This window comes from Phyllostomus hastatus, unplaced genomic scaffold, assembly GCF_019186645.2.
Source record: "Phyllostomus hastatus isolate PE091 unplaced genomic scaffold, TTU_PhHast_1.1 phas_scaffold_755, whole genome shotgun sequence".
Taxonomy (NCBI): Eukaryota; Metazoa; Chordata; class Mammalia; order Chiroptera; family Phyllostomidae; genus Phyllostomus; species Phyllostomus hastatus.
In genome coordinates this window covers 1,922,999-3,024,260 of record NW_025334039.1, presented here as the reverse complement: position 1 = coordinate 3,024,260, position 1,101,262 = coordinate 1,922,999, and the positions used below count along the sequence as shown (strand labels likewise).

Genomic DNA, 1,101,262 nt, shown 5'->3' with positions numbered 1-1,101,262 from the left:
GGAGGCGATGGTCGGAGGGCGCTGGACGGTTGCCGGCGGGTGACCGGTCCTGAGACAGCCCGGTGACTCCGCCGCCAACGCCGCGTCAGCGGCCTTGGTCCCGCCCCCGGCTTCTCATTGGAAGAAGCGCTCCCCACGTGACCACCGGCACCTCACGTTTCTGAAGTGTGTTTACTACAGCGGCTCGGACTGGCGAATGTGTTCGCACTTCAGCCACTTCCAGGGGGCGGCAGCCGCTCAATCTCAAAACCCTCGATCCTCGCCCAGACGCTGGGCTCCCTGTCTCTGTCCCTTTCCTCGGCCAACAGGTCGCCCTGGCCTGGAAGGGACCCCAGTGATCACAGGCCCCACGTGAAGAAAGGCATAGCCCCGCCTCCGGGGGCCGTGAGCATCTACCATAGGCTCAGGCTCGCTGAGACCCGGATGAGCACGGGGATGCGGAGAGCTCGCGGGCGCGCGCTCTGCTTGAAAAGGCGCGTGCGCTTTCTCTGCGTTCCAGAGGGAAGTAGGGCGGGGCCGAAGGGCGGGAGCGCGCTCGGGGACTGTACCGGTGGGGTCCGCAAGGCCTGGGGATGGCTTTGTTCTCTCTCCAGGATTCTCCGCAGGTTGCGAGGGCAAAATGGGGTGGACGGAGGAAAGTAGGAGGCTCCACTTCGACGTCGATGCCAAACTACGTGCTTCAATCCAGCTTTGTGCAAAAAACCCTACTTTGGAGTGTATGGTGCCATTCTTCTGGACCTCGAGAGGCTATACCCTTGTACTTGGTCTAGGGAAGAGGGGTTTTTGGCAGGGCGGGAACCAAGCCTTCCTGGACTTACTGTAACTCCTTAATACTAGCGATATATCAACAGCGTGTCAGCTCTAATCTCTTACATTTAGTGCGGCCTTTGCTCATCTTTCCAAGGGCAATGAACTGCAGGCCATTCTGTTCCTTATTCACGTGTTGCCCTTATATTCATTTTACAATTACTGAATGAACCAGACACTGTTCGAAGTGCAGGAGATACAGGAGAGAAGGAAATAGGCTAATGTCTCAGCCCTCTGCGGAGTTCACAGTTTGTACCTCTAAAACTTTACTCTTGCTTATTTTTTCTCTATAAAATGCTCTTCTTTGGAATCTGCTGCTTCCTACAAACACCTTTGCCCTACCTAGTATATTTCTACACGTTACTTTAGACTCAGATAAAGTGCAACTAAATGTGTGAAAATATTCCTTCCCCCAGCTCCTCGGGAGATTTAGGATCTACCTAGCCACCAGGCATGTCTCTGATACATCATTAATCACGGGATATTGTGAAGACTGAATGAAAAGCGCCTGCTTTAACACCAAGCACGAAGTAGGTGCTCAATAATTGTACTTATTACTAAAATAATGTGTCTCTGATTCCCTCTAGAGTGCCTTCTTAAGGACAGGGAGGGGCTTCATCCAGTTCATTTTGCATCAATACCCAACCCAATTAAAAACCTGCTACATAAGCATTCAAATGTTTATTAAATGACTGAATTAGTGGATGCATTTGCCACCAGTGTTTGGCAAGGTTAAAAGGAGGAAGAATATGGCAATCGTTACTGGTTAAACAGTCTATCTAAAATTTATATAAACCGTAGTACCGTACTTGTGAATGTGACCTTATTTGAAAAGATCAAGCTAAGATGAGGTCATCAGGGTGGGCCCTATCCATTGTGACTGAGATCCTTATAGAAAGGGAGAATTTTGCTCTGGCTGGTGTGGCTCTGTGGATTGGGCACCGGCCTGCATACCAAGGGGACCCTGGATCCTTTCCCAGGCAGGGCACAGTGCCTGGGATGTGTGCCCTGTCCCCAGTGGGGGGGTACATGAGGAGCAGCCGTGCATTGATGTTTCGCTCCCCCTCTTTCTTCCTCCCTTCCCCTCTCTCTAGAAATAAATAAAAAATTTTTTTGAAAAAGGGGAAATTTGCACACAGACTCACACACAAGGGAAATGCTCTGTGAAGACTGGAGTAATGCTGGGGGAGCCAGGTGAGTTTCAGAGTTAGTCACCACCCTCCAGATGTTAGTCACCACCCTCAGTGGCATGCAGATTATTTTGAGCTAAAGTCAACAAACCCTGCAGGTTCCAAAGAAACTTCTGACTCCCACCTTCACCACCTAGAAGAATTTAAATCAGGAGCCTGACCTATGATAAGAGTTACCACCAGAAAGGACCTTTAAGTATTTTTATGTCAGGGCAAACTGATACGTAATTACTGAACATGTGCTCTCCTGCAGTGACCTTCTGAAGTCCCAAGGGACATTACCTCATCCCTAGCTCAGAATGTCTTCTGTACCCATGTTCTCTGTCTGTCTCTGAACCTCTCGTGCATGTGGGATCTCTGAGACTCTCATGTGTGTGGGGTTCTCATACATATGTAGGTGTTACATTTGATTATTTTCTCTTCCTAGTCTGTCTTGTGTCTATTTGATTTTTAGGTCAGCCAGATGAACCTTAAGGGCAGAGGAAAGTATTTTCCTACTCCACAGCTGCCGCAAGGCAAGGGACTGTAGAGCAGAACCCGAGAGAGCAGCCTGGAACAGATCCTGTTCCCTAGTGCCTACAGAGGGAGTGGGTCAGACTTCCGGCCTCCCACAGCCAGACAAATTCATGTTGTTCGAAGCCACTCAATTTGGTAGTACTCTCTTACTAGCAAACTAATAACAGTAATATAAATTCAATCATCTAGTGAGCCAACATGTCTGGAAAGTATTCCCTACCCTGGCTTCTGTTGCCACACAGAGGACATCGTGTCCTTTCTCTTGATTTCTTAAGAACATTTTAGATTATATGTATGAAAACTCTTTGTTTATTTACTATAAAGTATTAAACAGCTGTTTTTATCAATGAGGATGAGCCTTGGGTAATTACCACTCTAGGGTTCCATCACCTATGCAGAGGAGGTTGCAGACAGCTGGACCCTCATTTGGACTGCCTCATAATCCAGGGCCTGCTGTACTTTTAAAAATACAGTGTTTCATGTTTGACTTTCTGCAGTTTAAAAGTAAGCAGATTGTGTCTCAAGACACAATTAATTGTTTTCAAGTATCCAAATAAAATATTGGGAGGTGGAGGAGGAGAATATTGATTTGTGTAGAGTGGACTTGTGTTTACAGATTGTTCATTCAATAAAGATGGATTTTATAAAACAGACACCTGTATGTGGGTGTGTGTATAACTTTCATTTACATGTAAAAGTACTAGTTTATTGTAAAAGTGTCAGTATTGTCAAATATGTATTTCTCAAAGACTGAAGGGTTTTTATGGCATATAGATGGTTACTTTAATATATCTTTGTTATGGGGGAGGAGTAATCATTTAATAATAGATGGCTTATTGAACACCTACTATGTGCCAGGTACTTTATATAGTTATTCACTCTCATACTAAGTTTTGGGGGCAGTTTATTTTTATTCAGCAATAATTTATGCCCACTTTGCTGAAGACACTCAAGCTAAGAAATACAAATAAGTAGTAAAATTAGTTGAAAAACCAAAATGATTTCTCAACTAAGCTCTTTCCTCATAATGTGCTACCCCTCTTTGACACCACCACTCCCCTGCTTTTTCTAGGTATTTATTTATAAAAGAGGGAAAGAAGAGATGGGCACATTGTCAGGAATCTCAGGCACTTCTGGTTGGCTTCAACATCATGGTAGAAAAAGTATGAGCCTGGGTTGTATCTCAGCTTGACACTGATTTTCAACTTTTTCTTTATCTCATGGCATGCATAAACTAACTACTAAAATTATGCAGCACACCAAAAATATATTTTTGCTAATCTTATCTAAAAAGTAGGTATAACTTTGATTCATTCACACAGGACAGCTATTATTGTGTTGACTGCTGTTCTTTTTTTATTTGACAGTCTAAGGGAGAAGGGGTCAGTGTCCCTGACTAAATAGTCAGGTGTTGCCATGTTTGAAAAGTTCTTCGGCACACCCATGTTTTTCTTACAGCACACCAGTTGGAAAAAATCCCTGGATTAGTTGATTATCTTTAACAAGTCATCTAGGCTTTCTTGACCTAATTAGTTCACCTATAAAAGGAGGAGATTGAACTAGATGACTTCCAAATTGTCCACGCTATTTTAAAATACTGGGATTTTATGAGTACGGCCCTGCCATGGGCTCAAAACGATCCAAGAAGAGTTCTGTTAAAACATTCTTTTACCTGCCAACAAAGTTGGGAAAGTCAATATCCCTTTGATGTCATGAGCACCCTTGGCAAAAAAATGCATCAGTCTGTAAACTGAAAGTCTGTGTTCTCCCTGGAGCCTGTCTTTGCAGACATGATTTTGGGCATGTGCTTTCAACACACAAATAACGAAGGAGTAGACTGTGTGATCAGCTCATTTAGTCTTGATGTAATATGAATGTGAGGCTGGCAGCCCCCTAGTTGAGGGACCCCCAAAACTAGTCTTTGGGGGATTGAATTTAAATGTGTTAAAGAATCACTGTTTGTTTTTTTAAAGGTAATTTATCATTCTCATGTGAATATAAAATGAATACATGTAAAAGGTTTCACTTGTTAACTAATAAGGGAATCAGTAAGATGTTACAATGGAACAGAAGATTTCAAAGAGCAGTTACATGTATAGGCCGTCGGGAATGTTAAAAATTAATTTGCTTAATATATGCAAAACTGGTTTCTCCTACAGAGCAGTGAGGGGAGGGAAATCAATTGCACTTTCACAGGACAAAAGATATTTGCACATTCATGGACAAGATTCATCTGCATTGCTTTCGATTATCTACAGTTTACAGAGTTGTAAAATAGTCCAAAGGTACAAACAGGCAGAGTATAACTTGGAGGGTGCCCTACACAAGAGCCCCAGTAATCTTTTGTGCCTCTGTTTTAAAGTCATTCACAATTTTTGTCACCTTTTCCACAGAGAAGTCTTCCCATCTGCCCATTCTAAGAAGGGCCCCTATTTTGTCCCTATTTACTCTCATCGTAGCACTGATTATAATATGTATTTTTAGGTGTTTACTTACTTATTACCAGCTGATGTATGCCTGTCTCCACCCCAAATGCAAGCTCCAGGAGGGCAGAGACTGGGACCTGTCCTATTCTTCATTACAACATCAGCACTGTGCTTCGGTGTTAGGTACTCAATAGACTCAATCAGTGTTCTTCTAGAGACCGTGGTAACACCCAATTGATCGCCTGGACACTGTACTACATTCACATGTCAGTTATCAGTGTATTGTCTCTCAGCTCCAAATATACTATCCGTGTCTTCTCTGTGAAAGTATTTAGCCCCTGGAAGGATTTCTCCCTCGCCGCTGGCACCATGTTAAACACTCCCGGTAGGGGGCGCGGGAGGGACACCGCAGGAGGAAGGGGCTTCTTGCCGGCGCTGTTCTTCGTGTTTGGTTTTCTTGCTCCTTCCCTGCTGCCCGAGGCTCTTGCGGTGAAGACACACTGTAGCTCTGGCTTTTATCAAGTTTCTGTGATATGCCTGCTGACGGATTCCTGGGGAGGCTGGAGGCATTCTAGCAGGCAGCTCCCCTGCCTCAGCCCACCTGCATTCTCACCAGGTGTTTCCTTTCCTGTGGCCACCCCCAACCCTGTTCGGCTTTCGGCTTTCGTCTTTCCACCAGCCTTGGCTTCAAGAGTGTATAGCTCCACTCTGGCCCAGGTCAACTTCTTTACCATCCTGTAGCCGCCTCAGACTCCCATGATATCTGAGCCCCCTCTTGGAGATAACCCTGGGCACTCCCCTTCCAAATTTGTCCTTCCTTGGGTACTGCCCCGTGGTTCTGGGGTATTCTTCATGGTTCCCTTTCCTTCTTTATAATTAATCATCCTTTTTATGAAATGTTCCCTGTTGGATTTGCTGTGTGGTTTCCATCTCCTCACTGGATACTGACTGATACAATCCATTAACTGACAGGGTCCACAAAGGTGTGCTTGTGAACAATTTTCTTGCTTGTTCTTAGCCATTTTCTCGCCTATGAGTAGGTAGAAAGTGTAAACAGTTACAAATGTGGCAACTCGACCTTGTGAAATATCAGCCAGCGTTTCTCCCCCCAGATCTTTCTTGTCCTGTGACTGTACCCATTCGGGCCATTGGATGGGAGTCCCCTGTTGCCTCAGAGGGACAGAACTAGAGGACAAAGGTAGTTCAACATTTTTGTTCTAAACTTAAGAGCCTCAATCCAGGTGTAAGTCAGGAAAGATTTGCTGTTCCATACCCCCTCCCCCAAACATGATATGAAAATTCTCTAAGCTGGAGTGGAATATGAGTGCAAGGAAAGTAAGACAGATAAGCATTGGTCTTTTCTAAAATAAGAAGACAGTATCTCACCTGACCCTATTTAGGATTAGCTGCAGATCCCTGGCTAAGCTGAAGGTGTTCTGAGAGGAGTAGAGTCCTGTGTCAATCTCCCGTCTGAAACCTGGAGGCTGACCTTCGTGGAAGTCGCCCTGCCTCTCTCCTGCCGCCCCACCTACGAGGGCTGCTGGCAGACAGAGAGGGACTGTGAAGCCCTGTCACGCCTCCTGCTGGCTAAGAGAATACATGGATTTTTCCAGATGTCCCTTCTTCCTTCGAGGGCTGCAGAAGTTAGCTGAAGGAAAACACCAAAAAGAGAATCCAGGGAGAGAGGGAGGAAGAGAGAGAGTGAGAGAGCAGTCTGCTATCTCTTTTTATAGGGACACTAATTTTATTAGATTAGGGTCCCACCTTCATGACTTCATTTGATTCGAATTACCTTTGTAAAGGCCCTGTTCCAAATACAGTCAGTCGCATTCGAGGTTAGGGCCTCCACACTTGAATCTGGGGGCGGGGCGGGGGAGCGATCATAATTCAGCCCATAACAATGTCTTTTCCTGCTCTCTATAGAGTAAGCCCCATGCTATGAGCTGCATGTTTGTGTCCCCCCAGAATTCGTATGTTGCACTCCTAACCTCCAAAGGTGATGATGGTATTAGCAGGTGAGACCTTTTGGGAGGTACTTAACTCATGCGGATGGAACCCTCAGGAATAAGATTAGTGCTTTATAAAGGAGGCTCCAGGGAGATCCCTGGACTTATCCACCATGAGACAATACAGCAAGAAGTCGGCAGTCTGCAATCCAGAAGAAGCCCTTCACCAGAGCATGACCATGCTGGCACTCTGATCTAGGATTTCCAGCCTCTAGAGCTGTGTGGGATAAATATTTGTTTATAAGCCACCCAATCTATGGTATTTTGTTATAGCAGCCCGAATGAACTAAGACTATGCATTTAATGCATAGTATGCATTAAGTGAATGAATGGATAAATACCCAAAAGACTATTAACAATACCCATATCTACATATCCTGAATATGTGCCAGACACAGAACTACTATTTTAGGCACCATGCTATGTACCTTAAATACATGATTTCAGTTAATTTTTACAACAGGCACATGAGATAAATATTACTATTCCTGTTTCACAGGTAGGAAAACTGGGGCCCAGAATAGTGGAGTCCTCATCATTTACTCTCTGAAGTGGGAACGGCAGGAGATAATCCCAAGCTCTCCCCACTCCAAAGGCTGTAGGTGGCCCAGCATACTAGGCTGCCTTCACTGCACTGACGTGTGGGTGCTTTTGCATAGATGTGACATAAGGACCGTCAGAGCGTGCAGAAAGGCCGAACGGTTCTGGTTCAGGTGAATGTGGGTAGGATTTTTGTGGAAAATAGCACTTGCCCAGGGGAAAAACATTTTTTAATGTAAAGGAATAAAGGGAAGTATTCCAAAGGAGTAGATGATTGTACAACATAAAGGAATATATTTATTTTAAATGTTCATGGAGTGAAGCAAGGTGAGTATACACTGAAAACCCGGTGAAGAGTGACAAAAATCTGCAGAGGTATTTGTGATCACTGCAACACCAGCACAGCCTGTCAGTGTGAAAGGGGGCAGGAATGGGGAAGAAGGGCGGAAGGATGGTGCTGGATTGTGCGCATAGTACTCAGCTCTGCCGATGGGCTTCTAAGGGGCTCGTCTGCAGTGGTGCTCGAGCACTCAGTGAGGAGTAAGCCAGCCACTGCTGGGGTGGTTGTATTGAGACGGCAGCCCTTGGAGAAGGATCTGGGTAGAGAAGTGGACTTAGGAGTTGCTTCATAAGGTAACCAAGGCCAAAAAGGACTGCTAGGAGCTCTCTGAAGAAAATACAAATGACAAGCATTTATGAATTCAAGACAGAAAAAGAACAATGTACTTAAAGGTAGATTTTTAAGTAACAATATTTAGCAGCCAAGACTGAGGCAAGTTGGAATAGGTAGGGTCTCCGGTACATACAGGATGGGGCAAAAGTAGGTGTACAGTTGTATGTGAAACACAAGACCTATTCCTGTACTATTATTTATTGATGATTGCATTACTTTCCATACGAACAACCATAAACCTACTTTTACCCTATCCTGTATATGCTGGTAGGGGAACAGGCACTGCCCAGCCCACTGCTTCCCGGCCCCCACCTCTCAGAATCCCTGGAAGGCAGAGGTGTCTAGGGGTGGTAATACCACCTGGTGGCTAATGCAAGAAGCACAAGCAATTTCACAAGAAACCATAAATACGTTCAGCAAAATCTCTATTCTGCAAAGAGGCACAGTTAAAACAATAAGGCTATAGAAAATATCTGATTGAGACAGACCACTGAAAGTGCAACTTGATAACTATGCCACAAGCAAATAAAAAGAACCTAATAAAATAATAGTGCAACTAAAAAGAAAAGTTTAATCTCTAATAAAGAACTGGGTAATGAAATACAGGGCTTTGCCTTTAAAATGTGAAACTAGCCTGGTGTAAATGAATATAAGAACAGATTGAGGCTACCGATTCATGGAGGCAGAATTCAATAAACAGAGATCAGGTAGAGTTTCACCTTTAAGGCAGAGGACACGGCTAGATCAGGACAAGGGAATAACAGGATGACTCAGGGGTATTCAATACTGGACTGTATTCTCCCGTGGCTTGCTGTGTTCAGCTGTTGTCACTTAGTACAGCAAAGTGGAACAAATTTATGGAACAAATCATTGACTTATAGGGTAAAACTGTGTATGAATCAACACAACTTTTGCCTTTTACTGACATCATTTCTCCATCGACCAATCACATGGAGATAATTTGCATAGAAGAGCTTGTAAGTCATTTTCCATTTCCGACACTCACGGGGATCTTGACCTACTGAGCATTCTGCATCCAATCCCCACCAACCCTCCCCGCCCCACTCCCCTGCTCACATTTTTGCCAGTCTTCAAAATTTAATTCCATCTTAGGCAAGCTCTTTATCGCTCTTATTTAGCTGATAGGAATCTCGGTCCAGAAAGCCAGGTATATAGAGAAAAATGATTTTCTAAAACTCAACTTAATTTCCCACATCATGCTTCAAGTTGGCAGGAAATCCATCTCAGTCCTTCTTGAAGCTTTCTTCTCCCTTTCTGGCAAGGTCATGCGGCCTCATGCAGGTCCCTGCATCTGGGGAGTTCCTGGTCATATGTCCATTGTGGCCTCCATGGAGATGGCTATTGTCTCTCTCACATGGTCTTTTCAGAGCTGGGTGCTCGTATTTGGGCCTCACTTACAGAACGATGGTTTGGTTTTTGCTGCTGGGATCTCCCCCCAACCCCAGCCAAGCAGCCACCTCCCTAGGTCACTGTTCCACTCCTCTGGGGCCTTGTCATCTCCTCGGGGTACTGCCACCAAAAGGCATGTAGGACCCCTGCTCCTCCCTCACTTTTAGAGAACATCTCTCCTCTTTGTCCCTGGTAATCTGAACCCCTCTTTCTTCTGAGATACTTTTTGTAATTACCCTCACACCCTAATCTCCCTCGTACCAATGAAGAATGTTTTAGTTGTAACCAAAAGAAAATACAGCTCATGTAGACCTTAAGAAAATATATCGGCTTAAATGACTGAAAATATAGACCTAAGGCTGATTTCAGGTTGGGATTTATTTGGTTAGCCAACAAAACTGATTGAAATATATCCTTCTGTTCCAGGCCCTGTTCCAAGCACTGTAGATGCAGGGCTGAACAAGGGCTCTCCTGCCCCGAGTTGGACTGCTGTGTGCTACAGAGCCAGCTGTCCCTCTCAAACTCCGCTCAATGACATGCTTGTGAGCAAATGAATGCTTACTGCTGTTTCAAGCCAGCAGGTTTTGGAGTAGTTGGTTACACCACAATGGTAACTGAAATGCTACTTGTGAACCCTACAGAGCTTCTAGCATTTCAATCTTATATTTATGTAAGTGTAAGATTGATTTTAATGAGACACTTTTATCAAAGGTAAGGAAAGGTATCCATTTTTTAAAAAGATCTTATTTATTTATTTTTAAGAGAGAGAGGAAGGGAGGAAGAAAGAGATGGAGAGAAACAGCAATGTGTGGCTGTCTCTTGTGCGCCCCCTACTGGGGACATGGCCTGCAACCCAGGCATGTGCCCTGACTGGGAATTGAACCAGAGACACTCTGGTTCTCAGGCCAGCATTCAATCCTCTAAACCACACCAGCCAGGGTGGAAAGGTATACATTTTGAAATCAGAAAATCACAATACTAACGACAGTAATAATGTCTATACCTATCACCTGCCTATTTCCTTTCAGATCCATACAAGCTCTTTTCTATTCTGCTCTGAATCCTGCTCCTTGGTATTTGGCTTCCAGATAGGTTTGGCCACCCCTCCCAGCCATCGCTATTACTTGTGCCCTAATTTCTGACAGTGGTGACGATTCCTCATTGTCCTACTATCAGCTGGACAGCCCCTGTCTCAGGGATGCCACTTTCTGTGTGGTAACTCCCACTGTGGCTCTGGCTTCCACTGACAGCCTGTCTTCTGGGCTCTGATAAGATTCTTTCATTTGCTCCTGCAGAGCCAGGGTGGTACCCCTCACTGATGTCACTGACCTCTGCGGGGTCCCACCAGCCTGCTTGCCTTCTTAGCTTTACCAGTACTAGTTCCCTTTGTCATTTCCCTTTGTTTGGAAGACTTAAAGTGGTTCCTGCTTTCTTGCTGTACCTTGATGGACACCATCGCTAACATTTACTGGTGTATTCTAGGAATGAGCCTATTCGGAAGCTACTGTCAGCTCAGTCTTCCAGACGAGGCTGCTGAGGCTCAGAGACGAAGCTGCCCGAGATCACGCATGCATGCTCAGTGCTGTTAAGGTCTACAAGAAGTGAAGTGCAATCAGAAATTCCTTTTTTAATTAAACTTTAAATATTATGGAAGACTCAAAGGGGTCTTCTGGGGTGCTGGAAGTACACTGTTATGTGATCTGGGGCTGGTCAGATGAGTGCTCACTGTGAACACTCACTGCGCTGTTCCCGGATTGGGGCTCTTTTCTGTATGTTACACGTCAGTGAAGTATCTGCTCTTGCTCTAGGTATGTGTCAGTTTTGAGTTCTTCCAAAATCTTCGTTGAACTCCTCATTAAATCTGTTTATCTCAAACGCTAAATCTCAAGATACATTATTCCTTCTTTAATTGTGGAGATTAGAGTTCCAGTTTCAATTCAAGTGCACATCATAAGAGGTTTTGTGGAACAGTTGGGTGCCAGACGTGAGCTATGACTAAACATGTGCAGGGGGAGCCCCGAGGGAAAGACCACAACGAGAAGCTGTTACAGCCTGGGTGTGCAGACGGCCCAACAGGACGTTCCTTAGAATATGGAAGCTAATAAAGGAGTAAACCCAAGTGGAGTTGAAAATAAGACCTAAAGGTTAAAAAGGCGGAGGGTGTAATAAAGGCTCTGCATTGGGAGAAAGCCACAGGGAAAAGCTACTGAGGAGTGGACAGAGCAAGGCAGGGAATGGTAGGGGGAGGGAAAAGGCTATAGTCACCTAAAGCAGGCCAGCAAACGGCATTTCAGAAATGAATTTTCTGGTAGAAAAATGTTATCCATGGTTATCATTGGTGCTCAGGTCTACCTGAGAAGAAGTACTAGGGAACAAAATCTACATTCAGGTTCCCTTGGAATATCAAGCTGTCAGTAATACGTTTTTCCATGTGCCAGTGAGACAAGACCCTACTGATTTCCCCACTGCTGCCACGGCCTCACTGGCGGAGGTCGCAGCAAATGCAGGACAGGGTTTGGGAGTGGGGAGGTGGGAGGTACAGAGTACAGGTCCCATGCCCTGGGCCACTGTTCCCATTATGCCTCTCCCCCCAAACACCTGTTTCTTTCTTTCTTTTTTTTCTTTTAAATTTTGTTATTGCTGTTCAGTTACAGTTGTTCCCATTTTCCCCCATTACTCTCCCCTGCCCTGCCCACCCCATCTCCCACATTCAATCCTCCCCCATGTTGCCTTTGTCCATGGGTCCTTTATATATGTTCCTGGACTATCCTTTCCCTTCTTTCCCCTTTTATCCCTCTCTCCCCTCCCCTCTGGTCACTGTCAGTTTGTTCTTTATTTCCATGTCTCTTGTTCTATTTTGCTTGCTTGTTTGTTTTGGTGATTAGGTTCCACTTATAGGCAAGATCATACGGTATTTGTCTTTCACTGTCTGGTTTATTACACTTAGCACAATGCTCTCTGTTTCCAACCATGTTGTTGCAAAGGGTAGGGGTTCCTTCATTCTTTCTGTTGCATAGAATTCCATTGTGTAAATGTACCACAGTTTTTTGATCCAGTCATTTGCTGATGGGCACTTAGGTTGCTTCCAGCACTTGGCTATTGTAAATTGTGCTGCTCTGAATATTGGGGTGCATAGGTTCTTCTGAATTGGTGTTTCAGGCTCCTTAGGGTATAATCCCAGCAATGGAGTAGCTAGGTCAAAAGACAGTTTCATTTTTAGTGTTTTGAGGAAATTCCATACTGTTTTCCACAGTGGCTGCACCAGTCTGCATTCCCGCCAACAGTGCACTAGGGTTCCCTTTTCTCCACAACCTCTCCAGCACTTGTTTGTTGATGTGTTTATGATGGCCATTCTGACCAGTGTGAAGAGGTATCTCATTGTGGTTTTAATTTGCATCTCTCTGATGGCTAGTGATGCTGAGCATCTTTTCATATGTCTCTGGACCCTCTGCATGTCCTCTTTGGAGAGGTGTCTGTTCAGGTCCTTTGCCCATTTTTTTAATTGGATTGTTTGTCTTCCTGGTGTGGAGTCCTGTGAGTTCTTTATATATTTTGGAGATCAAACCCTTGTCCAGGTATCATTGGCAAATATATTTTCCCATACAGTTGGTTCCCTTTTCATTTTGCTGATGTTTTCTTTAGCCATACAGAAGCTTTTTAATATGAAATAGTCCCATGTGTTTATTCTTTCCTTTATGTCCCTTGCTCTAGGGGACATATCAATGAAAATATTGTTGCGTGGAATATCTGAGATTTTCCTGCCTATGTTCTCCTCTAGGGCTTTTATGGTGTCACAACTTATATTTAAGTCTTTTCTTAAATATAAATTTATTTTTTAGCTTATTTTTGTGTACGGTGTCAGTTGGTGGTCAAGTTTCATTGTTTTGCATGTACCTGTCCAGATGTCCCAACACCATCTGTTGAAGAGCCTATTTTTACTCCATTTTGTGCTCCTGCCCCTTTTGTTGAATATTAATTGACCATAGAGACATGGGTTTATTTCTGGGCTCTCTATTCTGTTCCATTGATCTATGTGTCTATGCTTATGGCCGTGCCAGACTGTTTTGATTACAGTAGCCTTGTAATACAGATTGATGTCGGGTATTGTGATCCCTCCTGCTTTGCTTTTCTTTCCCAAAACTGCTGAGGCTATTAGGGGTCATTTACAATTCCATATGAATTTTTGAAATATTTGTTCTATATCTGTGAAATATGTCATTGGTATTTTAATAGGGATTGTGAGTCTATAAATTGCTTTGGGTAGTATGGACATCTAGTGAAATTGAAGCAATAATTAAAAAAAAAAAACTCCTAGCATACAAAAGCCCTTGATCAGATGGTTTCACAGGAGAATTTTGTAAAACATGTAAGAAACAGCTAACTCCTATCCTTCTCAGACTATTCCAAAAAAATCCAAGAAGAGGGAGGACTCCCAAACTCTTTTTATGAGGCCAGCATTAGCCTAACCCCAAAACCAGATAAAGACACAACAAAGAAAAAAACTACGGTACAACATCGCTGATGAACATAGATGCTAAAACCCTCAACAAAATATTGTCAAACCACATCCAGCAATACGTTGAAAAGATGATACACCATGATCAAGTGGGATTCATCCCAGAGATGCAAGGATGATACAATGTTCACAAATCAATGAACGTAACACATCACATAAACAAAAGCAATGACAAAAACCACATGATCCTATCAATAGATGCAGAGAAGCATTTAATAAAGTACAGCACCCATTTGTGATAAAACACTCAGCAAAGTGGGAGCAGAGCGAGCATACCTCAACAAGATAAAGGCCACGTACGAGAAACATTCAGCCAAGCACCTGATTCTTGAAGCCAAGCCAGCTCCTCCCCTCTCCCATCACACACAGATGACCACTGTCTTCCCTTCCCAGCCTGGCTCTCCCCTGCTCCACTCCTCCTTTAAAAAAATGCAACTTCACAGTACTCCTGAGATCCATTCCTTCCTTGAAGCAAACATGTGCCATCACTAAGACTTAACGATTGTGCAAAGAGCAGACAAAGACCAAAATGTGAAAATAACGCCCCGTTCAATCAAGCAGTAAAAAGCTAGTTGAATCTAATTGAAGAGGTGAAGCAACCTGGGGCAATGGGTTGTGGACTCAGACAGGAGCAAAGAATTAGATAATGGTGTGACTTAAACCCAGAAGATGGGTTCAGCAGAACAGGTCATTTCCATTGCAAAAGGTTTGGACTTGAAATACCCAGTTGGAATAAGTGACTAATTTTTAAAAAGACAAATGTGACTATTTTTGGTGCTGGAAAAATAACCCTGGAATTCAAATCCTGCCTTGGGCCAAAAATTTCTGGCAAGAAATCAATGCAACTTGCTGGGATGGGAAAATCAACTCATTTTGGGGACAGGAAAACTATTCTCTCAGTTATAGAGTGTACGTGTATTTTAGCCTTGGGAAGATTTACAATTAAATATAGAAAAGCCTAGAGACCAAATCCACAGTATTAACACTTTTGTATTAAATTTTAGAACAATAATCTCTGTGTCTTTGGTATTCACAGTACTTATAATGTTTAAAATAATTGGGTGTATGAGAATATCGGAGGGATTAGCCTTCTGATTTCAACCTGAAATGTGTAATGGAGTAATTGAGTTTAGATTTATAATTTGTTGCTGAAAGGTGTAAGAGGATTTTATGGTTTGCAAGCAGTATAATATTGGACTGTTTAAGAGATTCATTATATTTATAAATCTAATTTAGTCTGTAAGTACTTGAGAATGTTTTGCTTGTCAGGGTGGGTGATTAATGTGCTTTAGAAAAGAAAACTGAGTATGTTAAACTTATTAATGCAGTTTAAAACATTTAAGGAAAATTTATTTCAACTAAGTTTGTAAACATAACTGGTTAAAGGGAGTTTAGTTTGTTCAACTTGAGAATATTAATCAAAGTCCCCCTGTTAAAATGGACTAGACTTATTAATAGAATAATATAATTTGCATATTAACTTAAAGGCTTAAGGGAAAGTAGGCTTTACATTTTATTTTAAAAAATTGAATGTAAGTTTTAAAATCTCTTCTGTACACGTCACCAAACTTTTACCTCTTTTCTTCCATGGGCATGAAGATAAAAGAGCAACAGTCTCTTCATTCTTTTCCCTGAGAATCCTTACTCTTAGCAAGATGGGTGAACATGAAAAAAGATGGGTACACTTCTGGCTGCAGTGAAACCGCAAGAGTTCAGGAGAAGAAAATCGTGACCCTGGAGAGGGAAGGAGAGTGTCTGGGCCCAGGAGGCTGATTCCCCTGGATCAGCGTTTCCTGCGGGGCCGTGTGTGTATGGGAAACACACACGTGTAGCTGTCTATGCGGAGGGCTCCCTTACATAATGTAACAGTATTGTTCCCCGCAATTCTCAGTTTCAATGTGACTTATTTCAGTTACAGTAGGAATTAAACAGGCTCAGGGAACTGGCCTGGAAACTAACCATTGACAAAGTTGTTTTGGATGGAAACAGAATCCCATAACACTTTAGGACTTTGAAAACAACTGGAATTTTGAAGTCAGATGCTGAGTGTCGCAGATGAGACGAAAGCCACGAATACCTAGTGGGCATATGGTGAATTAGCTGCAAGCGACTTCCCCTGAAAGATAACGATGTATGCTTTGGTGCGTGGCCCCCTTTAGAGGCGTGGGCTCCAGGGTTATGCTGCTGCTCTCGTCATAGCTGTTAAAGGATTAGAACTAATTTTAAAGGTTATTAATGAGTGTGACAAGGTGACACTGTGAAGTACTAACTATAAGTTGTCTCCTCCTCGTCCCTTCCAAAAACTCCTTTGAATTTCTTCATATGTACCAGACAGTTCAGCCCTCAAACGGAACAGTCTGCTTCAACTGCCCCAGATGGAGGAGGCCAGCAGGGTCAACGGAACACAGCATCCCAGTTCTCGGGGTTAGGAAAAAACAAAACAAGTAGACAAAAAACTGAAACACGGTCTCAGGAGTAAGGTTGAAAGATGTGGATAATTTCTGCTGAGCCATTGGCCCTCTGCCCCCTTCCCCAGTTACACAATGATCCCATGGGAAGGGGGCTATGGGCAGAGATAGGAGAAAGTTGGGTAAGAAACCGGAGTATTAACCTCTGCTAGGGTCTCTCAGATTAGCTAAGAATATGTGGGAGGAGGTGTGATCGAACCCCCTAGGTAAACTCAAGGAATTCGAGAAGAGGGAGTGAGCACCTCTCCTCCTGCCTGGACCCCTGGGAGGCAGGGGTCCCACATGGTACTACGGTGCGGTGTTACGTTGCACGTGCAGCTCTCAAGCCCTGGAGAAGTGCCCAATGTGAACTGAGATGTGTTTTAAGTGTAAAACACACCCGATTTTAACATCTTAGTCTAACCAAGAATGTAAACTATCTCACTAATAACTTTACATTGATTGCATGTCAAAATGTTACTCTTTTGGACATACTGGATCAAATAAAATACATTATTGGAATTCATTTCACCTTTAGTCGGGTTATCACAGTCTTAACTAATGTTGATAGTATGTATCCTTGATGTGATGTGATAAAAAATGGCACTTTAGCCCTGGCCGGTGTTGCTCAGTTGATTGGAGCATCATCCCATAAACTGAGAGGTCACAGGTTCTATTCCTGGTCAGGGCACTTGCCTAGGTTGTGGTCCCTGGTTGGGGCACATGTGAGAGGCAACCAATGGGTGTTTCTCTCTCACATCAGTGTTTCTCTTCTTCTCTCTCTCCTTCCCTTTCCCTCTCTCTAAAATCAATAAGCATGTCCTCAGGTGAGGATAAAACAAAAATCACTAAAAAAAATGGTGCTTTACCTCTATGATCTTCTTCACAAATCCCTATAACTCCAATTTAATCACAAGGAAATGCCAGACCAATTCTGGAAGAGGAACATCCTACAGTGTGCCAGGTGAGCAGCCCTCAAAACCCTCAAGGTCATCAAACACAAGGGACGTCTGAGAAACTGTCTCAGCCAACCAGGGCCCGAGGAGACATCACACCTGAGTGTAATGTGGTGTCCTGGGCTGGATTCTGGAACAGGAAAAGGACGTTAGGTAAAAACTAAGGAAACCTGAGTAAACTTTGGATTTTAGTGGATAATAATGTGTTAGTATTGGTTCATTATTTGTAATACGTATACCCTACTAACATCAGCCCTTACTAATAGGGGAAACTGGGTGTGTCTGTGGAGGCATATAGGAACTCTCTGCATTATCTGCTCACTTTTTTCCTGTAAATCTAAAACCGTTCTAAAAAGTGTGCCTATATCAATATACATTAAAAGAAAAGTCGGGAGACAGGTAACGTAATAGAAGCACGATTGAGTTGGGATTGGGCCAGGACTCATGAAAAGCCCTCAAAGGCAGCCAGCAAAATCCTTCTTCTTACCCTGCATAGTAGTAACACAGGTGCTCACCCTATAATAACTCATGGAGAATATACATTTGCTCTGTGAGGTTTTCAGTATTTATGGTCTTATATTTCTGACAATATAAAACTTGAAAACAAATAAACCAAAAATTAACTTCACCTGTTCCTTTTTACTTTTTTTAAAAAAATGTGGCTCTTAGAAAATTTTCAGTTACATCTGTGACTTGCATCGTAGTTTTATTGGAGAGCTCTGCCCTAGAAGTTTCCAAGGTCAAGGTGTTGTTGCATTTTTGCATTTTGCCTTTGCATGAATGTTTCATTCGAGATGCTTGTCAGGCTCTAGAAAGGCAGCGAATCACTAAAATTACAGTGACTTTAAGATTTATTTGTGCCCATTGCCAATAAACACTTGTATATGTTGCTTTCATTGTGTGATACCATTTGGTAGTGACATTGTACAGAGAGCCAAGTTAGTCCCTCTAAGCGTGGGATACCCCTGATCCGTGCCAAAAGAACCTAGCAATTTTAGGACAGACAAAGGAGCTCGGATTGGCGTGCAAGAAAAAACGAGCGCAGTTCCCAATGTCGCCATAAAAGGCTTAGGAATAAGCTGAGAGAGAGTGAGATTACAGAAAAATTCTCAGTGCCAATGAAGGTGTGCAGCAGAAAACAGTATAGCTGCTGCCACCTGGGATGTGGCTGCCGCAGCAGAAGTCAGCCTGGAAGAATGCCCACGCCCAGAGTTCAGCTGAGGTTTATCCTTTTAACTAATGTTAGTGTAGGGTCAAGGACAGCTGCGAATCGGACAGTTCCGTGCTTTGCTGTCAAGCTGTCTGGAATTTAGATCAGTCCTGGGGAAAGGGAATAAAGAAAGAAGGGGAGGAGGTGGAATTAAAAATCAACTGAGTTTAAATCTAAGGTGACTAAGAAAAAATGAAAAACTTTCAGACTAAGATTTCTGCCCTCAGGCAGATTGGGAGCTCAGCTAAAAAATAAAGTTTGGCTATTGAGAAATATGCTTGAGACTTCCTGTCAAGATGGCAGCATAGGCAGACATGGCTCACCTCTTTGCACAACCACAACAATACTACAGCTAAGACAGAGAACAACCATTGCTCAGAACCAACAGAAAATGAGTTGAATGGAAGTCTGACAACTACAGAGTTTAAAAAACCACATCCATTCAGACCGGTAGGAGGGGCGAAGACACAGAAGAGACTGGTACCACATCCACATGTGGACAGCTACGGACCCTGTAGGAACTGCGCCTGCACAGCTGACCCTCCACAGAGGGTGGAGGGTGGTGATGAGTGGTCACAACCAAACCTTGCAGCTAACTGGCCTGGGTAAATCCCTCCCACTGATCTGCCAGCAGCAACCAATACTCAACTACAAGAGGAGGGTATACTCATCCCACACAAAGAATGCACCTCAAGTTCCCAGCTTGTGTGGTAACGGAGGCTGTGCCACTGGACCCTCCAGGATACCCACTACATTAGGCCACACTACCAAGACACAGAATTAAAGCAGATTTACCTAATACATTGCAACAAATACAGGGAGGCTGCCAAAATGAGGAGACGATGAAACATGGCCCAAATGAAAGAACAGATCACAACTCCAGAAAAAGAGCTAAACAGAATGGAGATAAACAATCTATCAGATGCAGAGTTCAAAACACTGGTTATTAGGATGATCAAGGAAGTTAATGAGGACCTCAACAGCATAAAAAAGATCAAGTCAGAAATGAAAGATACACTAATTGAAATAAAGAACAATTTACAAGAAAATGACAGTAGAGTGGATGAAGCCAAGAGTCAACTCAATGATTTGGAACATAAGGAAGCAAAAAACAACCAATCAAAAGAACAAGGAGAAAAGAGTATCCCCCAAAATGAGGATAGTATTAGCAACCTGTGGGGCCACTGTAAGCATTCCAACATTCACTTCATAGGGATGCCAGAAGAGGAAGAAAAAGAGCAAGAAATTGGAAATCTATTTGAAAAAATAATGAAAGAGAACTTCTCTAATTTGGTGAAGGAAATAGACATGCAAGTCCAGGAAGCACAGAGAGTCTCAAATAAGAAGGACCAAAGAGGCCCACTCCAAGACATATCATAATTAAAATGCCAAAGGTTAAAGATAAAGAGATGGGAGAGTGGGTGTAGGAGAAGGGGTGAGAGGTGAGGGGATTAAGAAGTATAAATAGGTAGTCACAGAATAGCCATGAGGATGTAAAGTACAGTATAGGAAAGGAAGTAGCCAAAGAACTTATATGCACGACCTATGGACATGAACAAGGGTGGAGGGATTGCCTGAGGGAGTGGGGGATGCTGGGTGGAAGGGGACAAAGGGGGACAATCAGGATAACTGTAATAGCATAGTCAATAAAATATAATTTTAAAGAAGAAATATGCTTGATATCTGTTTGTTTTTTAAACATCTGAGTTTTGTGACTTAAGAAATTTATACCTAATACATAGGCCAATAAGCCACAGCTTTCTAGTTTATCTAAAAGATATAAAACACTTGTTCCTATTGGTCATGATCACCAAATATACATTTTGTCCAAATACCCAAGGGCCGAGAATTATAATTAGGTTGAAAACTAAATACTATCACCAAAGAGTGAATTTTTGGCTGACAGAAATGTGGTGGATAATTGGAAAAACTGCCTTAATGATACCCCTCCCTGTGTTCCTACTTGTTTAATAGTGAGGATTTTTTGAGGCAATTCTATACAAATAAAAGTTCTGTGCACTATTTAAAGAAGAGGCTATTTTCTCCAGCAGACAAAACTATTTCACCATCACTTTTATTTTTTATTCCTAACGTTTCTACATATACTTGCTGCCTCACACCACCACCTGAAAAAAAAACCTGTTGTTAAATCTTGTCCAGAAATGTGACCATAGACCTATTTAATTGGCTTCCAAGATAACACAATTCCAGCATTTTCATCTGTGACTGGGGTTTGTGGTATGCATACCAATTCTAGCATCTTCCCTGGCCAGAATGATAAGAGCATCTTTACAGGTAAGAAATACTTGCTCTCTTTAGACACTTGTTTTTGGTACTTCTTGGTCAGGTTCTGGCATATGAACCACATTCTCTGCAGACAACCTTTTCAGGTTAGTAAGCCCTGCTATCTTGGTATTTCAGTCTGCAGAGTACTGCATTAAAGGCTTTCTTTTGTTCAGGCTGCCTTTTAAGACGGTAATCGCTGCTATTTCATCTTGTTTGAACATCTTATATAAGTACATGACAAGGCAATTCCAAAGTCCCTCATTGGCCTTTGTGGTTTGCCTCTGCTTGAAGAAAAATGATGAAAGTGGCCTGTTATCTTTCCGTTGATAGTCAGGAATTCTGCTTCATTAGGCTGCATGCTAATTACATTCAGAAAACACAACTGAAGACTTACCGTCCAAGTGGAATAAATAACTAAAAGCCAAATACAGTTGGAGGGGTTATTTTATTTAATGTTATGAATTTGACAATATTAAACAGTTCTACAAAGGTCAGACTTACGGTATAATCTCATCTCTGCTATTCTGCCTTGTGTTAAAATTTTTAAAGCTTGGTTGATTTTAAAAAAGATAGGTTCTTCCTAAAGTTTTCTAGTTAAATCTGTCCATATTTATATATTAGATATTTCTTAATATTTTTTTCTCAACAAAAACAGCTTTCACAGTGCTCATGAATTATCCTGTTTATTTTATTTTATTACATTTATAAGGGTGACATTGGTTAATAAGATTATATAAGTTTCAAGTGTACAATATTGTAATACATCATCTGTATATCGTGTTGTGTGTTTATCACCCAAAGTTTAGTCTCCTTTCATCACCATATACTTGACCCTCTTTACCCTCTCATTAATTATTCTAACATTTTATTCTTACAACTAAAAATATACAGTTGGACTTCAACTGAGTGATAGGAATCCAAAATGCAAAGCACACTAATATGTTGTTGTTGTCATTGTGGCTGTGTTACATCTAAAATGCTTACCTAATTTGAAAACACATATTCAGATATTATAATGACTCTAAATGATATGTCTTATTTTATTATTGATATTATTATGCTGACTAGAGTTCACGGTAACTGTGCAGTTACTCACATATTTATATGAGAAATGACATTAAAGTTTGCATTCTCCTATGCAGCATACCAGAAGGCTTTTGACCTTCCAAAGATCAAAGCCAATGTCAAAAACAGATTTTGGCTAAATATTGTGGCTAAAGCCAAGCTTTGATACAACCCTCATTCCTGGGAAACAGTGACTGAAATGAAGTATGGGCATTTAGGCAAGGAGCAAAGAGTAGCTACCATTGGCAATGGTTGGAAACAACCTCTTGTCCGAACTAAAATGCAATGTAGAGTTAGGCCAGGAATAGGATTTGGTGATCAGGGCCATTGGACATTGCTGCCAACTAAGGGTAAGCTTCACTTAGACATCTCCTTTAGGAAAAGCCTGCTAAATATCACACGATGCCAAGTATTTTCTGTGTGCGGCCTAGATGTCTGCTGGCGTGATGGGCCCAGCTAGTTAGTAGCTAAACCACAACCTGCCCTCACCCCTCTCAGTGACCTTAGCTATTTCCAGAAGACACCCAAACGTGGGACTCACACCTTCCTTCTGTCAGTTGGTGTATGTTTGTGGATACTGTCCATGTAGCTGCTTGGAGAAGTCCTACCATCCAGCATGGATGTGGACAGAACAGTCCAGGCAGAGGCCACAGCATGTGCAGAGGCCCTGAGCCTGGGAGATAGCACGAGAAAGAGGGAGAAGACAGGCTAAGGCCGTTTCAGAGTGAGGACTGTGGACACTTCCTGGAGCTTAAGGGAATTAAAGGAGGCTGTTAAGCAGGGGACTGAGCCGATTTATATTTTAAGAGAAGAGACAGCTCTGGCAGCAGGGAGGAGATTGATTGGACCAGGCAGGAAGACCACTCTAGGCGATTAGTAATGAGGTAGGCAGGAGTAAAGTAGAGAAAAGGGAGCAAATGTGAAAGGTAATGAGAATATGGGACTCCGTCTCTCATCACATAGAACCCTTCAGAGCCAGACGGGGATCATGGGAATTAGGGAGTAGTGATTGGACATGGGGCCTCCTGTGCCAAGTTAATGGACGAGGGCTTTGTAATGCAACCCAGGATCTTTACTGTAATAGGATCAAAGTAAGCTGAGATCTGGGGGTGAGGGGCAGTGGCTGTTAGTGGGGTGAATATCATCCATAGACTGGATCCGAGTAACTTTTGATACTCTAGAACAGTGATTTTCAGCCAGTGGGCTGCAAGAATTTTTAAAATATACGATACCTGACTATTTAGTCAGGGACACTGACCTCTTTTCCCTTAGATTGTCAAATAAAAAAAAAATGACAACGACCAATACAACAATAGTCATCTGGTGCAAATGAATACAAATGATAACTATTTTTTTTGTCAGAGAGGCAAAAATTATATTTTTTGGTATACCACAGCATTTTAGTAATGAGTATATTGGGTCACAAGATCAACAGGTTGGAAATTGCTGCTCTGGGAGAAAAATCAATTCATTTTCCCCCTCTCCATTGTACCAGACCGCCACACCGCTTGTTTCCCCTTCTCTTCAGGTTCCTGCTCAAAGTGGGGAGGAAAACAGTGGGGAAAGCTGGGAGGATGAAAAAATAAACCCAGGCGTCTCTTTCGTTCAGTGCTTTTGGGAAACAAGAAATAGGGGATCAAATCGCTCTTCATGAAAATGTTACTTTTATTATTTCCGCTGTTGTGCGTGTATCATTCATTATATTCCATGTGTTTTCTAAAGACCTTATTTTTTCATTGCTTTCACCGGATACCGAATATGTAAAAACTGGTAACTGTAACGTGCGTGTAAGACTTAAAGAATAACAATACCATGAGCGCCGATGTATTCAACATCTGGATGTAAAATGGACCAGTGTCCTTCCTTGGAGCCACGTCCATTCTGTGTGCCTCCTTTTCCTTCTTCCCAGAGGTAATCACAATCCAAGTCTTATTTCCCGCCTATTTCACTTTATGCTTTTCCACGTATCAATCTCTACTCAAAATATCACTTACTTTTCTGCATTTTTGAACTTTTTGTAAGTGGACTCATGTGGAGTCCAGTCTTCTGGGAGTAATTTCTGTCGCTCCCCTTATGCTTTTGACACACAGCCAAGTTCACTCATCTTCGTCACTGCATAGTATTTCCCTGTAAAGAATAAGCCACAATCTGTCCATTCTCCTAGCAATGGATATGCGTGAATTTCATTTTTTGTTATTATAAGCACTGCTTCTACAAACATTTGTCTTCTGATATGTACTCCATGCACAAGAGTTTCTTTAGGAAATATGCCTGAAAGTGGAAATTTCAGGAAATTCCTGGATCCTAGGGTGTATGCATCCTCCGACTCATTTAATATTAACTTGCTTTCCAAATGGGCAGTGTCTACTTCAGCTTTCAGTAGGAGCATGTATGCGTATCTCTGGTTCCTCACCTCCAGTCAACATTGATATTGTGAGGATTAAACATTTTTTTGCCAATCAGGTGTATGTAAAATATCTCATTTTAGTGTTGATTTGCAGTTCCCTGAATAATGATGGTAGGAATCATTTGGTGTTTACTTGTCATTGTTTTTTTTTTTTTTCTTTTTTCCTCTCTGACATCCCTATTCAAGTCTTTTGCCCATTTAAAATTTGCGTTGTCCTTTCCTTACTGATATTTTGGAATTCTTCACACCTTTCGGATAGTAGTTGTCTGCCACTTGTATGTGTTTTTAATATCTTTTCCCAATAGGCATTTTGCCTTTTTATTTTTCTCATGGTAAGCTGATAAACAGAAATTCTGCATTTTAATGTATTTGAGTTGAATCAACCATTGTCTTTCACGGTTTGTGTCTGTTTGTGTCTTTATTCAGAAAGTTTTTCCTCTTCTGAGGTCTTAAACATATTCTCCTGTTTGTTTCTTAAAAGTCTTATAATTCGCCCTGGCTGGCATAGCTCAATGGATTGAGCTCAGGCTGCGAATCAGGCATCGCAGGTTCGATTCCCAGTCAGGGCACATACCTGGGTTGCAGGCCACGGCCCCCAGCAACCACACATCGATGTTTCTCTCTCTCTCTTTCTCCCTCCCTTTCCTCTCTAAAAAAAAAAAGTTTTATAATTCTCCTTCCTACATTTAAGCCTTTAATCCATCTGGCATTTATTTTTGTGTATGTATGAAGTAGGGGCCGAATTTCATTTTATTTAATACCAATAATCTATAGTCTAGTCCCTCCATTTCTCACTAGCCTATAATTCCAGCCCTTAGATAATTGCTAAGGATGGCTCTGGTCAGCTCCTTCCCTCCCTATAGGTGTGCCACTCCATCCATCAAGAGGAATCGCTTGAATGTGGGCTTGTCTAGATGCTTCTTTTGACAAATAGAGAGAGGTCACCTGGAAGGGAGTTGGATCCCAGCCAACAGGCAGGACAAAGAGCCAGTCATGTGAGAGCATCTTCTGGGATTTTCAGCGGGGCCCCGGGACTGGCTGAATGCAGCTGCTTGGCTGAGTCGAGGTGAGACCGACACAAGAACGGCCTGGTCAATCCACAGCATTGTAGGCAGTCATAAAACTATTGGTGTTTTACGACACAAAGTTTTGGGGTAGTTTGTGACAGAGCAGTAGATAAATAGGTAACTGCTCCATAAAAAATTCAGTTTCCACACGTGTTAGAATCTGTTTCAGGGTTGTTTATTCTCTTTCATTGGTAAGTCTGCAGCAAGAACTCTCTGATAGGGCGAGCACTGCAACCATTCCTCCAAAACACTCTATTTGCTCCATCGCGCTAATTTTGACAAGTAGTATTATTGTTCAGATTCAAATATTTTCCATTCTTTGCTATGATTTCTTTGTTTCATGGCCAAGGTTAAAGATAAGGAGATAAAGGAGAGAGTAACCTGCAAAGGAATTCCCATAAGACTGTGAGCTGATTTCTCAAAAGAAACCTTGCAGGCAAGAAGGGGAGGGGAAGAAGTATTCCAAGTTATGAAAGGCAAGGACCTACATCCAAGATTGCTCTATCCAGCAAAGCTTTCATTTAGAATGGAAGGGCAGATAAAGTGCTTCTCAGACAAAGTCAAGTGAAAGGAATTCATCATCACCAAGCCCTTATTTTATGAAATGTTGAAGGGACTTATCTAAGAAAAAGAAGATCAAAACTATGAACAGTAATATGACAACAAACTCACAACTACCAACAACTGAACCTAAAAAACAAAAACAAAACCAAAACAAACTAAGCAAACAACTAGAACAGGAACAGATTCACAGAAGTGGAGGTCACATGAGGGGTTTTCAGTGGGGAGGGAGAGGAGGGGGAATGGGGGGAAAGGAACAAGGAATAAGAAGCATAATTGGTAGGTACAAAATATACAGAGGGAGGTTAAGAATAGGGTAGGAAATGGAGAAGCCAAAGAACTTATATGTATGACCCATGGACATGAACTAAGGGCAGTGGGTGGGTGGGGGGGGGGGGTTCTGGAGGAGGGGGAATGGCAGAAGGGGAGAAAAGGGAAAAAGTTAGGACAACTGTAATAGCATAATCAATAAAATATACTTAAAAAAGAAGTATATTTTTCAACTTCCAAATGTGTGGGGTTGTTTACTTTAAATTTTTAATTTTTTAATTAATTGCATTATAGTCTGTTATGGTGCTTGCAGACTATTGGGAATTTGTAGAGACTATTTTATGATTAGTACACAAGTCATTTTTCAGAAATTATTCCACAGGGCTTGTAAAGAATACATATTTTCCTGTTCCAGGCTCAATGTACTATATAAATAGAGATTATATCAAGCTTGTTCATGGTTACTTGAATCATCTCTGTCTTCACTGACTTCTGTGTCTCCTTGACGATACACTTCTTTATATGTTTATATTATGTCTAATTTCTTGTCTTGCCCTAGGAAGTTGCGCCTATTCCATGCTGTGCTGCACCTCCCTTCAAGCCTCTGTTGGCCTCCCACTGGGTGACTCTGGATCATGGTGATCTAGTCTGTTCTTGCAAGGTCCTGTGAAATAACAAGCCACCCCCAAATCTCCATGGCTTACAGCCACAAAGATTCACCTATGGCTCATCTTACGTGTTGTTCACTGGCTGGCTCCGCTTCTCCTGCCTTCATCCTGGGACTTAGGTGGGAGGAGGGGCCCCTAGCTGGGATGGGTTGTTCTGTGTCAGAGGGGCGAGAGCCATGCGTAACTACTGGAAACCTCTTAAGAGCTCCGGCTTGGATGAGGCACACTACACCACCACACGCACCTCGTTATGTAAAGCTAACCACTTGGCCGAGCCTGATGTCAGCGGGAAGGGGAGGCGTAATTGCATCACCAGGAGGGAATGCAGAATGATAAGAGCAACAATAGAATCTCCAACACCTGCCTTTTTGTTCTCTTGGAATAGTCACTACATAGAATTTCTGAACGAGATCTTTCGGGAACTAATTCACTGCCCCTTGTCCAGCTGTAACTGTATGATTCATCCAGTTTGAGAGAGCTGAGCAGGAAGATGTTTTACACCTTGGTTACCGATGTTCTTATACCTTTTGCGTGTAGTTCTGTCACACTTCCACCACTAGACTGAAGGTACTTAAGAATCTGCTGAAAACAATGAAAAGGACACATAAACATACATCCCATTTTGCTTACTATTGAAGGAATTTAAAATGAAACTCCTTGAATTTCCTGCACGAACCATAGGACTCTGCTAATTTTGCAATTGCCTATTAACACATCTGTCTACACTGGTCTATACTGTGAGGTCAGGGTGTACCTATTTTGTTCATTATTATGTCCCAGTGACTAGCACAGCACTGGGCATATAATAAATCTCTGATAAAAATGTATAAGATGAATAAACAAACTCAAGTGAAATTAGAATACAAGGCTAGGGTCCCTGATAGAATAAACAAGACCAAATTACTAAAGATAAGCTATTGTCATTAGAATCCTGCAGTCAGATGGAGATAATATTTATACTAAATCAGTGAAGTCTTTGGGGATTGTCTGCTTCTTTTGTGCAAAGTCTCAGGAGCAGCAAAAAGCCTGGGCAAATGGAAGCTAGCTTTCAAGTTGGTGTGAGTGAATCCCCGCCCCCCGCCCTCCTCCCGCCCCACCCCATTCTTTCTTGTTCAAGGATGCACAGCCAGGTAGTGATTATTTCTATTTTGTGTTCTGCCCCTCTGAGAACAGCATTGTGTGAGAGCCTCCTAAAGGTGGAGAGGCTGGATAAATGAATGGGTGCTAGCCACACGAGTGGGTCCTGTCTGGAATGTTCCGTTTGGTAACCCGTCTGCCCTGTATACCCCGAACCGCCAGCAGATGTCCTGCCAGATCTCTGTGGCGAGCCTGCCATCTGCTTTGGGTTGTCAACTGCTTTCCTCACCCAGTGTTTTCCCACATGTGCCGTGCTCCGCACCCTGCAGGGCACACACTCTCTGTCATTTCCCGTGAACCGGGACAGCGATGTGCTTGTTTATTTATTCCTTCAGTAAAGAGTTATGTGCCCACTCTGTGCTCCGTCTGAGACCACAGTGGTGGTGAGCAGAATGAGCCCGCTCTCTGCCCCCTGGAAGAATTCTCCTGGGGAGGACAGTTAATTCAGTGAGTAATTTCCACAGATTAGGATGTGGGTTATGCTGGTCCGAGGGCACAGTACTAGCAGGGCAAGTGAAAGGAAGTGGAACAAATGTGGCTTAAGGAAGCAAGGCTTCTACTGGCTTTAAAAGATGGGCTTTGAAAGACGGCTGAGTTAAGCAGACCAAGAACCACAGAGAGAGTCTGTAATTTACGTTATGCGTATCTTTGTTCTTTTAATGAGAAGAGAGACCAGAGAGTGTTTTGTTAGGCCCATAGATTGTGGGCTACGCTTCCTGGGGTCTAGTCCTCACTGCCATTTACTAGCTATGTGCTAGTGTTTTCATCGGTAATATCAGAACAGTAACTGCACTTACTCCATGGGGTTGTTGTCAGGATTAAACGAACTGATTCATGTAAGTGCCTGGCCTAACGCAAGCTCTCGGTGCGCGTTAGCCCGTACTGTTATTTACTGGAACACTCGGCAACAACCATTGCTCCTCAATCATTTTCCAGATTTGAAAATTCCCTGTGAGTTAGAATGATGGCAACCCAGCGGGCTCCAGCCTGCTACGCGTTCTTCTGAAGCACAGCCACCTTTTGTCGTTGACTGCAAAGCATGTGTCATGTGTCTTTGACTTCAGCACAGGGGAGCGAGGCCAGTTTTCATGGGACAGCGTGAGAGGTACAGCTCCAAGCCGTGTAATATAGCCGTGAGCTGCATAATGTGCGAGAGTCCCCCTTCTCTGTTTCTGCTTCCCCTGGTCTCGGTTACCCTCAGGCAACCATGGTTCAAACACATTAAACAGAACATGGCAGAAATTAACCATTCATAAGTTTTAAGTTGTATGCTGTTCTGAATAGCATGAAAACGTCATGCCATCCAGCTCCTCCCTACCTGGGACGTGAACCACCCCTCTGTGTGGTGTCTGCACGCTGTGCAGGCTCCTGTGGGTTAGTCCCTCAGTAGCCGTTTTGCTTGCCAGCTCCATTGTCTGGGGTATTGCAGTGCTTGTTGTGTTCAAGTAACCCCTATTTTACTGTTACAATGGTTCCATTTTGTTCTTAGTTACTGCCATTAATCTCTTTACCGTGTCCAACGTATCAAGTAAACTTCACCATAGGTTTGTATGCATAGGGAAAAACATAGTATATGCAGGGTTTGGTACTGTCCACGGTTTCAGACATCCACTGTGGGACTTGAACTATATTCCTGTCTCCCCCCACCCCCGGTGAAGAGAGGACTACCATAATGGTTTTTTTTTCCTAATGCCATAAGAGACCCCATAAATAACACAGCCACACTGATGGGAATAGTGTTCTTGAATCTTAAGAAAGCAAATCACAGGCTCATTTCAAAGTTGACACACAGATCTTTGTAGTGTCTTACATTCAATCCTTTTTAATTGCACCTTTTCCTCTCACTTGACAATATAATCCCTTCACTTTCAGGGCTGCCCAGCATCCTAAGTCATGTAACTTTCCTTCACTGTTTAATGAGGATCTTTGTGATCAGATTTTTGGGGAATGCTTTGAAGTTTCTGTTTCATAAAAGGGACACTAAAAAGACGTACAGGACCTAATTAAATGGTCTCAGCTTGCTGCAGAGATTAGAAGCAAAAAAACTGCGAAATACACCAAAAGACAGACAGAAAAAAAAACCCTCTGAAAAAAAAGCACACCTTTTAAATGGCAAATTATGTTTGTTTTCTAAAAGTATACTCTACTCCAGAATACCAGCCAAATACCGAGTTTCATATATTGTACATTTTAGTTCTCCACCTGCCCATCATCCCCTCCTTGTCCATCTTTCTGACTTTCACAGTAGGCCAGGATTTTCTTTACAGCTATTTAAAAAAACAGAAACAAAGCCATAGGTTCTATACTAATTATATGTACATCTGCATACAGATGTACAGAAAACAAATACTATAAAACATTCCTCATGGTTCTCTTTGGGCTCTGGGGTTAAGTGAAGCCTTTGTTTTTGTTCTTACAGTTTTTCTACTTACAATTTTAGTTTTGTAATAAAAATGTGTAGTGTTGGTTTTTTAAGTGGACCTAGAAAATAGTTGTCAGTCCTAAACAATTCCATTTGAATATAATTCACCTATTTTAAAACAAAACAAAGCCACCCTGGCTGGTGTGGCTCAGTGGATTGGGTACTGACCTGTGAACCAAAGGGTTGCTGGTTCGATTCCCAGTCAGGGCATATACCTGGGGCGCAGGCCAGGTCCCCAGTGGGGGGTGCACAAAAGGCAATCACACATTGATGTTTCTCTCCCTCTCTTTCTCCCTCACTTCCCCTCTGTGTAAAAATAAATAAAATAAAATCTTTTTAAAAACCCCAAAACAAAGCCAATCAAAAAAGTTAAAAAGTTAGCTGGTAAAAGGAACACTGGCTTTTATTTAAAAAAACTCCCCAGTTCTAATATGCTTTGCTTGACAAGGGTTAACATATAATATCTACAACTTGCCTTTATACGCTTCCTAAGGGTCTTGCCCTTGGGTGGGTTCATTAGTGAGAACAAGTTAAAATTCTTCTGGAAAAGAGAACTCCACTGCTCAGCAGGTTAGCTGCCCGAAGACGGGCTGCGTTAACTACCTGTCCCCACCCCCCTAGCCAAAGAGTCAATAAAAGATGGTGGAGTGAGACAAGTCATACATTTGACTTCTATTTCCAAAATCACTTCCATCCCGGGCTGACCTCACATCGGCGGTCTGATTTGATTACAAGGTCACTTCCCCACATGTTGTACTCAGCAGTTTGAAAGGTACAATGTGTTGGTTAAAATCTGATCCTCGGGGTATATTCGCTCACTGTACAAGCAGCTCCTCAATTTGACATAATTCAATCCAGTGGGAACCCCACGTACTAAACCTCAGCGGCGGCCCGGCCCTGTTCTCACGGTGCCCGCCCAGCCAGGCCTGGCGCTGCGCTCCGCCGCGCCGTTGGTGCAGAGGCTCTTCTCCCCGGACCTCGTTTCAGCTCCAACCTTTCATAACAATCCACAAGGAAGTCTTTGTGCTTGACGTGTTCTCCTTTATGAGAGCTTCACTGTGGGGGAAAGCACTCAACCTAAAGAGTTGATGGAAAAATGTTTTCTTAGCCTCACAATAGTCATTTTCATAATAATAGCATTACTTCCATTACTCAGAACTTTAAAACCACTTTAAAAGCGACAGATCTCCTTGAGCTGAAAGGCACCAGGTACACTAGGGATTTTATCCAGAAAATGAAGAGACTGGAGCCCAAAGACAACAACTGGACCCGCCCCAACTTGCATGGTGGTTTGTAACGGAACAGGGATGCAAACCTCAGGTCTTCCGATACCAAACCCAATGCCCTGACCACGGCCTCACACTGCCCCTTGAACCCTTACCAGCGTTGGCTGAGGGGTTTGCACGTTTCATGTTATTAATAATGGTCACTAACATATTGAACCGTATCTGGTGCCTGGTGCTGCGTGGCACATTCATGCAACCTTGACAACAGTCTGATGAAGTAGATCCTCTTCTTGCTCCACTTTATAGCTGAGAAAACGGAGTCCCAGAGAGCATAAGCAACTGGCCCAGCCTTTTAAATGCCAATGAGTAAAAGGCAGAACCGGGATCGAAGCGGAGTTCTCTCTGACCTCAGGACCCAAGCTTCTCACTATTCGGTACCACTGCTGGTCTTCTCAGAACCTTCTTTCCTCGGCAAAAGATAGAAAGCCTTTTTCTCTCTGAGCCTAGAGTAGTAGTGGCTTCAAGACAACATTTAACAGGCCGGGGCGGCTGGGCGAGGCCTCGGTCTGGGAGAGACAGGAGTGCGAGGCCCCCGCGGCCCGCCCTCCAGATCCCGGCAGACTAGCACGTCATAAATAACCTCTTACACGGGCCTGGCTGCCAGCTCAAAATGGGCTTTGAGTGTACTTGGTTTGTTTTTAAAGAGAGTGTGAGCTAAAGGCTGTCATTTAAAATTGCCCAGCACCCACGTCACAAGAACAGGTGGGCCAAGATTAAAAACAATATCCACGAGAGGCCGAGCTTACCAAAGCAAACATTTTGGAGTGATTATTTTGCTTTTAGAACAGGGTTACCCTTGAGGCATTTTAAAGCGGCGACCTCCCCTCGCTGCAATTAAAATGTAAATGTCTCTGCTCGAATTTGGTTCACGCTCACGACTTTTCAGGAAAATGCTTATTTTTATTAAGCCATGGATCCATTGCTCTGGAGAGGAGCAAATTAAAGGTTTGGTTTTGTCTTATAACTACTGCAGAAGGTCTGCAAAGCTCCATTTCCGTTTGCTTTATACATGTTGAAGCTGTTATAAAAGTCCCTTTATGAGAGAATTAAAGAAAAATTACCTGACATTCTTTTCTGAATCTTATTAAAACCCCAAACGAAGAACAGATAATAAACCCTTTTGAGAGCCCATTTATCTGCTGTGGAAAAGCTTTTTATCAGTAGGTGGCGCTCTAAGAATGAGTTTACTATACTGTGGGACTGGGCATTCAGGCAAGAAAGCAGCATTCCACCCTTCCTTAGGCATCTTCCTAAAGGAAGCAGCTTTGCTCTGTCCGTTTAGAAGGCCAGTCTTTCCCAGCTATCCAGCTCTGCATCTGCTGTTTGAGATAAGGAAGCCCACGTCGTACCCCGCCTCCCCCGCCCCTACGCACACCCCTGCCCTTTAGAATCACAGACTGGGAAGGCTAGAAAGGACCTCTTAGGTAAAGCCTTAGCTCGCAGCCTCTGGGTCCTGGAATCGCAGGATCTCTAAAGCTTGGAGGATCTGAAATGAAGGACTGAAATGAAGCTGAGCTCTGGAATGAAGAATTGATCCCCCAAGGTCACCCAGCTGGTCTTAGCTCAGCCAGGACAAGAACCCTAGTGGGTCTTCTCCACGTCCAGTGCTCGCCAGCTTATTGGCGATCACCATGGGGAGATGGTGGAGAGTGAAGAGATGCCAGCTGTGTGCACGCTGGCAGAGGCCTGCTCGGGGGAGACACGATGTAGGCAGAGCTCTCCGACCGTGCATGGGGACATTAAACACCTAGGACTGTCTTCCTCGACTCTTTATCCTCAGGGCTGCCACTCTAGCAGGACTTTCTACAAACGTCAGGGCCTGGATCTTTCTGTCCAAGCTCACTTTCTCATTGTCTTAGGTCTGCCAACCCAGCCACCTTTTTTGAGTACTTTCACCCTTCCCTGGGCTGCCTGTATTTGTAGATACAAGCAAATCTCTATGTGCTTGTATGTCTTACTATCTGTGAAAAATAACCCCCTACTTGCTTGTCATTGTTATTCAGGTTTTCTGCCATGTGTAGCAGGTTACAGCCTACAGGGTAGCGAACACCCTAAAATCTCTTTCATGTGCCTTTGTAGTGCATCACTTTCCTCCCTTTCAAGGTGTTATAGTTCAATGAGGACAGAAACTTTCGTACAGGGCCTGGTATATATCAGATGCTCAATAAATATGTTTGAATAATTAAGTCAATAAGTGATTGCTACCTGAGACAGAAATAAATGTTATCTCCTGTTCGTGCTTTACCTGGCTTCATGCTCATCTGCATCCTCTGTGTGTAGGTGAGCAAAGAGAGAGGGCAGGAGTTGTGTACTTCGTGGTCGTGTCAGTCTAACCTGACATTCAGAAACGTACTAGAGATAAATCATCAGGTCCAGGAACTGGTGAGAGGTGAGCGTGCTTTTAGGGTTTTCTGTTTCCCTGGCAATGTTTCTATCCCCTCTCCTCCCTGTCTTTAGCTATCAGTTTCTTGCTTCCTTTTAATTCCAGACTACCTCTAACATCAATTTATCCTTTTGACTTATGTATCTCATATATGCCCCTTTCTTCTTCCTTGTCTCTTCTTATTTCCCTGGACATGCTGCACAGTTCCTCTCCACCTCTGATAGAGTGATTTCTCTGAGGTATAGAGAACTGTTTGCTGCTCTATAATGTACCCAGCTTGTGCCATCCTCGCCACTGATTTCAATTTCCTGGTGTGATTTATCCAGTAATCAGGCCATTGCCCAAAATTGGCTTTGCAGAAAAGCTTAATGCATTTGTCTTACCCCTTCAGGGACTGCTCCTGATGGTCATCCAGAGAAGCTCGGGTCTCCATTCTGCTTATCCGCGGGCCACACCAGCCACAGGAGCAGCCACGTGTTGTGGAATGCCAAATTGAGCTATTAATTCCCAGAGTAACGTGCAATGTGTGGAAGGAGTCTTGTGCTTCTGTCTGCAGGAAGGGCTTCTGCTTCTTCCTCATAATACAGCTTGCTTGTTCTTCGGTGCTGCAGGGGAGGGAACGCTGGGAAACAGGGCAGCCAGGGCAGCCAGAGCCGAGGCTCCTCTCATCGAGATGCTGGTCTTGAGCAAGTCATTGATCCTCTTTGGGCCTCAGTTTCCTGACCCCTGGAGAGTTGAACTCAATGAACCCTAGTATATCCCTCAGCCTCGTAATTTTCAATTTTATAAATAAGAAATGTCAGCGTGCCTTTTAAAAATCAATGTTACAAAGGCAACCCCAATCAAATGTTAGGAAAAAAAAAGCTTCAGACTCTTCCCATAAACATTTGTTATAAAATTAATCATATTCAGTCTCACAGGTCAGGTTCGGAAAAGTAGACCATAAGATTCAGATAACAGGTAACACCCGAACCCAGGGTTCAAGGTTAGATTCACGGCAGGAAGCAAGACCAAAGGGATCAAGTCCCACCAATGACTTGAGTGAGGCAGCGGGCAAAGAGCTTCTAAGAGGTGAAGTGAGTTTTTATGTCTTTCCTTGTTCTGCTGACCCTTACTCTGCTCTCCTTCCTCTTGCCCAACAAATGCAATTTTTATATCGGTTGTTTTTGTTATATAAAAGTTTTTTCATTCTTTGTAGGAAATTTAAAAAATAAGAAAGCATGCATTCTTTCCTTGTTTTTCTCCTATGATTGTATTCAGGTATGTCCGACCTTCCTGGGCTATAGCCATCTAATCGGTAGGTAGCTAAAGATGCTGTGGTCCCAGGCCAACAGGTGAGTGAGCACCTGACACTCTCTACTTCCCGGTTTCTAACAGGGAGTGATGCCTGCAGGTGGAGTAGGCGTGATATCATCGATACGTAACCACCTGACTTGCCACAGGACTTACTATCTACGTGGACTCCATCTGAAGCCAGCAAGAGCTATGGGGACATCATTTGGAACCCAGAAGCTCTGAAGTCTGCAGGCTCGCTTTAAGCCATTGACATGTAACTCACACGTGTTTCCTTTGCTCTCCACCCCTTCTCAGACCCCCTCCTGGATCCTCTCCCAACGAGGAGCTAGTTAGACCCCACATGACCCTTTGACTTCACTTGCATGGAGCTGCCTCATCGTGAAGTAGGGATCCCTTAACTGAAGTGAGGCTCTTGTGATGGTTAATTTCATGTGCCATGGTGCCCGATATTTGGTCAAACATCATTCTGGATGTTTCTGTGAAGGCGTTTTTTGTTTTTTTTTTTTAAAGATTAACCTTTAAATTGGCGGGCTCTAAGTAAAGCAGATTACTCTCCATAGTGTGGGTGGGCCTCATCTAATCCGTCGAAGGCTTTAATAGAATGAAGACCAACCTCACCCCAGTGAGAGGGAATTCTGCCACCAGACAGTCTTCAGTCTCGAACTGCTGCTCTTTCTCGAGTCTCTCTGTGTGTATATACGCACATCCGGTTGCTTCCCCTTCTCTCGAGAACCCTGACTAATACAGGCTTGTGTGGCCAGTCTTGCACATGGAAAGCCCCTAGGCTAACAGAAACAGAAGCCGCCTGGCCTCAAAGTGCAGGTGAAGATCATGGAAGATTACCCTGGGGCAGAGTTTCAAGGCTTGGAGCCAGGACCTTAAGCTTAGATGACCGGACTGGCTGAAGAAGCAGAGTTGTTGCCTTATACAGTCATAGGAGCTCTAGCTGGTGCCATGGCCTGGAGGGTGTAGAAAGCATCGAATCTGTGATTCTGTGCTCCTCTGACCTGGCAGATACTTCACTCTGCCAAGTTTAGGCGCATCTCCCCTCAGAGAGGAGAGGATGGGGACTAAGTCCATTCATTTGTACCCTTGTCCCATCCACACTCTTTGTGCTGCTTCAGGAGTAATCCTAAGGAGAAGGGCTTTTGAACTGAGTCTCAGATGTCTTTTCCCCACACTCTAGAACCCAGAGCCAATGTCGTGGTCTGGCCCAGCATGTGACATGTGGCACATGTCAGTCTTACAGGGACCTGCTATTCTCCTCCGTCAGACTCCAGCTGCTCCTGGCCACTTTGCTCTCTTGATCACAAAAATGCAAACAGGTGGCAGTTTCCAGTTTCCATCTCCTTATTTTACCTGGTTTTTTTTCAACAGGTCTTTGTGTCTCGTACCCATTGCCTTAAATTCACAGACTCCATGTCTTCTTTTCATTCCTGAGCCTGTTTCCTTCTCTACTATGATTGCTTCTTCCTCTGATTAATGCTGTTAATTCAACAGCACAAAATAAAAACAGAAAAATCACCTATGATTCTACTTTTCAGGGGGCTCCTGTTAGTGCATGGGCCAGGGCAACGAGGCGAATGGCAGTGCTCATTTACTGAATTGGAAGCTTGGGGGAAGAGCCAATTTCAAAGATGGGCATGGAGTGTAGGGGAAATTAAGAGTTCTATTTTGGACAAGTTTGAAATGCCTGTTAGATATCCAAGTGCAGAAATAAAGGGAGCAGTTTGATGTAGGAGTCTGGAGGTTAGGGGAGAAATCCAAATTGGAGCTAGAACATAAAAATCATTAGGATGTAGAAGTGTCTATTCAGGTCTTTTGCCCATTTTTTCATTGGATTGTTTGGGGGTTTTTGGTGTAAAGTTGTAAATTTTGGATGTTAACCCCTTATCTGATGTATCAGCAAATATTTTCTCTCATTGAGTCAATTTTCTTTTAATTTTGTTGATGGTTCCCTTTGCTGTGCAAAAACTTTTTAGTTTGATATAGTCTCATGTGTTTATTTTTCCTTTTGTTTCCCCTGCTTTAGGAGATATATAAGAAAAAATATTGCTATGAGCAATGTGCAAGATCTTACTGCCTATGTGTTCTTCTAGGATTTTTATGGTTTCAGGTATAATATTTAAGTCTGGACTCCATTTTGTATTTATTCTTGTGTGTGGTGTAGGGAGGTGGTCTAGGTTAATTTTCCTGAACATATCTGTCCAATTTTTTCAGCACCATTTATTGAATAAACTTTAGTCCATTGTATGTGCTTCCCTCTTCTGTCAAATATTAATGGATTATAAAGGTGTGGGTTTATTTCTGGGCTCTTTATTCTGTTCCATTGATCTATGTGTCTGTTTTTATGCCAATGCCATGCCGTTTTGATTACTATGGACTTATCATATAGTTTGATATTAGGTAGCGTGATTCCTCAAACTTTGTTCTTCTTTCTCAAGATTGCTATTGCTATTTGGGGTCTTTTGTGGTTCCATACAATTTTTTAAAATATTTGGTCTAGAGGACAAACAGGTGGCCAATAGACATATGTAAAGATGCTCAATGTCACTAATCATCAAAGAAATGCAAATTAAAACCACAACGAAATATCACCTCATACCAATCAGAATGGCCATCACCAATAAACCAACAAACAAGTGCTGGTGAGGATGGGGAGAAAGGGGAACCCTTTTTCACTGCTGGTGGGAATGCAGACTGGTGCAGCCACTGTGGAAAGCACTAAGGAGATACCTCAAAAAAATTTAAAATGGAACTGCTTTATGACCCAGTGATTCCACTTCTGGGAATTTACCCAAAGAAACCTGAAACACTAATTCAAAAGAACATAAGCAACCCTATGTTCACTGCAGCATTATTTATAATTACCAATATATGAAAACATACCAAGAACCTATCAGTAGATGAGTGGATAAAACAACTCTGAGACATTTCTACAATGGAATACTACCTGGCCATAAAAAAGAAAATTTTATGATTGGTGACAGCATGGATGGACTTGGAGAACATTATGCTAAGTGAAATAAGCCAGTCAGAGAAAGACAAATACCATATGATCTCACTCACATGTGGAAATCTAAAGAATAAACTGAACTAACAAGCAAAATAGAGACAGACTCATAGACAGAGAGCAGGCTGACAGCTTTTGGGGGTGGACTGGGGGGTGTAGGGATTGAGCAAAAAGCAAGAAGTCATGGTCATGGACAACAATGTGGTGATTGCCATGGGGAAGGGTATATAAGAGGGATAAATGGTAATGGAAAAGTACAGTAAACTTGCTGTTTCATTTTCTACAAAAAAAATCGTTAGGATGTAGATCAAATTTAAAGCCATGGGCAGGATGAAGTCACCCAGTGAGTATAAAAAGAAAAGAGTAGAGACCTGAGGACTGAGTTCCGGGGCACTACAATGTCTAGAAGTGGCGAGAGTAAGGAGGAACCAGCAAAAAATAAGACTAAGCAAGAGTGAACAGGGAGGTAGAACGAGAAAGAGCTGCTAAGTGAAGGGAGAGTTTCAAGAAGATGTAAGCCATCAACTATGTCAAATACTGTTGAGAAGGTCTAGCAAGACGACTGAGAATTAGCCAACAGGACCGTCGTCGGTGACTTGGACAAGAATGATTCTGGTGGAACAGATCCTGACTAGAGGGCCTCCCTCTAATGGAAGAAAGAATGGAAAGAGAGATTGTGACCTTAGATACATCCTTCTAGGACTTTTGTAGAAAAGGGAAGGAAAAGATGGGATGTGGGAAGGAGGAGGGCGTGCCATGTCCAGGGAGGATATCTTTTCAAATGGAAGGTATTACAGAGCCTGTCTGAACATGGGTGGCGACAGTCATGGTACTGGAATCCATTCTCGGTGCACCATAGTTTAGTTAACCAGTCCTGCGTTACAACACATTTTATGTTTCAAACTTTTGCTGTTACCACTAACACTACAATAAATGTTTGTACTAGCACCATTTCAGGTGCTAGTGAAACGCAAGTTGAAAAATAACTGGCAAACTCTGGACTTATTTAAATGATGATCAGTAAAGGAGGTGGGACCTCTCCTGGCCCAGTTTAGGTCAGGAGACCAGTCCTGCTTTCTCCCATCGGTGGTGGCCAGGGGTCTGGGAGGGGTAAGAAGCTGGCATTCAACCATGGAAGAGGGGAGTTTCCATAAAGGTGACTGTGTGGGGTAGTTGCTCTGAACAGGTTTAATGTCCTTCAATAGTGATCATTGTTGGCATTTGTAAATATTTCCAAAGGTTAAAATCCTGAGTAAAATGAGCGGTTCAGAGAATATGAACTTTTGTAAGGCTGTTGCCAAGCTGTTTGCCAATCCTCATTTCTACTGCTGAGTGTTAGAAAATCATTGCACGCCCCTTTCCCATCTTAGTATTGACTGCTGAAGAAAAATTTCTAGTAGCCCTGGCTGGTGTAGCTCTGTGGATTGGGCATGGGTTGCGAAACAAAGGGGCGCTGGTTCGATTCCCAGTCAGGGCACATGCCTGGGTTATGGGCCAGGTCCCCAGTGGGGGGTCACATGAGAGGCAATCACACATTGATGTTTCTCTTTTTCCCTCCCTCCACATCTCTCTACAAATAAATGGATAGAATCTTTTTTTAAAAATTTCAAGCGGAATTTGAAAAGTGGAAAATAGTTTCTCGTTGTTGTTTTAATTTTGTTAAAAAAATTATCAGCAAGCTTGAGCTCAAGCAAAAATGAGCATTAGCCCATGTGCACTTTAATAGTCCAGTAGCTGGGCTGTTCACCATGGGGGAACTCCAGGCGCTGACCCTCACAGCAGCGCTGCAAACGGTGTTTCCAAACAGCCTCAGAGACCCACCTCCTTTTCAGAGCCTTCTGGCTTGAATTCTTGGAAGTTCAATCCACCCACCTCAAAGTCTCAGCAGAGAGGAGAGCCCATGGAGGTGCCCATGGAGCCTGTCCCAAGACACCAGAGAGTCACTTCCAGACTCAGCTCAGGATTTCTTCTGTTTCCTCCATTCACCCCAGTGACTTTTCCCATCAGCTGAGAGAGAACACGTCTGAGGCCACAGAAAGCAGCAGCTGACGGTGGCAATGCAGCATCCTGTCCCCACCCAGTCGCTTCTCCTTTTTCCAAGGTGCTTGTCCGGGTGCCAGCGTGATCCACGGGGCCTCTTCTGCTTCTGAGCACCTCCAGCCCCAGCCCCTGAGCTCCTAACGTGTGAGCCTTGTTCCCAGACTATCCTCGGCGGTGACCGAACTCCTCAAGAGTGAAAAATGAACCTTGATTCCAAAAGAGGGCGAGGAGGAGGGGAAATAAAGTGTCACCTCTAAAATTTCCTCTTCAAGTCTGAGGTGCATGGGACCCGTAGTCACGGAAAACCCTCCTCCCTCTCACCACTCAGCTGCCCAGGGCTGGGGTCCTACGCATCCCCCCCCCCACCCCGCCGGAATGTATTTTGATTCTTTATTGTATTTGATAAGTCGTGTGACCTCTGTGCTACCAAATTTGTAAAATAAGAAAATGGGCATCACTGCCCCTCGGGCATCTTGAATGCCTGCGTGGGTTTCTATAGTGCTTGCGTCTCACAGTGAACAGAGCTTTGGGTAACTAAGTTGTACTTCATGATGTGTTTATTTCCTGTGGTGGGTTAAAAATCAAGGGGCCTCGAAAGAGTTTTAGAAAAATAAATGTCTCTCCTCAATGTTTGTTAGTCATGGGGTGAGACAAACTTGGGTTCACTCAGTTTCTAGCAACATCGGCCTTGGGAAAATCCCTTACCTGCTCTTTGCCTCAGTTTCCTCATCTATAAAATGGGAGCATGAATTTTACCTCTTGAGGTGGTTAAAGTGAATAGACAAAAAAAATGCTTGGCACATAATAAATGCTTAATATAGGTTGGTTATTATTATTATAATAAAAATTATAGTCAGAGCTAAGTCTCTGGCATGAGAATAGACCTCGGTTCACATGTCATGTCTCCTGTTTATTTTAACCTCTCTGTGCCTCAGTTTCTTCATCCATCAAATGGGTAAAATAACAATACCACCTAGCCTACAGGGATATTGTAAGGGTTAAGTGAAATAATATAAGTAAAGTGCGTGGTGCAGAATAAGGGCTCTGTAAACATTAGTTATTTTATTCCTGGTCCTTCACATAGGCCCACCCTAAGGCAAACTCACGCAGCTTTGAAATGTCATCTGAGCCCCAGTGCCTGCCTGCCCGGCTCTGCCGTGAATTCCTTTCCCTTCAAAACCGTCTCCCCTAGGTATTCATCCATGTCACGTTCCTTCCCCACCTCTGATCAAAACTCAGGACAAGCTCAGAGAATAAATTGTATTGTATCTGCAAAGTACGTCTTACTTGAGTGGCAATACAAGGCTCTGGCCACTGTCCCAGGAATTTTAGGCATCAGCAACCAGGTAAGTGTATTTCTCAAGCAGCTGGCTTTTTCAGTGCTCTTACTATTCCAGTGCTTTTGTGGCAGCTCTTGGAGAAGGCCAAACCTGGACAGAATAGTAATTCAGAGTCATATGCATAAGGTGACACAGTTAGGTACTGTGTTCGGCTGCTAATAAAACCAAGTTGGTGTTATTCTCCCACAAATAAGAAGCTGATAAGCAAACGTTTTAGGAAAGGGGCGGTATCTCTGATAGAGCTAGGGAACTGAGTGTACTTTCTGCCCTGGGCATGTTATTTCCATCCTCAAAGTAGGTCCACTGGCCCTGTGTGGTGACTGGAGGTCCAACCAGGACGTCTTTCCAGAAGGTAAGGAGAGGAAGAGCAAAGGTCCAAAGAGAGGCTCCACCCTGCTGCATTAGTCTTCTTTAAGGAGCTTTCCTGAAAGCCCCACCCAAGGTCGGCATGTCCACCTCTCTCGGTACAAGGGGGGATGGGAGAAGTAGACTCTTGCTGAACACATTGCTCTCTGAATAAAACCGGAGTTCTGTTACTGATAAAGAAGACAAGAAAGGACGAGGGGCAGACAGACGCTGTCTCAACCACAGATAACGGGCCTTTGAGACCAGCCGTTTTCTCTATTTTGTTTTGCTTCTCGGGGCTGAGTCGGTGGGCGCGCACTAAGTCACCGGGCACAAAGCCGCGGCTTGCAAAGGATGGCAGTAATGAAGGCGGTGAGAAGTGGTCAGACGCGGGATGTAGTGTAAAAGGAAGGTGACAAGACTGCTGAGGACCTGGCTGCGGGGTGTGAGAAGAAGGCAGGAATGACTCCAGATTTGGTGGCACACCAGCCAAATGGAACAATACGGCACCGTATTTTTGAAGACTGTTGACATATAGATAAATAGGTACGACAACACGCTAAGTGAAAACGGTAGAATTCAAAACAGTGTGTTTCTAATGACTTCAAGTCTGTCCATTGCCAACAAGTGGTAATAGGCTAACATAATAATAATTCTGTGATTTAAAAAATGTAAAAATACATCAGCCTTCCATGCGAGGGTAACATCAGCAAAAGGTTAGCATGCCCTTTTCAGGATTTGGCCATCATGTAACTTCACAGGGTAGCTCTTTTGATCTCGGCGCATAAGAAATGGAACCGCAGAATTTAGACACGAAAAGGCCCTCAAAGATCACCTGGTACAATCCTCTCCTCTTCCAGATGACAGAACTGAAGCCTCTAAATGTTAGAGGTTTCTGGAAGGCCACACCACTAATTACAAGCAGACTTCAGCCTGAAGCGTGGCCTGTGACTGCTGACCCACTAGTCCATGTACATCCTCCCACATTACATTCTTCCCTCCCATCTAATTGTATTTTCTGCCTTTAAAATGATCCTGAAGTGTGTTTCTTATAATTTACTGAACCCTTGTTTCTTGGTGATTTATTCAAAAGCACTACACTCAAACAGACTTCTTTGCATGCAAAGTATACCCTATTTTCAAAGTCAGGAAGATTTGAAATGTCTTTTTTCCTCTGCAGTGCCTTGCACAACATGTGAATCCTAATATTAGACCTTCAAATGCGAAAACTTGGTAAATCCCACATGTGCATAACAAATGCTTACTCCACACTTTTTCGGGGCCTCTGATTTATTCAGCAGGTCAAGTTATTAATAACTCTGTAGTGTTTGGTGAGATAGAGTTACCTGTCATAATAAATTTGAGTCTGGAAGTAAGTCAAGTCAAAAACTAGGAAAGCCCCACAAAACCCACCAAGAGCTTACATTTATTAGATTCTCATCAATGTCACATTCCTATTATTAAGGTTTTTGGGCAAATACTATAGAGGAATTGGAGCGCAAACTCCCAATAATAAGATTGGTTACATATCTTTTAGAGGAATCAGATACTGCAGAGAGAAGTATGACTCTTGAAAAGAATGCAGAACCAAATGCTCATATTACAGGATTTAAGATATTGAGGTGGTACTAGCTAGTAGGAAGAGCTTTGGGCTGGAACTCAGCACACCTAAGTCCTAGCCCCTGTTCTATAACTAGGATGAACTTGGACAGGTTACTTATTCAGTCTCGCATGCCTAGTGCTGACATTCAATTTGCAAATACTTACTGAGCTCTGACTGTCACAGACTACAGCAGACACTCAGTGACCAACTCAATATCCATCTCCTCCTGTGTTCACAGAAGCCTGGTTTTTGAAGGGAGGGAGGTAGTATGCTCAGGTGAAAACTCTCTTTCCCAGCCTCTCTTGCTGCTGGAGATAACCATGTGACACAGTTTTGGCCAATGAAAAAGAAGCATAAGATGGCTGGAAATCTACACGGTGGTCAGAGTTTCCTGGGATGCAGAAAAGATTTGGTTACTTCTTATAAAGGGTTCTGACTCTGGTTGTGCCTGTCACCAGTAAGTTCTATGACAGAGGAGGGGTAGCCTGCTCAGCCTGTGGGGAAAAAGAGAAAACTGGGAAAGAGTATTGGAGGAGTTGATACTTAAACTGGGTCATGAAATATCTCTGGGCTTCTATTTTCTCATTTATAAAACAAGAGGATTGGGCAAGATCCACTATTTATGCCTTAAGTTAAAAAATACACAGCAATTTAAAAAAAATCCTACTTATATACAGAGGAAATTTAAAACAACAAAAGCCACATTCTATGTGGAATAATAAACAGGACACTTGGAGATATATATTCTTATGAGAAATTCAACAATTTCAATGTGCAACGATATCCCACAGCAAGGAATAAACTTTATTGTAAACCCATGACCCTAAAATGTACAGAAGTTATTTCTATTAATTTGTTTTTTGGACCCATTTTTAAAAAATCATTCTTCCAAGCCCTGGCTGGTGTAGCTCAGTGGATTGAGCTCGGGCTGTGAACCAAAGTGTCGCGGGTTCGATTCCCAGTCAGGGTACATGCCTGGGTTGCAGGCCATGACCCCCAGCAACCGCACATTGATGTTTCTCTCTCTCTATCTCCCTCCCTTCCCTCTCTAAAAATAAATAAATAAAATCTTTTAAAAAATCATTCTTCCTTGGGCAAAACTCAAATTGCAAAAATTCCAAGCTAGAAGAATAACAACTTTCCTGTTAATGGAGGTGAGAGGGAGTAGGAGGCAGTGAACCTGACCGTCTGAGAGAAAAGGAGGGGGAATTAACTCGACAACACTGTGACCGAGGAGAATGAACTTAAAAGGCAAATGTAACTTGACTCTCTGCTTCTAGAGATAAGAACTAATTTTGCCTAAAGCTTTATTGTGAACAGAATGTTCACATATCTCTTATCTTACGTGATCCTCACAACACCCCGACAGAGAGGCATTATTAATATCCTTGCTTGGTAGGGAAGATAGCTGATGGGAACTGTCTGAGGTCAGGCATCCTAAGTAATGGTAGATCTCGGACTCAGATACTCCAAACACCGCATTCTTCATGTGATTTCCGGAATTGCAGCAAACTGCAATTTCACACATAACCATAACCACAATCATTTGGATGTCCTTTAACAGCAAAAAACAGTGCAAGTGTTTTTTTTTTTTGGGCAAAACAGTCAAAGAACAAAATCTTGTTGAAGCAACCAGCGGACAAATTTCTACTACAATCTTTTATTCCTTCTGCTGTAATTTGAATCCACGGGTGGGGAATTTGAAAGTGGGATTACAGGAAGTAATTCCAGAGGAAAGGGTCTTCTAGGAGTCAGGACAGAATAACTGCAGTAACAAAAACCCAACCACTCTTAAAATAAAAATGTACACGTCACTTTCACAGTGTGAAGATTTCTGGTCAGGTGACTCTTCTGAGTGGTTTTCATTTCAGTGGTGACTTGGAGGTTAGGGTCTTTCCATGTTGCTACATCACAATCTTAACGCATGACCTCCAAGGTCATTATGAAAGAGAAGTAAGCATGAGCTCACACCACATAAGGACCTTAGACCTACAGATACACATCCATTGACCAGAACTGGTCACCTGACCATGATCTAGAAGAAAGTGAAGCTGGGGAATGTAGTCTATGGCTGGGTGGCTGCTTCCCAGCGCCAAGGCCACATAATGGAAGAGAACCCTGGGTCTTTGACATCACTTGTCTCTGCTCTAGGCTTCAAAGTAATCACACATGTGATTCTTCTCACCCCATTAAAACCTTGAGAGGTATAGGAACATTGTTCCATTGCAGCAACCTAGAAAGAAGGCATTTTGTACTAGGAATGCTTGCAGGATCGAGAATTACACTGTAAGCATTGGCTCAGATATAAGTAATAGGCAAAGGAAACAGAAATAGAGTCAGGGAAATACTGGGAAGATCCTGTGCCTTAAAGAAGCTTTGCTGGTTACTGTCTGGTGCCTACTTGATGTGGTAGTTTCAGAGGCACAGAGTCGCCGAGGCAGGGGCTAGCTATCTTCCATGGATCTCTCAGATTCACTCTCACCCTTTGGTTACAAAGGAACCTTCTGCTCCACTCTCTGCCCTGGGGGCTTCCCTGTCTGTCCTACATTAAAGACCTCCTTTGCCCTCTGGATCCCAGCTGGGTTTAGCCAATGGGAGTTTCTGCAGGAGACTAAAGAGAGGGAGGAGAGAAGTACAGCGATGTCCCCAGCTTTATTCCCATGAGGTAGCCTTGGGTTTACTATGTCCCTCTATTAAAGGTGACTGCTGTTCTCAAGGCTCCCTGCTGCACAGGGCACTCTCTCCTTCCAGGTTCTGGTAATCCTGCTCTCCCCTAAATTGCGTCAATCCTCAGGGCGGTAACAGCTTTTCTGTCACTAGCCCAGGACCATCTCTTGGGGTCCCCCTAGTTCCCACTCACATTTATGTTCCTTTGTAACCAAATTATCCTAATTTGATTTTGCTATTTGTTGCTATTTCTTTCTTTTACATATGCAAATATGGGGTTTTCAGGCCCAAGCAGCAGGCCTATTCTCTGTACAAACTACAAGATTCCTTTTTTATTGTTCTTAGCATTTTAAAGTAATTCTTAGAGCTTCAGTGTCCTGTACCCTGCCCCCCCCACCTCCCCCACCCCCCACCCCCCCACCCCGCACACCACCCCGGCATTACTCCTACAGGGCTTTGCTAGTCTTGGTGCATTCGGTCTTGATTTTGTGTTCTTCCTTCTCTCCTCTTGTCCATGCCCTTTGAAAATCTGAGCTCATCAGCACACTCTCCACCCAGTCACATGTCGCTCATCATTGCTCCCTGGATCTTCTAAAAGAAGAAACTGCTAACAAGGCAAGTGGAAGATTCATCAAATGTTTTGCTTTTTGCAGATTGAGAGTTTTATCAGATCTCAAAAAAAAAAAAGTTGAACTAGGAAGAATCCAGTATGAGAAATGAAACCTTGCTTTGAGAGTTCCTGTGCGACCAGAGAAATCCAGCTACACTGGGTACCTGAATTCAACTGTTCTCTGTCCAGTTCACTTTCTTTCTGATTATTTTAGAAGTCTGTAGTTTATTTTATTTATTTTTTATTTTTTTAAAGTTTTCCTCGCTTCTATCCCAGCTCCAAGCTGGGCCATGTCCTTCTCCCAATTCTTTCAAATCTTTTCCTGCTCTTATCTTATACTCCTTTGATCCTGCCTTCTGAGAAGCAACTTTCTTCTAGGCTTAACAGAAATCCACTCTTCCTTCTCATTTTCCTTTCCCCCCGCCTAACAGAGAATCGGTGTAGAATAGTGGTGAGCAATAGAATGTTTGTGTCAGATAGAACTGAGCTTGAGTCCTGTTTCTGTTGCTTTCTAGACTGAGTGAACTTGGCAAGGTTACTTACCCCAATTTGCAGTTTCTTCACTTGTGAAATGGAGACAATAAAGGTTCCTAGTTTAAAAAACTATTATGAAGATTAAAAGAGAAAATGAAAATGAAAGGTGTAGCACATAGCACTCAATAAACATTGGTCATTTTTGTTGTAACCTTCTGTACCTCACCAGGAGAAAGGGATGTAAATTGGACCTATTGTTCAAAGTGAGACCCAAGTTCTTTATGCCCCTTCCAGGAGATCCCATAAGCATTCTTGTGTGTTCATTGCCAACTGATACCCATCAAATTAGTTCTGATTATTGCTCTAAGGAGAGAATAGTCGCTTAAAATATAGTGTACGAAATCAGACTCAACCAATATCGATGGGGGTACCTTATAAAAATTGGATGTTGTGCTCATAGATTTTCTATCAAAAAGGTTAATGTCACTGCAGAATCAGACACAGGCAGTGAATAACTGTTTTGTGTAAAACCTGTAGACATTGTCAACTCCTTTATTCCTTATTGGGTTGACTTTCAACTGTTCTAATCATCTGACCACAGGCAATCTTTTCTGGAAAGATGGCAATTACAAAAAGCAGCCATACACACATAAAATTGAGATGGAAAATGATCATTTTGAAGTCTCTTGTTCTTCTACTTATAAAAAGAAAAGCACTTACTTTGAATGAATATAGTAATTTCAAAACGCTTTTAATGGTCATTTATTTCTTGATAAAGGCGGGCATTTATGTGGGTTCCATTTACTCTCAATTCTGTTTCCATAGATTTGTACCAGCTCTTTTCTGTCCTCTGGAGACCTGGCCCATTTTTCTGTTTCTACAGTCATTTCAATTTGCATTTTAGCTCTTCATGCCAAGCTTTGTCAGCTGGTTGATAGCTGCAAGTTTATCCATCTTTGATGTTTCTTCTCCTTTTTAAACTCCTCTTACCCTTGCATTATTCCAGGACAGTTTCCTCCCTCCCCCCCTTATCTGAGATATTATTTAACATTTTGACAATTTTGGATGTGGAAAGACCTCTAAAAGTTACCTACTTTGTTAGGAGTGTTTTGGGCTGCAAGTAACAGTATATGCACTAAAGTGGTTCAAATAGTAAAGATGCACATTTTTCATGCCACACTGAGACTGGAAATAAGTTGTCCCAGGGTTGTTTCAAAGGGTCCACAGTTCCACTGGGGACCCTGGTTCTTTCAGTCTTTCCATGCTGGGTATCCAGTGAGTTTGCAATGTCTCCTCTCAAGGTTCTAGACAAGTGGCAACAGCTCCAAGTATCACAGTCTCAAATTTCAGCATCCCAAGAAGAAGGAAATGGGTAGGGCTCAAAGATCCTCCTTCAAGCGTAGCTTTCTCTTTTATCAAAGAGGACATACTTTTTCCAAAGGCATCTAGCACATTTCCCCCTAATCTCATTGGCCACAACCTTACCACAAACTTACCTTTAGACTAACTAGTGTTTTTAAAAAAAAAGAATTACCATTGTTGTCTTAAACCAATTATAATTAAGTAGCCATACTTAATCCCCCAAGAGTGGACACATTGTCACCAGTGAACAACTGGGGTTCCATGAACCAAGAAGAAGGTGAAAGATGGCTGGATAGGCCCCCAGTCGTCTCCATATTTCTCTTCCCACCACCATTTGTGGATGAGGAATTTGGGGTCCACGGAGGTGAAAGGCTTTACTAAAGATCACATACATAGAAACGGTCAAAGCCAAAACCACACCCTTGTTTTTATGTTCTGGAATTAATTTATCCATGCTATGCTCACTAAACGAACCCTTTAACTATAAAAGTTCTGGGGAGGAAATGTAAATTAATGAGGAATCAGGTCAAGGGGGATTTTGTCTGTTTGCCAAATCTCTGACTTTATAGGGTGACAAAGTTGTCATGTCCAAGTCAGTGAGGTTCATTTATTCATTTAGCAAATATTTCCTGCCCTCCTACATTATGTTAGTAATAGTGTTTGGTGCTAGGGATATAGTTCATTTGGATCATTTTTGTAATTTCCTCCTCAAATATGAAATGGAAATTTAGGGGTAGAATCATATAGAAATCATTGCAATTGGGGACAGAGATAACTTACACATTCCTCAAAGCCTGTTTTATTCTCCTCTTCCCAGTCACCTTGGAAGATGACATTTCCCAGCCTCCTTTGCAATTAGGTTGGACCATGTAACTGGCATCTGGCTAATGGGATGTGAGCAGAAGTAATGCATTCCATTTCCAGGCCTGTCTATAAACCCCTTTACATTCTTGACAGGGGTCCCAAGGTTAAAGCAAGGCCATCTCTGCTAGTCATTTTGCCAGTGGTTTGGACTGCCAGACTGTACCTCCTTCATTTTCCCCTTTAGCTTCATATGGTTTAGAAAACTGATTGTTTGGGGGGTAGTCTTGAAATCCCATGGCTTTTTTTAAAAACTCTTTCCCATGGATTCCTTTTCATTAATAGCTTTATCTTGATTCATTTCAGCTTCTTTAAAATGAGGATAGGTTTTACTTTATATAATCTGAAACATAATTCACCTTCTGCATCCAAAGGAGAGAGTCTAGAAACTGACCTTGTCGTGGATGTTCAAGCCAGAGGGAGCAGTGAAGGACATTATGGTTCTCATCAGGAGTCGGGCTTAGTTTACCTTCCAGTCTTGAGATTCCCTGTTTTCAGGTATTTGCCCTATTTCTGTCTCTTGAGCACAGCAACTCGGTGGGGCATGAAAATAAAGCAGAAACAAGTAAGATAAATCTAAGCCTATTAAAATTTTAAGTTCCTCCTCTTTCAAATGGTAATAGGAAACCCAGCGTCACTGGGTTGCTGGAGAGATTAAATAAAAGACAAAATGGTCTCACAATAAGGCCTAACACATACTAAAAGCTTCAAATGATGTTATTTAAATGGACAGAGCCAGGCTGCCTGCCCCCCAGTCCCCGCTCAGCCATTTATGCATCATGCCATTTGGTGTAATTCACTCAGTCTCACGTTCCAATGCTGTCTCAGTCAACGAAATGACAATAATAATACTATCTGCTTCATGAAGTTGGGGTTAAGTACCTCAAAATGTGAGCTATTAGTGTGGCTGTTTTAAGTTCCCTTGGCCTAATTTCATTGCTTTCTCAAATGAGACAGCATGCCACCAAATAGCCAGCAGGACTTGATACAGGCCAAGTGATAATGGCTGTTTTTCATTCTCCATGTTTAAAAAACGTGGGAAGATAATGTCTTCTGTTATTTTACATGCGGTTTATTCTTGCTGTGTCTCAGAACTCTCTGTCCAGTACTTACTATAAACAATAGGTCCAGAATCAATTTTGTATTAAAGTTATATGCCTCCTCTTTGTGTGTGTGTGTGTGTGTGTGTGTGTGTGTGTGTGTTTCATATATTAATGTGAAATGTTCGGTTTTGTGACTTTCACACGTTCTAGTACACAAAAGTGTGAAATCATTTCTAAAATCCATCCAATACTTATATAAATGAAAGCCACAGTCTCAGAAAGGTTGAGAAATACATAAATTATTAGCCTTTGAAAACTTAACGTACCATGAAGTGCTTAGAGTTTTTACTTTTTTTCCATTTCTGCTATAACTTCGAAGTTAGTGTCTCAGTGTTAGCTACTGGCTATATATAAAACATAAGTAAACTTTAGAGACTGAATACTCAATGTCTTAATCAATATGTCATTAAAACACTTGGGAACATTGAAAAGGTAACCAGTGATAACCAGTGATCTGCATAGTGTATGGAAAGATCACCCAACTTCTGGGTCATCCATAGCTGCTTTGAATGGACAATAGAGACCAATTCTACAAGTCTTTGCAATCTGTTCTAATAACACACAATATCAAGCAAACCTGCTGTGCCTTTCATTGAATGTGATCTACGTGGAGGGGAGATTAAAACCAGGGACAGAGAAAAGCAATAGATTGATTCTCACTCCACTTCCTCAGTTTAATAGGAGTGAAGTCCAAGAGGACACAAGAGCAGCAAAGTTAGCGAAAGACCCCCCAGAAGCCAAACAGCCATGAGCCCCGTGTTGCTCTTAGCTCCCTAGGCCAGCAGGCTGGGAGAACACTATCAGCTGTATAACACAACGAGTGTACGTGACCTTGGGAAACTGTGTAAGGCTGTGACTGGATTTGAGACCTGGCTCCATTATCTCCTGGTTGCCTGGCTGTGAGCCCGCTGCTTCACCTTGGCAGCGTCCCGTTTTCCCCATGTGTAACATGGGATACCACTTATTTCTGTGAATAAGTCTGAGAATTATTAAGCATTTTGCAATGGACCTGACACTTAGTCAGTACAAAAAAATGTTTATGATCATTGTTATGTTTTAATTATTAGGTAAGTTATTTTGGTTCTCTGGCACTCAGTTTGCCTCATGAGTCCAAAGGATTATGACCATTTGTACTTATCTGAGGGAACTGGGATACAGTAGATGACCCCCAAAATCACATTCTATTATATATATACATAATATTCATATATGTGTATATTCAGCCTTAATCCTATGTCCTTCTCAAGACATGCAAATAAGAGAGACAGAAGGAGAGAGAGTGTGTGCGCATGTGTATACACACATATATATCATGGCATCAAGTCCCATCCGTGAACACCTGACCACGCTCACTGCCTCTCCTGCTACCACTGTACCAGCCATCGTTGTTTCTGGCCTCGGTTACTGAACCAGCCTCCTAACTGGCTGCCCTGTGTGCATTTCCCTTTCCTGTTGTCTATCCTCCACCCAGCAACCTATGTGGATATCGCACTGTAGCACTCCCTTACTCAAAACTCGCAGATGGCTTCCTATCGCACTGGGAAACAATGAAAGCCAGAGTCTTCCCATACATGATCAAGCCCCTGGCTACCTCTCCAGTGTCTTCCTACCATTCACCCCCTTCTCTCCATCCACATCACGTTTTTCTTCCTCGAACACGCCAAGCACGCTGCTCACTTGGGGCCTTTGTACTTCCTGTCCCCTCTGCCTGGGTGCACTTTCTGTGCCTTTCTCCTTTACCTCATTTGGGTCTCAGGTCTCCTGAGAGATCTTCTAGCCACCTCTTTAAAAATCAGCTCGCTAACCCATCTCTCTTTAGCCCCTTATCCCGCTTTACTTATCTTTTTAGCACTTACTATCCCGAGGCATCCTGTGGCCATTGGTTTCCTGGCTTGCAGCCGTCTTCCTGCGGTGGAATCGAGGCTCCAAGAAGACGGAATTTGGTTCACTGCTGCAGCCCAGCCTCTAACACTGTGCCTGGTCCACCGCGGGCCACAAGCACAGGTGAAGAGCACAGGTTTCGGGGCTGATGGCCCAGGTTTGGAGCTCAGCTTCCCACCTACTAGCTGTGAGATCTTACACAAGGCTCTCAACCTCCTCTCACCTGTACAATTGGGATAATAACAAGCTGGTCGGTACGGGTCTCTTATTTTGAGGATTAAGTTGGTTAACATTTATAAGTGCTTAGAAAAGTACTTAATGGGCGGTAGGTCTATAGAAGTATCTGCTAAATTTTTAAAAATCTTTGAAATGAATAACGACAGAAGGCCTACCTGTCTAGAATCATCTTCTTACCTAGCCTGCCTCAGTGTCTTGAATTCTACCATTATTGATGAATTAATGAATGCATATGTTTTACTGCTTAATGAATACTTACCATATCCGGTTTTTTTGTTGTCTAACATTTTCCCAGTGATATGTCTTATTTGTGTAGGTAGATTGTCAATTGCTGCATGACAGGGATTTTTAATTATATTTTAAGCTTTCATTCTCCTTCTAGCATCTCCTCTCACTCTCCCACACACGCCCCACCCCCGATCCCTGAACCGACACACACAGCACTGATTCTTAAGATGTATCCCTGAAAGTATAGCACTTCGGGGATGGAAGCTTCCTTAGAGCCTAACAAGTCACCAAGTCCTGGTCCGATGCACGAGTCCCTCCATATGGCTGTTGTATGATTCCAGTTACAGGGATCTCAGCTATTTTATTTCCTAACTATTTTACTTTACCACGATTTATCAAGCACTTACTACCAGCCAAGAGCTGCGAGGAGTATTTGATGCACAGTATCTTCTCCGACCCTGACAACCACTCAGCCTATCAGTTTGGACATCATCCCATTTTACAGATGCAGGAACTCCGCAATGGAGCTGGGACGTGAGCCCAGGTACCTGACCGTCTGATGCCCACATGTACTACACTGTCCCTAGAAAAGTCTTCCTTCATATGATTGCTTTACTAGAAGTCTTTTTTGTCTTCATTTAATCTTCCCTATCTACATAAGAGTGTTTATTCCGACCTATCAGTGTACTCCATCGCCGCAAGCCTTAAGGTCGGAGATGAAGTCTTATTCATGTTGGCATCTCCATCACCTAGCAGAGCCCAGCAGGAAATGAGCACCAGCAAATGCCTACTGACCTGTCCTCCATGAAAACGCAAGCAGTACAGGGAGGGGTCTTTGAGGCAGAGGACAGCCCCGGCTGTTTTTCTCCCTACCCTGCCCCTCGGCCAGCCTCCCTCATGCCTTGTCAATGCCACACCGTTCCAAAGTTTTCCAGGATGTGGATTTCTAAGACTAAAGATTGTAAATAATAGTCACAGACACGGATCCTACGTGGCTCTGCACTGGAGTGTGAAAGGTGTTCAGAGCAGCAGCGGGTGGGTGGCCGGGCCGGGAGTGGCGCTGATCTGTGAGGCAGGTGAATTGGAAAGCACGCACACGCAGTGTGCACACATTGACACACACGTATACTTTTTATGTACAGACAGAAACAGAGCAAAAGACTTTGCGCATTTCCCCTGCTCTAACCACAGTATGTTGTTTCAGTTTACTGGGGTGAGTGATTATCCACTCCATAGAAAATTACTATTTTGCTTTTTCCTAAAGGGCGGTTTGTTCTGCAGCAGAGAAGTACAAAAAGGCTAAGTTTCCAAAAGGAGTATTTTTGTCATCTAGCAGAGCAGCAGGGTGCGGAAGGCAGTGCTGGCGTCGGGGGTCCGGCATCCTGTACGTATACGCCTCGCTGCCCCGGACGAGCGGTTGCGCGGGAGACGAGCTCCCTTTCTGAATGCTGGGGTCGTGCCTGGGATAACTTGTTCATCTAGAAAAGAAGTACAAAGCAGTAACTTGTCCTTTCCATGTTCTCCCCTGTAATCTGACCTACTGTAACCCTCGGAAACTGGAAGTGCAGGTTTGGGGTCCGACAGGGCCCAGTTAAGACTCAGCTGGGCTCCTTCCAGAGGAAGGAGCTGGAGATTCAGCCCCTGGGAGCCCACCTTCCCTCCTCTGTGAAACAGGCTGAGTAATTACATCTGCTTCTAGGGTTGCTGTGAGGATTAATGCAGGGATGCCTGTGGACTCGTGTTTGATGCATGGCATGTCCTGGACACGTTAAGAATAGTAGCAATAATAATAATTATCCAAATACCAAAATATTATCAACATACCTAAGTAATGATGAAAAAAAGCAACAATGATCAAATCCATGTTCTGGAAAAAACACAGGAGGCCCCAAGGAGGGGACACAGTCCTTGACCTTGAGGAGGCAGATGTATAAAACATGAAAACAATGAAAGCCAATGTGAGCTGAGTGCCGGCGGTGGGTGGAGAGAGGTGAAGTGAGGACTCAGAGCGGGCAAGAGCCCCTCGGACTGACGTGGCCAATGAGAGGCTTCCCAGAGGGGGTGGCAGAAAAGCTGGGCCTTACCCTGTCTGGTGGCAGACAGGAAGGAGGACGGTGAGGTTTCCAGGAGAGGGTGTAACAGGCTCTCGGAGGTCAGGACACAGGCTGCTTTGATGGAGAAGCGAGTTTTTAATAAAACATAAGTGGGGCAACGGCTTGTCTAGTGTCTTCCTCGGGGAATACAAATCAATAGTCATCGTGCTCTGTGCACAGAAACTTCTGCATCTGACATTTACTTCAGCGAAGAGCTGGCTTTGCACTGGGAACTGGGTTGGAGTGGCTTGGGCAACAAGCTGTTTGCATCCTCTGGGGGCATGTGGGTAACGTGAGGACACAGCCTGAGGGGCTGGGGAGCGGGGCCAGTGAAGGTGTCCACGAGGGCCAATGCCAACTGTCCCACGGGCAGGGCCTCCAGGAACGTGCAGAACTTGACTACAGAGGAAGCGGAAGGTGGTGCTTTTGCTTTGTCTCTTTAATAGGCTTGGTCTGTTACCTGTGGTTTGGATCCCCTACGGTGGGCACCCCGCACCCAGGAGTCCACACGTCCGGAGTTATTCTGTGGAACAGTCACGGGTCTGGGTGCCGAGTCTCATGGCTTGTTGAGATTTTGTAACAGGATAAATTATTTTTTTAAAAAAACGGACACAAGACTAGTAAGTTAGTTAGCATCAATGCCACCCCCCACTCCCTCCCTCTCGCCCCCAGGGAACAAGGCTAACAATAGATCTTTTTTTAAAGATTTTATTTATTTATTTTTTAGATAGGGAAGGGGGGTGGGGAGAGAGAGAGAGAGAGAGAGAGAGAGAGAGAGAGAGAGAGAGACATCAATGTGCAGTTGCTGGGGGCCATGGCCTGCAACCCAGGCATGTGCCCTGACTGGGAATCGAACCTGCGACACTTTGGTTCGCAGCCCATGCTCAATCCACTGAGCTACGCCAGCCAGGGCTACAATAGATTCCTAAAGACCTGCCAGGGAATCTGTGGTGAACAGGGGGGGCTTCGGGACAGGGAAGCGGGGAGTGGTCATCCAAGAATGGGGAGATGGGTGGTGATGGGGTCCCAGAGACCAATGCCCTGAGGAGCACCCGGTCTGGGGCATGGCTGCAGGAGGCCATGTCCCTGTGCCATGGGGACTACTCCTGGGAGAGTATATCTGGGCCCACCTGCGGAGCAGCATGCGTGAGATGGATGGTGAAGACCAGCACTCAGCAGACGCGGCATGAAGAGGCAGCGGTTAGGTCGGTGACCACTAAGGTGCAATGAATCGCCTCCTACCCCAGTTTCCGGTCTCACAAACCCCAGAGTTCATGAATCCTCCAATGGAAAGGTAAAGGGAGGTTTACCCCCGACACACCGATGCTGCATTCCCAACAGGTCTCCCACCAGCCACGAGAAGGTTGAGGAGCTTAGAGCAGATTGTATTTGATTTTGAGACATGAAGAGAATTGTGACTCCTGTACCCTAGGTCTGTGCACTAAATTCTTTGCCCTCTACCCTTCTGAAGTTAGTGTGAGCCACTGGGTAAAGGAGCTAATTGATTTGCTTGCTAGCCCCGCCCCCCCTCCCCCACTGGTTCTCCATGTGGAAGGCGCAGGTTGGCTCAGGAACATCTGTGGCTCACTTGTCAAGAAGGCAGCAGCGTCTTCTAGGTCTCTCACCATGGCCTGAAGGGCGCTGCTGAGCAGGCCCGCCCCCTGAAAGCGGGGACTGCCCAGGAACCAGGCCAGGCGACACGTGAGTGTGGTGTTTGTCCTCACCACACCCAGGTGTCTCAAGGCCTCAAGGCCACGGGGCCACATCACTGGTGCAGAGTTGACCAGACAAATTTCTGAGAACGATTCTGTGGCCCTTGAATCCCTGAACCAGAAAAGGATATAAAATGGGGTCAGAGTGTGCGAGAGAGGATTTGTGGAGAAGCTTCCACGGGCAGGTCCTGTGTCAATGGCACTGTCTTCTCTGTCCCCCCGGGAGGGCAGAGAGGTCACTCCAAGTCACGATGGCCACAACCAATTTTACAACATTTTCATCACCCCAAAGAGAAACCCTGCATCCATGAGCTGTCACTCCATTTCCCCCAAGCCCCAGACCCTAGGCAACTACTCACTTACTTTCTGTTTCTATAGATTTGTGTATTCTCCGCATTGCATATACATGGAATCATACTATATGGTATTTTGTAAGCGGCTTCTCTCACAGAGCATTCTGTCTGTGTCATATAATGAATCAGCACCTCATTCCCTTTTCTTGCCCAGGAATATTCTGTTACATGCATGGACCGTATTTTGTTTATCCATTGATGAACATTTGGGTTGTTTCCACTTTCTGGCTTTTATACGTAATGTTGCTCTGAACATTTGTATACAAGTTTTTGTTCAGGCAGTGTTTTTGTTTCTGCTGGGTTTCCATCTAGGAGTGGAATCGCTGGATCGTATAACTCTGTTTCCTCCCTTTGAGGAACTACCAGATTGCTCACTGGATCACTTTTAAAGGAACGGCGGGAGACAAATAGGAAACTGTGTTTTCATTATGTCACAAGTCGTGCTTGTTCAACTTACCGATTACAGGTGAGCCGAATTCAGTCCCGCCCCACCTCAGGTAACCACCCACAGTGGCCTCAGAGGTCGTGGACTGGGGAGGTCGGGGGTCGGGGGTCGGGGGGAGATAGAGAACAGGCAAACGGGAGCTGAAAGCCCCGGCACAGAGAGGCCGGGTGAGGCGTCAGGAGCGCTCAGAAGCAGGTAAGAAGTGGCTGGGACCCAGAAGTGTCTGAGCCGCTGAGCTAACGGTGTGTGTTTGTCCCCACTCAGTGTTCACTGCCCATGTGCCTATTGCACGGCTACCGTGTGCCAGGGACTGTCTTTAGTGAAATGACGGGCATGCACGCTGTTCTACTCAATCTTCACAAACACGCGAGGCGGCTCTCACCACCCCGTTTTACAACCGAGAAGACTCAGGCTCGGGCGGGTGAGCAGGCTGGGCTCGCAGCACTCTCAGCGGCGGTCTGCCGCCAGGAACCTTGTCAGCCTGGCTCCAGGGCCAGCGCTTCTGACCACTCCACACCGCTCGGCTAGCCTAGACTCCCGGGATTACCTTGCCAGCTCCTGACAGACTAGCTTTGCAAGCCTCCAAAAATCCTTCTGTGGGGGGCGGGGCGGGCTGTTAAAATGGCTCTCAGACTACAACAGTTTTTAGAAAAAGTCGAGCTATGTGGCGTGTGCCAATTTCCATGGTGTAGAATAGATGTCCCTATCACAGCAGATTCCAAAGTACCATCGCATGAACAACCGGCTCACAATATTCCTGAATATTAGTCAACACCTAGCACTTCTCTGCTTTTATCCCTTTGAATCTTACAGATCTTTGCTCTTCGTCTGTCGAGTGTGATGGCCAAAGTTCCAGAGTAACACGCATCCTTGAGGGTTCTGGTTGGCTGAGGGGTTTCACCTGTAATGCTAACTCAACAAATCATCTCGGGGGAAAGGCATGCTTGTGAAACCAGATGTTTCAGGACCCACAGAAATAGAAGCAAAGTCATGTTAAAGACACGCACCAGATTTGTATGCATTTTCCTTTTTTACCTCTAACTAATAGTTAACATAATTTTAGGCTTATTCCAGAAATGGCAGTTAGGAGCCAGCGACTGCATGCTAGAAGTTAAAGATGACTGAAGCCAGACCTTCTTCAATATAGTATTTCTCAAACTGGATTCCGCGTGTTCTAGCAGAATTTTAAAAACATAGTGTGTTTTCCATGGTAAGCTGTAAAACTTTATTAGTTGTAACGATAAAGATCGAACTTCTCTTTGTGTATAAGTCACAGCCATTTAGCACAAACATTTAGGTTCTTCTGGGACATAAATCTCTGTTGGGGGAGGTCGGGATGGTGGTTCCCTTTCAAAGGAATGGGCATGTATACTTCTCATGGATGTGAAATACTGCTCTGTCCCTTAACAGGGGTGTCAGACTCATTTTCACGGGGGGCCGCATCAGCTTCTCAGTTGCCTTCAAAGGGCTGAATGTAATTTTAGGACTGTATAAATGTAACTACTCCTTAACAGTTAAGGGAGAGCTCAGCACTGCCGCCAGGTAGAAACAAGGCGCCAGGCTGGATAAAACAAGGTGGAGGGCTGGATTCGGCCAGCAGGCCTTGTGCTTGCCACCCGTGCCTTAGCATCTGATCGCCTTTTTAAAAAATCACCCTTTCATATTGATTCCAGATTTTTACAGAGTCTTTTCAGCTTTCTTCGGCTTCTTTTGTTTTCCCGTGAACTGGCAGCCAGTGACTGCCCCCAGTCCTCACTCTCTCGGCGACAGATCAGCGAGAGCAGGATAAATGGGCAATCTGTAATCTTCCAGCCAATTTCACGTGGTCCGCCAGAGCAGGATCTGCTGGAATGGTGTTTCCCAGCTGCTAATGACCAGCTTCATTATCACGCCACCCTGAGCTAACATTTTGCCTTGGGCTTATAATGGGAGTTATTAGATTCTAGAAATTTCTCTCTTTGTTCGGTTTCTAAATTCGATCTCCCCAGAATCAGAGAGAATACAAATTCTCCAGAGCTTTGCACGCGACAGGCAAATGTGTGGGTGAAACTAGACCCTACTCCTGACGGACACCGCGGCTCCAGCTCGCTGGGGTGGCATGCTTGGCGTCTTCCGCAGAAAATTAAGTAAATAACACTAACATTCGTTCCCTCCTCTCCTTTCCACTCTTCACTTCCCTCTGTAATGAAACAGTTTAAGCTCAGCACTCTAGCTCTCTCAGGAGGGCAAGAGTGTTTGACAATTTCATTCTCTTGCGACCTTCCGATCAAAAAGCAAAGTCTCTTCTCTCCTTCATTTGCTTACTCCCAAAGTGCTTCTCTTCAAGGGTATTGTATTTCACTGAAGACGCACCTTTCTGAAACAAGATGTCCCGAAATGATAGTTCGAAGATGCAGCCTTTCAAAATGGCAGAAGTGGCACTTTAGACGGAACCCAATCACCCTGTGAGTGGATCCAATCCTGTATTCAACGGAATAATTGTGGCACGGTCACATAGCAGGTTGCTAATGCTGTACATAAAATCATCCGATGAATCAAAATGAGGGTCAAATCTTCCCCAAGTGGTCATTCTTTTGTTCAATGTGTGTGTTCCTTCTTCATAATGAACCCACTAATGGAAGGTTTAAATGGAAACATTCAGGAGCAATTTAGAAATATTGATGGAGTGCCATGTAGGTGCATAGCTGTTACCATCCGCTTATGGTACACAATTCATTCGACTTCAAAACACTCACGGCCTGCAATGCACAAAGCTCTGTGACAGGTGATGTGGGACAGAAAGAGGTGGTCCCTGCCTCAGAGAGTTTATAATTTAGAGTAGAAGAGAAACAAGGAGAGAAATAGCAGGAACACAAGCAATTACCCATGCCATATGGATTCCCTGAATGCCTCTCACAGGCCAGGCACCATGCTAAGATGATCAAGACACAGCAATGAGCCAAGGAAAACGGGTACCTCCCTTAATAAGGGAGCTACCTTCATCCAAGGTCTATTGAGCAATTGCTATATGCCAGCTGCTGCTCTTAGAGCGGTGGGTAGGGGAGTGAGCAAAGTCCTTGCTGTCGTGGAGATTATCTTCTATTGCGGAGAGAAAACAAACAAATGAATATGTAGTTTCAAGTAAATTAAGTTTTATGAAGCATATAGGAAGAGGTAAGTGGATTAAAAGTGATGACATGGGGCTACCCTGGTCAGTGCGTCTCAGTTGGTTGAAGCCTCATCATTGCACCCAGAGGTTGCAGCTTCAGCTTCCGGTCAGGCACATACCCAGGTTGCAAGTGTGAGCCCTGGTCGGGGCATGTACAGAAGGCAAGCAATCGATGTTTCTGTCTCTTTCTCTCTCCCCATTCCACTCTCTCTAAAAGCAATGACAAAAGAAATGTCCCCAGGTGAGAAATTTTTTTTAAAAAGTGACGAAGGGAGCTGTTTAAGATGGGGGATTGGGGACGGGAGACCTTTGAGCAGAGACCCAGTTGTGGGCGAGAAAAAAACCATGCAAACCTCTTTGGCAGAGGGAATGACAAGTATTGTACAAAGGCCCTCGGTCGGGGAAGGAGGAGCTTAGCGTGTCTGTGGGAAAGCCACGAGGCCAGTGTGGCTGGAGGAGAATGAGCGGGGGCGGCGGGGTGGGGAGAGAAGAGTCACAGAGGGAGACAGGGGAGATGGTGTGAGACCTTGAAGGTCACAGTAAGGACTCTAGTTGTTGTTCTAAGTGTGACAGGAAGCCAAATGGGGGTCTCTTGAGCAGGGCGATACTCTTACCTTACTATGATTTTTTTAACTATTCTGGCTACTATGTGGGGCATAGATGGTGTGTGGGGAAGGTAAGGGTGGAAGGCAGGAAGAAGCTAACCATCCCCTAAGTAAGAGAACTCCTTCCACCCGACTGCTATTGAACTGGTGCATCAGCTTCTCCTGTTGTGATGCCGACGGAAACAACGGCTTGTCCTGGGTCTCAAGATCGCTGGCTCGTCTTATACATCTTGGGACTTGTCAGCCTCCATAATCAAGTGAGAGTTTTTGTTCTACTCAAGAACAATTCACTGGATGGGGCCCATCCACATTCGGGAGGACAATCCGCTTTGCTCAGTCCACTGACTTTTTAAGAAACTTATTTACTGACTTGAGAGAGAGAAAGGAAGGGAGAGGGAGAAAGAGGAAGAGATATCGATTTGTCCTGCTTATTATGCATTCATTGGTTGATTCTTGTATGTGCTCTGACTGGGGATCGAGCCTGCCAACTTGGCACATCAGGAGGATGCTCTAACCAGCTGAGCCACCCAGCTAGGACAGTCTACTGATTTAAATGTTAAACTCATGCAGAAGCACCCCCATAGAAGCATGGGGAGTAATGCTGACCAAGTGTCTGGACACCTCATGGCCCAGTCACATGGATGCTCAAAATTAACCATCACACTGCCATGGGGACGCACCCGGTGCTTTTTCCAGCCCCGCCTCTCAATTGCTGTTCTACACCATCTGCGCCCCAGTCAAACTGGGCTCCCAGCTGCTTTCTCATCACGCCCAGCGCTCCCCGTGCCCCTGTCTTGGTGCCAGTCCACTGCCTGATAGTGCCAGTCTCCCTGTCTCCCTCTCCCTTTCTGAGTCCCTCTCCCTCTCTTTTTTTTTCTCTCTCTCTCCCTCTTCACGTAGTAGCCTGTCTGCAATTCGCTGAGAGTGAGTTTTATTCCCCCCTATTTACAGCCTGGCTGTCTGTCTCTCTAAATAATGGCAGAAGATGACCATTGGCTGCTCCCACATTCACAAGTCCTTGGTGCAAGAGATCAGCAAAGACATCATGATGAGCATCCATGCACCACAATTCCAAAGGACAGGGACCATAACGCACCCAGTGAGACAGCTGTCCACCTCTCATCCCATCTGGTATGACCCTTTGGCAGGATCACCGTCCCACATCATTGCCAGGTCCTGTCCCTGTGTGCCAGAAGGGGCAGTCCTCAGAGCACGGAGAGCCGAGGTCGAACAGCCTGTGCCTGGCTGCATCATAACACTGTTTGCTTCCCAGAAGCCTCTCGCTATACTCTTTTCTCTTCCATTAGACTGGGAGCTCCCTTGGGGCTTGTCTCCCTGGCTCCAGCGCCAAGCGTACTGCCTGGCACAGGGTGAGCACCCAGCAAAGACTCCTTGAATGAAGAAGCATTTACGCATTTGCTTTCATACATAAATGATAAGGAAGGCCTCTGTGTTCAAAGCTCTCAATAAAACACTACAAGGCATAGTAAGTAAATAATAATGGCAGTGAGGTCTTGAGGCACATCCTTGGAAAGGGTGTACCTTCATTGAAAGCCTTTTTAAAAAGTGAAACATGCTTGCCTGGAAAGCTACTGAAAGTGGAAACTTTTTTCTTCTAAGGCCCTCACTGTCAGTCATGGGAAGCACATTGATTACATATGACAGGACTGGGGTCAAACCTCATTATGGAAGATGCTGAAAACTTCACTTGGCATTTCCTTTCACATTTTAAAATCAGGACTTTGTTGCATAAGAGGAAGGAAGAAATAAAGAAAGAGAGAAAGAGAGGAAGGAAGGAAGGAAGGAAGGAAGGAAGGAAGGAAGGAAGGAAGGAAGATGGGAAGGAAGGAAGGAAAGAAGGGAGGAAGGGAGGGAGGGAGGGAGGAAGGGAGGGAGGGAGGACCAGTCCACAGATCATGTGACCTGGGAGACAGTCTCCATGTTGGGGCCGCTCACCAACGAACTCCTGGGCTCAGACCTCATTGTCTAAACCTTCCCTGTGCAAACACCCCCCATGGCGAGGTGAGAGTGACCATAGAAGTTACAAATGAATACCAAGTCACTATCATGAGCTAAATTGTGTCCCCCCCCACCAAAGTGTGTATTTTGAAGCCCTAATCCCCAGGACCTCAGCATGTGCTTGTATTTGAAGGTAGGTCTCTAAAGAGAGGTGGTTAAATTAAAATGAGGTGGTTAGGGTGGGCCCTTGAGCCATCTGACTGGTGTGCTTAGGAGAAGAAGAGATCAGGGCACCTAGAGACACAGCAGGGATGTGTGTGGGGTCACAGGGAGAAGGTGGCCATCGCAAACTGAGGAGTGGGTGAGGCCTCTGAAGACACCAACCCTGCCCACGACTTGATCTTGAACTTCCAGTCTCCAGAAGTGAGAATAAACACATTTTTGCTGTTTAAAGCCATTGGGTCTCTGATATTTTGTTATGGCAGCCCTAGCAAACTCATAAAATCCCTTTTTCTGATAGCTCCCCATCTTTTGAAGTATAAAGACTTTTATTTTTTTTGTTTATTATTGTGTATAAACTGACTTCATTGAGCCAGCAGATGAAAGCATAGAAAATGAAAATTCAACTTCGTACCAAGTTTATCAGACATCCCCAGAAAGATAAGCTGAGAAAAAGCACAGGAAATTCAACTCTGTGGCAAGTTTATCAGACATTCCTAGAAAGAAAAGCTGAAAAACCAAGGATTAGGGTCCATCCTAATCCAGGATGACCTTATCTTAACTTGCTTACGTTTGCAAAGATCCTATGTCAAAATAAGGTCCCATTCAGAGGCACCGGGAATCAGGACTTCAGTGCATCTCTTTGAGAGGCACAGTTATACCCATGACAAATGGCTGCACTTGAGGGGAGCTGGCTAGTACTTGCAGAAGCACAGAGAGTCTTCTGGAGAGCTAGTGATGTTCTTGTTTTTGATCTGGGTGCTGGTCACCCTGTGGTTTCAGTTTATGAAAATTCATCCAGCTATTCCTGCACGATAGGTGCACTTTTTTCTTGCAGATGGTACGTTTCAACAACAACAACAACAACAAAAATTGTCAAGTCACCTTTGTTTAGAATTTGCACTTGTTTATTCTTTTGATTTATGTTTCTCTAAAATATTAGGGAAAAGCAAATCTGTCAGTGTCTCAAAAGAAGGCACAAAAAGACTGTAATCAGATATATCACTGTGGGCTTTGATGTCTCCCCTGTATCTGTGATCAAGAAACTGTATAATGAGTAAAAGCTACAATATATCCAATATTTTTCAATTGAATAGATGTTTTTCTTCTTTACGGCAACATCTCTATACATCTGAAAAATATCTGTGCATGAGTGTCTTAGGCATTATACATGTGTTATAGATTATGCTTGCCCGCCGTATGGATTCACAGGCACTGTGCAATAGTTCACGGGCACTCTGGAGTCACAAACTGGGGATCGCCTGTCTACGCCCCTCCAGGGACTAATGTACGGTGGTGGAGAGCATGGAACTTGGAGTCAGACCGTCTGGGTTGAAATCCCAGATTCTGCCATTTTCTTGGTAGAAGAAATCAGTGTTTTTCCACCTGCACATTGGAGTGATAATAACAATATCTAACTCATAGAACTGTCGTGAGTATTGAGACAAATTAATGCACGGAAACTGTAAGTTCCTGTTACACAATGGGGCCAGATGTTGTGTACGTGTTATTATTATTCATCATATCATCAGGGTTTGCTGATCTGTGGTGGTTGCCAGAGTGACGGTCAAGGCTGGTAGGCTCCTGCTCCTGATTGGAGTATAGATATTAGGGGTACACACGATTTGGGGGTGATCTTATCTTCTGGTTGTTGTGAGTGATGCTGCTATGAACATGGGTGTGCAAATATCTGTTCCAGCCCCCGATTTCAGTCCTTTTGTATATATATTCTCAGAAGGGTAATAGCTGGTCACATGACGATTCTGTTTCAGTTTTGAGGAACTGCCATGTGATTTTCCACAGCAGCTGCACTGTTTTGTATTCCTACCAGCAGTGCCCAAGGATCCCAGTTTCCCCACATCTTTGCCAATGTTCGTTGTTTTGTTTTGTTTGTTTTTTCAAATATGAGCTGTGATGGTTAATATCATGTATTAATGTAGCTGGATGATGGTGCCCAGGGAGTTGGGCAGGTGTTATTCTGGGTGTTTCCGTGAGAAGGCTTTGGATGAGAAATAAACGTGAGTTAACACACTTAGAGTGAAACAGATTTCCCTCCATAATGAGGATGGGCCTCGTCCAATCAGGGGAAGGTCTGCCTAGAACAATAACGCCTTCCATCCCCCGAGCAGTGGGAATTCTCCAGCGGGTGGCTTTTGGACTAAAACTGGATGGCTGGCTCTTCCTGGGTCTCCAGCCTGACAGTCTTCGGACTAGAATTGCAGCATCAGCTCTCCTGGGTCCAACCTGCCGGCTCGCCCTGCAGATTTTGGTCCTGCTAAACTCTACAACCATGTTACTCAATTCCTTACAATAAGTAAATGTATAAGCATTTATATATAATAGCTATTTTATACACACATCTATTGATCCTGTTTCTCTGGAGAAACCTAATCAATAGTCATCCTGATGGATGTGAAGGTCTTGTTAATATTTGAATATGTATTCTAAATAAATATATACCCTATATACCGTATATAAAAATTGGTGAGACTTACTGTAAATCAGGTGCTGCCCTGAGACCCTCACATGCCTTAATTCGTGTGGTGTGCACAAAAACCCCCGAGGCAGGCGTTATTACGACCCCCCAGTTTGCACAGAGAGATGCAGAGACCCTGCCTAAGTCATGCAGCTGGTATGTGGCAATGTGAACGCAGCAGTCGGGTTCCAGAACCCTTGCTCTTGCCAAATGATGCTCAGACACCTTCTGTTCCAGGAGCTTCACTTAATTGTCACCCGTTCCCATCACCCGCCCTCTCCCTGAAAGTCCTTCTGAAGTTCTGTTCCCTAACCTCCGTCAAGGCTGGGTGCTGGCAACATTTCCTTTTGTGACACGGCATGATGGGGAGGAACGACGGCGTCTGGTTGTTAGCAGAACCCTGAAACTGTGCTCTTGAGAAATCACATTAGGAGCTGCTTAATCCTTTGCCCTGGAAGGGGAGAAATGAAATCACTGAAAAATGAAAATGATTCCCATAATGTATTTCAGCCAAATAATTAAAGTGCATTCATATTAATTATACCTCAAGACTCTCCTTGCCCTGCTGTGCGGGGCTCTCCTTTTTTGTGGGGTTACGTGAGGACAAGCTTTCTGAGAGAGCGCAGAATTCCATTTCAGGAAAAGCCTCCCAAGGCTGGCTCGGTGGAGATTCCTATCCGAAAGAATCGCCCAGCCAAGCAATTAAGTCACTTTCAGAAGTTACTAACTTCCAGCTAACCTTTGTAGAAGCTGGAGCCACAGTTATAACTCACAGGTTTGATCTTTTTTTTAAAGATCAAACTCCCCCTCCAGGACTAAATACATCCAGCACTTGAAACTTGGAAACTGTGCCAAGCTAGGTCCCTCTCCTCAGAATTGCTGCAAACATTACTTTCACATCTGGTTGACCTTGCCGGGTCCCATCTTTCAAAGGCAAAGCCTGAATAATTTCATCAGAGCTGTTTGCTTTGACCTTGATGCCTTCCCGGGATAACTGTCTTCTGCAACGTGTCTTGGAACCGCGCACTCTCCCAGGTTGTAAAGCTTTGGCTCCTGCTAGATGGTGACTTAGCGAGGCATGCCGCCGGTCAAATCACTTCAAAGACTTGTAAACCCGAGAGCCATCTCAAAGACCATCAAATCAGCCTCAGCTTTACAGATGGGGAAATGGAAGCGCAGGAGGGGTGTGGAAAGACACTGAAGCATTTTAATCAGGAGTGGGCCAACGGGGTTCTGCTGCTGAACTCACCGAGTAAATCTGTGGGTGATACAAAGCAGAGAATCAGAGAGTCCCTTATAGGTTGGGACAATGGGCCCAAACAAGCATGATGCGGTTCAATTAATAATAATAATAATAATAATAATAATAATAATAATAATAATAATAAAGTACTACCTTTAGCTACAGAACCAGCAAGGCTCTCAAATAACAGGGGACAGAGAGCCTGCAGAGACTGTGTTAGCAGATGTTTAAAAACTTAATTAAATTCTAACAATGACACAATCACATGTGTTAATACATGGATGAAGTTTAGAAGGACACACAATTGTTCATGCTAGTTATCTTGGGACAGCAGGACTAGAGGGGAGAGAGGACTACACTCTTTATATGTACTGTATTACTTATTTCACAAGGAGCATTTTATTAATTTTGCAATAATCCAATCTTAACACTTTTCAACTGTAGTGATGAACAAGAACGGAGGCTGAGGGAGAGCATCCCGATGAAGAATGGGAATGTGCTAGACAGTAGGGAATGTCTATTGTCTAGCCCTGGGCATCAAAGGAACGTCAATAAGTTAAAGTCCTACTCAATACCTTCAGGAGGAGAGAAATCAGGTCGGTGGCAGGAGCTGTAAATCAGGTCACCAAGGGGTTTTTTGAGTGAATTTCGCTAACGTCAGACTTTTGAAAGCTCAGCGTGTAAAACAGGGGCTCACCACCTATCTCATTCCAAAGAGCTAGTACGTGGACGTCCATTCACAAAGCATCATAAACAAAGTGTAACTTTCTTAAAAAAGGCATGGGAGGAAGTATTTCCCCTCGCAAAGATTTAGACTACTTTGTGAAGATGAGCTGCTTGTTCTGGAACATATTCAAGGAATGACTGACTGAACCATTTTCAGAGATGCGTATCTGCACTTTTAGGGATAGACTATGGAATGTCTAACGATTCTTACCAGTGTATATTTCTATACCGTTTTTCTGCTGAATTATACCACGAAGGCTCCAAACTGCCAATGAGGTAAAGGAAGGCCAAATTACTTACGGTGATGTTCAAGGCCCTTTAGAATGTTGCTCTGGTCGCCTTTCCTGCAGTTTATCTCCTACTGTCCCCATTGGGTGCCCACTTCCCAGCCGCACTGCCATCCACTTGGCAGGTACCTTCTGGGGTCCTTGCCTTTCCTTTGTTCATGCTGTTCTTTCCTAGGATGTCCTTTTGGCTTTTCTCGACTTAGTAAATGCAATTCATTGTTCAATATGAATGATCAAATATTACCTCACTTTGAGGCTTTCCCACTCTCCCAGAGATTGTTTTTCAAAGCTGACATTCACTACTAGGAATTTGCAGCCATGTGAGTAGCCAGGATCCACTCTGCATGGCTGGTCAGTGCCCACACCCTATGAGAGGTTAAAACCGTGAGACACCCCCCTGGTCACTGTGACACATCTGATACTGGCTCCTGCTTTGTTTTCTGTGCTCCTGTATCTGCTAGCCAACCATGAGCCCCTGGAGGTCAGGACCAAGACCAGTCAAATCCAGATCCCCAGGGCTTAGTAAAAGGCCTGTCACCTTCATCGCTGTCTGGAAATCTGAATTGAATCAATGAATGGAGTTTCAGTGTTTCTGGTTCTGTCCTTACCAGGCAGTTCAATCTTTTAACTTCAGTAGGCAGTGGCCTCCTTCATGCTTAGAGACTTCAGCCGAAATTGGTATCATAAACAAATGCTGTATTTCCTACTGCTTTGGAGGTCTTTGGGAATGTTCTGAGAAGATACCTAGTTGAGATAAACTTTCAGAGAGGCAGGGATACCTATGACCACGATCTTCAGAGGGGAGATTTTAGAGTCTGACTAAGTCTGTTACCCAACTTAAGATTTCAACAATCCAGCTTTGAATTCTAGCTGTGCCAAGTGCTGCCCGTGTCAGTTGAGTGGGTTATTACCGTGTCTAAACCTCAACTTCCTCATCAATAAAAAGGGGGTAAAAGTGGTATCTTCCTTGTAGGGTTATGGGAAGGAGAATTTCCTAAGATTCTGCATAGAAAGCACTAAGCCCAAGGCCTGGCATAACAGTTGGTATTATTACTGCTGAGAGTTCTGGGTTTGGCAGCTGTAACAACAACCCTGGATCCATGAACTACTAATTGCTGTAACTTCCCCTGGCTGCTCACATTGCACGAAGACGTAATTCTAGTGCCTGGTTCCTAAAAGGCGTTATAAGGTGTTGGATGTACTCAAACAGGCATTTTAATGTTTGGAGCATTTTGGATTCCAAAAGGAATGTGTCTTTATATTTATATTTAACCTTTGCTGTTTTTGCCTCAAATCCAGCAACAAATCCACTTGACCCATTTGTGTTAAGCCTTTATATGAGCAGAGCACTGTGGCTTGCACTTACTCAAATCCAAATTAAGGTCTAAATCTGAAAGAAAGAAAGAAAATCACCTTTTCAAAGAGCCAAACTCCATGAGGAGAGAAAGTAGGCCAAATACCTACTGGACAAGCTGTTGGAAGGGATACACCATTTCTTTTAACTTGTGTTACTTTGCTACCGGCACTAAAATAAATCCATTTGTGCCAACACCTATTATTTCCCCACTTCCGAAGAAGGTCAGCACACAAACAATACAGAAGATTCTGGATATGACCTCATAACAACGATCACTTCTCATGAAGCTTAAATTCTGGTTCTGTGTCTTTCTGGCTGTGTGATTTTGCCACATTTCAACCTTTCTGATGTCTAGCTCTTGTTTTCCAATCTCTAAAATGGAGATAATAATGTAACCTTGTCCCTTGATGTGTGACTCAGTTTTCTTTCAAACTTGTATTATTCCAAACAAGAGCGATAATAACATCTACCTCGGTGTGTGAGTGTGTGAAGAATGCCACAGACTTCTGTTTCTGCCCCAAGTTCAGCAGTTTTCCATAAATAGTTTTCAATTTTCTGTTTGCCTTTGGTGAACTTTCAGACCTCTGAAATAATGATTCTTTAACAATTTTGTTCAGTTTTATAGGGGTTTTTTTGGGGGGGGGGTGTAGGCCATAGAATTCTCTTGCCTTTCTCTTCTCTCTGTCCTAGACAGGAGTTCCTCTTGTTAATGCATTGTTAATACTTTGATCCAGAGAGATAAATTGCCCTCCAGAAGATGATGCCAATTGGTAGTACATGAGAGTGCCAACTTTCTTACAGGTTTTGCAGGATTGGATAATAGCATTAAATAAATCTTTCATCATTTACAGGCAAAAATCTTACCACACTATAGGTTTAATTTCAATTTCCCTAATTACTATTACTTCAAGGATCTTACTTGAGAATAGGATGAGATGACGTTACATGTGTTGAAATCCCCTGGATGTAAAAATTCCCATAGACATGCAAGGCATGTATTGCTCTCTTGCAAAACTTAAAGTCTGACCACAAATCAAGATAGTTCCCACAAATCCTTGTGCTCAAGATGCTTGGGAAAAGCCCAGAATGTTCCCTGCCTTATATGTAGAGAACTCAGACTTTAATGCATGTATCAGACTCACTCTTGAGGCATATTGGTGATGATGTTCCAGCAAAGCAAGGTTAAAGTCATGTCCCAGTAAATGCAGGAACTGCAGGATTTGGCAGGAAATTGGAGAAGGAGGGGCAAACCACAAGTTCACCAGACAGCTCGGTGTTTGCAGACCAGTTTGGACATGGATTTAATATCTGAGAGTGTCGAGATGACATTGCTATGACAGTGTCTTAAGAATTTCCAGGAATAATGTATGAATTGCTGAAGTTCATTCAACATTTACTCTGAAGGGAACAGGGAAATAAGGAGGAAAATCCAGCACTGGCCCTTGTGGCTCAGTTGGAGTGTTATCCCAACAATCGAAAGGTCGTGGGTTTGATTTGATGTTTCTCTCCCTCCCTTCCCCTCTCTGTAAGATCAATAAGCATGTCCTTGGATAAGAAAAAAGAAGACGGGAAATCCATGGGAAGTCCATGAAACTCAGGAGACAGGGCATGGATTTCTCTTTCTCTCGTGATACACACTGATTGTAGAAAATACAGAAAATTCAGATACGCGAAAAAGCACAACTTCCACACTTGGTCTCAGTTGAGAGAGAAGGCTGCCAATGAGTCAGAACAGTGGGGCTTGAGCAAAGACGGCAGAGTCACTCTTTAAAGGCCAAGAGGGGAGAAGCTGATGAAAAACGCATCTACAGCTAGATAAGGAGAAGTTCAATACCTGGGAAGACAATCTCAGCAGGAGGGCAAGCATGTAGAACAAAGAACAATGAGAATGGGCCAAGGCAGCACTTCCCAAACCACCTGCGAGATGATGGATCAGTTGTACATTTTCAAACCATCCTCAACTGAGGCTTTTGTGAAACATTACAATATAGGCAAAATGCTTTTGGATGCCACAGCTCTTCTAAATTGCTATAAATTACTCTAAACTTCTGTGTTTATTGCAGACTGATAATAAACTGTTTGAAGACCAGCAGAGGTCCATGGATCCCACACGAGGCAGGACTGAACTGAAATACTTGTCTTGTTGCAGCGACGATTTAGATCTCAATAGGGATAAAGACAGTGGTATGCTAGTAAATGTTTAACAACTGCTTCTAGGGAGGGGGAGCCCTGATCTGCAGCGTTTGACAATTTTCTTTCTGTGAGTACTCCCGTCACCATGGAGTCCAGGCTCCTGAGGTGAAGCCAATGAACGCAGAGTGAGAACAGATGTGCACAAGTTGTCTGCAGCAAATCATTGTAAAAAGAAGCCTGCAAATGAGTCTTAACGCAACTATCATAACAAAAAAAAATAGAATATATAACCTACAAACCAGCAGAAGGAAACTTATCCAATCCAATGGAAAGCAGGAAAAGGAGGCTAAAAAGAAACACTCTTCCTTACATTGGAGTGGTTCTCATTTTATACAACCTGCCCCTTAAGAAAGAAGCCAGGACTCACTTTCCCAGCATCCTCTGCAGCTTAGGTGTAGTGCTCAGCCAATCAGGTATCTTCCCTTTAGACTTCTCTTCAGAAGAGAGCATCACGAGGAATCTGAGTTTAAGCCCTGGTGACAAAGTGGCCAAACCTTGGCAAGTAGCAGCAAGGGGGAACTAGCACCAGTGCCAGACCTCATGAGTGAGAGCTGTAGGGTTGGTGGTGAGTGGTGGCTTCCTTGGAGGAGATCTCAACGTATAGTTTGAGGACTGGCATCCTGACCCTCCCAGAGAGTCTATGACACTCCTAACAGCCCGAATGGAGTCCCTTTCTGCTTAGACTATCAACACTAGATTCTGTTGTTTGCAGCAAAGAACAATGATTGATACAGCACCTATACCTCATCTTTTAAATAACATTTTTGCCCTGGCTGGAGTAGCTCAGTGGATTGAGCTCGGACTGCGAACCAAAGCATCACAGGTTCAATTCCCAGTCAGGGCACATGCCTGGGTTGCAGGCCATGACCCCCAGCAACCGCACATTGATGTTTCTCTCTCTCTCTCTTTCTCCCTCCCTTCCCTCTCTAAAAATAAATAAATAAAATCTTTAAAAAATAATAACATTTTTATTGAGCTATAATGCACATATTATACAACTTATGTATTTAATTGTATAATTCAGTGGTTCTTTTTTATAACTTTTTAAAATTAAATTCACTTTTTAAAAAGATTTTATTTATTTATTTTTAGAGAGGGAAGGGAGGAGAAAGAGAGAGAGAGAGAAACATCAATGTGTGGTTGCTGGGGGTCATTGCCTGCAACCCAAGCATATGCCCTGACTGGGAATCGAACCTGTTACACTTTGGTTCGCAGCCCATGCTCAATTCACTGAGCTACACCAGCCAGGGCTCAGTGGTTCTTACTATACTCACAAAGTACACTAGTCAATTTTATATTTTCATCACCTAAAAAAAGACAATTTGTAACCATTAATAGTTACTCCCAATGCCCCCCCCCCCCACATCCTGTCTCCCTCTAAGCCCCCAAGCCCTGGGCAACCAGCTATTCTCTGTATTTGTCTGTTCTGGACATTTCATATAAATGGAAGCATACATTATATGGGATTTTTTTTGAGACTGTCTTTTTCCACTTAGTTTCAATTTTCAAGGTCATTCCGTGTTGTAGTATGTTTCTGTACATCATCTGTTTTTATTGCTAATATTCCATGATATTAAAATGCCTCATCTTATTCATCCACCAGCTGATGGACATTCTGGTTGTTAATACTATCTTGAATAATGCTGCTATGTACACTTAACGTACAAGGTTTTGGGGGATGTGTGTACGTGTAAATATGTTTTCACTTTTCTTGGATACATGCCTTGGAGTATTGCTAATTTACACCATTTTATGTTTAACTTTGTCAGGAAGTGCTAGGTAGTTTCTGACACAGCTGTACCATTTTACAATCCCTCAGCAGTATATGAGGCTCCCACTTTCTCTACCACCTTGTCAGTACTTGTTATTATTGGTCTTTTCTATCACAGTTCACCCTCGTGGGTATAAAGTGATATCTCACAGTAGTTTTAATTTGCATTTTTAGATGGCTAATGATGCTGAGCATCTTCTCGTGTGCTTATTGACCATTTGTAAATCTTTGGAGAGATGTACATTCAGGTCCTTAACCCATTTTAAAGTGGGCCATTCATCTTTTTATTATTAAGTTATGAAGTTCTTTATATATTCTAGATACAAAGCTCTTATTAAATAAATGATTTGTAAATATTTTCACCCATTCTGTGGGTTGTCTTCTCACTTTCTTGATGCACATCTTGTTTTTTATTGACAAAACAGAGGTCAGTCTTGAATTGAGAACCAGCAAAATCACAAACAGAAGGTGTGTGAGTATTGAGAAAATATCGATGAGGTCAGTTGGAGGTAATAGTAGTTCACTGAGCAAAAAAACTACCATCATTTCATTTTGCTCTTATACCTTTCCTCTCCTTCTGTTGCCTTTTTAATACAAATATCATCTCCTCTTGTTATTAGTATTACCTCCTATAAGAAAGCTGATATCAACTTTCTATAAACCACAATATTCTATAGTAAAGCTGGAATGGGTTATCTTATGGGGTGGTGAGCTTCTCATCACTGTGATATCAACATCAGGCAACTGGACTGACCATCCCAGTTAATGATATTGCAGAGGAGACACTTGAATTGAATTTTTATATGGTTTCAAGATTCTCTTCTATGATTCTAGTCACTCACTCGTTCATCCATCCATTTATTCATTCTTTGTCCAAGAGAAAATTTAAGAGTAATGTAGGAATTTGCAAAATCCCACAAGTGAAAAAAAATTAGGAGAAGTAGAAAAGAGAAAAAAATAAGCCAAGTTAGAGACATCAAATAAAGTCAGGAGTGAGGAAAAGACAAAAGAGCCACGTTGTTCGATGGAAAGCCACACACTTGGCTTCCGGTTCGCGAGCACTCGAGGCCACGAGGGAGACGTGATCAGCTACACAATGTGCAGTGCCCATTGGGTGCAATTCTTTATTCAGGAAACACAAAGCAATGACACCTGAGCCCAGGCCCACAAAAGTCACTCCTTTGTATTACAATATTTCCTTTTCTAGTTCCCCGTGGAGCTTTTAATCCCTTTGCTAAATGCCTTTGCTCTCACGTGGGGCGACACTTAGGCATGCTGATAGCCCTGAAGCTGAGAACTGTGGCCCCGCGACTGAAAAGAAGAAAAACACTTGTTTTCCTTAGAGTCCCAACACTTGCGTCCTCCTTGAATGGGCTTTTCTAATGATGTCTTTGGCACAGTGACTATAAGCACCATTGATGAGCACCCAGGTGCATTACCATCTTGACCTCTAGTCTTCACAATAATCCTAAACCAGATACAGGCATACCTTGTTTTACTGCATTTCGCTTTATTGCACTTCACAGCTGGGGTGTGTGTGTGTGTGTGTGTGTGTGTGTGTGTGTGTTTACAGATTGGAAGGAAGACCCTCCACCAGAAAAAAGACCACGACTGGCTCTATCGTGATACTCGCTTTATTATGTGGTCTGGAACCGAACCTGCGATGTCTCTGAGGTATGCCTGTAGCATTTTCCTGTTTTATGGTTGGGGAAAGAGGCTCAGGGAAAATGGCCTGTTCAAGGTCACAGAGCTGGTAAGCAGCAGAGCCAGGATTGTGAGGGGATGTAGGGGGTGGGGTGTTCAAGAGGTGTAGGTGTGACGTGTGTGTGTATTGTGTGGAGGAGAGGAAGAGAAAAGAAAAAAAAGAGGGTAAAGAAAAAGAAGGAGAATGCTAGAATATGTGTCAGCAAAAGTAAGCTTAAGGAGAACCCAAGAGCGGGAGTGAACGTGAGAAGGAGAACATGCTAGAATGTGTGAGGGAGGAGGGAGAATGAAGCACAGGTGAAAGAACACTTACTGGGGAGAGGTGTGATTTAAGAGCAAACACTCCTTTTTTATCGGCCAGGGGTGGCCAGTCTGTCCCTCCCTCTGTCTGTCTGTTGCTGGCCATGCTGTGTAGGTTGTAGCAATTTCAGATGGCTAGAGGTCACGGTCCCACCCACAAGGAGCTCGTAAGGACAGGGGGACACAGGAGAAAGACCTCAGAGCCCCGGTGCAGGCGGAGAGTCAGAACCAGTAACAGAGGTGGGGAGAAAATCGCTACATGTTCATTTGTTGTGGGATGGGGGATGGGGAGAGAAGAGGACTCTAGTTCAGCACTGACTTTAACAAGAGGGATTGTTAAATACATTATAATAGTCTGTCACATAATGTGCCGCCAGGAATAACAATGTAGATGTGTACTGATTGGCATGAAAAGAGATCCACGATTTACTATGAAGTAGAAAAAAACTCAGCCGGTTGTGAAACAGTATATACAGTGTGATGCAGTTCTATTTTTTTAAAAATTATATATTTAGGTATGTAAAAAATATCTGCAGGCATACACATAGAATTGCTAACAGCAGTTACTTTTCGATGGAGGGATCTTGATTGCCTTATATTCTTTTTTGTGTGCGTGAGCGTGTGTTTCTTTGATAATCAGGAAAATGGGAGAGAGGGACTGTGCAGAGAGTGGGAGGATGTGAACGAGGAAGGGGCAAGCACCTATTTATCAGTCCCGCCTCGGAGGTGCAAAAGGCCCTGCTTGGGAGCCCAGAGTTAACCAGTGACCACCATGGCTGACCATTGGCTACACTGCCATGGCTCCTAGCTCCCTCTCCCTCCACTCCTACCCTCCCTCCTTCCCCACTCACCCCCTACCTCTTGACATTGTGGGACAACCCAGCTGATCCTTGGGAAGGCACCCGCACACCCTGTCCTGAGCTGGGCCCAGCTGGAATGTGCATTTGACCGCCGAGGAGGAGGAGAAGGGAGGAGCGGTGGGATTTCCATTCAGGCTTTCCCCATCCAGTTACCCAGGATGCACAGCTGAGTCACGTTTGGGAACAAGAGCACACACGTGTTCTTCAACTCAGATGCGCTGGGCACACGACTCTGTCCTGCCACATGTAACACCCAGATTGGAAATTCTTGTGGAGGGAACCTAGGGAGCACGTTTTCGGGCAGCTGACTGATGTGATTTATGTTTCTGATGAAGTCTCTTAAAGTTAGGGTCTAGGTCTGAGGTTGGCTCACACTGCCGAGGCCATCTGCCACGTGGGCAGGGGTAGTTCAAAACTCAGCAAGCGTGGGGGCTGGTGTGAGGGACGCTGTGATAAATACCATCTGAGGCTAACACACGTAGGTGGACTTAACAAGGACTGTTCCTGTTCAAGTCCATTCTGGTCAGGCCCATTACTGGACATGCTGCTCCATACTGTGAATTTTAAAAAACTATGCATATCAAACAGAAAAATAAACCCAGCCATTTAAACCACAAGTGCTGACAGCTACTTCTGCTCACAAAAAAGTGGTACAATTTCTCTCTAGAGGAGGTGGCTTTTTGCTTAGCAAAATTCATTTTAATTAGGTGCTCCAGCAAACACCCCTCCCTCTGCCCCTTCCTGCCCTCACCTAGGGGCAGCTGAGAAAGTGACAAGCAAGCAGAGAGAGCTAAACTCTCTGATAGGGAGTGACTAGAAACTTCAGGGTAGGCTGTGAAGAAGGAAAGGACTTCAAAGGGAGTGAAATGGTGGCAGGGAAGAAGCTGTGGAGAAATACGTCTAGAAGGGTCCCAGTGTCCAAGGTGGCTCAAGGACAACCAGAGAAAACAGAGTTTCTTATAGTCAATGGTTTTGTTTTTCTTTGATCCATTCTGAGACTCTGTAGCCCCTTCAATGAACCCATTACGAAGAGCATCGTTCAAGTGACAGAGAGACAGACATTGGGTGGATCAGGATGCCCAGTTGGAGACTCTGACGTGCCACTTTGGGGCTTTATAACTTTGAATAAGTTCCTTGGCTTCCCAAAACCTTAGTTCCTTCACCTGGAAAAGGAAAGTAATGGTGTTTGTGAGGATTCAATGAGATCAGCTGTATAAAGCACTGGGTGCAGAGCTTGGCTCCTAGTAAATGCTCAGTGTCAGTGATGGTGATGATGGAGATGAAGAAGACAACGAGGATGATGATGGGACAAGGATAATACAATAGCTGCAGCTTTGTTATATTGTCTGTCACCTGCCAGTATTTCATATTCATTGGAGAAACCATAGGAAGGAAAACCTAGTTGAACCTCAGACATAGAGGAATCAGAGCAGTGGGTCTCAAAGGGTGGTCCCTGGACCAGCAGTATCAGCAGCACCTGGGAACCTGTTAGAAATGCATGTTCTAAATCCCCACCCCAGATCCACTGAAACAGAAGCTCTGGGCGCGGGCCCAGTGATCACTGTTCTAACAAACCTTCTAGGTGATTCTGATGCACGCTTTAAGTTTGAGAAGTACTGAACTGCTGAACTGCTGTTTTAGTATCTTGTAAGACATGAGCCACGTGCCTGGTGGGTTAACTTTCCTCGTGCTTGTTCAGATGTGGGTACTGTGTAATCATCGTAATTTCACTGCATGTGATTATTCGTAAGTGTACAGTGGAAACAAATTTATTTAGGTGAGAAACATAGTACTTCAGTTTTCTAAAATTCATCTCGCCTTGCTCTGGAGTTCTCATCCTTGGGGATACTCTCTTTCAGTTTACCTCATCCGTTTGCTTCATCAATTAGGAGCTCAGACGTCTGTCATGGGTGTTTTCCTTCCTCCCCCACCCCCACCCCCTTCCTAGGATGGCACCCACGTGGGAGAGGGCGCTGAGGCGGCTTTGTGCCAGTAGAGGAGAGGTCTCTGCACATGCTCCATGTCCTCGCACTGCTCACAGACCTGACTCTGCTTTGAGGCTCTGGGTCCTGGCTGCTCCCGCCTGGTCTTTTGATGTCTCATGCTGGCATCTGCTGTTGGAAGCTGTGGTCCCTGTCTGCAGCTTTCCCAACTGCAGCCTTCTCACTGGGGTCCCACTGCCTAGACCTCCTTGGATCCCAGGATATCAGACAAGAGCCCAACCTGCTTCAAACCAGGAGAGAAATGCCCTCAGTAAGAAAAAACAAAACAGCAATATATCCCATAGATATTCACTTTCCTTCCTCCTTCCTTCCTTCCTTCCTTCCTTCCTTCCTTCCTTCCTTCCTTCCTTCCTTCCTTCCTTCCTTCCTTTTAGTTTAAATGACAACCCCAAATGGAAGACCTCTGTCTTAGAAAGTGAAATTTAATAAAAGCAGATAATACTTTGGGAGGCTGCAGTTGCTATAATTGCTTAAATTTTAATTTAAGATTCTTCCCAAGAACTCAAAGTCTAGGTTATATGACAAGACACATCAGGAATTAAATTCCTTTTTACTTTAGATAGGACAAAATTAAAGTCTCAGTAAATTTGGGTTTTATCAAACCAGACCTTTCCTAATTATTGTAGGCCACAATCTCTCTTTACTACCTTCTAGAATATACACTAAACAGAAAATGTTCCCTTATTTTGCACTTCTTATAAGCAGTGAAACCTTATTATTTCATCTTTCATTTTCTTAAGTCTTGCTTCTTCTCCACATGAGCTGTAAGTAACTAATGGACAAAGATTATAATAATCATAGCTGGCAATAATTTGAGAGGTCACTATATATACCAGGTGTATCAGGCAGGATGGATTATGTTAGGCTGCAATAACAAGTGACCTCAAACTTTTGATGGCTTAACATAACAGAAGTTTTTTTTAAAGATTTATTTATTTATTTTTAGAGAGGGAAGGGAGGGAGAAAGAGAGAGAGAGAGAAACATCAATGTGAGGTCGCTGGGGGCTGTGGCCTGCAACCCAGGCATGTGCCCTGGCTGGGAATCGAACCTGCGATGCTTCGGTTCACAGCCCGCGCTCAACCCACTGAGCTACGCCAGCCAGGGCTAACATAACAAAAATCTTCTTTTCCGTTTGTAGTACTGTTTGTCCACTGGGGTAGCAGGCAGCCTCTGCTCCACATAGACTCTCAGGATCTAGGCTGACAGAGGCTCCATCACGACCCTGTGCTCCCAAGGTCTTCCCAGCAAGAGCCCGGGGCTGTGGCAGATTGCACAGCATCTCCAAGAACTTCTAGCCACAAGTGCCATCTCCACGTGCCTCACATTCCATTAGCCAATGCGAGTCACATGGTCACCCGTAACTTTACATTGAAATGGTACAGCTCTATCCTGTGCCTGGAAGGAGAGCCAGGCATATCTGACAGTGGCAATAGTGATTATACCAGGCATTGTGTTAAGCTTTGACTCATGTTGTCGCCATCCTTACAACTTCATGACGGAGGACCGTGTTAGTCCCGTTTTCTACAGTATGGGAAGCCACGGCCACACAATTTGTAAATGGTAGAAGAGGATTTGAGACCAGATCTGTTGGGTTCCGACAGCTGTGCTTATACCCTGAAGACTCCCCTGCATTTTCAAGAATAATGAGCTCACCCTTACTGAGCTCACAGGCTCCAGGTTTACGTGTTTCATGTGCTTTATCTCCTTCAGTCCTCGCAACAGCCTTGTGAGGCGGCCTCAAGGACTGGCCCCTGCTAAGGGGAGCCGAAGCTTGGAGAGGTTAAGATCTCACAAGGAAATTGATCCTCATCTCATTCCAAAGACTGTTCTCTGCATCTGCACTCTACTGCAGCGCTTCCTAGGATGAATGTCCTTCCTGAGACTCCTGTGGGGTGCCCCTCCAGATGCACCTTACCTTATATTCTCCTGGACCTTATATTCTCCCAGCGAACCTGCTTGTGGGGGGCGGGGCGGGGCGTGGATATCGCCTTCTGGTCCTCACCAGAAGGCGATAGCCACGATCCTGTTGTCAGGCTCACCACTCATTGTTGTCCCACTGTCCCTGGCGTAGCACCCTGCTTCTGGTGGCGAGTCGGCAAATCTAAAACACACAACAAAACCCCAGCCCGCTGCCCTGGCTCACGTGGCTCAGTGGGCAGAACAGCAGCCTGCAGACTGGAAAGTCGCCGGTTGGATTCCCGGTCAGGGCAAATGCCTGGGTTGTCGGTTGGGGGTAAAAATCCATATTTCTCTCCCTCTCTTTCTCCTTCCTTTCCCATCTCTCTAAAAATAATAAAAATCTTTAAAAAAAAAACCCACCTTGCCCACCGCCAGGCCGAATAGAGATGATCATTTCTTTGCCAGTTTGCGGGCACTTGCAGGAAAGGTGAAGAAATGAATACATTCAGCTTCAGGTTCCGGGCAAAATCCCTGACATCGACATTTTTCAGGACTTCAGGCACTAAGGGAGGGGGAAAAGTCAAAAATTATTGCTCAGTGAAATTAACTCTGCATGACAATCATAATTACAGAACTCACGGCTGACCTGAAGCAGAATCTGAAAACATTAAGGTTCTGCAAGTATAGCCTTCTGTGGGTGGCGGAGGGAGCGGGGAGAACAGTGAGGCTGCCCGTGGAGTACAAGGTAGTGGGGCGCGGCCTGCCCACCGCCCAAGCGCTGCACAGGCGTGTCTCTGCACCTAACCACGTCATTGCCAGGTCTGCTTCTGGCTCTGTGTGTCTCAATGGAAGAAGATGAAGAAATCTTCAGGGGAAATCGTCTGTTGGAGGCAGGTATTTGAAAAGTCCCTCTTCAGGTAAAGAACTTTCAGATCTGGCTGTGCCTCAACCCCCACAGTGGCACCTGCAACAGGACTGGAAGTACAGGGACCTGACCATGGCAGGTGCTGTCACCCAGTGCACCGTGCCCGCACCCACTCCAGCCAGGTCACAAAGGTGGAGAAACAAGACTGCGGCCAGCAAGTGCCGCCCATCGGCAGTCAAGGAGTTCCACGACTCCAAGGTTAAGTTCCTCCTGCCTCACCAGGTACTCTGGCGCCTGCACAAGCCATGCTCCACCATCAAGAGGCCTGACACCTTCTTTTAGACGTGGGGCCTCCCTGTCTGCTGGTCTGCCCAAACAAACTCCTTGGGGGGAAAAAGTCTGTGAGTACAGACAGTGAGCCCCCTTCTCCCTCCACACCCCACGTGTAGGCAGCTAGATTCTGAGGCTCTGAACACGGCAAGGGCAGGTCTATCCTGCACAACTGTGCAGGTCAAGCAGAGCGCAGCCTGGGGTGTACCTGCTGTGAGGACGGGTCTCAGACCTGAGTCAGGGACCTGGTTTCTGAGCCAGTCTCTGGCCTCCACCTCTCTAGCTGGTGTGGCTTGGGCACATCTCATAACCTTCCTGGACCTCTCACACATCATGATTTTGTGAGGTGCATCGTACGGAGAACTTACTGATTGTCCCATTTCATGAATACTTTATATGTTCCAAGCCCCATTCTAGGGCTTTAAGTCATGCACATTTCAGAATAACCCTCTGGCTCACGCACCATTATTATCTCACTTCCATGGACAAGGAAACAGGCACAGAGAGGTTAGGTGACTTGTGCAAGGCCACCTAGCTGCTTAATCGTAGGTACAGGATTCAAATGCAGGGAGCCCGGCTCCCCAGCTCATCTTAGCCCTTCTACGCTATTGACTCTATTCTGTGGTAGGAAAGTGAGCATCTAGAATGAACTAGTCCAGTTTACTCAGGGCTGGCCAGCCCCTGGCCATGCTCAGCTCTGGGTGATCTGCTTTGAAGGAGTCACAGACAAACTGGAGGTGATTCAGGAAAGGCGGATCAGTGTGGTAAGGAGACTGAAGCCGTTATCATTAATATACTTATACCCAGTGCCTAGCTGTATAAAGTGCTTTATGTGGATTGTTTTATTTGAGCCTTCATAATGTCCTTATGGAGTAAGTCCTAAAATTATCCCCATTTGATAGAAAAAGAAACTGAGTCACAGAGAGGTTAAATAGCCTGCCCCACACAGCTAATCAGTATCAGGGCCAGAATGAAAACCCTGGCAGTATGAACCCACTGGGCTTTATGCCAGAGTGCTGTGTGCAAATCAGGGGGGCTTGGGGGGAGGGAGAGGACCCTGTTAAAATGCAAACTCTGATTCAGTAGATCTGGAGTGAATTAGAAATTCTCCGTTTCTCTGAGTCCCCAGGTGCTGCTGCTGGGCCGCAGACCACACTCTGAGTGACAAGGCTTTCAGCCACAAGGCTTGACCGTCCCCCAAGTGGGCAGTGATGGGAGGAACCGAGGCGCTTAGCCTCCAGCCAGCTCAGTGGGGTGGAGTGGAAGGATGTCCTGGCTGTCTTCAAATATTTAAGGGACTTCCGTGTGAAAAGCAAATCAGGCTTGACTTACAGAGCCCCAGGGGACACGATGAGACGGACATGTATCTATTTCCAGCCCTGACCTTCTCCCGGAACTTCAGAATTCCATGTCCAACTGCTTGCAGAACCAGCCGCTTGGGCGAGTCCCTCGGGAAAGTCAGACTGGGGATATCCAAGTACACCCGTTGCCTCTCCCAGTCTTCCAAGTCCGTCACCCACATGGGAAACTGGGAACTACCCTAGGCCACGTTCAGTCACCCCAACATCCAATCAGTCATCAAAGCCTGCCCATTTTACCTTCTATTTGTTTTTTTTTATTTTAGATGGAGATAAAATTGACATATTACATTGCATTAGTTTTGGGTGTACAGCATAGTGATTTGATAGATGGATGTATTGTGAAATGATCATCACAATAAGTGTGGTTAACACCCACCATCTCGCATAGTTTGCATTTGTTTTCTTCTGGTGAGAACTTTTAAGATCTACTCTCTTGGCGGCTTTCCAATGTACAGCGCAGTATTGCTAACTATGGTCACCAGGCTATATGTTGATTGCTTCCCAGGATTTATTTATCTTACAACCGGAAGTTTGACCCTTTTGACCCCTATCGCTACTTCCCCCCGCACCTCACAATCTGTTCTCTGTATTTATGAGTGTGGGTTTTTTTCTTCTTTAGATTCCACATGGAAGTGATATCATACAATATGTCTCTCTCTAACTTAGTTCCATTAGCATAATGCCCTTAAGGCTCATTCTACTTTCCATCTTTTAAAAACGTATCTTCCCTTTGTTTCTTGCCTCTATTGTTACTTCAGTCTCTTAGCATTTTTTTTTCCCCCCTGAACTGCTGCTATAGCTTCCACCCTGGTCTCCTGGCCTTCAGTCTGACCTTGACTCCTGTCTCTGCACTGCGCTTGGGCTGCCAGAATAACCTTCCTGGGGCTCACAACTCACCTCAGGTCTCCTCGGTTTCACACTCACCCATGACCTTCATGACAAAACCCAAGCTGCTTAGAACAGCCAAGACCCCCCCCGCACCCAGCTTGGTCTCTGTGGCCCCTCCCTCCTCATTTCCTTCCCTGTCCCGTCTTGCTCACTAAGCTCGTGAACACCCAGTGCTTAGTGTTTTCCTGGACACCCCCCTCGGATTCCTGCTTCCAGGCCTCAGGCAGGCTGGTCCCATTCCTGGGAGGGATCTTCGCCCTCCAGCCCTTACTCATCCGAGCTTCATAGAAGCATATCTCCTCTAGAAAGCCCTTACGGCCCCTTTTTTATTTAGGTTCCCACGTATGTTCATTTTAACTTTTAGCCTAACTACAGTGTCTAATATGCTAGGCCCTAATATGCGAAAATGGTCTGGGGATATGTCTGTCCCTCTCTCTCAGGGGAGAGCAGGAACCGACCATGGTCCACCCACAGGGGCATCCCCGCCATCTTACGCAAGTATTTGCAGACAAAAGGCTGTTCGTTTAAAAGGGACTTGGAGTTATCTCAGACTCTCCTCTCACTTCCACACCCCCATCTAATCCAACAAGTCCTCTTGGCTCCACCTATAAAATACATCCAGGATGCAGCCACTTCTAACCCTTTTGCTGCCTGGATGCTACGGCCACTTCCCACCTTCTTCCCCTCTCCTCCAGCCCCATCGTGTGCTCACACAGCAGCCAGGAGATGCTTTGAAAACATCAGTCAGCTCTCGAGGTCCCTCTGCTCAGAGGCCCCGGCGGTTTGCCATTACGCTGAGAGTAAAAATCCGGAGTCTTCCTCATGGCTCTCAAGTCTTCATGATCTGCCTTTCCGTTCTCCCCTGACCTCACTCCCCTGCCTCTCTCTCCCGAGCTGACCACGCCCCAGCCTTCCTGGTCTTTGGGCTGTTACTCAGGTATGCCAAGCAGGTGTCTGCTTCAGAACTTCGCCCTGATGCTCCTTCACCTGGAATGTTCTTCCCTTAGATATTCACAAGGTGCCCTCTGTCACTTCAATGAGGTCTCAAAGTTCAACTCCCCAGGGTGCCCTTTTTAAAATCGTACTCCCCTCACTCTCAGCTTCTTCCCTTGATTTATCTTCTTCATACTAGTTAGTGCTCTCTGTCTTTACATTCTGTAACATACGGTAACTGTGCATCTGCCCCACTAAGAATCTAAGCTTCTCGGGAATAGGACTCAGTCTTGTTCCCTGTTGCGTCCCAGGGCCTGGAACAATGCATGGGCCAGTGAGTGGGAGCTCCCCGGAGACACGTCTCAGTTCATTAGAAGGAAAGGCTTTGTATCATTGCTGCCTGATGGAAAAAGGGGGCTCTGGAGGGGACCAAGCCCCTGTCATGGAGACACTGAGTTCACAGAAAAGCCAACAGCAACCACTTCATGGGCACGCGTACAGGACGCCGAGAGCGGCTCGGGGGCGAATGAGATGGTCTGCCGTACACCACGAGGTTTCAGTTGTGTTTGGCTTTATGCACCTGCACATGATCCTCAGAAAACCCTGGTGGGAACCCTTGAACTTGACTGAGGGAGACTGGATGCCCAAAACCTCACAGTTACATGCTTTTCACCAGGAAATTTATTTTCCCGTTTTTTCGAGGAAATATGTGATCGTTCAAAAACAACAGCAAGTTGAAGAAGGAAGAAAACAGACACACATAATCCCAGTCAAGATGACCACTATTAATATTGTGGGGTATCATTTTCCTGTTTCATTTTCATGTATTTTTGCTGTTATTTATATAGTTACATATTTTATATACTTATATCAGGGGCCATAACAGGGCAGTAGTCATTTGTTACCTGTGGGTCCGGAATTCCGGAGCGGCTCAGCTCGTGGTGCCGGCCGGGCCGGTTTACGTGGTTGTAGTCGGTCGGCCTGGGGCTCCCGCCAGGCTCCTCTCTGTGGCTTCTGCACGTAGGAAGGAGCCTGGTGTTAGAGCTCGAAGACTCAAGTAGCTGAGACTCCAGAGGCATCTTCCTCCCTCTCCTTGTGGTTTGGCCACAGAGCCTTCCCAGCCTGGGCGTCAGGGACGCGGTAGTATCTCCCCGGTGCTTCAGGATGCCAAAGCCATTTGTCTCCAGACACCCAGGCAGGAGTCTTTTCTGAGCTGGTCTGAGTCTGAGGAGCCCACAGCAGCGCTTCCGTCAGTTATTGGTGGGGGTGGTCACAAAACTCCACTGGGAGAGGGGGGTCAGTGTCACACTGTAAGAAAAGTATCTGTCTGTTCATCCATGCCTCTACCATTCTCCTCTCCCTCTAGAAACCTCGGATGCACCAGTAAGTTACAATCATAAAATACTTCTTCCTATCTTTTAAAAAATTAATTGTAGCATAAGCCTTGCCTCCAGACTTTTAAAACACTCCTAACGTTTTTACTGCCAATATTATTTTGCTCTAATTAATTTTACCTGGTTCTGGACCTATGTTTGGTTTCTACTTTTTTGTCTCCCCAATTATAATGGTGCAATGAATATATTTATTAATTATAAAGCTTTTGCCTCTTTATTTCAAGAATTGGAGATACCAAACTATCCCATGAAATGACCAGTTTAAAGAGTACAGACATAAAAAGTAGGTGTCCCTCTTCTAAATAAGATAGAAGTGTTTCTTTTAATATTCTCCCTACTTGCTACAAAACTGCCTTCCAAAGGTGTCACATCCACCAATTTACATCCCTGCTACAATGCCTGCAAGTGTCTGTCTCACCTAACCTCAGAAAGTACCATTAAGAATTACCACTCAAACCACGTTGTTATTCATTCAATAGGCCAAAAGGTATATTCCCTTACATTTCTTGAATTACTAGTAAGAGTGAGCATGTCTGCTTCTGTTGGACAACCTGCAACATTAAAACAGTCTCTTTAAAAAAAACATCTTGTAATAGAAAACATAAAACATTCAAAAGTAAAGAGAATAGTGGCGGGAACCTTCATGCACCCACCAGCCAGCCTCATAACATCCAACCTGTGGATGGATGGGCTTCATCTGCAACCTGCCTCCCCCGCCTCCCACATTAGATTATTTGTAAGGAAATCCCAGAGATCACATTATTTCTCCATAAATATTTTAGGATGTCTCTAAAAGATAAACGCTTTTACAAAACATAGCCATAAACCCACTGTGACACCTAAAATATTCTTCCGCGTTAAATATAAAAATATGCTTAAATATTAAATATCCAGTCAGTGTTCAACTTTCCCTGCCTTGTCTCATAATTTTTTAAAAATTGGTTTATTTGAAATAGAAGCTGAAGATCTACAAATGGAACTTGCAAACCTGTACCATTTATACGCTACAGAGTTCTCTTACTCTTAGTTTTTTTTGCAATTCATTTTTTGAGGAAAAATGAAATAAACCAGGCCTTGGAATGAAATCAACTTGTCCTGTGGAATTTCTCATCTCCTGGCTTTTATTGAACACATCCCTCTGCTGTTTTTCAGCATGTTCCTCTGTCCCTTGTATTTTCTGTGAATTAGTAACTAGGTCAAAAGAGCCGATCAGGTCTAGGTTCAAGTTTGGCACAAGGCTACACACAGATGGCACTGTGCACTCTCATTAGGAGCCAGGATCAAGTTGTCCCTTTTTGTGATGGTAGCTGCTGCTGGTGACATTGCCTAGAACCACTACATCCTCACATTAAGGCTTTGCAAAATAGTGATTTAAGTATTCCTTCCTCCCCCTTCTTAGCCAGAAAGAGACACTTTTGCTCATCAAGTATTTGGTCACCCTGAGGTATGCGTATATAAAAAGGTAGGTTACGTGCTTGATTCTTCTTCTCCTGCACTCACCAAATTTTGGTATGATGAGTCGGTGTGTGTCAGCATCCTGGGGCTGCCACCGCAAGGGCCACAGATCGGGGGGAGGTTGAAACAACAGAAATCAATTTTCTCGTAATTCTGGAGGCTGGAAGTCCAAGATCTCGGTGTCAGCAGGGTTGGTTTCTTCTGAGGCCCCTGTGCCTGGCTCGTCTTCTCCCTGGGTCCTCACATGCTCCTCCCCCCGTGTGTGTCTGAGTCCTCATGTCTTCTTGGAAGACGTGACTCATATTGGATTAGGATGCACCCCGATGACTTTATTTAACTTTAGTTACCTCTTAGTTACCTCTTGTAAGGCCCTACCTTCAAATACAGTCACATTTGGAGACACTGGGGGTTAGGGTGACAACATGAATTTTCTGGGGACACAATTCAGCCCATAACAATTGGCTCCCTAGGATTCTGCAAAGGTGACAAATGAGGGTTTTTCCCCCTTAGTACTATTATAAACTCATGAATTTTCATATATTTGATGTATACGGTGGGGCAAAAGTAGATGTTTACAGTTTATATGAAGAATAATATGATAGCTAATAAATAATAATACAAGAATAAACTCTGTGTTTCATGTACTCACACTTGTAAGCCTACTTTTCCCCATCCTGTATTTTAATCCATTGTAGTTATTGTTATTGATGCTTCCATGGTCCCATTTTTGGCTATCGGGGAAACCCTTAGAGCTGGCCTCTGAATCCTAATCATGGCCCAATTGTCTTTGATACATTTTTTTTATTTTTTGGCATAACAAAATGTTCCAGGCTCCTCTACATATTTCTTAGATCTAGAGTCAGCCATTTCTCCAAGCAACCTGGTTCTTTGTCATGGGAAATGGCAATTCAGGCCCACAATAGAGGCGCTAGGGAAGCGCAATACTGCTGGATTGGTTAGGAAGTATTCACATTTTTTAAAAAGTAATTTAAAAAATATTGATGGGAGGTGATGAGGTTATACAGTAACCATAAAACTCCAACTCCTAGCAAGGGTGGGAGGCAGGCCCTGCCCTGGCCTTTCCTGGCCGTGTCCTTGATCTCAGGGAACTACGTTTCCTGGGCTCCTTGACCCTACCACTCCCAGGGAGGTCAAAACATGGGAGGTTCTGGTGAGAACCTGGAAGACAGCATGAGGAAGAGGCCAGAGAATTTCTCCCCGTCCTCCCTGCGTTCTGTGGCATCTCCTCCACGGCTCCAGCTCAGGCCCTGCTGTGCTCTCAGCCCCTGCAGCACGGCCTACCGCTGTCCCTCCGGCCTGAAGAATGAGCCACCATCCCCAGTCTCTGAGCTGGGCAGCTGCCTGGTGTCTCAGCTCTATGGCTTCCTCTATCACCTATTCCCTGTTTTAAATTCCTGTTGCTTGAAGGACCCAGAGTGGTTTGTGTTTCCCAGATGGGAGAGTTACGGTCTCACATTAATATCAATAACACTATCAGGTGGGCAATGGAGGAAACAGAGGCAGAGGAAGGTTAAGTAACTTGTTTCTGGGCACATACTTAGTCAATGTGGGAGCCTGGAGGTGAACCCAGATGTCTTTGTCTTCGGCCTGGTTCCTGATGTGCACGATTAGGCAAGACAACCATTGACCCACTCGCTCTGCTTTCAGAAGTCTCTCCTTAGGCTTTACAGCCAGTCCCTAAGCTAAGAAGGGGTATGTCTTTATATTCTGGGGTTATTTCCCTTCTGGGAATTTTCCGGACCATTTTCTCATGAAGCCCCTTTCTTTGGGAACTCATGAATGACTAAAACGTCTGCAGTTCATTTCTGCATTTCCCCGTTCTACTGATTTATTGATAATTTAGAAAGCTTTACTGTCTGATGTACAGATGTATAATGGACCGTTGATTAAGTGCAGGGTTTGTGGTCTCGTCTATAAAACACTGAGTACTGGGCGTTGGAAGGAATGTAACTCCACACAATGAAACTGTTTCTCTGGGGTAGCTAGAGTCGACCAACAATATCTTTTTCTTCTCTTTTTAAAATTTTTATTTATTTTTATAGAGAGGAGAAGGGACAGAGAAAGAGAGGGAAAGAAACATGGATGTGAGTGAGAAACATCGATCGGTTGCCTCTCATATGTGCCCCGACTGGGGACCAAACCCACAACCCAAGCATGTGCCCTGACTGGGAATCCAACCAGCAACCTTTCGATTTGCGGGGACACCCAACCCACTGAGCCACACCGGTCAGGGCCAGCAACAGCTTTTCTAAAACACCATCTGTGATAGCCAAAAAATGCTCATGTTACACAAAAGACACTAAACATTTAGAACAGCTGGCTTTGAGTGGAATGAAAAGTGAGAGAAAGCTTTACAAGGAGGAAAATTAGTATTGTCCCCTAGATCCTGGTGTGGGAAGTGGAACATCAGATTCATCTCACACATGAAATAAAAAATATTAAAAACCCCTATCATCCCAGAAAGACATTAAGCGTGGACACTGATGAACGATTGCTTTGGTTCAGAGAACAGGCTTTTTCCTTACAGTGGATATCATTGTTATTGCCTAAAAGATATTTCCTTTTTTTAAAAGATTTTATTTATTTATTTTTAGAGAGGGCAAGGAGGGAGAGAAAGAGAGAGAAACATCAATGTGCGGTTGCTGGGGGTTATGGCCTGCAACCCAGGCATGTGTCCTGTCTGGGAATCGAACCTGCGATGCTTTGGTTCGCAGCCCGTGCTCAATCCACTGAGCTACAACAGCCAGGGCTGATATTTTTCCTTTTTTTTAATCCCCACCTGAGAATATGTTTTTACTGATTTTAGATAGAGAGTAAGAAACAGAGAGAGAGAGAGAGAGAGAGAGAGAGAGAGAGAGAGAGAGAGAGACATTGATTGGTTGCCACTTGTACACGCCCCTACCAGGGATTGAACCCATAATTTAGGTATGTACCTTGACCAGGAGTAGAACCCACAACCTTTTGGTGTATGGGCTGACACTCCAACCAACTGAGCCACCCAGCCAGGGCAAAGATATTTCACCTTTTTTTTTTTTAAAGATTTTATTTATTTATTTTTAGAGAGGGAAGGGAGGGAGAAAGAGAGAGAGAGAAACATCAATGTGTGGTTTCTGGGGGTTATGGCCTACAACCCAGGCATGTGCCCTGACTGGGAATAGAACCTGCGACACTTTGGTTTGCAGCCCACACTCAATCCACTGAGCTATGCCAGCCAGGCGATATTTCACCTTTTTAATCATGAGTCCATTTTCAGGTTTTGCCAATGAGGGGAGCACTACATTTGGGGCATGCTGGTCATTTAGGACTTGTCTGCGGTGTCACCTTGGCAAGTCCGGTGGAGCCAGGGACAAAACAGGGTTGCTGGTTTTGTGCCTTCTGCCTTTCCAGGTGCCAGCCATGAAAATCACTCCTGTCCAGCACCTTGGATGATCTGAAGGTTGGTTACCTCCTCCCCAGGTCGGTGTTTCTCCTGTAAACAATACTGGAGTGAGATTCTTTAATGAGGACTTTTGAAATAGGATCCAGTGTCAGTGGGATCCTGGAGAGTGTCAGCAGAAAGACACCGCCTCCCCTACATCAAACACTCCTGCTTCCAGTCCCAGGAAACGAGCGAATCCTTGCTTTCCGGTCTTGACGTTTTCCTGAGGTCAAAGTATTCTCTGTCCACAATTGCTCTGAAGCTGGTAGAGCTCAAGGTCACATCCAGGCACTAAGTTTACAGAAACCATTGCTTAGTTTTCATCCTGCACGGTTTTCCCCCCTAACTGCTATTCATGAGTGCAAGGCACTGTAGCCAATTAATTTTAATTTTATACCGAGAGAGCTCACCTGATAAGTCTGCGGATTTTTTTTTTCTGTGGGAATTGCAAAGGACCAAAGCAAAACTAGGTCGAGCCCAAGATAGTCTCATTAAATTCCAAACTTGCCAAACTAGAATCGTGGGGCCAGGCGTGGTGTGCAAGCCTGTGCTTGACTGAGGTATGAGAGGCAGGCTCCCTGCGTTGACCTTTCCTAGTCTCTGCCTCCTTATCAATAATGCAAACAGCAGCCCTCACAGCTCAGAGCAGCCACAGAGCCCAGGACTCCTATGGATCAGGACACACCACTACCGCGGTTTCAGAGAATAAATACGGAGAAGGGGGCCAGCATGTACCCAGAGAGCAAGGCTGCAGCCAGCACCTTGACCAAGGGCCTGGGCCAACCCGGACAAGGGCTAAGGAATAATTTGTGAAGAACAAAAGAGTTATCAGCCTATTTTCGCATTTCACGGCAGGGTGCTGTATCAGTTTTTAGTATGAGGCGAAGAGCTTTGCAACTTAGATCATCAAATTCAGAAAAGAAGGCTCTCCAGTCTTCCAGCTCCCAGCCCCATTACACCCAGAGAACAGGTTCTTTGAAGCCACTGTGATTACCAATAATTGTAACTCTCCCGCTTTCAAGAGACTGATTGAGAAGGAACTGGAATCTTGTAGTCCCAATTCCAGACACCTAGGACGTGGATTCTGATTGGCTCATTGTGACTGACGTGTTCTTAGTTGGCCTCTCCAGCTTTGGGTGGCGACACAGAGACCTCATAGAATATGGATAGGCCCCTGGGGCCCGTCCCTGTGGGTGAGGAGCGAACTAGGATCCTCATGAGCTGAGCAGAACCTGCAAGGAGTACACGCTGTGACTTTCTTTCAAAGAGAGGCTGTAGGTTGCATTTCCTGCTCTTCTTAGAGTAGAAAGTCACTGCTCTAACACGATACCTCCTTTTTTTTTTAAGATTTTTTATTTATTTATTTTTAGAGAGGGGACAGGAGGGAGAAAGAGAGAGAGAGAAACATCAATGTGTGGTTGCCTCTCACGTGGCCCCCACTGGGGACGTGGCCTGCAACCCAGGCATGTGCCCTGACTGGGAATCGAACCTGCGATGCTTTGGTTTGCAGCCCATGCTCAACCCACTGAGCTACACCAGTCAGGGCATACCTCCTTTCTTTAAAGTCTCCACTTTCTCCTTTAATGGTCTTTCGGAATTCGGGACATCTGTTAGACGGACCCATTGCTGAGGATCCCAGCTCCTAGCTTTTGAATTTTGTAATGAGGCTGGACATTCTCTAGGATCAATATTAACTAGATCCGCCGACGTGGTGGTCACGCTAGATGGATTGCCAAGCCACGACGCTTAGTTACGAAGACATGCCAGACATTTTCCATCTTTCATCCTGTGTCGTTGCTGTCTTCTCAGCCCGGGATAGTCTTAAATAATCCAGCTATTGAAATTCTAATCATTATCCCTAAAGGCATAGTTCAAATGTCAGTTTCTTCTGAAGTCTCCCTTGATCTGCCCAAGTTTAGAGTTGCCAGATTTAGCAGGCAAACAATATAGGATACCCAGTGAAATTTAATTGCAGATACACAATGAGTAACTTATAAGTGCTTCTCAAGTATTTCATAGGGCACACATGCCCTATGAAATTGTTTATCTGAAAATAAAATTTAATTGAAATTTAATTAAATGCAATTTAATAAAATTTCATTTAATTTAATTAAAAATGAATTGTTAATTCATTGTTTATCTGAAAATAACATTTAACTGTATTTTTATACGGTAACTCTCCTCTAGTGGGGTTTCAGTAAAACCCCTTCTTGCTGCTAACGTGTTACGTACACTCTTTTTCAGATTTCTTTTATTCTGCCGTGGGTATGTTGGTTGTTTCTGTTTGCTTCTTTCTCACTAAATTATAAGATACTTGAGTAAAAAATTCTTCCTTTAAAAAAAATCTTTTGATTTTAAAAGAGCAGTTTTGGGTTTGCAATAGAATAAAGAGGAAGGAGCAGAGAGGTGTCCCGTGTGCCCCTTCCTCCCACACATACGTGGCCTCCCCCAGTCTCAGCAGCACGCACGAGAATGGTGCACGTTTCACCAAAGAGAAACCTACACTGACGCATCGCGATCATGCGAAGTCAGTAGTCTGTGTCAGGGCTCACTCTCGGTGTTGTATATTCCATGAGTTCGGGCTAATGCATAACGCCGTGTATCCATCATCATGTTCTCACCCAGAGCGCTTTAACTGCCTTAAAAATCATCGGGGTTCCGCCTGTGCATCAGCTTTCCCTCCAGAGCCACTGACCTTTTTATTGTTTTTATAGTTTTGCCTTTTCCAGAATGTCACAGAGTTGGAACCACGCACTGTGGAGCCCACTTGCTTGGCTTCTTTATAGATTGTTAGTATGCACTTAAGGTTCCTTCATGTCTTTTCATGGCTCGGTGGCTCACTTTATTTTAGCGCTGAATACTATTCTATTGTTTGGATGATCCCCAGAGTTAAAAAGGCAAGAATCGGTGTTAGAACAGGAGAAGATGGATGCAGGGAACCGGGGAGTCAGGACAACGAGAATGTGGAGACAGCCGCAGATGAACGGCCCAGCCAAGGGCTCTGCTGGATTCCCTGAGCTCCCTGGCGTCTACTCTGAAGATGGGGGTAGTGGACATTTGCCAATCTCCCTGGCCAGCCGATTGATACCCTTAACATCCTTCCTACATCTGAGAAATTCTCCACTTAACGAATCGTCTCTGTCCCCATCCCTGGGGTAGAAGCCAGAAACTTGCTCTTCCAGCCTCCTCGGTAGCTGGGACACAGTCAACGAGATGAATTTGCTCTGTGTAATGAACTGGAAACGAATGAAGCAGAAAAGCCGTTTCTGGGTAGAGTCCATTCTGTTCAGGATGCGGATGAACACCAAGAGGCGGTAGGGACAGAGTTTCCAGCAGCACCATCGGTGCTCAGTGTGGCTGATGTACACTGAAAGGGCTGTGCCCAGAGCTGGCAGCAGTGGGACTCTGGTAGACTGGGTAACTGTCTCCCCTCTTCACCCTGTCCCTAGAATAGAATCTATACCTCTGGACGTGTGACTTACAATGTCCCCTATGACCATAGACAAAGTCCACATTGACCCATAGACCTTGGACTTGGCTTATGACTTGTTTTGAGCCATGGTGCCTTAGGTCTGTCTAGGCTGAGGATCTGAGAAGCATGGCTAATTTTCATCATCTTCCCAGAGCCTTCACCCTTCCCACGAGGAGAGCATCTGTATCCACGGTCACCTCAGTCTGGGTCCTAGAATGAAGATACTGACACAGACCTGAACCTGACCCAACTCTGGACCCAAATTCTAATTAAGCTCAGCTCAGCCCCACCAAGATGAGCCAAACTACAACGGACCCATGAAGATGAAATAAAATGCTTATTGTTGAGATGGGAGAATCATTTATTATGTGGCATTATCACAGAAGAAATCTGACTAACACAGTACCCCTACTGGAGCGCTTCCCAGGTATGATTTGGGCAGGGCTGATAGTCTGCGATCACATTCTAGAACAACCGTGGAGGTTACCTACCGTCACCCACTATTCTGATTTGATGGGCCCAGTGTCACATGGTTGTCAAATATTTGATGATCATCTCTAGGTTTGGTTGTCCCTGGCGATGTGACTACCCAGCCTGATTCTTCAGCCCTTTTTGAAGACTCTGTCATGTACCTAATATCCTTGAATAAATGACTTTTCTGCATTAAAGAAAGTATGTTTCAATTCACAACTTAAAACCCTGTCTGAAAGCAATGAGAGTGCCAAGGTCAGCGTACTTTGACCTTGGCAGGGGGGTCTCTCGTCTCCCTCAGTGAACACGGTACATTTTCAGATTTGCTTTATGAAAGCATTGCAGCACTTTCTATCTTTGGACTTTGGGTAAAAACATAAACAGCCGGAAAACTCTGTTTCTACATCTTTACACATTTGGCACCAATACTTCAGTCTCTTCTCCTTGGGGCCTCTGGGGCAGGTTTCTTTTCCACTTCAGTGGAATGAAGACTTGGCCGTGACCCAAGAGACCCAGGCTCCAATCCCAGTTGTGCCAATAATCTTCATGACCTTGAGAAAGTGAATTTCCTTCTTCGGGTCTTAGTTTTCCAGTATGCAGAATCCCAAGACACTAACATCTGATCTTCTTTTTGATGCTCATGACCAGAGAAAAAAAGACATGATGGGAACATGTTGTGGAAAGCCACAAGACCTAAATATATGCAAAGCGTATGGCATGCACCTCTGTTTAATATGCAGTTTGGCATTGATTATGTATAAATGTATATTCAACCATATATAACAGTTTGGAAGGAAATGTGGAAAAGTGCTAGTTGTGATTTTTCTCGGGGCTCTGAGATGATGGGGGATTTAAATATTCTTTTTAAAATGCCACCACATTTTCTGTAAGGAACATTTACTATCCTTGTAATGAGAGGATTATTTTTTTAAAAGAAAAGAAAGGCGATAATGTACGATGTTAATGTAGGGGAAGTTCTCTGGAAAGTAATTGGGCTGCAAGTGGGACCTGTTTTCAAGTAAAAGCAAATAGAAGAAAGGGTAGGAAAAATGGGGAGAGAGAACAAGAGAGGGTAGGAAGGGAGTACCCCTTTGCAGTCAGGGCACTGGCCCCCTGTAGGGAGGGAGACGAGGAGAGGAGAGGCATGTGGAACAAGGGTCTCCCTTCTAAGCCCAGGGAGCACCACTGGAATGTGGCACTTTGAGTCACAGACTCATTCATCACCAGTGAAGCCATGACCACCCAATGCTCAGGAAGCCAAGCAGAAACCTGACCCCCACATCAGCCTCTAGGTGAATGCTGTTCCGTCCCCAGCACAGGGCAATAAAGGATCTGATTACACACATCCTCAGGAAATCCTCAGGAAACAATTCGGTGCATGACCCTGGTGAAGAGAGGCCAGACTTTTTCTCTAGGCTGTGACTTTTTTGAGTTTTCTACAGCAATCATCTTCCCAAAAGCTTTCCCCATTGGACATGCAGTGGAGATGGGGGAAACTGAGGCTGTGGGCTGAGGGTGGGCACAGAGGCCACAGGGTTTGGTTGCTCCCTCCTCTCCATCATTACTGTTTCACTATCTCACCCCAATAGGACAATTCTCTGGCTCTGGCAACAACGAGAGAAAGAGGGAGCGGGAGAGAGACATTAGTTATGATCATATGGCTCCCCCAAACCTTTGTGGAGCACAGAGCGTGTTCCAGGGACAGTCAAGGCTGGGGCTATGAGGCAGGGTCCCCAGATTACAGTCTAGTGAGAGGAACAGACAGACACACAGGTTTCCGTACTAACTGGTCGGTTCTTTAAGACAGATAGTTAGTGGTGGTCATTGCTAATATTTATGGAGCATTCAGAATATACCAGGCATGTGCTAGGCTCTTCACGTGGGGTATTTCATTTAAGCTCACACCAACAGTATGAGGTAGGTACTACTATTTTCCCCATGTCACAGATGGGAAAGCTGCAGTTTGGGGAGCTTAACTAACTTGCGGGGGTCACAGAACTTATCAGCAGAGGAGCGAATGTGCGAATCTAACCCACCTGGCTCTAAACCCACCTGCTCAATCCCCCTGCTCTACAGCATAGAGAGGGGAGGCAGAGGAGGAGCAGTCCCACCTACCTGGGAAAAATCACAGAAAGCTTCATGGAGGAGGTGACTCTCAAGCTGGGTCTTAAAGGATGAGCAGGAGTTTGCTTGAGGACAAGGAGGCGGGAAGGGCAGAACATTTTGCGGCAAAGGGCAGAGAAGCAGCTTGGCTTCTGGAAATTCCAAATATTCTGGTACAGCAGGAAGGTAGGGGGCCTGCAGCAAAGGCAGGCTGTGACCGATGAGGAGCCTGTTGAGACACTTGGCTGAGCTACTGCCGCACCTGGTGGCTTCTCTTCAGAATCCTCACCGGCAGGTGAGGATGCCAGCAGGAGGAATGCGAGCCAGCCGCGGCCTCGCAGGACCTGGCGCTCCCAGCTCTGCTGGGGCTCCTTTCCAAGGAGCTGAGTTGGGTCTTTTCCAGGATGTCCCCTGGTGGACCAGCAGCCTATCTGAGTGCCAGATATAGCAACCGTGTTGAAATGTGAGAGAGGAAGTTCTGGCAAGGAAAGACCCGAGGAATCTTTTACCTGAAACACGTGGTGGTCAAGGCCACAGACTTTGCCTACGGAATCATGGACCTGGAGTGTGGCTCCTCCGTTTACTTACTGTGTGTGTGTGACCTTGAGCACGTCACTTAGCTGCTCTGCCCTCACGTGTGCCTTATATACATTTAGGCATCATCATACCTGTTCCTTAGGCTTTTTGTGAAGATTCAATGAAGCAAATCATATCACGTGCTTAGCACAGTGCTTTGCACAAGCACTCAGACTGCGGTGGTCTTATTAAAAAGCAGTACAGCCACTCATTCAACACGCACTAGCGAAGAGCTATTGAGTGTTTTCTAGTGCCTGGTGCTGGATTGTTGCCGTGAACAAGGGCACAGAGCTGCTGATTGCCTGGAGCTTATGTTCTAGGGAGGGAGGCAGACCATAAACAATTTATATGTGTATCACATATGTAAGTACATATGTAATTTCAGATAGTGATGAGTGCCATGTGGACAAGAAAAGGGTAAAGAGTGAAGTGCGTGTGTGTGTGTGTGTGTGTGTGTGCGCACACGCGTGCGCAAATGGGAGCTTTAGATAAGATGATCATCTAAGGTCTCCTACAGGGGCTGATATTTAAGGAAAGGCCTGAACCAAAGAGCTTATCTCATGAAAATGCAGAACAAAAATGGCTCAGGCATAGGACACAGCAAATGTGAAGACCCAGAGGCAGGAAAGCACTTCCCATATTCAAGGCGTAAGAAGAAGCCAGCGCCCTGAACACGGGAAGTGGGGAGGGCGATAGGAGATGAAGGAGGTAATGATGGTAGTAATAACAGCAACCATAATCATTTGCACTGAACGTTTACCCCGGGCTAGATGATTCATGTTTATCTTCACGGTCGCTCTGCAGGGAATGGGCTACTACAGTCCCCATTTTACAGTTGGGAAACTGAGGCTCAGCAAAGCAAAGGGACTTGCCCGAGGTCACACGGCCAGTACTATTCGGGCTGCAGAGCCAGGAATTTGGGCTGAGCAGATGGCTCCAGAAACCGTTCCCAGTCACTGCCTCATTCCACCTTCGCTAAGGCGACACTCAACTGTCCACCCAGCTTAGCGCACAGCGGAGGGATGTGCAAGTGCATGCACGTGAGTGTGTACCCCTGTGCACCTGAGTGTGTGTGCATGCGCGTGGGATCGGAGGCGCAGGGCAGCGATAAATACAGATGTATCTTAGCTCTCGGTTGTGGAAGCAAGTCTAACACACAAGCAAAGACAAGGATTAATTCAAGGCTAAATATATGTATGTGACCAACTGTGCGGCGCGAACCCTAGTGCTTTAGGAACACTTGAGAAGTGGGAATGGTCGAAGGGCGGAGAGGGAGGCAGTGCAGTTTGGTGACGGAAAGGAAGGGCCCCAGACTCACACCCCACCTGCTCCGCTATCAGCAGTGTGATCTGGGGCAGTTCCTTAGCCTCTCTGTGCCGGTTTCCTCATTCGCACATTGGCAACAATGACAACACCCACCTCACAGAGGTGTGGTGAGGATTAATTAAGTGAGTTAATGAACATAAAGCTCTTCGAACACTGCCAAGCAGAAAGTGTTTGCCATTATTAAAATGGGTTTTTTTGACACTTTGGTTCTAGATTTTAAAAATTACTTAACTGATAAAATGCAAATGTTCATTTATAGCCTCTGTATTGATGATTTCTTGATTGATTCCTCCTACTCCTCAATGTTAACAATTTCCATATGTTGAATAGGTGCTCCATCCCCTCCCCGCCACCTGACACCCTTTGGTGTTTCAGTTCCTTGGTGTTTCTTTCCTCCAATGACCTGCCTGCTCCTCCACCCTCTCAGTCACTTCCTCGCACAGCCACATCCTATACCTGCGCTCCATCCCTAACATTTTTTTGTTGTTCGGTTACAGTTGTCCCCATTTCTGTCCCCTCCATTGCTCTCCCTTGCCCCATTCAAGCCCTGCTCCCAAAGACAGTCCCCACACCATTGTCCTCGTCCATGGGTCCTTTGTACGTGTTCCCCTTCTTTTCCCCGTTACCCCCTTTCCCCTTTCTCTCTGGTCACTGTGAGTCTGTTCTTTATTTCCATCTCTCTGGTTCTTTTTTGCTCATTTGTTTGTTTTGTTAATTAGGTTCCACTTATAGGTGAGATCATATGGTATTTGTCTTTCACCTCCTGGTTCATTTCATTTAGCATAATACCTTCTAGTTCCATCCATGCTGGCATGAAAGGTAGGGGTTGCTTCTCTCTTTCTGCTTCGTAGTGTTCTATTGTGTAAATGTACCACAGTTTTTTGATCCACTCATTTACTGATGGGCATTTAAGCTGTTTCCAGCACTAGGCTATTGTAAATAATGCTGCTACGAACATAGAGGTGCATAGATTCTTTTGAATTGGTATTTCAGGATTCTTAGGGTATAATCAGTGGTGGAATCACTGGATCAAAAGGCAGTTCCATTTTCAGTTTTTTGAAGAAATTCCATGCTGTTTTCCACAGTGGCTGCACCAGTCTGCATTCCCACCAACAGTGCACTAGGGTTCCCTTTTCTCCACAGCCTCCCCAGCACTTGTTTGTTGATTTGTTAATAATGGCCATTCTGACCACTTGCCAAGGAGGACATACAGACAGCCCATAGACATATGAGAGGATGTTGAACATCACTAGCCATCAGAGAGATGCACATTAAAACCACAATGAGATACCACTTCACACTGGTCAGAATGGCCTAATATGTTTTTATCCTCATCTGAGGATATTTTTTCATTGCTTTGAGAGAGAGAGGGACAGAGAGAGAGAGTGAACCATCGATATGAGAGAGAAACATCAATTGGTTGTCTTCTTGTTCGTGCCCCAACCAGGGATTGAATCCGCAGCCTGGGTATGTGCCCTGACTAGGAACTGAATACATGACCTTTCAATCTACAAGACGACGCTCCAACGAACTGAGTCACATTAACCAGAACCCCATCCCTAATTTTGACTTCTTGAGTCCACTCTCTAACCACGAAGGTATTTCTCTAAAGAACTCCCACAATACTTTGTCCCCACTGGGACCTCCAGCTTATTGATTCTACCTTGTCACTATCTATGGCCAACCATTATAGTACTATAATATGTACACACACACACACACAACTATATACTGCATATATACCTATATAGTATATAGGCTGTGTATATATTACTACATATGTATGTAGTATACAGTACATATACTCCTGTATATTACACATACTAAATATATAGATATATATAACACACACATATGCTATATATTACATACTATTATATATACTATAAATTACAAGGGTTGTATATAGTACTTATATAATGACTTGGGAATATCCTCAAATCCTTTGTCCCTTCAAGCTCTGTCGTCCTCTCTTGGGAAAACAAAGCCCTGGTTAAATCCAGCCCCACCTACTCTGTGTCCAAAGCTATGCAGCTAAATGTGACTAGAGGAAAATCACACACACTTCCTGCTGGTTTCATTTTAAATTCATGACCACAGACTTCATATGACATCTCCCCAGTGAATTTACTGTCATGTGCAGATGAACTTCTGCTTCTGTCGAAAATCGGTCCCTCTTCCTGCACACAAGGTCTTACCCCCTCGCCAAGGGGCGTCACCTCAGCATTTCTCTCCTCTCTCCTGCATTTCCGCCCCCAGTGAGATCATTCACAAGAGCCTACAAACCTGTATTCTTTCTTCCTTTTTAATAAACCTTTACCTAGCCCCACTGTACTAGTTATTGCTACATAGCAAATTATACCCCAAACTTAGCCGCTTAGGACAAAAAACCCCTTTTCTCTCCAGGTCTCGTGGGTCGGGAACCCCCCAGGAATGGCTTAGTTGGGTGTCTGTGGCTCAAGGTCTCTCGCAGGTGCAGTCAAGGTGTCCAGAAGGGCTTTACTCACCTCCGGGCTCAATGGGGGAATGACCTGCTTCCAGACATGCGTATGCGGCTTTGGGCAGACCCCAGGTGCTTCTTGGCTATTGGCCAGACATTTCTGTTCCTCGCCACGCAGACCTCTCCTAGGGCACTAAACACATGGCAGCAGGCTTCCCTCAGAGCCAGCAAACCGACAGAGGGCCCAGGACAAGCCTTTTCACAGCTTACCATTGAGGTGACATCCCACCGCTTCTGCCGTACTCTTTAGAAGCAAGTCAGTTAAGTCAGCCTAGGAGAAACTGCCCTGTTGGTGGGTAGGTAAAATGGTACAGTCCTTGTGGGAAACAGTGGGATGGTTCCTCAAAAAATTAAAAATAGCAACTCCACTCCTGGAGAGCAAAACAAAAGAACTGAAAGCAGGGACTGCAACACCCATGTTTGAGCATGGGAGTATTTACACCTCCGATATGTATAACGGCATCATTCACAATAGCCAAAAGGTGCAAACAGCCCAGTGTCTGCTGATGCACGAATGGATAAACACAATGCAGACTACACATACAATGGAACATTCATCAGCCTTCAAAAGGAAAGAAATCCTGGTATATGTTACAACCTGGATGAACGTTGAAGACCTGCTAAGTGATTTAAGTCAATCACAAAAGGACAAATATTGTATGATTCCATTTACAGGGGGTACCTAGAATAGTCACATATATAGGGACAGAAAGAAAGTAGAATGGTGGGTGCCAGGGGCCGGGGAAGGGGGGAAGGGGCATCATGTTCAACGGGTGCAGGGTTTCAGTTGAGGAGATGGACAGTTGTGAGGATGGAGAGTGTTGATGGTCGTGCGATAACGCGAATGCACAATAATGTGAGTGTGCTCATGCCACTGAACTGCACACTTAAACTGGTCACATGCTAAATTTTATGTCAAATATATTTTACCACAATTTTTAGAAATGACAGGAGAAAAAGGAGTCAGCCTTCACCCAAGAGAGGGCATGCACATACGAAGACAGAGGCACGAATACCAAAAAACAGCTCAAATGGGTGGGTAGTTAGGACAAGGGTGTACATCCCCAGTGGGGAGAGTGTGCTCCCAACCTGGTGAAAATTGAGCGTGGAGGGAGGACTAGAATATATTTCTTATTTTTCACATATAAAACTCATATACACACAGTACATAAGCAGAGGGGCCCTTGTTTGAGTTATTACATGTCATGGGCAATCTATTAGGAAAAACATTTCAAATGCTTCTTTAGGAAAGGCCATAATAACGCTGGGTTAGGGCATAAAGCTGGACTCTTCCGGCCATGGCGAGGTGCATTTGCGGGAACCCAAAATCAATGGTGAGAATCCCCGACATTGATCTTCCTTCACTGAGTTTGCCAAAGGCTTTCATCGACAGCGGGTGTTCTTAGCTCTAGATCTGTAGACTTTTAAGTGATAGCGGACGGGCTTTGGGTGTAGGCATCTGTGATTCTCCTGCATTGTAGGCACCACGTAGATGCCTTTGTATGAGGATCAGAGAAGCATGGTTGTTAAATCACGGAGTTCCAATCGGATGACCTGGGCTCAAACGCTGACCTTGCTGCTTGCTGTGTGAGTGGGCAAGTTATGCAATATCTTTGAGTTACTATCAGATCCTAGGTTTGCTGTGATGATTAGATAAATAAAGCTTCCAGAATAGTGAATAAAACAGTGACTAGAACAGTGATAGTAAGTGTTTAGCAAGTCACTAGCTAATATTATATATGTTGATATTTCTGGGAAGAGATAGATTCCATAAAATTCTCGAAGGGATTCATGACTACCAAAAGTTTAAGAATCTCAAAAATGCAAGAACTATTGCCATCAGGAACCCACGAAGTACAATGTCACCCTCACCCTGCTCACCCATCTCCTAAGGACCACCGTGTCCTGCTGTTCAGTTAGTGCATCTCCTACCTTAGCCCAGTCACTCAGCGGCTCACACCTGGGTGATTTCAACAGCCCCCTCTCCCAACCCGACTCCCACCACCACGTCATCTCATCCTCCATCCTGCCTTCTTTCAATGATCTGGGATTGCTTTTGTTGGTGGGTTGGTTGGTTGGTTGGTTGGTTGGGTTCTTTCATCTTTAAGTCCTATCCTATCTCTTCTCTATGAAAATCTTTCTGTGGCTCACCATTACCTTTAGAATCAAAACCAAACTCATCTGCATGACATAGTCCATGATGTGGCCCCCTCCACCTCCCCTGATTTAGGGGGGCCCCCTCCTCATGCCAGAGCCCTGCTGTGCTGCCCCCCTCCTGCCTCCATGCCCTTGGAGTGCTCTTCTCTATCTACAATGCCCGTGTCTCTCCGGCTGCAAGTCTGAGCTCAGAGCACGATGTGATATTTCCAGACAGACTTATGTGCTTTCTCTCTACATCCCTTGAATTTTACAACAATTTTTTTTCATTGTCTTTGTGTTTATTTTCTCATTTTGTCTCTCCAGGAGACTGTGGGCTCCATCACAATAGGGATCAGATAGTTTCATCTTTCATCCTTGGGGCCAAGTTCAGTGTCTAGCCCTTGGTATATGATCCATAAATATGTTTTGAATAAGTGAATACATCAAACAATAGATAGATAGAGCTTAGTAACTTGTCCAGGCTCCTATGTTAGTAAATGAAACAGCTAAACCTAGAATCAGTCTATTCAGACTCTTCGATCATGAGGGACATAACACCCCAGGATGGTGTAGCTTAATCAAAAAGAGTGATAGGCTCAAAAGTTGGAAGTCCAATGGGTGGACGGCAGTCCGGGTACGGCTGCGTGCAGTGGGCGTGAGAGCATCAGAATTCTGTCTCTCCCCTCCACCCCTCAGCTCTGCTCTCTTCTCAGCTCCTCATTCTCCCACAGGTTGTCTCCACTCAGGACAGCTTCTATCAACGACAGGCTTAGTGCATTCTTAGAGCTCCACGCTTCTAGGAAAAAATGGAGCAGTTTCCTCTCCTAGCAGCCATGGATCAAATTACTCAGAGGGGTTCTGACTGGCCTGCTTGGGTCTTGTGTTTCATCCCTACCCCCGCCCCCCGCCCCCCCCATTGCACTAATCACTGTAGGGAGATGAGGTGTCATGGTTGGCCCAGCCTGAATCACATGCCCACCCCTGTGGCCAGAGGGCAAGCAAGGCAATGTGACGGACAGTCCAGTGGCGCCAGAAGGGACGGGGTCTGGACAGGGGCAATGGAGAGAATGGTTCTGGATGGACAGAAGCCGAGTATCTTCATTCTGCTCAGTGCTCCCCATTACTCCAAGGAGTCTTTCCAGCCAAAGGCAGGCAGAGAAACACTCGTTTTGTTTGCATGCATTCATTAGGGGAATGGTCATTGTTTCTTTTGGTGATTTTATTTATGTGACTGGTTACAGAGTTTCAGCTCTTTGGGGGGATGATTATGTAACAATTTTATTTCTTCTAATCACTAGTCCCAGCTATACTGTATTAAATCCTTCTTCCCCACTGGGTAGTAGGTCCCTTATCAAGAGGATGATCTGATCCAATCATTTTCTTGACACATCAGACAGCTGAAACTCAGTTTAGTACAGTTTGAAGCCCTTGCTCTGAATCTGCACTCCAAGCTCCCCGCTGCCCCATCCCAGATGAGGGGACTGTGAGCTGCCGCTCCTCCTTGCACTTGGGCATTGCAGGGTGGGAATGGGGGGAGGCGAGAGGGGCATGAGCTGCGTCTCACTCACTGCCTTCCCCTCTGTTTTCTGGGCCTACTCCCTGCAGGATATTGAGAATCAGGGGGAGAGGACATGTGTTACCTGCTGGTGGCGGTGGGGAGATGCCCTTGGTCTTCTCTGCCTGGTGATATGCATGGTTTTCTAGGGACAATACTGAGATTCATTCTGACCCTGCTGCCCCTGCCCCTCCATCTCCTGCTAACAGCCCCTCACCTGCGGGACGTGCCTTCTCTTGGTAGCCTTGGACAACCCACGGCCCTGCCTTTTTCTCTACCCCGCTGCTGCCTGATTTGGGGCCATGGGAATATCTGACCTCCTCTTTCACACTCTCAGATGGCCGTGGGGGACTGGGTGGGGGATGGAGGATGTCCCATTTTCTTCCTGCACACATTATGCATGGTCCCTTGTCTCCACCATCACGGCCTACCCCAGCAAGCCTCTTGAACTTCATATATGCCAGGCAAGAAGCCCCTGGCTGCACACATACTCCCAAATCAGAGCTGCCACTAATTATACACCGCGTCTTGTGCAGACCCTAAAAGAGGACACCATCTGAATGGACAGATTATCAAAAAGTTCCCCTTTCCCATTGCTCCTCAGCCTTACTCACCCCTTCATCTAAGTATCCTAATTCAAAGCAAAAAAAAAAAAATGCACACAGTCTTACACCGTGGCCCTTCCCAAATTCCAAGGGACACATGCCATGTTCTCCCAAGAATGTCCTCCCCCCATGACAGCCAAGGGTTTGCTTACTGACTGTAGTTCCACAAGTATCCAGAGAGGGAGCCAGTCTCCACTTCTTGCCGGCACCCACTCCTCATTTTCTCTGAGCCTCGCCTCCCCTGAATTTGCTCGGACAGCAGATCTCACAGGGTGGTCTATGGACTCCTGGGGGTCTCCAAGACCCTTTGAGAGCATCCCCAAAGTCAAAATTATTTCTATAATAAAATGTTATTTGCCCTTTTCACTGGGTCGACGTCAACACTAATGGTACAAAAATAACGGGTGGCTAAAATGCTGGCACCGTAGCACGAAGGAAGGCCGTGGCAACTGGATGCACTCGTAGTCGCTGGATTCTTCACCACCACACACCCACCAGTGGGAAAAAATCCGGTTTCCCCTAAGAACGTCTGGACGAAGCGGTAAGAATGACGACATTTAGGAAACGGCAACCCTTGAGCGTATCCGTATGGCGTTCTGGTAACACACCGTGTGGCAGGACGGGCAGAACCCGTGGAGCGCCTCTGCTGCATGCCGGAGTGCAGTGTTCGTCTGAAGGAAGGAAACGCTGCTGCACCCCCGCTGCAAGGGGCCCTAGCCACTTCCACGGGACATCACTTTTATCCGAAAGAATGACTGACCCACCCTGGCTGGCGTAGCTCAGTGGATTGAGCACAGGCTGCGAACCAAAGCATCGCAGGTTCGATTCCCAGTCAGGGCACATGCCTGGGTTGCAGGTCATGGCCCCCAGCAACCGCACATTGATGTTTCTCTCTTTCTCCCTCCCTTCCCTCTCTAAAAATAAATTTTAAAAAATCTAAAAAAAAAGAAAAAAGAATGACTGACCTAAACGGTTTCTCTCCCGGACTGGGGTACTTGGCAGCTGTTTTCTTGAATTGTGCAAAGAGAGCCCGCCACTTCCAGAAAAACCGCCAACAGTCTGTTGCCAGTGACAAACTTTGAGTTTTCAAGTAGAAATGGGAATTTTGCATATCTCGCATCTGAAACCATGAGCTTGAAAGCGTCCCATGAAGACTTTTCTGATGGCATTGTGGGGGTGACACCAATCCCCACATTATAACTGGTATCATGAAATGCATTCGTTTGAAAGAGCTGTGTCATTCAGTGAACTACCATTCCCGAATGACTGATCAGTGAATGATGTTACTAAAAAGGGGTAAAAGATCCATTCAGAGTACAAGATTAACCTGTGGATTCAATGCACTTTTAAAAAAAGGTATTACAATCGACATATAACATTATATTACTTTCAGGTGTACAACATAATGATTTGATATACGTATACAGTGAAATAAATGATCACCATAATTGGTTTAGCTAACATTTATCATCAGATATAGTTACAATGTTTTTCTTATGAGAACTTTATTTTTTTTTCAAAATTTTATTTATTTTTTATGGAGAGGGGAAGGGAGGGAGAAAGAAACATCAGTGTGACAGAGAGGCATGGGTCAGTTGCCTCTCGTTGCGTCCCGACATGGAGACTGAACCTGCAACCCAGGTGCGTGCCCTGACCGGGCATTAAACCGCTGAGCTTCTGAAGAATGATACGCAACCAACTGAGCCACGCCAGCCAGGGCATCTTAGGAGAACTTTAAAAATCTACTACTCTTTTAGCAACTTTCGTATATACAATATGATACTAGTAACTATAGGCACCATGATTAAATTTTTTGAGGTGTAATTGGTATATAACATTGCATTTGTTTTAGATATACAACAGAATGATTTGCTATATGTATATATTGAGAAGTGATTAGCACAATAAGTTTTGTTAACATCCATTGCCACACATACTTACAAAATTTTTCTTATGAGGACTTTAAAATCTACTTTTTGGAAACTTTCGAATATACAGTACAGTATTGTCCACGGCAGTCCCCATGTTGTACATTACATCCCTAGAACATATTTGTTGTAAAACTGGAAGTTTGTGTCTTTTGACCACCTTTACCCATTTCACCCACTGGATTTTAAATATGACAAAGTACAAAAAAGATCAATGTGGTCAATGTGGTTTCAGATTCCACAATGAAGAAATAAATTACTACTTGTTGAGTTTTGGTATAATATTAAAGAAGAATATCCATAGTTATATAAAAGTTTATTAAAATATTCCTCTTTTCCAACTGCATACCTGTGTAAAGCCAGATTTTCTTCATATGTGTCAATCAAAGTAACGTAACGTAATAGATTGAATGCAGAAGCAGACATGAAAATCTAGTTGTCTTCCATCAAACTAGACAGCAAAGAGATTTTCAAAAGTGTAAAACAATGCTACTCTTCTCATTAATTTTTTATTGTTGAAAAATGGAGTGGATTTTCATTAAAATGTTATTTATGTTAACATGTAATGGGGTTGTTATTACTATTTCCAAATGAAGTAATAAGTATATAATTTAAAATTGTCATTTCAATTTCTAACACCATGAATATTCATAGATAGAAGTCATATAAACAAAAGCTCTTTAGGGTCAACCATAAATTTTAAGAGTGTAAAGGGGTTTTGAGACTAAAAATCTTGAGAACTGCTGTGCTAGGAAATGCAGAAACACCCCTCTCATCCGGTATCAAAGCAAATGTCTTTGACCCCAAATGCAGGAGGACCCCCTAGGCCTGTGACTAACTCCCTAGAGTAGCTCCTCTCTTCCTGATGCTGAACCAACCCTTCTGCTGCTCCTGGGAAGCCCTGGACGGAAGCCCTGTCTGTCCCAATGTTTTGTGGCTGTATTTAGAAGTTTGGGTATGTGGAACCTTTGTTCAGTCTCAATTATTGTTTTTTTTCTTTTGCAGGCATTAGATATTTTCCCACTTAATATCTTGTGAAATAGTCTTTAATTGTTTGACCATAGTTATTTTTGTTTTGTTTTGGGAGAATAGATTTTCATGTAAATTCAGTATCATTTTAAAATATTGATTACACTTTTGGTCTGATAATGAAGAGAAGTTGGGAGAAAGGGTGGTGTTTTGAAAAGAGCATTAATTTAGAATCACAGCTTTGCCATTTACAGAGTAACTGTGGGCAAATTATCCAACCTTCCTAACCTCATGACCTCATCTGTAAAATTAGGATAAAAATACCTGCCTTACAGGTTGGCTAGAGATAATGTATATAAATCATCTGATACAAAACAGCCAATCAAATGAACTATCATCATCATCATCATCATCATCAACCTAGCACAGAGGCTGGGAAAGAATTTTGCTGGAATCCTCTAGACAAGCAGCCTAAATCTGGGAGGATGCCCTTGCTAGGTTCTTGGTGGACACTCAAGGTTTCTCTCTGAATACTGGGGGACAGCCGGTCCATCGGACAAGATGAATATCTGTTGCCCTCTTCCCCATGCCATCTTGACAAAGAGGAGCGGTTTTCGCCCTGGTTGAAGGGTTATTTTCCCAAAAGAGAGTTTTCTTTTTATCTCTAATTCCCCTTGAGGCAAACACCCTTCTCTGGGGTCTCCCAAATTCCAGACCTCAGTGTAGGCTAGAATAGACCAAAAAAAAAAAAAAAAAGGAAAATACTCACCACTGGATACCATGATTGGCCAAGAGTGGAAAAAAAATAAACAGCTGGATGAATTTTATGAGGTTAAGATTTGCTAAATAAAGAGCTATGTGAAGCTGCAGAGACTGTCCTCTTTAGCATTTATATTTTTTTTAGATGAAGACTCCAGGAGGGATTTTTTATGGAATGATGCGTGAAAATGGTGTGCTTCTTCATGCTGCTAAAATGGAAGCCCTGGGTCTCTCTCACAGCCAAGGGAGGCAGATTAATGAGTTCAGGGGAGGTGGCTGCTGCCTCTCAGCAGCTGGCTCAATTACCTCTCCTGTTCAAGCTGTGCTTTAGACCTTGGAACACGAGCCTGGTGGAATTCTGACCTTGCTGGAGGACTTTGTTCCTTCATTGAGGCTGCCTACTTTTGGCTTGAATATGTCCTTTACTTCTCACAGGTAGGTTTGCTGGAACCATGAGTGTGGAGGAATTGTCCAGTGAGATTTTTTTCAAGAACAAAGGAAGTAAATGAGATCATGAGGATGTTAACAAATGAGAATCCTGGGAAGCAAAACAATTTATCTATTTGAGGAAGGAATGGTAGTGCATCTTATCCTAACAGAGCATTTCAGTGGGAGAGGTGGCTTGTCCAAAGAACTTTGTCAGAAATCATTTAATTAGAGAAACCCACTCAGATTAGCTCAAGTAACACATGGCTTTAATGGAAGGCATTAGGGACACATCGTGGGTTCCAAATGCAAAACAAAGAGCTGAGAATTAACAGGTTTGTAGTTCTAGGCAAAGTGTTGGATTCTAACTCAAGTTGCCTGTGTTCAAATTCTGGGTCTACCACTTACTCTGTATGACTTTGGACTAGCTAGCTGTGTTTCTGTGCATCCGTTTTCTTCTCTGTAAAGTTTGGAAAATGAGAGTACTTATATATTAGAATTCTAATGCAATTTAAATGAGTAGACACATGTAAAGTGTATTGGGTAGTACCTAATGCATACATATTAAATTCTTAGTAAATGTTAGCTATGCAAGATTTCCATAGTAGCTGTCAGATTTCAGACCAACTTTCCCACCAAGAACAACTAGAAAAGCTGGGTGAAATTTTTACAAATCACTCCGAAGATATTGGAAAACTGCCAAGGCGGAGAGGACCTAAGAACCTAAGATCTCAGAGAGAAGGGAAACAAAGAGCAGTGAGTGTGACATTCTGTGCTGCTTCTCTCCCAAGGTGTTTGCTGGCAGACAAGCATTATTTAAGACTGAGAAGCTGAGCGGAAGAGACCGGCAGGTGAAGAGCTGAGCATTACTCCTGGCAGTTTTATGGGTCTGAAGGAGACAAAAATTGGAGCTTAGAGCCTTCCAAAGGAGAGGAGTCATGGTGGTTACTCTGCTCTTTCGGTTGGAACTCTCTGGGGTTATAATACAGGAATATGGATAAACTAGAAATACATCAACCTTCATAAAGGCTGAAGCCTGGTTTTGAATCTGTTCAATCGGCGTTCACAATCTGCCTTCACAAGCTACTTACCAGAAGCAAAAGATATTCCTCTATGGAGGAGGGTATCAACATCCAGAGACTTATATATATATAATATCTGACACTCAATCCAAAATTACCAAACTCACCTGGAGGCAAAACAAATTGTCCAAAAACCCTGAGGGAAAAAAACTCAGACAATACAAAGAAACCAGCAGGAAATAAAAATGCTAGAGTTAATACGGACTTCAAAAGAACTGTCATTAAGGTAATCAAGAAATTAGATGACAGGGTGGTGACCTCCTGCATAGAATAAGAAGCTATTACAGATGACCTAATGAAAATTCTAGAACTTAAAAATACAGTAGCCAAAATAAAAACTCAACATATGGAGTCATCAACAGCTTAAAAAGAGCTGAGAAAAGATTAGTGAACTGAAGAATTTGTCAGAAGAAACCCCCTGGACTGAAGCATGGAAAGATAAAAGAATGTAAAAGATGGAAAGAACTTAAGAAACACATAGGACTGGGTGAAAAATAGAACAAATGAGCTGCTGGAATCATAGACGAGCAAAAGGGACAGAATGGCGGGGGGCGGGGACAATGTATGAAGGGGTACTGGTAGAGGATTCTCTGACACTGATCAAAGACATTGCACCACAGGTTCAAGTTTTATGACCTCCAAGAAGATATAGAAAGGAAACCGTACATAGGCCTATTATAGTAAAACTGCTTGAAATCAAAGATGGACAAATCATCTTAAAAGCAACCAGAGGAAAAAGGCATGTCACTTTTAAGAAGCAACAATAATCTGATAGATGACTCGTCACACAAACAATGGAAGCTCCGCAGTGGAAGAAGACAAGTGAATGACACCTTCAAAGTGATAAAAGGGGAACAGTTGCCACCTAGACTTCTGCACCCGCTGACAATACCTTTAGTGTAAAGGTAAAATAAAGCACTTATAGACAAACAAAAACTGAGAGACTTCATCACCAGCAGCCCTTCACTAAAGAAATGCTACAGGGAGTTCTTTAAGATAAAGGTAAATGACACCACGTGGGAACATGGGAAAACAGGAAAGAATGAAGCTAATGGAAAGCAAAGTATGTGGCTATAACTAAATGAATAGTGAATGCTTCAAACAATAATATTATGTCTTGTGTGCTTAAACAGATTGTAGAATTAAAGTATATGACCATAATAGCACCAAAGCTGGGAGGGTGGTAAATGGAATTAAAGCATTCAAGTTCCTTGGATTGTCCACAAAGATGTAAAATTATTAATTTATACTGGACTTGGTAACTCTGTCTCTGTAGTTATGCTTAGGACAATCACTGAAAGAATAGTATTGATATGTAAAACTATGCTAATGAATAGATGAATAATTAAAAATGCATAATTTATCCAAAGAAAGCAAAAAATTCATTAAAAAAGAACATAGAACAGGTAAAACCAAGAAAACAAATAGTAAAATAACAAAATTAATTGAAATGTATATGTAACTCCATGAAATGCAAAAATACTTAGTACTCTAATTCAAAGCTAAGATTGTCAGCATAGATAAAGAGTAAAATAAAATGGCATTCTGTTTACAACCTACTCAGATGTTATTAGGTGCTGCACACTTCTCTTAGTACAAGCATCTTGCTAACACTAGTGGGGTTTTTTTAAAGATTTTATTTATTTGTTTTTAAAGAAAGGGGAAGTGAAGGAGAAAGAAGGAGAGAAAAACATCAATGTGTGGTTGCCTCTTGCAGGCCCCCAACTGGGGACCTGGCCTGCAACCCAGGCATGTGTCCTGACTGAGAATCAAACCAGTGACTCTTTGGTTTGCAGGCCAGCACTCAATCCACCGAGCCACACCAGCCAAGGTAATTGCTAACACTAGTCTTTAAAGGTACAGTACAAGTCCTATGAAGAACAGTGAAGAGGGAGAGAAGTCAGGATGGCCCAATGCTCCTATTAGATTGAAGAGTTTGGGATTATGGACCTGAACACCAGAAAGGACCTTAATGATCCTTTAGGCCAACATCTCAGAGGAGGTCCAAGCACCCTAGAACTGTATGTAAATGTGTGAGTATACCCAAAAGTTTATTTTTCTAGGGAGATGTCCACACCTTTCATGATAATTTCAGAGGTATCTATGACTCCCCAAATGTCAAAAGCAGAGCTGTCAGTGAAACCTTTTATTTTACAGGTAATAGGTGTATGGCATGGGGAGGTGAAGTAATTCAAGGTCACTCAGGGCTCCATTTAAATTTACTGATTCCTGACAATTCTTTGTATTGCCTCCTAGCAGAACTCATGACCCCAGTTGGAATGGGGTTGGCGGGGGGTTAGGGGGTGATGGTGAAGCTCTGCTTTGCACAGGTTCTCAAAGTTAGCCACCCATTAGGATCTCATGGATCTCTGGTGGGGAAGGTGGTTCCAGCAAGCAGCCAGGCAGGGTTGAGAATCACTGGGTTAGAATATTTAACTAAGAAGGGTTGAGGGATAGGATTTAGTGTGACACCCAGCCCTGTGGGCCTCCTAGCCCCAGCATTCTGTCTATGAGAATATAGAGTTTATACAACAAAGAAGAAGACCTAAATTAAAAAACCAAGTTCTGCTTTATGAATGGGTGATCAGGTGCCCAGTCACCTGCTACCACCCTCACAAATGACTACTTCTAACAGAGCTGGACCCCTGGATTTCAGCTGGGAAAGCCAATTAAGGCTTCCCATCTTACCCCCCTAATAAGATAACACAGATCACAGAGTGCACCCTACTCGGCTTACCTACGTGAGCACAGGTAGAGATATAGGCCCAGAGAGAGGGGAGGATCACTGGGACTGCAGGGCAAGCCTGCCTGGTCTCCATCATACATGTGGGAGCACGTTCTCTTACTTTACCAGTGGTCCAGAAGAGGCAAAGTAGAAGAGGAAGGATGCCTGAATCACTCCCCAGACTCCTCGCTGGTGGCAGGGGAAGGCTAAGAGCATTCTGACTCTTTACAGGAGGGATACAATGGTCTTGAGCATGGCAACCTCGCTCACTAATGACATGTGGCCTACTCAATATATCCAGCTCATCAGATTAGCCATGAGTTTCCCATGAGGTGGGGCCTTGGGGGGCAAAGGTGGGAATTAGAAAAGAAAGCAAGGGCCCTGGCGTGGGAAGGAGGAGAACATCTCACCTCAACTGCAAAGACACAACGACAATACAGAGTGATGACAGATAAGTTCAGGGTCTCCTTGGCTGTAGGAAAGAGCTACTGACCTTCAAGGGACTGAGTTAGTGGCCAGGAACAGCTTTCCTAAGGTGACTTCGAAGCTGAGTCCTGAAGGAAGAATGGAAGTTTTCCACATGGGTGGGGGCGGGAAATGGGTTTGCACCCATGTTATGGCATGGAGGCATGAGTGGTACGGTATTTGAGAGGATTGTCAGAGCTGAGTCTGACTAGAATGTAGATGGCCCAAAGGAAGTGTATTTGGAACAGGTCATTGAAATATAAGAATTGGGCATGTCAACCATTCAATGAATTTTGCCTAGGATAAGTGAATTACTTAGCTGACCCCCAAATTAAGGAAACTTCTCATCTCCCTGGTTTGGAAAGATCTCGCTCATTCTAACTAGCTTCTCTTTAATACTAGAGTTTGGATAGCCTCTCTAAGGACAAGATTGCTTTGAATGTGACTCAGTGAGAGTCACAAATAATAGCGTCTTGACTGTTCATAAATTCTGAATTAATGCATTTTAAATAAGCTCTCTCTGCCCGAACCTTCACAAGAGAATCTCAGAATTACCACGTTATTGGCCTGGCCCATGGCTGAACACGGCATCGTCCCCAGAGAAGGTGTTCCTGGGATCGGCATTGATTCTGCTGCCGACTGACAAGGTCCCTTAGAAAGCAGAAGGTCTTTGGAGCCAGACAGGCCTGGGTTTGAATCCCAGTTTAATTACTTAGCGGAGTGCTGAAGCCGGTCACATTGTCTCTCTTAGTCTTGGACTACACATTGATATTGTGGAAATACTGCTTAATCTCATTCAATTGTTATGAGGATCAATCTGGAGAGAAATCTGTGAACAGGCTGTCCTGGTCAAGGCTCTTTTTATTCTAAGGAACAGTAAGCCACTTAAAGTAGTTCAGCTGCAATTGAGGAACAGGAACTAGAATACAGAAGCCCCAGGGGAGGAACCAAGAACTGGATGGTCAGGAACCAGGAACTGGATTGTCAGAGTCCAGGTACCTGCTCCATCTCCCAGGAGCGCCAGAATCAGTCCTACGGTGTGTCCACCTTTCCCTCTGGGCTATTCTCCCCTTCTTTGCTCTGTGCAGACTGGCTCCTCAGCTCCCTTTCCACCTCTCCCTGTTTCCCCTTCTCTAGACCTTTCTACACCCTAGCCTTCCCGTGGAAAGTCCTGTTCAGTTTTCCTGCGTCCAGTGCCGTGTTTCTGGGAGAAGAACTGAATCTACTGAATTTAAACTGTTTAGTGTCCACCCCTGATCCAGTTATCTGTGACCAGGGTATGACACTGGTCACGCAGTATAAACACAGCCCTAGCTAGCTGGACTCACACCTTCAGCTCCGTATGGTGATGATTCCTGGAGAGAGCGCTGGTGGGAGCGCAGACATCAAAACATATTGGCTACAAATACCGAGCACAGCAAATATTAGCCTCCACCTCTTTCTCCCCTCTTTACTCTATCTAGCTAAGCAGGTTTCTGTGGTGAACCCTGCACAGATTTGTGATTACCTTCAGGTTTTTACTTTTGCTTGGGCTATGCCTTCTACTGAAGGTATCCATCCTACTCCATCCATCTCTCCATCCATACATCCCTTCATTTACCCACCTGTTCATCCACTCGCCTACCCCTCCATCCACCTCTATCTTCCTTTTACCTACCTATCTCCTAGCCACCCTCGCAGGCCCACTTCCCCCAGGAGAGCATCCCTGACGTCTTCAGTCCCTCTTGATTCTCCTCACTTCTGTTGATTCCTTATAGTTTATAACATACCATTTATCATTAAATTATACATTGGCTTGGGTTTTCCTACTGATCACTTTTCAGGTGTCAGTCTTGTCATTTCAACCGGATTATAAATTCATTCAGAACTGAGAGCACCACAGGGCCGAGCACAGAAAGGAACAAAGAGGACGTGTTCAATGAGTGGAGAAAATGACAGCGCAGAGAATAGTCTATATCTGGAAGGGATCTCCAAAACAATTTAGTCTAATCCCCTTGATTTCAGAAAAACTGAGATCAAAACAGAGGAAGGATTTTGGGTTGATTGGATATAAAGAATGAAATGGAGACTAAGTGTTCTATTATTTATGTAACAGAAGCATTCTCTCAAATTATACTATAGAATGGCATTTGAAGAATCACAGTTCGTTCACCCTGAAAGGGAACTTCAAAGTGATCTGGGACGTGCTACTCAGGTATATGGATGAGAAAACTCTTTCCTGAAAGAAGAAAGTGATTTGTCCAAGCTCACGCACATATTTGGTGGCAGAGCCGGGACCAGGGTCCGCATCTCCTGTTCACTCCTCTGATTTTCCCCTGTGCTTACTGTCACCGAGGGCTTGCCTGCGATCTGAGGGATTCCCATTCCCTGCCTTGACCATGCACCTGGCACCACGTGACGGATGAGCACCAGGCTCATTTGCCCTCGCAGCCTGAGATCTGTATTGCTTCCCTGACCCATTCCTTGCATGGTATTCCTTTTTGGCCTCTCCTTCCACCTGTCTGTTTTTAACCTCCGCTCCCTTTGTCATTATTTTTGGCCTGGCCTTGCCCTGCCCTGTGGGCTAAATGCTTGGCCCTGTCTCCTTGGCTCTAACTTGGATTCTGCATTGATTTTAACTCACATTTACTACACAGGTCCTCTGTGAAAGGCTCTGAATCCGAGGGGTTCGGAGATGAAAAGCACTGAGTCCCCACTCAATAACTTCACAATCTGGTGGTGAGAGACATGGGAGCACTGAATTGAGCCCGAAGTGGTGGGAAACTGCCAGTCACAGAAGACTCCCTGGAGGAGGTGTTTCCTGAGATGAGCCACTAAGGACACATAAGAGTCAGCTGCGGAGGCGGTGGGGTGGGGGTCAGTGCATAGACAGGCAGAAGAAATAACATCCGTAAAGGCATAAAATCATGAAAAAACAAGAGGTACAGAAGACATGACAAGCACTTAGATGTTCTCAGAGAATAAAAAGGAGGGTACTGAGTAGTGTGGGATGAGGCTGGAGAGGTGGGCGAACCAGATCAGGAGGCCTTGTCTGCAAGTAAGACCATTGTACTGTTGGGGTTTAGGGAGCTGAACAATGACACCCCTGTTCTCTGCCCAAGTTCCTAATTAATTGAGGAAAAATTAACCCCCAAGGAGTTAGCCAGGTGGAGATAAAAATGTCAGCTTTACTCCTGATGAAACAATAAGCATGGCTTAGATCTGGCCAACCTGCTTGCTAACACCTCCTAGTACTGAACATAATTCCCCACCTGTAAGTTTTTCCTGTAAGGAGAGATCTGCTTAGAGCCAATGAGAACATTTCCTGAGCATCCAAAGAGAGAGAGAGAGAGATGGCACTTGAAAGCATGCTCACCTCCTTGTCTTAAACTCACCAATCATATAAGGTACTCCTCCTCTGGGGAAGAGGGCAGAAATGTTCATTTAATAGTGACCCCTGCACTGGGAAACATAAAATAAGGGGGAAAGAAAGTTCCTACCTAGCACTTACCCACCATTCACTGAGCGCCCACTTACTGCTTGCTGGCATGCAGAATGCTGGAACTGGACAGAATCGGAATCCGGTTGGGAAGACTTTCCAACAGGATGTGTAAAAGGACATGGAAACCTCTACCCTAGAATGTCAGTATTGAAAGAAACTCTAAAACTCACTGAATCTGGTTTTCCATCAGTATTTGAAAGTATCTACAGCCTCTTCTTCCTGGGTATGTCATTGAAAAGAAACTCACCATCTCCCACAGCACAGGCAGAGCAGAAACAATGGCTGGTGCCAGCTCAGACCGGGAGGAGCTCTCTGTGAGGGGATGCTCACGTTCCGCGTTCATTTTCTGTTTTGCTATTGTCCCTGCCTGAATGAGTAGGCACTTGATAGCTATTTACTGAATGATGACGTGAGTAAGTGAATAAAATTATCCCATTCTGTTCTAATATCTGACATTCCCATGGATGTGGGGGTCATGACTTAACTAATCTGTATTGGCCAGAAATCTTTCATTGAAAATAACTTAATTTTCCCTGGCTGGCATAGCTCAGTGGATTGAGTGTGGGCTGTGAACCAAAGTGTCGCAGGTTCGATTCCCAGCCAAGGTACATGCCTGGGTTGCAGGCCATGACACCCAGCAACTGCACATTGATGTCTCTCTCTCTTTCTCTCTCTCCCTCCCTCCCTCCCCTCTCTAAAAATAAATAAATGAAATCTTAAAAAAAAGGAGAAAATAACTTAATTCTCCAGCGTCTCAGGAAACACCTCATCCAGGAAGCTCAATTTAAACTAGGTTAGGGAAAAATTTTAAAGCCCGGGGTGGAGCAGAGATATGGGATATTCGGCCCTGCATAATCAGCGAAATGAATGGGTTGGCTTCCGGGGCATCTGTCACAAGGGGTCTTGAATGCTATTATGTCTCTCCTCTTCCTGTTCCGTGGTCTCTCCTTGTGTGGGCTTTATTCACCCTCTGGCAGGGGAGGGGGCCATCAAATCTACTATTAGAATGAAAGAAGTTGAGCAATGATTGGTTCAACTGAGGTCACGTGCTCATCGTCGAATCAATCACTGTGACCAGAAGAAATCGGCCCTCTTACTGGTCCATCTTATGTGACAGTGGGAGCCCCAGAGGTCAGGGTAAGGAGTGGGACTGGTGGCCTACACCAAGGGGTGGTCCCCAAAAGACAGGAGGAACAGTTATCAGTTGACGATACCAACTACAGAACCCAGCCTCCATTGTCTAAGTGTCTCAGGCAGCTCTTCGAATTCTGAGAGCCCCTTTCTGTCACAAAGACAATGGTTCAGAAAAGAAAAAGCTGGTGAGTGGCTAATTCTTTGCAGGAGTGGAAGTTGGCACAATGCATATTAATAAAGACTCAGGAAATACATGCGGGGGCCTAATTCAAAGGGTTCCAGGCTGAGTGGAGAATGCTGAAGGAAGACAATCAGCCTTCCTTCTGAGTCAGCCTTGGCAAGAAGCTCAAGGCAAATGCCAAAAGGGAAGACAATGAACCTGTTAGTAAGGGCGGAGGAAGATGTGGTGGCTGTCATCTTTCTTTTATTCCCAGAACTCGTCAAGTGCCGGTAAATAATCAGCCATGAGCAGGCAGGGAAGGTGGCTTCTGTGTTTGTACCCGGGCAGGTTCTGAAGCTGTGCAGGTCTTGCTCGAATCATTAATCCTTCCTTTCTCCAAGAAGTCATGAAGCATTCATTAAAGCCCAACTCCCACCCTACCCCTCAAACTGAAGCTTAAGATCTTGAACAATTAACCCAAAGCCATATAGGATGTAACTTTGCTTTTAAGCAAATTATTCACGTATTTGAGGCTAAAACAGTGGTTTTTAATGTGGACAACTTTGCCCCTTCAGCTATCAGCCCCTTCAGAGATTATCCCCAGCTGCAGTGCCGCCTTCCCCAGGTAGCTCAAGGGCAATGACAGATCTGTTTGGAGGGTACAAAGTTCTGGTTGTCTTGACCTATCCTGGTACAGCTATGAAGAGCTAGTCTATGTTCCGTGACCATGTGGTCAGTTAAGGCTGCTGTCGGGCCTCATCGCAGCTCAACCTTGTCCTTCTGCCCAGTCCTGCTTCTTTTCCCTCCCTCCCTGTCATACTCGAGATGTCCCAGGGCACATCCTTGCATGCAAACCTTCTGGTTTCCTGCTTCCCGGGAACCCAACCTGCCACATTCTGTCTAGATCCAGCACCTGCCTTTCTCTCTGATGTCTTGTCTCATGAGTCTCCCTGTCACTGAGTCGGCTTCAGCCACACGGACCTGCTTTGATGCCTCACGGTGTTCTCACTTGCTGTTCCCTTTGTGTGTGAAGCCTTCTCCCCCTCTCCCTTTAGGGCCAGCTGAAATGGCATGAATTTAGAGATGGTTTCCTTGACTATCTCCACCCTGTCCAAATAAAAATGGAATTCCCCTTTGTGCAATGCCTTTTACCACCCTTTGCTTCTCCCCTATGATGCTTAGACCAGTCAGGATGCTTTTGAACAGGACAGTTATAATGTTCTTATAACAGTTAGGTGCAATGACTAGAGCACCTGACTAACAGCAACTTCAATAATAGAGGTTTATGAGTCTCATGCAATAAGAAGTGTAAAGACAGTTCTAGGGTTGGCGTGGTGGCTCATCTGTGAAGTTGGGAGGAGGCAGCAGTGCTCTGTGCCCCTTCCTGAAGTTTCATTTCATGCGAAGGAGGCTCAGTCACTGTGACTCCTCATCTCTTTCTCCCCCTTTATTCTCTCCATCCCTGGGGAAGATGAGTGGCCCATCTGTTTGGTAAAATTGGACAAGCTCCTCTTGGGACTGCTGGTGTGGATATGGTGTGTGACTAGGTACTGAGTCTGTCTAACGTGGAGGACAGACTCACTGGTGGAGAGCCTTGCTGGTTCTCCCATTAAGTTACATCCTCATCCATAGCACTTATGGCAGTAACAAGGATGATATATTTTCCTTCCCCTGTTCCTGCATCATCTGATTTCTCAATTTTTTCAGAACTCACAAGGGGAAAACAGAAGCGACTCATTGGGCTTCTCTAGAAACTCCAACAGATGCTACCAGGAGCCCAGATAAGTTCAATCCACCTGCTCTGCCAGCATTTGTGTGTCAACAATGTGTCCCTTAGTGTCACGAGATGGCTGTCACAGCTGCAAATATCACATTATCACATGACTGTATCCAACCAGGAAGGCTAGGAAGAGACAGAGGGGCTTTTCCCTCATATGGCTTTCTCTTTTATTAGGGAGGAAATATTTCCCAGAGGCCCCCAGTAGACTCTCCCTTACAGCCTATTGGCCAGAACCGGGTCACATGTCCTCCCAGACCAACGACAGGCAGAAGAACATGGAAGTATCGTGACAGTTTAGTCCAACTCGACTAAATTATAGTAAGTCACTTGGAACTGGGGATGTGACTTCCCAAACAAAATCACGATTCTGTTTGCAAAACAAAAAAAACAAAACAAACCCCAAAAAACATAAGGGGTGTGATGTTGTTGGATAGGCAGCTCCTGGTGTTTGCAGCTGTACTAGTGTTCACAATTTGTGGTTGAATATTTCTTGGTTTGATGACTTATTAATGATCGAACTGTCCTTTCCAACTTACGTCCCACAAGGCAAGATGATTGGCTGTGTTGTTCGTGCCTGTACTCTCAGCACCTATCACAGAGCCTTCCTCAGAGTAGGGACTCAATAAATATTCATGAGAATCTGTGAATAAGTACATGCTCAGAATTGCTGGGCACTGCAGTAAATACCAGAAGATATGTCAGACACACTTCTTCTTTTTTTTTTTTTTTTCAAATGATCCATGGTGCAGATGAGGCAAGGCTAACCCATTTAAGTCATTTTCTATCAATGGCAAGGTGCCTCTCTCACTCGGTTTTTCCTAATAATATTAATCAAATGTGTACTATATGCAGACACAATGGTAGGTACAAGGGATGTGAACAACACCCAGACCCTGTCCCTAATGGTGAAGGACTAGTGAGGGAGGTGAATGAGAAAACCACCATGGCCCTGGCTAGTATAGCTCAGTGGATTGAGCATGGGCCTGCAAACCAAAGGGTTGCCGGTTTGATTCCCAGTCAGGGCACATGCCTGGGTTGTGGGCTAGGCCCCTAGTAGGGGGCTGCATGAGAGGCAACCACACATTGATGTTTCTCTCCCTCTCTTTCTCCTTCCCTTCCCCTCTCTCTAAAAATAAATAGTCTTTTAAAAAAAGAAAAAAAGAGAAAAACCATTATGATAAAAATAAGTAGGGAGGCCGAGGGAGCACAGTGGGGGAGGTTTCCTCTTTGCTCCCAGATCCAACCCAGGCTCTGCCACAACATGAGCACTGAAAAAATACTGGCTATGGCCTCTCCCCGCACACGCACATAACTCATCAAACATGTAGGGCGGGCATTGTTGGTTCCACTTTGCATATCAGGAAACTGAGACCCAGAGAGGCTAAATGATCTTCCACAAATCACGAGGGATGAGACCCAGCTCCGCTGAGGGCTTGCTCCTTGTTTCTGCCCCTCACTGCCTCCCTTCCTAGCGAGGTGGCGAGCTGATGTCAGATTCTCACGCTTGGGAATTGTTCTGTGTGTGGCATCCTCACCTGACCCACAGACATCTAAATCCATCTTCTCATGGGTCGCGTGGGCACCAACGTTCAGTTCCCTCCTATCCTTCGGGGAGCAGCCTGCATCAGCGAATCAAAGTAGCACTGGGAGACCAAGATCTAGACGTGCAAGATTTATTTTTCTTCTTCTTCTTTTTTTTTTTAAATGACGGTACGTCCTTTGTATTTCAGTGCTAATTATAATTACTCACTTCCTAGAAAGTGTGCAAACATCACAGCACAGCTGGGAGCCTGCATAATTTAAACATTAATTTAAACATGCTAATTTAACTTCACAATCTGGGATTGTGGGGGTTTCATCAAAGAGCCCTCAGACCTGAGAAGGGGGAAAGGTCTTTTGTTTTATTACCTGCATTTCCTCTCTAGCGTTCTGTGCAGGCCTTTGTGTGGAATTATAAGGTTTCACATGAAATTGGTAACAAATGTCCTCAAAATATTTAAATTACTATTGTGACCTTAAGCTTTTAAAGAGCTCTGTTTTACCAATTCCCAACTGTAATTTTCATAGCTTAATGGGTGTGAATAATTGTTCTCTGACTAAGGTGTATAGGAAATAATATTTTCTTTATTCCTTTTAAATCACCTTCATTACGGCACCAGATCCTTATCCCACTGAAATGTGGGGAATTTAATCTCAAACCCTACTGAGAATTCCTTCGTGTCCCAGGGTCCTACCAGGATCTGGGGGGCTCGAGTGGGCAGGCGCCCTCACTGTCGAAGCCCAAGGGGACCCTTCATGGGTAGGGTTTCTGGGCCATTCGTAGGGTTCGGAGGTTTTCCCAGGGGGGCTCAGCATCTCCCTGCCTGAACAGTCGTCCTCTCTGAAGCTCTGACACCTCAGCACAGGCCCTCAGAGCAGTGCGCGGGGCTCTGCTGCACAGAGACGCCAGGGTCAGCGCCCTCCTCCCTGGTGCACAAGTCTTCCTCTCCCTGAAGTCTCTCCACCAACCTTCTCTTAGGAGGGAGACCAACATTTTCTCATCAAATGGCTGGGACTTGAATAGAAGATCAGAAAAGCTCTCGGCTCCAGGCTCTTCTGCGCTGTAAGCAGACACACAGAGTGCACCGGGCCCCCTGCTTGAACTGCAGGGAGGGAAGGATTTAGGAAGGACAAACATCAACTAATCTCTTAATAGATCATCCTGCCACATGAGTTAATCCTCACCAACCAGTGTTTTTTTTTTAACCCAGAAAGATGATTTTACTAAGAATACCCTCTACACGTATTCAAACAATATTTATTTCACATCACTGATGTACAGCGCAGTGTGCTGGGGACTGCAGACACAGCCATGGGATTGGTTGCATTATTGGTTCCAACTCATCACCCCCCCCCCACCTGAACCCTATGCTGTGTGACTTCACAGTTGCCCCTACTAGAGGCAGAGCATATGTTCTGACCCCATTGAGGTCAGGCTTGGCCAAGTGGCTCCAGAGTTCGTGCTGGAAAGGGCTACACCATCCAAACACTCCATCTTGACTATTGCCCCTCTAGGCACTTTCATAAACATTTCCTAATGGGAGTCTCACAATCATCATATTATTATCCTCATTTTACAGATCAAGAAACTGAGGCTCACAGATATTGAGTGTCTTTAGTCAGTACCTGACTTTTATCCACATGAACTGCTGAATGTATGTATGTAAGCCAAATGTTGTAGGGAGGAACGAGGGGAGGTTTCTTTTCCATTACAAGAACACTGTAGAATTCCTATTCCTGCATCATCTTTGACAACATGCCTCCTTAACTTTGTGCATGTTCTTTCCTTTCGCTCTTCTCCTTCACAAATAAATATGGTTGGCCAGCTCATATCAGCAAGTGTCAAATTGGAGCTAAAAATTTACTGATCTGTCTGCTCCATGCTCTCCCTGTTGGTTCTTAATAGTGTTACATTTCTGAGGGCTATGTTTCTTCGTGTAAATATCAATGTTATCAATTTTTCAATTTTCCACTTATTTTTGTAGAACAGTGAAGGGGAAAATGAAATAAAGTAGCTCACACTCATTAGGCGCCTTACTATTTTGTGCAACACCCATACAAATCGTGCAGGGCTCTCACAATCACCTGTGCGGCGTTATCAAGTATTTTCCTGAAAAGAGAGAAATTCTGTTTGGATTAGGCACGGATGAGAACCCAGTCCTCCACTTAGAAATGTCCATGTCTCGTATTTAAAGGAACTTGCCATGGATGGGAAATTCCACGGAATTTTCTGCCTTCCTACATTTCAAGACTCGTTTCTCTCCCCTGCCCACTCTCTTCTGGTGCCAGTCTCTGTAGGACACTTTGAAAGCACCAAGCAACCTCTAGCCCTGTCCCTTCGGGTCATGATGATGGATGAGTGTCACAGTGGGTTGTGGGAGCCTTCTAGAAGCCATCCCCACTCTAGGCCTCAGGCAATAGTGTAATGATACACACAAGTGACTGTGAACTTCATAATCATCTCACTAGATCCAAACTAAATGGTTCCCCTTAGTCCAGATCCCCAAAATGCCCATGACCATTTTGATGCCACCTGCCACGAGAAAAAGTAGGAGGGAGAGGAAGTATTGTTACAATAACTTCCTTATGCAAATTAAGTATATATATATTTAAATATATGCAATTCCATTGCTAGGGGCCTACCTGGGGCCCTAGAAGAAGCTGTGCCTATGTACCTGTGTGCTGCCGCAACTAAACCAGAGTCATCTGGACCTTATGTCACCAGGAATGGGTGTTGTGGTAGCAGGGGTGGTAAAAGGAATAGGAGTGCTAATAGAAAGAGCACAGGGCTAATGACCTAGCTCAGGGGTCAGCAAACTACGGTGCACGGGCCAAGTCAGGCCCACTGCCTGTTTTTGCAAATAAGGTTTTACTGAAACACAGGTACACTCATTCATTTACGTATTGTCTATGACGGGCTTTGCTCTGCGATAGTGGAGTGAAGTAGTTGCAGCTGGTTCAGCTGGCCCCCAAAGCTGAAAATACCTACTATCTTACCTTTTACCTAAGGAGTTTGGAGAACATTGTGACGGTCTTGAGAAAGAAGAAAATGAGGCAAGAAAAAGCTGCCGCTAGATTCAAACTATTGGGATTTAATTCCAGCTCCATCATTTCCCGACTGTGTGTCTTTGGGCAAGTTTCGGGACCGAGCCTCAAACTCATCATCTGCAAATGGGGATACTCGTTCTATCACCATTTGCTATGAGGATTCAATTCAACCCTGCATGTAAAGTGCTGGCACAGTGCCTAACATAAAGCCAGAGCTCCAGACGTGTCCTGGGCTATTATTAGCTGACAGCCACAAAGATACCAGTGGGTTGGTTAAAATATTGTCGGCTCAGGTAGAAGGATCTTACATGAAGCCCTGGAGATCAATGTCAGTGCTTTGTTCCCCCAAGAGTTCCCCGTGGTTGTGTTCCACTGTGATGCAGCTGGAACAGCCCGGGGCAGGTTTGAGGTGACTATCATCATCCTGTCTCTCTCCACTGATGCACCACTCCATATCACAACCAAAGTCTAGATCATTTTCCCCTTCTTCAAGACTCTCACCACTCTTCCAGAGGCAAGCAGATTCTCTAATGCAACCCTTCATTCACCCCTGTCTTAGGAGGCTTTCTGGGTTTCTAAGGAAACATTTGCTGGGCAGACCCAACAGCTATGCAGTTGCCAGCTTGCCTCTCCTTTCTTTTCTTATTCCAGATCACTCTTCTTCATCCAGTGCAAAACAGGGGACAGGATTGGCAGGAGAAATTTACTCAGTAATAAATCTGTATGAATCAAAATACTTTGGGGTGTAAGTAAAAGAAAGCCCAACTACATTTGGCTTAAGGGATAAGGACATTTATTAGTTTGTTAGCTCTCATAACCCTAAATCCAGACATAGGATTGTTCCAGAGTTGGCTACTCAGGTAGCTCAGAAATATCCAGAAAGGTTTGTTTCTTCCATTGTGTTGGTTCATCCTCTTGGGCTGGCCTCCCTCATGGTCCCAGGATGGCTGCCGCACCTCCAGTCATCACATGCTAATTGCAACATCAAGAACACAGGCAGATTTCCATGAAGCTAATGAAACTTAGCTTCAGGGTCCCTCACTTTCACAGGCCCCTTCAAGGCCTAGCAATGTGCTCAAGTGGCCATATACATTTGTGACATTTTCAAAAATAAGATGTGTATGTTCTTGTTTACATAAAGGAAGTGCTTCAAGTTATATAAGTATTAGGCCCCACAAAATCTGGATCCACCTTGCTCCTAACGTGGAAAAAAAAACTGTCCTACTGTGAGTCCCTTTTCTAAGAACAAAGGAAAACTCCCTGAAAGACCCCCCAACGTCCCACACCACACTGGCCAAAAGGACACTACATGTCATGCTTTCATTGTTACTTGGTGTGTTAGTCTAGGTTCTCTAAGAAGCAGATGCTGAGATAAGATTAAATGTACTAGAAACTTATTAGGGGAAATACCTATGAGCGAGCATGGGAGGGAGCCAGAGGAGACAGGGAGAGCCGACAGACGGCAGGGTGGGTCCAACCCGAGTGAAGGACAGACAGAAGGAAGACTGGGTGAGAGCATCTAACACTGCAGCACAGTCTAAGGAAAGTTCTTCAAGGTCTTTGGTGAGAACTCAAGGCACAGACACCTGTTAGAGTCCTGTATCTCCCGGGAGTCAGCCGGTCTCAGTGTCCCCGCCATACTCTGTCACTGTTTGGGGGCTGCCCATAGGAAGCATGAGTCGTGACCAAAGCAGAGATGGATTTTTGAGCACAGCAGGTAGACCGACGATGTCCGCTCCCTGCAGTCGAGGATCTCAGAGCCACTTCCTCCCATTTCGCAAGGACAATGAGAACACAATAGCTGGCATAAAGCCAGTAAAGATTCATCCCTGGAGCAGGGAAGGGTCCGGCCTGCTCAGGAACTTGGCCACTCAGCACAGGGAGAACAAAGGTGAGGATTCCTCTTAGGGGACCAAAGGCGAAAGCGAGGGACTGTGATGGGAAGGCAACGAGACTGTCTGCCAGCCTCCCCCCTCCCACTCCTCAACACAGCTCTTGCACCAGCAGATGGCCACTGAGTGTGTCCATCCCAGCCAGACCTGGACCAAACGAGGCTGCTCTTTATCGGGAGTCTTCCCTGAGGCCAGGGCCAGTGTACAGTAGAAGTACAGTGAGTGCAGCAGAAGAAAGGAGATCGCCACTTCATTAGTCCTGTCCAAATCTCGGTATTTGGGATGAGCCTCTTCTGAATGTTCTGGTCCCGGGTCTCTTCTGCAGACCACCTCAGCTCGGGGCTAGACTGCTTTTGTTCTTGATCTTTGTGGAGATGTGAGCCTTGATGTCCTGTGTCTGTTCTAATCTGGCTCATTGCAAGTTGCCTATTGAAAATCTCCCTCCCACTGTTTCAATTACATACAAAGATTTTCGTGGTCTGCTTGGCAAATCAGGTGGCAGAACACTTTGGGACCTCCCCTTTGGAGGGGAGGTAGGCGTCATTCATTATGCATGTGGTGTAGCAGCTTGAACAAATCATTTGAGTGACATTGTCATAGTCTCGTCAATGATTTGGGAAGCAAGGAAATATTTTATACACAGGAGCCTGCATTAATTACCATCGTCTCCTAACTGGCCTCCCTGTGTTCACTCTTGCTCCCTTCTCCCTCTTTTCTATTCTCTTCCCAACACCCAGCGCAATTCTGTTAAGATGCAATTCAGATCATGTCACTCCCAGGCTCAAATCCTTCCAATAGCTAAGCAATTACTTCTAGTAAAAAGCCAAAGCCCTTATGCTGACCTACAAGGCCTTGCCTCAGGGTTCTGCGAACTATAGCCCTACAGCCAAATCCAGCTGCCCGCTGGCTGTTTGTGTAAATAAACTTTTGGAACACAGCTGTACCCCTTAGTTTACATAATGTCACTGGCCGCTCTGTTGCAGAGCTGAGCCCTTGCAGCAGAAGCCACGTGGCCTTTGCAGGAAAGCTCGCCCATCCCTGTCCTACGGATCCTCACTCGCCACTGTCACGTTTCCTGCTCCCCTTGGCTCCATCCACACTCAGCTCTTTGCTGTTTCTCTAGCTCAGCCCACATCCTTCCACACTGACCGTGGCGCTGGCTGGTCCCTCAGTGGGAAACCCTCTTCCCCTCAGCATCCTCATGACTTGCTTACTCACTTCCCTCAAGTCTCGACTTGATACTGTCTCACTAGACACTCCCCTGGTCACCCCCATTTAAATTGCAACCCTCCCTCTTCCGACAGCTTCCATCCTCCTCCCCTGGTTTATTTTTCTCCTCTGCACTTTTCACTAACAGGATACATATCTTACTGCTTATCTTGTTGATCCCCTTGACCCTGAAAGTAAGCTCCTTGATGATAGGTATCCTTGTCTTTTTTGCTCTCTGCTATATCCCCAGGGCCTTGAATAGTACCTTGGACGTAGTAGGTACTCAATAAATGTTTTCCCAGTGGACACATATGATGCTACATGCTCAGAATTCCGCTGCACAACACAACACCCAAGCAGTAGAGGCTTATTTGGGCCAGTAGGGTGGCTTCACGGCGCCATTGGAGTCCCTTGGCTCCTGCAGCTGTTCTACCATCTTTGGAGGGTGACTTTCCTTTCCCCATGGCATCCTCACGAGTACAGGATGTCCACTCCACCTTTGGCCTCCCTCCCCTACTCTAGGCGGGTAAAAGAAGGAAGTGCCTGGGAGGAGGAGGTGGTATCTATGTCAGAACAGCAAATCTTTCCCAGAGGCGTCCAGTGTACACGTCTGCTTCCATCTCTTCAGCCAGAACTAAGTCCCCCGGCCACCCCCAGCTGCAGGACAGGTCAGGAAATGTGGTCTTTCAGCAGGACACATTACTGTCCTGCAGGAAATCAAGGTTCTAAGAATAAGGAGAGAGGAGAAATGGATATTGGAGAGGTGACTTACAACATCCGCCACATATGGACTTTGATGTTTTTTTCCCTTGGCTGGCAGAAGTATAAGGAGAAACTGGGAGAACTCCCAGGACTTTGGAAAAGTGCAAAAGGCAGAATTGCTGATTTTTATAGAAAGTCAGTCCAAACCTTCCCTGTAGTTTAGTCTCATAGCTCCTTGAACTTCCCCTGTCACCCCAATTATCATAAGGTTTATGTCATGCTCACCAGTGGTGCTTACTCCTGACTGGTATTTGCAGCATGAGGTACATGCTCAGGAACTCTTTCTATACAAATTCATAAGGGAAGTGAATTCTGGGGAGTGCACGCACACACACATAGGTACCTATATGTATGGGGTTGTCTAAATGCCTGTATTTCACTTATTGCAATGCTTTCTATATGTCACTGTATATAGTCAGTTTTGCCAACAATCTTGGGAAACCAACAGTAGCATCTCCATGTTGTGGTAAGGATTAGAGAAGTCTCCGTTTCAAGGCTCGTGTGCAGCAGCACACAGCTACTAAACGGTAGAAGCAAGACTCAAATCCTAGGTGGCTGATTCCAAAGCCTATGTGCTCCGATCACATTCATTCTTTAAGTCATTCAACAAACCTGTACTTACTGCTTATTATTACTGTTATAATAATCCTATTTCCTGTGTCGAGAAAATACTGCTCAAATCAGGAGACTTAAATTTTTACAAGGGAAGGGTAGTACAAAGAAATTATCTGTATCTTTCTCCTGAACGTTTCTAGGTGAAGAACCCACCCATGTGCCTTCAGTATCACGTAGCTTCTTTTACATTTCTCAATGTTTCATTCGTATGCATATTCTTTGTTTAGTGAGATTGTAAATTATTGGAGATTGGGGAGGAAGTCTTATGCATTATTGAGTTCCAGTCTTAAGCTTGCCTGCAGTTAGGACAATCACAGGCTCAGTAAATTCCTGTTGGGTGAAACAGAATGAGCATCAGGCAAGGCTGGGGGCTGCAAGCAACAGAAACCTGCCCTGAGCGATTTGTGCAGGAAGGGAGTTTACTGGAAGGATAGAGCTCACATAACAACTTCATAACATAGGCAAGAACAAAGAGAGGCTAGATAGAAAAAAAATACAGCCAAAGTCATGGCTGTTTGAACTGCCACCATGGGCACCCATCACTAGGGGCCACTCAGTCTACCAGTGCTGGACACTGAATGCTGATCATCACTGCTGGACTATTGTATCAGTTAGGTCATGCTGCTGTGACAAACAACTGTAACGTCTCAGTGGCTTAACGGACAAAAGTTCATTTCTCATGCCCATTATATTTCTACAATGGTGGGCAGGGTGACTGCTCATCAGAGTCCCTTAAGGTCCCAGGCCACTGGAGGCCTCATGCTTCCATGATCCCACAACCTGAAAAACACGAGGACAATTGCAGGTAACCAACTTAACCAGCCCTGAAAGAGTCTTTCTGAGGCAACACGTGCTACTGCCCTTCACATTCCACTGACCAAAGCAAAGCCCATGGCCATGCCTACTTTCTCCAGGGGTGGGGAAATGCCATTCTGTTAAGCACCCAGAAGGAGAATTTGTGTATATGTGATCAGCTTTGATAACTGTACGAGTCCCAACACCACTTGCTCGCTAGCTTCGTATTTTGCATGACTCATTTAAAATTCAAAATCTGGTGGAATCATCCCACCAGCCAAGGTGAGGTCATGTCCAGGGCTTCATCATGGAGACACATAAGGGAGGGTACACGCTAGTCAGTCAAAGGCTTGTACAAACATGCCAGAATTCTTCCCTGTCTTTTTTTTGGAGAGACTCTGTGCTGCTGATCAATGAAGCCTGCTTCTCCCAAGGTGATGCGTTACGGAAGGGATTCCCAGATGTGGGCTCAACTCTAAGCTCTTCATGGAGATGGTGTCAGACATTTAAAACACGGTGTTTTTTTTTAAAGAATAAATGAATAAAGAAATCATGTCTTATTTATTCTACGCTCTAGAATCTTGCACTCAATACATATTAGTTCTACATGTTTCCTCAAGTGTTTTCCTAAATGAAAAAGCTGTTACTTGGGAGGCCAAATAGATATGGAAAATGCTGGATTCGTTCATCGCTTTTTGTGGTAGGCAGCCTCTAAGCTGGTCAACGATCACACCTCCCGGTCAGCATGCCCTTGGGTCAGACCCTCACCCTGGCTGTAGGTTGGACTTATTGATTCACATCTAACAAATAGAATGACAGAAGTGATGGGATGTCAATTCCAATATTAGGTTATAAAAAGACTGTGGCTTCTATCTTGGGGCCTTTCTCTTGCCCTTTTGTTCAGAGGGAAGCTAGCTGTCATGCTGTGAACTGCCCGTGTGACAAGGAACTGGAGCCTCCAATCAGTAGTCAGCGAGGACCTGAGGTTTACCAGGAAATCTTGAGATGGAAGTAATCTCGAGGTGACTGCACCCCAGCTGACACCCTGATGATAGCCTGTGAGACCCTGAGCTGAGGACCCCCCTTTACCTGTGTCTGGGATTCTTGATCCACAGAAACTGAGATAAAAAGTGTGTTGTTTTAAATCACTAAGTTTGGGGGTGACTCTTTATCAACCATAGATAACTAGAACATTCTTTCATTTATTCAATAAATATCTAATAGCATGATATGAAGCTCTTGGGACTAATTAGCCAGCACAACAGACCTAATTTCTGCCCTTATGGATTTTAAATTAATTTATACAGATTTCTATGTTACAGGAAAAGACAAAATCTTTAATATGCAAATGTTCATCATGCATCTCTAAAAGAATGTGTCTCTAACTTGTAAACTTTTTTGCTTTGCATCTCATAAGGCTAATGTTTTATGGACTATGTGTTGGAAACTTCTCTATTTGTTAAATGAGTAAATGAATTAGAGTTGTCATTTTAAAGGCTTAAGCTCCCCTGCAAAAATATCAGAGTATGCCCCCCTTTGCTCATTATAAACTTAATAGCTATTCTTTTCCTGGACCCCATGCACACTCTCAACTCTTTTACTCTGCACACACTGACTGATTATCTATTGTACTGTAAGGCACTGCAAGCAGTGAACTGTGGCTTGGGCGATGGAGCCGCTCTGTATCTCCCTGAAGTGTGTTTGGAAATCCACTAATCGTTTCGCTTTGTGAGTAATGGTTTCAGTCACAATGTTTGAGCAAAGTGCAAAGGAGGAAAAGAATGGGATTGGCTAATGTTAAAATCAAACCTTTGCTGAAAACAGTAATATGTATTGAAGCAAGCCATTGTCCTCAAGGAGAGGAGACACAATCAGTATTGAAACAGTGCCTGAAACACTTCATCGGACTGTATTTAAAACGTTTAAAGAACTCTTAGAACAAATAAAGCCCTGAAAAGATCTTTCAAACCGAAGTGAATTCTTGGCATGCTTTTCGCTCAACTGCCACTGCTCTCCCCACAGCAGCCTGCTTCAGAGGAGCTCAGGGAAACAGGGCTTTTGTCTTAATTGTCTAATGTGGAACAAGTGTTTCCTATTTTGGATGGAAAGCAGGGAGGAAAAAGGGCACCTTATTTATGAAATAGATTGAAATGGCAATCCTATTCTGTCTTTGATTCCCTGCTCCTTAAGAATGCATGTGTCAGCTACCTGGCTGGGTAACTCGCTTGGATAGCGTGTCACCCCCATACTCCAAGGTTGTGGGTTTGATCCCAGGTCAGGGTGCATACAGAAAGCAACCAATGAATGCATAAATAAGTGGAACAAATTGATCTCTCATCAATAAATAATTTTTTAAAAAATGTTCACATGTCAGCCCTGGCTGGTGCAGCTCAGTGGATTGAGCGTGGGCTGTGAACCAAAGGGTCGCCAGTTGGATTCCCAGTCAGGGTACACGCCTGGGTTGCGGGTCAGGTCCCCAGCGAGGAGTGCATGAAAGGCAACTACACATTGATGTTTCTCTTGCTTTCTTTCTCCCACCCTTTCTCTCTCTTTAAAAATAAATAAGTAAAATCTTTAAAAAATTTTTCACATGTCATTTCCAGATTTAATGGAAAGAGCAAATAGCCCAGGACCCACATTCTCAGCAAACCATGTCCCATATCTAGCCTGGGAAGGCACTGGGGGCCTGGTTTAGAAATAAGGCAGGGCTGGTGCTGGCGAGGGGACAGAGAAATGAGATGGACTGAAGATCTGAAAATAAAATGTGAAGGTAGAAGAGAAAATGAAGGGTGATATTTATTCAACTGAGAGTAGGCTCAACTTTCTAACCTCCCAAACTCAGATGGAAGAACTGACAAATTTAACCAGGAGAAAATAAAAATCTTATGCTAAATAAGTAATAAAGAAAGAAACAAACCAACCAATAAATAAAAAGGAGGAAATGGCAAGCCATGGAGAACTACCTACAATATAGATGACAGAGAAGGAATATTTTTATTTGTTAAGTAGTTCTAAAAAACCAATAATGTAAAGACAAATATCTTAGGATTTACCCCCTCCTCCCCTACAAAAGGCAAATGATGTAAACAGGGAATTCTTATAAGCAGAGATATAGAGGAGAAATATGTGAGCAGAATTCAACTTCAGGGTGATCAGATAAACGCTAGGTACTGTAGCGAGAGGCAACAGCATCATGCTAGCCACTATACTGAGAGAACAGATAATGGCACAGTCTTTGGATGAGCACTACCTGGATGGCTGTTCCCTAGTTCGTGACCTTCGGCACGCTGCTGAAACGCTCTTTACCTCAGTTTCCTCATCTGTAAAATAAAGGCTGTATGGTTGTTGTAAAAGGTAGGGAAGTAGATACGTGTCAAATACTCAGGATAGTACTTGACACATCAGGAGTGGTATACCAACATTGGTTGCTACTATTTATCTTATTAAATTGATAAGCACAAAAAATGGTAACAGCAGACGTGTCAAAGGAGCGAAGACAGGCCCTCTTGTACACTGCGGGTGGGTACAATTGGATCAGTCTTCCGGGATGGCAGTTTAGCCTCATGCATCAGGCTTTTAGAATGTTGCATTGCCTTGGACCAAATTCCACTGTAGGAATTTTTTCCAAGGAAATAAGAAGTCAAGTGTATAAAGAAGTAGCTGTAAAGATCTTTTTCAGAGCTATGTACAGTTATGCAATGCTGAAAGAACCTAAATGCCCAACAATAATAGATTCATTGAACAAATTACTGGACAACCAGTCAGTAGAATTCTATGTCACAATCAGATGATATAAGGAAAAACCACTGTGAAGGACATTTGGGGGGAACAATTGAAATAGGAATTATATTTTAGATAATGTGATTATATCCATGTTATTTTGGGAGTATGATAACGGTCTTACAACTCCTTGTAGGAGAAGGTAGAATACATGTTGAACTGTCATGATTTTGCAGCTTATTTTCAAATGGGTCAGAAAAAAATGAACATATTACACACATACACACACCATGCACACACACAGAAAGCAGATGTTAGCAATGGTGAATCAGAGTAAGGAGCGGGTGGGGTGTTTATTTTTTATCTATCAACTTTTCTGTTTGAAATTTGAAAGATAAACACTCAGAAAAATGTAAAAAACATTGAAGGACAGGCAAAGTGATATATTTTAATGAAAAAGTTTACAAGTTATATAAAATATTATATCATTTTTTGATTAAAAGATTAGGATTAGCTAACCATAACTGGTAAAGTATTTACATGCATTCTCTCTGTAGTAAAACTCTGTAAGGTTATGAGGCATTATGATTTTCTCCACATAAAAAATTAATAGATGGAAACTCAGAAGTTAAAGACTTATCCAAAAACCACACAGCCAGCCTGCGGTACTTAAACATGGGTCCTTTTGACCTCAGGTCCACACTGCTAACTACTACTCTGTTGCACAGGGAAAAGGGCAGAAGGCTGCTGTAGCTTCTGATGGTGATACTTGTTATAGCTAATAAGTATTGATAAAGATGGTAATGGATGTACATTTAAAGATGCAGAACCAAGAGAAAGGCTAGTTCCACAGGGCAGAACAGGAGTTTTTACCCAAGTAGTAACATTTGAGATGGGCTTTGAAGGATGAGTAGGAGTTCAATAGGCAAAGAAAAAAAAAAGACATTCAATGCAGAGGGAAGAGCATGAATGAAGACACACAGTGTATTTAGGAAATTATACTTAGTCTGTAGAGAGTATGGAGGCAGGTAACCAGGGCAGATGGCAGGGGATGCAATTGGACAGAGACCAGAGTCACTCCTTTTTGATGAGGGTGATGGGAGTTTGGAAAAACGACCCAGGCAGCAGAGCAGAGGTGACTCTGGATGGGAAAATGAGACTGGTAGTGGGCAGATCGAGTGAGGGGTTCTGGGAAGCAGTCCCACTAGAAGGTGATGAATGATTTTTCCAGGGTAAGGACAGTGGGAACAAAGAGGTGGACGCAATCAAAGCTTCCTTCTCTGAAAGTCTGCAGCATTACTTTGGGACACTCCATGACAGACGCATGTCTTGAAATATCATCTTATCTTCCGAAACCTGCCCTTTGCTTGCCTGTGCTCATATCCACACCTGCCCTTCTCCTTCTCGGCTTTGTCTACTTTGTGTCACAGAACTGCCTTTCCCAGACTCCCTCACCCTCCAGCTTCTTGATGGGTTTGGCTGACAGGAGGGACTGGTGGAGGGTGGAGGTCCAGAGGGAAGGCAGAAGCTAAGGTTTCTCAGCCTCTCTGTGTCTGCTTCCGGTTGTGTTCCTGGAAACAGCTGTGTCTCATCCATGAGCCCAGCCCCACCAGGGAGCCCTTCCCAACACAGAGCTACCTCTCCATTGTGGTTCTCGATCCTGTCGTATGGCTTGGCTTCTGGACTCTGGTGACACCATCTTCTCCGCATCCCTCCAGCCCTGGAGGTGGCAGAAGCTTCTTGCTGATGCTACTTTCCTGGTTGTCTCCTTCCTGTCCCACGTAGCTCCTCAGCCCTCCCGTCCTCTCTCTACCTGATTCTCTGCATTAGATTCCTTTGGATTGAACCTAGAGTGGTTTCTGTTTCCTGGCTGGATCCCCACCTAGAGAAGTTTGTAATGGACAGAACTGTACCCCTCCATTTTTAGAATTCCGCAGAAGCAGTAGAGCAATTATCATCTTAGTGGGCCATTAGGAAAACCGTGGGTGGACTCTGAGGGCCAGTGAACCCCCAATATTTTATAACAATCTAAACAAGTCATGTTTATGCACATAGACAACTTTTCTAGGGAGAGAGCTGGTGGCTTTGCTGGTTCGTTAAAGGAGGCATGATCCCAGAACATGAAGAATCACTGCTGTGAGGACCCCACTCACCCTGGGATCTGCTCTGAGAGCCACCTTGTATTGACAGGGGCAACGATTCTCTTGCTTAAAAGTTACCTTTTAAAGCTCTTCAAGCTGTGTGACCTAACTGCTCTGCAAATGAGCAAGCTATTATGTTGACTCTGTGATTCTCTCTTTCAGGGAGGAAGTTCAGAAGAAGTGGGCACATACTTCCCTTTCTGATGTGGAGCAAGCTGTAATTTGGGCAGACTCGCTTAGAGTCTTCTACCCAGAAATAGAGTCTTCCACACACAAAGACATTCACGCAGCAAAGGGATCATCCCTGAGCTTCACACACACTGACTATGCACTTAGGAAATAGCTGATATTTGCAAGGGGCTCTCTCAGAAATGCTGCTGTGAAACCTACACAATCTGTTCATTCTTGTGTGCCATCCTTGAACTTCCCCTTTGCTGAAACTCATTGCACTTGCAGCTCTTCCTGATGTCTGTCTTTGGACAAAAAGCTCAACACAAGCAGGACCCAGAAGGAAGACAGAGGCTCCATAGCTCCCCGACCACCACCACTGTGCCCGACCTGTGTATGAAAGTAGCCAATAGTAGTCAGTGTTTACAGGGCTGGCCAGTCTCTGTTCTAAGTGATCTCAGTCCTCACAGGCGACCTATAGGCGTGGTATTATTTCCAATTAAAGATGAAGAGCGAAGGCATGGAGCGGTATGGAGAGCCTCGGAACTTGCTCAGGCTTACATAGCTAGGAAGTAGTAGAACCACACTTCATGCCCAAGTGGTCTTGCTACCCACGCACGGTAGATGGGTGGGGAACGTGAGGAAGCCCCCAACATCTGTGAGTTTGGCTGAATGGGACTGGTTTACATTCTGGTTGTCGGGTCGGTTGCTCTGATTGCTGTTTGGTTTCTAGAATGCGGAAGGACAAAGAATCATACATTAGTATTCTGATGGACAGCTGGGCTTCCAAATAATGGGCAGAAAAGAACTTAATTTTCTTGAAAATAGCTTTCTGGCTCTGGTAAAAACAATACCTGTTTATCATAAAAAGTTCAGAAGTACAAAGAAGAAAATTAAAAATCCTCAGAAAACAAAAGACAATAAAAGACAGCAGGGATAGAACTCGAATCAATAAAACTCATTTAAAAATCACCAGAAATCCAACAAACTGGTTCTAGGTATGATTTTCATCATGCCAGGCCAGTTCACATGCTTGTACAGGCACATCTCAGAGAGAGTGTGGCTTTGCTTCCAGACCACCACACTCAGATGAGGCATGACCCTTTTTTTCTTTTTATTTTGGTGGTGGAGGGTCATGCCTTTCATTTGTAAAAACACACCTGTGAAGTGCAATAAAGCAAAGAGCGATAAATCAAGGCACACCTGTGTATATATTTAGCTCTACGTAAAGCATTTCACATAAATGGGATCACATTATGTGTGCAGTTGCAAAACCTATTTTCAAAAATGTCTTCCCTAATCAATATGTCGTGAAAGTAAAGATTGCCATCATTATCCTTTGCCACCGATGTATGTTCCCTCGTATGAGTTACTATAACTCACTTCATCAGGCCTTAGTGAAAGACCCTGAGGTTGTTTCCCAAAGTCCTATGTTAAAACGTTACCAAGAGCATCCTGTATACTTCTGAAAAATTCACACGGATCGCCATGGATAACATCAGAAGATGCAATTTCTGGGAAATCACAAAGAATGCTGACATTCTGATACATATTGGCAAACTGCCTTCCCAAAAAATCACCTGCATTTGTGCCTCATCACGATGCACACTTGTCTTTTTGATTGACTTTATAAATCTTTGCTAATCTGATAGGCAAAATTACCCCAGTAATTTAATTTCTGGTTTTTGTTTTTCAATTTTTAGTATGTGTCTATGGTGTGTCTGTGTTTCTTAGAGGATAGCACACGTAAAACTTCTAGTTTTAGCCCTGGCTAGCATAGCTCAGTGGATTGAGCGCAGGCTGTGAACCAAAGTGTCCCAGGTTCGATTCCCAGTCAGGGTACATGCCTAGGTTGCAGGCCATGACCCCCAGCAACCGCACATTGATGTTTCTCTCTCTCTCTCTTTCTCCCTCCCTTCCCTCTCTAAAAATTAATAAATAAAATCTTTTAAAAAAAAACTTCTAGTTTTGAAGAAGGGAGTTATTTATGCACAAAGAGGGTCGTCTCAGCATTGCGACAGTAATTTGAAAATAGAAACAACCAATGAGGACTAAGGATGCACCGGTTAATGTATGAACATATGTTGGAATATTTTGCAGCCACAGGAAAAAAATCATATTTTGAATGAATATTTAGTAGTGTGGGGAATGATTATACTATCAAGTTTGAGAAAATTTCTTGAGGAAATAATTAAAATGCAAAATAATTTGCAGAATAATTCCAACTCTTAAGAGATGTATGCTTAGAAGAAAAAAGATGGGAAAAATGAGGAAGACTATTGCAGGAATTTGTAATGTTGACAACTTCTGTGAGCGGGAGTTTCGGTTGATTTAAATTTTCTTCATACTTGGCAGGCACTGAGTTTCCTAATAGTATGGGGCTAATATCTAACATTTGGTTAATGTGTTTATTATCTTCAGTGTTTTCCAGGTCACTCGCACTCGGACTCACTTAACATTATCGTTAATGATTCCTTTTAGTAAACTAAATGGGCATATGCCGTGGTTATTCATAATACTAAGGGACATGCTCATTAGTACTGGCACTGTATTGGGGGCAAGATCCCAGCGTTCAAGGAATGTGCCCTCTGCAAGGTGAGAGAAGGCAGGTGCAGAACATCTGTAGCATGGAAGGGGAGAACACGTCTACCGATGTGCAGAAAAACCTGCTGGGGGGAGGTGGCATTGCAGCCCAGCGTTGAGGCATAAGTTGGATTTTATATGTAACATTTGTCATATTTTCTCCTGACTCTAAGAAATAAGTGTTTGCTGTAGAAAATGTAGATGATGGTAACAGACATTTATAGGCTTATTATCGTGCGTGGGACACACTGTGTTAGGAAATCCTGTATATGAAAAAGTTTCATGTAACCCCTCCCCCAGTTTTTTGCATTCCGAAAGCAGGAAAGGGGAGGACACAAGAGAGTGAGTGAACACTGCGTACATGATCGGAAAACTGGCGGAGGCAGTACGGGAACCCAAGTCGACCCGGTGCCACAGAAGAAAATAAATCCACATTAAGCCCATTGCTTCCCAGTCTCTTCCTTCCCCCAGGCACAAGGAAGGCTTTTGCAGGTCCTGTGGCTGCCTGAACTCTGCCGAGTGCTCGTCACTCAAGCATTAGCAGTACATAGGTGGTAACCGAAGGTACACGAGTGGATGAGCTCATAGGGAAACGAGCAGAGGAGAGAAGGTTCTGAAGAACAGAGAAGGAGACACCTTCGAGGGTCTGGGCTGGGTGAAGAGCAGACAGCATCGAGGAAATCTCCACAGTGGTGATAATCTTGGAGCGGAACCTTAGAGGATGAGCAGTTTGCCAGGCAGAGAAGAGGAAGGCAAGTGTCCTGAGAAAATAGAACATCTGCAAAGGCAGATCCCATACAAGGGACAACGTGGTCACTTGGGAAACCAGCGAGTGATGTCAGTATAGCTAGAGCACAGGGTGTGTGTGTGTGGGGGGGGGGGTGTCTGTGTGTTCATCCACGGGTGTGCAGGTATCTGTGTAGGTCTCTGAGTGTGTCTGTGATTATTCATGGGTGTGCATGTATCTGTGTAAGTGTGTGAGCATATCTGTGTCTGTGTCTTTGTGAGTGCAAATACATATTCAGGAGGCGACAGTGATGATAAAGAGGCTACGGAGAAAGGCAGGATTCAGATCATCAAAGACCATATGTATTAGTTGGGTTTCTAGAGAATATATATATTCTATTGGTTCTGATTCTCTGTAAAAGAAAAACAGGGAAAAAAACAAGCTGGCGGTAGAGTTAGTTCAAGTCCAAAGACCTGCAAATTGGGGAAGCAGATGATGTCGATTCCAGCCCACGGGCTGGAGATAAGATGAGATGTCCAAGTTCAACCAGTGATGGGAAAAACCACGGTGGAGAGGGCAATCTATTTTACTGAGTCCATGGATTCAAATGCTGATCTCCTTTGGAAAGGTCCTCAGAGATTTAGGTAGAATCAATGTTTAAACTGGGCAATTGTGGCCCACTCAAGTTAACACATGAAGTTAGGCATCACAATCCCTTCTAAAAGGTTTGGAATACTATGGAAATGGAGTCTGGGAACAGAGTAAAGACATCAGTGAAGGCCAGCTAGCTAATACAATCTTGATATATCTAGAGGGCAGTGGGGAACCTTAATTTTTTCGGGAGGAGTTACAAGATCAGGACTGCACTTTTGGAAGATTCTTAGACTGGATGGTTTAGAGAAAGAAGGGAGAGAAGGAAACCAGTTCATAAAATATCATATAATAATAGTGAAAGTGAGAGGTGATGAAGAATGCATTAGGATGATACACAGGGCAAGGGTGGTTCACTGATGTGAAGGGAAGGGTGATGGTGGAGATGGGGTGACAGGTGAGAGACATCAAACAATTTACCGGGGAAGTCTATTGTTGAACATTCAAACCAGCAGTTCAAAAGCATGTCCTTTCTTCCTTCATCCCCCCATTTACAACAAATACTTACCAAGGGCCTATGCTTGGGGACTCCCCCTAGTCCAGTGCGCAATCTAGGCCTGTTATCAGGCTGAAACAACCTAATGTTAGGAGGGTCCAGAATTCCACAGTCTGAGAAGGGATGAGGCAGGGCTGGGCTGGGGCTTCAGTCCAAGCACCCAAGCCAGCATTGAGGGATCTGGATCTGGGCTACCTTCCTACAGGAGGGGACTCTTAAGATGAAAATTCTAGTCAGTCAGAGGAAAAGGGTTTCCTACCCCAGGCAGAGACGTTGTTGCGTGGGAGCCGGGGAACCCCTGGTGAAGAAGAGAATGGTTTCCACCCCTGTAGGTGGAGCCAAACAAGACTGCCATTTGACACAAATGCAGCCAAGTCACGCACATGTTTTATCTTTAGTCAAAAAGTAAACTCCCCTCCATGCAAATTTCCACCTGCCTGGAACCACACCCACCAGGACCGCAAAGTGGGACCTGAGCCTTCCCTCCAGCGCCCCGCACCCACCCACCCACCCGACACCCCGCACCAAGGCGTTTGAAGGATGGGCTCAGGACCTTCCTGCCTGCTGAAAGGAACCGAGTTAATGGCCCCTGGAAGCAGGCAGCTGATGTCCAGAGATACGGCCTTGTCCAGCGGTGTCATCGCTCTGGCCCTCAGCTCCTTTGGTTTCTCATTTCCCTCCACACTAGGACAACCTGGGGCTGAAAGAGGGCCGCATTAATTTGTTTGGGTACCCGAGGGTGGGGGAGAAGAGAGGAGAAAAAAACACGCTACGTGTAGGAAAGGAAGTGAAAGTCGAAACGCGGGGGCAGGAAGAGCGACCCCGGGCAGACACCGTATAAAACAGCTAAGGGGAGCATACCTCGGACCGGGGTTGGGGGGGAATCACCTGCTCAACCTGCAACCTCCCGGTTCTAGTACCAAAGCCGGGAGTCTGGGGGGTAGGGACAGCAGCAGGGGAGAAGTATCTGCGTCCCTGTGCTCGCACAAGCCCCCCAATGCACAGGCCGCTGCTCCCCACTTCCTGCAGCCTTGATCACAACCTAGGGGCGTGTGTGAAGGGCGGGGACGCATGCAGCTGAGGAGTTTAAAAAAAAAAAGGTAATTAGCATTCTTTGATCCCATTGGCTCTCCTTGGGTCCTGTTTTACATACGCCCGCCCCTCGGGCTTCCTTAGGTTTGCGGGGTTTGGCAGGGTTTGCAGCCGCCGCGGATGCTGCTGCGCTTCAGTGCGGGGCGGGCGGGCGCCGAGTGAACCCCGGGCGGGGATCCGGGAACCAAGAGCCGGGAGCCGGGAGCCAGCCGCCCGCCGAGCTGCTGCTGCTGCTGCTGCTGCGGCGGCCGCGGCGGCATCTGAGTCTATTTCCGTCCTACGAACACTGTGAGGCGGGATCCCGGTGGCTTGTGCACCCAGCCGGGCCCAGAAAGGAGAGGGTCAGATACTTTTTGTTTTATTTCGCAAAGAAGGGGCAAGTCCCAGCGTGAGCTTCCCTCCCGGCCTGGCCCGCTCCTCAGTGAGCCCCAGCTCCGGCCAGGGCTCTGGAAGATGACTCCGGGGTCTCCCCTGTGCATTCCAGCGGCGGCGGCGGCTCGGGGAGGCAGCCGAAAGTAGTAACACTTTGGTAGTAGCGACTGGTGGAAAAGTGAGCCGAGTCGCCGTGGACTCGGCTCTCCCCGCGCCCGGGCGCCCGCCGCTTCTCGCTGCTCCTTCCCCTCGGCTCTCCGGCGGCCACAGCATGAAGTGGCGCAGAGATGGCAAGAAGAGGTAAGAAGCCCGTAGTGCGAACGCTGGAGGATCTGACGCTGGACTCGGGTTATGGTGGCGCGGCGGACTCGGTGCGCTCCTCCAACTTGTCCCTGTGCTGTTCTGACTCACACCCGGCGTCCCCGTATGGCGGGAGCTGCTGGCCGCCTCTAGCTGACTCCATGCACAGCCGGCACAACAGCTTTGACACCGTCAACACTGCCCTGGTGGAAGACTCCGAGGGGCTGGACTGCGCCGGCCAGCACTGCTCGCGGCTGCTGCCGGACCTCGACGAGGTCCCTTGGACCCTCCAGGAGCTGGAGGCGCTGCTGCTGCGCTCGCGGGATCCCCGGGCAGGCCCGGCGGTCCCCGGCAGCCTGCCTAAAGACGCGCTGGCCAAGCTGTCGATGCTGGTGAGCCGGGCGCTTGTACGCATCGCCAAAGAGGCGCAGCGCCTGAGCCTGCGCTTCGCTAAGTGCACCAAGTACGAGATCCAGAGCGCCATGGAGATCGTGTTATCCTGGGGCCTGGCGGCGCACTGCACGGCGGCCGCGCTGGCCGCACTGTCCCTCTACAATATGAGCAGTGCCGGCGGCGACCGCCTGGGCCGCGGCAAGTCGGCGCGCTGCGGCCTCACCTTCTCTGTGGGCCGCGTGTACCGCTGGATGGTGGACAGCCGCGTGGCGCTGCGCATCCACGAGCACGCCGCCATCTACCTGACAGCCTGCATGGAGAGCCTCTTCCGGGACATCTATGCGCGGGTCGTGGCCTCCGGGCTGCCCCGGAGCTGCAGCGGTCCCAGCTCGGGCTCCAGCTCCGGCCCAGGCCCGGGCTCTGGCCCCAATGCGGTCCCCGCAGCGGATAAGGAGCGGGAGGCACCCGGAGGGGGCGCGGCGAGCGGCGGCGCCTGCAGCGCAGCCAGCAGCGCCAGCGGAGGCAGCAGCTGTTGCGCCCCGCCGGCCTCCACTGCCACGGCCGCTGCAGCCCCTCCGGTCGCCGCCGCCGCCGCCAACCACCACCACCACCACCACCACACGCTCCACGAAGCGCCCAAGTTCACCGTGGAGACACTGGAGCACACGGTCAACAACGACTCTGAGATCTGGGGGCTCCTGCAACCCTACCAGCACCTCATCTGCGGGAAGAACGCCAGCGGTAAGTGGCCATGCGAGTGCCACTCAACACGGCCAACTCTGTTGGCAAGTTTGCCTCGCGTTCCCCTCCCGCGTCTTCCGGCCACCCGCTGCAGTCCCAAGCTTCTGAGGGGACCGCTGAGCTGGAGGTGGCCGGAAACCGCCCGTTCCCTCCAGTGCTCTGGCTCCTAAGGTTCCAAGCCGGAGAGCGCGCGGTCCCGCCCCCAGTGCGGGGCGGGGCGGTGGCTGCCTCCTGCAGGCAGTGGGAAGCACTGAACACGCTTTTGGGAGTGGTGGAGGTGGTGGAAAGGTTTGCGATCATTTGCGTCTGGTACATATTTCTGCCACAGCCCTGTTTTGATGACCTTGAAGGTGCCAAATTCTCAGGTGTACAAGTTTGTCTCCCTGGAATTCACGAGGAGGTGCATTCTTTCCTTTGCTGCCCAGTTCGCGTACTTCCCCGCGCCCTAAGGGGTCACCGTCGGAGTCTGGGTGGAGAGGCCCCGTGACCACAAAGGCAGAACCTTTGAGAGCTCGCTAGTCGTCCAGACAGCAGGGGAGAAGTGTGTGGGGGGAGAAGGTGGAGCGAGAAGACTTAAAGGTCTCAAGTTTTTCCGGGGCAGTTTTTAAGGGTCAGAGTGCACGGCTGGTGGGTGCTGCGCAGTGAACACCCTCCCCCCCCCCACCCCTTTCCAGTTCCGACCTCCCAGTTCTTGACGCTTTTGGTGCCCTGTGGCAGGGAGCTGCAGCGGTTACCATTTGGCTTAAGGAGCGCCGCCGGGGAACCCGTGCAGGATGGGAGTGGGGCGGGGTTCTGGAGGGGGTAGGCAATGTAGGGCGTCGTTTCTAGCAGGTTCTGTCATTCTACCCGCCCCCCTCCCCCGCCCTGTTTTGGAGGAAGGAGCTGGGTGGGACCGAACCTGCCGTTCGGGAGGCGGACGGGGTGGGGCCGGGGGGCTCTGGTTTTCGAAAGCTCGAACTGGCGGCCCTGTCTGTGAAAGCCGGAGCTAGACACTTCAAAGCTTCAATTTTCCACAGGAAATGGTAGAAGCGTAACTGGAGAGTCTGAAAGCGAAATAAAACTTTGTTTTATATTTGGCGGTTTGGCCGGAGGTTGCGTGGTTGGAGCTGAAATGCAGTCTTTTTGGGCAGATTTCATTCATTTTGCTGCCCGTCCGTTTCCCGGGGCTGAAGGAGAGATGGGGCGGGCGCGGCCGGGCCTCTGGGGGTGCCAGCAGCAGCGTGCATATGAGTGTGTGAGTCTCTATGCGCGTGAGCGTGTGCGCGGCAGTGCGTGTGCGTGTGTGTGAAGTGCGCCCGTGAACGCGCGCGGGAGCGAGCAGGCGCACGGGGCGACCCGCTCTAGTAAAAGCCCTTCGGAAACCGACCCTCAGCTTTCAGTCCCTTCACCCGGCTTTGGTCACGGTTATCGTTAGGGGAGGAGAAGGAAGGAGCAAAGAGGGGGAGGAGGGCGGGGTCTTGATCCCTGAGAATCTGCGTGATCTCTTTGCCCGAGCCTTTCCCCCTCTGCAGCCAGTCGAGGGCGCAGTCCTTAACCAGAGGGTATCTTCGAGTCTTCCCGAACCCTACCCCCCCATCCCGAGATATCCTCACCCAGAGGCAAACACCTGGGAAGAAGGCGTTGGTCTTTGTGTGCGCTCCTGTAGAAGGAGGTGGGTACACCTGCACATATCAGGAACTTGGGCTGGACAGAATTATGCCTCGTTTGGAATCCTACCTCCATGAAAAGCTCAGAGGGTCTTAAATTTTCTTCCCACTACGTGTGCCCATCACCCTTGCTTTTAGCTACCCATCACAATGGTTCTTGACTCCTTACTCCCCTCCCCCCAGCCCTTATCCCCTGCTGGAGCTGGCACCTCCTCTTATTTTTCCCCTCAATGTTTCCTTTGGCAGAACAGAGCGGTCCCCTTAGGAGGCTCTAGTTTGGGAATCTGGGCGTCCTGCTCTGCCACTTTCTGCCAATCTCTTCAAGTTACGGCTTTGGGTGGCTCGCTTTCCTTCTCTGGACCCCAGTCTCCTATCTGTGAAATAAGGGGGGAGATCTGTGAGACACCCCCAGGTCCTCCTGCAGTGCCCTGTGTTCGTAGCCTCCATATTTTTTTCAACCTGGTTTTACTTTTATGATCGTTAGTATCTTTTAAAGACAGTGTTTGTGTTTATCCTTTTTGGAGTAAGTATAATTTAAGGAAGGAGAAGCCCACAGCGCTGGTTTTGGGCAGGGTGAGTGTGTGGTGGTTGGGGTTTGCTGTCATCACAGCCTCTACCACTCCGCAGAGCTTAACTCCTGGGTTTCAGGGCCCCACCAGCCATCTCTCAGTATGAGGTACACTCTGGCTTCATTGTGATCTCCTCATCTCTCTTTCTTGGGCTTGTTTAAAAGGGCAGGTCATGGAGGCAGTAGAGTTAAGGAAGGAGCGATAAATTTCTCCCATACCTGAAACAGACATGAAACACACAGCTATTTCTTAAACTATTTTTTTGCATGGCCGTCTTTCTGATCTGCAAACCTTATGAAAGAGCTCATGCCTTCCACGATCAATTTTTTTCCCCTTTGACTCAGTAGATCACTTATCCATTCCTTTGTGAATTCATTTGTTCGGCAATATTGATGGAGCAGTTACTAAATCTAAGGACTGAGGAAGTGGCGAGGTGCAGAGGCGATTAACAACGAACACGTGCATCCAACTCCACTCTCTGTGTTGACCCATCTGACCTTCAGCATTGCCTTAAAACCGTACTGATATTATCCCCATTGTACAAAAGAGGAAACTGAGGCATGGGAAACTTAAGTATCTTGCTTAAGTTTCTTGCTCCTTACTGACAGATGAATTCCCTGTCGTGAAGTCACTCTTCCCCGCTTCATCGCCTACACAATTGAAGAGACCCTTCACAACCCGACATTCTTCCTGTCTCAGTTTATACACCTTTTGTTTCTACCCAACGGAACTGGGCAGCACCAGATTTTACATCTTCACATCCCCTGCCAGGCCTAAGAGAGGGCCCGTAGTACACAGCTGGAGCTTATTATGCCTGTTGAGCTGAGCAGGCTCTGGTGTAATAGTACACGGGGATGTCCTGAAAGCTATGGCTTGTGAGTTTCTTCACGTATCTTTTCAAGTGTTGTCTTCTCTGCCTTGGTTGCCCCTTCTTCCTGCCATCTCTGCACCTGTCCACCCTTCCAGTTTGCTGCCAAGGCCTGAAGAATCATGAAACGAGTCACATGGGACTCAACTCAGAAAATAAAAGATCATTGGCTTTAAGTGAGGGCTTGACCACTCTCAAAAAATCACAGGCATGGGCTGAGGGTGTGAACTTTCTGGTGACTGTTTTACACTTTAAAGCTGTTTTTTTTTAAATGTTGATTTTTAGCCATTTTGAAGAGCTGGGGACCCCAGTGAGTGTTGCTTTTAAATTTTGGTTTAGTTGGTTTTGCTCAAGTTATTGAATAAGTGAGGGATGGACAGAAGTGTTTCCCCATGCTGGTGTGTGTGCTAGTCATTTCGTCTCAAACCCCTTCGGGGCTGGCCAGTTCCCACTCATCCTTGAAGACTTGGCTCTGGAATGATCTTCCTGGCATCTCTGTGAGGCCTTCCTTGGTGAACCCCCTTCCCCACCCACATGCCTGGCTGGCCCTTTCACAGCCCTTTCTCCATTCCTTGACAACCCCGACCCTGTGTTAAGTGTTTCCGTATCATTGGTGGCACCGCCAGTGCAAGCTCGTGTCTTATCTTTGTATCTCCTTCCGCATCACTCAGTACAACACCGAGCACTTTGCAGATGCTGCGTACTGTTTGTTGAATGAATGTAACCAGCCCATCAGATCTGTGGGATTTAACATTTGCCCATCAACATCTGTCTGTAAAGGCTTTTGAAGTCAGACCTCTTGGATTTGAATTTCGAGGCTGCTGTTTTCTAGTTGTGTGTTCTTAGGAGGGTTATCTAACCTCTCTGAGCCCCAGTGTCCTCAGCTGTAAAATGGAAGTCATAATTATGAGGATTAAATGTATACAAGGGTATTACAGTCTGGTGCCTGACACATGGGAGAGACCAAAATGGTGATAGTCGTTTAAATAGTGCAGACACTATTGTATCTCTTCTTTCTGTCTCATCCGGATTAGTTGGTCCCAATGCATTCAGTGGATGGAGCCAGCAGATTTCTAGCTGGATCCCACTTCCCAATAATTCCAGCATCAAGTAATTCAGTGTTCCCATCTCAGGGATATACCCCGTGGGCACACCCCCATTGCCTAAGTTACAAAAAGACTGTTTTGGTCAGAGGAAAGTAGTTCATTTTATTTGTTGTATTTTTTTAAAAGGCATTGTGACTGAAGGGGCACCAGGGAACTTTCTGGGGTGTTAGAAATGCCCCTTATGTTAATACGGGTGTGGGTTCAAATGCATCGCCTTGTAAATTTTAGATAGGTGCATTTCACTGTATTGCAAAATATACCTCAGTTAAAAGAAGACATACAAAAAGAGAAAAGCCATAGGCATCCTTGAATGAAATTTTGTTTTAAATGCAAGAGACTCTGAAGGGAAGACTGGAAGAGGCAGAGTTGGCAGGATAAAAGGGAGAGACCTTCACACGAAGAAAGTTCTAGCCTTGAATTTTGGCTCTGCCACTTTATAAGAAGTGACTTGATTTTTGCTGAATTTGGTTTTCTCATATGTACAGAGAGGATTACCAAAAAAAAAAAAGAGAGAGAGAGAGAGAGACAAAGGAAGAAAATTCAAACCTACCACATAGACTAATTAAAAGTATTAAATCAGATCAAGTATGTGAACACACTTGCCACATAGTAGGTACTGGATAATAATGGCTTCCTTAAGAATAAAAAAGCAGATTATTCAGGCTGCTGATAATAATAATGCTCTGGGGATTGTGAATAGTCTCTTTCATTTCAGGGATCCCCAATCACTTTGTAAACATTAATTAACATAAGCCCTGGTCTCTCCAACCCTTGCTCGGTGGTGGGGTGATTTGGGGGCCTTTAGTTTTACTGTTGCCCCATAGATTCTGATTCTGCATGAAATATCCACTCGGCGGTTTTCCTGCCCCAGACCGTCTGTGCTGTTTTGGGGTGCATCGGCACTGTGATGGACAGAAATGTCTCCACAGAAGCCTTGCTTCTTACACAGAACAGCAAAAGCTATCTCAGGAGCTAGCCGCAGCGGTGTCTGTGCTTACAGAGCACGTTTTTAATTAACTAGCTCAGTGTAAATTAAAACTTGGAATTTGGGTCAGCGGAGGGTTATTTGGTTTTCTATGCAGACTTGCCAGTTCTGTGCTGGGGCCTTTGCAAGTAGGGTCTTTCCTGAAACATAAGACAAAAGGTAACGATAGAATAAAACAATGGGGGACCAACCTGGAGACCTGAGGTCTGGGGTGAGCTTCCTGAAGGCAAATTTGAGTAGGAGGGAGGCCTGTAATTCTGGGTCAGCTGTTGTTTGTGACCTGGAGCCAGGCATGAAACTCACCTGTAAAATGGGTCTGATTATCATCTACTGAGATGTAAATATAAAATAGCAAAGGGCTTCGGAGTTGGACACAGCGTGACTTGAAGTTCCCCTGTCTGTAAAATGAGTATCATAATAACTACAACCTGTATAGTGCTTATTATGTGCCAAGCACTGTCTTAAGAGCTCTGTGTATTATAATCATCACAGTTACATTAGCTATTGTAAAAAAACAACCCCCGAATCTCAGGAGCTTAGTACAATAGAAGGTCATTTCTAACTCAAGTCCGATTGGTGGAGGGATAGAGTGGGAGGAGGCAGGAGGATCATTTAGGTGACAAGACTGAGGGAGAGCTTGCCTTCTTTATTGTCAACACGTGGCCTTCGGGGTCTTCCTCGGACATTCATCCAGCCAACAGGTAGAGGAAGCAGGAGACTGTGGAGAATGAATTATGGGCTAAGTCGTCAAGGGACCTCATCACTTGTGCTCATGTATCATGGGCCCCTGCCATCAAACAGCTGTACGCATCCTTCCTACACACAAAACATGTTTCCCTTTCCCCGAGGGAGGAAACTCATGTTCTGTCTGATCAGTGCTTCCAACTTAAAGGCCAGGATCTTTGGGTAAATCTCTGTCCTACCTGTTGGACTGAGTGTGGCTCCTCATGGTCCAGCGACCCATGAGCCAAGAGAGACATGTTATCTGTCACTTATTGCCATATTGAAGAATAACCTGTTAGGAAAAGGCAATAGTAAAAGACACATAGAAGTCACTGGCTCTTAGTAGTTACGAAACTTGGCGACTCGGGCACTGTGTGCCCTAGAAGTGGGTGGAGTCCCCTGCCCAAGCCAGCCCCCTGTGGGGAAGTTCCTGGTTCGTTGGTCTCCATGCTCCTGGCTCTGCCCTGCGGGAGGTTTTTCTTTACCATTCTTCTTGGCCACACCCAAAGTGGTCTCCTTAAAGCTCTAAATCTTTTGTAACCTAGCTCCTGCCCTTGAACTTTGGAGGCCCAAGTTTTAATACTGTAAGCACAAAAGATTTAAAATCCAGGCGTACGGATTTTGCCAATGCAGCTCTCACAACTTAGAATCTTCGCTATGATGCCTAGTGCGCCAGTCGCTACACCCAAAGTTACTTCCCAGACCTCATTCGGAAGCCTGCGTTATTTCTGTTTCTTAACTCTCTGCCTCTCTTTTCCTCTCAAGTTAATGGCAGCTACCTCGAGGCCATCAGGCTTAGCTGGGAAGCTTCTGCCCTTAGTTTGATATTTCACTCACAAGGCTTCTCCATCGTTTATCTGATTGTTTGAGTTGTCTTCTTCAGCTCTCCACTCTTTCTTTCCAGTTTTATTTGCACACTGGCTAATTGATGTCTGAGTTCCCCTCTTTCCTTAATACCATGCTAAACTCAGCTGGGAAGAATCACCTTACAGGCTCAGCAGGCATGAGTTCTGCCTTCTAGGTTTTCGTAGATTATAGTTTAACCCAAACTATTACCACTGCCTAATGTGGGTCTCCAGTATTCCAGTCTCTAATGTCATGATGCGCTCTCTAACTTCTAAGCCAATGCCCATGTTTCAGGACCCCACTATGGTACCACTTACCTGATTAGTGAGTGTAATGCTAGCTGTTGTTGCAGACAAACCCTACTATCTGAGGGCTGAACACAGCACAAGTTGTTTTCTCACTCATGTTTGAGTCCAGTTGAGAGCAGGGGAGGGAGGCACTCTGTCCCCTTTATCGAGTAGAAGGCTTCAACTAGCATGCCAGAAAACAGACGTTCAGGATTTGACCACTTATTAGCCATGTAAAACCCAGCACGGGCAAGTCACCTAACCTCTCTGTGATTCAGTCTTCCCCTTTGTTCAATAAGAATAATACTAAAACCTAATTTATTGGGCTATTAGGGAGTGCCTGACATGTAGAACTTGCTTCATAAATGTTGACAACGTTGCATTTTATTATATTCATTATGACCTTTTCTACAGGCACTGTGTTAGATGTTAAGCAACGTAATCCTTGCCTTCGTGGAGATTGCAGGCTGGTAGTGCACTATGTTTTTTCGTCAATTAATCGTGCAGATGTAAATTTACCCCTGGGACGGATGCTACAAAGGAAAGATGCATGGGGTTTTAAGAGTCCTTACTGAGGCTCTTGATGTCATCGGGAGAATGGGAAGGCTTCACTCAGGAAGTGAGGCTTGCGTGAGGTCGGAGCATGGCTCATGGGGTTGAAAAGGTGAAAGAGCGCTCCCTGAATGCAAACAGAATGTGCAAAAGGCCTGTGGCAGAAGGGAGCACGGTAAGAAGGAGAGCGGCCAGTGTGGCTACGATGGGAGAAGGCAGTGAGGGGAAATGGCTGGAGCTGGACCTAGCACCTGTCAGATTAAGATGTTTGTCTTTTCCCAAGGACACTGGAGAGCCTTCGAAAGCTTTAAAGGAGTGATGGTGTGATCAGATTTGTGTTCTAGAAAGCTCGTGGTAGGCTGTGGTGTGGAGAGCAGACAGGAAGAGGTGCGTGAACATGGGAAGGCCAGGTAGGGGCTATCACTCCCATCTTACAGCAGAAGCATCTGAGGCTGTGAGACATTTAGTAACTTTCTCCGAGTTGCCAAGACAATAAATGGCAGAATGGGGATTTCAGCTCAAGTCAAATTCTACCTTCTTCCCGCCCATGTCACACCTCATCCCTAGGGAGAATTTGGTTCAGCGCTTACATTTTACAGGTGGCGAAAGCAAGGCCTGAGCACGACACGGCCTGGCCCGCGGTGACACAGCAGAACCGGAGTCAGTGCCCCAGGTTTCTGCATTCTCAGCTCAGCTCCTGTCCACTGTGATTCCTTGCCTCCTGCAAACCAGATCATTCCTGGGAGGCAGAGTGGGGTGAGAGGATGGCTGCCTGTCACAGCAGTTTTGGAGACGAGTTTATGACTGGCTATAACATCTCCGGTTTTACTGTGTATCTCACAGGAAAGGAAACGCTAGTCTGGAAGCGCACGGAGGTCCCCGTTCGCTCATGGCCGAGCCGGTGAAAGTGATTACTGGGAGGATCAGGTGTGCTCAAGGCAGAACCAGACTAGCAGCTCCCCAGGGCCTTGACATCTGAGCGCAAGCCGGAGGGGCAGCTTGGTACCTCAAACTCAGTGCCAGCCTCGGAGAAGGTGGAGGTTGCTTGGACCAACTGGGTTTCTTTTTTTTTGAGGGCAGCCATGGGTCATCGTTTCTCTCTAACCCCAGCTCACAGGACCACCCTGGGGGTCAGCACGTGCCTGAGAAGCATGCAGACACAAGTCACCTCTTCTCTCTCCATTCATTATCAGCAGTATTGGGGAACAGGACAGCTCTTTCCGCCCTCGGCCCCTTGGGGCCTTTTCTGTGCTGACTCGGAAGTCTGGGGCCTAGGCTCACCCTTGGGAGCAGAACTAGGCATGGCTCCCGCATTCATGGAGCTTGCAGGCCTGCGGTGGGTTTACTGTCTTCACAAGTAACCATCCAGATGTTACCCTGCACCCAGGGCCACAGCTCCTGAGGAGGAAGGCTCATGGGGCCACTGAATGAAGCCTCTGTGGACTGTGGGGTGAGGTCCAGCTGTCCCTCCCTGTGCTTCCAGGGACGGCTGTGGTCAGCACCAGGACACCCGACATTTGGGGGACCAGGGCTGATGTTGGGGATCAAGCCTCAAGACTTTCCTTTCCACACTGGAGCTAAGCCAGCAGGGTGGGGGTGAAGGGGGGGGGGGACGTGACCTGCCAGTCTCACTCTGAGTCAGTGTCTCTGGGCTCTGCGTCTGTTCCCCCCTCTTTGGGAGCCTACCCCACCTCTCCTCCTGCTCTCCCTTATGCTGCAGCTGCCATCTTCAGCCCAGATGACGCATCTCCTGAGGCTTCTTATCCACATCGCTGGGGCAGGCTGGTGTGCAGGAGGGCCCAGGTGTGGGTGGGGCCTGGTCTCTCCTCCTCCGCTCCTTACTTCCTATACTTCTCACGACCTGGTCTCGCTCACTGCTCTTGCTGATTCTGCGGCTGGTCCAGGTTTTCCTTTTCCCAGCATGACAGCTGTGGATGAAAGGACCGACCAAGAGCAAGCTGATGATTTCACAGGCCTCATCACGCAGAACCGCTTGGAGCCTACAGGGTGCGGGGCAGTGGAGCAGGAAGGGGTGCAGGAAGGTGCCTGAACCCTCCAGTCAGTGGGAAGCCTTCGGCTCAGGGCGGCAGGGTATACCCGTGCTCTGAGACTTGGGCCGGCCCCTGACTGCTCTGAACCTCAGTTTGCTCATAGAAGAATGGGAAATAATGATGATACCAGGTTCTGGTGTTCTTGGGAGTCCGACGTGTCAAATGAGGTGATACTTTGGAAGACTGTAAAGCCCAATACTTAGTAATGGTAAAGCTAGCATTTTTTGAGTGTTTACTACTGTATTAGAGTTCTCCAGAGAAACCAAGCCTATAGATATATAAATAAGAGGAGATTTGTTACAGGAATTGGCTCATATGGTTATAGAGCCACGAAGTCCCACAAGTTGCCATCTGCAAGCAAGAGAACCAGGAGAACCAGTGGTGTAATTCACTCTCAGTCCTTCAGCCTGGGAACCAGGGGCCCGCTGGTTAAGTCTTGGACCCCGAAGTCCCGAGAACCAGAATTTGCTGGCTGCAAGCTTCCCAGTGGTCTATGCAAAAGATCAGGAGCAGATAATCAATTCGTAGTAGGATGCATGAGACAGAAATAAACAATCCCTGTAGCTTAGGCCTGAACGACATTTCTCAGCAGGGGACTAGAAGCAGTTATTAACTTGCGCTTCACGACCTCACGGCCATGGTTGTTAAGAAAGAACCAGGGGAGCCTCTTCTTGATTTGCAGAGTGTCTCTCTCTCTCCCCTCCTTGCTGCCTGCACCCCCTCCCTCATTCCTTCTGGGGTATCCAGCTGTTGTGGCATGTATGTAAACAGAAGGCCAGAGGTGGGACAGCATGTCAGGGTCCCTCCTGTGTGCTGGAGGAGGGGCTTGGCGTGAGAAGCTGTCTTGGAAGCTTATGTCTATGACAAATGGTCCCTAGAGACAAGATATGAGTTCATTTGAGTGGCAGTGTATAAATGCCCCTCTGGGCAAAGATAAGCAGCCTGTGCACTGTACCTCGAATACGGTCACCGCCAAGCCAGGTGCGAGTCTGGGGAGACAGGAGAGAGCTGGATGGGACCTGCCTGGGCTTAGGAGAGATTGGTACCAGTGCAGTCAGCTAAGGCAGTGCTTGAGCGTTTAAGGACAGAACGGGGCACGAGGACCATTCTAGAACATGCTACATAATCTCAGGCAAGTGATTCAACCTCTCTGGACTTGTTTTTTCATCTGAGAAATCCCAGAAAGGTTTGAGGCTCAAAGGAATTCTCAAATATGAAAGCGATCTATAAGCTGCAAATGTCCTTTGTTTATTCATTCATTCAGTAAATATTTATTGAGAGCCTACTGTGTAGGACGCATGGTTCTGGGCACCTAGCATACATCAGTATGCAAACAGACAAAAATCCTTGCGTTCATAGAACTTGCACTGTAGTGGAGGAAGACACAAAACAGTCAATGTAATATAAGTATAGGATAGGATAAGTATAGGATATTAGAAGGTGATACCCACCATTGAACAAATAAACCAGAGTCGGGGGACCAGGAGGACTGAAGAAGATGTGGTCAGGAATGTCCCACTGAGAAGGTGACACTGGCACAGAGAGGTGAAGGAGGTGAGGGATCTAGCCATCTGAGCATCTGGGGGAAGCGTGTACCAGACAGAGGGAATAGCCAGTGCAAAGGCCCTGAGGCAGAAGGCGCAGAGATGCCACTGTGGTGAAAGCAAGAGAACATCAGGAGAAACCAAGTTGAGTAGATCCTCACAGGCTATTGCAGACTTGCGCTTTTATTCTCAGTGAACTGGGAATTTATTTCAGGGTTTTGAGTAGAGGTTGGCAGGTATGCCTTGTGATTTCAAAGGACCACTTTGGCTGCTGGTGGAAAGTAGGCTCTAAAAAGGTGATGTCAAGGAGACCAGTGTGTGTGTGGGCTCTTAACAATAATCCAGGCAGGAGATGACGGTAGCCTGGACCAGGGCGGGAGCAGTGAGGTGGGCTACGAAGTGTCTGAGTCTGGGCCATAATGAAAAGGAAGAGCCAATAAGATGTGGCTGGCGCACGGGGGGTGTAAAGGAATGAGAGGGGTCGAGCAGGACTCGAGGGCTGTGGTCTGAGCGACTGGAAGGATGGAGGGGCCGTACGCTGGGCTGGGGGTGACTGAGGCAAGAACAGGTTTGTCCGTGGAGGCAAGATCTCAGGTCCAGTTTGGGACAGGCTGAGTGTTCAGGTGCCTTTCAGATGTCCCGGTGGGCCGTCGCTCGGTAGTTGGATAATCATGGCTGGCATTTAGAATGGTTGGAGATACACATTTGGGAGTGGGGAGCTTATGGATGGTTTTTAAAGCCACGGGAGAGGACAAGGTCACTGAGGGAGTGAACGCAGAAGAGACGAGAAGGCCGAGGACGGAGACTTCCTTGGGCCAGGCAGGAAAGGAGGAACAAGAAAAGAGGACTGAGAAGGAATAGCCCGTCTCAAGGGGAACCAGACCTGTCCTACAAGTCAACAGGAGAGTGTACCTGGGAGGAGGAAGGGATCGATTGTGTTGTGTGGCCTGCTAGGCGGTCACTACACTGTGCCCCGAGCTGCAGGGTATTTCCGCCAGCAAACCCTGGGGATGGTTTCCAGCTCAGGGAACAGGCAGCATGCATGTGCTTCAGTGGAAACCACACTAACCAGAGTGAGTCAGAAGGGGTATTTCCCAAGGGGATTGTGGCAGGGGCCCCTGTGGAGGTCAAGTGGGGAGGCCTCCCACCCCTGCCCTACACACACATCACCATAGTTGCCACCCTTTCATCTGTTTTTTTTTTTTTTTTTAATATACTGGACTTGGGCGTAAGATGCATTTGAGAAAAGGATTCTACTGCCAGGTGGAGTTTGAGAAGCACTGGCCAGAATAGCAAGTGCTCTGGCTTTGACATCCTGGGAGGCTCAGGTGTCCCAGGGAGCAGGGACCCTGCAGTGTGTCTGTGCTTTGGCTTTGGCCGTGGAGGCAAACCAGGGGAGTGTCCTGCTGAGGCTCGGAGAAGCACCCAGTGAGGTGGGCTGGGGGTGGGGGAGAGGACAGAAAGGCAAGTGCTGGGTTTGGGACCTTGCAGAGCTGCAGACCCCAAAAGCGATGGGAGGAAGGAAGGACGGGAATGAGAAGGACCATGGTTAGAAAGACGGAACTGGTCGAAAGCAGGGTCCAATGACTAAATGCTCCAAAGTCGAAGAGGACTCCCCTCTCCCTGTCCTCACGATTACTTGCAGTTCTGCTATTTTTTTTTTTCCTGAGGCAAACCTCCTCTTTTTCTCTCCCCTTCAAGGCAGCATCCTCACTCCCAAGTGGCATTTCTGATGCAAGGGAGCAGAGGTGTAACCCATCAAAGTGATCTCCGCACCAAAAATAACTTTTCCAGCCAGACGCTCCCCAGCCTCCCACGCCGAAGTGCTTGCTTCCACCCCGAGAAGTTGGCACGTTGACCTGCGGCTCTCAAAGGTCAGCGCTGTGAAACTGCCTTGCCTCTGAGATCAGGAAATATGTTGGTTTTCCCCCAAAGAAGTGTTGTGGCTAAATCAATTCTACACACACAGAAAGGGTCCATCCTGAATTCCTAAACCCTGACGGAGAAGATGGTGACTGTAGGTCGGATATTTACAGACTTGTGTCGTGTAAACTACCTACTCACCGAGGTGTCTAATCTGGTTGAGGTTATGGGGAGAATTCATAACACGTAGTGTATCGTGCTATATACCCAAGTGTCTGTGGTCAGGCAGCCTGGGTTCACGTCCCCGAGTCATCCCTGGCTGTGCCCCCCTGGGCAAGCGCTTCTTTCTCAGCCTCAGTGCCCCCCGCCCCCCGCCCCGCGCCCTTAAGAGTGCTTACCTCATAGGCTTGTTTGGGGATAAAACGAAATACCGTAACATACAGAAGCACTTAGTATGGCAGCTATTGTTGTTGGGTTTCTTATTCTCCAGGCATCTGAAACCCTCATGACAGCACTCCTCAGGTTATACTGAATAATCCACTCACCTGTTCACCTTTACAAGTCAGGCTACTTCTTATTTATCTTTGTGTCTCTAGAATCACATCTGGCACACAGTTGGCAGCTAAATGTATTTGTTCAGTGAGCGCATATGGCCGTAGACTGTAGACTCCACGTGAACAGGAATATTTGTCTGACTCACTGCCATCTCCCCAACGCTTAGAATACTGCCTGCATGCAGTGGGCACTGCGTAAATATTTGTCGTCTGCAACACGAACCAGGAATCAATGGAACTTCACTAACCAGCAAACCAAGATCCTGGTCCTAACCATTAGCCACCGGCTTGGAGTCTTCCTCTGTATTCCCGAATCCTCAGCCCTGAAAATCTCCCCTTTGCAAAGGCTGGCTCTCTTTGAAGAGCAGAAAAGGAATGACTGCTCACAATTCCTTTATATCCACTTTCTTCCTATGAGCCGGCACCTCGCTCTGATTCAAAGTTTGAAAGCTGTGTCTGTGTAGACTCTGGGATCTGAGAGCCAGGGGAGCAGGCCTGCACGGTTCTCCTGGCCCAGCCCCGTGGCGGCCTGCAGCCTGGGTGTCAGGTGGACTTTGCAAATCAGACACCTGAGAAGTGGGAGGGTGAACGTGTGGGGCGGCTCAGCTCCAGCACACGAGCAGCGGATGAGCTTTTACAAGTAGAAAGAACTCACTTCGTGGCTGGGCCTGGACCACAGCTCCCTGAACCCGCCTGTTGGTGTCCACATGCCACGCTGTCCCGGGAAGGAAGAAACAAGGCTTTGTTCTCTCTCCTTAGTCGTGATTCACACTGGGTTCATTGAGGTCCGCCAGGTGTAAGCATCGGTGCTGAGCACTTTCCCAGTATTCTCTCAGCTTCATCCTGCCACCCCCACCAATGAGAGCAGTGTCGTTAGCTTCACTGCTCTGCCTAGGAAACTGAGTCAGAGACGCTCACAAGCCTCACTGAAGGCCACACAGTGGAGGTGCCGGAGCTGGGGCTCCTCCCCTGGCCACCTGGCGTGTCATCAGCAGGCAGCCCCACTGACCGTGCTGGCTGCTGTGACAGGGTGTATTTGGATCCTTTGAAAATTCCGTAAGCCTTCTGATGACACTAAGACTGTGTCTAGATTGTGCTAGGTCAAGTCCATAGAGGGAGAAATCAGCTCTTAGGTGAAAAATCAGTTGATTCCGATTGGCCGTGCAGAATTGTAAAGATAAATCAACCCTCTGTCCAATCTGCTCCCTTATGGTTCACTGTTTGTGGTTTTGCGGGTCTCTCTCCATCTCTGCTTCTCATCCTTCACTCGGGAAATAGTTCAGCATCTCTAAGTGCCAGGCACTGGCCCAGCGGGGGAGGTACACACCACTGCCAATACCTAGTCTAGCGTCGTGATGGGAAAGACCCGTTTGCTTTTCTCTGGAATGCGTGACACTGATTGATTCAAATTCTTAATCTGAGCTGGTTTAACCCAATGTTCCTACTGACCAACTCAGGTTGGCCCCTCCTTCCCCCTTCCCTCTTCCCCGGGGGATAAACTCACCTGCCAACAGAGCAGAACTGAAGCAAGGGACCATGGGAAGACAGGAGGAGACGTTTACTATTTATCAGGCCACAGTGACTGTAATTTTGAACCCCACAATGCCTTGTTATTTATTATTAATTCTCTAGACCTGCACAGTCTACAAAGCCTCATCGACCATTGTTATTAATATTCTTAACAGCCGTGTGTGGTGGGTGGATGGAAGGAGTTAGTACCCTAACTTTCCCACATGAGGAAGCTGAGAGGGTACCTTGCCTGACGTCACCTAGTAAGCGGCAGCACGGGGCATCTGCTTGACTTTTGGTGCTTCCTGATGTCACTCCTTGCGCATCGTGGGTGCTCACATCTTTTCAGAACCTGGACTGAGTATCTCAGGGGTGGGAAAGGAGTACATGGGACCCCACTGGAGGTTACCCCAGCATTTGGTCCCCCCAGCCTTTGGATGTATATTCTGACCCTCCCCTGCAACCTCTCAGGCCTCAATGGAACCTTGAGTCTGCTGACGCCCCTGCCCTTCCGTCTTCAGCTGTGGGGAAGGAAGAGGCTCCCTGTGGGCCCCTTGAGGGCGTTATTGTATGGGCTTTGGTTGTTGCTGCTTGAAGGTCAAGGAGTCTATGGAACGTCCATTAAGAAAGGAGTGGGGAATGCCCTGGCTGGTGTAGCTCAGTGGATTGAGTGTGGGCCTGTGAATAAAAGGGTTGCCAGTTCGATTCCCAGTCAGGGCACATGCCTGGGTTGTAGGTCAGGTCCCCAGTAGGGGGCGCTCTAGAAGCAACCACACATTGATATTTCTCTCCCTTTCTTTCTCCTTCCCTTCCCCTCTCTCTAAAAATAAATAAATAAAGTCTTAAAAAAAAGAAAGAAAGGAGAGGGGAGGTGAGCTCTGGATCCTGACAGCTCCTGCTGGACTCACAGAACACAGATGGCTCCTTAGCCATCTTCCCATTGGCCCACAAAGAATAGGCCTCCATCGTGGGCTACTGACACCTTCCTCCCCAACCCCTCCCCCCGCCCCGGTGCCTTCACCCATGAGACTCTCTAGAGGCATCTGCAGCCCAACCTAAGCAAGCTGTTTCTTAACACCAGCACTGGAAAACACCCGTGCAGAGGCTCACGGAGCCCCATGCGCCTCAGTTCAGCTGTAAAATCCATTTTGTTCCCGCACAAAAGAGGTCACCCCATGTTGCACTGGGTGTGGGCTGTGTCAAGATGGGCTGTGCCCAGTGGGAGCCAGGCTCCTACCGAGGTTTCTGACCTTTATTGTTTTGAATTTGCCAGAAGTTTTCCGCCACAGACTGTCACAACCAGAAATCCTTACATATTCTGTTCACGGGGTCTCTGTTATGGATCTTAATCACTCATCATGTTTTCTTTAAAGTAAAATGAGTTTTCTGTGCAAGGAGAAGTAGGAGGCTATTGATTGTGCATCGTATATCAAGGAAAGCTTCAGTTTGTTTTCATCTGAAACAAGCTGGGCAAATATTTGTTAACCGCAGCAGCACCTAGGAAGCAGACAACCATGGTGCGTGGTGCGTGGTACATGGCGTGAGCATGCCTACAGTAGCTCAGCAGAATTTTCAGAAATTAGACATTTGCATGGGGGTGGGCAGCCTTTCTGTTTGATATTTTGTGCTCCTGGTGACTGAGTGAATACATCCTGTATATTTGAAAAAAAAAAAAGAAAAAGGAAAAGAAATGAGACATTTTAGGTTGAGTCTCTATAGCTAAAACCGTGTAGACTGTCATGAAGGTAGTTTGAATGTCTTCCTCAGCTCCAGCCTCCCCGTCCTTGGAGGCACCGTCTCGCCCCCGTTAAATTCATATGAAGGCTGGAAAAAGTTGGTGATTGTTTTTGCTGTGTGTGTGCCCTCCCTAACTTTCAGCGGGCCCTGATTTCTCTGCCGTCACCGTGTGTCCTCAGGAGTTCTTGCAAACTGACGCAACTCGAAGGAGCCAAATGCAATAAAGTCGTTACGAATGTTGGAGTCAGCAATTCACCAGGTTGACTTCATGTTATGGGTTTTAGGCACTTAATTGCACAGTAATTAATGATGGCCTTCCAGTTTTCTTCTCGTGCTTTGGAGCTGATCACTTGCACCTTTAAGGCATCGGGTATTCTTGTACACTCGGGAAGACCCAGGAAGAGGCCCCGAGACTGAGTCGCCTCAAGGAAAAATGGTTCCGTGCTTGTGACATCAAGAAACCAAGTCGAGATTGGCCTCAGGAAGGTTCCTCGGCGAGTTTCACTGCCCATCCGAGGCATCATGCACGTGTACACACACGCACTCATGTATACGCTCATGCACGCTCGCCCGTGCTATGCAGTCACCGAGATCATTAGAACCTAGAACCACGGATGGTGCCCAGTGGGGCCTGAATCTGGACCGGAAGTTTGGTTCTGTGGCTGTTTGGGCTCTGCAATGTGGGATGAAACCACAGCTGGTGCCTGTGATGTGGTTCCTTGTTTATGCAGTTCACGGGTCGGTCCTTTTTCTTACAGCTCTATGGAGCACCAGCGTGGCCCTCAGGGGCGACGAGGTGGCCAACGTCCCCATTTTAGAGACAAGGAAAAAAAAACCGAGCAGCGGGCAGAAAAACACCACTCCTGGGAGAGTCCCCAGAGACTTCGCCGCGTGGAGCCCTTTTCCAGCTCAGCCATTTTACGGTCTGCACGTTGCCCCCAGCTGCGTTTTCAAAGACTTGCCAAATGTGTTTGAAAATCAGCAATTTGGTGAAGAACAGCAGAAAGGCAGTGCTGTGTGTCTGTTCTTGGCCAGTCTGGGGGCTGGAGAGAATGTGACGCAGTTGGCGTCCTGGAGGAGGCTGCACCATTCCTCCAACGCAGGATGATGTGACTGAAGACAGACCCCCCCCACCCCGCTCCCCGCCAAGCCCTGCCACAGGCGGCTGGGAACTGTGTGAACAGAGGAGCTGAGGATATCCTGTCACCACACGCCTGAGCTCGGTCATCTGCCATAACTGGGCCACGAGGAGCGGTGGGCGTGGCCCAGGATTGAGTCACTGCGGCTCTGCCACTGCCTTGTTGAAAGCCACCTTGATCCCCTTTCACTCGTGGCTCCATTTAGTAATCAGGTGCTTATGAAGCGCCTACCTGGTGGCAGGTGTTGTGCCAGGAACTGGGGGGTCCAGCGGTGAGCGGTAACAGCGAACCCTGGGAGGCTGTCCAAGAAATGGAAACGCTGACCAAGGTTTACACTTGACCTTGTGACTTGATTACAAGGTAGTTGGGGCTTATAGGGAAGGGCGGGGAGGATTCTGTGGACTTCAGTTCTTCCTCTGTCCGATGAGGGAGGGAGTGGGGTTGTTGATGGCTTTCAGCTTGGTAGTGACCCCTTGGTTTGAAATGCAGGTTTTCTGGGAACCCCAATATATGCAACATGAAGCAACAGGGTTGTTTCCCTCCAAGCAGTATCCCCTTTGTGCACAGAGCACCCTACTGCTGTATGGAACCCAGTTCGAACATCAGACCCTGAGGAGTCTTCCAGGAGCCCACGCTACCCTAGAGTTCTGTGACTTCTTGATGACAAGTGAAGGCCTTTCCATTCCAAGTCACCATGATCTTGTGTCTGGAATCTGAAAGCGTCGTTTGGATTGGGCTAGCATCCTTCTTGCATATGGATGCTTGGTTCACACTCCTTATTTCTCCTTGGGGAGAGGGAGGAGCCTGAATGTGGTAGCTTCCATCCGAGCAGCCCGCCTGCAGGAGGGGAGGGAAGGGATGATGCGTGTAGTTGGCTTACTCTGTCCCTCTGGCTGTCCAGAGTAACCCTCAGCTGTAAGGGCCATGGTGGTGGTACTGTTGACACTGTCATTCCATCTGCCACACTGGCCAGAGCCGCTGAATCCCAGCCCCATTCAGCATGTCCCAGAAGCCTTCAGACCACAGTCAGCCTCCTTGCTGGAGCCTCACCTTAGTCTTGCTCTCCACCCTCTCCTCGCCCCAGTCCATCCCTCCTGACACCCCAGGTCAGCCTTGCTCTGATAGTATCACCTCCCTATTGGCCTCAGGGTCAAGTCCAAGCTCCTCATCTTGGCATCCCCTAGTTGTGCCTCAGTGGGACCTCGGTAGCCTCCCACCTGCCCCTGAACACTCTCATTCCTAATTCTAAGCTTCTGCTCAAGCTATTTGTCCACCTGGAATGGCTCCTTTCCTCCTCCTCTCTCAGCTGCACCTCCCTATATCAAGCCCAGCACCGTTCCTGGGGTGGCCCCGGAGCAAGCAGATTTTCCCTTTGAAATCCCACCCCATTGGCTTGCTGTCTGAAATGCTTCAGCTGTGCATCCTATAGGTCCTTTTGTTGGAAAGCTTTTGCTATGTCTATGATCTGCCTCTCCCATTACACTATAAGCCCTTTGAGGACAGTCTGGATCTTCCAGTGTTTTTTGTCTCTTTTCCTGTTCTGTACTCAGTGAAGATATCACTTGATCAACTCCTCACATTAGAGTACAGACCCATGTATTCAGTTAGAGCATCCTGATTGCTAAAGGTGGCTGGAGGTGAAGGTGCCATTCTTGACAAACACTTGATTTTAATGCACCACTCTGGTGTCAGATTGTATTTGGCAGCCAGTGTCAGAGACCGAACGAACAGTGGTTTCGGCAAGCAGGGAGTTGATTTTCTCCCCTATAACAGTCCAAGGCAGATAGGCAGTCCCAAGTCAGGAATGTGGTTCTACAACATCTGTGCTCCTTTTTCTTTCTGCCTTTCTGTCTTGAGCATGGTTTGCATTCTCAAGGTACCCTCATGGTCCCAACATAGCTACCACAGCGCCAGTCATTTCTTCTACATTTTTAGCAGGATGAAGAATGATGAAGGGTGGGGGAAACGGTGCCTGACAATGGAATCAGCCATTCTTTTAAGGCGCTTCACTGACACCCTATCCAATAATTCTGCTTATATCTCTTTGGCCAACATTTAGCCTGCAAACCACCATTCCTCCAAAGGAGGCTAAGAAATTTAGTTCTTTAGCTGGGTGTATTTTTTTTTCTACCACCACTACCCAATCAGAGTTCGTTTAATAAGGAAGAGGGCAAGAAGCGATATGGATTGGGTTGGCAGCCAGCAGTGCCTGCTGTAGCTGGCTAATGGCACCTGTTGTGTGTCAGATTGAGTAGGTCCCTATCAAAGAAGGCGACGGATTTTTCCAGGCTGTGTTTTGCAGTGTTCTGCCAGTAAATTCTAGGACTTTAGAGGTTGGGTTGCTGCTCCAAGACTTCATCATCAGACACGTGTTTCTTGAGTGACTCACCCTGAGCCCCCAAAGTCACTGAGCTGTAATTGGTCTCATAAAGGAGTGCAGGCCAATGCCCTTGTCATGGCCAGCTCATCCTTTAGCACTGAGGACTGGTCCTGGTGTTCTGGGCAATGAAAGATTTGCTAATGCAAAGGTGGAGCCAGGCCACGCCCTCCGTGTTAAAGTCACTGTCTCCAGTACTTGCTAATGAGCACAGGGTTGATTCCGTGCAACTTGGAGCTTCCACACAGATTCACTTTAATATTTCTACAGGTTTTAGCAAGCTGATTAGATTAAGAAGAGTAAACTCTAATTTTTAAAAAGGATTGATTTACTTTTAAAATCACCCTCATGGGGAAAGGGGCTTGGAGAGAAATTAGCCTTGGATCAGGAAGCACTCCACCTCCTTTTATAAATGAGGTCTGACCTTGTTTATTTCCAGTGGAAGACAATGATTTTCCAGCCCGGTCATGTATCTCCCCTCACCAGTTAGCTTTAGCTGGAACCGCCCTGGCTTTTACCATCGCTCACGAGGTTCTCTCTGCTCATGAGGTCCTCTCTGCTTGGAAGGCCCACTGCCTTTACCCACTTCTGGTACTATTTTCAGGGTATTTAGCATTTAGAGATGAGTGTGAAGTGTCTTGTTTGTGAATTACCATGGACTGTCTCAGGGCTGCACCGTGGGTAGAAGAAAATGAAGGGTGAGCGAGAGGCGCCACCCACAGGGAAGAATGGCCACCCACTGACGTCTCTTCATCTGGAAAGGCTCTGTCGGTCGACACGGACCACCTTCTAAGCATTTGACGAGACGTGACCTCAGGCACTCTTCTCCGTAGTCCCATGAGGCATGAGCTGTCCTTGGCCCCGTCAGACCAGTGAGGTCACATGATTTGTCTAAGGTCCCATCTTCTGTAAATAGCCAAATTGGGGTCATACCTGGGGCTGCCGAGATGGAGTTCATGCTGCTCCCACCTGGCTGCCTGGTACACCTCAAGGGTCCGGTTGAAAATGGCCTGTGCTCTTAAGCAGGGATTTTTACCAGGACCTGGCATGGGTGGCCCTGAGGTCCCTTACAATTCTGAGTTTATGATTTCAGGGAAGATGGAGGATCTGGACTTGGGTGGGGGCTAAACAGAGAGGAATTTGTGGATGCACCCCCACTGAGGGAAGTTGGGGGTCTGTGGGGGAGGCGCCCCAGGCCAGAGGATGGCCTTTGTGGTGGTCCAATGAAAGCATCCTATAGCCAGGCCTCTCTCCTACTGGAGATGTCACAAGACAGGAAGCCCTTCAAATTGCGGCTGCTTCTAATTTTTTTTAAGATTTATTTATTTATTTTTTAGAGAGGGAAGGGAGGGAGAAAGAGAGAGAGAGAGAAACATGAATGTGCGGTTGCTGGGGGCCGTGGCCTGCAACCCAGGCATGTGCCCTGGCTGGGAATCGAACCTGTGACACTGCTTTGCAGCCTGCGCTCAATCCATTAAGCTACGCCAGCCAGGGCTTACTTCTAATTTTTAACTGATAAAAAGTGAATGCAGTTTTTTTACTGGAGACAGAGAGACCTTGGCTCGCCAGGCCCTGCTTCTGAGTGCCTGGGAATAAGTGGCCGAGGCTGCGGGAACACATCTCCATCCTGGTCCTGCGGGGCATGAAGATGTTCATCAGGGCCTCCTGCTACCAGACGCAGACACACGGAATTTCAATGCACTGTGTTTACAGAGACTGTCATAACCAGGACGATTCCTAAAATGTGCCGAGGGTAATCGTACTTTTATTTTACCCCCATAAAAGTCTTTTGTGTAGAGCAGCATATATAATATTCGGCAGATCTCCATAGGAACTCCCCCTGTCCATTTTTCACATGGGCCCAGGTAGTAGCTTCGGCATTTCGGCTTTATTTACTGAAGCAGGCCTCCTACCCTGGGGGAAATCCAGGCAGTCTGAGCCAGTTCAATTTGGCTGAATTTTATTGAGCTGACTATGCTCCTCACGCTATTCCAGGCTAGAAAATATAAAGTTAAATAAGATAGAGTTCCTGCCTTCAAAGATGTTTCAATTAACCATTGCGGCATAACAAACTAACTAAAACTGACTGTGGCTTCAGGTGGTCATTTTTCCCTCGCCCCCCATTCTGTGTATCGGGACCTGGGAAGAGCTTGTCTGGGCGGTTCATCTCTGACGCGTGTTCCCAGGATGGCTGGGGCTGAAGGACCTGCTCCCACCACGGCTTCCTCACTCACGTGTTTGGTGCGGTGATGCTTTTCTGTCCGCCTCTCCCTACCCGGCATCTCACCTCCCGGGCCCTCTCCCATGGCCTGGGCTTCCTGCAGCATGGAGGTCTCAGGGCAACTGTCCATCTTCCAAGAGGCAGAAAGTAGAAGCTTCCCGGTCAGTGAACAGTGACATCTGAAACTGGCACAGCGTCACTTTCACCATTCGCCAGAGTGCTCACAAGGCACAAAGCACAACTCGCTTTCAAGGGCCTAGGAAGAATTCCACTCCTGATGGGGGCGCGGCAAGGTCACATTGCGATGGGAGAGACGGTTGCAGCTGTTTTTGGTAGAATACAATCAGCCACAAGGACATGAGGCTGCGCACTTTAGTAAGTCATAGTTGGGGCAATACCCACAACAAAGAAAGCACCAGACGAAAGAGGAGCCCAGAGGTGGAGTAACAGGCTCTCTAATGGGCTGTGCGTGGGGAGAGGGCTGGAGAGGTCTCCAGGATCCAGAGGCAAGTGAGCTGGGTTTTGAATGAAGACCAGTTTGTGCGTTTCAGGGAGAGAGAACAGCATGCGTGCAGTGGGGGTGGTGGGGTCCTCATGCAGGGTTTGCCCAGAAACAACCCCGAATGTCATTACTGGGACTTAACTTTAGTTGGGTTTGTGTTATATGTCTTATATACATACATGTGTATATATGTATGTATGCACATAAAAATATATACAGTTCCAAAAAACGAAAATGGAACCATCCTCTGGAGGGCAAGCCCCTTTGTAGTTCAGGCTTCCCTACTGGGTAAGTGTGCTAGGAACCCATCTGTAGCAGTGCGCTAGCTGGCGTTGTTGTGAGAGGCTGCGTTCAGCTTCAGTGAGTTTTTTTAAAGACTCTTTCAACGAGTTTGCCCATTTCATGATGGGTGATTTATGAGTGCACCTGCTCACACTGCGCTGAGTGTTCAGCAGTTTTTGTTCAGCAGTTTTTGTTCAGCAGTTTTTGTCCAAAAATGGCATGACCCCTGTGACCCACCCTCCCTATTTACCCAATCTCATCCCGAGCAACATTTTTTTTCTTTCCCCGAATGAAAAGAGTCCTCAAAGGGAAACACTTTGCCTATGTGGAAGAAGTGAAACAAAATACAGCAGAAGCATTAGAAGGCATCAAAACAGACAAGCTCAAAAACTGTTTTCAGTAGTGGGAAGAACATCTCAATAGGTGTGTTGCATCACATGGAGAGTACTTTGAAGGTGACTGAAGTTTAGACATGTAAGAATAACTGTACAATTTTTTATAAATAAATTGCAGTATGTATACATTCTTTCAGACAGAGACCTCCTTTCAGTGTTTCACTCAGCAAATCGTGTATGCCAGACAGGGTGGTAGGTGCCGAGGATGTGGTGGGGAAGAAAACAGAAGTGACAAACGAGAGACTTGTTCATGCAGCTTATGTTCTGTGATGGAGGCCAGCAGTCACCAAGGAATAGTTCAGTGAGTGTGTTGTGATTTCCAGTAGTACTTACTGAGTGATAAGGTAGAGACTGCAGGGCATGCTGTCTTAGATCGGGCCTCCAGGAATGCCTCTCAGGAGGTGACACGTAACAGAAGAGAGGGGTGACCTCAGGCAGAGAGGTCCAGACACAGGGAACAGCCAGGGCATGTGTGCACTAGCTGGGCTTTTATCTTCCACCTTGCACCAGTGTTCTCTCTGCAAACCTGCCTGGTGGCGCCATAGGCTCTCGGAGGTCACGTGGCTAGATGAGGCTGGGACTGAGCCCCTGAGCGGTGCTCTAGTTGCTCTGAGCGGGTTGGAGGTGGTCGGCTTCAGGGCGATGGCTTCTCAGGGTAGTGAGCAGCCTGTTCTCTCTGGATCCTTTGCCTCCGCCCCCCGACACACCACCCCACACTCTTCCTGGCACCAGGAGAATTGTTTCACTCAGGGAGAACCTGGCCTCACCCACAGCATCCGTGCTGTTCCCAGGAAACTGGCCCTTTCCCAAGAGGAGGAATGTGGGGCAGCAGCATCACAGCGAGCAATCCCGATAATAACGGAGTGTGGCCGGGACTCCGGAGACGCAGTGCTGACTCGGGGGGAGGCGCGTAACTGGTTCCCTGGACACTCACCTCCTGCACGTGTGTCTGCCTTTGTTCATTCATTCGCTCTTCATTCATTCATTCATTCATTCCCCAAACACGTACTGAGCCACGTGGATGGAGGCATGGAGAGGTTCCAAGTCAGCAGCTCTAGCAGCTGCTAGCCTCTGAGAGCCTTTGTGTCTTCAACTCTACAATGGGTACAATTCCTATTTTTCAGAGTCGTGAGGATTAGATGAGAAGAAGCCCTGGGCACGGGATTATCAGAGTCAGCAAATAAAAAAAAGACAGGACGCCAATGGAATTTTGGAATATTTTTAGTGTGAGCTGTGTTCCGAATATCACATGCGTCTCTGATGTTCAGTTTTAGCCGTGCATCCTGTATTTTAACTGGCAACCCCACCTGGGGATAAAGACGAGGGGGAAAAACACCTGACCTTGAGGAGCACGTCCTCACGGGAAGACAGGAACGAAGGACGTAATTGTGGAGCAGGGCGATGTGGCTCACGCCAGAGGACAGACAGGGTGCCGCGGAGACACGGACATCCGCCTTCCGGTCTCTTAAGAAGCGCAGAATCACCCTTGCTGATGATAGCTGCATGCCCGTCGGACGCCCCCGCTGACCATGGGGTGGGTACCACGAGAGCACAAAGTGCAACCACGTGAAGTGAGACAGAAGGTTCACGTTTGCTTTCCCATCGAGTAACCTGGGAAGATGAACTTGGTTCTCTTCCCTCTCAAAGCAAAAGGTGATTTTTGTTGACTGGGAAACAGACGATTCATTACTTCTAGACATTTTCCACAGGCCATTTTAAAATCAAATGTAATTAATTTAGAGGGGAAAACATCATTGCACCCGACTGTATGGAACGTGCCTCTCTCAGATAAAATGCTGATTATTCATTACTCTGCTTCTCTGGAGACCCAGATGGAAAGTTGCCATGCGCCACCCAGGCCTCTATTAGGAGACACACAGTTGGGTCTTCCACTCCAAACTAAAATGTGCCCAAAGGGTCCCTTTGGTAAAGCTGCAGGCATTGACCTACTGGGAGAACAGGTGGGGGGTATTTTCTGAAAGGTGAGCTCTGCCACACATCTCGTTGTCTTCTCTCGCGAATGAGTGGCCTGGTGTTGAACAGGGTGCGATCAGCATTACTGGAGCCTTCCTCTCTTTCCCAGACATGGCAGGGGATGTTTCAGATTGAGGGGGTTGTTTCAGTATCATGAAAGCCTAGAGATCCTTTGGAGTTCTCTCAGCTGCTTGCCACCTTCTCTAGAAACAGAGCCCCCTGTGAGGTCTGAGTTTTCCGTTGCACTTCCGGGAGGGTGGGGTGGGAGTCGAAGTGAGGGTTTGTGCAAACGGGGAAAAAGCAGGGCCTGCCTGGGGCTGAGTCGGGGGAAGAGGGAGGGTGCCTCCAGGGTTACGAGAAGCTTTGTTCAGCGGCAAGACCCCCAGCCAATGTTAATTGACGGGTCAGTGCCAGGCACTGTTGCGTTTGTCACACGGAATCTCTTGGATCCTCGTTCCCATCTCGTGCAGTGGGTGTCTGGGTTCCCATTTTACAGACTGGAGACCCGAAGTGTCTGAGTTTCCCGTCCAAGACCACACAGCTGATACATGACCCCTGGCCTTCTGGCTGCAAAACCCTGGAACTGAGCCCCTGTGTTCCACTGCATTTTGCCATCAGACCTTTCTCTAAAGGACAGTTCCACTTGCTCCAGGTATTTCTGTTCTGTCGCCCTGCTGCGAGCATGGAGTATCGGCCAGGCCTCTAATGTCCCCTCCTGACCGGCCACACATGTGTGACTTGAGCAGCATCGTGGGACCTCCCTCAGGAAAATGGTGGCTCAGGCTGAGTTAGTAGGAGTCCTTTCCTGGTCTGAAACCCTCTGTGTCCTACAGATGGCAAGGCATTTTGTTTTTTTCACTCACCTCTTCATTAGTTGACCAATTCACTCAATAAATATCTCCTTCATGCCAAGTATGTGCCCCAGATACGGTGGTGACTCGGCAGCCAGTCCTCCCCTTGCAGAGGTGGGGGTCTAGGGCAGAGACAGCTGAGTAAACACGCTGCCTGGGCACAGGGCGCAGAGAGCTGTTAGCAGGGAGGTGCGGGGTGCCCTGGGGGCAGTGTCTGGGCCGAGGTGGGGTCAGGCGAGGCTGTGGCAAAGGGAGGGACATCTAAGGTGAGAGCTGAAGGGTGTGCAGGAGTTGGCCAGGCTGCAAGGGAACTGTTTGTGCAGGGGGAGGGTGCACATGGACTGCTCCGGGACTAAGAGCTCTGTTGTCTGGACGGAGGATGGGGTACCGCGGGGAGGGAGCAGTCTGGGGCAGGGGATGAGCGTGCAGACGTGGGCAGGGACCACACCATGCAGGACCTCAGTGGTCCCTCGGGGCAGGGTGCTGTGTGTTCTTGGCGCAGACACTGAAGGTCAGGGCTGCCCTGGTGGCTCCCCAGGCGTGTCCTGCACAAGGGTGCCAGCTAAGAGAGCCCCTCCACTCACCAAGCAGTGGTTTCCAGGGCAAGGCCTGTGTCAGCCCGAGGGGGGTGTCTTTTCCTAATTCTTACCCGGGAGCCTTAAGGGGTGATGCTGTCCTCAGTATCAGGTGCAGGGTGGAAAATGGGGGGCGGGGTGGAGGCAGGGACGGATGGTAGCAGCCCCGGGAGGCCACTGGGGTGGAGAGAAGTGAACGGCGTCCAGACGCCGAGCAAGTCCGTGGCCTGTGTGCATCGCCTGCACCTCATCGCCTCCTGTGAGTTAGGTGAGGAGATTCTCTCAGGAGCAGGAATGCCAAATCGTGGAGGAATGCAGCCGAGAAGGTGTTTTGTCCCTAGGCTACTGAGAGAGCCAGAGTTAGGTCTGGTCCCCGGCTGCCTGCCTCAGGCTCAGACATTTGAGTCTACTGTAGGAGGCCCATTAGGGGATGGGTGTGTGGTCCCGGGGCCAGAATAAAGACCGCGAGTCGGGAAAACTCACACCTTCAGCTCCTCCTACGCCGCTTGCCATCCTGCCTGCCGCTCTTCCATGGCACCCTGACCCTCAGACACCTGTGGGCTGCCTGCTAAGGGGCTCTGCGCCCTGCGCCTTCGGGGTTCAGAACCCTAAGACCCGGTCTCAGCTCTCGAGGAGCTCACCAGTGGGGCAGGAGTAAGTGGACAGGCAACTGTGGAAGACTCCCTGAGAGGTGCTCGAGGAATCTTCCAGACTATCAGTGTGTAGGAAGGCAGAGCACAGTAGATATTGACGTGGGGTCTGGGATCAGACAGAACTGGGGGTCCAGTTCTGGCTCTGAAAACATTTCCATTGTCGCAGGTTCGACTCCCAGTCAGGGCACATGCCTAAGTTGCAGGCCATAGCCCTCAGCAACCACACATTGATGTTCCTCTCTCTCTCTCTCTCTCTCTCTCTCTCTCTCTTTCTCCCTCCCTTCCCTCTCTAAAAATAATAAATAAATAAAATCTTTAAAAAAAAAAAGAAATGATACTCCTACGAATCCCTTAAAAAAAAAAAAAACATTTCCCAGCTCTGATCCTGGGCAAGTCACATGACTTCTCTGAGCCTCAGTTTGTCCGCCGGTAGAGTGGGGATAGTAGAGCATAGGCAGTTTGCTTCCAGGATTAAATACTCCGAGGCATATAAAACACGTAGTATAGTAATATCTACTAGAGGGCAAACATTTTGAGTATTGACCAGGATGGGCCGGGTAGATTTTCCTATCTTCAGTATACAGTCTCTGGGTTTTGACCAACACGTGGGGTTGTGTAGCGAACTCCACAAACCTGATGGTTCCACTGCCTCCCCAAAACCCCTCGTCTTACCCCTTGGTTGTCAAACACTCCTCATCCCTTTGTTTTCCCCTGTGGTCATTTATCTCTTAGTTTTTCCAACGCCTTTCTTGAGGTCTAATTCACATACCATACAGTTCACCTATTTTAAGTATGTGTTTCCATGGTTTTTAGCATAGTCACAGAGTTGTACGACCATCACAATCAATTTTAGGGCTCTTCCATCACACCCCCCCCCGCCCCCGCCACAGAGAAACCCTGTTCCCTTTACCGGTCACTGCCATTCCCTCCACCAGTCCCCTCCGCCCCTGCCCCGGGCCCTCACAACCCCTCACCTGAGTCCTGTCTCGATGACGGATGGGCCCCTCTGGACATTCCAGGCAGATGGAATAATACACAGTCTGGTGTCCTGTGACTGGCTTCTCTCGCTGAGAACATCGTCAAGGCTCACCCGTGTCATGGCACCTGGCAACACTTCACCCCTTTTTATTCCCCAGGAACGTTTCAGGGTACGGGTCTCCCACACTTTGTTTATCCCTTTGTCAGGTGATGGACCTTTGGGTTGTTTCCTCCTTTTGGCTAATGTAAACTAAACAATGCTGCTGCGCACGTTGGTGGGCAAATTTCCGTGTGGGCGCCTGTCTTCATATGGACTTGCTGGGTCGTATGGTGACCCCGTGTACATGACCTTCCAAGGAGCTGCCAGTTTTCCAAAGTGGCTGCACCATTTTACAGTCCCACGGGCAGTCAGCATATGAGGGCTCTGATCTCTCTGCCTTCTCACCCACTCTTGTGAGTACCTGTGTGTTTGATGACAGCCCTTTTGGTGGGTGGGAAGTAGCATCTCATGCATACACACTCTTAACCTCTGGCAATTATTGCTTTATTCTTCAACCCTATCATTTGTCTTTTCCGGGATGCAATAGCTGTAATCATACACTCTGTAGCCTTTTGACTTCGCCTTCTTCCATCTACGTAACACACTTGAGATTCACCCACGGTCTCGTGTTCCCCTTTGTGGCTGAGTTGCGTTCCCTTGGACGGATGTACCACCCTCGGAAGCCCAAAGGAATCTAAGGCTAAGTCCCCTCTGTCACCAGGGGCCTTCATGAACCATGGGAGGCCTCTTCCAAGTCTCCCTAGGCTGCCCGTGCTGTAGGAGACCCAGCCTGCTCTTCCTGAAGGCCCCTCTGAGTGGCAGAGCTGAGTCCGAGGTCCGTGCGCTGGAGCCCCTGAGGAGCGGAGACCCCCCAGGACAAGAACTTCTGCGTGCTGGCTCTGATAAGCCAGCCGTGGCAAGAGGCCTCCGGATGTGGGCCAAGGTCCAGTGAGACAGGTGGGGTCTGGCCCGCCGGGACAGCTGCTACTTGAGAGCCCGGGCCTCTGCTGTCTGGCTGTCTCCCCTCTCATCAGGGAGCCCCTACAGCCAACTGGGCTCATGAACAAAGCCCTTTTCTCGTTCCTTATCTGTTTTCATGGCAGGCTTCCAGCTCAGGGCTTGGAGCACTTGCCACCTCCCCCGCCCCCACCCCCCGCCTGCCCAAGCACAGCAGTCCTCCAACTCTCCAGTGCAGGCCACGGAGAATATGATGCAGTGATAAAACAATAATGAATTTGCATCCACTGGGTCCATGGTATACATCAGAAGTCACGAGGTAGACATAATCACTTTAGGCAGGAAGAAATCAGAGTTCTGGGTGGGTAAATAACTCGTTTGAAGTCACCCAACGGGCGAGCAGCAGCGCCGGAACTTGAACCTCACCTGTGCTTTCATCCCCTCCCAGGGTGCCTCACACCCCAGGCGTTTCCACACCACCTTCCTGAGTTCCTTCTCCTCCCTGTGCTTCATTATCTCACATTTCCATTATAATCAGCTTCAGGTTTTTTTGTTGTTCATCAAATACACGTCCAGGGCACAAACACTTGTGCCACACAGGGTCTGATGTCCTGGTTGTGTTTTTTTGTAATATACATCAAAATAAACACATGACTCAAACATGTTCATCCCCGCATCATCTAAAACCAGCTCGTGTCTGCCAGGGATCTGTGGGCCATGCTCTGGGGAAGGCAGCGGCGTGCTGAGCCGAGGTTTGCTTACAGGTCTGGCTTTCCCCCTTGACGGGCAGCTACAAGTAGGCCGTGCCTGTGATTTCATCTCCGCATCCTTGACATCATGTACTGTAACAGACCCATTAGAGGTACTTGCGACATGATGAATGAGTCAATGACAGGGTGAATGGCGTGATAAACGGAAGGTAGGGAATGAGTGGCATTTCCCTCTTCCTTGCAGACGGTTAGAAGGAAGCCTCTCTCCTTGATGTTGATGAGATGGGGAGGCTGGCAGGGAGCTGGGGCCTTGGCGGACAAGAGTGCTTAGGAGCTTTGATGACTGCAGCCGGCGTGGAGATGTTGGGCGGCTGATGTTCTCTGTGTGAAGTCCTTCAGCCCTCTCAGCGCTTGGTTTGTGGATACTGCCGCCGTATTCCACTCCTCCCAGCCGCTTTTATCCCCACTGTGGAAAAATCAGCCTGCCTCTGGCTGTTTCTTCACCCAGCTGAGCTCCCACCCGGGCTGCTGCTTGCTGCGTTTCTTCCTCCTCCAGCTCTCTTCCCAAAGTCTGACCACACTCCAGACTGATTCTGCATCATTCCTCTAGAGGAAAATGCAGCAGCAGCAGCAGCAGGCTCCGCAGCCGTCAAGGCCACAGACCTGCAGTCAGTGTTTGGATGACTCAGCGGATCTGTCTGTGAAGCAGTCATCATTGACTGAGGACCTACTATGTGTCAAGCAGGGGGCTCAGTGCCCCTGAATCCTCTAATACTTCAGAGTCAGATCATCTAGGCATAGGCACGGAAGCCAGAATGTCTGAGTTTAAAAGAAGGAACTCAGCTCAACAGATATTTACTAAAGCCCAACCATGGGGGAGCATATGAACTCAGCCTTGAGAACACGAAGATAATAAGTTCCTGCTCTCAGGAGCTCGGAGGGCCCGGGGAATCTTGTTAAATCATAGCTTGGGGAGTTTGCATGTGCTTTGGGAAATGTTTTGAAATGTCACCATACTCGTGCCCCTAGACAGCCAGCATACAGCAGGCACAGTCCGCAGGCAAACGCCATGCGTGAATTTAACCAACACTGATGTGGCATCTTTTGCAATTTGGCAAATGTAGGCACGCATGCGCTTGTGTGCCCACTAGGGGCTCCCCAGTGGGTGTCCTGGGGGTGGCCTTGGCGTCCTTCAGTGCCCCGGGCAGTCAGAGTTGGGACCTGAAGTGTACTCTCTAGCCCCTGCTCTATTAATTGAAAGGCACTGGGGCTGAGAACATCCTTCCCGTCATGAAGAGATGGTGTGTTCGGAGTGCTGCCTGGTGCCGTGCAGGCTGCATAGCGTTCAGCTCCAAGGGCACCTTCCACTCGGGCTACCCTGTGATTGGCAGCCTCTGAGTCACCCCACGGGGCCCTGAGGGGACAGGTGATGGTGACTGATGTGTCTGTGCCTCTAGAGCCCTTATGTAGCAAAACAACAAAGCCGGCACCCATGTTGTTGATCTCCTCCAACTACTAAAAGAATATGGCGTGTCTGTGAAATCCCTTCCTTCCTTCTTTGCTTGCTTGCTCCCTCCTTCTCCACTCTCTTTCCCTCCTTCCCTTTTTCCTTCTCTCCTCCCCTCTTTGCCTTCCACAAATGCTAAATTGCCTACAATACACCAGCTACCATTCTGGGCGCTATAGCAGTCAGCAAAACAAACACCCCTGCCTTCGTGGAGCCCACGTTCTAGAGGGGGAGACAGAAATGCAGAAAATCAGCTCAGGATGGGGCAAAAGTAGGTCTACAGTTGTTCATATGGAAAATAATACAAGAAGTAATAAACAATGAGACAAGAATAAACTCTTGCATACTCACAACTGTAAGCTCACGCCCCCTGCCCCATGTAATATGTTATGTGGGAAGGGTGCTACAGAGAAAAATAAAGCAGTGAATGGGGACAGTAAGTGTTGGGAGATTGCGACTTTAAAGTTTTTATTTATTTTGATTTTTAGAGAGAGGAAAAGGGATGGAGAGAGGGCGCGAAACATCAGTGTGTGGTTGCTCTTTCACGCCCCGCACTGGGGACCCGGCCAGAAACCCAGGCGTGTGCCCCAACTGGGGATTGAACCTGTAACCCTTTGCTTCACAGGCCCGTACTCAGTCCACTGAGCTATTCCAGCCAGGGCGGGAGATTGTGATTTTAGATGGGGGGACAGGGGAAGCCTCACTGAGTGACACTGTAGTCAAGACCTTCCGAAGGCTTGGGAACGAGCTGTATGGATGGCTGGGAAAGGGCCGCACAGGCAGCAGGGCTAGTCTGCGCCAAGGCCCTGGGGCAGGAATGCGCCTGGCGTATCTGGGGTGGGTTGAGCAAGTGAAAGTGTAGGAAGGAGAGGCGTTCAGGCAAGTAAGAAGGGGTGGGGCCTTGACCTTGGAAGGCTTTTGGAATTCAGTCCTAAATAATGGTTCTCTCGGCATAGCCTCTGAACCGCCCAAGGTCTGCTGAGTCAGAAACTCTGGAGGCGGGGTCCACAGTCGCTGTGTAAACAAGTCCTCTGGGGGGATTCCGATGCCCCCCTCTATAACCGGAGAGCCACCGCTGTTGAACCTCAGGGCCCCTCCTGACCCTCCTGCAGGGTCTGCTGTTCCCTCTGTGGTGGCAGACACAGAAGAGTTGACCTGGTTGACCTGACCTCCTGACCCCAAGAAATGAAACCATCTTGGCAGCTGGGAGTTGACGTTCAGACGAATAAAAGCAGTCGGACGCCGTGCCTGTGCTCCAGCCGAGGCCGGGTGCCCGCGAGGGACAGAAGGTAGGAAGCAGGGACACGTGGCCAGTGCCCGGGAGACGGGACCATTGGCTGTCAGCGCCTGCAAGGCCTCGCAGAGCCTGGGGACACCTGGTCCTGCCCTCACATTGGCCAGAGTAGACTGAGGACTAGAAAGGGACAATGACTGCTAGTCAATATGTGTGGAATTCCCGTGGGCCTTCTGGACTTCTCGGCACCCACCTGCTCCCTTTCAATTGTGCTCATGAGCTTAGAGATTTGTGGCACCCAGAGAATGCTGCTGCTGGAGAGATACAGGGGGTGGTGGTGGCGTAGGTAGCTGTAGGGGATGTTGGCAGTACAGGTGGGTGTAGGTGCACGGGATGTTGGTGGTGTAGGAGCACTTCCGAAAGAGATGAGAGGTGGTTGGAGGAGGGTGAGGAGAAAAAACACCCCTTATCAGGGCCTTTGAGGGTGTGCATCATTTCAGGAGTGGTGAGAGTTGTGTTTGCATGGAACTGACTGATGGGTGAGTGTGAGGGCCAGCTCACAAAGGCCTTGAATGCCGTGCTAAGTATTTGGGACTTGAACCTTTGGCAGTGAAGGCCCCAAAGTCCCAGGTGCCCTCTTCCTGACGGTCATGTCCAGGCTGTTCTGAGCCCCTTACTCAAGTCACCACCTCCCCTACCCAGCTAGGATTGGCTGCCCTGCAAGGGCTCCTAGCTCCCACAGAGCCCTACCCGACTTCTCCCAGATCCATCGGAACAACCAGACTCTCAACTGAGAAGTCAGGGCCATTCTGGACTGAGCACGGTCCTGTTCACCTTTTGGCCCTGCTCCCAAAGTGGGCCAGGCCCCGCTGAAGGCCAGAAGCAGAGATTGAACTCCCCAAAAGCAGTCTCTCCAGCAGCCATTGGGCACCTGGCTTTGTGGAAAATGAAAGATACCTTCTTTCCTTAATTTAAAGTAAATACATGTGTATCAGAGAAAAGCTAGAACATTTATAAAAGCAACAAAAAAATGTACATGAGCCACCATCTAGAGATAACATTGTATTAACAATTTGTGTATCCTTTCCAAACATTTCTATGCATTATTTTCCTTACAAAGCAGAACCATGTCGTACGTGTTCCCTGCACTTGCTTATTTCACTTATCAGCTTACAAACATCTTTACGTGCCATTACTACATATCCTGACAGCATCATTTAAAATGGTCAAATAATGTTCTATCTTATGGGCAATCCCCTAATAGTCGGTGTTTAGGTTGCTTCCCATTTTTCGATTCTATAAGCAGTTCTATAGTAGTGAATTATCCTGTAATAGAACTTTCTCGTGTGATTGATTATATCCTAAGGATAAATTCCTAACCACGGGACTGGTGGGTGCTACCAGACAGTTCATAAAAGGCCTTGAATGCCTGCCAGAGAGATTGCAATGACAGTCCTTGCGGTTGGAGCCGATCCAGTGACCAGCACTTCCGTCCTCTACGCTGGCTCTAGCACAGTGGAAGTAGACACAGGATGTGTCAGACAGAGGGAGATTAAAATATCACTTTTATTGCGAATGAGGACTAGTTTGGAGAACACAGCTGAGATATGCAACCACCATTGGCTTCCTAACACTGGACCCTGCAACTAATCAGGGGTCGGTACCTGCTCGTGGGCAGTGCTGGGAAACGACAGACCTTGTCCTGGAAAACCATGGCAGAGCGGGAGTTTCCCAGAATGCTCGCCTCCTACAGGCCGCTGGTTCTCAGGGAGGATTAGAGGGGGTGCTGAGCTGCACTGGCCCAGCTGGTCCTCCCCAACAACCCACTACCCGGTGAGTCATTCCACCTCCCCTAGAACGTAAGTAAAAGGGTAAAGAAAAGCCAGGAGTTTTATACAAATGTATGCCCCTCCACATGGCAGGGAACAGCAGGAGAGGACAAGAAGTGTCCTCCAAGAACAATGATAAAAACGAGAGCTAATTCGTACTGAGCACTACACTAGGCTTTTGGCCTCCATCTTCTCCTTTGATCCTTCTAACAGTGAAATAGATATTCTGGCCATTCCTGACTTGTCGAGGAGGAAAACGAGGCTTAGAGCCTTCAGTAATGTGTCCCAGACCTCCCGGCTGGCACGTGCAGGAGCTGGGACCGGAACCCAGGCAGCCTCAGTCCACGACCACTCTCCCCAAACCACTACTAATGTGCCTTTCACCGGCAGCCTCGTTTGACCTTTGCTACGTTGACAACCCTTAAACTTGGAAGAGGAGCCAGCGAAGAGCCAGACCTGCCAGCTCGTCAGCGTCCCCAGGTTGAAACGGCATGCCCCTCACAGCGTTCGGGAAGACCTCCTGACCAGCCCTGTCCCCGTGAAATTCATTAAGTGCTTTTGAAAGTGCCACTTAACCCAGCCTCCTAAATTATGATGAGCAGCAGTTTTGATGGACGGCACGCAACACAGAGGACCTTGACAAGTGTCCTCGCTCAAAAGAGGGCTGAGAGAGAGAGACACTCCTGTTCGAGGTGTGAGGTTTTGGTGGTTTTATTTTATCTTAAGGATCTCAGCAACTCATGGGGGATTTGCTTTGATTTAGGGAGAAAACAGTGAATGTTAAATAATTTTTTTTCAGTTGGAAAGAAAACATGTGATTTCTAGGGAGGGTGAGAACCCTGATTGTACTTTTAATTGTGTCAATTGCCCTCTAGGGTAAACTCTAAGGAACTGGATAGAGAAAGAAAAACTTCCGCTTAGAGTTTTTCTTTGAGTGTTTTCCCATCATTCCAGGCAGTTCCCCAAAGAACAGTCACCTCTGTTGTCACACGTTTTCGGTTTTAATGGCCTTACAAACAGAAATCAGGCTTTCTTTTCTTTTTTAAAGCAAGCAGTTTTGGTTTCTTTAATTATACGTTCTTATAATTCTGTAATTCTTTTATTCTTCAAACATTGGCTAAGGTATAGCAAGAAATTTATAGACCTTGATGTTTATACTTTAGTCTGTCTGGTTGGTAGAAATGTGAGTGAGGAAACCAGGATACCAATTAAAAGCATGGATCTGAGCATCTAATTATTGGGGTTCACTGTTGCCTTTACCTTTCACTAGCTGTGCGATCTTTAGCAAGTTCCTTCGCCTCTTGTGCTTTAGGTTCTCATCTGGAAAATGGGGTAATAACCCCCATCACAGAGTTGCTCTGACGGTTCAGGCACTATTAGTCAGGATGGGTTGTGCTGCAGTAACAGACAAGCCCCGAATCTCGGAAGTTCGATGCAACCAAGTTTATTTCTCACTTGTGCGAAGTCCTCGGAGGAGCTGGATGACCGCCCCTGCAGTTTCCTTCCGTGTTTGGGCTCAACACGTTTCCGGCCGCTTTGGTTTTACAACTTCTTCATGTCGATGTGTTTCTGTACTTGCTGCGGTGGAGAAGACGGATTGTGGAGAATTACATATTGGCTCTCAAAGGCTCCGCCAGCAGTGCCACTCATCACTTCTGCTTGCATTTCATTGGCCAAAGCAAACTGCGTGGCCCTGCATAAATTCACGGTGGCAGGAGGGGCCCCGAAGCAGAGGGAAACCAGCCACAGGGGTGAGCAGCGGTATGCCCACCACTACACATGCTGTGGTGCTTAGAACCGTGCACGGCGCACAGCAGGTGTGAAACAAGTGTGAACTGTTGTTGCTGAAGGCTCGCACCTCCAAAATAGAATTTACTTTTTTGTTGAGACAAAATGTAAACATGTCTTTTTCTGAGAAAGGGTTTCCCTTTCTTTTCAGATTTGGCCTAAAGAGCAACTTCCGCAGCACACACACAGAGGCCCTGAGACAGTCCCCTGGGAGGGGGAGGCGGAGGCTGTTTCTCGCTGTCACAGTGGTGGTTCTAGTGCTTCAGACACTGAGTAGGCAGCACACATTTAGGAGGCGGCATTAGCTGTGTTTGAGAACATGGGCTCAGGGCAGATGGTCTTGAGTTTCCATCGCAGAGCCAGCACCTACTAAAATATGAGTGACCTTGACCGGGTGACTTACCCATTCTTAGATTCAGTGACTTCACAGTTAAAATGGTCCTAAGGATGCCTGCCTCACAGGGTGGCTGTGAAAATTCAACAAGATCATAGATGTGAAAGGTCTGCGGTGTTCATTGGTACTTTTTGCCATGGGTGTTGTGCTAGTGATGATAAACAAAATTCCCCGAACCCTCAGCTTGCTCATCTGCAAAGTGGGAATAGTAACACTTATCTTTTAGAGCTTTCTAGATGCTAAATACACAGAGCAAACACCAAAAAAGATTTTTTTTTCTCTTCTGTCCACCGGCCTCATAACTACATCCGATTTTGATCCTGATCCAGGGTAGGAAAGCCATTTGGGACACCTTCAGCTCTTCCCTGCCTCCCAAGCTTGTTGAGGGTTAAATGGGCTGATGTAAACACCTGCCAATGGGCGTCCATCCCCCTCCCCTGTCCTATCATGTCCCCTCCTCGATAGAGTGCTGTTCTTAGTGGGGTGGGGGGGTATGGAGTTCCAGACACCGGGCACATTTCCTGACCTTGAGCTTGGCACTGTACACCTCTCAGCAGCCAACCGCCCGATCCACATGCTGCAGGGACCGGATCCACCGCAAAGTGAAAAGTGAGACTGCACTCAGAAACGGAATTTCACCACCTCCTAAGTAATGTTGGCACCCAAACCTCTCTCACAGTGGGATGAACCAACATTTGGCTCAGGTGCCCGGGGTACCACTCACGGGAGCCAGCGGAGCTGAGTGGGGATAGTGCAACACGAGAACACACCGCAGGTCCCCGATAGCAGTGCGGCCACCAGCTCCTCTCGGGCCACACTCACTCATCTAGAAGGCTCCTGAGAGTGTGCCACCTCGTGTTGGAAGCCCATTCCTCCCCTTCCCAGCCTGATGGCCACGCCTTGCTTTGCGTCCCCACTGAAACCCTCGTCACTTTCTACTGCTGAGCCTGCGGGAAGAGGAGGGTGCTGGCTCCCATGGATGTTGGCAGCCCAGGCATGTTTGTCAAATGAATAATTAAGGGAGGAAATCAGGGGCCTTGAAAACAACTATTTTCCAGAGACGATATCTTACACATGCCTTTTGTACATAATGAGTCTCCTAGAAAGAGGAGTGAATGTTTTCCTCCTCTTCTAATGTCTTGGAAAATAAAAAAGGAAAACCCTACTGCCAGGCAGCTGTGGAAAAGGTTCAGGCTTGGGGGGTGGGGGGAGGGGAAATGCACGGTGATTGATTAGTCATGCCTGTTGGGGAGTGGCCTGGGAGGAGGTAGCACTGAGGCCTGATGGCTGGCTTCTCTCTTAAACCCTTAACTGGCCACCAAATTAGTGAAAATGCAGCTTACACCCTGAAGTATGGCCTTTTTCCAACCTTTAATTGAGATGTTTAGCAAATGTGTTTTACTATTAAAATGCAAATGGGGTGGAAAATAGACTTCATTTTATAATCCATATTGAGTATACATTAGTACTTTATCAACAGAAAAGATGTTTTTAGTGAATGAGAAGGAAAGCAACCCTTTCTCTCCGAGTGACCGATGAGCCCTTCTGGGTAGAGAGGGTTCTGATGGCCACCCGAGGGGCAGGGAGAGGGCCCAGTGCTTGTGCACCGAAGGCCTCCCGTGGGGCTGGGGTAGTGTCCTGGCTAATCCTTGTCCTCAAAGTCAGAGCACCTATGTTTTCCTCCCAACTTCTTATTAATTGAAAAATCTCAAACCTACTGAATGTTGAAGGACTATGCAATAAACAGTGTATATCCTTTGTCCTTACCGTGATTCCCGAACCATTAGCATTTTGTTATATGCGCTCGCTCGCTCTCTCTGCCTCTCTCTCTCTCTCTGCCTCTCTCTCTCTCTCTCTACACACACACGCGCGCATTTCCGTTTTGCTGAATCATATGAAAGTAAGTTTCAGACATCACAACACTTTACCCCAGTCTTCATCCCAAATGCTTCAGCTGCATTTCCTGAGAGCAAAGACATTCTCCTACATAATTATAAGACCGTTATATCACTATCAAGAGATTTGACATTAATACAATAATATCGTGCTTCAGAAGGTTAATATTAATTCCATAATACCATCTATTATTCGGTCCTTATTTAATTTTCCTCATATACCCCAAGAATGACTTTTGTAACTTTTTTTAAAAAAATTTAGACACCAATGTGTTTTATATGATTGCTATATCTCTTTTAATTTAGAACAGCTCCCTGCCTTTTTCTGTTTTCATGACTGACTGTGTTTGAGGAAACACAGACTGTGTGTCTTGTAGAATGTCCCACCTTCTGGATTTGTTTGGCGGTTTCCTCTTGGTTATTGTAAAATGAAACACGTTTGGCAGGAATACCCACAGCAGTTCCTGTGTACTTGTTACCGCGTCCCATCTGGGACACATAACGCCTGCCTGTCCTGCAACTGGAAACACTAAGCTTGATCCCTTGGCTAAAAAGGTGGTGACTGCAAGATCTCACTGTTACAAAGACACATTTTCCCTCTGTAGCTATTAACTAACCTGTGAGTGATCCTCTGAGAGCATGTGAATATCCTGTTCCCCACACAGCCTTTCTCCCAGAAGCCTTAGCGTCCGTGGATGATCCTTACCTGAGTCAGTGGTTACACTGAGGATTGCAAAACGCTGATTTTCTAATTCTATTGTTTCTTCCCCATTGCATTCCGGAAAACGATGGGTTGACTGCTTACGGTCTTTGAGCTTTATCCTACTTATCTATATAAAGAGCATAATATGAGAGTGTTAACACAAGGATTAATCTCGATAATGAATATGAAAGAAGCTTATATCACATGTTTGTTAATTGATGGGAATTACTATTATTTACATTCTCGGGGGGGGGGTTGCCTCAAATAAAATGAATGTATTTATCTAAGTTGGTGGTTTCTAAGAGAAAAGGAATGAGTAAGGAGCACATAAACAATTCCGTTGAGTTCAGCAAATTCATAAGCTCCTGCTGTGTGCCCGACACAGTGCTAGGCGTGGAGATAAGTAGCTCAATGCCCTGGATGGATTCAATGCCAAGGGAGGGAGAAGATGTATAAAACAGAGATCACTGGAAGAAACAGTAATTTGTTCATCAATTAACTAATTGACTCATTTGTTACTTCATTCACTCAATAGACATTTGATGAGGTGCTAGAGATACTAAATCAAATGATCCCTGGTCCCTGCCCCCAAAAGACTTACAGCTTCTTCCTGGGTCTGCCTGAGTCTAAGCCTGGCCTCTTTGCACTGCACCAACACAGAGAAAATGATGGCGAAGAGCCTGTCTGATGAGCTGTCGGGGCTGAGCTGTGTTTGCCTCTGGAGTGTGTTTTGCATAGCTATGACTGGAATGTGGCTAGGTAGTGGAGTTCCAAGCCAGCCTACTCCTGAACCCCACGTCCTCTCAGAACCCAGCAAACTCAGCTGCCAAGGACCGTCCTCTGAGAGCCTTGCCTCACCTCCTGCAGGTGCGGGCCTGAGCAGGACTTGCAGGCTCACCCACTCCGCCATTGCCTTTCTTCTCAGCTGACATCCTATCAGGGGCTGGGACTGCACGGGAGGATGCAGCCCATTGAAGCCCATTGGCTTGGAGTTGGCCACAGGTGGTGCAGTTCCGTCCTTGGCTGTCCAGTTAGGCCACTTGCCGCTCTCTTCCCTCAGACCACAGGGAAATGGATATTTGGCAGTAGTGGCCACGGCTGTAATCTTTGTACCAAGGGGGTGTGGTAACCATGGAGGTGGTGAGGGAAAGCCTGCCTGGGTCAATTCAAACTTGGTGGGGAAAAGAAGAATTTAAAATGCATCTGGAAGTCAACCATGAAATATTCTTTACACCTTTCCCCCTTTCCTTTTCTTACTGGATCTCAAATATAAGAGAAAGTAGAATGACTCATACTTGTAAGGTTTATGGAAGGGTCGTCATCATCAGTGCAGGCTCTCGCTTTAGCTCATAAGTTTTTTCTCTTTATCTGTGATCTCCATCCCCCTATAGGTACCCATCTCAGGTGAGTAACGTAAGCCCTCAATGCATGTCTGTAAAACATGCAGTGTTATTTTGTGTGTGTGTGCGTGTTACTGATTCATAGCAATGATATCATGCCAAGGAGCCTGTCCTCTCCTTGCCATTTTCACTCGTGTTCTCACCATGGTTTTAACATCTATCCACGTCGTTGGCTGTCCATCTAGTTTATTGCTTCTAACAGCTGCATAGTTGTGGCAACCAGGGTAGGCTGAGCTATGCTGCAGTAACAACACCAACATCTTAATGGCTTAAATTAATTAAGGCCGTCCTACCTATACTATAAGGTCACTAGGAGTTTGCTTCACATCTTGCCCAGGCACTTAGGTCGACGCAGCCTCCCCTGTGGCGGGGAGAAGAGAAAGTGGCGAAGCGCTCACTGGCCTCTAACGGCTCTGTGGCAAATGGCACACGAGTCCAGAAGTGGCCTACACGAGTCTCATGGCCATTGCCAACTCCAGAAGGGGTGGGTACTGCAGCCCTACCAGGAATCCAGGAGGAGGAAAACTGGAAATAACTGGGGAATGGTGCTAATGACTACCACATCAAAAGTACTCACTGTATTTTGCATTTATTTATCCATTCTCTAGTGAGAGGCAACTAGTTGATTCCAGTTCCCCACTACCACACACAGTGCTGTCCTGAATATCCTTTTACTTGCCCCCTTAGAGACCTGTGCGAGTATCTCTGGGTTCTGTCCCCCGCAAGCGTGGGTTTGTTGGGTCATAGGGTTCACATCCACTTGGCTTCAATAATCATCAGATTATTTCTAGAGTGTAGCATTTCTAGAATGGCTACACCAATCTAGACTCCCACCAGTGGTGAGAGAGGGTTCCCATTCATTCGTATCTCCTCCAGCATTCGGTCTCACTCAACATTCTAAGTTTGCCAATCCATCGAGTATAATGTGGAATCTCACTGCTAGTGATTTTTAGAATCTCTTCACAAATCTGTTGACTGCGCCAGCATTCCTGTGTTCATCCTGCTGATGTATTGGTCTTTCTTGGGTAACGAGATGCTACTCCCTTGCTGGGTTTCGACAACACAAAGATCTTTTTCTGCTTTGCCACGTCTCTGTTAACTTGGTTCATAGTGTCCTTTGCCGAACAGAAGTCCTTAATTTTGACATAATCAGATGCACCCACTTTTATGCTTTATGGTTTGTGCTTTGGGAATCTCATTAAAGAGATCCTTCCATTCTCTGTACTCACAAAGATGGTCTGTCACACTTTGTCCTGTTAGCTTTGTCGTTTTCACATTTAGGGTTTTCATTCCTTTGGAGCCTGTCTGCCTTTATAAATGACGCATGGGAGAGATCCAAATTCGTGCAGCGAGCCAGTCTCCTCAACATTATTAAGGAATCACTTTTTCTCCGCTGATCTGTGGTGCCGCTTATCTCATAAATCAAGTCCTTTAGTGCACGGGTTTGTTTCTGAGTTTTTCTATCATGAGTTTCTGAAGCTTACCATTCAAAAACTAAAGCTGAAAGAGGGTTCATTTTGGAGAACGTGTACGGTGCATTGTGAGCAGGGGAGCCTTGATGATTTCCCGTAACGGTGGTGAAGCATAACGAAACCAGCAGGAACCCAGGGGGCAGGTGAACCTGCACCCCATCCTGCCTTTACCACTTCCCAGCCACGGGACCTCGAGCAACTTCCTCCGCCCTCCTGGGCCTCCGTTTCTTCATCTGTAAACCAGGGACGATAATATGTGCCCCCTGGGATTGTTGCAAGAGTTGAGTGCTGTAATGTATGTAAGTGTGTGGTGCTCAATTAGTGCTGTGTCCCCTGGGCCCATCATCTCCAGACGAATGACTTCAGTGATGCTCTAAGTTATTTCCCCAGGCCTCACCGACATGCAGCTGAAGGTGGGAACTTGTTACTCCTCATACCCCGAATGTCACTGCCTCTTGTTCCTGCTCTCGGTATTCACCCAGTTATTTCTGGGGAGACCGGGGTGTCTGAAGAGGGCTCACGAAAGCATCCCGTTGGTCTGTCCACGAGCACCTCTATGGGCACCACTGGGGTCTCCACGGAGAACTGCATTGTCCAGCCCCACGAGGCGCAGAGACAGGGGCCACGCACATGGTGGATGCTCAGCTGGAAATGCTGAACAAGCCGTCAGAATGTTGCTCTGGCCTGGCCGTTCCCACACGTGGGCTTCAGAAACATGGAGTATTTCTGCCTGGCTCCCCTCTTCCTCCTGAAGTGAAAATAAAAATGAAACCCAAAAACAAGGTCCCTGAGCCACAGGATTGAGGGAAGCACCGAAGACTTGGCAATCAGGCTATGGGCTGGGCAGCCTGTGCTGCTGGACACAGTTTGGCTTAAAGGCCACACAAGCCTGACTCTGGGAAGGCATGCTATTTTTTTTTTTGCATGGGGTTTTTTTTTTTTGTCTTTCAAAAAAGGGCCTTTTTTATGTTTATTTATTTTTTTGACTTTTGCGATTCACACTTGTGGTCCCTTGGTTGTGGCTCTGTTCTGTTGCCTTCTTTCCTGGGCCTTGGAGATCGGTCAGTCCAGGCGGAAAGGACACGGCAGCTGCCCTTGGCTCAGCACACTGGCCGTCGGGGGAGACCACCTCCTCCCAATATGGCGCCTCCCTGGGGCGTCTCTGGTGGGGATCCACCTGACCCAGCTCCTCTTCCCCGCCTTCTGACTGTGTTTGCTGGCACAGCAAATCCAGAACACTCTCTTCCCCCACCCCCACTGAGTGATATTAATAAAGCAATTTCATTTCTCTCCGGGTTCTGAGACCTGTGCACTCCCTTTGGCTCCCTCCCAGACGGACGAGCAAGCGGGAAGATCATTCTGGAGCTTCGTAGTGTCCGAGTGGCACTCGATCTCCTTTGTGGTGGCTCCTGCCATGACAACAGACTTCTTCAAACAGCCTACGAACGGGCCGTGGGCAGGGTCCCAAAGAAAGGAGGCATGGGAAGCCTGCCCGGTCCCGTTGCTGAAGAGTCTCGTGGAGGCCAGGGCAGCGACGAGAAAACGTCTTCCACTGTCCGTCTGGTCCCTGGAACCTGGAAGGATTTGACTGGCAAGTCCAGTTCTAGGAGGAGATTTACCTGCTCTCCTGCCAGGCTCCCCAAGATGCTTTTCTGTGGAACCTTGGGGGAGAGAAGGTGTAGGCGCCGGGCAGGGACCCCCAGCCCCACCCTGCTTCTCAGCCAGCTCCCTGCTGGTTTTAAGTTGCACTGTCTTGGTTGAGTCTTGTAGTTATTCATTTACTAGCAGAGAATTCCATGTTCTTTCTTTTTTCCTTAAATGCTCCTAGAGTTGAGGAGGTAAATAAATGTACACTCAACATGAAGAAACTGATTTTTTTACTGCTCCTCTGATTTCACTGTAATGGTGTAACGTATTCATTATCTCTTCATTAAATGTGAAAAGGAAGGCTGTGATTCACTCTGAAAACTACATTTTCACTGATTTGGTCTCCACTCAAACTTGGATGTGGAAGATACTTGGTACCTGTCATCTGCAGAGATACTGGGCATCGCTGTACGGGGCAGACACAAGTCACCGAGCACAGCACTTCTTCTTACTGAGCTCATAGGGGACTTCAGAATCCTCCTCAGCACTGTCCTAGGCAACCCCTGGTGATCAGAGTTGGCGTGGGAGACAAAAGCTATCTGCTCTCCTGCCTTTTACATGGCCATCAATTCCTACTCATTGTGCTTTGTTAATTCTCTTCAGTTCGTACTTTGTACCTTATATTCTTAATTAGCTATATATCTTAACTTTTCTACTACCCCGTAAGTTGCTTGAGAAAGAATCTGTGCTTGACTCATGTTTGTATCATCCCAGCTCTGCCCTATGATTATCTTTAAATAACTACTGTCATCAATGAAGAGTATGCCTTTTCACGCAGGCTAAAAGGGCAGTGTTCAAGTTCTATTCTGAATCGGTTCTGGGCCTTGCAGCTCCCACCTCCGAGATACTTATTATACATTCTTTCTCCTGGAATGAATGAAAGCCAACCAACAATGACAAAATAAAAGCTGACAGCACATTTAAACCCATCTCCTGCCTCACACCAGAACAAAGCAGGGACAATTTGTCTCGTATACAATTCATAATCCAGGAAACTGCCTACCCTGAGCCAAAATACCGTTCAGCTTGGCATCTTCCTCAGCTCAGTTCCAGCAAGTGTGTGGCACCCAGAGTTTGCATTCAAGGGCATGACCTGTGTCAGGGAGCGTACCACCTCTGGGGACCACCCAGCTGACTGGATTGTCCTAGTGACCTCCTGACTTCATTTCTGCCCACGTGCTCGGGGCTCGCCGTCAGCCAGCGGCACGGACCCTCTGCTCTGCCTGAGGATGCACGCATGCCCTGCCCGGGGCCGTCGTCCACCACGTCAGGCAGCTACAGACTCACCCCTCACTTCCCTCTGGTCTCTTTTCCGCTGTCCCATTTCGTCCCCTTCCTCCTGTCCCGCTTTATTTCTCTCTTGAACACTTAGTACCCACAGACCTCTACCCGTGGGTTTGTTAGTTGTTTGCCACCTGCCCGCCGCCCCAGGATGCGTGCTCCGGGGACGCTGTCTGGCGCACTCCCAGACCCCCGGAGCTGGATTGCTGCACCTCAGCCCTGCTGAGGATTCCGGCCCCATCATTCTCTACTGCAGGCGCTGTCCTGTGCACTGTAAGATGTTGAGCAGCATCCCTGGCCTCTTCCCAGCAGATGCCATCTGCACCGCCTCTCCTCCAAGCTAGCCCTGGCTGGTGGGGCTCAGTGGCCTGCAAACCAAGGGGTTGCTGGTTCGATTCCCGGTCAGGGCACATGCCTGGGTTGTGGGCCAGGTCCCCAGGGCGGGTCACGTGAGAGGCAACCACACATTGACATTTCTCTCCCTTTCACTTTCCCTTCTTTTCTCTCTAAAAAATAAATAAAAATTAAAAATAAAAAAAGAATGTACTGTTAAATGTCGCCTGGGGGAGGGGCAAGATCACCTCTGGTTGGGAACCCCTGGCCTAGAAACGTTTAACGCAGTCAGTTCAAATGTGTGTGGAGAGAATGACCAACTCAGCATTTAGTCGCACTTGTGCTGTGTACTAGACCCTGTGCAAGGTGGTCTCTCATTTACCGTCACATCTGGGGGCGCAGAGAGCAGCTCCCACCTTGTGGGGGCATGGTAAAGTACAGGAATAATATCCGTAGAGCATCTAAACTGCTTCTGGCCATGTAGTAGTAAGTGCTTAATAAACGGCAGCTGTGACATTATGCAAAGACCCTGACCTGGCCCTGCCCACCCTTCCAGCCCGATGACCCCTTGCCCCTCCATTTTACAGATGAAGACCTGAAATTAAGACAGCCGGAGGAATTTGCCCCAGGTCACGCAGCCGGGGCTGTGCGTCCCGGCTGTGCGCAGGGCGCTCCCTCTCCCTCCAGTCCTTGAGAGAGGGGTGACCTCGAAACTCAGCACCCTTCACAGCCCCCAGCCTGGCGCCCACTTCGTGCTCCTTAAATATTTGTGGAAGAATGGAGTGCACCACCCGAAGAGTGAAAGTCAGACAGGATGAATGCCTGAGTGGAAGAGCCCAGAGAGCCCCCTGGAAGCACAGGAGGGAGACGCTTGTTCCGGCAGTGGGGACGGGCAGCGGACTTACAGCGAGTGCCCTGGACAGCGGCCCAGGGAGCCTGGGGCCCTGCTGCCAGGCTCCCTGTAGGAAGGGACACTGGCCTCCTGTATCTCCTAGTCCGCGTTGTCCACAGGCCGGGGTGGGGGTGGGGGCGGGAGCGGGGAGGGGGGTTGGTCGCAGCTCCGCCTCCCCTCAGCCTGCCTCCCCGCCGCCCTCCGCCCTCCGTCTCATTCATCTGAGCGGACTCTTTTTTCCGCCCGCTGTGTTCCTTTTCCAAACCTGAGGCTTTGAGACCTGCTGGATCTTTCGTCCTTTCTATTTCCTCTCTCTCGCAGCCCCTGTCTGACTTCCCGGCTTCAGAACCGCCCCAGATGCCTAACCTACATTTCCTTCCCCTGCTGCTGGGGCTGCCAGCCCCTCCTGCGGCTGAGAAGGAGTGCTCCCCGGCCCATTGGTGGGGGGGAGGGGGCGCTCTGAGGCCTCGCTCACCTCTGCCCGCTCTTGACCCTCCCACACCGAGCCCCAGACCCAGCTTCACATCCTTGCCCTTTGACGGGGCGGGGGAAGGGGCTGTCCTCAGCACTGCCATTTTCCTGGCGCTTTTCAAAAGGAGCTGTGTGTGTTTTGTCCCCTACAGCCACAGCTCCACCACCCTGCTGGGACAGGGACTCTTGGCTGCCCTGCCTGCAAGGGGCGTTTAATGTACATAAAGTGAGCCACAGGAGAGCACTCGCTTTCCAGGCCCTGTCACCGCGAGATGGACTCACGCTGGAGGCCTCTCGGCTCATGGTCCTGAATGTTCTCGCGCCTTTCCTGCAGGCACCCCCAGCTAGACACGGAGGAGCAGTTTCTGTCCTCGGTGACTGATCTGGTGTCCACACTCACCTGAGAGTCGGGCAGTGTTCTCTCTGGGGCCCTGAGACAATGCTTCAGGACAGCAGAATGCTGGGGAAAGGCTAAGGCTTTTTTTGACCTCCTGGGACCTAGAACTGTTGCCGGTATCTGTTTGCAGGCCTCAAATAAATATCCGATGACTTGGCATTTATGCCACGGACCCTGTGGGGCTAAGAAACAGAAACACGACTGCTGTGGCCTGAAGGAATGTGTTTTCTCCTCTCTCCTGGGTTTGTCATGTGGCTGTGGCTGCCTTCCGTGGAGTGATCACGGCACGCCAGGCACATGTTTTATTCCTCCCCACAACAGCGGAACCAAGATTCTGTAAATGCCCCATTTTGCAGGTGAGGCACTCAGAGATGTAAGGGGCAGGTTCTCCATGGGAGCCCTGGCCTGCCTGACTCTAGAGCCCAGCATCTCAATTAGTGCCCTGTGTTCTTCTGCTCTTTGGTGGGGAAAAGGAGTCCGTGGCCACCCCTGGAGAGTCTCGGACACGGGGATGCACCGGTGAGAACCCCTTCAGGACCAAAGGCCGCTCGTTGCCATTGGGATACTGCTGGTGGAGCCCACGGCTCCCAGCCCTCTTTGGACAGCCATTGCCTCTGAAAAGACCTGGGCCAACACTCAGTGCGCCATTGACCCGGATGCGGGCACGAAAGCCAGGCCCCCACTCACCAAGTCATCCCACTCACCAAGTCACCCCCACTCACCAGGTCATCCCACCTTCTGAGCACCCAGGGGGCTGAGCTCAGGTCTCTGTTGAGACCAAATCACAGCCCAACGTCTCTCCCTCTGCCCGGTCCGGCTTCTCCAATTCCCTGCACGGGGGTTGGGCCCGAGTGTACACCTTTGTGTCTCTCTCTTCGTGCTCCTCTCCGTCTGTCCTTCTGCTTCTCGGAGAACCCCACCTGCCGCATCGACTGTCCTCTGTGTCCCCTCGGAAGTGCCTTGGGTCCTAGAGGGGCGGCGTGGGCTGGTCGAAGACCTGGGACGGTCCATGGGTACTGACGGCCAGGCGGAGGGGGTCCCGCCTCCAGTGCCGGACTTAGTGTGGTCTCCCGTCGAGGGTCTCCGTTCCCCACCGGTGGGATGGAGACCTCTGCTGGGCTGCCGTAAGCTTGTGTCCTAGTCTTCTTGGGGAAATGCTCGTGAGGACTGGATGTCTGGGGGTGAGAAAGGCAGAAATGGGACGGATGACCCTTTTAAGATTTGACGCACAGAGTGCACGGGCAAGGGAGAGACCTCGTTCTGGGCAGGCCGTGGGACGGGGCCAAGTGTAACACACGATTCACTTTCCAGTAGCTCAACGCTCATGTCTGGGTGTTTCGATCACAGCCCTGCCCTGACTCCTTTTCATGCCCTCCTGGTGTCCAGGAGGACCACGACATACAATAGGCGCTCAGGAAGCGTGAGAAGAAGAGAAATGAATCAGCGGGGAGGGACGTGAACGGGAGCCCAGCCAAGGGAGAAAGTGGGGAATATAATCTCATTACAGACTTCGGCCGCTTGGACATTTTTCTAACATTAGTGGAGTGCCCACTCTGTGTGAAGTCAGTGCCAGAGGCTAGAATATCTGATGATTCAGCCGCGGCCGCTGCCCAGAAAACACCGTGACTCAGCCTTGGGAATGTCACTTAATGACTTTCTTTGGCTTGGCTGCATGCAGACATGGTCTGTTAACCTTGCGTCACTGCAAGAGTGGGGCTGATTGACAGCTCCTTGCACCTTCCCCCGCTCTTCTTGCCTTTGCCTCCCCTCACTTAACACATCGGTGAGCGCGACCGGGCCGGCACCTCCCATAGCTATGGCTTATTGAGCGCTTGCCCTGTGTCCAGCCCGGCGCTTAAAGCCATTTACATGCACTATTTTATTTAATCCTTGTGACAACTCTATAAGGTGGGCACTATTCTTCTCCTCCTCCTTTTATGGATGAGGACTGGAGGCTCTGGGAAGATAAGTAATTTGTCTGAGTTCCCACAGAAGCAAGCGGCAGAGCCAGGGCCGTCTGCCAGTGCAGCCCGTTCTCCTGGTGGTTTTCACCTGCAGATGCCCACCTTTCCACTCTTGTCGGCTCCCGTCTTGACACCTTGCCATGTCCCCTCACCCCAGTCCCCTTGGGCTCTCCGGCTCCACCTCCACACACTGGCCCGTCTTCCCACTGGTTCCCCTTTCTCCTCCTGGTCCTGACGGTGCGTGCCCAAACTCACAGCCGCGCTGGCTCCTCCCGCCTCCGGGAATGGGAACGCACCTTCCCTCACTTGTGAAGACGGCTCCTGGCCTTGGCTGCAGGCCCTTGGCTGCAGGCCCTGCCCGGCGGACAGGCATTGAGGTCCTTAGGAGGCTGGAACATGGGAGTCACCTGGATGCTGTCTCCACCTGACGTGAGAGCCACCCCTGCTCTTATGACACAGCGTAGCAGAAGGTGCTGGAAAGAACTGAAGAAGCCTGGTTTCTGCTCCCTGTGGCAGGCAGTATGGGTTGATGGTCGAGCACCAGAGTGATCAAAGTTCATAGTCTGGATTTACCACCTACATGCTGAGTGACCTCGGGCGAGTTACTGAACCTCTCTGAGCCTCTCTGCACAATAGGAATGATAACAGTGCCCTCCCCATAGGTCGCTGGAAGAGTAGATGAGACATTTCCTTGCATTCAAAGCACTGGATGTGCCAGCTGGCGCAGAGAAAGGGCTCTAGAAACGGTCTTTGTTATTAGCTTTGTTCTCAGTATTGGCAGAGAGGCCATAAACGGCATTCCTCGCTCTCACCTCCCTCCATCCCTTCCTCCCTCACCCCCTTTCTTCCTTCCTTAATATTAGTCACCACCTACTATGAGCAAAGTCTTAACACTGGGGCAATGAGAGACAGAGGACAAAGACCAACCCAGGCTTGGGGAGCTTACAGAGCCTTCCAGAAGCGTGAGGGTCAGCAGACCAGGCTGCTGTGAGGCTTGGCTTTCAGTCTGGGCTCCACTCCGGGACAAGCTGATTTCTGGGGGCCGCGGTGCACTCACTCGCACCCACCGTAACCCATCGCCGTGCTGTGTCTGGCCGCAGTCTGCAGGGGAAGCACACACCACCATCCACGTGTCTCGCAGCAGCAGAGCCCCTTGCACCCCAACCCCTTGCAGCCCTGGCACTGCATGATATTGACGTTCATGCATGGGTGACCTGTAAAGGACCTGCCTTAACCCCCGTGCAGAGCCACAGAACGTGTCCTTGGTGCTGGCGGGTGTACCAGCTGCGAACTGAGCGCGGGTACACAGGCCTGGGATTTATGAATGGGTGTCACTGGCCTGCTGTTTTGCATTTTATCACCAAAGATTATGGAAGATTGGGATCTCTTATTTCAGCGAATGCTTTATGGTTTTCATTACTCTCTTGAATCTCCGCATAATTTGCTGGGGTTAGAGAGAGCGCCTTTGTTTCTCTGCGTGCGTTTTTTTCTCCTCCGTGTAAACTAGTAAAAATCAATAAAAGGCCAGCAAATGAGAGGCCTGGCCGAGCTAGAACTTGGCTGCATGTCGCAACACGATGGAGCGGGCCCCTTCTAAGTCAGGGAACGGTGGTGTGGGGCAAGCCGAGTGAACTTGATCTTGGGTCTCCCTGCCTGTGTAGACTCACGCAGGCCCCCAGGGATTTGGACCACACCCTATACTCGCAGAGGGGGAAACGGAGACCAACAATTAGGAAGTGACCTGTCTCAGGCTGACTTACCTGGAGTCTCCTGAACCCCATCCTCTGAGTCATTTGGCAACTTATTTTTAGGTGCCTGCTTTGTGTAATTAGCCGGGGTCAGGGAGTGTCCTTGCTTCTTTGTGCTTTTCCTTTTGAACACTGAAGCCAGATGACGCCCTGCCACAACAGTCTTTAAATCGGGCGTATACGTGAGTGTGCAGGACAGGGCGCGGGGAGGCAAGAAGAACACCCCAGAGCATCTCTTCCTAATAATTTTTTCTCATCCTTTTTGTATTTCTGTATTTTTGTGTGTTCTATAAGGAACTACATAATACAGTAGTAACCCAGCAGCGATTAGGCACGATCTATAATTAAATATGCATTCATATACTGGGAGGCATCCTCAGGAATCAGAGGGGCGTTTGGTCAAAAACAGCAGAGACCACTGGTTCAGCGAGTGCGCAGCCGCCTCGACCACTGTCTGATGTAGCCCCACCGCGTCACTCTCTCCCCTTCCTTTGCCTTTGCCTCCGTCAGTCTCCATGACACTCTATTGTATTTTGGGGGGTTTTGTCTCCCCCACGAGAAAGCTCTGCGTGGTCGGAGACTTTGCTGTGCCTGCTGCCATCTCCCTGTAGGTCTCCGGTAAGGAAGGCTGGGCGTGCCGTGGGGGCGCGCAGTGCATGTTTGCTGAGACCAGCAAATGGGTGTGGGGCCCGTGCAGGCAGGTGAATACGACGCATGCCCACCAGAGCGGACTCCGTCCAGGGTGAGAGCAAGTGCGGGGCGCTAAGAGGACACCTGCAGAGGGCACGCTTGCCCCCAGGCCTTTGGAGAGGCTTCCTAAGCTGGAACCTGAAGGCTAAGAAAGGAATTGGTCAAGAAAGATGAGAGCTCCAGGTGGAGTATGGCAGGGTCAAATAAATGGTGGGGACAAGGCAGGGTTGGGTCTTCCAGAAGGTTCCACGGGGCTGGAACTCAGTGTGAGCATCAGGGAGCGGCAAGAGATGAGGCTAGAAAGGACATTAGGCCTAGTCGCCCGAGCCTTCCTCATTGCTGCAAGGAGTCGGGGCTGTATCTTGAGGGCAGGGAGCACCATCGACAGTGCTGAGGTGTGGAGCCAGAACCCAGCAGCGCGATGGCCTGGATTTGCATCCTGGCTCTGTCATTTGGACAAGTTGTTTAACCCCTTGTGCCCCAGCTCCCTCACCTGTCAAACGTGGATGACGACAGGACTGGCCTCAGCAGGGCGCTGTGAGGAGCTCACGGATGAAAGTCGCAATAACCATCCCTGGCACGGAGGCAGTGCTCAGTGAGTGTTACTTATGAACTGTGCCTCCCACTATTCTCCAGGCTGGGAGTACATCATGACCGCGTCGTACATAAACCACCCTGGTAGGGAGCTTGCATTCTAATTAGAGGAGAACATAATAAATGAATAAATAAACAAGAGCGAATCAGCCAACGATAAGGGAATTCGAGTAGGGATGTATAGGGGTGCCCGGGCTTCCCTCAGGCTGGGCATCTGGGAATGTGACTTATCTGCAGTGAGACTGGGTGTGTTCCAGGGTCCAGAAGAGTCGGTGTGTTTGGGATGTAGTGCTGGGGGACAGACGGGGGCGCGGGGCCAGGACCTGGTCTGTCAAGGGAAGAGGCCCAGGTGGAAAGGCTCTGGAGGGTGTAGGTGGTAATGGGATTTGGCTGTTTTTAAAAAGACCCTTGTGGCTGCTGTGTGGACTTACTGCAGAAAGAGAGGAAAAGACGAGGTGGAGAAAAATACAGGCTTGTCTGTGTCTCCGTTCTGAGTCCCTTTACCTGCCCCTGTTCGATGGCACCTTGGCCTGCCTTTGCTCCCAGTGTCGTCTCCCCGACCCGCATCTTGCTCTGGTAGTCATTCGGACGAAGGTTCAAATGCCTGCCCTGGCATTCTCGCTGGCTCTTGGCTTGGGGGCGAGATCACCCAGCCAGTGAACCAGGCCCCAGAAGCAGGCTCCCCGGGGGGTGGAGTCCTGCTTCCACTCCTGCCTGCCGGCCGCGGGCAAGCTCCTTCACCTTCTGGATTCTAGTTTCCTCCTCTGTGAAACGAGGGAAACAATAGTAACTACCTCACAGAGTTACATGTGAGTTAATATGTATAGAGCACTGGAGATAGGGCCCAGCCCAGAAAATGCGGTCACCAAGTCTCCCCCGTTACTGTCAGTGTTGTTTTCCCACCTGTTCGAGGGGAGAGGCGCCTGCTCCCGGCCGACCTTTGAGAGTCGGCGGTAGGATTAATGAGATAATGATTGCTGACTGTTTGGAGCTTTGCAGAACAAAGGCCCTGCATAAATTCAGACGATTGTTATTGTCATCTGGATGCTTCGCCAGGCGGGGGCCTGGCATACGGCCTGTTGATTTATGGAAATGACATGTCCCTCGTTGATCTGAATTAGTGATAAGCAAATTTCAGACAGTTCAGATAATAACAGCGGTTTCCATCTGCTCTGGGTCTTCCGTTCCGAAAGCTTGTAGAGGGGTGGGTGAGGGGGACCTGCCGGAGAGCCCTCACCCAGGCGTCGTTCTAAACATTCTGCGTCCACCTACCCGCCAGCCAGCGATGAGCACCAGGCCCAGGCTCTGCTGGGCTGTCCCCGTGCAGGCCTGTGCACCCACGGTTCCTACGGGAAAGAGAGGACCGGCTGTGCACCTTGTAGAATCAGCAGTAGCTGACAGTGAACACGCCTGGGGCGCTGGCAGAGCCCTGATCACGTTCCGAAGACTTCCTGGGTGCTGCCATGTGCGATCCTCAATGTCCTGTGAGGCCAAACTCTCTTTTTCAAAAGGTGACACAGAAGAGACTTGCTCAGGGTCATGTCGCTATGGAGGGAGAAGATGGGATTCGAGCACAGACAGCCTGGCTCCTGAGCTAACAACGTCCTTAACCAGCCCGATGCCATTTCTCGCCAGGAGTAAGAGCCCCGCGCCCCCCCGACCCCACACCCCAGTCTCAGACGGTGGACAAACAGGTTGGCTGGGATCCAGTAGCACTGGCCCAAAGTTGAGATCCTGGTGGGGTATCCTTGGTTTTCAAAGTACATCTTGGGAGGAGCCTTAGTCTGAGATTCCTGGAGAAACAACTCTAAGGTTTTTCTGCGGGAGGATGATGGGAGAATGCTCCTGGGACCCACGCAGCGAGGCAGACATGGACAGAGGGAGAGGCTGAGTTGCCGCAGAGGCCTCCGCCGAGGCCACGGGGAGCTCCGGAGCTGGAATGCCCCTCAGAACTGCCCCCAGTTCAGACAAGAGGCCAGGCCTTTGTGCCTCTGCATGGACCAGTCACTAGATGTGGTTTCCCACAGAGAGGTGGACCGGGGGCAAGGCCACCCCTTAGGCCGAGGTTTCCTGGGAAGACACTCAGCAGCTGGGGGCAGGGTGTCTGAACCTGCAAAGGGGATCTTGGGAGCCTCCACTACACAAAGCATTGCTGACTTAGACAGGTTTTGTGTTCTCTAATCCCTGTGGAGTCACTGTGGAGTCAGAAGTCACAACGGGAAACCAAGGCGGTAGTCGGACTTTGTCTCCCAGCCCCTGCCCTGCGTCACCATGTCATGCCACTCTGCCTTCTGCACACCTCGGATCACCCCGCTTCTCCCCGCTGCTGCACTCGGGCTGGGTGGAGCACTGCTCCCTGCACTGGGTTGGGCTCCGAAGCTCACTTGCTGGGTGGTAGGAATAAGCCAGGCCTTTCTGAGGAAGGGTGGGTGTTAACAGGATAAAGTATAAAGCTCTCAGCCCAGAGTTTGGAACAGTTAGAAACTCCACACTAGTTACCTTCCTTCCTTGTTTGAAGGCATGCATTCATTCATCCACTCATTCATTTCATTACTCACTCACTGCACAGCTCTTTCCTGAGTGCCAAGTGTGAGAAGGCGAGGCAAGATGGGCTCTGTCCTCACAGAATTTACCTTCACCTGGGTAGACAGATGACAGATGCGTTAACACATGGGGTGACTTCCAGTGGTGACGGCTGCTGTGAGGAAAACTAAGCAAGGTGTTGGGAGAGGGATTAGAAGGCTCCCAGTAACAAACACGAGCCGGCGATTTGTACACCTCTGCATTCCCCACCGAGAGCAGGGCCAAGTGCAGCCTCCTGGTACGTGACAAATACTAATTATGTGCACGTAACTGAGTGACAGGCTGGCCTGACCGTCGTCGTCAGGGGTGGGAGCCTGTCTTCCTTTCCCACCTGCTAGGGCGCGGTTCCACCAAGCTTCTCCAGAGGTGTGGTACCTGCTGACTCAGCCGTCTCTGCCTGGCAGGACCGAGATGTTCCTTGGAAAACCTCCCACTGTGGTGCTTGCCCGGATACCCTGGAGGTGCCAATTGGGGCAGCTGTGCCGTGATAACAGCTCATGGGGCCCCATGGCTGTGTACACCCTCCCCGCCGCCCTTCCCAAGCCCAGACTCCCGTTGGGCAATCCGGGAATGGGCGTCCTCGACCATTTCCTGCTCCTGGCTGGCCCGGGACGCCCCGTGAGACCAGCCCTGCCCTCCACCCTCCTGCCATCCCCACCAACATGCCCAGCCCACAGCCTGAGCCAGGGTCAGGACAGTCCTGGGACAGGGGACCTCGGGGGTTTGATGAGCCCATGGAATTTTACAAAACCAGGATTTCATCTGAGCTCTGATCCTGGTTCCACTGTGTGGTCCTCTGGGTTTTAGTCTCTCTTCTGTAAAATGAGGGTAAGATGAATACCGTCTGGCCCGCCCCTCGGGGTTGTTTTCTCCTGCCTCAGGGCCTTTGCACAGGCTCTTCCCTTGCTAGGATGCTCTTCCTCACCCTCTTCCCTCTTAACTACTACACTCCATTCCTCTCTTCCATCTCAGTTGGTCCTTATACCTGTCTAACCAGGTCAGTTCCCCGTTATCCACACTCGGAGGGCTACACAGAACTGCATTTCTCACCTCTGTCTCATGATCAGTGGTCAGTGGGCATTTGTTTGTGGGATTCTTGGACCAACGGCCTCCTTGTGTGCCCCACTGAGGGCTGGCATCTCGAGGTCTCCTTGGTGGCCCTGTTTCTTCTGTGTGGTAGAGTGCTTGGCACATTGTAGCTGTCCCATACGTTTTTGTTGCTGAATGACTATGTAAACGAGACCACGTCCATGAGGACCCTTAAAAATGTAGAGCGCCAGACCAAAGGGAGGCTTGTGGTTATCAACGGGGGAGCATCTCAGCTCAGGAATTTGAATGAACTTTCTAGAACGTAAAAAAGCATTTGTCCGGCTCTGTCCCGAGTCAGCCTGTGCCCAGCGAGCTGATGATACTGAGGGACTGTTGGCCCTCGTTGTATACCAGGCAGGTTAGGCATTCCTGAGCCCCTGGCAGATCGGTCTTGCCCGGTCTCTCCCTGCTGCATCATTTTACCGCAGCTGCCGCGCTCAGGAGAGAAGCTTAAGGAAACACGGAGTGCATGTGGGTGCGTGCATGCACCCGAGCACAAGAGGGTGGTGTGGATAAGACAGGCAGCTGCATTCCAGACCCACTCTAGCCATTCATATCCCCACAGCCTGCCCCTCTGGACAGCAGGCTGTCTGTCCCTAGATCAGTCTGTCCCTCAGTCAGTGAGTACTTGTTGAGCAACTACTGTGTGCGAGGTGTCAGGACCCAGTGGTGACAGTACGGGCAGGTTCCTTGCCAGCTTGCTGGTGACTGATCAGTGGGGAAGACAGATGTTAAAGGAATCACCAGATGTAGTAATGATGTGGTAACAAGTGTTCCAGGTTCCGAGAAAGAGGGGGTCGGGGTAGGTGTCTCATTTACAAGTCATTCATTTGTTTGTTCGCCAGTATCTTGAGGCATCCACTCTGTGCCTGGCAGCAGGCCAGGTTAATGAGCTCATTTCCCCCCTGGAGCCTTCCTAGACCACCAGGCCAGAGTGATGACTCTGTCTCCCCAGCAGCCCATGATCCCTGCACCTCCTGTTTGAGACTTGAGAACTTTTTACTTAGTGCCAGTAGCTTCAGTATAGTACTGATATATAAACATGTACAGATTTGAGAGCATTCAACGCATCAGGCCCCGACTAAGTTCTGGGGACACGGCGATGAATAAGACCCTTTCCTGCCCCTCAGCACCTCAGGCAAGAGTTCGTTGCCTTTTTAATGGGTTTGGTCCTTGTGTCACCCGTCATTTGAGGCTTTCTCCTCCCTTCTCCTTTCCTTCCTCTCCCCACCCCCTCCCCCTCTCTGTTGGAGACCTGGCCTGGCTGTCCTTGGCCCTTGAAGGCCCATGCGGGGAACTGGGTGAGTGTCATCTGTGTCGTACTGTAGGGTCTCCCTTGGGTGTTCCCTAACTTCCCAACCATCGCATGCTGCATCGGCCCAGGGCTCTGTGAATAGGTGTCGGGTGCTGTGCACCGCAGCTGGCACACAGTCAGTGCTCAAAGCAGAGGATGGTTGTGGCCGCGTCCATGACAATGGTGCTGGCTGTCGGGAGTGAAGCCGTCCTCGTCGGTCCTCCCGTGGACACGTTAATTCAACAAAGATCGTGTGCGTGTGCTCAGATTTTGTGTTCCTTGGAGAGAAAGCATTGAGAGTTCACTTTTCCCCCCATGTTGGAGTGAATAACATCAAACATCAGAGTTCAACTTGTTTTAATTTCTGTTTTCAAAGAAATACGATGCGTTGCAGTTGAGTACTAACCTTGGTGACTGGGATGGCACCTCTGCATCTTGGAGATCACCAGCCAGCTTTGTTCAAATGTTGGGGGTTAGAAAATGGAGCCACAGGCTAATGAAATTTGCAACAATATTTGCGAAATTTTTAAAATTGAACAGAAACTCTCTGAAGAAGGTTGTCACTAAAACTGTGACCACCCACCTCCTCCAGCCTCGTTCCTATATAGCTAAAACTTAAAAATATTTACATACCAGGCATTTTGCATCTTTTCTCCAATTTGCATTTATAACAACCCTATTATCCCATTTTACAGATAAGAACACTGAGGCATAAACAGCAGTACTCCCCAAAGGTCACAAAATTCATAGATGACGCTGCCCAGATTCACACCAGGCAGACTGACATTGAGCCCACACACCTCCTCACGGGGACATTCTGTGCCCCGACCCTCACCCCGCCACCTACAAGAACCTGTTTAGATTGCAGATTCTGAGACTGGCATGGCAACTCAAACTTCTGGGTTGGGGCTCCTCCCACAGTCCTTCCCAGAGTGAGTATTTTGGTTAGCAACTCCTGTTGCTAACCAGACCTCCCAAAGCATAGTGACTTAAAACAACCACTATCTTAGCTCCCAGAGTTCTGGGTGTTGACTGGGCTCTGCAGGGTGGTTCTTCTGCTCCAGTGATGTCAGCTGGGGCTGCGGTCGGCTGGGGCTGCAGTTGGCCGGGGGCTCCATGGGACAAGCATGTCTAGGATGGCTCACTGTCATGTCTGGTGTCTTTGTTGGCAATGGCTGTAAACCTGAGGCCAGGTGGGGCACCTGATAGTTTGTGTCTGTCTGTCTTCCCTCCTCCCCCGGTAGAGGGCTCCTTCTTCTTCCTGGGGCCCTTCAGTATGCCTCTCCACATGGGCTTTTCAGCACAATAGCTGTCCTCCTTACATGGTGCTTCAGGGCTCCCAAAAGTTCAAAAGAGGAAGCTGCCAAGCCTTATCAGATGGCCAAAGTCACGTCTAGATTCAGTGTGAGAGGAGACTGAACCAGGACATGGCACCGACAACAGCGGTGGCCCATTCGGGGCCACCTTTGGAGACCAGGACCGCGGTGAGGCCAGTCAGTGCTGTGGCAGGGTACTTCTGAGGATGGAGAGAGAGTCCCCAGACTGAGGGCCTCAGGCGGTGCTTCTTGGAGGAAGTAGGTCTTACATTGTGTTAGACCTTAAAAAAATGATTGTGATTTGGATAAAAGTCTGAGTCCTGGGGTGATAATAGCTGAACTTATGTGATGTGTACCACGTGCTACCCAAGACGTTTACAGCTTTATGTGAATTAATTCATTTAACCTTCAAACAACCTGAAGAGCTGGGTGGCATCATTATTGCCACTAGACATCCGAGGAAACTAGTGCACAGAGAGGTGAAGTAACTTGGTCAGGTTTGCACAGCTCGTAAAGTCACGGAGCTGGATTCAAACCCAGGCAGTCCGGCACCCAGTCGAGATCCTAATCACCAGACTTTGTGCCTCTCATAAGGAAGGCTGATGAGAGGCAGGTCTTTGAAGGGGTAGTGTGTGTACCAGTGGACTAAAACACTGAGTGCTTGCAGCATACAAATGAGTGTAACCATAGTTAACACTCAAATAGTGCTGACTAATTCCCTAATAATGCCATTCTCCTTCCTCTGCAAGACTACACTGCATGAGGGCGGGAATCACATCCACCGATGAACCAAGTCCAGCATTGGGTACACAGTCAGCACTTAATACATGTTTACTAAAAAGCTTTGAAGCGAAAAGTGTAGGTTGTGTCGATAGAGAAAAGGTAAACTCTTTTTTAGGGTATCTGAAAGCGTTTCTCTGACTCAGGAAGTCTGCCTCCCTGTAGGAGCCTCGTGACAGGCTCATGGTGGACGGACGGCGGAAAGGCCCGAGGAAGGCGGTGGATGGGGACCTGGAGGCGGTTTGGCTCCTGCAGGGTGCGGTCTTCAGAGCAAGAGCCTCCGGGGAGATGAGGTGCGGGAGGCAGGTGTGCAGGGCTCGCTGGGTCGGTGCCTCTGCGGCAGGCGGCTGATGAGGAAGCCGGTGACTGGCACCTGGGTGACTCAGAAGATGCTTCCTTGAGGGGCCCTGGGGGTGATCGGGCAGCCGCGGGAGCTCCTGCTCTGCAAAAGGCAGTCGTCACCTCGTGTCTTAAAAATAAACCTTCTGTGGTTTTGTAATGAGGTCACAGGAGGAACATTCTGTGCTTTCTAGTAGGAAGGGTGAGCAGGGCAGGGAAGGCGAGCTCTGGGTCTCGTTCGCATGAGGCAGAGGTGCGCTGGGTGGCGGGGGTGCCACCGAGAGCCAGGGAAACGGAAATCTGTGGCATCCAGAGCTTCCCTTTAACTCTCGTGCTGGGCGACAACAGGGGTGTGAACTGAAGCTCCACGTGATGACAGAGCCCTGAGCCCTAGCATTTACAGTAGCTACCCCAGTGACACCGACTGTGGCCAGGTACCACGTGATGCCCTCCACAGAGGTGATGTTATTTAATCTTCAGAATTGCACCTATCATGGTGCCTGGGTCATAGTGCGTTCTCAGCAAATGTTTGTTGAGTGAATAATAAAGCCAAGGCACAGAGAGGTAAATTCACTCTCTCAAGGTTGCACAGCTAGCAGGGTCCAGACCCTGGGCTGCCTGACTTCAAAGCCAGAGTTCTTAACCATTTGCTCCATCCAGCCCTATTGCAAAGAACTCCCACAGTGATGCTTCTTGCAGCCTCACAAATGACCCCCCAAACTGGGGTTCCTCCAGATAATTTGGACATGTCACCTCACATACTTTTACCAGTGGGCATTGGACATGGCCCATATTGGCCCATTTTTTCAGAGAAGGAAACTAAGGCTTAGAGAGGATAATCGGCTTACCCGAGGTCACAGAGTAATAGGTGATGGAGTTCTGGACTCAAACTAAGAATTATAAAAACATTTCATTAGTAAAGTCTGCACGCATTAGCTTAGTACTTCGTCCTGACACCAAAATCTCTGTCCATTTCGGTCTCAGCCGCTCTGGCAGTGGTGAGTGCGGGGGCTGCGTGAAGACCACTTGAGCCCTGACTGGTGTGGCCCAGTGGGTTGGGTGTCCTCCCGCAAACTGAAAGCTCACCAGCTCGTTGCCTGGTCAGGGCACATGCCAGGATTGCAGGCCAGGTCCCGACTGGGTGTGTGCAAGGGGCAACTGATGAATGTTTCTCTCCCTCTCTTCCTCCCTTCCCGTCTCTCTAAAAATTAATAAATGAAATATTTTTTAAGATTTTATTTATTTATTTTTAGAGAGGGAAGGGAGGGAGAAAGAGAGAGAGAGAGAGAGAAACATCAATGTGCGGTTGCTGGGGGCCATGGCCTGCAACCTAGGCACGTGCCCTGACTGGATCAAACTTGCGATGCTTTGGTTTGCAGCCCGAGCTCAATCCACTGAGCTACAACAGCCGGGACTCTAATAAATGAAATCTTTAGGAAGACAAAAAAGACTACTCGAGGCTCCAACGAGGAAACGAAGGCGGACGTGCCTCTGGAGACACTCCAGCGGAACCCAGATGGGCTGTGAGGGCTGTGGGCCACAGAGCCACGCCGTGGGCCTCACCTCCCAGCTCCGTGGCCAGCCGTGTCACTAAACCTCTCCATGCGTCAGTGCTGCTGCTGCGGGATGCTGGTACTTCCTCGTGGGGTTGCTGTGCATGTAAAGCGTTTAGATCCGTGGCTGGCACAGAACAGGCTCTCAGTCAGTGGCAGCTGTCATCACCGCCATCACCATCATCGTCATCACAAACCACACGATGACTCCCCCAGACAGAGGCAGGCCAGGGGCTCCCCCCAGCATGGCCCTGCACTCCAGGGCTCTGACCTGGGCCCTCGTTGTTACCTTTATGCTTTACTCGGTCTCCTCCGGCCTCTCTGTGGAGCTCTGAGCACTGCGCGCCTGCCCCTGCCCGGTGTCTGACAGAGAGGGCCTGTGTGTTTGTGGCTCACCCCCTCCCTGATGCAGTGGCAACTGAAGTGCTCCCGTCGTCCTCACCTGTCAGAGCCCAAACCCTCACCACACATACAGTGAGCTTTATTCTCTGCCTCACTGCCATTGGAGTTACCTGTTTCTTATGCCAGGGATTCTGCCTGAGTTCCCTGCTAACACTGTCTGGAAGTCTCAGCTATTTGCCTGTGGCCTTGACACCCATCCTCCAGTACACACACCTGCTGGGCCCTCGCCTGTGCTGCCTGCACCCCTTGTCCACCTGTGCTGCCTGCACCCCTCGTCCACCTGTGCTGCTTGCACCACTCATCAGTAGCTCTGAATCACTGGGTTGGCCAAACAGTTTGTTGGGTTTTTTTATACGATGGGTCCGGTAGCGCTTAGTAGTCATCTTTACCTTCATTCAAAATGATTTTGTTAGATCGTATGGTGACAGCTGTCATATCAGTGTGCGTGTAAAAAATCTTATCAAAATTGGTGAATTTTTGCGCAGCCATTTTAATATTCAAGATGGAAGAAAAGATGCAGCATTTTTGGCATAGTATGCTTTATCAGTTCAAGAAAGGTAAAAATGCAATCGGAACACACTAAGAAAATCTGCTCAGTGTGTGGAGAAGGTGCTGTGACTGATTGAACGTGTCAACAGTGGTTTGCAGAGTTTCACACTGGAGATACCTTGCTGGACGATGCTCCACGGTTGGGTAGACCAGTTGAAGTTAATAGCGATCGAATGAAGACATTAATTGAGAAAAATCAACATTCTACCACATGGGAGATAGCCAACATACTCAAAGTATCCAGATCAATAATGTTATTGGAGAAAATGAAAAATGTGCCTTTTATTTTACGGAAAAACCTAAATGGACTTTTTGGTCAACCCCATAGTTTTTTTTACAAGTGTTTACTGAGCACCTTCTCTGTGCGCTTTTCGAGGCCAACTGTGTGCCAGCATTTTCCCAAATGTGAGGTGTGCTGTCACCCCGCCTGCCCTCCACTCCGCCATCAACAGTTCTTTCTGGGTACATCTACTGCCTTCCGTGTCAGCTACACCACGCTCCCCAGGTGCTCTGAGAGTGTCACCACACCTGGCCTGGACCAGCCCTGGTCACCTCCCTCCCTGTAGACCTGTCCATCCCCAGCTGTGTCCCTCTTGCTTCCACTGTCCCCCAGGTTCCTATTTTTGCATGAAAGGGAGCTAAGGCGTAGGAAGGAGAAGCAGTTCACGGAAGGCAACACAGAAACCATCTGTGGGGCAAATGGATGGTGACCAGAGACACTCAAGAGAGCAATGCGATGTGCACCAGTGCTGGGCCTGGAGGGATGTTGGAGGTGATAGGACCCAGGACCAGGGCGCTCTCCCACAGCAGGGAGGTTGCCCTGAAGGTGCAGGCTTGGCTGGGGTGAGTGCCTGTGTCCTGTTAGCTCCTGACTCCAGCAGGTCCTCCTGCTGACACCATCCTGCCTAAACCTGGGAGGCCCTGGGCCAAGTGCAACCAGCCCTTGCATTTCAGACCCTCTGCAACCTAACGCCATCTCCCTCTCTCTGACTCTTCTCATGTGCTCTGTATGTTAAAATAATACTTTCCTTATAAGGTCCTTGCGCTGTTCTAATAAGTTAATGCACGTGAAGAATTTAAAACAATGCCTGCAGCCCTGACTGCTGTGGCTTGGTGGGTTGGGCCTTGCCCTGCAAGGTGAAAGCTTACCGGTTCAATCCCTGGTCAGGATACATGCCTGGGTTGCGGGTTCAGTCCCCAGTTAGGGCGCATATGAGAGATAACTGATCCATGGATCTGTCTCACATTGATGTTTCTCTCCCTCTCTTTCCTTCTTCCCTGTCTCTCTAAAAATAAATATGTAAACTCTAAATCTGTCTATATCAATGCTGATGTAGACATAGAGAAGTATGTAGAAAAATGCTTGCAGCCCAGTCTCTCTGGCCCACCTTGTCCCAGCCTCCTGCTTCTTGTATAAGTGTACCCTGAACTTGACCCACCCATGTTTGTAGAGTTAGGCCCACGTTCAAGATCTGTTACTCTTGGGAGTTTGGGCAAGTCCTTTGACTTGACCAAACCTGTGCAATGGAACACCTCTCAGAATGCTGTGAGGAATGAATGAAGTGATACATTAAAAAGGCCCATTCATTCAGCAACAATAGCCTGTGGCCAAACCCTGAGTACAGCTCTGGATCTGCAGCAAAAACCGTGGAAGGTCCCAGGTTCTGCCCTCAGGGGAGGTGGACCCAAAATATACAATGACAGAGATGATTGTTTTCACAGGATGAATTTTATTTGCTTTGGGAATAATGCTCTTTTCAATAATTAAAAATGCAGAGGATATAAAACCACCCACTCGAATTAACAATGGTTAATAATTTCTATTTGCATGATCTTCTCAAATAAAAGACGGAAAAACGTTTTAGCAAAAGCCGAAATCCCTCTTGTGAGCAACCTCCCTGGTCCTCTGTCCTTCCTTATTGGCAACGGTTACCTTGAATTTGGAGCAGCTCTTCCAATCTGTCTTTATAAATTGCTCTTTCTGTGTGTTCATAAGTCATAGATGATCGCTTTGTGTGCTACACTTGCACATATAATCTCAAACGGTGGGCGATACTCCACAACTCAGTGTTTCCCACCCGCATTGTTGTTTTTCTGATACACTCATGCTGAAACCTGGAGTTAGACACTCATTGTGATGGCCGCGTGTTATTTAGTCAGTTCCCAACTTGGCTCTCCCCCAGGCTGCAGGACTCAGGCTAGCGTGCGTCTCTCTCTCTCTCTCTCTCTCTCTCTCTCTCTCTCTCTCTCAGCTCCCATGGCAGGTATTCCTAGAGGTAGAATCGCTGAATCATGGGGTGTGCTCGCTGGCAGCTTGGCTGGCCAGCGCCAACTTGTTCTCCCAAGAGCATGTACCGTACCGGTTTGCTCCAGCAGCATCTGAGAGTTCTTGTTTCTCCACATTCTCACCAGGGCTTGGTGTTGCTAGACTTTTAACATTTTTTGCCAGCCTGCTTGGGTGGGGAATGGCATCTCATCTGCATAACTCTGATCACCAGTGAGTTGAATATTATTAAACATTTACTGAATATTTAGGTCTCCTATTCAGTAAAATCGCTGTTTGGATACATCTTTCTTTTCTGCTGGCTTGCTTGCCTTTTATTTTATTTTGGTGGGAGCCCTTGGTGGATTTTGGGAACTGATTATTTGTTACATATGTGGCGAATGCCTTTTCCTAGCGGATTGCTTATCATTGAGCTTTATTCACTAGGCTTTTAGTCCCGCAGAGGTTTTTCATTTTGTTGTGGTCCAGCTGATAGACCTTTTCTTTTATGATTACAGTTTTCTTGTTTACGATCTAAGATTGTGAAGATACTCTCCTATGTTTCTTTCTTATATGAGGGGCAACCCCCCCAAAAACTTGGAATGTATTAAAATTATGTATTCTTACATGTTTAAACTTTAGTCACCTTCAAAGTGCTCTCCCGTTGATGCAATACGCCATTTTTCCACTGCTCCAAACAGTTTTTGAACTCGTCGATTTTGATGCCTTTTAGTGCTTCTGCCAGTTTTTTGTGTCACCCCTTCCTCATCTGCAAAATGTTTCCCTTGGAGGACTTTTTTCATCTGATAAAACAAAAACACAAAAGTCTTTCGAGGTGAGACCTGGTGAATAGGGAGGGTGGGGCACAGAGGTCATGCTCTTTTTGGTCTAAAACTGCTAAACACTCAGTGTGGCGTGGGCAGGTGTGCTTGTAAATCACCCATCCTGAAATGGGCAAACACGTTGAAACTGTGTTCAAAAAATTTTCGCTGAGCCTGAACGCAGCCTCTCACAGCGACGCCAGCTGGCTCACCCATACAGAAGGGTTCCTAGAACTTTCCCCCTAGCGGGGGAGGCCTGTACTTCAAGGGGCCCGCCCTCCAGAAGATAATTCCAGTTTTGGAGGGTTCCCCCCTCGTAATTTCGAGGTCTGGGTTTCAATTTCACATGTGACTGGTGAATCCATTCAAAACGTATCATTGTGCGTAGCATGAGGCAGGGATCTAATTTAATTGTTTTTCCCCAATACCGTGGTTTGAACAGCACCTTTCCCACCCTGCTGGGCAGCACACACCTAAGAGGACAGACCCGTCTCTGTGGGTCTTTCTCTAGGCTCGCTGGTTTTATCTCTCCATCTACACAGAAGTAATTACCTCATCGCAGTTGTGGCAGATGCTGTAGGCATGCCGTGAAAACACGCAGGGTCGTCATTCCTTTGCTCCCTTCTGTGGCTTTCTTCGCTTTCACCTGCCTCACGGACCTTTTCCTGACTCAGCCTGGCCGCGGGGCGTGACCGGCCTGCCCTTGCACTGGGTTAGGGCTGGGATGAGCACCCACCAGGAAAAGAAAGCCCGACTCATTGAGCAGTGACAGATGCCACCCCACTCGGGGTGGCCCCATGCCGGCAAGGCCCAAGCCGGTCTGCTGCACAATCCCTGTGTTCAGGCATGCCTGTCCTCACGGAGGGAGACTCATTCTCAGAGCGAGTTAACCATGGCCATGGGCCCGGCCCCATGATTAGATAACACAGACATACAACAACACACATTTTTCCCAGGGAAAAACTTGAAAGTCTCGGAGCTCATGGGCAGGCCAGGCAGGCGTCTTCTGGAAGAGGATGTGGGAGGTGCCTTCCCAGGGTGGGTCCTCAGTGGGCCAGGAGCAGAGGCCGTCAGGTGAGAGGCAAGAACGCTGGGTGCCCGGGCCACGTTCCCTGTGCAGCTCGTGCAGCTGCTCCAGGGCAGTGGCCGCGTGACTTCCGCTCCTGGTCTGCGCGTCCCAGGGCGTGGCACCCACGTGCAGTTCTCACGCTGCTCCATCTCACTGTAAAACCCAGGGCACACAGTTTAGGAGACTATTGAGGCCAAGGGGAGCCAGCTGATTGTTTACATTTTACAAAAAGGGTCAAACTCACACGGCATGGGGCATTTCACAGGGATTTCCGTGGAGCTCTGCGCAGTTTACACGGTACAACTGGGCTTCCCGGAACCTTCTAAGAACCAGTACAGTCAGGAAAGTGTTAAGCATGCCGGACTCTGGAGACCAAACCTGCAGTGAGCTCTGTATGACCCTAGATAAGTTACATACAGTCTCATCTTCTGTGTGGTGGGAGCGGGCGGGGAATGAAGTCCAACCTCAGTGCATGAAGTGAGAGCCAGCGTTGCTCTGGACGGATCCCTCACGCTGCCCAGAAAGTGTGATGTGCAGACCAGCCTTCTCAGAACAGGTGCGCCACGGCTAGTCTTCCTCTGTCACTGAAGCAGATCACTGTTTCACGGGTCCAGCACCAGAGGAAGTAGGTGGCGCGTGTGTCTAGGGGACGCGTTTGAAGACCAGTGATCTTTAAATAGAAGCACAGCTGGCTGGGGAGGACTCGTGTGAATATGCCCCGCCCCCCCCACCCGAGCACATTCTCTGAACGCGACTCGTTTCCACCGCACTTAAGCTGACATGTCGTCGGCACGAGGGCAGTTAGGACCACGAAGAAAGGAGCCATGTGGAAACAAGGCCCCCAGATGCTTCCCCAGCAGGGGCACGGCTCCCCACCGCACCCCCATTCATTCCCTGGCCGCCTGTGTCTGTGAACACTGGACTCGCCCATGGGTGGGGGGCTGGGGTGGGACGGGGGAGGAGAGCTTTCTGGCAGCTGGGAGCCCTGGAGGACGCGGCAGACTCGGCACTGCCATCACCACGATGCCATGGACGTGAGCGCTTGGAAAGAGCCAATGGAACCACCTGCCCCCCAAAATGATGACAATAGTCACACTGCTCACGTGACAGCAGCTGACACTGGGTGCCCAGCACAGTGCGAAGTGCTCTCTGGATGGTGACTCATTTGACGGCATGTATGTCACAGACACTCCAGTGTGCCCGTGATCAAGCCACCAGGGGCACTCAGTGACCAGACAGGTCACCGGGCCTCTCTGCTGGAATTTCTGATGGCGGAGATCGGGGCCGGGGCCCCGAAATCTGTGTTCTGAACAAGTTCTCTAGGCAGCCCTGGTATACAGAGCAACGCGGGAGTGCGGAATTAGTGTTTCTCTCTGTCCCCGCGTGTTGGCTGCGATGCCCTGATGAAACTCGTCTGTGTCCACGTGTGTGGCTGTTCCCCTGAGCCGAGACTGTCTGAGCCTGAGTCTCCCCTTCTGTGAGACAGGCATGGACTCTCAAGGGAGTGTGAGAATTCAGTGAGATGCAGCAGTCAACCGTGGCATCCGGTGCGTGGTCAGTGGCCGTGTGGCCGCTGTTATTGTTATGGCTATTATTTACGAGTGGGCAGAGCACGTGGAGGGACTCGCCCCTGCCCTACAGCGGCCCGGCGGAGCGGCCTTTACCCAGCTCACTGCTGGAATCTGCTCACGCTAATCTCCTTTGCCAGTTCTTACATGTAGACCCGGCACCCGGAGGAAAATGGATTGCCAGAGAATTGATTACTCCCTGCGTCTCTCAGCAGCCCTGCTTCAGAAGGCCCTGGACAAATTAAAATGCATTAACTGAGTGTCTCAAGGAGCCCCCCCCCCCCCCGCCGCCATTGGGGACGGCCGGTCCCCTGCCTGCATGTGTCAGGCCGCAGAGCAGGCCGCAGCGCAGGCCACGTTCCCATGCGGGACCGCGCAGCCAGCGCCGGGACTTCTCTCGCGGCCGCGTCCCGGCTCCCATGGAAACCCGGGGCTTGGTTCTGCGTCTGGAGACAAAGGAAGTGGCTGTCTGCGCCGTGCTCACAAGTGGGTTCTCTTTCATGTCCAGTATTTTCTCTGCCTATTGTGGAGGCTCGGCCACAGAAAGCAAAAGCACAAAAAGGCCGAACGGAGAAACAGACCAACAGAGAGGCAGCCGAGGGGAGGCGGTTGCATAACCCAGCAGCCAGGCTGTCTGCGGGCCGTATGACTTATTCAGCCGTCTGTCTTTGTGGGATGTCAGGCTCCATCCTTTCCAGCTGGCTCTCTGCTTCGGCGATTGCATTAACACTCAGTAATTATAGGAAACAGACACCTCTCCGGTCCCCAGCGTTCCCGAGTGGCAGGAGAGGGGACATTCAATACCAGGAATGCCCGGTCGGTCGCCGGCCTGCACACTGGTCCCTGCCCAAGTTCTCGACAGTCTGGGACAAAATGAGACAGAAATAAGAGCTTTCCCAAGATGCAAAATATCTACAGTTTAAAGGCTGGTGCTTGATACTGAGCTGACGTTAAAATGTCCTTGAAAAAAATCCAAAATGATACTACTGATAATAATTAGTGGTTGCCTCTGCCATTTGGTATAACACAAAATTGGTCCCTCATATTGGTTTCTACTTCGGGGAAGAATTCCTGATCCATGAAATCTTCGAGTCTAAGAATCACTGCTTTATAGATGAAGGGATGACATAATAAACAAAATAATCAGGAATAAAAGGAACCTCTTTCCTTTTTAAATCCCATGTACATAGCATGTTAAGCTTTGACCTCTTCTTTTTACACGATAGGTAACAACCGCTGAGGGTTCTTGCTGGCTCCTCCTGCCTTCCTTCCCCATCTTCTGCCTTCCCGGGGCGGGTCCTTGGAAGCCTCCCTGCCCACTGGCCCAACCCTATCTTGAGTCTTAAGACAGCCTTGGTGGAGAGTAAAGAAGTTATTACAATACAGCTACCATTAGCTGCATTTTTACCGTGTGCTGATCACTTGACAGACTTTACTGAATATCCACAACAATACTAGGAGAAGAGTGCTATTACTAATGGTGCCATCCTATTTTATAGATGGGAAAACTGAGGCTCGGAGAGGTCCAATCACTTACTGAAAGCCACAGAGTTTTGAATGGCTGAGCTGGGGTGTGAACCCAGGACCCCAGGTCCACTGAGGCCATGCAGTTAACTACTAACTGTACTGCCTCCCCCTGGGGTAAAGCAGGGCAGGGGTGAAGGGCGGACCTGGATGCAAAGCCCAGCTTTATTTCCTAATGGATTGGCTCTCCACTACTCTGAACCTCCGCTTTCTTATCTGTAAAGTGGTCCTCATAACAGCTGCCCCCCCCCGGGCTGTTTTGAGGAGAGAGTGAGGTGCTGGAAAACCCTCGGGATGCGGGACCTCCCTTTCCTTCTCCTCCCCTGGATGGGAATCCATGGTGCAGCCACAACTGCTGGCCCCCGAATGGCTTCCAGGAACTTCCTCACTGCCATGTCGTCCTGTAAGTTTCTCCCCACAGTGAGTCAGCCCCCAGCTGCAGCATCCCTCCCTCCCTCCCCACATGTTGTTCTGTTACCTTTCTCAGGTCCGGGCCAGCGCCCCAAGCTCTACCCCCAACCCCAGGGTTCTCCGACTGGTGGCAGTGGTGGGGCCTGCCACTGCCCCAACCCTGCCTTACCCCACCCCAGGCCTCCCAGATAGAATTCCTACCCAATGGCATCCCATCCCCTCTGCTCACCCCTAAATGCCTCCACTTCCTGGACCTGCATCCCTGAAGCTGGCCCAGTAGATTGGAAATCTGTGGGGTCTCTCATGCCCCGTTTTGTCTCTTACCCGAGTTATGCTGTTGGGAGGTGGGAAGGGGGTGGTCCCCAGCCATAGCCTGCTTTAGACACAGGTCCTTGTTCTTTCTTCTCCCCCATTTGCTCCCTGTTCCTGAGGGGACCCCCCACATGCCTGGGATGCAGGTTATGTGCCTGCTTGCATGCACGCCATTTAAGGTGACACCTGTAGTGTCCCAGACATCCTCTGTCGATCACATATGTAAGGGAACCTCCTGACTGCCTGTTGGGGGATGGGGGGGGGGCTCATTAACTTCCTTTGGCCAGATGGGCAAAAACCGAAACCTGGCGAGGGCGAGGAGATGTGCGTGTCGCCCATGGCAGATCTGGACTCTTCCCGGTTCTCAGGGTCCCTGTGGCTGGCATGATACAGGCCAGACATGCAGAGGGTTGTGTTACCAAGCTCTGCCTATTTTCAGAATCTGTAAGAAAACTTGGGGGATGGGTGGTATCCCCCAAGCTGCCTCTGCCCGGGGGGTGCCTACCCCTCTCCCGGGGTCTTCTCATCCCTCAGATGAGCCTGCAGATGCCCGCCAGCACCTCCCAGGACAAATAAAGTGAGATCGTACCTGCAAAATGTTCGCCAAGTCAGCTCTTAATACATGTTATTCTCCTTATCCTTGGTTTAAAAAGGAAAAAAAAACCCCCTCTATCGATTCAACAACATTCTTGTGTTTTGTTTTTTTTTTAATAAAAAAAAGTCAGCTCTCGGGGGGCACAGACTGGATGCTCAGAGAGAGCCCTGCGCCAGCACAGATCCCAGGGGTCCGAGGACACACCAGGCCAGGGAGGCACCCTCCAGAGGGCCGCACAGTCACTCAGAACTCCGACGGTGCCCTGAGTGACCCTCCTTTCCCGGCCCCCTCCCCAGATCAGCAGTGCACAGACAGAAGGAACCTGATACAGTGCCTGGGAGGCCTGGGAATGTATGTAGAAAACAAAATCGATGGCAACCAGATTTTATTCTAATCTCCACATCTCATCTGCTGGAAAGAACCTGTTTCCACAGAGACAGCTTTCCATAGCACCTTCACCAGGGGGAGAGGGCCCAGGGAAACCGCAGTTTAGGGGGCTGGCCCCATGGAGACGAGGCCTCTGCTCAGCACAGACAGTGTGGCCGGGCCACCTCCCATTGCTCCTCGGGAGCGCTCCTTGCTGCCGCTGCCTCGTGTCTCTTTAAAATGCATAATCGAGACAGAGCTGCTCAAGATCGCCTTTGAAAGCAACTCCAAGCGTTTCTCGTAGCACCCCGAAAGATGGAGAATTCTGCGAACGCCTTGATGGCTTTGGTCCTCCTGGGCTCCTTCTGGCTTCTAGGAGTAACGCACACCCCGTGTTTCCGCCAGTTTGGGGAGCACTGATGCATGGTGCCGTGGCGCTCGTTAGAGGCAGGTGCTTTCTCACTGTGGCAGGCTGCCCTGATGGATGGCCCAGCCTGTCCCCTGGCGGGGGCAGCCTGGATCGGGGCTCCCTCTCCTCACTCCGTGCCTTATCCATCACTGTGTCAGTTACACTGTTCGTGTACCTGAGCGCGTGGAAACCTCTGAGCCATCCCACAGGGAAGGCACTCTGATGGCTGTTCGTTTTGTAGCCGAGGATAGTAAAGTCTGCTGAGGCTCAGGAGGCCCCCGCCCCAGACCTCGCATCAGTATGAGGTGGCAGATCCCGGATGCAAACCCAGGGTGCTGTGAACCTGGGGCTCCGCTGTTTCGCTGCTACACTCTGCTTCGGTGAGCAGATTTTAGGAGGGGTGTGGGCGACGTGTTGGTTTGATTCGCCAGCTCTAGGAGGTATTGGGTTGGCCAAAAAGTCTGTTACATGTTTTTCCGTAAAATAAAAGGCACATTTTATTTTCACCAATAATTTTACTGATTGGGATATTCTGAGTATGTCGGCTATACCCCCAATACTGGCTTCTAGTAGGTAGAGGCCAGGGGTGCTGCTAAACATTAGCCAATGCGTGAGACAGCCCCACAGCAAATAATTATTCGGCCAAAATGTCAATGCTACCAACAAACCTGTCAAACCACTTTTGACACTTTCGATCAGTCACAGCACCTTCTCCGTATACTACACAAATCTTTTTTTGTGTGTTTCAGTTGCATTTTTATCTTTCTTGAAATAATAAAACCTAATACCATCCTCTTTGTGCTACTATGCTGACAATGTTGTGCATCTTCTTCCATCTTCAATATTAAAATGGCTGCACAAAAGTTCACCAATTTTGATAAGTTTTTTTTTAAATGCATGCTGATATGACAACGGTCACAATACAATCTAACAAAACTGTTTCGAATGAAGTTAAAGACAATTAAGCACTAGTAGAGCCATCCTATGGAAGAAATGTTAACGGGCATTTTGGCCAACCCAATACCTCTGTCTGGGCCAGAGCATACAGTTGACCAGGTTGTGCCCTGCCCAGCCCTAGTGGGTGTCGATCACAAAAGAGTCCATGTGAATGGTGTTCTCTAGGATTGTGCGGTGCCCAGCTGCACAGCCAGAATGTCAGCCCTGGGATTCCAGCTGTTTGCAGCCGCTTGCTCGGTGGGAGGGCTCAAGAGAGCGTGCATTGCCCCATCAGTTCTGGGCTGGACAGCTGGTTCTGCAGCCTTCCATTTGTGTGACTAGGGCAAGTCCCTTCCCCCTTCTGTGATTCAGTTTTCTCATCGATAAAATAGGAAATGATAGCACAGTCGCTCTCCAAGGGCTGGTGTGATCGGTGCTTGAGTTCATCCAGATAGAGTGGTGACTGGGGCACTTCTGGCTCGTGGTCGAACCCCAAGAACGGTGCCTCGTGTTTGCCATTATTTTTACAACCTGCAGAGCTTCGCTTCCCACCGTCCCTTTCACCACCCAACCCTGTCACCCCAGCCCAAGTGGCTTCCCTTTCCCCATACATTCCTCCGCTTTCCCAACTCCTTGCCTCCGCTCATGTTATTCGCCCCACCTGGAATGGCAGCCCTCATTTTTCCTATGTCCAAATTCTACATTCAGGCGCGAGGTCAGGTGCAGCCTCTTCCATGAAGCCTTCCCTGATCTCCTTAGGAGGAAGTCCGGAAGGAGGACTATAATAGCTCACTGCACGTTACGTGTGCCCTCTGACAGTGCTCATGTCACAACCATGCCACCTGTGAAGTGTCTCCCTGACCAGTCTCAGAGCTGGTGGAGGACACACACGACCAGTCGACTAGGCACACCTCTCCGACCCCACAGTGCCTTTGCCCAGGGCCCCGCACAGAGTAGGTCTCCAATACAAGCTTTGTATTTTCAGTCAAATCAGTAGTTTGATGTCCTCTGAGTGGTGACCTAACAACAGGAACTTTGCATATCATGGGCACAAACATAACATCTTTTTGTTTCAAAATATAAACCGCCATCATTTATTTATTTATTTATTTGACCTCATCTTATTTTTCTTTTTCAAAAAAAATGTTAAGTGAACAATTCAGTAACTTTTGTATCCTCCCGAAGCTGTGCAGCCATCACCGTCCAATGCTGGGATGTTGCCATAAGCTCACAGAGAAACCCCAGACTCGTCAGCAGTCAGTCTTCCCCTGCCCCTCCCCGCCACCTCTGGCCACCGCTGATGGGGACTTTCTGTCCCCATGGATTTTCCCGTTCTGGACATCTCCTGTCCTACTGTCCACCATCTTTTGTGTCTGGCTTCTTTCACTCGGCATGATGACTTCAAGGCTCATCCACGTTGTAGCATGTGTGAGGGCTTCATTTGTTTTTACCACCAAATAATATTCCATTGCATGGGTGGGCCCCCCTTTGCTTATCCATCCATTCCTTGATGGGCATTTGGGTTGTTTCGGCTTTTTGACTGTTGTGAACAATGCTGCTGTGGATATTTGTGTGCAAGTGTGTGTGTGTGTGTCTTTTTCTCTTTTTCACGTGGTCCCTGATTCCTCTGTGCATTTAGGCGAATGGTATGGAAGGCGTTGCTGCAGAAAGCCACGAGAAGAACAGAGTTTCTGGCTCGAGACAGGCTCTGTCTGTGCTGGGTACTAGACATCACCTGCCTCCTCTCACCTTCACAGAGCTGTGAGATTCTTCCAGAGGGCAGGTGCCATGTCAAGGACGTGACCTGGTGGGCGGTTTTCAGTCCCACACTCCTGTGACTTCAAAGCCTGTGTTCATGCCACTGTTCGGCTGTGGCTGCCACTTAATGAAAGGTGCCCCTTTCTTCTTCCCAGAGAACTCGTGACTCCCCCACCTGGTTTTCAAAGTGAGATCCACAGACCCTCCCCGGGATCCTACTGGGGGGCTCAGAGGCCCCCGGACACGAGAGCAGCGCCTTTTTATTTGTTCTCTGTATTTGGCTTCTGGAGGAGACTCCGAATAGAGGCTTCTTGTGCTTGTAAATGAACAAATAATTAAGCATGAAAACCCTCCAGAGGAGGTCCTAAGGAGCCCTGGTTCTGACTAGCTGAGTACGATTTGGAGAAGCAGCCCCACTAGGAAGCCTGGGGACAGATGCTGAGGGGCTGCACCGGCGTCGGGGTGGGGGTCCCACGGGGGCCAGCCGTCAGTGGGTTGGGACAGAACACATCTCAGGATGACCATGAGGAGGTCGAGTCGCCAGAGTGGCCACAGTGGACCAAAGCAGCATGTCCCGTGTGCCAGTCATTGGAACAGGTAGCCATGTGGTACCAGAGGCAGTATGGCCTGATAGTTAGGAATCAGGCTGCCCGGGTCTTCTACTTACTATCTATTGACGTGGGCAAGGTGCCTCATCTCTCTGAGCCTCAGCTGTCTTCTCGGTGCCGTGAGGTTGATAGTAGGGCCTGCCCGGGGACTTGTGATGATTGAATACCTGTAAAAAGCACTTGGCACAGCACCCAGCCCGCTGCCAGTGCAGGCTCTTCCTTAAGTGGTGGGACCTCGGCTTTTCACTTCACTTTCCACATCTGTTGAATGGAGACAGCGATGATGACAGCCTACCAGAGTCATTGTGAGGATCGAATAGTAAGTAGTCATTAAGGGGTTGCAATGGTTGCTGCTTTTATTGAATGTGTTTTTCTTTAAGCTGACGCACACTGTCATGCTTTCCTGAAGGCAGTGACCCACCAAGCAGTGGGGGCTGACAAGGGGTCAGTGCTGGCCCTGCCGCCGGGTTGCCCTGCTCAGCGACTGCAGGGGCTGGGACATGCAGACACGTGGAAATCCCCGAGTCTGGACCAGAGCCATGTGGGCACCCGACCCACCAGCTCGTGCCCGGAAGCAAAGCCAGTCCCTGGGGGCCTGTGCTATGAACAGACACACGGCCTGGCATGGATGCCGGCCAAAGAAGCCGGGGATTGGTGCCCTTGGCTTTCACTGCTCCCCCGCCCTCTCAGGGGCCCATTGCCCACAAGTCCCATGAATGAGCTGAGTGACTAGATATCCAGCTGTAGGTCCCTGCCCTGTTCTGGACTAGCTCCCCTACTCAGATATAATGTCTCCACTATCTTTCCTCAGTTTCCCCATCTGTAAAAGAGGGTGTGGTCTGGATGTCCTTGGAAAGTCTCTTCTCTCCCTGCTCTGGCTAGTGTGAGGGGCAGCCTACAGCAGCAGTTGAGTAGAGTCAGACATACTCCTGGGTGCTAGTTCTGGTTTTACCACTCTTTAGCTGGAAACAAGTTACTTTCCCTCTCTGGGGATCAGTCTCCTCCCCTGTGAAAAGGGTTGGCCACGGGGTTGCGATAGTGCCTATCCCACGGGTTGTTGCGAGGGTGTGAGTGTGTATACACACGGAGTGCTCAGGATGGTGCCTGGCTCCAGCCGCGCTCCCCAAACAGAGCTGGTTGCTTGCTGGGCTGCCCCTTAAACATGCCCTGGTTTTCCTGCTTAGTCCCACCACCCCCAGCCTCAGAGTGTCACCGCTGCAAACCCAGGAGCCTCAGCAGCCTCAGGTCAGCTCAGAGTGCCAAGGTGGTCCCAAGCAATCCACAGTCAAGTTCACTGGCATCCCTTCATTCACTCACTGGGTGCTGCTTGGTGAGCACCTGTGATGTTCTGGGCACTGTTCTAGGTGCTGGGGATAGGCTAGCAACCAACACAGGCAGAAATCCCTATTCTTATGGAGTTTACAGTCAAGGGGGGCAAAACAGATACAAAACAAGTAACCAAGTAGAAAATAAGCACAATTCTCCAGGTGTTTCTTGGGTGGCGGGTGGGGGAGCAACCCATAGGTGACTTCCTGCTTCCCACCAGGCCCATTCCAGTTTGAAACTCACCCACCTGTAAAGTCTAAACTCCCCCAGCTCAGCCCCTACTATATTCCTCTGGGAGTTCTGAGTTACCCTCCTCCAATTAGGCCCTCCCTCCAGTATTCTCCATGAGCTCGGGCTCAGGAGTCACACAGGCCTGGCTGGGCTTTGACTCCTGACTCTACCCCTCCCCAGCTGCTTGACCTTGCATAAGTCACTTAACCTTTCCATTCTTGTCTCCTCGTCTTGCAAATAATTTTGCCTACATCCTAAGACTGTCATGAGGATTAAAGGAATTAATAGATGCAAAGCATTTAGGATAATGCTTGCCCCTGTATGGCCCGGGGCAAGTCACTACGAACCTTAGTTTGCTCATCTATAATGAGGACACAAAATAGTACTTAATGCACAGGGGTCCTGGAAGGCTTAAATATGATAGTGTGTGTAAACACTGGGCTTAGCACAGAATTGATGCTCTTCCTCCCTTCCCATACTGACTAATTATTGCTGTGTAACAAATCACTGAAACTCTGTGGCTTCAGACAATAACTGCTTGTAATTGTTTACACATCGCGGACCAGGGGAGACAGCGGAAATATTCTAGGCTTGACTGGGCTGCTGTGCTTTCAACTACACAGGGGCGAGGGTCCTCACTGAGGTTTAGAATCAAATCTACTCCATGTGTGCTCTGTCTTGGGGACATCATGAGAGAGCTGCCCGGGGGACACGCTTGTCGTGGCAATGCAGAAATGCAAGAGCACGAACCTGCAAGGACTCTTAAGGCGGAGGCTGGGACAGTACCGTCCCTTCTGCCTCATTCTGTTGGTAAAAGCAATTGCATGGTCAACCTCAAAGTCAAGGGGTAGAGACAGAGAGTCTGGTCCTTTCATGGAAGGAACTGCAAAGTCCCATGGCAGGGGATGTGAGTAAAGGCAGGAGAGAAGAATCAGGGACATGAATGGGGTCTGCCCGGCCTCCTAAGACCCCCCAGGAAAGGGCCCATGTGAGAACTTCCAGTAAGGGGCAGTGACTTGGGGAGGTCTCCCGTATTTTCAACGGAACCACGGGACGCTAGCCCTGAAATGCTCACTGGATCGCTGCTGCAGGTTGCCCAGGGATGGGGTGTGGGCTCTTCCTCCCAGGGATGTCGGGCAAATACCGAGGGTGGGTGCAGGAAAGCTGGACTGCGAAGCCCTCGAGTGCCTCCCATCCCCCCGTGGAACTTGTCTTTGCAACGAGATAAATAAAACTGTCAGCTGGAAAAAAATGAGGGGCAAGCCGACCAAATATGATAAACGGTCTCTTACTGTGTATTGTGCTCGCCACAATGCAAGCCCAGGCGGATGCTGAAAACATGTGCGGCTTTGTCAGGAGACAGGCGTGCTCTGTGTGGCCGAGATTTTCTGAGAAAGGTAATTTAACTGCAACTCGCAGAAAGGGGAGGAATACAAAGAGTGGTAATTTGGAAATTGTACATCAGGTGCTTTTTAAAAAATTGATATTGTTGGCTATTTTTCTTTTATTAAAACCCTGAGCCCCGCAGACTACTGTCTCATCCTTATCGAGCTCATTCAAGGCGTTATGTTGACATTTCTAATTTGCAAATTTAAGGATCATAGGGAAAGAGTTTAAACACTCGGCACAGCTGGGGAGCTCCTTAACCGTTAGTGACAGGCAGGGCTCGTCTCTGGGAAGGTGGTAGGGAGGGGAGCTGGGCTGGATTTAGGGAGACCTGAAAATAGCTAGCGTTTCCATTTTGCAGATGAGGGCAGTGAGGCCCCGGAAGGTTAAATAATGTGCCCAAGGTCACGTAGCTCCCAAGTAACAAAGCTGGAAATAGAACCAGGGACTCCAGCTTCCCGAGCCTTGCACCCACCCACTGCCTCCCTGACCCTGGGAAAGACCATAGCCTCAGAGTCGGACCGTTTGGGGGTTCAAATTAAAGCGCTGCTGGTTACTGTGGGGCTCTGTGACTTTTTTACTCATTCACCCATTGAGTGAGTGTTAATTGAGGATGTACTATGTGCTGGATGCTATGTGGGTCACCAGAAGCACAGTGGTGAGCAAAACTCAGGCTCCTCCCTCTTCCATTCTGTAGCCCCTCAAAAGTACAGGGGTGCTAGGAGGGAAGTTAACGCTCTAAGGGCATTGGGCCAAGACCAGGACCTGGGGAGTCTGGCAGGCTTCCCCGAGCAAGGGACTGTTGAATGACTCTCTAAAGGAGTCAGCAAGGCTGTGGCTCTCTGTCTTGAAACTCCCAAGCCTGGAACCCAGCCGCCATGCTGTGAGAAAGCCCAGGTCACCTGGAAAGACCACTTGTAGGTGTTGAGGCCAATAGCCCCAGTGCAAAGTGGGGGGATAAAAAAGCCAAAAACTCGAAAATAACCGTTAAAAATAACTAAAAAGCTAGCGATGGTGACCGCATAGCCCTAAACCAAGCACAAGTCCCCTCTAAGTGTGGGGCCCTGAGCCCTGGCACGGGGTACGCGTCCCTGAAGCCACGGGGTACACATCCCTGAAGCCGCCGGCTCTGGCTGAGGTCAAGACGCCTCCCCGCTCAGCCATCGCCTGACTGCAGGGGAGACCCTGGTTCCCAGCCACCACCTTGAACCTAGTGTGCCTCCAGGTCTGTGAGGGTTAAAATAGATAAATAAATGATTTTTTTTAAGTCAGCTAGGTTAAAGAAGGGGGCAGGATGGGTTCTGACCAGAGGAAAAAAAAAGGCAAAAAATGTGCTGGCCCAGATGCTTGTGTGGTGGATTTGAGCAGCTGGAAGTGGGCCTGGGAGTAGGCATGAGAATGGGGCAGAGGGGAGAGTGGCCAGAGACGGGGAGGGAAGGACAGACGGACAGGGGGATTGTGGTCTCGGTCCTGAGAGCAGGGGCCACATGGAGGGCTTGTAGGAGGGGAGAACTCACCTGGGTTGGCATTTCGTAAAGATCCCTCTGGCACTCTGTGGAGGCTAGATGGAGCACCCAGCATGAATGCAATTACCTAGAGGTTGCTGTAGGCGAGGGGCAAAGGCGGTGTGGGCCAGGCGCCTGGCACCGGAGACAGAGCCGAACTGGACAGATGCTGATGATAAAGGATTTACCGTCAAGGATTTGCTGCTGGTGGGTGAGGGCAAAGGTTAGAGGACATCAGGGCTACCAAGCAGCTGACGAATGGAGGGGCTGTTTCCTAAAACTGAGCGAAGAATGGGGCTGGAGGGAGAACACCGTGGGTTTCATTCTAGACCAGCTGAATTTAAGGTGCTTGCGCTAAAAAGAGGTGTTCGTCCAACACCTGGATCTAGCATGTCCGAGAGCAGGATGTGGAATTGGGGAGCTATCGAGGCACAGATGGGAAATGAAGCCTTGAGTGTTGGTGAAAGGACCCGTGTGGTACTGTGCTTCCCAGCACAGCAGGCGCTAGCCGCCCATGGTTCATGAAGTTGAAATTAATTGAAATTAAATAGGATTTAAAATTCAGTGCCTGGGCTGTTCGAGCCACAAGTCAAGTGGTCAGCAGCGACGTGTGTGGCTAGGGGCTCCTGGCGGGCAGTGCCGACAGGGAACGTTCCATCACTCAGACAGTTGTCTCGGGCAGGGCTGCTATCGCGAGAAGGAGAGCCCCGGGTCAGCATTCCTGGGCCTGAGAGAGGACGAGGAGCAGCCGGCCTGGAGAAAGAAGATCCAGGCCCTCCTCGGGTCAGACCTGTCGCCTGCCCGAGCTTTCCTGTTCTCCTGTGTAGACATGAAGACCCACCTCATGGGGGAATATGAGATTTTAATGCTGTGACCTATGTCAGGCACTTAGCACAGTGCCTGGCAGTCCTCAGACTTTGCCTGAGTGCATGGGAGCTGTTCCGTAGGTGCTCCATACAGGGCAGCACCCCCGCCTCTTTGCTCCTCCTTCCTCGCCTTCCTCAGGCAAGTGTGAGGCCTCGGTGAGTCTCCTTAGCCCTCTGGTCCTCACTGTCCCCGCCTTTAGGAGCCTGCGAGCCATCTCTGGTCCCGTGGCCCGTTGGCTCCAGGGCCCCATGGAGCTGTACAGATTTATGCCTCCTCTCACCGTGGCCCTCGGCCCCGCAGCACTGACCAGTTGTGCCCAGAGGGGTGAGTTTTAACAGCACCGATGAGTCGTTGGCATGGTTTATGAACTCCCAAGCCCTGTCTCGCTGTGCACTGGTTCTGGGGGCTGGGAGCGAGTCCCCTTGCTGCCTTCAGCACTGGGGGGCCAGAGACCATAACTCGCTTTGTGCTCCAGTGATTCCGGGGCCCCAGCAACCCTGACTCATCGCAAGAGATGAGCCGTTTCAGTGCTGTTTTGGAATCGTGGGCCTTATTCCAACAATCGATAGTGTTTATAGTGTGGATCTCTATGACTCCACTTTACTGCCACCTTCCACAGCAGACATTTATTGAGCTCCTAATGGATGCCAGACCCTCTGCTGACACTGTACCCCGCCTCTGATTGTATCCCTGCAACAGCCCATGCGCTGCGCCGAATGCAGCTTGCCCCACTGTGCACAAGAGGAAGCGGAAGTTTGGCAAGTTCAAGCAGTATGCTCCCAGCCACACAGAGCTCATGGTCTGAGCTTGGGTCTGGTGCCGGAGTCCACCACGTGCTTGCTGTTGGATACTGTTCCTCCGCCCAAGCAGGACACATCGGTCCTGCAGGGTTGAAAGAGACAGTTAAGGGACTCATTGGTGCTGAGCGTCCTCCAAGTGGCAACGCTTGTGAAATTGCATTCACCAGAGGGACACGGAGGAGTGGGAGGTATGAGCAGGGAACTCAGAGATCCCTTTGCTCTTTTTGCAAACGAGGAAACCGAAGCCCAGAGAGATGACAGCTGAACCAGGCGACACACGGATTAATGACAACACACCCTTCCCGGACCACCTAGCCTGACTCGAAGCCTGATGCTGACCTAGTCCCCCTGCCTAGTTAGGGTGCTCTCGCTGGAGGCAGCATTGTGGGACTGAGGTGGTAGGAGGGTCAGAAATCCCCTGTGTTAGAGAAGCTCTGAATCAAGGAACCTTACCGGCAGCTGCTTGCGCACGCCCCCCACCCTACCTGCCTGGTGCCTGACACGCTGCAAACTCATGGGGTCATCAGGTCATCGGGGGACCTGTTAGCCCTGCAGAGTCCCAGGCCACGGCCCTCGCGCTCCAGATGCAGTATGGCCGGGCTTGCAGCTGGGCGATGGGACTTCTTTAAAGTCCAGAAACTGCTGCCTTAGCCAGCATCCCCCAAAGTGTGTTCCATGGGATGTCATCTCAGTTCCGGGGGGGCATTAATAGGGGCTATGTGAAAAGAAATCTTTCAGGAAAGTATGTTTGGAAACTGGTGAGTTAAAGAGAAATTCCCAGCCCTGGCTGCATGTGGGAAGCTTTGACAACTGCCGTCTGGGCTACGTTCCTGAGTCCCTCTTGAGGGACTCAGGACCAAGAAATAAGTATTTTGTAAATCTCTCCACGTGATTCTAGCATGTGACCAGGTTGAAAGCTGCTAGGTTAGACAAACAGACTTAAAAAAAAAAAACCTCATAGAACTTCCCAGGGCCTTCTCCAGTACACGAAGTACATTCTGAATCTCCAAAAGGGCAAGCAGATTATTTTCTTATTCTGGTGTCCAGGGGCATACAAGAGGAAAGAAGGTCGGGCTGGCAAAGAAAAGCCAGGGTGAGTGTGGAGAGTGTGTATCGGGAAGAGGAGAGAGAGTGTGTGTGCTGTTCCTCCAGCCCAGAATGCCCTTCAACACTGTATTATTAGTTTCCTGTGGCTGCTGTAAGAAATAAATCAGCACAAACTCAGTGGCTTAAAAGAACACACATGGATTGTCTTATAGCTCTGCTGGTCAAAGGCTGAAGAGTCCCCCTGGGATAAAACCAAGGCGTTGGCAGGGCTGTGTTGCTTCTAGAGGCTCTAGTGGAGAACGTGTTTCTTGCCGTCTGCAGCTTTTAAAGGCGCTTGCACTCCCGGGCTTGTGGCCCCTTCCTGCATCTTCAAGGCCAACAGCAGCCCTTCCGGTCCTCCTTACATTGCATCCCTCGGATCTCTGCTTCCACCACCACATCTCTTCCTCTGATTCCAGCCCTTCTGCCTTCCTCTCAGAAGGACTCTCTTGATGACCTTGAACTCACCTGATAATCCAGGATAATCTCCCCATCTCAAGATCCTTAATGTAAGCACATCTTCTGAGTCCTTTTTCCCCTGTGAAGGAACGTATTCACAGGTGCCAGGGATTAGGACCTTCGGGGGGGGGGGGCAATTTATTTTACCTGCCCCACCCACCCTTACTATCAGTTGAATGAGTCCTCCATAGGCATTCCAAATGTCCCCTCCAATGTAAGGCACCCCCTGTGTTTCCCAGAAGGACTCTTGTCCTTTTTCAGGCCATGGCAAGGGGCCTCACTCTGTTAGAGCAGGTACCGCCTGCTGTTCCAGTTCTTGGTACCTGGTCCCGCTCCCCTGGCAGAAAATGAGTCCCTCGGAGGTGGAGTGCTGAGACGTGATCACCTTGTAACTCAGCGTCTTTCAGGGTCAAATATTTGAGGAGCTTGCTGCATTTGTCTTCCCTTCAAGAGTCATCTCAAGTGCCACCTCCCCGCCTGTGCCCTTCTGCGCGCTTTAAAATGAGACTTTATCCTCTTGTGAACCCAGAGCGAACAGCAGCCCGGTGCAGAGCAGGGGCCCGGCGGGGCCTGAAGAGCGGACAGCCTCTTCTAGCCTCTTCTAGCCTCTGATCTGCACGGCAGAGCCGCACCTCACCCAAGCATTCAGACAGACAGTGGTTTTGAACTTGGAATTATCCTTGACACTGCAGACTCCCAGCCGGGGCTGGAGAGGGCTTACTTTCTGAGAGGCAGCTGAGCCCAGGGAACCACAGGTCCTGTTTCCTGTCCCTCACGCACTCTCCGGCATCGGCATGTTGACCAGAACTGTGGCTAAATCTCCCCACCCTATCTAGATAGTTCTTCATTTCTCTCTTTTTCCTTGGATCTCTGGGTGGGAGTAGTTGGATTTGCATAAGGAGGATACGGGTGCCTATGGGAGGAACTACCCGGAACCTCTCTTGGTGCTCCGCTGCCCCAGATTCAGCCGCTTCCCTGCCCCTCAATTCCCAGAGAGCAGATGGCCTGATACTGTGATGCCCTTACAGGGAGCAGGTCGCTGGGATTTAATTAGAAAACTAAGGTACTTTGAGAATGCCCGCTCTTATAGACACATTCGAGGTTCTGGGCGAGCAGGGTCAGTAGGTGACACAGCCCCAAAGCCCACACTCACAGCCCCAAAGCCCACACTCACAGCAAAGCCCAGGTCGGCGGCCCCCACGGAGTGCTGAGTAGCAAGGCCTGCACAGCTGTGGGCGGTGGCCTGCAGGAGGCAGGAGAGATGTTCGTCCTGTGACCTTGCCCTCTCCCAATTCACGTCTCCAGGCACTGACCTGTTCGGTCTCCTTGCAGGCCAGTGGGACATTTAGAATAAAATCCAGATTCTTCTTCATGGTCCAAGAGGCCCTCTGTGGTCTGGCCCCTGCCTGCCTTCCCACACCTTCCTGGGACCTGTCTTCTTATGCTCACTATACTTCTATGTCTCCAGTGGGCAAGACTGATTCCTGTCACAGGACCTTTGCACTTGCTGCTTCTGCTGCCCGATTGTTTTCCCCCCAGATATTCCCACGACCACCTCACTCAGGCCTCAGCTAAAGTGCTCCCTCCTCTAAGAGAACTTCCTGGAGCATTCTCTTTTTGTTGCTTCCTGTATTATTCAGGTCGGCCGACCATAACAAAATGCCACAGACTGAAGTCCACGATCAAGGTTGCGGTTGAGGTGGTTTCAAGTGAGAGCTATCTTCCTGACTTGCAGATAGCTGAGAAAGATAGACAGACAGGAAGTGCTCACTCTCTCTCTCTCTCTCTCTCTCTCTCTCTCTCCTCTCTCTCTCTGTCTCTCTCTCTCTGCCTCTCTCTCTGCCCCTCTCTCTGCCCCTCTCTCTGCCCCTCTCTCTCTGCCCCTCTCTCTCTCTCTCTCTCTCTCTCTCTGCCTCTCTCTCTCTGTGTCTCTCTCTGGTGTCTGTTCTTATAAGGACAGTAACCCTATCAGATCAGGGCCCCATCCTTACGGTCTCTCATGACTTAATTGCTTCGTTAAATGCCCTGTCTACAAGTACAGTCACAGTGGAGTTAGGGCTTCGACATAGGCATTTTGGGGACAGACACACACTCAGTTCATAACTCTCCCCATTGCCACCCCCTTCCCCTGTCTCCATCCTGTTCCCCTTGGCTTCTTAGCTCCTCTGCGTCTTGGCCTCTCACCCATGAAATAAGAAGACCTGCATGCGCAGGATGGTCATGAGAACTGAATGAGTTACTGCACAAGGAATACTTAAGACCGGAGTCTGGCACAGAGGGGGGGCCCAGTAAATGTTGCTTTCATTGTCACCCCCATCATTCTTTTCAGCCCAGACTTGCTAACCCTGACTCCAGGCCCCAGAGAATGCTTTTCTGTACACGTGACAGAACAAGAGTGTTAATGAAGGGACGAGAGTTGGGTGAGGAGTTTGGCAAGGACATTCCTGGCAGAGGGAGCAGCCGGAGCAAAGGAGGCTGGCCACGGGGAGACCCACGCAGGGTTTTCAGCTCGGGGGTTGTGTTCAGGTCTGCACGTTGCGAAGATCACCCTGAAGCATTTCCCGCACATGCGGGTCAAACCCAAGACAAGGGTCCCCATCGCTTCACTGAAATGCTCTTGCAGGCTCTTGCCAGTTTGCTGACCCAGCGGTGGGTCTTCAGGGCGTGTGCTTCTCAACCTTCCTGTTACACTTGATAGATGACCATGCGGTCCCTCCTCACCCTTCCATGTCCTTGGCTTCCCCGGCATGTTACCTGGTCTCCTGGGAGGCAGTGCAGTGTGCTGGAGAGAGCCCTGACCTGGGGCCTGAGCTGGAATCACGGCTCCATCACTATCTCCAAGGTGGGAGTCAGGCCAGTCCTCACCCTCAGAAGCATCTCCGTACCCCTGTGATGAAAAGACCCGCTGGGAGATTGACATGAACTACACAGAAGTCACGTCCCTCCCCCACCGTTTTCTTCTGTCTCCTGCCGTCCGTCTCTCCTCCTGCCCCTAAATATCGGTATTCTCCAGGGGGGGCCGCAGGAACCTGTGCTGTTCGGATCACATGAGCCTTGGTTCCCAGTTTCTCTTGTCTCTCCACCAACTTTCTAAGCTGTTGTGAAAGAGAAGACAGGTCTCAGAGTCCCTTTCCTGAGGGCAAGCCCACTGAAGGTTATTGTCCGAGGTTTACTCTGAGCCTTCCCCCGCCATGTGCGTCTCTCAATATGCTGAGTCTGTGGAGGGAACTTTTGCCTCCAAGAGATGGTGCAAGAATAGGCGAGAAGCACAGTCTACTGAGACGCTTTTTAATTAGCCTCATGCATGGATCGATTTTCTCTTCCTGTTTAAACTTCACATCTCCGTAGTTTTAAAGAAAGTTGCCAATTTCTGTAAATTGCATGCAGTAGAAGAAAAACGAGAGATCTATTGCCAAGTGAGGAGGAGGGGAAAAGAGATTTCCTTTAAACACCCAAAGCACAGGCACCTGTCTGCCGGGACCTTGCTGCGCGGAGGGGTCAGCAATACCGACCGGATAATAAATTGGTGCCACAAGACAGTAACCTTCTGTGTGCTTCTTTAATGAAGAGAAAGAGATTCCACTAAGACTTTCTCAGAATTCCAGGCAGAGGAAAAGCCCACAGAATTCTGCTGCTAAGAGGAGCTTAGCACTGAAGTCATCCAGATGATCTCAACCACCTCTTAACAGCGAGCAGTACGTGCTTATTTATTTTTACGGAACCCCAATATGTAAAACCGAAAGTTGAGCTGCCCCGTGGAAGCAGAGAAGGGCCCCAGAGGGCCCCCTGCCACCCCCACGCAGCCTGAAGGCAAACTAGACTTTAAAAACCATCGATCTCGCCCAGTCTCTTTCTTCACACATGGGAAAACGGATGGAGGAAAGAGGCTGCTAATTGCCCAAGGTCATTCATTACGAGTACACACTTGCTCAGGCTCTCAGTTAATATTTACCGAGCACCTGTGAAGCACGGGCACTGCTCCGGGCCCTGGGCCACGGCAGTGCCCCAGGGAGATGAATCTCTGTCCTCATGGAACCCATGCTGTCGCGGGGAAGACAGGCAGTGCACAAGTGGAAAATAGACAGAACGCCAAGCAGCGGAAGGCGCCACAGAATAAAGTAAGGCAGGGGGGTTAGAGTGTGGAGGGCTATTTTAGATGAGACAAATGGTGGAGGAAGGCCTCAAAAAGAGGAAGTCTGAGCAACAAGAGGGAGGCAAAGAGGGAGCAGGTGCAAAGGTCCTGTGGCAAGCACAGACCTGACACAAGCAAGGACCAGCAAGGAGGCGGCGGCGGCAGCGGCATCGCCAGGGCTGAGAAGGCGTGGAGGAGGGTGATAGGACGTGGGTCAGAGGGAGCTGGCTGTTCTGCGTGGCCTCGAAGGCTGTGATAAAGCCCTGCAGGTGGTGGGAGGCCTTTGGGTTTTATCCAGAGTGTAGTGGGAGCCAGCGAATGGTTTCGAACAGAAGAGTGATGTGGTCGGGGTTAGACTTAAAAAGGCTCCTTCGCTTGCTTGCTCAGTGGAAACAGGCTGAAGAGGGATGAAAAGGGAAACGGTGAAAGCAAGTTGGAAACTTTCACAATACTTTCGGTGAGAGATATTGGTGGCTTGGACCTTGATGGTAGCAGTGTAGGTGATGAGAAGTGGTAAGATGTGGGATAGATTTTTGAAGACACATCCAGCAAGTAGGTTATATGAAGAGGTAACTTCTCACACTTCCTTTGACCAAAAAGCACTATGATGTGTTATAGGAGTCAGGACCCTCTTGTTTGGAAGAGCAGAAATCCAACTCAAACAGGATCACATAACTGAATAGTTTGGCCAAAACGGACTTCAGGTACAGCTCGTTCCAGGAGCACAGCTACTATCTTCAGGATTTAATCATTCTCTCTTTTCATATTTCTGTTTCACTTAATTTCTCACATGGTGGCCCCCAGCAGCTCCAGGTTTACATGAACCTTACAGATAGCAATTGCCATGGGGAAATGGTATTCTTTCATGATTTCACTGAAATTGATGATTCACCTACCTCCAGTCATCTGCATATCTCTGAACCCATCACTCTGTCCAAAGAAACACAATATAGTTATTGGTAACTCCTGTCACGTGCCAGCCTGGAATCAGGCGGTGGTGGCAAGAGAGAAGCATGCTCCCCATGCCCCACCCCAAATAATTGTGCATTACTAGAAGGAGGTAAAATGGATGTTGTGTAGGCAAAAATAACCAATTTACACTATTCAGGCATAATAAGAAAAACATTTTTTTAATAAATGAGAATTTTGCCTCCTCATTTTTCTTGTGTCACCAAATCAGCTTTCCCAGAGACAAAAAAAAAGTCAGTGTAAAAACAAGAACTACAATGTGCTGGATTCCAGATTTCAAAGTGCCTCCCCACACATTTCCCAGCTGCAGAACATGATATCTCCATGCCAAGAAAAGGAACTTGAACCTGAAAAGCTGACAGTCACGTGTTCTCTAGCCACCTGATGAGCCCAGTGAGAGCAGAAAGAAGTAACAATGTTTCCTGCATTCAGAAGCCATAGCACACTGTCTGGAGCTATTGTGTAGGGAGAATGGAGGCTCAGAACAGCAGTGGGGTGGGGTGGGACGGGGTGGGGGCGGGGCGGGAGCGGAGCTGGCTCAGGGAACCGTGGCGGGGCCATTGCACAGAGGCACAGGTTTGTAGCCAGGGATGCCTAATGACCCCTGCACACATCAGGTTTTCTGCTAAAAAGTGTGGCTGAATCACACTGAATTATTCAGATGCAAGTTCATTGACAACCTGATAGCCAAGCCTGGCCCTCAGCAGCCCGGGCTGCTGGGCCTTGAGATTGCAACCTGGACTCATTTACAAACACATTCCGAGAAGACGCTGTTTTGCTTCATTAAGATAATGGCTCCTCCATCGCCTCTCTTGCTTTGAATGGCACCTAATCACAGCCCCGAGTTATTTTTGGGGGGGTAGTTTTGCTCTCCCCTGGGTTTTGTTCGCCTCTGGGGCTGGTTTATTCCTGCCAGTTAAGAAGCTCCCTAAACCCCCAAATTTGTTCATGAAATTGTGAACTCGCCACCGCGGCATCGTCAGCCGGGCCACGTGACACGGGAGGGATCGGCTAATGTCACTGCGTTGAGAGGCCAGAGCGGGCACTTGAGTGGCATAAAAAAACACGCAGCTTTCCCGACTCTCCACCTCAGGGACGTCTCCCTGGTTACCTTATCTGAGGCTGCCTCGTCCTCGCCACCCCGGGGTCTCGTTCAGGTTCAGCAGCATCGCCAGTGCGTTCCGGGGGAACGTTAAGTGTTTACTTGGAAAACACTGTCCTCCCCCCTCCCTGTCCTTTCTCCACTCCCTGCCCATCACGATTGAACATCAAGATGGCAGAATTGCTGCTCTGGGCTACGCCCAGGCCCATATTCCTTCCTTATGAAGAAGTGCTGAGTGGATTTGTGTTTGAGGAGAGGAGTGGGAGCTGCAGGGGAAGACTTGAAAAGGCAACTTTTGCTTAATGGCAAGCTCGGGGGCTCAGGAAATAGCCAGACATAGGTTTGCAATCCCAGCTCTGCTGCTTATTAGCTAGGTGGCCTTGGAGAGGTGGCTTAGCCTCCGTTTTCCTGTCCGTAGAATGGAAACACGCCTGTTCTGCAATGCAGACTCTGGTGAGGAAGAAATGAAGCAAGATCCACGAACCTTTCCCTGCAGCCCAAATACCTCTCCTGGCCTAGCCAATGGCTAGGAACCAGCCAGCCAACGCCGAGGCATCCACCTGGATGCTACGGAAGCCTAGGAGTTCACTCTGCTGCAGTGGGTCGCCCCATCCCCTCTCCGCAAAGCCTCTCCTCCCAGAACTCATCTGAGACCCCTGCCTGTCTGTCACCCTCACATCCCAGGTGGGCGGGCCAAGCCCGTTAGGTTTACCTGCTCATCACCCTTGAGTGTCCCCACAGTTCCTGCCTCAGTGCTGGCCCCACCTCCTCCCAGGAGCCGCCCAGCTGGCCTCCCTGCTTCCGAGGTCCACCCTGCAGCCAGAACATCTTTCCTGAAGTGGGATCTGGTCTTGTCATCCCCTGGTTTGCCGTCCGTGACTCCCGTTGCGTAGACGCAGAGTCCCCTTAGTCTGCTAGTGGGTGCTTTCTACCTCCTAGGCCTCATCTTCCACAGCTCTTTAGCCCTCCAGGTCCCCAGAGGAGGCCCTGCTGTGTCAGGCCTCAGCGCTGTGTTGGCGGCCCCTCCTCCACCAGGCAAGCAGTTCCCCTGTGTCTCCCCAGCCTGCACACGCCGGCTCCTTTGTCAAGATCAGCTCAAGAATCCCCTCCTCTAGTATTCAGCCATAAAGAGGAATGACGGTCTGATACCCGCTGCAACACGCTGACCCTCGAAAACGTCATGCTAAGTGAGGGAATCCTGACACCAAGGTCACGTAGGCCTCTATTGATATGAAATATCCAGAAAAGGTAAATCCACAGAGACCGAAAGCAGACTGGTGGCTGCCCGGGGCTGGCGGGATCGGGGGAAGGAGGCTGCTAGGTGGACCTAAAACTTCCTTCTGAGGTGACGAAAATGTCTGGGGCTACACAGAGGCGGTGGCTATGAAACATTCTGAATGTTCTGAACACCACTGACTAGTTCACTTTAAAATGGTGCATTTAATGGTGTGTGAATTTTACATTAATTAAACAAAAAAGGTTGTGTCTTCTATAAAGACTTTCCGAACCACCAGGTGGAACAGAGCCTTCTTCCCATGGTGACGCCCATGCCCACCTTACGCCGTCTGGATTTTTATTGGGATACCCCTAGGACTCCTGTCTCTCCATGTCTGCCCAACTCCCCCCCCCCCACCCCCCCCCACCCCCGCCTGAGAGCATCCGGCTGGCTGCATCCGGCCTGCATCCTTTATAGCTAGCACAGGGCCGGGCACGCAGTGATGCTCAGGAGGCATTAACCCTCCCACCAACCCTCCCACCGCACCTCGTCTCCCTGGGAGGTCGTAACCTTCCCAGTCCTCGTGTTCTGGAGAAGGGAGGAGCCCTCCGCCTGCTTGGGTTTGTCCGTCCCCCACAGCCTTACTAGATACCTGGTGTTCAACCTTCTGAGGATCTACCCTGCAGCTGCAGAAAACATTTGCATTTCCAGTGCGGGCTTCCCCCGCCCCCCCAGGAGGGGGTTCGCAGAGCTCTGGCCTAGTTGCATAAATGCTGGCATCTCCTTTTCGGCTTCTCTCTCTCTCGGGTGTTTCCTTTTTATTTACTATTCTCTCCAATGTTGTGCCATCAGCACTTCAGAACGGTGCCACGTCCCTCTTGTTGGAGCAGTTTAGACTGATTAAGGACTCACCTGGGGCCACGTAGTGGCCCGCTGGCCCCATTGTGTCTTCGGGCTGAAGGTGGATGGATAGCGGCTTGGAAAGGGAGGGGTGACTCTGGGCTGCAGTGGTGGCTGTGAGCTGGCTGTGAATCAGTGAAGAACCCATCCGGCAGCCTCCCATCCTCAGCAGGACGTGGTCCCCAAATCCACATGCGGGCAGCTTCCAACTGGAGACCCAGCTCGGGCTCCTCGCCTGCTGCAGCAGCGTCTACTCCAGAGCTAGGACCTAGGGTGCCGCTAGCCTCTCTTCCTGCCCACCCCATCCAAATCCTCTCCCGTTCCTCCCCTGGCCACCCAGGCAACAACCAGACCTTGTTCCCTGCACCCCCCGCCCCAGTAGGGTCTCTTGCATATTTTGACCAGGTTGATTTTCTGGATTAGCTCATTGGCACGCACCAGTCTGGCTCAGGGTCAGACTGCAAAGAAGGGCAGCCGTGAAGGAGAGGGAGGGTCAGCATTTCCTCGACCCCAGCAGGTAACGGGGCCAGGACCCCGAGTCTTCCCCGAGTAGCACAGCCTTCCCCCACTCACCACTGTCTGCTAGATCACCCGAACCAGAATCTTGGGCCTGCATTTGTCCCCTCCCTCCCTCCTCTCCCAGCTCTGCCAAGCCCTGGGGTTCTGTCCTTGCAACACCTAACCCGTCCCCTCTGTGGGGCTGTGACACCCTCACGCTTAGGTCACCATCCCCTGGGACCTGGCAGCGGTTCCCTGACTCTCCCGCTCTCTCCCGCTCTCTCCTCAGTTCCATCCATTCGATGTATTGGTCTTCTTGTTGCTGATTTAACAAATGACCACGAGCTTTGTGGATCAAAGCCGCACACATGTATTCTCGAACCGTTCTGGAGGTCAGACGTCCAGAAGGAGTCTGAAGTCCAGGTGTCAGCGGGGCTGGTCCTCCTGGAGAATCTCCAGGGAGAGTCTGTGCCTTGCTTCCTCCGGCTTTTAGGGGCTGCCGGCATGCCTCGGCTGTGGCTGCGTCACTCCACTGTCTGCTTCCTACCTCACGTGGCCTTGTCCCTGACCTCTGGCCTCCCCGCATTTTTTATAAGGACCTGGATAATCCATACGGTCTTCCCATCTGACCATATCTGCAAAGTCCCCTTCGTCATGTAATGTAACCTACTCCCAGGTTCAAGAGATGCAGAGTGGGCCTCCCGCCTGGGGCCACTGTTCAGCCCGCCACAGCCATCTCCCTAAAATACTTACCACGTACTTCTCTCTTTAGAAATCAATGATGGCCTGGCAAGTGTAGCTCAGTGGATTGAGCTTGGGCTGCGAACCAAAGCATCGCAGGTTCGATTCCCAGTCAGGGCACATGCCTGGATTGCAGGCCATGGCCCCCAGCAACCGCACATTGATGTTTCTCTCTCTCTTTCTCCCTCCCTTCCCTCTCTAAAAATAAGTAAATAAAAAAATCTTTAAAAGAAAGAAATCAATGATGGCTCTCAGATCCAAGTCTAGTTCTGACCAACAAAACGGATTAGAGCTTCACCATGTGCCCGGCCTGTCCCCAGCACAGTAGCGCCTTCCCATGAGGGTTGGAATCCTCGGGGGCAGCCTTAACCCACTTGCCCTCCTTGTCTCTGCCTCGTTTTCTTGTGTGTCCCGGGTCCAGCACACGAGGACGTCCTCCCTGCCGGTGGTCCCTGTGCCCACAATGCCCCTCTGGCCCTTCTCTGCCTTTCCAAACCCAGCTCCCCTCGTTGACTCACGCAGCGTCTTGCACCGAGTCTGGCACACAGCAGCTCGCTGGTGCTCAGGGGGTGCTTGGTGAATGGCTGGATGGAGGGTGGAAAGAATGAATAAACATGTGAATGATTCTTTCACTTATTTCCTTCTTGGAAGGCCAGTTTACGGCCTAATCCTCACGGCAACACTACGAGGTGTGGGTGCTGCTGTCCGTCCTCTCTTCTAGATGAGGTAACAGAGGCTGAGAAACGTCATGAGACCTGTTCAGAGTGACGTAGCTGCCGTACCGCTCCATCAGGCCACCAGTCCTGGCATCTCGGGCAGGAGGGAAAGGAGGTCCTGGCAAAGAGGGAGGGAGGGGGTGAGGGCAACCCCCAAAAAGAAGACTTGATGCCATAAGTGAGGTGGAAGAGGCATGGGGCCAAGTCTCTGGCTTAAAGCACAGAGCGTGCTGGACTTCTCTCAGTGCCAGCTGGAAGGCATCACAGCCTCCTTCTCCGCTCTGCTTCTGAGTAGAGTCAACCTGCCCCAGGCTGGGCGGTGCCTATGAGAGAGGGTGGGGCCAGCCACCTAGCAACTCTTGGCCTCCTGGTCCCCTGCCCTTCCTTCAGCCTCAGAGCCCCAGGTTGGGAGCCCTCTCTGTCTTCTTCCTCTGGGTGCTGGAGGACTGCTGTCCATCTGGAAAACTGGTGGACCATACTTCCCAGCCCACACCAGTTGTTACGTTTTAATTCCGCCTGGTCTGTCCTCTACCCTGGGAGGTAGGGAAATGGAGTGTGCGGTGAATCGGAGCTGTCTCATCCGCTCACCTGGGCCACACAGTCCCCCACCCCGAGGGCTGGGCTCTCAGAAGCTCTGGCATTTGTCCTCACCTGCTAGGTTTGAATTGCAAGGTCAGCTCCATGAAAACTGTGGATTTCTTGGAACTCCAAGGATGCTAATGAGAGCATTACACTACACGGGGTGTTTGAGAGATCTGGCCACGGGGTTAGGTTTTCTCCAGGGCTCGGTGCACAAGACAGCCTGTTTCATGGTCGCGTAGATCTGCTTTTATTTCACAGATAATCACAGTCCAAGTCAGCCATAAAGCAGAGAAAGCTGTTAGCTTGTCACTGGCCCATGGAGAGGCTTTGCCATGTCTGGCACTGAGCGCCTCCTGCACACGTGACCTGAGGCACAGGCATGTCTTCACCACGCATGACAGAGAGTGCCTACCGTTCACAAACGTGGTGCCAACCAAATTTGTAAATAGCATGTTTCTTTCCTAATGACTTACTAATCAACGTGAAGAAAAGGTAAACAAAAACACCAAGATGACAGTTTTCATATTTGTGTGGGAGTCTTCCTAGTCTGTTTCCTGGGCTCACACCTATGATTTACAGAAGCAGGTTGTACGACGCGTCGTGTTTGGGACTGTTCCTTCTTCATTGAGCAGTAGATCATGCCTTCTTTCTTGCAGTAAGTGTTGCTCCCCTAAAATAGAGTGTTAAAGTACTCTTTTATATTCAACCCATCTCCTAGGGAAATCATTATTTACCTACTCAGTCCCCTTTTGCTGAACATTGAGGCTTTTTCTCCTTTTGTAGTTTTGTAAATAGCATAGTGATGAAAACCCTTGACCAGAACATCTGTCCATGCATCCCGGATTATTTCCTGAAGACAGATTTCTAGATGTGCAGTGAAGGGGCACAAACATGTGAAAATGGCTTTTGCATTTTATGTCAGTTGTTTTGGTATCACACTGGAAAATGCTGAGTGATTTCTACTGTACCGATGAGGGCCTATGAGTTCCCATTTGGCCACCCTTTCGGCCTCCTAGGCGCGGTCACCACACCTGCATATAACCACGGCTTGGACCTCTTCTTTCTAACACTCGTCTTCCTTCCATCTGCTTGTTCATCCATCCACCTTTGCCTCCGCCTCCAGAGTGATGTTAAGTAATGGTGATGGGTCACTTTTTCTCATGCCTGAATTTAGTGGGAATGTCGCAAATGTTGCACCATTAAATACGATATTGACTATCATTTGGAAAGACATTCCCCAAAACAGTAAGAACATGTCCTGTATTCTTAGTTTTTCAAATCTTAAAGCAGGTTTTGAAATACCTACTGTCCTCTTCGGAGAAAATAATTTGTTTATCTGCTCGGATCAATCGGTGTGATTGAACTGTATTATTTTCCCAGCGTTGAAGTGCATTTTATTGTTTGAATGAACTCTTCTTAGTCAAGACTTAATGATGATGATTTTTAGAAGATACCACTGCACTTGCTTTTTACACTGTGTTAACTTTCTAAAATAAATGAAAAAGCGTCCTGGCTCTCCATACCCAGAAACACTGTACGTATTCACACATGTGAATACGTAAGAAGAGCTTGTGGTCCCTCCGGATGTTTCTAGTCAATGAATCGGGGTCTACGTGACCTGGATGAGTGGCAGGTGGAGCCTGTCAGATGGGTGGGGGCCGTGGTTCCGTGCTGAAAAAATGACTCACTTGATTTGATTTCTGTTCTTGTTCATCGCTGACCAGTGGGTGGCAACCCACAAAGGAAAAACGCTCATTCTGTTCCCTAAACAGGCTTGGCTTAGTCACTTCTGCACTCCTAGGAATTGTGGCACATAGTAGGTGCTTTAAAAAAAGTCAACCCAAAGAGCTGCAAAGTGTGACCTGTTTTTCCTGGTTAACAAGTATGTAAGTCAGGTCCACGCGGCCAGACATATGGAGGTTGTATTACCTCCCTGAACCTGCTTCTCCCTCCCTCCTGTGGCCAGGTGGCACCGAGGTGGGAAGCCCTGCAGGTCGAAGGTCCCCCTGTGCCTTGAGGAAGCAAACAGGGGTCGGGAGAGAAGGAAAGAGCCCTTTTTTTATTGCTTGTGAAAGAAGAATAAAGCATAAGCCAAGTGAGTTAGGAGCTGATTTTTGTGTAAAAGACCCTCTGGTACATTTTGTAACAGCTCTGAGTCACCAGCTCCTGTCCTTTACCCCAGGAAAGCCCTGGCCTTCCTTCGTCATTGAGCACCTACTGTGTTTAAACTGGTCTGTGATGTGCTTCCAGTGGCAGGTATGGGCCGCGTCCTTGAATATTATGGAAGTCCCATTGCCAGCTTCAGGGCTGGGGCAGGAGAGGTGTCTCGTGAGTGATACTGAATGGGTGAATGGATGGGAGTTCACTCTGCTCCAAGCACTGACCAGTGCATACCTGTGCAGGTGTGAACAAAGGACCGTGTGTCTCCAGCTGTTTGCTGGAGGGCCTCCTGCATCAGAATCTCTTGGGGAAGTGACCAAAGTGCAGATCCTGAGCTCCACCCAGATTGTTGCTATCAGAATCTCTTCAGGAGGGGCCCCGGAATGTGCATTTCTAATGAGCTCCCCTGGGGGCTTGGATGCACTCTTCCACGTGAGCCCCCTGCTCTAGGCAATCATTCTTAATCAGATTATGCCGTGAGGAGCTTCCTGTCCGTGGCCCACTCATTAACGGGCACACCTATTTCCCTGCCTCTTCTTCACAGCGGAGCAGGGTTAACACATTCAAGACAAGAAGAGCAATGGAAATTTGTCAGAGGTGACTCTAATGGGTTGAACAAATCATAAAGATGAACTATAATTGGAAATTGTAATTGCTGTTGGGAGAATAGATGAGCACGACCTAGGCAGCCCAGGGCGGCTCTGCAGGGGTCGGGGGGGACAGACGGAAGAACTGGGATGGGAGCGGCCCCCCAGGGAAGGGACGTCCCGTGTGCTGCGTGCCTACTGTGTGTCTCTCCGAGCCTGTGATGCCTGCCGTCTTCTCTGAATTCACCTGACAGCCTTCGTAGGGGAAGTTTCTAACCTCACCTGCTGTTAAGATGGGTTTCCCCCAGAAGCAGACCTTAGGCGAGGGTTTGAGTGAGAGAGAATCATATTGGAGGTGAAAGCGGAGGAGTGGAGACGTGAGTTGAGGGAGGGAAGACCACCAACAAAGGGCATGTTGGCAAGCCAGCTGCCCCCGTGGGTGCCGGAAGCTTATCTCCGCAGGGAAACCGGCAGTCGGCATAGAACGGGTATCGCAGAGTCATCCTACCTGCAGGCTAGGGCAGCTGGGGTATTTGTACAGCGGCTCCCGTCAGCCAGGTGCTCCTTTCACATTGTTAATGCAGACCCAGGAGGCAAATGCTAACTACCGTTCAATGTCCAAGAACCACGTCTGCGTCAGGAGTAAAGGCCACGGGGAACAGGAAAGGGAAAATAATTAAATCTGTCCAGGACAGGGAGCCTAGGGGATGGCAAGTTGACTCTATATTTTTGTTTTTTAATCCTTTTTTTGTTGTTGTTGTTATTCTGTTACCGTTGTCCCAATTCCCCCCCACCCTTGGCCCTCCTCCTCCCATCCCACCCCCCACTCCCACAGTCAGTTCCCACACTGTTGCCCATGCCTGTGGGTCATTCATACATGTTCCCTGTCTAGCCAGGGCTGTCCAACCTTTGGCCTCGCTGCACCGCTCTGAAAGAAGAAGAGTTATATGGGCCACACGTTAAATACATTGTGACATGTCAGCACAAAACAAATCTCATAACGTTTTAAGTAAATTTATGATTTTGTGTTGGGCCGCATTCACAGCCATCCCGGGCTGCTTGCGGCCCATGAGCCACAGGTTGGACACCCCTGGCTAGTCCCTTCCCCTTCTTTCCACCATTATCCCCCTCCCCACTCCCCCTTCCCATCTGGTCGCTGTCAGTCTGTTCCATGTTTCCATGCCTGTGGTTCTATTTCCTTCATTAGTTTATTTTATTCATTAGATTCCTTGTGTAGGTGAGACCCTGCGGTGTTTGTCTTTGCAAGTTGGCTCTTGAGTGTGACCAGCCCTATCCCTGGCAGCCGCCTTGTCCTCCAGGAGTACACTGGCGTGGCCCTAATTTTGGAGCACTTTAGACTTGGCTGAAGTTTCTTTTTTGAAACTATGAACTTCAACGGCTTTCCTGAAACAAACAGACCAAACCCATACTTGCCAGATGTTAATTAAACACAGGCACCTCTGTCCCTGGCCAGGTGGCTGAGTGGGTTGGAGCATCATCCCGTGCACCAGAAGGTTTAGGGTTCGTTACCTGATCAGGGAATGCATGGGAGGCAACCAATTAGTGTTTCTCACACCGATGTTTCTCTCTTTCAAACTCTCTCATTTCCTCTCTCTCTTAAGAAAGTCAGTAAACATACAATATTCTCAGCTGAGGAGTTATATATATATATATATATATAAACATAGGCACCTTTGAATTCTCTTCCAGTGGTTGCTGTGTGCACACCGACCGTTTCCCCTCCTGCTTACACTTGACACTGTGACCCCGTTCCCAGACCCCGACTTCAACCCACATCCTCTGAGAGAAGCGCCGGGCCTCCAAGGGCAGGGGAGCACGCACATGAGAACGCTTTGCGAATAGCACCCTCCGCCAGCCGCTCTCTGTGGCTTCGGGCTTTTTCATTTCTGGTGATACTTAGCACATTCTGAAATCATCTTCTTTGTTCACTCATCGACGTGTCTGTCACCTGCTTCCTGTTCTAGAATAAAAGGACACAAGGACGGAAGCCTTCTCTGCCCTGTGTGGCATCTACCTCCCGTACTCAACACAGGGCCTGGCACACAGTAGGTGCTCAGTCAGTATTAGTGGACGGAGTGGATAAATACGAGTGTGAGGGGTCCTTATCTTCTCCTTCATGTTAATGCAGCTTGCTTAGCCAGCCCACTCTGTGGGGCTTGCGGGTGTTTCCAGCTTTCCCTTATTTTAAATGGCGCCCTCTGTACAGGATGCTTTGTTCTCCCTTTATTATTTCCCCGGGATGCAGTTCCTGAAGTGGAAGGCATAGTCCTCTACTGATGGAAAGTTCTAGAGCTGTGCTGTCCAGCGTGATAGCCATGGGACACGTGTGGCTAGGAAGTACTTGAAACATGGCTGCTGTGCTTATGAAAATTAAATTTTTAACTTTAAAACATTTTTAAATAGTTTAAACTTAACCAGCCACACGTGGGCAGTGCGGGTGGAGACTCTGCAATCTTCCTCTGTGTTTCCAGGGCTGCTTCCTCAGCAATGCCACCTGCCGGTGCCTCTGCACCCACTTCCCAGCCGCGCAGAAGGCCGGGAAAGAGGGGGTAGCTCACGGCCCGTGTCTTCACTCAGGAAACACCTACCGGATCCCCTCCAAGGTGCCCGGGGTGCCGGGAGGAGAGAGTTCAGAAATGACCCTCGACCTCTGCTGTCGTGCAGCTACCTGATGAGTACACACGCTCCTTTCAGGGACCAGGCGACAGGCGCTGAAGGGGCTGAATCGGAGGCTGCTGGCTGGGTGACAGGCCAGGCTCGGGGGTCTGAGTGTGGGCCGCAGTGAGCTCTGGGGGTGCGTCTCCTCCACCACGCGTGTGGTCGCGTGGCCTGCACAAGGACTGGGGGACACTTCTCCGTGAGACAGGCAGCCAGAAATATGGTCACCATATTGGAATTTCTGGAACATTCTGCGGATGTTTCGTGGGCTTCACGCGGTAACGTGTTCAAGACTATGACTTGATTCAGAGCTTCCGGGGGGCTTATCCCGCCTGCCGCCCGGTTCCGGATGCGGCAGTCCTCCAGGGCCTGGAGGACCTGGGGCCTCGTGGGCAGGAAACCCAGGTGTCACACTCACTCGTCTCTGTCTCTGTTTCCCCAGCGTGTGGTAGAAAATCTAATTCTGCTCATTAGCGCACGACTGGCACCCGGCACATAGTAGGTGCTCTGTAACTCTGTGTGGAGTCATTGCTAGAGTGGGTGAGTGAATGAACGGCAGCTGTGTGACTGTGGACCCCTCTCAACCTTCATGGAGGTCTGTGGAGCTGACACCTTTTGGGGTCCTGGTCTCATCGGACAGCCTGATGAAAGCTGTGGCTGCGTTCCCCTCAATAGAGCATGCGCTCCCAGTCCCACAACGTTGTGTATGATTTTGAGGGTCGAAACCCGTCCCTGAGCTCCCAGGGCCCACAGATCCTGCTTGAGAAACTGGGGCTGCAGGTGGCGCTGAGGTCCTCTGGGTGACGTCCTCTGGGGACGGTGTTAGCTCCTGTGTCTGCTGGAACACGCGGGCGCAAACCGGTGGCTTCAAACGGTAGAGATCTGTTCTCTCGCAGTCCTGGGAACAGAAATCCAAAGTCAAGGCGTCAGCGGGACAGTACTCTTCTGAGGTTCTCGGGGAGAATGATTTCTTTTGCCTCTTCCAGCTGCTGGTGGCTGCCAGCGTTCTTCTGCTGGTGGCGACATCACCCCCGTTTCTGCCTCCACGGCCACATTACCTCCCCTCTTCTGTCCATCTCCGATCTCCCTCTGCTTTTCTCGTCATTTGCCATTCTCATGGGATCTGGGGCCCATCCAGATAATCCAGGGTGGTTCCTCATCTCAACATTCGTAACTTAATTACACCTACAGAAAGCCTTGTCCCAAATAAGGATACATGCACAGGTTCTGGGAATTAGGAGGTGGACCTATCTTTTGGGGGTCACCATTCAACCTACCATAGTGGGCATAGGGTTTGTTTGACTTTTCTTGCTGTCTCCCCAGTACTACCCCCAAGCAGCCTTGACCTTGATGGCAATTGCTCAGTCACAACCGCGGGAACTGGTGTGCGTTCTTCCTGTTTCCTCAGGCCCCGGCTGGTCTCTTCTGAGGACACTCTCTCATGGGGGGAGGGCATTCAGAGGTGACCCAGAGACGCGGGCTGGGCCCAGCTCAGCTCGAAGGTCACCCAAACAGGCCCCACAGGCACTGAGTCATTCTCGTGTCCCTGATTCTGCCCTGGGTGACAGGCACTGTGAACACTGTGATGTTATTATTTTCTGGAAACATGAAGGGCGATTGACTGGGGGGTGGTTTCACACAAACCCCCCTTTTCATGCACTGGCAAGCGTGGAGGGGACTGTGTATGAGCCATTCCCCTGAGGATGGAGAGTCATCCGTTTGTACCTTTCCGGGCCACTGCAATAAGATCGACTTTAAAAGTGGTCTTCTATCAACTGTGCAGAAGCCCAGGATGGATTCCGTTAGGCGTGCGTGGTGTTGAACTCAGACTGAACAGTGTCCGAAGAACACTTGAATGGAGCCCTGCCTCTTTTCCAGCTGCCCTGGAGACACATTAGAATATTCTTTACATGACCAACATTTTGCAGGAGATGCAAATATCTTTGCTATGGGAGGCTGTGGGGGACACACCTTCCAACAAATAAAAGGCATCAGCCCTCTGGGAACTATTCTCTCTCTCTCTTTCTCTTTCCAGCCGATATATTGCTGCCATTGTCCCAACCGCCCCCTTGAGTTATTGGACCGTTCACGGTAGCGTCCCCAAAGATGAGACACGACGACACATGAGCACAGGATCCTTCGTAGGAATAATCTTGATGAAAAAATAAGTTCAGGTATCAGAAGGGTGCAGGTGCCTGCCCCTGGAGGCCGTTGCTCTGGGTGAAATAACTTTAAATGCCAAGCAATCACGCCACCTTTCCAAAGATTATTATTTAATATCTGTTCCACAGGAAAAAAAGCGCCACTGCCTGTGTTGATGTCGGGCAATTAGCAAGTGGAAATGTGTTTTGCTTGCATCGGTGTCACCCATTGTATTTTACTCCGGTGGCTGTTAACAGCTGTGGAAGTGTGGCTGACACTTGTCTCTTGAAGAACAAATTGTTTGTTTGTTGCTTGCCCATCAGGACGGTCATCCACACACACGAAGCGCTAATAATTGCGTGTCTTTAATGGTGCTGTACCTTATAGATAATGGCACTTCAAACGTCTATGGTTTTTCTTCTTCCAGGAGTTACCCTTAGCCAGGCATGGCTGGCTTCATAATAGGGTTGGTTGTCTAGGTCTGACATGAGCTGGGTCTGAACTTCGGCTCTGGAGCTGTCCGTAATGTGGAAGGAAGCAAGCATTCGGACCAATTAGCCTCTCATTTCTCAACTTAGGCTGTTACTGGCGGGGAGGCATCTGCAGGCCAGAAGGCTCACCTCTACCTGTCTGTCCAATGCTGGCCAGGATGGTCAGGCTGCCCATTGCCTCTGGTGAGCCCCTTGGTGGGGTGAGCGCCAGTGCACCTTGGGTACCACATGGGTGGGGCTGGAGCCACCAGCGGGTCCCACCTCTCCTCCTCCACTGTCCCTCCCCAGCCCCCCCATCTTTTCTGGACCAGCAAAGAGATGTCCCCTCACTCTCTCTGGCCCCTGATGTTTATCCACACACAGAAATCAGAGTGGGCTTTTTAAAATGTCATTCTGCTGGCATTATTTCCCTGTAGCTCTACCCATCAGTGGCTTCCTGTTGTGCTTAGAATAAAATCTAAATGCCTTCATGGGATGTCTCTGATGGCCTGATATTTAGCTGGCATTCATGGGTGAGGTTATACCTGCTTCAGAAGTCTTGTCTGGCTCATTACCTGAGAACCCACGGTCTCTCCTAATCCAGCAGAAAAGGGTTAACACCTGGCACATTTGGGGTCTCCAGGCCCCTGCTTCAGCGTTGTGCTCAGCGTCCATTCTGCTGCTGGGGAGGCCTGTTCGATATTCTGCCATCACTCAGCTGATAAGTCTATCATCTGACCTCAGCGTCCCCTTCCAGGTTCACACCTTTGCCTCTTCCACGTGGCCGCACGGAGCTCTTTCCATTCCACAGACACCTAAAGCTCACACCTGCTTTCCAGAGAGTTCGCCCATGCTGCTCCCTCCGCCTGGAAGGTGTAGTCTCCGAACCCCGCTCATCCATCCAGCCTCCTTCGAGCTGCTGCGTCTTCAGAGAGGCCTTCCTCGCCTCGCTTTCCAGCCAGGGTCCTCCCTTATGCTCTGTCTCTGCACCTCCTTTATTCCAGTCGCAGAAGTTAGCCCAGCCTTACGATTCTGTTTGTTTGTTCACATGTTTTTTATAAACTCTTCCGCATGAGAACGACTGCTCCCCCAAGGCTGGAACTGTGTCTGTCATGATCGCACTTGAACTTCAGCTCTGCAGAGGGAATGCTGATACCCAGCTGGACCCTAAACCAAGGGCATGCCCTCATAACCTCCTTTAAGTTCTCACAAATTCTTGAAATTCTTGCAAGTTTGTAGTATTTCTCCTGCTTTACAGATGATGAGAAAGAGGCTCCAAGTTGGAAGCGACTCGCCCAAATCATACGGTTGGGCAGTGCCGTGGCGAGGGTGCAGTCTGGGGGCTGCGGACTGGCTAGCTAGTATACCTTCCAGCTTCTGCTTGACCTTGAGCTGGGCGCTGGAGGAAGGGACCGAACCTGCCTCTGCTCCTGTGGGGACGGTGGGTCAGAGGTCCTCAGCCTTTAAGTTCAGGTTCATCCAGACTTGAGACACACCTGCATGTATGGATTCCCTGTCTAACTTATTTCACCTGGCATAATACCCTCTAGGTCCATCCATGTTACCTCTGTCAACAGCAATTGAGAAAAATGTTTAAACATATTTTTTTAAATGCAAAATTCTGCTTTCACTCTAAGAAGTTCTGATTTCAGTAGGTCTGGAATGGGGCCCCTAGAATCAATTGTTTTGAAACACCCCTGGTCTACACACTCATTACTCTTGAGGACAGTGAGGGGTCATTCTATCTTTGCATTTCCAGAGTCCGCCAGGGGGTGCCTTGCTGGTGTTCAGTCAACATCAGCTAAATGGGCAGATAAGGAAATGAATGAGTGAGTGTTTTCATTTTGGATCCCGTTTTTCCAATTAAGCAAGAAATTTTTAAAGTCATTCGGATCCTATTAGAATTTAATAGCGTGTTCGCTCTAACCACTCTCCTCCTTTCTGGGCTATAACCTAATTTGTGTTTGAAAAGTACAGACGACTAGATTTCATTCCTTTTTTTTGCCCATTCAAAGCCAAACATTTGGTGGGCGGGTTGTTGCTTAATTGTGTTGCTAACTGTGAGTGAGGATTGCTTTTGAAGGCTTATTTGATATTATTTATTTTGCCAATTATTCTAATACCTGCTCGCTTTTCTTCACGGGGCTCCAAAATTTTAGGAAACCAAATGGCAAATGAAGAGGTCTGTGGGTTCTTTTCCCCCTCCTGGTTTTTCTTCCTTTCTGTTCCTCTCAGTTAGTAATGGCTCCAGGATAGGTGATGAGGGACTCATAAAAAGCTTAAAGCATGTAAATCCTACCCGAAAATTGTGCTTCCTGGAGGCCCAGGAGAACTCTTAAGTAAAGAGCATGGGGGAGGGAAGGGGCACGTGGCCTGCTCGCCGTCCCGAGACCTTCTCTCCGCCCCTGGCCCAACCTTTGGCTGGGCTGCACGCCATCCAGGATGGCTGTGAATGCGGCCCAACGCGAAATCATAAATTTACTTACAACATTATGAGATGTTTTTCTTTTGTGATTATGTGTTGCAATGTATTTAATGTGTGGCCCAAGAGGACTCTTCTTCCAGTGTGGCGCAGAGACGCCAAAACACGGGACATCCCTAGACACGATTCCCAGGGCCGCCAAAACCACAAAGGAGTGGGATGCGTCGGGCCAGAAGGAGCTGGAGAAAGCAACATGGCGTGACTTGTTCGTTTAGGGTTCTCAAGAGCAAAGGAAAAACTTGAGAAGACCACGCATGTAAGGGGCAGGGTGGAGGGACTAGAGGGACCCAAGCTGCCCCTGGCGGGGGCGTGGGGGGGCGGGGATTGGCAGTCAGGAAGCCACTGCAGGAGTCAGCTTAGGGAGATGTGTGACTGGGAGAACAAGCCACTCACTCATTCACTCATTCATTCATTCATTCACTCACTCACTCACTCACTCATTCATTCAACAACTGTTTATCCAGCCCCTGCTACGTTTTGTTCATTGTTGTAGCCTCAGCACAAACAAAAGGATACAGTCATGAACAAAGCCCCAGCCTTGGTTGAGCTTATATTCCAGTGGGGAAAACAGAAAATCAAGCAATCAATTAAATCATATTCCATATAAGTTCTATGGAGAAAAGCAAGAACAGGGCCAGGCAGAGAGTTGCTGGGGCAGACGAAGTAGCCATTTTAATAGGGCAGTCAGGAAAAGTCCCCTCGGAAAGGTCGCATTTGAGCAAAGACCTTGGTGGTGGTTAGGTTTCTAGGAACCTGACTGCAAGACAGAGAATAGAATCCGTAGAGAATTATTACAAATTTAGTGGCTTAAAATAACATCAGTGCACTGTTTTACAGTTCTGGAGGTCAGACGCCCCAACGTCATCAAGGTGTCAGCTGAGCCGCCTGCCCTCTGCAGGCCTTGGGGAGAACCTACTTCCTTGCCTTTTCTGGTTTCTCAAGACCACCTGCATTCCTTGGCTTGTGGCCCCTTCTTCCATCTCGGAGACCAATGGCGTCACATCTTCAAATCTCCCTCTCTGACCTCCGCTTCCGTCATCTCACCTGTTTCTCTGTCTCTGACGGTTTTGCCTCCCTCTGATAAGGACCCTTATCATTACATTGAACCCACCCAGCTAGTCCAGGATAACCTCCTCATCTCAGGGTCCTTCATTGACCCTCCTGTACAGAGTCCCTTTTGCCAGCTAAGGGAACAGCTTCACAGGTTCCAGCCCCGTCTCTGGGGCTATTTTCCTGCCTTCTGCAGATGGGAAAGTATTCCAGGCAGGAGAAACTGCCTCAGAAAAGACATGGTAAACACAGTACCATGTGAATAAAGAAGAACCAGAGATTTGGGGGCGAGGGGGAGTTGCGGGGAACAGGGAGCTCTTTTAGGTGAGCCGGGTTTCAGGTCTGGGTTTCCTGCATAGGAAGTGCTGGGGGTTAGTCTGGGTAGAAAGGTGGTCCAGGGAACTTGCTCTGAAGTGACCGTGTTCCATAACAAGTGCACTGTATTTATTTGAATGGTGGGTTTATTTGTGGTGGCAGGGGTGGGGGTGGGGGGCAGCGTGGGGATGGGAGGGCCTAACACCATGCAGACTGCGAGGGGAAATGGGCACACCTTTGGTCAAGTTTTATGAACTACAGAGCCTGGAACCCAGTGCTAGAGCATTAACACAGTCAACAAACCACCCACAGACCAGGATTATTCTTCCCCAGTGTCCCCCACCATGTGGCCTGAGAGGCAAAGCCCCAGGGACCATGAGGAGGTCAGAGCAGCTCCTGGGTCCCTCCTGGGATCAGTAGAGCTTTAGCCTGGGCTTCAGAAGCCTCTGTGTCTGCCCCCAGAGTGACACTGATGCCAACGAAATCCTTAATCCCAGAGAAAAGAATTGCCTTCTCTCAAATGGAGTGTCCAGCAGACATGGGGTGCCAGGAAGAGGCTGGACTCAAGTCCTAAAAATTAGTACCCAGGCCCTGGCTGGCATAGCTCAGTGGACTGAGCTCGGGCTGCGAACCAAAGCATTGCAGGTTCGATTCCCAGTCAGGGCACATGCCTGGGTTGCAGGCCACAGCCCTCAGCAACTGCACATTGATGTTTCTCTCTCTCTCTCTTTCTCCCTCCCTTCCCTCTCTAAAAATAAATAAATAAATAAAATCTTAAAAAAAAAATCAGTGCCCAGATTCCAGCTGTCTTGCTGCCCAACTGTGTGGCTCTGGACACGTCACTTAACCTCTCTGAGCCTCAATTTCCTCATCTGGAAGTGTGGATAATAACTTGTACTCTTGGGAGCTGTTGGGGAGATTTAATGATGTAATGCTTTGGAACATGCCTTCCAAATAACAGCTTTATCATTTCTAAAAGACTAGGTGTTTTAAATGCATAATTGAATTCTTTGAAAGGTGCTCATCCACCCCAAATGCCATAGCTCCCTCAGTTAACCAGAACACTCTGTTTTCCGGAGAAGTCTGTTTCTGAACATTATTAGGGAACAGAAAGCATGGTCTCAGGCGTCTGCACCCTGGCAAAGAAGAGGAGATGCAGCTTTTAGGCTGACTCCCTAAGCCCCTCCTAGTTCTTCATCTTGGTACTTGCCTGAGAATCCAGGTATCCCGTAAACCTGCACCCCAAGCCGGTGATGGGGGCAGGGATAGTGGGAGAGTGAGGTATCCCCTCGCCTGCTCACCAGGATGTTTTGAGCAGCTTTGCCACATTTGAAATTCAAATAGCTGCAGCGCTTCCCTGCACTGTATTAACTTCCACAGTTACCAGAGAGAAAGGCTCTTGACATAACTTGCAGGTCCACCCATGTCATGGTTTTGTCCCCATGAATTATGGAGCCTGCCCTGTGTCTCCTTGGCTGAAAAGGGGGAGATCAGAGGCGCCAGGCACAGCCTCTTTGTTAAGGTCTCCTTCAAGATAAAAACATGACTTTGAACTTGATTATGGAGGCCAAGAGAGAACTCGAGGCTTGATTTCTGACCCGCATCCAGGGGGGCCCAGTGATGTTGACCAGGGCAGGCCCCAGGGGTCCCGGTGCTCAACCCTGGCTTGGGATATTGTCCCCTCCTTCCGAACATTCACCAAGGCGCCGATGGCTAAGCGTGGGCGAAGGACTGCCCCATAACCGTCTTAAGTGCACTTGAGAACAACACCGTGAAGGTAAATTCCACATTCCCCATTGCAGAGCTTAGGAGCAAGAATCAGACTGACCTGATGGGAACCCGTCTCCCTGACCAGGCCCATCCCTTACGATAAGCTGTGTGGCTGGCACAGACACTGATCATGTCAGCTTTGGTTTGTTCACCTGCAGTCCTGGGGATCATTTACCGACTTGAGGGGTTGCTGTGAGGAGTAATTGAATGGAGGTGTGTCATTAACTACTGTGGGAACTCCGTGAGCGGCAGTCCTGTGACTGATTTGCCTAAATCCCTCACTCCCTTGGGTTGGGGGGCAGGGGTATCTTTGACCAGTAGTTCCAAGCTCTGCCCCCAGGGGGCGCCTTTCAGAGTCTGCGTTCTAATGCCGACTCCTCTCACGGTCAGTGGCCCCAAGAGAAAAAGGAGAGCAGCTTCCAAAGAAATTAGGAGAGATGGGAACAAAATAACTTAAACTTAAAGCGAAACTCCAAACCAAGCCCAAGGCGAGAACTGCAGAGCACCCACCATCATGTGAGGGCACCTGAGCTGGGGGAGAACCTGCATTTGTTTCATTGTGAGGCCTGAGGACCACACAAAGTGGGATCTTGGTGGCAGTTTCTAAAACGAACGAACGAATGAATGAATGAATGAATGAACAAACCCACTCACCCGAGCAGTATTTAGAGAAAGACAAGGAAGCCCAGTACTGAGAAGAGGCCTGAGAAGCATAAAGGACGACTTGGCTGGAGCCCAGTGACCTGGGGCCACTCTCGGGCTGCCACTTGCCAGCTGTGTGATTTCAGGTGAGGCAGTCATGTGTCTTGAGCCCTCAGGTTTCCCACTTGTAAAATTGCAAGTGGGAGGAGGCAGGCTGGCTCCAGGGCCCTTAGACGCGGCATGCTGGGCTCCAGGACACCCAGGCAGCACGGTGGGGGAGCCCCAGCGGTTGGGTTTCCCTCCCTCCTGGGGGGGGCGGTCTGTGTTGTGGCATGGACGGTCCCCGTTCTCTCTGATGAAGCAGCACTCTTGAAATCTGCCTTGCCCATGTCGGCACCCTGTCTCCAGGGGGCATGTGGGACAAGTAACGAACGGCCTTCCCCAAATGTAGAAATGTACAGCTGCAGGGAACCTCTCTTCCGCTTCTTGTTTCACCGCCCAAATCTTCCTTCCCAGCTCAGGAGGCACTGAGCTCCTGGAGGGTGCACCCGGCCTTCCCCCTCTTTGGAACCCCTCCAAGCACCACACTGCGCTGGCCATGGAGCATCGTAGCATCGGCAATAGTGCAGCGTCTGCACATCCTTAGCCACTTCGCTGTGCTTGTGCACCTGAAAGTGAGGGTGATAAGAGGCCCATTTCTAAAGGAAAGCCGTGAGGTTTAACTGAGATGATAAGTTTAGCACAGCGCCTGGTACGTGGTAGGTGCTCCATACATGTCAATGTCCGTCTTCCCTTAATAGTAAATCAGTGCTGTCCAAATGATTCATGTATGGGCGCTGGAATTCTGAGTCACGAACAGCCTGTGGGGACAGGGAGGGAGTTATCTGAAGCATTTCTTAGGGATCACTTGTCTCTGGTCTGTCTGATTTTTACTGATTCCTTCCTTCCTCTCACCCTTCCCTGCCCTTCCTCCTTCCCACCCTCCCTCTCCCTCCCTCTTTTCTTTTTGTTTGATACTTTCTTCTCTTCCCATAATAGGGCAGAAAGAAAATTAGAATTCCTCCTCTGGGTTACGTTATGTATAATTTGACAAAAAGAGAGAGCTGTGAAATAACTCTAAAGATTCTCAGGTCAAGGAACTCAACATTAGAAATAATGCCCTTTCTCAGGGTGGAAGGGCTCCGTACGGCAGCCCTGAGACACACGGCTGCCATGGACGGCACGTTTTGCTTTGATAGTTCTGAAAGAGGTAACGTTACAGAGAGAAAATATGGCACCGTAGAGGGTGGAATTTTTTTCCTTCTCTCGCTCACGACTTCATCTGCAGTGAGAATGGTGTGCTTTGATGGCTCTGCTCGTCCTCTCTTCCTTGCAAAACACGAGGAGGAAACCTCATTTCTTTTTCAGCTGGATGCTGGGCTTCCAAAGGCGAGCCCGTTTAGAGCATGTTGGAAGGCGGGATTGTCCGTGACACCCGCCACCACCCTCCCGCTGCCTCGAGCCCTGCTGAGAGCCCTTCGATGGCCTGCGTGACATAGATGGATGTGCTCCCTGGAGTCCGTGAATAACTGTCTTCACCTGGCGTCTCCTAAGTCATCCTCTGCACACCCGCCACCATGCACTATCCAAAGCAGATCATGTCTTGCTTTAAATTTTCCATAGGTTTTCCCTTCGAAGTCCAGACCCCTAAGAGTGACTGACGAGGCCTTTGGGGCCTGACACTGCTGCTTCCCAGCCGTCTCCCTCAGTGCTCTTTCTCCACCCACCGCAGTGCTCCGCCCAGATAGCCAGAAACAGGTGCTCTCTCTTGCCTCCCGGCTTTCCACTCATTCATTCATTCATTCAGCAAACAAGTGTTGAGCTGAAGGGATGTATTTGGTGCAGGGGTTAAGAGTGACTCAGACAGATGAGAGCTTACACCTGTCATGGAGCTTACAGCCACCACGGGTGGGTCATGGAGGGGCGATACTTACACATTTAGAGAAAATGTATCAATAAAATAATTATCAATTTTGATAAGTGACGGGTGGGGAAAAAACATGATATGGGAAAATGGAGCAGGGCTGAAATACCTTTAGACAGAGTGGTCAGAGAAGTCTTCCCCGAAGCTGTGACATTTCGTGTTTAGAACCAAAGGAAGATGCAGGACCAACGATGGAACCGCAGGGCAAAAGTGATCCAGGTCTAGGAAACAGCATGTGCAAAGGCCCTGAGGTGGGAAAGAGCTTGCTGTGCTCAGAGAGCTAAAGGAGGTCAGCTGTCCCGATAATCGTGAGCAAGGGGGTGAAGCCTAAGGTGAGACTGGGAGACCAAATCCTGGGGATCAAGGCCAAGGTTAAGAGCTGAGATTTTATACTAAGTGCAATGGGAAGTGACTGGGGGGTCTTTAAACAGCGGTGATGTGACCTCATTTACATTTTAGTCCCCCGGATGAGAGAGAATGAATGGGGCAGGGCGAGAATGGAAGTGGGAAGAGCAGTTAAGGGGCTGTTGGAGCCCCCAGCTGAAAGAGGATGGTGGCGTGGACGAGAGGCACCCATGGGGGTGGAGAGAAATGCACAGACTGGAGCTAAGATCTGAAGATACAATGCAGAGAACTTGCTACTGTTCTGCACACAGTGTATTGGGGAGGGAAGAGTCAGGATGACTCCTGGGCTTCTGACCGTAGAGATTGGGAGGGTGGTGGCACCCTTTACTGAGCTGGAGAAGTACAAGGGCAGGAAGAAGGAGCAGGTTTAAGGGAATCAGGAGTGCAGAGTTCTTGAAGGCAGAGTTCTTGCCTTACTCATTACACATACCTTAGCACTTAGCCCTGAACCTGGACACGCAGGCGCTCATAAATACTTGTTGAATAAACACATACCCAACTCTGTCTGAGCAACTGGGGGTGCAGCTTTGGCCCCCGCTGATGCAGATCTAACCCCGGGATACCCAGAGGATCTGCACTTGAATAGGCCCTGAGCAGGACAGTCTGTATAATCCACAGGGCCCAGTGCAAAATGAGAATGCAGGGCCCCTTGCGAAAGTCGTTAGGAAACTTAAGACGGTGCTGGGCGAGCATTAGACCAAACACAAGGTGCTGGCCTTGCTCCTAAGTAGGAAGCCAAGCTCTTGGGGACAGATGTGGGCTCAGCCAGGGTTTCTGGGATACAGTCTGACGCAGAACTTCCTGTAGAGGCAGCAGAAGGTGCTCAGACGTTGAAGGAGCCCAGAGGGGCCAGCCGCCTGGGTGTGCGTGCGTGTCCTGGGGAACAGTTCAGCCATGCCTCTCCCCTTGATGACGTAGTGTCCTGCCTCTCGGGGGCAGTGGCCACACTGGAGGTGGGAAGGCAGACTGTCATGTTGCTAGTGTCCTTCCTGGGGCAAGAGGAGGGGGTGGTTCCGTTCTCTAAACTCCGGATTCCAAAGGCATGTAGACCCCAGGGCCCACGTGCTGGGCAGGGAGAGGACATATTTTCACTCCTTTCCCTTACTCCCCTTTTCCTCCGGTATTTTCCATCTCTGTTAACTCAGCTTACTTTGAATTACAGTAAATAACAATAACAAATGGCTGCTAATTATTCGGCCTTTGGGTAGGTGTCACCTTATCTGCAGGTGGGTCATATTTAACCTGAGGTCACATAGCTAGTGAACAGCCAAAAAAAAAAAAAAAGCAAGTGAGGGATTTGAACCCCTGTCTGATTCCAAAGCTGGGGCACTGGGCCATACAGCTGGGAGATGAAGCTATACCGCTTTTTAACTGTGTGGTCATAGGCAAGTGTCCTACCCTCCCTGAAGACTCCTACCTCCTTAGGTCTTTGAGATGATGACCTGAGTCCGTCCCCAGCGCCGAGCTCCTGCGTCGCCATGGCGAAGGTTGTTTGGTACCTGTTTTTGCTCCCTGTCCCTCCACTGCTGAAGGACGGGATGCTCGGATCCCCTGCTCACGGGAGAATGGCAATAGGTGGAAAAGACGCACCATCACACCTCCGTGCCTTTGCCCGTGATAGGCCTGGAATGCCCCTTCTCCCTCTCCCAGGAGGAGCCTACAAGGCCCAGATGTGATGGGACTCGGGGGAGGGGAAGGGCGTTGTTTGCCCTACTGGACAGCAAACCCCTGAAAGTGTGGGCACCATCTCATTCACCACTGCTTCCTCTGTGCCTACTACAGTTCTCTGTATGTAGTCAGGTCTGTGTCTGTGAGGTACTGCTGTGTAACAAACAACCCCAATCTCAAAATGACCAACACAATCAGCATTCATTAAGAATCGCACGTCTGAGGGTCAGCCGGATGGTTCTTCCGGTCTCAGCTGGGATTTCTCACGCATCTTCTGAGTGAGCTGTAGGCTGGGGAGTCAGTTCCGCCTCCCGGGCAGGGCTGTCGCACAGGTTTGGGAGGTGGTCCGGAGCCTCCTCTGGGCTCTCCTCCACGGTCTGTCAGCCGGCAGCAGGCTGGCCCAGGCGTGTTCACGTGGCCACACCAGGGCTCTAAGAGGCGGAATGGAACTGGACAAGATTTTCTTCGATCTAGGCTCAGAACTGGGGCACTGCCGTACCCACTGTGTTCTCATGGCCAAATGAAGTCAAGGTCCAGCTCAGAGTCAGCGTGGAAGGTGCTACAGGGGAGTACGGGCCAGAGAGACATGAAAAACGGGAGCCACAGTCCCCATAAATGTCTATGAAGTAGATGACTGTGCGCTGACTGTGTACCGGGGGCCATTCATTCTTTGCCTCCTCTGTTGCTTTAGGCGAATGTTTGTGTCCCCTCCGATTTAGTTGTTGAACAGATGAGGCCTTTGGGAGGTGCCAAGGTCGTGAGAGTGGAGCCCTCATGAATGGCATTAGTGCCCTTATCAAAGGGACCCAACAAACCTCCCTGCCCCTGTGCCACGTAGGGTTGTGGTGAAAAGACGACCATCTGTGAACCAGGCGGGGGTCCTCCCCAGACACTGAATCTGCCAGTGCCTGATCTTGGGCTTTCCAGCCTCCAGGACTGTGAGATTTAAGGGTCTGTAGTTTCGCCCTGAGTGATGTCCTCAGAGGGTTGGGCATCGTCCCACACACAGAAAGGTCCCTGGCTCAATTCCCAGGTTGCAAGCCAGGTCCCCTGCTGGAGGTGTGCAAGAAGCTACCAACTGATATATTTCTTGTACATCGATGTTTTTCTTCCTCTCTTTCTCCCTCCTTTCTCCTCTTTCTAAAAAGAAATAAGTAGATAAATTTCTGTTTTTATATGCATATAAAGCCCAAACAAACAAAGATGAACATATTAACACATTTAATCCTGACAACAACTCCCTGAAGTAGTCACTAAGTTTTACTCTCATTTTAGAGATGAAGAAACTGAAGCACAGAGAGGTTATGTAACTGGCCCAAGGTCACACAGCTAGGAAGTGGTTGAACCTGGGTTTGAACTTGGACAGTTTGGCTTCAGCCACCATGTACGTAGCTGCGAAGGTCGTCCTGAGTGCCTCTCCATAATCTCCCTTCATGGGGTCTGCAACCACTCGTGTTGGCTTGGAAACTCGGACAGGCTGGTGGCTGTGGCTGTTTTTAATGCCAGGGTGTGGAACTTTGAGATATCGCACTCACGGCTCATTTAAATACAAACTGCTCCACAGGTGATTCCAAATTTTAACGCCAACCGTGGAGCCGACTTGCCAAAAGATAGACTTCGAAGCTTTAGTGACTGTCACATGGCCACTTCAAAGACATTGGTTACGCCGAAAGATTTCCTGACACTTCTTATTCATAATGGCGCTGCCGGGTCCCAGGCAGGCTGATCTGTGGCTTTTAATCAACTAATAGATGGGGTCTCCTGGTGCAGATTCCCAGCATTCAATCTTGTTAGAGCAGAAATGATTCTGCAGCTCAGAGCCACCCCAGCTCCCAGCTCAGGGTCAGAGTCCTTCGGGGCCGACAGTGGTAACAGGGCCCTCTTCGGCCGTGAAAAGCAGCGACGTCACCCACGGGCCCTGTAGGCATGGCCTCCGCTGCCTCGCCTCCCGCCCCGTTGCTCCTCCCGTACCTACAGCTTGGCTGAATGTTCACTCCCTGAGAGGCAGTCGGTGCTGTGCAGTTGGAATTCAAAGGCTTTAGAAGGAAATTGTTTGCATTCCTGCTCTGTCCGTGAGCAGCTATGGGACCTCAGGCAGCTTGCTTGGGCCTGCTGAACCTCACTTTCTTCCTCTGTAAAATGGGCATGATAACGTTGTAAAGATTGAAAGGATACATTTACCTTTGTATAAGGTTAGGTGCAAGAACGTGGTAACTGTTCACCACTGCGATCCCCCTTCTCTTCCTCCTCCTTATCATCATCACCATCATCATCATCATCATCCCTGAGGCTGTCTAATCCCCGCCTTCCTCCCGGGTGGGTGAGAAGGGAAGGAATGTGTACTGAGCTCCCACTGTGTGCCAGGCACGGCCGTGCATGTTGCATGCTGGCTCTGCTACTTTCTTTGTCACAATTCGCCATGGGATAAAGGGGTTTTTATCGTGACGTGACAGGTGAAGAGGATGGGGTCAGAAATGTCCAGTGACTTTTGTAAGGCCACTCAGCAAGTAAGGTCACTCAGCAAGTAAGGTTACTCAGCAAGCAGGAGCAGAGCTGGGGCTGGAGGCCAGCCGATGCCAGGCCTGAGGTCTACACCCTGGGCAGTTGCAGCAGGATCAGACCCAGCACAGCAGCCCCATTGATACTGGTTTTGCGGGTCAGGCCGGAATCTGATGGGAGACCGCCAAGGACCCAAGCTTGGCGTAGCCAGGAGGGCTCTTCTCCCTCCCGTGCTGATGGGGAAACTGAAGCCCAGACAGTCAAGGGACTTGTTCCGGAGACTCGCAGACCGCTGGAGTCAGAGCCAAACTTGAACCCCGGATGTCCGAGGGAGCATCTGCGGCCAGGAGGGCTCTGCGGGGCTGGGGAAAGCCCACGAGCACCCTGCTCCGCCTGGACACCTCCCCCGCCCCAGCTCGGAGTTATCTCGCTGACTCTGCGTCTTCCTGTTCCATCCCAAGCTGGAGGGCCAAAGGCTCTGTGAGGCACTCCAGGAGGGACCCTGAGGGGAATTTCTTTCTTTTCTTTTTTTAATCCTCACCCAAGGACATTTTTTTTTATTGCTTTTAGAGGGAGCAGAAGGGAGAGAGAAAATTATCCATGCCAGAGTGAAGCATCGATTGGTTGCCTCCCCAATGTGCCCAAATTGGGGATCAAACCTGCCACCCAGGCATGAGCCCCGACCAGGAATCGAACCCTCAATATTTCGGTTATGGGACGATGCTCACATCAACTGAGCCACCCTGGCCAGGGCACCAGAGGGGAGTTTCTTAAAAGGATTTTCTTAAACTCTCTGCTCTCTATAGTAAGTTGAGTAGGGTGACCCCCCCTCCCAACCCCCAAATTCATGTCCACCCAGAACCTCAGAATGTGAGTTCATTTGGAAAGACGGGCTTTGTAGATGTCATTAGTTAAGAGGATACTGGAGTAGGGTGGGCCTGTGACCCAATATGACCAGTGTCCTTATAAGAACACTGACACAGAGGACAGACACAGGTGGAAAGGCCCCCACGAAGACAGAGGCAGAGACTGGAGTGAGGCAGTCACAAGCCACCAAGCACCAGGGCTGCTGCGACCCACTAGGAGCCGGGAGAGGCCTGGGGCGGGCGCTTGCTCGGAGCCTCCGGAAGGAGCCAACCCTGCGTGTTTGCGACTTCTGGCCTCCAGACTGGGAGACAATAGGCTTCTGTTACGTTAAGCCACCCAGCATGTAGGCATTAGTTATGGCAGCTCTGTTGGTCAAATCTTTGCCTCGTGTGGCTCCTGAAAAGTCAACTTTTCTACTTGAGACTTCTCTTGCGGATTTGCCCTGCAAAAAAAGAAAGACAGTTTTGAGGATGAGGAAGTTACGGAGGTGCAGGGCACTGATAAGCCTGGAGTCAGAAACCGAAACCTCAGAGATTTACTGCAACCCCAAAGGCTCCAGAGAAAGAAGATAAACCCGGCCTGGAGCCGCAAATCTCCAGTGTGGAGTTCCGAGTAATCTAGTGTTCCCCTCTTGGGATGACTCCGAAGGTGGCTGGGCTTGAAGCCTGATGAAGAATAAGTGAAGTGAGCCAGCCGGAACCTGGGCTCCTCTGGAGGGTTGCGTCTGACTGCACATCACGGGTTGAGGCAGGGAAGAAGGTGTCCCCAGGAGCAGATAGTCCGAATGGGGAGAAGGGTCTGAGCCCTTGTTTGGACTTATTTGATTGTTTCCCTTTGGGGTCCCGGAAGAGAATTTTGAGAGTGAAATCAGCTTCAGTTCAGACATCCCTTCGGTGGAAGACAGGGCGGGGCTTTGCAGCCCTGGAGATCTTTGTAAGTTCTGCCCTGACCTTTTCTTTGCAGAAAAATTAAAGTCTTAGTTTCATTAATGCCTTTTTAAAAGGTGAGATTTTGATGTTAGTTTAATATCCGATGAACAGAACTACCATCTTGAGTGCACGTTCAGCCCGCCTGTGATTTCTCTTGTATTCAGAACCGTTTCTGAGGGCTGAGAAAACCTCGAAGCAAGATGTTTTGGGAGAAACAAGAGCTTCCCTGGGAACCAAGGGGTGGGGATTTGGAAGTCAGACAGTCAGCAGATTGGCAAAGCCCTTCTGTGGGCCTGGCACTGTGCCAGGCTTCGTGGACAGTTTGGAATGGTGATGGTGATGATGATGACGATGATGAAGATAATGATGGTGATGGTGTTCATGACGGTGATGATGGTGATGATGTTCATGATGGTGATGACAGTGATGGTGGCGATGATAGTGATCATGATGGTCATTGTGATGGTGATGATGGTGATGGTGTTCATGATGGTGATGGTGATAATGATGGTGATTGTGATGATGGTGATGGTGGTGGTGGTGATATCTACAGTAACCTTTAATGAGCACTGGCTGTGTACCTGCCCTCCCCCCCGCTAAATACTTTGCACACGTGATCTCATTTCCTCTTTACAAGCTCCCTAGGAGACAGGTTCTGTGATGACCCCCACTTTATGCCGGAGATAACTGATGCACAGAGGGGTTAAGTAACTCACCCAGAATCACACAGCCAGTAAGCAACAGACCTGGGGGATTTGAACTAAGACAGACTCAAGAGCCCATAACTCAGCCACAGAAGCTCCGTAGGAGACGAATGCTTGCAATAATGATGATAGCAGCAGCAATAATGATGATACCAGCAGCAATAACAAACATGCTTCTGCTTTGAACCAGGCATGTGCTAGGGGCTTTATAAACATTCCCATTTAATCTCCTCAACAGCCCCACAGGGTGGCAGATAAAGAGCTTTCCATAATGCTACGTTCAGGGCCTCAACCAGCCTCTCTCTTTTTTTTTTTTTTTTGCTTCTAAAGAATGCCCTTCCTGCCTGGGATCAGAAAAATGGGGGTTCTGGTCCTTGCATAGCGACTGTGGGAAGGTCTGCCCCATCTCTGGGCCTCTGTCGTTTCACCTAAAAACAAGGGGAGGCACAGATGACCGCCATGGCTCATCTGGGTCAGCCGAGGGAGGGGGATTCCAGTGTCAAGGGCTGACGGAGCCACTTTGGAGGCCGCTGCAGCCTGGCTCTGCACCTGGCACTGGGGTCCACGGCCTTCGAGTCAGGCGAGCTCAAACTCTGGCCAGATATAGGTTCGCTAGAGGTTGAAATAGAGGAATAGAGGTTGCCAGGAGTTCGAGAACCACAAAACATGTATGTGGTATGTGTGTGTTGTATGTTGCAGTAGTCAGGGGTCTCCCTGAGGAGGTAGTGAGCAAAGGGATTGAACCATCCAGCTATCTGGGCGTTCTGGGTAGAGGAACCGCAGGTGCTAAGACCCTGGGGTCCGGGTAGGTGTGTTTGTTGAAGGGGCAGCAAAGAGGTCAGTGTGTCTGCGGCAGCGATTCTCAACCTGGGGGCATTTCGCCTGCCCAGGGGACGTTTGGCAATATCTGGAAACATGTTGAGATGTCACAACCAGTGAGGGCATTGGTGGTGCTACGGATGTCCAGTGGCTGGAGTCCACGGGTGCTCCTCAACACTCCACAGGTGCACAGGACAGCCCTGCTCCCAACCACACACCAAAGACGGTCTCCAATCCCAAGTGTCAGTCATGCCCAGGTTGAGAAGCCTGGGGGTGTCCAACCCACATGAGGCCCAGGATGGCTATGAATGCGGCCCACCACAAAACTGCGAATTTACTTAAAACCTTTTTTTGCTCATCAGTTTTTGATAGTGTTTGTGTATTAAATATGTGGCCCAGGACAACTCTCCTTCCAGTGTGGCCCAGAGATGCCAAAATGTTGGACACCCCTGGAGAGAGTGAGGTGGTTGGTGGTGGGTGTTAATAATTGAGGTCAGAAAGCTCTAGATCATGAGGACCTTGGGGGCCACAGCAAGGACTGCCACAGCAGTCGTCATGGTGTAGTCGTAGTTATTATCATCACCAGTAGTGGCAGCATATCAAAGTTGTGCATTGTATCGTGCAAACCACAGTATTCTAAAGACTCGATATATTAACTCACTTAAACTCACAACTACCCAGTGAGGTAGGCGCCATTACTACCTACATTATAGGGATGAAGGATCCAAGGCACAAAGGTAAAATGACTTTCCCGGGGCCATATGTTTAACTGGTGAGGCCAGAATCTTACCAGGCACTCAGTCTATCCCTGGAATACAAGTTCACAGGCACTAGGCTCCACTCTGGTTTAGGATCACATGTTTCCATTTCTGTTCCTCCCCTCTTCTGTGAGCCCCTTAATCCCTTTGCATCCCCAGCACCCAACATGGCAGCTGGCCCATAGTAGGGACTCAGTCATGGCTTATCAGATTAGATGCAAGTAGACATGCAGCTCTTAAATTTAAAAACCAATGCAGTCTCATCCTTCTGAAAAGGGTAGGCATCCTTCCTGCTCAGGGGAAGAGGGTCCTGGAGGGCAGACCTCACCCATGATTCCCTGACCTACCTCATCTGCATACTGGGGAGGAGGGAGTCACAAGCAGGACCTCTGCTTCGGGCTCAAACTCACCACTGGTGTTGCTTGATCACCAGGCGGTTCTAGTTGGCACAAGCCTCAGGCACTGGGCTTGCCCACATGATTGAGGGCTGGCTTGTCTCGTCCCTTCCTACCTTACGTGTCCCCAGGCCTGACCTCCATGCCCCCCACCCCCAGAAAACACACAAACACACTCCTCTGGTTTTTTGTGCTCTTTAAGAAATAAATCTCTGCATTTTGCACTGCCTGTCAGGACAGTCTTCATCAGTCATGCATGCATGCATGCATGCATTCAGCAGTCACTCCTGGAACCCTACTATGTACCCAGCTTGGCTGTAGAGACACTGAGGCTGAGGACACTGAGTTGAGCAGAACAGACCAGTGCAGGGAAGATGGACAGGTAGCAACTGCAGTAAGCTGAACCTTTTTACAGTTTTAACTGCTGCCTTCAGAATACCCCAGGGAGGATGCTGCCTGCTTTGGGGAAAGCAAACCTGATGAGCTGCTTATGACAGAAGGTGGGAGCCCGAGGCTCAGGGGGCGGGTGGAAGGGTGTTAGGAAGAGCCTAAGCAAGGGAAACCCTGCTCATTTCCTCTGCAAGGAGGAAGCAGGAGTCTACTGTGTTCCTAAGAGGGCAGTGGGGAGGGGGGGGAGGGGAGGGGAGGGGAGGGGAGGGGAGGAGGGAAGGGGAGGGGGGGGGAGGGAAAGGGAGGGGAGGGGAAGGACCAATGAGATGGTGGGAGGCTTGGGACACCCGGGAAGGGGGGGACCAAGAAATTATCCTGCAGGCACATGTAAGAGCAGGGCCCCGCTTTTCTGTTTGAGGTGGGTTGTATTTCTACAATGTGGACGTCTCCTCTGTTCCACCCCAAACGCAAATGCCCAGCAAAGGCGGCTCTTCTCACCTCTGCTTTGTGGGCTGGGTCCATGGTGGGCGCCAAGGAGGGCTGGTTACTGTGTGAATGAGACAGCTCACAGGAGACAGCCCCCACCCCTGGGGGTCTGCATGCCACTTGAGGGGTCTTTGGACTTCTGAGGGCTGTGGAACTGTGGGTGGGTGCCCGGTCTGTCCACATCCCAGCAGGCGGGGTTCCCCGGCACCTGGCCCCTGCTCAGCGGAAAGTGTTCCTGCAGAGTTAATAAGGAGCTGTGCAGCTCTGGGCGGGGCCCGAGACAGCAATACCATCTGGGTCTCATCGAGGAAGGGGCATCTGAGTGGCTTTGAAGGATGAAGAGGAGTTTGCCAAACACTGAGAGAAGTTGGGGGCACTCAAGGCAGTTGCAACAGCATCTGCAAAAGCCACGGGGAGAGAAAGACCCTGGTGTGTTCAGAAACCGGTGTGGTTGGCTCCTAGGGTGGGAGAGGGAATGTGTGAAAGGCCATAGGAATGCAGAGACATGTTGGGAGCAGAGCCCTCAGGCCTCTGCATCTAGGAAGATCGCTCTTCAGAAGTTACCACATGTGCATCAGGGAGGCCGTGCTGCGTGCCAGGCTGAGAGCCCGGCTCTGGAGCCCGTCTGCCTGGGAGTGAGGCTGCTTCTCCATCACCAGCTTCCCAGCCATGAGTCACTCTTCTCTGCAGAACAGGGCTTCTCACTCCACTATCTGCAACCCCCAAACCCACAGAGCTCTGGAAAACCCAGAGGCTTTGTTTATACACTTGGCCCAAGTTCCTGTGGCAGCTCAACCTGGCCCAAAGGACCTGAGGCTGGCTGTGGTCTCATTCCACCGAGGGTGTCACCCGAGGAATGGCTGCGGACGCGTCCAGGTGATTGATTATGGGCATTGTCCTGGATCCTCCGTGTGGGTTAGCAACGTACGGCATTACCTGCTATTACTAGTCATCTTTCTGGAATTCAGACATCTCACAATGCTGGCCCCGAGCCTTTGGAAAAGTGACTGTGCATCTGTGGAGTGTATTTCACAGGGTTGTTGAAGGGGTTAAAAACCAGTGTGTTCAAGGGCAGCACTCAGAAGAGTGCCAGACAGCACGTGGTAGACACTCAATAAATGGGACCTGCCCATGTTGTAGTTTGATGAGTTATCAAATGCTGAAATCTCTTGGTGCCAGAGTCTCAGCCAGAGCTCACAGTCTGCAGAGTCGGGATGCAGGGAACAGCCAGGTGGGGTAGGGAGGCCACCGACACAGCCAGTCTTGGCTCATCCGGGGGCCCGTGAAAGCAGGCTTTTGTGCTGTGCTGGTCTGGAGACCAGCAGTCACGCCCCTCCTGGCCAGCGCTCCCAGTGGGCATCCTGTGCCCGCAGCAGCAAGCCCAGCCCGGCCTGGCACGCTACAGACAGCCTACAGGTTCCTGGCAGCCAGAGCCGTCTTGTCACCCCACTGTCCTCAGTGCAGCTGGGTCACACGATTATTATTTACTGAGTTGAATCCCAACTATGGACTATCTGCAGAAGGTAACCTGAGAGCTGCTTAGGATGCTGCGTTGGTCCCCAGCCCAAACACGTACACACGTGTACATGCACGTACACACACGTGCACATGCACTCAAAACAAAGCGTGCAAACACACATCAAGTCCCAGCCTATATTTTGATCCACTGAGGGCTCCAAGGAAACCAGTTTCTCAAAGCAACACTCATTTTTTCTCCCGCTGTTCTGTATCAGAGAACAGGACCGTAGGGGAGGACCAGGAGAAAATGCTTTGTTTTACATCAAAGGTTACCCCTCCCTTTGTTTATAAGTTTCCTCTCCCCTTTTCCCTTCCTGGAGCCGCTTAGCTGCCTGCTGTCCACCAGAAACAAAGAGCGGGGGCTGCTGGCTTCAGAGGGCTCCAGATGCGGCCCCCAGGGGTGCCTCCAGATGTGGTCTGCCTGAAGGGCCCGGAAGTGCCCTCCACCCATGTGTGGGAAGAAGAAAGGGAGGCGCCTGCCGAGACCCCTGTCTTTGTCTTGACTTCAAAGGTTCTTGGGCTTTGCTGAAACTCATTGGTGCTTTTCATAACCAGGACATGCCACATCCATCCTTTGCCGTGGTTTTTCACATACATTAGCCCTTCCTGCAGGAGCTGAGGTCAACTGAATTAAAAACGAAACGTGCCCCTCCGAAGGCCGGGCGGCGGGGAGCTGGTGTGGTATTAATCAAGCCAAAAAGGGAAAAGCCGAAGACCAGGCACTCCCAGACAGCCATCAGATCAGGTGGAGCTGGAGCCAGGCAGCCGCGGGGTGTTTATTTTTCACTCCTGCGGGCCTGGCAGGGGACAGGAGCCCCTTCCCCGCATTATGCTGGGGGAGAAGGAAGCTGGCCCGACAGTGACCTCGCCTGTGGGTTGAGCTGAAGGGGGTTCTGGCTTCCAGCAGGGACCACCAGCGCAGGAATGTCAGGCAACCAGGGATGGGAGTGGGAGCCACATGCCTCGGGGGGCTGCAGGCGGGGAAGGGGGCCCCTCGGGATGGGTTTGCAGACCCACGGCGCCTCTGTGTGTTGTCCACTGTGTGGACCTCGCTGGGCTGGAAAGAACCATCTACAAAGATGAGCTGTTTAGAGGCTACGGATTGTGGGCTGCCTACTTGGTGAGGGGGAGAGAATGGTGATGGGTTATTGTTCTATCAGGTTATTCAGCAGGCATTTATTGAGCACCTACTGTGTGTTGGGCACCGTTTTCAGCCAGGGAAATACAGAGAAGAATGAGATGAGGGTCCTGCTTTGCAGACCTTACATTTTGGTGTGGGGGGTGTGGATAATGAGTAAATAAACGCACAAATACTATGCCTTCCAATGTAGATAAGTGCTATGAAAAAATACATCAGCATATGGGGGTCGGAGGGGCGTGGGTGTTCCTCCTGGTACTCTCGCTGTTCTATTTAACAATAATTGAGTGTTTGTTCTGCACCAGACCGTGTTCTGGGAGTCTTAAGACTGTGATTTATAACATTTAACCCTCGCTGACACGTTGAGATCTGAATGTTGTCATTTCTGTCACCCTTGAGCAGTCCAGGCTTGAAGCCATTAGGCCCCGATGACACAGCTAAAATGGGGTCCCTCAGGCGTGAGCAGGGCCATGTGACCTCAGGGGATTTCATCCAGGTCGCGTAACCTTTCCGTGCCTCAACTTCCTCTTCCGTAAAAGGGTGACGATTAGTGGAGGAGTTTTAGGGGTTCAATGAAGAACACCTCTGTTCCCATACCCCCTAAGTTTGGGGCTGATGGAGAGAGAGTCACAAAAGGCAGGCAGGCAAGGGTGGCAGCATCTCCTTTCTGACAGGGAAGGGCTGGGCTGAAGGAGGTGGCTTTCCTGTGGGGGCCACGGTGGGCTGCCCAACCCCGGACCCAGCCCCAGGCAGCTCTGGACAGCCAGAGGCCTCCCTGCAGGCACAGGGTGCCTCTGGAATGTTTTGCATGAAGGGGTTCCGTAAGCAGAATGTGTGCATCCTGTCGGCTGCTGGCTCCCCAGAAAAAGACAAGAAAAGAGGGAGGAAGGGGCTGAAACGGGCCTGCTCAGCTTCTTGCTTAAACTCGTATCAGCTTACCCACCCAGGCAGTATGGACTGGACTCAGGTGCCAGCTTGGTCCTTTGCTACCTATATGACCGTGAACCAGCTGCTCAACCTTTCTGAGACTCAATTTTCTCATCCTTGAAGTGGGAATAACACTGGTACACATCTCATTGGTTCCCATGAGGAGTAAATGGGGTGGCATGGGTCCGTCACGTAGGACAGAGCCTGGCACGTACCGGCGTGAAGAGGGTGAGGCGACATGCCTCCTACTTTCAGGGACGCCCTCTTCTCTGAAGCACAAAGCCAGAGAGAGGAGGTCCCCCACCGGCAGGTAGTCCCCACTCCCCAGGGCGGTTGCAAGGATTCAGCCTGTTAATCTTTGTAACGTGTCAGGCACATAGGAAGTGCTTCTTAAATAATAATAGTTTGAACCCTATGAGATCGCCAATATTCAATTCTTTTTGACCTACAAAAATGGCAGCGTCGTACAGGTCAACCCAATAGTTATCATTTGCATGATTTCTTAGCAAGGCACAGTGGTAGGGGCTCAATAAATGTTCTGTTCCTTTTTCCCAAAGAATCTGGTTGGGGTCCCAGGGGAAAATGAGTTTCCTCCCCCTTCCCCTCCTCTCCAGCGCAGTGCCCTTTGGGCAGCTGGTCGGGAGCCCTGGCCCTGGGCCCTGAGGAGGGCCTGGGCTGGCCACGCCGATCCCCGATGCTCTGGTGCCCGGCAGCAGGTGTGAGAAGTGCAGTCGCCAGAGCCAGCTCGGACAGGGCCCTTGGCAGAACTGGGCACTCCTAATTTATCACTTGGAGCCGAGCGGGCCTCCATCTGTGGAGCTGCCCCTGGGCCTCGTCACTTAACGCGTCTGCTAATTAAAGGCGAGATTAACGACCCTGTCCTGGTGGCACCTCTCCCGGTGCTTGGCTCTGGCTGACAGGGCCTCAGCTGGGAGCGGCCGTCCCTGCCACTTGGAATGGTGGCCAGAGAGGAGGAAACCCCCCGCCCCAACCAAGAAAGGAGACTCAAGGGAAAAAGCACTGAGCCATATGGAAAGCCAGGTTAGCCTGACGCCTCACTGGCCACCTGGGTGAAATGAGATCGTGGTCTAATAGGGGACGGACAGGGAGGGAGGGCGAGATGTGGGCGCCTTGTTCCCATAGGTGCCCCGGCACCTTGGGACAGTTATCGGGAATTGTTGCTGTCGGAACAGATGGGAGGCACCAAGCACGCTGGGCACGAAGGAGGTGTTTCATAAATAATACATTGTTGGATGGCTGGACATGCGGGTGGTTGGTGGGCTGTAAGTACACGGCTTGTGTTTCGTGAGTATCTTTAGCATAAGCTACAACAGCAAACCCTATGTGGTACCTTGAGTCAAGTGTCATTCTAAACATTTATGTGTATTAACTCAATGGATTCTCAAAAGAACGCTGTGGAAGACCATTTCCCCACTTGACAGAGGAGGACACTCAGGCACAGAGAAGTTAAGTAACCAGTGCAAACTCACACAACCAAGAAATATGAGGGGTGATGGAAAGATCACAAGATTTGGGAGCTTTGGAGGGGTTGTCTAGGCAAACTTGATCTTTTCCCCAGGAAAAAAAAAGTTGCTTTCCGTGTCCCTGGAATCTTAAGATTGAGGACAGAAGTGGGGGCGGAGAAAAGAGACCACAGTTGTGGCATCAGTGATACCTAGTAGATACTGAGCCCTAACTGTGTGCTTCATTCCGTACGGAGCCCTCGAGATATTTCATCGCATTTACTGCTTAGAGCGATAGCAGTACTTTCAGGCCGATGTGAGTTTTGTCCCCAGTGTGTGGCTTTTCCAGAGAGGACACACTGCAGATGTTTCTGGAGTCTCTGGGAAGGAGACAGCCGCAGCATTTTCCTCTGCAGCCCACCAGGTTGGGCTGTCAGGTGGGCCGCGGGCTCCCCAGGCTCCGCCATGCTGACACCCACAGCTGAGTGAGCTGTCTGTGTTGCAGTGCCCTTGTCGGTGAACTGGGACTAAGAATGCCTCCCTCACAGCACCGTGAGGCTCATGGCATAGTGGGAGCTCACCCCCGACCTGGGCCTGAAGTTCTGAGCTGCTGGTGTCCTGTCCCTGAGCTTTCTATATGACCACAGATTGGCCCCAGACATTGGGGCTCCCGGACCTTCCTCTTGGACCTGGTTATAACCCCGCCCCCTGGAGTAGATAAGAGTGGGCATAATTTCCCTACTTTTCTTGTTTGTTTTTTTTTAATCCTCACTCAAGGATATGTTTATTGATTTTGGAGGGAGAGAAAGAAAAAGAGGGAAACACTGATGTGAGAAAGAGAAATTGATCAGCTGCCTCCCATATGTACCCCGACCAGGGATTGAACTTGCAGCTTAGGCATGTGCCCTGACTGGGGATCGATCCTGCAACCTTCTGGTGTTCGGGACGATGCTCCAACCAACTGAGCCACCTGACCAGGGCAGTTTTCCTACTTCTCAAATGTAGAAACTGAGGCTCGGGGGATGACTGGAACCCAGGGATCCCAGCCCAGTGTGGTTCCTAGGGCTCTTCAATAGCTCCTGATCATTCCGTCACCAGGAGAGACATTGAAGACCAAAGAGAAAACACTGAGGGGCTCATGTAATAATGTCTGTTTTGACAGAGCCCAGAACACAATCTCTCCACCCAGCCCTCATTATTTCTGCAGGAGAGGTGGATCTGGTCTGGAGAAGTCCAGAGCGGGGCAGTTTCCAAGATAAAGGGCTCTGAGCAGATGCCGGGGATGTGCCTGGATCAACCTTAAAGACCTCAGCAGGCCAAGGGGGCTCTGATGGAAAACTATAAAATGTCAAGGGCGCGGCAGAGCAAACACAGGACAGTAGACATCCAGCCTCACCAGAAGCCAGGACAAATCAAAGCTTTAGAGAAAAAGAAAAAAAACCACAGACTCTGGAGCCAAAATCCCTCAGTTTGAAACCCTGCCCTGCTGTCCACTAGCTGTGTGACCTTAGGCAGTTCATACGGCTTTTCTGTTCTTCACGTTACAACTGTAAAATGGGCTAGCCATTAGAACCTGCCTTGAAGGACTGCTCTGATGATTAAGTGAGGTACTACTAGCAAAGGGCTTATGAGAGTCCTGGTACAAGCATAGTAAGGGTTGCATAAGGGCTGGCTGTTGCTGTTAGTGGGAATGTCAGCTGTCCAGTTCAGCAGATGTTGGGGCTGGCTTCGTGGTGCAAAGACAGGGAAATTCACAGGCTGGGGGTGGGACAAGTCATATGACGAAATTGAACATCTAGAGGTAGTGTTTGGCTGACCCCAGGGTTGTTCCATGGAGTTACTAGAAGCTGGAAATATCAGAGCTGTGACCTTGGCCTTTCAGCATCTCTTAGCACCATCCTCAGAGACATTCCCCACCAGATGATAGATGTCCCTGCTCTGTAGATGACGGGTGACCCTGAGGCCCTGGGAAGCCCAGGGACTTGGGTGAGAGCACAGCAAGCCAGTAGCCGAGCGATGACGGAGGAGTCCTGTGTGGCAGGCTTTTTGGATTCTTTGTGTGAGATTTTTTTTTCCTGGTTGAAACGTAGCAGAAAATGCACACATCAGAAGTGGACTGTTTGGTGTCTTGTCACCACCAGATCACACCTGTGAACTGTTGTCCTGGCTCCTACGACCTAGATCACTTCCACCTACTTGGAGTCACACGGTACGAGTGTGGACTCTTCCGTGTCTGGTCTCTTTTGTTCAATATTATGTTCACTTGATTCACCCGTGTTGCTTTGTGTCGCTGTGTTTTATTGCTTTCGATGGAAAAAACCCACTTTGACTCATTCATTCTACTGTTAGTGGGCATTAATTTGCTTCCCAGTTGTGGCTACCACATATTGTGCTACCATGTGAACATTCTAGAACATGCTTTTGGTGACACTTTGGGTGTATTCCTGGGAATGGCATAGCTGAGTTCTTCTGCACTTGACCTCCAGCATCAGATTCAAGGGGAGCCTCTCGGCCCACATTGATTGGGCATGACTCTGAGCTAAACCCTGCACGAGGCTCCCAGCTGTCCACCGCAGCTGAAGGCCACCTCAGCCCACTGTTCCTCTAATGAGAATGTGACTAGCGAGTCGGGCCCCTGGGACAAAGCAGCATGGAGGTTTATTGACAAGATATTGACACATTTAAGGGAGTCCTCCTCCAAACAGCAGGCCATTTCTGAGTGCTTAAAAGCTGAGGGAACAGAGACACTTGAGCAAAGATTAAGAAATTAGAACGTGTTTTCTGAAATAGCTCAGCTCTGGGCCAAACAGGCTGGGACCATGGACCTGTAGCTGGACCAGTGATGCTGGAAAGGGGAGTGGTCAGCCACAGAGGGAGGCGGGCATTAGAGAGAAATCCGGAAAGGTTAAAGATTAAGATGCCTTTGGCCCTGGAAGGACGGGTAAGGAGCGGGCAGCCAAATACACAGGGAATCAAAAAGAATAATGACCTTCCGCTTGTTACCACATTTTATCAACCGATAGCACTGCGCTTGGTTTCCAGCCTCCCAGGTCTGCAGAGGTCCCTGTGGGATTGAGTGGAACACAGATATCTGGTCTACCACCTTCCACAGAATCATAGTCTCCTGGCCCAGGGCCAGAAGAGCAATATTTTTATGCAAGCCGCAGTAGTGGTTCTAAGTCTAGGTTCCGAGACCACTGTTTTAAGATATCAGTCCCTTTGGCCTACACTGAGCCCCATCAGAAAAGGGCTTAGCTTTTCCAATTCACCACTCACGGCCTCCTTGCTTTCTTCCTCTGTCATCCCTCCTAACACCAAGGTTGCCCTTCACTCTCAGGATGACTTTTCACTGTGCGTCCTGTCTAGCCACAGCCGTAAGTCAGCTCAGCAGTGCACCTCCTGCCCATCTCAGCTCTCTTTGGGCTGTAAGTAACGCCCCTTCGTGTTGACCTTCTTTTTGTACCTTTTAAGAAGAGACAGTATCTCTCCAGGCCGAAGATCGGGAAGCAGTCTTTATAGGCTAAGGAGCTCAGGATGGAAGTCTGATCCACCTTGACCTTTCTCAGCCTCAGTTTCCTCACCTGTAGCCTGGGAATAGTAGGACCTAGATTACACTGTTGTGATTACCAAAGGGTGCGGTGAACATAAGATGCTGAGCATAACTCAGCTGACCAATTGGGTGTCAGAGCAGCAAGGAAGGACTAGAACCCAAGGATGAGTGCAAACCATTTCTGTTGCCTCGTATCCCTGCCCCCAGTCTTGTCCCCTCCAGTCCTTCAGCTCCCAGAGGGATCCTAGTAGAACCCAGATCTGGCCTGGACCCTTCCTGCACTGCAGTCCCAGCAGGGGCAACGGAACTGGGGTGCGTCCTGCAGCGTCTCTGTGCTAGACCCCATAGTCTAGGGACTTTACATGGGTCATTTCATTCCCTCTTCTCAGCTGACTTATGGCAGATGGCATCATCTTTGTTTTTAAAAACAAGGAAACTGAGGCACAAAGAGGTCAGCCACAAAGCTGGGCCTTGCACCATGGCTTCTGACACCAAAGACCGTGTTCTTTCCTTTGTACCAGTTTGTCCTCTGGCCTTCCCCTGGATGCCTCAGCCCCTGTGGATGACATTGGACAGCAGAGAATGCCATGCCAGCCGAAGGTGGCACAATGCCTCAGGGTAGGACTGCCTGGCCAGGGAAACTCTCTCTCTCTCTACGGCTCCCCCGGGACCTGGAGCCCACAGTGTTGGCATCTGAGCTATTGGTCCTTGGTGGCTGGGGATTAAAGTGACAGATCACATTTGTGCAGGATGGGGCAAGAGGTAGACATTCCTCCAACAGCTGGGGCCCTGATTTGCTTATTTCACAGTGTCAAACCACCACTTCCTTCAGTCGTTGGGCTGGGCGAGAGAAAGCAAGACAGGGGCCCCACCAGGTGAGAAGTAGGGCGGAAGGGCTGGCTGGCTGGCTGGCTGGCTGGCTGTCCGGGCTAAGCAGGCTGCCGCAGCCCACGGCCTGCCCCTCCCTGGTGAGGCCTCCTGGGGCACAAGGGAGACGTCAGATGCGAGCTGGGAGCTGCCAAGCTGGGTCGCAACCACCCCCACACCCTTCTTCTACGTTGTGATCTATAGATTTCGGTTTTCTGAAAAGTCACAGAACCTAAACTTGCCAGAGTGGCAGGTAGGCACTTTGGAAATCATCTAATCCTCTAACCCCTCATCTTCAGCTTTCGATATCAGGAGGCCCAGATTCAGTCCTTTGCCTGGAAGCAAAAACTAGACATATCAGACAATCGCTTAGGGTCTCAGTGTTGCCATCTGCAAAGTGGAGATAATAATAGCTCCCACTTCTTAAGCCTCTGGTAAGAATTAAATAAGATAATAAGTGAAAAGCATGAACATGATGCCTCACAGTGACTGCTCAGAAATGAGAGTCGTGGCTCAGTTTTACTGGGAAAGACAGCAGCAGCGTTCACTCACGTGTGTGTTCACTCACTCGGTCACTCTTTCGTCCTGCAGACATTTATTAAGCACAGCTTGAGTGTCAGGTGTGTCCCAGAACATCAGGTGCTATCTCTTGACCTTTGAGACACCCGGCCTGCCTGGGGGAGACGCATGGAGGGGATCCAGACAGGCTTCCCAGGGGAGGCGATGCCTGAGCTACATTCTAGAGTCTCCAAAGAAATCAGTGGAATGTAGAGAGCCAGCACTGAGAGCCAGCTACTGTCCCCTGACACCCAACGGGATTGTGAGCTCCTTGAAGGCGAGGGACATGCATGCACAAGGGAATGAGGACATCTGTAGACGTGGATTTGCTCGCTAACTTGCTTATTTGTGCATGCACAAACACACACATGCACATACTCCTTATGTATATCGTGTCTATATACTCATATCTAATATGATGTTCACATAGTAAGCGTTCAGTACATACTCACCGAACTGAACAAAAGAAAAGCAGCTTTGTTCTCTAGTTGCAGGTCCAGCTTTGGGGAGAAACCTGTGCCCATAGGCCTGCCGGTGCTCTGAGCGGGCTTAGGAGGCGCATTTAAATAGACCTGCATTTAAACAGGTGGGCCTTTGTGCTTAAAAATCGAGGCACTGGTACTCATGCCTTGAAAGATTGCAAAAGGCCACTTCCATCTCTCACCTCTGAGTGAGGTAAGGTCAAGAGAGCCCACGGCCTCTCTCCTACCATTGCCATCAGCACGTGTCTGTGATAGTTCAGTGGGTAGGTCACGGGACATCACTGGGGAAAACAAAGGAATGGAAAGCAGAGTACCCCTCAAGGCTCGATGGCGGGAAAATGGCAATGAAAGCTGTTTCTTCCCGGGGCGGGAAAGTCACATGGGTTCGCAGACACTGGCTCTACAACGTGAGCCTGCCAGGTGCGTAAGCTGAGATGGGAATGATAACCTCTCCGTGAGGATGGGCCTTTGGAGAGAAGGTGCTAGAACGCACTCTTTGTGTTTTCATGTGAAGGCTGCAGGTATATCATCCTGGCATGTGGGTAGGCCTGGGGTTTCTAAAAAAATTCAAGCTCAAAACCGCTTTTATTATACCCTAGTGTATTTCATTCCATGTTATGCATCCACATGTTCCAAAAAAGATTAAAGTTTGCTTTCAAGGTTATATAATATATGGTAAGCTAAACTGAATGTGAACTCAGTGACAGAGATAAAAGGAAAACAAAGGTGAAGACACAAAAAAAGAGCCAGACATGAGATGAATTTAAAAGGGAACGTTTCCCTGATTGGTGTGGCTCCGTGGTTTGGACATCGTCCCACAAACTGAAAGGCCACCGGTTCGATTCCCGGTCAGGGCACATGCCTGGGTTGGGAGCCAGGTCCCCGGTTAGGGGCATGCCTGCAACAGGCAACCAGTTGATGTTTCTTGACCACATCGATGTTTCTCTCCCTCTCTTTATCCCCCCGTTTCCCACTCTCTAAAAATAAGTATTTTCTTAAAATGAGTGAATGCTATGCCTTTCAATGGTGAGCTGGGCTCTGAGCTTCCAGAATGTCTCTATAAAAAGGGAAACCTGGTCACTTACACTGTCCCAGGGACCGTCGAACAAACCTGTTGATCAGGACCAGAAAGTGTGGTTGATACTCAGGGGACTGTCTCCGAGCCCTTTGTGGCGAAAAATGGGTCCCTGGAAAAGTCCTGAGGGAGAATCCAGCCTCGCGTCACCTAGCTCTGTCCCCCGTGGGAATGCTCTGCGTGGGCCCTCCTCAAAGCACACGTCAGAAGGGTACGTGAGGGCCCAGATGCCCACCTCTGCCGCTCCTACCATTATTTGGTTTAACACAGGGATTCTCGTCCCAGAGCTGAAACTATATGAGTTATTTTTAAACTGGTGTTTAATTATAAGCCATACTCTTTTTTTAAGAAGTCAGGATCTTGTTTGAGTTTCAAAGCTGTGACCGTTGGATGGAGAGGGGTTGGAAGGGATGTAGGGCCGGAAGGCCATGGGCCCAGGCCACGTGGTCAGGCCCACGTGGTACTGCAGGACCTCCCATGCCTGGTCTGGTGCAGGCGGTGCTCCTGGTGTTCGTTGAATGAATGGGCTAGGATGTGGTTTGGACAGAAGTTTGATAACAGTGTAAGGAAAATAATTAATCGAGGCACATTAAGACAGTCATCGTGAAAAACTGCTGAATGCTTTTTCATTTTCTGTCTTTTGAAGAGTTTGAGTAAGGACGTGACGCGCTCAGGATGGATTGGATCTCAGATAACAATCCAGTCTCATTCCCCTATGTTTATATGTTTTGTCATGAGTATAGCTGGGGAGTTTGAAAGCCCTCTCATCTCACTTCTCGAAGACAGGACTCTGGTCTCATCAGCAGCAGCAGCAGCAGCAGCTACAGTCTAGGAATCGTTAGTAATAGCCTTGGCTGCCCCAGATTCCTACCTTGTTAGCCTCTGGCCCTCTTCCCCCAAGTGACCTGGGCCCAAACAGCTTCTAGGTTCGTCCTAATGCACATCGAACCAAGAGGAATCTCTGAGCTGCCTGAACCTCCAAAACTTTGAACTTACAGGGGAAATGGGATTTGTTTGAGATCCTTCCTGGAGGTGTTCTTTCTCACCCTCGCCCCCCAACCTCCTCCTCCCTCCTTCTCACGAAGTATTTTAAAATGCTTTGAGGGCCAACAGCTTTGAAAACTGCACATATGTTTACTGGGCCCAGGGAATGGCAGAGGCATCTGGACCCCAGATGTTTTCCAGCCACGCAGAGCAGCAGACGGTCCCAGGTGCTGCTGATGGAGCTCAGACTAAACAGCAGATCACCCCGCATAAAGACACCTTTCAGGTTCCCCTGTGGCCTTTCACCGTGTCTCCTCCTGATCTAGCATGCTCCCTGATGAGCTCCTCAGGGTCTCCTGTCAAGAGACATTACAAACACACGCCGTTAGGGCCCAGGAGTCCAGGACAGTGTAGGGCGGCTCAGGAGCCAGGTGGCCTGGGATGGGATTGAATTCCAGCTCAGCTGCGTGATCTCAGGTGAGGTGTTTGCCCTCTCTGTGTTTCAGCGCTCACCCCTCTGAAAGAAAGCGAATGGTTTCCACCTTGTAGGGCTGTGGTCGGAATTGTAGAGTTAATGCATATAAATAAAGTGCTTAAGACAGTGCCTGAGACATACTCAGCACGAAGTAGATGTTTGCTGTTATTACTCCTAATTTCCTTCTTCTCTGGAGGCCACTGTGGAATTAGAAGTTGGTTCATGTCCTTTAATTGGTTGTTATCAATTCACCATAGCGCTGTGGACAAGTCTTTTGGTCCTAATCTCTCCCCGGGGCCTGATAATGATGGTGATGATAGCACTGAGGCTCACCGAGCACCTCCTCCGTCCCAGGCACCGGGATAAACACTTGACGTATATAGCGTATATACGAGATCCCGTAGCTTGGCTCAGCGCCTGACACAGAGGGTAATGCACACAATAATTCTTGCAAGTGGGCACTGTTATTAGCTCCATTTCTCAGCTGAGAAAGAAGGCTCAGGGAGGAACCGAGCAAACAAGTGGTATCCAGGACTTGATCCAGCACAGTCAGCCTCAGAGCCCGCGTTCTCAACCGCCACCCGGAGGGGAGTCCTTAGATTAGAAGCCGCCGGCATGGGATACTGGCAGAAGGGACGTTGCCCAGTGCGGCAGGAAAGTGGGCAGGAACAGATGTCCTCACCTCCTTCCAGTAGACAGGAGTCACTGGCACACCACCTTCTCCTGGCTCCCCTAGAGCTCCCTTCGATACTTACTCTCATCCACTTTCACCTGGAGGGGATGGAGGAGAGCAGGGGTCCCACGGTGTGGTTTTCTTGGTTCCTGTTCTTCCTGGGAACCAGTGAGCGGTAAGACCCCCTGGCACTGCAGACGCACCCTGCCCCTTTCCAGGCACCCTGCCATGCACCTGTCCCCCAGCCTTTCTCCCTGCAGCCACCTGCCCTTCCCCAGGTAGCCCCTGGCAGCCCCAATTGGCGTCAGATAGAAGCAGAATAAACCTGGTTGTTCTGACTCCAAAAGAGCTTGCCCGGAGCTCTTTCCCGATACAGAGGAGATGGCATTGGTTAGAAGGGTCCAAGTCGCTTCCTTTTAATCCAGCACAAGCCAGGAATATCGAGTGTGCCTCTGCTTGTTAAAGAAACATCCGTAAGTTCTTCCACAGGACTCCGCTGAGCAAAATGACGATAACAATAGCTCCTACTTCTTCAGCCTCCTGTAAGAATTAAATAAAGTAATATGTGAAAAGCATTTAACACAATGCCTGACTCTCAGTGGTTACACACTGTTTTAGGCACTGGGATGGAGAAGGAAACCCAAGAGACCCCCATTCGTGCCTTGGCGGAGTTGACCGTGAACTTACAAGAAGTAGATAGTATCGGGTCAGAAAGACTCCGTGGAGAACATCAGGGTTGGGGGGTTGACAGTACCAGAGAGGGAAGCTGCAGCTTCCGACAGGGAGCCCCAAGCTTCTGAGAAGGTGACATTTGCGTGCACAGCTGAAGGAGGCAAGGTGGGTGATGCTCTAGACTGAGTGGTGAGCCCCTGTCGCAGCCCGAGGGTGGGTTATGGGAGGAGTGTGCTTGCACCTTCAGAGAACAGCCAAGGGGCTGGGAGGGAGAGGGCAGATGAGCCCCGGAGGTGAATGAGCTCCCCTCCCCCCACTCCCACTCAGGCACTGTAAGGACTTCAATCTTTGCCCCAGTGGGACGGGGGCCGTTGGAGGGTTTCCAGCAGAGGGAGGACCTGATGCAACTTAGTTTTTTAAAGATTTTATTTATTTATTTTTAGAGAGGGAAAGGAGAAAGATATATATAGAGAGAGAGAGAAACATCAATGTGTAGTTGCTGGGGGCCATGGCCTGCAACCCAGGCATGTTCCCTGACTAGGAATCAAACCTGCAATGCTTAGGTTTGCAGCCTGCGCTCAATCCACTGAGCTACGCCAGCCAGGGCATGCAACTTATTTTTTGACAGAGCGCCTCTAGCGGCAGCATTGAGAATAGACCCGGATGACGGTGAGGGCAAGACTAGCAGCAGGGGACAGCTCCTGAGGCTACGGCAATAATCCCAGACTTGAGGACCCCAGGACCCATGCTGGCAGCAGTGGGGAGGGGGTATTGAGAAGTGCTTGGATTCTGAGCTTATACTGAAAAAGGAGTCACAGAATTTGCTGACCGATTAGCTGTGTGATGTGAGAGAATGAAGGAGAGCAAAGCTGACTCTAGGGATTGGGGTCCGGGCACAGGAAGAATGGATCGGTGGCTTTCCAAGATGGGGAAGGTGCTGGGAAGGTGCTGGTTTGGAGACAGGGCACAAATCAACAGGTCAGAGTGGAATGTGTTCCGTCTGAAATGCCCTTTGACATTGAGTGGCGATGTGTAGCAGGCATTCACTGCGGGAGGCATGCTCTGGGCTTACAAAAGACCTTCATACCCAATCTCTCCTTTAATGCATAGACAAGCCATAGGCTGGTGGATTATACTATACCCATTTTACAGGTGAGGAGACTGAGGATCACATGGATAAATAACGACCAAAGGTCACAGGAAGCATGTGCAGCAAAGCAGGTCCAGCCCCTCTGATTTCAGATCCATCTCTGCTTTCCTGTCCATCATGCTGCTTCCTGCCGTTTTTCAAGAGATTAAAAAACTGGATGGGGAAATGGACAACCCAAGAATGTTATTGTCATCCCCAGCGAAGGGAGGGGAACCCTGTCTGCACCTCAAGACCAGAGTGTCCCCTTGCTGCTGCTGTGTCCTGGCAGGCCTCGCTGTGGGGGTCAAGGACACAGGTCACCACTCCCAGGTCAGAGTAGCAGGCTGTCTGGCTCACGTGGAAGCTCTTTCTCTAATGCCTCTTTCTTCTGGCTCTCTGCCCTTGGCTTCTTGAGAGGAGAGCTCCTTGGGGGACTCTGGGAATGTCTGTCTGTGTATGTTTTTGCACCCCGTAGGCTGGAACGATGAAAACAGTAGAACGTTTGAACTTGTGAAATGAATAACTCAACCTTGCAAATAAAGCAGCCACTCTCCCAGCCCAAGAGGGATCCCACCTGTAGGGCATATCAAGGAGACCCCTGTTTGCTCCCTTCCTCCTCCTCCTCCTCTTCCTTCTTTCATATTCTCGTGACACACAACATAACTTTCTCTGGAAAACAGTGTTTCCAAGACTGCCCAAAACTAGGGTCAGAAATATTTTTATGAAAAAAAAAGTCTGGGCCCTGGCTGGTGTAGTTCAGTGGATTGAGCCACAGGCCTGTGAACTGAAGTGTCGCTGGTTCAATTCCCCATCAGGGCACATGCCTGGGTTGCAGGCCAGGTCCCCAGTAGGGAACACATGAGGGGCAACCACACACTGATGTTCCTCTCCCTCTCTTTCTCCTTCCCTTCCCCTCCTCTCCGAAAAATAAATAAATAAATTATTTAAAAGAAGGAAAAAGGGAAAAAAGTCTGTATCTGAAAAAAGGACATCATGTATCTATTTTACTCTCTTAAATGTTGAACAGGAAATAATCGCTGATGTTTCTAGCACACCGTGTACCAGACACTGTTCCAAGCATGTTGCATGGCTGATTTGTAACCTTCATAGTAAGTCTATGTAGTACGTAGGTACTTTCATTATCACCATGTGACATATGAGGAAACCAAGGCACAGAGAGGTTAAGTAACTTTCCACAGTCATACAGCTGGTAAATAGGTGAACTCGAGTTTGAACCCAGGAAGTCTGCCTCCAGAGGCCAGTTCATCCACCATTTTGCCATTAGGTGCTGTTGTTATCCCCATTTTACAGATGAGAAGCAAGGACTATTGCGCAGCACAAATTCCATTGTGTTATAATAAGGCCTACCCATGTCTGTCTCCTCCCCATGTTCCCCGGAGGGCAGAAATGCCCCCCTCACCCCACACCCTGGTGCCTGGCGCACAGCAGATGCTCGGGGGCTAAAGGCCAAGGTGGGGTTCACTTCCTCTTCTGGGAACCCCTCAAGGCCAGGGGGGTGACCTCCTTTATCCCCAGACACCCTGTGCCCCGTGCTGCGCCAGCCTCAGAGAAGTGGGCTCTGCAAATGGACCGGGAAGAATGGAATTTTTCTGGGAACAGGAGCCCTTCTTTTTTGGCTCGCCTTTTGTGCTCTTCCTCTCCTCTGTTCCCTCGGCTCATCATTTCTACATGGTGTTGGCTGCCGAGACACAGGCCTCTGCCTCCCAGACGGCCGGCAGGGGAAGGTCAGCCAGCCCTCTGTGCCAGGGACTGTTTAACTTGGCCGGGAGGCATTCCTCGGAGAAGGGAAGGATGTTACCTGCTGCGTGCATTGGCATTTAATCTGGCTCAGCTGCCTGTTCACTGATTGCCTGTAAATTCTACCGGAACCTGGAGATGTCTCAGCAAATATAATCTTACCCCTTTCATTCCGGTGGGGTTGATCTTTGAGGAAACCCATTGATTGACAAAGACCCCGGCTACATTTTTGCAGTTACCACATCACGGTCATGGCCAGAAAGACCCTCAGGGATCATCAGGATCATCTGATCCTGTAGGGGGAAAGGGTAATTTTTTTTAAAGATTTTATTTATTTATTTTTAGGGAGGGGGAGAGAGAGGGGGAGAGGGAGAGAGAGAGAGAGAGAGAGAGAGGGAGGGAGAGAGAGAGAGAGAGAGAGAGAGAGAGAGAGAGAGAGAAACATCAATGTGCGGTTGCTGGGGGTTATGGCCTGCAACCCAGGAATATACCCTGGCTGGGAATCGAACCTGGGACACTTTGGTTCCCAGCCCGTGCTCAATCCACTGAGCTACGCCAGCCAGGAAGGGAAAGGGTAATTTTTTAAAAATCACCAATCGATCACCATCCATTAGTCAATTGACCATCATCAATTACTCAATTCATCACTATCATCTGAGTATTTGAGCAGCGTCCAAAGGGTGAGAACAAGGCGATGGGCATTCAGAGGACAGGGGCCATCTCTGGGTGCCTGGGTCAGGGCGGAAAGGCTTCCTGGAAGAGAAAAGGTTCAAGTCACGCTCTGGGGAGGGATGCCCCCAAGCGGAAGGAAGGGTCGCTGTTGCCTAGTCATACAGTCCACCCGAGTAGGGGGCCTGTGTGGCGGAGGAGTCGACCTGCCTCCGAGACCAAAGCCAAGGGCAGGAGCGGCTCCCAAGGCTCGTGCATTCGTTCTTTTCGCCCAGATGCTCAGCGCCTTTGCCACAGGGCTCACAGCAGCCCCCCAGGTGCTGTGCAGACGAGAGCAGGCCCCCACGCCCCATCTTCATGCCCAGCCCTTCATGCCCAGCCCTTCAGGTCTGCTCGCAGAGTTAACACACAGGAGAGGGCGTGGCCCCTGAAGTGTGCGGTTTTCCTTTCAAAAGCATTCATTCTTTCTTTCACCCACTCATTCGTGTATTCATTCAACACACAGCAGCCAGGCGTTCCCTCTGTGGAAACCCTGATGCTGCAAGGAGCCAGTCCTGCCCCCAGAGCACCGTCCCTGGGTGGGATGGGGGAGTTAACAAGTGATAAATCGCTTCATCCAAGCACGGGGTCCAGGAGTCGGGCTGCTAGCCTGTTGGGATCCAGGGGCTTTCGGGAGATGCTTATAAAAGGAGCCATTCTCCCGGGAGACTTTATAAAATGATGTCTTGGAAGACTTGAATGAGAATTTAGGTTTCGAGAGTGGACAGACTCCCCCCCGCCCTCCACCACTTACCCCTTTCCCTTCATGCTTCATTTTCACCTCTGCGGACTTAAGCCTCCAAATCATCATTTATTGATCAAGCGCCACTTTCTTGTCTGAAAAAGGAGGGTGAGGCTGCCAACCCAGGGGTTTGGCCACAACCCTGGGCGGCCTGTGCCCATCCTTGCTGCATCCTGCAGATGGGGAAGCTGGGGATCAGAGAGACACAAGTGTCCTGCCCACGGTGCCTCCTGTCCCCCCGACCCAGTTCTCCCACCCCCCACCTCCCTGTACCACCGCCTTCGAGAAAGGCAGAGAAAATGACAGGATGGCTTCCACAGGCCCCAAAGCTGGACCCCTCCCCACCATGCTCCAGGACCTCTCCTAACGCCGGTGGCACAGGCGCCACTGTCCACAGTTGCAGAGTAACTCCAGACAAGCCCTCACCTCGTCCACCTCCATGTCCTGTGCCCAGGTGCTCAGACTGCCCCCTGCCTCCCCCACTCCCTCTCCTCATCCTCCCCGGGAGGCACTCCCCTCCCCCACACCCCCAAGCTCTGCCCAGTTCTTCCAGAGGAGGCCAACCAACCACCCTGAGCACAGAGACAGAGGAAGCCGTGCTGTGGTTTAAACTGGCGGGTTATGGGGACAGCCGGGGGGGGGAAAACCTTGTGCCTACTCTCCCCTTATTTATTAGCTCGGCGCCCTCGGGCAATCACTTGTCTTCCTGGAAGATCACCCGGGGCCTCCAGCTGCTGGTGCCGAGGGCACTGAGGGCCCAGAAGGAGCCCTGGGCTAACAGGTGCCACCCAGAGTCTGTGCTCAGTAGGCATTGCTTACACCGAGCTGCTGTTCGGATCAGAATGATGTTAGATAAACAGGAAGCTTGGGAACCCCCAGGGCTGGAGAGATGTGCTAAGCTTCCCCAGGGCCAAGCCCCAGAGAAGAGATTGCTTTGCCGTAATAGAACGTGAGAGGGAAAAGCCGAGCTCCGGCCCGGGAGTCATCTGGGGACTGAGGCAGCTCTCGCGGGGCCTCCCCACTCAGTGTCCCCCGCAGGGAAGGCCCAGAAAGACTGAGAGCAGTGTGGCCTCTCCCTGCCCAGCCTTGACCTCGTCCCTTCGTCCCTCCACCGTCCTGGACTGTCGTGCAGAGGGCAGCCTGGGGAGGAACACGCTAGTGTGCTCCGAGGCCGGGCGTCCCGGATGGGGAGGTCAGCCCGAGAGTGAGGGGAAGCACTCCGGGACGTTGTTTGCCCAGTAAGCAGAGCCTGTGCCCGGCAACAGCGGACCCCAATTGCTAGAACTTTCTCCCAGCCTCAGAGGCCAGCTCCTCCTTCCTACGGAACAAAAAGGGTCTGGTATTTCTTGAGAACTCATATGTACACGTTATGGGCTGAACTGCGTCTTCCCAACCAAAATTCCTAATCCCCATGACTACGGAATGTATCCTTATTTGGAAATAGGTTCATGGCAGATGAAATTCGTTATGATGAGTAGGGGTTGGGCCCCTAATTCAATATGACTGGTATCCTTATTTCTTTTTTAAAAAAGCAGGGGAGGGAGGCACTTGGAGACAGATGCACGCGCGCAGGGAGAACGCGGAGTGAAGATGAAGGAAGAGATGGGGGCGGGGCTTCTCCGCACGGCGGGGTGGGGGAGGGGGGGACACCGGGCACAGCCGGCACTCGGCCAGGAGCTCGGGGAGAGGCCTGGGACAGAGCCTCATCACGGCCCTCAGAAGGAACCAGCCCTGACAGCACTTTGATCTCCGGTGACCATCCTCTAGAGCAGGAGACAATGGGTGTCTGTGATGGAAGCCCCTGGGTTTGTGGTGCTTTGTTACAACCGCCCCGAGAAACGACAACCATGTGTTACCTTCTCGAGCCTCACAACAAGCCTGCCAAGGGAGGTATTGGTACCCCCACTTTACAAACGGAGCAATCGAGGCTCACAGGGGTCAGGTGACTCATCCAAAGCCACACAGTGAGCTAGGAAAGGGGATGCCGTGAGCTCCGTTCGGCTCCCAGCACCCCGGCAGCAGCGCGGGATCCACTCGCGCACTGAATCCTGGGGCTTGGTCAGAAGCACAGGAGACCGCAGAAGCATTGTGAGAGTCCCAGGCAAGCCATGGGCAGCCGGGGATTCTGGGCCTGTAGAACCAATGAGTCCCGCCAAGCCCCAGGGCACGGTGTCTCTCTGATCCCCCCACAACAAGGGTGGGGGTGGGGGGTAGGGGGCCAGGCGTCACCCAGAGGGTAACGAGCAGACATGCGGATGAGGGGTCTGGGAAAGGCAGGGGTGAGGAGCTGGCCAGGCATCAGAGGGAGCCCCTCAGCCAGCTGACCCACAGTGGGGCCTGAGGCTTCACCCAGCCCGGGCTGGATTCCGCTGGGGAGCCCAGCAGCCCTGCCTGTAAGGCTCTACCTTGCAGGTGCCAGGAGCCCGGAGGTCTCCAGAGTGTCCGCCAGAGGCCTGAGTAAATCTGCCTCTGGCTCTCTGTAATGTTCTCCTGTGGGCTTTCGCAGGAGTGGGGCCCCGGCCCCTCCCCCACTGCTCTAGAATACCTGATTATTTCCGGAAGGTGTCCCCCTCCCCCTCACCTCCCCAGGGCTCCAGCTGCCATCCCCAGGCAGCACCTCCCTGTCCTGTTGAGAGCCTTCTCTCCGCGGTGTCCCTCTCCCTCGCCTGTATCCAGCACCGTCAGGGGAGCTCATCCTCTCCTCCAGCAGGGCCCCCAGGGTCATTCTTAATCAAGGCTCGGAAAGATGGCATCGCAGGCCCCCTGGGGCCTGCAACGCGGGACTTTTAAGCTCCATCTTCTGCCGGGGGACCATGGGGGACCCAGGGGAGCTGTCGCTAACAGGGAGATGCAGAGGACGAGAGCAGGCTGCTTGTCACTTTGCAGGCCCCAGGAGAAGGCAGGGGGCGGCCAGGACCTCTCCAAGGGCGTCTGCACTTCCAGGCATCCTCAGGAGTGCCACCCTCCCTTCCCCTGTGACTGAGAAGGGGAGTGGAAAGGAGACAGGCCATGTTTTGCAGGCAGTCGAGCCAAATTGCACTTGGGGTGATTCCATTTTGCCTTAGTCGTTGCCTCCTGCTGAACCAGCCTTGGGAGGAAGCCAAGCCCACTTCTACCGGCTCAACCACGCCGCGGTAGTCCTCTGTGCGTGTGCTCGAGGCTGGCGGCAGCACTGGGACTCGGGGACCCAGCCTGACGGCGGTGGCCTGTGACAGCCAGGTGGTGTGGCCTGTGACAGCCAGGCCAGATGGCGGGAGACCCGCTGAGGGGCCTCCTGGCTGCTCCTGGCCTGAGTGTGTCAAGAATGGGGTGCAGCCATCCCAGGACCTGATATCTGATGGGCACCATAGGGGCACCCGAGAGGCCAGAACTGGCTGCCCCCACTCCCAGGCCCAGCCAGGACCCCACAATCGCCTCTCAGGGGCGCCCCTCCATGAGCGCTGCCTGGACTTCGGGGAAGGCCTTCCTATCTTCAGCTGACACTTGAGGGGTCACGTCCCACCGTCCACTTCCCGCTGGGTAAACCAGGCAGCTGGACCTAACATCGTGTGTTATAAGCTCCCAAGTCCTGGTATCCGAGTTCCATGGCACCTTTGCCCAGGCCACATAGCTCTTCCCGACCTCTGTTTCCTCATCTGCGAATGGGGGTAGTAACAGTAGCTACCTCATACAGTTATTCCGAGGATTGAACGATATCAAACTCAGGGCATTTAGAACGGCACATAGTATCGAATGAACGTTAAGTGTCGGCAGGTGCTGCTGCTGACACCGATGGCGGCTCGGTTCCCACAATGCTGCCACTGTCACCTTGACGCTGTCATTACTGCTGTGACTATTAATGCCATCATTACTACAAGCACCATGTGTGCTGGCACTGTTACCACCACTAGGATAAACACCGCCCCCCAGGATGTGCGTGACAATTATGGGTTTATAAAGCTTTGGCAATGGTAGCGGCTCCCCGCCGAACTTCTGACATGTTGATGCAGTGGTCAGGGTTCCACAGACTCTAGTCTGCCCCCTGCCTTATCTCAGCACAGCCTGCTGCCTGCATTTCCTCCAGGCACGGCCCCTGCACCCCCCTGTCTCCTCCAGCCAGCCGGGCTCCTCCTTCCTTTATTAACTCCCCACCTTTTTAAAAGTACACATCCCTAAAGACTCAGCTCAAATGCCATCTGTTTGATGAAGACTTCCTTGGCTGGGGGGAAATAAAGATGCAAAGTAGGAAATCAGGTTTCATCAGAAGCGGGGATTTTGGTATCAGAGTCAGTCAAGATTCCCAATTAGACACTGAGAACACGTGTCCGGGAGAAGCTGAAATCAGGAATCGGAGGCAACCAGATCTGCCTCTGAGCGGTGCCAGTGAACCCTGCTGAGCACTCTGTAGTGACAAGAAACAGTAGTTAGTGAGCACCTCGTGCATACTGGACAGAATTCAGGTGCGGATACACACACAGCAACCCTGTGTTGTTCCTATCACCCCCCCCCCGCTTCCTGGGTGGGGAAACCGAGGCACAGAACAATTCATTCATTTGGCCAGAAAGTTAATACAGTTCATAAGCATCGAAGGCTGGATTTGAACCCCAGCCGTCTGCCTCCAGAGCTTGTATGCCTACCCACTGCTGTGTCATAGTGTATCCTATCATTGTTTCTGTTTCACTTGCCCTCTCCCATCGTCCCTTCATTCCGTTTTATTTGCCTGTCCCCTTCCCCCCACACCTAGCTGGGATCAAAGTCATCCTCTATTCGCTAATTTACTAGTTCAGCAAAAATTTGTATGCCCACCCCCTGAAGATATAACATATATGAGTATATGGCAAGTAGAACTTAGAATAGCCCCTACCATCACCATCCCCACCATCACCATCCTCATCATCATCGCCACCTTCATCACCATCCTCATCACTGTCTCTGTCCCCTGCACAGTATCCAGCACTAAAGAGGTTTTCAGCGAATATTCTGTTGCATAAGAGATGACAAGGCATTTCTCAAAATCACATTCCCAGGAAGGACGTCTTCTCGGTGTCAGAAAATTGATGCTCTGATTCCCCGAGTCCCCAGAGAAGCCATCTGCCACCCCTCCCCCTCCTCCAAGACAGCAGATGCACCCTTCCTTCCCCAGGACGTGGATCTTGCCCACCTCTCTGATCTTGCTCAACTCTCTGACCCTCGTGGGCAGCAGGGGTTCCCCTGCTCACGCCAGACACAGACCCTGGCCCCGCCCCTTCCCATTCACATCTGGAGGGCCTTGACTCTGAAGCGCATCCCCGAGGCAGAAGACAGTCTCCCAGCAGCAACAGAAATGACAGGAGCCGGGGCCGTGGCGAGAGCAGCGCTGGCTCACGAGGTCACTCCATCAGTGGGCTGCACAGAACGAACGCCCAGGGTGCTTCTGAAAATAATAAATACCGGAGACAGTGATCTGGAGGCAGAGGAGGAGTGTCCAGAAGAACCTAGGAGGAAAGTCACGAAAACCGGCACCCTTGGGTCATCCCTATTTCTGCATTAAATGCTGGGACTTACCCGGAGGGGAACTGGCTATGGCTGCGGGAGGTGTCCTGACTGAACACAGAAGGGCTGTGGTCCTTTCTGAAGGCCCCGGGGGGACAGTCCCTTCCCTTGTGTTTTCCAGCCTCTACAGGTTTTGCGCGCATTCCTGGGCTCCTGGGCCCCTCCCATCGTGAAGACCGCCTACGACCTGCTGAGTCTCACGCCGCATCACCCTGACTCTGACTCTTCTGCCTTCCTCCTCTCTATTCAAGGGGCCTTGTGAGTGCATGGGGCCCCCCTGGCTAGTCCAGGATAATCTCATCTCAAAATCCATTGGTTAGCCAGCTACCTTAATTCCTTCCCCGTTGCCAGGAAATGTAACATAGTCACAGGCTGAGGAGATTAGGATGTGGACACCTTTGAGGACCCTCGCGTCCCCTGCCACAATTTTTGAGAATACAGGATTGGGTTCTGATTCTTTCAAAACTGGTAATCCGCGCCTGGGACTGGACCTGGCTTCCTATTATCCAGGAATGGAGTTAACCGAGGTAGTGTGACCTCAGGAGGGTTGCTTACCCTCTGCGGTGAAGCGTTTGTTTTCTCGTCTCACAGGCAGTGTTTAGCTGTGGGCTTCCATAACGAGGGACTGGGACCTCACGCGCAGGGCCTGGCACGTAGCAGGCACTCGGGAAACGTTTGAGCTGACTACAGGGAGCCGGGTTTAGTAGTGTCTCACCCTTCCCACCTTCTGAGGCCTGTGATTTTATGGCTCGCTGCTTCTAAATAACAGGGCACAAACTTTCAGAATGAATATTCACATCTCTTCAGAAACATCTCCCAGGTTAGAAGCGTGGCATTCACATACAGTAAATGGATGGATGGGCAACTATGAACGGGGCTGTATGTGTGAGTAGCCATACATGTGTGCATGCGTGTGTGTGTGTGTGCGTGCAAACCTCCCATAGTAGGAGTATTCACCTAACTGACAACTGGACTCTCTGAACAAACGTTTTTAATAAATTTGTGTATGAATTCTCCCTGATAGGACAAGGACCGTGTATGGAGCCGGCTGCCGCTGAGGCCTGGCTCTTCTGCACTGAGTCGCTTTGGGGGAGGAAAGACCATTTGGATCCCTCCCCTGAGACTGTGGTTTCCATGCTAAGGAGCTGGCAATGAAGGGTGAGCAGATTTAGGGCTGGCTGGGTTGAATAATTTCAGAGGGCTCTGGGGCATAGGGGTTGGTCCTGGGTTGTCTGGTACCTTGTCCCAAGCGTAGTGGCCTGGAGCTAAGAAGCTGATTAAGGCGGCTCAGGATTGGCTGGTTTGCATCTGAAAGGCACCCTCCCTGGCAAGTTGTTGGCTATTTCTAGAAACTGAGTAACCCAGGACGAGCAGTCCCTACATAGAGTCAGCAAGGCCCAGATGTCAAATCAGCAGAATGCAGAAAAGTGAAATACATGGTGCATACAGTCGAGATGTGCGTGCTGAGCAGCAGGCGGGGAGCGGGGGCAGTGGGAAGGAAGGTGGGGAGGGAAGAAAATGTCCAGAAAGTCCTCTTGGTGGAAGAGGGCCGTAATTTTGTTTTAAAGATTTTATTTATTTATTTTTAGAGAGGGAAGGGGGGAGAGAGAGAGAGAGAGAGAGAGAGAGAGAGAGAAACATCAATGTGCAGTTGCTGGGGGCCATGGCCTGCAACCCAGGCATGTGCCCTGACTGGGAATCGAACCTGCGATGCTTTGGTTCACAGCCCACGCTCAATCCACTGAGCTATGCCAGCCAGGGCTTGAGGGCCATAATTTCTTTTTTTAAAAAGTTGAGAAACATTGAGTTATATCTGGGCTACTTGATAAATTCCTTGAAAGAACTCCCGGAACAGATGCTGGGAGGAAACCTGTCCCAAGAAGCATTCCTTCCCAGGTGCCTATGGCTAGGGCCCCTCTTTGCCAGCAAGGGCTGTGAACTCACTTTGCCGGGGGTCCACGGCCTTGTCCAAGGTGCAGAGCCTTTTAACAGCAGCAGCAAACGAGCATGTAGAGTCCTCTTGTGGTTTATTTGGCTCTGTAATCAGCTGCTGGATTTAGCCTAATGGGATCCTAATGTTTTTTTAAAAGCTAATGTAAGTCATCTTTGTACAGTAAATCCTTACTTAACGCCCTCGATGGGTTCTGTGACTTTAAGCAAAAGGACACATAACAAAACCAATTTTACCATCGGGCTAGTTGATAGAAACAAGAGTGAGGCTGCTACAGCATCTCATCAACATTATGATGAAACAACGTCATTTGAGGACCGGCTGTGCTTCCGATGGATTGTGAAAGCCCTATTAGTTATTTATATCAGCATATACATGCATAGCTGCAAGTGGCAGATTGATGCTTTTATGTACCATTAACATCTACACTACGTCGACAGCAGCATTTAGCTAGCTCTCCAAATGTTAGCCTAATCTCCTCCCCGGCTGTAGACTCATACACCCCTGTCATTGTGTGCGGTCAGCCACAGAGTATTTCAACATATTAAACACCCCGGCGAATAGTTCCCTACTCTATCGTATCAAAAAAGTGATAAGTTATAGTCACCAGGCCGTTTAATTAAAAATAATCAGTCTTTGAGGACTTATAGAATACAATTAAGTGTACTGAACACTAAAGCTTGGTTCAATATGGTTTAATCTTTCTGGGATGATTCAGGATCTTGCAGGCCTTGGGGGCCTTGGTTATGAATATTAATGATCCTCAGGTTCTTACTCTGCAGAAACTCCCCTGGAAAGAGATTTCCAGTTGGAAGCCTGCCAGGTACCTGGGCTGTTCCCGCTGTAGAGGGCATGCTCACCATTACCTGGATATGGTCTCCAGACGTCCTGGGGATGACACATCTGTGAATATTCGTCTTTGGCGTAAAATGCTCCAGCAGCTGATGGGAAATCTCTTCGTTTCTCAGCCCCCTTTTATTTCTCTAACAAGGAGAAATTTTCAATGGGAGTGTTGCTGTGTTCCTAACGCCTTTTCTTAAAATCGACTAACCTATTTGGTCCACCGAGCACTCTCTACTCAGAAGTCATTCAGTAATTTAACCTGTGTTTGTTAAGCAAGTCACAGCAAGACACAGTAGAACTGGAGAGTTGGCAACAGGGAAGGATACGGCTAAATTTGCATTAGGGCACATAATGTATATTCAAATAACGAACCCAGAGTTTTCTTCCATGAACAGCTACCTCCTCACCACCCCTAGCACCACTATCTCCTTCCTTCCCTTTCTAGTGTGATCACCTTCACCGTTTGAACCATTTTCAGAAACGTAATGCTTCAGGATTAAAATTAATCTAGGAAAGAAACAGCTACAAATAGCCTTGACATATCTTTCAAAAATAAAAGGCAAGAACTGATAGAACTGAAAGGAAAAATAGATGAATCCACTCTTAGAGTTGGAGATTCAACACTCAGAAATGGACAGATCCAGCAGACAGGAAATCGGCAAGGACAAGTTCATTCAACAACAGCACCAATCAGTCGGGTATAATGGGCATCTATACACTACTTCATCCAACAACTGTATGTTCCAGGAGAACATACATTTTTCTTAAGCCCACATGGAGTATTCACCAAGACAGGGCATATGCTGGGCCATGAAACACACCTTAACAAATGTAAAAGAACAGAAATATACTGTCTTTTTTTAGACCACAATAGAATTAAGCTAGAAATCAATAGTGGAAAGATAGCTAGAAAATCCAAATACTTGGAGATTAAACAACGCACTTCTACATAACACAGGAGTCAAAGAAGAACTCTCAAGAGAAGTTTTTAAAAATATTTTGAGCTAAATGAAATTGAAAGCACAACTAATCAAAATGTGGGGGGCACAGTAAAAGCAGTGTGTAGAGGGAAATTGATAGCCGTGAATTCATATATTAGAAAAGAAGATCTAATCTGCAATTCTGCCTAGGAAACTAGAAAAACAAGAGCAAAATTAAATCCAAAGTAAGCAGAAGAAAACAAATAATAAAAATTAGAGCAGAAAGCAGTGAAGTTTAAAACAGAAAAATCAATAGAGAAAATTAATGAAACCCAAATCTGTTTGTTTGAAAAGATCAATAAAATCATGTAAGTTGCTAGCCAGTCTAACTAAGAAAAAAATAGAGAGGACACAATCACACATTAGAAATCACAGAGGGGATATCATTACAGATCCCATGATATTAAAATGATAGTAAATGAATACTACAAACAGCTCTGTTTCCCCAAATTGATAACCTAAGTGAAGTGGACCAATTTCTTGAAAGATACAATCTACCCAAATTCACATAAGAAGAAATCTTAATAGGTCTATATCTAGTAAAGAAACTGAATCAACCATTAATAGCCTTTCAGAGCAGAGAGCACCAGGCTTACATGGGTTCATTGGTGAATTCTACCAAACATTTAAGGAAGAAGTTATACTATATTTTCTACTGTCTCTTTCAGAAGCTAGAAGCAGAGAAAATATTCCCTAACTCATTCTATGAGGCCAGCATTATTGTAATACCAAAAATAGACAAATACATTACAAGAAAACTGCAGCCCAATATCTTTCATGAACATAGATGCAAAAATCTTTAACAAAATGTTAGTAAACCTAATCCAATAATTATTAAAACTTATACCCCATTACCAAGTAGGATTTATCCCAAGTATAAAATGCTGGTTCCACATTCAAAAATGGAATAATGTTATCCATCACATCAACCCACCAAAGAAGAAACATTATGTAATTATATCAATAGATGTATAAAAAGCACTTGACAAAATTGAACATCCATTTGTGATTAAAAAAAAAACACACAACTCTTCAGGAAACTAGGAATAGGAGGCACTTCCTCAATTTGATTTTTTTAAATCTACAAAAAAACCTATAGCTAGTATTATACTTAACAGTGAAAAGCTTGAAGCTCTCCCTCTAAAATCAGGTACAAAACAAGGATGTCCCATCTCCTTGTTTTGTACCTTGTTTTGTACCTTGTTTTGTATTCCTTGTAAGCATCATACTGGAAGTCCTTGCACATGCAATAAGACAGGAAAAGGAATGAAAGGTCCACAGACTGGGAAGGAAGAAATAAAACTGTCTTTGTTCACAAATGATGTGATCACCTATGCAGAAAACCCAAAATAACCCATGAAAGACCTGGAACTCATAAGCTATTATAATAAGGTTGCAGGATACAAGATTAATATAAAAAGTTAATTGCTTTTTTATACACCAGCCTTGAAGAAGCGGAATTTGTAATTAAAAACACAATACCATTTACATTAGCATACCCCCAAATTAAATACTTTGGTATAAATCTAACCAAATATGTACAAAATCTATATGAGGAAGTCTGGAAAACCCTGATGAAAGATATCACAGAAGAGCTAAACAAATGGAGAGATATTCCACGGTCAAGAATAGAAGACTCACTATTGTCAAGATGTCAGTTCTTTCCAACTTTATCTATGGATTCAATTCAATCTCAGTCAAAATACCAGCAAGCTATTTTGTAGATGACAAACTGAGTCTAAAGTCTATATGGAGAAGCAAAGGATCAAGAATAACCAACACACTCTTGGAGGAGAAGAAAAAGTTGGGAGCCTGATACTACTCAATTTGAAGACTTACTATAAAGTTACAATAAGACAATGTGGTATTGGCAAAAAGAATAGCTAAACAGATCAAAAGAGTGGAATTGACAGTCCATAAATAGACCCATAAATATAAGCAGCTGATCTTTGACAACAGAGCAAAAGTAATACAAGGGAGCAGAGATAATCCTTTTAACAAATGATGCCAAAACAACTGGACATCCATATTCAAAAAAATCAAATCATTAGTTGCCCTTTAATTGAGTAAAGGATGGCCCATTATATAAGTAGAAGCTTGTATGGATAGATGGATAAATGGATGGTTGGATGGATGGATCGATAAATGAATTTGGATTGCAATTATCCAAGGAAAGATGCATGGCCACTGTGATAGAGAGCAAGACTCTCCATTTTCCAAAAAGCATCCTTCTCAGTATTTTGCCCTGGCCTGTTGACATGTGTTCATTGAAATGTCAGACTGTTCCTTAACTCAGAACACTCGAACATACAGCTTTCCTGTCAGTCACACCCATGGCTGAGTTTCATCACCACTACATGACACTGTGCCCACAGGGGTCACTGCTGTCTAGGGAGTGGGGGAGATGCTTGTCAGGGAATTTACCGGAAGCCAGACAATCTTCAAAGCTGGACCAACCTCTGACATTTCCACAGCTACCCAAGACCTAGGGGAAAACCCAAAATACCATTTCATTTCTGGAAGTTCTGAAATGGGGCCCTGAACCACTTAGGAGGAATCATGGACTGGAGCTGATGTTCACAGGCCCTGCAGGGCCCCAGGCACCCCCACAGCAGAGATGAGGAAAATGGGAAGGTGAGGCTTTCTCTCCTCTTAAGCTCCTAGGAGATGGATGTTGCTCGAGTCTGTCTCTATAGGGAAGTTGCAAGGATACTACAATAAACGCAGAACCCTGGGGGAGAAGGAGGAAGGGCAGAGCAGGTAACCAACTATCTCCTAAGGATGTCTAACAGTGCCCCCTAGTGACAGGGACAGAAAGAGGGAAAGAAGCAGGAACCACCATGGGGCTTGCAGGACAGGCTTTGCATCACAGGTGGAGAGCGAGCGAGCTAGGAAGTCTGCCTAGCAACTCCACCTGCGTGTCCAATGGGTCTCTCAAGCTGAAGGTGACCAAAACTGAACTCTAGATCTCTCCCCCAAGCCCGACCCTCCTACAGCGTTCCCCATTCCAGTAAATGGTAAATCCATGCTTTCAATTGTACAGGTCAAACACCTTGTAGTTACTCTTGGGTCCTCTCTTTTACTTACACCCCACGCCCAATTAGCAACTCCCTTGGCCCTGCACCCTCTTTATACTGAGAATCACTTCTGTCCTGCCCCACCATAACTACTCGGGTTCTGTGCTTGCTCGCCACTGCCTATGGTCTGCTCGCTGCCGGCCCGCTGCAGCGACCCTGCAGGGAGATGGGACCATATGCCTCTGCTCAGAACACTTCCAAGGCTCTCGTTTCACTCATTGTAAGAGCCCAAGTCTGGGGGTGCCATGAGGCTCTCCCCGATCTGCCCCCTCGCCAGCTCTCTGACCTGGTCGCCTACTCCTTTCCCCTCGCTTGCTCTGTTTCTTCCTCCCAAAATCCAAACCCACCTTCCTCGGGGCTTTTACCCCACTGTCCCCTCTGCTGGCCTGCATTTCCCCCCAAGATATCAGCCTGGCCTCACACTCACATCCTTCCAGACTCGCGTTGAACGTCCCCTTCGCGGTGTGACCCGCACCCCCACCCTCCTCTCCTGCTCGGTTTTCTCTTAACTTACCACCCAACCCGCTCCACATTCTCATGATGTGTTTGGAATACACAGGCCAAGATGGCAAGGATTTCCAGGGTTTTGCTACTGGGTCCCCGGTGCCTAGAACTGCGCCTAGCCCTTCCTTAGTGCACGCTCGGCTAATACTCAGAGAAGGAGTGAATGAACAGACTCTTTTGCCCTCTCTCTCTCTGCAGTTTCACACTAGTAGATTTTCTCATTTGCGCCATTGGTGTTAGAGCCACACCACCGCCCCACTGTCTCTGAGTGCTTCGTACCATGCACAGCGCCCTGATAACCGCACGGCTGCTCTCTGCCCTGCTGTCAGGGGGACTGACACTTGCTCCCCATCACTCCTCAGCTGACTGCGAGGGAAACCCGGCCGCCTCGGGCTCCTGTGAGGAGGGCAGCTTGTGGGGTCGCCTTGAGGCACTTCCTCCCTTGTGACCCACCTCTACCCTGCCCTTGCCTTTCTCTGTCTCGGCACCCAGCAGACACCCTGGGGACAATTTTCTCATCTCAGGATCTTCCTCTCTGGACCAAGAGCTTCCTAAGAACAGAGCCTGCTGCTTCTTTGAGTGTGAGGACAATGAGTTGGGTCTCGAAGGATGAACGTAAACTTGCTGGGCTCCCAGTAAAAATGAAAATAACGCAGTATAGAGATAGTGAGCGGCAGGGTGGGGGGGTGAGAAATGGAAATAGTGAATGTAGACCACTCTTTCTAGAATTTTGGCTGTAAAGGGGGAAAGAGAGAGACATAGTACCTGGAAGGTGAAGGTTTAGTTTTTAAGTCCAAATCTTTCTTGGCCCAAAGCCCGAGGTCCGCCGAGGTTCGCCCTGCCTCCCAGCCCAGCTTCTTCGCCCACCTTCCACCCTCTGCTCCTATGCTGCTTGCACCCTCTGCCCCAGCCACTGTCCCACATGCACAGCACATGCCTGTCTTCCTTGGAATGTCCTTCAAGAATGACAATAGCCGCTGCAGCAGTATTTATTGAGCTCTGTGTAGGGGACAAGGTTGACATGTATTAACTCATTTGATCTTCCCGTGGCCCTATGAGGACCATGCCATGACCATTCCCATCTTATCTGCAAGGAAACCGAGGTATAGGGAGGCTAAGTGACATGCCTGCAGTGACACAGCTGGGAAGTAGCACCGCTGCAGTCCAGCCTGAGCATTCACTCGGGTTCCAGAATCCACACTCTCTGAACTCAGCTGTAAGGCACCTGCACCCCTTGGCCCCCCTGCTCCAGTGTAAGCTGCCCTGGGAAGCTTCCCGAAGCTCCCCGGCTGACCTGGGCTCACCCTGCTGTGCTCCCCACCCGGACCCCAAGCACACCTCCACGCCAGCCTTTCTCCCATAGCATTTCAGTGGGTTCTGGGTCCGCCTCTCTGGCCGAGCGGGAGCCTGTGAGGGCAGGAGTGTGTCCTGTTGCCCGTGGTCGGTGCTCTGTGTCTGTGGTCGAAGGAGAGCCACAGCGTCCTCGTGTCCTTTCCAGGTCGGCCCACTCACCCCTCCTGTGTACTTCCGGCTCCGCGTCTGGGCGTGTCATTGAACCGATCTGAACATCCTCCCTCCTCGTGTCTTCTGCCTCTTATTTCTTTTGACGATTTGCTTTCAGACGTCCTGTGAACTTTTTCTTTGAATATAATTCATTCTGAGGGAAGGGCAAGGAACCATGGCCTGCGTTTATCCTAATTGGGGTACGGCATGCCTCTCACAGACAAATGGGTTTGCCCAGCCAGCTCTGAACCTGCTTCCCACTGCCAAGCCTCTCAAGATCGGATGGTTGTGCCAACATTAGGAGAGAAAAAAATTTGATAACTTCCCATCTTGTTTCTTAATAAATTTACCAGTAACAGAGAGCCTTCTGGCATTGTGTTATTATTGAATTCCTAAATCTTTAGCTTCCAAGAACTTCACTTGGATTATTAGCAAGCATTTATCAATCCTCTTTTCTGTCCCAGGTTGTCCATATATATTATCCCATTAGGGCCTCCCAATCTCACTAGGAGGTGGATGGTACGAAGCAATTTATAGAGGGAGAAATGGGGGGCTCAGAGGAGCCAAGTCCAAGCCCCGCGCCACACAGCTGGGAGACGGCAAGGCGGGGACCCAAACGCGGCCGGCTCTGGAGCCTGGAGCCGGTTCCAGGGCTGGTCCGCTGCTCCCCGGCTGCTCCCTTCCCGTTTCTTAAAGCCGGGACTGATGCCAAGACCCTTCCCTTTAAATTGCGGGATAACTGAGCAGAAAACAAGGTGTAGCTTGGCAGGCAGGAATCGGGCAGACTGCTCTTGCAGCCAGCGACAGACGAGGCACAGCCCCAGCCCGTGTGCAGGGCGCCAGGGTGGACGCAGCCTCTTCTTCCTCCGCCGCCATCATCGGAGGGAGGAGGGTGGATGAGTGCTGATGGCTGTCTCGTTCGGTTTTCCCGTGGTGGGTGAATAGCATCCAGGTCCGTCAATAGATGGAGACACAGAGGGAAGCTGAAGGGAGAGAGAGGATGGCAGCGTGCGGTATTTGCCCAGGGACCATCCTAGGTGCACGGGAAGGTGGGCATCTAGCAAGGCAGACTTGCACCCTGATCGCCCCATCAGAGCCAGACAGATGCCGGATGTGGTTGGCCCAGGGGCCCACCCGGAGGAGCAGCTCTCGTGTACCAAGTTCTCCGTGACCTGACCAAAGGGTTGTCCGTCTCCAGTTGCACGAGATTTTAGAAAGAGGATCCTCAAGACTCTCTGAACCCAGGCATTAAATAAACAAAACTGCTCGTTTGTGGGCACAGGGTATTTAGCAGGGTATTCAGTTCTTCCTACAGGCCCGCCGCTTTAATGTATTATCTTGTTTAATCACCACAATAAACCGGTGAAGGAGATATTTTGAGCCCTCTTTGCAGACACAGAAGCTGACTGGGGATCTGGGAGGTTCTTTGTTTGGGCTCCACAGGGGCAGAGACGGGGCTGGAGCTCAGCTCCAGCCAGGCCCCTGGTCATGCCCAACCCACGCTGGCCCACCCAGACCCAGTCAGTCCCGGAGCAGAGAGACCTGGTCGTGGCTGGGAATGTGGACCTCCAAGGCACTGTGTAGTTCATCATCTTTTAGGGCCCACAGACCCCGCTCCTTGAGAATGAACTTTCCCCCTAGACAGATGCGCAGCCCACGCCAGCGTAATAGAATTTCAGGGAGACCATGACCTCTTCCAGCCCATCGTGTACCAGAGCTGATGCTTACTTTCTCTCCAGGGAAATTATTCCCTTTAGGTCTCATCAAAGTCATATTTGACCCTTCTTTCTCCATGTCTTTGAATTTGAGTTGTAATACCCAGGCTGTGGCTGTCCTTGGCTCCAGTAATGGAAATTGATGAGTAGTCCAAAACTGAGGCCTGTGTCTGACACTAAAATATGATGCTGGGACCTTTTTATTGACCTGGTTGATTTTTAGATAAAATAAAAGAAAAAAACCGCTAGTTTGTGTTATCCTCCATGTAGAGTTCTCAGGAGAGGAGGGAGGGAGAAAGGGAGGAAATAAATCCTGGTATATAATCTTTGCATAATAGTTCAATTTAGATTTTCCAAATCTCAGTAATCTAACTTTAAAAGGCTTCTCTGAATAATTATGTTTTCACATTTAAATTTCATAAGCCTCTAAAAGAAGGAGGAATGATCCCAAGGGAAATTGTTTATTCTTATGATAAAGCATAAAATAGTGCAAAGCTTTGTACACATTAACTGATTTCATCTCGGTGAACATATGTTGAGCACCCACTATTTTGCTCAGCGCGTGCAAAATACTTTGGCATACATGCTCTCATTTTATGCCCCCACCCCCAGCAACCCCCGGAGGGAGACAATGAATTCTTGTCGCCTCTATTTCACAGAACAGGAAATGAGATCCAGAGTGGCTCTCTGACCCGCCCAGGGTTAAATGTAGGTGGGCAGTGACAGAGCCAGGGCTGGAACTTCGGCTTTCAGACCCCACATCCCATTTGCCTACGCCTCAACCAATGTGTGAAGCAGCACCTCGGATGCAGGTCTGGGATGAGAACTTGCTGCACCTAGTGCAAGTCCCAAGAAAGCAATGCTGTGCGTACCTGTGTGGGTCCTGTCTCCTATTCATCAGGTAACTTCATCCTTCCTACATGTAGGGCTCGTTCTCCCCTGACCATTCCCTCATCACCAGAAACTTCGGGTCCCTTATCACACTGGGTGACAGTCACCTGGTGCGATCTGCAGTGAGCTCTCCAAGGTAGTAAATGTCTGAGTAAGAGTCAGGGACATCAGGGGCATCAAGGGCATCAGATGAGGGAGGAACTGGCCCGGCATTCTTGCCGCGGGAACGCCTACTTGAGCTGGCCTCTGACCAGATGTGTGGGCTGGTAAACAAACAGGAGGAAGCAAGGATGACTCAGGGTGTCCCCACTCAACAGGAGGATGACTCAGCTGGTACACGGAGGGGGACAGGCAGGAGGCCAACCTTGGATGATGGGGATTTCTGTGAAGGTCTCGTCTTCCCTGAAAGGCTAAGCATTGCCGAAGGGCAGGGATCCCTTCCCATGCAGAGCCTAGCATGGCACCAGATAGCGCCCAGTGAATGGTGATTCTGTATTGTCCAGTTAATGCCAATTTGTGTACTAGCACAGTCCGAGGCGGCTTTCAGACTGCCCGCCCTGACCCATTAGTGGACCACGAAATCACTTTTGATGCTGCAGACAGCGCTTTTTATGAATAAAATAGAAATAAAAAGAAAAAATAGAGGGCACCATGTGATAAGAGTAAGTGTCAGCATTATTTTCCATGAAGTTACTTTTTTCATGGAAAGCATGACAAATGTATGTGTGCGTGCTGGTGGTAGTGGTGGGTGTACTGTGTCATGACATAACATATGTCCTTACTCTTAATCACAGTCACACATGTTTGCACAACAGGGTTAAAAAACAATCTTAGGCCCTGGATGGTGTGGCTCAGTGGACTGAGTGCCGGCCTGGGAACCAAAGGGTCACCAGTTCAATTCCCAGTCAGGGCACATGCCTGGGTTGCAGACCAGGTCCCCAGTCAGGGACCTGTGAGAGGCAACTGCACAGTGGAGTTTCTCTCTCTCTCTTTCCCCCTCCCTTCTCCTCTCTCTAAAAATAAATAACTAAAATCTCTTTGTAAAAAAAAAATCTTAGTAAGAAATCTCCTTGACCAGTTTCCTGATTATAGGAACATTGAAATCGAGTCATCATTTGCATTGTTCATCCTTTTATTCATTATTCACCCAAAAAAAGGTCTTTTATAGTTACCCTTTCCACTGTATCAGCCTGTCGAGTGTGAAGGTGAAACATCCAGGAACCGATGACTGGCTCCGTGTGGCTGTAGCCTCCCATTTGGCAGCAGGGGCTAGAAGAGGTGCCACCTCCGTCTGCCCAACTCCACAGGAGGAACCTCTGTTTGCTGAGCCTTTGTGGTTCCAGCAGGGTGAGGCGTGGACTTGAACTACTGACCTTTGTATTCTGTTTCCCCTCGCCCTGCCTTAAATACTTGAGCACCTGCATACGGATACTATCCTATTGTTCCTAAATGACTTTGTCATGGCCAGTCTCATCTCTTCAGTTCGTTCATAAACTACTTGAATACGTCTTCTCTTTTTTTGCATCTTCAAAATGCCTGACGGGGTTGGGAATACAGCAGGTACTCAATAAGTGCTTTCCACTTATTGACAACTGCTCACTGTCCAGTTCCCTGCTAAGACATGCCTTCATTCCTCCTTTTCTCCCACCATAGAGCGTTCATCATATGGCTTTGTATTATGTGTGTAGCAGTCTGTCTCCTCTGCTTGAACTGTGAGCCCCTTGAGGACAGGCGGTCACAGGTGTGTTCTGCCCGTCACTGTGTCCTCGGCCCCTAGCACAGCACAGTGCCTGCCTTGTTCATTGTATCCTCAGGGATCAGCACTGCATAGGTGTATCTGTTAGCACCGCCATAATGCTGAGTAACAAACAGCCCCACTGTGTCAATGGCATACCAAATGAGCACGTGCTTTGGGGGGCAACTCTAAGCTTCACATTGGCACTGGACTTGTTCTGTGTGTCTCTCACCCTCCTCAGACCAGCAGGCTAGCCAGGGCCTGTTTTCCTCAGGCTGATGGCAGAGGCACAAGAGACCAAGTTCAGCTGCCTATGTGCTCTTCAGCCCTTTAGTTCCATCGTGTTTGTGAACATACCTTTGGCCAGAGTGAGCAGTCAAGCCCAAAGTCAAGGTGCGAGGAAGCGCATTTGTCCTAGGGAGGCTGGGCGGGGAAGGGAACGGTGAACACTTCTGTCTCGCCTGCCAGAGTCAGTGCTGAGGTTCTCGCGGAATGTTCACAGAACGGAACGGAGGAGAAGAGGTTAATTGGATTCCAGGGATTTCCACAGGGACTCTTTACCTTCAGACATGGAGCTCCTCAGAAAAGGCAACAGCCTTATCTAACAGATAACAGCCCAGCCACCCAGACTGAAATTTGTTGGGCTAATCAAGTCCTCGGGGACAGCAGCTGGAGCAAGTGACCACGGCTTCTTCCCCTGAGGCATCGCTGAGCAGCTAGAATCCTGCTTTGTCTTGAGTTCTTCAGAAATGTGCGTACAGACAAATGCCCATGCGTTTGTTAAAATGAGCGGGTCAGGACCTTGAGGAAACGTTTCAAAATGGCTCGACGTTATTCTGAAAGAAGTCTGGAGCCTCAGTTGTCCCGGTGGCTTTGTGGCGCCAACCCCGGTGCGGTGTGAGGCCAGGCGAGGCTGGGCGCCCCTCCTCGGGTTCACTGGGAAGTAACCCCCTGTTTTCCTCTCGCTGTCTCTCCCGCTGACTGCAGGAGTGCTGTGCCTGCCAGACAGCCTGAACCTTCACAGAGACCCGCAGCGGGCGAGCAAGCCGGGAGAGCTGCCCATCTTCAGCCAGTCGGAGTTGAGGACCATCGAGCAGTCGTTGCTGGCCACCCGCGTGGGCAGCATCGCAGAACTGAGTAAGTGGACGCTGGTTCTCCCGCCCTGTCTATTCCCCAGGTGCCCCTGCCCACAGGGCAGTGCTTTGTAACCAGCCACGTGACACCTTTTATTGAACACCCACCGGGTGCGTGCAACAGTGCCATGGTGGCCATGGGCGAGACGAGGGTTCTGCAGGCAGGCAGATCCGGTCAGTTCTCTGACCCTGCCACTGACGGGGGTCAAATTCCTAACCTTTTCTGAGCCTCGGCTTCCTAAAGCAGAGAAAAGAATAGTCCCTGGCTTAGAGCGTAGTTCTGATTCAATGCGCTAATGCCCATAAAGGAGCTGGCCACGAGCCCGGCACACAGTAAGCGCTCTGTAAATGGTGTCTGTTCCCTGGATTTTCACAATGGAATCCCTTTAGAGCATATATTGGATCGCATCTCTCTGCATAGGACCCAGAGGGAAAACCAAAGTTCTCAGAGTTGCTTCCAGGCACCCCCACCACTCAGACATTGTCTTCCGAGGTCCCTATGACCCACTGAGCTGCAGCCACCTGGCCCAGGCTGTTCCTTGAACACAGCAGGCATACCTCAGGACCTTTGCACCGACTGTTCCTGCCCCCTGGACCACTCTTCCTCCGGATAGCCACGTGGCTTGCTCCCTCATGACCTTCAAGCCTCACCCAGATGTGACCTTCTCCATGAGGTTTCCCCTGACCACCCTATTTAATATTATGACCCCCTGAGGACCTTGACCCCCTTCCCTGCTTTACCTTTCTCCCCAGCAGTTACCCTATGGCGTACTCTGTTTTTTGTTGTTGTTGTTTTTTTAAATGATATACAGTTCACCTACTTAAAGTATACAGTTCAATGATTTTTAGTGCATTTATTGAGCTGTGAAACCATAACTGCAGTTTTAAAACACCTTCATTATCCCCCCACACCTGACAACCATGGGCAGTCACCGCCCTTCCCTCAGTCACGCCCTGCATTTTACTCGTTTATTTTTTTTTAAATTCTCTATCCCTCCCTACTATGATATAGTCTCCCAGACAGTAGAGGTGTTTGTTTTGTTCATTGATGTAACCCCAGCACCAAGAATACTGCCTGGCATGTAGTAGGTCCTCAGGAAATATAAAAAGTAGCGGAAAGAGAGAGAGGCGGAGAGATGGGAGGGATTGCCGAGAAGGTGGGGATGCCACAGTCTGATCAGTGATATGTCATGCGTGTGCCCCCCTGACCCAGGTCTGTGTTCTCTGAGCCCAGCCCACCAGAGCAAAGTAAATCCGTGTTAACTTCTGATCCCTTTGGTTGTCAAATGCCTTAGCTGTGTGTTAGTTCCTGACGGGACGAGAGCATTGATCCAGAAACGCTTGGGTCAGGTTCAAGTGTGAGTTGGTGGGAGAGTCTAGAGCATCTTAGCATGCTTCGGGATCCAGAAAGCAGCATGTGCCTCTTCCCATGAGAATTCCCTGTACACGCAGGACGGGCAGGCACCCTCCATTCAGCACACGGCACCCCTGGAAAGCAAAGTACAATAGTAGCTGATGCAAGCCGTAGGGGGTCCCGGTGATCACTAGAGCTGCTTTCCTGCACCTGAATTTTGAAAATTACATCTCCATTCTCATCCAACCCCCTGAAGCCTCAAGATGCCTCCTGTCACAGGGGCTTCCCAGCCCCAGTCAGTCGCGCGATTTTTCTTACACTTTTGGGCACCACGGGCAACCTGATGGGCTCTGCCTCCGAATATTTTTAAGTGCACAAAATACACTGCCTGCATTTACAAAGGAAAGCAATTACACTAAAATTTTCATCTAAATGGTGGTGGAGTATTCTGTGCTTTCTCACGAGCACATTAACAAGAGCGAGCAGCAGCTCGGCTGACCCCATTATTTTGAGGTATGCAAAGATATTTTGAGACATCTGCAACAATTGGGAAGGGATGAGAAAATGTCTGCATTTTAACAGCTCCCCGGAGATTCAGACAGAGAGGGTCAAAACCGTGCCCTTGGGGAAGCATCATTCTAAGAAGAAGAAATGCCAAGACACGCCCAGGACCCTGGAGAGGAGGAAGCTGGCTACAGCGCTGGGTCACGTCTGCACGGGCGTCTCCTGGGTAAAGGCCACCACTCCAGCTGGTCCACACACTCTGTCCCCTGGGGTCTCCAAGGTTTGTCCTGGGATATCTTCATGGCCCCTCCCAGCCGTGTCCAGCACCTGGGCCAGGACCCCGCTTAATTCCAGAGCCTGGTTAAGGAGAAAGGATTTGCTAAACAAACCCGCAGTTCACCTAGGCAGGCAGTCTGCAGGAGCGGCTTGCCGCATAAATTGTTTTTAAGGACAATTTGCTCTGCAAATTAAATATTGTCATTGCGGCTGAATGTTGACTTTCGCATATGAATTGTCGGCACACAAATGGGTGCTGCTAATTAACAATGGGTCTTGTCCCTTCATTAAGCGGGCCCCTTAGAACACATGCGAGGAAGCGCGTTGATAAGCCGCGTGGGCGACTGAAGATAATAAAATTGCCTTCTTTTCTGATCTGACTGTAATTTAGACTGGCTTGTACCGTGGTCTGAATCAATACAGCCTCGCTCTCTCTGTGTACACAGAAGGCTGCTCTCCATATTCAAAGGTTACTCTGCCAGTGTGGATTCTAGACACCGCTGTTTTTCCAGCGAAGACGAGGTGGAGAGAATTTGTTCCTCGCCATCCCTGCTCTTCTGCAAGCAGGCTATCCAGGCTCCAGGGCAGAGCCCCTGACCATGACCTTCTTCATAGCCAGTGATAATAACAGCAGCAGCTGAAGTCATTGAACTAAGGAACTATGAAAAATCTACATGAATCATCTCCACTGTAACCATTATGGTCCACAGTGCTACGGGAACAGAGGCAAGAAGAGGAAAAACAGCTTGTCTAAGATCAACCACACCTGTGAGCTTGAAGCCAGGTCTCCAGGCAGAGCTTTGCCACCTCAACACTAGACGAGACTCCCCCTGGGGGACGCCCAGCAGCTGCTTCTGCATGTTACAAGGGACACGACAGCCCCCCTGTGAGATCAGGGAGTTGCTCAGGTCTGTGTTCCTTCCAACTGAGGATCTGAACTTGGCCCTGTGGGATGCACCGGAGATGCTTTCCTGGAAACTAAATTGGAGATGTGAAAATTCACAAAGGTTAGTCATCAGGCGCCCAGAGGGCACCCCCCACCCCTGCCGGTAGCCGGAGAATTCTCCCTGTAGCCCCTGCCTCTGTCCTCAGAGCATTGTGTCAAAATCCAGAACTGCTGTAATAAGTAGCGACGTCCAGAGCCACCTTTGTCCGGCCTGTTATGGGTCGGGGTAAAAATGCATCCACTAGTTCTGGAGCCCCTGCTGTGTGCCAAATGCTTCAAATACAGTGAAGGTATTGTTGCTCCCATTTCACAGATAAGAAAACTGGGATTTGAAAGGATAAATGCCTGGGCCCCAGGTGGAGTCATCATTTAAACCCAGATTTTTCTTTCTCTACTCTGCTACGCTGTGTCCAGTTCAGCTTTGCGTCCTGAGCACCGAATACATCGTCCGTAGCTTGGGAGATATCTGTTGACTATCACATGGATGAATGGATGACCCACAGCGAACTGATCTGCGGGGGCAGAAAGCTGAAGCAAATGCTACAGAGGAAGGAAACTCTTTATGAAACTTGAGTAAACTAGTACATACTCTGTGGAACTCAATTTCGAACTCCGAGAACCAGAACTGGACCTCTGCCTGTCTAAAACATTTGAAAGAGAAGCTAAATCAGAATACCACGGTGGTCCCCAAACTGACACAGGCACCATGGTGACTCTTTCGCCACAAGCCCCAGGACATTTGCAAGGCTGTGTGCTGAACTTCACAGCTGACTTGGCGTCTGGCAGGCAGTCCAAGTCTGCTTCCCTGAACCAATGAGCAGGTCTGGGGCAATCGGGGCCACCCCCACCCCCACCCCGTCTCTCCAGCAGTCTCTCCGCCAAGACCAGGCAGAAAGCAGAGGCCCTGGGCTTTCTCACTGACTCCGCCGTTGGTCCCGTCCAATCCCGTATTCCGGTCCTCAGGTGTTGCATCCACTCTCCTGCGGGACATCCCAGGCTTGCCCCCAGGCTCCCGATTAACCCCGACTGGACAGCCATCAATTATAGTATAATTGCTTTCTGTTGTTCAACGGCAAAAATGAGGGCTTCATTTTTTAAAAAAAAAAATATGCCTCTTTCTGTTTTCTTTTCACACTTAGCTGTGAACTTGTTGCTCCCACTCAATGAGGCAATCAAAATGGGGCCATTAATTTACAACTGTGTGAAAAAGGGTTTCTGGGTTGTCTCTCCAATGTGCCACCAGGAAAAAAAAAATGAAACCAAACAAAACAGCCCTTATGGCTTGGACAAGAGGTCTCTGTCCGTGTTTGAAATGCAGACGGGCTCTTCAAGACCAGAGACCAGCCACAGCCCCACTGCCTGCAGGCCCAGGGCCATGGGCAGTTTTGAAACCTCACTGCAGGGAAGGAAGTGAAGGGGCCGTCTAAGCTCTGTCTGAGAAGGAAGGAGCCCCACCCCGCCTTTGGGAGGTGTGTCCTTTTGTCCCAGGACAGACAGGAGAGAGGCTGAGTCAGGGATGCACCGGTAGCCTGAGCCTGCGGGGTTAGAGCCGCAAGGACAGCATGTAGATCTACCTGGAGCTCTTCACAGGTGATACAGAAAACACTTTCAGTTTGTAATTGCTATGAATTTTTTTTATTTCTTTACTATTACAATTGTCCCAATCTTCCCCTATTGCCCTCCCCTGCCCCACCCGCCCTGGCCCCCCCATGCCTTCCACAGTCATTCCCCACCCTGTTGTCCGTGTCCCCGGGTCATTCGTGCACGTTCCTTGACTTGTCCCTTCCCCTTCTTTCCCCCCTTGGCTCCCCGCCCCCACCTCTGGTCACTGTCAGTCTGTCCCTTGTTTCCTTGCCTCTGTTTCTGTTTTGCACGTTCGTTTGTTTTGTTCATTAAGTTCTTCTTACAGGTGAGATCATACGGTATTTGTGTTTCGCCGCCTGGCTTATTTCATTTAGGAATTGCTATGAATGTTTTATGCGTACTAGAAAATATTGGTTTTCCATCTGTGGCCCTGATAGGCGGCTTCCTTTTCAAATGAATTTATTTGTGGGAAAGAATGGACCAATTTAAAGAAAACTGTTAAGTAAATAAATTGTACCTGCAGCACAGAGATAGGAGAGAAGTCCCGATGGCGATTCCCACACAGCTGGCGCTGGGGAAACCTGGTTATACGTGGATTCTCACGTAGGTGTCTGGAGCCCGACTCCCGCCGCCCAAACTCAGGGCAGGTAGTTACGAGTGACTGATGGTGTTGGGCTCGTGAAGCTGACAGGCGAAGCGGCAAGCAGCACGTACACGAGGCAGGGTGTAAAGTGTAACTAGTGCTGGCAGAATCCCTGTGCCAAGTTCATCACCCATGGCCAGCCCCGCTCAGAGACATCCTCGGGGCCTCTGGTGCAGGGACTGGGCTGATGAAAGGGATGATGACGGTGGTACTGATGATGATCATGATGATGACGTGGATGGAGATGATGATGGAAAAAATTATGGTGGTAGCGGTGGCCGTCTGCGTCCAGACAGCATGTTTCTAACCACTTACACTACACTGCTCCTTCAGGAACAGGACAGGAGTGAGTCGTGGCCTCTGCCCCTGAGGCTCAGTAGACACGGGGACCATTAACTAACTGGGAAACATGACAGCATTAAACAAATAATACATTAGACTTTAGCGGGTGTTGTGGATATACAGGGGAAGGGGAGATTGATTCAGACTGGGGGCATTCTGGAGGGCTCCGTGGAAGAAGAGGTATTTGAGCACAGCCTCGAAGGTCTCCCGTAGCTGGGAGAATGAAGGAAAGCGCACCCTAAGGTGTGACGGCAGCAAGAACAAACAGCAGGAAACCTGGAAGTGCAGGGCGAGCTGAATGATGCTCGGAGGAGGTGGTCGTCCACCCGAGCCAAAAGGCTCCCCAGTGTCGTAGGGAACAGAGAGGGGCCCCAAACACAGACCCTCCCTGCCCTTGCGTTTTTCTTGTTTTGAGCTTTTTTATGGGCACTCTCAAGAAAAACAGATGGATAAGTGAGTGCACTCCAGGCTGACCCGAGATGGGAGGTTCAGGAAGGCGAACACTGCCTCAGTAAGCTTATTATTCCTGATAATACCAAGTAGCACAGGCCAAAATTCAAAATTCAGAAATTACAGAAAAACTAGATATGAAAGAATATCAACCACAGTCCCACTAGGCAGACAAATCCTCGGTCAACATTTTGATATTTTCCTTCTGGTATTTACTCGGTGCCTCGTTTTTTAATCACATAATCCTAATCACCCTACATAATTTCGAATGTCGGTTTTTTCCCACTTACCATTTTAGCATAAGGATTTTTTTTTCATTTCGTCGCATCTCTATGTAAACATTTTTAATGACTGCTTAAGTTTATGATTTTATCGTGGATGGGCCAGAGTTTATTTAACCACAGTCTTATTTTTAAATATTTGTTTCTTTGTCAAATTTTGGACCCTGTAAATAAGGTTTGGGTGAAAATCCTTGAGCATGAAGATTTTGCTGCATTTTGGATTCTCACTTTGGGACAGAGTCCCAGAAATGGAATTACCGACTCAAGGGTAAAGAACATTTGTTAACACCTTGGCTACATAATACCAAATACCCTTAAGTTGAACTTGAAGTTGGACAAGGCTGCACTGGGCTGTCTGGGAAAAAGGGACTAGGTCAGCGTGGGGTAAAGAGTGCGGGCATGAGGGTCAAACATACCCGGGTTGAAATCTGTCTCTGCTTCCGACTAACCTTGTGCCCTGGAGTCTCCGTTTCCTTGTCTATAAAACGGGATGTCTCAAAGATCTTCAGGCACATCTTTCCTGCAAGTCTTGGCTGCCTGAAGGATCTGAAATCTTACTTCTGTCCACAGGTGACCTGGTGTCCCGAGCGATGCACCACCTGCAGCCCCTCAACGCCAAGCACCATGGTAACGGCACACCCCTGCACCAAAAGCAGGGGGCGCTCTACTGGGAGCCGGAGGCCCTGTACACCCTTTGCTATTTCATGCACTGCCCACAGATGGAGTGGGAAAATCCCAATGTGGAACCTTCCAAAGTCAACCTCCAGGTAGAAAGGTAAGACCGGCCTTTACCTTGTAAAAGAGAGGAGCTCCCCTCTGGCCAGCACCCCCTGTGGTGGCAGGGTGGGTACTGCCTTCATGGAGGTGCAAGAGTAGGGGGCCGGGGGAGGGGGGTGCTGGGGAAGGGGAAAGGATGCTGGGAGCAGAATTGCTCAGCTCACAGAAATTCACCAGAGGGGTCCAGATGGGAACCGTGTGCCCTGAGAGGGCATCTGAGTGAGACCCTGGTGGCATCTGGGAAATGGGATTTCACAGGGCCGGTCTAGTCCCAGGTAGAACGTGGCCTGGGTGAGAAGAGCAGGCCTGCAGATTCTAGAAGGGTGAGGGCCTCGGTAGGACAGGGGAGCTTCCTGGTGAGGGCAGCTCTGCGGATCCCTGCTCCTTGGGTCTTATCTTCATTCCATCCTGGCTGCCCAGGATCTCCCAGGAGCAGGGGGGTTGGACCGTACATTTCTGCTCATCCCAAGTGGGCCACGCAGCGGGGCGGGAGACCAGCTTGCTGGGGACGTAGAATCCTCATGGGAAAGAGGAGAGAAGGAAGGGAGAGCTTCCTGGAAGAAGAAGCTGCCTCTGACCCAGCTTCAGCTGCTCCTTGGCACCATTCCTCTGCTTTCCTGTGCCTCAGCCTCCCCATCTGTCAACCAGTGGCTGAATAAGTGGTTCCCAGGTTCCCCTCCATCTGGAAAGCCCCAGGGTTCTCTGGGGGTGGTTTCATCCTCTCAGAGTCAGGGCCTCAGAAACCACCCTCGGGGGTACTGGCTGCGTGGAGGTGTCCCCTCTTCCCCTGGGGACAGGGCCACAGAGTTTATCTCCCCACAGTGTCTCACCCGTCAGGTCCTTCCTCCACGTGGGCCTCTTTACTTCAGCTACTGTAGTGGTGGCGCCTGTTTATCAGAGCAGCGGTTAAGACAACAGGCTCTGGGCCCCAGACTTCTGGGTTCAAATCCAGGCCCTTCCAGTTCAAAGCCTGGGGGCTTCGGGAAAGGGCCTTAACCTCTGTGTGCCTCAGTTTCTTCATCTGCATGATAGGGCGACTAAGAGTAATTTCTTCCTAGGGCTGTTTGAAGATTAGGTGAGTTGGATGGTGCAGCACAGAGTATACGAATGTTCGCTTTTTATTGTTGTGGGCATTAGCTGCGTGTAGCTGAGCAACTCCATTTGAGCTCAGTGCAGTTTTCCTTCCTCTGTTAAATGTCTTGGAGAAGTAGTTTTGAAATTCTCACTGATGCTCGGTTCCTGCCAAGACGGGTTAGGGCTTCCTTGGGCTCCTTCACAAAACCACGTCTCTTGGCTCCTGGCTCTGGGAAGAAGATGGAGCCTGGAGCCTGGGCCAGGCAGAAGTTGCCTCTTTTTTTTTTCTAAGAGTTCCAAATTAGCGTTAATATTTCAGTCCCATCTGGAGTTGACTTAATCAGGGGATTACTCAGGTCTCCCGTTCTTCAGGCCAAATCACTGGGTGTGCTGTGCCTATGTTCATGTGCCAAACATGCCCGAGATCAGAGACGGCAAAATACCCACGGTCCCTGGGCAGAAATGACCTCGGTCGGACACACTGAGACTCTGCTTTCTGTGAGCACGACTCCTGAGGGCTGAGAGAATGGAAGCCATTGGCCTGTGGGGAGCCTCGGTCTTCGGTCCCCTCCCCCCACCCATTGCCTGTGTTATTGTCACATCTTCTCTGACTCACCCCCTTCACGTCCTCTTCAGTGCCCACTCTCAGCAGATGACCCCCTCTCCTTCTCCAGCAGCCAGACATCGCTGCCTCTGAGCTCTATTCTAGGACGGCCATCTAAGGATTCCAAACTTTCTGGGACCAGTTTTAAAGAGGATGGGCCGTGAGGGAGGGCAGAGTAAAGAGAAGACATCCCAGTATGTGTCGGCGTCATTTATCTCGGTCCTTCCATTCCCCTTTGGTTGAATTTTCAGGCAACAATACGAAACACCAAGCAGAACCTGTCACGTTTGAGTTTCTGTTCACTTTGGTCCTCTGGGAAGAGTATGGATGTAGGAATCAGATGGTCCTCTGGGTCTGGGTTCCACCCCTGCTGCTTCTAGCTCGGAGACCGTGAACAGGTCGTTTTACCTCTTTGAACCTCTCTGTTCCTCTGGGGGGAAATGAGAATGAGACCAGCCTCATGGGACTGGCGTCAACAGTGAATTAGATGCTGTAGCTCAGACATGCAGTGCCATGCCCGGTACCAGGGGATATCCCCTTCCCCCTGCCTCCCCAAAAGTAGCTGGCATGTGCTTTTCTCATTATCGTTCACAAATACCATTGTCATTGTCCCTATAGAAGCCCGTATGTGATTCCTTCTATTCAAAATCTACTTCTTCCCCTGCCCTGACGGAATAGGCAGCAGTGTTTAGCATCCGAAAACACACATTTCTTGCAGAGAAGAAAAAGCCTTTAACTGTTTCAGTCGAGTGTTTACATCAGCTCCATACCCAAACCTCCCTCGGCGAGAAAGTTCCAGCGGGAGATAGAACTCGAACTGAGAGTTGCTTTTCTATCTCCTTCTGTCTTCTTCCCCCACCGCACCCTCCAACAACATTTCCTCGGTTCTTCATTTCCATTCTGGCAGAGTCAAGTAGGGCCGTGGTGCTTATATGGTTCTCTGCAAGCCTAGGGGTCCTTGCAGGAATGGGGGCTGAACATGAGTGTGCTTTTGTTCATGCCCACCAGAAAGCCTGAGAAATATCCGTTGACTGAAATACAGATTGTTTTGTGCCTGAAACTATTTCTCCTTGTCGGAAGAGCCTTTCTTGGCTGGAGCAATTGGCATGGGGCCCACATGCACCATTTCACTCTTTCATGTGGGCACAGCTTTAGAGTTGCTGCATTTGCTTTGGATAGTTTCATTTTTCGCTGTGGGGTTTTGAAGAAACTCAGTGCCAGCATGAAATTTCTGTAATTTAAAATTTTCCAGAACCTTGGCTTCTATGTTTTGAGCTTCTGAAATCTTTCAGGTACCTCAGATATTTTTATTTAAAAAAAAAAAGAAACTTGGATACATTTTGTAAGAGTATGATTAGGATGTATTTATTTTCCAAATTATAATGATACATATAAACACCTTCATTTTAATGGTAGGGACCACGTGAGGCTGCTGTCTTTAAATGGAATCATTGCAAATCTATGACAAGATTTTCTTCCCCTCTATCATGACTGGAAATATCAGTGACTCCTAGATGCATTTGGCCATGGATGATTTCAGTAATTTGATGCCACACAATGAAAAAATAGTAGGATAATAGAAGCATTTTGTTGCCCAAGGTAGCTGGTAACGCATGAGAGGAACAATGATCAGCTTCACCTGGAAGACGAGACCATTAGGTAGTTCTCCTCTACCCCGGTCTCCCTGAAAACAAACCAGAATGTATACGTAGGCAGTAGCAGCTCCCAGTTCTCTTGCAAGAAGAGTTATACAAACAGATATGGCGGACTGTCTACTAGAGATATATCAACTACAAACACAAGTATATCATCACCAGTCAACGATTTGAGGAAAACTAATAGAAGAAACAAAATAGCCTTAACAAATAGAAGAATTGACATTTGAGGAAACCGAGTTAATAAAGCAACCACAGCTCATGTTAGAAGTTAATGGTACCTAAATACATCTTTCAAGACATTCACCCTACTGAAAGATTACCCCAAACACATCATTTCTTAATGCTTTTTTATCTGTGGCCCATGTGACAAGAGATATTCAAATTTTAACCTACCAGTGGACATATCCAACCAGGGTTAGGCAAAATTTCCAGCATTGGAGGTATAACTCTTCCCCATTCTTTTCCATGAAGGAATATATCGCAATCCAAGTGAGCGGAGGTATCCTTGATACAGCAGCCCTACTAGCGGGAATGCTTAGTTGTAAAAGTTGAGCCTACTATGACTGCTTAAAGCAGGGGAAGAAAACTCTCTGGGAGGTCCAGTATAGGCAGAGGTTACCAAATCTTTCTTTCCTTCTTCATGAGAATTGTTTTTAATTTTATTTATTTATTTTTATAGAGAGGGAAGGGAAGGAGAAAGAGGAGGAGAGAAACATTGATGTGTGAGAAATACATCAATCAGTTGCATCACACAAGACCCCATCTGGAAACCTGGCCCTTAATCCAGGCATGTGCGCTGACTGGGAATCGAACCAGCGACCTTTCAGTTCACAGGCTGGTGTTCAATACACTGAGCCATACCAGCCAGGGCCTTTATAAGAACTTGACCTTGGGTTAATTCTCTAACTCCATTCCTCTGGAAACATGTTAAAAATTGCAGTATTTTTTTAAATTTTTATTTATTTTGTTTTCATTTTTTAATTATTGTTCAATTATAGTTGTCCCCATTTTTTCCCCATTACTCTCCCCTGCCCCCCCCTCACATTTAACCCTCCCCCCACCCCTTGGTCCTTGTCCATGGGTGATTTATACATGTTCCTTGACTTGCCCTTCCCCCTTCTTGCCCCTCTGATCACTGTCAGTTTGTTCTTCATTTCCATGCCTCTGTTTCTATTTTGCTCTCTTTTCTATTTTGCCTTTGTTTGTTTTGTTGATTAGGTTCCACTTATAGGTAAGATCATATGCTATTTGTGTCTCTACTTCCTCATCTTTGTAAGGTCAGTGATCACATCGGACACAAAAGTTCCCCCAAATGTCCACCCCAGTGCTAGTGGGTCCTGGAGAAATTTGGAGTCAGTGGATGGATAACAGAGTGAGAGGACCATATATTACGCATCTGTATGTGGGATTCTGTGGGCTGGTCTGACACCTCAACCACCGTATAAATGGTTCTAAGGTGGTGGGGGATTATGTTGAATTCTCAATAATTCACCTAAGAAACAGAGTTTTAAAACATGATCCATTTGTAACTTGACCATTGCTGCAATTTATTTCATCTGGCAAGGATAAAAACACCTCTAATCCCAACAATTTCGAGCTGTAGGTTACAGCCTATTCATGAGCCATTAACTCAGTGCAGTGCAGGCACCGGCCAACTATACCACAGGGTAAATCTGGCCCACTGCCTGTTTTTATAAAGTTTTATTGGAACCTAGCCACATTCATTTGTTTACACATTGTTTGTGGCTGCTTTTGCACTTTTGATTAATTGTGACGAAGATCAACTGGCTCACAAAGCTCAAAACACTATTTGACCCTCTCCGGAAAAATTGGCTGACCCCTGATGTTGTGGGTTGTGGCCTGTATCTTTTAATGAGTTAGAATTGAATTAAATGATAAAATTAGAGTATTTTACATGAGGTAAAATATGTTTCATGAAACTTTTTTTTTGCAGTTATGGTAACTGGCATTGATTACCTTATCCAAGGTCACGTGTTAAAGTTGCAGAACTAGTGTTCGAACTCTTGAAGTTAGACCTTGGTCTTTGCTCGTATTCACTAAGCCATTTCGCTATCAATGGGCTATGGTTTTAAAGAAATGATAATGTTTGAAAGACTTATCCCTAATCCCTAAAAATTTTTAAATAATTTTCCTGAATGTTTTCAGATATGAAACTAAGACACTTATTAAATAAAATGTGACAAGTCCAAAAAATGATAAGGAGGAAATTGTAAATCACCCGACGTCTCTGCATCCAGAAATAAGTACTGGGACCCTATGGGGCATGTCCCTCCAATCTTAGTTTCCTGTGTATATATAATTTTTTGTACATAGTTGGTCTCTATTGTTAAAGAACCTACAAGGCATGGTTTTTCCGTGGACTGCTACGTTATTTGACGTGGGATTTAACACCAAGAGAGATGTGGGAATGGTGGTGTTGAATGTGCCTTAGGTCAGAGGTGATAAAACAGAGGCCTGGTTGGATGAGGGATTTGTCTGCAGTCACAAGCACATTTGCAGTGGATTCGCGGGGCAGTGCCTCAGTGCCTTCGCGCGTGCTTTGCCCTCTTCCTGGAATAGTGTCTCCCTCCTGCCCCATCTTCGGACCACCTCTATTATTTTATCCTTCAAGACTCACCTTAGGCATGAGCTCCTCCAAGACCTCAGGATTCACTAACCGTCCAGCGCCTGGCTCAGTGCATAGCACGGAGTAAGGGCTCAATAAACGTTTGTGGATCCTGCACAGAGCTAGGTCCCAAGCCTGTGTGTTCCCGCCCAGAAGGCCACGTCACCAGCGTCAACCCCGGCAGCCCTCAGCTTGGTTCTGGCTCTCCTCTTCCCTGGCACGAGGCCTCAGTTTCCTCAGCTATAAACAAGAAATAATAACCCTGCTTCATGGAGTCACTTCAATGGCTAGTGAACAAAGTTCCATAAGAGCCACACACGGTCACCAACACATAGCAGTTCCATGCATGGCAAGAATCATTATTTACTCCCTTAATGTAGGTTGACCTCTTCTTAGACACAAGAGATTTTGGTTGGCACTTAGGGTGTGGCAGGCCCTGCTCTACACCCTGTGTGTGTATCAACCAATTCAATCCTCTCATTACCGCTAGGGGTAGGTGACCGCCTTGCTTCTCCCCATTTCACAGAGGAGGAAACTGAGGTGCAGCAAGGTTATGCAGCTTCACAAAGGGGCAGGTCTGTGAGTATGAAAAACATCAAATGAACGCTGGGTGGCTCTAGATTAGAGAGCTCTGTGCTAAGACAACAGAATATGTGCCATGGGTGGGTGGGGGTGGGGCAGGAAGGTGAGAGGGAAAAGAAAGAGCTCCCAAGAGGCACTGGGTGCAGTAACAAACTAGACGGGAAGGGAGGTTGAGAGACTGGCCGAAGCATCGAGACTTTCTCCGTAAGCAGTGAAGAGCCGGGAGAGACTCGAGGAGGGAGGTGAGGAGAGTAGAACAGGGTCTGATACCTCGTGAGCTCTCCCTTAACAGCGGCATAAGGGTGCCCAAAGGAAGGCAGTGGACATTTGATGAGCACCTACTATGTGCCATGTACTATGGAGGCACTGTATTTATAGAGTTTAATCTTTTTTTTAAAGATTTTATTTATTTATTTTTAGAGAGGGAAGGGAGGGAGAAAGAGAGAGAGAGAAACATCCATGTGCGGTTGCTGGGGGTCATGGCCTGCAACCCAGGCATGTACCCTGACTGGGAATCGAACCTGTGACACTTTGGTTTGCAGCCCGAGCTCAATCCACTGAGCTACGCCAGCCAGGGCAGAGTTTAATCTTTATACTAACTTTGGGAGGTAGAAATGCCTTCATCTACAGATGAGACGATTCTAATTGCTACTTAGTAGGAAAAGGCTGTTTGAAAGTTAAGGAACTTCATAGCACATTAATTATTACCTCTGGATATTTTTTTATTCTGGAGCCAGAACGCCTCTGTTAATATCTTAGTTCTAACTTGTATTATCTGTATGACCTTGAACAAGTCACTTAACCATTCTGAACCTCAATTTTCTTATCTGTAAAATGGGAGATATCATAGAACCTACTTCAGAGGGCTGTTATGAAGCTCTTAAATATAGATAAATATACTATATATATATGTATATATGTACACATCACTTAAAATGCAGCACACATTAGGCTGTTTGTAGAAAATGGCCATTGTTAATTATTCTCACTGTCACGGTGCTCATCACCTGGATGTACACTATAGTGGGGTCTCTCAAACTTCAGTGTGCATTGGAATCTCCCGGGATCTCGTTAAAATGCAGATTCTGTTCTGGGTTGGGGCCTGAGAGGTTTCCTTTTTAAGTTACATAAGGGCAAGAAATAAGCTTTTATGGTGACTTTTGTCTCTCTGGTAGAACTTGGCTTGTAGTTGTTGCCTAATAAAGATCTCCCGGGCTTCGGGGGCTGGACTGAGCCTTGCGGGGCCCCTGCTCCTCTCACCTCACGAGGGGCCGGTCCCTCTGCAGTTTGCGACAATGGGTGGATTCCAGGGGTCCGATGTGGCCAGTCCGTGGAACTCTCGGGCTTTGGAGCAGCGGCCACAGGAAGATGCTCAGTATCCAAATATAATAATCATCTTTTGCCTAACGAGGTGGCCAACAGATCTCAGGTAGCTCAGGGACAGCAAATTAGCAACAAGCACGCAGGGGAAAGACGAGGCGGGACGGGACAGGTGTCCTCCCCGGGGAGAGGCAGCAGGGCCCATCCGGAACCTCGCCAGCCGCAGGGCCGGGAGGCACCCCCAGCCTCCGGGGCTTGTCAAACAGCTGAGCCTCAGTTACCAGGAGCCTTCTCCCAGCCCAGGGGCAGAGACTGCCCCTAGCTGTAGGTGACAAACCAGGGCCTCACGTTTAAAAACAGCGCCCCTGCTACCAGGTGGGGCTAGTCTAATCCAAGGCATGTACCGTACGTGTTCATTTCCATAGTCGGGTCTTCTCCACATCCTAGCTCACTGGCTGCCACAGCAGTCTGGTCTGGTCTAACCAGCTTCTCTTTATTTTACGGGGAAAGGAAGGGAATTCTTACCTTTATGACACAAACACTAAGGAACAATCACTGCACCGTCCGGTACAGGAATCACTAGCCACGAGAGGCTGTTTACATTTAAATGAGTTGAAAGGCAATAAAACTAAAGCTTTGGTTTCCCAGTACCACGAGCCCCCTTTCAATGCCCAGTAGCGACATGTGGCTGGGGGCTCCTGTGTGGGACCACACAGACACAGGGTACGTCCGACATCTCGGAAACTTCTATTGGACAGCGCCCAAGTGCCCCCACAGTCCCCGCCATTTAGCAACTGCAGCGTGGCGCCTGCCCCGCGGGGCGCCCCGTCTGCATCCAGAGCAGAGGAGTTCGGTGGTGCCGGGGCTGCACTCACAGTTAAAGAGATGGAGACTCTCCTTGCTGAGTTGCAAATGTATGAAAGGAAAATTTGTCCCGTGGGTGATGATGGGCCTTTGTGCCTTCAGCATTGGGGTTAGGGTGAAGGTTTGGACAAAAAAGAGATACGTAAGCAAAATGCAAATGCCTGCTCATCCTCCCAGACTCAGTGGGCTCCCCACCCCTGCTGGGAAATCTGTGTGTGCACCCCCACCCCCCACCCCCATTCTCCGTGAAGCTTTCGGAATAATTCTAACAACACACGTGCCACCCTGTGCCAGACCGTGTGGCAAGTGCTCTTCCAGATTACCCCACTTCACAGCCACCCTCCGAGACCCTGTCATTTTGCCTGGTTTACAGATGAGGGGAGTAAGGCTTGGAGAAGTTCAAGGACGTGGCCAAGGTCACGCAGCTAAGCTAGTTAAGGGGCTGGGCTGAGCCGAGGCACCGTGATCCCAGAGTCTTTGTCGTCTGTGTCCCATGGGGCCCCAGTCTGTCATCATTTGCTTCCACTGCCAGACTTGGAGCTGCTCGCAGGCAGGGACTGGGCTTTGATCACCGATGGATCGATCCCTCTCCCCGGCAGCCGGCCAGGGCCTGGCACGGAGTGGGTGGGGGTGCGAAGAGCAGTCTGAGTGCATGGCCCGCAGGAGGAGGGAGCAGGAAATGGTATGGGACCAGTTAGAAGGTTTCTTTCTGCGAGAGTCCCAAAGACAGGGGACAGGCGCATGGCCTGACCAAATGCCATCCTCGGGGCCCCCCAGCGAGAGATGCCACCCGCCGGCCCCCTTCCTCTGCTGAGCGGTCCTGAGGACACCCACACGGTCTTCCTTGGATTTCCAGCTCTTTCTCCTTCGCCTGAGACTGGCAGCCCCTTTGCATGCCCTGTGTCTGAGACCTCGGGCACTGCACCTGAATGTTCTGAACATGCAGGGGGGGGGAACTGTAAAGAACATAAGCAAAAATCAGCCCTTGAAAGTGCCCGGTGCTGGCTGAGGGCCGGGAGCCCGAGGCCCTGGGAACAGGGCCCCCGGAAGAAGAGCGGGGCCCTCGCCCTCCCCGCTCAGCCCACTCCCGAACGCCCGCCCCAGGCCCAGTTTCTGCTCTTCTCTCTCCTCTCAGAAACAGTATATTGACAGCTGCCAGCACAGGGCTGGGTTTCACATGTTACAGAAAACAGCCCAGGCAGTAGATCTGGTCATTCGCCCAGTAGGCAGCATCTGAATTGATCTTGCGTTCTTCGCAGAAGGTCTGGCTTCCCAGGAAAGCCCGTGTGTGTCTCATGGAGCCTGCCTGCAGGACTCCTGAGTTTGTGTTGATTTCGTCACATTTCCCCCACTTCCATTTCGGTCTCCTTATGGAGACTGGCTTATAGTACGTACAAGGTGCTGTAAATTCCAATTTTAATATTCTCGTATGTTTCCTAAAGAGTTATAGGTGCTCATTTTTTAAATTATGGAAAATACAAAGAAAAATATAAGAAAGGAAATTTGAATTATCTACAGTTCAGCTACCCAGAGGTAGCCAAAATGATTAGTTGACATATTTCCTTGTCTTTTTTTTTTAAATACAGATAGTGAGGTTTTTTAAAAATAGTTGTTCTGGGTATATATATATATATATATATATATAGAGAGAGAGAGAGAGAGAGAGAGATAATTTACTGTCCTTTAAAATTTCATTTAGTATGAGCATTTTGCTACGAAATATTCATAAGCATCATTTTTAATGACTTCAAAATATCCCATCTTGTGGATGCACCATAATTTGCCTGACACTTCCCAGTTTACTGATCATTTGGGTTGTTTCCAATTCGTGAAATGCTACTCTTTTAAAACAGTCCGCAGTAGCCTGACAAAAACACCTGTGCAGACGGAGCCGCTATGAAAAGGGCAGTTTGTCCGGAGGAGAGCAGCCGAGGGTGTGTTTCACGAGGCCTCTGATGCTAACGTGAGTGAGAAGTTGCAGGCGAGCCCTGGGAGGCTGGCTCACCCAGCCCCACCCCCGGCCATTGCCTTTTCCAGAACGAAATGTTTTGTGGGAAACGTCAGGAGGAGTGGCACCCTCCTGGCCCGCAAGGTCTCCAGCCACGGTCATTATCAAAGTCTCTTGTAGCAAGCACTTCGCCATTTCCAGGGGTCTTCCACACTTACAGTCTCCCTGGATTCTGGAAGTGGGAAGACCAGCCAGGGTTGCTTTTCGTGACTTAAGAAACTGACTATAGAAAAGTCTTGAGATTTTCCCAAAGTCGGGCAGCGAGCGGCCAAATTGAAACCAGAGGGCTGTTCAAGGGACCCCTGGGAATCCCCACCCTCCTTCCTGTATTGCTTCTAGAACGGAGAATAGTCATTACACACCATCAGAAAGCTGGCTTTGAGCTTGCGCTGTGTATGAAGTTCATTGCCTAGGTTCTTGTACACGTGTATAGATTAGGAAGTCTCCACGGTTCCAGCGATCATTTGTTTGTTTGGTGGTCGTATATTTGCATATAATTCTGGATTTAAAATTGCTGCTGTGTTTGCATGCTTTCCCCGGACATAAGAAACATTGCTCAGGAAGGTTTCCCAGGTTCTTTCAAACTGGTGTGTGCATCTGCCGAGATTCGGCCAGTCGGGTTCAGGCTCGCCCAGGAATTGAGGCGGAACGTGTTGCAAGAAGAAGGTGGATATTTTTCCCAAGCTACCGTTCTCACTGAAAAGTTCAAGCTCAGAGGCTGGGGCGCATCCTTGGGCAGCCTTTGTCACAGTGCTCCCCATGCGTTCCTACACCGAATCCCACCCCTCCCACGGCCCCTCCCCAGACCCGACGGCTGCAGAGTGTGGAAAGAACACTTTTGTGAAGAAAAAGGAAACCAGGGAACAGACAAAACCAAAGACCAACTTGTTGAAAAGACTAACACTGACTGCAGCTCTGCAGCCTCCGAATTCCTTCCCGGGAGGCCCTGCCGCTCTGAGGAGCCCAGAGCACTGGGCCAGAACATCTCACTGGCCCGTGTCGCAGTTGGCTTTGCACCATGGGTATCTGTCTTTCCTTCTCGGAGGGCCACTTTGTGCTCCAATCCACCAATCAAAAGTTACGATCCCATGCGTATGCAAGGATAAGTACGGACAAACAGACTTATTGCAACAGATGCCACCCTGGGAAACTGGAAATGCGTGGCCACGCTGAGTTCTCTTGCTAGATAGAACACCAGACCCAGGTTTTAAGTCCCTGTGTCCTCCACCAGACTCAGCACAGACCCTGGCTCCAAGGGGATAATCAATGAACAGTGAACAAGCTAAGTGATCGGGCTGTTCTATGGATGGTCCTCCCTATTCATGCATTTATTGCTTGATCAAGTTCATCTGCCAGAGCGTCTCCCATCCGCAGATCCCTTCAGCTACTCCACACAGAGCTCCTTGAACTTGCTCTGCATTTCCTCACCCCACTTCCTCTGCCTGAGTTCTTCTGAGCCCTTCTCTCTCCACCTTCGAGCTTAGGACAGTGTTTCCCAACACACTCCCACTCCCTTCAACTGCAGCTAGTTTTGACTCATTCTCTCATAGGACTTCCTGCATTCCTTTACCATAAAGCTTTTCAAATAGCTTCTCTTCTCATGCTTTTCACGTTAGGCCCTGAGTTCATTGAAGGCTGAGACTGTTGCCATTTCACCAATGGTAGAAGCTGGCACCTAGCAGATCCTCATTCCTTCCTTCATCCATTCAAAAGATGTTTATACAGCATCTGCCTTGTGCCAGGCAAAATGCTTGTCTTCGTGGAGCCTACATTCTACTAGGGGAAACAGACAAAGACAAACGCACACATAATAAACCATCAGGGGGAAGACAAGTGACGTAAAGAGAGATAAGACTGGGCACTCACACCAGGTGAGAGGGGCTGCTATTTTTGCTCAGGTGGTCAGAGAGGGTTTCCCTAAGGAGAAAGCATTTAAGTGGAGACTGAAAGGAAATGAGGCAGGAAGCCATGCGGATACATATCAGCGGCAAGATCTTGCCAGGCAGAGAGAACAGTAAGTGCAGAGGCCCTGGATAGGAGGCAGCCTTGGCCGTGTAAGGGTCAGAAGGGAGGCCGGTGAGGCTGGAACAGAACGAGTGAGCGTGTTAGATGAAGGAGGTGAAGTCCAAGGTGGGCAGGGTCCGACCTGGCAGAGCCTTTTGGGCTTGTAGTCTATGTGTGATGAGAAGCTCAAATGCTTGTTAAACTGAATTATTTGAATTGAACTGAACTGAATTGGGTTTCACTGCTCTGAAGAGAACGGGGTCTTATCTCAATACAGACTGTGCAATTTTTGAACGATGCCATATCCCGATCTGCCCTTATCACCTCCCAACGGAAAAGCACTAGGAACAGTTTCATTTAGCAATTTCAAAACGTGTTATCATGTGAATGTGCCTGTTCTGGAACTGGACAGCCTAGTACGTTGTTCCAAAAGCCAGTGGCCAGTGGTCCTTTTGCCAGCCCCTCCCACTTGTACCAGTTTCATGGTGGTGGTGGATAGGACACCCAGACTGTACAGCAGTGTGGCCTGACTGGCTGCCCATCGGTTCTGCTTCATGTCTGACTTTCCCAGGGTCGGAAATCTGTGAAGGGTCACTGGGATTCATTCTGGGTCTCGGCCAGGGTCCTGGACCTAACTTGTAACATAGTTGTTACTCAAGCCTGGTTCTCATTGAGTCTTAACCATGTGGAATTCCTACCCTTTATACAACTGAACCACATTTAGCTATTTTTATCACTTAGTTTTTATACAGTTGCTCCAGTGAACCACCACCCAGAGTCAAGTGGGAAACCCACCAGAATTTAAACGAGGCAAATTCACAAGATCCAATCACACATTCATGGATTCACTTAACAAATGTTCATTCACTCAAAGCATCTTTTTGTCAGAAACTTGGAACCTGTTTTATTTTATTTTATTTTTTGAGATATAACTGACATGTAACATTATGTTAGTTGCAGACATACCACCTAACGGTTCAGTTATTCGTGCACATTGTGAAATGACTGAGGCAGTGAGTCTGGCTGACGCCCATCACCTCACATAGTTACAACAATGTTTTTGTCTTGTGATGAGACCGTGTAAGATCCGCTCTCTTCGCCACTTTCAAATGTACAACACAGCACTGTTAACCGCGCTCGCCGTGCTGTGTTCTGCATTCCCTCATTCACACGAAGAACATTCACTGAGAACCTGTGACGTGCCAGGCACACTGCTAAGGGCTGGGGACACAGCAGAGCACAGGAGAAGCCCCCGCCCTCACGAAGCTGACAGTCCCGTGGAGGAGACAGGACAATTTGGGACAGTGACAGAAAATGTCACCTTGAGTCACGACAAGGGCTACCCTGTGCAAGTTTGGGTGATCCAAAGATGAATAATCCGTGCCCCCCCCCGTGGTGTTCTTGGGGTGGCGGTAGAGACACAAATTATAATAATATGTAAATGGTGCTGTGGAATTCTGTGTGCAATGCTCTGCAGGTAGAGGGGAACACATAGCTAACTCTACTGTGGGTATGTGGGGTGGGGGCTCTTGGGAAATATTCCCCAGAGGAGGTGACATCTGATCAGTCTTTTTTTTAATATTTTATTTATTTATTTTTAGAGAGGGAAGGGAGGGAGATAGAGAGAGAGAGAGAGAGAGAGAGAGAGAGAGAGAAACATCAATATGCGGTTGCTGGGGTTTATGGCCTGCAACCCAGGAATGTACCCTGGCTGGGAATCAAACCTGGGACACTTTGGTTCCCAGCCCGCGCTCAATCCACTGAGCTACGCCAGCCAGGGCTTTGATCAGTCTTTAAAAATAAGGAGAACTTAACTGGGTGGAGAGGGGAGAGAGTGGGAGCAGCAGTGGGAGCAAAGGCAGGGAGAGGTGAGCAAACACAAGTGTTCCAGAAGTGGCTGGTCATTGGGTGAGGCTGGAGCCCGTGGGTGCTGCATGCGCATGGGGTGCCTGCAAAAATGAAGATGTGGGTGGAGGCCTGGTGGTAAATGGCCAGGCCAAGCGCTTTGTATCAGATAACCCGATTTACATGCTAGCACACACATCCTGGCGGCGATGTGAAAGGATTGGCAAGAAAAACTAGAATCGGGAAATAATTGTGAACATAATACAATGGCTCTGTCCTACAAAGAGCCCGATAAAGGGGCCAGTCCATTATATTTGGAGTGTTGGGTGGGGAGGGACTCTAAAAGTTGTCTAGTCCAACCACCTGTTGGGTGTTCGAAACTCTTCCTTAACGTCCTCCCCAAGGGTCTGTCCAAGACACCAGCCCTTGAAGCTTCCTTCCCATCCCAGCGTCCAAGAGCCAAGGCTCCTCTGAGGTCTTCCTTAGGAGCTCTGCTCCCAGGAGCTACCACCATGACCCCTTCTTTGGCTCCTTGGTGCTTGCAGAACCAGTCCAGTTCCTAATTCAGATGCAACTTTGCACAGTTTAAAAACAGCTGCAACTTACTGAGTACCTTCTCTGTGCCAGGCAGGCCTACAGGGTACATATTATTCCATTTCCAGATTGGAACCTTGGGCTCATTGGCCAAGTGGCCTGATGAGATTTGCTCACTGACCCATTTAACTGGCAGCAGCAGGATGAAAGCCCAAAGCCGTCTGCCTCCAGAGCCTGCACGCTTGGAAATAGCGATCACTTTCACTGAACAGACATTTATTTAGCACCTACTCTTATGACACCCTCTGTCCTGGGTATCACAGAAGTGGGTAACCTAAGACAAACACGGGGCTCCCCATCCTCGTGTTTGGATGGTGAAGTCAACACCCAAGCATTGTGATAATGTGTACTTGGCTTCGGCTTGCAGCCTGGATATTCCAGGAGAGGAAAGTGATTTATGTTTGGCTCATTGCACGAGCCTGGTTCCTGCTGGTAGCACTGGGTCAAGCCCAATGCCAGAGCCACCCTACAGGGTCCCTGCCTGGGAAAGATCTGTATCCCTGCAGGATTCAAGAGGGGGATGTACCTGGAAAGGTAGAAAGTGTGAGATCGCTGTGTATAATCAGATTTGAGTAAAGCAAAGCTTCAGCTTGGACACGTCCCAGGGCTGAGCAGAGAGGAATCCAGCAAGACTGAAAGGCTGCAAAGCTGGAAGCAAAATGAGAACAGGTGTAGGAAACGGATGGGCCAAGCCACCAGAGCCCAGCCTGAGCATGGCGCATGTGTGCAGGAGCTCCCCCTACAGGCATTTTATGCTACTGCTACCGTTGTGGCTGGGGGAGGACTGAAAGGCAATGGACAGGCCCTGACAAGAGGAGGTTTTTGTTAGCAGGTTTTCCTTCCTAGTTGTGTATTTCTTAATCTGATCTTTACATTAGTAACAACTTAGATTAAATGTGTTAGACGCCTGGTGTACATGAAGATGCCTGAACGTAGATCTTCCATATATTTGCACTTCTGTATCTATGACCTCATTTATCTTCTCAATGGCCCTGTGAAAAAAAGGGCCAATGAGTCCTCACTCTTCAGGTGACAGAGAGACCTAAGGGTGAGGCGACACCTTTGCCTCATCCACTCGCCATGCACCCAGCTTTCATTCAGAATAAGCACCCACACCCCAGCCAAATCTGAACCCCCACCCCACCTGTCTGTCCAAATCTGGACATCCCTCCATCTCGGAGATATACTGCTTCTGCCCTGCAGGGGCTCCCTTCCCTGGAGGAGATTCGCCTTGGCCCCCCTGGGTGGTAAGTACCCTACCTACCCCGGAGCTGGCCCCAGAACTCAGCGCCTTCTCTAGCTGATCTGGACAGAGAGGCTGCAGGAACTCTGCTGAGAGGACTGGGAAGATCGTGGTCGGTTGGTGGGGGACATGCCCTGTCCCCTTTCCACCTCCCCAGATAACCAGCCCTGAACATCTCGCATGTGTAGATGGAGGGGGTGTCCCCGGAGTACTGACCTGTACAAGGGTCCTTTCCTAGGGAGCACTGAAGTCCAGTTTAAAATATAGCCCTTTTGGCTTTTCCTTTTATTAACATTGCATGCTCCCTGCATGGTTTCTGTCTTCTCTCCCTTCCAGATTTAGCAAAATGTAAACCTGGGAACATTTTTTTCTGAGAAGTAAATCTGCTAAGTGGCCGAATGGTTGTTTAGTGTGGGCACCACAACCGCCCCTCCACCCCCGCCCTGGTCTCTTCCTGGATCTTTAAGGCTCTCTGGGGATTTCTCTTTTCTTCCTTCCAGCCTCTGTGTTCTTTCTATTTTTTCCTTTTTTCCTGGGAAATTGTATCCTGTTTTTAACTCCCATCTTTTCAAAGGACACAAGCCCCAATCTACATGGTGACAGTCTCTTTTTTGTTTTATTATCCCAGTTAGGCCTGGGGTTTTCTGACATGTAGGATGCTTATCTATTCATCACGTATATCCAATCTGATTCGGACATGGATTTGATCTAGGGTCTCAGTATCAGTTAGATATAGGAGAAACAAAAAACAAGAATAACAGTGCAAAAAACATGTCATTGACACTGAGACCACTGTACCGGAACATCTCACTTCAGGTTTGTTTTTGCACTTGAGCACAAAATTTAGCTTTGAGTTGCCTAGCCTCCAAGGCAAAAAGGGAAACATGCATTATAAAGCTCTCACTATCAAATGTAATCCCCCTACACATACACACAACGCATATTTTTCTCCAAACAAGTGTTCACAAAAGGGTCATTTCTGACTTGAGCAAGTTGAGTCCAGAACTGATAATCTTCAACCTTTCTGAAGACCTGAATCACCTGGGGAACTTTTAAAAACAACAACCAAGACTAGGGTTCCGTGTAGGAAAATCACTGAACTGTGCTCGGAGCAGACAGGGGCCTTCGGGTCACGTGGTCACATCTGTAAACAGTAGTTTTCATTACATAAATGTGTGCTGGAGGGAGGCTGGGGGGAGTATAGGACTCATCGCCTTTTCCTTCTTAGGCTGATCTTAGAGTTCATATAGCCCAGCCTCCTCACTTTACAGATGAATAACTGAAGCTTCTCAGTGTTCAGTGACTCAATCTGTGTCACACTGGCCTTTGGAGAAGTGACATAATAATGACTAAGCACATGAACTCTGGGTTCTGGCAGACTTGGGATACAACCCCAGCTCTTGGGATACAGTCCGTGTATCCTACGTAAGTTACTGAATCTTGCTGAGCCTCAGTTTGCTCATCTACAATATAAGGGTGATAAAAAAATACCTTCCCAGGATTATTTTTATAATTAAATGAACATATTATTTTATATAAAGCTTTTGCACAAGAGTCTGGAATATTGTAAGCACTCAAAAAAACAGTGGATGCTCTAAAATCCTGAAAATGATGATGATGCTGATGTCATAATAACGCAAAAACTAGGTAAAAACTCAGGTGGCCTAATATCTACTGTGACCCTCTTTCCACCCCCTTTCTGCCAGGATTCTTGTCTGAAGTTATACTGACCGGAAGGACATCATTTAGAACCACACTGTGCAATAGGGCAGGTGCTAACCACCTGTGTGGCTCTGTAAAGCTAAATGAATTCGAATTGAATAGAATTAGAATTGTAGCAACTCAGCTGCATTACCCACATTGTAAGCGCTCGGCAGCCCTAAGTGGCGTGTGGCTGCCGTACGGGACGGCGCAGGTTGAGAACGCCTCCTTCACGGCCGAGAGTGCATTGGCCACTGGAAGCTGCCTTCATGGCTTTTGTTCCCTTGACTTCCTTATATCGATGTTTGTTGTTTATTTGTTTCAAAGCATCATGCTCTCACTTGAAGCTTGAAGAAAAAGTTCTCTGGTCTCTTAAATTCACTGGCAAGTGCGCTGGAGTCCCACAGAGCCTCGATGACACACAGCCCCACGGCCAGTTAGTAGCAGAGCCTCCAATGAAACACGCTTCTGACTCAGAGCGTGAGTCATTCCAGGGTGGCCCCAGGGGCCGGGGTAGTCAGCTAGCTTAAGTCGGTGTTTTGGGAAGTAGGGTTCTGATTGACCAGGGCTGGAGCATGAAGTTAATCTACCCTGTCATACTGCTAGATGCAGGGTAATGTGAGTTTAAAGGGTTGGTTACAAGAGAACTAGAATATCATTTTCTCAAAGCCACAGGCCAGTGGCAGAGATAGCCAAGAAAGCATGGGGAAGCTCCAGACCAGCCAGGACAGCATGGGGAAGCTCCAGACCAGCCAGGACAGCACGGGGAAGCTCTAGACCAGCCAGGACAGCAAGGGGAAGTGCTGGACCAGCCAGGACAGCACAGGGAAGCTCTAGACCAGCCAGGACAGCACAGGGAAGCTCTAGACCAGCCAGAACAGCACGGGGAAGCTCCAGACCAGCCAGGGCAGCATGGGGAAGCTCTAGACCAGCCAGGACAGCATGAGGAAGCTCTAGACCAGCCAGGACAACACAGAGAAGCTCTAGACCAGCCAGGGCAGCACAAGGAAGCTCCAGACCAACCAGGACAACACAGGGAAGCTCTAGACCAGCCAGGGCAGCACGGGGAAGCTCTAGATCAGCCAGGGCAGCACGGGGAAACTCTAGACCATGCTTAGCCTCTCCTTTTTATGCCCTTTATTTGTGTAGCAGAAAGTGATTCTGTGTGGTGTTTTAAAATTGACCTGTTTGTGGAATACTATTCAGCCATGAGACAGAAGGAAATCCTGCCATTTGCAACAGCATGGATGAACCTGAGGGCATCGTGCTAAGGAAGTCTGTCAGACAGAGAAAGACGAGCACTGTGTGATCCCTCTCATATGTGGCATCTGAGAGCTGAACTCAAAGGAGCAGAGAGTAGGATGGTGGTTACCGGGGGCTGGGGTGGGAGAATGGGGAGATGTTGACCAAAGTGTCAAGAAAGCCTCAGCTATAAGAAGCATAAGTTCTGGGGATCTAATGTGCAGCACGGCGACCCTAGTTAAGCTCACTCTGTTGTGCATTGGAAGTTGCAAAGAGAAGAGATCTTAAATGTTCTCCCCACTGAAAGGAAATGGTAACCATGCGAGGTGGTGGAGGTGTTAGCTAGCCCCACTGTGGCAGTTAGTTCATAATATATCCGAGTAGGTGGGTCACATCATCAACTTGTACACCTCACACTCACACAATGCTGTATGTCCGTTATTAGCTCCATAATCCTGGGGGGAAATGGCTAAAATAAAATACAATTGATCTGCTAGTTTTACATTTAAAATATTTCCTCGCAAGAGGACTTTTGCAAAGACAAAGACTTTAAGATATATTTCTGACTTCCAGAGCATCTGCATTGTTATCTTTATTTGTTGGGTTAATGACGACGAGCTCAAAGCCATTGCCAGTCAATATTCACAAGGTCGACGAACAAACTCAACTTCCTTTGACATAGTTTACGCCTATAAATGAACGAACAAGTGATTGTAACAAATATTATAATAAATGTAGTTGCATGGGACCAAATATATCCTCAGGGTTCCAAGTTCACAGTCTTTAGAAAAATCATGATTAAGAGGAAAGGTTTTTCTCTTTTTGTTGTGGCTAAACAGAAAGAAACTTAAATTCATGAGCTTTGGTGACACAATAAAGGGAAAAGACAGATTTCACTTAAATGTCATGGAAACTAATGTGAGCGTCACTTAGACTTAGGTTTGACTATGAGTGGCAGGAAACCCAAATAGCAAGTATTTAAACAGGAAAGAAGTTTATTCTCATGTAGACAGAGTCTGGGAGTAAGAATGCAGAGCAAGTGTGGCCATGTGAGCGATCGTCAGAAACCCAGGTTCTTCTCTGCCATCATCACCATACGCCTTCCACCTCATGGTCCAGTTTGGCTGCTGGAGCACCAGCCCTCGTGTCTGCATTCTTGCCAGCAGAATGGAAGACGACCAGAGATAGTCGGGCCACCTCCTTTGAGTGAGCTTCCTACGACTCCTAGAGGAAACTTTGGTTTATATCATCATAGGAACTAATGTGAGGGAGGCAGAAAATGGATTCTAAGTGGTCATAAGCTCAAATAAAGATTGTGGGGTTTTATCACTAAGGAAAAAGAGGGTAGCACTTACAGAGGGACACCCCACGGTCTCTGACAGAGTATAAAAATGTTCTCTGTTAACTTCCTAAACCAACGATGACAGTGAACCCATCGTTTTACATTCTCAGGTAGTTTTGTAAATGAATTCTTGATGTGTCTTTTCAAAGACTCTCGATTTTGTTTTTCAGCTGCAATGCTAAGGAAAAATTACAGTATTAGGAATTTGCCGTTTGGTTCCAGAAGTTACAAGGCCCTCTGTGAGGCTTCCCTTGTCTCTCTCCAGGGCTGTCTCCTACCAGTCCACTTCTCTCCATTGCTCTCTCCCCCTCCTTCTCAGCTTCAGCCACACCAAGCTGAATTCTTCCGAAGCATTGTGTCCCAACATGCCTCCTGGCCTGCAGCCTCTGCCTGGAAATGACAGAGTGAATAGCCACTAGCCCTGGCTCTGGGTCCTACTGCCCATGTGTTCCCAGTGCTGCTGCTTCTAACTGTGCACCCTGAGGCCAGTTCCATAACCTTTCTGTGCTCGTTTCATTATCCACAGAGTAAAGGTAATAACAATACTTACTGTACGGTTCTTGTCCTTGTCCAATGAGCCAATGAGAGAAAACACTCAGAATCATGCCTAGTATGTAAAGAACCTTCAATAATAGCTCATTTTGTTGAGCACTTACTACGTGCTAGTAAGATTTTGCTGGGTGGCCTGACAGAAGTTCCTCTCACTTAGTCTTCACAACAGCCCTGTCGGGTGGCCTTACTAGCTCTCCTGTTGTACACATGACGAAGCTGAAGCACAGAGAAATTAAGTAACTCGCCCAAGGTCCCACAGCTAGCAAGTGGCGGAGCCCAGCCTCCGGTGCAGAACCCTCTGTCTCCAGGGTGCATGTCCTTTCCCCTACACCAGCACCAGGTTCAAAGGCACGGTATGTTGTTGTTTTTTGGTGTGTGTTTTTTAAAATGCCCTCTGCTTCCTTATGGAGACTTATGATCATCCTCTTGGAGGCAGAGACAGGTCTAGATATCTTGGGAGTTCATCCTTGACCTTTGCCTCTTGGCCTTGATCTGGCCAGGCCCTTCCCTTTCAGGCTTCCTGAGTTGCTGCTCCCAGCCTCTACTGCCCCCTGCGTGTGTATCTTTTGTGCCTAAGTTTTTGCAGCAGCCTCAAGCAGAGCCTGTGGCTTCCCCACTTCTGAGGCCACAGCTCCCCTCCCAGGGCCATTTATATCCTGGGCCCCATCATCATTCCGCCCACTGGAGATTAGGTTCCTACCACAGAGGCCTCTGTACCCCAAGCCAGACCCGTCTGTGGTGCAGCCAGCAGCGTGGTGAGGGGAGGTGCAGGCTGGTCTGCCGACTCCTGAGTGGTGTGTGAGCAAGGACCTTGGGCCTGCCAATCATCCTGCAGCTCAGAGCTAGCCTTCTCTAGACCGGGGAGTCCCAGTCTTGGGTAGGCATCAGAAACCCTGCAGAGAATGGACCAGATACAGATGATACATGTAGTAGGCTGCCTAATGGCCAGCCCCTAAAGGTCCCGGATCCTGATCCCTGCAACCTGTAAACAGTATTTTATATAGAAAAGGGATCCTCATAGATGTGACTCAGTTAAGGGTCTTGTCATAGAAAGACTGTCCTGGATTGTCTGGGTGGGCCCTAAGTCCAATCACAAGAGTCCTTAGAAGAGAGAGGGAGAATTGACACATACAGAAGAAAAAGGATATAAAGCAGAGGGAGAGATCCGAGTGATGTAGCCACCAGCTAGGGACTGCTGGCAGCCACCAAAAGCTGAGAGAGACCAACGGGCAAATAGATGCTACGGAGGAGGCACAGCCTTACTGGCACCTTCAATGTGGACCTCTGGCCTCCAGCACTGTGAGATTTCGAATTTCTGTTGTTTTAAGATACCACATTTGTGGTGATTTGTTACAGCAGCTACAGGGAACTCATACACCCAGCAGATAGGCAGGAACCCAGGAATGTGCATTCTGCCTTGTTCCCCAGGCGATTCTGAGGCTCTTGCCCCCCAAAGGTGGAGACCTAGATGGAGTACCTAGACTGAAACTCCAGAAGAACTGGATTCTTACACCCCAACATCTTGCTCCTCTGATATTAAAAGTTTGAAAGACAGAGGCATGTTGAATGCTTAAATGCTGACGGGAAAGGACAGAGGAGGTGGAGGTTCAGTGATGGGACTGCAGGAGGTGAGTGATGGAGCCACATCCCCAGGGAAGGGCAGGGCAGGCCAGGAAGGTCAAAGGAGGGCGTGGGAAATAGGATGGCAGTTGTTTGCCGACAGGGAGGAGATCGTTGGACCTGCCTGCCCCTCAGATTCCACTTACTACCCTCCAGTGCACAATGTGTGACCCGAAAGCCGGAGAAGTTCCTCTGGTCCGTCACACCCACCTGCTGGCACTATTAGCAGAGATCACCACCTCACTCAGGACCACTTGGTACTCGCAGGGAATTCACATAATCATGCATTAATGGGGCTGACTTTCACACTGCCAGGGACTGGTCCTTCTGGTCCGCAATGGCTTCCTCTTTCCTGAAAGCGTTGACTGTCAGCCCCTATGATGCCCGTTTCACAACTCCCAGGCAGTGTGTCTGCACACTCGGGATGTCAGGAAGTGGTCCTCCGTGTGATCCAGCCCCAAGCCTCTTCCCTGCCCCAGCTGGTGTGTATGCCAGTGAAGGGGTGGAATCAGTGTGGAAAGAGGAGGCTGCATCGCTGCACACAGTTGAGCCCGTGGCACCTATGGCAGGGTGTGCTAGTTAGGGTGCTCCGAGAAACAGAACCAAGAAGGTGTGTGTGTATGACCGTAGCTCAAATCTGAAGGCAGTTTGCTGATAGAGTTCCCTGTTAATATCATTTAAAAAGAAAAAAAAAAAAGAAAAAAAAAACCCTTCACAGCAACATCCAGACTGGTGACAGTAACACATATCTGGTTACTGTCGCCTCACCAAGTTGACACATGAAATTCACCATCACGCGGTACCTATTTTTAACATTTCCATTCCCAGGATGATGCTAAACCCTGTCATGAATACAAAGTACCTAGCCGACAGTGGGATGGGTGCTTAGTTCCAAATGAACTCCCCAAGACTGGAAGATTCTGTTTCAGAAGATTGTTGGGAGACTAAAGGAGAATCAGGTGGGAGGCAGAACCCACCTCCGGTGAAAAAGCTGAAATTACCAGCCACTCGCTGTCCCCGCCTCCCTTGCAGCTTAGCGCAGGCTGTGGACTAGGCTCAGCCCACCCGACATACCGCCCAACTTTAACCAGGAGGTCCAGAAACAAACAGGCTCCGTCTTCCCTTCTGTTGTCTCCTGGGCCTCTGAGCTCTCCTCTAGCTCTCTCACTGCTGGCCTCCCTTTCTTCCCCTTAAACATGATAATAGAATTCATCTTCCTTGGCTTCTGGCTTGAATCGTAACACTCACTACAGCCTGGTGACTCAAAATGTGGTCTATAGAGCAGCAGCGGCATCATTGCCTGGGAGCCTATTAGAAATGCAGAATCTCAGGCTCTGTTCCAGATACACTTGATTAGAATCTGCATTTTTAACAAGATCCCAGGCATTTCATCTGCACATTCACGTCCCCGAAGCACTGACCCAGGACACACCCCTTGTCTCCTCCATTCAGGGCTGTCCACAGGAACCACCCTCCTGGGCAACCCGACCACACTTTGCACAGTAGAGCTGTCACTACAGCAGCACCCAGTATGGCCACCTCTGACCCCCGCCATCCTCCTCACTCTGGTGCCCACAAATACGACGAGATGACAGTGAATATTGCTATAGAAACCAGCACTGGAGATGGTCTCCTATCAATTTTGCTGCTTTTCCTTCACTCCCTGTATCTCTGGAATTATGAGCTTTCTAAACCACGGTAAAACCTCTAAATTCCTCTCGAGCGTTAGAAAGACTCCACAAATAACAAAGATGAAAAGTCAGGGCCACGCGATTTATAAAGTAAAGGCAGAGCAACCGCAGAGCTTTGCCTTGATTTGAAAAGAGATGGCCGGAGTGTCACTCTGTGTAGCAAAGCCCTTCCTCCGCCTGGCGGAGACAAGGGTGGGTGGCGTGGAGAACAACGCTGGTGATGATGATGATGGTGGTGGCAGCAGCTGCCACTCCCTGGCACCTTCTTGGCACCAGGTGCCAGGCTGTGTATGTTATCAGATCCGATTCTTGCAGTAACTGTCTATATTAGTTTTCTGCAGCTGTGTAAAAAAAAAAATTGCACACACACAAAGGCTTAAAACGACACATGTATTACCTTCCAGTCCTGGGAGTCAGGAGTACAGAATCAGTCTCCCGTTGGGTGTCGGCAGGGCTGGCCCCTCCTGGAGGCTCCCGGGGAGGGTCTGTGTCCTTGCTTCTGGGGCCCACGTGCCTTCCTTGGCTCATGACCCCTTTCCTGCATCAGTTCAGCCTCTCCTGTCATCACGCCTTGTACTCCCTCCTGTGACCGTCTTGCCTCCCTCTCCCAAGGACCCCTGGGATTCCGTTGAAGGGCCCACCTGAAACATTCCAAATAGTCTTCTTTTTCTCAAAATCCTTAACTTTATCGCACGTGCCAACTTCATTTTGCCAGGGGAGGTAACAGGCATAGGTCCTAGGGATCAGGATTTGGAGGCCATCATTCAGCCAACCCCACCCTCCGAAGTAGATACTGTTATGAACCCATTTTGCTAGTGAGAGAATGAAGGCATGATGATTGAAATACCTTGTGCAAGGTCGCACAGCTAGCCGGTAGGGCCAGAGTCCAAACTTTGTTCAGTCTCTCTAAAGCCAGAGCTTCTAACCCCTGCGCTGCACAGCCTCCAGATGGCTTTCAATTCATCCACTGTTGTCACCAAGTTAAAGGGAAGGAACCAAAAACCATCAGCGCTCTACAAAGTCTGAGGTTCCAGTCGAAGCTCCCCTACCACAGACTAAAACCTCCAAGGCAAGGCAGGACTTAAATCACATCACAGGTGTATCAGTCTGCCAGGGCTTCCATAGCAAATTAGCACAGCCTGGGTGTCTTGAGCAGGAGATATTCCTCACAGTGCGGGAGGCTGGAAGTCCAAGTTCAAGGTGTCAGCTGGTTTGATTTTTTTGCTGAGGCCACTCTCCTTGGCCCACAGATGGCCGCTCCCCTGCCACCGCTTCCACAGGGGTGCCCCTCTGTGCACACGCACCCCTGGTGTCTCTCTGCGTGTCCTAATCTCCCCTTCCTATAAGGACACCAGTCCCACAGAGTTAGGTCCCACCCTAGTGGCCTCATTCTAATACAGTTACATTCATTCCGAGGGACTGAGTGTTAGGGCTTCAACATACGAACGTGAAGGGGATACAAGTCAGCCTAGATGAACGGGTATTTTCTCTGACCTCGGGAATGAGGCAGTGGTGGCTCCTGCAGTGAATTCCAGGGCCCTGTGGAATTCTTTCATTCATTCATTCATTCTTGGTCCATGCTTTCATTCTCGGTCCATGATCTTTGCCACGGTGTCTCCAACCTCACCTACAATGACCTTGGCATTCCCCTGGCTTTGTGATCCCGTTAGTTTCTTGTGGCAGCTGTGACACATCACCACGAACTTGGTGGGTTAAAGCAACACACACGGATTTTCTTACAGCCCTGGGGGTCAGCAGCCCAAAATCAGATTCAGCGGCCCAAAAATCAAGGTGTTGGCAGGGCTGTTTCCTTTCGGAGGCTCTGAGAAGAGAACCCATTTCCTTGCCTTCTCCAGCTTCTAGAGCTGCCTTCCTTGCACTCCTCGGCTTGTGGCCCCAGCCTCCATCTTCAAAGCCAGCGGCAGAACATCTTGCTTCAAGTGTCGTCTCTGTCCAATCACCCTCTGTTTCTTCTAAGGACCCCTGTGACAGTGTTCAGGCCCCACCTGGATACTCCAGGATAAGCTTCCCTTCTCAAGACCCGTAACCAAATCACACCTGCGGAACCTCTTTCGCCGTCAACAACCGCAGGTTCTGGAGAGCAGGGCCTGGTGGCCTCGGGGGCCGTGACTCCGCCTGCCGCAGTGCCCCTTCCTCACACACATGCTCACCGCCCCGTCTGCCCCGCAGGGACACACAGGATGTGATGCGTGGGAGAGCCTTGATGAGATGCGAAGGCCTTTTCTGCCTCAGGGCCTTTGCACAGTCTGTTACGGCTGCCTGGAACGTCCATCCTTTTACACACACATTATTCGCATATGGCAGATTCCTTCACATCTTAGAGGCTTTGTCAGCTCCTCCAGAGGCCTTCCCACCCCCAATCTGTTTATGGTCTGTCTCAGCGCCCCCACACGGATCGCAGTTTGTGACGGCCTTGTTACGTCTTGGTTTACGTGTTTCTCATCTGTCCCCTTGGGAGACTGCTGACTTTGTGTCCCCATCAGTACCACCGTCACATGCTTCTTCCCCTCCTCCCTGCTCCACGCACTAGACCCCTCCTAAGGTCCCGAGCAGCTGGCGATTTCAATAGAATCAAAGACTTTTGAGGAGGAAGACTTGGAGATACACCCAGGGTCCACCAGCTGTGGCCCACCATCTGATTTTGTGAATGAAGGTTTCCTGGAGCACAGCCACGTTCGTTCATTTACGTTATTTTCTGTGGCTGCTTTCTCTCTGTAATGGCAGAGCTGGGCAGTTGCAGCAGAGACGGTGCGGCCCATCATCCCAACATATTTGCTCTCAAGCCTTTGACAGAAAAGGTTTGCCAACCCCCAAAATAGCCCCTCTGGTCCAAAGCCACCCACTGCACAGACGGAGACACTGAGAGACAAACGTTTACAGACTGGAGCCAGAGTCCTACCGTGGATCCACAGTCAGGGCCGGAATTCATGCTGCCGAATCCCAAACGGCGCTTCTCCCACCCGCACAGGACACCACCCCCCCTAGCACCCAGCCCCTCCCCGCCCACACCCAGATGGTCATCGTCAGCACCAGCTCCATCCACAGGTTTCAGAAAGGCCCCACAGTGTATGTTCTCGGTCTACTTGAATCTGGGCCCAACAGACTTCCTGAGCTGACTTATTCCTTGACCCTGCAAAAAGCCATCTGGGCTGTTTGCTGCCTTCTAGAGCCTGTGGTGCCACCCCACGGACCCTCGCTTCCAGCGCCATCGCACAGACTTCAGGAGCCACTGCCCAGTTTGAGTTGATCGTGCCCCCCACAGCTCGGATCACCCCGGGCCACCCGGTCAGGGGTTATGAAACCCGGCTTGCTCCAGAATGCTCAGAGGAGCTTATAAAGAATGCAGATTCCCAGGCCTGTTGAACCAAAACTCAGGGAGGGTAGGGGGGGTGAAACCAGAGCCTGGACCATTCCCACACACGGCCCTGGTGATTCTGATGCTGAAACGACCTGCAGGACTGCTTCCTTCGGTCGTGAGCTCCTCTCGGTCCCACTCACCACAGACCTCTGCAGGCCAAAGTCCCGAGCCCATGGGGCAAGGTCAACCTGAACAATCTGTAAGGAGAATGCGGTCTTTTTGCCCTCAGCATGCTTTCCCTCCTCCTTAACTCGAGGCCCGAGGATCCTTTCCCATCTCCAGCTCCTCCAAAAGAAACATCATGTCGTACTCCTTTCCCCCTCTGAGTAAACAAGATAAGGAGACTTTTCAATGCGTCGCTGGCAAATAATTCACGAGCTTATAAACTATTGAGGTCAGAGCTACGAGAAGGAGGCAATGTGGAAGGCGAGAATAGGTACATAGAGAATTCCCCAGGAGGCTGGACTCCTAGGGATCAAGGTTTCTTATTCTGAAGCTCACCAGCTGCCTTGGTCAAGGTGCTGTTGTGTAGGCAGCCGAGCCTCGCTCTCCTCTTCGGCATTCATCGGGACCTGGCTGCTTGCCCTAGGCCCGGGCATCCCACGGGAAAGTCGGCAGCCAAGGGCAGGACTGGCAGCTGTAGGCTGTGCTTCGGGGGCCCCCAGGCAAAGGAAAGGCAGGGGAGCAGCAGGGGGCGGGGTGAGGGTGCCTCTGCACAACAACCTGGGCGGGGCGAGCGGGGTTGGGGGCGTGGGGGGGGCAGGCATGCAGTTCTTCCTGAGCACCCGAGCCTGCTTTCGGCAGTGATGGCAACACGGTGTCAGAAATAAGTCCTGCTCACCTGAGACAGTAGAATCCAATTCAATTTCGAGTCAGCGAGTGTTTATTGAGTGCCTAATTCAGTTTAGGTGATGGAGAGAAAGAGGGAGTGCAGGCGCCTGCCTCAGCAGCAGGCTGATTCCAGCAGAAATAGTCTAGGAGTCTGCCCCTCAGCTCCCTGAGTCCACAGGCTCGATTTTTATCCATTTCACCTAGTAAAACACTCGTAAATACCAGTCTGGTTCATGCACAAATATTTATTAAATGCTTAGAGCCTGCCAGCCAGTATCCTGGGGTTGGGGCTGGGGCTGGGGCTGGGGCTGGGTTGGTGAACTAAGTAAGCAGCCCCAGGCCCCTGCTATGCAGTTTCTATTCTAATGGGGCATGTGCAAGGCCGTGGGGTCAGGCCAGTGCAGTGGGGGTCTTCCCTGGGAGGGGCCAGGGGCAGTGGAGTTATCAGGAGAGATGTTGAGGGAGAGGTGGGGTTTGAAGGTTAAGTGGCGTGTAAGTTTTGAAAGGGCTGAAGGCCGTTCAGACGAGGGTCTGAGCTGCGTCAGCAGGACTGAACGTGGCATGGCCTCAAGGGTCCATGGCCAGAGCAGCTGGCCTGGGGTAACAGGGGCATGCTGGGTAACAGTGTGTGCTGGGAAAGTGGCCGAGAGAATGTGGGCATCGCATGGGGTCATGGCGCATGGGCTGTGCGGTCAGGCGACTCGTGTCTGACCCCCAGCTCTTTCGTACTTGCACACCCTCTGATCCCGGGCGTGCTGCTTAGCCTCCACACGCTCCGTCTCCTGATCTAGAACACAGGCGCAATCATAACCAGCAGCACGTAGGGTGGGTCCAAGCATCTAGACAAGATCATGAATGGGATTAATTGAGATGAAATGTAAAAAAAAAAAAAAAGGCTTAATGGTTTAATATTATTACCATTGGATGAATGGCCTGGTCTCTAGGAAAACTGGACCCCGTCACCAAAATCTTGGTGGGAAGCTTATGGCATCTGCACATAGCATGGGTTTGCTGCCTTGTAACCCTATCTGTTTACCGTCCTCTCGCTCCCATGGCAACCGTGCTGGACTGAGTGGCAGCACCCCCGCTGGGATGAGGCAAGACAGGCTTTTGCATGACCTGGCTGCCTTAGGTTTTGTACCCTCGTCGTCCCACTTGCCTCGCCCTAGTCCCAGCCCTGCTGAGTGGTTAGATACCTTCTTGACCTGCACAGTCTGTTTCTCAAAGTGTGGTCCTTGTTCTTCCTAAACCATTGTCATGGGGGCTGCTTATTCAAACTGTATTCCTGACCCTGTGCAATCAACATTTCTGGGGAAAAGGCCGGGAATGTGCATTTTAACACACGCGCGTGCACACGCACACACTCAGTCACACCCCAGGCTATTCCCCAGCCCTCTATCAATACCTCGGAGCAAACACAAGTATAAAATAGATCTCACGGAAGAGAAGGCACCTCAGAACCCTGAGAGAACAGTCACGCCACACAGACTTGGTGACTTCATCGATGTGACGCCCTCTTATTCCAAGAATGAGTGTTTGTTTCCAGGGTGCAGTGTCTGCGGCTCACGCTCTCCAGCCACCCCCCGCCCCCACGCCAGTCTCGTGGGAAGGTTCCAGGGTCTCTCTTTGCCTCTTCACTTCAGAGCACATTTGACAATAGGGGATAAGCTATCGGAAAGGTCTCGGAAATTGGTAACTGAAGATCAAATTAGACCTACAGAGGAAAGTTCATCTACCTAGTAACTTCCTAAAATTTAGATGTGTATAGTAAATTAAAATAAAAGTTCAAAAAAACCCCCACAAAAACCTCAGAGCAGAATTCTTGGAGTGTGGCCCCCAGCCCAGCATTATCAGCATCAGCACCACAATGGTTAGAAATGCAGATCTTTGGCCACCTCCCTGATCTGCTGAGTCCAGCACTCCAGGAGTGGGGCCCAGCAATCTGTATTTTAACAAGCCCTCCGGATCATTTGGATGCCCCTTCAATTCATATGGGGAAGGTTTTAAAAACTACCAGTTAAATCAGAGCCCCTGATAGGACTGAGGTATCAGTCTTGTTGTTCAAAAGCCCCTGCCCCACCCCCACCCCTTAATTCTCATGTGAGGACAGAGTTTATAGTGATCGGTGGAAAAAAATAGGAAGCTGGCGCAGGTGTCCAGCACTTAGAAAGTTATAGCTGAGCCACAGGCCTTGCCTCAAGTTAGTTTTCTCAAGGAGCTGGGCGCCCTGCTGTGATCCCGGGAGCTGCTGAGGACCCGCAGGCTCTCAGAGCTTGGGGGCGGGGGAAGTGGCCCTCCCCCGCCTTGGGCCCGGGCTTCGCTGCTGGCTGTGACTGGCGGCTGCCTGCTGCTGGCTTGGCTCTCTTTCCGCCTTCCCTGGGTGCTAAAGCCCGGTGCTTGGACAGAGCTCAGGGCTGGGAGAGCGCAGAGGGGTGGCGGGGAGCCAGCCGGGGATGGCCAGGGAGAGCAGGCGGACGCCTTAACACTGGGCCCAGAATAGGGAGCCCCACGTACCAACAACCCAGGCACTGGGGGGGGGAGGGGGGGGGGGGAGGTTCCAGACCCAGTGCTTGGTGCTTTAAGTGAGTCATCTCCTTTACGTTCACATGATCTCTGAGGGAGATAATCCTCAGAAGAGTCCCATCTTAGGCTTTCAAAGTCACTTCGTCCCAGGCTTACAGATGAGGAAACTGAGGCCCAGAGACTCGGGAGAGCCTACCCCGAAGTCCCCAGAGCGGTCGGGATGTCTCCAAAGGCTCTCCCACTACTCCGGATTTCAGAGGCAGGGCCTCCGGGGGAAGCGGGGTGGGGGTAGGGAGGTGGGGGGCTGGGGGGTGGGGCCGAGCCGGCAGCCCCCGCAGCCCGAGCCGCCCTAACCTGTCTCCACGTCCCTCCCCCATACAGGCCCTTCCTCGTGCTGCCTCCGCTGATGGAGTGGATCCGGGTGGCCGTGGCGCACGCCGGCCACCGCCGCAGCTTCTCCATGGACAGCGACGACGTCCGCCAGGCGGCCCGGCTGCTGCTGCCGGGCGTGGACTGCGAGCCGCGCCAGCTCAGGTACGGGCGGCGGGCGGGGCGCTGGGAGGGCCGGGCGCCCTTGCGGGGAGATCGCGGGCAGCCCGCGGGGCTCCGACTCACTGCATCCACCCCTCCAACCCGAGTCCTGCAGAGCGGCTTGCTCAAGCGAGCAGATTGCCTCGCTGGGACTGAGACCCGGCTGGTTTACATGACAGACTGCGCTTAACAATAAGCGGGTCCCTCGAGTTCCTGGGGTGGAGGACAGGAACAAGGCTGTGTGGGAATGCTCCGATTCTTGGATTGCAAGATATTGGGTGCCTTGGTTCTGTTGGTGTTCTTCCTATTCTCTCTCTCTCTCTCTCTGTCTCCCCTCCCCCTCTCCTCCTCTCTCCTGCTTTCCTCTCCTTTTCTCTCTCCACAAGAAGTAAATTATGACTTTCCTATAATTCTCTAACAAAGCCTTGCAGAGTAAAATTTCTAGCTGGGTAAGAGCGCACTTCTGCTTTTTCACGTACATGGGGATGGAGTGACTCTCTCTCTCTGCTTCTCAGACCTGTATCCAGGTCTCCCCTCCATCCGGGTGGGAGTTATTTATGGGGCCTCATTTTTGTCCAAAGCAAAAGAAATAAAACAACAGCTCACTCTGCTGAGTCAAAACTGGCTCCAAATGCAGACAGCACAGGAACGCAGCGGGGAGGGTGTGCAGGCTCCCCAGTCCCTGCACTGTTTGCCAGGTGGTCCTTGTCAGCATCTCCAAATCCCCACTGCCCTGCGGATGAGAAACCGTCCTTCCTGTAACGTTCATCGGGCCCAATCCGTGTGGCTAGGCTGGAGAGATTGCCACCCTTCCGGGATCTGACGTGGAGGTGGAGCCTTTGCAATGTAACACAAATAGCCCACCGGAGGCCCAAAGGTGCCCTCAGCCCAAGACCGTGCAGGGTGCTGATGCAAGTCATCGTTGCTCACGTTTATTGAATGCTTACTGTGTGCTGGGCACTGTTCTAAGGGCTTTTACACGGATTAATTATATCTGCTAGTCCCCAAACCCTACCAGGTGCATGCCTGTATGCCCACTGTACAGCTAAGGAACCTCGGGCTCAGGGAGGTTAAGTAGCACACCAGGGGGCGCAGGACTAGTAAGCAGTGGAGCCAGGGTTTGAGTTCAGGCAGCCCAGGCCCCCGGCTCTTCGTTCTAACCTCTGTGCTGTACTGTCCTCAGCTGTCTGTCTAGGCAGTTCCTGGCTGTGCTGCCGTTCCTCACGCCTTGTCATCTAGAATAACAGCAGGTCTCGGAAAAGGCTGAGAAGCACCTATTTATTGAGCCCTTACTATGTGCATGCATCTATTGCAATCAGACAGTTGTATTGGTTACTTGTCTCCTTCAATCCCGGAAGCAGCCTCCTAGGGTTAGTGTAATCTTCCCCTTTTACAGACTAGGAAGCTGTTGGTGGGACCGCTTGTAAGTGGAGGTGCCCGGGATGAGATCCTTGTGGCTCATTATCCAAAGTCCATCCTCTGCCCACCTGACTCTCCTGCCTCCTCTCTCCTGGGTGTGGCGTTTGACCTGCAGGCTCACTTCCCCCACCCTTGCTCATTGCCCCAAGTGCCACCTGGGATGACCCTGAGGCTCCAGCTGTCCCCCTTGCAGCAGGCCTGGGGCTGCCGGGTGGCAAGAAAAGTAAGATGTTTCCTTAGCGCTTGCTGACAAAGTACTCCTTGTTTTTCACGCTCCCAGGAGATGCCATGGCTTAAAGGTTAGGAGGCTGGGCCGCAGAGTCCCATTACCTGGGTTCAAATCCCACTGCTGTGGTTAATTAGCCATACAACCTTGGGCAAGCTAGTTGTCCTCTCTGGACCATAGTTTTCCCACCCATTCATGGGCATAGTAATAGCAGCTCCCCTCCGAGATGGGTGCAAGCAGGAAGTGGGGTCATGAACTTGAAGCACCTACACAGACAATGCCTGAAAGGAGGAAGTGCTCACAACCTGGCCTTGTCAGCTGTCACTGCCCCAAGTCTGTGTCCCTGACGTAAGGAGACAGGCTCCTACCTAGGTGTTGCTTTATATTCTTACAGGCTTTTAACCCTTTCTTATGTAAGCCTCCTAAACAAACACTGTTGCTGTCATCCAGGAAAGTAGTGTTGTCCCATTTCATAGAGGAAGAAATCAAGGCCCAGCAAGATTAGGTAACTCTCCCAACATCCCACAGATCTTGACAGAAATAGGAACCGGATATCAAAACCCAGACATCCAGAGATATAACCAAGTGTTCTGGTCCCCACCCGAGACCTAGACTCAGCCTTCTGGGAAGACCCTGATAGCCCTCTTCCAGATGCTGCCGATCCTTATAATTCCACAGTCTGCACTTGAGCTTCCGGGGCCACTGTTCGTCTCTCTGCCCATCCTCCAACACGGAGCTTCCCTTACATGGTCTGGTGACCAGGTGCGCGTCCTTCTGATAGTCACACCCAGCGGTTCAGTTTCAGCCCTGTCCAGTTCGAGGCTCCGGCGCCGGTGTTCGGGCATGAGTGTGACCCTCGCTCGGGCAAGAGTGCACGCACGCAGAGTCGGGGAATGCGGGAAGTCGGTTCCGTGTCCGTCTCGAGGCTGTTTCTGCTCATTGGTGTCTCAATGCATGACTCCTTTGTCTCCAGAAGGGTGATTTGTGTGCAGGAAACATACTAATTGATTGTTCCAGCTCAATTTCCAAGTTCAGAAATGATTTTTAAAGAGAAAATTAAAATACGGCATTTCATTAGCTTTCCTGACAACTATAAATGTACAAGTTCCATTAACTAGCCTGGATTCAGCACGTGAATGGGTGAATGAGGGTGTTTTTTTTTTTAGATACCTATTTTGTCAGTGGAGGCAACACAGAGATACATCTGTACTTGTACTTTCCAGTCTCATTCAATGTGACGTGAGGTCGGAATTGCTGCCTGCCGTCTGCAGGTAGCAGGATCGAACTAGTTTTATGCACACGGGTATTCTTCTTACTCTGCACCTGGCGCTGACTGTCTTCATGGCGTTATCCCACTTTGCAGAGAGGAAAGCTGAGGCTAACTGAGGCTGTGGAACTTGTCCAAGGTCACACAGCTACTATGAGGCAGGAGAGGCTGAGAATGGAGGTCTGGGCCTGGGGAGGTAAAAAAAAATACAGTCTCCTCGTCTCTTTATGCTGCCAGACATTCAACTTCTTTGAAGTTGCCAGACTGGCTCCTCATGCTGAGCCCGTCAGAGCTGAACTCCTCTTTCTACATAAACAGCCCCAGAAAAGTAGGGGTGGTTTGGCAGTCCAACAAACGCAGGAACTTGGAACTCGGACCGTGGTGTTGGCGGCTAGTGTCCATGACTGTTAGCGCTTATAATTGCCTACCAGCTGGCCGAGGCTTCCTGGTGGGACGCGGCCGGACCGAGCGACCAGAGTCGAGGAGTCCCAGGTCTGACGCCAGTGCTGCCATTGACTTTCAGAGTGACCTTGGTCAAATGCTGTGTGATTTCTGCTTTGCTCTTTCCTCAGCTACAGTAAAGCCTCACCACGGAGATCAGGTTTATTCAAAAGGAATACCATTTGATGCGGCTGCCGTGTGTAAGGGGCGACCCATTCATTCTTCCCTAATTAAGGCATCAGCTCATCTAAACCAGGGAGATTTGGCCTTTTTTTTTCCCCTTTCCTGCCCTTTGGGAGGTAGGGAAGGGGCAATAGAATAAGGGAAAGAACAAATATTACCCTCTTGGCAGGGTTTGTACTTTTAAAAAATTCATTGGTTTAGAAACATTTTAAAAACACAAAGTTGTTTTTCCCATATTTCTAAGAGGCAGTGTTTCTGCTCCAAAGTGAGGCTGTGTTAAAATAATAGTCATAACGGCTCTTCCCAGATCCTATCTTAATGGATAAACGGCACCGACCCACAGGAGTTGGGGTTGTTAGAACCGTGAGCTCCCTCCAAGAAATGGTTCGTGTTTCTGCAGGTGTTTCTTAAATCAAACCAGCTTTGGGGCTGTCCCCGTGGGGATAAGTTTGGGGGAGGTAAGGCACAGTAAGCAATGGGACGGGACTCAGGAGACCTGGGCCATCGCGTCCTTTCCTTCACTCTGTCATTACGTTCATTGAGCGACGACCAAGGGCCACGCCCCACACTGGATGCTGGGACCTGGGTCTGCTGCTCTCTAGAAGGAGACCTTGGGCAAGTCACTCCGGCCCTCACACAGGGCTAGGTTCACCCGCTGTAAAGATGGGGTGACAGCTGCTCTCTGGGAGGAGGAACCTCGGCGTAGCAGGGGGTCCAACCCACAGCCTGCGGTCTGCATGCGGCCCAGGATGGCCGTGAATGTGGCCCAACACAAAATCATACATTTACTTAAAACATTGTGAGATTTGCTTTGCGATGACGTGTCACGATGTATTTCATGTGTGGCCCAAGACAACTCTTCTTCTTCCAGGGTGGCCCAGGGATGCCAAAAGGTTGGACACCCCTGGACTGGACAAGGTCATGTGTGAATGTAATGAATCACATCGCTGTTTGATCTGCTACCTTGAACCCTTCCCCAGGTCTCCTGGGCACCTTTCGAGGTTTTGCAGTTCGTCCAGCGAGGGGTCAGACTGGGTTCTAAGGTCCAGGTTGTGCTACGTGTGTGTACCTGTCCTAAAATTCCGGTTCCTCTTGCATTGCCCTGTAATGACAGCTGAAAGTTTGGGCTTGTTCACCAAGCATGTCCGGGGTGTAATGAACGGCCCACCAGGCCCCGTGCTGGCTGCAGGGAAACCGAGTCAGGGAAGCCCCAGCTGCTGCCCAGAGAGGTCACATGGGAGACAGCCTCGTGCTGTTGGGGTGCTGGCCCTCGTTCCTGTAAACCAGCAATTGTCGACTGGGGTGCTACAAGGATTTCTACAGCATGCAATGCCTGCCCACTTAATCAGGGACACTGACCTCGTCTCCCTTAGATTGTCCAAAAAAATGACAACAGCCAAAACCATAGCCGTCCAGTGTGAACAAGTCAAAATTATACCTGGTGTGTTTTGTTTTGTTTTGGTTTGTTTTTTTTGTCAGATTGGCAAAACATATATTTTTTGGTGTGCTGCAGAATTTTAGTAATTAGTTTACGTGTGCCGTGTCATGAAAAGGGCTGAAAATCGCTGCTCTATAAACAGCCATGGCACTTCAAAAAGAGGATCATCTGAACGAAGGGAACTCCAGCCCTCGGCGTCACAGGGAGAGATGCTCCTCCTGGCCAGGCGGCTCAGTTGGTTGGAGCATTGTCTTGTAAACCAAAAGATTTCGGTGTGATTCCCAGTCAGGGCACGTACCTATGTTTCAGGTTTAGTCGTGGGTCGGGACGCAGACGGGAGGCAACCAATCAATGTTGCTCTCTCTCTCTCAAGTCAATAAACATATCCTCGGGTGAGGATTAAAAAAGAGGGCAAGGTGCTCTACATGCAATCCTTGCCTCCTGTCGATGGAGCCGGTCTCGTTCTGGTCTCAGAGGAGGAGTCGTCCCTGCTGAGAGGCCGCAGACAGCAGCAATAGTGAACAGATACATGAGAAAGAGAATTTTGCAGAGTATGAGCTCTACAACAAAAGTCAACACAGGGTGTGGGGAGGGAGGGAGAGGTCGATGAGGTGTTCGGGGAGCACCTGGGGACCTGGGAGGGGAAGGGACAGCGTCACACTCCTGCTTTGGAGGTATAGGTGGTGTTCTGGCCCCGGGGCTCATGGAAGAGACCGGGGGTGGGTGATGTTGAACCGCATCTCTGCCAGCAATTTCCCTTGGTCACATCCACCTCTATCCCCAAACTCAGACCTGAGGCCTCCCCACTCTCTCCCGCAGGAGGTCACCTGCCAAGGCAGAGCACCTGGGCCTGGCCTGGCTCTGTGGGGCCCTGGAAGGCTCCCGGCCTCCCAGTCGGAACCACTCTGTCCTCTCCCCTTGAGTGCCCTTGTCCTTGGCTGGCTCCAGACAAGTCCCACAGCTCCTCACGGCCTCTCCAGCAGCTGGATGGCCACAGAAGTGCCGCCATGGATGCCACCAGCCCCTTCTTCACCTCCAGCGTAGACATACAGTCCACGCTGCAGGTCCCATGGTGACCCCCCAGGAGCCTAATACTCTGGGACAGCTCCCACCTCCGGCAGGATATAGTCAAAATTCTTGGGGACAGCATGAGAGACCCTCCCGGGCTGAATTCAGCCAAACTTCCAGCCCAGGGCCCGGCCCACAGGCTGAGAGCTGAGCGGCTGAAAACTCCAGGCTCTGGGTCTGCAGTCCTCACGTTCCCTCCAGCACGCTCTCACGCCTTGAGGCCTTCACAGAGGTGGCTCCTTCTGCGGGGACTTGTTTTGCTAATGCCTCCTCCTTCGTCTCCTCTGTTCACCTTCTCTACCAGGTAAATCTGCTTATTCTTCAGGACCCAGGTCGCACGGTCCCTCTTGCACGTCTAGCTCTCCCAGACCCAGATCGTTGTTGCCTTATGTTAGAACATCTACTCGATTTTTTTCAGTAATTATTTCAATCCCTCTGCCTGCCCTCCACACAGTAGGTGCTGGGTACGAGCCTGCAGAGTGCAGGGCTGCCCCCCACAGCTCGGCTCCTGGAGCAGGCTCCGTGGCCTGTCCCTGACACGGTCAGGGGAGGACAGCTGAGCCCCCAAGTGACTGTCCCAGGATCAGGGATAGGGCATTTCCCGTCTTCCAGGAGGCGCTAATGCATTGACATCAGTGTGGGGGCAGCAGGCAGCAGGACTTAGTGGCCAATGGTGGGAGGGTGAGGGAGGGCAGCGGGGAGAGGACATGGGGAGTTCATGTTTTGTGGTTACATGCAATTATGTTACGTGTATATATATGTTAGATGAGGGGGCACTGAATATGTTTCACCACAGTTTTTAAAAACAGCCCTGGCAGGTCACCTACTGAAAAAGATCACACAGAACAGTGTATAAAGTGTCGCCCTGGGTGAAACGTACACACATGTATTTGCTGTCCCTGCCTGGACTGTCTCCGGGAGGGTGGAAGCGACACTGGTAACCAGGGCTGACTCTGAGAGGGGAATGGGCAAGCTGGGTGTATGGGCTCCCCGGGGCTGCTCCGACAAAGCACTGCAGACTGAACGGCTGCACACAGCGGGCCTTTGGTGTCCTACAGTTCTGGGGGCTGGAAGTTCAAATCCAGCAAGCCTCTGGGGGAGGATCCTGCCTGGGCTCTTCCCGCTTCGGGTAGCCCCAGGCATTCCCTAGCCTGTGGTCGGGTCGCTCTGCTCTCTGCCTCCCTCTGCACGCGCCCTGCTTCCCCTGCGTCTCAGCGCAAATCTCCCTCTTCTTAGGAGACACCAGTCGTATTGGATCAGCACCCACCCTAATGACCTCATCTTAATTTGATCACATCTACAAGGACTCCATTTCCAGATAAAGCTGCAGTGTCACTGGTATGGGGGGAGAGCGTTAGGGTTAGGATTTCCACATATCATTTTAGGGGACATAATTCGGTCCATCACACTGGGGGACAGAGGTGGGAGGGGACCTTACTTGAAGGTTGGATTTTGTAGCATGTCCAGGCTATACCTAGTGCCCTTACCGAATTTGTGTGTTGAAAAGTGACTCTGAGGTTTCTGCCCTGGGAGAATGTGTAGCGAGGGATGGTTTTAACAAGGGCAGGACAAGGACAGTGCGGGAGCAGTCATCTCGGGCTCGGCTTTGTTCAGTGCAACGTGCTGTCCCACTCGGTCGTGCGCGGCAGTGAGAGAGCCTGTGTCGGGCTTCTCCGTGGGAACAGAGCTGCCGGGGAAGGGAGTGCTCACCCTCTCGTCTGGTGGAGAGGGAGCAGAGCACCGTGGTGAGGCGTGCAGGCTTCCAGCCCAGCTGCCTGACTTCAAATCCTGGCGTGACCACTCCTTCCCTGTGTGACCTTAGGCAAGTCAGTCACCTCTCTGGGCCTGTTTCTGTGTCTGTAAAATGGGGCGCAATAGTACGCCCATCTCCTAAGGTGGTGAGAAGGGTTCAGTACAATAGTGTAGGTCAACCATTTAGCACCGTGTAGCTGGTAAACCAGGGAGCGCGCCTGCCTTTGCTACTGTGATACACCGTTGTCCCATAGTAAGTGCACGTCATGTATTAGTGATTATTCTTATTCCCTGCCTCCCCTGAACCCCTACCCATGGCCAGAAAGCTCAGCTCCTTCTGGTTGCCAGAAACAGTCGGCTCAGCTTCCTGCGAGGGAGGGAAAAACTCGTGCAGAGGTGAGGTGGAGCACCGTCGGGGATACGGTCTGTAGCCCGGGCTGAGGGCAGGCGTGTCTTGACTCTCCTCCCACTGCTGGTGAGTCACCCGCTCCCCCCACCCCCAACACCTGAGGCAGGAAGAGAATCCCCTGGGGCCGACTGGCTCGGGGACCACTGACCCCATCCCAGTGGCTCTAGAATTCCTCTGGGTGACTCGGGCTTGATATTTTCTCTGAAGTGTGAGATTTTCAAAACCATCACTGGCGAGAGTCCCGAACCTTGTCCAAAGCAGTTGAGTGTCCATCACCAGCTGTACTCAACTACATCTTAAGAGGCATTCGGGGCTGCCTTCCAAGTTAGGGCTTCCGATTCAGGCTGGCAGGTGGAGGGCGTGTCGTGGGTCATACGGGGTTTGGCTTTCAGAGGAGTGGGGACTTTTGGGGGAGGGGCCCACTCTTGAGTCTTAAATTTCTGCCCAAGGTATTTATTTACTCATCTGCAACTTAAATGGGGTCATTAACAGAAGGGAAGGAAGACGTGTAGATGCAAAAATGGCCCCTGGTTGGCAGAGTCTTGTCTCAAGTGAGCAGAGGTTAGGGGGTGTGGAATATTCCAGAAGAAAGAACCACAGTCTGGACTTTATCTCAGCAGTTGGCTTCCTTCTCTTTTTTAGGGCTGGGGCAGAAATGAGTTTCCTTGATCGTGGGGCCTGCCACAGAACTTGGCCCATGGTTGGGGCCTAATAAATATTTGAATGAATGAATGATGCAAAAGGCTATTCCTAAGTGTTTGGTGATGCTGTACGTAAACAGACTGAGACTTTTCCTGGACTAACTCAGATGCAACAAGGCTTCAACAGGGAGACAGAGGCAGGTGAGATTCAGGCGCGGGACTTAGAAGAAAGGCCTTCACTAAATAGGTGTCGGGGGACATGCTGGCAAACAGGTGGCCTTTGAAGTCAGGCATGTGAATGACATTGCGGGGGGCGGGGGGCGGGAGGAGACGGATGAGGAAGCCTCCTCATGAGTTGAAGGAGGAGGGGGCCCAGGGCAGAGAAAAGCCCAAGGAAGGGGAGGTCGCAGAAACCAAGGGAACCAAGGTGGAGAGGGGTCACCAGAAAGAATCAGAGGCTGCCGCACCAGCGGAAGAGAGGAGGACAGAAAGGAGGCCGCCGGGCTTGGGAGAGCCGTCGGCACCCTTGACGGCAGCAGTTCCAGCAGCCTGACGTGGGCGGGAGCCAGATTGCAGGCGACAGACAGTTTGCCAACACTTGGAACTTGTTCTGTGCTTCCAAAGTGTTAAAAGCAAAACAGAAACACTGAGTGCTTACAGCAACACAGAGGCCTACCTCTTCCATGGCATTTGGAGCTCTTCCAAACGAGGGCTTCCAGTTCGAGCTGCCAGGTGGAGGGGACGCCATTTGCCATATGGGGTTGGTGGCTCCCAGGGGAGTGAGCTTTTTGTTTTTTTTGGCACACTCTTAGTCTGTTCAATTTCAGCCCAAAGTGTTTATTTACTCATCTGCCAGCAAACCTCCGAAACTCAGGTTTAAAATATTATTTACACAGGAACATTACCTTCCCTTAGCAATTAAGTCAAGCAGCCAGTGCTTGCTACAAAGCCGTGGGCTCAGTACAAAGCACTGCGTTCACAGCCGTGACAAAGGTGCTTTGGGTAACAGTGAAGGAGTGGGTCCCATCCTTCAAAAAGTCTGTGGTCATCACAGGAGGACTCACCCTCCAGCAGGTCATTAGGTCGCCCTACGGAGGTGGGGACCATCAGACTCGGTGCTCTGCAAAGTCCCTTCGAGCTCTGAAGATTATTTGATTTCGTGGTCTGATGTTAGTTATGCAAATGGAAAACCACATTGACCTGTGGGGGAAACTGAGGCATGTAGCAGGTAACGGAAATAAGTGGAGCTGCAGCTCATGCCCTCTCCTGTATCTTACAAGATGATACCGGGAACTGACAGCCGGAAACCCGCGGGGGGCAGAACTGTCCTGGGTGCTTCCCTGCTCCATTCAGTTGTCATCCAGCCCTTCGAGAGATGTGATTTTGTTTTTATACCTGAGGACATCGGGGCTCCGGGAGGTCAGGAGACCTGTGTATGGTCACACGGAGAATGTGCCCCATCTTGGATTTGAACTCAGTCTGTCTGGCTCCAAAGCCCAAGTTCTAAGTTCTCTCTATGAAAAAAAGTAGCTCCAATCAAAGGATCAACATTGGAAAAGGTGAACGCATCTTCTGAACAAGGCCCCCACGTTCGTCTCGGCAGCTCAGCCCACAGCCTTAGCTTGACCGGGGACTCCGGGTGCACGTCAGCCCCAGCGTCAATCTAGCGTCATCGCCGTTGTCCAGTGCCAGAGGTCCCTGTCAGGACAACGGAGAAATATTCTGAGAAATATATGAAATGGGCTCAACCTCACTCATCATCCTGGAAATGCAGTCAGAACCACGCCCAGAACGTATTTCATACCCATTAGACTGGCAACCACTGTAAAGTCTGGTGATAGCAGATTTGAACAAAGATACAGAACAGCGAGAACTCTTAAACACCACGGGAGGGGATTCTGAATCCTCCCCCAAGGAAACTCAAAATCACCTAAATGTATTCACCAGCCTCTACCCCAGAGAAACTCCTCCGTATGGAAATGAGGACACATGGACAAAGGTGTCCACAGGTGCGCTGTTTGTAATAGCAACAGAAAAAGGAAAGGAAGAGAGACAAGCTGTCTGTCTACAGGAGAAAAGATAAATAAATTATGGTAGGTTCCTACGTGGAATATCAAGTAACAATGAGAATAAATGAACTAGGTCCGCGTGCTATTACACAGCTAAATCCCAGAAAGGTCACATTGTGCAGGGGGGAAAAAGCGAGGCAGGATTTGTGTAGTATGCTAACATTTACATAAAGTTTGCCAACATGTGGGACCGTCCATATCTTGTTAGGAATTTATAAAAGTGGTGAAAAGTATAAAGCATGCCGGGGATGGTGAAGGTCAAACTCAGGAGAGGAGATAATCCCAAGGAGATGGAAGTGTTCGTGGAGTCAGGACGGGTGCCCAGAGCCTTTGCATTGCGATGCTTTGTTTTTCCAGCTGGCTTGGGTGCTGGGCATGGAGGTGGTCCCTGTTGTACTCTGTACTTTCCGTGTGCTTCACATAACTCATTAGCAAAAATGTTATTTAGCTGGTGTTGGCAGCAGCACATTTAGAAGGCCAGTTCTGAGATACTGATAAGCATTACTTAAATAAGTGTTAAGTGGTTCGATAAATTTGGGAAACATTGGCTTAAAGAAAATTAAATAGGCTTTTTAAAAAAATCAGTGCTTTTAACATCCTGTGTTTCTTGTAAATCTCAAAGAGAATGTTATCCTATTTAGATATTTTACCATAGACTGGGGGTGGGGCGGGGTGGTGGTCAGCAAACTGTAACTGCCTACTACCTATTTTTGTAAAGAAGGTTGTACATGTAAGTAGCCACACCCACTGGCTTCATGTCGCTGATGGCTGCTTTCACACTGCAGTGGTAGAGCTGAGTGGCCCTCACAGAGTGGTCACTCTCCTGAGTGACAAGAGCCTGTATGGCCCCACAAAGCCTAAAACATTTACAGAAAAAAATTTGTGAACCTGCTATAGGGCATCTTACGGGACTGGTGTTACTAGGAACGCATTTGGGGTACATAACATGAGAACTTTGCTTTGCACCTCAGGAATTGGCATGTTTATTTGTGACCGTTGTTAAAAAGAACACCATCAGTTCTTTCTAGACTTCCTTTCAAGACAGTGTGTGTCTGTGTTCATCTTTGAATCTCCAGCACCTAGCACAGTAGCCAGCATATACTTAGCGATTCCCGTGTGCTTCACTGAATTGATTGCAACTTCAGAACCATTTGTGCAACGGATTAACTAGGATCTAGATTCATGAGCTCTAATGGACATGCAAAATACCTGTAGCACAGATAAAGCAAGAGTTTAACATTCTCCCTCGTACAACAATCCAGGTATAAGCAGTCCTGGGCTATTATGGCAACTCCAAGTCAGGGACCCGAGCACCTTCCCTCTTGTTGCTCTGCCATTCCTTCAGTGACCCTTCCTCTGCGTGGCCCAACATGGCCGACCCCCACCCCACCCCCCCACCCTCCAGGACTACATCTATCTAGTGCAGGGGTGTCGAACTCATTTTCACGAGGGCCCACATCAACCTCGAAGTTGCCTTCAAAGGGCCGAATGTAATTTTAGGACTGTATAACTGTAACTACTCCTTAACAGTTAAGTGAGAACTCGGTGCTGCCGCCAAGTGAAAACAAGGTGCAGGGCCAGATAAAATAAGGTAGAGGGCCAGATTCGGCCCTTAGACCTTGTGTTTGCCACCTGTGATCTAGTGGGAAGAGGGAAAAGTAGAAGGGCAGGGCGTGCCCCAGAGATTGCATACATAATGTTTGTCATTCCCTATTGGTTAGCATTTAGTCACGTGGTCATGTCTAGCTGCAAGAGAACCTGGGAAATGTAGTCTTTAACTGAGCAGCCATGTACCCAGCTAAAAATTCAGGTCCTACCATACATGAAGAAGATAAATGATTCTGGAGGACAACAACCAGTCTCTGCCGAAAAGGGATATACATTAAGGACTGTGAAAATCAGGGGTGACTCCCTTTTCTAGGGATGGGCCTTACTTTCAACCCTTAAAATAAGCCATGATGCTGAATCCAGAGATGTGTAATACTGCTTCATTATTTTCTACTCAAAATAATATGACAACACATTCAGATATAAACACGCTAGTTTCAGTCTCCTGAGTTTGTAGCCATTGCATTTGAGATCAATCTTTTTTCACATGTTTGAACACACCAAGAATTTCTGTTGTGGGAGAAGATAAACACAGTAGCTTTTGCCACTAACTGGGCATTTACTTATAAGAAGGAGGAAGGTTCCAGGCCCTTTAGTATCTCTCGAGAGGCAGAGAAGATTGGCCGGAGGAAGCTGTGGAATCACCCTTTGTTTACCTTGTCCAAGGACGGTTTAATGAGCTGGCTCTTTTCTGTGCTTTAGTAGCAGCATGAAACAGCAAGTGGGCACAATTTGTGGACAAAGAGTTCTCCTAGGAACTTTGCAAGCATTATATGTTCCATTTGCTGCAATAATACAATTTTTTTTTCCTTAGAAAACTGCATGGAGATCTTGATGTGACTTGCTTCAGCAGCAAAGTCTCAATTTGTTCATCTTTGTGATACCCCGAAGAAAAGGGAAAACATCAGTTGGGGCCCTTGAAACCCACATAAGGGAATTTGGCTTTCTTGGGAAAATATGTTGAGGAGAGAGGGGGATGACAGGGGGAGGGAAAGCCGTGTTTGATTCAGGCCATTTCACAATTTATTTCTGAAGGCTCCATTATACTGGCACACAGACAGAATCCTGTGATGGCAGCTGCTTGACATACAAGAGATGATGCAAAAGAATAGTATTCCCCTCCACCAGGGTTTATTAACCTCTGCACTTTTGACATTGGGGCGAGGGGGCTATCCTGTCCATTGTAGGACGTTTTAGCAGCACCCCTCACCTCTACCTGCTAGACGCCAGTAGCATCTCCCTAGCTGTGACAACCAAAAGTGTCTCCAGACATTGGCAGATGTCCCCTGGGTGACAAGATCACTCCTCGTTTAGAATCACTGTCCTGCACAAACCTAAAGATATCCAGAGACTTGCTAAATGACTTCAGAAGAAGACGTGGATTCTGCTCCGAAGTACCTCTGAGACTCCTCTGACGAGTTGACCCTCCTCAGGCTTCCAGTGTCCTGATCTTAAGAAAGTCAGCAGTTGAGCTGCGTGCTTTCTTTCAGCACTGACGTTCTGGGATTCAGCGAGTCAGAAGCTGTTCCGGGGCACTTGCCTCTGGAATACAACTTAAAGGAAAGCAGACTGCAGAGGAGAGGAGTGGAACCGAGTGGCACAGCAGGCAGGCAGGCGGGAAAGTGGGGGGGCCGGTGTGCCTGCAGAATGAGAAGCAGGCCTTGTTGGCTGCAATGGCAAGAAAGAAGAAATGGTTGAGAGAGGGAACCTTTCCAGAGGGGCACTTGCAAAAGGGCCTTGGATTTGGAACCTATGGTTGGGGATTTACATTTGTTTAGCACGCAGCCCAGGACCTGGCACCTGGTACTTACCCAGGCAGCAGCTGCATGGTATCCTGGCGAACATGGAGGCCTTTGGCAGCACGGAGAGGCAGTGGAGTGGGTGAAGAGCAGAGCTGTAGCTACAGCCTGCTGGTTCAGATCTCAGTTCTGTGGCTTGCAGGCTCTGTGACCTGGGGCAAGTGTCTTAGCCTCTCTGTGCTGTTTCCTCTTCTGAAAGATGAAGATCACTGTTCTAGGGTCCCAGAGAGGATTAGATAAGATCATATATGTAAATAAGCATGTGTGTGTGTGTGCTCAATCACAGATAATGTATAGGTTTTGTGTGTGTGTGTGTGTGTGTGTTTGTATATATGTAAAGTTAGAATTGTTCCTGGCACACGATAAATGCTATTATATGTTCTATTACTATTATTATTAATTATTATTATTAAACCAATAAAATATTTTGAGTAGGGAAGCAAGCACTCTGTTCCTTGCACACTGTTAGACATACAATAGGGGATCCGAATGGCTACTTTTTCCAATTTCCTAATTTCTAGGGAATGTAATCTCAAGCTGGACAGCCACGTGCTCAGCCAAAGCCCCACGAAGGCGGGCGGCTCTGTATCTCTGTGAGGAAGAAGCAGAGGAGGGATGCTGAGGTGTAGTGAGCACCCACTGCTACGCATTTCTTCCCCAGGGGATCCTCTTGGACGTGGTAATAAGTGTCTGTTATGAAATAAAAGCAAAAACAGAGAAGCTAAATGCTGGGTGGAATGGAGTAAGGCAGAAAAACTATTGCATAGGGAAGAGTGGTACCCGAGCACCAGAAAGCATGTGATAAACTCTGAGAATGTCCATGCTTGATTAGCCAGCACACCCATTTAATAGATGAGGGAACTGAGGCTGTCCCTGCAAAATGGGAACTTACCCAAGCTCACAGAGCTCATGGGCGGTACAGCCGTGACGTACAACCCCTGGTCCCGTTCCTGCCTTACCAGTTGCTTTCAGAACTATCCCATAGGCCCCTGTTCTGTAGGGTTTCTCCTTCCCGGCAAGGTCTAGACGTGGCCTCAGAATCCTCCTTAACACCGCACTCCCATCAGCCGTACCAAAGGGTCAGACGTTGCCTGAGATGAGCCCTGTGTTCCACCCCTGGCCTGGGTGTTGTTCAGTGGGGGTGCTGCCTGCCTGTAATGTTTCTCCTGCCGTTCGGGTGGCTCACCTAGGTCCCCATCTTCTAGAAATCCAGCCTATGTCAGCATCACACACCCCACGTTCTCTAGGTTCGTGCCATCCTCAAAGAGTGCCTCCAGCATAGCCAGACAAGATTCCTGTGCTCGTCATGCCTCACTACAGCCTTACCGCATAGGTGCTGCTGTCCCGTTTTATAGACGAGCGAGTGGGAGACTTGCCCAGGGTTACTCTGCGAGGGGCTAGGCCATGCCGGCTTGTGAATGCAGCACCCGTGCATCTTCCTGCCGCCCTTCAGTGAGCTCCTGAGTATCCAGATAAATGAAATCAGCGCTGGTGTCTGCTCCTGGATGTTATAAATCTCACCGGTGTGCCCACAGAGAGATACGGGAGGCTGGCAGCTTGATCCTTAATTACTGTTTTGAGTTAGTGTTGTCCTCTCATTTTTCTCCCCTGAGCATCTGCATTTTCAATTCCAGAGTCTCCTGTGTAGCCAGACAGTTTGCTTAGCATCCTTCTCCATGACAGCCGGGGAGGGTGAGGCCCTGGTCAGGCTCATTCTCTGCTGGGCTCCGGCACCTAAGGCAGGGCCTGGCCTGCAGGTGGCGCTCTCAGGTGGGCGTGAATGCATCTTGGCACTTCCCTTCGCCCCTGAGCCTCTCCGGGGCAGAAACCTCACCCCGTGGGCCTCGCTGCGTCCGCAGTGTGTGGCACGGAGCAGACATTCTATGACCCCGGGGTCTGCGGAGTTGGGCTGGGACGGTGTGGGAACACACACAAACCTAAGCCTCACTGAAGCCTGGACTTGGAGAGGGGACAGCTCTGGGGTGAAATGGAAAGAGGAGGAGCCCAGTGACCTTAGGGCAAGATACTTAACCCCTCTGGGGCTCTGTTTCCTCGTCTGTGAAATGGGAGTGCCGAAACCTGCCTTTCGGGGTTCCTATGAAGGCAAAAAGAAGATGGAGGCACAGGCTCAGGCGCCAGCCTGCCTGGATTGAATGCCAGCACCACCACCTGTGCTCTGCATGACCCTGGGCACGGGACACGACCTCCGTGCCTCGGGTGTTTCACCTGGGAAATGACGAGAACAGGGCCCAGTGCGTGGGGTTCTTTCCAGGCTGAGGTGGGCCACTACGCGGGGGATGCCTGGCACATGGAAAGCTATTGAAAAGTGTCGGGCATTATTATTATTATTATTATTATTAAACTATAGCGTGTTAGGGAAACTGTCAATACTCCTTTGTCTCTGATTATTGCTAACATTTCTATTCTGTTCCAAGGCAACTAACCTGCCCACTAGCCTTGGGAAACCACCTCATGGGGTGCGAGGGCCCAGGCAGCGGAGTAGGCATGCCTTCCTGACTCACGCCACCCCTGCAGCAGCCAAGCACCTCAGCCCGAGTCCTGCAGCGGTGGGCTCTGGCATCTTCCTTGAGAGTAGGGCAAGCGTCCCCCCCACACACACACACCACACAGCCCCCTGGGCTGACCCCAGGCAGCTGTCTCTGAGAGGGGCCTTGGGCATTGCTCTGTCCCAGATTGCCAGCCTGCTGGTGAGACCCGGATGCACGAGAAGAGAAACGCATGGAAAGGGAGGTGAGGAACCCAGGGAGCCACAGCAGAGCTGTCCCAAGGCCCAGCAAGTGACCACCGCAGCGAGGGCTGGGCTCAGACGGGCCAGGCTCCAGAACTGCTGGGGGTGCAAAGAGACCTTCCGGGCACCAGCCATTTGTGTGGTTGGAGGGCGACGGGAGAGAGGGACTTCCAGATGGTCTGATTAAATCCCCGAGCGGAAGACCTACAATTAGAAAATAATGGCACAGGGATAAGTATGCATTTCACGTATTGGGCAACTATTATCGCCCTCTGTGCCGAGTGGTTCGGATGGAGGATCTGCCTTAATCCTCGCACAGAAACGGACCATTGTCAGGCGTGTGTTGCAGATGGGAAACAAGCAGAAGCTTGGAGAGGTTAGGTTACCTTTCCGAGGTGGCAAGTAGGAGCCAGACGGGGATGTGAACTTGGGACTCAGCTTTGCCTGCTGCGCGGTGCCCGGGCCCTGGTGTCACACACGCAGGCCAAGCCTCACTTTCCTGGCCAATAGGACGGGAGTAACAATAACAACAAGAGCCCCTTCAAGAGAGGATCAGGGGAAGTGCTGGAAAGTGAGCGCTCCGCACAGTGCCTGGTACCTGACGAGCCTGCAAAAAACAGTAGCTTTTTTATCACTGATGAGGAAGGTCATGGTATGGGAACTCTTTAGGCCTTTGGGGGTGCAGACTTTGGGGGTGCAGATCCAGAGCCATGCACGAGGAATCCCTTTGAAGCCCAGAAATTGCCAGCACATCACCGAGAGCTGGGCTGTGCACAGTAGTGAGTAGGACAGACTCGGGAGCCAGACCGCCTCTGTTCAAACCCTGACTCCTGCTTACTAACTGTGTGGCAATGAGCAAGTTCATTAACCCCTCTGTGCCCTGTTCCCCTTATCTGTACTATCGGTTAATCATAATAACGCCTTTCTCAGAGGGTTATCGTGAGAATTAAACAAGTTAAGTGAAGTTAATATTTGTAAAAAGCTCATAATATGCTGGGTACACGGTGAGTGCTAAGTATCTGCTGAATAAGTAAAACACGTAATGTCAGTGTTGCTGTTTCCCCTGTGAGGAAAGGAAGTGAGATGAAGGAACCTACACAGCGTTTCCCAGTGAGTGGGGGCCGAGCCGAGGGATGAACCCAGGTGGCCTGCCTGCCGAGGCGGCAGGCTCGCCACAGTCACCTGGGGGCAGTGCGCAGGGAGCCTGGCTGGGCGGGGCCTCCGAACTCTACCTGTTGGACTATTCCAGAAATTGCTTTCATCAAGCGTGACTCCCATTCGCCCTCCCTCCCCAACCCCTGTCATCACTGAGCGTGCTTGCGAAACCCGCTGAGGACCAGGGTCTCCCCACGGGGAAAAGATCCGTCTTTACCCTGGTGGAATGTGTTAGACACGGTGTCTCATCGGAGATCTTAAGAAGTGCTTTTACTTCAATGTTCATGTGTTTTTAATTTTTTTTCTTTTACTCGTTTTACAGAGAGGGGAGGAGAGGGAGAAAGAGGGAGAGAGACAATGATGTGAGAGAGACACAGCAATAGGTTGGTTGCCTCTTGTACGCACCCCACCTGGGGACCGAACCCACAACCCAGGCATGTCGCCGAACCAGTACCTGAACCGGTGACCTTTCATTTTGTGGAACAATACCCAACCAACTGAGCTACACTGGCCAGGGCACTATAATATTCCTTAGTCTCCGTGTCTCTGTATTTGCTTCTTTCAAATAGAGTCTATTCTCTCCAAACAGTGTGCACCTAGCTTTATAATTTATAAAGGTTATGGCATGAAATCTCTGACATGGATGGAGACCTGTGCGCTAAGTTCTGTACTCTTCTAAGCACCGGACGTGGATTATCTCATTTAACCCACACCCACCATCTTGGCAGGAAAGTTTTATGCCGAAACTCATTTTACAGATGGGAGAACTCAGCAACCAAGAGGTTAAGTCACTCGCCCTAAGAAATCACAAAGCCACGAAATAGCAGAGCTGGGGACCAGAGATGCGTGCTCCCAACTTCTATGCTAGCTTTAAAAATGAACCAATGGATAAAATGTGTGTGAAGCCTCGTCAGCTCGCCTTCGCCACTCAGCAGAGTGCATCAAGAGATCAGCAGAGTGCATCAGCCCCCGCCCCCCCGCTGCACCCGCTCCTCCCCCGGGGTCGGCGGGGGAGGGGGGAGGCAACGTGTCCCTCCCTGTGCTCAGGCCCGTGGACCGCCTGGAAGACTTCTTTCTGAAGTCACATTCCTGAACTGGTGGGAGCTTGGAACCAGTCTCAGGGCCGGGGCCGTTGAGAAATCAGAGAAATTGACCACCTCGAGGGCTGACCTCTTCCTTCAATTGATCCGATTTTTTTATGGCATCGCTGAAAGCCACTCAAGGGAAAACCACCGAGGTGATCGCCTTCTGATGAAGCCCCAGGTAGCTGGCTTAATAGATTTCTGCATAAGTAAGTCCTGCACTTAGGACAACACGCTCATTTGTCCAGGCTGCAGGGGACCCGTGGGTCCTCGGTGGCAGATCCTCCAGAGGCTCTCTCTCTGGAGGAGCTCTGAGCTGTGTTTGCAGGAATGCTGCGGGAATGAAGATTTTTCGGAGATCAGTTTTCTAACAAGCCCGGTTGGACACAAAGCCATGGTGTATGGAAAATGTTTCTAACCTGCCTCTCCATTTGCTTCCCTCGGCTGGTAAAGTTCAGTAACGAGGACCGTGACTTACTCTGTATGACCGAGGGACTCTTGATAGACAGCTGTGTCCTGGGGGCCTCAAGAATGAATGGTGGGCAGTGTGTATGGCTCTCCCATCACTTACTGCTGTGTGCTCCCGGCATGAGGACAGGCACTGGAAGGTGCTAACCAGGGGAAGGACACAAGTGGCCTGGACATGGGCGTGGCGAGGGAGAGGAGCTCACCTCCTCCACGTGCACTGGTCCGAGAAGCCCTCCTCTGGACCTGACATTCAAGCTCATACTGGAGGGGTGAGAAGGAGCCAGCCCTGCAGACAGGGCTGCAGACAGGGAAGGGCATTCCAAGGAGAGGGAACAGCAGGTGCTAAGTCCTCAAGGCAGGAAAGATCTTGGCCTGTTGAAGGGACAGTAGAGGGAGGGAGGAAGGGAAGGGCTGGAGGGCAGGGCGGGACCCTCCAGGCCCTGCCTGGGGAGCTGGAGTCTATTCTCCTTACACAGGAAGGCATTGGGAGGTTTTGAGCAGAGGCAGAGCATGGTCCTATCTATATTTTAAGCTTACTCTTCCCTTGTTTAAGAACCCGGTTTGGAAGGCGGGGAGAGTGACAGCAGGAGGGCCAGTTAGGAGGCTATTGCAGTAATCCAGGCTAGAGATGTTGGCGCTCAGAGCCAGGGTCTGGCCGGTGGGAGTGGAGAGAAGTCGAAGGATTTGGAATGGGGCATTTAGGTGGCAAAAGCAACAGCTGATGGAACTGGTAAGGGTGTGAGAGAAAGTCTGGCCTGAGCATCTGAGATTTTGGGGAGGGGACAGTGGTGCCTTTTATGGAGATGGGATGGCTGGGGACAAGTTTGGAGGCAGGGGGGTGGATGTGTTGGTAAAAAGTCCCGTTCTGGACATACTGAGTTTGGAGGTCTGGGAGGCACCGAAGACATGCGCTTGAGTCAGGCAGTCGCCTATGGGGGCGCACCCGCCCACCCACGGAGAAGGGCCAGGTCCTGCTGAGAGGGGCCAGTTGAGCTGGGTGAAACCCTGACCCACTGCCTACCAGCCCGGTGACGTGGGACGTTTCCTCATCTCCGGAATAGGGCTCCTCCTCACACCTGCATTGTGGGCTTGTTGTAAAAAATCATAGGAATTAATACATGGAAAGAGCTGAGATTTCCATAGTGCGTATTCAATAAATGTTAGCTTCCTCTAACAATTTTTATCATCATCATCTTAGCTCCAGTAATTTTCTTGCCATTTGTCTCTTTCTAATTAAAATCAAGGCTCTCTATCTCTGGTAAACACTTCTCCTGACGTCCTGGGAATGATCAGTTCAGCGGTCTGGGAGCTCAGAGAACACAGGGTCAGTCGGGTCTGTGTCTGCCTCCTCCTAGCCCCCTTGCACGGTGCCCACACACAGTAGGTGCTTGGTAACATTTATCTAGTCACATGGAATTCAGGTTGACGCCAGAAAAAAAATGCTTAACCGAGAGAATCGATCAAGCATTGAAGATAGCAGACAGAAAGTAGGACATGGCCAACTCAGTGACAGTGACGATTCGCAGCATCTTTGCTCCCAGGAAGGAGGCTCCTGATTTCACGTCCCCATTGTCTGCCCCAGAAGTTCTAACCTGTCATGCTGAGGCCTAGAGCCCCTCCGTGCGCACCCCCGCCCCCGCACCTGGGGCGCTCTCAGCCTTCCCTGGAGAGTTTTCCAGCAACACTGGGGCCCTCTCTAATCTTGGACTCCAGAGTCCTGGTAAACGAGGGGCCCCTAAACACCTTACTTAGCTCTTCCCTGGGCTCTCATACACGTAGGCCCTGGGAGGCTGACTTGAGGCACAGTTCCTGGAGCATGCACGCAGACTAGACCTCTGTCAACGCCAAGCTCAGGGTTCTCAGGACAGTATCTTCACTGCATCAGCTCCCCCTCGTGGCCAGAAGCAAAAGCCTAGTGTCTCCTATTGAGAGCCTGACATACCCTATCTGCCATGAGTCCCCATTACAGGACAGCCTTGGGCCGAGGCTCCTCTGTCAGCAGAGATGAATGATGTATCAGGAACCCAGTGAAGGGTCAAGTACACACACCTTCCACCCACTTCCTGAGACTCTTTGTGGTTCACCCCTCAGATGTGCTCCCCAGATCCTAGCCTTACTGCTGAGCAGCCGTCTTAGTACCTTAAACCTTCTAGAACAATAGGCCCTATCATTTCCTCCGAGGATAAAACAGAAGGTAATCCTCCCACCCATAAATGTAATCCTTCCGAGCGGGTTCGTCAGAGGCAAGAACAGAGCCAGGGATGCTGAACGCCCAGCTCCCTCCCTCAGCTGCCACCAGCCTGAGTGAGCAGGAGGAGAGGTGGGAAGGGGCCTGGGACACGGCTGACTGCCGCTGGCGCGAGCGTGTGGTTCCCGTTCCTCAGCCTCGGGGCCATGAGCTGGGAAATGGGCACCTGCATGGGCAGAAGTCGGAACCCACGACCTCTGCTCCATCCCAGCTACCACAGTCTTCACTCGGGCCCTTGTCGCTTCTCTTTGTCATCGGAGAGGCTTCTTCCGTCCACTCAGCTAGTCCGTTAGCACTAAAGTGGCTCCAGCCTCTGGGGGTGGCCCCCCCAACCCACCCTCCACTCTCTCCCAGAGTTGGCCATCCCACTGTCCCAGGTCCCTGCCTGCTTAAAGATCTCCCGTTGCGTTTAAGGGTAAAGTCCAGAGCCTTGAAACTTGAGTCAGGTTCCCCTGCAGGTTCTAGCTCGGCTCTCTCTCAGCTCTAGCACTCTGCCTACAAGTGTGGGCTCCAGAAACACTGCAGCCTTCACCGTTACCCTCGCTTCACCTGCCGTGTCCCGGCTCCGTGCTTTTGCTGACCCCAGCCCTGCTCAACCCTTCTGCCCTCTCTCCTCCTATCATCTCCGTTTCTAAGACACAGGTCAGGGGCCACCTCCCCCAGGAAGCCGTCCTGTATCTCCTAGGCTCTATCTGGTGCATGTCTCCAATCCCTCAGTCACTGCAGTCACCACATGGGGTTATTATAGCGGCCAGTGCCTTGCCCTCCCCCTTCCCAGGCCGTGGGACCCAGGGCAGGGACAAGGACATGTTTAGCTGTGTGTCTTCAGCACCAAGAGCAGAGTTTGTGACAAACAGGTGCTCAGTAAAATGCCTGGAGATTTGATTCAGTAAGCAATGGATGTCACTGGGAGACAGAAGTAGCATGCCGTACAAGCAGAGTTTGCGTCACCCTCTGGAGCCCATTGATTTTTCTCTCCACCTTTCCCTGACCTCTCACTGGGACGGGGGCACAGGGTGACACAGTAGATGCCCAGATGGGCTCTCCAGACTGCCACCGCTCGCCCACTGCTTGCTGGCTGTGTGGCCTCCGCCAAGTCCTTTATCTGTGTCTGCTTCCCCACGGTGAAGAGAGAGGTAATACTAGCACTTCATTCTTGGGGTTGTGTGGGACTGAATGAATTAATTCATGTAAAGAGTTTAGCATAGTGCCTAGCCCTTAGTAAACATTCAGTAAGTATTAGCCAGTGCGATGCTTTGCTCAGCACACTGTGGGAACAGAGGTCAGGACAGACCCGCGGCAGTTCTAAAGGACAAAGGGTCAAGACATCCGACTTTAACTGAAGCCCAGGAACAGGCAATGGACGTGAAAAGCAAAGTTTCCTGGTGCTGCCTAACTCTTTGCGGCCTTGCAGGGCAGTCTCTGAGGAAGCTGCTGACCCTCTCTCTCTCCCTTCCTTAGGGCTGACGACTGCTTTTTCGCTTCTCGGAAGCTGGACGCAGTGGCCATCGAAGCCAAGTTTAAGCAGGACCTGGGTTTCCGGATGCTGAACTGTGGGAGGACGGACCTGGTGAAGCAGGCGGTGTCTCTCCTGGGCCCCGATGGGATCAACACCATGAGCGAACAGGTACAGGGTTCTCTGAGTGTCTGAACACACACCCCCACCTTCACCATCAGCCCAGGCCCATGGCTAGATAGAAACAGCAGGCACTGGGCAGAGGCGCCCCCTACTGGTGACATAGGGTGCTTTTTTTTCTTTTTGCCGTTTTTTGTTTTTTTTTTTAGTTTTAGTTTTTAAAATAAAAATACCCTTGTTCATCTTTATAGAAGTTGCACGTGATCGTTGCAGCTGAAGTGGAAAATAGAGAAAAATAGGCCTATTCCAGAAAGTAAATAATGCCATCACCCGGATAACCATCATGTTTATATTTAGTGTGTGTCCTTCACGTTCTTTTTCCAGCATGGTTAAAATTAGTTCTCTGCCGGCCTGTTCCTGCATCACAGAACAAGTCAAGGCAGATTTTCACCAAACTTTCAGGGTATGTTTAAAGAAACACAAGAGGCCTTCTGGGAGACCCTAGGAGGAACCTCAGAGGTAGGCAGCTGTCCCCCAAGCCCCTGACACTGAGGAAAGGCGAAAGGTGTGTGGGTCTGCCTGTCAGGGAGATGCCTTCAGTGTGAGCCCCAGATGGGAAGTCACAAGGGATAGGTGGAGCTGCTTCCCATGTGAGCAGTTCATGCAGCCAGTTCCAGGGGAGGGGTCGCAGCTACTGATTATCTTGAGCTATCCCCCGAGCCCTGATACATACACACAATTTGTACTATCTTTTTTAAAAAATAGGAATTTATTATATCTTGTTTTTAATATTTTATATGAAGATAATTCATACTGTTATTAAATTTTTTTAAGATTCCATTCATTCACTTCCAGAGAGAGGGGAAGGGAGGGAGAAAGACATCAGTGTGTGGTTGCCTTTCCCACACCCCCAACTGGGGACCTGGCCTGCAACCCAGACATGTGCCCTGACTGGGAATAGAACCTGCAATGCTTTGGTTTGCAGCTCGCGCTCAATCCACTGAGCTACGCCAGCCAGGGCTCATTGGGGAAATTCTTAAAAGTGGAAATAGTGGCTCAAAGCCATCAGCCTACCTTAAGGGTTTTGATCTCATATCACTTTTTCAGAAACTTTGTTTCCTTCTCACTCTCCAACTATATATGGGCTCCCTACTTACTGCCTGCTTTTCATTGGACCTTTACTATCTTTCTTTTTTACTTATAAGTGCTCTTTACATATTAGGCACATAATATGACAAATATCCCTTTATTATGATGTGACGAATATGTCTCAATTTATTGCTTACCTTTGAATTTTGTTCGTTTTCAGTGTTAGGTCCTTAATGCTGTGATGATTTTCCTTCGTGATTTCTTTTATTACTTTTATCCCTAGATGTCTTTTAGGGTTTTCAGTTTTGTCTCCATATCTCCAATCAAACTAGAAATGATTTTAGTAGATGGTGCGAGATAAGGCCCTTCGTACTTGAACATCTCCCCCAGTGGCCGCCTTCGTAACACTGTCTGTTGAAAACTCCGTCCCTGCCTTCTGTTGGTTGTGGTGCTTTGTTTGCAATGAGCAGGGGTTACGGGCCAATGCGGAATGTTTGAAAGCCATTCCTCATTCGCTCGCCTTTTGCTTGTAAATGATAACGTCAAAGCAGATGTCCGTGCTGGGGGCGTTATGCCCGGAGGCTCCTGTTTCCCTCGACCCCGACCAGCATCTCAAGCAGAGTGAAGAGGACACTTGTCGTGCTGAGGAGGAGAAATGACAACCGTGTTTGTCAGTTAGGTAGCTTAGGGGCTGATGTTGCAGAATCCAGAAAGTTCCCAAGAGCTGTAAGTTGAAATCAACCATTTGCTTTAGCAGACACTCTTAGGTCTGCTGCACCCTAAGACAGGCAAACAAAACTCCTCCAAGTTAAGCAACAATGCATGCAAAAAAAAAAAAACAATGTACGGTCTCCTCTTGGCCTCCATGTTGCTTTTGAAATATGGAGGATCGTGACCTTATGAGTCATAGGGCCGCTGATTTTATTTTTTTTTAATGCTGGATTTTGACTACAAACATAGCCTCCTCAACAAAAGTAAGATTTTCCATTTGTTATCTTCAAGTGACACAGCCACCTGGTAAACCTTCTCCGTTCTCTGGTTTCTAACTCACCGCAGGGCATGACCCCCCTGATGTACGCCTGCGTCCGTGGGGACGAGGCGATGGTTCAGATGCTGCTGGATGCCGGAGCTGACCTGAATGTGGAGGTGAGGGTGCAGCGGGCCGCAGGGCCCCTTGGCCTGGCAGTCCCCAGGGGAAGGCAAGCCAGGAGAGGGGGGCTTTTTCTCCCGAGAGCTGCTGCCGAGGGCAGGGCGCTCAGTCCAGCAAATCGGTCAGACCGGCTGATGGATCTCCTCCATGCTGAGGCCCCGGCCCCACCAAACTGCAGGGAGCTGCCAGCATGGGTGTTTCACTCGGAAACAACCAACAACGCACCAGCGTTTCATTGGCCCAGTTGTACATGGTCTCTGACTCTACCTGCTGCTCCACTCCCTCTGGGATCAGAGCAGAGAGAGCTCTCTTGAGCCATCGGCCCTTTTCCCTCTGCACAGTGCAAAGCTGCACACTCCCCAGAGCTGAGGCGTAGCTCCCGCTCCCCCACCAAATCCCGATTGGCTCTCCTGGTTGGCTGAGTTGAAGCCACAGGTCTTAACCCTAAGCTTCCTTGAGGCCGTGTGCTATAGCAGAGAGCTCTCCCCGACAGGCTTTAGAATTTGACACTGGGGCTCAAATTCTGTCACTATCCACATCTTAGTGACTTGCTTTTGTGCTTGGGCAAGGGGTTTAACCTTTCTGGGCCTTGGTGTCCCCATCCGCAAAATGGGAGCACGATCACATCCCCCTCAGAGAGTTGTTGGAAGAAACGAACACAGAGAGGACCTAGCATAAGTCTGAGGCTCAGGTGACATCGGCGTCCTCCCTGCCAAGACTTGTAATAGGTGAATCCCACTTTTCTGACCACGTTCTGTGTTAAGACCCACTCTCTCCGGCAGCTGGATATTGGCGGCCTCGGAGATGGGAAGATGGACCATGCTACAGTCCTAACTCAGCATCCCTGGGAGACCTTTTTAGTTCAAAAATGGGTGCTCTTGTAGTGTCAGTACTGTGGATTATTGGGGGGGGCTTTTTTGTTTGGTTTTGGGGGTTTAAGTGAGTTTTATATTCATCTAAGGAAAGCAGGCAATAGACATAGTTTGGGATCCATAACCATTTTTGGTCCCACCGAAAGTCTCAGGTATCAAGGATTTCCCTCCCCCCATTATGTTCCCTCCTAAGAACCGTGCTGACCCTACAAGGGCTCCTCAGCTTTGGGTCCTGGTTGGGTTCTTGGGTCCTCCCTAGCCCACCCCATGGCTCCCAGCCCAAGGCTTCCCCGGCAGGTGATGAGTTGAGTCGACTGCTCTGAATGGAGCAGGCATGGCGGTGACAAGGCCCCAGGAGTATCTGGGAGAAGAACCACATGCGGGCCCGACCCTGCAGGACCCCAGCCTCCAGCGGTGCAACCGCCTCTCTGGTGGCCAGGGCTGTGTTGAGGCCCCCGTAGCAAAAGACCAGCACCAGATTATTTATTCGTGCTGTCTCCAGGGAAGTTTTTTATGCCCCGTTTCCAGAAACCTGAGAGTCTTTGTCAACCGGGAAGCCAGCAGAAGAGTAAAATAGAACAGTGTTGGGGAGCTGTGACTAGACCGTGACATTCCCCCATCAGATGGTGGTGGTCTTCCCTGGCTCAAAAGCTTGAAGCAGACCTCCCCTTGCCTGGGGTTTGCTGCCACCAAGAATGTCCCACAAAGTTGTGGGTGTGATGGCAGAGGCATCTCGCGCTGCCTGACGTCCGAGAGTTCTCAGAACCCCCGCCTTTCCTTGAGCAGAAAGAGGAGACAGGCAGGTGAGCTGGCTCATAGTAGCTGCCATTGCAGCTTCTCCAAGGCACCGTGGAGGTGGTCAGATGAAGTCATCCACTGAATTGCTTTCAGATGAAAAGCGAAGGTGTCCTTACTCTTCACTACCCCTCATCGCCAACACTTCCCAAGGCACCTTCCAGGATGTCCTTTGCACACCTTTAGACCACGTGCCTAGCCCCAGAGAGCTAGGTCAGCTTTGCTCGTCTGAGTATTGTGAAGGTCACATTTTGAAAATAACTTCGATTTGTTTATAGGTTGTCAGTACTCCTCATAAATATCCATCCGTCCACCCCGAGACCCGCCATTGGACGGCTCTGACTTTTGCTGTGTTGCATGGACATATTCCTGTAGTTCAGGTATTAATGTATTTCCCTATCCACATCTGACCTTTAATTTTACCTCTTCCATTATGCAAATCTGTACCTCTCCCAGCATGCATATTTGCTAAGACATTCATATTGGTTAATTGCCATTAAACATAACACATTCATATCCTACGAATGAAACTATTATATGTAATGATCTATACGGCCTGGCTTTAACCAATATGAAATTATCACGCACCCTCCAGCAACCCCACACACAGAGTGGCCGGCCTACGAAGCTGTTCCCAGTTGCTCGGGGGTGGGGCCTGAGCTATGGTTTTGTGGATTGGTCCATTTTATATGTCATAACATGAACATAAAACTCAGCTGGTGTGAGACCTTAGAACCTCTCCATAGGTGTGACCTTGCTGTTTGTGTAGAGCGCTGGTTTCCAACCAGTGGAACGAAGCACCCAAGTCACCAAGGCAACAGTTCCAAAAGACACTTGTTGCTTGGATACCACTTCTTAAGAACCAGATGCAGGGGGATCTAGAACAGGGCCTCCGCACGTGTCTTCCGAAACAGCTCCCCAAGCCTGGGGAGACATCCTCATCCGAGGTCCTTTGAGCATATAAGCGTGTGTTGCTTGCACCTTTTCTGGCTGTGGTAGAGTTGATGTTCAGTGACTGGCCATCCAGAACATCCTAGATCTTGAACATGGTCTTTCCTCCATCAGCAAAGAGAGATAGGCATCCAGGTCCGTGACCACACTTGACCCCATAGTGAGTGATGAGCTCCGGGAACATCAGGAGCTCACATCCTTTTATGTGGTCGAACCTTGGAGAATTAATGCAGAGCAGGGAATAGTGCAGGAGGGACCCCTGGGATTCCACAGGAGTCCGAAGTTGTTTCCTAGGCCATAGGAATCCTGAAGACGGACGCAAAGTCACGTTTCAGGAAGTTGAGCCTGTGATGTGTCCCACTGAGACCTGGCTTCTGCCTGCACAGCGTCACACCCAGTCCACTCCTAATAAAGGAGTCTAAAAAAGGGAGGGGTCCCAGGGTGGCCTGGCAGACACAGATGCCATCTGCTAACATGCAGTGGCATCGCCAGCCTTTAAATCAGAAATAGGACCAGCAGGCGGCCAAGCGTAGCCCAACAGATGCCAAGCCTCCACTCCACTGCAGGTGCACGAGTCATGGAACGCCAAGGAGGCAGCCCCTCCTGGCTGTGCCCTCAGGGAGCCCGTGGCGATGAAGGAAGCAGGCTTCCCCCCGCCCAGCGCACCCCACATCAGCAACAGCACGCTCACTGTGCATAAGATCTGGCACGGACAGAAGCTCGGTTTCTAAGAAGCCCAGATATCTTAGGCAATGCACGGAACTGAGTCCTGCAAAGCAAAACTCACAGTAGAAGCTCACTCTGCTGCTTACCCATTGATCCCACTGGCCAGGAGCCTGGCATTTGCTGGTCTGTCCTCAGAGCTATCCAGGGCACCCTCGCAGGGGCCCTTGCCCTGGCTGGCCCAGGGGGTCTCCAGAATCCTTCAGAACTATTGATTCTGTGGTTCTAAGCAGCCACTTGAGTGCTCTCCGACCCAAAATGGGAGCCTTCCCCTCCTCTGGTTGTATCTCAGTGCTTCCAGAAATGTCCATGTAAAGAGCCCGTGTCTGCGACAGGCTCCCAGGTGACGCTGCTGCTGATCTGTGGACCCCACTTTGAGTAGTCTCAGGTTCTAGAAGCTACCAGAAGGTCCTAGTCCGTCCTCGAGGTACAGTCGCCCTCCCCCTGTGCGCACGGTCACTGACCCGGAGGGAGAGCAGGAACACTGGCCGTGCACTGAGTTCCGCTGGGCTTTCTGACGCCTCCTCACCGTGCGTGTCCTTTAAACGTGTCCACGGCCGTCTTCCTCCACAGCTCCTCCTGGACGCCGGGGCCAAGGTGGAAGGCTCCGTGGAGCACGGCGAGGAGAACTACTCGGAAACGCCCCTGCAGCTCGCAGCCGCCGTAGGTAAGGGTCGCCGATTCCCGCCCTGGCCATGGGTCTCCACCACCCTGGCCTTTGATGTGTCTGTGACTGTGTCTTTGCTTTATTCCCTTATGAAACCCCTTCTCTGGGCTTGCAGGCAATTTTGAGCTGGTTAGTTTGCTGTTGGAGCGTGGTGCGGACCCCCTGATAGGAACCATGTACAGGAATGGAATTTCTACAACCCCCCAGGGTGATATGAACTCTTTCAGCCAGGCCGCAGCCCACGGACACAGGTAGGCTAGGATGGGCCAGAGCCGCAAGGTCCCAAGGGGTGCTTGTTAAACATGCAGATTCCCAGGCCTACCCCAGACCCGCTGCCTCTCTGGGTGTGGGGCCCAGAGGCAGGGCAGGCCCCCAGCCCGGCCAGTGGCCCTCGCCGCCAGCCCTCTGCTGAGAGCTTCCTGCAACACACGTCTGCGCAGACTGGCTCGTTCTGTCCCTTCCCGGCCAGCTCTCCCCGCACAGAGACTCACGCCTGGCCCGTGTGGGTCAGACTCCATCCCCTCTCTGCAGCGAGGGAAGGAGAACCCACCTTAGTAAGTCGCATTGTGCTGACTTCTCACCTACCATTCCTTCAGGATAATCTACCCCGTCGGGTTTGATCACACATCCCCCAAGGAAAGCAGACTCACTGGGGGACTGCAGAGTTCTAGGGCCTTCTAGACATTTCAGGAACACACTTAGCTCCCAGTTGTCCTTGAAGAAGGCCCTCCCCCTAGCTCCCGTCCCACTAGCTGCTCCATCCCCAGAACGTGATGCCCGCCCTCAGCCAGGAGTCTGACACCACCACCCCGGAGTTGGTCCCGTCACAGTCCCTTGTCCCAACTGAGTGGTCCCCTGCCGCATCCCTGCCCTGGCACAGCCCTTCCCTCTCTGAGTGTCTTCCTATCTGGGTTTATGATTGACAGGAATGTGTTCCGCAAACTGCTCGCTCAGCCAGAGAAGGAGAAGAGTGATATCCTGTCCCTGGAGGAGATTCTGGCCGAGGGGACTGACCTGGCGGAGACAGCCCCGCCCCCCCTGTGCGCCAGCCGCAACAGCAAGGCCAAACTGAGAGCCCTGAGAGAGGCCATGTATCACAGCGCTGAGCATGGCTACGTGGATGTCACAATTGACATCAGGAGCATAGGTCAGTCGGGGCACCTTCTGCCACTGGGCACGGCACCACTGCCCGGCCCCAGGTCACACACACACACACACACACACACACATACACACACACCCTGTGTGGGCCCAGGGAACCTCTTGTTTACCGGTTGGAGCACCTCCTTGCTGAGACACCCACCCCGTCCCCACTGACCACCAGCACCCTGCCAGCCCCGAAGCCCCATCCTCAAGACATCTTTCTGTGATTCCCAAACTCTGGACCCTAGAGAGTTAGGGATTTGAATCACCTGGGAGCTTGTCTGAATACACATTGCCAGGCCCTGCACCCAGAAGCTCTGCTGTCGAGGGTCTGGATGGATAAAGGCTGGAAATCTTTATATTTAACAATCATCCCAGGTGGTTCCCAGTGGTTGGGAACTGCTCAAAGCACCCAGATCCATGGAAGCCGAGGCCGGGCGGCGGCTAGGGTGAGGACCTGCCTTCCTTACCGGGGCTCCACCCGCTGAGCTTCAGGGCACACAGCCACTCTCCGGGAAAGTTTGGGGTGGCTCTTCCCTGAGTGAGCCGGCCCCTGGCCATCTCCTCCGTGCCTCTGGGGAACAGGCTAGCCCGGCCGTCCCCAGTCTAGCGGCGTTAGCCCGGCATGAGAACAGCAGGAGCTAGCGTGGGCCTTAAGCACAGGGTGTGGCGGGTCGAGGTAGATGGAGGGCCTGCAGCGGGTCCTCTCGGGGAGTGGCTGTCCCGTGGGTGGGACATTTACGCGGTGGCCCTGTTTAGCATGGCGAGGCAGCCCGAGACTCTGAAAGGTGAGCTCGTTATGCACAGTAGTGATGTGCTAAATCACTTTCTCGCCTGCCTCATCCGGAGAGGGGAGCACAGCTTACCAGCAGCAGTCAGCTGCTGGAGAGCTCAGTATTCCAGGAGGAAGACCCTATGAAGTGCTTGCAGATGCAAACGTTTCGCACAGGGGAACAGCAGCAATACCCTCCGTGTCCTCTTAGGCAGATGTCCGTATCCATCTTAGCCAGAGTAGTAGGTGGTGAAGCTGCCTGGTGAGTTTCACCAGCTCTCCACTCCCCTCTGGGCCCGGATGTGGTGCCCAATCCTGGGCAAGACGCTGCCCCTCCCTGAGCTGCTCCCGCCCCAGAAAGTGGAGGGGATGGAGACACACGAAGTCAGCACTGAGAAGTATGTCATCAGCCTAAGTGGTGTGCATAATAATTCCAATATTCTGCACCATGATTATAGGTTGTAAAAGACAGCCCCTAATAATATGAGTAGCATGAAGAAACGCACACCCTTACTTAAGGGAATTGAATTATGACCTTTAATTTCAACTTCTGCAAGTCTCTGGGGGCGGAGGGGAACAAAAACCAACACTGGCTTTATTCATTGAACATCTGTCTGTCGGTCTCATAATCTGGTAAATGTCCTGGGAAGAGGCCAAGTTTTAGATAAAAACATGCCTGCTCTTTTGGTTGTTCTCTGCCTTGCCCTTCCCACTCCCTTCCCCCACCCCCAGGTGTCCCCTGGACCCTGCACACGTGGCTGGAGTCTCTGCGGATCGCCTTCCAGCAACACCGCAGGCCTCTCATCCAGTGCCTGTTGAAGGAGTTCAAGACCATCCAGGAGGAAGAGTACACGGAGGAGCTCATTACCCAAGGCCTGCCCCTGATGTTTGAGATCTTGAAAGCGAGCAAGGTACGAGGGGTTTAAAGCCATTGGGCCGCCGGCAGAGAGCTAGGCTGGAGGCGCCCCAGCTCGTGGGTCCCTTAGCCCGATCCTACCCTTTGGGCAGATCCCTGTGGTCACGGCCACTGCTGGCTTGTGCACCCCAACTGGCTAAAGCCACACTTGTGCTGTCATTTGTGGGGCAGCTGTTTTGCTGAGCACCTGTTATGTTCCAAGGCGCTTGGGCACGTGGGTCAAGCAGTGAGACATCTTCTGACCCCGGGAATCTGCACGGAAGTTGGTGAGGCCACACCAGCGCGTGTGCCCCACGGGCATCGGAGGTGGTTTGTGAAACAGCGTCAAATTCGGTGGCACAGGCTCTGAGAGGTGTGAGACGGTCAGGGAAGGCGTCGAGGATGTGCTGAGGCTCAGGCAGGCCTGATGGACAGATAGGAATCCAGCCGGAAGAGGGACACCGGCACAACGCCCTAGATGAATGGGCTGTAGGTTCCTGGGAACCAGGCCCTGGGGCGGGGGTGGGGGGCTTTTCAGGTACAGAGGACCCGGTGAGCCCAGTGCTGACCCCTGGAGACTCACCCCTTCCCCACGGGCCCCCTAGTTCCTGCTGACACCTGCATTCACAGCCGCAGGGAAATGGTGCAGCCCCTCCAAAAACCAGTCCAAGCCCTTGGGCTATGGTGGGATCAGTTCTTAAAAATCTCTCTGGGGTCACTTGTTTGGTGATACCACCCAGATACCCAGTACCCACCGGTGGGCCATGTGGCTGTGTGTGTGTGTGTGTGTGTGTGTGTGGAGAACTTTGAGGATGGACAGTGTGGTGTGCTCACCCCCCAGGCAGCCATGGGGTGGAGAGCCCAGGTCAGGGGGAGGGGTGACAGGTGCCCACCACTGTGGCCATGGAACCACCAGAGGGAACCAGTCTGCCTGAGAGGCTTTGAGGAGTTTGGGCACCGACCATCACACACCCCAAGGCTTCTCAGGGGGCCACAGGGGACTGGGCAGCCCAGTGGCTGAGGGCATGGGCCCTGGAGCCAAACTGCAGGGGTTCAAGCCTGGCTCTGCCACTCACTTGCCTTCTGACCTGGCCAAGTTACATAACTTCTCTCTGCCTCAGTTTCCACAGCTGAAAATGGGGACAAAGATTGTATTAACGTCTTAGGCTGGTTGCGAAGATACAATGAGTCAATGCCCTTCACACTGCGTGAGTGCCTTCTAATCCCTATCATAACGATGGCCTCACCGGGGGCGTGGCACCTCCATTATTTCTCGGGCTGTTCTGCTGAAACCATCCCCTCGGCAGGGCAGCGCAGGGCAGCCCAGGCCCCCGGGAGCCCGAGACCACCCCAGGTAGCCGGCTGAGTGCTAGCTCCTCCCCGCAGGAGAACATGGGATCCTCCCAGTTTCTCTCCTGCAGAACCTTGGATAGCCTAAATCACAGAGGCCATTAAATGTTCCCAAACTCGCTGGAACCCTTTTTGTAATGCACCGTCTGGAGACAAAAATGAGGGGTTTTTTTTTAAGGTAAAATATGTAGTTTCTTATTTACCAAATGCCTGGCACTATTCTAAGCACCTAATAGGAATTAACTCATGTAACCCTCACAAGCAACCTTTGAGGTGGATACTGTTCTTAACAAGTGGGGAAACCGAGGCACAGAGAGGGAGACTAACTTGCCCAAGATCACGCAGTTGGTAAGTAGCAGACTGGCCCCCCGCACCAGCCTCTTCCCCCTTTGTCCCAGAACAGGCTTTGGGGGGCTCTGGGGCGCCTCTAAGACAACGGAGCCTGTGAACTCGCAGGGGCAATAGGCCTCTGAACCACGCAGGCAACATGGTTCCCCTGCCCGGCGGGGCCAAAGGGCGGCTGCCCACGAGAGGGAAGAGGGGAGCATGGAGCTGCCTCGGCCGGGCAGCGGTGGCCCCGCAGTGAAGCGGCAGCCTGGGCCTGTCTGCCTTCGGAGCCTGGAGCGCCCGGCCTGGGGTGCAGAGCAAGGCCACGTGGTCTTCCCATTAGCTCCCTTCAGCCCAGCGTCTCAGGCCCCCTGCGGGCTGGGTCTGTGCGTGCTGGCGGCCCGCCACCCGCCGGAATGGGAGCACGTGTGCGGGCCTCCGGTAATGAGCCTCAGCAATTCTATTTAGAGTGAACCCTGCTGGAAGCTTTTCAGAATCAAACGCTCCCTGCCCCTTGCCCCCCAGCTTGAAAATAAAGCAGGCTTTCACCTGAAATTACCTAAGAAACCACGGTGGTGAACAACATTCCTAGTTCTGTTCCCAGGGTCTGGAGTTCTAAATGGTTTGGGGGTTATTGGTTTTTGGGGGGGTGGGTTTTGTGGGATTTTTTTTCTTTCTTTCTTCAGGCTATAGTGGGAATTCCAGAAATTACTGAAGCCGCCTGTGTTTTAAGTAAACCTAATCTATGGGTTTTGTTTTTTTTTTAAGTAAACTTTAGTTTGAAGGTTGATGTACATACAGAAAAGTGCCCAGGTCGTAACTATGGAGTAAGTGAATTTTCACGAGGTGAACCCACCTGGGTGGTGAGCACCCAGACCGAGAAACAGGGCGTGGCCAGCACTGCGCCAGGCCCCTCCTGCCAGACCAAGCCTCCACCCTCCAAGAGCCGCCAGCAGCTCTAACAAGACCAGCTGGGGGCGGGGACAAAGGGAGGGGCCTTTGCCAGGATGTGTGGACCAGGGCCTGCTCCCTGGCAAGGAGCTGCGGCCCAGGGGGACCCAGGAATGAGGCTGGGGCAGCTTCTTCCAGGAAGGGGCAGTCTGTAAGGACAGCTCATGCAAGAGTCCTGTTTGTTCTTATATGGGGCACGGTGGGGTTCAGGGGCAACCCCTACTGGTGGAATGTGGTATAACATCACGTGTACCAGGCATGGGGGGAAAAAAGATGTAATGAATTTTCCTCCTGCTGTGGGAAGTCAGGCATTCCCCAAGCACGGGTGATATTGCTGTGATCAGACCCTGTGGGTTTAGTTTGCTTTTCTTTTTCCAGGCTGTCGAGGTAGAAGCCTAGATTATTGATTTGAAACTTCTCCTTTTCTTTTATGTATGCATTTGATACTCGACATTTTCTTCTCAGCACTACTCTAGCTGTGTCCCACGGTTTTTGATAATGCTTCACTTCCCTTGAAACTTGCTTTCTGGCTTATGGGTTATTTAAAAGTGTGTTATCTGGTTTTGAAGTGTTTGAGGATTTTTCTGTGATCACTCTGTTATTGGTTTCTAGTTTGACTCCATCGAGGTCAGAGAACACATTCTATAGCATATCAATCGTTTTTAAACATTTCAGATTTGTTATATGGCCCAGAATATGGCCTATCTTGGTAGAGATCCATGGGCCCTTGAAAGGATGTACTTCCTGCTCTCGCTGAGCCGAGTGTTCTGCAACCGTGTGGCATCCTGTCGGCTGATGATTACGCTGAGTCCCTCCCTATTCCACAGCTGTTCCGTCCAGTTAGGCTGTCATTGGGGAGAGGGGGGTTAAAGTCTCCAGCTGTGGCTGCTGGATTGGTCTCTTTCCCCTTTTAGCTCCATCAGTTTTTGACTCACGTATTTGCAGCTCTGGTGTTTGGGGGCGTGCACACTTAGGACCACGGCGTCCTCTCGGATTCACCCTTCTGTCGTGTCGTGCCCCACTCGCTTCTGCTAATTTTCTTTGCTCTGAAGTCTCCTTGATCCAGTATTATTAGTACAGCCTCTCCTGCTTTCCTTTGATTAATGTTTGTGTGATATTTTCCCATCCTTTCCTTTTCAACTTGCCTCTATCACTGTATTTGAGGTTTCTTGTAAACAGCATGTAGTCGGGCTGTTTATCCATTCTGCCAATTCTGTCTTTCAATTGGAATTTGTAGACCATGTATATTTAATTTAATTATTGATACTTCAGGGCTTAAGTCTATACCATCTTAGTTTCTGTTTTCTATGTGGTCTTTCTGTCTTTTGTTTCTCTCTTTTCTTTTTCCTGCCTTCCTCTGGACTACTTGAACATTTTTTTTAATTCCATTTTTATTTGTCTGTAATGGTTTGCAGTATATCTCACTGTATAGCATTTTTAGTGGCTGCTTGACGCATTACATTACATATACATAATATTGAAGTGTATATACGTAATGCCAAATGAAGTATGGAAACTTACCTCTTTTTGTGTCCCTCTACCCTCCCCCTTTATGACATGCTGAACCGTCTTTAAGTATGTCATCTGCATGCAGTTAGAACCACATCGCTGTTATGAGTTCTGCATGAACCACCAAACATAATTAGGAAACTCGAGGTGGGGGAAGCCTACTACATCTGTCCGTATTTCTGCTTACTGTGCCCCTCCGTCCTGATGTTCCAAGGTTCCCTCTTTCACCCTTTCCTTTGTGTTTAGAGAACTTCAATCAGCCACTCTTCTAGGGCAGTTCTAGTGCCAAATTCTCTCAGTTTCCCTTCATCCGAGAATGTCTGATCTCCCTTTCACTCCTAAAGGATATTTTCTCTGGTTATTACTTACTTAATATTCTTCTTTAAGCCGTCTTACCTTCCCCTGAACCTATTCAGAAAGGAAACATTATATTACTACCATAAATAGAAGGCCCTCATAATTGCCATACGTAGAAGTACATGTTCAAAATAAATGGGGGATGATTTAAAAGCATTTTAAGTTCATTGTGTGTTCAGTTTCGTCTTGCGCACAAGTCCAAGGGCGTTGACGGACTTGGAGCTAAGCGCCGACCTCCTGGGAATCCTCGAGGGCCATACAGCCTTCCCACCTTTACCTGTTCCAGGTGCGCTCAGCAGAGCGGGCTCACTGCCGGCAGGGGGTCCCCCCGTGGGGACCAATTGATTAAGACGAAGAACTCACCGCCAGTGGCCCTGGAAAGTAACAGTAATTCCACATTCTCATGAGTCTAAGATCAGCCTCTTTTCATCGTTTTGAATGTCTCAGCTTGAAATGGGTCTTAAAAATGGACATGTATGTTTATTAGAGTAAGTTTCTTTTTGTTTTCCTCAAAGCTGCCATGAACTCTATAATATTTTAGAATCTAGAAAAATAGAGATTAATTTGAATTATGGGAAATTGCTGTTTTGGGAGTTCAGCTATGGCCAACTATGGGCCGTCTCCTTGGGTTCCACCCAACAGCACATTGTGATGCGTTATCTTTTGAACCCTCATGGCAACCTCACCAAGCAGGTCATTCTAATCCACTTTGGAAGAGACTGTGGAGGCCCAGAGAAGCTGAGTAACTTTTCCCTAAGGTCACAGAGCTAGTAGGTGAGGAGCCAGGACTGGGACCCAGCCCTGTCGTGTCCCACGGCCCATGTTTTTATCATTGCATAGAACCCCCTGCCTACACTACCTGTAAAGCACCTTGGGACACTCCTAGCACTCCTTTCCAAAGAAAAGAATGTGTTCTGGTATCTTTTTAGGAGAGCAGTGAGGGGTCAGAGAAGGAGAGGAAAGATATCAGCCCCAAAATCCACAACCCAACCTTAGGAGAGCCTCCTGGGGACTGAGGTAGTAAGAATTCTGCTTCTTTACCCTTCAGTTCTGTGCAGCCGCACAGTACCCAGTGCAAAGAGCCCTAGTTCACCCCTGTGCACACCCACAAGGGGCCCAAATGGCAGGTGCCTGGCGGTACCTCTGATTTTAAGGGTGTGTGTTGTCACCCTGGGTCCACCAGACAGTCCCGGATAATCTCCCTCTCTTTAAGATCAACTAGTCGGTAACTTTACTCCTGCCCAGTCCCCTTTGCCCTATAAGGTAACATGTTCACAGGTGGGATTTCTCGTGAGACAGCTGCAGGGATTAGGGCAATTAGGGCGTACAACATCTGGGGCCGTAATTCTGCTTCTTGAACATCCGTGTGCGAGGGAGTCACTTGCAGAGCGTGTGGCTGTGGATCCTGACTCCCTGGCCTCGGATGAGAGTCTGCATTTCCGCCGTCTCCCTGGCGACTCTGCCGCCGTTGGTCCGTGGAGCACACTTGAGTGGCAAAGCGTTAGACCGGACGAAGTGAATTTACAGCCCCCGGCCCAGCTCAGACCCAAGACAGAATTTCAGTCCTTGAAACCCTGTGGTTCCCAAACCGAAGGGAAACTCCGAATCACCAGAAAACGTGTGAAAAGACAGACTGCTGGGCCCCAGCCCCAGCCCCAGCGTTTCTGGGTCCGAAGGTCCGGGGATGGGACTTGAGGGTGGACATTCTAACAGGCTCCCGAGTGGCGCTGAAGGTGCTGGTTTGGGGGCTTCGCTTTGAGAGCCGCTGCATGAAACCAGGAGAGAGGCAGTCACTTTGCTAGTATTACACGAAGGAGCACTCGACGTCCTTGTTTATAAGGCATCATCTTTAAAAGCAGCATCCCTTTTTTTGTTCAATGTGACTGCATCCCCTTAGCACCTGCGTGCATCTGTCAGCAGTGACAAGACGCCTTTGGGGATCTCATCCACGTGCATCAAATGGCTGGATTTTCTTTTCATTTGCCGAGCTGCATCCTTCCGCTCCAGGAGCACCAAGGAGTAGTTTCATGAGTAGCTTGAACCGCTGACATCATGGGTTGTCCCCAAAATAATATTTGTTCTTCTTACAAAAGCAACAGTTGTTTGTTGCAGAAAGTATAGCTAAAACGAAAACACCATAATCCCAGTCAAAGGTAGCTTATTCTCCCTGACCTTTTTCTAGAAATACCTGTCAGTCTAAATGTATGCATATGTAGGGTTTTACTTCCAAAAATACATGCGGCAAACTGTGTCGTAACCTACTTTTAAAATATTTCGTTAATGTCTTTCTGTCCCACTCCCCCTTTCAGCCCTGAGCGTCAACCCCTTCACGCAGTAAAAAAGCATCCAGGTGCTGGGATTGGCGGCTTCCCCGCTGCACACCTGTGGCGGGAGGGAGGCCTGTGACAGCAGTGGGCTCGGGGGGAAGAGGCCAATGCACGGAGGGCGGGGCTCCTTCAGAAGTAGGCTCCTTGGTCCTTGAGCGATCATCGCAGAACTGTCCCCCACCCCCACTGCCACCCTGCCCTTTCTCCTCCCCCCCCCCCGCGAGGAATGATTCAGCTGGGCGCTCCGGATCCGGAAATGCCTCAGCACCAGAATCAAATTCATAAGAAAGCTGGATCAGGACCATTTGTGTCTCGGCAATGGAGACACACAGTCACGGGGTCACAGGGACTTCTGCTGGTATTTTTCAGGGCAGTTAGAGGCTTCCAGAATTTTGCAGCATTGATAAAAGTATGTTTGGGGTCAAAACTTATTTTCCATTCTGTGAGTTACAAAACCTCATTTCCGGTGGCTAGTAAACGACTAGAGTGAGAGAGGATTTAATGACGAGCTTTCCCCCGATGAACCCGCTGGAAATAGACAGTGGGCAAACAGGCACGCAGCCCCAGGGCCGTCCAGGGCCAGCTGGGCGTGTGATGTCCGGGGCGATCTCTCAGAACCTGAGACCCGTCTGTGGGCGTCTCCCCCTGGGGGACCCGTTCCCGGCAACAACTGGCGTGAGGTCGTGTACAGTCCCCAGCAAGGTGAGCTGTTCTCTCTTCCCCGCAGAACGAAGTGATCAGCCAGCAGCTGTGCGTCATCTTCACTCACTGCTACGGGCCCTACCCCATCCCCAAGCTCACGGAGATCAAGCGGAAGCAGACCTCCCGCCTGGGTGAGTGTTTCACCGGCCCCGCCCTGCCAGGGGTGCTGCGTTGTGATTTCGGGACAGGAAAGAAGCAAACTCGGTAAAGAAGGGTGGGGAATATTTGAGAGCACATAGGTACCAGAGTCAGGCAGTTGGAGATCAGGATATCACTTGGATTATGGGATAAAACTGGAGGATATACCTTAGGAGGATGGACAAGGAGACTCTCCAACACCTTCTGCCTCTCATGGAAAGATTATAGGCAGTGACAGCAAGGAGGTCTCTGGAGCCCTGCAGGCAGGTAGATTCCAAAAGCAACCCCAAGTGCCCATCAATAGACAAGCAATCAATGTGGTCGCATTGATTGCAATTATGTGGTCCGTAAGTATGGTGGAATATTACTCAGCCATAAAAAAAGAATGCACTCTTACCATGTGCAACAGGATGGATGAACCTTCGGGTTATTATGCTATGTTAAATAAGTTAATCCTAAAAAGATACATACAGTCTGATTTTACATATATGTGGAATCTAAAGAACAAAATTAACTCAGATGCAGAGAGCAGACTGTTAGTTGCCAGAGGGCAGGGGGCTTGTGGGACTGGGTGAATAAGGTAAACGATTAAAAAGTACAAACTGCGCCCTGACCAGCGTGGCTCAGTCGGTTGGGTCCCATCCAGCAAAGCGAAAGGTCGCCAGTTCGATTCCCAGTCAGGGCACATGCCTGGGTTGTAATTCAGTCCCCAACCGGGGCATGTAGCAGAGGCAACCGATCAGTGTTTCTCTCTCACATCCATGTTTCTCTCCCTTTCTCCCTCCCTTCCCCTCTCTCTAAAAATAAGTTTTTTTAATCTTTTTTAAAATCTTACTTAAACAAAGTACAAACAGGTAGTTACAAATTAGTCACCAGGATCTGAAATGCAGCACCGGGAACACAGTCAGTAATACCGTAATAGCTGCAGGTGGTGCCAGGTGGGCCCCGGAAACACCAGGGGGAGCACTTCGGAGTTTATACGGCCGTCTCACCGCTGTGCTGTGCACCTGAATCTATAACAAAATATTGAGTGTAAAAAAATGGGAAATGTTATGGAAGGAAGAAAAGGAGAGCCTCACATGTAGAAATTTTGTGATTTTTTTAAATGTAATAAAACCAGTATTGGAGGAAAAATAATTTTAAAAACCTGCGCTGTGCGTGGCAGCTGTCCCCCAGGCCTCCCTGAGGGGGACACGCAGAGGACAGTGATGGGCCATCGTGTGCCTCTGGTGGAGCCTTCTGCGGGGAGCTCAGAGGAGAGGGAAACGAGCCCCCCACATACACACACACACTCACATGCATACACACACACACTCACACACACACGTGAGGGGCACCTACCTGAGCTGAGGATCTTGGGTGCTCCAACTCCCGTCAGGGTAGCCGTCTCCGCTTGTATTCTTTCTTCCTGGACACTCGCCCTGAGCCGGCCCCAGCCGAGCCCTCGACCTACCCCAGCTCATGTCACCCTCGGGCCACCCCAGGAGGCGGGAGGACACAGGGAGTCACCCCACGTCACAGCTGAGGAAGCGGGGGCTCTGCCGACCCCGCAGTATCAGTGCAAGTGGCGCTGGGCCCCGAACTACGTTCACCCGAAGCCATAATCACATCGTCCTGGGGTTTCAGCTTCTGGGGTTTTCCAGAAGAAACCTCTCCGTCGGGCACTGATTTCCTTCCGAGGACCCTGAGGCTGCTGCAGCCCAGGTGACCAGCCTGGAAAAAAAGGCAAAGAAATACTTGGCTGCCTTGAATTGAAACCTGAACCCTGAGCCTTCTGTTGCAGGGCCTGTCTCCTTGCTGCCTGAGGAGTTATAAAATATTAAAGGTATTTTAATATGAAAGGAGTCCTCTTCTAATGAAGGTTGGGGACTTTCCCGCTTCCTACTTCCTTTTCCTACAAAGACTGGAAAACACTGGGTAAAGGAAGCATCAGAAAATTCTACTCTTTCGCAAAACCACTCCTTTTCAAACAGGCGAGCCGGTGTGAGGGAAGAGCCTGAACTCATGGAACTATTTGAAAATATTGCACCTTCATTCCCACCAGGAATAAATGGTCAATGTAAATAACACAGTGTTGTTGCTAAATGGGAAACTTCGCAGCAGAGTCCTGTGAGCAAACCAGGATGCACCCGAACCACAAGTATTTCCACCTTGGAGAAAACGGGTGTTAATTAACATATCCTAAGTGCAACAAATTAGGAAGACCAATCAAATTACTAAACTTCAGAGCGTGGAGGCTGCACCCCCCCCCACAAGGGAGCAGCAATCTGACCTCTGGGCGTCCTCCCAGGCACCCTCGTTAGGGTGACTTTTTGCGAGGGCTGTTCTAACGGTGCAGCATAAATTCTGCTTTCCTGTAGCTGTAGGAGAGGAAGGAACTTTTTTTTTTCCTTCTGAACTTGCTGGGATTTCTTTCATCAGCAATTTTAAAGTCCTCGTTTTTATTTTTTTGCCAAGCCTTGGGATTCTGAGGGAGAGAGCAAGAGAAGAAAGGCAGGCCTGAGAGGCATAATATGAAAGAAAAAGGACAGAATATATGTATAATTATGGATACATGGAATATGGAACATGTAGTGTTTTGCATCTGCAGTATAACATGTCAAGCCAGGATAACTAACAGTTGCCAAACAGTGGGTTCTTTCAGGACCCGCTTTAAAGGAAAGTTAGAAGGATCAGTGACAAGGGTCCCAAACTGGCATCTCTATAGGGCCAGGCAGGTCATATATAAATGAGTGAAATGGCCTCAGTGTAAGACAGTAGGGAGTGGCGGGGACTATGGCAAACTGCCGTGTGCATGCCTAATGTGTTTGTGAATACATTGTCCTCCTGCTGTCTCAGTGAATTCTGGGAGAGAATGGTAACAAGAGCTAACGGGAGGAGATATTAGCAATTTGGGGTGCAAGATGGGGATGGTTGGAGGTGGACAGTGGGAGAGAGAGTGAGCAGAGGGAGGCAGGTGTCTGAGAAGAAGGGGGAAGCCGCTGCAGCCTGTTAACTGTCTTTACAGCAAGTGGAAAAGTGGGGTTTTGTCAACTCCAAGGTCTCCCTCTGAACCCTCTCTCCTTCTCTTTACCTGGATAGTTTTACAAATTTGGAGATGGGGCGATGAATAAAAAATTTTGAAGATAGTGGGATTACAGTTGATTTTGACTTTGTATTGCTTTTTTGACATGTTTTACATTAAAGCTTCTTCACGGGAAGAGGTGACAGAGACTGAGGGGGGGTGACCAACCAGCAGCACCCCTGTCTGGGGCAGCAGAGGGGTGGAGGGCTGAGTGAGCAGAATCAGCCAGGAAGCCCAGCTCTGGGTCCAAGTTACAGCAGCGTCCAGGCAAAAAAGGGGGCCTGGGGCTCAAGGTCAGGCAGGATGGGCCCAACAGCTGGCGGGTCATGGCCCCCAGAAATCCAGCGGGTCAGTTCCCTCCTTCAGCGGTCTTGGGGCAGCAGCCTAAACTCGGCTGTAGGAGGAGCCGGGGTTTCATCTGAGGACAAACTTCTAACCCCTGGGGAAGGGCCCATCAACAACAAGCAGATCCCCAGGTGAAGAAGGGGCCCAGGGTCCTCGACAGGCCTCAAGGACAAGCTTCTGAAGCAATGGTCAAGGCATCCTTTCATTCGTCCAAAAAATTCTAGATCAAAAAAGTCTAGGTGCTCAGTTCATTCCAAGGGGCGGTATATGGCAGCCATCCTGCCAAGTGCTTCACATAAATTAACTCATGCAATGCTCACTGCAGCTCTAGGGTGCAGGTGCGGAATGGGTGTTGGCATGCCCATTTTACAGGAAGGAAAACAGAGGCACGGAGTGGTTCAACCACTTGCCCAAGGTCACTAAGGTTTCCGGCCTCAGAGCCCATGTTCTTACTGTACTCTGCCACCTTGCGGTGCTCGGCAGAGGGAAGGAGGCGAGAAGGGCAGGCAAGGCCCTGCCCTCCCAGAGGCGGGCCGGCCGGAGGGAGGGGCAGACAGAGCGGGTGCAGAGTAACAATGAGGCTACAGGGACAATACAGATGTTAAGCAATCTTTGATTTAGAGACTCTAAAGGTCTACCCTGAAAAAATAAAATAAAAATATAAAATAAAATAATAAAATAAAGGCCCACCACCCTGGCTGGCATAACTCAGTGGATTGAGTGTGGGCTGCGAACTGAAGTGTCGCAGGTTCAATTCCCAGTCAGGGCACATGCCTGGGTTGCAGGCCACAGCCCCCAGCAACCGCACGTTGATGTTTCTCTCTCTCCCTCCTTCTCCCTCCCTTCACTCTCTAAAAATAAATAAATAAAAAATAAAGGCCTACCCTGGGATGCTGCAGCCCATGCAAGCTAACAGGGTGAGTGACCTAAGAGGAAGCCCAGCAGAGGTCGAACTGCCTTGCCCTCTCACCTAGGTTGGATGGGCTCAGGAACTGAGCGCGGTGGGCCCTGGCAGGGGCAGAGATGGGCGGGGGCGGGGTGGGAGTGGATATTGTCGCGTAGGCAGAGGACAGGCGGGCACCTTCAGCAGCCCCAGGTCTGAATGGCGGAAATGACGGGCAGATGGGAGAATCCCAGTGCTGAACAATGCAGGCCCTTGAGTCAGAATGTCTGCCTTGAAATCCTAGTTCCTCCGCTTGTCACCCACTGGAGCGAGTCACTGTAACCTCTTTGCCTCGGTTCCCTCAACTGCACACCTGACAGGGGTCCCTGTCCCCCAGGGCTGAATGAGTTTCCATGTGTGAGTGCCAGCTTGCCCAGGGCCAGGCACACTGTGAGTGCCCAGTCGGTGCCAGTTATTATTGGAGACGAGGGCAGGGGGCTGGCTCATGTGCCATTGACCCCGGGAAAGAAAGGCTCGGGTTTGGAATCACCCAGAATGCAGGGGCAAGGGGGCAGCTTTCCTCACCCCGTGCAGGAACACCAGGAAGAGGCAGGAAACCAGGGGGTAACAACATTCTTAGAGGCAAGGTGGGCCGGTGTTTGCGTTTCATGCCTGCAGGTCATCTGAACTCATCAGCGTACGGGCCAGTCTTCTCTGGAGATTGTGCTGCTTTTCTTTTTTAAGATTTTACTTATTTATTTTAGAGGGATGGAAATGGAGGGAGAAAGAGAGGGAGAGAAACATCAATGTGCAAGAGATACATTGATTGGTTGCCTCTCACACGCCCCCAACCGGGGACCTGGCCTGCAACCCAGGCATGTGCCCTGATTGGGAATTGAACCAGCGATCTTTGGGTTCTCAGGCTGGTGCCCAGTCCACTGAGCCACACCAGCCAGGGTGGAAATGCTACTTTTAATTGCAAACAAGCTGTGAAGATTTTCTATGAAAAACTGAATGTCAGTGATTGCAGTGTCCCGCTGATTGATTCCGACTCCCGTGTGGTCACAATCTCACCCATGAGTATCTTATCCCCCAGAATCCAAACCTCACCCTTCTCTCCACTGATGCCACCTCCCTCCCCCTTTTCTCTTCCAGATCCTCACTTCCTCAACAACAAGGAAATGTCTGATGTCACCTTTCTGGTAGAAGGAAGACCATTTTACGCTCACAAAGTACTGTTATTTACAGCCTCTCCAAGGTATGTGCCATCAGTGTGGACAGCAGGAAAGTCACGAGAGTGGCTGTTGCTATGACTCAACTCTGAGGTTCAGTTTTGCCGGTGTTCTCCACTAGACTGGCAGGTAACCTGCACAAAATCGAGGAATCGAGAGCCCAGGGCATTTGTGCACTGTGTTCAGAGCAACATTATCTGCAGCAGCCAGAAGGCAGAAGCAACCCAGGTGTCCGTCAGTGGATGCATGGGTAGACACAGTGTGGTGTATACATGTGTGATTCAGCCTGGAAAAGGAAGGTGATCCTGGCACATGTTATGCCACAAATGAACCTTGGGGACATTAGACAGAGTGAAATAAGCCAGTCACAAGAAAACAAATACTGGACAATTCCATCTACATGCAGTACTAGACCAGTCAGATTCATAGAAAGCAGAACAGTGCTCGCCAAGGGCCTGGGAGGAGGGGGAAAGAAGAGTTAGTTTAAAGGGCATGGAGGGCACATGGTACCTTCCAGAGACGGGCTGCACGACAGTGTGAGTATACTTAACATCACTGCACACTTACAGATGGTGAAGATGGTAAATTTTTATGTTACGTGGGTTTTTTTCGCACGCCATTAAAGAGAAGGAATACAGGGCGGCCACTAGTGTAAACAGCAGCTCCTCTGTGTGGCTTGGGTGTCTGGAACCCTGGGCAGGCAGAGCACATGTGGGGCAAAACTCAGGAGAGCGAGGGTTAGGTTTTCGCTCCCTTGGCCAGGTGCCTCGGGCAGTGAGTGCACAGCCTGAAACCTCACTCGCAGCATCCTTGAAAGGCCTGTTCTCCAAATGCCAGGGAACTCTGGCATAAGCCACCAAAATACACAGGTCCTGAACCTTGCTTTTCCCTGGCTGTGGAGTGCACAACTGTGTAACGCCCTCCTGCAGTCCCGCCACGGCTCCCCTCCTCCTCCTCTCGGTTCGAGATGACCTGGGGCTGACCATGTGGAACCACACTGTCCAAGGACCCGAACAGGATCGGCGAAGCTGGGCAGTGGAGAGAGTGATGCCCAAGGGAGGAGGAGGAGGCGGCGAGCAGGGAGTGAGGAGTCCACCTCCGTCCAGGACGTCTGCTCGGGACTGTGTCTGACCAGCACGCCCTGGGTCCTGACAGCATCCTGGCATCCACCGTGCTCCCCCCAAACCAGATACAAGCCCTACACGTCTGCTTTGCCAGCACAAGGAGAATATGCCGTCCCTTGCCTGGTTCTCAGTTGTGACACTACAGAAGAACCGGACAGATACCGTGCCCATGTTCATGTCTTGGTTTCCACAGCGGTGCTGGGCTGCCCGTGTAGCATGTTAACGTTAGGGGGAACTGGGTGAAAGGTAGACAAGAACTCTGTACTGTCTTTGCAGCTTTTCTCCACACCTCTAAGTACCTCAAAACTAAAAGTTTAATTAAAGAAAAATTGAGCTTATTCCTAAATAAGGAATAAGGAGCGTACAGTTTAGTCGAGGGCAGGAAAGTGCATCGAAACCCCAGGCAGAAGGTCACCAGAGGGAGATCCTCCAGGAGTCGTCAGGTCTTGAGTAAATGCCTACGATGCATCCGACGGGCACTGGTTCCCAGGACGCGGCAGAGGCAGAAAGGGCAGGAGACCCTGCCCTGCGGCAGCAGCGGCTGTGCGGGAGGGGCAGGAGGGGCGGGATTGCTCCACGGACAGCAGAGGGCCACGAAGCCCGAGCTCAGAGAAGACCCCCCGAAAGAGGCCGCCTTTGTGGTGGGCCCTGCGAGACAGAGGGGGTTTTCCGAGGCCTCCATTCTTCCCTAATCACCCGTTTGAGATGTAACACTGTTCTTTAAAGTTGAGCTTGAACTTTACATTGGATTATGGTATCATCCAGGGAGGGAGAGGCTTAGATTAAGAAATCTGTGGATCCCTAGCTGTTGTGGCTCAGTGGATTGGGTGCTGGCCTGTGAACCAAAAGGTCACCGGTTCAGTTCCCAGTCAGGGCACATGCCTGGGTTGTGGGCCAGGTCCCCAGGTAAGGGGGTATGAGAGGCAACCGATCGATGTGTCTCTTGTGCAAGAGGCAACTGATCCAAGTATCTCTCGCACATCAATGTTTTTCTTCCTCTCTTTCTCCCTCCCCCTCTCTAAAATAAGTAAACAAAAATCTTTAAAAAAAACTATCTGTGGAGATGTCATTGCTATGTGTCAGAGGTAGGGGGATAAAAGAGTAAGTTTCTTGCCAGCTGAGAGTGTGTTTGTGAGTCTTTTTCTCTTTTTGTGTTCTCGTTCAGGTTCAAAGCGCTCCTGTCCAGCAAACCGACAAACGACGGCAACTGCATAGAGATCGGCTACGTGAAGTACCCCATCTTTCAGGTGAGCCCCCCTGTGGCCTGGAGCACCAGGTGGCGGGCGCAGGTCCCAGGAGGTTCCCTCTGGTCCTCGGCCTGTGGCTCAGCCCCTGCAACAAATCATCCGTCTCCTGCCCCCTGGGCCCCTCCTCACACTGCTCTTTAACATACATTCATCCCTGCACTGCAAACTGTGCACCTACTATGTGCCTGATACTGTGCTGGGCCCTGGGGACCCAGGGTAAAGGGCACTCATCTCCTGGGGACTCCCAGTCCAGACGGGGTAACTCTGAGTAATTTCTTAATGACAGTGGAATGTGGGGTGTGTGGCAGGGAGCAGGGAGCCCCCGTGCTGTGGGAAACTCCTCTCCGACCAGGGAAACTGGGGTGGCTTCCTGGCTGAGGTGTCAGCGGAAATATTGAAGGCTGGGGAGTTGGCGAGCCATAGCAAGGCTTCGCGCTTCAGAAAGGCGCCTGGGGAGGGGGGACAGGTCACGTCCCAGGTCCGTAGTTCAGCCCGGTGTGAACAGGCACCAGTGGACTTCAGGGAGTCCAATGTCTTCTTAACGTTGATCGGAACTGAACGTACACAGGAAAGGAAGGTGCCGTTGTCAGAGGTCGGATGACATTACCCTGTCTCTTTCCCATGCGGGGAAGTCGGCACCATCAGCGATGGGTCCTGGTTTATGTGGCATCTCTGCAGGGGCACTGCAGCCCTCTCCCCTTCCCCGCCCCTCCCTCTCGCCTGAATCGTAAGGACATTCCTGCAGCGCATAGAAGCCCTCCACCCGCTCCCGCATCAACTTTGCAGCCCAAATAGGGCTCCGAGGCTCACCCAGGGCATGAACCCTGTGGGCAGCTTCCTGCCACCCAGGGGAGCCTGGGGACCCTCCATGCTGTCCTCCCCCCAGCCAGGGTCAGTAAGCCCGCATGGAGGTGCTGGGGACCATATGTACCACCTTCTGAGCAGGGCTTGTTTCCTCCCGTTCCTCCACTTCTGGAAGGACAGCGCTGGAAAGAGGAAACAAGTGGGTAAGACTCACATGCTAAGACGGTTGATGAGACTCTGAGAGACAAGCAGGAGGCCAGGCTAGCCGTGACCAGGGTTACAGGGCAGGGGTCCCGATGTGGACACTGCAGGACAGAGCCACATTCCAGGATTTGAGGGCTACATTCCTGTTCACACAGGCTCCTCCCCCTGTTTAAACTCAGTGTCCCTCGCGTGACCCATCCTCTCTGAGCATCAGTTTCCTCACCTAGCGGGTGGGAAACAGGGTTCCAGGGGCAGGAGCAGCATAAACATGAACAAAGGCGCAGAAGTGGGAAGACCTGTGGTACGTTTGAGGGAAAGTGATGATCAGCCCGTCGGCTGGGTCTTCCAGGGGTGTCGGAAACAGGAACGACACATTGGCACTGCATAGGCTGAGCCCAGTGGAGAGAAGGCAGGCCAGATGCTGGTTCTTCCCTCCACCATTGACTCTGGTCCCCCAGATCCTGCCGTTCGTCCAGAGGGCTGCCAGGGAGACACACCAAGCCCTCACACCAGCCCCTAACGTCTACAATTCCACCATGAGAGGTGTGCTCCTTTGACTGTGCTAAAACTTCAAAATAAGGAATTCTCCCCAAATAATCATAGACAAGGCACTCTCTTCTCTGAGCCCCCCTCGCCCCCCATTTTTAACAAGTTAGTCACCATCACCCCTCCGGCGAGGGGTTCTTGCAGAGATGAGTGAGCAGGACAGCATGAGAAAGCGTTCAGCTTGGCATCTGGTTTGTCATGGCAGTTTTTAAGTCAGTTGTTGTTTCCTAAGGCGTAACTGATAAAGCACCTCCCTGCCAAGCGTAAGTCCCTGGTGAATGGGCCACTTTGCATCAAGCATTGGGGAACAGATGAAAGAGGCCAAGGCCAAGGCCAGCCTGGCAGAGCCATCCCACTGGGTTGGGGGGTAGCAGAGAAGAGGCTGGAGCCCTAAGGTGGGGCTGGGCAGTGGGCACACCCCCATACATACGGGGGCCTGTTTCTCCTTTTCCCAGCCCCTCACCACAGTTTCTACTGAAAGTGGCCACAGCCCTTTCTGGAACGGCGGCAGCTATTGGGTTTCAACGTTCCCATGAAACTGTGGCCCCGCTTTAGGATTAGGAGTGGGGAGAGCGGTGAAGAGACCATAATGCAGCCCCGACTGCCACTGAGGCCCTGGCCTCTGCTCACACGTGGTCGTCTGGATTATTCTCGCCAGCTTGAGAGAGAAGACCACGGAGGCCCAAAGAACGTAACTGATGTGCCCCCTGGTCTTAGTACTGGTTAGTGACAGAGCCAGGATTCGAACCAGCCTGCCTGGTGCCAGAGCCTAGGTACCTGGTTCTGGAATTCTCTTCCTAAATGGCAACAATGCTAAGAACAGCTCCCGTTCCTTGAGCGCTTACTGTGTGCAAGGTTTCAAGCCGGTGGTTCTCCACCCGGGCTGCGTGTTAGAATCACCTGGGGAGCTTTGCAGTGCCCAGCGACCAGGCCACGAATCAGATCAGTTAGATCGGAATCTGGGCTGGGGCCCAGGCATCAGCACTTTGAAGTCTGCCCTCCCCTCCCCCCATCGTCCTGGTGTGCAGGCAAGAGGGACCACCAGTGCTCTGAGTTACAGTGGTTCCCAAACTTGAGCAGGCTTCAAAATACCCAGCAGGCGGTGGGGCGGGGGTGAGGCTTGTTAAAACACAGACAACTCACCAAAATGCAGATTCCTGGCCCTACCCCCAGAATTCCTGGTTCTGTAAGCCTGGGCTATGGCCTGGGGATCTGCATTTCTTACAAGAACCCAGGAGATGCCGATGCTGCCGGTCCAGGGACCCCACTGGGAACCACTGCTGTCCATCACCTCATTCAGCCCTTCCAGCTGCCCCTCCAGGGAGCATTCCCACCTTACAGAGAGGGCGGGGCCTCAGAGAGGTGGAGGGACTGGCCTAAGCTCCTGCCGCTCATTGAGGTGGAGCTGAGGTTCCCACGCAGGCCTGGCTGACCCCCAGGCCCAGGTCTCTTCACTGCCTCCCTGCTGTGGGGACCGGGGCCTTCCCTAAAAGTCAGCCATTAGAGTTTGGAGCCTGAGCGAGATGCTGGAAAATGGCCTGTCCCCAGCCCTCTGAGCACTCGAGAAGGCGGCATGCACTCCCACCATTAGGCCTGGGACCAACAGGGGGGTCCCTGAAAGAAGAACCAGTCTTGCAGCAGGGACTCAGCAGATTCAACAGATTCACAGAACAAGCAACCGTCGTGGGAACGCACAGTCCGAGGAAGTGAGGCCTGTAATTGCTTCAGGCCGGGGAAGGCGTCCTGGCCACAAGAGCCTCAGACTCCTGTAAGGGGCAGGGAGCAGGCCCCGGGGACTTCCCCCCTCTCCCGTGCCCGCCTTCTTCCCCATAAAAGAAGAAAAGCCTCATTTGTGGCTTGAAATAGGCCAAGTCGGGCTGAATCCAACCCAGAAGGAGGCTCCCAGGGGCCTGTTCACTTCACTTCCACGCTGACAGGAGAATTGTAGTTAATGAGGCTGCTTTGAATGCCCTACCTCCAAGGCTGCTTAACATCGCACGTGGGCAAGAGCCAGACGCAGCTGAGGCTGCACCTGGGCGCGGGGCCTCCTCCATAAGGCTGTGCTCGCCATGTGAATCCCTGCTTCGTGCAGGTTGACAGCTGCCAAGAAAAACAACTCCATAACCAGGTCGTTCGGGCTAATGACGGCTCATGGCACCCCCTTGCAGAAAAGGCTTGTGCAGGCCAGAGTCGGAGGTGGCGCGGGGCAGCCCCATTTAAATGCCGTGAGCCCCGAGGTTTCCACTGGGGAGCGGCATTTCAAGTCCTCGGCCCAACCTCGAGTGACTGCAATAACAGGACCCAGAAGTGCTTTGTCAAGGGCTCTCAGGGCTGTTGTTGTCACTGGTTTGGACTTTATTAAAGAAAGGTTCCAGGAGGAGAAATGGATTTTAATGCCGCTTTAAGAGGACTGTGTCCGTGTCGCTGACGCTTTGCTCACTGTGTCCTCTCTTGCAGCTGGTCATGCAGTATCTCTACTACGGTGGCCCAGAGTCCCTTCTCATTAAAAACAACGAGGTAATGGAGGTAAGGAATCTGCCGTGTCATCGGGGCGGGGTGGGACACCTCCACCAACCCAGTCACGGCACATATCAGCAGCAGGTCTGGGGGACCCACATTGGGTTTGTGTTTGGATGCAGGCTTTGGGGCCCTCCCGATGCCTTAGGCCCCCCAAACGGTAGGCTTCTCATCGCTCCCTAGAAGGCTGGGGTGCTCAGTGCGCTAGCCCAACCCCTGCCTGTGACACTGAGTTGTAACCCGCTCTGGGGGGTGGGGTAGAGGAAATCAACTGGAGGAGCTGAGTCTCCGGCACAGCTGGGGCTCAGCAGCAGCCTCAGGAACTGCCCTGAGTGACTTCTCCTGCCTCCTCGTCTGTGAGAGAAGTGTATCACCTGAAAACCTCCCTCGGCTCGCAGCGCTGCCCCTGGCCGGACGCCGAGAGCCGTCACAAAGCTCACCTAGCTTCACTGCCCTTGGCCGGCCCTCCCTCCGCAGCCCCTTGGCTGGCTGCTCCCTGACTCCCATCTGCCCTTGATAGTTCAACCTGTGCCAGGGAACCTGTCTGTCCCTGCTTTTTCCTGTCCAAGGCCAACGTTTCGCCTGCTCCTGCCAAGACATGGAACCCTTGTTGGTTTTCCTACTTCAAACTGGGAGCTTTGATCCAAAAGCCAAAATCACTCCTACCCTGAGCAGAGACAGGACCCCCCTCCCCAACTCAGGTGTCTGAAGTCTAGGGTGCCTGGCTGATCGGAGATGTCAGATACAATCACAAGGCTACCTCACACGGTGGTCGAAGCATCGGCTCCGGGACAGACCGGGTTTAAATCCAGGCTCTGCCTCTTCTGAGCTGTGTGATCTGGGACAAGTTATGTAACCTCTCTGAGACTCAGTTTCCTCACCTGTAAAATGGGGGTGATAGTATCTACCTCATTGGGTTTTCAGGATTTTAAGAGTTCCTGTCTATCAGGTGCTTAGAATAGTGCCCAGCACACAGTGGGTCCCATAAGGGCTGTGCACTCACTGTGTGGCCCCTTTTGTCCTTTTCTTACTCCATGAAAGCTCCCACAGTCACTCCCCTTTCCACCCCCCGAAAGTTAACGCCCTAGTCTCTCTGGACCACCCCTCTGGCACCTCTCCTCTTCCTCAGCACCAGGCCGCAGTCTGAGGGCACGGGCTCTTTTGTAAACACTTTAAAACTTTTTAAATCAAAATAATGAACGTACATTTAGATTGTGTAAATAATGCAGAAGGCGTTTGTCCAAAAAAAAAAGGCAGTTCACTCAGCCAGACACACCACCCGCCCCACCCTTTCCGCAAAGGCAGCCCCTTGGAACTCCTCTTTTGGCTCTTTCTCCCCTCCCCCAAGCCTGTTGCTCTCTCAGTGCCTCTGTTGAGCATCTTCCCCGCAGCCACGTGGTGCTCAGGGCTGGGGTACAGCAGTGATGCAGACGGACAGAGCTCCCTGCCCTCCCAGACTCCGGGGAGGGCGACAGGCATGATGTCATGTCTGGTGTGAGACGGGCTGTGAGGAAGAGAAAGAAAGACAGGGGCCGGGGACAGGCGGTGATGGGGGAGGCACCCTGAGACGAGGTGGTCTGGCAGGCTTCTCTCGAGGAGGCGATATCTGAGCAGAGACCTAGATGGACAGAGGGAGCCAGCCGCGTCCATGTCCAACTTGCTGAATAATATTATTGTAACGCAGGAGCTCCAAGTGGGGGAGCTGCATTTGTGTTTGTGATGTTCCGAAAGCCCCCTCCGCCAGAGGACCAGCAGAGGTGGCCACACCCTTTACAACTCTGTTACCGGGGAGGGCCCGATGGCAGTGGGCGGGGCAGGAGGGACCTCCTCCCACGTCCAGCCATGGCGCTACTCACAGGGTTAGGGAGGGAGCAGCATGTGAGGAGTCTACACTTTTGTGATGAACACAAGAGGCTTGAGACACAGGGGCCTTGAGAGGGCTGGGACGCCCAGATACAGACCCTGTTCCTCGTTCCCGTGGCTGCTGGCCAGGCAGCCACCTGTTCCCTGAGGTCATGGAGGGGCCATGTCCTGAGTCACCCCACAAAGGTCATTCATCAGTGCTGGACAGAACCATTTTTGGCATTTTGCTTGACCTTCAGCTATAATAGATGTGAGGTTGGTTCCCTTACACCCCACCCCACCCCCCATAGAGTCCATCACTGTGTCTCTTTCCTCCAGGGCGACCTCCCTGCTCTAAAGTGACCCACCGACACTATTTCTGGTCCCCTCACCTCAAGACACCACACTATGGAACACGAGGATTTTTATTACCGTCGTTCCTTTCCTCCCACCTCCCAACCTCTAATGGGCTCTTTTTTTTTTTTATGGTTCTTAGCTTGTGTCTGCGGCTAAATTCTTCCAGCTGGAGGCTCTGCAGCGACACTGTGAGATTATCTGTGCAAAAGGCATCAACACAGACAACTGCGTGGATATTTACAACCACGCCAAGGTAACCAACCACTCGGGCTGCCCGAGCTTACACCACGCAGGCGCGTGGGCGAGGGGCCTCCTCCGCAGACAGACCGAGACAGGCAGAGAGCCAACCGCGGGCGTGCTGACCCACAGACACCCAGCCAGAGATCTGCCTCCTGCTCCCTTCATCCCCCCTGTAGAATACAGTGAGAGCGGGAACCCACTCTGTGCTTCCAACGTGCATGGGAAGGGCATCGCAGATTCATTTAGCCCCACCCCCCATCCCATCTCGCCCTGCCCCCTGCGCCCTTCGGTTCTAAGGAGCCCCCAGGGCCAGCCTGTGCTGCTGGCCCAGCTACACCTGGAATAGCAAGGTGCTGAAACAGACGCTGTCAAAGTGTGGGCTCCAACCCTGCACCATCAGCACCATCAAGGGCCTTGTTAGAAATATAACTTCTAGGGCTGCGCCCCAGACCTACAGAATCAAACGCTGGCGAGAGGCCCATGCCCAGGCGCGACACCTGCTTTTCTCGCACTGCTGTTGCCTGCATGGATGCCCCGCAGACTTACCTCGACACTCACCCAACCTCCCTGTGCCTGGGACCTAGCACAGAGCAATTAAGTCAGCCTCTGGGGGTGGAGCCTGGGGAAAGGTGTTTTTCCAAGCTCCCTGGGTGATTCTCAGATGTGAGCGAGGTTGAGAACAGGGGGTCAGGACTGGAGAGATCCACGGACAGAGGGATCAGGCACTCCTGCTCAGAATCACTGGGGAGAGTTTCAGTCTGTGTAGCACCGCCCCCTCCCGTGGCCACAGCGGCGTGCCTGCAGCGGCCCCGGAATCTGTATTTCTCACAGACTCCCAGGACGACTGCTGCGACTTCAGCGCAAAGGCCAGTCCGCACTCCCGCTTTCGGAACCCCTGGTCTTTATCTAGTTCATCTCACAAGTGGGAACCCTGGGACTGGGAGGCTTAAGGAGTCCAGGTGCCGCTTCATTTTGCTTCCTGTGCTCACCACAATGGCGGGGGTGGTGAGGCGGGAAGAGTAAAATTTGCTAGGAAGAAACAATGAAGATCAGAAATTCAATGACAACAAAACACGTTTGTATCACTGGAGCTCAGTACCGTTGCCCCTGACATTCACAACTCTTTGGAGTGATGGCTGACGTGAATAATTCTCTCCTTGCTCACCGCGCCAGATCAGGTTGCGTTTGAGCTGTCTTCCTCTGTCTGAAGCCAGCACTCAGCAGCCCCTTCAAATGTGCAGGCGCCGGTGCTAACAGCCTGGTGGCACCGGCCATCACCTCCGGTCCTCCCCACAGCCCTGTGGAGTGATCGCTGCCGTAGTCCTGTGTCAGAGTAAGGAAGCAGGCAGAGAGAGGTGCAGTAACCTGCTGAAAGCCACACAGCGATTGCTGAGGTTTTTACTGTGGCAAACCAGATGGAACTCACAAAACTCACGTTTTAACCGTTTCTAAGCGTGCGGTTCTGATGCAGCCAGCACCACCACCCGTCTCCAGAGCTCTTCATCTCCCGAACTGCAACTCCGTCCCCACTAAGGAGAGCAGTGTAGACAGTTGGGCCGTTGGCTCAGGGAATCAGCACATGATGTCAGTGAGTTCAAGGGCACAAGCCAGTTAGCTGAGCTAGATTCTGTAGACTGAGCCAGCTCTCCTTACCACAGCCTGGCCTCGTTGTTCACGTGGGTCCCTGGAGATAAGGTATGGAGAATGAGAATAATTCATTTACTCTCACGTATTATGTTGACTCTCAATGTAAATGTATAGTTTACGTTTATCATGACAACTAACGTGGAGTGCTGATTACAACCAGTGTTCTAAACACTCCCATGTATTATCTCATTTAATCTCAACAATGGCCAATTAGGTATTATTACGATCCTATTTTGTGGACAGGAATACTGAGGCTCAGAGAGATTGCATAAATTTCCCAACAGCAGATGGCTGGTGAGTGGCAAAGTCTGGAATAAGAACTCAGGCAGATTCCAGAGCCGCCCTCCCTTAGCTCCTTTCCTGACCTGCCTCCTGAGCCTGATGGAGGACACAGTCCTGCCGGGAATCACATTCCCCTGAATCAGAGGCCACGGGACCCAGCCCTGGGCACATATTCAGAAGGGTGGGACAGCCCCAGCTGGAACCCAGGTCTTCCAGCTCCTTCCGCCGTAACCCTGTTGGCACCGCCTCATCATCAGCTCAGCATTCTGCCCCATAACAACTTAACGTGCATCTCCAGTCTAAAGGATGGAATCGTAGAGCTTTCAGAAGGGCGATTCAGTATCTAAATAAAGCAGCAGGGTGTCATCTCAAGGAGCACGGAACAACCCACTTCTGAGCCTCCGGGTCCTTGTAACAGAGAGACCTACAAGCTTTGAAAACTACAGAGGAGGGCGCCCTGACCTGTGTGGCTCAGTTGGTTGGGTGTCATCCCACAAAGTGAAAGGTTGGCAGTTCGATGCTCAGGGCACATACCTAGGTTGCAGGTTCCATCTCTGGTCTGGGCACGTACAAGAGGCAACTGATTGATGCTTCTCTCCCATGTCGAGGTTTCTCCCCCTCAGCGCTAGAGAGAAGGGCTAAAGGCAGCTGGCCGACCCACGTATCCACATTCGCTTTTGCCCTCAAACATGAATTCCTGCGCCAGGCATGCGTGTGAAGTTAAATTCCTGCCCTCCGATGAATGGCACCTGGCTGCAGGCAGAGCGTCCTAATGGGCTAAGCACAACCTTAAGGGCTTGAATGATCAGGGTTCAGTTCCGGGTTCTGCCCTTAACAAGTTGTGTGCATTTTTGTAAGTCACTCTGTTATCGCCATGTCCTCATCTGTACACTGGAGGCGGTAATAGTACCTGCCTCGAGGAAGTTTGAGAACTAAAGGGCATGATGCATGGGAAATGCCTGACAGGGTGCCTGGCACATCATACGCTCTGATAAATCCTTGCTGTTAGTTTCAGTACTCTGAGAGCTAACCATTCATTCACATATGCAACAAGTACTTACTGAGGGTGTACCGCCTGCCACGCCCTCTGCTTGGGCTCGTCACGGTGAGCCAGGGGGACAGAGTCCCTCCATATGGGTCTAGTCTATCAGGAACCACATCTGTAGATCATTTCTCAACCTCCGCACTGTTAACGGTTCAGTCTGCATAACTCTTCTCTGTGGGGCTGCCCTGTGCATCGTGGGTGTTTAGCAGCACTCCTGGCTTCTACCCATTAGATGCCAGTAGTACCCCCACCACCACCACCACCACCACCCCATTTGTGACAACCAAAAACATACATCTCCAGGCTTTTCCAAATGTCTCCTCGGAAGCAAAATCCCCCCTGCCCTCAAGACACTGGGTAAGTAGGCAGTGCTTCCTCATAGGACTGGTGTGAGAATTAAATGAGTTAATACTTTAAAGACCTTAGAATTGTGCCTTCAGCTCCATCCATGGGCCAGTGATCTGTAGTGTTACAAAGAGACGCAAGCCCCGATGATTGAAACAGCAAGTGCTTACTTCCCATGCGAGTCGACGGGAGGGCTGAAAGGTTCTTCTGGTCTCAGCAGGCCTGGCCTCTGAGGTCAGCTGGCTGGTCAGTCATGGCCGGCTGCACTGACCCTGCTGGACTCTGTCACTGTCAGAGGCTTCAGCTGGGGCAGCCGGGTTGACTCCACCCAGTCTCATGAAGTCACTCACCCCCTACACAGGCAGAGGCGGGGTTCCGAGAGAGAGCTAGGAGGTACACATCGCCACCCGAATCTAGCTCAGCGCTGGTGGCTCTCACTTCTGCCATGTTCTGTTGGCCCGAGCAGGTCCCAAGACCGGGCAGTGGCGAGAGACTCCAGCCCTTTGACAAGAGGGGCCACAAAGTCACATCCCAAGAATGTGAATACAGAAAAGGGTGGGGAATCAGGGTCACTCTTACGGTCGATCTGCCAGAACAGGCGCCCTCCCATACTGTCCGTGGAAGCCGTCAGGGGCATCTCAGACACATAACCATCTCCTGCTTCTTCTCCACTCTCCACAGTTCCTTGGAGTCACAGAGCTCTCGGCGTACTGTGAAGGCTACTTCCTCAAAAACATGATGGTCCTCATCGAAAACGAAGCATTTAAGCAGCTCCTCTATGACAAAAACGGCGAAGGGACGGGCCAGGATGTGCTCCAGGACTTACAGAGGACGTTGGCCATCAGGATTCAGTCAATCCACTTGTCCTCTTCCAAAGGCTCCATCGTATGAAACGCCCGAGGCAGGGAGTGCTCCCCGGGGACGTTCCAGCTCTCCTGCTGCATTGGCTTCACACACACACACCCCAATTTCACCGGGCGCCTGTTTTAGGCGGGGCCACGGAGCTGCCTCTACTGCCTCAGCTTCCCTGGGATAGGCCAATCCGGCTCCCGTGAGTTCCCGTTGAAACACGAAGGACATGCCACTGGTCTGCAGATCGGAGCGCAGCTGGGTCCCGAGCGTGAAGGTCAACGTGGGGCGGCCAAGCAAACCCCATCCGAAAGCACCCCCGGGTAGCCGCGCATCTATTGCCGGGACCACTGTCAAAAGGATGGATTGGGAACTAGAGGTTCTTTGGGTCCCGGGCTGACAGCTGGAAAACCTAACTGCAGAGACTCGTTATTACTCTTGCAGAACCTTAGTAGCTGCAGTTCATCAAGAGTCAACCAGGATCGCATTCCCAATAACGAAGAAATAATTTGACAAATTTTTAGGGGTGGGGAACTTTTTAAAACGTTCATAAGAAGAAACAACCAAAACAGGGCAGCCTTGTAGTTTCAAATATATTTCTAAAAGCGTAACAGTTCGTTTTCAACTGACTCGTGTTTAGGGATCTGTGTTTTGAGATTTTTTTTTTCTTAAAAAACAAAAACAAACACAAAAAAGACAGTAAGCCACAGGTCCACCCTGTATAAACCTGCATCCGACAAGATAGTGCCGATATTCTAGACAAAGTGAAATCATAATCTTGCCTTAGTGGTCATGGTTACACAGAAGAGGTGCACTGCCAATACTTACTCTAACTCAGTAGTTGGAAACCACCTGCATGCTCATTGTGGTTTCGGGGTGACATTAAAGCAGCCCCACATAACAAATCATGCATTTGCATGGGCCCGAACCTGTGAAATGTTAGGTTTGTGCTTCATTTTTTGCCAAGATAAAAAAAAAATAACGCTCCATCCCTTCTTGCTGCGAGTCCACTCGGTGAAATGAACATATCCATTTCCTCTCCTAATTATGAATGATCCTGGGATGCTTTTGCAGAAATGTGTTCCTCGATGATGCTGAATGGGGGCGTGGGTGGGGGGCGGTGTCAGAGAATTTGCTAGTAATCCTGGAGTTTCCTCTGTATTCTCAGAAGATGTTAATAGTTTGTTACTAGCCAGAGAATATGACTATGCTAGATTATTTTTCAAGATGAAGCCTGTATGATAGGATGGATTCTTTCTGTATTCGGAGAGTGTACAGTATAGGGGTATCTATAATGAAAGTTTATAAGGACAGGGTTCCATTTGCTCTGCCATATAGTATAAGCAAAAGAGATTCGTGACGTGCCACAATGCTCCAAATAATTTTTCAGTTGCTGCCTTTTTCCTTGTCCTTTCATTTGAGACATAGATACATGCAATGAAAACTAGGAGAATGACTTGTACCCTCTGGGATGATGGCAAAGTTGCGTTGATAAACCTATTCCCCAGCATGCCTTTGGGAAGCTGTGCACACACCCTAAATCTCCAAGGAGCTGCTGTTCATCCATCCCATTCGCTCCTTGAGCCGCTGTTCGGAGGACCGATGCTGTGCTCTGTTCCGTGGGTGTGACCCACGGAGACCCTGTGGAGACCCCGGGCCACATCTGCCTTCGGTCCCGGTTCTTCTGTGATGCTGATACACGAGGCCTCTCTTCCACCTGGTCATTCGAGAACCTCCTCGGTGAACCTACCCTCCAGTGAGGAAGGAAAAGGACTGCAGAGGCATCCAAGTGACAGGCACACAGCACGTGCGTGACTCGTCACCGTCTCCTGCCTCTGAGACACCCCGTGGATGTTCCCGTAACCGAGACTGACTTCCCTGAGACTGTCCAGTGTCCGCTCAGGGCCTCTGAGCACTGGCCTGTGCGGCGGCAACTCCTGATGGGCTCCTGTTATCGCTTGGTGTGCTTTCTCTGTCATTAAAAGAAATGATTTTCCCAAACCGCACATCCCTTGTATGGACACGTGAGCTCTTTTTAATGTGTTTGGTCTGAGCATAGTTGGTTTATACTCTTATATTGATTATTTAGTTTCAGGTGCACGACACAGTGACTCGATGTTTTTACTCCTTGCAGTGCGATCGCCCCGCTGATTCTAGTCACCGTCTGTCACCGTGTCACTTATCACAGTGTTATTGACGACATTTCCCTTCCCCTCTCTCACCCAACCCTAAGTCCTCCCTTCTGGTCTCTGGTTCTGTGAGTCTCTTTTCTTTTGCTTGTTCATTTTGTTGTGTAAGATCCCACATACAAGTGAGACCTCACGGTGTTTGTCTTTGTCTGACTTATTCCACTTGGCCCAATACCTTCCGGGTCCATCCATGTTGGTGCAAATGGCAAGATTTCATTCTTCTTTTTTTTTATTGCTGTGTAATGTTCCATTGTGTGTGTGCTGTATCTCACAGCTCCATCCATTTATCTGTTGGTGGACACCTGGATGGCTTCTCTGTCTTGGCTATTGTGAATAATGCCGCAATGAACGTGGGGGTGCAAAAATCTTTTTTTTTTTAGATTTTATTTATTTATTTTTAGAGGGGAATGGAGAGAGAAAGAAAGAGAGGAACATCAATGTGTAACAACATGCCCCCTCACATGCCCCCTACTGGGGATCCAGCCTGCAACCCGGGCCTGTGCCCTGATTGGGAATCGAACCAGCAACCCTTCGGTTCGCAGGCCGGCACTCAATCCACTGAGCCACACCAGCCAGGGCAAAGATCTTTTCAAACTAGTATTTTTGTTATCTTCACACAAATACCCAGAAGTGGAATTGCTGGGCCGTACGGTAGATCCATTTTTAGATTTTTGAGGACTCTCCATACTGTTTCCCACAGTCTGCATTCCCACCAACAGTGCACAAGGGTTCTCTTTCTCTCCACATCCTCGCCAGCACGGTGTTTGTTGGGTTATCGGCGATGGCCATTCTGACTGGTGCGAGGCGGTATCTCATTACACTTTGGGTCTGCCTTTCCCTGACGATCAGTGACGTTGAGCGTCTTTTCATGTCTGTTGGCCCCCTGTGTGTCTTCGCTGGAGACACGTCTCTTCATGTCCTCTGCCCACTTTTTGCTACGAGCGAGCTCTTTACCCACCAGTTGGAGCCTCAGGACTTCATTCAGTTAAGAGAGTAGAAAATGTGGCCCCCCAGGAAAACTCGAGGGAAGTGACGGCGGATGGACGGTGGTGCCGCTGACAGCGAGCCACCGCCCGGCCACTCTGTCCGTCAGCAGGTAGCTGAGCAAGCTCTGTTCTCCTGGGTCGGCATTCGCCTCTGGCTGCCACCCTCCGGTTCCCTCTCCATCAGACAGAGGACGCTCAGGGGCCACCACCGGGGCCACCGTCTTGGTGCCTCTGCCTGCTGTGGCTAATTGGCTTGCAGGAGGCGGCCTTCTGGCTGTCATTTCTGTGCCCTGATGCAGCTTTTGAGGGTGGGCAATGGAGAAAAACAAGTTCTTGAGCTGGTGTGCCCCCACCCAGGGCCAGTGTGAGTCGGCGCTGGTGGGTGGTGGCCGTATCCTGGGATGGGAGTTAGGGAGGGGCTAGCAGCTCTCTTCATGGGCGTCATCCTCACTGAGGTCAACCCAAGTGCCCAGCTGGTCTTCTCTGGCTCCTGACCCATCCCGGACCCTCCCCCAGGTCCGCGTGGAGATTTGATTCCCATGGCTTACCCACTCGGGCCAACGGGAAGCCAGGGAAGGCCCAGGCCACCCCCGGAGACCTGGGCCAGTGAGGCCTGGCAGCAGCTGGCGTCACTGCTCTGCAGTCAGAGTCTGTTTCTTCTTCGAGAAGCCACCAAAGCGTCCGGGGCCAGAACTCCCCGTCAGGCCAGGACAACAGATGGTCTATTTCTGACTGTTCAACGCTCTGTGTAGCCTCAGGCTGAGGAATCATTGGATTCATGCCTTTTGGAAAGACCCAGTGTTGGCTCTGCATTGGCCTTTTTCTTGTCTGGCAGGTGGCTTTGTTATTCAGTCCTTAAGGAAGCCTGTAGAGGAGCCCTTAGCACTCGGGGGGGGGACCCTGCCTGCCCCAAAGCTCCCCCCACCCCTTCCCTGTGCGAGGAGAAGCTGGAAGGCGGCTGTGCAGCAGCCAGCTGCAGACACTCAACGGCTCCTGCCGCCCCTGCCCCACAGTGTGCCCCGTGTGTAACTGAGCTTCCGTGTACTACTGTGGTAGAGCATCCTCCCTTCTCTCCAAAAGAAGGGGAATCCTCCGCCTGAGGTGACACCTGGGTGTGAGCTCCAGGCTCGGGCGGAGCCCAGACTGCGTTTTGGCCACCCCGCAAGTAGGGCTCACGTAGGGTGGGATGGAGGCCTCCCAGATCGCCCCCTGCCCCCGAGAGTCTGTGGCTCTGAGGTTCTGTTTCTGCAGCTCACCGTGTTTTTTCCCTGTGAAGGAAGCCCCACACACAGTGTTCTCCAGCTGGGTGGTGTTTTGTCCAGCGTTGTCTTAGCAAGACTTGCCTCACACAGCGTTTTACTAAAATCCCAGGTCATGGGAGCAAAAGGGTAAGAATTCTAGATAATTCTTTGAGAAAATCTCCTATTGTACCAGTCCTGGGGGGGCTCTGCCTTCAAAATCCACCACCCTCTCTAGCTGGAGTCCCAGATGAATGGATGAGGAAGAGGTCACGCTCCACCACTTCTAACTCCCTTTCCAACCCACCCTACACAGACACCCTCCAAGGCCAGCAGACCGTGTCCTGGGCTTCTGGGCTTAAGGGCTCAAGTCAGGGACTTGGGCCCGGAGCAACACTCCAGCTCCATGCGGCCTGGGAGCCTTCACAGTCCAGCCTGACTCGGCCCCAACCAGCTCAGAGACACTAGACAGGTGACTCTACCTGGTTTTTGTCTCCTGTTGTGAGGAGTTGGGTTTAAAAATAACTCATTCCTAGGGTTGTGGGGAGGATTTGAGGAGGTATTTTGCACAGGTCCTGCACCGTTAGTAGCAGGGAAAAAGCCTTACAACCTTCGAAGACTGAGCAGAGGGAAGGAAAATGGACGACTCACACAATGGAAGGAAGGTTAATGATTTTGCCCTTCACTTCTAGAACTTTCTACAGCAACTTCTCGTGGTGGTTTGTGATCCTCTAGGGTTGTGCCGCTTATCCAGGGGAAGTGGGGAAATTCTACTGGGAGAAGTCTATTGCAGTCCTGGTTCCCAGCACAGGGCCTCGCACAAAGTCAGTGATCAAAAACATGTTGTCCATGGAAGCCAAGTTCAACTACATGACCTTTCATGTAAATGCTGTTTCCTAAATTAGAGTTGCAGGCAGTAGCTCTCCCAAACTCCTCATGTACTCAGGAGTGTGCGACACCTCTGTGTGTGACTCCTATGTCATGAGTCTATGGCTCAAAGCTCCCCAAATGACTGAGCAGGTCCCAGACCCCCCTGGAGCCCTGACTTCCAGTTCGGTACTGGGGACTGTGGCCCTTTGGAGAGGAGGGGAGTCGTCACAAATCCCCCAATGAAACAAACTGCTAGATGTCAGCTCCATACAAATCCGGGGTCACTGTCCTCCTCAAGGTAGCTGCGAGGCCCGTGTCCTTTTCTGCCACTTGCGTGTGTGACACTCACCGCTCACCTCTCCGCAGGAAGACCCCCCCTGCCGGACCTTCACGTCACCGCTGGTCCTCCCAGCTGGCCGCTGCCTTGGATCAAGCAGCACATGCCTCCGGACAGAGCCCCTGCGGAAGCTAATATGATGACTATTTTTTCACCCTCTTTAAAAATAACCCAGCAGATTTTAAACTTCCTGCCAGTAGGAAAAAATAGAACTTGGTCCTCGGCAATCACGTCGCACGTGAGTTCCCGCGGCTGATGAGGCAGTCAGATAACAAGTGCCCCGCAAGGGGCCGCATCTCCAAGTTTAGCTCTGAATGTGAAAAGACAATCTGTCGGCGTGAATAGGCAATTAAAAGAGATGCCCTGATATCACTGATATGTTCTTTAGATGTGGCGTTTTAGAGTGAACTCTCTTCCGGATGACTTCAGAATGTTAATGCCATCTCCAACCTCGGGGACGAATTGCTGGACGGAGAGGGGGCGGGTGGTGTCACAGAGAGGCTCTGGGCTGGGCACCAGGTCTCACCTCCGTGCCAGTGGCTGCATGGGCTGCTTGGGCCACGTTGGCCAGGCCTCTTCTCTGTTCTGGACCTGTTTCCTCAACTCTCAATGAGAGTTCCCTGAGCTGATGTTCTGGGTGACAAGACCGGGACATCACACACGCCCCTCACTACATCCATGTATTAGAACATTGTGGTGGCACTATTCCATGTGACGGGGCATTCCGCATTGCATCCAGGAGGGCTTAGGAAAATGGACCCCTTACAACAGGCCCCAGGACATCCTACTATGAGGATGCATCTCACCAAGTGATGGTCTCATGACTCCCGTCTCCTTTTGGTTTGGTTTTGTTCATTTACACTTTGTTTTTAAATAACTGCAGAGTCACAGGAAGTTGCCAAGATAGTACATAGAGGTCCCGTGTATCCTGCACCCAGTTCCCCCCAATGTGCCGTCTGGCACAACATCAAAACCAGGAAAACGACACTGGCATAGCGCATGTGTCTAGTCCGCTCTGTGACATGCGTTGAACCACCACGTTCACCATTCCGTCACAGAGACGTCTCTCACGCTGCCCTCTCACAGCCCTCCTACCCCTTCCCCCCCCCCCATACCGTCCCCAACCCCTGGCATTTTGGCATTTTGAGAATGTCATAGAAATGGAAACATACAGTAGGTGGCTTTATTCACTCAGCACAGTGCCCTTGACATCCACCCAAGGACATTCATTGCATGTATTAAGAATTTGTACTTTGTTATTGCTGCCTCGTATTCCCCAGGGTCCCATGTCCTTTGAACCAAACACATGATGGGCACATCAGGAAGTGTGGCAGGAAGACGGCGTGGCTCTGGCAGCTGCCTCTCGGCTCGCAGCGGCCGGAGAACGATCGCGTCTCCCGAGAGCTGGGCGTGACTTCCCCGTCCCGCAGCACGGGCGTGAGACTGTCCCTGGAGTTAGCCCCACAGGTGGGTGTTGGTGATGGCTTACTGAGGCCCACCGCCCCCACATGGGCTAAATGACCTCTCCTCTCCACAGCAGGATCCTTCTGTGACTGACCAGCCTCCAAACATCTCGTCGGTGGTGTAAGGAAGTGCTTCTCAAACTCACTCCATCTGCCTGTCTCTGGGGGTCTCCTTCCAGGCGGGTTCTGATTCGGCGGGGCTGAGTCCAGCTCGGGATTCTGCATTTCTAATGAGTGTCCAGGTGACGCTGATGCTACTGGTCCAGGGACCCCTCTTTGAGTAGGAAGGGTGTAGAGCATGGGGTCAGATTCATCTCAAATCCGTTCTGCGGCCAGATCAACCTTTGACTTTTGTCCGGTCACCCGGCCTTGCTGGGCTTGCAGCCTCAGGAGCTCCAGGCGGAGGGTTCAGACCATCTCAGCGAAGCCTAAGGAACCACGCACACACAGCCCCAACCTGCCTTTGCTTCTTCCTGCGCTGCCTTTGGTCTAACTCACTTGTATTCGTGTCACGGGTGTTTACTATGCTGACAGAAATAAGGGACTCACTCTCTGCTACAACACTAAGTACCCAGCCTGTCCCCCTCTTCTTTTCCCTTTTTCCTTCAGGGTTGGCAGCAGAAAGTCCTTGTTTATTAAGACTTTCACGAGGCTCCTTGCTGCATCCACAGGGTCCCCTGAGAGCAGCAGGGATGCCCAAGAGGATCGAGAAGGGAACAAGCAAAGACAGCTGTTGCTGCACGTCACTTCAAAGCGCGTTGAGAGTAAAGAGGAGGGGATGAGGCACCTGGCTTGCAGTGGCTGCTGTCTGACCTTGAGACCTGTCAGCTGTGGGCCGTGGGGACAGAGAAAAGTGGCAGGATCTTACCCACAATCCCTCATTACTGTCTCTCCTTGTCAAGGAGATGACCGTGCATTCGGCACTTCAAAGGAATCGCTCTCCTATGTTAAATGTTGTGGTTGGAAGCTCAGGCACTGTTTTCTGTTGGACACGTAATAACAAAGTACCGTAAAGTCTGTTTTTCTAAAAATTCCTAAGACCTGAGGAATAGATCCCTAACCCTGAAAGGTTGAGGGTTTTAGTTCCGTGGCAGTCAGCAGTGTGATGTGGACACTCAGATGGGCCCATTCATCAGGAGGCTGCATTAACAGAAGCATGGTCGCTAGAAGGAGGAGGTGAAGGTTCTGTCTGCACTGCAGAGATCCCTGGTGGGGTTGCACATTCAGTTCAGGGCCCCTGTGAGTCGGAGGTCCTAGTGACAAGCAAGTCTGGCTAAGTTAAGAAGAAAGGGGAGCCCCGGCCAGGTAGCTCAGTCAGTTAGAGCATTGTCCCCATACACCGAGGTGTCAAGTTCAATTCCCAGGCAGGGCACAGGGAAGAATCAGCCAATGGATGCACAAATAAGGAGAACGACAAATCAATGTCTCTCTCTCTCCCCCTCACCTCTCTCTCTCTCTCTAAAATAAATAAATAAGAAGAAAGGGGATTTATTCAAAGATCTTACATGATTCACACAATGGTGGAGGGGGCCAGAGAAACCACCACTTAAATGGAGGCTTGGGGACACAGAAAAGGTCTGCAAAGTCATTGCTGCCACCAAATATTACGAAGGCTGAAATCATAAATGGCAGCTCCGCCATTCCCGGAAGCTTGATTCCCGTCACGGCAACTGCTGCCCGCTGGCATCCAGAGCTCCACCTGCCCCAGAGAGCTCACTGCCTCCTTCCCCACCTGTGCTCTGCAGCGTCTGGATCACGTGACCGTGTCCGAGCTGCAGGGGAGGCTGGGGATCTCAGTTCTCACCACTTCACTGGGGAGATGGGACAAAAGGGATTTCTGCAAACACAGAGTGATGATGGGTAGCCGTGAACGTGACAGATGCCCCCTGCAGTTAATGAAGGTCACAGAGAAACTGCAGCCTCATCAGAAGGCAATAACCAGCAGGTAAAAGAGCAGCTGAGGGAACTGGGATGTTTGGCCCATAGGAGAGAAGACTTGGGTGGCCATCACGGCTGACTTCAAATAGCAGGAGGGGTGTCAGAGATAAGAGGGATTAGCCTCCTCCAGGATGGCTACAGGATTAAAGCTGTTCCCATTATGGGCTCTTCAAGGGTTCAGATTTCACCTAAGTGTAAACAAGAAAGGTTAAAAATCAGAGCAGAGACTTCCAGAGATAGAATGAGCTGCCTGGGGGTAGAGGGATAGTGAGTTCCCCATCACAGGAAGCATTCAAGGAAAGCCACCACTTGACAGAGATTCAAGCAATAAAGGAGGGGAGGGGAGGACCTAAAGGTCCCTTACAACTCAGGAACTTTGTCATTATTAGTTCTCTCCTTCCAATGTTAATTATGTACTTGGCCTCAGAAAACAGATCACTCTGGCTATGTCTTATGCAGAATTTGTAACAACCTCCCAACCTTCATTTTTGCCAGTGCTGCATTTCATTAAAGCCTGGCACCCTATTTATCCTCATCAAGTTAGTGAGGCAGCACATCAATTCATTATTCTTGCTTATCTAATACAGAAGGAAGAGAAATGATCTACAAAACCTCACCAGCTGGGAAGAGAAAAAGCAGCTAGAAGCAATTCGGTCTCTGAAAAATGAAACTGCTTTTTATAAAGGGGAAAAATGGATTTCGGTAGAGCAATCAAGTTAGGGAAGGGACACTTTGTTTTGTTTTTAATATTTTATTGCAGTCTCTTTTTTTTTCAAAGATTTTATTCATTTATTTTTAGAGAGAGGGGAAAGGAGAGAGAAAGAGAGGGAAACATTGATGCCTGTTGCCTTTTGCCCGGCCCCAACTGGGGAGCTGGCCTGCAACCCAGGCACACTCCATGACCGGGAAGCAAACCCGTGACCTTTTGGTTCACAAGCTGACGCTCAATCCACTGAGTCCCACCAGCCAGGGAGGGAGGGGCCATTCTAGAGAGTAGATTGAAAATCTGGGAATCTCTTATGCATTTTTTAAACCAGACTCGACAGAAAAAAACCTGAGTCATGCTTCAGTTTGGCCTCAAGTGCCTGGTGAGTTGCCATCAGCCTCAGTCTCCCCGCCTACAGAATGGGACCATCGCCGCACTAACACAGCAGGTGATGGAGTGGAAACCCTGCAGCCCTGGAGGGAGAGGGGTGGGCTCCATCAAAATGCAGAACACCAGGTCAGGCAAGCAGGGAGGAGGAAGGGAGAAACGAGGCTGCAGCTGATCTTAGCACTGATTGGTTGGATCCACCGGACCCACAGCCGCAGGTCCCCCAAAGCCAGTAATGGCTCTGTCAGCTGTCCGGCCTGGGGCAGCCCAACAGCCCCCTTTCTACAGGTTGGGTTGGAGGCATCATCTACCAGCTTCCAGTGGGAGGGCTCATGACACTCTCTTGACAGGGCCACTCCCTAGAGCCCCTGAGGACCCCAACATTTTTTCATCTCCTGCTCTGAGGTCCCAGGTAGGGAATTTTACCATGTGACTGTCAGCTGATTGTCACATTTCACCCCAGAGGTGACGGGAACAGTGCCTGACTAGCATGCTTCTGGGAGCGGCATCGGAGAGGCTTCTGTGGGACCGAAACACCAGTTTCAGCTCGTGGGACACTGGTGTCATTTCCTTTGGTTCTTCCGTACGATGGCTCCAGTGGTGCTTAGCTGTCTTGAACTTCATTTGAAACAATTTTGTTAGATTGTATTGTGATGGCTCTCCTATCAGTGTGCATTAAAAAAACTTATTAAAATTGGTGAATTTCTGGGTAGCCATTTTAATATTGAAGATACACAACATTTTCAGCATATTATGCTTTATTATTTCAAGAAAGGTAAAAATGCCAGGCTGGCATAGCTCAGTGGATTGAGCATGGGCTGCAAACCAGTGTCGCAGGTTTGATTCCCAGTCAGGGCACACGCCTGGGTTGCAGGCCATGACCCCCAGCAACTGCACATTGATGTTTCTCTCTCTCTCCCTCCCTTCCCTCTCTAAAAATAAATAAATAAAATCTTTTTTAAAAATCTAAGAAAGAAAGAAAGAAAGATAAAAAATGCAACTGAAATGCAAAAAAGATTTGTGCAGTGTGTGGAGCAGGCACTGTGACTGATTGAACGTGTTGAAAGTGGTCTGAGAAGTTCCGTGCTGGAGATCTCTCGCTGGACGACGCTCCACAGTCAGGTTGACCAGTTGAAGTAGACAGTGATCAAATCGAGACATTAATTGAGAACAATCAACATTATACCATGTAGGAGATAGCCAATGTACTCAAAATATCCAAATCAACTAAAGTTATTGGTGAAAATGGAAAATGTGTCTTTTATTTTACGGAAAAAACCACACAGACTTTTTGGCCGACCCAGTACTCTGCATTCCTCTTTTACATCTTCGAGTGCAGAAGCCGGCAGGGAAGGGCAGGGTCAGTGTTAGAGAATGATCAGCTGCCAGACGGAGGACCACCAAGGCTCAATCCCATACACACCCACCATGGGAAGACACCCCGCAATGTCCATGAACACGAAAACCAGGGGAACCCCATGCAGCTTGGACTTGGACATGGCGGCAAGACCTAACATTTATCAAGCATTTATCACTCTGCAGACACCATACCCGGTGCTTTACACGCATGGTCTCAGTCCTCACCATGAATGCTACGTGGTAAGGGCTCGTCGTCCCATTTTACAGACAGGGAAACTGAGGTGCGGACAGCCAGGCTAAACAGCTAGTAAGTGCAGAGCTGGAATGTGGGCTTCCTCTCTGCCCTGCCTCTTTGTTCTAGCGCCTGCTTTAAAGAGAGGCGGGAATGAATAAGATGCCTCTCTCTTCCCCACCGCTTTAAAAAAATGACCATTCTGATAACTATTCAGAAGAGGAAGAAAAAGTTTCATGGGCTTAGACAAAGGTTGCTCAAGTGTACCGGTGGTGAGCTATTACACCAAGGTCAACGTCCTTTGGATGTAGGTCTTTGTTGTGGGCTTCGTTTGAGAAAGGGGTGTTGAGAGGTGTAAGGGTTTAGCTCAGGGGGACCAATATGTAACGAGCACTGACTGTCACTGGGGACAGACATGAGGAAGGTGGGGTCCCTGCGGATGCCCCCCGACATGCAGACACAGCCAGGCCAACTCACGGTGTGAAGTGAGGTGGCCGGAGGTGGGCAGACAGCCCCTCGCCTCTAGGACCTTGCCCACACCTCTTCGGCAGATGGGCCCAAGGTCAGCAATTGCCATGGTCATGCTCAGCAAGGTGGTGGGTCACCCAGGAGACGTGATCAGCCTGTTATGCCTCTGAGCCCACACCTTTCCTGACGCAGATTTTGGCTTTTATGGGGCATGTCCCACTGATCTGGGTCCTCAGCCTTGCTGGTGAATAGGGAACAGCTCCCTAGAGGCTGATTGCCCCCCAACAGCAACCCAAAGATGGGCATCACCTAGCAGAGACACACTCCGGAGAGGCAGCCCCTGACCTCCGACACCTGGGCTCTGTGAGCTCAGGATGCAGGCAGGGAAGCATTAACACAAAGCCAGAAATTGGGAGGTTTGCTTTTTAGTCCCTTGTTAGAGCTGAGAAAGACTTCGAAGACACAACTGGTTCTCGGAGGTTTTTACACGACGTGAGGCGAGGCCAGCCAGCAGGGTCTGTGTGCAGAAGCCTCCTTCATTCCCTCTGAAGGTGAGAAAGGCACGGCCAGTTGGCAGCCCAGTTCCTGCAGCACGGACCAGGCTTCTTATTTTGACCTCCGCCTGGGGGCACGAGGGGTTGGCTTGCTTTCTGTTGCTGTAAAAACAGCTTCGCTTTTAGCTGCACCTTTCAGAAGCAGCCCAAGAACAAACTGATGTCATTCTGTTCTGACATTGATGAGATGCCATGGGAACTTGACTCTGGTTTATATCGATTAGCCTGTGGTAGAACTGGTTTCATTATATGTCATTTCATCGTGGTTCCAAGAACCTACTGATGCCCTTAACTGAAGATTTGCCATCCAGCCTCTCAGAAGGCAAAAGGGTGGAGAAGAGAGCAGAACTGTAGAATGGCTTTAGAGGAGAACATTGAACAGGTGGCCCAGAGCAAGGCCAACCGGTCAGGCTGGAGGCAGACGGATCTGCGTTCACACCCTGGGCTGACCCTTGTCAGCTGTGAGGTGCTGCGCCCCTTCCTCGAGCTAAAGCCACCTTCCTCACTGTGACGTGGTCACGGTGGTCCCCACGTGTCCCGTGAGGCTGTGCTGGGATCTGAGCATTAGCCTAGGGGCGCAAAGGATGCACAGCCGAGTGATGATAAAACTCAAGCTCAGAGAGAGTAAGTAAGTTGCCCGAGGCCACACGGCACACGCTAGTGACAGGACCGTGGACACCTGGTCCAGTGTTCTCTGCACATCAGCTGCTCTAAGTTATTTCATATATTGGACCCCAACTTCTTTCTCAGATTTCCCATTCCAGGGTTTCAGGTAGGTTTCACTCACCTGCAAGGCCATCCTGCCATACTCAGCTGTCCATGCCAAACCCGGTCAAGTGGGAACAAGCAGTTAAGAGAAGCTATTGTTCAAAGCAAATGGGGAGAAAAATGATCAAGTTCCAGGCACAATCCTGCAGTGTCCACTAGATGGAGCCACACTTCAGCATTCACAGGTTCCCTTTTTCTTCCCCCTTGGAGAAGGGCAAGAGTTGGCTCAGAAAGGAGGGATTGAGAAGATTCGTGCATTCACTCACTCATTCATTCACTCATTCAGGAGATAAATATTTGCTGAACCCGTGCTCTGTGCTAGACGTGGTCATACAACAATGAGCACTGTACTTAGAATTTAACTTCTCTGCTTCTGTAATGAATCTCATAGCCATGCAACAACTACCTCCTTCATTCACTCCATCCTTAACAAGGGTCCACAGCTGTCATTCCCTGTTTCTTCCCCAAACATTGATTTGGCACGTGTTCTCCAGGCTCTGGGAATACTCAGGTAGATCAGACAGTCTGGTGAGGGAGACAAGCACCGACCGGTGTGCATACGGGCCGACCTGTGCCTCGGCTGGTGTTTGCCCACGGCTGGTTGGAGGAAGCTGGGACTCATCTTTAGGATCCTTTAAAACAAAACCAAGTCATTCCTCCTTTGGCATCCTGAAGGGGGAGATCAAAAGCTTTGCCCCGCCCATCCTGTCTCTGCTTCTTGTGAACCGATGGATCCATCCCCAGTCCCTTCAGGGATCCCCATTAATGCCCCCTAGGTGGGGCGTGAGGTGGCAGGGAGGAGACTGATTTCACGTCAGCTGGGGCTTTGGGGAAAGCCGTCACTCTACCCCGGGCACACAGTGTTCTGCCTTCCTTTCCAAGAGAGGCTGTGTGGATAGAGAGAGAAGCACACAGCACTGATGCCCGAAGACCCGGCTCTGACCCGCTTCTTGACCCTCATATGACCTGTGGTCATGCTCGAGTCCCTTTCCTGGGTCCTGAGTTTCCTGGGTCTCGGTCTTCTCATCTGCAGCAGATTAAATGTGGCCACAAATCCTTTACAGCCCTCCCATCGGGGGACGGCGTCTTTCCCCACTTCCTTTAACCCCACAGTCAGCCACCCTCCGGGGTGTCCAAACTTTCCGTGTCTCTGGGCCACACTGGAAGAAGACTTGTCTTGGGACACACATTAAATACATTGTGACACGTAATCACAAAAAAAATCTCAATGTTTTAAGTAAATTTGTGATTTTGTGCCGGGCCGTGTTCATAGCCATCCTGAGCCACATGCGGCCCACAGGCCACAGGTTGGACACCCCTGCTGCAGCCCAAATCACCTCGTCTCCCCCCGCCTCCCGAGCCGTTCAGTCAGCCATGTGGTGGCCTCCAGATGGTTCTCCCCACAGTCACTGCGCACCCCCATCAGGTACCCCGCACCGAGGAGATCACATGACATGAAAACGTAAGTCAGAGCATGTCATTTGTCTGCCACCTACCTCCTGGCACAGGGCAGCCTCCCTTCCGTGAACTGCGAGACCCTGCACCATCTGGCTCCCCGCCAGCTGCCTGCCTGTCTCCGCCTTGCTCCTGCTCACCCTGCTCCCGCCTCGTGTCTGGGATTGGCACCCCACTACCACACAGCTGGTCACCTGGAGAGAGACTGGAGCCGAAAACTGGGAAGATCTTGAGTTGGCAAGCCTGTGGGATTGAGGTTTCCCTGCGAGATAAACACTGACGTGTTGCCGGGAAGTGAGGGGGAGAAAGAAAATGACTCCTAGGACTTTGGGAAAGGAGTTTCCCTAAGAGGTGGTGGTGGTTGCGGTGGTGTTGAGGAGAAGGGGGTTGGGAAATGTAGTTTCTGGTGGAAGCTGAGGGGTCGGAGACCTCAGCCGTCACCGCCGCAACTGCACAGTGAAGAGGGTGAGTGAGTTGCCGAGCACGATGCTGCAACCACATTTGCTTGCTCATCTTCGTTTCCCCTGGACTGTACAGCTCTGATCCTCCACTGCCGCGTAAACCCCTCGGCTGGGAAGGACGGTGTCATATTCATCTTTGTAGTTGTTTCCCAAACGGACCTCCACACGGGACGGCAGAGAAAGTGTTTGGTGAATGTCATGAGCACCAGTTCTTGCCAGCCCCCTCCCACCAGCAGCACCCCATTTTCTCCTAGAGAACCTCCCCTTTCCCGTTCTCGCTCACGTGCTCCACGAAAGAACTGACTCCCTCCCTGGCTCCAGAGCTGGACGTGTAGCCCAGACCTGGCCAAGCAAAACGTCACTTTCTCCTGACCCGGTGACTGGTTCAGGAATGGGCGATGGACCATTCAAGACTGGGGGAACAGATGAGACAGACAGGAGTGAGGATAAAGGTAAATGCCTTCATTCGAGGCCACAGCGGTGAGGGAGGGGTCAAATCCCCATGACTTACGTGGTTTAGGCCCCTGGATCCTGCTGCGTCTGCAGCCATTCATGTCTCTGGATTCTTGGGTCATCTAAGCATATTAATCCCATATCTTGCCTAAGGCAATTAGAGTTGGGTAATCTGTCATTTGCATCCAGAAGAGCCCTGACAGATGAAGAAATGAATGAATGACTCTCCCAGAAGAGTGTGCCATTGGGGAAGAATTCTGTGCAAGGATTCCGGACAGTGTCTTGCCACTTACTATTTGATACTGGCCAAATTGCCTAACGTCCTTGGACGTCAGTTTAGAATTCTGACATTATCATTTCGTTCAACAAATATTTATTAGCATTTATGGTGCTGGGCACCATGCTAGGTGTAGGCTCTACCGTGCTAACAAAACACTTCTGGACCCTGATGTGATGTGTGGTCATGCATCAGTCCCGTCCTTTTCCTGGGTCTCGGTCTTCTCATCAGCACCAGGTTAAATATGGCCTCATGGTTTCTGCTCTCATGAAAATGCAAGTGAAGTTCAGTTCCAGAGAAGTCAAGTTTCATTGGGGTACACCTGATTTTGTCACTCTAAAATCTGTTTCTAGCACTTGGTAACTGGTATTTGTTACTATTCTTTCAACTCCTTATCAGCTAATAGTATAGGGTTAACGGGAGGGGGGAAAGAAACAGCCTAGTGTAACGAGGGAGGGCGTCCCACAGACTTCACTTCCTTCCTAGCACTCAAGACCAATCAGAAGTAACGTTTACGAGCCTAATTATACACACGGCACTGAGCCACAGGGTGTAACAAGAGCCTGACAGTGGCCTGCATCCAACCCTCTGGGACCGTTGGCTCTAAGAACAGACAACATGCTACCAACTACATTTTGGGGGGCGCCTCTGACAAAGAGGCTTTTCTGAGTCAAACACGCTCATCAGTATTCCCAAGAATCAGACTACAAAATGGAATTTAAGTTCGATCTCTTTCCATTCTTGTTATGAGGAACTAATAATGCCAATTGCAGGTGGATTTTCATTTTTAAAGGGAATTCAAAGCTTGGGTTGAAGTTGCAGGATGTCAGATAGAAGCCCAGTAAAAGAACGTAAATTTAGCAGGTCCTGAATAACCAGAATCCTACTCCATCCACCTTCTATTACTTTATTCATCCATTTAACAAATCTGTGTCATAGGCATTATCACAGAACAGCAGCTGGCTCACAAGTCATCTGAAGATGGGGACAGTTCCGGAAGCACGTATCTCGAACACGAGCCCACTGTCGCCCACCAGGTGCAGACGCCTGGCTAAGTCCAGCCAGAGGTTCATAAATCAGCCTCTACTACTAACTCAGCTCACGTGCTCTTTTCTAAACATAGCACGGGCTCTTGCCTGTTCCATTTAATATCACCATATAAAAAAAATGACCTCAAAACCTAGTGATTTGGTACCTAATGCCATTGAACTAAACACTTGATTGAAGTGGTAAATTTTATGTTATATATATTTTACCATATTAAAAAAATTATGGAAGGATAAGGAAACTTAATGGTTTGAAACAACCACTTAGCTCACAGATTCAGGGGGGTCAGACTTATGAACAGGGTGCAGTGGGGATGGTTCGTTTCCTTTTTTTTTTTTTATATGTTATTTATTTATTTATTTATTTATTAGAGAGGGAAGGGAGGGAGAAAGAGAGAGCGAGAGAGAAACATCAATGTGCGGTTGCTGGGGGCCATGGCCTGCAACCCAGGCATGTGCCCTGACTGGGAATCGAACCTGCAACACTTTGGTTCACAGCCCGCGCTCAATCCACTGAGCTACGCCAGCCAGGGAATGGTTCATTTCTGCTCCAGTGCCCGGGCCTCAGGAAAACGCGACGGCTGGGAGTGAACCGGTGTCTGGGCACTGAAGTCATCTGAAGGCATGCACTTTCGTTTACACGTCTGGGTTCACTCCAAACCCAGGACTGGCTACTGGAGCAGCCACATCCTCACAGCACAGTGGCCTCAGGATAGTCCAACTTTTTATGTAGCAGCTCCAAGCTCCAAACATGAGTGTGTAAGAAAAAAAAAGAAAAGAAACACCTGCACCCCATTTATGACCTAACGTCAGAAGTATCACTTCTGTCATACTCTAATTTGGTCCAATTAGTCATAAGCCTACCTAAGTTCAAGATCGGTGGGTGGGTAGCATTAGACTCCGTGTTTTGATGGGGAAGTACTAAATCACCTAGTAGAAATACACGTGTGAGGGAAGATATTGTTGCAGCCATTTCTGAAAAGGGGAGTCTGCTATACCACCTTTCTCAATGAACCGAAAGCAAAGAAACCATAGAATCCGTGTAGAGAAACAGCACCAGAAGAGGCCCTCATAAACATAATCTACTTTGCCTAAGAATTAGCAACTCACTCCTGAGATGATTGCCCCTCAGGCTGTAGAGTGTCGAAGGCATTAGACAGGGTGCAGAAAGTTGGCGTTTAGTTACAGTTCTCTCAGTTCCTACCTGTGTGTGTGTGACCTCAGGTAGTAAGGCTTTTTTCACAGGGGACTTAAACTCCCACATCTGTAGTAAAAGGCAAAAGATTTATACGACTTGAAGAGAAACCAGAGTATACCTTCCTCATCTTTAAAATGAGGTAATTCTCCATCATGTTTCATCAGTGTTGTTGTGCGAACCAAGTGAGATATTATATGTGAAGAATTTGTTGCAAAAATGTCTACAAATTGACCCCACAGGTGGACAGCCCACTCTGACAATACAACTGGGAAAGACCACCTCCTGCCAATTTATCACTGTGGCCATTCTCTCCCCACAGCAACCACTCTCCTGTTTTTGCTTGCTTGTCTCAGAGGTAGGAGACACAGATGGAACTGAGAGAGGGCAAAGGACCTACCTGGATGGGGTTACATAGACAAGAGATCAAAACCCTGATCTTTCTGGGATGCTGAGACTTTCCATCCTTGGGCCACTGACGTTTTTAATAGATGCCTTTGACTAGCTGACAAGCATGACACAGATTATAACCAACATCTGGAGTCACCCCATCTGGGTTTATACCTTAGCCACACCACTCACTAGCTGTGTGACCCTAGGGAAGGCAATTAACGTGTCCCCACGTGTAAAATGGGAGTAAGACTTTCCTCGCAGGATTAAGAAGTAACCAAGTTGTCATAAGGCACTTAAAACAGTGCCTCCCACGTTATAGGCACTTTGTGTTTGCTGCTGCTAAGCCACTACTGTACACCTAACCTGTAATAGGTGCTAAATGTCTGAAGGTGAGAAGGTAACGTCCAAGAAAATAAGGAAATGTAACGACAGAAACATCTCTTTGAAATGATAAATTCATCTGAGAAAGCTTTAAACACACACACACAAAATACCATTTATCAGCTTGCTCTACGAAACTGCAGGCAAAATAAACGTCGGAGGAAATCTGCCTCTGACCCCTAAAGCTCCAATTTTATTTACTGCCTCCACGAAGCTCGCAGACACCGTCACAGACCGGACAGTCCTGAAAACCCATGCGTGGCACACCCAAACAGCACTTCGCACGTGGATTCCGCGACCGGTTGCTTCCGCTTCCCACCTTTGTCCCACTCCTTTCCCATCGGCGCCTTCAAATGACGTCAGACGCGCCCGCCGCCGCCGCCGGAAACAGTGTCCGCGCCTGCGCTCCCGGTTTTCGTGCCGGAGCTTGGGGCCCCGAAGGCGGCGAGCGTTCCAGTCCCGCTGGGGCCGAGTCTCTGGGGTGAGGCGTTCCTGAGCCGAGGACCATGAACCGCAGCCGCCAAGTGACGTGCGTGGCCTGGGTCCGCTGCGGCGTGGCCAAAGAGACGCCGGACAAGGTAAGGCCTGGTCGTTCACAGGCCGGGGGAGCGACCTCTTTGAGCGTCCTGGGTTAGCTGGGGAACCCCGACCGGGACACGCGGCGCTGCTCTGGCTGTTTTGACTGGGCGAGGTGGAGTCGGTTTGGGCCTTATTTTCGTGACTAGGGCTGCAGCTCCGAGGACCTGGGGAGTCTGGGACTGCGCCTCTTCAGGGTCCCTTCCTGCGACCCCAGATAAGCCCCACCCCCCAAGTCGCGCACGTTTGGACCTCCTGGGCTGGAAGAGGGCGGGTTGTTGCTCTGAGAAATTGCCGCCGCCCCCGCCCCCCGCGAAAAATGTCTAATTGACAACCCCGCAGCTTAAGCCACACCCCAGTGCGTTTCAGGACAAGGGGAATCGGGATCATTTAGGTGCATCTCCACTTTCCATTCCCTGTGCTCGGCGTTCGGAGGAATAAGCAGGATGAAAGCTATGGTATAGAAAAAGTGGCGTGGAAACTGTTCTGTCCCGAGGCTGGGAGTCAAGTTAGGAATTTCTTGCGGTAATTCAAGTGAGCTGTTGAAGGGGCAGTGAAGATGAGAGGCAAACGTGGCACATGAAAAGAGTGGGTCGGTAGCAGAGATGAAGATCACGTAGGTTGTTCACCGGATACTTACTAGGCGCTTTCTGAGTACCAGGCATTGTCCGGGGCAAGTCCCTGTCTGTATGAAGTTGACCTGTGCGTGTATAATATGTCAATGAGAATAAGTGCTGTAAAAGGAGGGAAGGAAGGCGGAGGGGAGTTGGTATTGAAGAGTGCCGTTTGGTGATTTTTTTCCATGAGCGTAACTGCGCCAGTGATGACAGACAAGAGCGGTGATAGAAGTGTAAGTGGTTCGGAGGTGGAATGAACTGTTATGAGGGATCGGACTAGCAACAATGGATGTAAATTCCTCAGGGCACAGATTGTGTTTGTTTTATTCACCAGTGTCTCTGGTGTTGGGCTCACAGTAGACACTCAGTGCCTAAGTATAGAATAGGGACAGGAAATTATCTCATTAAAAATTATTGAGGGAACTAAAAGATTGTTACTAAAAGGGGCATATAGCCTTTCAAATACTTATTATAACCCCTTGGAGATCTTCAGGAAGTGCTGATGGCTGAGCCCTACTCCCAAGTATTGTGGTCTGGAGTGTAGCCTAAAATTGTTAAAAGATTCCCCGGTGATTCTGATGGGCAGACAAGTTGAGAACCATTGCTTGAAGAGTTTATAGAAAGAAAAGATTGAATTTATATTCTACAAAATGCTAGAAAGGAAAACTCAGGCCATTAAAAGAAATTAGAAAAATAAGTATCGTTTAGTTAAATTTAAGAACTTTGAATATCTGGAACTATTCAACAATGGAGTATCACCCCTTAAGAGGATTTCCATATTGCTAGAGGTGTTTTGCTATAAACTGGGTCATTCGTTCATTCATTCATTCATCAGTTGTCTGCCGTCAAGCATCCCTACCATAAGATGAACACTGAACTGTGTGCTTAGGCACATAAGGACTAGTTGGATTCTGTCTTCAAGGAGCTTACAGGATAGCAGTGATAGGTGTGTTCTAAAAGGTACTGAAGCGTTGATTGTGTGAAGGAGTGCCAGTTTCGAAGCAGAGAATGACTTCAGTTTTCAACAGGATGTCCGAACGGAGAGTATGGGCAGTCAGGAAAGTGGAGCTGGAGTGTACGGCTAGAGAAGGGAAAGTTGAGAGTAATCAGTGCAGAGGTGGTAGTTTTAGCCTTGAGAATGAATGAGCTTTGCAAGGAAATTCCAGCACGGTGAGTGAGTGCTTGCTGGTGGTAACGGGAAAAAGAGCAGGAGACCAAGGCAAGGGAAAATGGAGAAAAGTGACCAAGAAGGAGTCAAAGTAACTGGAAGAAAATGAGGCGGCCGCCAAAGAAGCCAGCTGATACAAATCAGCCTTCCCGAGGAAGACTGGAGAGAATAAGAGTGGCCTGAATGTGGTTTTTGAACACCTGGGGGGTGGGGGGATCTTAATGGCAAGAACCTGTGAAAACTCTAATTATGTTAATTTAGAGAATCTGGACATTTGTTTTTTGCCTGAGTTATATTTTACATTAATTTGCAACTTCTTTTTAATTCAAAGACTTACAGTGAGTTCTTTACCTACATCATAATGAAATCGTTTGCTGTCTTGTAGGTAGAGCTTAGTAAAGAAGAAGTAAAACGTCTCATTGCTGAAGCAAAGGAGAAATTACAGTAAGTGTAGGCGTGTTGATGTCTGTAGTAAAGACCAGATGAAACGCCCGTCTTAAATAAGGGTGACAGAGTGGTCTTGTTGTTGAAGAGTGCCATTGGGTGACTTTCCTTTCCGTCGGCATAGAGAAGAAGGTGGCAGTGAGGAGGAGGAGACAGGAGACCCTTCAGAGGATGGCATGCAGAGTGCGCGTACCCAGGCACGACCAAGGGAGGCCTTGGAGGACGGCGACCGAGAGGGTGACAGGACGCTGGATGAGGACGAGCTGGCCGAGTACGAGCTGGACAGATACGATGAGGAAGGCGGCCCAGGTTAGCCCTTGCTCGCTCGTTCTGGTATTCAATCACAAACTTGGTGCATCTGACCGTGCGTGCTTCTGGGGTTCCCGAGCTTCCCTCTGAGAGTTTGGTGTCCTTTGTGACAGCTACATCGTCTGGCTCAAGGCTTGGGCAGACAGCATGTCTCCTAAATTAGCTTAGAAAATAAGCTCTAACCCACTGACCTAAGGTCTTCAGAGAAATTAGCATTGTATATTATTTTGTTGGAAGTAATGGTTATAATAATCTGTAGTCTATTTTTCCTTCATCTGCAATGAGAGGAATTGCTGTCTCCATTTTACAAAAGAGAAAGTGGAGGCTTAGGAAGCGGAGTGACTGTCCCAGTGTCACACAGCTGGCGGACAGTGGGGTTTGGTTTGAACATCACCTGGCTCTGAAGTCTTCGTTTTAGTACAGGTGCTCCTCAACCTCTGACGGGATTACGTCCCAGTAAACCCATCGTAAATTGAAAAGTATTTTAATTCAAAAATGCACTCAGTGCACCTACCAAACATTGTAACTTCAGCCTAGCTGGTTTCTGGTGAATGCGTATCACTTTTGCGCCATCCATCAGAAAGCTGAAAAATTGTAAGTCACAATCTGAAGTCGGGGTCAGCTGTGCACCTCAGTGGATGCAGAGGATATTTTTTCCCACTGGTCTCCGGATTGTTACTCTCCTGCTAGGACAGGGTGCTGTGGAGTACAGAGAGAGGAAGAGAACCCGACCTGAAGGGGTGGCGGGTGGCGTTAGCAAACGCTCCTTAACACTCTCCGCCCCTGCAGATTACGGCTCCGTCTTCTCTCATAGGGCAGAAATTCCCGTGCCTGTCGCTCATCGGTCCTTGGTCCTTAAAACAGCTTCCCCTGACAATTAAAAGTATCTTCCTTTTCTTGAGTTTTGTGTTACTTGGGGTCAACTCTATGTCACCCTGGCAAAAAGAATGCCATTTTGTGGTAAGTTTAGTGAAAAAGGCATATGATAACCCCTCTTTCAGATTCATAAGGCAAATTAGCATATCAGAGGTTCCGAGAAATCTTGAAATAAAGGAACCCATTTAACTTAGTGAAACCCATCACTTTTCAATTTTATTTGACCAGGGAACTCTTACCTATTCTGTGTTGATGCCATTGTTTTATGGTAATTTCGTTTCCAAGGCCTGAAGGCTGCCTCTCCAGCACTTTTGAATAATGATTAGAGCAAGCTAGAGGTTCTGGGCAGAGTTCAAGTGTCTTCTAAGGGAGTTTCACACTTTGATTTAATTCTTTTACTGGAAGATTATGAATTCCAAGACTATCGGATATGCATTCCAAGGTTAAATATAAATGGTTTTTAAGTGCCTCTTTATAATTATCCAGTATTTCCTTTCCTGACTATGGGCGAACCAGAGTTAACTGTAAAATAGACAGTGGCATCCAACTCTAAAGATGGGATGCCATGGAAAGAATGCTTTTGTCAAAATGACTGTTTGATTCATTTCAGTTTATGAATTCTTATAGATACCGAAACTCTTGGTGAATCGCTCCTGGGTCTTACAGTCTATGGGAGTAATGAGCAAGACCCTTACGTGACCCTGAAAGATACGGTAAATATTCACGTGGTTTTTCTGATTCTTCCCCCTGAGTGTTTGACTGACAAACCCCACTGAGCATCTGCCTGCTTCCGGTCCGTGACTCTTTGTCTCTCCACTTAGGAGCAATATGAACGTGAGGATTTCTTGATTAAACCCAGTGACAACCTCATAGTCTGTGGTAGAGCTGAACAGGACCAATGCAATTTAGAAGTACATGGTAAGTGCAGCACTTTAGCCCTTGCTTAAAGATTCTGGTCCGTTTTAGTGATAGCAAGGTAATAACCGTAATGGTTACTTTCATGAATCGTCAAGCGTCAGATCCTAAATGAGGGAAGCCTCATTTACGCCCGTTGCAGGGTTAAACTCTGCACAGTCTGCAGGCTTCCTGGTTATTGTGCCTGGTCACGTGGAGGCTGGCCCTGTGGTGCCCAACCTTATTTATGGAAATAGGTCTTCAGGAGGGTTCCCATGAGGGTTTTTTAGCTTTCATTTAAACACTTGAGCCATTTTTTTTTTCACTTTCTCCCCTCATTGGAGAAAACCTGGATGTAAACTATACAAAAAATATAAGAACGATACACATTCCCCTCACTGACAGGCAACTTCTCACCCCGGCTTCATGCTCCAGCCTCCCTTCTGGCCGCTTTTTCTTTATGTGGCAAAGGATACGCAGTAGACAGGTTTTCATCCTTTTTTTCACAGCATCATTTCAAATATTTCCCTTTTTGCAGTATATTTTACTTTCTTCATAAAAATTCTACACAGAAGCCTGCGTTCCCGTTTATACAGGAACCACAGCATCTCGGGCGCATCTCAGTTCCCAGGGAACGTTTGCATGAAACTGCAGGTGACGGCTTTGACCCTGAAGTGGGCAGTCATTTGAATTTTTCTTTATTTGAATTTTTAAATCACATTTTAATGGTGATATTAATTAGTCAACACACGTTAACGGAGTGGCTGTCTCCCTGCCCCTCTGTCTCTCCGCACACACCCTCAGACCAGTCCGTCCCCGCCGGGTGCTCCCCTGCCCCAGCCCTCTCCCGCTGCTGCTCCGCCTTAGAGGTGTGGCGCTTCGGCGAGGTCATCTGGCCAAGGCCTGTTATGGGAGCACGGTTTGCAGATTAAAACCTTTCACTTTAATGTTTATTGGCATCTAGGTGATTTTGTCAGTTCCTCTATGAGGTTGAATTTCTCTAACTTCAGACCTTTAAGGCTGCCTGCAGGAAGTCGGACGAATAGGGTGTTTTTGTCCCACAGCCCATTATTTTCTATTTGTAAAATAAAGCAAGCTTCAAATTGCAGGTATTTCAACATGAAGTTATTCTAATTATCTTCGAACTTCTTACATATTTCACATGAAAACACGTTGGTGACATTTTTTTAAAAGACCAATCCTAATTTCAAAGAATTAAAACTATGGCAGTTTGTCATCACTGACTTTATACATTGTCATGTGAGAATTTATTGTGGTCATTCCTTCTAACTTAGTGAGTATCAGAGGGGAGCAGAGACGTTAAAATAAAGCAATTGTATTCCTACTTTCTTCTAAGTTAGGTCATTAAAAATGGATGTTGTCTCAATGTGGTGTGAAGCCCCCAGTTACCCAGCATTCTCTAGTCAATATTTTCAGAATTGCATTCTAAAGTTGATTTCAATGATCCGAGATGGTTAAAGTTGAGATTATTTTAAAGCATCATCACCGTTTTTATTTAAAATGTAGGCTGAATACATTGTAGCTGAGGTTCTTATAGGAGCACAAGCTAATCGCTGTGAATGCTCATCCTCATCCTGAGTGATGTGATAGGACATTACATGGAACCCGTGTGGCTGGTCCCAGGGTCTGTCCCAGGAGCAGAGGTCTGAGGAACTGAAATCTCTATAGCATTAGCACTTCTCCTAACAGAAAGCATGTTTGGGGGAAATTTCTGACTATGTGAGCTCTAGTTAATCAGCGTTTCACTATGTAATTTTTTTAATAGACTTCTTAGTCATTGAGTTTAACAGTGTTTTTGCTTTAAGATTTTATTTCTTTTTAGAATGAAGAAGGGAGGGATAGAAACATCTCTGTGGGTGAGAGACATTGATTGGCCACCTCTCGCACACCCCGAACTGGGATCTGAGCTACACAAGTCAGGCCATAAACTTTTTTTCAATATTAAATAAGTAATTTTGCCAAGCATTTAGATTTCTAAATATGCATATCTCTTTTTAGTCCTCCTGTTTTTTATTCTTCTTAACTTATAACCAGATAAACCTTTAAAAGATAAAATAATTAGAGTCATGCCCTGCTTAGCGGGGGGATAGGTTCTGAGAAGTGCACCGTCAGGCGATTCTGTCGCGCAGGCGGCGCAGAGTGCCCCTCACAGACCTGGGGCCAGCCGGTTGCTCCTCGGCTGCAAGCCTGCACGACGTGGCACTGAACAGAGCAGCACGAGATTAAATCGAGCGCAGGAGGAAAGGATGCGATGAAGCGATGCCGTAAACCAGAAATATATGAGGCTGCTGCCAGGTTAGCAGAGCATACTGTTTCACATCGGAGGTTTGTAGTAAGCAGAAAGAGTAACAATAAAAAGTACCGTAAGTACATAAACCAGTAACGTAGTCATTAAGGTGATCAGGTATTGCACACGGTACATAACTAACATATGCGCTGCTTTTATACGGCTGGCAGTGCAGTCGGTTTGTTTACACCAGCATCGCCACTAACGTGGGAAGCGCACTGCACTGCAGGGTTATGTGCAGCTCCGACGTCCCTAGGTGATGGGAATTCTCCGAACTGCACTTGGATATGTGGTCTGTCGTTGGCTGAAATGCCGTTCTGCGGCGTGTGCCCGTATTCCGTATGGAGACCGCGTCGGTGTTTGTTTTGTGGAAGGGGTGAGCCGGAAGGTGGGACCATGTCAGCCGGTGAGCGTGCAGATGGTGTACCCAGGCAGGTGGCAGTCCTCTGTCAGCGTTCTCGCTCCCAGCTGGGGCGCACCAGGTGACGGCCGTCTGTCAGACACGCAGACATTCTGTCTAGCAGTAACGGCTTGGGAATCTCCTTTCGTGCCGTCAAATATGTTTCCTTTCGAGCATGTGCTGCCTGCAGGTTTAACAGGGAGAGTCTGTTCTTCTGAGTGGGATGTGATTTCTTACTCTGGTGCATTAAAGTCTCTTTTCTCAATCTTTGCAGTTTATAATCAAGAAGAAGATTCTTTTTACGTACACCATGACATACTGCTGTCCGCGTACCCTCTTAGTGTGGAGTGGCTGAATTTTGACCCTAGCCCAGACGATTCTACTGGTAATTGGGAAGCTTAAGATTGCACAATGGTTCCTAGTCCTGTGTGTGTCTCCTAGCCTCATAAGTTGTATGTTCTGTATGAATGTCTTTGGAATTGTTGGTGGTTTATGAAACTGTAGTTACATAATTGCTAAAACGCAATCACATCATTGTTTTGGGCCTGTATGTGTCTGCACTTTCCACAGGCAGAAGAACAGGGCCTGAAAGCATTTTGGGTGCAGAGCTGTGTGGTGGTCTCATAAAAACCCTGTGTGAAATGGCATGGTGTGTCTGAGGTTACCAGCTCGAATTTAGGGGCATGACCCTTTTCAGAAAACCCCAATTAAAACCAAAGTGAGGGGAGAACTGGGTTCTCATGTTAGCCTTTTCAGCCAAAGCTGCATACTGCTGGTCGCTCCGTTAATACGGGTGAAATCTGAGAATCCTCGTAACCTTACGTCCCATTTACAAAGCTTGTTCATGTCCCTGATTGATCACCTCCTCATCCTCACCGCGTGAGCATGGAAGGGCTTTTTGTTTCCCGTAGTTGAGCAAGGACCCTGGGGCCAAGGACTGGGCCCAAGGCCTGGGCCCTTGTCACTCAGACTGTGGCCTGAGAACCCAGCAGCCAGCACTGGCATCGGGGCTGGTTAGAAAGGCAGCCGCGGGCCCCACCCAAGACCTGCTGAGCAGAATCTGCATTTTAACAGCACTCGGGATGGGATGTGTATGCAGCCGAGTTAGAGAAGCCGCTCTGAGCCACTGCTCGGTCCACTCTGCAGTGTCGTGTGCGTGTGCTTCGTCAGGGGTAACTCTATGACAAGTCATGAGCACATCACTTCCTCCTGTAGGGAATTACATTGCTGTGGGCAACATGACCCCCGTTATTGAAGTGTGGGACCTTGATATAGTGGACTCTTTAGAGCCAGTCTTCACGCTGGGAAGTAAGCTATCCAAAAAGAAGAAAAAGAAAGGAAAAAAGGTAAGCAAGTTAATGATATTTCAACTCCAGTGACAAATAAATAAGTGTTCTGGGGTTAGGGGGAGGAGGGACAAGATCACACGCCTTTTCAGTTATACACTTTCGGTGTCTAAGTGAACAGTCCAGATAGTTTAAAAGTGACAGTTTTTAGTTTCAAAGTGCCCATCAAAGGAAAAATTGATTTCTGCATAAAACCTGTTGACACATTATTCATCCTTATATAAAACAATTTACTCTCAGGTATTTCATTTATACTAACTATTCACACTAATATGCTTGAACTTTTAAAAATTTCTGTGTAACCCTGACTATGTTGAATTCCAAATATCCATGTATTAATTCCTCTAGCTTTTAAAAATTATTTTATTTATTTTAGACAGGGGAAGGGAGGGAGAAAAAGAGAGAAACATCAGTGTGTGGTTGCCTCTCGTGTGGCCCCCACTCGGGACCTGGCCTGCAACCCAGGCATGTGCCCTGACTGGGAATCGAACCTGTGATCCTTTGGTTCTCAGCCCGTGCTCAATCCACTGAGCTATGCCAGCCAGGGCTAATTTCTGTAGCTTTTAAACTGGTAAGTTTTGCAGAGGGGAGTTGATTTGTAGAATTATAGCACATCGATTAAGAACAATTGTAGTTTCTTCTTTAAAGAATATTTATTATTGCTCTCTAAAGTAACAGGAAGACAAGATGTTTCCTTTTCTTAGTTTTCAGATTTTCTTAAGATCAGAACAGTAAACCCTGGTCAGGTGGCTCAGTTGGTTGGAACATCATCCCATATACCAAAAGGTTGTGGGTTCGATCCCCAGTTGGGCTGCATACTGAAGGCAACTGATTGACGTTTCTCTCTCTCTCTCTCTCTCTCTCTCTCTTTCTCTCAAAATCAGTAAACATAGTCTCGACTGAGAATTAAAAAAAAAAGAACAGTCATCTTAAGATTCAAAGAATCTTTCAAATTAACATCGTTTGTATTTTGGGGGGAATTTAACACACAAAGTAGTAAAATTAAATGATCATTCCAGAGTTCTTCAGCAGAAGGGCATACCGACGCTGTCCTGGACCTTTCCTGGAATAGGCTGATCAGGTAAAGAGAATGAACACGGGCGGATTTGTCAAGGGCTGTGACCCCTGTGATTTGACCTCATGCCCGCGTTGTGCCTTGCCCGTCTTTGTGTCCGTGTCTGTCTTTCCTCTCCTTCCTCTCCTGCCTCTCCTGCAGCGCACACTCTCGTTGCTTCTGGGTCTTGTGTGAATAATGTTGCTGTTCACGCAGACGTGAACAGCGAGGGTGTACGAGTATGCGTTAGAGTCTCTGCCTTCAGGTCTTTTGAATAAACGTACCCAGAAGTGAAATTGCTGAGTTCTAATTCTGCGTTTACCTTTTTGCAGAGCCACCACACGGTTTTTTGTAGCAGTTGCACCCCTTTCCATTCTGGCATGGGTCCCGTTTCTCCACACTCTTGCTGGCACGTGTTACTTCTGTTTCTGCTCGGTTTCATAGTAGCCGTCCTTATGGTTGAAAAGAAAAGCATCTTTTCAAGTGCTCATTGGCCATTTGTGTATCTTCTTTGGGAAAATGCTGATGAAGTTCTTTGCCCATTTTAAATTGGGTTGTTTGTGTTTTTGTTATTGAGTTGTAGTTTTTAATGTATTCTTAGGTATTAATCCCTTATCAGATTTACATATATTTTCCCCCATTCAGTGGGTTGCCTTTAACTATTGATGGTGTCCTTTGCACAAAATTTTTTAATTTTGATGTAGTCCAATTTATTGCCTGTGCTTTTTGTGTTACATCCAAGAAATTATTGCCAAATTCATTGTCATGGAGCTTTTCCCCCTAGAGTTTTATAGTTTTAGCTCTTAGGTCTTTGGCCCATTTTGAGAGAACTTTTGTATGTGGCATAAAATGAGGGTTCAGCTCCGCTCTTCTGCATGTGGCATCTGCAGAGTCTTTATACCGACCCTTAAACAACAGTCCTCCCCAAAGCCATTTTCCTCACAGCACAGTGGGTTTGAGGGGAAGCCGGAAAGGTGAGCATTAGGGCGAGTACAGCTTACTTGCGGGGTAGGAACAAACTGGATCACCCAAGACACGTTTACCGAGTGTTTTTATGACACTGGGCACTTCATAATTGTATTCCGGGGACCCCAGGGTGCCAGTTTGCCAAAGGATATCCTGCCTTCTTGTTCGTGTTCAGACTTCTTCAGACTTACAGCCATTTGGGGAAAAGGACCTGAGAAAGTTGTTCAGGTTAGTATTTCCCAGACTTAGCTGCAAATCAGAATCTTCTGGGTAACCCTTTAGGGTAGGTCCCTGGGCTCAAATCCCCAAGACTGAGTCAGCAGATCTAGAGCAGGGGCCCAGGACCTGTTGGGGTTTTTTTTCTTTTGTTTTATTTGTAAGCTTCCACCGGTGAGTCTGATGCTGCCGAGCTAAAAGCGGTTGTTAGGGCTTTGTTGGAGTTGGGCCTGGACCTGACTACGTGGCAGATAAACGAGAGATCTAACAGCAAGTGTGCCGTGCTTTTAGGAACCCCCTCTTATTTACAAACCTGAACTGTCACACGAATTACATAGACTCAGTTCTTATAGCAGCTGTTACTTTGAGTAAATGAGAGTTTGTCCTCCATGGACCCTTATCAGTGTTCCAACTGATTCATCAATTCCTTTCCTGGCCTCAGCTCCCTGGCTTCATTCAGACCCTTATCAGCACCGTCCTGCTGCATCTGCACTCACCTCTGACTCCAGTGCCACACATTTCTTTGTTCCTTAACTCTTCTTTCTCAGTTTCGCCCTGGATCCTGCTCTCCCCTTTCCTTACTGAAAAGGTGCAGAGTGCTTTGAAATACTTCCCATGCTGTGGTGCATCGAGTTTGGGATTGCAGTGAGAAATAGCATGTCAGCACTGGTACCTGGGAGGACCTTGGTTTCTGGTAAAATGCTCCCAGGAACAAAGTGCACGTTCTCTGCTAATTCACACTCTTGTTGGAGTGCTCTTCTTGGGGTGTAGTATCCGTAAGTTTTGGGGGTTTTTTAAGTTGTTTATTTTCAAGCTTCGTTTGTTTTTAAGCTTCACGCAATAAGAACTTCAATGTGAGAGGAACCTCAGATGGTTTTTGGAGTGACTTGGGTCGAAAAATGTACCGTGAGATTTCAGCTTTTGCTCTTGGCAGGCATTGTATTAAGTAAACTGGTTATTGGGAATTTAAGCTAACATTTAATCTCTGAAATGCCAAGGCCTTAAAACACTCATCAGGGGCCTGCTGCCTCTCAGTCAGTCCGGCACGTGCAGCCCCCGAGCTGGGTGGGTTGTGTCGTTCTCGTTGGCAGGCGGCGAAGTGGGACTTGTTTTGGAGCCTCACAGCTAGGAAGTGGCAGCACCAAGAATTGATTTCAGGTTTTCTGGTCTTCGTTGTGTTATAAAACTACATTATTAGCACTTGACCCCTAAAAAGTAAGCTACTGAATTTTTCCTATTCATAGCATTTGATGCTTTTTTTTTAAGTTGATATAAATTCTCAGGTCATACAATTCTGTGGTTTTTAGTATATTCACAAAGTTGTGCAACCATCACCACCAGCTAATTCCAGACTTTTATCAATCCAAAAAGCAGTCCACACGCATAACCAGTCACTGCTCATTGTCCCCCCGCCTTGGGTACCACTAGTCTGGCTCCTGTCTCTGTGGATTTGCCTGCTCTGGACGTCGCCTAGAAATGGAATCACACAGGACGTAGGCATCTGTGTCAGGCGTCTGTCACTCAGCATAATGTGTTCAAGGTCCATCCGGGCTGTCGTATGTTGTAGTGCATCTTTTTTTTTTTTTTTTTTTTAGATTTTATTTATTTATGTTTAGAGAGGGAAGGGAGGGAGGGAGAGAGAGAAACATCAATGTGCGGTTGCTGGGGGCCGTGGCCTTCGCAGGCATGTGCCCTGACTGGGAATCGAACCTGCGATGCTTTGGTTCGCAGCCCACGCTCAATCCACTGAGTTACGCCAGCCAGGGCTGTAGTGCATCTTTTTATCGCTGAATGGTGTTCCCTTGTGTGGATATGCCACATTGTGTGTATCTGTTACCAGTTCATGGACATTTAGTTTGGCTTTACTTTTTTCTATTATGAATAATGCTGTTGTGAACATTCATGAACATGTTTTTGCGTGGACATATGTTTCCATTTTCTTGAGTATATGTGTAATTGCTGGGTTATATAGTGTCGTGTCTATGTTGTTTATATTCCCAGTGCTATTCCCACTGCAGTGTAGGAGACTTCCAGTCTTTCTATATCTTGGTAACGCTCCTTATGGTCTTTTTCATTATAGGCATCCTATGAGCAGGAAGTGGTATCCCACTTTTAAGCTTCATTCCCCTAAAGACCAGTGGTGTTGAGCATCTTTTCACATGCTCGTTGGCCATTTTGATGTTCTGTAGAGAAATACCTATTCAGATCCTTTGCCCATCTTCTAATTTGTTTTATTTCTTTCCATTATTTGGTTGAAAATTCTTCACATAGTCTAGATCGGTGATTTTCAACCACTGTGCTGCGACACTGCCACAGTAACTTTTCAGACATGCAGTATCTGACTGTGTAGCCAGGGGCGCCTACCTCTCTTCCCCGAGAGTTTCTTTTCACTCCGTTCCGTTACTCGGAGGCCAGCACCACGTGGTACGATCACCCTGTGGCTTTTCAGGCAGCTTTGAAACCAGAAACTGATTTTGTCCAACTTTGCTCTCCTTTCAAGATTATTTTAGCTATTTTGGATCTCTTGCATTTCCATATGAATTTTAAATCCAGCTTGTCAGTTTTCTGCAAAAATGTCGGCTCGGATTTTGAAAGGGATTGGTTTAATCTGTAGGTCTGTCTGTAGGTGGCAGTGTTTCTGTCTTAACATTGTCTTCTAGTCCACGAACGTGGAATAGCTTCCTGTCAATTTAGATACTCTTTCTTTCATATCTATCTTGTATAGTTTTTGACATGTCTCGAATTTTTTATTAAATTTATTCCAAAGTATTTTTATGCTACTGTAAATGGAATTCTTACATTTAATGCTCTTGACCTTCAAAAGATTGCCTTATTTGTTTCCTCCTTTCTCAGAAATGTGCTGGCAAGTGCATCAGCTGACAACACTGTGATTCTGTGGGACATGTCCTTGGGGAAGCCGGCAGCCAGCCTTGCTGTGCACACAGACAAGGTATGATGAGTTAGTGGGGACAAGGGTTCTGAAAGGTCTAAGAGAAATATCGGTTATTCCAAATAACCCCTGATATTTATAGATGGATTTTTGCGAATTACACAGCACTTCGACATTCTGTCTCCTTGAGTCCTTTACAGAGCCCTGGGTAATGGTTGTAATTGCTCATCTCAAAAGCTGCAAGAACAGGTGTAGAAAGGTGGAGTGACTGGGAACATTGGTGCCTTGTAACACGTGCACAAAGGCTCCTGAAAATGCGCTGTGGGGCTTCGGGAGCACGGGCTGTCGCCTGGACACGGTTGACCTCTCCCCTTGTTTCTCAACACATCAACATTTCAGGCACATAAATACTTCGGTAAACACAATTTGAGGCATGCTGTATTATGTCTTAAGTGTCAGCCTTTATTTAGAAATATGCTTGTCCTTTTGATTATGCAGTTCACCTTTGTTCCTTTAAATAATACCACATTTCAAAGAGAAACATTTAGAAACACACTGCCAAATTGACTCACCAGACAGATCTGTTCATTCATATTTCTTCATTTTAGGTCCAGACTCTTCAGTTTCATCCATTTGAAGCACAGACTCTGATTTCTGGCTCATATGATAAGTAAGAAAGCCTCTCAGGAATTACTGCTACTGTTTTTATCCTCTTGAACTGATTGAGAAAGGATACAATCTCATTGATGCTCAGAAAATGTAGTATTGAGGCACCTGTGTGTTTAAAACTTCAGTAATACTCATTTGTCCTTACCAGTTGTGGTCCTTTCACTCTGCAAGGGAATGTGGTTCTTTCGTAGTAATGTAGTTCATAACTAGCAACTACTTTGATTTTTAGAGGGTTTATAAGTTAACCATGACTGCGAAACAAGCCATCCCAAAATTCAGTGGCTTAAAGTAATAAACTTTTATGTCATGACTCCGCGAGGTTGAGTCAGCCTATTCTGTATTCAGCTGGCAGCTCTGCCGGTCTTGGCTCTTCAGGCCGGGCCGTGGAGACCTGGCGCTCTCCTCATGTGGCGTGTCCTCCTGGGACCAGCGGGCTTGGTCGTGGTGAGGCTGAAGGCTCAAGCAGAGATGCCAAGTCTTCTTCAGACCTAGGCTGAGCGCTAGTACATCTGTGTCTTACTCTCTCGGCCAACACAGATGTCACGGAGTGAGAAGTGAACTCTGCCTTTTACGGGAAGAACTGCCACATCACTGACAGGGGTCACGGACACAGGGAGCGCTGAAGACTCGGTCCCACTAGTCTGCTACAGGGAATTTCCAGACACAGCGTGCTGCTCTACACAGACTGGGTCTGGCAAGTGGGAAAGATAGCTAGTAGAAACAGAGACCTGGTCTTTATTTTGATTCCTTGTCCTTGCAGAGTGGTATGTTCACGTTTTTATTTGGGATTCACGCAAAATTAGGAAAGTATCCATTGGTTCCCCCAGCACAGTACCCTGCTGTGGAGAGTCCGTGCGACCAAGACATGGGTGTCTGGCTCTGAGCACCACTGAGGAAGGGGAGTAGAAACTGTCCTGGCCTTCTGGGGAGACCATTCATCCTGTACGGGGAGGATTCGACCTGGAGAAGGTCAAGGTCACTAGGACATCCAGGGCCACTAGTCCCTTCAAGTGACAGAGTCCACCAATTAGTGAAAGCTCATCTTTTCTACTGTATTTTGGAACCTCAAAGCAGGCTTTAAGTGATTAGACCCTGACTTCATAGTGGTTTATTGCCATGTCATTGAAAATAGACTTAAAACATACGGGAGAATCGGGACTCTTGAAACCCTCCCTCTGCCTGTACGTGCGCAGGTCAGTGGCTTTGTACGATTGCCGGAGTCCAGATGACAGCCACCGCATGTGGCGGTTCAGCGGGCAGATTGAGCGACTGACCTGGAACCACTTCTCACCTTGCCATTTCTTGGTAAGACTGTGCGTACTACCGTGCTGCTCACCCGGGTTACTAGTACTTACTTTCTTTAACCCCATTGTAGAGAGACTCTCTGAAAAGCTTTTTCTGTGTTAATAATGTGAAGCATTTGGATTTTAGGGTTTAAAAAAAAGGTATTTTTCAACAACAGAACAGTGGATCAGCCACAAAAAATAGTAAACATGTAAATGATTTTTCTAATTTCCAACCATTCCAAAGTATGACATATTTTATTTTGATCATTTTATTGGTTTTTTAATACTTAACATGGTTAATATTCTTTTATGTTTAAGTTTTAAGTCCTAGTACTTAAGTGGAAGCCCAGTAATGAGAACACCAGCCCATTCACCTAATCAGCACCGTCTCCCAGATAGGACCGAAGTGTAGGATCTTGCTGTGAATACCCTGGCCGTGTGTGAAATGGCAGTTTTCTCTGTAGTGTCCAGCTATCCCATTGGCACTGCAATCCATGGAGAGATGAAATCCCAGCTTTCATTCAGAAGGGATGAGTAATTAAAGGAATTGTGACACATCTGTGCATTTCCTGATTTTCCTAAAGTAGACGTGTAGTGCTTTGTAAGTGAAGGAAAGAGTTCTTTATGAAAGAGCTTTCTTAAAAGATGGACAACCGCAAAGGGTTCCTGAAATGTAACACTGACTCTGAGCTCTGTGCACAGAGGTGCGTACAGCTCCCAGCTGAGCCACCCTACGCCAGATCAGCAGTGAAGTCCCGGCTGTATTTGAATGTTGCGTTGTACTTTGGCTCTCAACAGTCAGACGGACGTATTTCCTGAGGTTATTTGCTAATAAATGGTCGTCGGTACTCAAATCATAAATATTTGGGGAAATGGGAAAGTGATCAAAATAAAATGGTTTCATCTCAGAGGGTGAGAACTCCTCCCTCTTGTTTTTGTCCCCACCCACAGTCCGGTCTCCAAGACTGCGTTGGGTGTCCTTTTCCCCTCCCTTTTCCCTGGACTGACTGTCGCTCTTGGCCGGTGTGTAGGCTCAAGTCTGTCCCCCATCCTTAACTAAGTCTGGTTTGTTTTTTGTTTTTTGGTTTATTTTTAAGATTTTATCGATTTATTTCTAGACAGGGGAAGGGAGGAAGAAAGAGGGAGAGAAACATCATTGTGTGGTTGCCTCTTGCGTGTCCCCTACTGGGGACCCCTTAGTTTGCAGGCCAGTGCTCAGTTCACTGAGCCACACCAGCCAGGGCCTAACTCTCTCTATCTTGCAAGTGTCACGACCCACTGTAATCTGCTTTTCGATCCTTACCTGGTTAACTGCAGCAAAATATCAGCAGCATTGATCATGTCTTCAGAAGCCCTATTTCCCTGGCTTCCCTGACATTCTTGGTTATTCCCTCTTCCCTCCCTGATTCCTCTGAGCTCATCCTTAGCATGTCCCTCAAGTGGCCATATTCTCCAGGCCTCTGTCCTCAACTCACTGCTCTTTTAATCCTACATTCCCAGGGTGCGCCCCCTCTGTGCTGTCGCCTCTCTAACCCTAGTCCAGACCACTCCCATGGCTTCCCCTCAAAGCCAGCTGCCTGACAGGCTGTCTGCTGAATCAGTCCATGGAAGAGCAAACCCGGCTTTCCCATAAGTAAATTCTTTCCGTCCACATTAACTTGTAATAATAAGCCCCTCTGGTGAGTCAGGTATATGGCTGATTTTCTCTATAATCTGTACTGTTTATCCATTGTTAAAATTCATTGTCATATAGCATGATCTTGCTTATCTTTTACTCTTTCCAGGCCAGTACAGATGATGGCTTTGTATATAATTTGGATGCACGTTCAGATAAGCCAATTTTTACACTTAATGCACACAATGACGAAATCTCCGGTGAGCAAGAACAGTGTTTCTTTCATTTCTATTAAATTATGATGAAGTAAATGTGCATTTCAGAGTCTCTGAACCGATCTTCCTGTAGGTCTTGATCTCAGCAGTCAGATCAAGGGCTGTCTTGTGACCGCGTCGGCAGACAAGTACGTGAAGATCTGGGACATCCTGGGAGACAGGCCAAGTCTGGTTCACTCCAGGGACATGAAAATGGTGAGACCCTCGGGCGTCTTTGTTTCCCGCTTTTGACCCGCCTTGTTTGTCTTTCTGCAGGAGTCGCTGCATTAAATACGGTTTGTTGGGGAAGTTCATTTCGGTCTTAGCCAAATTTGGTGAGGATTTTATGACTTAGGGTAGTTTGAGAGGAAATCAGTTACTGTCTGGTGACTTACACATGCTTGGTAAGAACAAGAGGTGTGGGAGAGGGTTTCTAGGGTGCTGGTGGAGAGGCCACGTTTTTTTACCCTAACACCAGTACCACCCCAGGAAATCTCGACCCGTTAGGACACCATAGCTGTTTGGGTTAGTGTACCACCTCTTTGCATAACTAGTTCTGATCACGCTGAAATCGATGACTATGTAGTGGCAGAAAATTTAGAAATAATGAATGCTTTCCACAAGTATTTATTGCACACCTGGTACATGCCAGGCACTGAGTTACATAAATGAAATTGTGGACGTGGAACACTGTGCAGCTGTTTAAAGTTGAATATAGTGTGTGCATGTACATCTTTGTGGAAAGGTAGGTTAGTAATTTTTATAGTACCATCATTGCTGTAAAAGAATTAAAAATAATTAGCCATTTAGGTTTACTAAGTAATCTGTAAGTAATCTGTAACAGACAGAATGACAGTGGAGATAAGAGACCCGAATGTACTGACGTGCCATACACACACCCTCAGAACAGCCATCAGGTTGAACTTGTCTGGCTTCCTGTTGTAATGTTCTTTCCAACTTGACTGTGAACTACCTCTGCTGGAGGCCTAACAGAGATGCTGGTGAGCTGGTCTCGAGTAACCATTCAGACCACAGGTTCCTGTAGACGGGAGCAGGGATCTACGGTAGGGTTCTCATAAGGATTGAAACCACTGACCCTCTGTCCTCGTCTCTCAGGGAGTTCTCTTCTGTTCTGCCTGCTGTCCTGATTTCCCATTTATTTATGCCTTCGGAGGCCAAAGAGAAGGGCTTCGGGTCTGGGATATAAGCACAGTCTCTTCAGGTAAGAGTCCTACTTTCCTGCTTTTTCTGAACGAGTTCTATAATGCAATGTGTGGCTCAGATACTTTAGGTAGATAGCAAAGTTGGTCTTGCGTTCATCTGTAGAGTGGTTTGCTTAGGAAATAGGATAGGATCAGATGTAATTTGGAAATGTTCACGTTCACAAATGATTTCGTCTTCATACTTTAAATGTAGGTAATTTAAAAGTATGTATTTATGCAAAATTTAAATTTTAAAATTGAAAGGTTTTAATGGGAAGGCTGGAAGGAAATGCAGCATGGTCTCAAAGAATGGGCCTCCCCTTCCCAGCGTGAATAAATCTGCCCTTTTCAACGATTTTCTCCAGAATCTGCTCCCCTCCCTTCTGGGGAGCCTGGCTGCTCACTTATTACGTTGAGGTCTGGTTTGTCCTGTACAATGGAGCCCTGCGATCTGATGCCTGAATCTTCCCTCCCAGGGAGAAAACGAGCCCTAAATCCCAAAGAGCTCTATGTATACATGATAGACAGACAGATAGAAGAAAGAAAATAGGAATCCTCAGGAGTAGAACAATGGAACCATGGAGTCATTGTTTTAACAAATGAGAAATTCGTTATCAAGGTAGATTAGTGCATTCCAGGATAAGGCACAGAATGTACAAAAAAATGTAGACCAATTTAAAACATGATGAAGCTCATTCAGAACATTACCTTGAACTTCTGAGTTGGTTACATACTTTCCCATTAACTGTTAAATAAATTTTCATGAACAAAATTTCTACCCTAGGGTAAAGAAACTTATTGCTCATTTACACATTTTAGTCTTTTTATATTATTGTCTTAATTTTCTGATCTGGTCATTTCTTACCTGTTTGTGTTTTAGTAAATGAAGCATTTGGAAGACGAGAGAGGCTTGTTCTTGGTAATACAAGAAATTCGTCTATTAGTGGCCCTTTTGGGAGCAGGCACTCAGAGACACCCATGGAGTCTTAATGAATATCGTACAGTCTCCAGTTTCGTTTACCTTACCTCTACGTTTTAAAAAGCTGGCCCAGAAACGTTCCGTGCGTAGAGACAGAAACAGAGTTCACTTCCTCCCCCCAGCGCCCCTCTTTGCAGCCGCAGCCGCAGCCGCAGCCGCAGGGAAGCGCGGCCCCTCTCCGTGTTGGTGTCTGTGTTCGTGTCCGAGTGTGCCGTGTGTCGGGCTCCTGTTGCAAGTCTCCTGGGAAGGGGTATTAAAAAGAATCCTTAACTATCGCATCTGTCACAGGCCATGTAAATTTGTAAAATACCCAGCAATTTCTAGAATTTTTAAAAAGAGGAAAATCCTGTAATCATAACAGATGGGTGAACCCAGGCGAGGAAGGACTGCGGTTTGGCCAAGGCCGCACAGCAGGCCACACACAGAGGCGGGGGCCCCAGAGGGTGCACTTTCAAACGGACCGCTGCAGCTAATACTCCTGACTTAGGCGTGTTCTCGGTGCTGCTGTTTGGTAACTGAATTAAAAGTGGCGCTCCAGCTTGTGAACCGAAAGGTCGCTGGTTTGATTCATGGCCAGAGCACATGCCTGGGTTACAGGCCAGATCCTCAGTTGGGGACCTGCAACAGGCAGCCGATCAATGTTTCTCCCCCTCTCTCTCACCCTCTCTCTAAAAATAAATTTTAAACATCTTAAAAAAAAAAGTGGCATGCCTTTTTATTCCCTAGCAAAGCATTCAGTGTTATCAAAGAAAAGACATTCCATGAGTCAGTCCAACAAGAGAATGTAACATAAGTTTTATATACCCCACATAGCACATAAATATATAAGCAAATGTTAATAGACCTATAACACGGACACCAGCCTGCAGTGTCCATGGCGTTATGGATGAAATACAAGACAAATTCACAGGGACTACTGAGTCGTGTGGAGGAAAAGGGACGGCATGGCTACCCTCTCAAGGGGAGGGTGCCTCGGAGTGGCCTGGCCACATTCATGAGGAGAACGTGCCGATCCTTGCCTTAGCTGGGTTTTTTTTGGCTTTTAATTTGCACAGGAATACAGGTAAAGTTCATTAATCATTGTCAGGCAGTAAGGATCAAACAATAGATAACATACAAAGAACTACGAGGGCTCATTCTGAGTCGGTCTATTAGCTAAAGGGCTAAAAAACTTTGGGAAACAAACTCATTTCCTGCTTGGACCTTTATCATTTAACTGAGAGCATTCTTAGCAAAGCAGGTTTCACGGGACTTTATGTATTCTTTCTCAGGCCTGATTACCTGGAGAACCCACTCTTTCCAGCACAGGGCTGCACTGCCCTCTGTCATTGTTTCAGGCTTAAGTCAGGCAGGGCAAGTAAGGCAGCCAAGAGATTAGGAGACTTCTTGCAGACAGACTGAGGACACAGGCTATGTCAAAGCCAAGGGGTGAGGGTCCATCACCCCCATTTGCTATAGCCCCCCAAGTCCTTCCCTGGGGCCTCCATGTGATCGTGCCTGCCTTAAATCATTCCCCCCTTGGGGAATCTTACCTGTCATTGGCTAACTGGTCAAGCATTGGGGGCCAGTTATGGAAAAAGGAGCAGAAGCAGCCCTCCTGCCAGGGAGATAAGCTTTGTCTCCTTAGTGGCTTCTGGTCTGAAGCCCCCTCAGCCTTAGTCATGGGGGGATTACAGCTCCTGAAACCAGGCAGGGTGGCTCCCAACAGACCTAAGGAGAGAAATAGCAATATGATAAGAGAAGGGGACTTCAATACTCCACTTTCACCATTGGCTAGGTCCTTCATGCAGACAAACTGGTGGCCTTAAACAACTCATTAGACCGGGTGGAGTTGACATACAGAACATTCCACCCAAAAGAATGAAATACACGTTCTTCTCAGATACACATGGAAAATTCTCCAGCACAGATCATGTTATACCACAAACAAGTCTTAGTAATTTGTTTTAGCTTTTCTTTTTACCCTCTTGTACCTCCACCTGCCTCCCTCTGACAATCACCATACTGTTGTCTGTGTCTATGAGGTCTGGGGGTGGGTTTTGCTTAATCCATTCACCTTTTTCACCCAACCACCCAACCCCCTCCCCTCTGATGGCTGTTGGTCTTAAGATTGAAAGCATATCAAACATTTCCCAACCATAATAGTATGAAACTAGAAATCATTTCCAAGAAGAAACTAGAATCATTTCCATTGTAAACTGGAAAATTTACAAATATGTGGAGACTAAACAACATGTACTGAACAACCAACTGGTCAAGGAAGACATCAAAAGAGAAAATACCTTCAGACATAAAAATGGAAATAAAACACACCCAAAACTTAACACATGCAGCAAGGGCAGTTCTAAGAGGGGAGTTCATAGCAGTAGCTACCTCAGAAAGCAGTATCTCATCCTACTGTTACACCTCAAAGAACAAGAACAGAACAAAGGAAGCCCAAAGTTAGAAGAAAGGAAATTGAAGACTCCAGTGGAAATAAAATCTAGACTAAAAAGGCAATGGAGAAGACCAGTGAAGCCAAGAGCTGGGTTTTTTAAAAGATAAAATTGACAAATCTTTACTCGGGACTCAAAAATCAAAAACTTTACATCTTACACCACAGAAAGGATTATAATAGAAAAATATGAATTGAGTTATTACTAGTGAGATTGCATCAGGAATCAACCTCTCGCCCTGGCTGGTATGGCTCAGTGGACTGAGTGGACCAAAAGATCACTGGTTTTAACTCCCAGTCAGGGCACATGCCTGGGTTGTAGGCCAGGCGCCCAGCTGGTGTGCAAGAGGCAGCAAATTGATGTTTCTCTTCACACATCGATGCTTCTCGCCCTCTCTCCTTCCTTTCCCCTCTCTCTAAAAATCAGTAAATATTTTTAAACACAACACCAACCACCTCCCAACAAAAGCCCAGGACCATGTGACCTCACAGTGAGTTCTGCCAAACATCTACATAACCAATTCCAAACCTCCTCAAACTCTTGCAAAAAAAAATACGTGGAAATATTTCCAAACTCATTTTATGAGGCCCAGCATTACTATTCCAAATTATGCCAAAATCAGACAAGGGTACCATAAGCAAAGAAAATTACTGGCCAATATTTCTGATGAACATAAGTGTATAAATCCTCAGTGAAGTGTTAGCAAGCCAAATTCAACAATACATTACTAAAGAGATCATAATCCATGAACAAGGTTTATTCCAAAGATGCAACTGTGGTTCAACATCTGGAAATCAATGTGGTACAATATTATCAAAGGATACAAATCATAGGAACATCTCAAAAGATACAGAAAAAATTGACTAAATTCAACACCCACTTTTGATAAAACTCACAACAAAGTGGGTATAGAGGGAACGTACATCAACATAAAGTCCATATAAAGGGTGGGCAAAGGGTTTAACAGTTGTATGTGTGTGAAACAGTTTATTATTGTGTTATTGTTTACTAGTTAATGTGTTTCCATACAAATAACTATAAACCTAAACATACTCAATTGTGAAAAGCTTAAAAGTTGTTTCTTTTCTTCCCCTCTAAGGTCATAACATCCCGCTCTTGGGAGTTTTTATTCAACATAGTATTGGAAGCCCTAGTTAGACCAATTAGATGGGGGAAAGAAGCATTCAAAGCAGAAAGGAAGAAGTAAAACTGTTAACTATTGCAGATGACATACATAGAGAACCCTAAAGATGCCACCAAAAACTGGTGGAACTGAAATTCAGTGAGTGCATGATACAAAGTCATAGAGAAATCCGTTGTATTTCTATATAATAATAATCACCAGAAAGAGAAATTATGAAAGCAGTCCCATTTACGATTGTACCAAATCAAATCCCTAGGGATAAAGTTGACCAATGAGGTGAGAGACCCGTACACTGAAAACTCAAAGACACTGATAAAATGAAGACAAAAGAGAAAGATATTACCTGCTCATGGATTGGAATTAATATTGTTAAAATGTCCATACTACCCAAAGCCATCTACAAATTCAGTGCAGTCCCCATCAAAATTCCAGTGGCATTTTTCACAGATACACACACCAAAAAAACAGCAATCCTAACATTTGTGTGGAACCACAAGAGACCCTGAATAACCAAAGCAGTCTTGAGAAAGAACAAAGCTAGAGGCATCACTCTCCCTGAATTTAAACTATATTGCAAATCTATAGTTATCAAAACAGTATGGTACTAGCACAAAAATAGACATAGATCAGTGGAACAGAATAGAGGCTAGATGTAAATCCACACATTTATGGTCAATTTACAACAAAGGAATCAAGAATATACAATGGGGAAAGGACAGTTTCTTCAATGATGATGTTGGGGAAACTGGACCACTACCTTACACAATACACAAAAAAATAACTTGAGTGGATCAAAGACTTCACCATAAAACCAGAAACTGAAACTCCTGAGGGGTCAGGGGGACAGGTGCTAAGCTTCTTGAATTGGTCTTAGCAATGATTGCTTTGGATTTGACATCAAAAGCACAGACAACAGCAAACACACTGACGGGCACAAAGTAGGTCAGAGAACCAGGGAGTCACCATGACTACATTAAAATAATTTCTTCCCTTGTGTAGCCATAAAGCTGATAACAGTGATAAACCAGATGGAGAGTCTGACCCTGCGGGTTACTGATTTACAACACAGGTTGAATTCACAGCTTTGGCAGACTTCTTAAATAAAACTATTTGGGGAGAAAGAGTACAAACCCTTGAAAAGTGGGATGGTGATCAATGAGAAGAAGCCAAGGACCCCAAACCCCAAAGATCTCCCCCTTCAACAGAAGGAGCCCCTCCCCCACTACCTAGTGAGAATGATTCTCGATACCCTGTCATGACCACCCATGATAAAATTCCAGTTCTCATTTACCACGCTTCCCATGTCTTACCACCTGATCTGATCTAAGACGAAGCCAAACCCTAAGATTCTCCGTAATTCCAAAGTCAAACTGTGGAAAATAAGGCTTACAAATTAACAGAATTGTGAGAATTTCCTAACTCTTGGGTAATATGTGCCAAAAGATTCTGAGGGCGCTACACCAGGTAGACGAAACAGTTTAGGTCAAGCTGAATTTATTGGTATGAGTACATTTCACTGCAAGTGATCACAGGTGTCTAACCCAGTTTCCAGCCCTGGGTGCCAGGTACAATTCTTGTCCCATTCTTTAACAGTAGCTGGATCCTCACTGCCTTAAAACCTAGCCAGGCCAGATAATTAATCAAGATAACTTGATCAGACAGCAGAATCCCCTCAAGCTAGTTTAAGCAAAAGGAATTCATAAAGCAGTAGAGACAGCCCATAGAACCACTTAAAAAGGCTTGAAATGAAGTCTAGGCTGAATGCTGCGAATGACTCCCAATCCTATACCACAGACATGAGCTTGCAAGACAGAGTTGCTGTTCCTATCATCAGGAAGCTACCTGCCAAATCAGAAAGCACCACCCGCAGCCATCAGCTCCAAAACCACATCACACTTGGTACATCCGAGCCTGCGTAATAAACCAAAGCCCAAGCCCCGCTCGTCTCTCTACATAACTCATTTCTGAATCAAACTGTCACCCCAGTGCTTCTGATCAGAAGAACATTGGTTTTGTTTGGAACCTGAGCTCTAAGGAGTCTGGGAAGTGGTTTTTAGTTTTCCAGACTACAGCACAGGACAGCACTATAGAAAGGGACTGACAATCTGGACTGTCTTTGCATACGGCATGTGGACACATACATACAGACAACATGATCAATCAGACAACAAGCTTTTCCACTTAACAAGATGCCTTGTAGATACTTCTGTGTTAACACAGAGATTACCTCCATTTTGATAGCATTGTGTTCGTATGGATGTGCCATAATTCACCACTTTCTTCTGGAAGACACTTAGGTTTCTTCCATTTTCCCTGTACTCCTTCCTCCTTCCACACCTGTGAGAAAGGAATAGGATCCTACACATACCTCCCCCCCCCCCACATTATGTGTGTGCTTCTGGACTTGAAACTGAATTTCCTGATCACAAGCCATTGTTCTTCTTTATATATGTACCTCCCTACGCTACCCCCCTTAAAGTGTAACGTGTTATTTCCCCCAAGAGAATATACGCTGAATGAATGAATCATCCTGCTTTTTTTCTCTTGCCGTGGAACACTATTTGCACTCTGGGAATTTCACACCCAAAGTAGCCTGACACACTTTCTTTTTTCCTACACAGCACGGCCGGATCAGGCATCCTGAAAAAGGCCCTAACAGAATATGTCATCTCTCACGCTTTTTAATAATTTTTTCATAGACAAATGCCAGTTGCCTCTAACCAATGAAGAACAACGACCCATAAAGATGTGTTCTGCTTATAAAGATGCATTTCACAACTTCAGTACAAATACGCAATGTGATGCACCTTAAATAGGGTGTCAGAACAGCAGCATGTAGATTAATGTGGGAGAGAACCCGGGAGGAGAAATACATACATTTTAACAAGTATCCGAAGGCAGCAAATCACCAAATATGAAAGGTAGAAAATCTTAAATTTTCTTAACTTCAGCATCTATAAAATGGGGGTGACACCCACTCTTGTAATGTCCCATAAGGACTAAACAAATGGTAAACAGAAGCATACTACTGCTATTGCAGACAGTATCTGCAAATAAAGGGCACACGTAACCTAGGCCATGTTAGCTGAGAAAGGCAGAAAACTGTCTATTGACCAGTGGTAGGTCATTCAAGAAGTACACTCTCCCCAAGTCGGCACCTGTCTGTTTTAAGTGATTTTTCTCCCCGCATTCTGGCCATAACGATCTTGATCTTCGCCCTGTCCCACAGTCCACCTCCAGCCTGGGCCTCAGCAAGTCCGTAGCAGCACAAAAGGGGGTGGGGTGGGTGGGGAGCGGGTACAGGGGAGCAGAAAACACAAAGACCACACAGCATGCGTCCTGTGAGCTCCCTGGTCCCTCTATATCAGTAAGTTATGTTTTGTCTGAATGGAATAGATTTTCTCTGTGAGCTTTAAAGACTGGCAGCCATGATGAGATCCCAATTTTAGCCAGGCCATGATTAAAGAATCAACGGAACTCGGTGGGCTAGGCAGAGACTGTCCCTTCTGGCTGTGTAACTGTATGCCGATTACAAAAATTACTCGTCTCACAGTTCTGGAGACCCGACATCTGAGATCAGGATGTCAGCAGAGTCGTTTCTCCCGAGGGCTCTCTCCTTGGATTGTAGGCAGCGATCTTCTACACGTCTTCGTGTGGTCTTCCCTCTGCCCTTGTCTGTGTCCGAATTTCCTCTTAGGACACCAGCCATAATGCATTAAGCCAGCCCTAAGAAACTCACTTTTTTTATTTCTTTTCTTGGGATGAGAACATTTTTTTTAAGGTTTTATTTATTTTTAGAGAGAGAAGGGAGGGAGATAGAAACATCAATGTGTGGTTGCTGGGGGTCATGGCCTGCAACCCAGGCATGTACCCTGACTGGGAATCGAACCTGCGACACTTTGGTTCGCAGCCCATGCTCAATCCACTGAGCTATGCCAGCCAGGGCAAGAAACTCATTTTTACCTTAACTTTTTGAAGACCTTACCTCCAAATATGGTCACATTCTGAGGTACCGGGGGTGGGGTGGGGGTAGAACTTTAATATCTGATGGGGGGGCCACCATCCAACCTATAAGAGGTGGTAACTGCTTGTATACCTGCAGATAAGTTGTTTTTGAGTGATGGAGATGTAGCCTGGTGATCAGACACTGGAAGTTGAAGTTGTCATACTCGACGAGGGGCTGACAGCTTACGTTCAACACACAGTTAAACGTGTTTACTAGGAAGTGTGTGCACAAGCCAACAGCCTGAAAAGGCCGAAGACTAGTTCCCGTCACTTCTGTGCCGTCTGATGCACTGAGGGCCTCAGCCTAGCACGCATGCAAGGTTATAAACAACACCCTCTCTTTTAAAGTATATTTTATTGATTATGCTATTAGTTTTCCCAGTTTTGACCCCCTCTTCCCCCCTTCACCCTGTATCACCCCGCCCTCTAGTATTCCCCTGCTTAGTTCATGTCCATGGGTCATACATGTAAGTTCTTTGGCTTCTCCATTTCCTATACTATTCTTAACCTCCCCCTGTCTACTTTGTACCTACCATCTATGCTTCTTCTTCCCTGTACCTTCTCACCCTTCTTCCCCTCCCCCTCCCCACTGAAAACCCTCCATGTGATCTCCATTTCTCTGATTCTGTTCCTGTTCTAGTTGTTTGCTTAGTTTTTGATTTTCTTTAATTTCTTAGATAAGTCCCTTTAACATTTCATATAATAAGGGCTTGGTGATGATGAACTCCTTTAACTTGACCTTATCTGGGAAGCACTTTATCTGCCCTTCCATTCTAAATGATAGCTTTGCTGGATAGAGTCATCTTGGATGTAGGTCCTTGCCTTTCATGACTTGGAATACTTCTTTCCAGCCCCTTTTTGCCTGCAAGATCAGATAGGTTGACTATCTCATCGCTTAGCTCTTTTTCTGGAGCTTTGCTCTGTTCTTTCATTTGGGCCATGGTTCTTTGTCTCAGCGCACCTGTTCTGTTGCAGGGGGCGGGGCCTTAGGTATTCACTGGGGTGGGGCAACCCTCTCTGCTGCAGTGGCGCTGTCTGTGGGGGAAGGGTCAGACAGGGAACAATGTGGCTCACTTGCTCAGCTCTAGTCCCCCTTTCCAAGGGACTCTGTCGTGTGAGACTGGGAATCTCTCCCGCCGTGGCAACCCCCGTGGTAGTTTACAGCTATTTTTGAGTCTAGTTTCCTGTTCAGTCAGGCTGGCCTCGCTCAGGGCAGTCTGCCGCCAGGCCTCGAGTCCTCTCTGCCCACTTTGCTGCCTGGTTCTGTCCCTCCTACTAGTCCAGTGAAATATTTCAACTCCTTGGTTGTCTGAGTCCCACGCAGTATGGTGTTCTGGCACTTCTGGTTGGGTCTTGTTTTTGGATTGGTTGTTATCCTCCTTTCAGTTGTGCGTGGAAGCAAAGGGTTCCCACCTACACCTACACCTTGGCTGGAATTCTAAAGAACACCTCTCTTAAGGAAGGAAACACAAAGGGTACACACACTGACCTACAAGAACAGGACAAACTGGTCTCTAGGCTTTGGCCTTGGAAACTCAAACTATGCCCAGTTTGTACTTGTATCACTAAAATCCAGGGCTTCGTGGGCCGTCTATAGCCATTATTTTTAGAGTAGAAACTTCACTGACCTAAAACTGAAGACTACTGGTTCATGTTTACTGTACATCAAGCACTGTGGTGGCCCTTTCTTTATGCATGTTAACTAACATCAAATGGTGTTATGAAATGGGAACTCCGACTGTTGTCTATTTACAGTCAACAGAGGCGTGGAGGTCACAGAACTTGACCAAGGTTACAAGCCGCTGTGCGTGCAGCAAAGCCCAGCCTGGGGAACAGCCGGCCGGGCCCCCGGGCCCACGCTCACATCCCGCCTCTCAACATGACCGTTTACCCAACAGCAGCAGCAGCAGCAGCAGCAGGCGCGGCCGCCTGCAACAGCCGGAGAAGGCTGAGTGGAATCTTGTCAAAAGGCTAGTTACTGATTTATTCATCTTGTGAGAACTTAGAATGTACCTTTTAAGTCTAAAAGGTGTAAAAGAAAAAAAAAAAGGGACAGTGGTAAAAAAAAATCAGTAAGTTACATTCTCACTTAAAACTATTATCCTCTATTCTGTTTTGTTTTAAACATCAGGTGGGGTAGCATTTACCCCAGCATGAGCTACTGAGATAGAGGGAGAGAGGACACTGCAGTTCCAGTGCCTGGGGGCAGGGCTGGCCTGCCACCAGGACGCCTTTAGTACAAGGGTAGTCAACGTGGAGCTGCCCCCGTCACCTCACTGGTGTCCTGACCTGACAGAGGCTTCATGACCCCGGGACAGCTGCCACCTCTAACTACCAGCACCTTGCCTCCTCTCTCAGCTGCAGACAGGCCACAGTTCTGCCAGAAGGCAGCAGAGCAAAGGCACTTGCCACCTTAGGGAGAGGGCAGGGATGAGCTGGAACACAGGAAGCAGTTTCTCTAAGCACACACACGTCTGAACAGGATCTCAAAGCCACAGTACTTAGGAAATGCTCCCTCCACTTCCAACACGAAAAGAACTCCAGTTGTTCCTGATGTGCTCCTGAAGACCCATTCTTCTCCTTCTTCCCCAAAATGACATTACAAGAGGAATCCTGTATTTTTAAAAAGTTTTTATTTTAATCCTTCCTAGAGGAATACAGGTTTGAATGAAATACATTCATTCTATAAATACATTAGCAGCAAAACCTTCCCACCAGAGTCCTGCTAGTCCAGCACAGAGGTGGTGCCTCGAGAGCTCAGGAGAGCGTGTTCTATCAACCGTCAACTTGAGGACGTCTGCTTCTTGCTGAAAGGAGGGTGTGCCTGTGAAACCAGGTGAAAGACCAGATGGATGCAAGAACTAAGCCGGGACCCTGAAATCACACCCATGTGGTGACCTTAAGAAGCCTTCCACGTTCCAAATCCTTTGGTATCCACACTTAACTGGTTGGCCCCTCACCAGACAACTGGGTAGGACTAACCTTGCAAATACACCAATGTGTCTGGACTTATGTGACATTCTGAGCTGGCAACATTTGATTGTGTCTTGATCCTTTTCAGAGGTGAAGCCAGATATAAAGAATCATTCCCTCCTCCCTTCCATGGGCTGAGATACCGCTTTGCCAGCCGAGTCCACGTGTGCTTGTTGTCAGGAGATGATCCAGCAGGCATTACCTGGCTCTCCAGCTCCCAGTCCCGTTTGTCTAGGGGCTGAAGCTTTACTGGAGACTAAGGAACAAGCAGGTGCCTTGCCCTGGCTTCTGTCAAAGCTAGTTTCTCGAGGCAGTGGCCGGGGCATCTCCCCTTTTCTTCTCTCCATTGTGGCCTACTGCCTGGCTGCTTTTTTATCTGCCCTCCAGGCACCTGCTGAAACTTTGGGAAGCAAGGTCCACCCTAAATTCCCAAGTAGAGATTAAGGCAGGTGGCGCTTTAAACTTGTTAGCTGCAAAGCAGCTTACACTACTGTATTTCAGCCTGCTCTGAGATGAATGTAAGCACAGCCGTCCACGTGAGATAAAACACTAGAACCACAATCAGCAATTGGGACCAAGTTTAGAGCATTACTAAGTCATAGGACTTAGAAGAAAAGGGAATAATGGAGTAATTTAAAATCAGTCTGCTTTGTTTGGGCAGAGGGCAGCTCTGCTCAGGCATAAATGTGCACACAGATTACCATGTAAATGAAGAACAGACCTCCAAAGTCGACACTTTCCTCCCCACACACCACTCAAAAATAGGACACATGCTCTCTTTTCCCCACCTGGGTTAAAGTGTTTTCATTAGGGTATTCCCGTAAGTGCTTCATCCATTCCCACTCGGTCTGCTTGGACCACTGGCTGGAAGGGAACCAGAAACCATTTTATATAAAAACCATTGTAGTGCATGACTGTCACGTGTGTTTTTCCCTTTGCATTTTCTGTCCAAAAACAGTTGGCATCTTCTTTATTTATGTGCCGAGAGAGACTCATCTGCTGCATACACAGCACTGTTCATTCGACAGTCTTCTGTCCCCACAGAGTCTGCCAGTTCTTCCTCCTCTGAGTCCTCCTCCTCTTCCTCCTCTTGTGCTGATGAACTGGAGGTGGGCCCTTTGCAGGTTTTCAGGTGGCGAGTGAGATGGTATTTGGTTAAATAAGCCTTTGTACATTTTTCACACACATAGTCCCGTTTTCCTTCGTGTGAATTAAGATGTTTCTTTAAATGATTTGTTCTCAAGAACAGCTTATCACACTTGGGACACTTGATCTGGCGTTCTCTAAAAAAACACAAGAAGAAACCTTTGATTTGGGGTTACAAATGATGACTGAGGCACACACTTATAATCTCTGGCCTCTGTCAGAGCTCTACCATCTAGAAACAGGTGGCGAACCCAAGGCCAGCGGGCCCAATCCGGCCCTCCTCCTTGTTTTATTCGGCCCAACACCCTGTCTCTGCCCGGCAGCAGCACTGAGCTCCTCCCCCCTAGTTAAGGAGGAGTTACATTTATACAGTTCTAACATTACATCCGGCCCTTTGAAGGCAGCCGCAAGGCTGATGTGGCCCCCGTGAAAATGAGTTTGACACCCCTGGTCTAGAATCATACCTTTCCACATGAGGGATATCATACAGATAAGTCACAAAACATCTGTGCGGTTTAAACAGCATGGACTGATTTTGCCTATTTTGAAATTCTTTGTAAACAGGATCATACTGTATCTTTTTTTTATCTTTTGCTTCTTGCATTCAATATGGCATTTGTGAATTCACTCAAGTTGCTGCAGGTTATCAGTAGTTTCTTCCTTCCCATTGCTGTTTACTACTTTACAAACACACAACTTATCTTTTGTTAATGGATATTTTGGTGGTTTCCAGTTTTTTATTACCACAGGCAAGGCTGCTATCAAAATTTATATACTTGCAAGCCCTGGCTGGCGTAGCTCAGTGGATTGAGCGCAGGCTGGGAACCAGTGTCCCAGGTTCGATTCCCAGCCAGGGTACATTCCTGGGTTGCAGGCCATAACCCCCAGCAACCGCACATTGATGTGTCTCTCTGTCTCTGTTTCTCTCCCCTTCTCCCCCTTCTCCCCCTAAAAATAAATAAATAAAATTTAAAAAAAATTTATATACTTGCGTGTTGGTTTGCATACGAATGAGTTTCTCTAGGGTACATATATACTCAGGAGCAGTAGAGTTAGATCAAAATATATGCACATCTTCAACTCTACCAGATGAGCTAAACCATTTTATAGTTTCACTGTATTAACATACAGGTCCATCAACAGCCGCTGGAGAGTTCCTGTTGCCTACATTCTCACCAACAAGTGGAGGACTCAAATTTGAAAATGTTTGCCAGCTGGCCAGTCTGTAATTGTATCTCACTATGGTGTCAGTGGTAACCCCTACAGCAAAAACTATCCAGCTCAAAATGCCAGTAGCGCCAAGGTTTGAGTAATTCTTACTCAGACATTTGAGAGCTGAAAAGACCTTGGAGAGCACACAGACTAGGAATTTTTTAACTTTTGTTTTTTGAGAGTCTGAACTGTATGTCTTAATGAAAGCCCATTATGTGAAACAGATAAAAGGGAGTTAAAATCCTCGAAGGGGTGGGAAGGTGTGGTGGGAAGTTCTGAGGCCTGGCTGCTGTTAGATTTTCCACCACCTCCTCCCAGCAGGAGATGGCGCTGGCGGGTTCTGGGGAGCTACAGGATGTGGAAACTAAGTCCCTGCCTCATGGAGCTTATGTGCTAGTGGAGAAGCTACACCATAAACAAACTAACAAATACACAGTGTGGTGTCAGATAGTAATAAGTACTATGAAAAAAAATGAAGCCAGGTAAGAGTGACAGAACCCTATTTTAGGTAATTTAGTCAAGGAAGGCCATTCTGAGATGATATTTGCACAGAGACCTGAATGAAGTGAGGGACTGAGACAGTAAGATATCATCCAGGGAAGGAAGTTTCTAGGCAGTGGAGCACAGTACAGAGTCCCGAGACTGAAGAGTGTTTTAGTAGGCTGAAGTAGCTGCAAGGAGAGGGCTGGTGTGGCTAAAGCAGAATGTGAGGAGAAAAGGAATAAAAGATGGATTGGGGGAGGCAGCCAAGTACTTCTCCCACATCAGGCAGGGGCGTCTGGGCTGCGGTGAAGACCTTCCAACCCGGTATGTGAAACGGATACAAGGGAATGCCAGGAAGCCCACAGGAGACTTACCAGTAGCTATGGGCACAATCAGATTTCCGTTTTAAATGGGGTGCTCTGGCCACCACGGGCAGAGGGCAGACTCTGTGTGTGTGTGCATCTGTGCAGGTGTGCTGGGGAAGGGATGAGGTAAGAGAAGTGCAGAAGCAGGAAGGTCAGCTGGGAGACCTTCAAAACACGCTGTTCAAAACACGCTGGTGGTCTGGACTAGGCGAATTAAATGGGAGACTGAATGAAAGAGGACTCCAAGGAGGTGGCTTGAGCCACTGGGATGAATGGTGGTGCCATGTACTGAGCTGGTAAGCACTGGGGAAAGTCAAGTTTGTAGGGATAATATTAAGAGTTGAATTTTAGACATACCAGGTTTGAGTTGCCTAGTGGACATCCAAACCTCAGAAATGCTGAGTCAATGGTTAGATATGTAAGACTGGAAATACAAATTACAAAAATGAAATCCAGGCCCTGGCTGGAAAGCTCAGTTGGTTAGAGTGCCTGATCTGTCAACGCTGCGTTGCGGGTTCAATCCCCAGTCAGGGCACATACAAGAATCAACCAATAAAGACATAAATAAGTGGAACATCAGTAAAAAAATAAATAAATAAAACAAATGGAATCCAAAGCCAGGGGACTAAGGAGGTGACCTAGGGAGTAAGTGTCATTTCTGCTCTCTAGTTCCTCTTTCTCGTGGGAAGGGCAAAGCCAGTTTCTGCCACACGCCTATGCTCCCAGGGGAACACTGTCAGAGAGGAGCCCCTCCCCCTTGCGTCTGGCTTTAGGACTGCAGCTATTTTCTTTCCTAAGCAGATACATAGAATGAATTCCAATACTACTATATCCATGTTGAAATGCCTAAAAGTAAAAATACGAACATCTGAAACGTCTCCAAGGATCTCTCTATATAGGAAGTCTAATGCCTCATTCAACTATATCTTGAGTGAATAGTGTTTCTTTTAGGAATGACTTATACTGGTTCAAACTTCTGACAGTCCCAAAACCTCTTTCTATTCCATGGGAGTTGGGCAAAGAGGCTTCTTATATTTCATAATCCTGACAAAAAGAGTCCAGATCCACATTTAATAGAATTGTTTTCATTGGTCAATACCTGATAAAGCCAATCCCAACCCAAATGGCGAGAAAACAGTTATACAAAATACAAAATAATTTATATGGCATTATGCTGTGCAATGGCTAGAGAAAAAAGTGCAAATTTAGGCCTCACTTGGAAGAACAGAAAGTCAATGTCAAAGAAGAAAATTACTTTATTATACCCCAAACAGTACATATCCAGAATTCTGTGTTCAGAGCACCAAATTTAAAAGCAGGTGGTAAGAGAAAAAGTTGTAGAAATTGGGAACATTTGGCTTGATGAAAACAAGGTTTAAAGGAACTGTGACACAGTGATTGTAAGTATGAAAGGCTGTCAATGCAAAGAAGTATTAAATTTATGTCATTTATATAAATTGGTATTATTCCAAAAGGGCAGATGTAGAATAAATGGATAGAGGCTGATACGAACTTGACTGAAATAAAACTTTCCTTCAAAACTAAATGAATGATGTGATATTCAAGAGAAAAAACGATACAACTAGTTGCCAAAGATACTGTGGAAACAGGTCCTTCCTTTGGATGAACTCAGGAGCGCTCAATCCTGGCTGGACATTAGCGTCACTTGGGAAGCTTTAAAAACAAAAAAACCCTAAGGCCAGGGTCCTATCCCTGACCAGCTAAATCAGGTGAGGCCCTCACACCAACTGTTGTTTCTCACATTCCCTGGGTGATGGTTATGAGCAGTGTTGCGGGTTAAATGCTGTGCCTCCACCTCCAAATGTACTTGTTGAAGGCGTAACCTGCGATGTGGGTGGGCATTCGGAGATGGGGCCCACGAGAGGTAATTAGATTTAGATGAGGCCGTGAAGGTGGGACCCCCACGATGGGATTAGTTTCCTTACATGAGGAACAGATTAGCGTGGGCTCACCGTCTCCACTACGCGAGGACACAGCAAAAGGCAACCACCTGCAAGCCAGGAAGAGGGCCCTCATCAGAAGCCACCCATGCTGACACCCTGACCTCAGATTTGCAGCCTCCAGAAGCGTAAGAAAACAAACTGGTTGCTTACGCCAGCCAGTCTAAGGTATTTTGCTATGGCAGCGTGAGCTGACTAATGTCAGAAGCAAGACTAAGTGATCCCGGAGACAGCTCTTTTAGCTCTAGTACTGTACAATTCTAACTACGTTTGATAGTGTGTCAAATTTCTAAAATTTTACACTAATAATTAAACTACTTAATAGGAGTGTTGCAAAAGGTCACTTGGAGAATTAGAAATGTGGGTCTAGACTCTTTGGATGTTGTAGTGTTCCGGGCTGCAGTGTGATCAGGAATCGGACAAAGGAGCGGATATGAAAGCCAAGTATTTATCTAAACCGGACCGTAAGAATATCGTTTTCATTGAAGATGGATTTCTCAAGAGCACCCCCATAACATAAAAGCTACTATTTTCTCCCTCTTCTGACGCTGAAGGCTCCAAGCCACTAAACCTCTTCTCCCTACAACTCCTGTGGCTAAGGCAGGCTAGGCATTTGGTCACACTGGGGTCCGTGCCATGAACCCCTCCTGAAATGTGGACACCTCCTCTTTCAGTCATCCTGTCACGCAGCCAGAGCGGCCTTTGCAGACAGATGCCTCACCATGGCATCCTCTTCCTTCAAACCCTTCAATGTTCCAAGCAGTCAGTACACTTAACGTCACTCAACTGTACATCTGCAAGTAATAGTACATTTCCTGGGGTTTTTTTTCTCGTAATTAAAAGACAAGCACGCACCACCTCAACACTCAGCAGAGCCCAGTACGTGGGGGGGGAAACTCCTTCGGTGGATCCCCATTATTTGCAGAATAAAACTTCATTTTCTTAGCTGGGTGAAAGGTCCTTCACGGCGTGGCGGCCGCCTCTCCCCACAACTCTCGCAGGCACGCTGCGCCCCGACGGCCAGGTGCCACCTGCTCCCACAGGCCCCCGCGCCTGTGTTTCTAAACAGACCGTTCCCTCTGTCTGGAGTACTATTCCCATCCCTTACCCTTCTCTGCCTCCCTGAGTAATTCTGACTTACCTTCCTTAACACTTAACTCAAACTGCCAGGAACCCTCCCCAGGACAGCCCAGGCTGAGTCCGGCGGCCCTCTGCTAGGGTGTCTCAGAACGCAGCGCTGTACTACCAAGTGCAACGCGGCACGGCGGTTTTACTGCTGTGTTTCTCTCCCTGGACTCTGAGCCCTTTACAGACAGGGGCTGTGACTCTCATCTCTGTACTCCACCCTTTGGCACAATGGCTGGTCACCAAGGAGGTACTTAAGACATTTGTTAAATTAAGTAAATAAGATTTTGTTTTTAAAACATGAATAAAAGTAAACAGAGAGTAAAAGTGAAAAATAAGAAAAACAAAGCAAACAAGCACAGCCTTCCAGAATAAACCCCAAACCCCAGTTTTCTGACCTCTGCTTCGCTAGGTGGGACATGGGAGACATGTGTGAGGGGGCCCAGGCAGGAGACAGAAGACAGGTCAGCCCCTGGGCTCGCCCTGAGGGGCATTCCGGCTGCGGGGTAACTTACTGTGTATGGATGAGCACGTGCTGCTTGAGGTCCTGCCTCCGCATAAACAGCTTGTCACAATAATCACACTTGAGGTTCTTCTCACCCGTGTGGATAACCATGTGCGACTCCAGGTGAGCCTTCTGGGTGAAGGGCTTGTCACACAAAGTACACCTGTAGTTCTTCTGACCTGCACATGAACCCACATCATCACACTGTGAACAAAACCGCCGTGAGCACTCTCAAGACGAAAGGCACACGCGTGAGTGTGTGGCAGAGGCAGGAATAAAACAGAACTGACTGGCAGCTGGAACTTCACTTTCTGGGGCCATCTACCTAGAACCACTCAGAGCCACTGAATGTACTTTCTGCAGCCAGCGCTAGTGAAGTGAGTGGATCTGATCCCCTTCTAGGACTGCTAACATGTATGTACTTTAAAAAATGTTTATAGTAGACATGATATAAAACCTGAAAAAAAAAATCACATAACCCTAGGGGCAAGTCTATAGGTAAACATATTTTTACAACCTAAATTTATAGTTTTCTCTCTTTTTTTAAACATACAACATGACTTCATAAGCCAGGGATGAAGTATAAAATTCTGCTCAGAATGCAGAAGTAAGACTATGCTAAGTCAGGGGGTGGCAAACCTTTTCTCAGAGACAAGTCAGTATTTTAAGCTTTGTGGGCAATATAGACTCTATTGTGACTACTCAGTCTTAATGCGAAAGGATGAAGAAGAATATTACTTTCAAAGACTTGGAGAGCAAATTACCCAGCTGAGAAAACTAAAACTTCATCAGTTATTTTGTGGTAATGTATGGAAAAAAAGGGGCTACGAATACGGAGGTTGGTTTGCGTGCAGTTTAGAAAATGGAAACGCGGAACCAAAGCTCTGACGGTGTTCACTGCGCAGCGCTCAAGGGAGAAAACCTGGCTCTGGCTGGGGAGCAGGCGGAGCTCTGCCGGGAGGCTCAGGCCACTCCCATAGAATCTCCTTCAGTTCAAACAAATGGATCGACTTCCTGGTTACCAACTGCACTTTCCCGGTCACCTGGACACCTGGCAAGTGGAGTGTCCTCAGTGGTAACTCGCTGTGAGGAAGCACAACTGTCCCACCACGTTCCACCATGCTCAGCGTCCTGCGGACAGCCAGCGGGACTGGTTCCTAACATCTCACCTCAGCTCCACCTGCGAGACTATCTCACTGCAAAGCCGTAACTACTGCAGTTTCTCGCTGTTGCAAAACCCCACTTTGGTGGTCCAATGCACTTACCTGTATGTATCTTGAGGTGGGTCCGCAGGTTGCTGGGATCACTAAAAGCCTTGCTGCAGAAATCACACTTGTGGGGCTTCATGCCCATGTGACCCATGAAGTGGACATGGAGTTTGGACGGAGAGATGAAAGCCTGGGGGCACATGGAGCACTTCCACTTCCTTTCTTTGCTGTGGCCGGGCCCGTGGCTGCCGCTGTGGCCCTGGCTAGGAAGGTGGTTATGGATGTGGCTGGTCAGGTGGGCTTTGAATTCTGAATAGGAATTGCATTCCTTGCCACAGTTACAGAGGTGCACATCTGGGTGTTCAGGAACACCTTTAAAAAAAAGGTCACTCCATATGTCTGGATACTTAAATTTTAAAGCTTACTCTTGATATTAATTGTTGCTTACAATTTTTCCCTTCTTGCCCACTATCTATGAAAATAAAATGTCTGTTCGGTGCTCTCTTCTCAGCCTCTCAAATAGTGCCAGGCACACAGGAAGCACTTAGTAAATACTGAACTACAAGACATATTTCCTAGGCAAAAAAAAAAAAATTAAGATTCTGTAGCACATGCAAACTCATGAACATCCCTTGTCATCACGCATCACCATGACACAGTGCACCGAAAAAGCCCATGAAAGCTGAATCCATTCAAGGAGCTTTGCTGTCCTCTATGAACTTCAGTCACAATGGCACTGGCTCAAGAGGCAGCCTCTGGAACTTCAAATTCCCCAAAGCAAAGTCCTAACACAAAAGTTCATGTCATTAAATACCATTTGGTCAGCAACATTCAGCTTGTGAGGAACCTCACAGATTTTAACACTTTTAACAGAGGAGTAAATACCCTGCCTTTATCGACACAAAGGTTATGTGATTTGTTTCCGCTGATACTTAAATCATTACCAAAACTTTACTTTTGGCCCTTGTTTTCACTATACTCGATTCATAACAAACAAGTCTTACATCAGCTTACCAATCTGCTGAGCATAATCCCGGCTGTAATAAAAAAGCAGTTCATTTTCAGGAGGGATATCTTGTGAGGTGCAGAAATAAATTTTTCCATCATGGGGATAAGCCACCAAATTCTGCTCTTCCCGGTTCCTAAGTTATCACATTGAATACATCAAGAATATTAATTTGGAAATATATACTAAACACATCATATCCCAATAGCAAAATCCTCTACGAAAGCTTAGGTATAATTGCTCTGTGCTGTTTTTCTAATTCCATGTCCTACCTATGAGGTATCTGTATATAAACAGAATTCTTTCTTCAGTATATCAGTTTATTGCCCTTTACAGTTAGAAACACTAGAATCTGCTACTGAAAGCAAGAAAAATAAACAAGTCTTTACAAAAAACAGTATGACAGGAGGGTCAGGGGAGAAGTGCTGAGCACACAGTACAATGTACAGATGGTGTATTATGGAACTGTACACCTGAAACCTGTATAATTTTAGTAACAACGTCACCCTAATAAATGTAATAAACATAAAAAATAAAACATTTTAAAAAACAATATGACAGAGACACAGAGCTAGAGAGCTGAACATTAATCACAACTGATGGTCAACAGAATGAGAAGGCGTTCCCCGGAGAATTCAGCGGTAACAGTATCATTCCCTATTGCACTGGTAGCGTGAACAGCTGGGACAAAGGATAGTTTCTTGTGTGTTCATTTATAGTTACCATTAGTTAGCAACACCTATGGGAGGAAAGAAGGTGAAAAGCCTTCGGCCTCGCAGTATGAGCAGACAGCAGTGTAAGTTGTATCCTTCGTCACTTCCCCGTACGTCACGAAGCTTCCTACCAGACAACATCTGACTCATAACAGTTTCTTCCATCCAGGGCTACTCTTACCTGGCTTTGCGCACAAACATCATCCAATTACATTCATTTTCGTCAGTTGTAATGATGCAGAATTCAAGGACACCGTTGTGGTATATCTGCCAACAGAAGGCAATGAACACATCAAATGAGCTGACAAGTGACACAAAATGTTCCTAAATTAAGGCTAGCATTCTCCTGTACTTTGAAGTAGGGACTAGACGTCTGTCATTTCACCAGTCCCCCTACTTCCAGCAGTCGGATAAAGACCATCAGAGATCTACAATTAATGTTCAGTGTATAGACAGGCAGTATTCTTGATTATTCACAGTTTTGCTTGACTGGAAAAAAACAAAAAAACAGTCAACTTGTTTTTATGATTTACATGGCACTGACTGAACTTTGAGGTGAGAGAACCCTCTTTTTGCATTATTTTTCCAGTGAACCTGGCATTCTTCTTTGTTCCCCTTTGGATACCAGAATCAAGGGCCCCGACACCAGTGGCTCCTTACTTTCCAATTATCACAAGATCCACCTTCCCCTCATTTCAATTTTAAAGCATCATTCCCAATCTACTAAAATTCAACATAAACATGTTTACAGGACATGTTATATCAAAACCTTGTGTTTCTAGCCCTCCCTTTAGAAAACTAGAGAAGCAATCTTAGCTTCTAATTCTAGAATTGCTTCCCATGCTAAAACATTTAAGGGATATTTTAGTCAACTATAAAACAAGACTTTGATCATATAAACAAAGCCTATAGCCTCGGCTGTCACAGGTAATTAAAAAGGTAGACTCATTTGATTATCTAACAAAATGGAGATGAAACAGTTCACCCTCTCTACTCAACAGCTGGTGTTTTGCTATGCAATATATGTAGCTTGAATACCAAGAACAGAAAGGATGTAATGTTAAATAAATGACTGACAGTGCACTGTACATGTTGACTTCTACATCACTTAACTACCTCATTAAAACGAAAACACTCAGTAGTCACACCAAAGTTTCATAAACACTGACCTTCCAGACATGGTTAACTGCCTTGTCTGTCCATTCCGCTACTTCCATGGAGTGACTCTGCTGGCCAATGAGAGGCCCAAAGCAAGTCCGCACAGGAATGGTTTCACCAGTCCATACACCTGTCAGTAGAAGGACACCACCTACACAATCAGTGATTTAAACATCTCAGAGGATACAGAAGAGAGAGTAGCTTAACTCATGCAAAGAATCTTATCTCCAGTGAGGCTAAGAAATTCTGATATTCCAGAACTCCTGAGAGGTAGCTAAGTCTTATGGGTATATCCTGTAACTACAGAAAATTTAGTGAACGGATTAAATGGGGCTCAGAAGAAATATGCAGAGTAAGAAGTGGTATCAGAAATTCCTGAACCCCGTTTTATACACAAGGAGCCAAACCATGTCCCTCCAAATATGTTATTTTGGAGTGATTGCATGAAAAGACTAGAGAATATTATTATAATAAAACTATAAAGCAGCCCTGGGTGGTGTGGTTCAGGTGGTTGGAGGTCCCATAAACCAAAAGGTCACAGGTTGAATTCCTGGTCAGGGCACATGCCCAGGCTGTGGGTTCAGTCCCTGGTCGGAGCGTGTACGAGAGGCAACGGATTGATGTTTCCCTCTCACACTGATGTTTCTCTTCCCCTCTCCCTCCCTCCCTTCCCCTCTCTCTAAAATCAATAAACATGTCCTCTGCAACATATATATATAAATATATATATATATATATATATATAAAAAGCAACTGCTACAAAATAAATCAAACTTCTAAAACTGTGCTTAAAGCACTGCTGTATATTATCTAAACTGTTTACTGCTTTCAACTGACGTCATGCCCAAGCTATAGCTGAAAGAACAATGAACTCTGACTCAGACTTTCAAAGAGATGGCACAGTACTTCAAAACCCATGTTAAAAAGTCAAATGCAGGTAAGCACACTCGGGCGGTCTACATTCCTTATTCCTAGGGAGTATTAGACAATGTACAAACATTTGATCTAAAAAGATCTTTTGTTATACATGGTAATCAGTGGTGAATTTTCCATGTTTCTGTAAGAGAAAGAAGTTCAAGGAGTGTATTGTCATGGCCATTGTTCATGGATGACACAGCCAAGAACAGAAGTGGAGTCTTCAAAGACTCAGACCAGGATTCTCTTCTCTATTCAATTCTGACTGTAAGAAAGGGGGACATTTCCAATAAAGTTTTCCACTTGATTTATTCCTATCACCACTGGACAAGAAAAAAATTCCCTAAAAGAATAAATCTAAAGCTATAGATTGACTTCTGGTCAACCAAATAATCGCTGAATTATACACGTCCACTTTTACAACTCGACCTCACAGAGAGAGGAGGGACTGGGTGAGGCCGTACGGTTCCAAGGGTCTTACCAACTTCTGCTCCCACGATTGACTGGCGGAGAACTAGCTGCTTTGGGAGAGAAAGCCTCGCTCTGCTCTCTATGGGAGTGTCAGGAACAAAAGTCACCGGTCCGTGATCAGGGCAGTCTGAGGGATAGGCTCGGTCACAGAGCGTGCACCCTGCAGATGGAAAATGTGAGAAACACAAATGGGTTTACTTCAAGCAGGGTAAATTACCGCCTGCTTTTCTAGGTAAACACTAACTACTAAACTGTAGCCAGTGAGGAGCAAGGTTCTAGTAGAAATACTAGAAATACACTACTCTCTTACACTAAAACATATATCCACTCTTATGTCTCTCTTTAGCAAGATGAGATTTTTTTCCTTTCGATCTTACTCAGTGCGTAACAGAAAGACATAAAAAAATAACACTACATTAGTTCAAGAATCAAACTGAATCATCCCTGGGCACATCCTCCCATGTATTTTAAATTATCTCTAGATTACTTACAATACCTAATACAATGTATTATTTTTAATATCTAATAAACAGGCAGCCACACCACTGTGTCCTCTTTTGCTTCGCTATAAACAGACTGGTCAACCAGATTTTGATGGCAGATTCTTAAGCCAAAAAAAATATTTATGACACCCTGGCTGGCGTAGCTCAGTGGAATGAGCGCGGGCTGGGAACCAGTGTCCCAGGTTCGATTCCTAGCCAGGGTACATTCCTGGGTTGCAGGCCATAACCCCCAGCAACCGCACATTGATGTTTCTCTCTCTCTCTTTCTCTCTCTCTCAAAATAAATAAATAAAATCTTAAAAAAAATATTTACAACCTGCTCTTTGGGACATCAGGTGGAATATATTCTTGCAGCAGACAAATTTGCTTAAAATTCTTACAATCTTTTACATGGCCTTTCTTTCTGCACTGTCAGAGAAGGTGCTTCCTGTGTATACTGCTGTCTGTGCTTACCACCTCACTTCTACAAGCTCCTAAGTGTCCTCCTCCATAAATGTGTTGCTGTATTCTTTTACTTTTCCTCCTCTCTGTAAAGGAGTAGTCTTCGTGACCCTATTAGCCAATGACTGAGTTCACACTTTCCCAATTTGTTCACAGATTAAGTGGAATCTGTAAACCTTAGAACCACAGCCATCCAACTGCCTTTTCTTCAAGCAATTCATTAGAAGTTTCTACTAAATAGAATAAGGTATCAGTAAGCTTTCATATTTAGCCAGACAGTAATAACATATCACTTCAACTGTTGATTGATTAAAAATTTGAATATCAGATTAGAGAATCCCTATCCGTGATAAGAATTGATTCTCAACAAGACGGGAACCACCTCCAAACAGAGGGAATTCAGGTTTCATATAGCAAAAAATGCCCAGAGGTTCCTCCCAACATACAGATGGCCAATAAATCATGTAAAGACATTCAACATCATTAGTCATTAGGAAAATGCGAATCAAAACCACAACGAGGTGCCACTTTCCTTCCACAGGATGGTTACAATGAAACAGAAGGAAAGTACTGATGAAGATGGGGAGAAACTGGAACCCTCCTGACATACCAGAGCTGGAAATACAAACTGGTGAAGCCATGCTGAGAAACTCGGGCAATTCCCCAAAAAGTTAAACACAGAGCCATTTTCTTTTTAGATATACGGATGGGGCAAAAGTAGGTTTAAAGCTGTAAGTACACGAAAGATGGAGTTTATTCTTGTAGTATTTATTATTGCATTATTTCCCACACAAACCATAAACCTTTTGCCACACCCTATAAATCCAAGAGAATGTAAAACATGTTCATACAGAAACTTGTACAGGTTGGGGCAACAGGTTTACAGTTTTGAGTACACAAAAGAGAGTTTATTCTTGCATTATTTATGAATTATTATATTATTCTCCATACAAACAACTATAAACCTATTTTGGCCCTACCCTGTACATAGAAGTTCATAGCAGCATTATTCCTAACAGCCAAAAAGGAGAAACAACCCGAATGTCCATGAATGATAAATAAGATGTGGTATATGCATACAATGGACTCTTCCTCATTCACAGAAAGGAATGAAGTACTGACACCTGCCACAAAATAGATGAGCCATGACAACATTATGCTAAGGAAAAGCCAGACACAGAAAGCCACACGCTGCATGATTCCATTTATATGAAATGTCAGTAAGCAAATCCATGAGGATGGAAAGTAGATCAGTGATTACCTGAGCACTGTGGGAGGAAGGAGGGACTGGGTAATGAGTGATTGCTAATGGGGTTTCTTTGTGGGGTGATAAGCATGTTTGGGGATTAGGTAGTGGTGACGGTTATACAACCTTGTCAATATCCTAAAAACCACTGAACTGTACCCTTTAAAATGTGTATGGTAAATTATATCTCATTTTATAAAAACACATTTAGAAGCAAGAGGTTTTGCTTGCCACTTTAAAAAGGATCAATAGGGCACTGGCTGGTGTGGCTCAGTGGATTGAGCGCTGGCCTGTGAACCAAAGGGTCACTGGTTCAATTCCCAGTCAGGGTACATGCTTGGGCTGAAGGCCATGTCCCCACTAGGGGGTGCACAAGAGGCAACCACACATTGATGCTTCTCCTCCTCCTTTCCCCTCTGTCTAAAAATAAGTATTTTTAAAAAATTAAAAATAAATTAATAAAAAGGATCAATAGGCTACTTTACGCCATCTCTTATCAATTAACGAGCCTGCATTAAATTCCCAGATTAAAATATTTAAAGTTATAAATTTGAGATTGAAAAGATTAATACAAAGGTTTACCCATTGTTTGGCTTCTACAACACCAGAAGTTTCATCCTACTTTTCTGACTCTCCCATTCAGTCTCCTTTAGAAGCTCTTCCTCTGCTGCTGTACCTTACTATCCCCAGCCCTCCTGACATTCCATGCTCTTACTGGATGATCTCACCCCACTTCCATGGCCATGATTAACACCTTCCTGCTGAACATCCCTAAGTATTTCCAGAGAGACAGATCTCTGAGCTCCAGATTCAACTTCTCATCAGACATCTCTTCTGGGTATCTTATGGACACTGTAAAATCAACATGTCTAACACTGAACTCACCATCACTGCTCAAAAAAAAAATCTATTCCTCCTTCACCAACCATTATCCTAAGGCATGGTACCACTATCCACCCAGTTTTCTGTGACAAAAACTAGGGTTTTCTCCTTAACCCTTTCCTCCTCCAGCTTCATTCATTCAAGGTCTGGCGAGTTCTTATAAACATCCTACATCTTCTACTCTAGGCTGGAAAATCATGTTTCACTTAAATTACGGCATCATCTTCCTTACCGACTTGCCTCTAACCAACTAGTTATCCTCACATTACCCCATCCCTCTCTCCTTATAGTCCTTCGTATTCTGGCTCCTACTTCTTTCGGCACATACCCCTCTTCTCACCCCCCGTTTTACGCTCCAGCAATTCTGAACCGTTCACGATTCTTTTAGTTCTAGGCACCCAAGGGAGGCCAACTCCTGATTCTCGACTGCCAACATCTTTCTTGTCCTTCAGGTCTGTGCTAGCATGCACGTTACCTCCCCCTGTAGGTGTCCCTGCCCCTTCATGCCCCTCTCCTCAGGCTCCTTTAGCACCTTGCACTTGACCCCATCTTGCACTTATCACACTGTACTGCAACGGCCTGTTTCCTTGCCTATCCTTCCCACCAGACTACAAGCTCCTTGAAGGCTTGTGCTGTCTCCTGTACACCACTTCCTCTCCAGCACCTAGCACAGAGGCTGGTATATAACATACAATCATGTTTCCCGCATAATGAAGCATGCACTGAAACCAACAAACTGGCTGTTTTTGTACTTTTTGGTTTTGTTTCCCCATAAAAATAAACTTTTACATGCCCAACTATGGTAATTTAGAGGCATTGGGAGCAAAAACAAAGTTGCATTTGTAACCACCTACATTTCTCCATGGGGATAAAAAAGTACTTATGATGTAATAAATTTTGCCTTATGTTGAAAGAGCCTAAGGCAAGTCACACAGGATACCTTACTAAAGTTTATCCCTATAATGAATTCTCTATTACTGAAACCTTCTGAAATACCTTACATATTATTGAGCTCAGCTCATCTGTAAACTACAGAAATGACTATGTCTCCTTACTTTGGGAGGAAGTTGAAAAACCGATGAAATGTCTATGTATCATTTGGCTTACTTCAGGAGAAGGCACATTAATATAAAGGACACTACAAAGGCAAAGAAAAATTACGCAGCCTAGCTACTTTCTATACTCCTTTAACACCTGACTGTGTGACTAAGCCTATTAGGAATGATGGCCCTTTCCACCAATATTTCCAAAAGAAAAAGGCTAAGCACACTCACAAATCGTAAACAAGGTTGCCATATTTTCCTTGTTTGAATTGGAGTCTTCCATTTGCAGTGAAGGTGGTACAAAAGAAAGACTGTCTGAAGATACATCTACATGACCTGTCCCCATAGCAACCTCCTGGGTGATGGAGGAGACAGCCACAGGTTCTAGGCTTAGGCCAACTTCATGGAGGGAAACAGACTCTAGGGAGGCGAGGTTGTGTGAGGTAGAGAGTGCCACGCTTACAGAGTTGGTGCTCATGGCCACGGTGTGGATGGAGTCACTGAGGGCACTGTCAGACATCCCGTTGACCCGACTTGCAATGTGGTCTGTTTCCATGACCACAGGGAGCTCCAGGCCATTCCCATGAATGGGAATCACACCACCGTGTCCCACAGCGTCTGCTGCAAGGTTGTTGCTCACAGAATCCACAGACAGAGGTTCATGACTTCTGGAGCCAGCTGGGATTTGAGCGTGCTCGCCCGCAACACCGTCCATTGTAAGCTCTTCTGCCATTCCATCTGTGGAGATGGGGCTGGTGACCCTAGACACGTTCTCCATGGTGATTGTTGTGTCCAAGGCCACTTCGTGGCCATCACTGGGATGAAGACTCTGGGCGCCATGTGTGTTCACCGAGCGAGAGTCTATTGAAACAATGCCTTGTTCTAATCCAACACTTCCATTGGACTGATAGGGATCTAGTGCTGAAGGGTTATTGGCGATAGATAATGCTGTATTACCATCCACATTTATAGAGTTGGGATGGATGTACTGAGGCGGCGGTCTGTCAGCTAAGTAAGATAAAATGCCTGAGAAAAGGAAAAGATGAGATAACAGAGGCATTTTAGTACACTGTTAAAATAAAGAATTCCAAATGCTAGAAGCTACAAATATAACTAAATTAATCTCCCAGCTACTTCTTTGGTTTACAATATATATATACCTTATAAAGAGCAACATGCATATACCATAGTTCAGTTTTTCCTGTGAAACTAAGAAATCATAAAAAATCAACTATGTTCCTTTGAAGTCACTGGAAATTAATCATTTAAATACTGTCTTTACTGTATATGTGGTTGGCATTCCTGAGTCGTAAGATGTTGAAATTTGCTCTATAAGAGTTAAAAGGTAAAGAATGATTTAAAAGCAGATCTTCTATGTGAAAAATAAAATTTAATTAAATATAACTTAATAAACTATCATAACGCACCGGGCTCTATTCAAAACATGTCCTAATTGTACCTGCTTTATTAAAACAGAAAGAAATATCCACACACTGCGCTTCTGAGGGTGCGGGGGAGCACTGCCTGCTGCGCTGCGAGCAGGAGTGTGCTCTACAGAAACCTCTCTGGAAAGGATACTCATTAAGAACCTCAAAAACATTCCTGCCCTCTTACATAAGAAATTCCACTTATGGTAATATCCCCTAAATGCATTTTGTAAAGATTATACACAAGGATAACGGTAATAAAGAATGGAAAAACCAAACTGTCCAAAAATAAAGGCTGATACAATAAACTATGAAATATCCATTCAATACAATGTAATGCACCATTAAAAAGGACATTATGAAAACTGTGTAGCAACTGGGGAAAATAACTGTAAAAATAGAGAAAAATATTAAGTGAAAAAAGTAAAGACACAATTATATAGGAAATATAGTCTTAATAATAACAACAACAACAAACAGTAAAATCTGTAAACCAAAATAAAAGAAAGGAAATATACCAAAAATATGGATTATAGAACTATGAGTGGTTCCCCCTATCTGCTAAATTATCTGAAAGAGTAAATAATGCTTTTTTTTAGCAGAATAAAAATTCAATAAACTTTATAATAAACATGTTACTGTAGCAGGACATGTGGCTGGCAGGAGTTACAACTGCAGAATTGTAAACACCGACCCACAGAGATGCTGGAGGAGAGGGGAGAAAGCTGTTTACGTGCCATTAGGAATTTAGCTTAGTCAAACTACTGTATTAATAATGTGTTCCCTGTACATTCTAAGAGGCAAAGTACACACATATAAACGGATGGCTTTTCCCCACCTAGGTGTCTGTCTCACTGTGACAAATAAAAGTGTTATTCAAGTCTTTATGCACCGAGGTTGAGTCAGCCCTATTTTTTCTTCTAACTCCCCAAAGAACTATAAAGCTTACCAGGTAGAATGGTTCTGAAGTAACTGCTCTCCAGGTGGGGGTACGGTGGTGGAGGTAGGGTGTAGTTCCTTTCGGGCAGCCCACACATCACCCCTCGATCGCCAATACCCATGGGAAGCATCAGAGACAAAGCAGAAGGCAGAGAGCTCAGGGAGGGACCCAGGTTTGGAATTGCCACTGGCAGGCCTGCGAGAAAATGTTCTTCTCAATTAAAAGGAAATAAGTATTCTGTCTCACCACTATGCTATACGTCTGGAAGTAAAACAAAATAAAATTTTTAAAAAGTAGTTAGGAAGTCTCTCCACAGTCACTGGCTAAACTCGTAGGCTGGTGCATGCGAGCAGAAATTTCACCTAGTAGCCCTTCGCATCCCAGACAGGCACATCCACAAACAGACAGTAAAGTTAGTTCTCAAGTTAGTTTTAAGACGCCGTACTGATCCTCGGTTGTCTACACTGCTCTTTTTTTAAAAGTATATTTATTGATTATGCTATTAGTTTTCCCAATTCCCCCCCTCTGCCCTGCACCCCCTAACCCTCCAGCATTCCCCACCTTAGCTCATGTCCATGGGTTGTACATGTAAGTTCTCTGACTTCTCTGTTTCCTATGCCATTCTTTTCCTCTACCCGTCTATTTTTATGCCTACCAATTATGCTTCTTCTTCCCTGGACCTTTCCCCATTCTTCCCCTCCACCTCTCCACTGAAAACCTTTCATATAATGTCCATTTCTCTGATTCTGTTCCTGTTCTAGTTGTTTGCTTAGTTTTTGTTTTCATTTTTTTAGGTTGTTGTTGATAGTTGTGAGTTTGTTGTCGTTTTACTGTTCATGGTTTTTTATCTTCTTCAATTTCTTAGGTTAGTCCCTTTAACATTTCATATAATAAGGGCTTGGTGATGATGAACTTTAACTTGACCTTATCTGAGAAGCACTTTATCTGCCCTTCCATTCTAAATGATAGCTTTGCTGGATAGAGTAATCTTGGATGTAGGTCCTTGCCTTTCACGACTTGGAATACTTCTTTCCAGATCCTTCTTGCCTGTAAGGTTTCTTTTGAGAAATCAGCTGACAGTCTAATGGGAACTCCTTTGTAGGTAATGTCTCCTTTTCTCTTGCAGCTTTTAAGATTCTCTCATCTTTCATCTTGGGTAACTTAATGATGATGTGCCCTGGTGTGTTCCTCTTTGGGTCCAACTTCTTTGGGACTCTCTGAGCCTCCTGGACTTCCTGGGAAGTCTATTCCCTTTGCCAGATTGGGCAAGTTTTCCTTCGTTATTTCCTTCGTTTGTTCAACTAAGTTTTCAACTTCTTGCTCTTGTTCTTCTCCTTCTGGCACCTCTATAATTCTGATGTTAGAGTGTTTAAAGTTGTCCTAGAGGTTCCTAAGCCTCTCTTCATTTTTTTGAACTCTTGTTTGTTCATTCTGTTCCAGTTGGATGTTTACTTCTTCCTTTTGTTCCACATGGTTGATCTGAGTCCCAGTTTCTTTCACGTCACTGTTGGTTCCCTGTATGTTTGCTTTATTTCACTTTGGGTATCCTTCGTTTGTTCTTTCATTTTGCAACCAAGTTCAATCAGTGCTGTGAGTATTTTGAATATCAATGTTTCGAACTCTGCATCAGATAGGTTGGCAATCTCATCACTTAGCCCTCTTTCTGGAGCTTTGTTCTGTTCTTTCATTTGGGCCATGGTTCTTTGTCTCAGCGCACCTGTTCTGTTGTAGGGGGCGGGGCCTTAGGTATTCACTGGGGTGGGGCAACTCTCTCTGCTGCAGTGGCGCTGTCTGTGGGGGAAGGGTCAGACAGGGAACAATGTGGCTCACTTGCTCAGCTCTAGTCCCCCTTTCCAAGGGACTGTCGTGTGAGACTGGGAATTTCTCCCGCTGTGGCAACCCCTGCGGTAGTTTACAGCTATCTCTTGAGTCTTTAGTTTCCTGTTCAGCCAGCCCTGCCTCATCCCCTGGGTCCACTGCCTTGCCGTGAGTCCTTTCTGCTTGGCTGCCCACCTACCGGTCTCGGTGAATGTTTCTTTAACTCCTTGGTTGTCGCGGTTCCATGCAGTTTGATTTTCTGGCACTTCTGGTTGTTCACTGCTTTTAGATTGGTTGTTATCCCTCTTCTGGTTGTACAAGGAAGTGAAGTGCTTCTACCTACACCTCCATCTTAGTCACAACTCTCCTACATTGCTCTTAAGTACCAAACATTTAACTACAACTAAAAACCTAGCTTAAGTACAATTTAAGTAAACAAATTATACAGATACAAAAATGGGAAGAAAAAATACCAAAGTTCACAGAGGTGGTCTCTGAGTAGTGATATTACAAGGTTTAAAAAAAAGATTTTTTTTTAGTTTACTATAATTTCCATTTCATAGAATGTTTCACTTTTAAAAATTCATAGGTATGCTTCTACTTGGAAAAGAACCTAGTTAGAGTTAGATGCAAAACTGTATACACATACTTTCATATAGTCTTCTGCATGTATGCTGTACTTCATGGTTAAAAAACATAACTGAGATTATATCCACCTTGAAGTATATCTATCTGCAAAGTGTTGAGGTGACTCCAACTGTGCCTAGGTATCATGATGAATACTCACCAATTCAGGCAGTACTGATTTGCATTATATTTGCCAGTGGTAGTATTTGTTAGTAGGCTTTTCCTCCTTAACAAGAGTGTCCACTAAAAGGAAGAATGCCTAAGAGATAATCAAATGAAGTAAAAACTAATAATTTTTTTTAGAAGTTCTTATGAGCCCTGGCTGGTGTAGCTCAGTGGATTGAGCATGGGCTGGGAACCAAAGTGTCCCAGGTTCGATTCCCAGCCAGGGTACATGACTGGGTTGCAGGCCATAACCCCCAGCAACCGCACATTGATGTTTCTCTCCCTCTCTCTATCTCCCTCCCTTCCCTCTCTAAAAATAAATAAAATTTAAAAAAAAAAAGTTCTTATGGACACTTAAAGGAATATAAAGAGGCCATAGTTACGATGAAACTTATTTAACTGCTGCATTTTTGTAATTAAGCAAGTAATTCTCTATAGGGAACTATTTAAACAATTACAGATTTAAATACTCTTAAACATCAACTCCTATTTTGATAAAGTAGGTCCAATATGTCACAGTGCCAAAGATCCTTAAGAACCACTAGCTTACTTGTGTCACAGAAAAAGAAAATTAATCTAGGCAGATAAAAAAGGTTTTAAAAGTATAGTGACAGGGAAAAACGAACCTCTCCCATACTATTATTCTCTCTGATTACTGAGGTTTGTGAGGAGCTCCACACAGGAGCTCCGTCTCTGCTGGCTTCCCTTTGGCCATAATTCTAGGCGTATCTGCAGCTGTCAGTTTCAGATGCAGTAGAAATAAAGTTCAATGTGTCATGCTAAGAACATTTATTAGAGTGACTTTGATTATCCTCTAACCCAGGGAAAGAGTGCTGAGAGTGTGAACCAGACAAATAGGTGATCTGAGATGAAATGCCAAGTCAATGGCAGCTCCACACAAAAGGCCACCAGCTGAAGACAGCTATCAGAAAAAAACAGCTACTCCCATCCACCAGAATCCAATGCTCTACAAAAATGTGTTCTCCCACGGTGCAACCACATGTGAACTGCCATTCAGACCAGCTTGGCTTCTCCCTTCTGCTCCTAAAGAGGCTCTGCCCCCAACTGGGCTCTATTTAGAACTGATAATGCAGTCAAGTGTTGAAATTCAGTCACTGTCCCTTACCACTCACCTGGGGCAGGGATGGCATTGTGAGTAGGCGAGGCAGCCAACCCCAGGTGACTCCCTGAGACAGGCAAGGCATTGCTCACAGAGGATGAAGTCAGCTGCTCCATCCCCACTGGACTCAGGTTCATTTCATTCATCCTAAGAAAGAGCACACATAACTAGTCATGGAAATAGTTGCTTCAGTGACTCTGTTCAAGGTACCGAAGAACCTGAACCTATAGGGGTGGGGAAGAGGGCATTTCATTCTTGTGCTCACAGCACTTCGATGGCTAGTGTCACGTTTTTTCTATTGACAAGGGAACTGGAATTCGAGAGACAGTAAGTCAGTCAATGTCATATATAGTACAAACAGGACTGTGCCCTGTTTCAACCAGGCATGCCTTGTTCTGAACCCTATGCGCACTACCTAAAGCAAAGTTTGCACTCCTAAGAGCACACTGGCAATGAAGCTGGTTTGCTGTGTTGTTTTTTAATCATCCGAGTTTTTTCTTTCACAAGATTTGTTTTCTTTAATTGGCTTATTATTTTAAACTAGGACTTTATAAGCAGTTTGTTTTAATCTACACAAAGAATATTTGCTAGTTCTTTTTGACAGAAGTTAAAGTGATACTTGATCTGAATTAGATTATCAATGGTGTGGAAAAGCACCATATTTTCTCATGGATCAGCATTTTATTAAAATTCTGTGTCAAGATTTTAATTAATTAATATTAATAACATCCTCCACAATCAAGGTTTGTTATGTAAGATTCGCTGGATACTTTAAAAAAATTACTTCATATCTCTCACTTCTTCAAAATAAGGCAGATAAGGAAACTGAGTCTCAAAGAGTGCATGTCATAATCCCCAAATCACACAGCAATTAAGAGGAAGAGCACAGTTTATGCTGCAAAATACTGATAAAAAGTTTTTCAACACATCAACTTTATCAACAAACCATTTTTGGCAGGCAGAAGAATATGAGAATCACATTTTCTATGCAATCCCTGTTGCATTTGCATTAACAATGCCATCAGAATAATACTGATTTGAATAAGATATTTATTAGAGGCTGTTATCAATCAGTATCAGATCCTGTATCAGAATTTACAGACTGTCATTTTAAAAGTACTGTATTTCAAGAAGCTAGCCACCACGCTACCCAAAGGAGGTCACTAATGACCTTCGATCCTTATAGTATCATAGTAATGCATATTCTTCTGTCTGTGCTTACACACAAGGCAAGGATGAGGAGTGGGAGGAGAAATCAAATGAGTCTACATCAGGGCTGTCCAATTCAAGTTCCCCGGGGGCCACATTAGTTTCAAGGTTGCCTTCAAAGGGCCGAATGTAATTTCAGCTCCTTAACAGTGAAGGAGTAGTTACATTTGTACAGCCCTAAAATTATTTTGGCCCTTTGAAGGCAACCACGAGGCTGATGTGGCCCCCGGTGAAAATGAGTTTGACACCCCTGCTCTACACGCTCCGTAGCCATGAACGCAAATCTAAATAGGTTTTTAACTCTGAACAATGGCAGCATCAGCTATCAACCAACCTGAAAATAATAACAGCTAACAGTTATTACTCTCATTCTACAGTGTTAGGCACAGGACAAAGTAATTTACATGTCATTATCTCACCTAATCTTTATTACTACTGTGCGGGAAGTATTATTCTTAATCCCATTTTAGAAATGAGGAAACTGAGACTCAGACACTAAGAAACTTAACTCAAGACTGCATAACAAGTGGCAGAGTGGGGATCTAAATCCAGGTCTGCCTTATTGAATAGAACCAAGCTCTTAACTGAAATTGAAAAAGACAGTTACAATAAAAGAACCATTTCACCTGTTACACAGTTCCAATACATTGGGGCCTATGTTTACATAGTGGGGCATGCTTCAAGGCCTGCACAGACCTGTTTCCTGCATTATTCCATATCCACAGACCTTATATCTCTGGCCAGGTAACTCATAAACTAAGCTCCCAGACATTATTGCTAAAGTACACAAGGCCACCAGAGCAGGCACTCTGAAATGACGGAGACTGCATGAAGCAGTGTAAGCTCATCATATTGGAAAGGCAACTAGAAGCACATGACAGATCAGGTACACCTGATGAAGGACAACACCTTCATAACAGTAATTATGCTATTAAAAATGCAAAAATTCCTTGCAGACTAAAAAAAAAAAAACTACGGCTACCTTAATTTTGAAAGTTTCTGGGCTTGGGTTGGTTTAAAACAGACTTTACCTATAACTTTTTATAGCTACGAAGTTTTTAGTTAAAACTCTACAATCAATGGAGAAGTAAAGTCCTACAAAAAAAATTGGTTACAATAATTTTTTAAAGTATAATTGAAAGTCTGTAGCTTCGAATCCCATTCTTCAAATTCCTGAACATTAATCTGTGTAACTAATCTTGAGATAAAAATCAAAATGGTGTTTCTAGGTTAACTTCTAGGCCTTCTCAAACCAGTTCCAACCAGACTTTAATGTAAAAGGCTCAGCAGATTTCTGCTGCTGTGAGTCACTAAAATGTGATGACTTCAGCAGCCATAGACCGAAGGTAACCAGCATCCCACAGAGAGAAAGCAGATGTCAACGTCAGAAAGGTCCAAACCTGTAAGAATTTTTTATGAGTTTATTTGAGCCAAACCGACAATTATGGGAAGGCAAAACCTGAACGAACTGAGAAAATGCTCTGGAAAATGGCAGTTTTTTACCTTATTTTATACACTACAATCAAAAGTAAGTGGGTCCACGAAATCCACTGGCAATTGATTAGGGAGGTGGGACAAAGCAAAGCGGGGAAACCTTGGGGACTGAACAAAAAAGTAAAATGACAGACACACACTTCCTCTACACGGGTGGGGACAGCATGGTTAACAGTCGACAATGAACACGACAGCAGTAACAATGAGCGAATTCGTGGTCTTCCTCCGGTGCGGTGGCCTGTGCTGCAAGGGGTCCCAATAAAGGTAGGTTATTGTGGAGGCAGAAGCACAACAGCAAGGCTCAATGAAAGCAGAGGTCGACTCTCATCAGGGAAGATTCCAGCATCAGACACGACTGCCCGCCATGACCTGCCTCCAGTCAGAAGGTGTTTAACTCCAGACCCCCCTGCGTGGACACTGCAGGTCTCCAGGTTTGCAAGGCCCTCAAGCAGGCCTCGCCTGAGCTCAGCAGCCACAGATTGTGGCCCCTTTTTGTCCACCCAGAGGACGGCTGCTCCACCCTCAATTTACAATAGGACCCTCGTAAGACTCTCGTCCTAACGTGCAATTCTATCCTAACTACCTTCCTCATATGAGATTCTAGCGAGCAATCTTGGGACAAAGGCACCAAGCACTCTCTTCTTCCCTACTGGTGCCTTACAAAATCATTTCCTTCTACTGCCCTGTGTTTCTAACTGAGGCATGTGTGAACCCTACGCCAGTTGCTTATCTTACAACTTTGCTTAGAGTGACATATAAGCAGCCAAGTGTAACTATTTTGTACTGTACTGACATGGTACCAAAAAGTACCTAACTGGAAGCATTAGCAGTAAGTTTTTAGAATTAAGAACTTAATTTCTCCACCTTACCATCCCAGCCAGAGGGTAACCGGCAAAATTCAAGGTGATGCATGGAGATGAGCTAAAAACACACTTCAGAACCCAGACAATGATATTATTAAACGCTCAAATAAGTCAAAGGCACAGAATAAAGCTGTCAACGCGCCAAACAATCGACGTATGGCTATTTGGAACAACTATTCACAAGTGGAGTAAATTAGGTTGAATCAGAGTATATTCAACCCCACTCCAGTTTGCGGAATTCTTGTTCGCTTTGGTGCACAAATTCACTTGCAAACCGCACCTGTAACCTTCCCAATGGCACCCAACACAAAGGCACTCTAGACTCTGGTGCCAGATGTTTTGCAAAGACGTCATCAGCGCTGAGCCCGGCTCAGGACTTACCTGTGATGCATCTGCTTGGGGCCGAGTGTCAGAGAAAAGAGCACAGGGGGGCCAGGGAACCCGCATCAGGGTTTACGTTCGAGGGTCACGTGCTACCGCATCTTGCCTACAACCGCTGCACAAAAGCGGACACTCGTCCCCGGGGCCTCCCGGGGCCGCCCAACTTCTCCTGAGGGCCGGCGGCCGCGCACTCCGTGGCGAGAGAGGACATGCCGGGGGACACCCGGGGCGTTTCCTCCAGGAGCTTCGGGAGAGGTGCTGCCCAACCTGTGGAGGGGTGGGGGGCGGGACAAGAGCAGTCAGCAAACACGGGGAGAACGCAGCCTCGGCCCCTCGCCCACAGCAGAGCCTCGGCCTGGGGACAACGCCTCCCAGGGCCGCCCACTCGCCAGCCAGCGGGCTGGGGGCCCGCAGGCCGTCCTCGCCCCTCCCCGGGCGGGTCCGCGCGCAGCCCACCTGCCGGCCGTACGCGCGCCCCGCGCACCTGCCCTGCTGCTTTGTTCCTCATCCAGGCAGCGCTCTCCTCGGGACCCTCCCCGCCCGCTCGACCCCCGCGCCCCGGGGGCCGCTCGCCTAACGTTTCCCGCCGGGCCCAGCCCGCAGTCTCCTCCGGGCCGCACCCTCCGAGGCGCGTTTCCGGCTCCTTAGCCACTCTCCGCGCCCGCCGCTCCGCCCCCTTTGCGTGCGCCCCTCCCCGCCGAGGCCAGCGGGCAGCGCCACCGCTCCGCCTCGACCCTCCCCCAGCCGAGTCCCTTCGGCGCTTGCGCACCGCGGGGAGGCGGGACAGAACGGGGCGGGGCGCGTCTCAGTCGGGCAGGTTCCGCTCGAGAGCCCTGCGAGCTACTCAGTTGCTAGGCGACCAGGGCTGACGGGCGTGCAGTCAGTAGGTTCCCCTGAGCCCCCGAAGTACACCAGACTCCGAGTTTCCGTCTTCAAGGCTTACATCTGCTAAGGAAACGTGGGTCCACGCAGGCCCAGAAGATTCGAAATAAGGGACTTAGCACAGAGATGGCAGTGTTACCCACGTAGAATGGGGATTGTATTCCCAATATTTTTCACCATATGCTACCCATGAGGGTTGTCCAATTTCCCTGTTTCAAGTCATAAATGGTGTTCAGGATTTTACACAAATTTCCTTTCCCTTCTCTCTTCGTCCTTCGTTCCCTATTGCATGCCAGGCACTGTGCTAAGCCCCGGGACACTGAGTTGGCTTTAAAGTTAAATGGTTCCAAGTTCATGAAGATTGGACTTTGAAACCCACAGCACAATACCTACCTGATAGCTTCCATACACCAGCAGAATAGCAGCGACCGAGGAGTTATTCCTTTCATTCAGAAAACATTTACTGAATTATATCTCAAACAGAGACATGCAAAATAAGACACAAGTCTTGACCTTCAACAGCTTGCAGTCAGGTGGGGACTGGTGAGTTCTGAGAATTCAGTCTCCGGCAGCAGGGCAGAGGCACGCACAACGTTCTGGACTAGGGCGCGGAGTGGTGTCGACCAACTTACTGTTTCTCTCCCTTTACCTCTCATAAAGAGAAAGCACATTCCACATGAGGGAACTTAATCACTGAACGTTGGTAGGTCACATTGGTTTTGCTTTCTTGTTGACAACAAATAGAAATCTAAATCTTCCCGGCTGCTGTGGCTAAGTGGATTGAGCGTCAGCACTCGATTTCCTGATCAGGGCACAGGCACGTGTTGCTGGGCCAGGTCCCCAGTTGGGGGCGTGCTAGAGGCAAACAATGTGTTTCTCGCATGCATTGCTGTTTCTCTCCTTTTCTTTCTTCCTCCTTCCCCTCTAAAAGTAAATAAGGTCTCTTTTGTTAGAGAGAGAGAAAGGGAGAAGGAGAGAGGAAGAAGAAGAAAAAAAAAGAGAGAGAGAGAGAAGGAGAGGGAGGGAGGGAAGAGGAAAGATCTAAATCAAGAAAGTCACCATATCACAAATAAGTGAGAGTGTTTCCTAAAATGACACTTCAGACCTTCAAACCTAGGGCCAAGGGAATGATGATGTGTCTCATAAAAGGCTGATGAGTTCACTCTGGCTTTCCATGACTATTCTTTTTGAACAATTTTATTAATATCAGAGGTGTATATTAAAATTAGGTCAGATAAACCTAAGAGCTAAAACTATAATATTTATAGTCAAAAATATAGAAGAAAATCTTTGTGAACTTTATAGGATACAAAAACCAGGAACCAAACTTAATTAAAATTAAAAATTTGGTCCTGAAAAGATACTGTCAACAAAATGAAAAGTCAAGCCAGCGACACGGAGAGAATACTTGCAAGACATATCTGGCAAAGGACTTTTATCTGGAACATGTAAAGAACCCTTTAAACTAAAAAAATTAAAAGGCAAACAACCCACTATTTAAAATGGGCCAAATATTTGAATAGCTGCTTCACCAATCAGATATGTGGATGGCAATTAAGCATACAAAAAGATGAGGAACACCATTAGTAATTAGGGAAATGCAAATCAAAACACAAAAAGGTGACATTACATACCTATTAGAATTACCAAAATTAAAAATACCAACCATGTCCCTGGCTGGCATAGCTCAGTGGATTGAGCACGGGCTGCCAACCAAAGTGTTGCAGGTTCAATTTCCAGTCAGGGCACATACCTGGGTTGCAGGCCATGACCCCCAGCAACCGCACATTGATGTTTCTCTCTCTCTCTCTCTCTCTCTCTTTCTCTATTTCCCTCCCTTCTCTCTCTAAAAATAAATAAATAAAATCTTTTTTAAAAATACCAACCATAGCAGGTGTTGGTCCAGATATGAAGCAGCTGGAGCTCTCATACATTGCTGGTGGGAGCACAAAAACACTACAACTATTTTAGAATATAACTTAGCAATTTCTTATACCATGCAGTTCAATAATTACATTCTTAGGTATTTACCTAAGAGAAAATAAAACTATATTACAGACAAATGCTCATAAAAGCTTCATTTGTAATAGACACAAACTGGAAACAATCCAAAAGCCCATCACCCGGTGAATGAATGAACAAACGAATTGTAGAGTATATCCACATATTGGAATACTACAGAAATAAAAAAAGAACAAGCTATTGATATATAGATCAGTCTCAAAAGCATTAAGCTAAGTGAAATAAACCACATACAAAAGATTACATATTATGTGTGCCATGTACATGAAATTGTAGAAAAGGCAAAATTATAGTAAGAGAAAGCGCTAAGTGATTGTCGGGAATTGCAGATGCCTGGGAGGGATGAGACTGCCTGCCAAGGGGCATGAGGGAACCCAGGAACGGTGGGAATTATCTCAATTGTGGTGGTGGTTACACAATTGTATATTTTTATCAGGATGCACAGTACTCTCAAAATGGGTGAGTTTTGTTATATGTAAACATACCTCAGAAAGTCAACTTAAAAAATATGAGGGTCACGAAAAATGGAAGCATCCTAACCCCATTCCCCAAACTACATTAGGTCTACCATTTGCTCTCTCATCGTTCTTGTGTTTATCGTAAGCAATTGTTTACTTTTCTGTCTTGCCAAATAGATTTTAAGTTTTGGGGACAAGATCCATGTCTATCTTATTTAATGCTTTATGACACAGCATAATATCTATCATATACAGGGTGCTCAGTAAATGCAGGCCAAACTGGCATAGTTGTAAGCTATGCTTACTGACTTGCATACCTATTTATTTGGAGATGTATGGCAGATGGATGCCTAAAAGGTGCCGGAGGAGCTGATTTAGGTGACTTACCAGTTTAAAAAGACACCAGGGTGCCAGCAGACAACAAAAACAATGGGAGTACTGACCAATCAAATGAATAGAAATGAACAGTGTTGCTGCTCTTTTAGTATTAAAAACCCAAGTAGTAGGAAGACTGTGGAACAAAGAGGTAGGGTAAACCTTGGAGATAACTGTCAATGAGATAAACCAGATAACAAGCATTAACATTTTTGCTGAGTGGCAAAGACAGATGTAGAGAACAAACTATCTTTAAACGTTATAGCCCCAAGACAAGGACAGGAATGGGTAAATTGGCCTACTTAGGATATCTTTCTTTCAATTGACTCTAATTATGGTTTCAAATCCTGCTTCCGATGGCTCATTTTAAGGAGGGTCTGGAAATAGGACTTTTCATGTGGGTAAACCTGTTCTTTGACATTCTTTGAATTCTCTTCCATAAGCCTGATATTATTATAATTTATTGTATGAGATTCTCACTCATTTCTTTATTTAATATTTGCAGAAAAGGCATTGAAAGGGTAGAGCTTATTCAACAAATATTTGTTAAGTGGTTATTATGTGCCAGGCATTGCTCTAGGCACTGGGGATACAAGAGTGATTAGAAAAAAATACCAGTCCTTGTGGAGCTTACATTATAGTGGAAGAAGATAAATAATAAACAAAGAAATAATTCAAATATAAAATATACCAGATAGCGATAAACACCATGAAAAAATGTGGCAGAGAGGATAGTTAGAAAGTGCTTGGGGGATGGGGGCTGTGATTTCAAGTAGGATAGACAGAGAAGTCCTCATTGAAAAGGTGACATCTGGCCCTGGCTGGCGTAGCTCAGTGGATTGAGCGCGGGCTGTGAACCAAATTGTCGCAGGTTCAATTCCCAGTCAGGGAACATGCCTGGGTTGCAGGCCACGGCCCTCAGCAACCATACATTGATGTTTCTCTCTCTCTCTCTCTCTCTCTCTTTCTCCCTTCCTTCCCTCTCTAAAAATAAATAAATAAAATCTAAAAAAAATAAAAGAAAAGTGACATTTGAACCGAAGGAAGTGAGGGAGTAATCCATGGGGACATCTAGAAGAAGAGTGTTTCAGTCCCAGGGAAGGACAAGGGCAATGGCCCCAGAGAAGGAGAATGGCTGGCATGTCTGAGGAATCACAAGGAGGCTGGTGACACTAAACTGTACTGTCCAATATGGTAGCCTCTAGCCACTAGCCACATGTGGTCACTGAGCCCTAAAATGTGTGTGGTTCAAAGTATGGAACTCTCAGGGTGGAGAGTAAAATAGAGGGATTGTGTTAGCGGCCTCAGTTCTTTACTCTTCCTAGTAACCACGCCCTTTGCAAGGTGACTTTACAGGTCGTCCCAGGAAGAGGTAGAGCCTTTTTCCTCCCCAAGATTCTGAGTTAGCCACACCAGACGTTCTCGAACTCAGCCAAACACAGCCTCCATCACTGCCCCTCCGGCTCACGAACTAAATACATGATTTTTGGATTAAGCTGCTGAGTCTTGGGGTGGTTTGATTGATGGCCATTCTGAGGAGGCCGCCTTCCTTGTCCTGGATACCACCGACTCTCTGCTCTGACCTTGGGAAACTGTTACATGAGTACAGAACATTAAGCATTACGTATTTGGAGCATTATTTCTCCTGGGTTAATGTTGCAAGTCCCTGGGGTAACTCTTCTAAAGGCTGCAGAATAGCTTGTCTTCTCAACAGAGTAGCTGTGGGACTGGAACTGGGATAATCTTGTGTGTTCTGGTAACCTCTTTGGACTTGAAAAGTGGAACAGAGGTGATGTTAAACTAATTCAATTTCTCAGATCTGAAGGAATCATAGTCATTTCGGTGGAGGACCGCCCAAGCTATAACTGCTGAAGGAACCCTGGCTCTGCTCAGGTTTTGGAGTACCCTGCTAGTTGGGACTGAGTGGAATCAGAAACTGGGGGAGCCCTGGATGGTGTGGCCCAGTTGGTTGGAGCATTGTCCGGTAAACCGAAGGGTCATGGGCCCAATTCTCAGTTAGGGCACATGCCTAGGCTATGGGTTTGGTCCCCACGCACTTATACAAGAGGCAACAGGTGGGTGTTTCTCTCTCACATTGGTGTTTTTCTCCCTTTCTGTCTCCCTTCCCCTCTCTCTCTCATCAGTAAGCATGTCCTCGGGTGAGGAAAAGGAAAGGAGGGAGGAAGGGAAAAAAGAAAAAGAGAGGAAGGAAGGAAGGAAGGGAGGGAAATTGGGGGAATGATCTGTAAAATTTAAACAAAGAAATTTGGATGTTGATAACTTTAAATGTTAACCTACAAAGGTAAGGTTTCTTAAACTCTGGGTTTTAATTTATCCCTAGTAATTTAATAATGGGGGGAGTAACTATAAATTTAGGCTACTACTCTATTAATAATTTATTTGATTGTATAACCTCTAGCCAGCTTATATTGGAATCTTCATCAGAGATAGGAAAAGAACCAAGAATGAGTTTTTGGCCTAGGGACCACCAGACTTTGGGGTTAATTTAACTAATGTATTGTTCTGACCTATTTTAGAGATGTTAAGGGACAAAAACTAAACTGCCCATCTATGACTCTGGGATGGCACAGGACAGTAGTAGCCAATGAGGGAAGGTAGAAATTCCAACAGTAAAAGAAATTAAAAAGTAAATGAAAATTTAGCACTAAAGAACATCCATGTGGTTATTAGGATGTGTTTTACCAAGCCTTCAAGGAATAGGTAATTTCCATGTTTTACCAGTGGTTCCAGCGCCTAGAAATAGATGGGAAGCTACTCAATTTATTTTTAAGAGTTTAAAATAATGCTCAAACCCAAAAAGGAGAGCACAAGAATATAAACCTGTGAGCCAGTGTAACTTGAGACTGTAGGAACAAAATCTCTCAATAAAATATTAACAAACTGAATCTAGCAGTGTACTGAAAGAATTATGACTCCATAGGGCTTAATCTCAGGAATGTAAAAAGGCTTAACATTAGCAAAGCTATTATTGTAATGTACTGCAATGATAAAGTGAAGAATAAAATATGTGTGATTGTCTTTAGGGGTGCACTTGATAAAATTTAATAGCCATTCCTGATAATACTCTTAGCAAATGCAGAGTAGAAGAAAATTCCCTTAATCTGATAAAAAATATCTTCTACTTGGTGAAACATTAGAAGCTGTCCCATACAAAAAAAAAAAAAACACCAGGATGCTAGCTATTACTACAATTAGCATTGGATTGAAGATCTTAGGCAGTGAAATTTAATAACAAAAATAAATGAGTTATATTAGCAAGGAAGAAACAAAACTATTGGTATTAGTAGACAATATGATTATAGTTTAAAATGCTGCAAAATCATCTTTCAAAAATAATGATTAGACCTATCTTCAGTGGGATGCTGTTTTATAAGTGTATACCTTTAACAAAGCACGTTGAACTGTATATTTGATATATGTGCATTTAACTGTATGTAGATTTTACCTCAAAAACCACTAGAACTAATAAGAGAGATCACAGAAATGTCTGACTGGATTAAAGATTAACATAAAATAAATCAACAGCTTCGAAGAATGGAAAAATATTCCACTCACAAAAGCAACCATACCTGTGAGACATCTTGAGATAAATATAGCATGAAACATGTAAGATCTACATGAAGAAATCTGTGGAACTTTATTAAAGGGGAAAAATAGATCTGAGTAAATGAGTTCTATGTTCATATAAGAGAGTTCAATGTTTTTTAAAAAGTTAATTCCCACCAAATGAATCTGTGTATTTCACACAATTCCAATTAGAATCCTAAGTTTGTTTGTTTGTTTGTTTGTTTGTTTGTTTCTCCTGGATATTAAAAGAGCAGGTGACATTCTCTGTTCTTCTTTTCCAAATTTGGGCATCCTTGCTCAGTGGCTCTTCCAGGTGAACTGTAGTCAGCCATCCATTCCCCAAGCCCTGAATTTGGTCCTTTCTCTAATTCACACCGAGGTGCCACATGGCCAGGTAAAAGCCTTGTGAAAGCTGTCGTTGGAGAAAGTCACCTTCAATAAGAAAGAAAAGACAAAAACCGTAAGGAAAGAGTGTATTTGACTACACCAAAATTTCACATTTCTATGTGATGAAAGAGACCACCTAGGCAAGGTTAAAATGCAAACAGCGTTTGAGAAGAACAGCAATAAGCAGTACTAAATTGTATCTCAATATGGGCCGTTCACATTTTGCTGTGACGTATATTACCTTTAAAGTAGAATGCAGTGCTGCGGGCAGAGGATTAATAAACGTTCACCCTTCTGCAGGGCAGTTCGACCTTCAGTTTACTTCCTCTTACCTGTCCCTCGGAAGCCTGATAAAGTCAGAATTGTCCACTATTTCCTTGGCCAACAAGCATTACTTATACGAGACCAATTACCTGATTGGTAAATTGCATTTGGACTGGCAACACTGTAATTACCCGATGGGAGAGCATAGCTGTGGGCTTTCCGGAGCGGGAAGACTCTGTAATTGGGCCCTGGTGGGTCGCTGGAAGCCGTGTCTGCGAGGTGGGTACTGGAAACGCTGGCTCCCAGTCGGGGCAGCTGCCGCAGGGATCTGGTGGAAGTCTCCTTTGCTTGCACCCGAGCTGTCACTAGGCTGCAGGCAGGGTAGGAAGGAGCAGCTGTGTGATCGTTACAAGTACTCCCAGGGATGGGGAATGCCTGTTCTGCCCTGCTCCTAAGCTGTTGTCCCTGATCTTTATCCCTCCAAGTGAATCTGGTGCTACATGTGGCCCCTGGTTGTCTTAGCGAATCTCGGTATTTTAGTTGTCCCTAAGAAGACTCCTGGTGGATGTCGCACATGGTGATATAGCTAGTTTACACGGGGGCTACATAGAAACAGACTAATGGGATAGAATTGTGTTTGATAATCAATTTGAGATTTAGTGAACTACACCGCTGGGAAATCGGACTGCTCTCAGAGGTCATACTACTGCGCATGCGTCCCTGTTCCCTCTCGTGACAGCCGCTGCACATTGCAGATACGGGGCCCCAAGACGAGGCACGCCTCGGTGCCGTGAGCCTAGGAAACCCCAGTCTATAACGTGATATCAAGTATTTACAAGTGCGGATCCAAGTGTCTTCACCTCTCCTGTTTCAAGCAGGTGACGAAGGACGGGTCTGAGTTTCAGGGGTGGAAGTTTTCCTTGGCCTTAGAGATACCTTTAAACCGACCGAACCTGATCGTGAGGGACTCGCATTCCCACTTTCACAAGCAGATCCCCACAGGACTGCACAAACGTAGTCCCGGCGTCCTTGGAGGTTCAGCACACCTGTAGATCGATCTAGCCAGTCTCATGCACATGGGACATCTTTAAAGTTGGGGAGTACGTTTGTCTGGTCAAAACCGACTGGAGAATGATTAGGAGTGAGAATCCCCTCTTTTGATCTCTTTTGTCTTAAAGAAGGCAGCCCCCCACCACCACGTTCACAGCGTGTGAGTGAAACAATGCTCCTCACTGGAAAAACCACTTATTTCCAATGCATTTACGCCTTCAAAAAGCGTAAGAAAAACTTTTATCAGCCTTCTTTGTGACCACGTAGATACATCATGGCACTGCCCAGACCCTGCACAAAGACCACCCTGAGTCAGGATGTGACAATTTTAGATTGTGGTGTTAGTGGGGGCAGAGGGGAGGAACTTAGTCTTTCGGTATTTATTCTCTGAGACAAGTTTATAAAGAGCCAGAAAACCTCATCCAAGAGCTTTAAATTATAATAATAAGTCTGTTGCTTTGGGTCAGATCAAGGCTTCCCTTACGTTTTTCTATACCTTCTCTTACTATTTTAAACCCCATTACATTAAAAAAATACAAAAATAATGTGGTTTTTTTGTGATGAGTTAAAGAGTAGAGACATCCATAAGGAAAAATAAACACACCCCATCCCCAACGCCACTCTTTTAAAGTGACCAGTGGCAGAAGTTCACTGTTTGTCTTTCCATTTCACTGTCCGTGCTCACTCAAACATGTGTAAGGAGACACGTGTCATGGAAGCTAGTTCGTCCTGACTTCAATCTGCATGCATCACTCTGCAGTTTGCTCTTTTTCCCTTAACACATTATGGACATCTCTGCAAGTTCTTATGTGTAGATCTAACTTATTATTTTTAATAATATCATAATATCCTAAAAGGATTGATTCTTTTCCTATTGATGGACATTCAGGCTGTTTCCTTTTTTCTTTTAGAAAATCACTGCAAACAATGCTGCGATAGATATTAGTGTACTAGAAATCCATATTGGTGCATTCATTTTGGACAAAACTGTAGGGATCTCTGGGCCAAAGAATACGTGATGGGCAGTATTAATTTCTTTTTCTTTTTTAATTTTATTTATTTATTTTTAGAGAGGGAAGGGAAGGAGAAAGGAGAAGGAGAGAGAGAAATATCAATGTGCGGTTGCTGGGGGCCGTTGGCTGCAACCCAGGCATGTGCCCTGACTGGGAATCGAACCTGCAACACTTTGATTTGCAGCCCGCGCTCAATCCACTGAGCTACGCCAGCCAGGGCTGGGCAGTATTAATTTCAATAATTACATTCCCAAAAGCATGTAGCAGTGTATGCCTCTGCCCCTTCTCCAAATCTTTGCCTGCCCTGGATGTTAGAGACCTTTTTCATTTTGCCGATCTGAGGATGAAACATACCTTCTAACTGTTCTTCCCTTTGCTCCCCACCCCAATCAGTCCATCCTCCACTCTGCAAACAGTGATCTTCTTGTAAAACAAATTTACTACCTCAACTCCCTGCTCAAATACTTCATTTATTTCCTGTCACTCTTAGAATAAAGGTCAGTATCTTTGACACAACAACAAAAAAAAAGCACCTTGTGATATAATCGTCCATCCGCCTCTCTGGTAGGCGTTTCTCCCAACGGGAAGGACTTTCTCCTGATCTAACTCGACTGAGAAATTAAGATGACATTCGCTTGTTTGCTGGAACAAGCCTCATGGAAAGTTATGCCTATAAAAATGCGACTGACATCTGCCTGAAAGGAATAATTATTTCTATTTTATTTGCCTTGATGGAAGTGTTTTTCCAGTTGCTGCGGGCAGAGCACTTAGAGTAAACAGGGAGTACAGGACTTGTCAAAAAAAAAAAAAAAACATGTTAGGGCGACACCTTGGCCCCGGAGGAGTAGGTACAAAGTCTGATCATAAATGCAGGGGGTTTTTGCTTCTCTTGTTTTTAAGTTGGACTTTTCAAGTAGAAGCTGCCTTTAATGTGCTGGTTCGCAGAACAGGAAATCTGATTTTTCGGTGTGATAACACGGTCTTTGACATTAACCAGTACAGTTGGATTTTTAATGACACTTTTATCTTCAAAGCCCTTCACCAACACTGGCGGATTAATTATTCATTTTTTTGGTTGTGTGTTAAAAAGAAAACTCTTCAAAGCCTCATCGTTTCTCCTTGGAATTGGGGCTAGCCACCTTTCAAATGTTGCTTTCCTGCCCCCAAGGGGGAAAATAAATTGCATCTTTTTTTTTGTAAGACAGAATACAATAGAAATATATACTCTTTACACTATGGAAAGATGATGTCCTTATATCCTGGGTGGGATTAGAAGAGGTCGGAAAGCAGTGTTTAAACTGTGTTTACAGTAAGCACTGGGAGATACAACTCTGGCGAAAGGTGTTTGTTCCTCTTCAGTCTTTGGATTCGCTCCTGAAAAGTAGCACAAATACTTAAAGCACCCTGCATGTACCATAACTTGGAATATAATAAGCAGACCCTTACATTTGTTGCAAAAAGTGTATTTCATTCCTGTTCCCTTCAAACAATGCCTAATTGGGTTTTCTAAAGATTTGGTTTTGGAGAAGAAAACTCTCGAGCCTTCCCCAGGGTTGTCCTTGATTTGACACATTTTATAACCACAAGGGAGCAGTCTTTCTTTTGATGAGGTCTTCCCTCCACCTCCCCAGAAATGAAAGAGCAAGTGTAAGTTTGCAAACAATCTAAAAGCCCTTTCCATTAGCTCTGGACGCCGGAAACCACAAAGGGCAGTTCAAGTTTTGATTTTCAAGGAGAAAGCCTCTGGTAAACTTTCGCTCAGCCGCCAGGAGGTCTGTTGGTTCCTGGGAGGAGCTCCTCTGAATCCTTGAAGATTCCTGTGCTCTTGAAGACCCAGATCAGTGGATTACAGTAATTGTAAACCTTAGGTGGCGTCGGAAGATCACTCTGTTTGGTGTGCGCTCACATTTCCAGGCTGGGGGACGGAGCAGAGGAACCCCTTTTGTTATTTTTTGAAAGAAGAAGATCAGAGAGGAAGACGGGGTTTTGAAGTGTGGATTAGCGCTCTTCAATCTTCGCCTAGTACCTCCGTCTGGAACTTTATAAAGAGATCGAGGAGTGCAGTGAATTTACGAAATCATGCAAAGTTTCCTTGAAGCCTGTTCTGGAACGTAGCTTCTGGACCAGAAACTTCTCCCAAAAGAGACCTTCTGCGCCAGGCAGTCTGAATGGACCGTCATCTCCGCTTTGAAGATTTGCAACCTTATTCTCTGTTGACAGACTAACTTCTTGGGTGATCTGTTGGCTTGTCGGGGAAGGATGGAGAAACGGAAACCAGCCGGACTGCTGACCTTGCCGTACCACCTCCACCCGGTGCCCCTGAGCCTGCCAGGGACCCTGTCCCGCCTCCCTCTGAGGGACCCTTTCAGGGTCCCCGTGCATCTGGATGACGCGTGCTGCGCCCGGAGACGACCGTACCTGCCCCTGCCGCTGGACGGCGCCTTCGAGCCCGCCTTCCTCCGCAAGCGCAACGAGCGCGAGCGGCAACGCGTGCGCTGCGTGAATGAAGGGTACGCGCGCCTCCGAGACCATCTGCCGCGGGAGCTGGCGGGCAAGCGCCTCAGCAAGGTGGAGACACTCCGCGCCGCCATCGGCTACATCAAGCACCTCCAGGAGTTGCTGGAGCGCCACGCGCAGGGGCAGGAGGCCCCAGCCGGCCCTCCGTGCAGGCCCGAATGCAACAGCGACGGCGAGTCCAAGGCCTCCTCGGTGCCGTCACCCTGCAGCGAGCCCGAGGAAGGGGGCAGCTAGCGAGCACCGGCACCCCCGCCCTGTCCCGGGCGCCCGTTGCACTGCGCGCCTTTGCAGCCTCGTCTAAGGGTCTTTCTGAAGGTGGTTGCATTTTTAATCTGGTTGTTCCTCCAGGGGGAAAAAAAATCGTAGGAAAAAGAAATTAGTACTTTAAGGGGAAAATGATATTCTGACATTCTGGTTGGATTTTTCCCCTTTTATTGGCTGTGTGCCTGCAATTTAAAGGTGCTTATTAAGGAAACTCTTCTGTACTTCTCCAGTGCAAACTGCACCAGATTCGGAGCACCTCATTCTAAAAACTCAAAGGGCAGTGACAGTGGGAATTTCCCGCCGTCACTGGTGCGTAAATGATATACATAAATACTGAAATAAACCCAACCTTAACCGAAGAAGAACTTTCCAAAAATAAATAAGTAAATGGCAGTTCTTAAGATGAGAGGAATGTTTTCCTGCATTCCTTCCTTTGGGAATTATTTTAGAAATGTAATCGGCACCGCGCATTGGGTCAAGGGGACTCGAAGCTGACACCAGACAACACCTTTATCAGCGCGTGCTGCCAGACCAGTCTGTGCTGCTGACGGAGTACGTGAACCGTGGGTCTAGAGAAGACACAGACATTCTGTATGTGATACATCCTGTTTTATCAAGAAGTGTTTATTTGGAAACTTCATAGAATTTAGCAGGTCAGATGTTAGTGCCAATCATCTTTTTGGAAGAGGATGCAGAGTTGCGTGAACACATTTTTCCTTTCAGTTGTTTTTGTCCACTGGCTTTTTGGTTTTGTTTTGTTTTGTTTTTCCTTTTCCTTGCATCGTCCCTTGTGGTTCTTATTCAATTTTTGGTTAAATTGAAGTGACACTGTGACTTTTTTTTAAAGTAAATGCTTAGATGGTTGAACAGGCGGACTGGGGTTGGTCCGTTCTCAAACGTTCATCACAAGGACAACTTCCAGGTGTACTGGAATTATCTAGCGACATATTGTGGCTTGTTCTAGTCTTTTAAAAATACTTAGCTCTGGTCGGGGCTTTTTTTCTCTGCAAAACAATAATCCAGAAATAAGTTAAAAAACCTGACATATTGTTGTGTTGGTTGAGCCTTGTCCCACAAAGCAAGGGGTCACCGGTTGGGGCCTGGGCCTGGGCTGCAGTTTGTCCAGGTGGGGGTGAGTTAGAGAGGCTCAGCGTTTCTCGCACTGATGCTGCTTCTCTCCCTCTCTTTCTTTCTCCCTTGCCCTCTCTCTCTAAAAATAAGTGAATAAAATCTTAAAAAAAAAACCTGACACAAGAAGTTAAACTTCCTCTCTCTAAAGTTATTTTCCAACATGCTGATCATGCAGGCAGCTTGGGTCCGGGGCTGGGGAGTGGGGTTAGGAAGTACAGAAAGGGGCAAAACTGTCAAGGGCGAGCCCTTTCAGAAATCTGTCTCCCTTCACCCCCACATTGGCCTTATGAGGTCGGTTTTATTACCTGCTTTTTACAGAGGTGTCGATGGAGGAGAGCTAATATTCAGTGAACATCTTTTACATGCCAGGAATTATACTGAGTGGTTTTTAAAAAAAAACATTTGTTCTGTTTAACTTCCATACATCTGTGAAATGAGTGTTACACATACTTTGTGGTTTGGAAAAAAAAATGAAGCCCAAAGATATTACTTGCGTTGCCCCGATTAGTGTTGCTACAATTAGTTGAGCTGAGAGCCAGTCCTGGCTCTCTCTGACCCCAAAGCCCAGGCTTGCTGTCTCTTTTATCATGCCTTCCCTTTCTCCCAGCAAATGTCACTTGACCCGTGGGATGCTGAACCCATGTTAGAAAGTATAGTTACTAATATTTATAACGATGACTATAATGGTATTCTATCGCTTTCAGCTGCGCGGATAAATGATGTGCAATGATTCACAACCAAACTTTCCTCTTTCTTAAGAACAGGGAAAGAGCCTATCGGTTTGAGTGAACAAAATGTAAGAGCCGTTATTCTTACTCGTCACTTAATTGCAGCCTTGCGTTCTCCTGTAATATGTCCATTATGGTCTCCAGGCAGGCTGTTATTCCGTGTGGGGGTTTCCATGGAGCAAGCCTAAGTGAGATACATTTACTAACTAGGAAAAATAAAAGTTGGGGTGGGGGCGGGGGAGAACGCCCATGTTATCCTCCTAGGTGAGTTGGAGGAAATGTTAATTAACCAAGTTGCTAAGAACCTTGAGAGACTGTTTTAGGGGTCTTGGTGGGGCAGTAGTCACACTTTCCATTCCTTTATTCTATTCTCTCTTCCAAAGTAGGAATAGTAATAATAAGAGTGTATTTTCTTTCATCTAGACAGACTATGTGATTACTTTTTAACTGCAGGAAAAAAATAAATACTGTTTATTCATTTACTTCTTTAAAATAAATGTATAAAATCTGTGAACAAATATACTTTGCTGAGATAAGTGACTTATAAAGAGAAGGACAAGGGCAATTTTATTTTATATTTTTTTAAAGAGACCTTTATTTTGGATAAAATGCCTTGAGAGACTTTTAATGTGGTTTTGTTTGAAGCCCTATTGAGAATAAGACAATGATTTTGAGAAACCTTAAAAAAAATAAAATCCCAGCTCAATTATATAACCTTTTTAGAGGGAGAAAAAAATCAAGCAGTTTTTTTGGAACCTTCCTGATGGCTCACAGGAGGAGCACCAACCCAGGAATGAAACCTTTTAAAATGTTCGATCTTCCCTTTTCCTGTGAATGAACGCTAAATGAACCATAGCACCATTTACTGTCAAAAAGAAGAAAATTGGTTCTAGGTACTGTACTTTCACCATAGCATCCTTACCACAGTCATTTTTTGCTGTAAACATTTTCACCACAGAACTAATTGGCCATAAGGCGATTTTGCTGTAAACAAGCTAAAATATAACTGGTTGACACTTTTGGTTTTTGCTTGTTTGGTTTCATTTCCCCATTGACGAATCAACCACGCTCAGCCCTGAGCTTAATGCATTTAAGCCAGTTGTCAGTTTGGTTTCATTTCTCCCAATGGAGTTTCCACAGTGACTCCCATCTCTATGTTACATGTAAATTTCACCTAGGCCTCATCCTGGTCTATTCAGTGTCGAGCAGGTGTGCTGGTGGCCATGCTCTGCCAACAGCATTTCCTCCAGATGAGGATGATTTGCCCCGAGAGCTGGTTTCTTACTCTGAAACCCGCTATGCAGGGAGAAGAGAGTTCAGCCCACATCTCCCACAGAACAAAGCCAAGTGCTTAGGTGCGACCCGCAAAATAAAAATCAGTTATTGGCACACTATTACCATGAATCTACACACGTTTTAATGTATTTAAATATGTTGTAGTTCTCAATAAACTTTTAAATTTTGTTATGCTCTTTTTCATGTCTCCCTTTTACTTTTTGTGATTTTATCCTTTTTATGGCAAAATTGGCTTGTGGCCAGTCAGTTAGGCAGTGAACATGTTTGCAGTAAAAATGCTTGGGGAGATATCCACGGCAAAGATGCTGCAGCGAAAATACCAGACGTGCACAAAATTAATTACCAACAAGCTATGTACAAGCAGTAGAGGGGAGTTCTATGGAAATGATGCATTCATGAAAAGAGACACATTTACATGGCCTTCAAGATCTTCCCTGTTTTGGGGGCCACTCAGCCCAGACATAGCCATTGAAGATAATTTATTGCTTTTCCAGCAGTCCCTGTGGTTCATAACCCTAATTAATTGCTGTGACACCCCAACCCCAGCCCAAGGTATACAAGGAAGGAGGGTTAGTGTCAGGGTGTGGCAGAGTGTGCCCTGGCCTAACTCTGCCACTTAGTGACCTGCTGACATTGGAAGAGCCCTAACTTCTGTGGTCTCGGTTCCCTAGGTTAGGACACATGAAGATTCGGTTGCATCATGTTTTAGGCCTTCCAGCTCGAAAATGCCATTCATCTGACATGTGCAAAGTCAGAGACTGGGGGAAACAAAGGTCAAGAAGACGTGCCCACATGGCCATGGCCACTTCCTGTGCATAATACTGCCGCTCTCTCTTTCTGAAACCTCTTTCCTACCAGAAAGATCCAGTCGCAGAGCGGCAGCTTATTCTTCTAGTTGCTGTCACAATGCCTCATTTTTGAAAAAAACAAGCTCTGTTATTTTTTGTTGAATAGAATTCAAAGAATCCTACAGTCTAGAGGAAACATGGACTGCTTTGCCCCAGCACGAGGAAAAAAGGTGTAAGCGGCATGACTGATGTCCAAAATGAAAAATGCTACGAGGATACAGAGCAGTTTCAAGTGGGTAGAGAACTAGGAGGAGAAGCTTGCGGGGCTGTCACACTGAGGGGTGCACATGGGTGAGAATTGCAGGCAGAGGGTGCACGGGGCACAGAGATGTCTCAAAGCAGGGACTGCGCTCACAGGGTAGAAGCTGAGTAACAGGATGGCCGGATCTAGGGTCTAGATGGCACTGAAGGCCGGGTTAAAAAATCTTGAACTTTATGTTTTAGACAATGGGGAACTGCTGAAAAAACTACCTTTTTGTGTGTTTGGAAAGAGGGTAAACTGTCCAGTCCTGGGGTTGACGACCACTCTAGCAGCAGGCCAGTAGGGTGTTGCAGTAGCTGGGAGAGGAAGTGAAAGCCTGACCCGGGGCTGTGGGAACAGGAAGGAGCGGATGGACTGGGAGACCGCGTGGGAGTAGCACTGAGCGGTCTTGGCAACTCAGAAGACGGGGAAGGCGGGCCAGGAAGAGGGAGACGTTAAAGACAGCTCCAGTAAGTTCCCATCCAATGAAATGGGGAACACAGAAAGAGAAGCAGATTTAAAGGGTCCAAGTCTTGCTTTGGAGGTGCCGGGTTTGAAATACTGATGGGCCCTCCTCTCCATCAACAATTGGAAATGCTAATGTCAAGGTCAGGAAGGAAGTCGAGAACAACTGCAGACTTGACTCATACACATATAGGTAGACACGGGACTGGCTGAGCTCTCCCAGGGAGAAGAGCGATGAGAACAAGAAAGGAGAGCTGGGGCAGGCCCGCTCTGCAGGAGTGCAGAGGAAGAAGTGTCTTCGACGAGGACGAAGAATTTAGAAGGAGAAGCAAGCTGGTATGAGATCCTGGCAATGAAACGTGGATACCATTTTATAAGGAGGGAGTGGGTGACAATATCCTATGAAGCAGATGTGTCAGGGAGTGTGTGTGGGAGGGACCCATTGGACTTAGCCAATAAAAAGTCACTAGAGGCACTTGTCAGAGCATCAAAGGGGTGGGATGAGGAAGCAGAAGTAGGGTGAAGACTGCCCTCTTTTTTTTTTTTGAGATTTTATTTATTTATTTTTAGAGAGGAAAGGGAGGGAGAAAGAGAGAGAGAGAGAAACATCAATGTGAGGTTGCTGGGGGTCATGGCCTGCAACCCAGGTATGTGCCTTGACTGGGAATCGAACCTGTGATGCTTTGGTTCGCAGCCTGCACTCAATCCACTGAGCTACACCAGCCAGGCAAGACTGCCCTTTCAAGATGCTTCATGGTGAATAACAAAAGAGAGCTGAGATGATCTTAGATCATCTTCCCCCTTAGGGAAACCATTTTGGGGAAAAGATAGTATATCACAGATAGTGCTGAGCCTAAGACCTTAGAGGTGAAAGTTCTAGTTGATTCAGAGACTCATAGGTGACAAGGCTTCAAGGAGTCTGAAGTCAAGTGGAGCTGAAGGTCCTAGTAACTGGGGGTGGAGCCACAGTCTCAGGGGAAGACTGAGGTAGGTGCTGAGGTCGGGAAGAAGATGGGGCAGGGTCTGTCACTGGCAGGAAACAGTGATGAAAAGAAGAGGGTTTACCTTTGATACTATTTTGTGTTAGTTTCAGGTGTGCAGCACAGTGGTTACACAGTCATGTACTTTATACAGTGTCTCCCCTCCCATTTCTAGCACCCAGGGGCACCACACACAGTTATTATCACAACTATTCCCTGTGTTTACATCCCCATGACTGTTTTGTAACTACCAGTCTGTACGTCTCCATCCCTTCCCTTTTTTCATCTGTAATTGAAAAAAAATTGAAAACTGAAAAAGTAAGAAAATAAAGAACTTCTACAACTCAACTGCAAAAAAAAAAAAGCTGATTAAAAAATGGGTGAAGGAGCCCTGGCTGGCATAGCTCAGTGGATTGAGCACGGGCTGCGAACCAAAGCATCGCAGGTTCGATTCCCAGTCAGGGCACATGCCTGGGTTGCAGGCCATGGCCCCCAGCAACCACGCATTGATGTTTCTCTCTCTCTCTCTTTCTCCCTCCCTTCCCTCTCTAAAAATAAATAAATAAATAAATAAATAAATAAATAAATAAGAAGCTACCACCCAATTAAGAAAGTGGGTGAAGGAAAAAAAACGAGAAGAAGGCTATATGAACAGTGTGACTGTACGGGCAGGGTTTAGTCTTGTCCCTTCGGTGATGTCTAGTTTCAAAAGTATTAACAGTTTTTAATGACTTGGGTTAAAAAGTTGGCACAAGTCTCCTCTTGTGATGACACAATTTTAAATGATAGTCATGCTTACTTCATATTTTATAGTTTCATGATGATGGGGGAACTCTGGAAAGTTCTCCAGCATTTGTTATATGAAATAATGGTAATAACACAATGCACCTTGCCCAAGAGTCAGGCAAATAATAGATGCTCAATAATTTATTAATTTCCTTTTGTCTGTGGCTTCTGAGGTTAAAAAAATATTCTTCTCGTGTAGAAAAACTTCAACAGAGCATCCAGGGCAGAGTAAGGATCAAGGGCTAGAGAGAAAAAAACCAGTACCTTCTTTTCTTCCCTTTGTGGAATTTCTGGGGACAGCAGGGGAAGCACAGTAAAATAACCTGGGAAAAATGAACGGCATCTGGAAGGGAGTAGAATTGAGACGCTCCCTATTCATCTAGCTCCGGTCTGCCCCTTTGGCCGCAGTTTCTCATCTCTCAGTAGCATACCTCGAACCCCGGACAGCTGGGCTGAACTGTCATTCTCCTGCCCCCAGGTGCTCTCAGCCTGAAGCTGAATTTGAGAGTCCCATCAGACTGGAAAAGCATTTCCTAGGATGAGTCAGCGCTCGCTTCTCAGCTATAAGCAAGCCAACCACGTTGTCAGGTGGTACATATCAAAACACTTCAGAGCTGTTTCTGTCTAGACAAAGATTTTCTTCAAAGCTCCCCAAGTTATCATTGTCATCTGCAAAAATAGATTAAGAAGCCCACTTGTCACCCTGGGAAAGAGACTTTTGATGGAAATGTGGGCCAAATGGCGGAATCCTTCTCTGCAGAGTGATCTCTAAAAAGGCAGGCTCTGCCCCGAGGCCAGGGCTCTCGACCCTTCTCCGTCAGCCATCGCCGACCCTTTCATCCCATCAGGCGGACGGGCTGCTGGGAGAGGGCCTAAAGGTGCTTTATATTTTCTTTCTTGGTCCATGAAGCCACAGAACTATTTCCAGCTCTTTGATTAATACCGCTGAGCTGTGTGCGCGTTTGACGCACGGGCTGTCTGGGTGGCGAGATTGGTTTTTGATCCTTTTGTGGCTATTTAGCTGCGTCCCTTTGTGAAAACCTGTCAGCAGCGCCTTTTCATGTTGGGTATAACTCGCTGTCATGAACCGTGGCCGCAGTGAAACCGCAGATGCTGCAGAAGGAGGTGCCTGCAGACGGTGAAACTCTCCAGACTGGTTTTTGCCTACGGAGCGAGGCTTAGGGCGGGGGGGCGGGGGGGGGGCGGGGGGCGGGGGGGGGGCGGGGGGCGCTCCTGAAGACGCTTCTCACTTCCCTGACGGTGGAAAAGCCTCTGGGGAAGGAGTCCTGTCTCAGAGTCAGAGGGCTGGAAAGCGCCTTGGGAAATGACTCAACCCTGGGGGTGTTGGTGAAACGCAGGATTAAACCATGAATGAAGGGCAGAAGCATCTCTCTGAAAACACCTCTAATGATGGAAATCGTCCACCAGCTAACATTTCCCAAGGGCCCACCAGAAGGCAGGCTGGCCCTTAAATGCATTATTTTCATCTGATTGTCACAGAATTCCTATGAAGTATGTACTGTATTATATTTCACTTCTGTTTTAAAGACGAGGAAACTGAAGCTTAGAGGTGAAGTAATTTATACAGAGAAGTGGCAGCAAACTGTGTTTGGTTGGCCTCCATCCCGCCGTCTGTCCATTCGTCCATTCATCAGTCAGCAAGTATTTACTGCCTGCCTGCAGGGAGTTTAATATTAGGAAGAGAGTGAACGAACAAGCATAAACACATAATGTTGTGGGTGGTAATCATGGCTAAGAAAAATAAAGGCAGGATTTTTGTAATTCAATTACTTTTCACCCTTATTTTTAACTATCTCTTCTTTCACTGTTCTGAAGCAGCCCTGTGCGGATTCAAACGACTGGATAACTTTCGATCCTAACAGCATACGAGTCTGTGAAGACTGACATTAAGTCTGCCCTGTACAAGCTCTGGGGGCCCATGGTGACTATACTCACAGCTCAATACCTGCATAAGAAACACCAACACAAACAAAACCAGGGACAAGTAGAATAAGTGCATTTGGGGTCCTGGCTGTTTACGGGAGCCCCCACAGCCCCCATGTGCATTCACAGGGACCAAGGTTGATTTGGAACATTAGAACACCTCCTGATATGACGCTGGTTTGACATCTGGAGGGAGAGCAAGCGTTCTCTACAGAAGGCCCATGGCGTCAGCTGTCCTTTGACAGAGCAGAAACGACCTGGATTCTGGTCCTGACTTCAGCACCTCCGGGATGTGTTTCCTCGGACAAGTGCCATGGCTGCTCTGAACCTATGTCTTCATCCTTACAAGTAAAGATAGTGGCACCTACTTCATCTCACAGGCTATGGTAAAGGTGAAGTGAGGCTACATCGGGGCAAGATCTCTACAAACTAGAAAGTGCTATCTCACTATTAATCCACGTGCAAAGCAATTCTCTGATGGAAGAGAGGAAGAGCTTTGCAGAGAACCACAACTACTCTATTTATTTATTTATATTTTTAAAAGATTTTATTTATTTATTTTTAGACAAAGGGGAAGGGAGAAAGAGAGGGAGAGGAACACCAATGTGCGGCTGCCTCTCATGTGCCCCCCACTGGAGACCCAGCCCACAACCCAGGCATGTGCCCTGGCCAGGAATCAAATTGGCAACCTCTTGGTTCACAGGCCAGTGCTCAGTCCACTGAGCCGCACCAGCCAGGGCTCCAACTACTTTATTTAGTCTGAGGAAATGTTCTCTTCATAGTCAGTTGATGTTGATTCAATTCTTCAGCATAATGATGGAAATAGTAACATGCTAGGATTCCTAATTTGTGTAACAACCCACTCCAAAACTTACAACCATCATGATTTATTATTTCTCACAATTGAGAAATAATTAGAATTGCTGGATGGTCTAAGGTGGTCTCTCTCCATGTGGTCCTTCATGCTTAAGGTGGTCTGGGCTTCTTTTTTTTTTAAATTATATTTTATTGATCATGCTATTACAGTTGTCCTGATTTGTCCCCCTTTGCCCCCCTCCATCCAGCACCCCCTACTCCCTCAGGCAACCCCCACACCATTGTTCATGTCCATGGGTCATGGGTGTGAGTTCTTTGGCTGCTCCATTTCCTGTACTGTACTCTACGTCCCCCTGGCTATTCAATAACTACCTATCTGTACTTCTTAGTCCTTTCACCTCTTCACCCCTTCTCCCCCACCTCCTCCCATCTGGCAGCCTTCAAAATGTTCTCTGTATCCACAATTCTTTGTTCTTCTTGTTTGCTTAGTCTGTTTTTTTGATTCAATGGTTGATATATATGTATTTTTTGTAATTTTATTGTTCATAGATTTGATCTTCTTTTTCTTAAGTAAATCCCTTTAACATTTCATATGATAATGGTTTGGTGATAATAAATTCCTTTTTTTTTTTTTTTCTTGTCTGGGAAGCACTTTATCTGCCCTTCGATTCTAAATGATTGATATCTTTGCTGGGTAGAGCAATCTTGGCTGCAGGTCCCTGCTTTTCATGACTCCAAATACTTCTTGCCAGTCCCTTCTAGCCTGCAGTTTCTTTTGATAAATCGGCTGACAGTTTTATAAAAACTCCCCTGTAGGTAACTTATTTTCTCTTGCTGTTTTGAAGATTCTCTCTTTATCTTTAATCTGTGGCATTTTAATTATGATGTCTTGGAGTGGGCCTCTTTGCATCCATCTTGTTTGGGACTGTGCTTCCTGCACTTGTATGTCTATTTTCTTCACCACCTTAGAGAGGTTTTCTTTCACTGTTTTTTTCAAATCAATTTCCAATTTCTCGCCCTTTATCTTCTCCTTCTGGTAACCCTATGATGTGAATGTTGGCTTACTTGAAGTTGTCCCAGAGGCTGCTTATACTTTCTTCGTTTTTTTGGATTCTTTTTTCTTTTTGTCCTGATTGGTTATTTTTTGCTTCCCTATGTTCCAAATCATTGATTTGATCCTCAGCTTCATCCACTCTACTGTTGTTTCCCTATAAATTGTTTTTTAATTAGTATATCCTTCATTTCTGACTAATCTTTTTTATGCTGTTGAGGTCCTCACTAAGTTCCTTGAGCATCCTTATAACCAGTGTTTTGAATTCTGCCTGATAGATTGCTTATCTCCATTCTGTTTAGTTCTGTTTCTGGAGTTTTGATCTGTCCTTTCATTTGGGCCATGTTTCTTTGTCTCCTCATTTTGGCAGCCTCCCTGTGTTTGTTTCTATGTATTAGGTAGAGCTGCTTGGACTCTGTGTCTTGGTAGTGTGGCCTAATGAAGTAGGTGTCCTGTAGGGTCCCGTGGCACAGCCTCCCATCACTCAAGCTGGGTACTCAAGGTGCACCCTTTGTGAGGGGTGAGTACACCCTCCTCCGTAGTTGAGACTTCGTTGCTGTTGGCAGATCAATGGGAGGGATTTACCAAGGCCAGTCAGCTGCAAGGACTGGCTGTGACCACTGATGACCAACCTCTGCCCTTCATGGAGGATCAGCTGTGCAGGGACAGGGTGGTGGTGCTCCAATGTGGTCTGTAGCTGTCCACTGGGTGGACTGGCTCTGGGGTTTCCCAGGTGGTGCAGTCAGTTCCCCCTGAGTTTTACCCAGGGCACCCTGCCTGAGCTATAAAGCAATCTGAGATGGCTGCTACTTGTTCCGGGCTTGCAGCTTTCCAGGCAAAGCCACGCTGTGAATCTAAGATGGCTGCTGCTAGTGCCAGGTGTTTCCTGTTTGAGAGGATTTAGGCAGTTGTGAAGCATGAGCCAAGGCAAGCCATTCATAGGGAAAAGCAGCTTGGATGGGTGCATAAGTTGGGTGGGGCAAAGTCTCTGGGGATCTCCAAGGCAGGTCAAACAGTGTTAGCCAGGTTGATGTAGTGTCAGATACGGCACCGGCTTGCTGGCTCTTTGTGGGGTAAGGGTTAGAAAAAGGATAACGGCCTCTGCTTTCCTTGATGCCAGATACTTGTTTCTTCACTTGTGCCTTTCAAGTTGCAACCCTGGTGCTGGAGCTCAGAGGGAGTGAGTCTGAGTAGGTGAGTCCATATGTGGGTTCTTCAAGAGGGACTGCTTGGGGCTCCAGAAGTTTCTTCCACTAACTCAATCCCTGCTGGTTTTTGCAGCCAGCAGTTGTGGGGACAGGAGTCTCCTGGCACTGGGACTCTGGGCTGGGGGTTCTGGTAAGGGGCTGGGACTCCTCACTCCTGAGATATCCCTCCCAAATTTTTATCCACCACATGTGGATGTGGGACCAGCCGTTCTGTGTCTGCACCCCTCCTACCAGTGTGGATGGATGTGGTTTCTTTAATTCCACAGTTGTCCAATTTCCATTCAACTCGATTTTGTAGTTGTCAGACTTCACTCGACTCAATTTCTGACAGTTCTGAGTGATGCTTGTTCTATATTTTAGTTGTAATTTTCACGTGGTTATGCGAACAGGCGAGCCATGTCTGTCTATGCTGTCATCTTGTCTGGAATATCCTTGGGCTTCTTTCAATGATAATCGTAGATCAGCAAGAGGGCAAGAATGGAGGCTTCTAGGCCTTTGGAGGTCAAAGGCTCCAGAGTCACACAGCACTTGCATTCTTTTGGTTAAAGAAAGTCCCAAGGCCAGTGCAGACTGAGGGGAGGAAAAGCTCACCTCTTGATGGGGGAGTTTGCAAAGCCACATTGCAAAGAGGTGTTCAGAACAGGAGAAATTGTTGTGGCCTCTTGGCAAATAACCTACCATAAATACTTTGTATATGAGATTATCATTCTTTTTAAACCATTATCTATTCATAAATCTATTTTTAAAACTGTTTCCAACTTACATTCAAGTTGCCGGAACAGTAGAGGACTCCCATACCACCATTCACCCACACCCCCCAATTGTTTCCATTTTACTGCATTTGCCCACACTGAATAATTAAGCACTAATTATCATTAGTCATTTTCTGACTCTTTAAACATGATGTCCCATTACCCTTAAGCACTCACTTCTTCTAAACAAGGTCCAATGTGGGTTTTTTTTTTGACCACCAGCAAGCAATTCTCAAAATTTTAGTGGTCAATGGCCGGGTGTCTAATATAACTCAGTTCTGACACCACTGATCTGGAGATAGCCTCAGATCCCACAGGTTAGGGGCTCAGTCCGACGAGACTTCGGACACCAATCTGAATCTAGGTTATTAACTGGGCTTTTGACTGAGTGACTCTACATAGAAGGTTCCCATGACCCTTCCTTGAGTCTGATCAATTTGCTAGTGGCTCACCTTCCTTGGGAAACCAGTTTATTTACTAGATTACTGGTTTATTACACAGGATACTGACAATGAATGCACAGCCATGTGAAGAGACATATAGGGGTAGGCCTGGAAGGGTCCCACACATGAGAGCTTTTGTGCCCTAAGTTTGGGGTGTGGGCACAGAGTAGTGTCTGGTTCATTAACCTGGAAACTCACCAAACCTCGTCCTTTTTTTTTTTTTTTAATGGAGGCTTCATTACATAGACACAACTGATTAAATCATTAATCATCGGTGATTGAATTCAATCTCCAGCTCTCCCCTCTAGCCCAGAGGTCAGGGATGGGGCTGAAGGTTCCAACCCTCTAATCACCTGGTTGGTTCTCCTGGCAACCAGCCCCCACCTTTAGGGGCTTTCCAAAAATCACCTCATTAACAAACTCTGGTGTAGTTGAAAGGGGCTTGTAAATAACAAGATTATCTTTGTTCCTCTTACCCTTGGGAAATTCCAAGGGTTTCAGGAACTTTGTGCCAGAAACAGAATGTAGACCAACTATATGTATTTATTATGTAGCCACAGTATGCCACAAGGACACTACCCTGCATAACCACCAGCAAGAAACCCACTTGTCGCATCACTGCTGACCCATCCACAGATTCTACTCACATTTCGCCAAATGGCCCAACAAGGCCGGTTATTCCTCTTTGGTCCAGGATCCTGTCCAGAGTATCTGGTTGTCATGTCTTTCCAGACTCTGGTAGTTGGTGAGCTTTGCCCTGGGTTTTCATTTCCGTGACAGTTTTGAGCATACAGACCTTCATTCTGCAGGGGGACCCTCAACTTGGGCCCATCTGATGTTTGCTGCCAACCAGAGTCGGGCCACACATTCTTGCCAGGAGCCTCTCAGGGATGGTGCTGCGTTCCTCTGCCTTACAGCAGGAGACATGACTTGCCCCACCATTGGTCATGTTAATTGTGATCACTTGGCGTTCGACACTGTTCATTTACTACCTATCTGCAAGGTACAACTTAAATCGCCGCTGCACTTCTCTGTAATAGGTCTCCCTTATAACATTATCTTCTTGGATCAGTGGTGTTTTTGATGTTAGTTTTGGAGCAAGAGCCTTTAAAAATTTTTTTCTTATTGATTTGAGAGAGGAATGGAGAAGGAGGGAGGGAGGGAGGGAGAGAGAGAGAAAGAGAGAGATTTGTTCCACTTACTTATGCATTCATTGGCTGATTCTTGTGTGTACCCTGACCCGGGATCAAACCTGCAACCTTGGCATATCGGGATGATGCTCTAACCAACTGAACTATCCTGCCAGGGCACAAGAGCTTTTAAAATCAGAATCTAACACAGCTTGGCATACTCCAAGGTGCCCGACTGATAATTTAACAGCATCTTCATACTCAACTGATCAAGATGGGCACAAATCATGCTCTTTGGATAACATGAAAACCCCCTATATTCAAGCATTGGAGCAGATGCAGAGAGAGTAAGGACATAAGAAATCAGGACAAAATGGGCTGTGTGAGTTGTGCACAGAGCTGTAAATATCTCTGCAGTATCAATGATGCTGACAAGCAATTTTCAGAAATAGGAAAAAACCTGACGATGAACATGAAGAAACATGAACATGAACATGAAGTGTTAAGCAGAAAAAATAAGAAAAGCTAAAAAACTGTTTAGTCATCTTGTGCCCAAGTTTTCAAAGCGTACATATGAAGATCAAAGTGGGAGTCTCTTAAAATCTGCAAGATTTTATTCAGTATTTAAACCATCACTTCCTTACTGCTCCGGGAAATGTTCCCCAAATCAGAAAACCGGCATTCATATTTTGTCTTGTGGACTGGTTTCCCTGAACGCACGCTGACGGCAGGGACGACACAGCCCATCGCCAGTGCGCGGACGCCAGTGCTCCTGAGAGTGCCACGGACTGGCCGACTTCAGAGGCCTCGCAAAGAGACCGAGGCGTGCACAGCCCTAAGACTCGTCCTCACGCCCGGAAGAGACAGGCGGGGCCTCATCAAAGGGCATGCCCAGCTGTGGGCACGTGCACAGGTGTGGGGCGTTTTTACCGCAGGCAATAAAAGCAGCTGGTTACTTCGGCTTCATCTGAACATTCGTTTTAAAGGTGGCTTTCTGCCTCAACTAGGAAAATAACGTATTTAGAGCAAGTAAAACAATGTCTGTAGCTTTCTCTTTGAACTCAAATTATGAACCATTACTTTCTGTGGTCATTAGCAGGGCCAGCGTCACCGGGAAAGCTTCGTATTTTTAAAGGGAAAGTTTACAAAGCAGAAACGCTTCTGCATAAGCCACTCTTCTCTTTATTCCTCCTCCTCACCCACTCCCCTCACCTCCCTGAAGGGTAACTTTTAAAGCATCTAATAAAGCCCGACACACCTGTTCAAGTCGGTCTGCAGCACTCCTTGTCCTGACATCAGTTCGTTTCAGGGGGGAACCTTGCTTTGAATCAAGTCTCAAATGACCTGTCACCAAGCAAGCCCAGTTAGAGGGGGTCCACACGGACACTCCAGCGTTGCCTCACCTCCAGAGCCTGTTTGTCATTTTTATACGCCCTCCAGCACTCACTGGTAACTTGCGTCTGTAAGTCATCTGTGCACAACAGCCACTGGTCCAAACTGAAGGCATAAGTAATCTATAATTATTGTGTTAAGATTCCCTATTTATTTAAATTGTTTATTTATTGTTTTTAGGAAGAGAGGAAAGGGGAGAGGGAGAGAAAGAAATATCAACTTGCTGTTCCATTTATTTACGAATTCATTGGTGGATTCTTGTATGTGCCATGACTGGGGATTGAACCCACAACCTTGGCATATCAGGACAATGCTCTGACCGACTGAGCTACCTGGCCAGGACCCTAATTTGTTTTTATTCATTGATAACTTTCAAGCTCTACCATCAAAAACATAAGTTACTAAATGCTCACAGTAAAGACATGCTACATCATTTCATATCATACAATTTTCAGAGAAGTCTACTTTTCCCCAGCCTTCCAAATAGCATCTAGAAGATATTCCAATGGTGGGTTTTATTTTAAGTTGAGGGACAAGTTGTAAGAGTACTCTTTAGGGTGAATCTCTGAAAGCACCCTGGGAGAAAACCAGAAAACAGCAACAGTGTCCAAAGGGAGTCAAGTACAAATACTAATTGTTCTAAGCTATAAAATATTAAGCACAAAATGTAAACAACATATTGCAACTTTATTAGATTTTTCTATTTGGCTATTTGGACTCAACAGAGGCCTTAGTAACCTATGACTGTAGCATCTTCGAGATGTCACAGTACACTGACATGAAATCTAATTGGGTGGCATGAGACCAGTGAACCTGTCAACACAGAGCAATTACTTTAAGGTCACAGATGCGGTCATTCCCTGCTTCCGTGATAACCCGATCACCCATGTGAAGATACTCTGCATTATGGGAGGGTTCTCTGCTGCTGCTGTGCAAGTTATTACTCAAGAAAAGTGCCAGGCCAGTTCTAACTGATGACAGACACCAGCTGATGCCATTTAGCCAGTTAAGTCAAAACTCTGCCTTACATTCAGAATGAGGAAAGTAGCGCTAGTCTATGAAAAATTACTTCTCCTCTGCGGTCCCCATTCCTACATTGCCACACACAGACTCTCCTCAATGTGTCCCATCATCCAATCATCTTATGTCCTGACATGGTCCTGCAGGTACTTTCCCCTTCAGGATGGTATTTCGGGTTTTGCTCAGTGAGGGGAAGGGGGAACAGGGTGGATGAAAGGACCAAGTGACAAAAGGAGGGTGGAAGCGTTCTAAAGCCTCATTTAATAGAACGGTCTTCGTGACACCCCTCAGGATGTAAAGAGAGCTTGGTGTAAAGAAGTACGTCCTGATGACTACAGATCTGTGTGACCAGGTAAGGCAGTTTCTTGAACTATCCCCGCCCGCTAACAGATTTCCCTAAAAATCTGTGGGATAACCCAGGAGGAAGCACGTGCACGGCTTTCCCAGTGGGGGCTCCCCCCAGCAGGTAATTTTACAGCCCCGGCTCCCGAGGCCCCAGCCTCCCCGTCAGCCCCTATGCCACGGCAGTTACAGTCCCAGGCTGGAACCTGTCAGGTCTCTGGGTCTTGACGTCTGAAGAGCACTTCAGCCCACTTCCACTGCAGTAGGGGTCACTGGAGGCGGGTGGCCGCAGTCGGGCTCTACCCTTTGATGACAGCGATCGGCCTCAGTTTGATGGCCTTCTTGCTGATTCCAGCATCATGGCAGGTGTTCACCACATCTGTCACGTTCTTATAGGACTCGGGAGCCTGCGGGGGAGGAGTTAAACACTGTGAAAGTCTCCGTAAGCTTCACTTGTAATGAAAGAAATGCACATGAAAACAATACTGAGGTTTTTTTCCCTATCAAAAAATTAAAGATTAGAAAGTTCAGTGTTGGTAAGGGGGCAGTAAGATAAACACTCTCATCTTGTTTTATATATTTTCTGTGTTACTCAGAATGTCCCCAAAGAACACTGATCACTTTTATAACTAAGAAAAGCAGTAGGCATAACTGAATAAAGCACATACACTAATACCCAACTGGAGGGAAATGCACCAAACTATCCTGTTAGTGGTATCTTTAGATGGTGGTGTTACTCGCAATTTTGATTTTCTTTCTTTACAGATTTCTACAGTTGTTGAAATTCCTGGAATTAACATGTATTACCTTCACAAGGAGAAGTTACGACATTCATATATGTGACTAAGACTTATGCATGTACGTATATTTGTGTGTGTGTATTTGTATGTACACACACAAATTCTGTGAATTTCTAGCAAGACCTCCTCCTCTCCTTCCTACCCACACTCACTGGCCACCCCTAGACTGAATCTCACACACACCTTTTGTCTCCATTCACGTCAGCACGCAAGTTCAGACCTCCCAGACGGATTCCCGCACAGCTCTGTACACACCCTTTCTGGCCCATCTCCCCTTCTCTTCTGATTTCTGAGACTTTTTCACTGTGGCCCCTGAAACTCCTTCCCCTGAGCCAAGTGCAAAGTATCCTCTGGCTTCCCTTCTTTAAACACGCCCTTCACCTTTGTGCTCTTGCTGAGATACGGATGTCCCCTGAGGGTGCTCCTTTTGCCTCCAACCTTCTGAAATGGTAGCTGTTTTCTCTCTCAAACTGGGTCATGCAATTAGGCTGAGAAGTGGGACAGGTGTCCTTACACGTCATGGTTCTTTCCAGACCATTCTCCCTCCTTCCTCCCTAAACACTGGCAGTTTTGAATCTTGCAGTACTCATTTATTACCACCTGCTACCTTCTCTCGTTGCAGTCACAGTATCTGCTCCAGTCCGCATCACGCCCCACCATCACGTGAAGACTTCCGGCTCCTGGCTCACTGTCAGTCTCTCCTCCCACAGTTCCGAGTGATTTTCACATCGAGGAAGAGGGTCCCTTCAGCACGTGCTGGCTTCTTAGTTCGCTGATTTCTGCTCCTTCAATGCTTACCTCAGCTATCACTCCCTGGGCCACACCCCGGAACCTGATCATTGGTCATGTCCTTCACTATCTGCGTCAAGCATCCCAGGCTGGTGGTCACAGCCTAGGTTTCCAGCTCCCCCGCCTCGTGCTCCATCCCTGGAACCCTTTAACCCCATGAGAACTACAATCCCTTAGCAACACCTCAACAATCTTGCTTCTTTTTCACTGTGCTGTACTTGCAACCTGCTCTTCTCTCTGCCTGGAAAGCTTAACCACACAGACCAGCCCCTCACTCCCTTCAGCTCTTCACTCACATATCACCTAAGACATCCTATTCCAAACTTCACCCACGCCCAGTCTCTCTGTATCCCCCTCCCATTTTTACTTTGTAGCACTTGTCACCGTCTAATGCACTATACCTACTATTCGCTAATTTTCACAAGGAAGGGATTTATGTTAGCTTTGTTCACTGCAGTATTCCTAGCATCTAAACTGGTACCTAACTACAGCAGATGTTCAATAAGTATTTGCTGAATGAGTGAATGAGGGGAAACATATTGTAAAACATGCAAGAAAAAATATACCAAGTGTTAGCAGTTATCTCTGGTTCTAGATGTTTTCTGTTTTCTTAAAGCTCTTAATTAAACATGGGTTGTTCTTAAAATTTGGGAGGAAATTAATAGTTATTAAAAAATAAGGATGTCATACTCTGATTAAAAAGTAATGCAATAATATTATAACGTGCCAGATTAAAGGAAGGACTACATAGGGGGCATCTGAGATCTTGCTCCCCAGCATGTACTGTCAGTTTGGCTCAAATAAACTCTTATAAAAATTCAAATAAAACAAACAAAAAATTTTAAAAAAACTATAAAAAGGACTATATAAGGTTTGTAAACTATGATTATAACTAGTTTTAGAAAAGCATTTAGGGAAAACAATGGCAATAAGTATCCTAAAATAGGAAGCAATAATTTTCTTAGGGCAGCATGTTTTTTTTGGATGACTGTTTTTCTTTCCTGTTAAACTTTTTAGAAAAGTTATGGTGCTTCTAATTTGAATGTGTACATCTGTGTAAACACATGTATACAGACATATATATAGGCATACAATTATACAATTTAAACAAAATCTTTGGTCTCTTATGAATCAGGCAAAACTGTTTCTCTAAACATCTCCCCATGCTTTTTCAAATTTGCTTTTAAATTAAAATGTTAAGTGCATAGCTGTACAAAAGAAAGGTTAAAACGAGCCAGCTCAAACTATTTTTAAAGAATATGTAGACGGAGACCACGTGAAAGGTAAAAATCATTTTCATGGACCTGGCTTGTAATCAACCTCCAAACAAAAGAGAAGATAGTGATAACTGTATCTGAGGTTATTTAAAAAAGTAATCCTAATCTCTGCTAGCACTACCGAAAACTGCTGCCTCTGTGCACTGGAATAGATCATAAACAGTTTTGTGCTGAACATTTATGAGAAGTTCACCTACCTCTTCCATCACCAGTTTGGGTGAGGCAACACGAATTGCAATTCCCATGTCGGCCAACTTGTCTAAGACATCCTGGAAATCTAGATTACGTCGAGATTTGGCTCGGGACAGCGCACGGCCCTAGGTTAGGAGAGGAATGAACTTGACTTTATAAATCCTGAGCTACAATTCATGTTCAATGCCAGCAAATATTTAAATCCACAGAATTATATGCCCTTTCCCTGACTTCTTCTTTTTACATTAAAAATGGAGTTAAAAGACAATCTTTAACTATTTTATTAACCTTATTATGTGCCTTTTGTTATAAACCTCATCATATCCTTTTGGGAAACAAATTTCCATCTGTACAAAGCATTTAGTATTTAAGATTTAGTTTTGTGTTTCTAATTACTATTGTCACTTCAATAAAAATATATTAACTTTTAATTGTAAACAGTATGTCTGCTATCACAAAAGCTTTATATATTCTTCATGACTTAAAAGAGTTTGTCAAGCTCAGCACCACTGACAGTGTGGACCTGACAATTCTGTGTGGGGACTGTCCTGTACATTGTAGGATATTTAGCAGCACCCCTGCCTCTGCCCATGAGATGCCAGCAGCAAAACTCCCTGCCCCAAATGCGACAATCAAAAATGCCCCCAGACATTGCTTATGTGTGAGACGTCCCACTGGTTTTGATCACTGGGTTAAAATAAAGAGGTGGGAGACAACTGGAAATGAAAAAGAGTCACAGAAAAAAGTAAGATGAGAACACATTTGTGACAGTTTGTGCTATGAGAAGGTACCTAGAAAGTTTCTATTTTCCACTACACCACTAGCTAACCACTCTGATGGCTTAGAACAGGGCTTGGCCAAATCGGTTTGTGAGCCACATCTGGCTTACCACAGCTGTTTCTGGAAATGAAGTTTTATTGGAACACAGCAACACCCATTCATTTATGTACTGTCTAGGGCTGCTTCTGCACCACAAGGGCACAGTGGAATAGCTGCTACCGACGCCGCACGGTCCCATAGCCCTGAGACACTCACTGTCTGGTGCTTCACAGAAAGTGGACCAACCCTTGGCTTAGAGGAGGCCGTATGCTGATAGAGCTGTGCAGCCCATATGCCAGGGCTCCGATCCGCACACAGGGCATATCCCCCAAATCCTGAGTGGGTGCCCCCTGTAAGGAGCAAAGCACACAAATGCCTAGGTCTGCTGCATGAGATAACTCGTGGGGTAAATCTGCAGCAGTTCAAGTTGTATCCGTTACGCTAATGTGACGATTTCTCAGTCTGGACTTTGGGGACTTGGGGAGACATGGTCACTGGCCTGACAATGACCCTTTGGGAGACATACCAGATGACCTCAGTTAGTTGACCAGACGTACACAATACGTGAATAAATTCAGCAGGAAGACAAGTCCCGAACCTCAACTTTGCTAATGTTCAATCAAGTACATTTATCTTTCAAAATGCAAAACAGCAAAACGATGACTAAATTGAAGAGAGCACTTCTAAGTAAGTTTCTGTTTTCCTTACCGCTCCGTGACAGGTCGTTCCAAAGGTCTCAGTCATGCCCTGTTCAGTGCCAGTAAGAACGTAACTGCAGGTTCCCATGGTGCCGCCAATGAGCACTGGTTGTCCGGTGAGCTGATGAGGCGCACAAACCAAACATGTTAAAATTTAGAAAAACATGAGCTCTTCGTGCCTGAGATTTAAATTTCTTCTTGCACTTGAGGATTGTGGGAGAAATCTGAGCATCTAAACGCATTTCTCTCACAACTATATTGACTTTATTTGGCTTCCTGGGTAACTGAGAGGGGAGGGAAGAAGAAGACAATACAAATGTGGACGAGAAAGGCAGCAGAAGGCAGACCGAGTGCAAGAGCAGAGCACATGCTAAGGTGGAGGGTTATTAGGAAGAGCCATCCTGCCTTCTCCAGGTCTCAGTTTCCTCATCTGTGAAATGGGAGCAGGCTAAGGGTCCTTCTAACTCTATCACAGTCAGACAGAGTGAAATGAATGAAACGGACTGAATTTAATCTCAACCCAGTCCTGCAATCATTCAAAGCCTTAAAAAGGTAATCCTAAAGCACAGCAACGGGGGCATGGATGACAGATTTTCTCTCCACCATTGCTGCTTAAAATTCCTGCTTACATTCCTCCATATCTGGAACTCAGTTACGCACCCACGGCCCGAAACTACAAGTGGCTTGGTACCTACCTGGTAATCGACAGCAATGAGGGGGTGGTGCGGAGGGAAGGCGCGGGTGGACCCCTTCCTGTGCACCAACAGGGTCCGCTCCTTCCCGTCCACCACATGCTGTTCCACTTTGGCGATGTTGTGGGAAACATCATAGATGACGTGGAGGTCCAAGTCATCGGGGGTTGTGTTGAAGACCTTGGCGAAAGCCTAAGAAAAAAACCTTAAGTTAACAGCAGCCAGAACCAGCTCTTCAGAACTCAGCTGCTGACGCCAGCCAGTTTGTTCCCGAGGGGAGCGAGGGATGTAAGAGCTCCAAGACAGCGGCAGTGTGAATCTTCTGCTCTTTCAGACCAGAGAAACCCCATTCCACAAATTCTAGCTCTGGTTGAAAAGCTGCTTGGCTGCTCCTGATCCCACCTTTCAGAGCTCTTCCCCCTCAGCCTTCTGAATCTTAGTGAATGGCACTTCTATCCTCTCTGCTGTTCAAGGAAAATTCCAGAACCCATGCTGGCTTCTCTTCTTCCCTCACTCCCCACACCCGATACCCTGCTTATTGATTTTAAGAAGACATCAAAAACTTAGACACTGCCAATATTTTGAATGCTTTTTAAGTATAAATTTCCAAAACCAAATTTTACAGGCTCCGATTTGAAGCACTTAACTTCATCATGAGTAACCTGGAACAGAAGAGCAACTGCCAGTACCTGGCGGGTCAGGAAGGTCATGGAAGAGCGGTTGACCCAGGCGTAGTTCCCCGCCGCGGCCATTCCCTTCAGGTAGTCCTGGCCCTCCGGGGACGAGATCCGCGCACAAGCCAGCTGACGGTCATTGACTATGATCTTGTCTCTCTTCATGGCCTTTTCCATGGCAACCAGGGCGTCTGGAACAAGGGAGCAACAAGGCCAACCAGTCAGCTATCCCTCTGTAATTCAGGTTTACTGCAGAAAGCTAGGCTGTATTTAAACCTATTCTATAAACAACAACTACAACAACCACAACAACAAACCATGGGAAACACAGCTGTCCCTTGGAGGTGTTTCTGAGTTCATCTATTTGCTTAGTCAAGACACATGTACTGAGACTCTCCCCTGTCAGAGCTGTGACACCGCGAAGCGGGCCACACAGACAACACCTGCCCCCCAGGGACGTGCAAGGCAGAGGAGATGTGCACACGCGGTGTGCGCAACATGCTGTCGGTGGCTCCTTTCCAGGCACATGAGTGAGTGAGAAGAGAAGCAGTACAATGCATTTTATTACCACGGTTTTTAAAAGTAAGTTTCAGTGACTTAGTGTAAAAGAGCTGGGCACAAGTTGCTAGATCTTCTGCAAGAAAATCAAATCCATGACAAAATGCAGAGAACACTAGAGCTCTAAAATACTAGTCAGTGCTCACATACTTGCTAGATGAAGTAGTCTAAGGGGTGAGGCTGGCACAAATTACATTCCCATAGAATGAAACATATATATGAGGATGAACTATAACATACAATTTAAAGTTTATAATAATTTCCATGCCTCTATAACTTTTCATATATTCATACATTCTTTCACACATCCTATAAATTATTCAGCATGATCTTCCTCTTATTTCCCTGTTCCCTACTTTTGTTCTTGCTGTCTTCTGGTCATGAGTGTCCTTAGAGTTTTGGTCATAAATGTCCAAACTGCAAACAATACATGTCCATGAAGCCACCTCTGAAATCTTGGTATCTTTTTCCTTTGTCTCTTCTGTAATATTGAATCCATCACTACCTCCTGTCTTATACTCTTGCTTTTTTATTTAAAAAAGATTTTATTTATTTAGAGAGGGGAAAGGGATGGAGAAAAGAAGGAGAGAAACATCAATGTGTAGTTGTCTCTCATACATCCCCCACTGGGGACCTGGCCTGCAACCCAGGCATGTACCCTGACTGGGAATTGAACCAATGACCCTTTGGTTTGCAGGCCAGCACTCAATCCACTGAGCCACACCAGCCAGGGCTATACTCTTGCTTTTTAATGAACATCACATGTCTTTCATGAGACAATGTGACAGCAGAGTCCTTGCCGATTCCATCACTGAATCCACTCTAACACCTAGTCAGTATAAGTATTTAAGACATATTTGCTGAATTAATGTCTACAACATAAACTCCACAACTTAAGGTCCTGCTCTTTCTAGGTCAGATGATAATAGTAAGAATAAAAGAAATAAGGGGAGCCAATATTTATTGAATACTAAGCCTAAGACACTGATGTAAGTATTTTACATATATTATTTCACTTAATCTATTACGGCAACACAACATGGATTAGTTATTATTCCTATTTTTTTCACACAAGGAAGTTAAGGCCCTGTGAAGTGAACTTGAGATCTAGTTAGAAGAACAGGGTAAAAACCTACACAGCGGAGTTCCAGCGCTTTCTTAAATTAAATCTCTGTATGTTCCCCATAAAACATACATTTTAGCACCATGCCAAAAATTAGGGCCAGGATATACCTGTGGCGACTTGGTGGCCCAAGCCTCTGCTTCCGCTGTGGATCATCACACAGACCTGTCCTTTATGGTCGATGCCCATCTTCTTAGCAGCGTACTCATTGAAAATCTCATCCACAACCTGGATTTCTGCGTAGTGGTTCCCTGCTCCCAGGGTCCCCAACTGCAAATATAAGAATGTCTGATGAAAGAGCCTCTATTCTGATTTAAAAAAGAAATCCATTTAAAAGCAAATAAATATAAAACAACCAGTAACAGCAGCAACAAAACAATCACAGAAATAGTGTGTTATGTAACAAACACATTTCTAAGCCTGAGAAATGCTTCATTCATTCAAAGCAATATTCCACACAGCAACAATAATGCGGAGCAGCTCCTGAAGTTTATTTTATCATTATCTGCTTGAGGTAAACACATATTAAGCGCTTCATAAACCAAAACCCATACCATTCAATGGCTCGAAGGACATTTTAAACATGGTTGACAGAAGTGTCAAATTTCAGGGTGAACACCTATGAGTTCAGTGGCACCATCATCCATCACTGCAAGAATATGTCCCTTCACTGGAGCTGCCAGATGACTTAGGGAACCAGAGGATGGCAGTGCTCGAAGGGTTTTTAGAAGCTGCCCAGCTTTAACTACCCCGACTTTCAGGTAAGAAAATGAGGCCCAGACAGGCAAAAAAGAGGCTTGCCCAGGGTCACAGTGATTTAATGGCAAAGCCACCAAAATTAGCTATAAATTTCAAATATCTGATGTATTCTATCTCGTGAACACCATGAACTGACAAGGTATCTCTTTTCACCTAAGACATGAAAAATCTTTCAGCCAAATCTTCGCTTGTCAAAGTATGGACACGTGCAGTTTCAGCACACATTTTAGGCCTTATGACCCTAACTCGGTTTTCTCCCCTTCACTTCTAATTCACGGTGTCTTGTTTTATCTCATGAACATCGGCGAGCTCCTGAGAGCTTTATAAAAGAGTAAGACAGACACATAAACAAACAAATTTGTGCTTGTTTTGATGTACTGTGAAAAAACCTAGGGACATGTATTTGCCACATAGAAGACAGACTTCTGTCCACCAATAGAAACAGAAGCTGAAAAACATGAACACGTCCCCGCTCCGAAGTGCGTGTTACCTGAGGAAGGCCTCTCTTCTTGGCCCTCGCGGAGACCTTGTTGGGGTCGGCCTGCAGCATTCTGCCGTACTCCTCGCAGTGCTCCTTGTCTTCAGCCCAGGCGTAGCCTTCTCTCAGCGACCAGTCCACTCCCATCTCCAAGGCCTCTTCCAGGTCTCTGGGTGAGTAACAAGGTGCCTGTCATTCCACAGTCGGGGGAAATCAAACCCAAGGACGACCACATCTCCCAGGGCAGAGGAAACACTCATTTGCTGCCGCCTGTGTACCAGGCATTGTGCTAGACAGCCCTCGGCAACTCGATAGTTTTGGGGGGAAAGCAGTTACACAAATAATTGCTATATAAGATGGTAAATGACACACTAGAGATGATTATAGCTCTTTCTTGACATTTATATAGTCCTTTATTTGTATTTTTCAAATCTTATTTCTCCGATCCTGAGTTCTATGAGGTGGTAATTAAGCAGCCACAGACAATTTATAACCATAATCGGGTATCACTATCTACCATGAACTTTACCACAGCTACCTGTCTGCTTTAATAATTTATGAAAAGTTACAGTCAAATAATAAAGCTATCTACAATGTCCTCAGGCAATCCAGGTTGAATTTCAAGCTCTATTCTTACCTTCACAGAAGCACTCAGGGCTTTATCGCACCCGCATTCTGACGCTGAGGTGCACATGCACTAAGGAAAAAGCTTTGCTCTTCACCTAAGGTCCAGCCCTCCTCTAAAACACTGCCAGCGGAGACTGCAATGTTCAATGTCCCCGCCCCGCTACAGCCCATTTCAAACATTATGTATTAGGACAAAATTCCTATCTAAAATATTTATAAAGCCTCGACCAGTGTGGCTCCGTTGCTTGGGTGTTATCCCGCAAAGCAAAAGGTCACCAGTTCAATTCCTGGTCAAGGCATATGCCTGGCGGCAGGCTCAGTCCCTGGTCAGGGTACATACGAGAGGCAGCCGATAGATGTTTCTCTTGCACATCAGTGTTTCTCTCCCCTGCCCTCTTCCCTGCTCTCTAAAAATAAATAAATAAACCCTTTAAAAAACAACAAAAATAAAATGAAATAGTTATAAAAATGAGTAGAATTTATTTACATTTCCCAGGTATGCTTTTCAAAGTGGGCTGGACCTCACACTTAAAAGATCAACTCACTACCACTTCCTGAAAAGAGACTGCAGGATGCCCACCTCCCAACTGTCCTGGGTGGGAAGTGAATGTGAGGGTCTGTGGGTGTGGCTTCTCTCACTCCACCTACTGGACACTTGTGCTTACTTGGCATTCATTGGGATGACACCTTTCGACCCCACCCCGACAGGGATGTGGTCAAACATGGCTTGGGCCAGCTGTTCCTTCACGGGCTGGACATCACTCTCGTCTAAATTGGTCCTGAGCAAGCGGACACCGCAGTTGATGTCAAATCCGACGCCACCTGCAAAATACAGGAAAGTTTGTCAAATACTGGGAAAACTAGGGAGTTGAGCATTGTTATCTGTGGCTTCCCACCATTAACACAGGGTTTAAAAGATAGCCATTCTTAAAACAAACAAACAAACAAAAAAAACCCCAAAACCAAAAATCTGTTTTATAGTAGCCAATAAAGTGGTTCTCTGTGGGTAAAGTCTGATGATACCAAAACCATTTAAAGTAACAGACATATTATGTCCACCTTTCTACCTAGACATATTAGGTTTCTAATTTGTTTACCTTTCTCAGATGGATGATTAGATCATTGGCAGTCAGCTCTTCTTCTCTTCTAATTTGTGCATTTAAAGCTATATATTTCTCTCCAAGTATGGCATTAACCGTAACCACAGTTTTTAGACATAAGTATATTTTATTAATGTCAAGTTATTTTGTATTTCCTTTATGGTTTATTTTTGACCCATGGGTTATTTAAACACATACTGCGTAAGGTTTTTAAAAAACAGTTTTGCTGTTGATGATTTCTAACTCAATTGCACTGGGGTGAGAGACTCTCCTCTCTATCAGTGGTTCCAAAGTGTGGCCCCGAGATCCTTTCGAGTCTAAGACTAAATGTAAAATGATGCTAAAATATTATGGGCCTTTTAAACTTACTAAGTGTAGAGTTTCCCAAAGGCTACATGACATGTGCTAACATGTTTGCTCTGATGAATAATGAAATATGCAGTTGTATATTACTGTTTTAATTATGTTTCAGCTTTAATGTCTAGTAAGGTAAACGTCAATAAAAGCCTGTGACATCAACCTTCAAAAAAAATTTAGAGAGTGTAAAGGGGTCTTTAGTCCAAAATTTTTGAGAACTGCCTCTCCAATTTCAATGCACTGAAGTTTGAGAGCTGCTTTCTGGCTCAGTATCTGGTCAATTTTGGTAAATGTTGCGCGCACTTGAAAAAAACGTGTACGGTACTCGACAGTTCTTGGACACGCTGTAATGTGCGTGCACACACAGCCATGCATGTACATGAAGGCCAAGGTGTCAAGATTGTCAATTGGACTGTTCCAACCATCTGTGTCCTTACTGACTGAAATCGGCCATTACCTCGAGAGAAAAACAGCGTTCAGTGTTGGGCGCACATATTTGTACTTTCATTTTTATCTGGATTGCAGCCTCATAAATTCTTACTGCCGTAATAGCTTTCCCATGCTCTCAAAGAGATTTTTATAAAGCATTTTATTCAGCCTCTCTTGTTATTCCCAGCAAGGGATTAGTCTGAAACAACCATGTTCACCGAGGCCAGAGGCAGAACTCTCAAGATGCAATTTATACATTTTCTCCGGACTTTGAAAGCGAAGATATCACTCCTGATGTGAAATACTCTCAGTGAAAGCACCCCACACCAGAAAAGAGGTGCACCGCTGGAAGTGGACAATGACAACGAAAGCAAACACCGAATGCTTCCCATGTGCCCAGCACTGTTCTAGGTATTTTACTTGGCTTAACTCATCATTTGACCCTTGCAATAATGCTCCGATTTGCCCAAGAGGTTTCACTGAGACATAAAGGTCCATACTTTGGCAGGCAAGTGTTTCAGTTTGTTTCGTAGCCATTGTCTGAATAGTGCCTGGCATAGCGTAAGAGCCTACAGAATTCTCAGTAACTATATGCTTTCCTGGAGTTCTAGAGCCTCTGCGTGTCCACAGTGAATTCTCTGGGTAAACGAGGAAAAGAAATAATAGTGTTTGACGAGACAGAGACGCACACACAGGAGGAGGCCAAGCTCCCACTCAGAAAGGTGACGGCGCACTGAGGGAAGCTACACGCCGGACAGCAGCGCGCAGTCACCTTACCCGGGGACACCACTGCTTCGGGGTCGTTCATGTCAAAGGCTGCCATGTTCCCAATAGCGAACCCGTAGCCCGAGTGCACGTCAGGAAGTCCGATAGATCGCTGGAAGAGAATCGGAAAATGACGTTCAGCTTTCTCAGCCCGGCACTCTGCCTGCTGACGCACCCGAGCGTGATTCTCAGAGAGGCTGCAGGCTGGAGTCTTCCCCAAGTCTAGGTCCTAGTTTCATAAAATGTTCTCTGTTGGTGAAGATTAGGTGTAAAAACTCCTAATCATAAAGTTAGTATAGCAGAGAAAAATCCTTCTTACAAAATCTGACCATGAACCAAAGAAACCTTAAACAGAAAAGCCTCAGTATAACATGATCCAGGAGGACCACACACTAACTTGAATGTGTTAGTTTAAACATTTTAAAGACACTGAAGATAGACATCAACAAGTCGTGGCCATATCAGGTTAAAAGGAGAGAAATATCTGATTTATATACCACAGGTCCACAGTGTTTAGGCGATCACAGACAACTGTAATCCATTTAATGGTACGAACACAGTGCACTTTTACATCCGTGGCCAAGAAAGGGATCCTGACCCAGGCAGGAGGAATGCAGGTCAAACGTGCTGAGGGTATATGGAGACACCGAGATACTTGCGAGTTTTTCATGTACGCAAGCCATGTCTTCTTACCCCCTGCCCTCTGCCCCCCGGTGTCCAGCACAGTAACTGGCATGAAGACCTCGAAGAGCCTGTAGAATGGATTCCCTTTAACGTCTCCCTGGAATGGTGGCATCTGGACGCTGGACGGCAGGACGGGCCCACCTGTACCATCCAGTTTTATCTCTAATATCGTCATTACCCTCTACTCAGTCGTGTCCAGAATAACCACACTGTTCTCTCTCCCTCCCCCCAGCCCCAACCCTTAAACGTCTTTCCACTCCTTCTCCAGTCGTCCTCTTCAATGGGGACACGGTGAAAACCACACAGTGGTATGCTCATCCAGGGAAAATGATGTGCAATGACAAAGGACACATTAAAAACTTCTTCAAAGGTTCTCCAACGCTTACAGATTCTGGCCAAAGGCAACCAGAACCTGTGATGTTGTTCAGGCCCAGTTATTTACGTCCCCTGGTTATTTCCTGATGTCCAAAGGTCACTGTCTAAATGATACTTGCTAGCAGTCAGGCATGGCCATTCATCCATTCGACAAACTTTTAGGCTAACAAAATATAAATGTTTACCGCTCTGAACACGGACTCACATGAACAATCCCAGGCAGGGCTGCCACATTGCCGATCTGTTTCATGGCAGGCAGGAAGCCACCAACACCTGAAGACAGAAATTTGACATCAGAAAGAGAGGACACATTTGATTTTTAGTAAGCGTGTTCATACATTTCTAGATTGCATTACACGAAGGGGAGCGACCAGGACTACTGACACAAAGCACAAAAATGTTTGTGATGGACGCGTGAAGGCAGCTTCTTTGGCAGGCGGCGGACGCACAGGAAGGTGGTGAGGGCAACCAGACTAGTGACAGGTATCTGTCAGTGTTCTGTGCAAACGCACTGGGAGGTGTAAAACAACTATTTAACATCATGTTGTCAGTATAAAAAAATGCATGTTTTCATAGTTCATATAATTTATCAAAATAAAATGAATTCTGGTTTTACTCTAAGTGACCAAAAAAGGGCAATGTGTAGTTGGGAAGGCACTGGATTAAGAATCAAGGGACCAGGGGTTCTAGTCCCAGCTCTGTCACTGGGGTGCTGTGTCACTTCAGACAGGTCGGCATACCCTGGCAGGAGGCAGGGGAGATTTAGTTTGTTAATCTAAAAAATAAAGGGTTAAAATTAGATTTCAATGCCACCACTACTACTAGAGCTTTACACATTCACCTGTAAACCCGCTGCAGTCTTGCAGGAGAGGGGGCATAAACGCTCTTCCATCGATGAGATAACCGCAGTGAGGTGAGGCTAATGAGCATAAGGTTAAGAACACTGACTTTGGAGTCAGGTGCTCCAGGATCTGAAACCTGGCTCTGTCACCAAGAAGTTGTGCTACCTTGGGCAGATTAAAATTACTTGACCTCACTGAACCTGGACTTACACATTTTAAAAATGGAGATGGTATCTTCCTCTGAGGCTTACTGTAAGAATTACATGAGGTAATCTGTGTAAAGTCCCTAGTAAAGTGCCCAGCACATAGTAAGTGCACAATAAATGGCAGTTCTTATTATCATCCAAGGTGGTTTCAAAACCAACCAGGCCATCCAGCTCCAAATGGTTTCTGCAAGGTCAGGCAGCTAACAATATAACCATGAATTAGAAATAGTCTTTTTTTTGGTTTCATTTCAAGTCTTGGTCATTTCTTGACATTATTTTTGTATTTGTAATAATAAGTATCTAAGTCACCATTTTTTCCAGGCTAACGGGAAGACACGATACCACATGTGCAATTCTAATGTACTTACCCCCACCTCGACAGGCATTCCTTAATTCCTCAAACATTAATTTTTCCAGGGCATCATTCACATAGAAAACTCCTTCGACCTGGTACCAAAGAAAAGGAACAACCGTGTCTGAGCACACATACACAATGCATGGACACGGGATAGACCACAAAAACTGTACACGGTATTCATTTTCCTTTACTTTGTAAAAACACTTTCACATTACCTTAAACAAACAGAGAACTTCCCATCAAAAGTACAGGATGGGCCCTGTGTGGGTAGCTCAGGTGGTTAGAGCATCATCCCCATACACCAAGACTGCACGTTCGTGTACACAAGAATCAACCAATGAATGCATAAATAAGTGGAACAACAAAGCAATGTTTCTTTCTCTCTCCCTTCTTCTAAAATATAGAAAAAAAAGTACATAATGTTCCCATCCTTATGTACAGTTGCCCTTGAACAACGTGGGGGTTTGAGGTGCTGTCGACCACTCCCACCCAGCCCCCGCCATGCAGTTGAAAATCGGTGTACAACTTCTGACTTTCCCAAAGCTTAACTACGAATAACCTAACTGTTGATTGGAAGCCTTACCCATAACATGAACAGTCGATTAACATGTATTTTGTATGTTACATGTATTAGTACTGTATTCTTACAGGAGAGTAAGCTAGAGAAAAAAAATATTAAGAAAATCATACGAAAGAGAAAATATATTTATTGAAAAAGAATTTGTGTATAAGTGGACCTGCAATTCAAACCTGTGTTGTTCAAGGGTCGACTGTGTATCTTTCTTAAAAGAAGATTTTATTTATATTTAGAGAGAGAGTACGGGAGGGAGAAAGGGAGAGACACGTTGACGTGTGAGCGAAATACCACGTGGCTGCCGCGCGCATGTGCCCCAACCGTGGGCCAGCCCATAACCCTGGCACGTGCCCAGACCCTAAGCTGGGAATGGAACCATTGACCCTTGCGGGGCAATGCCCAACCCACTGAGCCACATCAGTCAGGGCTCAACTATATTTCTTAAAAATGTATTTGAAATGTTCACAATTTTTAAAAAAAAGCCTTACTCAAGGACATGCTTATTGATTTTAGAGAGAGGGGAATGAAGGGAGGGAGGGAAATACCAATGTGAGAGAGAAACAGCGGTTGCCCCGACTGGGACAGAACCCACAACCCTCCAGTTCACGGGACGCTCGAATAGGGCCACCCTGGCCAGGGCCTACAGATTGTTTTGTTTATTCTCTTACTCTCAAAGCCACATTTAAGCATTTAACACGTAAAATTTTTGTATATGTGACAAAGGTCTGCCAATCGCTGTAACTGCCAAAACGCCTCAGTATCCTCACGCTTCTAAAATATCAATGGGTTTTGAAAAAAACAGATGAATCAAAATGTCAAATTCCAAACATAAAAATGCAGTCATCTAACTTCCGTGTACTTCTGTGCTTAAGAAACAGCACATCACACTTCCTTGTGTCCTATGCTGATTTACAAGTCTATGCTTAGGTAAATGGTGAGTAAAAATAATTAAACATGCAGCTATACAGCTGTGTGCTCAGTCCCATAATCTGTATCTTAGAGGATAAAGAAGTTTGATAAAGGAACACACGAAAGGCAATTATGTAACTAACACCAAAGGCCAGAACATTTTTATCATAGATCAAATATTATGAAGGAACTGCCCAGTCAAGGAGAACCAAAGACTAAGCACTTCATCGTCTGGACGAGTCATTTGCTCTAATCAGAAAGATGATTTCTGCATCTTAACCACCGCATGAATAACAGTACTAGTGGATGAACAATGTCCCTCGTACAATTCCCAAAGGGCACATCTACTAGCACCCCAAACATTTACTGAGGACTTATATAACGGGTCAGGCACTGTACTGGGCGCGCAGGGAGATGTAAAGAATATGCAAGATCCTGCTTGAGGGGCTTCCAGTCTAGAACGCAGCCCGGACGAGCCAATTAAGGCCACAGCGAGGCAGGTGCGGTACCAGGAGTGCCCAGTGCTGGGCAGACTCTGGTGAAGAAGTGGTTCAGCAGACTAGGGAGCCAGGGGAGGCCTCACAGGTGGCTCCCTTTTTGTTCAGGTGGCTCACCGAGTCGGCTCTTTAAAGACACGAGGCATCACGGGAAATAGCAGCACTTTTAGGAGCTGAACAAAACGATGACATGAAGATGGGAGGGAGCAAAAAGGAATCTTTAGTGCAGCATGTGGGTCTCAGGAGGGGAATGGAGGCTATGAAGGACAGGATAATTATTAGTGTGAAATTCGTGACTCTCATGAGGATGGGAACACGACTTAAACTTGGCGTGGAGGTCAGTAATGTTTTAAGAGCAGTACGTCAACATTTCAACCGCCCCTTCTCAAGGGCTGGGTGGTGGAAAAGTGGGGTGCAAAGAGTTAAACCGGAACTGCTTAGCGAAGTTGGACTGGCTCTCAGGATTAGCCGCAGTGTGCGCATCCCAGGTCAGGCCAGAACTGCTGCCAGACCATGTGTCCCCGTCTTTCAGATCGTCCTGTCCCCCTGGTTTTTCATTTTCTCCTTCTGCGTCCAGAAAACCACCATACACAGAAACTGGCCACGTGGAAAACAGCACAAAGGAGTCTTTCTAACTGTGGGCTTTTCCTGCGCTAGGTGTCTAACTAGGTGCTTTACTCACTAAGGACACTCTGTCAAGTTTTGATATTGAGTAAAAGGGCGGAGTGGCTACCGAGAACTTTTACCAAGACAGGATCACAAACCTTCCGTGCACTTGGATGGCCCCGTAACGAATTTCAAAAGCCATTTAACACAGGCAGCAAAAAACCTCAGATACCTCATTTCTCTTCTCTAATGGAAGATAAATGGGCAAAAATGCAACGAAGCCTGAGAAGTGCGGGCAGCACCCGCTTCCCAACTCTCTGCTGTCGGACTCGTGGGGTCCGTCCTGTCCGAGCAAGAAGTGAACGGGACGTCGCGTCCCGGCTGAGCTTCTCACTAGGTGGGTAGAGGAAGCTGTGTCACCAACTGTTCCTCAGGGTCCTTCTGTGAGGTGGATATTAAACATAAACACTGCCCTGTGAACTTTCTAGGCTGTTGCGAGGAGCAAAGCCGTTTTATTAAAACCCAGCACGGTGCAGCGAAGGCTAAAAACTTGGTTCAGCGAACTCAGATCTGTAAAGGTCACCTAACGTGGCCAGCGTGACTCAGAAGAATTGAGCTCCAGTCCCAGCAACTCGACCCCGGACTGGCTGCGCCGCCTTGTAAAAGGCAGCTCGCGTCTCTGAAGCTCAGGAATGCAGCGCATCTTACGCAGCGTTTCTGACACTTGTGTGAGAACACGGTTTGCAAATGCTAACTTCATATTTACTTGGAATCCTTACAGATACTCCACTTTACTGGTCCACATGATTTGGGGACCTCTCCAGCAGCATGCCGGGGAGGGTACAGGTTTGGTAGTCCTCAGGCCCAGAGGGAAGGGGGGGGCTGGGGGGTTGTAGGAGGAACTCTGCTGAGGGTTGGGGGCGGCACCAGCCATAGCTGGGGGTCGGGAGGGCGAGGAGGAGGCTGGCGGGTAGCCGGGAGGCACCACGGGCCCCCAGCTGGGAAGGCCCGGCCACCAGGTCCTGCTCCCCCGCCTCACCTGCATGTTGGGCACGAAGCCTTTCTTGATTCTCCAGCAGTTTTTATGGATCTTTTCCAAGAACTGCAGCTCGTCATTGTAGCTGCGACTCATGGCTGCGGCGACCAAGGTACCAACTGCCTGTTCAGCTTTGAAGAGAGATGCCGCGCTGTCCCGTTGCCTGAAGCACCAGCTTCCGGAACTCAGCACGCAGGCGCAGCCGGCTCCTTGGCTGGATGGGCTACGGCAAGTGCCCAGGCTCTAAATGCCTCGGACGACCGACCGCTTTTCCCTCGGATAAGTCAGACTGCCCTCTAGTGTTTAACTTTTTGGATAGTTCACTAGTCGTTCTCTTCTAGGCTAAACTAGCTCAACTAGCTAAATCCAGTAGTTTTTAGTATGATCTCGTTATCTTTTGTTTTGTTTGCTGAATCTGAGTCAGGTTCTGCTGTTTTCATGGATAGATCAGCTTGGAGCTTCACCCCCACCCGTGAGGGGGGAAAGATGTGTGCAGCCGAGAAAGCCCAACGTGTTTATTTTTTAAAATATGTTTCAGTCATTTATTTTTAGAGAGGGAAGGGAGGGAGAAAGAGGGAGAGAGAGAGGGAGAGGGAGAGAGAGAGAGAGAGAGAAACATCAATGTGTGGTTGCTGGGGGCCGTGGCCTGCAACCCAGGCATTTGCCCTGACTGGGAATCGAACCTGCGACACTTTGGTTCGCAGCCCGCGCTCAATCCACTGAGCTACGCCAGCCAGGGCCCAACGTGTTTAAATAAATATCACAACTGAACATTTGTAATGTGTCCGAATGAATCTGTGGATGTGCCTTCAATAACTTTTATGTCATAAAAGACAATCCCGAAGAATGAAACGTGGCAGTTTATCATTTATCCCGACAAACGCTACTGGGGTCAGACGCACGCTCGGCTCCGTAAGGAGCAAAGGTCAGTGCCCGTGCAGAGCCGGGGCTTTCCGGTCCAGCCCGCGGTGGCGACCGAGTGCTCGGCGACCATGCTTCCCTACGCTGTGCCTCTTGTTCAAAGCAGCGAGAGCTCTAAGCGATTTCAGTTTCTAGTCCTACTTTGCGTGAAGAACAGCGACTTTGGACTCAGAAAGACTTGGATTCAGTGTCTATCTCTGCCACATATCGCCTTTGTGTGGTTAACCGCTCTTAACCTTGGTTTTCTCAGCCATAAAATGGGATCGTAACTCTTCCTAGAGAGGCTGTGAAGATTAAATGAGCCGGCTGCCGTGAAGGAGCCGGCACGGGGTCTGGCGCGTGGTTAGTACTCCGATCATTGCCATTGCCGTCTGCCATCCCCCTCACTGGGCTGTAAACCACACACATCCAAAGCTGAGGTTTCTCTTCATTTCTCTTCACCGTCCACACCAGCTTCCCTTTCCTCCTCTTTCCCTCCCGCTTCACCCCATTGATTAGGTGCTCTAACAACACTGATGTCATCACCGACTGTAAGTTCTCTAGGGTCAGTCCTCTGTGCTGCCTTTCATTTAATCGGGGAGGGAAAACACCCTGGAAGTTAAAGTGATACAACTTCCAGAGTTTGCTGTGACCACCCTGTTTCTCCCTGGAAACATCTAAGAGGCAAAAATCAAGTCTTGAAATCTGTACATCATCCTTAACAACACTAAATTCTCTTCCTTCTTTCCTGTCTTACTTTATTAGAAAAAAAAAAAAAAACAAAAAACAAATCCGGGGCAGGACATTTTGCAAATAAAACAAGGTACTTGACATTGATAGAAAACACTTTTAATTAAATACAGGGGACAGTAGCAGTGCATATAAAACACAAAATCCAACAATGTGCAGGGAGGGGAGAACCCTAGAGAGCTGGAGGGGCTGGAGGGCTCTCCGCTGAGGACATCAGTTCAAATCTGTGCTTAAGAGTTCCTCGTGCACCTCATCAGAAGGGCATGCCTCACTCTTGGCCACAGAATCTTACAAACACAGAAACACACAGCACGCATTGAAACAGGAGCACACATTCAAATGCCCATCCCACCACACACACATGGAGACAGGCACACCCTGATTTAACTCTTTAACCGGGTTTGCCTCCCCTTGTCTCTGAGGAGTAGAGAAAGAAAACTTTCAGCCCGAACACTTGACCAGAGCTTTACAACTCCAGCTCGCATTGTCTTCTTCCTCTGGGTGTACAGTAGGTGGGGTCAAGGGCCATTTATGTCCTGGAGTGGACGCCAGGCGATCAGGGGACCGATTTTCCCCTCCACTGTTCATTTATCAGGTTCAGACCTTCCCAACCATAGAATCTGGGTGGCTGTTTTAAAGACGTTTCATATTTCAGGTCAGTGGAAATCAAAAGAAAATGCTGAAAAAGATGCAACAATGAAGATAAGGTTAAACTTTGGGCACCTGCAGCCATAGGAGATGAGTCTTCCTGAGGGGTGAGGGAGAGGTGGCTTCTTCACCAGGTCCCACTGTGTCACATCCTCTCCTCCCCTGTCCCCCCCCTTCCCCGGTCATGCCTTTAGCCACCTGCACAAGCCGCTTCACATCTCTGAGTCTTACTTTCCTCATCTGTAAAATGGGACTGATTACCCCAGCCTTGCACCGGGTCTCGTGAAGCGATGGAAAGGAAGCACAATGCAGTGCGTCTGGTTCTGTGGTATGAATAAATTTGGCTGCAAAGGGAAACTGGACCCGGTTTGATTTTAAAACTCAAGTTTAAATGCTTTACATTATTAATTGCAGGCTTTAATAACCAAATATTTTGTTTATAAAATTCCCTGAGCTGGGAAAAAAAATGAAGCAAAACTAGATAAAATGGAAAATAAGCAACTAGAAAGAGGCTCATTCTGCTATGAGAAGAAATGGGGCAGTTTGGAGAATATTCACATTCTTACCTCAAGGACTTCAATATTTGAATTGACGAATGAGATCTTGTATGGGTTGGGCAGAGGAAATCCTTGCTGCAGTTTTGCTAAAAAGTAAAACAAGATGTAAAATACTTGGGCACGGGAATATAAAGTTTTGGTAACCTTTTGAGCAAGAGACTAACAAGCAGCTTTTAAATAGTTTATCTTCCCATTCTCCCTAGTTCTCTGTTTTCATTTTCTCCGATCTGTCTCTAGCATTTCCCTGCAAGAATGGTTAATTGATCCATGTTGAATAAAAATGCACCTGCTATTATGTGCATTTGGATGGCAGAAAAATGCTGGCACCTTGTCCAATTTATAGTTTGAAAATAACTTAGTGGGTCTGAGAACATTCTGGCCTGTACTACAAAGCGTATTGTAATGAAGTCAGACTCCAGATGCTGCTGTTGTGGACAGTTGTCGTTTCACTGAGACTCTGTCTATCCAGAGGGTGGTCTTGGTATGAGAACCACCGAGAAGCACCGGCTGCTGGTGCGAGTCATGTCATTTCTGGCTGAAGGAGACTCTTCACTGCCTAAGGGGAATGGTTTCAGTCTTTTCAACTCAGCCAGAAATAGCTTGTCTTGCTGAGTCTTCAAGTAGAATTGCTAACAAGGTTTGAACCTAGAATAACTCGTTTTGCAACCTTATGGTTGATGGTACAAACTGCAAATTCTGGCACTGGCCTGGACTCATAACAACACTCTAGAAGTACAAGCTTCAGGGTGGAAAGTCCCCAACAATCCCCAACGTTTAGCCAATGTCAGGGTCACATTGCTTCCCAAGAACCTCTTACCGTTGGCCAGCGGGAGGACGCCAAAGTGGAGGATGGAGGACAGAATATTTTCAAACCTCAAGACCTAAAATGAAAGGGGAAACTAAATCAGTTGCCAAGTCAAGACATTTTTAAGGCACCATGCCCGGGCTGGACCTGCACTTTCGCATACCTTACCAGGACAGAGAGCTCTCGTTAGAGTCTCCCGGCGGAGATACCAATCCCAGCTTCCAGACCGTGGGAGCTGTTTTGTGGGAAACCATGTTACAGAGTTTCCCAATCTTTTTTCCTCCTGGAGGATAGACATTTCTGCTCCCCTCTCCCCTGGATCATGGTGACAATAAATGCAGAGCAACCCCGTGGTGGCAGCAAACATGGCAGCTTAGACACTACCAAGTATAGACGCTGTATATCTCAATTAGTAATCTTTCCTCAATTTGCTGGGAAGCCCAGCCACAGCAGCTCCCTCACATTATATTATGCTCCGCAGTTAATGGCATCACCAGAACGCCCACTTTGTCATTCATAAGCTGTGGCAGTTGTATAATCTTAGCAAGCTTCAGGTATTAAAAATAAGAGGACTACCCTGGCTGGCATAGCTCAGTGGATTGAGCGCGGGCTGCGAACCAAAGCATCGCAGGTTCAATTCCCAGTCAGGGCACATGCCTGGGTTGCAGGCCACGACCCCCAGCAACCGCACATTGATGTTTCTCTCTCTCTCTCTCTTTCTCCCTCCCTTCCCTCTCTAAAAATAAATAAATAAAATATTTTTTTAAAAATAAAAGGACTATGATGAACATTCAATCAATATTTTCTGATTGAAATATGATTGAATTCAATCACTATTTTTTGAGCATTCTCTAGGCTTACAATAATAAGGACCTCTTTGCAACTTAGCAAAGGTGGCTCTGAAGCAGACTTCCTAGGTTTACCTCCAGTTTTTAACACTTTACTGTGCAATGTGGGTAAAGTTCCTTGACCTCCCTGTGCCCCAAGCTCCTCAACTGTCAAGTGAGGGTAACAGTACCAACCTCAGAGGGTGTTGTCAGGGTTACACAAGTTACTATTCCTGGTACACAGCATTGCCATCTTTTTTAGACATGTCATGATTAGTATACTTTGTTGTTGATACTAAGGAGTTTTTCTGGGTCTTCCTGGAAAACTTGGTCTCATCTTGACTCCTCCAGGCTCAGGAAATATTAGTTATGAGACAGTCAGCTGTGCATTCTCACTGACTATAGTCTGTCAACGACCTAATGGCTATGGCACAGAAGTGCTTGTCCACTGTGACCCTACTTGAGAACCACTGCTCCAGAATGTAAGTGCCATGAGGGATGGATGCCAATGAGTGATTGGCTGATCTTCTTGAAGCTTGGGGGTTGGTGGTACCCCGTCACACACTGTACCAGTCTTCCAGTCAGGAGGTCACCAAGCTGGGCCCCCCCAAAAGACGTCTATGCAACCAGCCTTGACCTCATTTTAGGAGGTGGCTGGGAAGCCTTCAAAGAGCAAACTCGATCATGGCCTAATAATTGACATAGAGCCCCACCCTTTGGGAATCTGGCTCTTCAATTTAACTATAGAGGATTATTTTATCCAAAAAGTGAAATCTCCTTGAAAATACCTTTCCCCCAAAACGTTATACAGTGCCTTAACAGTCTTTTGAGTTCTTTTTAAAGTCTTTTGAACAGATAAAAGTACATTGGAGACTTCCTATCTTGTTTAATAGTTAATGGGCTTGTTGGACTAGTAGCTCCATAAAGAATTTTAAAGTTAAAATCTACACTCATGGGAAAAACAAGTACTACTCAGCAGTATAGAAAGCAACCATCCAGCTACTATATAAGAGAACTCTTGTTCTCCCTGCACAAGGAAGTCTGAGGGATCTGATTCCTACCTCGATATTGCTGCGTTTGGACTCTGGCAAAGAGAGGTGGAACCTGAAAACGAAACAAACCAACAGGAAAAGGTTAGGGAGAATATTTTAAAACAACCTTTCTGGTAGAAAGAAACAAAAGGGATAGGGGATTTTTAATTTTTAGCTCAATAAGCTGCTATTTAAAAAAACACCCAAGGGTGCAAAGACACTGTATTCTATTACATCTTTCCGTCCATATTTGCTGCTTAAGAAGCAGAGCAGGACTAACAGAAGGATGGGGCTCCCCAGGGGCATTTGCTCTGTGGGACTTACTGTTGGCAGCCTGGAAGGCGGAACAATCTTAAGAAACAGTTTTCAGTCTACAAGCCATACACTGTGAGGCGCCCAGTCTCATCTGGTCTCTGAAGCTAAGCAGAGTGAGGCCTGGGTCGTGTCTGGCTGGGAGAACATTTTCAGGCCCCCTTGCTCTGAACTCAACCTCATAACTTCTCTGACCCAGGCTGGTTCCTTGTTCATGAACACACCAATGAGGATGGTGAGAGCAGTGACCCTAGATAACGTGTCTTGGTGTAGGAGATTTAGAAACGTTTTAAAATATAATCTTCAGAGTAACTCTGTACTAGATGCAATCATTGTTGCCCCTTTTTCAGATGAGGAAACTGATGATCGGAGAAGAGAATTAAATTACCCAGGTCACAGAGTTAGCAACGGTGGGTCTGGAGGGCAAACCTCGCTCTATTTGACCCTAGACTCTGTGTTCAGTTGAGGTCACAGCTCTGGGAAGACTGTCTCTGTCTCTCTCTGTCTCTCTGTCTCTCTCTCTGTCTCTCTCTCTCTCTCTCTCTCTCACACACACACACACACACACACACACACACAAATCTGCTCAGTCATAACACATAGGTGCCAAAGGTGCCACGGTGCGATCGTTAAAGGCACTGCCAGGGACATGTGAGGGGATGCCTCCCGCTGGCCACACCACCTCTCAGCATGGACAAGGTAGATCAGGTTATAAATTCGACCTACCAGGAGGTGGCCATGATTGGCCACTTCAGGACCACCTGCTATGAGGGGGGGGTTGTCAGGGGTTTCCTGTGAACTGATTATCCATTCCTCCTAAAGCCATCTTACTCCTCTCTCTCTCTCTCTTTATTCTCTAGGCACACTCACCAGATTAGTTTACAAACGGACACGTCTCACTAACCGCAGAGAAACAGGTGGAGCAAGGAGCAAACTGTTCGGAAAAGTATGCAAGTGCAGCTCAGGCCACTAGGTGGCGACCGACTTCAGTCCTTTGACTTCATTCTCTACCAGGCCCCTAACCTGCTACTTGAAGCCTTGACACTAGAAACTAATTTTTATTATAGAACCACAGAGTCCTTGGGGGAGAAACGGAGCTCAAATAGCCCTACTGTGAAGATATATGGAAGTATAGCCTATTTTAAAAAGTTTTGGAGAATATTATCCTGATTGAAAACCAGAGCCAAAGTGCAAACTCTTAAGCGTGGCACAAGGCCCTTCATGATCTGGGTCAGCATAGCAAAGATGACACAATGAAGGTCAAGTGGACCAAAGCACAGGCACTCACAACACCACTCCTCCAACCCCGTGGCCACAGCAGACACTGAAAATCGATCCTGCACTCAATACTCTTTCATAATTGTTTATCTCTTTGCCCTCTGACTGTGCACTCCACGAGGACACAGATGTAGTCTTAACTTTGTATTCCCACAGTGAGTACAGAGCATGGAACGTGAAGACACTTAGTGTTCATTCATTCATTCCTTCATTCATTGGTTCACTGATTTGTCCAGCAGACATTTACTGAATACCTGGAATATGTCAGCCCTGGGGCAGGTGCTGCAGATAGCACTGTGAGTGAAACCAGACACAACCACTGCTGGCGTGTAGCTTACCACCTGGTGGGGAGGCAGGCAGTAATCAAATAACCCCACTGATGAAGGCTTACTTGCAGATTGAGGTAAATGCTGATGGAAAGAAATCCATTCATGGAGGTAAATGAGGAAGGAACCTGATCTTACTGGGTGGGTAGAGGCAGTTTTCCCAAAAAGGGAAATATTTCCATGAGGTAACATACAAAGGATGAGCAGGGTTAAAAAGGTGAAGTAGGGAAGGAAGAAGGAAGGGGTCTGGGCAGAGGCTGCAAGGGCGTCGTGGAGAGAACAGAGGGCCTGGGAGAGAGTGCAGCATGACCATTTATCCTAAGAGCAAGGAAGCTACGGAACGTTTCTAAGAAGGAAGGTAATGTCTGTGTTTTGGAAAGATCACTCTGGTTGTGGTACAGAGGAAAGACTGGCAGGCCAAGAGGTTTTTCCAGGTGTTCATTCCATGCTCAGTATTGTGCCACGTGACGTGCAGAATTTTGTATTTATATGAGGGATGGAGAGAAGCTGCATGTGCAAGAAGCAATCAGAGAACAATGCAAAGCAGTGTGTATTCAGGTGCTCTCTGGTGAGTTTACATACCACTCTGACTTGCTGTAGGGATTCTAAGGTGTGAAAGGTAAAAAAGCCAGCATGGGGTGTGTGTGTGTGAGAGAGAGAGAAAGAGAGAGAGAGAGAGAGACAGGTGGAGGGGGAAATAAAACGCCCTTTGAGAGAAGCGTTCTGTGCACCATCATGTCCCTTAGCACCCAGTATTATAATTGCCTGCCATTCTGAGTGTTTATCTCACCAGGATGTGGATCTGGAAGGTAGAAACCATTGTTCTCTCTACTCTCTGTATCAAGAACAGTGCAGAACACAGACTAGGTGCGTAATAAAATCTCCTTGAGTGGATATATGGGTAAGTGATTAGATAAAGGAGATGGGTGGGGGACTGTTTGTTGGAATTGAGGTCACTTGAGGGCAAGCTAGAACATTTGGAACTGTGGGAAGTAAGGCTGGCTGGATTGAAAGGCAGAACCAGTAAATGGGGGGCCTGAAAACCCCAGGCTGTGGATTTAATCCAACAAGGAGAGCTTTTGAGGGGAGGACTGTGTTGAGCCTATTCCAGTGTTTAAGGATGAGGAAGAGTCCCTCAGAGTTTGAAATTCGTTACCTTCTGTGGTCTGGAAATCCCCACCCCCCAATAAGGGAGAAAGGGAAGAAGTCGCTTCGGGTTTCCTCCTCCCATGGGGCTCCCCACTGTGACGTTTCTCTGTCCCGGCTTCAACAGTGGCTCAGAGGAAGGGTGGAGCCGGAGGTCAACCCAGGTGACAAGTCTGAGCTCTGCTGTCCTGTTCAAAGCACCGTTCCAACAGAAACTGGGTCCTTTCTTCCCGGACCTGTTTTCCTTCCTGGGTTTTTCTCTAGATGGCTCACCTGGGGAAGTGTGTGCCCGCCCAAGCTGTGAGGAGTGGAGCAAGGTGGTGATGCTATCTGCTTGTAGTCAGCGATATTTGCATTTTCGGACGGTGCTGCCTGGGAGGGGTTGTCGGGCCTGTGTTTGTGTGTGTGTGTGTTGATGGTGGTGGGTGGGGTGCAGTTTGGGAGCATCCAGAGCCTCCATCATGGCAATGTCAAAAGAAAAAGATCTAAAATTCTAAATGGTTCAACAGTAACGTATGTTTGATCGCTTCAAGCTTTGCTTGTGATTATGAGAAGAGGGTTAGAATTACGTAATCTCGATGAGGACCAAATAAGGGAAAGTGTCACTTAATCTGGCCTCTGAAATAACCTCAAAATGTCTACAATGGGGGCCAACCTGCACTGGGGTTACCTCCATAGAGAACTGTGTTGGAAACAGAATTCTCTATTGTAGATAGAGCAGTAAGAATCTGGTTTATGGCTTCGAGTGCCAACTCCACAGCTTTAAGACCATCCTGGCTTGACATGTCTCTTGGGACCAATTTTCCCCTCTTACTTGGTCAAAGTAAGAGGTGAGTAAGAGGTAAGAGGTAATAGCAAAGTAAGTTTGATCTTAGAATGGGGAAAGAGAATGAGATACTACTGCGAGAAGTCACAGATCTTTCTCGAGCACTGATGTTGTGCTGGGTATTGTGTTTGTCACACATTATCTCACCTACCCACAGAACAGCTCTACAGAGAGGGGCTCCGTTTTGCTGATGAGGAAACTGATACTTAGGTTAATTAGCTTCCTTCAGGTCCTGCAGTACCAAATGACTGAGGCAGAGTTCAAACTCATGTCTACCTGACCCCAGAGCCTGTGCTCTTAACTAGACCCAAAGAGGTCAAGTTTATTATTTATACTCCCAGCTTTTACTTTCTTTATCCTTCCTTTACTCAGTTCCTCATTAGAACAAGACAGGGGTCATGTCCAGTGCTAGTGCATTCTCTCCTGTCGACACTTGACCCTGAGAAAGATCATGCTGCCTGTTTCAGTTCAGTGAGGCTCCATGTTCGTGGGTTTCTGCTCCTAGGCAGGGGTGTTTATTTTCTAAGTCCTAGGTCTAAGTCTTATTTTCTATGTCGGAGCTTTTCACTCCATCGAAGGTGTGATAATGCTGGAAGTAAACACTCAAGGCTTTGAAAACAGACTCATCCATGTTCAAGTTCTGGCTCAGCTATTCAATAGCTCTGTGACTTGCATAAGTCCTATAACCTCCAGAAACTGAAGTGTGGGCATAGTGATACCTACCCTGGGGCTACTCATTCAACCTGCAGACGTTTACTGAGCACCATGCCAGGCCCCGGAGGTACAGGGTTGTGAGGCTGAAGTGAAATAATATACGTGTGGTGCTTGCCCCAGGACCAGCAGACAGTGCAGTCTCAATAATAAAGAGTGGGACTTCCTGTCATGATGGAGGCATAGGTAAACATAGTTCACCTCCTTGCACAACCACAGAAAAAATATTATACTAAACTACAAAATAACTGTCACCCAGAATCGTCAGAAAATCAAGCTGTATGGAAGTCTGACAACCAAGGAATGAAAGAAGCCACATTCATCCAGACGGGTAGGAAGGGCAGAGATGCGGAGACAGGAGATGCAGAATGGGGAGTCTCACACCCACATGTGGTAGATGAAAATCAGGAGGCACACGTCGGAAGTGAGGGACCCCACACCAGACCACCCAGCCCTGGGTTCCAGTGCCAGAAAGTAAGTCCCCATAACTTCTGGCCGTAAAAATCAGTGTGGGATGGGACAGCAGAAGAAACTGCAGGATTCTCAGGCGCCTCCTCTAAAAGGCCCACAATGGACTTATGCAGACTCACTCACTCTGGGCTCCAGCTTGGGGGCAGCAGCTGGAAGGGCAACAGTAACATGCAGGGGGAAACGGAAGTGTCTTGCATCAGAGCGAGTGCCTCCTGGACAAAACTCCAGAGGCCAGGCAGTGGCCACTGTCCCTTTCCTGAGCCCTTCCCCACAGAGAGCCACAGAACAGCGACACCATATCTGAGACTCTATCCACCTGGTCCACACAAGTAGCCACCACTGTTGCCCACCCCACCCCCACCCCAGCAATTATCTAACCATCCAACTTACTGGTTCACTTTTCTACAATAGGCCACACTACTAAGACAGGGAAACAAAGCAGCTCTACCTAATACAGGGAAACAGACACAGGAAGACGGCCAAAATGAGGAGACAAAAAAATATGGCCCAAATGAAAGAACAGAACAAAACCCCAGATAAAGAACTAAAAAAAATGAAGATAAGCAATCTATCAGATGTAGAGTTCAAAATACTGGTTACCAGGATGCTCAAAGAACTCACTGGGTACTTCAACAGCATAAAAAAGACCCAGGCAGAAATAAAGGTTACACTAAGTGAAATAAAGAAAAATGTACAGGGAATCAATAGTGGAGTAGATGAAGCCAGAAATCAAATCAATGATTTGGAGCATAAGGAAGAAAAAAACAGCCATGGCTGGTATGGCTCAGTGGATTGAGTGCCAGCCTGTGAACCAAAGGGTCACTGGTTCAATTCCCAGTCAGAGCACATGCCTGGGTTGCAGGCCAGGTCCCCAGAAGGGGGTGCATAAGAGGCAACCATGAATTGATGTTTCCTTCTCTTTCTCCCTCCCTTCAAAAATGAATAAATTCCATCTTTAGAAAAAGAAAAGAATGAGAAAAAAAAGAAAAAACATTCAATCAGAACAGCAAAAAGGAAGAAGAATCCAAAAAAATGAGGATAGGGTAAGGATCCTCTGGGACAACTGCAAACGTACCAATGTTTGAATCATTGGGATGCTAGAAGGACAAGGGAAAGGGCAAGAAATTGAAAACTTATTTGAAAAAAGAATGAAAAGAAAACTTCCCTGACTTGGTGAAGGAAATAGACATACAAGTCCAGGAAGCATAGAGAGTACCAGACAAGATGGTAATTAAATGCCAAAGGCTAAAGATAAAGAGAGAATCTTAAAAGCAGAAAGAGAAAAGCAGATAGTTACCTACAAGGGGGTTCCCATAAGACTGTCAGCTGATTTCTCAAAAGAAACTTTGCAGGCTAGAAAGGACGGGCAAGAAATATTCAAAGTGAAGAAAAGCAAGGATCTGCAACCTAGGTTACTCTATCCAGCAAAGCCATCATTTAGAATCAAAGGGCAGAGAAAGTGCTTCCCAGACAAGGTAAAGCTAAAGGAGTTCATCATCACCAAGTCATTATTATGTGAAATGTTAAAGGGACTTATTTAAAAAGAAGATCAAAATGATGGACATTAAAATCACAATAAATACACAACTATCAACAATTGAACCTGAAAAACAAACTAAGCAGAACAGAAACAGAATCATAGATACAGAGATCATTTGGAGGGTTATCAGTTGGGAGGGAGAAGGAGGAGAATGGGGGAAAAGGTGCAGGGATTAAGAAGTACAAATTGGTTGGTACAGAATAGACAGGGGGACATTAAGAACAGTATAGGAAACATGCATGACGCATGTACATGAACTAAGGGGAGGTGCTGGAGGGAATGGGGGTACCGAGTGGAGCGGGGCAAAGGAGGAAACTGGGATGACTGTAACAGCATAATCAATAAGATATATTTTAAAAAAATAAAGAGTGATCATAAATAGTAGAATGAAAGGGGATTTCACTAAGTGCCACCACTGGGCAGGAGACAGGGGAGTGAACTGTTTTCAGAATAGGGGACTGCTGAAATGATTTTGTATGACTGAGCCCCACTCTCCCCTGGCTGAGGCCAGCCCCACATTTTAAATAATAGCCACAGCCAACATTTCTTGAACACATAACATGCACTTTATATGTATTGACTCATGCATTCCTTACAACAACCCCTGAAGTAGGTTTTATTTTATCCTCACTTTAAGAGGAGGAAACACAGGCCCAGAGAGGTTAAGAAACCTGCTCGAGACTCCACAGCTAATGAATCTGGGCTGGGGTCTGAACCAGGCAGTCTGCCTGCAAAGCCTGTGATCTCGTTACCTCTCTGAACTCACCACTCTGGATATGCCTCTGATGGGTGCATCTCATGTCTATGCAGCCCACCCTGGGCAGCTCCAGCAAGAGGCTCCTGCAGGCAGGGGCTGGCCAGAAAGGCCGGGGTGTTCTGGAGATCTGTATGTGGAGACACTGTGTTCCCTGGTTCTTCTCAGGGATGTTTCACTGATCCCCACCCACTTTCCACCTCTACCTGCTGCGTCTCTCTGACATCACTGAAGATGAAACCAGCCCATCCTGAAAAGCAGTGCTTGCTTACAAAGCCCAGGGGTGGAGACACCGGCTGGGGTGGCCTGTGTGGGTGGCGGGGCTACTGTTCTTGCTGCCAAAGGCTCAGGCCGCTCTTTCAGCACTGTCTCCTCTCCTTCGCAAAGTCTTGCCTCTCACTTTGCTTGAAGCTTGAGTGAGGCCTGACTCACTCACCTTGGCCTCAGTCCGCTCACTGCCTGAGGTCTGCTGCAGCACCCTTGCAGGACCCACCCTCAGACTCAATGCAGGCAACCTGTGCAGCTGGGACAGGGCCTCGGCTCAGAAGGGCTCCTGCTTGGTTGAATGCCCTGCTGTCTCCATCTTGAAATTCTATGTAGTTTTTGAACAAGAGGCCTGCACTTTCATTTTGCACTGGGTCTTGCAAATTATGTAGCTGGTCCTGCTCAGATCCCGCTAAGACCTCAGGATGCAGGATGACTCCCCAGCCAAGAATCTAAAGGAGAATCTAAATCCTGACAGTAAACCAGATTGCTGCTCAAGTGCAAATGTCATTTCTACCTGCTTAGGAGCTTGCTGCCCCAATTAGCAGCCCTGCCCCATTCTCCCCATCACTCCAAATGTCCTGCCTGCCTATCAGCCCTTTCCTCTCAGCCTTCAAACAGACGGAGGTCTCACCTGTACTACAGTCCTGCTTGCTGCTCAGGCAAACCGTGTTCCAAGTTCTCTCCTTTCTCTTGCGGCCTAGCTGAGCTGCTGCCAGCCACCTCCTCACCTTCTGTCCTTTCCTCACCTCCTGCTCTCGGGCTCAACCATTCAAACTGCCATCCCAAAGATCAGCCGTCAAGGTTCAGAGTTTCATGAGCTTTGATCTTGCAGCAAAAGGGGCCACATTATGACTTCTGGGGGCCTGAGGCACTTTGGCCTTTGGGAGTCTTTCCTCCATTAAAAAAAGTTACAAATATAAAGATAAGCATAATCCTTGCTGGATTGTATTCATTTTTTAAAATTCTTATTTTAAAATATATTAAAAAACATTTTCATGGATCCCTAAAGTCTTGTGGGCTCTAGGCACTGTGCCTACTGAGCCTAATGGAGAAATAAGTCCTGTTTTACAGGGCTGGGAAAAGTTGAGTAACCCTTCTTGAAATCTTGTGTCTTTGGGAAACCACACTATTTCTTTTTCCTTTTATTGGGTAAACATGGTACAGTTGACTCTTGAACAACACAGTTTTGAACCGTGTGAATCCACTTATATGCAGATTTTGTTAAAAACTACTGCTGGCCCTCTGCATCCATGAATTTCACATCTGTAGATTCGACCAACCAGTGTCCGAACAGTGTTTCTGACCTGTGGTTGAGAATCCGCAGATGCGGCGGGCTGACCACATGTATCGTCCTACATCACTTCATAGAAGGGACTGGAGCATCCTTGGAGTTTGGTATCTGTGGGGTATTCTGGGACCAATCCCCATCAGATACCAAGAGCCAACTGTATCTTGGTATCCCCAAGATACCAAGTTAAGTTTTTGGGTAGTCAAAATTGTAGCAAATTTTTGACTGTGCGGCGTGGGGGAGGGGTGCCAGCACTCCTAACCCCTGTGTTGTTCCAGGCTCAGCTGTAGTTATAAAGACAATGTTAAGGAAAGATGCAACTTGTATAATCTATCTTAACACAACTCTTCATTTGCTACTCACTTCCTTGTCCAGATGGAAGGCTATCTTACAAGGCTGCCTGATGTGTTTATGCTGTTCCACATTTTGCTTGTTCCATGTAATATTACTTTATTGAAACATCTTACATGTTTCTGCCACAGTCCTGATAACCTTCTAGTCGACTGATGGTGGCGGACTTGTTTTCCCCCTCTGCTGGTTTCTTGTTCTCTCTGGACTCTGCCTTCTCTGTCTGTTTCTTCCTATCACAGATTTAATCTGGGCCGTGTCGGACTCACAGCTTCAGCTGTGGGCTCCATAGGGCTGAGGAAAGTGGGCCATGCTTCCAAATGGCCATTCGTGTTCAGTGATCTGTGCACATAACCTGTCAGGCCCTTTCACACTGCGTGACTTGCACTGGCGAGCCCGCCAGGCCATGTGGCATGGGCTTGTGATACTCTCCCTCACAGTAATGGCATCCAAGTGTCAGAGCCTGAAGGTATCTCAGGAGTAATTCAGTCCAACTTCATTATTTTACAGACAAGGAAACTGACACGCAGAGGCTAATAGACTGGGTCATGGTTAAAAAACCAGTGAGCAAGGATTTGAAACTTCATTCCTTGACCTCCAAGTTTCATGCTCTTTCCTCAAGGGCACACTCCCTGAATTTGTTAAGGAGGAATTTTACTTTTAAATTGCTGTACCATTGGAGGTGCATTTATATTACAGAATTATATCTATAATTACTGTGTTGCCCATTTTGGCTTAGTATTGTTGAATGGGAAGAGAAAAGAACAACTTGGCAACACGTTTTCAAGTCCCTACTGTGAAGTTATCTGGACTATGGGCAGGAGAAGTGCTTAAGTGATTTGAGTTCTATCCAATAGCAGCTCTGCTTGGTCTGTTGATGTCCCCTTTGTCTCTCTGGTCTGTTGATTCACTTATGGTGAAATTTCCCAACAGTTAAATCAATTGATCTTACCTGTTCAGAGACAAGGAGCAGACCAGTCTTTGTCCCAAAATAACCAGGCCAACACTGGTGCTAGCAACCTGCAGACCACAAAAGCATTGATTACTAAGAGGAACGAATCTCTCTGGCCAGATGGGCCATAAATATTATTCGCTATAGTGGAAACACAATAAACTTCGCTTTCCCTCTCATTCCAAGAGGTGTTAGAAAGAAATAGCTCTAAAAATACTCTTTTAGGTAAGAAAGCTAACTATAAAGAATTTCTGTTTGAGGATCTTCTTTGAATTATTTTTCTATTTTCTCCTAATCTCTATGTACCACATAGAGATTATATATATACATGTACTATGTACACGTACTGTGTACATGTATATACATGTACTATATATAGACATACACATGTATACATTACATGTACACATACACGTGTGGGGGGTATTTTGCTTAGGTTCATTGTATTAGTCCCCTTTTATCAAATTGCATGTGGCCTTCATCTCTTCAAATAAACTTGAATTCCACCTCAACTTATTTCAAGGAAAAAGAAATCTGGCTATCAACGTAACCGAAGCAGAGGGAAGGGAACACAGGAAGTGGAGAAGGGTACGGATCTGTTTTACGATGTATGGGGGTTGAGCACTGGCCTTCCATGTCTCCCCCCAACCCCCTTCTCAACTCTGTCCTCAGTCCTAACTGACGAATCACTCCCCACCCTTCCGAGCGTTTAGCAGACCGCTGCTGGCCAGTGGTCTGCTACAGGAACAGGAGTGGTACCCCCAGGCCCGTCTGTCCCCCAGACTTACAAAGTCCATGGACACGATGGTTTCAGCAGTTGAGTTCTCAGACTCGGTGAGTATCACAATGGAGGCAGGGATGTCCAGGGTGAAGTTACCTGGCAGTAAACTGACCACAGGAGGCTCCGTGGCCATGATCCGAAACGTGAAGGGCTGGGACAGGATGTAGATGTCTGCGATCTGCCCGTGTTCAGGGGGGAGAAAAAGATCACCGAGATTGGGAGTTGGGAGTTGATGAGGGAGAATCACAAACTTGCGGTGGCTTGTGGTGGTTAAACCTTACATCATGCAGTCAGAATAGAAAAAAGATCTCTAATGAAAACAACAATAACATGCAAAAAACCCATATAACCACAGTGGAGGTTTATGGAAGACACAGTGTGCCAGGCACCAAGTCAGGGCTATCTGTACTGTCTCATTTAATCTTCACAAAATCCCTGCGAGGCAGGTTCTCCCCATTTCACAAAAGGAGAAAGCCAGTCTTAGAGAGGTTAAGTCACCTTTCCATGGTCCCAGGTGAGTAAGTTGCGGAAGTGGGATTCAAATCCAGGTCTGTGTGATACAAGATCCTTGCTCTAAAACCAGGATGCTGTATAAAAACAGCATCTCTCCCTCTCTGTTCTCAGGGGCACACGGGGGCCTTTCAGTACACCGTGTCTGACACTCAGGTGCTCTGGAGGCATTAAGAGTTGCTTTGCTAAAGCCACAACCATAGGCATTATTCCTTCATTCCCATTACAGCTGATTATTTCAAGTGTGGTGGAACTTTGTGGATGGAACAGATGGATGATTTATTTTGTGAACTTAAAATGCCTTTAATAGTAACTTGTTCAGTAAACATTTGTGGATATTCGATTAAAAGAAAGAAGTTCCTTAAGAACGAAAAGATGGACTCAGGCTTGCACTGGAAAGGAATATAAAGAACACACAAGTCTTCCAGAAGTTAATTCCCATGAAACCAAATACACCGCCAAGGAGTCAAATCCTGAGCACTCACCCGGGACAGCATGTTGCCAATGCCTTGAGAGTTTCGAAACAAATGGCTGGAAATCTGGAAAATGAAGAGCATCGTGTCACTGTAAGGTTTTTACTGTGGGTTATTTCTTCAGGGAAAATGTAGTATTCCCTACAATTTTTATGAATTATGATGATGTTGCCCCCACAAAAAAAGGTGTTTGAAGGTGACTTATCATTTTTTAGACCAACCACAGGAAATCTGAGGCCCAGGGAGGGGAAGTGACTTGCACGTGGGCAGTCACACAGGAGTTACCTTCCCTTTTAGTGAGTGACTTCAGTAACTGTATATTCTATATGGATGATCCATGTGTAAATATCTGTGGTGGTTAACAGTATGTTTTCTGTTACTGCCCTCATTTTCCGAGATCACTGAGACACAGGACGCTCAAGGAATTTATTTTCGCAGATGGCTGGTTTTCAAGTTGTGAAGCTAAAAGTGTCTAATTTCAAGCACCGTATGACAGCTGGTGCTGCCAACTTAGCATTTTGAACGCTTGTATAATTAAGCCCTACGGAATGCAAAGATTCGTGAGGGATGCTCGGTAAAAGTTGTTGGTGGACAGGCTGGAAGGACTGTTCTCATCATATGTAAAAGAGAAGGGTGCAGTGGCAACAAGAATCAGTGAGTATCTGTCCTATTACTGGTCATGGCGGATAAATCAGTTGCAGTTGCTGATAGGAGAAATCTTTCTGTTGGCCTAATGTAAGGAATGATAATGGTGGTGATAACCAGCAGCGCCTGTAGGACACTTACTCTGTGCTGGGCATTGGTCTGAGTGCTTTACACATACTCAAACCTCTTTAATGTCCATACCAGCCCTGTGGGTAGAGATTTATTTTTATTCCCATCTTCCAAATGAGGAAATTGGCACAGAAAAGTTAAATAAGTTGAAAGTGCCCAAGGTCATGGGTAATAAGTGATGAAGGGGGCCCTGTTGTTATTTAAGAGGAATCTGCGACAGCCACTTGTAACAAAAAAATGACGTGAGAAAAACTGGAATCCCAATGACTCTCCAACAACTAATAATGTGCATTCCACAACCCTTCATTTGCCGTCCTGATAGGAGTGGCAGTCTGCAAAGCCCAGGAAGAGAAATTATGACATAAAGCCCCCATAATGGGGCACTTGTACTAAGAGTACATGTGGGGGCCGACTGTCATCACCCGTTAACCCTTCTCACCTCTTTTGTGGAGAGAGAGACATTGAAAGCTCCCGCTGTGAAATGGGCAAAGGACGCAGAGTTAAAGAAATACTCGGAGATCCCAATGTAGAGCATGGAGTCGCTGCCTGCTGGGAGCTCAAAAGGCACTGGAGGGAAGGGGGGGTCGGTGAGGTTGTTCAATGGGTAGAACACGCCCTGTGGGGAAAGAGGGAGAGCGGTGTGTCAGGTGAAGGCTCCAAGGTGCCGGACTAAAGAATGTGGACCCTCTCAGGTGAGAATGAGAAAAATTTCAGAAACTCATTCTGGGAAGAAAAAATGATAAGGCCTTCTGGCTTTTTGACCAGTGACTGTGTTTCAGAGCTCTGATGACTTGTTGAGCATACACCTGGGCACGTGGGTGCACTCTGGGTCTAGCCCAGTGAGAAGCTCCTTGCCAGTCCTTTTCTCTGAGAAAGAGAGGCAGATGCGTTTAGTTGGAGGGGACAGCTCTGAATAGTTCCTGAGGTACCAGGTAGAGACTTCAAGCTCTTGGCTTTCAAAATCTGTGATTGCTGAGCAGCTGGGGTATCACAGAAAGACTCAGGAAACCCCCAAATTTGAAATGGTTTAAAGCATTTTTTAAAGCACTCAACAAACAGCTATTGAGTTGAACTGAGTCGAACACAGCACCTTGAACTGCACCTGCACCACTTGCTCCTGAGTGCGTCGTGGGTTTTGGACAGGCAGGGGAAAGCCCGTGGCATTGCTGATGCTGCCCTCGTTTGTTGGTAGTTAGTAAGAAATGGTGGCTGTGCGATATTCAGCTAACCCGAATGACTCTGAGTGACTGAAATATAAGCCAATATGCATTTTTGAAAACAATGATATTAACTTTGGGGCAAAGCTAAACATAAGGGCCATTGACTACTTTTCCAGGATCGGCAAACACCATTTTCGTGTGCTCGTGGCCCCCACAGAGGTCAGTGGCCCTCAGTTAAACTGACTAGTCTGAGAATGACAGAAGCACCAACGTGTACTGTTACTGACATGGTGAGTTCTCATAAGCACAGACCACTCTCCTCGCTGCCTCCTAGCCTCAAACCTACTCCCAGAGGCAAAGACATGGTGTTCCTTTCCTTGGAGCAGACAGACATATCCTGTGTAATCTGAACAATCGTTCAGCAATCGAGAAAATGTTCGAGTCTTTTGAAGGAGCACACCCGTCACGGAATTGCTTGGAGATGGAGACAATTCGAAGAGCATGTAGGTGTATTTCCTCTGCACATAGTATTTGCTCCCCAAATACAGTCTGCCCTCTGTGTCCCGAGGTTCTGCTTCAACAAACCGCAGATGAAAAATATTTTTTTAAAGGAGCTACGTTGTTGCTGATGTGCATTACGCAGTTAGGCCTGTGATGGTTGTGTCTGCACAGAGCATGTACAGTTTTTGAAACAACTATCCACATACTATTTATATTGTGTTAGGTTTTATAAGGAATGTAGGGATGATTTAAAGTACACAGGAGGATGTGCACAGGTTAACGGCAAACGCCATGCCATTTTATATGAGGGACTTGAGCATCCCAGATTTCGGTACTGGGGGGTGTCCTGTAACCAAGCCCTGGAGGATACTGAGGGATAACTGTACTGGCTGTTCATAGCCAGGACGAGGACTCTGGTAACGAGAAGGTTACCTTCAAATTCAGGTCAATGTAGTTCTCAGTAATTTCTGGAGAACTCATCAGGGAATAATCCAGCAAGGTATAGTTGTCGATCTTCATTAAAACTAAATAATAAATAAAGCAAAAAAAATTTACATTCATTAAAAGCATAACATATGATTAATGCATACTTACAACAAATTCTTACATAATTTGATAATTTTTAATTCTCTGTTGTTTTAAATAATAATTACTCTATTCTGTAAGTAACACATGTTCACTATTTATTTATTTACTCATTTAAAGTACAGTTGACATTCGATATCATATTAGTTTCAGGTCCTTCTCACTTTTTAAAACCCGGGAAAAGTAGATAAGTCAAAAGAAGAAAGTAAACACCTTTTTAGATCACATAATCCTGAGAGAAACTTGAGTAAAATTTTGGTGTATACACTTTTAATCTCTCTCTCTCTCTCTCTCACACACACACACACACACACACTTATTTTTTATAAAGGAAATTAGACAAACAAAAGGTATTTGTCAATATTAAGCCATACATATTAGTTTGGTATAATGAGAGACTTTCAAGTTCTATGTTAAAGCCTCTTATGTAGTTAGAACTTATTTACTTTGCCCTGGCTGGCATAGCTCAGTGGATTGAGCGCAGGCTGCGAACCAAAGTGTCGCAGGTTCGATTCCCAGTCAGGGTACATGCCTGGGTTGCAGGCCATGACCCCCAGCAACTGCACATTGATGTTTCTCTCTCTCTTTCTCCCTCCCTTCCCTCTCTGAAAATAAATAAAATCTATAAAAAAAAAAGAACTTATTTACTTTTTACAATGAGCATATATTACTGTTATAATTAGAAATAATTTTTAAAAAGAAATATTGAGAGAGACAGACAGGCAGGAGTAAAATTCACTAAGTTGGAGAGGCCGATGTAATTCTCACGCACAGTGCTACTGATTCGTGTCATTTTCTGTACTATCCTTTTCAGAGCAAAGCAGGAGGCCAGGCAGGGGCCGGGAAACAGTGGGTGTGGCTTGCAGGAAGCATGAACCTCAGCGCCCGACACAGCCTGTCTGTGCACACAGCCTGCCTGTGCTGTGGTGCAGTGCCCGGTGTCCAACCTGGCCTGAGGCGTTGCTTTCCCGACCACCGTGTGCTCTGGTGGGAAGACTTCCTCCCCGGTCTAGAGGAAGGTACCTGAGCACCACAGCTTCCCACCTTGCATGTCATGTTTGGTTTATTCCACAGATGGAGATGAGAAGGAAGAAGAGATGAAGTGATTTGCCAAAATGAGGGAACAATACTACCCTATGCCACCGTGGTTTTAAAAACTGCTTTCGAATTCCCAGTCTCAAGGGATCCATCACCATGCTGGGAGGGAAGTAGGACCCGGCCACATTAAAGGGGAGGGGAGGGAGGCTCCCAGAGGTGGCGAAAGTTGCCAAAGCAAGCTAGGACAGGAGGATGCTCGGCCAGTTCTTTCTTCTCTCCATCTTCTTTCTCTTTCCCTACCTCCCCAATTTATTAATTTTCCTTCCTCCACCTATACCCATTTATCAGTCCGTTTGTCCATCTCTTGTCACCCCTTCATCAATCTAGCATTTATGAACTTCGTGTGGGCTGGTGCTGGGCCTGGTGCTGGAGATACAGAGCTGCGTCAGAGCCTCTGCCCTCATGGAACTCACAGTCTGGTGGGGAGACGGGCATGTAACTGGGAAATGAAGATCCAGTGTAGGAGGGCAGATCTAAACCTGAGCTCTAGATGGTCTGATCACCAACCTGTTCTGACAGAGTCTGCCCCACGTGGGGAAATGGTAACTCCATTCTCCCAACGTTCTAGCTGCTCAGGGTCAAACCTGGGGTTATCCTCAACTCCCCTCACGACCCTCCTTCAGTGTGTCAGCAAACACCACTGTCTCGACTTGCAAGGTATGTTCAGGACCTGAATGTGTCTCCCCATCTTCGTCCCGGCCAGCTGCCATCTTTGCTCATGTGGGTCACTGCGGTAGCCTCTTAAGTGGTCTCCCTGCTTCCACCTTTGGCCCCCAATCCTGTCTATTATCAATAGACAGAAATCAGAGTGATATTGTGAAAATATACGTGACATCATGTGACACTAGCTCAGAACTCTCCAAAGGCTTCTTACAAGAGTGTGACTAAGAGCCGGCCTTTGCAATGACCGACAGAGCCCCGGACATCTGACCATCTGCTTTCTTCCCCCTGACCTCATCTCCTGCTACTACTTCCCCCCGCGCCCCCTCTGCTCTCAGCATGGCCTCCTCACCGCTCCTCCAGCACACCTGGCACGTTCCTGCTTCAGGGCCTGTGAGCGTGCGGTTTCACCTGCCTGGAATGTTCTGTGCCCAGATCAAGGAGTAGCTCACTCCCTACTTCATTCAGGTTGGTACTTTGTGTTACCTGCTCAGTAATCTAAAATGGAAAACTATCTAATATGGACATCCTTGACTATACTCTTTAAAATCAAAACCACTCCCCAGCTCCTTCCTTGCTTTATTTTGCTTATCACTTATCACTAGGATGCCATAGATCTTACTTATCATCTCGCTTGCTGTCTGTCCCCTCCCAATAGTCCCATGAGGTAGGGATTTCAGTTTCCGAGGCTTACTGTTGCATTCCAGCACCAGGAGCAGCACCTGGCCTGGGCCATTGGTGAATGAATGGGTGGAGTGGAAAGAGAGAGATACTTTCAAAGTATCGTGTGAGCATAGAGGAGGCAGAACTTTGGGGTGTGGGCATCAGGTAAGACTTCTTGGAAGAGACTATGCCTGAGCTGAGCCTTAAAAGATAAAGAAGAGTGAACAAGACAAGGAATGGCTGAGGGGTAGGGAGTGGAAGGGACTGTATCCCTCACGGCTTAGCACAGTGTTGGCAGACGGCACCTAATAAATATCTATTAAATGACTAACTGGATGAAGGGGGACAAAGCTCTTCTAGGCAGAGGACAACAGGGGCAAAGGTGAGGGGCGTGAGGGCAGGAGAAGCAGTCTGACTGCTGGAGCAGGAAAGGTGCAAGATGAAGCGGAGAGAGGGAAGTAGGAGCCAGAGCACGTCAGGTGGGGCTGGTAGTCCACATTAAAGCACTTGGACTTGGTCCTGAAGGCAGAGAGGTGCCAGTGGCTGGGTTAGGACCAGGGGATAACCTGGCCCAGATCAGCATTAGTCATCCTGAAGAAGGTGGATTTTGTGCCAGACCTGGGATTAAAGCTTATGAGCGTTTTATTCTCAGACTGCATCTAGTCTCCTGCAGAGAAGCTGGTGGTAGCAGCAGAGACCAGGCCCCACACACAGGCCATGGGTCCCCACCCCTTCCCACGGCTCTGGCTGGCAGGGCGGAAAGCAGACGGAAGAGCCGGAGCTACAGGGTGTGGAAAAGCAAACCTGGAGAACACCAGAGTGGGAAGGTGGGGAGAAAAGCATCAGAAGAGACAGCTCAGGGACTCACCCTCCAGCATGCTGAGATTGGCATTCAGTGCTTCCACCTCACCTATGAGGATGGGACAGAGCTGGCCGTAAAAGGAATTAAAAAAAAATGCAGGTTATTGTATTATACTGGAAACCTCTACTTATGGGCCTAGACCCTGCAAATGAAGGCTAGCAGACACTCTCCCTTTAGTCATAAAGACTTTCCCTTAAATTAGTTGATGCCTATGGGCCTCAAGTTAGTATGCATGGGTGGCAGGTCATTTAATGCTGACTGAACTTCATGGCAGATGGGGCCACACCCAGTGAAAAATGTGACCTTGCCTTTTCCTCCTGTGGCATGACAGGACATGTGTCCCAGTCCATGATGGTGCTGTCACACCCGGGGAACCTGCTGTGCCTTTTCCCTTCTGTCATCAGAACTGTGCTACCAGGAGTGGTTACAGCTGGGGCCTTTACTTCCCTGTTGGGCAGGTTCAACAGCCCATGAGATCAGGCATCTGTTTCGACCAGAACGCCATTTGGAATCAGCAAATTAATATTGAGTCAGGCTCAAGCTCATTTGGAGGAAAAAGGACGAGCACCAACGTCGATGGACCTGCTGTGTGCCAGGCGTGTGCTAAGCACTCAGTGTGGTGATTACTAGCGGAGGCTTGGGAGCTGGGCTGCCGGGCTGAATCCGTTGGGAAGTTACCTGTACTCTCGGTCCTCAGTTCCCTCACCTGCAAAGTGGGGATGCTAACTGCATCTACCTCATCAGGTTATCGTGCGCAGAGGTTGAGGTACTTCGTGTAAAATTTCCCAGCTCATAGTGAGCATTCAGTGTGTGTTAGCTGTTGTTTGAACCCCATTCCACCCTCACCTCGGTGCTGGGAGGTAAGCACTATTGTCACCTATTTACAAATGGGAAAGCTGGAGAAGTTAGGTGAGTGAGTCTCCAGGGGTCACATCACTAGCGTTTGAAACCTGCTCTGGCCCAGCTGGACAGCTGTGTTCTGAGCACTCTTTTCATCCCCAGCGGCTCAGAGGGAATCCCAGAGGCAAAGCCTCTGTGATTTCTAAGTCATATATAAACTCCAGGCAAACTTAACTATTGGCTTCCTCTCAGAGGCCAAGAGCCATGCCTCACTTCTGAACAGAGGAATGATCAAGTGTGAGGGCCTTGAAGGTGGACTCAAAGTCCCTTGGCTAGGGGGCAACCTCATTACACAGGCTGCTCAGTGTTTCTGCATGTTGATTCCCTCACTGATGTTCAGTAAGCACCTACTACTTCCTGCCAAGCACGGAGCTGAGCATGAGGGAGAAGGAGATAGCCAGACACCAGCTGTACCCCTCTTTTCCAGACAGGAGTGTCCCTTCTTCAGCAGTCCTCCTCATCCCTCTCCTCGTCTCCCACAAATTGTGGGTAAAGTGTTCAGGAAGGCTATGGTGAGGACTGTAAGGTGGGCGCACAGACAATCCTGTTTTCCTGTCCTCACACCCCGACTTCCGTTGTAGATCTGGACAGTTGTAGTTTTGGAAGCCATCTTAACTTACACTGTTTCTGTTGGCTGGAAATATCCTTTCTTCCTTCCCAGACCTTACCCATCCAAATCCTACCTACACTTCAAGGCCCAGTCCAAGTCCTGCATCCTCTAAAACTGGCTCCCAGGATGCTTCAGCCTCTGCTTATTTAATTTTCCCATTTCTCTGAACCCCTTCAGTTCGATCTAATTACCATATAAGTATGCACTAAACTCAAGTCCTCACTCAGTCATTATTTCACAAGATTGAGTTTGGTTTTCCTAAAAGGATAATAAGTTTATTACTTTTTTCATACCCCCAACAGACCCTAGCCTAGTGCTGGGCACTCAGTAGGTACAAGATAAATAAATTCTTGTTGATTGCTTGCCCACCCTGTGGCAAGAACTTGAGGAAGGAATGCTGTAGGATGATGTGTGTAAAAAAAAGTGCCTTGGAAGGTGCCTAGCACACAGTAGGTGCTCAGTAAAGGTTTACTAAGAATTAATAAAAGCATGGCAGAACTGCTGCTGATAGCATGTTACTGTGGTGGTGTAACCTCTAAAGACTTACCATTTCATTTAGGTTCTTTAAAATGGGTTTCTCAATGGGCTCGATGAAGGAGTTATACAGGACACTAGGAAAAAAAGGGGGGAAAAGGGCCTTGCTCAGGGACCATACTTACGGTTATAAACCTCCCCTAGGTGCTGCCTGAGAATCCAGCCCCTGACTGCCCACTGCCCACAGGGCACCCTCCCTCACCTGAGCTCTCCAGAAAAGGAGACCCGGGCGTGGCTCACTTGGGCGTGGCACTCTTGGAGCTTCAGGGTTGGGTGACCAACTTCATTTTGGGCCAGGACAAGGATACCGGTGAAGTAGACCCCAGAGAGAAACAGATCAGCTCCTCCTGTGTCTTGGCTGTTGAGAGAAAAAGTGCAAGGTTACCTAGGCCTCAGTAGGGGAGGAGATGTTTCAGTTCTCCAATTACCCACAGACTCTGAGATCGTGGAAGGCAGGACCTTTGTCACCTCTGGATTCCTGGCACCTACTACAGGTAGGAGCAGTAGGTGCTGAGAGAACATTTGCTGAACAAATGAAGTAATGAGTTTGGTGAACGGTGATAGCTTTAGGGACTTTGCAGGTATTTTATCCTGAGCACTCTGCCCAACCCTGCATGTGGTTACACACATATGGAGCACCATTCATATACAATGCTTGTTTAGAGTGAGAACATAGGGGGTAGAGTCGGCCATACCTTATGTAGGAGGGGCGTGGGTGGGGAGGTGACACTTAGATGTAGTCTGTGAACCCCCTGAAGGAGTGGAGTGTGTATTACTCATGTCCATGTCCCCAGGACTTAGCTCAAGGCCTGATGCAAAACGAGCATGCAATGTAAGGCTGATGAGTTCGTGAAGACAAGAATGGATACCTGAACCCATGTTACTTATAGGAGAATACATCACTTCTCTCCAGTCTGTAAGAGTTCTTGGAGTTCTTGAGATGGGAATAAATGGTAAACAGGTTAACAACTCAATAAATGGTTGTTAAATGACCAAGTGGGGGAATGAATGTGTCGTTCTGAGGCACAAACCAAGGCAGACCTAAACATTACACCCAGGATAGCAACTTGCACATAGCGGGTGGTCTGTAAGCATACCCTGAATTTGATCCCTTCTTTCTAAGGAGGGTGCAAACGCCTTTTGCGAAGGAAGAATTTGGCTGAAGGTGACTATCATCCTCCACCCTCCTTGTGAGGTAGGAAGGCTCCCTTTCCCATCAGACGCCCCCACAGACGGCAAAGGGTGTGGAAGGGCCAACTAAGATCACACAGTGACTCACTGGGGGGTCTCAAATGTTGAGCACATGTGCAGTTCTCCAACAGTCTGGGACTTCTAGCCCTTAGGAAACTGTAAAGGACATTTTGATCAGTAGCTGCCTTTAAGGTAAAGATGATTTTCAGCCCCTGCCCCTCTGTCTCCTACAGGAGAGAGATTCTGGTTTAAATCTCTCCTGGAAAAATGTTCTTGGGAAAGGGTGTTAATGGTTGAGGAAAGAAGACTAACAATAAAAATGTCAGTAAATTTATACACTTTGGGTTTTTGCTCCGTTTCCCCCCAGAACAGCAGCCGACTTTTCAGGGAATACTCACAAAAGTGGAGACTTGACTTCCCAGTTTGTGCTGATGTTGGCAGTGCCGTGGTTGGTCAGGGCCTTGATTCCTACCCCCGGCACAAAGGCTAGTGAAGTATTTGGAAATGAAAGGGCATTGATTTTTATGCTGTAAAACAAGAAACAGAGGAGTTAGTGCGACTCCTCTAGCACATCTCTAAGTAAGACAAAATCGGAAATGCAGTTGTAGAAATCCCGCCGGTGACGGTGAATGCCCACAGAGCAAGGAACCTCTGGTCTGCATGGCTGTCCCCGGGCACGGCCTTCTAATTCCCCTCGAACTCTGGGCAGGAAGCCCCCTGTGTCTCACTGACTGGGGAAAAGAACGAGTTTAGAAACAGATTTGTAAAGAATAAAATTTTTTAGTTTCTTTAAGGACAAAAAGCAGTACACTGGCTATCATTATTTTTTCCTCCTGCTTTCCAGTGTTTTTCAATGGAGGGGGACACCAGTGTTTTGGGTGGGACAACTATTTTTTGTAGAGAACTGTTATAAACATTGCAGGATATTAGGCATTTGTGCCAATAAATGTCATTAGTGCCTCTGCCCCCAAATCATTGGGACAGTCAAAAGGGTGTCTTCCTCCTCTTCCCAAACCCCCTCTATGTGGACAGTATCTTCCCTAGTTGAGGGTGTGGACTTGCCCTAGGATTGTCTGAGCTGTCAAACAGGTAACTGGGATGCAGTGGGTCGCATGTCACCCACTTGGGCTGCAGATGGCCACACGCATTATGATAAAGCATTGTTATGAACACTGACTGAGCGATGTACCCCGTGCCGGGCACTGTGGTAAGCAATTCATGAGTCTTAGCTCGTTTGAACCCTCACAATAATCCTATGAGGCTGCTGCTGTTTTTGCAAACCACCATTCAAAGATGAGAAGATAAAAAAACTTGTCACATAGGTAGTAGGCCCAGGTCTGGAACCCTCCTCAATCTGTCCTCAGACTGTGTTCCCATCCACTAAGCTTTGCCACTTTGTGACTGAGCAAAGGGCACCCGACTTGGAGACCAGTTTCGTGCTGGCTGTGCAGCCTTGGGTGAGACACCTAACCTTTTCCAGTGAGTCACTCAGAGGAAGTGTTATAGGTAGGTTACGAAGACAAAATGAGGCCGCCTGTGCGTGATGGTTGCACAGTAGAAAGGCATGGTTATGAGCTAAGATTAGGAAAAAATTAAGACATAAATGTGATGGCTAATAAGAAATGATTACTTGTTATCTCCTCTATTTTGCACCCTTTCCCACTTGCTCTCTGTCACGCATCCTGAGACTCCCCATGGGAAGAGGTATCTTGGATATATTTTCATTTTTATACATATGGGCCTTACCCATTCTTCCTAACTAATGTTACAAAGGGAAGTGAAATTACTACTCCAAAGGGTTAGAGTAGCAGGGAATTATCACTGGTTGATAAAGCATTGTGGTAAATGGTAAAGTACAGAGAACTCCTTATAGAAGCATGATTCTTTGTTATCCTTTAAGACTGAACTCAAGACGCACACAGACATCCTTTCCCTGCGCTTCCTCTGGGGCTTTTGTGGGCAGCTACGGGCAGAGGTTGCCAGTTGCTGCCTGAACATCCGTTTCCCTTTCTTCTTTCCAAACCATTTCTGAATTTGGTCAGGATGACAAGGCGGTCTGATTGGGAAACTAATTTTCCAATCTCCCTTGCTAATAAATGTGGCCATATGCCTAAGGTCTGTCCATTATTGTATAGGTGGAAAATGATTCGAGTGGAACTTCAGGGGGAAAACATCATTGAAGAAGAGACTAACTCAGCTTATAAGAGTCCTTTCATCCTTGCTTTTTCCTCCTTCCAGGGGCCTGAAACATGAATTTGGTGGCTGAGCTGCCATTTGGGATCTTGAGACAACCTCAAGACTAGAATTTCGAGCTGAGGGTGGTGGAGCAGAAAACTATAGGAAGGTGGGATACTGATGAAATTGTGGGGCTTCCATAGGGATCCTCCGCTGTCCCCTTTGAGCCTCTTGTTGGTGAGACAAAAACAAACCTCTGTTACATCTAAGCCATTGTAGTTTGCTGTTATAGTCAACTGAACTTTATTCCTAATTAATACAATATCAAAACTCTGGGCTGGGTGTAATAAGGATCTTAATGAATGTGGTAATTCTATTGTTCTGCCAATGATGTCCTCATGCCGTCTTTATGGATATCAGCTCACACTTGTACAGCAAGCAGTTTCAGTTTCATCAAGTGTCTTTGCATTTGTGACATCACCTGACTTCTACTGTTTCCTGATTTTGACATTTGATTTTGTTGCTATAACATGGCAGAAAAGATGACAGCTGCCACCAGAATTCTTCTTAGGAAGAGAGACTTGTTGGTTGTAAAATTATTTTGAAAAGCATTTAGAGTGTGAAGGAAAGGTCTTTGGTGCCCTGGAGTGGGTGGGACTGCTCTGCCTGAGGCCAATGGGAGACACTTGTGCTGCTCCAGAGGAGGCAAGGTCTGGAGCACAGGAGGGCAGAAGACCGTGTGCCCAGTGACCTCTGAGCCCTTAGCTGACCTTTACTAAGATATGAAGATATTTTTTAATTTTAAAAAATATTTTATTTATTTATTTTTAGAGAGGGAAGGGAGGGAGAAGGAGAGAGAGAGAGAGAAACATCAATGTGCAGTTGCTGGGGGTCATGGCCTGCAAACCCAGGCATGTACCCTGACTGGGAATCGAACCTGCTACACTTTGGTTCACAGCCCGTGCTCAATCCACTGAGCTATGCCAGCCAGGGCAGATATGAAGATATTTGATGAGGGTAGATGTATTTTTGAGACTTTATTTTGAGGTTGAATTCAACTTCTAGGTTTATGGGGATTAGGGTAGCAATGGAATGAATAAGAATTTCCTTTAGAAGCTGAGGGACCAGGTGGCTGCAGTGGACTGCTGTGTTGGATTGGAATTCCCAGTTTAGGAAAGGGTCAAGGGCACAAGGACATGGACTCTGAGAAGATTTGCCAGGTGCCCACAACTAGTGTGCGGCAGAGATACGACCCGAACCCAGGTGTTCAGACCCAAATGCCACACTGTTTGTCGACTTCACGCCCTCTTTTTCCCTTCGGCCATTTATCTGATAAGCCTCTCACCAACGGCTGCTTAACCTCTGCTCTGCAGGCCCTGATGCTACACCAGAACAGGTGGTGGCACATCCACAGCCCTGCGAGCTTAAAGATGAACTTTACTGCTAACAATGATCCGCTCTTTCACTTACTTTGAAAAATTGTAGTTCACATAATCAATCTTCAGAAATTCGAGAGACTCAGACCCTTTTAAATCTGGAATGTTTCTTTCTTTGGCTATTTGCTCAATCATCTCCATCCCGGCTTGAACGCCTGAGGAAGAACCAAAGAAAATGTTTATTGAAAATGCGCAAAGGTGGCAACGGTGTCATATCATGAAACACACAAGTGAAATTTACGGAGTGCGGCGTGCTCTCAGACACTCAGGAAGCAGCAGTCACACCTGGTGGGTATGACTATCATCCCTGCTGCACCCATGGACGCACTGGTTCTCAGAGGGGCTGGTAACATTGCTCGAGACCCCAGGGCTAAGCGCATGAGAGACTTTCATTATTTGGCCTGGGCCAAAGAATACTATCACAGGGCAGCATGATAGAAAAAGAGTGCAGTATTTTATCATTGCCCACATTTTATGGATGAACAAACCGAACCTCAAAGAGGTTAATGCTCACCTAAGTTACCCAGCAAAGAACTGGGGGACCCGATAGTCAAATATGGGCAGTTTGGCTCCAGAATCTATGTCTCCTTGTAGCCAATCTCAGAAAGTAGTCCCCCCCACCCCCGGCCCTAGATTCTTTAAGCTCAGGAATTTCTGGCCCGACATCCATAGACCTCTTTGGGAACTTTTGAACCCCCTGAAATTCTAGTAAAGACTGTGAATGGCTGTACATGTGCACATAGGGGTGGGCAAAAGTAGGTTTACAGTTGTTCGTATGGAAAATAATATAATAATTAATAAATAATAATGCAAACATAAACTCCATGTTTTGTGTACTCAGAACTGTAAACCTACTTTCCAGGGAGAGGATCCACATTTTCATCACATTCTCAAAGGCTCCCAGGACTCCAGAAAGGATAGGAACCACTGCTATTTATTTGGGATACACCTGTCTTGCTGTGGCAGCACCACAGAACATAAAAGAGGAGAAAAAGAGGCCTATTCCATGTTAAAGAGCTTCAGAAAAGTAACTTACAAAGTAATGAAGAGTGATCTTTTCCTTTTAACCTTCTCAAGGAGGAAGCTTGACCTTTACCCCTTACCTTGCAGCCTAAGCTCATTCCCACGCATTCTACCCTGGCTGGAGGTGAAGGAGAGAACATTTTATCCTCTATGACACCATGAATAATGTTACGATGCAGAGATGTAACAGCAGAATGTAAAGATGGAGCGAACCGAAGGCACTATCGGAGAGCTTTGGCTGGAATCCCAACCTTGTCCCTTACTAGCTCGTGTGATCCTGCAAGTCACAAAACCTCTTGATCCCTTTCTTCATCTACACTGGTGTAACATGGGACCTTGGTGAATGTCAACGGATAATGTAGCTCCTCTTAGGCAAAAGTTTACAGGCGAGAAACTGGCCCATATACATTGACTTTGCCATTCCTTTCTTCTATATCATCTGTCTTTGCCCCAATTAAGCCCAAAGAAAACATCAGCCCAACTTTTTTCTCTGCCTGTGCTTCTAATGGGGTGGCTCTCAATCTTTCAGTGTTTCAGACTCCTTTGCACATCAAGTAAATGTACAGAGCCTCCCTCAAGAAAAATGTACAATCATCATCCTCATTAAATTTTGCACACAATTTCAGGGAACTCGAAGCTCCTTTTACAATCAAACCCTTTTTTGAACTCTTAAGTTATGACTTTAATTCCAAATCTCCTTTCCTCTCTACTATAGTGCATTCTCCTTTAGAGCTCTGAGATGTTCACTGTGTGTGTCTGTGTGTGTGAGAGAGAGACAGAGAAAGAGAGAGGGAGGAAGGAGAGGGAGAATGAGAACACATAAATCTGTATCTGTGTTTGGACATGCCTGCTGTTATGGTGGTTATTTTCTAAGCAACATTTTCTTCCCAGCCATCTTAGTAGCTTCCGCATAAGGGACTGGACCACCCAACCGCAGAGTTGTCTCAGTCATGACACAGCTCGGTATGAGGTTCTGGGTTTGGGTTACAGACTGCACCTGGGGGGCTGCAGCCTGGCTTCTGAAAGCATCCAACTTACCATAGTCCAGAGCCCGCTGAGTAGCTCTCGCCTTGATTCCAGGGTATACGGTCTGAGCAGATGAGATGTAGACATTCCAAAGGAGAACACATCCCCAAAGGACTTGGACCATTTTTATACGCATCTGCAATTAACAGACATTTAAGGCTTCTCAATTATTCTTGACTTTCTTATTGGTCAATCCCCCCCAGCATTTCTAGGCTTTCTCATTTTCATTGCTCATTTATGGAACTCACCCCATCTGTCTGTCTGTCCGTCCATCCATCCATCCATCCCTCCCTCCCTCCATCCGGTAATCATTTATTGAACACACCAGAACATGTTCTAGGTGCTGAGGAAGTAAAGATGACCTCTGTGTAGCCTCTGACCTCTGCTTCCCACAGACTAGTGGGCGAACCACATGCACAGACAGATGATTATAACACAACAGCATGATGCAATGCAATACAAACAAGAGTCTTACAATAAATACACTGATTTAGATACGCCTTGAGAAGGATACTAGGGTGGGGGTGAGGAATTCTTGAGTTTTAGAACAAATGAGTCAGTGGTTTAGAAAGGTGGTCTCAGTGAGTCTGCTCAAAGACCCTGGATGACTCTCTTTTGCCTGCCATGGTAGGGTTTAAGCTCTTAGCATGGCGATCAAGGTCTTTCACAATTGGGTCCCAAAATTATTCCAAGCTCCTGTCCTTCCTCTTCTGTTTAAGTGGCACTGTTCTGAGCCGGGCACACTGAACTATGTGCTGTTCCTCAATTTGCCAGTTCCCTTGTGACTGAGGGCTTTTTGTTTAACTCTCCCAATGTAAACACACATTTCTGTCTGCCTGCCTGTCTGTCTCTCTCCTTTCCCCACGCTGCCCCTCTGCCTCTGGACCACAATCCACATTCTGTCTGGTGAACACATCCTCCAGGGCCAGCTTCCATGTCCACTCTGTGAAATCTCCCCTCACCGGGTCATTTTGCCCTGGGCTCATCATTGCACTGTCTCCTCTGTGCTTCCACAGCACTTTGTGCAATACCCATGCTTCCGTTTGAGCGTCTGAAACATCATGAGCTTGTAGGCAGGCTCACCACTTCCACCACTATAGCTCCGATCATCGCACTAACTCAGTATCATTTCATGTGGGTATGCGCAGTCACGTCCTTACTGGTCTCTCAGCTTCCCTTGCCCTCTCCTGGCTGTCCTCTACAACCAGAACAGGCCTTTTAGAATGAAAGTCAGATCTTGTCATCCCCACCCCATAAAAGCCCTTGAGTGGCTCCCTGTCTCACTCAGCACAAAATCCAGAGCCCTTCCACCAACTGCAAGGCCATGCCCCTCTCCGCACCTCTGCCTTCTCATTGACCTCCTTCCTTAACACGTCAGTCTGGCTCACCGGCCCCCAGCCTCACTAGCTGACCTGACCTTTCTTGAACACTCTGAGCAGCTTGTACCCGAGGTCTTTGCGCTGTTGTTCCCTTTGCCTGACACAGTCATCCTCTGTAAAAAATCACATGGCTAGGTTCTCAAATGTTCCCTCAGTGAAGCCTTTCCTACCCACTCTATACAAAGCAAGCACCCCCTCGTCCCTGTGACCCTGACATTCCCTGTGCCCCTCCTCACTTCATTTTTCTTCAGGCACTTAGGATCATCTAGCACAGTTTACAGTTACTTATTTGATTAGTGCCTGTCTCTCCTACTGGGATTTTTAGGCTCCATGGGGAAGAATTTCATCACTTCAGCACCTTGAACAGCGACTGGCACACAGTAGGGAATGGGTAAATGCTGAATGGTTGATTGAATGAATGTCCCTTCCTGGGGACTGTGAAGTGAGCCAGGTTGGCCTTCTGAGTTGCCACAGCACTTGGAGCAGTTCTTGGTCTTAGTAGGCACCACACTGTGTTGTGACTGTCTTTACGTGTCTGTCCCTTCATCACAGGCATTGTCTTACTTTTGTATCTCTAAAGTCTGGTGCAATATCAGTGCATAGTAGGTGCACAAGATAAATCTTAATAAACATCTTGTCTAAGGAGAGGGGCCACATCTTCTTCACTGTTATATTGCTAGTGCTTGGCATACATTAACTGTTTAATGCATATTTGTTGAATTAACGAACTCAGTGAATTAATGTCCATTTTCTTGATGCATGAAGCACGGGTACTATCAACAACAGTGACATGGGTTTCTTTTAATGACAACCATTCACAGGCCTTGTTTATAGTTCTGGGAGTTTATAATCTCTGTAAGATAACCTTGCTACATTTACACATGCCAAAGACCTACGTGAAACAGGTACCCATTGAGTTAACACCCAAACATGAAACAAATCAGAGAAGCATTTCTGGAGGTGGTCAAAAAAGAGAACAGTGTGGGAGCCATGCATTTGGACAGATGGAGGGGTTGGGCAAGGAAGGATTGGAAAGGGGCTGGGACTCAGGAGCAATCTCGATGAAGGAAAGGAGTCATGGTGAGAGGGGTGTGTGTGGGTGGTTGGCCAAGATAAGTTTGATAAAGGGGTTTGTGTGGACTTATGGGTAAGGCCATAGAGCTGGAAATGGGGTGACGTAGACAAAGGGGTGTCCCGGAGGATTAACTTGAAAGGGATAGAGCAGTCTGACCAGAGAAGGGAGTGTCTGAGCAGGGCTGTTGCTAGCCTATCTTGGGCTTTTGTGTGAAATGGAAAAAGGTGCCTTCTGGCTCAGAGCGGGGCCAGCGAAAAGTGTTTCAGGAAAACCGCACACCAGTGTATCCGGTTTGGTGGGGAGAGGAAGGGCTGCCCTCTTCAGCCCTTGGACTGGCATTTTGTCTAGTGCACAAGCTGCCCCATGCATTCAGAGGACCCAAGCTCAGATTAGTGAATGCTGATCTGAGCATTTTGCTGGAGGGCCATGAGGTTGAGAATTAGGGTCTTGACCTGCTTGTTCTGTATGGTGTAAGTCTACCTTCAGAGGTAGACTACCTTCAGGTGTGAGAGGAGGCTGGCTCGGTCAGCCGGCTTATGTTTCCCACCAGATATCCCCGCAGCCCTCTCTGTGCATCCCACTGTCCAGGCGCACTGAGCCCCCAGTTCCTGAACACACGCCGCGTCTCCTGCCTAGTGCCTGTGTTTATGTTGCTCCCCTTCACCTAGGCCTGCGGAAACCCTACACACCCAAGGGTCCATTTCAAACACAGCCTTCTTTCTGAAGCCATTTCTGGCTTCCAAAAACTAATCTCACTTCCTTTCCTCAAGCAAATGATGTATTTACTCATGTGTGTATTTTTGTTTTCTTGATTATTGTCCATCTCTCCTACCAGAATGTAAGCACCACGAGGGCACAGATCTCATCTCATTTGGAGGTCCTAGAGCTCAGCTCAGTGTCTTGGACACAGTGAGTGACTGAAAAGTATTGGTAGAATGAATCAGTGAGTTATTAAATGAAGGAACAGCCCTTACCTCACTCTACATTATCCTTCTTTGCAGAGGTTATTGGAAAGGCATCTATTCACTAGCAGAGCACATGCACCCATGAGGGCAGATGTTGGCCACAGTCCTGGGGCACAGTCCGGAAGGTTAGGTAGTGGATCGTGGGGAGGGCGGAAGTCTTGGAGGAGTGATCAGTGTAGGGTACTGGGGGTGAGTTCAGGACTCAGAGTAGTGACTACTTACTGTTAATACTTAGTTATTTCAATATTTTAACACTGCTATGGCCATATGCATTCAGTGCGATGTTTCAGCCCTGTGGAGTTGGGTTGGGTTATACAGGACAATTCACAGAAAGAAGCTGGGCAGCAAGGCCAAGGGCAGGGCTAAGGAGGGGTGGCTGGAGGATGATCAGGGTAGAGGCAACACAAGGGAAGCACAGAGGAATGACGGTGAGCGCTAAGGGGAAGGAAGGGGCTCAGGTAGGAGGGGAGGTCTCTGGTCAAGCAATGAACGATCTGAGGGCGGGTGGAAATTTGAGGAGTGGGTAAGCAAGTGTGAGCTCTTCCACATTCTGGGAGGTGGGATGGTATTAACTAAGAGCCTATACTCAGAATGGATCCAGGAGCTGGGTCCACCTGGCATCTGAGCTAGGTCTTCCTCGAACTGCTAGTTGAGCTGGGGGTGGTCCAGGGGTCCTGGACAGAGGAATAGTAGAGATGAAGGGGACTATGGGAATAAGGGGAACGCCCCTGAGGCTCTGATTGTAGCTATGCACCAATGGGTATGGAAATATTTCCACATTTTAACAAATGATGAAGTCATCCTAACGTGCAGTCATGCTAACATCTGCAGACAAAGAACTGTAAATGGGCGTGTCGTGCCAAGGCAGGCATATAACAAACTCTCAAAAAAGGAAACCATTTTTCATAGCAGTGGATAGCAATGGGAAAGAACGTTAGGCCAATAAATTTGTACCCACAAGACTACATGCAAAGTAAGGTAGAAATTATATCTCTGCCTCGCACATAGTAGGATCTCAATAAATACGACTAACTGACCAACGGACTGACTTACAGGATCCTGGTTAACGAAGAAAGGTTCTAGAGCACGGTGAAAAAAAGGAGAAAACCAAACCATCATATAAATAGCTCTCCATTTCTACAACAAAAAAGCATGATAAACCAAAGCAGATATATCACTTGCCAGTGGTCTCACAACTGAAATAATACATTTGTATTTCTTTACCATTTACAAAGCTCACACCAATTCTTTCAGGTGGATGTTATCCTACCTCCGTCTTGGACATGTGGACACAGAAGCTTAGAGAATCTGAATGACCTCTCCAAGATTATACACTAAGTCAGGCACCTGGGATTCAAATCTTGCTCTTCTGGCTCCTGCTTTTCATGTTTATAGTTTTTTTTCATTTAATGACTTGATACATGCTAGAATTTTTCATTTTAATTTGGGAATTTTAAATAGGAATTACCTGATGCTCTCTTCTATGTGGAAAAAATCATTAAGCATCTGGAAATTTTCAAGCATCAAGTGCAAATCGCTTTGTATTTTCTTGGGCACAAGTGAGGTTTTAAATTCCCTTCCAGCAGCAAAAAACCTATTTTCCCTTCTTGGTTAAAGAAAATTTCCAAAGTGGTCTACTTTGATGGAGATCCAGGAACTCAAAATTGCATATAGAAATATATATATTTCCTCTAAAAATGTTATGAGTGAATGAAATTCCTGGGCTATAAAGGGATGGCTTGTATATAACTTTCAGTTGAATTGTTTGGTTAGGATGATAATTTATGGGCAGGGGAGGAAAGGAACCTTGTCAGGCAAGGTGATGACTCTTAAAAGGTTAAGTAATTTGGCTGACAAGTAAGGGCATGGTGAGTTGCCTGTTAAAAAGGATCCAAGATGATTTTAAAACCCTGCTGGCCAAGTTACGTATTTTGTTGCTTCTGAGGAATTGCTTCTTTCCAAGATTCAAAGCCTCAGAACTCATTACATTTCCATCTGACGTATGGACAGAATAACACTTCTAAATCAGATGGCCCATGCCTGACCATTCCCGTGACTAGAGATAAGAAAACTCTGGTACAATTGAGAAAACTCCCGAGACGGATCAATTTGCCACTATCGCTCAGAGGGGAGAGCTCTGACAGACCCTGGAAAAATTGATTAAAGAAGTGATGAGTGAATGAAATGTAGCCTTTAAGACAGAGGCAAAAGTTGAAAAATTAAGTTCAATTGGTTTAAAGCCTAGACTTTAAGAATATTCTAACGTAAGAGTGAAGATAAAATGTTTGTAAGAAGTCTAAAGCAACAGGTATGGGACATGGGAAGAAGTGGAGAATATTTCAAGGGATTCAGCCCACACATCTGATTTCATACGAAGATCTGTAATGACAAGCACCTTGAAAATTCACACCAAATCTTCCTTCCCCAAACTGCATACACAACATGGACAAGTTAAAAATTTCTTAAGTGGGAGGGCTGTTTGCTCTGGCAGGATCTTGGTCACTGATGTGATTCAAGACCTGGCTCCAAAGCAGCGAGATCACAGCAGCTCCTTAATCCTCACCACGCCGGCCGAGACACACGTCAGTATTTTCTGCCACTGTGCTGGGTTCCCCATGGAAATGGAAGGGAAAATAAGCCCAGACTCTTGAGCAACCCTCTCAACACAGCTATGATGGTGAAACTGAGAGTATAGTTCCAACCAATTCTCTATTCTTTCTTAGAGCTGTTCACAGTCTTCTCGGTGAGCAAGAGGGACATGAAAAACAAACAAAACAGAGAAACCGAAGCAGACCATGATAACTCAGAATACGTGACAGCTGCCCGCTCAGGGTGTCCTACCAGATCTGGGACGTCTCCGGCAAGAGCGTAATCCCCGTGGGGAGACGGTCTGCTGGCAGAGACCCGCAGCTTGTTCGTGATTCTTACCTCGAGCAGAGGAAGCGTCCAGAGCCAGGGAGCACCTTCGATTCCCTCTGCCTTTGAAGTTGGTGTGTTCTCTACTTGAGCTTTGAACTCAGCTGCGGCAAAGACAGGATAATTAAGTCTGAATCATCTAGTGGTGGATTCCTTTAATGCCTCTGTCAAAATATGATGCATAATTGCTTCACTTCAATTACCCAATGGCATGAATGAACACTACAGGTCTTACCTAGATGAGCAAACAATGCCGCTTAGGCAATAATTACCTCCCTGACACACACACACACACACACACACACACACACACACACACACAGCTCAGGTGAAATTGTTATGGCTACTTTACCAGAAATGATTAAGACTTCCAATGTATTGAAAAAGGTGTTAAATTGTATTGAATTGGAAGAGGAAGAATTTTTCTTTCTGGAATTATAAGCTGGTTCCCCCTGGTCAGGGTGCCTGCGGGGGTTGGCTCCACTACTGCAAAGAATACGCTTTGGACTTTTAGTGAATCAGATTCAGTCTGAGAGTATGAAGCTGGATAACCAGGCTGACCTACTTACCATCCTCGTCTTCCAGGGCGAGACCACAGAAGGCATTTCTAAGTGTCCGCTTCTTGTCTGAAGGTTACTAATGGCTTCCTGTCTCAGCATTTCTTTGAAGCTGGGTGGGTTCATCAACGAGGTATCATGTAACTTGATATCTTTAGATTCTAAACTCCATCCCCCGCTCCCATCCCCCATGTTTTAATCATTGCATTTTCAATGGCCAGGGATCGGATTGCATGAAGTGTCTAATGACTCATGTACAATTTTCTGGGTAAGACAGGGTGACCGGTGGTCCTGGTTTTCCTAGGATGCAGGATCTTCGGCACCAAAACCAGGACAGTCTTAGGAAACCTGAGAGGGTTGGTCACCCCAGTAAGAAAACCAGGCATGTTCATTTGGCATTGTCTGCACTTCTGACAGCCCTATCAGTTTTCTCATCTAGTGCACCTCCAGTTATTTTTACCGACTTAGCCTGAGTTTCCTTAGGGGTAAAATGAAGATAAAAATAGTATCTACCTTAATAAGTTCTGATGGGAAAAAAAAGGTTGGTAACTGTTTTAGTGTGTTTGTTTAGTTAGTCTGTTATAACAAAATACCATAGAATCGTCTAAGCTTAAATTAAGCTAAGCTTATATGCTAAGATCTCATAGCTTAAAAACAACAGAAATTTGTTGCTCGCAGTTCTGGAGACTGGGAAGTGCAAGACCAAGGTGCCAGCATGGTCATGTTTGGATGAGGACCCTCTCCCATGTTCATAGCTGGTGTCTTCTGGCTGTGTCCTCACCTGGTGGACGGACGGAGCTGGGAGTTCTGGGGAACCTCTTTTATAAGGCACTAATCCCATTACGACACAAGGGCCCACCTACTGATATCATCACCTTTGGGGGGTAGGATTTCAGAATATAAATTTGGGGGGGACACAAACAGAGAGTGATAACCTATGAGAACGTGCTCCTAAAATTGTAAAGTGCTGTACAATCTTATTCATTAGTATGTGGCCATTACCAACGGTGGCAGGAGACACTGTAGCCTCTCTCCTCATAGAATCACTTATTGTCAGCCTTCAGAGATTAATCTAGTTATTAAATCAAATATTTATTGAGTGCCTACCAAGGGCAAGCTCCTCTTCAACAAAAAGGACAGAATCCCTGTCCACATGGAGTTTCTGTTCTAACAGATGGAAATATAAAATAAACAACCAACCAAACAAAAGGCGCAGATGTGGCATGTGCTATGAGGGAAACAAGGGGATGCAGTTTGTAGGGTGGCCTTATAATTGGTAGTGCAGTGTAACTGGGGGAGGTGTGCTTATTTTGTTAGGGTGATCTGGGAAGACTGCTCTGAGCGGGGATAATATTTGAGCATTAGAAACCAGGCAGGCAAATCCCTGAAGGGGAAGGTGGAGGGAACAGCAAAACTGGGCCAGTGTGTCTGGAAACAATGGTATTGAACATTTAAATGGTGATACCAGTTGTTCTGGGAAGAGGGTGGCAGGAAATATGAATTTCCAGGTTATCATCCTACAGGTGGAATTATAGCCACAGAAGTGGAGGACACCTGGGGCGGTTTCCCATGGTGCACGTGCGACCCTGGAGGAATGCAGAGTACTTTCAAGTGCTCCACAGGTAACACCTGAAATTGCATCGTGATTATCTTTAGTGCATTAGAAAAAATACAACCAGACATGGAAGAGGATGAATGACATCACACATCATGTGGAAATAAAAATTTCTGTCCTTTCCTCAGATTCTTCCCTGGGTGGCACCTGTTTCCCTTCTCCCTCTATGGTCCTAGGTTTCCTCTTCTTCCACCTCCCCAGAGCAGCTCCTTGGCTCTCCCTTCCCTCCTCCCCCAATTCACCCCCATTCCTTTCCTGTGTCAGAAAGATGTAGATCATGTTCAGCCTCCTATCTGCATTGCATATTCATTAACCAGCTGCACAGGATCTGCTAGACTTAGAAGGAAGTTGAGAACTGTAAAATAATGATTGTAAATATTTCCTGATTAATTTTTCTTTTTTCCACAAAGGACCTGAAAGTCTAACCATATCTTGGTGAAAACCTGAGTCACTGTTGTGTAGGCTGGGACTTTCAGCACAGGATTTGGGGGGAATTCTTGGGGAGCGTGCCCTGCACGAATGAGGGGAGGGAATGTGGAATGTGGGGGTTCTGTCCTGCAGTCTTGGAAGGCTCTTGCTTCACATGGACATGCTCTGCCCGCCTCAAGCCCTTCCTCTGGGGCTCAGAGCCATCATCATCTGCAACGGTGGAGATCACATTTACCGGGAAGCGTGTCTATGAGAATTAAACTAAGTGAGCTAGCACATATTAAGTTTTTCATACAGTGTCAACAAATTACATACATTACTACTTGCATTTCCTCTATTGCAAGCAAATATGAGTTTAATTTTAAACTCATATTTTAAGATATTCTAAACAACTTTTTATTTTTAATAAATGTATGTTTAGTTTTCATATTTTAATTTTTTTATATTTACCTTCTATTTGGAAATTAATAGAAGTTTTCCCTTTATATAGCTTCCCCTTTTCAAACAAATTTATATACAGTTTAAGAAGTGGGCTGATTTATAGGGGAAAAATGAACCCAGCAGTACAGCTCATGAGGGACATACAATAATTTTGGAAAAACGTCTGAAATAAATGGAGTTTAGGAAACTAATATTGAAGAAGAGAGTGCAGCTAGTCTGTTTTATTTCATTTGAAAGGGGCTATAGATTATCAACTAATGTCACCCCAATAAGTTTAATAGAAAAATAAAATAAAATGAAAGGAAGGGGCTATAGAAATCAGCCCATTAGCTTTCCTTTCTGTGCAAGGACTCATTTGGGGGCAAATTTGCCAAATGCATCCCTAAAAACAACAATGGTGAAAGCCAGCAGCGCTGTCTCCAGTTCATTACTTATTTTAGGTGTTCAGATGTAACTGAAAACTTGCTGGGAACTCCTGCTTACCCAGTGTACTCACGATGGTGATCTAGAATCTGAGATTCGTTATTTCACTTGCTAGTCGCTAGCAGCATATCGGCCTCTGCAGGCCAAGGGGCACCTTTAATTACAACTCCAAAAGACAAATCATAATTAACTAGGTAGAATCATTGTTCATTAAAAGAAGATGCCAAGATTCAGTGTTAAGGAACTGAGCATCCCAGCTCTTGGTTTCTAGAACGTCTGGGCCATTCCTGTATAGAAAGAACCTACCTGAACACCAGACTTGCTTTGAACTTTGCAGTCAACTTGCGTTACTCTTTATGGCAGACAGAAGTGGGAGGGGACAAGGATTAGGCATATAGGGACGATGAACCAAATAGGGCAGTCTTAGGAAACGACACTTTGAGCTCTGATCCCTTAATGCCCACCTACCCCAACATTTTGTGTTGACAAATCTGGTTAAAAGGAGCACCTGAAGAGGGACATAAAAGGAAGAGAAAAATAAGAGGTCACATTTATGATTTGTGATGCTCTGGGCACCAGTTATATATGAACTCATGAAATCCCCGCCAAGACTGTATAAGGTGCTAATACCATCTCCATTTTATAGATAGGGAAACTAAGAGGTTAAGTAGTTTGCCGAAGCTTAGGCATCACAGACAGTAAGTTATAGAGGCAGGATTCAGGACCCAGGTAGGTGGGTGTTCTGCTTCTGGAAGTCCAGGCTCTGAACCACTATGCTAAGCTGCCTTTTTAGAAAGGTCACTAAAGGGCAACCCATAGTCCAGGGGATGTGGAAGGTGAGGAGAGAGAGAAGGATGCTGTTGCCAGGCAACACATCCGGTTTTTCAAGCTGCTAATTGAATCTGTGTAATTGCTAGTTTGAAATTGCTAGTTTATTACTGACTAGAGGAAGCTGCCTGGAGTTTATGTGGCTCTTGAAGGAGATAAGTGACCCTACAGTTCACTGCAGAGGGCTGCGGAGGCATCTGGCACAATCGTCCCATCAAGTGGCAGCATCTCCCCCTCTCTTCCAGTTCTGTCCCAGGCCGCACTCTCCTGAGGTCTGTGTGTTGATGTTTCTGGGTGGACACCAGGGACTGACTCAGACCACGGCTCCTGCCACCCACCAGCCACACTCTGGAATGACTTGCGGCAGTGACTCCCTCCTGGTTTTGAAAAATAAGCACACCCACTTAGCTACTCACCTCCACCCTTTATCAGTTATCTACAAGGGAGTCACATTTTATCACCTGCAGTTCAGAGTGAACGCAAATTCATGCTAAATTTTACGTGCATACACATATGAATTTTATGAGAAATGAAGGGTCCATTGCGGAGCTAAGCCAACAAGATAGTGCGACACAACTCTGAAACGTCTGGGACCACCGATGTGAGCCCAGTTCAACACATACGAATTTCTCTGTCGAGAAATTGTTAAAGACATTTTGGGCCAGGTATTCTTTTCATTTTTAACAATAATTTCTTTTTTATTAAACTTTTTCTTTCAGCTACAGTTGACATTCAGTATTGGGCCACATAGTTCTTCGACGCAGGGGGCTAACCTGTGCTTTGTAGGCACAGGTTTGTAGCATCCCTGGCCTCTGCCCCGATGTTAGTAGCACCTCTCTCTCCCACCTGAGTTGTGACAAAAATGTCTCTGGACTGGGGCAAATGTCCCTTGACAGGCCTCAGGTGGGGACCAAGGAGACAACAATGTCTACTAAAGTGTTCTGTCCGGCCTTTGCAGTAGAAAATGGCATTCTTCTTGAGGATCAGACGCTAATATTCTTTATAATATTTTTCCTAATTACTCAGTAAATTTGTGAATACACCCTCTTGGTAAAAAAGTCAAGCAACGCTGGTTTAAAGGTCCCGCTGTGACAACCCCATGCTCCCCCGATGTCATCCTGTCTTCTGTCTGCCTCCTTCTTGTTTGCTTTCAGTGCACAGACTTTAACCATTTCAACGGCTTCTGGAGATTTTTTTTCTCACTCTCATGGTTCTTTCAAATGACATTTACTAAGGCCCATTTAAATTTCTCATCAAGAACAACATCTACATAAGTTATTTGAATTTCTTCTGCACAGGAGATTTGCCTGTTCTCTATGTGTTCAATCATCTGTTTGTATCAGTTTGGACTTATAGATATTTATTTTATACTTTGGCTTATAATCAAAGCCTTCATAATAATTCTATAAATCTAAAACCTCAAAGTCTCTTTATAAGTGTTTAAAAAAGTCCCAAACAACCACAGTTAAGACCACATGGTATAGACCAAAGTGTGGTTTCATGGTAGCATTGCCTGGAAATCTTTAGAAATGCAAATTCGCAAGCCCCTCTCCAGACCTGATAAATGAGAAAGTTTGGAGACGGGACTCAGCAATCCGTGTTTCAAAAAGCTCTCTAGGTAATTCTGACACTAACGTATGAGAAGTTGATAAATAGATAAAAACTCAAATTCAGGAGAATAAATTGGATCTGTATGAAAACACCCAAAGTAAGGCCAACCCAACTTTCTCTGGTAGAGACAGAATGAGGATCTTACTTTTCCAAACAGATATATTAAGAACTCAGAGACAATCACGAATGTATAATTTTAAAGCTTGCTCAACCAGTCCTCACAAAGGACATGGGGGCTGAGGGTTACGGAAGATAGATAAGACCTGCCCTTTCCCATTGAGAAACTCATAATCTAGGGCTGGAGAAAGCCTGGTGTAGAAATCGTTGCACTGTAGTGATGGATAACACTGAGAAGTATGTTCCCAGTGCTCTTGGAACACAAAGGAGACACACATTCTGCTAGGAAGGAGGGAAGGAAAGGTCTTCCAGGTAGAAGGATCGACGTGTACAAAAGCCCAGAGGCATGCAAAGGGATGCCTATCTCCTTGCTCTGTCAGCTGAGAAGTCCGGGAAGCAACAACACTCTGAAAGCAATGAGCACATCTAACACCCAGATCCTGGCTTCTGGTACCATTCTCCAATGGAGGGAACTGGGACTCCTTGGAAAAATGGCTGGTTCCAGGGGTGGGGCAAGGTATATACAAAATGATCCTGCAGCATCTTATAGTGCCAGAAAGTAAGAAAGTACTCACAAAACAGAACAGAACAAATGAATGAAAATCTACAATGTCAAATGGATACAGTAGCCAACTGAGAGATCTCCCAATGGCCAAAGCTGGAACAATTTGAGCAACAAAATAAAGTAGTATTGAGTTATAAGAAAAAGTAAATAAATTCAAAGTGATATAAACAAATGGTTGGGTAAATAGAAAATAGGCAAACATCTTGTGCAGAAGAAATTCTAATAACTTATGTAGATGCTTCACCCCTGAGGAGGTGGAGCATAACCCCCACTCTTTAAGTGGGGGCTGCACATGGTGACTGTTTTCCAATGACTGCAATATAAAAAAAAGAGGAAAAAAGGAGCAAGTTGACAGTGGAGAAGCCAAGTGATCAGGGTTAGCGCCAATGGAGAAGACAGGCTGATAGTATGTAGTGTGGATATGATGTGATGAGAATGGCACTCTACCATAAGGGGTTGTCCTCCCAAAATATCTGACCAGGGATCCTCAAAACTGTCAGGGTCAGAAAATACAAGGAACGTCTGAGAAGCTGTCACAACCAAGAGGAGCCCAAGGAGCCACGACAACTAAATGTAATGTGGTGTCCTAACAAGGACATTAGGTAAAAACTAAGAAAATCTGAATGAAGTATAAACTTTAGTTAGTAAAAATGTATCAATATTTGTTCATTACTGGCAACAAATGTACCATACTAATATAAGATGTTAATAGGAAAAATTGGGTATGTGGTATATAAGCCTTTATAATAATTCTCTAAATCTAGAAACTGTCCTAAAATAAAATACTTACTTTAAAAAAGCCTACAGGGAGCCAATGAATGGGGAGTCCCACAGAAGAGTGACATCATCCCTTTGTAGTATTCTATAAAATGCTACAAAAGAGAAATGTAAATTTTTAAACTCTTTGAAGGCTGCAGTGCCTGTTGCTTGCAGACATTAAGGTGACATCCTGCAAAAGAAAAAAAAAGTTCAAGGAGAGAGATGGCTGAGAGGAGGGGCTTTAACATGCTTATGGACCCCTAAGGTGTTGGAGGAGAGCCCTCCAGATACCTTAAATCCTGGCAGTGCCTTGGGAACAGTTTGGTTCTTTTCTAGACCCTCGTGCACTCCTCTGGTTGGATTCCTTCTGCCATCCTGGGGGGTTACACCCTACTGGGCAAAAGATTGAGATAAAGATACCAGGTGCATTAATTTTCTGTTATTGTTGTAACAAATTCAGCGGCTTAAAACAAAAGGTGTTTGATATTTCACTGGACCTTTATAACACACCAGTCTGATATATTTTTGTTACTTTTTTTCATTTTTACAGATAGGAACTTATCCAGGTTTACATAGTATTTAAGAGGTGGTTGTGGTAGATGGTCTCCAGGGCGACCACATTAGCCTTGCACTGCTTTCTCCAAGAATGTTATTTCAGAAAAAAATAAACAGACATTTGTCCAGGCCACTGTTATTTCAGATCTCTGTTAGAGCAGTTGAAGCTATATCCTAACTAATCTCAGCCTCCAAATACAGTCATTTTCCAAGTTCTATTATTTCTAACTCTGCCCATCCCATTGTCTCCATTCCCACTGCCATTCCACTTATTCCTTTTTTTCTGTTACCAAAAGAACCTCCTAACTGAGCTGGCCTCCAATCCAGTGGTTCTCACGGCAACTTTGCTTCCTAGGGGATATTTGGCAAAGTTCGGAGACACCTTTGTTTCTCACAACGGGGGGAGGCGGGGTTCTACAGGCATTTTATGAATAGAGACCAGGGATGCTGCTAAACATCCAAGTGCAGGGTAGTCCTCCACAAGAAAGACTTAGAGGTCTCAAATGCCAGTAGTGCTGAGGTTGAGGAACCTTGACCTACTATACTCTCCCCCCGCCAATATATCTACCGTAGGATGGTATTTCACATCTGACCCATGCTCCTTCTAGTGTGTCCATCTGCCAGACTCATGGCTTCCTATCATCTTTTAAACAGTCTTCCTGTATTTGGGGAAATTCCAACCAGGTTCTGCCTCCCTGAAAGCAGTCTGGATCCCTAATTCCAATCTCCTTCGCAGCCAGGACTGAGGCATGGGACTTGGACTTCCTCAGTCAGATATGCCCCTGTGAACCTTGGAGGTAGACGTGAGCCAGGTGAGGAAACAGGGTCTCTTGGAAGCTTGGCATTTTGTTGGTGCAGGAGGCTGCACGAGCGTGTGGCTTCTGAAGGAGGCAGCCATTCCCCAGGGGTGACAGCAGTTTCCTCCAGTGCGGTGCGGGGTGGGGTGGCAGCAGCGATCCCAGCCATGGACATTTCCTTGTTGGGCCAGTTCTTCAGCATCGTTCTGAGTGTCATTCCTGGAAGCTTAGCCAGGAGCCGCTTCTCCAGGCCTCCCCCAATTCCCTGAGCTCCCTAGTATCATTTTTTTCAATATTTTAGTGTTGTATATTATTATTATTTTTTTAAAGATTTTATTTATTTTTAGAGAGGGAAGGGAGGGAGAAAGAGAGACAGAGAAACATCAATGTGCGGTTGCTGGGGTCATGGCCTGCAACCCAGGCATGTGCCCTGACTGGGAATCGAACCTGTGACACTTTGGTTCACAGCCCGCGTTCAATCCACTGAGCTACGCCAGCCAGGGCCCTAGTATCATTTTAATATGCTCTTTTTTCCCCCACTTACTCATCCAGAGTCAGCTTCTACTGCTCAGAACAAGGAACCCTGGTAGATAAGGGTGCACCAGACATTCTAGAATGTGTCCCAAATCCTTTGCTTAGCTCAAGGCTATTTTTGATATGGGGATGTACCCACTGTCCCTTACCCTGGCCTGTCCTTTACCCGGGCCCCCTGCCTCAATCCCATCTTGCTTGCTACTAGAGAGCCCTACTGTCACAACAACCCTCCTCTTTGCTCCCTAATCCCCAGGACTTCATCTCCTTCATGGACAAGGTACTTTTTACATTTTACACTAACAGTTGATTCACTCAGCTGTAACCAATGCACCGGAATACGTCTTTTCAATCTGTGGGAGTCCTCAGCACCTAGGTCAGTATCTGACGCAAAGGAGGCGATCGAGGCTGGCTTCCTTCCTGAAGGTCAGGATGTGGACAAACACTGCCACCTAGGGGGAGAAACGTCAATCAACCCTTTCGGTTCCGACAATGCCTATCTATACAAGGATGCGACTTGGATACTCTCTCCCTCCTCTAACGGATAATCATCATCACTATTGTCAGACCCTCTATGGTCGCGCCAGCCTTCCAGATGGCCCCCAAGGATTGCCGTCTATTGACTGGTATTCAGGCCTTTGGGTTCATCCCCCTGCGCTGAAGAACTGTCGGTGTGTGGCTTCTGAGGCTAGGTCCTAAAAAAACACTGTGGCTTCTCTGCTTCCGTCTCTCTGGGGTAACCTGCTCCCAGGGCAGCCAGATGCCGTGTCATGGGGACACTCTCGTGGCCTTATGCGGAGGTCCGTGCAGTGACAAGCTGATGCCTCCTGTCAATAGCCACGCGAGTGGTCCACGTTGGAGGCAGACCTCCGGACAACCGCAGTCTTGGCCTCCATCCTGATTGCCATCTCACGGGAGACCCAGGCAGAACCACCCGGCCAAGTCAGGCCCCAGTTCCGGACCTGTAGAAACTGTGGGGCAACAAACGTTTGTTGTTTAAAGGTGTTAAGCTTTGGGGTGACTGTTATGCGGCAACAGGATACTAACTCACTTTCAGAGCTAAAGCACCGACTGCAGGCTGTTTTACATTTTGCTGAAACGGGAAGAAACTACCGGAGCCTGGGCTCAACCTACGGCTCCTCGGAGCAGACGCCGCTGGAGCTGGGCGCCACGGAGGAACTGAGATAAGGACCAGGCACAGCTGGGCCTTGAGGGGCGGCGGGGCGTGTGGTCTGCCTTTCCCGCTTCAGGGTCGCACTGCCACGACGACTGAGAAACCGCGACACCCTCGCTCCGCGGCAGCCTCGGCGCCTGCGCGGTGGGCTCCTCGCACTCCCAGGCGGCGCCGTGGAGCGCCGAGTCGTCGATCGCAAAGTCCCAGAGCCGCCTGCCTCCGCACGGGCCGTCCGCCGCCGCTCGCGGGGTGGGCTGCAGGGGGCGCCCTCCAGACAGGGCCGCAGTGCCCACGTCCTAGAGACCGGCCGGCAGCTCTGCCAACCTCGCGGGGCCTTCTCCCCGTTACCTCTCAGCACCGCCTTCACTCCCTTCACCCCTCAGCTCCGGTAGTCGCCGCTCCAGGGCCGCCGCCGCTTGAAGTAGTAGCTGTCCGGCCGCACCGTCGTCACCGTCGCTGCCTCTGGGTCCAGGACCCTGGGCCCTGCCGCCACCGCCATGAAGCTGCGAGTGCGGCTTCAGAAGCGGACGTGGCCGCTGGAGGTGCCAGAAGAGGAGCTGACGCTGGGGCAGCTGCGTGCGCACCTGAGCCAGACCCTGCTGCCCACCTGGGGGTACAGGTAGGCGGCTGCGGCGACGGGGCGTCTCGGGGCTCCGGGAAGCGTGGCGGTGGCGCAGGCCCCTCCGTCCCGGGAGGCGGGCGGAGAGCCGGCTTGGCGGGTCCGGCGGCCCTGGGGCTGTGTCACGCACAGGCCGGACGGTAAGCGGGCGCGGGGCCTTGGCTCGCGGAGAGCACGGCCCGGCGTCTTGGGGGCTCCTTTCCTCGCCGGGGTGAGCCGCGCTTCCATTTTTCCAGTAAAGGAATCCAGGGATAGGCCAGCACGCACAATTTCCCGCCCTTTATAATATAAAGTTGGAAATGATGGGTTTGGTTTGGGTTAAAGGTTTCCGGGCGCTCAGGAATGTGGAACTTCACCATCTCCAGCACCGGGGCATTTCAGTGGAAAAGTTTGGAAAGTACTAGAAGGAGGTAGCAATCGCCCTCCCCCCACCCCCGCCCCATTCCGTAAACTTGTAGCGCTGCTGGGCGGCCGCTGCAGTGATCTTAAGGCTTCACTGAGTGTTTACCAGCCGGGCTCCGCGGTGAGCGCCTGGACTTCCCCGCTGCCGTTTTGCAAAGTCCAGCGTGCCGGCGTGCTTCCAGTCATTTTATGTTGCTTTTTGCTAAAACCAAGGTAAACATTGGCCTTGTGATGACTCTGGAGACTTGCAATTGCGGGCAGTGACGTTGAGAAGTAAAGGATCCAAGTCTGTTATTTATGGGGCTGCCGATGAGGCTGCTTTGTTTCCGTTGAGGGTGTCTCCTGGGTACCGCCATCGGGGAGTAGAGGGACAAAAGTTAGGGTGGTCCTCTTCCGGTATGAGTAAGCTAGCAAAGTTGGAATTGGTGCGGAGAAGAGAAAAAGATGTTTGCCGGGGCTTTTTAGGTGAATTCTTAAAAAAACAAAACAAAACCCTAAAACTTAATTAAGTGGTTCCTTTTATGAGACTTTTACAAACTTGCATTTTATTTTTAGGAAATTCAGTAAAAGCGGGCCATAGTATGAACTTCTCACCCTGCCATTTATCAAGTTAAAAGTAAGCCTGATTTCCAAATTAAGACAAAAACAGGAAAGTGAGAAATTGACATAACCCCCTTTAAACATTATATTAAACGACAAGCCTATTATTTCTTGCTGTTAAACCTAAGAGTTTTGCATGCTGACTTCATTACCCCACCACAGGTTTTCAAAGTTAATTTCTCTTTTTTAAGGTATTTTCATCTATATGTGCACATATTTTATTATTATTTTTTAATTAGGTGGGACAGTCTTGAAAGGATGTGAAACCTGACTCCTTGGTTTATCCAAGAGCCCAAGTGAGTTTCCCTTTCAGGTTCGCTTTTGTAGTGAAGGCTGGTTACCTGGAAGGCATGCAAGCCTCAGCTCGTGAAAGTAAATTACATTTTTCTGAATGTATGTTCATTTTATCATAACTAGGCAGTTTCAAAATGTGTCCATATGACATTATTTATAAAGTGTCCTTGCTGAGCAAGTGGGTCTGGGGTTGCCGTAAAATATTTTTTAAAAGGCTCGAAGTTTCTAGGATGGAATTTCCTGCTTAAAAGGTGCCCCCCCAGGCCCCAGCTTCAGAAAACAACTGTTTTTTAAAGCCTCTCCTGGGAAACCTCTATTAGTTTAGAAATAGCTCTTCCCTTTCTCTATAGGGGACGGAAGCTCAACATTTTTGTTAAGCAGATGATTCTCTACCTTTTCTACAAGTAGATATTTGAATGAACACTGTGTTAAAAATAACAACCTTTTGCTTTGACACATGATCCATAAACACTTAGTTCATTTGAGGTGGTTTTCTATTTTTTTTTTCCGTCCGAAGTTGGGGTAGTTTTTCTGGGTAACTGGCAGTTTTCAACATTTATTATTGGAAAGCACTTGAAAACAGAAGCATAGTTACTTATTTTTTATAAGTAGGAGTAGTTTCTGAAACCTTAGCATCAGTAACTTCTCAACCAAAGAAAGACACTCTGAATTGGTAAGAAGAATTGAATTTACGTGAGAAAGAAAAAACATACTGACTTATTCCTGGCACTTTGAAAACACAGCATTGTGAGAAAGAATCAACAGCATGATTCTTCCAAGGACGTCCTTCAACAGCATGATTCTTCCAAGGACGTCCTTCTTTGACTTTTCAAGAAGTTGATGAAGTCAGCATTGCTGGGTGTAAATGTCTCATGAAATGTTCACTACGGTTGTTCATTGTTCCTCACCACGACATGGTGAAATGATGGTGGTCCTTTCCAGGTCAGGTACTCGGTGGTGCAGAAAGGGTGGGAGTTCCTTGCTCCAGGATAATTTGAGCTCTTAGCTTGTTTACCGGTGAGGTTTGGGATTTGTACTGTCTTCCAGGTAAAAGACATCGTTAGTGAGGAAGAAGCTTGTACTTACAGGAGGATGAATTGCATTCAGTTGTCTACATACACTCATCTAACTTTTTGTAACTTTTTGTGATTGTGAATATTCATTTAGGCTGTGGGTCTAGTATTTTGGAACCAACATAAACTGTCCTGTGGGCATTGAATGGGTAGACCTGATTTCAGTCTCATCTTTTCTTTTGATCCCTACCCAAGGACATGCTCAATCATTGATTTTAGAGAATGGGGAAGGGAGGGAGAGGGAGAGAAACATCAATTGCCTCTCATATGCACCCCAGCCAGGGTCTCATATGCATTCAACACCTGCAACCCAAGCATGTGCCCTGATGGGAATCAAACCTGCGACCTTTTGGTTTACGGGACAACGCTCCAACCAACTGAGCCACACTGGCCAGGGCGATTTCAGTCTCATCTTGAACTTCCCAGCTAATGTTGGCTGCATTTATTCCACAAATACTTTTATTTGCCAAGTGCTGCAATTACAGTTTTGAACAACACAGACAAAATACCTGGTCTTATGAAACTTAAATTCCAGTGTCGGGGTTTGGAAAGAGAGACAACCTATAAATAAATATATTTTCAAATAGTGCCGTTACAATAAAGAATAAAACACGAGAATGGAATAGAGGGATGGAGACTGGGTGGAAGGTGACATGTGCCTTGAGACCCGAGTGATGGAAGTCAGTCGCTGGAAGAGCTGGAAGAGCAGATGCAGGGGCCCAAAGGCTGCACTGGAGTTGATCTCTTTGGGGGACAGACAGAAAGCACGTGTGAACCGAGAACAGTCAGTGAGAGGAAGGACGAACCAGGTGCTGAGGTAGGAGAAGCAGGGCGGGGCCAGTTGCTGGGCTTAGAGGCCACGGTAAGGATTCTATTCCAAGTTCAAGGGGAAGCCATTGGAGGATTTTTGGCAGAGGAATGGTGTGATATTATTTATATTTTTAAAAGACTGTATTTCATTGAATCTCATTTGCCGTCACTCTTAAGATACATTATTTTATGTAATACTAAAGGAAAAAATGCTGTCTATTAAGCTGTGTTATGTTATGTTATGGATTTTGAAAAGCAGTCCTGTTTCAAAGATGTCAAAATATAAAAAAGTGTGTGTCTTAGAATTGATGAAAACATGGATTAATGATAGAGAATTGCTGTATCCTATGCCCCCAGCTAGAATTTTAGCCATTAGAAATCTGTAACCTAGGCATTCAGTGATAAGAATGAATAATTTGGTAGTTTTTCCAAAACTTTGGCTCCCTTCTTGTTTTTGTTTTGTTTTCATTGTTTAGTTTGTCTAGGATCATACCATGTACCTTATATATGTTTCAAATGTATTGTTGAGGATAATGGTAATAGGTAGCTCTTACCATCCTTATCCGTCTTTCTTGGCAGTTCCGATACCCGGTTTGCAATTACATTGAACAACAAAGATGCCCTCACTGGAGATGAAGAGACCTTGGCTTCATATGGGATTGTTTCTGGGGACTTGATATGTTTGGTTCTTGAAGATGCCATTCCAGCACCTAACTTGCCTTCATCCACAGATTCAGAGCATTCCTCACTGCAGAGTAACGCCCAGCCCTCTTTGGCTGCCCCCTGCAGTCAGTCCAGCACACAGGATGAAGAGCGGGGTGATTCGTTCCCAGGAGAGGCAGCCCAGTCTGATGCGTGGAGTGATGACAGCATGGTGGGTATCACTGTTAAGACAGGAAGGAGATGGGTAGTTGGTAGCTCATACTGAACCCCTTGGTTGAATTCTGTGCCAGTCAGAATCATTATCATCAGCAGATTGCAGATCATGTTCTTGCAGAAAACAGTTTTTTAAAGTGCTAAATGCTGGGGTCAGTTTTGGGCTGGCATTCTGAAGAACCCAGTTTTTACCTATTTATTTTGTTCAGACATTCTCTCTTTCAGATACATTAGCCCTTGGTGTCTGTGCTTGCCTTTCGTTAAGCTCATGTTCCCAGCTTTGCTTCTCTGGTCTCCACTCATTAAAGCTGTATACTTATGTGGCCCAGTTATTTCCAGATGATTTGCTGGACAGTTATGCCTGGATTTTAAAAATCGTCACCTTGGATTCTATGTGCCAACATGAATTTGAAAATGCGTGCACCAATATTCTCTTCTCAAATCAGCCACCCTTTGCTTGTCATTGGTACTACTGTTTTTCTGAGCTTAAAACCTTGGAGTGATTTTTTAAAAAGATTTTATTTATTTATTTTTAGAGAGAAGGGAAGTGAGAGAGAAAGAGAGGGAGAGAAACATCAGTGTGTGGTTGCTTCTCACGTGCTCCCTGCTGGAGACCTGGCCTGCAACCCAGGCACGTGCGCTGACTGGGAATTGAACTGGTGACCCTTTGGCTCGCAGGCCTGAGTTCAACCTACTGAGCTATACGGGCCAGGGCCCTTGGAATGATTTTTGACTCCTTATACCCAGCCCCTTACCAGGCCCAGCCAGTTTTTCATTTCCTTTCTGTCCCTTTTCCGTTTCCTTTGACCTTTCCTTTCCCTTTTCCTTTCATTTTCCTTTCCTTTTCCCTTCCTGCTTTCAGTTTTGCTCTTCGGTCTACTTTCTTGGTTCATCTCCTTCCTGCAGGTTTTTGATTATGTTGTTCCCTTGCTCTTTAGTCGCTCTGTGTCATAGATATATCTGTGCTCATATTTTTGAATTGAAAAAGACCCAGTATCTCTAGTTCAACCCTGTCATGTACAGAGGAGGAAAATGTCTCTCCTCCTCTACGAATTTCTAAGGCTTCTGGAGAAGTTGCTCGACAACCTTTGTAGGGTGAATTTCTGTTCTTTCCTCCTGTAAACTGTCTTTTCCTGTCAGACCAGCCTCCTTATCACTTTCCCTCTCCCAGCCAACACACTCCTGTGCTTGCCTGTGCACACGACGCACTGCCTGGTGGCCGCTTCATGCCTTGGCTCGTGCTCTGCACCCAGCCTGTGACCCACTGCCCCTCCCCCTCTCCTGCCTGTGTCTCCACCATCCTCCAGGGTCCCGCCAGCCACAACGGATTTCTTTAATTTCTCTGTTATCTTTATTGCCTTGTAAACACCTCATTTAGTATCCTGCCTTTTGATTTATAGGGCATAAGTAATCACTTTTATTACTTAATTTATTAATACCTATACATATAATTTTATTAATTATTTTGTGTGTGTGTATTTATCACTTCAACTTAATTTTTTTGTGGGCTTTAAACATTTATAAGTATTCATCATGCCTATCCTGTCACTAAATATATACATATACTAAAAAAATATTTTTTAGTAGGTTTGTAAATTGTGAAAATCATCAGTGTTCTATGTCCAGGTTTTAGTAATAGTATCCAGAAAGATGAAGCAAGTTAAAAAAAGCTTTTATAAATCTCAAAGTATTTTTATGATTTTTTAAAAGAATTTGTTATGTGTTTTCCGTTTCTGTTTCATGGAGGTAACCTAGGGAATAAGAATACTTAGCACAAATTTAAATTACATTTCTGAACCTTTCTTGCTGACAGACTCATTCAGAGATTCTGGTAGAAGGGCCCATTCCCATTATTTCTGTGTACTATTAAAATTGTCCAGTAAAATGGAACTTTCTATAGTATATATAATAGTTACTTTAGTAGTTTCCTTTTGGAAAATTTTGAGAAATTAATATTGCCTCAAGTTAGTAAATTCTAATAGTGTTTTATTTTGCACTGTAAGACTTGTGTAGGATGACTGTAAAATCTGAGTGTGGAAACTGAGCTTGAGTCTTATAAATAATGCTTTAAGTACGTGAAACAGCAGGGTCTGCTAAATAAGTGTAGAATGGAGCATTAGAAAAGGAAAGTGGATGGTAAAACTTGAAACAATAGGAAAAATTTACTCTTGTAGGTAAGTGGAAATTAATTTTCTTCATTGTATTTGGGAACTCATCTAGTACCTGTTGAGACTTCAGTGGGAAACCAGAGATGACATGGCATCGAACCCTAATATTGCTCTAAACTGCATTTTAGTCACTTATTCCAGTCATTTGTAAAAGATGCGGGACAGATGATCTGTTCAGAGAGGTGGTGCTGAACGTTTCTTTTTCACTTCTCCTGTGTGAAGAGTAAGATAAAGGTTCCTGCCATGTCAGAATGGCTCAGAGAACGTCAGCGGTTCTCACGGAGTGGGGGTAAGGTGTGATAAGCTCACCGGGGGCTCTGATGTGTTCCTCTTACGTCGTCATCAGTTCAGGGCAGCTCTTCGTAATGCTTTGTCCATGTACGTTCTCTCCCCGATAACTGTGGTGCGTGGCCAAGAGTTGGGCATGATAAGTAAGAAGCAAAGAGCCTGCATACGTTATAATTTAGTTAGGTGTTGACTAATTTCTTTCTTTTTTTTTTTAAGATTTTATTTATTTATTTTTAGGGAGGGAGGGGAGAGAGAGAGAGAGAGAGACATCGAGACATCGAGACATCAATGTATCAATGTGCGGTTGCTGGGGGTTATGGCCTGCAACCCAGGAATGTACCCTAGCTGGGAATCGAACCTGGGACACTTTGGTTCCCAGCCTGCGCTCGACTAATTTCTATTTGTTCAAAATATGAGGAGGCCTCCTTTTTTTAGGGAGTGTGAATTGTTGGCCTCTAGGTTTTAACAAGTGAATTTGTATCTTTTTTGTAAGCCACCAGGGCTCGGGTCCTCAGGGATTTTAGAACGCCTCGGGCTCCCCTACATTTTTCCACCCTTTGACTCATGCTATGTAATTTTAATTTCCTCTGCTCCTTCTGTAATGGAAATATGAACTTAAAAAGAAGAAACATGTGCTTTGCATTAAGAGTTGAGCACATGCCTGGGAAACAAACTTTCTGAGCAAAATTAATATAGGTAGTTTAGTCTTACTGAAGCAGCATATTGTGTCCAGAAGCCCTGAATTGGGAGTTTGGCGAGCTTGGTTCACTTGAAATTTGCATTAGCTGGTAACCTTGACTGCTATTTAATGAGTCACAGGGACAGCCAGCATACATAAAGAGGCAACATCATCTGTCTTGCCTATTTTATAGCATTTTTGCATGGTGCACGTGAGAAAACCCCGAAAACAAAAACATCATGAAATCGTAAGACCTTATCCTTCAGCATTTGTTCAACAAGCCTTTATTGAGAACCTGCTATGGCTTAGGTGCTACACTGGGGTTACGGAGAGAGGTGACACGCAGTCTGTCCTTCTAAGCTCGCAGTCATGGCAGGACATGGATGTGTAACTAGGAAATCGCAGCGCAGTGTGACGGAGTGCAGTAATAAGGGCGTTTCAGGCAGAGTGGCAGGCGGTCACCCCTGTTGAAGAGGTGAGGGCTGCTGGAGTGGGGAGGAAGGGGCCGGGGAGAGTGAACCTGATACAGAGGCAGGGATCGGGTGACGGAGGGCCTTGTATGCTAAGGTGTTCAGGAGTTCGGACTTTATTTTGTAGGCCTGCATTTCTCAGTGCGTCCTCTGTGAAAAACTTGTTTCGTGAGATCATAAGTAAGTGCTAACAGGATGCTGAGCGTCGAGGAAGGAGGATAGTGTTTCTTGGTTAAATGCTGTTACTGGGTTTCTCAGGGCTTCACGATGCCATCGATGTGTTTTGTGAGTGAGGAGGGGCAAGGAGGTGGCTGTAGCGTGTAGTGTTTTCCAAACTCACTTCGTCGTCAGCCTCTCTTTTCCTGAGAACATGGAGAGTCCCATTCCAAGGCACAGTTTAGGGAAATGCTGCTGTCTGCCTCAGGGAAGTTGTGGCAGGTTTTTGGTTGGGACAGAGGACCTACTTGGATTCTTAACTGTCAGAAAACTGACTGCAATAGGTGGAATGTGTTGGATGATAAAAAAGTGGCATCGGGGATATTGGGGAGAAATGAGCGTGAGTGCTATTGGAGTAGCAAGGGGCAGGTTTTAGAGATACCTAGGAGGCAGATTCAGGGGAACTTTCGGGTGTGATCAGGTGGGGGGGTGAGAGAAGTCTGGGAAGATTTCCAGGGTTTTGGCATATCGGCCAGAGGTAATGGAGATAAGGAATTTAGGATGGAGCAGGAGGCTGCAGGCTTGTTTATGTAGGAGGGCTCACTTCAAAGCACCCCATTTCTGAACCCAATAACGTGCTTTGGCAGTGAGCACCAATCTCTCAGTTTCCTCTAGGATACAAAATGTCATGTGTAAAAGTCTATTTGGCCCTGGCTGGCGTAGCTCAGTGGATTGAGCGTGGGCTGCGAACCAAAGTGTTGCAGGTTCGATTCCCAGTCAGGGCACATGCCTGGGTTGCAGGCCATGACCCCCAGCAACCGCACATTGATATTTCTCTCTCTCTCTCTCTCCCTCCCTTCCCTCTCTAAAAATAAATAAATAAAATCTTTAAAAAAAGTCTATTTAATGAATTCATTGTTGTGTTATCCTTTTCAGGCAGGGCCTAGTCAGAATGTTGAAGCTGAGTCCACTGAAGATGTTGTGGATATGGAGGAAGGCGCAGGCTTCTGCCCCTCAGAACCCATGCTCTGCAGTGAGTCGGTGGAAGGGCAAGTGCCCCACTCACTGGAGACCCTGTATCAGTCAGCGGGCTGCTCTGGTCCCAGCGATGCCTTGATAGTGTCCGTGCATCTTCTCATGCTGGAGTCGGGCTACATGCCTCAGGTAAGACTGCAAGCGAAGACAGGCCTCTCGCTAGGGCTTAAGTTCCATTGGGAAAGGGGGTGTGTCGGACATACCTCTAGAGTGTCGTGCAGTGTGGATTTGCTGTTAAACGTGGTTGGGTGTTAAACGTAACGTGCTGGACACAGCGATGGCGTAAAACAGGCAGTACATGTTCCCTTCCCTCTTTTCCTTCTTTTTTCTCCTTCATTTGTTTTATCAGTTTTTAATTAATGGTATAGAAGTGATGACAACTCTGGTTAAAAAAAAAGACTCAAGATTATGTCTGATAATATATCATTAAAATGTGGTCTGTGAGTTTGGATTGGGTGTGACTGCACAGGTAGCTCCCTAGGGTACTTTCTATGTTAGTGGCTCTATGAACTACCAGCAGCTTAATAAGGGTCAGTGAGGAAGAGCGACATTGTTCTCATGCTGTAGTTGCTTTCATTCATTCGCTTATTTATTCTTCATTCATTCTCCATTTCATAAGTGTTTGCCAATGTCAGGGGCAGGGCTTTGTCTCTTCTCTCAGGTTGCTTATAGTCCAAGAGGGAGAGAGAGACAAAGATACAAACCATTATACTGTATTGGTTAAAATGTAGGAGGGACGTATATATAGCCAGGATGCCAGAGATTCACAGAGAACGTTTAGAGTAGAGTTTCTTAAACTTGAGTGTGTGTAGAATACCTGGGAATCTTACTAAAATGCACATTCCAATTGAATGCGCCTAGGGTGGAGCCTGAGGCTCTGCATGCTCCCACACAGCAGCAGTGCCACAAGCGGCCCTGTTAGGAGTGACACAGAGTAATTCGGTGATGGTGAACGTCTGTGGCGTGCCACCTGCTGGGCCAGGAGTCAGGGTACAGGGACAGTCTTCTCCCTCGGGGGTCCATAAGTGTGGGAGCTGAAAGAAAAAGGAAATTATGGCGTATTGTGGTAACTAACATAATAGAAATATGAACACAATGTTGGGGGATAAACGAGAGAGGATTACAAACAGGATTTTTTTTGGGAAAAGGCTTCCCAAAGGAAGTGATACTTGAGCTCGAAAAGTGATATAACTTTGGTAAGCAGGAAGTGTCTTTGAAGAAAGAAATGAATCCTTATCTCTGATGTCATTTGATCTATTTGAACAAAAATGTTGATGGAGGATAATATATTGTAACATTTTTCTATAAACATTTCATTAATAGCAATATTAATGATTTGACAAGTTTTATTCAGGGGACTGTATGGAATGCTTATTTCTAGACAAGTTGGGGGCTTCCTGGATTTTTAATCTCTTTGATGGTAATACCTTTCTTCGTCGTTTCCCTTTCACTTCATTCCCCAGGGGACTGAAGCCAAGGCTTTGTCCATGCCGGAGAACTGGAAGTCGGGTGGCGTGTACAAGCTGCAGTACACGCACCCGCTCTGCGAGGGCGGCTCTGCTGCTCTCACCTGTGTGCCCATGGGAAACCTGGTCGTCATCAACGGTAATGGACGGCGCGGTCACCGTCGTTAGTGTTCCCCTCCAGACGTGTTACAGCCGCTGCGCTGATCGGCAGTTATGCTGTAGTTACGCGTCTGGAAGGTGGTAGAATACAGGGCTGATGGTTAGGTCGCAGCCTTCACTCTGGGGCAGCCCTACTCTTGCTGCTTGAACCTTGTAATTTTTTTTGCTCCAGCAGGAGTTGCGATAATAGGAGTGAGATGAGTCGGTTGCATACGGACTCTATGGAGAATATGTTTTTCTTTATGTCTGTGGATGGCTTTTTAATTTTTATTTATTTAACCAAGGCCTCGAACTGACAGATGGTAAGAGGTGAGATTGAGCTGGGCCCCTTTTTATTCAGTTTGGCACTTCTGAACAGTATGGAAACGCACAAAAACACTAGGGCTCTGAGCTCTTAGTGTGTGTATGCTGTATCCTCCCCGCCCCCAAGACAGTCACTCTGAATAGTTTCTCTCCTCGTTCTCTTCTATATGAAGAAATTTCACTGGGATGCAATACATCCCACTTCTGTATTGCATTTTACAAAATGCATTGCCGCCTGCAGGTCCGTACCGACTAGCAGTGGTCTTTGGAACAGTCTCATAACCACACGTTCTGGAGATCCATTTGAGTGACTTGAATCTTTCATTTTTGTTGCATTTTGATTTTTGAGGTTTATCCTTTTAAGGATAAGATGGGAATGACTGCATTTTTCATTTTCCAGTGTAGCTCATCTTTGTATAGCAGAGGCAGCAGGCACTTCGATACGCCTTAGCTCAGTGGGTTTTCAGCACGTTCGTGCTGAGATGGGAGCCAGCAGGAGGCTTAGTAGGACCGCGTCTGCTCTGACACGTCGAGCAGCGGCAGTGTGCTTGTCAGTTTCACGTGCTGGGGTCCTTTGTAAGATTTTGTTTGGAAATGTTTTTTCTGCCGAAATTTATTTTGAAAGCTACTGACATTGCCTTGATCTTTGAAAGGAAATATAGTTCTAGGTTTCCTATTATATAATTTCTATTATTTATTTTACTCACTGGATTCTTTAACATGTTATTTAAAAGTCTCACATTTTCAGCTTTCACAGCTTTGGTGGCATTCCACATTTGTCAGGACGTGACTGTCTGATGGCACAAAGACCTAGCAATGGCTTTTCAGCTGTTCATCTCAATTACAAATGTCACTTTTTGTTGGAAATTCTTTTTTTTCCCCAAGATTTTCATTATTTATTTTTAGGGAGAGGGGAAGGGAGGGAGAAAAAGAGGGAGAGAAACATCAATGTGTGGTTGCCTCTTGCACACTCCCCACCAGGGACCCAGCCCGCAACCCAGGCATGTACCCTGACTGGGAATCAAACTGGTGACCCTTTGGTTTGCAGGCTGGCACTCAGTCCACTGAGCCACACCACTTGGGGCTTAGTTGGGCATTCTTGTACACAGAAGTCAGCAGTTTCTGCCTTTATTTAATCATTCTGCCAGATCATATCATAACTTGCAATGTTGAAGTTACCAAATACTGAATGTGAGGTTGTAATTTTTCCCTCAATTTCTTAAGAAAGCTCTTTAACAACATATATGTAATAACCTCTGTTTACTACTAGTTTCAAGATACTTAAAAGAGAATAGCTGCTAAATGTCTTAGTTTCCGATGTTTCGTTTATTTACCATTCTTGGCACATCCGCTGCTTGCAGACTTGCATGGCAGACAGCCCTTCCAGGCTGGAGTGTTTGAAGAGGAGCAGTGTGCCCTGAAATCTCTCCTTCCCCAAAGACACCCTGCTCAGTGCGCATGTGCACGAGCACATCACTGGCTCTTTCACAGAACGAGATGAAGTGTGCCTGTGTGTGCGCGATTGGAGTCGAATCCTCTGGGGATGTGCAGAATATTGGTCTTTCGGGTCCAGAGAGAGAGATGATGCTGTGAAAACTAGCACGATTCATTTCATAAACAAGGAAGACTCATTGCCAAGGGTTAAATAACATAAATGGAGTTTTTAATGGCATTGGTAGAAATAATGATTTTACTGTGTTAAACTGTCTCCTATTAACCTTGCTGCATGTCTCCCGATTACTAATGAGCTACTGTTGGTGATACTTTTTATATAGCTATTATATAAATGTGCTTACTGTGGTTTTTAAAGGTGATGTTTTGGAGTGACTTAATTCACGTGATGGCAGGTTCACACTTTGGACTTGGCTCTGAGGGAAGGAAATAGGTGTAGAGCAGTTTGTTTTGTGTAATGTGTCCTTTGTACATTGGGGGCAAGGAAGTGCAATAAATGAAGGCATGGATGAAGTGACAAATTTTCGTCTTTCTTGTGCTTATTTACAGCTACACTAAAAATCAACGGTGAGATCAGAAGTGTGAAAAGATTGCAGCTGCTGCCAGAATCTTTTATTTGCAAAGAGGAAGTAGGTAATGTAACCATGATTTAACTTTTGGGATGAAGCTTTGAGAGGTTCATTTTTAAAAAGCTGAAAGGTAATATTAGAAAAACTAAAAGCTTCTGAATGAGCTCAAAGCAAATTCAAGACAGTATCACAGAGTTTCTGTTTCCTGTTTTTCTTAGGGCCTTGGAATGCTGGCTGGTACTTACATTGTCATTATGTAATCACACCAGCATGTAATTGGTTGCACACTATTGATGCTTCAGAATCCCTGAATTAGTTGTTGTGGATTTTTCCAGCACTGTGTTGAACCAGTCTGGGGAGGATCTGTGTTTTGTGGAAACCATACAGTGAAGCTCCATTATTAAAGATGTTTGCTTAAACATATATAAATTTGGTTGCTATTTGATGCAGATTGGAGCTTTACCAAAAGTTGGCATTCTAGGCATGGTTTTGCTTATGTTCTGTAAAATTATTAATAGATGCAAAGAAGACAAGTTTTCCTTTTTGTTTTTTCATTTAAGCCAAAGGACGAGAGGTAGGTGGGTGGCTGACGGCGAAGAGATGGGTGCAGAGGGAAGCGTCGTCTTTAAGTGCTTGTTTTGTGTCTTAGCAGATGTCACTCTGTTTACTTACATAAACTTACGTAGCCTCCTCGTAAACTTATGGGGGTGTTAAAGTCCAGATGGGGAGCGGTGCAGCATCGTGGGGAAAAGGCATTTAAGGCAGTGTCTTTTCAGGGAAGACCACCTAGATCTAGATCCTTGCTTTGAAGACCTAGAAACTTATTTCATTAGTTCCCAGGGGAGGTCAGGCCTTGAGAGACTGACTTATATGAACTGGAACTGATAGGAGAAGAAGACATCAGAATATAGTTGACCTTTGAAAGCACTAGGGTTAGGGGTGCTCTCCCATGCAGTCAAAAATCTGCATGTAACTCTTGACTCCCCCCAAACTCAACTGCATTTGGCCCTTGGCATCCGAGGGAGATTGGTTCCAAGACTCCCCTGTCGATACCAGAACCCATGGTGCTCAGGTCTCTTTTATAAAATGATGTAGAGCAGTGCATACAGTTGGCCCTCTGCTATCCACAGATTCCCAGCTGTGGGCAGAAAACAGTATTTTCTCTCTGCTGTTGGTTGAGTTCAAGGATGCAAAACTGGGAGATATGGAGGACTGAGTGTGTATTCGTTCACAAGAATATGTGTAAGAGTGGACCCATGCACTTCAAACCTGTGTTGTTCAGGGGTCAACTGCACATATTTATAATGGTCTCTGAACATTCACTGCCATACCAGACCAGTGTTTCTTAACCTTTTTGACCTTATGAATCCACCACTGAGCGTCTGTACACATTCCCCATGCCCCCCGTCCACCTCATTCTCTTCCATGAAAATTTAATACCATAGATATGCCGTGTACTTACTTGTATACCGTGGCCCTTTGGAGAGGCACACACCACTGTAATGACTAGGGTTTTATTTTTTGCCCTCGAATAACCAATTTTTGCCCTGTTGGAGGCTATGTTGCCCCTGGTGAGAATGCATGAACTGAACTCATGAATCTGCGAAGATGGTCTTACTGTTAGGACCAGAAATTCCTTGGCTACAGCACTGAATATTCATTTCTATACTGTGGGGAGTAGAACTACTTTACACTCTATAGTAGTAGAGGCTACGCCCATTTCATAATCAGGAAACAGGTCTAGAGGAGGTTATCACTTCAAGGTCACAGGGCTGATAAATGGTGGGATTAGGATTGCAATGGATGTGACTCTTAAGCCTGGCTTTAAAAACAACTTTTATAGGAATGTGGCTCAGATTTATATTCGTTATCTGGTTTCTGTAAAAAGGGAAATGAAAAGGAAGGCGAAAAGGAAATGAAAGGAAGGGAAAAAGTTTAAATACTGTTTTATTGCAAGTTTATGGCCTATATTAATTGAGTATTTTTAATGTAGCAGTTTTTATGTTGGGTAGTAATTTTTACTGTGTCTTATAGTACCTAGTATATACTATGTGTTGTTATTCATCCTTTTATTTATAAGTTTCTAATACTTTCATAGGTCAATGAAGGAAAAATTTTGTTTATAGAAAATCAATTTTCACACTTGAAAAAAGCCATTAAGCCAAATTGATTTTTAAAATATCTTGAAATTTGATTTCAGCTTGAGATTATAGTTCATGTAACACAGATTTAGAGTTTAGCTGCATATTTTTTCATATTCATTATCAGTTGAGTTGTAATGCGTGTTTTTTTTATTATAGATAGTTAGAAGGAATGGGGAGGGAGCGAGCATAAACTGATTGCCTACTGATGTACACTAGGCACTGTGGGTGGAGCTTCGAATTTTAACCACTTTTTGGTGGTGGTGTCTCCTTTAAACAGTTGAGCAAACAGGTGTGGATCAGAGGGTTCAAGGTTATGCACTTGGTAAACATATAGCAAAACCGAAGTGGGAACTTCAGGTGCAGTTTGACAGTGTACATGCTGTAATGTACGTGTGAATCACCTGGGGATTTTATTAAAATGCCAGTTCCCATTAAGTAGGTCTGTGGTGGGTCCCGAGATCCAGTATGTGGAAACGTTTCCCAGACGATGGCAATTCAGGTGATCCGGGGACCGCTTTGGGTGGCTGTTTAGTGGCTGACAAGGGTGCTTTGGAGCCATACTTAGGTTCGTGCCCTGCTCTGCCACTTACTGTGAGGCCTTGGATGGGCTTTCTTGATCTTGTCCTGTTTTTAAAGTGGGAGTAACAGTATTTAACCCTTAGGGAGAACTGCTGATTCTAAAGGATGCTTGAAAAACTGCTTGACGTGGTTCCTTATACATAATCATTGTGTGATAAATAATATTTTATTCTACTAGGATCTAAGCTCCCCAAGAGCAGCTCTCCGTTCTGTCCCCAGGGCCAGACGGACTGGCAGACACCCAGTAACTCTCGGCTGTGTGTGCACGTGTCACACCAGCGTTTCCCACCGAACTGCAGCCTAGGACTGTAGAGGCTGGGAGCAGCCCCGTTAATTTGATACTGTGGGAGTTTTAGCTTTAGGTCTGAGATTTAATTTTCAGAGTCACACACTAGATACTTCCCCTTCAACTGGAGATTTTGGATTATGTTTCTGTAAGCATTATTTATGGAAATCTATTTGCCACTTTGGTTTGGCTGAAGTAGAGGATACCATTTCAAGTTTTTCCACTTGGTTTTGAGTTTTTATTTTTTATTTTAAAAAATATTCTAGGGGGAAATGCAGCCAAGATGTACAAAGATCTCCAGAAACTTTCTCGCCTCTTCAAAGACCAGCTGGTGTACCCTCTTCTGGCTCTCACCCGGCAAGGTGAGCGGCGACGGCGAGGGTCGCAGGTCGAGTGGCTGGGACGGACGGTCAGTTCGTGTGCTGTGCTCCTGGCCCTGCCCTCCTTTCTCCTCCTGGTGCCGTTCTGCACACTTTAGGACGAGGCCTAAATGTTCCTCCCTTCCTTTCTGTGTTGTCACAGCACTTCGCACGTATCTTTACTGCGGTCCCTTGTTCAGTGTGTCATGACTGTGGAGGTGATTTCTCTCCACCTAAGTGTGTGCTTGAAAGGAGGGAGCACGTCGCATTCACTTCTGCATCCTCATGGCTTAGCACGGGTCTGGCCCATAGAACGTTTGAGAGATGCATAAGTAAATGATGTATAGCCTGTAAATTGTGTCTAAGTTTGTTTTTTTTAAACAATATTTATTGGGGCTCTATGCTGGGTACTTTGGATATTTCACATGTGTTCTTACCACATGCTAACAACTTTGAAGCAGGTTTTATTCCCATTTTATAGATGATGAAACTGTATAATTCAGTCAGGTTTATAATTCACTCAAGATCCTTGTTTTAGTCAGCTTTCTCTTACTTGTGCGGGAGCACACACTGCCCTAAGGCCTCAGTGGCTGACAGTGCACACATGCTCACTCAGGTGCGTGCTGTGCGTGGCTCACGTTGACGGAAGGGGCGGCGCTTACCCAGGGCGTGCTCTCCGGGTGGCCCAGCCACCTGCTGCTGCTGAAAGTTCTTGCTCAGCAGCGATGTGCCACGCCACTCACATTTCACTGGGCAAGGCCAGTCCAAGTGGCCAAGCCTGATGGTAGTGGGTGGGAAGTGTAATAGTGCGGTAGAAAATGATTGAGAACCGTAATCTACCACAGTCCTCTGGTTGGTGAATAATTTCAGATCTGTGTAAACAGATGTGTGGTTTTCATTTGCCGTCTCAAGTTGCATGGTGCCAAGGCTGTTATTACCATAGGCTTCTTTAATTGGTGGTGAGGGAAGAGAATAATGTGGATTTTAAAGCCCTTATTGGATTTTGGTTATCTTTGCCAGTGGAGAATAATATCACAAATATTCAAAGGAGCTGATAATGGAAAAATAATTTTCATTTGACTTTGGAATATAATTTTCTTTTCTCGGTATTGCTTCTGAATTTATCTACCCACGGCTTTGTAGCCTGCCCAACAGTAATTGCTAACACCCAGTGCTTATCATGTGCCAAACGTTGTTCTATGCACTTTGTGTGTGTTAACACAGCTAACTCTCCACGTAGTGAGGTGGGTAATACTGTTAACCGTTCTACAGGGAATTGAGTTAGATAGGGTTGAAGTAGCTTGTCCAACGGCACACAGCTGGTGAGTGGCAGCGCTGGGAGCCAGTTATAAAAACCAGTGAATTATCCATTTTCTGTAGTTGAGTAGAGAATTTTTTGTTGCACTGAATATTTATTGCTCGAAATAAGAGAGGCCATTGACTGTCTGCAAGTTGTCAGTTAGTTATTTGATGTGCATTGAAAGGCATTTGTCTTTCCACTCAAACATAAAGGGATCAAGGGGCTTTGAGTTAGTACGAGTAATCTAGTTCACCTGGGGCTAGAGGTTTGTTGTAGATGCCCGTGCTTGGGTACTTGAGACTGCCACCTCACTTGCCACTTCTCTACAAAGGAGCAAGTTGCCACCTGTGAGGTGGAAAGTGTGGGGAAAGCTGGATGCGCTTTACTCAGGGTACTTGTTCTTTTTTCCCTTTTAGCACTGAACCTCCCAGATGTATTTGGGTTGGTAGTCCTTCCGTTGGAGCTGAAGCTGCGGATCTTCCGACTCTTGGATGTTCGTTCTGTCCTGTCCTTGTCTGCAGTTTGTCGTGACCTCTTCATTGCGTCAAATGACCAACTCCTGTGGAGGTGTTTGTATCTGCGGGATTTTCGAGGTGATTTCCATGATGACATGTTAACAAGAAAGGGATCTTTTGTACTGAGGTCTTAATTCTTTTTTTTTTTAATCAAAGGGGAGGGAAGAAGACTTATGTATTTTGTTATTATTGTTCAATCCTCATCTGAAGACACGCTTATTGATTTTAGAGAGAGAGGAGAAGAGAGGGGCAGGAGAGAAATATTGATGTGAGAGAGAAACACTGATCAGTTGCCTCATATGTACCCTGACCAGGGGCCAGACCTGCAGCCTGCGTGTGTGCCCTGACTGAGACTCGAACCCGTGACATTTTGGTTGATGGGATGATGCTCCAACCAACTGAACCACTTGGCCAGGGCCCTTACCAGTGTATTTTTAAACTGTGCTTTGATTCAGGGTGGGTCATGAAATCAATTTAATGGGTCATTCATTGTACAACGGAAAAAGAAAAACCAGCATTTTATAAAATAGGAGTAAACTTACATTTCAGTTATGTAGATATATACTGTGTTATAATGTAAAATAATTGTGGTTCATATGCTATAAATGATAACGTACCACCTTAGGAACTGTAAATATCTATGGGTCGATTTCCTTTCCTTTTAACAAAAATAAGAGTATCATGCGGAGTCTTTTGGATTGTCAAAAAACTTGTTTTTTTCTTTTAAAACTTCAAAATGTCAGAAGTGCAAATGACCTAGTTTTTCTTTTCTTCCTTCTTGATTCCTAAGGTCCTCATTCTTTATTTGTGCCCCTGAATCCAAAGTTTAAAATGTTACTTTGTCCCTGGAGGCAGCAAATGTCATCTCAGAAATTTAAAAAGAAATCACAGTCAAAGTGAAAAGACAAAATGACCAACATATATGAAAGAACCAGTCAGGAAATAAAGCAGGCTATGATAAAAATACTTGTGAAAGGAGCAGAGACTTTTTACTTGTATATTCAAGTTCAGGTTTAAAATGTAATCAGTCTCCATCTCATTTCCAGACTGTGGTCCACAAGCTCATTTGTAAGCTGAGTGGTAGGATTTTATCATGAATTTCCCTGTAGATACAATGTTATGGGACTGGAGCTTTTACAAATTTTTCTTCCATGCCAGCGTAATAGCTTCTAGAGAAGATATCACTGTCTTTTATTCAAACTCTTTATTAGACTTAAAGGAGTTCTTCTTTTCCTCGTTTTACAGATTTTAAGTACATTGAAAATTAGGTCTGGTCATAATTCTGAGTCGAATCATTCAAAACATGGTTGGGAGAAAATCTAACTCAATTATGAAAGAAAACCCGTCAGCCTGACCTCCAGTAACGACCATGGGCTATAACACAGATACACAGAGGCCATCACCCAGTGGAGTGTAGTATGAGACCTGGGGCTGGGAGCAGCTGACACACCGAGGTGGCATTCGGGGGGACGATGCATGTGGGACAACGGTTAGTGCAGGGAGAGAGCAGCCAGGAAGCCCTCGTGTCCCCGTGGGAGTCACTGGGGCGAGCTACCGGGCAGCACAGAGCAGTGATGGCTCCCTCAGTACCAGGAGGGGGTGGAGTCAGGTTCAAGGCAGTACCAACAGTACTGTGTCTGTTAAACCAGTGATTCGTGTTTCTTTTTGTGCTTAATGAGGAACCTTAAATTTCCTTGGGACAGGCAAACCTGCTCTTAATGCTGGATGAATGAAGCATTTTAAACCCTTCTATTTTGTTTTTCCTTTGTAGATGGTACTGCCAGAGTTCGAGACACAGATTGGAAAGAAGTAAGTGTTTTTAAATGTTCATAGAGAAATACCTGCTATGAAATAGTGGATTAGTGCATTAAGGGTGTGTTTTCACTTTATTATGATGTAATGAAATCTGTTATTGCTAATTTTCAGTAAATGGAAATGTTTTCAACATTTATTTTAGATTCAGCCTCCCCTTTTTTTGTAATTACACAGGAAGAAAATCTTAACACAATGATTGCTTCACCTTTACTTAACATAAAACACTCTCCCTTTAGTTGCAAAAAACTTTAAGTGAACTGCTTCTGTGCTGGAGTAGTCTTCAGTAGTTTGGCAAGATAGAATACTACATTGTGAAAAGAACAAGTGATGTGATTTTATTTGCAGATGTCTGCTATAAAAGACATTGATAGGACTGAGGAAAAACTTGGGGATGAAGGACTAGAGAAAAATAAAGTTCAGTGGCAGGATTCAAATATGTACAAAATATTGGGTTGGCTGAAAAGTCTGTTTAGTTTTGTTTGTAAAATAAAGGACACACTTTTCATTTTCACCAATAGCTTTATAGATTTGGATATTTTGAGTATGTTGGCTATCTCCCGCTATCTAGTGGGTAGAGGCCAGGGGTGCTGCTAAACATCTTCCACTGCGTGAGACAGCCCCACAGCAAAGAATTACTTGGCCAAAATGTCAACAGTGCCAAGAAACTTTGCAAAACCGCTTTTGACACATTCCATCAGTCACAGCACCTTCTCTATACACTGCCCAAATTTTTTTGTTTCAGTTGTGTTTTTACCCTTCTTGAAATAATAAAGCATAATATGCTGAAAATTGTGTGTTGTTTCCATCTTCAATATTAAATTGGCTGCACAAAAATTTACCAATTTTGATAAGTCTCTGTAATAAATGCACACTGATATGACAGCTGTCAAAATACAATCTAACAAAATTGTTTCGAATGAGGCTAAAGACAACTAAGCACTACTAGAGTCATCATATGGGAAAGAAACTAAATGAACTTTTTGGCCAACCCAGTATGTCCCATCCTCTAAAACAGGGGTGTCACACTCATTTTCACGGGGGGCCACATCAGCCTCGAGGTTGCCTTCAAAGGGCCGGATGTAATTTCAACTCCTTAACTGTTAAGGAGTAGTTACATTTGTACAGTCCTAAAATTATGTCAGCCCTTTGAAGGCAACTGCAAGGCTGATATGGCCCCCAGTGAAAATGAGTTTGACACCCCTGCTCTAAAATAAGCATCTATTTTTCTGTTCTTGTTTAAATTGAGGTCCATTAGGGACGTAATTTAAGTGAAAAAGAGAATTCAGGGTACAGCCTTTCTCCCCAGTACCTTAACTTTATATGTTGTGGCATGATATTTTCAGCAAATATTTACATTTTCCACTTTTCAAGAAAGGCTGAGTTAAAATTGCGTGTTAGCTGGGGTGCTCTGGATTGCAGCCTTGGAAACACATGTCACTCAGTTGTCCCTCCTTTGGGTTGATTGTTGCTCCAAGGTGGCATGGTGGCTCGTGGCAGTGTGGTCAAAGAGCGGAGTTCATTCCATATTGTATCCAGAGCCGCTGCCCTCCTCACCCACACAGAAACTGGAAAAAGCTCTTTCTGTGCACTGGTTTCTTTGTTTGCCTGGCTAGTGTGGGGGAAGTGTGGGTCTGCGCAATGAAACCACGTTGGAACTTTGGGGAGATGTCCAGTCACTTACCAGAGCTTGTTCTTGGTTTTCTTCAGTTGTACAGGAAGAAGCACAAGCAGAGAAAAGAAGCTCAGAGACGGCGCGCAATGTTCCTGCTGCCGCCACCTCACCCTGATCCTTTCTACCCCAGCCCCTTGCCCCACAGGCCTTTCCCTCCCGGCCCCTTGCCCCCCAGGCCCTTCCCTCCTAGTTCTCTCCTCCCTCCAGGAATTATCGGTGGGGAATACGATGAAAGGCTAATGCTTCCCTATGTCGGAGATCCCATCAATTCACTCATTCCTGGGCCCGGGGAGGCACCCGGCCAGTTCCCCCCACTCAGACCCCGTTTTGACCCCATTGGCCCACTGCCAGGACCTAACCCCATCTTGCCGGGGCGCGGTGGCCCCAACGACAGATTTCCCTTAAGGCCCAGCAGGGGTCGGCCGACGGACAGCCGGCCACCATTCATGTGATGAATTGGTAACCCCACTTCCGGAGCTTGTTTGGTTTTGTTTTCTTAAAACTGCAGATGTCATCTTATTGGGGTGCAGACTTCTAGTGTTTTCTGTGGTAGCGAGAAATGTGGTCACAGAAGCCTTTCAACAGGTACAAGGAGGGACCCAAAAACACCCCAGAATTATCTTCTGGAGGGCGGGCCCCTTGTAGTGCATTCTTCCCCCACAAGGTGTGTGTTCTAGGAACCCGTCTGTATCAGGGTACTACCTGGTGTGAGAGGCTGCGTTGGGCCTCAGTAAATTTTTTTGAAGACTTTCATCACGTTTGCCCATTTCATGGTGGATGATTTAGGAGCACACCTGCCCACACTGCGCTGAGTGTTCAGCAGTTTTTGACCAAAAACAGCATGACCCCCTGCCCCACCCTCCCTATTCACCAGATCTCGCCCCTCGTGACTTTGTTTTTTTGTTTTCCCAAGTGAAAAAGGTCCTCAAAGGGAAATGTTTTGCCAGTGTGGGAGAGGTGAAACAAAAAACAGCAGAAGCACTAAAAGGCATCAAAATTGACGAGTTCAAAGATTGTTTTGAGCAGTGGAAAAAAAATCTCAATAGGTGTATTGATTGCGTGAAATGGAGAGTACTTTGAAGGTGACTGAAGTTTAAACACATGAGAATAAATTCACAATTTTTAATAAATATATTTCATTTTTTTGGTCCCCCTTGTATATTAAAGCTGCAGCGTACTGTGGCCCAAAGGTTACTTGGGAATGGTTGGCTACTGACTTCCCTCCCTGAATTCCCCTCTAGAATGAAGGCTGTCTATTGATAATGTTCTGTACCACATTTTCAAAAAATTTAAGTGTAAATGACGTGGCAGTCTTGACTTTTATTATGGAAAGGTATGCAGTAAATGTTCAGAACAGCTGTACAACATTGGACATTTCAAGATGATCAGAGAACCTTTTCAGTGTCATCAGATTATAGGAGATTTAAAACCTTTTTTCGTGGCACCTTTTCTTCAAAGGAAATCATTTGCAGAGGCCCAGTCTCTAAAACGAAAGAACTAGTTTGGTTGAGCTGGACTGTGGACACCCACCAGCTCATTCCACCTCCCTGGCCCTGCAGCTCTCTCCCAGGCGCTGGGCGGCGCGTCTGGGCGCTGGCAGCACTGCTGGACGCCCAGCGGGCAGCAGGGGCTCTTGTCCTGTATCTGGCTGCTTCTGGAGGTATGATCGTTTTCCCTTGTGTTGTGAACCCTCTGTGCCTAATTTGTCATCGTAAATAGAGGACCTCTTTTAACAACAAAGTGTTAAACTGCCTTGAATGCTGGGCAGGTACTTGTTCTTCAGAGACAGCCTCATATTTGAAGAACATTTATTTTTTAAGATTTAAAATATACAAAGTTCAAAGTTTATTTTCCCTACAAGAAGAAAAAGGCCAAACGGAACTGTCTCACCATACAAACAACTACAGAAACATGCTACAGTGACAAAATCTGAATCACAGCACAGGAATGAAACACTATTAGTATCTGCAGAAAATATTTTCGAATATTGCCAGTGTCTTCCTGCTTTTTAAAAAAAAATCTGTTTTGCATATAAGGAAATGGTTTGGAATGTTGTATGCTGTGAGGATGTTTTGCGTCCTACATACGTGTGAAGGTTTTTCCTTACACAACCCTCTTTCCATCACAGTGGAGAAAATTCATTCAGTGATACGGTTTTCCAGAGGCCATGTCACCCGTAGCAGCTTAACGCAGGAAGGGTTGGAGCTGTTGACATTTTCATGGTATTTGGTAATAACTTCTTAAAAATAGTGTCTGTTAGATGCTGTATTTGGCTTTAATTGGATCCGGGCTGGAAAAGTCACCCTGAAGCTTTGATGGGTCCAACTATATATCTCAGTTCTCCAACATTCCCTCTCCGTGCCTGCGTAACGCTAGGTTGCACTGTGTGTGTGTGTGTGTGTGTGCACGCGGTGAGAGTTGGGGGACCTAGTGATGAGCGGAAGCACCAAATACTAGAAAGCAATGAGTTTTCCAAATCCAGGGTTTTCAAATGGTCCTTGAGAGGCCCCGGAATGGTGCTGATGTCCTGCAGAGACACATGCATTTCCAACCTCACCTCGGACTTCCTGGCCTGTGTTACAGGTCTCAGTTTAGGGTGTGGGCAGGGTGCCAGACGCCTGAACATGCAGTCCCCTCACCATAGTTTATTCTCCAAGCAACTCTCGAGGCTTCACCTCTCGAATAGCTGAATTTATAGTAGAAGCTTGTAAAATCTATGCCGTTTTCATTCCACTGAGGCTGTTGAGCTTGACGTATTGCTGGTGTGTAATGAGAAGAAGTCATGGTTTGGCGATAGCCCGGTGTCTGATTTACCGACGTCACTTTGACACACCGTAATGGGAGCAAGATAGCTTGGAGCGCAGGGCGTGCCTTTTAGTCAGATGCTGGTCTGCGTCGTTGGCTTGTAGTCGTCACAGCTCCCTGTGACCCCCTTGTTTTCCCCTTTCATTTATTTTACTCACAGGAGATTGTTCCCCCTTCCCACCGCCTTTGTCCACAGGTGAAAGACGTGGTTCGGCCTGGCTGGAAACTGACTCATGGGAGGTATCCTCTCCACCTCAGGGTTTTATGATTCTTGATGTAAAAACAGTTGACTCCTGTCCCCTCTCTCTTGCCTGGCTCTAATTCCTGAGATCACTGCTTAGCCTAGTATCTCTGTACTTCTTCCTGCAACAGAGCTGGACACACCTCCCTTTGCCCCCTGCACTCAGGGCCCGGGGTCAAGGTTTGCCTTCCTCGTACCCTGGGCAGTGGCTGCCGAGTCTCAGAGCCTCAGGGAGGCGCCGGACGGGTCCCAGGTCTCCGCTGTGTCTGAGCATGGGGAATGCTCCTTCACCCAGTCCCCAGGTGACCCTAGAGGCTGCGGTTATTGGGAAGCTCTAGGTGGGTCACGTAAAATAAGGATTCAATCTTACGTGTCTCCTGGGATACCCCAGAAGGTTACAGCACTTAAATTTCTGCTTTTCCATAGCAAAACAGGTGAGATATTGAGAAGAAAAAAGGTTAACTTCTGTTGTAGACTCAGCGAAAGACTGGAAAGTGCATACTTGAAATACGCGAGTTTGGAAATGGAAGTTAAAAAGTGGGCGGAGCAATCAGGATAAACATAATGAAAGGTGTTTAAGATTTTAAAGGGTGTGCACACACGTTGTAGAAGGAATCTTTCAGATTGGCTTTCCCTTGAATGAAAGCCTCACGGATTCCCAGGAGCATTTCCCAGCCGTTCTCCTCTCCCCGGCCCGCTGCCCGAGAGCTGCGAGTTCCGGATCTCGGAGTCTGGGGTCTGTCTGCGGGGCTGCACGTCTGTCCGGAAACACAAGGGAGCTTCTGTGCCCTGTGTACTGCTTGGTCTTGACCTGATTCGACCGACTTTTGCCCAACCTTCCTGTTTGTCTCTCACCAGACCAAAAGTTCTGCTTTCTGTGAGGGCAGGGGTGTCAAACTCATTGTCACCAGGGGCCACATCGGCCTCACAGTTGCCTTCAAAGGGCCGAATGTAATTTGAGGACTGTGTAAATGTAACTCCTCCTTAACTGCTAAGCGAGAGCTTGGCACCGCTGCCGCCGGATAGAAACAAGGTGCCGGGTCAAATAAAACATGGTGGAGGGCCTTGTGTTTGCCACTTGTGTATTAAGAGTCTAAATATTAGAGTGACACTCTGAATTTAATCGGTGACTGCTCAGGAGTCAAAGGCAGCCTTGACCTTTGTCAGGCCAGTGGGTGACCAGCCAGCTTGCCGTCTGCGATAAAGACCCTTGGAGGCGTGGAGGTGCTCCGAGTCCCTGCGCTGCTCCTCCTCCGACACGAGTTCATTGCTCCCACCTGCCAGGCGGACCTCGCCAGCCTAAACTGGCTAACCCGCATCCTCGCCCCAGTCCTAAGTGCACAAAACAACGGGAGCCACCAACCTGCTTTTGACATTGAATAAAGCCCAGGAGCGTAGTCTGCGCTCCAGTGGGGGGAGGGGCAGTGCCCAAAGCCCACCGGGTGCCCGCGGAGTGGCCCAGAGGGGCTCTGCCGCTGGAAAGATCCCCTGGGGTCTGGGGTGCAGTGTGTGGTCAGGAAGGGACTCCGGGTCCTGGGGCTTCTCTGCGCAAACCTGGGTATCATCCTGGTCTGCTTGCCCAGCCTCTTCCGGCTGAGGCTGCCAGGGGCACCTGCCCACACCCGCACACGAGGCCCTGCAGGCAGCCCATCTCCATGGGGGCCGTGCTCCGGGTGTGTGTGTGTGTGGGGGGGTATCTCCTGGGCCCCGACTCTGCCTTCTCCCATTCCTTCTCAGACTCAGCTTAGCGTCTGAGACCTCTTTCTCCAGGGAAACAGACTGCCACAGTTTCTTCAGCTGCTTATCTCATTTTACTAGTCTGTGTTGATTAGCTTCTGTCCCTGGGCCAGTGGCATCCTCACGTTGATACTCAAGAGCAATAGAACAGCTTTTTTCCTCAATCTTAACATTTTGTTTCCAGTGTATTCCCACCTACACACGCCCCGACCCCCGCTGTGTGCCAAGTGGTGTGCTCCTTGCTTTCCTTACTCACCTGGCCCGTGCAAGGAGCACCTGCATGGTTTGCCTCCCCCTTGAACACTTCACAGCAGAGTCAGGTGAGAGCTTCCAGCAGGTGGGTCAGGGTCAGGTGCTCAGGGTTGGCTACTACTGTCTGTGTCACCGTGTGTGTGAAGGCCGTCGCCCCTGGAATGCTGAGAGGTAGAACCGAGTGGCCCCGAGCAGGGACTGAGGGTGGGAGGGGATGGCGGGCCGATGAAGAGAACGCTGGGCGTGAGAGGGTGAGCAGCGGGGTGTATTCCAGTGACCCTGGGAAGCCGATTGTACATGAGACTAAACCGCAGGGCCCTTTGATCCTGCTGCTGGGGGGCGGTCCGCGGGAAGCTCTCTCTGGCTGGCTGGTGGGGGTGTCTGTGGAGGCTGCATGTTTAAATCCCCACTCCCTGCGCTGCCCTTGACCACAAAACAAAAGGACCTTTGTCATGTGTCAGCCTTGCCAAGTCAGCTCGGAGGGAAAATGCTCGCCTTTCTTTGGGCCCAAATGGTGGGACACAGCAAAAAATACCCAACAAACGACCTTTTACAATCTCCCCAGAGTGACTCCCCATCACCCCTGCTTCTTGTCCTTTCCCATTTAAAAAATGTCAGTTATTAAACATTTGGAAGGAATGTGCTAACCCGCGTGAGAGAACAGTCTGTTCTTGGGCTCGACATTCACGCTCAGCCGCTGGGAAAATCGGTGCTGGCCGTAAACGCGGCTCCCTCGCGGGTCACCTGTAAGAATCGGCTGTAAGAATCACGGTCCCGTCGTGATAAAGGAGTTTGTGCTGCTGGATTTGCGCTGTCTGGGAGAGAGGAGGTTGAACATTGAGATGGTTTTAGGGACAACAGACAGAATAAAGGAAAATAGGGAAATTCAAGCCGCTTAGTCCTTGTTTAGGGAGCCACGGCTCACTGTCGGAAGGCGTGGCCCCGGCTGCGTGCGTGCACACGGGTGCAGCCCCCCGGCGGAGCGGCTTCGCCCTCCCCCGCCGTCTGGGCTCAGGGCGCATTCCCAACGCTCCGCGACTGACAGAGCTGGAGGCTGGGGTGTTGGGACTCCTTTGGTCTGAGAGGGGCTTGCGCACGGCCGCCGCCCATGCGTAGAGAAGCTGTCTAGCCCGTCATCCCTTTGTCGTGTTTCACACTCTACTTTATTACCGAAGGAGAGGTGGGCGAGACGGACTTCTTCCGAGCTGTCTCTGTTGGAGACTGATGACTGCGTTGGGCACTTGCTGCGTCCTTCAGCTCCTAAAGCGTGTGGGCTTTGTGGTGCTCCGCCCTGGCCTGCGAGTTTCCTCCCGCCCCTTCCTTCAGAATGCAGCTCTAGGCCAAGGTCACTCCCATTTCCTCCTCCCGCTCTCCCTTCCCTGGGCACAGTGAAGGGAAGACGTGCCTCAGTCGCGTGGGGGGCTGTAAAGAGGTGACATGGCTATGTTCTGGGATCCTGGGCTCTACGGGGACCAGGAGGTGGGGCCCGGCACCTACAATGTTCCTAGCACCAGGTGCGTGGTGATTCGGACGGCCCTGCTCCCCGTCTGGTCCTGGAGGCCGCGGTGCGGGGGAGGAGCCCTGGGAAGGGTGTCACCACGACGCCGTCCAGCTCTGCCGTCAACTTGTTTAGCTAAACAGGTTTGGGTTAAACACAGTTAAAGCTGCTGTCTTTACGCAGGAATTCCAAGACTTGAACACGTGATATGTTCTACCGATCTCAAAACAAGAAATATAAACAGTGTTTCCCCAGCATGCTTGGCCACGGGACCCCCTTGGTAACTGAGCAGCCTGCTGGCACCTTGCTGTGCCGTTTGTGAAATGCCAGCCTAGAAGTTGCTGTCCTTGCACTGTCTGATCCTGTGACCACCTGCTCATTCTCGCTGGTTCCTCGTGTGTCCTTAAGTAGCAAACAACATTCCTGGTGGGAATGCAGAGAGAATTCCGGTGGGGTAACAGAGTGGGCGGAGGACCCCCACCCCCACCCCCCACCTAACTCCTTCCCGGGGAAGTTGAGGGCCTCGTCGTCCTCTGGGAACTAGAAACGATCCCTAGAAGGACCTGTGGTCTGCGCTTGGCTGCCCACTCGGGATGTGAGCAGCATCCCCAGAGCTCCCCCTCTGCTTCTGTGGCGTTCTGGAAGGCCCCGCTTGCCACACAGGACCTGGTTTCTTTCTGTTGTCATCAAGATCCCACCGGTGGCCAGGCGTGATGGGGCCCTTCTTGCCTGCCTGGTCTGAGGAGTGGTGTCCGGATGAAATGGATGAACGGTGGGCAGGTGAGAGGTTCCCCCGGCTGAGCCTTCCTCCTTCTGTTTGCAAAACCCTGGCAGTAGGTTACTGCCTCCTGTACGGCTGAAGTCCGACCAGAGTGTCTTCGCTTGATGGGGAAGGGAGGGGGGCAGGGTCTAGAGGGGACCTTTGCCCAAAGGCAAGCAGAGGACGAACTGGAGATGTGGGAACAGCCGCACACAGACGTCTCATGAGCTTATCTGAGGCAGGGAAGCAAGCATGTGGGTGGACGGGACAACGTGGACGACGTGACGCCCGTTGTTAGGGCCCGTCTGGAGGACCCTGGAGGCTCTCAAAGGCCCACCGCTCAGCTGGACAAGCTGGAGTGCCATGGTGAAGGGAGATGGGAACACGTGTAGATACACTCAGCTCCTGGGTCAAAGGCGTTTAGAAAGTGTATTCTCGGACCCTCCATTCTGCTCCCATCAGGAACCGAGGCGGAGAAGGAAGATGAGGCGGGGGGGGGGGGGGAGAGTGTAACAGGGCACCCCCTGGCCCCAGGCTGGACCCCCCTAGTCAGAGAACAGGCTGGCGAAGGACTTCCTCAGGTTGCGGATGGTCTCGGCCTTGGCCTCGTCTTCACTCGGGGGCCCGCGCTGGGAAGCGTCGGACGTGCTGAGGCTGTTGGTCAGGGACTGGGATTTGCTGAAACAGAAAGGCAAGGGAGTTTGGGGGTGACAAGGGCTGGACTCCTGAGGAAATAGTCGTGGGGGGCTTGCCTGGACGCCGGTGGGGGAGCCCGGTCGCCACAAAGATGTTAACAACCAGAAACCAGGCCTCCCGACACTTACCCGATCCTGGGGACGTCGCCCGCACTACCTGACCTGCGCCAGGTTAAGTGCTAAACCAAGGCGGCTGGGAGGGTGGGCGCCATAGGGGCAGTCGGACCCCGCTCTCCCGCCTCTGTGTGCAAGCCCACTTCATAAACTGGGAGGTGCTGCCTCAGCACCAGCTTGCGGGCGCCCCTCCCTTGCTTTCTAGCACGGGGGAGGGGGGGCGCGTAGGAGGCCTGTGTTCTAGACTTCCCTCTGCCATCAGACCCCTCTGGCCGTGGGCAGGTACCTTGCTGCTTGTCAGTAGAAGGTGGGGTCGCCTGACCTGCCCTCAGGCTGCTTCTAGCCCTTTCTCTCCGGGACTCGATTCCCACCTCTTCCTTAAGCCCTTACTGCTGATTCCACCCCTTTTTGGGTTTCGCACGGTGCCTGCTGTTTGACCCGCCGTGTGTGAACTTCTGTCCCAGCCCAGTGCTGGGCGACGGGGCACAGGGGGGAGTGCAACTCAGAGGCCCACAGGCGGGTGGAGGGGACAGACGTAGGAAGGGATGATATGACTGTCTCCAAGTTGGAGAGAGCCACCCGTGGTCTTATCGTCACTACGAAAACTCAAAATCCTATTCAGAACAGGCCACCGTCTACCCCTTGCTCGCTCTGCACAGGGTCCTGTCCATGACTAAGCACAGCGAAGCCATTTGACCGATACCTGCTGACGGGAACCAAAAAATACTGCCTTGGGGCCATTCTGCAGGAGACTTCAGTGTTTCCAGCTCCATCACTACAGGGTCGGTGCCCAGACCTGGCTTACGTCCCAAAGCCCTCGCCTGGCCTGTGAGCAGCTGGGCTGCCACAGGTGCTCGCGGCACCGCACTAACTGTGCGTAACCTCACTTCAATCCTCATAACGGCCCCGTGGGGCAGGTACTGCTGTCCCCATTTTGCAAGTGAGGAAGCAAAGAGAGGTTAGGTAATTTCTCCGAGGTCACGCAGCTTTTCAGTGGTGGAGCTGGAATCCAGCCCAGGCGGTTTGTGGAAGTCTGTGCTTTCCCTCCCTCTGCCACGGTGCCTGCAGGGTCACTCCCAATGGCTGTCAAACCAGAAACACATTCACCCTTTGATCCAGCAATACCATGTCAGGTACTTTCTCCGCAGCTGACCCTGCACACGCAGGAAACAGCGTGTGCTTGAGGTTATCCTTTGCAGCCTTTTTCTTTTTATAAGAGCAAGCCAGATTTCTATTTATGCTGGACTATTTAGATAAATGATAGTACAACTGCATCGTGGACTACTATACAGCTCTGAAACAGACCATTTCGATGAACTGAGCTCCAGGAGATACTGTTAAAGCAAAAATCAAGGAGCAGAGTCCTGTGGATAGTGAATACCACCATTTGGGTCAAGAAGTGATGGGGGGAGAACTTCAGAACATGTCTTTGTATTTGTGGCAGGGGACACAGGAGGGACCCACCCACAGGAGCACCCTTCTGGGACAGGAGTCATGAGAGCATTGGGTGAGAATGAGGTGGGAGTGAGGGGTGTCAGTGCACAGCTTTGACCCAGTTGGTATCTTTCATATTGTTGAGTCATGTGACTGCATCACCCAGGAAAAAAACATGGTTGGCGGGATCCATGGCCTGGGTGTCCTGTATTGAATCCCAGCTCTAACAGTGGGAACCCTGGCAGCTTATTTAATCTCTCTTATTTAATACTGGGTGGGGCGAAAGTAGGTTTACAGGTGTCTGTGTGGAGAATAACCCAGTAATTAATAAATGACAACACGAGAATGGACTCTGTGTCTCCTGCACTCACAACTGTAAACCTGCCTCCGCTCCGCCCTGGGTCGTCTCCCTCTGTGAAGTGGGGGCAGCAGGTATTTCCTCTGGGCTTGTGGGAATAAAATAAAACCCCAACTAGGTGAAGTGGTGAAGTACTTGGCACACAGTAGGTCGATCGCAGATGCTGGTGTAACACTGTGATTATCAATATAGCGTTTGGATGGCTTACAGAAATGAGGGAACAGATCTCTCCTGTCCCCACAGTAACCCATCCTTTTGCAAGGGGACCTTGAAGGCCCTCCCACCAGGAGTCTTATTTCCCTGCCTCTTGAGGCTGGGCTTGGCCGTGAGGCTCGCCTCCACCAGAAGCATGGGACCGGATGGAACGGCATTGTGAAGCTTCAGAGGCCCTGAGGCGCTTCCACTTTTGCCTCCTGGAATGTAATTCTACCACGGGAGGGAGCCGGGCCCTGGAGAGAGCGAGGCCAGCTGCCAGCCAGCACCGACGGCCAGGTGGGGCCTGGGGCCGACTTGGACCCTCCGGCTCCAGCGAAGCTGCCACGTGACTGCCGCATGATGATCCCAGGAGGCAGGGTGGCTAGAGCTAGTAACTGGAAATGCAGGATTAAATCTGAATTTCAGATGGAAAACAAAGACTTTTTTTTTAGTGTAGGTATGGCCCACGCAGTATTTGAGGGCCTACTTATACTCAACATTCTAGTTTATCTGAAATTCACATCTAACTGGGCACCCGGATGTCGTCTGGCAGACAAGGCTACAGGAGACACCTGCAGGAGAACCTCCCAGCTGAGCCCAACCCAGGACAGACCGCTGAGTCGGAAATAACCATGGAAACGGTTGCTCCTTAAGCCTCTTGTTAGGCAGCAAGAGAGACCTTCAGGCCAGGCACATCTACCTGGGGGATCATGGCCAGGCCTGGTCTGTGCTCTCATCTTGCTGGCCCCTACCGGGTTCCATCCTCAAGGCCTCCTTTGCCTGTTTCAAGTCTGGGTGAGGCCTCAGCAGGTCTTACCCTTGTCTCCAGTCCCTGACTCTGAGACATCCCAGCACCGCCTGCACCTCAACCACACCCTCTACCCTTACCGACGCCAAAGCACTTACTTGAGCTGGGGGTGGGATGGTGCTGGCTTCTTGGGCTCCTCCCCCTGCTGAGAGGTACTGCGGCCTTGCACAGGGGGCCGCGGCTGTGCAGGGAGGGTGGCGCCTGGCCTGGAGCCCTGGTTTGGAGAGCCGCCACTGGGTGCCCGAGGCAGCTGTGGAGAACCTGGTGACCTCTGCTGCTGTGGGGATCCGGACTGGGGGCTCAGGGGCTGCTGGCCTTGCGGGGACAGCCTCTGCTGGGAGGGGCTTCCAGATCTTGGGGGCTGAGGAGACTGCGCTTGGCGAGGGCCCCCTACAGGGCAAAAAAATTATTACATTCAATTTTTCCTATAATAATTCTGTGCACAAGTGTTACTTCAAGGATGTTCATTACAGTGTTGTGTGTGTGTGTGTTTTTATAACAGTAAAACACGGAAAATAATACAAATGCCTAACTGATTAGGAACATTAAGATATGTCCATATAATGGAGTATGCTGTGGTCATTGCGCAGGATGTTACAGAATAATATTAAATTACATGGGCTATTGTTGATACATGCTAAATAAATGCTGCCAACGGAAACAAGCAACACACACGGCAGTGCACACAGTTTTATGCACCTTGTCACGTAGTGTGAAGCTATGTGACAAAGAAAGGCCGGGAGGCTCCGCACCAAGGCCAGTGTCTCAAACATGCCTCACGGGGAGATCTCGCCCAAATAAAGATTCTGCTACAGCAGGGCCAGGCTGCTGTTATGGGCTGAGCTCGGGTCCCTCCAAATCCAAATTTTGAAGTCCTAACCTCAATGTGACTGTTTTTGGAGACAGAGGCTTTGAAGGGGGTAATTATTGTTGAATGAGTCACAGCATGGGGCCCTAACCCAATAGCACTGGTGTCCTTCTGAGAGAGAGAGAGAGAGAGAGAGAGAGAGAGAGAGAGAGAGAGAGATGCCCAGGGCAGACACACGCACACGGAGGAAAGGCCATGTAAAGACACAGTGAGAAGGCAGCCATCTGCAAGCTGGAGAGAGAAGTGTCAGCCCTGCCAGCACCTTGACCTTGGACTTCCAGCCTTCCACCTGAGCAAGTACGTCTGTTGCTGAAGCCACTCCGCCTATGGGATTGTTGGGGCAGCCGAGCTGACTGACCGATGCAGGCAGCGTCTGCAATCTGGACTCTAAGCCAGGGGGTGCTGGGTGCGGACTACAAAACTGGTGGGATCGTGGAGGGTTTTAATTCTCCAGCTTTGCTCACTGGTGGTTTCCACACTGAGGATATATCCCTTTTGAAACAATGAAAAGAATGATCCCTTACTTCTGGAAAGCTCTCTGAATTTTTCTAAGCACTTTCAAAAGCAAGGTATTCTTTGCTTTCGACAGAGGCTGGTAGGGAAGATACCATTCTTTTGTATTTTTTAACAGAACACGCCTTTCTTTCAATTGCCTTTTTTTACTCAAAAATTTAGCTTTCTGAGCCTGTGCTTGTGGCTTCAACCCTTCACACCGATTTTCTGCTCCTCACTGAGGATGGCACGCTGGTGCTGCCTTGGGTGCAGTCAGCACGCAGGGGCCGCCGCCCGCCCGCCCACAGGTTTTCTGTTTTCGCCTCATCAGACCATGAGGTCTCACAGCAGGAACGCCACGGAGTCGGCCTGGGCGCATGCTGCACACAGGCTTTGGTGTTTTCCCAAAGTTTTCTTTAAAAAAAATGCTTATTGGTTTTAGAGAGAGAGGAAGGGAGGAGAGAGAGAGAGAAACGTCGATGTGAGAGAGAAACATCGATGTGAGAGAGAAACATCGATGTGAGAGAGAAAGAACCGTGGGCTGCCTCTCGTATGTGCTACACCTGGGGATTGAACCCACAACCTAGGTACATGCCCCGACTGGGAATCGAACCCCCAAGCTTTTGGTGTGTGGATGATGCTCCAAGCCCCTGCGCCACCTGGCCAGGGCAGCTTCCCCAGCCTTCCTGATATAAACATAAACAACTCTATTACTGGGGGTCTGGGACAGCCTAGTGTTGTTGTTAGAGGCTGTACGGCAGGACAGCCCCGATGGCGTGTCAAACACTGGGCCACTCTGAACATCTGTAGACACAAAAGTGTCTACACTTCGGTCGCCAAAGAGATACTATCCTTCTCATCCCACAGAGGCGGGGACTGAGTCCCTCACTGTGGGGTCATAATTGGAAGGAGTAGCCAACAAGACCTCCCAGAAAACATGACTTCCCCCTCTCCCTGCACGGAGCACAGTCACCTGCAAGCAAAGGGGCATCCTAAGCCTGGGGACGTCTCCACTGCCCACAAGCCACTTTGAGTGGCATTGGAAGGCTCCCTGCCGGCAAGGTGCGCTCCCCTCACCCTCCGGTTGAGGCCAGAGGGAGTGCTCCGCGGGCCCCCCTCACCCCCACCCCCGGCTCCCAGGAGAGCGGGCTGCCTGCCCTGTGCTCTCCTCATCATGTGTGGGGAGGTCACTCGAGGGAGGAGACTGAGAGTTATCTCCGTGGCCCTTTTATAATCACAACGTGGCTCCCACTCACTCGAGCCCCATTAGTCTCTACTGAGCACCAGCTGCGTCCCCAGCCTTGGGCGCGCTCACAGCGCTCTGAGGGTTGGGCATTACTAACCCTCCGTGTTCACAAAGAAACCGAGTCCCGGACACACTCTGACTTACACAAGGTGTCACTTCCAGGAAAGGGAAGAGCCAAGATTCAAAACTAGATCTTTTTAACTCCAAAGACCTCTCTGTCTTCCTTCCTCCCTCCCTCCCTCCCTTCCTTTTTTCTTTCTCTCTCTCTTTTTAAAGATAGGGATTTTTAAAAAAGATTTTATTTATTTTTTGGAGAGAAAGGGGAAGGGAGGGAGAAAGAGAGGGAGAGAAACATCGATGTGCAATCAGTTGCCTCTCACACGCCCCCAACTGGGGACCCTGCCGGTAACCCAGGCCTGTGTCCTGACTGGGAGAATCAAACAGGTGACCTTTCAGTTCACAGGCTGGTGCTCAGTCCCCTGAGCCACACCAGCCAGGGCATCTTTCTTCCGTTCTCCCTCCCTTTCTTCCTCTTCCTTGTCTGTCTGTCTGTCTGTCTGTCTGTCTCTCTTTGTTTGCCATAGCACACAGGGCTGGCCTGAGTCCTCACATCTTTCAGTGCATTGAGAAAAGCTGGCTCCCTCTGGTGCACGCAGCTCTGAGCAAGGTGCACGGGGAGGAAGGACATCATCTCAGCCGGTCCCCTTTGCAGTGGGCTCGGCCTGCGCGCCTGGTTGCCCTGACACCACACTGTCCCCAGGAGCCGAGGTCCTGACACTAGCCTTGCCATGAACTTGCTATGTGACTGTGGCTAAGTCACATCTCCCTGGGCTTCTGAGCCCTTCTTTGTAAAGGGAGGTCACTGGGCTAGCCGCCAAACATCCCTCCCGGTCTGGATGTTCCCGTGAGCCCGTCCGACGCTTTGTAAGTCGGACTGAATGGCAGCACCAGTTTAGCAACTGATCGCACGTGGCTTTGATTCATGCTTTTCTCATCCTCTCCCCCTTTCACGACTATGCGCCCCAGGAGACTGGGAGACCCAGTGACCTCAAAACTCAAACACCTACAGGGCCAGTCAGGTACAGAAATAAGTCAAGCAGGCGAGTGTCAGAGAAAGCATGTGATTTTAAAGCTTTTTCCCACTTTGGGTAAAAACAGAGTTCAGAGACCTACTTCTCTGAAGAGGTGCAGTTAACACTGTGTCCCCGCGGCAGTGACACTGGGGAGGCTGACGGTGTGGGGCGGGGTGGGGCGGGGTGGGGGGGAGTCCTCGGCCTGTCTGAGCAGCAGCTGTGACTACATGTCAGGGGAAAGGCTGCAACATTGGAATTCAAGCCCATTGTTTCCGGAACTCTTGCTTTGGCAAAGGAAGCTGCAAATCTACGTGTTTATGTCGAAGCTCCTGATTTTAAAATGTTGGTTTGCTTTTTTGCTAAACCCACTGCAGGTCAAAGAAAACATCTGTTTTCTACTTTTGTCCTAAGTCTCCCCCCCTTCACCCTCACTGATAATATCCTGGAAAATCTGGACACGCCGATTCATTTATTAACTATTTCTTGAGTCCCTATTATACCCCTGGGATGCATCATTAATTTCTTTCAGCTTCTTGGCAAAGCAAACATTTTACTATTTTTGTTCACGCACACACAAAATACATTAACTTAGATAAAATATTTGCACAGGATTGGTGCTAAACAACGATGAGGCTTATTAAAAGAAAATGTCACTTTTACCGAGCTGAAAATACACAGCGAGTTCAAAAACAAGCTAATAATGTGATCTTGTTATTTCGGGAACTCAATGAAAGCATTGTTTTTAAATTAGCCTTGTTATTTTTAATCTGCATGTTAATTCAATGGGCATTTTCTTTAATGATCTTAATTGGTTTTAAATGGGTTGTTTTTCAACTCGCTGAAAGTGTGTTTAGCCTCATGTCCCTTAAAAATAATATCTCTTTATCAGGCATGTCTCTGCCCTGGGCCCGGGAGGAAACCAGAACACAGTAGCCCTCTGTTTGGAAGGGCTCTGTTCAAGTGTGTTTTAAAAAGTAAGTCCCGGGCAGGGTGGGAGAGGACAGGCAGGGCCGAGGCACAGCCAGCAGCCTGGCAGGGCGATGAATGAGTCTCTTCTGCACATTTATAACTGAGAACCTTCCGCCAGCCTGCGGAGCAGTGGGGCTGCGTTCGTTGTGAGGATTGTTAATGATCGTGATGGTTCAAAACAACGTGTGTGCTAGAAACGGTTTGTCAGACGCAAGTTATTCATGGTAAAACTTAACGTAACTGGTTATTAATAGTCAACTGTCCGCGGTAGGAGCGACCCCTACCAAGCGCCACGTCCGCGCCGGACACCTTGCTGACTGCTTCGCCTGGGCTGCCGCAAGGGCAGCTCGCCGTCCACAAGGGAGGCAGCTGCGCCAGCCTCCTGCGCCACTGGGGAAACTGAGGCTCCGGGGAGGGATGTGACTTGCCTAAAGAAGGACTCTTCTCATCTGCCGAAGAAGAATCCTGGTGTGCATTTGCATACAGTTGTGTGAATGATGCGGTTTGGCTTTCTGCTTTTCCAAGACAAGAAAATCAGAGGCCAGAGGGAGGAACAGCGCGTTCTGTCTAAGACCTGCGGGGGAGACGCCCTGTCGCGGCCAAGGCCGCTCTCCCCCAGAAGCAGTGACTCTGTTGCTCTCATGAAAGCCACTCGGGGGCTAGGGGCGACAGTAATGCTTTCTTTGGGGTAGTAGGTTTCACGGCACCCCCGAGAGAGGGCTGCGGGCCGCCTGGCCTGGCTTCTCGAAGCAACACTGCCCTGAACCTCTCTGTGCGGGCACTAGGTCGTGATGAGTGCGCCCAGGGGCTCCGACTGCGCCAGGGAGGGACACGGGGCAGGCTCCTCCCCTTCTCTCCCGGGGTGGCCCACGAGTGGGAACCCCCCAGCACCTGACATCGGGGAGAGGGTCAGTCGGTGGTCTCGATCCCTCTTCATCGGGGCTTCCCTAGTTTTTCCATTCCCTAATAAGTGGTGTCGCGTGAGTAGTAAGGCTGCAAGACTTTTTCTGAGGGACCATTTCAGTCGACGAGGTTCCAGAGAACGTTCTTCTTTGCTTTCTCACTCGGGTTGGTTGGCTCATAAACCTGCAGTCAGGCACCCCCAGTGGCCAGGACACGGGCTTTCTGGAGGGTCTGAGGTGGCACACGAGTGAGCCCGCCCTGTTCTGGTCAGCCTTCCTCGGGCGAAGCCTCGACACCCACCTCGGGTAAAGGGGACACTGCTGACCTTTCCCCTGGAGGGTGACCGGGAGGCTAAACCCACGAGCAAACAGATGGGAAAGTCCCTACTGGGTGCCTAGCACACATTAGGTACTTAACAGATTTTCTTCTGTCTTTCCTGCCTTCTCTCCTGACTTTACAGGGGTGACACACCCCAGACTCACGCACTCTGCATGGACAGTGGGGCCACGGGTCCTGTGGGTGAAGGGTTAATCAAGGTGGGCTTTTCCAGCGTGCCTTCCGGAAGGCACGCATGGACCCCTCTGCCTTTCAACATCCTCGCTGGGTGCGGTCCCCGGGGAGGCTTGTCGGGGGTCCTACCTTGGGTGGGTGGGCGTGGCTGGCCCGGCCCCGGGGACTTAGCTGGTTTGGTCTGCGGAGCCTGGAGCAGGAGAAGCAAAAGGAAACCTGTTGTGATCACAGCCATTTACTTCCAGGGTGGGAGGGCAGGGATGGCAAAGATCTTGTCATCATCACTCAGGTCAGAGGTACCTACAGTGTGCCACGGTAGGTGTGCTGCACAAGGAATTTTTACACACGCGTACGCCCATGTGACCACCCCCAGGTCACGTGGGTGTACGGATCGTTTCCAGGGGAGAAGGCTGCCCTGCCCGCTCCCAGCCAGCACCCCTCCCAGCCAGCACCCCTCGCAGTAAAACCGCTATTCCCAGGTCTGTTACCACAGGTTCAAGTTTTTGTGGGAGAAGCAGGGAGCAGTTTGGACACTTGTTTTTCCAGAAAGCTGGGAGCCGGCAGATTCTTTGGAGAATGACCTGGTAATCCGTGGTGAGGACTGGGGGTGGGGGGGGGGTAGGGGGCTGAGTGGGAGCCTGTTAAGGTTGGCAGACGGGGCACGGAAGACACAATAGTCCCTATTGACCGGGGCCGGGATCACACCAACATGTGCGCACACACTCCCTGCTCCCGGCCCGGCCCGGTGCAGAGGGCACAGAGGGGACAGCTGACTTCTTGTGTTAACCCCCTCTGCCCCCAGAGGCCCACGCCCATTCCGGATGAGGTTTTCCCCCCAGGACGGAGGGACGAAGGGCCCCTCGGAGCTCCCAGACTGCCCGTCAGGAGCAGGGTCTGAAAGCTGTCCCCTCCGCCCGGCCCGCGTCCACACCCCACCCCTTCATCCCCAAGGGGTTCCTTCCTGGGCATGTCTCCTTTGCATGCAGGCGTCCCCCCTTTCCCAGGCAGCTTCCCATTTCTCCTGGCTACAAAGTCTCCTTTGTTTCCGAGGACCTTACCCAAGGCCTCAGGGGCGAGGGCACTGTGCCCCCTGGCATCAGGAATTGGCTCATTTTGGAGACGACGAGGTCGGCTATCAGCTGTCTGTCCTCTTCCACATGCTCTCCAATCAGGGGCATTGAGCTGTCCATCACCTGCGGGAGGGAAATGAAGGCTGGGGGCCACCCTTGCCGGGACAGCGGGCAGGAGAGCTGGTGCAGAGCGCAGAACAGAACTGACCACTAGATGGCGATGTTCTCCACGCAAACACCAGCCGGGCGCCTCCAGCTGGGACTGAGCCCTCTGGAGACATCCAGGTCCCCGCTGTTGCGTCTAGATCAACTCCCTGGATTCAGTTCAATTCAGCCTACGTTCTCTGGACCGCAGAGGCGGGCTGAGGGCCTTCTCTGACCTTTTCTGCTCTTTTCCTCGGGGAGCTGGTCTCTGCCCCCGCTACTCCCACCTTTGGCCCACTGCCCAAGGTCGTGGCTGGTTTCCTGCACTTCCCAAGGTCAAGGCTTGCCACAAAGCCAGAAGCCATGGTGGTGGTGGTGGTGGTGGTGGTGGTAGAGTTTGATTATCTCACACGCACACACGGACTTGGGGTGAATTGACCCAGGGTTCAGAGAGAAGAGAGGGGAGGAGAGGCCGCTTCCCCTGGGGCTCGGGCAGAACACAAGCCTGGAGGGAAACATTCCACAGGGAGTGGGCTGCTGTTTCTCAAAGGCGGCAAAGCACTTACACTGGGAGGGGCCTGAGGGATCCTATTTACCATGCTGCTATTTTTGCAGCTGGGAAAACCGGGGCCCAGAGGTGGGAAGGGACTCGCCCAGAGCCGCGTGGGCCAACCCTGCAGGTGACTCCGCAGGCGGAAGCAGCTGTGGCAGGTCCCCTCTTGAATCCTCCACCCCCCTGTCCAGCCCTCCTCACCCATGGCTCCTCGCCAAACTGACCGTCTCATTTCCTTTCCCCCGAGCTCCTCCAGACTCCCCGGTTCTCTCCCCCACCCGAGTCCCATGCACGCCATTCCCTCAGCTCCCTCTTCCTCTGGAGGATGCTCAGCCAGCCTTCAGGACACCTCTCGCTGGTGCTCCTCTGGGACGCCCTCCCTGACCCAGCCAGCTCTGACAGCCCCTCCCCCTGCACTCCGCCCTGTCCTCACTTCAGTCGCCCCACGGGGCGGGGGGGGCGGGGGGTGGGGAGGGGGAGGGTTTGCCTGCAGCACTACCATCTCCCGTTTACTTGTGTCTGCCCAAGCGGATGCGACCACGAGGCCCTGAAAGTGGGACGGGCCATGTGCTGTTACACAGGTGCGCCCCGGGGCCTCCCCGTGAGCGGAGGAGTGAACAGTCCCTGCGGCAGGTGCAGCCCCTAAGGACTGGGACACTCGTGAGTGCTGTATTTCACGGGGCGCTCGCCAGCCACGTGCCGGGCGCAGCCCTAGGCGCCGGTGTGCACGACCTCGCACAGACCTCAGACCGGCTCTTTGAGGCAGGCACGACTCTGACCCTCATCTCAACGGCGGCGGCAGGGACACGGAGGGCCGGAGATGCGGCCGGTTTGGGGACACACCGCCAGCAAACCGCGGCCCTCCCATCCCTCTCTGTGGTGAAACCTGGGTGCCAGGCTCCGGTTCTGCCACGGGCTTGTCGGGTGGTGCCGGGCAGGTCACCTTCCCTCTGTGGGCCCCTGTTGTGTCACCGCACACACTGCGGGGGGGGGGCAGCAGTGCAGACCCTTCCGGCTGGGACTTTTCGGGGTCCGTGAGTCCAAAGCACCCACTGTGGTCGGGAGGCTGGAAAAGCAGCTCACGGTTGTGAATGCGGAGCCTGACATGGTCCCGAAAACTGTCCTCAGGGTGAGCTCCTCAGGGTCCGAGCCGGGCCCTCGGCACCCCAGGTCCCAGTGCCTGGCACGGGGACAGCCTCCTGGTGGGCGTGGGCCAGGCTGAGCTGTCACTGTCACTGTGGATCCCACACAGGCCCGTCCCTCCTGCCCCCGACCCTGCCCACCTCCTCCTGCTCTGGTTTCTGTTTCCTGCAGTCCCCGTGGTGGAAAGCGGCCACCACGAGCAACCTGAGGTCAGAGCGTTTTGGAATCCCCACGGTGGACACAGCCAAAGGAAGTGGACACTCTGGTCTCCCCAGGGAAGCATTTTTTCCAGTGAGCAATGCCGTTCCCTGGACAGGTCATGGAGGACAAGTTCAAGGGTCTTTCCCCTGAGCATTCCACTGTGAGGATCTTCACAACACATGTCACACGAATGCTGTGTTCTCACCACAGAGGTGGCTGAAGAAAACAGTATTTTTGGATCTCTTCTGCTTTTTTTTTCCAGACGGGGAAAAATACCTTTTATCTTCCTGGTAGCAAATTACCCCCTCCCCCTGCCCTCCCATTTCCCTCGACCCCACCCTAACCCCCAAAGCAAGGGAAATAACTCTAACTTTTTTGAGAGAGAAAAAAAAAAACAATCTGAAGATACCATTTTTTTTCCCTTCTGGAACATTTTTGAAAAGTTGTTTTCTTGTTTTTTAAAGTCCAAACTCACAACGTTTGCTTTTTTTTTTTTTTTTTTTTTGAAAGTTCTTTTATCTCTGACCTGTTTGCAGGGAGCCTGGGCCTCCGAGGACAGATTTTGGTTTCCTAAGGTGAAAGCTGAGGAAACTCATGGGGGGCAGAGCCGGTGCTGGTGCGGGGGAGGGGGAAGGAGGGCAGAGTTGCCCGTCTGGGTGGGCGCTCCAGGAGGTGGTGGGCTGCCACCTGGGACCCCCCGGCCTGGCCGGGCCCTCAGGATCCGGCCTGATGGTGAGGGAGTGAATGAATGAACCACTGCGTGGGGGCCAAACCCGAGTTCCTATCTGGTGGTCCTGGGAGGAGATGCAGAGGCGGGCGGGCCAGGGGGGTCTCAAGAGATGCAGTGCCCCAGGCGGGAGGGCCCAGGGTGCACCCTTGGCCGGAAGCTCCCGGGGCACCTCGGGAAGGAGGGTGCCGCTCCTCTGGGGAGCAGCCTGGCCCTGGTGGGGGGTGAGCGTGCAGGCCGGTGGTTCTTCACCTTATGGCGTCTCCTCCAAGAAGGGCTGCTGGGGGCAGGCAGGTGTGGCGGAGGTCTGGACTCTGGACTCGAGGGGGAGCTGTTTTCCAGAGCAGGACTGAACTTGCGAACAGAGACGCAGCACACCCAGGGGGAGCTTCCTGGCCTTTCTGGGGAGGGTAGAGGGGCTGTGTCCACCCGGGGCGCCCTCCCTGTCACCTCCAAGGGCAACCACTCCCTGAGCAGGGGCGTGAGAACAGCAGCAGGGGTGTGAGAAAGACAGCCACACACCCATGGAGCCACCTGGTCCTGCCGCCCTGCGTGTCCCAGGGGAGTGGAGCAGACATGGGGGACTGGCGGGCCAGCAGGCTGCTGCGGCTGCCCCAGCCACGTGCTTCCCGGCAGGCAGCGGCCCAGCCCCCGGGAGGGGCAGCCGCAGGGCTCGCCCTCACGTGTCTTGGCCTGGTGTCAGCACCGCCGCCTGCCCAGCGGCTGTGGTTTGAGGAGAAGGTGCTTCTGGAGGGTGGGAGTGTGAGTGGGCTGGGAATTGGGGGACAGAAGGGAGAACCCTGAGGCCAGACAGGCATTTTCAGGGGAGAACAGTGGGGAGGCATGGGCTGCAGGGGGCAGGGGGGGGGCGCTGAGGAGCGGAGAGAGACACCGTGGGACCAGGAGAGACAGGAGGAGTCTGGAGGAGAGAGGGGGCTTGTGGGACTGGGGAGGTGCAGAGGGGAAGCTGGTGTGGGGAGCGGACGGCAGGGGCAGGCAGGGGATGGGTGGGGAGGGCCGGAGGAGGGGGCAGGCCTGAGAGCGACTGGGGCGCAGGGGGCTGTGGGAGAGATGCCAGGGCCCACGGTCCCTCGAGCTGCCCCTGGTCAGTTAATTTCTCTGCGTCCTTCCCTCCATTCACATCGCCACGAGCTGTGACCCCTTTCCTGACGGTCAGTGTGCCGCCAGCACAGGGTCACTGTCCTTCCCTGCCAGACTGCACGCCCCCAGCTGTGTCCTGCCCCCATAGTTACCCCCGGGGCTGCCCCCCCCCCCACCCCAGAGCCCCGAGGTGCCCGTTCGCTGAGCGAGCGGACGATGGGAACTCTGCATGGTGACTTTACACAGTCGGACCCCGAGAAAATCTGACAGGCCCAGTGCAGCACAGTCTCGCCAGCCCTTAGCCTGGCGTTCCCGTCTTACCCTCAGGCCCACAGGTCAGGAGATGCTGTCAACCCTCACGTGGGAGCTCTGAAGGCAGCTCGGACCCCTGGGCACAAACGCTTTAGATTCGCCTGAGGGTGGAGGTGGGGGTGGGTGTGAGGGTGGTGGGCGAGAAGCCAGTGGGGGCCGCATGTGCCCAGGCTGCGAGTCCCGCCACAGCTGGCCGTGCTGGGGACCACCCATAGGTTCCTCCCCTCCGGCTCGTCCGCCTGCCTGGGTGGGGGCGGGGCCAGGCCAGAGGACCTCCGCTTCCTCCCTCACCTCGATGATGTAATCTCTGCCGTCCTTGCTGTGGACGGCCTTGACCGCGCAGATGTCCAGGCCGCCGAACATTTCCGAGCAGCTGTCCACCCACAGCCTGTACCTGCAGGGACGGACGGGCAGTGAGTGTGGCCAGGACAGGAGGGAGGGGGCAGCGGGAGAGAGCAGCAGAGACAGAGATGGAGAGACCCACCGAGACGCACGGGGAACTGGCCGGGGGAAAGACTGCGGCGGATGCCCATTCCGAGGCGGAGACAGTGAGGAAGAACAGAGACGTGGCAAGACAGACAGACAGAAGAGACCGAGAGACAGAGAGGCAGGGGGAGAGACAGAGATGGGTGGTGAGACAGAGGGACGGACTGACAGAGAGACTAAAGAGGGAGCCAGGCATGAGAGGGGGGTGATGAGGGAGCAGGACCGGGAGCTGGGAGGGGGAGGGGTCCCACCCCAGCACCTTGCCTGGGCCCCAGGGGTGGGGCGCTTGCCCCGCCCCCATCCGGAGCCATCCCCGACACCCAGCCGCCCCTGCGGCTCTTTTCCCTTGGGAAAGGCCTCAGAAATCCGTCCCGGCCTCCCTCCCAGCCCCAGCGACCAGGCTAGACGAGAGCCTGCAGGGGGACAAAGAGCACATTCTGCCCTGAGCCGGGGCGGGCCTGCGAGGGAGCCCAGCAGGCTGCTCCGGGGCCAGGGGCCTGGCCCTCTGGACCCGCTGCTTTTGTTCCCTTTCCAGCCACTCGAGGGCTGCGAGGCCGGTTTGCTCTGCAGGGGAAGGAGCTCTGCGCCGGACTCTGCCCTGCAACAAGGGGGTGGTTGTGTCTGAGGCGGTTCCCCGGGCTTGCACTTGGCGTGCCCTGTGGTGGCTGGGCTGGGGAGGCACAGGGGCTGGCTCTGTCAGTGTTCTTGCTCCTCGCCCCACTCCGCGGGGTCACGGGGGCCACGCCTGCTCTGAGATCGGCTTGTGTCTCTGAGCCATCGGCCAGAATGAGGAGAGGTCATGGCCCAAGTGCTCTTAGAACAACTCGTTCATCTTCCAAAGCCCACTGAGGCCCAGAGAGGGAGAGCGGCTTGGCCAGGTCACACAGCAAGATGGTCATAGAGCTTGGACCGCCCCGATCTCCTGGCTCCTAGTTCAGTTCTTTCATTCACCTGTAGCCTGTGAGGTCGTAGAAGTAAAAGAAAGGATGGAAACTCATGCCTGTTAACTCCTGCTATGTGCCAGGCATTCTGTGGGGGCTGGCTCCTTGTCTTTCTGACCCCCGCACCAACTCTGTGAGGAAGGTTTGGAGGTTTAACCCATTTTACTGATGAGGAGACTGAGGCTCCGAGAGGTCACTGAGTGGCGGCGCAGGCTCCCAGACCCAGGTCCTGCCTGATCCCACCTCCGAGAGGCCACCCTCCCTCTCAGTCGGGATGTCACGACCTGCTCTCCCTCAGCTCGGGAGACCAGCCGCCTGGGCTCTTGCTGTCAATTCCCTCCACGATGCTGGGTGAGCCTTTCCCTCCTGCGGCCTCGGTTTCCTGGTCTGAGAAATGGGCAGGCCCGGGTCTTGCTGCAGCTTTCTGAGCCACCGTGATTGGTTCAGGGGTGGTCACGTGTGCCAAGTCAAGACTATTGATTGGTGAATAAGGCTTCGGCTGAAAGGATGGGGAACGAGGTTTCTTCCCACTGGACTTGAGCCATCAGGGTACAGGCCTGCAGCCACTGTGGGCCGCCAGGTGAGCGAGTGAGCTGGCCGGACTGAAGCCAGCAGAGAAGAAAGCCGAGCCGAAGCAGGTAGACTGAGTCCTACCTAGCCTGTGGCCTGGAGCCATGCCGCTGGAGTTTTCATCGCCACAAGCCGATAAGTCCCCTCTGGGGCTCAAACCAATCTGATCCGTGTGCTGACACTTGCAACCCACGGAGAGTTCTCAAAGGGGAGGAATGGATGTTGGCCTCTGCTGCGCTCACACAACCTGGGGTGCCATAGGCGCTCAGGTCCCCTCCACGGAGCAGATCTGCCTGGCCCCCGGGCCCGTGCGGGGCGCACCGCAGTTGCAGGCTTGCGGGCGGGATCTGCGGGCATGCAGGGAAGTGCGCGTGCTCGCGTGTGCGCATGCGCACCGCCGACCCCGAGAGCAGGCGACTGGCCCTTCTCCAGGCAACGGTGACTTGCAACAGTACACAGTCCTGAGGGGCCCTCTGCCAGAGCACGCTGCTGCCGCATTCACGATTCCCAGGAAATCGACTTCTCCCTCCTTACACCGAGACGGAACTGAGTCAGAGAGGACTGGACACCCCAATAGCCTTGGTTCCCTGACAAGGATGCTTCCATGCGGCTGTCAGCGCGGGGGTCGGGGTGGGGGGGACACTGGCAAGGACGCCCTGCTCTCTCCCTGCAGCAGCTGGGCAGGGCTGGAAACACCCTTGGATTTGGAGTCAGGAGATCAGGATTCTATTCTCAGCTCTGTCGTTGATCAGCTCTGTGACCCTGGACGAGTCGCTTTCCCCCTCTGGACTTTCTTCTTCCATCTGTAAAATGGGGTTCTTGTGGTACCTGCCCTGCAGGTGGTCATGGGCCATGAGGGAGACCGTGCCTAGGGGAGTGCCCTGTGGTTGGTAAGGCACTGGCCACAGGGCGGGGTGGCATTCCTTGCAAAGTCCTTGTTGTGGTCCTCACCCGCCTCCTACCACAGCTGCTGCTTCTCCCCGGGCCCCTGCTCGGTCCCTTACCTCTCCGTCATCGCCACCTGCTCCAGCATGGCAGAGCCTGTGTTGGCTTTCCAGTTTCCAGAGATGGAGGTTCTCCTGCATCAGAACAAATAACACAGTGAGGGCACTGGGGACACCTGTCACGGCTCTGCTTTCCTTCTTTGCTTTGGCTGCTAGGAGGCTCCGATTCAAATATCTGGCTCTCATTATGACGCCTATTCTTAGGTACACATCCTGTCCTCAGCTTTATTTTTCACGTCGACTGCCTTGTTTCTTGGATCTTAGGTATCTTTTTCAAAGCTACCTTGAAACTGAAAAATTAAGTTTAAAAACCATCGACACGAATGACGCCATCCCTCACGCCTTAGCGGTGTGAGCCCTGGGGACTCTGGCATGTTCTGACGGCCCAAAACATAGGGGAAACAACCCTCGGGGAGGAGCGGTCACTTTCCCATGGGGAAGAGCAGGAGGTCCCGGTTCTCCCCCTCCTCGCAGGTCCCTCGTCTTCTCTGCCAGGCAGCAGCCAGCCCGGCTTCGGGTGCTCTGCTGCCCAAGGCGCTTTCCTGTGTCGGGGCCTCCACACCCCTCTCCCCTTTGCCTGACCCAGGCTTTGTCTCCATCGTTCCCTCCCTAAGTCCCACTCCTCTTTCAGGTTGCCTCTGAAAGGCGACTTCCCGGCAGCCCACCTTCCCCATCAAGTGTAGACCCTCCCACACTCCCCCTACACCGATGTTCAGTCCCGCCACTGCCGCTGCCGTCTGCAATGACTGCTTCAGCGTCTCGTCGTCCCTGAGGGCAGGGGCCACGTCTGACTCGGCCCCGGCGTCCAGTGGGACCCGGCCGGTAGCAGGTGAGTGAGGGGCTGTGGGTGCACACCAGCCACCCCCGGTGGCCGGCACACACTCAGCAAAGACTGACCGAGTGTAAACAAAGCAGAAGAGGTAAGGCCGTTCGTTTCCCGGCCCAGGGCAGGCGTGAGACTGAGATGAAAGGGTGGCTGGGGAGAGGAACTGCTACAAACACATGTTCTCCTAAAAGAGAAGCGACGGCGTGTCTGAGGAGAGCGGAGAATAACGGATGGCGGATTAGGAGAGTCACGACTGCTGAGGGGCATGGATAAGCAGGGACACCGATACGCTTCCTGCCGGTTCAGCTTCATTCGTGTGAGCTCAGCGGAACTCCGTGCAGTTTGGCGAACACTCATGGGCCCCCCTGACATCCGGGGGAATGGTCTGAGGGTGCAGAGGGGACCCCTCCTCAGGCTGCTCTCAAACACCCAAGTCCAGGCATGGTGGCAGTATCTGTCCACGTAGGGAGAGGAGAGCTCGGGGGAAGCACAGAAGCCACCGGCGTCACTTACTGTGACCCCGGAAGGCCGCCGTCGAGATGCGTCTGCGGGGTGAGTGGGGACTGCCACAGCGGGGTCTCCCGGGCGAGCGAGGGTGCACAGTGGTGAGAGTCAGACAGAGGGCGTGTGACCCTCGGTCCAGCGGTTCGTGGCCGTGTCACTGCGGTCAGCATCTCTGACTCTTTACTGTCTCATTGGTAAGATGGGAACTAAAGTACCGTCCTTATAGCGTAATTATGTAGATGAAAGGGAATATTCCCATAAATCTCTTAGCGCAATGGGTGCTCCGACTCTTTCTCGGAGAGTGGAAACGAGAAGGGCAGGCACTGCCATGCCAGGAGCGGCAGGAGCGGCAGGAGCGGCAGGAGCGGCAGGAGCGGCAGGAGCGGCAGGAGCGGCAGGAGCGGGGCCAGACCGCTCTCCCTCCAAGAAGATAAGGAGGGTGAGAGCTGACGTTCACCGAGCGCTTTCTGTGTGCGAGACGCGGTCTCAGGGCTTCGGGAGCCCTGGCTTGTTTCAGCCTCACTGAGCCTAAGGAGACGGACATTATTTTATCATCATCCCCACTTAGTGGCAGAGGCCACCAGCCCGTATCTGCGAAACTCCATGCTCTTCACTCGGACTGTCCCGGGCACAGCCCGTCGCAGGCTTGGGGCGAAGGGCCGGTTGGCCCCGACGCGATGCAGCTGCCAGAATGTATGATGGACTGTAGACCGACAAAAGGAGCGGTCTATGTTGCAAATGTAGGACATTGACCTCCTCATTGAAGGGGGCGGGGCCGGGGGTAGAGAGGAGCCGGCGGAAGGAACGGCGGAAATGCGGGGAGACTGTGGCCGAACACAAAGGGAGCTGTGCGCGAGCCAGCACCGCGGTTGGTAGTGCGTTCCTCGTAGAGCCGAGGGTCCACGGTTCTGCAGCCGCCCACGCACACTGGGATTTTCACAAATGAGGCGGTGGATGGCGGCCGGCGGACGGCGGCAGCCAGGATCTTCCCCGTCGGCCGGGAAGTCCTGGGAAGCTAAAATGAACCATGTGGCTCGAGATGAAAGTCCGAGGCCTCACTATGATCTCGATTTAGCTTTAGACACAGACGATATTGTTAGACAGAAATAATTCCAGATACGCGTGTGTGCACGGGTTAAGGCGCCCACACACCTCTCGCAGGTCTGCGGGCTGAGCAGACCTATGAGGACACTCGGTCGGCGAGGAGCTCAGAGGCCCCAGGGCTGGGCAGCAAGTGGGCGGGAAGGCAGGGAGAGCGGTCAGGGGCGGAGAGGGTGTTCCACCCCAGGTCAGCTGCGAGCCCCCTCCCTCGGGCGCGGGCCAGCGCAGGGGCCAGGAGATGCTGTAACTAATGACAAATGGGAGCTGTCAGGGAAGAAAGGCTGGGCATAAAGAATGGAGCGATGAGGTAATCCTCAAGCAGAGAAACTGGGACAAGGTGTAGTCAATGTCAAGTGGGAACTTGAACAATGAGGAGAGGAGGACCATGGCATCGAGACGGACGGTGGAGGTTTTGGGGGTGCGCTGGACCGCAGCACGAAAACGTTCCCTAACTCTGAGAGGGCAGGGGGGAGGTGGCGTCTGCACCCGAGGGCATCCGAGAGTGGTGACGGGTCTGGGTGGCCCCTGGGTGGAAGAGAGTGACGGGCAGGACAGGGCAGAAGCTCTCCTCAAGGACTGGCTCCGCCCCTTTGGAGGAAGCTGGCCAACGGCCTGCACCCTCTCCTGCTTCCCCGGCGGTCACAGAGTGGACTTGTTACAACAGAGGCTGCACGGCCTGCCAAGCCCCAAGCTGCTCTCCAGCCCTTTACAGAAAAACCTGCTGGCCCCTGGTCCGGGCAATGCAGGGGGCGCAAAAGCAACCCTAGCTCATACCTCGATGGATGTGTAAGGCTGCGACAGACAAAACTTTATTTACAGAAACAGGTGGCAGCTGGACGTGGCCTGTGGGCTGCGGTTTGCTGACCCTGACCTAGAACACAAACTCCAGTGCACACAAGTGCCTGGAGATTTCCAGCCGTCCGCAGCCAGCCATTGCGGTTCTCTGGGATGGAGCCATCCTCACGGCCCGGGCTCCATCAGTGCTTGGCAAACAGGCACTGGCTGGCTCTCCGGGGCCTCATCATTTCAAGTGGGACCAACAACAACAACATTCCAAAGCGAGAGACAGAAGCCTTGGAGCAGATAAGAGGTCTCTAAAGACTGACCCTCCCAGCTCGCCGAGAACGCCCACGCATCCTCACGGCCGAGGCTCCGGTGCGGGTCACCCTGGGCCCGAGCCCCCCTGGGGTGGACGTGTCTGATGTTCTGTCTCTCCTTCCTTCCCCCTTCTCCACGGCACCTCTACTTCCCCTGGGGAACGCCCGGCCCAGGCCCCACGGCGTCTGGCGGCCCTCTGCACTAGAGTCGGGCTAATCAGACTGTGTCCATGAAATCACAGCCTTGACATGAGCCCTGGACGTGCTCAGGGCAGATCCACTTCCCACTCGGGTCGCCATGAGGACGGTCTATTGCTTCTGGCTGCCCTGGGTCCTCAGATTTCTGAAACTGGTAACTGAGTGATTTTGTCTGCTTGCTAGTTTGTTTCGAGCTTCTGAACGTCCGTGGCTTCCTAATAAATCCCCTTTATAAAGCTCGGTCAAGTGAGGCCCCTGTGGTCTCTGTTGCTGGCAGCCAGGGACATCCGACACAATCTCCTAACTGGTCTTATCGGTTCCAGAGAGAGCCCTTTGCAGCCCACGGCCCCAGAGCCACCTTTCTGTCAGTTCAGATCAAATTGTGTCACTTCTCTGCTGGGAACAGAACAGAGGAAAACCTGAAACCTTCAGCAAGGCCTTCAAGGCCTTCCCTGGTTTGTCCCCAAGTTTCTCTCTCGGTCTTGTCTCCTAGGACATGCGTGTTGCATGTACTTGACATTCCCCCCAATGTGCCACGTGACTTTCTTCCCCTGGGCAGACAGCCCTCGTTCGGGTGGACACGAGGGAACATCAGCCCTGCACTGCAGAGACCAGGGAAGCGGTCCGGGACAGAGACAGTGGGGAGACTGGTGCTGTGCTGACGGGGCTCTGCCTGGGGCTCTCCCTCCTCCCTCCCCTCCGCCCCGCCCCCAGCCCCACTGGGACTCACATGTAAGCCTTGTAGTTGGATCCGATTTTCTGGATGCGAATGTCGTACTTGGAGTCGATGAAGGCCTCGGTGGTGGCGTAGGTCTTGGCCATCGCCACCATGCTGGTGATGTCCTGGTAGTCGTGCTGGTTTTCTACTTTGATCTGTGTGGGAGCAGGAGAAGGCGAGTGCCACCCACCCGGTGGCCACCGAGCACCCACCCAGGGCCGGGATCCAGTGCTCCGTACACAGTGACCTGGAGAAGGTCCCCCACCCAGCAGGGGACACGAACCTAGGAAACAGGTCATTCCGCTGCCCGCCTGTAGAAGAGAAAGGGACCACTACTTGGGGAGTCACGGGAATCCTTATAGGAGAGGTGAGGGCTGAACATGGTTTGGAAGAAAAATTGGATTTTCAGATGGACTGCACAGCAGGGGACTCTCCGGAAAGGGCTGAGGAAGGGCAAAGCAGAGAAAGAAGGAGCCGCTTGAAGTGGGGGGACGGGCAATAGGTGCTGACCGGCCGATGGGGCAGGAAGGTGGGGGCCGGCTGGAGGGGGTCATTGGAGAGCAAACTATAGGGCAGAGAACAGTCCTCAGTAGCTCAGTAAGGGGCTCCCTGAAGGCTCTGGACAGCCCCTGAGAGAAGGAGAGGGCTTTACAGTAGAAAGAAGCCCAATTTGTGTTTCAGACAAAATCACAAAACAGTCGTACAGAAGGCTGAACAGAAGGGTGTGGCACGGGGTAGACACCCGTCAGAAAGAAGGGAGTGTGTGAGTGTGTGTGTGTGGTGTGTGTACGTGGAGGGTGTGTGCATGTGGGTTGTGTGTGTGTGAGTTGGTGGGAGAACAAAATCACTCAGTTATCCGTTTCAGAAATATGAGGATCCAGGGCAACCCCAGATGCATAGTTTGTGGTGAATGCACGCGGCGGGTTTGCACGTGTGTGATGTGTGTGATGTGTTGCATGGGTAGCGTGTCGGATGTGATGCTTGTGCATGCAGGCAGTGTGTGTGTGCCCGTGAGTGCACACGCACTGGGCAAGGCTAGCTCTGCTAGGCCAAAGGCCTGGGGGAGAAACTCACACTGTTTACAGGCCTAAGGCCAGGAACACCGAGAGGTGCCCCTGAGGTCAGGGAGAGGTCCCTGGAGAGACTCCAAGGCCAAGTGCAGGGGATGAGGCCAAGGCTCTGACGGCAATTTAAGACAGAGCACAGGCTGACTCTGAGTGGCTACAGACAGCTGGGTGGGCTGTCCCCTACCCTGTCACCCTCACCTGGACCACAGAAGGGGTCTGATGCTCGGCCAGAGGTGGGCCAGAGCCCAGACCCCCTGGAGGGGCCGGGTGGGTGCTGGCAGCCTGTGCGGGAGGCTGTCCTGTCTCCACAACCTCTCCTTCTAGCCCTTTCCTGCCTCCCTCCGAGGCTCAGCATCGCCCTGACAACTCCGTTTCTCCATGATGCTGCCCACTCACGGGTACCCGGCCTCCCGTACTTACAGGGCTTCCTCCCGGCCCCTCTGTGGGACCCAAAACAGGGCTGTGAGGCAGGCAGGGTGGGCATGAAAATGACCATTTAACAGGGAAACTGAGATTTCTGGCCTTGTCCAAGGCCACAGAGCAGCTAAACACAGAGCTGGGAATGCAGACAACGGGCTCCCAAGGCACAGCCGCTGTCTGAAGCATCTCAGCGTGTCTACAAGGCTGCTCTCCCCACCCTGCCCCCCCTCAGACCGCGGACAGCGATGGGGAGACAGGCTCAACAAACCTCTCTTCTTGGCTCTTGGGGAGGCCCTGCCTCTCAGCGGTGACCCCGAGTCCCGCTTTGCAGGGAACTTCAGGGTGACCAGGCAAGACTTCCCTGTTTCCCATTCCTTTCCAAGCCCACCAGCCTTTCTTTGTCCCAGTGCTGGTGACCTTGTGCCCGCTCCCACTCATGGCCCAACCTTCCCTTTGTCCTAGGATGTCTAGGGCTGATGGCTTGCTGTCCCTTCCTCCTCCAGAAATAGGACCCCCTCAGGTTTATCTGAGCAGCTGGTCTCTTTGTTCCAGCCTCCCTAACAGGTAGAAATGGCCAAGTCTCCAAGTCTGGTCAATGAAAATGTAGACACGATGTGAGCAAACTGGGGGTGGTGCCTTGAAGACAAAGGGAATCTTCCCTTTCCCTTTCCCTTCCGGTTCTTCTGCCTGGCTGGGGTGCAGACCGGGTGGTGGGGGCTGGAGATGCCCTCCTGGACCACAGGATGGAAGCCGCACGTTAAGGATGACTGAGTCACGAGACGGAAGGAACCTGGATTCCTAGCATCGCGGAGCCCCCAGTCAACCCTTCCACTACGTATGCTCAGCATCTTACATCAAAGACAAGCACACCTTAACTGGGCGTAAGCCATTGTTACTTTGATCTTTGGTAAAGCAGCCAAACTCTGTTTCTACCATGTATTTCTCGCCTCGGTTCTCAGCCGATTCCTCAACCTTTAGATCCACATGGGCACGGGTCCTCCATTCTCCTCCCGTGGTTCCTGCTTTTCAATACCCCAGTCCCTCACTGCTTCCTCTGTCCCGTCACCCTCATTTCCCACCCACTCCTGAACCCCCTTCTTCAGCTTTCACTCTCCACCCCCGCACTGAAACTGGTTTGGCAAATGCCACCTTTGACCTCCTCATCGGCGAATCTGATAGACCCCTTTGACCCTCGTCCTGCTCTGGTGCTCGGTGGCCTCTGAAACTGGCGAACTTCGTGGAATGCGATTTTCTTCTGGTTCTCTTCCTTTCGTTCCCGGCTGCTGCTTCACCGTCCAGATCGCCTCCACCTCCTCCGACAACCCCTTCAACAGTCACAGCATTTTATCCTCAGCCACCAGTTGGGATCCGGTAGAGAGAGTCAGAGCTAACAAAGTGCAAGGATGTTGGGGGTGGGGGGAGAACTTGCGGTGACGGCTTGTCTAATTCAGTGTTGTCACTGGTGGCTCGGAAAGGACCGGAACTTCCACGCCTGGGTTTCCCAGACAGCACAGCACACAAGGCAGGCTGTCTCAGAGGCGTCTGGTCGCCCACAGCATCCACTCTCTTCTTCCATAGTCTTGAAACGCGCTGCGCTGGGGGTGCAGGACTGCCTGGAATGAGCCGTACACCCCTCCATCACCCTGGCACCCGTGTGTGGCCACAGACCACATTTTGGCCAATAGGATGTGAACTGACATGGGGGCTGAACTTCTAGGTCTTTGCTTCCTCCTTCCCTCTTCCTGCTGCCTGGAGTGTGGGCTGTCTTTGACCTTGCTCCAGAAGAGCATTACTCCAGGAATGAATGAGCTGCAGGATCCAAGGAGCCTGGGTCCTTGGAACCAAGGAGTTTGCACACCAGCCCTGGGCAGCTTTGGGCCAGACCATTATGCGAGAGAGAAAGTCCTGCTTTGTTTCAGCCACCTTAGGCCTTTGTTACAGCTGCTGAACTCTGTCCCCCAAGTGCCAGAGGAGCCCTGAGTCAGTATTTGCTGAGGTGTGATGCATGCGTTCATGTGTCCGCAGTGCAGACAAAAAGAGAGCAGAGAGAGAAGGCAGAAGTGTCGAGGCTGATTTAATTAACTAGTCGATGAAGTAGTGGCCAGTCCATCCTCCCTCTGCAAACGCTTCTCTCCTCTTGTCACTTGGTGTCTGGGGTGGGGGTGCTCAGCCTGTCCTTTCCAGGAGTGAGCATGTAAGTCCGGACTCTCAGACTCTCAGACTCTGGGCTTTTCCAGAACCCCAGCAGAGGGCCTGGCCCAAGGTTCCCAGCAATTCTATGTTCTTTTTTTTTTTTACTTTTTGATATTTATTTATTTATTTTTAGAGAGGGCAGGGAGGGAGAGAGAGAGAGAGAGAGATAGAGAGAGACATCAATGTGCGGTTGCCGGGAGCCATGGCCTGCAACCCAGGCATGTGCCCTGACTGGGAATCGAACCTGTGATGCTTTGGTTCACAGCCTGTGCTCAATCCACTGAGTTATGCCAGCCAGGGCTAATTTTATGTTCTTTTCCTTGCAGAGGGCCTCCAAACTGTATAATGCCGGGCCCTGTAAAACCGACTGCATGCCTGCCCTCACCCATGTCTGTCTCCTGTTAGACTGCGAGCTTCTCCAGGACGGACAGCGTGTCTCCTTCCCAGTGGCGCATTCAGGATGCTCTAAACATGTTGGCTGGGTTGAGTTGAAGGAGATTGGCTACCGATCCGCTCATAGCTTGGGAAGGGGCAAGGGAATAAAAGGAAACATAAGGGAGCTTGGAAAAAGGCAAAGAAAACGTGTCGCAGGAAGACTGAGGTTTCTGAAAATGCTCGGAGTGAATTCTACCACGACCCCTTGAGAATCTGAGGAAGGCAGGGACTCCGGAGAAGGGGACTGGTGGCCTGAAGCCAGGTGGGTGGGTGGGTGCCGGAGGGGACTCTGGCAGGGTCCTCAGGCACAAAGGCTGGGGGTGGTGAGGGAAAGGGTGCTGGGGAGGAGCAGCCACAGGGGTGGTAGGATGGCTGCTGGCCTGGCGAGGGGTCTTGGCATCCGCTTTGATTACTAGCTGGAACCCCCTCCAAGGGGTCCCAGACACAAGCTGACAACAGAATGTCCTAAATAAACTGTGAGTCAAGGTTATGCATGTGTGCCCTGGTGTTGGGACCCCCGTGAAGTCCCAGTGAAGTCCTTGACTCCGAAGACTCACCCACACCCCTGCCTCCCTCTGCCCTTCTCTCCTCTCCTTTCCCCCTTATCTACCTTCACTCTCTCCCCTGTCCCCCCTCATCCTTCCCCTTGCCTTCTTCATGGCCTTCTCTCATCCCTTTCCTCCTACTTTTAAAAATATTTTTTAAAAAAGATTTTATTTATTTATTTTTAGAGAGGGAAGGGAGGGAGGAAGAGGGAGGGAGAGAGAGAGAGAGAGAGGGAGGGAGGGAGGGAGAGAAACATCAATGTGTGGTTGCTGGGGGCTGTGGCCTGCAACCCAGGCATGTACCCTGACTGGGAATCGAACCTGGGACACTTTGGTTCACAGCCTGAGCTCAATCCGCTGAGCTACGCCAGCCAGAGCTCCTTTCCTCCTACTTTTAATGTCATCCCTCTCCTTTCTGTCTCGTCTTCATTTTTCCGTCGTCACTCTTTCTTCTCTCTTCTTTCTCCTTCACCTCCTCCGCTCCCTCTCTCTGCCGGTTTTCCTGGGCTCCCTCTAAGGGTTGCCTTTCTCCTTCTTTCTGCTTTCTATTTCTTCTTCATCCCCCTCCCTCTGACTCTTCCACCTGCTTCCCCTCACTGAGTCCCTGGTCAGTTTCCCACACATTTCCCCTCTCCTGCTTTTTGAGTTGCGTTGCCTCCCTCGTGTGTGTGTGCACGTGTGTGCACGCGTGTGCATGCACAAGTGCACTCCAGCCCGAGGGTGAGCAAGGAGGGCGAGTGGAAGCCGGGAGCGAGAGACATTGGAGACAGGAGTCAGGATGTCGTTCTGAAACTCAATGGGATTCATTCAGAGGTCTCTGGAACATTCAGAATGTTTCAGATTCCAGCCTGGGACGGGAAAGCCATCTTCTATATCCTCGACAGATTGTCCGCTGCTGCTTGAACCCCTCCAATAGCGGGGTGCTCACGACTAGGCCAGGCAGCTCGTTCCACTTCAGAGAACTCATTCTACTGTGGATCACACCGAGAGGGAACGAATGGTCCCAGTTATTGATCACGCAGGGCAAGTCCCCACCCTTTGCCTTGGGTCTGTTCTTCATCCACTTGAAGGGAGACACCCAGGTGTGCCTGCCACTCTCTTCTTTAACCCACCCTAACGAGACCTGACTCCAGACCCTTTACCACCTTCAGATGCGCGCACGAGACAACATCTTAAACCACGTGGGACCTGGAATTACACACCATGCTCTACATGCCGTTTCACCACGGAGACCGGTGACAACTGTCACGGTGCTCTAGCCGGAATACGTCTGCACAGCCCTGTCTCAGGGCCTTTGCACCTGCCGCCCGTCCCCTGCTGACACGGTGCACACCCTCCCTTCATTCTAGTCTCGGCTCCAGCATCACCTTCTCAGAGCTTCTTCTCTGGCTACCGTGTAGGAGGCAACTCTTCCCACCCAGCGCTCCTCATCCCGCTGAGTTTCTCTCTGTAGCACTTCCGTCACTACTTCGCACAGCGATCTATGTGTTTGTTCGTTGTCTTTCCTCCCCGCTGGTCCACCGAACATAAGCTCTGCAGAACACGGTATTTCTAGCACTTACAACAGCACTCAGGGAATAACAGGTTTGTACATTTGCTTAATGGTAAAATAAATACATGTAAGCATCACAGATATGTTTTGAGTGCCCGTTATATCCAGATAATTACTCAGTGTTTTTGCAGGTATGATGCTGGAGGCTGGGGATGCCATAGGGAATGCAAGATTTATGACTGTTATTCCAGGGGGGCTTTGAGCCTATTAAAGATCTTGCCTATTAATGCTGCTGAATGCAATGGCAGCTTTTCTAAGATCCATATGAGACCTTGTCTAAGCTAATATCTCCAGGTCATTTTTAAACACACGATCCCGAGAATCCATGTCTCTCGAAGCTTAGACGCCAGTGATTTTATTCCCAGAGCAGGTTTTCATGTGGGGATAACCGTGAAGCTGTCGTGTTTGCCTCTGCCCTCTCATCTCCCGCTGTTGACTCTGTCGCCAACCTGTTAAGGATCCCTCTCAGCTCGCCCCACACCTGTGATTTTGGTGCACCCTTCCTACACCTAATTCCAGCTCTTTGACCTTATTTAAGTTACTTCTCTGAGCTTGAGTTTCTTTGTCTGTTGCATGTGATGATAACAACTACTTTGCAAAATTATCACGATTTTTAAATGAAATTATAACGAATGTCCAGGGACCTCCTTCACACAGTGTCTTGCACCCAGCAGATGCTCAGTAAAAGTTGGTTCTCTTTATTTGGATAACCATTGAGATTCTTTGCTGACACTGAAACATCAACCACCACTTTTTATTTTTAGAGAGAGAGGAAGGGAGGGAAAAGAGAGGGACAGAAACATCGATATGCCAGAGAAACATCAATTGGCTGCCTCTGGAGTACCCCCAACTGGGGACCTGGCCCACAACCCAGGCATGTGCCCTGACTAGGAATCAAACCTGTGGCCTTTCGGTTTGCAGGCTGGCACTCAATTCACTGAGCCACACCGGCCAGGGGTCAACACTTCTTAACACAGTTAGTTATGCATCCAGCTACAAATCTACCTCCTGTATAATTATCCTAAATAATGAGGAAAAGTTCTACTTTGTAGATGAATTCCAGCTCATAAATGCAGAAGCAGTAAGAGCATTATAACCTCACCCTTCTGCAATAGTCCTCCTAACGCAATAACAGATCTAGGCAATAAGGATCAAGGCCAAGGCCACTGGGAAAGGCTGATGGGGAGCTCCTTAATGCACAGACCAGGCAGACCACCCCTGGACCCACTGATCAGTACTCAGTCTGAAAAGAGAGACAGTCAGACATGACTATGTCTCCATATACTCCAGAGAAACACTCACTACCAGCTAGAAGGTATTCTTGCCAAAACCCAGGACCTGAATCAGATCGAGTGTCTATGTCCGACCCCCAGTGTACAGGAAAATGCAGGCCATACAGAAACACCATGAAGCTGTAATCAGCCAAGTTCAGAACGTAGGAAATTCTGCAGGAAAGGAACCATTTTTTTCTTCCAACGAATAAATGAAAAGAAAAAAAAACCCCAGAGGGAAGGAAACTGTTACAGATCAAAAGAGGCTTGCATCACGCTGACTGAATGGCATAGGAAGCCTTGTTTGGGTCCAACGAGAACAAATCATGAACAGGGGACTACGGAACATGGATTACGTATTTGACGATACCGAAGAATTATTGCTAAGTTTTTGGGTGTAATGATGGTATTTGAATATGTTTAAAAAGTCCTTATGTTTTAGAAATATGCACTGAAATATGCACAGGTGGAACGATGTGATTTTTGGGATTTGTTGCAAAGTAATCTGGTGAGTCACAGAGACGAGCTGGATGTGTGGTTGTCGGGAACTGGGCACGGGGGCACGGGAGTGACCGCCACTGGGCGTGGGGTGGTGGTGATGTCTTGGAATTGTAGAGTGGGGAGGGTTCCATCTTGTGAATATACTAAAAAAAAAAAACCCCACTGTAGTGTACTTTTTAGAAGGGCAAATTTTACAATATGAAAATTCGATGTCATCTTTAAAAAATGAAGAAGTACCTGGGGGTGTTTGAGAGGACGTGGGGAGGGCGTGGAAGGTAAAACTGACCGTCACTGACCAGTGGTTGGGGTTGGGTGATTGTGTACGCAGGGATACGGTTGGCCATTTTCTCTTCTTTTGTGACGCTGGAAAATTTTTACCATCATAAAAGGTTTTCAAAAAAAGGACTAAAGAAGTTAAGACCTTTCATCATCATAAAAGGTTTGAAAAAAAAAGGACTACAAGGGGGGCCATAAAATTGTGTTTAGAGGTTAAAAGTGCATGTGGCAATGTCTGGCCAGGGGTGTGACCCTTTTATGTGTCTGTTTCAGAAAGGAAATTCTGGTCAGTTCTGTGATTCAGTCTTCCTAAGAGGGAAAACAGCCAGGCACCTAAGAAAAAGTTACAACCATTCTTGGAATTAACGTCAGTGTAGTAAAGTTCTGGGCTCTCCTACAGAGGGGAGGGGAGGGGAGGGGAGGGGAGGACGCTGTGCATTGTAACAAGTGCCAGCCGTGCTGTCTGCAGTTCCCCTAATGTCCCTGCACGTAGGCTCCCTCACCCCCTTAAAGCGTGGTCTGAAGAAAGTGGTTTGCAGATGGCCCATAACGTGCAATCCAGCAATCGCTCTGATCTGCTTTTTACAGTTTGCGTTTTATTTGGAAAACTAAAATATATATGTACACATGTCTATGGCAAAAACGTCAAAAGTATAAAAAGGAAATTTAATTTAAAGGTATAAAAGGAGAAGAAATAAGTACCTCTCTTACTCTAAACCCTTGGTGATTCGATTTTTTTGGGGGGTTCTCTTTGGGAAATATTCTGTGAATATAACAATTTAAGAGGAAGTAAGATGGGTCTCCTCCTGTGTGTGATATCTGGTTTTATGTGTCGACCTGGCTGAGCCTGGTGCTCAGATCTTTGATCAAACATTATTCTGGCTGTTTGTGGGAGAGGGTTTTGGATGAGATTGACATTTCAGCTGGCGGACCCCGAGTGCTGCTGGCTACTGTCCAGAACCTGGGTGGGCCTCGTCCGACCGGCCACAGGAGGGACCAGAACACGAGGCCGACCTCTCCCGAACGAGACGGACAGACAGACAGACAGCCTGTGGGCTCCAACTGCAACATCGGCTCCTTCCTGGGTCTTCAGCCTGCCAGCCTACTCTGCAGATTTCAGACTTGGAATTGTGTAAGCCAATACCTTAAAATAAATTTCTCCCTCTCTCTCTATATATACACACTTGGTATTGCTTCTGCCTCTCTGGACAACCTTGACTAACGCTCTGTCTCAGAGCCAAGGCAAGAAGACAAAGACCGATGCCACCTCCCAGAGGAAGCCGTGCCTTAGACCACAGTGGCCACGGGCCAGTGGACTCGCTCACGTTGATATAACAAAGTGGTGTTGGCTGGAGATTAAAGAGGTGGAGATGGTGGTGTCTTTGGAAAAAGTTGTGGCAGCCGACTCCTCCCCTTGATGTGTCAGGTAAGGGCATGTGCAGGACCCTCAGCAAGACTGACAGGGGTTTGAGCAGCGGGGCGGGGCTGGTGCCCTGGGGTTGAATCCCTCTCAGGCCACCTGCAGCCGAGCACCTCAGCCCTTGGGTTACCCAGGCAAAGAGTGTGAGCGCTTCCTCTGGACCACAGTGGGGCTGTGCTGGGGAGGCACCAGCCCGGGGCCATTTAAAATCCTGTGTGGAGGGAGCAGGGGCTGAGGGAGAGAGAGAGGCTGCTGCCTCTACGGTCCAAGCCGCCATCACCCCTCAATGGGCCACTGCAACCATCTCCTTTAAAGATTCTCTTGTCCACGCCAAAAACCTCAGGCTGATTTCCTCAGAATCTCTGGGCCTTGGCCAAGGCATCAGTACTTTGGAAGCTCCCCAGGCAGTTGTGTGCAGCCCGAGCTAAGAAGCACAACCCTGGATCATGTGGATCCTGGTCATCTCTCTTTTCCTCTCAGCCAAACCTGGCCCCGCCGCCGTGCTGTTGTACTTGCTGTTCTTTCTGCTCCAGATGGTTTTCCTGAACACCTTCCTGTGGCCATGTATTTCAGGTCTCAACCCTGAGGACCCCGTAGTGCAGGCTTTTCCAACTGCAGTGGATCTAAGTAGCTATTCTTCCCTGCCCACTCTGGGAAGTCTCTACGGAATGACCCTGGTTTGTTATCATTCCTTTTTCATTACAGTCTTTGACTATGTGAAATTACTGTTCATGTGTGCATTGTGTCTCTCTTCCACTAATGTGGAAACCGACATGACCAGGGACCTCCTGTGTCTTGCTGGAGAGACAGCATAACAGAGTAGCTAAGAATGCAAACTCAAGTCCCAGCTCTCTCACTTACTAGCTGTGTGACTTCGGGGTAGTTGCTTAGCCTCTCTGTGCTCACTTTCCTTATCAGCAAAATGTGGATAACTTGTTGATAGAAAGTATCTACTACATATCCCATGTGGATAACTTGCTGGATTGTTGTTGAACGTGGAATGGTTGTTGAGTATTACATGAGATATTACATATAAATGGTTCAGAAGAACATTTGGCTCATCACAAGCACTTGATGGGTGGTAACTATCATTATTACCATTCCCTCTTATAACCCTAACACCCAGCATAGTGCTTGGCACGCAGTGGGTCCTCGATACGTATCTGCTGAAAGAATGGATGAAGGGGCCAGTGGTGGTGCTAGCCAGGGGAAGGGAGTCTGGGCAGAGGGGAAGGCGGTGCAACGGCCCTGGGGCTGGCGCTGCCTGTTGGAAAGAGGCTCACACACATGAACGGAAACCTGGGCTTTGACACCCTATGGAAGCTGAGGGCCAATAGGGAACCACACTCTTCAATCCAATGTCCCCTTAGAGGTGAACTCGGGAAACGGGGCCAAGATCCTTCCCAGATAATGGTGTGTAATTACTCTCAAGACAGAGACACATGAGCAACCGAAGGAAACCCACTGCCCTACTTCAGTGAAGTCTCCCCCCGTCCGAATCCGTCTCCGTCAAGTTCCTATGGGGGGCCGGGTCTGGAGCGCGCCCCTTCCGCGTGGGATGGCTCAGACAAGTTGTTTTTCTCAAACAGCCGATAAGCGCATGAGGCAATTTACTGAACCGGGTTATTTACGAACGAGCTAAAAGCTGGGAGGCTCTCTACCAACAATAATAGCCGGAGCTTCAGAACACTTGCTCCGTGTTCTCCCTTCCTGGCAAGCATCAGCCGGCAGGGCCAGCTGGAGACGCAGGCCACTCCTAGTTCGAGATAATAAGGCCATAACCTTGCCACACAAATGGAGGCTTGTTTCTCGGTTTTCATCGCAGGAAGATGTGCATCCAGCTCATCCCGAAGTGGCATCTGTTCATCAGAAAACCGGTTCGGTGGGGTGGAGAGGGGCAGGCTGCATCTCTCTGCCTCACCCCCCGCTAGGCTCTCTCCAGCCTCGCAGCTGCTGGGCTCTCAAGCTGTTTGGTTCAGACTCAGCTCCTGAGCTCAGCACCAAAAGCTTTAGGAGAAGCAAGTTGAAAGTTACAAATAACCCAATAACACAGACGTTCCCAAACTTTCTGGGTTCATAGCTCCCATCTCAAGAATTATCTCATGGTGTTCCTTTTGGGCCAAAAGAAATACTGAGCACTTTCATTTACTAAGTAGTTAGAGCTAAATAGCTTGATAAGGATTTATGTCCCAACAACTTGGCAATTATTTAAAAAAAGAACACACACACGATATTTTTTATTTCATTTTAAATAATGACAATTACTGATGGAATGTGTGTGTTTGGCAGGCACTGCACAAATTCTCAAACCTCACACTCGGCGCGGACACCACCCCCCTCACTTCCTATCACGCACGGATTTTCACAGGGTACGTGCTTTGTAACGTAACCAGCACCGCAAACCCAGCGTTGCAAGGGTGCAACGCCCCAGCTTTGAAGGGAGCACATGGCGATCTGATGCTGAAACTGTGAGCTCCCTCGGCCAGTGATTTGCACGTATCTGCCAGGTGCCAAGAACTGCTATTTCTCTGGAAAATTTAAACTATGCCGTGATGCCCCAGGACATCTGCACGCAGGGTTTGGGAACCAGGGGCCCAGTGTTATGGATGACCTTTGACACTCTCCCCTAGCAGTAAATAACAGTAGTCTCTGGGGAACATCCCTGGGAGAAAACCTACCTGATTCTTGTAGGAAACGTACGTCTGAGAAACCCCTGGGGGCAGAGGATCCCATGAACCCGTCTGTAGGTTAAACCAGTCTGTATTTTAGGGACATTAAATGCACATTACACTTGTGAAGAGGGTATAAACTCGATTCAAGACGGATTCACCAGGATCACGTTCTCCGTGCAAAGGGTTAGTTAGGGTCGTCCTTAAACCTATCTGAAATAAAATAAAATGAAATGCTCCAGCGTTGTATTATTATATTTTAAATTTTCTTGAATTTCTTTTTAAAATTTTTTTTTTAGATTTTATTTATTTTTAGAGAGAGAAGGGAGGGAGAAAGAGAGAGAAAGAGAGAGAAACATCAATGTGCGATTGCTGGGGGCCGTGGCCTGCAACCCAGGCATGTGCCCTGACTGGGAATTGAACCTGTGATGCTTTGGTTTGCAGCCTGAGCTCAATCCACTGAGCTGCACCAGCCAGGGCTCCAGCATTGTATTAAACACATAATTACGGCACAGTCTGTGTCACTGCGGAGCTCCATGGGGGAGAGAGACAGATAATTCAGTGGAGGGCATGATGCTACCACAGAGGCCACTGCAGGGCCCGGGGGTGTGCGGGACAGGGACCCTGAGCTATACTACGGGGTGGGGGGACAGGGAAGGTTTCCCAGATGCGGTGCTGGCCTCCACCCCAGCTTTTTTGGTAATGATTATGGAGAGAAGGGTGAATTTAAATCCAAAGCTTCTCTTCCCTTTTAAATTGCAAAATAACGATTCACTGTGGGTCATGTTACAGGCTTTACGTATGTCAGTGTTTTCACACTCATTCTTTCAAGCCATCGTCCCTACTTTTTAGTGAGCACCAACTATGTACCCAGGAGCGGACAACACAATTTACCTATATGAGCTCATCTAATCTTCAAACACAACCATCAGGACTCCCGGCCGTGACATACCCACGGAAGCCCTGTCTCTGTAAAACTGGAAACAATGTGTAAGGGGAACAATTTTTTCAGGCCGAGGAAGTAGTCGGGGCAAGGCTGTGACCCTCAGAGGAGGCAAGTTCAGGGGCTGAGCCCAGTGCTGGCCCGGCCCCTCCCTCGCACCAGTCTGCTCTGGCCCGGGGCCCCGGGCACCTTCTAAACCCCAGCTCCTTCCTGCCTTGGGGCTTCGGCCTATGCTGTTCTCTCTCTCTCTCTGGAAGGGTCTTCCGTCCTGTCCCTTGCACTGTAGCTCATTCTCATTCTCCACATCTTTGCTTAAATGTCACCAGCTCGGCAGTTTTCTCTGATAGCTCCATCATGTTTTTCTCTCTTTTAACAGTCTGTTCTTCTGCCCAGTCCTGAGTACAGTTTATGATGTTGTGTTTGCGTGCTCAGGTATATACTGCCTGCCTCGTCCACGGTTTCTTACCCAGTGCTCAGCATGGGGCCCAGCATGCAGTAGGTGCTTATTAAAGAGCTGCTGAATGAAGGAAGGAAGAAAGGATGAATTAGACTGTCCCTTTCCCTTCCTGGGGGAGGTGGGGGCATGCGGAGTTAGGAGAAATGTGGGGAGAGAGGGGATTCCTCCTCGCCTTTCGCAAAAGTGACCGAAACTCAGAGATCTCACAGGACAGATCGGAGCAATCTCCGTGAAGGGTTCGGGATGGGAAGACAGCACACGTCCGCTCCAAGAATCCACCCAGGGGCCCGGAGAGGGAGATGTTGTCCTCCCCACCTCCCAGTGGGGACTCAGAGACATGAAGGGCTTGTCCAGGGTCACTCAGCTGGTAGGTGGAGCGATGGGGGACTCAGACCCAGGCCTGGTGAGTGCAGACCCTGTGACCTGTCCGTGACCCTGTCCTGCTTAGAAAGCAAAGGGTGGAGGCAACTTTCTCTTCTCATGTTTTTTCTCTTTCCCATCTTTTCCCTTTCCCCACTTATCTTCCCTTTGCAAGCTCTACTGACAGATGGACTTGGCTTTGCTGGCAAAGTGCACACCGCCTGAGAACACAGCGGGGCAGGTGCCCAGTCCCTTCCTGGAAGGACACGGGGAGGGAGGACGGGCTCAGCCAGCTACACTCCACAGCCGAGGCATCCCCCAGCTGACACTGGGGCCCTGATGACTCACTCCTGGGGCCCTGTGGCCACAGCAGCCTGGGTCAGGGGACCCCAGCATGGCTGAGGCCCCGGGCTGACTCACAGGGCAGGCTGCCACCACCAGAATCACCCACCCACCTCTGGCCGGAGAGAAGAGGCTGGGGGCCCTGGGGTGGGGCCCTGGGCTGGGACTGGGCCCTGGGCTGGGACCATGTGACTCATCCTCTGAATAAATAATAATGACGCTTGTAATAACAAGGATGATGGATAATAATAACAGCCACCCTTCATGAGTGCTTTTTATATGCCAGGTGCTGTTCTAACAGCTGTATATTAACTCACTTAGCCTTCATAACAATGAAGTACTTACATAGTAAGTACTATTCTTTCCGCATCTCACACAGGAACAAACTGTGGCCCAGCAAGGTTATATAATTGGCCTCAGGCCTCAGAGCTGGGTATGGAAGTGCTGAGATGGTAACCGAGGTCTTTCTCACTCCAAAGCCCAGCCGTTCATTCGACAAATAATTACGGAGCCTCCACTATAAGCCAGGCACTGTTGTAGGGACCAGGGATACAACGCCAGAGCTGGGTGAGAAGTGAGTAAACGAGTAAACCTATGACACATTAGGTGGAGATGAGTGTTACGGGGGAGATAAACTAGGCGAAGGGGGTGAGGGCTCACTGGAGGTTCGGGTGGAGATGCGATTTCACACAGCCTGTTGGGATCCCCCCTCGTCCGCCGGCATGGAGCAGGAACCCGAGGGCAGTGAAGGGACGAGTCCCAGGCCTGCCCCGGGCGCAGGAGAGCTGGGGCCTGGACTTCAGGTCCACCTGGGACCGCTGGGTGGACTTGACGAGGGGGGAGGAGGCCAGTGCGGATGCAGCCCAGCGGGCCAGGGCCAGAGTGCTGTGGCAGGCCAGAGCCGTGGCCCAGCAGGTCTCAGGGGGCCTCAAAGCCGGTGGGAGGACTCTCGTTTTTACTGCAAATGGCGTGGGGAGCCAGGGAGGGTTTGGGCAGAGGAATGACATGGTCTGACTTGGGGGTTAAAGGGATCCCTTTGCTGTGAGAAACTAAAGCGAGAACTGAAAGGCAGGGAGACCTGTTGGAAACCTAGTTAAATAGCACAGGGGAGAGACACCAGTGGCTGGGCCAGGGGGGTAGATTCTAGAACTAACCTGAAGGCAGAGCTTGAAAGATTTGCCGATGGGGAGGACGTGGGGCACGAAGTAACGTCGGCGTAAACGATAACTCTGGGGCTTTGGTTGAAGCCATTGGAAGGAAGGAACCCCTCTCCATGCTTCCCCTCCCCGGGTGGAAAAGGCTGTGGAAAAGCAGGCTTGGGGGCGGGGACCCAGTGCTCAGTTACGTCCGCTATCAGAGGGCCTGGTGGACACTGGGTCATACAAGTTCAGAAGGGAGGGCTCGCATGGGAATTTAAATTATAGATGGTGCAGAAAGCCACGGAACTGAATGAAATAGCCTATGGAGGGAGAAGAGATGGAGAAGGGGCTAGAGGGTCAAGCCTGGGGGGCTAGAGTTCAGAGGTCAGAGAGGTTAGAGGGCACCAGCAAAGGGGCTGAGAAAGCACAGGCAGGGCGGTAGGAGGAGACACAGTGAGCCAGAGCCTCACCATGACGCCATGGTTTTGGAAATCCAGGGGTGACTTAGGGTCCCCAGAACAATGGGCTTTTTCTGTCCAGGAGAACAGGACTGGGTGGTCATTCAGGGGACACACAAATGCTCAACAGCCCTCTCTTCATCTTTTTTTTAAAATCTTTACCTGAGGATATGTTTACTGATAAGAGAAAGAGAGAGAGAGAGAGAGAGAGAGAGAGAGAGAGAGAGAGACATTGATTAGTTGCCTCCTGTATGCACCCTGACTGGGGATCGAACCCTCACATTGGCACACTCTTGGTGTATGGGACGATGCTCCAACCAACTAAGCCACCTGGCCAGGGTGGCCCTCCTCTCATCCTTAAGGTGAGTCTAGGCCCTTCCTTCCATTCTCTCTCCCTCTTCGTCCCTTCCTTTCTTCCTACCCGACGTCACACTTCCTCTTATGCTCCACACACAGGCCCCCTCTCCTCCAGCGCCATGCTAGGCCCCAGGTTGGATGTAGTTGAGGAAATGGGCAGACCAACAATAACCCACTGACATCACGTAGGACAGGAATCAATGCAGCAAAAGTGTTCCAGAAGCTTAGAGGCCGGGGAGGAATTTCTTTGCTTGTGTGGTTTCCAAGTGCCTTCATGTTCAAGTCTCTCACGTGGCTGTGGAGGGGAACCCGGGGATGCTCAGAGCAGAGTGTCGGGGAAGGACGGGCATGTCACCCCTGGCCTCCAGCTGGGGGTCCCAGCAGAGACGAAGTGAGGCCAAGGCAGATCTTCTAAGATGACTGCTGTCTCCTGCAGTGGAGGCTGGAGCGTGCCACCTGGGTCCTCTGTAAGGACAGAGGCTCTCCTTCTCCCACTGTCTGGTGTTGTGGCAGCTGCAGCTCCCAGCCGGGTTCCTCTCTGGGAGCTGCCTTCCGCTAAGGGGAGCTGCCTCGCCCAGGTTCACACCACATTGCTAGGGCAGGGACCAACTGGTGCAGGAGTTCACCAGCCTGGCCCCCTTGCCATGATTTGGGACAATTTGGAAGGTCCATCTCAGCTCCTTGCAAGATCAGCTGAGGTCCACATTGCAACTGCATCGTGGTTCAACTTCTCCTTCTGCCTAATCCTGCTTTCCTCATTTCCCAAGGTAGCGCCCCCAAGTGCAGACCCCAGTAAACATCCTGCAGCAAGTCTGTGCATCTCAGAACCTACGTCCCACCCGTCCCCCCTTCCTCCAGCCTAACCTAACCCCAATTTTGTTTAGGTACCTACCCTTCCGCACCCAGCGCTGAGCTTCAGGAGAACGGATGCTACCCCTGGCGCAAGAGGTGGATCCTGATGACCCTAAGCCTTTAGAACACAACACTCCTTTCTCAGTGGCTTAGGATGGGATGCCTGAATAAACTGCCCCAGTGAGACGGAAAAGCGCATCCTACTCCATGATGCGTGTGAATAGCGAAAAACGGAGCATATTACCCAGAATGCCACTGGCAGGCCAGCACGGGACAAAGGAAGCTGCCCACAAGTGCAGCGGAGCCCGAGGCCAGCCGGCAGAGATAGAAGGAGCCGAGGACCTCGGTGACTTCACCGAGACACGAATCCCCGAGGCTTCGGAGTGTTTAAGCCAGTCTGGGGCGGAATTTTCCATTACTTGCAGCCAAAACAATCCTGATGCAGGGTGAGTATACTTACTGGCGACTGGCTGCCCAAACCTGCTTCGCTGGCCCCTGGGTGTGTGTGTGTGCAGGAAGGCATCCTTGCCGAGGCTCTTGTCTGAGGCAGAGATTTTTGCTCTATAGCAGGACTTGGAGGCCCCGAGTCCTTTTCTTCAGCAGCAGCAGAGCACCTTTAGTCTGGGAGAAAGCGATTTAGGGGGAATCCCTGTTTCCAAACGCCCGCAGTTTTCTTCACGGGGTAGGTGCAACGCCACTGGCCTGTCCGCCCCTTGTCACTCACGCCTCCCCAGATTGGGTGACATATTTGGATTGGGGGGTTTGGAGGAGAAATGGAACAAGAGCAGTAACCCAGCCCGTCCTCTCGCTTTCTCTTTGGGAGCTGTCTTTCCTGCAACCCCCCTGTAATCTGTTCTGCTGCCCAGACTGTAATTTTCAGGTTAAACGCCCCACATGGGGAAGCCTGAGGCAACCAACACTGCCTGTCGATGGGTAAGTCTGTCTCAATTTGGGGTACAGTACTGAGAAGCCCACTGCACTGCGCTTCTAAGCCACATTCTTTTTTTTTAAAAGATTTTATTTATTTATTTTTAGAGATGGAAGGGAGGGAGAAAGAGAGAGAGAGAGAAACATCAATGTGCGGTTGCTGGGAGCTGTGGCCTGCAACCCAGGCATGTGTCCTGACTGGGAATCGAACCTGCGACACTTTGGTTCGCAGCCCGTGTTCAATCCACTGAGCTACGCCAGCCAGGGCAGCCACATTCTTTAATATCTTTATTTTGCACTAAGGTGATATGTTTGGTTTTTCAAATTTCTACTCTTCCCAGACCCCAGTAAGAAACTGCAACGTGGCCGACCGGTGGGAGAGGCTGACTGTGGAGCAAAGTCAAGCATGAGACGGGCCGGATGGCCTGGAATGCTTCTTGCGGTCCGAGACCCAGCGCTTCTGTTATCTGACAAAGCGAAGTGCCCCAGTTCTGTCAAAGAAACAGCGTTCTTGTCCCCTTACGCTTAATTCTGAAGGGCCTTGCACAATGAATAGCGAAGAATGCCATTAGGAGCGGTTTTATAAAAGTTGCTGTAACTTCCCCTGGCCCAAGGGAGGTTCCCCTTGCGGGAACCTCCCTCCTTTCTCCTGTGACCCCCCGGCTTTGTGGGCTGAAGAGAGGGCAGTAGTCTCCTTGCAGAGCTCATTCAGGTTTGCTTTTTCCTTGCCCAAAGCAATCCTCAGGGAGTATCCCCTTGAGGGTCATCTCACTTGACTTGGAGGGGTATTATTTATTCACTGTGAGATGATCCCAGCCCCCCGGTCTCTGCCTAGCACCCCCTCTGTCTGGGCTTTCATGGGGAGTGCCCCGACCCTGGACCCTGTTGGCTCTGCCTCGCTGTCAGCACATCTCAGCTAAGCGGCTCCACCCTCCTCGCTCACTGGAGGATAAAGGGAGCCTTGGTGCCTCCCAGGCGGGATTGAATTCCAGACCATTCATAATAAAAACACACTAAACCAAGCAAACAAAGCAGATGCTCCCTCAGCCTTGTTTATTATTTCAGCCTCAGCTTGGACATTTCATTGCTTCGGGACGTGTCTGCAGGCCACGCAGGGTCCCTTCTTCCCATTGTCTTGGGGAGGGGGTGGGGGTGGGCATCAGCCTTGGGCTGTTGTGGGAAGGACTCAGGAACAAGCACACATGAGGAGGAGAACACTGACAGCCAGGAGGCCCAGACCCCACTTCCGGCTGGGAGGGGACCTTGCTGGGTGACCTTGCTGGGTGACCTTGGGCCAGGCTTCCCCTCTCTGAACTCTTGGCTTCAAGAATGAGCCCTGCTGGCTTAGGTTATAGATGTGAATGGAGGGCAGCATTAGTCACCTTAGCCAAGACGTGGAAACAACCTACGCGGCCATCCCTGGGTGAATGAATAAAGATGTGATTCAGCCACAGGAGAGGACTCCTTGCCGTTTCTGACAACGTGCGTGGCTCCTGAAGACATTCTGCTGAGTGAAATAAGTCTGACACAGAGAGACAAGTCCTGTGTGACTTCCTCACTGCCACGGGGAATCGGAAGACGTCAGACTCGCCGGGGGCTGGGGAGTGGGAGATGCGGGCAGATGTTAAGGGGTGCAAACACACACAGCCGGAAGTTGAGTGAGCCCCGAAGAGCCAGGGCTCCGTACAGTGACCACAGTTAACAACACGGTACCATGTACTTCAAAGTCGCTCGGAGAGTCGATGTTGAACTTCATCACAAACAAGAAATCATTACGTGATGTGATGGAGGTTTTTAGCTGTGCTATGATGGTGATCACATTGCAATACGTAAGTGCCTCAGATCGACGTATTGTGCCCCTTAAACTCATGCAATGCTATTATATGCATGTATTATATTATTCAATGATATCTCAATTTTTAAAAAAGTAAGTCAAGGTTAAGAGTGTAGTCTCTGAAGGCAGGCCACCTGGCTTTGAACTCTGGAGGTGGTGGGGTGAGGGGGAACTGACTCCGCCCCTCACCTTCCAGCTCCCTCAGCTGTAAAGCGGTCATGAGTACCCAGCTCCGGGCTGCCGGAGATAGGAAGAGTAAGGTACCCCGTGTGCAGTGTCCCCAGGTAGTGCTGGCACGGAGCATGCTTTCGATATCTCCATCACCACCATCATTATGCCTAAGGCGTGCACGGTCTGCGAGAGAAGCAGGCATGTCAGCTGAGAGTGAGCGAGTGCAGGCGGCGGCAGAATCCCGCGAGGCACAGTGTGGGCGCGGAGTCGGGGGGCGGTCACATCCGTGAGGGGGTCGGGAGAAGTTCAGGGAACTCTTGAACTTGAGCTCAGTCTGGTGCTGCTGAGTCTGACCTGGCTGTGGGCGTGCACGGAAGATAACAGAGGGAGGGAACGGCAGAGCAGCCAGGTTCGGCCCGGCACGTTCGGGGTTGGATGCGGCTGCAGCCCTGGGTGTGGGGGCGCCTGCGCTGAGAGAGGACCCCGGAGGATTCGGTGGATCCAGGTGGGTCTTGCAGGCTTTGCCCTCACACAACGCGGAGCACGGTCAGGTTTTAGGCAGAGGAGTGACGAAGCTAGTTCTGGGATCTAGGGTTCTCACTTCAGCAGCCAATGAGGAAAATGGATGGGAGGGGCCCGCCGGGAGGCTGTGATGGCTGCGGCTCAGACCGAAAGGGGGCAGACTGTAGGCAGTGGGAAGAGAAGGGCAGGAAAGCGCAAACTCACAGACACAGGCAACAGCATGGTGATTTGCAGAGAGACAGGGGGTGAGGGGAGGTGGAGAAGGCAAAGGGGGGGTGGTAAGTGGTGACGGAAGGGTACTAGACTTGGGGTGGTGAACGCACAGTGCAATGTACAGGTGATGTCTTATAGAACTGTATACCGGAAACCTACATAATTTTGCTAACCAATGCCACCCTAGTAAACTCAATAAGGTATATTCAGCAAAGAAAAGTTAAAGAAGAAAATGCAGAAAATGCACGTGGTGGATGTGGCGGGGGCAGGGGGCAAAGCATAGACCCGCTGGTGGAATGCCTAACACGCGGCAGCCACCGCCAGGAGCCCTTGACATTGGGACTCCCGAGGAGATGTGACCGAGGAAAAGGAGGCCCAGGGGAGGCCGAGGTACTTAAGGGTCGCAGAGCCGGTGGGCGAAGGGGAAGGGTGCCCGCCCAGCAGTCCGGCCACAGAGCTCCCAGCTGTAGGGGCTGCCGCTGTGCCGCTGTGCAAAACGGCTCACTTCATCGAGTGCCTTCCAAGCACCGGGCATCGTTCTACGTAACCCGCCCAAGGCTACTCAGCTAGTGCATGGCTGAGCTGGGCTTCAAAGCCCAACTGCGACGTTCCTATCACACTCCTTATCACAATGCCGAGCTGCTCAGGGGGTCCCTGTGACCCACGCCGTGCCAAGCGTTCTGAAGAAGCACCAGCTGTCCCGCACACAGAAGGCATTGCTTTGAGCACGGCTTTGGGACCCGGGCTCTACCTGGGCGCCCCAGGGAGATTTCTCAACTTCTCTAAACACCCATTTTCTCATCTGTAAAACGAAGCACGTGATAGCACAGTTCTCACAGTGACTAGGAAGATCTCATGAGAGAGCCATGCAAGCAGTTTGAACAGTGCCCCGCCCAAGCAGCAAAGGTTAGCTGCTCGTCATTGACTGTGAGCCCCTTTACAGATAAGGTATCGAGAGATTCTGTAAAGTCCGATACACGCTGATAGCGTTCACCCTATTGTCTCTACGCTTCTGGCCCCGCTGGCTGTTACCCTTTCCGGCACGGAGGCCTCCCGTGCGTGCGCTCGTCTGGAAGGCGGTTTCAGCAGGGGCCGTGAGGAGCGCGTGTCAGGTTCAGCTACGCTGGACCTAATCGTGCTCACAAGCAGATTCTGCGCGCGATTAAACACGGTATTTAACCCCCGACCCTGGTCTCCCGTGTAGGGAGGGTCTGCAAGCTGCCGCCTTTCCCGCAGGACTCGGGGGTGTCTGCCTGCAGCCAGACAGCGGAGGAGGACGCGCGGGTGGGCCTCCTGCCAGGGAATGGTTAGAGAGACTCCAGGTCTCCCTGGCGCTCTCGTGAAAGATGGAGACAGTAAAGGTCATTGTCAACATTTTTCAGAAACAATAAAGCGATTGTGTGTGTGTGTGTGTGTGTGTGTGTGTGTGTGTTGGGGTGTGACTCCCTGGCGAAGGATGCCACTTCACCCAAGTTAAAGGAGTGCGAATATCGTGCTGAGGTTTGAAAACACAGGGGTGTGTTTCTTCTAATTAAAAAAACCTGAAGTTTAAGTTTAGGGTTGGGGCTGGGCGGCTTCTCTCCCAGGTAGCGCTGCCTTGCAGTGGGGGTGGGGTGGGGGTGGGGTGGGGGTGGGACGGGCTGGTGGGGGAAGCTTAGGAGGGAGGGGAGAGGGCAGGGTGTCAAGGACTCCGTCATGGGTGTGTGGCCTTTAAAGACTCCACATTTATAGAGCGAACAACTCAGAAGCTCCGAGTGTGGAAGTATCTGGTCAACCCTCTCATTTTGCAGCTGAGGCAAGTGACACACTGGGAGGGGCAGGTGAATGGCCCAGGGTTTCTCATCACTCAGGGGCCAAGACTAACTAGCTCCCAGTCTTTTCAGCAGCAGGGGGGCCGCTCCTCTCTCCCAGCGAGCCACAGCGCGTGTGCGTGACACTGCGGCCTGCTGGATGGCCTAGTGGGTGCACAGTGAGCAGGCACCTTTTAACAGGTATTTATCTCAATGTGTATTAGGAAAAATGATCTGGCCCATGAAACTCCTAATTTATGATTGCGATATAAAAATGTCATCTCCGAGTACATTTATTTAGGCAGAGAGAGAGGGAGACTATGAGTGTATGTGAGTTGCTTTAAGAATATGGGGAAAATGGCTGCAGGTGGCTATAGGGCTGTTAGAAATCACGACTGTAGCCCACTTTGTCTTCAGGGTTTCTGGTGCTCTGTTCCCTACCCTCTTGCCACCGTCTTCTTCCTTCTGACCCTCAGTGCCCAGAAGGACCGGAGGGCAGTGGGAATGGCCGGCCCTGGGGTCACCTGTGAGCTGTCCCCACCCCAGGAGGGAGATTCACCCAGTGCTCTGGCTGCTGAGGGCCAGAGCCTTAGGCCTTCTCGCCCCCCTGTTGTCCAGGAAATTCTAAGCACGCCCCTGTGTGTTTCTCCCTCCCAGAGCTGCCTGACCTCTGATGCAGCTCAGTCTCAGATATGAATGGGTTACAGTGGATAAGTATGTCACCAGCAGCCCCTGCCTACAAACCCTGGCCTATGACAACAGTACATTAATAGGTGTTCAAATATCCTCAAGTCATAATGAAAAAATAAAATCAAAAGACTATGAAGCTACGGATTTTGAAAAATGTGTAATGACACGTGTCCACCATCACAGCATCACACTGAATACTTCCACTGCCCTGAAAGTTCTCTGTGCTCTGCCAGTTCCTCCCTCCTCCCCTCTGCCTCCTGCCAACCCCTGGTCTGTCCACTGTGTCCATAGCTGTGCCTTTTCCAGAAGGCCACAGGGTTGGAATCATAGAGTATGTGGCCTTTTCAGATTGCCTTTTTTCACTTAGGAATATATACTTCAGTTTCTGCCATGTCTTTTCAAGGCTTGATCACTCATTGCTTTTTAGCACGGAATGAAAGGCGTGGATTGTAACCCATGTGCCACTCTGGTGGGGGCTGTGGATAATGGGGGAGGCTGTGCCCAGGTCGGGGAAGGGGGCATATGGGAAGTCTCTGTACCTTCTGATCAACTTTGCTGTGAACCTAAAACAGCGGTAAAAAAATAAAGTCTATTAGAAGAACTGTGAAGTGTGGGCTCTACGCTAGGGTTGAAATCAAATAGAAGGGAAGCTCCCCTCCCCCAGTCTTCCTGAGGGCGGGGATCACAGGGAACCATGGGACAGCCGTTCCACATGTACTGGGCGTTTTCTGGAATCGACGCCCCTGGGAAGACGGGGCTTGGTTTTGTTCACCGCTGCAGCCTCAGGGGCCTGAACGCTGCCTGGCGCAGAGCGGGGGCTCAGTGAATATTTGCTTAGTGAACCAGCAAAACATCAGGCCCTGTGCTAGGTCCTGGGGCTCCAACCGTGCTTTCTTCTCTCAGGGTCTAGCCTGGCACCCTGATAAGCTGATGTGGAACGGCAGGGCAGTCAGATGGTGCACAACGAGAGGGCTCTGCTAGGGCCGGAGCTGGCTCAAAGGAGGGCAGGAGGGTAGAGGGCAGAGGGCAGAGGGCAGGAGGGTGGAGGGGAAGAGGGTGGAGGACATGAGGACAGAGGTCAGGAGGGAAGAGGGTAGGAGGGAGAAGGATAGGAGGGCAGGGGTCAGGAGGGCAAAGGGCAGGAGGGCAGAGGGCAGGAGGGCAGAAGGCAGAAGGGTGGAGGGCAGGGGGCAGGAAGGAAGAGGGCAGGAGGGTAGAGGGCAGGAAGTTGGAGGGTGGGGGGCAGATTACAGGAGGGCAGAGGGCAGGAAGGCAGGGGGCAGAGGGCAGAGGGCAGGAAGGCAGAGGGCAGGAGGGCAGATTACAGGAGGGCAGCAGTCACAGTGCTTGAGCAACGCAGAGAAGGTTTTAAAAGGGAGAAGGTACGTCAGCTGGGTTTAGAAGTAGACCCCCCAGGGATAGACACCCCAAGATACGATCTGAGTTCTGTAAGGTACAGACAGGTAGCCTCAGAAGGACACGGCTTAAGGAGGTGTCACCGTGACGGTCCCTGGGGTCACACTCTGGCCATTTCTGACAACACACCCGTCCTGGGGCTGAAGGGCTCCCACTTCTGTGTTTCTGCTCCCCTCTCCCCCGCTCTCCACCGCATTCTAACTGCCCATCCTCGGCTCCAGCCAAAGGTCTCCAGGCCCTGGGGTCCAGCACATTGCTGGTTTTGGGGGGATGGCTTTCAAGGGGGCTCCACCCAGAAACGCCAACTACCTGTGAGGGCCGGAAACAGAGGCGTCCCGGGGCCGACCCCCACTGCCTCACGGGAGACCACTGTTAAATAGCTGGAAACTCTGCGAGCCGGCTCTCCGACCACTGCTAGCTTGAAGCTGTCCCCAGTGGCAGCATTTACATCCCAGAAATCAGCAAACACTACGAATTAGGGCTCCCCCCACCCACAGAGCCAGTCTGCCAGCACACCACTGGCTGGAGGACAGCCTACGCTGACAGGTTTTCAACATTCCATGGAAGGACTTGAAGTGTTGCAACAAACATTTGATGACTGTTTGGTTAACATAAAAGATGTAACAGCTTGATTTTAAGGCATCCGAAAGGCCACACTCAAAAGGGTTGATATCCATTCGCTCGGGCTGCCCCGGCGATTGTTTTGGGTGCCGCTCTCAGAGCCAGGCTTCCCCTCCCATTTGGTTCACCTGGAGAGGGACCTGGGACTGCAGAGCAAGGGGGGCAGCGGCGGCGATTTTCTCCAGCCCGAGCTCTGCGAGGACACAGACAGTGAAGGCACGCGGGTGCCGAGGCTGACGCGGGGCCAAGTTCATCCAAAGACACTCCGTGTTCTCCCGATGGACTGGGTGATGAATGTTGTCAATTACAAGTTATGAAATGAAGTCACAGCTCATAGAATGTTACTTTCTCATCTGCTTTCATTTCAAGTTTCATGTGGGAATTCATCGGGAAGGAGGGTCCTGATGTTCCCTAGTCAACTCGTGATGCAGAAGAGAAAACCGAAGCTTCTCCTTCTAGCTGCCCCCCTCCCCTGGGCTAAGGCTACTTGGCTTCTGGTGGTGCCGTTTTCTGCAAAGGAGAGGGAAGGCAGCAGACCTGGGAGGGAGGAGAGGAATGTTCTAAAAGTTAGGAGTTCTGGCTCCACTCCAGAGTGCCCTTTGCGTTAGGAGCGAGAAATGTGTACAGATTTCGTGATTTCAGCAGGGAACACAATCACCATCGCGGGTGATGCCAAAGCCACCTACCTGTACCACCCCCTGCGCCTGCTCCGGTTTCCCAGATGCGCACCTGCAGGGCCGGCAAGCCTTGGCCCTGCCCAGCTCTCTGACCTCGCCCCCTCCCACCTACCCTGCACTTTCTCTCCCAGTTCCCGGGACTCGCCACGCCCAAGGCTGCCTCAGGGCCTTTGCACTGGTTACTCTCTCTGCCAGGGAATCTTTCTGCAGATCGTCACGCAGCTGCACCCTTCTCGTCGTGTCTGTTGCGTTACCCCCTGCTCACCGAGGCTGCTTCTGCTCACCCAGCCTGAAGCAGCGAGCTTTGCGCAGCCTCGTCACCTCCTAGGACCTCACCCTGTCTCCTGTCCTGCCTGGTTCTGATGGCCCCAGACGATCCTGCAGGCGCCAGTACTCCCCACAGCACAAGCTCCATGAGAGCAGGGACTCTTCAGTCAGATCCGCCACCGTGTCCCCTGCTCTTTGCACATAGTAGGTGTTTGAGAACTGTTTTCTGAATGAATAAGTGAACAGACGGATGCCAAGCATGGCTTCTAGGCATGCTTTTGACATAAGGAAGTGGTTTTCCAGCTGGACTCCCTGGAGTCTTGAGATACCGTGGAGAAACCTCGGGGGCACCTTCTTTGGGGGTGGACTCACGGAAGAGCCCAGTTGGGCGGGACTCTAGGCCTCCCTCAGTTGGAAACCGTTCCTGTGGACCTGGTTTATATAATGAGTGTTTCCGTTGTTCAGTGGACAGAGGCTCAGAGACCACAGCGCGAGGCAGCTCATCGCTGAGGCTGCATCGGGGGGAAGGTTGGGCTCTGTACCTTTGACCGGACACTTGGGAGTGTGTGACTGGGACACAGCAATGCAGAGTAAGCGTCACTATTGAGGGGGGCAAGAAGAGCAGGGCCATGGCAGACCTATCCCCCAGGCCCTGACAGGAGGACGAGGCCTTTGGTGGGGGAGGGGGCCTGATTCTAAGCTTTCTTTCCAGCTGCCTCAGCTCCTCGCCCCTGAGTCACACACACTATGGCTGGGCTGGCTGATGCTTTCTGCTGAGGCCACATGTGAGAAGCCAGCATTTTCCAACCACAACTTTAAACACAATGTTTGCTCCTGCACTCACCAAGAGAGCAAGAGTCTCCTCTCTGCGGCCTCATTAAATGGGATTCTATTTTCGCAGCGCTCCCTTTTAGAAAACATTCCTATTTGCTGTTCCGGGCTCTCGGAGAGACGGCCCGAGAGGCTCTGCTGATAAAATGACTCTGGGCACGATGGAGACGGGGAGATGCTGAAATGAATAGCAGCTTTGTTTATTTGGCACGGGAACAGGAGAGAGGAGCTATAGCGAAAAAAAATAAATAAAGTCCCCCTTCTCTCCACAAGAATAAACCAACTCTGCCTGCGTGGCCAGCAACACAATTTACTTCACAGAACAGAACAAAGGCAAGTGGGCTGAGATTAACTTTTGGGGAAGAAATTTATTTATAAAGTAATTATGGGGTGGGCGTGGGATCAGGCTGCAGAATGGGAAGGATCAAAAGGCATTTGAGATGCCTAATTAGAAAGCCAAAAATAAAAAGCAGCAACAAACCGGGTCTATGTATACACACACTAAGGCATTTATATATACTTCTCTGTATACACAGGACTCCTAAATAGGACTGGTTCCCCTGTCTGCAGACCTGACCTGTGTTTCCTTCCCACAGCGACAAGAAGATAATAGCAATTAATAACACTGCCGTTTTCTGAGCACTCACCGTGTGGCCAGCTTTGTGCGAAGGGGCGTATGCACACCACACGATAGCCGATGTTACACCCTCCCCCTTACTTAGCTTCTCTGAGATTCGGTTTTCCCTTCTGCAAAATGGAGATGATCAGATTATCTGCTGCACGGTGACGGGGCTGCTGTGACAATTAAATGAGACGATGCACATAAAACACAGAGCACAGGGCCTGGCACCTAGTGAGTGCTCAATAAGTGGTGGTGATTATTGTTGCTATTTTCCATGGTACCTCACACTCAAAATGTTAAAAACTGCAATGATCTCTCCCTGCAAGCCCATCCTTCTTGATTTCATATTTTAGTGAATGGAATCATCAGCTCTCAATTTTCTTCTGCCCAACATCCAGTCAGTCCCTAAATTCTTTTGATTCTGCTTCTCTCCTATGTCTTGACAATATCCTTATCGCATCCCTCATTGCCTTGGCGCCTGTCTGGGTTCACACCCTTATTTCTTCTCCGAATGGCTACAGTTTCTTCCTAATGGCTCCTGCAGGCTCTAGGCTCCACCCCCTGGCCCCTCTGCTGCTGCCTCATGAATCCAACCACGCCCATTTTTTCCTTTTGCTTAAAGCTCACCAGTGGGTCTCTCTCTTACTTAGAAGACCAAATCCAAATTCTGGAGTGCAGTGTAAAATGCATCTGTGATCTGGCCTTGACCTTTCCCCATTCTCGTTTACTCTTCCTGGTCTCATGCTCCTTCCTTCCCATGTTGGTGCACAGAGGGGCTTCCCTGGTCCCACGCCTGTCACTCTCTGTCCCCCTGCTCTAGTTCTTCTGTCCTCAGCACCCTTCTCATCACATGACAGATCACAGTTTTGTTCCCTTTTTATCGTCTGCCTCCCCCAGAGGACGCAGGCTCCACGAGGACAGAGACTCGTGGTGTGAAGTGTCACAGCTCCCCTGGTTAGAGCAGTGCTTGGAGCGTAGAATGCACTCATGGAGTATTTCATGAGCAAATGAATGAATAAACGCGCTTCGCTTTCCAGTGAACCAGTACTTTTCAGACTGTGGGTTTGAAATGGGCCATCAGACCGATTTGATGGGTCACAACCGACATTTAAGAAAATAAAATAGGATGCAGCAGATCGTATCGAAACACTTTGCACAGAGAAAGGGCAAGTATTCTTCTTTCAAAGTTATTTCTCTAACTACTGGCCTAATATCTCGGAATCTGGTAACAGGTCACAACGTGTGACTTACTGCGGTTCACTGCACAAATTTTTGGAAAGCATTGCACCGTGCAGAGTACCATGGTGCATATTTTAGGCTTTGAAGGCCATAGTAACTATTCAACTCTGACCTTTTAGTGTGAAAGCAGCTACAGACAATATGTACACATATGAGCAGGGCTGTGTTACAATAAAACTTTATTAACAACACCAGGTCAGGGTCTGGCTTTGACCAGTGCATCTTAGTTTGCCAAATCCTGCACCAGACTGCAGTCTAGACTGGGTCTTCTGTGGGGCAATTCCCTGCATTCAGGAGCCGTGACTTTTTTATCTCTGGAACTTAACCAAGAGTCCTCCATCCCAGGGCCTACCCCACCCCACTCCTTGCACATAATCAATGTTCCTTTGTATTTGCCAAAATATTCAATAAACATTTATGGAGCCTTGTTCTCAGAACAGCTGGGCACCAAATACATCAATGCCTCTCAAATGAATACAATAGCCCTTGGCCTTAAATTCTCAGTAGGCTTTGCCTCTCCTGCAATCTTTCTCGGTGCTGAGACTCAGAGCTCAAAGGATGTCCTCGCCCCGGCTGCCTGGGTCATGTGCTGCCAGAGGTCGGAAGGGGTGGTGGGAAGTGACAGGAATAATGGAGGGCCTGGTGTTCTGTTTAGGGAACTGCCTAATTATCCTGCTTATCGGCTTGCTGGTTCCTTTCCTTTGCTCTTCCCTTTAATAAATCAAACCTCCTTCAGTTGTTATTGAGCTCCTGGGTCACTGATTCTTTCGCCCTCTTATTTATAGAGTGACAGTGTGACCGTGAGATTGAATGGAAGGGAAGGGAGGCACCCGACAAGTGTCAGCTCCGAAAGGCAACACTTGAGCTTCCCAGGCGCCGGCAGGGTGCCAGGTGCCAGGGTGCTGGCCTAGACTGGAGGGGTGGGAGGTGGAGTCCGTGGGTGCAGTTTGTGCACCTAGAGAGCTTACCTCCCAGCAGGGCAGGTTAAGACAGTAAGACGACCCAGAGCGGGGCTCTGCAAACGACGCCCTGAGAGTGAATGCCGGTTTTTGTGGGGCCCATGAGTTAAAAATCATGTTTAAGTGGTTGGAAAAATATAGCAAAAGAGTACTATTCCATGACAAGTGGAAATAATACGTAATTTAGGTTTTGTGTCTGTGAACACAGCTGCACCGGAACAGCCACCCTCGTTCGTTCACGTATTGTCCGAGGGCACGCTTGGAGGAGCACACTTCCAGGAGCTTGTGCCTTCTGACTTCCGGAGCTACCCCGCCTGGCCCATCATCCAGAGCCTCCCGACAGCGCCCTTGGCTGCTGCTCCTGGACCCTTCAGGGTGGCTGGGAGCCCCCAGGCCCTTCTCTTCAGCTGCTCGCAGCCTCCTCCCCGGACCCCACGGAATCCTCTGAATACAACCACCTTCTGCGAGGGAATGTCGGGGCATGAAAGGGCTGGAAGAGCTCTCCCTGCCCCACCGCACCGTCTCCCTCGCATCTCCCCGCCTCCCTCCTGGAGGACTGGGTGTTGTTGCTGGGCGGGTCTCCTGGGGCTGGAGGTCAGCAACTGAGGCAAGACACAGGGTCAGTCCACAGTGTCTCATTTGTCTGCAGGCTTAGTGGAGGGTGCTGGTAATTGTGTTGAAGACGTCTGCCCACCCCGCCCCAAATCACACGCGTATGCACGCACGCACAGGTGCACACGTGCACTCCAAAATGTAATGAGCCCACTGTGTACACCCTTCTCCGGCTTTCCCCCTCAAACAGCCCTGCCGCAGCCACCTGCGGCAGCAATGCCAGCTGCCCCCACATGGAGCTATTTCCAAGAAACCAGACACGCGGCTGCTTCCGTTTCCGGGAAGTGTGGTGGGAGGCTGCCCTGCTCTGTGGCCTCAGTGAGGCAGGTGGCCTCCGCTTGTCTAGGCCATCGCTTCCCTTGCTGGCTGGTCGTAAGAACAGGCTGTGTCTGCACACTTTGGTCAAGGAAGGCCTCAGTGGACACACGGGCTGTGTCCCAAAAAGGCTGGCTGAGCTCTCTGGGGGCCACCCTCCCCTGGCTTGGGTGCCAGGACCAGCAGCAAGAATGTGCAGTCTTCGCAGCATGCAATGTGTGACCTTGTACAAATCATTCTGTCTCCTTGGCCTCTGCTTATCTCATCTGTCCAATGGGTATCATGATACCAACACCCGCCTCAAAGGACTGCTGGGGTTTGAACAGGCTCCCAACGTGGGGGCTGTTTGTAAACTGTGTACGATGGTTTCATGCTGGGGAGAAAGAAAGGGGCTGGTAGTCCAACCGGGAAACCGTGGAGAGCGCTCCCCACCCCACCAGGCGACGTATGCTCTCTCACCCTGCTGAGCGGCTCCCGAGGGGATGACCTCTCCGGCCTCTGTTACACACAGTTCAAGGCTGGGTCAGCAGACATTGTCAGGAAAACAGAGAAAAGAAAAATGAAATCGTACTGCTTTTCCGTGTTTGCCCTTTTCAAAAATATTCTGTTTTTCATGGCGGTGTTGTGTGGTCAGTGCCCCCGAGAGCAGGCAATTTATTCTTCCCAGATGAGTCTGCCAGATGAGTCCTGTCCTTTTTGGCAACACGGGGCTTGCAGGTGGCGGGGCTGCACACTGCCTTGAAAACATAGTGCCAGGGGTGATATTCTTCTTGTTCTTCCTCTCCCTCGCTTGCATGAGTGCTCTCACTCTTGGCTTCCGGCCTGGGGTGAGGTCAGTCCACCAAACCAGGCGTGAAGGTCACGCTGGTCTCCCAAGTATTGACAAGTTTCTTGGGTGGGGCCCTGTGACATTCTTTATAAATCAACTCTCCAGTGAAGTTGGCTAGTTGCCTTATAATGGGAAGACAGGATGCTGCAAGGCATGCCTCAAGGTCACGGGCAGCAGGAAGAAAGGGGCTGAAGGATCTGCTGACCTCGGTTCAAATCCCCTTTCCCGTACTCTGTGACCTTGGGCAAAATAACCCGCGCCAAGTCAGAGGAGATGTCGAGGATGTGCATCCCGGTGCAGGGGTGCTCGGAAATGATTAATACCCTCCTTCTATTCCTTCGTCCATCCCACCTCGTCTGACTGGAGGTATCCTGGAGAAGTCAAGGGATTTGCTTACCGTGCTGGAGAATGGCAGAGCCCAGATCAGAACCCAGGGAAGCCCAAGTCCAAAGCTCATCCTCTTTGCTTCCCAGCCCATCTCACACTTACACGGAGCTTCCTAGTCTTTAATGCACGCTTGCTCGCGAGCCGTTCTGTCATTGGGTGAGGAAGATCAGGCACATTCGATAGACTTGACACACTGCATTTGTGTTTAAGTGCCTTGCCCAGGTGGGTCCTGGTGGCCCCATGGAGCATGGGGGCTGACGGGAGGACCCAGCTTTCTGAAGCCAGACCAGTGCTCTTTCCCGTGAGCCAAGGATGGTACAAGGATGCAGGAACCGGCAGAGAGAGTACCTCCAGTACTTAGCCTTGAACTAAAAGCCAGTGCTAAGAGATCTTAGCCTTCACTCCTTATAAGAAAAACAAATGAACGATCCAGGTGTTGTGCCTCCAATGTGACAATCATCAGGCAAGACAGAGTCCTAAAATGACTGTTTTAGTTTGCTTGTTTGTGCTCAGAATCATGGCATTTTACCATCCAAAGGAAGACAGATCTTTAGGATTTTCTATGGGATGTGTGAGTGACACAGATATCATGAAAAAGGGGGTATGTACAAGGTCAGTGATCGAAAAGAATCTCACAGGCTAATCTGATCAATAATTCCCAACTGGCAGGTCACGGGGGATAGTTACTCCCCAGGCCTATAACCTGGTTAGTAAAAGGTTTCATTAAGCCCTGCCCATTGTCTTGTGTATCTAGGCTGACACACTTCTGAAATGCCGGACCCCTCCAAGGAGAAGGCACCCCTACCCTCAAAGGAGCACATACTCTTTTGAACTAACCTGTCACCTGATCCCCACCTTGCTTTCTCCCACCTTCCTGAGCTCTTCCTTAGTTTCCCTCCTTCATGCCACACATACAGGGTGGGGCATAAGGGTTCTGGCTGTTTGTGTGGAAAAGAACACCATCACCGATAACCTGCAGCACAAGACTAAACCCCGTGTTTTGCATACTCCAACTGCAAACACACTTTCGCCCCACCCTGCACGTAAGACTGCAAAACTGTCCTCTGGAGCCTTTGAGATCTTGCTTCCTGGCGTTGTCCTTAGTCTGGCTCGGGCGTAAGTTAGAGTGCTGTTGTTGGCTGTTAGTTCAATGTTCATGAATCACCAATATTTATCAAATCAAGTGTCTTTAATCAGAAACACAACATAAGGTTCTGTATTGATCAGTTGATGAACGTGTTGTGACCCAAGTCTTGAAGCTCCCTGGAGCTCTAAGAGCAATCATTCTCCAAAACATCCCTTAGGAGCAATCGCCCTTCAAAAGGCACATCCCGGCCTTCTTGCCCTGAGGAGCTCTGGAGAGCACTTTGGCATTCCACTCGGGGAGGATTTTATACAATGAAATCACCAACGGAAAGCACACGAATGTGCTGGTGTGGCACTGAACAGACCGAGGACACGTTTACGGCATGGGAGCTGGAGCCAGAGGGCGGATCATGCCCGGTTCGACCTCAGGAACGCGGCATATCGGGCGACTCGAATGATCTCTTGCTCTGCACACGTCTGCGAGTGGCCATGCATGGCCGTGAGCATCGATTGGAGGGTTCCAAACAAACTTGAGGGAGTAGGTGAATTTGTAAATAAGAAATCCATGTTCTGGAATATCTGAGAAGGGAGCTTAAAATTCTCACTAAGGTGTAAAGGACTGATGGGTCCCCTCCCAGGGGCCCGTTTTTCTCCAGAGAAGCAGAGGCAAACACGAGGACAGCGGTCATCTAAACGGGGTGGCAGGGTAGGTGAGAGGGGACACGGAGGAGGTGGGAGTCGGGGGGGTGGTCAGGGGAGTGGGGACAGGCCCCAGCTGGGCAGGGACCTTGGCCATACCTTCCCTGCAACACCTTGCAGGCTGGAGCCTCTCCCCTGCTCTCCCTTGACTTGGCGTCTGCTGAGTGTTAAACACGCAGTAACTCTCCTCTCTGGCCGTCTCCCAGATGCTGGGGAAGCTTTGATTTCTTAACCGTTCCACCAGGCTCCATTACTCCCTTTGCTCATTTTCTAGTCCTCCCCCTCCATCACCGTGCTATTGGGCCACCTACTCCCACTCAGGAAGCGACTGTGCCAGGAAAGCTCCTTGAGTGAGTCAGCCCAAGAGACAAGAGCAGAGCCCAGGTCTCTGGGAGCTGATGACAGCAGCAGCCCCGGCCAAGAAGGGGTGGGCAAGACCCTTGGGCTGGTGGAAACATCGTGTGTAGGAGCTGCCACCTCAGTCTCCCCGAACAGACTGGCTGTCTGCAGGGGTGACTCACCTCTGTCCTTCGCCACACCAGCTCCTTTTAGAAGGACAACAAACCCTGCGCAGGCAGGGGCAAGCGCTAGGCTACCCGGGTCTGGGTTTATTAAGCTGTGACCATGGATACGCCCTTCCCCTCTCTTAGCTCAGGTGCTGGAGCCAGACTGCCTGACCCCAACTCCACCACTTACCCCGTGCCTCATTTTCCTCATTTGTAAAAAATATGTGTGTGTGTGTGTGTGTGTGTGTGTCACAATAATGCCTGCAACGAGTAAACTCTAGAGAGCATTAGCCTTTATTATTATCATGGTTATTACTATTTTTATTACTGTTCTTATCTTTAAAGGATGGAATGAGGCCAGGTAATCTCGAAGGTCCTTCTTTCCCCTCCTATATTGTTTCTGGAGATGCTCCCCTGCCCCGTGACTTTGGGTGAAACCCTTCTCTTCTCTGGGCCTTGGGTCCTCATATGCTAAGTGAGGGGCTGGGACTCGAACCCTGAGAGTCTGAAGTAAGGATAAGGCAACCCCCAGGGTGGGGTCAGTTCGTTAACACCCCCTCTGCTGGGGATGCTGCTGAGATGAGCAGTCAAGGGACCAGAGTATTTATATTCGTAGTGCATTTTTAAGTGCCCACTCACTGAGCATTTACCATATACCTTCCTAAACCGTGACTGATTTATTCTATCATCATTACAACCCCAAGAGGGAGATTATTGTCTCCAAATTTTAGAGATGAAGAAATTGAGGCCCAGAGATGTTAAGCAATTTGGCTAAGGACACACTACCAGTAAATGGTAAATCCAGATTTAATCCAAAAGACGCGGCTCCAGATTCTGCAAATTTTACCCCCACACTATACTGGCAGTTGGCCTTGACCTTGACTTCTAATCCTATGATGGTCATATAATTTTATGCCATACTTTTCAATAGACTGCTCTTAGTATTGATTAAAACCATAAATTCTCATTCTTTAGATAATGTAGGAATCATCTCCCTGACGTCTTAACCTTCGGGAGGATCAGAGGCCCCTGTGGGTTATGAACCCTTTTCCCCCCACAAAAGACATTCACATCACATACATAGATTTGTCTCGGTTTTAGGGGGCTCACTCATGTCGGGCTAAGTGCTCTTGAAACTTTCCATTAAGTATTCATCTTTGCCAGACTCTGCATCAATGAGAACCTCCTACCCAAAGGGCCGTCATGCCGTTAATGCTCACCTCTGATTGCTAGAAAGCTGCTCCTTCAACACAACGGACAGGCGTTTCACTCTAACTGTGCTCGCAGCTTTGCCTGCTAGATGCTATGCAAAGTAAGTCCAATCTGTCTTTCCATGACAACCCTCCATGTTTCTGAAGATGCTGGTCACACTGTCTCTGGTCCTTCCCGGCCAGATGCCTCTTCCCTTCTGTTCAGTTCTAATTTCCCTGGACATACTCATTTTTCCATGGCTCTCTCAAACACCCAGGACCGATGTACAGCCCAGAGCCCAGTACACTCTTCTGGCCATGGACGGACCAGCGCATGTTCTGGATACCAGATCTCCATTCATTAAGTCCTCCAAAGAGTGAATGACATATTCAAAACCTTATTTGGTTTCAAAATATCACACACACAAAGAATTGCATAGCACAAAAATGACGCTTCCATGGGCAAACATCCACACAGTACCCGAGTCAAGAACTGGACCCTCCCTCTCTTCCCCATGAGCGCGCCTCCTGCCCCCACAGAGATAACGCCGACTTTTTCATGGTAACAACGTTCTTGCATTTAAACAAGTTTTATCACCTAAATATGCATCCCCCTTAACGCTACAGTTTAGTTTCCCTGTTTTTCTGATTTCATAGAAATGGAAGCATATAAATAGGAAGTCTTTTGTACCTGACAGTGGTGTTTGTGAGATTCATACGTGTTACAAATAGTTGTCGTTCATTCACGTTCATTGTGGGACATTTTCCCTTTGTCTGAACACACTGTAATTTGTGTATTTATTCTATTATTAGTGGATGCATGGGCTGCGTCCGGGCTTTGGAGATTATGAACAGGCTGGTATCAACACTGGTGCACACACGCATGCATTTAGGCTGAGAGAAGCTCAGAGAACGTCTGTGTGGCTTCGGCTTAGTGGATACGATCAGGCTGAATTCCAGAGCAGTTGCACCATGTCACACTTTCACTAGCTCTGTGTGTGTGTGTTTCAACTGTTGCACGTCATAGTCAATACTTAGTCTTATTAATCTTTCTAATGTTAACTCTTCTGGTGGTTATCTAGTGGCATTTCATTGTGGTTTCAGTTTGCATTTCCCTAATGAGTGATGAGATTGAGCCCACGTTCATCTATTAGTTTAGAGGTTTTGGCCTCTCCTTCCTCATCTGACTCTCGCTGAACTTGCAGTCAAATGAAATAAAGTCTCTGACAGATGCTGTTGCTGAGTCATGTCTCCCTTATTGGCTCCAGTTGGATTCTGCACCCCCAGAGTGGGGCCAAACATTCTTCACAATGATGACAGCTAATGCTTATTGAGTGCCTACCGTGTTCCAGGCACTGAGCTTGATCTATGTAATGTCTCTTAATCCTCACAAATGGCTTATCAGGTTGATACTGTTATCATCTTCATTTTACTTAAGAAGAAACAAAGGTGGGGAGGCTCAGTAACTTACCTAAAGGTCTCACAACCAATAGGTGGAGCAACCTAGCTTCAGATCAATGCCCTTTGCAACGAAAACATAAGGCCTCCCAAAGATGGAAACATTGGACTACATTTAATTTTTTTTAATGGTTTAAAACTGAATAGTAAAATGAACATGTATGGAGAAAAATAGTCGCAAAGTACGACGAAGGATTAATGTGCTTGGTATGCAAAGGGTGTGTACGAATTAAGAAGAGGACAAGCACCTCAATAAAGAAATGGTCAAAGGCTTCTGAGGCAAACCTGGGGATTTCTGCCCACTTTTTCATGTTCTTTCTCACCCTTACAATGGATAGGAACAAAATTTATGACTCTGAGAAGTTCTGCAATAAAACTCATTTTAACACAGAGTTTTCCAAACCTATAATAATTATAATTCTTTGGAACAGACTTGGAAGCACACTGAACTCTATAACAACCACGGTTTCCTCTGGTTTATAGTCTGACAAAACTTTCAACAAAGCAAAGAGGAAATGAGACTAGTTTTGTTCAGGGATTTTTCAACCTTGACACTACTGCCATTTTGGGCGCATGATTCTCTACTGTGGGGGACTGTCTTAGCCACTGGGGCATGTTAGGCCATGTGCTTGGCCTCTACCCTGCGGATGCCAGATGCCAGTAGGACCCCTCTTGCCCCTGACAACCAAAACTGCCTGCAGACATGGCCAAATGCCTCCTGGGAGGCAGCATCAGCCTCCCCTCATGAGAACCGTTGGTCTAGTCTGACAGATTTCTGAAGCGCTCACCTGTTCCCGGGATCACCTCCTACCTCGGTGCTCTCAGACTGCACAGGGCCTGATTTCTGTGCTTTGTGATACCTGCCATTCTCGTTCAATATGAGAGGGTTATTAGCCCATCTCTTTTCCTCAAGTCTTTGTTTGTTAGAATTCCTTTCATTTCCAGGCACACAGAATCACCCACAGATCCCCTGGCGTGAGCGTTTTTACCATCTTTCCATCCCCTAGGTGGGATTAAGCTCCTCCCTTCAATCTACATTAAAACCCTCTCCCTTCAATCCCCACATGCCCTGCACAACTTTCTACCAGGTCCCCAACACACTTTATACTTAGTTATTTATGTGGCTGTCTCCCCCATTTCCTTGAGAGCAGGGATTGGGTCCTATTCATCCTCTGATCGTGAGCACAGAGTTGGTACCGGTCGATATACATGGACAAAAGAGCACAATATAACTGAGGCAGGGGACGTCAGTGATTTCATCCACAGGGCCCAAGGTGCACTTGCAGGGACACTGTGTTCTTCGACAGCCTCTTTGTCACTTTCCTCCTAAGGATGTGCGCTCTGCCTGACTCCGGGCAGGCAGTATTCCCTCCGACAGAGGCTGGAAGTACCATAAAAGGTACCAATTTTGCTTCCCTCCCTCTCAGCCATGAACATGACATCATCTGCTCAGTCGGCATGTTCAGACCACTCTCGATAGTTTTCTCATTCCGAAGAGAAAGAGAAAAGCCCTTTTCCCTTGCTCTCAGCATTTTTGTAAACCTCCGTTTCTTCCGGTTGATGACATTTCCTGCCCTTGGAGATGTGTCCCCCTTTCTACGCTTTGGGAGTCCCTTTTGGACGCGGGTTTCTCAGACCTCCCCCAGGCCGCCCCCACCCCCAGCCCACCCCCAGCACTGTGTCAGTCTCTCTAAGCGTTTCCTTCTTTTAATTTCCTGTCTGGGATTATTTTACTCTTTAGAAACAGAATATAATTCTTGGGAACCCTCTCGCTTGACCAGAATTGTCCTACATGGGGGCAGTGGGTGGGAAGAAAGGGACAAGTCTGAGAAACATTCATAATGGGCAAGCGATAAAACTGGATGACCATTCGGACCCTGTGGAGGAGGAGAGGCGATGACTCCCAGATTTCTGCTCTAGATACAGTCCCAGGAGGAGGAGGAGGGAGACGAGGAGGGGGAGCAGGCTGTCGGGAAAGGCCATGGCATATACGGGCATGGTCTGGGATGTTTAGAGTCTGAGGTGTCCACGGGAGACGAGGTGGGGGATGTTGAGGAGGGAGCTGGACACCAGAGCCTGATGTTTTGGGTCGGAAACGACTGGGGCTGGCTGTTGGTGTGTGGGTGGCCGCCGAAGACCAGGGCGTAGACGAGCTCTCAGATAGCGTGTGCTGGCGGAACAGACAGTTCGAAACGCAGCAGGAAGAAGGGTCAATGGAGGGAACCGAAGGAGTGGTCAGAGAGAGAGGAGGGGAACTGGGAGAGAAGCATGAATTGGAGTTCACAGGAGAGCGTTTCGGGACAGAAGGGAAGGGACGGGAACAGCTTCAAACGCTATAGAGAGGCCGACTCAGAGGTGGGCTGGAGAGTGCCTGCTGGGTCAGGCGTTACTGGGGTCCACAGGGAGGGGAGCTTCCGTGGAACTGAGGGGTTGCGAGGAGAGGCCACGGGCGACAGACACAGGGATGTATGCACACAGAGGTTTGCTCGTCCATCCGCTCCATCGACAACCTAACGTGCACCCGGGGCCGTCACGGGACACGGTAGCGGGCAAACAGGAAAAACCCCACCGTCGCGGTGTGTACTTTTTAGGGAGATGTCATGTAGAGGGAGGATTTGTTTTAAAGAGGGTTATTAGAATGATCATCATTCCAGAGATGAGGAGGCCAGGAGGACTCAGATGGCAACTGGCTCACGTTCCTGCAAACGTCAGAGCCGGGGTCATGCCCTGGCCTGCCGGGCTCTTTCCATTCTTTGCTGCCTGAGGGGGAGGGAGGTGTAGGTGGGAAGCAATGACGCAGACGGGGTGCAGGTGGTGGGTGTACAAGGAGCAAGGTGCAGGATTATCTGTGGCTGGCGGTGGGGGGTCGCTTTCTCGGAGGGAGGTTTCTATCGGCTCCTTTATCTAGGACCTCGGTGCTGGGTGTTGTGCCTGGGCTCAGGTCCCTCCAGTGGGGAGGCCGGGCACGGAGAGCCATGTGTTCTCATGTGGACCTATTTGTGCCAGAAGTTAGAGAGGTGGCCTGTGGCAACCCCACCCCCTACTCCCCCTCACTCAGGAGCAAATCTCCATTTCCTGTGGAGACCCCGATCCACATGGTTTGAGTGGGACCCAAGACATCTCCATATCCACTTGTCAGGGGTGGCACAGGAACCCAAGCAATGTCCCTCCACGAGGTCAGATATAGAGATGCTGGCAAGAGGCAGGGCCTTCCTCTCCTGCAGTGATCTTGGGGACCAGGGTGGGCCACCCATAGCCACGCTGACTATGGGAAGAAAACACCAAGGAGAGGTGAACAGAGTCAAGAGACAGAGGAGACTGAGTTTGACAATCTCATTTGAGCTCCTGGATCCAACTCTGTCCTAACCTACCAAGAACTATTCCAGATGCCCTGATGGCTTGAACCAGTGAATTCCCGCCCACTCCCCCAACCCCGCCCCACCACCAATTTGAGTTCAGTTTCTGTATGTGCAACTGAGAGAGAATCTGACCAATATGTCAGCTGTGACTGTGTAAAACAATTGATTTACTTTTGCAGAAGCTAACTGACCGCAGGGACCGTCCCCCACAGAGCCAGGTGTATTTGCCACCTTCTAGGTGTTGGCCCTGCAGGTGATAAAGGTATGAGCTACAGCATAGCCACGGAGATGAAGGCAGGTACAAAAGAATTGCCATTTACAAAATGCTTTAGATTCATTGCCCTGAAGCCTCAGTCATAGGAAACAATGAGCCAGCAACTACAGCTTGGCTTGGGCAAGTCCGGACTGAGCCGGAGAGAGGTTTCCATGCTCCAGGAGCTCAGCGGAAGGTAGGCTGGGAAGGAGAGGGAGTGTATTCTGGGCTTCTCTAAAACTGTCCTGGGCAGGGGGGCTAAGGTCAGGGTGGTGGGAGACACAGAGAGAGGGGAACAGATCATCCGGGGAAGCGGTATGAGTATTTATGAGGGTAAGAGCTGCTTCTCATACCTTTCCCATTCCGGCGTGGGCGTGTCCCAGCTTGACCACCACAGGGAAGCGAGGTGCTGTGAGCTGCAAGAGATAAGAGGAAGTCACTCATTGTCATCCCGGAGCACGTCCACCAAGGCTCTGGGCCCTGCCTGTTCTGCAGAAAGACTTAGTCATCTGACATAACCAGAAATCCCTGCAAAAACGCTTTGACAGATGGCCACCCTACTGCGGCTCAAACACCCTCGATGCCAACACTCTTGGCTCCCAAAGAAAGCTCCAGCCCTTCAAACCAGTCTGCCTGGGGCATCCACCAATCTGGAGAGATGGCGGAGGGGAGCAAACGGACCATGGGTTCACCTTTTGGCTTGTGTGACCTCTGAAGCTACTACACGGATCTGTGCCTCAGTTTCTGCATCTGTACAATGGGGCTGATGAGTGTCCATCCCAGAGGGATGCTGCGAGAATTAAATAAGTTACTGCATGTGAAGTGCTTACGTTGCAGGTACTCAGTGAAAGGCAGCTTCTTGATTCCTGTTACAGGTCTGCCTCATGTTATTTCCCCAACAACTTTCAGATATCTGGGAATTCTCATTCTCTCCCCTGAGCACTCTCCAGGCGGCCCCATGAGGCTTCTCAATCACAGGGGCCACGCCCAACACGGGCACAAGCATCCCTCGGTCTCACCATGGAGGGCACTGTGCTGAGTCACTGCCCTGTGTGATCTCCTTTAGAGTCACGCTTGGGAGGGCAGCAGCCTGGCCTGGCTGGTTCTCTGTCGCATCCCCAGCTTTCAGAGCACCGCCTGGCCCAGGATGGGCGTTTGACACGGAATCTGTGCTTTGGTCAGACCTCTGAGCAAGACGTCCAAGGCGTGCACGTCTCTTTTGATGACACAGAGAAGGCAAGTGGGGCTCAAAGATCAGGTGCCTGCCCACACCCACGGTCACTCCACTAGGAAGTGAGGGCACCAGTTCAGACCTGGGCTCTGTGCTTCCTCCTTCATGCTGCTCATCTGTCGTCTGAGATGTGTTTGCTTGGTGTCTAGAGGTATATCTGCAGTTGCTTGAGGGCATAGGTTACCCATTTCGGTTACTCAGTAACACTATCACTCCCCCAGCTTTGATCAGTCCTGGCTGGAATAATCCTGTCCTGCTCTCTAGGCTGCGCAGTTGTCTGTTGTGGTCACTCTGTCCTAGTCGTCCCCTGGCAGTGCTGTCCGTACGGACCCTCTGGCTTCCCAGCACCTAGTCTGACATGGAGAAGCTGCTGCACATGCTAAAGAAGGGTCTGCAAAGGGTCACAAGCCAGCTGATGGACCTTGTCTCATTTTGCCCCTGCACTGGCCCCCTGAGGCAGGCAGGAGAGTTATTTTAAAATTAAATATGTTGGGGTGACATTGGGTAATGAGATTACATAGGCTTCAAGTATCCAATACTATAACACATCATCTGTATATTGTGATGTGTGCTCATGACCCAAAATCTAGTCTCCTAGGGGAGGTAGTTCTATCGTCACTTCACAGACATGACAATGGAGACTGAAGGCAGCTGCTGGGGAGGGGTGAAGCTGGGGCTTAAACTCGGGTCTGTCAGGTTCTAAGCCCGGTGTGAACGGTTTTCTCTTACGTCTAGCATTGTCCTGCAGTAGCTGCTGGGTGAAAACATGTCCCTCTTATCCAGGCTAAAATTGACCATATCCTGGTGTCTACAGTAAACAAGCACATTAAAAAAAAAAGGGCAATATTTGACCTTGATTCCACAAGCAATATGTACACACTATAAAAAGTTTGGAAAATACCAGCCAAGATGGAGGCGTAGGTAGATACACTCTGCCTCCTCGCACAACCAAAAGAAGGACAGCAGTAAATTTAAAAACAAAAAGTAACCAGAACTACCAGAAAATAGAGCTGTGTGGAAGTCCGACAACAAAGATGTTAAAGAAGGAACATTCATCCAGACTGGTAGGGGGGTGGAGATGGGGAGCCAGGGTGGAGAGGACTCGCAGCAAGGCTGGAGGACTGGGTGGGCAAGGTGGCAGCTGGCAGAGTGGGCAGTCCCACATTTGCCTGCAGATAAACCAGGAGGCACAACTAGGGAGCAAGACAGAGTGTGCAACCCAGGGTTCCAGCACAGAGAAATAAAGCCTCAAAACCTCTGACTGAAAAAACCTGTGGGGGTTGAGGCAGCAGAAGAAAGTCGTAGCCTCACCGGAGAGTTCATTGGAGAGACCCACAGGGTTCTAGAATGTACACAAAACCACCCACCTGGGGATCAGCACCAGAAGGGCCCAATTTGCTTGTGGGTAGCAGAGGAAGTGACTGAAAACCGACGATAGTCGAGCAAGCAGCATTGTTCTCTCTCAGACCCCTCCCCTACATACAGCACCACAAAGCAGCAATGTGGGTTTCCCCGCCCTGGCAAATACCTAAGGCTCTGCCCCTTACTATGCAACAGGTGCACAGAGACAAAAAAAATATGGTTCAAATGAAAGAACGGATGAAAGTTCCAGAAAAAATACATCAAAGTGATGAAGAGATAGCCAACCTATCAGATGCAGAGTTCAAAACACTGGTAATTAGGATACTCACAGAAATGGCTGAGTATGGTCACAAAACAGAGGAAAAAATGAAGGCTATAAAAAGCGAAATAAAGGAAAATGAACAGGGAACCAACAGTAAAGAGAAGGAAACCAGGACTCAAATCAATGGTTTGGAGCAGAAGGAAGAAATAAATGTTCAACCAGAACAAAATGAAGAAACAAGAATTAAAAAAAAAAATCAGGAGAGGCTTAGGAACCTCGGGGACAACTGTAAACACTTCAACATCTGAATCATAGGAGTACCAGAAGGAGAAGAGGAAGAGCAGGAAATTGAAAACTTATTTGAAAACATAATGAAGGAGAACTTTCCTAATCTGTCAAAGGAAATAGACTTTTAGGAAGTCTAGGGAACCCAGAGAGTCTCCCAAAAGTTGGACCCAAGGCAGCACACACTGAGGCACATCATAATTACATTATCAGAGATGAAAGATAAAGAGAGAACCTTAAAAGTAGCAAGAGTAAAGGAGACAGTTACCTAAAAGGAGTTCCCATAAGACTATCAGCTGATTTCTCAAAAGAAATCAGTTGACAAGAAGGGGTTGGGAAGAAGTATTCAAAGTCATGAAAAGCAAAGACCTACATCCAAGATTGCTCTATCCAGCAAAGCTACCATTTAGAATGGAAGGGCAGATAAAGTGCTCCCCAGATAGGGTCAAGTTAAAGGAGTTCATCATCACCAAGTCCTTATTCTATGAAATGTTAAAGAGACTTATCTAAGAAAAAGGAGATCAAAAACATGAACAGTAAAATGATAACAAACTCACAACTATCAACAACTGAACCTGAAAAAACAAAAAACAAACTAAGCAAATAACTAGAATAGGAACAGATTCACAGAAATGGAGACCACATGGAGGGTTATCAGTGGGGAGGGGGCGGGAGGAGAATGGGGGAAAAGGTACCAGGAATAAGAAGCGTAATTGGTAGGTACAAAATAGACTGCTGGAGGTTACGAATAGTATAGGCAATGGAGAAGCCAAAGACCATATAACCCACAGACATGAACTAAGGGGCGGGGGGAGGAGGGTGCTGGAGGGAGGGGGGGTGCAGGGTAGAGGGGGATAAAGGGAAGAAAAAAATGGGACAATTATAATAGCATAATCAATAGAATATACTATAAAAACCTAAAAAAATTGTCTGGAAAATAAAATAAGGTGCTATGTAGTTATATATAAGGAAGACAAAACCACCCTCGGATTTTCATAGTTTTGTTGTACTATCTGCTGGTCTTTTTTTTAAAATCTATATTTATGTTTTGATTTATTCTGTACAGCTTTTGGGAGGTATGTCATGTTTGTGAGATTCATGTATGTTGCTATAAGTAGCTCTGATTCATTTTTAACTGCAGCATAGTATTTCATGTTATGAACACATTACACGTTTCCTGCTGACGAACATTTAGGCAATTTTTATTTGTCTAATTATAAACAATACTAGTGTAAACACTCTTAAACATGCTCCCCTATGCCCACATAGGGGAATTGCTCTAGGGCACGTACTCCAGAGCAGAATTGCTGGGTCGGACAATACTCATCTCAGTTTTGCTAGGTATTGCCAAATTGCTCTCCAAAGTGCTCGTACCAGCTTCTGCTTCTCATGAGCAGAGAAAGAGCTCCCAACACTTGAGTTGAAAGACTTATATTTCATCAACCCAAGGGATGTGAAGTGGAATGAATGAGTGCCTTTTCACTAAGCAGCCAGGTGAGGGGAAACAAGTGTTTCCTCTCTTCTCCCAGCAAGGAAATGGGGGTGTCGGACCTCCAGCTGCAAAGGAGCTGAATTCTGTTAATAAAGAGATTGAGCTTGGGGGAGAATCTCAAGCTCCAGAGGAGGACGCAGGGTGCTGGCACCTCGAGTTTGGCTTTACGAGACCCTAAGTGGAGAACCTCGCCATGCTATCCTGGACTTCAGATCTACAAAACTGCAAGATAATAAGGGGGTGCTAAATCTGCTAAATTTGTTAGAGCAGCCCCAGGAAACTAAGACATATGTCCTCCTAGAGACCGTAGCCCAGAGAGTGAAGTGGTCGTTTTCCTGCCACACAACAGCAGAACCCGAGGTCAAAGTCATGTGCTCTGACTCTCAACCAGGCACGCTCTCTCTACCAAGGCACACCTCCCTGGGGACCATGTGAGCCTCTGGGCACAACAAATGCTTTCCCCTCATCATAATGATGAATAAAATATCAAATCAATTCAGGAGGTGCTCATGGAGTGAGGCCTACATGGCTGGCTCTGTGCTTTGTGCTGTGCAGGGCACACGGAAGATTGAGACAAGATAGCCTGTCTTTTTTTTTTTTTTTTTTTTTTAAGATTTCATTGATCTATTTTTACAGAGAGGGGAAGGAAAGGAGAAAGAGAGGGAGAGAAACATTGATGTGTGGTTGCTTCTTGCATGCCCCATGCTGGGGACCTGGCCCACAACTCAGGCATGTGCCCTGATTGGGAATCGAACACGCAACCCTTCGGTTCACAGTCCGGCGCTCAGTCCACTGAGCCACACCAGCCAGGGCAAGACAGTCTGTCTTAAACAGATGGGCTGCACAATGAAAGAGCGGACATGGCAGCTTGGCCGGTAAGTCTGGGGCGGGTGGAATCTTGAGTGGGTTGTGGGTGGGTGCAAGGAGGGCTCAGCATTCCTCAGGGCTGAATGGAACACAGTACTGTAGTTTTCCCAGGATGGGTGTTTAGATTCCTCACAAGCTCTTAGTGAACAAAGACTCATAGGAATGATTTATTTTATGCAACGTCATGAGCTTATCCACAATAAAGCTACTTGGGCCATGACGGCTAAATACAATACATTTGAACTGAGTGCCCTCCTCTAGCATTCTCAAATAAAATGGAAGGGATACACGTGTTACCGTCTGAGGTAGTGAGGGTAGACATTGTTATCTGGGTTTATAGGACACACAGAGTCAATGCAGAAAAATCTGATGATGCACAGTAAGATATTTCAAAGAAAGCATTCTGAAAATTGGCCTGAAGCAATGTATTTTTCTGATAGTAGGGGAAAGTCTCCTTGGTCATTTTTTACTTGGACGCATGGAGAATAGCATTCTTTTTGGAACCGGCTAGCAAAGCTCTGGGTTGGTGCTGGGAGAAGGGAGAGGCAGTCTGGGGCCAGATAACTGGGAGCCTTCAAAGCTACAGGGAAGAGTCGGCGTTGCTTGGATGCGCCTTGGGTGAACAGGCCAGTGTGGGGTCAGGAAAGTGACTGTGCAGCTGTAGGACAAACTGTATTAGGAGAGAGGAAAGGGTCAGAGACCCATCTGGAATTAAAACTAACCCGAAGTATCACTGCTTGGGCCTGGACTAGGGTGGGGACCATGGAGAGAGTGGGGACACTCCCAAGAGTTTTTCTTTTCTTTTTTTTTTTAAGATTTTATTTATTTATTTTTAGAGAGGGAAGGGAGGGAGAAAGAGAGAGAGAAAGAGAAACATCAATGTGCAGTTGCTGGGGGCTGTGGCCTGCAACCCAGGCATGTGCCCTGACTGGGAATCAAACCTGCGATGCTTTGGTTCACGGCTTGCACTCAATCCACTGAGCTACGCCAGCCAGGCTTAAGTGAAACTTTTAAAAAGTGAAGTGACAGTTTTCAGACGGCCCCAGAAATTCAAAATGAGGATTGTCTACAGCCTTATCATCTCATCAGATCCGTGTACGGGTCCACATTCCTCTGTGATCCTCATCTAAATGTCCAATTAGAAAACGAAATGGGATGTTCTGCAATAATCTTAGAGATGGAATTTTATACCTATCCCCTCACTTAACATTACTCATTAAGGTTTTTTTCCTATTTTTGCCACAGTCTTTTTATATTTTTCCTTGCGTCTCTCCCCGACTCCCCAGCCTGGCTGACTGATCTCACCTGCTCATCATGTTTGACCTCTGCAAACACGTTCACACATGTGTGGTTGACGTGGACACTTGTGTTTTCAGAAATGGCTCTTTCCACTTACCGTCGCACCACGCAAACCCCCTCTCCTATATCAATAGGCGCTCTCCTAGCCCAGCAGTTCTAACAGCTGCCCCATATTCCGCAGGGCATGTGCCGTAATTCTCCAGCCATTTTTCTGTCCATGACACTGGTGCGACTGTCCCTCTCTGCCGCTCACTGCAAGCGCGACCCCTACATGTCTGTCCACGTGTCCTCAGAAACTAGTTCTCAGAGGTCAGGCCAAGAGGAAACGCAACACAATCTGAAGACATTCTGGTAGGTTTCTGAAGTCATTTATTAGAGCTCAAGAAAGGACGGTGGGCACCCTGGTATCTGCCGCACATTGGGTGAATCCACGGGCCCTGTCATCGCCCAGGCTAATAACAACGACGTTTATGGAGTGTCCTGTGAGAGCCAGGAGTGGGATACCAGGCACTTTATACAAAGGGGTGGGCAAAAGGAGGTTTACAGTTGTTTGCCTGGAAAACAATAAATACTAATACAAGAATAAACTCTGTTCCTTGTACTCACAAGTGTAAACCACCTTTTGCCCGTCTCCATAGGCTAACCTTCTTCCCATTCCCCACGTGATAGATAACAGATTAGAGGCAAGTCATGAGCCCGAGGCCAGACGGTGAAGGCACGGCGGAGCTTCTCTGCTGCCACCCACGTCTCTTCCCCCCTCCCCACCCGCTTCCCTTCCCAAGCTGTTCAAAGGGGTTGCAAAGGCCGTTCCCGTTTGCGACACGCCAGCCCCTTCCCGAACACAGACAGGTCACGAGGACAAGAAACATCTTGTCGGCTATTTTCTCTCTTCCCTTCCCAACAATAGCTTTATTGGCTCCCCTGCGGATGGCCGGCCCCGCACCAGTTTCTCACAGGCTCCCGGCCCCGCTCACATGCCCCAGGGGCTCCAGAGTTCAGCACTACGCAAGGACTGGAGAGGCCTGACATCCTGTTAGAAAGGGCAGATCAATTTTTGAAACCACAGATCTCCACCCTGATAAGGGCCCCATTCAAGTCTCCCAAGAAGTCCACAGAAGTGGGGGTGGGGCAGTGCTCGTGCTGGGTGTTCTCCTGGGGGCTTGGGGTCAGAGCAACGTGAGCCCAGATCAGCACTGTATCAAAACCTCATCGTCCAGCCGTGGGCTTGGAGAGCTGGGGCCTGAGTGGTCTGGTGCCACGCCGCTTTCCAGTGAAGGAGGCGATTCTCTCTACGTTCATGACTTTCTGGAGGTTTACGTGTGAACAGTGTCTGGTCCTGGCTAAGTGACAGAGAAGGCAAGGCCTGGAAGAGTCTGGAGGAGGAAACCAAGGATGGAAGAAGTCTGGGAAGATTTTGAGGAGGAGCTGGGCCTCTGCTCCATGCCTGTGAGGCTCTCCCTAATCTAGTTCTTGCCGGCCTCTCTGTCTCATCTTGTGTTTCTCCCTCCTCCCCACCCCAACATCTGCCTACTTACGTTCCAACCCTGGGCCTTTCAGCACTTGACTGAAGGGTCCACAGTCCCTCTGGCCACAGAGCCTTTGCACACGCCATCCTCTTTCTCTGAAAGACTTCCTACCACTCCTTTCTCAGACAGTCCCCTCTCATAATGAGGTGTCACTGGAAGTACTCTGTCCCCAGACACTGCTTCCCTGGCCACCGGCCTAACCTAGGCACTTCCTACTTGAAACCTGTATAGTGTCATTAACCAATGTCACCCTGATAAATTTAATACAATAAAATAAAAAAAATAAAGTAGAAAGTTGCTGTTATCTTCTTCATCACACTCTTTGTAGCATTAGCCACCATTTGTAATTATACATTTATTCAGCATTTCCTTTGTGTCTATCTGTCCACTCCCCTGCAGGTGCTCTGATGAAACTAGGTGTTTCGCTGGTCTTGTTTACGCCGTATCTCCAGCCTCCACACAGGCCCGGTGTGCCGTAGACACCGTGTATGCAGGGCATTTGTTGGACGGGTATCAGACACAGCCTCCCGTGTGCAAACAGGTGGAGTCAGAAAGGATGTGGGGACAAGGTGTTCTTAAAGTTGGTTTAAACGGAAGTCTTCCTGGGTGGTCAGTAGGAATTCAGGTGGAAATAGGGGTGTGGCAAGCTTGGGGGACCTCTCTGCCAGGTAGGGGTTTGGGCCATATTTTGAGGGCATTGGGTAGCATTGACGATTTGAGTGCAGAGGGTAGGTGCACACACAGAGGGTTTAGGGAGACCCTTCCGGAGGCTGTGGTAGCAGCAGCTCCTGGCTTTGGAGCCCTTACATTGTACCAGGCATGGTGCTAAGAAGTTGATGTGTATTGCCTCGTTTCAATCTCTTGACATGTCTATGAGGTAGCTCCTGTTTTTATCCATATTTTACATACAAGGAAACTAAGGCCGTAAGAGGTGAAGATTCTTGCATAGGATCACTGAGCAAGAGAGTGGAGGAAGTAGGGTTTGGTCAGAGACCCACCCAGAGCCCCCCCACCCTGCCATCAGAGCCCACCCTGCTGCTTCTGGACGAACATGCTTGCCGCCATCGTGTGCTTCCCACACGCTCAGGACGGTGTCCATTCATTTAATTGGATTCGAGTGGGTGGGTGGAGGCCAGCAGACCCATTGGGGCAAGACTGGCTGCTGTAACAGCCAAGCAGTTCGGAGCCTGGTGGCAGCAGCGTGAGCTTTAGAGCCAGAGGGACTCCCCGCGTTCACATCGAGTTCCAAAACCTACGGTTACGAGCCGCTGGGCAGGCCACTCACCACTCTGCGACTCAATTTCCTCATCCACCAAATGGGAAGGTCACTTGAGAAATCGACATTATAACAGAGGTCAGTTACTAACGGGTCATTGCCACTGGAAAGGCTTAAAACGCGTTCGAGGGTGTGCAAGGCCTGGCACATAGTAGGACGGCCATCCATACTAGTCCCCATTCTCTCACGTGTACGATCTCAGGGAAAGGGTGACCGGCATGGGTCCAGGGCCCGTCGACAAGGCTCAGTCCCTGCTTGGACACGGGAAGGGGAGAGAGGAGGGGAAGGCGGCCTGATAGGATGACCAGGTCGTGAGCAGGATGCGTGCTGACGTCTTTGACAGAAATGGGGCAGCCCGGAGACGGGGTGTGGTGTGGGCCTTTAAAACAGACTCGTTCAAAAGAGAGCACAGAGACATCCTGACGGCTGCTTGATAAACGCTCGTCCTGGCATGCGGTATCTGACAGCAGCTCTTTGGAATTCGAGCATCGCACAGAGCGGCCTTCCCCTCCGAAGGGAGGAGAGGAGACAAGGTGACCTCTGGCGATCCTTTCCCATCCTGTAACGTTGTGACAACCCTAATACCACCTAGGCGACTGAAACATATAAGGAGAAAATGATATCCCTCACCACGGCGTACAGGGCTCTGTGTGATCTGGGCCCTGCCCTTGTCCCCCACCCCATCGTACCTGCGGTCCCCCCTCAACCTCTCCCCCAGCCTGATTGGCTTTCTTTCCGACCCCGACACTAGCTGGGCTCCCTCTGCCTTCAGAACCTGGAGTGCTGCTCCTGCTCGTCCTGCCCTTGCTTCAGACTGCAGTTCCAATGTCACGGGCCCAAGAAGCTGGCTCTCGCCTTCCTGCCTCGGTCCCGCCTGCTCACCTCTGACTCCTTCTTAGCACTCCTGCCATTTGTAAATGTATCCGCGTGGCTGCTGGACAAATGCCTGACCTCCTCACAAGACTGTAAGCTGTGGGTCTGTGTGTGTTGCTTATCACTCAACCCTCAGGCCTCTCCTGAATTACAGACCTGCCTCCTGAACTTGGCCCCCAGGTGGTTCCAGAGGCACCTCCAGCTCAGCATTTCCAGGTGACCCCAGGAATGCCCATCGGAAGTGCTTTCCCCTCTTCCTGTAGCCTGACCTCAGTCAACAGTTCCCGCACCCACCCAGGCACCCAAGACAGAGATCCTGCCTGCCTTCTGCATTCGTGGGTCTGCCCTACACCCAGGGCAGGCTCACAGGAGGGGCCCAGGAATGTGTGCGCGTGAGGCCTGTGGTCTCAGCTCAGGGCAATGCTCTCGGCCCTTGGAGTCCCACCGCTGAGCCCTCTGCATCACCTCCTCCTACGTTAGTGTTTCTTGGAAAAATACCGGTCCCACATTTAGAAAAATTAAACTAAACCTGCCCTACCAAAATACAAACATTCTTTTTCTCTTACATTTCCTGTTTCCCTGAGAAACGGAACAGAAAAAAAAAACAACCCTGATAGGATGGCAATATTTGTCTGCAAATATGCTTTTCTTGTTCCCGCCCGTGTGATGTTTATGGCACGGACGGGCGGGCTCAGCCTGCCAGCCCGTCTCCCACGAGATTCCCCTGGGTGCCCCCTCCTGACTCAGACAACATCCTCAGTGACACAGTGCCTCTGGGAGGGCGTGGACGGCCCACAGTGCCCAACACCACCGTGAACCCCACGGATACATACAGCCACAGATTTCGAACCCCTCAGTTTTCCACTGCAATATTCCGTTCTTTCGAGTCTTATTCCAGCTCCATTTCTAGATGGGGGAAAGTCCCCTTTACAAGTCAGCTGGTTCTGTTATGGGGACTTAGTGTCCCTCTTCTGAGTGACTCCAGAAAAGAACTAAATAATAGTAGCAATACTTAGTAGCCATATATATATATGGACTTCAGTTTACCTTTACACATGTCATCTCTTAAGGTTAAAGTAAATGTCAAATTTTGGTTACAGTCATTCTTGGTGTTGCATAGAAATAATACTGCCTCTTTGGAGCGACGAACAAAGGGAGATACTTCCTCTCTGGTTCACAGAAACTATTTGTGGAATGACGTAGAAGAGGGAGGAAGAGTGAACGCAGGCTTTGAAGCCAGACAGACTTGAGTTTAAATGCTGTTGGTGTCATTTCCTATTGGGGCACCTTTGGGCAAGTTTCTTAACCCCTTGGGGTCTCCGTTGCTTTATCTGCAAATGGGAACAGGCACACCAGCAGTTAAGGTTATCTGGAAGTGTGTATGTCAGATAGGTGTTACATGCAGCTGGATGCTAGCCAGAAATTCCCTGGGGAGCATTTGAATGAACATTCACTTAAAAACATTCTCCAAATCACCACCTGATACAGTTATGGATACTGTTTGTTGTCTTTTTTAAAGCTTTCGCTTTTATACTATGCACTGTAAAAACTGCTTTGTAATTATTTTAAACATTATCATTAAGTTGATGTAATGAATTGATCTGATATTCCTGATACACAGAATGACTATATCCTTATTTTCTAGAGCAGAAATACCATATATTTTGGACCATAAGACACACCTAGGTTTTAGAGGAGGAAAATAGGGAAAAAAATTTTGAAGCAAAAAATGTGGTAAAATATTTAATAACATAAATAACACAATAGTTCACCAATGTCAATGTAAACAGAACTCAACAGTACCATTAACAACCATCATTCCTCCCAAATTTGGCGGGGGTGGGGGGGAGTGCGTCTTGTAGTCCAAAAAATATGGTAGACTCGACTCTAATGATTGAATGCTGCCTGGTTTTTTCCTGGAAATCTTGCATAACCTTTTATTTAACTCAGTGAGATCCGATCTACCAAAGCTGCTGCAACAGTGCCTGACTATTTTTTTTTTAAAACAGCAGCTTTATCGAGGTACAATTCACACACCATAAAATTCACCTTCTTTAAAGTATACAATACAGGGTCGGCGGTGTATTCACAGAGTTGTGCAACTACTACCAAAGGTTCTCACTTCAGAACCTTTTCATCATCCCACACCCATTACTAGCCACTCTCCAGTCATTCCTCCGGTCCCTGGCAGCCAACCGTCTACCTTCTGTCCCCATAGACGTGCATGTTCCAGACATTTCATATAAATGGAATCATACAGAGTGACCTTTCACTTACAATAGCACATGTTTTCCAGGTTCATCCATGTTGCAGCATGTATCAGCACTTGACTCCTTTTTATTGCCCAATACTATTCCATCGTATGGATGGTGCCTGACTTCTAAATACATCTTGGAATGGCCTGGATATGTGTTTCCAGTGATTGCCAACCATGAAGGCAAACGCAGGTCTTAGCAACATGGACTGAGCAGGGATAAGACTTGGGTGATGCCATAGGTCAGAAGTACAATACCCAGCCGGACATCTCACGACTATAATACACAGGTGGCAAACACAAGGCCCATGGGCCGAATCTGGCCCTCCACATTTTTTAATCCGGTCCAGCACCTTCTTTCTACTGGGCAGCAGCACCAACTTCTCACTTAACTGTTAAGGAGCAGTTACATTTATACAGTCCTAAAATTACATTTGGCCCTTTTGAAGGCAACCTCGAGGCTGATGTGGCCCTCAGTGAAAATGAGTTTGACACCCCTGCTAATACTTGGGAGGCAGGGGGGACTGTACTGGCAAACCAGCACTGGCTTGCAGGTACTTGTGTCCTGGGTGTGTCCAACCTTGTTGGCCTCCTTTCCCGCTGTTTGTAGCCCTTAAACACAGAAGATCTGAGCCAGATCCTTAGTCCAATCAGGAGCAAGTGTGATCTCCACTCCTGGCGTATTCCAACTGACTGTACTGTCCCATGAACAAGCTGATAAAGAAAAGGGCTAGCCCTGGCTGGCATAGCTCAGTGGATTGAGTGCGGGCTGTGAACCAAAGTGTCGCAGGTTCAATTCCCAGTCAGGGCACATGCCTGGGTTGCAGGCCATGACCCCCAGCAACCGCACATTGATGTTTCTCTCTCTCTCTCTCTCTCTCCCTCCCTCCCCTCTCTAAAAATAAATAATAAAAATAAAATCGTAAAAAAAAAGAAAAGGGCTAATAAGAATGTTTAAGAGCCAAAGAAGGAAGTATCAGTAAGCACTGCTATTGGGCACCCATGAGAGAGAAAGAGAGAGAAATTAATCTGTGGTTCCCCTCTCCCTTACAAAACCATTGCCCTTATCCTCCTGAAAAATGACCTTAATTTTCCAAATGCTTGTGGCTAACTCTGAAGCTCTTCAGAAAGGAAGCTTTGATGGGTGGGTTTTCTAATCCTACCGATGAAGCTAAAATTGTGATTGCCCTTGACTATTTATTTCCGTCTTTATTTGTTTGTGCTCCACGAGGACAGGGCCCGTATTCGTTTTGTTCACTGTTTGCCCAGCACATAGCAGGCGCTCTATATTTGTAGGTTGAATTTACTGAATGGACATAGAAACACAGAGTGTTGAGAGCTGTGTACATGTGAGGTGCTATTGTTATTAGCACCACCATCATCATTACTATGTAGTGATTGAGTTACTTTTAGAGGTGCCCATTCCCCTCTATTGAACCTTCTGTCACTCCAGGTGATTTGTATTCTCTTAGTGTCCCTGTTCTTATTCAGGCCCATAGGGCACCCACCTTTTCTTTAGCATCTCCTTCCCACAGCCTGCCTGGGCTGAGCACTGGGCTCTACCACTGCTGGGCTGTGTGTCTTTGGGCAAGTTACTTCACTTCTCTGTGCCTTAATATCTGCATTTATCAATGGGGCTAAAAGTCATATGTTGCAATAGGTTGTCTCCAGGTTTACATGAGCTAATAAATGTAAAGCACTTGACAGGGCACATAGGGAGGGCTAGAATCAGGCTGGTGGTTGGTGTTATCAATGTAAACCCAACACTATTCTTGCAGCTGCGGCTCCGTCTCCCTCCTTCCTTGCTCTCAGCTTTCCAAGGTGACACTGGCCAAGAGGAATCTGGGATCCTCTGTTAGAGGCTGGCAGGGGTTTAATGAGTTACCCATGTGGCCATAAAGCTGCAGCAGACAGATGTGTGCTGGCGACAGGGGAGGACATCTGAGACAATGACTCTGAACTTGAAGGAAAAGATGGATGAGGGTCATTCCACATGTTCTGCTGGTAAGGGTGTGGAAGTGGATGCAGCCTAGAGCAAGCTGAGTGACCGACCGACCCATCCTGGGTCATGACACTTGCAAAATGGTGACTTCCTGAGAAACGGAGGCTTCCAAGGAATGCTGGGTGACAAGTTCTGGGGGGAGAAGGGAACACTCCTTTGCACCCAGCTGGGTGGTAGAAGGGGTGCAACAGGGCCCAGTGTCCTGGGGGGAACCCCAGGGTAGGGGGTAGGGTTCCCAGGTTTGTTCTCCTGCATGGAGGAGGCAGAGGTGAGGGTGAGCAGGAGCCCTGGGCCAGCACAGCAGAGGGCTGGTCCATAGCGCCCCACTGCAGCATCAGGGTGAGCCAGGAAATTTCCACCATCTCTCGCACAGAGGAAAACTACCAAGACCCGAACAGACACTGGGGCCTATGCCAAAGGTGCGACCTGCCCCTGGATGCAGGGGCTCCTTTAATGAAGGAGTCATGTGGGCCTCCGGTGACACGGGCCAACGATTATTCAGTGTCTACATGTGGCGAGCTCCATTGCAGCTGAATAGACACATCTCATGTAATCCTCACAAAAGCCCTGTCAGAGTGCGAGTATGATCCCTCACTCACAAATGAGAAAACCAAGACTCAATTAAATATCTTGCCCAGTTTGGCTGAGGCCAGAGTCCACGTTGTAGGACCAGACTGCCTTTCGCACAAGTCCAAGGGGACACAGAGAGAGGACCTAGGCCCTATCCTCAAGGGGCTCACAGGCTAGGGGCAGAAGATACATAAAAAATGATTTTAACTCAACCATTTAAACACTCAAGAGAATTGTGAAGAAAATGCTACAGAAGCAAAGAAGATGAGTGGTCATCTGTGGGAGAGGGAGGTCATTGGAAGAGGTGTCCTGGACAAGGGGTCATTTGCATTGGGTTTTGACGATCAAGCAGGAGTTTGCCAAGCAGAGGAAAGGGTGATCCAGACAGAAGTATCCACAGGGTAAAAGGCATAAAGGTGTGAAAGTTCCTGGAGGGCTCAGGCAACAGGAGGGCCAAAGGCAGGGGTGGAAGGCCAGGAAGGGTGATCCTGGGACAGCAGGGCTGGCCAGGACTTCACGTTTGGGAAGGACCTCAAATCTGGACTCTCTAATGCTCTCTCCACACAGTCGTTGTACTGTGTGTGAGTTGAAAACACTGGGCTGTTCAAGGTACAAACTCAAACCGTACCTCAAATTTGGTTAACTTGTTTTGGAACTTGTAAAAACAAATCTGGAGCCTCAAAAACTGGGCTGTTCGTACCTTTCCTAAATACATATGGGAGTATTTTCAGATGAAAGGGCACAATGTCTTGCATTTGCTCTAAAATAATCCAGGGTGGGGAGGACACGCAGAGGTGACAAGACGGGTGATGGTGAAGGTTCACCATTTTACTCTCTCTGCTTTCTCGAAGGTTTGAAGATTCCCATAATGCAACAGTTTTTTAGAGAGCCCCCCCTTACTCTGAGTGGTCCTGGGGAGCCCCAGGGCGTCCCTCATAGTGAGAGAGAAGGATGAATGAAGGGGGAGGAGGGGACACAGGGCTGAAAAGCAAACTGAAGCCAAACTGTAAAGAGCCTTGTAAACTATTCTGAGAGGTTTGGAATTAGTCCCACGAATGATGGGAAACCCAGTGTGGAATCTTTAGCAGGGAGCTGACACCGTGAGGGTCACATTGGGGAAGGAGTGCTTCTCACTGGTGTCTGGAAGACAGGAGGGGAGGCGTGGACGGGGTCAGGGGGCGGGCCTAGCCCACAGCCTGCAGAAAGCAGCTCAGTCTCTCCTCTGTGCTGTCCCTAGGCTGCACCACCAGAAGGACCCAAGCTGAGATGGGGGCTGGGGGACAGAAACGAAGGATGGATCTGAGCAAGACCTCTTTTATTTTTGTCTTCCCAGCATCACACTCGGTCGTGGTTACTTACCGCAAGAAGCCCTTCCTTACTGCAACATGACAATGAGAATCACTAACTAATGGTCTCCCTGGCTAGGCTAGGTGCAGCCAGGCCATGCCTACCTTCCTCCCTCCCTGTCCCCAGAGCTGGCACCGTGCCTGGCAAGGGTCAACTTGGAGTGACCGGATGAATGCATGGTACAGGGCTGTCTCTGGTCACTAAGTCAAGAGGGACGGGCGGCATCGACTGGGGACCAGATCCATGTGGAGCTCCGCCTATTGCACCCTCATTGTTATTTCCTTGTTTATTTCGCCCAGTAACTCTAAAAGTTCGGTATTACTAGGGCCACTTTGCAGATGGGAAAACTAAGGCTCAGAGAGAGTAAGAAGCACCCCCAAGTTCACCCAGCACGGCACCTGACACATAGTAGCTCCTCTATCAACGTCTGTGGGTTGGACGGGACGGACGTGAAGTCACAGGTCACCACCTCCACCATCTGAGAAGGGCAAGGAGGGTTTGGGTCTCCCCTTAGGAGAAAACGGTTTCCTCTCCATACAAGAGCTTCCAAAAAGGCGGTGGTTTCCCAGCGGGAGGGGGATGGGGAAAAGCAAACCGGGCAGAAGGTCCGTCCATTAATATGTCAGCCCTCGAAACTTATGTCTCCATTTCTCTCTTGGCTCCGGGATGAGGTGCTTCCTCCGTGTCAGATGGATAGCGTTTTCTTCCCCTTCTAAAAAAAGCTGCTAGATGCTTTTAAATTAGGCAAATGAGCAAGGGCAATGTTCATTTTTTTCCTCTTTCATTTGGAAAGTGTGTGGCGCGTCAAAAGGCCGCTGGACGAAATGTTCGGAGGGCGCATAATGCAATGACAGAGGCTGCCAGGTTCCTACATCACTAACCAGACAGGACAGTCTCTGCCCTTGGGACTTAGAGACCCCTGGACCGGCACCCCGGGTCCCCACAAAGTGCAAAGATGGCCAGCAGCCTGAGGTCCCAGCTGGAAAGGATGCCCCTACCTCTAGGAACTGGAAATTCCAAGGGGGCCACAGCTCCTTGAGCTCACCTTTCTGAGAGCTGTCTGGGGAGGTGGGGGGCGAGAAAGTGGGTCCTCTTCTGTAAAACCTCAGGGAGTTAGTCCAGTGCCAATGCTGCCTGTCTGAACTTTGGTTTACTGACGGGTCTAAGTGAAGGACTGCAAAGAATAGAATGGTTCCAACTGCAGGTGTCTACCGGCCGACTCCTCTCCACCAATCCCCTCTCTCTGGAATCTGTGAGCTTTGATATTCAAAGCAGGGTTAGAGGACCAGTAGTGTCATATCATCTGGCCTCTTGTTAGCAATGCAAAATCTTGGGCCCCACCCCAGACCTGCTGCTCAGATGCTGTGGATACGCAGGTGATTTGCGTGCATGCTACAGTGTGACAGTGTTCTCCTTGCCCGCATGATCCTGGCTAAGTCGAGTTACTTCTTGGCTTCAGTTTGTCCATTTATAGAGTGAAAGGCATTGATTTAAATGGCTTCTACATTCAAGGTCCTATAAAGTTCAAAGCTTGTTTAATAAATACCAGCTTTTGATAAAAACAGCATTCCATCCCTGTGCGGAAGTCTCAGGTTCTGAACTGGTCAGATAATCAATGAGCACATGTTCGGGGAAGGTCCCCAGGGTGTTAGGGTGGTGTGGGTGTATAAGTGTGATCAAGCATCCTGCAGTTTCCAGGACAGCCCTGTTTGAAAATTATTGGGTCACATTACCAGCCCTTTGGCAAATCCCACATTTTGGCTGGGAAAATAGAGGCTCCAGCAGCCTTAGACACAGTCCCAACTCACGGTGAATGGCCTGCATTGATGGTCCCAGTTAATGGGACCTGTATCCATGTCCTTTCCAAAGGGACTTTACAGGTCCCTCCAACTCGAAGTGGGATCTGTTTTACCACGCCTTGACTCTGAGATGGGCTTGGGACTTTTTTTTTGGCCAAGACAGTGCAGCAGAAGTGATGTCGGGGTTCTGAGCCTAGTGCCCATCTCGCTTTGCTGTGACGCTGTGTTAAAGGTCGGGTGATGCTGCTCTAGGATGCTGAGGCAGGACAGACCTGTCCTGAGAGCTGGAAAGGCTGGGTCCTGGTTACCTCTGTCTTTGTCTGCCTTTCTTAGGTCAGAAATGAACCAGAAACTCATTCATACTAGGGTGAAAATGACTTTCTCCAATTTTAATCCTTGGTAGGCATTTTTTTTTTAAGGGGATCAATGACTTTGTGAAAAGACGAGCTCTAACATAAAAATATCTTGGCCCGAGGGTCAGCAGGACAGCTTGGGTTTTGTGGCTGCTGCTTGCACATGGCTGTGTGGGTGGCAGTCTGCACTGGGGACCTGGGTGAGAGGGTGAGAAGGGGACTCAGTCCAGTCCATGCTTCACGTGCTGAGCCATGTCCCTTGGGGTGGGGACTGCTTTTCAGCTTGAAGGGAGCACTGCCTTCCCCAAATCGTCCCCCTCCTAGGAGGTGCCTCTTTCCTAATTCACTCCAGGTCTCCATATGTTAATTTCCACTGTAGAGAGCAGGATAAAGGGCCTATGGGGGTAGCCAAGAGGGGTGTGCACCATCTACTGGGGACCGGCTCTGCGTTGAGCACTGCCTGTCGCACTTGCACTTTGATTTCCTGCTCTGTCCTGCCCAGCAACTCCGCAAGTTGGGCATTATTGCGGACACTCTGCAGGCGGGAAAACTGAAGCTCAGAGAGATTAACAAGCACGCCCCGCCACCGCCAAGTTCACCCAGCTGAGAAGTAGAGGAGAAGGCATTCTGACTCTGTTGCGTGTGATCACCCTGATGCCCAGCTGAGACTTGCTGGGATTGAGCGTGGCGACAGACAGGGATGAGCCCTGGACTCACATTCAACTTCACCTGCCTGACCTTGACGTTCGTTCCTCTCCTGCGGAAAGGACGGAGTGAGCTCTGTCAGTACAGGCAGGGGAGGGGGTGGTTCTGAGTCTGCACAACAGGCCTGTTTACTTACAGTTGCACAGCTGGGCTGGATTAGTTCAGCTTCATAAATAGCTTTCGAAAACCAGCGGGCTGGAAGAGTCCAATTTGTCCCGGAGAATGTGCAGAGGCCCCACCCACTCACATCAGCGTCCCCTGCCATGTACCCGTGCCTGACCTCTCTGTGGTGTGGCCCATCTCCATGTCCTTCCCTGGGCCTCAATCAAAAAAACATCTTTTATCATTTCTCCCCACCCCCATCCCCACCTTTGTCCAACCCTTGAAAGGCCAGATTGGAAGAAGAAGCAGAGAAGAGGGAATTCCTTTTAGCTAAGCTGCCTGGATCCCCTTTCTCTTCTCACCTCACTTCCACGAGGCCTGGGTCTGGAGCACACTAGGGGCTGTATCCGGGGCCACCAGGGAAGCCCGAGTCCCTTCATTCCTGAGGGGCGGCTGCGACGGGGCCCTGGGGGCGGCCTCGGAGGAGGGCGGGTGCCATGTGTTTCCTCACAGTCACACTTCGGTTAACATTCCAGGACGCCAGGGCCTGGAGAGGCTCCCAGATCGCAAAGTCTCTGACCCCGGGCTGCACGGGGGCGGTGGACCTCCAGGACCCAGACGCAAAAATGTTCCTTTTGAAAGCCTCCGTGACTTTCCTCTGTGTCTAAGAGAACACTGAGAAGCTTCTCTCCGAATGTTGAGAACATTGGATACTTCTAATTTATCTTGTATTTTCTGTAGAAGGGGAAACTGAGGCCCAGAGAGGAGCAGGGTCATGCCCAAGGTCCATGAAGTGACCAAGCTCAGATCAGAGCCCCTGAGACTAGGTGCTGGGGAGACATGTTTCTTCTTGAACACATTTTCCCAAAGTGGGGCCTTTTCAACAGGGTTCACCTCCCCCAAAGGTTGACCAGATAGCTGTCATCAGTGAGGCGTTAGCAGAAGTGTGAAGGCGAGATCAAGAACCACAGGGAAAAAGTAGGCAGTCAAAGTGTGTCAAAGGACAAAGCCTTTTGACTATATAGCACACCTGTGCACCTGTCAATGGAAATGCTCCCATTACCCCAACCTGCCCGCCTAAGCCCAGCTGGCAAACCTGGCTATGCCCCTGGATCCCTGAAACTCAGGAGTCCCATATCTCAGTTCATTGCTTTTTTCCTCCTTGCCACTCATTCACCTGATATTTATTGATTTCTCAACTCCATACCAGAGGCCAGGGCACTGGAATGCACAAGGTTCCAGCCTTTATGGAACTCATTCACACTGAGAAAACTGGTGACGCCTTCATAATAACAGGAGGGGACTCAGGTCCAGCGTGGGGTGGTACCACTCCGTTGGTGAAAGTCTCTTCCTTGAGCTTTGAGGTGCCCTCTCTTTCCCCAGCTGAGTGTTCACAGAGGAAGAGGGGGCAGTAATGGTCGTTTGGTTCAGATTCGACGTCCTCCATCTCAACAGGGTCTTGAGGTTTCCCCGACGCCAAGGACACTGCAGACTCCCCGCTCATAGCAGATGACGTTGGTGAGCGTGCCAGCCCTCTCCTTCTATGAGGCAACCCTCAGAGGCCTTTGCCAAGACAAAGTGTTTGGCCTCCTGCCTTGAAAGCTGATACTCTTCCGAGTCTGATTATTGCTTATATGAAACACAGGGACAATGACATCATTGCTCCTTCCCCGGCTTGGGGATTTGATGGTCAGCATGAAGTCAGGGTTTGGAACGGTGCCTGTTCTTTGCCAATGTCCACGGAGGTCTGGGGTGGGGGCCCTGGGATGAAGCAAGTCTGTGAGGCTCCACGAGGTCTCCAGAAGCTGAGTGGTGGGGGCGGGCAGTTAACTTTCTAATCTGTTGCTGCCATCTGGGTCTACCCTGGTGTACAGAGGAAGGGCAGTGTTCTGATGGGGGATGAGCTGATATTTAGTGGGTGTGTACCTGCCTGGCTATACTACTTGTTAACATATTGAAATACTTTCATTCCCATTCGTAATCATTTGCTGGGATGCCTTCCTGCCAACCCACCTGCCATGATATCTCTCCCCTGGGCTAACTCCTCCTGACAGTTCCTACCATCTGGCACCTCCGGGGACCTGTCCAGCAAGTAGTCCTCTGCTGGTCGATGCCTGTGCCATACCACAGGCAGAGTGTGGCCACTACGCCTCACAAAGGGATGTGAAAACTTTGGCTGTTCTGTCTGTGGCCAGACACCTGCAGGAAGGCATTGCCATGTGGGTTAGGGCCAGGCCTACCTCTCAGCCTCCCTGCCAAGAGGAACTCCTTTTGGTCACTGTAGGGCCCAGTCCTTGTATGATCAAAGGTTAACATTTCCTTTGCCAGAGGCTGGGAGGCACCTCAGCGGTGTTCTAATCTAGCCTACTCTTTGTACTGGGGAGACCTTGTGGCTCACGAAGAGGGAGTCATTTGTTCAAGTCAGCAAGGTGGCGACTGACCCAAGCCTTCTGATTGTCCTTGAGGTCACGATACTCAAGGTAATATCTCTCTCGTCCAGAGGGGCCTGGTTTTGGGGTGAAAGATCATGATGCTGAAGCAATCAATATCTTCCCTCTAGAGCACAACATTCCCAAGAACAAAAAGCAAGCCAGCGTCACGCAGTGATGAAAGTCTGGGCTAGGGGTGGCAAATCTGAGTGCTCACAGGGACCGATGAGTGACCGAGGCCCGTGGGGAGGTGGCGGTATCATGGCCATGATACCCGAGGTGAGCAAAGGTCTTGGCTCTGCAGACCGTGAAAACATTCCAGACATTCTCCTCCCCCTCACTGGCCCCTTCTTTGCACCCATGACCAGCTCCGTGGAACAACTGACATTTTCTCCAGTGTGCATGGATTTCGGATTTAACCTCAGCAGGGAGCCAGCCGTATCACGTTACTAAGGAAGCCGGCACCTACCTAAGCAGGCGGAGGTTTCTGTTGGCAGTGCGCGGACTGAATGCGGCCCGAGGACTGATTTCGTTGGGCCTGCCCACTGCCGTTGATTTTTTTAAAAATTGAGCAAGTTGCCAACAACAACAAAGTGGGAGATTTTATATGAAAATGTGGATGCGGGGCTTTTCTTGAGTCATTGTTGGGGATCTGTGCCTGTGTTTCTGCAGGCAGCGCCAGCTCATTTTAGTTGGGGCATGCATTCCCCTTTGCTGCCGCCCACCTGCATCTCCTCGGCTGGCTCTGGGCATTTGCTGGCCAAGAGGTATTCGAATGTGCCACCTGTGCTCAGGGTCTTCTTGCTACATGACACTGTCTTGCTTTTGTTTTGTGGGAAGAGAGTGCCCTGGATTGAATCAATAGACCACATCAGCATCCGTGCTCTTTGTCCCCAAGTTCAAGGACAGTCAGTTGACCATCTGGCTGTGATTTCTGAGGTTCCTCCTCCCCTCCGCCTCCCTCCCTGTCTCCCTAGCAGTGCAGAAGACTGAAGTTGAGAAGCTGCCATACTACTAAGAATCTTGGAATTGCCAGCCTGGAAGAGGCTTTGCCGGTCTCCAGCTCGAAGTCCTCACGTCGCACTGTGGGACGCTGAGAGACTCTGAGCGCGAGCCGAGGGACAGGAATCCCGGGGCGGTAAAGCCGAGTCGTTTGATCTTTCCACAGTGTCTAACACAGAGTCAGGATTCAGAACATGTGTTTTGAAATGATGAAAATGTTGACTTCTGCCTAGAACTGACTTGGTAAAGTGGAAAGTAAGGTCCAGCACAGCGGATTGGTTGGTAATACATTCCACGTGAAGGTGCCCTCTCTTCCCCCGGCCTTCCACCACTCCCAGGGGCCCCTGGTCCTTTGCAAGGAGCCCTAGAACGATGCATTTGTGCCCCCATGTAGGCTCTCAGTGTCCATGCAGGGTCTGATGCTAGCTCAAAATTTGGGATGCAGCTCCCCCTTGCTGCCCGTCCCCCTTGCAGGCGTGTTATGGGTGTGGGCGGCGGTAGCCAGCGGGCTGGTGGCTTCCTGCGGCAGCGGCAGGGCTGGGCATCCGAACTGGCACCCGTCACGTTCACCGCAGCATTCTGAACATTTGGGAACACAGGAAGGGCTGCATTTTTTTAAGCTCCCTTTGTTTTCCAGGAGGGTTCGGAGCCCACGGGGAGGAGAAAAACAAAACCAGGAAAACAGTTGACTCGCTTTGCAAACAGTGTGTGCATTGGCTGTGGCTTCTGGAGGTCCTAATGCACCCCTGTCCCTGTCCGCACATGCACACGCCTTGACTTAAAACTTCCTCAGCCATGCAGAGACACAGACACACCCAGAAGCCGAGACTTGTGTTCACGGAGGCACCACCCATACGTAACGACAGAGAGACATCTGCATGAGCAGACAACAGAGGAAACATGTGCATGCCTAGAAACGTGGGGTCCCGATGTACGGAGACACACACCAGATACCCAGACCCATGGACACACAGAGAGACACGCTGGGAAAGTCTGAGCTGGGCATTCTCATAGGAAGATTCACAGGCTGAACATACACACACTCATGGCTTCTTCTCACCCTTGGCTCCCCCTGTACAAACACGGAGGGGAATTTTTACAAGGGGCCAGGGAGCCAGCTGGCCCCTGGGGAACCTCTGCATCTTTCAGGGGGACCCACGGCTCTCGTCCCAGCACGACCCTCAGCCTGCTGCCCGCTTGGCCGTCGCCCTCAGCCCTCTGGAGACAGCGTGGGCAGGCAAGACGATGTTTCAAAAGGCTCCACGCTGCAGAGGGCAAGTCCTTTCACCTCTGCCCTTTTGGTGTTTGTGTTTCTAGCGTGTTCCACTTAGTGTCCTCATTTAATTTACAAGTTTGAATTTTTTCTTTCACAAAATAAACTCTTTACAATTAAGAAGAAATGGGGGAGGAAGATAGGGAGAGGCCCAGAGGGAGGCATTTGGGGGCCGGCGGAAACGGCCGTGTCCTCTGCCCTGCCCCGGGGGTCTCTGCATGTTTCCGAACCGGGCTGATAGAGTGTGGCCCAAAAGGGGCTGAAGAAAGAGGTTTGAAGAGAAGATCTGGGGGTGGGGCAGGGTCTCCACAATTCCTCTGGCAACAAAATGAGAAAGGAAGATGAAAAGTCACTTGAACCTTCGGCGATCAGCTGGGAGATGTCTGACTTCTCTCTCCCGCAACCTGTGCTGTTACTGGTAATGTTTCCTTCAGTGTGTGTTCCATTTTCTTTTCTTTTCTTTTCTTTTTTTTTAAGATGTTATTTATTTATTTTTAGTGAGGGAAGGGGGAGAGAGAGAGAGAGAGAGAGAGAGAGAGAGAGAGAAACATCAATGTGCAGTTGCTGGGGGTCATGGCCTGCAACCCAGGCATGTACTCTGACTGGGAATCGAACCTGGAACACGTTGGTTCTCAGCCCGCGCTCAATCCACTGAGCTACGCCAGCCAGGGCTCCATTTTCTTAATTGAAATGGAAAAGCAGGGGCCTCTTCCTGGCAGAAGAGGCTCCTGTCCCCCTGAGCAGAGGCCCTGGTGAGCTGTGACACAGAGGAGGGTCCACGGAAATCACCTCTCCATCCCCGGGAGGCAACAAGGGGGGCCCAGCTGCCATCTGGGCAACAGATGTAGCGCCAGCAAACTCCAAAGCAAAGTGCAAAGGACTGTTTGCTATCCCCATTGCAGTACATACACACACCACCATTAAAGTGTGTGTGTTGCGTGGCTGGTGATACGCAAGAGGCCGGAAAGGGCACGCCCCCTGGGTCACCTCCTCGGGGTTGCCCGCCCAGGCATTCTCAGGCAGGCCGCAGGACAAGGCGGGGATGTCAGCCGGAGGGAGGATGTTGGCTCGTTTCTCCCACGAGAAGCTAACCTCCCCCTGACGATCAGGCCTCGAACAGCTCCTCCTTCTCACGCTATCTTTTCTGTCATGCACAGGTTTGTGGAAACACTTTCTAAATGTTTTGCTTTACATTTTTGCCAGAGCCCCGCCCTGGGACTCTCTGTTGCAATCATCTTTGCCGAGCTCCCGAGTGTGAGTATCTCTCTGCATGCTCTCCTTCGAAGTTCCTCGAACGGAACCACAGTGGTGCCCAGACCAGGACAGGGGGGCCACCTGTGGGGTGTGGCTAAGAGCAGGCTCCCCGGAGAGGGCCGGGCCTGGATCATCAGGGCCAGGATGAGGGGAAGGAGAGTGAGTCACTTGCCTTGGTCACAGACTTGAAGGGGGTGCCCCAGACTCAGGAATCCAAATAAATATGGCAGTGTTGTATTTTAAAAACATGAAAATCGATGCAAATAAATCCATGATGAACAAAATACTGACATTTTACGTAAAGGCAGGATCTGACCCTCACACTTGCATGATTCTGCCTCACTTGCCCCATCGGAATCCTGGCTCAAATTTGTGGACTTGGGTCCTGGCTTTGCCTCAAATTAGCTCGGCATGCTTATCTTTTTTTTAAAGATTTATTTATTTATTTTTAGAGAGGGAAGGGAGGGAGAGAGAGAGAGAGAGAAACATCAATGTGCGGTTGCTGGGGGCCGTGGCCTGCAATCCTGGCATGTGGCCTGGCTGGGAATCGAACCTGCGACACTTTGGTGTGCAGCCCACACTCTATCCACTGAGCTATGCCAGCCAGGGCTTGGCATGCTTATCTTTTTAAAAAGTTGATGCAGAGTTTACATACAGGAAAAGAAATATTTCTAAAGAGCCCAGTGACAGAATGGTTTACACGCCGTTCTGTGTGTTGTACAGCTGCGTGTGTAAACACACATATATCTCTTGATCAAGATACAGGATGCTTCCAACACTCCAGAAAGTTCCCTCTCAGGACACCCTTTCTTGCTTAAAACCCTTCAATGGGATGTCACTGCTGCCAGGATAAGGATCAGACCCTTGGTCCCGGCTCCATCCCAGGCTGCAGGTGTGCCCGCACCTTTCCGTGGGAAGTCAGATACAGGTGTGTTTCACCTGAACACTCCTGTCTGTCTAGCACAGCACACCGCTGAGCCTGTCGAGGCCAAACCTGACCCTGAGTTCCACAGCCACACTGACCCCAACCCTAATGCCAGTCTGAGCTGGAGGGACACTGAGGACGCCTTCAAGGGCCAGGTGCTGTTGGGAGTGTCAGCATTTGCACCTACTTAGAAATCTTCAGCTCTTTGGGCCCTGACGTCATCTGAGCTCATCTTCTGCACAGCTCTGCGGAAGGCTTACGAATGGGGCTCCTGAAGCTCCTTCAGGGGCGAGGAGAAGAGAATCAGAATCCACCCGGAGTCAAATAACTCACGGATCCTTAGCGCAGGGAGGACCTTTGGAAACCATCCGATGCAACCCTGGGCTTTCAAAGACGGGCAGTCTTGGAGGGGGCTGCATCTTTCCTAAGAGCTCAGTGGGAATTAATTATACCTTTTATTAAACAGCTACTAGGTGCAAGGCATTGATGTGCTTTGTAGTCATCATCTCATTTAATCTTCCCACCCTGCTCTGAGGCGGGCGCCGTGAAGATTTCTGCTTTATTGATGAAGACACTGAGGCCCGGAAAGAATAACTGACCAGCAGCTGGTCGATGGTGGATAGTATTTGCACTGGGAGGCGTCGGACTCCAGCGCCTCCACTCTAAAGCCTGTTTTGATCAAGCCAGAGCTCTCTCATGCCACCAAAGGCAGGAAATGAATAGTCTATGAGTGAGGAATTTGCTTTTGGCTCTTATTTTTACTTCCTACAAAAACAAGTCAGATAGTGAAGGGCCAGGATCTCATCGCCCCTTCTGTTGGTTCACCAGGCGCCAGAGAGACGCTGCATATTGGCAGATGGGGGCTGCTCTGGACAGATAAAGGTGTTACGGCAGCTCTTGGACCGGTGGCTTTGTTGCATAAGGCGGGGGTGTTGGCATGTGTGAGTGAGCGTGCTCCCACATCGCCGGGCACATTGTGAAGCTCTGGCTGTGCCGGCACGGATTGCTGGGACGTGGCAGGATGAGAGGGCGGTTTATCTCCCAGACACTGGAGACTCGAATTGGCAGCTTGAATGTGAGGCCCTGCTCCCCACTGACCAGTACGCTATGGCGGTGGGAGCCCTGGCCTGGGGTTTGGAATCCCGGATCTGACATTCTGCAACTATGCGACCTCGGGCAAATGGCTTTCTCTTTCAGGGTCTCCGGGTCTCTTCCATCTATGATACTGTGTTTGTGAGTGTGTAGTTTTGGGTAAGTTCTAAGTTAATGGGAATGACACCTTCCCTTTGGGGTTTGATTAGATTAAAACATTTTGTTTTAAATCTGAGGACTATTGGAATGGGCCAGATAATCTCCCGCCCTAAGATTGTATGACTGTGAACCTGTAGCGCTGTGCTCCAGGGTTTGGGATCGGAAGCTCACTGGCGGGGCAGAAACCCTCCAGGCATTCGAGAGCTGTTTGGCAAACACCCTCCTGAACCTCTGCTTCCTCAGCTTATTCCTCAGCTTGGCTCAGTGGTTGATTTTATTCCTGGTAGAGAAATACATAAACCAAACCCAGGGCAATCACTGCTTCATTGTGTTCATCTCATCTCTGTTTATGTAATGCACACAGGGTTTGCAAGACCCAGGGATCACCACAGAGGTCTTTGGCGCTTCCCTTAGTTCATTGGGTAGTTCTGGCCAGCACTATCCAGTTTATACAGAGGTCAAGGGTGTTGTTGGCTGTGAGGCTATAACCCTCACGTTCTATCCCAGCTCAGCCCCACAGACGTGTGAGACTTTTGGCAAATTACTTTTTCCATTCTGTGCTCCAGTTTCCTTATCTGTCAAATGGGAGAAATAATAGCACTTGCCCCCTAGGGCTGTTGTGAGGATGAATTGATGTGAGGTCATGTAAAGCACCAGGGGATCCACTGAGGGGCCTCAGGGGCCGCTGTTGGGGCTGAGGGAGGGGCTGCATGGGTGGAACTCCAGCCCCCAGCCCCTTACAGCCTCCGTAAACACAGTTATCCTCGTCAGAGCACTTGGATTCTTCTTGGACTTGGAAAACAAAGTCAGAAGATGTTTTGTGGATGAGCACAGGCCTTCAAGTCAAGAGGCCTTGGTGTGCCCTGCAGCTTAGAGCTGGGCCCACCTGGGCGTTGGCTCCCCTCTCCATTTGCAGCAAGATGGGGGGGCCACGCCGGCCTCTCAGACCGGTGCAAGGGTTACATGTGGTTCCGTGGCATCATCCTCTAGGAGAGAATCCTAAGTAAATTGTGCACAAATGTCAACAAAAGATGGTTACATTACAGACAGGCAGGCAGGGCTGGCCTCCTTCTGTCTTGCGACGTCGAGAGTGGAGCTTCCTGAAAAGTAGTGACTCAATCAAATTCCTCTCCATATCCCCTGCCTAGCACAGTTTGGGCACACAGTAGGTACTCAGCATAGGTTTGTGGGACTGAACTCTGCCTCCCGTCTCCTTCCTTTAATATTTCTTTCCTCCCACCAGCAGTCTTATCTCTTTCTGTAAGCATACTCCCTCAGTTAATGCTCTGAATAATCCTGTATGGTAAGTATTGTTATCTCCATTGTATAAATTAGAAGGTTAAGCTTGGTGGCAAGTCATGTAAGGCCGCAGATGGGGTTAGATAGTGGCAGCGGAGGGGAGGAGGAGGAAGGCACTGTCCATCAGTCCCCCAGAAGCTACCATTGCGAATAAAGGTCTTCTCTCCGGTGCCAGGTGGCAGCTGGCCCGTCAGGTGAGCTGTCAGGGGCCCCGGGGGTGCCTTTTCAGCAGGCTCTGGCTTCGGAGGCGGCTCCCAAATGAACCTGTTCCAGCTGGGATGAGCAGAGAGCTTGCTAGGCCTGCAGACAGACACTCACGCACGCAGACACATGCACAGGAAACCGAGTGAACTGCTGGGCAGATTATTTTTGTTTTTCCCTCACCGCCACCACCCGAGCAATCAATGGCATTCCTTTCCCCCCTAAACAAGCACGTTTGTGTGCAGGAGCCTGCCAGGAAGTGAAGAAATCCCCTTTGGAATAGCACAGGCGGCCTCTCTCCACCTCGGGCCTCCTCCCTCCCTCCCTCCGTTCCTGGGGGAGCTGCGTGGGGCCTTGGGTCCTCAAGGCCCAAGCCTTGAGGACTGCCTCTTCTTTTTCTGGCTGTTCCCAGAAAGTGAGGGAGAAAAGGGGTTCAGGTGCCTGCAATCACGGAGCCTCGGTACCCCCGGGGTCTCACGCACCCCCCAACCCCAGCTTCATTCCTGAGAATAACTTCAAATGTCATGGAGTGAAGGGTTCTGTGGCAGAAAGGACAAGAGGTCACTGTGTTGGGGGAGGGGAGGAGGAGAGGGGTTCCAGTTTGGAGAGAAGATACACAAGGAGCAGCCTCTGGGGAGGCCTCTGAGGTAAATAAAAACAGGTGTTTGGACAGTGACATTCTTGCGTTCAGAACATTTTTCTTACTAAATTAAGAATGCAAGCCCGAGGGGCCCAGTGTCCTTTCTAAAGAGTTAAAAGAGTGCTAGGGACCTAGGGCAGGCGGAAAAATGCCTCCTTATATCTTAAACTTGGCTGCTGTCTTTGCTCTAAAAGTAGCATGTGCTTTCATGATTGCTTAAATGTTTGTGAGGCTGGATGAGATTTCTGAGAAAATCAACCGGTCATGTTTCTCCCTCTGGTTTGCCCTCTCTCTCTGGAGACCCTCCCCCATCTGAGCCCCTGGGCTGTTCTGCGGTCACTGCCCCGGGGCAGGGACGGGACAGCAGAGAGTAGAGAGAAAAGGAAGCACCTCCTGGCTTTGGAGTGTCAAAAGCCTAACTCCATAGGGAAACCGAAACGACCTTTGGCGTAGTAGGCCATGGATCTGGGAGCCATGCGGTGAGTCTGACCACGGGTTCCCACCTGGGAGAGGAGACAGAGAACTCCCCTGCTGGTGCAAGGGGAGATGAGGAGGTAAAACCTTGTAAGTGGATGTTTTGCAGGGAAGGGTGTTGGGGAACGGAACCCTGATTCTGGAGCATGAGCCCCGAGGGGAGGTGGCAAACCCCAAGAAGGTTTTGTGACGTTAGGTGCAGAGGGGACCTGCACGCTATTTTCTGGCAGAACAGTGTCGCTGGGGAGGCAGCAAGAGTCTGGAGAGGAAAGGGCTGCTGCCCGAACCGTCTGGCTGGATGGAGCCTCCCACAGAATTTTCTGTCCTAATGAGGGCTGAGAACAGCAGAAAGGCTCCCGGAGGAACACAGACACAGCAGGGTGACCAGAAAGGGACCACAGGGATGGAATTGATTGATTCCACCTGTGTGGACTGTTAACTGAGGACCAGAGGGCATCTCAACGGACATCTCAATGGATGCCAGCTGGACCGATGGCATGGACACTGACTGTTCCCACCCAATCCCCTGGAACTAACGAAAGACCCCAGACTTTGGCACAACCCTAGGAGGAGGGGAGGGAACCCCCGATTGACTGGGTTTTGTACACGACGGTGCTTGAAATAGGAAATAAATGAAACCCTAGAAACATCCAGTCCCATTTCTTGTAACAGGGTCCTCCTGGGATGGCGGTGGACTCACACGCTTGCTTAGTGTTGGCAGTTTTTGTAACAGTTTACATTTCTGGAGCACTTCTTTTTGGGATAACGGATGCACAGAGACAGCAGAATGTCTTAGAAGAGGCGCTCCAGGAGCACGGCAAAGGCAGCACTGCAGAAGCAGGAAGGCCTTGCGAAGGTCTCCTAGGTGAGGTTGCTCTGGGTGAGGTCTGCTCAGGTCTGAGTAAAGGCCTGCTTTTGAGTGATGGGACTGCCATGGTGGGCAGAGTCTGAGAGACACCCAAACGGCGGGAAGAATGGAGGAGGACAGTGCAGGAAGACAGGGGCAGAACGTAATGTCTCTTCTGCCCTTCTGGTTCTACTTCTTAGGAGTCAGGCTACTGGTGGGCGTTTCAGGCAAAGCAATTGGTGTCAGTGGAGACCCACCGCACTTGTGGGAGGGATTTTTGGTGAGCTCTAGGCACAGATAGAAGTCATGAGGATGAAAGACAAGGGCTAATTCCCCTGAAGCCCTCCTTCCCCAGCCTTGCTCTGCTGGGGAGTCAGGTAAACCTTCCCTGGACTTGAATCAGACTAGGTCTGCATATGCTTGCAGCTGCCACAGGCTTGGGGCTGGTTTGGTCTCCTGTTTTGCCTGTCTAGGTGTTCCGTCTTCTATTTATTCTTTATGCCATGAGAAAACTGGCCTTTGCCCTTGGAAGATGCTATAAAAATGCCCCTCCTCAAGTCTAAGGCCAAGTCCAAGGGGGCGGATTGAAGGACCTTGGAGAAGGCCCATTGGTGGTCCTTTCTCAGAACCTACTGAGGGCTCTTCCTCTAGCGCTGCAGGCAGGAGGCTGGGATGGAGTTCCTGGTGGCTCCTGCAGTGATTCTTGGTGATGCTCAGTTATAGCATCAGATAGACTGAAGCACATGGTGAGAGGTTATTCCATTTTCCAGTAATTTTCAAGCATCCAGATTCCATCAAGAAGAGTCTCGGTTTAGTGCTCTTTAATACTTCTCTGCCTCTGGAGCAAATGCTGTGGTGCTACCCAACAGTCATTGGTTGCTGACACAGTGAGCATGACTTTTATCCTTTTTCCTCACCATGAGTTTTGATGAGCACGATGTGAAACCAAGAGGACCCAGAAATATGGAGGAGAGTTGGAACTAAGGAAATGAATATTTCGTGACCATTTATTCTAGTAAAGTCCATTATTCCTAACTCTTCACCCCTCTCTGTGTCAGTATGTTTTGCCAGGTGACTGTGATTTTTTTCACTAGAGGATGAGTCTACTTCTCCTGTCCTTAATTTTGGACTTGGTCATGTGACTTGCTTTGGCCAGCAAGCGGCCAGTCGACAGGATACCAACAGTGGCTTAAGACGTGCTAGTGCACTCGGACGTGCCCCTCTTGTCCTTCCGTACCTGCCATGCTGACAACACGTCTGGCTAGCTTGCCGGCCAATGTGGAGCCAAGCCCGGCTAGGCCCCGTCTAGATCATCCAATTCCCAGCCCAAACAAGATTAATGGTTATTTTTTAAGCCACTGAGTTTTGGGGCAATTTGTTATGTATCATAATTGTGGCAGTAAACGCTGATGACTCCTACTATGTTCTGGCACAGGTTTTTTTACTTAGGCTATTTAATTGGATCCTCAAACATCCCCATTTCATAATGAGGAAACCGAGACATTGAGAAAGCTCCTTTGGTCTGAGGTCAAAGAGAAAGAAGGAACAGAGCTCGGAGGCAATGCCGTTCTGTCCGATTCCCATGACATCATGGAAGAACGGGGTGGTGGGAGGTGGAACAGAGTGTGACTGGTGTCACAGCTGGGTTTAAGGCTGGTCCCATTAAAAGTCATCCCTGAGACCACTCTAGCCCACATCGTAAATCTAGGCTTGTGACATCACAGGATGACTCAGGCAGGAGGTGGGGTGACAGGGAAGCCCTGGCGAAGGGCTGGTCCGTTCTGAAACCTCAGTCTAAATAGGGACAGGGCGGTAACACGAGTAGACAGGGCTGGGCCACAGAACCGGGTGGTTTGGGTCAAATAATCACTTGAAATGTATTTTGGAAAATATTTTCCCAAGTGTCTCACGGAGCCCCACGGGAATGGGAAATGGATGGGGGAAAGACAAGAGGGGAGGTTGACAAGGGCTGAGGAGGGACTTCTTACCAGCAGGGCCCCGTTGCATAAAACTCAGGGCCATCAGACGTTCCTGGGGGCAAGCTCTTACTCATCCTTTGGAACTCTTCCAGTTCCCCTGCCCTGTGGCCTGTCCCTGTCACAAGGCGGACTCAGTCCCAAATCCCTCCATTCTTCAACGATGACAACAGCCGACATTTATTGTACCGAGCGCCAGACACTGTTCTAAGCGCTTTCCACCTTTATTTACCCTCTCGATCCTCACAGCCCAGAGTGGGAGAGGTCCCTCGTATCCCCCTTTTACAGACAAAGAGAAAACAAAGGCACAGAGTGACGAAGTGAAAGGCTCAAGCTCACATAGCTGTTAAAAGACGGAGCCGGGATTTGAACTCTAGAGGATGCAGTAGTCTGAATCACGATGCTGTGTGTTTATTACCACCTATTGCTACACTGATAGGAGTTTTTTTTTAAATAACAGCTGTTTCCATAGTTCCCCTAAGGGAGGGAAGTTTGTGTGGGGAAAACGCTTTGGTGAGTGCTTGGGATGGAAGGCGAGCCTCCTAAGGGCCTGGGGCAGCTGGGGCCGAGGCCTCCTGGTGGCAGGGACTGCTGTGCTTGGGAAGAGGAGATCCAACTGGAGGCCTTGGTGAAGCGGGGTGGGGGTTGGGGAGTGCAGGTGGGAGGGCGGGGAGGGCTCCTTCCTGGGACCTGACTGAGGAGGCCAGCGAGTCTACTAAACACACCCCGCATGGCGGGGGAGACGGTTGTTTGTGCTGGGAGCAGGGGAAGCCGCCGACCTGTATTTTTTTCTTTGAATGCACATCCAATCTCAAAATATTTAATAAATTTGTAGCCATTGTGCACTTGTGCTTCAGGGAACCATCATATTCTTTTTAAAAGTTAAAAAAAATTTTTTTCAATCACAGTTTATATTCACTATTATGTTGTATTAGTCTCAGGTGCACAGCCTAGTGGTGAGACAGTCATGCACTGTACACAGTGTTTCCCCCCATATGCCCAGGACCCTCCCGGCACCACGCACAGTTATTACCGTGTTCCTGACCACATTCCCTACGCGGTGCTGTACGCCCACGTGACGATTCCGTAACCACTAATCTGGACTTCTCAGTCCCTTCAGCTTCGTCACCCAGTCCCCCAGCGCCCCTCCCCTCCGGCAGCCTGCCCTCGGCCTGTTCTCCGTACCTACGAGTCGGGAAGCAGCCGAACTCGACGCTAGTGTGGATGTGTTGGAGGACGACGGCCATGAGGACACCAGTGCCCCAACAGGTACTGGAAAAGATGAGCACATGACAGATCAGCAAAAAATTCTGGGAGGGCCAAGACATTTTCCTTGGATCCCAAAGGGGTCGGAAGGTCTTCAGCTGACGTCTGGGTGAGGTGTTCTCACCAACGGCATGAACATTTCTGTGTCTGTCCCTGCAGCACCTGCCCCTGGAAGGCAGAGCTGGCACTGCTCACCCACCCTGCCTTCTGAGGGCACGCTCGGCGCTTGCCCTGGGAACTCGGCAGGCCTCCGACTCACAGGCCTTGAGTGAATGGATGAAAAGGCTTTGAACTCAGGGTCACCGGCGCCTGCTCAGACGTATGCCGACTCAGCCGTTCTTAATGTCACATCACACGAAGGTGCCTCGGACAGCTCGGTTTTGTACCGTCTGAAGTCACGGACCTGCCTGCCACGTTCCTGACGTGTCTGTGCTGCCCTCACTGCTGCTGAGTCACACCCGCCTCCGTCTCCTGCTTGTCTCTTAGACTGGGGTTCGAGCGCAGTGCTTCATGGGCCTGGGGCGGACCCTAGAGCGTCGCTCTCGCCTGGGGGTGGTTTTCCCCTCCCGTGGACATTTGGCAGTGCCCAGACATACATTGGTCACAACCAGGGAGATGGCTGCTGGTATCTAGTGGGTAGAGACCAAGGTTGCTTTTAAACACCCTGTGATGCACAGAACAGCCTCTCCGTCTTGGCCAGCTGCCAGACAGAATGCCTAGACTGAGTGGCTGAAGCAGCAGACATTTATCTCTCACAGTCCTGGAGTCTGGGAGGTCCAAGATCAAGGTGCTGGTAGACTCGGGTCTTGGTAAAGGCCTGTTGCTTGCGTGAAGGCAGCCACCTTCTCTGTGTGTGCTCACATGACCTTTTGGAGGTGTGTGAGTGTGGGGAGGGGGAGAGAGAGAGAGGGAAAACCTCTCTCTCTTTCTCTTCTCAAAGGGCATTACTCCTCATCCAAACCTAATTACTTTCCAAAGCCCCCTCTTCCAAACACCATCCCAGTGGAGGCTAGGTCTTCAACATAGGAATTTTGGGAAGGCACAATCATTCAGTCCAGCAACCCCAGAGCACAGAGTTATCCGGTTTAAATTAACAGCACTGAGGCTGAGAGACTGCATGACAGTGTTGTGATTAAAAGCATACTTACTGGAATGTCAAAGAACTGGTTTGAGACCAGACTCTGCCCTTCTAGCAGAGATGAACGTTGCATCTACTGCCTTCAGGGTCATCGAGAGGATCAGATGGGGTCTGCCCAACAACCGGCTCCTGCCCTCTGCCCCCCGGTCTCCACGCCAGCACACTCACTTAACGCAGAGCTTTCAGCCGGGTCTTCCCCGGCCCAGGAACCGAGCTCAGTGGGTTCAGATGCCTCCAGGGCCCTGTTGTTACTCTTTCAGAGGCCAGACCTGGAGAAGCTAGGTTTCTCCCATGAACCATGACACAGTTCTGCTCTCCCATGTCTGGGGTGTGGGCACCTTTGCTGGAAACAAGTAATTGTTTTGCTTTGTCTTATATTCTGGGGAGTTCGTTTGGGGGCATAACATACTTGTGAATGTAAATGATTATAAGAAGCAAGGCACATGAGATGGATATAAAAATCAGGTTTACTAAGGGAAACACATTTTGGGTGGGGCTGGGAGAAGCAGGTGGCTCTATTCTAAGAGGCGGAAGCCCAGGTCACAGACTCGATGCTGTAAAAATTTATTACGCATGGGTGGAATGTGACCAGGAAGTGATGCCAGAGACCACCCCACTTTACACTTGAGAAACTAAGGCCCAAAAGGGAAAAAGAAACTTCCTCAGGGTCACACCCTAGTTCCTGACAGGGAAGGACCCACGCCCAAGGGTCCTGACACCCTTTCCAGACTGGTTCTACCGTCAAGTGCTACCTTTCACTAAAGGGGGGTCATTTAGTCGGATTAGATGTCAGGGAACAGACGATTCCCCCTGATATGGTTTAAGTTCAGCCTTCCCGCTGACCAAGAATTTGATTTTCAGAATCATCATGGAGCTTTAATTGCATTTCGTTTTTTCTTCCTCTGGCCTGGAGGCAATATTGAAGCAATTCCCTCTGCGGGCTCCTCGCTCCATAGTAAACACATGTCTACCATATATACACAGGCACACACATTTGTCATTCCTTCCCAGAACGACTTAATGGTTTCCATGTAACCAATATGTTGCAGCTGTTGGCTTCCTTCAGGCTGAAGTCCTCAGAAAACCATCAGTTATCAAGTTGCCTCCACCACGGCTTTTTCCCAGCCTGATACATCCGCCCCCACTTTTCTTAAAAAAAAAAGGTAAGAAAAAAAGTAAGAAAAAGGTAAGAGAACAAGTTCAGAAAAAAAATATTGGGACCCTGCATCCAATCAAATCCAGAGTTAGCGTCCCTCGCGGAGGGACCGGGCTTATCCTATGCGGTGGAGGAAGCTTCGCATAGGGGACAATTGTGGTTTGCTCATACACAGCAGACAGCTTCCCATCAGGACACACTAGGGCGCACTGGAGCTGAGAGGTCAGGGGTCAAGAGGTCAGGAGGGGGGACATGCGCTTTGGAGAAGACAGTGTGCTGTGTGGCTGTGGCCAGAAAGACTCGACTGCGAGTCTGACCCTGCCGCTTGCGAGCTTTGTGACCTTGAGAAAATTGCTCGACATCTCTGAGCCTCAATTTTGAAGTCTGCAAAGAGCATCTGTGCTCATGGGTTATTGGGGATTAGAGTGAATGCTCAATAATAAAGGTATCTCGTCTTTCCCTCTGTTTCCCGTGCTCTCTGGCCCATAGAACGTAAGAGGTGGGTATGTTCGGTGCACTAGGTACACTGACCTTTCAGGACCTGGCCTTGACTGTCACTTCTTTCAGAGACCGCCTATCTGGACCAGGTGCAAAAGACCTTCCTGTCCTGCCTTAATGCCAGGTCCTGGGACCCACACTGGGAACTCTACTGCCCAGGGTTTCTCCTGCTACGCCCAGGCCTGGAAAATGAGACTGGTCGCAGCAACCAGGTAAGTCAGCCAGGAGCAGCCTGGACCTGCCAGGTTGCCTAAAGCTCCCATTGCCTGTTTCACATCCTCCACCCAGCCTTATCGCCACGCCCCTCTGTCCTGGCTATTATTTTGTCTGGTAAGCACACAGTAAGTGCTCAATCATGATAAGTGCTCGACACATGTTAGTGGCTGAAACCAGGATCATATTTTTGGAAACATAATCATCTGGAATGTCCTCTCACTTGCATTTCCTTGGGGGAGCCTCCCTGCGACTTGCCCGGCCTGTGCTTGTCCCAGGGAGGATAAGGAGCGTGACAGCAGCTCAACTGTACCCAGAACTTACTGTGGGCCAATCTGCACCATGTAACTTAAGCCTCTCAGCAGCCTAGGAAGTGGCTTCTGTTATCTCCCCATTTTATAGATAAGCACACTGAGACTTCCTTAGTCCAGAGTCAAAAAGCAAACATGTGAGAGTGACAGGAGATCAATATTTAACTTCTAATATTCAGAGTAGGAATTTCTGAGTCTGTTAGAAGATCGCAGCATCAAGCCCAAACCCTTAAAACTTATTTCTGCTGTTTCGGACATATGGGGAGCGGCACAGTTTCTGTTGAGAGAGAGAGCGGGTATCTCCTCTGCTGTTTGGGCTGAACCAGGAGGCTGAACACCCGTGGGAGGAAGACCTGACGCCGGAAAGCCCATGCCAGAAAGAATGAAGAATAAAGCTGGCCGTCTCCACCTGGGGGGATTATAGGGGGAGAGAGAGAGAGAGAGAGAGAGAGAGAGAGAGAGAGAGAGAGAGAGAGAGAGAGAGAGAGAGAGAGAGAGAGAGAGAGAAGCAGAGGGACGTGAGAAGCGGGTGGCAATATTATCTATGAGCAGAACTGCCAGCTCAGGGGACCTGTTGAGGAAGCTGGTGAGGAGCATGGGTGGAGGGAGACTTCTGCCCCATTTTCATTCGGGATTCTGGGAAGAGACCCCCTCACAGGTGTCCTGCCCATGCTCTGTGTCAGGCTTAGCCCGTGAGAGCCAGAGCCCGCCCCATGGAGCCACCCTGAACTCTCTTGTGACGTGGAAAGGCACTGGAGGCTTCCATAGTACTTGAGGGGGATTTGCAAGTTAGTGGAGACTCAGGGCGGGGCTCTTGCTAAGGAAGGTTGTGCCATAAGGGCCAAGTGACCCTTCAGCCAGGGGTCTCTTCACATTCTGGCTGCCCAGGCTGGACACTGGTCTTGTCTAGGAAAGACTGCAGGGCAGAGGACAGCACCAGCGAGAGCCGAGTGGGGCTTGGTCAGAACGGGCGGCAGGCCATGCCTTCTGGAGTCCTCCCTGTGCTCCAAGGACAGACCAGCCAGGAGGGGTGCTCAGTGCCACTCGTAAGTCAGACGCCCAGGACAGCAGCAGGCTCAGCAGTCCTTAACACGTGCCAGCCAGACACGGCCGAAGTTCAGACCCACGTCCCCCCCGCCCATGGAGACCAGCCAAGGACCACTATGAGGTCAGGAGACCTGCAGCCTCTCCCCCTTGCCACCCCCAATGCTCCAAAGACACAGCTGGCTTCCATATACTCAGACACCACCTTGGGCAGGAGAAGAGGGGAAGGGCGGACATGGGAAAGACTGAACATTGATCTACAGGGATCAAGTCATCTCAAGGGGACGATCTCACCCAGCTCTGCTGGGAAGTCATGCTTGGGCCAGACTCAGTCCCTAGACTGGAAGGAGACTGTTCAAACCACAAGAGGCCAATATATCATTAACTGGCAAGTGTAAATTTTCCCCACCATCTGTGGGGCGAGGGTGCTTATGAAATTCTAGAAAATAAAGCACTGACATTTTCTTCACACATCCGAGGATAAATATAAGCCTGGCACCCTGGTACATAACTGTTATAACAGGTGCATAATAAACCCTTGTGAGCGAATGGAGGCGAGCATGAATACACAAAGAACGCAGGATTGTTGTAAGACTGTTTCTTAGTTCCTAGTAAATACCTCCATTCCACTTTCCTGAGGGTCTCAGGAGCCAACAAACAAAATACACCCAACCAGAGTACAAGCGATCAGCATCGGAAGACGACCTGCCCTAGAGTGTTAGCCAATCCATAGCATTAGACAGGAGACCAATCGTAACATTAAAGATTAAGCTGCCTATTCAGTAATAGGTAGGTCCTGTGTTGGGGACAGTTTCTGACAACTCCCTCTGATGACACCTAATTTTTAAGTTCGTCACTAAATTTCGGACTTCACTGACAGTCCTCTGTGAGCCCAAGCAACACAGCTCAGTGGGGAAGTAGACGAAAGTGGCAGGGTCTCCTTGGAATTTAGCCCCATGCCCCTGCCAGGCTAAGGTGGGCACCGGGAAGTGGGGAGGTGTATAACAATGAAGGCATAACTCACTTTCCTTGCAGGAGTTTTTATAAAAGGCAGCACAGGAAACATCGAGCTGGACCTTGAAGAATGGGCTACTGTCCATCTCAGGGAGAAGGTAGGAAAGGGCATTGTAGGCATACAGGGAACAGCATGTGCAAAGAGGGATGGAAGCATGAGGAAGGGTGGTGTATTCAGTGATAGTAACACGTGTGTGTTCAGTGACGGCATTTCAGCTCTTTCTATATCTCTTGGATTGCTACATATTCAGTACACTAGCTAGGGTTCCTTATTTCCCTAGAAGCACAGGGTAGCATTAGAGTCCTTGAAAAGGTATTTCAGAAATTCTCAGTTGAGGGCTCCTCTGGCAGGTGTAAGTCAGACTAGTGCCTGCTCTAGGCAAATGTGCAGCCTTGCTTTGTTCCTCGTACAGATGTGGGCGGGCCCTGCCAGGCAGCCGCAGTGGCGAGCCCGTGGACATATCCTCCAGCCTCCCCTCTGAGACTGGCGGTGTGACCTGAGGCAAGTCGCTGTATTTTTCTGGGATGCAGCTGAGAAAAAGAGGCTCTACTAGACAATACAGGCAATATATATTCTTTTCTAGCAAAAAAAAATGTTTGCTGTTTCTACAACTTTACCTTCAAGGGTCTCATTTCATTCCTTTGTTCAACATATACTTGTAGGGCCAGACACTATGGGACACAGTGGTAGGAGACACAGAGACTACTTGCTGTTGTTGTGGCTAAGTTTTTACGTTACTAATTCCATTTAGCCCCCTTGTGCAGAGCACTGATTACCTTCCTCTGGCAGAGGCTCAGAGAGACACAGAGAAGATTTAGATATGGTGCCTGCCATAAAGAGGCTTTCTATTCAAATCTACTTCCTTAAGGGAAGGCCTCACCCAGCTGCACGGGAATAGGCAGACTTCAAAAAAGTGCTCCTTTCCCCTTTCGCCTGTAACCGCAATCAGATGTCAGACCCTGTTTCTTTCAGACATGGCTTCCAGGTCAGCCCGTCTCTGATGAGTGTCCCAGGAGCAGTAGAGTTGTGCAATGGATGCGGCTCAGATGCCCACAAGGTGGTGGCATTCTAGCAATTCCCAAAGTGCTGGGGTCCCTGGGAAACAGTGACCTCTGTTGGCATGGAGGGGAGAGAACGCTTCATCTCTTATAGGGGCTCATCTCTAGTGTGCAGTCCCGGGGGTGGTAGCTGAACAAAGAAAAATGGCACTCAAGCCTGCCTTATTCAACCCAACAAACCTTTCTGAATGCCTTCCCTGAGGTCTTCTGTCCCCAAATCTGTGTTTCCTGATTTCCTCTGGACCCCTCCGCTAGAACACTCGCCATATTGAATTTGTATCATTGATTTATCTGTCTTTCTCTTTCATGCAGCTGGGGCCATGCCCATTTCCTCATGGCATACCTGGGGCCTACACCGAACCTGGCCCAGAGTGAGGATAAAGCTCTTTGTCAGATCAATGAAGCTCATTCTAAGGAAGGGCCTAAAACCAACCTTCATTTGCATGCCATCATCCTGGTGTGGATGGTGGCTCAGGGCATGAACATACTTGTGCTTAAAAATGGAAACCGCAAGATGGGAGACCAAGAGGTGTAATCCAAGACACCATAAGGTGAGTCGTTGGAGGAAGGGCCAGGATCCACTTTACATTTACCTCTGCCCAAAAGATGTCAGCCTTGTCCCCATCAGCCAGAGAATCAAGGTGGAAAACATAGAAAATCCAGATGTGGCTCAGAGTTCTGCCCCTTGGAGAAAACCTTCCACCTCTAACCAGGGAGGACGGTGTGAGTGGTAGTGCCGTAGAGCGGTTCCACCAGTGGGAACAAGCGACTTCTACCTGCTTCTCTGCCACCTTCCATTCAGGTCACTCCACCCTGCCACCTGGCACTTCCAACCTCTGCTGCTGGAGCTCGGCAAAGAGAAAAACAGTCGGAGGCCCACCGAAAGGCCCAGCCTCCTCGCATTCCAGCCCTGGCCAAGCCAGCCGGGGAACAAGTGGAGAGCCCCTCTCGGAGGAAGTGATTCAGAAACCGCGATGGCCTGGCGGCCCGCCGTGACTCACAGCACATCAATGGGGGGATTGTCTGTGGAGGCTGAGAATACCAAAGCTCTTTTCTTTCCTTCCTTTCTCCTTTTATTTTCCTTCTTTTTTGCCCTCCCCTTGGCAGCATTGCGCAACAGGGCTGCCTAGAGACATGTGTTTCTCATCAGTGGCTCCCGCAGCCACTTTGGAGGACTGGGGAGAACATGAGACCGAGAGGGAACAGACTACGAGGGGAACTGAGAGAGTTGAAGGGGGGCCCTCTCTCTCACTGTGACCGAGTCCTATTTACCTTCCCTGTCAACACCGACATCCCCAAAGAACATCTGGAATGGCGGAGGACGGAATTGTGGGTCTGGAAGAAAACTTAGTATATATCTCTTCCATTATCTGTATTCACAGATGAGGAAACTGAGGCCCCAAGAAGGGAAGTGGTTTGCCAAATAGCCCACAGTCAGGTTATAGCTTGCATCTTGCTGCCGCCGCTGCATTTTCCTGTACCCCAAATCAGGAAAGGTCATTTGATAAAGGATGATTTTTTTTCACGAATAGTGAAAAATGAAAAGTCATACTAAGTTCTGCTATGAATCTTATCCCCTTATCTACTGGTCTCGGGCAACTGGTCTATGCGAGGTCGCTCGTGAAATCATTTGCAAGATCTACAGACCTCTGTGCAGGCCTCATCTGATTGGCTATCTCTGCCATGGGTGACACTGGTGCCCACTCGCGTCTGAGCAGCCCCCCTCTGTTCTCCCTTCCTACCTCTCCAGTTTCTCCTTTTCAGCATCCTTTGATCCCCCTGAACCCCACCCTCAAAGGTTTGAGCTGCACAGAAGTCTGTTCTAGGCCTTCTTCTCACTCACAGCCAAGGTCACGGTTTCAGCAACTACCAATTAGCTGATGACTCCCAGATTTTATCTGCAGCCCATCCACCCATCTTTCATATATATATATATGTGTGTGTGTGTGTGGATATATATATTATATATATGATATATCTATATATGTATCTATCTCTATATCTATCTATCAATCAATCTATCTATCCACCTACCTATCTATCTGGCTAGCTAGCTGCCTTCTCAGCCCCTTCTTTGGATGCTCCAAACTAAATTCACCATTTTCCTCCACAGATCTTTGGCTACTTCAATTTTGTTGCCAAGCAACTATAGGACCAGTAGAGTTAGTGTTTCAAAGCACACGCTTTGGAATCTCATAGAGTTGGGCTTGACTCCCAGATAATACCGCTTAACTAGTGATGGGACCTTGGCCAAGTTAGTTAACCTTCCAATTTGCTCATCTGTAAAATGGCCATAATAAAAATACCCGCTTCATAAGGCTGTCATTAAGAGGCAATGAGTTAATAATACAGCATTAGCACAATGCCTGGCACATAGAAAATGCTTGGTAAATGTTCAGCTGTTCTGCATCTCAGCGCCTTCCCCACTTGAGCCCCACTGAATCCTTACCATTTCTAAAAGACAATGGGCCCTTTTAGGACGCCGGGCCATTCTCCTAGGTTAGGATGCTCTTCATGCCCTTCTCTAAGGCAAATTCCTACTCAGCCTTTAGACTGAGTCCAATGGAGTTGCCCGTATAAGAAGTTAGAGGCTTCTTCTTTTGTTCTTATAGAACATTTTGTACCATTGCCATAGCATTGGCTACACCGAGTCCTAATTACGTCCCTTTCCAGCCTCATCTCTCACTGTGCCTCCCCTCACACTCTGCTCCGACTGCCTGAAAGTGCCTGATGGCCACACGCTCACGTATCTTTATTCCTTACCCTTTGTTGCTTGCTCTGCTGGGAAGTCCTTTCTTTTGGGGGCACAATTCCTCTAAGGAGACACTTTCTCTGAGGTTAGTTGTCCTTTCTTTGTGCCTCCATAGTGCCTTCAATGAGTTTCTGTGCTCCATGTTCAATGCCAAATTGTCTGTCTTCTCCGTTAGACTTTATTGTGTCTTATCCATAACGAATTTTTCATGGATCATCTTCTATGTGCTGGCACTTTGCTGGGTATTGAATTGCATGAATAGAAGAATGAATTTTCCATTTCAATGCCTATTCTCTCTCTAGACTGTGACCTTCTTGAGGGGACACTGAAGATGCAGAGTGAATGAATAAAATGAGAGGGGATGGGAACTGGCATGAAAAAAATCCACTAATGGTCATGGGCTAGGCATTGCAGGGGTGTCCAAATTTTGGCATCGCTGGGCTGCACTAGAAGAAGAAGAGTTTGTCTTGGGCCACACATTAAATACATTGTGGCATGTAATCACAAAAAAAGATCTTACAGTGTTTTAAGTAAATTTATGATTTTTGTGTTGGGTCACATACATAGCCACAGGTTGGACACCTCTGTGACTTGTTTTTATAGTGATATTAATTCCACAAGCATTTATTGAGACTCTACTATGTGTCCTGCACTGTGCTGGGTACTGGCACTGGCACTGAGCAAGACACGTCACAGTCTAATGGCAAAGACATACAAGGAAAACCAAGCCTCAGGGGGCAGTGTGACCAGTGCCATCGTGGTGTTTACAGAGCGAGACTGACAGGAGGATCACCTTTCTAGGCATGTGACCTTGGCATTTGTTCAGGGCCTCTCACTCAGAAGGGCTCCATTCTTGGTTGAATTCTCTGCTTGTTGCCATGTTAAAACTCTTAATGATGTCACCCTTGACTTGTGTTTTGTACATGGTGACTGATGGGACAATGGGGCATGCACGTGAGCAGAGGAGCTGTGTGCAGTACGCATGCCCACCATTGTCCCTCATTATCCCATTAACCTATAGCCTCCTTGATGCCCCATGAGGGCAGAATCCCAGTGAATCCGTGATACGTGGGAGTTCAGTGAGACTCATAGCAAGTATGTGGGAAGTGTGTTACACCTATGGTTGGGTAAGCAGAGGGTGCTGACAGCTCTGAGAGGCCATGCTTTCTGTTTGAACCAGAACTTGCTGTAAATGCAAAAAGAAGGCAATGGTGTTCTAAGAAAACTAAACAACCAAGGAACCCTTTCAAAGCCCTTCTTACTAGCTAAGAACTTTTGCTGAAAATGATGACACAGAAGGAAAGGGAAAGGTAAGGCAACTTGTAGTTCCTTCTTCTAGTCCTTTTGACTTATCAGTACGTAACTTATGTTCACACCTCACATCCAAATCCATGGGCAAATCCTAAGCCAAATGTAGAGACTGTTGGTGGAAAGCATGCATATCAAGATACGGAATAAAATAGTGGAGTTAGTTTTGTGCTGCATTTCCACTACTGTGGTGTGTGTGAACTATAAAATATGGATTGTGTAATTTTGTTAATTCTGCATATGAGTTAAATGCTCTTATATTTGCATTTAAAGTTGGCATGGCACAATATAAAAGTAAATGGCACAATTCATTCCAGTAAGTGTCAATTTTATTTATTCACTTTTTTGTACTTAGAATGACAGTAAATAGAAAATAAAAAAGTGCCACGACAAATTGAGAGAGAGAGACCCTGGAAGAAAGGAAAAAATCTTGAAATTTTAGTACTGTAACAGTGCATATGTATGTATGTTTGTGCCATTTTTTTTTATCCTTTGACGTGTTTGAATTTTATAAGAGTATGTATTACTTTTATAATGAGTAATGAGCTAACGTTTGAAAAATCACTTCATAGATGCAAAAATATAAAATATATCTCAAGACTCTAATTCAGTTTTTTTTTCCTAAAAAGCAATCAGTTGTTTAGAAGAGTTAAAAACAAAGTGAGAGAGTTAAGTTATTCAGCTGTTACTGTTTTTAATGAAAAACAAACAAACATATTTTTCAGACTATAAGACACCCCCCACCCTGCAATTTGGGAGGAATCATGGTTGTTAATGCTGCTGTTGAGTTCTGTTTACATTGACATTGGTGAAATATTATGTTATTTATGTTATTAAGTATTTTACCACATTTTTTGCTTAAAAATTTTTTCCTATTTTTCTCCTCTAAAATCTAGATGTGTCTTATGGTCCAAAAAATATGGTAATTGGTTTTCTTTCCCCTCCCTTCCTCCTCCCCCCGCCCCTCCTCCGCCACTTCCTTCTTTCCTTCCTTCCTGTGATTTTGTTGCAGCTGCTGGCATTTCCAGGAGGCAGCAAGTCCCTTCCAGAACTGATATAAAGGGACTGGCTGAGCACGGAGTTGGGCTCATCCAAATATAACGCACAGTACACAAAAATGCCTTAGGTAAGTCTACTTGGGAATGATGGCAGGAAAGGGGAAGAAGTGTGGATTTGCCTTCACATTGTCCCTCTGCCTCCAGGATCTTGCTGCCTGCCCCACACAAGGCCTCAGTGTTCGAATGCTGCTAGGGATCACCCTCATTGGATCCCAAATAGGGCCAAGGACGTGGTGCCCCATGTTTCTAGGAACCGCATCATTGCAAGGACCACTCTTGTATTTCCTATACTCTTAATCCTGGAATGTGCTAGGTACTTAATAAGAACAGTTGGCATTTCTTGAGCTCTTACTAGTATATACCCAATCTGGATTACTTTATGTACCCTCTCAAAAATTCTATAAGGAAGGTATGTAAATCTGTATTTTACAGATAAAAAAAAACTGAGTCATAGACAGATTAAGTAATTTCCCCAGGCCTGTAAATCTGGGATTTGAAATAGGTTTTTAGACTTTGTGGTTAGTCCTTATAACCACTACCCTGCCTCCAAAACCATGTGTCTAATGAATACATGAATGATGAATTTATCAGACCCGTCCTTATGAAAGTCCTGTCAGAAGATATTTCTCTAATAAAAGGCGGGTAGCAGTACTGCAGGGAGGAACTTAGTCGTTCACACTATCAGCTTGTCATGGCTAACGAACCAGCAGACTGGTTATGGTGAGGGGCAAAAATCTTTAGGGAAGAGACAAACTGAACCATGGGGTCTGTCCAGAATTCTCAAACAGATCTATCTGGCACGACCTTCAAGTGGGGTTCATTCCACTCTCCCTGGCTCTGCAAACCACTGGTTTGGAGTCATAAACACTAGATATGTACAGAGAAGGCAGTGGAGAAAGAAGAAGGGGATATTAAAGAACCACTCTCTCCATTTGCAACAGTTAGTGTAATCACTAGAAAGAAGGGAGAACTGTGAAAAGTAAAAAAATGATAACAATGGGCACATTGTTTTCTAATGTCCATTCTTCCCTTCTTCCATAGTTAAAAAACTACTAATATGGAGTTGTACACATGGCTGCCAAGAGTCAAAGCTATGTCCCCCAGGCTCCTTTCAAATTAGATATGGCTATATAACTATGTTTTGACAAGTGAGATTTAAGTGGAAGTGTCATATGACAGCTTCTGAGAGGCTTCCTTAAGCAGGGGCTGACACGTATCATTTCCTCTTCTTCATCCTTTCCTCCTTCCTATTGGCTGAAATGTAGATGCAATGGTAGGGACTGGAGCAGCCATCTTGGACCATGAGGCAGGTATATCAATATCTACAATTTGCAGATAAGGAAACCAAGAACAGAATGAAGGCAATGAGCTGGAAGGAGCTTGAGTCCTTGAGGTCTTTGTGGAGCAGAGTCATCATACTATCCCATCATACTATCCCATGGACTGGCTATTTCTGGGCTTCAGTGCAAAAGAAAATTTAACTTTCATCATATTAAGGCATACTATTTTGGGTCTTCAGCTCATACCAATTCATATACATCATCATTGTTTTTTAGAAGATGTCTAGAATTGATAGAAAAAAAGATTTGTTTATTTCCACATTTGCTTATAACTTATTATATGCTTCTAAATTCTCTTGTTCCTAATCTAGAAATTAGGACTAAATATAGCTCCTTTACTTGCATTGATTTTTATAGTAAAATATATTCAATTGGAAAATAGTGATTTGTAGATGCCAAAAAAGTTAAGGGGGTATCATTACAGTATTATAAGGGGGAAGTGACTCTACTTCAATTAATTAATTTAAGTGCACAAAAGAATGAACTAATTCACAAAATCCTAGAGAAGGTTAAACATTCAAGCTTCAGGAAATTCAGAAGTGAAGCTGGGCCTCACAGAAGCTGTAAACAGGGATTGTCTATCTCTCTCAACCCTGCTGCTCTGAATTTCAGATTCAGTCTTCTAACTTCGTTCAAACTTTCTTCTAACACAAAGGAAGTTTCATACCTATTGCTTTAGCCATTGGCAAGGGATGACTCTCTTTCTCCGTTCTGTTGTTAAAACTCTCAGGGATAAATTCTGATTGGCCCATCGTGGTTCAGCTGCTCTCCCTGGAGACCAATCAGTCATTGCCAGGAAGCACACTGCATGAGAAAACTGCTCCTGCAGAACGTGCATATGTGGATTTTATATAACATGGAGATTGAATTTTATATAGTGAGTGTGTGTTACCTTCATAATGAATGGTGAGATAAAGGTTTGGAGTCATGAGGGAGTGGGGAGCAGAGGGGTACAAGGGGATGAGCACACTTTCTAGAAAAGATGAAGCTAGATAGCACGACCCTTAGATGATCACTACTGAGGTTCAAGAATGACAAGATCACTTCTCTTGGTAAGGGAGCAGAGCATGGTGGACTGGCTGGAGGTCAGGAGACCTGGTTTCTGGTCCCGGTAACATTAACTATTTGGTACATCTCTTCCTTCAGTGATGAGGTTAACTTAGGTTGAAATTGCCTGACTGTTTTTTGAAGTGGTTTTTTTTTCCATTTACAGAGGTTCTTGGAGTATTGGTTAGGGTGCTGGAAAGATCCCTAGTAGATCTTTCCATCCCCTACAAAAACACAGTTCCTGACACCCATGCACACAAATTGGGAACTGTCTGAGGCTTGGAACCTTAAATGCTAGAGAACAGCAGTTGATAGAGAGAAAGGTAATAATATAGAAAGTCCAAACAAATGTCTAGGAGTTTCTACTCTCTTGCTCTTGTTCTCCCATCTGTGTAGCCATCAGCAGGATTTGTCTTTCATTAGTGGTAGAAGACCAAGTACAATCTTAGATGCCTGAGAAGTGGCACTTAGGAAAAAAAGTTCTGTACAAGCCCTAACTACACACAACAAATTGCCCATCTGTGGGCATTAATAGCTTTATCTTTAAATATATGTAGATCAGGAACAAAATTAGGATGTATGGTATTTTTTGGCTTAGGACTATTTTCTTATTTTACTTTACTTTACTATTTTATTTTATTTTATTTTATTTTATTTTATTTTACTTTAGTCATTGTTCCAGTACAGTTTTCTGCCTTTTGTCCCCATTCCAGCCCACCCACCCATCCCTGCCCACCTGCCTCCCACTTCCACCCCCCCCCAGCTTTTGTTCATGTGTCCTTTAAATTTGTTCCTGTAAACCCTTCCCATTCTCCCTTGAAATTCCCTCTTCTCTCCCCTCTGGTCACTGTCAGCCTGTCCTCTATTTAAGTGACTTTGACTATATTTTGCTTGATTGTTTGTTTTGTTGTTTAGGTTCCTGTTAAAGGTGAGATCATATGGTATTTGTCTTTCACTGCCTGGCTTATTTCGCTTAGCATAATGCTTTCCAGCTCCATCCACACTGTTGCAAAGGGTAGGAGCTCCTTCTTTCTTTCTGCTGCATAGACTTCCACTATTTTCTGAAAAACTAGAGAAATGGATGTGTGGGGTTGGAGAGAGTGTGATGGTCTTGGAGGAGGCTGAGCATGGCTTTTCTCAGGTTTAAGTTTTGGGTGAGGGTCTTTTCCTCTCCCCAAGGGCAGCTGTATGTTTTCAGTTTGTCTGTTGTTGGGGCAGGAACAGCCTGGCCATCCTTTGCTGCTCCCCTTGCTCCCTTGCTTCACAGGACTTGATTTTCCTCTGCCTGCTGAGCAGACAGACTCTCCCAAGCACAAAGCCATGCTGTCTTGAGCTGGCACCTTCCTGTGTGGGAACTCAAGCCACTCTCAACAGTCCTTTCTTTCTCTGTGTGGCCTGTGAGCCAGGGAGGTGGCCAGCTGGGTTGTTCCCACATTGAGAAACTGGGTGGGGCCTGGGGAACACTTTGACCTGGGTCAAGGAGCCAGATTTAGGTCTGTCCCTGGGAATTCTATATCATGCGGAAATGGCCAGAGAAAGAGAGCTTTGTGGAGAGGATCCCCTCCTATTAGACCACAGGTGGGTTGGCCACTGACACTGATGTGGGCAGAGAGAAGGGTTGGGCTGTTTTATCAGGGTGTGCACTTGGCTAAGGTGGGGCCTGATCCCCCTTCAAGGGCTCCAGATGGTGTGCAAGTGGGGCTGGGGGGTGGCAGATAATGGACCTCCATGGAGAATCTAATGTGGTTCTCTTCTGGGTGATGTGAAAAAACAAAACAGAAAACCCTTCCCCCTCCTCTTCCAGGGAAGTAGAATAGGTTTGGCAAAACAAAGTTTCTTGGGACTGAGGGTGGGTGGGATGTCCTTTGTCAAGGTGGGGATGGGATCATGCTTTGGATAGCTGATGGGGAAGAGAGAAGAGGGGCTCTCACTATACACAGGATGCTGTATCAGAAAAGGAGAGGGAGGAGCCAGGTCCCAAAGGGAACTCAGCAGTAAGGGTTGAGGGTTACCCACCCATCTTGGCCAAACAGGACCCTCACCATTGTGAGCCTTGATGCAAAGCACTGGCTTTTTTGTCATTGTACATGGACGAAATGATCAAGTCTGTCTTCCATGCTCCAGGCACAATACTCAAGAGATGTCCCCTGACCTCAAGGAGCTCTCTGTCTATTAGGGAAGGCAGATAAGCCCACAGGCAAATGGGATGTGACACCATGATGGGGGAGTGCAGGGTGCTACGGAGCTCCCGGAAGGGGACCACATCAGGACCTGGGGAACCAGGGAGGCTTTCTGGGTGAAGCAATGTTTAAGTTGAGAGTTCAAGAAAGAGTTGGGATTAGTCAGATGAAAAAGGGGTGGGGGGTATTCTAGATAGAAGGCATTGCACCTGCAAAGGCTTAGGAAAGAGAGAAAGATGATGAGCTCTGGGAGCTCCATGTGGCTGAGGATGTTAGCATATGTAAGAAGATGTCACCAGAGAAGAGAGGAAATGATGCCAGAGATGGGCCTGATGCAGGATGTTGCTAAGGAGTTTGGACTTTATCCTAGGAGCAAAGGGAGCCCTGGTGAGTACTAAGCTGAAGAGTGTCATGATCAGACATGAGCTTTGGAAGCTTGCCGTTGCTGCTCTGTGGATGTTGTATTTTTTTAAAAAAGATTTTATTTATTTATTTCTAGAGAGAGGGGAAGGGAGGGAGAAATACAGGGAGAGAAACATCAATGTGTGGTTGCCTCTCCCATGCCCCCTACTGGGGATCTGGCCCATAGCCCAGGCATGTGCCCTGACTGGGAATCAAACCAGTGACCCTTTGGTTCACAGGTCAGTGTTCAGTCCACTGACCACACTAGCTAGGGCTGAATTTGAAGCAGGTAAGGCCAAAGGCAGGAAGGCCATTGATGGAACCCAGGCAAGAGATGGTGAGGACATGAGCTTGGTCAGTGAGAGATGAACACTGAATGAGGGGCAGGCTGGCTGGATGTGGGGGGCGAGGGCGAGGGATAAAGGGGATTCAAAGGTGATGCCAGCATTTTGGTTTAGTAGGGACTGAGATTTCCAAGCTGTGATTTGTACCCTTACAGCTGTGATGAAACCAGTTCTGTGGCCCATCTGTCCCTGAGGAATGGGGTTGGAGTAGGGGGAAGGGGAGGGGCAGGGGAAGGGATGTTCTGATGAAACAGTGGCCCTGAGAAAGACTAGAATATGTTTTGTACATTTATCATCTGTCTCCTCCACTAGAACGTTTGTGCCACAAGTGTAGAGACTTTGTGTTGTTTTGTATTGTGCCTCAGTTTCTAGAATAATACCTGGCATGCAGGAAACTCACGAGAAATATTTGTTGAGTGAAAAGAATGGCAGAAGCTGCAGACACAGGATCAGGAGCTTCGCTAGCACAGTCAATGGAACAGAATGATCACACTCCTTTAAGATGTCACAGAAATGTCATACAATGGCTCTGGTTTCATCACTCCCTTTCACCAAAGGCTGACTACAATGGTGGGAATAACCAGGATGGGGAAAGGAAGGATGGTGGCACTGTCTGCATATAGGAATATATAAAGTACACAGTCTAGAAAATCAGTAAGTAAACACATACAAAAATAACATAATACCTGATTCATTGTCACCATTGGCATCGTTATCATCACTAGTTCTGACCGAGACCTTAACAGGCACCAGGAACCAAACTCAAAGGTGCCTTATGTTCATCATCTCACGTAGTTGTCACAGTAACCCCATGGAGTGGATCCTGTTGTGAACACAGGTGTCTCTGACTCTGAGGCCACCTTCCCCCTATTCCAGGCTCCCAGCATCTCAGGTCAGAAACAAGACACAGTTGAAATGAAGACTACGGGCAGAGCCTCCCTGCATGGTCCCGGGAGGCCCCCAGATTTGTCCGAGTCCAAACAGGCGGGAGAACTCCGCTCTGGCTCTGACCTGGCTGGGCACTCAGAGGACATGGCGTCTTTCTGGCTTGTGTCTTTATCATTCAAATCCAGGTCTTTTCATATAGTTTCCAGACCTGACAAACCACCAAGAAACTTCATCTAATATAACACTTGTTCTCTTTCCAAAACTATCCTCAATTCCAAGTACCCCAGTGGAGGACAGAGCTGGGAGTAGGTGCCTGTGATGGTCCCTGCAGAGATTATGGAGTGGCCACTTAGAGCTGTTGTCCAGCAGCCTCCTCGGTCAGGGTGGTTGAGGCTAGGGTGACTCCAGGGCTGGTCACCTGGGAAGATGGCAGGTGTCTGGTGTGCTGGGCTGACACTGAAGATGCTAGGAACAGTGTGCTTTGTTCAACTCTGCACCACCCCCAGCCCTGGAGTGTTGAATTTCTTCTCTGGTGCCCAAGACACCTTCTACAGAGATGAGTCACTGCTTTGACGGAAGGAGGTTACTATGGAACCCGAGATCGAAGGTGCCATAAATATGAGTATTAAGCTAAACATTGGCTAAGCTAAATGAAAGCTGACAGAGTCACTTGCCTGCTTGTGTTCTGTTTGTTTTCACTGCAGACTTGATGAAAACCTCCCTGAACTGGTGGGTGAAGGGGGAGGTAAGACCACAGACAGGGAGCATATGAGGGGACCAGATTGCCACTTCTGTTCTGGGAGCCCCATGAGTGGCCAGAAGCTGAATCATGGCTCGGGGGTCCTGATTTTGCTATCTGCTGAGGACCATGGTGGGATGTCCTGCAGGAGGAAATATGCACCCCCCCATGACATTCTTCAGCTCTTATCCAAACTGCCATTGTGTGGCCAACCCCTATCCGGTGGTCCAGGACGCACGTAGGCCCCCAGAACTGACTCTGAGGAAGGGATGCTGGAGAGAAAAGGGAAAGGAAAAGGGAAAGCCCCACCTGGATCAATACCTGACAGGTAACTCAGATGATACCAGCCCAAGATCTCCCCTGAGGACTCCTCCTCAACTGCTGCCCCCCATGCGTCCTCATGAAAAGCCACACTGATCCCCCTTCATCAAGCCTTCCATCTTCACAGCACAATGTGCCGGTTTGGAGAGAAGCTCCAGCTGATGCCCACAGTGCTTGTCCATCCAGGTGGGTCATGGGGAACGGAACCCTTCATCTCCACTTGGGCAGGGCTCAAGTGTTTAGAACAAGCTGCGTAGAGGCAATAGGTCCGAGACAGCTTGGCACCTGCAAGACTTATCCGGGCATTTGTCAGGGGAAGGGCAGCTCGTTCTAGGGAGTGTCTCTATCATGAAGCCTGGAGGTGCATGGAAGGGGCCCACTGCTCACACCAATCATAACAGTGTCCATTCTCAAACAGCACCCGTGTGCCAGGCGGAGTGCCGTCGGATCTCATTTCATCCTCCCAACAACCAAACACAGTTGGGGATTATTCTCCCCCTTTACACAGAGGAGAAAACTAAGCCAAGTGGCACAGCTAATACATAAATGACAGAACCACAGTGATTGCGGTTCCAGCCAGTATGGTGTCAAATGCCCAAATTCTGTGCACATTCAGTTCAACAGTATCCATTGGACACACATCTTGTGGCAGGCACTGTGCTAGACTCAGGGGACTCAGAGATGAATGGCATTGTCACAGCCCTCAAGGAGCCTTTAACACACCCCTCAAAATGCCATAGCGGAGATGTGAGCACACACGGACGAGGGGCATAACGGAGGGAGAGCTTACTCTTTCTGGGTAATCAGGGATGCTCTTTTCAGAAGCAGAGATCTTTGAACTCAATAGTCCCCAATCTTTTTGGCACCAGGGACCAGTTTCATGGGGGTAGGGGGAGGAGACAGGAGGTGGAGCTCAGGTGATAATGCCAGCAAAACTTCACTCGCTTGCCTGCCGCTCACCTCCTGCCGTGCGGCCTGGCTCCTAACAGGTCACAGACCAGTGCTGGTGCACGGTTTGCAGACTGGGGACCCCTGCTTGAACTGATTTTAAACAATGAGTGGGAATATGCCAGGGGATAAAGAGCCTTCCAAGTGCACTGGTATGTAGAATATACATTCTAGGATGTGTATTGCACCATTGTTCATAGAAGACTTGGGGGTGCTCATTGGTAAGGGAGTGGCAAAATAAACAGTGGCCCAATTACACAAGGAATACTTTGAAACCATTAAAAGGGATGGTTTTGATGCATATCAACATGACAAAAGATCTGTTGAGTGAAAAGCAAGTTGTGTAAGACTTTTTTTTTTTGATTGTGCATTTGCATGGACATATACATCCATGCATATTGATGTGAATTCAGAGAAAGGGATTCCTTGTAGGAGAGATGGTATGGTCAAAATCAAGGAGATGTAAGTACTACTTTGGGGAACCACCAAGATCTCAGTTCTGCTGGAGCGTCCTAATGAAGCTGAGCCCTCAGAGGGAAGCAGGAGGTTCCAGGGACTGAAAAGTGGGTGTGATCGGAGTGAGGGTTTGATTTGACAATTGGATAAGCATCTTCTGGCACTGGTCTGGGCTGGACAGACTCCAGGCTGGGCTCCAACAAGGACTTGGTGTTGCAATGGTCACAGTCACACAGAGGGGGTCAGAACTGAATTTGGATCTGGAACAGAAGACGGGGTGGTGAAGTAGAAGAAATGTCAGGGAAGTCCAGGCATCTGTGTCCTGGTCCGGTCAAGCACAAACTCACTGGGGGTTCTCAGAGTCTCTTCCCCTCTCTAGACCTTTCCTACTTGTTCCCAACTGTCTCAGAATGTGGGGTGTCGGATCCCACATGACACCCTAGCCACACCCAGCAAGATTCACTAACCATTATCCTGGGCAAAACAAGGAGCTCTAACAACAACATCTGTCTCCACTGCTCCACTGAACATGCTCTTGCTTAGATCATCACACCCTCCTTCACAGAGACACCTTTCACTCTTGACTTGGGTGACAGGACACTCTCTAGGCCACTCTTCTCCCTCGCAGGCCTCTCTTCCTTGGTCTTTCTGGCTGACCTCTCTTTCCTTATCTGAAATCCGAATGCGGCCTGCTCTACGTGTAATTCTGAGCCCTCCATAATCTCCTTAGGGGGCCCCATCGATTCTTTCAGGAGGAGGGACAAAGGATGTTTCTTCTTTATTCCTCTGTTTTCATGAGGAGGAAACTTTCTGGAATGTCCCAAGCCTCTTGCCTCACTCCTTACCCTGCCCTCACGAGATAGAGAGTGCTACTTACTTGGTGAACTTGGGGGGGGTAACAGTCTCCATAGTAGTTTTCTTGGTGCTGATGGCTCTCCTCTGAAATTATCTTGTTTATCTGTTTACATCTTCTGTCTCAAGCTCCATGAAGGCAGGGGGCTAGTCTGTCTTATTCACTGCTTTATCCTCAGCCCCTCAATGCCTGCATGTGGGTGGGCTCATCAAGTGTTCTGTGATTGAATGAATGATCACATGATCCTTGATCCCAATGTCTAGAGGGTCCGTCTTCCTCAGGGTGGTGTTAGCGCTACTTTGTCTAAACCACAGCTCCCTGTGGTTCCTCAGACAGATCTCTTATCCCGGCCAAATCCTCATATGTTTTTCTTGCTTTTCTGTGGCCCTAGTTTACATGTAACCTTCTCTGGGCATCTTATTCATTCTTTATGGCAGAATTATTCACTTTCTTCTTACAACGGTTTAATTCTAGGTAATAGTACAATCGTTTGTTGCTTCCTTGCTTGTCTGACCTACCAGACTGTAAAATGCCTAGGACAGAGGTCATGCTCTACTTTTCTATGTATCTACACCCCCAGCACCTGCCTTAGTGTGTCCTTCAATTCAATATAGATGTATATAGTTGAATGGGAAGGAATTATAGCATTGCTTGCACAGCCTGGCCAGTTGGTTTACCTGCTTTGCTCAACAAAGCCTCTTTAGTTCTCTGTTGAATCCCTGTTCCAGAAGACACTCTTCTCTACTTAACTTACCAGATGAGCTTCATCCTTTTGGATTCAGATTTTCCTGTTTGTTCAGGGCTGTAAATTTCAACGGCTAAGCTACAAGTCCAACCCCCTTCATTATCCTCTCTTACGCTCACGGCATATTTCAAAGTCAACATCTAAAGTCAAGAATCAAAGACTTGCCACATTCATTTTTTCCTCTCTCTTGAGGTTTCTTTCATATATTTAGACAACACTAACATCAAATATCTCAGTTCCAGAAATGTAAACTGGGCAAAATAATTCCTTCTATTTCCCAAAGAACATTAGCTCCGGAAAATGTGGTTTCTCCCCTTCTCCACATGTCTTCTTATGTAAAATCCTACTCATCCTATGGGGCTCAGCACAACGTAATTCTGTCCATGTTTCACTTACCACTTTTGTTCCAATACTCTTAGCAATTATTGAGCACTTACTATATGCCTGGCTTTGCCCTAAATACTTTCACCTACACAGCCTCTAGTCTTCCCAACAACCATGGACATACATATTACCCTATTCACGGCATAAGAAAACCAAGACTCAGGGAGACAAGGTGCTCAAGTACGGTTACCCAGTTAGTACGTGAGCAGCTCTACCTGACTGAGGGGGGAGCTTTCTCCCCTATACCCAGCGGTCACTGCAGCTGGCTCCACCCACCATTCTCAGTGGCACTTCACTTCATTCAACAACAATTATCAAACACTTCCTGTGTGCCAGGAACTGTCTGAAGCACGCAGGATACATTAGTGGATGTAGCAAACACGAGCCCCTGCATTCGTGGAGGTTCTATTCTAGTAGAGGGAGAGGGACAAAAATGATAAGCAGAATAAAAAAGTTACAAAGTACTAGAAAGTAATAAGGGGTATAGAAAAAATAGCAGAGTGAGGGGGATAGAGGGTCCCAGGGGCATGGGGTGGTAAATGCACTTTGAAATACAGTTTTCAAGGAACCACACTGAGATGGTGATGTTTAAGCAAAGACCTGAAAGAGGTAACATGGTTAGTCGTGTGGGATTGGGGAGAGTCTGGGGAACTCAGTGTGGGGAAAGGGCATCCAGGCTGACAGCCAGCCTGTGCAAAGGCTGTGCAGTGGGAGCTCACCCGGCAGGATGGAGGAATGGTAAAAAGGCTCACGCAGCTTGGTGGGCTGAGTGAGGAGAGAGTACAGGAGATGAGGCCACAGAGGTAACAGGGGTCGGGATGGTATAGAGCAGTGGTTCTCAACCAGGGCTGATTTCTACCCCAGGGGATATTTGGCAATGTCTGAGGACATTTTTGGTTGTCACACCTTTGGGTGGGGATGCTGCTGGTGTCTAGTGAATAAAGACCAAATATGCTGCAATACATAGTACACCCCCCCTCCCCCCCATGAAAATAGTTATCCAGCTCCAAATATCAACAGTGTTGAAAGGAGAAATCTGGTGTACAGTTTGGCCTGTGCTGTGAGTGAGATGGGGCACCTTTCAAGGACCCCGAACAGAGGAGTGACACTCACTGATTTATATTTTGAAAGGAGCCACTGGCTGCTGTGTCGAGAACAAACAGACTGTGGGGGAGGGGGATGGGAGGAAGCAGGTAGACCAGCCCGCAGGTTACTGCCTTAACCCAGGCATGAGGTGTGGGTGACTCCTCTCCATCTAGCATGGAAGGCTCTGGAAGACAGGTGGAAAGGGAAGCATCCTCCCTGAGGACCTGGAGGGTTCCAAGCCCTCTCATTCATGATCTCTTTAGACTGTGTCTGCCGTGTCTGACCTTTTCTAGCCCCAATACTTAGACTGAAGTGAAGTTGTTTGAGTAGTTTGACACCCTTGAATGTAAACAAGGCTTTGAGTTGAAACAAGTGTTTTTATTTCATACCTTCTGACCTGTTCTGGGTGGTGCTATTTCTCCAACACAGCAGATGCCTGGGCTTCAGTGAGTACATGCTCTTCTAGAGGTATATAAAGAAGTCTCTTGGCGATGCCCAGGTGGGTCTCCCCCATGGTCCCCTTGTGTTAGGGTTCCATAAATATGTCCTTGAGAGGTGCCTTGATGGGCTTGTTGCATATTCTGTTAAGAATAGATGCTTTCACCGGGCATCTGAAGCCAGGCAGCTGTTGGCATTCTTCCCAGCATACAAGCAAGCCCTTGAAAATGTCTATATTAGGGTCTTCCCTCCAAAGGTGGAACAACCATCCGTACAAGAGCAGACAAGTAGGTGTGAGAGGTATTGCGAGAGAGCAAGAAACTCAGTCAATAAAATTCCTGAGTGGTGACTCATAGCCAAGTGGTGATGAAAAGTTAACTTGTCTCAGTTGAGTAACTGATGACCACATCAGTACTGTGGTCCTGAGGTGCCCATGTTGGGGTGAGGACTGGTGCCGTAGATGTGATCCATGCATCCTTTCTCCATCTTGACTGCTTCCCACATTCCTGGGGTAGGTGATCAGGGTGATAACTCCTCCTCCTCCTTGAAAGCCCCTCCCCTCAAGGCTCCCACAGCCACACTTTTTATCCCACCGGCCCTTACTTACACCACTTCTTCTGTCTACGATGCTTCTATTCATTTCCTAGTGATGCTGGAACAGATTGGGTGGCTTAAAGGAGCAGAAGTGTGTTGTCTCACAGTGCTGGAGGCTGGAATTCTGGAATCCAAGTCTTGTGGGATCACATCGCCTTTGAAATCTATAGGGGCTCCTTCCTAGCTTCTCCCAGCTTCTGGGGCTTTGACAGCAATCTTGGGTGTTCCTTAGCTTGCAGCCGCATCACTCCAGCCTCTGTCTTCATGATCACATGGCATTCCCCTGTGTCTGTCTTCACATGGCCATCTTCTTATAATGTCACAGTCACTTGGATCAGAGGCCCACCCTACTCCAATGTGACCTCATCTTAACTAATTACATGTGCAATGACTGTATTTCCAAATAAGGTCCCATTCTGAGGTACGGGGCGGGGATGGGGGGTGGGGTTAGGTCTTCAACATGTCTTCTTGGGGGAACACAATTCAATCCATAATGATGCCCTTTCCCACTTTCCCCTCATGGTTAGAAGTACATGAGCAAAGCAAGATGGCGCTGCAGACACAGAGGGGACTCTTAGGCTCTCTTGTTCCTGGGGCCCTCACTAAATGGATGGATGTAGATCTCTTCACGTTGTTATTTGGCTTTGGTGGCTCCTATCTGTTCCCACCCAATGTAATCCTAATGGAGCATCAAGCGCGATGGCAGAGTCCCTGAAAAGAATGGTCAGTGAGAATGCGACGTGTGCCTGGGCACAGTGGTGGATCCAGTGGTGGGTGGGTACACAATTCAAGAAGGGACAATCCGAGTCCTTCTGTGAAATTTTGAAATAATGGTGTCAAGAGGGTGAGTCTCTCTATCTTTTGAATACAGATGGGCCGGGCAGAGGCCTTCTTGCCTGCCACCTAGAGACTTATGCAGGGACAAGCAGAGCAGAGAGAGGAGAGAGTGACATACCCTCATGACCTCATTTCAGGCCCTGGGTCCAGCTGTGCCTGAAGCCATTACCCCTGGACCTCTGAGATATAGGAAACAATGAATTTCCTTTTTCTTTATTTTTTAAAAAGATTTCATTTATTAATTTTTAAAGGAGGGAAGGAAGGGAGAAGGAGAGAGAGAGAAACATCAATGTGTGGTTGCCTCTTATGTGCCCACAACTGGGGACCTGGCCTGCAATCAGGCATGTGCCCCGACTGGGAATCAAACCTGAAACCCTTTGGTTCACAGGCCAGTGCTCAACCCACTGAGCCATACCAGCCAGGGCGAATTTCCTTTTTCTTTTATCTCTTTGGAGTTGGGTTTTCTGTTGCTTGCAATGGAAAGAATTTATGAATCCAACTGCTTTCTGCCACCATTAAGCTTTATTTAGAAAGAGCAACCACATCATCATCAAAAGTCAACATTAAGACAAACTCTTCACAGAACAAGGCACCTTCCAAAGCACGTTGGTTTGCTTTAAGGCACTGGATTATAATCCTTTCCTCAAACTCTGAGTCCTCAAGCAGACTATGCCTTTGGCAAGATACCCTTGGCAATTTTTTCCATTTATTGCTATTTATTTAACTCACACTGCTACACATTTATGAAAAAGGGCCCATCGTGAAGTAGAGAGAGCTCTAAATGAGAAGCCGGAATGGGGGTTCAAATTCCCAGCTGTGTGACTGGGAGCAAGTTACTTGGTTTCTCTGAGCTGTAGGTTGTTTTTGTATATACTGTTTTATTGCATCACAGCCAGCCCCTTCGTTTACATATTGTCCACAGCTGCTTTTCTATCACAAAGAGATGCTATGGTCTCGCAAGCAGAAACCTAACATTAAATCAGGGGCATCTGTTTACTATCTGGTCGTTGCCAGAAAAGCATTTGCCAATCCCAGCTCTCAAGCGTTCTATAAAAACAAGGCATGGTTTGTATCGGCAGCAGGGGTTCCTCATGGGTCTCTTTCTTTCCCACCCAGAAAGCTCCTTCAGGGAGTTTTTCTAAAGTGCTAACATCTAGGATTGGCAAGATGTGACGAATGATGAATGATGAAAACAGGAACAAACTTTCTGGAGGGCAAAGCGACGATCCTTTTCAAAAGCCTTAAAAAGACATGATTCCCCTTGACCCCATCATCCCTCTTCTAAGAAGTTGTAAGAAATGATCAGAGTTGAGATGCATCGACAAATTTAAGAAACGATGGTGGGATAACTACCTAAATTATCTAGCATACACGTATTATACACTCAAAGTCTTGTTTCAGTGACTCTTTACTAATATGGAAGGATGACCCTGTTGTGATATTGTGAACAAAGCCCCATAAGGAAATGTTGTGTGTAGTATGACCCCAGTTTCATAAAACAAGGCTAGCAGGAAGCAGACCCATATTTACTGACGATTGTCTTTGGGTGGTGGAATCACAGGAGGCTTTCATGCTGTTAGTTTCATTTTTGGTTTTCTGGTTTTTAATGACCTTTTTAATAAGAAAAAGAATAACGTAGTGAATCATTATTGGTTGAATAAGCTTGGGAGACAGCTAATGATCTGAGCTGCCCTGTCCCATTATCTAGACAAAGGGTGGTCCAGGCAGACCCAGGGTCAGGCAGGGCATGCGCGTGTGGGCGGGGAGAGGTGGGCAGGGGCTGAGGGGCAGAGCCCGCACTCCCCAAAGCACTGACTGTCAGCATGTGGGGATCTGATTCAGACCCAGTGGTGCGGATTTTCTTTCTTTTTGTTCAAGATAAGCCAGAAATCTGAATTGGGATGGGAATTTACCAATGATTAAACTCTGTGTGGGTCGAATAAGACATTCTTGGGGCCTGAATGTAGCCCCAACTTACCCATTTGCATCGCCTGCTTCAAACCACAGGCTGGAATGTCAGTTGCAGGTCATCAGTCCAACTGCTACATTAATTTCGATGCTGTAAAATGACCGATCCAGGGCCACACGACTAAATCTCAGAAGAGCAGCAAAGGGATTCTGCGTCTCCCACTGGCACTGTTTTTGCCATGCCAGTTCTAAACAGGGATGTCCCCACCATCCATGCCCTCCACCAGCTTCCCCATCTCAGAGAACTGGCACCAGCACCCCATGCAGCGCCCAGGCCAGGCCTCAACCTTGGCACTGATCAAGCACGAAGACCCATGACGCCTGCCTCCTAAATAGATCTTGCATCCATCCCGTTGCTCTCCCTCTCCATCGCTCCTGCTGGAGTCCTAGCCCCTGTTACCTCTCACCTGGCCCCACTGCTATAGCTCCCTAACTACTCTCTGATCGTGTCATCCCTCTGCTCAAAACCTTTCCCGGTTTCCAAAATGTGCAAGGCCTCCCTCTTTGACTTATCTTGTACCTCTTGCCCTCTAGTCCCTCTAGCCTGCCATTATCCTCTCCTCCAAAGGACTCTGTCCACACCCTTCCACTCGCCTGGAATTCCTTCTCCATGTCTTCTTCATGCTAATCCCAACTAATCTTCCAATCTCCACAGCCTCAGAACAGTGCTGCCCCATCCTGCATGCTACATAAGTATTAGCTATGGCGATCATCTCCACTCAAATGCCATCTTTTTGAGGGATCTTTCCCAGGGCCAGGTCATTCTGTGATTCACCTTCATAGCACTTGGTGCAGTCATAGTTCAATAACAAACTGCTTTTGTTTCCTATCCGCCACCTCCATGAGACTTCAGGGCACTCCCAGGATAAAGGCTGTGTCCGTCTTGTTCGATTCTTTGCATTCCCAGGGACTGTCAGGGTGCACGGCACTCAGTACGTATGTACGGACTGATGCTGAGTAAACGCTTGCTTACATTTACACACCTGTATCAATCAGAGCATCCAGTGGAGTCTTGAACACTATTTCCACGTTGGCCACTTCACAGATGAGGAAACTAAGGGTCATATAACCCCCCATCCCTCAGTCTTTAGCCTGGCGCCCTATCCCGTGCTTCTGGCTCTGATGGCTGGGTGGATATCTGACTTCTGCTGTTTCCTGGTTCCGAATTGGTACTCACATGTATTTTTGAGGAAGTCTTGTCTAGGGGAATGTCACTTGGTTAGGTTCTAGGGAAAGAGACGTATTTCCCCCTTTCTTAGCTGGCTCTGGGTAGCCTGAAAACTCTTGATCCCCACTGCTGCTTGGGGTGTAACGGCCTGCCTCCAATCCCTTTTAACGATCAGGTTTCTGATAGGAATTTGGAAAACAGCTCCTAAATCACGAGGCTTAGATGGTAGCTATGTCTTATCTCCAAGTCTCTGTGCCTAGTTTTGCAGAAAGATTTTTTATACCTGATCCTCAGGCAGTGCTCCATCTCCCAGGGGTCTCATTCCTCCAAAATTCCCCACCTGGGGGCCATCGAGCCAGGTTTGTTGCCCAATTTGCTCCCTATATGATTTTGACATCCTGCTGCTGAGCTGTATTTACAGTCCTATGAATGTCCTAAGGCTGTGCTCGGCTACCTGGGCTGGTGTTCCGTGACAGGCAGCCTTCGTTGACAGTGGCCTGGGAGTGAGCAAAGCCAGCTTTGAATCCCTACTCTACCTTATGTTAGAAATGGGGCCTTGGATAACTGACCTGATGCCCCAACACTTCATTTCCTTAACTGTAAAATGGGGATAATAATATCTCTTCTAGGGTTAGTGGTAGAAACAAATAATAGGCACTAATTTTTTTTTTACTTTACTTTCCTCCTCTACCTTTTGGTAGGGCTGGGGCATGTGGTGGGAGTGGAGACTATAGAGATGGGCTAGGGAAGGGAGGGTCTGTTCTTAGATTGGCAGCTAAAAGTCCAGTCTAAGGAAGGGGGGAAGGCACTCTCATTGGGTGTTGGTTTGAGTGCCAGTGGGGGGTTGGAAAGTGAATGGCCTCTGGGCGTTAGAGCCAGACAGACTTGGTTTGAATCCCAGCTCTGCACCTAATAGCTGGGTGACTGGGTGACTGAACTGCTGAGTCTGTGTCTCAGTTGCTCATCTATACAACAGGAACAATGAGTCTCATGTCACAGGGCAGCATGACAAACATGATATTACTCTAGAGCTGAAGTGGCCATTTTTTTGGCCATTGGTACAGAAAATAAAATAAATAAATAAATAAATAAATAAATAAATAAATAAATAAATAAAATCAAAGCTGATCTGCAGAGAGAAAAAAGAATAAAGCAGACATGCAATTAAAAAAAAAAAAGAATCTTGTCCTGGCTGGTGTGGCTCAGGGGATTGAGCACCTACCTTTGAACCAAAAGGTGGCCAGTTCAATTCCCAATCAGGGCACATGTACATGTCTGGGTTGTGGGCCAGATCCCCAGTAGGGGGTGAGCAAGAGGCAACCACACACTGATGTTTCCCTCCCTCTCTTTCTCCCTCTCTTTCCCTCATTCTAAAAATAAATAAATAAATTCTTTAAAAAAAAAGAGTTTTGACCAAACAACATAACTTGGTAGGTCCTTGCATTCAGAAACATCCCCTTGCCTGCTCCTGTGGATGGGGGCACTGCAGCCCGCAGGGTGGGGAACCTACTGAACTGGGCGGAAGTACAGCGAGGCCCCAAGAATCCACCCCTGCAGTCCCTCCTCCTGCTGCAGCACAGGGAGATGGCCCACCTCTGCCCTCACCCCCAAAAGGTCCTCTTCCTTCTTTGGCATTCTTTTCAGACATCTGCATGACTTGTCAGTCAGCATGCATTCTGGCCTGGAGGGAAGCAGACCCAAGCCTCCCACACACCCTGTGGGAATACTCATCATCTGTGAAGAGTACGTGCACTCCTCTGCTTCTGTTGCCTCTGCCTGAGCAGCTTGATGTGTATCTCAGAAAAATAACAGTCATTCTTCAAGGCTCAGCTCACATGTCATCTACCGGCAATTTCTAAAGCCTTTTCTAATTCACGGAGGCAAAATTCGTTATTCTCTCCTGTCACTTCTCAAAACCCTTTGTATGTTCTGCCATGACAATAATGTTCATGTTGTATTGTACTTACTTGATATTTAGATTATACTTTAAAATGCAGAAATACACGTTTTCTGTATAAAATGAAGAATAAAATCTCTCTCCCCTTCCAGTTTTTCCAGCACCATCCCCCAAAGTTAATCACTATTAGCAAATTCTTTGGAAGGCTTCCAAAGAAAGTTTCTTTCTTTTTTCTTTTTTTTTCTTTCTTTTGAAAGAGAGAGAGAGAAACATCAATGTGCAGTTGCTGGGGGTCATGGCCTGCAACTCAAGCATGTGCCCTGACTGGGAATCGAAACTGCGATGCTTTGGTTCACAGCCTATGCTCAATCCACCGAGCTACGCCAGCCAGGGCCCAAAGAAAGTTTCTTACACATAGAAACTCCTATGTATAAGTAAGCACCTAGGAGGACTTTGGTATGTGTTATAGTTATTCAATCCAAAATGGGTCACATAAGCTTATTGTTTTTCAACTTGCAATTTTCTCTTATAGGACATCTTTATTTTTGTAGAAAAGCACATTCTGTTTACATTAATGCTCTATTGATATGTTCAGCCTAAAATCTGTCATCTTGTTTTAATTTTTCAAAAAGTAAAATGTTTACTGTGTTTTCTACTTTTTTGCCTGTGGTTCCTTCCTCCTTCCTTCTCCTTATTCTCCTCCTCCTTTTGCTTTTGTCTCTCTTTCTCTCTAATTTCATTTGTGGAGTTTCTTTTTCCCCACTCTCTTCTTCCAGTGATTTGGGAGGTTAATAGACTGTTTCTGGTCCTTGAAGTAGTCACCCTCATAACTTTAAGTGGTTTAGTAAAACATCTAGTTCTTGATTTATCACTTTTATTCCATATTCAGTGCACAAGCTTGCCTCCCTGAAGATGGAGAAATTGGGACATGTCTGTGTCTCCTCACATCTCTTCCTTTGCCATTGTTGCCTGTTAAGTTATTTCTGTTTATGCTGCTGTGGTTTAAAACATTTACATTCTGTTCCATAACCATAATCCCCACAGCTGTTTAGCCTTAGTTCTGTATTTAAATGAATATAATGTTCAGCACCAATGCATGCATTTCATAGTTTTTCCATTCCTAAATTGGTAATTTCAGCGTATCTTTGAGAGGACTAGATCTCCTTATTGAGAAAGTCTCCTACCCTCATACCCTATGAACTAATCAGTGCTATGTGCTGTTTTCTCCGAGTCTGTGTGTTGGTGAATGTCTTTCAGCTATTTTTATGCATGAAAGACAATCAGATTGGCTATGAAATTTGAGAACACACTCATTGCCTTTGACATTGTGGACCCATTGCTGTCATGTCTTTTGGCAGTAATGGATAAAGCTGCAGGCCAGCCTGATTTTTCCTTTAGATCACTTCCTGATTTTACTCTCTGAATATTCTCTGTTAAAGTTCTATGATACATTAAGGATATTCTTTAATTCAGTAGATTCAGATTTTTTTTAGTTCAGAAAAAGTTTTCTTCTATAATATCTTGAATAGTTTTGTGCTCTATTGTTCTGTTCTTTTTTTCAGGAATGCCCAGGATGCATTTCCTTTGTCTTTCATAAACAATTGCTTTCTAGTTTAGTTCATTGTCTTGATTATTTTTCCTTTTCTTTCATTTCTTATCCCTACTTTATATTACTTGCTTGTCAAGGCTAAATCAGCCCACCCCCAGCTGGCCCCAGATTCATAAGCAATTATTTATTGAATAAACAATTACTATTATATACTGAGGTTTGGGGGTTGTTTGTTACACATCATTATTGTTTTGGCCTTGAGCTCTCCAGCACATAGGACTGTGCACCTCTTCACATTCATCAGGAAAAAACTCACATGGTAGATTTTACTGAGATTCTGAGGGAAAGTCTAAAGGGAGTCTGACATAAAGTAATTTCTATGAATTTCCACTTAACATGGTTTCTTTTCTTTGTATCTTTGGCTGAGCTGCTAACAATGGCTTCTCCTTTCCTCTTACTTAACACAGGACACTCTTCTGCCAGCTTATAGCCACTGTGTTCCCCGTGCATTTATTCCCTCCCTAAAACCTCTCACTTTCTTCCATAGAACAATTCTGCCTTGTCCCAGATATTTCAGATTCAAGCACTTGGCAAAGTATTTCTGTTTGTGGGACCCACCCTCCTTAGAAGTCAGTGGTTTATAAATAATAACAATCCTTGTTTGTTTCTCTCCATCACTAGAAAGATTCTTGAGGGCAATGATGATGCATTATTATTGCTCCTTTGTATCTAGCTCCTGGATCATTGAGGCAGTTAGTAAATGGCTTTGGAAATACTCACTATTATTGGAAGAATTTTAGAGTATGCATATCCTTAATACCACTATTTCATGGGAAACTGAGAGCTAACTATAGAGAATAAATATTATCCCCTCTTTATATGGGACATTAGATTTCTGCATGTACTCAGTGACAAAGGATGGGAGAAAGTGGATCATTTGTTTCAAGATGGCAAGGTGACATTGCCTCTATTTTATCCACACAAGGTCATGAGGCCCCAACAGATCATCTAGACCCAAGGTCAGAAAACCAATAAGAAGTCAACTAGAGATGAGTATTTGAATCTATTTTCTCCATTGAACCAGACATTGAGCCTTGGCACTGGACACTCTGAAACTTGGCCTGGCTTCACACCAAGCTTGGCCCAGGGTCTCCAATGGCTCCACTGAGCTTGGCAGGGGACAGAGCTTGACAGAGTTGGCCCATAAAGGCTCCAGGACAACACCCAGACTCAGCAGTGTCCCCACCTCAGAGCACTTGTTTTGGGGGCTTTACCTGACAGAAAGCAGTGCGTAGACAGCCCCTGGCATGTGGGTTGAAGTTGGTCCTGACAACCCAGGGCTGTACGTGGGCTGCTGTCCCTGAGCCAAGGCCTGCTGGGCTCAGTTCAGGAGACAGGCTATTGCCAATGGGCAGGGAGATTTAGCATTCCACCCCTGCTCTTTTAATCCCCTTTGTGCAGGAATGTTCCACTGCAGACAGCGGAGCTTACAGAGACGAGGGGTGGGCCAAAAGGGAGGAGGTGGTAGAGAAAGTTTTGTGGGATTTAGGGTGGTGTGTGTGTGTGTGGGGAAGCTGGCTTAGGTTCCACCATGGACTCACCGTGAGACCTTGGACAAGTCACATCTCCTTTTGGGACCCTGTTTCTTCATCTTCAAAAGATGAGGATAGACTAAAAATGTATGTACGATTCATTTCAGGGTAATGTTTTAAGATTCTAAGAGCTGTTTCAGTTGTGAAACCCAAGGTGGGATTTTTGTTTTCAATCAACAAGTCCTCTCCAGATTTCTATAAGCAAATTTTCAAGAAATGGGATATCTCAGTGGGTTATCTGAGGGATATTCAGTCCTAAGATTTTAAGCACCTTGAGGCAGAGTCCATGACTCATACAACCCAGCAGACAGAATTCTTCTGAATGTCAGAAATATGAGGGCACTTAAAGGTCATCTAGTCCAATCTTCTCAATTTCAGATGGTGAGACTGGAACCGGAGATGGTAAGTTATTTTCTCAACATTGTACAATAAATCTCAGGCCTCAGGGGTCAGGTTCTCTGACCCCTAGAATAACACTCTTTTTAATAATTGAAATTTTCTGCTTGAAATTTTATATAAGGCATCTGAATTTCAAGTGCTTTTAGGTGCTTCAGCTTTTAAAACAAGTTTGGCTTTTCCCTCCTGTGGGCAACTTTCAGGGTTAACTCCAGGACTGATTATGGAGATGGAGACTATGAAGGACTTAGGCTTGTGTGCAATGTGGAAATCCAAACAAAGTGCTCCCGGGGGACCCTAGAGATTTCCCCCAAGCAGTCCAAGCCTTAGACAAGAGCCACCCTGGAAGGGATGTGGCCTGCATAGCTGGCCCCAACTCTAGCTCCACCACAGGACATGAGACCCAGTTGACATGACACAAGCCCTATTGTGAATGAGAGAGTCATGACCTCTGCTGATGACTAACAGGCTAATTTGAAAAGTTTGCCTGCAACCAGAAAAACAAACTAGAGCAATGAAACTCCAGGCAACTTTTTAGAAGGCAATGGTGAGCTCAGACGCATGAAAGGAGGAGTCCTCAACAGTCATTGTTCAGCTCACAAACACTCACTAAACACCTGCCATGTGCAACCAATGTGCCAGGTACTTTGGGGGATAAAGAGAGGGGAAAAAAAGCCAAGTCTGCTCCCTAAAACACCACAATTTAAGAGGATTAGATAAAACACTTATATGGCTAATACTTCTAGCAGTAAGTGAAAAATACCTCATTCATCCCCTGTAGCTTTAAATACTATATAATATTAAGCAGTCCCAGCCCAGATCTCTTTTTTGAGCTCTAGGCCAGACTCTACACAACATTGTTGCTTGAATGTCTCACAGGCAACATAACTTCTGCAAACAGAACTCATGGTCTTCCACCCCCAACTTCCACTGTTCTGATAGAGTAAACGACATTACAATTTACACAGTCGCTTATTCCAGAAATGAGGGTCACCCTTGATAACTACTTCTCCCTCATCAACCCCTCACATTCAGTCAATCACTGAGTCCTGTAAACTCAAAACTATGCCTCAGTTTGTCTCATCTTAACTGCTACTTGCCAACATACTCTCTTACTTCAACAGACTCAGAGTTGGCCATCTAGAATCCACTAATGCTTCTAGTCTATTCTCCACAGAATGAGAAGACTAATTTTTTCCCCAACATACACTTGACTTGGTCACTCTTCTGCTTAAAAAATCTCAGCAGAGACTTTGGATTCCATCTAGGGATGATTTACTGTCATGGGAAATGCACTAGCATCCCAAACAAGTAGAACACTGAGAAAAACGTATACAATGATGTTTTTCAGACATTGGACAACAGTTAGCACAGAACTGTGATCCCTGAGAGAAAAGAGCAAACAAGGTGAGCCTTATGATTGCCCCAGCTTAGTGCTTGGAACCGGTTTCCAGGCTGCAGCACAGAGAAGGGGAAGAAAAACAGAATCTGAGAGTCTCACTGTGTTAAGGAGACAGAGAGTGAAGTTAAGTGATGCTGAGAGAACTAGAATTTGTGGGCATAACACTGAAGAGGTGATAACTGCAGAAAGAGAGAGGGAGGGAGGGGGGAGAGAAAGAGAGAGAGAGAGAGAGAGAGAGAGAGAGGTGCCCAGACATCCCAGACCTTCAGAGGGGTACCCTTGAGGTTTTGACTGAATGCTGATCTAAGCATACATGAGAGGAAACTCCCAGACATTGGGTGAAAACCCTGGAAAGTAGTAGGCCAAACAATTCCCAGGGCTCACAAGGATGAGAATAATATGTATTTCTAACAGCCAGGGCAGAGAAACCTTATAATTCAGAGGCAATGAATAGAGTGTTCAGAAGGGTCACAGCTTAGTAATGAAGCTAAATCAGTTCCCAAAATATAGGCTGATCTGGATATGTCATAAAAAACCTTAAAAGGAATCCCCTAAAAGATAAAACTGACTCAAGTTATTTAACTTCTCACCAGTACGAAATCCAGTGCTCTTGAAATTCACACAATAAAATCTAGAACTCAACATCATAATTCACAATATCTGGCCTCCAATAAAAATTTACCAGATATGCAAAGCAGCAGGAAAAAACCTAAGATAAAAATTAACCAATTCAATTAGATATGGAAATCATAGAGATGGCTGAATTAGTAGACATGTGCTATTAAAGAGCTATTATAAGATATATATATATCTCCAAGGATATAAAGAAAAGCATGAATGTGATGAGGAAATAAATGGAAGATGTAAAAAGGACAAATGTGAAACATATAGAGATGAGAAAATAATATCTGAAATGAAAAAGCATAAAATGGGATTAACAGCAGATTATAATTGCAGAAGAAAAGATTAGTGAATTTAAAGATGTAGCAATAAAACTAATCAATATAAACCACAGAGAGAAAAAGAAAACAAAGAGTGCCTCCGTGGGCCATGGGACAATATCATGGAGTCTACTCTATGTGCAATTAGAGTCTCCAAAAAAGAAATGAATATAGAAAAAAAACATTTTAAAGCAGTATACTGATTTTTCCAAATTTGATGGAAATTTTAAACCTAAGAAGCTCAATAAATCTCAAGTAGAAAAAGCATAAAAGAAATCATACTGAGGAAGTTATAATCAAATTGTAGGAAACCAGTGAAAAAAAGAGGAAATTTTAAAAGCAAGCAGAGGGGAAAAAAAGATACCTTAATACAGAGTGGCAAAGATCAGAATGACAGCAGACTTCTTGACAGAAACCACATAGGCCAGAAGGGAATGGAACAATGTAGTTAAAGTACTGAATCAGAAAATGCTCAAGTTAGGATTCTGTACCCAACAAAAAATCTTTTTTAAAATTAAGGCAAAATGAAGACTTTTAGCCATCAACAAAAGCTGCAGGAATTCATTGCTGACAGATCTGTGCAAAAAAGAAACGTTAAAAGGCAGAAGAAAGAGAGGCAGGGGAAAAGAGGGGGTGACTGAGGGGCCCATGGAAGATCTGAGGAGGGAGACTTAGAAGGAATTAGTCTGCAGCAAAGTGATGTGCATTTCATTGGCTTGCACCCTGTGGTGCTAAGGCTGTCTTTGGCCTCTAACCAGTCATTCTCATCTGCACCCCTGTTTGCTTTTGCCCCTTCTTCCCTGGGCCCTGTCGCTCCCTGGAGGGATAGACACTTCTCCTGACCACTCTGCCTCTCTTCTCCAAGGGACCGTCCTCCTCCTGCTGCCTCCTGCATCACCCCACCCATATTTGAATAATCACTCTCCCTTGAAGATGATCTTCTGTGACTTCTGCTTATTGCTGTTCTCCCGTCATTATTTTTTGAATGTTAATACGAACATATATTATTTCCATAGTAATAATACTACTGATAAAAACTCACAATGGGTAATGAATGAATGAATATGCTCAGTCTCAGATTCTCTCAAATGACATAAACTCAGAAGCCATGAGCGGATGTGGATACGTTTCTTCGCCTCTCCAGGAGCGGTGGGCACTTGCCACACACTGCTCAGGGACTCGGGTCCGTGTAAGTCAGGAAAAACCCAGGCCATACGGAGAAAACTTGAGTCATATCTTTCACCCCCAGACCTCAACTAGGAACCACTAGTGGTTATGAGAAGCATGGGACATAGCGTTCCTTTTCCCACATACCCCTTGTTCAGAAGCTCAGAATCTTCACCCTCTTCCTGTCCATCGTGTGGTCAAGACTTCCCTTTGCTCAAGCTTCTGTGATGAAAGGAAGGCAGGGTGTTAGGTTACTTTTTGGCTCTGCCTCTTATTTGTCCATGTGCATCCAGGTAAGTAAACTAGCTTCCTGGGATGGTGTCCTCTCCTGTGAACTTGGGATAACAGGACCACCTCTTGAGGCTTCTGTGAGGCCCCTATGAGATAACATGATATGACATAGGAGCATTTTCCCTTTCTCCTCTTCCCATCATTTAGCTCCAGTACTGGCGGTTCAGTCTGTTCTCTCTCTGACAATCTCTGGGGACAATGCTCTAAGCCCCGGGCCCCACAGAGGGCTGGTGGGAAGGGGTGTGGACACGCTGTCTCGTTTCCATAAACATCCCTGGGCTGGTCACTTCACCTGCCGAAGCCTCTGTATCTTCATGTATCAAATGGACACAGTTGTGCCTACCTCCCATGGCCACTGTGAGAACTAGGAGGAGCTATGGCTGTGAAGACACTCTATACATGGCCAGTGCTCTGCAACATAGGTGAGAGATGGACGTTTAGAGCCTTAGATGGTCTGCTCAGGATCTTCTTGTCTGGACAGCACAGCTTCATGTTCCTATCTGGGAAGTGGGTTCTCATTGTCCTCGAATGCGAGCCAATTGTGTATAACTGTACATCTAACATCTAATAGTCCAACAGCAGTATCTATTGTTCACAGAGGGTGCGATCTGTGGCAGGCCATGCTGTGCCCAGGTCGGGGGTGGTAAGGGCGGTCAACATGGATGACGAAGAGTATTTATCACTGACCTTGTTTACAAACGTTGATGTGTGGGGGTCATAAAAAGCCGACCGGACTCTAGTCAGCTTTACAATGGTTTTTAAGTGATCTACAGGCAATGCAGCTCCTTTTCACCTGCACCCCAGGCGGACCATTGCCCGACACTGATGGGGTCAGTCTGTGCAGTAGAAATCTTCAGCAAGATTTCTTCATTTAATATTCACACCAACCCTGGGAAGGAGGTATGCTGCTTTTCCTCTGCTTGTTCACTAAGGGAACAGAGGTGCAGCTGAAGACCCTGTCTCAAGGTTCAGGGAAACGCACTTGAAAACCATCTTGGCTGAAGCTTGGATGGTCCCTAGCAAAGCATCATGGAGCAGGGTCCGACCAGGGCCCTACTGGTGTGAAGCAGGAATTGACCTGCGTCACTCACGCTGGCCTCCCTCTCTCCACCTGTACATCCCCCTCTAAGAGTCCTCCATGCAGCCAGGGCGCACACCTTAAAAACCAATACGAAAGACCCAAATGCATGTTTTGTTGGAGGGGAACTCTGGTCCCTGCTCATGCCGTCCTCAAGCAAGCCATTTCCTGGCATGTCCAGCTTTGGCCGAACCACTGCCTCACGCTGCAGGAATCTCACTGCAGATTCCACGGCCCAAAGGAACTGCTCTGGGTGACCGTGCGTAGGCTTGGTGTGGAAGACAGAAGACCCGGGGCCCTGCTGGGCAGCGGCCCCAGCTCCTGTCCTCTGGGAGCAAGCAGAGGTTAAGAGCTGCTGTGGAGCCAAGGTCCAGGGCAGCGGCGCTGTGACCACACTGTGGTTGGGGCCAATAGGCCTTCTGGAAATTTCCCAGCTGTGGCTTTGTTCTGTGCTCTGGGGAAATGGCCGCTTGCAGGCTGTTCCAGGCCGAGAGACAGTCATTTTATGGATAGATCAGGCGCTGAACCTCTCTTGGCCTTCATTTCAATTATTTAGGGTTATTATGGGAATTCTAAGGGATGACTTGAACTGCCTCAACCCGTGAACCAAGAATAGGAACCAACCATTCAACTGGACAAATCCTAAACCAAACCCCGGTGTTAATTTTCTGCAAATGCAACTCAGATGGAATCAACGTTGTTTTTGTTTTTAAACAAGACCAAACCCAAGTGGATCAGTTGAAACCTGAATCAGACCTCTATGTGTTCTAAAATTAATGGGCCAGAACAACATGGGAAAATAAAAACCGATCCGGAATAAAAACACTATTTCATCAGGTTTGTTGGACCAGGATTTTTTTTTATGTCTTTAAAAAAATGGGAAAAAATCCAAATATGGACATAATAATTACTCATTGCAAAACATTCAGCAAAATTAAGACAGTTTAAAGTTGAATATCATCTGTAATTTCACCACTGGCATATTTTCACAACTTTTTTCCCTGTGCTTTCCCCCTTTTTACATGAATGTGACTATTTATGTAATAATAAATATTTAATCACCTCCTTTTAAGAAGGGTACTTCATGGAAAAGTTCCATATTAATATTTAGCCACATCATTATTTTTAATGGTTGCCAAGTATTCATTGGCCATATCCTGGTTTGTTTCACTAATTCTCTGTTGGCAGTTATTTAGGTTACTTCCACTATTTTACTTATACAAATAACGCTTCAATAAATAGCTTTGCCCATGAATATTTGTACCTTGAGCTGATTATTTTGGATAAATTATCAAAGTGTTTGTAAGTCAAAGAATATACATATTTTTTACTTTTCATACATATTTCCAGATTTCCCCCCAGAAACGTCATAACAGTTCTCACTCCCACCATCTGTGGATAGAAATGTTGATTTCCCCATCTGCTGGCTACCAGTGACGTGCCGAAGATGTTTGTCACCCTATCTGTCTTGCCAGAACTACAAAGGGAGCCATCGCGCCCACAATAGTAGAGTGACTAACTGTCCCAGCTTGTCTAAAGACTGAAGAGGGTCCTGGGACATGAGACTTTCAGTTCTGAAACCTGGAAAGTCCCAGGGAAACTGAGATGAGTGGCCGACCCTAAGTCACCACAACCCTCAATAGCCGTGCAGCTGGGAAGTTAGGAGAGCCACGTGAGAGTGTCGCTACAGTTGGTTGGACCAGGAATGAACACCTGGGTGAAGGATAGCTAATACCTGGCATGAAGAGATGATCTGAACCCAAAAGACTCATTCTTTGGGGACTTTGCTTTGGGAATAAGGAAAGTGTATCAGTGGACTAAAGGGGTCAGTCAACTGCATCACCCAAAGGAACATGGGAGAAGAAACCAGTAGTAAGGAAGAGCACTGCTTATGAAAGGCGGAGAGAGGACAGAGTAACTGTTGTGTTGATGGAGAAGCAAGATTTTCCAAGGTTCCTGACCTCCCCAAGGGCTTTCTCGTTCTCCTTCTCTGATTCCTGTGCAACTGTCCTCAGACCAACCACTCATGCCCTCTCCCCCTCGTTAACTCACTATCACTTGAAGGAACCTCAGTTCCTTGTAAGGCAAGAGGCCTGTTCAGCACTCCTGGGTATTGCCCATCATTTTCATCTTGCCAACCAACCTGATGGGCCAAAATGAAGTTATCAAATTTTGTTCAGTGTTTGCATGTATTGAAAAAGACCAAGTTTGAGTGTCTTCTTGGAAATAAACATGCTTCCGGGGTTTAGGCTGTGGGCCAGGGGCAGGTGAAGAGTGAGGTATAGGATCTTCTGATGGGGAGTGTGATGCCTGGTCTTCAGGTTGGCAAGCTGCCTCCTCTTTCCAGCCCTGACGCTGGCCTGGCAACCAACTGTGGTCATGTAGGCTCCTGCCCTGCTTCCTGGTCCTTCAGGCTTTTTCAGCCCAGGCTGACAGCCTCGCCCAGATTACATCCATCTCTGCAGCTGGGCAGGAAGGACTTCACCCTGACCCTCCGATTGAGGTTGCCTCTGAACTTGCTCTTCCCTCTGCCAGGAGCACTCCTTAGTTATCCCACAGCTGGAGGCTTCTTTTCTTTCCTGTTTCTGTTCACATATCAGCTACTCAGAGCAGCCTACCCTGACTGTCTCGTTTGATGTGGCTTCCTCCTCCCTACCTCCCCAGGCACTCTCTGCAACATTACTGATTTATTTTCCACGTAGAACTGTCATAGTATATGATTAACTTTTGTTTGTCCCCACCACCGGATGCAAGATCCTTGGGACTTGTCTACTGTGATATGCTCTCTGCGTTCCCACTGTCTAAGACAATGACTTGCAGGTGAGCAGGCACTAACTGACTAAGCTAATTAATTAACGAAGGGAAGAAGACTCACTGCAGCAAAGGGGGGGGCCCTTATCGTGGTCAACTGGAGGGGGATAATTGATGAGTTACTGAGCTTACAGGACCATGTGACTTGGGGTCCAGATGTATTTCCCAGGACATGGTTGACGTGGTTTGTTAGCTTCAAACCCTCCACTGGCTTCCCACTGCACTTAGAACAACAAGACCTGCAGGGGTTGACCTCTGCTGACCTACCCAAACTTCTCTGCTTCCCTTTGCCCCTTTCTCACTGTGCTTCAGCCCCACTGGTGTCCTCTGAGGTCTTTGAGCCAGCTCTGTCCTGCCCCTCAGCCTTCGAATACATGGTTCCCTCTGCCTGGGATGCCCTGCCTCTTGTGTTACCTGCAGCCCAGGGAAGCTTCCGGTGACCCTCAGGCCAAAGTATCCTCCCCTTGGCTTGGCCTCCATTGCTTCCACCTGCTCACTTCCTTCACACACGTGTCCACTACTTTACTTCCTTATTCCCTGCTTTGGAATTATGTATCTCCCCCCCCACCCCCCTTCCCCATGCATTTTAAACTTCATGAGTGGAGAGAACATCTTTTGGTGGGGTTCTATTACTATACCCCTAAACCTATACCAGAAGTCTGATAAATATACAATGGGTAAATGAATAAATGAGTATTTTGAAATCAAAGCCAGCCACTGCAATAGACCACCTCCGACATTTACATCCAACACCGTAGTATATCAAATGAACTCATTCAGTCCCAGGTAACTTCTGCATTCAAATCATCTTCAAGAATACACTGGAGAGTTATATGCTCAAGACTAAACACTGTAAGCTTTACAGAAAATGGTTTATGGGCTTTGAGCTTTAACCTAAATTGAAATGTTTTCTGCCCCCAATGCTTCGGTGTTCTGCAGGGAGCACCCTCAGGGCCTCGCTGTACTTCTCGTGACTTCGGTGGGCCCCAGCTTATTTTTGAAGATCACCTGGGCCCTGTCTTTGGGACATTTTAAAAATCCTCACCTAAGGATATGATTATCAATGAGAGAGAAAGAGAGAGAGAGAGGGAGTGGGGGCAGGGGGAGAGAGAGAGATAGAAACATCAGTTGGAGACAGAAACAGATCAGTTGCCTCCTGCATGTGCCCCAACTGGGGATCAAAACCACAACCTATGTATTTGCCCTGAACGGGGATTGAACCTGCAACCTTCTGGCGTACAGGATGATGTTCCCACAAAACGTGGGACATGTGGATGCTCCTCACCCAGGTGGGCTGGCCTCCATTCAGACTTGACCGCATACCTCAGCAAACAGATGTTCCACGGGAGCAACCCAAATCTGCCTCACTGTCAAGGGAATCCAGACCACGGAAAGCAGGATGCTGATTGAATCTCCTCGAGGTGACCTTCCCAGTAACCACGTCCTCTGAGGCTAGGAAGGGGAATTCCTCCGAGAGGAACACAGGGAGCACGGGAAGCCTCTGTGGCCGGATTCTTTATGTAGCAGCTCGGGACAACGGTCTCCTGGTGGAGGAGACCATCCTTTCCTGAACGCCCTTAGCTGATAAGGGTAACTTGGTGGAAACGTAGCCAACTCGCAGCTCTCCAAAATGATTTTGGATTTCGGCTGAAATAATCTCTTTTTAAGCAGCAAGGTCTGAAGATCCTTCATGCTAAGTGGGAGCCAAGGGGCCCAGGCTCTAGGCTAATGTTTTCCAGATGACTGCTGTGTGACTCTGGACAGGCCGCTTCCCCTCTGTGGGCCTCAGTTTCCCCATCTGTAAATGCAAGTCAGTCGGCCTGGTCTCTACGGGTCCTTCCGTATCCGTTTTAGTGGTTCTCAATCCTGGCTGCAGGTTAGAAAATGTCTTGTGGAGTGAGTGGACTTCAGACGCTGTGGGTTTGTTTTCTTTTTTTTTAAGTGTTCAGGAGACTCTGAAATCTGGGGTATTCTGGAGTGCCAGCCATGGCTGATGACAAGTAGGAAGACAGGATGTGGACCACCTGAGATTTTTAGTGACTTTTCTGCTATTTCCTAGAACTGTCTCTGGCATCTAGGTGACTACATTCTAAGTAGAGCTCGTGACCTGCTCACTAATTATTTAACAAAGTCTTCTAAAACTGTTACCTAAATCTTGTTGCAAACACCCTCCCATTAAACATAATCTCTGAGTAAGACGGGGTGGTGCTGCCATTTCCCAACTACACAATGTTGGGGAAATTCTTTGATCTTTCGTTTCCTTATTTTTAAAATGTGGGTAATATTTATACCACTTCAAGGGTTGTTGTGAACATTAAATAAATATACATAGAGCACCTTCATGGTGGGCATAGTAGATGCTTAATTAATATAAGTTTCACTCAGTTCCATTTAAAGTATGACAACTTTTTCCAAAGGATGTTTTGTGGGACACTGCTTCCCCCAGGATGATAAAGAAATTCTATTGTCCAATATATTAGGAAAATCCACATGCCATAGACTCTTCTTGAAATGGCATTCAGTTATATACTGGTAAACCAACTCTCTGAAAAAAGTGAAAACGAAACCCTTATCTGTGGCACCTGCTGGTTTCCATGGTATAAATGCTCCCACCACAGCCAGTGTTGAGTTACCAGTGTTGCATCATTGAACATGGTCTGGTGCAGAGACGTGCAGGACTGGCTCTCCTGAGCCAGTTGTTAGTATGTTATAGCTTCTGATCTATCAAAGCTGTGTAGCTTTACTTAGCTCAGTATTTCCCAGATGTAGTAGACAATGGAACCCTCCTTTCTCGTAATACCTCTCGACACCCTATGGAACAGGTGCGCCTGGGAACACACTTTGGGAACTACTGTGAAATAGGTTTTTTTTTTCCCCCTAAAAATTCATCAACATGCCATCATTTAAAAAAGTAGAAGTGTGCTTTGAGCAACTAGGGGCAGTGTGCAGAGAAGAAAAGCCACAGCGTTCTCCTCCAGGAGGAGACACGAGGTGGTTGGTACCCAGGAAAGGACTGGCGAACAACAGCTGAGCGGGAGCTGAGGAATGCACTGAGGCTCCGATGCTCGGTGCCGGGGATGGGAGGCCTGGAGAGGCAGGGAAGCCCTCTGCCAGGAGAGGGTAATGGCCCGAGAGCCCGGAGAGCACAGAAGGTTCTGGGGGAGGTCGGAGGAGAGAAAGGCCGTGGGAAGTGGATGGAGCCTGCACCAAGTCCTGGACAACAGAGTGGGTGCACGGTTGGTCGGGCCGCCCCACCCCATCCAGCTTCCTCCAGGGTCTCACCTCCTCAGTCACCTCCTCCCTCCAGGGGTCCTTCCTGTCCAATCATGCTTGGGCGTGCTTCTCTTTGCTCTATCTGTGTGTATGTGTATCTAACTGTCTGCGATTCAGACGTCTCCCCAGGTAGCCAGGTTCCTTAGTGGAACCTCTGAAGGACTTGAGAGTTTCATTCTCTTCAGTGGGAGAAGGTGCTGGAGCCCCATGTGGATCTAAGCTCCATACTAGAGGAGAGATACCGCGTTCACCCTAGAGCTCCATGCAGAGAGGAGGGTGGCCCTGTCAAGTAATAATAGCTGTAACATGCACATACATAAAATTGACCACTTTAATCATTTCAAGTGTATAGTTCATTGGCATCGAGCACGTTCACATTGTTGTGCAACCATCACCAGCATTCATCTTCAGAGTTTTTACTTCTGCAAACTGAAGCTATCTGCTTATTCATAATGAATTCTCCACTCACCTCTCCTGCTAATACTTATGGACCACAGGTCTTAGGCACTGTTTAAAGAAACTAATATGCATTAATTCATTTGATGCAGATATAACCCTATGAGGTAACTGTCCCCACTTTACCTGGAGATGAAGAAATGGAGGGTAAGTAACCTGCCCAAGGCCATAGAGCTAGCAGCAGCAGAGCCAGCAGTGAGCCCATGATGCAATGCCTTCTGCCCACTTCACAGCCAACATTAGGTGTATCTCAGACTCAACAAGAGGAAAGACCCCCTTTGAGGTCCCTTGAGGCTGCTGGGTGCATGAAGGCTGGAACCCCTCAGCCTTTGGGGGACCAGTGCCTGGCGTCACCCATCCCTCCCATACCAGATGACCAGGCCCCCAGCAGAGATAGGGGTAGCTAGACCACCCCGGGCAGTGAAGGCTGTGCCTGTGGCCGGTGAGGGGGGGCAGTTTCTGCCTCTCTGAGAGCTGTCAGCTAAGAACGTTGAGATGGAGTGGGACCAGGTGTAGCAGCCACAGCCTCTGAGGTGGCTCTTTATTCTGGGGGTGGTGATGGAGGGCAAAGGGTGATGTCAGCCTTGGGCAAGCCGAGGGCTGGGGCCAAAGAAGCAATTGGCAAGACAAGCTCTTGGCAGAGATGGCTTGCTCTGCACTTGAGGACAGCCACCTCTGGGCTGCCTCCAGTGCGCAAGAACAGTCAAGATGGAAAGCGGGGACAGAGGCGAAGGGTTCTTGGCTGGAGACAGATTTGTGGGATCTGAGTGGCAAGGCTCGTCAAACAAACTCCACGGGGGATCTGACTTGGAATGGAAGCCTCGGTCTCAGTTCCTGCATGGAGTCTGGCACGGCCTCACCCCTTTGGTGGCCTCGTCTCAAACCTTGCATGCAAATTTGTGCGTAGCTCTGTAAGTTCAAAACATCTCATATCGAGGCGCTCTGTAGCTATGTTAGTCCCAATCACCTGAAGCCCAGAGAGAGATCTGAGGTGGCTAGCTTGTGTTGTGTCCTTGGCCTTCTTGGAATTAGACTCTTACAAGCTGGCTCAAGGTCACACACCTAGAAGATCCAAGGCTAGAACCCAGGTCTTCCAGGCCAGGTCAACCTAGTGTTATTTTTCCCCTGCATGACGGACAGCATCAGGATGCTCAGTGACCGGCACCAGTGGGCTCACTGAGCAGCTGAGAGGACAGAGGCCCACAGTCCACACTCCACAAACCAGGTCTTGTGGCCTCAAAGCCAGTGGCCTGCCCACTGTGCCATCCCACACCTGGCACCTCGGCAGCCTCCAGAACAAGAAAGCTATTGCTTTTACTAATAGGTGTTGCCCAGCTTGGCCTCCAGGCCTAAAAAGAAAACTCAGCATCGCTGGAAGGCCCACAGCTCAGCAGTCCCCCTCTGCAAGGCCCCTTCCAGCCACCTATGTGGGCTCTGATTTTTGGGCCCCCCCCACGCCCCACCGCAAAACAAGCCCTTTCCTCTGCTGTTGAGACAGCTCCGTGGCCCAGGAGAGAGGGGAAGGAAAAGGCCCCACAGTGCAGACGCTCACATCCAGGTTCTCGGGGGCTTTCCTTTGCCTCCTGTGCTCTCAGAGCTGCGGCCAGAGCCAGAGGGTCTGTTTCTCATTAGTTGTACTTTTGCTGTGCAGTGAAGTGCTCTTTGAACCTGTGGGAGCAGGAAAGCCATTTACACCCCTGAGAGGACAGGGACGCCAGCCTGGCCAGCACATTCCTCCGGTCCCTTTTATCTGCTGGGCGGGGCTCTCAGCCGGGGCTGCTGCTGCCATACCTCGGGGCAGACGGGAGGAGAGGTGTGGGGTGAGCAGGAGAGAGAGGAAGGAGAGGGCTGTGTCCCTCTCTCAACTGTGGTAGGAGAAGCAAACTCCCACTGGGATTGTCTGCCCCCTTTCCCTGTCCCCATCTTCCTCCTGACACCACCTTTGTACTGAGCAACTTCAGTAAGCCTCCAGAAGTCACTCATCTGTGTGTCCCTCCCTGCCTCCCCTTCTCCCTCCCTCCCTTTCAGGGGGAACTTGGGAGTGCAGAGTCAGAACCAGGAGAGTCCTGTGATATAACTTGCCTTCTTCCCCTTTGGTTCATTGATGGAGAATCGGAAGCCCAAAGAGTTAACTTGTTCCAGGTCACACAGTAAATCCACTTGACAAACGTTTATCGAGCGTCGCTTTCAGGGGCCAGGTCCCTGCTCCCCCTCCCACTGGAGGTTCACTGTGGATGCAGAGGTGAAAACGGGTACCTTCCGTCTTAGCCTTCACAGTCATGCTAGTGCTGGGGGCAGATGGCAAACGAGGGGCCAACCAAACAAACACGATAATGTCAGATGATGGTAAATGCTCTAACAAACCCAACGGAGGTAGGTATCTCTCCGAGAGAACTAGCTGGGGAGCAGGGACTGCATTTAAACATGGTAGTTGGCGAAGCCCCTCTGACAAGGTAACTTTGGAATTTAAACCTGAGTGGTGACACAGGGCCAGTCACAGGTCCGTGTGTGCATTCTAGGCAGGAGCAAAGGAGCAGGAAGAGGGAGAGTGCTACAAGGTGGGCGCTAGCCCCCAAAGGGGCCAGCAATCCTGTAAGGAGTTCAGTCACGTAAGGAATTTAATCATGTAAGGGGAGCCATGGGGGGGTTGAAGCAGGGGCTGACACAAAGGGTTTTGTGTTCTCAGAAGCATCCCTCTGGCTCTGACTTAAGGGGGGCAGGGGGCAGGCCGCACACGGGAGGCTGGCCAGAGGCTACTCAGGGTGGAAGGGGAAGTACAAGACGATGGTGGCTCCCGTGACCTGGCCCGTGGTGGTGGTAGCCAGGCGGACAGAGGAAGGCGGAATTAGGAAGCATTTGGGGATAGAGACAAAGAGTGGGAGGGATGGAAGGTTTTGGCCTGAGTATCCTGGGTACAGGGTCATGGCCTGCGCTGAGATGGGGAAGAACAGGAGGAGCAGGTCTAAAGAGTTCTCTCTAGGAGGGTCAAGCTGCAGATGCCACTCAGGTACTCAGGTGGTACCGAGATGGATGGAAGTGGTCAGTTCGTGACCAAGGCTGGCCGTTCAGGTGCCCATACAGGTGCCCGTACACAAATTCACAGTGGGGGTAGGGCTGAGGGTGGGGATGGTAGCAATCCACTCTGACAAGGGGCTCTTAAGAAGGCACTGCCCCCTCTCACTTCCAGACCAGGGAGGGGCCTTTGGAGCTGTCAGGATTCCAACTGGAGTCCCTCCCTGGTAGAAACAGACCTAGACGACAGTGGGGGTGGAGGTAGGGGTTGGTAGAGGATACAGAGATCAGACTTCTGTGGGAATAGTAATAGTAATAGTCATAGTAATAGTAATAATAATAATAATAATAATAATAAAGCCTCTGTTGGGGGACTATGTGTTTTGTTCCTTGTCCATGAATAATCATCATCTCCATTGCTCCACAGTCTCTGGGAGAATAGCAGCCTGGGTCTAATAGCCCCATTGTATAGATGAAGAGACTGGGGTTCCCCAAAATTCTGTGATATCTCCAAGGTCATCCAGATGATGGGGCTAAGACTCAGACCTGCGCCCTCTGAGACCAGTTTGCCTGCCCTCTGTTCAACATTAAGCAGTCTGCCCCCAGGAAGGTCTTATTTTGCAAAAGCTAGCAGGGTGGGCCCACACTGCCAGGGCTCAAATCCCGATTTCGGGTACCGTGGCCATGGGCAAATGAGTCCACCTCACTTCCGTTTCCCATCTATAAAGTGGGGATAGTGAAAGGGCCCACTTTGGAATGTTATTACCAGTGTTCAGAGAATATTTATAAAGTACTTAGAACCGCACTGAAAGTGCTACACATGTGTTGGCTACTGCTGTTGAAATTACCTTCATACAGATGCTTCTCCATTTATGACGGGGGTTTTGTCCCGACAAGCCCATGGTAAGTTGAAAACAGCAGAAACTGAAAATGCATTTGATACAAAACCCAATCAAACATCCTAGCTCAGCCTCACTTACTTTACACTTGTGCAGAACACTTACATCAGCCTATAACTGGGCAAAACTGTCTAACCCAAAGCCTATTTTATAATAAAGCATTGAGTATCTCATATCATTCATTATGGGTATTGCTTTTGCACCATCGCGAGGTTGAAAAATCATAAATCAAACCACCCTAATCAGGGACCGGCGGTGTGCACTGAGCAGTCTCACTCAGAGACCTGGGAGTGCCTGGAGCCTCGGGGGGACCCCCCTCCACCCAGGTAACAGATGGGGACCCTGAGACCCGGAGAAGGGCAGCGAGGCAGCCTCCCAGGCAAGTTGGACCCACGGATGAGGCTGCTAGAAGACCTCTCTCCATGCTTCCTGAAAGGCCCTACCCACCGGCCTAGTCTTCCTCCTGGAGACAGACTTCCAAGCTCTCTGTGCCCTTAATTCATGTGGAATTTCTGCTTGGGGCTGGGCCCTCAGGAGGACCCCCCCACCCCTTTATGAAAATAGGGTGGAGTCATTCGGCAAAACCTCAACCTAATGCTTTTAAGGAACTGGCAGGTTGAAATAGGAAACTGTTCTAAGTAAAAACCACAGAAATAGCACATGTTTGTGGCTGCCCGCGGCTGCCTGCGTCCTCAGCAGGAGGCTCTGGGGAGGGGGAGCTGCTGGCCCTGCCACGTGAAAAGGCCTCGGGAGCCTGGCCCTCCTGCTGCCCGCGGAGGGTGGCCATGTGGCAGCAAATGTCACATCTCCTGGGAATGACATTTTCAGGTCAAAGCAAGGTGAGGTGGTCAGACAGGCCACCAGCACTGGAAACGCAGAAAGCTGCTGTCAGAGCAAAACTGCTCTTTTCCGTGCAAGCCCCTCACGTGGTGTCTGTTGAAATGGAGGCCCAGAGAGGGGAAGCAACTTTCCCAAGTCACCCAGCAGGGAGTGGTGAAGCAGGGAAGAACCCTAGCACCTAAACCCAACGCTCTTGAACAATACCCTGTTGCTGAATAGGGCCCATGCACCCCTTCCAGTACAGGGTAATTGTTCCAGGGCGTAAACATCGGGTCGGAAGACCAGAGTTCAACCTGGGCTCTGCCTTTTCCTGGCTGGGTGATCTTAGGCAAGTTACTTAACTTCTCTGTGCCTCCATAACATTTTTTAAAAAATAAAATGGGGGATAATAAGACTACTTACCTAGCAGGGTTGCTGGGAGGACCCAACATGATAGCCCACGTGAAGCTCTTAGATTGGTGCCTGACACATAGTAAAAACTCATTAAAATTTTTATTTTTTAATGTATTAAATGTCCAGAAAATGTCAGCCATTTGAACCCCCCTCTGTGGGGGAGACAACAGTAAGTTTTGTCATATCGCCAGGAATGCTCCGACAGCAGGAAGTCAGGGTGCCCTGTCTCAGAGGAAGGGCCTGACCTGTGAGCACAGGGACACGGAGGGGCGTGGGCAGGTCAGGCATTTGTGAGACATCTATTAGGTGTGGAGATGAGAACCCAGGTCCAGGGGCCTCTTCCCACTGCAGCACACTTGTTGCTCCCTTTGAAGATGATGCCGGTAGAACACGCTTTGGTTTCCCGGGAGTGGGGACACATTGTATGTACAGAGTCATCTCCATTCTGTCGTCTGCCACCTCCTCTGTCTGACTCGGGCTGGGATGCCATTTGAGGCCATAAATCAGGATCTAACGGTTTCTGGTGAAGTCTGTCACAACATTTAGGTCCTAATCTCTACATGTAAAAACTCAGTGTGGTAGACAAAACAATGGCTGCCCCCAAAGATGTCCACATCCCAATTCCCAGAACCTGAATTTTTGTTCTTACGGCCACAGTGGACTTTGCAGGTGTGATTCCATTAAAGATCTTGAGATGGGAGATGATCCTGCCTGACTGGGTGGGCTCGTGTGACAACAAGGGTCCTCACGAGAGGGAGGCAGGAGAGTCAGAGTCAGAAAAGATGCGGGCACGGAAGGAGAGGCTGGAGCGATGCGATGAAGGGGCCACGAGCCAAGGGATGCAGGTGGCCCCTGGGAGCTGGAAATGATGGGAAAGGGTTCTCTCTTAGAGCCTCCCCACGGAACCAGCCCTGCCAACTGGCCGACCCTCTGCAGACTTCCATCCTCCACGACTGCAAGACAATCAAGTCATGTTGGTTTACGCCACCAAGTTTGTGGTGATTTGTTATGGCAGCCACAGGAAACTCATACATTTAGTCAACGTTTGGCGACGCTGCCTTCATCTGACCTTGGCCATCTCAGCCCTGCCCTTTGTTATGTGTAGTTTGGGCTTATTTTTAGTGCAGACAGGAACAAGGGCTCCAGAGCAGGACACCAGAGGCCCTGCTTGACCCGCCCTGCACCTACTTCCCTTTCTCCTCACTCTTATCCTAGGAGAGGGTGTTGGCAAAAACAGGAATACGCAAGATATGCAACATGAGCTCTCTTACCCATTTTCCTATAAAAGATTCAATAAAGTCTAGGTTTCTCACTATTAGTGGGTTATTAACCCCATATGGACTTTTTGGGGGTACTCAGAAGGGTTCTGAATTCTGTGTCCCTGTTTACCATCAAGTGTCATGCTTGTGAGATGTGGCATTTGTTGTAACATTGCCACGTATGGGCTGCTGTGATAGCAGACTATGTGTGTGATGCAGGACTTTCGGGGAAGGTGGGTGACAGCTGGGCTAACAATACAATGAAGCATTCTGGTTTGGCTGTTGCTGATACAGCTCACAGTTCCCCCCTGCCAACCACATACATCTATATCAGTCTGTATTTTCATATCTGGGAGCTGATGTTTTGCAAGGTAGAGGGGGTTGAGGGAAGACGCATTAAGGAAAACAGAATATGGAAAGGCACAAAATGGTATCTGAGCTTGTCAGGTCCCTGTCTGAACTACATCCTCAAAGGGGAGGAGGCTTAGAGGCAAAACCCAATGGAACAATCTAAGGGTGACTTTGAGACTTGGGTCACACAGCAGAACTAGCCTCTTAGTGGCCTTGTCTGTTACTCTAACCATCCCACAACCTCTTCTCAAAGAAGCACCCAGAGGAACCTTCTAAGGATGTAAATCTGATGAGTTCCCTCCCCTGCTTAAGACCCTCCAATTCTTCCCTTAAACTTGGAGTGAAATTTAAACTCCCTATCATAGCCTCCCCTTACCTACCTCTCCAACATCATCTACCACCAGTTCTCTCTGTCCTGGTGCTCAGGCCACAGCAGCCCTCTCTGTTCCCTGAGCATGCCAGCTCCTTTATGCCTTAGGGCTTTGGCTCCTGTTCTCCCCTTTCCCTGGAAAATCCTGCCCTCTAGACCTTTGCATCTTGGTCGCTCCCAATAATTTGGGTCAGAGCAAACATCACTTTCTCGATCAAGCCATCCTTGACCTTAGAGCTCTGTTTGGGTTTCCTCCAACCAGACATCAACGGGAGACTTGGTGCAGGTGCCTTATTTGCAAGGTGATCTCAGCATACTCGCAAGCAAGAGAGTCAGGGAAGTATAAGAGAGCTGGGCATATTAATAGGGTGTGCTACTGAGTTGGTTATGCCGGTGGGAAACTTCACTCCTGCTGGGTATCATGTAGAACATGCCTCAGAACGGTCCCACCAAGAAAAGGGAAGCAGGAGCATTTACCCACTGGCTCTTTCCCTACTTAGTTGAAGGTTGCCCTGGGGCTGTCCACACTCCTGTGGCACCAGAAGACGCCCTCACCAGGAGAGATGGAGAGATGCAGGTGGGATGGCGTCTGTGTGCCTGGGACCTTGCCATTGCAGGTGCCAGTGAGCTCCACGCTGGGCTGAGGAAATGTGGGGCGGGGCATCACAACGTCTGATATACCATCCTACCCAGTGCGTTTCCACCCAGGCAAATGTCTTTATTTTCCTCCTTTTCTTTTTAAAAAATTTTTATTTATTTTTATTTTTTAATTTTTAAAAAATTGAGCCAATTTTCTTGGCTCACTTATTATTTCTTTTTAATTTTTTAAAAGATTTTATTTATTTTTTAGAGAGGGAAGGGAGGGGGATAGAGAGAGAGACATCAATGTGCGGTTGCTGGGGGTCATGGCCTGCAACCTAGGCATGTACCCTGACTGGGAATCAAACCTGCGACACTTTGGTTTGCAGCCCACGCTCAATCCACTGAGCTACGCCAGCCAGGGCTCATCCTATTTCTTTAGTCTCTCTGAAATTTTCTTGTTTGTTGATTCAGCTACCCATTGTTAATCTGTCTTTCACACCCCAAACTGGAACATCAGCTACACAAGACCAGGGGATTATCAATCTTGTACACCATTGTCTCCCCAGGCCTTTTCCACCAGTGCCTGGTGAGAAGTAGACCATCAGTAAATACTAGATGAATGAATGAATGTGTTGTTTCTAGGTACAAAAGCATGGCATTGATTCCGTGGGGAGGTGACTCCAGGCAGCCATGAGGATGATGAACATAAACAGGGGAAGGGAGAGAGAGCAAGAGAGAAAGAGGTGACTGATACCCACACGTCATTACAGCTGCAGGGAAGGTTTATGGGCAGGTGTCGGGCACCTTTGGGGGACTCTCTGTATGAACTGGGGACTGCACTGATGGGGACTACCATGCGTTTGGGAGCTCCCAAGCCAGCAGTTATACCATTAGTAGGCGTACTGATGTTTGTACAAACACTTCCTCTTTCAATAAATTAAAGTGGCTTCAAGGTTATCCCTATAATGACATCATTCTCACTGGCTCACAGTCCAATCTACTTTCCTGAGAGGGAGATAAGTTGAATTTACAGAACTCACTTGCCCAGCAGGCATGCAAAGCATGATCCATCTTACCGGTGCTGCAGAGGGGCTATGTGTGGAATGTAATTGGAGTCCCTTCCCTTTCGCTCGCTTGGGGAGTGACCTTGGGCTCATTATTGAGCCCAATTGTACCTCTTTAAGCCTCAGTTTCTTCTTTTTTTCATGTGCAAAATGACAGTGGGAAAAACTATCCAATAGGGTTATGGTGAGGATTTAATGAGCTATCAGTATTGCTTAATAGCCTATTCTAAACACGAGCAGCCGTCCATATAGTGAGCACTTTCCATTTTTCTACTACTGATCATGTTGATAATAATGGTGAAGGTTTAGATTGTTCTGGAGGGCAATGTGCTCAGGCTTCACAGCACATCAGCACCTGTAGAGAGCTTGGAAGTTACCTAGTCTAGCACCCTCAAACAGTGGCATTGTCTAAGAAAAGAATAGTCATCATAAAAGGGGCTACCATTCAGAGGGTACTGTGAATATTTTTCAGCCCGCTGGCCCAAGGGAACCTCTTGCAAGGGGGTTGCATCGGGATGTCTTAGGCTGGGACTGTCAAACGTTCGCTTCGACTGACCCTTTGCTCTGACACTTTTGAGACACTTGTTAAACAGCCACCGGGCTGTGCTGCAGCTTCCCACGTGTTCCTGCTTTCGAGGGACAGTGGGATAGACATGCAGACTACAGGGTTCTCTACTTTCAGCCGAGACTCTCCTCGTGCATGCACGGATTGGCATCCTGATCTCCATTCGATTTCCTGCATATCTCGATGGGAGAAGATGACCCGACTATGTCTCTAGGAGTGATCTGGACTAAGTGCTCACTACGTTCTCAGTTTCACTTTTATACAATAACGTTGTGAGTTTGGTTCATGGGCACCCACTCCTGAATGGTGTATCTGTTTGGGATTTGCTGATAAATCTGGGTTTGGTGCCTCCTGACCCACAGAAACCGTGACCTCATAAGTGGGTATTATCTTAAGCTGAGGAAGTTATAGTAATTGACTACCAAATTAGCATAGAAAACTCAAAGCCCTCCTTGTCTTGTTTTGGTGATACAGGTTCTTGATTGAGCAGCTCTCTGACTGCACCTGTGCCCTATCTCTACCTCTGCCTAGCGCACCCTCCCTCCCCTTCGCCTGTAAAACCCTCCCTCATCCTAATGTGTCATCATGTCACTTTCCAGAACAGCCTTTCTTGACCCCCTGGACAGGTATGTCACCTGATACAGGGCCTCACAGCCTCCTGTGCCTTTTTCTTCATAATCATCACAACTGTAATTATTTGCTAACCAGCTTTCTTCCCCGCTGGCCTGTGAACTCCATGATGGCAGGGACCGAGTCTGCATCTGCCTCACCCACCGGGCCATCCCCCGGGCCTCCTGAGGCACGGAGTAGGTGATCATTATCCGTTGAGTGAAAGAATGAATGGAGTGGCAGGCAGGGGAACGAGTCTTGCATTAAGAGTCAGGAACACAGACTTCCTGTCTGACCTCTGCTGTGTGACTCGAAGCCTCTGGGCATTCATGCTTCGGATGACATTTGGAGACTAAGATTCAAGCAATCTGGGTGTTGGAGATATCTCTGCACCCCATTGTACCGGGTGACCTAGAAAAGGTCACTTCCTCTCTCTGGAGTCTCCGGCTGCACAATCTATAAATCTGGGATGCGGCTGCCAGCGCCCTTTCTGGGGCGGTTGATAGAGGACAAGTGAGTAATGCCCAGGAAGTTCTCAGAAAGATACAGCTTCGTAAAAGCCTACGGTCAGGTTTTTAGATTCAGGACGCAACCCCGGCTCTTGGCGTGGCCAGCAGTGAGGTGCAGGCCAGCGGTGAGGTAACTGCCAAGGCTGGGAGCCCTCGCCAGTGAGGGCCATGGCGCGCCGCCCCCTGCCTTGCAGCTGAGCGCCTTTATGTCTAAAGTGGGTGCCGGATCAAGACCGGGCTTGATTAGATGGTGGGGGTTTGCGCACTAAACTCCCTGCACTAAACGATAAAGCCCTTAACAAGCCTTCTAGATGTTTCTAAATATATAACTGAGATACAAGTACCAGAGGCACTGGTAAGAGGCAGTAGACGCTGTATGGTGCGTGTGATATTTAGGGCTAGGGGCTTTGAAGGCAGGCTGCCTAGGTTGGAAAACCGGCTCCAGGTTCAACTGGCTGTTAATGAACAACCTCTCCGGCCCTCAGTTTTCCCATGTGTAAAATGGGAACTAATTACGGTGCTGACTTATATCTGGAATGTACTGAGGGGATTCCTGAGAAATCCAACCAAAGAGGTTAACATCATGCCTGGTACAGAGAAATTGCTTAATACATGTTAGCTGTTACTGTTCTTCTTATTGTTGTTGTTTTGTTTTTATTAATTCCCTGCAGTGCGGCAAGCACTTTCACTTGCTTAACAGTAATGACAAACCTGTTTGGAAAGTACTTTCAAGCACATGATCTTACTTTCTCATTAGACAGTAAGGCGGGGACCTGCTTTGTGATAGCTCCTGCCTGCAGGTCAAGGCTTCATCCCCAGCATGTAGAACAATACCCAGCACATTGCAGCCTTCCAACAACTGCTTGTGGGACTAATGGGACCAAAGGGATCTAAACAAGAACTCTCAAACAGAGGTATTATGGGTGCCACTTTGCAAATGAGGAAGTAGAGTGACCTGCCCACAATCACCACCATTGTGAAGTCAGACTCCAATAGCCTGGCTCCAAATCTGACCCTCTTTCTACTATGTTCTGCTTCCTGGTGACTTCTCACACTCGCCTAGCCCAGCAAGACAGTGTTGGCAGCAGAATGAAGTGGCAAGAGCATGGGCTCTGGAGCCAGAAGGGCAGGTTCAAATCCCAGGAATACCACTTCCCAGCTCTGTGACCGTGATGTCACTCACTCAATCTCTCTGTGCATCCCTCTCTTGTCAGTGAAGTGGGGATTAACAGTTCCTACACATCCTATGGGGTAGATCTTATTGTCTGATTTACAGATGGGGCTGTTCCATACAGGTGGGTCTAATCACCCACCTTTATGGTAAAGAACCACCTATCTTTATGATGAGATCATATGTTTCTTGAAGGAGGGGACCCAGCTTGTTTACTTCACCCAATGTGCTCAGGAACTACAGAGGGGAGCTGTATTTATTGAGTGACTATTAGGTGTCAGGCAAAGTGCTAGGAGCTTTACATACACCGTTTCATTGAATCCTGACACCATTTCTATGAAAGTGTTTCCGTAAGACTTAACGCATTGGACAAAAACAAATGAAACAAAAACCTGAGGTTCAGCTCTAGAGGTGAAGGAAAACGGTCCCCGGCCAGTGATTCAAACCCAGGGCAGTTAAACTTCAGAGGCTGTGCCTTCTCCCACCGCAATGCCTTTCCGTGGGGTCTGCAGCGTTTCACCAAGGGAGGAGGTGAGATCACTGGGAAGAAGCGGCCCTCAGATTTCCAACTCCTTGGAAGGCTAAATCAAAGGCCACCGAAGGAAGCTTGATTTATGGTGGCCACGGCAGCTAAAGCATCAACAGAACTTTATCTGGCCCGACCAGGACACGTGAAGGGGTGGAGCGGAAAGAGGGCAGCCATATTACACAATCAGGATGACGTACAGACCTTTCGGGCCGCAAATGCTTCCCCAGTCCCAAGGGGAATAGCATGAATACCTCATTGTACCCACGGAGGAGGAACGAACAAAGGCTTCTTATCTCTCAGCTTACTATGCCTGGATTGGATTTATCTCTGACATTCTGGGCTCTGCTGATTTCTCTGCTGGCTGTCTGGGCCCAGCGGAGTGGTCCCTGGTAGCTGGCTCTCTGTTGCCACTCAATGTTCAACAAGACCAGTGCCCACGGGAGCTCCACCTTTGCCAGATCTGTGGTCTCCTTGAAGGCCACAGCCTTATACTCTTCACTTCTGTCTTGTCACATGGCACAGTGCTCAGCAGAGTCCAAGCTCAAAGAACGCTGGATCAAAGCCCAGGAGTTTGGCCAAGTACAAATGGCCAAGGTCCATGTGATGTTCTTGAAGTTCTCAGCATGGGTATCTCAGACTGGCTGGCCACCAGAAACTAAGAGTTGAGTTTTAAAGCAGTGGACAATGGCCTTTCTGAAGGCACTCTAGATATGGAGGAATGCTATAGGATCACAGGGTCAAGTTTACTCAGAGCCTGGTTGAGAGAACAGAGATTTACAGCGTACAAACCAAGAACGGACAATTAGTCTAAAGGGCCGGCAGCCAGCATCGAACTGAGCAAAGAGCCAAGACTCTAGCGCAGATGTGATCTGGGCGAGAAAAGGTCCAGAAATAAATGGAGACTGTCTAGAACATTTACTGCCCTGTCTGCGGGTGTAGAGAGAGTTGCCAAATCTGCTGCCTTAACAGTCCTGGGGTGGGCCTGTTGTCAGTGCCAACAGCTTGGAGGCCCCTTCGCACATAGGAGCAATCTGAAAAATCCCTGAAACTTGACTAAGCCAGCGAATGGGATGGCATGGGCACACGCATGGAGAACATATCTTGGGGAGTGCTGCTAGCCTGTGGACCGACAACGCCGTCCAGCCCACCGTCTTCACTGCCCACCTGTATCTCCGCTGGCAGGGGATGGTGCAGAAAGCGGATGGGCAGCTGCTGTTTTGCACAACACACCCCCTGCTGCACCAGCCTTTGCACATGTGACCAGGGGCAGGCATCTGACCTCTGCTCAACCAGGTCGCTCCCCTGGGCACTGGGAGCTGGGGGAAGGAAAGAGAAGTGGACTGATAGACTCACAACTACTCTGTGAGGCTGGCCTGGTCAGGGCAGCCGGGCTTCCTGCTGCCTGGATCTGACGAGCAGAGGAACCCCCGTCTTTAAGGAAGGAGAAGGGCAAGGCTGATGCACCGAGCAGGGCTGAGACTGGGCATAAAGGGAAGGTTTTGACAGTGTTTCCTGTTTCCAGACCATTTCTGGATGTATTGTTGCATTTGGATCCCATGAGTCCCCAGTGTCTTAGGCTGAATCCCTGGTGAAGTTTGCTTGCTAGTAAGGGGTCCCACCTAATACCCCATGCATCCCCTGCATAGAATTTGACTCCCCCTGAAACCCTGTTATATTTTAGGGTTGATATGATCCATTCCACTTCCTTCTGAAGTGCCTACTTGTTCCGGAAGAAGAATTAGGAAAGGCTAAAGCTGCATTCCTGGACTTCTTTGGAGCTAGGGCTCCAGTGTGGTGTCAGTTTCCCTGATCAGGGGCACCTGTGCCAGACCTGGGAGGCAGAAGTGGGGGGAGAGCACACTCCCGCTGCCTCTGTTGTGTACTTCCATGGAACTCAGTAAAGCCACAGGTCCCTGTTTCTGCTCACTTGCTTTGTGTGTGTGTTGAGGGGAAGGTACCAGATAGACCGGCTTCAAGTCCCAGCTCTGCCACTTCTAGCTGTCAGACCTTGGACAAGTTACTTAACCTCTCTATGCCCTAATTTACTGCCCAGCAAAAAGAGGATAATGATGGTATCTATATCGTAGGGCTGTTATAAAGATTAGCTGAGGTGATGCATATCAAGTCCTTAAGGAAGTACCTGGCACAGAGTAAATTCTCAGTTAATGCTACCTGATGTTACTATTACCACTGTTAGTGGTTCACACTGGGAAGATGTTGTAGTGGGTAGGAGATGATTTGCATAAATCACTTAGCCCAGGGTGGATATTATCCCTGTCCCCTGTCCAGATTCCCTTCATATCTAGCCCTGGGTTTCATGGCCTTGGGAGTTCTGATCACCCAAAAGGAGGGGTCTGTCTTATTCCCGACACAGTTGCTAATGGTCAGACAGAGAAGGCCAGACCCTGTGGTGTCACGATCAGCTGACTCCCCTGCCACCTCCCACACTAGCTCCTGCGTGAATCACAGTCAGCAGACCCCAGGGGTCACCAGAACCCCCCACTCGGCAGGGGTGCTGCTGACATTTTCATCCCATTATGAGCTAATATCTGAGGCTCCCACTCATGTCTGGGACCTCGCCTGCATCATTGTCTTGGTTTCTTGACAAAACAGAGGTCCGCAGTGGGCAGAGAGGGAGACCAGGATGTGCACAGATGGGGCAGGGGCCCGGAGGGAGGAGGGCTGAGGAAGGAGTGCTCCTGGCCAGCAGGCCCTATTTGGTGGGCAGAGTGGGGGGCTCTACCTGGCAGGATCTGCAATCCAAGTTAGAACTCCTCTAGCACCAACCTCTCAGTTTTGTTTTGCTAGCTTTCAAATTTCCTTTATTGACATATAACTGGCATGCAATAAAAGCATTCATTTTAAGTGTTCACAGGGCCATGAGTGTTGACAAGTGGGTACACCCATCAGCCATGTGACCACTGTCATAATCAAGATATAGAACACTTCCATCGCCCTCCAGATTCCATCGTGCCCCCTCACAGTGAGACCCCTGATCAGTCAGGGGCCTCTAGAGGAACAGGGTCACCAGGACATGTAGAGACAGAAATAAGAGGAGATTTGTTCTAGGGGTTGGCTCATGCAGTTATGGAAGCAAGAACTCGCACAGCCTTTCGCTTTCAAGCTGGACACCCAGGGAAGCCAGTGCTGTATGTAACTCAGCCTGAGTTGAAGGGTGTGAGCACCGAGGGAGCTGATGGCATAAGCCCCGGTCTGAGCACAAAAGTCTGAGTTCCAGGAACGCTGATGTTCAAGGACACGAGAACATGGATGTTCTAGCCAAGAGAGGAAATGTGCCCTTCCGCCACCCTTTTGTGCTGTCTAGGCTCTCAGTGGATTGGATGTGCCCACTGTGTTGGTGAATGCGCTCTTCCTTACTCAAAGTGCACTTGGACAAGTAACGGAACTTTGAGGGGGTTGTACTAGGTGAATTCGAACTCTGATTGCAGGAGAGCCTTCCAGGTATTGGCCCGTGCTCTGCCCGCCGATTCACGTGCTAATCTTTTCCGGAAACACCCTCACAGACGTACCCAGAGAAAATGTCTTACCAGCCATCTGGACATCCCTTAGCCCAGTCAAGTTAAGACATAAAATTAACCACCCATCCCAGAGATCTTTACTCCACGCCGCAGGCAACCATTTATCTGCTCTCTGCAACTACATTTTAGTTTGGTCTTTCCTAAAGTTCCTTAAAATTGAATTGTATAGGACATAGTTTTGCAAGTGACTTCTTTTGCTCAGTACACACATTTTGAAATTTAACTATATTGTTGCTTGTATCAGTCATTCGCTCCCTTTTGTTGCTGAATAGTATTAATAGCACAGACTACTGCCCACATATGAATAACATTATGCAACATTATTGGATTCATGTTAGACGTATGAATGTTTTATAAAATTTTTCCCTGAGTACTCACAAAAATCTTATAAGGTAGGTGCTATTAATATGCGCTTCTCACGGATGGGGGAATTGAGGTTCTGGAGAGAGTGTAATTATTCCAGAATACACGATGTGTAAAAGTTAGAACAGTATTTGAAGCCACGGCTCCAGAATCTGGATGCTGATGAATCATGCTCTACTGTCCCCCATTTTACTGATAGAGAAACAGAGGCAGGAGTGGAAGCAATCTGATCAGCATTCCTCTCCAACTCAGAGGCAAAATACTTAGTATTTTGAGAACCCAAGGTCCAGATTCCCAACATATCATAAAGCCTCCTTTAAAGGAGTCTCAGAGACACACTGCTGGCCCCTTTCTTACTTGAAGCCTATGTATCCTTCAAAGCCAAGTTCAAATGCTACCCTGTTGCTTATGCACCAAACACATGCTGAGTATCAGTTCAGGGCCAGGTAATGTGCTAGGTCCTGGTCACACCAGCAAGCAAGCAGACACAGCTCTCTGACAATAAAGCAGCGGATCCAAATAACAAGCTCCAGAAGCATAGAAAGGGGAGAAATGCAAACAGCAGCTCAGAGTTTTGTGTGTGCTAAGTTCAACATGTTCAGTGATGTTATAGACCCAAAGAGCCAATATGATCTGAGCTCCAGATTCAACCAATATTTTTCTGGAACAGTCGCCATGCCTCAGCCATGTCCTGTGTATTGTCATAGCCATCACCCAAGCCTCAAAGGCAGGTACTCTCGTATCCCCATTTTGCCAGAGAAAACTAGGCATTAATGGGGCTAAGAAATGTCACCAAGCCATTCCCGTGAATCCTATCTAATCATGGTCCAATTGTTCCCAAATCCTTTTTGAAAAGAAGTGACGGAGCAAATCCGTTCCTACAAAATAGCCAACACTTTCCAACCTCCCTGAAGCCAGGCTTGGCCCTTTAACCAGTTCCGGCCAATGAACTGTGAGCAAATGGGCTGAGGTGTCTCTTCCAGGCAGAGGCAGTTAAGAGCTGATGCATCTTTTTCATCTTTTCCTTCTTTCCTGTTGTGGTGACACAGGAGGCTACATGCTCTAGATGGGGTAGTTTCTGGGTGGGGGGAGGACTGCCTGACCCATATCAGATGTCACATAAGCAAGAAATTAGCCTTCATTGTGGTAAGCCACTGAGATTTTAAGGGTTTGTCTGTTGTAGCAACTGTGCATTAATTATCCTGACTAATACAGTAATACTTACCACAACTACTACCACCTATTTTATGTTTACTTTCCATCTGTCAGGGCCTTGGGGTTTTTCTTACCTTTCTAGCTTACCTACAGGCTTAGGAGATATATGGTCTCCAGTGGGTCCTGTTTGTTAATGACCCAGGAGGGAAAGACCTTCCCTGGGAGGCCGAATTCTCAGGACTAAGTACCGGCAACTCCATTTCCAGAGACAATACAGACAGCGGTGCCGAGAGCCAGCCCAGCCCTGCTGTCTGACACAGTCACAGAGGGAACGGCACGTCTGCACAGCAGACATGGCGGGGGAAGTACTTGGCACTCCTCTGCTTAATCATTGTGTTACTACCTGTGCTCAGGGTCTATGTGATCTACCATGGGACTGGGACAGATGGCAATTCCACAGAAGAAACACAGTTCTTTGGAAGTAAGCAAGAAAATGACAGCTCATTGGAGAGTGACTCCCCACCAGAGTGTCCTCCTAAGTGGGTTAGAGAGTTCAAAGAGTGGGAATGAAAGAGACTCCTAGGATTACTCCCTACAAAAGCCCCTCCACCCACCCTTACTACACAATTCCTTGAAACCAGGGCTCCAGGAGCTAGACATAGATTCAAAATACACACTTGGTCAGCACTGCACCAGTATCCATGGGCTGTTCCCCCTCTAACTCCTAGGCCCACTGATCCCCCTTTACCCTACACCAGAATCTATCTACCATAAAGGGACATGATGGGTAAATATAAATAGATATTGGAAAGATTATTATACACTCCCCTTCTATGAAATGCTTAAGCGATCAGGACCCCCATGGTGTTTATTGCCTAAAAAGTCAGACATCAAAGATGGAAACAAATAATAAAAAATGCATCAACACCAAGGTAGATGGCAGGCAGCCGAACGGACTGAGCAAAATAAAGATTATTACTTGCATAGAAAGACAGGGTTCTGGTGCTGAAGGGAGAAGTGAGAGACAGATACTAGCCACACTGACCATGAAAGCCTTCCGCATGGCCTTTGCCAGTGAGCTGAAACAGTCCTGTGCCCAGCTACGTGCCCAGCTTGCAGCTTTAGAATATATAGGTTAAACTTAAGTTAAGCTTTAAGAAATTAAGGTGTTATATAATGTGGTAAAATGTGTTACTGATTAATTGCAAAGATTAGGAGCTAAAAGCTTGCACACTAATATGCAATAGACAGCTGCTTCCTATTTTCTGCAGAATAAGGATAAAGCAAATATGCCTTAATTTTTTTTATTGCTTTCACATATGCCACATGTACACACCCAACTGTATAAAAATAAAAAACTCAAGAGCCCAAGCAGAGATGCCTGGCTGTTGAGCTTGAAACTGCACCTCTCGTGTCATTTCCTCCACCGACGCCGTCCCTCCATTGGGAATCCTTGGGCCTGCTGGAGCTGGACTCCGGCACAGTGGCAAATGCCTGAATAATGCTGGTCCCATGAGTGTGGGCACTACGGCACTAAGCAGAATCCACACTTACGGTATCCAGGAACAAGAAACACGGGCTCCGATGGGAAAGAGAAACTGAAAGACTTGAATGTCCTGGATGGGAAAGATAACCCCTCAGAGGTGAACTCCCTTCCCCCTTCCCCATGGATACATGTAGAATGCCAGAATGAAGCTCTTACTGTATCACTCTGGATGGGAAGAAAATTATTCCTAGGATCCGGTTTCCCAGAAGAGCAAATTTCATCAGTGTATTCCCTGCCGGCTCCCTCCTACCCCTAGGAGTTAAGCATGCCATCCAGGGCTCCCCATTTATGTTGGAGTTCACAGGTAGGGTTAGGCTCCGGAGGACAGGACACGTGAGCCAGCATTAGTAAATGAGCAGAAGTTTGTCAGCCGGAAAAGGGAAGACAGAGGATTCCAGGAAAGAAAACGCATCAGATAAGGCATGAACCACCAGAGGGCTTGGCGTGCTCAGAAACGGTCAGAAAGCTCAGAGTGGCAGAAACGTTAGGTGGGACAGAGGCCAGGCTGGAGACTTAAGGGGTGACCGCACCGTGTGGGAGGCTGATCCTGGTCCAGGGCAGCCTGTGACCTTGAAGGTAAGTGGGTCTCATCCTGGGCCCAGTTAGGAGCCCACTCTCCTGCAGATTCCAGCCAAACCTTCCAACGGAACCCTTCTTAGATAGTAAAGATGATGCTTTCATCCCCACCTCCTGACACCTTATGCTTCTTCCTTAATTAGTACTGAGTTTTGCCAGGGAAGAGCAATACCAGAGTAGGAGTACCTCAAAGCAGGTACTACTTTCAACCCCATTTCACAGAGGAAGAAACTGAGGCTCACAGCACTAACATTGCCTGAATCTGTTTATGTTCAGGACTGGTATCCAGCTGGTATATGTGGAGTATGGCTGTACCAGCTGTAAAAATATCCGGATACTTCTGTACTGATTGCTATGTAGCTGCTGCCCCTTGAGTATCTTCCTCTCTACTCCTATCCTGTGATCCAAAAGCTACAGGGGCAAACAGTAGGCACAGGAGGGACTTTCTGACCCTGCTCCGAAGCCACAGCTGTCTGGTCAACTCCTGAGCCATGCCAAGTGTTAAATATTCTGAGTGTGACCCCTCTTGACACGTCTGGTGGCTGCCAGAGTTAGAGTCTGAACCCGCGTCCAGTTGGTTCCAATGCCAGTGCTCTTTCCACGCTATGAGCCACTTGTGCCTAGAACAAGTGGGGACAGTCCTCCCACCCCCTGCATGGGGGCCTAGGATTTAGCTTTGCAAGACATGCGTTGAGGAGGACACAAAAGACCTGAAATCTGTCCAGAGGAGCATGAGTGGGCTGAAAGGAGACCTGAAACCATAGCAGGTAAGGAAAGGATGGCAGAACGGGGAAGCGCAGCTTGGAGAGGCCAAGATGTCCAGGGCACCCGAGGGCCGTCACTGTACGTTTGAAGGGCAGGTGTGTGAAGAGGGGTGGAAGCTGCACCAGTGGGTGGAATTACTGGCCAGTTTGGTCTTCACAAGTCCATGAGTAAATGTGTGCTGGACACCTGCTCTGTACAGGTGTTAAGCTAGGCCTGGCCGTGGTGGGGTACCATGTTAAAAATAAACAGGGAGCTGCCGCTAGTGGGGGACACAGATGCGTAAACAGATGATTACAGTGCACAATGAGAGGTGCTGAAGAAGTGCAGAGAACAGAACCCGAAACCCTGAAGCCCTCTGGGGGGCTGGCAAGGCTCCTGGAGAGGAGTTCTGATGCGAGTCTTTGAGAATGTATAGGAGATTGTCCGTCAAAGACGGGAAGAGGGAGGGGAGAGCCGATGCAAGGTCAAGGAATTGTGACGTGGTAGGAAAATTTCAGAAGAGGTAGGACGTGCAGTGCGGCCATCAGATAAAGGTGCAGCTGGAGACAGGTGAGAATTCTGGGCTGTGAGGGAGTCTTCGGCCACAGCCCTGGGGCCGTGGGGAAGAGCAGATGTTAACAGGGAAATGACCCGATCAGAAATGTTTTTGCTGTGACTTGGAGTGAGCTCAGTTCAGGAAGAATGTTCTTTCCACCTAGAGCTGCCCGGAGGTGAGGGGCGTGCCCAAGATGTCAGGAGGCACTCGAGGGCGGATGGGAGGACGGCTTTGAGGGGAAGTGAGTGAGCAGACCCAGGATCCAAACAGGGGTCACAGGACAGGGCCTCGATGGTCTATTCCAGCCCTGGGCTTCTCTGAGAGCCAAAGATCGTGGTCTCACAGGGGCAGGTTAAAGGGATGGAAAGGGAAGACTGGAGGCCCAGTAGGTCATGTAGATAAATGTTTCCTTTGAGCTTTGGGTCATTGTATTTCCAGGTGACTGGGAACAAAGCGGCTCTGGCTGTTTATCCTGAGATCAAGAATAGGTTCTGGATGTCTTCCACCAAAACGCCAGGCAGGTGGGAGAGGAGCAGCGGTGAGGACAATGGGCCGGGACTTACCCAGCAACTGATCTCAGCATTTTAGGCTGGTCCACTCATTCAGTCCACACATGGCCACACATAGTGATATTATTGTCCCTATTTTATTTATTTATTTTTAGACAGAGGGGAAGGGCAGGAGAAAGAGGGGGAGAAACACCAGTGTGTGGCTGCCCCTCGCACACCCGCTACTGAGGACCTGGCTGGCAACCCAGGCATGTGCTCTGACTGGGAATCCAACTGGTGACCTTTTGTTCGAAGGCTGGCATTCAATCCACTGAACCACACCAGCCAGGGCTATTGTCCCTATTTTACAGATGAGCAAACTGAGGCACAAAAAGCTTATGCAACTTGCCGGAAGTGCCAAAGCTGGGATTCAAACCTGAGGATTGTGGCCTCAGACAGAGCCAAGTTTCTTTTTTTTAAAAAAGATTTTATTTATTTATTTTTAGAGAGAGGAGAAGGGAAGGAGAAAGAAAGGGAGAAAAACATCAATGTGTGGTTGCTTCTCATGAGCCACCCCTGGGGACCTGGCCCACAACGCAGGCAGGTGCCCTGCCTGGGAATCAAACCAGCGACCTTTGGGTTTGTGGGCTGGCACTCAATCCACTGAGCCACACCAGCCAGGGCCCAGACCCCGGTTCCTAACCATTGTACCATACTAGTGCGAGCACCCTGCCCTTGTGGGACAGGCTTTTACAAAGTTACTAAGCAGACCGCTCAGCCTTAGTACTTCATTTGCCAATGATAAATCAGCAGGAGACAGTACTGACAATTAAATTTCATTTCTCACAGGGTCTCTCCAAGGAACATCCTCCTCCAGGTCTGTTCCTGACCAGGTTACAGCAAGTGTCCCAAACCAGAGGGTTCCAAACTCCCACTAAGAGCTAAAATGAAGCAAACATGAACGTTGTTTTTTAAGCCTTTCTCGTTTAAAACTTTCCATTCCGCCAGAAAGGATGCTAAAGCACCGGACGCTTGGCCACCCAGGCCAGAACGGCTCTCGGGCCTCTGCCTGGGCTGTCCGAGGGTCGTTCAGAAACTCCCGTAAAGGCAGAGGACCAAAGGGCAGGAAACCTGGCTCAGGTCTAAGCCTCAGTAGTTGCTAGCTCGTGGCTGAGGCAAGGGGAGAAGGGTCAGCCAGGACAGGAAGTGACGTGTAACTGTTACTATGGAAGCTGTTGTTTGGATGCCTACTGTGTGACAAGCAGACACACGCTCTGTGTCACTTTCTAAACCAGGACACAGTGGCTTCCCGAAGAAAAACAATTCATCCCAGGCCCCCCAGGTGAGAGAGCAGGTGAGCTGGGATTTGAACGTAGCTCTGCCTGCGTCTAAAGCCTGTTTTGCCTCCTTGGGCTGGTTTTCTCTTCTGAAATGAGCAGTCTACTCTATCGTCAGCTCTCCCACAGTGCACAGCGCACTTGAAGATGTTCCGGCAGCATGAACAACAAATGCAGCTAACCCTGACAAGTCCCCAGGCCCCTGGAACTGTTTGTTCTAAGCATTTTATAACTATTAACTCATTTAATCCTCACAAGGACCCTCCTTTCATAGAGAAGAAAACAGAAACACGAAGTAACTTACCCAAATAACACAATTCCGTTGTCTATCAAATGATAATGAATGATTACAAGTCGATCCAATCCTTTGGATTAATCAGAGGATTAAATATCCTCTTACAATTATCTGCAATTATCGATCAGTTGATCAATATGAGATAATCAGGACTTTTAAAGCTAGCTATTTCAGTAACCCCCGTATGAGTATAAAGGCATGGTCCCCATGTGGCCTTGGGAAATACCCGAAATTGCTAATGGATTCCTAAGGGCTGGGGAGGGGATGGGCCCATGTCAGAAATCGCAGCGGTCTAAAGCTTAATGTTCCAGCTCTCATTCTGGACATAGTGTCTCACCGCCAGGCAGGACTTAAGGAACGACCCTTGGCTGGCCTCTACAGACAGTGTGGGCCCTCCTGGTGCCGTGCGCCACCTGGTAAGTGGACCCCCTTCTAAGCAGTGGTGGAGCAGGACTGGAGGCAGGGGGGAGGGAGGGAGCATCGGGGAAAAGAGGGACAGAGGGGAGAGGCTGGCTGTGCCGACGTGCTCTGAATGATGTAAGTCTCATGGGTTCCGTGAATTTCACCAGTGTGGTTGCACGTTTAAAAATGAGCAGTGCAGAGATAAACTGCTTTCCCACTGGGGGCTGTGCGCCAGGTGACAAAAAAACGTCTTCAGTTATCCCTCACTGGGGGCTCCACTCAGCACAGATGGGCCTGAAGGACCCCCTGGACTGTCATCCTCTTCCATCCTCCACCCTCTGCTCCTTCTTTCATGGAGACCAGGCAACCTGAGGCACCTGGGAGGAAGCAAGTTGGTCTTCCTGGGGTCCGGGCCTCCTCCTGGGGCTCCCTTTTCCACTTGGTGGCAGCAGGCAGCAGGTGTCATGGGAAATCCAGCTCTGGGTCCACACAGACCTAGGTTCGAATCCCAATTCTGAGCACCTCCAGTTGTGTGATCTCAAGCAAGTAAACTGTTCATAAGATGTACTTGGTCAGCTTGGTGAAGGAATGTTAACGAGGTGACACATTTCATGCTCCCCCAGGCTGTTCCTTGTTCTCATGCCTGTCCGGTGTGCAAATCAGAGAGAAGCTTGTACATGACCACCCACCCCACAGGAGTCAGGGACCAATGAAGCTCAGATGCTATCTCCTCTTCATTTTGATAGAAAACAAACAACTCTATGCACATGTTTATCAGAAGTCCAAGCAAACCTCTTTCTCTCTTCGGAGCCTCACCATTCCCTTCGAAATGTGGAAAGGGATGGCAGACCTAGGAGCTTCCTGAAATCCTGAGTCTGAGAGGCTAGGCACTCCCAGGAGCCCCTGTCCAAGCTGAACTGTAAGAGAAAGTCACCGATGGAAACAGCTGATCTGGACCAGCTGCCCCAGTCTAGCTCATGTCTGCTAACTGAATGCCTCGCACGTTATCCCCAGCACTGAGTCAGCTGCAGAGGGAGCGAAATGCCCTGTGATAACAGCTAAAAGGAGAGCCCTGAACATGGAGGGCTTACCGAGTGCCTATAGGGCTAAGCTCTTCATCCTGTTTGATCTTCAGAATCCAATCCTGCCCTCATTATCCCCGTTTTATAGGTTAAATCATTACCCAAGCACACAGCTAATAAGTAGAGAAGGTCAAACCCCAGCCTGGGTCTAGCTGATCTTCAAGTGCACGCTTTCACCCGATACTCTACGGTGAGGATGAGATGCTGTCAGCAAGCACCATGGCTCACCTTGTCAGTCAGGAGAGAAGATGTCACAGAACCCAGGCTGAGGCTAAGGGCAACAATGATGGCAACGGCATTAACCATAGTAACCATAGGGTGTGGCTATGGCCCAGGCAGTGAGGCAGCCTGGGGGGAGGCCCCACAGCGGCGAAGACCAACAGAAGACCAACAAAGAGCCATAGGGAGCAGGAAGTGGGGGAGCAAGGGGAACTGGGCTTGTCCCGGGACACTTCCTGGAAGGTGGAGGAAGGGACCAGTGTTCATCACCAAGCTCTGTGCTAGGCACCTATGAGCGGTGACTTGCAGGTTCCCATCTGAGAGGTGAGGAATTAAGGGCCAGGGAAGGAAATCCGGTGGTCCAGAGGCATGCTGCTATAGATGGGGGCGGGGGGGGGGCGGAGCTGGGACTGGAATCCAGCTAGTGGGGACAAGGGGCATGTTGGATTTCTGCTCCTCTCCCTCGAAACTGAGTTCCTGACACCCACCTCCCCATCCAGAACAGACGGAGAGTGAGGACTTCGCTTTCCACTAGTGTTAACTCCTGACTCCCCACTCTCTGCCTCTACTCCTCCACTCCCCTTACTCAGGCTGCCTGTGAAGTCACTACCCGCCTCTCCTGAGAAGGGCTCCAGCCTGAGGCCGCACATATGGCGAGCCGGACTCCACCCTTCCTTAAACCAGATGCTTGGGCGCGGAGGGGTTGGGAGGGGGCCTGCTGCTGACTAATGCCTCCTGTCTGTCTCTCCTCCAGAACTCCTCTCTTCTTTCTTGCCAAGGGAATGTGCAGCTTTGGGCAGGGGCCTGATCAGATTTTCCCAGTGGCTTGCCCCTCCCATCGGTCCAGGAACGGGATGTTGGGAACTTAGAGAGGTCTGCAAGGGGCGGCCACTGAGCAACCCTGGGCTAGTCAGCGCAAAGTTATGCGGCACTTCCCAGTACCTGTATGGCTTTTCTGGGAAGGGGCAGGGTGCAGAGAGAGGACAGAGACAGACACACACACATAGAGAAAGTGGTGGGGCAGGGGGAGAGAGAGAGAGAGAGAGAGAGAGAGAAGAGATGAAGGAGAGAATAGAGGAGAGATAGAGAGAAAGAATGGTGGAGACAGAGAGGTAGACAGGAAGTACTGGAGAGAGAGACTGAGAGAGAAACGGAGAAGGAGAGAGAGAGAGCCAGACAGCAAGCTATGAAGAGAGGGTCTAGAAGGACGACTGAGGCAGGAACAAAAAGCAAAACAGACAGACCCAGCCCAGAGACCACACTCCAGCCCTGTGCCAACCAGCAATTCCTGCTCCTTAGAAAGCGATTTTACAAAAGAATGAAAAAAAGGGAGAAAAAAGGAGAAGGCAAGGAAAGTCATACATCCTTAATGTAAAAAAATGGACTTTCAAGTTTGAAGTCAAATGATGATGTTGACTCAGGGCTTCCTAACTTCTGAAATCAGTTTCTCAGTTTCACAATCACATCTTAAAGATTTTGTCCAGGCTCGGTTTCCTTATCTGTAAAATAGTTCAGTGATGGTGACTTCATAGGTTTCCGGGAAGACTGGGAGAGGTGTGATAGCCCTCAAACTGTAAAGTCCAGTGCAAAGATAAGGTTCACTGTGGTAGCCTAAGGGGCAGAAGAAAAGGGAGCTCTAAGAATCCTCCTCTGGACACATTTTAAAGACCAACTGGTGTCTTTTCCTGCAGAGTTGTCTGATAGGAAATGAATGAAAGAAGAAGCAGTGATTTTCACATAAAAGTTGCCTGATATTTCTAGCACACCTAGCTGAGTGAGCTCAGAAAATTACTTTACCTCTCTGGGCTTTTTTGTAATGATTAGCTTGATGAAATAATACTTTAAAGACTTTTCTAGGTTGGTTGGCAAATCTATGACCACTGGCATGAGGAGGTGCTAGTATGGAGAAGGCTTTCACATTTGGACACGACTGGGTGAGGGTCAGCTCCTCTCAGATGTCTTCTCCTCTAGGAAGCCTTCTTGGATTTTCCCAGACCACGTACTGTGACTTCTCTGGGTTCCTAGTCACAGCGCTATCCTGCCCTATTGTGTGTCGTCTTTGTCTGTGATGGGACCATGTCTCCGCTAGACTAGGAACTTCTGAGGGCAGAGACCACCTTGCTCATCCCTGGATGCTCAGTGCCCAGGGCCTGGCACAGAGCAGACACTCAACCAATGCTTGTGAATTCCAATGGGACTGAACTGCCAGCCCACATGCTTTCCCATCGGGCCAGACATTTTCAAGGAGGAAGGGCTGGGGCTATGTCTAGCTGCCGGAGGCTTTGGAAGCAACCTTTGGACAATTTGTGCTGTGCTCCAAATCCTTTCTGGGAGCCAACTGAGATTCCAGGGCTGCCGAATGCCAAAAGGGTGGAAGGGAGGCTAGTTGACTGGGGAGAGCCTGGGTGGGGGACAAGAAAGGGAAACCATCTTAACACAATAGCTAGCATTTCTCTAGAATTGTATGCTTTATATAGTATTTCCACATCCACTATTTTTTTCAAGCCTCATAGGAATCTTAGGAGCTAAGCGGGACAGGTTCCAATATCCCCACTTTTCTTTTTCAGATGAATAGGACAAGTCTGACAGGGGCAGTGACCTGCTGGAGGCCACGCAGTCAGACTGAAGTTGGACCTTCGGACTCCAGGGACAGTGTTCTTTCAAGACTAACAAAAAGGAGGGAGGGAGTATCCATGAGGTCTGGATTATTTTCCCCATTCATTGGTGGCTTAATGAATTGCACGGTATTTCTTAACCCATGCTTATTAAAAATTACTATAATAAACTGAACACTAGTAAAGTACTTCATTCCAAACACAGTAGCAACATTATTCCATTTCATTTAATCTATGACACCATGAGACAGATTCTCTTATTAACTCCATTTTACAGATGAGTAAAGTGAAACTCGTAGAAGAATGAGGAACCAACTCAAGATTATAAAGGCAGTGAGTAGCCTAGATTTGAACACCAAAACTCAGATTCTAGAGCCCGAGCTTGCAATCACCCACCATACTGCTAAGATTAAGTCCTCTGCGCCAAAGCCGAAATCATACTGTGAGTAACCTCCAGCACCTAGAGATGAACTCATGAGCTGTTGTCAGTGGAGAAGCACGTTGTTGGCCTTGTTTCTCTAGATGTGGTGACTGAGCCATCCTGGGCCTGCCCTAGCCACTGAGTCCAGGCCTGGCCAGGGTAAGGGTACACGGCCACAGTTTATAGAGCTGGGACAACACAAAGCTAACAGGTGTGAGGGAGATGCAAACTGAGGCCTTGTTCTCAACAGCCTGAGCCCATCAACAGGTGACAACAAGCCTGGACACTGCCTTGCGTACTGGGTATTGTGGCCCCATGGAAAGAGCTTCCCATTGGGATCAAGTACAGATTGGTTCCAATCCAGCTCTGCAAGTCAGCAGCTGCATGACTTTGGCAAGGTAGCTTACTGAACGTTGGTTTCCTCATTTGTATAAAGCGATAATGTGGGTCTCATATTGTAGGGACTAAACAGAACAACATATCTGAGGTGTCTTAATGCAGTAGCCTGCATACAGTAGATAATAAATCTTCATTTGAGAGAGGATGGCTGAGGATAAGAGCATGGGATTTGGGGGTTGACAGATGCGGTATCAAATGTCGATTGTGCTGGCTATAAGCTGTATAACCTTCAGCAGATGACATCCTTTCTGACCTTTAGTGTTTGTTTTCCATCAATAAAACAAGGCTGATAGCCACTACTTCGAAACAGTTGTGAAAACAAGAACTAATGGGGGCATAATCAGGGTTCAATGAAGAGCATCTAATATAAAGGGTGATAAAGTTGACTCCCACTCTTCCTTTTCTTGGAATGGGACGTGAGAATATTTGTCCATTCATTCATTCATATCCAACATTTAGAGCATGCCTGCTGTGTCCAAACTACAGGCAGTGTCTGGATTCCTATTGCTCTGAATCCCTTCTGCGTAGTGGGGATGAGGTCAGAGTAATAACTGAGTGGTGTAGAAATAATGGGAGGTATAGATCATGCATGTAGTGCCTAGCAGGACCTGGCAATAACTTGACTGTGACTCTGGGTGAGACAGAAGCCACTGGACTGTTTGGAGCCATGGAAGGGAAGACCTGTGTATTTCAGTGTCATTCTTCTTTGTTGAGAATATACAAAGTGGGCAAGTGCAGAAACAACCAAACCCATCAGAAGGTGACTGCCACAGCCAGGTGAGAGCTGGCAGGATTCTGGAAGGATTTTTGACTGTCGGGATTTTAGGATTAGCTGAGGAATTAGATTGTGGGTGAGGAGGGATAGTGAGAGAAGGAGCAACCTAGGCAGCCTCAAAGGTTTGGGGTCAAAGACAGAGATGCCTGAGTTAACTGAAATGGGGAAGGTTGAGGAAGAAGTGAGTTTTGGGGAAAAGAGCAGGAGTTCAGTTTTGGATAGGTGAACTTGAATGCCTATCACATGCCCCAAGGAATTACTGCAATAGGAGGATAATCCTGTTGAGTCTTGGACACATGAGTCTGGAGTTGTGGCCTTTAAAATCATGACACCAGGTGAGATAAAAAAGAGAAATAAAGGCATTTGTGCTGGTAAAGAAGAGAAGAGAAGGGGAGGAGAGAGCACTGAGCCCTGACCCCAGATCCCAGCCAATGTGAAGAGGTAGAGAGGTGACCAGGAATGATCAGAGAAGACTGAGAAGGAACAGACAATGAGGCAAGGGGCAAATGTGATGAGTGTCCAAAGGACACATCAGATAAAGGACCATGAACCAAAATACACAAAGAATTCATACAAGTCAACAATAAGTGAACAAACCACACAATTAAAAAATGGGCCAAAGACCTTAACAGATACTTTACTAAAAAAAGATACACAGATGGCAAATATAAACATACAAAAATATATTCCATATCACGTGTCATCAGGGAAATGCAAATTAAGACAATGAGATTCCATCAGGCCAAGATGGAGGCATAGGTGAATGCACTATGCCTCCTCCCACAAACAAAAGAAGGACAATGACAAATTTAAAAACAAAAAATAACCAGAACTGCCAGAAAATCAAACTATGGAAATCTGACAACCAAGGAGTTAAAGAAGAAACATTCATCCATACCAGTAGGAGGGGTGGAGACGGGCAACTGGGGCGGAGAGGACTCACAGCAAGGCGGTGGCTGGAGGACCAGGACGGGTAAGGCAGTGGTGGCTTGCAGACCAGGAGAGGTGGCAGCTGGTGGAGCAGGCGGTTGCACATTTGAGTGTTCATAAACCAGGCAGAACACCTGGGAACAAGACAGACTGTGCAGCCCAGGATGCCAGTGTGGGGAAATAAAGCCTCATAACCTCTGGCTGAAAAAACTTGTAGGGGTTGTGGCAGTGGGACAAACCCTCAGCCTCACAGAAGAGTTCATTGGAGAGACCCACAGGGTCCTAGAACGTACACAAAACCACTCACCTGGGAATCAGTGCCAGAAGGGCCCAATTTGCCTGTGGGTAACATAGGAAGTGACTTTGAGCAAGAGCCCAGCAAGCAGCATTGTTTTGTTTGGGACCCCACCCCCACATACAGCAGCACAAAGCAGCAATGTGGGTTGCCCCACCCTGGCCCATACCTAAGGCTCTGCCCCTTACTACATAACAGGTGCACCAAGAAAAAAAAATGGCCCAGGTGAAAGAACAGATCAATGCTCCAGAAAAAATACAACTAAGTGACAAAGAGATAGCCAACCTATCAGATGCACAGGTCAAAACACTGGTAATTAGGATGCTTACAGATGGTTGAGTATGGTCGCAAAATAGAGGAAAGAATGAAGGCTATGAAAAATGAATTAAAGGAAAATGCACAGGGAACCAGGACTCAAATCAATGGTTTGGACCAGAAGGAAGAAAAAAACATTTGACCAGAACAGAATGAAGAAACAAAAATTCAAAAATATGAGGAGAGGCTTAGGAACCTGCGGGACAACTTTAAACATTCCAACATTGAATCATAGGGGTTCCATGAGGAAAAGAGGAAGAGCAAGAAATTGAAAACTTGTTTGAAAACATAATGAAGGAGGACTTCCCTAACCTGGTGAAATCCAGGAAGCTCAGAGAGTCCCAAAGAAGCTGGACACACCAAGGCACATCATAATTACATTAGCCAAGATTAAAGATAAGGAGAGAATCTTTAAAGCAGCTAGAGAAAGGGAGAGACTTACCTACAAAGGAGTTCCCATGAGACTATCACCTGATTTCTCAAAAGAAATCTTGCAGGCAAGAAGGGGCTGGAAAGAAGTATTCCAAGTCATGAAAGGCAAGGACCTACATCCAAGATTGCTCTATCTAGCAAAGCTATAGTTTACAATGGAATGACAGATAAAGTGCTTCCCAGATAAGGTCAAGTTAAAGGAGTTCATCATCACCAAGCCCTTATTATATGAAATGTTAAAGGGACTTATTTAAGAAAAACAAGAAGATCAAAAACACGAACAGTAAAATGACAACAAACTCACAACTATCAACAACTGAACCTAAAAAAACAAAAACAACTGCAACAGGAACAGAATCACAGAAATGGAGATCACATGGGGGTTATCAGTGGGGAGCGGGGTGGGGGAGAATGGGGGAAATGGTACAGGGAAGAAGAAGCATAAATAGTAGGTACAAAATAGACAAGGGGAGGTTAAGAATAGTATAGGAAATGGAGAACCCAAAGAACTTCCATGTGGAACCCATGGGCAAGAACTGAAGAGTGGGGGTGGGGGAATGCGGGTGCAAGGTTGGGTATAAGACAGAGGGGAACAAAGGGGGGAAAGTAGGACAATAGCATCATCAATAAAATATATTTTTTAAAAAAGAAACTTAACATGGTTTTTGTATTAAAAAGGAAAAGCTAGGAAGTAAAAAAAAAAAAACAATGAGATGCCACTACACACCTATTAGAATGGCTAAAACCCAGAACAATCACAGCACCAACTGCTGGTGAGAACGAAGAGCAATGGGAACACTCATTCACTGCTGGTGGGAGTGCAAAATGGCACAGCCACTTTGGAAGACAGTTTGGCAGTTTCTTGCAAAACTAAACATACTCTTACCATACGCTAGCAATCATACTCCTTGGTGTTTACCTAAACAGCTGAAAACTTGTGTCCACCCAAAACCCTGCACACAGATAGCAGCTTTATTTATCGTTGCTAAAACTCAGAAGCAATCAAGATGACTCTCAATAGGTGAATGGATACATAAACTGTGGTACCTCCACATGATAGAATATTATCCCGTGCTAGAAAGAAATGAGCTATCAAGCAATGAAAACTCATGGGAGAGTCTTAAGTGTATATTACTAAGTGAAAGAAGCCTGTCTGAAAAGCTACAAATGGTGTGATTCCAACTCTATGACATTCTGGAAAAGGCAAAACACTTTGAAAAGGAGACAGTGAAAAGATCAGTGGTTGCTGGGGAAACGGGGAGGGGAGGGGTGAACAGGCAGAGCAGAGCACAGGGCATCTTTAGGGCAATGAAAATGCTGTGATATTATAATGATAGATATACGTCATTATACATGTGTCCAAACCCATAGAATGTTTAACACCTTAGGGAACCGTAATGTAAACTGTGGGTTCTGGGGGTTACGATGTGCCAGTGCAGGTTCATTCTTGGTAATGAATGTGCCGCTCTGGTGAGTGATGTTGCCCATGGAGGAGACTGCACGTGTGGGGGCAGGACTTACATGGAACATCTTTGTACCTTACCCTCGTGAACCTACAACTGCTCCAAATAGTAGTGTTTAATAAAACATTTTAGCAGGTGCTCAACAAATATTCATTGAATGTACAAGAATGCAGGTGCCCTAGGCACTGGATTTGGTGAATCCTTACTGAGGGGAACTCCAGGAGTATCAGGAAGCCTTTATTATGCACTGGCTGTCTACTAAGTGCCATGCTAGTGCTCTTTATTTTTATTTTTTTTAAAGATTTTATTTATTTATTTTTAGAGAGGGAAGGGAGGGAGAGAGAGAAACATCAATGTGTGGTTGCTGGGGGTCATGGCCTGCAACCCAGGCATGTGCCCTGACTGGGAATCAAACTTGCGACACTTTGGTTCACAGCCCACGCTCAATCCACTGAGCTACACCAGCCAGAACCAGTGCTCTTTAAACACAGGTCCACATCCCCTAGGCAACCTAGAGTTGCCGCTCCGGGGCCACTGACTCAGGTGGAAACAGCCCTTCCCCTCCTTGTCTCAAAGCACTTGTCCTCCTCGCTCCCAACATCGTGCTCAGCCCTGACTCACGTCCTCCACAGGCAGAGCCAGCTCCGACTGAGCTCACCGGGCTACGGCCCCAGGCCCCCCATCTGGTCTCCTCAGCGCAAGGGTGCAGGTCGGAACTACCCATTGGCAGCTCCTTAGCGTTCTCTGTTCCTACATTTTTATGTCTCTAGTGCCTCTCACTCTGCCTCAGAAAATTACAAACACTACTACTACTGCCCCTGCCACTACTACTGCTATTGCCACTACTACCACCACCATCACTATTACTATCACTACTACCATTACTACCACCACCACCATCACTACTACTATCACTATGACTACTCTCACTAGCACTACTACTACTATCACTGCTGCTACTCCTATCAGTACTACCACTCCTACTGCTATCACCGCCACTACTACTAACACCACTACTACTAGTGGCCTTTTATTGAGCATATCCATGGGCCAGCTCTATCCCCTTCCAAGCCTCATCTTGTTTAATCCTCACGACAACTCTCAGACGTGCCCTATTTTCCCTGTCTGACAGATACGCACGCAGTCTGTGCTCTTGCCCAGTGACTTACACTCCGTCTGGAGTCCTGTCTCCTTTGTCAGTCTCTTCTGCACTCAGGAGAGACTCTGACACCCCTGCGGGCAAGGCTGAAGGGCCGGGTGTGGCGGATGGCCCATTTTCCCCTGGGGCGAGCAGGAGCTGGCGTCTCCCACAGAAGGGGTGAGGGAGCAGAGAAATGGAGGGAGGAGAGCCGGAGTCTCAGGACCCGTCAAGGGGGAGCCAAGGACTCTGGGGAAAGCTCTGACCTTGGCCAGAGGCTCTCAGGCTGGGTTCACTGCCGGGAGGAAATCCACATTGTTCGAGGTCAACCTTGACCTTTAAGCAGCCCTAGTCCTGCGGAGGCACCAGGGCCCCTGAGTATGACACGTGTGATGGAGATCCATCAGTAGCACTGTCCCACCCCATCTCAGCTTGAACTCTCCTCTCTTTGCAGCAAACCAGCACTACAGCCTAGTGGGTTGAGGTCAGGGTTCATGGAAGGGTGAAAGGCCGTAGGTCCTGCAGGCCTGTGGGTGCCATGATTTCAAGTCAGGCCGATAGGTGTTTCTTCTCAGTCCTGGGGACCAACCCAGGGGGGTTGGCATCCAGTCACATTCAGACAGTCCCAGTTCCTGACTCAGGCTGTCTCCTGTGGGGCCTCTGGAAGACCCTGACCACCCTGTCATAATGACACATGGGGAGCTTCCCAGGAAGGGTCTTGGCGGGCTTGGCTCCACCGCAGGAAGAGCCCCAGGCACCATCAGACTCTCCTGCAGGGGCTCATGCCTCCTGACCCCACTATGTGCAGAAAACGTCTGAATTTCTGGAATGTAGGGCCCCCAGCACCTTTTCATTCTCATTCTTAGAGACCTCCATGAACCCCATGCTTCACAAGTATCTTTGTTCTTGAGCATGTACTTCACGCGAGACACTTCACACGCACTGCATCCTTCACCCACTCCTCCATTCAGCAAGCAGAGACTCGGGGGTCACCCTGGGACAGGCACTCACAGGCCTGGGCCTTGGGCTTGCAGGAGCAAACAAGAGAGACAGAGTGGCTGCCCTCGTGGAGCTTACCTTCTAGTGAGGAACTATCCCCTTCACAGACAAGAAACTGAAGCTCAGAGAAGATGATGCACCGTCGGCAGCAGAGCACTGATTTGAACACTGGTGCGTCTGACTCCGACTCAGGTCTCACCCCTGTACTTTCCCACAACCACCTGAAGCCCCCGGACTGTGGCAGTGACCCACACCTCTCGGGCTTTGCAGGAGCTGCTCCTCCAGCCTGAAATGCCCTCCTCCCTTCTTCTCCAACCAGCTGATCCCCTTTCTTTCTTCAAGACCCTCCTCAAGCCCGACCTCCTCTAGGAAGGCTTTCCTCACTGGGCTGGGAGAGGTGCCCGCTCCACCTCCCAGACAGCTCAGGTTCGCCTTAGGGATGAAGTTGCTCATGCCCTTCCTTGATCGTTGACCTTCAGTGGATCATTGTGGGCAGCACTGTGTCTCCCCTCAGGTCTGAGCCACCCGTGTCCAATGTGACGCAGGGCCAAGGGCCAAGTGCCTGTCAACTCAACATCCTCATCCTAAGATGGTTCCCCAGGGTTCAGCTGGGCAGAGTTGGCAACAGCACCCCCCTAGAAGAAAGGTTTGATGTCTGTTGAAACAAAGTGGCTTCTAGAAGCGCTGGCCTGAATCATTGCCTGTCGGTGGGAACACAGCTTTCAGAGCTGGCTTGGGTAAGGGGGAGCTGGACTCTAGGGGCCTTCTGCCAAGAGGCCTTTGGGCGAGGCCGTCCTGCAGCGGGTGTCCATGTCTCCTTCCCCTGGCCTCCACCCGGTCGTTCTCCATCCTGGACTAGCAAACCTCCCCAAAGCCAACTGGGCCATCCTCCGCTGCTACGGATGCTACGGGTGAAGAAGCGGGCCCTGAGCAAGGCACACAAGCACCCCGACCTGGCTCCCCTTCCCCTCACTCAGATCCACATTACAAATTCCAGCAAGTTCCCAGACATTCTCTGAAGGTACCACGCGGTGTACACCTTCATGTCTTTGCACCTTCGGCCCATGCTGAAAGGCAAGGTGAGCTTCCATTTACCACCGGCCTACCCCTCTTGCAGCATCTCCAGGCTGAGAAACCACTGTCCTCTGCTTTTCCCAGGAGGAGGGGCCTTGGGCCAGGGCCAGAGAGGACTCCAGAAATTCTCCCTGTCTTAGTCACTGATCTTCCCATGGACCCCGCAGCTGGCCAGAGAAGGACGTGGAAACTCCCCAGCGCAGGGGGACTTCTAACCTCTCTTCTCCGTGTGAGGACAAAGCTGGGACTAGGCTGGACCCCACGTCCTCCCTCCTGAGCCCAGCTCTGACATGGAAAGGAAAGGACAGCAGGGGACAGAGGCTGGGAACTGGGCTGGGGAGCTGGGAGAAGGCGGGGGAGGCTGGAGAAAGGGAACTGAGATGTAACATTTATGAGTTCTGGCACCTTCTGTAGATGCTCTCTGGTTAAACCCCAAATGCTACATAGCCCCACATGTGGGACTATTCTAATTCCCATTTTGCCAAGGCTAAAGCTAAGGCTCAGAGAAATAGCACGACCTGTCCAAGGAGGTATACCCAGGCATGCCTCAAATTGGTTGAATGTTCCTATCACCTCCAGCCCCCGGCCTCCAGACCCACCACACTGGCTGTTCTAGAAGCACAAGGAATCTTGAGAGCCCCTGGAGACTGACCTAGAGTCATGGCATGTTACACCAGAAGACCACCCCATCTGGTCCAAGGGGTTCTCTTTACCATGTGGGAACAAAGACCAGGGAGGTTTGGCCTGGTTTCAGCATCAGGAAGTGGTAGAACCAACGTTTAAGTTCACATCTTTTCACACCAACCTCCATGGCCTTTCCATTCAGTTGTCTACTCTAATGACACACAGATTTCCTGGCCAGAAATCATGCCCCAGGACTATTCCAAATCCTGTAAGCCCAGCTGCCACTCCCTGTCCTCAGCAGAGTGACAGGAAGAGCTCATTCCCCTTCTGCTGCTGGTGACTCTTCACCTGTCGCAGTGGGTCCACCCCCACCTCCTCACACCCAACGCCCCTTTCTACGACAAATATCCTGGAATGCCCCTGGTACCATGTTGCAATGAAGTTTCCAGTTAACTGACGCAAGCAATTTTAAAAAATTAAGCGTAATAGGAGAAATCAAAGAGAAATAAAATACAGAATATGTTTCCATTTATAAGTACCCGTGACGATACCGGAAGACAATGCTTGCGCTCATTCACTGAATCACCATGAGTTCAACAGACTCAGACGATGCGCAATGATTCCGGAGTGGGGTTGCCATTGGCGACACGATCTTTGGAAATAAGTTTTGGTGAGGCTCAAACAAAATAAAGGAGAATTTTCCCTGAATGTACGTGGTATAGTTGCATTTGGTGGTGGTGCGGGGCGGGGGGGAGGTGTATTAAACTGCTCCCAGTTCTAATGCTTTGTGTGCGGATTTAATGTGGAGTTGGGCCCTAGGTTCATACAAATGGGTTTCCCTCTCTCTGGTGTGCAGTGGGATGTCCAAGGTCCTGTGGGGTACGGGGCAGTCCTGCATAGCTAAGGACTGCCCCTAGCTATGCAGGACTGTCCCATACATATCACTGCTCCCTCCCACTAAGTGCCCACGGCGCCCATGACCTGGGATGACAACCCAAGTCTGCCCGCCAGTTTCCAGGCTGCATCCAGAGAGAGAGCACTGCCCCCGTGGAGGACCGCTGATGACGCTATTAAGTTTCACTCAAATTTCATGTCCCAGCCTCTTCAAATCCTTCGAGCCCTGCATTTAGCAGTGGCATCAGATGGGAGAGGCAGCAAGGGACAGGTGCAAAGAGCTCCAGGATTCGTTGGGATCCCAGGTTGCCTTGCTTACTGCTGTATTTTCAGGCCTGCCTGGCACATACGAGGTGCTCAACAAATTTTTGTGAAATGAACTTATTAGCTGTGTGGCCTTCGGAAAAGTATTTAACCTCCTGGACCCTGAATTCCCTCACACCGAAATGATGGGCGCTTGGGAGGGTTAAGTGAGAACAAGTGTGAGAAGACCTGGGATGCACAGTAACGGCAGGTTGACAATGAACATCGTGGTCCCGCTATGATGTGGCTGGGGAGAAATTCTGGACCATGGGAAACAGAAAGAGTGTTTTCCAATCAGCTGCTGACTAGACTACTTGACCTTTTGGAAAGGTGGTTCCTTTCAAACTTGAGATTCAGCAATTGTGAGGTGCTTGCCTAGACAGAGCTGGTGGTGAGGAATGATGTTTCCACTCCTACAGCCTGCTTCTTGCCCACCCGCCACTGGCGAGTGCCTTGCACATTCCTGAGGCCCTCCCTCTTTGACAAGACTCTGCTATCCCAGGAGGGCACTCTCCTTCCAGCCTGCCGTGCTGCCCTGCCATGCAGGTGGCGGAGGGAGAAGAACACTTACTGACCTTCCAGGACCTTTACTGTTCTCTCAAATGGGCCACTCCACCTCTGCCTCCCAGGGGGATGAGGTGGGGAGCAGTATCCCACACGCGTGGAGTTGGGGCTCACAGACAATGAGACACTTGCCCAGGGACTTAGGGTGAGCATGTGACGGGTCAGTGGCTCCCAGAGCTGGCCTTCCTTCCATCACGGCAGGGGAGGTTGACAGAGGGACATGCTGGGCACCCATCGGCACATCCACCCAAGCGCGACCCCAGTCCCCAGGTTCCTGGGACTCACCAGGCACAGAGTGTGGTTCCCCTGCCCCCACCCCCACGGGTTCGGAGAGGCAGGCGAGGAAGGAATGGGAGAGAAGATAGGGGAAATGTGGAAAGGCCCTGAATGCTGGGGATACTGGCGTGGACGGGGATTGAGGCAAAGAAATTCTGAGTGGGACAAAAGAGATGCTCAGTGAGATGATCTAAGAAGACTCTACCCTTGGTGATGGACCAGGCGACTTCAAAACTGGTCAGGAGGCTGCCAGGGGTCTCCCCGAACGTTTTCTCTGTGTTGCACTCCCCTGCTCTTTCACTCCCGCAGGTGGGGGGGCTCCTGGGACACCACTGCCAGCCTCTGGAGCCTGTGGTCCCCTGACTCTCTGCCTTCCATTCTAGCCTTGACTCTGTGCAAGGTGCCATGTGACGCTGGGTCAGTCACAGCCACTGTCCTGGTTTCAGACTTCACGTTGGCAAGATGAGGAGATTGGGCTAGTAGGTTATCAAGAGCTCTGTGTCCTTTTATTTTTATGGGCCAGGAGGAGCCCAGGAAGAAAAGGGACATGAGCAAGAGGCAAGGAGTGACCGAGGGAAGCCATGTGTACAGGTCCCCGAAGGAAGCCCAGCACATTCACAGGATGTCAGGCAACAGGGTCGGGTGGCTTCCGGTTCTGTTCCTACCCCAGAGAGGGGGCAAGGTTGGGCCACCCAGAGGCCTTGGGACACAGCCAGCTTGCCTTGGAGGGCTGACATTCCAGTTTTGAGCACCGCTTAGAGGGGCTGGGTGTGCTTTCCTCTGGAGGGATGAAGAATCGTCCCGGGGAGGCCAGGTACTGCAAATTCCTTTGCTGTTGATAGCAGCTTTGTTTTGGGGTCGGGGGGAGGCTACAGACTTGCTTTTGAGCAAGATTTCCTTCCTCCATTTATTTATTTACTTTGTGTGGAGTGATTCAGAGAAACAACCTCAAAACCAGTCTCCAATGGGAGGCAGGAAGGACCAAACCCTCAAACATCAATGTCCCTGTGAGGGTTTGGCCTGCGGCACTTTCCTTAAAATATAACTGCATCGGGAGATTGTCAGGACTGGGGGTGGGGGAGAGGGAGACCCGAATGTCCTGTGGAGCTCCTGAGGGCCTTGAGGCCTGGAGCGGGGACTCTCAGACGTGCTCCAGGGTCTCCTCCACAGCGAGGGCTTGGAGGAGTGTCTGAGCTTGGCTTCCCCCACCCCTCGGATTCCAGGGGGCACCCTCTTCCCGAAGAAGGAAGGCGTCCGGGGTTTGAACGGCACGATGCAAGAGTCGTGACAGGAGTGACAGGCACAATGGTTGCAGCAGTGGAACACGAACTGGCACCATCTCGCCTGTGCTTGTCTCCCAGCTGTACGACCTTCCACGTCCTGATGCAATGGCTTCGGTTCCTTCGATTCCATGGGAACCACACACACACACACACACACACACACACACACACACACGTCTTTCTGTTTGTTGTAAAGCATCGCAACTGGAAATAGGTCAAGAAGATAAAAGGCTGTGGAGGAAACAGGGCCAGACTGGACACTCAGGAGGCACGGGTGTCATTTCAGCTTTGGAGGGTAAAGCCATGGGGCCTCGCCTAGGGCACTGCCCTAAGGTCACAGAGATCCCATGTGAAGAAAACCCTGTGTCCGTACCTTGGAAGCCAGGGAGGATCTGAGAGGAGAGTTGGCGAGGGGCAGAGCAACGTGGGGCGGCGTCCTTGCTTGATTGTCACATGGACATGGGGTCATGTCCTAGTCCTCCACGCACTGGCTGGATGATCTAGAGCAAGTGAACTTTGTCTCTGAGCCTCAACTTCCCCATCTGTGAAGTGGGGGGAAATAGTAGCCACTCAAGGGGCTGTTGTGATAACTGTGAAAGAATGCTTGGGCAAAGGCTCGGTAACCTAGAAAATGTGAGTCAAATAAGAGACATTATCATTATTCTAAATTCTTAGGAGTGGGGAATATCAGTCCTTAGAGGGATCAAGGTTATATAGTAATAGTTACTGTAGCGACAATAAATATCGACAGTATTTACTGAGTGTCAGACAACAAATGCTTTAAATGTATGAGCTAATTGAAATGTATGAGCTCATTTCATCCTTCTTTAAAGTGTAACACACGAGGTCTGTCTAGAAAAGGTCCAGCCATTGTTAGTATAACGAGAACAGGTTCCACCATGTTGAGGTAACCTGGCAGCCGAGGAGAGTGGGGTGGAATGCACGTGCGTGAACCAGGACAACTTCCCTGGACTAGTCAGGGGGGCGGTAGGCACCACTGAGTGAGCATGTGTACTGGGCAGTGATCACATTCAAAACGACTGAGTAGAGCAACCAATCTGCATCAAATTTTGCATTAAGCTTGAACATTCCTCCACAGAAACTACTCAGATGATTCAGAAGGCCGTAGCTATGGGCAACTGGTGATTGGCCGCTTCCTCATGACAATGCACTCACTCACGCATCATGTGTCACGCATAGCTTTTTGGTGAAACATCAGGTCATCCAGGTGACTCAGCTCCCCTACAGCCCAGATTTAGCACCCTACGATTTCTGACTTTTCCCCAAACTAAAATCACCTTTGAAAGGGAAGAGATGGATTTCAGACCATCAATGAGATTCAGGAAAATACGGCAGGGCAGCTGATGGTGATTGGTAGAACTGTGTGAGGGCCCAAGTTGTCTGCTTTGAAAGGGACTGAGGCATCACTGTCTTGTGTACAATGTTTCTTGTATCTTCTTCAAGAAATATCTCTGTTTGTCATATTATATGGCTGGATGCCTTCTGGATAGACTTCGTATATGCAGTAAATTAACAAAGTGTTCTAATCTTAAGAATACTACTTGATGAATTTTGACATTTGTATATAGGATGTGAACTCATTTAATTTTCATAAGTGCCCAACACTATGTATTCCCAATTTGCAGATGTGGAAACTAAGGCAGAGTGGGACTCAGATCCCGACAGTCTTGTCTGCACCCTGTTCGCGGCACTGCCTTGGGGACCCACACATCAAGAGAGTGGCTGGGAGGGTTCCCGTGAAGACATTGGAAGATTCTGTCCCAGAACCTTTTGTTTTCTGTGAGAACCTTTTATTTCCTCCTCTACATGAGGAAAGCCCTCAGTGGAGGGTAAGAAAATGAATCCGGCTGAAAGGCAAGGCGGAAGGAGAACGAGGCATGGAAAAAGCAAGTTCAAGTGGCAGAGAAGAATGTGAGAGGTGACAGTTGCTGCTGGCGGGCACGCAGGGTTTGTGATACCTGATGCCTCCAAAATGTGGCGTGGAGGACCCAGTTCTTAATCAACTTTCCTGATGAACTGGCAGAGACCAGGACGCAGTGTACCCAGGGCATGGCCCCCTTTCTCTGTAAGGGCTCGCGTCACCACCCTCCACAAGGAGGCGGGCAGAGGCTGGGCTGAGAAAGCAAGGTCGGTGGGGAGGCATGCCACAGAGCCACTGCTGAAGGTGACAAAGGAAGAGGTGACCTGCTCTCAAATGACAAGAAACAGGCGAGGACCAGAGTTGAAGGCAGCCTGGCGTCTGACAGAACCCTGAGCTCAGGGGCAGGAGGCCCAGGTTCTAGTCGTGGCCCTGGCCCTGGCTTCACATAACCTTACTCTCAGACTTGACCTTGGGGAAGCCATGCCTGGTCTCTGGACCTTACTTAGTGCTTCCTTCCAACTGTGCAATTAGAGCCACGGAGGAGATGACACCTGTCTCTTCCGTTTTAAACACAATGCGGTTTCTGCCTCGTGATTAGAGAGCCCAGTGAGTCTCTGCGTTGAGCCAGTCCAGCGGGCCCAGGTTCCTGTGCCGTGTAAATCCTGGACAAAGAGGAATGGCGGGCGTCCACCTGTGTGTCCTCTTTCTCATGCCCACTCCTTCATCCTCCGTCACGGTCACTCTTAAGGTTCTAGGAAAGTTGTGCCCTCCTGACTGATGTGATAAACATCCTCTCCTTATTTGGCCGCAGGAAGTGCTTCCCCACCCCGCCTGCTTTGGTCCTTCCAGGATTCCCGCCCAGCCCTCTCTGTTCGGAGTCCTGCTTCCTGAGGGTCTCTGAGCTGGTGGGGAGACCTGGATTACCACTCCCCCTCGCTGGTTTGAGAGGAGAGTGGGCGAGTACGGACTGTGTGAGCCAGAGGGCTGGAATGAATTCGCCAAGTGAAGGGGAAAGGCGGGGGCTAGGGTCACTTAGAACAAGCCAGATCCTAAAATTAGCTCTGGGAACTGGAATGTTAGGGCTCCAAGGAACCACAGCTGTGAAAAGAAATCACGAGACGAGGGGGGAAAATGCACCCTGCCCCGCACCCACCACAGGCTTAGCTCGCCCACTCCATCTGCCCCTGGGGTCTCCACAGCTTTCAACCCGTCCTCAGAGTCACTCCGGCCAAGTCCACGGGGCTGGCCAGTGGGAATCCCCCTCGCCTCCCTCCGGGCTGTCATGTTCCTCCCTGGCGACCACAGGAAAAGTCGCCTAGGATTCCTGATAGGATGGGGTTTAATTGGAAACAGGAAAGTGGAGGAGAAGTTGGGTCTGGGGCAGAGCGGATAATGAGAAGATGACAGGCCCATTCGGGCGAGAGGGTGACGGCAGCGGAGGAGGGTTACATGGCTGGGAGGGTGCACACATGCAGGAAGGCCCCTGGGACATCTGGACACATGGGAGAGAGCTCCAGCATGCGGACGAGAGGAACCGGCCTGGGAAAGGGCTGAGGAAGGGGAGGGGCAGGAGGGGCCTGGGGTGGCGCACCCCTTTGCACAGCCAAGCAGATGGGTGTTGAATCATACACCACTGAGTGTGCGGTCCTGCATTTCTAAGTGACTGGAGCTCATGCGTCCAATGCGGGCTCCGGGGGAGAATGTCCAGGAGCGGCGAGGGGCCAGGCCTGAGAGGGGCCCCAGGGAGCTGCCTCGTTCGACAGCAGCGTTGTCTGTGCCCAGCACCTCCTGGGCTGGAGGCTCCAGTCCTCCCAGGAGACCCAGAGGCTCCCAGCACTAGGCTTCCTCCTCTGGCTCTTTGTCCAGATGGAAGAGCTTGTGTTTTCAGGGAGTTTTGCTGAAAATCGTGGAAGGTTGAATCTTGGGGATAAGGGGGTTAGTGGGCAGGTATGCAGGGCCCTACAGTTCTGCCACCCACGGGAAGGAGGGCTGGGCCTGGCGGGGGGTACAGCCGTTGTGAAAGCCACGTCGGGGAAGAGACAGAGAGGGCGTGGCATGGGTTGAGCACCTTCTGTGCTTTCCCGGCCCCAGGCTCTGTGCTTGCGGCTTTTCTTGACCCCGTCACCCAGACTGAAAGCTCCAGGAAGAAGAAACGTGGGATGCTTTCTTCACCGAGGAATCCCGGCCCTGGGAACAATGCTTGGAACCCAGGCCCCCCCCCCCACCCCCGCCCGCCCGCAACTACGCGCTGACTGGGTGTGACATTCTCGAAAGCGCTGGGAGGTCCGCACTGGTGTCCTCGTTTACAGAGGAGGAAGCTGCTGCTTAGGAAAGGGGAATCCTTCCCTCAAGCTCCCACAGCGAGTGAGAACCAAGACTGGAATCTTTGCAGCTCAGAGTCTCCCCAGGCCCGGGACAGCCAGCCCCACCCCCATGCAATGCTGTTTCTAAGGCGACCGGATGCTGTCCCGGGGAACCGGTCCCTGCCTTCATGGGGCTTTCCCACTCTTGTCCTGTCACCAAGAGCCAGAGGCCTTGGAGCTTTCCCCCAGGTGCAGGCTCAGTCTAGGGCTCTCGGCCGACCGGTCCTGCAAACCCTTCCTTCAGAGTCTGTGCTAGCTGTCCAACGACGGGTAATGCAGACAGATCCCAGACCAGGGACGTGCCGAGGGGGCTCTGACCCCCAGTTCCCAGATTGAACGTTCATATACTGAAATAAATACTTCACGTATGCAGTTCCGAGAGATCTTTGGGCATCTGTACTTTTCTTTACCTCTCCCCCCACCCTTTCTTTCTTTTCTCCCTCCACCCAATCCTGCGTTCCCCACGTCATAAATGGCAAGTCCTTTTATCTGACCAGCCCCAAGGCCCTGGTGTCATACCCTTAACTTCCCTCTTTTTCTTATACCTCCCACCCAACCCACTGGCAAATTCTGTGAGCCACACCTTCCAAAAAAAAACCCCAGAATGGACCACCTTTCACCGTCTCTGTGGCTGCCCCCTGGTCCAAGTCTCCATCATTTCTCTCCACAATGGCCTCCGTCTGCCCTTTAGTTTTGCCCTTGCCCCCACCAGTCTCTTTCCCCATCTCTCTCTGAACAAAAGCCAGCTTCCTGACCATGGGCTACAAGGTCCCACGTGGTCTCCACTGTCCACCCTCACCCCCTCTCTGACCTCACCTCCTGCCCACCCCCTCGCCCCCTCTGCTCGCTTGCCGCTCCTTAAACACCAAGGAGGCCCCCACCTCAGGGCCTTTGTACGTGATGTTCCCTTGGCCTAAAAACCTTTCTAGATGTCCACAGGGCTCTTGTTTCTGCCTTTGTTCACGTGTCCGCCTAGTCAGAGAGATCTCCCCTCACCCACATACACAATGTAGCAACTGCCTTACTCCTGGGCCTCCCCATTCTCCACCCAATAGCTGTGTGGCCCTGAACCAAAGTTCCTAATGGTCCTATGTCTCAGTTTTCTCCCTGTAAAGCGGCTATAATAAGAGCACTGAGGATGCTGTGAGGGTTAAATGAGTTAATCCATGTAAAGCACATGGAACAGTGCCTGGCATATAGTAGGTGCACAATTAAAGGATTGTTGTTGTTTACTATTGTTTTATGTAACCATCCTGCCCCCCGAATTTGTCCAACACACAGCTGTAAAAATTCTAAACACCGAGTATCTGAGAGAAAACGTTCATGAGCAGGTTTAGTGACAGAAAGACACCAGACGCCGCCTCCTAACTCCCCTCCCAGGCCGGGCTCTCAGCAGCCTACACATTGCCTCTGTTATACAGTAAGCCTCGCCCAGGCTGGTGGGAGTAACACTGGGTGGGGGACGGGCTCCAGGACCCAGTCTGCCGCCTACTACCTGTCTGATGTCAGTTAGGCCTGTTACCTGATCCCTCGGAGCCTCAGTTTCCCTCTTTAAGTGGACATAACAGTTGCCTGTCTCCCTTGCAGGGGAGGGTCACACAACTTTGATGCCCATACTCAGTGTGCATGATTGGCCATTTCAAACCCCCCACCAAAAGGTGAACAATGTCCTTTATTTATTTTCACTCTCGGGGACTGTGCAAAAAGCGCACATTCTGTGTGGAGCAGATTACCTGTAGAATTACCTGCTTGGGTGGTATTCATTTATTCCCACAGCAAAGGTTCATTTCTCACCATATTTGTTCTAGTTTTACCAGCCAACGAGGACGCCCGGAAACGAGCATGTCTCTCTTTCCACGATGAAACTTTGAAAGGGGAGGGAGAGTGCCTGTCTTAGCTGGCTGCTGGGTTGGGGGGGGCCAGATCTGCAGGAGGCTTGGGGAGCAGGGCTGCCCACCTCCAGAAGGCTGGTCATTTGCATGAGGCTCCCTAGGATGCCTGGAGAGTGTCTCGGCCCAGGGAGGACGGGGCAAAGTCCTCCTCGGACATCTGGAAAAGCCATCAGGCCTGAAACATAAGGTGAAGAAAGGGTCCCACTCTGGAAAACAGAACTTGCCTGTTAAAAACCACTTTCATTCTTTCTGTCCCCGAGGACAGCCCTGGGCCAAGGGGCAGATAAAAGCAGGACAAAAAATGTTGCAGATGTTGGTGTTATTTTATTCTATTTCTTTGCAGGGAGAAGTGGGGCAGGGGTGAGGGAGACACAGGCGGCCCTAGGAAGCGTCTAACGGAATGGAGAACCCGGGGCCGGGCCAGAGACAGACGCAGAGGGAGCCGAGGGGCCTGCAGGAGGCAGACTCGGAGGGTGGGAGCTGGCTGGTCTGGGAGCAGCTTCCCTGTCCTTCTGGAACAGGGTCCGCAAACTTCGTCTTTTCTAAAAAGGGCCGTGCGATAGGCCGGAAAATGCCTCCTCCCCCAAACATCCACCTCCTAATCCCTGAAAGCTGTAAATATGATCTTATTTGGAAAAGGGACATTTGCAGATGTGACTATATTAAGGATACTGAGATGAGGAAGTGATCCTGGATTATCTGGGTGGGCCCACAATGTCGCCACGTGCATCCTCATAAACTGGAAGGCAGAGGTAGGTTTGACGTACACACGTGGAAAGGGCCACCTGAGGGTGGACGCAGAGGTTGGAGAGAGGCAGCCACAAGCCGAGGGCCGCTGGCACCCACCGGAAACTGGGTGAGGCAAGGAAGGGGTTCTCCCCTACAGTCTCTGGAGGGAGCACAGCCCTGCCCACAGCTTGGATTTCAGCCCAGGGATACTGATTCTGGACTTCCGACCTCCAGAAATGTGGGAGAATACATTTCTGTGGTTTTAAGCAACGCAGTTTTTGGTCCTTTGTTCTGGCATCCCCGGGAAATGAACGCACCCATTATCTCAGTCAGTCCTCAAAACAACCTACGAGGTAATAAACTACGATCACCTAACATGGGCCAGAGAGTGTTCACTCGATGTTCACAACAGCCCTGTGAGGCAGGCACTGTTGTTGTCCCATTTTGTAGAGGAGGACACTACGGCCCAGGAAGGGATCCGGCTTTCTCAGAGTTACACGGCTGGCTCCTGGTGGAGCTTTGAAAGCAGGGGTCTGGCTCCAAGTCCAATCCTCTGACCCACCTTTAGGACACTCTCTGCCCCACAGCAGGTATTCTTTCTTTCTTTCTTTTTTATCTGTCTATCTAGATATCTATCTACCTATCTATTCGTTGTTTAGAGAGAAGGGAAGAAAGAGAGGGAGAGAAACATTGAGGTGCAAGAGAAATATCGATCAGTTGCCTCTTTCTTGCAACCCAGGAATGTGCCCTGACTGGTAATCGAACCCATAACCTTTCAGTTCGCAGGCTGGCTCTCAGTCCACTGAACCACGCCAGCCAATGCAGCAGGCATTCTTTCTACTGAGCCACGTGGCCTCAAATCTTGGTGAACATCCTCTCTCCTATTCTCTCTGCACTACCCAAGGGGCCTCTGAGATCCCATGGGGATCAGATGGGACGGAGGACATGAAAAGCATTCAGTAAACGTGAAATGGGGTCCCAGGGAGAGGCACAAGAATTCACAATGGGAGCAAGGCTGCCATGACCATCACTCAGAGGTAGGTAGGGGCCCCACTGGCAGAAGCCACCCCTTGCCACTCAGGCACACACAGGAAAGTTCCTAAACCTGTGAGTGCCCATGCATGACCTCACAGCTGTCCCCACCCGGAGCCACACACGGTGTTGACTGTGCAGATGGTCCCTGGACGTCACGGCGTCAGTTCTTCCAGCCTGAACCCAGCTTTGCACCAGCTCGTCGGCACCCCTCCCCATCTGCCTTCCCTGTGGGTTTCCAATGCAGAACCCGCCCCTCCCGGAATCAGAGACTTTCTTTTTCTATAATAACTCCTTCCTTCCACAGAGAGGAGACGGGCTCAGAGATGTTATTCAGTGACCTACCAAGGCTGTGAAGCGAGCGTGTTCTGTCCAGCGTGCCCTTTGCACCCTCGTTGTAGATATCGGGATTCTCAGCAACGCCTTCATTTCAGGCAGCTGGCGACTCTGTCATGTGGGGCGAACCCAAGAAGGGGAGGCTGACACTGGGGCATGGGAGATTTCATTTCATGGCCTAGAGCCAGAGTGGCCCTCCTTTTACCAGTTGTTATCACACAGAAACCAGTTTAGGGAGAAGGGCCCTTGCTTGGTACACAGTTGCTCTCCATGCGTTGGGAAGGCCCCAACCCCAGTGCATTTGCCAGAGCCCCAGATGCCGAGTCCCACCATTCAGCTGTCCGTCATTTCTACATCCATGCACCCCACAGTCAGAGAGCTTACTGAGTTCCTATGCGTCAGGTCCTGTGCTAGTGCTTAGGATAGAAAGAATAAAAGGCAGTTTTTATCCCAAAGGAACTTAGAGATTAATGGGAAAAGAGACCAGAAAACAAATAATTGCTGCTTTTCCGAAACTCACACATTAGCTTTTCACGTGCATGATTTTTGCCATTTTCTTGTAACAATTTACTATAAATATTTACTTAGTATTTTCTTTGAATTGACTCATGTTTTTCTTACTTAAAATGCCAGCTTTGGATTTATACCAAGTAAGAATATCCATGAACATGTGGATTTTATTTGTTAATTAAGGTTTTTTTAAAAAAATACTATATGCCATACTGAAAAGTTAGCTATTAGATAAGAAGCTCCTGGACACGCCACCTAAAACCGGTGAGAAACACTGAATTATTATAAAGGAGCGTGAAACGTGCCACAATCCAGGGCTGCAGGCTGCCGCCCCAGGAGGAAAAGGCTTTTCTCCCATCGGTCCCGGCTGGTCAAGACACTCAGGAGAGCGAACGGACTGATAAGCAGGATCTCAAGGCAGGAAGTTCTATGGCAGGAAGCAGATGGCTCTACGCTGTCACCCTGGGACCTTAGGAGCATTAGCTTTTCAATGTTCACCCATCTGAGGGAGCTGCAAGGCCACTCTCATTTCCGAACTTTCTAGACCAGAACCAGAGGCAAAGGGGATCTCTGAACAGAAGACCACATTCTTCAACCTTTTGTTTAGATCAAGACGTGACAGACGACACTGCCTGAGGGAACATTCCCAAGGGATTACAATGAGGGAGTTCACGTTGAATGGCAGCACCCCCCCGCCCCCCCCCCCCCGCCCGAGAATGCAAGTGAAAAGCAAGCAAAAGGGGATGGCCGTGTTTTAAAGACAATCTTGAACATGTTCTAGTTATTTCTTGAAATTAATAAACTCCAGGGCTTTCACTAATAATAACAAAAATGTATTGGTAACACTCAGTCCCTTCCAAGTCAATGGAGTACACCAGTGTTCTGGGAGGTGCTACCTCCTCATTTCCTTCATCAGTTCACTCCACAAATACTTATTGAGCACCTATTATGATGGCAGGCCTGCGTTAGGCACTGGGGTTACAGTGATGCCCCCAAGCAGACAGAGTCCCCACTTACATACGGCTAGCCAGGGACGCTGATGTTAATCAAATAGTCATCCAAATAAATGTACGATGTGATGCGTGCCATCAAGAGCCAATATACCGAGTTCTGACCTGGTCCTGGAGGTCAGCCAAGGCTGCCCCGAGAGAAGGACAAGTGTGGGCGGCTGTGAATGCAAGACGTGGAATGACTTGAGACTCCTCATCATGTTTCTTTCACGAGCCAGGCCCTGTCTCCTGTAATCCTCACTGCGCCTCTCTGAAGGGGGCGTTATTATTCCCATTTCACAGGAGAGGAACTCCGGGCACAGGAGTGTAATGACTGCCCCAAGGACACACAGCTGGCTAGTGGCAGAGCTGGAAATAAATCCAGGTCTGTGCGACTCTCAGGCCAGGCTTCCCCCCCATCCCCCCAAGACTTACTGCCTTCCCAGGAAATGCGTTAGTAGGAAAAATATGATTACCAGCTGTATGCGCTTTGAAGCTTACAACGGTGATGTCGTCTATATCAACTCCTTTAATCCTTAGTACCAGCGAGGATACGGGTTGGGCAAATACCACTCCATTCTGCAACTGGATAACCAGGGCAGCAAAGCCAAACGTGGCAGAGGGAGCCGGAACAAAGAGCTCCCCTTCACCGTAAGGCTGAGCAAACCTCTGTATTCTGCCTCCAGCAAGACCAAGTGCAGTGCAGGACTGGCGTGCCCTGACTGAGCACCCTGAAGCCTTCTGCCTTGATTTCTGACCCCCTTTGCCTAGCTGCCTGGGTACAAAGGAAGCAGCGGCCAGCTCACAGGTGTGAGGCCCTGCACCTGGCTTGTGCTTTGCTGAACAGGGCTGGAATTTCACGGGCTGCAGCTGGCCCTGGGGGCAATGAGGAGGTGAGTAAGGTGGGTGTCTCGGGAGTGTATCCTGGGGAGTAAAGTTACAGATGGCCAGACGGAGGAGCTGTACGAGGAAACCATGGGGCTGGTTTCCATTTCACACCTCCCCACGCCTTGGCAGTTTTCACCACACAGAATTTTGTAATCCACCAAAAGTAAGCTGCAAATGGGAGGGATTACACCTTTACCTCAACTATTCAGAGTCTGTTACAGACCAAGAGCCTGGGCACTAACATGGCACCAGCTGGTCAGGATCCCGACTCCCCAGTTTACACGCTGTGTAACCTTGGACAAGCTACTGAACTTCCTATTCCTTAGTTTCTTTATCCTCCAAATGGAGGTACTAATGTTAACCACGTCGTTGGGTCGTTATTATGAGGATGCAATGATATAGTGTGGGTGAAACGCTGAGCCCTGCCTGGCATAATAAACACTTGGTAAGAGCTAGCTGCTGTGATCATTATTCGTTTTATTGCTTCTATTTCTTGTTTTCCTTCCTTTCCTCCTCCCTCCCTTTTCCCCTCCCTCCTCTCTCCCTTTCTCCATTCTTCCATCAATTGCTTTTTAACTGTAGAAGGCACTGGAACTACCAAGACCTGCAAGACCCAGTTGCCCAGTCTTGCTTGAGGTCCCATAGCCACAAGGTGGACTAGCTTGGGAGATTCAACTTTTAAGGGCCTTGCTTTCCTCGGGCCTCCCGTCTCTGCCCTCTCGCCGCTGTGGTACCTAGCGTGCTGCCTTGCCGGTGTAACTGCTCAGTCAGTGTGTGAGGGTCTAAGTCTTGGTTAAGGGCAGAAATCTTAGAGCAAGACAATACAGGTTTAGACCTTGGCTCTGCTACTGGGCTGTGCGACCTTGGGCAAGTTACTTACCCTCTATGGTTTTCAGTTTCCCCACCTATCCAATAGGATATGATAACGTCTTTGCCCCACTGGACTGGCCTGAGGCTTAAGGAATTAATAATAATGTACTTACTCGTATATCAGTGCCTGGCATATGGTAAGTGCTACTTGAGTGTTACTTTTTTTTTTTTCGTGGCTCAAGACTTTATTTTCTTATCTTTATTCTTGATTTTTATATTGTATTTTTTCCATTACCATGTAGCCCCTTTTTACTCTCCTGCCCCCTGCAATCACCTCTATGAGTTCTGTTTCCCTTTTGCTCAGTCCCTCCACCCCCTACCCACCCCCCCAATAGCTGTCATCTGCTCTCTATCTGTGAGTCTGTCTTTATTTTGTTTGTGTGTTATTTCTTATTATTGTTATTATTGATGAGCTGAGGTGGGGCCCAGGCACAAGAGCTGCTTAAGGGTTTCCCAGCTCATATTCTGGTGCATTTTTCTTTTTCCTTGGGGCTGCTGTGAGATTCTGGAGCAGAGAGTTAAAGTTCTGATTGGATGTACAGCACAATATGTTTCTCTCCCTCCTTCTTTCATTCTCCTGAAGAATAGCTTTCTTTTTAAACAGAACAAAAGCATCCGCGAAGCGCTCCTTCCCTCACCACGAAGCCTTCCCTCCACGAGTCCTCTCCTTCCTGTTTCCTCCAAGGGTTGGGTTTTGTTCTCCTTCAAAACCATCGCTGAAGGAAGATTCCATAATAAGAAGGAATAAAAATGGGGTTTCAGGTCTTACAGTGCTAACACAAGGAATTTGGCTTCCTTCAGTCTATGGGGCTGGGCCTTGAGGATATTAGGAGTCAGGCCGTTCTCCAGGATCTCATTGAATCCAGCTGAGGACCAGTGGGACCAGAAGCTGTCAAAGCCATTACATGAGTAAGGGAGCTAAAGACAAAGGGAGGCAAGGGGCTTGGTCTCAGTTCACAGCAGAGGCTGACCCTCTGCTATCTGAGTCCTTGGGCTCTCCTCCTCTAGTTGCTGAGCTTCTCCTATGGTCACTAAGGCTCAGCTCCTCCTTTGCATCCTCCAGTGACTGCGGGGAATGCCTGGCCTAGGAGTCCAGGGGACAGTCTGGGGCCTTAAAAAAGGAGTATGAGAGATATTAGACCTGTGGCCTAGATTGAAGAGGCAACAGAGAGTGGCGGGGACTGCGGTGCCCAGGAGCACACTTGCCAGGCCTAACCTAGACAGCTGCTCCTCAGTACCTGGTAGTGATACCCTGGCAATCTGGACTCAGAGCTTCTGAGAGGCCCCACATCTACCACTTTGTAGCTTGTACCCTTTGGTCCTAGTGTCTTTTCAGGGAAACTCAACCTCGTCTTCTCATGACTGGACAGTCCTAGCTAGACGTGAACTCAAGAGACAGACTGCCCGAGTTCCACTCCCAGCAATACTACTCAGCAGCTGTGTCAGCTGGGCATGTTACTTGAACTGTCTGTGTCCTGGTTTCCTTACCTGTAAAACGCAGATGATGACAGTATCTACCTAACGGAGCTGTATGAAGGTTCAGTGAGCTCACATGTGAACAGTTGTCAGTTAAAGCAATATGAGTGCACGTTATTATCATTATTATTATGGTCCTCTTTCCCGTTTCAAGTGCTTTCAACTGTTCTCCATCCTCCCTGGTTTCTGGGGCTTTCAACATCCTGATCAGTCTGACTGGAGGGTGGGCCAGTGTGGCCCCACAGTCCCCTCCTCTTGGTGTTCACAGTTCTCCTCCTGAGTGCAGGCAGGGCCTGTGCCATGCTTCTGACCAACAGAAGGCAGCACAGGTGACAGGGTCTCCGTGATGATGTGCACATGGTCACATTACATAAGACTGCAGTGCTCATCTTGGGAGGGGGCCCTCTCCCCTGCAGGCTCTGAAGAAGCAAGTTGCCATAGACTGATCTGCCTGGGAAGACAGTCGTGCGGCAATGCACCGACGGTGAACTCCAGCCCGTAGCCAGTGAGAAAGCGAGTCCACAGAACACTGAATGCTGCCAATGATCCTATGACCAAGGGAATAAATTCTTCCTCAGGCCCCAGATGAAACTGCAGCTCTGGCCAACACTAGATTTGTGGCCTTGCAGGGCACCCAGCTAAGCCGTGCCTGGACTCCCAGCCCACAGAAACCATGAGATAATAATGTATGTTGTGTTAAGCCACTAGGTGTGCGGAATACTGCCCCATAGCAAGAGATAACTAGTACAGTCAACTAACCACAATGGTAACTCTATCCCCTTCTGCCCTGCTTTGGGAATGCTCGGGCATCTCAGCGGCTGGCCCCAGACAGGAGTCCTGGAGTGGAACGGCGTCCTACAGCAGGCATCGCGGCACCCTGCAGGAGATGCGGCCGTACAGAGCGTCACTGCTTTCCTAAGTGGCGTAGGAGAGCGAGTGCGGGTGTTCACACGAGAGCAGGGCTTGAGCCTGTGCTGCGTTGTGGTGAGGCAGAGGGGTCCCCTGTCCCCTTTGTGCCTGCCCGCTCTCCGAGACAGACACACTCTCTGGCTCAAGGTGTGATCACCTAGTGCAGGTCATACCTACAACTCCTCTCTTTTCCTCCTACTTCTCTTCCCTCTTTGTGTCACTTTTCAAAGACGAGGCAGAAGAAGAAAAAGACCAGGTGGACTCACCCGTTACAGTGGGGGCTGGGAGAGGGCATGAGGGACCACCCGGTACGGCTCTGTGCCCTGGAGGGCTACACGAGACTCCACGGCTCACAAGCAGCGGAGCCAGGTGAGAGCTGCGCCTTCCGACACAGTGCTCTTTCCTCGAATTAAAATGTGCTGTTTTCTTCCTTGTGAGCAAGAAGGGGTCAACACTGTGGTTCCAGGGAGGCAAACGAACTTGCTTCTCTGAACCTCAGTCTCCTCATCTAGCAAATGAGGCTAACAGCACCTACCTCACAGGGAGTGGGGCTGATGGGGTAATAGCTGCAAAGTTGGTAGACAAGCGTGTGCTCCCGTTACTAGGTTCTCATGGGAGGACTCAAACTCTCATGCACCCCACCCGGGGGACGCGTTGCATGAATAAAAACATTCATTGAAAAACCAAACAGTGTTTGACATTTTCCCTGAAGGTATTTTCTCAGATTAAAAGGATCTAGCAGAACGCCCCCATCCCCGGCCCCCGGGTCGCTTGGGTGTCTGTTTCTCATTGCGTTTACAACCCACTGGGGTGATCTGTCTCTGCTCCCCCCGCCCTGTCTGTCTCCACTGCGCAAACGTGAGGGCGGGGACTGCATCTGTCCTGTTTGCAGCCGCATCTCAGTTCCCAGAACAGGGTCACACCCGAGGCAGGTGCTCAATAAACATGGTGAACAAAAGACAGAATCTGTCTTTTTTTCTTAGGAGAATTGACCTTACGAAGGAGAAGAAGAAATCCTAGGAATTCAGACCACTTCCAAGGGACCAAAAATATACAGCCTTCTAGCAAAACACACTCCCAATGACTTCTCATGCACTTTTGGTGCCCCGAGAACACGACAAGCTCTAGACAGGGGGTGTCTCATTTAATGCTCACATCAGCCTTGTGAGGTAGATGCCCCCAATTCGTGGATGCAGACACTGAGGTCCAGAGGAGTGAAATCTTCTGCATAAAAGCACGCAGTAAGAGGCAGGGTTGGGTTTGAATGCAACTCCCATGGGCTGAGCTGCTCCACACAGCAAAAAGCTGGTGGTCGCCTTGTGATTAGGAAACACACACTGAAATATTTAGGGCTGAAGAAGCATCGTGTCTGCAGCTTACTCTTAAACAAGTGTGTGTGTGTGTGTGTGTTTGAGAGAGAGAGACAGAGAGACAGAGAGAGAGAGGGGAAATGAAGGAGGAAAATAAAGTAAATGTAGTAATACGTTAACATTGGGGGAATCTGGATGAAAAGTATCTGGTAATGCTCTGAACTAGTCCTGTATCTTTTCTGTAAGGTGGAGGTACATCAAAAGAAAACATTTCTTAAAAAGCTGCGGGTGGGAAGAGGATGCGGCTCACGTCCTGGCGAGGAAGGACACAGACCCTGCTTGGCTAGGGTGAGGCCTGGAGAGGCGGGCGTGCTGGGGTCAGCTCCGGGGCCAGGAGGCCAGGCCGGGCCGGGCAGGCCGCGTTTATCAGGGAGGCAGCACACGGACACTGACAGGGCAGTCTGCCCACCCTTGAGCACCCCACGGCCTTCAAAAGCCAGCTTTTAAACCCAGCTGCCTGTTCCTGAAGTTACCCCCGGGCAGGCACACACACGGTCAGGGAGAACACCGTTCTCCCCAGGTGTGGTTTCCATTCTAGTGATCCATGCAATACACCAGCCTTCCCGTCTGGGGACAGTACGGGGACACCGTCATGCAGTTGTCCCCTGGGGAAGTGAAAGCAGACGCTCTCTGTACATTCCAAAAGAAAACACACACACACACACACACACACACACACACACGCACGCACACAACCCACCCAGAAACAGTAACTATCTAGTCCAAGTTCACACAAAGAGCTGAACTTGGACTAGAACACCAGTGTCCTGGGTTCCCATCAAGTGCTTACATTCTTATTTCTTGGTACCGCCATCATTATACTACGAAAGGGCTCATATAGCCTTGTGTTCTTGTTCCTTCCCTTGAAATACAGATACTATCTTCCCATGGTTTTCTAGTGTAGCTGTTCATGGGGAAGGGTGTGTATACCCATTCCAAAACACGGGTTTAGGGGCAGACAGACCTCGGTGACATCACTTCTTATGGGATGACCTTGGGCAGATGATTTAACCTCCCTGAGCTGTCAGTTGACTCATCTGGAAGGTGATGACAATGATGGCTATACGTTGGATTGTTGTGGAGATTCATTATCTTGACATATATTTATTAAACACTGACCTAGGTACTGCAGATACAACAGTTAACAAGACAGACCAGGGCCCTGACCTCAAGGAACTACCATTTGATGAAAATCAGAAATAAACAAACAAAAAGATTTTTTTAGATAGTGATAAATACTAAGAGAAAAGGAAGCTGAAGAAAGGTGATGATGGGAGGCATGAGTGACCAGAGATGGTTGTGCTACTCACCTGGGGCAGCTGTCACTGAGAAGGTGACGTCTGAGCTGGGGGCTGAATAACGAGAAGGGATTGGCCATGGCAGGACCTGGGGAAGGATGGGGAGGAGGCGGGGCAGCCCCGAGCAGGGACTGAGCTCGACTCAGAGACAGAATGAACAGGAGGCCAGCAGTGTGGTGGGAACACGGGGAGCTCCAGGGACAGGGGAGGGCACAAGGGCCGTTACAGCGGGGGCAACATCACGCAGGGTATGGAGGCAGAGGCATTTAGGATTTATTTTAAATGCACCAGGAATCCACAGAGAGTTTTGAGCATGAGAGTGATAGGATCTGATTATTTTTCTTGAAATTGGATAATATATGTCACATTATTGGTGCAGGGCCTGGCACAAAGTAGGTATTGGATGAAAGAGAGCTTTATCACTGTTTATCATTCCTAGGCATCACCACGAATCAGTGCAGACTTCCAGAAGGTGGGTGGTCCATGCCGAGCTTGCACCTGCGTGGAACACCTCCATGCACCTGACCAGGGGAGGGGGACAGCAGTGCACGCCACTCCTGACAGCTGTGACTTCCTCCCTCTTCCCCCACCCCCCAAACTACAGCCCAAGGCAAATGCCAGCCACCTCTGCCAGGCCAAGGGGCAGTCAGGGTAGGATCACTGGGCACCTCTCCAGCCCACCCCAGCTCTGGGCCTCCTAGCCGCCTTCACTTTACTGTAAAAATGTAAAGCATTCCAGCCATTTTAATTGCTGGGTGTTGCATAAGTCAGCAATCAGCTCCTACAAAGGAACAACAGACCCAAAAACTGATTTTTCAACACGCCTTCAGCCTCTCCCTCCTGTTTCTCTACGATCAGCCTTCAATCCCTGGCTCCCAGGCCAGGTATGTGCAATCTCTTTCAGAGTTTGTTGATGTGACACCAAGATCTTTTTTTCCCCTGCATACTTGAGGCAGAAGCAGTCTCAAACACCCTCAAGCAGTCTGCAGATTGCTGGCCGTATTCCTACTTAGAACATGCTAGAACTAGCATAGGGGCTCCGTGTTATACACCCCGGGAACTTTGTCTAAAACAGATCTCCGTGTGTGGTGGGTCTATCTGGGCACCAAGTCGGGGGGATTTTAGTCCCTGAAATTCCAAAATGACCTCATTATAAGGTACTCCCAATGCACGAACCTCAGACACCATATTCCAGTAATGCTTAGATGCGGAGGAGAATTCTTAAGTTTGTAACGTGATTACAGAGGCCTCTGGTTTCTGAGTGCTGCTTTCCCAGTAGCTTTCGAACTCTTTCTTCACTAACAGTCGAAACCAACCTAACAGTGTGCTGAGGACCTGCTGTGTGTCAGGCATTGTGCTAAGTGCTCAGAAGAGAAAACTCAATTAGATTTTTGTCAATTTAGCTCACTTTATAAAGAGGAAAATGATGTGGAAACTGGCAGTCCCAGCGGTGGAATGAATATCAAGGCAGAGGCAGTCTCCGATGGGTGACACCCTGCGTGGATGGAAGGAAAGGCCCCTTGCAGATGGTGCCAAATAATAATATTGTCTTCATAATAATATGGACAGTGGCCATTCACTGATGGCTACTCTGTGCCAGGCTTTCTGCGTCATCATGTTCATTTCTCACAAAATCTGTGAGGCTGGCACTAATCCATGCTGTTCCTATTTTACAGATGAGGAAACCAAGACACAGAAAAGTTACTCGTCCAAGGTCACACAGCTAGGAAATGGTGAACTGGTACACATTTAACTAGCTCTCCAGGACCAAACGTCCTGGTTTTGGTTTGCAGCATCTGCCGATTGCTGTAATGTGAGTGCTCTGATCACGGACAATCTTAAGTTCCGGTGTGATGTCACCGAGCGAAGATTTGCTAGCACACCATTGTACAATATTTCCACCACATAGATACAACGGCTGGAAGTGACTGCAAGAGCACAGATAAGAGTATAATGTAATAAAGTAATTAGGAAGTGATGAGTTTTAAGTATCTATTACCCTTGTTTTAAGTATAATTTAATTAATTATGTTTGTATAACTAATGCTTTAATAGTGGCTGCACTTAGCGACTGACTAGCAGATTTTCTGGAGAGGTATCCGTCGGCTCTCACAAGCCACCTTGAGCTGGCTCTAGTGTACCACCCGGGGTTCCGGGGCCTTGCTCTCCGCCCCTCTGGACAAATGAGGTAGCCAGGCGTGAGAAGGAACGGCACTCCAGGCCAGCAGGACAGTGTGCAAAGATCTAAGATGTAGGTATGAGAGAACAGAATAACAGTGTCATTTAGTGTCTGCAAAGTATTTTCCACCAATCTCCGGAATGCAGAGAGGTGGTGAAGAGCACAGAACTGGACGCCGAACTCCGAATTCTGGGTCCACCGCTTCTTTACTGTGTGATCTTGGCCAAATTACTGACCCTCTCTCTGTGCCTCAGCTTTCTTTTCGAAAAACTGGACATGGTGATACAACCCCTACATCACAGAGTTGTGAGAATTAAATAAATTTATACACGTAAAGTACATGGGACCGGGCCTGGCTCACTCAATGTACGCTATTATTTAATCCTGGAAACTACCTCTGTGAATTAGATGTTTGCCTTCAGTTTGAGACAGGCCTAGGTAGAGGAGATGGGACTTGAACAAGCGCCCTGACTCTAGCTTCTGTGCTCATCCCAAGGGCTGGAAATCACACTGACTCCGTTGAATATCCTTCTCCAGGAGGCCTGCTGATGTACTCGCTGCCCTGCCAAGTGCCTCTTCTGATAGGGGCCGTATCTGGTTCCTGTTGTCCCACACCTTGCCCAGTGGGTGCAAGGCATTCTGGGAAGGAAGCCCCACCTGGTGACAGACACTGAACACCTGCCCCTCGAGTCCACGCATTCCCTTTCTCCAGGAGGAGCAGGCTAGCAGGGCGGTTAAGACCGCTCTGGGTTCCAACCCCAGCCCTGCGGCATTCTGGCCATGCACTCTGGGGCGAATGACATAATCTCTCTTTACCTTTGTTTCCAGATCTGAAGAATAAAGGGATGGTGGGGATAATCCCGTCTATCTAACAGCGTTTGCTATGAGGATTAGTCTTGATTAATATATGCAAACCACTCGGAGAAATGCCCAGGATCCAGGAGGCACTCTGTAAGAATGAGCTATTTCTACCAAGTTTTGGTTTTCTTTCCCTCCTCCGTCTCCCCATCCCGTCTTTGGGTATTACTTACATGGTCCAAAGCGATATGGGATTACACTTCTTCTCAGTAAACACGAGTCATAACACCACCTGAGGGCAGGGGCTGGTCTCGTCACCTCTACACCTGTAGGGCCACACCTGGTACACACAGGCCCTCAGCAGGAGCTCACTGAGTGCCAGGCCCTGGGCCAAGGGCCTTATTCGCCACACCTTGTTGGACCCTCGTGAAGATCCTGTAACGTATGACTCTCTCCTGTATTTTACCATTAGACTTCTGAGGCTCCGAGAGGTTGAGAAACTTGTTGAAGGTCACAGGGAAAAAGTGAAGAAGGATCAAACCCCAGATTTACTGACATCACAGGCTTTGGTCCCCCATCACACTCTTGGTCAGTCTGCCTTCCAGAATATTCCACCGGGAAGCTTTGAAAAATCCTAAAATCCAACCCCCTTGGTTTACATCCAAAGAAAGGGGGCTCCTTGATGTACTCAGTCAAGGTCACCCAGCTATTGTGTGTGGCAGGACTGGGACAAAAACCTGGTGTATTATTACCTCAGTCTCCGTCTTGACATTTCAGGAGGAAATGAAGCCATAGACAATAGCTGTTAAAACGTACTGATCAGTATTCTATCAGCTTGCCTCGGGTTTCTGGGCCCCTGCTTTGTAATACAAATGTAATTTTCTTGTGGCATCCACCCAAAGTCTGAGGAAGGAAGGGCAGACCCACACCTCACCTCCAGAAGCTGCCGCCATGTCGTTCCCCTGCCTTTTCCCCACTGCACACCAGACACAGAACAGGGCATGAAGCATCTCGCTCGCCTGACGATCAAGCTCTCTGTGTCTCCCTCCCCCTGCATCTCCCTCCCCTGCTTGGCTGCACCATACAATGATCAAGAGCTCTCGGCACTCTGCGGGACCCCGAAAGACAGAGGAAAATCACCAGCACTTCTGACACCTCAAAGAACCTAAGTGGATGGTGAGTTTGTAGTCTCCAAGAGAGAGAGTGCTGTTTTGGAAAGAGACCTCTGAACCTCAACCACAGCTCTGCCACTTCCTAGCTTGAAAGAAACTGACATGAAATTTAACATCTTTGAATCTCAGTTTTATTTTCTCTCTTTCTCTCTTTTTATGTGTTGACATCTTTTGCCCCCCCCGCCCCCCCACTCCCAAACTTCTGGCAACCACGAATCTGTTCTCTGCATCTATGAGCTTGTTTGTATTTCATTTTTTATGCTTCCACATGTAAGGGAGAACTTATGGCATATGTCTTTTTCTGCCTTGCTTATCTCACTTAGCATAATACTCTTGAGGTCCAACCATGTTGTTGCAAAACTAGCAAGATGTCATTCTTTTTTACAGCTGAATAATATTTCACTGTGTTCCTATACCACAATTTCTTTTATTCATCCATTGAGGGAGACTTGGGCTGTTTCCTTATCTCGGCTAATGTCAACCATGCTGCAATGAACATGGGGATGTGTATGTCTTTTTGAGTTTCTGTTTTTGCCTTGCTTTTCTTGGCTGTAAAATGGGCATATATAGCACCTATCACTTAAGGCTGTGAGCACGGGAGAAACTACTGTGTTGGAAAGCGATCTGTACAGAGCTGGTCCTCAACTAATGTGAGTTCCCCTTCCTTCTTCTTGTCTTAAAAATCCTCCCCAGCTTGTCATCCCAAGGTCAACAAGTGCTCCAGGGGAGAGAGATGACTCCAGCTGAATCCTGAAAGATAAAGGAACCCTGACAGAGGTGATGGAGGGGGGTGGGGGAGATGGTGTTGGCAAGTGGGTTCCAGGCAAAGAGCACAGCGCGCACGAAGCCTCGCAGGCAGGAAACGGACGGCTGGAACATGAAGGGGTGGGAGACGGGAACTAGGACATAGGTCGGGAGAGATGAACAAGGACAGGCCTGCTGTCGCACAGCTTCGGGGGCAGCCACCACATTGTGTTCTCTGCGAACGGTCCCCCTCTTTGGGGCCCTGGGAAGAGCCAGATCACAGAGGGCCTTGCATGCCTTTCTTTGCAGTGCGAGACTTTGTTCAGCAAGCCATGGAGAACAAATGACTCAGTGGGAGCTGAGGACAGCATGGTTTCCGATTTACGGTTGAAAAACTTTCCGGGAGCAGCAGTGCAAAAGTTGGATTTGGTGGAGAAGGACTCTAGCTAGGCAGGGCGACCAATGATGTGACTCCTGAAATGGTCAGGAGAGGGTCTTTGGGGGGCCTGACCCAAGCCAGAAATGGTGGGAATGGGGCAAAGGAGATGGGTGCAGGGAGATGAGTGGAGGGAGAGAATCGACGGGACTTGGTGAACTACGGTGCTGCTGATGGCGACAGGTAACACTGTGGGGGAGGGAGGGGAAAAGACAATGAGTCTGGAGCCTTTGGGGCCTGAAGCAGCCACGGGGCCACCGGGTGCAACTGTCCAGGGGGAAGCTGGATACAGACGGGAGCTCAGCGGGACACTGCTGCCTGCAGTGCCGGCTCCAGCTCCAGCGCACGTGGCACAGTGGGAGGGAGAGCGGAGAGAGCATGGTGTTCGCCAGGGAGAGGGCGCGGGCTAGAAGGGGAGGGAAGGGAGCCGAGGACAGAAAATTGGGAAACACCTACACTTTCGTGACGGGAAGAGCCTAAAGAGTCTGCCAAGGAGACCGAGAAGGTACAGTTGGAGAGGCAGAAAGCGAAAACCCAGAGTGGGTGGTCTTGGCTGCCAAGTTCAAGGAAGGATGTGATCAGTGGCGTCAAAGGCTCTTTGGACCCTCCCTGTAGTCCAGGACAAGTCAATTTCAGCTCCGGCAGGTTCCACAGCAAAGAGTTCAAGTGCTTGGCAGCAACAGGATCTCCAGCCCAGTCTGAAAGGAGACCAACCATCGCTCCATCCCGTTCCCTTCCCAAGCCGTGCGGGCGCCGGGCAGAGACACGCTTATGTGCATCTACCGTGCAAAACAGCATTCAGCCTTTAAAGAAACCACAAAGAAGCTGCTCATTTTTAAAGGAGAAACATATGAACTTCACGGGCATGAGGAAGACATTAAGACACAAGGAGAAGTTCTCCCCCCCACTTCATATTGGCCTTTGCAGAAATGATTGACTGAACACACAGGCATTAGAGCATTTTTTTTTTAAAGCAAGAGCTGGAATAGTAACACTGTTTCGCATCTCCCGGCTGCCCCAGGAAACACAGGGCACAGTGTGTCTGTGCAGTGCATGTGTTTTCTGCCTTAAACTCTCTGGGAGTAGCTGGGGGTGGGAAGAAATGTGAAAACCAAGGGCTCAGGTGAAGTAGCCAGAGACTCTTACTGAGGGGTCTTCCCTCCCAGGCAGGGCCGGGGAGGGGGGGAACTCGGGCAAGGGATGCTCTGCAATTTTACTGCCACAAAATTGGCTCCAGATGGGAGCACGGAAAGGTGTTTACTCCCTGCTGGTGGCAGACACAGAACCTGAAGTACCTACTATCTTAGGTTCCTAATGCCCCAAAGCTGGGCGGCAACCCCACGGAGGGTCCGGCCAGGGCTCATGCAGATGGGTGGACTAGAGTTGTCTGTTGCTTGGGAAAGGCTATTTTGAATGTAATGACTTTCAGATGGACTGCGGGATTGGGGGAAGGCATTGTGGCTAGGGTCCGGAGACGAGAAAGCAGGAGAGAAAAGAGGTGTTCTTCTGTGAGGCAATGGAAACAATACACGTGTTGTCAGCGCCGTCTCCAGGTTTCATTTCCAGAGGCCAGCTCAGGAAGAGCAGGACCGTGGCATCCCCTGCTGTGTTCCCAGCCCCTGCATCCCCGCAGATGCATGATTCACAAGTATTCTCTCTTCCCAAGAGCAGTCTGCCCCCCTCGGGGTGACATGTGGCTAGCCCGAGGGTGGAGAAGGTGGGCAGCTGCGGGCTCCGACGGGATGCTGACTGAGAGCTTTGTGGTTGTTGCAGACGGGAGGGGTTAGCTTCACCCACTCAAAGGCACCCGCACCCCACTGACTAGTGTGGAACTGTATGGCTCCAGCCCTTGCAGTGTGACTGGCTGAGACAGCAGGCTGGGGGAACGGGTGATCTCTGGCTTACAGTGCCCCCTAGCACTGGCCGGAGGGATAGGAGCCAACAAGCTCCACCAGCCCACCTGAATACCGGGAAGGGGCTGGTGGGGCCAATCAGCTCCACTCAGTCAACCCCTTCTTACTGCCTGCTTTGTTACCAGCACTTGGTCCCTGTCCTCAAAGGGCTTACAGTTCAGAGTGGTGTGAAAGAAGGAAGCACAGGTGCTGTGGGGATGGAGACTGGGGAGGGACATTAGAGGAGGCTTCCTGGAGGAGGTGATGTGTACGCTGCAATCTGCACACAGTATAGGAGTGCAACGAATCTTGGAGTAACGTATGGACATGGTAAAAAGCATACTTTCTCATCTCTTAGTGCGTATGACCCAAGAGGCAAACGGACTGCAAAACAAGTAATCACATTGGGGCTGTATCGGACACAAGACCTCAGTCCCGCCTCCGCCTCCGTGTCACAGTCTTCGTTTTCAGGCTCAGTCCTGGAGGAGAGACCACGGTAGGAACTCAATAAGTGTTGATTGACAGATTGACTGGTGCCCATCAGTCTTGGACACGTTCAATTTGCCTCAAACCTGTTGAAATGGCAAGGTCTGTCTTCCTTCCAGTAACACCTTGTTCTTGAGAATGTTCCATGAATTCTTAGACTTTTCCAGCCAAGGGGCATCTTGAAGACCACTGAGCTACATCTTTCAGCCAATAAGACTGGAAACCGACGCCTGGATAGGTGAGGTGACTTATCCACACACACACACACACGTATGTCCTTCTGCAGCAAGTTTTGGGACAAACCTCAGACTTTTTGTTTTTGTTTTTTTTTAACCCAGGTGTCTTTTGTCCCCTTGAAAGTTTTCATGTGTCTCTGCAGAACTATGTTTGGGACATTTCCAAAAGGCGTTCAATAATAACTTGAAACACAAATATAAACACACAAGAAAGGGAAAATATAAACACACAAGAGAGAAACCTCTGAGGAGTCGAGGGCTGTATTCATTCTAATCCACTCATCTTGCCCGGTGGGGCAGAGGTAATGATTATCGTCACAGACAACTATTCGGTTAGTCAGTGCAGGCGGAATTCTTCACATCGGTCACTACGAAGACTCTGAAGTGAACTCATCTATAGACCTGAAATGCGGACCCAGGACTGGGAGGGGCTGGGGTTTCCATGACTACAGAGCAAACAGCCAGGTCATGCGCTGCCGCACAATCTGGGCTCTGCCACTGGTGGACCACAAGACTTGGGGAAACTTCCTTCACCTGTCTGAACCTTATCTTTCCCACTGATGGGAAGAGGATGGGACCTGTAAATGCCTATGAGAAGTTTCCCAGAGATTCCAGCCTTCCGGAACTTGATAGGAAGCGGGTGGGTGCTCACGGGGTCACCTTTCCTGGAAAAGCTCCAGGAAAGGAAATACCAGGTCAGCCTGGTAGGTTTTGAAGACAGGTCAGATACATTTTGAAACTTCTTCCGTTCTTCCAAGGTTTATAAATTTGTCATTGTTCTTAGCAGCCAAGAAAAGATAACGGAGAGCCAGCATCTTCACCCTTACCATTAGCCCCAGTTCACCCCATCTACCTTATAAAGTGGCCCTGGAAGAGCAATTCATACATATTAGGTCCATGGACACTATGCCATCTGGGTGGATGGCTGTGAGGTCTGCTTGCTGGAGGGGCTAACCCTGGCAGAAGGGCTCCCCCGGACAAAGACTCATGGAGATTGCTCACCTTTTCCTTAAGATGAGGACTGAGTTGACCTCACATGGGTGGGCAGAGGGTGTCGCCCCCTCAGGTTAGACACTAGGGGGAACTTCCTGACGGAACAGGAAGATAAACTCCACAGATGCTGTGGGGACCAGTTTAGGATAGGGAGCGAGAGGAGCTCAACCAAAAGACAATTTCACTGCCTTTCAGCTGGAGAAACAACCAGATTACTCTTGTGCTTACATAATTAAGGAGCTGCCACAATCGAATGCTTCTGATGCTTCCTATAAGGAAGCTGCTGCTTCCAGTTTGGCACAAGTTATCTGCCTCATACCCACATTCTGGCGAACCTCCCCTTGGAGAAAGCATTGGCATTTTGGGCAAAACGGTAATGCAAAAAGAAAAAAAGAGAAGAGAGGGCCTCTATCCTATCACGGAAGATGCTTATCCGAAATGGATTTGGTCTAGAAAGGCTTATAAAACCTTCCACATGACTGGCACTGTGCAGGAATAAGCGAAATTCTCAAATCCCACCAAGTATGCCCTCATTCAACCCCGATGCCTGGTGGGGGGGGAGGGGGTTCCTGAGTTCACTTCTCAAGACGCAATGGACTACTGGCCACGTCTACACCCAAGGCTCCTGGGACCCTATTTTGTGCTCTGAAGACTGAAAAGTAGCGTGGCCAAAAATCTCAGGCGTCAGAGTGCTTCTAGTGTGGTCGGGGAAATAACACAACCATACCCCATGAAACAATGAGCAAAGGGCTAGAATAAAACATGCGGAGAGGGGAAGAAGTGTAGGGGTCACAGGCAATAGTTCGGGTTGAGGTGGGGCGGGTCTCAAACGCTAGAAGGGAACAAGGCAGAAAAAAATGTGAAAACTAAACCCCTTTCCTTACAGCTAAGAACGTTAAGGGATGAAAAGGAATTTTAAAAATGTTCTTGGAAATACCATTTCCAATGACATGTTCTGCTCTGTCATCGCACTGTCACTTCTCTGAGGGGCAAAGAAAGGCATTTCTGAGAAAGAGGTTCCACTCGCATTTCTGAGTAGTATTTTCGGGTTGTATTTCCTTTGAAACTTTTCGTATTTCTAAACGGGATGCGCTGACGGAGAAAGGCAGAGAGACACAGGAGTAAAGAGAGCATTGGCACAGCCCCAGCTCGCTGCTGCTCCAGCCCAGAGAGACAAACCTCTCTCCTAAGGTGGAAACGAGGGAAGGGAGTTCCTTCCTGCTCGCCAAGTCGGGGCCTTTGCACTTGCGGTCCTCCCTGAATGGGGTCCTCGCCTCCCAGATTCTCAGGTAGCTGAGCCTTCTTCTCGTTCACGTCCCAGCTTGGACGTCACCTCCTCAGAGAGAATTGGCTCTTCCTACCCCACAAAAAGTCATTTGTAACCCATTACTCGGTTTTGCTTCCTTCAGAACACTATCATCACAGACAATTACCCTGTGTATTCCCACGGGAGCAGTAACTTTGTTGTGCTGACCCCCACATCCAGAACAGCGGTTTTTGAATGACTTCACAATTGACTCTGCAGATCCGACCTTCTATTACAACTAACTCCCAAAGGCAGATGGCTTCCGCACACCCAGGAAAGTCAGGGGTGGAGGTGGCGTGGGGTGGGGGGGGGGTGTGTGTGGAGGGGGTGGTAGGTCTTCTATCTGGTTTCTTCCCTTCTGACTCTGCTCTTTCCAGAGATGGAAAGGTAGTTTTTCTCCTAGTCTTTTAGCCAGATGCAGTCAAGGTCTCTAGGTCCAGCACCACCTCTGACCCGGGGAGGCGCTGGTGCTGGAGTGGGTAGTAGTTCATTCTGGTTTGGGTCAGAGGGGTCCAGAGGGCAGGGTGAACGTGTGGCAAGGGTAGGGGCGAGAGGGGGCCCGCAGGCGGTGCTCCGAGGGCTAGCCCGCCAGCGCGGGTGGGAGGCGCGTCCAATTTACTCACGTGCCCGTAGCTGCATTATTCCCTATAAGGATCCGAACGGTCCCGGGTGGCCCCGCCCTGTCGCCCCTCGCCCCCAACCCCGCCCCCTTTTTGGAGGGCCGATGAGGTAATGCGGCTTCGCGATTGGTCGGAGGGGCGGGGCCCCGAGAGGGGGTGTCAGGGTACCGCGCTATAATTCCCGGGCGCTCCGGAGCGGCGCAGAGCGGACAGCCGGCGGGCTCTCAGACGGCTTCTCCAGCTCCTGCCCCGGCTCCAGCTCCAGCTCGGCCCGGAGAGACCGCCGGCCCGCAGAGTCGTGCGCCAGCGCCGAGGCAGTCTCGCCGCACCCCATCCCGTCCTTCTGGGCTCTCGGAGGGCTGCACGCCCGAGGTCAGAGTTGCCCCGTACAGTCGGGTGGACGAGCTCCGGCTGCAGTAGCCCCTCCGGCGGCGGCGGCGGCGGCGGCGGCGGCGCGCACGGCAACTTTGGAGAAGAGAGCAGTAGCCCCAGCAGCGGCAATGACTCCCTGGCTCGGGCTAGTCGTGCTCCTGAGCATCTGCAGCCTGGGGTATTGGGGCGCCGAGGCGTGCACATGCTCGCCCAGCCACCCCCAGGACGCCTTCTGCAACTCTGACATAGGTAAGCGCACCTCCGGGTGTCCCCGCGGGAGCCCCCGCAGTGCCCAGTCGCGCGCTGCAGCCCGGACTGGGACGCTGCTTGCTGCTCAGGTGGCATGGCGAACCCCGCTCTTCTTTACCTGCCCGGGCTTGGGGCGGGGGCTCTGCCATAGCCGAGGGGGGGATGCCCTGCAGAGAAACCCCACAGTGGCTGAATGAACCCTTTGGAGCCTTTGCTCTCCTTTTAGGGTATGAGGTTCCCATTGGTCCAAATTTACCAATCTGGTAAAATTCCTTTTTCACGGTGGCGGGAGGAAGGGCTGGGGGAAAAGGGGAAAGCGTTCCTAAAACTTGGAATGCCAATCAAACTGCTGGGATGTTGAATAGTTAAAAAAAAAAAAAAAAAGTCGCCAGCCATGTGCACAAAAGTTGCAGGAGAAACTTGAAGTTTTCTGAGTTTGCATCCTCTTCTGTGCCCGAGAAGTTCATTCTTTTCATTGAAACCCAACCCAGACTTAAGTTTCTCAGGCAAGTGCTAATGGAGCTTCTTGGACTGCGCCAAATGTGGGTGGATTTAAGGGGGAAAACGAGAAGGAAGCGGTGGGGTTGACCCTCCCCCGAAGAAACCGTATTTGAGAGTGTTGATAGCATGCAGGCGGCGGCGTGTGTGAGGGATCACTTATCACAGAGCTGTGAGAATTCACAGGAAGGCTGTTTTTTTTTTTTTTTCCTTGAATGTATGTGAGGAGGGGGAGAAGGAGCAGTAGAAAGTAGATCTGTCACCAAAAGAACGAAGACGCCACAGGTCACGCAGCCTGGCCTGGACTCGTGTCTCGGTCAGAGAGACGCCGTATACAAAGCAGAACGAGCTGTCATCGAGGGCCTTGCGAGGGTCGTGGGAGCGCTCGCGTGGGGGCGTTCAGGACACTTGTTTGCATGGCGAGAGGTAGAGTGGCAGCTGGAAAACATCTCTCCTTTCCAGCTCATAAAGCATGCACGTCCAGTGGCCCCTTCTGGGTGTGTGTGTGCGTGCGTGCGTGTGTGTGTGTGTGTGTGTGTCTGGGTGTGTGTGTGTGCAGGCTGGGGTTGGGGTGGGACACAGTCTAGCTGCTCTGCTGAGTCGATTCAGAGGTGAAGAATGGAGTATGTGTGTTTTAAGTGCAGTCATAAAGGGGAAGGAAATTTTCCACTGGGTCCTGGGTGAGGGCCTCCACAAGTGTGCTGCAGGGGAGGAGGGGAGGAGGCAGGAGCCTGGCAGGGGGAGGCGGCTGAGGCTGGGAGGGGTGCTGCTGGTGGGCCTGGCCTAATCCAGGAGAAGCGAGGGAGGGTGGTGGCTGTGGTGACCAGGTCAGTCCAGTTAGCAAACCCAGGTGTTTGTGTGGCCCGGGGTCACCCTTGGTAGAGGTCACCCTTTCCTCTCCAGGGGAAACCAGGCAGGCCCTGGGTTTGGGGATTGCCTAGAAGGATTCTTCTGAGCTGCCTGAGGCCTGGGAAGTCTCCCTTCTCCTCTGACTGGCTGACCCCACCCAAATTCCACTTGGCTGGTCTCTTCTCACCCTGTAGGTACATTCCTCCATGAGCAGGGCTGGGAGGTGCTGGTGCTGGTGGGCTCCGGTCTTGCTCAGTGAGGAACATACCCTGGGGCCAGGAATCTGACAGGTGGAGTCAGAGCGTCCTCTTTTGCTCCACGGTGGCGCTGGTGTGCCCCCTTGGACTCTCTGCTGTGTGGGGAGGGGGAGACCTCATGCCTCCCCCCTGCTCCCGCCCTTGGCTTGTGGGTTCCCACCATGCAAGTCGACCAGGGAGCTGTGGAAGCAGAAGCAAGGAAACCCCACGTCCAAATGGGGGCACTGCCTGACTCTGTTTACTGCGTAGGGTTCCTGCTGTGGGTTTGGGCTGACACAGAAAGTTCCTTGTGATTTCTCTGGATTTATTCAAGAAATACTCCCTGCCCCCCCCACTACCCCGATAAACTGCCCTGAGAAAAGCTAAGTTGCCAGGAAGTACCCCAAGACCAGAACATTGTGATAGCAAAACTAAAAAAGAAACAAACAAAAAAAATCTTCGATACGCTGGCCCCGACCCCAAAAGTGTCCTGCCTCGGTGTGGTGCACTGCACTGGTGGCAGCGATGAGATAATGCTTTTAAAAATGGGAGGTGTGGATGTGGGCTGCTCGCTTGCCCGTTGCGTTGACCTCTGCTGCCTTACAGCACCCCGCTGGCGTCCAGTAGGGGGCTCCCCGTTTTCCTAGTCTCACAGCCTTTCCAGCTTCCCGTCGGGGTAGGAAGACTGCCCGTTCTCTCCCCGAAGGAAACGCCTCGTCACTCCCCATTCCCCTTGGCCCCTATGAACCCACCTATCAACGCTGTAGCTCATTAAAGAGGCACAAGCCAGCCCACCAGCCTTCTCTTCCAGAACCTTCCTGGCTCTTTTCTTTCCCTTTGTGGCCTGGTGCCATGTTGCCGGGCGAAGGGCACGGCATGCTCGGCCGACCCTCTCGAAGGAACCCCCCACCATGGTCTTCCCTCTCCTTTCTCCTCATCCACAGGTGTCTGGTTTTGCCTTTCTCCCCCAGAGCCCTGGGGATTGGCACCGTCTTCTGGGTGAGGAGGAGTTCAAAGGTGTTTCTATGGCAACTCCAGGCCCTGCACCTTAGTGGCGTGTGGAGGAGAAGAGTAAACTACGTGTTGGCTTATAAAGCACACTGTGGGGGAGAGAAAAGGGCTTGGCGGGAGCCATGGTGTCTGTGGCCCCTCCCCCACCCGGCGTGCCCTTGAATCTTCTGACGGAACCTTGACTCTGGAGGAGGGAAGGGAGGGGATTGGGAATGAAGAAGGCAGCCTTGGCCGGGGAGCTCCTGCTTCAGCAGCTCCGTTCTGCTCGGGAAGGGTGGGCAGTGGGTGTGTGTGTGCGTGGGGCGGGGGGGGGGGGGGTGTTTCTGCCCAGGGAGGGCAGCAGAGAGAGAGCTTTGCTTCAGCACACAGAGCCTTGTCTCTGCCCCCCTCCCCTTGCACTGAGGAGTGGGGCTGTGAGGTGGAGGGCTGGGGAGCCTGCCCCCTGACCCCGTGGGGAACTGGGAGAAAGGCTCAGCTGGGAGGCGCACTGCCCGTCCTGGAGGATGGTCCCTGTGTATCTCGGAACTGTTTAGACAGGGACCAGTGCCAGCGGATTCTTTCGGTATCAGATCTGAAGTTGTGTGTTTAGCAAAAGAAGCCATTTTCAAAGACGCCAGATCCATTCCCTCTCACTAGCACATGCACAATGACACCCCACGCTGGGCTTTGTGACTTCAGCAGAAAAAACGGGATCGGACTTCGGAAGGGAGCCAGCCACCTGGGGAGGGGACCTGGGCTGCCCGACATCTTGGGAACCTGGGCGAGAGGAAGGCTGCTCTCTGTGGGCCGAGGGCAGGCACAGCTCTCCGGTGCCTGCTGTGCGCACATGCACTCCGCAGCAACCTGAAGAGTGGCGGTTCTACCCGTGGTTTTTTTTTCAGATGGAAAACACTGAGGCTGAGAGAGGTTGTGCTTGCCCAGGGTCACCCAGCCACTATGTAAGGCTAGATGCCCTGTTAGTCATGCTGTGCTTCAATGACTTTTCAACTTCCGTTTACCCTTGACATTCTAAGTCAGATGCCCCCTCCCAGGACCAAGATGGAATGGACATTGGAAGAATGCTTTTCTTCTTAGTTTGGGAAGCTTTTAAGAATATGAAGATAAACCAAATGGCCAGTGGTTTTCATTAGGCATCATCCTATGGAAAGGAGAACTTATTATATCAGGGTATACATAGGGAAGAAGGAAGGAACATTTCTGGTGTTGTTTGGCTAGTAGAACTGGAAGAGACCCTCAGAGTCACCAAGTTGAAGTAAAAAAAAATACTCTGTCTTACTGAGGCACGGGGAGAGGTAGCTCTATCAGAGCCAAGACATCTCGGGCTTCGGGGCTCTCCCCTTCTGGTGGGGATGAGCTGGGGTGCCCAGGCCGAGGCAGCTGGTCTGTGCAGGTGGCCAGTGGAGCAGATGGCCAAGCAGAGAGAGGGAGTCAGGAGACTGGGTCCCGGCTGGCCGGAGGAGGTGCCCCGCCCACCGTCCTGTGCCCCCTTCACGATCCCTGGACAGATAAGGCTAGAAAACCGGCCAGAGACGTGGCCCGGGTGGAGGGACCTCTGTTGGTTTTGCGGGAACAACAGGAACCATTCAGCTCCACTGCTGAACGGCACATTCCAACAGGTTCACTAGTGAAAAACAACAACAACAACACAATTCTCCATTGCATTTGGTTTCTACCATTGCAGCCAGGGTGGACAAGGAGGCCCCTTCTTCCAGCCTTTGTCACAGTCAGCTCCTGGGTGGCCCGGAGGGAGAGGCCGTGTGGGGTGGCGGGAAGGCCACGGGGGCGGAGCTGGGCTGAAATCCTGCAGGGCTTGTTGGCTGTAGGGGCTCAGCCATCTTCTGGATGCCTTTAACCTTTATTTAGTTTCCTCTTTTATACAAGGGGAATAGTAATTTGTACTACCCCGCCCCTTATTTGTATCCACATTTTAAAGTTGCAAGTATTGTGTGAATACCTTCTATGTCCACATGTGTATCTGTCTGTCAGGAGGTATGTGTCTGAAGCAGATGAAGAGTTTTTCGATTGCTTCCTCTGATGCTAGCTCCTTCTCCAGACCCTTTCCTCACTGTGCATTTACATACATGAGTACACAGAGAAAATCAGAGTGGCCTTCCCCCTTAGGAGCGCGAATAGCAGAACACTAAATAGCGAAATGTAGTCTAATATAGCATTCCACTTTTTTTTCATTGAACAATGTATATTAGAGATAGGTCTCAGTTAACATACATATGGATCCACTTCTTCCTTTTTAGGTACAGTATTCCATAGGGTTATAATTAAAAAAAACAAATTATGAAACAATTACTCTGTGCTAGGCACCATTCTAAATAATGAGCATGCATCAACTCCTTTAATTCTCTCAACAGTCCCGTGAGGCAGGTGCGCTATTATCATCTCCATTTTACAGATGAGGACATTGAGGCTTAGGAAAATCAGGTAAGTTGTTGAAGGTTATAGCAGAGCCTGTATTTAACGCCCCCCCCCAAAATATAGTCAAGTACAATGCTATATACTATATTATATTATGTGTCATATTATACTGTATATTACTGTATGCTATCATATTACTATAATAACATAATACAATGTCCCCATAGGGTTAGGTGTGTATTTATTGAGCCATCCACTCACTGGTAGAGACCTAGGCTTCTAACAGCTTTTCACGCCCACAAGAGCACTGCGACCGCCACGGCACGAGCCTCTCGCTCACAGGTCTAAACACGACTCTATGGCAAACACACAGTTGGAATTATTGGGCACAAGGTGTGTGTGCCTTTAACATTTTAGTAATTCCTGCAAGTTTGCCCTCAAGAGTGGCTGTGTTCTTTCCATATGGAAAACACTATGGAGGGTCCTCACAACATTTAAAATGGAACTGTCTGATGATCCAGTGATTCTACTTCTGGGTGTATTACCAAAACCCCCCGAAACATTAATTTGAAAGAATATATGCCCCCCTCTGTTCATGGCAGTGTTGTTTACAATAGTCAAGATCTGGAAGCAACCCAAGGGTGCCCATCAATAGGCAAACAGATTAAGAAAGCTCTAGTCCAACATACAATGGAATATTACTCAGCCATAAAAAGGAATGAAATCTTCCATTCGCAACAATATGGATGGATGTACTGGGCATTATGCCAAATGAAATAAGCCAGTCAGAGAACGACAAATACCACATGATTTCGCCTCATATGTGGAATCTAAAGGACAAAATGGAGACACACTCATAGATACAGAGAACAAATTGATGGTTTCCAGTGGGGGGTTGGGTTGGGGGAATGGGCGAAAAAGGTGAAGATTAGGAAGTACAAGCTGGTAGTTTCAGAAGTGTCACGGGGATGTAAAGTACAACCTAGAGAATATAGTCAGTAACACTGTAATGACCACGTGGGGTGCCAGGTGGGCACTGGGAATGCTGGGAGGAGCACTGGTGAATTGTATGATTGTCTGACCACTGTACTATATACACCTGAAACCAATTTAAATAATATTAAACGTAAACTGTAATGAAACATTTTTAAAGGTTTTTGGATGTGCAACATGAAGGGACGGAGGAACTATCACAGCCCTATTCTCATGCTTCTTTCAATGGGAAAAGTTTTCTTGACTTTCTAGACTTTTTTTCTTTTTGTGCTGATGCTGTTTTCCCTTTGAAAGGGAGGAAAATCAGGGACACTTAGACCGAGCTGATGGAAGCCTTGTTTGTAGGGAGAGAAGGGTTTACCTGTCAGAGAAGCCGTGGCCCTTGACTCGCTGCAGTTGGAGTAGTTCCCCTGAAGATGGTCTTATTCTTCTGCTCTCATAACAAAAAAACGGGCCTTTCGTTACATTAAGTGGTTTGACTTTGGGGTGTCACATGAACCCGGGTCAAGCATATGTGGCTGTATTTTGAAGACACATACACAAGGTCTTTTTTTGTTTTTGTTTTTGCTTTTTTCCTTTGCCAGCTAAAGGTGTCCCCGAGTTGACTGGCTGTGGCCAGGCCCTTTGCCCCCTTATTCTCCTTGTCATTGTGTTTGGATGGTGTTTGGGAGGGAGTGGCAGATGGCCATGGAGATGGACTTCTATCTGAGCTAACAGTGACACTGGGGTCTCAGCTGAGAGTGACCCTGGGGCTTGTCAGTCATGGTGGCAGCCGGAAAGGCTGGCGTAAGAGAGACCTTCAGTGTCCTGATTCAAACCCCTCAGTGTCATGGCTCTTCATGGCCAGCGTGGCCCTTGCCCACTCTTCACCAGTCCTCTGGTCACTGGCCCTGCCAGCTCCCGCTGTTCGTATTCTCTCTCCAGGTTGGAGCCCCGTGCCACCCCCGTGGTTCTGGACAGCCCTTACTAACTGCTTACTTTCTCCAGGTCTCACTGGGTCCCACTTCCCCGCCTACCCCTGGCATCAGTGCACAACAGGCACGCTTTGCCCAAATTCTAAACATGTTTAAAAACACCATCTTGGGCTAAAACCAAATTCTCCAAAGCTGCATGGGACATCCCCAGAGGGGGTCATTTTGGGCCTGAGCGTAACCTACGGGCTGTGCACCATTCAAAGGGCTGTGTCTAACTCTTCTGAGAGCAGAGGCAGCTTCTATGCTGTCCGAGTTACTCGATAAGTCCAGTCCCACCTTCTGGACATAATACTCCACCATTCCCCTCAGAGGGGAAAAAAACGTGGAGATTTCTAAATGCCACCCCAGCAGGGGAACCACCAAAAATGATAGCTACTTTGCATTAAGGTGCACTTAGTATGCGCCAGGCACTGTATGGAGCTCCTTGCTTGTATAGCAGTCCTCGCCCCCTTGAGGCTAGGCAGGTGAACTTGCTAGTTCAAGATCACGTGGCTAAGAAGCAGGAGTCAGAACCTACACTTGCTGGTCAACCTCCCAAACCTGTCTTCTGAATCAGTCTCTAGCAGAGACCAAGAGCTAGGATTCTTTGGGCTTGGGGAGATGCGCCCCCTTTTGTAGCTTTACCCACATTTGTTTTTTTGACTCCCCGCCGTCGGGGGTCCCCTCTGCAGGCTTCTCTTTGATTTCCCCCCATAGCCAGCCTCCCCCGCCCCTGCCTCCCCCATGCCCCCAGTTTTATTACAGTACGGCCCTGACAAAGCCAGGCCTTCACCCCATTTCCAATCCTTAACCCAGTGCTCTTTCCACTGACTCAGCAGTTCCCAGCCTTTTCAACACCAGGGGCTATTTTTATTTTTTTTTCTCAATGAGGTCCTTGTTTGGAAAAATTATCCATCAACTTCATGTGTTGAGAGTTGATTGTTTTTCCATTAAAAAAATCCGATGTAACTCTATCCATCACCGCTGAGACTAGCCGGTCTAATATTACTCTGACATAATCAGCTAATACACCACTTTCTTGCAACCGAAAGCAGAGAAACCCGGTGTTTTCTCAAGCCTGGGAAGCATTCTCCTGGGTGACTGGATGATTGCAGTGTGCGATTTGGGTTGTCTTACCGAAACGCTGAAAATAGCTCCCGGACTCCTAGCAGATCCCTGTTCTACGTCCCCCTGAGCATGGCTCCGTCGCGTCACGCCAGTTTATCGTCCGTCCTCCTTGCAGTCACGTCCATTGACTACCCTTGACATTGTCCCATGTGCCCACAGTGCTGCGAGTGGGGCTGGCTGAGGTGGCAGGTCACCGATGCGTCCTGGTTGAGGTGCATACCTTTTCAGAGGAGGTGGCGTGGTTGCGGGAATTTATTTACCTGCACTAATCTCTGACAGGCTGGAGCAGGAGGGCACTGATTCTAGGCAGAGGGACTCCCTGAACAGTATTTGACAGGAGGCTGAGACATGTCTGTCTGTGCAGACTGCAGGAAACACAGAGGCCCTGTCGCTCAGTGGCCGACACGCTCGTGTCTGGAGAAGGGGAGGGGACCACGCTGAGCCTCTCCTGATTCGCGCATCAGCCACCTGCCAGGCCGGGATGGTTTGGCTGCCATGACAGGGGCAGCTCATGCTCGTTCTGATTTATGGCCACACAAACCTCGTCACCTAACGGTGGCATTCTCGGCACAGAGAGTAGGGACTTGCAGTGCTCCCAGGCTGTGGCCACCTGGCTTTTTGTGGGGGTGGGGGAGGGAGGGAAGGCCGTACGATTTGGCCTCAGAAAACCCAAGGTAAAGTTCAGCTGGTGGAAAAACAGAGCCCTCGGAAGACAGGGGGTGGGGAGGGCGGAGGGAGAGGGGAAGTCCTGAGCAGGCCAGAGCCGTTCCGGAACTGGAGGCCCGAAATACTGCATGGCAGTTCCCCCTTCCCGCCCCCCGAGTATCTTTGATCCCTCCTGGAATGAGGGCACGGGGCATCGGATGGCTCGGTTGCCTGCAGAGAAGGACTGTTTCATTCAGAAATCTCAGGGCACCTGCAACCCCCAGTTTAGGGCACGGGGAAGGTGAACCTTGCAGCTTGGGCCAGACTTCCTGCAGAAGTAGCATTGGCTTTGTTCCTTGAGGGATCACTGGTATTTGGTTCAAGTGCTTACAGCTCAGGAGTTAGGAGTTCTCCTTTTGACCTAGACTGAGTCACCCTGAATACACTCACAGCCTTTGAGCTTTGGAAACTTAGCAGCTCTTGTGAGCTCTGCTGCTCACAAGCGTGGGCAAGGTCTCCAGCCTCAGTTTCCTCATCTGCAAAATGGGGAGACAACAGCATGTAACACGTTGGGTTGGTGATGAAGTGAAATAACTCACGGACCGTTTCAGCACGGAATCTGCGGCATACTAAAAGCTCAATAAATGCTAGGTTTTAGGAGTGTTGCTATATGGTACGGCAGAGCAGGGATTCTAGCTCTGTTTTCAGTGATGCAAATGCAGTCCCGAGGGGTGATGTGACATTTTTCAGAGTCATGTGCAGAGACCTCAGTCTCAAAAATTACGGTTGATTGACACCTCCCACCCCAAGTTGAATGCTCTTGTCACACCGCCTCCTACAGAACAGAGAAACAAACGACAAAGTTCCCTACTCTATATTTTCATGAGTCTTCACATTTTAGAGTCTTAAGCACAGTCGATCTTATTTGATGACCGCAACATTCCAAGGATGCACACAGGACGATGGAGGTCATGGCTCCCATCAAACGGACGTGATTTGGAGAACTGGTGTGGTTCAGGAGTGTGGCTGCCACACAGCTTGTGCACAGGACTGGGATTGGAACCTGCATCTCTGAGGCCAAGTCCCACACTGTTTTCAAGAGTCAGGTGCTTCCCTTCCCCCTTCAGGCTGCTCCAGCCTGTCTGCCTCTGAGAGGCTCAGGGGGAAGATGCCAGTGTAGCCAATGGGAGGGCCTGGATCGGGGATACTGAACTTTGAGGTCAAACTGTACTCCGCCTACTCTCATCTGCGTCGGGTTTGGAGATGCGCGGTGTACAGCAGTGAGCACTGGCCTGGAGTCACGACACCAAGGTTCTAGTTCTAGGTTACCCCCTGATTCTGGGAGTCACCTTGGTGAGGTCAACTTCCCTGGCTGTCTGTCTCTTACCTATAAAATAGCAGGATTGGCTCTTCGTGCCTCATATGCACTTTTTCCACATGTACTTACAGTAATCGATATTTTCCCCAACGCCTACTATGTATCGAGTGTTTCTGGCTCTCTGTTCCCTTGGGAAGGGATCTCTCATCTAGCTGAGTAATCAAGCACCTAAATCTGTCCACGACACCTTTTAGGGGGTAACTTCTTTAGAAATATGGCCTATTAAGATAAGAGCCAGGATCTTTGTGGTTATAAAAGCGGATGAGGGCTTCAACGGAACAAAACCACTAATGAGCTAACACACTTTATCGGATGACATATTTGACCACCAAACTTCCTGTTGCAGTACTGCTGATTGGCCAGACGGATAGCAGCCTTGCAGACCCAGCCGATGGCTAGAATTAAACACCAAGGTCACTTCAGTGTCTGTCATCGATCACTGGAGGGCTTGGTAAAGGTTCTTGGGAAACCCATTAGCACCTCTACTGAAGCTGGTGGACAGGAGGTGGGACGGAGACTCGGTATTCCGCAAAACAAGGTCTCCCGGACCCACACCCCGTCTACCAGAGCAGTCCCTTGCTCCAGGAGACTCGGCTGATTGCTTGGCTCAAACGTCTGTAGCTGGGAAGGCCTCTCTCGTGAAAGACTGGCTCAGACGAACACCTGTGATTGAGATGCATGTGATCCGATGGAACCTTGTGCACACGAATGAGGAGAGGGTTTGGAAGACCCAGCTCAGACATGTGCCCCTTTGAGCAATCACAATCCACTCCCCTTCCCAGTAGGACAGAGCCCCCCAAAGATCCCATGCCTTCCCGACACTAATGTTTACCAGGAGGACAGAGAGATTGGAAAGGACCCCAGCATCCATATTATTCTCCAGGTGCATTCCTGAGCAGATGGGTACAGCGGGAAAAGGCTGCACGCGAGGAGGGCAGGCATAGTTAGACTGATTTTGATTGACGGCCCATACACTGTGTGTGTGTAACTGGGTCAACATTTAAAAACCAGTTGAATTTCACATTCAACATTTGGATTTCTAGCTCCTGTCTGCCTATGAAACGTATTGGGACATTACTCACTTCTATCAGAAAATACAATGTGTTATATGCTCCTCTAGTCTCTCGAGTTCCCACTTTGGAGGGATAAGGGAGCACTAGAAGTATTTCTTTATTCTTAGACAAACAGTAAAACGGTGGGACAATGTGATGGTGGATAGCGACTCATCTTTGGTTTGGGAATGGGGACAGCAGCAGAGAGTGGTGGGGAGTGTGGCGAACTGGAGAGGCCACACCCTCTCTGCAGCGGCCTGCTGGGATCCAGCTCCATCCATCACAATGTGAGCCCCGTGTGATCAGATGTCCGGTCCCTTAGAATAAGCCAGGAGTCCAAAATTGAAAAGTGAAACCTGGGTTTTAAATGTTAGTACAATTAAAAAGGAACACACACACACACATACATGTATGTGAACCAAACAAAACATACCTCTGGGCTGGGTTCAGCCCTGTGGGTCACCAGTTTTGTGACCTTGAGTCCAGATGACCTCTTGAGTTTCCTTAGGATTGCGGGACCTCTGAAGAGGACCAGCTGCTTTTTCAGGCAAAATCCTGTACCCTGTGCTCAGTGTCTCCAGAGAACACCGCTTCTGTGCTTGTGGCCACACTTCCCACCGTCTCTGGGGTGGTTAAGAGTGCAAGCCCCATAGTCGGACTGCCTAGTTCAATCGCTGGTTTCATTCGTTGCCAGCTGGGTGACCCTGGGCGAGTCAGCCCTTGTGAGCCTCATTTTTCTTCCTGTAAAATGAAGTGTGCCATAGTACTATTCTTAACCTCATGGGGTTGTGGGGGAATTCACCAAGATAGTGGAGTCACTGACTTGGCCCACTGCCTGGCATACAGTAAGGACTTGATAAATGTCAGCCGTTACATTATCATTACTTGGTACCGCCCCCTAGATGGTGAGTGAGCTGGAGTTCTGGGAGTCCTGTCCCGCTCTCCAGCTCATTGGCTGATGCGCAGTAGTGATGCAATACAAGCATCCTGAATGAAGGAGGGCATTTGAGGAGGGCAGCATTGCAGACTTTTCGGGCAATAGTGCACTTGGCTTTGCGTGTGTGTATGCGCGCGCGTGTGTATACGTGAAAGAGAGAGGAGGGGGAAGAAAAATCAGCTTTCACATGTCGGGCACTGACCAGCCCAAGGAGAAAAAGCTGTTTTAAGCTGCTAAGACACCGTGCTCAACAGTGGCAATTGTCTTGGAAATTCAAACGAAAGCCATCGCCCACCCTTTCCTACAGAGAAGACAAGAGGCGGCTTGGGAGCCAGAGTGCAGATGTGACCCTCGGGTGCCGACGAGTGTGCGAACATCATGGGCTGCTTTGTCAGCCTGACAGGTTTTATTTATTCAGGGCTCCTTGGAGCCAGAGGAGATTCCTGGAGGCTCTTAAAATTTAATGCCCCACCTGGATAGTTAACATCTGTGTTTTATTTTGCTTTAAAAAAGTGAACCCTAAATAGTTCAAATTCCTTCTGTCTCCCTTGGAGGAGAGTTGCTCACCGGGTGACGCACAGGCAGGGAGACGGACAGGGTAAGGCGGACAAGCACTGTCCAGGAGGAGTAACACTGCGAGAGGCGGACGTGGGCCCTGTATGCGATTTTAAGTTTTCTCATAGTCACATTTACAACAGAAAAAAGTAGGTAACATGAACCAGATTTGTCCAAAATGCTATCATTTCAGCATGTGATCAATGAGTAAAATTACTAATGGGGTTTAAAAAAATCTTTAAGGTTTGAAATCTAACTTATACTCATAGTACATCTCAGTTTGGACGAGGCCCATTCCAAGTGCTTCATAGCCGCCTGTGGTTCATGGCCACCACATTAATAGGACAGTGCAGGTTGAGATAATATTTGTGGATGCAAGGCATCCTATTTTCCTCCTTCTAGTATTGTCATGCGCTGTGCAGAGATGTCGGGGAGCTGGGGCCTAACAAGGCTTCCAGGCCACTGAGTTGTGCTGCAAGTGAACCTCAGGGAACCACGTGTTGTGACATCGTAGAAGCCACATGACTCCGCTCTCACTTGACAGCAGGGGAAACAGACCCAGAGAGGTGGAGTAGACTGGCCCAAGACATTGAGCTGGAATTAGAATAAAACTAGTAGTGCAATATTTGATACTATTTATGGAGTCATTTTTCTATTCCAAGACCTTGTCATGCATTAGCTCCTTAAACTCTCATAACCACCCAAGGAGAAGGTGGTCTTATTTCTGTTTTGCAGGTAAGGAAATGTAGGCTTAGAGGAATTAAATATTAAAGCAGGGCAATATTTACTGATGGCAGTTCTAACAGCTTCATATACATCCATTAATTCTATTATGTACTAAACCTTCATTTAACAAATTATTATCACCTTCAGTCCACTTTAAAGATGGGAAAACGGAGGCCGAGAGAGGCTAAGGGATTTGCCTGCAATGCAGCTAGTATGTGGAGCCAGCATGTGAGCCCAGGCTACCTGGCTCCAGATTCTGAGCTATTAATCACGAATTAGGCCCAAGGTCACCGAGCCATGCCGTGGCACAGCTGGTGTTTGAGCTGGTACGTCTGTTCCCTGGTCCATGATATTCCTTCGCCGTCCCACTCTGCGGCCTGGAACATGCTCCTTTTTTCTAGCACTCTCTGCCTCACTATGCCGCTGGCGAGGACCAGAACAGATAAGCTCTGGACTCCAGCACATGCCCATGCAAAGCAGGCATACGTCCTCTGGCTTGGCCAATTCCCTGGCTGCCATAAGCCCAGGAAGGCCAAATCCCTGGCCCAGGGGAGGAGGATGGGAAGAACACTTGTCCATTCTGCCTTCCCGGTGGGGCGAGCTCAGGGTACCAGGCTGGAACGTGGCATGCATTTAATTGCATGGGGGTGCAGGCGGGGAGAGGCTGAGAGGATTAACACTCTTTAAATAGACATTAGAAAACTAAGAATAGCCTTGCTGCCTGGAAATTAATGGGTATTCCTGACCGCAGGCCCTCCCACTTAGTAGGTGCTCAATAAACATGGGTGATTTACAGGACTAAACAAATACTGAAAATGGGACATTGGGGAACCCTGAGCCAGTAAGACTCTGTGCTCCGTATAAACAAAAAAGCCCGAACTTCAGACTGAGGTTATTTGCGTCTTCCTCTCCCTGCAGGTTGAAGCCCTTGTTGCGTTTCCTTCTCTACTTCTGCTGTCTTGAGGTCAATGTCTTTATTCTCGGTCAGCAGAGCACCAGGCCAGGGAGACCCATGTTCAGTTTGCTTTCGCCTTATTGTTGGCTTGTTGCCCGCTGCCCCCCGAAGCTAGAAAGATGGGAATTACGTCCTTCTGCGCTGTTACCGCACTTGGTGTTCCCAGAGCTCTCCATAGATCCCAGTCCCTCGGAGCCTTAAGATGGGAACTTCTGAATTTGCCATCAGACCTTGACCCATCCTCTGCTGCCGGGCCCCTGGGTCCGTACTGGAGGCCGCCTCACTGTCTGGCTCCGAAGTGCGGTCGCCTTCCTGGCAGAAGTTCAGCATCCTCAACGCCTGTAATTCATCAGGTGAGCTGGGAGGATAGACTGTGGGAAAGCCTGAAGTCGCCTTTCTCAGGGTGTGATCCTCCGAACACCCTGAAATATTTTTTCAGCCAATAATGCATTTGGGAAAACTGTTTGCTGTCTTCCCTCTTGGAGACACGCAGTGACCATCCGCATAGTAAAGGTTCTGAGAAGCCCTGTTCAGCTCTGTTTAATCGCGTGTTTCCTAAAACATATCTGATCAAGACACTACTTTTTCCCAAGAAGCGGCCATTGAGCCCGCTGGTAAGATGCTGCCCAGGTGAGGATTCTGAAAACCACTTTTGCCCACTCGCCTGCCCTGTGACTACTGTGTAGGGAAGGAGAAAGTAGGAAGTGGCATCTGCCTGGCACGGGGAGGTTGACCATCTGGGCTGCCACCCAGAGTCTGCTGCATCAGTGTGAGTGGGCGCCTTATAGGAGCTGGAAGAAAAGGGGCCAGGGGAGAGAGTGACCTTCAAGGCTGGATTTAGGGACCCATCCCATGGTCACGATTTGTTTTATAATCTCATGTGGCTCCGTTTCAATCTTGTTTATGCCATTAGGGGCTTGATGGAGGGAAAATGTGGCTGGTGTGAAGGTGACGTATTTATGACGTGGAAGTCCAGGGGACAAGTACTGTGGAGAAAAGGTCAAGAGCAGCAGAGGGGACATGCCTGTGTGTGCCCACCTCTGGTCCCCACGTTCTTAGCCTGAGCTCTTACCTCTCTGGCCTATACTTCTCTAAGATGGGCATCTTAATCATTTTATGGACAGCAGCATCTTGGAGAATCTGATGAGAGCTTCACATACAGACTTCTGGAGGTTCAGAGACCTTCCAGAAGGCCACCCATAATCACCCACCCACCTACCCGATTCAGAACACTTGCCTAGAAAATCACTGAGTTGGTGATGTCGTGATAAAACAAAATCAAAAACCAAAAAAAAGAATGATCTAACAATATGAAATTGTCTGCAAGCTCCCTAGCGCAGCTTGAAATTCAGTGGTTGCTTGGAATGTTTTGGTGAACGAATTGCTTGGGGATTCTGTCTCAGTCTACACAAGATTTGAGGTTGCCACCTGGGGTCCCACCTTGTAGGTGGGGGCTCTGGGCAAAGCGAGGACAGACACTGTCAGCCTGTGCAGTACGCACGGCGTGTTCACGTTTGTAGCAGAAGAGCCCTGATGAGCCAGAGTCCTGTGGGGGCAGCGAGCACGGGGGTATAGAAGAAGGGCCAGTGCTTCTGAGGCACAGCGCCCCAGGCCTGGCTCTGCTCCCTTTATCCGAGTGATTCTAGGTGAGTCCCCTCCTTTTTGGGGGGCCCTTAATGCTGTGAGTGAGAACTCCCAGCATGGACCACGGTGACTCTGGTTTTCCAAGTATTGGCATGAGAGAGGGAAAGAGGGGATGCTGCTGGAGGTGGAAGGCCAGGCGCGCTGCCTGGCCCCCCGCTCCTGCACCTGAACCCCAGTCAAAAGCCCTCGTTACTGTGGACAGACTGAGGAAAAGGCTGGGGATAGAACTGCTTCCACCTGGGCCTGGAGAAGGGGCCGTGTCTGGCCAGACAGCAGCAGGTAGGCTCGGAGGAGGCTGGGAGGAATGTGGGCCGGGGAAGAAATCCCTGTCATGGGGCCCTGACGCCACGGGCCAGGCAGGCGGTGGATTCCAAGCCCACGGGGTCACTTGGCCCCCGCCGCTCCTCCTTGCCCCCTCCTTCCTAATTTCCTATTTCCTGCCCCCTTCTCCTCTGACACAGTTATAAATAACTGCCGAGGCTGGCCTGCGGGCCTAAGGATAGGTGAGCCAGAGGAAAGCGAGCTGACGAAGGTGGAGCTGGATCCTGCCACCTGGCCCCCGGGGGGCACGGGGTTTCAGATTGCTCAAGGGAATTTTGTTTTCTCGTTTTTTTCCACTAGAGAGTGAGGCAGTGAAGGAAGAAGTAATCCGGGTTGGCTGGAGGAGGCCTGGCCTCCCCGGGCCTGTGCTGGGTTCTGCCTGTTGGCCAGCTGCAGACCTCCAGGCACGGGGGCTGCAGAGGCTTAGGGAGAAGGCATCTCAGGATACTCCGAGGGCGGGTGCCACGTCCACAGGACCTGTGGCCTCCTCCCCAAGCCCAGTCTGGTCCCGTGAGGGGGGCCAAGCGCAGAAGGCTGTGTTTCAGTTTCCACCTTTTTCTCCCAGTCGTCCGTCAAGACCATCGGGCACGGGCCTCAGCCCCCACCTGGATGTCCCCCTCGCACTGGTAGCTGGTTTGCATGACTCCGTAAACTTCCCATGACTCTGTTTGCTAGGAACACATCCATTCCTTGAACAAAGATTTATTGAGCATCTACTGTGTGAGATGCTTAGGCCACAAAGAAGAATTGGCCATGGATCTGCTCTTTCTTCTCTACAGTTCCAGCTCAGACCATTGGGAACTTGCAGAAAGCACACTCAAGGGACCCCTTTCCCCACCACATCTCTTGTTTTCAAAGGTTGGGAAAACAAAAACGGGGGATTGTGGAGCAGCCCTCTCACTGCCCGACTTCCTGTTCTGCCCAGGGGCCCATGGGAAGTTCCTGTAACCATGGAACTGTACAGTCCACCTGTAACCATGGTGGTTTTCTGCGGTACCTGTCCTACCACACGGCTTCCTCAGACACCCATCAACTTGTTTTTTTTCTTTTTCCTGGAGCATGAGAGCACTGGGACTTTGGAGGTAGTTTTCAGCATGGTGTGCGGTGCAGGCTGCTGACACCTAGGAGGGGTGACATTTTCTGATTCCCATGAAGGTGCGGTAGAGGTGGCTCAGCAAGGGCAGCGGTCAGGCCCCTTGCCTGGTTAGGCCCTCTCCGAGGTTGGCCCTGTGCCCACGGCCATTCTCGTTCCCTTTGGAGATGACCACAGGGGATTGTGCAGTACTCCCTTCTTTCTCCACTGTGTGTGTGTGTGTGTGTGTGTGTGTGTGTGTGAGTGTGACGCTGCTTCGCCTGTCCAGCCATTCTACTGACGCCCCCAGCTCCATGTGGGGAACCAGAAAAGCAGAGGCAGGGGACAACACCTATGAATAAAAACATGGGCACCCAACCCCAGCTTGTTGGAAAGTTTTTTTAGTCCATGGGGATAGTCTTTAGAAGCAGCCTGGCATTTCCCCCTCACTCATGTTGCACTGGAACATCTTGATTCTGTAACATGCCTGGTAAGGGGTGGGCACACAGGCCCCAGAGAATTCAAGGTTTTTAGCATCTCCAGGATCTGGTTACTTCCAGGCGCCAGGAAGCACCTGGGGCTGCGGGGGGTTGGGGGGTGATTTTTGCGTTTGGGATACAAGCATGGTCTGGGGTAGAGGATTGCAGAAGCTCTCTCACACCTATTGGTGATCCAAGTCTAGAGATGTTGCTTCTTGGAAGGAGGAAAGGAAACTTACTGCTTACTTACTGGATGAGAAGTACTGTACGAATGATGTAGAGGCCAAGAAGGTTTTGCCAGACATCGCTAATTAAAATTCTCTCACTGCTTATTTTATGGGTAATAAAAGTTAGGGAGAGACATGTTAATTGGCTTCAAGGTCCCTGAGCCAAGTATGACCAATCTGAGAAACCCAGGTGACTTCATGCTTTTCCACCTCTCAGTCCTACACCAGAGATTTTCATAGTTCTGAGCATGAGGAACCCTTTCCCAGGGCCGGTTGGAAAGACAGTGGATACTGTTAGGGATGGAGAAAAGCATCCAATAGACTTGAGGTTGAATCAGCTCTTCCTTTACTCACAGGTAAGTTTCATTAAAATGTTGCAAAATCTGAGCCTCAGTTTCCCCCACTGCAAATGGGCAAGACCCCGTTTATAATGCAGGGCTGATGCAAAGGTGGGTGAGATACGCCAGCAATGCCGGGGGCTCTCGGCATGTGTTGAACTGAAGATGAAAGCGTGTTCTTTACTTTGCAGTGAGATCTACTCTCTCCCTCCTGCTAATCACTAGGGTGGGTCAGTGTTACACTAATAAAAACAGAAGCCAAAAAAGGTTGGTGTGGCTCTGTGTGAAGGTAGAGTTTATAAAAATGGACATAATAGAGAGACTAAAGACAGGTGAATGGAGGGAGGACGGTGGAGACCTGTCTCCTCTGGTCTTAAAGGCTGGTTCTGAGATGCAAGAAGGAAGGATGTCAGAACAGGCGGACAAACAGAGGCTCAGGGAGGTGAAGCTGTTTCCCTGGGTCACACGGCTGGTTGGGGCGTGGGGCAGGCAGCTTCCAGTGACTGCATTCCTGGGCCAGGCATTTATCGCTATGCTATGGAGCTCCTCTTGTCACCCTGTGCTCCACTCAGAGGAGGGGCACTTCTGGGAGACAAGGGGAGCCTCGTGTGGCCCCTTGCACTCGCCGCCCTACCTGACTGCTTCTGATCACTCCAAGAGCAGCCAGAGCCCCTCCCACTGCTCTTTCCCCAGCTGTCAGCAGCTAGTTTGTTTTTGGAGCTGGTGCCTTTCGTGATTTCCAGATAATGTGCCTGGACTGGTGCGGGGCATCGTGACACCTGCATTCCCATCTGCACGAAGTTGGGTCTGTTACCTTCACGGGTTGCTGATGGGAAAAGTAATTGCCGTGGCCTCTCGGGAGGACACCAAGAATCAAGAGCCTCAATGCTGGGCATACACGTCAACCAGCAGGCTCATTGCCAGAAGTTTAGTCCAAAGAAATAAGCCAGGGGGTCCATAGCTGCATTGTTTATCATTACACTCCCAAAAGGGATTGGTCTACATGTCTAGCATGAGTCGATTACAGGGGGCAAGTGGGTTAGCCATAAATAGCCCTAGGTAATGTCTATCGAATGATGTGGGGATATTCCCATGATGTACCTTTGAGTAACAGTAGCCCGTTTGTTTAAAAAAAAAGATGTGAATACGTAGAGATGCTTAGAGGAAAGTCTGGAAGAAGTCTACCTACCAAACTATCAGCACTAGTTCTGTCTGGTTTGTGGGATTTAGGGTGATTTTAACTTTAACCAGTATTTTCTGGAAAATGAGATTTCCCAGTGGTGACACGTGATTTTGATGATCAGATAAAAGAACAATGGTGGGAAAGAAAGGGCTCGGCAGCTGCCCTGGATCTGGGTCCAGAGCGCCGGACCGACAGCCTCAGGCTGCCTCTTTCCTGGGCGCTCGCATGTGGCTCCTGGGGTGGGGCGGGCTCCCACATCCTGGGGTGGGTTCCTGGCAGCCCCTGTTGCCCATGAGTCCTGCCCCTAAGGACCCGAGCTGATTTCCTGTCTCTGAGGGACCTGCAGTGAGTGGAACCTGTTGGGACTTGCCCCAGGGGTGCAGAAGGGGTGTTCCTGTTGGGGACTATGGGTGGAGTGGGTTTCCTCTGCTTCTCTTCTAAATAGGTGAGCCAGATTTGCACCGGGAGGAGTTGCCAAAGAGTCACCTCTGAGAAACCTGTATGCAGTGGGCCCTTGCTGTCCCAGCCCAGAAATAGCCAGGGTGCAGTGGATTGGCACAGAGCTGGCCGGCCTGGGAGGGGAGCAGTCTGGGACTGGGTGAGCGAACACCAGTGGGAATAGCAATTGGAAGGGAGCAGGGGCTTTGCCAAGAGAAACTTAGGCTGTGGAGGCTGGGCTCTGGACAAGCAGCCCGGTAACCGGCCGCGGCCGGAAGAGACATGGTGGGCTCTCCTGCGGTGGGAGGGGACCTCTGCTCTCAGGCTAAAAGACCTGGGTCGCAATCGTAGTAGAGTTCTCCATCATGCGTGCTGTCTCAGGCGAGTCGCTCTGCTCCAGAGCCCCTATCTCCATGCCTATAAAGTGGGGTGTCCCTACAGTCTTGCCACACGGTGATCGTGGGGGAAGATCTTTGACACCTGTGGATGTTGAAGTAGTGGAGTGGCATCTTAGGGAGTCACCACGTAGGAAGGCCAAGAGTCACGTTTAGGAAGTCAGCCCTCAAATGCCCCCAAAGCACAGTGCCATCGCTCGGACACTCCGTCTCAGGCGGGTCTCCCTGCAGCTTTGGGACGGATCGCTGTTTCTCGGGTGAGCAGCCCCGGAGGGAGCAGCTGGGTTGTTTTGTGTGTGTGTGGGCGGGGCAGGGGGGCACAACGTAAGAAAATCACGTGCTGTATCTGTGAACCCCATCCTCATTCAGGGACTGGCACTGCCTGGGACAGCAGACCCTTGGCTGAAGTTCACTTGGGAATCAGGGCTGGGAGGAACTAGCCAGACGATTTAAAATCGTGTGTGTATATTTATAATAAAACAGACACCAGTGTATGCCGAGCAGAATCACTGAGCTCAGACCGGTCAGAGGCCTGTGCGTCTGGTGCACATCTCCTGCATCCATAGAGAAGGAAGTTACTTTTATCAGTTGCACGGGTTATTGTTATGGCTGTCTTCACAAAAATTACTCTGGTCTGTTTACTCTCCTTTCAACGCCGTCCTTTTGCCTCAGGACCAGTGTTTGAGGCAGGCACCTTTGACGGGGAGCAAAGCGAGAGGAAGGCAGTTGGCATTCACTCTTTGACTCATGGGGACGCTCCCTGCCCGTGCGGCACACTGACGCTGCCCGTGGCAAGCGGAGAGCGTTTATGAGTAGAACGGGGCATGCAGAGGCGGGGAGGGACCTCGTCTGGGGAGGTGGCCTCCACCCACGACTTTATGACGTGAAAGATTGGGCTCCTCTTGACCCTGCCCGTCCTGGGATGTTTACTCAGACCTTGTAGAAACTTTGAAATAGCAGGATGGGCCCAAACAAGGCAGAAAAGGGACAGGATTCAGGCAGATAGGGTTTCTTCCAGGCTTGACCATCAGCTAGCCTCAGTGGGGCAGGAGCAGGGGCTGTGAGTGGGAGGGCGGGGGGAGTGGCACTGAGCTGGGGGACCTGACAAACCATGCCCAGTGCTTCCTTAGTTATGCTCAGTGTGAAACTTAAGTGTCAGCAGAGTAGCTTGACCCATGAGTGGGAAGGGCCTGCTGACTTGGATACAGTCAATATTAAAACGACAGGTTTAGAGAGTGATAAATTCTAGATCCAGGGGAAAAAATCAGGTAAGCATGCAAAGATGTGTGTATATATGTTTGCATATATACGTATACAAACATTTATATAAGTATATGTGCACGTATACACAAACATAAACACAAGGATGTTTATCGCAGAGTTGTTTATAAACATGTCCAACAAGTTGTATATTTATACAATTGAACATACGGCTATTCAAAGGGATGAGGCAGAGCTATAGAAGCTGACCTATTAGGACTGAAAAAAACCAAGATCACCAACAAGGGTATTATTCTATATGATTCTCCTTGGGGGGGCAGAACATATCCACAGGCTTACAGGAGCATGGGGACAAGTCTCGAAGGTCACACGACTATGAAAAAGTTACAACTGGGAGTTCAGGAGTTTATCGTATAGTTTTCTTTTTCTTCACCTCTTTTTTTCTCCCTCCTTTCCTTAAGTAAAGTTGTATTGCTTGTGTAAAAAATAAACGACACAAAGGAAATAAAAAAGCGTGGAGAAAGCTGCAGAAAACATACAGGCAGTGCATGGGCCGGGAGCTGTGGTGGGGGGAAAGAGTCTTCCGTCTCCTTCTGTCAGACTCCGGCTGGGAGGCTGCAGGAAGTTGCAGTGTCCCTACTGTGCAGACGACAGGCAAGGGAGGTCCCAAGAAGTAACACTCGGTTTTTTAAAGAGAACTGTACTCACGACAGTGGGCCCTGCGTATCTGTGGGTTCTGCACCCAAAGATTCAACCCACCTCAATTCAAAATGTTAAGGAAGAAAAACTATGTGTTTGCCGATGTGTTCTATGGAGGTAGGCCTACGGGGGTTGTGTCTGTGCAGAACACGGGCAGACTTTCCCCTTCCTTTCCTAAAGAACCCAGCATAAACAACTATTTACATTGTACGAGGTATTGTAAGTGATCTGGAGATGGTCTAAATACAGTGTACGGGAGGATGTGTGTGGCCGGCGTGGAAATACGATGCCACATTTTGCACAAGGGACTTGAGCATCCATGGACTATGCTGTCGGTGTGGTGTGGGGGTTTCTGGATACCCGTCATCCTGTTAATCGTTCTCTTCTGTGAACTTCCTGCCATGTGAAATAGTTTGGCATTTTAGTGGGGATACGATTGGCGGCGCATTTTCAGATTGCCCAAACATTGACTGAGCATTGGGGGTGCCCACTGTTCAGCCAAAGCCTGTCACCCCGAAGCGTCAGCGAGTGAGAGATGAGTGAGTGAGTGAGTGAAGGACGGCAGCGCTCAGCCGGGCCTTTCCACATCTGCTCGCCCGCCGGCCCCCACGACGGCCCTGAGAGGCTGCTGCCGCTGCCCCTCGCCTACCTCCCCCCGAGGAAATCTGGAGGCTGACCTCCGGCTTCCAAGCCAGAGCTCCAAACCCTAGCAGAAGGCAGGAGGCTGGAACCCATGGAGCTTTTAAGCCCTGCTGCTCTGAGCACTGGGGCTGGGGGTTGGCAGGGAGTGGCATTCTCCCGGGGTCCTGGGGCTTGGGTGACTGTGGTTCCGGCAAGGGGCCATGCTCTGAAAGAAACTAAGTGCACAAATCTCCAGCTCCCTCGCTCTTTCCTTCCCAGTCAGGCCTGAAAGTGAGGCCAAGAGGATGAGCTTCTGCCAGGATCCAGAGAGTGGATCTGCACGGGTGTCAGCTTCTCCACATTGCTGGGTGTTAGCTTACCCCCAGCCGGCACCAGCAGCACGAGCAGAGCCAGGCGTGCCTGGGAGCAGAGCTCCTGGGTTAAATATGTGAGCTCATCTGGGCCTGGACAGCTGCAGAGCGCAGGCAGGGCAGAACCTGCTGCCCAACCCTGTTTCCTTGAAATCCATACAGGGACACCGTTCCAAAGGGCTGGTGCCAGACCTGCAAGCTCCTACTTGTAAAAATGGGTTCAAAACATGTGAGGACCTGTGCCTCCTCCTGCGCCTCTGGACTTTCCTATGTGTCAGCATGAACCTCAGGGTAACCTTACGGTGACCCTGGGAGGTGGGCAGGGAAAGGCGAGGTATGACTATTATTATTAAGGCCTTTGCTTTCACTCCAGCCCCCTCTCCCATCCAGTCTGCAAAAGGCAGCCAGGGTGACCTTTTAAAAATGCCATCCAGATCTTGGCAATGCCCTGCTCAAAGCCTTCCAGTGGCTTCCCAGCTCCTTAGCAAGTTCTACAAGGCTCTGTGGGATCTGGCCTCTCTCCCCTTGCCTTGCTGTGGCCACATTGGGTTTCTAGCTCTTCCTCGAATGCTCCGGGCTCCAAGTCTGTCCCTGTGTCTCAGCCCTTGAAACTGCCGTCCCCTCTCCCTGGAAAGCACGGTCCCCAGATTTTCATTGGCTGACTCCTTTTCGTGGTGAAGGCTGCAACTCGAATGTCGCCTTCCCTGTCTGCCCTTATATCTTAAAATGCTCCCCACACCACCACCTTCTGTATCCCCTAATGTTACATCGGGTATTTGTTTTATTATTTTGTCTGTCCTCCCCATCACTATTTAGCATCGAAAGTGCAGAGACCTCATGTGTCTTGTTCAGTGCTTAGAACATACTTGAAACTCTAATATTTGCTAAGTTCACGAACGGATGCCTTTTGATAGACGAGGAAGTCGAGGCTCAGACAGGTGAAGTGCCTTCCCGCACTGCACTTAACCCGGCGAGGGAGTAGCAGCGCCGCCCTTAGCGCCTGTGCCCCAGCCTGGAGTGGGTGAAACTCGAGAAAGAACGTCCTTACAGCACCACTTAAGGGCAGACGGCCTCCCGGGACAACATTCTTTTTCATCGATGTGAAGCAGCAGGTCTTTCGGAGATTCGGGCCCCGGGAGAGTCTGCCGTCTCCCAGCTGTTGTGCTAGAGAAAGCCTCCGGAGGAGGTCAGCAGTCGGGCCCCGTGCACGGTGGGGCGTGCCGGCGAGGAAGGGCCGGAATTTAAAGAGGTTTTCCTCACCACCCAGATGAGCTTTCTAGACCACAGGCAGGGCAATGCGGATCATAGACTTGGAAGGGCCTTTAGTCAATCTCTTCGCTTCCAGGTTGGGACTATAAGCTCACGATGGGCAGTTTCTTACCCAAGGCTACCCCATGAGTGAGCGGTCCAGGACGCTGGAGCTGAGGTTTCCCAGCTCAGCCAAGGGTACCTGTCTACCCACTGCAGACTCGCCGCCGGGCTGGGCCTGGGAGACAGAGTCCATCCCTCTCCCACATGCATAACTTCCATGTGTTTGGCTCAACAGCACCCTGGCCTGAGCCTTCCCAGATCTGATGCTGGGGCCAGCAGAGGGGAGTGGTATTGGGGCTGAAGGGTCCTCTGGCCGAGCTGGGGGGAGACAACTGCATGAAGGAATTTACACCCTTCCTATGTTATTAGGGGTCCCCGTGATGGGGCAGGGGAGGGCACAGACAAGGATCTCTGTGGCAAAACAAGGACCTCGCTGCCCCAGAGACATCCTTGTGGATTGGAGGAGACCACCGTCTTGCTCCTTATAGTGGACTTGAACTTGGCACAGCTGAAACCGGCATAGTTGCTGCCCTCCAGAGTGCACTAACACTGAAGAAGAGGGGGCAGGGATAAAGAAGGAACTGCTAAATTCAGCTCTGTGCTTCTCAGTAGCACCCGCCCCCCCCCCCCTGCCCACTGCTGACTTCACTCTCAAGCCAGAGAGGCATGAGTTCAGTTGAACATGAAAAGGGGTGCCCTCTTTGATCTGAACCTTCCTTTTTTGACCACACCTGGTACTTCAAAGAATTGCCCCCAGCTTACGGTTCCTGGCGGTGCTGGAAGAGTACCTGTGATTATCACCAAGCAGCGGATGAAGGAAGGAAACATGTGCCCTTAGCCCATCTGGCTCCCAACCGGCACCTCATTATGGCAGAGGCCAGGGTGTGTGAAGACGCCCTCGGCATTTCATCTGCACCCGTGTGTAGGCTTGCTGCTTGACCTGGGGACCAATGGGTGCTAGATGTTACATGTAGCCAGTGTTCCCACCATGGCAGGGCTGCCCACCTCCTGTTTAGTGAAACGGGGCCCCGGTTTCCCTCAGACGCTAACTGGCCTGTGTCTGGCCTTCACTCTACCCTGGTTCCCCCCCAGAATGATGGCTTCTGGCTGTTCCCTCCTCCAGCCAGAACAATGCAGGGCTCTGGCCACTGACCCTGGCCCAAGCAGGCCTGCCAACTCCATGGCTCTCAGCCTTACTTTGCGTATCAGCGCTGGCTTCCCACACCCGCGGCTTCTCTGAGCAAAAATTGGGGGGCTCACCCACACACTCTGATCAGCCATGTTGGCTCAGCCAAACTCCCCCTGGCCTTGGGGAGAAAGGGACCAAGATGTGACCCTGCGGGACTTAATTATTCAGTAGCATGCCCTGCAGTGCTTCCTCTGCCCGTCTCCTGCGCTGCTCTGAGTGTCCACTCCGCTTGGACTGATACCAGTGAACGCCCCCCGCGTCAACCTGACCTGAAATCGCAATGCGCGGACAAGAGTAAGTGGGGCAGCCGACCCTTCAGAGGGGAAGGTTGGCAGCCAGGCTGGGAGCTAGCGCTGCCCCATTGTGGGTCCCAGCGAGGACTCCGCATTTTCTTTTCTGTCTTCCTAGAATTGCTTTGTTCTTTCTCCCGCTGCCCTCTGGCCTCTTGGCTGCCTTGGGAGAGGGGGCCTCTAGTGAAATACTCATTATCACCACTGTTTCTTACACTCAGTGTCTCACTTCACTCTCACAACCACCTTTGGAGGCAGGGACAACTGCCTCTCCGTTTTCAAGGATAGGAGGGGTTCAAGGAGTTGCCTGAGAGTCTACGGCTTGTAGAAGTTGGAGCTGGGATGCAAACCCAAGTCCTCACCCTGTTGACCACTGCACTGTGCACCCCTCTTTCACAGAGAATGTCGCTTTGCTAAACCCTGGCACCGAAGGCCTTTGGTAAGGGTCTTTGACCTTTCTGCCTTTGACCTTATTGGGTCCCCTCAGCACACATCATGCACAGGCCGTTGGGAGCAGATGCGCAGGTTAAAGGAATTCCCGGTGGAAAGCACCAGAGGGGTCTGCAGGGCCCCACACAGCCGTGTGTCCGCCCTCCCGAGGCCTGGAATCCCGCAGCCATTTCCTGTGCCCTGGCCTCGAGAGCCAGTCACATGGACCCAGAGTGTGTTCGCCTTTCACTTCTCAGCGGCCTCTGCTTCTCCCGGTGGATTTTGCAAGGTGTTTCCTGTAGATCTTGCTGACGGCCTTTGCTGGCACGTAGTGAAATCTGCCAAGAATATCACGATCTGCCTGCCTCAGCCTAGACCTGGTTTTGTTTCTGTTTAGCCTTGACAAAAAAACAGCGCCCCCCGCCCCGCCACCAACCCCAATCAGGGGCCTGGGGGCAGGAGGGAGGAGGAGGGAGATGAAGGTAAGAATATTGACAGAGTGGAAAATATTGCATATTCCTTCTGTTCCAAAAATACAAATCTCCTGGGCTGCGAGGCAGCTTGGCTGGGGCTGGGCTGAGGTTGAACTTGGGATCGAGGTGGCAGCTTGCACTTTGCACCTCTGTGCATGCCTTTCAGGGGCGTGCAGCCTGCGGTGGTGGAGGAAGAGCTCCCTCTTGTTTTATGAACAGCTTTCTCCGAGCTCAAGGAGCATTTAAGGTATCCAGGGCCCACGGGGTGGATAGTGCCTCTCCCAGTACCAGAGAACTGGAGAGGGGAGCAGTTTACTTAGAACACTGGAGTGGGCTGGAAAGTCTCCATGTCTGTGGGACCACCGTCTTAGCTACTGTTCACTGAACCCTCAGGGCAGGGGCGGCTGAATTTTAGCTTCAAGGACGTGGCGTATTCTCCACTTGGTACCTGTGAGGATCGATCATGCCATCAGATCACAGTCCCCCTGGGGATGCCATTCTGGGAGTGTTTTTATCACCTCAGATTAATACACAACTGGGGGATGAAACACGGAAGCCCTCTTCCCCACATTCTTAAGAATTCTTCTGTAGGTAGATGTGGGAACACGCAGAGCAGAAGACCGCAGCGGGCGTTAATGTCAGGATGCACCTGCCCCCACCTGACGTGAACATCCAGTGGGTCCACAATAGACTTTAACTATTGAAATGATCTCACGGTTGTTTAAATTTGTGGAAATAAACTCTTTGCTGGTCTGTCAGCCTGGAAAGCAGGAGGTTATTGCAAAAAAAAAAAAAAGGCCGTGGCTCATAAAGACGATAGATTGGTGAGAGCCACTCACATTGTGATGGACCAGGTGGGTTGACTTAGCCAACTCTGTACTTGCTGCTGTCCCCAACTTGGTGACTTCAAGTCACCAAGGCAGACCTTTAAGACAAGGTCAGAGGAGGCCCCCTGAAGCATCCTGATTACTCAAGTTTGATCAGCTTTTCAGAGATGTGATTCGTGACCCAGCAGATGGGGAGAACATGACATCCTGGACCATTACCAAGAAGCAGAAAGCAGAACCCAGGACAAATACCTGAAATAGAAATATAAAGTGAAGGTAAAATAACCTTAGACCTTGAGGTCGTGAGGGACCCTAGAATGCATCCAGTCCAAGCTCTTCATTTTCCAAGGTGAAAAACTGGGGTTCTAAGAGGGAACTGACTTGTCAGATCTCACAGAGCCAGTGAATGGAGGAACTGGAGAGAAAATCTAGCTCCCAGTTTGTGGCCTAGGGTTCTTCCTGCTGCTCCCCTCTGCTCAGTATTTTCTGTGTAATACGACTTCCTTTTCCCCGCCCCACATTCCTTTACTTCCACACCCACATAAGGGCAGCTATTTAATGGAGTAGATAGAGTTATTTATTAGATCGTGTCAAAGTTGAGAGATGGAATCTTTTTGGAAAGCACCAGAGGTCTTGATGGATGGCAGTGAAGTGTGGGACTGCAAGGCCAAACAGTGAAAGGATGCACGGAGGGGAGGGCAAAGTCTCTCTGAACTTCATACACGGAGCAGTAACCCCTGGGAAAATTGCATGTCTCCCCCTCACCCCCCTGCAATACAATTAGCGCAGTAAGGGCCCCCAGTGAGACAGAGAGGATGAGGGGACTGGGAACCACTTCATACATAGGTGGAAGGCCATCAAAATCTATGAAAAATATTTATTCTGGAAATGATTTAGTGAACATGACCATGCCCTTTAACTGTCTTCTTTTGTGTAACCCTAAGATGCCCACTGGCTGGGGGAAGGCCACAGAGGGCAGTATAAAGAAGAATGTTGGTACAGCCAAAAATGGTTCAATGTGCAGCAGGCTGACACAGGTCAGAGCTGTTGCCATACTTGCCAGATTAACCCTGGCATGGGTCTGTAGAAGAAATTCAAAGGCAGTTGAACCTTATGACTGAAATGTAGTCAAAATGTGCTTCTGGAAGGGAGGTATGACCTGGTGATGAGAGGTAATGGCTCCAGAGTCCGGCTGCCTGGATTGGCACCCTGGGTCCACCGCATCCTAGTTAGATAATCTTGGGGAAGTCACTTAAAAAGTCTCTAGAACCCTCAGTTTCTAGGAGATAGGGCTAGACAGCACTTCCTGTATAGGGTCCTGAGGAGGCTTAAATGGGATAATCCATGTAAGGCATTTAGCACTGAAGGTGGTAGTAACTGCTTGATAGATGATAGCACGCAATATTATTGACAGTATTATAATCAGCATTATAATCAATGACAACAATATTCTTATCAATAGGGAAAGTTGGCCCTGGCTGGTGTGGCTCAGTGGATTGAGTGCCGGCCTGTGAACCGAAGGGTCGCCGGTTCAGTTCCTAGTCAGGGCACATGCCTGGGTTGCGGGCCAAGTCCCCAGTAGGGGGCATGCAAGAGGCAACCACACATTGACGTTTCTCTCCCTCTGCCAATAAATAAAATCTCTTTTTAAAAAATAGGGAAAATTGGCCACTGTCCTCAAAGACCATTCCCCTGCTTTTTGTAGCAGTGTCTGGCCAAACATGTCCAATTCTGATACTCTCATTACTTTCTCTCTGAGAGCACCACATTAAGGAAAAATGTGTCCGTCCCTAATTGCTCTGCATTCTTTAAGTCAGGAACACCTATGAGCATTGGTTGGGAGTGTGCTTCAGGGACAACCACAGCCCACCTTTCAGTGTGAGTTTCCCATGGACAGGTAGAGTAAGAAGCCCAGGGTCATGGGAAGTCACTCTTGGAAGCCCTCCACCCTCAGACGTACAGCAGAGGTGATGGGAGGAGGAAGTCTCTTGAGCCGTGGATGCTCTGTGGTATGGGAATTGGCCTCGACAGTGCCTAGCACCCAGCAACAGGGCTAGCTCTCATTAAGCACATGGTCTGTGCAGTAGGCAGATGGCTCTGCTGGGAGAGGTTCTTGCGCTCTAGGTGGTCTACAGACCAGAAAACATGACTCCTTGGACCTGGCCTGGTGCAGGGAGCCTCCTGGCAGCTGAATAGGAACCTACATGAGATGTGGGAACTGCCCGTGGGGTATCCATGGTATGAACACGCAGCGGTCCCAACTGTCCACAGACAACTCTGTTAGGAAGTAACTGGGCAGGGGCTGGGGTGGAGGGGTTTGGATTTTGGGGAGCAAAAGTTGTGACAGGTGGTTTCTCCCTTCGTTATTTTCTGCCCATATAAAAATGCAGTTCACCTTTCCAAGAATGAGGAAACAGGCTTGAAGAGTTCACGTATCTTGCCCAGCTTGGCAGAGTCGGAGGGCTGGGTTCAGGAGTCCATTCTTTAAGACACCCTTAAAAGTGAGCACAGCCAGTGGAGGATTGTCAGGACAGGATGAGGTAGGGCCCTGTGGGATGAGGATCCTGGGCACAGAGAAGCAGTGCCATTATGTGCAGACCCAGATTGTGGGACAGCCCCGAGAAGCCCCCTGTTCAAGCTCCTGCCACCCAGACAACCTGGCATTGGCTTGGATCAGAATGAGCGAATGGGCCTCCTCTGCTTCTCTCCAGCCAGACTCTTCACGGCCCCTTAGCCACGTGACTTCTGACACTCCAGGCTCGGTTTGACCCCTGTGCCCTCGCTCATGCTATTCCTCCTGCCTGAAATATTCCCCTTTTTTTTTCCATGAGCAAAATCCAGCGCATTTTTCTTGGTTAGCTCGGCAGTGGAATTGGCCTTGGAAAACTGAAGCTAGATATGGCAGGTGAAGATGGAGTGGGAGATTCTCAGGAAGCCAAAAATAGGTGCTGAGATAGAAAAGATGTCTTCTTCCACCCAGCAGTTGTTTACCGAGCACCTACTATGTTCCAGGCATTGTGTAAGACTTGGGGGATAGAATGGTGAACAAAACAATACATGATTCCAGCACAACTGTGTGTGTGCATGTGTATGTGTGTGTAGAGGGGATGAGATAGTATTCAAATGGATGCACAAACATATCCACACACGCTGGGGACTACGAGAACTTGTAACAGCCATCCTGTTCTAGTCTGATGTGGGGGCAGGTGGTCAGCAAAGTCTCCCTCTGAGAGGGTGTCCTTTGAATTGAAGTATGAAGGATGAATAGGGGTTCCGGGTAAAGGGGAGCAGAAGAGAGTTCCATGCAGAGGGAACAGCATGTGCCGAGACCCTGAGGCCCTGCACCTGAGCAGAGGTAGACCAGGACTACATATCAGGTGTCCAGAAAAGCTCACTTGTCTCCCCCTTGTCATTCTCCTCGGTCCTGAGGCCTGTGCTCCCTGTGCCCTAACTGTGGGGCCTTAGGCTGATCACTGGACTTCTTATTTTAGGGAGTTAACCCCAGCTCAAAGTTCTCACTATCTGTGGCTTGTAAGAGTCCTTCTCTGACAATTCAGCCTTGGGGATTTTCATTTTCTCTGCATTTCTGATGCCTTTGACTTGTTGGTTGATTATTTCAAATTTTTGAAAATGTCCAGCAGTAGACAGAGGATGAGCTTTGCTGCCAGGTACCTGTGGGTTCGATTCCTAGCTGTGTGACCTCCGGCAAGTTTCTTATCTACCCAGTGGAAATAATGCTATGATCTTGCAAGTTACTTTTAAACATTAGATATTTGTAAGGTGTGTCTGTCTTGGTCGCTGCGTGTTTCTGCCACCCCACATGGTGCCTGGTATGTAGTGGCCACTCAAGTATCTACTGAATGAACAAAAGGCTAAGGCACTGTGGGCTCCATTCAGAAGGTGTTCCAGGGGTAGGTGGTCTTTTTCTTCTTTGACACTGATACCATGTCCCCACCGTACTGTCAGCCAGGGCAGGTTGCTCAACATGACCGGGGAGTGGCTTTCTAATTCTGCCATTACCCACTTTGACCAAAGAGGGCAGCAGTTAGCATTCTCTACTTTTATTTATTTTATTTTTCTTGGCCTCCTTAAAAGGCACTTGGATCTTATCTCCAGCCCTTCCTCAACGCCCTCAGCATTAGCTGTCCCCAGTAACTGTCCCCGGTAACTGTCTCGGGGCTTGCAGATCTGTACTCGGGGCTTGTTTTTCCTCATACCTGTTCCTGGCTGAGTGCCCACTCCCTGGTGCCATGGTTGTGAGCCTGTGGGCAGGTTCTGAATGACCTGGGGCAGGGGGGCACCTGCTTTCCTGCTCCGACCTGTGTCCACTTGGTGCCCACAATCTTCCTGGCCGAAGTTAGGAAGTTAAAGAGAAGAGGGGGAAGTCTTGACTATTTTAAAAGATACCCAAAGTTTAAGTTATAGATGTTCCAGGGTCTTCTTGGCATCTGTTCTGCATAAGCCCCAGAGACAGAACATAGAGAGGACATTGCTGCTTTTTAAAACCACAACGAAGTCTCCTGCCCGTCCCCAGAGCATTGTGGGAACAGATTCACTGTCTGTCTGCAGAGACGCATGCATCTTCAGGTCTGGTGTGCACATGAGGGAGGACCCTGGTCTTAATGGTGATCCCGCCCCTGGACCTAGCCTGAAGTCCTTTGTCTCTCCTAGCACACAAAATCTCCACGAGCAGAAAAATAAAATACTATAGACAGCTCCTCAGATGTTGCCGGCCATTCTTGTCTCACGAAATGACCTGACCCGAAAACTCCGAGTTCTGAGAACCATTCGTCGGGACGGTGTTTGTCTGGGCACGGCTTCAAAGGGGCCGTGGTTGAAGACCAGGCAGCTATTCTAGTGGCCTCTTGTGTGGGGTAGAGTTTCCCATGGGTCCCTGGGGAGGGCTGGAGCACTTGGGGCCGGGGCGCTTGTTCTGAGTCCCCCGCCCCTGTGCGCCTGAAGGACTGCGAGCAGGTCGTGCCTCTGGATCCTGGGTGTGGTAGGGCCTGCACCCTGGGCTCGGGGATGCACTGGAGACGAGCCAGCCAAACGCCCGAGGCAGAACCACTCTCAAAGCTTAAGGGCTTGAGTGGAGGGAGGGTGTGGGCAAGAAGGTAATTCATTAAACCTGACTTTGAAGATCAGAAATGGGATAGGCACTGGAACGGAACCACGGGTGGGTCCGAAGCAAAGCAGGGCAAGCAAAGCGAGGACTTGTTTCTAGGGGTTTCCGGGTGCTTTGGGGTCCTACCCATTTGGGTGAAAGGTGAAGGGTAGGGGCAAAGTGATGTCTTCATCGCTGCCCTCAGAGAGTGGAAACCCACCTGAGAAATGACAGTTGTGTTGTTGGAGCCTGACCCCACCTACAAAGCTGGCCATCCCTGCCTACCTCTCATCTCGCACCGTGCCTGCCCCTGTCCCACGCTCTGCTTGCTGTCTCTCCAGTGGGCTAGGCTCTCCAAACTGCAGGGCTTTGCCTCTGCTCCCTCCTCTCCCTGAATGCCTTTTCGTTCTTTCTCTTGTCTGACTCTTGGTGACTTCTCAGACTCTAGCTATGGCAGAACACCTCCAACCAGCGCCATGCGTCCATAGCAATGCTGGGGCTGGATGCAGGGCTGGCTTACCTGGGGAGTGAGGGCCATCTTAGAAGGGGAGATAGCCTGTCCATGATCTGGGTTTCTCAGGGTAGTAAGGGACTGCCCCCAAATGTTCACCAACCGTGATCAGAGTCGCTGAGGTGTTTGCTCTGCAAAAGGTGGTCAGGAGGGGACTGTTGACGCCCCAAAGCACAGAAATTGCCTGTTGTGACTGGGTGTGTCTGCCGCATGTTCCTGCTGCTCCCAGGACTGTAACCGCCTGTCTTTCTGTCTCACGAGATAGAAATAAACTTCCTGAAGGTAGGGATGTTGTCTGGCTGCTGACTGCTAAATCCCCAAGTCACAGCATAGCATCTGAGGCCTGGAGTCACTCAAACACTTCTCAGTGGTGAATGAATGAAGGAATGAATGAATGAAATCATTCCAAGAACCCGCCATGGGAGGAGGAGTGGGGCGGAGGAGGCTGTGGTGGGGGCTGCACCACCCACTGACCTTTTTCATGATGCTGAGCCTTGGCTTTCCCATCTGTGGGCGGAATGTGGGTGCTTCTCCTCCACAGAGACATGTGAGCTGGGGCTTCCTGTAACAGGACCCTGTGCCTTACCTTTCTTTGAATGTGAATCTTTAGTATTTGGGAATTGGGGTCCCATTTCAGTGCTCCTCACATCACACTGCTGCCTGCCCCTCCTCTTCTTTTCTGGGTGACCCTTAGGAACTAGGACTCCCAAGAGCCCAAACATGAAACCATCTCCGTCTTTATCACACGACCTTTGATTCCTTCTTGTAGCTTTGTTCATTCATTCATTCAACAAACGTTTTGGGAACCCCTGCCGCATTCTAGGTACTGTGCTAGGTGCCAGAAGAGCAGATGTAGCGCCCTCCATCTAGTAACTTGGGCCAGTGAGTCCCAAGGACCTTATCATTCAGGTAGAGCATGTGCACACAGAAAGGAGGCCGAGCAGAAGACAGGAAGAACTAGTGTGGCCTGGGCCAGGCAGAAGGCTTCCTGGAAGAGGTGGCATTTCAGCTGGGGGGGGTGGGTCTTACAAGAAGACAGACATGTGGGGCCGATGCCTGGGGAGCAGGTCATTCTCACCAAGACAAGGGGCATCACAGGACAGGTCAGTGGGGGGGCGCAGTGGGTGTGCCGGAGGCTTCGGGGTGGCGGGCTTGAGGTGGGGCTCCAGCTTCGGAGAGCTGTGTAGGCACCGCTCACTGAGCTCTCGAGCATAATCCTGTGGAGGCCATGACACCAAGGGAGGCTTAGGTAGGGATGTGGGCGGGGTAGTTGCTCCGTTTGTTCCTGGGAGAATGAAGGGGACTACGGGAGGACCATTCTTCCCACTTTCTGAGCTTCAGGGCCTGGACATTTCCCTCCTGACCGCCCTTTGCCAAGCAAACGCCTCAGTGATTCTAGTCACGGTTGGTGAACACTTTGGGGCCGTTGCCTTACTGGCCTCTTAGAAACCCAGGTCGCAGAAACACCACCTCCCTTCTGAGATGGTCCACGCTCCCCGACCGAGTCGGCCCTGAGTCCAAGCACCAGCCAGCTCTGGGACTCCTGCCTCGGGCTGGGCCAAATGATCCGTATCTTTCTCCGCTGTTGGCTTTGGCCCCAGGAAGAAGTTGACGGTGGAGAACTTTAAAAGTGGTTAGACTGGAAATAAAATGTGTTCATCCCAAGTCTAGGCATATGCCTAGGTTGGTGACTCTCAAGACGTGTCTTTTAATAGTTTGGAATTGAGATCATGTCTTAAAACAGGAAAGCAGGAGTGAGGGAGTGATTCTGCCTGTGTTCCTTCTGGAAATCTCAAAGTTACAGGCGACTTGACCTCTCTGGACCTGTGTTCCCTTTGCTCCCCTCTCTGGGCCTCTTCATTCCATTTACAACAGACGTCAGGAGCCCCGCCCCTCCCCGTCCCCGCCCCTGCCCCCCTGAGTGCCCAAGCAGAAACCCACAGGACTTTCAGGGTGTGGGGGGAGCTTGGAGCCCGCACACGCCCCTCCTTCCTCTGTGCCAGGAGGCCCAGCACAGGGCACAGCCAGGACAGCCTGGCCTCGGGGACCCCAAACACAAGGCAGGCCCTGAGAACCAAGAGTCTCTGTGAAGAGAGAGGTTTTAATAGCTTTCCCTGAGATGGAAACTTGGGTTGAAATGATTTGCAGCTCTCCAGATTTCTCCGTGTATGTGTGTGTGTGTGTGTGTGTGTGTGTATGGGTTTATTTTTAGCCACAGGGGTTCATTTCTTGCCAAAAAAGCCCTGCTTAAATAAAACTAAGATTAATATTTTTTTACTGAGCGGAAAGAGTTAGTCAGGACAGGCTTTGAACTGGAGACTCCCTCTCTTGATCGGGAGAGCATCTTAACTGTCTGGCCCCGGCTTTGACATCAACAAAGAGGGCCTTTGAAACGGACAAGAGAGGAGAGCTCTCTGGGGACCAGGGCAGGGCACAGGGAGAGCCTATTTGTGAATTTGTGAGGCTTCTCTGAGGATCGTCCCTTCCTCACGCAGGCTGCTCTGCCCCATGTCCTTCACGCTTCTCCCCCTGCCCTACATGGCCGCCCCCCCATCTTCCGGGGGAGGTGGGGGTCTATCCTCAGAGCCTGGCCATTCCGCCTCACCCCCAGCCGCTTTCCTTAGCCCCTCCCCCAGGTCCGATCCAGGCTTGTCCTTCCTCCGGATTCAGATAAAGCAAACTGAGTCTCTTCCCCAGATCTGCTGTCACCTCCGGGGAGCTCCCGACAATCCTCCCCTCAGACAGACGTCCCCCCTCTTGGTGCCATCCCAGCCCTTTTGTTCTGGCTCAATGTCATGTTGCCATCCTCGAATGTCACTTGCCTGTCTCCTTGCCTGTCTTTCTAAACTCTGAGCTCCCCGGGGCCTCATTTATCTTCCCCTCCCTGTGAGCCTCGCTCAACGCTCGGTGCGTGATTGCCGAACAGATGTCTATGGGAGCCTATGGGCTGGGAACTGCCACGCACCCTTCCAATCGACGGAGGCTCAGAAGCTCTTGAGCGTTTGCCAGACGTTACCCAGGGGAGCTATTTATCTCCCTTTTTTTTTTTCCAAATCCCCCTCCGTGTGTGGCACTTTCAGCTTCATAGTCAGCAAGTACAATGCATATCAGGGGCCTGCTGTGCGCCCACCTGTCTTCTGGTCGCTTGGGCTGTGGCAGTCAGTAACACAAAGAACCTGCCCATTGTCGTGGGGAGAGCCAATCGGTAAACACACAAAGTGGATGGACGATGTGTCCGAGAGCGGTGCGTCCCATGGGGTGTCCCAGTCAGGGCAGCCCGAGCTCAGTTTCGGACGGGCTGAATTTGCTACATCTCATTGAACTTCCAGGTGTACGTGTAGATGAGATGCAGACTCCTGGACATAGGAATTAAGGGCAGGGAAGTTCTGGGTGGGAGGATGCAAAACTGTGGGAGCTGCTGGTTGTGCCGACAGTATGAATGCCATGGGCTGGGTGTGAGTAACAGGAGGACGAGGGGCCACTGCCAACCAGAGTGAGCATGTGGAGGTCATGGTCCGTCTTGACGAGAGCAGCATTGGTGGGGTGTGGTCAGGGGCTTGGGTCACACCCAGAACCCTTTGGTGCGGGTTAACATCACCCCAGTTTATAAACTGGGATAGGGAGTGGCTTGCCCAAGGTCACACAGTGACAGAGCGGTGACGTCATCCGGGTGCTACGTGCTCTGTGCCTGTTCACTGTGGTACATCACGGCCACTTCTCTAGGGGGTTGCTGAGCCGACCTGGTAGCTCCTGAGTCTCTGTACCGGGGCTTGGGGCCATGGTAACACACAGGCTGGGGACCAGAAGGACCCAGGTGGGCAGGCCCCTCAGGCCTCTCTCAGTTCCGGAGGCTCTTTGCTCCAACACGGACATCCTCCAACAGGCAGCGGATAATGGAGGAGGGCTTTGAACAGGGTCTCGGAGGAGGGAGCTAAAGATCGTCAGGGGCCGAGGAAAGACATCCGGCCCCTTGCTGTCTTCCTCCAATGGAAGCCACATGAGAGTGTGTCATCTGTTTAGCTTCAGGGTTACAAAGTGCCTTTTTACATGCACATTGTCTCACCTAATTAATCAGTCTAACCTCAGACTCTAGTGTTGTGAGAAAACGTAGGGTCTTTGGGTTTTGTGGTTTCCAAGTTTTTTTTTTCCTTCCATGAAAGCCTTGTTGGGAGCGTAGCATGTTAAACAGATGATGTTCTGTTACATTACTAATGGTGATTAATTATAGATTCTATTACCCATCAGAGGATGTGTGTGTGAGTGATGGGGAACGGGTGGTGGGGTGGTCAAGGGGATCTGGGGACCACTGGGGGCTTCTCAGGGGATCCTTCCTCCTAGAAACCGTTCCTCCTTTCTGATCTCTAGCAGAGCTGACAGTAGGGTGTGGGGAGGTGCAGACAAATTATGACCTATTTTGCAAATAGCACTAATCCTGTGGAAAGGTTTTTATAGAGTCTACTTTTCTGAGGGACCCACCAATTTTTTCCTTGGAGTGCAAAACTCCAAGGGCAGGTACCTGATCCCTGCCCTCAAGGTATGGAAAAGCCGTATGGGCAACTCATCCCTCGAAGAGCAGGCCTGAGAAGACAGGTGAGCCCATGGTCCAGGCTTTTCCATCCGCCCACATCCTGCCTTCTGGGGCCCCGAACCACCCCCTCCCTGGAGCTGACACTAACAGTGACTTCGGCTTTTGGGGAAATGCATCCTCCCTGCTATACTGGTGTGCCTTACTTCTTCTGGCGTTGGCAAAATCATTCTGCAGGGCCTTTGGAGAGACAGGAAGGAGGCAGTGGGACCACCTTACCCACTAGATGGTCGAAGGTGAATCGACCCCTTGCATCATGGAGAGGCTCTCAACAGGATGCTAAGAGGGGCAGAAGCTGGCCCTAAGTTGGTATACATGAACCTGGTTAAGGGATCCTTGGGTCCAAAAGCAGCCAGACTCGGCCTTTCAGCCCACCAGTGGGTCCAGCCATCAGTTTAGAGGAGAAAAGTCTGGATTTGACTGAAGATGGTTGGATGGGAGGGGGAAGGAAAGGGGAGGAGGTAGGGGACCAGCTCATGGGTGTCTCGTCCCCCTCTGGATATGGTGATGAACAGCAGATGTATAATTTCTGGACACACCAGTAAGCCGCTGAATCCTATTTGCCATTGGATTTGGTTTTTGTTCAAAACTCGTGCTGCTCGTGGTCTATATGACTGTGTATGGAGGTGTGGGCAGGCAGCACACAGTTATATTTCTGGAAGAGATAGGCCGTGTTCCCTTTGTTTGTGCAAGCTCTTAATAGCCCTTCCCCAGAAATTATTGAAGGAAAGGCAAGATAATTTCCTGAGGTATATGTTTAAGTGGGTCCTACATACAGGGTTGGCAAAAGTAGGTTTACAGTTGTTCACGTGGAAAATCACACAACAATAAGTAATGACAAAAGAATAAACTCTGTGTTTGGTATACTCACAACTGTAAACCTACCCTTTGCTCCTCTCTGTATATTTCTGGGTCTGTGTGCCAATGACATAAGCACATGAGCCTGGTCAGATTCTCCTTACATACTTTTTAAGTTTAAAATACTCTTTACTCTGTTTTCTTTTGAGCCCCACTCCCCCGGGAGCCCAGATTCCCTCCCCAGGAGTAGGAGAGGCTCCAAGACTGAGATTCAGGCTGCACCTCAACCCCCTTCTCCGACTAGTGCTCTGCACCTTGGCATGGAGCCCTCTAGCAAGGAGCTTTTAAACGTTGTCTTCCCATTAGACTGCTCTCTGTGGAGGTAGGAAACGGGACTTTGACGTCTCGTTGTCACCCTCCCCAGCGCCCAGCCCGGTTTCCCAGACACCAACCCGGTTCACGCCCATGTTGGTGTAGCCACTGGAGGACACTGGGTAGACAGTGTGGGCCACTCCCCAGCGTGGAGGGGAAGACAGAGAACCAGTGTCAGCCAGCCCATCGGTAGAGCTGGCCTCCAGCCACCACATCAAGGTGGCGGGAATGGCCTGACGTGCTGCCAGCTCCTGGTTTGGAAACTGTCTCCTGTTGCCGGTGGAGCGCCGTGACCTGGCCACACCTGCCCTGTCCACTGTGGCCCCTGGGCCGGCGGATGCCTTGGGACAACGCTTGTTGCCAAAAAGGAAAGTACAAAATAGCACACATGTGAATTTGCAGAGGAGAGACTGAAGCAAATAAAGACATATTAAATTCACAGACCAAACAGGCGGATTTGGAGTTGGCCAGTGATTTTCCTTTGGAAGGACTTTGCGGAGCTATTTAGGAGAGCAGAATGTTATTTAATTTTAGTGCGGTTTTTTTTTTGTAAGGAAAACACTGGTGTGGCCTCTATGCCGGGCCCTCTTGGTCCTTCTGGACCATGGCCATGAGATTTGCTCTGGTCCTGGTTGTCTGCACTTGAGTTGCACGTGGGTGATGGGATGGGACAGGTGTCTGCGGTGAAGCGGGTGCTCCAGGCACTTCTGTGTTGATCAGCTCCCGTGGGCTCCTCCCTCCCTCCCTGGGATTTTGCAAGGCCGAAGTATTTTGATGAACTTGCCTTTCTTCCCATCCTAGGGTGAACCCCAAGGCCCTAGCTTACAGGACATGTTGGAAGCCTGAAGATGCTCCAGGACAGACAGACAGATAACAATAGAAGTCACGGTAGCGGTGGCAATACTAGTGACAGTGATAGAGGGCACTTGGAGCTTAGGTTGGGCCACTCACTGTTCTCAGTGCTTGTACTTTTAACCCGCACAGCAAATGTATGCGGTGTTGGTACAGTCACTCCCATTCAGAGATTAGGAAATCGAGGCACAGAGAGGTTTAGTAACTTCCCTAAGGTCACACAGTGCCAGTGCTGGGATTTGAACCCAGGCAGTCAGGCTCCTGAGCCCAGGCTCTTCAATGCTTTCCATGCTGTGTTTCTGTTCCGCTCGTAATATGTGCCTCACTTGTAAGACCCATGAGGGGCCTTGGGCCAAGATTATCAGAGAGATTTAGGAGGAAAGAACTCTGGGGACACAGGGGTTTGCCTGAGGCCACGGTAATAGTGGAACGCAGACTCACATGTGGCTTCCTGACGGCAAAAACGTACTCCCTTTTCACTGAACTACTCTCAAGATGAAAAGGTTCCAAGCTCAGGCCATTTCAGGGTAAGCGAGGAATTGGCTCGCCGTGTGTGCAGAAGTTTCCAGAAGTACCCAGACTTACGGGACGAGTCTGCTTATGACATGTTATGTCTGAACGCAGTCAAGCCATTTCTGAGCCAGGAAAAGGTAGCTATTTAAAGGACCTTGTGCTATTCCACCCCCTCCCCCCACCCAGGCAAAGCCTCTCATTCCCTGGTTTACCTTCTGCATTCACCAAGCGGGAGAAGAGGGAGCCAAGTGCATTCAGGAAGAATCAATAGGGAAGTCCTGGCAGTTGTGCTTTCTGCCCAACAGTTAAGCTGCTACGACCTGCCCGTGGGAGTGAACACAGAGGAAGGAGTCCCTGGGTCCCTGGGAGGGTGGCTGCCTGCCGAGGGTGCTGCTGTGCAGTGAGACACAGGGGTGCGGGCAGAATCTGGAGGGAGGGAGGCTGGCCTGGGGTCTGGCCAGCCTCTCATTTTTAGAGCAGACTCGGAAACAGCCACTCGCCTCTTCCCAAATTGATCTGCCTCCGCTAAATGGCTGACTTTGCCAATGGGCTCCGTGTTTGGCCACCCCTGGCAAGAAGGTCTGGAGGGGCTGTTAATTCATCGGAGTCCTGACTTTGTGTCTGACTGGGAAAAGTAAGATCCAAGCTCATTTGGGAAGGAACAGGACAGGAGCCAGCTGGGATGGAGGATTGGGTTCCTAGTAAGGAATTACAAAAAACAAAAAAGAGGAGAGTTGATGCATTGAGAAACATGGTGGGACATTGAAAATGGGGAAGGACGACGGAGCTGCTAGAATGGGCAAGTGTGTGTGTGTGTGTGTGTGTGTGTGTGTGCGCGCGCGCGTGTGTGTGCATGTTCAATCTGTACTTCAAAGCATGGCTGCAGTATGTGCAGAATCCACTCCGTTCTGGCCAAGGTCTTAGCATCCAGACCCCCTTGAAGGAGACTCCCTGCCCCCATGGCAGCCCCCCAGCTTTGGTTACTTGTCCTTACTCCTAGATGGTGTTTTTGTTTGGTGGAGCCAATGAATGTAGCTTCTATGCAATTTCTGAATTCTCGGTTCAAGACCTATTTTTCCATGTGCAGGTTTTACAATTATTGGAAGACAGCATCATTTCCACAAAAAGTGGAAAAGACAAAGCTCTGCTTCTTTCCTAATCTCCAAGTCAACCCCTCTCTTTCCTGTGTTCCTGTTGCACGTCGTAAATGCCCCTCTTCTAGCCGTTGTCACGCTGGGTGTAATTGTTTTCGTACTCGCAGTCAGCTAATATTGACTGAGCATATTCCTTCTCCCAGATGCTGTAGTATGAAGTTTCCTAGGATCTTTTGTTTGAGCCTCACTCCAGGTCCCTTATGTGGAGTTACACCCTCTTTACAGATGAGAACACTGAGGCTCAGAGGAAGTGGCTTCACTCTTCTGTCAGTTTCCTCATCTGTGCAACATGGGTGCTAGTACTCCCCTTGTCAGGTGGTTGTGATGAATCAATAAGTGAGATGTACTATTGTGCATAGTAGGTGTGCAATAAATGGGAGCTATTATTCTGGTAACAATGCTTTCATGGTTAGTCCGTTCCATTTTTGGCCATGATGATAATACTGATGACAGTAACATGGGTGTAATGTCCACCACATCCAGGATGCAGTGCCAAGAGTTTCACGTGCATTATCTTGCCTAACCTTTCCATTCAGGAGAGGGGGGCCATTATTGTCCTGGTTTCATTAGGGGAGGAGACTGGGGACCAGAAACAAAGCTACTTGCCCACAGTCATACCAGTAACAGCAGAGCTGGGATTGGAAGAGTTCTGTTGGCTCCCGAGTCCATACTCCCAAGCCTTCCCTGCCTACCACCACACCCTCCCTGAGTGACACTCGACCGCATCCTTTGCTGTAGAGTGCTGGGTGCCCAGCATCCCATTAGGATGCATGGCAACCCCGTAGACATGTCAGGACACAGTGAATTTACACACGCAAAGGAGGAGCCCCAAATGAGGCTGAGGAAGGGGTCCTGGTAGAAAGAGAGTAAGTCTGGGAGACCATGGGAATGTCAGGTGGACCACGGAGGCAGGGCAAGAAGCTCTAGCATGTGAAGTGGATTTGGGATTATGGTGAAACCACAGTCAGGAGACTCCTCCAGGGGTGAATGCAGCCTAGGAATTTCCAGGGCCAGCAGGTTCGAACACTGGAGTCACTACTAGAATGATGACTGCTTTCCCTTCTCCCTCCACTCCTCCCTCCCCACCCCCAGTGTCTCTCATCTGAATTCTTGCTCTGATTCTGTTCGAGTTGGCTCAAAGGGAAGCAAGCAATGCTAGGCACCCGGGGCGGGGTGGGGCTGATGGCCACCCGGAATGCGGTTTCTGATGTGGTTCAGTCCTCTCTAACCTCCGCCCTGTCTCTGTCTTGCCTGTTTCTGCAGTGATCCGGGCCAGAGTGGTGGGGAAGAAGCTGGTGAAGGAGGGGCCCTTTGGCACACTGGTCTACACCATCAAGCAGATGAAGGTGAGTGACAGCAGCCGGCTTCAGAAGCGTCTCTGGGTTTGTTTTGCCAGAAGAGGCCAGGCCGGCGGAGGCCAGGTGGTTTGGAACCAGGATGTGTGTTTGCTCAGTGTCTGAACCCCAGACACAGCCCTTCTGCCCTGCTGGAGAGGGTGTTGCTGAAGCAGCAGAAAGGGATGGGTGGGAAGGGGGCGGGGGGGGGGGAGGATTGGGGGAGGGAGGAGGTGGGAAGAGGGGGTGGTGGCTGCTTCATCCAAGAGCCAGTGCAGGCCGGGTCCCTCAGAGGCAGTTAGGAGGCTGGGTTCTGGAACCGCACGGCAGACAGCCTTGGTACCTGGTAGCTACGAGACCTTGGCCAACTCACTGCTCAGCCATCTCTGAGCCTCAGTCTCCCCATCTGTAAAATGAGGAGGATGGGCTGAGTTGTCTTACGGGCTCTTTGGAGCTCTGATTTTTTTGAGTTTCAACAACGCACAGGTCTTGAGTAGCCACCGAAGTGGCAACTTGGGTTTAACCCCTTGAATCTTTACATTGAACTTGTGCTGATCACAGAAACCTCATCCTGTGATAGGAACTGCACTCTCTTTACCTGTTTTCCCAGCTTTAACTGTCTTCTTGCATCCCAGCTGGTTAGCACCGTTTGCTAATAAGCATATTCATACAACTCAGCACAGTCCTCGGTATCTTTCCACGGTGGAGCACGTTAAGGAAGTCCTCCCCAAGGGAAAGAACAGCAGATTCCAAACCCAGAGAACGTGCTTCCTGGTCTCAGCTCCACTCTAACCAGCTCACTGACCTTGGAATCCCCCCTTTTCCTGGGCCCGGTCCTGCCAACTGTAAACAGCGTGGGGTTGGGCTCGGTGCCCCTCAGAGCCCCGATGGCTGAGGCACTGCAGGATCCTGGGACTCTGGTCATGTTACTTCGAAACAGGAGCTGCTTTAGGTGCTGGGAAGGAATACGGGGGCTTCACCCTATTGAATAATTTGCCAACTGGTCCGTCCCCCACCTTGGTAAATACCTCCCTCTATGCAGCACGCTGTGCCAGGAGCTGTGGAGGCCCCTTGGGAAACGGATTCCTGCCTTTAGGAACTGTAGTCAGGTGGGCAGAGAAGACTCACGGGTGACTAGTCAGAAGTTCAAGATCAGTGCACTCAGGTCCGAGTGATCTGCCAACTCCTTCACTCCTTGCTCGTACTCATATCACCAGCACTGAGGGTGGATGACACAGCCCCGGGGAAGTACCCATCCATCCATCCCAGAGGCAGACCTGCATCCTGAGGTCCTGGGGTTAGATGTACTGAGTTTGTAGAACCTGTTGCTTTGGGGATTCAGTCTTGCAAACAGCCACAGCCTTCTGGTTATGTAATGTCCAGAGTCGGCCCTGGCTGGTTGCCCTTGGCTGCCCAAGCTCAGTCATGAGACCAGCTGATGTCTTTAGACAGCCACGGGGAGAGAACAGTGGGCAGAGGGGGCCCAAGAAGAGCAACAACAACCCGAGAGCCTACTGTGCAACCCCTGGCAGCCAGGGAATGAATGCCAAAGCACATTAGACAAAAGCAGAGGTTTCAGAAACACATTCCCTGCCTGCTCTGGATCAGTCCTTCATATCTGAGATACTCTGTGGCCAGCAGAGAGCTGCAAGGAGAGAGCTGGGAGGCAGCGGTTCCTAGGTTTGCCTAGCTCCCCTCCTTCCTCCGGGGCCTGGGTGCCAGGATGGTCTGATGCCCTTGCTGTGGGCAGAGGGTCCTGTTTCCCCTCAGTGGTGTCAGGCCAGCTCCTGGAGGTTGGGGAGGCAAGGGAATATGTTGAGAGGCCAAATAGTATTTGCTTGTCCATCCGCTTCAGAGCACACACCTCCACTCCCAGGATGCTGGTCTTACACGGTCCACTCGCCATCGGCCACCCAGGTTCATGGACCCAGGGTGCTCGGCATTAGAAAATAAAGTCCCTTGCTTCACTTCTGACAGAGACTCAGAGAGGAACTGATTTACTCAAGAGTCGTGCATTGGATTAAAGGCAGATCTGGTTCCCAGGCTGAGGTGTCAGGATTCCTTCCCGAGCTGTGTGTTCTCTGTGTGACTCCCCAAGTCTCCCTGCCCTCTTGCTTTGATCATCAACCACTATCTGATGCTTTTTATCGACTCTACCCTTCCTTCCAGCCCAATATTGCATAACCCATAGAACTGGGCATTGCCCTTCTATCCGGAGAGGCCCCTGAACTCTGCTGGTCTCCAGTTACCAGTCTGTTACTCAGAGAAGGTGAGGGACCTAGCAGTGGGCAATCAGACCCCTCTCTGTCTCTCCTTCTCGTCCTGTTTGTGCTTAGCACTATACTTGCAGCTGGGGATACAGAGATCGTATGTGTTACAGTGAATAGAAGACTCCAGACAAGTAATATCTGTTGAGCATTTGCTATATTCTGCTAAGTCTTTGCATGGCTCAAACCTCAAACAACCCTATAGAACAGATACACATGATCCTCTATTTTATGGGTGAGGCAACTGAGACTTTGAAGGTCATACACTAGCCGAGATCATGTAGCTAGAAGTGGCAAACCAGGGCCAAACCGTAGACGTTCCCAGCGTGGGAATTACAGAGCAGTGGAATGACAGGCAGACTGATCGTTCCAGCCCACTTTGGGGGCCACCCCTACCCCGTCTGTACCCCGTCCTCCAAGAAACTCAAGGAGGTTAGCTTGCATGGGTGGGTTTGTCATGCAGCAATGTCGTTCTTGATTTGCCATGTCTTGCAAAGGGTATAACAAAAAAAAATCTTTGCAGGAGGGGAGCGGGGGGAGACCAGAGAGGCCAGCCTGCATGATTTTGGCACTGGTCCCTGGGGCGCTTTATTGTAGTGGATTAAAGAGTCTAAACTCAGAGATGGGGGAAGCAAGGGCTTCCTCAGAGCAGGACTGAAGGGACTCGGAGCTAAGCCACACCACCCTGTCTGACCTCTCTCTTCATTCTCAGCCCACCCCCGCAAATACCCTTCTCCCCCAGATGAAGGACAGGCCAAGCCCCTCCCATATGCTAATTCCAGAGCCTCGGATGGCCTCTCAGCACATCCTGAGAGTGCAGAGACCTATGGGTATGGGGTCAGGGGGTGGTGTTAGAATGTGGAGGGAGCTCGCTGCAAACCCAGACTTGGAGATTAGCTGGAGCTGGGCCACCGGGGCTGTGGTACAGAGGCGGCTGCTCTAACCTGTGAGGACCTTATCCCCTGTCAGGACCATGGGAAATCAGTCTGCTTAGCCAAGGGCTATGGTCTGTGCAGTAGAGACATGGTCTTAGGCCAGCTGCACAGGCCAGCACGTGGGGGACATTATGTCCCAGCTGGCCCCACAGGGAGGCCTGCTGGTCATGTGCTGTGCATATCCTGAGTCTGGCAGGACAGATCTGCCAGGCAGTAGGAATGCTTGGCCCCCAGGGACTTCCTTCCTTCAGTGGTTTGTCTAATCAAACGAGCACGAGCAGGGTCCCGCCTTTGAAGCTCCAGCTGGAGGCCCCTCTGACACCCCCCCGCCTCCAGCAGGTCTCTTCCTCCCATTGCCTGTGCCTCTTGAAGGTCTGGGTCTCATTAGCCTTCTGCAGAGACCGAGTCCATTCTCGCGCCCTGCCTCCCCAGCCAGACAACCGTTCTCCGAGAGGAACACCGTGCACTTGGGGTTGCAGTCGAGTCCAAGCTGCGAAACTCTGTTGCTCGGTCTGTAAATGAGTTTGTGATATAAAAGCAGCATCCAGCACAGTGCTCATCTTCTGTAGGCGCGACAAATATTTGACCAATTCCCTCAGACTCTGAAACACCTTATTTGTCCCTTCACTCCAAGGGGAGCTAACTTCTTGGAACTTTGTGTAGATGCCACCAAGATGGGAGGCCCAGGGGCTGGTAGGGTCCAGTGTCAAACCACACACACACACACACACACACACACACACACACACAAGAATATTACTCAGCCTTAAAAAAGAAGGAAATCTTATCCTTTGTGACAACAGGAGGAACCTGGAAGGCACGCTAAGTCAAATAAGCCAGACGCAGAAAGAACCACCGCATGGTCTCACTTTTATGGGGAATCAATCTAAGAGAGTCGACTCTTTCTTAGAAGCAGAGGTGGAATGGCAGTTACTGCGGGCAGGGAGGTGGGGGGAGGGGCAGACTGTGGTCAAAGGGCACAAAGTGTCAGTTACGCAGGATGAATAAATGCTGGCGATCGCATGTACAGCGGGGAGCCGCTCGCTACCAACGCCACGTGGTACGTTGTAAATGCGCTAAGAGAGGAGCACGTCAGTGCTCTGTCACACACAGAAAAGTAGCTATGTGAGGGGACAGATACGTTAACTAGCTCGACTGAGGTCACCACTTCACAACACGCACATATATCTAAACATCACGTTGTGCAGCTGAAGTACATGCCCTTTTTATCTGTCTGTACCTCAGTAAGGCCGGAGGAGAGGAAAGAACAGCTTGCTCACATGTGGAATTCCAAACCAGCTTTAACTATTGGCACTGAGAGAGCAGGAGGCGGGGCAGAGACACGTAGGACCAAACCCTTCCCTGCCCTCAGTAGGGATTTTAATATCACTGTTTTTAAGCTAGCTTTGACGAAATGGTGTATGCTCAGTGCTATTCTAAGTCACTTAATTCTCAAGAGCACCTTACGAAGTAAGTACTTTGCCCCATTTTGCAGATGAAGAAACTGAGTAGCTTTCTAAGTGGCTCACAAATGGTGGAGACTGGGTTCGGACTCTGTCTATAGAGCCCAGGTTCACCGTTAACCCTCCACCACATTGGTTAGAGCAGATTACCTTTAACATCCTTCGAGATTCTGAGATGCTCTGATTCTCCGATTGTCGTGCATTATGAGCCTACTATAACCCTCCTAAATTCGTCAAACCAATCCCAGGTCTCTCTGATGACGGATCTAATGACACTTTAGGATCAATATTTAGGGAACGGTAGGCTTATTATAAAGAAAAGACAACAAAATGAGTAGGATGTACCTTTGTGAAACATGGATCATATTGTTATCTTTAGAGCTGACCCCGCACGGCAGCACTGAATCTGTCAGACGCCATCGCTGGCGATGCATTCCAGCTCTGGCTCCGCGTGCCGGGGCTGGAACTGCTATTAAAATAACGGTTCCTGCAAATTCAAAAGCAGCAGGGACGCCAAGCTGATTTTGACAAGTCAAGTTCCTACTGAGCAGTTGAAGTCACTGGAGTCTAAACAGGAGCTAGTTCTTACCCGCAAAGCAGATAAAGGGGAAAGACCGACACGGAATGAACGGGGCCTCTGGCTCCGACAAACGGGGCCCAAAGGGTCTAGAGCGAGTCCTGAGTTGAACCGTGTGCTGCCGACTCAAGGGTCACGCCCACCAAAGACGAGAAGGTGCTGGGCACAGGACATTTCACTCAATGGCACCCACAGCACAGCGCTCCTAAGCATGGTTCCCGTTAAAGCCGGAGAGGCGCCATCCATCACTGAGGACATGGTGGGGGGCGGGGGATGTGATGCCCCCCTGCTCCCCGCAGCATAATTGAAAACTGAGTGCGGACAGCACTTCTCGCAGCGCCTGGCTGAGTTGCCTCATGCAGCTGTCTCACGGGAGAAGGGGGTTAAGAAGGGAAGCCAGGTAAATGAAAACCATCTGTATGGACGGTTGTACACAATTACAGGAGCGCTCCCCTTAAAAAGGCAGAGGCTCCCAAGTTCTGCCGGCCCAACCGACCTCTTCTGGTGGCAGAGCTCCTAGTGGACCACCTACCCCCGCCAGCCAGTCGCCACTTAAAAGAAGGGGAGGAGAAAAAAATAGCCCATTAGCCCAAACGGGAGGCACTTAGATGAGACACCAATGAGGTGATGTCTGACTTTTTATTAATTGCCATAAGTGAATTAATGACGCATGACAGGAGCTCATGTAGAGCCATTGTCCTATTGGAAACCCTTGGGATAAGCCCAGAGACCACCAGCAGTCCACGGCCTGTGTATTCTGAGCACTGGAGGGATCCTGGGATTGGGCAACACCTTGGTGCCCTCCCTCCCCCCCACTAGCTCACGTAGTTCAACGTTGTCTTGACAGATCCAGACCCATGTGACACTCATGGACTTGACCAGGAGTCACCAAGTGGTTCAGACTCTGTTACGTCATACCAATGGCTGTGGTGCATGCTGATAAAGCAGGCACAGGAGTCATGTGGCATTTGCCTGCATCAGAGGCCCTTGGCCATGAACTTGTGAGGCTGCCGTTGGAGACACCCTAGGGTAATGGTTAAGAGCATGGACTATGGAGCAAATTCCTTTGCTTGGACTCCTGTCTCTGCCATTTACCAACCGTGTGGCCCCAGACAAGCCATTCATTTCCCCGGGCTTCAGGCTCCTCATCTATAAAATGGATATAATAGTTCCTGCCACATAGGGCTGTCATGAGTTTAAATGGGCTAGTATTAGAGCAGAGTTTCTCAGCCTTGGTACTATTAACGTTTGGCTCCACATACTTCTTTGCAGTGGGGACTGTCTCATGCATCACAGGACATTTAGCAGCATCCCTAGCCTCATCCACCAATGCCAGAAGCAACCCCAGTCACCCCACCCACCTGCCAGTTGTGACAAGGAAAAATGTCTCCAGACTTTGCCAAGTGTCTCCTGGGGTGGGGATAAAATTGCCCTCAGTTGAGAGCTGCTGTATCAGATTGTGTTGTAGATTAAATGCCTAAATATCAGCAATTTCATAATTATTGACGTGTTTAATTTAAGAAAATCTAGCAGTTTTGTACGAATCTGTGTGCTTTACCTGTGGTAAGACAACTCAGTGCTTTCATTGGATGGTCAGAAGGAGAAAGGCACGGAGAACCTCGGGCTTGAGTTCGACTTTCCCCCACCAGACAGACATTCTCCCAGAGCCCTCCTGGGTCCCACGGGTACAACAGTACCTGCCTCCCGGGGTTCTTGTGAGGGGAGAGTACGGCGAGGGAATGTAAGTGAGAGTGTTTTTAGACACTGGAGAATGTCTCGGAGATGTCACGAGAATGTGGGCTGGCTGCCTTGTGGGAGCGTAGGTCCCGAGGTGGGGGAAGCAGGTAGGACCCCTTGCACAGCAAGTTCATCTTCGGCTTCCATACAGGTGTTGGGATTCGAGAAAAGTGTGTCTCTAGAGTGTTTTGGGGGGCAGATGTGGAATAGGAGGTGCGATTGGCTGGACAGGACAGTCTCTCTGGGCAGACGCCAGTGACGGCTCACTCGAGGAGACTAGGTGGCCTCACCTGGCATGAAAGACCTGGGGTGGGTAGGCTGGGGACCGGCCCCACGACGGCCACTTCGGGGAGTCAGGTTCCCGTAGACCAAAGGACAGCATGGTGCCTGAGCCCTGAGCCTCCTCTCCCAACATTCCTTCTGCCCGCAGATGTACCGAGGCTTCAGCAGGATGCCCCACGTGCAGTACATCTACACGGAAGCGTCCGAGAGTCTCTGCGGTGTTAAGCTGGAGGTCAACAAGTACCAGTACCTGCTGACAGGTAACGGCCGGCGCTAGCACGTGGGCCAGGGTTTGGCCGAGGTCCGCTGCTCCTTCCTTTCAGAAGCATTGGGGAGTGGTAGACCAGAAGTGCCCCAAGGGTCTGTGCTGTGTGCCCAGTGGATTGTAAGGAGGGTCTAGTGCTGAGTCCAATTCCCACAGCCCGAGGCGGGAGCTTGAGGCTCCTGTGCTGAGGCTGGGTTTCAGTCTTAGCTCCACCACTGACCCCGTGGAGGAGATCTCTGATTTTTACAGTTTCTGGGCGCTTCAGTCAATGAAAAGGGATCTCCAGTACCTGTTCCTCTCCACCTCACAGTCAGCCTATGAGATTTGTCTTTGAATGTCATTGCCCCGCCCCCTTTATGCAGTCCATGTAGGAAAGGCAATAACAAAATCAAAAACCGAGATCAGTGATGTGGGAAGTGAAGAGCTGGCCTCTAATGCCAGCTTCAGTGCCTCATGGGCTGAGAGCTTCTGCAAATCACTCAACCTCTCCAAGTTCATTTTCCCCATCTGGAAAATGGGGAGACATTCTCCCCTATGCCTTTTAAGGTTAACCAAAATCTTAGGACTAACATATGCTTAGCATGGTACCTGGCCGAAGGTGGGTACTCAGTAGGTGTGAATTCTTTCCCTCCTGGCCGGGCTCTGGAAACACACCCCTCCCTGCACTGTCCTCTCTCCCTCTCTAGGCCGCATCTATGATGGGAAGGTGTACATAGGACTGTGCAACTTCGTGGAGCGGTGGGACCAGCTCACCATCTCCCAGCGCAAGGGGCTGAACTATCGGTATCACCTGGGTTGTAACTGCAAGGTAAGCCCTGGGAGAGGAAGGTCAGGGGTGGGAGGTATGGGGTGCTGGCTCACCACCCCAGAAATATCAGCTCTTGCTCTGTTGGACTCTGGGCCCTTCTGCTGGGAAGGGAGTGAGTGTGGGGCCCGGGCAGAGGGGCAGGTCTGAGCAGGGGTGGTGAGGAATGTTGCTCCCAGGCCGAGGAGCAAAGAGGGAGAGAGAAGAATGTCATCTGCTCTAATCTGCTGCCTCCCTGCTGCCCACTGGGCAGCTGCTGGGACACGAGGGCTCTTCAGCGTCCCTGGCCCCTCCCTTGGCTCAAGTTGGTGGCAGGTACAACAGGGTCCTGACACTGGCAGGTCCCGCCAGGTAGTCCCAAGTGTGCTCACTCAAGCAGCTGACTCACCGGTGGCTCCCGCCCCTGGTGAGAGAGCTAGCTCAGGAGCACCGACACCACACGTCACAGAAGGTGACTCTTCAGCGAGGCCCAACTCCTTGGCCCAAGCACAGGGACAGGGCACACGGCCTTCCTGCCGCGGGAAGGAGCTGGGCTGTTTTCTCACACCCACTCAGCGGTTTTTATTACTATTATCCCCATTTTGCAGATGAGGAAATAGAGGCTCAGAGACCTTAAGTAACAAGCTGTAGGTCACACAGCTCCTTAAGTCTGATTTCCAGTGCAGGGCAGCTGTACTCCAAAGTTTATGCTTTACCCTTTCTAATTCCTCAGTTCCCTACTACAGCTGAGATCACTCATCCTTGCTGGTTACCATGTGAGAAGGAAAAGCCCTCTCAAATGTGTAATTCTACCACTTTCTGGCTGTGTGACCTGGCTGTGCGGTTAAGTTACTGAGCCTGTCTGAGCCTCTATTTCCTTATCCGAAAAGGCAGATATATCTGTTAAGAGAATTGAAGGGAATGACAGAGCAGCCCTAAGCAGAAGGTCTGGCACACAGGAGACGCGCAGTCAGTGTCAGCAAGTATCACTTATGTTATTTTCACCAAGGGGCTGGTGTGGCAGGGCTCCCCCTGCACTGGTCCCGGGTTCTGGATCCAGACTCAGGCACGCACCAGGCCGGCCAGGGTCCACCACGGCCGAGTCTCTCAACCGCTGGCTGTTATCTCATTGCAGATCAAGTCCTGCTACTACCTGCCTTGCTTCGTGAGCTCCAACAATGAGTGTCTCTGGACCGACATGCTCTCGAATTTCGGCTCCCCTGGCTACCAGTCCAAACACTACGCCTGCATCCGGCAGAAGGGCGGCTACTGCAGCTGGTACCGAGGATGGGCCCCCCCAGACAAAAGCATCATCAATGCCACAGACCCCTGAGCACCAGCCCCTGCCCCGCCTCACCTCCCTCCCTTCCCGCCGAGCTTCCCTTGGACACTAACTCTTCCCAAATGATGACAATGAAATTAGTGCCTGTTCTCTCGCAAATTTAGCACTTCGAACACTTCAAGTCTGTGCTGTCATATGCAGTTTATTCGGAAACATCCTCCTGGCCCCACCCCGCCCCTTCTTTTTGGTTTTTGACATCACCTATTTCCGCCTGGAAATTTTTGGTGCCATGCCAGAGAGAATGAGGGATGTATTCTCCTCTTCTTCATGGTAACATAATCTATATTTTTTTAGGAAAACAAAAATCAAAAAATTACCCTATTCAGGCATTGTGACACTTACTCCGCTTTCTTCTCCCCCTCCTGCTCATCTCCTGGACCCTCTCCCCTCTGCCTTTCTCCACTTGAGCACATAGAGGACACAGACAACGATGCTGCTGAAAGGCCAGCTGTTTCAGTCAAAGGTAGCAACTGGTAGCAAGGTCTGCAGATCTTCTGCACCAAGGAGGTGCTACTGCATGTCCCAGCCAGACTGTGTGTCTGTGTCTCTCTCGTGCACGAGTGGGAGAGGGAAGGAAGGAACTATAAGAGGTCTGAGATGATGCAGCACACACACACTCCCCCCAGCCCAGCGATGCTTGGGTTGACCAGATGTTTCTGAGTCTGGAGCAAGCAGCCGGACCAGAGTCATAGAACTTTCTTAGTTGGTGAGGACTTAAAACATCTGCCTGAGGTCAGGAGGCAGTTTGCCTGCCTCGTGCAAAAGCTCAGGTGAAAGGCTGAGTTGAAGGTCTTTCTTCTCCCTGACTCCCCCAAGGTTTCCTCCTGGAAAACTCCGTGGTAGATTTGGCCAGGAGCTTGCCCTTCTGTAAATTGGAGAAACACACGCACCGTACACTATCCACAGGTATAGTCAAGTAGACTTGGGTAGAGAATACTATTTCCAAAGTAGTGTTTAGCTCACCTAGGGGGATGTGTTTGTATACACATTTGCATATACCCACACGAGGACATAAGCTGATTTTTTTACAGGACACAGAATTCTGTTCAATGCTGTTAAATACACCAATAGTTTAATCTCTTCTATTTTGTTGTTGTTGCTTGTTTGAAGAAAATCATGACATTCCAAGTTGACTTTTTTTAAAACAAAATTTAATTAAAATTTGAAATTCTGAACACCCTCAGCATTCCTCTAACCGGGGTCTCCTGACCTCTGTCCCTCTCCTTTTCTCCTGCTTCATGTTCGGGGCCTTCATGTAACTGCCTTCCTGGCTGGGCTCAGATGGGGGGCGAGAGTTAGTGTGGGTCAGGGGCCTGGGCACAGGAGGGGAAGCTGCCGAGTGCCATCATGTGTCATGCCAAGGCCAGATGGCCACCTCTCCCGGGTTTGGGGACAGCTTGGTTCTCTTTCTCCAGCTCACTGGTGGGTGAATACCACCTCCTGAGGTCCTTACCTCATGGATTCCAATCGATGGTCACTGGGGAAGCCCGACTCTGCAATCAGCTGGAGGGGTTTTTGGTGTTTTTTTTTGAAATAAAACTATAATATAAATTCTCCAATTAAATAAAATTATTTTAAGTTTTAGTGCTGAAAACGAGATGCTGAGAGTAGGAGATCATGTCTATTTCACAGAATTGGGGATGGTAGGATGGTGACATTTAACACGACTGCTCTCTTTTTTCAGATTATGGATATTTATCCTCTATTAGTATTTGTATCTTCAGTTCATTCCGCTTTAGGAAACAGAGCTGCCAATTTAAACAGGAGACAAAACAGAAGCAGACTATACATTGTAATAATGTCTCGCACGTACACACAAATGCCCAGGCAGGGTGTTTGGCAGAATCCCCGAGCGGGAAGGCGGTGAAGGCATCTGGTTTCCTTGGGACTGATTCCATTCCCTCGTCCCTTTGCCCTTGTGGCCACGACATGTGGCACGAGGGAAACAGGAGGCTTTGCCATCTCCATGGGGCAGTGTGAGCAGGAGCAGCAGAGGTCCGCAGGCCAGTGGCTTTTAAGGGGTAAGCCCTAGACTTGGTGTTTTTAAGATGTTCTTTCAACCTCAAAGTCTTACAAGGTGGCACCCCTAATCCAACCCGTACAAGCGCCCTCCCGTGGTCAGACATCAGCCTCTCCTCCATGGGGCAGCTGACCATTCTCGGTCCCTGGTGGAGTCACCTCCACACACACAGCAGGGACTTGGGGTGAGGCCGGAGCACGAGCCACCTGAAGTTTCCCTGCAGATAAGCTGGTGGAGCCACAGGCCCATCTGCCAGGCCCTGGCGAGGAGAACAGCAGGTCCTCGGCGACGGAGGGTCCTTTGCAAAGCGGTGTTGTCAGAGGGCGGTTTTTGAGCTTTCTATAAGCTATAGCTTTGTTTATTTCACCTGTTCACTTCCTGTATAATTTAAAGTCATTATGTAGCTGAGACACTTCTGTATTTCAATCATATTGTGAACGTTTTATTTTGCTAAATCTTGTGTCATGTGTAGGCTGTAATATGTGTACATTGTGTTTAAGAGAAAAAAAAATTGAAACCCACATGCCACCATTTTCCTGAATCAAATTCTACAGTGGAACGAGGGTAAACACTTCTCTTGTCTGGGCAGCTGGACTGGCGAACTGGGGGAACTACAAGGAGCTAGCACTTGAGACGCCTCCAGCCTCCTCCTGTCAGCATCCCTGTGCTTTCTGGAGCAGGTGGAAGGCTGGTGGGAGAAACCAGCAAGGACATCCACGTTCTTGTGCTGTATCAACTGGCCCCCAGCAGTCTGCTGGTCATTCCCATTCCTTTGCTCCCGTACTCCCTGTGCCCATCCGGTTGGGAAGCCATGATTTCTCCGAAAAATTCCAGGCCATGAGACCTGTAATTCAAGATCTCTTGGCCTCCCCCTGGCCATCTCTTCTGCCTCCGTCTCCAGGAAGCACACACCTAGGCTCTGTTTCTCAGGTCAGTGCTCCATCGGGCAGGGTGGATAGTACTGGGAGACCCACCCAGCCCCAGACCTAAACAGTGGTCAAGCTACAGCCCATGAGCACCATTTCCATGCCACCGTTCTTGAGCACTTCAAGACATAAATGATGTATAGGGGCAGCTGTGTCTCAGAGACACCAAGGGAAATGAGACCCTTCCAGCCCCAGCCCACCATCCTGTGCTTGACGGTGGCCAGTATGGGTTACCCTAAGATGACACCCAAGTGTTTTGCTCCTGGCTGCCTAAAATAAAAATGTCACCAAGACAGTTTTACACAAGAAAAAGACTTTGAAGATCTGATGGCAAAAGCAAAACAAAATGGAGACAAATAGGAGACACAGAGTTCAACAGCCACCTAAATGGCTCTTGAGAGGTATGAGAAGGGGAATAACTTAGAGACCAGGATTCATGCTCTGAGGGGCCTTGTAGACTTTCCTGCACCCCCACCTTCCCCCTTAGCCAGTCTGCTGTCCTGAGACCCAGAAGTGATGGAGAGACACCAACCAGAGGAAACCCTGTCTAGAAGGAATGTATTTGTTGCTAAATTTTGTAGCACTGTTTACAGTTTTCCTCCATGTTATTTATGAATTTTATATTCCGTGAATGTATATTGTCTTGTAATGTTGCATAATGTTCACTTTTTATAGTGTGTCCTTGATTCTAAACAGTAAAGTGGTTTTATTTCTATCACACACCTGCAGTCTCTGGCCTCCTTGTGTCCTGACGGCCGTCGGGGGTGACACAGACCACAGAGGGCCCTGGGAGCTGCTGTGTCCTGCCCGTCCCGCCTCCAGGCCCGTGCACACGCCCCTCACTCACTCACTCCCACAGCTCGGACCCGCCCTGCCCCAGTCCTTTCCCAGGCAGGGGGGACTTCTGGGGAGGCATCTTAGATTTCCTCCAGGATGCTAATCCAGCCCTGACCTTGTTCCCTGATTCTATGGCCAGAGATCTCCGTAGTTCTATGGAACCTGGGTCTTTATCTAATTACCCGTTAGTGGTACAGGTACTCCCAGACTGGAGCCCTGACTTGGCCTTCCCTGTTTTCTCCCCAAGAGGCTCAGCCGAGTGGAAGTGGGAAGGGGAAGGCTGTACACAGTGGTCCTTGATGCCAAATGCCTGCCTGCAGTTCCAAGTGTGGCTCAGCCTAGCCGGGGAATGCCAGGAACTCAGGAGGCCTCCCAACAGATGGCAAAGCCCTCCCAGAGCTTAGGGCTGGCTTGGCACCCTCAGTCGGTTTGGCTGGCTGTAGACCCTTCACCCAGCGTTCATCCCATTGTGCACGATGTTTCCGGGGATAGCTTTGCCCTTACTTTAAACCCATTCTTCGAGCACCTATCGTATGTCAGGCACAGCACACTGTACACATGATTTCATCAAACCTCAACAAACCCAGTGAGGTTGTTCCACTATCATCCATGGTTTTCAGTGATGGAAGCTGAGGCTCATGGAGGTTTATTCACTACCCAAGCTCTACCAGTAGTTAGGCAGAACTAGGACTCAAACTCAGGCTGGTTTGATGATAAACCCTCAGTTTTCTCCAGTGTTCACACTTTGCTGGAATATGCCTGGTTCCACATGCCCTTCTATTCCAGCCAGCACATCCAGGATTCTATGACTCTCACGGGATCAGATATAAGTGAAAGACAATCAATGGAGGGCTACTCCATCCGGTTAGACTGCTCCCACCTGGAGCCTGCACCGTACCCATCAGTGTCTCCAAACAGGACTGTCCAGCTCCGTAGCTGAGCTTGGAATTCTACACACAGGCTACTGTCTCCAGCTAGTATAATCAGAAAACCTATTGACTATCCTGTTTCCAAGGCACGTGTGGGGCTGCAGCCCTGTATTCCCTTGACTGCCTTAAGTAGACCACCAACCATGCAAGCAGGCACGTCACTGGCTGTTTCCAGCTGCCCGGGACACTTCCAACCAGCTTCTAGCTGTGGGATGGAGAGCTCTCCAACCCACTCAGAAAGACAGCAGCCGCTCTCACCCAGCTACCCGCCACATGGCAGGCTATACCACATACTCCAAGGTAAGCTCCAACCACTTCCCAGAGACAACCACAGATATATTCAAAAGTTAGAAATGTGAAGAGGACACACAAGGAAACCCCTTCAACAATCAATGCAAATCAAATATTACTGCTTTTATTCAAATAAGCGTAGAAACCAAGTCTGGCACAGGCTCAAATGAAATAACATCCTACATGTGAAACTTCTTTTACCTTTATGATCAATCAACGTTTGGCTCCAACATGCTAGTGCAAGTTGTCCCCTTGTTGGCTGAAAATTCCCGATGTCCCAAGGAATTCTGCCCACCTTTGTCATTCGTCCCACTGCCTCAGATTTCACCTGGAGAGGTGCCTCTGTCCTTAGCAAAGCCAGGCATTCCCACGAGATGTCGCGATTCTTCCTCAGAGCTTCAGCAGTCAGCGAGAAGCCCCTGAGCCCACCTCCTCCATTCAAATGGACCAAGAACAAAAACACCTGTGTTTGTTCCAGATCATGCCAATAAACAGAGTAAACAAGGGCACTCACCATTGGCTTATGGTTGGGGAAAAACGTTTGCTCCACAAGCGGGAACTTCTCAGGACCCAGGCAATGGAAGATCTTAATGAGCTGAGAAAACTAGGTCAGAAGAGGAGAGAACATTGGTCAACACTTGTTACCTAGAATGGCAGCACCTCCCCCTCGATCCCAGGCCTCGAGCCTCTGACTCTTCTGAGCGGTAGTAGCTACAGCAGCTGACCTCTGCCTCTGGGGGAAAGGCCAGAGCCCTTGGCTGGAGATCCATCCTCTCCATCATCTGGCTGCATCAGCCCCTTCATTCCTGCCAGGCCCACTGAGTTCAGCTCAATGACTTTTAGTGAGCATTTCCTACACCCTCGGCATTTCATACAGGCACAACCTGCTCTTGTTCATGCCATGTCCTCTGCCTGCCATTCCCTTCTTTCTGGAGAGGCATATTGCATAGCAGGTATGACATAGACTCTGGGTTCAAATTTTTGCTCCATAACTTACTATCTGAGTAGCCTGGAAAAGTGCCTTTAGGGGTCTGAGCTTCAGTTTCCTCATTTGCAAGTGGAGAAAACAAGAGATTCAAACTCACAGGATTGTTGTAAGGATTAAATATGCAATGTATTAGAGGGATTTAAGAATATTTAGGGGAACCCTGGCTGGTGTGGCTCAGTGGATTGAGCACTGGCCTATGAACCAAAGCGTTGCCGGTTCGATTCCCAATCAGAGCACATGCCTGGGTTGTGGGTCAGGTCCCCAGTAGGGGGCATGTGAGGGGCAACCACACATTGGTGTCTCTCTCCCTCTTTCTCCCTCCATTCCCCTTTCTCTAAAAATAAATAAATAAAATCTTTAAAAAAATGCCTCAATTTCTGAATATTGACTTTAAAAAAAGATTATTTAGAGGAGTAGAGTGGTGGTATTTTAGGAAAAGCCTCCCTTACAGGTAACATTTAAATGGAGACTCAGATAAATCAAGTGAATGACTGAGACTGAGGGATAGAAGGTCGGGGAACTAAAGTCTTGGGGGTTGCAAAGAGGGCTTCAAGTTCTGGTTTCAGCAGCTCACTAGCTATGTGACTCTGAGTGAGCTCCTGTGTTCTGAAACTGAGCTTCTTTTTCTGTACAATGGAGTAATAAGCCCACTTCACATGTTAACAATAGATTGACAACACAATTTTTGGGCAATTACTAAGCGCTCCATAAATAGTGCCTACTGTTAAAAACAATAATATGATAGAATATTAGTAAGCACAGTACAGTACTGCCTCTTACTACTAATATCATTATAAGATACCACTGTATCATAATATACTGCCATATAATATTCATTAGGCAATAATTACATGAAGGGAACTGGGACCCAAGTTGCTTATCCAGGTGCTTAAAAAAGACTCTTTTCATTTCCGAGGTCTCCACGCTGGGGAGGAGGCCCGTTTCAGGGCTGGGAGGTCCTGCCACTGCCCCCACTTGGTTCCAGGTCAGCCTGGCCCGTCACCTACCACCCAGGGCTTGCTGCAGAAGTTGTAGACGGAGTAGAGGGAGTTGACGGCAGGCAGCCCACCGTACTGGAGGCCGATGACCAGGCTGCGGTAGTCTTCGCCCAGGGCCATGCTGTAGGCGTGCTGGCGCACCAGGATGAAGTCCGGCTTGAAGGATCTGCCAAGAGAGGGGACGACAGCGGTGCTACCAAGCCATGCAGAGCTGAACACCAGGGCATCGGCCGCAGCCCACTGGGGAGAGCACTGGCCCGGCGCGGTCACTGCCCACGGGGAGCCCTCAGTTCAGAAGGGCGATGGGGTGGGGGACGTGTGGATGAGGAGGGTCAGTTCCAAGCATCAAGTCAAATGACTGACAACAACTCTCACTTTCTTGTGTTTCTTTCGTAGGCTGTTTCCTTTGTAAGTGGCAGGGCCGGGTCTGAGTAGCTTTGTGGCTCTGGTTCTCAACCCCCTGCACAGAATGGCTCCCCTCCCGCATATGCCAAGTGCGTCTTGTCCCTTTCAAGGAAACAGCAAGAGCGCGGATGCGATGGCCGAGCACGTGCCGAGGTCCCTCTGGGGACGCAGTCCTGAGTAGTGCTCACCAGCGCCCCGGGTGAGGTCAGGACTGTATATATCCCCGTTTTACAGACGGGAACACCACAGCTCACAGAGGTTATGCATTTCCCCCCGTTACAAAGCCAGGAAGCAGGACAGCCACGTTTGAACTCGGGCCATCTGGGTCCAGGTCCATACACTTTCCCTCCAGTGCAAGGCGCCAGGTGGATCGACACATTGTTTCACTCCTGCTGCCCAGGATCCATCTGTTTCTGGACTCCTCAAAGTCACACGAGAAAGTCAGCCTCACAGTAGGTGGCTCACACTCCGAATGCTATGACCCACTTAGCTCCTCCCGAGTCAGACACTTAGCCTCAAATAAACCGTCTCTTTAAAATAATTCAGAGGTAAATTAAAGTAACTCTCACAGGGAAAGGACTTGCCTCCACGGAAGACACGGTAAAGAATGTGCTACGTGTGCAGATGCTTCTCACATAGCCGTGGGCCTGGGGCCTGCTGTGCACCCCGCGGCCTGCTGTGCACCCCGGGGCCTGGCGCCATGGACCCAGGGGCATAGTAAGTACATGTTGAAGGAGTGATTGATATACATGAACATCACCTCCTTGTCCCCCTGGGAAATGGCAAGCATCTCCCCAGGCAAGGTGTAACTCATCCCCAGGTGGCCAGGTGGACTGTGACACACAGGTATGGCTTACGCTGCACTCATGGAAACAGTCAATCATGTCACTCTGGCTAGGACTGGGGGAGGGACGTGGAGCTGGAATTATTATGCCTATGCCCTTACTGCATTCTTAGAATGGAACCATTTTCCCATGTACTTTACATATGGGGAAACTGAGGCCTGTAGCAAGGCAGTAATGTGCACCAGGTGGTCCTGTAAGGTTACAATGGAGCTGAAAACTCCCTGTCCTCTAGTAACACTGTAGCTGGCATGACACAGCAGCCAGCAGGGCACAGTAACTTGAATGGCACTGCAGCTGGTTTGATGTGCACAGGGTCCTCCCTGACAGTCTAGGGTACGAGGACTTGCCCGGAATGCAGAGAAATTAGTGACTCCAACCAGGTGACCTGTGGCATGCAGTTCCTCCCCCATACCCAGCACCCCGACTTCTCTAGCCATGTCCTTCATGTCACTCAAACCTCTGAGGATGTAGCCCCCAGCTCTTACCAGGCCCTGACAGTGGGCCAAGCACCCTGGTGGGTGGCGGAGACCCAGAGATGAGTGGGACATGGCCCCTTTGTTCAGGAGACCCACAATCCAAGAGAAGCTGGGTGCAATACTAAAGGATAGGAATTTGCTAAGTGGACAAATGAGTAAGCATGTGAAGTAACAGAGGCACGTACAAGGTGCTAAGGTGGCCCCAGCGTGTACTCAACTCTTTCTGGGGAGGTGGGGGTGGATGAGTGTGTACTGGAAGGCGTGGGTCTTGAAAGAAAAGGAGGTCTTGCTGGTATTCCAGGTGGAAGGAACAGCACCTGCTACTGAATGGGTGGACCTTGTACTGGGGGGCGGAGTGGACTGTGCTGGTTTTGTTAAACATGCTTGATACCCACTTTTCTTTTTTTTTTTTTTTTAAACACAGCCCATGATAAAACCCTCTCTAGTCAGAGAACCACCTTCCCCTGGACAGGAACAGGTCCAGGGACTACATCTCTGATCTGAGGGGCCCATCAGAACCCTTCTTGAGTGCGGGGAGAGAGGCGTGGCCAGGTAAGCCACGGTGATCAAGAGCATTTTCTTGCTACATCTGTGACGTGGCCTCATCTGCGACAGAAGTGCCATGAGGAACAAAGACAAGGAGGGAGAATCCCTGAAGCCTGCTGAGGCTGACACCAGTGTCACTTTTATCTTCTGAAGCATCTGAGCTACTAAGCTCCCGTTTTCGCCCACACTAGTTGAATGGGGACTGTTGCTCCCCATCCCCATGGCGCTGACTGATACTGGGAGACAGTGGAAAAATGTACAGTTGTTACATGCAGGAGTGTAAAGTCTGATGAGGTGGCGGCAAGAGATGGGGTTGGGTAAAAAAAAAAAAACAAAGTCCCAACGAGGCTCCCGAATCCCTTCCTGCCCCGTGTCTCCACCGTCCCACGGGGCCCAAGCCCTGTGTCTTTCGTGCCTGGGCAAGAAGGCCTCCTTCAATCCCACACAAGTCGGCACGTCCTGGCTGCGGGCTCTGCCTGGGTTTTCTGGTTCTTTCGGCTTTAGACTTACTATGAGCTATGTTATTTGGGTTTCTGCCCCCAGGTCTTTCTCAGAAGTGGCTTTTGGCACTGGCGAGGAAATCAAGGACAACCCGCAATTAAATGGTGGAGACGGGACAGGTGATGCATTGCTGGGAGATTATTGGGGGCTCCAGGCAGCGTCAGGAGGCGGGGGGCCAAAGGCAGGGTGACTTTTAACCGTCGGAGAGGTGTAATAATTCCCTCCAGTAGGCGGAAGCCCGTGAGGACAAGACAAGATCTTGGCTGGGCTGTGCCTCAGACCTAAGTTAATCAGTAGAGAAGCCTCATTCTTCTTGGCCTCCTTGACTGCTGTTCTGTAACTGTCCCTTGTTCCTCAAGAGCCGAGTGGACAAAGGGAGATGATAATGCTCCTGTTTTGGTCACGTGCTGACCTGTCACACCCAGGCCTGACCCCAGCTCTGCCTGGGAGGGCTCCAGACTGTGTGACATGTGCATCTGACCCACCAGCAGAGAGACTGCAGGTTTCCTCTTCGCTGTCTCCATACTCCTCACAAGCCTTCCCCAAGCCCCTCTACCTCTGCAGATTCAATCTCGGTACGGATCTGGGAAGAGGAGGCTAAGAGAACTGAGTAGACCAGCAAGACCAGGTGTCCCGAGGAAAGGGGAGATCATAGAAACATTCTCTGTGCCCCTGAAGGCTCATGGACCACCGTGCGGCAGCAAGAACAGAACACAGGAGGTGCGCACACTGTGCGGACAGAAGGGTTTGAATGGGCCGTACGAAAGGACTGTGGGTGCAAGAAGTCAGCCCAGGCTGAAACAAAATTAGATGGATCTGGTGGTGAGTGGACAGCAGGATACTATAGTGGGGCCTGTGGGGCCCACAGGCAGCTGCCACCTGTGTGGTGTGGTGACGGTGGGAAAGGGGCCTGGGACGGACATCTGGGCTCTCTGACAAGCCCCGGGGCCCTCTTTATAAAGTACTAGGATGTTCGCAAAACACAGGCTTGAGTTGCTGGAGGAAGTAGCTTCCTTATCTCCCTGTTCTGTCTCAGAATCTCAGTCTGTTTATCGTGGTCTCTTCCTTCCTGTTCGTTCCGGAGAAGGCGTCCTCGCTATTTCCATTCCATTCCTCCATCACCCTGGGGATCCCACATGCTGTGGGTTGACTTGTGTCCTCCAAAAAGATATGTTGAAATCCTCAGCCCTGTTACCTGCGAGTGTGACCTTTGGTCTTCGCAGCCTTAATCAAGTTAAGACGAAGTCATACTGGAGTAGAGCAAACCCTAATCCAATGACTGGTGTATCTATAAGAAGTGGGACATTCGGACACAGACACGCGGAGAGGAAGAGAAGGACACCACGTGATGAAGGAGGTAAAGGACAGACGTGTCTACATGCCAAGGAACACCAAGGACTGCTGGCAACCATGAGGAGCCGGGAAGAGGCAAGAGAGGACCCCTCCCTAGATCCTTTAGAGAGAGCACAGCCCTGCAAACACCCCGATCTCAGACTTCCAGACTCCAGGACTGTAAGAGAAGAAGTTTCAGTTGTTTAAGTCACCCAGCCCGGGGTTCGTCATTGCAGCGGCCTCGGGAGACAAATACACTGCACACCCCCAATCCTTCCTCTTTCTGGCAGCTTTCGGAACCTTCTGGCTTCCTCTGTTGCTGCGTGTACCCTTCCACGGCCCCCTCCCCACTTCCCAAAACAACAAGCCCAACCCTAACAATAAGAAAACCTTAGCTTCAAGGTTGAAAATGAATCGCTAGTTAAGGAATGCCCATGTTTACAGGAAACATTTAACAAGTCAACACACGGATAACCGTGTGAAGATTCGTTGGGAAGCACGTTCACCTAAATGCTAACCGGGTTGTCTCTCAGGGTAGGATGGGAAATGGGTTGTTCTGTTCTTCTTCAGACTTTGTGTTACTGTGTGCATTTAAAAACAAAAAAAGAAAAGAAAAAAGCACAGGGTGTTTTTACCATCAGGAAAAAACAAGGAGGTTATGTTTGTTTTGGAAAAAATGATAAATGTGACAATGATGTACCATCATGGAAAATGCTTACGGGACAATTTCACGGGGCATAAAACAATAGAAAAGAGAATCTGTGTGATGACTCAAACGTTGTAAAAATGATGGTCCTGGAAGGAGAGATGGAAAATTGCTACTTTGTTAAGGTGGTGAGGCTGCAGGTGATTTCTCTTGTTTTGAAAATTTCCATTTCTGTTATAATGTGGTTTGGGGATCCATCAGCGCTTTTGGTTGGCACCCGTACATAAATGATGGGGAAGCAAGTCCCCTCTCCTTGGCCTGGCGGCCACAACCAGCCAATCCTCCGCTTCCTCCCATCGCTGCCCCTCTTGGACCAAGCCGTCCGTGTCAGCTGGCCCCAGTCCCCGTGCTCCCATCTCCACAGACCTCTGCATCTGGCTGCCGGTCCCCCTTTTACCCCAGTGAAAGTGCTCCTAAATGACAAACCCCAAGGCCAAATGGCTTCTGCTACGCCCTCACTTCCCCAGAGCTCCAGTAATAACAGCTAATGTGAGCCTCTATTCTAAGCCCTCTGTACATCTTCAGGCATTTAAACCTGACAACGGTCCTGGAACAGGATGCTGCTGTTATCAGCCCTGTTTTCCAGCAAAGCAAACTGAGGCACAGAGTGGTTAAGGCACTTGCTAAGGTCACACATCTTTTGGTGCTGGAACCACAACACACACCCAGAAACCCGGTGGCTTTAGTAGAAGGGTTTCCCAGGCCCTGCGTTATTGACATTTTGGGGGTGGATAGTTCTTTGTTGTCGGAGGCTGGGTTGGGGGCAGAGAGTTGTCTGGACATTGTAGGACCTTAGGAACACCCCTGGCCTCTCTCTATTAGACATAATAGCACCCCCATGCCCAGCTGTGATGACAAAAATGTCTTGAGACATTGTCAAGAGTCCTCTGGAGGACAAATTCCCCTAGTGAGAACACCTGTTGTGAGCTCCTCTCTCCTCGGTGGCCTCTGTAGCCTGACCTCTGTCCTCCCCACCCAAACTTTTCCTCCTGGCCTCGAAGGTGCCCTCTCCCCTTGTTTCCCAGCTGCTTCTGCCCAGCTCCTCCCTTCTCATGGCTCTCCTCCAGGGCTCAGTGCTGGCTCCCTGCCCTGTGGAATCATCTCCATTTAGTGGGTTCCCCACCTTGTCCTCGTAGGCAATAGTGAAAAATGACTCAACTTTATAGAGTACGTACCAAGGAATCATTTTTTAGGCTTTTAATTATGCTATCTTTAATCCTCACAATGACCCTACGGGGAGGAGAGTCCCAGTGGACTTATTGTCTAGATATTAAGGCACAGAGAAATTAAACACAGGAAGGATGAGGTCCACATGAGACCAGTGCTTCAAGGCCATGTGCAAGGCCACCATGCAACCAGCACCGTCCACCTAGCTGGACATCTCACCATCCTCTCAGACCCACTGTGCCTGGACCCCAAGTCGTCAGCCTCCCCCAGAGTGGGTCTCCTGACTTCTGTTGAAGGGCCTATGGTGTTCCCACAAACCCAGGATCTGTCATCCTGGAGCCATCTGCAATTCTCTCTGACAGCTGTTGGTGAGGAGCCACCGCAGTTGAGAGAGATGTCCAGGATTCGCCCCTACACTTCTCCTGCCTTCTCTTGCTCTGCCCCCCATTGCCTCCTGCCTAGAGCAGCTCAACAGATCCTTAACTCCTAACCCCCCATCCAAGTCCCTCGTCTCATTGCTCTCTGTAGTACAGGGCGGGGCTCAGAAACCAGACTGCTGAGTGTTGAGTGTTAAGTGATTTCCCCGCCCCTACCCCAAGATTCCCAAGCTAAATACCACAGGGCCCTAGCAGGTAACAGCCAGGTGAAGTGGCCAGTCACTTGCAGCAGTTACTCTTCTAACACATACTCTCTTTATTCCCATAGGAAACACAGAGGAATATTCCTAATTTCCACAATGCTCTCGTAGACCTTTCTTTGGAAGTATGAACATCCTACTCTATCTTTTATTTTTCCACTTTCAAGAATGACTTGAGTACAAGAAACATTTTGCTTTTTCAGTAGAAGAGCTCTGTGATCAAGGGCAGAGACCACAGGCCTTTGCAAACAGCAAGAAAGAGCCGTGGGCACTGTGAACTGGAGGAGGGCCTGAGCTCCAGCCATCATGGCCACATAGGAATGAGGTCCCAGGGGGCCCTAATGACTTTGAGGAAAAAAGCCCAAATATGCACATTTATGTAAAATTCTTAATTACTTAAATGCTGACCACTGATCTAAAATCTTTAAATAAATCACTGTGCAGACTCGTAATAAACATAAACAAAGCAGAACTGCTATGGGGAAAATGCCAATGAAATGCAAAGCTGTGCTAAAGGGGGCAGTCGTAACTCGATGCCAACACGTGGTGGCCACATGGAAATACCTGGTCCAGTCTTACTGAATCCTCGCACTTTCAGATGAAGCCAGAAACCTGCCTTTTATACAAAATCTTTCACATAAAACCCCTCCTTTTAAAAAATACTCCACCTTTAGAAAGACAAATGTATAACTATGTGTGGTAATGGATGTTAACTAGACTTACGGTGGTGATCATTTTGCAATACATACAAATGTTGAATCATTATGTTATACATCTGAAACAAATATGTCAATGATATCTCAATAAAAACATTTTAAACAAATATGGGACCACATTGTGTTGGCAAAACACCATGTAAGAATGTGGCCCGTGGCCAGAAAGTGGTCAGTGCATGCTCTTCTCCTTGGGGAGGTCGCTTTGCTGCTACCAGCCTAGTTAGCATTCCGCTCCTGAACTGCCCCTGAAACCCTGCTTTCCTCATGCCACTGTGCTGCTCAGAACCCTCCAGCAGCCTCCACCGACCGCCTACAGAGGTTCCTACTTCTTCCCCTGGCGCTCAGTGCTCCCCGGGAAGTGGCCTGGGCTTCCTCGCAGCTCCAGCTCCTCTGTGCTCCTAAGAAACCCTTCTGCCCAGGTCCACGGGCCTGGCTGCCTCCACCGTCATCTCCAACCACTCACACTGCGCTCTGTCCAGGCCATACCCCAAGCTTAGGAAACGGCCCCTCAACTATCCCCCCAACTCAAACCCCACACCCTCAGTGATTTCTCCCTAGCCCTCAGTGTGTCTTACTCATGTGGAAATCACCCACACCATGTCTCCTGGCAGCCCATAGGTTGTCGGCTTCCACTTAACCACAAGGAGAGGTTGTCTGCTCCTGGGGCAGGGGTCTTCCTTCTCAAGTGTCCTCTGCATCTTCTCCAGAGAGATCTTTGTCCCTCTCCTGAACAAAGGGTTTTGGAGGCTTCCACTGTCTGCAGATCAAAGCCCACATGCTTTAGCATGACACATGGACTCCTGCCCCTGGCATGGTTTTGGTCCACTTCTAGAGTTCTACTGTGGCCCTTCCCCATGATGCACCCTACACTCCAACCACATGGATTGACAGCTATCTCCTAGAGCTGTGACCTGTCTCACCTGTGTAACTCTGTACATACTAGGAAAGGGACAGCAAAGGACCATTCTGATAGAGCACTATGAAAATTAAGGATACTATGTGGCTCTTGCTGGGTCACTCAGTTGGTGAGAGCGTCATCTCCATACACCAAGGTTGTGGGTTTGACCCCTCGCCCGGGCACATAAAAGAATCAACCAATGAAGGCACAAATAAGTGGAACAACAAATTTGTTTCTCTCTCTCTCTCTCTCATCAATAAAAAAATATTGCTATGTGTTAAATATGGAAACAAGGCAAGTCCAGGATGCCCTTGCCCACATGCCTGCTCTTACTGGTCTTTCAATGCTCACTTTTAATATAACTTCCCCTGGAGAATGGGCTGGCATTATTTACTTTCTGGGATAAAGTTGGCCAACACCCATACACACACTTTGAAGACAGTCAAGTTCTCTGTGACAACCAGGGGTTGGTATCTACACCTGAGCTTCTTTTCCTGGGATCTAGCCTGTGCCCAGCACACAGTACATGCTCAGGAGATGCCCATGGAGAGGGAGTGTGCTGTGGCTTCACGTCTCAGGGTCCTGGCCCATATACAGTCAATAACACTTCAACAATGAGCAGGGGGAAAGGATCTGAAGATGCCAAAGAACATGTGGGTGGGAAATACATGGTGTAGCTTTCCCCCAGCTCGGTCCCTGGCTTGCTGTGGGTCTCTGAGAGTACGGCTTTGCCTCTCTGGGCCTTGGGTTTTCCTCAATGACAAAAACAAAGTTCAGCTAAGTGTCCTCTAAGGGCCCTTTCTGGGATGACTGCCTCCAATTCCAGACCTGGAAACAGGACTTTCAACACTGACCTCTCTGTCACATCTGTCCAAGTCCCCTTGTGACTTTCTGTCACACAGCAGTCATTTATAAGAACCATGACTACCCAGAACTGGGCTCGTGCCAAGTGCCAGACGCCCACGAGGGGCTTTTCAAGCCTTATCTTGTCCAGTCCTCTCCCAAAGCCTCTGTGAAGGAGGCCCGTATCTTGAGCTGGGTCCCCTAGAAGCAGAGCCCCAGACAGGTTTCCCAAAGGCTGGGATTCCTGGGGGCAAGTGTGCTCTTGAGGAAAAGCTGTAAGAGGGTGAGGGAAGCAGGGCATGAAGGGGGAGAGGCGTGTAGTCATGGGTCAGTCTAGTCTTGGCCTGATCCACAGGCGGCTCTGGAGCTTAAATAGTTCTACTGAGGTGTCCACCTTGAGGGAAGAGGACTGGGCTTTTGGATCCCCAGTATCAGTCAGTTGCCAGCTCTCCTGATGAGAGGGGGAGGTTGCAGAGGGATGGGTCAAGGATGCAGTTACCATGAGCCCAGGGCTCTGGAGAAGGCTGGAGGGCTAGCTGAAACCATGGCATCACAGTGCTGGGGCATGGGTGCACTGGCTGGCAAAGGGGATGTGAGCGGAGAACAGGACAATACTCTGATTAGCCCATTTGGCAGGTGAGGAAAACCAAGACCTGGACCGATTAAACACGCTCTCAGGGTCATGGAACTATGAAGTATAGAGGTCTGTAGTATTAGATACAAATTGCATTTCCCATAAATGGTCCCCACCCCTGAGGGTCAGGACCTATCTTTCCCAGCACCCAGAATGGGGCCTGCACCCAGGGGGTGCGGAGATGTGCTTGGAATGGCCGGGTCTGTGGGCTGCTGCTCACCAGGGCCGTGGGGCCTCCGGCGGCACGTCTCCGTGGGGCAGAAGGTTTGCCCTCAGCCCCCGGGGGGAACTGGGCAGGCGGGTGCCTGCTCTCCGGCAGCTGCCCGGGCTCCAAGGGCTGTCAGCGGCCTGCTCCACGCCGGGCGGGCCTCCTGCCAGGCTGCCTGCTCGGGGAAGGGGAACATTATTCATCGGGGAGATAAGGCAGCTGATGAGAGATGGGTCTCAGAGCAGCTGTTCCGCAGCAGCGGTGGGGAGGCGGAGGGGCGGGGGAGAGGGGAAAGCCCATTTTGAGATAAAAAATGGTGCTGCTGCTGGGGGATGACGGAAGAACACATTTGGAACCGAGGCTGGGCTTGTACATACTTATGCCCAGGGCCTTCCCCACAGATACCACGCCTGACGAGCCACACATGTGCTGTCAGGTTGACTGCTGAGCAAGGCAGGGGCTCGCTCCTGCTCACTCGGCGGCGACAAATACCCACCTGGCGGGGTGCGCAGTTCTCAGAGCGCAATGACTTGGGGCCCGGGGAGCTAAAAGCTCTGGCTGGGCTACAGCTCTAAGAGATTGATTTCCTGCCTGGGCACCCAGGTGGCAATGACTTCAGGGCGGCTAAACCCTCTTCCTGAGCTCCCCGGGGTCTCCCCTCTTCTCTCAAAGCTAGCCCCTCCTTGATGGAATTTCCCAAGTTGGGGAGCAAGTGTGACTGACGTTTCTGTATTTTATCTTTTGTGGGTTTTTTTTTTTTGCTTGTTTTGTTGAAGGGAGCAAGAGAAGGGGCTCTTGGGTGGGGTTCTTGGACTGTGCCCCAGCTCCTGATGGTCTTCCCTAACGTGCCCCGGCCACCTCTCCAGCCCCCTCCCCTGCCATCGGTCACCTCCCTCTCTGGCCAAACTGGGGGGTTTCCTCAGAAGCCAGGGTCCCTGCCCTGCACCCTGCAGTGGGCATTCCCGTGCGGACCTCCCGACTTGAAGTCTTCCTCAGCAGTCAGAACAGGGAGGGCTGCACAGCGGGGTCTTAAAAAGTACGACGTTATACTTCCCTTTACAGAAACAACCGAACCCCAATCCAGCGGAGTGTTCAGACTTGACACGTTGGGTCATGAACGACAGTTCAGTAACGACAGTTCATGTTTGCAAAGCACAGACTGTGCGTGAGGCACTTCTGTCTTTTTACTTTGATTAATCCGACAATTACCTTTCGAGGTAGGGGTCTGGTTTAAAAAAAAAAAAAAGAGAGGCACAAAGAAGGTAGGTAACCTCTCCAAGACCACACTGCAGAGCCAGACAGCGGGGCCTGGGGCGGGAGCTCTTGCCCACCTCAGTATGTGGGTGTTTGTTATATCACTCTCTGGACTTTCCCTGTGTTTTAAAATAGTTTAGATTTTTTTTTAAAGAATCCGAAGTAAATATGGAAAATGTTAGTATTTGCTAAATTGGTGTGTTCAACTATGTATGTTTAAAATTATTCCAAACTTTGTACATACGAATATTTCAAGAGAAAAAAAAAACAATGGCCTACACGCTGCTCCCCCTCCTCAGAAGCCTTTGGACCCCTGGGACCCCTGGGACCCCTCCGCCCCCTCCGCCCCCTCCGCCCCCTCCGCCCCCTCCGCCCCCTCCGCCCCCTCCGCCCCCTCCGCCCCCTCCGCCCCGTCCTCACTCCTCTCTGCTATGCTTCTGCGCGGCCTCAATGCGCTGCATCCGAGCTGGTGATTTATGTCGGTTTACTTCCCGTTTCCTCCCTCCGGGCTGCGAACTCCACCAGGGGAGGGCTGAGGTTGGGTTTGCGTCTGTGTTTGCAGGGCCCGGCCTGTCGAGGACTCTAGATGCTCCATGAAATTGGTAGACTAACTGGAACTTCTCTGGGGGCCCCCATGGGGGAGGCCTGAGCTGCCGATACGAGGGGGGCCTCGGGCCGCGGAGGGAGCAAATGTGCGTCCTGCCCTCCCTGCTGGAGACATATGGCAATGATTTTTAGGACCATCACCCAGTCAGGGTTTCCAGCATAAATGCTTCCATTCCAGCTATACCTTTCACTGTGCACTTAAGACAGGATCTTGGCTGCTTCCAGCTCAGCTCACACCCATCAGAGAAGCAGAGGCAGGAGCAGCTTTCGAGGAAGCCCTCTGGGTTTTGCCCATTGTGTCTCAAACCCTGACTCTTGCTGGGCTGGCAAATCCCGGACCAACCCTTCACAAGTTGGCTTCCTTGTTTTAGCCCGGGGGGGCTCTCAAGCTTGGCTGCACGCTGGGATCACCTGGGGAGCTCTCAAAACATCCACACCTCGATCTCCCCTCTCTTCCCCACCCTCAAGCATTCTGATGTGATTGGCCCGAGGCTGGGATTTTCAGAAGTTCTCTGGGTGATGGCAACAGACAGCCAAGCTGAGAAATCCTGTTAGGTGATCTTCGCAAAAATGCCTGTTGCCACCAGGTGATGGCTGGTTCTTTCAATGTACAGTTACTGAGCATCTACAGTGTGGCCGGCACTGAGGAAGGAAGGAAGGAGTCCGAGACCTCTGTTCCACGGAGCAGCGAAGTTCAGGGGAGGAGCTGGGAGGCTGGTTTTGGTGTGCACGGATCACACAGCCAGCCCGGGCACCGCGGGGCCTTGCTGCCCTCCTAACTCCGCTGTCAGGTGTCACTCATTGATCACAGGATCACTCCCTGCTGAGTCCATAGTGACGGTCAATAACATGACTGAGGGGCAAAAAGCAAAGTGGTAACTGTATGTACAATACTCAGGTACGTTTCCCCAAGGTTCGGCGGGGCATAGATTTATCTTACCCCTGCTGCGTGGGATTTCATATACTCAGTGCCAGGCCGAGAAACACATCGACAAGTGGCACAAGTCTGGCTGAACCTGGGCAACATCTCTAAGAATTAAAAGCTACTTCTAACACATTCTAACACTGGTGCATGAACGGCCCTTTGAGAACCCCGGGTGGAAGCAAACACAGGCTAAGCATGAGCTCTCTTAATCCTTCCAATAACCCCAGAGATCCATTAGCGGAGGGTTTGGGGCAGGGACTTTGGGCTCAAGCCTTGGTTGGACCACCTAACAGCCACGTGATCCTGGGACATTAGGTAACATTTCCGTGCGTCAGTTCACCCATCTCTGCAAAACTAGGAGGGTCACCATAATATGCACCTCACAGAGCCGCTGCGAGGATGGAATAGGCCAATCCGGATAAAGCGTTGGAGCCAGTGTCTGGCACACAGGGAGCCCTTGATAATGGCAACTACATTAGCGAATGCTGACAGGTAGGTAGCATTTATTCGTGAGCTTTGTCTGACTTTCTATGCATACCATTTTAAAAATTTTCTTGAACACTTTGAAAACAGGCAACTCATGTACATGAGATCACAGGTAGCAGACCTGCTGCAAACCCACCCAAACCTCGATCGATGCCTTCTCCTGAAGAAGTTGACCCTGTCACTGAACCTGTGTGGCAGTTCCAAGAGCGGGTGTCACTGCTTTCCTGCTGCGAAGCTTTTGCCGGCAGCACAGCTTGTTATGGTCCCCCCGTCGCTTATCGTCCTTAGAGGGCCCATCTGCGTGAGAGTTCTGTTTAGGGTCCTGTGTCCTGTTGTGTCACAGCACTCCTGGTCATAAACTTCAGATGTTTTTCAATGACCGTGGACTTCACAGCCCTCTGGATACTGTTCTGACTCTAGTTTTCCCACTAAGCAGCATATCTCAGCAATCCTTTCCTATCGGCACAAGTGGATATGCTTCTTGAATTGTGAATGGCACCTCACTAGGTGGTTCTACCCCAATTTATTCAACCAATACCCTACAGATGGACAGGTAGGTTGTTTCTAACCCTTAGCCATCAACAAACTCTTCTGAGAAGGAAACTCATCTTCGCATTCGCACAACACGTAACATCATTTGCCTGCCACCCATTTTGTAGGCCATGTAGTACATACAAGTGTTTCTAAGAACTGCACCATGGAGTTGGGTGCAAAAAAGAAAAAAAGAGATGTTTGACAGCATCTGCTCCTATCTTCTGTATGCATGATGATTTTGGCTGCAAACAACAGTGATGACTAAATCGATAAATAAAGTGTATTACGTCACCGAGGAAGGAAGACAGTGACAGGGGTGAGCACATCGGAGGCTCAGGGTCATCCTCGGGGACCTAAATGCCTTGTGCCCTTCCGACTCTTGTTCTCAGGGATGGACTTCTGTCCTCCCACTGTCTCTTCATGTCACCTGTGGGCTCCCCTAGGTCCCAGAGCCACTTCCTCACCCCTGTGAGAAAGAGCCCCTTTCCTGAGCAGCGCTGAAGACTTCCCAGAACCCCTGGCAGGCACCTGTCGGACCTCAGTCGTCACAACTGCCCCTCCGGCCCTCTCCTCCACACTCCTGTCTGTGGGAGCAGAATGACCAGGACAGGCTGCAGTCAACCAGGACGCACCCCTGGCATCAGGGAGAGGCTAGTGCTCCCTGGAAGTGTTATGGCCACGACATGCGAGTGAACTCAGGAGTCGGCAGGCAAGAAAGGAGGCAGCAACCGCGTATGCATAGTGCAGCTCTGAAACCTTTATTTTCACGACCATTGTGTGCTGTTCTTTTAAAGAATTGGCTCCTAGTATTCTGTGTCTTAAGAGAAAAATATTGAGTGTATTTATAATGACACATCTGGATACATTGAAAACCACAACAATAATTCTTAAAACCTACTACAAGGCTGTAATGAGGGCCTGGAAGACCTAGGGGTACCAAGAACCCTTGACTCGGAACCAGAAAACACAGCTGGAGACTCTGCCACTTCGGGAGGCCCGGGGAATGTTTCTGTAGCTCTCCAGGCTTCCCCTCCGTGAAAAGTGCAGCTTGGAGGAAAGTCAGATGGCATGCACAAAGGAAGAGCATGGGCCGTGCAGCTCGACCTGACTCTGAAGCCCGGCTCCCTGGTGCCGTGTGACCAGGGGCAAGTTTTGGATCCGTTTCCTCACAGGTTAAATGGTGATTAAAATTTGCACTTCATGGGCCCATGTTTAAAATGTCCTTCACAGAGGTATACTTCGCATGAAATAGACTGTGCCCACTTAACACGTACAGTCTGATGAGCTTTGACAAACGCATGCACCATAACCACCATGCCAGTCAGCACAGATACTTGCATTACCACAGAGGGTGACTGACGCCCCTCCACAGTCAGTCCCCCTGTTCCCTGGGCCCTCAGTGACCCCTGATTTCAGTGACTAAGTGTGAAGCTTTGTCTGTCCCAGAAGTTGTCATGAGTGGAATTCTAAAGTTTGTAGTCTTTCGTGTCCAGCTTCTTTTGTTCCACATCATGCCTTTGAGGTCCATCTGTGGTGTGTATTAGGGAGGATGGAGTGGAAGGCAGCCACGTGACCCTGCCTCCTGGTGCTCATGCCCTCATTTAACCCCCTCCCCTGTGTGTGAGTGGCTCCCGGGACTTGCTTCTAGAATATGGCAAGGGGAACAGGACACCACTCTCAATGATCACTACATTACATTACATTACATTACATTACATATGTTATATACATCCACATCACATACGTCTCTGTCTTGCGAGCAACTCACTCTCTTTCTCCCCTGTTGGCTCGGAGGAAACAAGCTGCCGTGTTGCAAGAGCTCCTTTGGAAAGGGCCATGTGACAACAAACTGTGGGTGCCTCTGGGGGCCGAGGGCAGCTGCCGACAGGCAACTAGCAAAAAGCCCTCGGTCTTACAGCCACAGGAAATGAGTTCTGCCAGCAATTTGAATGAACTTGGAAGTGGTTCCACTGCCAGTCAAACCCCCAGATAAGAACACGCCCTGGATGCCATCTCGACAGCAGTCTGGCAGCAGGTCAGCCAAAGCTCCGTCCAGACTCCTGGTCCATGACACTCCGAGATAACGAATGTAGTTCGCCCTCAAATCACGGTGTTCCGTGTTGTTTCATTCGACATAGTTTCATCACAATGTTGATGAGATGTGGTAGGAACTTAAATCTTGTTTATATTTACGGTAAAACCGGTTTGGTTATACGTTGTTCTGCTTAAAGTCACAGAACCTATCGACGGCGCTAAGTGAGAACTAGCTTGCTGTGCGTGTCGTCTTAAGCTTGTAAGATTGTGGTGATCTGTCACTCACCATAGAAAACTCATGCACATCTCAGTAGTTTGTTCCTTCTCATCACCGAGAAGCATTCCATTCTATTATTGTTTGTCCATTCCCCAGTTGATGGACATCTGGGTGGTCTTCAGTGTGGGGCTATTATGAATGAAGTTGCTATGAAAATTCTCATACAAGTCATTCAGTAGACATGTCTAGTTTCTCTTGAGGAAACTCTAGTAGGAGAATGGTTGGATTATATGGTGTGTGTATATATATATAAGTTTGTAAAAAACTGCCTAACTGATTTTTAAAGGGGTAGTACCATTTCACACGCCCACCAGCAGTATAAGAGAGTGCCAGCTGTTCCACATCCTTGCCAACCATTTTCATTGTCTTTTTAATTTGATATATCATTGTGCTTTTATGTTCATTCTCCTGATTACTAATGATGTTTGCCATCATTTCATGTGCTTACTGGACATTTTTTGTACATCTTCTTTTGTCAAGTGCCTGTTAAATCTTTTTTTAAAAAAAGATTTTATTTATTTATTTTTAGAGAGGGAAGGGAGAGAGAAAGAGAGAGAGAGAGAAACATCAATGTGCAGTTGCTGGGGGTCATGGCCTGCAACCAGGCATGTACCCTGACTGGGAATCGAACCTGAGACACTTTGGTTTGCAGCCTGTGCTCAATCCACTGAGCTATGCCAGCCAGGGCTTAAATCTTAAGATACTGCCATCCCATAGGGTTGTTTTAAGAAGTCAACATGTATGTAATATGATTGGTGCTTAACAGACACTAAATAAAAGAGGACTATTATCACTTACATTATTTTTAAGGTTACTTAAGAGATACAGTATTGTGATTCTATAAAGGGCCCACAAAGTGCACTTTTAACAGTATATTCTAAATCCTTATCCTGAACAAGGGAAGGAGGAGAAAGAACAAGCAGTTAAATGACAGGGGAGATGGAGAAGGAATGCAAGAGCCACCAGGATTCGAGATGGAAGACTTCACTGGCAGGAGGTGTTGCCCAGTTTAGGGATGACCAGGAGACCAGCCTTAGAGATTGAAGGCAAAGCTGGCATTCAGTGGCTTCGTCGTGGGGCCTTAAGCTAGCTGAGTGCCGAGGGCCCTGGCTCAGCCAGACCTGCCATCCAAAAGGGTACCAAACACCTCTATTTAAAGCAGCAGAGATTTCAAGCATTTTGTTGCAATCTGAAGTCTATTAGTGCCTGTGTTGGCCCTGCACTCACCGGGGCAGGGAGGGGCTGGGGGACAGAGCTAAGCATGTGCAAGGGGATGTTATAGGAATCCTGGAACAACCCTCTATCAGAGATGCTAAAATTAGCCCATCTCCCTCCTCGCTGCTCCTCTTGCCCAACTCTAGTTACATACCTTTGCTCCAAGCCGTAGTCCTCAGTTCTAAACACTGTGCCTGGGGGTAGGAGGGCCCCGCAAGGACTGGGTTTCTAAGACTCTGGAGGAAAAGAATGGCAGTGACTGTGCCCCTCAAGCTTCTCAGGGTCTACATTTTCCACACAAAGGAAGAAAAATAATTGTATGGGATTTTTCTGTTAGTAAATGTTACATGTGCTTGTTTAAGGGGAGAAAAATCAAGCAGCATATCAACATGTAAGAAAGAGGGTGAAAGAATGCAGTGGTCCCAGATTCAAGAGACAATGTTTACATTCCAATGTATTTCCTCCCGTAGTTTCAATGTGTAAACACACCTGTAAGTGCATGTATTTCTAAATAAGAGGGAATTATAGTTACATGCCATTTTGTAATTCTTTGTACCATTTCATAGAGATCTTTGCATCTTCATATCAAAACATCTAGACCTTTTTACTGACTACTTAGTGTTCTATACTTGGGGGGCATTTAGATTTTTAAATGACAAATGATTTTTAAATGATCCTTTTCCTATGACAAAGAGTCATAGGAAGAACACCTTTATTAACTACATCTTTTTTGATTTTATGTTTTTCTAACCAAATGTCTTCAGTAGGGAACTTACTGGGCCAAAGGTTATGAACATTTAAATTAATAGTGTCCAGAAAACTTGTTTTAATTTTCACTTTTTTAAAAAGATAGCTATCTCTCTCTTTAAAAATATTTTATTTATTTATTTTTAGAGAGGGAAGGAAGGGAGAGAGAGAGAGAGAGAGAGAGAAACATCAATGTATGGTTGCTGGGGGCCGTGGCCTGCAACCCAGGCATGTGCCCTGACTGGGAATCAAACCTGCGATGCTTTGGTTTGCAGCTCGCACTCAATCCACTGAGCTATGCCAGCCAGGGCTAATCTTCACTTTTACCAACAGTTTATTGGAAGGTAAGCTTCCTGTATGCTCAGTAACATAAAGCCTATCTTTTTGATCATGAAAAAAATCTTTCCTAGTTTCCTTCCTTGTTCCTTCATCATTATTGAGAATTAGCATTATTTTTAAAGCCTATTTTCCACAGGCTATTTCTTCTTTTTAGTGAATTACTTGTTTGTATTTAGTGCTTATTTTCATACTGGGATGTTCATTTATATACTGGAGTAGTGACCCTTTGCCATAGTTTGCATATTTCCTCTAAATTTGTCATTTCTTTGAATAGGCATTTTCCTCCCAAGGGAGCTATGGGGTCGAGGTTACAGAGAGGTCCATGGTGACAGTCAGGAGGCATTGTAGCTTTTCTGGCACGTATTATCCCACTGGTCTGAGATGTATCAGAGCTTCTTGTGCCCCCTGGGGTGGATGCTCGCACAATGGAAATCCATCCTCCTGGTAGTGTGCCTTTTTATCCTGCACAGGATGGGATGCCGGGATCTTCTTTCCCAGACTCCTTTGCAGCTAGGATTCTGACTATAAGCAGATTTGACCCATTGGAAGCACTTGCTGAGTTTCAGAGAGCAGAAGTGAGGTGGAGATCATCTCCCTTTTTGGCTGTTCTCTGCTGGCAGCCAAGTTTCTGGAAGCATGATTATGTGTATCTGTGGTTTCTCCAGGGCTCTCTGCTCTAGCTTAATGTGGTAATCACTTCACAATATACACATATGTCAAAGAGTCAATGGTACACCTTAAATTTGCACAACACTGTTTGTCAGTTATATCTCAATAAAGCTGGAAAGAATGAATAAAGAGGAAGTGGTCTAGGAATTCATTTCTGAGAAGTAAACACTTAGGCTGGCTCATGACAGCCATCCTAACCCTCAGAATCATCTCCTGCCCCATCTCCGACCCCCATCCTTTTGATTAGGAAGTTTCAGGAAGTGTCAATGCTAGTCCTGGCCAGAAAGATGATGAAGGGTTCTTTGTCCTGGGTTATCTAGAGGCTTCAGGAATGCTGGCTTATTGCAGATGGGGATTATCTGGGAGAAACTGCCCATTTCTGGGCTGGAGATGGGGCAGGAGGGAGAATGGCTGAATAGCAAGAACTTAGAAAGGTGAGTTTAAGGAAAAGGGAGAGGGGGAGGTTAGTGAATAAAAGACATGGGGATTTAGACAGAAGCTTGGCAGAAGGTGCAGCGGAGGTATGGCCATGAAGTCTGACAATCTGGAATCTATTCCTGGCTCTTACAAAATAAAAAAGGTAGGTCCTGCTTCCTTCTGAAGGCAGCATGGTGGAATAGAAAGAAATTGGATAGGGGTCAGTCAACGTAGGTTCTAGCTCCATTGTGTCCCTGTGAGGCCATTGCCCAACACTCTGAACCTCAGCTCTTTTTTTTTCTTTTTTTTTTAAGAGTCTGATTCTTTTTTTTAAAGATTTTATTTATTTATTTCTAGAGAGGGAAGGGAAGGAGAAAGAGAGAGAGGGAGAAACATCAATGTGCAGTTGCTGGGGGCCGTGGCCTGCAACCCAGGCATGTGCCCTGACTGGGAATCGAACCTGTGATGCTTTGGTTCACAGCCCGCACTCAATCCGCTGAGCTACGCCATCCAGGGCTTGAACCTCAGCTCTTTCATCTGTATTCGGTAATAATCATGTCTGCCCTGTTTCGCTCTGGAGCTTCCCCACTCACTCCATCCTCAGCCACCTGTTGGGTAGTGACTGGTACCAGTCACAGTGTGGGCACTGGGCTGTGGACGTGAACGAGGCATAGTATTTGCCGTCATGGAGCTCAAGGAGCATGGAAAGAGACTCAGGTATTCCCAGCTACTGCTGACATGATAAAAGAATGGTGGAGATAACAAGGGAACACAGAGGAGGAAGGCTGATGTCAGTCAGGAACAGTTTCCTCAAGGACCTGGCCCTTGAGTGGGACTTAAAAATGGGGAGAGCCTTGACTGGTGTGGCTCCGTGTCTTGAGTATCATCCCACAAACTGACAGGTCGCTGGTTCGATTCCCGGTCAGGGCACATGCCTAGGTTGCAGGCCAGGGCCCCAGTTGGGGGCATGTGAGAGGCAACTGATCAATGTTTTTCTTGCACATTGATGTTTCTCTCTCTTTCTTTTCCCCTCCCTCCTCTTCCCTCTAAAAATAAATAAAATATTTTTTTAAAAAATAGGGAGAGTTGGGCACTAAGTGGAGGAGATTGGAAATTAAGGTGCTCCAGTGAAAGAATGCTGGAAGCTTTGATGGTGCACATGTGGGGAAGAAGCACTTTCACTCCACAGTCCGGGAAACCGACAGGCTCCCACCTCCACACTGTGGATGCTGCCTGCTTGGCCCCGGTTGGCCTTCTGCACCGGGTCTGCTGGGCAAACACAGGCTCCTCCTTTCACACTTGGCTCAGACACCACCTGGTATGCGTAAGGAGAGCCTTCCCTGAGCGCCGCAGGTGAGCCGGCGTCTCTGCCGCGCTCCGCGGTGTCTCCCGCACTCCTCTCTCGCGGCCCTCACTCCCCCAAGGGCACACATTCGTTTCACAAAGCGGCTTTCCACCAGGTTGTGAGATTATCCAGAAGACAGATGACACCTGTATCCTTGTAATATTATTAGAGCCTAATACAGTGGCAGGCAGGTAGTGGGTGCTCAGTAAGTGTCTGTTCAACGGAACAAGACTCGTTCTAGAGCGGGACTGTATCCTGGGGCTCCGGTTACTGGCCTGCTTGCGTGCACTTTATTCTCTGAGGGTCTTCACCCTGTAATCAGTGCTTGTGGGCTGGGAGGTAGAGGGGGGTATGTCACTGCTGGGAAATGGAAATTGAAAGAATTGGGGAACGAAGGCTCCAGGTGCCAAACTGTAGCCCAGAGAACAAAACGGCCTTCTCTTGGACCTCCTACACAAAAAGGAAAGCAGCCAAGGGCCCTATTTCTGACTTTTCTATCACTGATTCTGTGCCCTTGCCCAGGTCGCTAAGATAAACACACTCTTGGCCGGCTAACCCAACAACTCACCTTCTCTTTCGTCTTTCTATTGCTGAGGCCGGAAAGCCAGACATTTAATTTTCCCAACCTCCGTGGTAGGTAGTTTTAGTCCATGAGGCAAACCTGGAAATCTGAGAGGGGCTTCTGGGAAGTTTTTGCTTCCCTTAAAGCAGAAGAATTGGGAGAGGAGAGCCAGCTGGCACAGCGCTTGTTCCTGACCCGAACATGGGCGTGATTCCTCCAACTGCGGCAGCCACGGTGGGGCAACGTGGTGGTCCACTGCATGTGTCTAGCGGACTGGGCCCTGGTGTGCCCAGAGAGCTGGTTCAACACTATTCTGGGCGTTGCTGGACGAGATTAACATTTGCACAAGTGACTGAGTACAGCTGACAGCCCTCCCGAGTGTGAGTGGACGCCATCCAATCTGTTGGGGGCCTGAATAGAATAAAAGGCGGACTAAGAAAGAATTCTTTCTCTCTGCCTCAACATCTTGGAGTTGGAACATCAGCGTTTTCCTTCCTTTGGACTTGACCTTGAACTGGCATTGACACCATCAGCCCTCCTGGGCCTCTAGCTTGATGTCCACAGATTTTGGGCTTCTCAGACTCCATGATCATGTGAATGAATTCCTTATAGTATATCCTATACATAGTATATGACACATCGTAACATATGGTATATGTTATACAATATCTCTATATTTATATCGCTCTTATTGGTTGTTTCCCTGGAGAACCCAGACTAATACAGACATTGAGGTGCTGGGCATGAGAAGAAGAAGCCAGTATGCTCAATATAAAGACCAGAAAGACAAGAAGGGTCTGGACCCTGGACAGCAGATTCTCTCACTGCACCTAATCTGGAATCACCCATACCTAGACTCTTAATTACTCGAGAAAAAGAAGCGTCTTTACTGCCAGTGGTGCTGCGTGGCAGGTTTTCTGTTACACACAGTGAAAGCATTCCTGACGTGCTCCACCACCTCCCATCTCGGAGTCCCAGTTCTCCAGTTACACGCCAGAGTAAGACTGGAGACAGGCAGGGCCTTAGGTGAGGTTCACAAGCATTTCTGGTGCCTCCTGGACACGGAGTGAGGGGATTCCAGGGAGGCACAGTTAGTGCTGAAGTGTGAGGACTCTGAGGCCAGATCACGTGGCTTGAAAGCCCAGCCCCACCGGCCGGGTAGACATCTCACTGGGTCTCTCCACGTGTCAGGTTCCTTGCTTGTAAAGTGAGGACCCTAACAGTACTGTTTAACAGGGCTGTTGGGAGGATTTAATGATGTAATTAATGTAAGACACTCAGAGCAGTCCCTGGCACACAGAAAAACGCTCAGTAAATGCTAGCGACAGCTAAGCATCAGGCACGGGTCAGTCCTTGAGAGTTCAGAGTCTAGGCTGGAAATCAAGAAACACACACATGTACAAATACGACGCTGAAACCTTGAAGATACGCATTCATGTTGAAAAAAAGTTTAAACACTTAACTGCCCTCAAGGAAACTTTAGATAAATCGGTGGAAGACAAAACCATCATAACAGGTTAACAAAAGAAAGGAGAGTATTTTGGAGATAATCTCAGGATTTGATATTAATTGTAATAATATGAGATGGCAAAAGATAATACTTCATAGAATTGGTGGTTGTTGTTATTGTTGTTAAAACATCCTCCTGGATTCAAGCAACTTTGGGAGGAAGGAGCAAACACTGTGAAATTCTCTCCAAACTTGACATGATTTTGACCCTCCCTTTATTTAATAACGAGCAAGATTCTCATTTTACAGATGAGAGACCACAGGCTTATTGTGAGGCTCACGTGAGATGATTCGAGGAAACACACTCTACTTTTTCTAAAATAGTTTTTTTTTTTTAACTGTGTGAGGTTGTCACTGTGGTAGTTCAGAAGTCACCTTCTCCAGTGACATTTGGTGCTCCCACCTGCCCTTCAGTCCCAGGGACAGGGGCCCCTGCACCTCTCCTGAGAGCCCTGTTTGACCCACTTCTCTCTCGGAGGCCTGGGCTGTGGGAACCAGCCCTCAGAGAACTCCTTCTAGCTGTCTTTGGGTCTCCAAGCGGTTCCCGGGGCTGGGTAGGTTATGAAGGTTCTGCTCCCTGCCCCACCCCAGCCAAGCCACCCGCCCAACCACCGAGCACCCCCGTGGCCCCTCAGGAATGTGAGTGCCTGGACCTGGCGCCCGCCACCGTGAGATAAGAGTGGGCCGGCGGCGGGGGACACTGGAGACATTGCTTTCCTCTCCGCGAAGGTCTCAGATTCCTGAAGCACGAATCTCCCTCCAATCACTGAGATCTGACCCCAGGCTTGGGGAGCACGGCTTGCTTATTCAGGAAGGTGCTTCCTGAGCCAGGCTGCCCAGCAGGATGCCGATTCGGGGCTGTCCCTGTCCTGAAAAGGGCTCCTTGCTTTGCTAAAGCAGACCTCTCACTTGGGACATTCTCGAGGTGACACATGGAAGGGGTTCCCAGGATGCCCTGGGAAGGGCAGGGACCGTGAACCTGCGTCCATCTCTCCTCATGCAGAAACAGCAGCGGTGGAGGCAGCCAGACCAGGATCCAAAAGGGTTATGCATGCAGACTCCGGGGCTAGCCTGCCTGGGTTCAATTCCTGACTCAGCCACTTCCTAGCCCTGCCGTCTCAGCCAAGGTACTTCCAGGCTCAGGAGGAGAACAGCGATAGTTACATCACAGAGTTGTTAAGGGAATTTAAGTTAGTTCATTAAAAAAAATGCCTAGCCGTAGTTAGCACAAAGTGAACTTCTGCTATTTTTATTATTTGACCTGCGGTTGTGATCAAGTCTGTAACCCATCTGAGCCTCAGTGTTTTCATCTCTATAGTGGGGATAATAACCCATGCAGAGCCCACTCCCTTTTCTCCCTTTGTTAACACTCTTCACACTTGTAACTACCCCTGTGATGTCTATCCACCTATCTGTGCTGCATCTACTTGCAGCAGAGTTTAGTAGAGTGCCTGGCACATAGTAGGTGCTCAATAAAAGTTCATCGGATGAAGACATGGTACCGTTGTCAGGACTAAATGAAGCAGTGATACAGGCAGTTTGGTCTGACAAAAAAGTATGCTGACTTCAGTGTGTGTGTGTCTGTGTGTGTCTTTGGGAGGAGGAATACGGGCTGTCAAGAAGCCTGGGCTGGTGTCCTCGCTTAGTCCTCACTACCTGCGGGACCACAGGCAGGTAGCTGACCTCCCTGAGTTTCAGTGTCCTACGCTGTAAAATGGATGTAGTGGTGCAGACCTGGTTGGGACCAACCAAGGTAAGTGATGGACCTGGTCCTGTGCCTGGCTCCTAGCAGGAGGCCCACAAACAGCAGCCCCCTCCCCCTACAGACCGAGCCAAACACACAGTAAAAACGATAATAATGAACAGTTATCGAGCACTTACGGTGGGCCAGGCCCTGTGCTACCAGCTTGAGTTGTGTTGTCTGCAGTGCCGTGGTTCTGAAATGGGACTTAAACTCTTCTGTAAGTTGGGGTTGGGGTGGGGAGTCAAGGGCCCCTTTACCTGCACTTTCATGAGACTGAGAAAGTGTCCACTGTCTCTGCCCAAGAAAGAGCCTGTGTGCAGGGAGGGAGCTGGTCTGTGATGGAGATTAGGGGCCCATGACTGCCCTCCAGGAGGCTTTATTCAGGGCAGCTCTGAGTTTAACCAAACAAGCTTTTATTTGGAAAACAGGGCTCTGCTGCTTAAAATAAAAATCAGTTAATTAATTTAAAAGGCTTGGAAACCCCTCCCACGATGGAAAGAATAGGCCTGGCTTCTGGCGCTGGCTCTGACGCTAATCAGCCTGAGACCTCGACCAGAGTTAATTCCCCTCTCCAGCCCTAGTCCCTTTATGGGTAAAGTGCGGAGGTCATAGATACAACAGCGTCTGAGGCCTTTTTCGGCTACAGTATTCTGAGAGAGGGACCCTCTGGTGGCTCTTTCTCCAGGGGAACTTTCCAGTCAAAACCCAGAGACCAGCTCGTGAAGACGGACTTGAGTGGAGAGAGGGTTGAAATGGACTGGACCTGAAGCGGCTACTCCGCACGGGACCATCCGCCTGATCCCTGCCCAGAGCAGGGCCCCCTCCGTCTTTCAGTCCTGACAGAATCTCTCAGGCCCTGGACCTGCCAAGTTCTAGGAAATTCCCTGACAAAATTCCATTCGTCCTTCAAAACCCAGTGCAGATGCCACGGCCATTTGTTCACTCAAAAACTATTCATGAAATACCCATCATGTGCCAGGCGCGCTTCTAAGAGCTATACGGCAAACAGAACCAAATGCGTGCTCTGTAGATTCCGATGCGGACAGCTTTTTCTAAGAAACCAGTCTTCTAAGAAACCAGTCTTCTGCGCAGACGTCTATGATTGTACGGCTGTTTTAAATTACATGTCAGGCTGCCTGTTAGACCGTAAGGTCTAAGAGGGCAACAGCCTTACACAACCCTTACTTCATTTCCAGTTCTGCAGTGGGATGCCTGGCAGACAGCCTGCACTCCAAACATTTGTCCCCCTTGGGGGATACAGAGGCCAGGGAGTATAGACTACCGTCATTACCACCCCATCCCATGCAACTGACTGACACTCATTATCTTTTCTGGGCAAGACTCAATGCCTAACATTTTTCTACTTAGATGCTAACATGGTATATTTGATTATTTGATTAATATCTCCCCCTTGCCCATGACACTGTAAGCTTCACGAGGGCAGGAAATATGTCTGCCTGGTTTACTGATGTAGCAGCAGTGTCCAACAGATGCATTTAGCACACAGTCAGCACTCGCAAATGTCTGCTGAATGGATGGGTGTTAGGGGATGGAGAGGAAAATGCAGGAGATGCAAAATGATGCAAGTTGTAGTCTTTAGTACCAGTGGGTCTGCTTGGGTCCTGGAAGTAGGGCAGGTGCGACTCGTAGGGAAGTAGGGCAAGTTTAGAGGGCACTTACAAACGGGAGGTGGCCTTCTAGTGCGGGTACAAGTACTTGAACGTTGAATAAAGCAGTGCCACAAGTGACAAAGTGCCACATTCCTGGATAGATAAGTGTTGGAAAACACGCTTTGAAGTCAGCGCGATCTGGGTTCAGATGCCAGTTCTGCTGCGTACTAGCTGAGTCCTTGGTGACGCCTGCCCCACCTGAACACTGGTTTCCTCGCTGGGAACACGAGCCCTGGATGAGCAAACGCATGCCAAGCACGTACAGTGTCTGGCTTTTTTGTTGATGCCGCACAAGTGGCAGCTCTTGTTCTTTCCCACTAGGGTGGACCCTCCAGAGTCGGGCCGGATTCCTTAGCCTCGGCGAGCCCTCCCCTGACTGCACGGCGCACAACCCCCCTTCCCTTCTTTAAGCTCCCTTGCACGGACTGGCCAGGGATGCTGCTTTGCCTGTCTAGTTTTTTTTTTTTTGTTACCTAACAAATACTTTAACTTATGATACTTACCATGCACCATATTCTATTCTAAGAGCTGAACAGATTTCAATTCCTTAACCTTCAGAGTAACCCCCTGAGGTTACCATTTTACAGATGAGGGAACGGAGTCCAGGGAGAGTTCAGTGACTTGCCAAGAGCACACTGCTGGGAAGTGGTCCTGCCAGGGATCGAACCTGGGCAATCTAGCTCTAAGTGCTGCATTTCCGAACCCCAGGGCCACACTTCCTGTCTGCCTTACAATGTCCGCCAATCACTCTCTGCACTGGCCCAGCCCGGCCAGCTGGAGCTAACACTGCTGGAGGGAGTGGACAGCCAGACCCCTTCCTCTCAGTATGTGAGGAGAACAGAGCCCCATAATAGTGCAGCCACCCTCTTCGAAGGGGCCCAGAGACCCCTCCAAGCACTGGGAAGCTGCACAGCTTAGTTGGGGAGGAGGGAGCAGGGAGCCGCTCCAACTCTGCTCCAGCGGGAAGGAAATGGAGGCACGTTGGGCTCTTGCTGCCCCAATACATGTGTATTGTTCATGAGTGCAGGGTTTGGTGCTGAAGATAAATTCTGGAGCCATTCACACACAGCTCTGGAGTCCAGGACAGTGCTGGGAGACAAGGGAGGACAAGGGGATGGGTGTGGCCCGCGCAGTCCCAGAGCCCCAGCCTGGCTGAGCTGGGGAAGAACACAGCCCGTGAGGGCTTCTTGGCACGAGAGAGAATCGGGGGGGGACTCAGCAAGAGAGGCGAAAATTGTCCATGACGAGGATAATTTCGGCGGGTGAGGTGGCAAAGTAGGGATTCCAGTGAAGACTGGCCATCACTTCCAAGGCCTAGAGGTGGAGGAAGCAATCTGACATACCTTTTCTCATTCAATCCCTGCAGCCTTTTGGAAAAGAGGGAGCTTTTTTTAGCCCATTTTTCAGATGAGAACATTAAGGCCAAAGAAGTACCTTGCTTGAGTTCACTGTGCTAACGAGTGGTAGAGGTGTTCATTTCAAAGCACATGCACCAGGCTCTAGGGAAGAGGCCTTTATTTATTTATTTATTTATTTATTTTAAAGATTTTATTTATTTATTTTTAGAGAGGGAAGGGAGGAAGAGAGAGAGAGAAACATCAATGTGTGGTTGCTGGGGGCCGTGGCCTGCAACCCAGGCATGTGCCCTGACTGGGAATCGAACCTGCAACACTTTGGTTTGCAGCCCGCGCTCAATCCACTGAGCTATGCCAGCCAGGGCAGAGAGGCCTTTCTAAAACATTCAGATAAAGGGATAATAACTCCAGTGGGCAGGTTTATAGGCCTTGGTTCTAGTAGAGATCTGGTTCCCTCCCTGGCCATGGGAAAGGTACTTGAACCTACGAGCTCCAGTTTCCGCATCTGTGGGCATGCGCTGCAGGGCCACTCCTACTCGGTTGGCACACGGAGCGGGTTTAAATGTGCTTCAAGTTAGAGGCCGCAAACTAGTAGCCTGGATTAAAAACAGCCCTTGGAGGCAAAAGGAGCCAGTGATTTTAGAAATACTCTACAGATGAGGTTCAGAGTGGCTAATCACTTGCCCAAGTTCGTACAGCTAAACTGTGGTTGAACCGAGATTTAAACTATGAAGGCCCGAATTCAGTGTCTGCAGTCTGAAGCAGCAAGTACAGAGGAACAGCAGTTGTCTGGGCGACATTAGGGAGGGGTGGGGACTTCAGTGAACTACCTCGTCCCTTCCCTAACTGAAGGAATGTTCCCGTGATTGACCTTCGGTAAGGGCAGTGAATGTTTTGTGCCCCAATTTTATCCTCTACAAAATTGCCATGATAATTATACCTATCTCACAGGGTTTTCCTGAAGACTAAATTAGTTAATGTGCCTAGCACAGAGTAAACATTGTATAAGTGTAAGCCGTTATTGTTGTTACGATCTGAGCAGTGGCCTTTGTCTTAAACATTCATAATACCCACTTAAATACAGTACGGTGAGCTGAGCGCAGCACTGAAGATCAAGTTCCTGCAGTTTCTCTGGGGCTTCTCCTCCTCATTCTGAGCCACAGTGGGGCTCACAGAGCCGAGGAACCCCGGGCCACAAGCCACAAGCTCAACGCATCAGCAGCAGCTTCCATAGCTGGCTGCAGCAGCCCCTCCGTGAGCTCGTGGTTACCACGGGCCTCCAGGCTGAAAAGAATGTGAGGTGCAATGGGCAGCTTTCCAGGGACCCAAGAAGGGAGGCCTCTTCCTTTCAGGATGTTTCAGGCCCCAGATAAAACCCTTCCTGTGTTCCAGTTCATAGCTGGCAGGGACAATCGGCAATGACGGATTGGGACGGGTGAGTTGTCAAAAAGATGTGTGTGTGAACCAAACGCCAGCTAGCTGAGGCAAAGCACGCATTCAGGAAGCTGGTGGGAAGACCATCAACGGCACAATGGTTTGTTTTGCACCTACTATGTCCTCGGCCCCGGGCCAGGCCTTTAGGAGGTGGCGAAGTGAGTAACAGTAACAGTGTGCCTGCACTTCCTCTCCCCCAACCCGGGGACAGTCATCAGCTCTCTTAATCCTTGGTATGACCCTAAAATGCGAGCAGTCCTCATTTCCTGCATTATAAAATGGGTAATAGAAGAGACTTGTGCAAAGTTTCAAAGTGTAGCAGAGTCTAGAGACTTAGTGTCCTAATTTGTTTCATTGTGCACCTGAGAACCCAGCTGGAACTACATTTCCCATTGGTCTTTGTGGCTGGGTACAGTCCTGTGACTGAGTTCCGGCCTGAGGAATGAATGAAATGCTGGTGATAATGAACTGTGGCTTGCTTGGTCCATAAAACTCTTTCCAAGCAGTCTTCCACACTCTCTTTCTCATCAGCTAACGGATGCCATCGGCCTGCAGAGGATTCTGAGGACCTAGGGATGACGGAGCCACAAGACGGAAGGGGCCTGGCTGAACTCCCGAGTCACCCTGCTGCAGTTCTGCCGCGGGGAACCCTCAGGTGAGTGAGAAACGGACTTCTTCCATGTTAGCCTACCGAGTTCGTTTTTCCACAATAGTCAGCCTACCTAAATATACACAGTAAAACCAGAACGTGCGTTTTAGAGGCATTTGGCCTCTGCATCTGGTCATTTTTTCTACCCTCTTCCAAACAAGCAGACAAATCTTCTTATATTTATAGGGTCTCTGAATTTTACAATGCACTTGGCCAAGTGATGGGATAGTCCCTTCCACACCACCACCCTCTGGGCTGTGACTCTCAACTGCTGTGGGACGCTTTCAAATGGGTCCCAGAGGTCTGGGACAGCCACACCTCTGGCACTCATTAGCTCAGCCATTTTCTACTAGTTCTGGAGAAAATTAAGCCCCAATGTCCAAAGGCATCCCTTGTACGCAATTAATTACCTTCTCTCCTGTCCATCTACAATGGTATGAGTTGTGCATCCTGCCTGGGAGAGCTATGAACACAGTCATTCACATCATTTTCTGTCTTTTGTTGTTCAGATGAGGATCCCCAATTGCAAGCCACTTCCCCGCTCTGAGCCGCAGTTTTCTCGACTATAAAACCACTGGGTACCATCAAGTGAACCTACAGTCTTTCGCCAGCTTTAATTTGCTATCATCTCATTTTAAAAAGCAGTATTTTGGGCCTAACATGGGTCAGACACTTCACTGTTATTTCATTTAGCTGTGAGACAAGAAGGAATGTAAATAAGGTTGTCCCCCCCACCCCAAATAAAAGAGAAACTGACATTCCCCACTATTAGCCATTTCCCACAAAGTCGGTGTTCGATAAACTTTCAGCGGGTGGCAAACCAATGCCACGTATCACGCTAGCTCGTGACATCCACGAGCCCGCAGTCTAGCTGGCAGGCCAAGGACCACGCATGCCAGACCAAGGAACATTCTAGAGAGTGGGGCAGCGTCTGACGGGCCAGGTAGAGGAGCGGGGAGCAGAGGGGAAGAGACGTGCTTATCTCCCCCCAACCCACCTCCAGCCCAGCTCTCGGCCGACACTACTACATGCTGAGCACTTGCTGCTCACCAGGCATTCGCCAGGTGCCGTGCTTTCACACTTCATTTAATTCTCAGGAGCTCTGCCGGGATCGTCTCTTTAAACAAAGAGGTCCCCCAGAGGCACGTGGACATGAAGTCACATATAAGCTCCACACAGGTGGAAGTACCCGAAGCATGGGAGTCTGAAACAGGCCTGCGTGGCTGCAGAGCCAGCTCCCTCCCACCTTGCCCCCCACCCCCTGCCTCCCTCCTTGATGCACAGTTCTGTCCCTAGCTTCCCGAAGAAGAAGAGACGCTGGCATCCTGCCCTTTGATAGTCAACCATCGCAGAGTCGGATCTCCCGGGGAAACAACAGCTTTCAGGGAGCCCCTGGCAGAGCGGTCCTGCGTCCAGCTCAGGGGCGCAGCAGGTGGACATCAGCAGCGGAGCTCTCGGTACACGAGCTGGGAAGTCTCTGAGACAGGAGGGCCTGAGGTTTGCACAGCTGGAGGCCCTGGGGAGAGGCCAGGGAGCGGCCGAGACTAACGGACCCCATCTGGAAGCAGAGCCCCCTCTAGGGAGCCGGGGGGAGGAAAGGAGACAGGAAGGGGCTGGTCTGCTCTTTCTCAGGAAGCAGCAGGCCCGAGACAGGCCCTGTTCCCTGGAAACCAAAGTCCTGGTGTTTCTCAACATGTGCTCCTGGGACCCCCTGCATCACACTCACCTGGCATGTGGAGAAAGGGGATTCTTGGGCCACGAATATCATGAATCCAACTATCTGAGAAGGGGGGACAGGAATCTGCATGTTCGGTAAGCTCATCAGAGAGTCCTGATGCTTGCCAAGGCTTAAGAACTGAAGATCCCACTTCTCTTTCCTTCCCAGTTCTTCCTTAGATGCCCTACTCATTTCCCGTGAACTTTTAAGTACTTCAGATGCATCGACTCATTTAAAATCCTCACAGTGCCCTTATAAATATGAAGCTCACATTACATATAAAGGAACTGAAACACAGAGAGATTAAGGAACTTTAAAAAAATCACACGGTAAGCGGCTGGGCCCGAATATGGACCCAGGTGGTCTGACTCCCAAACCTGAACTCTTAACCCCTATGGCATGCAAACACTGGGGAGGGTTCTACCGACTGCAGCCCCAGGTGGTGTCAGACCCCCTGCCCAAGGGGCTTCCTCCCAGCGTCTGGTAGACACTAACTGGATGTCTGCTGCTGTATGCCAGCAGCCACTCTGAGCTCTGGCCAGGCTGGGACTAGGGCGAGGTGAGTGGAGCACCTTGGGCACAAAATTCGAAGGAGAGATGCCCCTAAATTCAGTAATCAAGATAAATACAACTTTAATGCAATAGCAATAAACAAACCAACAAAGAAAAAAACCAAACAATCCAGCTATGGACCATGGCTAGCCACCTGTTTTTATACATACAGCGTTATTAGAGGAAGATAAAATAAGAAGAATGACATCACCCAGGCCTTACCATCATGGCCCCAAAGGGCAGGTATTAATATCATTACTCTTCACACATACCACTCACCCTCTGGGTAGCTAACGAAGATGCGGGCTGACAACAGGCAAGATGCTATATTTAAAGTGCCCTACAAATATTATTTTATTCCTCCCTATAAGAAAAAAACACACTAGCAACTCCATTTTACAAAGGGTGAAACTAAAACACAGAGAAATTCTATAACTTGTCCAAGGTCAACACAGCCAGTAAAGGGCAGAGCTAGGATCTGAACCCAAGCAGCCTCCCACCAGAGGCCACGGCCTCGACCAGAGGTTAGCAGACTACAGTCTATAGGCCAGTTCTGGCCAAATCCGGCCCACCACCTGTTACTGTAAATAAAGTTGTATTGGCACACAGCTACACTCATTCATTTATGTCTTGTGTATGTTCACTTGCATGCCACAGACAAAGAGCAGAGTGGTCATGACAGAGACCCTCTGGGCTGCAAAGACAAAAATATCTGTTATCTGGCCCCTGACATTAGCCACTGTGGAGTGATCAGCACGACGGCCCACAGCTAGAAGGAAACAGAGATAGGAAATGAACCCAATTGTGTCTCCGAAGATGGTTACTTTTCAATTCTGCCTGGTTAGGAACCCTCCCATGAGTGCCCGTGCCTCCTTATTTCCCAGGGGTCAGTGCGCTGCCTGGCCCACGGAAGGTGCTCCATAAATGTTCCCTGAACGAGTGAATGAATGGATGAGACTTAGCATATTTTGTGGTGGTCAAGTCTAGAGAAACAGTTAGATGAACCCTTCCTGGGAATGTCCAGCCTTTCTGTCACATCCCATACAAGCCAAGGCTCTTGGGGTCTCATTGCTATGCTAACCTGTCCCAATAGCCTAAATTAACTAGTAGGTAGAGAGTGTTCTGAGGACGTCTTTGTACCTACTATACTATGCATCCCAAGTTAGAGTATCTCAGCGGTCTGCATCTAAATCCATAGTCTTAACATCCAGCCTAAACTGCTTTGCCCCTACAGGCCAGGGCCCTCGTCTTAGGACATAGTCACAATCAAAAGAGTATGAATTTGGGCCCTGGCTGGTGTAGCTCAGTGGATTGAGCATGGGCTGCGAACCAAAGTATCGCAGGTTCGATTCCCAGTCAGGGCACATGCCTGGGTTGCAGGCCATGGCCCCCAGCAACCACACATTGATGTTTCTCTCTCTCTCTCTCTCTCTCTCTCTCTCTCTCTCTCTCACCCTCCCTTCCCTCTCTAAAAATAAATAAATAAAATCTTTTCGGGAGTTAGACCAACTGGTTAAATTCTGGCTTCTTCTCACCCATCAGCCCGTGTGACATTGAGCGAGTTCCTTCACCTCTCTGCACCTCAGCTTCCTAACCTATGCCAACAGTTCACTGCAGGGAGAGGACCTACACAAAGCCGCCCTGCCTCAGTGGACGGCTGCAGTTCTTTGTTATGATGAGGGAGACAGTTTAGGAGAGCTGTCTGCTGAAAGACTCCAAATCCATTATGCATGTTTTATCTTTGTGCTCCCAGGATCATGAATAAACAATGTCTTTATCCAGTGTTTAAAAGACACTAATTCCGCTTCAGAATAACCACCCCGTCCCACCCCTGCTGAAATTGGCTAGCTCTGTGCCTGGCCACTGGCCTGAATTTCCAAAGACTGTTGGTTTAGCATTTCTCAAATGTATCCCATTGACACTATGAACCTGTCAGCTGCCCCTCCTCTCTGAGCTCAGGTAGGACTGCCACAGTGAGGATGCAACCGGCAGTGTGAGGCCAGCCTCCAGGACTTGCCTTGGAGAAGTAGGGTGGTGCCAGCCCAGCCTGCCTGGGTCTGGGGCACCTATCAGCACACACAGGAGAGGGCACCCAGGTCAGGCGCAGACACAGGCATGTGCTTGGAGAATGGGAGAAAGTGCACCGGAATGAGAGCATTGGGGAATGTGAGCAAAATATGCTCTCCAGCTGCTACTTGAGGGGAAAAAACAAGGCCTCAAACGAGACTTGGTGAAAAGCCACTGCTCTAGGAATCAGAAAATAGCTCTGCCCCAGCACAATCTCCAGCTCAGGCGCTGTGTATATTTAAGCAAAGTATTTGCCCTCTGTGGCACATTTATTTATACATGCATGGGCTAGGCTGGGCCACATCTTCTTAAACTCTAGTGTGGCAGCAGAGCTCTGTTTCAAACGAAGTTTTACTTGGAATTTTAATATACACGGTAAATAGATGAAAGTGGAACCAATTCCCTGGGTGAAGGCGGTGGGAGGGCCAGGGGCGGCTGGAATCCTTGCCCACTCAGCACCCCAGCTGATCTGAAGGAGACAGGAGCTACCTCTGCGGAACAGGGTTTGAGAACCACGTGACGCGGTAGAGAATCTACAGCATCTCCCAGTGTGCTGGCAGCCTCTGAGCCTGGGATCTGTGGCTGCCGCTGCTAATACCAGGGACAGCTTTTGTTTATTGGGCCCTTTCTCTGGGACCGGCCTTGACTTCTGTATGTGTTACCCTGAGTTAGTAAAGGGCCTGACTCAAGTCCCAGCTTGACCAGGTCAGCAGCTTTGTCACCTTAGGCAGGTGAGTCCGTCTCTGGGCCTCGGATTCTTCATCTGGAAAGCAGATTGCTCAGAGAATTAAAATAATTAATCCCTATAAAGACGCTTAGATCTGTGGCAGGCGCACAGTATGCAACCGATGTTAGCCATTTTTATCATGTTTGCATAAATTATTACAACTAGTCTTTCTAAGCACCATTCTGTTTCACCAGTGAGGGAACTGACGCTCAGAGAGGTACAGTGAGCACCCCTAGGTCACACAGCTGGTAAGTGACAGACTGAGGAGCTGAATCCAGGTTTGCTCAAATGAACAGTCTGTGGTGTTAAACAGCCAGCTGAAATGGCATTGCTCTTGACCCCAGAGGTCAGGGCGTTGGTCCTAGTAATTTGCTTAAGGAGTTCCAAGCCTAAATAAAAGGGTGTAAGTGATGACCACAGTGACTTATACTTCTAGGGGCTCTGGAGTCTAGGCATCTTAGTCAATACAGATCCTAAGGAGAGAGGAAGTGTTGGCTGCCGAAGCCTAAGACTATCTGACGATCTTTTCTCCAAGCCGCATTCTCCAGCCTTTTTCCTACAAGACATCTCTGTGCAAATTAGTAAACGGGCAGGGGCAGCCCCAAGCCAGAGCACAGGTGAGCAGAGAACTGGCTGATGTTCAGCCCCCATTTGGAAGGCCCCTCTGGGCAGTGCATGGGCTGCACCGCCTTATACAGTGACCCTGCTCTCCTCTTGCCTCAGCATTCGGTGGGGAGAAGTGCAGGAAGAGAAAACAATCGGCAGGGCGAGAGACAAAGAGAGGTCTCAGCCTTGCCCCATGCACGTGGGTGCCTTGGAGGAGGGGAAGGAGGAGCGTGGAGGCTGTGCAGTCAGGACGCTGTGAGTGATGGCCCAAAGCAAATGCAAACCACGCAGTCACTTATCCTCTTCACGCTTCCTGCTCTCAGCACGGAGGGCGGTGATAAAGGATGGCTGTATGGCTCTCTCTGGGGAGCTGACTGGGAGCCAAGCCGTCATATGGTGAACAAATGCTGTAATCGCCCAACTGCAGAGTGGCGGCTGCACGTTATTAAAAGGCAACAACCTCTCCCCCCGACCCCTGACGCCCGGACGTGGGTAGCCACCAGCCCACCCACCCAGAAAGCCCCAGCGCCCTGCCACCAACAGAGGCCCAAACACTGGCTCCAGCATTCAGAAGAAGCAGGGGGCGTGGCATAGTTATAAGAACACAGGCTGTAAGTTCAGGCAGAGCTGGATTCAAACAGCAACTCCACCCCTCATGAGTGGTGGGACTTTGAATAAGATACTGACCTTCTCCGAATCTTGATTTCTCATCCACAAACTAGAGCTTCTCGTACTGACCATGCAGGAAGGGGGTAGGAATTAGAAGGACTACATTCAAAGTGCCCAGCACAGTGCCCGAGGCACAGTGCATGCTCACATAGGTTCCTTCACTAATCCAACAATGATTAATTGCAAGTCCACTGAATACCCGGCACGGTGAATATCGTATGAGGGGCTGCGAGTGGTATCTCTGAAGAAGCGACACTTGAGCTGAGATCTGAAGGATGAGCAGGAGTTTTCCGGGTGAAAAAGAGAAGAAAGAATGTTCCGTGCATAGGGAACAGAATGTGTGAGGACCTGTGATAAGAGAGAATGGGCGAAGAGCAAGAACCGAGGAGAAGCTGACGTGGCGGACGCAGAGAGAGGGAGAGGAGGCTGGCAAGGTGCGCGGGGCCGGACCACGGCAGCCACAGTCAGGATTCTGGTCTCTACCCCAAGCGTACAGGGAAAGTATTGAAGAGTTTCAGCAGACGGAATGACAAGATCAAATGAGTGTTTTTAAAAACTCACTCTAAAGAGAGTTCATCTTATATGATTCCAACTCTGTGCCATTCTGGAAAAGGCAAAGCTACGGAGACAGCAAAAGGATCAGTGGTTGGCAAGGGTTGGCGGGAGGTAGGGATGGATATTCAGAGCACAGGGGATTTTTTAAGGCAGTGATACTCCTCTGTATACTATAATGGTGGGTAATTGCCCAAACTCACAGAATGTACACCACCAAGTGTGCACTCGAATGTAAACTACAGACTTTGGATGATAATGTCTCACAGAGTCATCAGTTGTAACAAATGTACCATTCCAGTGGGGGAATCCTTCAGTCTAGTTTCTCCCTGTGCTGTCTTTGGCCACTGGTATGTGGCCAAAGTGCTGCTGTAGAACTTCGAACTCTGGCCTTTGAGATACTGACAACTTCCACCCCTCCTACAACTTGCCCTCTGGAAACCCAGCTGCCACAGAAGAAGTCTGACTGTCCTGAGACCACACTGCTGCGAAGAGGCCCCTTCGCTGTGTGGAGAAAGAGGAACGCCCTAGAAGGGCACGGAAGCACCAGGCCTGAGCACGAGGCCCCCAGCCAAGCCCCCAGCTGAATGCAGCCTGGTGACTCACCCAGCCAACACCGCATGCAGCAGCAGAGCCAGCTAACCGAGCCCTGTCTGAAGTCCTGACCCACAGACTTCAAGCAAATAAACGGACGGCGGTTTTAAGCCACTACGTTTTGGGGCAGTTTATTACACAGCAATTGATAATTGAGACGGGGGGTAATGGCTGAAGCCAGGAGATCAGTCAGGAGGGTCCTGTGGAAATCCAGGGGAGAGAGGAGGGGGATTTGGTCTACGGTAGGAGTGGTGATGAAGACTTAGAAAATGCTGGTAAGAGAAAAAGTTACACACACACACACACACACACACTGTCATCATCAGTAGGAGAAACTTGGGGGTCTGCAGACACCATGTACCCCACTGATGGCAGCACTGGCTCCCTCTCTGAGGCCACCTCTCTCAGTGAAGGGCTGATGGTTCTCAGACACTTGACTGCCATCGGCATGTCCCTTTACGGTAGGTACCCACTATAAAGGGATGCATTCCAGAATGCCAGAAGATAGGCTCAATAGCACAGGCATATTATTTATTGTCAAAATGAAGAAACGTCTGAGAAAAAAATTGTTCAACTTCATATAATAGCTAATGTTTAAACACTACGGCGTAGACTATTAAGTATATCCATACATACGTTTATGTACCAAACCTCGTTTGATTCACTCAACGGTTCTATGAAGTGGGAACCGCCATCCTCATTTACAGATAAGGAAACAGACTCGGAAAGGAACTAATCACTGTTCTATGGTCCCACGGTCAGTGCCTGGTAGGGCTAGACGTTGAACCTCTCTCTTCTCAAGGCAAGTTCAAACTGGCTTTTCTTTGGCTGGTCCAACATTTCCATATTTATGTCAAAACTATGAGGAACAAATTGAAACAATATATTGTTGCGTGTTTTAGTTGTCTGCCTGCCTCTCCTCTTCACAGGCTACTGTGCAGTGGTTTTTAATGAAGTGTAGCAATGACCCCTGAAAGTAGTCTTTGTGCAGTGGTTTTTAAGGTAGGGTCCTTGGACTCCTGGTCTCGGAATCTCACAGCTGAACAGCATGCAGATTCCTGGGCCCCACCCAGGAATCAGACTTGCTGGTCATAAGGCCTAAGCATCTGCACTTTAATAACTAGGGCAGGGAGTGTTTCTAGATCATATGCCTTCATGGAAAAGTTTGAAAGTCACTTAACTGGTGGATCACCAAGCCCTCAGGGAGCAAATGGATGTGCGTCAATGAAGAAAGCGAGTCTAACAATGGTATAGCAAAGCACAATGGGTCAGTCCACCGTGTTGCCTGGGGTAGGGAGGGGACCCTAGACAGTCTCCTCCTCCCTTCCCCCCTCCCCAGGAGGCTCACCCTGGGGAGCCAGGAAAGGAAGGGTGTGCAAGACGAGTCGTGGGAGGGTGAGGAAGGGGCAGAGCGACCATTTAGAGAGCACCCACTGTGTCTCAGGCACCAGCAGACCTTCCCCCCCTTAGTCCTCACAGCAGGCATTATTTCCATGTTACAGCTAAAGAACCTCAGAACTTGTCGAGACACACCAACAAGTGAGGAGGAGAGAGTCAAACCCAGGGGTGTTCCACACCAACACCAGTGTGTCTCCCAGTATCAACCTGTGCCAATCGGGCAGAATGGCAGTGTGATGTCAGATCACGGGAGTGCGACGCCCATTCATCTACTCATCAGCGGTGTCACCTTGGACTAGGCATTATCCTTTTTTGGAAGGGGTACCTTCATTTCTTTCGAAAGGGGATGGGGTTACCTGCCCCTGAGAAGTCCCCAGTATCCACTAGCCTTTTAGTAAAAGGTGATGGCTTCTGCATGAGAAGGCCAGGATGCCGAAGCCAGAACAGTCAAGTGGTCATCAGGGCAGTTTCTCCCACAGTGGATGAGGCGGGTCGGGAGCAAGTCCCGAGGTGGGGGAGGGGGGGAAGGGGAGGGAGGACAGTGAAGCGGGACCCAGCGACGGAGTGGGTCCTCGGAGTGGCTACAGCACGTGGGAATGCGTGTAGGACCGGGCAGGGGCTCTCCGGCGGCCCCACAGATCTCTTCCACCCACTCTGGATTCTGGGACTCAGAAGCCATAGTTTTTTTCCACCAGAGTGCTGCTCCCTCTCCTGGGGGAGTTGGCAGATCTGCTCCTGGCCCGTTGGCTGGAGACGCATGGGCAGCGGCGGAGCCTGGCATTTCTTTAGAGACTCTCACTGTCTCTTTCTTGTGCGGCTCTCTCCCCGTTCCCACGCCCCACCTCAGCAAGTCCCGGCGATCCTGCTTTCTCTAGCCCTGGCGGGGGCAAAGGTCCTGGGCGAAGAGATAGATCGGAGCCTTCCCCCCACAAGGCTGCTCTGCTGGGACCCTCAATGACTCATTGTCCCCTCACGGGGAGAGGGGTGGGGGGCGGTGTGTGGGTCAGCACATCCGTGCCCGGTGCAAGCTCGGGCTGGAGTCCTCTCCATCAGGAGCTCTTTGCAAAGTTGTGGAGTCGTATTCATCCGAAGGGTCCGTGGGTCCTGAATGCTTTCGGCAAAGACTGAGGTATTGTGCCAGGCATTAGGAGGTACAATTTTGAAAAACAGCTCTTAACCTAATCTCCAAGGAAGGCCCAGCCCAGTGTGGGAGGCCTGAGAAGTAAGTAATAATTATTACCGTCCTGAATCAGTCACAATGCAGGAAGAACAATAAGGACACGAACTCATAGTCATCAGCTAAGAGCTGGCTCATTCCTTCATTCACCGAACAGATGGTTATTGAGAACCTGGTGTGTGACAGTGTTTGAGGGGCTGGGAATTCTGTGGGGACAAAGTTACATAAGAGCATATCTGTAATGTATAATGTATCATACATTTTATATATTATTGTATATTATTGTATGTATCTAATCTATATATTATTTAATATGTATTAATGTATGTATCTAGTCCATATAGTTACATAATAGCATATATCTGTCTGTATAATATTGTTATAACATATTAATATATCTATCTAATCTGTCTTCTCTCACTCAATTTTATATCATCTATCTATAGTTTTAGGCAGTGATAAACGCTTTAAAAAATGCATAATTGGGCCTCAAGAGTGAGGACAGTATGGTCTGGCAAGGTCTGTCCGAGGAGGTGACATTTGATCAGAAAGGAAGTGAGAGGAGGGGTGTGGTAACATCTGCACAAGTGTTTCAGGAAGAGGGCGGAGCAAGTACAAAGACTGGCAGCCAGACACACTCTACCTACTTCACACCTATCACTCAGATGTAAGGGCTACCATATTTTGCCGTGTATAAGGTGCACTCATGTTTTTGTGTGCATTATACACAGGGATTACTTTATCTATAGTATGTAATCATTATATCCATGCATAATGCACATCCTTATTTTTCCCTAAGAAATATTTGGGCAAAAAAAAGTGCACGTTATACTCGGCAAAATACGGTACTTGTTCCCACTTCACAGATGGAAAAGCCAAGAGCCACGAAGGTGGAGAGGCTTCTCCTGGGCCTCGAGGCTTGTAGAAGGCAGAGCTGTGGGACCCACCCCGGGCAGTCTGGCCTGCCTCTGTATGTGGGCTCTGGGCCACAAAGCCACACCACCCACCTGGGCACATCCTAGATGCTTGTGAGCACAAAGGTGAGGGACCGAATTCAACTTCAGGGAAGAAAGCAAAGAAGAGGATGTGGAAACTGGATGGACCCTGATGGACACGAGGGGGCCAAGCCAAGGCAGATCTCTGCCTTTCTTCTTTGCCTCTTCTGTGCATGTGCACTCAAAGTCAAGAGAGAGAGAAGCGCCTCTCTCTACTCAGAGAAGCCTTTCCCGCTTGCCCCACTGTCTCAAATACCAGCCACCGTCCATCTCCTCTTTTGCTTCAGCCATTTCTCATGACCTGCCATTAGAATGCATATTTGCTCACTTGTTTGTTGCACGTTTTCTGTAACTTAAATCTCAGCTCCACGAGGGCTATTGTCTATTTTGTCCACTGCTGTATCCTCTGTGCCTGGCCCATACTAATGAATACAAGGAAGGAAAATTGGAAAAAACCCCGTGGGGGTGTAACCATTTAGGAGACTTAAAGAGAGCACTTTTCTTTAAAAAAAAGATTTCATTTACTTATTTTTAGAGAGGGGAGGGAGAGAGAAAGAGACAGAGAGAAACATCAATGTGCAGTTGCTGGGGGCCGTGGCCTGCAACCCAGGCATATGCCCTGACTGGGAATCGAACCTGCAATGCCTTGGTTTGCAGCCCGAGTTCAATCCACTGAGCTATGCCAGCGAGGGCAAGAGTACTTTTCTAAACAGACACAGACCAAGAACTCAGAGCAGGAACTGAGCTTTTTGTAACACTTGCCTGACTATGACTGGCACTCTGAATGCGCTCAACAGATACTTGCTAAATAAATGAATACATGGAATTTGAAACTCCAAGTTCAGAACACTCAGAAGACTGGGCAATAATGTATGAAGTAGAGAGTAAAGGCAAATTACTTTACAGTGCTCTTTGATAGGATGTTTGAGAGGTCCCAGGATAGAGATCAGAAAACTGGAGAGCTGCTCCTGGCTCGGGAGCCTGTCTGTTAGAAGGATTTGAACAGTCAACCTCCTCCCTGCCCCAGGGGCCATAGTTTTCCCATCTGTACAATGGGAATACACAGAAAACTCTAATGGACTCTTTTAACTCGGGACCACTAAGATGTTATAAAATATCCTCTCCTCTGGGACAGGCCCAGATGTTTCTGTCTTGTCCCAAACATCCTCCCTGGAAATCGTAAGTCCGGGGAGAAGTTCTGAGTCTTTGAGTCCTTTCCTCAAGGTCTTGTGTTACTGACGCGTCCTGACTCCCTCTCTTCAACCCTCTCTGCGGTCCGACCATGCAGTGAGCAGGTGCACGCTACCAGCCGCTGTGGTCGGAATGGGGGCCTGTCACTTCGGGGTGCCTAACGCTGGAAACTGAGAGCAGAGCTTGCGTCATTAGGCCGGGCCTCCTTAGCGTCTGCCTCTTGGGTGTTTCTCATTCTCGGTTTCCCCTGTCCTGTATTTTGAATCCCATCTGTCTGTATGGACGAGGCTGCCCTTTTTTCATTGCTCCATTGTAGAGCCAGGCTTGAATGGGAGCCCAGAATGGCCACGGCCATCCACAAAGCATGAATCTTAACATGCCCCGGAATGGCCCCTGCTCTGCTTGCTAAGTAGAATTTTACAACTTTACTGAGAACCTGGCTTTTAAGCTAGCAGTCCAACCCTCAGTTTGGGTGTTTGACAGAAACCAGAGTCAGGGGTGCTATCCATTTAGGTACTGCGATTATTGTGCTAATGACTTCAGTAACGCATATGTGATAGATACTTGACCATTTACAAAGCACTCTTAGAATCTGAATTTGAGCAGAGACTTAAGCTGTTTTGATGGTTTTCTCAGAGAGTTATTCTCTTTTTGTGTCCCTCTGCCCCCACCCACTCTTGTCTGCCTTGCTCTGAGCCCCAGGAGGCTGACCTCTGCGGACAGCATCAGCCTGGCTCTCAGGCTCACTGGTGAGGCCCCAGCAGGAGCCTGGAAGGCAGGAAAGGTTGGTGGTGTGTCTTCCTAGAGCCCACCCTGCTTCCGCGCCATGACTTTGGAGGCAGGTGATTTCCTCCACAACTATGACTTCAACTAAGGGGCTTCCGGTTCAAGTCTGTATGAAACCTATGAGATAAAGTCTAGTAATTCCATTTCTAACTCCTTGCCCCTACACCCCTAGGGATGACAAGGGCTTCCTGCTGTTTGCTGTTGTTAGATACTGGATGTCCTATATTCCCTTAGCCCCACACACTACTCTGTATGTGGTTACTTTGGTAAAATCTGCATTTAAACCACTTGGGAGGGTGAACTCTGTTTTCTGCCTAAGCCCTGTCTGACACAAATCCCAATATTTGGAATGGAGCCTGGAACACAGTAGGCCCTTAGTCAGTGTTTGTGGAATGAATAAACAAACTTCTCGCGTCTAAGATTTCATTTAAACCTTGCAGAAACTATACCAAACATTGGGTTGGCCAAAAACTCCATGTGGTTTCCTTCTGTAAAATAAGACGCATTTTTCATTATCATGAATACCTCTATTGGTTTGGACATTTTGAGTATGTCAGCTATCTCCCATGTGGTATACCATTGATTGTTCTCAATTAATGTCTCAGTTTGATCGCTGTCAACTTCCACTGGTCTGCCCGACTGTGGATCAACACCCAGCAAGAAATCGCCAGCATGAAACTTCAGAAACCACTTTTGATACATTTGATCAGTCAGAGCACCTTCTCTGCACACTGCATGAATCTTTTTCTTTTTTTTGCATTTCAGTTGCATTACCTTTCTTGAAAGATATAATAAAGCATAATATGCCAAATGTGTTGTGTGTGTTCTTCCATCTTCAATATTAACATGGCTACACAAAAATTTGCCAATATTGATTTTTTTAATACACACTGTGACAGTTGTCACAACATAATCTAACAAAACTGTTTCAAATGAAGTTAGAGGCAGCTAAGCACTAACAGGGCCATCTTCCAGAAAAAAACAAAATGAACTCTTTGGCCAACCCGAGAACACTATGGCCTTTTGTAAATAAAGAAATCGAGGTTCAGAGAGGTAGAGTCTCAGGTCTGAGCAGCAGACTTCTGAGACGGAGCCATGTTGACACCCTGAACCCTGGATGAGCTGAGCCACACTCAGCACCCTGGAGAAATCTCTAATTCCGGCTGCTTTCTGTAAAATCTCAGTGTCCACTCCTGTGGGCCTGGGGCAGGCTCAACAGAACCAGATGCCACAGATTGCACAGGGAGGGGTAATTCAAGGAAGAGAATAGCAACATCTCAGGATTTAAAGATACTTGGACATTCACTTGGCATAGAGTCAGACACCTGGTTCAAATGCTGGTGCTATCACTTTCTTCCCCCACCTGCACCCCAGTTTACTGATTTTTATAAGTGACAAATGAAAATGGTCTATATTTAGGATATACAACATATTTTGTTAAGTATTTAAGGTGTACATGTTTTTTTTTTAAAGATTGCTGTTTTAAATGATTTTTTAAAAGATTTTATTTATTTATTTTTAGAGAAAGAAGGGAGGGAGAAAGAGAGAGAGAGAGAGAAACATCAATGTGAGGTAGCTGGGGGCCGTGGCCTGCAATCCAGGCATGTGCCCTGACTGGGAATCGAACCTGCGATGCTTTGGTTCGCAGCCCGTGCTCAATCCACTGAGCTATGCCAGCCAGGGCCAACATGTTTTGATATATGTATAACACTATGAAATGATTACCACAATCAAGTTAATTAGCACATCCATCACCTCACATAGGTAACCTTTTTTTAGTTTAGTTTTCCTCCTGTTATTGCTAGTTTCCTACAACTATGGTTTGAAAAGATACTTGATATGCTTTCAGTCTTAAACTTACTGAGATTTGTTTTGTGCCCTAACATATGGGGACTGTTCTGTGTGCACCTGAGAATGCGTATTCTGCTGCCCTTGGGTGGAAGGGATGTTCTGCTTTGTCTGTTAGGTCCATTTGTACAAAGTGTAGTTCAAGACCAATGTTTCCTTATTGATATTCCATCTGTATGATCTACCTATTGTATTGCTGCCCACTGCTCCTTCCAGATTTGTTAATATTTGCTTTATATATTTAGGTAGTCTGAAGCTTGGTGCATTTATATTTACAATTTTTATATCCTATTGATGAATTGACACCTTTATCGTTATAAATTGTCCTTCATGGTCTCTTGTTACAGTTTTTGACTTGATGTCTATTTTCTCTGGTGTAAGTGTAGCTACCCCTGCTCTCATGTGGTTTATATGTGCAAGGAATATCTCTTTCCCACCTCCACTTTGAGCCTGTGTGTGTCTTTAAACCTAAAGTGGGTGTCTTGTAGGCAGAATACTGTTGGATCTTTTTTTCAACTCCTTCAGCTAAGCAGTGTCTTTTGATTGGCAAAAACGATCCATCTACATTTGAAGTGTGATCAGTAGGTAAGGACTTACTATTGCCATTTGGTGAACTGTTTCCTAGCTAGTGTGCAGTTCCTTTTTCCTTTATTCCTCTCTTGCTGTGTTCCTTTGAGATCTGATGACCTTCTGTGGTGATATGCTTTGAGTCTTTTTTAGTCTAGTGCATCTATTATGCATTTTTGCTTTATGATTACAATGAGGCTTACGTAAGACATCTTATAGTTATAACAACCCAGCTAAGCTGATAAAAAATCTGACCACATATAAAAACTCTATTTTTTTACTTCCCCCTCCCTACAATGTTTTCATATCAAAGTTTACACCTTTTGATATTGTGTATTAATTTAAACATGACTGTAGTTATAGTTATTTTAATACTTTTGTCTTTTAACCTTCATACTAGGGTTAAAAGTGATTTACATACCACTATTATACTATTAGAGTAGTCTTAACCTGACCAAATACTTCCCTTTATCAATGAATTTTATACTTTCATATGTGTTCAGGTTACTAATTAGTGTTCTTTCATTTCAGTAAATTCCCACCATCTAAAAGTCAGAAGCTTGGACCTCTTTAATATTTTTGTACCAAATGGTTGTCATGCTTTTGCATACCACTCATAACGAGGAACCACTGCCTCTTTAAGCAGCTCTGACAATGAAACAGCTCCCCTTCTTAAAGAGGCAGTCCAGGGCAATGGTGCCACACACAGGCTGGAGACCTTGATTCCATTACCCAGTTTATTGGTGCTCCAGCCTCCTTGTCTAGAAAATGTAGATTACAATAGTACATACCGTATAGGGTTGTTGAAAGGATGAAATGAGTCAATACATGTTAAGTGCTTGGAACAGTGCCTAGCACGTAGGAAATGCTATAAAGTGTTTGTTAAATAAATAAAAATGAATGAATTCTGTATGTGCAATTCCAGCTGGCTTAATCAAAAATAAATTTTGGGGCCCTAGCTGGGGTAGCTCAGTGGATTGAGCACTGGCCTGTGAATCAAATGGTCACTGCTTCGATTCCCAGTCAGGGCACATGTGCCTGGGTTGCTGGCCAGGTCCCCAGTAGGGGGTACATGAAAGGCAACCACACACTGATGTTTCTCTCTGTCTCTCCTTTCCTTCTCCTCTCTCTAAAAGTAAATAAATAAAATATTAAAAAAAATAAATTTGGGGGAGGTATAGGGTTAGAAGAAGCTCAGATTTGGAGATGATGCTGGATCTGGGGCCTTGAATATCATCACGTCACTGCCCTTCTCTCCCTCTCTCTCAGCTGTGTTTCTTCGGCCTTGGCTTCGATCTCAGCAGATTGCTCCCTCAAGGAGAGATGGCCATCAGCAGTTCCCTCAAGGAGAGATGGCCATCAGCAGTTCCCCCAAGGAGAGATGGCCATCAGCAGTCCCAGGCATCCATCTGCCAGCTCAGCAGCCCCGGCAGAACACACGTGTCTCTCCTGCAAGAGTGCCGGCAAAGGTTTCACGGTGGATTCTCCTGGGCCTGGCTTGGGTCCCAGTGTGCTATTCTGATTCTAGGGTTGCTCGTGTGCCATCAGCTCTGCACACCACACAGACTGCAAGCTGGAGAGGGGTCCTCCCAGTGAAACACGTGGGTGCTATTCCCAAAAGCAGAAGGAACAGATGCGGGAGAAAGCCAGCCGTGGTGTGCTGTACCACGAATCCTGCCTGGTCACCTTCTCTGAAGGCGCTCCCCGTGAGTAAGACTTTGGAGGATTTAGGGCTTGCTCGTGTTGCACACCTGGAAGTGTTTAAGGTTTTCATGAGAGAATATACTGCAAGTCAAGAGCATTGCTCAAAATTCTTACTTTGGGAGGACACAGGTAGGCCTTGGAATAGCTCCATGCACCTGAGGAAGATTCTAACGACCACCCACCTACAGGACACACTGTGAACCAGACAGCATTCCTAGTCTGTGTGCATGTTCTCACAGGTCTGTATAACCTGTGACGTGCCCATGTAAGATGCCTGGCTGGCACTGCAAGCACCATCCTGGGCCTGGAGAGAATCAGTGTAAACATCCCCATGAACCCCTGAACTGAGGGCTTTGGCTGTGCTCGCACTGCCCTCACAGCCTGGACTCCCCATGGCTGGTCTTCCGCCAGCAGCAGCAGCAGCAGCATGTGGGGGCATGTCCACACCCTTGCGGTTCACATGGAAGCCTGCAGGACCGGCAGCATTGGCTTTATCTGGGAGCTCGTAGGAAGTTCTGCATCCCAGGTCCTCCTTAAAGACGTAGTGGATGAGAACCTGCATTTCCACAGGATCTCTGAGAGGTGTGCGTGCACATGAGAAGCACTGCTGTCTCCGTTTCCTAGCACTGCCATTACCAAGTACCACGGACACGGATGGCCTAGAGCAACAGAAACTTATTCTCCCACAGCTCTAGACGCCCGGAGTCTGCAATCAGGGTGTTGGGAGGATCAGTTTCTTCTGAGAGCGGGGGGACAATCTGTTTCACGTCTGTCTCCTAGCTTCTGGCGACTGAGGGCAATCCTTGGTGTTCCTCGGCTTGTACGTGCAGCACTCCAATCTTCGTCTTCATCCTCGCATGGTACTTTCTCTGTGTCTCTGTCTGAAACTTCCCTCTGCTTTTAAGGACACCAGTTATGTTGGATTAAGGGCCCACTCTACTCCAGTATGACCTCATCTTAACTAATCACATTTGCATGTAAGATCACACGTTGAGGTTCCAGGAGTTAGGACTGTAGTACCTCTTTTGGGAGTGGGGCAGGGGACATAGTTCAACCTGTAACAACTGTCCTTGAAGGCTCCCATTTCTAAGTGCTGAGAGACTAGCTGGTGAGGAAACATCTGGAATGTTTCAGTAGATTTAGTTTTGTAAACGAGTTTATACATTCAGGAAGAAGGTGGCATGTCTACCGTGAGGCTCGGAGTGTCTAGTTTTGCAGGGTGTTTCTTGTGCAGGCAGCACACCCAGCAGGATCCTCAGCCTCACGGCTGACCCAGCCCCAGCCCCAGTGCGGGGCCTGGGTGGGACCAGTCTGGGGAGGTCTTCCATCAGGCTGCCCCTGGGGGTCACCTGGGGAGCTTTTAACACGACTGATGCCCAAACCCTACCCTCAGGGATTCTGGTGTGGTTGGTCTGGCGTACGGCCTGGACAAGAAGATTGCAAACATTTCCCCTGTGATTCTAATCTGCAGGCTAATCTGAGGACTGATGGGATAGCTATCTGGTTTCTACACATTCCACAAGAGGACAATTCAACCCTTTTCCCAGATAGGGAAGTAGGACAAAGTACAAATAATCCCAAATATGCACATACACAGATTCCTAAATTTTGCTGTTCAGGTTTTTTACAGGTCTTATGTGCAAAACGAGGCTGCTGTGGGAAGTAAACAAATATACGTATGTAGCACCATCCTCAAAATCCCCCATGAGGGTGGACTGTTTATTTCTCATCGTAGTTTTGCCAATGTTTGAAGTACATTTTGGGGCATTTTTATCTGGTGCTTATAAATTTAAAATGATCTCTTCTAGGTAAATGAATCCTTTATCAAAATGGATTTATTTATTTTCCCTAGTAATGCTTTTCATCTGGGTGCCTATTTTTTTCTCCTGATAATACAGCTATACTGGCTAGCTTTCTTTTGCTCAATAGTTAATTACATGGTATGTCTATTTTTTTTAATCCTTTCACCTTCAAAATTTCTTATGTTTTAGATGAACTCTAGAATGAAATATAGCTGGATTTTTAAAAATCTACTCTGACAGTCTTGCTGCAGGTGCTCTTTAGAGTATTTAGTCCATTTATAGTTAATGTAATTACTGATCTATATTGGTGGTATAATAAGCATCTAACAATTCACAGGGTACTTTATGCAGGTTGCAATTCTCACAATTGACCATAAGAGGGCAGCTCTTGGGGACTCGTAGGCATTTACGGCCATGAAGGGACAGAGGGAACCCAGACCCTGCTCTCTGGGGTCCCCATCACTGCTTCCGAGGGTGTGTCTCCCTGACAACTGTGGGTATCCTTTGTCAACTTGTATAGAAAAGTTTCAATATTTTCATAACTAGTACTGCTTGCTTTACAAGCCACTCACAATAATAGGGGCTTGCTGATATACGAGGGAGGACCTGCCCCCTAAAAAACAGAATTATCCTCTGGAGGGCAGGCCCCTTGTCTTCCCCAGCTACGTGAGTGTTCTAGGAACCCATCTGTAGCAGTGTACCAGCTGGTGGTGTTGTGAGAGGCTGCGTTCAGCTTCAGTGAGGTTTTTTTTTTTTTGGAGACTCTTTCAACATGTTTGCCCGTTTTATGATGGGTGATTTATGAGTGCCCTGTCCACGCCGTGCTGTTTAACAGTTTTTGACTAAAAAAAAGGCATGACCCCATACCCCACCTCCTCATTTACCCAATCATGCCTCAAAGAGACTTTTTTTTATTTGTTTACTTCCCCTGATGAAAAAAGTCCTCAAAGGGAACCGTTTGCCATTATGGAAGAGGTAAAACAAAAAATGGCAGAAACACTAGAAGGCATCAGAATCGATGAGTTTACAAACTGTTCTGAGCAGGGGAAAAAACATCTAAATAAGTGTATTGCATCAAATGGAGAGTACTTTGACAGTGACTGAAGTTTAAACATATAAGAATAATACACATTTTTATACATAAATTCCATTTTTGGGGGTCCCCCCTCATATCTGGGTTTAAGTCCATCATCTTATTTATAACACTTAGTGTTGTATTTCTCTCCTTTCATGACTTCTTTTATTATTTATTTTCCTCTCTCACATCCTTTAAGTACTACATTCTGTTTCTCTTTTTTCCAGTAATTACCTAGAAATTACATGATTTATTTTGACATTTCAAAGCCTGTTTTCTTTTAATCCTCACCCGGGGATATGTTTATTGATTTTGAGAGATAGAGACAGAGAAGGAGAAACATTGATGTGAGAGAAACATCAATCAGGTACCTCCTGTACTCACCCCAACCAGGGCTTGAACCCACAATGTGTCCTGACTGGGGATCGAACCTGTGACTTTTTGGCATACAGGATGATGCTCCAACCAACTGAACCACCCAGCCAGGGCCAAAACCTCTTTTTAATCAATACACCTTCTTTCTTCCCTGGCAATATGAGAGCCTCAGAACACCGTAATTTACCCCAGCCTCTACTAACTTACTGTTTTAAATTTTAACCCCTCATATATTTGAATCCTTCAGAAGACATTGTTATTTTTATCATTTTTAAAGACAACGTTTATTAACATTTACCACATTCTTTGCTCTTTATTCTTCTTGCTGCTTTAAGTTATTCTGGGATGGTTTTCTTTTCACCCAAAGCATATATTTTACAATTTCCCTTACGGAAGGTCTTCTCTTTGTTGATATTTTTATTTTGCCTTCGTTCATAAGAGATGTTACCCTGAGGATGGAGTTATAGGTTGGCGAGCGTTTTCTTTCGGCCCATAAAGATGTCATTCCACCCCTGCTGCCTGGGAGCCGTCAGCCTGTTAGTCCAATCAACGCCACCTGGTCTTTTTAAAGCCGGCTACTTTTTATTTTCCTTCATCTTTCTGCACTTACACTATTGTGCCTTCATGTCTTGGTGGGGTTTTTTTAAAGATTTTATTTATTTATTTTTTAGAGAGGGAAGGGAGGGAGATAGAGAGAGAGAGAGAAACATCAGTGTGTGGTTGCTGGGGGTCATGGCCTGCAACCCAGGCATGTGCCCTGACTGGGAATCAAATCTGCGATACTTTGGTTCACAGCCCACGCTCAATCCACAGAGCTATGCCAGCCAGGGCGTTTTTTTTTTTTTTTTTTAATTTATTCTCCTTTAAATCTTCTGAGCTTCTGTTTTTGGTGTTTTGATATCTTTCTGAAAGGTGCTGAGCCATCACTTCTTAAAACCCTGCCTCTGCTCTGTTCTCCTGTCACTCTCTGAGGCCCTGGTTAGGTCAGTGTTAGGTCTTCTCGTGAGATCTAACCACCTGGTCTAGAGTTCCAGTCTTTTCCTCTCTGTGTTTAACTCGGGGTAATTTCTTCCGCTCTGCCTTTCACTTTACTAACATGATATTTAATGTGCTGTTGAACACAATACGCCCAATAATTTGGGTTACTGTAGTTTTCACTTTTGGAAGTTCTATTTGTTCTTTTTTTAAAATTGGTTGTGTCACTTTTTATAGTTTCCTAGTGGCTGCAGAAGTCTTCAAACCAGATTTTTTCAACTTAATATGGATGATTTAAAACATTTTTTTATGATTTTATTTATTTTTATTTTTAGAGTGGGAAGGGAGGGAGAAAGAGAGAGAGAGAGAGAGAGAAATATCAATGTGCAGTTGCTGGGGGCTGTGGTCTGCAACCCAGACATGTGCCCTGACTGGGAATCGAACCTACGATGCTTTGGTTTGCAGCCCGCGCTCAACCCATTGATCTATGCCAGCCAGGATAATTTTTTAAAATTTTAAGAATCTGTGCCTGGTAGTTCCAATATCCGAGATATGAGGGTTTCTTTCTGCTGTCTATTGTTCCTGCTTCTTCTCATTCGTGGTGTCCGTGTCTGGTTATCTTTGACTATGTGCTAGCTATCATGCCAAAAAATCACTTGAATAATTATTTGAAGCCCAAGATGAAAGTGCCTTCCTCTACATAACAATGCTTTTATTTCTGGCATGTCTGGGATCACCATAAACCAAGTATAATACTCGGGGTTCCCTGGAAAACCAATAAAATTGCAATTCAAGCTGCAATTACTTGTGATGGTTCATTTACTTGGAATTCACATTCCCTTTGAAGGTGTAGTCCTTTGGGTCTCAGCTCATTGTGGGGAAGGTCTACCATTACATTCTTACCTTGAGTGGCCCTAGGTGTTGATTTCTGTCTTGCTTTCCCTGATAGTCTATCAAAACCAATGTTAAAATTTGCCAGACTTAGCAAATACTCTCAGGAAAAAGTAGCTTCTGTACTCATTTATCTTTTTGGGTTTCCATTTCCCCATCATTCTCTTCCTGGTAATTCTTTGTGGTGCCAACGCTTTGAAGGCTTTACAGATTATTATTATTATTCAAAACTAGTTCTGAAGTTGTTTTCAGTAGAAGAGTTAGTCCAAACAATCGAGTCCACCACTGTTGGAGATAGGAAGCCGTGTCATCTTTATTAGCACAAAGCTGGCACTCAGTAAATGATGGTGGCTGGATTCATTAAATATCACACTATCCCAGACCTATAGTTTTTTTTGCCTGTCTGCATTTACAAAGACTGCTTCCTACTCTTAGAATGCCCATATTCCACCATTTGGCAAGGCTCAGAATAAATGCCACCTCTTCCTCAAAGTTCTTCCTGTTTCCTCTACTTCTCCAAATCTAAAGCCTACTACTTCTCCATCTTAACCCTCATAAGACTTAGCTTATATCATCCCCTGGGTACTTAACTAGACAGAAATCTATTATAATACAAGTATTTATGTCTCCTGTGGATTTCTATTTTCTTGACATTTCTGATTATTTCAATAATTCCCTCACTTCCCCTCCAGCTCAGCCTACACTATAAACAGATATCTTAGAACATATCAAGTCCTGTACTTTTAGGTTTAATGTCCTGGGAGGGGATTTTCCAAACGTTCACTCGGCCATACTGCTAGAATCAGGATATAGCTCATTCTAGTACACCTTTACATTTGTGCTGCACTTTAGAATTAATAGGATGCCCTCACATATGTGCCTCCTACTTCAGTGTTGCCATCATCATGCTGTTGATGAGAATCAGGGGGCAAGAGACTGAGGGACACACCCAAACAGAGCCAAAAAAACCCAGAAATGGAACGCAGTCATTTCTCTCAAGCCCACAGCTCATGCCAGGACAGCTGGTTATGGCCCCATATTATTTGTGCCACTGGTCATTTCTATTGCAATGCCACCTCAAACTCTGGAAGCAGACACTCTACATGTGTAAGCACAGGTAGTTCGGGAGTGAGGCTGCGGGCACTAGACAGAGGGGTTGGCTATGCGAGGTATCCCACTCACACCTTTCTCAGGTGAAGGTTTGCTGCATCTCAGTGCTCCTTACCTCACAACCTTGGTCCCGTTTCTCACAACCTGCATGTCCACCATGCAGCCCCCAGTAACGTAGGCAGCTAGGTTCAACTCGGAGAATTCTGCCTGAAGGAGAAAGCAAAACAAAGGAGGATTTAGTAGATACTCATGATGCAGCAGAGAACTGCTAGCATTTATGGGGGACTTACATGTGCCAAGTACCCATTTATAGCTCACCTGAAACTCGGGAAGCTAGCAATATTATTTATTTCCCTTGTTGAAAGATGGGGAAGCTGAGGTGCAGAGAGGCATGTGATACGTCCAAGGTTACATAGTTCATAGAGGGCAAAGTTGGAATGAAACCCATGTGCCTCTGACTCAAAGGCCCATTTTTTAAACCTCTATTAATTAATTACTATTATCTATTGTATGAGAGTGGAAGAAGCAACTCTAGCTCCAGGACTAGAAGAGGCCAAATGCTGTTCAAAATAACATTTTCTCTAGAATTCTTCAGCTTTGGGCTGTGTTGTGGCATGGCCCCGCAGCTGTGTGACCATTTATCACTATTAATGGAACCCTCCTTAGGTTACCTGCCATCTGTTTCCTTTTTTGGTCATGACCTTTCCCCTCACTCCATCCACATGGTTACAGGAGAAGCACCATGTCTGTGCACTGAAATATTGTTCCCCTGATCACAGCTGATGGTGTGAGCCCCTGACCCAGGGTGGAAAAAAAGATGTCCTTGTACCAGAATTAGAATCTGCTGAGCAGTTCATGATGTTTCTTTCCAGGGGGCTGTATCTGTAAATCACAAACCTGAGTGCAACTAGGGACAATGTTTTCTGCCATCTGGATTGGGGAGGCAGAAAAGGACAGGGTGGTGGGAGAGAGGGTGAAAGACAGAGAGAAGGAAGGGGAAGGGGGAGGGGAGAGAGGGAGGGAGAGAGAGATCGGCCACAGTCCCCATAGACAGGCAGAGGCAAGAGATGGGTAGTACTCTTCATGTGATGTGCCAGCTACCATCTTGCCCTCAGATTTTATGAGATGCCTCTGTATCCTTATAAATTCATTTTTTTGTTTTATTATTTGTTTAAACAAGATTTAGTGGATTTCTGTTGCTTGCATCCATTGCCCTATGGAATACATGCCTCCTAGAAGATCATATGCTCCCTCTGGGTACAGAGACTTGTGTTAGGACCATGTGTGTGTTTCCTAGAGTTGCCATAACAAAGTACCACCACTAGGCAGCTTAAACAGCAGCACTTTCTTTTTCTCGGTTCTGGAGGTTAGAAGTCTAAAATCAAGGTGTCAGTAGGGTTGGCTCTTTCTGAGCGCTGTGAAGGTTTGTTCCAGGCTTATGTCCTTGGCTTGTAGATGACCACTTTCTTCCCATGTTCATTACCTTGCCTTCCCTCTATATGTGTCCATGTATCCAAGTTCCCCTTTTTATAAGGACACAAGTCATACTTGATGAGAACCAGCCACATGGCCTCATTTTAACTTGATTACCTGTGGGGAAAAAAACCCTATCTCCAAATAAGGTCATGTTCTGAGGTATTAGGGGTTAGAACTTCAACATATAAATATCAGGGAGATACAATGCAACCTGTAACCCCTTTCTAGAAAGTGCATAGTTCTAAACCATGCCTTTTACAGTAGATATTGAAAGCTATTTCTTTGGATTTGATGAATAAAAATAACTGCTCACATATGTACTACACTCACTGTATACCAGTTACTATCCTAAGCATGTTATATGTATGTATTCATTTAACCTTCACACTTGCCCAGATTATTAAAAAGAGAGAGAGAGGCAGAGAGAGATGAAATAGCTTTCACAGTGTCACACAGCAAGATGCACAGCCAGGATTTAGACCCAGGCAGTCTGGCTCCAGCCTGTGCTTTTAATTGCTACCCCACTGCCTCTGCTGTTTAGCTGAATAAGCCATTAGGTGGATTACAACTGAGCATTTTAGGGACCTCAAAATAACCCATTGAAAGAGAAAAACAAGTTTATGTTGAAGGAAAATGTCATTCCATGGTGATTTAAATGTATCCCCTCAGAAACATTTAACAGAAATTATGACCAAAGACCTAGCCATCTCCCCAGATGGCCTTAAAGCAAACCAAGAGTGCTTATGTCTCTCATTCTAATTAATAACCTCATTATGCTGTAGTAAGGTGAAAAGCAAAGAGCCCCGTTAATGAGTCCAAGTTAGTAAATAGTGGTAATGACCTAGTTATTAAGTCTAATGCCTTAAAAATGCAGTCCCATCATGTTTAAGATACTTTCTTGGCAAGATGACAAAGAGGCATTAGCAAGAAAAGTTGCTTGTGTTTGTGGAGCAAAAGAAGTCAGCAGAAAGGTGCAACACAGGATAGCTGGGCACCAAGTAGATCAAGAAAAGGGGCGAATCAGAAACTTGTATGATAGAAGTTTTGACTCAAAGGTGGCAAAGACCCGAGGGTTGTCTTACTGACCAAATGCAAAGAAAGATACCTGGATAGAAAACATACTCAGGCTTGGCGTACAAGTGAGAAGTTCATCTTGTTCAGATCGAGTATCTAGAGTTATTGATTTTTGAGTAATTACAGGAGATAAATGCCCGGGTTGTAGGGTAGCGAGCCTCTGTTGGGTCAAACACAGAGAGATGGGGAAGCAAAGGAGATGAGTTAGTACACTCATCTGTGTTAATTTTCTAAAAGCTTCAGCAACCGTGAAAAGAGACACAGGACCCAAGCCACTTTTCCTTCAAGAACAGGATAGAAGCTCAAAGAGCAGCCACTTTTGAAGATTTTCAGAGCTCTCAAAGAAACTATAGTGGGTTGAACTGTATCCTCCCCCAAGTAGGTCCACAGCCTAACTGATGATACCTTCATTGGACCTTCATTGGAAATAGTCTTTGCGGATGTAATTAAGGATCTCAAGATGAACCATCTGGGATTAAGGTGGACCCTAAATTCAATGACAAGTCCTTATAAAAGAGGAAGAAGGGAGAGACCGACCCAGGACAGAAGGCCATGGCTGTGTGGTGACGGAGGAGAGACAGGAGTCACACTGCCATAAGCCAAGGAACTCCAGGACTTCCTAGAATCTGGAAGAGGCAAGGAAGAATTCCCCACCTAGAGCCTTCAGAGGGAGTGCCGACCAGCTGGCTGGCACCTTGATTCCAGACTTCTAGCCTCCAGAACTGTGAGAGGATAAATTTGTGTTGTTTTAAGCCACCAAGTTTGTAGTAATTTGTTATGACAGTCCTAGAAAACGAATACCGTAATTTTGGAAATTAAATGCAATTTCAGTATTGCATGCAAAGGCACCAGAGTTCAAAAAGGCCAATGTGGTTAGGTAAGGCTCCTTTATGTCCTTCACCTAACACACACATAAGCCTGTCCTGAAAACATCCAGTTGTTGTTAATATAACAAGAACGGTTTGCACGACATGGGTGTAACCTGGCAGCCAATGAGAGTGAACTGGAATGAACATGTGTGAACAATGACGACTTCACTGTACTAGTTAGTGGCGGTGGTAGACACCATTGCATGAGCATGTGGACTGTGTGGCCGTCACACTCAAAATGACTGAGTGAGTAGAACACAAATCTGCATCAAATTTTGCATTAAGCTTGAACATTCCTCTGTGGAAACCATTTGGATGATTGAGAAGGCTCTCAGGGACAACGCAATGAGTGCAGCACAAGTAAAAGTGTGGCACAAACACTTCAAAGATGGTTGAGAACCTGTCAAAAGTGATCTATGTTCTGGAAGGCCTGCAACAAGCAGAACACCTGAGAATGTTGCATGTGTATGGGCTGCAATCCACAAAGATCAGTGACTGACAGTGCAAGACCTAGAAGCTGATCTGGGGATTCCAAAAACTAGTGTCTGAGATTTTGACACAGGATCTTGGCATGAAACATGTCATTGGAAAAATTTGTTCCATGGCTTCTGCTACCAGAACAGAAGGCACATTGTGCTGCAGTTGCTAATGACTTGATTCAAACCACTACCAATGAACCAGATTTCCTCAAGAAGGTCATACTTGAAGATGAATCATGGGTCGATGGATATGATCTGGAAATGAAGGCCCAGTTGTCCCAGTGGAAGTTGCTTGGCTCTCTGTGCCTGAAGATAGCACAGCAAAGTCACAGCAAGGTCAAGACCATGTTAACTGTGTTTTTTGATTGGGAAGGTGTTGTCCATCATGAGTATGCTCCTCCAGGCCAAACAATTAATAACGAGTACTACCTCAATGTTCTTCGTGGGTTGAGAAATGGGATATGATGAAATCGGACACAGCTATGGGCAACTGGTGATTGGGAGCTTCATCATGACAACAAGCCCACTCATGCATCATGTCTCATGCAGTTTTTTGGCAGGACATCGAATCACCCAGGCAACTTATAGCCCAGATTTGGTGCCCTGCAACTTCTGGCTTTCTCCCAAACTAGAATCACCTTTGAAATGGAAGAGATTTCAGACCACTGATGAGATTGAAGAAAATGTGACAGGGCAGCTGATAGAGATTCCAACATAGGATTTTACGGAGTGTTTTGCACAGTGGAAGAGAAGCTGGGAGAAATGTGTGAGGTCCTACTTCAAAGTAGTTTGAAGGGGACTGAAGCATCATTGCCCTGTGTACAATGTTTCTTGCATCTTGTATCTTTTTCAATAAATGTCTCTATCTTTCACGTTACATGGTACTTTCTGGACAGACCTTCATATGTTCATATATTTGCACATTCTCTCTCTCTCTCTCTCTCTCTCTCCCCCCTCTCTCTCACATACACACACACACACACACACACACAGTAAAACATCAGCCATTCACTAATATTGTAAAACACCATCATCAGAGGCACTTCAGTTTTCTGTATAACTTAACCTTTGATCTCAAAAACATATAGGCCCCAACTGTTTTCTTATGTGTTAATACTACACATTAAGCATTGTGGTGTGGATAAAAGAACATTCAGAAAGACTATATCAGCTGTAAGCTGGGCAATATATTAGCTGATGAGTTTGATCAAGTTACTAACTGCTTTGAATCTTAGGTTTGACATCTTTAAAATGGAGATAATAATATCAATAATATCTATCTTTAAAAGTTTTAGTAAATTTTCATTTAATGTATATGAAATACCTACTATAGGACTGAAACAAAGAGGGAGGATCTCTCTAAACAGTTGCCATTATTATTTTCAAATTTTTCATTGTCACTGTAAGAGTAAACTGATGTACCAAAAATGGTGTAACAAGAAAAAGAGCAACTTCTTCAAATATGTATAACATAGGTCTTAGGCCCTGTCAGGGTAGCTCAGTTGGTTAGAGCATTAAGAGGATCGTCCTGACACACCAAAGTTGTGGGATCAATCCCTGATCAGGGCACATACAAGAAGCAACCCATGAATGCATAAATAAATGGAACAACAACTTGATGTCTCTCTCTCAAATGAATAAATAAATTAAGCAAATTTTTTAATTGAGGTATAAAATATTAAGGACCTCTGCTTATGGCGACAGTGAATTAATAGGAATTATATTTATACTCTCACCTAAACTAGAAAACCAGACAAGATATATTAAGTAATAGTTTTCAGACAGTGGACAACAGGCATAGCAGGACTATGATTCCTACAAAAAGAAAACTAATGAAACGATCCCTATGATTACTAATGCTGACTGCCAGGAGGTAGTTTTAAGGCAGTAGAACAGCATGGGAGAATGCCAGCAGGCTTGGCAGTCTCACTGAGCTGAGGAGTCAGAGACTAGAATTCAGGGAGGCCAAGGTGGCTAGAATTTGCAGGACAGAATATAGGAAGAGATAGAAATGCACAGAAAAAGGCCTCCAGGGAGATCCGCAAGTCTTTGAGTGCTGATCTGAACATGCATGAAAGGAAAGAACCATCAAAAAACAGTAAATTTAACACTCCAGAACTCACACAGTCTGGGAATAGTTCATGTTCTCCCAAGTAGGATGTAAAGACCTTGTAATATGAGTAGGTCCTCAACATTTAGTAGTGGGTCTAAATCAGCCCTGTACTACAGCGTGCTCTAGATCCAGAATGTTTACTCTGTCCTAGTTTGCTAGGAGCTTTCCCGATTTTAAAAATAAAAGTCCTGCATCTCAGAAACTCAGTCCTAGTTTTTCAATGAAAGTCTCATATCCTGGGAAACTCCTTAGTCCTAGGCACACTGGAATGATTGATCACTCTGTGAAGGTATGTCTTAAGAAAGGTTTAAAATCATGACCTGAAGGTAATGAGTTTATTCCATGACACTTAGCTGTATCACAGTACAACAATGTTTAAAGGAATACAACAAAATCCAGCATCCAACACATAAAATTTATGAAATTCAATCATAAATTACCAGGCATGCAATGAAGTAGGAAAATGTTACCCATAAATAGAAATCAACCAATAAGAACAGACCCGAAAATAAGATACACGATGGGAAGAGCAAAAATGGAAGTTAAGCACCTGGCTGGCGTAGCTCAGTGGATTGAGCATGGGCTGTGAACCAAAGCGTCACAGGTCCCATTCCCAGTCAGGGTACATGCCTGGGTTGCAGGCTATGACCCCCAGCAACTGCACATTGATGTTTCTCTCTCTCTCCCTCCCTCTCTCTCTCTCTCTCTCTCTCTCTCTCCCCCTCCCTCCCTTCCCTCTCTAAAAATAAGTAAATAAATAAATAAATAAAAATGGAAGTTAAAAATTAGGAGGTTAACTAAAACACTATTATAAATATGTTCCACATTCTCAAGAATGTAAAAAACATTGACATAATAGGAGAAAAATGAAAAGTTTTTAAATGAAAAAATTAAACTTCTAGAGATAAAAATATAGTACCTTAAATGGAAAGTGCACTATATGGAATTAACAGTAAGAAGAAGCAATACAAACTATAGTAAACAAAGTCCAGGAACAAAAATACTAAAAACAACAACAAAAAAAACAATACACCTCAGTGAGCTATGGGACAATATCAAACAATCTAATACATGTGTAATTGAAGTCCCAGAAGAAGAGAATGGAACATAAAGAAATATTTAAAGAAAAATGGCCATAATCATGATCATATATGTAAATCCCTTTGGAATATCATTTTCACAGATTGCAGGAATTAAGGCACAGACACCTTTGGGAGGCCACTGGGAAACACCAAAGGCTGCAGAGGAGGGGAGAGAGTAGATATTTAACCACAAATATGTATGCAGCATTTTCTAAGTTCCAGGCTCTGTTATCAGTGCTAGATACAGTTGGAATCATACCCACTAACAAAATCTTTTCTACAGCCCCCTACGTCAGAAGGAGATAGAAGCACCTGTTTATAATTAAACATGTGTCCAGTTCCAAGAAAACACACATGCCTGAACATGTCCACATACACACAGGAACAAGATGGAATGCATTCAGTTTCCTGTAGGGTCTTTCACTGCATTCTCACTAGAACCAGCACCTGGTGAGTTTTGGATGCCAAGCAGATAATATTACTAATGTAATTATTAGTTGCTAATAATTACATTTGCGATGATAATGATGTTGATGTCATAGTAGAAAGTGGTGATTGCAATCATTATTATTCTAATAAATTGAAGGATGCTATTGGGCCCACAGATCAATGGGAAAGAAACGGAAATTGGGACTTGAAACTGAATGACTGGAATGCATGAGAGAAACCAAAAATGTGTGGGTGGGAATGTGGAGGTAGCAGCTATCAACCTTGGCCGTGAAGCCTGACTGAAGGAGGATTTTGACACAAGGAGATGTTGTCCAGAGTTCCTGGAAAAGGCAAGATGCTGGCAGGCAGACCGTTCTGAAATCCAGGGGTAGCTGATAAGATATTGGACATTCCAGTTAGTGAAGACCCATCTGGTCCAAACCGTACCCCTAAATCCTTAGAGTGTGCTCCTTTCCATGGCCTGAAGCCCTCCGTGTATTTTGCAGGAGACAGACAGACTGACACACACAGACACGGAGAGACACTGAGTTGTTGTTAGGAGAAGGTGGGCAGCCTCCAGCACCCCCAGCCCCAGTTTCTAATGCTAGGACAACTTCCAACCCTCTGCCACCCCTTGTTATACCTCACAGAGAGAAACTGCCGAGCAGTGGTCAGGACATCACAGCGCTATTGGGTTGGCTAAAAAGTCCATTTAGTTTATTTCCATAAAATAAAAGACATGTTTCATCTTCACCAACAACTTTATGATTTGGGTATTTTGAGCATGTTGGCTATCTCCCACATGGTAGAACATTGGTTTTTCTCAATTAATGTCTCGATTTGATCACTATCAACTTGAACTGGTCTACCGATCCATGGAGTATTGTCCAATGAGAAATTTCCAGCGTGAAACTTCGCAGACACACTTTTGATCAGTCATAGCACCTTCTCCATATGCTGCATAAATCTTATTGTGTGTTTCAACTGTGATTTTACCTTTTTTGAAATAATAAAACATAATATGCTGAAAATATGTTGTGTGCTTTCTTGCATCTTCAGTATTAAAAAGGCTATTCAAAAATTCATCAATTTTGGTATTTTTTTACATGCACACTGATATGACAGCTGTCACAGTACAACCTAACAAAATTGTTTGAAATGAAGTTAAAAACAACTGAGCACTACTAGAACTATTTTATGGAAAAAAACCAGACTTTCTTAAAAAAGATTTTATTTATTTATTTTTAGAGAGGGAAGGGTAGGAGAAAGAGAGAGAGAGAGAAACATCAACGTGTGGTTGCTGGGGTTCATGGCCTGCAATCCAGGCGTGTGCCCTGACTGGGAATCGAACCTGCGACACTTTGGTTCGCAGCCTGCGCTCAATCCACTGAGCTACACCAGCCAGGGCACAAACAGAGTTTTTAGCTAACCCAATACATTCAACAGTGGGCAGGGGCACTGTTGGGTTGAAAAGCCAGGAGACCACATGTGGTTCTGGCTTCCATGTTCTGCTTCTCTGCCGCTGAGTGTCCGCTGATCTGAGTGGCCACCCTGTTAAGTTCCTCCTGCCTGCCTTGTAGCTCCTCAAATAAGCCAACTCCAGCATGCACTTTTCTCTCTGCCATCTCTCTTCCATGAACTGGCAGCAAAAAACCCTGATTCCCAGAAGGCCCAGACACCCTGCTCTCTCTCTTTATAATTGCATTTGCTGTACCTTGGAACTCTTTAGGAAGAGAAGCCACATATTTAATAAGGAACATCCACAAGTGAGATTTTGGCTTCCAGGAGGCTAAGAGGTGGCAGTGCTTTGACCTGGAGCCTAAACGGAGGGATTCAGGGCAGCTTTAGCAGGGAGCCCTGCACTGGGGGTGGTGGGCCTAGGCCAGCTAACCTTACTGGTATTTCAATTCCCATTTGCAATTCCTCCTTGTGTTTTCAGCTACCTCAGAAACCTGGAACAGGGATGGTGGTGATTGCCCAGGTAGGATTAGAGCATTCCTGAGTCCTCTAGAAAGTTATCATCAAAATTCCACTGTAATCCCTAACAGATTATTAGTCTTGGGAACGAAATTGTGTCATCAACAAATTCCTTTAAAAAAAAATCAGCATTCTGCATGTACTGTGATTTTCTTCACGTAGCTTTCTCAGAGTCCGTAGAGTCTAAAAGAGTCATTAAAAAGATGAACAGCAGTAATAATTTTTAAAAGTTCTAAATATAGAAAACCTAAACCCTACACGGTCTATAAGGTCCCGGATGTTTAGACTCCGATGACCTCCTTGACATCACCTCCCACCATCTCCTTGCACTCCACTTCCGACTCGCTCTGCTGTTGCCCTGCTGGCCTCCTCTCCATTGTGAAACAAGTTCCAGCTGCCAGTACCCCAGCCTCGAAGTGCTTCCTGGAGCTGCAGCATGGCCAGCTCCCTCTTGCTACTCCACACCTCTGCTCCATGACGCCCCCAGAGGCACCTCCCTGCAAAGCAGCTACTGTACTGGATGCCCCATGTTCTTGTTTAATCTTCCCCCATAGTCCTCATCCCTACCTGACATGAATACTTGGTATCCCTCCCAATCAAATATTTAATGTCCATCTTTTTTGCTAGAATGGAAGCATCAGGGGGGCAAGGATTCTGGTTCAGTCACAGCTCTATCCCAGCACCTAAACCCAAGGTGCTTAGTAATATTGAATAAATGATGTCTGCTTTGCAGATGTCAAAGGTGAAGCCCAGGAAGGCAGAATGACTTTGCCCCAAATGATACCTTGGTAATTACGTCAACTTGGACCCAAACCCAGGCGGACACCCTTCACTTTCCAACAGGTAGCTAATTTGAGGTGACTCGTGTTCCAATGTGCAGAGATGGGTCAGCTAACGGGACACCTGGCTGGCCTCTGGCCTCACTTGTGTCTGTGGCTGCCCTCATGTTTATGCCTTCCCAGGTCTTCTCCACGTCACTTTGCAGCGTCTGTCAGCGAAGTCCGTGGGTCCCCGCCCCTCCTGCACTACTGTGCCTCTTTCAACTGCCTCGTTGCTGGCAAACCCCTGGCAGGCAGCCCAAGGCCTGCAGTCAGCAAGAACTGCTTCCTGTAGATTTCCCGGCACAGGCTGTGCTTCTAGCTCCGAGGGCCTGGTGGGCTCAGTGACTTTCCTGGCTGGCATCTCGAGACGGAGGTCTTTTCCAGCTGTTCAGACTCACCTCCCAGACAAAAGAGGCTTTGAGAGTCCGCAGACTCCCTCCGTGGCCCGTTCTTGCTCAGGGGCCACACCTGGCATCTCAGTGCAGGCCCGGGCCCCTGGGTCAGGGTGTGCTGCCCAGAAGAACTGCCCACTCCCCATGCAGAGCACAGGCGACTGGAAGCAGATGCAAAGACACCTTCTGCTCATCAAAAATCATAATATTCCTCTGCGTGTGTGTGCACCCATGTATGCACATGTATGCAGGCAGAGCAGTGAGAGAGAAGGCTATAAAAGCACGTCAAAAATAAATATAAAAACACAGGAAAAAATGAAAGGACAAAGCTTACATTCCTGAATGTTCCAGTCAAGGAATATCCAAAATTAGGCAGTCACCACATTATTTTTTTAAAAAATCAAGAGCAATCATTTGCAGTTTACAAAGTGTTTGGTGCAACATAGTGGTTTTTAGAATCTGACCACATGGGTTTGAGTCTGAGCTCCACCCCTTCCTTGCTGTACCACTTGGGCCAGTTAGTTAGCCTGTCTGTGTCCCAGTCCTCATTTAACGCAGCTGAGAATGGTGTCTTCCTAGGGCGGCTGTGGGCATTAAGTGCATGAATCAATTTAAAAGCCCTTAACAAGGTACAAGGTAAAAATAAATGTGTAAGCAATTTTAGCTATCACAATTATGTTATTCAATTTGATCAGTACAATAATCAGTTGACATGAAGGTAGGTTTGAGTGTCCTCACTGGCCGATGGCAAAGTGAGAAGCAGCCCTGGCTGGTGTGGCTCAGTGGACTGAGCACCAGCCTGTGAACTGAAAGGTCGCTGGTTCGATTCCCAGTCAGGGCACATGCCTGGGTTGTGAGCCAGGTCGCCCAGTTGGGGGCATTCAAGAAGCATGTGATCCAAGTTTCTCTCACACATTGATGTTTCTCTCCCTCTCTTCCCCTCTCTCTAAATGATAAATAAATAAAATCTTAAAAGTGAAGAGCAGAGAGGGCAAATGACTTGGCCAAGAACACAAGGCTACTGAGAACTAGAACTTGAATTCGGGTCTGGGAGACTCTGTATCCATCCATTACTTCATTCACTTAAATTATTATCGAACAGCTACTATGCCCAGGATAGGGACTGATGACACAACAGTGAAAATAACAGACAAAAATCTCTGGTCTGTGAAACTTACCTATGTTGGGGGAGATGGACCATTAACATAAATAATCTCAGGAGAGGAAAAAAGGATCCCTAAGAGGACAGAGTGGCTGGAAGTGAGGTTATGTCAAAGAAGGGGGCCCGGGGGAAGGTGGCACTTGATCCGTGAAATGAACAGAGTGCCAAAGGGGGAGGGCCTTCCAGGCCGGAAGAACAAAGGCCCTGAGGCCAGAGCATGTATACGAAGTGCAAACAACAGCAAGAAAGCCAGTATGGCTGGAGCTAGGCTAGTGAGGGGGTAAGGGGAAGGAGATGAGGTCAGAGAGGGGATGGTGGATAGAATTGTGGTTAAGGATTTTATTTTGATCGAGATGGCAAGATGTCAGCATCCTCACCATCCTCACCACCACCATCATCATCTTCATCATCACCATCACATTTGGCAAAGTAAGAAGTCAGAGAGTCAGATTTGAGAAAAGTCACTAGTAAATGCATCATTCTGATATTTAAGGCATATTTTAATAGACAATTTTGTTCTCCAAAGCATACATGTACATGTTTCAGGGGTCACGGTGAGGTTCTGGTGACTGGCAGTAGGAGGACCCAGGCAAGCCCTGGTTCTGTTCTAACAATCACTCCTTCCTGCCCAGATCCCCAAGATGGGCTGTACCCACAGCAACCGCAACACCTGAGAATCACAGTAAAACCTCCATGTGCTTTCCCTCAGCCGGAGGAAACCGCAAGGGTGGGAAGGCACTTTATCGTGTCCTGAGAAGGGTATTTATGGAAGGAGAGGAGGGGGGAGGAGTTGGAGGAAAGGAAGAAGGAGGAGGAGGAGGGAGGAAGAGAAAAAAGGGGGGAGAGGAAGGGGGTGGGAGGAAGAGGGGACAGGAGGAGGAGCTGTTAAGGGGGACAGAACGGTGGGACACCCACAGCCTCCTCTCTCATCATCTCCAGAGCTTTTATCAGGTTGCAAGACCTAGAAACAATTTTGCTGCTGACAACAATTTTTGCCACCTGTGACACATCAGACACGTGTCCAGAGGTTTTGAAACCACAGCTTAGCTACACAGGAAAGAATGACCGTGACTGTCCCCTTGCAATCTACTTCTCATGGCCGAGCTGGCCTCCACATGTTTCAACATCATTCTGCTGCATGTTCAGGAAACTGTGCTGCTATGATTAAGCGAGCGAGTGTGAAAGTCTCCCCACATGTCTCCAGATGTACCCTGGATTCAGCTGGAGGTCGGGATGTGGAAGCCAAGGCCACTGTTCAGCAGCTGAATGTGAAGGTGGCGGGGGCTGGCGGTCCAGGAGGAGGAGCTGCTCAGGGCGAGAAGAGGCGAGAGATGGAGCCAGTGTGACCCTGCTGAGCATGCTGGGCGGAGATAATGAAGGAGCTTCTGTGGGCCTGATGTAATTTAACTTCTGTAGATGTTTTTTTTCCAAATTGAAAATTGGATGTTATAATGTGATGACAGGAACATCTTATCCATCAAAGCTCGGAGAAATTAAAATGCTCTATCCTGACTTAACATACTTCTGTTTGTGGGTTGTTGTTGTTTTTTTTTTTTTCATTTTAAAGGTTCAAAATCATTGTCCGGGTTGTTGGGATGAAAAAGAGCACCCCACTTTCCCTTTCAACCCACAGGTCCCCACAGCATGGACCTTTTCCTACAGAACTGCCTCCCAGCTGTCTCCCAGTGTCCTACCTCCCCTGCCACTTAATCCAATCTGCACCTCTGAGGGCAGCTCTGCACTCCCAGAAGAGGACCTGCCACTTGCTCCTGCTGGGGCCTCTGGAAACACGGCCGGGTTTGGACTCGAGACAGGGAGGCCCCGCTGTTCTGCTGCAGCTCTGGCTCAGCACTGGCTACTTAGGAAAGACCAGCAGGGTTAGTACTCTGTGTGCTGAATGCTGTGATGGAAAATGAAGAGAAGTGGGAGTGTGACTGAGAAGTGTGCACGGTTGGTGTGTTGCCCTTACAGAGAGAGTGGCCAAGCATCTCTGAGGAGGTGGCATTGGTGCAAAGAGCCTGAACACCGCAAGGGCGAGGGCCATGTGAATGCCTGGGGGGAGGGGCTTCCAGGCAAAGAGAACAGCAAGAGCAAAGGCCCGGAGGCAGCGTGTTCTCTCTTGAGTTTTTCAAGATTTGTTTTCATTGTGATACAATGCACACAACATAAAACTTAGCATTTTAAGCATTTTTAAAAATTTATTTTATTTTTCAACTGAGAAGCATGCTTACATCTTTTTTTAAAATTTTATTTATTTATTTTTAGAGGGAAGGGAGGGAGAAAGAGAGAGAGAAACATCCATGTGCAGTTGCTGGGGGCCGTGGCCTGCAGCCCAGGCATGTGCCCTGACTGGGAATCGAACCTGCGATACTTTGGTTCACAGCCCGTGCTCAATCCACTGAGCTACGCCAGCCAGGATTTTAAGCATTTTTATACATTCAATTCAGTGCATTAAGTACATTCACACTGTTGTGCAACCAACACCACCATCTATCTCCAGAACTTGTTCATGATCTGCCCAAAAAACTTTGTGTCCGTTAAACGTGACCTCCCCCATTCCCTCCAGCCCCTGCAAATACCACTCTGCTTTCTGTCTCCACCAGTTTGACTGCTCTAGGAGCTCGTATCAGTGGGGTCATACAGTGTGTTGGTGAACGCTTGGGTTACTTCTACCTTTTGGCTTTGTGAGTAATGCTGCTATGAACATAGATTTCCAAACATCTGTTCGAGCCCCTCCTTTCAATTCTTTTGCATCTATGTATACCCAAAAATGGAACTATTGGGTCATACAGTAATTCTATGTTTAACTTTTTGGGGAATCCCATACTGGTTTTCACAGTGGCTGCGCCATGTCACATTCCTCCCAGCAGCGCATACGGGTTCCAATTTCTCTCTATTCTCACCAACACTTGTCCTTTGTCACCTGGTTTTCAGGAACAGTGAGAAGCCCGTGTGGCTGGATCGGAGTAGCCAGGAAAGACAGGGGCAGGAAGAAGGCCAGAGAAATCTGACCCTGAAGGGCCCGTAGTCAAGGAAAGGACTCTGGCTATGACTCGGGGTAAGATGGGGAGCCCTTGGGGAGACGTGGGCGTTGGAGGATCCTAATCTCATTTATAACAAGGAAGGTAGTAAGCCTAATGCTTCCAGCTCCGGAAGCACGGGGCCTCCAGGGCTAGCACAGTCCTCCGTTCTCCCAAGCTGCCAAAGGGTTAAGTAAATGCAAACACGGGTAAATGCGGTGAAAGGAGATATTTCCTTCCCTGGCTGACACACCTGATGCAGGAAGCAGGCTCGTGCTCCCTGGGAATGAAAGGCCTGGCCAGACGGGTGCTTCGAGAAGAAAATGAACGTTGCCTGGACACGGGGCGGCTTAGCACTTCCCGTGTTAGTTTCTGAGAGCTACTGAACAGCCGAAGGCCCCATCTGTTTGCAATCTTGTTAAAAGGGCCTCGTGTGCTGGCGCCTATTTAAAATAACGCACACATGGAGTTTCTAAAATGAAGGAGAAAAAAGGCCCATGCTTTCCCTGCCGGCACAGCTTATGTGTTTATTTTGGAGCAGGCTTTGGGAGTTCTGAGACAAGACACAGCTAATTTCTCTTCCCGAGGCTGATTTGCAAGTCCCCATAGGTTTTTGCTCCGAGCGTTTAAGGCAGCTTGGTATGAACTGGTCACCCGTTCAAAAGTCCACTGTGAAATGTCTCCAAATTAGGGCTGGGCTCAGGAAAAGGGGGGAGCCCCAGGGCAACTTTCCTCATCGCAAATAGGCTGTTTTCCCGATTCCTTTTTCTCAATAGGGACTCGTGTTTCTAAAGGCCAAATTTCTCTTCTTAAACGCTCGTTTTCTTCCCAATGGGGCCACAGTAGTTCTACGACAGCATGACCCAGAGAGGGCTCAGAGCCAACCTGAACCTAATCCCCAAATGGGGACCACCACAGGGGTGGTGTCAGGAAAAAAGAACCCCCTGTGGTCATGCATTTGCATGTCAAGAAACAAAGGCAAGCCAGTTTCTTTGTCCACATGCTGGGGAGCGGGCAGGCCATCTGAGCTGCTGAGCCAATGCCATTCTTGACTCACAATGGCCCTTGCATGTCCAGTGCCACAAAGAGCTGTAATGGGTCATGTCTGACCTTGCAGGCTCAGAGAAAACACCTCATAAGTGTAGAACCACATACACAGACAGCCCCACCAGAAATGGTCCTACATGTCTGGGGGCTTCATAAACAGCTTCCTCTAAACCCAGTGCAGGGGAACCGCAAAGGAAAGAAGAGATAGGACAAGCAGGTCAGTGGTGGCCCAGTAGTGACAGCTTCTGTCTTTTTCTGCACCTTCAATCCTGCTTTGACTCTAAGGTCCCAGCTGACACCATTTTCACCTGGTAGTAACAATGCCCAGTGGCGGAGATGACAGTAGTTATCCCAGTAGCACTAACAGTCACCGAAGCAGTGGCTGTAGTCTTTGAAGAAGTAGGAATACAAGTACTGATACTATTAAGAGCATGACTAGTGGTAACAGAACTAGACCTGGCAGCTGTATGAATACCACTGGCAGTTCCACTGGCAACCTACTAATTCTAGTGGAGATATTTATAATTGAATATCATAAATTTCACTTATCTTAGAATTACGACTTACAACAGTTGTTTGAAGCACTTACTACACGCCAGGCACTGTTCTAATGACTTTGCCATGTGCTAACTCCATTAATTCTGACAGTGACCCCATAAGGTTGGTCCTATTATTATTATGGCCTCTTTATAGCCAGGAGTACCAAGGTGTGTGATGAGATTAAATGTATTTTCCCAAGGTCACAGGGCTGGGAGGTGACAGACCAAGCGTGCAAACACAAGCACTGGCTCCAGGGTCCCTACTTCTAACTACGCAGTCAGGCTGCCCCAAACTGTGGTGGAACTCTGGGCCAGGGAAGCAGCAGGATGGAAGCTGTGGTAGGAGGGCTTCTGCAGGGGGTCTAAGGGAGGCCTTGAACACAATTTTTGGAGGTTGAACTGATTCGGGGTCTTCTAGCCATGCGTCAAACCGGTCCTTTTTACCTCTAAATGTGCATGACTATTGCACATTTCTGGTTCTATATAATATTTAGTTGGAAACAAGAGTCCTGTTTTGTAAGACTTAAAAAGCAGCCCTGTGGTGAAGCACTGGAGTTAGACAGGTGTATTACCGTCTTACTTCCTAATTGCTAATGCTCTGACAACTCAGGGCCTGTCGACCCTGGAGGGACTGCCTCTCACAGAGTTAGCCCATTCCTACAGAAAGTGAACAACTCCCATGAAGAGCACCTGTCAAATGTAAGCCAGCAACCCAGACCCTGTGCTCCCTCTCCAGGCCACCACCCCCTGCCCTCTCACCTCAGGGTCAGATACCAGCCAACCAGGGACAGCGAAGGCACCACTAGCCACAGCCTGCCGACAGTACTCAAATTAGCCAATGCTAACCACAATAAAGGCTCTGGCCCTCGTTTACCCACACCCCGCCCCCGCCTCCCTCTGCCTCTTGATTGGCCAGGGTGTTTCCCTGTGTGGGCCCCCAGCGTGGCCTGCCATGCCTCCTGCTTTTAAGGGGACTCTAAGTACAATAAACTTCCTTCCTGACAGCTGTATCCATGCCTGCATGTCTTACCCTACTTGACTAAAACAAACGGTGGGCACTTTTACAACAACAGAGGCTCCGTCCAGCTTTTCGGGATTTCAGCTGGCTCTGGGCCGCAGCTGGGCTACTGGGTACAGAGCCAGGGGCACGCTTCCTGGTGTGGGGTGCGGGGCAAGGGATCACTGAGCATGGGGTGAAGTAGACCCACGTTTCAGTTCCGTTCTTGGAACTTCCTAGAAGTCGGGGAAACGACTCCTAGGAACTCCTGACCCAGTGTCTTTGTAAGAATGAAGTAGAGAGTCCCTGTCCCTGTCCTTGTCCCGAGGCTACTGGGATGACTGAAAGGAGTGCGGAGGTGAAGTTCCCTCAGGTGGTCTGTGAACGCACACCGTCATAAACTGGGTGACCCCCTCCTCCTGTCTGTAGGGTACCAGGGCATCCCTGCACCAAAGGTCTTGGAGTTGTCTCAGTCTGAGACAGCGTCTCTCCACCCTGGCACACTGACACTCTGAGCTGGCTAATCCTTGGTTATGGAGGCTGTGTGGTGTATCACAGGATCTGGGCATCATGCGTGGCCTCTGCTCAAAGAACCAGTGGCATCCCCTTGCTGTGACAGCTGAAAATGTTTCCAGGCATTGCTAAATGTCCCCTGGGGGGCAAAACTGTCCCAGGTGCAAATGATTGATATAGAGAAAGGATGAGTTATTCTATCTATCTATCTATCTATCTATCTATCTATCTATCTATCTCCTTCCAATATGCTCATCAGTTTGCAAGCCCAGATACCACTGTGCAACACCAGGCCTCTAAGAAGCACAACTGGAAGACAGTTGCTGTGGCAGACAGCTCCCGGTTGGAGACTGCCAGAAGAGAGTTCAGAGCTCTGCTGTTGGTGGGTCTTATTCCCATGATGTATTTCCCAACTGAGCTCCTCTGTCCAGGATCCAAACACCTTCTCTGTAATTTACCATCCCTTTCAAGGAGGCTTGTATCAAACCCATAGAAAGTGGGAACTGAAAGTTCCTCTGGGGTCAGCGAGTGGGTTTCATCTTGTGCCAGCCCGGTTGCTGGGTGCGGAATAATGAGGCTGCCCTGAGCTTGGCTGGGAAGCGGGCCTTCACTGAGCAGTGGTGGCTGTCATGGCTGGGGGAGGGCTGGCAGGTAGAAAATGCTCCAAGCATGTATCAGTTCCTTCTTTTATAAATGAGTCAGCCTAGATCCAGGGTCCTCTCTGAATTAATTAAGATGGACCAAATTCTTCCAATGTGATGAATGTAGTAATAGTGCCATTACTACCTCCCCCAGTTCTGCAAATAGCAAAACTAAAGCTTAAAACATTGAGTCCCCGGCCCTCAGTCCCATAGGTAATAAGAGGGAGAGCCAGAGTTTGATCCCACGTTCTTCTGATCCAAGACACAGCTCTGTCCCTCATACCAAAATCTCTCAAAATATCCCTTCTTTCTTCTGAGGCAACAAAATGTTTTCCTCTACACAAATAAAATACTACAGAGTAGTAATGAAAATGAGTGAGAATGAACTGATTTCTTTTCAGAAAACAATGTGGATGGATGGTTGGAAGAACAGACAGATGTTCATAGAAATACCAGTTTTGGAAACCAAGATGCAGACCCTGAGGGGAAAGCTACTATAAACAAGAGACCATCTAAATTAAGCATTTGTTCCTCCAAAGCCTTTTGGGGGACCACGGAGCAGGGAGAGGAGAAGAGAGGTGGTGAGAGAGCCAGGCGGGTGCCTGGATGGGAGGGGCCTGGGGGCTGCCTAAAGGCTTTGGCCGTCATCCCACAGACATCCAGGAGCCTGGACGGGGCGAGCAAAGGGAGCCGGAGGGAGACTAAGGCAGCTGGACAAGAATAAGCAAAGTAAGACAAGTGCTCAAAACTCGGTTCTGTCCATTGAATGTAAAGTTTGGGTTCCTGGCCCTTGGCACCAGCCAGGGGAGGTTCAGCTCTTCTGTTTCCTCTGCTTTTCCTGGCAACAGAGAGGTGGGCCGCTGGTCTCCTCCCCATCTGGACAGGATGCAGGCCCCGAGGTGGGGTGGGTGGGAGGTCATTGGGTACAGAGCCATCTTCAACAGGCGGGGCAGCCACCCGTGAGCCCCCTGAGGGGAGCCTTGGGGCTGTTGGTCAGGGAGCAAAGAAAGGTTCCCGGGGCACAGATACAGGGAGGTCAGAAAACTCAGGTGAGCTGTTCCTGGGTTCCAGAAAAAAATCGATTAAAAAAAAAAACTGTTTTAGGCCAGAGGAAGCAAACTTTTTCCCAGGTCTGGCTGGGCAACAAGTGAGTAGAGGGGGAAATTATGAGCTTTGGAACCGGGAAGACATAGGGCCAACCACAGTTCTGTCACCGACTGTGTAAATATAGATTTTACCTCTTGTGGCTTTGACTTCTTCATCTGGATAATAATGAGACACCTCAGGAGCTGCTGAAGGACTAGCTGTAGCAATATGTAAGAAATATTAGGGTGATGAGGAGCGTGCAGCTAATCTTCAATGGTTAATTTTCCTTCCTTCCTTCCTTTAACATGTACTCAGGACCCCCGAATGGAACCCTGATGCCCCATAATAAGTCCCAGTTCAGCTTCCTGTCTGGCACTGCCCTCTTATCATTGCCAAGTTCTTCCTCTGAGAATGCCCAAAGCTGGACTCGGCAAGCAGGGGATGGGGTGGGGCATAGTTTGGCTCTACTATAACCAGCAGCATGACCTTGGGCAAGAAAGTGCACCATGATGAGCCCCAGTTCTACAGAATGGTGAGAGGCATTCACATCTCGGCTCTGCCACTTGTGAGCTGTGTGGCTTTGGGTAGGACACTTAGCCTCTCTGAGCCTCAGTTGCATCAGTAGTTACGTGGTGGGGTTGTGGTAAGGATTCAGTGAATTTGTACAGATGAACCTTAAACAGTGGCTGGCACACTGTGCTCACACAATGTTAATGTTAAACACTGTGTTACCTGCATTGTAAGTGTTACTTCTTTACCTGTATCATAGTGTCAGACGGGTGCTTTATCTGCGTTTTTTTACTGTGAAACAGGATCTGGGTGGGTCTGGCTACTGGGAAGTTCTTATAGTAGATCCAATATTTTCTCTGGAGCTTATTCATTTTGCCCTACTTCAGGTAAGTTGGATAAATATTGAGCAGAGATTATGTATCTGGGTACTGGGATCATCTACTATGAACCTGAATAGGTGCCCAGTGCTGGTCTACCTACCGCATGCTACTATAACACTGTGTGTGTTTCCTTCACAGATCCCATTGCAGTTTGTAACTGTGTGTATGTGTGTGACAGAGAGAGACAGACCATGTGATTAACATCTGTCCCTCCCATTAGACTTTAAGCTCTATCTGGTCAGGACTATATCTGTCCTTAATCACCATCATAGCCCAAGCACCTAATAATATAGGGTAGGCACTGAATAAATATTTGTAGAATGAATCAAAATACTGTCCATGTTCCCTATGAGCCCAGAGTCTACAGGGAGTGACAGGCAGGTGAAGTCATAATTTCAAGGCAATCTGGTAAGTGTAATGGTAGAAATACGCATGAAGTTTGTGGTTGCATGGATAAGAGGCCCCTTGCCGTGCCTGGGCAGAAGGGGTGGCCAGAGGAAACAGACATAATGCCTGAGCTAAACTTTGAACAGAATTGGCAGCCAACTGTGGAAAAGGATGTTCCAGGAGGAGAGACTGACATAAGTACAGGCGTGGAGGTGTGAATACGGACAGGATTAGGACAGGCGGGGAACCACAGCGGTTTGCTGGGACTACAATCTAGGTAGACAACGGACAGGAGGAGGTAGAAGTGGTGGCGAGGGCTAGCTCACAGGGTACCTCGTGGGCCAAGCTTAAGTCCCATGGACCGAACCTAATGTACAAGCCAGCCCTGTACATGTGAGACAAAATGACCAAGTCCCCAGATTTCACGTGTGCAGGTGATACCTTCCTAGGTAAAATAACACCCGGAGTTAAGACTTTGCATTCCTGCTCTTTCACTTGCACACATGCGGCTTTGGGTAAGCCATATAATCTCTCTTAGCCTTAGCTTCGTCATCTCTTAGTTTTCTCGTCTGGAGGATGGGGGAACTCACAGTACCTACCCTTCACTAGGTGGTGATGAGGATTAAATGAATTAATCCACCGGAAGTGCTGAGCACGTGCCTGGCACTTAGGAAGTGTGTCCTTAGAGACCTGCTATTGCTATCAAACCCTTCTGAGCCCAGGCTGCACAGCTGTCACCTCTATGACAATGCCACGCTAGCAAATGCTCTTGTGTCACCCTCTAAGTTCCCCTAGAGAAGTGGTTCGAGATGGACTCAGCCTGGGCTGAATTCTAAAGTAAGTGGGGCCTTAGAAAAGCTCATGGGCAGAGAGACACTGCAGGTCGTATACACTCATTCTCAGATATCAGCCTCCCTCTCTTTCCCAGGGAAACGCAGCCAGACTGGGCCTGATCCAAAAGGAGCCATTTCAAAGCACAGTCCCGTTGCTGTGTCCGGTTTCGGCCCCGCTCCCCACCTCAGGAGATTCTGGTCAGGGTGGGCTGGGAGATTCCTTAGACAATCTAATAGATTAGTTTCCAGTTTAGCATAACAGCCAGACAGATTTTTGCGGTGAAGTCATCCAAGTCAATTAAAAGGCATTTTTCCCTGCTGTGAGTTCAGAAGTCCCTTTGGTTCATTCCAGCTTTCTGGGATGTTTCATAATAGGTTCCACCCTGGGTTAATTAATAACCCTTGATTCCTACTGAAATGCAAAGGCTGAAATCCTGTGTGTAAGCACATCCGGGCTGGGCTGCTGGCAGGGCTGGGGTGGACTGCGGGGCTCCACTCATTAGGGAGCGGGCCAGATCCCAAATGGTGGGGGGGGGATGACAGCAGAGCTGGCAGCAAACATGAAGAATGGCCAAGCGAAGGCTGATGAAGGTCAGCGCTGGAGAAGCGGCATGAGGAGGTCAGGAGTGGGCAGAGGAGGGAGATCACAAGCAGTCAAAGGAATCACAAGGCCAGAGCGGAGGGAGGTTGGGGGTAAGTTGAAATGAGGGATGTAAAGTGGATCAGGGCAAGTGGCCAGGACTCAGGTGCTACATAGGATGTGGTTGACAGAGGCTTGCTTTTACATGATGGCAGCTCAAACACACCCTGTGGGTCTGGTTCCATCCTCTCTGTTTTAAGGAAAGCGGGTCAGCACTTCTCAGATGCAAGTTACAGGTATGAGAATGAAGCTGAAAGGGCCAAGAACACACATGCGTTCACCTAACAGTTATGAAGGCTTTTCCCTGAACCTCATTGCCCAGCATAATATTCAAGGATAAGGTGCCTGTTCACCCAATCCAAAGCTGAGTTTCCCAGCCTCCAGTCTCCTGCCGCCATTCCTACCTGGGCCATTTTCTAACACCACTCTTAGCACGTACATCTTAAAAATGAAAATATTATCACATGACTCTGTGGCTTACGAAGTGAAATAAGCATGTCCCCACTGGCTCTGGGACACAAGTTCTAGCTGCATGCCTTGCTACATCATGCCCATCCAGAGTAGACTGTTCTCTGCTTCTCCAGCATCGTCTCCTACCACCCGTTCTCATGCACCGTATACTCTGGCCATTTTCTCCACAGGCAACAAGCTGGGATTTATTTTTTTTTAATTTTTAAAAAGATTTTATTTATTTACTTATTTTTAGAGAGGGAAGGGAGGGAGAAAGAGAGAGAGAGATAAACATCAATGTGTGGTTGCTGGGGGTCGTGGCCTGCAACCCAGGCATGTACCCTGACTGGGAATCGAACCTGCGATGCTTGGGTTCACAGCCCGCGCTCAATCCACTGAGCTACACCAGCCAGGGTGCACAAGCTGAGATTTAAAACACACTCTTTGGCTGTGAGGTCCGATGTATATATCTGCTCCTTTCTCGGCCTGACACAGCTAATTCTCTCTCCCCACATCCCCATTTAACATCAGCTTCTCTGTGAAGCCTTTCCTAAGAACATTCTGGAACAAGGTGGATGATCCCTCTCCTGTGCTCCACTACGCTTGGGACACATCTCTATGACAGGCCTCCCCATAGCAGGTCACAGTGACCACCCAACATCTCTCCATCCACCCGAGGAGAGCACTTTGAGTGTGCAGGGCTGTGTCATTAAGGCCAAGTACATAGCAGGTGCTCCATAAGTGTTTCTGGACCAAAAAAGCCGGTTGAGATAAAGACAAGTTTTGTTTCTTTTTATGGCAAATTCCTCAAGAGGTTAGAGAGCTTATTGAGTTCTCCGTTAGAATTTCCACTTAATATCCATGGGCGTCTCGTTTATCTGATACGAATGCGGGCAGGGCAGAGGTTGGTGTAGTGGGGTGGCACTTAGAAAGGGTGGATTGCCGAACAAAACAGACAGAGGCTGAGGAGCTAGGAGCTGGACTTTCCAGTGCAAGAAGATGGACTTGCTTTCGTTCCCAATGCTCCTTTCTTCTCACCGCAGATTAAGGTTGCTAACTGGTGGTACAGCCACACCAGGGAGGATGGCCCCAAAGGATCACCAGCTGCCAGAGCAGCCCTGTTGCACTCAGAATCAGCAAGGTTCATCCAGCCATGGTCTCTATATCCCACACACACACGGCCCTCGCTGCTCAGCGCCCTCCTTGGGCTATCAGCTGTTGCTCAGCACTCCATCCTAGACCAGCCCCCTCCCCAAAGAAGAAAGCCTCTTGCAGGTAAATGAGGAAAACATGGACTTCATGACCGGAGCATTAGATTAGTTTATTTGCTATTAAAACCATCAGAAGGGACTAATGGCTTCTTCAAAGAGGAGAACAAAAGGCAACATTGGCAGGTGGGGAAATGTCTCGGGAAAAACAATGCCATGGGAGACGGGAGCTGTCGGGAGCCAACCAACAGCTGACCTTTGACACAGTCGGGTCAGGTGAGACGCATCTGCACAGCAGAGGCGACTACGGCCGGATCTCCCGTTTATCTCTTCCTGTATGCCTGTCCCTGCTAGCAATAGGTGGTGGGATTTTTGGATACCTGTGTGTTATAACAAAAAATCTGCACGATGCCTCTGATTCTGCGTGAAATGACTTGCTGACCACAGAATAGAGACCCCTAGCAACCCTAATGCTGCCTGCTTCCCCCACCTGGGAAGTTGAGGACAAAATTAAACTATGGGCAAACCAACTGGCAGAACACTGGAGGAAGCTGTTGCTAGGAATGTTTCTTAAGGAGTCACTACTCAAAAGCTTAAGATTTATTAGAGCCAGTACCCCTCCCATACCCTGGACAGTAGTGTAAAGAAGCAAGGAGTTCTTGTAGGAAATAATAATCTCAATACATGGAAATGAATATAAAACATGGCCCCCCAAAGATGTATAAATCAAAAAACCTAGGCAAAAAAACCAGTTACCTGAGACAAATTTAACCTCAATGGATAATAGTTGATTTCTATATATCTACAAATCACCCCTTGCACCCTTTTAATTTAGACCAATCCATAGATTCTTAATAGACACCTAGTTACGAATTGGCACCTGAAAGTTTGTGCCTGTATAGCTTCGTTGGCTAACTGATTAATGACGCTCTTGGTCAAAATAACCTTTGTTTAATATGGTTGGTCTTGGGACCTCCTGTACTTTTCAGTTATTTCTTTGTTTAACATGACTGATCTGTAAAACCTTCTGTATTTTTAGGAATTATGTCTATGGTAACCATTTCTGTTTTAATAATCACACTATGCATTAAATGTTGTATAACCTCCCCTATGAAAATAAAGATTGATTTTTATCGGTGAGTCAGTCGGGCCCCAAAAGCCTGGCTGTCCACCCCACTGGGTGTCTCACTCCAGTCTCTTCGCCTTAGCTGTGCATCCTTCGGGGACCCTGAGACCCCGCCGAGGCTGGACCCCAGCAGGGAGCCTGGGTTCTGCACACTTCGGACTCCTACAGTAATTTGATGTGTTTGCCATGTCTGGTCACTTCCCCTCTCTGAGCCTCTGAGCTGTTAAACAAGGAGGTTGGATCAGATCAGTGGTCCCCAACCTTTTTGGTACCAGGTCCGGTTTCATGGAAGACAATTTTTCCATGAACAACGTGGGGGATACGGTTTTGGGATGATTCAAGTGCATTACATTGACGTTCACCCCCCCGCCACCCAGTTCCTAACAGGCCTGGACTAGTACCAGTCCAGGGACCGAAGGTTGGGGACTCCTGGATTAGATAACCTTCAAGGCCCTGCTCTGGCTCCATCCTTCTGTGACTGTACCATATCACCCGTTCACTCACCCATTCACCAAGAAACACTGAACACCTTGACCTGAACCTGCACTGTCTGCTAGAGAAGAAAAGTCAGAAGTTTACACCAAGTGCCAGTGACTGTTATATGTCCATGGAAAGTATGACTGGACATATGTTAGTAAAAAATACATATTAAAATACACCATGAACTTTTGATATTTCTTATCTTCCCAACTATACAGCAAATGTCTTTAGAATGTGGATTATACCTTTTTCATTTCTGAATAATCCCAGAGACTGACACCTAGAAACTACTTAAGGGAAGTGTGTTCAAGAATGTGAAGGTTACCTTAAAAATAGCTGTAATACTTACTGTGCACATTCTAAATTCTAGTATCTGTGTTGAGTGTTTTAAAGGTGGTATTTTCTTTCAATCTCATAATGCTATAGGTATTTATTATTATTGGGTTGGCCAAAAGTCTGTTATGTTCTTTCTGTAAAATAAAAGACACATTTTTCATTTTCACCAATGACTTTATTGATTTGGATATTTTGAGTATGTCAGCTATTTCCCGCTATTGGCTTCTAGTGGGTAGAGGCCAAGGGTGCTGCTAAACATCTTTCAATGCATGACAGAGCCCCACAGCAAAGAATTATCTGACTGAAATGTCAGTGGTACCAAGAAACTTTGCAAACCACTTTTGACATTTTTGATCAGTCACAGCACCTTCCCCACATGCTGCACAAATCTTTATTTTGTGTTTCAGTTGCATTTTTACCTTTCTTGAAACAGTAAAGCCTAATATGCCAAAATGTCGTGTATTTTCTTCCATCTTCAATATTAAAATGGCTGCACAAAAATTCACCAATTTTAATGTTTTTTAAATGCACAGTGATATGACAGCTGTCACAATACGACCTACGAAAATTGTTTCAAATGAAGTTAAAGACAACTAAGCACTACTAAAGCCATCGTACAGAAAAAATGAACGGACTTTTTAGCCAACCCAATACTACTATTATTTTAATTTTACATGTGAGGAAACTGAGGCACGGAGAAGTGAAATCACTCAGGAAGTGGCAGAGCTGAGATTCAAACCCCAGTGGTCTTGGCTCCAGAGTGTGAGCTATTACACTATTCATGTAGTCTGAGGACACAGTTACACCTACAGACAAACAGTGAGTATTTACTCTCGGGGGGGAAACAGAACAAACAGCATCGTTAACAGCGGACTAGCAGCAATGTGCCAGAAACATTACACACTGAGTAAGAGCCATGCAGAGGAGCTTTTTGCTGAAAGAACGTCTCATAAGAAATTGTAATTTTTCAGTAGATCAAAAGAGCAGAGTGAGATGGAAGAAGACAGTGGAGTTACGGGTTCAAGCAACCTCAGGAAGGGAAAAGAGGCAGAAGCTCGATATAGACAAATTCAAGGCCAACATACACACAGATGGAGCTGCTTGGTTAAGAACCCGACACCTGGAATCAGCTGAACCTGGGCTCAAATTCCAGCTTCCCCACATTCTTACTTGCTGTGGGACCCTGCCTGGGCAATTTATTTAAGCTCTCTGAGCCTCAGTTTCCTCCACAACAGGCATACTGTGTGTGTTAATTGAGCTAATGCATGGGAATCACTTGACACGGCACCTAGCATACAGTAAATGTTCAATAAAAGTTTCCTACCACCACTGTTACTATTGTTTCTCCATTTCTCTATTGGCTTCTTGAAGTAGTGAACCTAAAAATAGATCCAGGATGGCGATAAACCCCCATTAATCAATGCCGTGGTTGAGAGAAACACTTGCTCCTCTAATGAGTTATGTTTCGGCTAATCCACCCTAGTGGCCCACCTGCTTTTTTTTTTTATTCCCCCAGCTGGTTCTTAGATTCAAAAAGAAAAAAGATTCCATGGAGACCTGCACGCTTTTAAAAATAATACAAAACAGAACGTCTGAGGTCAGGGTAAGCCAAGCCAAACAAATAAATCTTGCAGGATTGTGTTAACAAAACAAGGCTTAGTGGATCAGAGCGGGTAGAGTTCTGTCGGACTCAGCCCCGCAGAGAAACGCCAGGCTCTGGTGAATTTCAAACACAAGGAGGTCACGTAGAAAGATCGAGCTATGGAGCGCTTCAGAGTTCAGCATCGGTGCTTGGGCTGTGTCCAGGAGAGCCTTCTGCACAGGATGGGCTCCAGAACCACGGGTCACGGAGAGTCCTAGGGATCTAGACCAGAAGACTCTTACAGATCATCTACACAACCTCAACGGAGGTAATTTGGCCAAGTCTATCAGAATGGTAAATGTCCTCGGAGGTGGACTCTGAGAAGGACATTAGGGAGTGCCCTGGGGGCAGGGAAGGAAGCGGAGGGAGAGGTCAGGCTGCGCTGCCGTCTCAGTCGGAGGCCTCTGCCCATTCGAAAAGGAGCTCTGAAGCTCCAATGGCCGTTCACAATTGTCCCAAATTGGGCTCAAGGGGCTAGGTCTCCATACCCTGTGCCTGCCAGGAAAGAGGTGGGACCTTGGGCGAGGCAGCTCTCCTCACCTGAGTGAGCCACTTCTGAAAGTGGGCTGCCCGTAGAGGGCTGCCTTGTGAGGGGCGAGGGAGCTCCTGCAGCTGAGGGAGAAGCTCTTCCTTCCTCCAGGCGCATCACAACACTCACTACCTGCAGTACTTTCGGAACCAGTCGCTGTATCTCTAGGAGAGATGCTTATGGTGGTTCAGCCCACATGCAGGTAAAACCTGGGTCCAGATCCCTCCTCGGTCCCTCATTTCAAGCAGGGTGTTTAATGTTTCTGAGCCTCAGTTTCTTCACCGCCAAGCGGGGAAGGTCATAGTACCTACCTCAAAGAGGCTGAAATAAGAGCCTGTATGCAAAGCGATTTACCCAATGCACTTGGGTTTTGCTCTTGATGTCTGCAACAATGGCAGAAAAATGTGGTAGACAAGAGGGGGGCTCTGAAGTCAGACTGCCTGGGTTTATAAAAAGGCTTCTGCCTGTTATATGTCGGCAACCTTGGGAGATGCACTTAGGTCCTGTGAGCCTCAGTGTCTGTGGGATGGAGCCCATGCTGGTGCCTGTAACAGCAATAAAAGCTATCAGGCCTTTTTTTGCAAGTACAGTCAAACCTCGGTTCTCGAACATTTCCCATCTCGAACAGGTCGGTTTTCAACCAAGTTGTTCACTGAAAAAATGTCTCAGTTGTCGAACAAAACGTTGGTTTTGGACCTGCCAACACTTCATGCCGATATAGTGGAACTTTCGTTCTCAAACTTAATTTGTTCAATTTGGAATTGAAGAGGTAGAAAAAGAGGGAATGAAAGACATTCCTATTTCACTCATCAAGGAAATGCTTGGGGGATGGGGAGAAACGCAAAGTTTTTTTGAGAAATATCACCCAGACAAAGAAGTAGCAAACTGTGTGGTGAGCTCGTTCAACGACAATGCAGTATTTCACTTCAGGCAAGTGTTAAAACTCAAGCAAAAACAAACATCACTGGATAGGTTTTTAGTGAGGTGGAGGCCCAGGGAGCTTAAGGCAAGTTCTGGTGGAGCTAAGAGACAAGAGAGAAAGAACCCATAAGAATGAGCCACCCGTCATGTTTATGGAGGGCAGCTCCCCTTCCAAACAATAACACCATCCCTCCCTCCTCATCACATTCAGTCACCGACAGCTCTCAACACTAACGGTAAGTTCTAGTGTGTACATAAGTTTTCATTTGTTACCATGCATTTTATTTCCATTTTGTTAAATTTTCATTTGCATGTCATGTCCTCTTTGTTGTTAAGGTATTTATACATTAAATAGTATATTAGACAGGTATTGTACATCAGAAATGTTAAAACAGGAAATCATTTGGGGGTCTGAAATGGATTAATTCAATTTACATTATTTCTAATGAAAACAAAAATGATTCCGTTTTCAAAGAAATCACTTCTTGAGCCCTGGCTGGCATAGTTCAGTGGATTGAGCGCGGGCTGCGAACCAAAGCATCGCAGGTTCGATTCCCAGTCAGGGCACATGCCTGGGTTGCAGGCCACGGTCCCCAGCAACCGCACATTGACGTTTCTCTCTCTCTCTCTCTTTCTCCCTCCCTTCCCTCTCTAAAAATAAATTTAAAATCTTAAAAAGAAAAAGAAATCACTTCTTGAACAGCCTTCTAGAATGAATCAAGCTCGAGAACTGAGGTTCCAGGGTACTCGACAGATGATGGCTATTAGTATTTCAACGACTCAGTCAGGGGGTGAATATTTGCAAAGAGTAGACTGGGTCCTATCAGAAACTTCTCTTTTCCTGGACTCCCTCGCTCCAGATCCTCACAATGACCTTCTGGCTCAGAGATGACCATCCTCTTGCTCCAATCACTCTCTCTGGAAGGCATTCCAGGTTGCTATTACCCCTTACAGTGTGACACTCAGCTGGGTCTCTCGCTAGAGTCTGACCAGCACAGTGTGTGCGTGTGTGCATGCGTGTGGGTGTGTACCACCACCTTCCCGTATTCCAAATGCTGTACTGTGATTATGCAATCTGAAGTTTGGGGGTATGAACGACCATAACCATAGATTATTAAGCGCTTAATCTGCGTGTCAGAAACTATGCTAAGCATACTACGTATACTAACTCACTGAAACTACATGATAACTCTAGTGAGTAGAAATTATATATTTTTTAAGATTTTATTTATTTTAAATGATTATTCTCATGTTGTAGATAAGAAAACAGCAGTTTACAGATGTCATAGGCGTAAGTGGAAGGTCAACACGGCTAAAATACGGTGGAGCTCAGATTCTATCTCTAGTTATCTTACTCTGGAGCCACAGCCTTAACTGTAAATAGAGTCTATACCGCACCACCTCCCACAAATATTAAGAATTTACTCAACTCAAATCTTAGGTCTTTTTTTTTAATATGATTGTAACAAACTAAAGTTTCCCCAATCCTGCTCCTCTTCAGCTACATTTTGAAATTGCACCTTAAATAGCATAACCTCATCCAATCTGATTGCACCACATTTAATCCAGTATATTCCCTCTCCCATTCAGCTTCAAGCCATCGGCAAATGTAATTTGATAAATTGCTGCTAAGAAGGAGGAGTGGAGCAAAGCCAAGGGCAGAGCTCTCCGGCAAGTCGTTAGGCAAATTCCTCTCAAGGTGTATTTCTATCAAGCAGTCATTCCCTAATGGGGGTAATGTTTGACTGTTACCAGTCCACCAAACTGCATGAACGTCCAACCTCCATTTCTCTATCTTATCGATGAGTATTTCTTGAAATATTACATAGTATTTAGGGTCAGTATCTACACCTAAGATTCATTCATTCATTTTAGAAAAGGTTGCCCCAGGAAGAATTGCGGATGGAAGGCAAATGGGTATAAGAAAATATATATATATAAGTATGTGATGGTCTTGAGTGATAGAAATATTTAAGGGGGAAAAATACCACTTCTGCTTCCAGGAGACATTTAAGTTGAGGAAATATATAGGTTGAAGGCAAAAGATGAACAGAACTCCAACCAGCAGCCTTCCCTGGAATCAATACACATCTGTCTAGCCTCATCTGAACCCAGTATCTCACAAGGACAGGGCTCGAAGGGAACCACTGGCATTCGTGCAGAGGAGGACTCGTAGAAGGACTTTTGCCTTTCTCTCCGTGAGCGGGAACAAGGCACTGTTGTGCCTTATGGTTTAGCACCTGTAGTAATACCGAGGAAAGACGGTCCGTGGTCATTTCGGCCCTTTTTATTAGAGAAGAATGAAACCCAAGGCCTGTCTCATTAGCCCTGGTCTCCTAGTCATGCAGAACTGTGAGCCTACTTGATATTAATCCATTCATCAACCTCATCACTAGTCCCACCGAGGGGGGACTTGTACCCTTTGCCTCAAATATAAACAGAGGAGAGCTGGACATGCCAAGCACCCTGGCCAGAACCTCTCACGCCCTCCTAGGACAACCGCTGTGAGGCCCTGCCGAGCCAGCAGGGCATTCTGGGTAATGGAATGCAACACTGTGCAGTTCCCCCACTGGCCTCCTCAGGGTGTCTTGATTTCTGGCTCTGCAAGAGCTGAGGCAAGCAGTTTTTGAAATGGGGGGAAAAGGGTGGAGAGAAGGGGCGGAGGCTTTCTCTAGGCCAACCACAACTAACTCATTCACTCTGTCCAGCAAAACCCAGACAGTGCAATTATCTGGTTAATTTGGCCTTCAGTTGGGAGACAGACTTCCAAAATGTGAGGCCAGCTCAGACTAAACAGTGGCTTCCATCCTGATACTTCTCCCCAAACGCTCGACGATGCATATGAGATTCCTGGGGGCTGCTTGTGGGACCCACCCATCGATCCAGATGGGAAAGAGACAAACAATTCAGACTCTAAAGATGGGGTTTAGGAAGGCATGTCTTCCAGGGAAAAATATCCAGATTATCTGCTAATTGGTCTCCTGGCTCATTTGTCTTCTGGCTTCCAAGGAGGGGGATGGCTGGAAGTCAGGAGGAGTCTAAATTAGCCTATGTTTTCCAGTGCAACTGTAGCCCTCACAGACTGGCCGCGTGTCCCCAGAGCCCCAGGGTGAGTCAGGGCAATTCCCTTGGATGCTCCCGCTCATGGGTGTCGTGCCCATAAGCACGGCCGGGGAGGCGCTGACATAAAAGGGTAAAATTAAAACATGCCCTTGGGGTTTTCACAAATGGAATGAGACCAGGCTAACTAAGCTGACAACGGAGCATTTGCCAGATGGTTTACGGAAAACTCAGATTTTTGAAGGGAGATTAAAAGAGCGGTGATTTATCTCCCTTGGAAGCTGACAAACAGCCTGGAATCTGTGGAATCTATAAGTTATTATTCAGCAAATATTCGCTTCAGTTCTAGTACGTGCCAGGCCCTGTGCTATATAGAGTGAGAGCTAAACAGCAATGGCTTCTACCCTCATGCAAATAATCCTACACCCAAATATGTGGTTGAAAACTCAGACAAGGGCCAGGAAGGAATAGCTGGGGTGCTATGAAAGGGAAAACTCAGGTAACAGCCAGGAACGTAGAGCTGGGGTTACCTGACTGAGATTGGGGTGTGAGGGCTCAGAGAAGGAGTCTTTGAGGAAGGGATTTTTAAGTTAATACTTTTAAGAATCGAATTTGCCTTTTAAGAATGATCCCTCTGGCTTTAGTACACAATATAAATTGGAAGTGGGTGAAGAGATGGAGTTGGAGGCTGCTGACTAGGAAGATTACGGATGAGAGTGGAGGAGGCTGGTTCAACCAAGGATCTGGGCAGTGGGGCTGGAGAGAAGCGGACAGACTAGGAAGCTATGCTATATGGAGTCCACAGGATGCGGCAACTGAATGGGCGTCGTGGCCGAAAGAGAGGGAGGAATCCAGAGGACTGCGAGGTTTCTGGCTAAGGTGGAAGGTAGACAGCGGCACTCTTCGCTGAGAGAGGAAACTTGGGGCAACGAGTAGGTTGGGGTCAGGGGAGCATGACGCGTCCTGTTTTGGAGGCAACCGACCTGGACTTCCCGCCATTCCACACCCTGTACTTCCAGCCTCTTGACCTTGGCTCACCCTGCTTCCCTCCCATATACTCTCCATGTTGCCCCCACTTGTTGACAGCATGCCCGTCCTTCAAGATCCACTTCAGACACCACCCTCTCCTTGAAGCCATTCGACTCCCTCGATTCATGTGGCCTCTGCTGCCCATAGTGGTGAGTGTGGACCTCTCTCTCCTGGGTTCCACCTGTGTGGAGGTTCTGGGAAGACTTACCTTGCCTGCTTCGCTAGACCACAAGCTTTTTGGGACAGAGCCTCTGCTTCTGTATCCTCATTCCCCACGTTAACTAGCTAGCATGCGAGATGTTTGACAAATATTTGTTAAGTGAACAAAAATAACCTGTTCTTTGCCACGGAAGGAAAACCAGTAGACATTGGACAGACTTGAAAGCCACAGGATCGCATTGAAGTGCAAGCTGTAGGTGTTTTAAGATGAAGCCAACTCACATTTGATGCTCAGAAAGGCTTTCTTTTCCTCCAACCCAGCAAGCTCAAGGAGCGCTGAAAATGCCCACCCTTCCACTGTTTTATTGCACTTTTTTGGGTTCATCGTATAGCAGGGACCCTTCCTATCTTATTAACTGTTTGTCTTTGATGAGGATGATGATGATGATGATGATGATGATGATGATAAAAGGGTAACATTTACTAGGTGTTGGTATGTGCCGGGCACTGTTCTAAGTCTTTTTCGCGGACTAACTCAGGTGATCCTCACAGCCACCCCATACAGTTGATGCTGTCATCACCCAATTGTACACATGACGAAAATGAGCTGCAGAGGGCTCAAAGATTACTCCACCAAAGTCACGGTTAGCTGGGATTGGAACCTAGACTCTGGCTCCAGAGCCCATGCTCTGACATGCTAAAGCCAAGCACCCCAACAAGCATTCGCTGAATGAATGGGAGGAGCCCTGGATCTGGAGGCATATTCTGCCCCTGACTTCCTAGGTAGCCTCGGGCAAGTCGTGTTGCTTTCCCCTATAAAATGAGGGAACTGGATGTCGATATTAATGCCAATAATCAGAGCCAATATTCGTGATTCTAATCTCCTTTGAAGTTCTAAATAATTTAATCCCAACAATGACACAAAACAATAATATGAGAGAAAGATGATACAAAGAGATAAAGTCACCTGTTCAATACCCAGAAAAGGAGGGAGCCAGGATTCAAACCCACCGTGCCCCCAGCCCAAGTAGTTCCATGCACGGGGCACCATGGCAGGCACTCAGGGAGGTGGGATAATGGGGCAGATGGGCTTTGGGGCTCCCCACTCCCATTTCCATCAGAGAAGCTCTCCTTGTCTCTATTTTGTAGAATGAGCTCCTACCTGAGATCACCTTTGAAGGAAGGTTCTGCTGCTAACACAAAAAGATGGAAAACCATTGGACTCAATAATTCTGCAACTTAATGAGACTGCCAATCTAAGCCAGAATTGTTCTGGTAATCTTGGTTCATTATAGCCACATAAGATTGGGGGTCAAAGCTGCTCCTGGGAATGGCGTCAGCTGTACAAAAGGTTAGGGTGATGGCGCTAAAGACTCTGCTCCAACCTACCTGCTCCACTCGGATCTCAACCTCTCCATTCGCCTTCTTGCCATGGAAATACTTGGCCCTGTGAAGGAAAGAAGAGATCTCTGAGTGAGGGTGCAGACTGCTTTTCTCTTCTCTCCCTTCTCCCAAAGGTCTTGTTACTCCCTGAGGTGTGTACTCAGATCCATATTCTACCAAACTGCTCATGCCTCCCATTTCCTCTTCATTTCCTCACTATTTATACGTGTCGTGTGGGACAGGGGGAAGAACACTGGATGGGAGGACGGGAGACTCGGGTGCTCGTTCTGCCAAGGTGCTTGACCTTCCTGAGTCTGTGTTATCCTCTCTGAAAGGACAAAATTCATGCCTGCATGATATATACCCCAGGGTTATTTTAAGGATCAGATAAATAAAGGACCCTACATAAATAAATAGTACAAAATTATCTTATTGAGTTACACCCCATATACTTCATAAAGGACTTACTAAATTAAGCTATCCATCTATTTGTTTCTCTATTTGTCCATCTGTCCTGTAAAGTAGACTCTACTTGTTCCTTTGTCCTTCTATCCATTCATCCATCCACCCATCATCCATCCACCCATCATCCATCCATCCATCCATCCATCCTTCCACCATCTTTCCTCCACACCCTGCTTCTGTCTTCCTGTTATCAATAAATGGCATCCCGTCTGCTCATTACTCAAGGCAGAAACATAGACATCATTTTTCTTACCTTTTTCTCTCTCCCTATCCCCACCGGTTCTACATTTTAATTATTTCTCAAGTCCACCCACTTGCCCACTTTTCTTTAAAAGCACCCTAGTCTTGGTCTCCTTCAACTCTCTTCTCATATAGATTCTTTTACCATGCTACTTTTCTCTCATAGCACTTAATACAATTATAATGAGTGAGTGTGCTCAACATCTGTGTCCCACTACACCATAGCACAGTTCCTTGAGGTCAGGAACAATCAACCTTATTCATCTTTCTATTCCCATTAGCTACCAGCGTGCTTTACATGCAGTACGAGCTCAATTAACGCCTGTTGAAAGAGTGAATGATTGAAGAGAGAGATTTTTTTTAAAAAACACTTGTTTTCTGTGCTATAGGCTTTAACATTTCACCTTTCTCATTTAATGCTTACACCCACCACAAAGTAGGCATTTTTATTTCCTATAGACAAGGACACTGAAAACCAGAGAGAAAAAATACTTTGCTTAAGTGACTTGAGTCCTGTCCTTCTAATTCCATATCTATGTTTTTGCTCACCCCTGAAAAACAGCAGTGAATATTTGGGTGCTCCTCCCTCAAAGCAAAAGTAGCAAAAGTTTCCATCTGCTTTTTTAAATTGTTGATGAAACGAATAGTTCTTAGCTACTTGCTGCAATCTGAACACTGTGTTAATAAGCATTTCCAGAAACCTTTTCTGGAGCAGAGACAGCTCTTTGATCCCAATACCCATCTTCTTCTTTTCCTACAGCAAGAGAGTTTACAGACTGGCACCCAAAAACACGTACATCCCAACTCTCCATTCAGCTAGGTATGTATGGCCATGAGATTGAATTCTAAAGAATAACTTGTAATCACGATACTCAAGAATCTTCTTAGCTTCCTCTTCCATCTTCTCCCTAGAACAGCGATGTTGCCATGTATTTTTTTTTCATCCTTTCATTTGAGAAGGAAAAGATTCTTTCCACAAATCCTCTGACCCAGCTTCAGTCTGTCTGCTTCCAAAGTCCATCTACACTTACCCGATGCCAGTGGAGTTCCTCTCTTTCCAATACTGCCTGCATCACGGACTGACGGCTCTAACGTTAACACCCCTTTTTCCTACAATGTGCACGGGCTTAGATGTCAACAAGGCAAGATTTTAGTGGGGCAGGAGCTGTTGGTGCAGACTGAAAGCAAGACTTTGTTTTTTATTGCTCCCAGGATAGCCTTAGACAAAACGTGTGTAAAGTTCAGCTTCATGCAAAGGGAACTTTTTCACATAATTTGTGGATTTTATCACAAATCCTCAAAACGTAGTGTCAGCAAACTCCAGACATGGGGATAAGCCCATCCCTAATGTTTTGCGGAGTCTGGGGCAAAAGAATACATGGAGCCCTATATCTCATTTAAAAATGATATCTAAAACTAGCAAACATGTAAATAAAACACATATGTCTTCCCTCCTTAATAAATGCAATCTCATAATTCTCTAGAAGGATCGTCATTTAGACTTCTCAGAATTCTTGGATCTCTACTAGAACGTGGCAACATGAGAGCTGCTGTCTCTTGGTTCCCACTGACATCCTAATTCTCCTTTCACCCTCCTCTATGTCCTGTGGATGACGGGGCTTCCCGTGCAGGCTTGTGGATGGCCCAGGCCTCATGGCCCATCTTTGTCTCCTCGCCCGTGGCCCCATCAGCCGTGGTCCCTGGGCCATGCCATGGGAGGATGGACCAGAGAATTGGCCTATACAGGCCCTGGAATTAGGCCTGGTCCCTTTGGGTAGGGAGTTCTAGGATGCACGGTCCTAAGGGTGCAATTTGCAGGGTTGTCCCTCCGCTGCTGCCAGGAAGGGAATAGCTGGTAAGGGTCACAGCAGGACTTAGGTCAAGGGGTCCTCTAGTTTGGGTTTAACAGAAGTACTGGGTGAGCCTGGGACCTCGGGATGGTAACTCATGAATGCAAGCACTGCTATCCTGGAAAAAGCATGGATTTGGAATCACACAGGCTTAGGCAAAATCTTAGCTCTACTACTCACTCACCACATGTTCTAAGACAAGATACTTAACCCCTCTGGGTCTCAGTTTCCTCATCTGTCACGTGGTGATACCATCTACCAGCCAAGGTTGTGGTGAGAAACCCACTTGATCTTTCATGTCCCAGGGCAGTAGACTGGAGTGGACTCGGGGCTGGGCTGCCTGGATGCAATCCCAGCTCTGCCACTCACTTGCTTTGGGACTTGGGTTACTCGCTCACCCCCCATGCGCCTCAGTTTCCATATCTGGGAAGTAGAGATAATCCTAGTAGCTATCTATCACAACAGGGCTGTTTTGAGGAGGAAGCTAGACAAGACACAGAAAGCACTTAGAACAGTTCCGGGCACATCGTAAGCTCCGAAGCACACAGCCCAGAGCCTGAAAAAGAACCAGCAGCAACAACAAAGAACTATCGAGGGTCTACTCAGTGCCTATGGGTGCCGAGTGGTCTTACCCTCATGGAGGTTACAAGGCAGAATTACTATTCACTTCGACCTGTCCCATCCATGCAATAAGCGATGGATGATGATGAAAATAACAAACAGATGGCCTTGATATACAAGGCCTCAAGCCCCTTCACATCCCTCCTCCTATCTGACCCCAATGTCAACCCTGGGAGGTGGTCGGGCAGGAACAGTCCCCACATGGTCCAAGTCCCACGACATCTCCAAGTGGCAACAGTGAATGTCACCTTATGCGTTAAAGAAATTGGGGGAATTCAGTCCATACCGTGTGGGTCCTTCATGATCTGGACCCTGCTGACCTACGGCCCATTTCCCCTCCGCTTTTCTGCCCACCACGCGGACACACTTGACTTTCCGATGTGCTTAAACACGCCCTGTGCTTTCGTGCCTCCGAGCCTTCGCACATGTGTGGATGGCTAGGATGGCTTTCTGCTCCTCTCGGTGTGGCTGCCTCTTCCTATCAAGTTTTCCTTAAAAGCAACCCCCTCACCCCCCGCAACGAGGCTGGATTAGGTGTCCCTCCTCTGGGTTCCCACAGAGTGCTGTACTCAACCACTATAATATATATCATCCTGTGTTGTAATTACAGATTGTTTGTCTGCCCCCTCCCCCCACCCCCCGCACTGAGTCTGTGAGAGCCTGGAAACCCGAAACTGTGTCTCAACGCTCCCTGAATCTCCAGTATCCGGCACGAAGTGCCAGGGCACAAGGCACATGTTTAACAACTGTTTGCTGACTGGGTAAATGAGTAATGTCTTCCAGGGATAGGGTATCCAGTCCTCGAGACACGCTACCGCCATCTACCGGTGCACTGTTGTAATACACTTAGGAATCTGCACCGAGATGTGGGGTCAGATTGTGCAGCTTCGTCCAACCTGCGCAACTGGCAGCCCTCGACTTGATTCTAACCTGGAACCCGGAGCCCTTCGTACGACACCAACACCACCCAAGTCGCTCCGGCCTTCAAAGGCCTCACCTTCCCGGGAGGAACGCTCGTTTTGCCCATCGCTGGGGTTTTTGCTGCGGGGCCTGGCAGACAGACGCACGGCTGCAGCGGAGGGTCAGGCAGTCCATCCCCCTGCCTGGCCGGGAGTCAGAAGTCTGTCTCCTGACAGGCCACACAGACCGCTGCCTCCTTGCCGGGGGCTCATTCAGGCCTGAGCCGCCTCTGAACAGTTCTGTCTGGCAGCGGGAAAGGTAGGGATGGTGTGGAATGCTAGATGCCTTGGGGGCTGGAGTTGCGGCCTCTGTAATTGCCCCGCCAGTTTGACCTCGGGTACAATGGACGGCCCTGCCGTGCTGAGGACTCTGTCTCCCTAACGCAGATCTCTCCCTGGTGCCCTAATACTGTTTATCCTCCTAACGAGCGCCCCAAATATCCTGGCCAATCAGTCAAGTCCCTGGTCTCGGGAAAGAGGGGAGGGGGGCAGCTCTTCCTTCTACCAAGCTTCCATCTCCGTGGGTGGTCTCATATTTTACTGCCACATCAGAGGCACCAGGAAGGAGAATATTATAAAACTGGCGCTGGCTGCCTGGGGTGGGAAGTCCCTATTTGGGGAGGCGGGATGTGGTGTGAGAGAAAGATTTATGAGCAGCGGGCACCTAGTCTTTCTCGGCGGTGGCAGGGGCAGAAGGAAGAGGAGAATTAGCACAAACAGGATCCACCTGTGTCCAAGCAGCTCCCTTCCAATAAACCCGTCTGGGATGTGGAGTCGAGGTCTAGGTCTCGGCGATGCCCTTCCCAGGGAGGAGAGGTCAGGCACATTCTGTCTCAGGCACAGCCGCCTTCCCACAGGTCGCCCCCGTTGGGGGAGGGGGAGGGAGAGGGGGCAGGGAGGCAGGAATTCAGTTCCATTAAGGTATTCTCATGTGTCTACTGCAACACATCAGTTGCTCAGTTGCAGCCCGGGCAGAAGCAGGGGAGACGGACCACGCAGGAGACCACTGAGGGTAGACCCACACGAGGCTTTCCCAGTTAGCAAGACAGGGAGAGTCACATGGCAGTCGGGCTGAATGGAGATGTGGCCAAAGCAGGACCTTGGAACACAGAAGTCCCAATTCAGAGATCCAATGCTAGCACCACGATTCGCTCCCAGAATAGCTAACCCTCCTGGCCCCTTCCCACCGCCAGAGGGGACCCTCCAAGGATGGGGCAGCCTCTGCATTCCTCCTTTTAACTTGAGGGCTCCAGGGGATAGGAAAGGGAGGGACCCTCTGAGGGTAACAGGCCCCTTGCACCACCTGTACAGGGACCTACTAGGAACTGAGACCTACTGGGGTCCCAAGCCACAGGATGTGACAAACATCCCCTCATTGGCTTCTGACAACAATAGGGAAGGAGATTTTTGTGGATAGGTTGGGTCACAACTCACATCATCTCTTCACTCCCTCATTTTATCACTATTTACTTGTATGCACTGGGCATCCTACTAGGCAGGACGGGAAAGGCTGATACAGTTTCTGCTCCTGTGTCGCTAACATGCTCTTGGGAAAGTCCTAAAACTAAGCAGGTGACAGAGAAATGACGAGTGCTGCGAGTAAGAAGCACAGAGTGACAGAGAATACTTGCGGGGAGCAGGGGGGTCTGACTTAGGTTGGCCAGGGAAGGCTTCTTGGAAAGACATTTAACACACTTTTATTGACCACCCACTCTACACCAGAGCCTGCAGGCTCTAAGGAACCAAGGATGAAGACAGCATAACCAGAGGGAGAGACACATACATGGATGCTGACCACACAAGGCGTTAGCCCAAAGATTCAGGTCCACCCACAGAAGGGGACCCCAACGCAGTCTGAGAGCCGGGGGCTGCTTCCCTAGCGAGTGACCAGCTCAGTCATCAGTCCATCCCCTACATGGTACCTATTCTATTCTTTGCCTGGGCCAAGGGCTTCGAAGCTGAACGTGGGAGAGTCTGAATGCATGAGAAGGAAGAAGGAGAATGACTTAGGTAGATGCTGTGGGCACACGGGGAGGGTGATGAATTTTCCTGGGCATACCCCTAAGTGGGCAGGGACAATGAGCAGCAGGCATGGAGCGGAAGGTCCAGATTGGAGCTGGCAGCTCTGGCACTGGCTGCATGCTTCTGGACAAGCCTCTACTTCCTCATCTGTGGAATGGGGACAGGGAAATCCTCTCATAGGGTGGTCATGGAGATTACATGAGGATGCAGATCGGAAGGCCTGCTCGCATGTGTGCTGCTCACCCGTGGGCTATCAGGGTGGGACTTTCCCTCTCCAGGTAAAGGGGTGCGTGGGCGCTGCCAGCAATAGAGACAGACCCAGGTCCTGTTCAGCTCTGCTATTTATTTCCTAGGGCTGCCTCAGACAAAGTTAACTGTCTCGAGTCACAGTTCCATTTGTAAAAATAAGAACATTATTAAGTCTGCCACGGGGCCCCCGTGAATGACATCCCTGACACAGGGCAGGTGCTTAATGCTCATCTCTTCCCCTCCTGTCCTTCAGCAGCACGGGCAAAGGCTGAGGTCCGCTGGGTGTGTCCGTGGGGAAGAGACGAGTCATTTTTCTCTCTCCGAGAGGAGGAAGGTGGCAGTATCTTCCTTACGCTGAACAGAACTCCTGCTTCACGTCTAGCACGATGGAAACCTGCAAGGACGCTCCCGGGCACAGGCCTTCAGGGCAAACAAAGTCGTCAGTCACCCACTCACTGTGACTGCAGAGATGGGCTAGAATGTCGTCTCCCAGCCCCTACCCCTCTCCTCTGCAATGACACAACACCAGGTCTCCCTCACTCCCACAGGTACCTCACAGTCCGCAACTTTCATTCCACCAGGAGGGGTAACATTTAGAAGGTTAAACTGTTCCCTCAGCAAACATTTACTGAACTGCAAAGAACTCAACCAGGGGAAGTTCCCATGGGACATGTAACACACTAGGTAATTCATACCAAGGTGCAAGTGACTAATACACAATCATTCCGGAAAAGGGGTATGGATGGTACATAGGGGATGAGAAGATGAGGACCTGAGAATACTTAGTGCACAGGAGAAGACTGAGAAGACGTATCTTCCCTCCCTCCTCCTTCTTCCCTCCCTCCACTTCTCCATCCATCCACTTCTCCATAAACTCACACATCCTTCCATCCATCCCCTTATCCATCCATCCATCCATCCACCCCCATCCATCCATCCATCTATCCATCCATCCATCCCCCATCCCCCATCCATCCACCCATCCATCCACCCCCATCCATCCATCCATCTATCCATCCATCCATCCCCCATCCCCCATCCATCCATCCACCCATCCCCCATCCATTCATTCATCCATCCCCCATCCATCCTCCATCCATCCCCCATCCATCCATCCAACCCCATCCATCCATCTATCCATAAATCCATCCCCCACCCCCCCACCCATGCATCTATCCATCCCCCATCCATCCATGCATGCATCCATCCACCCATCCATCCATGGTCTACTATGTGCCCAGCACCGTGCCAGTCCCTAGGGACTGCACTGAACAAAACAGCCTCTCTGCCATCCCGGAACCTACAGTCTAGCCAGGAAGCAGGCCCAGAAGAGGAGCTCGAATGCCTATCTGCCCTGACTCTTGTCTTTGTCATAGCTGCCAACTAGCCAATCTCATGGAGTCCAAAGTCCTATTTTATTGGACTTAAATTATATATTTCAATTTTGAAATAGAAAAAATCACGTAAAAAATTCAGACTCCTGGCTTCCTTTAGAAAATCAACAATGGCAGCATCAGGCCCTTATTCCCACGGGGCAGAAATCTGCTGAGGGGACCCCAGCTGCTGCCTTCCAAGGGGACATCAATTCTCACGTCCAGCACCATCCCCACTGCTCCCTGTCATCTCACTGAAGCTGAAACCAAGGGGCAGATGCATTTTTCACAGAGCTTGTGCTGTTGTTTTCCTGACAGCAAGGACACATTTCTCTGTGCCTATCCCTTTTCCTACCACCTGTCCCTTCACTCACCGACTGGCTCGTATCCTGTGAGCAGCTGCACAGGCAACCCCTCATTTAACTAATTCCATTCTGAAGATGGCAATTAGCTCGGTGCAAATCTCCAGGAAATGCACGCCCCTGCCCTTCCTGCACACCCGGGGTGGGAGGTGAGGAAAATGGACCTGGAGCACCATCCCCTCTCTTGCCATTATAGACAGCGCCCCCCCCACCCCCCACCGCTGGGGAAGCACGGCCCAGGCAGGCTTCCGCAGGCCCCAGGAGGAGAGACGATCTGGAATGAGGCTGGCGTCCACCCAGGGACCTGCACCCCCCAGGGCAAGGCTGTGAACGGGCAGGGTGAAAGTCTGTAGGAACAGGAACAACGTTTACCAACTAAAGCCCATGGCCTGGGAGGGACTCCTTCAAAAGAAGATCGTTCAGAGGGCCTGGGTGAGAAAACCACGTTTTGGAGGACCAGGAAGGACTCACAAGTTACATGTTTGAACTCCTCGGAGAAAAATCAAGGCAAGAGCAGGAAGAGCGACTGATACACAAAGTCAGGAGGGGACAAGATGGAAAGTTTCAGGCCCAAGAATCCTTTAAGGGCTTGGAGGCTGACCCTTGTACAGTCTGAGCCTCTTCTGCATTACTCGTACCAAGTGGCCAGCCGGCCATGCTTAAACACCTGTGCATGATGGGGAGCCCCCTCCCTCCCTCACCGGGCGGGCAGTCCACTCGATCTCGGGCTGACTTCCCTGTTCTGTATACTGAGCTGAAATATGTCTCCCTCTTTGTTGGCCCCATTGGTCTCAGTTCTATCAACAGGGAACCCCATGAAACAAGTCCTCCGCCTTGACCGTTTCTAAGCTTGGCTGGCTCTATACTATGTTTACAAACACAGTTTCCCAAGCTCCACTCTAGATATCCTGATCCAGGGGTTCTAGTGGGACGTCTCACCCACGCTGACTCCTAGTGACAGCACCCCCATTGCCTTTGCGCTGGCGGAACCCAGCCTGTCTCTCGCACAACCTTGGTGGGACTCTCCTCAGGACACGTGGTGGAACCGGCCAGCTTTCCTCTCCCCAGGAATTTGACTTTTGAGAGGAGAGGCGCAAGGCTGGAAGGAAACAAGTGCCTCTCCGAGAGACTGTCCGCACGTCCCTGCCTCCTAGACCCTGGCAGAGCCCTGGGCCCTGACGTCTCTGAGACTCACAGATCCTCATATTTTCTTTTGGTTCCATGAGCCGCCCATGTATTCCAATGAATTGCCATTTTGCCCGAGTCAGCCAAAGGCTATTTGTTTTTCTCACAAACAACTCCGTCCAATACAGAAGAGGCCTGGGAGTCTGAATGCCATTCGGATGGGAGCAGTCTCTCGGGGCCCGTGATCTCGGCCCAGTGGCATTTTTTGACTTAGGAGGAAACTGAGGCCCAGGGGAAATGGGCTGCATGGAGATCCCATTGCATCCGCAGGGAAGGCAGCAATTAGACAGAGACAGCATCCTTCCGATTTCTCCCCATGTCCCCTTCTGCTCAGAGACATTTCCCCCAGATTTTCTAGCCCCAGTTTCGGAGGGCGAAGACTCTACCAGGGTGGGAGAGACAACTCTTCACTGTTTTCCCCTCCCTCCCCCTCTCCCTGCTGAGCTGGGGTAGGAAGCAGCCCGGGCGCCAGGCCTCTGGATTGGATGGCTCCAAGACCTCACGGAGAGAGGTCAGCACTTGAAAAATTCCTCAAGTCAAAGGGCTTGGGGCTTGGGTGCCACACAAGGCCCTCACTGTGTGCGCACATTGTCTGCCTGATAAAAGGGGCTGGGCCTGGGAAAAAGGGAGCCCGTCTCCAGGCAACGGGGCAGGCTGCTGGGGAATGCCCAGGGCCCCTCCCCACCCCCAGGCACCAGGGCCAGGCCTTAGAGCTGGGGGGAGGGACAGGGGGTGCCCAGGGTGGGAAGGATGAGTCCAGAAGTCTAGCGCCACTCCAGGTGGGGCTGCCTGGCCCGTGTGAGGCAGCAAAAGAAGTGAGGGGGCCGTGACCTTAGGCCTTTCCTAGCTCCTCTCCGGCCCGCCCCTGCATCTGCCTACAGCAAACAGACAGGGCCTGTTCTTGTTCAAGGCATCCAAGGGTAGCAAAGCGGTGGGGGGAGGCAGAAGGATCGTGCTCCCCAGAGCCAACTGTCTTCAACAGAGAGGTGTGTGTGTCTCAGCTTTGGGCCCCCCAACCAACTCCAGGAGGAGGGGCCCCACTCGGGCACCCATGTCTCGTCTTCAGGGGGGCGTGTCTGCCAGCCTCCCAACACCCAGACACCCCTCCTCCAGGGCTTCTGGAAAGCAGCCCTCCAGCAGGTCCAGCTGAGCTGAGAGGCATGCCAAGTGGCTTCCTTCTGCCTGGCTCCCAGCGCCATTATATTCACCAGCAATTAGTCATTGCAATTAATTGCTAATAACAGGGACCCTTTCAGTGTCTGTTGCGACAGGCTAAGCCCTGGACCGTCCCCACCCACGCCACCTCTAATCTTTTCAATGACCCTTCACAGAAGACGCGGCGTGACCCTGCCTTACAGCGAAGGAATGCGAGGTCTGGAGGTCAGGCTTGCTGAAGGTCACTCAGGGAGAGAGAGGGTGGGCACCCAGGCAGCCAGCCTCAAGCCCGTCAGCTCTGTTTTGCCCCCTCCCTGCTGGTGACGGACAGTCCTCCGTCCTCACCAAAGGCAGGAAAAGCTGCTCTCTGAAATCGGGGTCATCTGCGGGTCCTGGCTCGGCTCCCCAAAAAGGAAGCGAGGAAACCCGAAGGCTGGGCTGTCACTGGGCCCCTGTTAGCAGGGCTGGGCTCCGTGTCTCACTGCCGTTCCCGTACACAAAGCGGGGACCAGATAAAATACAGGACCCCGCCTGTTGACTTCGAATTCCAGATATACAACAAATAATTCTGTAGAGTCTGCACCAAATATTGCACGGGATATATTTATACTTATCGTTCATCTAAGCACTAACCGGGTATTCTATAGTTCTATTTGCTACCTATGGCAAGTCTACCCCCAAGCCTGACATGCGTCAGGAAGTGCCATCTTTCACATGAAAGCACAGGGGAAAAGGGACAGAGAGAGCCTCTCCTGCTCCCTTGGTGATTCATAAAGAGGCAAGAAGAGTCCCAGGGCAGTTCCTACAAAGGGGCCGGGTTCCACACCCGAGCTCCCGAGTGTCTGGACGGCCACAGGCGCCCCCTAGCCCCCGGCACTTCAACATCCCGGCCACCCACGGGCTCCAGTAGGCTGGGGCTGCCCGCCTTGAGATGGGACGCTTTCCTCTGAGGGGGAGGTCATCAGGACGCTGTGCTTGGCCGCTGGCTGTAACAAAGGGTCCTGCTGCCTCATGCCCTCCTAGATCTCGAACGCCCGCGCATGCAGGCGTGAGGGGCTCGCAGTGCCCATGCTCTCTCCTGCAGCGCAGGGCCGCAGGGCCGGTGCTCAGGGGGCGGGGCGAAGAGTGACAGGAGAACGGGGCTGCGCAGCACGGTCTGAGCTGGATCCCGTATGCCACTGGCCTCCCTTTGGATTCGGGCTCCCAGCCTCAGTGTTCCTTATTTATAACATGAGGACAGGTAATCGCACTCCTTACAGTCCGTTACCGGGAGGGCGGGAGAAACGACGGACACCATCTAACACAGTGCTGGTCCCGGAGAGGCACCAATGATTGTCTCGTGGCAGTGATGAGGCCGTGACGCCACCCTCGGAGAGCTCCTGCCTACTCACCTGTGTGGTCATTCACCTCTCAGCCGAGACCCGGGGCATCTGCCTCGTGCCAAACACCGGAGCCCCGAACGGCGGGGGCGGGAGGCGTGACACCATCAGAAACGCCCTATCAGGAGTGAGTCGTCTCCTTGGAGGACCAGACTAGCCCCTTTCCCGTTCTCCGGTTCCTTGAGCAGCTGTGTGATCTCTCTGTGCTCCGCTTCCCCACCTGTGACATGCGCTCCCCACCCACCCTCGGAAGTGCTGAGCCATGGTGACGCTAGCAAAAGTTTAGCAGATGGCTCCATGGGGAGACCTGAGAGCCCTGGTGTGTAGCAGCATTTGCCAGTTCCTGTGGTGTAAACTCCCTCACCGGGGGGCCACCGTGACTTTGTGTTGGACTGAGTCGGAGAGGAGAGAAAAGGGGGATTTAAGAATGCCACCAAGGTCACCCCAAGGTTTCACTGCCATACCTTTAGTCATCATTACCCATAATGCGTCACACTCTAAAAAATCACTCGTTCAGTCAACAGACATTTCCTAATGATACCAGACAGCATCTGGGAGTAGGGGGGTGGGGGGTGGTGACACAGATTCCCAGAGTGTGGCTTCTCTGGGTGACCCTGGAAATGCACAAGTGCAGCCTGGATGTGGGCTGGGAGGGTGGTAGTTTAGGGTGTTTCAAACCAAGAATCTTCTTTTCATGTCCTCCCCAACCAATAAAACAGAAAAAAGGAAACCATTGGGAAGAGTGGAGAATAAAAGGGAAAGTAACAATAGATCATTGTTGAAAAGGAAGAGCAGACATTCAGGAACAAAGCCACCAGTGAGGTGAGAGAAGGGGGTTCCAGAGGCCCTGGAGGGAGGGGCTTGGGGGGGCACAGGCTCAGCTGCTGCTATGCACCCCTCACCCCAGCACCCCCTCAGCAACCCTGTCCAGGCTCCTGGTGATGAGCAATCTTTTTTGTTTGTTTGTTTGTTTGTTTGTTTGTTTGTTTGCTTGCTTGTTTGTCATGATTAATGTTTTGATTACGAAAATCAAAGGTGGAGTTTTGATGCGTTCTGTGGGCAATGATAACAATGCTTGCCTATTTTTTAAACAATCTCAAATATCTGCCGTGCAGTTACTCTAGCATACTGGAAAGGCAGGAGCCAAGATTTTATAGATAGGTGCATATAAACAGAAACCGCTCAGTTGTGTGTCCTCTATTGCCGACTCCTAAGGTAAGGTGAGTCTCAGGTCCCATGACGCTCATTAAAAGTCACCCTGGTGGACTGGGGTGGGGCAACGACAGATATTAATTGTACACTTACTGTGTGTTGAGCACCAGGGATGTAAAGAAGAATGAGACACCGGCCTTGTTCTTGCAGAAGAGAGAGCCACTGAACAGCCAATTATAACACCACGTGATATGGGCCGTAAGGGCACAATGAGATATGTGTTAAGTTACAGAGGGAGGTGGTTGTTGGCACTGACGGCAGGCTGGGGTGTGTCAGGGAAGACTTCATGAAAGCAGTGGCACCTGACCAGGCTTTTGAGGATGAAAGAAAACTGGCCAAGGGAACACGCTAGAGGAGAGTGCTTCAGGTAGCGGGGAACAGAATGTGCGAAGGCAAAAAAGGCAATGTTTGAGCAGAACGAGTTGCTTGGTATTTCTTTGGAAAAAGCAGCAAGGCAGGAAGTGGAATTGCATAACTAGAGGGAGGGCAGATGAGCTTAGGACTTTGAATTTGAACTTGAGGGCCATGATGCACTGGCACAGGATTATAAAAGGGGATGCACAGAGGGCGTGGGAGCACACCAATCACACGTGGGTTTTGGAAAGTCTACAACTTGGTGGCAACATGGAAGGTAACCAGGTGAGGCCTGACCCCAGTGAGGCTGCTGAAAAATTCTAGGTAAGAGTGATGGTAGGACTGAAGAAAACTGAGCTTGAAATCCATGTATTTTATTTGTCCTTTCTCTTTAGTTCTCAAAACTGATCTTCCCTCATCCCACAGGGCAGCACCAACTTTAGTTCAGACCTACTCCTGAGCCTGACCTTAAGGGGCGGTGGGTGAAGGGGGTGCTGGTCCAAAGCTCCCCAAACACCATTGCCCTAGCTGGGCTTACCTCCAAGGAAAATCCCAGAGAGTGGTAGGATCTTAAGATGCTGAGCCATGAGTCCTTCTTCCCAGCAAAGCTGGCTTTGGGACCCTCTATGTCTACTCAGGATGGAAAGTCCTGTTCCCCAGGTCACTGGCCAGGTACCAGAGGGTCCTTGGGGGCCCTGGCTGGTTCACAGAGTCTGGGAGTTAGTCCCTACCAGGAGGGGAAAGGTGGGGGGTTCCTGCAACTTCCTGGCCACAAGGAAATGGAACTGCAGGAAGGACCTGGTTGGGTATTGGAAAGACAGAGGACCTGGGGCTGAGAAGGGAAAAAAGGGAGCAGGGACGTTCCTGGTGGGTTCCCTCTGGGTCCAGACAGTGGGGCATCTCCCCCTTCAATCTCATCTCAAAGGGGGAAGAAAGGCGCCATGTGAGCTGGCCTTCCCCCTTTAACTACTTTTTCCTCTTGGGAGACAGTCCCACAAGGAAGGAGAGGCTGGGCAGGGGCCTGACAAAGGCAGCCCAGGCTCTGCCAGAGCCGCCCAGGGACGGTGGGGCTGGCCCGCCACCTGCTGGCCGCTCCTGGAAGCAGGGACAGGAAACTGCAGAGGAGGATCAGGATTCTGAGATGCTGGCATCCATTTGGAGAAAGTTAGGAATGTACTGAGATTAAGAGAGGTTAGGAAGTTTGCAAAGAATGTAAAATGGAGTTCAGAATAAGAAGCTGACGTGCCTGTGGACTGGAAGATTCTATCACAAACATCCGATGAACACAGAGCCAGCTTCCAGGTAAGTGAATGAGCCTCAGCTTCTCACTCTCCTTTTTTTTTTTTTTTTTTTACCCACTGAGGAGCAAGCAAAAAGACTGCCGTTCTCAAGACCTGATTAAAGTGTGGGCATATGAACGTGACTGAAATATACTGGGAGAAATTCCTTTAGCCAAAATTGTGTCCCCCCATGAGCAAAGCCTAAAATGCACACGTTGGTCATGGCTATGGTTGCAGAGATTGAAGACCAGAGTCAGACTATCCTTGGAGGAGGCCATTCATTGCATTTCAACCTCCTTTGTTGTGCCCTGACACTATATGCACGTCATATGGGCACCGAGAGGGCAGAGATCAGTGAGACCCAACTTTGTCACCCAGGAGCTAGCAGGGAAGAGTGACCAGCAGAAAACCCCAATGCACTTGGGAAACCCTAATCCACTCTGCCTGGTATGGGCATGAAGGATTAAACAGGCAAGCCCGTGCGGGCCTGCTGTCAAAGTGATTCATGCTGCACAGAAGGTCACAATAGTCTATGGTAATGATACACACTTCCTGTCTACCAGCACTTTTATATTAACTCAGGTTTTAATCCTATTTACATCTATTAGCTCTGCAAGGCGGGTATTATTATTACCCCCATTTGGGTACAGTAACTTGCAAATGTCATATAGGTGCAATGGCATAGAGGTTGGATTTGAACCCAGAGAGCCTAGCTCTAGCTCTGAAGTCTGTGTGTTTAACCACTGCACCACGCTGCCATTTATTATCTCATCCTCCATAGAGGAAGTAACTTTCCCGACAAATAGGTTTTTAAGTGCCTGGCCCTCACTAAATCATGGCAAACCCTGACTAAGCCAGCGATATAACACAGTCAGCAGAGAACATTCAAGATCAAGGTCAGGCACTAGGTTAAGGAGAAACAGAGGCCTGGCAAAGATCACACAGGCATTCTGATTCCCGGGTGGGCTGCCAGCAGGGCTGCACAGGCAAGAATCCCCGGAGGCAACATCTCCGCCGAAATCTTCCCCTAAGCTCAGAACCTAAAGATGCTGGTTCCCATAAGCACAAAGGCAGAGATGAACAAGGCTTCCTGGTAAGAACCCTGAAGCAAGCAGACAGTGCAGACTCGATCAGAACAGAGGCCACCACGCACAGGACCACACTGGTGGAGATGAAGGGGTTTCTTGGCAGGAAAGTAAAGAGTGACATCAGAACCTGTTCAAGATTGACATCTGAACCTTTAATGGTGACTGTATTGAATATGTATTTTCAACTATAAATGCCTTCCACTCGATCATTCCCAACCCGAGTTACCTTCTCAAGAATGAACGTAAGTGCACGTGTGCATGTTACCGTAGAGTAACAGTGCATCTGGTGTGCTTTGAGAACTGGATGCATTAATTCATTCAGTTAATACGTATTTACTGGGTGCCTACTATATGGCAGCGTGTTTGGAGACACAGGCCTGCGACCTTGCTGTCCAGCCCCCAGGGCCACCCACGCGTGAGTCGACTGTCAGAACTGCCCTGGGTGGGGAGCTGCCGCGTCTCCAAGTTTTCACTCACTTCCTGAGCTGCAGATTCTATGAACAGTGATATTTATCACCTGTCTCTAGGAAAAATGTGGAGTAGAGACTTACTTTCCAACGGCAGCTGCCTGTGAGAGGGGCCTGTTCACCACTTACCTGAGCACCTAAGGCTGTGTTTTGCACTAGTTACCTGGTGCCCAGTAACTCCCTGGGGAACAAACCCTGTGATGACTTTTACATGCTTGTCAGGTCTCTGCCCCGGGAGGTTGCCATGGAAAGAGGCTGGAAAGCATGTCACTTCTGTCCACCCTCGGGGTTAAGAGGCTAGACTACCAGTACACGTAAGAGCTGAGATGCAAACTCAGGTACCCTGGTCCCAAGGGTTTTAATAAGGGCTGTGGACCTACGTAGATTTCTTTTAATCTCAAAGAAATCTCATTTAACGACAGCGGGTGGGGGTGGGGGGAGGCAGGGGAGGGGATGGATGCATGAGGCTGAAGAGGTTAAGTAACTATTTCAGGTCTTAAAAATTTTCCTGTTTTTGGAAAGGTAAGATGGTGCATATACAATATATTATATATTATATAACACTTCCACTTGGGTCCAGGCAGCACTCCCCATCAAATGCATTAAATGTTTGCAGCAACCCTGGCTGGGTGGCTCAGTTAGTCAGAGCACCCTCCTGTACACCAGAAGGTTGTGGGTTCAATCCCCAGTCAGGGCTCGTAAGGGAGGCAACTGGTTCATGTGGCCTCATCGTTGTTTCTTTCTCTCCCTTCCCCCTCCCGAACCATTTTCCTTCCTCTCTCAAATCAATAAATATATCCTCGAGTGAGGATTTTAAAGAAGTGTTTGCAGCAAAGCATGTGACCAAGCACAGTAAGTGGTCTAATGAAGACTATTATGGTCTCACTTTCCTTTCGATCAGGCTTGGCTGTCAACTGGATAATAACAGTTTTTAGTTTTTAGCGCTTCTGGGATTTGCAGGTGAGGCAGTGTGGACCTATATATGTAAAGCCCAAAGACAAAGCAAGTGCCCTGCACCTGGTATGCTGTCACCACAGGGCAACTGTTAGTTTTCCCCCCTCCAGCCAGTCTCCACATCACCCAGCCTCGTACAGCACCCATACCCCGTCCCCCCCCACACACACACAGGAGTGAGATGAGCCCCATCTCCTCTCCCGCCCCCAGCGGGGAGGGCCTGCAGTTTCCGCTTACCAGTCCGTGTGGGCGTCATCGATCACCAGCAGGATCCTGGGCCTTTGAACTACGGGTGTGGAGGGACCCAGAGGCTCCAACAGCCCCGCGGGGGGGGCCTGCGCGGTCTGCTTCATGGCGCTGGAGAAGGAGCTGAAAAGGCTGGATCCTGGCGAGGAGAAGGAGGCTGCCAGGGGCTGGGGGTGCCTCCGCTCCATGGCCGGGGAAGCGGGCGAGCTGGTGGAGGTGTCGGGGCGCTGCAGGTCCGTCATGTAGCCGTTGGGCAGGTTGGCCACGAAGCTGCTGTCAGACAGGCGTCGCCGGAGGAAATTCATGGCTGCGGGTGGACGAGATGGCTTGTTCTTCCTCAGACTGCTCGTGGGCGAGGCCCAGAACACCAGGCCGCCAGGAGATGAAGGAGCAGCGGGGTCTCGGAGCAGAAGGGCCCGGGGGATCCTGCAGGAGTCGGCTTCAGCTGCCTCTGTTTACGGGTGGAAATGAGTCGACACACACATTAGTGGAAACCACCTCCACCCCTGAGGAGCGAGCAGACACGGCACCTTCCTGCCCTGATGCCGGGGACCATGTGCAATGGGGCATTCTTTTGAGAAAGAACTTGGCAGCATGTAATTAGAGCCCACCCTTTTAACCTACAATTTCCATTTTCTAGAATTCTAGCCCAAGAAAAGAATCCGAGTTCCAGAGGAAGCCTCCCACCCAAGTGTATTTACCCCGGGGGTTATTTGCACCAGCAAAATGCTGGAAAGGATCTCAATGTTCAGTCACAGTGTGATTGAATCAATAAACCACAGCACCATCACTCAGTGACGCCTTTTGTGGCTGTTTTTAAAGGTACATAAAAAGGGATGTTAGTACCAAAAAATACGATGTTGTAAATAAAAAGATCAAGATACAAGATTATAGGTACAGAATGACTGCAATCACATAAACTTTCAAATAACAAATGATGGAAAGAAAATACATTGGAATGTTAATGTTAACAGTGATTATATTGGGGTTGTGCAATTAGGTGGCTTCCCCACCCCGCCCACCTTTGTATCCACTGGTATAAGATTTATTATCTCCCCTCAGCCCCGGCTGGTGTGGCTCAGTGGACTGAGCACCACACTGCAAACCAAAGGGTGGCTGGTTCGATTCCCTGTCAGGGCACATGTGAAGCAACCACACATTGATGTTTCACTCTCTTTCTCCCTCCCTTCCCCTCTCTCTAAAAATAAATAAATAAATAAAATTGAAAAAAAAAAGATTTATTATCTCCCCTCAGAAAGTTCTCCTGGGCCCCTCTCTGGTCAATCCACACATCCTCATAGGCAAACACCCTTCTGATGTCTGTTACTAGATATGAATTTTATCTATTCTTGAACTTGGTCTAAATGGAATCACATGTACTATTTTTTTGTGCCTGACATCTTTCCCTCAACTCAATGGTGATGAGACTCAGCTATGCTGCATGTATCAACAGACGTTCTGCTTTTCATCCTGCTGAGAGACGTCCCACCGGATGAATAAACCAAATCGTTACTGCGTTCTCTTGCTGATGGACACATGAGATGTTTCCAGTTTGGGGGGGTTGTGAATAGAATTGTTACACAGATTGTTTTTTAATTTATGTATTTTTGTGTGAAGAAAGAGGGTAAGAGACTTTTCCTTTGGCAACATACAAACCCAGAAGTTAATTTGTTAGGTTCTAGGGTAGGCATATGTTTAACTTTATAAAACACTGTCAAAAAATTTCCCACAGTGGTTGTACTATTTTGCACACTTCATTTGAGAGTTCCAGTGCTCCACGCCCTTATCAACTCTTGGTTGTTATTAGTCTTTTTTAGTCTTAGCTATTCTGATGGGTGTAAAATAGTATCTCGTTGCATTTTCAATCTATTTCCTCTGAGACCTAATGAGGTTGAGCAAGTTTTATGGGTTTCCTAGCCATGGACACATCTTGTTCTGTGAAGTGACTGTTTAAGTCTTTGGCCCATTTTAAACAGGTGGACTGCTCATATTTATTATTTATTTGTGGGAGTTCTTTATACATTCTGGATATAAGTCTTTCATTGGGTATGTATATCTTGAACACTGTCTCTGAGTCTTTGGCTTGTCCTTTTATTTCCTTCATGAGCAGAAGTTTGACAGAATAAAATAACTCTTAGAAAAAGCAAACTGTTACTTGAGATAAAAGCATCCCAATGAAAAGAAATGATACCACAAGACCATACTTCCATATTTTGGTTATTAGGAATATTTTATATATAAATACAAGTACACATGCATATGTATACATATTTATAAGCACATGCATAAAATCTGTTATAGATCTGCAGACATTTTGTTCACACACTTTAAATTTTTATGAAGTCCAATTTACCATTTTTTCATGGTTAGTCCTTTTATGTTTGCTCTTTAAAATCTCTGCCAACCCCCACATATGCTGAATTTGTCCTAAAATTTCTTATAGTAGTTTTAGACTTTTAGCTTTTCTGTTTAGGTCTATAATCCATCCAAACTTGATTTCTGAGTGGTATGAGGTGAGGTTCATATTCAGTTTTCCAGCACCATTTATGAAAATACTTTTCCCCAGTGAATTCAGTAGCTTTGCTGACACCAATTGACTGTATGTGTGTGTGTATACACACACAGACACACACACACACACACAGAAAAGTGTCCACAATATATATATATATATTACTATACTACTATTACTACTACTACTATTACTATATATATATATATATTACTATATATATATATATATATATATATATATATATATATATATATTCTGGACACTTTATTATGCTCCATTGATGTTTATTTATCTTTACATCACCTTGATATAAAAGTCCTAAAATCAGGTACAGTGAGACCCCCTACTTGCATTTTCTAGCCCAAGATTATTTTGGGAATTCTACTTCCTACTTTTGAATGCATTTTAAAATCAACTTGTATGAACAAAATTGGATGGAATATTATTTGAGATTACCTAAAATTTCTAGCTCAGTTTGGATGGAACTGGCTTCTGAACGATCATGAATTTTCCACTTCATAAACATGGTAGGTCTCCAGTTATTAATTCCTTAGCTTCTCTCAGAAATGTTTTATGACTTTCAATATAGAGGTGTTGCACATGTTTTGTTAAATTGATGCCTAAGAATTTCTTTGCGGGGGGGGGGAGATAATACTTTAAAACTATTTTGTTTCATTTTCCATGTATTTGCTGCCTATATAATGTATTTGCCAATTACTGTCAACATATTGACCTGATAAATTCAACAATTGTTTCTAGTCGTTGTTTACCAATCACTTAAGATTTTCTATGTAAATAGGCATGTCATCTATGAATAGAGACACCTTTATGTCTCCCTTTCCAATTTTAATGCCTTTTAGGTCTTCTGCTTTTCCTGTTACAATAGGGAGGACCACCCCACTGCTGAACAGAAATGGAAACAGAAGTCTCACTTTGTTCCCAGCCGTGTGTGGGGGGAAAATGTTCAATGGCTGACATTTCAGTAACAAGATGTTAGCTGTTTAAGTTTTCTGTAGATGTACTTTGTCACACCAAGACAGTTCCCTTGCAGTCTTAATGGCCTGGGAGTTTTTTTATCATGAATGGATGATAGATTTGCCAAGTGAGTTTCTAAATGGATTGAGAGGATTATGTTTTAAAAAATCATTTATTTGCTTAATGTGGTGAGCTGCACTGCTTGACTTCCACGTGTTAAACCAAACTTGCACTCCTGGAACAAATTCCACTCTGTCATTGTGCGTTAACCCTTTCAGAGATCGCTGACTTCGATCTGATAATACTTTGTTGAGGGTTTGGGTGCCCGTGTTCATCGTAAACAATGGTCTGCAATCTTCTCTTCTGGTGGTGTCTTCGCCAGGTTTTGGTAGCAGGGCAACGCTGACTTCGCAAAATATGTCCAGAAGTATTTGTGCCTTTTCTATTTTCTAAAGGAGTTTGTGTAATGTTGGTATATTTTTTCTTAAATTATTGGCAGAATTCAACAGTGAAGCCATCTGGGGCTAATTTTCTTCTTTGTTGGGAAGGTTTTAATAATGAACTAATCCTCTTTCATAAATCTATTTATATGCTCTGTTTCTGGTTATTTCAGTAGTGGCAATATGTGATTTTGTCCATTTCATCTTCGCTGTGAATTTTATCAGCATAAAGTTGTTCATAATGTTTCTCTATTACCCTTTCATTTTCTGTAGGCTATGTACTGATTGTTCCTGCTATTACTGGTAATGTTAATTTGTCTTTTCTCTCTTTTTCAGTAAGCTGTGCTGCTATGAATTTATAATTTTTATTAATCTTTTAAAAACTAACTTGCAGCTTTTTTCTATTTTCTCCATTATTTGTTTTCTATCTCACTTATATCTACTCTATTATTTCCTCTCTTCTCCTTACTTCGGGTCTAAGGGTTTAATTGGTTCTTCTTTTTTCTAGATGCTTAAGATGAAAACATACATCATTAATTTTATACCTTCCATCTTTTCTAATATAAACATTGAAAACAACGCGTTTCCCTCCATGCACTGCTTTTGGGCGTGTCAGAAATCTTACACACATGTTCATGGTCGTTCAATTCAAATTATTCTTAATGTCTTCATGATTCTTTTTTGACCCATGTGTTACCTAAACATATATTTAATTTTAAAATCCCAGTGCTCTTTCAGATCTTTTCGTTTTATTACGTTTGCTATGATTCATTTACGATGAACAAACATAATCTATAACATCTTAACACTTTGACATTTACTGAGATTAATTGTATGGCTCAAATGTGCTCTATCTTAATATATGTACCATGCGCACTTGCAAAGCATGTGTGTTTTGCAGTCGTTGAGTGTAATGTTCTATAAATATCAATTAGACTGTTGTAAGTCAGCTTTCCGAGTCAGGAAGCCGACTTTGCTGCGGGGGTTACAAGCGGGAGGCTGAATGGGAAGCCCGAGATGAAGTACTGCGGGCAGGTATGCAAAGCAGCAACGGGCTGAAAGGGGAGTGGAAGTACGATACAGTTTCAGCAGAGGTCTCCCTTGATCTAAGTGGAAGCACGGAACCGGGACTTCTCTGTAGACCTCATTCTCCCGCTGCCCCTCAGCCTGTGCTCTGCAGACTGAGTGGTCAGCCCACTAAAACCTGCAGCCTCCTGCTGTGGCTCCTTCCAGCTGCTCGGTGCCACGTGGGCTGGGGAGTGCTTTCAAGGAAGAGCCACATAAATGTGGGTCTCATATAGTGGTTCTCTCCTTTCGACGGTCAAATCCCTTCCTTATTCTATCTTTGTTTTTGTTTTGTTTTGTTTTTTGCTTCTCTCCAGGAACTTCAAATAGTTTCTTTGAAACATTACAGCCAAAGCTTATAATTATCATCTAGGAGAGGATTAGAACAACAGAAGTTACCGAGTCACTACTGGAACGGAATCTCATTTTTAAAAGGCTAACTAGGAAAGGAACCAAATGTTAGAGTTGGAAAGAACTTAGAGATTATTGAACAAGCCCTTCTTCAGGAAATCGGGTCACCCTTACATGGGTGGGCATTGCCCACCCTCAGGGGAACCACCTGAGAACCACCTCACTACCTTGTGTTGGTCAAAGGCTCTTCCCAATACTCCTCCCCACTTCAGGCCCCAGAGGAGCTGCCAGCCTGGTACAGGGAGGCAGACAATGAACAAGTGAACAAACACGTATGGACTGGTCTAGGGTCAGTAAGGAATACACGGAGTGCTGTCATGGAGATTACAGTGGGGAGCGGCCGGGAAGGCCTCTCTGGTGCGTGGATAGCGAGGGGAAAGGGCTGTGCTCATGCAAAGGCCCTGAGGCAGAGGGAGTCAGGCAAGTTGAAGAATAAAAGGAAGGCCACCCCAACCAGGAAACAGGGAGAAGGTTTTTATTAAAAAAATGTTTAGAAAAGCAAAGAGAGGCCAGATCATGAAGGGCCACACAGAAAATAATTTTAATCCAAGTGTGAAAGTAAGCCACTGGAGGCTTTATATAAACAAGGGGAAGACATAAGCTAGTCTCCCTGACTCCTGGGTGGAAAGGGGAGTGTGGAGGATGTGTAGGGAGGAGGCAGACAACTTAGGGACTGGTACAGTCATTAGGCTCCTCTTGTAAGAAAGGAGGGAGTTCGATTACATGATTTGAAAGGTGTCTTCCTGCTCTGTGAGTCACTCACTTCTGCTACTAGATACTGGATAGCTCTTCAGTGACAAAATCTGATATGGGGATCACGTGGACGTGGGAAGGATTTGGGGAGGAAAGGAAGGGCAGGAAGTCTCAGGGACAGAACCTTGTAGGCCAGCGAGTGAGAAGTACTCACTCAGTCCCAAGCTGTCCCACCTATGGCCACTAGTGGACAGGGGTGACCACACCAGACAGGAAAAATAAAACAAAAACAAACTATAAAGCAGCTTTGCAAACCTATTTCTTGCAGGCTGTGATGCAAAGGAAGACTTTACTGGTAAAGGTAATTAAAAACAAAACAGGCTGGAGACTTCTCGGATGTGTCGGTGGAAACACAGGACAGAAGTAAGGTACAAATCACAAGGACACCAGTGTTTCATGGAAGAGGCAGGAAAACTCCGTAAGAATGAGAGCCACCTTGCAGGGTGGCACCTGCTCCTTATGGGAAAATATAAGCAACTGATCAGCCTGGACAGGAGAGTGGGCACGTCTGCTCAGGTATCTCCTAGACACCCGGATTTATTTCCTCGCTCATCCTCAGAAGACCTTATCCCTCTGGGCGCCCCCACTTCCTCCCAGAAGCCCCCCTATCTGTCCACTCACTTAGGCCACAAACCCGAGTCTCATGCTTCACTACTTCTTAACCCTCACCAATTTCAGCCACTCAGTTACCAGGCCCTATCAGTGCTGTCTCCCTAAACATCTTTAACATCCTCCTCTCCTCCCCATCCTTCCTACCACAGCCTTGTTTCACATGCTACTAAATTAAAAATGGGCCAAAGACCTTAAGAGCCACATCAGAGAAGATAGGCAGATGGCAAATAAGCATATGAAGAAAATGTGTCATATCACACGTCATCAGGGAGATGACCATTAAAAGAGCAAGGGGATGCCACCACACACCTATCAGAACGGCTTGAATCTCGGACGCAGACAGCGCCACACGACGGCAAGGTCGGGGAGCTATGAGAACACACACTCGCTGCTGGTGGGAGTGCAAATGGCACAGGCACTTGGGGAGGCGTAAGGCAGTTTCTCATAAAACTGAACATACTCTCACCATATGATCCAGCGCTCACGTTCCTTGGTATTTACCCAAAGGAGTTGAAAACTTGTGCCCACCCAAAACCTGCACACAGATGTTCCTAGCAGGATGTTTATTCATAATTGCCAAAACTCAGAAGCAACCAAGATGTCCTTCCATAGATGAGTGAATACATAAGCTGTGGTGCATCCAAGTGAGATATCTAACCATGAAAACTCATGGGGGAATCTCACATGCATATTACTGAGGGAACGAAACCAGCCTGCAAAGTCTGCATTCATCCTGTGTGATCCCAACCACATGACACTCTAGGAAAGGCAAGACTATGGAGACAGTAGAGGTGACCCTGGAACACTGCAGAGGTTAGGGTGTGCCAACCCCCCTCACACAGCCGAAAATCCATTTACAACTTTTTGACTATCCCCAAATTTAACTACTAATAGTCTACTGTTGGCTGGAAGCCTTACCAATAACATAAATAGCTGATCAACATGTATGTTGTGTGTTATATGCATTCTATATTAAATTATCACAATTGAGTAAGCTAGATAAAGGAAAAGTAATAAGAAAATCATAAATGAGAAAATCATAAAGGAGGAAATACATTTACAGTATTTATTGAAACAGTTCCACACAGAAGTAGACCTGCATGGCTCAAACCTCTGTGGTCTAAGAGTCAACTGTAAAATGACCCGTGATCACCGGGGATTGTGAGCAGCGAAGGGTGGGGAGGATGAGTAAGTGGAGCTCAGATCTTGAGGCAAGTGAAAATTCTCTGTATGCTACCATAAGGATGGATGCATGTCTTTTTTTTTTTAAAGATTTTATTTATTTATTTTTAGAGAGGGAATGGAGGGAGAAAGAGAGAGAAACATCAATGTGCGGTTGCTGCGGGCCGTGGCCTGCAACTCAAGCATGTACCCTGACTGGGAATCGAACCTGCGACACTTTGGTTCGCAGCCCGTGCTCAATCCACTGAGCTACGCCAGCCAGGGCTTGGATACATGTCTTTATACATTTGTCCAAATCTACAGAAAGTGTAACCCCAAGCATGAACCATAATGTAAACTGGGGACTTTGGATGATTATGATACATTAATGTCACCAGTTGTAACAAATGTACCATTCTGGTGGGGGGTTGTTGATAATGGGGGAGGCTATGCAGGTGTAGGAGCAGGGGGCACATGGGAAATCTCTGTACCTTTCTCTAAATTTGTTGTGAACCTTACACTAAAAAAAGAATGCTTTACTAAAAAAAAATAAAAGAATTCTTCAAGTGCAAGACCCCTCCCAAACCCAGGCTAAGGACTACCACGGTCTCAGAATTCTAGACCTGGACATAAGCCTGAAAGTTAAGCTCACACACTTTGGAACCAGACTGCCTGTGTTCTAACCCCAGCTCTGCTACCTACTACCAACACAGTAGATTTGGGTAAATTTCTTAACTTCTCTGTGCCTTGGTTTCCTCATCTGTACAATGGGGAGAGTATAACAGCATGTCTCATAGGGTTCTTAGGAGAACTAAGCGACCTAACATGTGGGAAGTACCCTGTGCCTGGCACGTGATGAGCAGTCTGGGTTAGCTGTCGTCATCATTCTGACTGCTTTTCAGACCGTCTGTGTTTGCCATTGCCAGAAGGTCAGGCAGTGTGGTCAGCTTGAGTTTGGGAGGCAATGTGGCAGGGACAGCAGTATTTACACGAAAAGGGGCTTTGGATGGATCTGACTCTGAGACCCAGCTCTGCCTCTTGCAGCTGAGGAACGTCAGGGCCCCAGGTTCTGGATCTGCCACGTGAGGATGCCACCCCACACCTCCCCTCTCCACAGGGTCTTTGAGCAGACCGAAATAAAATGCATTCAGTTACTTTTTGAAATATTTATTTTTTAAGTGAATGGAGTAAAGTGGACTTGTTTTGGTATACAGTTCTATGAGTTTGAGCACATTCATATAACCAGGGTACAGAGCAGCCCCAGCACCGCACATGAAATTGCTTTTTAATCTTCAAAGGGCTCTGCAGAAGTCTATGGCGTGGTGTTTCACGGGCTAACACCTGGCTCTCCTACAAAGGTTCGTTGGATAAGGAATATTCAAGGCCTGGCACGTTTCGGAGAAAATAAAGGAAGACGATGAATTCCGGTGCGTGACCCTGCTGATCAGCTGCCTTTGCACTGGCTGCTCCCTCACCTGGAACGCTCTTGCTGTGGACACCTGCATGGCTCACTCCCTCCTCTCCTTCAGATCTTTGCTCAAATGTCACCTGCTCAGCGAGGCCTCCCCCGACCACCCAATGTTAAACCGTCTGGCACATGGATCTCTCCTACACTATTCCACTTGTTCTGTTCCCCATCGCATGCACTGCCTTCTGGAAACGATATAGTTGACTTACTTATTTCACTTACTGTTGAGTCTCTGCTCCCTCTGATAATATCTAAGCCTCCCAGAACAGAGATCACTGTCTGCTTTGTTCAGTGCTGCATCCCAAACACTTAGAAAAGTGCCTAGCACGTAGTGGGGGTTCATTAAAGATTTGTGGTGTGAACCTCTTCAAAAACAGGAATGAAATTAAGTCATCCTCACCTTTTCATTCAGGAAGACGAAACATGCTGTAGTTTTAAGCTGTGGTGTTTTTTTTTCCAACTTTCTGGAAATTCCTAAACTTTGCTAGTTTCCATAAAATCAAGCAGCTATCACAGTGCCTGACACCTCATCCTACACGGAATCAAAATGGGAATAATGCAAAGGAATAGCTAATTTCATCTCATTTGCATGAGCTCCTCCCCATGTAAATACACAGACACAAATTCTCTCTCCATCCTCTCTGCTCAGTGAGTGCTGGAAGATTTTCTTTCCCTCACCCATTAGGAACCGGCGTTTGGATAATTAACAGCGGCTGAAACCACTTCCACCCAAGCAGAAAGTTTAAAAATTCATGGAGACAACATGGGCCGGGCTGCATCAATATATTGATGAGCACAGGCAGTGAGGGAGTCTAGGGTGAGCCTGAGAACTCACGGGCTGTGCCATTCAAGTTGCAGAGCTAGGACGCCTAACTTCCTAAAAAAAGGTCAACCACGCATCCGCATCGGAGGGAGTGGCTCCGCCCCCGCAGACAGATCCCCGGGCCTTTCATCCCGAGAGCTCTTTCCCAGCCACAGCAACATGAAAGCGTGCGCTGGCTGGCTTTGATGAGTTCAGATCCACTCACACGGGCCTTGATCTCCTGTGAGTGGCAACACTCTTGTTCCCACAGGTGGGACACTGTGGGCCCCCAGACAGGGAGGACTCGGGCTGCGGGGAGAGGATTTGTGGAGGAGTGAGCCTTCTGTAGCGACAACGCCTTCCCCTTGTTGGAAATGCTGTAGGAGAGAGCCTCCTAGAGATCAAGATAGGCCAGATTCTTCCATTTATTCGAGATCACCCTCCCTGATTCAAAATACTTTGAAATCGAGAAATGCCAAAACAGGGTCAAATCAAAGTAAATGAAAGCTTTTAACCTAAAATTAGAAAGCAACTATAAACAAGTTAGCCACAAAACAATCGCCTGGTTTCTGTACAAACAGAATTTATAGAGCTCTCCAAGCAACGCCAGGTGGGACTGGGACACAAGCTTGTGTTACCTGACAATCACACCTGCTGGCGTCTGATTTAGCAAGACCTCCACTAAAGGTCATGTCCACAATCCACACAGAGGCCCCTGACGCCCTGAGGTCTGGACCTAAAAGGTCATCCCGAGGCCTGGAGTGAGGGCTGCCCATGAGAGGCGCTTCAGAATAAATAAAGGCGATTTTCCAGGGATGTTAACTGACTGTGAAACAAACCAAATGTGGTTTTGTGGGTATATGTCACAGTATCATTTCTAGGCATTTTCCTTCTAAACTGGGGCTGGAGAGATGCCCACCACGGTGAGATCGTCCAGAATGCCAGTCGGCCCCTCTGGACGGCAGCCTCCTCTCCCGAGGGCGAACAGCTCTGCTTTCCCGACCCCTCTGTGTTCACATCAGCCAGGCTCGAACCCTGAGGATAACACGTGGTTCATAGTCCCGCCCCACCTTCTGCTCCTCCTCCAATGGGATTCCGTGTCTTAAGTGGCTCTAGAATTCAATCTCATCTCTCTCCTCCCCTTCTTGCCAGGCCACCCTCGTCTCTCATGGGTACAAGTGCCATATCCCACGGGCACGTCTTCCCTCTCCAGTCCCTTCCCCACCCTCAGGCTTGTGAGACGTAAGCCATTATCCACACCATCTCCGTTACACAGATGTAAACATGGAGGCCAGGGAGATAAAGTGACTTATGTCTGGGCACTGGGGGAGAAGGGAGTCAAACCCAGGCAGTCTGGTTCCTGGGTCCAGTTTTAACTGCGGTTATGTGGTCTTCCCTAGATGCAGACCAGATTAGAAGCAGGCAGGGACAGAACACGTACAGAGCCCAGCTGTGATGCCCAAGAGACTGCCCTGTCCTCTCCAGGTTCCTCCTCAGTGGGACCATGGGTGAAAGTCCAATTCCCTGAGAGTGGAGGGAGCAGAGAGTGGAAGGATCTCAGGATTTCCTTGTGCTTAGCATGGTTCCTCCCTTCTCAGTGTGGGGAGGGGGTGGGGGAGAACTCATCTGTGGAATGCTCATTTTTCCCGGCTTCAGGGACGGCCCTGCGGCTGGCCTTGCCCACGATTGGGGGAACGCGGATGGAGTGGCCAGAATCTCTGCTGCCCAGAGAGAGGCAGATAGTCTTTTCAGGACAACTATGGCCAGAGTTACGGCACTTAATTTCCAGTCCGCAGGCTGGATGATCCATGATGTTTGCAGGGCAGAGGGAGGGAATAAATAAGCAAGGACTAGATGCCAGAACAGCCCACATGGCAGTGTAATAATTACCATGATGGTGGTGGTGGTGGTGGTGTCGGCTACCCTTTACGGAGCCTATTGGAGGAGCCGGGTATTGCACAAGAACGGCCTACTGGGGGTCCCCAGCTGTCACAACAATCCTGACCAGGCAGTGCTATCACCCCCATTTCACAGAGGAGGAAACTGAGGCCCAGAGATGACAGGTAATTTACTCCTGGTCAACTCGTAAATGACAATGACAGCTCCTCCAGGCACTGTTTTATGCTCCTGATACATATTAGCTCATGGCATCCTTCCTCCAGCCTCATGAGATAGGTATGCTATCCTTCCCTGCCTTGTACAGCTGTCGACGCCGAGGCTCAAACTTACATTGCTGATAAGTGGCAGAGCGGCGATTCAAACAGGCAACCTGGCTCCGGTGGGCAGGGTCCTAACCAATCGGCAGTACTGCCCCTCAGGGGTACCAGGGTGCAAACCCAGGTCTGTCTGGGGCCAGGGCCTACTGACCTTCCATCTCACTGTGACGTCTCAGAGCTCCGTGCATCTGGAATCAGCTCGCTTACACCCTGCCTGCCTCACAGTGACTTTACATCTCTGTTCCCTCGGCCCGGCACGACCTTCCCTTTGCTTCCCTCCACTCTTCGGCTGTTTCTTACTTCTGACTCAGCTCACCCTTCCCCCCTGGGCTGGCTTCCCTGACTGCTCTCACCAACCAGTTAGGACTAAGAGAACTGCTCTGTGTCCCTGCAGAGCCCTGCACACACTGGCCACTGTGGGTTTGGGGAGGGACCGTGTCTGGCTGCCGACTCACTGAGTCGGAGGCAGCAGCAGGCAGAGCTGGAGTCAAGGAGAAATTTGGCACTGCCAAGGCCCAGGAATCAGACAAGCTGTTCCTTTCTCCTGGAGCAGAAAGCACATGGAGCCACATAAGCAACTTCCTTCTTAGAGACAAAGGAGAACTTTGGGACGGTCTGCAGATGCAAAGGGCAGGCTAAAACGAGGGGCAAATACCAGCCACGTGGAACACCTGAGTGAAGTTATTGACAGGCAAGAAAAAGAGAGATAGAGACACAGAGAGAGAGAGAGAATGGTACCACTGTTGAGATCATGCCATGAATACTGCAGCCCTCAATCTTACCGCCTTCAGTTGCCAGGCCTCCTGCCTAAGCTTCCAGAGGGCAGGTAGCCAGTCTGGCGGTGCTTCTAGTGGCCAGGTGTCGCCCTAATGAGGAATTTAGCAAGTTCACTCCGGAGGGTAGCCAAGGCATAGCTATGAGGCATCTTAAAGTTATCATGTCCAAAACAGAACTCCTGATTTCCTGCCCCTCTCCACCTTCCCCGACTCAGCAAATACGCCACTCAGTTGTGTAAGCTAGAAAAGCGGAGGAGAATCCCACAATTCTCCTTTCTAGCCTCTCGCACCCAGGCCATCGTCAACTCCTTGCCCACTCAGCCCCCGACCCCGCTGCTTCTTTCACCCCCACAGTTACCACTAGGGTCTAAACCACCTGGCATCTGTCGCCTGGACCAAAGCAGCAGCTCTCCTCTGGCCTCCCTGCCTGCCTCTCTACTCCCCTGACAGGACTGCTCCTTTGGGGGTCCCCAGTGGACTCTGGATGGCGTTCGAGCTCCTATCAGAGACGACATCATCCTCACCTGCTTCCCCTCCCTCATGAGCCACAGCCTAACTGGCCTTCTTTCCATTTCTGGAAATGCAAGCTCAGCGGCAACTGTGAGGACGCAGTCCCCTCTGTAGATGAGGAGAGCTGGCTGCCTCGCCACTCACGTCAAGGAGCAGGTGTGGCGGGCAGGGCCAGCAGGCGCGTTTTCACTAAAGGAGCAGGTGTGGGCACCTGCCCTGCTTGTCCTGTGACCTTTGCAATAACGATGATGACAGTAATCATAATAATCACGGCAGCTAATAGTCGCATAATGCTTCCTATGCGCTAGGTACTGTTGTAAGCCTGATCGTATACTAAACCTAATTAGTCCTAACAGTTACCCTTTGTTATGATCCCTTATCCCCACTTCACGTACAGAGGAAGCTGGGACACAGAAAAGGTGGAGTAACTTGCCCGGTCGCCACTGCAGTTCAGTGTGCAGTCAGGATTCGGCCTGATGGTTTGGCCCCCCACCCCGCACTATCAGCACGCCGCCCCCCACCCCACAAGTCATTCTACCACCCCTCCACCCCTGCGCTGCTTCTCTCACTTGTAAAACGAGGGGTTCGGACCTGAAGAGCTTGGGTGCCAATCTGCAGACACAGAAAAGTGGTTACTTTCTCTGCCTTTCTTTATACTGATTTCTGATAACATTCGTCAGACTATATTAATAACAACAACATGGACTGAGCTCTTACCACTTGCCAGGCCCTTGGCAAAGCACCTTCCCTGCACTCTCACTGTCTCCTGTACTCCTGGCCATCCTAGCAGGAAGCTTCTAGTACCCTGATTTTAGAGCCCAAGCATCTGAGGCTCAGAAAGGTTCAGTGACTTGCCCAGGGTAACACAGCAAGGAGGCAACCAAAACTCTAACCAGGTGGGTCTGACCACAGGCAGAGTCTGTACATTTTGCCTGGCTGTTTCTCATCTCTCTTCCCTCTGAAGGAGCCAGGGAGCTGGGGAGCTGAAGGAAAAGCATTGTTTGTACTATATCTGTAACTGCAGGCTAGCGCAGGGCTGGGAACACACTTGAGGGATGGATACTGCAGTAAGTAAATGGGTAGATGAAAAGAAGGAAGGGGTGGAGAAAAAAGAAAGAGAGAAGAAAATTAGGATAGAAGGAAGAAAAGAAAAAGAATTGGAGTGCATGAATAAAAGGATGCAACTGAATAAAGTAAAGAAAAAATAGTGAAAACAAAATGAAAAAAAAAAGGACTAGATTAAAAGACTACCGCACGCCCACGGCCCATCTCAGCAGCGGCAGCTGCCTCCCGACGCCTCCCCTCCCCGTGAAGCCAGCTCCAGAGCCTGGGGAGGCTGCCGGCCTCAGCCAAGCGGCAGTAATGCCCCCTTGGGCCGGGTGCTATGATACCTAATGGCCAAGGACGTGCGACAGGCACAGGGAAGCGCCCACGGGAAGCAGAGCTTTCCCATCCTGGCATCAGGTTTCCACCCAAAGACCCCCCAGCCAGCCGCACCGCGGGCTCCTTCCAGAGTGGAGCCCACTCTGCTGTCACCTGCAGGCAGGCAGGGCTTCTTCACGGCCAGGACAGAGGGGACAGAGACGTCCGCCCAGCAGCTGCGGCCTCCTCCGGCCCCCACAGAAAACAGCCCTTTCTGCTGCACTCGCTCGTCTCACTGCTGAACAAAAGCCGGACTTGCCTTCCCACCCACAGATGGCTTCACCTCCACTTTTTTTTTTAAATCACAAAAATCTTTTCTCACATCTTCTCCCAGAGGGTTGGGACCTGCCTGGGGGCAGAATTCTTCTCAAGATAACAAGGATAGACCTTCCAGGGCCACAGGATGTGGCGTGATACTGTGCCCTGTTCCCAGCACACTGCTGCGCTTCTTTTACTGAAGAAGGAATAGAGGGAGGAATCCCGTGGTCCCACAGCCCTGCAGCGGGACCCCAGGCAGCCAGTCCTCTCATCTCACAGAAAAGGCAAGTTAGGAATCCTGACTGGCAGTCGGGTTAGAGGTTGGCTGAGGTAGGGCAGGACCCCTGGGCTGCTGGAGGGAGTCCCGGGGCTGTTCTGGGTCTTCTGCCTCTGCCCCAAGGCCCCCGGACTCTGCAGAGGCTGCAACAGCAGGGCAGAAAGCTCTGGCCAGGAAATCTTGCCTCAAGGCCTCCGGGGCTCACCTCACAGGGCCCCCTTCCCATAAAGCCCGAGTGATGCCCCTCCAGAGTCATCCTCAACAGTATAAATAGGTGCCGTACAGTGAGCATTTTCAGTGCTCCAGGCTTGGTGCGGAGCAGTGCAGGTCTCTTTCCAGCCTCGCGGTAATCCTGGAAGATGGGCATCACCAACCCCTTTTATGCATAGAATGATCCCTGGTCAAGAAGGTGAGATGACGTGTCACTCAGCCGGTACGGCCTGGAGCCAGGCATCAAACCGAGGTCGGCCCTACTCCAAAGCCCGTGCTCAGAGCTGCTGCCCCCCACGCTTCCAGGCAGGCGTGTCAGGCTCCGTATTTCCAACTTGATGAAAGCGTTCCCTTGCGTCCTTTTGTTCTTTATTCAAAGGTCGCCTTTTAAAAAATGGCCGCCCCTCCCCCAACACCCCTTCTCTTTAGCTTTCCCTGTGACACCCATGACCTTCTAACATAGTATCTATTTTACTTGTGCAGAGTATCATTCCTGCGCTTCCTCCAACTTCAGTGTGATCCCCGTGAGGACAGGGATTTCTGTGTGCACTTCCACGGTCACATCTCCAGCACCCGCCCGAAAGGGTGGCACACAGTCAGCCTTCCAAAGATATTTGTGAATCTGAAAATCAAGTAAATCCATCTCTTGTACTGCCGAGGGTTTCTTAGATGCCCCTACATCACGAACTCTTTGAGGACGGGAGCATATCCCATTCGCCTCCGTACGGCCCCATCACAGAGAAAAAGGGTGTGTTCTGGGCGTGGGGATGAATGAGAGGGAGGTTTCAACACTTGTGTCATCTCTTTCAACCTCTAGCTCAGACACGCACACAATCTCTTTCATGCACCAGAGGCAAAAGCCTCCTTTCCAGTCTCCCTGCACCCAATGCGGTCTCTTCCAAATCTATTTTCATAGCACAGACCATCAGAGACATGTTTTTTTTAAAAAACAAAACTGGACCGTGTCACCACCCAGCTTAAACACCGCAGTTGCTCCCTGATGCACCTCCACGGCCTTCCATGCAGCACGCAGACCCTTTCTGACCCATGCCAGCTTCACCTGTCACCACCGTGTTCCCTAACACTCACCTGCCTGCCTGCCGTGTGACCTTAGGCCTTTGTGCACGCTGTTCCTGCTTCCTGGGTTGCCATCCTATTTTATTTGCCTCGAAGCCCCTCCCCACCCCATCCCATTACTGAACTCCATTCATTTTTCAAAACTGAGCCCACCCAGGTAGGTGTCCCTCAGGAAGCCTCCCCAGAACTCCCTCTCCCTCTCTGCCAAAGGAGACTTCAGAGCATGTTATAGTCTGGGGGACCCTTACAAGCAAACTCAACTACCCAACTGCCATGGACTGAATGTGTCCCACCCACACGGATTCATATACTGAGGCTGTCATCCGCAACGGGATGGTATTTGGGTGGGGCCTTTGGAGATAATTAGGCCGGGGGAGTGGAGCCCTCACGCTGGGATTAGCGCTCCTAGAAGAGGAGACACAAGAAAGAGCTTGCTCCCTCTCTCCCTGGTCTTCATCACGTGAAGACAACGCAAGGAGATGGCCTTAGCAAACCACGGAGAGGGTCCTCCCCAGAACCCTGACCTTGGACTTCCCAACCTCCAGGACTGTGAGAAATACATGTCTGTTGTTTAAGCACGCAGTCTGATAACAGCCCGAGCCTACTAAGACACCAACACAGTTGAGAACCTGCAAATAAGGGGCAAAGGGCTCTGGGCCAGGGGCGTCAAACTCATTTTTCCTGGAGGCCACATCGGCCTCGCGGTTGCCTTCAAAGGGCCAAAATAATTTTAGGACTGTGTAAATGTAACTACTCTTTAACTGCTAAGGGGTTGAAATTACATCCGGCCCTTTGAAGGCGACCGCGAGGCTGATGTGGCCCCCAGTGAGCATGAGCCTGACACCCCTGCTCTAGGCTGGCAGCGCACAGCACCTCTCTCTGAACCTTACAAAAAGAAGGAAAGCCCATTAGTCAGAGCCCGTCGATTCTTCCCGAGAAAACAACACACGTGTATGTGGTGTTTCGCCTTCCTGACTTCAGCCAAACAGACACGCTAATTCAGAAGGAATTTCTGCTGCAGTCAAGTGCACTAGCACTTGAAACGGGGGAGGTTAGGGGGGAAGACAGATTTAGAAGAACTCTAAAAACATAGTAATCTAGGGCCACTTAGGATAAGAGGAAACAGCCCCACATATAACAACTTCTAGGGGCATCGTGATATTTTCACACTTTTTGTGGCTCTTTCAGCCACTCAAAAGATATACCATATTGCTATTAATTAGCCAAGAAAGAATAAAAACAGTAACTTTTAACCAGAAGCAGTAGCTTTCTTCAAAGGTCCTTCATCCCACAAGACTGAATGCATGTCGGCTGCTCTGCACGCCCAGCTCTGGGGCCGCCTGGAACATCTCACCACTGCGGGCCCTTCATTAGTAAAGGGGAGCTGAGGAGGGGCTGACACCACTTTAGAGTCCTCCGGCGCAGGAAATCACGTGACTCCGCCCATCGATGCACAGACACGAACTCTTTGGCCAGTAGTCATCCCCATCACCCAACCTGCACTTACTCTAGGCTCCAGCCATTCTCTCTCATTCCTCCAAGCCTTCACTTTGGCTTTTCCCACTGCCTGACTGCCCCTGCTCCAGGTTTCTCCACGCCAGCGTTCCTACTAAACACGGACATTCGCCTCACACATCGCCTCCTCCGTGAAGTCTTCCCCAACTCTGCCAAGGGTTTCTCACGGTGTGGTGGACCAATCGCCCATGCAAGTGATGTGTGCTGCTTGCTAACTTGCAGGCTGCCTGCTTTGGGGGTGGGAGCCTCACCAGCTGCATTTTTAACAACCATCTACTTATTTTACATATATGTAAAAACTGTAAGAGCTGTTGTCCTGAAAGCTGGCCTTGCGAGCCTTACACTTTGTAAGTTCTCCATCACCTGTGCTCCCCTAATCCTCTCCCCATGATCACTGAGAGCACGCCGGGTCGCATTCCAGGTGAGCTGCTCATGGTAAAATTCCTTCTGCTCGACTGTGAGCTATTTGAGGGCAGAGACCTGCCTACATTCTATTTACATGCTTAGCCCTTCCACCAGTGCTGCGATCCATGACTCCTCTTTTCTCTCATGTTCCACACCCCATCCGTCACCGAGTTCAGATGGCTTTACTCTCAAAAGGTTTGAGTTGACCACTTCTCACCTATTCCACGTCAACGACCTTGGGCCCAACTACCATCACCTCTCCCCAGCTACCCCTGCCCCTACAGCTTCCTCCCCACACAGCTGTCAGAACGCTTCCTTGAGAACAACAAGTCAAATATTTACAGATGACATATTTAAGAAAGCACTGGTACCTAGAAGACATAAAAAACACTCAAAACTCAACCATGTTAAAAGAGTGATTTAAAAAATTGGGTATTAGACACGAACAGGCACTTCACCAAAGAAGATATAAGGGTGGAAAATAAACATGTGAAAAAATATTCAGCATCATCATTAGCCATTAGGGAAATGCCATCGAAAACCATGGTACGATAATGCTAAATTATGTACATGGCTAAAATGAAAAGTACTGAAAATGCCAAGTACGGATAAGGAAGCGGCAATTGGCACTTGCATACATTGCTGATAGGGGCACAAAATGATACAGCCACACTGGGAAAGAGACTGATAGTTTCTTATAAAGTTAAATGTAAATATGTCATAGGTTCGAGCAATCCGCCTCCTGGTTGTTTATCCTAGAAAAGCAAAAACGTATGTTTACACAAACACCTGAACACACATGTTTGTAGCAGCTCTATCCAGAAACACTAAAAGCTGGAAACCACCTAAATGTCCTTCGAGGGGTGAATGGATAGACACACTGTGGTACATCTATACCATAGAATGGATCTCAAAGATAGCATGCTGAAGGAAAGAAACCAGCCTCAGAAGGTTGCATACATACTGTATGATTCCATTTGGTATGGCATTCTCAAAAAGACAACACAGTAGTGATGAAAAGTCAAGTTGTAGTTGCCATATGTTACAAGTGGGGAGTTTGCGGCTATAAAGGGACACCGAGAGACATTTTTGGATGATGGAACTATTCTGCATCCTCGCTGTGGTGCTGGTATTTCCATGAATCTATACATTTTTTAAAGTCAGAGAACTAGCCCTGGCTGGGGGGCTCGGTTGATTGGAGCACCATCACGTGCACAAAAAGGTTGCAGGCTCGGTTCCTGGTCAGGGCACATACCTAGGTTGCAGGTCTGATCCCTGGTGGGGGCGTGTATAGGAGGAAAATGATTGATGTTTCTCTCTCACATCAATGCTTCTTTCTCTCTCTCCCTTCCCACCCCCTTCCCCTCTCTTTAAAAGTCAATGAACATGTTCTTGGATGAGGATTTTTAAAGAAAGTCATAGAACTAAACAACAAAGTCAGTTTTACTGCATGGCAATTTAAAAACTCAAATCAGCCCTGGCTGGTGTGGCACAGTGGATTAAGCGCCAGACTGCAGAGCAAAGGGTTGCTGGTTCAATTCCCAGTCAGAGCCACATGCCTGGGTTGCGGGCCAGGTCCCCAGGACGGGGCACATGAAAGACAACCACACATTGATGTTTCTCTCCCTCTCTTTCTCCCTCCCTTCCCCTCTTTCTAAAAATAAATAAAATCTTCAAAAAAATCAAATCAATGTTTTAAAAAAACAAATAAGCCAAACCATGTAAACTCTTTCCTCAAAACCTCCAACTTAAGATAGAATCCAGACTTCTTCCCACTGTCCAGGAGTCCCCACCAGACCTGGTTTCAGGTACCTCTCTCGTCACATCTTCTCAAAATCTTCCTTCTTGTGCCTCCCTACCTACCCTGAAGCTCACTCGCTGTCCCCTCTGCCTGGAATTCTTTTTCATAGGTATTTCCAAAGGCCCTTCCCAAACTTCATTTGGGCTTCTGCTGAAACATCAACTCCTCAGAGACACCTTCTTTAACTGAATCTCTACAATAGCATCTTCCCACACCTTATACCATTTCATTTTTCTTCATGACACTCATCACTAATTGACACCACTCAACATATTTGTTTTATGGTTATTTTCTATTTCCCCACCAGAACATGAGATCCATGAGGTCAGGGGTCCTGTCTGTCCTGTTCATGGATATATCCCCTGCCCCTAGGATACCACCTATCACAGGGCTCCCACAAATACTTGTCAAATGGATTAATGAGTAAACACGAGAGATGCACATTCAGTGATGAAATTTCCAAGGCTCTGACCTTGGAGCCATACTTTGGCTTCTTGGTAGCGCCTCTCGAATCATCTGCCCACTTGATCTCTGAGTAAAGCAGCCCCTGCCTCACATATTTAATTCAATATTGGTGCATGGAAAATAGACTAAGTTTGACATATCCCTTGTAAGGGCTGCTCTTCGGTGCTCGGTTAGGTGACTGGCAGGAGGATGAATGGGGAGGGGGCGAGGCTGCAGGAAAACGCATTCTGAGGGTCATGCACGTGAGGTTTCCCACGGGCACGTGGCAAACTGTCTAGAGGTGTTCCTGATGTGGACAAGGACACCCAAGGTGAGTCTGGAAACAAAAATCAAAACCAAAACAAACAAAAAAAAGAAAGAAAAAAACCTACCTCCACCTCTCTGTGATACCTCTCCGAGGGAACAAATACATTAGCGTTTACAGAACACCTACTCTGTCTCTGTCTGCTTGTTCCAGACACACTCGCAGGGGTGTCCGACCTTCTGGCGTCTCTGGGCCACACGGGAAGAAGAAGAGTTCTCTTGGGCCACACATGAAATACACAAACACTGACAAAAACTGATGAGCGAAAAAAGTTTTTAAGTAAATGTACGATTTTGTGTTGGGCTGCATTCATAGCCTCCCTGGGCCGCATGGGCAGCCCACGGACCGCCCGTTGGACACCCCTGCAAAAAGGTTCTCCTTTAATCCTCCATCCGCCCTTCAAGGCAGGTTCTGCTGATTCAATTTTCATAAGTGAAAAAGAACACACGCAGATGAAGTGATGTGCTCAAGGTCACACGATGATAGAAAAAGTCTGGAGTTTTGAACTCAGGTCTGTATAGTTCTCCACCTCATTCATTTCCCACTTCAGATTTTAGATGCAATATGCAGGCATGTGAGGGTGAGCACTGGCCGAAGAAACCAGACAGGACCTGCCGACCTTGAAGAGAAAAATGCCAACCTGGACACAGGTGACCAGGTTCTTCTCTAAAGCTTTGCAAAGACCAGCATAGACAAGTCAGCTACAGCAAGACCCTAATTACTGTCCAGTCAAAAATGTCCTGAGGATCTATTCTGTAATAGTTCCCGAGCTCAGGGTTTCCACATATATTCTGTCATTTAATTTTCATCACTGTTAAAAAAACTGTTAACATGCATGAAGGTATCAGAGGCTGTTTATCCAAGCAAAATGGCATCAACCCTGCCAGCAAGCAAGAACACCTGAGAACTTTCTACTCAACGCCGGTTAGAAATTTCACAATTACTGTACAGACAGAACAGTGTGAACACCCAGACAACTGCAGATGGACTTTCTTTTGTTCTTTCTTTTAGACTCGGTCAGTGTTTTGCACACTAGTTAGCCCAGAAATATAGTTCAGGGTGTCATACCCAACAACCATGTAAAATGCAATTATTTTGTCAATTGAAGTATTTTCAAGGGTATTTGTGGTGATGAATGATGTTCACCCTGTACAGCAGCTTCAGAACCTAAAGAAGGAGTAAGAACCCTGGCTGGCGTAGCTCAGTGCATTGAGCGCGGGCTGCGAACCAGGCATGGCAGGTTCGATTCCCAGTCAGGGCACATGCCTAGGTTGCAGGCCATGGCTCCCAGCAACCACACATTGATGTCTCTGTCTCTCTCTCTCTCTCTCAAAATAAATAAATAAAATCTTAAAAAAAAGGAAGGAGTAAGACACAGTTCTGCAAGAGCTGCTCTTTGCTAGAGCAGCAGTCCTGGCAAAGGACTTGCAACTTAGTTGCAAGGGTTGCCGTCCACTTCTGATGACCGGAGTGTGGAAGGTAGACTTTTCCGTCCTGACAGCTTCCACTGCCAAGCACACTCTTCCTCTAATTACCTGCTGTCTGTTCCCCTCCAACTGCTGCCCGTGGCTGCTGGCTTTGCTCTTCCACCCTGCTGAATAATGATAATCCCTCTTTCCTAGACAATCATTTGAATATTTGAAGCCTGGTGGTAGGAAAATTCTTTCTTAGCATCACAGTGAAGTAAAAAGTAGAGTATCTGCACTGCACTTGCTAACGATTATTGGATGGGTTTTCTTTCTGGGTGTACATCTCTATACATCCAAGACAGTGACACCACCCCATGAGGCAGCTCCACCGATTAATTAAGTTGCACGTTGGGTAAGCTGAGCCCAGGAAACATCAAGCTTAGCTGGGAAGACGAAGAACAGAGAAAACATGTCATGTGGCAGGTGTTCTTACAGTGGTATAAATTTGGCACCAGGTAAACGCAGAGAGAATGGGTTCGGGTCTCAGCAGCCCACCCACTGGGAGGGACGATGACCTGTGAGTCTGACCCTCCTGAAACACAGCTTACATCTGGAGGCTCCTTCAGGAGACTGACCAGGTCTCAGAGTCGGCTTGCTTACCACCCCCTTTCATGTCTCAGACACCTGCCAAGTGCCAGGTGTAGAGTAGCTGTTCAACGAGTCTTACTCCAACCCTTGGGCACTTCAAAGGGCCCTGAGGGAGAGAATAACTAAATCAAATGATCCCAAAGTTCTCTAATGAAGGTTTATAAAGCTCGTTAATAATAATACAACTGCAAACACCTCAGGCTAGGAGTCTTGGTCTCCATCCCCTGCAGTCTAGCAGCTCATTGAGTGACATGGAACAAGTCACCTAACTTCCCTGGACTTCCATTTTCTCAGTGATACATTGGGGGGATCTGTCCAAAGGACTGTGAGGTCCTTTTTGGACCCAGTGTCCCCAAATCTTCTTCTGTCCCAGATAGGAGGCTGGATCAAACACAGTAATCTGGCCGAACTAGTCAATCCCAAAATCAGCACATGATTTCTGGTAGAAAGAGGAGCACATGGGTAGATAAATATTCCAGCTCCAGCCATTCCGTTATCCAACCACGTGTGGCCAGCCCAGTACATTCACCTGCACAGGCTTAAATACCAGTCTCCACATTCACTAAGTGAGGATCTTGGATAAGTCACCGAATCTCCTTCAGCCTTGACATTCACATCTGTAGACTCAGGTTAATTCCACCTAATCCCAGGGATGCTGGGAGGGTGAGATCAATGAAAACATGTGTTGAAGTGCCCAGCACCCACAGGACACATGCTGCATGTCTCCTTTTCTCATTCTTTACCCATCCAACCCACTTAATCAGCAGACTCAGATTCCAATGGCTTTTCACACCCACAGCCCAGACAGACAGAGCTAGAAGGTACTCTAAAAATGATTGACAGATGAGGCTCGGAAAGGCATGGTGACTTGCCCGAGGACCTACATGTTCTTCAGCAGCAAAGCCTGACCCAGGACTCAGGGTGGCAGATCCCAGAGGTCATACAAGACACAGAGAGGACCCCGTGCAGGCTCCCCTCTCCCTAAGGAAACTGGAGACTCCCCACTTATAACCAAATGCTGAACAATGAAAATAACAGAACATTTTATTTATGTTTTTAGAAGGGCTGCAAGAGAGGAGTAGCTTCATAGTTGGTCTATAAAATGCAAGGTCTTCTTGAATTACCTACGAAATGAAGGTCAGCATTTCTTGCTAGCAACCTTTCCCAGTAACTGGGCTCCCTTTGCTCCTTCCACTTCTGCTCCCTTCCGTTTACCCCTAGAGGCAGACAGGCTTGCATTAGGAACCTCTCTAGGCAAGGTGAGGAATCTCAGCCTGGAGCAATTAATCCTCAGCCCAACACACACAAGCAAGAAAATCATCACAACTGTGCTCTCCATAATACAAAAGGAGTTCCTCTCCCAAATCCTGAGAGCTCCAGCACAAGACAACTGGAAAGTGCTCAAATTCACCGAGGCACAAGGATAACTCCAGGGTCAGGGACCCAAAGGTCCTCAAAATGACATGATCAATGTCCCCGAGAGTATTCAGGTATGTCTGGAGAAAGCTCGGGCCAGAGTCCACCCAGGGCCACTCTGCTGAGTGGGAACACTGAAGAGAGAGCTCAGACAATGTAAGGAGGGGCCAGGGTAACGTTCCCTTCTGTACCCGATTCCCAGAGCAAAGCAGTATCTTCAGGGAGCATTTGATGGAAAGCTATACCAAGAGTATGCTTGTTTATAGCTCCTGGTCATCGGACTCCCAGCCAGTGTCTCCCAGAAGTCAGAGAGCCCCAATCCAAGCCTCATACTGTGTGCTGGAGCAAACAGACCCAGAGAGGGAGACCATCACCCCCAAGTTCACACAGTATGCCGGGGCAGCCATGGGATAAAGCCTGTGCCTGACCTTCAGTATGGAGCTATTCCCTTCTCACTGCCCTCAGGCTACCGTCTGCCAGGCCCACTCCCTCTTCCAAAACCCTGGGCTCACCTCCCGGTTTGAGGGTTGAACAGCGACTCAGAAGCAGGTGACAGTTTAGCAATTCATCCAGGAGGACCTCTGTAAGGCCAGAGCAGCTGGGTCCCCAGCGGCATGGAGAGACTGCAGTGCCCAACTTTGCAAGGGCTCAATCTTCCCTAAGCGATCCCCCTCCTCCTCCTCCCCCACCTCCCCCTCCTGGTCCTCCTCCGTAGTACTACGGAGACATGTGCTCTGCTTGGGAGGAGGAAAGGAGGAAGATGCAGCCGTTTATTGGAAGGAGAGGGACAACAATCTGCTGCCGTGTTATACACTCACACCTAGCAGACGAGGAATGGAAAGATTAGCTCTAAAATAGCTCTATCTGCTGCCACAGAATTGTTAACCCTGTGCTCCAGCTTTGCTTCTCACACAGCTCAAGCAAGAGAAACAATACACTTAACCAATGGAGTGCCAGTCAAAGACATTACATCATCGGCTAGCACCGTCATTGGCTAATAATTCCTAGAAGGCACCAGTCTGCTTCGAGCTGCTTAACTCTTTCACATTCATGATAGCAATGACTCAAGTATTTGGTCTAAACTAATGTTCCTGGACCTTGCTTATATCAGAATCATTTGGGGTGCTTCCTAAACATACTGATCACTAGGTTCTACCCCACCATTAAGTCAGATTCTTCAGGGGGAACATGAGTATCTGTATCATAAATAATGTACAGTGTTGGGACCACTGGGGGGAAAAAAAAAACTCTTCCTCTCCAAAAGATAAACGAGATAATATTTTTTTTGAGCATTCGTTATGTGCCCAGTACTTTACAGTATCATCTTATTTATTTCCTACAGTGAGCAGTGAATATTATTTGGCTCCATTTCATAGGTATAAAAAGTAAGATTCAGAGAGAGTAAGTTGCTTGCTCATGAGATGGAGCCTGGATTTGAAAGGTTTGCTCCTGCCTGAAATCCAATCAAGCCGTTTTTCTACCTATTGTCTCCAGGGTTATACAAAATATAGACCCTCTCGATGAGCTGGAACATGCCAGTGACCTGCAAAGAACTGGGGGATGAAGAGAATGGTGAATTCCCAGGGCAGGTGATCAGGGAGCATGAACCCCCCAGAGAATCACTCTCATTCTCAGGCTCAGTCCTTCTGCTTTCTGCCGCATGTTTCAACTTAGCTGTCACTTTCTCCAGGCAGCATCCACTCACCCTCACACCTGGGACAGATGCTTCTCCTCCAGGCTTCTAAAGTCCCTTGTATCTTATTGGCTGCAGCTACTTTTTTGCCTGGAAAACTCCATATGGTTAGAACCAGTTCTAACGCTCTGTCAATACCTGCCCAGAACAGTGCCTGCCACATACGAATGCTCAATCAGGACTACAGCAGGGAGGTGAAGAGGGAGGGAGGGTGGCGGGTCTTTGCTGAAGTTTGAAATGGCATCGTGCTGATATGGGAAAGGTAAAGGACTGGAAGCCAGGAAACCCACATGAGTAAGTTATCTGACCTTGGGCAAGTTCATTTTGGGGGGCCTGAAAATGAGGACAACAGCCCCTTCCTCATGGGTTTAAATTAAAGGATGAGCCAACCTTGAATGTACTTCTCTACACTCTCTCTCCCTAGAGCTCACCCATTTTGTCGGCCGACTTCTAAACACCGACAACTCCCACATTTGTATCTCCAGCCCAGACTCCCCACCCCCCCAGGTTCCATGTCAATGCCTTGAGCATCTCCAAGACAGCATTTGAATTTTCTCCTCTAGCTCCAACTTGCTCCTAAACCGACTTGCTCCTCCACTCTGTGACTGGTGGTCCCATATCTACCCAAGCTTCTTTCTTTTATAATTGAGGTGAAATTCATATAACATAACAGTAGCCATTTTAAAGTGTACAGTTCAGTGGCATGTAATACATTCATAATGTTGTGCAATACCACATCTATCTGACTCCGAAACATTTTCATCACCCCAGTAGAATACCACTTGCCCTTTAAGCAGTCATGTGCCATCTAGCCTTTCTCCCCAAGCCACTGGTAAGCACTAAACACCAATCCGTTTTCTGTTCCTATGGATTTGCCTGTTCTGGATATTCCTATAAATGGAGTCATATGCTATGTGATCTTTGGTGTCTGGCTTCTTTCACATAGAATGATTTCAATGTTCATTCACGTTGTAGCATATATCGGCACTTCATTCCTTTTTACAGCTGAGTATTATTCCATTGTTAGTATGTACCACATTTTGTTTATCCATTCATCTAGTGATGGACACCCTGGCATCTCATCTTAAAATATAAACCTGACCCTTGACCCTTCCCTTTACTGTATTCCCCATACCTAATGTATCAAGTCCTGTACATTTTGCATCCAAAATATAGCTCCAATCCTACTTTTCCCCAACGCCACTGCTATCATGAAGCCAGGACACCAACATCTCTCACCTAACTCCTAGTTTTTGACAGGGTCCCATTCTTCTCTCTGCTCCACTTTCCAGCTGGTAACTGCAGAAACTCTCTCATCCATTCGCTTCAGCAATGTTTACTGAGCACTATTCTCAGTAAACATTCTCCATGGGGCTTGCCTCCCAGAAGCATGACAGGCAACAAAAAAAATCCATACTGTAACACCAGGTTGTTACTCAGCTTAAAATCCTTCAATGACTGTTCCTTGCACTTTGAGGAAAATCCACGCTCAGCACGGCCTTCCCAACTCATCTCAGGCTGCTCCCCGGTCAGGCTGAGCTCCGTTCCTCCGCCTCATGGTCCTTGAACAAGCTGTTCTCTCCGCCTCATCCCTCAGATCTCAGTGTAAACATCACTCCTTCGGCTGATCTTCCCCGGCCGCTCTGCTCAGCAGATTCACCCTTCATTCATTTCAGTCATTCAAGAAATTTGTGTGAAGCATTGGGCCGGGCCCTTGGGATGAAGCCATGTATGAACTCCTGGAGCCTTCAGACCAGTGGGGAGGACCAAAAAATGGACAGACAAGTGCTACGAAGGGAGAGTAAAGGTGGCGGGGGGGGACCTGCTTTACACAGAGTGGTCCAAAAGGCCTTTCTAAGGAAGTTATATTGAAGCTGGAGGGTGAGAAGGACTCAGCTGGGAAAACGTCCTATTACTCTTCATCACATCCTGGCTATGCAATGCAATGGTGCCTCCTTCAGTGTCTGCTTTTGAAGAAGCACAGCACTGAATGTCTGTCCCCTGTAATAGACTGTACTGTATTTCCAGTACAGCAAACGCCATTTAGGAGGCTTTCAATACTCACTGATTCAGTTAACAATTGGGTAAAAAATGAATTAATAAATCCACCAATGAAATCACTTCTAGAAGCATAATAAATCATATCGTTTTGATATTTGTTGTCATTATCTTCTGGCAAAGGACAGCTACTCTGTTGGGTTTTGGAAAACTACATTGACTGTAAAATGAGAATAAAAGTGCCTAACTTGGAAGATTACTGGATAACTGGGAGAGAACGCATAGGTACATCAGGCACTCAATAACAGGCAGCAAGAGTCCTTGTGGCTATTATTAAAGGCTCTGTCTTTACAAAAGCTGATCTACTCAACTCAAACTCCAAAATCCATTTTCAGATGCAGTCAAGAATTTAAAAGATAAAAAAAATGAGCGTTTTGAAAATGCCTGCTCTGCACCAGGCACCCCACAAAGCCCTTTAACTGTCAGAGTTATCTCATTCACTTTCCAAGCCCATCCTCCCAGATGCCTGCCCTGGTTCGGCTCTCAGTCCCACCGGAGCCCAAGGCACTTCTTACTCCCCCAGCTACGGGCAGTGCTGGCTTCTCACAGTCCACAGCCGAGTGTCTTCCTCTTCAGGAACTGTCCCGCTAAAGGGACACTCAAAGTTGTGCCCCCTCCCTGGGGACAGCGCAGCCACTGGCTGGTCAACATGAGGCTTCAAAGGCTTGGCCCAACGCCTAAAGGGATCAATGGAGACTTCTCTTGCACCCCATCACAGATCAACTTCTCCCTCTGCCCAGTCCTGCTTCCCTCCCCCACTCCTCCCCCCTTCATCCCCAGAATAAGACCACTACCCAGGAATCCCCTACACAAAAATCTCAGAGCCTCTGATTATGTTTTCAGGGAACCAGACCTATGGCAAGTGGGTATGATGACTTCCTTTTACGCCAGAAAACTGGGGTTCAGAAAGGTTGATAATGTCCCCGGGCACATAGCTCAAGTGACTTTCCAGTCGGACTCTCCAGCAGACCTCGCTCATTACTACGGCCTCTAATAGGTGAGGCTGTGTCTCTGCGAGACAGAAAGAAGAACCACGGAGAAGGGGAGGCCAGCAGATCAGAAAGGGGGAGCAAGCATACCCTTCACTTTCCTCCAGGGGTCATTCCTAACGACAAAGTTGAGGTCAAAGCTTCCAGAAACAATTATTAAAAATGACCTGCAGAAGCAGACGTCACATGGACACCATCTCCCCACCCTAATGCATCCATGGCTAGAAGGAGGGGGCAGGGTTCCCGGGCAGATGGGGATGCCTTAAGTGGCCAGTGTATTTGCAGCTGTCGCCCCAATAGTAGCTACAACTTACCAGCTTTCTATGCATCCAGTCTCCATCCCTTTTCCACAGAGCTGCAGGAGTCACTAGATCACTGCAGAATTCTGCCACTGCCCTCCTTCGTCCCAGGACAAAATTCTAAATAGTCTCAGGCTGCTTTTTAAGGTCTGTGCATGCTTTAGCTCCCTGCAGTGTTGACAGCTCATTTCCTACCCACAATATGCCCCCATCCTACTTGATCATCTGATGTAGGATTATCTGATGTTCTAAGTAGGCACAGTGGGCTTTTTCACTTTCTTTATCTTTGCACGAGAACATCTATCTGGAATTCCTGCCATCCCATCAAGTCGTCCCCCCACCCCTCAACACACACAGCTTTCAGCCTGGCAAACCCTCCTACTCCTCTAGTGCCCACTCAATAGTCACCGCCTCCCTGAAGACTTCCCGGCTTGCTCACGGTCCTCCTCTACACCTCAGTCCCCTCTATTATGATGCACTATAATTGTTCCTCCTATAGCCCTTCTTAGTCCCAGGAGCTCCTCCAACGCCCTTCTTCGTGCTGCCAGGGCTTACTTAAGCACAGGGTCTGGCACACAATAGGAGCCCCATAAATGCTGAATAAATGCACGGGGCTCTGGATCAAGAGCTAGTGTCTGCTCCTAGCCTGGGCCGGGAAACCACCGCTCTGAGATGTTTTTCCTGCACCCCAGGATGACTGGGCATAGGAAATGGCATGCCAAATCTGACCCCTAACCCCAGGGCAACAGGTCACGAGGGTCTGAGGACCAAGGCAGAGCAGAAATCCGCCGCTGCAGTCCCTGACTCCCCGCAAGCTCTTCCCTGGGCCCTGGCGCTGAGTGAAGATAATCCGAGGAGCCACTACCCTGAGCCCCTCCGGCTCCCAGCCCTTCAGACATTCCCCGCACGTGGACCTGCCTGTCCCAGCGTCCGGCCCTGGGGCCGCCCGGCAGCAGCCAGGGGACGAAACGTGGCTTGCCGGCTCCTCGCCTCTCTCCCCGGCCCCTGAGCTCCCGCATCCCGCGGGCACACAGCCTGAGCGCCCGGGGACGCCGCCAGGCGCGAGGGCGCCACCAGTAGTCTCGGCTGAGGGGTTGAGGGGGGACTCCCCGCTGCCAGACACCCTACAAAGTCTACTTCGCTGCGGCGCTGTGCTTACCGTGGGAGCCGCCAGGTACCCAGAGCCGGGTGGGTGTCTTGGCCACTGGGCCCGCCTGCGGATCCTCTCCCGCTCCCGGAGCTCAGCCCCCGCATCCCACCTCGCGCCAGCGTCTCCTCGGGGCCGGCCTCCCCGCGCCGCGGCGCCCCATTGGCTCCGGCAGCCAGGCCACTCCCCCAGCCGGCTCCACCCTCCGGAGGCCCCGCCCCTGCACCCCTTTCCCGCCTCACCGCACCCGCCGGTTCCTGGCATCTCCACGCAGGGAAAGTTGCTTCGACTCAGCTCTCACCCGGCTCAGGCAGCCGAGTGAGGTAATAGGTGTCCATCCCAAGAGAGTCTAGACGTCCCTTGGGGAGGGCGAAGAGTGCAGTGGCCTTGGAAGCTGGCTTTGAGCGAGTCACTTGATCTCCCTAGAGCTCAGGAGGCGCCTCTGAGAAACCTGTCAGGACACTGTCACAGATGTCTCAGGTAGTATGCTAGTCATTTCGCACCAGGGGTGCAACAGGGAACGAGACGAAGTTTATCTGTTGCCCTCATGGAGTTTGCATGGGGTGGGGGGGAGGGGGACCATATGCAAACAAACAAACAAGGACCGCAATGTCAGCTGGCTAACACAGTTATGGGGAAGGGAGTGATTATGAATAAGACAGGGCGCCAGGGATGCCATAAATAGGATGGTCTCCAAGGCCACTTTGGACTAGGAGCAGAAGGATAACAGTGGTTCTGAGGCTGGAACTGGAGACTCGGATGGTTGAGTGTGCTGGCCAAGGGGAAAGTGAGCGAGGCCCGAGCAGTGACCGGAGCTGAATCACTCTGGGCCACCTGAGGAGCTTCAGTTCTGTTTTAAGAGCGAAAATAAGCCGTTGGAGGGTTTGAAGGGGTCCTATGACGGTGGTAAAAGACCACTTGGGCTGCTGTGTGGAGAACGGATTTTGGAAGAGAAAGAATGGAAGCAGGTCGACCAGGTTGAAAGTGTCTTAGTCCGCTCAGGCTGCCATAATAAAAATTCACTGCCTGGGTGGCTTAAACAACAGACATTTACTTCTTCACAGCTCTGGTGACTGCAAGTTCAAGATCAAGGCGCCTGCACTGTCTGTTTCTGGTGAGGGCCCTCTTCCCGGCTTACAGACTGCGGCCTTGATCTCCCCCGTGTCCTCACATTGTGGAGAGAGAGAGAGAGCCAGCTCTCTGGCCTCTCTCCTTCACAGGGCACTAATCCCATCCTGAGTCCACACCTCCATGACCTCATCTAAAACTATCTAATTACCCTCAAAAGCCTCCTCTCCAAATACCATCGCGTTGTGGGGCAAGGCTTCAATGTACGTGTGCATTTGGGAGGGGGGGGGGACATAATTCAATCCATACCAGGAAGATATTTCAGAAGTTGAGAGATGATGGTGACTTAGATCCAGGTGGGGACAACAGGGACGGGGACAGTGACCCAACTGAAATGTCTTTGGAGAATATCACGGCAAGTCTTGATGATGGGTTGGATTTAGAGCATGAATGCAGAATGGTTCCTGGGTGTTGAGCTGGAGCCACCCATGGGATGATGGTGCTTTGACCAACACGGGGAAGACTAGGGAGGAACAGGTGAGCGGCAGAGAGAAATTAAAGGCTCCATTGTAGACACTTGAGGGACCTGTTAGACATCCTACAACAACAGTGCCAGGCTCTCTTCAAATTGTTTTATATAGATTGACTATTTATCTATATAGAATTCTCACAATAACCGTATGGTGAAAATGTACCCTCCCTATCCCCATATTATAGGTGAGGAAATGAAGACACTGAAAGATTAAGCAACTTGCCCAAGGTGTGTTCACAACCTGGGGAATCCCAGGGCAAAGGGCGGGGTGAGGGGAGTATTCAGAACTGGCCCCATACACGCAGAGCAAGGAGAGATAGGACAGAGAGGCGTGCCACTCCAGATTGGTAGGTGGCAGGTTTAATAAGCAAGGGAAGTTACATATGAGGCTTGTCTTGGGTGGCCAAAACACGGTAGATCTGTACGCTCACCCACCAGAATCCTAACAGTTTATATAGAAGCCTTAACTAGTTTCAGTCGCATACTCAGTCCAGATGGTCTCCACAACACATTACTCTCTGGAGGCTGCGTCTTTGAAACTGCTCCATATATGGGAACAGTGGGTGGAATACACTTTCCAAGGACAGGGGAAGGTGTGAGGAGCCTCCCATTGCCCGGACCAGCTCCCGGGTCAGACACTGGTCCTGTTCTCTTGATGACCTTCTCCAATGGTGGGTGGTTGGATACACAAGTTTTGATAGAGCTCCGGCAAGAGCCTGGGCCCAGAGATGTGCATGAAGGAGTGCCTTGACCTGGGGCAGTATAAGACCACCTGGAGAAAGTGTGTAGTGGGTGAAGAGAGGAGAGGCAAGGACTGAGCCCTTGCAAAGTTCTCTTCCAACATTTCCACTTACTGCCTGCCCCTTAGCAAGTGACCTCAGTCGATATGAGGAAGTGACCCAAGTTCAGTAGCTAAGAGGGAGTAAGACCAGCTCAAGGATCACAAACTCTAATCCTGTTGGGAACGGGCAATACTATAGCAAGTGAGGTTTGCAAGGTGTGCTAGAACAGGGAGGGGTGGGGGCTGTGGCCTGCTAAGGTGTGCACACTTGCCCAAGGGGGCGGTGGACTCAGCAACAACTGATTTTTGCCGTCTGGCAATATGGACCCCGAGTTCCCAGATGATCCCATTTTTACTAAAGAGCCAGCAAATCAGATTATGTCCAATTTATAGATTTTTTAACATTGGCAATTAATTTTTAAAAATTTTAAAAGACCATGTGGGCCAAGACTGTTGGACAGAATCAAATCCGTATATGGGCAAGAGTAGCTCCTTTGGCTGCTACTTTCCAACTCTGGGTTAGATAATACCTCAGGTCCCCTTAAGAAATTCCTCACAGTTTCTGTTCAGACACAGATGGCGACAATAGTAGCACATAAAAAGATCAAGGAAATCTCAACTTGGAAACCTAGCACAGTCTTTCATAGTATTTGGCTAGCTTCTGCCTCTGCTCAAGTAGTATAGCATTTCTAAGCATCAGTTTCTCTTACCTGTAAAAAACAGGAGGTCAGAGCAGAGCTCCTCCAAGATTCCTCCCAATTCTATTTGGAATTATAACAGTAGTTTGGTTTTTTTTTTTAATTGTATGTTCTCAAATATGCTCAGGGAAATTGCTTGGGGAAAAATGGAAAGGGTATTCTTGTCTGGGTGTGCAAATTCAAAATGCCTTCCTAGTAAGGAGAGAAACAGAGTGAGATAGAATTTAAGATAAAAAACCATGCAAATTATGGCATGGAATTTTCTTTATTGCACTGTGAATAAGACCAAAAAGACAATTAAATAGATGCAGGCATGCTTAATGGTTTCTATTGAAAATTCAATGTATGGTAGCTAGTTCTCCATATATATCACTAAAGGCTTTGCAATAATGAGATTCTCTGTCACGTATTGGAGGTCAGCTGCATCTTAGCATTATATATTCTTATGTGCTGAGCTTATGTAATGAAAATAGCCCGAGAACGGTTAATCACCATCCACTGAGTCAGTCCCTTTTGTCCTCGCTTGAGATATTGTTGAAAGCTGTGAAACAGCTTGTGATTTTACAAATCACTGAGTTTCACGTAGGAGTGAGTATAGGGTTGGGAGCCAAAAGACCTGCATGCACTTGTTGAATAACCTCTTTCAACCTTCTTCATCAGTAAAATGAGAGCCGGACGAAAGGTGACTTCCTAGAAGATATTTGTATTTATACCTCCACATTTCTTCGGGAGGAATTTTTCTCTGTGTGGAGACCTGGTAATTCCCAGGGTGAGATTTTTACACAATTTTCTACCTCCTAGTTCCTCAGTATCCTGGAGGCAGAGATGTCACCTAAGTTAGGCCAATTAGATACTCACTCTCAGGACTTTGTCTCTCCAGAAAGTGACCAGGATGGAGGCAGAGAGAGAGATTGGCCATGAGATTGATCAGAGTGATGGTGGCTGCAGCAGGAGAATCCTGAAGAGGCTGGACCCATGGTTCTGCTTGCTCAAGAGTCTTGTTAGCTAACCTCCAGCATTTCCTATGTTTCTGCCAGTGTCTCAAGTCCGGTCCTTTATGGCATCCCTGTCTCCCATCTAACTTTATTTTGTGAATCTCCCATCTCTGCTAAATTCCCTTCTTCTGTTAGCAGGCCAAATTATTTCTCTTGCTTTTAACCAAGGATCTCAATGGATCCAGTAAGGATAAAAACGTTGCATCATGAGACCCTGTCCCTGGAGAACGAATTCAGAGCAGGAATTCACATATATATGAATGCATACACAGTGACAGGTATGTATAGTCTCTCGCCACTCAGCAAGAAATCCAACCCCACAAGGTAGTTGTGGTTCAGGTTTTAAAAGGTGTTTATTTTTTATAAGAAGAGCCCAGATGTGCCGTTCATAACAGATCTTAAAAAAAGAAGGGAGCCAGCCCTTGTGATAAGAAAAGAATCATAGAAATAAGCCCTGTAATATGTAAATTTGATAGCTGGTAAAGTCCTTTCACATGAATCCACTCATTTCAACTCACTCCTGTGCAGTAGGCAAATTAGATAGTATTTATGATTTCTGCAATTTATGATACTGATAAATAGCTGTCATTCGCTGAACAATTTTTGCAGACCACTGTGCAAAATGCCTTATATACCCATCTACCAACCCGGTTAAGGAGATACTATCCCCATTTTATTCATGCAGAAACTGAGGCATGGTTTATGTACATACTACACATAGTTGAGGTGAGAGCTCACCTCACACACATACAGCTGGGTGCCATGTAACACAGCTAGCGAATGGCAAACCTGACAATGGAACCCAGGTCTGGAGTCAGGAATTTTCTATTCCATTTGGCTATAGCTGTTCCTACTTGCCAACGGGAGCAGACTTGATTCAGTTGTCCATCCATGGAGAGATGTTTAAGGTCATAGGAAAGATCTTCTCATATTTCCCCCCTCTGCCTATCATGGTGTCTCAAATCTGCATGAAGATGAATTGCTGTTGATTGACAACTGATCCAGGCAGTACAAATGCAAGCACGCCTGTGAGTGGTTAAATGCTAAGTTTCATCAGATGAAGAAGTAAAAGGGCTCCATGCAGAGAGGGTTGAGGTAGTCATCACTTCACTGTGTATATCAAAGAATCATGTTGTACCCCTTAAATTATGCCATATTTATCAAAAATAAATTTAGGCCCTGGCTGGCATAGCTCAGTGTATTGAGCGCGGGCTGGGAACCAAAGCATCGCAGGTTCGATTCCCAGTCAGGGTACATGCCTGGGTTGCAGGCCATGGCCCCCAGCAACCACACATTGATGTTTCTCTCTCTCTCTCTCTTTCTCCCTCCTTTCCCTCTCTGGAAATAAATAAATAAAATTTAATAAATAAATAAATAACCCATAAAGGGAAAAGTAGAACTTTTCAATTTTTCCTATTTTCTCTTTGGGTTAAAAAAAATCTTTTAGGAAGGTGGGGAGGTGGGGCATAGAACAAAAGAAAATCTGACAATATTAATTTACTCCTGGACTGAAGGAATTCATTTAATCGCTGAGCCCTGGTAAAGTGAGGGGAGTGTTTAGAATGTCCTAACATCTATGGTTCTTTTCTAGAATTCCTAAGAGAAGGCTCAGGGGTGACTTGGCCTGATCTGGAACCGAGATGGATTCTGAGCTCCAGTTTGGAGTGGTTTCGTGCTTACTTGTTTGTAGCACAGAACATTTTTGCTGATGTCGCAAAAGATTGTCATGGCAACCAGAAAAATAAGTTTCCAAGTCTTCGGAGTCCCCCTTAAGGAGAGGCAGGTGTCAGTGGGTGTTCCTTTGTAGTTAAGGGCGCTTGAAGGTGTTAGCTGATCAAGTTACTTTCAAAGGCATGTTCTGATACATCTGCCTGCACAGCTCATGGAGAAGCAGCTGCAGTGAGGCAGAGAGAAGACCAGCTCCACCGGGATGGGCATTGGAGACCTAGGCAGCAGTTCTCACCACTGGCTGCATGAGGGAATCACATGCAGGGGATAAAATGCACCAATACTTTAGTTCCTGGTGCCCTGACCACATCAGCAGACAGAGTATGAGGCCTGGGTATCCATAGGCATATTTTGCCAGGTGACACAGTGGTGTAGTCAAGGTTGAGAACTGCTGAACTGGAGCTTGAGTCCCAGGTCCACAGCTGTGTGACCTTGGGGTCACCCTCCTCACTTGTCTAAGCTTTGGGTTCTTCACCTATAACGCAGGGTGATATAATCAGCTTTGCAAGACTGTTGAGAAGCTTAAATATGAAAGTGCCTGGCAAACACCAGGGCTTAGAATCAGCACGGGACTGGAACACGGAGAGCCCTTTTCTTTTGGATTCAGATCTTCCTTGCTCTCCACTCCCAGGCCTTTGTGCTTCCCAGGCCTGTCAGCACAGAGACACAACGAAGAAGCTACGTCTTCCATGTCATTTTCCTTTCACTCAAAACCCTGCCTAATTGTGACTCGGCTTTAGGTTGGTCTCTACATATTCTCTGGTCATTTCAGCCAAGCTCAGTCACCAGAGAAATAGCCAGGCAAGTCTAAAAATAGATTTCCTCGCCCTCAACTACATGGAGAGGCAAAAAAAAAAAACCAAAAAACTGTAATCTTTAAGAACATTAAAGCTGGAATTGGACTGTGTTTGAATCCTTGCTCTGCTACTTGCTAGTTGGGAAAGCTTTTGAGAATTACTTTGGGAAAGCTTTTGCCTCAGGCTCCGTATCTACACAATGAAGATAATAATACTACCTTCTTTCTGAGGTTGTGGTGAGGGTGAACTATGTTGAAACATATAAAGTTCTTAGAGTGCTGCCTTGTAAATAATTAGTATCATCAAATGTTACACATTTTATTTGCATTGACATGATTGACTCCTAGATTTTCCAAAAATGAAATATATGCATCTTATCATTTAAACTCAGACATTGAGCTGACCCCTCCATCTCTGGGGTATGATGTGGCCCAGAGGTATGGCGCCCAGTAGTAAGCACCACGGGTTTCTGTCTTAATTTGTCCCAAACACAGCTGTTCCATTGGAGTGAGGAGCGTGAGTTTTACCATAACATCCCCCAAGTCTGGCATCCACCTCTGTCCCTGCCCCCTAAGAAGGAAGACAGCAAACTGTTTACCTCTTTTTAAAAATTTATTTGAAGATTTTATTTATTTATTCTTAGAGAGGGAAGGAAGGGAGAGAGAGAGAGAGAGAGAAACATCAATGTGCGGTTGCTGGGGGTTATGGCCTACAACCCAGGCATGTACCCTGGCTGGGAATTGAACCTGCGACACTTTGGTTCGCAGCCTGTGCTCAATCCACTGAGCTACGCCAGCCAGGGCTAACTGTTTACCTCTTGCTCTTCCCTCTTTCACCTTTCTTCTCTCCCCTCTGACCACTTAGAGATGCTGGGCTGACCTTCCCTGGCTGGTACCCACATTGCAGTAAGGCCTTTTGGGGCCTAAGAATCATACCAGTCGTCATCTTCCTCCTCCTCACTGTCATCCTGGCAGCTGGCATGGAGGCACTGTGCTGAGTTTTCTGTAGTCATTTGCTCATTGAATTATCCCAACAACCCAGAGAAGTAGGCATATACATGATTTCCATTTCACAGATGATGAAAACTGAGGTCTACAGTCAATATCAACTGGCTAAGATCATACAGCTGTTAAATAAGGCACCGGGGACCAAGGCACACGAGTCAATGCCTTTACCGCTCTACCTTCTGTCAGGTGGGCTCTGGGTCACTTCCCTGTGATTACAAGCCCTTCCTCCCCCGCCCCCCCCCCCATAGACCTGGGCTTCAGCCCATGTTTCCTCCTCTTGAATGCTGCCAGCATGGGTTTCGTTTCCCCCATTCCTTTCTTTCCGGTTATGACTGATGGGCGGGACTCTGTCTCCCCATCTACTCTCTGTCTTATCAGTTCTGAAATAATTTTAACTGTCCATGGTAGTTTGAAGAGGTTTAACTCCAGTTATTCCAAGGTAATAAAGATTGGGAAGTTAAAAAGTGTTCAGAATCCTATAAAATTCTGATATTTGAACTGTAGCTTAGTAAGCAAAAAGGAGAAGAGGTTTTGAAATCATCATTCTTTGGTTTGGGTCTCAACTCTGAACTTTCTGGCTGTGAGACACTCAGTTATATACATAATAAATATATATAATATAATATATACAATAATATAATATATATAATAAAATCGCTGTTTCTTAGGGATTTGAGGCTGAAGGAACCACTAGTCCTGGAACAATGACTATAAACTACTCAAATCTCCTCTGAATTTAGGGTGACCACACCCACAGAAGACCCATTTGTGACATTTCATTCCTGAATATTTTCTAATCCCAACCAGCTATGTAATTTACCGTGTATTTCCTTTGTTCCTTATTTCTCTGGGCCAATACGAAAAACTACATTATATCCAGTCTATACTATTTGTCAGGTCCCTTCAGGGTGATTTTACATGTTTTATTTTATTTGCCTTCACAAAGCCCTCTGAAGTTAGAGTAATTATTCAGAGAAGTGAACTTTTTTGCCCAAGTCTTTACACTTCTTTGTTGGGTAAACTGATTAGTTATGTGTCATTCTGCTAAGACAGGATATTTATATTCTTGCAAGAGCCTTCTGGAGACAATGCTTTCTCCCAAAGGTGGGCCCCTAATAAGGGAACTCTCGGGCACTGTGGCAGGCTGCCAGGGGCTGTGCTTTAGGCTGGGGCTCTGGGCCTAGCCCTTCCACTCACACATACGCTCACCCCTTCTGTGCGCTCTGTCTGTCAGACCCACCTGCTCCTGTGCATGTGGTATTATTTAATCGAGAAAAGACTTTCTCTCATTTTCTCTTTGGTGTGGAAGGAATAATTTGGCAGGAGTGACCCTCCAGAGACCAGTGTGCATCAATAGAATAGATTTGAGGCCACATCAAAAGTAGAGACGCTAATATTCCATGATCCAGCCATTTCAGCTCCAGGAACCTTCCCTACTGATGGGTTCACATGTGTGCAGAAGGAGGCGCCTGCAGTACAGAGGTGTCCTTTGTAACATAAACCACTTCACTAACTGTTCATCAGTAGGGAAGTGGCTAGTTGTACAATAGCATCTCCTTATATGTAGAATATTATAAAGTACTAAAAAGAACGAGATGGATCCATATATGCTAATAATGGCTGAAGAAAATTGCTGAGTAACTCAAACTGAAAAAAGTGTGTATAGTATATGTATATACACATGTATATGTATATACATATAGTGTATGCATATATATACACTATACATATATGTGTGCATATGATGTGTGTGAGGTGTGGGTTTCACTCATTGCATTGAGAGATGAGGCTCTCCCTTCTGGTTTTCAAGCCTCTGGGAGAAGAACAGAGCTTAACTTCCAGGAGCAGATAATTGGCTTTTCCAGAACCATCTCCCTCCAGACATCGGAGAAGTGACCATCACATTAAGTGAGAGGATGCATGGGAAAGCACTTCTCAGTCTATAAAATGCTCTATAAAAGTTAGGTGCAATTTTCAGCACCATCGTATGGTGGCCCATAAGTGTTTGTTGAAAGAATATACTCTTATGGCTTTTCTTTTCAAAGGAAGAATGAACTAATGGCACTAATTTGCCTTGGCATTACTAAAGACTTGAATTCGAGTTGTGCTTTATTACTTAAGTGATGCGTGTGAGCCTAAGCAATAATAAGAATAGCAGTTGTGCACTTACGTACCAGCCTCTGTGCTAAGTGATTAACCTCCACTATCTTTTTTCTTTCAATGGCACTTTGTGATAGGTATTTTACAGATGGCAACACTGAGGCTCAGAGAAGCTACAAAAAACTTACTCAAACGTGTACACTCTATAAGGAGCAGAGTCAGGACTTGAACCCAGATCTACATTAGTTCAGAAGCGTGCTCCTCACCTTCCTCAAGGTTTCTTTATCTGCTGACTCAGTTCTGCCTGTTTTGCAGGGTGATTATGGGAATCAGTTGGGCCAATTTATATCACCTGTCCTGTAATTAAGAACCTGGGATGTGCATTTAAAGGCAGATGGAACAGAGGAAACAGTTGTTTGTTTGGTTTTTACATGGAGGAGAGTAGAAGATCTTTTATTAGCAATACTAAAACATACACCTGTGCTTGTGACTTTTGTGATAGGGTCACCTCCTTATGGAAGGTGACATTCTGCATGAAGATTTTTGCCACCACCAGAATGGAAATGCTTCCCTCTGACCCAAATATTCCTCATTAGGCTGCTTTATCGGCATGATGGGTAAAACACATTCAGGACAGGTGGAATTAGGAAGTTTGTGATGCGCTGCTCTGGCTGTGGCCACTGGTCCCAGCATGAATATCTGCTCACTCATTTATTGCTCCTCTGGGAATTGGCAGTCTCCATCACTGCGTTGCCAGGCAACCCAAATAGCTCCTGTATCAGGAGGCAAACAAACCAATCAGGTCACTTAAAGAGGAGTTTTACCTAGTTGGTCTCCAAGATGGAAAGAGGGCTTTCTGGGTCCACTCAGGACTTTGTCTGTTGGAATCAGCATGAGAACTCAGGAAATCTGAAACCTCCCATTTTGGATGGTTAAAGGGTGGCCGGGGGGGTGGGGTGTGGGGAAGAATGAGGTCATCAAAGTCATACAGCAACTCTGAGGCACAGCCAGGGGGACAAAGTCAGATCTGATCCCCAGGCTGGTGTCCCATCGCTTGTACTTCATTGCCACCATTTCAAAACTCACGAGTGGAACACCGTGTATGTATCAGGTTCTCTGTTTGGTGATATGGGAGATACAGAAAGCATTTAGACACCGTTTCTCACCCATTTATCTAACAATTATTTGTTGTACTTTCATAATCAAGGCAGCACAGCCTGGTGGTGAAGGGCACAGACCCTGCAGTCAGACAGGGCACCGATGTCAGCTCAGGCGCTTATCACTTATGGGAGAAAGCAGGTTACTTAGACTTTCTCTGCCAAAAGTTTTCCCAGATAAAATAATGGTAAGGATGAGATGGAAAGAAACAGCATGTTGTGTTGTTGTTATGCTTAGCACAAAGCACAGTTGTATCCCCGTTGGCCATCCTTGGTACTAACATGTGGGACACCTGACTTGAGCTTGGACTCTGGACTCAGGGTGCCTGGATTCAAGTCTTGGCTCTGCCTTGCACTCAACGATGTGATCGTTGTCAGGTTACTTACAATCTCTGTGCTTTAGTTCGCTCATCTGTACAATGAGTATAAAAAAACAGGACATCATAGGTCCATTATGGGGCTAAAATAATGTATATAAAGTGTGCAGAACAATTTTTGGCACTTAATAAGTGCTCTATAAATTTTAGCTAATATGACATATATTTATGTAGCACTTAGTATGTACCAATCACTGTTCTAGGAGCTGGGGGTATGAAAATGAACAAAATAGGCATGTCTCTCTTAGCCTTCGTGGAACCATAATTATTATTACATTTTTAATAATGTATGAGGTCTGTCCAGATAAAGTCCAACCACTGTTTATATAGTGAGAACAGGTTGTATAACATTGATGGCAGCCAAGGAAAGTGGACTGTAATGTGCATGCATGAATAATGACAACTTCACTTACTAGTTAGTGGAGTTGGTAGATGCCTTGAATGAGCATGTGCACTGTGTGGCTGTCGCATTCAAAATCTCTGAGTGAGTAGAGCAACAAATCCGCATCAAATTTTGTGTTAAGCTTGAACATTCCTCTGTGGAAACTATTTGGATGATTCAGAAGGCCGCAGCTATGGGCAACTGGTGACTGGCAGATTCATTATGACAGTCCACCCACTCATGCATCACATCTCATGCAGAATTTTTTGGTAAAACGTCAAATCACCCAGGTGACTCAGCCCCGCTACAGCCCAAATTTGGCATCCTGTGACTTCTGGCTTTTCCCAAAACTAAAATCACTTTTCAAAGGGAAGAGATTTCAGACCATCAGTGAGATTCAGGAAAGTACAGTGGGGCAGCTGATGGTGATTAGGAGAACTGTGTGAGGTTCTAAAGTGCCTGCTTTGAAGGGGACTGAGGCATCATCATCCTATGTACAGTGTTTCTTGTGTCTTGTATCTTCTTCAGTAAATGTCTTTGTATTTCATATTACATGGCTGGATACCTTCTGGACAGACCTCATATGATCACTTTTTGATTCCTGCAGCTAGATTAATAACACCCTAAGGGCTGGGCATGTGATTTGTTCAGCGTTGGATTTCCCTGTGCCTGGCACAGGACCTGACAAGTAGCGCCTGTTCAGTAAGTATTTGTTTAATGGGTGCTGGGAGCTGCCCTGGGTACAGGACAATGGTTCTTGACCAGGGATGATCTTGTTCCCCTAGGAAATATGTCTGGGAACATCTTTGGTTGTTACAATTTGGGGGAGATGGGTAAGGTGGTGGTGGTGCTACTGGCATCTGGTAGGAAGAGGGGAAGGATGGTACTAAACGTCCTATGGTACTCAGAACAGCCTCCCACAACAAAGAAGTATCCAGCCCCAAATGTCAGTAGAGCCAAGGTTGAGAGACCCTGGTGTCAGAGGTCAGAGATAAGAAAAGCCTTATAAAGACACTTCCCCTCCAAAAGCTCATGGTCTGATGGGACCAGGATAACACAGCACACAGCGTGCTGTGTGGGAGATGCAAGAGCGCATGTGAGGATGGAGGGAAGAGGCACTGGATGGCAGAGGCTCCAGTGGAGCCCATGTCTGAGCTGAGTCTTCAAGGGCATGTATAATATCTGGGCAAATGCTGTGTGTGCTGGGAGAAGTTGCAGGACTTGGGCAATGTGAGGGGACAGGGAACAGAATGAGCAGAGGCTTGGCTGGCTACTTCCAAGGGGTTTGGTTTTGTTAAAGTGCAAGAAATGAGAGTGTGGCGCAGAGGCTTAGGGACAGGTGATCGTGGGGGCCTGTGAAAGGAGTAACATGGAGGCTGGGCATTATGCAGTCAGGCAGCATCTCCCCACGGCTGTTCTCTGAGCACTCATCCTTCACGATGTACCCGGAAAGGGCCACTGTCAAAAAAGAATCAAAGTGTCCTCTCCCATTTGGGAGATTTACAAGGCTCAGTGGTATCCTACGGTTTCTGACAAATCCTGCATTAAAGAATCTTGATTTATTTCATTTAATTTATACCATAGATATTTGACCATGAAAACTTTTTCCCCCGACATCTGTCTGTATGGAGCCTACTGACCTGTCTTTAGAAGGAGGAGCCACGGGAAAAACTATTGATGGTCTTTAAGGGATGCAGTGGCTGGATCGGTGTTTTAGGATAATCTCCCTGGCTCCCGTGAGGGGTGGGTTCAAAAGGCAGGAAATATTGTTCAAGCACGTGTCATGTTGCTGTGATTTATTGATCCCTGGACCATCCCTCCCATTAGACTCAGTGTAGGAAATGTATTTCTTAATCACAGTGTCCCGGTGCCTAGCTCAGCCTGGCAGATAGTAAGCATTCCCCACATTTTTTTTTGAATGAGTGGATATTGCTTTCAGGCACTATGCTAGACACTGAGGCTGAGCAAAACAGTTGCTATCCCTGGACTCATGCAGTTAACAGAGTGGCAAAGCATAGTAAGCACCTTATGCATGTTTATGGACTGACTGAATGATTAGCATAAAGAAGACAGAAGGTGGCAAGGACCAGACATGGGCAGGGCCGGGGACCTGTATTTTCAACTAGTTCCTTGGCTACTTCTAGTGTCCAGGGGCTGGTATTTGGGAAGCACTGTAGTGCTGATCAAAGATGACGTATCTTTGATTGGACAACTGAATCAAGGCCCAACCTTCTTACACAAGCAGTTCCTGACTCCTGCCACTTGGAGCGCTCAAGCTCCTGGACTCACTGCCCTTGAGCCACCATCCTGCCTTTCCTGATTATGCTTGGATCCTCTGAGTGGAGCTTGGAACCCTATAGGTCCTTAATAGCCGAAACCCTAATGGGAACTGTCTCTGCACTGAGTGAGATGTTTGCTTCTGAGTGAGACGTCCCCGCATTCCCCCCAACTCTCACAACTCTCTCATAGCCATACCGCTGCTTTCCTGGGGCTCTCAAGGTGTGCCTGAAGACACCGTTAGGGAAAACCATGTATGTTTTAATGTGGGTTATGTAAGCTCTGTCTTTTCTTTAATGTGAAATTGAAAGGAGATGGAGAAGGAGGAGGAAGAGGAAGAGGAGATGATTTAAGAAAGGCTGGGGGAAGGTTTCTTTGTTTTGTGCTGGCGAGAGTTTACTGTGAAAATGAAAAACCACTGACTGGTTTGCAGTCAGTGGAATAATTTTCTTAACTGGCTGATCAGAGAGGAAATAGTTAGGATTGACTTAACCGGTAGCTTTCAAGTTCTGGCTTGTGGATAGGCTTCCCCAGAACCATCCGAGAAGCTTACAAAAAAGGCATGCCCAGGCCTCACCTGAGATCTTCCGAATCAGGGTTTCCACAGGTAAGGTGTGGGAGTCTGTGTTTCTAAAACTATTCCCTGGAGATTCTGATGCACAGCCTGGATTGGTAGGTGCTAGGCTGATGTATATAGTGGGAGATGGGACCACTTCCCGTCCTGGCACCATCTCATCCTCTCACAAAGCCAGCTCTGACTCTGTCCCAGCTCTAAGTCCCAGCCCAGCATCTCCCACCCCAGGCGACAGCTGACAGCCCCAAGATCCTTACTCATCAGTTCTTGGACTCCACTCGTGCCAGCAAAGGCTATTCACAGTCCTGTTGTCGAACACTGGCCTACAAAGCCCCAGAGCTGCCTCCCATTCCAGCTGCACGCCCTGTGGGTTCTCAGCACAGACATTTCTGGGCAAAGGAGAAAACCAATTTCCCTGCAACTGTCTCAAGGGATATGCGTTTCCTATCATTAGGGTCGGTAATTTCCCTGATGATGTGAACTTCGTGTCAGCTCGCATCCAACTGAAATAGTCGCCTGCCGCCTGGCTCCTTTTCCCCAGAGGGAACAGGGACAGGGATGAAATACCTCCCATTTCTGCCTATAAAAAGACTGAGATTCTGTATTATTCCTGAAGTTTACACAAACACTGCTGATATTTTCCCATCGGCCCTCATCAACAATTCTTCAGTAGAACAAAGGGGCTTGCTTGTAATAGGATAAAGGGGCTTGCATGGCCCCATCCATGTCTTCAGTGAGTGGGGGCCAGAGTCCTGAAGCTCAGTGTCACATACACAGCCCTCACTACTGGGCCCCAGGTCAGCCTCTCGACACACTTACATTTTAAAAAGCCAATCTAGCAAACAAAAGGAATTTTAAACTGCTCCTGGATCTCTTGAGGACCAATAAAAGGGGTCCATTTGATTACCTGGAACAACATTTTAAAATCCCCTTTAATCTTCCTCTCCATTTGTTTCTCGCACTATTTATTCTCCTGAACTCACCCTCATGAAATCCCTCCGATACTAACACCCAACCCTTTCATCTCCTATTTTTATTCCCTCTTTCCTTTTCTTTGGGTCTCCTGGCCTGTCTCTCCATTCACATTCTTCACAGTCTATTGAATTTGTATCACAAAACCCTAACAAACTGAAGTAACAGGCTAAAACTCTACTAATAGCTGAACACGTTTTTTAAAATTGTTTTAATGTGTATTAGGTAAAGAACACAGAGGCTGGGAACCTATACATACTAATAAATCTTGTCTCCTTCACATGTGTGTTTGGAGGTCATCACCGGTACCACGGGTCACAGTCCTGTAGACAGCCACTGTGATGATTATCTTTATAATCCCCCCACAGCAATGTGAGGGCATTCAGGCCCCCAGTCTCTCCTAGTTAGAATCTTCCTTCCTGTGTCTCTCTCTCTCCCTTTATCTTAAGCTCTTCCCTGACCATTATCTGCTCATTCTGGTGATTCATATCACGCTTCTATGCTCTGGACTGACGTCAGCAGGAAAGGGGAATGAACTGGCTGAGTCAGCGGAGGTCTAGGTGAGCAATTGTAAATGTTAGGAAGAGAGCACATAGCTTTGTTTCATGGGGTCTTCCTCACTCTTTATAGCCTGGGCCTCCTGCTCCTTCACCAAGGCCCCTTTTCATCTCTCCTTCCTGTCCATAGGATTCCACTCCTTCATGCACCATTGTAATGTAAAGTATTTTTTAAAGATTTTATTTTTATTATTTATTTTTAGAGAGGGAAGGGAAGGAGAAAGAAAGAGAGAGAGAAACATCAATGTGCAGTTGCTGGGGGTCATGGCCTGCAACCTTGGCATGTACCTTGACTGGGAATCGAACATGCGACACTTTGGTTCGCCACCCGTGCTCAATCCACTGAGCTACACCAGCCAGGGGAGTAAAGTATTTTTGATGTGATCTCCCCACCAGGGTCATGATCAATCACAATATGATCCACCAGTTTTAAAGATAGCCTTAAGAAAAACAAATAAATGAAAAATAAGACATGGTTTCACAATAAGTAGATATAAAGATGATAAAGGGTGTTCTTCCCAGTCTTCTGTCTGGGAAGTTAGGAAAGGGGGCATCTACCCCAAGGGCCTGGACTACTTTATGTCTGGCCCAGCAGGTGTTCTACATATCCGACAATTATCGAGTCCTTATTATGTACCAGGTACTATCTTAAGTGCTTTATACCTATTAACATTTTTAATCATCACAACTTCTTCATGAGATGGTTGTTGATATGATTCCCATTTCACTGTTGAGTAAACCCAGTCTTAGAAGGATTAAGAAATTTGCCCAAAGTCACTCAGTTTTTAATGGTGGAATTAGAATGTAAATCCAAACCACTGCTGGAACCAGCACATTAACCCTGTGCACACTGCTTCTCCACATTTTAATCCAAGTAGCTAGTTGGAATCTTTACCAAATATAGTGAGAGCCATAATCCAGTGAAAGAATTGTATTTTCATAGCCTGAAGAAGTATACATTTGGGAAGGAGGGAAGTATGGTGTCTAATAAGTGATATAGATGGAATTTGAGGTCAGCTCTTATGCCAAATCTCATGGATTTTTAAAACACTTGGATAGTTAAAATATTTTATGGGCAGTGACAAGGAAAATCCTTATGCTGTTCTTTAGGGGGATTTTCTTCATTCTTTTTCTCAAGAAATGTATTTGTGCTCCTTTAGGTGAGGCAGTCACTTGTGCCCCATTTTCCCTGCCCCTGCTTGCCACTATTCCACACCATGTGGTGGAAAATTATCTCATTATTCCTCACAATTCCTCAGTGAGGAACCATAAGTGAAACAGTCCTCATTATACAGAACAGGTGACCGAGGCTCAGGGAACTTTAGTAAGTTTCCATGATTACATAGCTACAGGGTGGTGGGATTTTAACCATTGTCAAAAGGCTCTTGGAAGAGAAAGATTTCTGGTGACCCTTATTTATATCAATAGGGGCTTCCTTGAAGAGCTTTGCACTACTATAATAAATATAACCTTGAGTGATTAAATCTATAATTCTATGTTGCTCTACAGAATTGCATTCTTTTCTCTTTCATTCTCCCATAGCTGCTTTAATTGAATGAGATTAGAGAAGCACAGCAAATGGAAAATTTTCCTTTCATGAGCTCTAGGGACTCTGCACCTAAAATGTATCTTTCAGACAAGATGATGTCATCCAGATTAGACATGTCTTTCTGGATGTCTTTAGAGACTGATAACAAGCTCAGTGTGAGTGAGTCACCTTCCTTTGGGATGTCAGAATTAGGCAGCATCAAATCTAATAAACATTGATAGGCAGGAAAGAATTCTGATGTACTCAATGAGGTCAAAGAAATTCAGTGTCCAAGACATGGTCAGTAGCAACTTGGATCTGTTTTCCCTCTCACTGACCTTGAAACTTCTTTGTACCCTTGCTTTCAAATACATGAAAAAATATACAAGAGTAATAAATAATAACATTAGGAAATAAACATTTTTAACTGACTAAATAAGGATTCTTCTGGAGCTAAAATCAGAGTATTGACTTCTTTCTTGACTCCTATTTAAGGAATAATCACCATACGCTGCACCCACGTCACTAAATGTGCACACAATTCTTCTTCTTGACATTATAAATAGACTAGTTCTAGGAACTTAATTAGTTTTTGGCTTCAGCTGTGTGGCCTTGTAGATGCAAATTTTCCTCTCTGTTCCAAGGACTTGTATTTAGTAACTTCTAGGATTCTTCTTAAAGTGTTTTTGAATAGCGTGTGTGTGCATATGTGTGTTCTGAAGTACCAGATCGTCATGAATTCTAAAAAGAAAACATATTCTCAATGCCATTAAGAGTTGTCTGCTGTCCATGGTGCTGAATTGTACAAGACATTGACGTCCCAAATGTGGATACTTTCTGCTGATGGGGGAAAGGTAAAAGAAGCAAAACCAAAAGTTTAGAATTCATAAAGACCTATTTATCTGGCAAATAGTATTTATCCATAAGCCCATGAAAGAAATGAACATGGATAAGCTTAAAAGAAACAATACATCTATATACACATTTATTAAATAGATTAAATATTTGTGAGGGAAAGATCCTGTGCCTCTCTTCTGTAGTGATGTATCCAAGAGCTGGAATATTATTGGATTCAGAATAGATTTCCAATGAATATTTTTTGAGTGAATGGTGAATAACTTCAGTCACAGTGCTCAAAGAAGTGAATATAGATTTAATACTTGAAAGAAGTGAATGTAGACTTAATGCTCAAGAGTGAAGACTCTGGAATCAGGCTGTCAGGGTTCACATCCTGGTATGCTACTCACCAGCTCTGTGGCCCTGGAAGTGTAACTTCACCTCTACTGGATAGGACTACCTCAAAGAGTTCTTATGAGGATCAAGAGTTAATACAAAAAAGTGCTCTTATGACCACTTTTTGAACTAAACCTGTAACATTGAAAGTGTTGTGTATTATTGTTATTATTACTTCTTCTTTCCATTCCTTTTGTTAAGAATATTTATGAATATTCTAGTCAAATGGAGGCATAGGTAAACATGGCTCACCTCCTCACATAATCACAGCAAAATTGCAACTAGACTACAAAACAACTAGCACCCAGAATTGTCAGAAAACAAGCTGTATGGAAGTCTGGTGAACAAAGAATTAAAAAAGGCACATTCATCCAGAGGAATAGTAGGGGTGGAGATGCAAAGAGGTAAAGAGAGGCATGGAGACATCGATATGCAGAATGGGTGATCCCACACCCACATTTGGTGGATAAAGGTCAGAAGGGATACCTCAGGAGTGAGGGATCCCAGCACAACACCAGACCACCCAGCCCAGGATTCCAGCACCAGGAAGATAAGCCCCCCCAAACTTCTGGCTGTAAAAGCCAATGGGGGTTGGAGTGGCAGAAGAAACTGTGGGATTCTCAAAAGTCTCCTCTTAAAGAGCCCACAATGGACTTTGGACTTGTGCAGACTCACTCCTTCTGGGCTTCAGCATCAGGGCACCAGCTGGGAGGGCACCTGGGGCATGTAGGGAGAAATTGAAGTGTCTGGTATCAGGGCATGTGCCAGGAGACAGCTTCCTCCTGGAGAGAACTCCAGAGGCCAGACAATGGCCTTGTCCTGTCTCTGAGCCCTCCCCCACACAGAGCCACAGAGCAGTGACACATGTTGCCCTGCCATGGTGGTTACCTAAGGCTCTGCCCCATCCAACTTACTGGTGTGCTTTCCTACAATGGGCCACACTACTCAGACACAGGGTCCAGGCAGTTCTACCTAATACACAGAGACAAACACAGGGGGGCTGCCAAAATGAAGAGACAAAGAAATATGGCCCAAATGAAAGAACAGAACAAAACCTTGGATAAAGAACTAACAAAATGAAGATATGCTTATCAGGTGTAGAGTTTAAAGCACTGGTTGTTAGGATGCTCAAGGAACTCACTGGGTACTTCAACAGCATAAAAAAGACCCAGGAAGAAATGAAGGTTACACTGAGTGAAATAAAGAAACATTTACAGGGAACCAACAATGAAGCAGATGAAGCCAAGAATCAAATCAATGATTTGGAACATAAGGAAGAAACAAACCATTCAATCAGAACAGCAAGAAGAAAAAATAATTTAAAAAATGTGGGTAGGCTAAGGAGCCTCTGGGACATCTTCAAACATATCAACATCCAAATTATAGGGGTCCCAGAAGGAGAAGAGAAAGAGCAAGAAATTGAGAACTTATTTGAAAAAATAATGAAAGAAAACTTCCCTAATATGGTGAAGGAAGTAAACATACAAGTCCAGGAAGTACAGAGTGTCCCAAACAAGACGGACCCAAAGATGATCACACCAAGACACATCATAATTAAAATGCTAAGGGTTAAAGATAAAGAGAGAATGTTTTCTCTCTCTCTTTTCTCTTGTTTTCTTAGAAGCATCAAGAGAAAAAACAGATAGTTACCTACAAAGGAATTCCCATAAGACTGTCAGCTAATTTCTCAAAAGAAACTTTGCAGGCAAGAAGGGGACTGGTAAGAAGTATTCAAAATGATGAGAAGCAAGGACGTACAACCTAGACTACTCTATTCAGCAAAGCTATCATTTAGAATGGAAGGGCAGATAAAGTGTTTCCCAGACAAAGTAAAGCTAAAGGAGTTCATCATCACCAAGCCATTATTATATGAAATGTTAAAGAGACTTATTTAAGAAAAAGAAGATCAAAACTATGAACATTAAAATGTCAATAAATTCACAACTATCAACAAATGAATCTAAAAAACAAACTAACCAAGCAGAACAGAAACAGAGTCATAGATATGGAGATCATTTGGATGGTTATCAGCTGGGATGGGGAAAGGGGAGAATGGGGGAAAAGGTGCAATGATTAAGAAGTACAAATTGGGCTCTGGCTGATGTGACTCAGTGTGTTGAGTGCCAGCCTGTGAACCAAAAGGTCGCCAGTTTGATTCCTGGTCAGGGCACATTCCTGGGTTTCAGGCCAGATCCCAGGTGTGGAGGGGGTGGGGGTAGTGTGTGAGAGGTAACTTATCAAGATGTTTCTCTCATTGAGATGTTTCTTTCACACATTGATGTTTCTCTCCATCTTTCCCCCTACTTTCTCTCTAATAATAAATAAATAAAATCTTTAAGAAAAATAGTACAAATTAGTAGGTACAAAATAGACAGGGTGGTGTTAGGAAAAGTATAGGAAATGGAGAAGTCAAAGAACATATACATGACCCACGAACATGAACTAAGAAGGGGGGATTGCTGGAGGGAATGGGGGGCACTGGTGGAGAGTGGCAAAGGTGGAAAAATGGGAAGTGAAATAGCATAATCAATAAAATATATTTTTAAAGAATATTTATGAATAATGTATTCAAGACATAATAATGATTAAAATTTATTGAGAAGGCTTATTATATATGAGACAGTTTTACTAATTCCTTGCAACAGTACTGTGATCTAAGTACTATTATTTGCATTGCAAAGTGAGGAACCTCATAGAGAGCTTAAGCAACTTTCCCAGGTTCACGTGGCAATTTTAGGGCTCAGATTTGAGCCTAGGCTCTCTAGATCCAAAATTAAGACCATAAACACAACACTTTGGTGCCTTTCAATGTTTTTGATTCCCCATAGTTGGTGGTTTGGGGGGCACACCAGATATGGAAGAGGCATTTTCTGTTGATGAGAAGGTGGTGGCTCAAAGATAATTTTTTTCAAAGAGAATTTTAATGTTAAAAAATTTTCCTTCAATATCAGGCTACAGCAGCCTCTCATAAAACAAGATGAATTTTCAACATTTTCATTGTTTTCCTCGAGGGGCTAGGCATGGATGGACTATTTTTTCCATTTCTTTTCCAATTAGCACACTTATTATGTAGACACCAAAAAACATGCTATGTATATTTTATCTGTTAATATTGACACAGAGATTAGAACATGTTGTTATTTTCAATTTACTGTCTTCACCTCTAATCCAGTTGTTAAAATAATTTGGATAAGGCCATTTTAGGTTTATTGGGTCAATATTCTAAACTCCAATATTAAACATTCCGCCCTGGAAGTCCCACTGGTGCACTGAACACAGTAAGTTGTAGTTCATGTCCACTCTGGATGGATCTGCTTAAACACCTTTGCTTTGTTTCCATTTCTTTTCAAAACCGGGCTTCTTTTCAGAGATATCTAAATCACGGGTTCTGTTTTCAATTTGTGGTAGGAGACTGGTGTATAAAAGAAATAATGAAAACTACACTGTTATGGTCCCAGAAAATAGCTGGTAATGGTGTAATCAATTTTCTCAGGGCTGTTTCCTTTTTCCCATGTTTGACTGCTCAACCTCCATCCACCTGAATGGGGGAAAACATGTTAAGCATATGCTAATTGCGGCTGGGCGTGGACTAAATTATTGGAATATAGCAGCTTTGCAGATAAGTTGGTTTATACCTATCAGTCTGCCAGGTTGTCCTCACTTAACCATATTTGCATGAGCTCTTTTGTTGTAAGTCAGGGATGGGTATGGCTATCATGCATCTCAGTGTGAAATGTTCTAAGATACTCATGCAGTAGGGGCTCTCATTTACTAAGTACTTATTATGTGCCAGACCCCAGGCTATGTTCTTTGCTATGTCATCTCATTTAATCCATACAGTGACTCACTGAGGTATGTACTATTATTGTCCCCATTGTATAGATGAACAACAGAGGCACAGAAAACCAAACATGCCCATGGTCATACTTGTTTATTATGAAAAGTGATGGCTGGGATTTGAAGCCAGCCAGTCTGACTCCAGAAGCTATACTCTCTGTTACTATGTTCTACTGTCTTCTGTGTACTCATGGTTTTCAAATCCTTATACATCAGTAATATTGAATTCACCTTTATTTTTGTACCAGGGACTGTGCCAGATGCCATTGGTGCTAAAATTGTTAAGTTGTAGTCACTGCCCCTAAGGTTTTTGGGGCTTAGTGTACAATTTGTTGTAATCCTTGCAGGGAGGGTCACAGAAAGAAAGTGACAGCCTCAAAGGGAAGGATGAGGAGAGAGGTCAGGGCAAACTTCACAAGAAGATAGCCCTAGATCTAAGCTTGAAAAATTCAGAGGAAACAGCACAGGCAAAGGCATGGAAGTGTGAAACTGTGTAACACTTAAAATCAATGAGAGACTGTACAGCATGCTGATTAGAAGCACAGACTCTGGAGCCAGACCACTTAGGTTCAAATCCTGGCTCTACCTGGTAACCAGTGATAAGTTCCTTAGCTTCTTTGTGCCTCTATTTCTCACCTATATGAAGAGGAAGGTGATACTAGTGACTCCCTGATAATGCAGTGAGGATTAAATGGGCGAAGATACACAAGTTGCTCAGAGCAAGGTCTGGCATATTTATTAAAAAGCACTCCACAGTAGCTAGTTATCACTCATTACCCACAAGCTTTATTATGTTTGACGCTTATTAATTCCTCACTGTAGTATGAGAGGTAAAACAGACTAGACTGAACTGTGCACTTTAATTTTATTTCAAGCCTCTTCAAGCTTTCCAGAGGTATCAACATAGTTACCAAACCGAGTTTCCTTACAAAACAGATTGGCAAGAAATGGCCTTACCCTCCTTTCCTACCTTGAACTGTCCATTCTGCTGAGAACAGCCCAGCACAATTAGTGCTGTTAGGAAATGTCCCACAGGGCACAATTTTATTCTGGGCCCCAAGGCAAGAAGGAGAGGAAAAAATGGGCAGGTATGCTCTGCTGAGGGAGAGACCCATGAAAATGGGCCACGACCTTCCTCCCCAGGCAGTGAAGACATTGGCCAGAGTGTCCCTGCTCTTGCTTGTGCTCAGAAACTGGTCTTCAGGAGCAACCACCCCTCCCAGTCCTGGGTTCCTTAGAATCAGAGGCACCGCAGTGTGGAGGTAAGAGTGCTGCTTACCCTCTCCCTTACTCCTCTTGCAAGTGTCCTTTTGTAGATTTTGTAATAACAAACTACAGTAAACATCATACCATAGTTATAGCCAGGAAACCTGGATGTCAGCCCTAGGTTTGACATTAACTGAGTAATAACAATTTCTTTAAAAAAAAAAGATTTATTTATTTTTAGAGAGGGAAGGGAGAGAGAGAGAGAGAGAGAGAGAGAGAAACATGAATGTGCAGTTGCTGGGGGCCATGGCCTGCAACCCTGGCATGTGCCCTGGCTGGGAATCGAACCTGCGATACTTTGGTTCGCAGCCTGCGCTCAATCCACTGAGCTACACCAGCCAGGGCAGTAATAACAATTTCAAATACTTTTGTGAATGAATCGTGAAGAAGGCTCTCTGTGCTCGTGGAAGGTTCATTCCTCCATGCCCCATTTGGATAGAGAGTAAATTAAATAAGGGAATGAATCAACGAACAAGGTAAGAATAAATGCTTTGAGGCCAGTAAATGTAGTGATGGTACTGCTATGGTCTTGATTATGCCCCCCCCCACCATCCAAGATTCATGTGTTGAAGACCTAACCCACAACGTGATGGTATTTGGAGATGGGGCCTTTGAGAAAGAATTAGATGAAGTAAATAAATAACATGAGATTAGGGCTTTTGTGATGAGAGGTAGCAGCGTTCTAAGAAAAGGAAGAAAGAGAGAGAGATCACTCTTTTCTTGCCATGTGGAGGCAGCCATCAGCAAACCGTGGGTCTTCACTAGAAACGGAACCAGCTGACATCATGCCTTCCCAGCCTCCACAGCTGTGAGAAGTAAATTTCTGTTGTTTAATCCCCCAGTCTATGCGGCAGTCTATCACAGCCTGAGCAGACTAAATCACCCATATGATAGAAAGTGGCTTAGGAAGCTCTTTCAGTTGGGACATCTGGGAAGGACCATCTCAAGAAATGACATTTGGCCTGAGTTTATCATGTGAGGATCTAGGGAGGAAAAGATAATGACAAGCAAACGGCTCTGAAGCAGGAATGAGCTTGGAAGTTTGAGGAACAGAGAGAGGGTTAGAGTGGGTGGAGTCCAATGAAGGAAGAACACAGTGGTAGGCAATGAAGGTAGAGAGGGAGGCAGGGACCAGACCATAAAGAAACACAGGGACCATTGAATATTTAACCTTGTTTTGGGGTTAAAACTCCCTTTGGGAATGTGCTGAAAATGATGGACATGCTCCCTAGCAAAGACCACACTCATCCCACTTTTTTTACATATCATATTAGGAGTTTTATAGCTACTAACCCTCATGTCCAGCTGAACCTTGGGCTGGGGACTTCTGAAAGCTATCAAGATATTCTGAACCATCCAAAAGGAAAGAGGAGGGAGAAAGAGCATAGCTAGAGAGCAGGCTGACAGCTTAGGGGGTGGAGGGATACAGCAAAAAGGAAAAGGACTCATGGACGTGGACCGCAGGGTGGTGACTGCGGGCAGGGAGGGGAACAGAAGGGGAATAAATGATAATGGAAAAATACAAAGTAAATTTTAAAGAAGAAACCAACATTGTTCCCACGTTTTCTCTGTGCTGGAAATGTTGCCAATAACGATAAATTATTTATCCTACATATTTTTTCACAATCCCATTTGATAAATGAGGAAACCAAGTGTCAGAGAGGCCAAGCAGTATGCTTTAGGCTAAAGAGGTGGTAAAGGAGAGACAAAGAATTTGAATCGAGGCTGGCACCTGTCCAGAGATAGCATCGTTATCACTAGAGATAGGGTCTAGTTTCATCCTGCCGAGGGTATTTGTATTATTAGGGGAAGGGTCTATATTTTCAACCAGCTGAGACAGTATCTGTTTCCTTTTCACCACCTCTAGTTGAATTGCAGAACAGCTCAGATTCTAAGTTTCCATTTCTTCACTGCCACACTGGTTATAACGTCCGCCTTTATTACTCCCCGCAGAGCGGTGAAATACAATCCCCGCACCACTACCGCCAGTTAAGGCGGCATCGACTTTATTTACATGCGTGCCCTCTGTGTGGGGGCCAGAGACCCACTCCAAGACTTTTCCAGTGGTTTAGTATTCTGCTCAAAGGAGTCATTTGTTGAGCATCATCTTTCTTAATTAGGGACCTAATGTATTGCAGCCAATCCTCTGCACAAAAGGAGGATGGAGACCTAACAAGGAGGCGTGACTATTCATTTCAACATAATCAGATTTGCAGCTGCTTGACAATGGATATTGATTTCCTAGTGCCTGGAAAACCTCCTGAGAGGTCTCTGATCTGAGCAGGCTTTTCCTTCTTCGCTCGCCATTCAAGGCCAGGAAATGGCCTGTAATGCAATGAGCAAAGAAACTACCTTCTCTGAAAAAAACCACATGCACAAGAACAATTGGAAGTCTCCTGCTAGATCAAAATAAAAGAGGAATAGTAGGCAACGGACAAGCATACTGCTCACTCTCCACTTTATTACCTCTATAGCTTTATGTAGAATCTAATACTAGCTATTTTCTATGGAACACATTCTAAATATATCATTTCCAATGTCAAAACACTGTTGGTTTTATTACCGCTTTTTAAGGATGAAGAAATTTAGGCTCAGAGATATGAGTTACTTTGTAGAGCAAGTAATCCTCTGAACTGGGAATTGAAACTCACAGAGGTCTGAGTCTGAAGTCTTGATTCTTCTGCTACACTGGGTGCCTTGTGTTTCTAGATGTGCATTTTTCTCCCTTGACTTTCTACTCGCTTTAATTTTTTGAGCTAGTTAAGTCAGCATCATTCAGAGATAATCACGCCCTGCAGGTGGAATTTGGCTTCCTTGGGTGTCTTACGCAGGTATATCTATGGACTGCAATAGAGCTAGGTTGTAATACTGCATGTTGCCAGGAGGTGTTCAAATAGGAGGGGACTGACTGTGGCAGTTGGGGGTTGGGGGGCACCAGCCAGGGGAGAGCAACCGAGGAAAAGGTGAGACAACTGTAACTGAACAACAGCTTTTTTTAAAAAGTCCATACTACCCAAAATAAAAAATAAAATAAAATAAAATACAAAATAAAAAATAAAAAATTTAATTGTATTATAATTAAAATAATAGCAAGCATTTCAATTTAACTATCAATTAAGATTTACAGTTATCCCAATAACTGGAGCTGTCAGCACAAAACATCCCCCAAAGCATATCACAATGTTGCATGAATAGAAAAAGAGGCATTCAAACTGGATTAATCTATCGACCCCAACCACGTCAGTGATACGTTCATGTGTGTGAGTGGAAACAGTACACGCACCTGCTAAGTGCATTACTGTACAACAGTATCATCTCACGCAGTGCAAACGCTGAAGTGAAATGGACTTGTGCCAAAACAAAGCTACGTTTCAAAGAGAAATATTTTACATTGTTTCCATTTTTAGATGCAAAGTTAAAGCAATACAAATTAAATAATATTAAATATTCACTTCCTCAGGGACACTGGTCCCATGTCAACTGCTCAAAGGCCACGTGTGGCCAGTGGCTACTCGAATGGACAGCACAGGCCCAACATTTTATACAATCAACAAATATCCTTTGGATAAATAAACATATATATGTATGTGTATATATGTGTGTGTGTGTACTCACACATATAGAATTCCCCAGTCTCACTTTTGAACCCTGAAAATTAAGACTGAAGCATAGTTGTATCGTACTCAACTTCTCTCTAATCTATGATCAATGGTACAGAAACAATATCCAATTTTTAACAGACTGGTGGGGATTCTAGAGGTTGGACTGGTATAGACAGCCATGCATAGTTGTCCGCAGCATCGTGTAATGGAGAAAGGTACGGGAACCCTGGCCCGATGACTGGGGTCTTGGAGTCTCCACTCCATTGCTCATCAATTGTGTATGTTAGATTTCTCCTCTTTAAAAGAGACTGCTTGTAATACTTTACACACTGTGAAGATCAAATGAAAACAGTTCTATTTATAAGTTTTAAAACACTGCCCAAATGTTAGTATCTGTGTCTCGTCTCTGCCAGTGGGAAATCTGTCTCAGGCTGAATGCCACACGGTTCAGAAAGTATCCGTGTCGTAGAAAGCAGGATGGCTTTGTTAAGTTGCTGGGGAAGCCCATGTTCCTGGCGGAGCGCGTGCAGACACAGTGGGTACCAGAGAGATGTCTTACTCTCAGCCAATAACACTACAGGCCAAATTCAGAGACTGGTGCTTGATTGTTTATTTTCTCAGGCAGTGGAACCTAAGAGTCCAGACTACCTGGCTCTGAATCCCCCGCTACTCAAGGATTTAAGATTTAGGGTTTGGGACTTAGGATTGAACAGCTCTATGACTCTGGGCACACTAACCTGCCATGCCTCATTTTTCTCATCGGTAAAATGAGGATAGGAATAGGTACCATCTCGAAGGGTTGGTTAAAGGACGAGATAACCCTCACAAAGTGTTTCAAGGACAGACTGGTCTATGTTGTTCTCAGTGGATGACTTTTGTCATCCATGCTGCATGCACCACGGGTGAGTGTCTAGGAATTTCTTTCTTTTTATAATGTCTCCCCGTCTCCTTCTTCACTACTCTCTCTGTCCTACACACGGTATCCCGGTTCCACCTTCAGAAATCACAAGTCCCCCAGATCTAGTTCAGCCCGGGGGTGAAAACCAGGCTTTCGTTTTCTGCAGAGTAGAATATCTGTTCCAGCAACGCTTTTTGCTGGCCTTGACCATATTTCACAGCTGAATCTAGATGTGTGTCGTGCTGGGTGGTTTCTGCCTCTTCGTATAGGCTTACCAAAGAACCTCCGCCCAAGAAGGGAAGTGAAAGTGAAGTTCATTGATTCATTCCAAAGATATCAATTGTGGACTTACTTTGTGTCAGACACTGTTTCTGGGCTTGGGAGTCAACAGTAATGAGAAAAAATTCCTGCCCTCAGGGTACTTGTATCCTAGTGAGGAGAGTTGGGCAATACGTGGTACCATGATAAATAATCAAAATACTCACTGTGTTAGAAATTATTTAAAATTGAACAGACTAAGCGGCATTGGAGGTATGAAATGTAGGGGTGGGAACCCAATTTAAACAGAATTTTTCCATTCAGAATAGGGCTTTTGATCAAATAGTTGAAGGAAATAACCATGGGGTTGTTTACATAAAGAGTGTGCTTAGAGAGGGAACACGCACTGAGTGGAAGTGTGCCTCACCTGTCCAAAGACTGACGTGTCTGGGATGGAGTGACAGGCAGGGCCGTAGCATGTAGGGCTTTGTAGGGCCTTGTAGGGCATTGGAATGGTGATGGGCTAATTGCATAGTTATTTGCATACAAGTCAGATTTGGGCACTGAGAGTATAAATAGACCACAGAATTGGATTCTCTGCACTATCAGAGGCCTTTAAGAAAATAGCATTCTCTTGCTCATCAGTCTGTGACTTCCTTCCACAGCATCGCCGTCAGAGAGTCAACCTGCCTGTTCTTGGGCACACTGGTGACAGGAGGCTCTCGTCTCCTCAAGGCAGCTCCTCTCTCTAGGTCCACCTGCTGGAAGAGTCTCTCTTTCACAGAGATGACATCTAATTGCCTGTCACTGCCATCCATCCCCTTTCCTTCTACCCCCTGGAGGCCTTTCAGAATGAGTCTCATCTTTCTTCGTCATGACGGCCTTTCAAATATTTGAAGACAGCAACCACATCCCTAGAGTTTTTCTTGCCTGAGCTGATAGACTCCAGTTTCTGCTCTCACTTCTCATAGGACCAATACAGTCGACTTCTGCTCTCTCTCCTCTGAGTCTGCGCCCTGTCTATTCGATGACCAGAAGGGAGCCTGATGGGCCTGTCTGGGCGAGACCAGGCCTGGGCCATTCCGCTCTTGGCCTGGGCTGGGTCCCAGGCAGTAGTGCAGTAAAGGGGAAAGACTTTGGAATCAATAAGTGTGGCTTCAAATCCCAGTTCTGCCCCTTCAGTCCTGGGTGGCTCTGGAGAATGGTTTGGTTTCTCTGAATCTTTGTTTCGATATCTGTGAATTGAAGACGGTAATACTAGCATTGGGGATTTGTTGGGAGAGTTCAGTGGTTTGATCTGTATACAGTTGCCTGGTACCTCGTAAAGGTTCAAAGATTTTTAAAGATGTCTTCTAGCCCTGGCTGGTGTAGCTCAGTGGATTGAGCGTGGGCTGTGAACCAAAGTGTCACAGGTTCAATTCCCAGTCAGGCACATGCCTGGGTTGCAGGCCATGACCCCCAGCAACCGCACATTGATGTTTCTCTCTCTCTCTCTATCTCCCTCCCTTCTCTCTTTAAAATTAAATAAATAAAGTCTTTAAAAATATATATTAAAAAAATGTCTTCTGTGCCATTGGCAACATTTTCCTTCCTCCATCCGCTGTAGCCATTTATTTCCAGAGCCAAATTTTACAAAGTCTAGCACCCACTCCTGAGTTCATTGTGGAAATATGCTTCATGTTCTTTTCATTCCTTAGTAAGAGATTAGTAGAGTCTATAAGGTTTAGTTTTTTCCCTATTTTCTTCAACAAACTAATAAATACAGCACAGAAGTTTCACTGGCCCAATGTCCAGCCCCTTGCAGGCTGTAGAGATGGTTCTGGGAGTTATTCTGAGGGGTCATGGGCAAGTGCCATGAGGGAAGAGCAGATAGAGTGCTCTCCCTGTGTTCTGGCTGCCCAACATTGTACCAAGTCCATCTGAGAGTTGGACTTTTTCTCTGTCATATAAAGATACAACTAGAACTTTCTGTCTCAGAGATCTGCAGTGAATATGACTTTCACCGATCACCTGAGGGATAACGGAAGACGCTGTCCCTGCATGGTTGCAGCCATTGTGATGTGGGAGGAGGGGACCTGGGAAGAAGGCTGCGACACCTCTCGACTCTTAAGAAGACGGGCTGTTTCGGCAAATCTTTCCCCCCTCCCCACCGTCCTGGTCAAGAGGCATGTTATCTCTTGCATGAACTATTCCACTCAACCATCTCTTAACCAGACTCTTGCCTCCAGTCTCCACTGCAGTTCTGTCTGTCTGTCTGTCTGAGGTCTGATTATGACACTCCACTCCGAATGGCTCCTCTGGCAATCAGTCTCCTACATGCTTCCCACCCAGTCTCGTGGAACTCTCCAAACTCACCCCCAGCCCACTCTTAGCTACATACAGTCTGTGGAAATGATTTGCCATGCCCTAGTCCTTTGCACGTGCTGTCAACGTTGCCTGAAATGCCCTTCTCCGCTCCACTTGAGAGGACTTCTGGTTCCTTCAGGAAAGGTTATTAGTGCTTCCCCTGTGCTCTTACAGCACTTTGCAATAACACCGTTGAATTCTAATTCATGTATTGGATCACAAAAATCTGTTCACGCTCGTCTTCTCCACTAGAGCATGAACGGAAAGACTCAGTGTATTACTTTTCTAAGGCTGCCATAACAAAGTACCACGAACTGGTTTAAAACAACAGAAATCTATTTTCTCACAGTTTGTAGGCTAGATGTGTCTGTAGGGGCCATGCTGCCTCTGAAGGCTCTAGAAGGGGATCCTTCTTTGCCTCTTCCCAGCTTCTGGTCGTTGCTGGCGATCCTTGGTGTTCCTTGGCTTGCAAGTGCATCAGTCTACAGCCTCTGCTTCTGTCACATGGCCTTCTTCCCTGAGTCTCTGTGTCCAAATCCCCCTCTCCTTTCTTTTATAAAAACATTAGTCACTAGATTAGGGCTCACCCTGCGGTAGTGTGACCTCATTTTAACTTGATTATATCTGCAAAGACCCTATTTCCAATAAGGTCACATTTACAGGTGAGGGGAGAGTTAGGACTTCAACATACATTTTTAAGGAGACAAAATTCAACCTGTAGCACTAGGTTTTATGTGTTTGTGTATTGTCACTGCCTGGCACATATGAGTGCATGAAATGCTCATTAAATGATGTAGGAATAAATGATGAGTAAAAGAAAGAAGTAGTTATCCCAAAACACACTCTCATTCACTGTGCGTGCCCATCTATGTCGGGCCCTGTGCTAGGTGCTGAGGTTACTGGGGAAAATAAGATGTGGCCTCAACCACCATTTACTCCCCAGGAAGTGCTTAAGCCTCCCAGTCATGTATCTTTTGCCGTCCTCAGCTCACCCTGAGAGCTTTAGCTTTAAATAGACTTACCAGTCTATTGCCAGAGTGCTCATGACTAATTTAGGACCTTTCTAGCAGTGAGTTCAAGGGTGTGGGCGTCCAGCTGGGACCCCCCATTGCCCTAGTATCACTGCATCCTGCTCCCACTCAGCAGCTGTGTGGGTTTTACTGCCTGCATCTAGACACCTAATTAAGCCTTAGGCTTTTGAAACAAGTCCCCACTTCCCCACCCCTATTCTGCTCCAAGTTTTATTTCCTCACTTGTAAGATGGGGATAATATCCAGTTTCTCAAGGTTGCTGAGATAGTAGATGTAGAAGTGATTTATTAAGTTACTTAGTATTGAAAATGTATTTCAACACACATTCCTCCTATCCCTGTATTCTCACCCATCTGCAAAGTGACCTTGCAGCTCCTCCCATTAAGAAGTGGAGACTGGCCCTGGCTGGCGTAGCTCAGTGGATTGAGCTTGGGCTGCGAACCAAAGTATTGCAGGTTTGATTCCCAGTCAGAGTACATGCCTGGGTTGCAGGCCATGACTCCCAGCAACCACACATTGATGTCTCTCTCTCTCTCTCTATCTCCCTCCCTTCTCTCTAAAAATAAATAAATAAAATCTTTTTTAAAAAGTGGAGACTATGTAGTCCTTGAAAATAAGCTTGACCATGTGATTGGCATTGACCAATGAAAGAGTAGCAATGTGATGGAGGCATGGATTGAAAAGCACTTGAACATTGACTGTTTGGTGGCTCTTGGTAGTCCTTAAAAGAATTTCTTGGGACTTTGAAAAATCCTGGACCTCAGTTTCCTCTGGGCAGCTCCCAGAGTTCAGACATGCCCCTGGAGTCAGTAACCTCTGATACCTGGACCTCATCAGTAGTGCCCTGTTCACTTACAAGTGGGTCTTAATCTTAACTCTTCAGACTGTGTGAATTACTGAGTAAATAAAAAAAAACTGGCATGGCTTCTGGGAACACTTGGTCTAAGACCAAGAACATTTTGCATAGATGGTCTTCAAAGACAACCTGAAACAGTGTTGAATATGTGCATTGATTAAGTATATGCAAATAAGTATTGTGTTTGTAAATTAATCCTGACTTGGAAAGATATTTTAAAATTATATATTTTTAATTACTTTATTGTTGTTCAATTACAGTTGTCTGCATTTCACCCCCACCCCAGCCAATCCCACCTCCCTCCCTTGCTTCCACCCTCCCCCTTGGTTTTGTCCATATGTCCTTTATAGTAGTTCCTGTAAACCCTTCCCTCCACTGTCCCCTCCCCTCTCCCTTCTGGCTATTGTTAGATTGTTCTTAATTTCAATGTCTCTGGTTATATTTTGTTTGCTTTTTTCTTTTGTTGATTATGCTCCAGTTAAAGGTGAGATCATATGGCATTTGTCCCTCACATCCTGACTTATTTCACTTAGCATAATGCTCTCCAGTTCCATCCATGTTGTCACAAAGGGTAGGAGTTCCTTCTTTCTCTCTGCTTTGTAGAATTCCTTTGTGTAAATGTACTACAGTTTCTTGATCCACTCATTTACTGATGGGCACTTAGCTTGCTTCCAGCACTTGGCTATTGTAAATTGTGCTGCTATGAATATTGGGGTGAATAGGTTCTATTGGATTGGTGTTTCAGGGCTCTTAGGATGAGATTTTAAAATTGTATTTCAACTGACCTTCTTAACAGTCCTGTGATCCAGGATGGAGATGCTATGTACTTTTTTATTTATAAGGAATATGAGGTCTCAAGCAGGGACATGAGTTCCTCAAGGTCACACAGCTAATGTATCTGTTAGTTTTTGTTGCATAACAACCATCCCAATACTTAGTGGTTTAAACAACAATCATCTATTAGCTGTTTCGGTGGGTTGGCAATTTGACTTATGATTTTTAGGTCAGTTCTTCTGCTGGTCTTTCTTGGGCTTATCCAGGCAGCTGCAGCCAGCTGACAGGTCAGCTGAGGACTAGTTGTCCTCTGATGGCCTCACTCATAGATCTGACAGTTGGTGCTGGCTGTTAGCTGGGGGGATGGAGATGATTGGCCCATATTTCTCCAGTAGACTAACCTGGCCTTATTCATATAGCTGTTGTCACAGAATTTCCAAGAGCCATGGGGAAAATACTAATGTTGAAATGATTTTCAATCTGTGTTGCTTCCTTACTGGTCAATGCAAATCACAAGGTCGAGGTTATATTCGAAGTGTAAGGGAATTGCCCTTACCTTTTTATGGGAGAAGCTGCAAGGTCATCTAGGTCATCTTCAAAGGGGAAAATATAGGGGTAGAAAGATTTTTGTTTATTTTTACAATCTACTATAGCTAATAAGTGGTAAATATGGGACAGAAACTAAAGATTATTCAGTGTTCCTCCTGCTTTGACAGGGATCTAAAAAATAGGCTTAAATAATGCTCAGCTAATTAATCTCTTTTTTTTCCTATTGCTCAATGTGTTCTAGTCATGACTCTGCCTTATATGTATAGCACATTACAATTTTACAAACAGGTTTATGTCCTAATCCACAGGCAGGAAGATCTAAATGAAGGGTTGTTTTAAATAAGGAACATGAGAGATACAAGCTGAAAGAAGGAGTCAATGGCTCTTCTACCTCAATTTAAGTCAATAAGCTTTTATTGAGCATCTACTATGTGCCAGGCACTGCGTTAACTTCATGAATACAAAGGTGTATAAGACCTGGTCAAATTGCTCAAGGAGTTCTTAGAAGTCCACTGAAAGAGATAAACATAGAACATAATGTAGTGGGAAAGGTTCTATAAAAGATGATTTATATAAAATGTTCTGGGGAATACACCAGAAACAATTCAGTCTGAAAGTGTGGTCAGGGATGGATGCAGAGAAAAGGTACCAATGACAGGTGTAGTTTTATCTGTGCAAAAGCACAAATGTGTTGACCTGCATGGAATATTCTGGAAACAGCAAGATCACAAGAGCATGGAGGGTGGAGGTAAGGAGCAGTGGGCAGAGGTGGGAAGGTTATAAGCGGCCTCAATTACCATGTGGTAATTGAAGTATTTGAAAGTATAAGTATCTGAAATTCATCCTTAGAGTTATTGAGAGTTCTGGGGTGACACTGGAGACTTTTGAAGTGATAGGATGTGCAAGGAGAAATATAATTTTATATCTGTAGAGTAGAATGGTTGCAGGCTACATTTAGTAAGGTAAAACCAAAATGGGAGACCAATTAAAAGGCTATTGTCAAGTAAAGGGTGATAATAGACTGAATCAAGGAACTACAAGTAGGGTTGGAAAAGAGAAATGAATGAATTCTCTTGAATTCTCATGAATTCTAAAACTATTTTGGAGGACAGTTTAATGAGTGATGGGGCATGAGAGCTGAAAAAAAGAGGAATAGGGACTCCAATGTTCCTGGGTTGGGCAACTAGGTCAGCAGGAGCTGGAACCATAAAGACTGACAAGGAAGCAGGTTACGGAGAGAGAGAGACAGAAGAGGGGAAAGGGCTGGAGAGAAGGGATGGAAGAGTCAACAGGTGCCATGTTCAGCTGAAGGATCTGTGAAGTTCTCCAGAGAAATATCTAGCTTAGTAGGTCTTTGAATGTCTGGGTCTGAAGCCCAAGAAAGACATAATGAGTAGGTAGTGTCAAGCTGGAGTTCATCTATATATAGCTAGAGAGTTTGTTCTAATTCGTTTGATGACAATTCGTGGAAAGTTTCATTCAAGCAGCCTTAAAACAAAACAGTAAAAAAAAAGTGGAGTTTTGAATTCTATTAACAGTATCACTGAAAAGTCCTAGAAGAGTCTTGCTTCAAGCACAGCTAGATCCAAGGGTCCCAATGATGTAACAAGGCCTTATCTCACTCTGTCTCTTTGCTCTTCTTGGCCCTGCATGTGGCTTTATTCCAGGCAAGCTTCCCCTCTCCCCGCAGTGGCTATAGCCATTCTCAATCAATCGCTCATTCATGATGTTTTATCAGTCTATTCAAACTCAGGGGATATGGTTTTAAGACCTAGGCTGGGCAAGGCCAGGGCATCCCCAAGGAACTCTCATAAGGCTTCTGGACTTACTGAGTTTGTAGCCTTCTGGAACATCTTCAGGGTTTTGAAAGTATCTGGGTCCATTCAGTGGGATGACTGACCATATTTAAGTCACAGTTCTTTTTCTGGAGCTAATTGACTGTAGTTCTACTCTGGGCAAGGCTGGGATACCCCCAAAGAACCCTCCTGAGGTTAACAGTGCTGGAATTTCAGGATTTCCCACAAAAAACAGGAAGGAAGGAAGGAAGGAAGGAAGGAAGGAAGGAAGGAAGGAAGGAAGGAAGGAAGGAAGGAAGGAAGGAAGGAAGGAAGGGCATATGTTTAAATACCACTCCTGGGTGACTTGGGTTCTTATGCTCCTCCTCTGGGCTCTCTTACCTTGCTTCCCAATACACTGGACCAATGAAATGGCCCACGGAGGGCATATGGCACTGGAGAAAGGGATGGCCAAAGATCAGCCTTGGGAACATCCACATTTAAGGGGTCAGCAAAGAAAGAGATACCAGTAAAAGTAAAGGAGAGAAGTCAGGGAGTTTGGAGGAGAACCAGGAGAAAGCTACTTCATTTCTCCTTTTTACAGAATATCAGCATGATCAAACATCCTATCCATCTCTTGCTCTTCTGGTCTCTGGAGTTCTCTACGGCAGATAGGTAATTGCTTTAGAATGGTAAGTACTTCACCAGTTGCTGTAAACAGCCCCAAGCCTCACATCCAACACCTATCATGCCAATTAAACTATTAATATGGAGAAAGGGAGCAGCAGAAGAGATAATCAAGTTTAATTCAATTTTTTTTTTTACCAAGAAAAGCACAAGTCAGTAAGGAGTGCTGTATCTTAATAGCCTCTGAAGGCACCTCTATCCAAGAGGACTAGCTCATTTTCTCTAGATCTTAGCATTATGAATCCCAGTGCCTCCCATAAGATCTTTTGTTATCCAATTATTTCTAATATGTCTGTAAGCTAAACCAAGAATCAACAGGGTAGGTCCAGTAAGAGAAGAGGAAGGTGGATGCACTTATTCTGGTTGTCAGTTTCTTCATCTAAAATAATGAATATAATACTGCTCCTCTCTCAGGGTTCCTGGAAAAATTAAATGAGGATCGAGGTAAGCCAGTTTGGCATAAGGGTTATTTTGAGCTGGAGCCAAGTGAGCATCAACAGATGGAGAAAGGCACCTTGTGGGGCTTTTCCTATCTGACTAAAAGCGGCAACTTCTGAGACTGAGGCCTGCCGTGTACGCATGCTCACACCCTCTCCCAGGGAAGTCTCGCGGTCGTGAAAACAGGAAGTCAGCCATGCATGGAGCTGCACAAACTTAGTAAGTGCCTTATTAAGGTTACCTATTATATGTATTAGTCCGATAGGTTTGGTTGCAAGGCATGTTTTCTCCTACATGCACTCTGTATTGGGAACGAGGCAATGTCAGTATCATCGAGACACAGGCCCTGACCTTGAGGGGCTCCCGGGCGGAGGTGCAGAAGTCTGGCATTGGTGTAGGACTTTGGGAAGGAGATACTATGTCCTTTGTTTAATAAATAGGAAAAGCTGTCTTGTGAGGTCAGGTGACACATTTCTGTGCCTGCCCTTTACCTTGCTGCTCAGTATTTCTGTGGACGTTATAGAGCAGCCCCGCTTCTAGCTTCACAAGTGAGATAAGGTACCTACATATGCAACGGAATATATGTCACTGGATTCAGTCTCTGCACAGGGTCACATTCAGGGAAAGACAGTCCCACGACACATATTATTAAAGGCAAATTATTTTTTTACTTCATTCTTTTAAAGAGTGCCCTGGCAGTGCTTCTTAAAGTCTTTCTTTTTGCTATTTCTCTCAATTCCCTTTCTCATTCTCATCTGCCTATCAAATCTTCACCTGAAATCCAGCCAGGATTCTTGCTTGCCTCATCTTCCCAGTTGCCCAGGCATGTAGCAGCCCCGAACCTTACCTCTCTCATCTGCCCATCTCTACGTTCATAAGCCGTTCCCCTGTTTCCTGTGACTTCCTCTTCCTTCAGTCTTGCTGTTCACAGGCCCTACTTCCTTTCAGAAAAGGAAGTGCTCCTGGCCTTCTCCACGTCCTAACACCTGCTGGGAGAGGAAGCGTGGCTCTAGCTCTCACTTGCTTCTGGGTGGAAATCTGTCCACCTCTCAGATTGCAAAGGAGAGTTCAGAAACTGAGCCTGAAAGCAAACATCCTTCCTCCATAAAAAGGAGCTTGGAGGTGGGTAGACAGGATTCTGAGATGTCTCCTAACGTCCCCACCTCCTGGGGTGTGTGCCCTGCATGATGCCCAGGACTGCAAGCATCCTGGCGTTTACTCATGTGAATTGGTTGTGCTACATGCATGATGACTTCAAGAAAGGAGATGGCAGCTTTGACAGCTGGCAGTGTCGTAGCCAATGAGGTTCATTGGAGGCCTGCTAATTGTTAATTGAGAGAAAGGGAGATCACGCAAGGGGAGCTCGACCTCACAAAGTGAGCCCTTTCAAAGCAGAGGGTTTTCACAAATCCCACATTGACAGAGCTATGGACTGACTTGTTAGTGCAATAAATGTAGACTCCAAAAGTAGATCCTACTGTACATGATCATTTAATATTAGACTAAAGTTATTTTACCAAACGAAAAGGGGTGGGTAATGTACTACACGGTGCTGACACTACAGTTGTCCAAACGGAAGAAAATAAAACTGGACCCTGCTCTCAAACTACTAAAGAAAACTTCCAGATATATTACACCGTAATACTTGTTTTACAGTATAATCTAAGAGACTATGTGTACAATTGAAGGCAGGAGAGATCTTAATCAAGATTGGAAACCCAGAAGTTATTAAAAAATATGTAGATCTATTTAAGCTTTTAATATTAAAACATTATGGCAATAAAACCAAAGATGAGTTGAAAAAAGTGGTTCAATAATGATACTTCAGTGATTAATATCTACAATAAAAAAATAAGCTCTAACAAGGAGACAAGAAAAGATAAGTAACCCAAATGAAAAGTGAGTAAAAAAATAAGAATAGGCCATCTAAACAAGTGCAAATAACCAAGAAACATGTGAAAATGATAAATTTCACAGTGACATAAAAATCCCTGTTAAAATAATGATAATAATATCATCATAATAATATCACTTTTCTCCAAACAGACTGGAACAAAATTTAAAGCCCTAATGTTTAATTGTTAGTATGGATCTAGGGAGATACATACTCTCAAACATTGCTGATAGGAACAAACAGGAATTGCTGATAGGAATTGCTATCACCTTTTTAGGAACAAATCGTTGAAAACTCTTAGAAGTAGTACACAAGCATACCTTGGAGATACTGAGGGTTCGGCTCCAGACCACTGCAAGAAAGCTAATAACACAATAAAGTGAGTTACATATTTTTTGGTTTCCCAGTGAATATAAAAGTAATGTTTACATAATACCATAGTCCCTTAAGTATGCAATAGCATATGTCTAAAAAAACCCAATGTACATACCTTAACTTAAAAATGTTATTGCTGAAAAATGCTACCCATCATCTACAGTGAGTCGTAATCTTTCTGCTGGCAGAGGGTCTTACCTTCACTTTGTGAAAAAGACAGTATCTGCAAAGCACACACAACGAGGCATGCCTATAATATGCATCATTTCTAACTGTCAGGTTGTAATCTTTTATATAATGTATAATGTGCATTTGCTTATATTTATAGTGGGCATTATTTTAACAAAATAGCAAGCCCCGTGGCAAAGGAAACAAAACAAAACAAAACAAAACAAAGCAAACAAAAGCAGAGGGCTTTGTCCTGCGGGTCACTGAGGGAGACGTGAGAGAGATGTACTCCTGCTGGCCTGGGAGAAGAAACAGCCCTGCTGTGAACCACCTACAGGGGTCAGGTGGCAAGGAATGTGAGTGACTTATAGGAGCTGAGAGAAGTCCTTGACAAAAAAAAACAACAACAAACAAATGGGGACCTCAGTCCTACGACCACCAGGAAATGATTTTGACCAACAACTTCAATGAATTCAGAAGCGGATTTCACCGCCCACCCCCAGCATCTGAAAAGGAACCAAGTCCACTGACGCCTCGGTTTCAGCCTGGCGGGACTCTGAGAAGAGAGCCCGGCCATGCCGCCTGCAGCTGGACATCTGAGCGGAAGGACTGTGAGCTAATCAGTGGGTGTTGTTGTCAACCTCTAAGCGTGCTGCAATTTGTTAACTTAGCCAACTAACCTTGAAAACCGACAGTGAGGGATGGAACGTGAGGACAGATAAGACATAAAAGCTCATACAAGAATAGCTTTTGTTTCTGTTCTGGATAAAAATATCACTGGTCACACAGTGCAGAGGCTAAGGGCCGAATGAAGTACTGCTGCTACGTGCTGACAGGGGCCAGATGAGGGGGCCTATGGGCCGGGGCAGTAAGAAATGCCCCACTGGAGAGCTGGGACACGTGGGGGTGATGGGGCGATGGATAGGATTTGGTAGGTGGAGAAAAGGGGTTTTTTTAATGTTTTTTTAAAAATTTAAATTGAGCCCTGGCTGGTGTAGGTCAGCGGATTGAGGGCAGCCTGCAAACCAAAGCATCGTAGGTTCGATTCCCAGTCAGGGCACATGCCTGAGTTGCAGGCCACGGCCCCCAGCAACCGCACATTGATGTTTCTCTCTCTCTCTCTCTTTCTCCCTCCCTTCCCTCTCTAAAAATAAATAAAATCTTTTAAAAAATTTTTAATTGTTCAAATACAGTTTTTTGCCTCCCCCCCACTCCAGCCCAACCCCCCAGCCCTCCCCACCTCCCTTCCATTTCCACCCCTCCCCCTTTTATTGTCCATGTGTCCTTTATACTTGTTCCTGCAAAGAAGAGTTGATTTAAGGAAAAGCATGTGGGGGCAGGAATATAAATGATGTGTTATAGGAAGAGTGAGGAAGGGGCTTTGGACCCTACCTGTCTCTCTGCTTTGCTGCAGCCCTTTCCAAAGGATTCCCTGAACAGGTCACGCATTTTCACACCTGCAGAAATCTGTATGTGCCCCTTCCTCTACCTGCAACTCCTCCTTTCCTTTCCCCACTTGTCTCCTTCAAGACCAAGGCCCCTTCCCTTCACAGTCCCTCCCCCAGCTTCCCAATCTCAGAAAAGCTCATCCTAAACCCAAGGTCTGAGAGTTCCTAAATGGAAGCAGGGACTTCCACAGTCTCGCTTGTTCTACAGTTCCACACTCAGAGAAGAAAGTACATAAACTCTTTGCTGGATCAACAATCAACCTCACATTCAATCTTTTTGCCTAATTCTCATTTCCAGATGGCAGGTTTTCTTAAAGCGGGGCATGCCCATCACCCAGCCAGGCTGGCAGCCCCAAGTCCATGGTAGCCCTTGGCTGTGTATTTCTACAGCAGCGAGAGAGCTGTGAGGTGTTCCCCGAGGCCCCCAATGAGGACTGGAGATCCCCAGGCTCTGCCCACGGGATCCTCAATCATGTTCTGGTTTCCTCCTCCAGAAAGATGGGGCTAAAAAAACCCCCTAGGCGGAGGAAGGGGTGAGTCAGAGCTCTCAGAGAAGAGCAATTCCTGCATGACTGCTCCCTGTAAGGAGCATCCCCCACTGAGCCCAAGTTGTTTATGTCACAAGCTGTAAGCCTGAGAAATGAGCTCTCCCAAGGCAGGTTGGCAGCAGGCTCCCCTTCCTGGAGGTGGCACGGTGTTTCATAGCATGGAAACTTTCTGTGCCAGTATAAAAGGACAGGCATATATATCCCTCCAAGCCGGGGAAGCCTGGTAACGAAGGAGGGGGAGGCTGGGCTGGAAGCCAGGGGACATGAGGTTTAGTCCCAGCTTCACTGCGTCCCCCATGTGTCATATCAGGTAATACCCTTCACCCGTCTGGGTCTTCTTTTTCTCAGCTGCAAAATGAAAATGTAAGTCCAGATGATTTTCGAGTTTCTCTCTGGCCCTGGCATTCTTTGGATTTATCTGAGTGCTCCCCAAATGCCAGGTCTCCAAGTTCACTCTCAGGCCCTGGCTGCCACGAACCAGGTCTCCAAGTTCAGTCTCGCCCTGGCTGTCCAGTGTGGAATGTCAACGGTGGAGAAAGGAATGCTGACATAGTCTACAGCCTTTGTTGCTCAGAAGAACCAGGTCCCATTGTCGCCCACCCGTTGGGCACCTCCACTGTGTCAGCCATCCAGGTGGTGGCTGGGGGATACAGATGGGAAAGGGACAAGGTCCCTTCAAGAACTCGCTGTCTAGCACATGAGGGTGTGGCCAGCAGTGCGGACAGCAAGAAGCTCACCAGCCGCAAACACTCCTTTGCTAAGCCCTGATCGAATGACGCAAGCCAGCAGCTCAGAATGGGGAGCAGTCTACAAGGGTCCAAGCGGAACTGGATTTCAGTTGGGGATTCAGTTCCGGGCTACATTTTCCCCACCTTGGCCAAAATTGTTACTGAGGAAGAGGTTAGGATGAAATGACCAGAGAGGTCAAAATTCATTTTCTTCCAGTGATACAACATTTTGATATCCATGTAGTTTTCTCTAGACAGAACAGTAATTACAGTTCATTACTGTTTATCACCTCAGAATGTTCCCATATTTGAGAGAAAAATATTTCACCCACAGTGAGGGGGTCACTGAGAGAGGCCGCTGAGAAACGTCTAATTCCAAGCGGAAGGGTTTGAATAATTTCTAAGAGTTAAGGTCCCAGTTCTATGATGCTCTTCATCTCATATATTTACTGCAGCCAGCACTTCCAATGTGCCTGTCAATTATTTTAAAACATTTACTTATGAGGGTGTATTTTAAACATTTTTAAAATATTAAAATTTAATTACACATTTTAATATTCTCAAATATCATGAGGCTTCATTTAATTTTATGATTTATCATTAATGAGATTCCTGTCTTCAACTTTGTTTTGAAGCTTTAAAAGTAAAATAAGTAAAAATCAGGATATTATACATACAGAAGATGAATACATACATACAGAAGACTGAATAAAACATATCTACATGTATATGCGCAATGCATACAATTATAAAGCCAACACTACATAACCACCAGTAAGGTTATATGTTCCTCTGTATTTCCCTCCTTTTCATCTAAGCCTGTCTGAATCACTTATAACTGTAGCCATAATACAGCACACCGAGCACCTAGGGTGGTACCTGGCACCCAGCCGGTGCTCAATAGGTACTCGTCCTGTGATTCAGTGACTCATTCAACAAACATCTAGGGAGTTGGTATCATGGGCCAGCTTTGCATGAAGCACTGTAGGAAGAAGGATGGCTGGGATGTGGTGTCCATCCCAGGACTCAGAGGGAAACATGGGTGTAAACACATGGATCACAGCCCACGTGAATGGAGAGCTCTGCCCAGTGGTTTGGGGTGCAGAGGGAGGAGGGATCCAGAGCGTGGAGGCCTGGTGCCTTGTGGGGGGTGGGATGAGAAGTAGGGTATAGAATTGGGGAAGGAACTGGACTTTTTCTTTGGGATGGGAGAACCAACAGTCATACAAGCGCATCAAACTTAAGGGAAAGATTTCCCTTGCAGTAGGGTAGAAGTTTTGGGCTTCAGTAAAAATATCTGTTATCACTACATGTGACAAATAATAATAATATTTATAGAGTCTGCCAAGCACTGTGCATGCATTATATCATTTAATAAACATAAAAATCCCCTCAGGCACACACGAAGTCTGTCCAGAAGGTATCCAGCCATGTCCTGTGAAAAATAGACACATTTATTGAAGAAGATACAAGAAACATTGTACATAGAACAATGATGCTTCAGTCCCCTTCACAGTAGGCACCTTGGGACTTCACACAGTTCTCTCAGTGGCCATCAGCTGTCCCATCATATTTTCCTGAATCCCATCAATGGTCTGATATCTCTTCCATTTCAAAAGTGATTTTAGTTTTGGGAAAAGCCAGAAGTCTTAGGGTGCCAAATCTGGGCTGAGCCACGTTGGATTTGATGTTTTGCTAAAGACTCTGCACAAGATGTGATACATGAGTGGGTGCATTGTTGTGATGAAGCAGCCAGTCACCAGTTGTCCACAGCTGTGGCCTTCTGAATCATCTGATTAGTTTCCGTGGAGGAATGTTCAAACATAATGCAAAATTTGATGTAGACTCATTGCTCTACTCGCTCAGTCATTTTTAATGTGACGGCCACCCAGTACACATGCTCACTCAATGGCATCTACTGCCCCCACTGACTAGTAACAGTGAAGTCGTCATTGTTCATGCATGTACATTCCCATCCAATCTACTTGATTGACAGTTTATATCCATGTTGTACAAACCATTTTCATTATGTTAACAATGGCTGAACTTTTCCAGACACACCTTGTACTATATTACTAAGAGGCAGTAGAATTTAATTATTTGAAGGCATGCTTTGAAACTAAACTATTTTTGTTAAAATCCTGGCTTTACACTTACTAAATATGGGCTTTTAAGCAAGTAACTTAACCATTCCATGCCTCAATTTTTTATTTTTTAATTTTCTAGTAGAGTAGTAAAAGTGCTATGATGATGGGGTAGTAGAAATGATGAAATGAAATTCTACCTGTACATTGTTTAGAACAATTCGTATCCTATGCATGGTGTTTAATGGGTGTGGCCTCTTACTGACCCATTTCATGGAGGGGGAAACTGAAGCTTGAGGAGAGAAAGTCACATTTCCACAGCCAGTAAAGTGCAAATTCTGGACTCAAATCCAGGGAGTCTAACCACAGAACCCAGGCTCTTCACCATCAACTAAGCCAGATGTGGCTACTCAAGTGTAGGTACATTTTGATCTGCTAAACTCTGTTTCAAGGACTTTCTTAAATCGCCTGTCCAAAAATGTCCAGAGAGAGACAGATGAGGGCTGTTAATCTATTTGGTCCTTGCCACCTTTGGAACCTTGATTAATTAATTAATGGATGCGTCAAACATTTATTCACCTATTGAGCTCCTACTAAGCATCAAGCTCTGTGTTTTCTCATTTCATATGAATTACCTCAGGTCTGTCCACCACAAAATGTACATGATTATTCCCATTGTATAAGTAGAAGTTGTGATGCTCAGAGGAGTGGACCACTTGTCCAAGGCCAAACAATTGCTGTTGACTTCCCCATGTGCACTCCACACATCTGCAGGGCAGGGCTTCATTAGTCTGAGCTAGTCATGGAAACTGTATCCCAGCTTCCAGCAGGAGAACCAAGGCCTAAGCCAGTGAGTGCAGAGCATTCTGTTGGCCACGGGATTAGTTCAGAAATGAGCACTAATTTGGATCAAAGAGGTGCAAAGGGAAATTGTTTTCTGGCTTCAGCAAATATTGTCCTCACTCGTTGGAGAGAGCCTCAGCAGGAGACAGTCTCGGCCACTGACATTGTCACATGTGGATGTGAGGTTTGGGGGTCCTGCAGCCATCTATCTCATTGTCAGCCTGAGTATGACACCAGTGCAGGGGGTGGGCATGACCAGGAGAACCACAGAGACCAGTGGGTTAAGCCAATCCCGAAACTTCCGGCTGTGTGGGCCAACGAATGTCCTTGTTGTTCCAGCCCGTCTGATGATTTCTGCACCTCCAACGAGGCTGGGAGCTGGGCTCCAAGTCCAGGTCCCATCTGGGTGACTCCCCACTCTGTGCCTCCCTAGAGTGCCTGGCTGCAGACACGGCTCTTCCATCCAAGTTGTTTACCATCTGGCAGGAGCCTTCTGCATTCTGCTACCGCGGCAGATTTGATCAGCAGTCACAATGCCAAAGTGGTGGTGGTCTGAGTCATTGTTTAGCTGATGGTCTAATTCTTCCATAATAAATATGCATTGGTTAGATAATAAAAACAACCAGGGGGAAAATTCCACACAAGGCAGAGATAAACAGAAAACTCCGCTTGAAAAGAAGGCTTATATAAAGATAAAGCGGCACAATGGGCATTTGGCATATTTTTTTAAAGCGCTAAACTGGATCAAGCTGAATACGAAGTGAAGTGTGGAGTCCTTCATCACACACTCAGCAGCGGTTCCCTTTGTAACCTGATTATTAATTAGGAGCTGCCGTAGCTAGCATCAAACTTCCCTGCTTTCCCCCCAGCAACAGACAACCTTTCACAGAAATTCCCTAATCAAGACAGCTTCTGATGGCAACGGGTCCAGCTAAGAGGTGTTAGAACTTTAACAAGAGAAGTCCTACAAAGTCACAAGACAGAGAAGAGAGCTGCCATCCACTGGAAAATTGGTTTAATGCTGTGGTTTTCTTTGTTTTGTTAAAGTTCTTTTTTTCATTTTTCAGTTGCAGTTGGCATTCAATACTGTATTAGTTTCTCGCTTCTGGTATGTATCCAAAGTATATATAGTATAGGGAGTTGGTGTGTTTTAATGTAGACTTCACCACCTCCCTTGCCCAACAGTGAGATCTTCTGGGACAAAGAAGTTCTCTCTCCTGGCCAAAGAGAGTCCCTAACACCCAGGCACAGGCTCAGTATTTGTGAGGTTGTACCACAGAGATGGCACGTGATAGAGGGATGTTGAAACCATAGAGAGGACAGCCTTTTGAGGAGGTAGAAGGTCCTGCCTAGTTGTCAATCAGCGCAAGCTGCAAAGGGGGCGGAGCTATTTCCAGAAAAGGAAAACCATAGGAGTGAAGGTTTATAAAGAAGAAAATGGAGTTTTTCTGTTGTGGGGTGCCTCACACACACTTTTCAAGGCTTTCATTAACTTCAGGCTCTCTGACTTTGATACCTCACCTCAAACATATTAAAGTGCTCCCAGATCCCATGTTAATATAGAGTTTATAACTGATAACCTATCAAGTTAAGTCATAAACGTTCTTTATAAAGTTATAAAAGTTGATATATACATTTTGTAGACACACTAAGTGAAACATTAATTTAAACGTTATAGCTTTCATATTTCAGAGCCAACAATTTGAGATCTTAAAGATGTCCCGAGGCCCAGATACTGTTGCTCTGGAGCCTAATAGACAGAATAGCCCTAGAGGATGAGAAGGACCATTGTCTGTCTGCTGGGCTGGGAGTGAAGCAGCAGATACATTCACCTCTGTTCTCTCAGCGCATGGTGAGGAGTGGGTGCTCGGGGTGGTGAGCAGATCGGTGCTCAGACAGGAGATGAGGCTGGACTCAGGTCACGACTGGTCTTTCAGGTGAATCAGGTGGAGGTTTAGGCTAAGAGCTGTGGGCACAAAGGTGGGGGCATCTTAACCCAGGAATCTCATGTGTTTTCTTAATTCCATTTCTCTAGGTAGAGGGCTGTGGAAACGTAGATAACTAAACAAAAAATACTCCCTATGTGCCAGGCACTGTGATAGATCCTTTTACATGTGATGATCTTGATGAGGTCACAAGCAACCCTGTGCGGTGGGCGGCACCTTGAGTCTATTTTACAGATGGACACTGAAGCTGGAAAGGAGAAAGTCACCCAGCACAGAAGGAACTCAGAGAGTTTTGTCAGATACAAGGACCCACCCTTCCCTAGAGTTTTCAGGTGAGTGGGTGAGTGCTGGGTGGAGGAGGGGGGATGGAAAGGGGGTGAAGATCTTTGGGGGCTGAGCTCTGGAACCCTAATGTCTGGGGATCCCTTGTCTCCTTGGCAGATTTCCTTCCTGCTCCTGTGCACGCGCCCTGCTGAGTCCCTGGCTCCCTGCACCTGACCTCGGCTCCCGCTTTGTTGCTCAGGACAGATCACCTTGCTGGGCTTTGCCAAGGACATGAATAAAACAGCTTGTGTGATTGTAGCCACACAAAGGTAGACAAAGGAATTACTCTGATTCAAAAAAGCAGAGACCCACTCTCAGCTGGAGCCCGATTCCTGACCTTCCCACCCCCAGGGCATAGGCTAAGATTTCTTTTCTTCCATTTATTGGATTAATTTCAGCCTCCTAGATAATCCTGCCCTCTGGCCTCATTTACCTGCTGTTGTTTTTAACCTCAAAAAATGTCATGGCCACAAAGTTCAGGGGAAGGATCGCAGTGTCAGGAATCAGACAGACACCAGCTCCCATCCTGACTCTGCTGTTTGCTGGAACTCTGACTTTCAGCAGGCCTCTTGAGGTTAGCTTCCTCATCTGTGAAGGGAGGAGATTTGGGGATGAATTGAATGATGCAATAGAAGACTTACCAATGCATTGAATTATGTGGGAATTCATGTGCTTTTGGAGGAAGTTTGAGGCAGAGAAGCAAGAGAGATGCCTTTCTTTTCTCCCAGGGATGAGAGTGGAAGGCAAGGAACAGTGTTCAAACTGAGGGAACAGACAGTGCAAAGCCTAAGGACAAATGACTTCCAAGAGAGCTGGATCATAGACTATGGCAAGGGGATCAGGAAAAAGTAATTAAGGCTGGAGAGCTCAGGCTAATCCAGATAGTTCCAAGCCATGTAATGACTTAGCGCATTATAAGAAGAGAAATGAGGAGCCACAGCAGGGTTTTAAGCAAGGCAGTAACACAGCTTATTTGTGTTTTATAACTTTACTTTGCCAGGGTAAAGGATATCTTGCAGAGGGTCAAGGCTGGAGACTGTCCAGTTAGGAGGCTGGTGAACTAGTCTGCTTGGTGGAGCAGCAGGCTTGACTGGGGACATGGCGGTGGGTGTAGAGATGAGTGGGCAGCTGTGCCATTTGCTCATTCTGTGACTTCAGGTAAGCCCCTTAACCTCTCTAAGCCTCAGGGTTCTTGCTGTCATTTACGGAAGATTATAGCAGTCGACTCATCCTGGTGGTGCTGCATGCTGCACACACTGGTGAGATGGAAGCCACTGTTTCATCATCGTTGGTGGGAAGAGTGGTTCTGGAAACGCTGCAGACGTGCTCAGGGAATGCTGCTGCATTGGAACCGAGAACTCCAGTTCTTCCCCAACTCCCCAAATATATCACCTGAATGGGCAGTGAGTACAAGGAAAGGCTCTTTTCACAAGTGAAATACTGGTTAGAAGATGCAAAAAGTCCCAGTGAGGAAGAAAGCAGAAAGGAGGGCAGCGTTGCTGTCTGAAGAGTCTACGGGTCTGGTCTGTCTGCTCAGAGAGCGCTCCTAAAGGTCAGGACACAAAGGGCATGTGCGCACGAGGTGGCCATTGCGGCGGGCAGGCTGGAGCCTTTTAAGGAGGGGCAGGAAACAAAGCCCCAAAAGCCATCCAGGTTGGCAGCAAAGCTATTGTTAGTTTGGTACAAGAAACCCACAGAAGAGGTATAACCTGCAACCGAGTCCTCCTTGCTTCTGTCCTCCCTGCCAGGAAAACCCACCATTGAGTCAGGAGGGAAGGAGCTAACATTGCTTGGAGAAAAAAATAACCCAGCGGAGATGCAAAGATACTGAGAGAGTGCCTTGCTCTGTTAAACACACGCAAGACCCATTGCTCAGACAAATGGCGTTTGAGGATTCTATTCAAAATGAGAGTATTTTTATTGTTTTTGTGGGTTTTACAGGAATGTGTACTTGTTATAAAACTCCCAAGCTATCTGAGAGGCCTATTTTGAGCACTATCTTTGTGATAGGAACTTGGCATAGAGCTGTATAAGTCTTTATGTTATTTAATTATCACCCGAATGTATTGTGTAGGTAGTATTATTTACCCATTTTACAGCTGATGAAACTGAGGCCAAGAGAGGACAAGCAGCTTGCCCAGAGTCACACAGCTGGTTGCAAGACTTGCTCATTCCAGAAAGCTCCTTAACCTCCCTAAGCCTCATTCTCCTTCAGTTGTTTAGAAGGACGACGACCAAACTGTGCTCTCAGGCACTGGCGCTGTACTCTGGTTCAAAACCTGGTTCTCCAAGTGACTAACTGCAGGTATTTGGGAAAGTTGCATAACCATGTGCCTCGGGGCCTCTTCTGACAACTGGGCGTATTAATAGTATCTGCAGAGGTTGTGAGGAGACAGTTAGCTCACACGCGGTAAAGGCGTAGAACCGTGCTTGCTGTAATGATTGGCTGCAGGAGTGCTCCTATGCTCTTTTGCTAGGGCGATGTCACTCATCCTGGCCAGGTTCATGACGCGGAAAAGAATGGGTTTTCAAGGGCAGGCAGGTCTAGTCTAAGGATGAAACTCTCAGCCGAGTGCCTGGAAAAGAAGTACTCACGTACAGCTACTATGATTTATAAATTCCACAGCATCAGCTCTTCGCTGCAATTTGCCACTCCCTCATGCTGCATGACTGTGCCTGGCATCTCATGCTTCAGAGGTGTTATTCGTAGTTCACAGGTATCCTTCCATGCCTTTGAAACATCCACAGAAACTTGTTTCTGTGTGATTTTCACTTTTAACTGTGGGTTAGATGTGGTGGGTGTGAGTTCTGGGAATGGGGGAACACTACCCCACTCACACACCGGTGGCCAGGACAACAGGTGGTCTGGCTTGGATCCCAAGAGTAAGAGATACTGGACGAATGACACATGTTGTACCATTGGTCATAGATGCTATACATACTTTTCTCAGGTTATCTCCCCCTCCCTTTTTAAACAAAGGGACCTTAACTTGTTTGAATAGCTTTGGGGATCTTTGAGGTATTGAGTCTGGATTCCTGGGGATACAGGAAATTGTTTTCATTTTCAAATAGAGGATGAGAATGGAAGTCATAAACTACAGCTGATGAGGTTGCAAATTCTGGGAGCGTTGCTAGAAAAGAATGCCAAAAAGATGGGACATGAGGACTTGGAAGATAAAACAGTGACCACAAAGAGGCACCAGAGGTTTCCTGAGATCAAATCACACCAAACTCACCTTCTTGGTTGGTTTGTTTATGAATGGATGATTGGCAGGATTGCTAGATTGTGGATTCTAGTTTGATATTTACCAGGATCACCACATGTCCTTGTGAACAAATGACAACACATGGAAGCGTTGTTGCTGTGTGGGATCATAACGGAATGGCTATGTCCTGAGAACGCGGAGCAGTGGATCGATGTCAGCCTGGAGAAACAGTCTCTGTGCAGGAGTTCTGGCTTTGATCTTGTCCGGTTCAACATTTTTATTAATGTTTCATATGAGAGCATCAGTGGCTCCCTAATCAAATCTGAGGGTGCCCAAGGCTGAGAGGAAGAACACGTGGACTGCGTAATAGCATCAAGAAGCACAAAGCTATCAGGAGCCTGGCATGAAGAGAAAAAAAAATAACAAGTTGAATTGTGCTCGAAAGAAATCTAAAACGTTGCCTCTAGAGCCCCACACACTACGGGAGGGTGTGTGAGAGGGACGGCTTCAGAGCAGACTCTTGGGAAAGAGACTAAGGTCGTGCCTTTATGGTAAACAAGTGTAGACTGTTGGATCGTAGGGAACTGCCAACATAATGAAATGACACTTTGGGTGGCACGTGTCCCATTCTTAAAGGAGCATAATCCAGGCACGTGGAATATGCACGAGCAGATACTATTTAAAATAATGCAAGATTTAATGTGCTTTTTTTTCCCTGGAACACTATGTTGAGTTATTCATGGATTCATTCAATGAATATTTTGGAAGAACTAGAGCTAGGCCCCCGGTAAGTACTGAGTACACATCCATCAACAAAACAAACAGAATCTCTGCCATGGGGGAAGGGAAGCACTGGGTGAGCATCCAGCGTGAACCAGACACCGTGTTGAGGCTGTAAGACGGTGATAGTTCCTGCCTTCAGATTTTTGTTAAAGAAACAGGTATGCACGTATAATCACAATGCAGAAATGGCACACGCCATTACAGCTGTAGAAAGCAAAGAGGTTCTGAGGAGGCCCAGTTCACTCATTGTAGAGGGGGTTCTGAGGAAGAGTTACAGCAGATGGGACACAGGTGGGTTGTCTCCTGTGTGAGTGATAAATAGGTATTTGCTCCTTCCTGGTTCCCCTCTTTAAGGATGTGTCCTAAGGCAACTGGAATTGTGGGTCAACCTGAAACCTGTATCATCTACAGTAATAGAGAAGGAACTTGGATTTTTTTTCAACCTGAAGATGATAAATCCTTGGGGTGGAGTCTGCTTAATGGGTAGGGAACACGGGCCATATTGTATGGAATGAAGAATGGTCTTGTACTGGGCGGCCACACAGATGGCTTTAGGATACGGCTGGGCGTCTCAGGGCAGTAGGTTCCAGGTCACCCAAGGACAGTCTTTCAGACTGCAGTTCATCCGTGGAAGGGTGTATTTGTGAAGTGGGGGCTTCCTTCTCATCTGAGGCATTCAAGCAGAAGCTGGAGAGACCCCTTTAAGCCTGTGATGAAGACTGACTCATCCGTTTGTGCTCCAGGCGGAGTAGCCTCTGAGGTCAGGTGTAGCCCTGAGAGTCTCCTATTTTATAAACTCCCAAACAGTGCATTTTAACATTTTTAACATGGGTTGGTATTTTACATTTTGTGTGTACATCCTCGCTTACTTAATTATGGGCTTCCTGAGAGCCAGAAAAAAAGGGCTGGGTGGTGTACTAGGAAAAATCATAGATTTGAAATTGGTTTCGATAACCAAAAAGCCACGTTTATTGTGGGCAAGGTGTTGACCTTCCCTGCAACTCCATTTTCACACCTATAAAATAAATGTAATAACATGTATCCCGTTGTGTTGCTGTAAAGATGAGATGCAGTGCGTGAGTAAAGCCTCTCGAACAGAGTAGCACACAAATGGGCAGGCACTTAATGGCAATTATATTTCTTCCATCTTTACGTACTGCTGTCCCTTTGCACTTGGTATTGAGAAATGTACAGTTCAGTTCTATCTCCAAAGTACTTGTTGGGTGAAGGCCAAGTGCTTAATGAAGTACCGTGGCCCAACAAGCAGAGAATCAATGGTCACTGATTCTTTCCCCAAAGGGAGGAGTGTTTTGCTCTGTATTCTGGTTTGTTTGTTGGTTTGTTTGTTTGTTTGTTTGTAGCTCTGTCTGCTCCTTCTTTGCCTTATTCCTTCTCTTGCTCTTAAGTGTCCTTCACTATAGGTCTGAAGGTGCCCGTGTGTAGATCAGTGGGTTCTGAGCACCCTCTACAGATAACAGAGGGATTTGTCCTGAGAGAAGACAGATTTTTCTCAACATGCAGTCCCTGGAACAAGTGACATGCGCCAGGAGCAAGTGAGGGAAGGAGGGAGGGCACAAACAGGGGAGGCGCAGCGTTTCTGAAAGCACACCTCCCCGGCCATGCTCCTGTCTGGCTGCCTTCTCTTGGATACCCAATCCCCAGTGGGTCCGAGTCTAGGGAGCTACCCAGGATTCAGGAAAAAAACTCCTTTCTACTCCTGAGCACAGGCAGTTCATGAGTATTTGTCCAAAGAGATCATCGTCGAATCTCTAGTGCCATCCGAACAGGCCAACAGCTCAGGTCTGGTGTTAAACTTACCAAACACGATGCCTGGATGATCTCCTGTGACCACGCAGGCAACCTGCATTGCTCAGTCGTCAGAAAGGGGGCGAGAGCTTATTCAAACACATTTAACCACAGGAAAAATTCTAATATAAAGTATGTCTTCCAATATTTTGTCTCCAGTTCTTTTTCATGTCCAACTCCTGTCCCTAGATAAAGTTAAAGAACAACTTTCCTCTTGCAAATACAGCAGCGGAGACAACATGGGCAAGAGAGGACAAGAGAGGGTGTTGTAACGAGGAGGGTGAGGTCCATTTCAGGATTGCTACCCCTTGGACAATGGGCAAAAGTTACTGACAGACTAACTAAAAAATCAGAACACGTATACCCCTTCCTTAAAGAAAATGACAAGACAGATTCTTAAAGTCACAGCATGAGATATTAGGAGATAGAAGTAGAACTCCTGACACTCACGACCATAGTTTTTGCAGTCAGGGCCATTAGCTTCAACTCAGATATGCCCATAATTTACACCAACTTATTGAACAATAAGAATTTTCTGGGATCTGTGATAAGTGTGCCTTAAAATTCTCCTAAAAGTGTCACAATAATTTCTGAAAGATCTTCACTTTGTAGAAGAGAAAACTGAGATGCATGGCTCACTACTAGCAAGAGACATCGTCTGGATTTGAACTCCTATCTTCCTGATTCTTATCACTTCACTTTAATCACCACCATACATTGAACACATGCGGGATTAGGCATTTCAGGCCATGATAAGAAGTAGATAACAGAATCCACATGCTCAAAGAGCATAAAATCCATTGGAGAGATCTCAGCATCTTGAGGAAGGCAGATCAGTGTGAGCCCTGAGTCGGCGGTTTCTGTGGAGGAAGAACAAGTGGAAAGGGCCAGAGATAATTCTAACAACCGTATTCCTCAGCCGAGAAAAGAAGGAAATCCTGCCATTTGCAACAACAGGAATGGACTTGGACCGCATTATGCTAAGTGAGATAAGTCAGACAGAGAAAGACAAAGGCTGTGCGATGACACTTAGAGGTAAAATCTGAAAAAGGCAAACTCTCAGAAACAGAGTGAAATGGCGGTTACCAGGGGCTGGGAGGGGAGGAATGGGGAAGATGTGAGCCAAAGGGTACAAACGTACAGTTAGAAGATGAATAAGGTCTGTAGAGGTCACGTGCAGTATTGCAACTACAGGCAACGATATTGTACTATGTAACTCAAAGGCACTAACAAACGAGGTCTTCAGTGTTCCCACCACACATGAAATGAAAATTACGTGGTGTGATGGAAGCGTTAATGCCATGGTGGTATGAAAATATATAAATGGTGTATTGCAATATATCAATGTATTGAGTCAACGCATTTTACACCTTACACTTAAGCAGTGTTCTTTGTCAGTTGTATCTCAATTGTAAAACACCCATCACGAGAGCATGGGAGGTAAGCCGGCTCGTTTCAAATGCACCTTCTGCTGAGAGCAGCTAATCTGGGCGATTAGAAAACCTGGGCCTTTAGAGTAATTAGAGCAGTTAATCTGATGAGAATAAAAAAAATGTGGGTCTTCCAAAAAACTTATATGAAATATTTATTTTTGTGTTTGTTATACATAAAACTTGCCTGAAGACATCAGAAGGCTACTAAGATAGTGAGGGCTCAAGCACTCAGCACCATAGAAAGAAAGGAGAGCCAGAGAAACGAGATCAATATTTGATACAATTTTACTTTTTAAGGCGTTTGATGATTTAGAGGCGGTGACTGAAGGGTTGAGTGACTGAGCAGAATCACCCCAGTATCACAGGGGTGAAGGGACAAAAATGGGGATTTCTTTCTTTCTCCACAAAGGTGAATTCTAGTAAGTACGCCAGGCCTTCAACTGGGACCCCTAAACATTTACACGCTCAGACTAGAGGCACGCAAAAAGGAGACCAACTCTTTTAGACTAGACACCGAAGCCGACTGCGAAAAAGTGCAGTGCATTTCTGGATTAAGAAACTCTTGCTCTACTGCGTTGTGCCCGCGTCAGCCTGTCCATAACCCGTGCTGTGGTTGGAACGGCCCCCTGGTTCTTATTACGGATCGCACGACGCCCTTCAGCAATAACCGCAGGGAACTGTGGGAAAACAAAGATTTATTGCTTTCAGGACCTGGCGATTACACGGCACACCTGGGGCCACAGAGTGAGGTCACGGCTAGAAAATTTAGCAGGCAAAGTGGAACTTGGAAAAAACCAGACTTGATGCTGTGTGTGCGTGCGGGGGAGGGGGCTTGTGCGGGGAGCGATGCTGGGAATGGGCGAGAGATAGTATCCCTTTGTCCCCCGCCAAAGTCAGATGTTTTACTTGTCCCACTTCAAGCACATCTCCTTTCCCACCCCTTCATTAAAATTCAGAGCGGGCTGCGCAGCTGTCTCATATGTTCCTCAGGTGGGATAATTAGTCTTACCTCCCAGGAGAATGATTGCTGAAAATATCTAGTATCAAAATGAGCCTTTCTTCCTTGATGGGTGGACAGCGCCATCTAGTGTTTTAAAGGAGAACCGCCCAGCAACGATCCCTTTACTTCCTCAAGGTGTCTCTCTTGCTCAATCAGTTCCCAGGTGTGCCAACGATACCTGTATTTATTGGCTATGGTTGTGAAAGCTTCACGGCTCTCAATGATTTGGACTGGGGGGGAGGAGAGGTTGCTTACAGGGAGGGCAGAGCAGCATGAGATGGAGCTGGAAAGGCAAGCAGAGGTGGTGAGATGCATGCAAGACCCAGGTGGAACCGCTCATTATTTCCCCCAGCATCTCAAGCATTTTGCGTTTGGGTGACTTGGTCCACACTCTTTCCTTTTTCCACAGTGCTTTCCCCATCTCTCCCCTCCCCCCACCTTGCCAATGCTGACTCCTCTTGGGAGATTCAGCTGCAACATCACCACCTTCTCCATGAGGGCCTTCCTGACCACCGCTCCCTGCGGCTCCTTGATAGAACCAGGTATTTCTTTCCGCCCCTCTCATGCCCTCTTCCCTTTAACACCTGACTGTAGTCTCCGTGTTTCCACATTTGTCTTGCATGTAGATGATGCCGGGTCCTGGAGTCTGCCAGACCATGTCTTATTATTCTGTATGCTCCCAAGGTTTAGCAGGAGATCTCGTAATTAATATTACTGGGCCCGTGAATGAAAGAAAGAACAATTGAGCAACAGAAAAGCATGGGCATCTCAGTTTGAAAAATTAGATAGAAAGCCCGCAGGGAAGAACACTTGATGCCGCTAGGAAAGAGGGAGGGAATCCCGAGATGGGGCGGCGGGGGAGAGATGAAAGCTGAGCATCGCAGGGAGTGGTGCTGAGTGGTAGGAAGGTGACTCGCTTCGCTGACGGAGAAAGAGCTATCTGTGTAACACCAGCATTAATATAATAGTGATCATTATCCTCACATTTCAGAAGCACATGATGGTCCCCGAATAGCTCATGTTGGGATTCAAGAGCTGTGATTAAGATCACCGAAACTTTAGAGAGGGATCTAACTGTGCATTTCACGGAAATGCAAGATTTCGTGCTGGAAAATGTCTCATTTAATGCACTTACCAGCCTTCCAAGCTAGAAGCCCGTCTCCCTGTTTTCCAACCCCTAGCCAACCATCAAGGCCAAGCACTGTCACCCTAGAAATGCCTCTTCAATCCAGCAGCTCCTGTCCACGCGCACGGCCAGCCCCCTCGCTCATCTCTTGTCACTTCTCATGGAGATGATTGACAGTCCCCTTTTTTTATGGCCAAAGTTTCCCCCTTTCCAACCTGTCATCCGTTTCCAGATCACTCTGCTGGAATGATTCTTGTAAAACACAAATGTTATCAGCACACTCCCTAGGAGAATAATCTCGGTTGTGTAAGAGATGAAGCCCAGATTCCCTGGTGTGACAGAAAAGGACTTCCACCATCTCCCCTTTGCCCATACCTCAGCCTCAGCAGCCACCACGCTCTGCAGCACTGGATGTCATCCTGAGTTCAAGGGCTCCCAGAACCAGTCAGGCCCTTTGCAACCTCCCGCACTGACCTCTCCACGCCTTTGGACATGCTGTTTCCTCTGCTGGGAATATCCTCGAGGCCCTTCTTTTTAAAGATGTTATTTATTTATCTTTAGAGAGAGAGGAAGGGAAGGAGAGAAACATCAATGTGTGGTTGCCTCTTGAGCGCCCCCTATTGGGGGCCTGGCCTGTAACCCAGGCATGTGCCCTGACTGGGAATTGAACCGGCAACCCTTTGGTTTGTAGCCCGGCGCTCAATCCACTGAGCCACGCCAGCCAGGGCGAGGCCCTTCTTAAAGAAGACTAAATTACAGCCTTCCAGCCACATCCAGCTCTGAGAAGAGATTTCCCCAACTTCCCATAGCGGATGTGGCCTCTTCACAACTTGTGTCCCCACTGTGCATTGTTTATGCTCTTATTCCCCTGTTTCTTTCTTTTTAAAACTGAATTTATTGAGGTGACACTGGTTAATAATAATATGTAGGTTTCAGGTGTATAGTTCTACAGTGCATCACCCCAAGTCAAGTCTCCTTCCATCACCATTTTTCCCCTCCTTACCCTAGTCTACCTCCCCCGGCCCCTCTTTCCTTTGGTAATCACCATAGTGTTGTCTGTATCTGTGAGGGTTTTTTTTAATCCCTTTGCCTTTTTTTACCCACCACCCTCTCCCCTCGGACAGCTGTGTGTTCTCCATATCTATGAGTCTGCTTCTATTTTGTTTGTTAGTTTAGTTTATTCATCAAGTTCCATGCATAAGTGAAATTATATAGTACTTGTCTTTCTCTGACTGGCCTATTTCACTTATTATAATATTCTCCAGGTCCATCCATGCTGTAGCAAGAGGTAAGACTTTCCTCCCCTCCTTCTCCTTCTCCTCCTCCTTCTTCTATTTTTACAATGGAGTAGTATTCCATTGTGTAAATGTACCACAGCTTTTGTATCCACTCATCTCCATGGGCACTTGCATGGCTTTCAAATCTTGGTGATTGTCAATAATGCTGCAATGAACATAGGGGTGAATATATTCTGTGAAATTAGTGTTTTGGGTTTTTTAAAATATATATTCCCAGAAGTGGAATTGCCAGTTTATAAGGCACTTCCTTTTTTAATTTGTAGCAGTAACTCCATACTGCTTTCCACAGTGGCGGCACCAGTCTGCATTCCCACCAGCAGTGCACGTGGGCTCCCTTTTCTCCACATCCTCGCCAGTACTAGTTGTTTGTTGATTCACTGATGATAATCATTCTGACAGGTGTGAGGTGGTGTCTCACTGTGGTTTTAATTTGCATCTCTCCGGTGATTGGTGATGTCAAGCATCTTTCCATATGTCTATTGGCCATTTGTCCTCTTCGGGGAAGTTCTATTCAGGTCCTTTCTGATGTCGAATTATATAAGTTCTTTGTACACTTTGGACATTAAGCCCTTATCAGATGTGTCATTGGTGAATATGTTCTCCCATTTAGTGGGTTGTCTTTTCATTTTATTGACATTTCCTTTGTTTCCTGAACAAAACCTTTTTAATTTGATGTAGTCCCATTTACTTTTTTTTTGTTTCCCTTGCCCAAGGAGATAGAGCTGCAAAATTACTGCTCTGAGAAATGTCTGAGATTTTACTGACTATGTTTTCCTCTAGGATTTTTATGTTTTTGAGTCTTACATTTAAGTCTTTAATCCATTTTGAGTTTATTCTTGTATGTGGTATATAGCTTCATTTTTCTGGCATATGTCTGTCCAGTTTTCCCAACACCCTTTATTGAATAGACCGCCTTTGCCCCATTCTATGTTCTTGCTCCCTTTGTCAAATATTAATTGACCATAAGGGTGTGGGTTTATTTCTGGGCTCCCTGTTCTGTTGAATTGATCTATATGTCTGCCCTCTCCTCTTGCTCACCCTCCAGGAAGCTCTGAGTATTCCAAAGCCCTAGAAAGTTGTGACACTCCCGAGGGATAATCTCAGTCCCTCAGTAGCGTTCCGAGACCTCTTCGTCTCCCTCCTGGGCCACTGTGGGAGCCTCCCCGTGGATCCCCCCGCCTGCAGGTCCTTTCCTCCCAGTGCGTCTCATGCGAGGCTCATATTCCTGAGCCAGAACATCCCCAACAGCTCTCCTTTGAGCAGAGCTTCTTGATTAACTTCCTGAATATGTCTTCATTTGTCTGAAATTCAAGTCCCTGCCTCTTACGTGCATGCCGATGACATTAAATGTCACTGCACGTTCCTGTCCTTTTTCTCTGTGTGCCCCTCCATGAACGCCCTTCTCTCAGACCCCCGTATAGACAAACCCTACCCATCCTCCCAGACCCAGCTCCCAGGTCAGTTTTGAGTCTTCCCCGATCCCAGTGTTTGCAAGTGATTTCTCCCCTCTTCCAAATACCATAGCAGGCTGGCTTCTCCACTCAGGGCACTTGTATCTCATTACCTTGTTGTCCATACATGCCCCGAGCCCCTTGGGAACGGGGTTCATAATAAACTATAGCTATCGTGTATTAGGTGCTCACTGTGTGTCAGACACTGCATGCACTCAATTACATTCATTTGCTCACATGATCCTTTTACCAACCTAAGGTGGTAGGTTCTGTTAGCAACATTTTACAAACGAGGACAGTGAGATTTAGAAAGATTTTCAAACTTGGCCAAGGTTACACAATGCGGCAGAGATAGCAGAGATAGCTACTGTCTGCCAAACTTCATGTTCCCGCTGCCATGACATAGTGGTTGTCCGGAAGCAGTTACCCAGCCTATGACTATTTCCCAGCATGCCTTGCTCCCAAGTGGGACCAACAGAATCAAAGCAGAAGTGATGGAGGCTACTTTCAGGTAAAGGCATTGAAGAAGTAGGTGTGTCTTCCACCCTCTCTGCCTCTATGTGCTGCTTGGGGGACTCTAGGAAGGACCCCCAAAATGGAAGGCTCCCAAGTCTCTCACCAGGCCTGCCAAACAGGAATATCCACATGGAACTATCACATACATGAGAAAAATGGGTTGAGCCACTGAAATTTGAGAGGTTATACAGCAGCTGGCATTATTGTAACTAATTCAAACAGCTAATGAGAGGCAGAACTCAAATTCAGACCCAGGAAAGGACTTTCAGAGGCTACGGTGTCAACTGAAGGAATAATGAGAAGACACAAACCCACGTTTATAAGATCCAGAGCCCGCTCCTTTAATCACTAAAAGCCAGGGTTGTCCCATAATGTTGGCAAAGATCCGCCTTCATGTGCATTCCCTGCTGTGCTTGTAACAGATGGAGACACACACCTCACCCCAGATCTTATGAATTAAAATCTCTAGTATTTGCGAAACACTAGAAACTTGCATCGTTAACCGTCTCCCGAGGAGAAGTGGGTGTGTGCTAAATGGTGAGAAACTCTTCTTTAAACTATACCGTTGCCTTACAGATAGAACAGGACTTCACGCAGAGCGGGGATCCAAAAGCATCAATGAAAGGGATCCCAGACCTCCCATGTCTCCCGGATTCCAAGGCCAGTGCTGCTTCCCTAAACCCCATTAGACAGCACCCTTTAGGGTTCCTTCTTAGGTTAGGGAGGGAGGCATTAAATCCTTGTCAGAAACCGCCCTCTGCTGTTCTTGATTCTGGAGAATCAAGAACAGGAATCTTGATTCCTCGTTCAAGCTGCCAGGACTCAGACACACGCCTGCTGGACTTACTGTCCAGCCTGCCCACGGAGCAGGTAATTAATTAGTCTGAAGCTTAGAACAGTGGACTAAGTCAAGGTCCACCTCCCCCACTGTCACCAGGCACAGTTTGTTCCCAATCATATCTTTCATAAAGGACCTGGAATCCTCCCCCTCAAATTGCCTTAGTCCTGAGAAGAGGGAAAAAATGTTGAGATTTTCCTACTTTCTAATAAAAGTCCACTGTAACCTTCATTTTTGTTGGAGCGTGCTGGAGGGCTGACAGCCGCTGGGATCCTCCAGCTGACGGGGAGTTTGATTCAATCCTGAGCTCCACTACAGTGGACTCCGGGGAGAACCGCTCGCCTCTTGCAATGGGCGGAGACAAAGAAAGGCCATCTGAGGACCGGTGAGGTCGCACCTAGCTCGGGCAGCAGGGAATTGATTGGGTTTGTTGCCAGCTCAAACCATTTTCCCCAAATGACCCTTTCTCTAGGGAGAGACATTATGGTAACATTGTTAGCAGCTCAGAGGTTAGGCTCTCAAACAATATTTGTCCGCTGTCTTGTCAACTTACTTTTTGTTTTGTTTTAACAGTGGTTCAAACGACGGAAAAATCAAGGAAGAAAGAAACACAACAAGTAAAAAGGGTAAGGAAGAAAGGCGGGGCCATCCATGGAGATGCGGCCCCGAGAAAAGGAGCAGGGTAAATACAGGGATAGTTGAAAGGACACGATACAGTGAAAGGGAAAGAAGATTTAGGTCCTGGCTCCCTCCTTTTTCATTTAAAGAGAGCATGGACCTGCCTGACAACCCCCTGCCCAGCCCTCCGCACCTCTGCCAAATTGTCAGTGACCCTGTTTTTTTCTTTCTTCTGAGCCCGACACCCTTATGGAGGGATAATCTTGAAAAGTTTTAAATTGCCTGAACACGGTGCTGAGCTCTCTCTCCGTAGACTGCCGTGAGTCTGGTGCTGTTGAGCAGAGGATGCGGCTGCAGGAAAAGAATCAGTCTCTCGACCTTGAACCTTTCAACAATGGCCCATGCTGGCTGCCCTCCGCCCTCTCCCACCACCTCCTGGAACATCCTTCCCGCTCACTCTCTGAGAAATACAGCTGCACGTAATCCCTCGCTGTTTAGGGGACAGAAATTCAGCCTTGCGTGGGCAGAGCTCGGCTGGGCTCCGATCCGCCCTGTTCTCTCACTCACTCCCACAGGAAGGAAACTCTGAGGCCCTGGAAGGTGACGGGGTACTTCCCAGGGGATGCTGGGTTCCCGCTCCCACCACACCTTCCTCACCACACGCACCTGGAAGAAGCAGGGGTATAGGACATCTTCCTTCCTTTAGGAAACATTGAAATCATAGGGCACCTTTATCTTCTGCTCAGAACTTTGCCCTTGTTTAAAAAGGGGGAAGAACAGAAAGGAATTAATTGAAAAGGCTACTCCATGTACAATTCTGTATGCAAATATTATGCTGTCTACGTCTTTCGCTAAGTCAGTTATAAACACCCAGGGGAAATGGCTGTACCATCTCTTCCTGTTCCTTCTTCCTTCACTCACTCTTCCCTGCCAGGCCTGAGATTCTTCTGCAAGGGGCTACCTGCTGAATAAGGTGTAGGACATAGTTTTGAGGTCAAGTTTGGCTTTTCTTGCATTAAAAAAATGGCAATTATAGAAAGGAGGATAGTTGGATGTAGTCCCACCTGTTTATTGTTGCTTTCTGTTGCCTTGGGTGTTGGTGGTGAACACAAAAACTCATTGCCAAGGCCAATATCAACCTGACCCCTTGTGTTTTCTTCTAGGATTTTTACAGTTTCAGGTCTCACATTCAAACTTTTAATCCATGTTGGGTTGATTTTTTTGTTTGTGGTGTAAGATAGGGGCCCAGTTTCATTTTTTGCATGAAGATACCCAGTTTCCTCAACACCATTTACTGAAGAGACTGTCCCCTCCCAATCTGGTATTCTTGGTACTCTTTTCATAAATGAACTGACCATATACACATGCAGGTGTTTATTTCTGGGTTCTTTATTCTGTTCCGTGGATCTGTATCTGTTGTTATGCCAGTGACATACTGTTTTGGTTACCAGAGCTTTATAATATAGTTTGAAGTCAGAAAGTGTGATGACTGGTTGTGTTCTTCTTTCTCAAGACTGCTTTGGCTATTCAGGGTCTTTTGTGATGTCATACAAATTTCAGGATTGTATTTTCTATTTCAATGAAAAATGCCATTGGAATTTTGACAGAGAGTGTATTGAATCTATAGGTCACTTTGGTTACTAAGGACATTTGAGTAACATTTGTGGCCGTTTTCCCCACAGGAGGCAAAATGACTTCTCCTGGAAATTCCAGAACAATTCACAGATGCTCATGTGACCCAGCCATGGGTCAGCATCCTGTATGATCACCATGGCAACACTCTGTGACAGCCTAGTGTAGTGGGTGCTCGAAAAGCTGTTGAAATGATAGACAACTGAATAACTTCCCTAGGTGTGTGTAGATAGTATAGCTTCCTCCCTGAGTCAAACTTGCCTAACATTTCCTGATTCATATATTACCTTCGTGACTTTTTCTCCACTCGTGCTCTGCCAGTACTGTTACATTCTTGGTATTCTTTAAACTGACCCATTTTTTCCCCTTAAGTGTTTTGATTAAAATCCTAGTTTAAAGGGGTGCTTTGTATTCAAATAAAAACGGTATCTCAGTATCTTTGTACTATAGTAACATGTTCAACCCTCGTGCCACTGAAAACCACGTCCTGTGTTAACTATTGTGTGAATGTCATGTTTCAGGAAGCATTGCTCTAGGTCCCGGGGCCCACTATGACCTGAATCGAGACCCAGCCAGCTCTCTGGTGCCAGCTGAATGGTGCGTCTGACCCCAACCTGCAGGCCTTGTCAAAGGCCGTGCAGATGTGATGCTCCCTAGCAACGGGACAGGAGAGCTGCTGTCTGGGAGAATCAGGGAAGGCAGGCCACCGGCGCACAGGCCGTCAGCCCCTGTCAGAACAAGACAGAGCCCAGACTGCCAGCCAGAGGGAATGAATCAGAATGCTGGTTCAGAGTCATTTGTTTAGAGGCGAAAGGGGAAAAACATTTTTTTTTCCTTTTTACAGGAAATGTTTCGGCGAACAGGGGCCCTGCTGTGCAGACCAGCACCTCTTAGGTCTCTTCCTAGAAGCCTGGGTAATCCCACGTTCCGCACTTCCCAACAAAGTCCCCTGGGCATCGGTTGTCAGGGCTGTCAGATGGCTCATTGAGAAAGTGTCTACTCAGCCTCCTGATAGAAGACCCTGCTTTCCTGCATCTGTTTGGCTGTCAGGGACCAGGTGTCCACGGGTGGTGTGACCCCAGGCGTGATAGACGCCTGCTAGGAGAGGCAGCCATGAGGGACTTGCTTAGCAAAGCCACGGAGGTTGCCGTGGCCCAAGAGCAGGGCCGGAGGAAGCCTCCACCCTCCCGGTCCTCATTCCAGGGTGCCTTGGGAGGGTCTTCGTCCACAAAGGATCAAAACATAGGAGCAGAAAATGATTGATAACTGAGCATCTGCAATATGCCAGGCACTGTGCTGGCTATTTTAAGGATAGGAACTTTATGTCCATCTTCTACAAAATTTTAGAATAAGTCTTTAGTTTTAAATAATCAGATAATATAAGCACTCATTCTGCAGCCTGCTGGAAGGCCAGGGTAGGGCTAAGGCATTTCTGAGAGCCCCCAAAGACGGCTTGCCACTTCTGCCTCTGGCCTGCTTTCTGAACCTGAGTCTGTTCACCTCAGATGCTCCAAAATCATGTCTCCATGGCACCACCAGGCTTTTGGGGCCACTTCTCACATTGCCACGCACAACTCACCACAAAAATGAATGCAGGACCCTCCTTGAAGTCCCAATGCATAGCAAGCTCAAGGTCATCATGCTGGATACGTTGACTAAAGCTTAAAAATAAAATGAGGACATTACACTGCACTGGCTGTCCACTGTCACTGTGTCTAGGGCTCATCAGCCTTGCTGTCACTGTGACCCATAGTTGCTGATCTCAGGCCACGATGTGGGACTGCTCATTCATCTACCCAGACTAGAGTCCTCTTTTTAAAGGCCTATCATTACAATTCCAGCCCCTTCTTCTTTATCTGGATCTCATAAGAGGAAGCAAAACATTTTTAAAAACAAGTTACTGGAGATACACCCTCCAGGGTGAAGACAGCCCTGTACTTATTAAGCAGAAAGTTTGACTGTCCAGTCTCAAGCATATGCATTTGAAGCTCACCATTTGTCCTTACCTCTGAGTGACTTATTTATTGACTGACTGACTAACTCATTGATTGATTGATCAGACCTAACATAACACCTACTGAGTGCCAGAAACTGTGCTGTTCAAATATCAGTTCATTTAATCCTTATAACAACTGTGTGAGGTATCATCTACTTTTATCCCAATTTGACAGATGAGGGACAGAGGCACAGGGGACCTGGGTACCTCCCCTAAAGAAACAGCCAGTAAGTAGCAAGCAGGGTTTAGGGCAGGTCATTGGGCTCTGCAGTCAGTGCTCTTCACTACCGGACCACACGTCCAGGCGCTGGTCTCCGTCCCCACAGAGAGTTCCAGTGGCCGGCCCAGGCGTACACAGTGGGGCCTTAGAGGAGAAATGCTGTCAGATGTATTCTTTCTTTCCACCATCAAGGGTTCAGAAATATTGTGGTCTAGACATGGGAGCCCCTCCCCAATTACATTATCAGGGGAGCTTCAAAATGACCTTGCTAGTTGTTATGTTCTTTCCATTTTACAAGTAGGAAAACTGAGGCACAGGAAGTATTGGAGCTTGGGTTTGACCCCAAACCTTTCTCACTGTAAAAAAATAATCTGCCCTTTTCATATACCTAGCACTGTGTCAAGATGGTGCTACCAAAGATAATTTTTAAAATTCACTTCATTTTAAACCTCTCACTTGCAGTTCTAAGGCTTGAAGAGCAAAGAAGGAGAAAGTCTGGATTTCAAAGGAAAGCTTCCTGCAAAGATCAGTTTTGTAAGCAGTGTGCTTGGAAGAGCAATTTGTCACAGCTCTAGTCGGAAATGTAAACCTTTGGGCTGGGCGCATTCCTGTGCAGCCTCCTGTGCATGCTCTGCCTCCAGGCTCTGTGGGACATCAATCAGCCACTCGCTCACAGTCAGCAGGGGGTCTCCCTCAAGTGCATTCTTCTTCCCAAATACAATGATGATAGTAACAATAACATCAGGATATTCTTTTTAAAAAAAATCCTTATCCAAGGATATGTTTTCTTGATTTTAGAGAGAGAGGAAATTGGGAAGGGAGAGAGAGAGAGAGAGAGAGAGAGAGAGAGAGAGAGAAATATCATTGTAAGAGAGAAACATAGATCATCTCTCTCCAGTATGTGCCCCAGACAGAGATTGAACCCAGAACCTTTTGGTATCTGGGATGACACTCCAACCCACTAAGCCACCCTGCCAGCACTAACATCAATATATTCTTACTCATTCAATAGGTATTTATTGAGGAGCTCACTAGGGGAGAGGACTCTAGCATCAGGATCACCAATTTCAATACTGGCTCCGTTACTTACTAGATATGTGACCATTAACAAGTCACTTAACCTCTCTGAGCCTCAGTTCTTTGTTGTGTGGACTAAATGGAATTATATATGTAATATTGAGAGCAGTGCCTGGCACACAGGCAGGAGCTCAATAGATGTTAGTTGTTATGGTTTTTATTATCATTTGTCAACAATAGAGATAGTTACCAGTGACACAGATAAAAGATAAGTATAGGGTGGCTGCAACTCAAATTAAATCATTATAACTGGGATGGAAGTGCATCTTTCCATTGACTTCTACACTATTAGGCAAACATTGTATGGGAGTAAAAATTTGCCCTAGCTGGCGTAGCTCAGTGGATTGAGCGTGGGCTGCAAACCAAAGCATCACAGGTTCGATTCCCAGTCAGGGCACATGCCTGGGTTGCAGGCCATGGCCCCCAGCAACCACACATTGATGTTTCTCTTTCTCTCTCTTCTTCCCTCCCTTCCCTCTCTAAAAATAAATAAATAAAAATCTTTTAAAAGAATTTACTCAGCACAGTTGCGCCTCCACATCAGAGGGGTGCTATGGAAGCAACTCTGAGGTTGACTTTGCACATTTTTAGACATTAGTTCTATCTAAAAATGAAACATCCATGCTGTTGGGTGAGGGCAACTTCTGACAACATGTCAGACTGAGCTCACGTTGCAGGGTTTCCTTAGTGTCACAAATACTGGCCATATTAAATCTTAAAAAATTAATATGTAGTCTTTTACATATATATACTTTCTCTGTCAGACCACCCATGTGTCTGGCCTTATGCTGGACTCAAAAGGAAGAACAAGAAATACCCACATGCTAGAAACAAAATGGGAAATTGAGACAAGTGTGTTAAGTAAGAGCTGGCTGGTCCACGGAGTGATTAGTCTTATATTGCAGGTATATGAGCCAGGGATTGGAATTTTTACAACCACACAATGGCAGGAGGCTTTGCTTGGAAGAAAGAGAAAAAGAGGGAGAGACAGACAGAGAGACAATGAGCAAAAATGGCTTGAAAAGGAACACCAAGTTCTGAGAAGAATAAATAAAAAACAATCCCTGCACTGGCACATCATGGCAAACTTCTGAACATCACAGACCAAAGGAAAGCCTTAAAAGCAATGAGAGGAAAGGGTTACTTTATAAAGGAATTGGAATTAGATTGACAGCAGAGTTCTCATAAACAACAATATAGGCCAGACAACTGTGGAATGCTATCTCCAAAGTCCTTCAGGAAAACAACAGGCGTCACGGAATGCAACACCAGCTCTCTGAAAGTCAAGAGCAGTGGTGAATCACCGCACTGGTTAGCATCCTAGGGCAACTAGATCCAGGGGTTAGGCCCAAGCCCAGCCCTCATGGGGCAGCAGATTAAACGGACACCGGACACTAGAGGGTAAGCCAGTATTTATGCACATAGAATTTCCCTAAAGAAAATAAAAACATCTTTTTTTTTCTTTCTAGAAAAAGAAAGGAAAGCCATGGTGGATAAGTTTGGGCTTGTGTTAGGTTCCTAATCTGTCCCAGCCTCCAAGAACAAATCCCTTCTCAGAGACGGGCTGGGCTCATATCATAGGCACATGATGGAACCGGCCTGAGACGCCCAGATGGGAGACACACGTAATTCTCGGGATGGGCCAGGAGAGTGTAAGTTCACAATCATTAGAAAGAGCGCATGTGCTCTAAAGGAGCAATATGGGTGCTCCGGCCACCCAGGGAGCAGGGATCTCATCCACTGCCACAGTTCAGACTTGGCTTGACAACCAGGTCTTTCGCCTACACGCCTTGTCCTAATTTCTCCAAGATAATCTCTCACTACCCCCCAAACAAACCCTCCCCTCAGAATGGCCGGACTGTTAACTATTATATGAAAATAAGTCACATTTTAATAACTACATATCCAGTAAATATTGGCTGTTTGTTGGTTTAGTTGACTGGTTGACAAAACAGAAGCAATTCATGTGCCTTTATGTCTTGGCATGCTTACTGCGCTAGTACACTGTTGATAGATCATACATGAGATCGTACATAGAAGGAGAAATCTTCTCCATCACACAGGCTGTGGACCCTAACCTCCAGGCTGTAAGAACTTCCATTAAAGCAGTGCAGGATGGTATAGGAGTTCAGATACAAGCTTTGGAGCCAGGCTTCCTGAGATCTAATTCTGACTCAACCACTGGCTCTGTGACCTTGGGGAAGATATTTAATTTCTTTGTGCCCAATACTGAACTATGGGAGTAAATTAAGACGTAGCTCATAGAGCACTTGTGAGAATTTAATGAAGTGATATGTGTGTAAAATTGAAATATGCCTGATACATGGACACACTCAGTGTAAGTGAGCATGGATTGCTATTATTTTTATTAACATTTAAATCACACTGAACAAGGAAGAAACATCGGCTATTCAACCTATGTATTACTGTGGGTAAGAGAAGGACATCTAAGTGAAGATTCGAAGAGGGCTAAAAATCTTCCCATTTTCGTAAGTCTACACTGACGCACGATACTGAGGAACTCCCAAGACTAGACATTATGTCTCTTGAGTCTCTACCCACCACTCTGTCGCTGGTACAGTCCAAGTCTCCTGGCTCACAACCAGCACTCTCATCATTCTACTATTTTCATTACAACAAATGCTACTGTGAATACTTACACATGACTCCATAGCTGCAGTAATATCGTAAAGTTATTGTAGCTGTTACTACAGCCATCACTTACATTGCTGCTGAGCTGTCCTCACTGCCTCACTACCAGAAACCATTCATGCACCAACCTAAAGCCAGACACTTGAATAACTATCTCTAATTATTCTAGAGATAACACTTCATCTCTTCAAGAATCGTATTTACCTCCCCATTTTACAGATGAGGAAATTGTTCAATACCTTGCTCTCCACTGAAAACCAGTGAGCCCAAAGATCAGGATTCAAACCCAGATCCCTCAAGGTCCCAAGGCTGTGCCTTTTCCATGTCACCAGCCTGCCTCTCCGCCTGAAATGCATCGGAACCCAGCAGAGCGGATTTTCACCAGTTACACAGCAATTCCTCTCAGCCTGCAAGACAGATCGCTTCCAGTTGCTCAGCCTGACAGCCGGTGCCAACTTGTCAAAATGCCAATGACGTTCTCATGATTTAGAAAAAGCACAGGCCGACAGCTTTTTCTACACCCAGCAGATGCCTCTGATTCAAGAACTGCAACAGCATCCGTGGGGAGCACACCCACTGACTTGCAAGGTTTCCCCGCCAGTGTGTGGGCGTTACCTGGCACTGAGGGCAGGGTGAACTCTGTCACCCTCTTCTCGGGGAGGAAGGGAATAAAAACAAATGACTGAGGCAAAACCACCAGGAGGCCCGAAATGTGAAGATTAGTTTAAGATAAGGCCTGCCTGGACACTTCCGCTTTCTCTCCTCGTGATTGTTTTGATAAAGTGCATTGCTCAGGGATGGCCTCGCCGGGGTCTTATTCACAGAAACGCAGAAAGTCAAGGGGAAAAGAAGGCAGGGTGGTGTGGAAGCCACAGACAAATGGGGCCTATTCACAAGGCGGGGTGGAAAACGGGAGCGTGATGGGGCCATTTTGCAAGGTGCGTGACTTACGGACTCGTAAGTGTTTTAGAATCTGGCGACCGTGCTTCCGAACGGTGGAGAAAAATGAGAAAGTGGCTGCACAGCAGAGAGAAGCCTCCTTCCTGAGAGCGGAAAGCAAGAGCCCACGCTCACGCCTGAACGTGGAGTTTCTGTGTGCTATCCATCACCGGGGCTGGGGGATTCTTGGGCCTTGCCAACCTCTGCAGAGGGTCAGTTGTAGGATGTGCTTTGAATTCTGAGTTACTGCAACTCATGCAAATCCTCGTGCCTCCAAAGGTTGCTAAACCTTAGCAGCAGCGGCTTTTCTGCGGCAGGTCCAGACATCTGAGCACACACTGGAGCAAGGAAGAATTCCGAGAAGCTCTAAGGAGAGAGGACCTCATGAGGGGGTAGGAGCGGTAAGCTTCCAGGTAGAGGGGGTGGCCTACGTCGGGTCGTTAGCAGTCCGTATGATGGTGGTGATGGTGACGGTGGCGATGCTGACGATACAGTAATAGCAGCTACCACTGACAGGCATTTACTCGAGCCAAGCCCATGCTAAGTACCTCGTATGTGACGGGTATTATACCTCTATCGGTGTCGCAGGTTTTCTCCTGCCTCCTGTCCTCCCTCTGGCCTCCATCGCACATCCAGACACTGGGAGGGAGGCAGGGAACCTCCTTCCTTAGAGCCTCCAGAAGGAGCCAACCCTGCTGACACCTTGACTGCTGACTTCTGGTCTCCAGAACTGTGAGAAGATAAATAAATATCCATTGCTTTGAGCCTCCCAATGTATGGCAGTTTGGTACAACACTGCTAGAAAACTAGTATGGGGTGGAGAAATGAACTCCACCCCCTGACGAGAGAGTGTTAAGTTCGTGTTGCAGAACAGAAGAACAATGATGGGAGATATTGTTGGGCTCATCTTTGGAAAAGATAATCTGTTATTATTGTTCATATCCCCAAATAGGAATAGCCTCAGTAGCTAAAAGCTTGTTTTCCCCTACTATCAGTAATTCAGGAGTTCAGTTTCTATTTATGACCCTGCGTGTGTGTTTGTGTGTGTGTGTGTATGTGTGTGTGTGCATATTCCTTGCTGTTAGTCTGCCAGTATCCCCTTTGGAAAGTGCTGGGGTGTGAACAAACAACATTTTCCCCAGGGTTAGGGCTGCAGCCAGCACCTCAACTTGCAAGTTTCACTCTTCTTTCTGTGAAACTAAATCTCAAACTTTTTTCTCAGCAGGATGTACAGACTGAACTAAAGCTTTGACAGTTTCTGAGCTCCCGCTGTGGCTAGAACAAAGAACCATAATGCATCACCAAGGCGTTCAATTATGCTGCCGCTGCTCCTACCCACAAGGCACCAGGGCCAGTCCATCCCAAAGCTATGACCACAGGAGCTGGGCATGTGTGAGAGCTACCCATGGGTCTGAACAGTTGGAGCACTGGAAACAAAGACGTTTACACAAGTCTCTTGTGCCTCTGAGCAAATCTCAGGAAGCTGCTGCTCTCCAGATGTTTACCCAGAATCTGAGATCCAAGGCTTCAAGTTTAAAGACCATTGAGTCACTGATAACTCATTATCCAGTGAGACAGTGGATGTGGACAAATTTTTTGAAGGTGTAACAAATATAAGACAGTAGAGATCATCATAGGTGGTTAGCATTAGACCATGATAATCCTCTAACCCAACTCTTAACAAATCCACTACCTCCCTCCACTCACAGGAAACTTACCACCACATAAATGTGAGAGATTCAGCCCCAGTGGTGAAGAAGCTTGCTCCCTATTCAGATAATTTAGTGACCGGCAGAGGAAGGGGGTGAAAGTCATCCATGAAGTGATAAAGAATCCCAAGATTTTGCCATGTGTGGCTGTAAGAATTAAATATCCTACCTGCACTCTGGGAGGTCCAAGTTCAGAAGCCAAAAGTAACACTAGTCCAAGATGATTGAAACTGCAGGATTCAAGCAGAAATAAATGTATAATCACCCTGAAGGAACATTTGCACAATACGCTGATTCTAGTTCTCTTTCCAACCCAATGCAAAAGGAAATGTGAATAAATCCTGATGAAGTGGAGCTTACTAGGGGAAAAAATTACAAAATGCATGAGCAAATGAATCATCATAATAATAGGAAAATTATCCACCTTCCCTTCAAAGCTGGAACTAATACAATAGGTCTGAAAGTGTTGTATGTATACTTAAAATGAATAAAATAAAAATACTAATAAATGGGAGACTGAATAAATAGGCTATTTTGAGCTTTTAAAAAATAGCAACAGATAGAATTTCAAGAAGTGAAAACATATCCATTGAAATAAAAAAAAAAACCCTCAGTGGTTAGGTTAAAATCAAATTAGATATAGCTAAAGAGAGAATGAATAAATTGGGAAAATTATCCAAAATGCAACAGAAGGAGATAGAGAAAATATGACATAAAAGTTAGAGACATTGAGGGTAAAATGAGATGGTCCAAAATACATCTTAAATCTTTAAGTGGCTAACCAAAGAACCTCAAAATAAGGTAAAAATTGACATAATTACAAAGACAAAGGGACAGATCCATAATCACAGAGACTTGAAGAAATCTCTCTTAGAATCTGATAGATTGATCAGACCAATCCCAGGATTTAGAATATTTATACAATCTAATAACCTAACTTGAGTAAAAAGGCAAGGAGAGAAATCCACCACCAAAGAGAACATATTTGTTATGTACCTCCTGTGGAACCACAGCAAATGTTGACCACAAAACAGCCCTTACATAAAATCTTAGCAAGTACCAAAGAATTAATATTTCGCAGTACCATAAAGTCAGGAATCAATAACGAAAATGCAATTTGCTAAAGCCACACTTGTTAACTGAAAACACACATCTTCAGGATTCAGGGCTTAATGAAGACATTACGTTGGGAATGAGACAATATCTAGAATTATAGAACAATAAAACCAGCACATACAGAAGCCTTTTCAACGTGGTGCTTTGTGGGGAATTTATAACTTTAAATTGACATGTTGAGAAACAACAAAGAGTGAAAATAATTTAGGAGGTTGTAACGATCAAGAAGATGGAAGAGAAACAACAGAATAATTCCCAAAGGAAACAGAATGGAAGAAATAATGAGTGAGAGACAACATTAATGAAATACAAAGCAAAGAAACAATGAGATCCATCAAACCAAATGTCTAGCAAGTTAACCAAAGGATCGACCAGGGAGAGGGAGGGAGACAGAAGAGAGAGAACGCCTCGTTGGGAATGAAAAAAATGGACAGATCCGAGTATTTTTAAAACCAGAGGAGAACACTGTGCTGTACTGAATAATCTTATCCTTCCATTCACGCGGTGTTGTACCAATACTGTGTGTCTTGCTTTGAAGTCTCTTACCTCTCCTCTCGTTACCGATCCATCGCTCATCTCCACATTCCTGGCTTGTCTCTTTCTTCCCGGGTGAGTGGCTGCCCAGGCTGTCTACTCAATGTCATGGCCCCTCTGATTTGAGATCAAGGCACTCTCATTTCTAGCTTCCCTGAGATGCCCTGGACTGCTGGGAAGAGCCATTTTGCCAAGTCTCCAAATAGCTTGACGCGGTATACAAGTCCTTGCAAGGTCAAGCTCCTCCATGCCTCCCTGGATTTGTCACTTCGACCCAGTGTCTTATACTCCTGCCTCAGCCATAGTGAGCCACTCGTAGTTCCTTGGGCATCCATGCTCCCTCCCACATCTGGACCTTGGCACACCCTGCTACTGCCGCCTGAAACCATATGTTCCCCAAGGCACGCGCACTCCCCGTCCTGTTAGCTTCAATACCTTTCCTGATTCTTTAGGACTGGCTTAGCTTTTCCTTCTCTGAGCTCTCACAGTGACAGTGCTGTTCCTCACAGCCCTGCTTATTGCACTGAAGGCCAGGGCTGGGTCTTTCTCACTGGTGAATTTCCAGCATTTAGCACAGTGCCCTGCACACACCAAGCAGAAGGATGAATGAAAGAACAAACCGTGAGTGGACACTGTCAGTATGTCTGTGGTGTACTCCTAGGGGAGGGGAAGCTGACTCACCGAAGACCTCGTGGCAGTTACGTACTTGTGGTGAAGACAGGTGACTCATTCTGCTCCCAGTACCTGTCAAAAATATCCCTTCTCCAAATTCAGTTTCTAGGCACCGATCAATCTTCTGGGCTTAATGCACTTTGCAAATAGATTTCTTAAACTGGGACAGAAATGTGTTGGCTGGCTGATACATTCTTAGCCAATGGGTGGATTGGCACACTGAAAATGAGCATTTGGCCCTCTCCTTTTCAAAGCAATCTTATGTAATTTCAGTTGACATGGATACAATCTCAGACCTCCTGCTGGGAACTGAAAGAACTATGCTTCCCCCCCACCCCCGCCTTTTTTTTCATCTGTTCCCTAAGGAAGGCAGTTCTTACTTCCTATGTTTTCCCCCACAGGCCCTCGCACAGTATAGAATACCTTGATGGCACTCAGTAAACCTAGAAATCGAACTTAACAATTAGCAAGGCTGAGGACTAAACCCCAGGGACATGTATCAGTTTGCCAGAGCCGTCCTCACAAACTGCCACAACCTGGGCGGCTTATCAACAGAAATATATCGCCTCACAGTTGCAGAGGCTGAAGTCTGAGATGCTGGTGAGTGGGTTCGCTCTGAGGGTGGAGAGGAAGATTCTGTTCCATGCCTCTCTCCTCGCTTCTGGTGGTTTGCTGGCAATCTGTTGGCACTGCTGGGCTTGTGATAGCATCACCCTGCATCACCCTGAAGTCAGCATCACCCTGACTTCCGCCTTCATCTCCACGTGGTGTTCTTCCATGGATCTCTCTGCGACCCAGATTCCCCTTTTTATAAGGACACCAGTCATATTGGACTAGGGGCCCACTCTACTCCAGGATGACCTTAACTTATCTACTTACACTGTGTACAAATAGGGTTGTTTCTAATACTCCTAACATGCTGAGGTACCCGGAGTTAGAACTTAGTACTCTATGAATTTAGAGGGAGGGTAGATCTAGGCACCAACCATTTGTACATTATCAGAATTTTAGCATCTCAAACACTCTGAAGCCCAATTTTATTCATTCATTCATTTAACCAGTCTTTGCTAAGATCTATATTTTAAAAATCAAGCGCTATCCGAGATACTAGGGCTGTAACATGGGACAAAACAGACACAATCACTACTTCCATAAACCACGTGCTCCAGCTGGGAGGAATGCTAAGGGAAGTAAGCCAGGTGGCGCGAGACAAATACCATAGGATCTCACCTGTAAGAGGAACCCAATGAACAAAACAAACAAATAGGTCAAATAGAACCAGAGACAAATAAAGAACAAACTGACAGTGACCAGAAGGGAGATGAGAGGGGCATAAGGACGGGAAGAAGGAGAAGGGACCAGCCCAGGAACATGTATGACCGACCCGCAGACATGGACAACGGTGTGGGGGTTGCCTGTCGGAGTGGGGTCACGGGCTGGAGGGAGGAGAGCGAAGGGGGGAAATTGGGACAACTGTAATAGAGCGACAATAAAAATATTTATTTAAAAAAGATAATTAAACAGCATTAACAAGAAATTGAGCGCCTGGCTGGCGTAGCTCAGTGGATTGAGCGCGGGCTGTGAACCACAGTGTTGCAGATTCAATTCCCAGTCAGGGTACATGCCTGGGCTGCAAGCCATGGCCCCCAGCAACCACACATTGATGTTTCTCTCTCTCTCTCCATCTCCCTCCCTTCCCTCTCTAAAAATAAATAAATAAAATCTTAAAAAAGAAGAAGAAAAGGATTTACTGTTTTAAAAAAAAAGACATTGAGCCAAGTGCCATGAGGTGGAAATGACAGAATGAAACAGGAGCATAGGGCAGAATCGTCTCACCTCATCTGGGAACTGGGGGAGAGGGCTGGGAAGGCTTCCCCCGAGAAGTGACCTTTGCAGGGAGCCCTTAGGGACACCCAGCACTAGCCAGGGAAGGAGAGGGTAGAGCCAAGCTCATGCAGTTATCAGGAAGATTAAGTTGCATAAAATTATTTAGATAAAGGTTATTCCCTTGCTCCCATGGACTCAACTTCTTTAGACTCTCCTGTTCTATGCGTGAAGCTGCTGACTGTGTGCTGGGCTCAGTGCTGGCTTCCCACAGCTTATCTGATTTTTTTAATGGCAGCCCCACGAAGACAGCTCAAAGCGCTGTATCTTCTAAAAAGGGACAAACAGGACTACCCCATTTGGGCTACATTATGCAAAGTGCGATGGGACAACAAAGGGAGTGAAAATCTTTTCTAATAGTATGCTGTGAAATTATAAGTCATTATTATTGCCGTTACTTTACTGCATATTTATATCTGGACATGATGATTAATATAGCCCACATTTCACTAATATTCTAGATACTGAACTGGTGCCATTGAATTTGTGGTCCTACAAATATCTTCCCTTTCGTTTTCACAAGAATTCCGTCAATTTAGGACTGCACTTATGCAATTGATTTTTAGGAACTAAATGCACACATTTCATGCGACCTGACAAAAATCTACTTTGTTGATTTGGACGCTTCATTCCAGTCTGTCGGGATAATCTTGAGTCCTGAATTTTTTATTCACATAGCTCTTCTCTGGTAGATTTGCTAAGCGGCCCCCCTGTGACTTCATCTGAGATTCTGTTCATAGGATCACGGCCCTGTTTTATTTCCTTGACTCCCACGTCCAGGAAACCAGAGCCACTGCCAGTGCCCGCCTGTCTCGGGTTCCCGCGAGGGTGCAGCCTGAAGCAAGATTCAACAACCTTCTTTCCTTCCTTCTCCTTGCGGGGGCTTATTATTATTCCTGCTCTCAGATTCTGAGATTTGGTGGCCCAGTCGTGACTCTTGGGTCCTTCCTCCTGCCCCTGATTGTGAGGGCGTCCTTAAGATGACGGGCTGGCCCGCTCCTGTCCTACAACATCCCGCTGCATGTCCTGACCTCCCCATCTCCCCGCCCCATCGCCCCTATCCATGTGCTGAGTGCAGACGCTCTGCCCAGAGCAGTCGATGGTTTGCAGGTGGTTTGACGATTTCAGAGATAAAAGCAAGGGAATGATTTTGTTCACATATTTGACATTAATTATGCTTTTTACAGAAATGGCATTGTTTCTCAAAATCATTACATTCTTAAAAAGTTTGATGCCAACTCCATGGCCATCGTATAATATTTTATATCATTTTACATCGTTAGTGTGATTGTTTTCATTAACTCAGTTTTCACTTTTCAATGTTACTCTGCTGTGCTATATTATGCTCCAGAGTGCTCTTTAACATGTGTACCATTGACTCAGAGTAGTTCTTTGAATCACAAAAGTAATAAAAATAATCATTATATTGTAAATGTAAATCGTGGACAAATCCATATACAATATAAAGTGAGGGAAGTTAAAAATATTATAAATATGTATTGTGGCAAGGTCTCCATACAATATAAAGTGAAGAAAAAAATCTTCTGCCAAAAAATGAAAACTACAAATAGAGGTAAAAATAAAATGTAAAAGATAATAAGTATCTGGAACAAGAGTTTCATTGAACTTGCAATGCATTAGCTCCTGCCCAGGGGACTGTCCGTTGTGAATGCTTGCAAATACTGGCAGGTAGCCACAGAAATGCACCATTTTCAGATAAAGCTGTGGCCTCTTTAGTGATCCAGTCAAGTTTTTTTCCCCAGTCCTTGCAGTAATTGTTGCCAGTCTGATGTAAGTGAATTTTATATCCAAATGTAAAAAAAGAATCCAAAACTCCAGAGGCGTTATTCAAAATATGTGCAAAATAGGTGCGAACCATCCCACTGAGCTAGTCAAAAAGTTAATGAAAATTTTGCAAAATTACTTGACTAACTAATGCTTTTGGATATTACATAGTATGAATGACAAAGTGGGAAGGGAAGTCATTAGGTGTGAATTTCTAGCCTGTATGTGGTAGACCACTGCTACGCAGAGTGTGAGGCGACTCCTTGAATATGTGGAACGTGTATGTGGCAGGGAAGCACTGAACGGATTGTAACATAGAAAGCTTGCGCCGTAAGAGGACTTTTTTCATTTAAATTAAAATGATTTTGTGAGTCATGTGGTGGACTGTACGAATGCGCTGGGATCCATCCCAACAGTCAGAGTTTCTCCAATATTTTATTCCCAGAGACTAATCAGTAGACAACCATATACATCCCCATCTTGATTGAAGGGTGAAAAAAACCGTGGAAATGTTTACTATGACTGAATCGTAGCCAGTACAGGTACATCTTTTCAGTGTGATGTGCTGAGAAGTGGTGAGTGAGTACAAAACTATTTTTTTTTCATACTGACACAGAGCGGTTGATAAAAAATAAACAGGATATTTTTTGAAGGTGGAATAAACATTTCTTTGTGACTTGATTACTTCAGTTACTTGGAACAGATTGGTATATTTCAAAACTGGAGTCAGTATCTTGAATTAAACTGAATCTGTCATTTCACAGCTAGAGGATTATAATTTAGAATTTCTTAAGATCAGACTCTGAAGAAATTCTTCAATCATGTGGCTAATAATTCTCTTCCATTGTCAGAGAAAGAAACCGATGATATATTATTGATGATGTTTGAAAAATCACATGCAAAGGCTGCCACAAACCGTGCAGAAATATTTTCCAGAGACACATTCAGCCAAAGAATAAATTGGTATGCGTCTTTCAAGTTGAAATACATTTTTGAAAGTTAAACTTTGCATATGAAGTGTTTGTATCTACCGGAAGATGGAGAGCAATCTTCAGTAATAAATCTTTCTGAGGCAATGTTTTATTTGAAGATCCAGAATTATCTGGATGTCCTTACAATGATCAGTTAGAGCCTTCCAATTTAGAAGGAATGGAGAGTGAGGAAATATACTGACTGTGGCACCTGGACATGTCGCAAGCTACTCATTATCAAGCTGGGTGTAGGTAACCTAGAGTTGGTGCCCTGCGTGCGACAGACACCCATGAAGTGGTCTATCCTAGAGATTCTGACGAGGTTTCTGTCTGTTCAGAAAGCTCCAGCCCCAGAACAGGGAATTGCCCTGATCACAGACTATTGACTAAGTTAGCATCTGTCTTACTTCCCAAGACGGTAACCTCATCATTGTTTTTGACCCATGACTCAATGAGATCGCTTATTATTGTTCACTCCTGGGCCCTTGGTACCCTACGCCACTGATCGTATTGAACATTTTAGAGCCTGCTACTCCGGCTTTGGCAGTAAGATAGATTGCTGAGCTCTCCTGAAGGTGGACGGCCCACGTGCTCTTTTTGGAGCTCCTTATTAAGAAAGACATACTTCTTTCTTCCTCCCGCGGGGTTCTTCTCTGTGGAGGCAGCTCAGCTAGTGAAACACAGCTGGCCTTAACGATCTTCATCTAACAGCTATGTGATTTTTTAAAAAATATTTTATTTATTTATTTTTAGAGAGAGGGGAAGGGAAGGAGAAAGAGAGGGAAACATCAATGTGTGGTTGCCTCTCGCGCGCCCCCTACTGGGGGCCCGACCTGGCCCACCACCTGGGCATGTGCCCTGACTGGGAATGGAACTGGCGACCCTTTGGTTCACAGGCCAGTGCTCAATCCACTGAGCTACACCAGCCAGGGCAGCTATGTGATTTTTTAAGACAATACTGGGCCTGAGTAACCCAGTACCTGCCTCCCCTGTTTCTTCTTGGGACCATGCCAAAAATGAAGCAGAGACTGCTCCCCCATGGACAGTCTGGCCAGCATCCAGCATCTTCTGTGACAGGGTGGACCTGTCAGCATAGGGATTCAGCTGGCCCACATAGGTGTCTCATTACCCATATCAACTTATCTGGGTAGCAAAAGAGGCATTTTTATTCTCCCTTTGCTTATTGTTTTCATCTCTCTCACCCAACTCAAAGGGTTGGCCAAGGGGGTGCTATTACTGAGCTTTGTTCAAATTCTCAAGAGCAGCCTGAATGGTCAGGTTACTCCCCGCTGCTGTCCCACATTGGTGACAGGAACCAGAACAGTGACTGAGCCCATTCCTTCTCCCCACCAGCTGGGACCTCATGTGCCTGGACCTCAAAGAAGCTCAAACTACGATAAGACTGACAATTAGTCAGCAGTTTCCGACTGTAGCCATTTAACCAGTTGTGAAAACATTGAACAACTCTCCATCTTGCCCATAATCCATTTGGGAGGCTTTGCACCTCGGTGTTCCGCCAGACTGACACAAACACCGAAAGAGAAAGGGAGGCTAGTTTATTCTGTATTTTTGTTGATTTTTCTTAGTGCCACTAGATTGGCGGTAAAGCTAAATCTTATGTATTTTTATCACCTCCATGTCTGGCATATATTGCATTCTCCATAAGTGTTTTGACAAAGGAATTAAAGTTAATTAATCAAATAAGCCTTTGCTAACTCCTAGTAATGATCATTTAAGGTTATAAATGTTTACGTACCATTTTTAATGATAATTCCTTCAGTTTTGTCTTGCTCTAGTTTCAAACTCTTTAATTAATATTCCTAGGATCTGCCCTGGCTGGTGTAGCTCAGTGGATCGAGCGCGAGCTGCGAACCAAAGTGTCACAGGTTCGATTCCCAGTCAGGCCACATACCTGGGTTGCAGGCCATGGCTCCCAGCAACCACACATTGATGTTTCTCTCTCTCTCTCTCTCTCCCTCCCTTCCCTCTCTAAAAATAAAAAATAAATAAAATCTTTAAAAATAACTTCTTAAAAAATATTCCTAGGATCCCTTTTTACCTTGTTGGTGAGGCAGAACAATATTTACCTCCCCCCAGTTTCCCAGCCTAACTTTTCTTCCCTGTCATTTGTTAAAGGGCAGAGATGTTGACTCCATCAACACAGACACATTTTATTAATACATTCTGTGCCCTGAGATGTAATTATTCTGGTTTGGAGAATTTAAACTCATTTAAAGCGTATTAAATGCTCTATTATCATTATCTTTTATCTTCATGAAAGTATCCTCTTAAAGACAGATTTTCTACCATTTATTGTCTGGAATTACTCCCCTTGGCAAAGTAAAGCAAAGTAGGAATGGAGTCATTTACTTTTCTCTTTCATGTGTTAACGTTCTAATTTCTGCCCAAGGCAGCGAGTCTGAGCCTGTCTTTGTTTCATTTGTACCATTATTTACAGCTTTGCCAGCCTCTGCTCTTCTTGGCGATATTCTTTTGGGCTCAGTATTTTGTTGTAATTATTTGGCTATGATTCTTTTCTTCTGTATTTTGTACATATGCTCCTATTTTAAAAACAGAGGCACAGAGATACTTTTAAAGGTCCCTCTCATTCTCTGAGAGCTCGCTGCCGGAATTAGGGTGTGTACAAGGTCATCATCCTTCTTGAGCACAGCTGACAGGGCAAGAGATGGACACCTGGGAAGCCAGACTCTTCCAGCATTTTGAAGCTGAGACTGGATGGGTATTTAATCTAGGCTGGCCACCGGAGTGGAGAGATTAGGACTTCAGAAGTGGAATGGAGCATGAGTGGACTGTAATCAAGGTCTTGGGAAGAGGAAAACTGACAGAGGTGTACTACGGAGCAGAGACAGCAAACACAGGAGATGAACTCCGGGTGGCTTTGCTGGTCCTAGCAAGGCATGGCAGGATAATTTTTCAGATTTTCAATCTATACTCTCTGCTCCTCACTGTCCCTATTATGAGGTGGTAGCTAGGTCACGAGATCGCTTGGTTTTTGACGTGTCAGGGTAAAAAGCAAAAGCTACTTAAAGGCAAAACAGAGAAGTTGTGCAGGGCTATGGGTAGGAGCAAGAGTTCTTATCTGGCTTAGAAGACTCTGGTCACTTCCTGGCTATGAGAACCTGGGTGAGTGGTGCAATGACCCTCTTGTCCCATCTATAGCATAAGGATAATGCCGCCTACTTCGTAGGGTTGTTGTGACAATTAAATTAACTCAATATGTAAAGTCCCTAGAACATTCACCATCACGTCACAAAGGAATAAGTACAAGTCACTTTTGTTATCTTGGTGTTCTTGTCAAAGCCCTAAACTGCTCGGAGAATAGACCACGTGTTCCAGGGGTGCAAGGAGGAAGAGGAGACCTCTGAGGGCAGGGGGGTGTGTTGGGTGGAAGCAAACCCGGTAAAGAGTAGGGAGCAGCTCGCAGTGCACCACTCTGAAGCAGGGTCTGAGTGTGGGGCTGAGCCTCGGAGAGCAGGCTGCCTCTGGAGTCTGAGAAAGGACCCTGTTCCCCCACCTTCACCAGAGTCCCCGTGCCCAGAGGAGGGCGGGGCTGACAGCCTGCTGGCTGCTTCCCGATTTCCATTCATTCTTTCTTCTACAGGAAAAGCATGTCCAAGGTTAGCTGGCTGTCCACGTAATAAAAGTGGCTGGATATTTGTTATGCGAGAGGGAACTCGACTTCGATCTTAATCAAGCCTTTGCTATTTTAATTTTTATATACAGCCAAATGGAGTCCTAGCTGATACAGTAAGAAACTAGCAGAACTTCCAGACCTGAAGTGCAGACTAGGACAGTAGGACAAACGGGACAACTGGTGGGAACTTGCAGGACTGCCGGCCGGTCCAGGACTGGGCAGGCCCCCGAGCTTCTCTGGTGCCCCCTTGGACAAAGGTGGGCGAGAATGGCCCCCCAATAACCAAGTGTTTATATCGCTCCAACCTGGGAACATGGGGGATGAAAACCAGATATACATTGTAGTAATTTTTTTGTATCTGAGGTTTTTTTTTTTTTTTTTAATGAGATTCACAGCCACTAAAGAGGCTTAGCCGCCCTTGGATTTTGTGACTTATCTCTGAATCCTTTTAATACATCCACCTTTGTTTATTTTAAAGTTAATTTAACAGAAGGGCAGACCGGAGCAGCAGCAGCTGGGGAATGGGGGCCAGAGAAACAGGGTCTCATTCCCTTTACGGTGCCTCGGAATGATGGAGTTCTCCCTTCCCAGGGTAACCCCTCATGACTCTTTCTCCCACACTCAAAAGTAGGGGCTTTACCCTTGTCTCAGAAGCCAAGTTGCACTTTCTTCGGACCTCAGGAACAGCCTAGGAGAGGATTCAGCGATAACCGGGATGCTTTAATACATCAGAAACCGTATACATTCCTCCAGATTCCTTTCTAAATACCAGTTTAAGATGTGTCTTCAAGATTAAAAAAATAAAAGCCACTGCTATATTCCTACCATCTAAAAAAATAAAAATAAAGTTAATTTAAAATGAATGTGTTACTTCCACCCAAAAGGATGGTCCCTGAGACAGACCCTACCTGTGCAGCTGTGTTAACTTCTTAAGGTGTCTCTTTCCTCCCGGGCGAGGCGCATTTTACTGCATTACTGGGTCGATGCGCGGAGTGGGAGGAGCAAGCTCCTATACCATCGGGCTAGGCATATTTTAAATTATATGATCAGATTTCACTTTTAGGGTTCTTCTGCCTTAGTTATTTTGCTTTTTTGAAGAGCCAGTTCCTGGGATCATGTCCATTTTTTCCCCCTCATGTTTGACGTCTGCCTTATCAAAGCTTGGAGCTCAGGGAAGTGGGGTGGGGCCTCCTCCCTTCACCCCCTGCTGATTCCATGCTGACCTGTCTCATTCCTTGTGTTGTCATTTCCAGACAAAGAGTCAGTTGTTTCTTATTGATCTAAGTCAAGTCCAGGATGGCAGAGCCTACTGTTTTCTCTACCAGCTGAGCTGTCAGGAAGGCAAACCAGGAATTTATCAGCTGACATCCTTCCAGCAGCATGTAGCTCTGTGAATCTTTCAAATGTGGCTTTTACACACCTGGAGGACATCAGAAGAGATTCTTAGGCTTGGTGTGGATAACACCCGTGGGGCCTGCCTTTGCTGTTTAAATCATTCACAGACCTGGTGTTCTTTGAAACCCGTTGACTGTGAAAACGAACTGAAGCCAAACACTGGAGAAAAGAAGCTGGAAAGAATTCAAAGATAAATGGACAGAAGGAGTGTGAAATTCAACCCCCTCCCCCGCCCACCCCTCCCCACCCCCGCTCTGTTGCAAATTCAGCCTGTCAGTGCCGTACAAGCTACTTTAAGTTGCTGGCTGTTACTCTTTCCAGCCAGAAAACGAGGGTAGTTCTCTCTCGGGCAGTTCACAAAGTTGTCTGGTACACTGCGGGGACACTAAATCAGTTCCGTCCAAGTGTGGGTGTTATCGCAATCGTGATATGCCCGACACCCCGTCCTCCCGTCTCCGTATGGACTATGATTGTTCCAAAAGGAAGGGGAGGACGGGACGCTAGCACCTGCTGAGCAGCACGTGTGTGCACCTCGTACTCTGCTTAGGACATCACACGTGCCTTTTCATTTCACCTTTCATTCAACCACCCCAGTGGGACATACATAAACATACAATTCTGTGTTCGTTTTGTGAGCAAGGTTATGGGAATTTAAATGATTACTTGCTCAAAGCCTCACGGTTAATAACTTTGAGAGGCAAAATTCAGGTTCTAGGGTTACTCCAAAGCTGGGGCAATTTTGTCATATACCATCCGCACAGAGGCCCTCGGAAAGAGAGCGAGGAAAGGAATAGTTGGAACTCCAAGGCTACCTTGTTTGTTTAAGGCATATATTTGTATTCATTTGTTTTCTTCAGTAATTGCAGCATCTTAATGGTGTGATATGAATTTATGGAAATGGAAGTCCAGAGAATGTGCACCTGTTGGGAATATAAACTCCATTTACAACAGTTAATCTTCTCACTGTCAGCCAGGAGCCCAGTTAGGTCCTAAGTTCAAGGCCCTCCTCTGCTCAAAGCCCTCCAGTGGTTTCTCATCCCACGCTGAGTCAGAGTCAGTCTTGAATGGTCTACCAGGCCCTGTGTATTTTGTCTCCTCCTGCCCTTACTTCTAGCCGATCATTGCTTATCCTTCTCCCCCAGGCCACTCTGCTCTAGCCCTCCTTGCCTTCTTGCTGACCTTACTCTAAGGGTTCTCCTGCTGAGGGTTCTCCTGCCTCAAGGCCTCTGAATCAGCTTTCCATTCAACCTGGACTGCTGTTTCTTGGATACCCACATGCCTCACTCACTTCCTTCAAGTGCCCGAACTTACCAGTGAGGCCGTCCCTGACCACGCTTCAACACTGCAAGCACCCTCACACCACGCTGCCTTCCCATATCTTAAAGACCCCCTTTCTCCTCACCATGAAGAGGAAACAGGCCTCCCTAGGAGATACTGTTCCTCCCCGTGGGCCACAGAAAGCCTCAACAGCACAGGAACGGGAAAGGCCTTAGAAATCGATCACCGTAATCGATTCTTCCGTTTCACAGATGAAGACAGGAAGGCTCAGAGGAGGAAAATGACCTGCTTAGCTGGGGGTGAGGAGGCCAGCAGACTAGAAGATGAGGGTCACTGAAAAGGCAGTTGATTACAGAGACAGGGTCTGGGAAGAAAGGCCAAGTTCATTCATTTATTTATTCTGCTAACAAATATCTACTTAGGACCTACTGCGTGTTTGGATCTTGAGCTACCCTGGTGAATAGAAGCAGTTTTGGTTCTTACCTACCTCCAGAGCCTCCACCTTTATCAGAGAGGTAGGCATTGAACAAATCATTACATACACAAACGTGGAATTCAGCTCTGGCAGGTGACGAAACACAAACACTCTGCTTCAAGAGCCTCGTCTGGGGGGCTGACTGGGGCAGAGGGGTCAGTGAATGCTTTCTGGATGGCATGATGCTAGAGACGAGAGCTGAAGACTCACTGACAGGAAGCCCGCTGGCTGAAGGGGCAGCGGGCAGGGCAGGCAGCGGGGTGCGGAGTGCTGAGACGGGGTCAGAAACGGAGGTGCAGGAGAGCCCGCACAATCCTACGGGCCATGATAAGAAATTGTATCTGTATCCTAAGAAATGCTGAAAGGTTTATCTGATTCCTATTTCCATTCCTTACCTGTCATCGCACGGACAAATAATGTGAAGGATAAATGACCGAGGAGGCAGGTTCAATTTCTGTTTAGATCCACAAACCATCCAAAGGGCAAAAAATAAACTTGAAAAAACAGTCCCTCAGTCTCTTGTCGCATCACACTTTTCTGGTCACCTCGGCGGTTAAATGCCTTCTGTTTCTCTGCACACCTGGTTTGTGTGTGCACCGCACACACACACACACACCTTTACAAGCACTTCATTTTAATAATGTCTTGACATTCCTGATATGAGAATAACAGAGCTTATTCTGATTAATCTTATTTAATTCCAATTAGTTTGTCCACTGGGGTCATTTGAGCTGCAATTATTTGTTGTCAGGGTGCTGAAAATAATGCCCATCCGGACTTCTCCAAATGATGCTAATTCAATCGCGGGGTCTCTCCTGGCGTTAGGCATGAAATCCCCCGTCTTGTTCCAGAACACAAGGGAAGACTCAGGGGCACCATTATTAGCTGCTTTGGAAGGTTTCCAATGCAGCCTGTTTCCCTGGTTGAATGCTGCTCCTCTCTAAGAACCATATGTTTCTGACGCCTGGGCATGTGATGTCTCTGGAGTGCTGGTCCCTTTCAGGGCTGGTCTTCTATATGCAAATCAAGCAGTCCATGGCTCTTACCTGCCGCCACGTCCTTTACGGAGCTCTGACACTCTAGACCAGTCCTCTGCTCCAATATCCCAGGGCTGGATGCCAGACAACCAGAGACAGCCCCAACCCCAGAGCCCCCTGAGATTGTTCCAGCAAGCCAATCCTCCGCCGGCTCGCCCTGACTCAACCATGCTTTCCCAGGGAAACCACGCCAAAGGCCCTAGGTCGTGCTTCTCTCTCCATCCCTCTGCCTCTCGCCCCTCCCCGGTGCTTCCCCATTGGGTGCTCCATGGTGTGGCATGCCCATTGCTCTGCAATAAACTTTCTTTTCAAAGACTACCATCTCTTGATCTATTGGCCTCACCACCCCTGAATAATAATAAAACCTACATTTTAAGATATGTTCCTCAGACTCTTCTCTTTCATTCCCTTCTGAGAAGTCCCAGGTGTAAACCCTCTGGCTTCCCTGGGGTGTGTGTGTTAGCGAAAACGTGTGGAGTTTGGAGCCTGGCTGACCTCTGACCAGCGGCAGCACCGCGGGCCCTTTGCTTCATTCACGTCCTTGACCCTTGCTCCCCCAGGCGCAGAAATGAGGATCACAGCATCGAACTCACAGGGGTGGTCGAGGAATAAACGAGATAGTGCAGGCTATCCACCTAGCACAGGACCCGTACATGGTGGCTGCTTAACACCCACTAGCTGCCGCCTCCCTTCGGGAGGTCGAGAGCCTCCTCTGCTGTCCGCTTTCTGCCTGCCAGTTTTATTGTTCGGTCAACCAGGAATCTTGAAGAAAATCCCTGGATGATTTATTGTAAGCTTTTCAACCTTTGCTTCCTTTATTGGTTAACCTCCAGCCAACCAGAGCCTTTTATTTTCTCCTTCATAAGCCCCCTGCAGACTCGGACAGCTCCTGAGTGCATTTTCATGAACCGTTTGGACCCAGCACGCAGTCTAGCTGCTCTCTTGCTTTCGCTCACGGCTCCCGAGAGCACAGAGCTTGGAGTGGGGCCTGAGCTCCAACCCTGACTCTGCTTCTTGTCTTGGCCAGGCAGGGCAGTGGTGAGCCGCCCTAAGCTTCCATTCCACTCCCTCGTATCTGGACTCCTGATGCACGGGAACCATGAGATGATCAGTAGGTGTTGTTGTAAGCCACTTAAGTTGTGGCTTCGTTTGTTGTACTGCAGTAGAAAATTGATACAACCCCTGAGGACAGTAGATTCACAGTGAAGGGTCTGTTACAATTGCATGCCATTTCCTCCCCTACCAGCGAATCAGGAGGGCACAGAGGTTTAGAAGGTGAAGTCTGGGGCCAAGCTGCTTGGATTAAATCCTGCTCTGCTGCTTATTGTGGACTTTATGCAAATCACTTAACCTCTCTGTTCCTCAGTTTGCTCCTCTGTAAGACGGGTCTAGTACTAGTATTTACTACTTAAACTATCTTACTGAGTGTCCGGCACTTAGAACTGGGACTGATGCAGGGCAAGTACTACCCAAGTGCTTCCTAATGTTAGCACCAAATGAAAACCAAAATAGAAGCTGTGTTTAGAATCACAGATCAATGATCTCAAATTATAGTCATAGAAACCGTGCTCCAGAGAGAGAGGAGTCTTGTTTAAACCCAGAAGGATAGTTCTACATTTATAAACTCTATTTAATCCCGAAGGCAGAGGCTCTTAAGGTCCACAGAATAAAACCTCTAACCCATTCATGAAGAAATCAGGGGCAAGAAAAACTATTTCAGGCCTCTCCATGGTGGGTTTAGCAAGAATCAGGTATAGTACCGAAGTCAGGTTCACAAGGATCCCCCTACCCTTGATGTCTCCTCTTAGTAGCTTTCCCTCCACACCCAACTCTGCTTGTTTTCTGCCAGTCTCCAGGAGTGCTCTGTAGCCAGTTCTAAGTTAAATAATCTTTGGGCAGGGTGGACATGTTAATGAACTAGCTAATGCAGGTCCATATGTAATGAAGCAGGCAAGAATGTAAGAATCCTTCCATTGTTGTTGCATCTTTTTTTTTTCTGGTAGATCTAGGGAACTAAAAAAACTGAAAAGGTTCATACTTATAGCCACACGTAAGATACATCATCCTAAAATACAAAGCATTTCAATTAATGAATACATCTTAAAAGTTGCTAAAAACTTTTAAGCAGATAAAAAAATGATCCCTTTCATTTTTCTGGGGATCCAGGCAACTGAGTGGGGTCAGCAGTGTGTCCTGTGACACCACGGAGTGCTGTAGGGTCCAGCCTATTGGATGTGCTCACCAATGCATGGCATACACAATGATGGTGATGCTTTGAGTCCTGGCTTCTTCACCACTACCTCCCGTCCAAGTTTATGTAACATAATACACTGTGTAACGGTAATGCCCTGGAAATGTCAATATACATATATAACTCATCTATGAATTGGCCTGCATAGATACAGCTATTTCTCATTCAGACCACTCAACTAGCAAATACTCCTCAAAAATGTCATTTTCAGAAACTGCAAAGAAAGGCCAAAGGGTTGTTCCTGGTCAGAGACTCAAGGCAACTAGCTGCAGTGTCTGGTCTTGGATGGGTCCGGGAATCCAGGATGCAGAATGGGACGGAGGTGGATTCTGCCATAGGCATGTTCTTAGAACATCTGGCAGGCTTTGAGAGGAGACTGTGTATTAGATGATGGCTTTCTGTCAATGTTAACTTGCTTGCGTTGGATCATTGCATTGTGGTTCTAGAAGAGAACGTCCTTGTGTGTGTTTTTTAAAAAAATATGCTAAAGTACTCAGATTTAAAGGGGCATGGCATCTACCATTCACTCTCACATGTTTTAGGAAAAAATACTATATAGACAGAGAGATGCGAGGCACATAGGGCCCAATGTTAAAATTGGTGGATCTGAATGAAGGGCATAGAGGTTATTTGTGTTATTCTTCCAATTCTTCCATTTGAAACCATAACTTTAAAAATAAACAAATGGTTTGCATGAAAGTAATCAGGTGAAACCTATCTTAGCATCATCTGTTTACTTTTAGCTATCTAGGGAACTGCCCACGGCATGGAGGTTGACCGTGCCCGGCTCACTTGTATTCACAGCGCTCAGCACAGAGTCGCTGCTCGATCAATATGTGTGGGATGCAGAAAGAAACAATCATGACTACGGTGAAATTATTCAGACACCACTGTAGCCCTTCCTTTCTTCCTTCAGAATCACAGCAACACAACTTACCCAGGCATCTGTTGCAGAGTTTTGTTCTGAGCAAACTGTGTGAGTCATTTCACGACGCCACCCCTGACTCACCGATCAGACGGCCTTGGTACCTGCTGTGGCAACATCACCCAGAACTTCACGCCCCAAGACGCTGTCTCGCAAGACTAGACTCTCTGTCTGTGTTGGAACAAACCAATGACCAGCTCCATCCGAATTCATAGTGAGAAACCCTGCATTTTTGTGGTGGCCCTATGAGCTCCTGTCAGGTATCACCAATCATTCCTTGAAACTGGAGGGCATGAAGAACATTTTTGTTAAATGGATACAAAGAGCGTGGTAGCTCTCTGATGTTAGATTCTATGGGCCTGAAACTCTTTAGAACATATTTAGCAGATGACTGATATTTCATAAACGTCAATGGCATTAAATTGGCAAATCAACCTTAGGTTTAAAAACCGAGGGGAAAGAACAACATAACCCGTGAACTACAGGAAGGTATGACTGCCTAAGCCCAGTAGCCAATCTGGTTTCAGTATCACATGAGGAGACAACAGCAAATAATGGAAATACATGTTTTTGAAGCCAGCCATATTTTTTTAAATCCTCACCTGAGGACGAGAGAGGGCAAGGGAGGGAGGAGAGAAATAACAATGTGAGAGAAACATCGATCCGTTGCCTCTCATACGTGCCCCAATGTGGGAATGAACCTGCAACCCAGGCATGTGCTCTGACCAGGAACCGAACCAACGACCTTTTGGTTTATGGAATGATGCTCCAACCAACGGAGCCATAGCAGTCAGGACAAAGCCAGCCACATTTTGGTTCAAATTCTGGCACCTCCATGAACCACCTGTGTGATACGGGCAAGTCACAAAATTTCTCTGAGGGCTGGTTCCATTCTATTGATGGTAATGACAACGATACCTTCCTTGTATTGCAATGTTGCGATGAGGACTCTGCAGTGCCGACTACCCTCGAAGCTCTGGCTGAGTAAATGGTGGTTGTCAGTGTGCAGGCAGCAAGAGTGCGCAGAAGCTGTGTCAGAGACGGGATTTTAATCACGTTTCTTCCATGAACACAGAGCCCCCGAAAGGCCTGGTGACCACAAAATGAAGCCTTAACCCAAAGACAGTGGACTCTTTGACAGGAACAGAATTAAAGTAGGGTCTGTCCTTTCATGATGGGGCACAAAGAAGCCATTAGTCAAGTCAGCCAATATGTGCTCTGTAAGTCAGCTCAACACAGAGATCACTAGGAAGCAGCGTGCTGAGCTGGGGGCCAAGGCGGAGCTTACAACTGAGGGCCTCTACCTGTGCCATGCCACCTAGGAAATAACCCAGGAGCATTCAGGGAGTCAATTACTGTGCCCCAGAGTTGATCTAGCTGGGCAAATATGGTGAGAGATGGCCCAGGCCTATTTCAAATGAATTTTCACAAAGTCCATGAGCATAGCAAGATTTGGAGCATCCAGGAGAGGTTACTGTCTAGACCGTATGTTATTGGATGGGTGCTGAAGCGAAAAAAAAACTAGAAATCTAATAGTCTCGGTATCTAGGTTCACATCTTCCTGTCGGCCAATATTTAAACAATTTCTTAGTGGGGTAGGGAGCAACATTGCTTGCTTTGTGGCTTGGATTCAAACAAGTAGGCTTGCACTTAAACTCAGGTTCGGCCACGTATTGATGATGTGAATTTGGGAAAGTTACTTAATTCCCCAGAGCTTGCCCAGTTTCCTCATCTATAACCAATAATACCCATTTTGTTGTTTTGCTACAAGGATCCCATGAGCTAATGTATGCAAAATGTTCTTTCACATAGTGGTGACTCAATACATCTGAGCTCCCGTGGATACTGAATATTACGGAGGTTAAATGAGAGAATCCTTTTCTTCCAGCGAAATGCCAATATCGGCTAATTTAAGCATGACAGTATCAGTGCGCTCCCTCTCTAAGCTTGTTCTGCCCTTGGACACCGGTAGGAAGAAATCGACACCCACAGCCACTGCCTCTGCCCCGGTGCCTGCAGCTCCCCACACATGGCTGGCAACGAGCTGCTGCCCCCAAAGTGAGGTCTGGGAATCCGTGCTGTCAGCTCTGCAGACAGTCTCTATGTTGAACTTGGACATCAGCCAACAGCTGAGCTCTAGCCTTAAGTGAGATCAGCTTCAGTGTGTCGGGCACCTGTCTTTGGGGAAATAAGTGTTTCTCCTGTTGGAGTGT

General features: G+C 48.3%; 9 protein-coding genes and 1 pseudogene across 11 annotated transcripts; 6 read left to right on the top strand and 4 right to left on the bottom strand.

The window, feature by feature from the left end:
• Positions 1 to 81,276: 81,276 nt before the first annotated feature.
• On the top strand, positions 81,277 to 81,870 carry LOC123810572 (annotated as a pseudogene).
• A 60,650-nt stretch (positions 81,871 to 142,520) lies between these two features.
• On the top strand, positions 142,521 to 402,650 carry BTBD11 (BTB domain containing 11). The gene is made up of 17 exons (XM_045826636.1): positions 142,521 to 144,228; positions 302,619 to 302,768; positions 309,715 to 309,919; positions 341,606 to 341,758; positions 365,239 to 365,404; positions 367,499 to 367,588; positions 369,538 to 369,639; positions 371,507 to 371,600; positions 371,716 to 371,851; positions 372,527 to 372,747; positions 374,248 to 374,426; positions 381,959 to 382,064; positions 387,519 to 387,621; positions 389,885 to 389,966; positions 393,978 to 394,046; positions 396,376 to 396,489; positions 400,477 to 402,650. Exons 1-17 carry the CDS (start codon positions 143,082 to 143,084, stop codon positions 400,684 to 400,686), a joined length of 3,327 nt encoding a protein of 1,108 aa, XP_045682592.1. The 5' UTR covers positions 142,521 to 143,081; the 3' UTR covers positions 400,687 to 402,650.
• Positions 402,651 to 420,185: 17,535 nt separating this feature from the next.
• On the top strand, positions 420,186 to 440,530 carry PWP1 (PWP1 homolog, endonuclein). Its single transcript, XM_045826691.1, has 15 exons — positions 420,186 to 420,378; positions 422,547 to 422,605; positions 422,730 to 422,914; positions 424,418 to 424,503; positions 424,612 to 424,708; positions 427,667 to 427,777; positions 428,608 to 428,738; positions 429,758 to 429,819; positions 433,828 to 433,924; positions 434,473 to 434,534; positions 435,727 to 435,838; positions 437,604 to 437,694; positions 437,783 to 437,904; positions 438,805 to 438,910; positions 439,771 to 440,530. The coding sequence occupies exons 1-15, from the start codon at positions 420,307 to 420,309 to the stop codon at positions 439,878 to 439,880; spliced, it is 1,503 nt and encodes a 500-aa protein (XP_045682647.1). The 5' UTR covers positions 420,186 to 420,306; the 3' UTR covers positions 439,881 to 440,530.
• A 9,539-nt stretch (positions 440,531 to 450,069) lies between these two features.
• On the bottom strand, positions 450,070 to 477,513 carry PRDM4 (PR/SET domain 4). Of its 3 annotated transcripts, none has more exons than XM_045826585.1 (12): positions 477,310 to 477,513; positions 476,854 to 477,120; positions 472,920 to 473,053; positions 469,186 to 469,371; positions 467,041 to 467,835; positions 462,705 to 462,854; positions 461,320 to 461,459; positions 460,332 to 460,417; positions 459,446 to 459,573; positions 458,489 to 458,803; positions 457,234 to 457,402; positions 450,070 to 451,709 (listed from the first exon to the last, which is right to left on the bottom strand). In XM_045826585.1, exons 2-12 carry the CDS (start codon positions 476,862 to 476,864, stop codon positions 451,397 to 451,399), a joined length of 2,427 nt encoding a protein of 808 aa, XP_045682541.1. In that variant the 5' UTR covers positions 476,865 to 477,120; positions 477,310 to 477,513; the 3' UTR covers positions 450,070 to 451,396. The 3 variants fall into 3 exon arrangements, with proteins under 3 accessions (XP_045682541.1, XP_045682540.1, XP_045682542.1); XM_045826584.1 differs by having other exon boundaries at positions 477,338 to 477,513; XM_045826586.1 differs by having other exon boundaries at positions 461,320 to 461,438; positions 477,338 to 477,513.
• Positions 477,514 to 488,539: 11,026 nt separating this feature from the next.
• ASCL4 (achaete-scute family bHLH transcription factor 4) lies at positions 488,540 to 492,933 on the top strand. Its single transcript, XM_045826552.1, has one exon. The coding sequence runs from the start codon at positions 489,152 to 489,154 to the stop codon at positions 489,641 to 489,643; it is 492 nt and encodes a 163-aa protein (XP_045682508.1). The 5' UTR covers positions 488,540 to 489,151; the 3' UTR covers positions 489,644 to 492,933.
• A 12,447-nt stretch (positions 492,934 to 505,380) lies between these two features.
• RTCB (RNA 2',3'-cyclic phosphate and 5'-OH ligase) lies at positions 505,381 to 524,647 on the bottom strand. Its single transcript, XM_045826601.1, has 12 exons — positions 524,474 to 524,647; positions 520,859 to 520,937; positions 519,648 to 519,715; positions 518,396 to 518,495; positions 516,398 to 516,554; positions 515,118 to 515,274; positions 513,979 to 514,138; positions 512,203 to 512,378; positions 511,517 to 511,705; positions 510,832 to 510,942; positions 509,310 to 509,429; positions 505,381 to 506,653 (listed from the first exon to the last, which is right to left on the bottom strand). The coding sequence occupies exons 1-12, from the start codon at positions 524,564 to 524,566 to the stop codon at positions 506,546 to 506,548; spliced, it is 1,518 nt and encodes a 505-aa protein (XP_045682557.1). The 5' UTR covers positions 524,567 to 524,647; the 3' UTR covers positions 505,381 to 506,545.
• A 1,569-nt stretch (positions 524,648 to 526,216) lies between these two features.
• Positions 526,217 to 573,956, bottom strand: BPIFC (BPI fold containing family C). The gene is made up of 22 exons (XM_045826551.1): positions 573,784 to 573,956; positions 573,302 to 573,703; positions 573,037 to 573,184; positions 571,141 to 571,239; positions 570,881 to 571,039; positions 564,074 to 564,173; positions 563,517 to 563,608; positions 557,182 to 557,305; positions 555,155 to 555,275; positions 551,908 to 552,036; positions 550,521 to 550,676; positions 550,332 to 550,395; positions 548,281 to 548,341; positions 544,839 to 544,930; positions 543,185 to 543,361; positions 541,984 to 542,037; positions 540,996 to 541,166; positions 540,208 to 540,275; positions 530,019 to 530,061; positions 528,143 to 528,206; positions 527,335 to 527,411; positions 526,217 to 526,799 (listed from the first exon to the last, which is right to left on the bottom strand). Exons 8-22 carry the CDS (start codon positions 557,303 to 557,305, stop codon positions 526,677 to 526,679), a joined length of 1,524 nt encoding a protein of 507 aa, XP_045682507.1. The 5' UTR covers positions 563,517 to 563,608; positions 564,074 to 564,173; positions 570,881 to 571,039; positions 571,141 to 571,239; positions 573,037 to 573,184; positions 573,302 to 573,703; positions 573,784 to 573,956; the 3' UTR covers positions 526,217 to 526,676.
• A 144-nt stretch (positions 573,957 to 574,100) lies between these two features.
• On the top strand, positions 574,101 to 596,514 carry FBXO7 (F-box protein 7). The gene is made up of 9 exons (XM_045826550.1): positions 574,101 to 574,525; positions 578,284 to 578,578; positions 583,278 to 583,505; positions 584,840 to 584,981; positions 587,306 to 587,389; positions 590,601 to 590,696; positions 592,410 to 592,586; positions 594,280 to 594,317; positions 596,031 to 596,514. The coding sequence occupies exons 1-9, from the start codon at positions 574,404 to 574,406 to the stop codon at positions 596,445 to 596,447; spliced, it is 1,599 nt and encodes a 532-aa protein (XP_045682506.1). The 5' UTR covers positions 574,101 to 574,403; the 3' UTR covers positions 596,448 to 596,514.
• A 7,319-nt stretch (positions 596,515 to 603,833) lies between these two features.
• SYN3 (synapsin III) lies at positions 603,834 to 1,009,395 on the bottom strand. Its single transcript, XM_045826382.1, has 14 exons — positions 1,009,346 to 1,009,395; positions 978,228 to 978,687; positions 960,782 to 960,839; positions 926,101 to 926,192; positions 872,932 to 873,088; positions 871,451 to 871,540; positions 666,733 to 666,795; positions 625,662 to 625,804; positions 621,206 to 621,280; positions 618,496 to 618,598; positions 614,012 to 614,146; positions 613,083 to 613,143; positions 606,991 to 607,282; positions 603,834 to 603,966 (listed from the first exon to the last, which is right to left on the bottom strand). The coding sequence occupies exons 2-14, from the start codon at positions 978,539 to 978,541 to the stop codon at positions 603,834 to 603,836; spliced, it is 1,716 nt and encodes a 571-aa protein (XP_045682338.1). The 5' UTR covers positions 978,542 to 978,687; positions 1,009,346 to 1,009,395.
• Positions 812,810 to 869,599, top strand: TIMP3 (TIMP metallopeptidase inhibitor 3). The gene is made up of 5 exons (XM_045826383.1): positions 812,810 to 813,244; positions 856,211 to 856,293; positions 863,691 to 863,802; positions 864,494 to 864,615; positions 865,727 to 869,599. Exons 1-5 carry the CDS (start codon positions 813,124 to 813,126, stop codon positions 865,922 to 865,924), a joined length of 636 nt encoding a protein of 211 aa, XP_045682339.1. The 5' UTR covers positions 812,810 to 813,123; the 3' UTR covers positions 865,925 to 869,599.
• Positions 1,009,396 to 1,101,262: the final 91,867 nt, after the last annotated feature.

What these genes read in the sequence shown, in the direction of transcription:
- FBXO7 (XM_045826550.1), top strand. Translation starts at nt 574,404, where the DNA reads ATGAAGCTGCGAGTGCGGCTTCAGAAGCGGACGTGGCCGCTGGAGGTG. An exon ending in CTGCCCACCTGGGGGTACAG is followed by an intron (nt 574,526 to 578,283) that starts GTAGGCGGCTGC and finishes CTTTCTTGGCAG; the next exon opens with TTCCGATACCCGGTTTGCAA. An exon ending in GAGACACAGATTGGAAAGAA is followed by an intron (nt 594,318 to 596,030) that starts GTAAGTGTTTTT and finishes GGTTTTCTTCAG; the next exon opens with TTGTACAGGAAGAAGCACAA.
- PWP1 (XM_045826691.1), top strand. Translation starts at nt 420,307, where the DNA reads ATGAACCGCAGCCGCCAAGTGACGTGCGTGGCCTGGGTCCGCTGCGGC. An exon ending in ATGCAATTTAGAAGTACATG is followed by an intron (nt 424,709 to 427,666) that starts GTAAGTGCAGCA and finishes CAATCTTTGCAG; the next exon opens with TTTATAATCAAGAAGAAGAT. An exon ending in TTGCTGTGCACACAGACAAG is followed by an intron (nt 433,925 to 434,472) that starts GTATGATGAGTT and finishes TCTTCATTTTAG; the next exon opens with GTCCAGACTCTTCAGTTTCA.
- BPIFC (XM_045826551.1), bottom strand. Translation starts at nt 557,305, where the DNA reads ATGCGTATAAAAATGGTCCAAGTCCTTTGGGGATGTGTTCTCCTTTGG. An exon ending in TCCTTTTCTGGAGAGCTCAG is followed by an intron (nt 550,396 to 550,520) that starts GTGAGGGAGGGT and finishes TTTTTTTCCTAG; the next exon opens with TGTCCTGTATAACTCCTTCA. An exon ending in TCTCTCTCTCCACAAAAGAG is followed by an intron (nt 542,038 to 543,184) that starts GTGAGAAGGGTT and finishes TTCATTTTCCAG; the next exon opens with ATTTCCAGCCATTTGTTTCG.
- PRDM4 (XM_045826585.1), bottom strand. An exon ending in AATCGTGGGAGCAGAAGTTG is followed by an intron (nt 461,460 to 462,704) that starts GTAAGACCCTTG and finishes CTGATTGTGTAG; the next exon opens with GTGGTGTCCTTCTACTGACA. An exon ending in ATGTTTGTGCGCAAAGCCAG is followed by an intron (nt 459,574 to 460,331) that starts GTAAGAGTAGCC and finishes GTGATAACTTAG; the next exon opens with GAACCGGGAAGAGCAGAATT.
- BTBD11 (XM_045826636.1), top strand. Translation starts at nt 143,082, where the DNA reads ATGGCAAGAAGAGGTAAGAAGCCCGTAGTGCGAACGCTGGAGGATCTG. An exon ending in GACATATTCCTGTAGTTCAG is followed by an intron (nt 369,640 to 371,506) that starts GTATTAATGTAT and finishes CTTCCTCCACAG; the next exon opens with CTCCTCCTGGACGCCGGGGC. An exon ending in AATTGACATCAGGAGCATAG is followed by an intron (nt 372,748 to 374,247) that starts GTCAGTCGGGGC and finishes CCCCACCCCCAG; the next exon opens with GTGTCCCCTGGACCCTGCAC.
- RTCB (XM_045826601.1), bottom strand. Translation starts at nt 524,566, where the DNA reads ATGAGTCGCAGCTACAATGACGAGCTGCAGTTCTTGGAAAAGATCCAT. An exon ending in CGAAGCAGTGGTGTCCCCGG is followed by an intron (nt 516,555 to 518,395) that starts GTAAGGTGACTG and finishes TGTATTTTGCAG; the next exon opens with GTGGCGTCGGATTTGACATC. An exon ending in GGGCCACCAAGTCGCCACAG is followed by an intron (nt 512,379 to 513,978) that starts GTATATCCTGGC and finishes CCCTTGTTCCAG; the next exon opens with ACGCCCTGGTTGCCATGGAA.
- ASCL4 (XM_045826552.1), top strand. Translation starts at nt 489,152, where the DNA reads ATGGAGAAACGGAAACCAGCCGGACTGCTGACCTTGCCGTACCACCTC.
- SYN3 (XM_045826382.1), bottom strand. Translation starts at nt 978,541, where the DNA reads ATGAATTTCCTCCGGCGACGCCTGTCTGACAGCAGCTTCGTGGCCAAC. An exon ending in TCTGCAGCAAGCCCTGGGTG is followed by an intron (nt 871,541 to 872,931) that starts GTAGGTGACGGG and finishes CTTCTGACCTAG; the next exon opens with TTTTCTCAGCTCATTAAGAT. An exon ending in CCATCCCACCCCCAGCTCAA is followed by an intron (nt 603,967 to 606,990) that starts GTAAGTGCTTTG and finishes TTTCTGTTTCAG; the next exon opens with CAAATCCCAGTCCCTGACCA.
- TIMP3 (XM_045826383.1), top strand. Translation starts at nt 813,124, where the DNA reads ATGACTCCCTGGCTCGGGCTAGTCGTGCTCCTGAGCATCTGCAGCCTG. An exon ending in ACACCATCAAGCAGATGAAG is followed by an intron (nt 856,294 to 863,690) that starts GTGAGTGACAGC and finishes TTCTGCCCGCAG; the next exon opens with ATGTACCGAGGCTTCAGCAG. An exon ending in ACCTGGGTTGTAACTGCAAG is followed by an intron (nt 864,616 to 865,726) that starts GTAAGCCCTGGG and finishes ATCTCATTGCAG; the next exon opens with ATCAAGTCCTGCTACTACCT.